General features: G+C 42.8%; 1 protein-coding gene, 2 long non-coding RNA genes and 2 pseudogenes across 13 annotated transcripts; 4 read left to right on the forward strand and 1 right to left on the reverse strand.

Annotated features, from left to right (window-relative positions):
• Positions 1-27,981: 27,981 nt before the first annotated feature.
• Positions 27,982-920,309, forward strand: SDK1 (sidekick cell adhesion molecule 1; the record flags this gene model as incomplete). The annotated part of the gene is made up of 45 exons (XM_055340442.1): positions 27,982-28,207; positions 380,774-380,933; positions 391,930-392,036; positions 394,302-394,449; positions 555,780-555,913; positions 674,900-675,011; positions 675,727-675,917; positions 685,638-685,721; positions 689,070-689,264; positions 691,664-691,780; positions 693,252-693,419; positions 695,329-695,431; positions 697,589-697,765; positions 707,251-707,387; positions 729,149-729,296; positions 730,200-730,340; positions 734,980-735,161; positions 760,952-761,067; positions 762,855-763,047; positions 769,995-770,093; positions 775,932-776,123; positions 779,161-779,282; positions 802,861-802,970; positions 804,546-804,696; positions 805,298-805,535; positions 812,584-812,699; positions 813,697-813,886; positions 815,668-815,766; positions 830,714-830,908; positions 833,871-834,072; positions 841,754-841,857; positions 844,312-844,382; positions 852,402-852,537; positions 854,079-854,138; positions 856,168-856,269; positions 875,017-875,132; positions 877,128-877,314; positions 879,241-879,378; positions 885,809-885,970; positions 886,764-886,889; positions 897,262-897,426; positions 900,358-900,495; positions 903,666-903,786; positions 904,225-904,354; positions 916,582-920,309. Coding segments are annotated over 45 exons (6,561 nt in total), but the record flags the coding sequence as incomplete, so codon positions are not given.
• Positions 239,831-239,904, forward strand: LOC129520384 (U4 spliceosomal RNA; annotated as a pseudogene).
• On the forward strand, positions 450,550-451,755 carry LOC129519673 (dnaJ homolog subfamily A member 1-like; annotated as a pseudogene).
• Positions 920,310-1,082,399: 162,090 nt separating the features above from the next.
• LOC129519953 (uncharacterized) lies at positions 1,082,400-1,086,929 on the reverse strand. Its single transcript, XR_008666452.1, has 3 exons — positions 1,086,773-1,086,929; positions 1,083,645-1,083,736; positions 1,082,400-1,083,319 (listed from the first exon to the last, which is right to left on the reverse strand). It is a non-coding gene; the product is annotated as an uncharacterized LOC129519953 (long non-coding RNA).
• A 16,039-nt stretch (positions 1,086,930-1,102,968) lies between these two features.
• Positions 1,102,969-1,117,814, forward strand: LOC129520106 (uncharacterized). Of its 11 annotated transcripts, none has more exons than XR_008666484.1 (7): positions 1,102,969-1,103,242; positions 1,104,928-1,106,013; positions 1,108,276-1,108,461; positions 1,110,032-1,113,991; positions 1,115,740-1,116,478; positions 1,116,965-1,117,049; positions 1,117,298-1,117,814. It is a non-coding gene; the product is annotated as an uncharacterized LOC129520106 (long non-coding RNA). The 11 variants fall into 11 exon arrangements; XR_008666478.1 differs by lacking the exon at positions 1,102,969-1,103,242 and having other exon boundaries at positions 1,104,113-1,106,013; positions 1,115,740-1,115,787; positions 1,116,317-1,116,478; XR_008666483.1 differs by lacking the exon at positions 1,102,969-1,103,242 and having other exon boundaries at positions 1,104,113-1,105,334; positions 1,105,433-1,106,013.
• The last annotated feature ends 7,767 nt before the right edge of the window (positions 1,117,815-1,125,581 follow it).

Genomic DNA, 1,125,581 nt, shown 5'->3' on the forward strand with positions numbered 1-1,125,581 from the left:
TCGATGTGAGAAAGAACATCATTCACTTCCTGAGCCCTGCAAAGCTGTGGGGAGGGAGATCTAAATGTTGGATGGTTTTCAGAATCCTATACCCATGGTTTTTGAGGGAGCTGGTGTCCCACCGGCTTCGCTGGATTTGACGATGCTCCCAAACTCCCTCCTGACCCTCAGTTTCCCATTTCCCTTGCCTGATGTCTCGTTTTAAATAAAGTAACAAGCAAGTATCAGGGATTGTGGAGAGGCTTGGGACAGCCTTCCCATCTCAGCTCTCAGACAGCTCACCAGGGGTGTAAAAATAATTATAGTTACAAAGGGAGATGTAGGCATTATTTTTAGCCATATGTCCAAGGTTTGCATCTCTTCGGTGCCCTGTTCCAGTCCCTCACTTGCTGCCAGTATTTTTTACAAGTTAATTCCTTCACATTGTTTTTGTCAGAAATGTTAACTTACACAGTAAAATGCCGAGATATGATATGCTATAGGTACACGCTGGTGGGTCCGGCAGCTGGAATGGGAGAATGCAGCACTCCGGAGTTTTTGGTTTGTTTTTTTAAAAAATATTTTATTTATTTATTCATGAGAGACACAGAAAGACTGGCAGAGATATAGGCAGAAAGAGAAGCAGGCTCCCCAAGGGGAGCCCAATGCAGTACTTGATCCCATGACCCCAGGATCATGCCCTGAGCCAAAGGCAGATGCTCAATCACTGAGCCACCCACCCATCCTCACTCTGGAGTTTCTTGATGCATGTTATCCTTTCCTGTGTGATGAGAGTGTTGGCGAGCTCTGCTCCCTCACCTATACCCTGGTATGTAGAGGCTACAAGATGGCCCTTGTTCCGGGGCAGCTGGCATACCAGCCAGATGCTCCCACTGGCTGCTCACAGTTCCCTGGAATCCATCATTGAAAGTCATGGACTGATGGAAGTCTCTGGTCCAAACTACAAAAACAAAAAACAAAAAAAGGAGGGTGGTGTGAAACACACACACATTACACAGACCACAGCCAAACTCGACGTCTATTTTAAATGAATCATTCTCACTTCCGATTATCATTTTGTTTTTTAATGCAGCGGTGAGGCTCATCAGAGTTATGTGTACTCTCAGTGGTCTCCCTGGAAAGGTGGATTGCCAAAGATGACAGTCTGAACTTGACCGCTGGACCCATTGCCCACATGTAAAGACCCCACTCTCCATCTACCTCAAGAACCTATATCATAATGGTTCTGTTTCTGCACAAACAAGAAGACAACCCGAATTCTCCAGGTAAAACAGGACACGTGAAACTCAGGAAATGCTCCCAGGGATAATGCCGTGAACAGTCACGCCTGTGAGTGAGAAACACAGAATCGTGACATTGACAGACATGAAAGGGGCAGTTTTGTTGTCTTAATGAAGTTGATTCACTATCCGTGAAAAGGAGATACTGAGCTTATTTTAACAAAGAAGCAAAAATGTGGTGAGAGTTCAATCCCCATTCAGTTTAACCCAAACTGGATAGTGTCTCTCTACTTGTGGTTCCCCTTTCAACTTGAGAAGAAAGAAGGAATCACGACTCTGGAGAAAGGAAGGATGGAAGAACAGCAAGGTGCTGATGAGATGCCAACTGAATTATAGAGTCTGTCCAGAAAGTGGGGGAGGCGGTGTACTTGAGAATTCAGCCAAGGAGAACAGTGGAAACCAATAAATTATTTTGGCTGTTGAGAATAAAAACCTGTTGGTGGAAAAGACATGGAACAAGTCACTGGGAAGGAAAGGAAGGGAGGAGAGTTCAGTGAGATTTCAATTTGGTGCCAGTGCCTCTAGAGTTGGAGGAGACAGCTGGTGCAGTGGCTGCTGCCCTAACCCCCCCCCCCCGTCTGCAGCTCCCTGGGGCCACACAGTACAACTTAGCTTTTCCCTTTGCCACCTGGAGTGAGAGGAGAAATGTTCCTTGTTAAAACCTGAACCACTTGGGTATTTATCAAATCTTGGATCTTCCAGTGTGTGCCCACACCAGGGATTAGCAAACAACAAAATGCCTTTAATACTTTGCAAAAAAAAAAAAAAAAAAAAAAAAAAGATAAATAAAAGAAACCCCAAACTAAAAAGAACCTCTGAAGGATGCAAGCACTTTTTCAGAGTTTCCTCTGAGCCAAAGCCCATGGACTTTCAATCTTGCCAGAAATCACTACTAATTAATACCTTTTCACTTCCTGATGAAAGAAAAAACAGTTTACAATTAAGCAGGCAGCCTACGCAAAATCACCCTAACACCTTCAATGTATGTTTTGAAACGTGCTCTCACATTTCATGATCCGTTTATTTTACAAGATGGGTAAACGGCACACAATTATGGCAATAATATGGCTGAGGTGTTTGGTTTTTATCTCTTTGCAGTAAATTGTGGTTGTTCAAGCCTTCACAGTAATGTTTGCATTCCTCTCTCAATTTCTTCCTATCACTTGACAATAAATATGAGGGTTTTTTTTTTTTAAAGTTGGTTTATTGTAATCATATCACCTATTCAAATAACACTATAATTTAAAATTTTCTTGGTAGGCACGTCTCAACTAAATTAATTACACTAACAAAGATATTCTAGGGTGTATGCCTCTGAAAATATAATATTAAGTTTATTAGCTCTGTTGTGTGTCATTTTTTCTACATAGGCAAAAAGTACTGTGGATAACTGAGCAGGCAATTTTGCTTTTGAATGATACTATCAAAGGACAGAAGGATTTAATTTCAGTTTTTTTTTTTTTTTTTTTTTTTTTGAAGACTACATTCCACATGTGATTTTCAGCACTGGATCAGGGCTGACTTGCTTCGGAGATTCATGAGCAGCTGGAAGTAACATCAAAAATCAAAGCCAGGGCTGTGGGGAGAGCTGGACCACAGAGGACTTCTTGGCTTCTTAGACCTGGTCTCTTTATTGTTCATTCCCTCTGACATGTCCTTAGTCTACCTTTGCCAGAGGCATTCTCAGATGTGAGTAAAGGGAGCCAATAGGCTGTTTATAGAGGTCCAAAAGGATTAAGATTGAAGGTGACAGCCCTGTTAGGATAATCTCCTTCAAAACTCTCTAAACAGTTGAGGGTAATATCTTTATACCTTTTGCCTGTTGGCTCTCTCCTGGGGGCAGTCTCAAAGTATTCTTGAAAAGGTGTCTTGAGAAAGTAGGCAATCTCACCTTTGTCGAGTACAGCTGGAAACCATGGTAATGTCACAGTGAGCCTTCCACCACAGTGACATGGGTGGCCTCCCATTAATTAGGTTAGGAAAATGCAGAACTAAATTGCCATCTGGGGAGAGTAAAATGAAATACTCTTTTTTTTTCATGCCCCCTGAATTTTGAAGGCACTGAACATGGTCACAGCCAAAGCCATCCTTTAAGACCCTCTGACATTTTAAGAAATATGGGGTTTGACTATTCTAAAGCCCTTCTCCCCGGTCCCCACACTATCACACCAAGTCTATGGAGAGAGACACAAACCTATGTGGTCATTTATATGACAGTAATGACAACTGGGCTCTGCCAACACCACTCTGCATTTTACAAAGTGGCTTTGCAAATATTAGCCCATTTGTTTGTAAACTCAAGATTCCTTGCCCTTGGCAGTGGTGGTGATGGGTGGGGTAGAAGGCATGTGGGGTTTGATTTGTTTGTTTGTTTGTTTGTTTGTTTTTAATCATAATAGGAATCAGGGCAAAGGGAGATGTAATCATTCTGCTTTGTAGAGCTCCCTCTGCCCATCTCTCTCCCTCTCCATGAACTCCAAATTTGTATTGAGCTCTATGGGCCCTTGGTACATTTTATTTGGGTGCTCTTCCATAATACTTTCTTTCCATGGCAGTTTATGAGACCCCCTTAGAATGGCTTTCCTGATTCTCTGGGGATTGCCCATTCTGAAATGTGACCCTTCCATTCTTCTCTGATCATTAGGACTGATGGGGGAGCAGGTTGATGCTGCAAAGCCAGCACAGCTGTTTTGTGACTCATGGGAATATCATATTTAGCATGTTTTCCCGAGTGAAATGTATTTATTTAGATGACACATAATACTGTTTAAAAGCCAACCCTCCTTTGCTCTTACACTCAGCCTTATGGAAGAAAACAGAGGAGTGAAAAAGGCAGAATGAGCTCATTTGAGAGAGCCAGCTGGTCAGAGAGTTCTCTCAGGCCATTCATGCAATGAGCTCACACTGGAAATCTAAACAACAGGGAAATTGACACTGCGTACTGAACTACAGGGCACAAGACATAGGAAGTAGCTTTGAAGCTGGCTCATCCTAAGTATTTGTGGCTCACAAATCTTGCCACTGGGGCTGGGAGATCACTGATTGCACACAAGCATTCTAGAGAGAAAAACACAGCCATCTACCACTTGAGTTGATAGGGTATCGCGGGACGTGATAGCAGCATTATGGCTTTTATCCTCTCTGTAGGTCAGCCTCTGGAAGGTAACAAGAACATTAGCACTTGAACAAGCCAGATGGCCCTCTCAGCAGATAGCAGGCTCCCCTCCCTTGACCCAGTCCCCTAGTTCAGCTGTTCTCAGACTTGGCAATCCTATGCCTTACTGAGCTAGAACTCAGAACATCCCCCAAATATAAGGAATCAGGAGGGAAATGTAGAAGTGACATTAATGTGTAAGTGATGGACAGCCTTCCTTCCCCCTTTTATATTTTCCCTGGTGATGTCTGGAGCACCGTGACTTTGCTGAAGCAGCATGCTGAGGGCACTCTCCGAGTGCTCCCATTTTATTAAGTATATCACCTTGAACTTGCTCACATTTGATCTTATTTCCCTCCTTCCTGCCCACCTGCACAGAGTCTTAAGGTCTTCCTGTTTCCCTGTCATAAATTTCCCATCCCTTGTCCCTTTATCTGTTAACCCTGAGCTTTCTCTGTATCCACCCCCTACCTCCTTCAGCTCTTGTAAAAGAATATTAAATAAAAGTGGGGCTGGCACTGATCTTTCAAGACTATTGCTCTTTGCATCTCCCTTTGGAGAAAAGTCTCTGTCCCCTTGTCACTACCACTTGTTCCTTGCTCCCTGTCCTTCCCCAACTGTGTCAAAACAGCCCTCATCTCAATTGGTCAGGGGCCCAATTACTTCAAAAGACGTTTATAAATAAAATTCCTTGAAGTCTTGAAAATGTAAGCATATGTTTTTCAAACCTTTTGTAGCAGCGAACCCCTGAGTTACCCCACTGTTGTGCCACGGTCAGACACAAAGAATGGTGTGAATGTGTAGATCAAGACCAGAGAAATAGCTGGTTATGTGTAGTAACGAGGAGCTCAGGGAATGGCACAACACAGAAAACAGCCCTTTCCTTCCTGGGTTGTCTGTCAGTCCTCCTGGAATTGGCCTCAGAAACAGGCTAAAGGGGAGTCTACCTTTCACAAGCTACTCTCCAGCCTCCCCCTTCCAACTCAGTCCCCACCACAAAGTCCCTGTCTCCAGCATCTGGCTCCTTGCACAGTCAAAGCCAGGGAAGCTACTGTTCTTTGTTCTATCTTGGAGGGCAAGGGAGAGTATCACAGTTTTCTGCGGGTACAGTGATAAAGATGGGGATAAAGATGAATGATGGTGATGATTGTGGTGTTGGTGGTGATGGTGGTGGTAATAGTGGTGGTGCTAGTGGCAGTGGTAATGGTGATGATTGTGGTGTTGGTGGTGATGGTGGTGGTGATAGTGGTGACGGTGGTGGCAGTGGTGATGATGGTGATGGTGGTGATAGTGATGACAGTGGCAGTTAACAGCACCAATGTGCCATTCTCAGGACATTGTTATGAGCCAAGTGTAATTATCAAAATCAAACTCATTTTACAAATAAGGAAACTGGGGCCCAGAGCCATTAAATAATTTGCTTAAAGTGACACAGCCAGTAAAGACAGAGCTAGGATTTAGACCTACACAGTGCCTCCAAAGTTCATGCTTTCAACTACTGCACTGAAGGTACAGATGCTTCAGAGTTTTTGAGGTAATAAATCTAGCAGCAAATGAATTTGCATTAGTATCATGTAGAACTATCACTAATTATGTTTGATGACCCTATCACCAATGAGGATGGGAGCAGATGTGAGGAGACAGAGAACTCCACCATGCCACACTTTTTTCTCAACAGGCATCTTGTGTAGAAAATAAATACAAGCATAGCTATTTGGGGAAAACAGGGAGTCTGGAGTCTTATTTCCTAACTTCCTCAAAGACCCTCCAAAATGGCCCTAGGGTTTTGTGGAACTTAGCTAGAAAGTCGTTTGGTTCCAGGTTTTGTGCATAATGCTGGTCACCATTTATTACCTACCTGCTTGCTACCTGCCAGGTGTTTTCTTTACCAGTTTTAATCCTCAACATTGCCTTTGAAGTGAAGTGTGATTATCCTCACTTTACAGGCTTAGCCAAGTTTTACAACTAGTCCAAGTTTCCCTAATCTAAGTTGGTGGCAGAGCTGGAGTTGGAGCCAGGACAGCATGGCTGAGAAAACCTACTCTCTCTCAGATATGTGGCCTGCCTGCTGTGCATTGCCCATGGGAATGAGAACCATCCATTTCCCTTTGTGCACATGCTGACTCACCCTCTCAGGCCCCTCAGTATAGCCACAGGTGATTGCTCTGGGCAGCACCTGTGTGGCTGCTCTTACTCCCATATCCCATTCATTCCTTGCCCCCCGGGTTAATTTTAAGTCCATGGGCCTGTCTTCTTTACTCCAGTTGCCACCAGCTTGGTCCAAATGGAGGTTGAGAGCTGACTCATCTGTGCTGTAATCCCCCAGGCCCTACTGGGGTGCTCTTATGGCCAGGGTCACATCTGTGAGCTGACATTCTCTCCAGCACTGCAGCCATTTGCACTGACAGGTCCCACACTCCTGCCAACCAACCATCCCAATTTCATCCTTGAGCTCCTGCAGCTCTCTCAGGTGGATGCCATCTGCTTGCAGTGATTTATCTGCCTTTACTTCTTCCCAGTCTGGCTTAGAACATCCTCCTATTGACCATGGTTTGATCTAGTACCTGTCTGCTGTAGAAGCCATTCTAACAGCCTCTGTAGACCGAGGCTAGAAGTCCATTCAATCCGTTAACTGATTTCTTTTCATCCTTTCCCCTGTAGAGAACATCTATTAGTCATACCATCCTTTTCAAAAGTGGAGTGAGCCACTGGGTTGGTGGTTTGTGCTCTCCTGGCAGGATGCTGACCTTGTCTGTGATCAGGGAGTTGTGTTGCTTAGTGACTGAAGTATCAGCTTCAGAGCCAGACTGACCTGTGCCCATGCCCTGTTTCCACCACTGCCCATCTTGGGATCTTGCTGGGCCAGTGCCACTTTCTCTCCCCTTAGGGAACTGTTCCCCCCATGCTCCATCCTGGTGCTTGGGCTGGGGTCACCAATCACAATACACAATCCCCTTGGCCATAATGATTTGGTCCAGTGATGGGTCAACCGGAATCCTTTCCCGACATTTTTCTAAGAGAGCCTGTGGAGGAGGCACTTCTACTCATACAATCAATCCATATCTGCAAAAGGCCCTTCCTCACTTCTCCAGTGGAAAAAAAATCTACTCAAAGCAGGTGAGAGAGATGTCAATAAGCCCAGAGAATAAGAGTCAAGGGACAGGGAGGAATTGGGAAGTAGGGCATGAATAGGAGGTTGGCACCCCTAGAGACCAGTTTCTGTGGTCTCCAGAGCCAATGGCACCACCTGCCTTTTCAGGTATGGGACAATGAGTCCCTTTTCCCTTGAGCTAATGTGTTGGGGTCCCGTTAATTACAACCAATGTGTCTAGATTAATCTAGCTCCCCAAATGAGTTTCCTACTGAGTCTCTAGAAGTCTTTCCTCTTTACTATCACTAAAAGGCCTCTTTTCATGGGATTGGTTTGAAAGTCTCTTGCAAACTACACAACAAAATCTGGGAAATTTTGTATCTGGCTCTATTCAGAGAATTCTCTGCTGCTGTTTGGACAAGTTCTTCTTCTTTTTTTTCTTTCAGTGATCCAAACTATTTACAGAGCACTTTTGTACCTCATCAAGTGCTGACAGTCACCTTTTGAGTTAGGAATCTATTCATTCCATCAACAAACCTACTATGTGTCCATCTCTGTTCTTGGTGCTGAGGATACACTGGTGAATAAGACAAAGCTTCCACCCTCATAACTTACATTCCAGGAGGAGAGAAAAACAAGTGAGTACATACACAATATAATTTCAGGTGGCAGTAAGTCCTATGAGAAACAAGCAGATCAACTCAAAGAGTGGCTGGGAGAGTGGGTGCCTTTTCAGATAAGGTGTCCCTAAGTGATCATAGAAGGCCTTTCTGCAGAGCTGACATTAAGCTGGTAACCTAAATCAATTCAGGGAATAAGCCAATGGGAATGTCATTCCGTTCTGGACAAGTCCAAAGACCCTGAGGCAGGAATGTGATTGATGTAATCTAAGAAAGCAAAGCCAACTGGATGGCATGAAAGTGAGGGGCAAGTCTGGGCATCTATCAGCCCAGACAGTACCTTTGTGTTAATTAGAAAAAGGCATGACTTCTAGGTAGTCTAGAATTACCGCCAGCCATTATTGTACAGGCTACAACCTGGACAACTGTACCTGGTAGTCATGAAGAAAATCTTAGGAGATAAGGTCAGAGAAAAACTGGAATCAGGTCATATAGGAAGGACATTGATTCATTTTTACTCCAAGTCATCACTAAGAAATAGTACATGAGTCACATACGTAGTTTCAATTTTTCCAATAGCTGCATTTTAAAAAGTAAAAAGAAGCAGGTAGAATTATTTTTAAGAATATATGTTATTTAATCAATATACACAGAATATTAACATACTAATATGCAATCAATATAAAAATTAATTAGATGTTTGTCATTGTTTTTTTTATACTATTTCTTTTTGAAGTCTGGTATGTATTTTACATTTACAGCACAACTAACTCAGGTGCTGAATTTTTATCAGAAATATTAGATCAGTATTTAGATTTCATAAGTTTACAGTGGAAAAACTAGATTTACATACCCAGGTTGTCCAAACAGAAGTTTTCTAACAATTGATTTGGGCATCAATTTTCAAATTTAAACTAAATTAAATTAAAATGGATTTCCTTAGCTGCATGAGTCACATTGCAAGTGATCAATAGCCGCATGTGCTAGTGGCTCCTGAGTTGGACAGGGCAGGGCTAAGTGTTCTGGGAGCAACTGTAGGGTTGAGAGCAGGGAGTGGTGTGACGTCACAGACCTTTAAGAAGGAATGTTCCAGAAGCTGGGTGGAAAACAGACTGGTAAAGGGGTCAGAAGGGAAGCTGGGAGACCATTCTAACAGTTGAGGCAGGAAATGACAGTGACTGGTACAGGGATGCTCAGCTGGTGAGAGAGGGCAGACCAGGAACTATTCCAAGGGGTAGGCCCCCAGACTTTGCAGGGGAAGTTGGGAATAACTCCAAAGTACAGCAGAATTTCTAGGATATGAATGCAGTTTAAGTTTCAATATTTTTTTTAAGGTTTTATTTATTTATTCATGAGAGACTCAGAGAGAGGCAGAGACACAGGAAGAGGGAGAAGCAGGCTCCCTGCAGGGAGCCTGATGTGGGACTCAATCCCGGGACCCCAGGATCACGCCCTGGGCTGAAGGCAGACTAAACCGTTGAGCCACCCAGGGATCCCTAAGCTTCAAGAGTCTTATGCAGGCTTCTTGCCAAGGCTTAGATTTTGTGATGTGTGTGGTATTTGTCATTTTTTTCAAATGTGCTAATTTGTGGTGAGGTTTATTCATTCTAAATAAATATTCACCTTCCTTATTATCTTTATTAATAATCTTTTTTTCTTAATGAAGACTCTCCAGATTGAACAAGCTTTAAATTCCAGAAAAACTTGGATCCACCTCTGCTGAAGGATGTTACTCATCCACTTACGAAAACCAGACCTGCAGGGGTAAAATGACAACTCTGTCTGCGTGTCTTTCTATAACGTGGCACTTTTCATTAGTAAGTAATATTAAGACAGTGCTCTGGTTTTTACAGCCTTATTGATCCTTTTTAATGCTCCCTTCATGTTTTCCTAGAGCCTGCTTTTGACCATATTGTCCTTCTAAAAGGAACGGGTAAACAGGCAAGCTAATTCTTAGGGATATGCTTCCCCAAGAATGACATTAAATTTGTTCTATGACTAGGAAGTGGTCTATCCCAATAGCTAAAATGTGAATTTGCAGTCAGATCCCTGACTTAATCCTCACTCTGCCTAATTTATTGTGTGACGCCGGGCAAATCACTGTCCCTCTCTGAGTTAAACGTGGACCATAGCACCTACTGAAGGGTAGTTACAAGGATTACATGAGACACTCCATGAAACACTCCATGAAAAACATCAGCCATTTGCCTTATAGACAGTAAGTGCTCAGTAATTGCTATTATTATTATTTTGTATATTTTTTTGGTGACTTTTGTCTGACTTCCAGCTCCATTAGTCATTGTCCATTAGTCAAGGCAGGGTCCTAACCCACCAGAAGCTGGAGAGAATCAGTTAGCCCATCACCCGATGGAAGGACTTAGTCATTGCATCACCTTAACCAAGAGGTCAAAGTTCGCATCACTGGTGGTAGAACCACTTGACACTGTGTGCCCTAATGTGAAGCACTGAGAAACCATATAATCCTCATTTTTGCCCAAGTGTTTAGCCTGAATGGAAGCAGGAGGAAACACTCAGCAGATGTACAAAGTGAGGCATTCAAAAGGACAACTGGCCTGGACTCTTCCAAAACATTTAATATTGAGAAAAGCAAGCAAGCAAAAAGAAGTGGGGCATGCTCCAGATTGAGAGTCTGAAGGGACAGAGCAAGCACACATGGCAGGCTGGCCCTGATTGCATCCTGGTGCAGGGAAAAGAAAACAAGACAGGGCAAAAGCCATTCAGGGAACAGGTGGGGAAGTGTACCAGACATTTGAGGTCGTGTTGGTTCTCATGGGTGTGATGTTAGTATCAGAGTCATCCTCAGTGTTGTCATATGGACAGCAATGCCTCCTGCAGGGACCACTCTGTGCTATGAGGATTCAATGAGAGACTCCGCGTCGAGTAAAATAGGAGAATGTGCTTAGTTTTGAGGAGAGGTATGATGAAGTGCTCTGAGGGGAGGTGACAGAAAAGTTCATCAAGGAGAGAGAGAGAGAGAGAGAGAGAGAGAGAGAGAGAGAGGAGGGGCGGGGAGAAGTGGGAGGGAAAGGAAAAGGAAATAGCACACTGTTCATCCTGGTAAATCTAGAGGAAAGGTACATGCGTGTTCATTGTACCATTCTTTCAACTTTTCTGTATGTTTGAAATTAAAAAAAAAAAAGACAGTGACCTTCAAAGCAACTTGAACCTTTACTTTCCATTCAATAATGCACTGGGCCCATCTGTGCACAGTGTTGAAAGGTTTCCATCAATACTGGACTGAATTGGGCCACTTGCGCATACCGGTTAATGTTTCTCTGCAGCCTTTGTCGTCCCCAGCCAGGGTGTGGTAGTGTGGGTGGAGGCAGGTACGTGGGTGGTGAGTGTAGCCAAGTGTTTTTGTTACACGGGGTGGAATTTCCATGTGCTGGGATTCCCTGGCATAGTCTTCATCAGGGAAGTCCAGGAGCTCCGCTGCTTTGTGTGTCCTCCCTCTCCAGGCAGCTTTCCTCTCTCCCTCCACCCTCTGTCTCCTTCTGGCATAGATATTGGCTGAAAAGCCCATCTCATCAATTGTCCCCCTGTCACCAGTTCTCCAAGATGCCAGCTATGTTAAGATCTGCATTCGCTGCCAAGGATCCATAGGAGCCATCATATTATTTAGACCTCTGGCATTGGGATATATAATCTGGCTTTATTTGTCTCTCTCTGCCTACCTAATATCTCATTCGATGGGTCAGTTTCCATCTATTCCATTTAATTTGCTTTATTTTTTAAAATATTTGTTAATTGGGCAGCCCGGGTGGCTCAGCGGTTTAGTGCCACCTTCGGCCCAGGGCATGATACTGGAGACCTGGGATTGAGTCCCACGTCGGGCTCCCTGCATGGAGCCTGCTTCTCCCTCTGCCTGTGTCTCTGCCCCTTCTCTCTCTCTGTCTCTCATAAATAAATTTAAAAAAATAAATAAAAATAAATATTTATTAATTTATTTAAGAGAGAAAGAGTGAGAGCACAGTGCACAGGAGCAAGAAGAGCAGGGGGAGAGAGAGAATCACAAGCAGACTCTGTGCTCAGTGCAGAGGCTGATGTGGGGCTGGATCCCAGGACTCTGAAATCATGACCTGGGCTGAAATCAAGAGTCAGACACTTCATTGATTGAGCCACCCAGGTGCCCCATTACACTTATTTTATTAAGAAGGCTACAAGGCTTTTTTTCTCTTGGCTTCTTATAACAGAGGTCTCATCAATATGGCTTGCTGTCTTCCTCCCACTTTAAGTTTGGAAAACCTAGTGAAACAACTGGTGGATCTTTGTGGACTCCTATAATGGAACCTATCTCAGTTGAGTTGTAAGAGCAGAAGAGTCATCTGTATTAAAATTTATTGTGGACATTTTACCCTAAGCTATATGTTCCTTGAGGACAGGCACCATGTCCTATTCTCAGGCCCGCCAATTGTGTCTGGTGCTTAGGAGGAACTCAACAAACGTCTGTCAGATATAAAAAACATCCCTATGGCTGTAATCATTCAGAAGCAACAAGCCTTTTCCCCTCTGACATCAGAAGGTTAGCAACTTGTGAAGGCCTCCCTGGCTTTTCTGCCAAATGTCTTAGTAGGTCTTACTGACCTACTAGGAGTCAAAGCCTCTTGCATTCATTCAACAACACTTACTGGGAGCCTGCATTCCAGCAGCAGCGCTGAGTACCAAGAAAAAAGATGAGGGGCCATTGGTTGTTCTGTAGGGAACTCCCTGTGTGTTAGAGGAGGATGACCAAGTACATGAGTCCTAATTAGACGAGACATAGAAAAATAACAGCCATAGGTTAAAAGATGAAAACATCCCTCCAGAGTCCCACATTAAGATGATCTTGAAAGCTCTCAGAATAAGAAATTTGCAAGATAATACAAACAACAATATTTGTAGAGCTTGTTATAGCCACAGTACATTTTCATTCTAGATCCTTATCTACATGAAACTTGTCCCTCTTTTCCTAGAGGAGAAAACTAAGGAGGACAAGTGGGCTGGCCCAGATCTCGCAGCCAGGCAGTGGCCAAGCCAGGACCTTCATCCCCTGCTTTCCCTCTGAGGAATTGGTGTGAGGTATTCACTGCACAGAGGACTCATCAATATCCCCCCCCCCCCCCGCCCCCAACACATGTCTGACTCAATCGGCCTGGGGTCATTCTGTTTTTAACACTCTTTTAGTGATACTAATGAGGACTACTGTGTATTCATCATACCTTTTTATTCTGTGTTTCTGATGCTTTGATAGTTTGGGGACTTGCTGGTCCTGTAGGGGCTGCCCTCCCAAAGTTAATCAATCCCTAGAGATAGTAAACAACTCACTTTGAGTGAACCTTTCACAAACAAACCAATCAGCCCGGAGCCCACTCCCCAATCCCCTCCTCCTTGGGTTTTTGCACTCTGGGCCACAACCCTCGCCCCGCCCCAACCACCCAGGGCCAGGCACAGGACAGCCAGAGACAGCCATTATGCCCCAGGGTACATTAAAATTATTCAAATTAACCATACTAAGCCTGATTCCCCTGCCTTGACCGTTGCCTCGTTCCTTCGTTCCTTCGTGAGAAAACAATAGCAAAGGTCTTGGCCCACATTTCTCTTTCCTCCCTCTGCCTCCTGACCAATCCTGGTACTCCCTGGAGTGATCAGTGTGGCAGAAAGTATGCCTCCTCCTGGAACTGTGAGTAACAAACTATCTTTTCAATGGCAATCATCTCTTGATCTGTTGACCTTGCCATATCTAAATTATAATAAAATCTATGTTTCAAAACAGTGACATTGGGGATGAAACCAATGAGGGGTTTGCAGATCCCCAAGAGCTTGGGGTCACCCTATTGAGAAGTCTGTTCTTCTTCCCCTTAAACAGAGTGGCTTCCCTATTATCTGATTATGTAATGGACCTTTTAAATGTAATTCAGATCCTGGCACTCTCTGGCTCAGAACATTGCTGTAACTCCCCAAAGCTAAGGTTCCTATCACGGGCCTGACAGCCCTCCTCCTACACCTGCTGACCTCTCCGCCACCACACTGGCCTCCTGGCTACTCAGGAATCCTGCAGGCAGGCTCCCCTTTTACAGCCTTCCCAGCTGCCTGCAACACTGTTCCCCAGATAATCCTCATGCTCAACCCTTCCCTCCCTTCCTCCCTCAGGTGTTTGCTGAAATGTCACCTTCTCCATGGGGATACACTGCCTTCTCTGTTCTACCTTTTCTTTTTCCCATCACACCTATTATCCTTGAATATGCAATATAATTTATTTATTGTATTTATTGCCTTGTCTCTCTCCTCTTCCCCTCCCTACCCTATTGTGTATCAGTTCCACAGGTAAGAAATTTTGTTTAGTTCCTTGATATATTTCAAGGACCCGGAAAAGTGCATGACACAGAATAGGCATTAAAATTATTATTTATTGAATGGATACATTTCCCCTTAAGATTTTGTTGAACAAAATTTCCTCAGTTAAAAAAAGTTTGTGGGGTATGTGGCTGGCTCAATCGGTAGAGCATGCAACTCTTGATCTCAGGGTTGTGAGTTCAAGCCCCACATTGAGGGTAGAGATTACTTAAAAAAAAAAAAAAGTGTTTGCAAATGGCTTGTCTAAATCTCCTTGGGCAGCCCAGGTGGCTCAGCGGTTTAGCGCCACCTTCAGCCCAGAGTGTGGTCCTGGAGCCCCGGGATCAAGTCCCATGTCAGGCTCCTGGCATGGAGCCTGCTTCTCTCTCTCTCTCTCTCTCTCTCTGTCTCTCGTGAATAAATAAATAAATTTTTTTTAAAATAAATAAATCTCTTTGACCATCTTCATGTTAAGGATGCCCTGGACCTTCAGGATGTTCAATGTCAAGGAGGGGTCTTCTAGCACAACGAATGGTCAAGTGAATATCACTTCTTCTCTGGGCAAAATGATGAATCATGATAGGCAGTGTGATCATTCAACACCAAAGGAAACAAAGGTAGAAAAGCATCATTATTTAGGTACAGGAAATAGAGCTTAATAATATTTCTGTTAGGGAGTAAACACATACAAAAGGAAACACATGGAAATAATAATTGAGGTTTTCAAAGAGCCTTGGACAAGATTCTGCACCAAAATCTATTTTTAAACCTTCAGTTGGCACAGTATGGAGTGGCAGGGTGGGGTTCCTTAATGGATGAGACAATGACTTAGGGGCAAAGGGAGAAAGAGCAGAGATGAACAGGCAACCATGGCCCAAACAGTGTCAACCGTGGGGCCCCCAGAGAGGAGCCCAGGAAATGATCCCTTGTGATGTTTTTGCAAATGATATGTCAGAAAACATGCCCGGTGAAGTCAGCGACTCAGCACGTGACCTTGGACCTTCCTGAGCATCAAGACGCCAGGCGAATGGAGACAAATGGAAGGAGGTCTTCAGGGCTGAGTGAGTGGGCAGGGAAGTGGCAAACCAGCCTCTCTGGGGCCAACTCTGGTAATGCATCCACGGAGAAAGAACTTGGAGCTGTCAGCCGCGACTCCAGGAGAGGACTGAGGAGGCACTGTGCACTATTTCTGGAATACGTCAGCCAAGATGAGAATGGAGTACTGGATCCTTCCAGGTCATTAAGGACAGTTCATCATCCCGCTGCTTTATGGAATGCCTCATCCTCCAACGTTCTCTCCCCATGCCCTCTACCTCAGTGCTGGGACTTCCTCTTATCTCTCTCTGCTCTCTCTTTGTAATCCCATGCCTCTGGAAGGGGTGCTGCCTGCCACCTGCAGAGAGGACCAGGATCTTGTGAGCTCCTAGTACCTTTGCAATCTCAACTCAGACTCCTCCTTCTGTGAGACCTTTCCCAACAGGGCTGGCCATCACCGCTCAGAGTTAAAAGTGCCTTTTCTGAAACGTGTTAAGATGATCTGCTTAAAGGTGGCCTCTTGCACAGTGAGCTCCTCAAAAGTCAGAAGTTCGTCTTATACAGTAGGTGCTCAATAACTATTTATGCGATGCACAGATGGAGAGATATTCTGTGTATCCCAAGATGGACACATGGAGATGAGGAATGTCCTGAGCCAGCTGCAATGGCCTGGGAGAGGGAAGAGCATGGTGGGGAGGCAGGTGTCTTCAGCATGGAAAAGTGACAGCTGAAGAGGACACAAGTACCATGCTGAAATCCTTGAAAGGTGTCAAGGCAGTGTACAGGGTCACAGAATACTGGACCACATATCAGAACACTGGAGAGAGGAGGCAACCGCTCCATGTTTCAGAAATACTCAGTAACGTTTATTTCACGCAAAAAGAAAGCCCCCTAAAATCTTGCTGTGTACAAAGCACCGCATTTTTTTTTTAAATCAACTTTGTTTGAGGGAAATTTACATACAATTAAACACCCTGTGACCGCATAGTTCGATGAGCTTTGACAAATGTATATGCCCACTAACCTCACTGTCATGATGTAGAATATGTCTGTCGCCCCAGAAAAGCTCCCATGTGCCCCTTTGGAGTCAATCACCCCCATCCCCCACCTCAGGCAACCAATCTGCTTCCTATTGCTGTAGATTGGTTTGCCTGTTTTAAGCCTCACAGGGACATTGTGGTGTCTGGCTTCTTTCTCTCATCATTGTGTTTTTGAGATCCATCCCTGCTGTTGTATCTATCGGGAGTTGGGTAATTTTTTTCATCCGTCTATAGTACTTCACTGTGGGGCCATGGTACACTTTATCTATTTACCTATTGAGGATATTCCAGTTGCCTCCAGTTTGGGTTTGTTATGAACAAAATCACCATAAATGTTTACATAGAAGTCTTTGTGTGGATAAGGCACTGTATAGACAGAGTGTTACCAAATAAAATAGAAGACACTGAATCTCAGAGTTGGAAGGGAAGTCGATAGGAATCTTAACTCTGTTACTGAGTTTGACCCTCTGCCTGGTGCTTTCTCTCCTACACCACACTCCTGAAACCTTGCTGTTGGGTCTTTACTTGCCACGCTGACAGGGAACTCACTACCTATCAAAGTAGCTTATTCAGTATGGGAGAAGCTCCAAATGCTAGAAAGTTCTCCCTTCACTGAATTTCAACTGACCACTGAATAGGGCCCATCCCCACCCCCCAGTGCCAAAATTAAGTCTAATAACATGTGCACCGAGTTGGATGTGTAAAAAACAGCCCCCAGACTCACCTCAAGTGTTCTCCATTTTAGTCTACAGATCCTTCATTGTGCCAACCATTTCACTAGATTTAAGGCTCTAGCTTGTGGCTGCCACTGTTAACCTGTGCCACCAATTACTGAACACATTGCTCCAGCTGTGGTCAAGCTGGCCCAGCACTGGCCAGCTCGTCTTGCTCTCTGCACAACCGTGTTGACCCTACCATAGCCCGGGACCCCCAGCACACATGGCTGACTCCCAGAGAGTGACAGGCAGCGACAGAACAGCCTGGAGCCTTTTCTCACATGTGTTGCTGTTAAACCACGTCCCCCCATCCTGTGCCTCCCGCAGTGGGTAGCATATTTATGGAAATAGTACAGAGTTGAAAATACAAATAGTTTCTAAAATGATTCAGACAACTTCATGGTTGAGAGACCCATAATGACTTATTATGGCAAACTGGGATGTTCCATTGCTCATCTCTTGCTTTTCTGGCTGACATCAGGATAACATAACTATGCTGGACTGGATGGTTTCTGAGACCTCTTCTAGCTCTCAAATTTTGTAATTCTTTGTCCCCTCACCAAATGTTCTTTGGTGCCACTCCTGGTCCCAGAATGAAATCAATGGGGCCAAGAGGCTGGTTCAGTTGTATGTTTTTTTGAGAAAAGAAGGTAAACAAAAGAGAAAGGAAGGAGAGAATGTAGAGAGAAGCAGCATTACTAAAAGTTCCCAATGTCAATGAGTAGAAGTTTGTGCAAAGGCTGTTCCCTCCTCATTTGGGAGGGCAAGAGCTGCTAGTCTTACCTCCACATTAAAGCACAACTTATTTTTGTTTACCTACCATTTCTAGTAAAATGATATGTATTCATCTTAAGCTTCTTAGAAGCTAAGGAAAAATTTCATGAAAAAATAAAAACACCCTATGGTCCTATAAGGAATGAACACCCTTAATATTTTGGTGCATTTACTTCCAGTCCTTTTTAAAAAATGTTTATCTATTTTTCCATCCATCTCCCCAGTATATACCCATGTATTCCAAATTTTGTAAAAGAAAAATGGTACAGATAGCTTTCCCCACTTAATACGATCTTGACCATTTTCCCATGTCATTGTTCTTTGAAAAATATAAGTTTAGGGCAGCCCTGGTGGCTCAGTGGTTTAGCGCTGCCTTCAGCCCAGGGCCTGATCCTGGAGACTTGGGATCGAGTCCCACATTGGGATCCTTGTATGGAGCCTGCTTCTCCCTCTGCCTGTGTCTCTGCCTCTCTCTCTCTCTCTCTCTGTCTCTAATAAAAAAAAAAAAGAAAAATATAACTTTAATGATTTTATAGTATTCCACAAAGTAGATAAGCCATAATGTATAATAATTCCTACTCTTAGACATTTGAGTTCTGTTTTTTTCCTACTACAAACAATGCAGAGGTAAACATTCTTGCATACGAATCTCCACATTCTCAGTCATTTTAAAGATATTTCTATAGGAGTGTGATTTTGGGGAAAAGCATATGAACTTTCTAAAGACTTTTCACATACGAGATTCACCAAGTAACTGCCCACAATCCCTATGTGACTCTATTGTCACGTGCGTCTTCCAGCCAAGAACTTTTCAGAATGACAAAGCAGATAAACTCTGTTTCACTTCTGAATTGAATATACCTCAGAAGAACAAAAGGTAAAAGCTATACACAAAACCCCAAATTTCTTACTAAAGATCCTAAGCCCCATAAGAGAGGGAAAAAGCAGTTAGAAGGACAATTGGAGGTAAACTGCCATAATTGGGGGGGAAAATGCCACATAATAAATATCCCAGTTGGGACGCCTGGGTGGCTCAGTGGTTTAGTGTCTGCCTTCAGCCCAGGGCATCATCCTGGAGTCCTGGGATCGAGTCCCGCATCAGGCTCCCTGCATGGAGACTGCTTCTCCCTCTGCCTGTGTCTCTGCCTCTCCCTCTCTGTGGGTCTCTCATGAATAAATAAATAAAATCTTTAAAATAAATAAATATCCCAGTTGAAGCTGAAATGCCACGGTAAGCAGGCACGCAAAGAAGATGTCCTATAAGCAAGAAAAGCAGGTCCAGTGCTATTAATCGGCCTTACTTCTAGGATAGTGTGCCCACACGGCTAAAGCGACCTAGTCACTCGTTGAATTGGTTTGCTCAGGCTGGGGAGCTTAACCAGCAGAAATTTGTTTTCTGACAGTACTAGAGGCTGGAAGTCCAAGATTATGGTGTTGGCAGTTTGCTTCTGAAGCCTCTTTTTGTGGTTGGCAGGTGGCCAACCTCATGCTGCCTCTTTAAATGGTGGTCATTTTTGTGTGTGCATCGCTGATGTCTCTTCGTGTTTCCAAATTTCCATTTCTCCTAATGACACTGGTCAGATTGGATTAAGGCTTACCCTAATGACCTCATTTTAACTTAATTACTTTCTAAAATATAATAACATCCTGAGGTACTGTTAGAACTTCAGCATATGACTTTTGTGGAGGGACACTATTCAGTCCATAATGTCTGCCTAGTAGAAGGAATAGTATATGTGAAGGGCTTTGTATTTGTAATCTGATTCCACAGTCTTCTACGGCAGGTCTAGGAGAAAAGTACCTGCTAAGTACCCTTCCTCCAAGTAACTAATGGAGCCCTGAGGCAGTATCTCTGGCAGATTGTATTTTCCAAAATGTCTATAACAATACGTCTATGTTGCCTACTCTTCTGCAACATGACTTTGCCTCTTCTGCATCAAGAGGTAGAGTCTAATTGCTCGTCTAAAATCTGGGCTCACCTTAGCGACTTGCTTTCCACCAACAGACTGCAGTGGAAGTGATGCAGAATGCCTTCCAAGGCTACAACAGAAAGGGCCGTGTAGCATCAGGCAAACTGCCTTTCAGATGCTCCCTCTGGGAACCCAGCCGCCATGCTGCAAGGAAGCCCAAACCATATATGTGTGGTCTAGTTAATAGTCCCAGTTGAGGCCAGCCTGCAGTCAGTCCCAGCTCAGGTGCTAGACATTGGTTGAAAACTTCTATGGGATTCTAGTTCTTAGCCATTTCCTTCCTGTGCCCTAATTGAACTCCTGACCCCCAGGCCCTGTGAGCAAAGTGATTGTTTCACAGCTCATTTGGGGATGAAACTGAGCCAAAAGAGAGACCGTAGCTTATTCAAACATATTCAGCTGGTGGATGGTGGAACTAGGTTAAAATCCTGCCCTCGTAGTGTTTGGTCCAGAGCTCCTTCCACCATTTATTCTGCCAAGAGGTATTTATTGTCTGTAGTGCCCCACACACTATGTTAGGCAAGGGGACAGTGGTGTTACCTGTATATAGCTCCAGAGTACAGGAATGAGGGTAGGGGAAGGACATTGCAGAAAGGCTGGATACAATTTAGCTGGTAACGGGAGGTTTCCCCATGTGGACTGATCCTGAGGATGGACACCGAGGAGCTGAGTGCCTCAGGCAGTTGTCTGGGCTTAATATCAGCCCCAATCCCCTGTTCAACTTCCTGTCTTTTCCCCAATGAGACGTAGGAGCTTTCTTTTATTTGACTTAGAACTTCCTCTTTTAAACGAGATGCCCTTTTGATCAGTTCTCATCATGCTGACTGTACAGTCTGTGTCCTGCCTACTCCAAGGGCAGGAGATGGTGTCCGGAGACATGGGTTTAAATTCCAGTTCTACCTGTTTGTTGCTGGCTGGGTAACCTCAGGGAAATGATTTAAGCTTACTGAGCCTCTGTGAAGTGCACACACATACTTCCTACCTCAGAGGGGTTGCTGTGAGGATTAAATAAAGTGCTTATGTGAAAACCAGGTGGAGATGTCAATTGAATCTGTTGCTAAAGTCTTTCCCTTTCTCCAAAGTAATATCTCAAACCTTCCACATTCTACTCTCAAAGGCTGTCCATTCTCTTCCTCTTTCTATAAATAGTCAGGTCCTCTTTGAAGAGAGCAATAGAAGAGTGAGAAAGAAGAAAATATGAGCTACCTCTTCCTCAGCTTTGCCTGACCATTCACCAATGAAGCTGTGTCCCCCACCCATCCCCCTGACCTCTCTTTGCAGAGGACTGGAGAGCCATCCCCTGTCCAAGGGCCACGACTTCTCCTGGGGGTCTTTAGGACCCTGAGCTATTGATTCCGGACCCCTCCTCTCAGGTCTCCCTTTCTACAGAAAAGAGAATTGCCTCAAGCCCAAATCTCACCATTGTCTACCCTCACTCAAACTTCTTAAAAATGTCACCTGCCTCTCTTGCTTCTTTCCTACCTGGGGTCGTTTCAGGCTCCAACCAAAACTGCCATCACAGGACTGGGAGGCATGCTAATCACTAAATCCAGGACTCACTTTTCAATCCTTAGCTTCTTAACGTTCTGCCATATTTGCCTTTGTAGATTCCTTGAAGTCACCTTTCTTCCCATCATGGGGGCTCCACCTTCTTCCACCTTGCTGCCTGCCTCTGCTCCCTCCTTGTTGGCTTTACACCCTAATATCCTCTTGTCCAATGATCATATCTGTGTGTGTGGACACCCCACAGACATCTCATATTTAACAGATTCAAAACCAGATCAGGTGTCTCTCCCACCCACCCCAACCCCTCCCATTCTGTCCCTCCATTTGCATTCACTCTCTTAAGAAACCAAATGGTCATTTTTTTCTGGCTGCCTGAGCTGGAAAACATGTGTCATCATCCTCCATACCAACCTATCTTATCTATGGATCCCACCTCCTAAATAACTCCTCAATCTGCCTCTTCTCTCCCTTCCAAAGGTCCCTGTCATTTCCTATTTAAATGGCACAACGGTCTCCTCTCAGGCCTCCTGGTTTCTGATTGCCTAACCCTAACCCAGTCCATGGCCTGAATGATGTGGCTAAATCATAACTGATTATGAAACTCCCCTGTTTAAAAAGTTTCAGGAGGGCTTCATCGTTCTCATGCTCAAATTCACAAACTGAGCTTCTGCACATGGCGTTCCCTCTGCTTGGAACATCCTGCCTTCTTTTTCAGGCTGTTGATTCAACTCCTACTTATCCTTTCAGGCTTCTATTTAGACTTTACTTCCCTGGAAAACTTTCCCTGATTCCCCATGGCTGTGAGATTCTTCTCAGATGTTCCCTTAAGTGCTTTTGCTTATCATAGGATTACTGTAATTGTTTATTTCCCTCTTGCTTAGCTAGCCCTGGGGCTGGCACAAGTCAGGAAACTAATAAATACTTGTTGAAACTTAAGAAGGGAAGGAATTACTTTCCACCAATTGTTCTCAAACATTCTCAGCAAGCATCAGAGTCACCTGGTGGGCTTGTTAAACCAGCTTGCTGGCTCCACCCCCAGAGATTCTGGATTGGAGTTTCTGCTTCTGTAGTTGGGGGTGGTACCCCCAAATTTGCACTTCTAACCAGGTGATGCTGCTGATGCTGGTCTAAGTCCACACTTGAAGAATTTCTGCTTTATACATTTGAAGGCAGTCTGCAGGGTGAGGGATAGTTATTTTTAGAGAAGGCTACTAGAACCTTTTGGAGGCTTGGTATATTTCTGGTATCTCTCTTCATAGTTTCCTTAATAAGAACATATCACAAGAGTTTGGCTTCTCAACAAGTTCTCAGAAAGCTGAATGGGCTCTAGGGTAATCAAAGCCCCCACCCTATTAGGGTTCAAAAGCAGCACCTGGTAGCTCCTTAATGGGTTGCCAGGCTACGGAACAAAGGTGACAGTAGGATGGGATTAGCAGCTGGCAAAGAGTTAGAATGAGCTACTGAGGCATGAAGAGAGGGTAGACCTACCATTAGAAGACTGTGGAAACCAGTTGCCAGGAATTCCCACGACCATTGCCTTGATTTGCACGTGGAAGGGCACACCATCTCCTTGCGGACAAGTTCATGCTGCAACTTGTCCTCTAATAGGACTGGGGAATATTTTTCTCAGAAGAACCACTGAGAACCCATAAGGGATATTTCTTAATGAGTTGTAGGTTAGAAAGGACTTAGGCTTATCACCATTTGCTTAAACTAACTCCATTAGTTTATTTTTTTTTTATCAAAAAATACAATTCACATTTGAAAATTTAGGAAGTACAGAAGAGCATACAATTCCATGTCCCCTGAAGGACATTTTATTAAAGTTTGGCTTGCATCCTTACAGAAAAAAATAAACATAAATGGGTGTATTCTATATATACTTTTCTAACTTTAAAAGAAAAAACTGAATATAGTGAACATTTCTGCATCAAGGCTTCTAACTCTACTTCATTAACAGTCATATGAAGTTTTATTGTGTGGATGTACCATATTGTACTTAAACCTTCCTAGATGCTTCCTGTTTTTTGCTATTATTAGCAATCCTGCAATGGACAACCTTGGACATATATCTCTGTGTTTGTGAGGTGGAATGGCTAGACCAAAGGCAATTTGTATTTAAGATTTAGCTACGAGTTGCAGGTTTCCCTCCAGAAAGGTTGTCAATTTATATTTCCACCAATAGTATCAGTGTCCATTTCCATATACCCTCAGTAACACTTCTCAGTGCTTTAACATTTTTTATAAGCCCTGTTACTTTAAATTTGCATTTCTTGGATCAATGTCTTTGGGTATTCTTCAAACACATTTTTTTCCCCTTTGTATTTCTCCCTGACTTGCCTGTTCAGTTCTTTGCCCCTCTTTCTACAGGGATTATTCTATTGTATCTATTTTTCTTATTGACTTACAGAAGCTATTTATATGTAGAGAGATTAATACTTTTTTTTTGCTGCTTCTCAACATTTTTTCCCCAGTGCCATACAGATGTTCTTAGTTTTTAATTTGTATAGAGTCTGTTGGTGTTCTCTGAAGTTGCATATTTCCTTTTAAAATAAAAAAATCATAATTCTATCAGTTTAAAAAGTTTCTCTCTTTATCTTATGGCTTATTAAGAGCAAAGGATGAGAAAAAAAGGACAGAATGAAGCAAAAGGAAAATGAAGACAGGAAGAGAACAGAAAAGAGAGCTGTATTTATGTTTATTCAATACTCAGGAGATATGGAGTGATTCTCAAGCTTTAATTTATATACAAATCACTTTTTTTAAAATATACAAATCACTTTGAGACCTTACTAAAATGTAGAGTCAGATGAGTCAGATTCAGTAGCTCCTGCAGGGGCCTGAGATGCTATGTTTTGAATCAGTTCTGAGGTGAGGCTGTTGGCCGGTAAACCACACCTGGAGAAGCGTAGCTTTAGGTTATGACAATGGGGAAGTGGCCTCACTGGCAGTTCTAACTCCACTGAAATGATCACTTGAAAACTCTCTCTCTTTTTAATTAAGCAGGGGAAATCCTAACTTTTGCTCTGGAAAGTAGGAGATAGCCACAGCTCATTTTTAAAAGAAAAGTCAAGTCAGTTCTGGGTAAAATCTTAAGTCAGTAAAATCCCTCCATCTTATGGTCTTTTAGAATATATGGCTAAAGATTTTAATTTTCTTTATTTTTTTATATTTGTGGCTATAGATTTTTAAAGGTAAGTATATAAGGATGAAGTGTTCTCTCCTTGAGAACTTTTTGGGCTGGATAAAATTAAATGGATAGATTACTTGGCTGTTTTAGGTAGAAATATTCCAGCTCTTTGCTGGCTAGTCCTCTTCTCAGGATTATAAAGGGGCTTCTCTGCATTATTATTTTTTTTATAATGAATAGCTGCATCCTATTCACACACCCCTAAGACCGTCATTTAATGAGGCATGTAAAAGGCAACATCGTTTGGTGGGGGGAAAAAATCGTAGAATTAAGTACTCAGGAGGGCTTGATTCCTACTCTGGCTTTAACATGGTTACTTGCTGTATGTTAAACTGCCCTAGCTTAGTCCCTGTAACTGTGAGATGAGGCGAAGTTAGAGGCCCACTGACCCAGGATGATACTGAAATAAACAATTGGAGGACCTTTGGGGGTAGCAGTGATACCAATGCTCCTCTTACAACCTATTGTATACTGGCTTAGGTTTTCCAATTTCCAAAAAAATTTCCACAAAACCTTCTCTGAATTGCAAAATAAATTGTAGCAAAAGAAGCTCTGGACATTTTTTTAAGTGTCCTGAAGTCAAGAAGTTGCCTCTTCATGCCTCTGCTGTAAGGGCATATGGGCGTGGCTCACTATTTGCAAGGAAAATAATGGGCATATATTTCTATTTGAAAGGAAAAGGTTAAATATGGATTGGACTTAACTGGTGTGCAGAGCAAGGCTAGTTTGGGACAGCACTGCCAAGTTGGTATGAGGAACAGGAAACTACCATTTAGTGAGTGTGAATTATCTCATTCCCTTGTGGCAACCCTGTGAGATGGGAATTATTTCTAACTTTTTACGGGAATTTAGAGTCAGCAATTTGCCCAGATTTCACAACTAGGGAGACTAGGACCTCAAAGCCCTCAGCTCCACTTTTACCCCTTATCCCAATCTCCCAGCAAAGCAGCTTCACCTCTTTTAGCCATTGTGTCCCCAGCTGTACTAGTGACAGCAACTCTCACACAGGGGCAGGGTAGTGGTGGTGATTAGTGTCATGATGTTCCTGCTCAGGGCTGGCCCACAGTAAGTGCTCAGTGCACAGTAGGTATTATTTCTCCCCTAGGCTCCCATATAGCCCAGGGGGTTAGAAAAGACCCAGGGCTGTTGCAATGGAAAATAAACATAGACACGCCCCCTCCCAGTCTCATGCACCTGCTCAAAGGGCGCCTCTGTGCTCTGTCAGGCAGGTGCTTCCCTATGTTCTCAAGAACAGCCACCTCTCTCTCTCTCTCTTTTAAAGATTTTATTTATTTATTTATGAGAGACACACACAGAGAGGCAGAGACACAGGCAGAGGGAGAAGCAGGCTCCATGCAGGGAGCCCAACATGGGACTCGATTCAGGGACTCCAGGATCACACCCGGGGCCAAAGGCAGGCGCTAAACCGCTGAGCCACCCAGGGATCCCTAAGAACAGCCCCCTTTGGGTTGCTTCTCCCTCTTCTGGCCCTCCGTGCATGGCGTGGGAAGGAGGCAGAACCCTGGGAACGGATCTAGGTCAGAGGCCACCTCTACCATTTGGCTACTGCCCTTGGGCCTCAGTTTCGCCATCTTTCCTTCACATGCTCATTCTTGAGACTTAATGAGGGTGGACAGTGCACACAGTAGGTGCTCCGGCAGCAGGACCTAGCTCCCTAGCAGGAACCTGGAAGACAGACCCCGCTCTGCCCTAACCTCGCATGAGGCAGTGCACGGAGCAAACGCAGCAAACCTGCACCCAGAGCTTCTTGGGGATCCGGCTTGGAGCGAGGCGCGCACGCCCTGTCCCGCTGCCATCACCACTTACCAGATCTCCATCATCACATGCCCCGGGGCTCCTCCAGGCCAACCGCCAACAGCATCAGGCTGTGTGTCACCTTCCAGGCCTCCTCCCACAAAAGCACTGGCCTCCGAGCCTCCAGAGCTCTTAGCTCACCCCATAAACTCTGCTAATGCTTACCACATGCGGCTGAGCTGGGGCGCCCCGCCCTATATGCCCCTTTCGCGGGCTCCCCAGGCCTGGCGCAGGGAGACCCTCGCTCCCAAGGGATCCTTCTCCCTAGGGGGCCCTAGGTTCTTCCCCGTTTGGAGAACTCCGTAGGGGGCCCTTCCAGCTAGAGGACCCTCCCCATAAGGGCCCCCTCCCCTAAGAGCTTCCCTCCCCCAGGAGGCCCTTCCTTCCCAGACACGACCCTGCCTGCCCTGTGCGGGGAGCGGCCGGCGCTGTGGGCCCCGCAGGCCACGCATGACCTTGGACGCCTCGCCTCTCGGAAGCCGGCGTCCACCGCTGGCAACAGGCGGCGGGGCTACACCCAGCCGTGCCTTTTGTGGCTAAGAGCTGAACCCCCGGCCGCGCGTGTTTCCCGTCTGCGGCCACGGCAACTTGGCGCGTAACCACCCGAACCCCCACTGCCCCCGCCCGGGCGGGCGGGCCCCGGGGAAGGGGCGCCGGGAGGGGCGCGCCCACCTGCTCCCGCCCGCCGCACCGCGCCGCCAGCCCACCTGCGCGCCCGCACGCCCCGCGCGGCAGGCCGCCCCGCCCCCGCCGCCGCCCCCGCCGCCGCCGCCGCCGCCCCCGCAGCCCGCGCAGCCCCCGCCCGAGCGGTGCGCCCAGCGCGCGCCGGGACCGCGCTGGCCTGCAGTGCGCGCCGCGCGTCCCTAGGGGGCGCAGCCGGCGCGGGAAGCCGCAGAGGCGAGCCGGCGGCCCGGCGCGAAATTCCAGGCGGGCGGGCGCGGCGAGTTTGAAAACAGGCGAGGGCGTGGGGGCGGGGCGCGAGGCCCGCGAGCCGCCTCCCCGCGGCCAATCAGCGGCGGCGGCGGGCGCGGGCGGGCGGCGCGTGCGGCCGGGCTGTGAATGGGGCGCGGCGGCGGCGGAGGGCGAGCGCCGGCGCGCGGGCGGGCGCACTTTCTCCTCAGCGCCGGGCGGGGGCGGCGGCGGCGGCGGCGGCGTCTCCTCCTCAGCGCCCGCCGGACCCTCCCGGAGACGCGGCGGCAGGGGTGCCCCAGCGGCGGGGGCGCTGGGGGCAGCGTGACGGGAATTTCTCCCGCTGACAACTTCGCCGCGCCCCTCCGCCGCCCGCGGACCCCGCACCTTGCCGCTCGGCCGGCGGCCACCGCCCGCCCGTCCCGCTCGCGGGGCCCGAGGCCGGGCACGGGCGGCGGCGGCGGCGGCGGCGGCGGCGGCGGCGGCGGCGGCGGCGGCGGCGGCGGCGGCTCCTCCTCAGCATGGCCCGGGGCGGCGGCGGCGGCGGCGGCGGCGGGGGCGCGGCGGGCCCGGGGCGGCCGCGGGGGTCCTCGCCCGACCCCGAGCAGCGGCGGCGGCGGCGGCCCCGGGGAGCCCGCGCGGCGCCCGAGAGCCCCGGCCGGGACGCGGGGGAGCGCGGCGGGCGGCCGGCGACAAAGTTGAGCGCGGGCCGGCGGCGCGGATGGTGGGCGCTCCTGGCGCTGCAGCTGCACTTGCTCCGGGCGCTGGCTCAAGGTAGGCGCGGGTCGGGGCGCGGGGCCGGGGCGAGCCCGAGCCGTCGGGGCCGCGGGGCGGGAGGCTGGCTTGACGCAGCGGGGCCGGGCGCCGGCGGGAGCGGAGCAGCGGGGCCCCCGCCGCTCGTCGGAGCCCGGCGTCCCCCGCGGGCGCGCACCCAGCCGGCCGGCGTCTCCTCGGGACCTCTGGGGCGCGGCGCGCGTCGGGTCCTGCCCAGGTCCCGACCCCGCACTGTCGCGGCGGGAGGCGGGGGGGGGGGAGGCTGAGGAGACAGGATGAGGGGGGGAGGCTGAGGAGGACAGGATGGGGGGGGAGGCTGAGGAGGAGAGGCTGGGGACAGGTTGAGGAGGGGTACTGAGGGGGGGAGGCTGAGGAGGACAGGTGGAGGGGGGAGGCTGAGGAGGAGAGGTGGAGGGGGAGGCTGAGGAGGACAGGTGGAGGGGGGAGGCTGAGGAGGACAGGTGAGGGGGGAGGCTGAGGAGGAGAGGCTGAGGACAGGTTGAGGAGGGGTACTGAGGGGGGCAGGCTGAGGAGGACAGGTGGAGGGGGGAGGCTGAGGAGGAGAGGTGGAGGGGGGAGGCTGAGGAGGACAGGTGGAGGGGGGAGAGGCTGAGGAGGACAGGTGGAGGGGGGAGGCTGAGGAGGAGAGGCTGAGGACAGGTTGAGGAAGGGTACTGAGGGGGGGGAGGCTGAGGAGGACAGGTGGAGGGGGGAGACTGAGGGGAGGCTGAGGAGGAGAGGCTGAGGAGGACAGGTGAAGGGGGGGAGGAGGCTGAGGAGGACAGGTGGAGGGGGGGAGGCTGAGGAGGAGAGGCTGAGGACAGGTTGAGGAAGGGTACTGAGGGGGGGGAGGCTGAGGAGGACAGGTGGAGGGGGGAGACTGAGGGGAGGCTGAGGAGGAGAGGCTGAGGAGGACAGGTGAAGGGGGGGAGGCTGAGGGGAGGCTGAGGAGGAGAGGCTGAGGAGGACAGGTGGAGGGGGGAGGCTGAGGAGGGGGACGAGGGGGAGGCTGAGGAGGAGAGGCTGAGGAGGACAGACTGAGGGGGGAGGCTGAGGAGGACGGCCTGAAGAGGACAGGAGGATGAGGAGGGGGCCTGAGGAGGACAGGCTGAGGAGAGGCCCTGAGGGGGAGGCTGAGGAGGGGGCGGGGGTTGTGTTGTAGACAGCCGGGAGCAAAACTTCCAGTGCCCACCACTTTGTCCCCCTCCTGGGCTCCCGGCGAGGGCGCAGGGGGGCCTCCAAGGGGCAGCGCAGCCCGCGGCGCCGAGGACCGGCCGGCCGCCGGGGGAGCTTGCCCCTCAGTCCAGGTCCTGTTAGAGACCCTCTGGCCGTGAACCTCCGTTTCCGCCCAGGTTGGCTCTTCGGTAGAGCGTAACGCTGGGAGCCGAGGGCCGAACCGCGGGTCCCTAGGCGCGTCCTTCCGGGGAGGTGTGTAACGCGGGGGGGCGTACCCCTGCTGCTGGTGGCCTCGGTGTCCCTTAGCGGCGTCCGCGGAACGCCGCCGCCCCGCGTAGGAGCTCGCATTGCCGGCCACCAGCGCCCTGAACTTAAATTAGCTGTGCGCGGTGTCCACCGGGGGACGTGTAACAGTTGGGATGCACTCAGGGCTACGAGGCGTGAACTCACAACCGTCCCCGGCTGGTGGAGCAACTCACGCACGGTTCTCCTGCGGATGCTGACCTCAGGGTATCTAAATCGTGGGCCTCCCCGACCCCTCCCCGGGGCTCTCCTGGCACCGGCTTTCGTGTGTTGCCGCGTGAAAACAAATTGCCATGTTTCTGGTAAACTCCATAGCTAGGAAAATTTTCATTTCACTCGTGTGTGTGTGTGTGTGTGTGTGTGTGCGCGCGCGCGCGCGCGCGCGCTTTTTACCTAATAACTGACTTGGGTAGAAAAGCGTTTATTAAGTCATTTTGTAAAATGGGATCTGTAGATTGCTAGAGAAGCCAGACAGGTTCGGATGAAGAAATCTACATCACTTAGGGCTGACTTTTAAAATAGAAATGGTGTTTATTACTGTTTTCCTTGTTTTTTTTTCCCCTTTTTTTAAACAGTGACTTGCACTTTGCAGTAAGCCCTGTACATTTATTTGAAGATTTGTGCACAAGTTCAAATGGTTGTGGTGGGGAAATTTGGGGGTTTGAAGTATAGTACAAGAATTCCAAGTCATCAGTTGCACTCCTAAGACTGAAAAATGTGTCCCATTTTTACAGCTGTAATGCTAATGAAAATACATAATTAAAATGCACTAAGGCGACAGTTAAACTTTGTTAGAAATATTTTATTCCTTGTTGCAAGGGAAAACATTGGTACCTGTTTTACATTTATATGGTTTATGAAAGTGTACAGGTCTTTTAGTGTAAAATTTCAAATGGGTTGTCACAAATTTTAAATTCATTGACAGGCTTCTGTTCTCTGTGCTCTGTGAAATGTGTAATATATCCATCATTTTTTATATCATATTGAAAATTCATATTACTGGGGAGATGTCACCATTTGACAAAAGCTCATGTATCTTGAAAATGAAAATTCTGGTGCTGCTATAGAGATTTCTGATGGGATGATGAGTTGGTCATATGCAAGGGAATATATTCTCTTGAATCTTATCAGATAAAATGTAACATTCTAAATGGAATACTTAACAGGAAGCTGGAACTGGTTGTAAGGACCATATTACTGTGTAACTAGGTAAAGCATTTACTAATTTCTCTTTGTTTTTCTTCTAATGGTGTTTCATGTGGTTAGGCTTGCTCTTGATAATTTGGGAGAAAAGTGCAACACTGACTAGTAAAACTTACATGTAGTTGCATAATTGGCTGTTATGTGAAATACCAGGTTCAGACCTGCCAAATATAACTATAATGTCTTGAGGTTTCTTTCTGTACGGTTATGAGAATTTTGGAGTTATACTCTGATTGGTGTGTTTATAACACTTCTAGATTCCTAAAGATTTAAGTCTTTAATTCTGAAAGGCAGGTGGCAATGCATGCCTTCTTTATATTGTCCACCAAGGATCCAGACCTGAGTGAGTTTAAGTAGGCTCCACACCCAATATGGGGCTTGAACTCCTGACTCTGAGGTCAAGAGTCGTCTGCTCCACGGACTGAACCAGCCAGGCGTCCCAGACCTGAGTGTTTTAGAAGGATGTCTTCTGAGGTGAAGGATGGCTGGGTCATAAGTATCCTATGTTTAGTCTCTGATGCCCTAGTTTTACTGCTAGACCTTTGATAGGCTTATTGGTTCTGGTAACGTTTAGTATATAGACTCCTGTGTTCATTATAGCTTCGTGTATTAAAAGTTTATATTCATCAGGCTGAATGAGGTAGAAATGCCCTTCTCGGTTATTGCCCTGGGGTTCATAGTTCTCAGTTTCTCCTTTGGAGTTATCTCCAGTTGTTTAGAGTGATGGTTCTCTAACTTTGGTATGTATCAGAATTACCTGGGGAATTTGGTGATCCTGTAGAACCATAGCTTGCTTTCCAAGTGATTTTGATAAACACGGGGTTGGAGAGCACTGAGCTAGATTGCCTTATGTTTTTCCTCATTCTGGTCACCTGGTGTTTTCTTGGAACCTTTCTAGCTCCATGTTTCTCCAATTTGGGGAGTCACGGGAGCTTTAAATCATACTGGAGCCTGGATCTCTTTCCTACAGTTTGAGGTTTGACCTGGGCATCAGATTTAAAAGCTCAGGTGATCCTGGGCAGCCCCAGTGGTCCAGGGGTTTAGTGCCGCCCTCGGCCAGGGGTGTCATGAACAAATAAATAAAATCTAATAAAATAAAATAAAATCTCAGGTTATCCTAATGTGCAGTCAAGATTGAGACCCATTGCTCTCACCCTTAGATGAGATTACATGATGCAAATTCTCTTTTAACCTTGTTGCTGGCCTTGTGGTTCTGTAGTATCCCAGTACCCCGCAAATTCCAGTGACCTTTATACACTTTGAACCTTTCACTGAAACTTGTTCCATGTTCATGATCTCAAACTTTGAAGTTTTTTCCTAACTTAATCAGCTTTTTTTTTTTTTTACTTAATCAGCTTTTAATCACTTATTCTATTTATTCTACTGTTGTGCTCCTACTTTTAGTGTGGGGTATGCATCAGAATCACCAGTGATATTTAAAAATACAATCATCTGGGCTCTGTCTCTGACCTGGAGAATCTCTGGAGCATGAATTTGTGCATTTAAAAAAGCTCCACAGGTGATCCTTGGATCTTGTGCTCCAGTTTTCTCCTTGCGTTGGTCAGTTCCATAATTCCGCTCAGTTCTGTGTCATCATTAGTCTGACTCCATGTGGTCTCTAGATGCTTACCTGGACTACTTTTCTCAGGCCAATTCCCAGGCTTAGGTAAAGTCTACTAATTAGGCTTCCCTGTCCCTGATTTGCTGAAGTCACAAAACTGTGCTAATTGGGTTTGCTGCAAATCTAGCTTCTTTTGGGGGCTTTATGCTTTTATTACCTCAGAAGCTTTTGGTTTCTCCTGTTCTTTTTAGACCCCCTTTCTCTCTCAACTTCATTGTTTGAGTTTGACCTGGAACTTGAGTTCCAGACTACCTGTTTCACTGGAGAATCTTCATACAGAGTGCTACACTAAGTGCATGCTCAGATACTCACTGATTAAATTTTATTAGACCACTGCATGTTTAACAGATGGCAACTGGCCACTTGGTTGGTAACTGTCTTGTAAATCCAGTAATAAGCAATCACCCTCTATGCAGCCTTATGTATAGCCACCTGTAGCTGACCTTTATTGAGCCCTTCTTACATGCCAAGCACTAAGTGCTTTATAAGTAGGCTCATTTACTCTTCACAACAACCCCTGAGAGGTAGGTAGCATTTTGTACTCATTTTACCTTTGGGGAAACTGAGGCACTGAGATGTTAACTAGTTGGCTTGAGGTCCTGAGACTAGTAGTGGTGGAGCCAAAATGGGAAGCAGGCTGCTTGATCCACAGTCTGTTCATAACCTCCAGGCTGTGGTGCCTTCCATGTAATCTGGAGGTTTCAATGGGAAGGGAGAGCAAGCAGATCAATACTAAGGAAACATGGTGGTTGATGTTTTCTAAATATTGTTACTGGACCTCAAATTTCAGGTTACTTTACTTACGCTTGTCATTGTTAAAACCCATTAGATAATTCAGAAGATAGAAAAGAGGAAATACGCATAACCCCTTCCATATACCCACCTCTCTCCCATAGTAAAATGACTGTTGCCATTTTGGAGTTTTTCTTCACAAAGGATTTTTTTTTTTCATACCGTAATTTTCAAATTCCAACTGAGAATAGGTTGTGGCAGTTTGTTGGCAGATTTGAACGCCACAGAATTGACCGCTGGGAGCGTACCAGCCATTTCTTTGAGCAACAGTTGGAAAATACTTTTAGCTGCATTCAAGTCCTTTATATGCAAATAAAGAGGTGGGGTTTGTGAGAATTTTTGAATTTTTGTTAGCATGCCTTTTATCTTACCCTGATTCAGTTTAGCTACATACTGGGATTATACCTTAATAGGAAGTTTCCTGTGCCCATAATATTGAGGTCAAAGTGGAACTCTGACCAGTTAGATGGGTAATTAAGTGGAATCAAGTAAGATGTTAAATTCTACCTACCAGTTGACTTTATATTATTTCCACTCTTCAGAATCCTTGCATATTTTTTGTTCTGAAATACGGACTTGGAGCCGTCTTCTTGGTGTCCCCTAGATCAGAGACGAGTTATGTTGGTTGACTCCACTGAAAGGAACAGACTCAGAGTGAGTAGGAAGACAGAGAAACTGGATTTTGACTAGGTCACAGCTTAAATTTCTCACAGCTATAGTTTTTTTTTTTTTTTTTAAGATTTTTAATCTTAAATAATCTTTATAACCAGCGTGGGGCTTGAACTAACAACCTCAAGATCAAGAGTTGCATGCTCTTCCAACTGAGCCAGCCAGGTGTCTCTAAAAGCTATAGTTTTAAGAGTAGACACTTGAAGTCCAAATCCATGCAAGGGGAGTAAAGCTGAGGGTAGGGAATAAAAATCAGGTTGAAAAGTATATTATAAAGGGGAGTTAAAGTAGAATTATTTCTTAAAAATTGAAGACGTTTAAATTTTATTTGGTTAAATATTCTTACTAAGTGATGATACATTTCTGCCTAATGTAACAGCATTTTCATTTGCATAGTTTTTTTAAATTATAGTTATCTGAGAACCTAGTTATAAAATGTTTTTTTTTTAATTTTACATATTTAAAAATATTTGTAGATCTTTTTATAAAAAGGGCATAAACATTTGTGCCCATGATCCTGATAGACCAATATATTTTGTCAACTGGGACAGAGAATATGGCACTTCCTGCCATCCTTTTGTACTAGCACATAGAAATTAGTCTTAAGGTTTCGGTGAATCTCTGAAATGCAGAAGTCTGTCAGAGTTGGACAGATACTTACTTGCCACTTGATCCTGGATCTGAGACCAGTTTTGGAGAAATATGTTAGTCTTAGAGATTCATTGTATTAACACTATTCTTGCTATATCCAAATTTAAGAATGAATAAATGATGTTATGGGAGCACTTCTTTAGGAAATCTTAGTTACTTAGATTTGCTATTCTAGTATTCAGGTCGTCTGGCCTCTTGACAGGCATCTCTCTCTCTCTCTCTCTTTTTTTTTTTTTTTTTTTTAGATTTTATTTTTTCATGAGAGACAGAGAGAGAGAGAGGTAGAGACATAGGCAGAGGGAGAAGCAGGCTCCATGCAGGGAGCCCAATGTGGGACTCCATCCCGGGACTCCAGGATCACACCCTGGGTCAAAGGCAGGTGCTAAACCGCTGAGCTACCCAGGGATCCCTTGACAGGGATCTCTAAAGCTTTAGCTTTCCCCCTGTCCCTACAATCTTTTGTGGGAATGAGAATATTTTTGTAAAGTTTTGCTGGAAACCTGGATGTGGTGAGTGGAAAAGGCGATGGGCTGAGTGTCAGTAGACCTGGTTTTTATTTCACTCTAACTTGCAATATGAGCAAGTCTGTTGGCCTCTTTGGGTCTGTTTTCTCACCTGTGAAAGGAAGGGGTTAGACTAGATCTTTAAAATGGTTCTGCTCTGCTTTTTATTTTTTATTTTTTTAAGACTTTATTTATTCATGAGAGAGACACAGAGAGGCAGAGACATAGGCAGAGGGAGAAGCAGGCTCCTCACAAGAAGCCCAGTGTGGAACTCGATCCTGGGACCCTGGGATCAGGCCCCAAGCCAAAGGCAGACACTCAACCGCTGAGCCACCCAGGCATCCCTGCTCTGCTTCTTTGATCTTCCGTATGTTGTCATATCCTTTCTGCCCTTTACCAGACTTTGTAAGTGTGTCTGCTATCTGGGGATTCTGGAACTCCGTGTGCCTTAGCTCTTAGAACCTAATTCTCTTCATTTTACTTTTTCCAGGGTGTTTATAGTATCAAAGACAACTAAGATGCAATATAGTATTTCTGCCGTCTAGCACATGATGTATTTACTCTAGCCTGAAAATGGTTCATGTTCAAAACTTTAGGTTCTGTGAAATGAATTAGTGCCATAATTTATCAGTGTAAGCCTGCAGTTTGGAGAAATAAATTTCCTTAAAAATATGAAATGCTTACTTATTTAAATGGCTTTAAGAAGAAAGGGCAATTGAAATCTGGAAGTAATTAATACAGAGAGAAATTTAAAAAGATATGAAATAGTGATGGATATGAGAATGTTTATGTTTCTAGGACACTGACCGTCAGTAATTTACAGAGATTGGTAGATGGTGTTTGTTGATGTTTCTGTGCTCAACCTAATGTTATGTTGGTTAATTGCATTCCTTAAGGACTTTAGTAAATCAAAAGGGTCTCCAAATTAACATAAAAACTATTTTTCACTCTAACAGCCTTAGCTGGCACTCTATTGATATACAGTGTCTACTGAAGATAACAGCTATCAAATAATCCAATTTCTTGACAATATGTGTCAGTCAAGTAAATCTTTTAATTTGCTGATCTTTGGAGATTAGTATGTTGAACATAGGATAAGACTATAGTCCATGCACTGTTTTTGGCTTTGCTAAGTATATATATATATATTTTAACTGATAAGGCCAACCTTTGGAGATATGGGCTGTAGAGAATAGGCTAGACTTGTGGGCACATATTACATGGACAAAATTAACCTTTGGTGCACTGTTCTGTTACTGCTTTTCCCTTTCAGAACTCTCCTCTGTATTCTAGACATGATTTCTTATCATGCAAGTTTGGAAGCTGTCAGATACATAAACTTGATTTTACAAAGATGAACGATCTTTCCAAGAAAAAAAAAATATAGGGAGGTAACCAACGGCTTGGTTATGCCAAGAAGAGTTGCCATTATGTATGTATATATGTATATACATATTTATTTATAGAGCACATGGGTGATGGTGGAGGGTCAGAGGAAGAAGTAGAGGGAGAATCTTAAACAGAGGCTCCTCATCCAGTGAGGAGCCCTACATGGGACTCTAGCTCATGACCCTGAGATCATGACCTGAGCCAAAATCAAGAGATGGGTGCTTAACCACCCAGGTGTCCCAGTAGTTGCCTTTACTAAGAGTAATTGGGGAGGGAATTTTAGCAATCCAAATAGAAGACTAGTTAGGAAAAAGCTAGATTTCAGGTAAGGAAGGGTTTCATAGCTTATAACCTACATAGATAGGGATGATCATCTCCAGAAGTATAGTTTCTGTGGGTTTTTTAGTGTGATCTTTAATTTATTTTGTGTATCTGTGATTTACTCATCAAAGAGGGCCTATTTTCAAAGCAAAGGTCGGTTCTATTTGCCTTCTCCCTAGGTGTTACATGTGGTGGAAAAAGGATAGGAAATTTTTATTTGGTGGACCAAAGCCCTTCTATACAATGAGTGTCAGTGTTGATTTAATACATGAACCACCAGATGGCAATAGAAAAAGTGTTTATAGAGGATATAATCTGTAGTTATCACAGCTAACTTTTTTTCCTTCCATGGTTATACTACTTTTCAGTATACTTACGTAATACATAAAATATTTGGCCATGAGCAGGGTGAGTTTATACCTGACAATGCAAATAACAACCAGCAAATAGAATAGTGGTAAAATGTTACTAGAAAAAGACAATTCCTTTACACAAACACATGTATAAACTGTTCCTGGAGGGAGTAGATTTCCAAATATGCAACTTTATGATTTATATTACTGTATAGTTATGCTTTTACTTCTAATGTTTTTGTTCAGTAGTTAGCTTTATAGTAACTGTGACAATTGCAGAACATAAAAGAAAACATGGTTCTTACCCTACAGTATTTTATTTAACACCTTTTAAAGGAGATACATGAGTTTACAAACATTGAACATATTTATATATTTTCTGGCCAAAGGTATTTTTATTTTATGTAGAATTTGTTTTATTTTGCCTTGTAGGCATGTCCCCTTTTTCTAAGTCTGTCTTCATGGCTCTTTCAAGGATTTTTTCTTTCCTTTTTCTTAACTAAGATTCTTGGCTAGAAGCTAGAAACTCAGTCTGAACTACTTAAGAAAAAAAAGGATTTCATTGGAGACATCCTAGGGTATCACAGTGTAACAAGAATACCCTGAAACTTTGCAAATTTAGGATTCTGCTCCACCTTAGGAATAACTAGAGCCAAGTGTTCAAAACCTCTTAGGTATTGTCCTCTCTGTCATCCTCTCTCAATTTGCTTCTTTCTGTTCCTGTGTTGGTGTCATTCTTGACTGTTAGTGAAAATTGGCTTTTACCGTTGGGACCCAAATTCAGCTATCATCAATCTTTGCATTTCTAATGCTTCAGAATTTTAAATAAAAGATTGATTTATAACTTTGGTCCTGAGTCTAAAATCTGTGAAATGGTTAAATTAATATTTTAAAAGTATAATCTCAAAAAGGAAAAAAAAAAGCATTTTGGTTGCAAAAGTGAGAGTAGATTTGGAAAAACCAGAATGATACATAAGTTTGGCTATCTCAGCAGCTGAGGTTGGAGAACGTGGTTGCTTGGGCTATATTGGGTAGTGTTGGAGAGAGACAGATGTAGATGTTGTAGAGACCAATTTAGGAGGCAAAACAAAACAAAACAAAAAAACCCAAAACGACAGGACTTGGTAAGGTAATAGGTTGGATATGGAAGGTGAATGAGAATATGTCATGGGTGATGAGGTTTCTGAATTGCATGACTAGTTGGTTAGTGCAATCATTTGCTGAGATTGGACTACTTCAGTTTGGGCTGTATGGTCCTGATTGTGGTTCTTGATATGTTAATGCGAGGTACTTATGAGGTATCCAAACAGGTGTTAAGAAGGTATTCCATAGATGCTTTTCTGTCAGAGGTGAGATCTGGGCTTTTGCTGTAAATATTTGTGGAGAAGTTATAGCCTATTGTTTAAGAGAATGATATTGGCTTAAAATAAAACCTACTCAGCCATTTGCTAGTTGTGCTTCCAAGGTTGGCTGCTTAGTCATCTTTTACCACTTTTTCTCATCCTTGAAGTAAGTATAGTAATTGCATCTACTTTATAGAGCTGCTGTAAGGATCATTTGATATGGTTGAAGGTAAGGTGTTTAGTGCCTTAGCAAGTACATAGCATGCATCTGGTCAGTGCTAGGTGGTGGTCTTATTCTTTATACCTTTGTGGACAGGAATCGTGCCTCATTCACCTATTTTCCTATAGTACTAGATATTAATGAGCCACTGTAGGGCGGAGTGGGGAGTGTAAACAGTAGACATGACTGGAGCATAGTGATTTAACCTGGTTATGACTTTATAAATTGATGGAGGAGGAGATTGGAGTGATGGGAGTAAGTTAGAGAACGGTGGTAATATTGGAGTAAGTATTTGGACGGGGGTGATAGTGGGGTGGCAAAATTGGAGTAGTATTGCTGTGGGTAGGTGACTAAGATGAGGAGCAAGAAAAGACCATTGGATTTGATTAGGCAGGAAATGTTGATCTTTTTGAGTATAATTGCACTAGAGTTCTAGGACTGTAAAGCAGATTGAAGTTGATTACAGAATGAATGGGTAGTGAGAAAATGGAATCTACAGGTGTGTTCTTTGTTGAAATTATCTGTTGAAATTCTCAAAAAAAAAAACTATGAAGACATTTGGAGTGTGTAGTGACAAAATGATCTTAAAATGCCTTGGGAATATTTATTCCAATTTGGAAACTGTTCTCAAGGCTGAAAAAAAATTGGCTGTTGTCATCTGGCAAAACGGTAAGTAATCATCACAATTTTCTGAAGTGATCATTTTAGTTTCATACTCTGTGACTATTACAGGCTTCTAGCAACATTGCCACCAGAGGTGATATGGAATATTTCTACTCATACCTTGCTACTAACACATGGAAACTGTGGACAAAATATCCTAAGGGCAAACAAAAGGATTCCTGAGTCTGAAAGACCAGGAAATCCCAGGTGCCAGAAGTGAAAGGAGAACTCAAAGCCCACAGTATAATAGGGAGCTCAAGGCCTGCTCTGGTCTCAGATCTGGATGCAGCCTCCAAGGGCTTGGTCTTGAGGGTGTCATGAAGGAATAGGAGACATGGCCTTAGGTCTCCATGAAGAAAGAAGGTAGGGTTGAGGTCTTCCTACATAAAACTTAGAAGGATGTCCGTCTGTGAAAAGAAGACTAGAAAAACCTGGTCCAAGAAAGTGCAAAGAAACGTGTCTTTCTTGGGATTGTATGTGATTAGAAGTGAAAAGAGAAACATCTGAATCCCAAAGCTGTACATCACATTGAGGGTGGGTTAAAATTTAACATTTCTTACAGTGCACACTAATCCTTAAGCTGAGACATTAGCATGAAACATGGTACGGAACTATGGAAACCAGTGGAGTCCTTAGAAATAAGTGTGAAACTGTCCTGCAGAGCAAATGAAAAACCTGGGACTCTCAGTGAAGAAACAGTTCATGCTAAAGGTGAACTTGCAGTAAAAAATTGCCAGCTACAGAAGGAGATGAATCAGTATAAAGGAGAGTGGACAGGTTTTTTAAGTTGGAGAATTGGTACTCCAAGAGGTACTTGCAGGACATAAGACAGAGATTCCTTGGTTAAGATTATTAGAGATACAAGGGATAAGACTATAATGAAAGAACATCACAGATTAGAAGATTTGGAACAGGACCAAAGAGAACTTAGAGAAATGAAAATTATGGTCTTTAAAAATAAATTCAGTAGACAGGTAAAACAGCTGAGTAGTATAATTGAGCAAATTACTGATTTTTTTTTTTAAGATTTTATTTGAGAGAGAACGAGTGGATAGAAGGAGAGGGAGAAGCGGCAGACACCCTGCTGACTTGGGAGCCCAACGTGGAGCTCCATCCCAGGACCCTGAGATTAGACCTGAAGGCAGACTTAAGCGACTCAGCCACCCAGGTGACCCCAAACTACTGATTTTTAAGGAGGTCTGAAGAAATTGTTTGGAATAGAGTACTGAAGGGTGAGAAGATGGAAAATGAGTTGTTGAGACTCATGAACTTTTTTTTTTTTTTTAAGATTTATTTATTTATGATAGAGGCAGAGACACAGGCAGAGGCATAAGCAGGCTCCATGCTGGGAGCCCGACACGGGACATGATCCCAGGACTCCAGGATCGTGTCCTGGGCCAAAGGCAGGCGCTAAACCACTGAGCCACCCAGGGATCCCCGACACTCATGAACTTTTAATATGAACGTCTGTTACTGCCTTCCACAAGCTTTCAGGAAGAAGAAATGGGGGGGAGGCACTATCTAAAGATATAATGACTAAAAAATTTCCATAATAAATGCAGGGCCTAAGTTCTGAGTTCCAAGAAGTACAGTGAACCCCAAGCAGGCTAAATAAAAATAAATTTATACTTAGACATATTGTAGATGAAACACTAGAAACAAGATAGAACCAACCTCAGGAAAACTGTTGTCCAGACTGGCAGGCCTTTTGAGTCCATACACAGTAATATTAAGGAGTAAGTTAAAGTCTTTCTAGATAAAAACAAAGATCACTCATAGACTAGCTGGAGGAACTAGTAAAAGGTGTACTTTAAGAAGAAAGAAATTGAAACCAGAGGAAGGAGTGAGATGAATATAGCAAAATGTGAAGTGTTAGGAAGCAGTTTCTCAGATTTACTCTTTTATATGCCTGTGGTTTGAGAAAAGTGGGCATTAGCAGTTTCTACTGATGTAGCGTGGACAGGTTAGTTTAAGAGTGAGGGCAGCAGGGATCCCTGGGTGGCGCAGCGGTTTGGCGCCTGCCTTTGGCCCAGGGTGTGATCCTGGAGACCCCAGATCGAATCCCACGTTGGGCTCCCGGTGCATGGAGCCTGCTTCTCCCTCTGCCTGTGTCTCTGCCTCTCTCTCTCTGTCTCTCTGTCTCTCTCTCTCTCTCTCTGTGTGACTATCATAAATAAATAAAAATTAAAAAAAAAGAGTGAGGGCAGCAGAGTTCATTTAGTGCTTACTGAGGGCTTTGAGGGAACAAGACGCTGTAAAGCAATAAAGCTACAATGATAAAACACAGTTCCTTCCTTCATGGAGCTTATTGCTTATTGAGGTGGAGACACACTGACAAAATATAGGATAATTGTGAAGAGCCCTTTAGCTGTAGGAACGGTTTAGAGCCTGGGAGATGAGCTTCAGCAAGATACAGGGATACAAGTAGGCCATGTTAGAGTCTGGGGGTTCCCATTAGGACTTGAGAATTCAGAGATTCAGATAGAAAGAAATCGAGCAACCGGAGTGAGGAATTTTGACAGGATTTTGCCAGGTAGAAGGACCAAACATCAAGATTTTTTAGCCAGCACATTCCAAAATGGCCTTCTTTACATTCTGAATTGTGGTCTTATGTGTGAAAAAAATTGAACTTGGATCTTACTTAGCAGGGAGCTAGGTTAAATGCACAAGGATAATTTGAAAAAGAGCATACATATAGAGGAACATTGTTAAGATATGAAGAAACTCAGTGGATCAGAATTAATAGAGGTGAGAATGTAGACATTTGTGATTTGTGGCAACTTGATATTATTGGCTGGTTGTTTTTAACCAACAAACCACTGGTCTTTAAAAATTACTTAAATCTAGTGTCACAATATGATAGGTAGAAAGAGGTCATTTGTATCTCTCACTGCTGTTCTCTGTGGAATCAAAGGTATGAGAAACATAAGTTGTGATGTTGCTTCTGTGTTGGAGATGTAGCAAGTGAAAATTTATAATTTAGTATTTAGCTTCAGATGCAGCTTAAGTTTTCTTTTTTTTAAATCACAATTTCTTTCCGTCACAAGTTGTTTGTTCTTGGGTAAATCAATGAAATTTCATCATAGATACTATTGACAATAATCACGTTTGGGGAAAAAAAAATACAAAACCAAGCCAAAACAACAACAAAACCCCAGCCAGACCTCATTTTTTCTGTAATTTCTCCCAAATTGGCTTGGGAGGAAACATTGGAAGTCCTGACCTGTTCTGACTCTCATTCCCCCATTTCAGGGAACAGGTTGGCTTGGTTGGTATCCTCTGTCTATATGTGTTAGCAGTGGGTGACCCTGACCAAAATGATGAGGATCTGAATTTTTCTGGCATCTTTTCTAGTGACTGATGCAGCACAGGAGGAAATACCTGTACTGTGTTGGTATTAAGTATGTTTTAGAAGTAGATATAATTGACATGGAAAGATGTTCAGAATACGCTAAGTGATAAATGAGATTATAGCATGATTTGTACAGTGTAATAGCTTGTCTTTATTGAGTGCTTCTCCTGCACTGGGTACTACAATAGCGCCTTTCTATGTAGTATATTTCTGGCCTTGTTAGAGCTCTATTCTGTGGATGGAGAATTTGGGCTGCAGATAGATTAAGGTCACCACTTAATAAGTAGTGAACCTGGGATTGGAACAGATTTGGCTTCTGCTCTTAGTCTTGGCACTGTGCTGCCCTCTGCATGTGATCTGAGCACATGTGGTGGGGAGTTTCTCTGATACGGGGGCATTTGTACGTGCATAAACAGGAAAGGGGCTGGGAGGCAGCACATTGAGATATGAATATTAATACCAGCCTGTCTCTTGGTGAGTAGAAATATGGGAGTTTTGTTTTACTTTTCTCTATTTCCTGTCTATAATGGGGCTTAGATTGCTTTTGAAATACATAAATAAAATCTTAAAGAAAAGTATAATAGGTTTAAAAAGTAATGGGGATGTAATATTAAGTCAGAAACAGAAAATTGTTTTATAATCTATGCAGCAAGTGTGAATGAACAGACCGGCCTGTCTGGAAAGTGTGTCTCTGTGTTATGGGAAAAATTTCTGAATGTTCTAATTTTCAAACTATGCATTTATAACTTTAAAAAAATTATGAAAGTTATTAACCATAATGCAGTATTGGTGGATTTTAGGAGGAGTATGGTATTAAAGTAGTTTAATGGTTCATGCTGAGATTCCATTACTGGGTACCTGAGATTTTGGTGTGTTTTTCTGTTGGAGGGAACTTACTTAAATTATTGTTTTGGGTCTTATTTTGCTCATTTATTTGAAAAGACATGCGGTTTCTTAAATGATAGACTCCCTGGAAGAGCAAAAACTACTTTGAAAGATGGATGGATAAACACATTTGTACTATAGATATCTGTTTAGTGCTGCTTGATCTTTATTTTATGACACTGGTGTCAAATTCTCCCAATAACAACTCTAATATCAAACTTCAATAAATTGAAGTTTTTTTAAATTTTTTTTATTTTTTTTAAATTTTTTTTTTTAAATTCATTTATGATAGTCACACACAGAGAGAGAGAGAGAGAGAGAGAGAGAGAGGCGCAGAGACACAGGCAGAGGGAGAAGCAGGCTCCATGCACCGGAGCCCGACGTGGGATTCGATCCCGGGTCTCCAGGATCTCGCCCCGGGCCAAAGGCAGGCGCCAAACTGCTGCGCCACCCAGGGATCCCAATAAATTGAAGTTTTTATGGTATTATGTACAAAAAACTTGAAGGATATAATTGTAAATAAAGATTAGGAGTAATTTTAATTTGAAATATTTTACATTAACTTAATGCATTTATATTAGATACATTATAAATTAAGAGAGTGTTAGGTATGAATGCGGTAGTGTGGCAGGCAACACTTAGGGTGGCACCTGGCTTATAGAAATGTATCATTTTCTGACAATGTTCCTGGTAAACAGCAGGGACCTCTGTTAGCCATTTCTCTTCTGTGTCATCTCTCCAATTGTTTTCATGATGCTCTGTGAATCTCTGTAGCCCCAGAGCTGCTCTGATTCTTGCCTATCCTTAAGTACAGATGTTCTGCTTTTCCTCGTCTGTTTCTCAGTATATTCTCCTCTTAAGCCACTCAGTTGCTTTTCAGTGAGCAAATGGTACTCATATCTTTTAAAGGATGGGGATGGGGATATTTAATAATAAGCATTGCCAATAATTTTGAACTATGTAAATATAAAATTATAGAAGTTCTAAAAGTAAGTACTCTAAGGCAAGCAAAGGAACATATGTTGATTACGAACAGGCATATTTATCGAATTTCAACAAATGAAATTGTGTTTTGACTTTGTTTTCATCTTTCCACTTTTGAGGCTAATTGGAGAGTGGGAACTCCTTTTCCTAATCTTGCTTTTAGGTGGTTCTGTGACTTCATTTTTCTTCCCCATTTCTATAGCTCAGCTTAATCTGTAGTTGTGTTCCCTGGGCCTGCCAGGGTCCATTTGCCTCTGTTCATTCCTGACAGTATACTGAAGATTTCTGAGTGGCTTTCCTTGTTCCTTTGCTGTCTCACTAAGGTTCCCTACCTGCATTCTCTTCTCCCATGTTCTCCTTTCCATGTTTGGCAGCATGTCTGGTCCATGTTTAGGATGTGAGCAGTAGCAATAGGTACTCTTCATAGGTGAAAACACCTAGAAAGCATGCGTGACTGAAAGAGGTGTGCCTTTGTTGTCCATAAGTCTTTTATTTAGTCTTGGTAAGCAGGGAGAGGTGTAAACCATCCTTCGTTATAGGATTTTAGCTTTTATTGTTATATTGTATTTTATTATGTAGTGCTTATTTCTTGTGAAAAATTACATGAGTTGGTTAAAAACTCATACAATGCCAAAGTATATGTAGTGAAAAGGCTCTTCTTTCCTGATTCCCAGTCCTCTGGTCCTCTCTGCTTGAGGCCATCACTGTTCCCAGTTTGAATACTTTTTCAATAATATTTTTTGTATGTGCAATCATGTATATATTTTCTCCCAGCCCTTTGACTTTATGCAAAAGGTAGCATACTATTACCTTGGAGACTGGCCTCAGCACACTTGTCTTTTTTTCACTTAACACTGTATCTCAGAGATCATTTCACATTAGCACATGTAGATATCTCATTTTTAAATACGTAGAAAATGTGCTTTTAAGCCATTGGCTATGGTGTACTGGCATTGTAATGTGATAGTGTCATGAGTTGAAGGGCTGGGTTAAAATGCTGGCTCTGCCATTTATGAGGTGTGTGACCTTGGGCAAGTTACATAACCTGTCTGTGTTTCAGTTGCTTCTTTATAAAATGAAAAGGTAGCATCTCTTTACAAGGTTTTTCTAAGGATTAAAAGAGGTAATGTATGTAAAGCATTTAGCACAGTGTCTTGCTTAATATATCATAGCTGTTATTGTGCTCATTAATTTATCAGATCTGATGAACCCCTAATATGTTTCTCCTTTCTCAAGTAAAATACACAGAAGGTATTACATATTTCTTGACCTTTTAATTTACCTTGATTGATCTTCCAATCCATTGTTTGTATTCTTTCCCTCTTCTGTCATCAAATAACATTACCTATTTTACTTTTTGAGATTTCTTAGCTTATTGATGACTTTACTGATCTATCATGTCATCTCTGTCATTGCATTAGGTACCATCAGTTGTGGTTTATTATAAAACTTCACAGAGAAGGAATATTTCTGTTGATGATACTCCAGAGTGAATTTAATGTCAGCCATTGAAATTTTTCAGGTCACTAGGCAGAATGATTCTTTTTGTGACTGGGATTTCAGCTGGGATAGAACTGAGATTTGGATACAGATGGCAACTGGCAGAGAGTAGTCAATGTAGGGCTGAGATGCCACAGAAGCACTTCAGGATGTGGGCCTGTCTGGGACTGGCCTTGGGAGGCCAGTCAATAGGGAGGAGAATGCGTGGGGAGGGTGGTGATACAGCAACCCCATTGTTCGCTAAAAACTGTTAGGATAACAAAAAGTCAGAGGCAGTGGGGCCTCATGGGGAATGGTAAGCAGCGTGTGGTATGTATAAAATAGAAAAATAACGGTGTCTATAAACTAGATGAGCTGCCTTACTGGGCTATTTTAATGTTCTGCTTCAGGGTATAAGAAGTCTAACTGGGAATGCCCCCACCCTTTTCATAGGGGATGCATGGATCTCGCTTGACAGGGGTCTGTCAAGCTGTCAGGATTGCTGCACCTAGAAATATTTGTGTAAGACCCTTTTAAGGGAGTTGAGTATCTGTAAGAGCATCTGGAGGTTTAGACCTAGTGAATTTAAGATACTAATTCACAACAGTGTGATTCCATCTATACTTACCAGCTGGTGTGATCTAAGCAAGCCAGCTTACATTTTAGAGGTTTCTTTTGTGCTCTGTACTGGAGTGGTTTTTGGCCTCTTGGCCCTGATACGTTTTCACTATTTGAATGATGCATCTTTGCACTGTTCGATAATCGTAATGTTCTTGTCCCTTTTGAGTGTCTGTCATTGTATGCCACAGTGATGAGCAAGGATTGGTTATCCACAACCAGGGTACCTGGTAATGGCTTGCATGTCCCTGGTCTGCTTATTGCGGACTCAAATTGCCTCTTTGCTATAGAACTGTAATCATTGAAGGAAATATATAGAAATGCAGCACTTAAAATACATTTGTAATGTTCTGTTCAAGAGTTTCACTTTTGCTGTTTTTTCTATATTAAAAATCTGATTTCCTCTTCCATTTGCCTAAATCTAACTTACTCTTAATAATCTTTTTTTCCCCCAATTTACTTTTCTGAAAAATTGAACATTTAAAGAAGCGATGGCTTGACCGTGTACCGGTCTTTCTGAGAAAGGGAGACAATTTCGCTTTGCTTCATAGAATTGCCCAGAAGTGGTGGGAGGATTATGTGGCAGAAACATAATTCTTCTGCCCCTTTTGAAAAAGTTCTTCCAGATTCCTTTCCTCTTTTCCCATTCTGTTCTGATGGTTTAAGAGATTCCAGGTGATTCTGCTTTGCATACATGTTCCCCTCTCTCCCTTCCCAGCCCCCTTACATGCATATACACACCCAAAGAGTGAGACATTCTAGACAGTTGATTCTAGTTTCCAGATGTTTGCCCTCCTTTGCAGTTTTAGCCTTCTTCTGTACCCCTCATCCCTTGTTATTATTTTACACATAATACCTTGAAATCTGTGGAGAAAGCTACGAGTAAACTGAAAATGTTTTTACATTATACAGAATGAGAATTCCTGTTCCTGTAAATCACTGCTGAGAGTTCAGAATTGTGTATTTCAGCATCACTGTTATTTCTTTAAAAAAAGTAGTTTTGGTATTGGTTGATTTTTCTCTTGGTTGGTATATGAAGACCCTAAAGATAGAGGAAACATTTTGACCCATTTTGGTTCTTTAAAATAAGTCATCAGAAATCAAATCTGTGGTGCCAGCTCACAGTCTTTATAGATTCTAGTCAAATATCTTCTATATCCTAAGCAGTTGCACTATTTTAAAGAGTAATTGTTACAACCATCTCAAAATAAGTCCTACTTGAGGTATGGAATTTGTTCAGTACTCATCTGTGTTAAGAAAGGAAATAAGCGGGGATCCCTGGCTGACTCAGTGGTTTAGCGCCTGCCTTAGGCCTAGGGCATGATCCTGGAGTCCCAGGATCGAGTCCCACCTCAGGCTCCCAGCATGGAGCCTGCTTCTCCCTCTGCCTGTGTCTCTGCCTCTCCCTCTGCCTGTGTCTCTGCCTCCCTCTGCTCTGCCTCTCTCTCTTTCTGTGTGTCTCATGAGTAAATAAATAAAAAAAATCTTAAAACAAAAACCACCATTTAAATTAAAAAAAAAGGAAATAAGATGTTTCATACCTTTTTTTGCTGCTTATAGAATAAGACCAAACCATAATGTTTAACTTGACAAAAAAATTGTTTAAAATGTTTTTGATAATCAGGAATTAGAGAAATTGGTGTGTTGATACTGTCAGGGAAAGTATGGCTTAAAAATATAGGCTAAGGCTAAGCAGTCTTACTTTAAACCTGTGCTTGATAAAAATTGAATGTAGCCTGAAGAGTCTGACTGAGGATCATGAAATTCTTGGAAGTTTCTGTATTTTTCTTAAATTTAACTTTTGCTAATGTAACACAGGATTTAGAGATACTGTTTCAAAATTTAAAGATACTTCAGGGCATATTAACTGAAGGTTCTTGAAATGAAAACTATTATAAGTGTATTTATTGTATGTGAAAAGAAAATCTCTTTTTTTGAAACTCAGTCTTTAAGAAAAGATCCAGAAGAATGATTATACTATGTAATTTTTTTTTTAAAAGATTTTATTTATTCATTCATGAGACACACAGAGAGAGAGGCACAGGCAGAGGGAGAAGCAGGCTGCATGCAGGGAGCCTGATGCGAGACTCATTCCGGAACTCCAGGATCATGCCCTGGGCTGAAAGCAGACGCTAAACTGTTGAGTCACACAGGTGTCCCTATATTATGTAATTTTTTGAGTTTTTTTTTTTTTTTTAGAAGCCTCAAAATCAAAGTAAAAATGAATTAGAAAATCATCTTTGATTTTCCTGGATCACTTAATTTGAGTTTATTTCAGAGCACATAAGGTTTCTTGGAGTGCAGTAATGATGAAGGACTCCTGGGTGATCAGCCTGCAGGGCAGTGAGCTATGGCCTGTCCTGCCACCCCTGGCTCTGGGGGTTCACCCCCAGACTATAATCGAGGTGTGGCTATCAGAACCTTCAAGAAGAACTCAAGGCATTTACTTGATTGATAATTGAATCAGTATAATGGTCAATTTACATGAACAGCAAGCATTCCTTTTTTTTAAATTGAGAAATAATTGACATGCATCACTGTATAAATTTAGGATGTATAGCATGATGGTTTGATTTACATATATTTGCAATGACTGTTGCAGTAGGTTCAGCCAACATCCATCATCTTATATAGATACAATACAAAGAAGGAAGAAACAAGTTTTTTCTGTTTATAAAATGTGAACTTTTAGAATTTGCTCTTAATGATTGTTCTGTATATCATAGAGCAGTGTTAACTATAGTCATCATATTGTATGTTACATCTTAAGTACTTAATTGTATTTTTTTAATCAGATGAGTTTCATGTGTATAATAGCTTTATAATTAAAAACTACACATTACAAACAGTCATCACCAGAAGTCTCGTTTCCATCCATCGCCATACCATTGACTTCCTTAATCCATTTAGCTCATCCTCCTTACCTTCTAGTAACCACTAGTCTGTTCTTTGGATCTATGATTTTATTTTGTTCATTTGGTTTTTTGGATTCTGCATATAACTGAAATCATATGGTATTTGTCTTTCTCTGACTTATTTTGTTTAGCACTATTCCTTCAAAGTTTGTTCATATTATTGTAGATGGCAATATTTCATTCTTCTATGGCTGAGTAGTATTCCATTGCATAAATATATCCCCTCTTCATTTATCTGTCAGGGGACACTTAGGTTGTTTCCATATTTTGGTATTATAAATAATGCCACAGTAAACATAAGGGATCCCTGTGTATTTTTGAAGTAGTGTTTTGTATTCTTGAGATAAATACCCAGAGTTGGAATAGCTGGGTCATCTGTATTTCTATTCATGAGGATTCTCCATAATGTTTTCCATAGTGGCTGTGCCAATTCTCCCACCAGCAGTGTATTAGGGTCCCCTTTTCTCCGCATCCTCTCCAACACTTATTTCTTGTCTTTCTGATGATAGTGATTCTCACAGTTTTAAGTTGATATCTCATTGTGATTTTGAATTGCATTTCCCCAATAATTAGTTATGTCAAGCATCTTTTCATGTGCCTGTTGACCATCTTCTTTTTTTGGGAAAAATATCTATCCGGGTCCTCTGCCTATTTTTTTAAATTGTAGTTTTTGTTGTTGAATTGTGTGAGTTCTTTATATTTTTTGGATAGTATCTCCTTATCAGTGATACGGTTTGCAAGTATCTTCTCTCAGTGGGTTAGTTGTTTTGATGGTGGTTTTCTATATTGCACAGAAGCTTTTTTAGGTTGATGTAGCCCTATTTATTTTTTGTGTTTCCCTTTGGAGTTAGATCCATAAAGATGTCTGACTGATGTCAAGAAGTTACTGCCTAGGTTTCCTTCTAGGAGTTTTATGGTTTCAGGTCTTATTTTCATGTATTTAATCCATTTTGAGTTAATGGTCTAGTTTCACTTTTTACCTGTGACTATCCAATTTTCTCAGCGTTATTTATTTTTATTTTTTTTTTAATTTTTTTTAAATTTTTATTTATTTATGATAGTCACACGAGAGAGAGAGAGGCAGAGACACAGGCAGAGGGAGAAGCAGGCTCCATGCACTGGAAGCCCGATGTGGGACTCGATCCCGGGTCTCCAGGATCGCGCCCCGGGCCAAAGGCAGGCGCCAAACCGCTGCACCACCCAGGGATCCCTCTCAGCATTATTTATTGATGAAAACTGTCCACCCTTTCTTGTATGTTATTGGTTCCTTTGTGGTAGATTAATTGTCCATATATGTGTGGGTTTGTTTCTAGATTCTTATGTTGATCTTTGTGTGCTCCCCTCCAACCCCCCAATATCATACTTTCAAAATTACTGTAGCTTTGTAGTATGGTTTGAAATCAGGGAGCATAGTACCTCAGCTTTGTTTTTCTTAAGATTGCTTTGGCTGTTCAGGATCTTTTGTGGTTTTGTACAAATTTTAGAATTACTTGTCCTAGTTCTAAGAAGTATGCCATTGGAATTTTGATGAAGATTGTATTAAATCTGTAGATTGCTTTGGGAGCATGGACATTTCAAGAATATTCTCCCAATCCATGAACATGGAATACTTTTCCATTTATTTGTGTCTTGTTCAATTTCTGTCAGTGCCTTACAGTTTCCAGTATACAAATCTTTTACCTTCTTGGTTATATTTGTACCATGTCATTTGCAAGTAATGACAGTTTTACCTCTTTTCCAATTTGGATGGCTTTTATTTCTTTTTCTAGCCTAATTGTTGTGGCTAGGCCTTCCAATACTGTATTGAGTAAAACTGGCAAAAGTGGCCATCCTTTCCTGTTCTTGTTCTTAAAGGAAAAACTCAGTTTTTTGTTGCTGAGGATGATGTGAGCTGTAGGATTGTCCTATATGGCCTTTCTTATGTTGAGGTACATGCCCTCTGTACCCACGTTGTTGAGAGTTTTTTTTTTAAGGTTTTATTTATTCGAGAGAGAGAGAGAGAGAGAGAGAGAGAGAGGCAGACACACAGGCAGAGAGAGAAGCAGGCTGGGATCCTGATGTGGAACTTGATCCTGGGTCTCCAGGATCACATCCTGGGCCAAAAGCAGGTGCTAAACTGCTGAGCCACCCAGGGATCCCCAGTTGTTGAGAGTTTTTAATCCTAAATGGGTGTTGCATTTTGTGTAATGCTTTTTTTTTTTTTTTGGCAACTATTGAGATGACCATGTGATTTTTATCTTTAATTTTAATGTGATGTATTATGTTGATTAACTTGTTGAACCATTCTTACATCCCTTAAGTAAAGGTCACTTGATTGTGGTGTATGATCTTGTTAATGTATTAATGTTTGGTGTGTACATGTTCATGGGGGCCTCTTTTTATTTTTATTTTTATTGGAGTTCAATTTGCCAACATATATATAGCATAACACCCAGTGCTCATCCCGCCAAGTGCCATGGGGGCCTCTTACGATTGTATTTCTGTGGTATCATTTGTAATGTCTCCTTTTTATTTATAGTTTTGTTAATTTGGGTCCTCTATTTCCTTGTCTAGCTAAGGGTTTGTCACTTTTGTTTTCTTTTTCAAGGAACCAAGGTTTAGTTTGGCTATTTTTTTTCCCTCAATTTTATTTATGCTGTAATCTTTATTTCCTTCTGTCAACTTTGGGCTTGATACATTCTTTTGTTTTTCAGGCATTGACTTAGGTTGTTTGAGATCTTTCTTTTTAATGTAGGCATTTATTTCTCTGAATTTCCCTCTTAGAACTGCTTTTGCTACATTCTGTATGCTCTGGTATGTTTCTTTTTGATTTGTCTCAGACTTTATTTCCCTTTTAATTTTTGCTTTGATCTATTGGTTGTTTGGAGAGTATTGTTTAATTTCCATGTGTTCTTAAATTTTCCAGTTTTCCTCTTGTTAACAATTCTTAGTTTTATTGTGGTCAGAATAGTTAGTGTAATTTCAGTGTTCTTGAATTTGCTGAGAGCTATATTGTGGCCTAACATTTGGTCTGTCCTAGAAAATGTTCTATGTGTGCTTGAGAAGAATGTATTCTGCTGCTCTTGGATAGAATATTCTGTATGTCTGTTAGGTCTGTTTTGTCTGTAGTGTTCAAATCTGTTCCCTTATTGATTCCCTGGATGATAGATCCATTGTTGAGACTGGGGTTAAAGCCCTCAACTATTTTTGTGTTACTGTTTGTTCTTCTAGCTCTGTTAGGTTTTGCTTTATATATTGAGGTGCTCTGATGTTGGGCACATAAATACTTAAAATTAATTTATTTTGATTAACCCCTTTATCATTATGCATTCACTTTGTTTTTACCAGTTTTAAAGCCTATTTTGTCTGATACAAATATATTCACTTTTTTACTTTTATTGGGTTGCCATTTGCTTGAAACGAGTTCTTCCATTCACTCAGTCTATGTGTGTCTTTAAGGCTAAAGTGAGTCTCTTGTAGCTAGCATATCATTGAATCTTTTAATTCATTCAGCCATTCTGTGTCATTTGCTTAGAGAATTTATTGTGTTTACATTTTGAGTAATTACTGGTAGGTAATGACTTACTATTGCTATTTTGTTTATTGTTTTCTGATGGTTTTGTAGATCCATTGTTCCTTGTTTCTTTTTTTTAAGACTATATCTTATTTTTTTTAAAGATTTTATTTATTTATTCATGGAGACAGAGACAGAGAGAGGCAGAGACACAGGCAGAGGGAGAAGCAGGCATTATACAGAGAGCCTGACGTGGGACTCGATCCAGGGTCTCCAGGATCACCCCCTGGGCTTCAGGCGGTGCTAAACCACTGCACCACCAGGGCTGCCCTGTTCCTTGTTTCTTAACCTGTTTTTTTGGTTTTGATTTCTTTTGATAGTAGTATGTTCTGACTTACGTAGTCTGTTGTATAATTGCTATAGATTTTTCTTTTGCAATTACCATGAGGCTTACATAAAATATCTTAATTATAACCTTATTATTTCAAGCTGATAACAACCTCAATAAAAATTTAAAACTATACTTTTACTTTTCCCTCTCACACTTTAGGTTATTGTTACAATTTAAATTTTTTAATATTGTATAACTATTAATATATTGCTGTAATTATAATTTTACTGATCATTTTAACTTTCAAACTAGAGTTATAAGTAAATTATGCAGTCATTGCCAAATTATGGATTCTAACTTTGACTATATATTTATCATTACCAGTGAGTTTTATCCTACGTTATGTTCTTAGGATGTTGATGAGCGTCCTTTTTCTTTGACCCAACTCCCTTTAGCATTTCTTGAAAGAGAGGTCTAGTGATGATGAACTCCCTTAATTTTTATTTGTTTGGGAAAGTCTTCATTGTTTTCTGAAGGACAGTTTTGCCAAGTATAATATTCCTGGTTGTCAGTTATTTTGTTTCATATTTTGAATGTGTTATCCTATTCTCTCTTGGCCTGAATGTTTCTGTTGAGAAATCTGCCAACAGTTTAATGGAGGGGGGAGGGTCTTTTGTATGTAACTTCTCTACTTATGCTACTTTTAAAATTCCTTAAGACTTGACAAAATAATTATGTGTGTCCGTGTAGCCCTATTTGGGTTCAACCTATTTGGGGTCCTTTGGGCCCCATGTATCTGAGTGTCTTTTTCTCACCAGATTCAGGAATTTTTCAGCAACTATTGCTTTACAAATACTGTCCGTGCCTTTCTTTTTCCTTCTGGAATTTCTATAATGTGAATATTGTTTCTTTTCATTATGTCTTGTAAGTCTCAGAGTTTCTTCACTCTTTCATTCTTTTTTGTTCTCTAACCAGGTAATTTCTAATGACCTAGCTTCCAGGTCGCTGATTTTTTTCCTTCAGTATGGTTGAATATGCTTTTGAAACCTTCTGTTGATTTACTCCATTTTTTTCACCTCTAGGATTACTGTTTTGTGGGGTTTTTTTTGTTTTGTTTTGATGTCTGTTGCTTAGTTCATTTCATTTTGTTCATACATTGTTTTCCTAATTTCCTCTAGTTGCTTGTGTATTTAGTTCATTAAACTTTTTATAGTGGATTATTCTAAATTCTTTTTCTGATAGTTCATAGGCTTCCATATTTAAATAGGTTATTAGAGCTTGTTGTATCCTATTTACTTGGTACTTGATAATCCTTGATTCCTTATGTTGGTCTCTGCTCATTTGACCAATCAGGTTTCTTTTCCAGGCTTTCTAGGCATGCTTAGATGGAGACTGATCTTCACCAGTCAGCTCAGTTTGGATTTCTGGGCCTCTTGGTCATGTCTTTTTCCAGGTGGGGTCTGCCATGTTTGAGTGAGGCAAATCTTTGACCTTTGAGATTGGAGAACAGCTAGATATAGGACTGCTGCCTTGGACACAACTAAAGTGATACTTTAGGATAGGCCCTGTGCCTGGGGATGGGTATTATAGTCCTAGATTGGGCTATGGGAAGCAAGACAGGACCCAGGGCCTCAATCAGGCAAGAGTGTGCACTGAATTCCCTGGACATGTGAGGCCATCACAGGGGGAAAGCCATGGATTGTATTCTTTGTTCAAGTGCCACTACAAGCAGGGCTGTTGGGTGGGCTGTCATTTCCCATGTGCTCTGGTTATGTTTTCTGGTTGGGCAGGCTGGAGGCTGTATTCATTAGTGAGTGGGCTGTGAATTAGTTTCCCTGTCTGGGCACAGTGGGAGAAGCAGCTGTAAAGCCAGCAGTGCTCTTTGTTATCTCAACTTGAGTTGGCCCACACACTAAGTTCTTGGCTGAACAGGTCCACTAGTTTTGTTCTGTAGACTATTAGCTCTGCCTACCCTTCTCTTGGCTTGAGTGCCACTGGTCTGCATGGCTTTCAGGTGTTCCCACCACCAGATGTGGCCAGGAGACACTCTACAGTGGGTGGGACTGTGACTCAGCTTCTTACTTGGATGTAGGTAGACAGACTCTAGGGCTAACAAAATCCTTGTTTGAGGATCTGAATCAAGCCAGTCTGTACCCTTTAGAGTTCCCTGGACAGTTCTGCTGACTTTGTTCTATAGATGAACAAAGCCTGCTGGTTCAGATTACTTCTTAGGCACTGTGGGTATGACTCAGTCTGCCAAGATCCTTGTGCTGATTGTTGCTTTCTCCTTCCTGCTCCTCTGTTACAGTCTGATTTACAGTGACTGAGCCCTGTAGAGTCCCTTACAGTCCTCATGTGGTGAGGTCAAACTAGTGGCTTCCACATAGCTACTGTCACTGCTGGGGGGCATGGCTGGTTGTCCCCCCCCCCTGCATTATCTTTTCCCATTGGAGGATCTAGAGGCTCAGGGGAGACTTCCCTGGAGACATGATGCTTTGCTGGCTTGGGGATGGGCAAGGTAGTCAATTTATAGCTGCTTCTCTTACCCTTCTGGTGCAGTCTGTCGTCTACCTTGCAGTGCAGGGGGTGCTTCAGATTAACCTTGGTGTTGTAGAATTCTCTCCTTGCTGTTCTTGTTCTTGAATAGTTGTTCTTGTTGTTAGAGGGAGTGAAGTCAGGAATAACTTATGTTGACATCTTGATCACATCACTCTCCCTCCCCTCCTTATTAAAATTTAAAGATATTTTAAAGATCTTAAGATATTTGTAGTTACTTTCAAAAAAATTACTCCTCTCATTTTTTTTTGTCATGTTGTGACAAAAGTCATTTTTTAAAGCTAAAACTTAGTAAAAATGAATGTGGAGTTATTTTTGGTTACTTCATAAACATATGTACAGGTCATGGGGAGAGGTCTTGCTTACACCCTTATCCCTCCAGCCTTTTTGTCCCCTGCCCTGTCACTGGAAACCATTTTAATTAGCTTTTCTTTTAAATTTTTTTTTAATTGAAGCAAACTTCACATACTGTGAAACTCGCCATTTTAAAATGAACAGTTTAGTGGTATTCAGTACATTTTTTCAGTGGTGCACAATCATCTGCTTCTATGCAGTTCCAAAACATTTGTATCACCCCCAAAGGAAACTCTGTACCCATTAAGTGCTCAGACTCCCCTTTCCAGTTCCTGGCAACTACCAGTCTGCATGGATTTACCTGTTAGAAACATTTCATAGAAGTGTAATCATACAGTAGGAGATGTTTTGTGTCTGGCTTATTCCACTTACTGGTGTTTCCTAGGTTCATCATCAGCACTTAATATATAATTTTTTATGGCTAACTATTCCATTATATGAATATGCCAGTTTTTTAAAATCTATTCTTCCATTGGTGGATATTTGCATTATATTTCTATCCTCTTGGCTGTTGCAAACAATGCAGCTGTAAAAGTGTGTGTATTTGTATGAGAACTTGTGCTCATTTATTTGGAGTAAGTGCCTAGGAGTGGTATTACTGGATCACATGATAATTCTATATTAAATTTTTGAGTAATTGCCAAACTGTTTTATACAGTGGCTGCTCCATTTTACTTTCCCACCAGCAATGTATGGAAATTTTAATTTTTTTCGAGAACTTTAAATTTTGTACATCCTTGTCAACACTTATTTTTTTTAAATTAATTGTAGTCATACTAAGATGTGAAGTAGTATATCATTGTGGTTTTGATTTGCATTTCCCTAATGAACAATGATGTTAAGCACTTTTTCATATGATCATTGGACATTTGTCCGATGTCTTTGGAGAAATGTCTCTTCTTTCTTTGTCCATCCCTAAATTGCACTTTGTTGAGTTGTAAGAATTCTTTATGTGTTTTGGATACTAAGCCCTTTTCAGATACATGATTTGAATGTTTTTTTCCCATTCTGTTGCTGGTTTCTTGCTTCTATTTCCCCTATTCTGTTTGCAAATATAAGTGAATATACAAATACATTCTCATTTCCTCTCAGCATGTATAAAAGGTAACATATTATACAGTTTTCTGTAACTGGATTTTTTTCCCAACCTAATAATATAATTTGGAAATCTCTCCATATTACTGCACAGGGCTTCTCTTCCTCCCACCCTCCTCCTGCTCTCTTTGAACAGTACCTCAATGTATGGCTATACCAAGTTCATTCAGCCAATCTCCAGGCTCCTTGTTTTTTTTTTTTTTTTAAGTTCTTTACTATTGCAGATAGTCTATATTGAATAATCTTACATTGTGGGTATTTTCACACTTGTGCTGGTTATCTGTGATAGATTTTTAGAAATAAGATTATTGCAGCAAAGGCCCATAATGTTAAATATGATCTCTTACTCATTCTTTTTTTATTTTAAAGATTTTATTTATTCATTCATGAGAGAGAAGCAGAGAGAGAGAGAGAGAGAGAGAGAGAAGCAGAGACACAGGCAGAGGGAGAGGCAGGCTCCATGCAGGGAGCCCGACACGGAACTCGATCCGGGGTCTCCAGGATCACTCCCTGGGCTGAAGGCAGCGCTAAACCACTGAGCCACCCGGGCTGCCCAGAAACTCACTTATTCTTACCTGGACGTTTTCCTTTGTACTATCATTACATTTTAACGTTTCTTTATTCCTATAAGAACTGCTGTATGGTGTCATCATTATGGTTCACCAAGAACAGTTGCTGCCCCAGATATGAGTACTCAGTGTTTTACAGGAGGTGATTGTTCTACTTCACATAAATGGATCTATTATTTTCAAGTGAAAATCTAAACATTTCAGTGAATATTCATGTTAGATTTTGATTATTGGTCATAAGAAACTCTGAGAAGCACTTGCATCAGACTGAGGAAAAGTGTCTCTTCCTTGCCACAACCCATTCTCTTGGCTACACAAACTTTTTGACTATCGTTTTCTCTTACAAATAAGAGTAGTTGGAAAGATTGACTCCAAATACATGTTAAAGGCCACCATCATTAATGGTTTTAATTTCCCTTTATTCTGTTATCCTATTGTCGGTGTTTACATTACTTTCCCTCTTTGAAGGGTGAACTCATGCCTCTTCCTTCGTGAAATCTTCCCCAATTCACCTAAACTAGAATAGTGCCCCATGTCCTATGCTATTTGTTGCAGCTTCACTGTTAGTACTCAGAAGCTTCATCTAGTGTTAATTATGGACACACAAACTCTTCTTTTTTGTTGTATAGACTCCTTGAAACCAAGGAGTGTTTTTATCAGAAACTTGAACTTATTTCTTGCCCAGTTAGTTACAGCTAAGTATCTTGTGTAAATTAATGTGTAAGGTTTTATGCTGTTTCTTTCTCTTCCTTGTCACCCCGTAAGTGTGGATATTCCTCGGGGTTTTCTCTCTGGCCTTTTCTTCCTTATGATTTCATCTACTCACTGTCAGCAATCATTCCTAAACAGATGACTTCATCTGTATCTCCTCACTCTGGCCCCTGATCTGAGTTCGGGTGTGATTCATCCTACCAGAACCTCAAATACAGTGTCCCCCAAGTCAGAATTGTTAGTGCATCATCTAGTGCTCTATCTGATCTGTAGTAAGCGTTTGTATTCGTGGAATAAATGTATACACAAAAACATTTTTCTTTTCCTGACTACTGAAAATTGTGACACAGACCCTTGCTTTGCCTACCTGCCTCATCACTTGCTGGGCCTCATTGTTTCTGTACGGAAATATTGCACATACATCTCCAGTTTTTCTGCTGTCTCCACCTGTATGTGCCCCCTCACCCCCATTACCATGTGGGTCACTACAGTGACTAACAACTTTTTCAAAGGTACTTGAGGTCTGCCCTGTTAGTCTTAAAAACCTTGCTTAGCTTTCCAAAGCTGACCAAGTTGAGCCTAGCATTAAAAGCTCTCGAGCCTCTGGACATCTCTGAACACCTTTCCTACCTGTTTGCTATTCTTCTGTAAACTCGTCTAGTTTCAGCCAGTATTTTCCATCACTTGGTGTCCACATCATCTACTGAGTTGCTTGAGCTGGAAACCTGAGACTTATCTTGAGTCTGTCTCTTCCTTCCCTGACTCTTTTCCTCTCCCCTGCCACAGCCAGTGATTCAGATTTGCAGGCCTATGGATTTTACTCCTTTAAAATATTTTTCAAATCTGTCCTCATTCTAACTGAACTTTCTGCCCATATTTCTGGTCAAATTCGTCTCCTATACAACCTCTAATACCTAAATCTCACCATGAATCTCTGCTTATAATGACTCTTACAACAGCATTCAAGGATCTTCATAATCTGAGCCTTGTTTTGCTCTACAGTGTGATGTCTTTTTGTCTTCTCGGGTTTCACTTGGCACCTTGAAATACTGAATTGCTGGTGATTCCATTTTATTGCTCCCTTCTTCAGAACACACTATATTATTGTTTTTGGCTCCTTGCTTTTGTTTTGCAGGTTCCTTTAGCCTTGAAAACTGCTGTCTAGCCTCTTTCTTGCCCCACCTTTAGCCAGGCAACCTTGAAGTCATTTCTTAAGTCTCAGCTCAAGCATCACTGCTGCTTTGTACAAAGCCTTTTCTGATTTCTCTGTCTTCTACATTGTTTCCATAGTACCCTGTGAATCTCCCTATCTTTGTACCTTCCTCATTATAGTTGATTATAATAGTCTCTTGAGCTAGTCTGAGAACTTCAAAGATTATTTTATACATTGATATAATCCTTGCACCTGGCACAGTGCCCAGTACACAACTGGAACCCAATAAATACTTGTGGAATATGAATTAATACATTGAATAATTCTTTTTCCTTCATCACCATTTAGGCCTGTGCTTAATGAATTTCCACAGCTTGCTGTGAAAGGAAGAAAATACATGGTTAATGTAGGACAGCTTTGGGTAGATCATAGTATATCCAGAGACTTCAGAGAAAAATCCACTTCTAAGCTCATTCAGGCTGTTGAATCAAGTTCATTTTTTTGTGGTTGTAGGACTGATGTCCCATTTCCTTGTTGGCTCTCAGCTGGGGCTACTCTCTGCCTCTAGAGGCTACTTGTCTTTCTTTTCATGTAGCCCATCTACAAATCAGCAACAGCGTATCAGGTTCTTTTCATACTTTGAAAATCTCTGGCTACTTCTGCATTCAGTCAGAGAAACTATGTGCTTGTAAGGGCTCATGTGTCCAGGTCAGACCCATCAGGATAATAGCCCTATCTGAAGGTCAAATGTGCTATAAGATATAACTTAAACACAGGAATGATGTCATCATGTCCATGGGTTCTATAGATTGGGGTGGGACACTTAAAATTTTACCTATTCTGTGTTCATAGTTGAGTGATGTTTTGACAGGTTAGGTAGTTTCTGCTTTAGCTTGTAAAGTGTCATTTCTTGCCTTTAAGTTTATGTGACCTATTTCCATTTCCTCAAGTCCCTTGGTCTCCTAACTCCTTCATATGTGACAAGGATTTTAATCATGTTATGTGTCATAATGTAGAAATAGCTTGAGAGAAATGAGTTTAAATGGACTGTTAATCCTCATAATGAAATCTGGTATGTTTTATTATAGGAAAACATGATTCATTTAAAATCACAGTAGATTGTTTTGATTGTAAGCAGAATATTTTTTTAAAGTAAACTTTTTATCGAAAGTACACAAATAATATATTAATAAATTTTAACAGTGGAACATACTGCATATAATTAATATCAAGATCAAACTATTAGAATGATTACCAGTACCCCAGATGCCTACCTATCCTGTGCTCCCCCCCCTTTTTTTAAAGATTTGATTTATTCATGAGAGACACACAGAGAAGCAGAGACATAGGCAGAAGGAGAAGCAGGCTACTCGAGGGGAGCCTGAGGTGGGACTCAATCTCGGGACCCCAGGACCACGCCCTGTACTGAAGGCAGACTGAGCCACCCAGGCAGGTGTCCCTCCTATGGCCCTTTTGAATGAATTTTGTTTGCACATTAATTTGATAAAGCTTTTTAGACTATTTAATCCTTTTTAAAAAGTTGCTTTTAAGATGCAAGTATAAAAAGATAATCCTTAAAATATTTTGAGCATGTCAGCCTTATTAAAAAGAGAGAAAAGACTCAAATTAATAAAATCATGAATGAGAAAGGAGAGATCACTACCAACACCAAGGAAATACAAACGATTTTAAAAACATATTATGAGCAGCCAGTAAATTAGGCAATCTAGAAGAAATGGACGCATTTCTGGAAAACCACAAACTACCAAAACTGGAACAGGAAGAAATAGAAAACCTGAACAGGCCAATAACCAGGGAGGAAATTGAAGCAGTCATCCAAAACCTCCCAAGACACAAAAGTCAAGGGCCAGATGGCTTCTCTGGGGAATTCTATCAAACGTTTAAAGAAGAAACCATACCTATTCTTCTAAAGCTGTTCGGAAAGATAGAAAGAGATGGAGTACTTCCAAACTCGTTCTATGAGGCCAGCATCACCTTAATTCCAAAACCAGAAAAAGACCCCACCAAAAAGAATTATAGACCAATATCCCTGATGAACATGGATGCAAAAATTCTCAACAAGATACTAGCCAATAGGATCCAACAGTACATTAAGAAGATTATTCACCATGACCAAGTGGGATTTATCCCCAGGATGCCTGCTGGTTCAACACTTGTAAAGCAATCAGTGTGATTCATTGTATCAGCAAGAAAAAAACAAGAACCATATGATCCTCTCAATAGATGCAGAGAAAGCATTTGACAAAATACAGCATCCATTCCTGATCAAAACTCTTCAGGGTGTAGGGATAAGAGGGTACATTACTCAACATCTTAAAAGCCATCTACAAAAAGCCCACAGCAAATATCATTCTCAATGGGGAAACATTGGAAGCCTTTCCCCTAAGATCAGGAACAAGACAGGGATGTCCACTCTCACCACTGCTGTTCAACATAGTACTAGAAGTCCTAGCCTCAGCAGTCAGACAACAAAAAGAAATAAAAGGCATTCAGTTGGGCAAAGAAGAAGTCAAACTCTCCCTCTTTGCAGATGACATGATACTGTACATAGAAAATCCAAAAGCCTCCACCCCAAGATTGCTAGAGCTCATACAGCAATTCGGCAGTGTGGCAGGATACAAAATCAATGCCCAGAAGTCAGTGGCATTTCTATACACTAACAATGAGACTGAAGAAAGAGAAATTAAGGAATCAATCCCATTTACAATTGCACCCAAAAGCATCAGATACCTAGGAATAAACCTAACCAAAGAGGTAAAGGATTTATACCCTAAAAACTACAGAACGCTTTTGAAAGGAATTGAGGAAGACACAAAGAGATGGAAAATATTCCATGCTCATGGATTGGCAGAATTAACATTGTGAAAATGTCAATGTTACCCAGGGCATTTTACACGTTTAATGCAATCCCTATCAAAATACCATGGACTTTTTTCAGGGAGTTGGAACAAATTATTTTAAGATTTGTGTGGAATCAGAAGAGACCCCGAATAGCCAGGGGAATATTAAAAAAGAAAACCAGGGCAGCCCGGTGGCACAGCGGTGTAGTGCTGCCTGCAGCCCAGGGCGTGATCTTGGAGACCCTGGATCGAGTCCCACGTCAGGCTCCCTGTTGCCTGCTTCTCCCTCTGCCTGTGTCTCTGCCTCTCTCTCTCTCTGCATCTCTATGAATAAATAAATAAACTCTTAAAAAAAAAAAAGAAAACCATAGCTGGGGGCATCACAATGCCAGATTTCAGGTTGTACTACAAAGCTGTGGTCATCAAGACAGTGTGGTACTGGCACAAAAACAGACATATAGATCAGTGGAACAGAATAGAGAATCCAGAAGTGGATCCTCAACTTTATGGTCAACTAATATTCGACAAAGGAGGAAAGACTATCCACTGGAAAAGAGTCTCTTCAATAAATGGTGCTGGGAAAATTGGACATCCACATGCAGAAGAATGAAACTAGACCACTCTCTTGCACCATACAAAAAGATAAACTCAAAATGGATGAAAGATCTAAATGTGAGACAAGATTCCATCAAAATCCTAGAGGAGAACACAGGCAATACCCTTTTTGAACTCAGCCACAGTAACTTCTTGCAAGATACATCCACGAAGGCAAAAGAAACAAAAGCAAAAATGAACTATTGGGACTTCATCAAGATAAGAAGCTTTTGCACAGCAAAAGAAACAGTCAACAAAACTAAAAGACAACCTACAGAATGGGAGAAGATATTTGGTAATGACGTATCAGATAAAGGGCTAGTATCCAAGATCTATAAAGAACTTATTAAACTCAACAGCAAAGAAACAAACAATCCAATCATGAAATGGGCAAAAGACATGAACAGAAATTTCACCAAAGAAGACATACACATGGCCAACAAGCACGTGAAAAAATGCTCCACATCACTTGCCATCAGGGAAATACAAATCAAAACCACAATGAGATACCACCTCACACCAGTGAGAGTGGTGAAAATTAACAAGGCAGGAAACAACAAATGTTGGAGAGGATGTGGAGAAAGGGGAACCCTCTTGCACTGTTGGTGGGAATGTGAACTGGTGCAGCCACTCTGGAAAACTGTGTGGAGGTTCCTCAAAGAGTTAAAAATAGATCTGCCCTATGACCCAGCAATGGCACTGCTGGGGATTTACCTCAAAGATACAGATGGAGTGAAACGCTGAGACACCTGCACCCCGATGTTTCTAGCAGCTTTGTCCACAATAGCCAAACTGTGGAAGGAGCCTCAGTGTCCATCGACAGATGAGTGGATAAAGAAGATGTGGTATATGTATACAATGGAATATTACTCAGCCATTAGAAACGACAAATACCCACCATTTGCTTTGACGTGGAGGGTATTATGCTGAGTGAAAGAAGTCAGTCGGAGAAGGACAAACATTATATGGTCTCATTCATTTGGGGAATATAAAAAATAATGAAAGGGAATAAAGGGGAAAGGAGAAAAAATGAGTGGGAAATATCTGAAAGGGAGACAGAACATGAGAGACTCCTAACTCTGGGAAATGAACTAGGGGTGGTAGAAAGGGAGGTGGGCGGGGGTGGTGGTGGTGGTGGTGGTGGTGACCGGGTGAAGGGCACTGAGGGGGACACTTGATGGGATGAGCACTGGGTGTTATTCTATATGTTGGCAAATTGAACACTAATAAAAATAAATTTATTAAAACAATAAATATTATGTGAGCTACACATGTAGTTTAAAATTTTCTGTAGCTATATTAAAAAGAAAAAAGTAAAATGAAAGAGATTAATTCTAAAAAAAATTTTTTTTGAGCATGTGATAAGAGTACGTAGCTCTTAGAGTTTGCTGCAGAGGATGAGATGTAATGATCAAAGGTGACGTGGAGCTAGATTATTTATCTTCTCGGTAATAGGAAATAAAGTCCCAATTTTCTAACTTTTAGTTATAAAAATGGTTTTTGCACTCAAAGCAGTAGTAAGCTCTTTTGTTGTTAGAGACTAGAAGACTCTTCTTTAGGAAAGTTATCCTAATGCGGTCAATTTGAGGTGGTTGTTGGTTTTTATATTTTAAGACTAGATTTTCTTAGTGTTCTCTTGTATAATTTTTCCTGTGTCCAGAAAATAGTAAAAGACAAGTTTTAGATACATTTGAAAGTCACACATTAGAAAGGAAGTTCTTCTTCCCAGTTTAATTTTACTGTCTTAACAGAGGACAAGTTTTCCATGTTGAACTCTCCTTTTTTTTTTTTTTAAGATTTTTATTTATCCACTTACTTTAGAGGGAGAACATGCATGCACACACAAGTGCAAGCAGGGGGAGGGGTAGAGGGGGAGGTTAGATAGAATCTTAAGCTAACTTGACATTGAGTCGGATGCAGGGCTGTATCTCATGACTCTGAGATCATGATGTTGAAACCAAGAGTTGTATGCTTAACCGACTGAGCCACCCGGGCACCCTCCAACTTTCTTTTTTAGGAGACAACAAGCTTTAGGAAACTATTCCAGCCTCATAATGTGGTAGACTGCTGGAATACCTGTTTATGTGTCTCTGTAACTGTATTTTACCATAACCATTATCAAAGCCTAGACTGTTTGAGAAGGATGGCTTCTTAAATTTCTCTACCCAATTACTTTTTGGAGATGATGCTTGAATTTCACAGGTACATCCTAAAACACAGATTCTAGGGGCACCTGGGTGGTTCAGTTGGTTAAGCATCTACCTTTGGTTCAGGTCTCGATCTCAAGGTCCTGGGATCGAGCCCTGCACCAGGCTCCTTGCTCAGCTGGGGGTCTGCTTCTCCCCTCCCTCTGCCCCTTCCCCCAGCTTGTTGCTCTCTATGTTGCTCGTTCTTTCTCTCAAAATCTTAAAAAAAAAGAAAAAAACCTCCCACAGATTCTAATATAGTGCTCTTATTGATAAGTTGGAGATCTTCAAGCAGGAGACTGTATTCTAAACATTGATATGCAAGGATTCATGATGATCTGAGCATCAGTAGCCTATTTTTTCTAATTACATGTATTCTAGTAATCTCAATCTTTTGTATATAATGTCCTAATTTTTATATGTAGCATCTTAACCTATTACTCTGTATTTCTCTAACCTCACTCATGAAAAATTAGTTGAGCAAAACTTCATAGAGAAAATAAAGGAGTCTGAGGATTATTTATAAGACATTCATCAATTGTTCTAGTACTTTTGCATATATATATATATATAAAACTACATTACTTAGGAATATTAGTAATTTTACACAAGAAACTGGCTTATTTTGTAGATATGCACTCTAATCCCTTAGGACACTTTCTATGATGGAGTTACTTTTATATTCTATTGTCTATAATTAGTATCACTTTGGTTCCTGGGAGTTAAGATTATATTAAGAAATCTTTTTTCTTTGGGGTAATTTTTCATGAACAGGAAATCACATAGGTTGTTATAATCAAAGCACCAGGCTTTTAGAAGCCATGACTTAGGTGCATGGAGCAAATCTGTATTTGGGAGAACTGGGAAAGACCATGTCATACATACTCTAGAAAAAAAGAATCGTATTTTGTGCGTGCGTGTGTGTGTGTGTGGGGGGGTGGATGTAGAGTATCTCTTAATGTAACTTAAGGTGGTTTGTGTTTTTTCCCATCCTAATGGGAAAATGATACTTTTTCATTAAAAATTATGAAGTATAGAAAAGTATGAAGAAAGTACAGATCCAAAAAAATGTTCCTCCCCTAGTAAAACCATGGTTGATATTTTGGTGAACTAGCTTCCAGCAATCTGTGTCTATGTATGTTTGTGAAAGGGTACATATCCATCGAACTGGGATCAAATCTGTCAGTTTTCAAATCTATAAATACAGACATGTACCATTATTTTGAATAGATATGTAATCTTCCACTGATGTTTTCTTAAGTCTTATAGACATGGAAGTTTTAGTTCTTCATTTTAAATCCTGATATGATGGATATGGTTAGGTATACATGTTTTCCTATTTGTCTGATAGTCACCTCAGTTAGGATGAACACCTTTGAGGAGGATGGCTGGTCAGAAAGTACATCCATTTTGTTTCATATCACTAGGTGTTACTGTACTCTTCACTAGGTTCTCATGTACGCATCTTATCCCCAGCATTGCTGTCAGTTTATTTTTTAAATTACTGCAAATTTGAAATATGCAAACTGATAGCATTTCCCCCCACTCTGTCTTTACTTCATTTATTTTTTATTGCTTTAATTTATCATTTAGCAATGGTAGACTATGCACCCATCACTCAGTTTCAGTAATTTCAACTCATGGTTAATTTTGTTTCATCTACATTGTACCTATTTCCCTTCCTCCCATTTATGTGAAGCAAATTCCGGACATATTCTCATTTAATTTGTGTTGAATTATTTAATATCTCATTTTTATTTATATCTCTACTTATTACTGAGAATGAGTATCCTTTTATATACATACTGGGTATGAAGTGTACCCAATTTAATAATGAATTTGTTGATTTTCTTTCTCTGCTTTGTATTAATTACATTAATGTGATTTAGCACTTAGGTTTAATAATCTTAAGATGTTAGGTATAAGGATAAGTTCAGTTCCAGGAAAAGTAACTAGACTTTGTGCTGGTCATATAACATCTGCAGCATTGAGTTCTGGGTGTGACATTTTGAGGACATTGACAAATGAGGATATCCAGAAGAGTGAGCAGTGTGATGAAATTAGGGATTAGTGTCATATAGGGAATGGTTGAAGTAGCTAGGTGGGGATCTTTAGTTTGGAGAAAAACAAAACAGGGAAGAGTGTGGTGAAGGACGACAACTGTCTGAAGATGTGTCATGTCTGAGAGGCTTCAGGGATAAGGGAGAACCTGCTAATTAAGTAGCAATAAATTAATCTCTGGCTCCTCATACTTTTACTGATTTAGTTTATATACTGCTGATGAAAGCAAGTGATTTGTTATGTGGTGCAAATGATGCTTTTGGGTTTCTGGGAAACCTTGAGATGATCTTTGTCAGGTTTTGCTCCATATGTCCATTTCTCCAAACCAGGACTTAACTTTGATATTTAAATTGATTCTGCTGTATAAGAAAATGCTCTTCAGTAGAAAAAAATGTTTTTCTAGCCAGAAAGCTGCTCAGTTTAGGCCCACAATCTCATACCCATAGATTCAAAATAAAAAAAATTTTTTTTTGAAATATTTTTCATAACTCATTTGGAGGCAAAACTTGACCTGAACAGATGTCTTTATTTATTCCACTTGGTGTGAATATTCATACAGTTCTTTGCAGAAATAGTAATGTGTTTGATTATGGTGTGCTTTCCCATACCCCAGGGGATGTTATGTATTGTATTATTACCCTTCTAAAATCCAAAGAAGTCTGAAATTTGAAACGCTTCTAGCCCAAAGGGTTTTTGCACCTATAAGTTTTGTTTTATTTATATGTGTATATTTTTAAAGATTGTATTTATTAGAGATACCATGTGTGCGGGTGAGAACAAGCAGGGAGAGAGCAGAGAGAGGAGCATACTCACTGCTGAGCAGGGAGCCTGATGCATGATTCCAGGACTCTGGGACCATGATCTGAGCTGAAGGCAGATGCTAACAGACTTAGCCACCCAGGAACCCCTATAATGGTTTTTATAAACTTTATTTTTATTTATGTTGAATGATGTACTGTGTATTTTGATACCTGATCACTATATGTATTTGTAAAAGAGGACAATAGTTAACACTTGTTTATCCCTTTGGAGGCTGTGAAATTAGGTTAATATGTAGAACATATTGAAATTATGACTATCCCAAAATAATGTTGTTTGCATGGTATTATTTTATACGAGTTTAACATTTTTCTTAAAATGGCAATACAGAGTTGAAATATTTTATCAGTTAAATAGAGATGTCTTTTAGAGGCAAATGACAAGATATTTTTAAATGTTTTCACTTCATCTGATTAGTGCATTATAGTGTTATATTGAATAATTAGAAATGAAGTAATGTATCATAAAACAGAATCATGCCTATTTGAAGTCTACATATATGACCTTTTTGAATTTGCTTTTAAGCATAGATATCGAAGATGCTTGTAAATAGTGGTGATGATTTCATTTTAAGTCATGTTGAGCATCCTACTTCAAGTGATCTAAAATTGCTGGTGTTGTAAGCTATGCCCTAAACTTTACATAGAGTGAAGGGCAGTATGGTTAAATAATGTATTTATAAAAAGAAAAACAATTTGGTTAAAAAACAGGAAAAAGTCTTATGTGAAAGTCTGCTTCCCCCAATCATTCTATCCAAAGATAACTATTAATTTTTTTTGCATATTTTTCTAATTTTATTCATATCAGTAATATATGTGTGTGTTTATTAAATTATACGAATAGGAACATACAGTATTGTCTATTGCTTTTTCATGTATGTGTCTTAGAGGTCTTTCTGTAAGTGCACACATAGATCTACTTTCTTTTTGGTCATTGTGTAGTATTCCATGTATACATATGTTAACTTTCATAGCCAGTCCTCGATGGACTTAAAGGCTTTTTCTCATTTTGGTTTTAGAAATGATCATGCAAAAAAAATGATCATGCAGTAAGCATCTTTGTATATGAAGCTTGACCTATTCTTGCAAGAAAACCCTACAGGTAGATTTCTAACATAGTAGTGCTGGATTTATAGAGCTAAACATATCAATAGTCTTGAATTACCCACAAAAAGGTCTTACCACTGTTGTCTTTTTACTGACTGTGCTCATGAATGCTGTTTATTTCCTCTATTGCTCTGCTTGGCATTAAAATAGGTATGATTTTAAATACAGTAATAAACATTCAGTTTTTTCATTTAAAGTCTTACTTTGTTAATGACAAATTTAAATTCGAAAAATTTCTGTGTTTGAGCCATATTTTCCTTTTGCCTACAGCTTTTGGTACTCATGTAGGCTCAGGTTCTCTGCTCCCACACCTTTGGAATCCCCCTCATGAGGCACTTCTTATGACTTTGGGAAGAAACAGATTATTTCTTTTCTCATTTTGATCTCCTTGGGAGGAAACAAGCCCCTTGTTTATATACTTTTTTTAATTGAACAGATTTGAGATATGATTCACTCGTTCAAAATGTAAAAATCAATAATTTTGGAATATTCAGTTGTGAAACCACAAACACAATTTTAGAACATTTTCATGACCTCAAAAAGAAATCTCACATTCCTTAGTTATAATTCCTCCATCAGTTTAACCCTACTTTCTGTCTCTATAGATCTGTTTATTCTGGGTATTTCATATAAATGGAGTTCTATTTGTGGTCCTTTTGCATGTGGTGTCTTTCACGTAGCATCATGTTTTCAAGGTTCATCCATCTTGTAGCATGAATCAACACCATTCTTTTTTGTGGCTGTATAGTATTATATTGTATGGCTATATCACATATGGCTATATCACATGTGTGTTTGTGTATACTTTTTGGTGATTGTGAGTAATGCTAACATATACAACTTTTTGTGTGAATATAGTTTATCATTTCTCTTGGGTACACACCTAGGGGTAGGATTGTTGGGTCATGTCATAACTATATTTAAGCATTTGAGAACTGTCTGATTGTTTTCAAAGTGGCTGCATCATTTTATATTCCCACTAACGGTTTATAGTGAGAGTACAATTTCTCCACATTTTTGCCGACATTTGTTTTCCTTTAAAAAATTAAAAAAAATTTATAGGCATCCAAATAGGTATGAAGTAGTACCTCATTGTGGTTTTGACTTGCATTTCCTTGATTGCTGACAATGTTGAGCATCTTTTTATGTGCTTATTGGCAATTTGCATATCTTTGGGAAAACATGTATTTAGATCTTTTGCCCATTTTTATTTATTAATTATTATTTATTTAGATTTTATTTATTTATTCATGAGAGACGCACAGAGAGAGGCAGAGACACAGGCAAAACGAGAAGCAGGCTCCATGCAGGGAGCCCAAAATTCTTTATATATCCTAGATACAACTGTCTTATCAGGTATATAATTTTTAGACATTTTCTCTTGTTTCTGGGTTGGTTTTTCACTTTCTTGATGCTATTCTTTAAAGTATAAAAGTTTTTAATTTTGATGAAACCTAGTGCATCTTATTCTTGTACTTTTGGTCTCATATCTGAACATACGTACATACATACATACATACATTTATTTATTTATTTATTTATTTATTTATTTATTTATTTATTTATTTATTTATAAAAGATTTGTATTTATTCATGAGAGACACGGAGAAAGAGGCAGAGACACAGGCAGAGGGAGAAGCAGGCTCCATGCAGGGAACCCGACGTGGGACTCAATCCTGAGTCTCCAGGATCATGCCCTGGGCTGAAGGCGGTGCTAAACCACTAAGCCACCGGGGCTGCCCGGCAACATGTTTCTCATCTCAACCACTTACTTCTTGAAGATAATCTCAGATGCATCTTATTTTAAGGCAGTACCAATAAGTTGACTTTTAGATGTTTTACTTGGAAATAGACTCAAAGGTATTTTCATAAAATCTAGCTTTCATAATAAGATATGACTTTGCAACATAGTTTTGCATATTTATGGTAAAAAACTTGTTATTGCTTACATTTAAGGACTAAAAAAATCTACTTTTGCAAATTCAGAATGTAGCTTTTTTGTGCCTTATTTTGAGTAGGATTAAGTTGAATTTTTTTTTTTAAGATTTTATTTATTTATTCATGAGAGACACAGAGAGAGGCAGAGACACAGGCAGAGGGAGAAGCAGGCTCCACACAGGGAGCCCGACATGGGACTCGATCCTGGGTCTCCAGGATCAGGCCCTGGGCTGAAGGCAGGCACCAAACCGCTGAGCCACCCGGGCTGCCCTAAGTTGAATTTTTTACACTAAGAAGATGGTGATTAATTTATTGCAAGTTAAAAAAAAATACCTTATCCAAACTATTATTGTCTTAGAAGGTAGCATCTCTAAAATTTTGGCTTCTAATTGATAACTGAAATTTTGATTTAAACTGATTTTGGTCATACACAGAAAGTTAAATATTTATTTAATATTGTGATTTTAAATCTCTGTATTTTTTTTCCCCAGATAATTAAGTACAGGGCATGGCTTACTGAGAAATATGACTAGAGCTGTACAAATTAATCCTAGCAGGGCTTCATCCTTTAATGTCAGCACTGTAAATTGTTCTCACGTTATTCCTATTATTCTGGTGTTATATCTTATGTAGATAAAAATTCTTATTTTGTGGGTGAAAAGGGATATAAAGTTCAGTAGGATTCAGGAACTTAAAAGTTGCCCTCTCTCACATTTTTAATAAGTGAAGTTAGTAATTATAAAGGAATGATAATGCAATCTGTTATCTGTTTAGAAAAACAAATTTTATTGCCATTTATAATACATATAAATGGGTGCTATTTTAGAAAAAATTAGTATATTTCTAGGCTTTAGAATCTGCATTTCATAATTAAATTTTAGTGGAGGTTGGGACAGTTTCTAGGAATGTCATAATGTGCTGTAGGGGACAGTAATACTTTTAAAGATTCTGACGTGAAGCTAATATGGTGTTTCTATTTCTAAATATCTTTCCTCCCTCCTGAGAGTAGATATAAGAAATATTTTTGGTAAATCTGTCAAGTTTTTTATATTGATTCTCATTATATCTTTGAAAGGTACCTAAATAATATTAACATTTTAAGTTAAACAGTTACTCAGCTTACTACTTTTTGACATTACCACTGATTAGAATTGCGGGCTAAGTTGAGCCTGGGGAATGAGTTTCATTGTCTACAAAAGGCTCTTAGATTTCTCTTTTTCAATACATCATAACCTTTTGTTAGGGCATTGCCAAGAAAGGAAGGGACTGCTTCCTCCAGGTTGTGTATTTGACTTTGGCTTTCTCACAGATACACTGTGTATGAGTTCGTATCTCTTGTTTTTAAATTTTTTAAAAAAGATTTTATTAGAGAAAGATAGCAAGAGATAGTGTGTGTGAATTTGCGTGTATGAACAGGGTAGAGGGAGAAGCAAGCTCCCCATTGAGCAAGGAAGCTTGACATGGGTCCTGAGATCAAGACCTGAGTGTAAGGCAGACGCTTAACCAAATGAGCCACCCAGGCATTAACCAAATGAGCCACCCAGGCACCCTAGCTCTCTTGTTTAATGAATTGAAAGCAGCTAGTATGTTTTCTGTGGTTTTGTTGCTCCGGGGGTACCTGATTTCTAATGAAGAACAAAATGCACAGAACTGATGGGCTTAATTATTGGCAAAATTATGATGTTCAAAATCTACTTGTGGAATATCTGAAATTTCTTACTTCTAGGGAGTCAACTGACTAATGGAGAGCAGAATGAATAGAATGAATGGAGCAATTCAGTTTCTGAGAAGATCTTCATTACATTTTATAATTTTATGTTACCCTTGAGTGAGGTCCAAGAAGTATCTACTGCAACTATGGAATGCTCACTCTGGTTCTGCCTGCCTTTGGGCTTCTACATGTTTTCCTGTTTTGCATTATCTCTGACTTCTGGTTAGGTTGTGATTATTTCCTTCCATATCTAGCTTTTAAATCAGCACCTTGAACTTTGTCATGTTAATGAACATCTTTGTCTCTTTTTTGATCTGCTGTGCCACATAGACTCCTCCTTATCTGCTTTTGTAGCCCCATTGCTCCGTACTTTTGTGTGAATTGGAACAACTCTGAAGACTTGTTTGTATTGGTCAGGGAACAGGATCTAATTCTTCCTACTTTAAACAAGGGATTTAGCACAGGGAGTTAACTGTCTCATTGAACTGTTAAGGGGGGCTTAAAGGCATATTCTAGCCTGACCTGCCAAGGGAGCTCATGTTTTAGCCTGACCAGGAAGCACACTGTTGAAGTGGATGCTGCTGATCAGCTCCTGACCCCACAGTCTTGCTGTTTTGCTTGTCATCCACATGAGCATGATGGATATGTCACATTGTTTCGCTCCCTGCTTAAGTCAGATTCGGTCATAACTCAATTGGATCATACAAATTTATATTTTGTGTGATTCACGTTTATCATGATATGATTGATACAGTTTAAGTCCAGTCCAGAACACCAGTAGCATGAGTGCTGGGAAATGTGGTTTTTAGCTTTCCAGTCTCTGTGGTTTGCTAATAGAAGGCTGGAGTAGTTTGAGTCAGTCTGGTCTTCTCCACAAATGTGTGTTTTCTATTTAAAGCTGCTGATTCTTTGAAATTGCTCATGTCCTTTCACTTGTCCTTGAGAGAGAGATTCTTCTGTTGACCAACACGGCAATTCCTGTTCCACTTCACTCTGGTCCCTTTGAGCAGATGATGAGCCTAAGCTTGAGAGGAAAATGAAGCTGTTATTGGATGTGAACTCCACTTAATCATTCTTCTGGCCTTATCTCCTATTACTTTCAAATTGCAGCAAGTAGCTGCAGCACCACTCTGTGGCATGTAGGAGAGAGGCAGTGAGCATTAGCAAAGTCTCTGGGGACACAGGCTCTTGGAATTGGGGTCTAGGAAGTGCAGAGAATAAATAGAGAAATAAAAATTTTCTGGCAATTCAGAAACAACTTCTTGTGAGCATTTGACACCATGACATTATTCTTTTTTTAATTTTAATTTTTATTTTTTATATTCTTTCCTTCTTAAAAACCTTTTTTCACTGAGTCCAGGACATGTTCTCCTGTCTCAGGGATCGAAACCCTTTCTGTTTCTTTTGTTGATTACTCTCCTTGCCTCAGGTCTCAGTCCCTCTTTTTTTCTCTCAGGGCAGTCTCTTCCTTAGTTTATCTCTAGCCTCAGCCTTTCCCAGAAGTCTGGATTTGTGCTTCTAGTGGCCTACATTGATCTCCTTGTAGGTGTCTAATACATTGAAAACCAAACTCTTGATTGTTTTCTTCCTGCCCTTCTGCCCCTCACTCAGTGCACTTCTTACTAAAATGCATTATGATTTACCCAGTAATTCATGCCCAGAACCTTGGAGCTGTCCTCAGTCTTCTCTTTTATTTCTTACATTCACTCCATTAACATATTCTGTTGGTTCTGCCTTCCCACTAAGTGCTAAAACTGCCGCTTGTAATCATACTTACTGTTGTCATCCTAGGCCACCATCATCACTTTAAATGGTTACCCTCACTTGACTCTTCTTTACCTGACAGCCAGAGTGAGTAAGTTCTTAGATCATGCCTTTCTGCTACTTACTTAGCATGTAAATACCATTTCACCTAGAATATGATTTAAAGTTCTTAGTATAGCCTACAAGGCTTTGTGTGTATAATCCTGGCAGTCTTTCTGACCATACTTCTTGTCTCGGTCTAGCTTACTAAACTTCTTCCACATTGGTTTTCCCAACAACCCCTGCCCCCAAACTTACAGGGATAGGTACATAATATAATAGTATATATCTATTTTTCTGATCCCCCTACAGGAATGATTCATTGTCAGGAACAATTTTGCTTTGTTTTATGTTTCCTTTGGCACATGGGTGCCCACATGTTTGCTCATTGGAAGGTGGGGACAGTGAAATTATTTTAAAGGTCTTAGTGGAAGATTGAAGATTAAATTGTCTTTTGTGGGGGGTGCCTGGGTGGCTCAGCAGTTGAGTACCTGCCTTTGGCCCAGGGTGTGATCCTGGAACCCTGGGATTGAGTCCTACATCAGGTTCCTTGCATGGAGCCCGGTTCTCCCTGTGCATGTGTATCTGCCTCTCTGTCTGTCTCTCATGAGTAAATAAATAAAATCTTAAAAAGATTGTCTTTTGGGGAGGGGCAGGTTGTAAGAAATAGTAAAATATGTGATTGATTATAAGTAAGGGACAGTAAGCATTAAGGAATGATACAAAGATGAAAGAAATAAGAGTGGGCCAGAGACTTCCCTTCCTGTCAAAATGAAGCAGCTCGTTACTCCAGACTCCACCATCTTACAGCCCACAGCTCCTGGAGGTAACACAACAAACAAGCATAGGAAGACTCTGGAAGGTGGAAAGAATGTGGACAGTCTCGGAACTTAGGGATTTTAGAAATGACAAGAGGGTGGGTTCTTTAGTTTTTTCTTATTGTCTCCCATGCATCCTAGACAGCATGCTGCAGAAGCCTCCAACCCTGAACAGTCAGCAGCATAGCAAAAATTCCAAGAAGAGCCTTTCCCTAGACAAAGTGAAAGTAAAGAATGGTCTAAGAAAATTCTGTGTTGGTACTCACCCTACTCCAGCCAGACATCAGAAGAACCCACCTCTGGTACACAGTTTCAGCAGGGCTGGGATGGGAGTTGACTCTACCACCTTTCTTCCTTGGGAGTGCCACTGTCCAGCAGGAGTGGAGTACAGGACATTTGCACTAACAAATGTCCCTAATAATTATATGAAAAGAGGAAAGGTTTAAAATCAGTAACCCATACTCTTAACCTCAATACATTAGGGGAAAAAGTACCCAAAGCAAGGAGAAGGAAGGAAATTGAAACTAAGAAGGGAAAAAAAATCAGTGAAATAAATTGTTCTTTGGAAAATAAGATTGATAACTTGCAGCAAGACCAGTAGAGATAAAAAGGGAGAAAACACATCACAAACTACAAATCCTGCAGCTATTAAAAGAATAATAAAGAAATGATACAGCTTTACATTAATAAATTGGACCACTTAGAGGGAATGAATCCATTTTTAAAAACTAAAACTTACCAAAACTGAATTAAGATGAAATAACCTGAATTAGTGGTGTAGCCATTAAAGAAATTGAATTCGTCATTAAAAAGATCCTGAGGAATCTCAGGGCCAGATGGTTTCACAGGAGGAATCAAAATTCCGTTTTTATGTAGTCTCTTCCAGAAAATAGAAGGGAAGACTCACAAACTCAATTTATGAGGGTAGAATTACCCTAACAGCAAAATCAGGTAAAGACAATATATATGAAAAGAATTCTGCAGGCCATTATCTTTCATGAACTTAGAGGCAATAATTTTTAACAAAATGTTGGCAAATTTAATCTTTATATATGTATAAATTATATATATAAACTTTACCATGGCTAGTAGGATTTATTTCAGGCATCCGTGCCTGGTTCAACATTTAAAAATCAGTATATGATTTACCATATCAGCAGGCTGAAGAAGAAAAATTATATGACTTATCAGTTGGCCCAGAAAAAAGCATTTGACAAAATCCAACATTCATTATGATTTAGAAACTCCAAAAACTAGGACTAGAGAACTTCCTGAACTAGATAGCATCTGCCAAAACTCTCCAGCTAAGACTATACTTAATGGTGAGGGTGGAATGCTTACCCTGGAAGGTTGTGAAGAAGACCAAGATGTGTACTCCCACCATTGCTATTTAAATAGTACTGGAAGTTGTAGCCACTGCAGTAAAGCAAGAAAAATAATTAAACAAGCTGTCCCCTCTTTGCAGATTACTTTATTATTTATATAGAAAATCCTAAGGAATGTTAGGAAGAAACTTGAACAGTGACCTTAACACAGTTGCATACAAGATAAATAGACAAAAATCAATCTGATTTTTATTTACTAACAAAGGACATATGAAAACTGAAATTAACCAATACAATTCATAATTGTTCCAAAAATATGAAATTTTTAGGTGTAAGTTTGCATAGGATTTTTGTACTGAAAAATCACAAAACAGTGAAATTAAAGAGCTAGGTAAGTGTTGACACATACTGTGTTCATATATTAGAATATTTAATATAGTAAATATGTCCCTAGGTTTACTTAGATTTTGCAGAATTTCTGTAAAAATCATAAGGTTTTTTTGTAGACATGGCAAGATTTTCAAAATTCTGTAGGCATACGCCCCAGAATAACAATCTTGAAAAAATAGCAAAGTGGTTAGAATCATTCTGATATTAAAGTTTTCTCTGCACTTAAAGTAATCAAGATGGTTGTGGTATTGACAGGGGGTTAGAAAAATAGATCAATGGAATGAACTAGAGAACCAAGAAATTCATACACAGAAATATGTTCAATTAATTTTTGATAATGATGGAAACACGATTCAATGAAGGAAGGATAGCCTTGTCAGCAGATGATGTTGGAGCAGTTTGACATCCATAGACAAGATGGTGAAACTTGATCTGAATTTGTACCTTAAATTAACTGGAAATCATATTTAAGTGCAAAGTTATGAAACTTACAGGGGAAAAAAATAGTCATCAGGACCCAAGATTAGACAGTGAGTTCTTAGTATTGAGACTAAAAGCACAATCCACAAAAGAAAAATTGATCATTTGGAACCCATTTAAAAACTTTTGCTTGGGACTTCTAGGTGGCTCAGCAGTTGAGCATCTGCCTTCGGCTCAGGGTGTGATCCTGGATCCTGGGATTGAGTCCTTCATCGGGCTCCCTACAGGAAGCCTACTTCTCCCTCTGCCTGTGTCTCTGCCTCTCTCTCTCTCTGTTTCTCTCATGAATAAATAAATCTTAAACCCAAAAAACTTTTGCTCTTGGTTAAGACCATGTTAGATAATGAAAAGAAAAGCTACAGACTGTTAGAAAACATTTATGACCAAATACATCTGCCAAAAGATTACCTAGAATATGTAAAGAACTATCAATATTCAGCAGTAACAAAAACCAATTAGAAAATGGGCAAAAGACATCAACAGACATTTCACTAAAGAGAACATATAAATGGCAGATAAGCACAGAAAAAGACATTCAACATTATTAGCCATTAGGGAAATTAAAACTACCAGGAGAAACCACTGCTGAAGGTAAAATAAAGTGACACCACCAAACACTGGGAAACATGCAGAGAAACAGTATTACATCTACACTGCTAGTAGGAACCACCACTGTAGAAAATGGTTTGGTAGTTTCTTTTAAAAGTAAATGTGTAGCAGGCCATACCATCAGGATGTGGGAGTTGGCACTTGTGGATATTTATCACAGACAAATGAAAACAGTCACATAAATGCTTGTACAGAAATGTTTATAGAAGCTTTATTTGTTGTGGCACCTCATTGGTTGAGCGTCTGTCTGCTTTTGTCTCAGGCCGTGGTCCCAGGGTCCTGGGATCAAGTCCTGCATCAGACTCCCTGCAGCTTCTCTCTCTGCTTGTGTCTCTGCCTCTCTCTCTCTCTGTGTGTCTCATCAATCAATAAATAAAATCTTAAAAAGAAGGCTTTGTTTACCCCCTTACTAGAAACAAACCAGGTGTCCTTCAGTGGGTGAATTAATGATGAAACAAAGCATAGTGCATCTATATCATGATGACCAGTCAAGAACAAAATATTGATACTCATGTTGAAGATAAATCTCTACATTGCATTTAAATTAATATACCGAAAGATTACATACTGTGTGATATTATTTATATACTCATAAATGATGAACTTCTAGAAATGGAGAACTTGTTACTGGTTTCAGGCAGGGATGAGGGTGTATAGGATGTGGATGTGGCTACAGAAGGCAACATGAAGAGATCCTTGTGATGAAAGTATTCTGCATCTTGACTTTGTAATATCCTAACTATGGTATTGTACCTGATTACTCAAGAAGTTGCCATTGTGGAAAAGCTGATCAAGAGTGAATGGGGACCTTTTTGTATTTCTTACAACTGCATATCAGTCTACAATGATAATTTTAAAAATATGAATGGACTGGATTTTATTGGAAGATGGGATTAGAAATTGATTTAATAGAGTAGATTATAAGTAACACATTTTTCTATATTATTTTTTATTGGAGTTCGATTTGCCAATATATAACACCCAGTGATCATCCCATCAAGTGCCCCCATCAGTGCCCTTCACCCAGTCACCTCATCCCCCCACCCACCTCCCCTTCCACTATGCCTTACTCATTTCCTAGTTAGGAGACTCTCATGTCTGTCACCCTCTCTGATACTTCCAACTCATTTTCTCTCCTTTCCCCTATAATCACTTTCACTATTTTTTATATTCCCCAAATGAATGAGACCATATAATGTTTGTCCTTCTCCGATTGACTTCTTTTTTTTTTTTTTTTTTTTTTTTTTTTTTTTTATAAATTAATTTTTATTGGTGTTCAATTTACCAACATACAGAATAACACCCAGTGCTCATCCCGTCAAGTGTACCCCCCAGTGCCCGTCACCCACTCACCCCCACCCCCCACCCTCCTCCCCCTCCACCACCCCTAGTTCATTTCCCAGAGTTAGAAGTCTTTATGTTCTGTCTCCCTTTCTGATATTTCTCACACATTTCTCCTCCCTTCCCTTATATTCCCCTTCGCTATTATTCATATTCCCCAAATGAATGAGAACATACACCGTTTGTCCTTCTCCGGTTACTGTGGTCAAGTTCAAAAAGGGTGTTGCCTGAGTTCTCCTCTGGGATTTTGATGGAATCTTGTCTCACATTTAGATCTTTCATCTATTTTGAGTTTATCTTTGTGTATGGTGCAAGAGAGTGGTCCAGTTTCATTCTTCTGCATGTGGATGTCCAATTTTCCCAGCACCATTTATTGAAGAGACTGTCTTTCTTCTAGTGGATCGTCTTTCCTCCTTTATCGCATATTAGTTGAGCATAAAGTTCAGGGTCCACTTCTGGGTTCTCTGTTCTGTTCCATTGATCTATATGTCTGTTTTTGTGCCAGTACCACACTGCCTTGATGAACACAGCTTTGTAGTACAACCTGAAATCTGGCATTGCGATGCCCCCAGATATGGTTTTCTTTTTTTAAAATTCCCCTGGCTGTTTGGGGTCTTTTCTGATTCCACACAAATCTTAAGATAATTTGTTCTAAGTCTCTGAAGAAAGTCCATGGTATTTTGATAGGGATTGCATTATACGTGTAAATTGCCCTGGGTAACATTGACATTTTCACAATATTAATTCTGCCAATCCATGAGCATGGAATATTTTTCCATCTCTTTGTGTCTTCCTCAATTTCTTTCAGAAGTGTTCTGTAGTTTTTAGGGTATATTTTGAGAACCATTTGAATGGTAAATGGTTCTCCAACCTTTTATTTTCAGGTTGTAGGTGTCCTTCTGTCTAAAATGAGTCTCTTGTAGACAGCAAATAGATGGGTCCTGTTTTTTTATCCAGTCTGAAACTCTGCGCCTTTTGATGGGGTCATTAAGCCCATTCACGTTCAGAGTTACTTGAACTTCTTCTTAAAGGGGAGTTTTAAGAGTCCCCCTTAAAATTTCTTGCAGAGCTGGTTTGGAGGTCACATATTCTTTCAGTTCCTGCCTGTCTTGGAAGCTCTTTATCTCTCCTTCCATTTTGAATGAGAGCCTTGCTGGATAAAGTATTCTTGGTTGCATGTTCTTCTCATTTAGGACCCTGAATATATCCTGCCAGCCCTTTCTGGCCTGCCACGTCTCTGTGGAGAGGTCTGCTGTTACCCTAATATTCCTCCCCATGAAAGTCAGGGACTTCTTGTCTCTTGCTGCTTTAAGGATCTTCTCTTTATCTTTGGAATTTGCAAGCTTCACTATTAGATGTCGAGGTGTTGAACGGTTTTTATTGATTTTAGGGGGGGATCTCTCTATTTCCTGGATCTGAATGCCTGTTTCCCTTCCCAGATTGGGAAAGTTTTCAGCTAGGATTTGTTCAAATACATATTCTGGCCCTCTGTCCCTTTCGGCGCCCTCGGGAACCCCAATTAAACGTAGGTTTTTCTGCCTCAGGCTGTCGTTTATTTGCCTTAATCTGTCTTCATGGTCCTTCAATTGTTTATCTCTTTTTTCCTCAGTTTCCCTCTTTGCCATTAACTTGTCTTCTATGTCACTCACTCGTTCTTCCACCTCGTTAACCCTCGTCGTTAGGACTTCTAGTTTGGATTGCATCTCATTCAATTGATTTTTAATTTCTGCGTGATTGGATCTAAATTCTGCAGTCATGAAGTCTCGTGAGTCCTTAATGCTTTTTTCTAGAGCCACCAGTAGCTGTATAATGGTGCTTCTGAATTGGCTTTCTGACATTGAAGTGTAATCCAGATTTTGTAACTCTGTGGGAGAGAGGGCTGTTTCTGATTCTTTCTTTTGAGTTGAGGTTTTCCTTCTAGTCATTTTGCTCAGTGCAGAGTGGCCAGAAACAAGTTGTATTGGAACACGGGGGAGTATCACTGGTCCGTCTAGCTGGTCTTCTGGGGGAGGGGCCTGTTGCGTTGATTTTCAGGTGTTAGCACTTGGGGGAGCTGCTCTGCCCCTGCCTGCTGCAGGGCTCTGCGGGGGTTGTTTACCCCGCCAGGCCCCAGGAGGAACAGCAGCAGTTGCTATGGCAACTCTGGAAGCCTGGATTCAGCCTCCGCAGGAACTAAGGGGCTCGGGGCTCTCGGCTCTCCGTCCGCAGGGCCTGGAGGCTCCGGGGCGGGGCCGCTGATCTGCTCAGCTCGGGGCAGGAGCGTCCTCGCTGTCTCGGGCCCTCCCGGCCTCTGCCTGTCCCGGGGGAGGCCGGATCCTGGGCTGTGTCCCGGCGCCCTGTGCTCCGGGGCCTGCGCTGTTGGATTCGCGCTCCCGCCCTGCAGCTCCCTCCCTGGAGCCGCTCCCGAGCCCCTCCGAGCTGCTCCGGTCGGTCCCTCCGTGCGCGCTGCAGCCCTTAGGGAGCTCGGAGCACTCTCCTGCGCTCGCAGGTGTCTGTTAGTGTCCCCGGGAGCCTGAGGGCATCCCCGCTCTCCTGGGTCCTGCTCCAACTCCCTGCGAGCCCCTTTCCGCCCGCCCGGGAAGGTTGGTGCAGCTCCTGCTCCTCCGGGACGGGGCTCTCCTGTCCTGGGGACACTCGCCCCGGCCTCAGCCCGGCTCCTCGCGGGGCCCCTCCCCCTCGGAGGCCTTTTGTTCCTTTATTTCTTTTTCCCCGTCTTCCTACCTTGATAGAAGCGTGAACTCTTCTCACTGCAGCATTCCAGCTGGTCTCTCTTTACATCTCAGGCCGAATTCGTAAATTTTCAGGATGGTTTGAAGGTTATCTAGGTAATTTGGTGGGGACAGGTGATTTGGGGACCCTGCTCTTCCGCCATCTTGCCCCTCCGATTGACTTCTTTCACTCAGCATAATACCCTCCAGTTCCACGTTGAAGCAAATGGTGGGTATTTGTTGTTTCTAATGGCTGAGTAATATTCCACCGTATATATACACCACATCTTCTTTATCCATTCATCTCTCAGTGGACACCGAGGCTCCTTCCACAGTTTGGCTATTGTGGACATTGCTGCTATAAACATTGGGGTGCAGGTGTCCTGCCATTTCACTGCATCTGTATCTTTGGGGTAAATCTCCAGTAGTGCCATTGCTGGGTCTTAGGGTAGCTCCATTTTTAATTCTTTGAGGAACCTCCACACAAGTTTTCCAGAGTGGCTGCACCAGTTCACATTCCCACCAACAGTACAAAAGGGTTCCCCTTTCTCCACATCCTCTCCAATATTTGTTGTTTCCTGCCTTGTTAATTTTCACCATTCTCACTGGTGTGAGGTGGTATCTCATTGTGGTTTTGATTTGTACTTCGCTGATGGCAAGTGATGCAGAGCATTTTCTCATGTGCTTGTTGGCCATGTGTATGTCTTTGGTGAAATTTCTGTTCATGTCTTTTGCCCACTTCATGATTGGATTGTTTCCTGTTGAGTTTAATAAGTTCTTCTTTATAGATCTTGGATACTAGCCCTTTATCTGATACGTCATTTGCAAATATCTTCTTCAATTCTGTAGGTTGTCTTTTAGTTTTGTTGACTGTTTCTTTTGCTGTGCAGAAGCCTTTTATCTTAAGTCCCAGTAGTTCATTTTTGCTTTTGTTTCCCTTGTCTTCATAGATGTATCTTGCAAGAAGTTGCTGTGGCCAAGTTCAAAAAGGGTGTTGCTTGTGTTCTCCTTTAGGATTTTGATGGAATCTTGTCTCACATTTAGATCTTTCATCCATTTTGAGTTTACCTTTGTGTATGGTATAAAAGAATGGTCTAGTTTCATTCTTCTGCACGTGGCTGTCCAATTTTCCCAGCACCATTTATTGAAGAGACTGTCCTTTTTCCAGTGGGTAGTCTTTCCTGCTTTGTTGAATATTAGTTGACCATACTGTTGAGGGCCCATTTCTGGGTTCCCTATTTTGTTCTCTTGATCTGTGTGTCTGTTTTTTGCCAGTACCACACTATCTTGATGACCACAGCTTGTAGTACAACTTGAAATCCGGCATTGTGATGTCCCCAGCTCTGGTTTTCTTTTTCAATATTCCTCTGGCTATTCATAGTCTTTTCTGATTCCACACAAATCTTAAGATGATTTGTTCCAACTCTGAGGAAAGTCCATGGTATTTTGATAGGGATTGCATTGAATGTGTAAATTGCCCTGGGTAGCGTTGACATTTTCACAATATTCTGCCAATCCATGAGCATGGAATATTTTTCCATCTCTGTGTCTTCCTCAATTCCTTTCAGAAGCGTTCTGTAGTTTTTAAGGTATAGATCCTTTACCTCTTTGGTTAGGTTTATTCCTAGGTATCTGATGCTTTTGGGTGCAATTGTAAATGGGATTGATTCTTTAATTTCTCTTTCTTCAGTCTCATTGTTAGTGTATAGAAATGCCACTGACTTCTGGGCATTAATTTTGTATCCTGCCACACTGCCGAATTGCTGTATGAGCTCTAGCAATCTTGGGGTGGAGTCTTTTGGATTTTCTATGTACAGTATCATGTCATCTGCAAAGAGGGAGAGTTTGACTTCTTTTTTGCCCATTTGAATGCCTTTTATTTCTTTTTGTTGTCTGATTGCTGAGGCTAGGACTTCTAGTACTATGTTGAACAGCAGTGGTGAGAGTGGACATCCCTGTTGTGTTTCTGATCTTAGGGGAAAGGCTTCCAGTGTTTCCCCATTGAGAATGATTTTTGCTGTGGGCTTTTTGTAGATAGCTTTTCAGATGCTAAGGAATGTTCCCTCTATCCCTACACCCTGAAGAGTTTTGATCAGGAATGGATGCTGTATTTTCATGCTTTCTCTGCATCTATTGAGAGAATCATATGGTTCTTGTTTTTCCTCTTGATATGATCTATCACGTTGATTGCTTTGTGAGTGTTGACCCAGCCTTGCATCCTGGGGATAAATCCCACTTGGTCATGGTGAATAATCTTCTTAATGTACTGTTGGATCCTATTGGCTAGTATATTGTTGAGAATTTTTACATCTGTGTTCATCAAAGATATTGGTCTATAATTCTCCTTTTTGGTGGGGTCTTTGTCTCGTTTTGGAATTAAGCTGATGATGGCCTCATAAGACAAGTTTGGAAGTATTCCATCCCTTTCTATCTTTAGGAACAGCTTTAGTAGAATAGGTATTGTTTCTTCTTTAAACTTTTTTTTTAAGATTTTATTTATTTATTCATGAGAAACAGAGACACAGGCAGAGGGAGAAGCAGGCTCCGTGCAGGGTGCCCAACGGGGCACTCGACCCTGGGTCTCCAAGATCACACCATGGGCGGAAGGTAACGCTAAACCGCTGAGCCACCCAGGCTGCCCTTCTTTAAACGTTTGATAGAATTCCCCTGGGAAGCCATTTGGCCCTGGACTTTTGTGTCTTGGGAGGTTTTGGATGACTGCTTCAATTTCCTACCTTGTTATTGGCCTGTTCAGGTTTTCCATTTTTTTCCTGTTCCAGTTTTGGTAGTTGTGGTTTTCCAGAAATGTATCCATTTCTTCTAGATTGCCTAATTTATTGGTGTACAGCTGCTCATAATATGTTTTTAAAAGTGTATTGCCTTGGTATTGATTGTGATCTCCTTTTTCATTTGTGATTTTATTGATATGAGTCTTTTCTCTTTTGTTTTTTAATAAGGCTGGCTAATGGTTTATTTTATTCTTTCAAAGAATCAGCTCCTGGTTTTGTTTATCGGTTATACAGTTCTTCTGGTCTTTATTTCATTGAGTTCTGCTCGAATCTTTATTAACTCTCTTCTGCTTGGTGTAGGTTTTATTTGCTGTTCTTTCTCCAGTTTCTTTAGGTGAGAGGTTAGCTTGTGTATGAGTGTTTTCCAATTTTTTGAGGGATGCTTGTATTGCAGTGTATTTCCCTCTTAGGACTGCTTTTGCTGTATCCCAACGATTTGGAATGGTTGTATCTTCTTTTTCATTAGTTGCCATGAATCTTTTTAATTCTCTGATTTCCTGGTTGACCCTTTCATCTTTTAGCAGGATTCTCTTTAAGTTCTACGTGTTTGAGTTTCTTCCGAATTTCTTCTTGTGATTGAGTTCAAGTTTCAAGGCATTATGGTCTGAAAACATGCGGGGGACAATCCTAATCTTTTGGTATCGGTTAAGACCTGATTTGTGACCCAGTATGTGATCTATTCTGGAGAAAGTTCCATGTACACTTGAGAAGTATGTGTATTCCATTGTGTTTGGATATAAAGTTCTGTAAATATCTGTGAAATCCATCTGGTCCGGTATATCTTTTAAAGCTCTTGCTTCTTTGGAGATGTTGTGCAAAATATCTGTCATTTGCAGAAAGTGCCGTGTTGAAGTCTCTCAGTGTTAGTGTATTATTATCTAAGTATGTCTTTACTTTGGTTATTAATTGATATAGTTGGCAGCTGCCACATTCTGGGCATAAATATTCATGATTGTTAGGTCCTCTTGTTGGATAGGTCCTTTAAGTATGATATAGTGTGCCTCTTCATCTCTTACTACAGTCTTTGGGATAAACTTCAATTTATCTGTTATGAGGATTGCTACCTCTTCTTTTTGAGGAGTGTTTGAATGGTAAATGGTTCTCCAATCTTTCATTTTCAGGCTGTAGGTGTCCTTAGGTCTCAAATGAGTCTCTTGTAGACAGCAAATAGATGGGTCTTGCTTTATTATCCAGTCTGAAACTCTGCATCTTTTGATGGGATCATTAAGCCCATTCATGTTCAGAGTTACTATTGAAAGATATGAATTTAGTGTCATCATAATACCTATTCAGTCCCTGTTTTTGTGGATTATTTCTTTGGGCTTCCTCTTTCTTTTACAGAATCCCCCTTAATATTTCTTGCAGAGCTGGTTTGGTGGTCATATTCTTTCAGTTTCTGCCTGTCTTGGAAGCTCTTTATCTCTCCTATTCTGAATGAGAGCATTGTTGGATAAAGTATTCTTGGCTGCATGTTCTTCTCATTTAGGACCCTGAATATATCCTGCCAGTCCTTTCTGGCCTGCCAGGTCTCTGTGGAGAGGTCTGCTGTTAATCTAATATTTCTCCCCATATAAGTTAGGGATCTCTTGTCTCTTGCTGCCTTGAGGATTTTCTCTTTATCTTTGGAATTTGCAAGTTTCACTATTAAATGTCAAGGTGTTGAGCAGTTTTATTGATTTTAGGGGGGACCTCTCTAACTCCTGGATCTGAATGCCTGTTTCCCTCCACAAATTAGCAAAGTTACCAGCTATGATTTCTGGCCCTCTGCCCCTCTCGGCACCTTCTGGAACCCCAATTTTACCTAGATTTTTCCTTCTGAGGCTGTCATTTATTAGCCTTACTCATGGTCTTTTCATTGTTTTTCTCTTTTTTCCTCAGCTTCCTTCCTTGCCATCAACTTGTCTTCTATGTCACTCATTCTTTCTTCTACCTCATTAACCCTTGTCGTTCAGACCTCCTGTTTGGATTACATGTCATTTAATTGATTTTTAATTTTGACCTGATTAGATCTAAATTCTGCAGTCATGAAGTCTCTTGAATCCTTTATGCTTTTTTTCCAGAGCCACCAGTATCTTTATAATTGTGCTTCTGAATTAGCTTCCTGACATCAAGTTGTAATCCGAATTCTGTAACTCTGTGGCAGAGAGTACTGTTTCTGATTCTTTGTTTTGTGGTGAGTTCTTCCTTCTAGTCATTTTGCTCAGTGCAGAGGGGCTGTATGAGCGGGCTGCATCAAGAATATCAACCACAACCTAAGTAAATTTCACCCTAGATGATTCTGCCAAGGTCAGAAACCAGAAATTGAAAACAAAGATCAGAATGAAATATAAAAGGACCACTAAAGTGAAAAATGAATTTTAAAAGAAAGTAGTAAAAAAAATAAAAGGCCAGGAATCCTAAAGAAGAGAAAAAAAAAAAGAAAAAAAAAAGAAAGGTGGGGGGAGACTGGGAGATGGTGTTGGTGACGAAGTTGTAGTGGAGGGAGAATGTAGTCTATCTGAGGGGTTCTAGAGGGTGATCCTCTTGTTTCTGAATATATTAAGTTCTGTATATTAGAAGATGCTCTGTCCCAAATTTATATAAATCAGAAATATTTGTAGAGGGCTCCAACACTGACCACCAAAACATAAATGAGGTAAAAGAGGAGGGCAGAATGAGAATGAGGAATCTCAGAGAATGAACCAGCATGGTATGCCACTTGGTTCTGGGTGCATGCTGGTCATGTTTTAGAAGGTATTAACTTCTGCCACTGTAGAACAAAATGAGGCAGAGAAAAGAAAAAACATAAAATATCTTGTATATGTCCCAAAATTAAGTTGAGTATGTTGAAGAGAATCTAGAAGTGGAAAATATATCTAGGTCCTGTAATTGTAGAAATATGATAGTCATAAAGGAAGAATCTTAAAAATGAAGAGGTGGTAAAGTATTGTAGTTAAGGTGGGAAAAGGAAAAAAATTGGAAATTTACAGTCTAATATAAAAACAAGTTATACTGGCAAAAGGAAAGAAAAAAAAAGGGGGCGGTATCCTCTGGTTCCAAGTACTGTACATACCTAGACTTCCGCCGGAGCTTTCCAGTGCTGACTGGTCAAGAACTTGCTCTTCCCCTGTTCTTCCAGCTGGTCTTCTGGGGGAGGGGCCTGCTGTGCTGATTCTCAGGTGTGTGCACCTGGGGGAGCTGCCCCACCCCCTGCCAGGTGCATGGCTCAGTGGGAGCTATTTATCTTGTGAGACCTCTGCTCCCTGGGGGCCCTGTTCTGCCCCAGGAACAGGGTGAAACCAGGAGGAACAACAACACTGACGGTGGCCAGCTCTCCAGCTCTGGAGTCATCTCCCCCAGTAACTACCACAGTCTCTGAGTTCACAGTGGCCTGGGTGCTCCGGGGGTGGGGGGTGCTGATCTGCACAGCTTGGGGGTGCCCAGTGAGAGGAGCATCCTTGCTGCCCTCTGCCTTCCTTGCCTCCACCTGTCCCAGGGGGAGTGCAGTCCTGGGCTGTATCTGCCCAGTGCCCTGGGATCCGGAGCCTGTGCTACTGGAATCGTGTTTCCGGGGCCATGGCTCCCAAAGGCAGTGGGGCATAGCCTCCACTCCTGGAGCTGCTGCCTAACCCACTGGCTTCTCCCTGAGGCCCTGCCAGGTGAGTGCTCCAGCCCTTTACCCCTTTGGGTCCATGGTCTGTGGTGCGCTCTCCCCTGTGGTGTGTACTTCCTCTGTTAGTGACTCCAGGAGACTGGAGACTCCACTGCCCCTCCTGCGATTCTGCTCAATTTCCCTGCTTAGTTAGCCTGTCTGGGAAGAATCCAGTGTGGATTTTTAAAGTTCTCTCCGAGGCTGGGCTTTCCTGTCCCAGAGGCTTTCACTGCCCGGCCTTAGCATAGCTCCTCAGGGGCCCTCTCCCCCACTTGATCCTTTAACATCCCCCCCCCCCCCCGCCTTCCTACCTTCTTAGAAGCAAAAACCTTTCTCTCTGTAGTGTTCCAGCTCTTCTCTCTTTAAATCTCAGGTCGAATTCGTAGGTGTTCAGGATGGTTTGAAAGTTATCTAGGTAAGTTGGTGGGGCTGGGTGAGTTAAGGACCCCTACTCCTCCACCATCTTGCCCCGCCTCCCTATAAATAACACTTAAACCCAATTGTTAAAGATGGAAATAAAGAGATGTGCAAGAAGATACCATACAAAGATCAAAAGAGGAATGGCAATATTGATATCAGGTTAGTTGAAACTTTGGTTGAAAGCGCTCAGCATTATTATAGCAAACATTATGAATTGGTAAAATCTTGCATTTATGAGGAAGATTATATGGTGGTGAAGATGGGTAGTTACCAGATCACTCTCTAAACAAAAGAATTAGAAATGTGTGTGAATTTTAATGAATTTTGGTCAAAGAACACTGCCTACCAAAGCCTATAGAGCACAATGCAAACTATATGTAAGGGAAAAATCTATAGAATTAAATGTATTCAATATTAAAACAAATTTAAAAAATTCTCCATACCTGCAAATCCAATTGAAAAGATTTTTAGCGGAGGAGGGGCAAGATGGCGGAAGAGCAGGGTCCCCAAATCACCTGTCCCCAACAAATTACCTAGATAACCTTCAAATCATCCTGAAAATCTACGAATTCGGCCTGAGATTTAAAGAGAGACCAGCTGGAATGCTACAGTGAGAGGAGTTCACGCTTCTATCAAGGTAGGAAGTCGGGGAAAAAGAAATAAAGAAACAAAAGGCCTCCGAGGGGGAGGGGCCCCGGAGGAGCCGGGCTGAGGCCGGGCGAGTGTCCCCAGGACAGGAAAGCCCTGTCCCGGAGGAGCAGGAGCTGCACCAACCTTCCCGGACGGGCGGAAAGGGGCTCGCAGGGAGTTGGAGCAGGACCCAGGAGGGCGGGGATGCCCTCGGGCTCCCGGGGACACTAACAGACACCTGCGAGCGCAGGAGAGTGCTCCGAGCTCCCTAAGGGCTGCAGCGTGCACCGGAGCAGTTCGGAGGGGCTCGGGAGCGGCTCCAGGGAGGGAGCTGCGGGGCGGGAGCGTGAATCCAACAGCGCAGGCAGGCCCCGGAGCACAGGGCGCCGGGACACAGCCCAGGATCCGGCCTCCCCCCGGACAGGCAGAGGCCGGGAGGGCCCAGGACAGCAAGGACGCTCCTGCCCCGAGCTGAGCAGATCAGCGGCCCCGCCCCGGAGCCTCCAGGCCCTGCAGACGAGAGCGAGAGCCGAGAGCCCCGTAGTGACCCCGTAGTTCCTGCGGAGGCTGAATCCAGGCTTCCAGAGTTGCCATAGCAACTGCGACTGTTCCTCCTGGGGCCCCACAGGGTAAACAACCCCCGCTGAGCCCGGCAGCAGGCAGGGGCAGAGCAGCTCCCCCAAGTGCTAACACCTGAAAATCAGCACAACAGGCCCCTCCCCCAGAAGACCAGCTGGACGGACCAGTTCCAGGGGAAGTCAAGGGACTGAAAATCTACAGAAATACTCCCCCGTGTTTTTTTTTTTTCTTTTTTTTCTTTTTTCTTTTCTTTTTGATTTCTGATTGCTTCCCCCACCCCCCTTTTTTTCACCTTTCTTTCTTTTTCTTTCCCTTTTTCTTCTCTTCTTTCCTTTTTCTTTTCTTTTTCTTTTTTCTTTTTCTCTTTTCTTTCCTTCTCTCTCTTTCTCTCCTTTTCCCAATACAACTTGTTTTTGGCCACTCCGCACTGAGCAAAATGACTAGAAGGAAAACCTCACCTCAAAAGAAAGAATCAGAAACAGCCCTCTCTCCCACAGAGCTACAAAATCTGGATTACACTTCAATGTCAGAAAGCCAATTCAGAAGCACTATTATACAGCTACTGGTGGCTCTAGAAAAGAGCATTAAGGACTCACGAGACTTCATGACTGCAGAATTTAGATCCAATCAGGCAGAAATTAAAAATCAACTGAATGAGATGCAATCCAAACTAGAAGTCCTAACGACGAGGGTTAACGAGGTGGAAGAACGAGTGAGTGACATAGAAGGCAAGTTAATGGCAAAGAGGGAAACTGAGGAAAAAAGAGACAAACAATTAAAGGACCATGAAGACAGATTAAGGGAATTAAATGACACCCTAAGGAAGAAAAACCTACGTTTAATTGGGGTTCCCGAGGGCGCCGAAAGGGACAGAGGGCCAGAATATGTATTTGGACAAATCCTAGCTGAAAACTTTCCCAATATGGGAAGGGAAACAGGCATTCAGATCCAGGAAATAGAGAGATCCCCCCTAAAATCAATAAAAACCGTTCAACACCTCGACATCTAATAGTGAAGCTAGCAAATTCCAAAGATAAAGAGAAGATCCTTAAAGCAGCAAGAGACAAGAAGTCCCTGACTTTCATGGGGAGGAATATTAGGGTAACAGCAGACCTCTCCACAGAGACGTGGCAGGCCAGAAAGGGCTGGCAGGATATATTCAGGGTCCTAAATGAGAAGAACATGCAACCAAGAATACTTTATCCAGCAAGGCTCTCATTCAAAATGGAAGGAGAGATAAAGAGCTTCCAAGACAGGCAGGAACTGAAAGAATATGTGACCTCCAAACCAGCTCTGCAAGAAATTTTAAAGGGGACTCTTAAAATTCCCCTTTAAGAAGAAGTTCAGTGGAACAATCCACAAAAACAAGGACTAAATAGATATCTTGATGACACTAAACTCATATCTGTCAATAGTAACTCTGAACGTGAACGGGCTTAATGACTCCATCAAAAGGCGCAGGGTTTCAGACTGGATAAAAAAGCAGGACCCATCTATTTGCTGTCTACAAGAGACTCATTTTAGACAGAAGGACACCTACAACCTGAAAATAAAAGGTTGGAGAACCATTTACCATTCAAATGGTTCTCAAAAGAAAGCAGGGGTAGCCATCCTTATATCAGATAAACTAAAATTCACTCCGAAGACAGTAGTGAGAGACGAAGAGGGACACTATATCATACTTAAAGGATCTATCCAACAAGAGGACTTAACAATCCTCAATATATATGCCCCGAATGTGGGAGCTGCCAAATACTTAAACGAATTATTAACCAAAGTAAAGAAATACTTAGATAATAATACACTTATACTTGGTGACTTCAATCTAGCTCTCTCTACCCTTGATAGGTCTTCTAAACACAACATCTCCAAAGAAACGAGAGCTTTAAATGATACACTGGACCAGATAGATTTCACAGATATCTACAGAACTTTACATCCAAACTCAACTGAATACACATTCTTCTCAAGTGCACATGGAACGTTTTCCAGAATAGACCACATACTGGGTCACAAATTGGGTCTGAACCGATACCAAAAGATTGGGATCGTCCCCTGCATATTCTCAGACCATAACGCCTTGAAATTAGAACTCAATCACAAGAAGAAGTTTGGAAGGACCTCAAACACGTGGAGGTTAAGGACCATCCTGCTAAAAGATAAAAGGGTCAACCAGGAAATTAAGGAAGAATTAAAAAGATTCATGGAAACTAATGAGAATGAAGATACAACTGTTCAAAATCTTTGGGATGCAGCAAAAGCAGTCCTGAGGGGGAAATACATCGCAATACAAGCATCCATTCAAAAACTGGAAAGAACTCAAATACAAAAGCTAACCTTACACATAAAGGAGCTAGAGAAGAAGCAGCAAATCGACCCGACGCCCAGCAGAAGAAGAGAGTTAATTAAAATTCGAGCAGAAATCAACGAAATTGAGACCAGAAGAACTGTGGAACAGATCAATAGAACCAGGAGTTGGTTCTTTGAAAAAATTAATAAGATAGATAAACCATTAGCCAACCTTATTAAAAAGAAGAGAGAGAAGACTCAAATTAATAAAATCATGAATGAGAAAGGAGAGATCACTACCAACACCAAGGAAATACAAACGATTTTAAAAACATATTATGAACAGCTCTACGCCAATAAATTAGGCAATCTAGAAGAAATGGACGCATTCCTGGAAAGCCACAAACTACCAAAACTGGAGCAGGAAGAAATAGAAAACCTGAACAGGCCAATAACCAGGGAGGAAATTGAAGAAGTCATCAAAAACCTCCCAAGACACAAGAGTCCAGGGCCAGATGGCTTCCCAGGGGAATTCTATCAAACGTTTAAAGAAGAAATCATACCTATTCTACTAAAGCTGTTTGGAAAGATAGAAAGAGATGGAGTACTTCCAAATTCATTCTATGAGGCCAGCATCACCTTAATTCCAAAACCAGACAAAGACCCCACCAAAAAGGAGAATTACAGACCAATATCCCTGATGAACATGGATGCAAAAATTCTCAACAAGATACTAGCCAATAGGATCCAACAACACATTAAGAAAATTATTCACCATGACCAAGTAGGATTTATCCCCGGGACGCAAGGCTGGTTCAACACTCGTAAAACAATCAATGTGATTCATCATATCAGCAAGAGAAAAACCAAGAACCATATGATCCTCTCATTAGATGCAGAGAAAGCATTTGACAAAATACAGCATCCATTCCTGATCAAAACTCTTCAGAGTGTAGGGATAGAGGGAACTTTCCTCGATATCTTAAAAGCCATCTACGAAAAGCCCACAGCAAATATCATTCTCAATGGGGAAGCACTGGGAGCCTTTCCCCTAAGATCAGGAACCAGACAGGGATGTCCACTCTCACCACTGCTATTCAACATAGTATTGGAAGTCCTAGCCTCAGCAATCAGACAACAAAAAGACATTAAAGGCATTCAAATTGGCAAAGAAGAAGTCAAACTCTCCCTCTTCGCCGATGACATGATACTCTACATAGAAAACCCAAAAGCCTCCACCCCAAGATTGCTAGAACTCATACAGCAATTTGGTAGCGTGGCAGGATACAAAATCAATGCCCAGAAATCAATGGCATTCCTATACACTAACAATGAGACTGAAGAAAGAGAAATTAAGGAGTCAATCCCATTTACAATTGCACCCAAAAGCATAAGATACCTAGGAATAAACCTAACCAAAGAGGTAAAGGATCTATACCCTAAAAACTATAGAACACTCCTGAAAGAAATTGAGGAAGACACAAAGAGATGGAAAAATATTCCATGCTCATGGATTGGCAGAATTAATATTGTGAAAATGTCAATGCTACCCAGGGCATTTTACACGTTCAATGCAATCCCTATCAAAATACCATGGACTTTCTTCAGAGACTTAGAACAAATTATTTTAAGATTTGTGTGGAATCAGAAAAGACCCCGAATAGCCAGGGGAATTTTAAAAAAGAAAACCATAGCTGGGGGCATCACAATGCCAGATTTCAGGTTGTACTACAAAGCTGTGGTCATCAAGACAGTGTGGTACTGGCACAAAAACAGACACATAGACCAATGGAACAGAATAGAGAACCCAGAAATGGACCCTGAACTTTATGGTCAACTAATATTCGACAAAGGAGGAAAGACGATCCACTGGAAGAAAGACAGTCTCTTCAATAAATGGTGCTGGGAAAATTGGTCATCCACATGCAGAAGAATGAAACTAGACCACTCTCTTGCACCATACACAAAGATAAACTCAAAATGGATGAAAGATTTAAATGTGAGACAAGACTCCATCAAAATCCTAGAGGAGAACACAGGCAACACCCTTTTTGAACTTGGCCACAGTAACTTCTTGCAAGATACATCCATGAAAACAAAAGAAACAAAAGCAAAAATGAACTATTGGGACTTCATCAAGATAAGAAGCTTTTGCACAGCAAAGGATACAGTCAACAAAACTCAAAGACAACCTACAGAATGGGAGAAGATATTTGCAAATAACATATCAGATAAAGGGCTAGTTTCCAAAATCTATAAAGAACTTCTTAAACTCAACACCAAAGAAACAAACAATCCAATCATGAAATGGGCAAAAGACATGAAGAGAAATCTCACAGAGGAAGACATAGACATGGCCAACATGCACATGAGAAAATGCTCTGCATCACTTGCCATCAGGGAAATACAAATCAAAACCACAATGAGATACCACCTCACACCAGTGAGAATGGGGAAAATTAATAAGGCAGGAAACAACAAATGTTGGAGAGGATGCGGAGAAAAGGGAACCCTCTTACACTGTTGGTGGGAATGTGAACTGGTGCAGCCACTCTGGAAAACTGTGTGGAGGTTCCTCAAAGAATTAAAAATAGACCTGCCCTACGACCCAGCAATTGCACTGTTAGGGATTTACCCCGAAGATTCAGATGCAATGAAACGCCGGGGCACCTGCACCCCGATGTTTCTAGCAGCCATGTCCACAATAGCCAAACTGTGGAAGGAGCCTCGGTGCCCATCGAAAGATGAATGGATAAAGAAGATGTGGTTTATGTATACAATGGAATATTACTCAGCCATTAGAAACGACAAATACCCACCATTTGCTTCAACGTGGATGGAACTGGAGGGTATTATGCTGAGTGAAGTAAGTCAATCGGAGAAGGACAAACAGTGTATGTTCTCACTCATTTGGGGAATATGAATAATAGTGAAGGGGAATATAAGGGAAGGGAGAAGAAATGTGTGGGAGATATCAGAAAGGGACACAGAACATAAAGACTTCTAACTCTGGGAAATGAACTAGGGGTGGTGGAAGGGGAGGAGGGCGGGGGGTGGGGGTGAATGGGTGACGGGCACGGAGGGGGACACTTGACGGGATGAGCACTGGGTGTTATTCTGTATGTTGGTAAATTGAACACCAATAAAAATTAATTTATAAAAAAAAAGATTTTTAGCAATTGAAAAAAATTTTTTAGTAAGGGGCGGGGTAAGATGGCAGAGGAGGAGTAGGGTCCCCAAGTCATCTGTCCCTACCAACTTACCTAGATAACTTTCAAATCATCCTGAAAACTTATGAATTTGACCTGAGATTTATTAACTTATTTTTTGTAAAGATTTTATTTATTCACGAAAGACACAGAGAGAGACACACACACAGAGACACAGGGAGAGGGAGAAGCAGGCTCCATGCAGGGAGCCTGACGTGGGACTCGATCCTAGGTCCAGGATCAGGCCCTGGGTTCAAGGCGGCACTAAACCGCTGAGCCACCTGGGCTGCCCTCGACCTGAGATTTAAAGAGAGAACAGCTGGAATGCTACAGAGAGAAGAGTTTGAGCTTCTAACAAGTACAACTCGTTTTTAGTCACTCTGCACTGAGCAAAATGACTAGAAAGAAGAACTTAACCACGAAAAAATTTTTTAAAAGAAATTGTAAGATACACATGCCATGAATTTTACCATCTTGACCATTTTTTAGTGTACTGTTTAGTAGTGTTAAGTACATTCACATTGTGCAATTTCTAGAACTCCTTTTATATAGAGTCTTGCAGCCACCATTTACTTTTCAGTCTCTGAACTCGACTACTCGAAGTACCTCATTTAGGTGGGATCATCTTACTACATCTAGCTTATTTCATTTAGTATAATGTTCTCAAGGTTCATCAATGTAGTATCATATTTTGGAATGTTTTAAAAAAAGATTCTGAGAGAGAGCACAAATCGGGGAGGGGGGGGCAAGCTGACTTCCCGCTAATCAGGGAGCCCTGTGTGGGGCTCAATCCCAGAATCTTGGGATCTTGACCTGAGGTGAAGGTAGACACTTAACCAACTGAGCCACCTAGGTGCCCCTGGAATTTAATTTTTTTTTTAAGAATTTCTTTTTAAGATGGAATATTCCATTAAATGTTTTAGACATACACCCTCCCCTGACATTTGTTTATCCTTTTATCCCTTGATGAGTACTTGGATTGTGGCTATTGTGAAAACTACTAAGAACATGAGTGTACAAATATCTCTTTAAGATCCTGCCTTTAGTTCTTTTCTGGAATTTTTAAAATTCCAGTGGTGACATTGTTGGGAGTATTAAAATCCTATTTTTAATTTTTTGAGGAATCACCATTTTGTTTTCTTTTTCTTTCTTTTTTTATTTAAGATTTTATTTATTAGAGCCAGAGAGAGAGAGAGAGAGAGAGAGAGAGAGAGAGAGAGAGAGAGAAAGAAACAAGGAGAGAGACAGGCAGAGGGAGAAGCAGGCTCCATGCAGGGAGCCGGATGCGGGGCTTGATCCTGGGTCTCCAGGATCACGCCCTTGGCTGAAAGCTGCGCTAAACCGCTAAGGCACTGGGGCTGCTCACCATTCTGTTTTCTATATGTGCTGTACCATTTTACATTCCCTCCAGTAGTACACAAGCGCTCCAATTTCTCCACATCCTGGCCAATACTTTTTTTTTTTTGATGGTAGCCATCCTAAGAGTTTTGAGATATATTATCTCATTATGGCTGTGATTTCCAGTTTCCTAATGATTTGATGATGTTGAACATATTTTCATGTGCTTAGTGAGTTTATCTGGAGAAATGTATATTCAAGTCCTGTGCTTTATATCCAATTCTAAGCGTTTAGGATACATGAACCTATAAACTGAAATAAACCTACAAGAAGGAATTAATAGTTAAAAGGTGAAATTAATGGAAAACACAAAGTAGAAAAGATACATAAATCTAAATCCCAGTTCTTTGAGAAGACTAACAAAATGAAGATCTCCTTCATGATACTGATGAAAAAAGAATAAAAGTAGTAGTGGAAACAAAAAAGATGCAGTCACAGACACAGAAGAGTGTTAATTGTAAGAAAAGAGTACTACAAGTTTATTGTAACAAAATCACAGATTAAAGATTTCAAAATTAAGAGGAATCATTTTCTGGCTGATTAGAAATGATCAGAATCAACCTTTAGGAAGTGGAAAACTTGCATACACCTTTGAGTATAGATTTGATCAAAATGATTTTAAAGTATATGTGAAAGAATAAATGCCTGAAACATGGTCAAGAACAGAATCAAAAGGATTGAAGAAGAGTTTGCCTTTTTGTATAAAAGCAAGTACTTTATCTGTATAGTTTTAGTGCTGGAATAGTAAAAAAACAGGTCAGAGGAAGACAGATTTAGATAGAAGCATATATGAAAATGTATATATCAGTGATGGTGGTATAACCACACATCTGGAAGAAAATCAAATTAGGTACTTAAAAATATTTTAAAAGTCTTATGAGCAAATTCTAGATTGAAAATTTACATGTTAAAAGACAGCAGTTATATGGGATGATCTCAGCGACCTATGTATGAAGTAGGATAAAATAGGGAGATCTTTTTATTTTTTAAAATTCCAGTTAACAAAGTATTCTGTTAGGGTTAGATGTACAGTACAAGGATGCATATATCACCTAGTGCTCATTGCAGCAGTGCATGTCTTAATCTGCATTGCCTATTTAACGCACCTTCCACTTCCCTTCTGGTAACCATTATTTCTCTAATGTTATGTGTCTGTGTCTTGGATTGCCCTTCTCCCTGTTTTTTTTTTCTTTCCTTTTTGCTCATTTGTTTCTTAAATTCACCATATGAGTGAAATCATATGGTATTTGTCTCTTATTTTGCTTAGCATTATACTTTTTTGTTGTTGCAAATGGCAGGATTTAATTCTTTTTTATGGCTGAATAATATTCCATTGTGTATATAACTGCTTCATTCATGAATTGATGGACACTTGGGCTGTTTCTAGAATTTGGCTATTGTACATATCGTAGTAAACATAGGGGTGCATGTATCCCTTTGAGTTAGTGGGTTTTTTGTATTCTTTGGTACATATCCACGAGTGTGATTATTGTCAGGTAGTTCTATTTTTAACTTACCAAGGACCTTCTATGTGGTTTTCCACAATGGCTGCACCAGTTTGAATTCCCACCAACAGTGCAAGAGGGTTCCTTTTTCTCCACATCCTTGCCAATACCTGTTGTCTCTTGTGTTTTTTGTTTTAGCCCTGTGACAGGTGAGAGGTGGTATCGTACTGTAGTTTTGATTTGTGTTTCTCCAGTGGTGATGATGAGCATCTTTTCACGTGTCATGGCCATCTGGATGTGTTCTTTGAAGAAATGTCTGATTGTGTCTTCTGCCTATTTTTTACTTGGATTGTTTATTTTTTTTTGATGTTGAGTTATATAAGTTCATTATATATTTTGGATACTATTTACTAGATTTGTCATTTGCAAATTTCTTCTCCCATTCAGTAGGTTGCTTTTTTGTTTTATTGTTTCCTTCTCTGTGCAGAAGGGTTTTATTATGATGTAGTCCAAATAGTTTATTTTTGCTTTTATTTCCCTTGATCTAGGAAACAGATCTAGAAAAAAATTGCTATAGCCAATGCCAAACAAGTTACTGCCTGTATTCTCTTTTTAGGATTTTTTAATGGTTTCAAGCCTCACATTTAGGCCTTTCATCCATTTTGAGTTTTTGTATATGATGTAAGAAAGTGGTCCAGTTGCATTCTTTTGCATACTGCTCTCCAGTTTTCCCAGCACCATTTTTTGAAGAGACTGTCTCTTTCCCATCGGAAAATTTATTTGTTTGTTTGTTTGTTTATTTATTTATTTATTTATTTATTTATTTATTTATTTATGAGAGACAGAGAGAGGCAGAGACATAGGCAGAGGGGAAGCAAGCTTCATGCAGAGAGCCTGATGTGGGACTCTGGGATCACACCCTAAACCGAAGGCAGATGCTTAACCGCTGAGCCACCCAGGCGTCCCTAGTGTAGATATTTTAACAATATTTGTTCTTCCAGTCCGTGAGCATGAGATGTCTTTTCATTTCTTTTGTGTTGTTTTTAATTTCTTTTGTCACTGTTACCTAGTTTTTAGAGGTTATAGGTCTTTTGCTACTTTGGTTAGGTTTATCCCTAGGTATTTTATTATTTTTGGTGCAATTGTAAAAGGTACTGCTTTGTTTCTCTTTCTACTGTTTTCTTTTTAAGATTATTTATTTATTTATTTATTTATTTATTTATTTATTTATTTATTTATTTATGAGAGACACAGAGAGAGAGGCAGAGACACAGGCAGAGGGAGAAGCAGGCTCCACGCAGGGAGCCCAACGTGGGACTCGATCCCGAGTTTCCGGGATCAGGCCCCAGCCTGAAGGTGGCACCAAATTGCTGAGCCACCCAGGCCGCCTTCTTTCTACTGTTTTATTATTGGCATATACAAATGGAAAAGATTTCTTTAGATTGATTTTCCTGTGAGTTTACTGGATTCATTATTCAGTTCTAGCAGTTTTTTGGTAGAGGCTTTTGGGTTTTCTCTATAGAGTATCCTATCATTTGCAATAGTGAAAGTTTTACTTCTTCCTGCCTGATTTGGGTATGTTTTATTTCTTTTTGTTGTCTAATTACTGTGGGTAGGTCTCCCAGTACTGTGTTGAAGAGTGGTGAGAATGGACATCCTTGTTTTGTCCTTGACCTTAGGGGAAAAGCTCTCAATTTTTCCCCATTCAGGATGATACTTGCTGTAGGGTTTTCATGTATGGCCTTTATTATGTTGAGGTATGGTTTATCTCAATTTGCTTTGTTGAGAATTTTCATCATGTATGGATGCTGTACTTTGTTAAATGCTTTTGCATCTATTGAAATGATTATTTGGTTCTTACTGATAGAATATATCCAATTGGTTTGTGAAAATTGGACTACCCTTGCAACCTGGGAATAAATCCCACTTGATTGTGTGAATTTTTTAAATGTATTTTTGGATTCGGTTTGTTGGTATTTTGTTGAGGATTTTTGCATCTGTGTTCATCAGATAATGGCTTGTAGTTTGTTTTGTGTGTGTGTGGTGTCTTTATCTGGTTTTGGTATTGGGGTAATGCTGACCTCATAGAATATATTTGGAAGTCCCCCCCCCTTTTTGGGGGTGGGTGGGAATAGTTTGGGAAGAGTAGGTATTAACTCTCCTATACATGTTTGATAGAATTCGCCTCTGAAGCCATCTGGTCCTGGACATTTGTTTGGTGGGAGTTAAATCCATCTGTTCCAGTGTGTCTTTCAAAGCTATTGCTTTCTTGTTGATTTTATGTTCAGATTATCTATCCATTGATCTAAGTGGGGTGTTAAAATCCCCTACTATTATTATGGAATAATTCCGTAATGTATGTTATTAACTGTTTTATGTATTTGGGTGCTCCTGTGTTGGGTGCAAAAAATTTATAATTGTTAGTTCTTGTTGAATTGCTTTCATCTTTATTATTATATAGTGTTTTCCTTTGTCTTTTGTTAAATTGTTGTTTTAAAGTCTGTTTTGTCCAATGTGAGTATTGCTACCCTGGCTTTATTTTGACATCTGTTTGCATGATAAATATTTCTCTATCTCCTCACTTTAAATCTGCAGTTGTCTTTACATCTAAAATGAATCTCTTGTAGAGAGAAGATAGGTCTTTGTCTCTCTCTTTTTAAATCTATTCTGTGATTGTATGTCTTTTGTTTGGAGCATTTAGTCCATGTACATTCAAAGTAGTTGTTGATAGGTATGTATTGTCATTTTGTTTTGGTTGTTTCTGCACGCTTTCTTTGATCCTTGTCTTTCTTTCATGATTTGCTGATTTTCTTTAGAATTATATTTGGGTGTCTTTCTCTTTATTCTGTGCATATTTATTTATTTTTAATATTTTATTTATTCATGATAGAGAGGCAGAGACACAGGCAGAGGGAGAAGCAGGCTCCATGCAGGGAGCCCAATGTGGGACTCAATCCTGGGACTCCAGGATCACGCCCTGGGCCGAAGGCAGGCACTAAACCGCTGAGCCACTCAGGGACCCCAATTCTGTGCATATTTATTAATGATTTTTGAAACGTGATTACCATTAGGTTTGTTATATAGGATCTGATGCACATAGCAGTCTGTATTAAGTTGTTCATTTAAATTTGAACCCATTTTTTACTCCTCTGCTCATTTTAGGTATATGTTTTTATATTTTATGGCTTTTTATTTTGTAAGTTCCTTGACTGATTTTTTTTACACAAATACTCATTTTTACTGCTTTTGTGTTTCCCACCCACATTCTGTTATTTTGATCTCTCCTTTTCAGTCAGAATCTTTCTTGGAGGGCTAGTTTAGTGGTCATGAACTGTTTTTGTTTGGGAAACTCAATGTTTTTCATTCCATTCTTAATGCTAACCTTGCTGGATAGAGTATTTTTGGCTGCAGTTTCCCATTCAGCACTCTGAATATATCATGCCATTCTCTCTGGCTTGGAAAGTTTCTGCTGGAAAATTCTCTGATTGCCTTATGAGGTTTCCCTTGTAGGTTATTGTCTTTTGTCTTTCTGCTTTAAAATTTTTTTCTTCATCATAGTATTGTGCCAGTTTAATTACAATATGTCTTAGTGTGGATCTGCTTTTGTTGATTTTGTTGGGGGTTCTTTATGCCTCCTGTATTTGTATTTCTATTTCCTTTCCCAGATTATGGAGGTTTTCAGCTATTTCTTCAAATTTTTTGCTCCTTTCTTTCTTCTGGGATTCCCTATAATATGAATGTTAGTACATTTGATGGAGTCACCAGGTTTCCTAAGTCCTTATTTTGTGTGTGCGTGCGTGTGTGTTGTTGAACTTGATTACTTTCCAATACTCTGTCTTCTAGGTCATTAATTCATCACTCTGCTTCTTCCAGCCTGCTGTTCACTGCATCAAGTGTTTCCACTCTTCATCTCTGATTTTTTTTTTTAACTCTCTGATTTTTTTTTTTAAACTTCTTTGTTAAGGTTTTCACTGATGTCTTCCACTCTTTCCCGAAGTCCAGTGAATATCCCTATGATCATTGCTTTAAATATTCCATCAGACATGTTACTTATATCTGTTCTGTTTAGGTCTCTGGCCATGGCCTTGTCCTGTTCTTTCATTTGGAATAAATTTCTCTGTCTTCTCATTTTTTTTCTGAGTTCCTGTGCCTGTTTCTGTGTGTTAGGTAAGTCACCTATGCCTTCTGAGGGGAGGAGGGCCTGCTCTGCTTGGATTGAGGTGAGTGTGACTGGGAAGGATGGTTTCACTGTGCATGGAGGGGGGCAGGGCTTGGTGTAAGCAAGTTAGGTACCAAGTATAGGAGCTGCTCTGGTTCCTGTAGGTGACTGCTGCTTATGCTGAGGGTGGGGGAGGGAAATGGGGCCTTCTAGTTCCTTTGTTCCTGGAGATCTCTCTGTGAATGCTGTCTCTCTGATACATGCTCCAAGATGAGCAAATAATCTTCCCACTGTGTGCCCCAGGTACTCCTCAGATTGCTTTTTCAGTCTTTATGTCCATGGACTGTTTGCTTGTCTTCTTTCTGAGAGCAGTTCAGTGTGTCCTGGCTGTATTTGAGCCAAGCCCACTGACCTTTAGAACTCCATGCTTTAAGCCCAACTTGTCAGAAGTAATGAAACTTGGTCCCTCTCGTTCTCCATACCAATTGCTATAGGGATTCAAACCCCCCCATCCCACCACCCCCCACAAACCAGGGAGATCTTTTTAAACAAGATTGGAAACTTAGAAATTATGAAATAAGTGGCAGCACATTTAATGATATGAAATCTTAACATTTTCAGACTGAAATAGAAAAATATATTTAGAAAGCTGTCTGTGATTCAAGTGACATTTACAAATTGACATTAAGAAAACAAATCAAGGTAAGTGGGTAATCTGATTAATCAAATAATAAAGAAGCAAATATAAATGGTCACCAACATGGAAAGTGGCTAAGATTCACTAGTAGTCACTAGTCAGAAGAAAAATTCAAAATAAAGTGATAACTAGGACAGGCAAAATTAAAAAGCTACTCCTTTGGTTGTGGTAGGGTTGTGGAGGAAGGATGGCAGCATAATTTGATATGGCTTTTTGGGAGAGCAATCTAGCATCATCAGTTAAGAGAGTCTTTTACACAGTGTGCATATATACCAGTATGCATCACATGCACACTTACATCCTTAGACTTCAATTCCACTTGTGTGACTGTCTTGGAAAAACCTGCCAACATGCTAGGTGATGCAAGAGAACATTTTATTGTGCCATTGCTTGCAGAGACAATAGAAAGCAAAGGTAATGACTGTTAATCAAGATATGGCTGAATATGATATGTGCAGACCATCTGCAGCCATGAAACAGAAGCACTAGAGCTGTGTCCTATGTCTGGGGGGAAATTTCGAGAGGTGTTGAGTGTGAAGATCAAATTGCAGGAATGTGTATATATTCTAATTCTGTTATTATTAATAAAACTTCTGTATGTATGTTAATATGATATGATGAAGAAAAATATAGAGGGATATGTATTAAGCAAGGGAAAGGGAGAGAAGGAAGGAAAAAGACAACTAAAACCTCACTGAATGATCTGTGTGATAGCATCATACTTATTTGTAGGCAATGTACATAGTTCCTATATATTCTGTATAAATTGGTTTATAAAGTATATATGCATAATAACTTCCAAAAAGTGAACTTGGAAACAAACCTATATAGTGTTTTCCTTGTGCAGATCCTCTTTAAGGTCATAGTTGTTTTTTGGGGAAGGTAAACACTCTTGGCAGGGCTGGGCTCATCCACCCTGTTCACACAGCTGATTTCTCTGACCAAATAAAAGTCTGTTAGGAGCCTGAAACTTTTCTTTGTGACGCTTTCTTCAGCTCACCAAGTGAGGTTATTCAGACCCCTGTGCTTTTCTGGCATTATTTTTGTGACTCAGATACGGTTTTCTATATTGCACCTTACCTGTCTGTCATTAGGCCATTACACCTGAGGGTATCTTAAAAGCTCATATTTATGAGCTTAGAGTCAGGTTCATCAACAAGAGCTGGATGGTTGCAAACAAAAAAAAAAGAACTGAAGATTTGTGAGTAATGTATGCAGACACATTGGCTTTAGGATCCAATTTTTAAAAATGTTTTTACTTGTATGATATCTGAAAAAATTGATTTACTTTAGTAGTGGCAGTAGTTAAATACCTTTTAAAAATAGTTTCTCTTGCAATTTCATGATGTGTTTTATGTTGACATAAAATTTTTAAAAAAATTGTAGGAGATTTATTTCTAGGCTGAATAAAAATGTGACAGTTGCTCACTATTATCATAAATAGAAAAGAAAGCCCCCCAAATTTGCAAGAAACATTAAAACAATATTAGGAGCTCAGAATAGATGGGCATTATGTTTTCCTTTTTTGTTTTGTTGTTTTTTTGCTGTACTAAATATAAAAGCTGAAAGCACGTTCTAGTCAGATGTCCCTGAGCCCTCTCTGTTGTAAGTTGCAGAAGTGTGCTTGGTACTATAGTTCTTGGAGAGTGAACATAAAAATCCAACAGTCTCTAATTCAGAAAACAATGATCTCTGACATGATCACTGCAGGTCATACATATCCTTGTATAATAATATCAAGAGAAACTTTGTTTCAAGGTTTATACAAGGAGAAATTAATCTGACTGTGCCGCAATAGTAGTTTTGCAGGACTTCTATATATAAAACATTGAGGTTAGTTCCCCCCCCCATGTAATTATGACTTGCGTTTTATTATAGATTTTATTTTAGTATTTTATTTTAAGGATTTTATTTGATAGCTTGTGTGTGTGTATGCAAGGAGGGGAAGGGAGATAGTGTATGAGCAAAAGGGGAAAGGGCAGAGGGAGGAGGAGAAGCAGGTTCCCCATTGAGCAGGGAGCCAGACTTGGGGCTTGATCCCAGGACACCAGGATCATGATCTCAGGTAAAAGTAGATGCTTAACTGACTGAGCCACCCAGGTGCCCCTCATTACAGATTTTTAAATAAATATTTTATTTATGTAAGACTTGAAGTTTTGTTGCTGAACTTTGGAGCTCCATCGAACCTGGTTTGATAACTACACTGTGGTATGTGGAAGAAATGTCATTAGAAACTGCATTTTGGGTTTGGAGGATTTTATTTTTTAGATGATTTATTAGTTTAGTAAAAAAGCTCATGTTAATAAAAATGTATTTTCTGGTTTCTTTAGGATCTGGCTTGTTTGAGGTTGACACTATTTCCATAGATATCTTCATTTCAAAAGAACACATTGATTGAAAAAAGATTTTGGGATATAACATTTGTTAAGAAACGAATGAGAATTAAAGACTGAGCTAATATTTTAATTAAACATAAATATATCATGGAAACAAACAAAAGTAGCTGTCACTTTTTTGAAATCAGTTTTCCTGGAAAAAAAAAATTGTAGAATCCTATTTAGCGATGCGAACACATTAAGTATATTTTACTTATTCCTACAACAACATGAGTTTTCATTTTTCCAAAAAATTCTTCTTAATCTGAAGATAGGAGTATGGTAACCTCACTTAACAGGACCTGTGATATGTTTACAGAACCTAAATTCCAGAATGGATTCTTAAAAAGATCTTTCAGCCTGAATTCTTTACTCTGGTCATGCCTTTCCTTTCAGTGTTTCCGTGGAGTGTCTCCTCCTCAGTCATAAATGACCTTGTAGTGTGAAATTTATGGGATTTTTTTTCACGTTAATCAGCTTTTGGCAGTAATATTTGGTATCTTTGTTGAGATGGACATCACCTTGTCCAGATTATGCAGTTTGGGCTGCTGTGGCATCAGTGTCCAGCTGTTATCAGGTTGGTAGAATTATACTGTCATCACATGCTTTGATTTTGAATTCTTTTATTTTTCTTTTAAGCATAATAACTAAAACATTCTTTTCAAACAATCATATTGTTCATGTTTCTGATGTTTGTATTCCTGAACTATTCTGTATTTAGCTTGGGTCTAATTTTTAAGATTTAGAGTCTGGATTTTTCTAAACTGCTACTTTGAGTATCTCCTACTCTTCTTGAAATTTTTCAGGGGATCCCTATTATGTTCAGGATAAAGTTCAAACTTTTAAGCTTGCAGGACTGCTGTTTACAGTAAAGTTGATTTACCCTTTATGGGGGTGCCAGTAAGGAGTCAAATTCCACCAGTTTGTCTACCCAGGCTCTGGGGCTATTGGCAGTGGTGGAGCATATCTCCCATTCACTCAGAGGCATCATATGGCTAGCAGAGCCTTTATGTAAGGCTATTCACCTGGCTTTTACTTTGTCTTTAAATTATACCTTATTCTTTATTTCTGTCAAACCACAGACCTATGTTTATTATGGTCCTGTTATCTGAAACTACTTGAGGTTCTCCAAATGTACTATGTTTTATAGTGCCTTTCTTGTAATAATAATAAGAGCCAATATTTATTAAACACGAATGCTGGACACTTTATTGCATTATCTTACTTAGTCCTTATTAAATGAGACTAGGTCTCCCCTTGCCCTCATTTAAGACACCTGAGGAAATGTTTAGTGATTTTTTTTCCCAGGGTCACTTGGCTATGAAGTGGTGGAGTCATGATTTGAACCAGTCTATGAAGATTGGACTGTTTTTTTTTTTTTTTGAGATATAGTTAATATATAACATCAAATTGGTTGTATGTAGATGTACAAAATGATTTGATATGTATACACTGAAAAATGATCAGCACTGTAAGTCTAGTTAACCACCACACATCATTTTCTTTTTCTTGTGATGAGAACTTTTAAGATCTGTTCCCTGAGTAACTTTCAAATATACAATATGGTATTATAACTATAGTCACTATGCTTTACGTTACACCCTCAGGACTTAAATTTATTTATCACTGGAAGTTTGTGTCTTTTGACCATCTTCACCCATTTCATTCACGTCTGCCCTTGGCAACCACCAGTCTGTTCTCATAGATTAGTTCGGTTGACTTTTTAGATTCCACAAATACGTGAGATTATATAGTGTTTGACTTTCTCTGACTTACTTCACTTAGCATAATGTCCTCAGGCTCTATCTAGGTTATCACAAGTGGCAGAATTTTATTCTTTTTTTTTTATGGCTGAATAATATTGATTGCATATTTGCCACATTTTCTTACCCATCATCCATTGATGGACACTTAGATTGTTTCTGTGTCTTGGCTATTGTAAATAATGTTGCTGTGAGCATAGGGATACAGATAATCTCTTTGAGTTAATGGTTTTATTTCTTTCAGGTAAATACTCGGAAGTGGAACTGTTGGATCATATGATAGTTCTATGTTTACTTTTTTGAGAAATTTCCAAATTGTCTTCCATTGTTGCTGCACCAATTTAAATTCTCATGGACAGTGCAGAAGTATTCTTTTCTCCATATCCTCATCAGCATTAGCTATCTCTTTTGGATAATAGCCATTCTAACAGCTGTGAGTTGATACATCATTGTGGCTTTGATTTGCTTTTCCCTGATGGTTAGTAATATTGAACACCTTTTCATGTACCTGTTGGCCATTATGTCTTTTTTGGAAAAATTTTTGTTCAAGTACTTTACCTGGTTTTTACTCAGATAGTTTATTTTGTTGTTGAGTTGTATGAGTTCTTTATATATTTTGGATATTAACCTCTTAACAGCTGTATGATTTACAAATATGTTCCCGTATTTCATACGTTATTTCATTTTGTTGATGGTTTTCCTTTGCCTTGCAGAAGCTTTTTAGTTTGATGTAGCCTCAATTGTTTATTTTTGCATTTGTTGCCTTTGCTTTGGTAAAAATTCAAAATATTACCAAGACTAATGGTAAGGAGCTTACTACTCTTCTAGGAGATTTATGGTTTTAGGTTTTATGTTCAACTATTTAATCCATTAAGTTTATTTTTGTGAGTGATGTATGAAAGTGCTTACAGTTTCATTGTTCTGCATGTGGCTGGCTGTTCAGGTGTCCCAGCACCATTTATTGAAGAGACTATCCTTTCTCCCCTGTATATTCTTGGCTCCTTTGTTGTAAATTAAATGACCATATATGCATGGGTTTATTTCAGGGCTCTCTATTCCATTGATTTATGCATCTGTTTTTATGTAGATACCATATTGTACTGATTACTATAGCTTTTTGATAGTTTGAAATCAGGAAGTGTGATGCTTCCAGCTTTGTTATTCTTTTTGAGAATTGCTTTGGTTATCCAGGGTATTTTGTGGTTCCATACAAATTTTAGCACTCTTGGTTCTATTTCTGTGAAAAATGTGACTAGAATTTTGATAGGGATTGCATTGACTCTGTGATTGCTTTGGGTAGTATGGATATCTTAGTATTCTTCCAGTTCATGAGCATGGATTATCTTTTCAGTTTTATTTGTGTCTTTGGTTTCTTTCATCAGTGTCTTAGAGTTTTCAGTCTGCCAGTCTTTCGGTTAGATTTGTTAGATTTATCCTAGGTATTTTATACTTTTTGATGCAATTGTAAATGGGATTTTCTTAATTAATAATTCTTAATTAATTTTTGTATTCACTTTATTGAATTCTAAAAGTTTTTGGTGGAGTATTAGGGTTTTCTGTATATTGTATGTCATCTGTAAATAGAGACAGTTTTCTTTCTTTCTGATTTGGATGCTTTGTATTTCTTTTTCTTGCCTAATTGCTCTGGCCAGGACTTCCAATACTATGTTGAATAAAAGTAGCAAGAGTGGGCCCTTTTTTTGTTCCTGACCTTAAAAGAGAAGCTTTCAGTTTTTCACCACTGAGTGTAATGTTAGCTGTGGTCTTGTCCTATGTGGCCCTTATTATGTTCAGGTACATTCCCTCTGTACCCACATTAGTGAGAATTTTTATCCTAAATAAATGTTGAATTTTGTCAAATGCTTTTTCTGCATCTGTTGAGATGCTCATATGGTTTTTATTCTTCATTTTGTTAAAGCGTATGATGTTGATTTGTGGATGTTGAACTGTTCTTGCATCCGTAGAATAAATACCTCTTTGATCATGGTGTATGATCCTTTTAATGTATTGTTGGAATTTGCTTTGCTAATATTTTTATTTAGGATTTTTGCATCTGTGTTCATCAAGGATATTGGCCCTGTAATTTTATTTTCTTGTGTCTTTTTCTGGTTTTGATATCAGAGCAATGCTGGCCTTGTAAAAAGAATTTTCAAGTATTCCCTTCTCTTTTGTCTTTTGGAAGAGTTTGAGAAAGATGAAGATTAGTTCTTTTTAAAATATTTGGTAGAATTCATCAGAGAAGCCATCTGGTCCTGGACTTCTGTTTGTTGGAAAGTTTTTGATTAAATTTGTAGAAGTTTTCATGCATTTCTAGAGGTAGAATCTGAGGTCACCTTTTTGAGGACAAAATGCTGCTTTGGGAAGTTCACTTAGGTAGGCTTTTGGTTATGTAAGACAATACAGGATCTTATTCTGGAATGTGGAGCCAAACTGTTCAGCAGAGTAAAATCTAAGGATTCCTTCTCCACCCCTCAACTGCCACCTCACCACCACCATTGAAGAAGTGTTGTACTTCTCGATTATTTTTTGTAGGTCTTCAGGGATGCCAGAGGCCTGGATTTCTGGAAGGTAACCCTTCTTAATGGTTAGGTAAAACAGTAGGCTTCCCACAACCAGGTGTAATGTGGTCCTTTAGCAAATGAGTATTCATGTCAGTACTCCTGTCTTGAAATAAGGAGATTTAAAAGCATTGATCTTATAGAGATAGCAATATTATAGAAGTAAGCATATTTTGAGAAAAAGAAATCTAAAAAGAATGAATGCTGGAAAAGAAAAAATATACCATACTAAGTATGGCTAGTTGTGTCTTTATTTGAATTAGATAATGGCAAAAAATACCAAAAGAGAATATTGATAAAGACATCAGAATCTTACTGAAGAAGCCAGTGAGACATATAGGAAAAGGTATCTGTGAAGCTGAGAGAAATCTTTGCTCTTAATCTTTAGTAAGGAAATTGGAGAAAGTTTTACTTCAGATGCTAGAGCCTGCAGTTAGATTTTTTACTTGCTGGTCCCTGAAAGATTTAATAACTTCTCACTTCTGTTCATTTGCTCATTTCTTTTGCTTTCTTGTATTTCCTGTGTCTAGGTGTTATTTAAAGTTGTAATCGCCCTTATAGACTCTGTTTAGATGTCACTTGATCCAAGAAATTCTGCCCCATTTGCACAAACCAAAAATGATTTTTTAATGTTCTTTCAGCAATTATGTGCTACAGACAACACTTAATATAAATCTTCTGATATTCTCCAGTATGTGGAGCAATAGCTTTATAGGTTAAGGAGCATATTTCATTTGGCATTAGTAATGTTTATTTTGTTTTTAGTATACAGTACATACAGTGAGGTTTTGATTGCAGGAGACTTGTGTGTACTGATGTACTATGACCATGAGACAGAAGATGTATTCCTGAAAGACAGACTGATAGGTTAGAACTATCAGCGAAAAAAGAATGGGAAGGTAGTGGTACCAGTTGGAAACCTAGAGACTCTTCCTTAAAGCTAATGTTCCTGCTGACTCTGCCAAAAGTACTTGAAGCAAGACCAAATCTTTATGCTTTCTGATGAATCAGTCAAGTCTACACCCTAAACATTGGGTCCAAATACTCTCAACAAGATGGTTTCCTATCCAGAAGACCAAGGTATTTCCGACTTTCCTTTAGTTTTATTTCTTCCAAATTCTTGAGGGCCAGGAGCTAATCCACTAGAACAGCATTTCCCTGTAGCTTGGTTTTTAATTGTGTTCTGAATTTAGTTTATATTCCTAAATAGTTTTACAAGTTTTTTTTTCTCCCCATGCCCTCAGAGGAAGTTATGTGCTTCTGAACCTCTCGGGTACCATTTTAGTAAATTAAGAATTCAGTTCACTGAATGATACCCCTGTGACCTGAAAGAGTTAATACAAGTTTCTTAAGTACCTTATTAATTCCCAGGGAATAATTTATGCATTAGAGTGTAGTTTAGTAACTCGTCATTTACACACTACAGAAATTTCCCCCTCTTTGGAAAGTAGATTTGAGCCTCTGAAAACAAAGGGAGATTGAGTTTAAAGAATCATGTTTCATAAATAATGTAAACATGTAACATTTAGGTGAGAGAAGGTATTGTTTTAATAATGAAGATGAAGCAGTTTCAAATCCTAGCTTACCCTGTACTTTTATGAGACTTTGGTAGATTAACTTCTCTGTTTTTCTTATCTCTAAAGTGAGGATGATCTTTATGTCAGAGACAACATGGAATAGTGGGTTAAACAGTCATTGTGCCTAGGTTATGCACTAAAACTTGGGTTCAGTTTCTGGTTTCACTCCTTGATAGCTGTGTGACTTTATGCTTAAACTCTCTGATTCTGCTTTTTTTCTATTTGTAAGCTGGAATTAATACGAGTACCTAATTCATAAAGTTGAGAAGAGTACCAACTCAATAATGTGAGCTCTTTTTGTTATTCATCAGTGTGACTTTTGGAGCAGATGAAATGAAGTAGGGGATATAAAGTGCCAAGTGCTGTCTAGGACATAGTAGCAAACACTGAATAGAGGATAGCTTTTGCTGTATTATTCATTACAGAAGATTTATCTATAGAGTTCCAGTTTTAAGTTGCAATTGTAATAAGCCATTTAACACATACAATATTTTGACACTCTTCACCTCATTTCTCATGTTGTTAGACTCTGTCCTATCTCTGGAAGGCACTTCTCACAGTTTTTTTTTTTTTTAATAATTTTTTTTTTAAATTTTATTTATTTATGATAGGCACACAGTGAGAGAGAGAGAGAGAGGCAGAGACACAGGTAGAGGGAGAAGCAGGCTCCATGCACTGGGAGCCTGACGTGGGATTCGATCCCGGGTCTCCAGGATTGCGCCCTGGGCCAAAGGCAGGCGCCAAACCGCTGCGCCACCCAGGGATCCCCACTTCTCACAGTTTTATATATGTCAGCATAGGGTTTATGTGGCTGGCTTGCTCTTTATGCTCATTTTTATCACCTAGGCAGCAGTATCTTGGAAGTGAACTTTAGTTTTGGCATTGTGTTCATTTTCCTTCTATATCCTCTTTTCTTCCTACTTTTGCTGCTGCTTTTCTCAGTCTATTGCCTTCAGCTGCCCTATGGTTGCAGTTAAAAAAAAAGCATCATGTATGTAGGTATATGACTTTGGTATTATGAGAACTGTGGTTCTGTGATAAGAGCAGGGTCTTACCCTTGTCAGACTTTGACTCATTATTACTTAATGGGAAAGTCATTCTTGGAGTCTCTCATCTGAAAAGGAGGTCAGCTCCTCAGGCTAGAGAGTGGGATAGACTGGGGAGAGGGTGGTAGGAAGAACTCTGGTTTGTAAGATGAATTCTCCTTGACTCTTGGACCTGAGTGTCAGTAACAAGATGTCCAGAAAAGGAGCTGTCCTACTGTTTCTCTAGTAGGGACCAGCTACTGGAGGCAGATGGAGGACTCAGAGTGAGAAATATGGGCAAATAGTCTATGGAGTTACACTTGCCTTTTGGGGCCAGAGCACATGTACATTGAGATAGCATCCTGGGTTGGTAGATCTGAGGGATTTGCTTTTTGGGCATTATTGGATGGTTGATGAAGCAGCAACATAGAGGATGAAGTTCTACTTGAGGCCTTCATATATGCCATGTTTATGCCATCTTTTTATGAAGTACAATGATGAATGTTCATGCTATTGGTGGTGTATGGGTGAGGTGTCCCAATAACAGTAAGTTTGGTTTGGGAGGGGTAACTTGTTTTGAGTCGGTCAATATATAATGGATCAAAGGGAAAGAGTGAGAGACTCCCCAGATCAGTAAATGATATAATCTAAAAAGCAGTAACAGGATGAATATTGCCACAAAGGAAAAAGTAATTTGGCAATGAGCTAAAAAATATTTTTTTTGTCCGTGTCTGTCTGAGCATTACCTATTGAAAAGAGGTTGATTTATTGGAGATGGTATCCTAGGGCAAGCATATTCTTATAGTGGAATGGATACAACATGATAGCACAAACTTCTGAAGCCAGTAAATAACTCTTTGTCGTGATTCTAGTCTACTGAGTGCAGATTTGCTCTCCAGTGTAGCCCACCCATGAAGACAGATTGCAGTGATCAGAGGTATTCAGTGTTCAGAGATGCCTGGGTGGCTCAGTCAGTTAAATATCTGACTTTGGCTTACGTCATGATCTTGGGGTCTTGGGATCAAGTTCTGTGTCTGGCTCTGCACTTAGCAAGGAGTCTCCCTGTCTCTCTCCCTCTGCCCCTTCGCATATATGCATGCTTGCTCTCTCTTAAGTGAATCTTTAAAGAAAAAGTATACAGTGTTCAGTTGTCTTGGTAGTTTTTCATTTTCTTGTAAACGACTAGTAATATAATAAAATATCATTTTGCTTTATGTGATTTATTGCCTTTAAATCTGTGTGGCCTCTTTGAGGTGTTTTTCCTGAGTCTGATCAACTCTAGAATTGTGAAAAGGTCTCTGGGCCTTAAGACTGAGGATTCTATCCTGGACTGCTGGTGTGTATGGCGTTTGGCTGTGGCCAGCTAGCTTCTTCCCAGTGATGTCTCAGCTTATACTTTTATAGTTGCCAAACATGTCCTATTAATCTTGCTCCATTTTATAATGCTAAACTTTGCACCTGTTTATTCACTTATCACAATCATGTATGTGGAAATTGACTTGAAACTTTACAATATGAGAGAAACAATTATATTTTTCCTCTATTAAAAGTGAAAAGAGTTTTGTTTCTGAGGAATTTGGCTTCAGATGGTTTTTATTTTGGGCTTGATGTTAAAAAGAATTATGAGAGAGTAAACACAATTAGTGACATCTGGTTGCTGCAAGGATCAATAATGTCTGATACATAGATATATATTATGTGGTAATATACCTAAGTTTCATTGGATAAAACTAGAAGAATAAAAACAATTTTCAAAGCTGCTTGGTAACTGTTATTTTGAGTCTACTACTAAACAGTTATTTTGAGTCTACTACTATCATTTTTAATGGGGTAGCCTTGTACTTTTGTGGATTGGTTAATCTTAAAAACCAGATGGTTAGTTGTAGCAAAATTTCATAAAGATTTTATGTCCTGTGTTTTGCTATCAGCAAAAAGCATAAGAATTTATTAACTAGGAAAGCTAAACATTACCCTATCTCAATGAGAAAACAAGCATATACGTAAGAATAAAAATTGATGAATCCTTTTATTTACCTAATAATTTACTGTCATTACTCAAAAGGAACACTAGGGGGGAAAATTAGAAAAAAAAATAGACGTTAGTACCATTGTCTTCTACAAAGAGAAACAATGGAGAAGAGGCAGGAAAAACAGTGCAAAATAACATGATGATAAATTCAAATGTTAGTAATTACAATAAATGTAAGTAGACTAGATGATTCTGTTAAAAGATAGAGTTTCTCAGATTGGGTGGAAAAATCTAAATCAAAGAAGATGCTAGGTTTACAAGAAGCATATCTAAAACATAAGGATGCAGAAAGAAAAATGGAAAATTATATTTGAGAGATTTATTCTAATCAAAAGGAAGCTGTATAACTATGAAGACCAAAGAGACATTAAGGTAAAAGGCATTCCTAGAGATGAAGAAAATCTCTACACAATGGTAAAATGTTCAGTTCATCAGCTATGAAAACTTAGGTACCCAGTGATATAGGTGTGAGTTATATGAGGATAATCTACAGAGAGAGATGAAAATAGACAAATTCACACTCCTTGGGAATAGAACACACCTTTCTGAATAATTGATAGACCTAGCAGACAGGAAATTTTTTTTAAAAAAGATTTTATTTATTTGTTCATGAGAGACATGCAGAGGGAGAAGCAGGCTCCATGCAGGGAGCCCGACGTGGGACTCGATCCTGGGACTCCAAGATCATGCCCTGGGCCAAAGGCAGATGCTCAACTGCTGAGCCATCCAGGTGTCCCCAGACAGGAAATTCAAAAGGATGTAGCTGAGTTTTTTAAAGATTTTATTTATTTGACAGAGCAAGTGAGCACAAGCATGGGGAGTTGCAGAGGGGGAAGGAGAGAGGCAGGCTCCTCATTGAGCAGGGTGCCCGATGTGGGGCTCGATCCCAGGACTCTCTCTCTCTCTGATTATGACCTGAGCTGAAGGCAGATGCTTAACCCACTGAGCCACCCAGACACTCCAGGATGTAGGTGATTTAAAGAGCATAAATAACAAGCTTGACCTAATAGTGATACATGGAACATTACTTATGCTTCTTGTATAACCTATTTTTTTCAAGCACATATGGACCATTTGACATTGGTTAGTAAAGCAAGTCTTAACAAATGTTTGAAATCCTGTAGAGTATGTAGAGTATGGTGGAATTATGCAAAGAATCAATAATCAAAAGATAACAGGAAAATCCCTATGTGTTTAAAATTTAAGGAATATACTTGTAACTGATAAATTAATAAAGTTATATAAAAGTAACACAAGGATAAAAAATTGTCATTTAAAAACCAAAAAAATTACTGTGCTGCTGGACACAGTAACTAAAAACTGTCAGCATGTGTATTTTTCTTAATGCCCAAATATTTAAAAAAAATTTTTTTAAATGAAAAAAATTTTTTAAAGATTTATTCATGAGAGACACACAGAATCAGAGACATAGGTAGAGGGAGAAGCAGGCTCCCTATGGGGAGCCTGATGTGGGACTTGATCCCAGGACTCCAGGATCATGGCCTGAGCCAAAGGCCGACACTCTGAGCCACTTTTTTTTTTTTTGGCTCAGACACACTGAGCCACCCAGGTGCCCCAATGCCCAAGTATTTGATACTTCTATATTCCAGAGAACTCCAGTATTTTTGAAAATTTACCTGTAGGGTTGTGATCATCTAAATTGGATTAGGAAAATCTCGGAGCTACATGGGGAAACCTCATTCCTGCTGGTGGCAAGAGGGTGTGACATGACCAGGAAGTCTGTGGATTTATTAGAAATAGAACATTTATATGCTACTTTTAGTTCACAGTGGCCTCTTTTTGTTTACCTAGAGCTGAAATACCAGCTGAGCTATAGTGTGACTGTGGGCTAGCTGCTTAAGGAAATTTGAGGCTCAGACAAGTTGAAGTAGTTATTTTTACTTCTGTGTTTAAATAATGGCAACAGAGGCACCTGCACCTTTAGAGGCACACATGCACAGGTTTGGGGTTTAACTACCCTTTCTCATTTCTGAGAAAAATGTCTGAGGAAAAGGAAGGGGACTTTGTCCATTGCTACCCATTGTTGGTGATCTAGAGAAATCTATACCCCTGCCCTCTACACTCCCTTTCTCTTTCCTTTTCAAAAGGATTCAGGCATTCCCCACTTCTAATAAGAAAATGAGTACAGGCCTACAGTTTGAAAGAATCTAAAGCAGACCAGACGCCAGGTTGAAGAAATAATTTGTCATGTCATGGATGCAGGGATATGCTATTATGTGGGAATAGTTTGTTGGAGTAGAAAGGCTCTGTCTTGAAAAACAAAGGATTAAAAAAAAAAAAGGATAGAAACGTATGTTAGATGTCAGATATATATGTGTTTCTGGTGATCATGTCCCATTGGCTCATTAGTTTTAATTTTAATTTACCTTTAATTTTTAATTAAGCCAATTTATAGTGTTTTTTTTTTCCCTGAGGCAGTTTCTCTAACTTGTTATCTATTGTCATTGGTACCTTTTTTTGAGTAGAGGGTGGATATGTAAGTAATGTAATTGGTGGCATGGAAAAACCTTAAATCCTGGGTTACTGCTTACAAATTTTAATAAATTTACAAATTTTAATATCATTTTGGCATTATTTTAAAACTTGGTGGCATTTAGAATAATTCATATAAATGTAGTCCATATTTGGATTTATATATGGAACATGACTCCTATTTTTTAAAATAACTATAACTTAAAAATAAAACAAAGATTGATATAAAATAAATATAACTGAGATAAAAGTTATTATTTATAATTCTTGTAATTATTCCATATTCTATGTTTCTGCTATTGGTAAAATTAAAAAAATGTGTGGCTCTTATAAGTTGTGCCTTGTGTGTAGTTTCCTTGATGGTGCATCTCAGAATTGTCTATTTCTGAATACCCAGTGGGGCTGCCTACTACTCCTGGATCTGTTACAAATGATGATACTTCCACTCTGTCATGAACAGAAACCACAATAATTACGTTAACATACACACGCTATGGGAATCACAGCCATAGGGGTCATGTTTATTTCATGTTTGTTGTTGGGTGAAAGACCATTCAGAGTGGATTCTGTACACATGGTGAATAGAAGTGGTCTGACGTACTTGGGCATGTCTTTTGGGTCAGCCTGCATGCAGTGTACTTTCCACAGGGCACTTCATTTGGTCCTTATTGTGATTCCATGATGTTGGGCCATAGTGAGGTTGACCAACTTTCCCAGGTAACACATTTCATTGTAGAACTGGGTTACAGATTAACGTTTTAGACCACTGTCCATTTCACCAAGATTCAGATTATTTTTTGAGACAGAATACCATGGCTGTGGACAAGTCAGGAGAATATGACTTAATTTTTAGGCCTTATTTTTATGTCTGGAAAGTTGAACATAAAGGACAAGGTGGTTTCTGAACACTGTTTTTCATTGGTACTTATGATAATTCTGGAAATTAATTTGCTGGTAAAAATGTTGATAAAAGAAGCATCATAAAAGTTAAATTTAACAGTCTTCATATTTCATTTGCAAGAACATTTTTAGTCATTTAATGCTTTAACAGCTTCTAAAAAAAACTAAATCAGATGATCATCTGTATTTTTTCTCATGTATATCAAAGTCACACATTTATTAAATCACAGTTAATTACATTTCTTTGGGAATTCATATTGACTTTCTAAGTCTGGAGTAGACTGTTTAAATAGCCCAGCTAGCTAAGGCGTTAACTCTTGCCCTTATTAAAATAAATACATATTCTGAAGGATAAGGGCAAAATGTGATTGACTTTGCTGTGCTTAAATATCTCAGAATGAAGTAGAGTGAAGCAAAGTTGAACAGGAAAACTACTGGACTAAACAAGGTTAAAGACTTCTCTCTGTTGTGCTTAAAAATAATTTACGAGACAACATGTACAGGTGTTCATCGAATTATGTTGGGATTACTCACCGATAAGGCTGTGTAAGTTGCAGATATCATTAACTCAAAAATGTGTTTAATACACTTAATCTACCAAACATTATAGCTCACTCAGCCTGGCATACCTCAGTTGTGCTCAGAACACTTGCGTTAGCCTGTAGTTGGGCAAAGTTATCTAATAGAAAGCCAGTTTTATAATAAAGTGCTGAATATATCATGTAATTCATTTACACTGAAAGTGAAAAATGGTTGTTGTGGGCATAGGATGGTTATAAGTGTATTGGTTACACTAATACAGTGCTAATTGTGGCGCTGCTGACTGGGAGCTGTGGCTCACTGCTGCCCAGCATCATGAAAGTATGATTCTGCTATTGCTAGCCCTGGAAAAGAGCAAATTTCAGAATTTGAAGTATGGTTTATACTGAATGCATATGGCTTTTGCACTATTGTAAAGTTGAAAAATCCTAAGTTGAGCCATCATTAAGTCAGGAACCATCTGCATGTGAAAGTGGTCTACTTTCTAATCATATGATTATAAACAAGTTTTCATTTATTTTCTCATTCTTTGATTAAACTGGTATTGGACCTTTCTGGCCACATCTGTGTCTTTTTCAGTCATGTTAGGTGGTAATTTCATTGATCTGTTGATATGCAGCAAGGTTTAAAAAAAATAACTGATGATTTCAGAATATCTTATATTTTAAACTTGATCATGAATATTCTCTAAAATTAGATTTTAAGTCTTTGTTAAAATATAAATGATTGTGATTCACATAGATAATGGAATTAGTTTTACAATACAGACCTCTGTAGGTGAAAATGTACTATCTCAACACATCCACTGTTTGCAGCCAGGCTTCCCCCATGTGCCTTTCACAGGAGAAATGGAAGCTGTGGTGGAAACACCCTCAGTTTCCTACCTACTTGTCCACAAGTTTATTCCTTTACCATCCTTACTATCTGTATTTTAAAAAAATTTCAGAAACTTTATTGAATTAAATTTATGTATCTTGCCCAGATTCATTATCCATTAAATCTACTGTTTTATGCCTTCCATATTCTTAACTTACCATGTTGAGAGGGCAGGGCATAGACCTTTCCAGCACATCCCCAGAGTTGTCCTCTAGAGGGTATCTATCTAGTAATTAATTCTTCTGATGTCTGGTTCTGCAAAGTTAGAAATTGCACAGTTGTCCCAGCATTCATAACATTCTTCTGTCCTGCCTTCCTGTCCCCTTACCATGAGGCCTGCACTGTGAGAGTGGGACACTGCAAAGCTCTTATGGACTATGGCTCCTGTTGAGGAACACTGCTGAAAGAGGGGGTTCATGACATTGTAGAGTGGGGCCCCCCATGTCAGTTTCATTAGGTTTTATGAAGGTTTGTAGTATGTGAAAATCTTCCTTGACAGTAGGTCTGTCTGTAGGTTGGAAATGGAGGCAACATTGCCCTCCTAGTCATCTGTACCTCTTAATTTTTTTGTGTGTGTCTGAAATATAGGAAACATAAAGTGCATAAAGCAGATGTACATTTCAACCTGCTGTAAAATAAACACCTATGCGATCATCGCATAGACGGGGAAGTGGCACACTACTGGCTCCCAGAAGCCCTGGAGTGTGTTACCATTTCTGTAAAGATTAGGGCAGATATTCCATGATATTGTCCTCAAATTCCTATGTTTTGGTTTAAACAAGCTAGGAGGCTGTAGTTTATTGAGAGTGTCTGAGATTCATTCTTTCACTGTTTTCACCAATGTTTGGATTTTTAGTTTCTCATGTTTAGTTTTCTGTATGGATTCTGAAGATTATTTTCTTTGTCAAAACAGGTAGGTGTAGAGTTATGTGTTTTTTAAAATTGTTACAATGTGATGTAACTAAATAAAACTTTTTTCATTTCTTGAAAACCTCATATTATTCTGAGATTTAGTTTCCTGATTTTAGTATCAGTAATTTGCCTTTCTTTTATACACATGATGTCTTTCTTTTCAACATTTCTTTTGAAAATCTGAGATCATCAGAAAAATACTTGCTTGGCTACATTAATCTTTTTAAGGATCTAATTTCTTTCCCCTTGAAATCATGTGTTTATATAAGAATTTAATCTTTTAGAGGCTCTGGACAGTCCTGTTGATGTACATGTTCATACTCATGGTCTTAGAGAATGTGACTTTTTTTTTTTAAAGACTTTATTCATGAGATAGAGGCAGGGACATAGGCAGAGGGAGAAGTAGGCTCCCATTGGGGAGCCCAGTGCAGAACTCGATCCCAAGACCCTGAGATGATGACTTGTGCTAAAGGTAGATGCTCAACCACTGAGCCACCCAGGTGCCCTGAGAATGTGACATTTTGTATTTGTGTCTTTTTCTCTTGCCTCTTTATCAAACTTTTTTTTTCACACTTTTTCTTGTTTTTCTGCTGTCTCCATCTACCTCTTTCTCTCTACCTTTCCCTTCTCTTTTAATCTTTCTTGAATGTGTTACAGAAACAACAAACCCCACAGAAACAAGTTTTTAAACTAATGGCACAAGTGCTCAGATTGTTTAAATACCATATAGCTGTGACCTGAGGGACACAAGAGAAAGGCAAACAGATTTAGTGAGTAAAGAGTTAGGAACATGATTTAGGATGGCCTGGGAAGTGCACATAGTATTATGTGACCACTGAGCATATCTTTTCCAATGACCGTATCTTTTTGAAAACAGAAAGATAAACCATAAACTTTTTCTGCTATTGGATTTATGACTTGGGAGTAAGCATATCTTTTCTTACCCATTCATATTGAATTCTGCCTTAAAAGACTCTATAGTAACACAAACAGCATAGCGTAATAGAACTTTAAGTCATTAATGATATTCATAGACTGATGTGTAAGCTTTTCCCATTTATCTCTGGATAAAGTAGTAGAAGTGATGATCTTTGACAATTTGTTTCAGTAGTCAGTTACTTTAATAAAGGAGGATAGCTGGAACAGTCAGCTAATCTAATCATTAAATGTTCTTTCAAGTTTACAGCATAAGTTAAGGTATGACTCATAAAGAAGTTTTTCTATAAAAGCAGTCTTTTTTTAAAATATTTTTTTTCTTTATTTATTTATGATAGTCACACACACACACACACACACACAGAGAGAGAGAGAGAGGCAGAGACACAGGCAGAGGGAGAAACAGGCTCCATGCACCGGGAGCCCGACGTGGGATTCGATCCCGGGTCTCCAGGGCCAAAGGCAGGTGCCAAACCACTGCGCCACCCAGGGATCCCCTATAAAAGCAGTCTTAAATAGAATTAAGTATTGTCTGGAATTACTATGCACCTAGAATTTTCTGTAGGATTGAAGGTGATAGCAGCTCTGAGCATTGATATCGATTTTGAAAATTAAACCAGTTGGTAGTCATTCCCTGGAGGACTTGGTTTCTGAGACCTTTATGTGTACTTGCACTATACTAAATAAAAATGCTTTCTAAATGGAGCCAGAATGTGATGAATTTTAAGCATTAATAAAAGCATTAAACATTTTAACTATTAAGTTTTTCTTTTCAGTTGCAAACAAGGATTAAATAATGATTGTTATAGAGGAGAATATGGTACACTCATTTCTAAGGCCTGGTTTGGAAAGTTAGTGCAGCTTTCCCCCAGAAACCTCTAAATTAGAGCCTGGTTTTCGACTAATGTTCACAACTTCAGGAGTTACCTGAGGTATCACTTTGGGGGTAAGGAATGCAGGTAGGCGTATGTGTGTCAGAGGAAGACACAGTTCCTCATACTTTTCCAGCTCTGTTCTTTTCTTTTTTATTTGCTTCTGTATAATAAGGTAAGATCTTCAAAAAAGATTTTACTTTTTGTAAAAGTGAAAACTTGACAAATCAGTGTAGTGGGCTTATAGCATCTATAATTTTCTGTCTAGAATGGTTTTTCTTCTGTCTTCTGGTTCTTTTTGCAAAGAACCCACCTTCATTTCACACTTTGTGCACATGCTTGAGTGCTGAGTGCAGCGGTTTGGTGGAAGCTGTCTGTTGTTGTGCCCCTTCTGTTTTCCCCTAGCATGGAACTCATCTTGGAGACATACTTAGTTCAAGTGATGGGCATGTGAACAACCAGGTCATCTGGTGTCCCATTTGGTACTTGTACACAGAAGTCCCAAGGAGGGACTGGCTTTTCTTTTTGGATTGCTACTTGTGTGTGGGCTGCCAACTGGCCTTCTTCCTGGCTTTGTGGGAGAGCTCCTGGGAAGAATGCGGCACACACAGGGAGCACAGCCAGGGGACAGGAGCCCTGACGTCACTGGAATCTGGTTCCCGCCAAGGTAGAGGCCTTCCACTCCCGGGCTACTCACTTGCATGGTGAGGACATGTGGTGGCTTTTCCTTTTTTTTTTTTCCTTTTTAAAGATTTTATTTATTCATGAGAGAGAGACAGAGGCAGAGGCACAGGGAGAGGGAGAAGCAGGCTCCTTGTGGGGAGCCTGATGTGAGATTTGATCACAGGACCCTGGGTTCACGACCTGAGCCAAAGGCAGACACTTAACCACTGAGCCACCCAGGTGCCCCTGTGGTGGTTTTTCCACATAGAATTAAGAAGTATGAATGATACCTTAAGGAAGATGACACATTAGGAACAATGCTGTTAGGCCACTGTTCTTAAAAGAATCACAGAGTCTAGGCTTTTAGTTTTTAATTTCAAAATTTATTAGTTTTTTGCTTGCTTGTGGTTGAGTTCATTTTGCACCTGGTCAAGAAAATATTAAAATAAAACATTTTGAATACCTTCTATAAAAATGTCTGTTCTCAGAATAGAATTACTACATGGTCTCAGTGCTGCTGACATTATACTCCAGGGGATTTGGGGACTCGCTCTTGGGAATACCGTGTAAATGCCAGAGCAGTTGTGCCAACTCCAGAGCAGTGCCTGCCCTCACTATTGAGCTTATTACAACCTTACTTTCAAAAGTTGATGAAATTCAAGACCGTATCTTTAGGCTTTGTGGAACTCTTTGGGGATGCTACTATTCAGAGCATTTTGGAAGTCACTGTAAAAGGGAATAATATTCAGTAATTAAGCCTTGGAGGTAGGAATTCATACTATAGCCATGGCCCTTAGGGTCTCAGGACAAATTGAGGAAAGTCCTCTTTGTTGAGCTCAGTGAATTTTGAGGCTTTCACCTTGCCCCTGGGGTTTTTGTCCTCATGTATAGCAACAGACACTTCCACAAAGAAATTTTAAAAGCAAAATACAGCAACACTTTGTCCATTTTACGTCTGGTTCTGCCATTCTGCCATGTGTTGTCTCTGCAAGCCACATTATGCTAGGGGCAAGAGGACAAGTGTTCTTTCCTTTTTCATGGCCTTCAGCATTCCTATACCGGAAGGAGCACTCTTTCTTTGATATTCAACCACTTTTGTTAGTTTGCTTCTTTAGTGTTAGGATGTAAACTTCAAGAGAGTTGGGGTCAAGTTAGTTTTGTTCACCGTTGTCTCTAGTCCCTGTGGAGTACCTGCCCCGGAGGTGCTCAGGATACAATTTGTGGAATGAATGAAGGAAGCTCTGGGTTATCTAAATTTCAGTGCTGGCTGGGGCTGATTCTTATTAGACCAATGCAGAAGACAACAGATATTTTAAAGCAAGTAGGCTTTACAGGAACACTATTATACAGATGTGTAGCTCAGGGTAGCCTGTTCAAACACTAGACCTGTAATGTTAATGAATTTTGCATATGCACATGTTGGAGCAAATTTGACTGCGTGTCAACCATTGCTGTTGAAACAAACTTTTCTTTCCAGTATGTATTAAAACATGTCAAGACTATATGACAAACTAATGCTGGGTTGATGGTCTCAAATTTTGTAACCCTGGCCCAGTTCTGTGGCTGCATTCCCAACCACCTGGCCTGCCTGACTCTGGAGCAGTGGGAGAGCAGCTCTTATCCTGTCAGAGTCTGCTACGTTAGCTGTCTGCCTGCCCCAGAGGAAGGGACTGTACTATTAGGAAATTGTGAGTCCACTGGGGATGAGGAGTGGTGTTGATTTGGGGAATTCTCATATAGAAAATGGTTCTGCTTATGTCTTACATGATGTGTTTAATATGGAAGAGCAACTTTATACATTTGAATAACGAGGCTTCTGGTTGGCATTTATAACACGTGCTGAAGAAACAAAATGGTGAGTTAACTGTCATATCTGTCATCTTTCCACTTTAGTTGAATTTAACGTGACACGTTAAGAAATTTGGTGATGATCAAAAGATAATCTTTTATTTTTTAAATTTAATATTTAAAAAATTATTCATTCATGAGAGAGAAGGAAAGGCAGAGATACAGGCAGAGGGAGGAGGAGGCTCCTCCTGGGGAGCCTGATGTGGGACTCTATTCTAGGACCCTGGGATCATGACCTGAGCCTAAGGCACACTGTCAGCTACTGAGCCACTCAGGTGCCCCCTCCCCCCTTTTTTAGAGATCTTATTGAGAGGGAAAGAGAATGCACAAGTGAGGGGAGGGGCAGAGGGAGAGAGAATTCAAGCAGACTCCATGCTGAGTGCAGAGCTTGGTGTGGGGCTCCATCTCATGACCCTGAGATCATGACCTGAGCCAAAATGAAGAGGCAGACATTTGACCTACTAAGCCACCCAGGAGCCCCAATCAAAAGATAATCTTAATCATATACCAAAGTTTTAGAAAAGATATATGATTGGTTATCTCTGATATTATAGTTGTTTCTGTATTAAAATTAAATAATTTTAAATTAATAATTTAAAAAACCTCAATTGAATTAATACTAATTTTCTAAACATTTATGGTAAGAGTATTCTGTAGCACCTCTGTTTCTTGTTCTTTGATTCTACTTTATGTTCCACCTACTGGTGGATTTTCTTGTTTGTATTTTAATTTCCTAATCTTGTCTTTTCCTTCCTTGGGTTAGTTTCTTAACGTCATGTCCTGCACATTTTCTGTTCATCCTTTGTCTGCTTTTGATTCACTCCAGTTAAATACAATTTGATTATTTCTTATTTCTTTAATTATTTATGAATGTCTATAAGCAGTTTCAAATAGGTTAAGAGCTAACTATGCTTCTTGATAAACTGCTCTGTGGCTGCCTACTTTTTAGAACTGTTGGCCAGAATTTTCCTTTGATTATGCAAAGTATATATTTATTGCATGTTTATTAGAGAAAAAATATGTAGAGCATTATAATTGTTTCTTGACCAGTATAGCTGGGTAGGTTTCTAATCTCAGTCAATTTCAAAATAACTAGTGAACTTTTCAGGGTGATTGTTTAAAATGCTGTACTGGTAATAGCTAACGAAAGTGAGCTGTATGTACAACCGGCATTTTTAAAAACCTGTCCTAAGTATTCCAGATCTATACCTTGGAACAGATGAATTTTTCAGTGGCAGTCCTCATTTTCTCTACAATGAGTTATGTCTTGGTACCACACTTTATTGCAAACCTCTCAGACCTAAAGGATTTAAGGTTTATTATTGCAATTTTAAAGCAGGAAGGAAAGGAAAGAAAAATAATTTTCCTGAGTGAAGGGACCTAGTTCTTGTAATAGCATTTGATCTGAGGACTATGCTATGATAAATAACTCTTACTGTAGAATCTGGATGAAATTAACCCCGGGAGAACCTTATATATCCCTGAGGAATTGGGTGGCTGATTATGACTTTGTGTAATTTGTTTTCACAGTGTAGTACACAAATGTGTGTGAGCTGAGTGTAATTGCAACCTTTTTTTTTTTTAACCTTTTCTAGGCTTTTTGAAGACTCCTTTTTTTTTTTTAAGATATTAAAAAAAGATTTATTCATGAGAGAGAGAGAGAGAGAGAGAGAGGCAGGCAGGGCTCCATTCAGGGAGCCTGATATGGGACTCGATCCTGAGACTCCAGGATCACGCCCTGGGCCAAAGGCAGGAGCTCAACCGCTGAGCCACCCAGGGGTCCCTGAAGACTCCTTTTGGGGAGGATTTTTCAAACACCCAGTTGAATCTTCTCTTATTTGAATAGAATTTTGGTAATTGTGTTTGAATACAAATATACAGCAGTAGAAAACTTATACAACACCAAATTCTTAATTATTCTTGAGTTAGTTACTGTATCTAAAAAAAAAAAAAGCCATTTTTTCATATTTTTTTCCGATAACGTTATAAGCTGCTTTAGAATATTAGGGTTTAAAAGTGTTTGTTTTTTTTTTTTAAGTATAACTTACCTTTTTTCTTCTTTGACTTCTGAAGGAAAGCTCAGGATTTAAAAATCCACTAAATTTTAGAAAATAAAAAGTTTGCATATATTTTGTAAGCTAACACTGCAGTATGAAATAGTATTGAAACATATAATTAAGGAAAACAATGTTTATTGAGAGTTTTATAAATATACAACCAACTTTCTTCCTGGAAGACATTTTTATGTACCATCTGAAAAGTACTTTTGGAGACTATTTTTTAATATTTTCTTTCGAAGTTTTCTGTGCTTATTTTAGTAGACTCCTAATAAATGCTTGGCTACTTTTAGGAAATAAACATTTGTAACTCACCATTTAAATTTTTTTTATTCAGTTAAATTATTTTAATTTTGAGATAATTATAGATTGATATGCTTTTGTAAGAAATAATACAGAGATCCTGTGCTTTTTTTTTTTTTTTCTTTTAGCCAAGCTTCTCCCAATGGAAACATCTTGACAACTATAGAGCAGTGTCATATCCAGGATACTGACACTGATACAGTCAAGATACAGAACATTTCCCTGAAAGGATTTTTCTTGTTACCCCTCTATACCCACATCTCTTTTCCTCCTGATGCCCACAGCACCACTCCTGGCAACCACTAATATGTTCTTCATTTCTATAATTATATCATTTCAAGAATTCAATAAAGGGAGTATTACACAGTGTAACCTTTGGGATTGTCTTTTTTTTTTCTCCACTCGACATAATTCTCTTTGAGTTTTATCCAGCTTAGTGTGTATACCAATAGCTAGTTTCTTTTTATTATTGAGTGTAATCCATGCTATTGATACACCAGTTTGTTTAATGATTCACCTATCAAGAATATCTTGGTTGTTGCCATGTTTTGGCTATTACTTGTAAAAATGCTATAAACATTTGTGTATAGGTTATTTTGCAAACTCATTTTTCTGTGATAAAAATGGGCTGTTGGGTATAAATGTTATTTGTATGTTAGTTGAATGTGTAATATTTGAGAAACTTTCTCTGAAGTGGCTGTACCATTTTGCATTGTCACATACATTGTATGAATGATCCAGGTTCTCTACATCCTCATCAGCATTTAATGTTGTCATTTTATTTAGCCATTTTGATATACTTCATTTGGGTTTTAATTAACGTTTCTCTAACATTGATCATGTTTTCATTTGCTTATCTGTGGTTTGGAGATCCTTTTTGGGGACATCTCTTTATGTGTCTTGCCATTTTCTAATTAGGTTGTTTTTTACTATTGAGTTTTGAGAGTTCTTAATATATTTTAGATACTAGTGCTTTTTCAGTCATGTAGTTTACAAATACTTTCTCTCACTTATAGATTCTTTTTATCCTTGTAACAGGTTTTTTTGTAGAGCAAATTCTTAATTTTGGTGAAGTTGAATTAATCAGTTTTCTTTTTATGGAAACAAAAGTCTAAGAACATGTTGCCTAGCTGTAGATCTGAAGATTTTCTCCTATAATTCTTTCTCCTAAAAGTTTTATAGTTTTGTTTCATGTTATAGTCTGTGATCAATTTAGAGTAATTTTTGTACATGGTTGAGGTTCATTTTTTTTACCCGTGGATGTCCAATCGCTTCACCATTTGTTGAAAGGCTTTTTTCCCCTTTCTGTTGAATTGCTTTGTACTTTTCAGAAATCATTTGGAGTTTGTGAGTCTGTTTTGGGTTTTCTATTTTGTTTCATTGATCTATGTATCTAACAGCCAATCTTTGCTTATTCTAGTTATATAATGTTTTAAAATCAAATACTGATTATTCCTTTTTCAGAATTGTTTCAGCTATTCTTGTTACTTAGTATTTTCATATAAACTTTAGAATACTCTTCTCTGTATCTGTAAAATACCTTTCGGGGATTTTGATAGGAATTGCATTAAATTCTTAGATCAGTTTTGGGATAAGTGATATCTGGAATGTCTTTCAATCCATGAACATGGTGTATCTCTCCATTACCTTTTCTTGGATTTCTTTTATCAGCATTTTTTTTTTTTTTTTTTTTTTTTTTTTTTTTAGTTTTTGGCATATAAGGCCTGTGAATTAAGTATTTAATTTTGGGACATTTGAAAATAGTATTTTTAATTTTTTGTCCATTACTAGCGTATAAAAGTTTTGTGTATTCTTATTTCCTGTGACCTTGCTGATAGAAGACCACAAAGCTGCATTGTAAATCTAAAGCCAGTGCAACTGAAGAAGGCAGAAAATGAACTGGAGTAACTTATATAGGAGTAGATTGCTAGAGAAAGGTGGTGATGGAAATGCCTCTTGATGTTAGAAACCTTTAAAGCTTTAAGTATGTCATTCATTTTCAATTGGGATATGTCACTTTTTATCTTATACTTTAAGACCTGAAGCCAGCATTCTCTCCAAGAAGCCCTGGTTTCTTTTAGAGGGATGGGATATTCAGAAACCAAGATATGGATGCTATGCAATAGGAGGCCATTGCTTTAGAATTCTTTTCATGGTCAAAGCTAGGAAATTGAGTTTGGTTTGTATTTTGAAGTTAGCAGATTTTTCCTCCCTTCTTTCGCTTTATATTTCTATCCCTTTTATTTTCCTGAAAATTCTGGTTTGCTTAACTTACAGTATACATTCATGTTTTAAAATGATACAATATTAAAACCACTAAAGTTCAAGATATTTTTGCCGTTTTTTTTTTTTAAAGGAGTACTTTCAGTATATACTACAAAGGATGTACACAGTAGTGAGTGTAAATGTTTCTTGAAACAACTCTCTGTAGATATTTTATCCATTTCTTGTAAATATTGTCTCATTTCCATTTATTTACCTCTGCATTTTTTCTTTGTATGTTTATGAATCTACATATACATAGATATTGATATATGTGTATATATAATATACAAATGTATACACACATATATACATTTTTAGGTTCAAAAGTCAAAATTAAGTAAAAAGTTATCTTTAGATAGTTCTCACTTCATCTCCAACCGTTTCACTCCTTCCTAGTATTCCTTTAATTTTTTTGTAAAAATAAGAATACATATTTTCTCATATTTTTTATCTTTCTCATACAAAAGAATATTCTATATTCTCTGTTCACCACTTTTTTTAAATTTCACAATAGATCTTGGATATTGCTCTGTAATAGTACATAGACATTGAGAGATCTTCCTCCTCCTCCTCCTTTTTAAAGATTTTATTTATTTGGCAGAGAACACAAGCAGGGGGAGTGGCAGGCAGAGGGAGAGGGAGAAGCAGGCTCCTCACTGAGCAGGGAGCCAGACATGGGACTCGGTCCCAGGACCCCAGGATCGTGACCTGAGCGAAAGGCAGATGCTTAACTGACTGAGCCATCCAGGCACGCTTTATACCTGCATAAGTACTGTGTAATTTTGCATATGTAATTTTATTAGATGTTTCAAAATTCCCCATTTACAGGAATTTTAGTTCAACAGTGTTGGTGATTTTTCAGTTTCTTTTCAACCTTGCCAAGAGAGTGGATTTTTGCCAGATAGGTGAAAAGTAGTGTCTCAGTGTAGTTTTAATTTACATTTCTCTTATGAGTATAGTGGAGCATCTTAAAATGTCTAAGTGCTTTCTCTTCTGTCAGCGGTTGGTTCCTGTCTTTTGCCTATTTTTCTTACCAGGGTTGTGGTACTTTCTGGATTTTCTTTTTAAAGTTTTTATTTATTTATTCATGAGAGATACACACAGAGAGAGGCAGAGACATAGAGGAGAAGCAGGCTCCATGCAGGGAGTCCCACGTGGGACTCCAGGATCATGCCCTGGGCCGAAGGGAGGCGCCAAACCGCTGAGCCACCTAGGGATCCCCACTTTCTGGATTTTTAAAGAGAAAGGAATATTATCTCCTCAGGAAATGAATTGTTATATCCTGGTTTGCCATTTGTCTTCTGGTTTGTTTTTTGGGTGGACACGTTATTTAAAATGGACCTTTTTTATAGCTGTAATTTCATGTGCTCTTGATCTTTATGTGTATGCTCTACATAGATGGGGTAAAGAAGTCAAGAATTACTTTGCATGTTTGCATTCTCTAGCTGCTCACCTTTGGGGCTGTATTTCAAACCAACTCTTGCTTACAGTGCATTATTCTGGGTCCTGTGTTGATGAATTTTTTCACCTTATACCACAGAATCACAGATGCCATGACTGGGTTTTCATCTATCCTAAACTTGTCATTTGTAGAACTGCATTCATGCCCCTGTTTTCTTTGTAATTACTTTCCGTAGTCTGTGTTCTTGGATCTCTTGTCTAGACTAGAGGTTTTCATTCTTTTCTTGGAAAGGGCCAAAAGTAAATATTTTAGACTCTGCAGGACATATTATCTTTGCCACAATGATTCACATTTGTTGTTGGAACATAAAATCAACATTATGTAAATGAATAGACATGGCTGTGTTCCAATAAAATATTATTTATGAAAACAGGCAAATTGGGGAGAGAGAGAGCGGGCAGATATGGGTCATGGGGCATAGTCTGCCAACCCCTGTTCTAGACCATTATATTTTAACAGCCCTCTGACTTGTTTACCTGCCTACTTCCTTGCTGTTCTTTGAGTGAATTTAATATCACTCCCATTAACTATAAAGTTGGGTAATTGAGTCATGTACCTCCTGGGAAATCATTACATTGTTTGGATGATGATGATTAGATTTTATTTACTTTACTTTTAATGTACACTATTATTACAGCATAAAAAGAGTAGATAGGAAAATGGTTTTTTCTTGGAAAATTAGAATAACTAGAACATGGTTAAATTTCTATTTATTGGATGCTGCTGCTAACAATATTCCCTTTGAGGATGAACATTGCAGAAAGACCATTAAACAGTGATACTATCACATCATCAGATCTGTTGTCACTAGCTAAGTGATAATTCTAAGAGAAAATGATCTGCAGCAGAAAGGAGTCCTGTCACATTTTTGCAAGTATGTTGTTATCCTCAACTAAAAGTAAACTTAATAATAAGGGCATCTGTGAGTAAAAAAAAAATATATATGAAATAGATAAAATATGTAAAATTTAGTTAAATATTTCGGAATCACTTCTATAAGGCTGATCATTTTTAGGTATTACTGAGAGAAGAAAGTGTTCCTAAGCTGCTTTCCTAAAAGAATGTTCTGTGTATCTGCTATTGACATCAAAGTTACTCGTCTTCCTGCTAGGCTACTGTTTAAACATTTAAAAATTTTGTAGGAAGCATTTCAGTTCCAAATTTTATCAGGGGGATTGCAAATCTGATATCTTTACTACCGTATTTCCACCCAGTTTTGATGGTATTGAAGAACAACAGGCAGCATAGGTTAGAGGGCATGGAGTTAAATTGATAATTTGAGATATAAAGTTGTCATGGAAAGGTTTGGATTATGGGATGGTGGAGCTAAAGGGCTAACCAGTGAGAGTAGTAGCAGACAACTACACTGAGAACTCTTGAGGACTTGTAGAGTCTGTTATTTGAATACAAAGCATGTGCCATTTGGGCCTTACCATACGTACCTTCCCTTTTATTCAAGGTTTCTTCTAGTGAAAGTGAAATGCAGCCTGATATGACCTGGCATCTCATTTATGTCTAAACACCTTATTTCAGATTTTTCTGGGTTGTTATGAGAATTGAGTGAGCAATTAACGTAAAGCACTTAGAACAGTGCTTGACACATGCAAGAGCTGAATAAAAGTTGGCTTTTACACTTAAATTTGATTGCTACTAAACAATATAAATGTTGCTCCCTGTTTCACATATAAGAGTCAAGAAGTCTGTTTAATATTGGGAAATTGTGTTGTCCAGATTGTTAAACCTCATTGCTCTCTCTGTGCTGCTTCCTGCTGCCTCTTTAATAAGGTAAATAAAGTTTTATTGAAACGCAGCGATGCTCAGTTGTTTATGTATTGTCTATGGCTGTTTTCATTCTACAATGGCAGAGTTGAATAGATGTGACAGAAATTTTATGATTTGCAAGACCCAAAAATATTTACTATCTGGATGTTACAGGAAGATCTTGCCAAACCTTGGCATATAGGGTCTTCTGGTCCAGTGGAAAAGGAAATCAAAGTTTCTCAATTATGGAACAGCTTTCTGAGACCAACATTTAGTCTTAATCTCTTTTACATCTCCTACTGAAGCCAATAATTTATTTTTTTAAAAGATTTTATTTATTCATGAGACACACACAGGCAGAGGGAGAAGCAGGCTCCATTCAGGAAATCCGATGTGGGACTTGATCCTGGGACTCTGGGATCACGCCCTGAGTCAAAGGCAGACATTCAAACACTGAGCCACCTGGCGTCCTGCAAATGATTTCATATGAGAGAATAGCATCAAGTATTTTTTCAGGTCTTCATTTATGTTGCTACCAAAGCTGATTGTGAAGAATTGTAAATTAATAAAACATTACAGATTATAGTAAACTCTGAATAACTTAGAAATTTGAAGTTGGTCTTCTCATAATAAATGAAAAATTAAACCCATGAAATCTGTGGTACATTTCTTTTCACTTAAAAATGAGTACCTATAGCCTTACTGGCTCAAGTACCAGCTCATCCATGGGACATAGCATGTTACTACTGAGTAAAAGGGACTTTTAAAACCAATCTGTTTTAAAATGTATCATTAATATTATTATTTGAATCACTCAGATTCAGAATCATCATAAACAAAATGAACATAGACTTAAGATAAAGTTTGAATTTAGACCTGATTTTAAATTGAATTATGGTATATGATCTTAGTATGATTCTGGTAGTGTAATAATGTTTCAGAAGTGAATCTGCTTTATACGTGGCTTTTCGGAGCAGTTTCCTTGCTGGCAGGGGGATATCAGACAAGCGATGTTTTCTAGATAGCAAGGCAGATGGCTCTTTTTTTCAGTACAAGGTGTGTGCTAACCAAGAGAGACAGCTACACGAATATTAGCCCCTGAGGGAATGAGAAAACAATTGCTATCAGTTGTTCTTTATAAGTCTGTGGCTTGACATGAGAATGATGTGAAAAAGTAGCCTTGTCTTTTAAGCAAAATACGCATTAAATGCACAAGTGCAGCCTATCATCTCAGTTCTCGCTAAAAAGGATGATGGTGTGGTTACTTAAACTGTTAGGTCTGACATTTCTGGGGTAATGTGGTGCAGACTACTTGGGCCTAATATACCGTTTCCCAGTTTGCATTAAAAATCTGTAAAGGTGACAGCAGTTGCACTGTAAAGCAAGTGCCATGTGCCAAACTTCCTGAATGTGGTTGAGACTAGTTTTGGGCTCTATAGCACGTGTTCTGCTTCTGAACTAGAACAGGGTAAATAGCTCCCTAACAAAGTTTAAAAATTGATTGAAGTTGGGCATTGATAAAAATCATGCCTAACTTCAGGAAATTATAGAGATTGTGCTGAGTGGCAAAAGTTTGTCTTTTGCAGACTTTTGAGCCAGTCAGACCAGTGTCCTTAACCTGCCCTTTTCCTCATCTCCACTAATTCTGTTTATTTTCACCTGAAACCTGTCACTCCCAATGTGTTACCCAGCAACAGGAGCTAGGAGGAGATGGTTGAGGGTATACCACAACCTGAAATGCATGTAATTTAAAGGAAAGCTTTTTAAATGGGAGGGCTGTGGGTGCCTGTGTTTCATGTATTATGTACTGTGCATGTGACTGCTGACAGAAGTACCTGTCAGAGTAGGAAGTTGTACTTTGTTCACATGTTTACATTAGAGGGAATGTGTGTCACACACTACCAGTCAAGCTGAGAATGGGATACATCTCATTTCAAAATTTCAATTGGAGAGGGAGAACTTGCCAGCATTTAGTGGGCATTGAGGAGACTAAGGACATGTTGCCTGTCCGCAGGAACATAAGATCTAAAAAGAATTCGTGCTCAAAGGACACAGCAGAGGCCTAGCATGTGGCTTTTGAAAAGATTCTAAAATATAAGAATTACTTTGAAGACAAAGTACCTCTTTCTGAAAATGATTACATGTAAGCAAATTTACTAGAAGTTTATAACTAGTGTAAATCTTGTGTCTTAAAAAATCATGGCCTCAAGTAAAAAGGAAACTAGAGAACCCTGAGGAACAAGATGAGATGATACCAGAAATGTTAAAACTGTTGGAAATAAAAGAATGCAAGGAAACCAAACTTGTAGTAAAATTTAAAATTTATATTAAAGACAATCAAGAGAAGACTTGACACTTGAGAAAAGTGGAAGAGTGATATGGATGAAAAACTTGAGAATACTTCCAGAATGGAGGGGGCGAAACTGACAAAGATGTTTGTGTGAAAAGTGGATATGGACAGCAGATAACAGTTCAAGAGGTGTTTAAGAGCAGGAAACCAAAGCAGTAATCAGGGAAATTGTGATTGAACTTTCCTGTGCCAGGGAAGAGTGTGAGTAAATATCAAAGGGGTCCCCTGAGAACCAGTCAGAAATAATGAGAAAAGGTTTCTACTTAGATCTATCCTGGAAAAATATTTGAATTGTATGGATAAAACAAGCCCGGGAGATAAAGCAGGTTACCTACAAAGGAACACAAATTAGGTTTGTCTCAGTATCTTGTCTATTAAATGTCAAAAATCTGACCTGGTGACCATATTCAGCTAAATTGTTCATATGGAATAAAATGGCTGTTTTGGGGTATAAAACAACAGTATTCATATTTCGTCCCTTAAAAATCTACTTCTATAAATATTTATCCACGGAGGAGGCCACTTTTGGATTTTAGCTTATTTCTCGACTTAGAAGGGAGAGTGTGAAGCCAGATAGCCTCCTGACCTTTTGGGAGGTGAGGATGCATATATGTTGCATGTCCTGTGATTGGCAGTTAGCAACACAGGCTCCCAGGGTAGGCCAGCTCAGCTGATCAGGAAGTTGGGTCATCCAAAGGATAATGAGCCCCAAATTATAATTAGAGAATTAAAAATCCACCAATCAAACATAAAACTAAAAATAATCCAACTATATCCTTTATAAAAGCTACATTTCAACTGAGATAACTCAGAAGAACTTGAAGGAAACTGGTAAATGCAAACAAAGAGAACATAGAAATTTTATTATTATTGCAAGACAAAGGATTAAAATGGGACAGAAGTAATCATGAAGATGAAAGGTATAAGCCACAGTAAAATTTTTATGGGGTAGTTTATATCATAGTAAACATTACTGGAAAACACAGGGAAAAGCAGAGTAATGAGACACACTACTATGTTTCTTTTGGACAGATTAGAGTATTCGTAACCTCTATCATTCTTATCTAACTTAATCATTAAGGTTGCTTTAAGAGATACACATTGAGAGTTTTACCCTGCAAATAGAAATGATGTCTTCTTTGGGCCCCAGGGAAATTTTTTTTCTAGATCATAAATCTAAACTTCCAGCAAACTGAGAATAGTACAAAATACATCTTTTAACCACAATGAAATTTCAAAAATGTACATGAAATTTAAAAACCCAGATTCTTGTGTGCCCCCATCTCCTAAATAACTTGATTGGATCAAAAAGGAAGGCATAACTAACAAAATGTCCAGAAGAAATCCCTAGAAAAAATTATGGAAAGTGCATATTAACATGGAGATGTGGGATGCCTGGGTGGCTCAGTGGTTGAGCATCTGCCTTTGGCTCAGGGTGTGATCCTGGGTCCAGGGATCCAGTCCCGCATCAGGCTCCCTGCAAGGAGCTTGCTTCTCTCTCTGCCTATGTCTCTGCCTCTCTCTTTTTCTCCTCTCATGAATAAATAAATCTTTAAACAAAACAAAACAAAAACATGGAGATGTGATGAAAGCAGAACACAGAGGGAAAGTAACACGTTTAAGTTTCTTAGCAAAAGTGAAGAAAAATCAAGCATTTCAGCTCCAGATGTTAAAGAAAAAATATGTAAAGTTATTAAACATAAAAATACTAGAAAACAATAATAGTACAATTGATAAATTTAAGTGTTATTTCTGGTTATAACAGATATGACTTTAGCATAATTGAGACAAAAAACAAAACCTGAAAAATTAGGAGTGAAAAGGCTAATTAGGAAAAAAATGTATTTTATGGACTGTACAATTGACCCTTCCTGTAGGGTAAGGGGGTGTCAGCCATATATAAGTTTTGACTCTCCAAAAACTTAGTAGCCTGTGGTTTACCAGAAGCCTTATTGATAACACATTTTGTATGTTATATATTCTTACAGTAAGCTAGAGAAAAGGAAATGTTAAAATCATAAAAGACATATACTACATATTAATAGAAAAGATTCCTCATATAAATGGGTCTGCCCATTTAAAACGTGTTCAAGAGTCAACATATATTCATAAATTTGAAACTCAAATGGATACTTTTCTAGGAAAATATAAGTTACTCAGATTAACTTGAGTGGAGAAAACTCATAAAGATTTGCAGTATTAATAATGCAAAGTGAGGATTAAAGAGCTAGCAATTCCTCTCAGCACACATACACTCAGTTTTGTTGCTAAATTCTGCCAAACAGATCATAACTATGGTACTTATTCTTCCTGAGTATAGAGAGATGAGAAACTTTTTCTTAACTTTTTACCACCCTGTTGGTTGTGTTTCAGGCATCCATTTTTCCTTGCCTTCTTCCTAAAAAGATTCCTGATTTTGTCAGGAATGCATTCCCTCCTTAGCTCTGGTGAGTGGTCAGAGCTAATTAGTCTAAGAGCCAATTAATGGGAAGGAAATTGTTCCAGTACCATTTGTTGAAAAAAACTACTCAATGGAAAAGAAATGGGCTTTTTAACAAGTGGGACAATTGTATACCCACATGCAAAAAGATGAGTCTGGGGCCCTGCTTCACACATACACTAAGATCAACTCAAAATGTATCACAGACCTAAATATAAGAGCTCAAAAGATAAAACTCTTAGAAGACATAGGGCCAGGCAAATACTTCCTTAGATGTCACATGAAAACCTCAAGAGATGAAGGAAGAATTTGACGAATTGAACTTTATTGAAGTGGAAACTTCTTTGCTTTGGAACACACCCAGTTGCCTCTACACCACTAGGAAGAGAGCCAACTGATGACAAATGTAGTACCTTGAGATGACAGAGCAGGGGGCAAGAACCCGAGTTTCTGAAATCTTTGGGCCTCCGAGCTAAAGAGCCTTAAAACTAGCTCCACCTCCATAGTGATAATTATGTGAGATGGTCAGTTTCCTTTTTTTGAAAGTTAGAGTTGGTATTTCTGTTTTGTGCAGTTGAATGGATCTTAAGGGATACATAGTGAAATAAAAAGGTAGCCCTAGAAGATAGCACATGATGTATGATAATACACATTGTAGGCTGTATTGGCAGAATTGCAGATTATAAAGATGACAGATTTTATTTCAAAATATAGAATTCTCTAAATTCTGACAGTCTAGAAATTTCCTTTTTTATTTTCCCAACTGCAGGATTTTGATAATGAAACTTAAACTTTAGAAATTAGAATCCAGCAGTTAATTTAAAAATATCAAGTGGAATTTTGTTTAGTAATAAGAACAGTATCATTGAAATATAAACAAATCAATGGCAGAAAACTATGGTTTTCTATGGTCTATAATCTAAATAGGTGTTAGAAAGTTTTTTGATAGGATTTAATAGCTATTTTTAAAAGGAAAACAGGGATAGAAGAATTTAAGGGTATGTTCCATCTTAATGTAGTCGAAGATGTGTCTCAAATTAACAGTCAACACTACTTATTACAGCGTAACTCTAGAAACATTTATTTATCCCAAATAAGGTTGTTGGGGCCACTGAGAAAATTTTTGGAAGTGCAACACAATGTTAATTTGATACTGAAAAATAAACAGCGAAGGGCAGAAAGGAAGCAAAATTATTGCAATTCAAAGATATTATATGGTTAGAAAAACAAAAAAGGTCAACTGTTGAACTATTAGAAGCAATTTGCTAGGGTGCTTGTTTACAAATGAAGTGTATGAAAGTGTTCATTGCTTTGAAAACGTCAGGTTCTTCCCCACCCCAGGCCCATTGCATATGGTATTCCCTTTGCTCATTACTCATTACCACACACACCTGGTCAACTCATTCAGCCTTCAGATCTCAAGTGACACTGCAGAGAGCTTTGACGTTTCAAAATTGGGTCCCTTGTGCTCACCAGTTCAGGTTCTGCTTTTCTTTCATATAGAACTTACCTATAATTTTACATTGTGTGGTTTTTTGTTACAGCTCGTCACTCCCTTCAGAGAATGGAGACTGTGTCTGTTTAGGTCACCATTTTATATCTAGCACCCACTAGATGCTATCTGCCACATAGTAGACATTAAACATATATTTATTGGTGAATGAATAAATGCATATAATTTAAAACAAGTTTTAGGAGTAGCATACATATGACATTTTATGATGCTGTATAGGCAGTTTCCTAACACAGCTCCTATCAGCAACCCTCAGCACTGTTGTAGAGATCAGTCTGGTCTCTCATTCTAATAAAGTAAATATGAAATTCATTTGCAAGTATACAGGCATACCTTGGAGATGTTGCAGGTTCAGTTCTAGACCACCACAGTAAAGCAAATACTGTAATAAAGCAAGTCAAATAGAGTTTTTGGTTTCCTAGTACATATAAATGTTATGTTTACCCTATACTATAGTTTATTAAGTGTACAATAGCATTATGTTTAAAAAATGTACATACTTTAAAAATATTGCTAAAAATGCTAACTATCATCTGAGCTTTCAGGGAGTCATAGTCTGTTTGCTGGTGGAGGGTCTTGCCTCCATGTTTATGGCTGCTGAGTGATCATGGTGGTGGTGCTGAAGGCTGTTGTGGCTGTGGCAAGTTCTTAAAATAAGAGCAGTGGTGTTTGCTGCACTGATAGGCTCTTTCTTTCATGAAGGATTGCTCTGTAGCGTTTGATGCTGTTTGATAACATTTCATCCACAGGAGAACTTCTTTCAGACGGGGCATCCTCTCAAACCTTGCTTCTGCTTTATCAGCTCAGTTTATGTGATTTGTCACAGCATCTTCAAGTGTGGATTCTGTCTCAAGAAGCCACTTTATTTGCTCATCCATAAGATGGAGATCCTTGTCCATTAATGTGTGAGATGGTAGCAGTTCAGTCCCACCTTCATGCTCCACTTCTGATCCTAGTTCTCTTGCCATTTTCATCACATCTGCAGTGACTTCCTCCACAGGGTCTTGAACGTGTTGAAGTCATCCATGAGGGTTGGAATCAACTTCTGTCAAAGTCCAGTCACTACTGATATTTTGACCTCTTCCTATGAATCATGGATGTTCTTAGTGGTATCTAGAATGATGAATGTTTTCTGGAAAGTTTTCAATGGAATTTTCCCAGAACCATCAGAGGACTCACTGTCTGTGGCAGCAATAGCCTCATGAAATGCAGTTATTAAGTAGTAAGACTTGAAGGTTGAAATGACTCCTTGATCCATGGGCTGCAGAATGGGTATTGTGTCAGGCATGAAAACATTTATCTTACTGCCCATCTCCATCAGAGCTCTTGTTTGACCAGGTGCAGTGTCAGTGAGTAGTAATATCTTGAAAGGAAGCTTTTTTTCTGGGCAGTAGGTCTCAATGGTGGGCTTAAAATGTTCAGTAAACCATATTGTGAGTAGATACATTGTCGTCCAGGCTTTGTTGTTGGATTTACAGGGCAGGGAGAGTAGATTTAGCATAATGCTTAAGGGCCCTAAGATTTTCAGAATGCTAAATGAGCATTGGTTTCAACTTCAATACAGTTACCAGCTGTATTAGTCCCTGACAAGAAAGTCAGCTTGTCCTTTGAAGCTTTGAAGCCAGGTGTTGACTTCTCTCTAGGTACGAAAATCCTGAAAGTCCTAGATGGCATCATCTTCTAATATTGGACTGTTTAATCTACACTGAAATCTGTTGTTGAGTGCAGCCACCTTCAGTAATGATTTCACCTAGATCTTCTGGATAATTGCCTACTATTTCTATATCAGCATTTACTACATCATTTTGTATTTTTATATTATGGAGAAGGTTTTTTCCCTTAAACTTCATGAATCAGCCTCTGCTAATGTCAGACTTTTACTCTGCAACTTTCTCACCTTTCTTAGCCTTCATTGAATTGGGGAGAGTTAGGGCTTGGCTCTGGAGTAGGCTTTGGCTTAAGGGAATGTTGTGGCTAGTTTGGTCTGTGTATCACCAATAAGGCTGTTTCACTTTTTTTTTTTTTTTAAGATCTTATTTATTTATGAGAAACAGAAAGAGAAAGAGGGGGGGGGCAGAGACAGGCAGAGGAAGAAGCAGGCTCCATGCAGGGAGACTAATGTGGGACCTGATCCCTGGACTTCGGGATCATGCCTGGGCCGAAGGCTGGTGCTAAACCGCTGAACCACCCAGGGATCCCCTTACTTTCTTATAATTCATGTATTCACTGGACTAGCACTTTTAATTCCTTGAAGAAGTTTTCCTTTGTATATTCTACTTGAATGTGTTGGGCAAGAGGCCTGGCTTTTGGCCTGTCTCACCTGTGACATGCCTTCATCACTGAGCTTAATCATTTGTAGCTTTTTTTTTTTTTTAAGATTTTTTTTTTCTTTCTTAAATTCAAGAGAGACTCAGAGAGAGAGAGAGAGAGAGAGAGAGAGAGAGAGAGAGAGAGAGAGAGGCAGAGACACAGGCAGAAGAAGAAGCAGGCTCCATGCAGGGAGCCTGGTGTGGGACTCGATCCCAGGACCCCAGGATCATGCCCTAAACCAAAGGCAGACACTCAACCGCTGAGCCACCCAGGCGTCCCTCATTTGTAGCTTTCAACTTAAAGTGAGATATGTGACTCTTACTTGAACACTTAAAGGATCTTGTAGAGTTAATTATTAACTGGCCTAATTTCAGTATTGTATCTGAGGGAATAAGGAGGCCCTGAGAGAGAGGAAGATATGGGGGAATGGCTGGTCACTGGAGCAATCAGAACACAACGTTTATTAAGTTCACTGTCTTACATTGATGTGATTTGTGATGCCCTCCCACATTACAATATTAACATCAAAGATCACTGACCACAGATCACCATAACAAATATAATAATAGTGAAAAAAGTTTGAAATATGGTGATAATTACCCAGATGTGGCTCAGAGACACAAAGTGAGCAAATGCTGTTGAAAAAATGGTGCTTAATGCAGGGTTGGCACCAACCTTCAAATTGTTAAAAAGAAAAAAAAAATACAGTACCTTCAAAGTGCAATCAAGCAAGGTATGCCTGTAAATATTTGTGAGTTGTGAAGAAAATTTTAGAAAATGAACAATGAGGACAGGCTTGCCTTTGCACATCATAAACTTATGATAAAATTGTAATTAAATCATTACAATACTGGTGCAGTAATAGGAAAATAAAATACAGTCTAGAAGTAAACCCAAGCATATATGGAAGTTGAGTATATGTCCAATATTTTTTATTTTAAATTGGTGGAAAAAAATAGGTGGTAACCAGCCTTTAAGATAGCCTCTGATGATCCTTGCCTCCTAGTGTTTTCACCCTTTTTAGTCCCTTCTCATAATTGGATAGAGCTGATCTATGTAACCTAAAGGATATTATGAAACTGATAGTCTTCATCTTCCCAAGTTGGGTTATAAAAGAAATTGCAATTTCTGTCTTGTGCTCCCTTGGATCATTTGGTCTAGGGGAAGCCACCTACAATATCATAAGGACACTCAAGTATCCCTGTGGGGGGGCTCTTCTGGGGAGGAACTGATTCCTTCAGCAGCCAACATCAACCTACGGCCATGAGAGTGTGCCATCTTAAAAGTAGCTCTCTCAATCCCAGTCAAACCTTCAGATGATTGCAATTGTGGGTGACATCTTACCTTGAACCTCATGAGGATCACCAAACCAGAACCATAGAACTCAGCTGTTCCCTAATTCCTGATCTACAGAAAGACTGTGAGGTAATGTTTATTGTTTCAAGCTACCAAGTTTTGGGGTAATTTGTTATACAGCACTTCCCAAATAAATGATGTTGGGATAGAAAAGGATTTCCTAATTATGAATATGAAATCTCCAATCCATAAAGTAAAATCCAGAACTACTTTATGACAAGGAAATGATATGAGTAAGGATGAAAGAAAAACCGCAAGTTAGGAAAACATGTGAGCAACCTGTATTATAAAAGCAATATCTCTTAAAGAACTCTTGAGGGGTGCTTGAGTGGCTCAGTCAATTAAGTGTCTGCCTTCAGCTCAGGTCATGATCCCAGGGTCCTGGGATTGAGGCCCACATTAGGCTTCCTGCTGAGCAGAGAGCCTGCTTCTCCCTCCCCTCTGCTTGTGCTCTCTCTCGGTCTCTTTTTCTACCTTAAATAAATAAATCTTAAAGCAAAACTCTTGAAAATCAGTAATACGGCTGTCTTTATAGATGGAATGGGTGAGGATGTGAACAGGCAATTCACAAAGTAGAAATACTGATGAAGGAATGAAAAGTAGTTATCAAAGAAATATAATTAAGAACAAGGTAAAATGTGATCTTTCATATCAGATTGGTAGAGGTTAAAAAGACTGATGAGGTTAAAAAGATTCCTGGATCTGCAGGAAGGTTAGAAAACAGGGGCAGGAATGTAGATTTGTCTGCTCTTTCTGGAGGGCAGTCACACAATACATCTCAAAGTACAGATAAAAAGTGTGACTTCGCTATTCTACTTGTATAAATGTATTCTATGCTACAGAAAGATGTATATATTGTTATGAACTCAACATGACTCTTTGGGCTGGTCAAATTTCTTCTTGTTTTTTTTTTTTTTTTTTCCCTGCCTCTGTTTCCTGCCTCTCTTGTTTCTATTTCCCTTTTCAGAAATTTCTGTTGGACCCTCCTGGATCTGTTCTCTACTTTTTAACGTTATGATTTTATTTTTTAAATCTTTATTTCTGCTCTGTATTTTTTTTAAATTTTTTAAAAAATTTATTTATGATAGTCACAGAGAGAGAGAGAGAGAGAGAGGCAGAGACATAGGCAGAGGGAGAAGCAGGCTCGATGTACCGGGAGAGCCCGACGTGGGATTCAATCCCAGGTCTCCAGGATTGCGCCCTGGGCCAAAGGCAGGCGCCAAACCGCTGCGCCACCCAGGGATCCCTATTTCTTCTCTGTATTAATAATTCCCTTAGCTTTTAATTTTTTGTTTTAATTTTAAAGCGATCTGTATACCCAACGTGGGGCTTGGATTCACAGCTCCAAGATCAACAGTCTCATGCTCTACCAACTGAGCTAGCAAGGTGCCCATAGTAATTTCCTTTACTTTCAATTCAGTGTTGTCTTCTCTCTCTTGTGCCATGTCTGTTCTAACATTTAACTCCACTTCAAAAGTTTTATTTTGTCAATTACTTTTAACTTTGGTTTGACAAAGCTCAGCAGAAACTTAGTGTGAAATCTAAGATTTTCTCCCACATTCATTGATGCCCCCTATAACGTTTGCATACACTAGAAAATGCCTTCAATATGTGTTTTACCAGAATTTTGATACTGGTCAGAAATTTTATACTGCCAACAAAGAAGATTCAACTTCTCAGATATTTAGTGGAACACGTTGTTATGATCCAGGAATTGCTATATAGAAAGTTTTAATTGAATATGTTACCTATAAGCACTAAATTCTTTTCAAATAATTCTTAACCTCAGTGATGAGCCTAAATTTACTCTGCTTGGCTCTCTACACATGGCATTTCAGGGTACAAGATGTAGCATTTCAATGTATAAGATATATGTAGTGAACATATGTGTTAGTATCTTCATTATTAACATCCTGCTTTTCTATTGCTTGGCTGTAATTTTTGTAAAGATAAATTATGTTGTTTGTGTATGTGTGTGCGTATGTGTGTGTATGTTTGCAGTATATGTTCAGAAGCCAAGCGCCTTATTTTGCTAGCTTTGCAGTATTTTAAATGGGTTCTCATTATTACTAATTATGTAAGAAAAAGCCCCAGTACTGTTCAGCATTTGACTTTTTTACACGTTTAAAATGTTGCTGGATTTTTGTGCTGTTTGCCAAACTTATACAATAAATAAATGAAGTATTGTGCTGATTTTCATGTGATTTTGTTATTTTAACAAAATGATCTATATATATTAGTATCTGATGCCCTGTGAGAAAATAATACATGCCATATTTTATTTTGGAAAAAAAATATGTTGTTCCTGATTCTTTTTCCAGGAGTTTGTTCTGTAATGAGTGCAGTAGCTCTTGAATCTTTTTGAGGATACCAAACAGAATTCTTTTTTAACTTCACTTTCCTTGATTGTGACTTTCTTCCAGGAAAAATTGTTGGTGTTTTGGGTTTTTTTGTTTCTGTTTTTTTTTTTTTTTTTTTTTAAATCTTCTTCCCTCTCATGTTAGATGATCTCCAAGGCTTGACTGCTGATTCTTGGCATAGTTATGAATGAGGACTAGGTTAACTAGTAGGTTTCCTCTTCAGGGATATAAGTCTGTTTTCCCAGGTATTTCTTTCCTTGTTTTGGGAGGGTTTACTACACCTTCCATGTAGAATGTGGAGTACATTTTTTTGTGTGTGTGTGCCTTCCCTGTTGGGTGCTGCCTGGATAGAAATGGGCAAGCAAGCTGGGTTAAGAACTTTATTTTGTTCTGGAGTGCTTCAATGCCTTGGAAGCAGCAACTGTGCCTGGGAATACTTTTCCTCCCCTCATCCCCATCCCTGTCTTTTGCAGAGCTTTGGAGTTGTTGTCTTCTTTTCAAACTGTGACATCTGGGAGCTTTCCCTAGATAAATGATCCACTTCGGGTTGTATGTGGGATGCTTGCTTGTCCATCTGTTTGAAACTCTACTTTTTAATCAAAATATCGAGCCAATGTTGCTTGTCTATATTTGTTGACTTTGAACTGAAGCTTCTCTTGGATACCTTGAGTACTGCTCTCCTTCTTCTGTTTGGGGCCAAAATTATCATTGCTTTAACCTTTAGAAATCCTTTCTATTTTTGATCCCGCATTTTTTATGATTTCTAGGCATCCATAAAATATTTGATCTGTTGGTATCATTTTTTTGTGTTCTAAGATTCTTCAATTTTTCTTAAATACAGAAGTCTCTTCTGTCAGTTCACAAGGCCTTTCGTGGGAGGACAAGTAGACATTTGGGCTCAGAATACCTGTTCTTAATTTGTGTGTGTTATCTTCATGAATTTTTCTGAGATTTTAAATTTTCTTCTTACTATATTAACTATTTGCTCCTGGGTAAAGAGTGTGCACATGTCCTTGTTTTACACATGACAAAATGCTGAAATCATGGTTAGGATTCAGATCCAGACTCCAAAAACCCATCCTTGTAACTCCTAACCCCTTCACTATCTTTCCCAGGTATTAGTTTAGTGCCTCTCTTTCCTGCTATTTGTTTACCTCAAAAGTTTTTTGTTACTTGCATTTCTGTTCACATCTCTAGGTAAGGAACTATGACTGAGTGTATTTCCTCAGCTCAAGGGAGAATTTCTCCTTCACTGTTGGCAAATGCAAGTTCAAATTCAGGAGCTTGACTTGAGATCACTTTTCAGAGGAAGGCAGGGGGCATGTGGCAGGGGATTCACTGAGCTGGCCTGCTGGGTGAAGGAAATTGATCCACTTAACTTTGTCCCTTTGTGAGCTTGACTGTCTTCTGTGTTAGGACCCCTTTGTCAGGCATCTATGCCCATGGTCACCCACCCCTTTCCTGGAGTGAATATCTGAGTCAGGCATTTAAAGTAGGGGGACCAACTCAGCTCTTCTACTTTCCAGTCAACTACTTGACTAATTACCTGTGGTCTGCTCCCTTTTCTAGCTCATACTGCACTGATAATAGCATGTTCTGAGGTTCTGCTAGGGAAACTTTTCAACTGTCACAGGTTCCTTGTGTTTCTTTAGATTTGTCATCATTGTATCCCGTCAGTTTTAGATTTTTTTCCAGAAATTCAGTCATCTGTTTCACATATGATAGTGTGATGGGTATTAGGAAATAATGATAAGCAAAAGAGAAACAGAGCCTATCATGTTGGAATGTATAGTCTCAGGGGGTAGAGGGCTTTAAATAATGGACTCACAAGTACACATTCTCTGAGGAGAAACCGGTTTGCACTGTGGGGCCATATGAAAGGGCAGACTTTCTGGGAGAGGGATTGCCCTGAAATTCTACGTGGACTAAGAAACAGCTGACCTGAGATAGGAAGAAAGAGAAGAACAAGTAGATGAGGGCACAGTATGTGAAAAGACCTTATAGAGGACGGGCAACATGGTCCACTGCTGTTATTCCTGAGTATTTTCCACCTGCTGTGGATTTATTTTTATTGTATATTTCTTCTATCATTTCTTAGAGTTCTGAAAAGAGAAAAAGATATAAACTCTTGAACTAGGAAGGCTCAAAGAGTTTGGAAAATTAGCAAAAAAAATTAAAAAGCATCAAACTTACAAATCATAATTTAGAAGGCAATAAATATACTAATACCAAAAACATTATCATTGGGAGGTGGATATGACCTTTTTTATATTTGTATATTACAAGTTTTCTATAAATGTAGATTGCTTTTATATTAAAAAGTTCTTAAACTGTTCATTTTCTGGTTTGGTTTATATGTTAAAAAATGCAGAGTGTTAATTAATAGGTGAAGGGGTGGGTATACATTACAATTTTATAAAGCTATTAATATGTACTTAATGGAAGAGGCATACTATTTGGTAGGAAAACCAACTAATACAATTTAAGAAAATTACTTTATACTTGAGTTCTTATTAGTGTCTCATAATTGTTTTAAAGCTGTTAAATGGTTCATAATCTTCAAATATTTTAAATATTTGTATCCTACAAATAGTATTTGAAGAGTTACAGGAAAACTGCATATTGGATACCTTGACATTGAAGTGTCTGCATAACAGCTTGTAGTTTCAGGCCTAGCATGTGTGTTTGAGGAGTTGGCATTCAATTTAGCCAACTTTGGTTTTGTTTTGGGGATTATATTCAGCTGCAAGTAACCTACACTCAAACAGTTGCTTAAATAACTTAAAGAGAGCAATGTTTACACTTAATTTTAACTTCTTAAAGTTTAGGATATGGATAGTAGTTTGTTTGTTTTTTTTTAACATGCCATAAAGGAGCCAGTCTTTGACTTCCTGATTTACCATCCTTTTATGGCTTCTGACTTTGTGATAACTGAGTGGCTGCTGCATCTCTAGAAATTAGTATTGTGGTCCTTTTTATCAGAAACAGTAGCATTCACAGAAACTGCACCAGTTAGACTTCTGTTTACATACCACTGGCCAGAAATGTGTCCAGAACCATCTATATTTAACTACAGGGATACCCGAGAAATGAAGCCTTTGTTTCTAAAAGAGCACATTGCTCTTAATGCAAAAACAGAGTTTAAATTAATAAGGAACAGGGTGGACATTGGTTGGGCAACTTGCTGTGTCAGCCACCGGAGTTACTTATAGATGGTAATGGAAGTCAAGGGTGTGATTAAGATTTGTTCAGAGGAGTATACAGGATAAGAAAATCAATGAAAGAACCCTGAGGAACTTCAGTGTTGAAGGAACAGAGGGATATATATTCTCAAAGGGCACTAAGGAATGACCATGAGGAACGGTGGGAGGGTGATTCCCTGCAGAGTGTGGTGATACAAAAGCCCAGGGAGATGCAAGAAGGCAGAATTTATATTACCCTATGTGCTGGAGTGTCATGTATGCCAGGCACCAAGGTATGAACTTGAGGTTTAGCAAAAGGAAGCCATTGATTATTTTCAGTGGTGGCCATAGGCTATGGAGTGAAAGAGGAAAGCAGTGACAGTAAATGAATCTTAAAGACAAACTGATTGTAAGCAAAGTAGAGGGGCAGGGAAAGTGAGAGGAATGATTAGAGTGGGGAGATGGATGGGGTGCTAGAAAGGTGATACTAGAGACTGGTTGAACAGTGAAGGTGTTTTTTGACAGAGGAGATTATAGAAAGAATGTATTCTCCAAGAGAGGTGAAAGGTGTTGAGAACTAGAGCCTGGGGGGGAAGGATAAGCTTGAAAGAAGGAAGATGTGTGGAGACAGAGGGACTTTTGTAGCTTGGCAACAGGGAACATGAGCAGTAACCTTTTATCTTTTGTCTTCCCTTGGGAAGTGTGAGAAAAGGCATTATCCTCTCTGTTAGGAGAGAGATTGCCAGGCCTGGAGTCTGGAGAGGATGGACAAAGATCACTGATAGCATTGTAAAGAATTTGGGAGAGTGAAACGTGGGGAATTGGGCTGCATTAAGAGCCTGATCCGAAAATTTAAAAAAAAAAGGGGGGGTTGGATCCCTGGGTGGTGCAGCGGTTTGGCGCCTGCCTTTGGCCCAGGGCATGATCCTGGAGACCTGGGATTGAATCCCACGTCGGGCTCCCGGTGCATGGAGCCTGCTTCTCCCTCTGCCTGTGTCTCTGCCTCTCTCTCTCTCTCTCTCTCTCTCTCTGACTATCATAAAAAAAAAAAAAACTGATTCGTGGTTTGGGAACCTGCATTGAATGATGTTGAGTCCTGCCATTCTGTTCAGTACCATTACCTTACATAGAAAGGATTGAAAGAATTTTAGTTGACGTTTTTGAGTGGTAATACACACCTAAGAGTACTTTAGAAGTATTGAACTATATATTTTTACAAAAATCAGTTAAGACCTGTTTAATAGTTTTGTGTCTAAAACAATATATGATAATGACTAACCTTTGTTGAGGACCTGCTCTGACACAAAAAGCTAAGCATATTCTCTGCATTATTTTTCAGTTTTTATGAGAGTACTAGGAGACAGACATTATTATTATTATGGTCTCTATTTTAAAGATGGCAGAACCTAAGCTTAAGTAATTTAAACATCCTGTTCTAGATCACACAGCTAGTTACTGGTAGCACCAGGATTTGAACTATCTCTTGAATCCAGAGAGTGGTGTTACGTACTTCTCTGTGGATTGAATCATATGAAATTGCCTGTCAGAAGGTATTCGCAATATATGGTTCATCCTAACATACTTAATAAAATATTTGCCAAGGTCAGTGGACTGTGTTGTGCCAGGACTTATCCTAGGTATTTTAATTGCAATAATCTGTTGAAACAGTTTTAAATATTTATAGTATTAATTATTCTGATTTTAAAAATTATCACATTCTTATTTTTGAGTAACACACTTAGTTTACTTTAAATTTGAGTATATTTTGATAATGACATTAACTTTTCCTGACTATACTAACAAATCAAAATGGGGCTGGGGAACTACTGGGAATATTGGCAAAAATAAAGAAGAAAGCAGGCATTACAAATCTACTCTCTCACAATATGAATAAAATATAAAAATGAACTAAACTGTGATAGTTGTTAGCCTGCTTGTTTAATCTTCATTTTAGTACCTATGTCTATCTAATCATTGTAAGCCAAACCGTAAGGTAAACATCAGCTTCTTTTAAGAACATTTTTTCTGATTCTAAAAGCAATTTATAATCATAGAAAAATTGAAAATTAAGTATATATAAAATCAAATATATACACATATTTATATTATTCACGTCTGATTCAGTGAATGGTAGTCACTTAAGAAATGTGGATTCATTTTTAATTCAGTAGTTTCTGGCTTATTATGTAGTCGTTGATTCATGATCAGCCTGATCCTCTTCCATTTCCTAAGCTTGTGTTGGGTGAAGGGCAGGAATTTCTCTCACTTCGTCTCTGACTTGTGAACACCCACAGGTATCATCAGTCAGTGGTATTAATTAAAAGTAAATCGCCCACTCTCTCACTTCACTAATCAAACATTAGTTCTGAATTTACATACTCTCACTTCAGTTAAAAACTCCCGTTAAAATCTGAACTAAGAGATAGGAATTTTTTTCTTATTAAAAAAAATCTTCATTAAAAGGATACGAAGTTATGTCTGTGGTAGTATTTGGTTATTTACAAAGCTTGTGGAAGATGCCTGGCCATCTTTTTTTGGCTTCCATATTGTCAGCTTGCATGCATATTTGAAACACTTGAAAAGTATTTAGTTAATTGTACAGTCTATGATGAGGACCTAATCTTAAACTGTATAGTCTTGGTAATTTGTTTTTTCTTAAGATTTTTTTTAATTATTTATTTGACAGCACAAGCAGAGGGAACAAGAGGGAGAGGTAGCTTCTCTGCTGAGCAGGGAGCCTGATGTGGGACTCTGTCCCAGAATCCTGAGATCATGACCTGAGACAAAGGCAGACGTCCAACCGACTGAGCCACCCAGGCACCCCTTGTCTTGGTATTTTCACATAATTTTTAGTGAGGTACAAGATTTCTTTTAAGAAGGGCACAGACAATTAATTATGTGACTGAGAAAAATAATTTCCCCCAAGTTAATTGCACAAATTACTGTAGCCCTAAAAGGTTAATGATTGTCAAACATCTTTGATGCATAGAACCTATTAAGTGCCAGTATTATTTGAATAAATAACTAGACTAGTCCTTCTTGGACAAATGGCCTTATCCAGAGGACAACAGTACACACTACCCTTTATTATGTTTTAAGGGAACATTTTTTAAATTCTTCAGTGAAAGGGCTTTAAGCTAGTCTTAAGAGCCACAGTAGAGTCTTATATTTCAAAATATGAGATAGTAAAACAGATCATATTCCAAAATGCAACTATGATTTATTATACATGTACTTTATAGAACTATTGAGTTATTACTTGAGGTTTATAAATAGAGTCAGGTTTTATTTTGTACAGACTTAGCTTAGGCCTTATATGATTAGAATTAATGCACAATTATCACTGTGCATATCTGAAATGAAACTTGCTTTATAGTTATTTATCAAAGAGAACTTTGATATTTTAATATCTAATATTAAATAACATTAGTATTAATATTTTTAAATGCTAAATTTTATTATCTTATTAAACTTTGTCTTTTAATCTTTTTATACTTTTTAGTGTTTTGTCGTCAGGACCAGGTTCCAAGAGTTAACTGGAATATACTTTCATTTTCAATAGCAATATATCCTGAAGAATTGTGTAAAGAATACTAATTTCTCTAGGAGATGGTTTCTCAGAAAGGTTTCTCAAAATTTGGGAAAGACTGCATGCTGTATGATTTTAGAAGTATCAATTTACATGAAAATATTGAAAGATCTGGGAAAAATTGAAGCAAACAAATCAATTTAGCTTTGTCTCATCTGGTGTTTCTTAAATATATTTGGTGACGGAAATTCTTGTTTCATATAAATCATATGAAAATCCTAAGCATTTGCTCTGACCTTGTGCTCTGTAACTATTTTGGGACATACTGTACAAACATTCAAATGTAGCAAATATGTTAGTCTGCTCTACTTATACATACACATGTAGATAAGTCCACCTGTATAAACAAATATTCACTTTTATAAAGGTATATACACACATAGATGTATGCACACATAGGCACATGTATTTGATCTATATGATACCTTCAAGGTATAGCAGATAGTAGAATCAGAAAATATTTAAGTGATGAGAAAATCTTACTAGTCCATGGCATATTCCCAACTGCCTTCTTCAAGATGCAGAAAACCATACCACCAGCTTCAACAAGGTGTGCAATTCACAAGTATGTAAATGGATATGATCTTTTTAGGGACCCTAGAAACATTAAAGAGAGACTACCAACAATTTCTGTACTGTTTCAGTATTAAGTGTGTCAAAAGTAAAGGCTCTGGATTTTGGGTCAGGACATTGAGGTTCAGGCCTACATTCTACCATTTACCACTGATGTGATTTTATTTAGGCAAGTTACAGATTTTGTCTGAGCTTGTTTTTTTCATCTATGAAGGAAGGTAATACTTATCTTGTAGGATTATTGGAAAATAATGTAATATGTAGAGGATATTAAAACTTATTTTAATTACTTGGAAATAATGCTATGAATGCTTATTGATCCCAATATGGGTTAAAACTCTATTAAAAAACAAATGTGATTAACCTAAATTTTTCATTGCATATATATGATGGATAAGAAAATCCATTTCATTTTGTTTCTGAAGACCTTTTTTAAAAAACGATTAATATAAAAATGCATTTTTCCTGTTAATGAAGAATAATGAATGGACTTTCCTCATTCTTGTTGAAAAACTTAAAACCTTCCTCCAAAGTGTCTGAAAACTAAAAACTCATGAAGAGTAGTATCTTTATGCTTTTAGCCTGAGATCCTTTGTACTTATTAGTCTCTCTTCCACACATGGTGATTTTCTGCTTCCACTTGCTTCTCTGACCACCTAAAAACTGTCCCTATGGTGTATCTTTATCCTCCTTCCCTGCTTTTTATATATTTATATGTAAGTATAAATATAAATATATAATATAGGTATATATAAAAGTGAAATGAAGATCACATTCTATGGATATCAGTAAGGTATTACAATATTTTGTAATTATGAATTTTAACAATTACATTGGAGCAAATTTGTGTTTGCTTGTATAGTTTTTCATACCCATTAATTTAGCACCTTAGAACTAATAAGCTTCTATAAAATTACTAGAATCCATATCAGAATATATGTATGCTCTCTTCCCTTTCTGCATGGAGATCTTTGTCCCTACATGAAGGAAGGTATGGTAAAAATGTTACATGTTTTCACTAGCCAGTAATATTAAAAAAAAAAAAAAGGAAAATATTTCTCCTGACACATTGAGTAGGTAACAATAAAAAATAATGGAGCTAATTATTTTAAAATTATATTGATAACATCAAAAATATTCTGTGGTAGAAATAAGACTCCTTTTATGCATTAGCATCCAGTCAAATTTTAATAATAACATTGTATAGTGTAAAGTCACTGATATCTGAAGATGTGGATCATTTGATTTTCTGTTGTATCTGTTAGAAATGAATCATGTTTTTCATGGTGATACTTTTAGTATACTATGCAGATTATAAGTTTGGGTATCAGGAATTTCTTAACACTTTAGATAAAAAAATTACTTTTTAAAGAGTTTGGATTAAGGTTTTGTAAGAACATGGTTTAGCTTTATATAGCTTTATGACATAGACTTTGCAATTTATTTATTTATTTACTTATTTAATTTTTAAATTTATATATATATATATATATATATATATATATATATATATAAGAGAGAGAGAGAGAGAGAGAGATCGAGAGAGAGAGAGAGAGTGAGTCAGAGACACAGGCAGAGGGAAAAGCAGGCTCCATGCCAGGAGCCCGATGCGGGACTCAATCCTGGGACTACAGGACCACACCCTGGCCCAAAGGCAGGCGCTAAACTGCTGAGCCACCCAGGGATCCCCGACTTTGCAATACTTTTAAAACATACCTTTTTAAAATACTTTGTTTGAAGCAGGGCACCTAGGTGGTTCAGTTGGTTAAGCGTCTGACTCTTGATTTCGGCTCAGGTCATGATCTTGGGGTTGTGAGATCGAGCCGCATGTTGGGCTCTGTGGTAGGCATGGAGACGGTTTCGGAGTCTCTCTCTCCCTTTGTCCATCCTCCACCCCACCCCTGCTCTCATGTACACTCTCTCAATAAAATGTCTGTCTTGTTCAGGGTCACAAGAGCCATCTAGATGGAGTGTCTAGTTTTTCTTAGGCCCTTCATTAAGTTCAAATTCTTTTGCATATTCTCTGTTGAGATAGTTTTCTCTTCCTCCACAACTGAACTCTTTTGAAAGTCTACAAGTTTCTTCCTTCAGGAACAATGTCCATTCACTCTTTCAAGGAAATGCTGCTTTCATAATGAAAATCAAACTCCGGCCTTCAGTTTGGTTTGTGATGGCAGGGAGTACACGTGGACTGGGTGGCTTAGAGTCAGTCCTACGGACTTCGTTTCTTCTAGGCTTTCTGTTAAACACAACTGCTGCCACTGTGCTTATCTTTGGAGAGAATGTATGCTGGTCACTTTCAACACTTGGGCCCAAAAGTAGACACCATATGTTGTAATTGAGATAAGGTTGTAGTGTTTAAAGACATTTTAAGGACATCTTTACTGAGTACTACAGAGTAATGAAGGGGTGAACACCCAGAGAGAACTCTGAATCATACATTTCGGCATTCTAACTGTAGGGCTTTGGCATATTCATCTTCAGTTAGTTCACACTACTGACTGGATATTTTTGCATTTAAGAAAAAGATTCCCCACTTTGAGCATATGTTTTCTCTGGGCTGACAAGTAACAAAGGATTGTCCCTCGTAGGCACATGGCTCCTTCCCCAGGCTGAACCAGCTATAGCTGGTGTGCACAGTGCCAGGGCATGATTTCAGCTGTCACTTGTGCTTGAAACTGGGCACTTTTGGGCAGGGCACACGCTTATGTTGAGGCCCTGCATTGCGATCACTTAGATTTTTCCAACTGTCTTTTTGCCTTCACAAGCACAGATCATCTTTAACCACATCCTCCACCAACCAAGATTGCTTTTAGAGGACCCTCATCTCCTCAAAGCAGGTGTGGGCTGATTGTCTTCTCCTACCTCCCCTCATGGCTTCACCCTCATGGTGTCTGTTTCACATCTGCAGTTCTCTCCTTTTTGGTGGTTGGCACTAGGAACAAGCTCATCTTTTTGCTCAGACTATATCCTAATGAAATTGGAATCTAACAATTACTACTTCATACAAGAGCTGCACATGCCAGTCATGGTGGAATTACTATCCTACACCAGGTCTCTGTAGTTTGAAGGCAAATGTTGTTTTTCACTTTTGTGTTTGCACACAAAAATATGTTTGCAAAAATATGTTTGTTTGGGCTGCTACAATAAAATACCATAGACTGGGTATCTTAAACAGCAACATTTAGTTCTCAAACTTCTGGAGGCTGGATCGAGGATCTAGGATCAAAGAACTGGAAGATTCAGTGTCTTATTAAGGTCCTCTTCCTGGTTTACAGACTGCCATCTTCTTGATGCATCCCCATATGAGGGGAGAGAGATCATGTCTTCTGTCTCCTCTTGAAGGGGCATTAATCACATTCATTAGAGCCTCACTCTCATGAGCTAATTACCTCCCAAAGGCCTCATCTCCAAATATCACCCTTGGGACTAGGGCTTCAGTATATGAATTTCAGGGAAGCAGAAACGTGTCCATAGCAAAAAGTATATTGGTTAATAAAATAATGCTTGATAAAGTTCATGCACTTTTACTGCATGCTGGAAACTAGTCTGAGAATTTTGCATACTGGAATTAACTGAATCCTTATAACAGTGCTGCATAGTAGCTAGACTCATCCTTATTTTACAGATAAGGAAACCATGTCACATAAGTACATAACTTGCCCAGGGTTGCCTGGCTATTAAGTGGGAGAGCCGTATTCAAACCCAAGCTGTTTGGCCCTGTAGCTCATGCTGTAAACCACTACGTTCTTACAAACATATATTGCCCTAATTTGATTCTGTACTTATATTTTGATAGAAGCAGCTTGGGAACCTGGAGACTTTGGCTTTGTGACTAGACTACATTTTTGACTCTGACAGTGTATGTAGCTTCTTTGATCCTCAGTTATTTCAGCTATAAAACAGGGAGATTGTACAATGTTGATTGTTAAATTCTCTTCTCAGTCTAAGTGCTTTGGTTATGTTCTCATATAGGCTCTAATGTTCGGAGGTTTCTACCAGCTACAGAGCCTCATCTCTCAGATGCTATGTGACTGAAGTAAGAAAGAAGAATGTTATTAAATCTTAATAAGTAAAGTTGAGTTTTTCTATTATTAAATGTGGACTTTATAATACCCACCACACAGTCAGGTAATAATAATTGAATGGTGGGTGTAGTTTGAAACATAATTGTTCCTTCCTAACTTTTTAAAATTTCAAAGAATTTTATGCGTGCTTTATGTTTGTATATGTATATATATCACATAAATATTATATAGTATTTTATGGAACATGAAATCTTACTTTATTTTTTTTTAAATTTATTTATTTATGATAGTCACAGAGAGAGAGAGAGAGAGGCAGAGACACAGGCAGAGGGAGAAGCAGGCTCCATGCACCGGGAGCCCAACGTGGGACTTGATCCCGGGTCTCCAGGATCGCGCCCTGAGCCAAAGGCAGGCGCCAAACCGCTGCGCTACCCAGGGATCCCGAAATCTTACTTTAAATAAGGGATTTCTATCCTACACATTTGACATATATTTATGGAATATCTACTATGTGTCAGGCACCATGCTTGATGCTGGGGTATAGAGAGGATAAAGAGAACATAACTTGCCCAAATAGAGTTTACGTTCCAATGGTAAAGGTAGCTGATCAACAAGTAAACAAATCACTGAATAGCATCAACAAAAGATGTGTGGTTTCCTGGGAAAGAAACAGCAGCATGCAGTGATAGAGAATCACCGCTGTGATAGAGATAGGGTCAACTTTAAATAGGGCAGTTTGGGAAGGCCTCACAGTGGAAGTGGCATTTTAACCAAACGCTGACAGAGGAACAGGAAGGATTCAGCTCTGGGAGGACTGTGGGCAGAGGAAAAGGAAGGGACTGGAGGGGGCAGTAGCATTCTTGTCCAGTTTGGAAGATTGAATAATGGCTCCCAAAGATACGTAGGCCAGATCCCTGAAACTTGTGAATGCTACTTTCCATAGTGAAATGAGCTGTATGTGCGTTTGAGGATGTTGAAATGGTGAGATTATCCCTGGTTACAAGTGTCCGTATAAGAGGGAGGCAGAGAGTTAGTTGATTTGAAAAGACAAGAAGGCCATGTGACAAACAGAAACAGAATTAGAGAAGATGCTACACTCTTCACTTAGAAGATGAGTGAAGGGGTGATGGACCACAGAATGCAAAGGATGCAGATCTGGATGCTGGGAAAGGCAAGGAGTTGAATTCTCCCCTTGAACTTCCAGAGGGAATACAACTCTGCCAACACTTGAACTTTTTACCAAACCCTTTATATTCATGTTTGGACTTCTGGCTTCCAGGACTGTTAAGAAAACAAATTTCTGTTTTAAGCCATAGATTTGTGGGTAATTTGTTATAGCAGCAATGGAAGACTAATGCAGATTTTGGTACTTGGAAGTGGGGTGCTGCTGTAACAAATACCTAAAAATGTAGAAGTGACCTTGGAAATGGTCATTGAGTAGAGGATTGAATTTTGAGATACATGTTTAGAAAAAACTTAGGCTGCCTTGAATGGACTGTTGGTAGAAATATGGAAGTTCAAGGCTTATGCTATAGAAGTTGGGGAAACCAGATTTTTATTATCTTGGCAGAAAGTTTAGTTGATTATGTTCTATGGTTTTATGGAAAAGTGGAATGTACCAGCAATGAACTTGAATAGCTGAGGACTTTTTTTTTCTTTAAGATTTTATATATTTGTTCATGAGAGACACAGAGAGGCAAAGACAGCAGGCTCCCTGCAGGGATCCTTATGTTGGACTTAATTTCAGGACCCCGGGATCATGACCTGAGCCAAAGGCAGATGCTCAACCACTGAGCCACCCAGGTGCCCTGAGCTGAGGACATTATTAAGCAAAGTGTTGAAGGTACTATTTGGTTTCTTCTTTTTATTTTTTATTTGCTCAAATATAATTAACATACACTGTTATATTAGTTTTGGATGTACAATATAGTGATTCAGCAATTCTAGGCATTTCTCAGTGCTCATCAAGATAAATATACTTTTAATCCCCATGATCTATTTCACCCTCCTGCCTACCTCCCCTCTGACAATCACCAGTTTGTTCTCTGTATTTAAAAGTCTGTTTTGTTTCTTAAATTCTACATGAGTAAAATACGGTATTTTGTCTTTCCTGATTTATTTTACTTAGCATTAGACCCTCTAGGTTCATCCATATTGTTGCTAATGGAAGATTTCATTCTCATATATGGTTGAGTAATATTCCATTGTATGCATATACACTAAATCTTCTTTATCCATTTACCTCTCAAACACTTAGGCTATTTCCATATATTCGCTATTGTAAATAATGCTGCAGTAAACGAGTGTATACATCTTTTTGAATTAGTGTTTTTGTTTCTTTGGGTAAATACCAAGTAGTGTGATTTCTGGATCATAAAGTAATTCTGTCTTTAATTTTTAAAAAAGATTTTATTTATTCATGAGAGACACAGAGAGAGGCAGAGATCATAGGCAGAGGGAGAAGCTTGCTCCCCATGGGGAGCCCGATGCGGGACTTGAACCCAGGGCCCCTGGATCACAACCTAAGCCAAAGCAGACTCTCAACCACTGAGCTACCCAGGTGCCCCTGTTTTTAATTTAAAAAAAAATTATGCAAGCAGAGAGGGGGTAAGCGGAGGGAGAGGGAGAAAGAATCCTCAGTCCCTACTGAGCACGGAGCCTGATATGGGACTTGATTCCAGGACTCTGAGATCATGACTGAAGCCAAAATCAAGAGCCAGATGCTTAACTGACTGAGCCACCCAGGCTCCACTATTTTTAATTTTTTGAGGAACCTCCATACTGTTTTCCACAGTGACTGCACAAATTCGCATTCACACCAATGGTGCAGGTGGTTTTCTTTTCTCCACAAACTCACCAATACTTGTTATTTCGTGTTTTTTATTTTAACCAAGCTGATAGTTATAAAGTTGTATTTCATTGTGGTTTTAAATTGAATTTCCCCTGAGGATTGATAATGCTGAGCATCTTTTCATTTGTCTGTTGGCTATCTGTCTGTCTTTGGAAAAATGTTTATTTAGGTCCTCTGCTCATTTTTAATTGTATTATTACTATCTTTTTGTGTTAGGTTGTGTAAATTCTGAATATATTATGGATATTAACCCTTCATTGAGTATGTCATTTGCAAACATCTTCTCCCACTCAGTAGGTTGTCTTTTTGTTTTGTTGATGGTTTCCTTCACTGTAAAAAAGCTTTTTATTTTGGTGTAGTCCCTATTTAATTTTGCTTCTGTTTCCCATACTCTAGGAGACATATCTAGAAAAATGTTTCAATAGCTGATGTCAAAGACATTACTATCTCTGTTTTTTCTAGGAATTTTATGGTTTCAGGTCTCATATTTAGGCTTTTAGTCCATTTTGAGTTTATTTTTATGTATGGTGTAAGAAAGCGGTCCAGTTTCATTCTTTCGCATGTGGCTGTCCAGTTTTCCCAACACCTTTTGTTGAAGAGACTACCTTTTCCCCATTGGATATTCTTGCCACCTTTGTTTTAGATTAATTGAACAAAAAGCACAAGTTTATTTCTGGACTCTGTTATGTTAGGTTGATTTATGTGTTTATTTTTGTTGCCAGTGCCATATTGTTTTGATTACTACAGCTTTATATAGTATATCTTGAAATCTGGGATTGTGATACCTCCAGTTTTGTTGTTCTTTCTCAAGATAACTTTGGCTATTCTGGGTCTTTTGTGATACCATACAAAGTTTAGGGTTATTCTACTGTTAAAAGTGTTCTTGGTATTTTGACAAAGATTGTATTAAATCTGTAGATTGCTTTGGGTAGTATGAACGTTTTAACATTATTTGTTCTCTCAGTCTATGAGCATGGAATATCTTTCTGTCTGTTTAGTTTCTTTCATCAGCTGGTTAAAGTTTTCAGTGTGTAGCTCTTTTGCCTTCTTGGTTAATTCTTAGGTATTTGATTCTTTTTCATGCAATTATAAATAGGACTGTCTTCGTAGTTTCTCTTTTTGCTACATTATTACTGTATAGAAATGCAAAAGATTTCTGCACGTTAATTATGTATCCTGGGACTTTACTAAATTCATTTATCAGTTATAGTAGTTTTTTTGGTGGAGTCTTTGGGTTTTCTACATAGAGTATCATGTTGTCTGCAAACAGCGAAAGCTTTACTTCTTTCTTACCAATTTGGATGCCTTTTGTTTCTTTCTGTTGTCTAATTGCTGTAGCTAGGACTTCAGTACTATGTTGAATAAAACTGGTGAGAGTGGACTTCTTGTCTTGTTCTTGACCTTAGGGGGAAAGCTCTCAGTTTTTCCCCATTGAGTATGATGTTTGTTATGGGTTTTTCATGTATATGGCCTTTATTACATTGAGATTTCCTCTAAGCTTACTTTGTTGAGGGCTTTTATCATGAATGGATGTACTTTGTTTAATGCTTTATCTGCATCTATTGAAATGATCATATGGTTTTTATCCTTTCTCTGATTTGTGAATATTGAACCACTCTTGTGTCTTGGGAATAAATCTCACTTGATCATGTGAATGATTTTTAATGTAGTTTTGGATTTGATTTGCTTATAATTTGTTGAGGAATTTTGTACCCATGTTCATCAGGGATATTGGCCTATAGCTCTCTGTTGCACGCTCTCTTTTTGTAGTGTCTTGCTTTGGTTTTGGTATTAGAGTAATGCTGGCCTTGTAAAATGAATTAGGAACTTTTCCTTTCTTTTCTCTTTTTTGGAACAGTTTGAGAAGACTAGGTATTAACTCTTGTTTGAATTCACCTGTGAAGCCATCTGATATTGCACTTTTATTTCTTCTTGCTATATATGGTACAGTGCAGGAAGAAATTCTACCTGTGGAGTATAGTTTCAGTGTATGCCTAAAAGTCCTGGTGTGCCATTTCTGACAGCCTATGGACCATAGGCTATGGACCTATGGACCATACTTTGAATATGAGGGTTGTAGAGAATCTTGTTTATTTATTTAGTGTTAAACATATGTCATGTGTACAAGAGATTGAATTTGCTCATCAGTTTTCAAAATGTTTACCACGGGGACGCCTGGGTGGCTAAGCAGTTGAGCATCTGCTTTTGGCTCAGGACGTGATCCCACGGTCCCAGGATTGAGTCCCATGTCGGGCTGCCTGTATGGAGCCTGCTTCTCCTTCTGCCTACATCTCTGCCCCCCTCTCTCTGTGTCTCTCATGAATAAATAAAATCTTTAAAAAACAAAACAAAATGTTTACCACTGATACTGACTTAACTGATCTAAGTAAAACTGTCTAAGATATGTGTATTCTCTTAGTATTTTAGAAACTCTATTTGCTGTGTCCCCTCTATTGGGTTAAACAGTGTTCTCCTGAGTTTATGTTTACCTGGAATCTATAAATGTGAGCATATTTGAAAATAGGGTCTTTGCAGATCTAATCAGGTTGAGTTGAGGTCATAGAAGACTATGTGGTCCCTAATCTAATGACTGGTGTCCTTACATGATGAGGGGAATTTGGACACCATGACACACAAGGGAGAATGCCATGTGAAGGCAGAAGCAGCAAAGTTATGATGCCCCCAGCTAAGGATTGTTGGCAGCCACCAGAATGTAGGAGAGATGCATGGAACAGATGATTCTTCTGAGATCCCAAGAAGAAACCAACCCTGCTGATACTTTGATCTTGGAACTCAGTTCTCCAGAACTGAGAGAGAATAAATTTGTTTTGTTTTAAGCCACCTAGTTTGTGGTATTTTGTTACAGCAGCCCTAGGAAATGAATACATCTTCTGACAAGTAAAAATTAGATAATGGACTCTAGCAAACAAACAAACAAAAGAAAATGTCACTTTTTCACAGGGTCAATGTTTCCTATGTACTTAAAAATTTGGAGTTCTGGAGGTTTAACTTAGCTACCATAGCTCCTTGATAATTCCTAACCTTTTGCTCTAGGTAAGATTTAGAGTGGAGTAAAACGATCTTGAACATGGAATCAACATTAATATCAAACTGAGAAGAGACAAGAAAGAACTAGAAGGACGGTTGCATAAAGTGGTGCCAGGTCTTCTGCAATTTGTTTCTTTACTTGTAATTTCTGCCCTTGACTGGCCAGGGAAATAATAGATAGACTCCACAGAAGTCAATTCTTAAAAATAATTTTTCTATCATTCTTTACCTTTGTCCTATCAACCCCACATGACCTTTTGTTCCCCTGTGCAGAACTTAGAAATGTACTTTGAATGTAAGCAGTTGCTTATAGCAATGCCAGATGTGAAAGGATGCCTTATTTTGTGGAATAGAGTTGTCTCTGGAAATTTTGCTTTGAAGTACTTTCAGAAGTTATTTTTTCCTTTTAGTTTTTCTATTGTAGAATAAAAGATTTTTCCCGCAAAAAAATAACTGAACCCAAAATGTGCTTTAAAAATTTATTTATTTTTAAAATATTTTATTTATTTATTTATTCATGAAAGACACAGAGAGAGGCAGAGACATAGGCAGAGGGAGAAGCAGGCTCTCGGTGGGGAGCCTGGTGCGGGACTGGATCGCAGGATCTTGGGATCAGGACCTGAGCCAAAGGCAGATGCTGACCACTGAGCCACCCAGGCATTTTGCCTCTTATTTTATAATGGCCTTCTCATTTTTATTTTATGCAGTTTATTTGTTGGATGTGTGTCCTGGTGATATGAATCTGGTGCCTCTCTTTTTCTACCTGAGGCTTTAGCATCCACTGCTGATTATTGCCCCAAATCATTATTTCCTTGGGGATTGAAAAACAGTCCATTTCTAGTTATATCATTCCTTATGCTTTTATTAAATAGACTTCTTTGTAGATCTTAACCTCACTAGCTATTTAGTTACCCTGAAATAGTTTATATTAGAATGATAGGATAAATGCTTGGTTTTTTTCTTTTATCAATTTTCAGAGTAATGAGCTGATGCCTGCTTGGCTGTCTACTGCTGCATAAAAATTTACCTCAAAACTCAAGGAGCATAAAACAACTATTCTATTATACATCATAATTTGATAGGTCAGATGTTTTTGGGAGGCTTGACTGGCTGTTATGTTCTATGTGGAAGAAAGTGTTTAACTGGTGGATGTGTAGATCTGGAGCGTCCAAGATGGTTGCCTCACATGTCCAGCATCTTGATGGATGAGAAGCATGGACTAACCTGATACTGTGGATCAGAGAGTCTGTACATATTCCCTTAGCCATGGCAGTTCTAGAACAGTTGGACTTTTCTCATGGCAGCTCAGAATTCCTGGAGAAGGAAAGAATTTTCAGCCATCTTTAATCTGCCATAATATCCTAGGAAATTCTACTGATGACCAGGGATTTAAAAAATTTTAAATTATTGATTCATGAATTTTTATATATTTGACATCTTTAATCTGTTTTATTTTATTTTATTTTTTTAATCTGTTTTATTCATTGATTTTATTGATACTCAAATTGTCACATTGTTGGCCAGTTGGGCCCTTTAAGTTGGATCTTGTGACCTTCTGATAGAACTTCATTATTTTTATGTGGTAAAATATATATATATATATAGGACAGCACTCATGGAAACTGATGGGTGTTTTATATATATAATATATAACATAAAATCTGTCATCTTAACTATTTTTAAATGTACGTTGTTGTGCAGCATCACCACTATTTCCAAACTACTTCATCACTCCAAACAAATTAGGCAATAACTTCCCATTACCTCCTCTACCAACCTCTAATTGAATTATTGTCTTTATGAATTTGCCTTTTCTAGATATTTTATATAAGCATAATCATACAGTATTTGTCCTTTTGTGTTTGGCTTATTTCAGTTAGCATAATATTTTCAAGGTTCATCCACTAGGTAGAATATATCAGAATTTCATTCCTTATTTTTGGCTGAAGATTCCATTGTATGTATATACTACGTTTTGTGTGTATCCATTCATCTTTTGAGGGACACTTGGGTTATTTATACCTTTTGACTATTTTGAAAGATGCTGTGATGAACATTAGCATGCCGATATGAGTCCTTGTTTTAAATTTTTTTGGATATGCATCTAGGAGTGAAATCACTCATTCATATGGTAATTTTATGTTGAATTTTATGAAGAACTGCCAAACTGTTTTCCAGAGAGACTTTGCTATTTTACATTTCTACTAACAGTGTATGGGGGTCTCAGTTTCTCTATATCCTTGCTGACCCTTGTTATTTTCCTTTTTTTTTTTAAACCCTAGCCATTAATGTAGATATGAAGTGATGAACAATGTGGTTTTGATCTGTAGTTCCTTAATGACCAATGATACTGAGTGTCTTATGTGCTTCTCAGCAATTTGCATATTTTCTTTGGAGAAATATCCAGGTCCTTTGCCCTTTTCAAAATTGGGTGGTTTTTTTGTTGTTGAGTTTCCGAGTTCTTTAGATATTTCTGTATTAAACCATAATTAGATATATTATTTGCAAATATCTTCTCGCATTTGGTAGTTTATCTTTTCACTTTCTTGATAATATACTTTGATGCACCAAAGTTTTAAATTTTGATCAATTGCAATTTATTTTTCTTTTCTCATGCTTTTATTGTCATATCTAAGAATCCACTGCCAAATCCAAGGTCATAAGGACTTACCCCTATGTTTTTTTCTAACAGTGTAATGATTTTAGCTTTTATATTTAGGTTGTTGGTTCATTTTGAGTTAATTTTTGTATGTTAGATGAGAGAATAGTCTAACCCCATTACTTTGCATACAGAAATCCAGTTGACCTAGCACTATTTGTGAAAGAAACATTTTTCCCCTTGTCAAAATTCATTTGGCCATAGATATATGGGTTTATTTCTAGAGTCCCAGTTCTATTCTGTCGGTCTATCTGTCTATCCTCATGCCAGTACTACACTGTTTTGCTTGCAGTGGGTTTTTAGTAACTTTTAAAATGAGAAGTATGTCCCCTCCAACTTTGCTTTTCTTTTTAAAGATTGTTTTGGCTATTTGGGGCCCTTTGCAATTCCTTATGAAAGTGGCTCTTGGTATTTGATAGAGATTGTATTGAATCTGTAGATCACTTTGGGTAGTACTGACATCTTAATAATATTAAAATTTTTGATCCATAAACATGAGATGTCTTTCCTATTATTTAGATCTTATTTAATTTCTTTCAGTAATGCAATATTTTGTAGTTTTCAGTATATAATTTTTTCACTTACTTGGTTAAAGTAATTCCTAGTATTCTTTTAGATGCTATTTATGAAACGTTTTCTTAATTCCCTTTTCAGATTATTTGTAACAGATGTATAGAAATGTAATTTTTTTCATGTTGACTTTGTACTCTGCAGCTTTGCCAAATTAATTTTTTAACTCTAATATCTTATGGATTTGGGGGATTTTTAATAAATAGAATCATATCTTCAAATAGATATCTACTTATTTTTTTCTAGTTTTGGATATCTTTTATTTTCTTGTCTAAGTGCTTTGGCTAGAAATTTCAGGACAGTGTTGAATAACTGGTGAAAGTGGGCATCCTTGTTTTATTACTGATCTTAAGGGGAAAGCTCTCAGTCTTTCACCCTTGAGAATGTGGTTAGCTGTGGGTGTTCTGTGAATGTGCTTTATCATTTTGTGGAACTTGCCTTCTATTCCTACTTCTTTTTTTTTTTTTTTTTTTTTAGTATTTTATCATGAAAGGATATTGGATTTTGCCTAATGCTTTTTCCTGTCAGTTGTGATCATCCCATGGTTTTATTCCTTTGTTCTATTAATGTGGTTACTACATTGATTGATTTTCTGATGTTGAAACACTCTTGCATTCATGGGTAACTCCAACTTGGTCATGGATTATAATTCTTAATATGCTCTTAGGTTTTGTTAGTATTTTGTTGAGTTTTTTTTTTTTTTTTGATTTGTTGCTTCCTAGAATAACAGGTGTTCTTAGTTTCACTTTGTGTGTTTCATGACCTAGTCCTGGAATCAGTCATTTCTGGGGAAAAAAAAAACAAAAAACAAAAAACCTTGTTCCTTTTACTGGAAATAGTGTTTAGAAGCCACAGTTTGGGTTATTGCTTTTTGGTGTTTGCAGTGTTGGAACTAGGAAATACATACAAAGACTCACATACCTATCTGAAACCATATACAAATGCATACATATATATTCATAGTAATATAATGATAAATACTATACATTTATTTTAAGTGAAAAACTGAGACTTCTAATTCAAATGAAAGATTAGTAAGGTTTCTTTGATTTTTGTGTTGTCGTCATTTGATTCATCCTATGATATAACAATAATAGTTTAAAAATAACAATACCAATATTTCTATTTACAAAAAGGCTTTAGAATTCCATTTAATATTTTTTGCAGTCCTTTCCCTCCCCCCTACCACCTTGGGTCATATCCCTGTGGAGAGAGGTGCAGTCAAAATTCAGTATTTTAAAGTAACTTGAAGTAATGATTTTCTGTGTGGTTCTACTATCAACATGATAAACAATTTAGTTCATTTTCTATTTCAGGAATTGCCTTTTCTTTGTTTTTATTTAATTTTTGAAAATGATGTACTATTACATGGTTTCAGTGTCTCCATTTTGAAACAAGACATATACAAAGAGATCAATCCATGTCCCCTTTCTATTTGTATTAATTTTAGTTTCTTCTTTATGCCATCAAGAAGACTGATTATAAACACTGTACTGCCTTTTACATTTTCACTTGACAATAAGCAAAACAGTATGTACAGTATATGGAGATTTCTCCATAGTGGTTTGTAGAGATTGTCCTTATGCTTTTTCTAGCTATACAGTACTAATAGATATTCTTTACACATGGTTTGACAAACTCTTCCTACAACTCACATAGTAGAGAGCCATGAATAGTCAAAACACAGAGAAAAAAATGATTGTACCTTACTAATTTTCGACTCTGGTTATAAAATTTAGTATTTGTAAGTGTATTTTTGGTAAAGGGATAGAAAATAGATCAGTGGAAGAGGACAGAGAGCCAGAAAAATACCCACATATATGTGGGAACTGCATGCATAATAGAGATGGCATCACAGTTTACTGGGATAAAGAGTGAACTGTTACGAATTATGACAACATACTTGGCCATTGTTATTAATAAAGATAAAAAATTAGATCCCTACCATACATTAGGGTCAAAAATATATATCACCTGGTAAAGCCATCAGTATGAAAAACTTCTAAAATATCTTTTTAAAGATTTTTATTTATTTATTTCAGAGAGAGAGAAACTGTGAGCACAGGGAGGGGCAAAGGCAGAGGGGGAGGCCAAGAATTCCAGGCTGACTCTGTGCCAAGAACAGAGCCTGTCATGGGGTCAAGATCATGATGTGAGCCGAGATCAAGAGTCGGACTCTTAACCAACTGAGCCATCCAAGTTCCTAGACTTCTAATAATTCTTGAAGTAAATACAAAAGGAATGTATTTTTCAGTATCTGGGTTGAGAAACTTTTCTCAAATAATAACTACAACTCATAAAATATACTAAAATAAAAACCTTATATATGACCAAAACACAGCATAAATATTTTTTTAAAGATTTTATTCATTTATTCATGAGAGACAGAGAGAGAGGAGAGAGAGAGGGAGGGAGAGACAAAGGCAGAGGGAGAAGTAGGCTCCGTGCAGGGAGTCTGATGTGGGAGTTGATCCCTCGACTCCAGGATCACGCCTTGGGCCAAAGGCAGACGCTAAACCACTGAGCCACCCAGGGATCCCCAGCATAAATATTTTAAAGGTAGACCACATAGTAGACTTGTAACAAGTGTAACTGCTAGATTTGTATTTAAAATGGATCATGGACCACTAATAAACCTATAAGAAAAAGACATGATTCAGAATCAAAATAGGAAGAGAGTAGGACTAGTCCATTTGCATAAAAAGAAATCTAAATATCAAACATATATATAAAGATAGGTTCAATCTTACTCATGAAGGGTGATATACAATTTGAAACAATGTCCATCAGGTAGTTAACTGTCAGGACCAGATGTTGAGAGAGAAGATAGGGCAAACAGGAACTCTGGTATATTCCTGTGACCGGTGTCTCCCCTAGAGAAACTTTTGCACTTGATTCATAGAAGTTTATTCAGAAATAATGCAGCACAGTTTTAAGAGTGAAAATGGATAAACATTGAAATTATGCATCAGAAAAACATAGATAAACTGTGGCTTACTTATACAATAGAATACTATATAGTAGAATGAATGGAATAGATTTGTAGCTAGTAGCATCATGGTTTAAGTTTCAAACTAGAGTTTAGGTGGAAAATATATGGATCCACAGAATCTTAGGCACATGGCTGGTAGAAAAAAGAAACCTCACAGAGCGTCTGGGTGGCTCAGTTGGTTAAACTTCTGACTTCTGCCCAGGTCATGATCTCAAGGTTCTGGGATTGAGCTCCACATCAGGCTCCCTGCTCAGGGAGGAGTCTGCTTCTTCCTCTCCATGCTTGTGCACTCTCTCTTTCAAATAAAATCTTTTAAAAAATTGATTTGGCTATGGTGAATATTTTGCATTTTTATATACATTTTAGATTTTTCCATTTTCTGTTAAAAAGGCTGCTGGAATTTTGATTAGGATTTCATTGAACCTATAAATATACTTGGGGAGAATTGCCATTTTAACAAAGTGATTCTTCTAATACATGAACGTTGAATGTCTTGCCATTTTGAAAAAGATCTTTAATTGTAATTTTCAGAGTGTTAGTCTTGTACTTTTGAAATTCATTCATACTTTATTCTTTTTAATGCTATAATGAATTAAATTATGCCCTTAAAATTTCATGTTTAGATTGTTTCTTGCTCACATATAGAAATACAATTGGTTTTGTATGTTGATTTGTATTATCTATCCTGCAACATTGATGTACTTATTTATTAGTTTTAGTAGGTGTTTTAGTTTTTTTTGGTGTGTATGTGTGGATTCCTAAGGATTTGTTGTGTATAGGATCATGCCATCTGCAAAAAGAAAGTTTTAATATTTCCCTTTACAAACTGGATTCCATTTATTTGTTTTGGGTGGATAGGGCTTCCAGTACAATGCTAAATAGAATTGATGAGAGCAGATATCCTTGCCTTGTTTGTTAGGACAAAAGAGTTCAGGTTTTCATTATATGTATGGTATTTTTTATAGGTTTTTTTGTACATACTCTTTATCAGGTTGAGGAAATTGCTTTCTACTTCAAGTTTAAGATTTTTTTCCATGAATGGGTGTTGGGTTTTTTTCAAAAGCACAATCTACAGTGTTCATGTGGTGTTTGCCCATTATTCTATTATGGTGTGTTATTTCAGTTGATTTTCAGCTTTTAAACCAAGCTGTATTCCTGGGAGATTTCCTGTTTTATCATGGGTTGTAATGGTTTTTATGTGTTGTTGGATTTGGTTTGCTAATATTCTGTTGATATTTTTTGCAACCATATTTGGGAGGGATATTGGTTTTTAGTGTGTGTTGTGTGTTTTTCTTTTGTCATGTCTTTTTCTTTGATGTCAGGGTGATACTGGCCTCATAGGATGAATTGGAAAGTGTTCCATTCTCTTTTGCTTTCCAGAAGAGTTTTTAAATAGAGTATTAGTATTATTTCTCCTTTAAACATTTCATAAAATTCACCAGTGAAGCTGTCTAGACCTAGACTTTTTTTGTGGGAAGACTTTATTTATTTTTTTAATTTTTTTTTAATTTATTTATGATAGCTACAGAGAGAGAGAGAGAGAGAGAGAGGCAGAGACACAGGCAGAAGGAGAAGCAGGCTCCATGCACCGGGAGCCCGACGTGGGATTCGATCCCGGGTCTCCAGGATCGCGCCCTGGGCCAAAGGCAGGCGCCAAACCGCTGCGCCACCCAGGGATCCCCTGTGGGAAGACTTTAAATTGCTATTCAACGTCTGTACTTGCTAAAGATCTGTGCAAATTTTTTATTTCTTCTTGAGTTTGGCAATTTGTTACTTTTCTAGGAATTTGTCCATTTCATCTCAGTAGTTGAATTCATTGGCACAAAGTTGTATATAGTATTTCCTCATAATACTTTTACTTTCTGAGGGTCAGAGGTAATCTCTCCTGATTTTGGTGGTCTGTGTTTTCTTGCTAAAGGTTTGTCTACTTAAGGATTTGACAGTTTTAGTATTTTTAAAGAAACTGCACTTGGTTCATTAGGTTTATTTTACAGAAAATCCATTAGTTTCCTCTACTATTTTTCTGTTTTATATTTCTTTAGGTTCCACTCTTATCTTTATTATTTCTTTATGATTACCGTCAATATGTTTCCCTTTCTTTTCCTACCTTTTAAGGTGAACATTTAGATGGTTTTAAAATCTTTCTTCTTTACTAACATATGAATTTTATGCTATAAATTTCCCTCTACATATTGCATTAGCTGTGTTCCGTACATTCTGACCCTTTCCCCACAAATACAATTATACTGTTTTTTATATTTACCAATGTAAAGTCCTTTCCTGGTGTTATTTCTTCATGTGGATTTGAGATATGATTTAGTTTCCTTTTATTTCAGATTGAAGGAATCCCTTTAATATTTCTTGTAGAGCAAGTCTGCTAGTACACATTCTCTCAGTTTTTATCTGTGAAATTAACTTTGGTTTTTAAAGGATAGTTTTGCTGAAGATACAATTTTTGGTTGATAGTCTTTTTCTTTCACCAATTTGAATATATCACTTTACCCTCTTCTAGTCTGCATGGTTTCTAATGAGAAGTAGGCTGTTAATTTTATGGAAGATCTCTTGTAGCAGATGAGTCTTTTTTTTTTTTTCTTCTGCTTTTAAGATTCTCTGTTTCAACAGTTTGACAGTAATGTAAGAGTTTATATAGGTGTAGGTCTTTTTGAGGTAACTTCTTTGGAGTTCATTGAGCTTCTGGGTGTGTAATTTAATGTTTTTAATCAAACAAGATTTTTTGGCCATCATTTCTGTTACAGTGTTTTTGAATCCTGATAGTTCCTTTTGATTTTGTTTTATTCGTTTTCATCTCTTTGCTTACATTTCTTCATGTTACACACTTTTTCCACTAGAGCCTTTAGAATATATTAATCATAGTTAATTTTCTCATCTGATAATTCTAAAATTTGCTGTATATGAATCTGGTTCTGATGCTTTGCTTTGTTCCTTCAGACTTTATTTTCTTTTTAGTGTCTTTATAGCTTTTGTTGAAAGTTGGGAGTGTTATCTGTGTAATATGATCTGTGGTAAGTAGGGGTTTAGTGTTGAGGTTTTATGTTTATCTGGCTTGGAGGTAGGTTTAGTGTTTGCTGTAACTACTATAAGTGTTAGAGGCTTTAGTTTCCTCTCATATCCTTATCCCCCTATTTTTTTTTTGTTTTTGTTTTTTTTTGGTGCACCTCTAGAAACTCCTTCCTAAATAGAGTGTGTATCTTGTAGTTTTTAAAGCTGTAATCCAGTTATTTTCCTGGAGCCCTGTAGGTATGGTGGTAAGGTATTGTGGGAAAGAACCATTCTGTAATCTTATGATCAAATCTAAGATTTTTATTTTTTGTTTATTTTTTAGGGAACTTTAAGTCTCTAGGATATGATCTTTGGAGACTTTTTTAGCATTGCTTTCTTCCCTTATGTGAGGCAGGGATTCTGGAAGGGACTGGGTTTTTAATTATTTTTCTTGCAGGTCAGTTTCTTCTGGAAAATTGTTTCCCTTGAGGGCAGGTCTTTGTTACAGGAGACAGAATGCTGTGGGAGTATTTCAAATGGTTACTTTCCTCTTGGGTGTATTTTAGAACTACTGTTTTTCTTCTCTCCTGCCAGATGAATATTGTATTTTTTTTCTTCAGTCTTCATTGGGAGAACCCTGTAGGGCTCAAGGAGGTAAAACTCTGGGATCCCTGGGTGGCGCAGCGGTTTAGCGCCTGCCTTTGGCCCAGGGCGCGATCCTGGGGACCCGGGATCGAATCCCATATCGGGCTCCCGGTACATGGAGCCTGCTTCTCCCTCTGCCTATGTTTCTGCCTCTTTCTCTCTCTCTCTCTGTGTGTGACTATCATAAATAAAAATAAATAAATAAATAAATAAATAAATAGAACATTAAAAAAAAAAAGGAGGTAAAACTCGTGAAAATGTAGGAACATCCTAAGAGTGGACCCCCTCTAATTCTACTCTATGCTTAGCCTTGAGCAATTAGTCAATCACCATTTGAGTTACTGGTTCAACTTAAGTCAGCTACTGGCTTTTAGTGGCTTTCCTCCTAGAAAACTGTGATTCTGTGCCTCTAGTTTTTGGCACAGCTGCTTGCCCTGTGAATTCAGTTATCTGATGTGTCTAATATTTGCTCATTTTTAGTTTTTTTTAGAATTTTCCTTGTTGAGAGAATGTAAGTGATGATGTTCAACTTCTTTATATGTTGGAGTGGAAATCTGCAACCCCAGTATCTCTTTAAATACACTTTTTGAAAAAAAAATAAAAAAAATAAATAAATACACTTTTTGCTCATTTTGCTCTCTTTTTCTGGGACTCCTGGTGTGCATATCTTTGTATAGTTGTTGATATCCTAGAGATCTGTTTTATTTTTCTTCAGTCTTGCTCTGTACTTCACACTGGATAATCTCAATTGAGATATCTTCAAATTTGTTGGTTAATTCAGCCGGTTCATCCATGCTATTGAGCCCCTGTAGTGAATACTTCCTTCAGTTGTTGTAGTTTTCAGCTGCTGAGTTTCTATATGGTTCCTTTTTATAACATCTGTCACTTTATTAATATTATTTTGTGAGACATTGTTTTCATACTTTCCTTTAATTCCTTAGACATAATTTCCTTTAGTTTTTTTGAAAATATTTATGATAGATTATTTATAGCCTTTGTTCAGGAAGTCCAAAGTCTGGGCTTTCTCAGGGACAGTTTATTGATAGCTCTTTTATTTATGTATGGGCCATATGGGGTGTACTTTCCTGCTTCACTGCACATCTTAAAAATTTTTGGTCAAACTGGAAATTTTAAATGATGTAATGTATAAACCTTGGAACTCAAAATTACCTCCCCAGGATATCTTCCTGTGTTACTGCTATTTGTGTAGTGACTTTTTTGAACTAATCCTCTAAAGTCTCTTTTCTTTGTTGTGTTTAGCTACAAAAGTCTCTGCTTAGTTTGATTAGTGTCAACTGAAGATTAGAGAGAGATTTCCTTAAATTCCATTTGCCATTAAATCTTTTAGCCCTTTGTGAGTGGTGCTGTGTGCTGAGTGGCTCTCAAAGTTTCAACACTCAGATACTTTTGTGTCTGCCTGTGTATACTTTCTGGTAGTATAGGACCTCAGGGTCATCCGGAAGGGAGAGACATGGGCCCTCTTCAGTTTTTTTCTGGGCATGAACATAGCCCTACATATGTGTATGGAGACCTGGGAATCCAAATCTTTTTGTGGCATCTTATTCCATAGATTTTCCCTTTAAATTTTTGGCAAGACTTGTGTTTGCCCAACTGGTAGGACAGACCTAGTAGTGGTGGTGGTAGTCAATTGCACCTAATTGTTTTTGACAGACACCCTGGGGATAGGGCTTTTCTTATTTAGTGAGCTCTGAGTGACATCGGATAATAATGGTTTGTGAATGGGCTTTTTCAGGGAGCTTAGATCAAATGGTGACTGTTCTGGAGATGGTGCTTTTGAGGAGATCTAAACCTGGAGGCTGCAGAGCTACAGGTGTTTGTCAGTTTACTGTGTTCAGGAGGCTGCTGGTTTGTGAGGTTGCTTGTTTTTAAGGCTACTGCAGAGCTCAGGAGAGGAGGATACAGCAGACAATACTAAAATGTCATCAACTCCCCTATTATAACCAAGACTCAGCAGTTTTTCTAGGATAATGCTAGATTTTCATTAAGCCTCTGGTTAATTTCCAGAATTTTGAGAAGTTGATTTTCGCAGTTGTGCCAGCATTTTCATTGTTTTTATAGATGAGAGCATTTACGCAGGTCCTCATTTCACTATTCTGGTAGTTCTTTGCCTCTGCTCCCAGTATGGATGAATTTAATAGCAGGTGAATGAAAATTGTAAATCCATGAAGATTATATATACCATTTACAAATTTTATAAACTTAGAAACAACTGTGTAAATACATTACATATACATAAAAACACATTTTCATTATGCAAAAATACTATAAAAAGTATAGGATTACAGATAGTGGTCATCTTAGATACGGGCAGACCTATAGATAGAATGAGGATACGTGAAATTATATTTATTATAATTAAAGTCCAGTTTTATTTTGGAGTAGTGAGTTTATTTTTTGCTACATTATTGAAAATATATACACAAGCAGGGCAGACCCGGTGGCTCAGTGGTTTAGCACCACCTTCAGTCCAGGGCCTGATCCTGGAGACCCCGGATCGAGTCCCACATCAGGCTCCTTGCATGGAGCCTGCTTCTCCCTCTGCCTGTGTCTCTGCCTCTGTCTCTACCTCTCTGTCTCTCATGAATAAATAAATAAAATCTTAAAAAAAAGACAAAGAATTTAAAAATATATATATATATATACACACACAGGCAGAAGATGTTTTATGGTTGTATTTGCTTTCACATTAACATGTGAGATGGAGAATTTGTTATGCAATGGAATTTTATAAAAAAGCTTTGACGTCAGCTTTAAAGCCATTTTAACGGCCAGAGAAATTATGTAGGGGGGCATATCTCTAACTAGTCTTACATGTGGGCCGCCTTAGCTGGCCTAACTCCTGTATCAGGACAAGACAGGTGATTATGAATGAGGTGATTGCCACTAGTGCCATTTTGAGATGATTAGTTCTCGAATACTTCCCCTCCCTATATCCCTGCTGCCATTTGCATTCTGATAGCCCTCAGTTTCTTGTTGTGCTCTGTTGGGTTTAGTAAACATATAGGAGCTGTCGGTGGAGTCTGATAAATATCCAGATAATGCCACCCTTTTGAATTTTGTACTTAAAGCATGGTGTTCACGACATAAAGTATGGTGTTGAAAAGTTTTTTGGAATTACCATGTGAAGATTTTGGGGGAATACCCAAAACTGCATTGAGTGAGTATGAGTTGAGTGTAATATCATGGAGGTAGGACCAGAATGGAAAGGTAACTAAGAAAATGGAAATTTAAACAATTATGGTTTTTTCATTTTAAAGAATGAGTGTTCTTTAAATTTTATTTTATTTTACTTCCAGTATAACTTACAGTGTTATATTGGTTTCAGGTGTACAATATAGTGATTCAGCAATGCCATATATTACTCTGGGCTCATCATGACAAATGTACTTCTTAATCCCTATTACCTCTTTCACCTATTTTCCCACCTCCCTCTCCTCTGATAACTATCAGTTCTCTATAATTAAGACTGTTTCTTGGTTTGTCTCTCTTCTTTTCCCTTTGCTCATTTTTTTTGTTGTTTCTTAAATTGCATGTATGAGTAAAATCATACAGTATTTGTATTTCTTTGGCTTATTTTGCTTGGCATTATACCTCCTACTTCCATGTATGTCATTGCAAATGGCAAGATTTCATTCTTTCTGTGGCTGAATAATACTCCATTTTGTGTGTGTGTGTGTGTGTGTGTGTGTGTGTATACCACAGATTATTTATCTTTTCATCAATTAATAGTCACTCGGACTACTTCCATAATAACTTGGCTATAGAAAATAATGCTACTGTAAACATAGGGATGCATGTATCCTTTTAAATTAGTGTTTCTGTATTTTTTGGGTAAATACCCAGTAATGTGATTATTGGATTGTATGGTAGTTCTGCTTTTAACTTTTTGAGGAACCTCCATGTAGTTTTCCACAGTGGGTTCACTAGTTTGCATTCCCACCAATAGTGCAAAGAAGGTTCCTTTTTCTCCACATCCTTGCCAATGCCTGTTGTCTCTTGTAGTTTTTATTTTAGCCATTCCGAGGTGGGAGGTGATACCTCATGGTAGTTTTGATTTGCATGATGATGATGCTAAACATCCTTTCATGTGTCTGTTGGCTGTCTGTACATCTTCTTTGGAGAAATATCTGTTCATGTCTTTTGTCCATTTTTTATCGGATTATTTGTTTTTTAGGTGCTGAGTTGTGGAAGTTCTTTATATATTTTGAATAGTAACCGTTTATCAGATATGCCATTTGCTAATATCTTCTCCCGTTTAGTAGGTTGCCTTTTAGTTTTGTTAACTGTTTTACTTGGCTGTACAGAAACTTTTTATTTTGATGTAGTCCCAGTAGTTTATTTTTGCTTTTGTTTCTCTTGCCTCAGGAGACAAATCTAGAAAAAAGTTGCTATAGCCAGTGTCAAAGAAATTACTGCCTGTGTTCTCTTTTAGGATTTTTATGGTGTCAGGTCTCACATTTAGGTCTTTAATCCATTATGAGCTTATTTTTGTGTACAATGTAAGAAAGCAATACAGTTTAATTCTTTTGCATGTTGATGTCCTGTTTTCCCAACACCATTTGTTGAAGAAACTATTTTTTCCATTAGATATTCTTTCCTGAATTTGTCGAAGCTTAAATTGACCATATAATTGTGGGTTTATTTCTGGGTTTTCTATTCTGTGTTCATTGATCTATGTGTCTGTTTTTGTGCCAGTACCATACTGTTTTGATTACAAAAAAAAAAAAAAAAAACTTATAGGCCAGGACCTCTGATGAACATAGATGCAAAAATCCTCAACAAATTATTAGCAAACCAAATCCAAAAATACATTAAAAAATTCATTCACTCTAATCAAGTGGGATTTATACCTGGGATGCGAGGATGGTTCAATATTCACAAGTCAATCAATGTGATTCATCACATCGATAAGAAAAAAGATAAAAACCATAAGCTTATTTCAGTAGATGCAGATAAAGCATTTAACAAAGTACAGCATTCATTCACGATAAAAGTCTCAACAAAGTAAGTTTAGAGGGTACATACCTCAATGTAATAAAGGCCATACATGAAAAATCCACAGCAAATATACTCAACGGAAAAACTGAGAGCTTCCCCTTAAGGTCAGGAACAAGGCAAGGATGTTTACTCTCAACTAGTTGTATTAAGCATAGCACTGGAAGTCCTAGCTACAGCAATCAGACAACAAAAAGAAACAAAAGACTTCCAAATTAGTAAGGAAGAAGTAAGCTTTTACTCTTTGCAAATGACATGATACTTTATACAGAAAACCCAAAAGACTACACTGTTGTGCTCAGGATTGCGAATCCGAGAAACCACCAAGGAGCCAACACCGATGCAAGTACATGAGGGTTTGTTAACAAGCTCGAGCTTGGGTCCAAGTATACCCGACACAGCGAAGCAGGGACTTGGACCCCGAAGTTAAGAGGCCTAGCAGTTTTATAGGGGCCAGTGGCCAATGAGATTGTAACACACACAGAAAGTTGCATAGTCATGTCAGTCCACACGCAGGTGGCCAATTGAATTACAATTTACCCTATAGTGACCGTTTGAACTAGCCTATCACTCTGGTCAGAATTGGCGTGCAGGTTTGGCGGGCAAAAGGCGGGGTTTACATTCTTTGGCGGTTAGGGGTTGCGCATTCCTGTATGAGCTGGTTTCCGGTAAGGGTGTGCTCAGTGGCTTGACTAGGTGTGGGACTGCCTTAAGCAATAAACTGGTCATGTGGGGGTTATACATGAGATGACGAGTGTAGCACAAAATGGAATTAGTTCTGCCCTGCTTGTCCAGGGGTAGGGGATTTTTGTTAAATTCCTTGGGTCCCACATCCACCAAAAAACACCATTGGAACTGATAAATGAATTTAGTGAAGTCACAGGATACATAATGTGCAGAAATCTTTTGCATTTCTATATACTTATAATGAAGTAGCAGAAAGAGAAATTAAGAAAACAGTCTTATTTATGGTTGCACCGAAATAAGGTACATAACCAAATAGATGTTGAAAGAGAAATAAACCTAACCAAAGAGGTGTTGAAAGACCTGTACTCTGAAAACTATAAAACATTGACGAAAGTAATTGAAGACAACACAAAGAAATGGAAAGACATTCCATGCTCATGGATTGTAAGAATATTGTTAAAATGTATATACTACCCAAAGTAATCTATGAATTTAATGCAATCCTTATTAAAATACCAACAGCATTTTTCACAAAACTAAAACAAAGATATTCTAAAATTTGTATGGAACCATAAAAGACCCTGGATAACCAAAGCAATTTTGAAAACTAAAAGCAGGGATGCCTGGGTGGCTCAGCGGTTGAGCCTCTGCCTTCAGTTCAGGGAGTGATCTTGGAGTCCTGGGATTGAGTCCCACATTACCCTGCATGGAGCCTGCTTCTCCCTCTGCCTGTGTCTCTACCTCTCTCTCTCTGTGTCTATCCTGAATAAATGAATGAAATCTTAAACAAACAAACCAAAGCTAGAGGTATCATAACTCTAGACTTATTTTATTTTTTTACAAAGGTGTAGTAAAGAATGAATGTATCTTAACAGAAGGGTCAACATGCAGCCTTGAAAATGGCAGTACCATCATTGGAGAATTTTTCATTTATTGAAAAACTTCTGTAGAGGCAGTATTGATAGGGTCAGACAGTATTCCCAAAACTTTTCCTATGTGGAATCCATAGAAAATGGTAATTTTATGATTTGTTGGGAAAGATAGCAAGGCCACTCATGGCCACAATAGCCCAAACCAGCTTCATTGGTTGTGAAGACTTGTTTGGTTTTTAGATTTACTTCTTATTTATTCTTTGGTCTGTTACATTACTTCTCTGAACCTTAGTTTCCCTGTTTACACAACAGGAATAATACTTATTTGTGATGATTTTATATCTACTAATATTTGACCATAAAAATTACCCTTTAGTTTCTTAAATACTTAAAATATAAAAGAACATTTGAATATTGGTCCACATGAAAGCAGATGCCATTTGTCCAAATGTATAGCCTTTCAATTTTTATCATTATTTATTTACATTTAAATGCCAGTGCATGGCATTTGCTAGGAGTTTTATTCATACTCGCATATATTTGTGTGGATATCTTTACTGCTTTTGTCACTTAGGAGATATGAGCAGCTGCTCATGTGTACCTTGTGCTAGCCATTGTAGAAAATCTAAAGCAGAAAACTTATGGAACTCAATCTGGCTTGTGAGGTATGGCTTTTATGCAAATCATGAATGATAAAATGGTGTCATTTACAGAAAATAATGGGCAGAAAATAAATGCAAAAAGACCTTAAAGAAGAGAAAGCTCCATGTGGCTTAGTGTCTGCTACTTAGTAGGATATGCAGGGGATATGTGTAAGATCTAATTGAGATTTTCAAGAAAGGTGTTAATGAGGTCTGAAGAATTGAATGATCAGACACACAGGATGGTGAAGTGTGGCTATTCAGAGAGTAATGGGAGAGGCACTTCAATAGGTTTTATTGGTGTCTTCCTAAGAAATTCACTTGGAAGCACAATATTCATTTATAAAGAGGTAAAGACTAAGTTTTAGAAAAGAAATTCTCCTAGATACTATTATAAAGTTTGAGTATTTCTATTATGATTTTATTACTTCCCATCTGTGGTAGATGTTTTATTGAAATTATTTGGATGTTATCATCAAGCTGTGACAATGATGCTTTAAAGGTCATACACAAAACACAATTAATTTTCCAAGTGAAATAAGAATATGCATTATGAAAAGCAAATAATTCAAAGTGGTTCCTCTTTTTTTCATAAGGGCCATTTTATGATGACATTTTGAGGTGTTTAAATCACAGTGTTGTTTTTCTTTTTGATTGCAATTTTCCCTTCCTATTTGTGTAGGTTAAAAATAGAAACCAGTGTGTTTAAAGTTTGAATCTATTAGTTAATATAAACTTATTCTGAAGCCAATGGTAGATTGTATTATAACTCTGTGTAGAAATTTAATAAAAGTATTTTAGCTTTTATGTAAATGTGATGGCTTCGGATTGATGGAAGATTTAATTATGCATACTTTGGTTTATTATAAATTACGTAAACCAACATTTCCGTACCTCTTTTTTTTTTTTTAAAGGTTTTTTATTTATTTATTTACGATAGTCACAGAGAGAGAGAGAGAGAGAGAGAGGCAGAGACACAGGCAGAGGGAGAAGCAGGCTCCATGCACCGGGAGCCCGATGTGGGATTCGATCCCGGGTCTCCAGGATCGCGCCCTGGGCCAAAGGCAGGCGCCAAACCGCTGCGCCACCCAGGGATCCCATTTCCGTACCTCTTTTTGTCATTAGTTTATTCATTAAGAGAATTCTGTTTCCTTTAGTTTAAAATTTTGTGATTTTATTTTACTCCCCCCCCATAAAAGTAATGAATGATTGTTTCTTTCAAATGTTTGGAAATTAATACTGGAAAATTTTTAGTTACTATTGTCCATCTCATTGTTTTAATACTGTGACTGTTTGACAATGTTTTGTTTTATTTGTGGTACAGAGTCATAAAATCACTGAAAAACAGATGTTTGGGTTCTAATTTAAGGAGTGCTTGGTTAGGTAATGACTTAGACAAAAATTCCTTTTGCACGTAGGAAGAAAATGACAGATGATACATAGCTGTACGAATGAAGAATAAAAAGAGCAAAAGAATAATTAGAAAGGGAGATCCAACAACATACCAGGTTTTTGGTGTAAAATAGCTCAGTGGTTACTATTTATTAAAACAGTCTGGTATTATTGATTGTTTCCATATGAATTGCTCACTTTTGTGCTGAGTGGGAGTTCTGCCCATCTCTCTGGGTAGTGGAGTGGCATATTCCACATTGCATTAAAGCAGTACGATACGTATCTGTGTGTATGTATCTGTGTCTACCTGTCGTTCTCAGGTAATTGAGAATTGATAGTGTTAATATTAATGCAGTTTGTCGACTTTTCTTTGTTTACTTAGATGATGTATTCATCTTCCTTTAGCTTGACATTAGTTTAGAGGAGCAAGAATACTTATTGGAAAAGTAGTTTGAGATGTTTAGAATTATTGTATACTTCTGGACTGGGTTTGAAAGCTTCTCTGGGCCGAGAGCCAGTTGATTCTTTTTAGTGTTTTTGTATGACTGAGGTCATTTACTTCCGAGATTGAACAACTGCAGCCTTGGTAAATGGTTAAGTTCTGTCCAGAGATACAGTATGGGATCCTTTTATAAATGCTGCTGTAATTGGTGTTTTAATAAATTTGTTTTGATTGGATAAGATTGTAAAAGCTATTTTGGAGTATTTCAAAGGAATGAAGTTTAAAATACGTAACTTTGTTAATTTGTAACGTACATAATATTGAGATTCCAATGTTTATATTAAGTAAATGAAAATATTCAAATGGACCATTTATGTAAGAGGAGCAGAAAGATTCTGAACATAACAGTTGGATTTAAAAATTGAACTAGTTGCCAGAGGGCTGGGTTCTGATCATGGCCTGCCTACAAGCAACATTTGTGACTTTGGCAAGTCTCAATTTTCCCATTGTTAAAGGAGCTCTATTCAGGAACTGGCTCTATTCAAGAACTGGCCTATTTCTCACTTGTGAAACCTTCCTTAGTTCTTGAATACTTTCTGAAAGGAGTAAGTGTGCATTTTGATAGCTCTAGAAAGTACCTTGCAAATTGAAATTTGAGGGCTGGGGTAGAATAACCGGGAATGAAACTTGGACATGCCCTGTCCGGAAATCCCCAAAGCCTTATTGCTTAACAAAGCAGCAAGACCACTTTGGAAACAAGTAGCCCCTGGGGTGAGCACTGATTTCAGTGTTTATCCTGAACATACGATGTCAAACCACCTTCACAGGTGTGGCTCTCCCAGTTCTCTACAATCCGTGCACCTCCTTAGTCTTGTACTCGACTACTGTACCTGGCTTTTGCCTTTGAAAGCTTCCGAATTTATCTCATATTGGAGTAATATGTAGCCAGAGAAGGATTTTGAAATGAAAGTGGCATCATTAGTTAAGCTCATAGAAAAGTTTAGCAGTATAGTGCAGGGTTGATAGAGCAGGGTCAGGACCCTTGAGAAAGTTATAGTTAGTACTCTGGATTTTATTTCATTTCTTTCTTCCTCAGTATAGGTTTGTTTAATTTTCTAAAAGAACTCTTAAATAAGTTAGCCAAAGTGGTTGATTCAGGTGATTTTTTTTGCCCCCATTTTAAAGCTGATACATTGAAATATGAACTTAGTTATCATCTCCCAGAGCAAACTTCTCTTGGCATAGAACTTGGATGTGTATGTTACACTGAAATTTTGGTCTTAAAAATGCACATATAGGTGTGTAAATGCATATGCACAACATATGTTAATATATATAAAATCTGTGGGAACAGTCTTCATATATCCCGGACCGTATAAATAACTTCAGGTTTGTACCTAAGTAGCAAATGTGTTTATTTCTTTCTGTGGAATTGCTAGTCCTGTCTGAGGGGAACTTGCTGGATTCTTTTCTTCCTCCCTTTGGTGTATTATTGTCAAGATAAGATACTTTAGGATCAGACAGATCTTATTTACATCTTGCCTCTCTTTCTTCACCTTTGGGCCAATTCAAGAATCCACCTGAGTTTTGGTTTCTCATTCCATGGATCATATTGCAGATTGAATGAAACAGCATATGGAAAGCATTTAGCTTTATCATGCACACAGGGGTGTGAAACTAGAATAGACCAGTCTCCCAGTTATTGGATGTGTTTCAGAAGAAGGAATATTTATGAGGAAATATTAATCTCTGATCATTAAAGACTTTGTGTATAAGACACATACAGTGTCCACAATAAGTGTAGATATACATAAATGAAGAGTTATATTTATGCATATACAAGCATTGATATACACAGAGAATGAATTTAGAAAGTTAGTTGATGAATTGGTGAAGAAGTTTCCAGTTTGTAGAATTAAATGAACAGTGCATTTACAATGTAAGGAGTCCACTTTTATACTAAAACAGAAAAGCAGAAAATAACTCTTCTAATTTTTACTTCTTTGTAGACAAGGTCCAGTACATTGCGAAGTGGTTGAAGCACTGACAATTGGTCATCCATGGAATCAAGAACCTTAGAGGAAAGGGCAGAGATTTTTTTTCCACCCAAAATTTCTCTGTCCCTCCATAATGGGTAGGGAAAAACAAATCTCCCAAAATACACAGTGAACTGAGACAAGGAATCCTGGTCTGCTCTAATGATGCTTGGGGTCAAAGAAGATTCTACAAGGCTTCTGTTCCCCTGAAGTTCACAGCTTACTCAGAATTCACTCGCTTTCTAGAACATTGTATTAAAAATTTGATAGATCCTAGCAGGGATTTTCAAACAAATAGTTATTACCAAACATTGGTTCTTTTAGTGACTGATAGGAAACAAAGCTTCTGTGAGGGCTCTTGCCCAGGGCCAGGCTTCACAGATTTTGCCTAATGTAACATATTTTTTTTTGTTCCCAGAGCATGGTTGCCTGATGTCAGCAATGTGCTTAAATACCTGCGATTAAAAATATGAATGGAAGAATAAATAAATAAAGGAAAAATAGACTGGCAGCATCTTTACATTCAGAAATAAGTTTATTTCATTGTGTGACCTTGGGTTACCAATCCTCTCATCTAATAAATTTATTTTCCAGAAATTAGCTTTATATGAGGGACAGACATTGCTTATCTGCATTATAAAATCCCAAGTTGGATGCTGTAATTTGAAAATAAAGATCTTTAACTTAGCAAACATTCCTTGCCTGCATATTATATGTTGGGCACTGTTCTAGGTGTTTGGTATACAAGGATAAGGAAGAATTGCTCCTTCTCTTCAGGAAGTTCCCACGTTTGTGGCAGAAACATATATGTAAACAAATCCTTTAATGAGTACTTATTGCATGAGTGCTGTGTGCCAGGTTTGGTACTCAGCTCTGGAGAGAGAGGCAGCTGTCCTGTTCGCAACAGGTGCCATGTGTGTTATGTGAGATAGTACGGCAGGAGCTGGAAAGCACTGACAGAAAGAATCTGGTAAAGACTAGTATATTGTTATGACCTGGAGAATGCCATATTTCATTTCTTAAAATTTTGTTTTATTTTTTGAGAGAGAGAGAGAGGGAGTACATGTGCAAGTGCAGTGGGAAGGGGAGAGGGAGAGAGTGAATCCCAAGCAGACTGCACAGTATGGAACCCAACCAATGTGGGAGTCAATCCTATGATCCTGAGATCATGACTGGAGCTGAAATCAAGATCAGATGCTCAACTGACTGCACCATCTAGTTTCCCCCATAGTTCAGTTCACTCTTTTGGTTCAAATAATTTATTTTATGACTAAAATGTTGCTTTTCCTCTATTTTATATTATTAACTTTCCTCTTTATAGTCTTTGATAATAAGCTGTGGCTTTATTTAAAAAATTTACATTCTGGCTATTTCTAGAGGAGTTATGAACAAATTCCATACAGTATCCCATTTGATAAATTCCTGAAAGAATAATATTTAATATATTTTAGTATCTCATTTATCTTGTTATTCAAGGAGGTTTTAGCCAGTTACTCTCTGCTTATTGTATGTTGAATTGATCATCCTTTTTTGAGCATGTTTCTATAAACTTATTGATTTGACCTGTACTTGAATTAACTGTTTACAGTTGATATATTGGACAATACCATAGATTACTCTGTTAATTATAAATTGTTTTATATTAATATAAATTTTTAAATTCTGCTTTTAGAACTTTGCTTTTGCATACTCAACTACATTCACTAATGTTTGATAATAATGCATTATATAATGGCAATGCCGTTTATTTACTGAAGGCTTTGCAATATTTATTTAGCAGTTTCCAGTTTTGCAATAATTAAGTGATGCTGATGTACAGTTCCCATTGCATTTTAAAGACCTAGCTAATTAATTAGCTTAAGTGGTTCTGTCAGCCCTATTGACAGTTGGAGGCACATAGTGCTGGCTTGTCAGGCTGCTAAAATGAAGCCTATAAGAATGGCATTACCTAGGGTTAGCTTCTCTCTCTCCCCACTCTTGAGATAGTTTGCTTCCTTTTTCATGACATAAAAACAAAACTGGGTAATGTAAACTGACCCATTGACTTCTGATTAATGTGGCTTTTTATTCAGTATGGATTAGTGTTTTTCCGCTCCCTTTTCCTTGCTCAGATTTCCCCAATCTTCATGATCTTTCATCCCACCTTTTCCTCACGATGGTCTCTTTTAAGATTTTATTATGTTTCTGTCAAGGTTACTTCAACAGTGCTTTTGTTGACTCTGACAACAGATGATGGTTTGTGCACACAGCTGCTTCTGGTCTATCATCTGGTTGCCTGCTCCATCAGGGAATCTGGTTCTGCCTCTTACCCTCTGTTGCTTCCAGACATCCCAAAAGGATAGGCTTTGAGGTGTGGCCACTTCTTGTTTACATCACACTTTATGTAAGTTATGGATTGGTTCTGGAAGGGTCATTGGTTCAGCTCTGGAATCCAGCCCTCAGGTAGGACAGAGGTCAAGGAAGTGGAAGTTGAGAAAGGAGAAGTCCAAGTAGGAAGAAGGCTGGACTGGACAGCAGCAGGGGAGAAGGGCACTGAGGATGGCTGCAGGTTAAAGCCTTGGTGAGTTCCATCCTCCTGAGAGGCCTAGAAGCATGTGTTGTCTGTAGGAAGGTCGGCTGGAGGGAAATGGAGCATGAGTTTTTTTGTTTTGTTTTTTTTTTAAAGATTTTATTTATTTATTAATGAGAGACATGGAGAGAGAAGAAAGAGGCAGAGATACAGGCAGAGGGAGAAGCAGGCTCCATACAGGGAGCCTGACGGTGGGACTCAATCCCGGGTTTCCAGGGTTATGTCCCGGGCTGAAGGTGGCGCTAAACCACGGAGCTACCAGGGCGGCCCTGGAGCTTGAGTTTTTGACATTGTTATATTTATGTTGGTGAGACATGGTCTGGGAATCCCCCAGCAGAGTTGAAGAAAATGAAGATGGGTATCTCATGGGATACGTGTTTGAGAGCCACAGCATAGAGATTGATGGGAGCAGCCACTATTGATTGAATGCCTCCTAGCTACTGTGAGAGGGTTTCTGTTTTATATACTTTATGTGCCTTAGTTTCCTCATCTCTAAAAGGGGTGCAATAGTAGGGTTCTTGTGAAAAGTAAATGAATTATTAATATGTGTAAAGTGCTTAACAGTATCTGGGACATAATATGTGTTGTCATTATCATCACAGTTTGATCCAACATCTCTTTGGAGAGAGGCATTATACACATTTTGCAGAAGAGGAAGCTCCAGCAATCTAACTACTCTGTCAAAAGTGACACAACTAGTAACTGGCAGGGTCAGAATTTAAACCATCCTTGTCTGTTTCCTTCCTTTGTGACAGTAAGGTCTTCAGCAGAGGCTGTGTGGTGTAGAGGGAAGCTGAAGGATGAAATGCCTGATGCAGATGTTGTTTTGAATGTTAAATGGACAGGGCCCTTACAAAACACTGGAAGAAGAGCTTTTTGATAACAAATATGATAATAGAAAATCTTACAGGAAGATGAGGATGAGGCTTGGGTTTTGAGAGCTGCTAGGGAGGTACAAGGGGAAAAGGGAGAAGACCAGTGTTAAGACACAGCGAAGTTAGAATGAGAGGATAAGACAAAGATCCTGTAGTTCCCACATTGAGGGACAAGAGAGCTTCAGAAATTATCTGTTGGTCAGTGTTGTCCTGTGCTGCATGGCGGTCTGACGAAAGGCAGTCTAAGTCACTCTTTGTTGTTAAAGATTAAATTTATTTCTGTTTGAAGCTAAAACAATGGGCTGTGTAAGTATGATTGTAAGAAGCAGAAACATATGATTCAATGATATAATTGGGAGCTAAAATTTGGATTTCCTCCCCTTTTGCAGTCCATACATTTTATTGATAGAGCATTCTGATTCGTCATTTGTCAGCTTCGAGATCCTCTCAGGTATCTCACACATCTGTGATGCTTCTCAGCAAATCTGAGATAGATACACTACCATTGAAATGATGAACAGTGTGCTAATGTTAACCTGGAAAAGCTCTCCTATAATGCAGTGATTTCTATTATTCATACTAATTCATCTTATTTTTCCTGGTGTGTGTGTATGTATGTGTGTGTCTGCTCTCTCCACAATTAAAGACTAAGCTGACTTGACTAGAACTTGAGAACAACATACAGTGAATTCTGGAGTTTAACTTGTTTAATGTCTGTGAGTGCTTGACAAGGCCTGGAATTTGGTTTGCTAGGTATGAACCTGTTGCTTGGATAATAGGTACTTAATAAATGTACTTTAAATGAGGAATGAAGGAACTCTCATATTGATAAAACCTACAAATAATTTATCTTGTAATGGTATACATAATTAGTGTGTTGTTTCAAAGTTAATCAAAAGCAGAAAACAGACTAGGTAAATTGCCATTAAATAAATTTTCTTTTATACAATCAGGTTTTCTGCAATTTAGATCATCTGTGTGCATGTGTAGGTGGTGGGTGGGAGGATTGTGGAGCTAAACTCAGGACCCTGGACAGATATTGTCCCTGTTTTTGCCCCCTCCCCCCATCCCCATTTGTGACCCAGCCTGGGATTTCTTGTTCCCAGATATTCACTCTTCATCAAGTACTAGAAGATGGTACACTATGAATACCCATAACTTAAGAACTCACTAAATTTATGATAGGATGTTCTCTACCCTCTTTAATAAGAATTACATTTCATCTTACTAAAATCAGAGAGCAGATATAAATTGAGACAGTCTAGGGGTGAAGTTTCCAACTAATTTGGAGTGATGAGATTCTTGGTGTCCATAATATTGATGTAGCAAATACTTAACTTGAGAACCTACTATATACAAGATATTTTGTGGGATGCAAAGATGCATAAGGCACAGTTCCTACCTGGGGCAATTTAAGTTTAAAACATTTTTATTTTTTGAGATATACTTCACATAGCATTAAATTCAACATTTTAAAGTGCACAGTTTAATGATTTTTTTAGCCTCACAAACTTATGCAAACATTCTCACCATCTAATTCAGAACACGTTCATCACTTCAGAAAGAAATCCTGTACTGATTAGAAATGACTCCCCATTCTTTTCCCCTTGCAGCCCCTGCCAACCACTGACCTTCTGTCTTTATGAATTTGTCTCTTATATGTTATTTCAGATAAACGGAATCATAAATATGTGATGTTTTGTGACTGGCTCCCCCCCACCCTTTCCTCTTAGGACAGTATTTCCAAAGTTCATCAGTGTCGTAGTGGGTATCAGTACTTCACCCCTTGTCAGTGCTGAATAATATTCCATTGTATGGATGATGTCACATTTAATTTATTCATCAGTTGATGGACATTTGAATTGTTTCTGCTTTTGGGCTATTATAAATATAATTAGTATTGCTGTGAATATTCATGTACAAATTTTTATGTAAAGATATTTTCATTTATCTTGGTTATATATCTAGCAGAATTGCCAGATCATATAGTAATCTACATTTAACTTTTTAAGGTTATGTAGACCTTGACTATTTAGAAAGTGCTTTATAGCCTTTGTATTTTTTTTCATCATAGTAACTGACTGAGAAAGCAAATTGAAGATCTGGAAGGTTAGATGGCCTAGAGGAAAACTTGCACATGCCACAGAAATATATTTAAAATGAGGTTCCAGAGCTGCAGAGCTGCAGCCTCAGTATATATTGGTCAGGAAAGGAAAATAAAATGTGTGATAATCCAGTAGTGGAAGACTGTATTGCAGGTGTGTCTCTGTGTATAGCATCTTTGTATAGGTAAGCAGGAACAGACTTAAAACCATAAAACAGGTGAGTGGAAAAACTGGAGTTGCAGAATGGATAGATACAGTGTAACATCATCTATATAAGTTAAGAAAATCAGGGCAGCCCTGGTGGCTCAGCGGTTTAGCGCCACCTGCAGCCCGGGGTGTGATCCTGGAGACCTGGGATCGAGTACCGCGTCAGGCTCCCTGCATGGAGCCTGCTTCTCCCTCTGCCTGTGACTCTGCCTCTTTTCTCTCTCTCTGAATAAATAAAAAAGTAAAATCTTAAAAAAAAATCATAAAATAATGCTGTATACTGCTGTGCATTTGAAATAGTACTAAAATGGCTATGAAGGGCATTCACCAAACTGTGTACTGGTTGCTTTGCATCCCTATTCCTGAACTTTAAAATCTTTGCCATTTCTCCTTACTGTATATTTAACGGGTTATTTGTTACAAGACGGTCAATTTCTTTAGAATAAAAAAACCCTTATTTTTCTTACTGCTTTGTCTGGTATAATATGCATAGCATGTAAGTAAGAAAACAGATTTTTGAATTGCTAAGCAAATGAATACTAGGCCACTTAAATTGTTTTGGGACAAGGTAGGGCAAGGATAAATAAATGAGCTGTTCTTTCCCTCTTAGTGTGCTGTCTCTTCCATACCTTCATATTCTGCTAGTGTTATCATAATATGAGGCTTGCAATTATAAGAGCAGTTCTTTGTGACATGACATGCTAATAAAGCAGATGGTGTGTGCAAATAAGCAGGATCAAAGATAACTTTGCTGCAAAAGTCATTGCTGTCTCCTTTAAAGTATGGAGTATTTTATGATAGTAGATTTTATCATTGTTGTCAAGCTACTGATTATGGATCCTATAAATCTTTATGGCTTTGTTGTATCAAGTGTCAAATTACACAGCTTAGGTAGTTGTAGAAAGAAAGATACCTCAGATCAGATTTGGAATACTACTAAAATTTTTACTTTCAGGAAGGTGTTGGTCTCCCTTCTTTATGTTTATATGGAAAAGAACTCTGTTTCCACATTGGGTCTCTCCCTCGTTTCTCTTCATTCTTCTCCTCATGGGAAAAAGAATGGCAAATTGTAAAGTTTGGAGCCTGAAAATAATATGGGTGAAAGTACTGTGTCTCTACATCACCTCTGTTCTGTTTCTCAGTAAGTGCTTCACAGGTAGACAGGCTCTCCTTCACTTCTTGCCTTTTGTCTTCAGGCAGTAACTTCCAGGGGAGACAGGGTCCTGGCAGCGCTAGCCTGATCTGTACTGTTGTGTGTTAGCCTTCCTGTGGGGGTGGTATATAAAAGTTAAGTCTTGCTCCATGAACCTGGCCACCCTCAGGAGGAAGGACATAGGGAGCCCACTTTGGCTTTTGGCCTAAGTTACATTCTCTAACAGAGTTTACTGGAACCTATTGGGGGTATTGCATACCACCAATTCTCTACTACAGCCCAGGATCTAATACCCCATCTGTTATGATCCCTGTCGGTTATTAGTTGGTTAGAACCAAGAGAGCCATGCATTTCCTGTGCACTCCTTGTTCTCGCTTGGTAGTGGGGAGATTCCCAATTTTTACCATTCCTGACAGTTTTTGAGACTTGTTTCTTTATAATTAAGTCTTGCAGAAAATTCAGTCAACATCTTGGCAGTATAGGAATTTACTCTGCTTTTTAGAAGAGATCTGACCTATTTGAACCCATAAAACAGTTACAATCCTAAGGGACTCCATCAGATCATATTTTTGGTAGCTGTTTTTATAGTGAAGTCTTTTATTTTCACTTACAAAAGTACCTCAGTAGTTTACCTTCCTTCAAATATCTACTCAGGGTAGGAGCATTTTACTTTAAAAAACAGATACTAGGGCAGCCCCAGTGGCGCAGCGGTTTAGCGCCGCCTGCAGCCCAGGGCCTGATCCTGGAGACCCTGGATCGAGTCCCATGTCGGGCTCTCTGCATGGAGCCTGCTTCTCCCTCTGCCTGTGTCTCTGCCTCTCTCTCTCTGTGTGTCTCTATGAATAAATAAATACAATCTTAAAAAAATAAAAATAAATAAAAAACAGATACTATATTTAATTGATATTTAATTGAATCCCAGTGTTAAAGAGATACAGTGTTATGTCTCAATAAAAAGGGCTGCTATTTAATTGTAAGATGTCTTTGGTTATAAGATGCATCCCATTTCACGGATATTAAAAGAAAAAAAGAACCGAAAGAACTGAGTTATAGATGAAGGATTCTTCAGTTGTGGAATAACGCAGTAGAGGCATGTTGCTGTGTTAGAAAAAAACAGGACAGTGAACTAGACACCTGGACATTGAGGCTCTCGCTGTGGCTGTAGGGTAGAATGTATACCATTTCCTTGTAAAATTGGGGAACTGATAGAGTTTGGAGCACCTCCTGGTCGTTGCCCATGTCTCCAGCATCTTTTCATGACACTTTCTCTTTTTTCTGCTTCATGTAGTCTGACCAGAGTTTGGAGCACGTCTTGGTCCTTGCCCACGTCTCCAGCATCTTTTCATGACACTTTCTCTTCTTCATGCAGTCTGACCTCCTTTTCCTTTCTCCAGCTGAGCAAGCTTATTTCAGCTCCTGCATCCTTTGCATATACTGTGTCCCAGGATCCACGCTCTTAACTACTGTAATGGTACCACATCTCTGTGGGAACTTGATGATAAAGTCAGCACTTAGGATTGGTGGCCATTCCCTCTTGTGCCTTCATCCTGAGCCCCTTTTTCTCACCCCTGAAGCTAGAGCACCTGTTCCCTTTAGTGTGAATCTCAGGCGAAACACCGATGAAGAGGCTTCTACTATCTCCCACCAGGGTAGCCTACAGGGAAGTTGCTGTGTTGGAATGCATGAAGCTTTCCAGGACACCATCAGCAGCTCTGTAGAATTATTTTGTGATCACAATTCTTTTTGTGATTCTTGTGTTCTTTTAAAACTCTAAACTTCTTTGGAGTTTCATTGTGGATTCATTTGATTTTTGAATGTTGGTCAGGAATCCTCATCACCCTTCATGGTGTTGATCACATGGGAATATATGTTCCTACTTCCAACAACTGATTTACACATACGCTTTAGGAACATAATCTGTCTTTAGGTTGATAACTACCTGTGTATGCATTAAGAATTGACGTTCCCAGTGTTGAAGAAATATGCTACACTATTAAAAGAGAATTAACAGCTTTCTCTAAAGAACAAAACTAAGCTCAGTGTGGCCTGGTATTAATCCCTGCCTAGAAGTTCCACAATCAAAAGGGCGAAATGTGGAAAAGCAAAGATAAATAAGTAAAATTGGAAAATATGCAAAGCTGTTCAAGATGTACCAGTGACTCAGAAGTAGATAATGAGAAATATATCCAGCCCCTCTGGTTGTGAATGTGCCACCAAAGCATTGGGTTTTTGAAGTATTTCACTAGCACTCAAACCTCTTTGTCAGTGGCACTCTGGAGTGCCTTCCATAGTTATTGCAGAGAAAAGAATGCCCTAGAGTAAAAACAAGATGCTACTTAATATTCAATTTGATGTCTTTTTAATTTAAAAATGTTAGTAATGGGATCCCTGGGTGGCGCAGCGGTTTGGCGCCTGCCTTTGGCCCAGGGCACGATCCTGGAGACCCGGGATCGAATCCCACGTCGGGCTCCCAGTGCATGGAGCCTGCTTCTCCTTCTGCCTATGTCTCTGCCTCTCTCTCTTTCTCTCTCTGTGACTATCATAAATAAATTAAAAAATTAAAAAAAAAGAAGCAAAAAAAATGTTAGTAATAATATTATAGCAGGATTAACAGTATTGTCATATTAGCATTAAAATTTTCCTGTTTTTTTTTGGGGGGGTTGGTGAATTTTAAAGTATTGTTTAATGTAAAAGATTTTAAGAGGTTAGGTGGAATAAAATTATTTTGCACAGTTTGATGGATTGGCAGCAGCAGGGAAGACTTTACAGCTCAGATGGTTTTGACACCCTTCTGATCTTCTTTTTGCATTTTTCCTTTCTCATTTTTCTTTCAGAGCAGTAATCAAATAATTTTACGGTATGTAGAAGAGATGCTCAAATAGATGTCAATGAACTCCTGTGCATTTTATATGTCTATGCATCTTTTTTATCATGGCTTTTAATAGCTTAAGAACTCTTTTAGGGAGGGATGCCTGGGTGGCTCAGCGGTTGAGCCTCTGCCTTCAGCTCAGAGCATGATCCTGGAGTCCTGGGATCAAGGCCCACATTGGGCTCCCTACATGGAGTCTGCTTCTCCCTCTGCCTTTGTCTCTGCTTCCCTCTCTCTGTGTCTGTCATGAATAAATAAATAAAATCTTTTAAAAAAGTATTTTAGGGAGCAGTAAGGGGAGGTTTTGCTTAATTTGAGGACATACATTGTCTTTTACAGAGCTTGGTATGTGGCTTAACAGCATAGCATGTAAGATTATAATAAGTTTTTGTTATAGAGAAACTAAATGTTTTCTCAATGTATTTCTTTTCTTTTTTTAAATATTTATTTTTATTTTTATTTTATGATAGACATAGAGAGAGAGAGAGAGAGGGGCAGAGACACAGGCAGAGGGAGAAGCAGGCTCCATGCTGGGAGCCTGACGCGGGACTCGATCCTGGGACTCCAGGATCGCGCCCTGGGCCAAAGGCAGGTGCGAAACTGCTGAGCCACGCAGGGATCCCTATTTGTTTAAGTATAAAGGGAATCTTTCTGGAAGAATTTACCACGTTTCAGAGCAATTATTTTTTAAAGCATAATGCTTAGATTGTTTTACTGCATTGTTGCTTAAGTGATAGTCCAAAGGAGAAACCGCAAAGTAGGGGCAAGATGGTGGAAGAAGTAGGGTCCCCAAGTCACCTGTTCCCACCAACTTACCTAGATAACTTTCATCCTGAACACCTATGAATTCGACCTGAGATTTAAAGAGAGAACAGCTGGAACACTACAGAGAGAAGAGTTTTCGCTTCTAACAAGGTAGGAAGGCGGGGGATGGGGGTGGGTGTGGGGGGGGAAGAATCAAGTTGGGGAGGGGCCCGGCGAGGAGCATGAGAAAATGCTCCATATCACTTGCCATCAGGGAAATACAAATCAAAACCACAATGAGATACCACCTCACACCAGTGAGAATGGTGAACATTAACAAGACAGGAAACAAATGTTGTAGAGGATGTGGAGAAAGGGGAACCCTCTTGCACTGTTGGTGGGAATGTGAACTAGTGCAGCCACTCTGGAAAACTGTGTGGAGGTTCCTCAAAGAGTTAAAAATAGAACTGCTCTAAGACCCAGCAATTGCACTACTGGGGATTTACCCCAAAGATGCAGATGCAGTGAAACGCCGGGACACCTGCACCCCAATGTTTACAGCAGCAATGTCCACAATAGCCACGCTGTGGAAGGAGCCTCGGTATCCATTGAAAGATGAATGGATAAAGAAGATGTGGTCTATGTATACAATGGAATATTAGCCATTAGAAACGACAAATACCCACCATTTGCTTCAACGTGGATGGAACTGGAGGGTATTATGCTGAGTGAAAGAAGTTAATCGGAGAAGGACAAACATTATATGGTCTCATTCATTTGGGGAATATAAAAAATAGTGAAAGGGAATAAAGGGCAAAGGAGAGAAAATGAGTGAGAAATACCAGAGAGGGTGACAGAACATAAGAGTCTCCTAACTCTGGGAAACGAACAAGGCATAGTGGAAGTGGAAGTGGGCGGAGGGTTGGGGTGACTGGGTGATGGGCCCTGAGGGGGGGGCACTTGACGTGATGAGCACTGGGTATTATACTATATGTTGGCAAATCGAACTCCGATAAATCATATACAAAAAAGGGGGGGCAAAGTAAAGCCTTTTAGCAATGATTTTTTTTTAAACAAAGTTTTCTTGTATTTAAACCTACCTCTGGTTATTTCAGTGTTGAATTTTGTTACTAAGTAATTGTCATGTTCACAATTACTCAGTTTTTTTTAAAACTGCATTTCATATTTTTACTAATTTTTGATAGAAAACATTTTGACCTAAATATTTTATGAAAATGTTAAAAATTTCATATTATTGATACTAGTTTAGATACATAAAGTTTAATTTTCAGCACTGACTACCATATATACAGTGGTTATATTATGTAATGAAACACATAGAGAAGAGACATTTTCTACATTGTAAAAGTGTGTGAAATTAAAGAACACCATTAGGCAGTGAGGTATCCTTTTGTTCTAAGGTAATTTTGTGGACTTGGCAATGGTTGTTATGCTACAAGACAGCTTTCCTTCTCTAATTTAGAGATGACATTTAGACTACTGTGAGTTTACAAGAACCTGTTCTTAACCTCAAATAATAGTGCTTCTCCAGGGGCTGTGTCTTTCCTTTTTGATTTCTGGGTACTTGAGATGCTTTTGGAAAGTGAGCAAAGTTCTTCTTTAGATGAGCTATCAATTCAGTCAACTTAAGATCCCTAGAGTGGCTGAGCCTCTCCTGTGGAATCTAAGTGCTACTTCCTTATTTTTCCACAGAGCTGCCCTAGTTTTTTTTTTTATGACTATCCTGAATAAAAGCCAGATAGCCTAGGTTTTAGTTTGGGTCCACACTGGATACTATATGAATGGCATTTAAGTTGAGACCTGGTAAGTTTTTAAGAAATTTTCATTGTGCTGAATGTATAAAAGAAGAGACTGATGTCAAAAAGAAATAACCTGACTTTGGGAAAGAATTCTTGAAGATGGAAAGCACTGTTGCCGAATGGGGGAATTAAGTAGACTGGATGGTGCTTGAGATCAAAGAGTAAATGGGAAAGCATGAGGCTTAACAACAGCAGTAACAAAAGGCATATAATGAAATAATTTTGATATACCTATAATGAGATTTCTGAATTTCAAAATAGGAATTTCCACAAGTACCTGATGAGAATAAAAAACAGCTTTCCTTCTAGGAGAAGCAGCTCAGGCCCTAGCATTTTATACCTAGCTAAACTATTGTTAGGTGGTTAACGGATCAATATTTGTACACACTGTTGTTCTAACTATGAATCCTTTCAGGAAAAAAATTAAGAGAATATTGTAGGCAGCAACAAAATCAAAGGTGAAAAGCCCATGCACTTTAATAGAAAAGAACTAATAACTTATATGCAGCCAATGGAACTTGAATCTAAATAATTGTTACTAGATTGTGAAGCTAAGTGATTTCCTTGAATGAAAAATCTGTAGAACATAGACAGTTTTTCTTAATAATACATTTATAAGTAAAAAAAAAATTCTTTCTGAATTCACTTGCATTTCTAATTAATTGAAAAAAAAAAAAAGAAAAATCTACTCTGGCAAAACCTGGGGACTGAGGATATTTAAGGTGTGGGAAATGGTACCTATGATACACTAGCCATTCCAGGGAAACATACCAGAAACAATCTGCTTTTCAAAAGTAATCATGAAAATAGGTAGCATTTATTAAATATTGCACGGTTCTGTGCTAAGTATTTTATTTTTATCTCAGTTTACCCTTCATATTATCAGAGATACTAATGGACAGGCCAATTTTATACATCCGCTTAAGTTATAACAAGCATTCTTTAATATTACAAATAGATTGATTTCGTTTTTTTTTTTTTTGTTGTTGTTGTTACTTCCCTTTTCTCCTCAATTGAAATGTCTAGGGAGTAATCATAATAAGGAATGAAAGGAAACTATTATGGATCCAGCATGTAAAGAGAAAAGAATAATTTGGTTGATGAAAGCTGTGATCCTTTTCCCAAGAAAATTTAAACACAAATGATTCCAATAATTTACATTTTTTATTATGGCCAATATAGTTGGCTTGGTTTATATCAGATGGTAGAGAAGAGTAAAATTTTTTTTTAATTTTTATTTATTTATGATAGTCACACAGAGAGAGAGAGAGAGAGGCAGAGACACAGGCAGAGGAAGAAGCAGGCTCCATGCACCGGGAGCCCAATGTGGGATTCGATCCTGGGTCTCCAGGATCGCGCCCTGGGCCCAAAGGCAGGCGCTAAACTGCTGCACCACCCAGGGATCCCGAGAAGAGTAAAATTTTTATTGAGGAACCAGGACCTGAGCTTTCTGTCTTTGAAAGAGGAGAATATGTAGTTAATTTTCATGATTCCTATCAAAAGAACAATGAACTTTTGAGCAGATTGGCTGCTTAGCAAAGGGAGTACAGAGCAGAGCTAATTGAATCTTCAACAGGGAGGATTTCTTGAGATAAGCAAATTTCTATGATTTTATAAGATAGATTTTTTGGGTGGTAGTGAGAACATAAAAACAATAATTTCAGGAATGAAAAGCCAATCAATAAAGGCCCTTAATTGTGTTTTAATCATGGAGTCAGTTGCTTTTATTTTTTGTTTTTATTTCCCATACAGAGAATTCTGAATATAAAAGAAGTATATTTATAAGAAGTATTATAGGACTCAGTAAATTAAACTAGGGTTAGTTTTGCTTTTGATGTCTAAATGGATTAGGAAAATTCCTTTTGGACAACCAGGAACCAGAAGATCAGATGCTGTATCAATTTATTTGCTCTGAAAACTATTATTCAACCTTGTAAAAGTAGTCTAATGTTATGTTCTTGGTAAATAATAGAGTAAAAAGTAAAACCATTATACATTTTGAATAATTGGTTCTTGGCAAATACATATTTTAGGAATATTATAGTTCATTTTGAAACAAATTGTAAAAAGATGAATTATTTTATTCTCAAATGTGTGCTAAGACAGCTTACTGTAGATGTTTGATGTCTTTATGGACTATCTTTAGACTTTACCTTTAGATAAATCTTTTCTCTGGAATTGTGTCCTTAAACATTTGAACCTAGCTATGCCACCCTTAAGTATAAGGGATTTATGAACTGAGACTTGTGTGGGATACTTCGGGAAATCTCTTCATGCTGATGCAAACAGGAGACTTTAGTATTATCAAGGAAAGAAAAAAAAATGAGATTTGTGAGGATATGTCTCAATTTTACTGCACCAAAATTTAATCATTGTCTGCTGATAGTCTGGCTAATATGCAGTTGTTTACTTTTCTATGTAACACATTTTATTTTTACAAAAAATAAAACCAAAAATATTTAAGATGGACAACAAAATGTTTTTAATTTTTTGAAAGTAGCCACGTCTGAATAAAGCCATTTCTAGCTAATTCAAGTGTTTATTTATTAATGTAGTTACCACATCTTCTTTATGGAAAAAGTATTCAAACCTTGAGGCCTTTTTTCCCCCCCATTATTGACTGTCATAAAATTGTCAGCTCTTTGCAAGTGATAGAAAAGGTGTAGGAACTAGTGAACTAAAAATTACCCCCCCCCACCCCCGTAAGCTGCTGTTCAACAGCTGAATGATCTCAGGGATGCAGGCCTGTGTTACCCTCCTGTGGCACTGATTTATACTTTACAGAGAGCAGATTTATGGCCCTTATCTGTTGAAGACTTTTATGAATGACTGGTATAAATCAAGAACTGAATGACTATTTTTCCCTTTGAGCATCAATCTATGTTTGGGAGATTGATTTCTGAGAAACTCTTTGGTAACCCATTTAAATTATCATCTGTATTTAAATTTAAATTTTCTGTATTTTGGCATAAACTGAATAACTAAAATATAGCTTAATACCCATGGGATGGATCTACTTTTCTTTTGTTAGATAGTTCTGGAATTCACCTGAATCCCTTCTGTAACTCAATAAATAGCTCAGCTAATGGAGTAGAAAACAAACTTATATAATGGGAATCCCATTGATGGGAATAACTAAAGCAACTGTAATCTACCTTTTAGGCAGGGGAGGGAAAATGAAATATGTGTTTAATTTTAAAGATACTTATGATAAAATATGACATTATAAGTATAAAAAGCCAGTCCTGTCTAGAACATTAGCAGATTACATTGGAAATCCTAGAAATGTATAAAAATACATCAGCCCAGGATCTTTTGCGCACAGTTCAAGACACTTTCTTTTTGGAAGACTTGTATTTCTAAAAACAGCATGGGAGAGGTAGGAGCCCACCTGGAATGGAAAGCTACACTCAAGTGGTTTAAAAAATAGTTTCACAGACAGTGCTTTTCTTCCTCTTACAAACATTTTTGCTCTATAAATGACAAATTACAGGTAGAGGGATTATAAAATGATGAAATTATGTTATTTTCTTCTCACATAAGTGGTCCTTCTTTTCCTCTTATTCTGTGGAGTTGTACATCTTACAGTGTGGAAGAAAAGGTTGGTCAGGAGATAAACAATTAATCCAGGCTAGATTTAAATGGAACCTCTAAAAGGACAGTGCTGGTCACATAGTGGTTGTGAATAAATATTTGCTCAAGGGCAGAAGTAACGAAGAAGGCAGCTTGCTGGGGGGTGGGATGGCAGACAGCACAGGAGGGCTTTACATGCAGCCATAGGTGAAAAGATGAAAAGAGGGTGGTCCCCTAGGTGAGTGGGATGATAGTGGATTCAGATTGTGTCTCTAGACAATCCTGGTCCCAGTCCCAACAGTGTCATTTATTAGCTGTGTGACTCCAGGCAGGTTACTTACCTTCTCTTTGCCTCATTTTCCTTGTCTCTCAGTGGTAGTAAGAGAACCTACCTCCAAAATTTGTTACGAGGATTAGCTGAGTTTAATAGGTAGATGTAAAGTCCTTAGGATAGTAGTTGGCATATGGCTTTCACCAGATGTCAGCAAGTATGACACTGGCTAGACAGCCACAGCCATTCTTAGCTGTCTCTAGTCACTGCCTTTGGTCATTTCTACATTTAAATATTTCTTAAAGATGGTTTCTCCATGTCGAAGGACACAGGTTTAGTTTAGAGATTCCTAATCTTAATTCATCTGCTTCTTTTAGTAAAATTTTCCTAAAGTCCTTCTTGCCGAGTATGCTAAGTTATTTTTCTAAAGCGCATATTTTACCCTACCACTCTCCTTAAATCCCTTCAGCGATTACCTGTCATCCTTAAGGAACTTGTAATTAATCTTCAGCATTAAAAGAATTTAGCCTTCTTCAGAATTTAGCCCATGCTTATCTTCCCAACCTCATCTCCCAATAGATATAGTATAAACATCGTTTCTATTTTGCTATAGCCTTCTGGAGGATGTGCAGGCAGCCCTTGCTTTGCATAACAACAATGGTACAGGCTAGACCATGCAAAGTGACCTTAATAACCAATGGGAATGATTATAGTAGTTCCAGACCTTTAAAATTTTTTGTTAGAATGTTAAAAACTCCTTTGCTGTTGTTATAAATGTGTAGGTAAATGTAAACATAGTAAAACTAATGTTGATTTAGTACACTGTAATGTAAAATAGTAGACAATGTCGGCAGTTGAAAATTTATCAGAAGTGGTGTGAACAACTTCTCCCGTCGTCTTCATCTTGTCATGTAACATAATATGGAGCAACTTTGCTATGCTTTAGTGAATTTTCATACACCTTTCTAGGTTTGGCTTGGTTTCCAGCATTTAATCCTTTTTGCTTTCATTGTTATGAAATACATACCTCCTTGGGTTCCTTTAATGTGAAAATTTTTTGGCTAGCATCACTTCCTCTGGATATCCTCAACCTTTTGCTCATTTATGTTGATAAATGAGTTGACTTGCCTAAGTCTCTGTGGCTGCACATCCAGTCTTTTAAACAGAGATGATGTCAACATTCCCATGGTTAGCTGTTGCTTCTCTAACCCCCATTTCTGCTTGATTCAAATTTCACTTCCAGTTTTACCACTCTGTTTCTTTGCTGCACTTTCATCTGTGTTTGGGTCAATAGTCTCTTTGGATTACCCATTTTTGAAAGATGTTGAATGGATTTATCACTGGGAGACAGGGAGGCAATGTGGCTACATGCTTTGCTTTCTGTGCATGAACTAACAGATTCATAATGACCATCACCCACAGGCTTTGCAAGAAGTGATGTGATTGGTCATGGATCATGATTACATATCTGTTACTTAGGTAGTGATTTATGGACTGAAAAGCTAGCGAAGTTAGTCTTTTTATGTAGTTGTTCATGGGTGGAGCAGAGATGTGATATGGAGGTGGATCAAAAGGGTTACTACTAAATCCTGGAAAGATGAAGGCTGAGAAAAAATATGATTAAAGAAAAAATAAGAGGCATTATTTAGTGTCTCTAAAATGCCAGGCCTTATGCATGACTTTTACTTATTAACTATGTAATTTTCATGAAAACCTTGCTAGTGGTTGTTACACTGTGACTCAGAAAAATTAAATTTTCTGAGTTTATAGAACTAGTAAGTGGTAAAGCTGAGATTTTCTTTTTAAACCCCGACCCCTTTTAAAGATTTTATTTATTTATTTTAGAGGAGAGAGAGAGAGCGCACAAGTATGAGCCAGGGGAGGGGCAGAGGGAGAGGGAGAATCCCAAGTGGACTCTGCGCTGAATGAGGAGCCCCATCCCATGCAGGGCTTGATCTCATGACCCTGAGATCATGACCTGAGCCAAAATCAAGAGTTGGATGCTAACCAATGTCCTCCACCACCACCCCAGAAGGCCCCCAGGTGCTCCCAGACTCATTTTAATATATCACATAGCTCTTAAGTAAAAGATACCAGACTAAAACATTATTAAAAGAGATATTTACAGAGTGTATCTTGTACTTTGATCTTGAACGACACCTGTTGTATGAATCTCAGAATGTACTTTTCTGTGGAAGTATGTTTGAAGATGTGATTTGGTACCTGGTCCATACTACAAAAGCCTATTTTATATGCCTATCTATGTATCTGTATCTCTATATCTCTTTATATATGTATTTCTGTACTATTTAAAATGCATATAATTTTTGTATAAAATACTACATTTTGAGTCTCATCATAGGAATCCTAGTAACTGCTTTTTAACTTGAGGGCAGCCCTTCCAATCAGCCATACTACAGATGAATAAGAGCTCTGATAACTTAGTAAATATTTACATCTGTGCAGGAATGGCAATCTATCTTCATTTCTACTTAATGGTTGATGCTCTACATTCCATTTTTCTGACCATTCATGTGTTCTTAATTATTTTTGTGTATTGAGACTGTCTTAATCAGTAAAGTTCTTTTGATATCAAGTAACAGAAACAAACTCTATTGAAAGAGACACCAATTCTAAGGCTGCGGTGGGTGTATCACAGAATTGCCAGGCTCCAGAAGGACCAGGGACTGTGGTTCTGTTAGATACTCAGGAGTTTCTCTCATTACCTAGCTCTCCTCTACCTCTTCTCTGTCACCTTTGCCTCTCTCGCTTTGAGGTCATTTGAAACAAACTTTTCTTTGCTTGTCTGCCTCATTCTTCTTTCCATTGACTGGCTTGCCCTAGACCTCTGAGCATATAGTCCTACATGACTGCCTCTTGGGTCATGGTTTTATATTTTGTCAGTTTCAGTGATGAGCGGATCCTAATCACTGTCTCTGAGACTTGATTCCAGAATCCAAAAGACAGAATGACTGCCATTAGGTAGGCCTACATCATTGGTTAGGCATCCCATCACAGATAGGCCTCCATCATTAGATAGGTCTCCTTCACCAGTACAGTTAGTTGTCTGTGACTTGGGAGTTGACTCTTGCCCTCCTCACCTGCCGCTGGGGTTCAGTTCTCTATTGGAACCAGAGCAGAGGGAGAATGGAAACCGTCTGCTCATGTCTGTTACCACTAGTTGTATTTAGCTTTTTTGCTTCTGGCTTTCTGTTTTACTACTTTAAGGAAAAATTATCACCACACATTCTGTGTTTTCAATTAAAATTCCACATCCAAAGAATTCCTAATAATAAGTGACTCCCAAAGAACTATGAAACAAAGAAGGACCAGGAGTAGACTCGCTCTGAAAACTCTGGAAGATCGTTCTAAACAAATGTATCCATTTTACTTAGCCAGGATCCTAATAGTGTGCTGATCCTTTAGGTGAGTAATCTGAAGACACAGACGTTGGTGTATCTGTGAGTGAGAAGATACCTTTTAGTCACATTCTGTGCTGCTTCATTGCAGTGAAAAATATCAAAGGTGAATGCCAAATCAATTTTTCAGTATTGTACTTGTAAAGGCAGTCCATGAAGTGGTGAATGGAAGAATCAAACTTTTATGGTAATCTTTTATTATAATCTATTTCCAGTTCAGTCAGAGAAGCAGCATGGCCCAGTGGACTAAGGGGAGGATAGGGAATTTGGAGCTCTGAGATATAATCTATTTTTGCAACTGACTAGTTTTGTGACCTTGGGAAAGCAAATTAACCTCAGTCTACTTCCTCATATGTAGAATAGGATCTACCTGATAGATATATAGGTACCTTCTGGTTTGCACCAGCTGAATAATAAGGAAGATTTTATACAAATCATGAGTGGCTTTTTTTTTTTTTAATACCAGAAGCCTGTGGTTTATTAAAAGATTCTCCCTGGAATTCCTTTAACACTCAACCTCTTCTCAATTGTTTAAACTGTAACTGATAAAAATTAAATTTATACATACCAGTTTAAAAAATACAGCCAATGGATAGAATGAGGGAAAAAAAAGTCTCATAGAATTATGTTAAGAGCTCAGTAAATTTATGTGAAATACTCCAAAAATAGTGTTTTGCAGGCTAAAGTAAATGAAGAATATGCCCAAACCTTAGATTTTAGGGTAAATTTTTTCTTTTTTAGTATGAAAATAACATTAGTGCCAGTTTTGCCATATATTTGCTATCTTTTTGACACTGGTATCATCATATTGGTCCTGGCATTTTGATGCTGGTGCTGAGTTGACATTCACACTGGCACTGTGTCATCTTGACCCAGTCAGAAATGACTGTAGGCCATTGCAGTTTCTACTGCTGCTGGAATTTTGATGTAGCAGTGTTGAAGGTTTGATTTGTACTCTGGAAATCTTATGCCTACTTGAGAATTATTTCTCCTTTGGTGAAATATCCTAAAAGCTAACATGTAAACAAGCTCAAAGGATTAAAATAGTAGGAAGCAATAGTAGTTTGTCATATATTTATGTTGAATTTGCATAACAGTCTTAGTTATTTAAAAGTATATTACTATAGGAAAGAAATATGTTTTGCTGGATTTCACAAAAAGAAACTCTTGAAGCTCAGAGATTAAATAGCTAGAGACACAGACTAAGTACCTGAATCTTCAAAGTAACCGGTTTTGTTGCCTTCCCAGTGTAGACTGCTCCCTGAATTGTCTTGGAGGCATATTGCTTGACTCGGTTGGAAATAGTCTAATAACTACATTTGAGTTGCTTTTGAAGAATTCGGTTTCCCTCCACAAATATGGTAACAAAATTTGCTTGCAATCCACAAATAAAGTTGTTTTTCTCCATCTAAAAGAGTCTCTCCCAAGCTAGTCTGAAGATGAACACTGCTGGACTACCTTTTCCACAAAGAATTTCATGACTGAACCTCATTAATAGATAAATTCATAGTAGGCTATTACTAACTTGCAAATATTCATTTACAGGAAAGAGTGACTAGAATTTTTAAGAGTTCTTTTATATTGGTATTTAAATTTCTACTCAAGCTAGTTTTCCATTCATTTTACAGGAAGTTTTTCTCAGAATTCCATCTTGATTATAAAACATATCCCTAGGGATTCCAGTGAGTGTAACTCATGTTGACCAGGTGATTCCAAATGTGATAGCCCAGTATTCAACAAATCCAAGTGAAACCAGAGGCCACGTGGAGGCCAGAGAATATGCCTGTTTGTGCCGATACTATCTGGTTAACTGCTTCAGTCCTCAGTTTCAGCTGGCCTGAAATGAATCTTAAAGCAGAGGTAAATTCTCTAGCCTTTTGGAGTACAGCAAATGTCAATCACCGGTTTACAATCACAATTCAAAAGGTGTGTGCAAACTGGTGTTTGGGTTAGTCATTTCAGTACTTGGGGAGATGGGTAGGTTGGATTACATTTGTGTTATTTCTCTGAGAAAGGTAAGGCAAGTTCTCAGATTATTGTAATCAGTTGATATATTCTTTTCTCCCTCTCTTTTCTCCACTTCTCCTCCTTCCTTCTCTGTTCCTCCTCCCTCTTCCTTATTCCTCTACCTCTCCTCCCTCCTTCTGTATCTATCTGTATCTCCAATTTCTTTCTCTCTCTCCTTCCCTTATTTCCTCTCCCTCTTTATATAGAAAAAAATTTCTAGCACAATGACTGAATGAATTGCAACACTAAAGACTGGCCAAGAAACTATTCCTCTTTATATGGCAGCCTCTGGTGTTGAAGATTGCATATGTCTTTATTTTAATCCTCACAACCCTGTAAGTATCATCTCCATTTCATATGTTAGGGCGGGTATAGCTCAAAGATGTCAAGAACTCATCCAAGGTCATTTTTCCAGTTAAATGACCAAGCTGGGATTCCAGCCCAGGTCAGCTGGACCAAACACAGATGGTGCTATCTCTGCTTCTCTATATCACTTCCCCGTGATATGTGGGTTGCTGCCATCAGCAACTGAAACCTGTTTGCTTTTGGAGTTCTGAATTGCATAAACAGAGCACATCCTGGTGGAGCCTTTCATTGCTTCCCTGTTGACTCCCAGCAAACTTAGACATAGATTGCAATAGACGCCTTTCAGAGCCATGCTTTTTTTCCTCCCTCCCTCCCTCCCTTTCTGACAAGAGGGAGAGAGAGAGAATCGTAAGCAACTCTATGCCCAGTGCAGAGCCCAACTCAGGGCTAAATCTCACAAACTTGAGATCATGACCTGATCCAAAATCAGGAATTGGATGCCCAACTGACTGAGCCACCCAGGCACCCCAGCAGTGTTTAAGTTTTCTTGTTTCACAGGTGGTTTTTCCAGAGGAAAGCTGATGGGCTAAAATTCTAGATCAATTTTAGAGGGACTTTTCTGATTGTCAGGACCCCATCTGGATCCCACTAATAAGACATGAAGTTACATCCCAAAGAGTCAGGTGCCAAATTTTATAATTCTTATTTTGATCAGCTAATTACCATCTATTCAGCTTCAAATGAATGAAAGATTTCTAACTTAGTTTATTTTTGTGATTCTTAACACTTTTACACAAGCCTCTTTGTATTATCAGTGTAAATCCTTTTCTCACTATTTATGTTATGAAAGATAACAACTGGGAGAAAAGCAAACTATACTTAAGCATAAAAACAGACTACATTAGAAAACCTCTTCAGTGTTATTTTCAAATGCACATATTTTGACATGTGACTTAGTAAGGGGGCTATTGCTCACAGAGGGACTAAAGGATGGACAGCTGCTATCTGCGCTGTTGGGCATGTCCCTCCCCCAGCCCCACCTTAGCCACTTTCTGACTTACTCCCCCACCCCCCATCATCTGTGGCTGCTCTCCAGGGACCTCCTCCTTTCTTAGGGATTTATGGTGACTACTCTCAAACATCTCTTTCTTGCCCTGCCCTCTGCCCTCTAATCACTTGTTAGCCACAAGATTGTGTAATGGAACCAATGATGAGTTTTCTCTCCACTAAAAGTATTTAAAAAGGCAGGACTGTTGCTGTCAACTAAATGTTAGATTTGGAAATTAGGTCTAAATATATTTAAGGTTGTAAATGAGCTTAGCATCATGTGGCTTACATGGTAAGTTATTCTAAAGAGTTTAGTTTCATAATGGTTTCAAATGTGTCATTTTGTTTGCCCTATAATATGGATTTTAATTGTAACACTAATGAGCACTGAGGACATATTTTACATTCAATCATAGAGAGTTATTTGATGAATTGAAATAAGGTATCATTTGATGGATTTAGTAGAAGTTTAGATCCAATTTGCATTTCAATGGTATTTTAGGCTGACTTTAGAAAACTTTTTAGATAGGATTTCTTGGTAAATTAAAAGGATTTAGGGAGATGATTATGAAATAATTGATTAAAAAGTGTGCAGTATTAGTTTTCATTGAACTTAAGCTTGTATGGGTTCAATTTAAAACCTAATTCAATACATTCTAGACTTTATATTTCCCTGAACCTCTTTTGGAGTATTAATTTTGTCATGCTTGTCATTCTAATCTAATGATGATTTAATGTTTGCAAACCTGAATAAATTTGTATGCAAGGAATTCTGTGTTTTTAACCAATGAAGATTGAAATTTGGCAACTGAGATGATAAAAAAGAAAAATTTTAAATAAAAAATGAAAATAATGATTAAACTTGAGAAAGTACTTTTATTAATGTTCTTGGCTGTGAACCATGTAATATTTTTCTCTTCTTTTTATCATGTAGCATTTAGAAGGTGATTGAACCTTAAAAGAAGTAATTAGTATTAAATTGTGAAAAATATTTAAATTAGAACAGAACCTTTGTGTTCACTTTCTCCCTCTTTCCCTAAAACCTATGATCTAGAGTCAGAAATAAAAGCAGAAAGATGCGAGCCTATTTTAAAAAACTCATGTATCTTCTCCAGGAAACTGTGTAGACCATAGAATGTTGTCTAATGAAACTACATCTTCATTTATTGAATAAAAATATAGAAAATTGGAATGTTTAATAGCCTCATCACACTGAAAACAAAACAAAACAAAAAACAAAAAAAACCCCCAAAACACCAAACACCCAAAACATTCTGAGTTTAGATATCCAGGGGTCAGCAGCCCCTCTTCATCAATCCAGGAGGGTGCTGTCTGGTTTAACATTGCTTTTCCAAAGATCTTACGACACTAAAAGACCATTAATACACTCCTTAACAATCAGTACAGGACATCTGATTGTAGTCCTTCACTTTTATTGCTTAGTGCCCTTTGAGGGTGAAGGAGATAATCCAATGCAAACAGTAGGTTTGAAAACCTAACAGTGATAAGTAATAATGATTCTTGAAAAAAAACTTCTAATGTTATTTCCCAGAATTGAGGGGTGGCTTTTGAGGTGGCATAAAAGATGAAAGTGATTATTTTCAAGGTCAAAATTTGACTTTTTAAATAGAATGACTTAACATAATAGCACAAATATTTTATAATATATGAAAAGCAAAATTTTTTCTTTAATGTGGAAATTTATGAAACTTGTAATGCCCAATTAGATATTAGCAGTTAAATTAGATTTGGTTAAGGAGAACAAACAATTATTCAGATGGCTTTGTAGAAGCTTTGGCTGAATAGAAGCTTCAGCTTTTATAGTATTGAAGCTTACTGGTGAAGAAACCATACAGTGACATTCCCGAAAGAAATAATGTTAAAAGAGTGAGAATTACCCTTACATATGTGAGAGACGAGACCGTCTCTTTTACATTATCTCATTTGACCATTTTAACCCCAAGATCTTGTTAGGGCAGACGTGGTTATTCTGCATTTTATAATGATGGAATGGACTTGGAACGATTAACTTAACCAAGGCTGTATGGTTTATATGGGCAACTGATCTTCCCTCCAGAGCTGCTGATATCCTCCTTCCCCCACAGTACTATTAAAACACTGCATTGTATGGTCTTTTGATAATCTTTTATCCATCATATTTAACACTAAGCCAGAACTTGGTACTGAGACCTATCTGGAGTTGTTAGTTCAAATTCCCAATGAATATGACTTCTTCAGAAAAATATGTAACAAGGATTCATTTTATAGTTATGTCATCTGTCTTCCAGCTAAATTCAACACCTTCATTAAAGGACAGAATGTGCCGTATATTCAAAATAATTTGTCTTTAAGGCATAGCATATTCTAGGTCCTACAATCTCTATATGAGAGGCTTCAAAAATGTTTGCATACTGCAGACAGCTGTTGAAACACTGCCAACCTCAGGAAATGTCCCATGTAAAAGCCTCTTGCCCATGTGTCAGTGTCACTGATGGCATGAATGCACAATGGGCAGAGTCTGGCTCTGGAGCAGGCTGTCTGGGTCCACTTCCTGGCTTGTCACTTAGTTGCCATGGGACCTCATCTTTGAGTCTTTATTTCTTTACTTAAATTTGTAATTTCTCCATAGACTGGTCTCCTCTCACTTCGAGGAATCCCTATATATTCCAATCCTGAAAGTTTATTCTTCACAAATTTCCTCATTGTCAGCACTGTTTATTTCTCCTTTCCATTAATTGTTATGCATTTTGAATGTATAGTGCATGGTAGTTTTTAGTTGAACCTCAGCTGGTTAGACACTATATAGTTAACTCATTTTAGAAAATAAGTAACTTTGTTTCCTAAGAGTGAACATTCCATCCAAAATATGTGCCACTTTCTTAAAAACTGATAAAGTGGACCTTTCCCAACCATGATTACACATGAGGAGCATGCAAACACCAGATCTAGCTGTTCCATTGGAGACCACTATTGTATTCCTTACAAACTTGTGGAAAAATAGTCAAGAATAATATGAAATTGTTTGGGGGTGTGGTTAACCTTTCCTAAGACTGACTTAGTGGACAGTGATCAGTTATATGTGAAGATAAATAAGCTAAATACCAAATTCCACGTATGAATAACTCATACCCAATCTGTTTACAAACCCTGTGAGTCATTGTTGCCAAGGAGTATCCTCTGTCAGCTTGGTTAATACTCAATAGTGGGGTTAAAATTTTTTTTTTTAAATTTGTTTCTTAACGTTCCTGGTACACTTTTGGACTAGTTATAGTTTGCTTTATAGAACAGAAAAGAAACATTTTCATACATTATTTAGTTTTATTATAATGACTCAAAGCCATCCTCTTTCTGAGAGGAAGGCTGTCAGATGGCCAACACAATTCTAACTACATACAGGAAGACCTCCTTTCTTACCAGAGGGCCCTTTTGTTGTGCCAGAAGCTTCCAAAGTAGATCAGAATGAGATATTAATGAACTTCCAAACTAATCTTATTGGTCTATTTTTTTTTAGTTACAACTTTCTTGAGGTGTAATTAACATACAATAAACTGAAAATGTTTTAAATATACATGTTGGTAAGTTTTGATGCGGTTATATTAGGAATCCTCACCACAGTGAAGATAGTAAACATATATATACCTCCCCCATATTTCATTGAGCAGAGTTGTAGTTCAGATTCTTTGCATATGGCCCCATTGTTAGACAATCATTGGTCTACTTTTTGTTACTACAGATTAGTTTGCATTTTCTAGAGTTTTATATGAAGATAGGGCACCTGGGCAGCTTGTTCAGTTAGGCTTCTGATTCTTGATTTTTGGCTTAGGTCATGATCTCAGGGTTGTCACATCAAGTCGCATACCCTGCTCCTTGCTGGACGTGGAGCCTGCTTAAGATTCTCTCTCTCACTCCTTCTCTCCCCACCTCAAAAAAAAAAAAAAAAAAGAGGGGCAAACAGCATATCTTTCTATCTAGTGTAGTTATTTTGAGATTCATTCATGTTATTACATGTATTAGTTGTTCATTTTTATTGTTGTGTAATTATACCATTGTGTAAAGATGCCATAGTTTATTCATTTATCTCTTGATATTTGGACAGTTTCCAGGTTTGAGCTATTACAAATAAAGGTGGTGTGAACATTTGAGTGAAAGTGTTTATCTGGACATGTATTTCCTTTTCTCTTGAGCAAAACAGTGTTGCAGTGGTGGGGTCATATGATAGGCATGTGTTTTAAGAAACTGTTTCCAAAGTGGTCACACCATGTTCTCTGGGACAGCTCTAGTTTCTCCACATTCATGCCAACACTTGCCGTAGTCAGGCTTTTTAATTTTAGTAATTATAAAGAAGTGTGTAGAAGTATCTCATTAATGGTTTTAGTTTTCACTTCCCTAATGACTAATGATTTTGAGTATCTTTTGATGTACTTATTTTCCATCCATTTATCTTCTTTGATGAGGCGTCTTTTCAAATATGTTGTCTGTTTTGAAATGAGTTGTTTTCTTTGTTGAATTTTGAGAGTTCTTTATTTCTTTGGAAAGTAAGTTTACTAGGTACATACTTTTCACAGGTGTTCTCCCAGTCTGTAACTCATTTTCTCACACTCTTCACAGTGTCCTTTGAGGAATAGAAGTTTTTAATTTTGATGAAATCCAGTTTTCCAATTTTTCTTTTGTATATTGTGCTCTCAGTGTCATATCAGAGAAATCTTTGTCTAACTTAATCTCATATTTTCTCCTAATTTTTTTCCTGAAAAGTTTTATAGTTTTAGACTTTACATCTAGGCCTATAGTTCATTTTGAATGAAGTTTTGTATATAGTGTGAGGTATGGATCCTTTTTTTCCTACTTTTTTATTGAATTGTTCCAATATCAATTGTCCACATATGTGTAGGTCTAATTTTGGACTCCTGGTTTTGTTCCATTGGTCTGTCTCCTTACACCAGTCCTGCGATAATGGCACAGTACCTTTGTAATAATTCTTGAAAGGCAGGTAGCAGAAGCCCTCCAACTTTTTTTTTTTCTAGAGGTGTTTTGGCTATTTCATATGAATTTGAGAACCAATTTATCATTTTCTACCAGAATGTCTGCTGGGATTTTGATTGAGATTACACTGAATGTATAGGTCAGTTTGGAGGAGAGTTGACATCTTAACAATATTAAGTCGTTCAAACCATGAACAGAGACTCTGGGTGTTTGAAATTTAAAACCATTCTCTAGGTTTAAAATACAAGCCATTTGGGTTTACTGATGAGGAAAGAAAGCACAAGGGATGCTCAGGGTGCCTCTCAGATAAGCACAACACTGGCGATTGGTCTTTTTGCTTAATTCACCTGATCAGTTCTTCACATAATTCTCATTTAATATGAGGTGGCTAAATATTAGATGCCTTATGCAAAATAGGAGCCTTGAGTCCTCCGCAAGCATCTTTGTCCCACAGGTGCTGGTTGACTGTAAATATATATTCTCTAGTCTGCTGACACCACACCAGATGGAGGGCATTTTGTGTGAGATTAGGATCGATTTAAACCACAGATCCAAGAATATACAAATCTTCCCCTAATCACCTACCCTTCCTTGGGAGTTTTCTGCAGGAAAGATACAATAACACATGCAACAAAGATTAAACCATTATTAATAAGCAACATAATTCCAGTTGTGAAGGAAAGAGGTCAGGATACCACAGATATTTAGATAGCCATGTTGTTTTATAGAATATAGCCTTTCCTGTTGGGGCTGTACATTTTTCTGAAGGAGTGTCAATTATAGTAATGAGGTTAAACTTTGACTTATATGAAGACAGCAAATGGAATGGTGACCAAGTCATTGCAAATTAACTACCAATTCCTCAAGGACAAGTGGGAACATATTTGTCATTGACAGCAGGCCTATTCTATTCTCTAGTGTGGAGAATCGGTCTTTTTGAACGAGGGTGATGGTGTGGTTGAGGGCATGAAGTCAGGCTGCCTGGGTTCAGATAGCCACTCTGCCTTTGCAAATGTGCAGACTTAGTTGCTCTGAGCCTCTTGTCTTTAAGGATACAGAAAATTGTCAAGGAGAAATTAAAAGCAAATAGTTGGGCTCAGTGTACTTGGTACGGTTTGTGTTTTTGGCATAGTATATTTTTTCTACTTTTTATCTTTCATATTGTGTGTTCTTGTTAACCACTGCCTACCTGTGAAAATGGGGACTGTATGGTCTGTTAACTGCTCTTGCTTTGCTTTCTGTCAACTAATGGTTCTGCTCGTTGGCCTCCCTGCTCACATCCCTTCTGACTTTCTAATCTTCTCTCTCACCCCAGCTGACTTTCTTCTCCACTCCAGAGGAGTTTGTTCCAAGAAGCCTGCCCTCATGAACTACAACTGACTCACACTAGAGGAGGGATGGGCAACATGTTTACTTACAAAGCAGTACAAACAACCTATCCATATCCAGGCTCTAAGAACCAAAGCCAAATGCTCTGCTCTATCCTGAAGTTAAAAAGAAAAGTTTTAGGGTTCTGTCCTTAACATGTAATTTAGAGAGTTCAAAATATTTTATGTCTTAAATAGTGATGCAGGGAGTATTTAATAAGCATTCACAAAAAAATTTAACCATGTGGTAGATAGTATTCTGCCAATTAATTAATTTTATTTAGCTGCAGAATGAACTATGTCAGTATGAGAGCTAACAGTGCTTATTTCTGACCATTTTAGAATTGGAATAGGAAAAAGACTCAACAGAAGATAATAGTTGCTTGAAAACTGCTTATGTCAAATATATTAAAATTTGAAATAGTTGAAGGCTAAAATCCAAATTCAGGAGTAATTAACCAAAATAGTTGACAGATGTCAGCTATGCTAATAAAATTTGTATACCCTGAATATTTTCCAGCTTGTAATTAACTGTGCAGATGATGTGATCTGATTTTTGTCACTAACTGCTTATTAATGAAGGGGTTGATGACTAGTTACAAAATTCATAGTGCTAGCTGAATACCAAGTTTAAATATTTCTCATACAGCTGGCATACATAGGAGCTACAGAAGCCTTGATACTGGTTTGATTTGTACTTACTTTCTTTATCTGTGATTGCCAAGGGGGAAACTGAATTTGTTAAATTCAGCCCCTATTGACCTTGAAGGTAGTAAATCTATTTTTATTTGATGGTCAGCAAGAATAATGGCTTTTAGTTTTAGATTCTTTGTTATAAATTTATGTCATCAGGCTAGTGATATCACCATTTGAAGTTCCGTAATAAAGTGCAAAAAGCTAATTTTGAGTTCAGTGAAAGCTAAGTGGGATGTGATCTGCCCATAGGACTTGAAGACTTGGATGCAGAATATCATCAGCAGAAATGGTGTGATAATAAAAGAGCATTATTCATTATCATATAATGTGGCATTTAATATAAAAGAGAAATACTATTCAGACGGCTGATGAACTTCTAAGCATAAACAAGAGGTTGTATCAGGTGTTTCTGACTTCAGTGCCTGTGCTCACTAGTGATCACAAGCCCTTGCTCCTGGATGCCATTCATCTCTTCTGTCAAGCAATCCTTATCAAGAGCTCATGGTATGTTAGGCACTAAAGTCAGTGCTGGGCGGTATTGAGCCCAGTTTTTCAGCATCTCTAAGTAGCTTACACTGTAGAGGGAGGTAGACAAATAGTCATACCAACAATTCTAACTGTGGCTGATGTTCTGAAAGGCAGGAACGTTTTATTGGCATTGATGTTGGAGTTCAAGAAAGACTTTCTTGAGGATTTGCTACTTAAATTCCAATGTGAAGTTGACTAGGTGAGAAGGGTGGGAAAGGGTATTCAGGTAGAGAGAGCAGGTAGTGCAGAGTCCCTGTGGTGGGAGAGAACACCTAGCACACTTTGAGGCACTTGGAGAAGGAACAGGGAGGGCAGTGGGTCAGATAACAGATGGTTCTGGAGAGTTAGTTAAGAGTAAGAGCATGCAGGGTCCAGAAAACCAATTTCAGGAGATGTGTCTTTGTGCTACCAAAGCAAAGGAAACTCTTGGAGGGGTATTTCAGTTTTGATAAAACAAATCTTTATGGTTACCACTGGAACATGGATTGAAAAGAGACCAAGTGCATGTGGGATAGGGCAGTTAGGGAGCAGTTATAGTTGTTTGCCACTAAGTGTGGAAGCCTGACAAGAAGCAGAAAGATTCCAGAAATACCACTGTGCTGCCTTCCCACCTGTGCCAACCCTCTCTTTAACAGACTATTGCTCTCTCACTTCTTCAGGAATCTTTACCCCATTGCTGTTCTCCTGTTTGCTTATCCTCCTGTTAAGGACAAGTTTGTTTGTTCCTTTCTCTTTTATGATGAATATTTTCAGAATTCAGTTCTTTGCTTTCTTCCTTGGGTGGTCTTTCCAGTAGAGTGGTCTTCTAGTATTTGTGCTTTTCTGCCAGATTAAACTGTATTTGAACCCAATCTCTTAGAAATAACTGTTTGACATCTCCACTTGGTTGTCTCCCAGACATCTTCAACTTCACATGTCCTTAATGTCACTTTGATTTTACTTTCTCCAAACTGGTTTCTCTACCTCCTTCTCTTCCCCTTTTCTTTCTTGCTCATTTTTGTATCTCTGAGTTTAGGATAATATTTGTTTAATGAGTGGGTGATTCAAGACATAGTACTAGGTAGTTTTTTCTTTTTAAGCTTTTATTTATTTATTCATGAGAGAGGCATAGACACAGGCAGAGGGAGAAGCAGGCTTCCCGCAAGGAACCCGATGTGGGACTCGATCCAGGATCCCGGGATCATGCCCTGAGCACGCTTAACTGCTGAGACACCAAGACATCCCAGTAGTAGGTAGTTCTAAGAAGAGGGAAGATTCTTAACTTACACCATCTGGGAACAAGAAAACTCCATTGCTTTTATAAGAAAACTATAGTTTATCAAAATTCTTTTAAAAATGGGTCACCAGCCCATTTTTAACTGGACATAGTCTTTTATTTTTCTCAGCTGGTTAGTTCTCTTTAGAGCATCCCACATTCATGCTTCCCTCCCTAGCTGTGTGTATATTTATACACACACACACACACACACACACACTCCACAGCCAAATGTTAGATTCCTATCAGTGATTACTATTTCATTTTCCATAGGCCAAAATGCAGCTTGGTTGGAGGGAGTTACCTTTTCTAGAAAGCAGTGGTCCTCATTTGCCCATGTTACTCAGCTGCAGAGGCTGGAACTTGTTATTGCGGGTGATGATGGAAGTCCTTCATCTTCTCTGATATCACCTCCGGAGATTGGGGGAGCACTGCCTCCATTCACTTAGGCTGGGATGGCAGTGTAGACAACCCAGTTGGATTTTGCTTACAGGAAGGAGTTTGTGTTTTTCCAGTAGTGTTTGGAGTAGAGCAGTCATTGTCTAAAATTTTATATCTGTTATGTTGTGCCTGTCCTAGTCCTTTGGTGAGAAAGGGCAGGTTTTGCTTGGAGATTTTTTTTTTTGGTCTGCGTTCATTGGTTTTTCTAAGTTGCCATCTCCTCCAGCATGGGATGAACCTAAAAGAAAAACCAAGGAATGTACTGTCATGTCGTTCTTTGGATCCTGAGGTCCAGTCTGACTTCTTTTCTTTGCCTTTCAGATTACTTTTAATGATTGTCTTAAATATAATATTCAGAGTTTTTAAGCTGTATTTGCAGAAAGAATGGAGAGACATAATTCTTCTTGGTTTGGATCTGGAAGTCAGGAAGCTCTGTTTAATGATTTTGTCTTTTATTTCTGTTATCTTTTAAAGATTTTATTTATTCTCGAGAGAGACACAGAGAGAGCGAGGCAGAGAGACACAGGCAGAGGGAGAAGCAGGCTCCATGCATGGAGGCCGATGTGGGACTCGATCTCGGGACTCTGGGATCACGCCCTGAGAGTCAAAGGCAGATGCTCAACTGCTGAGCCACCCAGGCGTCCCTATTTTATTTTATTTATTTAATTAATGTATTATTTATTTATTTATGAATAGAGAGATATGAGAGAGAGAGAGAGAGAGAGAGAGAGAGAGAGAGAGAAGCAGAGACATAGGCAGAGCTTCTCCCAGGAGCCTGATGTGGGACCCGATCCTGGATCGCAGGATCACGACCTGAGCCGAAGGCAGACGCTCAACCGTTCAGCCATCCAGGAGCCCTGATTTTATGTCTTTTAATAAAGTTTGGACATTAAATCAGAATAAACTCTTCTTCTAGGAGAATGTAACGTTTATCCAGTTTAACTTATACTTCTTTTATGTATCTTTGTGTATATTGCAGAAAATCTTAAGAGTTTGTAAAAATTTCCACCAGCCCTTCACATACAGCAGAATTAATATTACTTGATTAGTGCTTTATGTGACTTATATTTAAAGTAGGATCTTCAAAAGAATTATGACTAAGAGCAACCAGCATACTTTTAGAAACTTTCTCAAGTATATTGGATTTATCAAGTCTCTGCTTTTGATTTTCTTGAGTAGATTCCTTACAATGTATTGTAAAATAGCATTTGTAGAACAAGTTAGTAATTTGAAGCAATACTTGTTTTCAAACAAGATTAAACTGTTTTGGAATTCAATCCCTAAGAAATAACTAATATCAAATCAGTGGCAATACACAGAGTCAAGTTAATATCCCAGGGTATTGTTTTAGCTACAAGTGTTTGCAGATGTTAAACTGTAGTGTTAAGTGGGTTTGCTTTTCAGATTATTGCTTTACCATGAATTTATTCTGTTCAAAATCTTTTTCAGCCTTTGTAGTTACATAGGTAATCTTTTTAGACACCATGTAATCAATAGAACAGATTTCTAGAAAAAAGTTGAAAAAAAGGCAGATGAATTCCGTGAAGGGAAAGTTAGTGAACCAGTTTGATATATGAATGAATCTGGGTTTGCAGTGGGTTTTTTGGTCACACTTCCTGCTTTTTTTTTGTGCAAGTGGCGACTATAGAGCTCTGAACTTTGAAATCTTATTAAAATCTTTGAGAATTCAGATAGGATAAATCTCATTTAAAAAGTGTTCTCTGCTCAGCAGATTTATAATTCAGTATTTATATCTGTTTTAATATACTAAATATTATACATTAAACTACATTAGAGGAGACATTTTTGTGTTTAATATTTTCTTCATTTAATTACCAAAGGAAAAAAAATTATAACAATTGAAGCAATTAACATGTTATAAAGGAAAAGTGAATTATTTTTCCCCAACCTCCTCTCCTCCATTCTTTTTTCCCTTCCCCAGCAAATGTTAAAATTGTAGAGCTTGTCTTTCCATACCTTTCTCTATGCCCAAAGAAGTATAAACACACATTTACACATACTTATATACGATTCACATTTATTGGACTCCACTAACAATAATTATATGCTTCATAATGGGGTCATTCTCCATGTATATGAGTCTTCACATCTCCTTTTATCTTCTCTCATTCTTCCAGGATAATAGACATAATTCAAAGTTATTTAAAATTAACTATAGTACAGATCATCTAAAGTATGCATGTGTCCCATTTATTCAGTCATTCTTGATGGACATTTGGGTAGTTTATTGTGGGATTTTGTATTGTTGCTATATAAACAGTTGTTCGTGATTACAAACAGGAGATGAACATTTTTACTTAAGCATCTTTAGTTTTATACAGCAGTAGTTTTATTCCCAAAGGGTGGATTTCTGATAATGAGACTTACAGGTCAAAGGATATATATACTTTGTATAAATATTGTATTTTTTTCCAATTTTTTTAAAAAAAATATTTATTCATTAGAGACAGAGAATGAGACAGAGACAGGCAGAGAATGTCTCTGAGACACAGGCAGAGAGAGAAGCAGGCTCCTCGCAGGGAGCCCAATGCGGGGCTCAATCCCGGGACCCTGGGATGATGCCCTGAGCCACCCAGGCATCCCCATTTTTTCCAAATGTTTACTGCAATTTGTGGTTCTAATAGTGTCATATGAGATTGTACATTTTCTGACATCCTTAACAGCACTAGATGTTCTCACTTTTTTTTTAAAATTTTTATTTATTTATGATAGTCACACACACACACACACACACACACACACACACAGAGAGAGAGAGAGAGAGAGAGAGAGAGGGGCAGAGACATAGGCAGAGGGAGAAGCAGGCTCCATGCACCGGGAGCCCGACATGGGACTCGATCCTGGGTCTCCAGGATCGTGCCCTGGGCCAAAGGCAGACGCCAAACCGCTGCGCCACCCAGGGATCCCTGTTCTCACTCTTTTAAATCGTTACTAATTTCATGAGAAAAAAACAGTAAATGCTGTAAGTGGCACTTTATGATTTTTGGTAGAGTTTAACATCTTTTGATATTTATTGGCCACTTAAGTTTGATCTTCTGTTAATTTCTTCTTTATGTTATTGGCCTGTTTTTCTTTCCAGTTGTCTTTTATCAGTTTGTGGGAGTGCTTTCTAAATCTGGGGTATTAACTCTTTGATGATCATTGATTTTAGAAGTAGTTTTTTTTTTTAACTGGTCTATACATATTTGGAGTGGTTTGTGGTATTTTTTGTTAATAAATAAAGTAGTAATAAATGCTATCACTATTATGTGTCTTTATATCTTTATGGGTTTCTTATCATCCTAATATTTACAGACATTCTCCTAAATTCTTTTAATGTGAACGCCACTGTCTTATTTTTTATATAGAGATCTTTAATTCACCTGGAATTTACTTTTATAATTGTGGAATATAGAGGCCAAACTTTACCTTTTTCCTAGCCATTTATTATAGTAATACCATTTAGTAAATAAACCATCCCTTCTGAATTTAAATGCCATCAGTATTCTTTTAAAATATTTAAATGATTACATTTCTTCTCCAGCTTAACCCATTTTCAGTAAGGTAATGATTTTTTAAAAGCAGGATTTAGTAAATTGAAAAGGTTATTTCTCTGCTCTCAAATGTCAAATGCTACCTGATACTCTTTATTGTTGCTGACAAAATTGCAAGTACAAGAAGGATTATTGCTATGAACAAATCCACTAATCAGGATGTAACTTAACAATTTTAAGACCCTGGGTAAAAAAAAAAATGGGAAAAATTGTGATATTCATTCAGTGCTTCTACAAAAGCAGTACCATGTAAGCACTATGAAGAAAGTTATTTATTAAATATCAGAAAGAAATTTTTTTTCACCTCAAACATAATAGAGAAATTAAGTTCATAGAGGCCTGTCTTTTCCTTGATGGCATAAGCTACACAGGGATGGCTTTCCAAATAACCAGTTATGGTCCAAGTACCTTGCAACTGTACCTATGCAGAGATCTGTAGGCAACTATTTCACAGTTTTATTTTGGATTCATCCTTCAAGTTTGCTCTGTACATGGGACCAAATCCAGACATCTTATTTTCATACTTTTTGGAAATAAGTCCTTGGGCTTGGCAATAGAATATCATGCTTTACAAAATCTTCTTGCTGGAGAATGCTAATTGGGTTTATTTACTCTCCTACAAGTGATGTAGCTGAGGCCCATGTGTGCAAGAGCAACTGGCTTGGGGAGTCCCAAATAGACCAGGTTTGGCCACTCACTGCTGACAGAATCCAAAGGCAGAGAGATGAGTGATGAGTGATGGATGAAATAAGAATTTATTTAATTGATGCCAACACTAGAAGACCATGGACTACTGTCTTAGAGACTGCAGAGTGCTGAAAATACTTCTAGGTTTACATAAGGAAAATGTGGGATAAAGGTTGATGAGTACAAGCAGGTGAGCAGAAAAGGTCAGGTAGATGATTGTCTCAGCGTCAGTCACACTGGGTCTTGCTGGCGCCAGGGCAGTCCTTGTTGCTTGAGGGGCAGTTTTGGTTTCCTTATGGGATGCTTTGCCTGCCAGATCTTTTGCCTGAGTTAGAGATAAGCTGGAAAGAACTTAATCAGTTAGAAAGTACAGACTGAGGTCAGAATGAAGGTGGTTGAAATCCTCTTTCAGTGAAGAAGAGACAAAGGTGACTCCTGCATCTCTAATACGGAGGTAACTGGGAGAATACTGTCAATTACAGATTTGAGAATATTTGACTGTATAGTGCAACATAGTTATGATCATCTTTATAATTAGAAATAGGATTTTGTAGTACAAAGAGTCCTTACTGCTGAACTATCTGACAGTAAGTGCATAAGCAAATAGAATATGCTGTGTTTTAGGTTGGAATAGTATGTAGCTATTAGATAATGTGTTTCTGATAAATACTTATTATAGGTAAGTATTCTCACATTATTATATTTCGTGACAAAACCAAATCTACAGTGGATATCCAGCATTAAAACTCAAAAGATACCAAGCAGCAAAGGGACTTGTGTGACTCATGTGGTTTTTCATTTGTCTTTTACTGAGCATCAGCTGTGCTGGAAGCATTTTGTGAGGCTGTGGCAAACAGTGATGAAGAGCACAGTCTTTCCAGGATCTTCTAGCTAATGAACGAGTACGTTGTATCATCACAATACTGTGCTTTAACAATTATGTGAGTGCTCTGGTTGCTATGAGAGTGTAGTGGAGGCACACACAAATCAGACTGGGTGTGTGGGGTCTGTAGGACTCCCTGGAGGTGGTGACATTAGAGCTGAATTCAAAAGGAAGGAAAGAATTAGCCAGGCAAAAAGAGGATGATTGGAGAGAGAGAAGCTTTCAGATAGGAGTATTAGTACATGGGGACACTGAAGAACTAGTTGACTGTAATGTTAGGATAAATTCCAAGTTGTTCTGTATAATTCTATCAAGTGCATGTATTTGCATGTACACATGTTTCTCATTATGAGAGATGATGTGTAGAGAGTCCTAGTAGTAAGGTCTTAAAAATCCTCTAACTCCAAACTAAGAACATTAGATTTTATCCTGATGCAGGATATTAAGCAGGAGGGCGATCTTTTCAGATCTGCTGTTTAAAAAGCTTTCTCTGGAGATCTAGTGAAGGATGGATGAGATGTTGTTAAGTCCAGTGTCATGAAAACTGCTAAGGCAGAGGCATAATAATCCCAGTGAGAACTGTAAAGTGTATTTAGAGATTTCAGGAAGTACCATTGCTAGGACTTGGGATAAGGAAGGAAGGAAAGGAAGCTAGGATGATACCTAGATTTCTGGTTTAGAGTAAGTGGATATATGGGGATTTGATCCATGAAAACTAGGGGAGGAATGAATTTGGGAATGGGAAGATATTGAGTTCAGTTTTGGACTAAAACATCCTGAGGCCTTTGGGGAGAAATGATAATGGGCAGCCGAATAGATGTGACCTAGACACATGAGAGAATTGAAGATTTAGATCTTAGCATGTAGGTGGAGAGAGGTTTTAATCCTGCCAGTATATGGGGTTACAGACGTGGAATAACAGCATGAAAAGAGAAGAGGGCCGAAGATGAAGACAGGGACCCCAGCATTTAAGATGTGGGAGAGCACCCTGAGAGGGTGACTGAAGTAGGAAGGAAATAGGAAGAGAACAGCCAGAAGAGAAAGACTCTGAAAGGAAGCAGTTGTCACCGCAGTCAGATGGCACAGAGATTTCATGTCAGCTCAGTTGGTAAGGGCATCTGTTGGATTTGGCAACACAAGAGGTTGTCAGTGGTGTAGGCCAGAGCAGGTTCCTGAAGTGGCACTGAGAAATGGCAGTTTATAGGGATTGCACAGAGAATGATAAGCAAAGTAGTGACAAGCGTAGTATTAATCTGTTTCGGTAGGTTGACAAGAGTAGACAATACAGCAGCTGGAAGGAGATGATGCAAGGCTGAGGGAGGTGTGTATGTCAGATGAACAAAACTTGGGCAGTGCCCTAAATCTAGGGATTAGAGTAAAAATAAAGGTGATGAGGTAGGTAGGTGATTGATGTGAAGTTCCTAAAGAGATGAGGGAGTATGGAGCTCTGTAAAAATGGGGAGCCCTTTCCCACAGAATCTGCAGGTGAGAGGGAAGAAAAGGATGGGATATAAGGTACAGGCAAGTTTGGGTCGGAGGCAGAGCAGGCAATGGTAAGAACAAGGATAGCTGCATTTTCCTTTGTGAATTGAGTGCCTTCTGAGGAAGGTGAGAGAGGAGATGGAGAGCAAGGGGACTCAGGACAGGTGGAGGGGAGCTGCGTTGGCACCCATGCCTCTGTGCAGGGCCGCCGCCACCCTGGGTCCTACCAGTCATGCAGCCACGTGGAATTTGAATAAAGTGTATGTAATCCAACTTCCACAGTCTTTCATTATGTGTAAAATGTTTCGATACTGAGAATTTATATTTAACATAGGACTGAACAATTTACTGAAATTTAGGCTAAAGTAAATATTTGATGAACAGTACATGTATAGTTAAATAGTTCCATCAGCCTCTAGGAGTCCTGCTCTACTTCAAAATGTTAACATTTTTTTTTTCTTTCAACTAACTGACCATTTGAAAGCCACCTGTATTCAGTCAAACCAGTATAGTAAGGGAGAGACTTGCTGAAGCACATAAAGGTGTTGCTCTGGGCAGCTGCCAAGAAAATAGACTTCAAATGGGAGTGTTAGCATAGTATACAGGTTTCTTTGCTTATGAGCTCTGACTGTAATACTGATTTTTTTTTTTTGTATATAGAAAAAATAATTTGCTCAAAACTCATTAGAATGAATAAAATGCGTATCTTAGTACCAGGAAGAGAGGATTAAATTTTTTATTGAGTTAAATTGTGTAAGTTTATCAAAGGTTATGGCTGACTTAGGTGATTAAGAATAATCAAGTTATGGGCATTTTTTTTTGTTATGGGCATTTTTGTGTCTTCTCTGTTCAACATTTTTGAGGCCCTTGCCACGTCACCCTTTTTTTTTTTTTTCAGAATGGTAGCATTTCATCTAAACTTTTCAGAATGAGAGTACTTTTTTTTTTAAGGATTCTGGGATGATACAGATATCTGAGATTCTTAGATGCTGGCCATATGTTGCTTTTACTAAGGGTCTGGTTTCTTTCTTTTGCTTTCTAGAAGCAGGTGATTGATACTGGAAATTGACAGGTTTGAAGTGATGTACCTACACACTAATAGCATGGATTTATTCATTTTGAATCCTCGGGATATTCTTGCCTGTAAGCATCTTTGGAATAAAGTTAATCTTGTGGTTGCTGTATGGAAAATAAAAGGCAAGAAAGTTATTTTGAAAGTACATTAACTAAAAACCTTTACTACTAACATGTTACATTAAGAAAACTCTTAATTTTGTGTTTACTTGCTTCATGACTAATATAATACAGTCTTGCAAACATTTAAAAAAATGAAAAGCTTTTTCCAGTGTGCTATGTTATATTATAAGAAAAATTTCCTACAGTGATGTCCTGTATATGGTGACATTTAGAATTCAAAGAGATATACGTAGTTATGTGACTTTGGGAATTTCTCTTCCTTCCACCTCCACCCTATTAGTAACCTCATTGTTTATTCTTTCTAAAAGTCTTATAAGATTTTTTAATAATCAGATCCTTCTTGCTGCTGAGATAGCCCTCCCCCCCTTTTTGTTTTCTGATTCCCCCCCCCCCCACTTCAGAGCATATTCCATTGGGAAGTCCCTAATGATGTCAGTTAACCTTCCACCTTAATCAACCATCAGAAAATCACATGTGACCACCTTTTTTTTTTTTTTTTGTAATTTTTAATGCTAGCATTGCTGCCTTACCTCCATTCTGACACCATGATAGAACTGACCCTGCAGCCACAGTCCCACTGTCCTCATCCTGCCATGGATGTCTGGAACCATAGCAGAACTTAGACCCCCATGTCCCTAATATGACATCCCTATACCGGTGCCTGAGTAGGGCAAATGCCTTGATACTGCAGCAGACGCCTTTCCCAGTGCTTATGACAAGTGCTCTGAAACTTGACTTTGGCTGTGGTCCCTACAACCAGAGGTCCTGATTGGGTAACTGTGGTAGGCTGAAAAGTGACCCCCTCCCACTCCCGAATATTCAGCATCACATCCCCAGATTTGTGAATATTCCCATATTTGGAAAGGAATCTTTGCAGATGTGATTAAATCCAGGATCTGCAGATGAGGAAATTATCTTGGATTATCTGGGTGGGCTCTGAATGTCACTACAAATGTCATTAGAGACACACAGAGAAGACAGACTGAAGAGGAGGAAGCATTATGACCATGAAGGCAGAGACTGGAGTGATGTGGCCACATGTAAAGGAATGCTGGCAAGCGACAGAAGCTGGAAGAGGCAAGGAACAAACTTTTTCTTAGAGCCCCCATAGTGGGGCAGCCTTGCCATCACCTTGGCTTCAGAATTCTGGCCTCCAGAAACCTAAAAGAGTAAATTTCTGTTGTCTTAAGCACCCAGTTTGTATTTTGTTATGGCAGCCACAGGAAACTGATCTGGTGGCTTCGGATGGAGGAATGTGCATTTTTGACAAGCACCTGGGTTATTCTGATGCAGGTGCTCACCTTACTACACTGGACATATGTTCGGGTAGAAGGAGGGGCTACCTGTTTGCACTCTTTGACATGCAGCCAGTGTGAGATGACACCTAGCATCTCAAGTTGACACTTGGGCAGCATTTTTTATTGGACTGAGAGACAGTAGTGTTCTTTAGTTCTCCTGGAACTGTAATTCAGGTTTGTTTGGATTAACTATTGACCTGGGTTAGTCTAGGTCTATAAAGTAATCTTGTTCATTACTCCATTTTGTTACAAAGCATGGCTGTATGGTGGGAGAGGAGAAAAGTAGGGAAATTTTAGAAAGTATAGGTTATGTGTTGTTTTTTTTTTAATATGGAGAACTTTGTCGTCTTCATTAAAATGCTAAGTTTTTCATTATAATTTATTTACTATTCATGGTAAATAACAACTGTTTTTGTCTTTCTTACATAAACCTGGACACAAGATTGATTGGTTGGCAGTTTATTTATACATGTCTTATTCTACAACATTTTTGAGGCTCTATGCAGTGCCACATAATACATAATACATAAATACAATATAGAGAAAAGGAAATCAAGTTCCAAGACAAAATCGATATAGTCAGATCACAAAAACTAACTCAGTTTCTGGAGTTTCATCTTTATCATTCATTTCAATATTACATGTTTTTCTTTGAAGTTATCCCTTTAAAAATGAACTTTAATTTTTGTTAATAAAAGCATTTAAATTTTTTCAGGTCTCCCCAGATTTACTTGTACTCGTGTGTATGTGTATGCATGTGCATTAAATTCCATGAAGTGTTATTACAGATGTAGGTTCGTATTTCCACAGTCAAGATCCAAAATAGCTCTGTTCCTATAAGGATCCCTCCTGTGGTGTTTTCATAGCCACCCCCTCCCCACCCCAGTCCCTAATCTGTGGCAATGACAAGTTTGTTTTCCATTCCTCTAATTTGTCATTTCAAAAATGTCATAGTATGTAACTTTTTAGGATTTGCTTTTTCACTCAGCATAATTTCTTTGGTCATCATGTAACTTGTTCTATTTATCAGTAGTTCCATTCCTTCTTACTGCTGAAGAGGATTCCACGATCTCCATCTACCACAGTTTGTGCAACCAGTTTGTGCAACTGTTTGCCTATCGAGGGACATCTGGTTTATTTCCAATAGTTTATTTCCAGTCAATAGTTTTTGACAATGGCCAGTAGAGCTGCTGTGAACATTATGTGTAGGTTTCTCTGGGATAAATGTCCAGCTGTGCAGTTGCTGGGTTGTAGAATAATTGCATGTTCAGTTTTTTTTAAAATTTTTATTTATTTATGATAGTCACAGAGAGAGAAAGAGAGAGAGAGGCAGAGACATAGGCAGAGGGAGAAGCAGGCTCCATGCACCGGGAGCCCGATGTGGGAGTCGATCCCGGGTCTCCAGGATCGCGCCCTGGGCCAAAGACAGGCGCCAAACCGCTGCGCCACCCAGGGATCCCCGCATGTTCAGTTTTATAAGAAAATGTCAAACTATTTTTCAGAGTGGCTATATAATTTTAATATTCTACCAACAGTGTATATGAATGATACAGTTTCTCTGCATGCTTGCCAGTATTGGGTATTATCATCATTTTCGAGTTTAGACGTTCTGGTATGTATATAATGATAGCTTGTTGTAGTTTAACATTGCCCTAATGGCTGTTGATTTGAACATCTTTTGATGTCTGTTCGTATTGTTTGCCTATTGTATAGTTGGATTTTTTTGTTGTTGTTTTGAGAGTTCTCTATATATTTAGACACTTGTTCTTTGTTGGATATGTAGTTTGAAAACATATTCTCAAAGTCTGGGGATTTTTTCATCCTCCTAACAAGATCTTCAGAAAGCCAAGGTTTTCAATTCTGATGAAGTCCAGTTTATCAATTTTTCTTTTATGGTTTGTGCTTCTAAGAGTCAAGTCTAAAAACTTGTTGCCTACCATTAATTAGTTCCTGAAGATTTTCTCCAATGAAAAAAACTTTTTTTTTCAGAGTTTTAAGCTTTATGTTTAAATCTGTGATCTACTTTGAGATAATTCTTGCATAAGATTGGAGATTTAGGTTGAGGTCCTCCCCTCTCCCACCCCGTCCGCCCATGTATATCCAAGTGCTCCAGCTCCATGTGTTGAAAAGGCTATCACTTCATTGAATTGTTTTAACATGTTTGAAAAACAAAGTCGAGCATATTTGTATGTGCGTTTTTCATGGTTCTCTGTTCTGTTCCATCCATCTGTATATCTGTCTGCCAGTACCACATAATCCTGATTAATATAGACTGTAGGCCCTAATATTGGGCAGAGTGATTCTTTTCACTTTGTTCTTCTCTGTCAAAATTATTATAACTATTCTAGGTTTTTTACCTTTACATAGGAATTTTTGAGAAATCTTGTCTATGTCTACAGTGTGTATATTTGTACTTTGATTTTGAGAGAAATCATGCTAAACTAATAGATCAGTAAGTGGGGGAAGGATTGACATTCTTTAAGGGAAGTTTGCTAGTCATAAATTCTTTTAGTTTTTCTTTGTCTCAGAATGTTTTTATTCCCTCTTCATTCTTCAAGGAAGATTTTATTGATATAGAAGTTATGGTTGACAGTTCTGTTCTTTCAGCACTTGAAGAATATGTCACTTCCTTCTGGCCTCCACAGTTTTTGCTTGAGAAATCTGTCATTTGAATTGTTATTCCTCTATAAGTAAGATGTTAATCTCGCACTGATTTCAGGGTTTTTTTTTTTCTTTAATTTTCATTAATTTGCTTTGGTGTGGATTTTTTTGGGGTTTATTATGTTTAGGATTTATTAATTTTCTTGAATCTGTAGATTTATGTCTATTGCTGAATTTGGGAAATACTATTTCCTCAAAATATTCTTTCAGCCCACTAGCTTCTTCTCTCTGGGACTCCAATGATACAAATTTTGGAACTTTTGTTACTGTGCTGGAAGTCCAGAGGCTATGTATTTTCTCTGTGTAGTTCTGATCAGTAAGTTCTGTGGTTCAGTCTTCAATCCTCTTATCTATATTTTCCCAGTTGAATGGTTCCAGGAAGTTTCTTCTTTAATTTCTCTTACTGTATTTTTCAATTCTATAACTTTTATTTGGTTTCTTTTTTATGACTTCTATTTTTTTTTTGGAGATTATCTTTTCCTTTTTTTCAAGAGAATTTGTAATTGCTTGGTGATGTGTCTTTATGATGGCTACTCTTGAATTCTTGTCAGGCACTGTGGAAAACAGTATGGAGGTTCCTCAAAAAATGAAAAATTGAAGCACCATATGATCCAATAATCCCACTATAGTATGTTTACCCCACCACCAAATGAAAAGACTAATTCAGAAAGATAAATGCATCCTATGATTATTGCAGCATTACTTAAAAAAGCCAAGATATGGGAGTAACCCAAGTGTCTAGCAATAGACAAAGGCATAAAGGAAGATATGCTGCACATACACACACACACACACGATGGAATATTACTTGGCCACAAAAAGGATGAGTTCTTGTTTGTGACAACATGGATGGACCTACAGGATATTATGCTAAGTGACATAGACTGAGAATGTCATACAATTTTACTTGTATGTGGAATCTAATAAATAAACAAAAAGCAAGAATTAGACCTATAAATATGGAAAACAAAGTGGTGGGTGCCAGGAGGAAGACGGATGGGAGAATGAATAAAATAGGTGAAGAGGAGTGGACGGTATATGCTTCCAGTATGGAATGAGTAAGTCATGGTAATAAAAGGCACAACATAGGGAATATAGTCAGTGTATTTTAATAGTGTTGTATAGCAATGCTTGTAGGGAGCACAGCAGAATGTATGGAAAAGTTGAATCACTATTCAAGTTGTACACCTGAAACTAATGTAATTTCGTATCAACCATATTAAAAAAAATTAAAAATAAATAGAATTTTTATCAGAAAATTCTAACGTGTGTTAGAGTGTTGGCATTGGTTGATAATATTTTCTCATTTAGTTTGTGATTTTCCTGGTTTTGGGTATGATTTATGATTTTTAATTTTATCTTGGATATTTTGGCTGTCAAGTGTTAGTTCCTTCTTATACCTTTTATTTTAACTGATAGTTACCATGTTTAGGTTCAGCACTTGGGTTGTGGTCTACTTTTGTTGGTGGTTCCAATGACACCTTAATTTTTAGAGCCTTTGTTGTGCTGAAATGCCTTTTTTTTTTTTTTTTTTGAATCTGGTGCCTCTGGGCCTTTCACTGATTCCTGTTGCTGCCTCCTAAAAGTGCAGAAGGTGCTTTTCTGTTCTGGGCTGCTTGAAGACTGAGTGGAAGAAGGGGCACTCAGACCTGGCAGGGAAGAGGAATGCTGTTTCCAGCCACTTATTATCAGTGAGGTTCTTAACCCCTTTTCTGACAGTGCTGTGCTTACATGGTGTCATTGCTGGGATTCCTGTTAATCAAGGGGAGAAATGTGCTTACCTAGCTGCCTCCTTTGCTAGTTTAGAAGAGGAGAAACACCAGGCATGGTTTGCTTTCTTCTTTTAAGTCGAGGTTCATAAAACACCTACCATTTTGTTATGCCTCCAGTCTTGGCATCCCTGACCAATTCACTTCTTCTTTCTGCCTTTCAAAAGTATTGCATGATGAGGATATAACTCTCTTAATTGATTCCTGTGCCCTTTCTCAATCTCTTCCCATATGGACCATTTACATTTCCTCTTCCCTCCATTCATCCTCCCAATTTTATAACTTTTGGTTGAATCAGAACATGGTGCTTATGTTTTATGACTGTTCATTGTTTCTAGCTGGTGCATACTGTATCCCATGAGGAAATTTCTTTTCTTCACAAGTTTCTGTTCTGCTTGGTTTACTTTGTACCTGTTATTAGCTTATCACTAAAGTGCATGAAGTTGAGCTTTAATATGGCCAAACATACCAGTTGACTTATCATTTCCCATTTTTTTCTTTTTAAAATCATTTCTTCTTTTCTTTCCCTTGGAGATGTTCCTCTGTGATCTGGGTTTTAATCTGAGCTGGTTGCTCCATGGGCCTTCTCTAGAGCTCCTATCATGGGATGCACATCACCACCATTCTGCCTCCTTCCCTTGCCAGCCTCCTTTGCTGTCTCTCTGTTGCTTATTTCAATCCTTATTTGTTGGTGCATACCCTCTGGGAGTTTCCTGAGAATGCATCTGTGAGAAGGAAGCTGTTATGCACTTCAGATCTTTGAAAATGCCTTTATTTTACTCGCACACTTGTCTAGGTATGAAATTCTTGGCTGAAAATCATTTTCCTTCAGAAATTTCAGTCTTGCCTGTTGCCGTACAGCCCCAGTGATTCTCCTGTGAAATAAAATGTATTCTAATTCTTGTATTTGTTTTTAAATTCTTGTATTTGATGTATAAAAATATGACTATTTTAGATAGTTCTCTTTGATGTTTTAAAACTTTGCATTAGTAGGCCTTGATGTGGCATTGTGGCACTGGACTGGATCTTTGCCCCGGGAAAATCTCATTGTCTTTCCCCTTGTGTTTCCCTTCTTGCTTTATGGGATTTTTGTCTCTTTTGTATATTGTTTCATCCTGAGTGCCTAGGACACTGTCTTTACAAAGTAGGCACTCTGTGCAATGAATATTTGTTAAATGAGTGAATAAGTGAACTACTGTTGGGGAGTATGTTTCCTGGATTTATCTTCTAATTGTCTTTCCTCTTCTATTGTAGAGCTCTCTTACTTTTTGTTTTGTACACAGAGAGATTCCTTCACTGGATCTTACCACTTCCCTGGTGTTTTGTCTGCTAGTATAGTATTATTTCTATGATATTATTTTCTCCCCACTTCTTTCCCTCATAATAAATATATATGTATATATTTACATATACATATATATGTTTTTATAAAGCATCTTTATGGTCAGAGTCCTGGAAAGAAACAGAATAATCTAACAGGTATATAGTCTATCTGGAATTGGCTTTTACATATATAAATGTGAGGTAGAGGTTAAGATTTATTTTTTCCAGGGGCACCTGAATGTCTCAGTTGGTTAAGCTCAGGACTCTTGATCTCAGCCCAGGTCTCGTTCTCAGTGTCAGGAGTTCAAGCCCTACACTGGGTTCCATGCTGGGCATGGAGCCTACTTTAAAAAAAAAAAAGATTTATTTTTTACATATATGTGTCTGGGCACAACATCATGATTAATATGATCATCCTTTCTCTTAGGCATTACATTGTCACATTTGTCATAAATTAAGAGACTTTGTTTATGTAGGACTCTATTTGTTTAATAAAGTAGAGATTATTGTTATCTTTTATCTCTTGTGCCATTACTACACTATGTTTTAAAATTCAATTTAGTTAGCATATAGTCTATTATTAGTTTCAGTGGTAAAATTCAGTGATTCATCAGTTGCATATAACACTCAGTGCTCATTACATCATGTGCCCTTATTAGTGCCCATCTTCCAGGTACCCCATCCACCTATCTCCCCTCCAGTAACCCTCAGTTTGTGACATGTAGTTAAGAGTCACTTATGGTTTGCTTCCATCTCTGTTTTTATCTTATTTTTTTCCCCTTCCCCTATGTTCATCTGTTTTCTTTCTTAAATTCCACATATGAGTAAAATCATATGGTATTTGTCTTTCTCTGACTTACTTAGCATAATACCCTCTAGTTCCATCCATGTCTTTGCAAGTGGCAAGATTTCATTCTTTTTGATGGCTGAGTAATATTCCTCTGTGTGTGTGTGTGTGTGTGTGTGTGTGTGTGTGTGTATGTGTGTATGAGAGAGGGAGGGAGGGAGGGAGGGAGGGACCTTTATCCATTCATCTATGAGGGACATTTATGCTCTTTATATAATTTTGTTATTATGGATGTTGCTGCTATATAAATATTGGGGTGCATCTGCCCCTTCAAATCATTATTTTTGTATCCTTTAGATAAATGCCTAGTAGTGCAATCGCTGGGTTGTAGGGTAGTTCTATTTTTAACTTTTTGAGGAACTGCCATACTGTTCTCCAGAGTGGCTGCACCAATTTGCGTTCCCACCAACAGTGTAAGAGGATTCCCCTTTCTGTGCATCTTTGCCAACATCTGTTGTTTTCTGACTTGTTAATTTAGCCATTATGACCAGTATGAGGTGGTATCTCATTGTGGTTTTGATGTGCATTTTTCCCTGATGCTGAGTCATGTTGAACATTTTTCATGTGTCTATAAGCCATTTGTATGTCTGTTGTGGAAAAATGTGTGTTCGTGTCTTCTCATTTCTTGACTGGATTATTGGTTTTTTTGGGTGTTGAGTTTGATAAGTTTTATAGATTTGGATACTAGCCCTTTATCCAATATGTCATTTGTGAATATTTTCTCCCATTCAGTAGGTTGCCTTTTAGATTACCACACTATTTTAATGACTCTAGTTTTATAAATAGCCTTTTATGTTTGGTAGTGAAAGTCTCTAAATTTGTTCTTCTTCAACACTGTCTTATTATTGACCTTTTTTGTATTTCCTTGTAACTTTGTAAAATCAAAGTCAAATCACAGACACACACCAACACGTAAAAGTACTCTGCTAAGATTTTGAATGGGATTGCATTAAATCTAAAGGTCAGCTTGAGGACAGTTGACATCATTACAGTTCTGTATCTTTTAATGCATGACTTTAGTATATTCTATTTAAAATTTTGCATTTTTAAAGACCAAAGTGCAAAGGCTTTTGTCTATTTATTCCTTGGAGTATCTTGGCTACTTAGTAGGAATTTGGTATTATATTTGTAGTAGATTCTTACACCCCTTTTTGCATAAGGTATACTTTGAGTTTTGAAGTTTTTATATACTTTATCACTTTGAAATGTGGTTCCAAATGGTTTGAAACTCATTAATCCTCCCTGTGTTTTGCTTTGTTTTATTTATTTTTATTTTTATTTTTTTAAAGATTTTATTTATTTATTCATGATAGATAGAGAGGGGCAGAGACACAGGCAGAGAGAGAAGCAGGCTCCATGCTGGAGCCTGATGTGGGACTGGATCCTGAGACTCCAGGATCACGCCCCAGGCCAAAGGCAGGTGCCAAACCACTGAGCCACCCAGGGATCCCCTGCTTTGTTTTAAACTTTATCTAAAGTTGACAGATATTCAGGATAGGGCTGGATGTAGCTGCTCCCCAGTGCCATCAAGAACTCAGGCTCTTAATGTCTTTCTGCTTCTCCTTCCTCACTATGTTGATGTTTGTCCCTATGCTTGCTACCTCATAGTTGAGGCAACACTTGCCTATTCCAGGCAGGAAGTAGGAAGAAGGGCCAAGAGATGAAGGGAGATGACTGCAGAATGTATTTATTTTTTTCTCTGTTCTAAAACTAAGAAAGCAGGTGCTTTCCCAAGCCCCCACCCCACAGATCACTGCTTCCAGAACTGAGAACTGCTATTGGCCAGAACTCAGTCCCACAGACCGTCTGGACCTGTCACTAATCAATGACAGTGAGGTCACCATAGTGACCACCTTGTTTAAACCAGTTGTAACTCCTATCCTTGGCCTGGGTAAGGGCCTCTTCTCCCTCTCTACTGCTATTTGATCCGATTGGGGTTCTTTTAGCAGAAGAGGAGAGAGAAATATTGTGTAGGTAGAAGAAGGTGTCAGTCACATTTATTGAGGTTTCTCAATAAATAATATGTTAGTTTTTGGAAATTTGCCTGTTTCTAGATAGCAAAGAAAGTGATTTTAATTTTGAGTATTTTTGCTTTTTGCCCAGCATTTTAAAATTAAGTAATTTTGGGATAAGTGTTTATTTTGACTTTCTTTCTTTCTTTCTTTCTTTCTTTCTTTCTTTCTTTCTTTCTTTCTTTCTTTCTTTCTATGTTTTAAGATCTGGTGATATTTTAGGATGGTAAATGGCATTCCTTTTTCCACAAACTATTGCTTCCTGGAGTGTTTAGGCATAATGGCATTTATCTGTATAATTGGAAAATGCTTTCTAAATTTCCATCAGCCAAATGGTAAATGGGGATAATAACTGTAGTGCATGTGGGTCACATACTGTAACCTGCTTGCTGTATTATATTTTGGTATGATTAAGTTATGCCTTACATAAGAATAGTCTGGAAAAGATGGAATTGGTGAATTGAATTACTTTATCTGAGAAGGCTTAGTTACTGAATTATTAAATTTCAGAAACTCTGCTTTAGAATCTGAATCAGTAAATATCTTTACCATAGGTGTTTATGTCATTGAAAAATGGAAATTGCTTCTGTAGATTTGTTGTTATTTGATGACAGTTCAGATTTTATAAATGATTTTTTTCAGTCTTTGGAAGGAATTTGAAAATGTGCTTTTAGAGAAGAGCAGGAGGTCTGGTAGTTTATAATATGTTACTAGGTCATATCACTTGATGTATACAAAATCTCATTCACTCGGTTTCCAAATTTAGTGATTTGAATCTTGCCATTCCCCCTCTCTTATGTCTATCTTTATTTTATAGATTATATTATTTAGCCTAATGTGCCAATTTGAAAATAATTAGGAATACAGCTGACTCTTGAACTCTTGGTTAGGGGCACCAACCCTTGAACAATCAAAAATATGCATATAACTATACTTACTATAGCTTACTGTTGACTGGAAGTCTTATCAATAACAGGAACAATTGGTTAACACCTATTTTGTATGTTATATGTATTATATATTGTATTCTTATACTAAAGTAAGCTAAACAAAAGAAAGCACTATTAAAATCATAAAAAGGGCAGCATGGGTGGCTCAGCAGTTTAGTGCCGCCTTCAGGCCAGGGTGTGATCCTGGAGACCTGGGATCCAGTCCCACCTCAGGTTCCTTGCATGGAAGCCTGCTTCTCCCTCTGTCTGTGTCTCTGCCTCTCTCTCTGTGCCTCTCATGAATAAATAAAATCTTTAAAAAAATCATAAAGAAGGGAAAATGCACTTACAGTACTGTATTGTATTTATTGGAAAAAAAAAACCGGATTTAAGTGAACCCTGTAGTTCAAACCGGTGTTGTTCAAGGGTCAACTATGTTTGTGATGTTAAGTAGCTTCATTTAGTCATTGTGAATCAATCAGTTAAAAGAAGTAATTTAAGGGCCCAAATAGTGGAATTATTATAAATTGGAGAAGGAATGAATTTTATTTTTATTTTTATTTATTTATTTTTTAATAAATTTTTATTTGTTTATGATAGTCACGCAGAGAGAGAGGCAGAGACACAGGCAGAGGGAGAAGCAGGCTCCATGCACCGGGAGCCCGACGTGGGATTCGATCCCGGGTCTCCAGGATCACGCCCTGGGCCAAAGGCAGGCGCCAAACCACTGCGCCACCCAGGGATCCCTGAATTTTCTTTTAAAGATTTTATTTATATTGGGATCCCTGAGTGGCTCAACAGTTTAGCGCCTGCCTTCGGCCCGGGGCGTGATCCTGGAGTCCAAGGATCGAGTCCCACGTCAGGCTCCCTGCATGGAGCCTGCTTCTCCCTCTGCCTGTGTCTCTGCCCCTCTCTCTCTCTCTCTCTCTTTCTCTCTCTCTCTCTCTCTCTCTCTCTCTGTGTCTCTCATGAATAAATAAATAAAATCTTTTTTAAAATTATTATTTTATTTATTCATGAGAGACAGAGGGAGAGGCAGAGACATATATAGGAAGAGGGAGAAGCAGGCTCCCTGCAAGTAGCCCGATGCAGGACTCGATCTCAGGACCCTAGGATCACGACCTGAGCCAAAGGCAGACGCTCAACCACTGAGCCATCCAGGTACCTCAAGAATGAATGAATCTTAAAATTATTTACCTTACTTATAGAAACCAGTTCTGGTTATCTGCATTTTCTCATTGCTTTGTTCCCTGTCATGTGGCATTTTTATCATTCATTCAGAGAGAGGTGAGGGAGAGGCAGAGGGGCAGGAATGGTTCTCAAGCAGGCTCCATGCCCAGTGCAGAGCCCAACTTGGAGCTCAGTCTCACGACCCTGAGATCATGGCCTGAGCTGAAATCAGGAGTTGGATGCTTAACTGACTGAGCCACTCAGGTACCTCTGGCATTTTTAAACTAAGAAATCTTATACTGGATTCTCAACTGAAGAGCAGCCTTTTTATTTTTGATAGGGAAATATCTCCTTTTACATTATAAATAATACATAAACATTCAAGAACAAATCACAGCTGATTTGAAACATATCTTAAGTGGAAATTTCATAGGATATTATATACATACATAGGATTTAATTGGATTGTGCAGATGTTAATAATTTTGATGGCTTGTAAAGTGTTCAGTTTAACTGTCATGTATGATGGTTCGTGTGTTGTACAAATGAATTTGGAGAGCAAACTAGTTAAGAAATGTTCAAACTTGGGCAGCCCTGGTGGCTTAGAGGTTTAGCACTGCTGTCAGCCCGGGGTGTGATCCTGGAGGCCCGGGATTGAGTCCCACATTGGGCTCCCTGCATGGAGCTTGCTTCTCCCTCTGCCTGTGTCTCTGCCTTTTTCTGTGTGTCTCTCATGAATAAATAAATAAAATATTAAAAAAAAAAGAAAAGAAATGTTCAAACTCTGTGACCGAGAGGTTGCCTAAAGTAGACTTCCTATTGATGAATCTTGGCTCTTGGCTTCTCTCTAGCTTTTTTTTTTTTATTATTATTATTCTTGTCCAGTTTTAGAGTACTGTTTTCCAGTCATTGTGACAATTCTTTGAGCATCATGGTCTTATTCCAATGAATTCCTTGCCTACTAGGTATATCTAAAGTTGAACTCTGTTATTTAAAACCATCACCCTGAGTAGTATAATAAGCATGTGAAGTTTCAGCCACCATCCACATCTCCCTGAGAAGTCTTGTGTTTTCACTAGCCAGAATGTGTGCAAGAGTCCGAGTTGGGGAAAATAACTTGAAGAAGAAAAAAAAAACCCTAAAGGGCCAGAGAGAACAGAGTACCAGCTGCTATGGAGTAGCATGAGGGTTGAATTCAAGTTTTAAGATGTGGATTAGAATCCTCCTGGCACTTAGCAGTTGTTTGACTTAGGTCATCACTGAATTATTCTGAGGTTTATTTTATTTCAATTTTAATTTACTTTAATTTTATTTTACATTATTTTATTTATTTATTTGATAGAAAAGAAGAGACAGCGTGTGCACAAGCAGGGGAGTGGCAGGCAGAAGGAGAGGGAGAAGCAGGCTGTTTGCTGAGCAGGGCTTGATCCTAGGATCCTGGGACCATGACTTGAGCTGAAGGTAGACATTTAACCCACTGAGCCACCCAGGCACCCTATGAGGTTTCTTTTTTGCCTCAAAGTTTTCTCTATCCTTCTTCTATCCCATCTTCTCAATTGTTGGCTCACTTTATATTTGACAGAGAAACAGAAGCCATCAGATTAAAAACCCCCTCAAAATCTTACTTCCAGAAATGACTAAGCTACATACATCTTCAACATTTCCTCCTTTTGTTAAATATTTAGGGTCCGTTATCTCCGCTGGAATTTGGAATTCCATCCTGTTCTATCCTCCTAAGAAATGTGCAGTATCAATTTATTTTTTATCTTTTTCCTTTCCTAAAATTCAAATTGTTCCTTTTAAAACAGTTTTACAAGCATTCGAACATCCTCAAGACTCTTCTGTATTAAAAAAGAACCATGCCCTCCTCCAACTCTATGTCTGCCTAGCTATTGACTTCTGTCTCTCTCTTCCCACGTACAACAAACATTGGGAAAGAGTTGTATGTATTTGCTGTCTCAGCTCATATTTTTCTAACTTGATTTCTACTTCCATCATTCTACCAAAATTGCTCTGGTTAAGATGATCAGTGGCCTCAGGGAAACCGGGCTGAAAGAATGTTCTTCAGTACACATCTTGCTTGAATTCCCAGTAGCATTTTTCACTAATAGTCTCTGAGTCCTTTTGAAATAGTTATAATAAGCCTTTTATCTTGGTTTTCTTCCTGCTTTCCAACTCTCCATATTTTGGGGGGGCTGAGTATCATTATATACTAGCCATTTGGTCTTGGAGTTCCCCAAAGCTAGTCCTACTACTGTTCCCAGTCAGTATTAAGCTTTTAGATGAGTGTGGTTTGGATTGTCCTCTTCGTGTATATATATTGATGACTCAGAAATTTGTCTGAGCTCTCATATTCTCTATCCAACCATCAACTCAATATTTTCACCTGGGTATTTCTAGGGTACTGCAAACTCAACATGTACTAGGCCAACCTCTTCTACTTGGTCAAGCACTACATAACTTAGTAGTCATCCTTGATGCCTTATCCACATTATCCCTAGATTTTATGGTTTTTCTTCCCAGATGTCTTTCCCACCTATCCTGTCCTCTTTTTCCGCTGCTGCCACTCTAACCCAAACTAACACCATCTCTTTCTTGGAAAACTGCAGTGGTTTTCTAGTGGATTTGGTCTCATCCTTTCTGGTCCTCTTACTGTCTGTTTGCCACTCATTGCCACTGGGATTTCTGAAACATAAAAATAATACCACGCTACCCCACTTCCTTGTTCTTGAGTGCCTTCCCATTGCTGTTAGGATAAAGACCAAAATCCTTAACATGGACTCTGTGGTCTGGATTTTACCTCCCTGCACTATCCCTTCTTTTCCTTTGATGTGTGATTGAGTGCCTTGCTCCCTTCTGCTAGGGGGATTTACACTTCTTCTTTACCCTCACCTAACTTTCCTCCTTCAAATGTTAGCACAGATGTCATTTCCACAGGGAAGTTTTCCCTGACTCCTGCAGAGACTGGATGAGGACTTGTAGGCTTTCCTTGTCCTTCATGGTAACTTTGCACACATATAGCTTTACATTTAATTTCGTGATAATTTGATGAATGTCTCTTTCCCCATGATACCAAGAACTGTGTCCTTTTTTTACCCCCCTTTTAACCTTCATGCTGCAAAATACTTAGTATTGTATGGTTGGGACATAGTTCTGAATGAGTGAATAAACGAGGAATGAATGAATGAATAAACGAAGAATGAATGAATGAATGAATGAATGAATGAATGGCATCAGATAGATTGGGGTTTGAGTTCTGGCTCTTACACTTACTTGTTATGTGACCTTGAGCAAGCTTCTACAGAGGTCAGTTTCTCTGAAAACTTTTCTTCTTCATCTGTTGAATGGGGATATTAGAAGTGCATGGAGGCAGGGCTCAGTGGATTAAGTGTCTGACTCTTGATTTCAGCTCAAGTTATGATCCCAGGATCATAAGATGGAGCCCTGTTTTTAGCTCTGTGCTTAGCTTCGAGTCGGCTTGAGGATTCTCTCTCCTCCTCCCTCTGTTCCTCCCCCTTCCCTCTCTAAAAAGAAAATAAATGAGGATAATATTTGTACATAATATATAAATATAAATGAAAATTGCATAGCTGAGTCCAGCCCGTAGTAAGTGCCAGTAAATCATTAGACAATCATGATTATTACTACAGGAGTCTTTATAACCTCTGGTTTTCTAAAGTGAGTGAGTTTTCTGTGCATATTTAAACTATTTTACCTTCAAGGAAAAAATGATGGGCTTAGGCCTTGTGAGCCCTCATCTCTGCTTGTCTCTCCTGTAATGCCAGTCTTCCCATATGTTTTTCCATGTTAGTGTCTGATTTTAACACATTTCTTCCATAACTGGCTATATGAGGAGGATCTAATACAATGCTGACCTCAGCACCTGGACTGGCTTCTTTGACACATTCCAGGCATGTGGGCCCCATCTTTCTCCTTTAATCTCACTCCAGGCACCTGTAAGCTCAGAGCCATGTCCTCCATCTCAGAGTGCCAAGTGGATATAATATGTTCTTAATTTTAAGCTCTCCTTTTTCCACAGCTGTAACCTAAAAACAATCATCCTCATTTAGGGTGTTTTAACTATGTCTTAACCAGTCACTTAAATATTTTGTGTAGCTTTGCACAGTGGCAGTATCGTAGCCAATGAAGTTTATCTGAGACACAATTATTGCTAATTAAATATTTTGTGTACTTATTTCTGAATACTGTTACACTAACACATCTTTCTCTGACTAAAATATACAAATACACATTTCAAGTCTATAAAATCATTTTTTTAAAGATTTTATTTATTTATTCATGAGAGACACAGAGAGAGGCAGAGACATGGGCAGAGGGATAAGCAAGCTCCATGCAGGAAGCCCTATATAGGACTCGATCCTGGGACTCTGGGATCACTCCCTGAGCCAAAGGCAGATGCTCAACCGCTGAGCCACCCAGGCATCTCTAAAATAATTTTTTGGGACAGAGGAGCTTTTGCTTTCCATTGTTAGTAAGATAGTAAAGTTAAAACTTGACATGACTTTTCATTCTCTTTTATGTATTTTTATTTATTTATTTTAAGAGAGTACAATGAAGGAGTGGAGGTGGCAGAGGGGCAGAGGAGAAAGAATCTTAAGCAGGTTCCATGCCCAAATGCAGAGCCTGGTGTGGGACTTGATCTGAGAACCCCAAGATGATGACCTGAGCCAAAATCAGGAGTCAGACACCTAACCCACTGAGCCACCCAGGCATGCCTAGAAAAGCTATGCTTTTAAAGCCAACATTTATAATATACAATAAATATTTGCTTAATACGATTCATAGTATGTTTTTAACATTCTATAAAGTATCTTGGTCGAAATACATTTCAGTTTTATGTGACTTATTTCCCAGTTCCATGTTTTTATAGCAAATTTTTACAGAATATATCATGACTTTATATTGTATGTTAAATTAGCTCTTATCTGGAGGAAAATGTGATTTTTTTCCTTTAGAATTTTCCATCAAACACTATTGAGTGTTTTAAAAAATAATATATCCTCTGTGACTTAGGCTAACATTTTGCTAGCTGGTAGTATGCTTGAGGAAGACCTATGAAAAGGGAGTGCACACACTCTTAGAAGCATTAAGAGTCAGAAATCTGAGTGTGGTGGAGCTAATTTTATAAAAGAGGCTGCTGCTGTAGAACTTCCCAGGCAAATTGGAGTTTAGTCTCCACTCAGTGATCCCTGGAATTCTGAGAACATCGCTTCTCAGCCTTTTGGCTAAGATCAAGTGTGGAATTCTGAGGACAGATACTCAGAACTTTTTGATTGATGATATGGGCTGGCTTCTGTGGTGAAGCAGAGGCTCTCATGTCTAGTTTGTCACCTTTGATGACCAGTGGCATTCTCTAGAGGTTGTCATAATTCTTTCCAGTATTTTAATAACCCATACAAATCCAACTAGGAATAAAATTATTTAAACCAAAAATGAAAAATTTTGGAGAAATGGGTATAGAAAACAGTGAAAACCTCAGCATAATTTGAGATTTCAGCAGTTGAATACTGAAGTTGAAGAGAGGTATTTCTGGTAGAGATACTCTCTTGTCCCTAACCATTGGTTTTTCTTATTATTTAATACCTATAAAAGCTTTTCTTTCTTCTTTGCATGGCTTTACATCCCTCTAATTGCTGAATTTTGTGTAATGTTGAGTTATTGGTGGGATCAAGCTCTTTATGTACTGTAAACATACTCTTCCTGATTAATTACTTTTTGGAGAGCGGGAAGTTCCATAAAGGAAGGTAGATCTGTATTCTCTTAGTGCTTATCTGACCATTCAGGCAGACTTGGAAGGTCTGGAAAGAGTGTCTATTGAACCAGTTTAGGGCATTATATTGATGTTTAGTAGAGGTTTTACAGCTTATGAATACAGCATTTCAGGGAGTCAACACTGAGTTATTCATTGGTCTAAAATCCTAACCAGCTGTAGGGGTTTAGAAGAGGATTTACTAACCACACCTGAGACGTGCTCATGTGACCAAATCCTTTGTGAATAAAAGGTGCTATACTAATTTTCCATTACTCTGTTTCTCTGGACTGAGAGTAAAGCACAGACATGATCCCTTTGAATGCTACTTCAGGAGGTGGTGGTTTTTCTCTCCTCAAATGGACAACTCTAAGAACATGAGGTTTTGTTACTAGCTCTGCCTTGGCTTCTACTCTTATCATTGGAAGCACTGGGACATTAAACTCATGGGAAACTTTACTTTGTTTAGTTCATGGGATAGGAAGAGCCTTAGTGCCATTAAGCAAATTTTTAGCTTTACATGGTAGTTCTGGGAGCTGTGTTCTACAGGATATGGATGCAAATGTTGACCTTACAATGAGGCCCTGGACGTACTTCCCAAAATACTGATAGAAAGCACAACACCGAATCACTCTTTGTGATACTGGAGAAATGCTGGGTGCTTACCTGGAGAACATTATTCTGTCGCAGGGGTTCTGATCTAGTTTATGTCCTAACAAGTATCTGATTGGGTTGTGTCTTACCATTTGGGTTCTTTAGCTTGGGCTGTGAGCTCCGTCTTACAGTTTTTTTGTCAGGTTTTCTCATCTTCATCCACTCTTATCTCAGAATGAATGAGTATATCTTTTTTGAGCCATGTTCCATATCCACAGTTCATATGAAATTGCTTGTCATTCTCACTTATCACTTAAAATAATAACTGACTCCTTTCTATTGTGGCATTTGCTAATAATGGCAGAGCTATCCAAATGATTATGATAATCTGTCAAGAGAATTGCACAAAGTATCCTCCCACTCCTTTCTCCAAAGCCAAGTTGAACAACATAAAGGAAATTATCATACCTAAGGATTTTGACTAATCTACTATGTGTTAGATTTATATCAAATGACTGGAAGTGTTGAGTTTTTGAAATTGGAAATATTTATACACCATCCATGGTAAACATCTAGTTCTTTTTTATTATCTTTTTTTCTAGTTCTTTTGATAAATAGGCTGTAAAAATCTCTTTTTACACACACACACACACACACACACACATCATGTGTGCATTTGAAAAAATACATATAGTTAGTAAATAAGACTTTAAGGAAAGATACCAGAATGTTAATAAATGTGATTATACCCGGGTGGTAGAATTTGGAGTACTTTCTACTTTGTTCTGTACTTCTTGGGGAACGTGTTGTTTTTATGATCAATAAAAATATTTTTTCTTTAATAAGAACTGTTTATAATAGAAAAAATGCTTTTAAAATTTGCTATTAAAGACAGTAAAATTTGTATATGGATCAACATTTAAATTGGAGTTAAATACCACTTACATTTCTCAAGAAGAGGAAAATATTTTTATTCCTGTAATTAAGAGACCTACTGATGGTGTTTAAAAATTGTTCACTGTACTTTTGATATATGTAAAAACTGTACCTGGTCAAATAGCTATCTAATAGGTTTTTGGGAAAAAGAGCTAGATATTCCTTCACCTGAGTGAATTTGCTTTCAGCTAATTTTCATAGTAAATTCTTTTAAATTTGGTATTTATTACTGAAATAGAATAGAAATCATAGCCTATCTTTGTAAGGTTTTTTAAGCACAAAGTTTGTTGAAACCTTTAAGAATTTGTCTTATAACCAATTTTTTCATTAATGATTTCTTTCTACATTTTTTGAACTTATAATTTGAGCTAGGATTAAAAATGAACATAATTTTATGCTGTGTTTTAAATTGGACAGTATATAATTAAAACTTTTTCTCTAGGGACACCTGAGTGGCTCAGTGTTTGAGCGTCTGCCTTCGGCTCAGAGCATGATCCTGGAGTCCCCAGATCAAGTCCCGCATCGGGCTCCCTGCAAGGATCCTGCTTCTCCCTCTGTCTATTTCTCTGCCTCTCTGTGTGTGTGTGTGTGTCTTTCATGAATAAATAAATAAAATCTTTTTTCAAAAAAATATCCTTTTCTCTAAATGAAAATTTCTTTCTTTCCCAAAGAATAAGACCTTATCTATTAGCTTATGCACTGGAACATTGCTTGGAGAAATCTGAAAATGCATCACAAAGTTATCAGATCTTGCTTTTATATAGTTTTAAGCTTTCTAGAGTTTCTAATTGTCATACATAGGTGATGTAATTATTACTGTTATTGTATTTCTTTAATGAGGATTTAAGCAGTTCCCTGCCTCAGACATTTATAATGTAATCTAAGAAATGAATATGTATCTTAGTATTTTTTTTAAGATTTTATTTATTTATTCATAGAGATGAAGAGAGAGAGAGAGGCAGAGACACAGGCAGAGGGAGAAGCAGGCTCCATGCAGGGAGCCGGACATGGGACTTGATCCTGGGTCTCCAGGATCACGCCCTGGACTGCAGGCGGCGCTAAACCGCTGCGCCACTGGGGCTGCCCATGTATCTTAGTATTTTTGAATGGAAGAAATAAAGTACAGAGAAATCATTAGTTTGTTCAAATTGGGAAAAAGTTCAGGTATATATATATATATATATATATATATATATATATACACACACACACATATATCTACATACATATATATCTACATACATTATATATATATATATATATATATATATATATATATATGTTGAACATTCCTTTATTCCTACTTTCATGTAAGACATTCTTGTCCAAGACAAGCATATTTTCTTTTACTAGTGTAACACAGTAAATACTGTGCCCCATACATGTCTTCTGAAAAGATATAAATAGAAGTTGGTTGATATCATTTTGGGGGATAACTCTACACAATTGGGGCTTTTCTCTGGTAACATGAAGTTACAGAATAACTTATTAACAATACAGTTGTTAGGTTTAAGGAATTTTTTTTTTGTGATAATGTACAGGCTGGTTTTAAATTAGGAATTTTGCATCAGTTAAGTGATTTCATCAGATATTCTTTAGTAGAATAGAACTGAAGATGTGCAGTGAGTAGCATTAGGTTACATATTTCAGTATTTTTGAGTATTTATGGAGAGTTTGTCTATTTCATTGTGATTTAGTTTTCTAGTCAGGGCTTATTTCTAGCCTGGTTTTCCAAAGGAAGTTTTTTTTTTGTGTGTGTGTGTGAGTGAATGCCATGCTTTTCCTTATCCATTGACCTTTCTGAAGATTTTATATTCTCCATTTAATGCTTAATTATTTAAGGATTCTCTGAGCAGTTTGCTTGAAGTCTGTTTTTCCCTCTTAACCATTGACAGCAAAACACATCTGCCTGAGTGAGGCCCCTTTGATCTTCAGAGAGCTTTATCTAAAGGGAGATTAAAAAGAAGTCTGTCAGGCATTTTCCCAAAGAAATTGAAAATGCTTCCTGAGATTTCAGATCAGGTGAAGCTGCTTCTCTGAATTAAGACGTGGGAAAATAACTATGTTGATCAGTGGTTTAATCATAGGTTAAAGATTTCAGAAATTTGGTTTACTTGGTATGAGGGAATATTTTTTGTTTCACAGATTTCAAGCAAAAATATTAATGACCAGAAGCAACTTCTGTCCATTATTTTTACCATTATTTTAATATTACTAGTGTCTCTGGAGAAGAAATGAATGAAGTTCTGTTTGTTCTCTGTCTTGTTGGAGCCTAGCTAGCATCACGGAAGGAATTTTTAACTGTTCTTTTCTGAATCTAGAGTTTAAATGATTTCTGAGATGTATATGCCAACCCCCTCCCTCCTTTTATACACACACACATACACACACACACACACACACTCAAACACACACGTACACACACATGCAGTGCTTATTTTGAGCCAGGCTCTGGATTTGTACTCTTTACTAGGAACAAACCTAACAGCTGTAGGATCTGATATGCTGTGGGCTTCAGAGAAAGTCGATGTACTATCCTTATCTAGGATAGTATATGTATATGTATATATAGCGACATACAACTATTTAAAGATCTCTCGAAGGGCTTCACTTTCATTAAAAAACACAAAATCTCTACTCAAACTAAATTGAATTCCTGATTTACTATTAATTTCAATCTTTTAAAAAATTAGAGCTTAAGAACAGCTAATGAAATTAATTTATAACCTATAATATGTCTGTAAAAAGTCTGCTTTGAACCGCTGAGTCAGTCAGTGAGAAAACCTTGAGGAGAAAGAAAAACCTGAAGGCGGTACAATGGAAACTCTTCATTGAGGTTTGGAGATGTGGAAGGAGAAGAGGCAACAAGAAAGTCTAACGCATGGTTACAGTTTGATCTCTGAAATGAATGGTTGAAAGGGCACAGAAAATAAGGAGCTGGTCGGAGAATCAAGCTTTCCAAATTTCTTTTCAGAAATTCCAAGATTTTTATGAAATTTTGAGAAGGTAGCTTAGCCTTATGTTTTTCCATTTTAAGCTACTTGGAAGAAAATATATAAATGCAAATTTCTGCTATAATCATTTATTTACCTCGTATTATGTGCTTAAAGAGTTGGTGGATCCAGAAGCTGTTTAATATACAGAGCATTGCCTATAAAGTATTCCTTTATCACATAAATAGTTTGTTGTATTCGATAAGAAACTACCTTTCTTTCTTCCTCCTCATTTTTACCCCCTGAGTAATCTCTGAATTGACCAAAAAGACCCTGTCAACATTTGGCAATTATTCTATCTACTTGAGGACTATTGGAATATGGGACTTGAGTTGCTATGAGTTGATAACATTTTGATGTCCTTCATTTCATTAATTAGTTTAGGAAAACCATTTGGATTTCATATACAAGTGCTTGCTAATTACTTGAGTCATGAGAAGACTGAGAGAGGTCCAAGTGTCCTATTAATTCCTTTGAGTCTGAAAATTTTCTCATAATTGGTTTGGCAAGAAGAATAAGTGAGATTAGTTGCTAATGAGGAGATAAATATGTAATTTTAGCATGATGTAAAGCTGTGATTGTCAGTAAGTGGTATTAGGAACTTAGATTATTTTTATTAGACCTTGTTTCTTTCTGCAAAATCATTATCATCTCCTGATATTGTAAATTGGGTTATTTCACAACGTTATTTTCAATATGTGTTAATCCTCAAACTACAGGTACTTAAAACCTTGTTAATTAAGGAGTCATTAATAAAGTTAGCAATATGAGCAGTCAGTTTGTGTTCAACTAATTCATATGAAATTCAATTTGGCATATGTATGTTATGTTTTCAGTTTGACTAAAATATTTAAAGGAAGTGAGGAAAAAATGCTGTTTACACAGACAAGATCAGTGTGTGTTCAAGTAGACTGATAATGTAAAGACAGATAAAATACTTTTAGTAGGCGAGAACAAAATAAGCTTTGTATAGTGTAACTTTTTATAGTCCATTTTGACTTTTTGTTCTTAGTGCACAACTGGCCTGGTTCACCTTCATTCACCAAACCGCACTGGTAACGTGCAGTTTCTCTGCAACAAATATTGAAGTATGTTGCATTTGGTTTGTGGAAAAGGCTTATTTTCCTCTTAAAAAAACCAAACTCTAAATCCTTAATAACCACAGTCACCGTTACTTGAAGCATGTACTGTATTCCTGAGTCAGTTTCTCACTTTTGTAATCTTCATGTCCTGAATTTTTGCTTCTGCAAAAGAAGTGGTATCATTACATTGTACGCAAGTGCTTCCTCATCCTCTGTCTCAGGCTTCTGCCCCACTGTGTTTTGGGTTAGTAAATCTATAGTTCTGTCCAGTACTTTTGGTTGGCAAAAAGAATTATAAATATTATTTTGGGTCTTGTGTTTTGAGATACCCTCAGAACTCCATGGTTAGCCAAATTTTTTTTTTAAATTATTTTGAAGCACCTCTTGCTGCAGGTAGAGGGGTTATAAAGAACAGTTCAGTTTCTACATGTTACACATTTGGCACAAATTTCATTTGGGCATCTGGCATGTGCCTGTTGTGTTGCTAGACAGTGTAAAGGAAATGAAAATGTTTAGTGATTTTTCTTCTGAGGAGATGTGCTATCTAGTTAGAGTGATGAGGCTGATAACTTAGGGAATGATACAAGACAAAGGTAATATGTATGTTTTAAAAGAACAAATATCTATTATTATTTGTTAAATCTTCACAAAATATATTGTAACTGAGTTATTAATTCTGTACTTAAAAATGGTTATTTTCCCATGATGAAGCCTTGAAATAAATGGGATACTACTCTGAAATTTTTCAAAGATTTATTTTTTTATTTTAGAGTGGGAGAGAGAGTCTTAGACTCCATGCTGAGTATGGAGCTGGATGCAGGCTCACTCTTGAAAACCTGAGATTATGATCTGAGCTAAAACCAAGAGTCAGATGTTCAACTGACTGCACCGCTCAGGTGCTCCTACCCTTTGAATTTTAAAGAAAGTGAATCTCTATTTCATTAAAGTTTATGGAGCACCAGAAACCTTTCAGAATTTAAAACTTCAGCCTGAATTACTCAATGTCTATTTGAAGAAACTGAGGCAAGTCACTTGTTCAAGTTACATACTGGATAACAGTAGTGCCAGCATTGGAACTCAGGGCGACAGCTGCACACATTGTGGTTGATGGCAGTGCTACGGAAGATATATCTGTGAGCATGACTGACGGAAGAAAATGAAAGAAAGGCCCTTCCTTTCCTTCCCTCCTTCTCTTCTTCCTCTCTTTTCTCTTGCTACTCTCCTTTCTCCATCATCATCAGTGTCATTACTCCTTATATTTGCATGGCTCCTTTTGGCTTACAAAATATTTTCATATATACCAATATGCTGGAACATCACAGCAACTGTGAACTAGGTCAAGATTGACTCTGATCCAAGATGAAAAGAACACACCTGCAAATCAGGGAAATAATTTGCTAAAGTAAGTGAAGCAAAATCTCAAACTGAGGTTTCATTCTCTGGGTCTTTCACCCCATCTCTCAGAAAGCTGTTGCTACCCCAAATCCTTCCCCAAATCAGGAGAATCAATTAGAAGAACATGCAGAAGATGAGTGAAGTTGTGTGAATGCTTTTTGTAACTGAGTGGCTTGTACCTCTTAAAATGCTTTACAGTTTTACTTCATCACTACCTCTTGTAGACACGTGTTGGGGGCGTTACTAGTAGCTGCACAGTGTAAACAAAACTTTAGGCTGTTTTGAAGAATATTTGTGGAGTTTTAAACCCTGGAGGGCTCACCCATCTCTAGTTGGGACTCCTGCACTAAGTGGGATGTTGGCAATCCTAAAACGACCTCCAGAAAAGCCTTCTGAATTATACTCTACATTTCTATACACTTACTACTACATTTTCCCTGCAGCTTCAGCTACTGATATATCTTGAATTACTACTTAAACACATTTTTTTTTTCTTACCTTTATTCCACTTCCAGCTTCTTCCTCAACGTAGAGCCCTATCTCCCAAAATAAGGTGTTCGTGTATATGACACAGTGTTCAGGGAGTGTGGTAGAAATTAGGCAATCATTTTTAGACTATTGTCTTGCCTCTATTTTGCTTAGGCCATTTTTCCAAATTCTTACATATTCCTAGCTACCTTAGCAAAGAAGGAGTGCGGAAGGGATTTGGGCTTTCAGGATAGAATAGTTTGGGCTATAAGATGCCCTCCACTGTTTGCTAGCTCTGGGGCCTAAGGCAAAGGCCTTGACCTCTTTGGGCCTTAATTTTTCCTCCTATAACATGAGGTCAATGCCTGCTGTGTGGGATTGTGTGAGGGTCGTCTGCCTGTCCACTTGACTTTTCCACAAGATATTTTAGGCACTTCATGCTCATCATACCCAGTACTAACTTCAGTCTCTCCCTGCCTCCCTGACGCCAACCTGATCTGATCTCCTTTCAGAAGGGGTTCTCTAATTTGTTTGATGGCACCATCCGCCATCTAGATACATGTTTCTCTCTTTTTCATAATTTAGATCTAATATGGAACTAGTTTGCCACGTTTACCTCCAGTACTTCTCTCTAACCTACTTTTCTCCACCTGTAATGACATCATATTAGTTCACCCAACTGCTGTCTCTCAGTTGGGTCATTGCAATGACCTGATACTTATGTCCTTGCTTTCACTCTGGTACTCTGCAGTCCATCCTGTATGCAGCAACCAAGACAATATTTTTAAAACAAACTTAATTTTGCCATTCGCTAGCTTAAGACTCTTGAGTTCCTTTCCACTGTCCCTTCTAGCACATGGCCTATAGGGAGGTCCAGCATGACCTGGAACCGACACTGTCCCTCTTGCTCTTGAGCTGTCAGCTGCCTTCTCTTGTGTTTCAGGTGTGGTTTGTTTACTTGCTTTGCCAGGAATTACTGCTCCGTGCTCCCTGCCAGCCTTCCCAAGCCTGTGGCATTACCTGCTCCACTTACTCTCTCTGGAAAACTGCTCATTCTAAAGTCCTCTGGGAAGACTTTCTCACTGCTGTGTCTCCTTGTGGATCTCTCAGGCCATACCTGCTTTTATATTGCAGCCTGTTCAGAGCAGTGTGTCCTCCCCTTTTAGCACTTGTGTCTTACTCACTGTCTGGCCACTTGGTTTAGCAGTAGGCAGCATGGTAGATGCTTGGCATGTTTGTTTTCTTCTCCCTGTACTTATTTTTCAACTGTGAAAGTTATTAATATTTTGTTGGAAAGTAGTTATTTCTCTCTGTTTGATTTTTAAAAGATTTAGGTAGTACTTGTTATGTTATCCAGTCCCCCCCCCCCAGTAAAAGTCTTATGGGGGATTTGAACAAAAAGTTAGAAATTTATTTGTCAAGTCCAGCTTGTATGGTGTATATGCATTTTAAAGAGTGGCTATATTATACCTGCACGTGATAGTCTTTGTGTAAAATGTGTGGTTTCATACTGGATTTGTGGTGCTAAAAAAAATTACCTTAGTTCTTCTGTAGTTTCCTGTGGCACCGTAAGGTACTAATCATTGTTCTATATGATTTCTGCCCAAAGACATTAATTAACTCAACATTTTGAATTTCCCTTTAAAATTCCACCATAATTTAGTATCTTTAATTTAGTTTTAGAGCCTGTTTATATATCTGATCAGTTTCCACCTTTATGGCTTTCTTTAATGTCATTGACCTGTACATTACAGGATTCCATGATCCAAAGCACTATGTCATTTCCATGTAGACAGTCTCCTTTAGTTACTGTTACCTGTGAACATCCAACACTATATGGCTGTATTTTCAAATAGTGGTCATAGTGATTTCAATATTAATATATTTTTAAAGCAGATCTAATTTTTTTCTAAATTATCATCTTGTTACTGTTGTTGAAATCTATATTCCACTTTTCTGCCAAATGATATAGGTTAGTAAAATCCTCCAAGATTTTATTACCAAAAGCTTGGGATCATATAGGAATTTACCATTATTTTATTTCAGTATATATATGATTTTTCTTACTGTGCCATTACCTTTCATTTTGTAAGTGGTGGATTTTTTTTCTGTATTGAAATCTAGCATTTTTGTATAGCTAAATTTGTCAATCCCTTTGTAGTAAGCTTTTCAAACCTCTAGTTCTTTCTTTCCAGCCATTTTTTGCAACTACAGTTTAGTTTGGATGACCTCACCCAAGCTCTGACTATGTTTGGTTGAATTTAAAGGCAGAATCCCAGGCCCCTTCCAGTGAATGGAATTCAGACCTAGTCCAACTGCGGGGCATTCTCTTTGTTCCAGGAACTGTTAATGAGTTGGATGTAGAACTAGGACTTAAGGCAGTGGTTGGAGGAAGAGCAGCTCCACTATAGATGAGGAGGCCTACAGATGAAGGACTGAGATTATTACATAGGCGTGACGGAAGCCTTACTGTGGAGGAACTGGCACATGCTGATGAGGGCAGATGCAGAGCAGAAAAGTGGAACCAGAACTTTGGTCAAGATGAACCTTTGAAACATAACCTACCTTTGTACTTTACAATTAAGCCGTTTGTGATAGATTTCTTGTTTGCAACAGGTGACATCCTAATGATTCATTTTTGCTTCATGGTTTTTATCTAATGTGTACAGTGAGAAGTTGGATAAAAATGTATCTGTATTTTCTTTGCAAAGGAGTGTATCCTTTTCCATCAATTTATAACATACTTCTTATGAAACATTACCCTTGTGGATTATCTGTTTTGTTCCACTGATTTGTCTTTAAATCCCTGTATCAGTAAAAAAAAAAAAAATTAAAGCATTATCTTCTTGTATTACATTTTAATGTTTTTAGGGCAAGTCTCCCTTGTTATTTTCCCAAAATTTCTTGGTCATTACCTTCCATTTACTCTAGAATTAGCTTCAGAATTATTTTGTGTTTTATAAAATAACTTATGCTGTCTAAATGTGGTATCTGTCCTCATGGGGGCGGGAGGGGGATGTGAAGATGTAGCCAATGGCACAGAACTAAAAGAATTCACTTGAGGCAGAACAAAGGCAGAAGTTTATTGAGTATATCCCAATGGAGCAGTGGGCAGGACAGCAAAGCAGAGGCCTTCAGCATGGAGGCAGTGGGTGGGGGCTGCTTTTAAAGGGGAGGGTGAGGAGGTATGGTGTCATATGACATTTGCCCTTTTTGGTAACTGTGCTGGGTTGTAAGTTAGGGCCTATGGATCTTTAGAGGTGGGTCATCTAATGGGTCTGTGTGCAGCCAGGGGTCTCTGTAGACCTTTTCTAGATTGCATTGCACAAGCCTGTTTGCCTAAAAGTGGCCTCACAATAACTCCTTGGAGTTTTGGTTAAAATCCCTTTTATTTTATAAACTTGCCTTATAAATTAATTTGGAAGTTTTGATATCTTTATGTTATTAGGTTTTACTGTGTACCCCAGAACGTGGCAAATATCTGTGTATCAAATATTTTTATTTCCTTGAGTTTTTGAGGTAAATTCTCCACATTTCTTGTTACTGTGCTATTAGGCAATTATTATTATTATTATTATTATTATTATTATTATTGCTGTTGTCCATGACGTCTTCACTCATTTCCTTTTTTTTTTTAATTTGGAGGAAATATTTAAACACACACAAATATAATTATGGGAAAAAGAACCCAGGATTGTTATATTTACATTTTCTCTTTAAATAAAATTCAAATAAAGTTGAATATCCAGTTACTGTGGAATTTTACATCTGTATTTTTGTCTGTTTTTGTGTGGGGATCTCTTCTACTTGATCAGTGTTGCTAGAAATGTATCAATTTTATTTTATTATTTTTTAAAGATTTTATTTATTGATTGATGAGAAATAGAGAGAGAGGCAGAGACACAGGCAGAGGGAGAAGCAGGCTCCATGCAGGGAGCCCGATGTGGGACTCGATCCTGGGTCTCCAGGATCAGGCCCTCGGCCAAAGGCAAACACTCAACCACTGAGCCACCCAGGCATCCCTATCAATTTTATTAAGCTTTTCAAGCAATCAAAAGTTTTGTTGAACTTCTGTTGAATCTTTGTCAGTTAATTTATTTCTGTTCTTTTATTTTCTTTATTCTGCCTGACTTAGGTTTATTTTGTTGTTCCTTTCCTAATTCTTAAATTAGATGCTTTAGTTCAGTGCTTTCAGCTTTTTTTTTTTTTTAATAATTTAAGCATTTAAATTTATAGATTTTCTGTCACTATTCTTGATTCTTGGGAGTTCTAATAGGTGTTATTTTCTTCATGTGTAAGTACTTTACCAATTATTTTTTGTTTAATCAATGAATTATATATATATATATACACACGTAAATATATATATAATGAATATATATATACACCCCCATATATATATATATATATATGTGTGTGTGTGTGTGTGTGTGTGTATTTTTTAAGATTTTATTTATTTATGAAAGAGAGAGAAAGGCAGAGACTTAGGTAGAGGGGGAAGCAGGCTCTCTGCAGGAGTCCTGATGTGGAACTTGATTCCAGGACCCCAGGGAGCATGACCTGGGCCAAAGGCAGATGCTTAACCACTGAGCCACCCAGGTGCCCCTAGGTATATGTTAAGTGAAAACTTCCTTATTGTTTTTTGAAATACTGATTTCTAATTTGCATTATAGTCATAGAATTTGAGGTATATTAAGCTGATTGTTTAAAATTTCTTAAGACTTACTTTATGGCCCAGTATGTGGTCACTTTTTGTAAATGTTTCACATTTGCATAAGAGTATTCTCCAACTGTTGGATACAGGTTCTAAAAATATCTATTAATCAGCTTAATTATATTGTACAAATCTTCAATATCTTTAATGATTGTTTTTAGTCTGATTATCTGGCAATTACTGAGAGAAATATGTTAAAATATTCCTCTAAATGATGTATCTGTAAATTTCTCCAAGTTGTTTCTTTTTTTTTCTTTATAAGTTTTGAGACTGTGTTAATAGGCAGGCAGAATGATGTCTTCCTCCTATCTCCCACCAAAAAAAAAAATGTTCATATCCTCATTTCCAGAACCGGTGAATATGTTAACTTAAATGGCAAAGGGGAATTAAGGTGACAGAAGGAGTGAAGGTAGCTAATCATGTGATTTTAATTTGTGGAGATGATCCCCGTTTTTCTAGGTAGGCCCAGTATAATCACCTTGGTCTTGAATGTGGAATACTGAGGCAGAAGAGGTTAGAGTGGTGTGAGAAATACTCCACCAACTATTGCTGAAGGGACCATGAGTCAAATTATAGAGGCAGCTTCTAGAAACTTGAAAAAGGCAAGGAATTGAATTCTTACCTAAGGCCTGCAGAAGGGGTATAGCTCTGCCCATGTCAGCCCAGTGAGACTTGCATCAGATTTCTGGTTAGTCTTTCCCTGCTCTCTCCTTTTTCCTTTTTTCCACTTCTGTCTTTCAATATGCTTATGTTTTGTGGCTCTTGTAGTCATCATGTCTGTAGATTATGAATTGTTACTTAGTTTGACAATACTTTTTAATTAGAGAACTCAATAATATACTTAGGAGTATTACATATATTTGGGATTATTTTTTACCATTGTTTTTCTCCATTTTATTTTGTCCCCCTTTGGCTTTTAAAATTTTTTCTCCTTTTCCTTTCTCCTCCACTATTTTTTTTTCATTTAATAGATATTTCTGTTATTTTTGTAGTTGCTCTGAATGGTTTAACATGCATACTTGAAGTCTAAAGACTTCTCCTTAACACTCTAAGGCCCACTATATGATTTTAATTCTTGTCACTTTTCTTCCACATTCTTATTTTCTAGTATATTTAGTTCTCTCTCTCTGTTTTATTTTTTTTTGTAAACACAAAAGCAGTATCATTATTATTGTTGTTTTGTATGGTCATATTTGTCTGGAATTAACTGTGTTTGCTATTTTCTTAACCCAGCTTTTTGTCTTGCATTTCAGAGCATCCTTCTGGGTTTTTGTTTTTGTTTTTGACTAACAGGTCCTTTCTTTCTGTGTCATACTCTTTTTTTCTTTGAGTTCCTACTACTGCCGTTTAGAAGTTCTCTGTGATTTGGATCCTTTTCCTAAGACTGTCTTTTGTAGTTTCATGATAATGTGTCTAGGTGTAAATTCTTTATAATTATCTTGATTGTATTGGGATTCGTTGTACTTCCCATGTCTGAGGATTTAGGTCTGTCATCAACTCTGGAAGATTTGCTGTTGCTATTTCTCCCCTCTATAATTTTCTTCTGGAGTGCTCTTACATGTGTTTTAGTTCTGGTTGTCTTATGCTGCATTCTAGGTAACTTACTATTTACCATCTCCTGGCTCAGAAATTCTCGCCTGGAAGCCGTCTCTAATTTGCTGTTTAGGTGATTCTATTTTATTATTTTTAGAAAGTATATTTTTTGTAAAATATGCTTGGTCATATTTTCATTATCTCTTGGTCCTTTCTTGTGGCTTTAATTGTCTGTTATTTTAAAAAACATACTGAATATAGTACCTCATGTTCTGTATCTAAACATTATGTATGTCTTAAGTTTTTTTTTATGAGTCTGATTATTATGTTTCCTTTCTGTTGACCCTCCCTGTGATGCTTTCTTTCCTTGTAATTTTTATTGTGAAGATTTTAATTATAAAAATTCTGTGAGGGCTATGTCAAGGGAGCTTTTCTCTAGAGATGATTATGTTTTCTCTGTTATATGTTTGAAATGGCTACCAGAGTGGGACTACATCAAGTTAATTTTTCTATTTAGAGTGTTTTGGGTCACATAGATAGGATAAAGTTAAATACCAATCATTTGTGAAGGTCAGTTTGTGATTAAAATTCACATATTTTTCCCCCACCTTGTCTAGAACCAAGACCAAAAAGGACAAGTGCCCTTTTTTATCTGCTTTGTGATTTATTTTATTTAATTTTATTATTAGTATTAGTGCTAGTTTATCTTTTCACAGAAAGTTAGGGACCTTTAGTAGCTCTGAATTGATTATAATTTCCCACTTTAGGGATGCCTGGGTGGCTCAGTGGTGGAGCTTCTGCCTTCTGCTCAGGCCAGGATCCCAGGGTCTGGGGATCGAGTCCTACATTGGGCTCCCTGCATGGACCATGCTTCTTTCTCCCTCTGCCTTTGTCTCTGCCTCTCTCTTTATGTGTGTTTCTCATGAATAAATAAATAAAATCTTAAGGAGTTCCCACTTTATATAGACCCATGGTCTTGTCTTCTGTTTTTTGAGTGGTTGTTAAAAACAGGATCTCTACATTCTGGGGTTGTGCCAGCTGAAGCCATGTGGCTTTGTGCTCCATGTGTTGTTTTTCTTTTTTCTTTTTTTTTTTTTTTTAAGATTTATTTATTTCAGAGAGACAGCATGTGCATGTGTGTGGAGGGAGAGGCAGAGGGAGAGAATCTTTAATGAAGCAGACTCCCCACTGAGTAAAGAGCTGGACAGGAGGCTTGGTCCCATGACCCTGAGATAAAGACCTGAGGTGAAATCAGGAGTCAGCTACTTAACTAATGGAGCCACCCGGGCGCCCCTGTGCTCCAACTTTATGTTCTATGGTTGTTTGCCCTATCCTTTGAAAAGGGGTTCCTTTCTTTTTTGCAAGCTTAGCTATGTACCTAAAAGGAGTTTCAAATATTTGACTTTGTGTATTTTATTGCAAAGGAGGCTTTTGGAGGATCTAGATTAGTTTGTTGATTTATTTTGTTTTTTATTATGTACATATTTTTATAAGGTGAACATTTATGAACAGTATCCACTACTTTATGAATGTATAGTTTAAAAAATATATACATAGTATACTATGTTCTTAAATGCTGTTTTATTTGCCATATTTTTTAGATTTACCCATGTAAATACATGTGGATATAACATATAACTTTTAACTGCTATATGAAATTGTCTTATGAATAAATAATAGCATGTCATTCATTCTTTATCCATAAACATTTAGATTTTCTTTATCACTTTTTTTGCTATTAATAACAAAAATGTTCTTATTTGTGCGTGTTTTGGAAAATTTCTCTGAGGTGTACAATTCAGAATGGAATTGAAATCAGTTAAGGCCTGCCATTCTCTCGTTTGACTAGTCTGGTCTCTTCATCTGTTATGGGGAAAAAAATGAAGATTACTACAGATTAAAACTCACTTCAGAGTGAGCTCATAACCAAATGCAATATATCACTCTTGGTTGGATCCTAATTCAAACCAGCTGTAGTTTTTTTTTTCTTTTTTTTTAAGACATTTGTAGAAATTTGAATATGGACTGAGGGTATGATGAAAGTAATGAATTATTGTTAATTTTGTTATCTGTGACAGTAGGGATGATATAGAAAAATATTCTTATTTTTAGAAGATGCATGCTGTGAGTATGCATGAGGCTCTATCGTGATGTCTGGCATTCACTTGGAAGTAATCCAACAAAATATTAATAAGACAAATATAGCAAAATGTTCATTTCAAACTGGTTGTTAGGTATATAGGTAACTCTTAGACTATTTTTTATACTTTCTTTATATTTAAAACTTGCACCATAGATTAAAAAGACTAAAAAACAAATTATTTGCTCTTCATTCTGTAATAGACACTGTAGTTTGAGGGCCAGATGTCCCTGTGCAGGTTCTTGTAAATAAAGTTTTATTGGAACACAGTCGTACTTATTTACATATTTTTGTGTGGCTGCTTTTGTGCTACATTGGCAAAGGTGAATAGCTGTGATTGAGGCCATTTGGCCTGCTCAGCCTCAAATGCTTACTTCCTGGTCATTTAAAGAAAACATTTGCTCTGTATACTTACCCTGATTTATTTTGCTTTGTAGTCTGTAACTCTCCACCCTTCTTCTCTCTCCCCTTAATATGTACTTGTTTATTTGTTGTTTGGCTCTGGTTAAAGAATACAAACTAAACAGACTTTGTGTTTTCAGTGAAATGATACCAAGTATATATTAAGAACACAATAAATATTTGCTGAATAATAAATGAGTTAGCAACATGTGAGAATCCAGTTTATCTATATCCTTGTTAGTACCTAATATGAGATTCATAAATTTTGCTGATAAAGTGGGTAAAATGGTGTTTCATTATTGTTTTCATTTGCATGTCTTTGGTTAGTAAGGTGAGATTATGCATGTTTTTCTGTGTTTTCTGTTTATTGATTACACGTATTTTTATCTTGTGTGAATTGCTTGTTAATCTACTTTACCTGTTTTTCTGTTTGGCTGCCTTCAGTAATGCTTTGAATACTGAGTTGAAACTGCTCTCCTCCAGAGGGGATTTGCATTTGTTTTTGCCAGTTGCTCAGGGCCACAACTACCTGAAGGCTACATTTAAAAGCTGTTTGCTTGAGGCTGTCTTTGGAGTTCCTGATAATGTAGCTGGAACCTGGGCTGCAGACTTGTGTGAGCCCCCTGGTGGTTATAAATTCTCAGGGACACACTTTCCTTTCTATTTCAGTAAATCAGACTTGTTTGCTTTTCTCTTCCACACAGGGGTTTATTTCTCACTCACCTTTACACGCATAGTCAAAGGACTTGGGGATTCCAACTTAATTCAGATGTCTCTTTTGAGCTTCCCTCTCTATAGAGACCATAGACTTGATTTCTGATGCTTCAGGCAATCATCAAACCAGAGCTTCAGGCCCCTGGAATTCAGAGATGGTCCAGCTTCCACTACCCCCCCCCCCGCCATTGATTTATTATACTCTTACCTAATCAGAAATACATTTTAGAATACCTTTCTTTGAAATATTTCATCCAACATTGTTAATTGTTTTCAGTAGGTATGTAGTTTAGGGGGTCTGATCTGTCATCTGTCTGTAAAATTAAACCACTGTAATGTACATTTTATTGCTGGAGATTTGCAGTATGTTTGGTAGAACCTGTCTGTTCATTTTACTGTTCCATATGTGTTTTGAAATTCTTTTACATGCTTTAATTGTTTATCCTTTCTTATACTACAAGTTCTTCCTTCCAAATTTGTGGGGTTTTATTTTTTGTCACACAAAATTAAAAATGTTGGTGTTGGGGCACCTGAGTGGCTCAGTGGTTGAGTCTGCCTTTGGCTCAGGTCATGATCCAGGCATTCTGGGATTGAGTCCTGCATCAGGCTCCCAGTAGGGAGCCTGCTTCTCCCTCTTCCTGTATCTCTGCCTCTATCTGTGTGTCTCTCGTGAATGAATGAATAAAATCTTTAAAAAGTAAAACTAAAAATTTTGATGTCATTAAATTCACTAAAATTTTCTCTCATGTTTTATGTTTTGTGTCTTTTAAAGAAAGAATCCTCACACGAGGTTGTGAAATACTTTCCTATACCTTCTATTAATATTTATAAAGTTTTGCTTTGAATTTATCCACCTTCAATTTGTCTAGAATATTTTTTGTTGAGTGCTATGGGGGAGGGCTTTAACCATTCATTTTCCTAAAAGGATAGCTGATTTGATGAACTGATCCTTTTTCAGTATATCAGTTCGGTCCTGACAGAAAACAGATTGTGCTAGCCAACAGGGATAATTTGAGAAGAGTTTAATAAAGAGACTTTCACAGATGCGTGGCAGTTTAGGGAAATGGAAAAGAACTCTGTCATACTCTGAAGCAGTTAACAACTGCTTTTTACACCAAGAGTCCCTAAGGAATAAGGGCAAGGAAGAGGAAAATAGATGTTGGGAGGGCTGAGTTGGAAAGGCCATCTGATAGAAGCTGTGCTATTTTGTCCAGGGATGTTGTGAGCCTAGTGGCAACTGATAGGGGATAATTTCTGGGGATCAGAGAGGGGCCAGAAGAAGTCCCTTAACCTAGAGGATCCACCTATGTGTATCCAACAGGCCAGCCTCCCGGGGTACAGAGCAGGGAGCAGAAGAGCGTAGAGAGGTATGTGACGATATTCAATCTGTCCATTGATTGGAAATTTTACCTTCTTTACTTCTGGAACTTCATGAGCTATACCAGGATAATATGGCGGTTACTGTGAGCAGGTGTATTGGGCTTGAATGCAGATTTTGCAGAACACTAGTTGTGGGACCCTAGACAAGTTACTTAGCCTCTCTGTGTCTTAGTTTTCTCAATTGTAAGGTGGGGTAATGAAAACACCTAGTTTAATGGATTGTTGTAGGAATTAAATGAGCTTATCTATGTAATAAACTTAGGCTGTTTCTGACACACAAGGGGCAAGTAAAGGTTAGCTATGATGAAGACCATGGCAACAACGATGATGTTGATGGTTTTGAGGCTTGTTAATTCTTTCTGTATTAATATCACACCATTAAGACAGTGCTGTGTTGCCTTTGTATTCTTTTGTGTAGTTCACACTTTTTCATTGTTCTTTTTAACATTTTCTTACATATTGTTTATTTTATGTTAAGTTTTGGGATTAGCTTGTCAAGTTCCTGAAAAAGCATGTTTGAATTTTGATAGGAATAGGGATTACATTTATCAATCTTAAAATGTTAAAAACAGACACCTTTAAAATATTGAGCCTCACCATTTTTGAACACAGTGTATCTTTTCATTTTCTGGGCTGCTTTTATGTTCTTCAGTAAAGTTTTATAGTTGTCTTCATAAAGATCTTGAACATTTCTTTTAGTTTTATACCCACTTTAGCATTTATTTTGCTTTTTTTTCTATTAGATTCTTAAATTGGCCATTTTGGAGGTATAAGAAAGCTATTGATTTTTGTGGTCCACTTGCCAAAATTTCTTATTTTTTTCTGCTTTGGTTACTTCTGATCATGTAGGTGAATATTCATATTGTTTGTGAATTATGGTAATCTTGTCTTTTCCCATGTTTATAGCTCTAAATTTTATTTTATTGCAGTACCCAATGAATACATTGTAGGTTTGTAGTAAGTAGAGCATATCTCCTTGTTTTATTCTTCCTTTTAATGAATGCTTCTAATATTTTACCAATAAATGTAAATTTTTCTCTGGATTTCTGGTATATGCCCTTTTTTTTTTTTTAAATTTTTTATTTATTTATGATAGTCACAGAGAGAGAGAGAAGCAGAGACACAGGCAGAGGGAGAAGCAGGCTCCATGCACCGGGAGCCCGATGTGGGATTCGATCCCGGGTCTCCAGGATCGCGCCCTGGGCCAAAGGCAGGCACCAAACCGCTGCGCCACCCAGGGATCCCTGGTATATGCCCTTTATTTGGTTTTGCTAATGAGCATTGTTAGGAATTAGAGTCGAATGTTATCAGATATCCCAGGCTCTACTTGATAATCTTAGGATTTTTTTCTCCTTTAATACATTAATGCAGTAAAAACCATTGGCACTTTTAAAAATTTTCCCTTTTTAATTGTTGAACTTTAAGTATGTGCCTTGGATAAAACCCCATGTGGTCACAACACATGGCTGGCTTTCATATTTTCACAACACTTGGCTTTTATTCATTCTTTCATTCCCTCCCTCCCTCCCTTCCTTTTATATTTTATTTTATTTATTTTATTATTTATTTATTTGTTTTTTATTTATGAGAGACCCACACATAGAGAGGGGCAGAGACACAGGCTGAAAGAGAAGCAGGCCCCATGCAGGGAGCCTGATGCAGGACTGGATTCTGGGACTCCAGGATTATACCTTGGGCATGAAGGCAGGTGCTCAACTACTGAGTGAGCCAGCCACTCAGGCATCCCTGGCTTTTATGCTTTAAAATCATACATTGTTTAAAAATGTTACATTCGTGTTCATAAATACTATTTCCATCTAAGTTTCTGTTCTCATCCTGCTTGAGTCCAGTTATGTTGACCTCTTAAAAAAGGATAGCTTTAAAAAAAAATCATTTTCTTTGTCCTAAGGTAGTTTTAAATTTATTTATTTATTTATTTATGATAGTCACAGAGAGAGAGAGAGAGAGAGGCAGAGACACAGGCAGAGGGAGAAGCAGGCTCCATGCACCGGGAGCCTGACGTGGGATTCGATCCCGGGTCTCCAGGATCGCGCCCTGGGCCAAAGGCAGGCACCAAACCACTGTGCCACCCAGGGATCCCCTAAGGTAGTTTTATATAACATATGAATTATCTATTCCCTGAAGATTTAGAAAACTACCAAAACCCATCTGAACTTAGTGCTTTTTCTTTTTTAGTGTTCAGTCATTACCTTTCATTTAGTTTAGTTTAGTAGGATTATTTGGTCTGTTCATGTTTTTATTTTATGAAATTTTTAGTATATTTTCCTAAAATTTTATCCATTCTGCCTAGATTTTAAAATTATATATAATAGAAAGATAACCTTTTTCAAATTTGAAGTTATGTTCTCTTTTCCATTTCTTGTAGTTTATTTGAAACTTTCTCATTTTTCTTAGACTTGCAAAACTGCCAGTTTTCTTGATCATTTCAAAGCACCTGGGTTTCAGATGTCCTGATATTTTTGTTTCCTGATTCATTTTTCTTTTGTCTTTAATGATTTATTCTACTTTCCTCTTTGGATTTGTGAGGTTTTTTTTCTCATTTTCTGAGTTAAAACTGTTTACTTCTTTTCATTGTCTTACATTTTCTAGTAAATGCATCCTATGCTTTTTTTTTTTTGACCTTGCTCAAGCTGTTACCCAGTCTTTATTCTGTAAGGGCTCATTACTATTTATGGGCAAAGGAAATGCAAAGTTTTCTTTCTTTCTTCCTTTATCCCCAGACACGTATATGAGTAAGGTTTTACAGGTAAATAGATAGCATTTATCTTTTTGTAACTATGTTTTAACTAACCCATTGCATTCATTTAAAGATGTTTTAATAAGATTTCTATTTTTTTTGAATTTGTGAATATATTATTTTGTCCTAATACTTAATTTTTCTGAACATTCTGTGTTTGTTAAGCAAGTACGCTATTCTCTGCCTTTCTTAACTGTCTTATCCTCTATCAAGTTTTTACCTTACATGCATATTAAAACTATTGTATTAAGTGCAAAAAGGTTGTATTTGCATTGCAAATGTTGTATGAGCTATCTTTTTATGGTCTATAATATTTTCTTGTAAAGGGCTGAATAATAAATATTTTAGGGTTTGTGAGCCAGATGTTTTCTGTCACAACTACTGAACCTCTGCCATTGTGTGTGAAAGCAGACTTAGACAACAGGTAGAATGGGGCTGTATTCCAGTAAAACTGTGTAAGAACATGTGGAGGCCAGGATTGGCCCTTTCTCTCAGTTTATCAATTCCTGGTCTAGCATAAGGATTATGAGAATCTGAAATTTAGATATTATCTATATGTAATATCATTCTTGTCTGTTAATCTTTTTGGTAGTAATTGAAAACTCTCACAACTTTACCTGTTGTTTTTGGTATTTCTTGTATTTTCTTTCGAATCAGTTGGAAAGTCCTTATTTTTCTAAAACATTGTATTTAATGTTAATGCTTGTATTCTCCACAAGGACAATATTATGCAAATTGGTTTGGGTGCCCAGGGAGGCAAAAAAACAAAAACAAAAACAACAAAAACCCACAAAAAACCTTGGAAATTATAATGCCTTGTGACTCTCCAAAGCTAAGTCTTACTCAACAAAAATCTTACTCCTTAGCATTTAATTTCAAGGGCAGGATATTGATTAGGAAGGTCTCCTTCAGGGCACGTAATGAGAAACGGTAAAGTATTCAGAATTTGTAATGTTTCCTGAATGTAATGTCCTTTAAAATTTTTTATCTGTTTCTGAGGTTATACGTTTTGCTTACTCATACTGTTGCATATTGTGCTTTCTCTAATTGTTTTTCATTAGAGGGAGATGAAAGTGTCTTCCCTGCCCTCTTCAAAGATACTCTCTCAGCTCCTTTAGCTCTTTTCCAAATTCATCTATTTTTATATGTCTTTCTCTATTTTATTGCTGTTTGCATTCTGATATCTTTAAATGATTAACTACTTCCCATCTTCTCAATTTTATGCTCTTTTGATTATAAATCTGGCTTTATTTCTTTTTTCTTTTCCTATCTTTTTCTGAAATGTATTATTCTTACTATCATTATTTTCTAAAGATTTTGCAATCGCTTCTGTAACTGCTTTGACAAGTGATTTTCATTTTTGAGAATTAAAATTTCTTTTCCCTTATTTAGCTATTTTGTGAATTTCAGTTTTAAATATCTTCAGAAATCTTGATCTGTATAATTTGTTCTTTTGAATTGAGAATTAGTTTATGACATATATAATCATGTTTTGTAAGCATTATGATTGTGAAATGATTTTTGAAGCCTGTTAGAGTGGTCATCAGTTAGGATGCTTTCAGCTACAGATAGTGGAAAACCAACTGAAAATGGCTTAAGCAGAAAAGAAGTTTATTAACAACAAAACAAGCCTAAGTAGAGTAATTTTAGGGACTGTTAATGGAGCGGCCTCAATAACATCATCAAAAACCTACATTTCCCCCATTTTTTCATCCTCACCTTCTTATTAGCCTGCCAGCTTGGGCTTGTTCTTCTATTCTGGCTTTCTTCAGGATTTCAGGACAGCTTGCACAGAAAATGACCAGAGGCTAAACAGGAGTCCCCATTTAAGGGTTTGTGTGAGTAAGGCCTTTTCAGGAGCTTCCTGTAAATCCACAGCTCTTTCAGTCACCACGACTGTATCACAGACCCATTACTAAACCAGTCACTGTGAAGGAGACCACTGTGAGTAGCAAGTGCAGTAACAATTTGCTGCCATAGAGTAAGTTGTGGCTGGCAGATTTGACAGTAGCGTTTCCTGAAGAACACAGGCCTTGGGCAGAGTGATCAAAATCAAGGTTCTGAGAGTACGTTAAAAGCCCAGGTGTAGCAGAGGACGCAGGGATGGCAGTTGGGCAGGAAGCCAGTTTTATTGTCCACACAGTGGAATACTTTATCAGCTATGTCACTGAATAATCTACGCACTTAATTTGGAATATTTATTCCTTAAGGTGCAGTTTAACAAACATCATTTTGGCTATAAATAGAGTTTGCCATGGAAAGTTTGGTATGATTTTTGTCTTTAATAAATAATTGCTGCCCCACTGAAAATTGATTATAAAATTCTCTATTACTATTAGAATATTAGATACATATTTTTGCTATTTTCCTTATAGTTCAGAATCTTAGGATTTTGGGAAGACGTGTGTGTGTGTGTGTGTGTGTGTGTGTGTGTGTGCGTGTGTGTTTAATGAAAGGTAGGTATCTTAAAGATAGATTGAGGTATAACTCAAGATGGGATTAACTATCTAGTTTGTTTTTATTAAAATCTTTTGCCTGCATATTTGTAATCCAGGGAAAGTTTCTAATGTGAAAAGTAATATAAATTTATTTTAAGGCAACATATAAAAATAATTGGTCTAACAGCATTGTGTGAATACAGATGAGGTGGTCCTATTAAAATTGTTCACAAAGTATATATGGTAATGCAGCAGGATTCATGCCAACTAATTACTAGTTCAAGTTTGTTGTAAAATCCCGAATTAATGGGAATTGTAGTGTCACTAAATGAGTCCTGTCATGAAGAAATGATATTCCCAGTGACATAAAATAGTCAAAGGCTAATACATTTGGATAACTAATTCTCAGGATGAACTTTTTTTTTTTTACCTGCTTTGCGCTTACTGGTCATTTGTTTATTTTCTTTTTTGTTGAGAGAATACACAGAAATATATTATCACTTGCTTTCAGGCTGGAATTATTTCTCTTTAGACGTACATACTAATTAAATGAAAAGTCTGTCTTGGGACGTCTGGGTGGCTCAGCTGTTGAGCATCTGCCTTTGGCTCAGGGTGTGATCCTGGGGTTAAGTCTCTCACCGGGCTCTCTGCATGGAGCCTGCTTCTCCCTTTGCCTGTGTCTCTGCCTCTCTCTCTGTGTCTCTCATGAATGGATAAATAAAATCTTAAAAAAAAAAAGAAAAGTCTGTCTTAAGTAAAATTACTGCTACTCATATAGTGTATCTTGTAACTGTTTAACCTTATAACTGTTAGGTTCCTTACTTTGTGTCCAGGTAATTTAATAAAAATGATGGATTATTCTCTTCATAGAAAATAGGCATATTTTAAGTTAATAGTCCTTATCACTGATACCAATTAGCAGAAGAGAAATGAATTTCCAGGATTTATATTTCTTAACAGCTCTTTCAGGATTGTTTTGTTACTCTTAGGGAGAGGGTATGAAATTTGGCCTAGGGATCACATCTGACATAGAACAAATTTATTCATTAATTCAACAAATATTTATTGAGGACCTATGATTGCCAGCCATTCATGAGTTCTATACATCATTTTAAAGATTGCCATTCCTTTTCTTCTAATACTTTTTTTGAGACTTTATTTTGTGTTAAAGATTTACCATATAGAATGGCATGGCTTCCACCACCTCCATTTAATTTTCTATCAGGAGTGGAATTCAGGGTGAACACAGGAAAACAGAACTAAATGCCTAGATACTCAGCTGCTTGAAATGACTTGTGAATAGAAAACACTGCCTGAGCCCACACACCTGACTTGGGTGGTCTGTCAGCCCCTCATCCTCCTTTCTCAGGAAGTCCCAATCCCAAGTGTGGGCAGGGATTTAGGCCTAATGAAGCATATTCCCTTTCCTGAGGCATTCCTCGAACTCTCAAGACTAGGAGGGTAGTTGATTCTCCCTGCCCAGCATTCCTACAGGCAAATTTGCTTCTCTTTGACATTTATTCTGTGCGGCATTCATCTCAGGGCCCCAAAGTGCAGTGGGAAATAGCCACCAACTGATTGATCCCCTTCCTCACACCTTTGCACCGTGCACATTTGCTTTATCCCTCAATGTTTCCCCATGTTATAGATAATAGAAGAAAAGGACAAGGATCTTGTTTGGATTGCCTAGTGGAAGTCTGAGCTTTTGATGGAAGTATGAAGCCTTTAAGTGAACAGGATTTCTAAGCCTCCCTGTTTGTTAAGGGGCTCTCTTGGCTCCCATTCAGATGTTTCCCATGTTGAAAATGTACAGTAAGACCACAGCTAGAAAGAACAGCCTATCTTCCTAGTATGGTGTCTCCACAGGGAGAACTGCAAATAGATCCCTGTTTGGTTACTGGGAAGACTAGAATTTCTGAGGAGCCATCTTAAACCTAGAGTGCAAGTTCCCTCTGGGCGTTGGAATTACCTGGGGAACTTTTACTCAGACTGCCTCCCATCAAAGCCTGTGGAGGTGGAACCCAGGCATCAGTATTTTGTAAAGTGTCTAGATGATTTTAGTATGCAGCCCAGGGTAAGAACAATCAGTTGAGAGCTTTGAACAATGCAGTTGTTGCTGTTTATTGGTAGATGTCATAGAAGTATGTTGTTGAATTGCCTATAAAATGAATTAAAGATTAAAGCATTTCTCCCCCCATTCATAACCCTTGTGATAGCAATGTTAACTTTAATGGAATTACATAATTTTGCCTGATGAGATTTACTTAGAAAAAGAAATAAACATAGCTCTCTCTTCTGAAGTCTTTTGCAGCTACTAATTAAGGCAGTACACACATTCTTAGCTGAGGTAGAACTTTAGATATTGTATCTTTGCTCCACTGAATGTAACATGAGTGTTATGGTTTTTTAAATGAATCAGAGCAATAAATCCAACATTGTTTGCAAGCCAAATGCTTTTTATTATATGCTAACAATTGTATAATCAAAGTAAAAAGTAGCCACTTAAAGATTCCTTGTTCTTGAACAGAATTTAAGAATTAGAAAAAGTAATTAGTGCAAATAACAGTATCTTATTGACCACTATTTAGTTGATGCAGTGAATACAGGTGCTCTTATGAAACTGGCATTTAGAATCCTCTTTATGGAACACATTACATTTTATTCAGTTTAATGGACTTCCTGTTGCTTTATGGATACACTGCAAGGTGTTCATTTCATTTGCAAAGCCAGATGTGATTTGGGCATTTGTCAGGATAAAACTTAAATTTCCTCAAATGCATGACTTTTAGGGACATGAGAAAAACAATAACCACGTATTTAAATCCTGAGCTTTCCAAAAGTCTTCTTTGCTCATCTCAAACTTTTTCCTCTGCTAAAATTGTTTGTTGTGTGTGTGTGTGGGGGGGGGGGCAGATTTGAGTAATGTCTCTAATTAAAAAGCTGGTGGCTGACAGATGTGTCTGTGAAATTGGGGTGACCTTACCAAAGGCATGTGTGGACAGCCAATGTGGCAATAAGTACTTCTTCATTGGTGCTCCTCCTCCTCCTCAACACAGTGGACTTGCTCCGGGATCACACAGTTCACATTTAACAAGCGCCCTGTTGCTTCCTGGTTGACTGATGTTTTGTTTGTTATATAACATCTTGACATCCTATTAAGACTGTAATTATGAAACAAAGTCCCAACTCATTGACAATAATGGCAAACAAAAAGATGCAGCTGTTTAGCTTGCTCTTCTTGATTGAACACAGGACTTAATTTAGTGTTTAGTTGACTAATGATTAAAATTTTTGTATTTAAAGATGAGCTGAGAAAATACTGGGAATTTGATATTCAAATAATAGTAGTTTATATGTGTACTGTTTTCTAAGATATTATAATGTGTCTACTTTTCATCTATCCATCCTTGCCATTACTTGGGAGCTAAAACTCAGATTTAATCTTTAAGACCAGAGTTAAGTCTGTTGAGTTATTGTATTCAGATTTTAATGATGCTTATGGATTTTGTTCTCAAAAAAGAATGAAAAGTATTACTTTTTGTATAGTATGCTGTTCTCACTACAGAGTATTGTTTTATTTGTAATTTGTACATCTTTACGAGGAAATACACTGATAAAATAGTCATAATTAAGCAAGAAATTTGATTTTCTTGGACTATTCTTTTATTTAGATAACTAAAGAAAAGGAGAATTATAGAAGGAATTTTATGAATCCTATCTTCATGAGTCAGGGCTTTTGCAGTGCTAAGGCTTTTCAGTTTCAATTTCTCTTTTGCAAGGTTAAAAGAATCATTCTTGTGTTAGCTCACCAATACTGCATTTCATCATCCTTTCTCACTTATGACATAGCCTCTGTGACTTACAGAACATTGGATTTGCTATAGTAGATCAGTCTGAATTTGTCTCTACAAGGAATGACCAGACTGAATAGGCACCAAAGTTCCATTACAAATCCTTCATCCAGCCTTCCAGTTTGAATTGGAAATATCAATTCAGGCAGCTCACAAGTCATCAAATGTTTCAACGGGTTGTTATAGCCAGAGCAGGCAAAAGAATAAGTTCTGGTATAGACTGTTCATTGGGAGAGTTTTGTGTTAAACTGGTTTTGTGTTATATTTAGGTGAGTTTTGAAAAGTTAGATTTTTTTTTTTTTTTAGTAAACTTTCATCCAGTTTATTTAGAAGTCAAATATGTTCCAAGAACCTAGGAGAAATCAAATTCCTCTTCCTCCTCCCCCAGACAGTTAACATCATTATTTAAAGTCTCCTTTTGATTGCATAGTGATGACTTATATTTTTTAACCTTGAAATCAGTATTTTTTTACCTTATAAATAATTTTAAAAGTTTTGTTATATGTTATTCTATTACAGTTAGGATTAAAAATAGGAATTTGGAAGGGAGTGATGAATAGTGCTAGGTGGAGCAGTGAGATATGAGAGGGGCATCATACCTGGAAGAGAAGAAGGGATTATACTAGTCTGGGGACATTTATGATGATGGTAAAGAGCTCTGAGTCAGTAATAACTTCTGTAGGTATCAACATTATGTTATAGTAAGAAAATTAGTCTTAGAAATTATGAATTTTTCAAAAGAGGTTATGTTTTATATACTCTGTCAGAGAAATCAGGGATTATACTGGCAAAATCACCGAAGTTACTAGAACTTCAACCTAATCTTTAAAATAAGAGCAAACATTTGTAAAGTGTAACTCTGAATTAGCTCATTCACTGATGATGCTGCATAATTCAGAGATTACTACATATACTTTATTGGTAAACATTTATCGTGTACAAGAAGTGATATGTGGGCCTCTCTACTTCTTGGTCCCTTGGTTTCATATCTGTCTCTCTGCACCCTGACTTTGACTTCAAGGATGTTATCTTTTATAGGCTAATGTTTAGCACTGTCCTCCTCTCCTCTAGGACCTGAAACCCACTGTGACTCAAACACATTTATGGGAAAAGAGAATAATTTTTTTAAAGATTTCATTTATTTGAGAGAGAAATAATGAGAGAGAACAGGAGGGAGGGGCAGAGGGAGAAACAGACTCCTCACTGAGCAGAGCCCCATGTGGGACTTGATCCTAGAACCTTGAGATCATGACCAGAGCCGAAGGCAGATGCTTAAACAACTGAGCCACCCAGGTGCCCCAGGAAAAGAGAGAATAGTACTAGTACATTTGGGGAAACATCCCAAGGGCCAGTGGGACAAGAACACTTATCGTCTTAGGAGGAAAATTTGGGAACTGCTCCAGGGGTACTTTTTGGGAATAATTTATTCCCTGTTGGACTATATATATTTTATTCTTTGTTAACTATAGGAATTAACCTACTCCCTGTGGTGAGAGAGCCTTACCAACTCTGGTGCTGTGAGTGAGAACTCACACTGCCTGTTAGAAGTTGGACTGCTACCTATAGATCTCCTCTTCTCCCTATTCATAAATGGTATCTTTCAATGAAGAACTTATTCTGTCTATATTTGAGAACTCTTCAGATGAGGAAAAGGAGCTTCCCCAGATTTTAAATTTGTAGTAAAGGTATTTAAAAACCTTCTGTTTGTCTGCAGTGCTCCAAGGCATTCCCTGTCTTGGTTAACAAGGGATGTCACTATCCATCTCTCAAGCTTGAAGCTTTAGCACAATCTCTGTGCTTTTGTTAGTATCCACAGTCTGCTGATGAGGCCATATTATGATTCAGAACTGTTCTCTCAGTGAGACCACCCTCTTGTTTATAGTTGCCTTAGTTCAAGCCCACAGCTGGAGCATGTAACAGTTCTTACTGGTTTTTCTGTGTTTGGGCTCTCCACAAGATAGACAAAATTATTCTCTTTAAAAACAGTGGTAGTGATGTCATACTTCCTACAAGATCTCCATTTACTTTGGCTGCATCACTGGTCAGCATGGCTTCTTCCACTGCCCTGCACAGGCCCCACTTTGTGCCCCATCATAGCTGTGTGCCATTGAACTTGCTGTTCTCAGAGTTTGGAGGCTCTTAAAATGAGGAAGCCATGGAAATGATACACCAGCTCTCTCCTGAGTTCATGTCTTGTTCTGTTATAGATCTGTTTACCTATACTTCTCAAAGTTTCAATTCAAAAATTCCAGAGAAAATGTGTATATAATTAGAACATATTTATCAAATGACCTGTCACTATAAAATCAAAGAGAGTCTTACTTATGAAATAACGTTATTCATTAGCTTTTTTTCAAGGAAGAGAAATGATATAGTGCTTAAGAGCTTGGACTCTGGGAGGCACATGGCTTGGTCTTGAACTCCTGCTTTCTATTGAGTCTAAACCTCTCTACCAGCCTTGCCCCTTATCACTAAAGTGGCTGTAACACGGGACCTGTCTCAGAGGGTTGCTGGAGGAGTGAAGAGGTTAGCATATCTGAAGCTCTGAGGATAGAGTCTAGTGGTGTCATGTACTCTGTGTGTTAGTCTTTGTTACCATCCTCACTAACATTAGTTCTGGCCTCTCAATTGTGTGTGTATACAGTTATATATGATACTATATATTATATATTTTTAAAAGTTTCTATAGCTTGTCTGTATTATCAAGGTCTGTCTTAACTTTGTATCATCAGCATCATAGAAGGTGGTTATTTATACCTACTTTATCTTTTTTGTTTTGCTTCCTATTTGTAAAGTATAGGGAAAATCATATTTTGCTTTAGCAAATAAGTTGTTTAGAACAGTTGTGTGGGGGATCCCTGGGTGGCTCAGTGGTTTAGTGCCTGCCTTCGATCCAGGGCATGATCCTTGAGTCCTGGGATCGAGTCCCACATCGGGCTCCCTGCATGGAGCCTGCTTCTGCCTCTGCCTTTGTCTCTGCTTCTCTCTCTCTCTCTCTCTCTCTCTCTCTCTCATGAATAAATAAATAAATAAAATCTTTAAAAAATAGAACAGTTGTTTGGTGAAGGTGAAAATTTAAAACAGGCTTCAGGTCAAGTGTAATGCATTGGCTTATGCTTAATAAATTTTAGAATAATGAATTTTTACATGTTGAATTTCCCTGTTTTATGAAGAATGTCTAGATTCTGAATATTTTGCTTCTCAATTCAGTTTCATTTGTTACATTCAGAAAGCATAAAAAATGGGTCATTGGTTAATTCATTTAGTGTAGTGAAGGTATACAAATTCAAGCTAAATTTGCCTAATTTCTTATACAGGCTAGAAGATAAAAATCCTTTTACCTCCCACAGTTAGCTTAGTCGTGCGTGATCAGACTCCGTTTTAGAGGTCACCTGATTTAATTGTGATTGTGAAGCAGCCAAACAATCTGAGTCTCCACATTCCTCTTTCTGTCCCTGTGCATTATCAGCACAGAATGATTAAATAATTATTGTTATTGATCATGTCATTTTTCCAATGAAAAATGTTCACAACAAATACAAGAGTTAAAACCCTTCTAAATAGGAAAGTTTATTAACGGACAAGACTGAGCTTATTCCTAAGGCTTCATTTGAATCTGTAGCTTAATTAAGAGGAGAGGCCCCCCAAAATTTTCCAGCAAGGATATTACCTCTACATTAGCAAGATGGCTACTCTTGTCTTTTTAAGATTATTTTGCCCCAAATGTAGTATTCCATAGTGCTGAAATTGTGAAATAGAAAAGTACACAAGGGGTCTGGTGCCTTTGTGGGAATAAGTACAGTATTCATGAGGAATGTCTAGCTACCTGCTCTTTTTGATGTTTTATTTATTTATTTTTTTGATAGATGATGTTTATCACTCTTGTAGCTCTCTGCTGCAGACATCAATGCTCCTTTATTATGAACGTGCTGTGGCTTTCCAGTCATTGCTGTTGCAGAGCGAGTCTCTGAAGCCGCAGGAGTGAGATGGTTTGCAAATTACAATATTATACCACATATGATCTTGTCTCAACCTGTAGCACACATATCCTCACAGAAATAACATTTAATTATGGCACTATCCTTCCTGGTATCAGACATAGTATGGCGCCTGTAAAGATTATATTGTTTGTAGTAAGATGGGGTAAAAAGTGGTTTAAAGATGAAGGAATAAAATCACATACCTTGATAAACCCCTTAGATGCCGTTTAGGCTATGGAGAGCTTTGATTTTGTTTCCTCTCTTTACTCCCACAAATAAAAATGCAAACAGTAATTTGACAAACACTGTCAAACACTGTAACCCCATCTAATCCCCTCACTGCACATCTTAATCCCTGATGGACTTCTCTCCGATATGTGGGTTGTGAGGTTAGGTGGTTTCTGGATGTGACACTTTTCCCAGAGTCTCCCAGTGACAGATGCAGTGACCTTATCATGCAGACAGCTCTATCCAGTTTGACAGTCCAGCCATCTGGCTTATATCGATCATAATTGATTTAAAGAAAACAGCCCTCAAAAATTGGTCATTTAAAACCCTAAGGCTAAGTTGGCCTACATTTAATTCGAAGTTTTAAACCTTCATTCTTGAAACTTGCTTTGAATTGATTTGTAAAATTAATCCTAGTTTCTGTCTGTGTGAGTTTTTGGGATTGAAAAAACTTGTGGCTTGCCTTGAAAAATGTCAGCTTCTATGAGGAATATTTTATACTCTAACGACTGTATGTGAATATGTACTCATAGTTTGAATTTATATCTCTTGTTAGAATTTGCAGGAGTTGAAAACTTAGGTGTACTGGCTATTAGTCTTGGCCTCCTTATTTCTCGGCTTGCTAGATTTGAGTGCATCTCTTAGAGTCTCTAGATTCTGTATTGGGGTGATGATGGTAGGTGTTGCATCGCGTGGCTGTGAGAATTAAGTGAAGTAATACACATCAAGTACTTAACGTGAGGCCTGGCACATTGTGTAGGAGAAACAGATTGATTATACTACTGGCTACTGTTTGATTATCAGCTGAATCTTCCTCTCGCCCTCCTAATACCTCCTCTCACCTAGTTTTCCTCCACTTTCACTGACACTGTGGCTCCTTTACCTCCTTCACCTGTTCAGTGTTGTAATGTCTTGGAATTTGATGCATGGGCTTTATCTTATTTGACTTGATGCTCTATGTGGATAATCTCATGCATAGCCAGGATTTCTGCTCTCATTTGTATGCTGATGGCTTCTGCATGGTAATCTCCAACCCAGATCTCCCTTTTGGGCTTCAGAAAGGCACTTTTCCTACTCCATGGCAGATTAGGAGACCAGGTGCCATACAGATGTTAAAGCTCAATTTGGGAGTGAATACTATTGATTTGGAGCCAGCTTTTGTTAATTGATAAGAACATGTGGAAATTCAACATTTAATTAAAATGTAGGTATTTTATGCTGTTTTTATAAATCTGATATTGGCATGTCACACTATAATACAAATAAACATTCAGTCAAGTGTTCCCTTTCTGCAACTCCTGGTTATGATGATGCCTCCAGAATTATTTGTTTTGGAAAATCTAGTTTTCTGAGATTATACTCAGCACTAAATGGTTTCTTTAAGATGGACATCTTTCCAGATTTATTTTATGCTATGATTTAATTTGATGAGTGGCAGTCATATATACAGTACTAACTTATCTAAGTGCCTTATTAGGCTACCTGCTCTTTTTTACATTTTTTTAAATTTCTTATTTATTTATTTATTTATTTATTTATTTATTTATTTATTTATTTATTTATTTATTTATTTATTTATTTATTTATGACAGTCACACAGAGAGTGAGAGAGAGAGAGGCAGAGACACAGGCAGAGGGATAAGCAGGCTCCATGCACCGGAAGCCCCATGTGGGATTCGATCCCGGGTCTCCAGGATCGCGCCCTGGGCCAAAGACAGGCGCTAAACCGCTGCGCCACCCAGGGATCCCTCTTTTTTACATTTAAAAAATTTTTTTGATAGATGGTACTTATTTCAAACATCTCTGCTGCAAACATCACTTATTTAAAACATCTCTGCTGCAAACATCACTGCTTCTTTATTATGAGAGTACTGTGGCTTTCCAGTCATTTTAATAAGGTACCAACTTGCTTTGTTAAAATGGGGTTTATTAACCAATCATTCCTTAATGCATTAACTATTTTTTTGGTTTGCTAGTTTTGTTTTCATTTTTTTTAATTGTGAGGTTTATACTACATGAAGAAGAGTATGTAAAATGTGTGTTATGGTTTAAAGAATAATATTGAATGAACAGCTAAGTATTCAGCTTCCAAATTAATAAAACATTATCATTATCTTTGTGCACCTCTTTTGTTATTTCCCTCTCCCTCACCCTCAGAGGTAAACCCCATAATGTTTCCTTGGTCTTCCTTACAGATTAACCATGAGGTTGCTATTTGAGAAGGACAGTGTTGCCACTGTAGGCTCTCATAATTAGAACTGAACCTTTGGGTCATGGCTGGGCTTCATTACCCCCTGGGGGTTTACAGAGCTCCTTCTGGGATGGTGGGTGAGGTCACAAAAGAGTCCTGGGGAGCACAGGGCTTACGGTAGTCAAAACAGGGCTGTTGTGTGGGTCACATGTTAGATGCCTGGCAGAAATATGGAAAGGAGATGAACACTTCTCCGTTTTCTGTTTCTGCATTCTGTGTACCAACCCCAGCTTTCCACGGTAGACCACAGTAGCCATTGGAGTGTAAAGGCATGCCCTCCATGGATAAGGGCATCAAAATGGAATTGGGAGTTGGTGGTGGGGTAAAGTAGACACTCCCATCAGTTTGTGGTTAGGAAAAGCCAAGTACATATCAGAATCTGGGTCAGCCTCACCTGAGCATTTTGTGTTCAGGTAGAAAAGACAGTTAAAAGAAGGGTTGTTTGGGGGAGTTGGTTTGTGGTAACAGTCCTCACATGTCTATCTCTTGAGTCACATTGCTGAAATTTGGATCACTTCCCTCTTTAATTGTATAGTTTGGATCCTAGGATCATTCTTCACTGTGTTCTGAGGATACCATTTGCTTCTTACCTGTGCTGGATCTCATGTTTCCTGTATCCCACATTTCCCTCTTTCTTAGATTACTTTTTTGTTTTGGTGAAGCACAATCTACAGTATTTTGAGTGAAGGCTGCATGGGAAATGAATTTTTTTGGGATCTTATATATCTGAAAATTTCTTATTCTACCCTCATTTTTAGAATGATAGGTTGGAGAATTCTTGGTTGGAAATCACTTTTGTCAGTAATTTGAAGGTACCATGCCATTGTCTTGCTTCCAGTATTGTTAAGTTCAAAACTATTCTGCATCCTAATTCTTTGATGTGATTTGTAATTTTTCTTTGCTACTTATAAGGATTTCTCTTATCCCCAATGTTTTGAAGTTTCCCATTGATAGCCTTTGTGGGGATCAGTCTTCTTCCATTGTGCTGGGTGCTCAATGGGTCCTTTGTAATCCAGAAGCTGATTTTTTTCAGTTCTGAGTTTTCCAGAATAATTTAAGATATTGTCCCCTCTATTTTTTTTCTATCCTTTTGGGATTCCTATCATTTGGAGGTTGTACCTCCTGGACTGGCCCTCTATTTCTCTTCTTTTCTTTTGCATTTCTTTGATGTTTTGCTCTACTTAATGGGAGATTTCTTTAATTTCATCCTCCAATTCTGTTTTTTCCCCCTATCATTTTGTTCATTTTGTTAATTTTCAGGAGTTATTTTTTTTGTTCTTTTCCTTTTCATAGCAACCTGCTCTTAATAGATGCAATATTTTTACTGTATCTCTGAAAATTGTAATGAGTCTTTTTTTAGGTTTGCTTCTCTCTATTGTCTTTGTTTTCCCTGTGTTGCTTTTATTTGCCTTATGATTGTTTCAATTTCTAACTTCTCTTTTGAAGCCTTTCCATTAATTAATCCTAGATATGTGCTTATGGTACAAGCCAGCAGGCTAAGATACAGTACTGATTGAATGTGCCGAGCCTGTGAGTGGGACATATTAACTGTGAGAGTCATTGTGGGGTAATCTGCTTGAGCTCTTTTTTGGGTCACCTTTCATGGTTAGTATCTTTAGAGAACTCCTCCTGGATTGATGAGATTCCCTAGAGAAGATTTCTTTAATTCATTACTTGGCTTTTAGTTGTTGGTTTTCTTCCTTTTCCTCTTCTCTCATTTGCTGTCCAATTTGCTATAGGCTAGAGAATTGGGGAAAATCTTGATTAGGATTGTTTGAAATTAGAACAATTAGATTCTGAGTGACAGCATAAGGGACTGGTCTGTGCATAAAATGCTTTAAATGTGTGGATTTTTTGGCATCTGTTTCCATGACCCAGAAACATGTTTTTATTTATTTTGTATTCTTGAGTGTATTCTGGAAACCTAATGTATTCATGTAATAGAATTCTAAATAGATGAAGTATTAATGCAGATTGTTCTGGAGCAATTTGTTTTTTTCATAGCATTTCAGTTGATCCAGTACTTATCTAGTTGATTATAAAATGATTTATTCATTAATTTGTTCTCTGATCTTACCAGTTACTGAAGTAAACAGTACTGGTCCATAATTATCATAATCTTCCTTTTAATTTTTTTGAAGTAGAGCAGTAATTTTAACTTTTCATATTATTGTAGAAAGTGCACCAGCTCTCAAAAGCAATGGGATACTGAGAAATATTTCTTACTTTTGATGTTCTCCAAGGTTCATATCATGAGTTCCTGTTGATTTACAAACATTTGGAAATTTAAAGTATTCTGCATCCATTTTAGCTTTTTCCTATTCTTGCTTGTTGTTTTGACTTCCCATATCAGAGGTGTTTGTTCTTTATTACTTTGTTTTTTATTATAGTTGAAATTCTAGTGATAGACAAATCTTTAACAAAAATTCCATTTATACATAAACTCATTGTCACTTGGTTACTATGATTAAACATATGAATGTTATAATTAGGGTTTATTTGGTCATTACCATTAAACCTATGAGATGAAAATTCAGTGTACACAAGGCTCATTAATTGACGATTGCTTCTTCAGAGAGTTTAAACATTCATTGTTTTAATTAAAATTTTTTATAAAATGTTTTCATAAGATGATTTTTTATTAACAGCACCTCTAATATACTTAAAGCATGATCACATAAACAAAATGTGGATTCACATACACTTTTAAAACTACACATTTTAGATAAGCTAGCCACTTCTATTTCCTTGACAAATGAAAGGGACTTTTGTTAGATTCAGCATCAACTTCGGATTTTCTGAATGACCTTGAGGAAATTGTTTACTTGTTCTATATAACACACTTTTCCTGGCTATAAAACTAGGATGGAGGTGTTAATCCTGATCCTACCAAATCTTTGTAGTATTGTAGTGATTAATGAACTCATGTTTGTAAACTATTTTGTTCTTTGTGAAATTGGAATGCCCTAAATAGATGCTATTGTCATTATATTATGTATCATGTTCAGCACAGTGGACTAGATAATCCATTGTATCATCTTATGTTTTAGTTGTCTTTTAATTAAAATTACATGGAGATACTGATATGTTTTCTACAATCTTGTCCTTCCCTACAAATAGCAAGTGAATATTAACATGAAATATTTAAATTAGGGATCCCTGGGTGGCGCAGCGGTTTGGCGCCTGCCTTTGGCCCAGGGCGCGATCCTGGAGACCTGGGATCAAATCCCACGTTGGGCTCCCGGTGCATGGAGCCTGCTTCTCCCTCTGCCTGTGTCTCAGCCTCTCTCTCTCTCTGTGTGTGACTATCATTAAAAAAAAAAAAAAAAGAAAGAAAGAAAGAAATATTTAAATTATACATAATTACAAGGTTCTTAAGAATTTATCAGCTTTAGGGAAAGAGAAGGAGTAAAAAATATTAAGACTCCGGAATTTCAGCAATCATATTTGTAAGGATTGGATTATCTGTTTTATGGTATTCATAATAGTTCATAGTATTAATTTTTAGCTAGTGATGATTGAGTCTTGTCAAAAATAGTATACAATGTTGAACAATCCACAAGTGAAATTGAGAAAAACAAGTACATTTAAAATAGCATTGAAAAAAGTGAAATCTTAATAAAAACGGAGTGCAAGATTGGTACACTGAAAATTACAAAACATTGTTAAAAGAAATTAAGATCTAAATAAGTGAAAGACAAGAAATATTTATAGATTGGAAAACTTAATATTATTAAAATGGCATTATTCCCCAGATTGATGTACAGATTAAACCAATTCATATAAAAATCCCTGAGTCTTTGTGTTGTTACAGAATTCAACCCAGCTGATCCTTTTTTTAAAAAAAATTTTTTTAAATTTTTATTTATTTATGATAGTCACACAGAAAGAGGCAGAGACACAGGCAGAGGGAGAAGCAGGCTCCATGCACCAAGAGCCTGACGTGGGACCCGATCCCGGGTCTCCAGGATCATGCCCTGGGCCAAAGGAAGGCGCCAAACCGCTGTACCACCCAGGGATCCCCAACCCAGCTGATCCTAAAATCACATAGACATACAAGGGACCCAGAATAATGAAACAATATTGAAAAAATCAAAGCTTGAGGATTCATACTTCTCACTTTCAAACATTCCAAAGCTACAGTCATCAAGACAGTATGGTACTGGCATAAGGGGAGGCGTCTAGATCAAGGCAATATAATTGAAAATCCAGAAATAAACCTCTACATTTGTAGTCACTTGATTTTGAACCAAAGTGTCGGGACAATTAAATGGAGAAAAGAGTAGTCTTTGTAGTTGATTGTGCTGGGACAAATGGATATGCATGAAAAGAGAATATTTGGACCCCTACCTCACACCTACACAAAAATTAAAGTTTTTTTTATAGCTGAATCTATAAAATTTTTAGAATGAAACATGGGAGTCAATTTTTAGACCTTGGGTTAGATAATAGTTTCTTAAGTATTAGGCTAAAAGCACAATTCATTCATTCACTGAATATTTATTGAGTACCTCTTATGTACTTTGCTTAATAGTGTAAATAAAAATAAGTAAGTTGCAGGTGGTACACAACTCTAGATTTTTGAGGGCTTTTAAAAAATATGGTAAGTCTCTTTGACTATTAGAGTAATTTTTCTTAAAATATACAGATTGTATGTGCTTGAAAGTAAATAGAAATTTTCCTTTTTTTCTGAACTTCTTATGGATTGGTTTTTTTTTTACTTTTTTAAAATTTTTATTTATTTATTTATTTTATTTATGATAGTCACAGAGAGAGAGAGAGAGAGAGAGAGAGAGAGAGGCAGAGACACAGGCAGAGGGAGAAGCAGGCTCCATGCACCGGGAGCCCGACGTGGGATTCGATCCCGGGTCTCCAGGATCTCGCCCTGGGCCAAAGGCAGGCGCTAAACCGCTGCGCCACCCAGGGATCCCTTATGGATTGTTTTTAAGTATAACCTATTATCTGTCTTACCTTACTTAACTAGACCTTTTTTTTTTTTTTTTACTGATTGCTCTAGGGTTTGCAATACACATACTTATTGTCTGTCTTTATCCCTTCATGTGAAAGATAATCACTAAAGTAGGTTATTTTCATTTCCCCCTTCTTGCCCTTTGTGCTGTTACCGTCTCTTATGTTTTGTATATGTTACAAGCCCTACAACAGCTTGTTTTTGCTTTAACTCTCAATTCTTTTAAAGAAATTAAAAAATATGAAAAAATTTGTTTTATATTCATCTGTATTTACCACTTAAGATGCTTTTTATTCCTTTTGGTAGGTATAGGTTAGCACCTTGTAGCATTGTTCTTTTGCCTGTTTTTCTGGCAGTTCGGGTCTTTTGAAAACAAATTCTCTAAGCATTTCTTTAGTTGAAAACCAATTTTAGTTCTATTTTTTAAAATTTATTCATGAAAGAGAGAGACACACAGAGAGACAGAGAGAGAGAGGCAGAGACACAGGCAGAGGGAGAAACAGGCTCCATGCAGGGAACCCGACGTGGGACTCAATCCCAGGTCTCCAGGATCACACCCTGGGCTGAAGGCGGTGCTAAACAACTGAGCCACCCAGGGGCTGCCCTTTAGTTTTATTTTTAAGTGACATTTTCAGTGGATATAGAATTCCAAGGTGATGGTTTTTTTTTTCTTTTTCCTAAGTTAAGGAAGTTCTTCCATTGTCTTCTGACTTGTATTGTTTCTGATGAAAAGTCAATAATAACTGTTAGTATTCCCTGTGTATAATTTATCTGGTTTTTCCCTTCTCAGCACTGTGTAAACATTTCTGCTTGTCACTCATCTTTAAGGAATTTCATCATGATGTGTCTTGGTCTTTTGGGGTTTATCAATGTTTGCGATATATGGGCTTATATTTTAAACTCATTTGCTAAAATTTAAATGTTATATCTTCATATCATTTTCCCTCTTTCAGAGCTCCCATGACAACTATAGTCTATTTCTCTGTGTATAGTATGTCTGATTTCTGTTTACCCAGATTAGTTCTTTCAGACTTCTTTTCATGCTTCAATCTGTACACTTTTATTGCCTTGTCTTCAAACTTACTGATCTTTTCTTCTCTGTTTATGTACTTTTGAGCACATCCAGTGACTTTTTCATTTCATTTTCAACTCTGTATGTTTTCCCCCTATATTTTCATCTATATTCATTATGTTCTTTGTTCCTTTAAATCCTCAAATATATTTATGCATTTATTTGAAGTCCTTATCTATTAATTCCATCATCTCTGTCATTGCTGTATCTGTTTATATTGTCTGATTTTTCTCCTGATTAAAAGTTGCATTTCCTTTCAAAAAAGTAGGTCTTTTTATTTTGTCAGATTACATTACATGTCTTTAACCTTTATCTTGTCTTTTGTGTCCTGTTGGTGGACAGACTTTACTTATTGTTTACTTGGGTGAGTCTTTATGGTGGGATTTGTTTAGCTTAATTATTTTATTTTTTCAGTAGGCTTCCTTCCCAGCATGGAGCCCAGTGCAGGGCTTGAACTCATGATTCTGAGATCAAGACCTGATGAAGAGTCTGATGTTTAACTGAGCCACACAGGCAACCCTGTTTAGCTTAATTCTAATTCTTAATCCACCCCTTCTAAGGTCCCTGGTAAGTGACACGGGTGTTGAGGGAGGTTCCTGTGGGGCTCTGATGTCTTCACGCTGGGCGCACTCCAGTTGCCCTTCTTGGAATCTCACCCTACACATGTACAGGTTAGTATTCAGACAGAGAGTTAAAGGGACTCATTTATAGATTTCTGGACTTTTTTCTCTATAGAACTCCTCCTCAATAGTTTTCTCCCCCACCAACTCCACTCATCACTGTCCTCAGCTGATGAGACCATGGTGCTCTGCTTGGGTTACCATTCCCGTGCCATGCTTCAGTAAATGGCTCTAGGCAGAAACCCAAGAAGAGTATAGGGCTCACCTCATTTGTTTTCTTTTCTCATGCTTCATAGACTAGAGACAGAAAACAGTTGGTCCTTATATTTTGTTCCATTTTCTACTTCTTTACTCCAGGAAGGCTGGTATAGTGCTAGTTACTCTACACTATCTGAGAATCTCTTATTTATTATTATTATTCTTTAACTTCTTAATTTTTTGTTTCCTTAATTAATGCAGAAACTTTTCCATGTTTTTGCTGTACCACTGCATCTAGAACAAAACCCAACACATGGTAATTGCTTAATAAATATTTGTCGAATGCATTATTAAACTGATGATCTCCTTTTCTCCTTTATTTTGACATTCTTCAGTACTGAGTTCCTCCAATTAGCATTTAAGTATGCTAATCTCTCCTTGTCTTAAATAGCTGGGGCTGGACCTGCTATCACTTAATTCTCAAACTACTCCATTCATGCTTTCACCTAGTAGTTCCCCCTCAATAGTGTTCACCAGGGTTACTCACAGGTCTCAATTGCTTCAATCAGTGGACTTTTCAAGCACTAATCTCACTTGATTTCTGGTGGCATTTGACTCTCAGAGTTTCTTTTCCCTTGACTGTCTTGAGGTAATAAATTTGTACCTTTCTTCTTTCCCTTCTGGCTTTCTCTTGTCCAGTTTTCTTTGCTTTTCCCAGGTAATAAATGCTGGTGACTATTGGAGTATCTTTCATGGCCTTTGACTTATCTAATTCAACACACTCTCGCTTAGCCATATGTCAGTAACTTCAGTTATCACCCACATGCTGCTGTTTTCCAAATATATTTTTTTGCCCAGTCACACTTTCCTCTGAGCTTCAGATTCAGGTAGACAACTGGGTGTGCACTTCCGTGTCCATCAGGCTTTCAAGCTCAGTATCCCATAAACTGAGCTAATCATTATTCTTGCCTTTTTGACAGTATCATTTTTGAGATTGTACCTTCCATAACTAATTCCAAGAATCTTTTCCTAATTCTCCGAAGCGTTCGGTACTTTTCTCTCTTAACATTTAAAGCCCTTGTATGAAAATTGCCATGTAGCCTTGCTCCAAAGTTGGTTGTTTCCCTAATTAGATCATAAGATCCTTGATGGCAGAAACTGCTTCTGTTGGTAGGTGCTCAGTAAGTATTTGTTGGATAAACAAATGAAGGAATGAATAAGATTCATTTGGAAGTTAATTATTTTATTGAATATGGCATGTAGTTTATTCTTCTCTCTCTCTTTTTAAAGATTTTATTTATTCATGAGACAGAGAGAGAGAGAAAGAGGCAGAGACACAGGCAAAGGAAGAAGCAGGCTCCATGCAGGGAGCCTGACATGTGACTTGATCCAGGAACTCTAGGATCATACCTTGAGCTGAACCACCAAGCCACCCAGGCATCCCTATTTTTCTGCTCTTGAACAGTAAACACAACTAAAATGTTTTAGTAGCTAGAATGTTCTAGTAATAGCTGTGGCAGTGATGGTGGTCTTATCAGGCAGGGAGCAGTGATGAATTCAACATTATGTGGCAGCCTGTGGAATGAGGGGTGTGTGTGTGCACAGGCCTGTTAGATATGTACACATACACTCACACACATACAAAATCCACCCCAAAGGAACAGTCAGAATATTGAGTAATATTAGTCTGTGTTAGACAGTGGGATTGGGCCCAGTGACATGCCCTCTCCCCCTCCCAGTACCAGTGTTGTGACAGATATTGGGGGTGAAGTGGGGAGGCGTGGATCCTTGGACTTCCTATTGTGCTGTATTTCCAGTATTAATGATGTGAGCTCTCAGGCAAACCCTGGAGCCAGAATTGCTTGGGTTTTAATTCCAGCTCTACTAAGATGTGACCTTTAGCATATTTTGTTACCTTTTGGACTTAGTTTCTTCACATGTGAAACGGGGATGAAGATCATACTCAGAGAGGAGTTGTTTGTAAAGCACTTAAAGCTGCCTGGCACATAGTAATTGCTGTTGAAGGGTTTGTTAAATAAATTCTTAAGGGGATCCCTGGGTGGCTCAGTGGTTTGGCGCCTGCCTTTGGCCCAGGGCGTGATCCTAGAGTCCCGGGATTGGGTCCCACATTGGGTTCCCTGCATGGAGCCTGCTTCTCCGTCCTCCTGTGTCTCTGCCTCTCTCTCTCTCTCTCTCTCTCTCTGTCTATCATAAATAAATCTTTAAAAAAAATAAATTCTTAAGACCACATTATTGGAGGCCATTCTGTCACCTCCATTTTGCAGATCCAAATCTGAAATCCAAACAGCTGAAGTGTGACTGAGGGTTCCTCATGGAGTAGAGCTGATCTGTCTCCAAGTCACTTCCCTTAACTACAACCTCCTCTTTGCTTACCATGACAGTCTCCACTTGATGTCACAAGGCAGGCTCATGCAAACAGGTGTTCTCTACCGCTGGCCCTGTCGAGGATTTATACAAGAAAAGGAAAACGATAGGCGCAGAGGAGTCCATGAAATACACATAGAAAATGAGTGTTGAGAGTCTAAATTTTAGAGAATAGAGTGAGTTAGATCAGTGGTTCTTAGGCTGCATGAGAGGATCCGGACCTCTGTGGGAGGGAGCCAGTAGTTTTCAGAGCTCCACTTGGGACTCTGAGGTATAGCTGTGGCTGAGAAGAACCACTGATGTAGAGCTCACCAAGGCTTCAGTTACAGTCTTGTTCCTCTAGGTTCTCTAAGAGACAACCTCATCAAAAGTAGACCTCTCAATATTTTCCTAGTGCTGGGATCTGGGGATTCTTCTTTTTTTTTTTTTCCTGCAGCTTAATTCACCCTTGCAAACCACTATGCGCTGCTAGTCACCATGGCAAGGGAAGAGCAGAGCCCAAAGTGGTAACAAAGCCAGTGTCTGGCTCAGTCCGTTAAACATCTGACTTTACTCAGGTTCCAGATCCTGGGGTCCTGGGATCTGTTAGGTTTTTTAGAAACTAAATGGAAATGAGACCGCCAAGGCAAGCGAGGGTCCAAGAACAGATTTTATTGCAGGCACCCTCGGGCGAGGTTCCACGACTCACGGAGGGAAAGAGTGAGTCGGGGAAGTCGTGCCAAGACAAGATGGCAGGGGGTTTACATAACGTTGTAAGGCAGAACGGTTTCCTATTGGTTGGCTCATATGCAAAGGAAGGATTGCAATCCAACCAGTCAGAGTGACCCTCACTATGCAAAGGAAGGATTGCAATTCGGTCAGTCAAAGGTGACTTCCTCCTCTGGGGTTTGAAGGGCTTTGGGTCCGGTTGGGGAAGTCCAAAGGAGAGGTCTAAGGGTTTGCGTCAAGCTGTCAGCAGGTCATTGGTCCATTGACGTCCCAGGTGGAGGTGGTGGCAGGAACCTCAGCCATTTTGGGGTATCCGCCATCTTGAGGAGTTTCTCTTCCTGCCTGGCCCCAACAGGATCGAGCCCCACATCTCAGAGAGTCTGATTCTCCCTCTCCGTGTGCTCTTTCTTTTTGCACGCTCTCTCTCAAATAAGTAAATCTTAAAAAAAAAAAAAAAAGCCCATATTTTAGTTTAAGATTTCATAGGGAAGCAGTGGCTGAATACTCAATTTGTAATTGATATGCACAGAAAATTCTGTTGCCAGAACAGGTGTTATAATGTCTTGGCTGCTCAAAGTTTTCCTTTTGCTGGCCATGGCAGTGATTGATTATGTCATGTGACAGTATTTCAGGTGGCTGCTGATGCTTAGGTTTTTACCTTTTTTTTTTTCAAGAACTATTTATTTATTTTAGAGAGAGTGTGTGTGCAAGAAAGAAGAGGAACAGAGAGATGAGAGAGAATCCAAAGCCGACTCCACACTGAGTGCAGAGCCCAACAGGGGGCCAGATCCCAGGACCCTGACATCACGACCTGAGCTGAAACCAAGAATCAGCCACTTAACCGACTCAGCCACCTAGGTGCCCCTCAGATTTTTGCTTTTAAGAAAAGATGAATTAGCCTGGCAGGTGGAAGATTAAATGAAGAATTGAAGGATAATGAGAGGCTAGCTTTGGGGAAGGAATGTCTTTATCCTTCTTTTCAGGTATTCCAGTGTATGTTTTTCTCCACAATGAGAATAGTTTCCTGATACATGATGATAATCATGATAATCACCTTTAACAGTGCACAGAAAAAAAAAAAAAACAGTGCACAGAGTAAGTGTCACTGGTATTAAAAGGGAGAAGTGTAACATTTTGCATTTACTTCTAGGCATATTTCCTGTGGTAAGCATGTGCACCATGGTAAATGTACCACTTTTTTCATTCATTTAGTACATATTTATTTAGCATGTACTATGTGCCAGTTAAATTTTCAATTCTTGGGAGACTGGTGAACTAAATGGACAAAAACTACCCTTTTTTAAAAAAGATTTCATTTATTTATTCATGAGAAACGGAGAGAGAGAGGCAGAGACAGACAGAGGGAGAAGCAGGCTCCTCACAGGAAACCCAATGCTGGACTCAATCCCCGGACCCTGGGACCATGCCTTGAGCTGAAGGCAGACGCTCAACCACTGAGCAACACAAGTGTCCCAAACTCCTACCCTTTCTGAACGTTTACTTAATAGCAACATTTAGAGGGGATAAAGACTAAATAATAAACATAATGAATAAATTATTTTTAAAAGATTTTATTTATTCATGAGCGACACAGAGACGTAGGCAGAGGGAGAAGCAGGCTCCCTGCAGGGAGCCTTATACAGGACTTGATCCTAGGACCCTGAGATCATGACTTCAGCCAAAGGCAGGTCCTCAACCACTGAGCCCCGATTAATAAATTACGTAGTATGGCATAAGGTGAGGAGTGCTATGGGGAAAGAAAAGAGAAGGGGGTAAGTGGTGGGGTGAGTGGCCTCCAGTTTTCAGTGCTTCACGAGGATGGTGACAATTGAGCAAAGAATTGAGAGGACTGAGGGGGTATGCAGCGCAGTTTTTCAGGAAAGAGTGTTCTGAGTGCAAAGGATGGCAAAGGAACGTTCAGCAGGTTCCCAGGAGTTAGTAGTAGTCCATAGGCTTCAGACAGCTGTGATCCATAGAGGAAAAGCCTGGAGAGAGAACAGGAGCTTTGGCCATGAGTGCCTATGTGAGGATTTTGGTTTTTCCTTTGCATAAGATAGGAAGCCATCAGGAACGCTTGGGTGGCTCAACGATTGAACATCTGCCTTTGGCTCAGGGCATGATCCCCAGTGGGTCAGTAATTGAGTCCAGCATTGGACTCCCTGCGAGGAGCCTGCCTCTCCCTCTATGTCTCTGCTCTCTCTCTGTGTCTCTCATGAATGAATAAATAAAGATATTTTTTAAAAAAGGGAAGCCATCAGAACAAGAAGTAACAGGACCAACAGGAAAGGGCCACTGAGGCCCTAAGCTGGGACCCAGGACCAGTGCAGTTATCCAGGCAGAAGAGGGACGGGTCCAGGGTGACAAGGACATCTCTGAGGGTAGAGCCAACAGGCTTCTGTGATGGACTTGTGATCTGAGAGAAGTGGGAAGTAACCCCAGGCCATGCTCATTTCTACTGAAGTTCACATAGGCTGCATCTGTTAATTTAATACGCTGATTGCAAATTTTATTTCTTTTTCTTGTTGGGCATTTATAATATAATTTAGTATATTCTGAAAACTATACTAAGATGATTCTTCTCATTTGCCGAGTGATATGTTTACCTATTTGTATTTTGAGATTTCACATTTGATTTCAAGGATATAAATTTTAAATAAAAGTGTAGTTCAAAAGTAATTTCAGTTCCTCAAAATTAAATTATTTAAAATTCAATAATTATTTGGGTCATTTTACTTCACTTAGTGCTTTACATTAAAATTTTCCTGTTTAATGAATACTTAACTCAAAAGTAAAATTTGCTAATCAAATTGTCAGACTCTGTTAAATGGCTTGTTGAAATGTTTATTTAGCAGTTATTCCTGATTTTTTAACATTATGGAATGCCCTCTAATCCATTTTTTTTTCTTGGTAATTGTGATATGTGGCAGTAGTTAACAGTTATTAAAAAAAAATTCTTTATTACAAAACTGGGCAAAACCAACCATAATTTCACTATTCTGAGACAACTCTTAATAGTATTATTTCCTTTCAATCTTTATTTCTCTGCTTATTTGTATGAATAAGTGACATTTGGAGTAAATATAATTCTGTGATCTCCTCCCACCCCTGCTTAACATCAAAATAAAATCTATTCTTCCTGCTTTGATAGAAATGGATCTTGTCATTCTAAGAGCTGAGTGATTATAATGAAATTTAATGTTCAACTATTCTTAGAAATTTTGGTTATCTTCATCTCTAAAAAATTATAAATAGGATTGCCATTAAAATAATGGTGCATAAAAATCTTTCTTGTATTTTGGATTAGTTTCTTAGAGTACATTCCTAGAAGTTGAGTAGTTTGGAGAGTAGAAACATTTTTGATGATCTTTATGCATATTACAGTGTTGCTTTCCAAATATTATATGAATAAAAAAATAATAGTTATGATGACTGAGCTCTCAGTTGTGCCAGGCAATACTCAGTACTTCTGATGTTTCCTTTCACTAAATCTCACTAAATCCAAGAATCCCGTGTGTGTGTGTGTGTGTGTGTGTGTGGGTGTGCTTTTTTCCTGCTTTACTGCTAGAGAAACTGAGCCCAGAAGGATGATAAATGCAGAGCCCAGGATTCATGGTTCCTGTGGTCTGTCTCCTCCAGAGCCCCTGCTTCTCCATTTGCTAAGCTGTGTGGCTTTCCCGGGCATGATAGCAGCATATCCATTCAATCCTAGGTAGCTACTCTTGTAAAATTCCCATTTAAAAATCTAATTTTCTACATATATTTTTGTTTGGGTTTACTTGTCTTTGAATATTAATGAAAAGTTACTTACATACATATTAGCCCTTTGTATTTCTTGTTTTGTACATTGTCTTTTCATGATCTCAACTTGTTATTAACTTGCTATGACTCTTTTTACATTGAGGAAATCATATTGTATCATATTTATTACAGATATTTTGTTTCCAGGTTTGTGGTTTGCTTTTCATTTTAAGCTAGTTTGATTGCAAATTTTGAGTTTGGTAGAAAATATGGTCAAAGTAGATTAATTGGTTTCCTTTATTATTTCTTCTGTTGCTTTGAAACGTAGAAACATCATCCAGAAAGTTGATAGTTATATCTGCATTTTCCCTTAATTATGAGATTTTGTTTAGAATTGTGTTAAACTTATAAATCAATTTGGGAATAACTGACATTTAAAAAACAGTCTTCCCATGCATAGCAAATCTCTTTATTCAAATCTCTGTCATTTTTAGTGTCTTTTAATGAAGACTTAAGAGTCATGTAGCTAAAAGGTAAAATTATAGCAAACAATATAAAGAAAATATTAGTATTTTAGAAATGAAAAGGAAAGAGCTGGACAAGAGAGTTTATCTGTTTCAGAGCACGTCTACAGACTCATTTTCTAATGGAGTTTGTATGTTTTTACTCTAATTTCCAAGAATATTTTTTTTCTGCAAGAGATTTACAATAGACATTTTTGCATCTCATAAATTAAATATGGTGCATAATTTTCAATTGTGTCTTGGGTTAGGTTTTATATGTTAATTTGTATATTCTGTTAATGAAATAAGAGAAAATATATAGTTAAAACTTACATTTATAGGAAATTTACATATCCATCAGATTAGCTTTAGCTTCTTTCACTAAGAAGTACATGTGGTTTAAACAAGGTAGAGGTTTATTTCTCTCTTAAATTTTGAGAGATTGGTGGTCCAGGGCTGATACGGTGAGTCCACCATCACTAGGATTCAGGCTCTGAGTGATTCACTGCTTTATCTTCCACAATGTGTCTCTTCTTGGTCCTAGATGGGTGCTGTTGTCCAAGTGTCATATGTCTCCGCGTGCAGGAAGGAGGGGAACAGAACACAGGATGAGTAGCATATGCTCAGCTTTCTTTGAAGGTTTCTGAAAGCTTCTTCACAGTCCTTACACTGCATTTTGTTGGCCAGAACTTTAGGCCCATGGGACAAGATGCAGTGTCTTGTGCCCAGATGAAAATCAGGAGTTATATTACTAAGGAGAAATGGGAGAATGAATATTGGGCTAATTAAGTAGATGTCTCTGCTCCAGGTCATTTTTATTTATCTAGGTCTATATCTGTCTCTCTCTAACATTTATTTTATGTACAATTAAAGGAAAGGCAACATTTCTAATATTAATTTAAAAAATAATTCTTGGGATCCCTGGGTGGCGCAGCGGTTTGGCGCCTGCCTTTGGCCCAGGGCGCGATCCTGGAGACCCGGGATCGAATCCCACATCGGGCTCCTGGTGCATGGAGCCTGCTTCTCCCTCTGCCTATGTCTCTGCCTCTCTCTCTCTCTCTCTCTCTCTGTGACTATCATAAATAAATAAAATAAATAAAAAAATTAAAAAAAAATTTAAAAATAAAAATAAAAATAAAAAATAATTCTTTATGCTGTTTTCACCCCTGGATACAAATTTTTATGATACAAAGTTTTATGATGAAGCATTATTGGACTTGGAAGGTACCTTTGATACTATTTAACCCTGATGTCACCCAGTATATTCTGTGGGCAAGGAAGGTGGGTGAGACAAAGGGAAGGCTGGACTTGTTTGGGAAGAGTTCAGACCTGGAATTGTGAATTCTCATTCTGCTTTGTTGTGAAAGTGAGCATGTCTTGGACTGAGTGCTGACTCTTACCTCTTGGGACCATCCTGAGAAATAGTCCCACAGGAGGAAAGACTTACATATTTTAGGAAAAGAACATTCTTCTCTATTCTGTCTAAATTGACTTTAGAAAGAGATAATTTCTGACTGGCAAGATTCTGGAGGGCAAATAGTGCATCCTTATGAATTGCTTGACACAAATCCATGTACATAAGGCCCTTAATGTTTCTAATGGCAGTGATATGATAATGGCAGGACTGAAACTATGTTTAATTTATAGTTTCGACTCTACTTGTAACTTCATGAATGATTTCATTTAAGAATACATAGTATACAGTTAAATGCTAGATAATTTATGCTCAGAGTTGTGTTTTTGATAAAATTGTGTCCTCTGAGGACGCCTGGGTGGCTCAGCTATTGGGTGTCTGCCTTCGGCTCAGGTCATGATCCTGGGATCCGGGATCAAGTTCCACATCAGGCTCCTTGCAGGGAGCCTGCTTCTCCCTCTGCCTATGTTTCTGCCTCTCTCTGTGTGTCTCTCATGAATAAGATAAAATCTTAAAAAAAAAATTGTGTTCTCTATAACTTAAAACTGAAACAACAGGTAACTTTCTTGTTTTTATATTTGAGTGTCATTTCAGAATTGTGTAAAAGTTTGGCCAAAAAACCACATTGATATAAATTTTGCTTTGCACATTTTGCACTGTTTTTCAACTCGCTTGATTTTACAAATCACTTGATTTTCCGAATTACAGGTTAGAATTGACACTAGAACAATATTGGTTTGAATGGCGTGGGTCCACTTATATTTGAATTTTTTTGATAGAGTACAATACTATAAATATATTTTCTCATCTTTATGATTTCCTTAGAAACATTTTTTCTCTAGCTTTATTGTGAGAATAAAATTTATAAAACATATAACATACAAAATATGCATTAACCAACTGTTTATGTTATCAGTAAGTCTTCTGGTTAATGGTAGGCTATTAGTAGTTAAGTTTTGGGGGAAGAGAAAAGGTATACATGGATTTTTGATTACCTGAGGGTTGGCCACCCAACTCCTGCCTTCAAGGATCAACTGTACTTGATATTACAAATGCATCTGTATTACAGCCTCAAAGATGTAAATCACCTTATTTTGACAAATTTTTGAAAATTGAAACAAAGCTAATGAAAAATAGTGTTCACCATGTTCATGTAGTATAATTAGAAGGGCTTTCTGCACATGTAATTATTTCATTATTAATTGTTATAATTCATTAGATGAGAACTAAAGTATTAAGTCATTAATGCAAAAACTTGAAAAAAGAAAATTTTAGAACTCCTTTGTTCTTTTAACTTGAAGATATTTTCTTGTTTTGGTCTACTTTCAAAATAGGCACAAACATTTATGTATATGCCTATATAATGTATATTATATAATATGCAGATTGTACATATTATATATTTTTACATATGCATTATGTAATATATACATATTATATACTATACATATTATACATTTATACTATGTTTAAACATACATGCATCTACATATAGTATATTACAGATGCATGTAGACACAACCCTTGAATGGAAGCTACCTATGTCAAACCACATCCTGCTTGATGACATGTATTTTATATTCTCTTAACTCAAAACTTCTATATTTTGAATTTAGTTTCCATAGGCTAATCATTGAAAGTACAATAAGCAATTTTTAAAAAGATTTTTAAAAATTAATATATTCGGGATCCCTGAGTGGCGCAGCAGTTTGGCGCCCGCCTTTGGCCCAGGGCACGATCCTGGAGACCCGGGATCGAGTCCCACATCGGGCTCCCGGTGCATGGAGCCTGCTTCTCCCTCTGCCTATGTCTCTGCCTCTCTCTCTCTTTCTCTCTCTGTGACTATCATAAATAAATAAAAATTAAAAACATTAATATATTCATGAGAGACACAGAGAAGCAGAGACACAGACAGAGGGAGAAGCAGGCTCCATGCAAGGAGCCCGATGTGGAACTCAAACCTAGGAATCTGGGATCATGCTCTGAGCCAAAGGCAGGCGCTCAACTGCTGAGCCACTCAGGTGTCCCAACAATAAGCAATTTTTAAGTGTCTAACTTTAAAAGGCTGTTTTATACTTTAAGAAATAAGGAAATAGTTGTCAAACCATCTATGAAAATACTCCTGATTTCTAAATGAAATATTTTTAGAGCTTCCATGACCTCCTAAGGAAGTCATTTTCTAGTTTACTACTAACAATACTTTTGCAAAGTGTTCTAAAAATATATTAATTAGTGTATAATAGCCTTTCGAATGAGTTATTACGGGTTTGTATAAATGATGATTTGAAAAAGTTCATGAAGTCTCGTGTGAAGAACTATGGTTATTGCCTGACAATTAACAATTTGAAATATATCTAGTTTTATACATTTGTACTTTAAAAGAAATTGATACAAAATCAGTCAAAGAAAAATACTTTTTTAAGGATTCATTAACTGTAATGGACTTCATTACCCATAATTTGGGGACACAAGAAAGCATTCACCGTAAGAGCTGTGATATGCCATGTTGGGTCACATCAGCCTGCTGGTAGCTCTCTGATGTTGACTATCAGAGGCTTTTTGGTTGGGGAGGTTGGTGGGGAATGCTTGCCTTTGCCATGTCCTCTCAGAGCATTGGGGTTACAAGGCAGCAGCCCTGATTATCTTTTGTGACCTGTATTGTATACATCATTTCTAAGTGAGTGAAAAGTCTTAGTGAGCCTACTTAAATTTTTAGTCTGAATCATTTCTAGAAGGAGCTTACTCCTAAACCCCTGAATGAACAGCAGCAACTGCTCTGGCAGTCAGGAAACTAGATCTTTGGTTTGTAATAGGAGTGCCCCGTGCCTCAGTCATGTTCATCATTACATAAAATTTTGGTTATGCCCATTTTACTCTTGTACTTGTAGAGCACTAATGTTTTTAATCTATCTCTATATGGGCCTCATATCCTCTTAATTATGTTAGCTTATTTTTGATGTCCTCCATCTCCTCTTGAGTTGAACCTGTGTGGATTCTATACAGCATCAGAGGTAGAAAGGCACCATGGTTCTTTAGAAGAGGAAGTCAAGTAATGTTCTGTGTTTCAAATACTCTTCCTGATGATACTCATCACTTTTGCATGCTTTCAGCAGGAACTTACTGAGTCTGTTTCAGTAGGAAATAGCCCCGACCACTTAGGGGGGGCCTGTCATCTCTGGAGTATGTTGAGTTATTATCTTGAGTGTGTTACCTGCAAGTTGTTGGTGTTGACACCCACCACTCTCCTGACAAGGCTCTCAGCTTTTTTATGTTACATGGTCGATTAGCTTTGAATTTTACCACCACCAAATGCTTTCTTTTTCCTAGCACATCTGGAGAATTCCTTGTGCGTTTCTTCTCCTAGGTCATCATTAAATAAGACCATTTTTCTAGCACCTGACACTACAGCTGAAATTGCTCTTTCCAGGAAACAGACTCCCTGTTATTATGCTACCTTGAGCCAGGGACTAAATGTTTTTTCTTAGTCTAAAGGTAATTCATTTTGTTGGTTCATTTTTGTGCCCTTTCTCGTTTTAGTGGAAAAACCTACCAAAGTGTTTAAAGAACCAAATTAAGTTATAGTTTTAGGCCATTTCTTATCAAAACATCATTTATCTTTCAAAGTATTTTAGTGAGCTATGATACGTGTGTTTATATTTATAGTATTATTTTTGCCTAGAAGATAGGCTCGGTTCTACCCAGTAGTCTTATGAGGCAGGAAAATACATTTCTTTTTTTTTTCTTTTTTCTTTTTCTTTTTTTTTTTTTTTTTTTTTGTATTTTAGGAGACTAAGACTGTCAACTATCCAGAATATATAGGAAGAGGAAAAGATTAGGGTAGGGAGGTAGGAGATATGAAATGTAAGTGCCTTGGAAAGAGTCTAAAAATCTGCCAATATTCTGAAGAGGGGAAAGGCTTCTTCCTGTCTCCCAGGTCTGAATCCAGAGGCCAAGAATAGGACAAAGTAAGTGAAAGAGTACTTAAGGTGCTAACTTAAATGGAAAATACATTTCTTTTGGGTGAGTAATTAATTTTATACTCTCCTTTCTGTAGTGCATATTAGAAATTCTTAAAAATGTGAGCCTTCTATGTAGTAATTACATATCTTGGAATTTATTGTAGGAAATACTAACAATCATAGGCAATATCTCTCTGTTGTGTGCCATGTTTTGGGCACTGTTGTAAACATTTTACATATTTTAACTTCTCTAACTCACCATATTCTTGTGAGGGTAGTACTGTGTTTACTTTTTTTTTTTTTGGCTAAGTGACTTTTGTAGTATCACAGAGCTAGTGTGTGATAAAGCCAGAATTTTATTTTGCCTCTGTTATATCCAGAGATGTGTGTAAAAAATAAATAAAAGATTAAAAATTTTGAATCTTCTTATATTTCCATGCATAGAAATTTCTGTTAAATAAGGGAATCATATAATTCTGTGAGGATATTAAAAAATCAAGTTGTAGAAGATACTTTCCATAATGCTAAATCTGAAATAAGTATAATACTATTTTAATAGAAAGAGTATTAATGCACATATATTGGAATATAAGTATTGTATGAATTAGGAAAACACCTGACAGAATAATGTCCTGATTACCCTGGATGTTGGGATTATTAGTGATTTTATTTGTGTGTGTGTTTTTCTATTTACTAAACTTTTTTCCATTGAGCGTATGATTCTGGGTTTGGGGAAAAAAGTTATTTAAAATTATTTTAATTAGATTAAAAGTTTTACTTATAGTTATGTTCTTGTCATTGTGCTAGTTAAGTAAGTAAAGATACTAGATATCAAGTTATCAGAATCTTTTCTGGAGCCTTTCTTGTGGATGTTAGATTTATTTCCTATTTGTCTTTTAGCATAGTTGTCTTGTAAATGGCATGGCTTCAGGATTTTGACCAAGAAATTCATAGTTTCCTTCTGTGTTCCTCTACAACATCTGGATAAATACTGTCTGATTCCACTGATTTTCTGTATACAGTTTGTCAAGAGTTAAGAACTCTCATGCGCTGTTTAGATAGCCATTGGATGGTATTGCATTAGTATGGTAATCATAATAACAAAGCTCTTTGTAAAACTTTCTGTATGTTATTTGACATGTTTGAATGTACCTCTCACCCTGTCAAAGAAAATGGATTGGATCTTAAGGGGATGGTTTGTTTGATTTTGGGTTTCAGTGTGAGTTTCTCACCTTATTTCAAAAGCAGTTGAAGCAAATAGCCCAGGATGTACTATAGTTCTGATACATTTGATTCCCTTAGTTTACAATTCACTTTGGCTATGAAACTTGCCCCAAGGTTTCCAATAAAAACTGAAACATTAAGCCTACTCTTTGTTGTTACTCCTGTTCAACTGGGCATGTTGAATGTTTATCTGACCAATTTACCAACATTTAAAGAACCATTTAGGTTTGGATATCATGTCAGTAATAGCCTTCTGGCCTGTGTGCTTTCTTATTTGACCTTGTGCTGCCCTAGTTGTTAGCAGATTCGTTTCCTGTTGCTACCATAATAAATTAGCACAGACAGCAGCTCAAACAACACTTATTTATTATTTTACAGTTCTGTAGTTCAGAAGTCTAGGTCAATATGGCCCAAATCAAGGTGTCAACAGAGCTAAGTCCTTTTTTGAAAGCTCTGAAGATGAATCTGCTTCCAAGCTCATTTAATTCACATTGTCTGACTTCAGTTCCTTGAGGTTGTAGGCCTAAAACCATTTCCTTGCTGGCTTTCAGTGGGGGCTGATCTCTGCTCCTAGAGGCTGCCCACATTCGTTCTCATGGAAACAAGAGAAACATGGGAAACCATTTGGCTCTCTCCAGAAACAGCAGCTCACATCCCATTCAAGGGAATCTTCTATTTCCCTTCCGTTGCATCTCTGTTCTTTAAGGTTAGATTAGGCTCACCCATAATCCAGGATAATCTCCCCATTATTCCACAAAATCCTTTTTGGCTTGTAAAGTAATATATTAACAGGTTTCAGGGGTTAGGGCATGACTGCCTTTGGGTGCTGCTCTTTTAACACAGTGAGCCTATTTGTTCTCTTATAAACCTGTTCTCACATAACCATTGTGTTAGTCACAGTAACAGGCCCCAGAAATTAAGAGAATCAGTCCTGATGCAGGAGTTGGTAAAAACTTGTAGAGGATTTATGATAAACACTTATGTTGGTATTTTATGATTCTTTTATTTATTTATTTATTTATTTATTTATTTATTTATTTATTTATTTATTTATTTATTTTTAAAGTCTATTTTTTTTTATTTTTATTTACTTATGATAGTCACACACACAGAGAGAGAGAGAGAGAGAGAGAGAGAGGCAGAGACACAGGCAGAGGGAGAAGCAGGCTCCATGCGCTGAGAGCCCGATGTGGGATTCGATCCGGGGTCTCCAGGATCGCGCCCTGGGCCAAAGGCAGGCGCCAAACCGCTGCGCCACCCAGGGATCCCGGTATTTTATGATTCTTAAAGTAACACTGGTAGAGATGGAAAATAAGGCTTTATACAGAAGGAAGCACTGAAGTGGGTCCTTTCAGGGTATTTTGGGTTTTAATATTTTAAGGATTGAGGAGTTAATAGAAGGCAGGAAGCACTTGATCACCTGAACGAATACAGTGGAGGATTGGGCATGGTGTGTTGGTGTGGCAGTGAAGGGGTTACATTGACTTAATTAAGAGATACCAGGAAGTAATATGTATTCATGGTAGAAGGGTTGGTCAGGAAATGGAATTTAGGTATAATTTCCAAAATGGGAGACCACTTAGTTGTGGAGTAAGAAAGTAGTATGAGGAAATTAGTGAAAAATTAGTGTTGGAGTGATATGCAGGATGGATTGAAGGTGAAGGAAGGTGGAGTTAGGACTGTTGGTCAGGTGCTGCAGTTACCTGAGCACAGAGTCCCCAGTCTGGACCATTATCATCAAGCCCTTCTTACTTTGGTCATTTTAAATATCGGTGTCATGAGACTTATGATTTTAAGGCAGAGGATACTTCATTAATTCCTTCTTTGATGGTACTTTTGGTATTACTGTATATAGTAAATCACTCTCTCTCTTTGTTAAGGCTGTGATGTTGGTAAGAGTGATGAACTTTTCTCCTGTGTCAGACTTATAATGCTTCATACACTGTTCTAATAGTTGTCTTCAGAACACATTCAGGATAGAAGAATTGCTTTTTCTATTTGAATATGAAGAGCTGAAATTGAGAAATCTGAAGTTATTTTATGAAGATCATTCAGCTTGTCAGTGTCATAAGTAGAAGCAAAATTCTGTGCTTATTTATTTATTTGTGATAGTCACACAGAGAGAGAGAGGCAGAGACACAGGCAAAGGGAGAAGCAGGCTCAAGGCACCGGGAGCCTGATGTGGGATTCGATCCTGGGTCTCCAGGATCGCGCCCTGGGCCAAAGGCAAGCGCCAAACCGCTGCGCAACCCAGGGATCCCAATTCTGTGCTTTAATTGTGATCCAATGCCATCTCCCTGCAGCTCTCCTTAGAGATAATTTGAGTGAGTCTTCAGATGCACTGCTTAAACTAAGCTGAATAATCTTCCTGCTAAATAAATAATGTATATATTTACTAGTTTTTAAAGACATAACTTATATGTGAGGCATACAATAAATACTTTGGGGTCCTTGGATGCAGGGACTTGAGTATCTTGCTGTCCCAGTACTTATTATGCAGTTTAAGAAGGAGCCATGAATGCTTATTAAATCATGATTGATGATTGAGATCACCTGGGCTAACCTTTGGAGGTCTTCTGATTCTCTTCTAAACTGCCAGAGGCCTAAGGGCCAGTCGACAACCTGGGGTAACCGCACTCTGGATCACTGATGTTTGTTTGGGGTCCCAGCTCAAAGGCTCACAATGCCCTTTGTAAAACATGGTCTTGTTTTAAAATATTTTTTTAAATCCTTTTTGGGGAGATTGAGATTCACAAGCATTCATAAATGTTCATATCAGAAAGTGTAAATAGGGGACGCCTGGATGGCTTGGCAGTTGAACATCTGCCTTCGGCTCAGGGCGTGATCCTGGGATCTGGGATTGAGTCCCACATTGGGCTCCTTTCAGGGAGCCTGCTTCTCCCTCTGCCTCTCTCTCTGCCTCTCTCTCTCTCTCTGTCTCTCATGAATAAAGAAATAAAATCTTTAAGAAAAAAAATGTAAATAGCCTTTTCTAAGGAGATCTGATTAATTTGTTAAATTCAGACTAGCATTTTAGACATGATTTCACTAAAGGTTACAGGCACTCTTTGGCTCTAAAATTTCATTTCAAAGTAAGAGGTCCCTAAAGGCTAGTTTGACTTATTTAATTATACGATACAGAACTGGGGTATTAGTTTTATAAAAACCCTCTTCAAGGCAAATTTGTAATTTAATACAAAGTGGTAAATTGGTATACCTTTAACATTTGTATCATGAGACAAATGATGTAGATCAGGATTAAGTGAAGGGAAAAATTTTTTATGGTATTACATTTAAGTTAAAAATGACAATATTTGTATAGTTTTGAGAAAATTTGAAAATGTGAAATCTCCTAAGAAACTGTGTAAGCAGTTGACCTGAATGGCATAATTTTAACTAGCCAGAAAATGCTGCAAAAGCATTTGTAAATCATAAATGAAATCTGGTGTTTTCTTCTCAGTTAACAGTTTATGTGTTTCTATATATAGTGAAGTGTCTAGGACTGGATCCTGGAGGATGTAGTCTGTGCTGTGACATGCCTTCTAACTTGGTGGGGGAGGATACACAGAGACCTAGGAAAGAGATTTCTGAGGTGGCTTACTCTGGGCCCAGAGTACTCAGCAGAAAGTACTCGGTGCAAAGAAGTATTGGATTAGTGAATGCAGGTGGCCCTTTTTTATAATCTTGTCTGCCTGATGAATAACTACCCATCTTTTGATATTATTAAAGATGTATAAGAATCCTGGAGAGAGTCATTTTTGATCATTCACCATGTTTATCCCTGATAATATGCAGATATCACAGCATTGACAATAACCCAGTGGATATAGTGCACCAGAATGAAAAATGCAAAATGGGCAGGCCTTGGGTGCCTAGCCTCCCAGAGCAGGAGAAAAATACTTGTTAAGAAAGATACTTGTTAAGTATCAGAAATCAGAATTATCAAATATTAAGTAAGCTGTGTTGGTTGTTAACAACCAGTCAGACTTTTGATTTGCAACAATGTGAAAACTACTTTTTCTTTTCATCAAGCTTGAAGATAAAGGAAAATTAGAAACCTTTAGCCCAGACAGGAGTTAGTTCTGCTCCAGTAATTATAATGTATTTCTCCCCCACCCCCACCCTTCTCTTCTCTCATCATGTTTTTTGCTTTAGCAGGTGCCTAATAAATGTTCAAGAATACTGTGGGGAGAACATTCTAGTTCAAAGGAAACTTTCTTTATTGTATTTGCTGTTATCATAAATTACTGTATTTCTAATACTTTCTTTTACTTTGCATCCCCTTGCAAAACTCTACTTCCATTTCATCAGGTTTGTCCGATGGTAGGCTTGTGAGTTTTTGGAATAAAGCTCATTCACTTGCACAGCTGAGAATTAGACCATTGTTTTGTGTTCCCCTCTATAGGAAACATGTCCTCCTCCCTTTTACCAGTTGATGGCCTCCAAATTTTGTCACCTGTAATTCACTTATCTACACAAGATCAATTTATTCATTTGTTCAATAGGTATTTATTGAACAACTAGTAGGAACCAGGAATGATTTTAGGTATGGGGATAAAGCTGTTTTATCATTCAGACATGGTACCTGCCCTTACAGATAGAACAGTCCAATAGAGAAGGCAGATGATTGGATTAATAATTAGAGTGTAATGTGATAGAAGTGTCATAGGGGACAGATAGAGGACTGAGGAGGTTTAGGAAAAGAGATAATGGAAAACCTTTGATATCAGACAGCTCTTTGAAACATGTAACCTATCAGTCAGTTAAAAAACAACCAAAACCCAAAATACCCTTAAAGTTTCCAAATTGCAATCTGTTATGAGTATATGTTGCCAAAATAATTGAATAGACATTTGACTTAATAAAAAAGGTGAAAAGCAAATACTAATTTTCTTTATATATTTAAAGGAAGAAATACTATCTGGTGGATAATCAGAAAGATGCTTGCATTTGGATACTGAAAAAGCATACTTTATAGCAGTGTTTCTCAAACTGTGATGAAGGACTGTTTTTTCCTGTTTTATCTTTATTTTTTTATTTTTAAAGCAAGCTCTGTGCTCAGTGTGGGGCTTGAACTTACGACCCTGAGATCAAGGGTTGCATGCTCTATCAATGGAGCCAGCCAGGTGCCCCTGACTTTTCTGTCTTAAAAGTTCTGCTCCATTGCGGACTGATTAATGGTGTTTCAGCACATGATTAGTATGTAGCTCACACCATGTGGAACTCAAACTGACATACTCTGATCAGATTCACTGAAATGTCACAGCAAAGTCAAATTGCCACAAAGTTTCTAAGTGTTATTCTTACTTTTGTTCTGACAGTGTGCAGACTGGCACCAGTGCTAGGTCACATTTTTGAGCAGCAGTTCTGCAGTGTAACTGGATGATTAATTTCATCTATATTCTAACAAATAATTTAAGTCTCTTGGCTCTAATGTTGTCATCACTAGCAGTCTTACGGTTATGCATTTGGTTTTCTACTCATTTTCATGACAAACATTTTACCGTGATTGTGGGTCTAGGCCCTGCTTTAAGCTGAGAACTAGGTACATCTGTCTCCTCCAGGTCTGCCTTCTCATCCTGGCCTGTGATTCCATCACAGGGATTGAAATCCTGCAGTGCCGGACCTGAGCCTGTATGGTCAGTGCATCAGCCTTGTTGGTAACATTTATTGACTCATTCATTCAATAAACATTGCCTGAGAAGATGATTTTTGAGCAAAAACCTATAAGAAGGAAGGGCAAAAACTAAGTGGAGATGTGAGGGAAGGACTTTCTAGAAAGAAGGAACAGCAAAAACCATAGCTCTGAGATATGAGGGGTGAGGTCAGGGTACTACAGTGTGTAGGGCCTTCTGGAGCATTTTATTTATTTTTATTTTTTAATTTTTTAAAAGATTTTATTTATTTATTTATGAGAGACACACACACAGAGGCAGAGACACAGGCAGAGAGAGAAGCAGGCTCCATGCGGGGAGCCCAATGTGGGACTCAATCCTGGGTCTCCAGGATCAGGCCCTGGGCTGAAAGTTCCGCTAAACTGATGAGCCACCTGGGCTGCCCATTCTGGAGCATTTTAAAGACACTGGCCTTTATTTGGAAGAAGTGGGCAAACTATTGGTGAACTCTGAGTAGAGGAGAAATTGCAAGATCTTACTTAAATTTTAACAGTTATACTGGTTGCCATGTTGAGAGCAGAGTGAAAGGACAAGGATGGAAAGAGGAAGGTCAATCAGGTGATTTCAATGATGTACAAGAAAGATAGGGAGATTGTTGGACCATGTGCAGTGAGCAGTAGAAATGGTGGGAGAAGATTTTGGATCTATATTAAAGGCTGTGTCAACAAGATCTGACAAATTAGATACAGAGTGTGTGCACGTATACACATGCCCATATACAGATGTGCCTGTAAAAGAAAAAAAAAAAAGGCCAAGGATGACCTCAGCATTTTTGACCTGAGAAATTATGTTTCTGGGATCCCTGGGTGGTGCAGCGGTTTGGCGCCTGCCTTTGGCCCAGGGCGCGATCCTGGAGACCCGGGATCGAATCCCACATCAGGCTCCCGGTGCATGGAGCCTGGTTCTCCCTCTGCCTGTGTCTCTGCCTCTCTCTCTCTCTCTCTCTCTCTCTCTCTCTCTCTGTGACTATCATAAATAAATAAAAAAAAAGAGAGAAATTATGTTTCTGTCCACTGACATGGGGAAACTGAGAGCAATAAGTTAAAGGGTGACATATTTGCTGTGAGACATCCCTTAGTTATCCAGGCATTTGGATGTACAAATCTGAGTTATGTTCTGGAGAGGTCCACGTTAGGGAAGAGAATGGGAGATCATCAAATAACAAAAGGCTTTAAGGCCACCAGGAGTGGACATAGTACAAAGGGAGTGCATGAAGGTAGACCAGAGAGGAGGTCTTTTTTTTTTTAAGATTTTATTTATTTATTCATGAGAGACAGAGAGAGAGGCAGGCAGAGACATAGGCAGAGGGAGAAGCAGGCTCCATGCAGGGAGCTCGAAGTGGGATTCGATCCAGGGACCATGGGATCACGCCCTGAGCCGAAGGCAGATGCTCAACCGCTGAGCCACCCAGGCGTCCCGAGAGGAGGTCTTTTGAATTGAACACTGGATTCTCCAATATTTAGAGATTTGGGTGATAAAAAGGAAACAAGGAGATTGGACAGAGCAACCAGAGTGGCAGGAGGAATACGAAGGATGGTGTCCTGGGAGCCAGGGAAGAAAGGTCAGTTGTGCCAACTGCTTCTGAGTCTAATGAGGGGACAGTGATACTCAAATATTGAGCTTGGCCTTATTGTTGTAGGCCCAGGAGGAAAAGTCCAGCAGAGAGGGAGAAGTCAACAATAGGGAGGAAGGGAGGAAGGGAGGGAGGGAGGGAGGGAGGGAGAGAGAGAGAGAGAGAGAGAGAGAAGAATTGCTGGAATTATGTTTTGTTTTGTTTTTTAAAGATTTTTATTTATTTATTCATGGGAGACACAGAGGCAGAGACACAGGCAGAGGGAGAAGCAGGATCCCTGTGGGGAGCCTGACATGGGACTCGATCCTGGGACCCTAGGATCACGCCCTGGGCTGAAGGCAGACGCTCAACCACAGAGACACCTGGGTGCCCCTGGAATTATGTTTTTGATCTCAGATGCAGGTGTTGGCCTTGGATGGGAGCATGGCCAGTTTGAAGCAACAGGAGGAAGGGCAGATACACAGGTATGGACACAGGCAGATGGGTAGTAGAGGTCATGCATACTTATGCAGGCTTCTCCTGATGGCATATTTTCTCACAGAAACAGGAACAAGCCACCAATAAGGTCTGAGGAGAAGGGTCTATGATTTTCATCTAGGGGAGTGAGAAGGGACATAGAGCAGAGGGTGGGATTCCCAGGCAGCATGGGGGCCCAAGTGAAGTTTGTGGTCATGAATTTAAAGGGAGCCCAGTTAGTATGATTGTGTGTCTTTCTCCAAATACAGTCAGTTTCCTGGGAGCAGAAGTGGCGTTGACACATATAAGGGAGCAGATTATTCTTGTAACCTAGAGTCGACATCTCCCCATGGATTCAAGCCACCAGGAGTGGGTTCTGGGCACATTGGGTCATTTTCTTCTGTCTCTGCCTTCTTTCATCTAGTAAATTTGTATTGGGCAGATTGCTCATCTGTGCTCAGGAAAAAACCTCTTCACTCTAAGTTTGTTTAGCCCCCATGTCCTTTTCTTATCTTCTGAAAGGTTGATGGTGTACTGCATTCACTGCGTTGGTAGTCTGTAAGTGTGGCTGTTTGCTGAGTAGAATTAACTCAGTAGTGTCCTGTGGCATCAGCAAGCTGGAGAATGCTTTTGTAGCTGCTATATGTACAGTATCCTTCTGATTGCAAAGGTCTTTATTCTTGTATCAGGCCAAGATTAATTCCTGTCACCTCTCTTTTCTCTTCAGGTCACACATGTCTGTAAAGGGATGGCTTCTGGAATAGGTAGTATCAACATGGAAGCCACATGGAGAGTTGGTCTTCCAGTGGCTTCCCCTATATGCCCTGTTATTTCCTATTTCAGTTGCTTTGTGGATGACTTCTTCTCCCTGGAATCCCCTAACTCACTATTCTCTGGTCAAAAAAAGCCTATCACATTTAATGCAATAATTTTTTCCTATGTAATTTTGTTCACTTAAGTAAAATTCAAATTTTACCAAGGACTTAAAATGGGGTTGGTATAGAGATTAATGAGACAGTAATATACCCTTGCTAACAAATAATTCACATTACGGCTTTATAGAATTTCTTATTTTTACCATCCAATTTTACATTATAGGACTTCTCACAGGCTTTTGTTATGATTCCTATTTCACTATAAACTGGCAATATTTTTCATCTGTTGGAGAAAATTTGTAAAGTCAGTGTTTGCACCTATGATTTTGCAACTTCCATTTAATAATGGTTGTTTTTAGACTGAAATTTTATCAGCCTTTTTTTTTATACCCTGTATTTTCCCCATATTCAGTAATGTGAGTATACGTATTCTGTATATATTTGGATTTTTTCCCACTGTCTGCAGATAGTTATTTGGTGGAATTTTTATTTTTAGTTGCTATACTTTCCTCCATCACTTTGCTCAAGAATGCTGGATGAAATGGTTGCTTTCATTTCTCTTTTTCACCGTCGTGATTGTTTCTTGCAGTCCCATTTATTGTTGTCAGGTTTTCCTTCATGCCATCAATCTGTCTCATTTGTGTACTGGATCCTTCTTTTTCTTTTTTTCACGGCTGCATAGAACCATAGATGGTCTTTTATTTGCTTGATTTTCATTCTTGATGCACGTACAAACCACTAGACTATGCATTTTTGAATCCTATGTATGTCTTCCAGATTTAGCTTTATATTATTATGAAGATATTTGTCATTTGGGCAGGTCTGAAAGTCTTTATTTTTGAGACTTTGCTTACCTTTTTTTAATGTTCACGTGGCAGGTTGCCAGTTAAATTGCTATAAATCTATCTTCAGTTCTAGGATTCTATAATTACATAAATTCTATTCTTAATGGTACACCTCTGGTCTGGTGGTCTGGTCTTGATGTTGCTAGTAGTCACCAACTCAGTTATTTTGCTCTTTATAGTGACTCTATGTCTTTAGATGCTTATATTTCTCTCTCACAAAAGTTTGTTATGTATACATTTATGTTAATGTGTCACTTTATCAAATATTTATGAAATGCCCACAATGTGTTAGGCACATAAGTAATGGTAGTACCATGATGAATATGATGCCCCTGTAAGAATTACATTCAGTTGTGGGAGACATATAGCACACGGTAAATTCATTATAGAGCTACAGATAGTGTGTGAAGACAGAGCTGAAGACATGGGATGTGGTGAGGGTAGGCCTCTTGAGAGAGGTGCTGTTCAAGTTGAGACCTAATTAATGTCATGCAATAAAGGACATTTTAGGGAAGGCAGCAGCAGGTGCAGAGGCCCTGGAGCAGAACTAGCATGGAGTGAATGAGGGGCTGGACGGTGGTCAAGCTGGGGCAAGTAGAAGAAAGTGAAGGTGCAGATACAGTAGGGGCCAACCAAGGGCCTAATGGAGCATAGTAAAGAGTTTGGATTTTATTTAAAGTGGAGGATTGGTCCTTAAAGTAGAGGATTTTTAGTAGAGAAGGGTTGTGAGCTTATTTGCTAAACAAACAAAAAACCAAAACACACAAAAACAAGATTAGTCCCTTTCATAACCACAGTAGAAACCTCTGAATCAGGAAATGAGTGTTAATATGGCACCATGTGTTCTGTCCATAGACTGTGTTCTCATTTCAGTTTCCATCCCAACTCCTCCACCGACCCCCTCACCCCAATTCCCCGTCTCCTTTCTGCTCCTCTGTCCACATGCTGTGTCTTGTTGGTCTGTCTCTCACTCCTCACCAGTTTCTTTTTTTTTTTTTTTTTCCTCACCAGTTTCTTAGTCTTCTCTGTCTCCACAGTGCTCAAGTTTGGACCTTTTAATCTCCAACACGTTCCTCAACCTGAGTCTGCCTTGTGTTCCCTTAGAGCCAGACTCAGGCTGGAATTTCGACAGAAATAGCACAGATTGATAGTGTTCATAGCACTTCTCACCTGGAGGCACCTGACGTCGACCTGTTCTGCCCATGGCAGCATTAGCCATGAGCACCTGGTCACAAGGTCTCCTTTTATGACTGATGAATATTTGAGAGGAGACACCCCAAGACGGCTCCTATCTTCTCCGCCCATCAAATCTGCCCACCAACAGGAGTGTCCACTGATGACCCTTGCATCGATCAGCCGCTGCTGTGGGGGTTGCCACGTTGGGATTTTTTAACTCCATCATTCCTTCCACATTTATTAGCAGGCATTCTGCTGTAAGGAAGAACTTTCCTTTTCTCCACTATTTACTTATGTATTTATTTGTATCTGTTACCACCATTATTTACTTTGATGCTCAAACTACCCAAGATTCAGTCCATGGGAGCCCATTCAAGTGGGGTCCTGTGACTTTTTGACATGCCCCCATCATTCTGAGGACTTCCTTATTTCCTGGAACAAATCCATTTTCCAGGCTCATTTTGTATTAATGCTGGAATCAACTATTCATTCAAGAAGCCTTGGTTCTGTTTTCATGGAAGATGGAATTTAGAAACCAAGACCTAGGCATTGGTGTCCTCATTGACTATAGGAGTTTAGATTTCTAGGAAGTTATGGCTGCAAATAATTTTAGGATTCATCATTGTCAAGATGGCACTTCAGGTGACAGGTTACTTTTGTGACTTTCACAAACCATGTTCAGCCATTTGTGTGTGAGTGAGGCAGGAGTAGATATTTGGGTTTAATTGGTATTGGGTTTTTCAGGTGTCTGTGATAGAGGGAGAGGGGACAAGGGAGTTAGAGGCGCTTGCAAGGGCATGACTGTCATGTAAGGGCATGACTGCCATAGAATGTAAACTGGGCAGAAGTTGAGAGACAGAACATGGGCAGAGGAATGACCAGTAAAGATGTTTTCTGGTGGTCAGTGGATCAGAGGTCTTAATGGAAGCCAGTTCTTCTTTGTAGATGCATTAGCAGGACTGCCTGTTACATGCAGCTCCGGTTGTATAATGCAGTGATCTTGCTAATTGAACAGATGAGCCAGGAATATAGCAGAGTTTAATTAAACTAGCATTTAATGATGGAAGGAGGTGACCAAATTGGGTGGGAGGAGAAGTTCTTCAGAAATGATAACAGCAGAGAACTAAGAGTCTAGCATGATGATCTTTTTTGTGCATATTGCATGGTGGCAGAAATGGTGAAAGGGGTAAAAAAGTAGTGCCTCAGTGCTAAAATTTTCACCAGTGAAGGGAAAAGGGTGTCCACAGGGTAAGTAGCTGGTTTTAGCAAGAACCAGCTAGAGTGGAGTGGTCTGGTAAGCAGGGTAATACAAATATGTTGCCTTACGTGATGAAGGGACTTTGCAGATGTGATTACAGTAAGGTTCTTGAGATAGGAAGATGATTCTGGGACGTCTGGGTGGGCCAAATACCATCACAAAAGTGCCTCTAAGAAGGCAGCAGAGAGTTAGAGGATACAATGTGATGGTGGCAGTGGAGCCAAAGGGACTGAAGAAGCCCCTGGCTTTGAAGGTGGAGGAAGGGGCCCCGAAGCAGGGAATACAAGAGGCCTCTAGGAAAGGCAGGGAAATGGAAACTGTCCTGCTGGCAGATTTATTTTAGCCTGGTGAAGCCCATTTTGGATTTATGACCTCCACGATTGTGAGGTAATAAATTTGTATTGTTTGAAGCCACTTAGTTTGTGGTGATATGTTATAGCAGCAATAGGAAAAGAATCCAAATGGTTTAAGGCTAATTCTTCAAATTTGCAGAAAGTTTTGGGTGAGGAGAAAGATCTGGAGCCAGCTGTGGCATGCCATCTTCAAGGCAGTGGCATATGGGGTATGGGAGATAGAACAGCTGGCACCTACAAAGGGCTTCAGGGGTCAGTCTGATTTCAGTTACAGAAAAAAGGTCTGGGACTATTCAGAGAAGACCAGAAGTGTGCATGCAGGGACATGGCCAGTGGTTCATGCCCTAAGGTGTGGTGAGTGGCAGAGTATGGAAGTCCTAAGAGGTGGAATTTGAATCTGCTCACCGCATGGAGTAAATTCTGTGGGATTAAGAATCTGCATAATGTTTGGTAACCTTAAGTGTTGTGGCTGAAGATTACAAGAGAACAGACAAACATAGTATTTAAAGTATAATGGGATTGCTCCCAGGTATGGTGGGTTATCAGTTCTCCTTTTGACCCCTCTGTTGGGACTGGTCTGTTCAGCGGCTTGTGGTGGCTGTGTTGTGGGTGGCCACTGTGTCATGGTCTAGGGCCAGCAGAATGCCTTCCTCCTTACAAGGGCTTCCTTCCATCTAACTTGGGGTCTTCCCCTTACAGACCTGGAGGGCACATTAGCAGCTAGAGAGAGCCATGCAGATAGTTTTCCTGAGCCACAGTGAAATAGCCTTCACTCACCTCTCTCCTGCCCAGCCATTCAGGAACTCGTTACACCTAAAATACAGAATAAAATTCACCTCTGCAACAATGATCATCATTTTTCCCCATGAATTTAAGAGAAACATGTGCCTTGTAGAGATAATAATAACATATAAAGACGAAAACAAATTATTCACTGACATAGTTTTACATAGTTGAAATCATGTTATACATACAATTCTGTGTCCTGCTTTTTTAAACATAATATGCCTCATAGCTATCCCCCCTTCTTTTAACATTCCTTATAAGCAACCGTTTAATGTAAAAAACTAGTGTTCCATCATATGAATAAGTCATAATTCAAACACTGTGTAGTTTCAGATTTCTAAGTTTTTACTTAAGTGATGAACACCTGTGAGGATAAAATTCTATACCTAAGTCTGTTCCTTGGATAGAGCTCTAAGAATGTAATAACCATATCCAAAAGTAAGAACTTGTAAGGATTCTTGAAAAGCATTGTTAAATTGTATTTCCCAAACGTAGCACCAATTTATATTTGCACTAATGACATGGATGCAAGTGCCCATTATATCAGCTCAAAATGGCAATGACTTTATTTATATACGTTTTAGAATGATGACACATGAGAGTCTTAGAAAATACCCATTTCAACTTGCCTCAGAGCAGGAGTTCGATATTTCTCATGCAAGAACTGTTTTTGTGGTATCTCTTACAGATGTTCATTACCCTACTGCTTAAACACTAAGAATGAAAGCTCCTGGATTTATATTTTTCTTGGTGGCTAATCCTTATTAAAATTTTAGGCCTTTCCAAGCTACTGAAAGAAAAGTGTTTTTTTTTTTATCATACTATTAATCTGTGTGATAACTTATAGAGGACATCTACTGAAACTGGTTCTTGGAATGATTATTAGCGATGAGAGAAATAAGTATAACAAGTTGGAAAGAAGAAGGAGGGACTAGAATTTGAAAGATTGACTTATGTTTCATAGAGGAGAAGTACATGGACACAATGAACGATAGAGGGAAAAGCATATTCCTCTTTCTTGTGATATTACTGACACAGTCATACTTTCAAGTAGCTACGCTTATAAGGAAAATCCTCTATTTTAAGATTATCTTGAAATATGAAGGTACCAAATGTGCATGACTGAGAAATAAAAATGTAAGCCACAGTAGCTCGATCTACACCTGGAATGCCAGCCTTCATTTAGTTCATGAGGAATAATACTAGTGGGTCTATGAAATTACTTCTATGAACAGATTTATCTGATAAAAACTTTCCTGAAAGAATTGCTTGCCTGTTGTTTCTCTGTATGTAAAAACATAGACAACTATCCAGAAGGTCAGATCTAAATATTATTAGAATTCATTTCTCCATGAAATATCCTTATTGTACCGTTGATCATCCCTGTTGAATTTTCATTGGTTTGGAAATGATATGGCTGGTGTTTAGAATTATGCTGTTAGAATGTTCTTCTAAAATAGCTCTGCTTCATGTACCAGTGAATGAATCATTCATTTAAGAGTCTAACAAGATCTGACTAATGTGAACTCTAGTCTACATATTGGATATGTTCCTGACTGTCAGGCCAAAGGACTGACCCTTGGACTATGTGGGGCTTTTAGTTGGTGTTAAATGTGGATCTTTTTGATAAGTCTACATTTTCACTTGAATAATTCAGGGGCACATTTTGGATTGATCTTAATCTCAGCCCTATTTTAATGCTTAATAAAAGCCCTTTACTTACCCTGAGTTTCGTGTTGAAGTGTTCATGATTATCTGACTTCAGTTATTTATGGGTTGGGAGAAATGTGGCAGAAATTTGGTCTTTATTTGAATAATGGATATTTGGAATGCCAAATTGAGGATAAATTTAACTTTTACTTTCTTAAAATTAAAAAACTGAATTTAAACTATTCTGCAATTTGAGCAGTTGTCTTTCAGATATTTTCATAAAGACCCAATTTTCCTAGCCATACTCTTAGTCTAGCCAGAAGGAATATAGGTTGGTTAGAAAGTAGTTATTTTATAAAGAATGAATTTGTGTCAGTTAACACACCCCGGATGTCAAAATATAAGTGGTCTTTAGGTATTCATTATTTGGTATCATCCATACTATTTTCTTCCCCATTAGTGTAGATAATTCACTTAAACCCATTACTTATTTTTGTTGCTTCCACCTGGGTACTGACATTTATAGAAGTGATACATTGGAGAGTTTATTTTTGAAAAAGAAGTGATTTTGGTTTACTATATATGATGCTTATCTGAGCAGTGTAAAATGTTACACATTAATAGTTTAAATATACAAGGAGTTCATAGGAAACATTTTACAGTTCAGGTAAAATAAGCTGTCCAGAAATTAAGTAGGTTTTTGTTTTAAATGTGATTCATTTATTTGTACTAAAGTAGCACATTCAGTGACACCCCATTTATCTGGTCATTTTCCAGAATAAGATGGAATTTTCCAAGTAACTGATCATAAATTAGTTTTCCAGGTAACTGAATCTTACACCTTCAAGGACTAAAATCTTTTAAATCTAACCATTATTGATGGAAATCTTTATAAAATATATTATACAGTTTATACCTTCTTACTTTTATACGTTTTCTTAATCAGAGGATACTCAGTGTAACTTAATTTTTTTTTTTCTGATGACTCAGGACTATTTTTAACATGAAGTCGTTGAGCGTTATGCCTGCTTTTAAGTTTTTTTCTTCTTGGTTGGATTATTAATCTGCTGTTTCTCTGGCTGTTGTATCTACCTCTGGTAACTCGTATTGCATCCTCTCTGGCTTTGCTTTTTGTTCTCCATGGCTTGTGAAACTGAAGTTGTTAGGAATTACTGTTTATAGTAAATAAGAATCCAGGAGCAGTAGAGTGAGGGCCCAAGGTCGCAAGTGAGGTGCTTGAGTACTGTTCTTCTCCACCAGCTGTGTCTGGTATTCACATTTCCCCAGATCACTTCTGGATAAAGCTTTGTTCTGAAAGGTTGGCTGCTGAGAGGTCACTGACTCATGGTATGTTAGGTCTTACCTGGTACCTTCGCCTTCCCTCACAGGTGAGTAAACTGAGCCTTAAGAGAGCATTCTGGGAATCGCCCCAGTTTATACAAATTAAGTCTTGATGATACCTAGGATTTAGGACTTGGTGTCCTGTCTCCCAGTCCATGCTTTTCTACTGTAAGTACAATGTTAATTCCAGATAATGATTATGAGCATTGTCATCAGTCTTGGTAGGTTAAAAAAAAAAAAAGTCTATGTTCTTTCTCCTTGGGCCTCTCATTACTCGCCCACTTACCTAGCCTGTAAACCAGAGAATCATCCAAAGTTCTCCACACTCTCCATTCTAGGAGTTGCTAATTGCCTGGTTTACAGCCTCAATATCTCTAGAAACTTCCCTCCTCTCCATCTCTGTTACATGGCCCTGGTTTAATCCTGAAGGATGTGGAGTCTACTAAGTAAATGGAGAAGTTGAATAAGAAGACCCATTGATGAGGAATTAAGGAAACAAAATTACTGTGACTTTTGAAAAGGAGACGTTAAAGGATAGCTCTTATGTGACTTCAGTATATAAATTGTATTACTCTGAGGGTGATGTCAAAATAAATTTTGCATATTCTCCAGACAGTAAAGGATTATATTATAAGCAGTGCTTTAAATATTTTTGTTTTTATCAATTTAATAAATGTACTCAATAAATAAAGCCAATTAGCACTGTAAGTTTATAATGAAAAATAGTACCAGGTATTCTGCTTATCCTGAAATGTGGAAATTCATGTCCTGGGAAATTCTTATTTTTGTATTAGTTCATTGATAGTTTCCTTCTCCTTTTCTTGGTCTTTTATCTCTTTTTAGGGCTCTTGCTAGAGTTTCCTGTTGGGCTTGCTGGGTGGATCCCCCTATTTTAATTTATTTTTCTCTCCCATTGTTCATCTTTTTAGCTTCCTCCAGTGTTTCACATTTTTTTCTAAGTTATTTGATGATATTAATTTTTTCGTTCTTCATTGCTGTTGCTTGCATCAATTTTAAAAATTGAGGTAAAATTGATATGTAACGTTATATAAGTTTCAAGTGTACAACCTTAAAAATCAAGATCTGTATGCACTACAAAGTCATCACCATCAAAAGTCTGGTTTCCATTCATCACACACAGTTGGCTCCCTTCACCCATTTCCCTCTCCCCCATCCCCTTTACTCTCTAGTAACAGTCTAATCTATGAGTTTTTGTATTGCCTTGTTTCTTTGTTGTTCAGATGCTATATGAGTGAAATTGTATGGTATTTTCTTTTTCTGACTTATTTCTTTTAGCTTAATACCTTTAAATTTTTTTTTTTTAATTTTTTATTTATTTATGATAGTCACAGAGAGAGAGAGAGGCAGAGACACAGGCAGAGGGAGAAGCAGGCTCCATACACCGGGAGCCCGACGTGGGATTCGATCCCGGGTCTCCAGGATCGCGCCCTGGGCCAAAGGCAGGCGCCAAACCGCTGCGCCACTCAGGGATCCCGAGCTTAATACCTTTAAGGTCTATCCATGTGGCAAGATTTTATTCTTCTTTATGGTTATTGTGCGTGTATGCATCTTCTTTATCCACTCATATATTGATGGGCGCTTAGGTTGTTTCCATGTTTTTGGCTCTTGTAAATAATACAGTGAACATAGGAGTGCACATATCTCTAACTTCATGTTTTCATATTCTTTGCATAAAATATCCAGAGGTGGAAGAATTAGTACATGTAGTAGATCTATTTTTAATATTTTGAGGAATCTCCATACTTTTTTCCATGGTGGCTGCATCAATTTACATTCCCACCAACAGTGTATGATTATTCCCTTTTCTCCACATCCTCTCTAATACTTATTTCTTATCTTTTTAATAGTAGCCATTCTAACAGGTGTGAAGTGATATCTCATTGTGGTTTTGATTTGCATTTCCCTAATAGTGATGTTGAACATCTTTTCATGTGCCTGTTAGCCATCTGTATGTCTTCTTTTGAAAAAATGTTCAGATCCCCTGCCCATTTTTAAATCAGGTTCTTTGTTTTTTTATTGTCAAATTGTATGAGTTCTTTATATATTTTGCATGTTAACCTCTTAATCAAGTAGATGACTTGCAAATATCTTCTCCCATTTAGTAGGTTGACTTTTTGTTTTGATGATGGTTTGCTTCACTGTGAAGAAGCTTTTTGGTTTAATATAGCTCCATTTGTTTATTTTTGTGTAAGGTGTAAGATAGTGGCAAGGTTTTCTTCTGCATGTGATTGGTCAGTTTTTCCAGCACCATTTATTTAAGAGAGTGTCCTTTGTCCATTGTATATTCTTGGCTCCTTTGTCATAAATTAATTATTTGTATATTTGTGGGTTTACTTCTGGACTCTCAAATCTGTTCTACTGATCTGTGTGTCTGTTTTTATGCCAGTATCATACTGTTTTTATTTTTGTAGCTTTGTAGCATAGTTTGAAATCAGGGAGATGATACTCCTGGCTTTGTTCTTCTTTCTCCAGATTGCTTTGGGCATTTGGGATGTTTTATCATTCTATACAAATTTTAGAATTATTGTGGTTCTGTGAAAAAAATGCCATTAGAATTTTGAGAGGGATTACATTGAATGTATAGATTGCTTTGGCCAGTAGGGACATTTTAACAATGTTTTTCATGAGCATTGAATGTCTCCATTTATTTGTGTCGTCTTCAATTTATTTCATCACTGCCTTAGAGTTTTCAGTCTCTTTCATCTCCTTGAATAACTTTATTCCTAGGTATATTACCTTTTTGGATGCAGTTGAAAATAGGATTTTTTTCTTAATTTTTCTTTGTTATTAGTGTATAGAAACACCACAGATTTTTGTATATTGATTCTGTATTCTGCAACTTTACTGAATGTGTTTATTTGTTCTAATAGTTTTTGGCAGATTCCTTAGGATATTATAAATGTAGTATGTCATCTATAAATAGTGGCAATTTTATTTCTTCTTTTCTGATTTTAGATGCCCTTTATTTTTCTTGTCTTACTGCTATGGCTAGGACTGCCAATACTGTGTTGAATAAAAGTGGTGAAAGTGGGCATTCTCCTCTAGTTCCTAATCTTAGAGGAAAAGATTTTTCAGTTTTTCATTACTGAGTACAGTGTTAGCTGTGGGTTTGTCATATATGGCCTTTATTAGGTTGAAATATGTTCCCTCTATACTCACTTTATTGAGAGTTCTTATCATATACAGATGTTGAATTATTTTGCACCCCATTATTTATATTTGTTTCTTTTGGTCTCTGTCCTTTATGTTGGAGACTTCTGTCCAATGTCTGTTGGTCATAAACCACTTGCACATAGATGGATGTGAAGTGCTTTCCCCCCCGCCCCTCAAAGTGATCCATCTTATTTCATTGGAGTTCTCCACCTGTCAGTGTATTTAGTTCTCATGTATTAAATTTTCCTTATTTAATAGCAAAATTAAAAAGGTATTTAAATTAAACATAAGAAAGATTTAAATTCTAGGGATATTAGATATTAAATTAATATAGAAGGCTTAAAAACTTCTGAAAACTTTTTGTTTTGATTTTTAAATCCTAATGTTATCTGCAGTGTATTTGGTTTGGTAGATTTTGTTGGGAGAATCAAGAGAGAGTTCCTGCCTTGTTTTAGATGGGAGCAGTTATTTTTGGGTGCTTTTTACAATTCTCCTTCCCCAAAGCTTACCATAATTCAGAGGTTAATTAGGTTTAGACTGACAAATTACAATATACACTTTTTCTTTTGGTGGAATTGCTAGCCACTTGTGGTTGAGAAGTTCTCTCTCTTTTTTTTTTTTTTTGAGAACTTCTCTTAAGTGATACTTCATTACCATGACTCGTAATTAGGATAAGATAATGGGTCATTTTCTTCATTTTGAATACTTAGTTGTTTGGAAATTATTTCATATAAGAATAATTTAAATTTTTAAACTGGTGTAAAAAACAGATATCAGAAAGAAAGTTCAGTGTTTTTATAGAAGGAGTAGTGATATTTTCTCAAAATGATTTCACCAATAGATGTTAAGTGTCTTGTAATATGAGAAAAATGTATAGTTTAAATTAATAAAATTCACCAATTTATTTCAGGACTATCGAAGCTAATAAAATGAAAAGCTTGGACATTAATTTTCATTAGTATGATTGTTTTATTAAAACAAACTGGTAGGCTATAAAGAATCCTTTGTTTATCTGTTGGTTTAATTTAAAAGCAAAATGTATATAATTCTAATTATATACAGCGTTGAATGTTTCGTTTATAAGTTTATGACTCATTCTTTTTTTTTAAAGATTTTATTTATTTATTCATGAGAGACAGAGAGAGAGAGAAAGAGGCAGAGACACAAGCAGAGGGAGAAGCAGGCCCCATGCAAGGAGCCCGACGTGGGACTCTATCCCGGGTCTGTGCGTCTCCAGGATCACGCCCTGGGCTGAAGGCGGCAGTAAACCACTGAGCCCAGGGCTGCCCTATGACTCTCATTCTTAATTTTAACATTTCATCGCCTTGTATTCTGTGAATACTGTGTGGAAAGAAAGCTGAACTAAGAAACAAGAAGACTTTTCCAGGTTGAGTTATACTACTTATTTAGCTTTGTAATATTCCCTTATTATATGACAAAATATTTCTGTATAGGAATTTCTTTTTGAAGTAATACATGTGGGCAGCCTGGGTGGCTTAGCAGTTTAGCACTGCCTTCAGCCCAGGGCATGATCTTGGAAACTCAGGATTGAGTCCCACGTCAGGCTCCCTGCATGGAGCCTGCTTCTCCCTCTGCCTGTGTCTCTGCCTCTCTGTCTCTCTCTGTGTGACTATCATGAATAAATAAATAAAATCTTAAAAAAAATAAAATAAAAATAAAAAAATAAAAAAAAATAAAGAACCAAAGAGTTTTGGAAAAAGAAAGAAACCTCAAACACATTAATACTGCTGGTACAATTTTATGGTTGTAGGCCCCAAGATGCAGAAGGGGTCTCCTTGAACATGCTTTTGTTGCATCCTTTTCTGTTTTTCAGTCTCCCAAACTGGCATCATCTCCCTTCTGCTTTTTCAACCTAGTCACCAACTGTTCTGGCTCAGTTCGTAAGAAATGGCTTCTGGTTTTGTTATGTGTATGTTGAAAACTCCATGTCACTATTAGGGGTACAAGAAGATCCACAGGAAAGGTTTTCAGTAGTTCCCTCCTCTTTGTTTATGTCACCTAGTTCCCAGGTGGTTAAACTTTTCTTTCCACATGCTCAGGCTTTTTAGGGAGCCAGTAGCTAGGGCATCCTCTTACTTGTACTTACCAAGACATTGGAACATGGCTATAAAGACCATCCAGTTGGTTCTTCATTTTTAGAAATCCCTTCAAAGATGTGGTGTATGCCTCATTTAAAACATTATGTGTATGTTATGTGTATGTTAATATCAAATTTGATGGAAAAGTGAAAGAGAGGCTATGGTCTTTGCCCTTGCCACCTGCAGTGCCCAGGAGGGGACTTCTTGCAGGAGCTTTAAGCCAGACAGGCTGAGTTTCTGCTGGCATTAGAGTATCTGTGGGTAGAGGTCCTTATTGTCTGGAGACTGGACTGAAGCTTAGCAGAGACTGATTATTTGCCTGGCCCCCTACCCTGAATTGCAGACTCATCTAGAGCAGGACCACATCTCATTGGTCTTTGAACCTCTGGTTACTGGCATAATTCATGGAATGTATGGGTGCTCAATAACAAGTATAGACTGATTCAATGAGGCAGTTATCACCATGGTGATCATCCACACTGAGGTGAGTCATGGGCATGAGTGAGGTTACAAAAATTATTGGTTATATTGCTGCGGCTAGTTCATCAGCTCAGTGCATGCAGTATCCAAACTGATGAATGGAGAGTGTCCATTCTAGGATGAAAAACTGCTGCTGGAGCTTGGCTCTGCATCAGGGTAGACAGGGTGGTTTAGAGAGCACAAGCCTTATCTCATGGGGGCAGTTTCTGCTCAGCCACAGCCCGTAGACATGACAGAGCTCCCAGTTTTTCAAACTCCAAATGGTAATATTAAATACCCTGATTTTTAAATTTAAATTTGTAGTGCTTTGAGGAAACAGTGAAATATGGATTTGGGTCAGATTTGGTGAATAGGCCTTTATTACATTGTGGTTTTTAGTTAACCAAACAGGTTGAGGGCTGGGCTGCTGGGAACTTTCATATGAAGGGCAGTGGATGAAAAGGAATCCTTTAACAAGCTTGACAAAGAGCAAGTAAACAGCTCAACAGGAGCAGTGAACTTGAATCTAAGAAAGGGAAGACTTCCAAGGACTCTGGGGGAGGTGGATGGAGATCTGCTGTGATGTGTTTGTATAGTGTGGAGACATCACATACCTAGAGAACACAGTGAGTCAGTTGTGAATTCAGAGAGAATTCATGTTTGCGTTATGCAGCTGGATCTGGTCTGCTCTAAGTGCCCAAGTCCAGACTGTGACTTGGGCATCATTGGAATCAAAGTTGTTTTTTAAGTTATTTCCTTAAAGCTTTACAAAAAGAGTCCCAAGTTCATATAAATTAATTTGACATTTTGAAAACCATCATTCATGTATCTGTGATATAATACTTTAAAGGAGTATTTAAAATATTTCAAAGAATTTACATGAAACTGTCAAACCACTCTTTTTATGTCTTCACCATGAAAGGATGGGCCTTCATCTTGTGTATCTGGAGGGAATTATGACAGTAGATCTATTCCAGGAGGTTTTATTTTATTGGAGGGAAGCCCAGTAAAGTCCCAGTATTAATTTTCTGTCATGTTATCTACCAAAGAACAGATTTCCAAAGTCTCTCAAACATTTGTCGTAATTATTTCTATTTGCTAAACTTGATCAGTGTTTTTCAAGTGACATATGCACTTTAAGTCAAACTGAACAAAGTATCTCCTTGAGTATAACAAAGTATATTCTGTCTAATGTATTGGACTAATAGAATATATTTTCATTTTTATTTGCTGATATAAAAAAGTTTATAATTGTAAATTTAATCAGTGCTTTGTGCAAGTTAGAAATCATCTAGTCGGACAAACAAAACCCATTTACTGAGGTCCTTCCATGTACTTCCATATGCTCAAAGCTATTCAGATTGATGTGCTGTTATCATTGTGCTGCAGTGGGTATTAATGGGTATAATCTGTGCCACACACTGATCATTCTGTGGGCTTCCATGCCTCCCTGTCATGTGTCTGCCTTGGCTTAGGAATGTCCCACCCACTCTGATTCTCTTTCTTCTGACTGCCTCCTTATGTTTCAGGGACAGTTGAAAATGAAAATGTCAGTCATGCTAGAGCTATCCTTAGCATCCCCTCACTGTTATTCCCACAATGATTTGTATGTGCCATAGATACAGCACTTGTCAAATTATATATATCTTAAGGATTGATTTATTTGAGAGAGAGGGAGAGTGAGCACATATAGAGGAGAGGGAGAGAATCTTAAGCAGAGTAGACTCCCTACTGAGCATGGAGCCCAACATGGGGCTCAGTCTCACAATCCTAAAATCATGACCTGAGCTAAAACTGAGTCAGGCACTCCCTGCACTCCCCAGGTGCCCTCAAACAATATTTTTGGTATTTAATTTATTTTTTGGCAAGGCTACATGCTTCTGAGGTGTGTGTGTGTGTGTGTCGTTAATTTCTGCATCCAGGCATATATCTGACATAGAGGAGCTTTTCAACAAATGATTGTTGACATAGATTGAATCTGTTCAGTAGGACAGATATACTCTAGTGCGTGACTCAGGAAAATAAACTATTAACCCAGCGTGTTATTAGGCATTTAGCTTAACAGTCTGATGAACTTAATGTATTTATATTTATATATTTTTATTATTTCATTCAAACAAAGGAACAAAAAATCTTTAAGGGAAGAAGGGCTAATAGATGTATACTTAAGCCTTCATAAACTAAAAATCCAATACTATCTTATACTTCAAGATATTTCATATTGATTTAAAAATCTAACTGTTGGATAAGTAGTGATGCCAAACTCAGTTTCATTCAGAATGAGTTTTTTAAGTAATTTATGATAAATTTCTATTATGTCAAGGCCTGGTATATTACATAGTTGAGATATTCCATGAGTAAAAAGCATTGTCCGGAAATCTACTGATTGTAAAAGTCTCACATAAAGCAGAACATTATTTTACTCCCAAGAAGGTTGGAAGGATGGTCCAGTGTATCAAAAATATCCTATTCAGCCTCTGCCTTGTAGAGACCATGAGCATGCCCCTGCTTTTTGCAGGCCTGTGTATCCAGCATGGTCCTTGCTCCCATGCTTCAGGGCATAGTATTGGGTCTGTACAAGATCAGGACCCAGTGTGTAAGGGCTGTGATGCGGAAGCATGTTGATATGCCCAGTTCATGCCATCATGCCTGTCATATAATAGGTTAACATTTCACAAGTGCCCATGCTATATTGCTTGAATAAAATAGCATTAATATTGTAGTCAATAAACATATTAAAGGAAAAATATTTAAAATATTAAGATAGAAGATATTTTACTCTATAAGAACGCCTTGCAGTAGCTATTGGCGATCTGATACTGTCCCTCTTTAAACCTCTCTTAGAAGTGATGTGGTAGGCTTAGTTTTTTTTATTATTACTTAAGCGTAATGGACATACAGTGTTCCATCAGTTTCAAGTGTACAGCAGTTGATTTGATAGATAGTTCTATACATTGCTCAATGCTTACCACGATAAGTGTACAGTCTGTCACCATACAATATTATTACAATACTGTTGTCTATATTCTGTATGCTGTATTTTTCATCCTTGTAACTTAGTTTATAAGTGGAGGTTTGTGCCTCTGAATACCCTTCACCCATCTTGCTCATCAACTTTTCTCCTGGTAATCACCAGTTTGTTCTCTATAATTTGGAGGTGGTTTTATTATGTGTTTACTAGAAGTACCTTAAGAGAAAGAGCCCCAAAAGGGGCCTTTTCATTTTATTTTTTTAAAGATTTTATTTATTTATTCATGAGAGACACAGAGAGAGAGGCAGAGACACAGGCAGAGGAAGAAGCAGGCTCCATGTAGGGAGCCCAATGTGGGACTCGATCCCAGGATCATGCCGAGCCAAAGGTAGACACTAAACCACTGAGCCACCCAGAGATCCCAAAAGGGGCCTTTTTAAAGAGCAAATGGAGAAATGAGAAAAAAAACATCAAAGAGGAAAACACTGAGAAGGAAAGTAAAAAAGGATTTACCCTTGCATCAGAAGCTTCCCTGAAAAGGGGACCAGAAATAAGGGGATGGGCAGCCTTACTGAGAGCATCCTCTATCCTCTCAGTGCTCCTCCCTCTCCCTGGTGCTAGGAGCCTCCTTTGGGAGATTAGCCTTTATGTGAATTTGCATTTCTTGTTGCTGCTGTCATCCTCACATCTGGGACAAGCCTAGGAGTCATTCCTATTTGTGTTTAAAAGTTTCCTGCCAACACATGTTGAGCTATGTCTCCAAGCTAACTGAGGTTATTCCTCATTTTTATTTTATTTTTAAAAATTGATAAACTAATGTTTCTAGAAAAAAATGAGATATCAGCATAGAGGAGTTATCATCAAGATGGCACTTGTGAGAGGATTTGGCTTTTTGAAGAAATAGGCCCCATTCTCCTTGGTCTTCCTGTTCTACTCAGTGTGTTTAATTTCTTTTTTATGAATACAGTCATTATCTGTTGTGATTGTGAGTAAAGCCACAAGGCCAGACTCCTACCCTGCTGGGTTGCTACTCTTACTAATAAGGTGGAGCTCTCCAGACTGTAAGGAGCCCATGCAGGATGGGCTAGGCAGATCCTGTGGGGGATGACTCCTTTTCTCATGGTCTGCACTTGACTGGCAGTATCCTTTCAGGAGCCACTCCTAATAGTAGGGAATCAAGAGGGGATACAACTGCACAAAGGCAAGTCTGAAGACCTAGAAGATGGCCATTTGTTTATTTTTAGAAAAGCTTTGGAATGGCATTCAGTATGTTTCTGAGACTGTGCTGTGCATGCTTACAGATATGGGCAAGAATTAGAAGAACTTCATTCTTATAATGCATTTTAAATTCTATTGATGTTTATTGGTTTGAATTTCATTTTTGGTGTATTCTGTGCAAAAAGATAATATTTTCAGAGCTTTAATGAATGTTAGCTTCTAAATTACTTCAAAATATTCATTGATTAGTTATCTGATAGTATAAACACCAAGAGCAACCTGAGTTATATAGTTTTTGTTTTTATCATTAAGAAGGACTTTTGTTATTGAGAAATGATCACTTCTTTATGCATAGATGGTTACCACTAGCTGTCTCTGCTTTCAACTTGTTTAATTCCTTCCTCAACTGTAACAATTGTATAGTTTTTGTATTTGAATTATTTTGCTCATAAATTATGTTATCTTGGCTAAAGGTTTTTTTCTCTTTTAGTAAATGCTTTTGACTATCTGGCCTTTATAGCATCAATTTCATTTTTAAATGCCTACAGAGACATGCTTGACTGCTTATAAATTTTCTAGTATAGTTCTGTAAAAATTCTTCACTTTCCAAGGACCATATGTATCTGTCTTGGTTTCCAACAGTTTATAACTGCCAGAATAATTTAAAAGACTTTTCTTTTTTTCTTTTGCAACTTAATTTAGAGCAGACCGCATTTTGTCAGCCAAGACAGTGTAGGAAGTAGCAGGGATCAAGCAGCCTTAGACTTCCAGCACCCTTACAGGCAGAGCAAGGCACCCAGGAAGTGTTGCCCTAGGATTCTGAGTTTATAAAATTTCAGTTTATTTCATGCTTAGGCTACATATCCATTGTGATCGGGCAAGGGGATTTCTGCTCAGTGCAGTTGTAGGCTGTTGGAGGAGCCACTGTATCACATGTTGCTGATACATGTCAGGAGGAAGTGCAGCAAAGCAAGTATGTGGCTCACAGGCTCCTAAGCTTCTGCCTGGAAGTGAGTCCTGTGACTTCTGCTTGCATTTCATTGGCTGAAGGAAGGTGCCTTACCTGACTGAGCAGGCAGGACATGCAGTCCCACCATGGGCCCAGAACATTCTGTGGGCAACAGGATTGAAACCACACATTGACAGACATCTTCCAACCAAGGCTAACTTTAGGGGGGAATTTTAACTGATTGGTAATAACTTTTTGCTAGAGACATTACCACATTGTGCAGAATGAGAACAGTCGCTGGTGTCAAAACTATTAGGGATGGGGAAAAAAATAAATAGGAAAGCAGAGAATTGATGAAGGGGTTTGGAAAATTGTAGCAGTGCACCAAATAAGCAATTTGGCAGAGTGCCAAATGGACTACTATTAACAATCAATTTTAGGCCGACATAACTGAAAATTTGGGAAAAGAAATGTGAAGTTGATTCTAGCAAGGTGCAGTTTGGGCTTCCTTGTAGCTGTTCAACTGCTGGAACTCTTACTCTTCATCCTTCAAGGCTGGCTGGCTGGCTTTATTTATTTATTTGTTTATTTATTTATTTTCAAGATTTTATTTATTCATGAGAGACAGAGAGAGGGGCAGAGGCATAGGCAGAGGGAGAAGGCGGCTCCATGCAGGGGGCTGGATGGGACTCGATCCTGGGTCTCCAGGATCACACCCCGGGCCTAAGGTGGCACTAAACTGCTGAGCCACCCGGGCTGCCCTCAAGGCTTAATTTAATTACTAGTTTTTTGAGTGTATTTTTCCCCACTCACATATGAACTTGTCAAGGAAGGACGAGGGGCCATTTTTGTGTCCTGTGTGCCTAGCATATGCTCACAGGCAATATGTGATTATTCAGTGAATGAATTAGAACCATCTGGCAGCCCTCTCCTGCAGTGCCCAGGGGCCTGCAACACCTTTAGATGCTCAGCATCTCATGAGCTGGCACAGGGGATTGTTGCTGGTGGGAGCAGCTGAAGCAAGATGGCATTTCTGAGAACTCCTGCCTCTGCTCTGCTCATTTTGGTGAGACCTGTGCAAGTGGGTGGGCTAATAAATAGTGTTGGAGAGCTGAGAAGCAGAGGACAAAGTAAATTTGTACCGAATACGTGTGTGTTCTGTTTTTGTCTCATTCTTTTGAACATAGATTGTATTAGAATGAGTACAAATTAGTATGACCTAGTTATTTAAAGAATTTAACAACTCTTCATAAAGTCTTCACATAATTAGATAAGCACTTTGACTTTGAATCTTTGCAATGTAGAGCATTGGTTCACCAGAGTGAGAGTGTGTGTCAGCGTTGTCTGGAAGATTTGCCAAAACCCAGATTGAGGGGTCTTTCTTCTAGAGCTTGTTTCAGTAGGTCTGGTGTGGGACTGAGAATCTGCATATCTAACAGGTTTCCAGGAGATGTGAGACTGCCGCCCTGGGACCACACTTTGACCAGCAGTGATGTCCAAGAAGGGCACTGGAAATGGGGTAGAAATATATGGATTTAAAGCTCTGTGATGCTATGTAATAAACATTTGACTTTATGTAAGTTACTAAACTCCCCCCATCCTCTGTTTCCTTCTTGTGGAAAATGAAGGTCATAACTGATTGAGCTCACATAGCATCAGATAAGATTGTATAATAGAGCCATTAAAAAAAAGAGTTATGCTCTGTAAAAACATTCTCTTAAAATATCTTATATATTATGAACCATGAATGCTTAATGTGTATTCAGATGTATACAGGGCACTGTGCACAGGAATGGAGGGCAGGACATGGAAAGAAAACAAGCAGCCCAAATGTGGCTTATGTCTAGTGCCAAATGTATGAAGGGGACATTTAGAATTCAGGGCAGGACAGGTTGCAGTGGGCTGTCTCTCCTTCTCTGTACCATATAAAGACCATCATTTCACAAGAAGACCCTGCGGAGTATAACTGTTTTATTGCGGAGGTAGTATCCTGAAACATAGAAATCTGTAATGTTAGTGCATTTGAGTAAAGTTATCCTTTCATGGACTCAAGAGGTTACCTGCCTCTTAACATTTGGTAAAATTAAAAGTATAAAATTACTCATTTTACAGCATTTAAAACTCATCATGTCAGTAAGTTAAAATTATAAATACCAGAAAGATACAAAAAATCATTTTCTTAGACTGTTTAGGCTGCTTTAAACTACCATAGATCAGGTAGTTTACAAACACCAGACATGTTTTTCGTCAGGCACTGGCAGATTTGGTGTCTATTAAGGGTCCCCTTTCTGGTTCATGGACAGTCTTTTTTTTTTTTTTTTTTTACTGTGATCTGACATGTGAAAGGGGCAAAGGAGTTCTCTGACATCTTTTTTATAAGGGCACTAAACCTCCACCCTCATGACCTAATCACTCTCTGAAGCCCCTGTCTCCTAATACTATCACATTGGGAGTTAGTTTACAAATGGATTTGGGGGATGAGCACTTTTGATTGAACCAAATGAACTTGGTGAGGAAAATCTCTGAGAATCTCACCTTTAAAATGTATAGTATATATAGTTAATACATAGTTGACCAGCACTGCCATTTTTCTTTTAAGGTGTGTGACCTTGTCCATTCTTAGAGTTTTAGATATTTTTATTATGGTTTAATCATAAGGTTTTAAAGTTATACTTAATAGTAGGTTTAGAATTAATATTGAATGCAATTATTAACATTTTTATTATACTTCTAGTGATTTAGTAATCCAAAATTTAAGATTAAATAAAAATTATAATTTATCAGTTATAATTTTTATTGATTTGAATAGAAAATATAGAATAATTTTGTAGGTCAGAATAATTTATCTGGTAAACAAATTAATTTTTGACAATAAAATTTGATTTTAAACGGGCAAAAAGTGTATCTGGATAATAGATTGAGCTCTAGATGATGAAGTATAATTATATATACTAGCTACCATTATGAGTAATATAACCCATTTATATAAAAACTTTACTGCAATTTCAATAGTTTTTTATGTATTTTTCAGCCAATGAATACTAAAAGGCAAGTTATTACCATATGAGTTCTGTTTAGATTTTTGACATTAAAAAAGAGATCCTCATTCCTGTAAAAGATAGAGAATCCCTGGCCCAGGTCATAATATTATATGCAATATTACCCAGTCCCTTCATATTGACTGGCTCATAGATCATCTCATAACAAGTGTCTTAAATATTTCTTACCTGACTGGCTAGAATCATATAGAGCTTCTAAAAAGTAAGCCAGGATAGAAGAATAAGAACATAAACTAGTTTGAAGATATGAGCATATCAACACTCTCAAGGCACAGATACACCTTAGTCTTAGAAGATGGCTTTTTGCTTCCCTACTTTGTTCTCGAGCTGGCTACCTCCTTCTCAAAACCTTCTCTGATCATGTTGACTCACATGTCCTTGTTGGAAAATTTTAAAAAGCACAACCAAATTTGCCCTCCAAGGTTTTTCCTTTTATTCTTTTATATATATTTTAGAGATTTTACTTATTCATTTGAGACCTAGAGTGCCCATGCACAAGCAGGGAGGAGAGTCCACTGGAAAGGGAGAAGCAGAAATCCCACTGAGCAGGGAGCCTGCCCAGGACCTTTAGATCATGACCTGAGCCAAAGATAGACGCTTAACCAACTAAGCCACCCAGGCACTCCTCTTTTTATTCTTTTAAAGATAACTTATTTCTGAAGTACTACTGAAATAATAAATCAAAAAATTTTCCCCAAATTCTTGAAAATTTTCGTGTGGGACAGTTATCAACCCTGCACTATGTATTATCAATTTTCCACAAATAACTGAATTAACATTGAAACAGATCAATTGAATAAAGATCTGGGTATATATGAAGATCTGATGTATGATCACGCTGGCAAAAATCGTTTCACAGAAGTTAGTTTATTTAATAAATATCATTGATATAACTGACCATACTTTGGAGGAAAATAATTTTAGGCCCGTATCCTGTGTAGAAAAATTAATTTCAGATAAGTTATTCTAAACATTCCAAATATATAAGTCATAGAGGCAGGATTCAAGTTCACTTCTGACTCACTTCAAAGCCATATGCTACAGGGATACATGGATGGCTCAGCAGTTGAGCATCTACCTTTGACTCAGGTCACGATCCCGGGGTCCTGGGATCGAGTCTCACTTTGGGCTCCCTGCAGGGAGCCTGCTTCTCCCTCTGCCTGTCTCTGCCTCTCTCTCTGTGTCTCTCATGAATAAATAAATAAAATCTTAAAAAAAAGCCACATGCTACATATTGTTAGTTGTCATTCTATTTCCTAAAGCAGAAATAAATAACATTTGATTGTTGCTCAACATTTGATTGTTTCCATTTCGTCATTATAAATAATGCTATGATGAACATCCTCATATATAAATTGGTAAACGGAGGCATGATTATTTGGTTAAATTCTTAGAAGTGAAATAGCTGGGTCAAAAGGATACTCACATTTTGAAAGCTTTGGGAAATGAATTTTATTTTTGAAGAATTTTTATTTGAGGGAGAGAACCAGCAGGGAGGAAGGGCAAAGGATGTGGGAGAAGCAGAGCCCCTGCTGAGCAGGGAGCCCTACCCAGGGCTCAATCCCAAGACCCCAAGATCATGACCTGAACTGAAGGCAGACGCTCCACTGACTGAGCCACCCAGGCGCCCCTGGAAATGAATTTTTATTTTATTTTATTTTATTTTATTTTATTTTATTTTATTTTATTTTATTTTATTTTATTTTATTTATTTTATTTATTTTATTTTATTTTATTTTATTTTATTTTATTTTATTTTATTATTTTATTTTATTATTTTATTCATTCATTCATTCATTCATTCATGAGAGACACAGAGAGGCAGAGACACAGGCAGAGGGAGAAGCAGGCTCCATGCAGGCAGCCTGATGTGGGACTCAATCGCGGGTCTCCAGGATCACACCCTGGGCCAAAGGCAGGCGCCAAACCACTGAGCCACCCATGGTTGCCCTGGAAATGAATTTTTTTAAATTGCTTTTCAGAAACGTTTTGTGGATTGAATGATTTTATTTTATTGGTGTACTCATTGTCTTACTATTTTTCTCTTCAAGATAGATTATCATTTGTTAGAAGTATTGTGCCCTTATTTTCGTTTTATTTTGGCCAGTTTCTTCTTTTTTTTTTTTAAAGATTTTATTTATTCATAGAGACACAGAGAGAGGGAGAGAGGGGCAGAGGCACAGGCAGAGGGAGAAGCAGGCTCCACGCAGGGAGCCCGATTTGGGACTCGATCCAGGGTCCCCAGGATCAAACCCTGGGCTGCAGTCGGCGCTAAACCGCTGTGCCACCGGGGCTGCCCTTTTGGCCAGTTTCTAATGAACTTTGGACTTCCTGTGAAATGTGTAGTTGATATTTTGTATCCCTTTTATCATCTGTTACAAATTAACATATTAATAAGCTCATGAAGAAAATAGCACTTCTCTGAGCCCACGTGTCTCCTCTAGCATTATTTAGAGAGCTCTGTTAGGATGCTGTCACAAAAGACAGCAGTGGTAGGATTCTGCTTTCCATAGTGTCTTTGTGGCAAAGGTACCACCACCAAAAGCCCTGCACCTTCACAGTTTCTGAATCCCATCTCTTGGCAAAGCTTGTGGCCCCTTGATTTCTATTGTTCTCCATTATCTACTCGGTGGAAGTACATTATACTTCCAAGTTGTATAAAAACATGTACTGTCTTAAGACTTATTCCTATGTGTTGTTACCTTTCATGCACACAGTTCAGAATCTAGAATTTACCATGTTGATTCAGAAAGCCATGAAATGTGATTTCTACAAATTCTGGTCTTCCGTGAGGGTACATTCTTTTTGTGGAAGCCACCACAGTGTTGATACAGCGTTCTTTATTTTTCTTCCACATACTTTTTTTGTACCTTCATCTGCAACCAACAAGATACAGAGTTGAAATAATGACCTCTCATGAATTATTTGATGTACATAGAATTCCTTGTGAGTTGCCATTTTACTTAAAGTTTTAAAATAATATATTGTGCTAAATATTATCCCTAGTGCCGAAGGAAAATAATAAGGTTCTTTTCAGGGCAGGGAGTTTTATGTCCTACAGTATTCTGTATGAAAAAGGGTGGAGGCGCATCATCAATCACAGTGTACTCCAGACTAAATTTAGAGTGTCTGCATCCTGTGAACAGTTACCTGGTCTGCGCAGTGGGGGTTTTGGTTTTTACTTTTTAGCACAAACTTAGCCTACTGTACTACAAGGTGAAAAGTACAGGCATTGTTCAAGTTGGCTATAAACAATAACCCTTTTTGAAGTCTTTTTGTAAACAGTTTTATTAATGCACATGAAGGCATTGCTTTTTACTATTGTCCTTCTTCTCATTGCAGACCAATTAATATGCAAACAGAGATTATAACCATGACTTACTTTTCTTTGCATAAGCCAGTTAAATTTAGCCAGAATGGAAAAAATTCTATTTTGGTGCATATAACACTAAAAACAATGCAGCTTCATTTGTAGTCTCCTGAAATCCACATCTAAAAATAAATATTTAAGTATATAAAATGTTTGTTAAAAGTCAGCACAGTTACTACATTGATAATATTTGTAATGTCAATGTGAATTTTTAGCTTTACATATAAATATATACACATGCGTATGTATTTCAATATATTTATATACATATGTATCTCAGTATGTATTGAGATAACAGAAGACCAATGATTTTTTAGAAAGGCTGCAAATTTTAGGTATCTAAATGATACCTAAGGTGATGTTTTAGGTGATGATTAAACAACCCCACAATATATCAGTGCCTGGAATTTTTTAAACTTTATATTTTACTTCTTTGCTTTTTCGTTTCTAATATACTCTGCAGATGAATTAGTATACTCAAAATCAATGTACTACAACAAAGGGAAAATTATGGATATTGCACATGTTACCAAGAATTAGGTTAGAGTAGTCCTGAGGACCACTTGGTTAGAGCACATAGGTCATGTCCCCTCCATCCATAGAACCTCTCCTTAGTTATTGCTGGATACTTACTATCATACCTTCCTTGATTTTATTGCAATAGAGTTAATTAGAATATCTCTTTGCCTATCTGTATGCCTATCTATATGACTAATAGTTGAGTTTTCTTACATCCTTACACTTGATAAGTGGCCATGAAATGTGAATTTTTAGAACCCATGGAACAAGTCAGGGATTCTCTTGTACTAATTATATTCAATTGACAGATATGTTCAGGAACTTTCCATAGTCATTAAAATGTAAAGTACAATTTTAAATGCTTTGTGTAGATGTTAATATTATTACTATGGCAAGTGATGGTTTAAGAAAGAAAAGATTTCTTGTAAGAACTCTTGTCATAGGGATGCCTGGGTGGCTCAGTGGTTGGGCGTCTGCCTTCAGCTCAGGGCGTGATCCTGAGTCCAGGGATTGAGTCCCACATCGGGCTCCTCACCGGGAGCCTGCATCTCCCTCTGTGTCTCTGCCTTTCTCTCTGTGTCTCTCATGAGTAAATAAAATTGAAAAAAAAAAAAGAACTCTTGTCATATTTCTTTCTATTTTCATGTTTTGATATTTCTAGGAAATGTTTAAAAGATATGCTTTTTATAATTTTTTTGGCAGTGTTGCTCAAAAGCCTAGTTGAAATGAACATATTGGTTCATTTTAAATCTTCATTTACCATTTATGATTGTTAAAAGAAATAGAGGTTAAATTATACAAGTGTTGGATAAACTCAACCAGCTTTTAATTATTTTAGCATGGTAGGAGAAAGAACAACCCACTTAATGGCCTTACCTACTGTTCAATCATGCAAACTAAATTTTCTTTTCCATTTAAAAAAAACTTTTTTCCTTTTTGTTCTTTTGTGTTTTATATATTGTAGCAGTTTGCCAGGAGTAGATGTTTTTTTAGAGTTACAACCTGGGCAAAAAAAAACAAAAAAAAAAACAAAACAAAAGAAAACACATCTGTGTTGATGATGCAGTATTTATTAATATAGGTCATATTACTTTACTATATCAGCACCTGATGTGTACATGAATTATTTAAAATGAGCATCTGTGTACTATTTTATGATATTTGAAATAAAATGAATTTTTAATATTCATACATAATACAATCTGCCAAGATTATCCTGGTAAAAGTGCTCAAATCCAAATGGGAAGTCAGCTGCATTGTTTCTCCCTCACTTTATAGGTCACCCAAGCCTAAAGTTGGACACAACCTTCAGTGAAGTTTTCTTGCTTCAAAATGGGATAATTATGTATATATTTATACACCATTATGCTAATAATTTTTAAGTCAGTTGAACTTCCAGCTTGCTTGCATGCCTTTGCTGTCCTTTTTTTCTGGAATTAATGCTATCCAAAAATAAACTCAGAAACATCGATTTCGCTGACCTCACTGTTCCCCTAAATTTAGAAGTTTTATATAACAAACATCTTTAAAAGTTTTCATATAGAAAATTTTTCTCAATGGAATTATTTAGACCTAGAAATTGTGAATCTTATTACTAAGCTTTAAAAAACTCTTAAGCTAGAAAAATTGAGCATTGGTTTCATTCAGATTTCAGTTTGATACAACTCCTAAGGGTAAGATCAGGTTTTCTGGTTGAAATAAATCACAACTGCGGCCTCAGGAGCTATCTGTTGGGTGAATGCCCGTGGGGCCACTCCACTTTCCAAAGCCTGCTGGGTTTCTACCTGACTCTTCTGCACTCACCTCTTAGCTAACACAGTCTGAAATGAAGGCAGAATTTGCTGGTATGTTAGTACATGATACATATTTTTCTCTTTATGAGCAATTATGTTCATTTTGCTGGATCACATTTCAGAGAGCTCCTTTCTGTTTGAGTGGATTCTGAGTAATGTTTCTGAGCTGGACTGGCCACAGAGTAGGATCTTAACCTTATTCATGGCTCTGAATTGTGTGAAGCTGTTTATCTTAGCTGTCACGCAGTTCGCTAATTAGGTCAGTCTAGGGGTGAAGGGAAATGAAAGACTGAAATAATGATTGCTTTCTGAGAACAAAGCCCAGTCATTTTGTTCTGTCTCATAAACCCAGAAAAGGAAGGTGTAGACCTTGCTGTAGCATTCATCATCTTCCTTCCTGTATCTGAAGATCGTGCAAGAAGTATTTAAGTACCTTAAGAGTGATAAGGTACATATTTAGATTATCATTATTTTTTAAATGGTTTTTATCCTCAAACTAAAACCTGCTAATTGTAGAACCTTTGGAAGATACAGAGAAATATAAAAGAGGACAATTTAAAAGTACCCATGATCCTACCATCTAGAAGTATAATTATTTAATGGATTTCCTTCTGGCCTTTTCTATTCATATGTTGTATTTCACAAAATTTAATTATTGCTTTCTATTGTGTAACTATAGCTAATATTTTGAGTGCTTATTTCATAGGAAGCAGTGAGTGAGCTAAGACCTTTACATGTGGTATCTATTTCATGTTCACTGCAGTCTATGAGACCATTGTGTTCTAGTGATGAATCTGAGACTTAAGTTAGAAACTTGTGACTTCTGGTCTGGACAAGAGAGTACAGATCTGTTTCACCTTCCTCCTTCCTACTAAGTACAACTATAAACCCTAGAAATAATGGAGGCAAAAAAGGAGGACTGAAAGGTGTTAAGCAGGTGAAGGGTTTTGTGATCTTTGCACTGGAGGAACCACAGAGTAGCAGAGCCAATCACATTCCCTTAGCCAGGAAGAACCAGCCATACCTGGCATTTCTTGATCCCTGAATTACCAACAGAAGGCAGCTCAGGTGGGGGCACCCTCTCCCCCCTTCTTTAGGTCAGACTGGAACATGCCTGACATCAGCAGCAAGAGAGATTAATAGGGGATCCCTGGATGGCTCAGCGTTTAGTGCCTGCCTTCGGCCCAGGGCCTGATCCTGGAGTCCCAGGATCGAGTCCTACGTCGGGCTCCTTGCATGGAGCCTGCTTCTCCCTGTGTCTTTGCCTGCCTCTCTCTCTCTCTCTCTCTCTCCCTCTCCCTCTCTCTCTCTCTCTCTCTCTCTGTGTGTGTGTGTGTCTCTAATGAATAAATAAAATTTAAAAAAAAAAAGAGAGAGAGATTAGTAGGAGCCCCTCCAGTGTTCATCAGCTAGGGCATGTGATCTCCTTCCCTGCTGGGCCTGAGATATCTCTTCTCACTGAGAGAAAACTGGGCATCAGGCAGTTCTGCTGTAGGATAGTACCACAACAAATCGCCCAGTTGAGTAGCCTCTTTGTCCACATGGACTTGGGACTCCTTTCTCCTGCCTCGACACACTAGGTGGCCAGGAGGCACAGATAAGGGGGGATCCTGTCATAGTAAGCAACCCCCATGCCCACCCTCTGCTCGACACAGCCAAGGCCAGCCAGGCAACCAGAAGCGGCGTCTCTGGTAGAGACACTGTTCAAATGTTGGAGGCCCAGCACCGCAAAAGACCCTGAGAGCCCCCCGAGAGTGACCAGACAGTGGAGATCCGAAAGGACGTGAATGAGAAGAGGAGCCCAATTCCTGTACATATATTTAAGTGATAAACATGATCAAAAGCTTGAGAGACACACTTTACGATTGCTTGTATAATAAAGCTCGTCCTTCACGTGTCACCATTTGGGGCTTTTGCAACGGAAGTCTTTTAGTGATTGATGACAAATGGGTCTGGGCAGCATCCCGTTCATCTTTTTTTCTCCCCTAAGTCCAGTATCCGTTGATTTGATTGTGATTAGAGAACCTTGGACATTTTGCTGCTAAAGAATCCTTCCCCACTCCCTTCCTGACCCTACTTGCACTGCTGTGGATTTTTTTAAGGGAAATAAAAACAAAAAATAAACTCCTTCCCCCGGCCCTCCAAACATATACTCTGTGAGATAACTGTGCCTGCAACAAAGTGTTAATCCTGGGATCGTATTTTTATATCATATTCACATATTTGTTTTTTTAATTGGTGTTAGATGACATGATTAATAAAAAAGGCAAGATATTTCCAGGAAAAAAAAAAGTCTATGGGGCTGATCACCAACCTCCTTTTCACTGAGAGATATGGGGCAACCAGGCTTGGGGAAATTCCTTCTACCCTTCTCAGCACCAGGAGGACCAATGGGAGTCTCACTGGCATCACATAAATAAAGCAGACCAAAAGAACAGTGTAAGGGCTATGAAAATTAGGCTGTTTTTGGAACTATAGCCCATAAAAGTAGACCTGAACCTCACCAAGGAGATAGAAGTGCCTAACAACCCAATCACCAACAGGACTTAATTGGCATTTCTAAAACATACCATTCAACAATGACAATATATAGACTTATCAAGAGTTCATAGGACACTTGCTAAGGTGGAGCTTGTCCTGGGCCATAGAGCAGACTTCGGCATGTTCAAAACATGAACATTCCAATTGAATTCCTTCAGAGTGTGTTTCTGACCACAGTGGAGTCAAACGAGGAATCAGCAACAGAAGGACAGCAGGAAAACCTCCAAACAGGTTAAAATTTACACTTGTAAATAATATATGGGTCAAAGAGATCTTAAAGGAAATAAAAAAATACTAGAACCAAATGGAAATGAAAACACAACATATTAAAGTATATGGGATGCAGCTAACATAGTTTCGAGAGGGAAATTTATAGTACTAAATTTTATATAAAAATTGATGAAAGGTCTCCAATCAGTAATCTAAATTCCTACCTCAAGAAATTTGGAAAAGAAGACCAAAAAAAGAACAAAGAAACCAAATCAAAGTGTAAGCAGAAGGAAGGAAATAATAAAAAGCAAAAGCCAGTGAAATTGAAAATAGGAAAAGAAAAATGAAAATCCAAGAAGCAAAAAAAAACAAAAAAACAAAAAAAAAATAACGGTAAGCCTCTAGCATGATGAAAGATAGAGACAGCACACAAATCACTTAATATCAGGAATGAAATGGGATAACACTACAGATCCTGAAGCCATTAAAAGAATAATAAGGGACAGCATTTTCTCATGTAACTGCGGACTAAGGAGAAACAGACAATTTGTCTACAACTATAAACCACCGGAATTCAAACAAGATAGAATAGATCATCTGAAGTGTTTTCTAACCATTGAGGAAACGGATGAGAGGAAGTGGTTGTGATTACAGAAGAACAATGCCAGGGACCCTTGTCATGATAGACACATGAGCTACACATGTGCAGAAATTGTATAGTGTCACACACATACACTCAGAAGTACATGTTAAACTGGGAAATCCGAGTAAAAGCAATGGATTATATCCATGTAAGTCCTGGTCCCAATATCCTACTGTAGTTGTGCAAAAAGTCACTATTGCAGGAAACTGAGTAAAGGTACTCAGGATCTCTTTTATTTCTCACAACTGCATGCAAATCTCCAATTACTGCTACAAAATTTCCAATTAAAAAAAATCTAACTTGTTTCCTTTAGGAGTTGAATCCTGACAGTGATTCCAGAGCCTGCGTTCTCAGTGGCATATCTGTGTATTGCCATGTTACTCTGAGACGTTGCATTGCTAATAGCTTGGTGCAGTCACGTGTGAATCCTTCTATGTGTAGCTTTAAAAGTGTATTTTGTGTATATATATGTGTGTACATATGTATCTTTATCTTTACCAGCAATGATCAATATTAGGTAATACATATATATATATATATATATATATGTTTTCCTATTTCTCTCACATAGTTTGAAAGTTCCACTAAATACTGGCAGTTGTAGTCACTGAAGACTCTTTAGGTTACAAGGGGCAAAAACTGGACATAGCTTAGTAAGAAGAACCATTGAAACTGCCAGAATGGCTGCTAGATTAGACCATTTTGACTTAAAGAAATAGTAATTTCATATGGTTCAAAGAAATTGCCGCATAAAGGATTTCTTGGAAGGATCTTAGTGTAGGTCATAGGATCAAAGGAATTGCAGAGAGGACAAGAGAGCCCTGGGGTGACTGGGACCAGGGACATGTACTCTTTATTTCCATTTCTTCCTAAATTTCGAGTTCTGCTGATGAGCATTCTCTATACTGCCTACCATATGGTGGCCTTCAGCATCTTAGCCTAACAGTCTTTCAGTGAGAAGGAAAGAAACTATTTGAGATTTGTTTGAAAAAAGTTTGGGGTAGGGACACCTGGGTGGCTCAGCAGTTGAGCATCTGCCTTCGGCTCAGGGCATGACCCTGGAGTCATGGGATTGATCAAGACTCACATCGGGCTCCTTGCGAGGAGCCTGCTTCTCCCTCTATCTGTGTCTCTGCCTCTCTTTCTCTCTGTCATGAATAAATAAATAAAATCTTTTTTTTTTTTTTTTAAAAAAAGTTTGGGGTAGATTGAAGTTAGCTTGGTTTGGGTCACATGCCTGACCATTTTCCAATCATCAGGCAAAGGGTGATGGTTGGTGCAGCACGAGCTGTGTGGATAGGGAGCCAGAGATTGCTCCTATATGAAGAGGGAGGGGAGGAGAGCATATGAAGGCTGACCCAGACATGGCCAACAGGGTGACCACTGGGAGCCAGGAGCTACCACTGCAGCCTGTGTTTGTTGTTATCAGGGCAGAACATCTAAATGATAGTTAAATCATGAATGTAAAAATGACTCAAGACTAGACCTAATTGTTACAGCTTTTGAGTTCAGGAGAATTTTTCTCTTCTGTTAATGACAAGCCTATCAAAATTAGGAGACTATCAGAATGTTTTCAAAGGTAGCATTTGAACAAGGCATAATATTTATAAACCTTTAATATACATTTTTACTAGGCAAATAAATTTCTGCTACAAATTAACATAGTCCCCCCCCTTTTTTTTCTTTAAAGATTTATGTATTTCAGAGAGAGAATGTGAGTGTGTGAAGGAGGGACAGAGGGAGAGAATCCTCAAACAGATTCCCCATGAAGCACAAAGCCCCACCTCAGGGCTCTGTCCCATGGCCCCAAGATCATGACCTGAGCCGAAACCAAGGATCAGATGCTTAACCCACTGAGCCACCCAGGTGCCCCTCACATAGTCGCTTTTTTCTACACAGTTGAGGTCTCATAGCAGAGACTATTTGAATTCAGACCTGTGAGTAATGGGTATGAGAAGCTGTGGCTGAATGCTTTAAAGCTTCCTGTTACATATAGGATGTGTGTTTTGAGAACTTAAGAATGCAAATAGAAGACACAAATATCCTCTCCAACTGAAGATATTATCCTTGAAGCTTTTAGTTTATGGCTCAAATGCTGAACCTAGCTATGATATCTAAGTGATTATTACTACGAAATAAGATGGGCACTTGGGAATAAAACCTGAATGGTGTAGGATACTGATTCTTGCAAGAACGTGGTGATTCATTAGTTTGCCCCTGTGTGCTCTGACTTCAGAGCTCATCAGCATAGGAGGCCCCATTTGAGCAGTGCAGTTGTAGCCTTTGTAAAATGGTAGTGACTGTGATTGCCCACCCCGGTGTCCAGCATGGCTTACATGAAGACCCATGGGAACCTTGCTTGGGTCCATCTCCAGAAAATAGTACTTTGTCTACCACTGAAATTTTATGTTACTTTTGTTAGGAAATGAAAAAACACATGCTGTAAGGTTTTCTTTAGTGCCAGCACATCTAGGAGCCCCACTCAGTGCCTAGATGTACTAATCAGCATACTCAGATGTAGCTGTTCATTTGTACTCTTCTCTGATTCATCCAGAGTATCTTGCAGTAACTTCTGCTTTATGTCTGCAGCCCCATTTCAGAGCAATGTCTGTTCACATTGCTTGCATACCTGTTTACAGTTTCTAAACTGTTTTTGTAGTCATAAATATTTGAGCTTCAAGGTAATCCTGTAAAGTATAGACAAAGATGACACCATGCTTTTTCCTTTAAAAACCCGTCTAAACAGAAACAAGCACAGGTGAGCCTAGTATCATCAACATAGACTGTAGACTTCATAAGGGCAGGGATCTGTTCTGTTCACCATGCTAGCCCTGACTCTCAGTATAGTGCTTGACATTCAATCAGTGTTTCAAGATGATTGATGTTGAATAAACCTAAAAAGTACTAAGTTCTTCAGAACTTGGAAGAACACAGAAAAACTTGTGTTGGCAGAAAAGAGAAATACACAGCCCCAGGAGACCAGAATGTAGCTCAAAACAACCTGTCACAAGCACAGTTCTTTGAAGTCTGGTGTTTAATCTTAAAAACTCATACAAATTTTGAATTCTACTTCATATTAGAAATGTTTATTTAATTGTAAAATTATTTTAAATGTTATTTACCCTAAAATAATATGTTTCTGGGAGATGTGCTGTATGTATCCTGAATACCCCCTAACTAACCTATGTTTGGGTATTTGTTTAGCTTCTGAAAAATACAGATGTCCAATTAATTACATCCTTTCTGAGGACTCTCAATATGATGATGAGCCACATTTATGCCTTCCACCTTTTCCTTACCCCTGAATTCATCATCTTCATTCATGGCAACTCTTTCCAGTTTTTTGGGTCAAAAACTGTTGCATCATTCTTGATTTATTTCTTTCTCATATCCAGTTTATTTGGAAATACTGTTGTTTCTGCCTTAAGAATATATCCTGAATGTGATCACTTGTAACCACCCCTTCTGCTACCAGACTGGCATCATTATCTCTGTTAAATTAATTTGGCAAGGAGGTCCTTACACTGACACAGCCTTAATGCAGTAGCAGCCTGTGTAAGTATACTGAAATTGAAGCCTGTAAATGCCTTGAGGTTACAAAATCAAAACACTAAAGAAGTAAACAGCCAACTAGCCTTTTGGCCTTTTCTTTGCTTCTGCACTTTCTGTCTTTCCCCTGGCGCCAGGGGCAGAGGGCTCCTGACCACTCACCATTTGGTGCTGCTCCAGTCAAGGTTTGCTGAAATAAACTCTTAAAATGTTTCATATGCCTCAGTATATCTTTTGCCATCTTTCACCTGGTGTGTATGTCTCCCCTGGCCCAGCCCCCTCTTCACGTGGTAGCATGAACACATGTGTCAGGCCATGGCAGTGCTCTACATGGCATGCCATTTGTGGCCTTCACTGGAACCTCACCTCCTTCATCTTGGCCCAGACACTCTGGCCTCCAGTGTGCCCGGCTTGCTGCTGCTTCAGGGCTTTGCATGTGCTATTCCCTCGGCCAGACCTGCTCTTTGACTAAAGATCCAGATGGCTAGCTCTTGGACCTCATTTGGATCTTTACTCAAAAGTCATGCTTGTATTATTAGGTAGGTCTTCTTCATTCATCCTAAATCTTCACACCTACCACCAAACACACTCCCCTTTCCTGGAACTTTATTATTTTTTCCTTGACAACTTACTGTATCTGATATACCATCTGCTTTGTGTCTTGAAGGCATTTATTATCTCCCCCCCGCCCCCTCTTTCTCTTAAAAAATATAGATCATGAACTTGAGGAGAGTGGCATAGGATGGCATGGAATATATATCAGGCATGCCAGGAAATCTTTGTTTTCCTGATCTGTGTCCAGAGTTTTATTAGAATACTATTTTTTAACTGTCCCTCACTCTCTTCTCTGATTCAGAACTCTAGTGCTTACTCCCAAAGTCTAAGGCTTACTTCTTTTCTTTAGGATGTTTGGGCAACATTGTGCTAACTTACTGGAGTCACCCACCTAATTGTCCGTGACTGTTGCTTTCTTCAGGCATCAGGGACAGAACTTCTCATGGAGGAAAGCAAAGACACCATCTCCTTCCTGGCTGTTTATTCCCACATATCCCAGTGCCTTTCCCCTTACTGGAAGCTGTAAGTATGATTTTAGAACTTGAGAGTCCTTGAGACTATAAACATCCCTGTGACCACTGGGTCTCCCCTGAGCAAGTGACTCCTGAGGAGACTTGCTTCTCAGGGTTGTGGCACATCTGTTTTCCTTCAGTGCTAGTTGCTGGCCAGGCACAGTGCCTGGTACATAGGAAGTGCTCAGTAAACCATTTTTGAATCAAGACTGGACCCCTAAATTTGAATTTGATTACTTAGTGTTTCCCTCTGTGACCGCCTCATGGATTTTCCACCTTTACATATGGAAGCTGCAGGAGACTTTGTCAGAGGCCACGTTACAATGAGCCTGTGTTTCCTTCCAGGATATGCTGTCTCTAACAAGTAAGCTAAGTAAGTTTTTCGAATATGTATTTAAACAAGACTCATTCTAGGGCTGACCTTGCATTTGGAAAATGTTTTTACAAGGAACCTGTAAGTTATGAATATTTCACTTTCTTTTCATGGTTTTCTTTTTAAATTCACATTTGCTTCCATTTTCTTGTTAAAATGTATTGAGAAAGATTAATTTAACAAAAATGCCAGTGGAGAAAATACAGAGAAAATATGCAACCATAATATATATTTTAGGTCTGTGTTATTCAACAACCTACAGCTATTTTTACATAGTTGATCTAGGACAGAATGCAATGCTGTAATGCCACAATATGCTGCCTCAGAGCCAGCATTCACCTGGGTATTATAATGTGGATGTTTGGGAACTCACATGGTGCCCTAGTGAAAAATGATTTCGTGTGCAAGGCAGATCCTATCTCTGAGGACTTCAGACCATATTGTACAGTTTCCAAAAATAACTTGCCATTATCAGCTTTGACCCCTAGCTTTGGAATTGCATTTTCTGTTTATTCATGTAGGATATGATCATCATAGAAAATATGGCCTATTCCAGTGTAGGTTTTAGAGGCAAAAAGTGGTACACAGGCTTTTAGTTCCAACCAAGTAAAGTAGCATGGACCCTGACGCTCTCATCCCAGGTTAACTTTTGAGAAAGTATAAAATCTCTAGTGCTAAGAACAACAAAAACATGAGGACCCCTTGTGGAGATTGAAGTCTGCTTGAATTTTTTTGTCTCTGGGAAATGGGGAGGCAGCCAGGAGTGTCATGAGAGTCTAGAAGAAAGCTTTTTCTTTTTCTCTCTCTCTTTTTTTTTATTGTGGTAAAATATACATAACATAAAATTTACCATTTTAACCATTTTTCAGTGTACAATTCAGTGGCATTATGTTTGTTTATACTAAGCTCTGCTTTTGACTTTCCTAATACATTGGCTTTTATTGGCAGCCAAATTGTCATACACACATGAGGGCATAATTATCTTCAGCTGTACAAGTCCTTAGGCTTTAGGTATGAAGACCTCTGCTGAAGTGTGTTTGGAGGAAGTATTTAAATATGCAAGGTGGTAAACAAGCGAGCATCTCCAACAGACATGGGAAGTAAGGAAGATCAGGTCCCCTAGGAATGTTTATTGATGCTGTCAAATGACAGAATAATCCAATTTAGTTTGAAGTTTGATGTCTTTTATTCAAGGGAAGACAGTCAATGGATTGTTTACTAGGATCTTTACAGGCAGTTGAATGCAGTTCCTTAGGGATTTGGAGCAGTTTGGTAGAGTGTTGGAAGCAGCAGAGCTGAGACAGGGTCTGACAGGTTAGGACTAAGATGAGCTAGCTAAAGTGTTGCTGGATGATTGTGATTGGTATGTGTTAGGTTTCTCTGATAGGTGTTTCCCACAGCACAGGCTGGCTTAGGATTTGATTTGTGCTGTGGATAGGGTCCATGGGAATGGCCTCCATTTTGTGGGTCCTGATATGGGAATTAGCTTTATCAGTACCTTTAAAAATGTCAAGGACCAAAGAGAAGAGACCACAGGCCAAGTAACCTGGAACTGAGATTCCAGACATTATCTGCAGTATTGAGTGGAGGGGAAACCAAAGAGACTTGTCTGTGGGGTCACTATGCTCACAAAACACAGAGGTACGGCTTTTATACTAGCAGGAAGATACTTGCTTTGTCTAATCCAAAATAGGGAAGGGGTGGGTTGGGGAGGAGAAGACAAAGGACTACACTAAATGGGAAATATGAAAAGAGTGGCCAGCATCTAATGTGATAGTAATTACGATGTATGGTACCGGGTTATCTTTTATAAAGAGGAGTTCTCAGACCCAAGGGGGAAAAAAGATGCAGAAATGAGTTATCTCCAAGAAACATACTTCAAAAGAAAGGCAGAGGAAGGCTGAGAATAAAAGGATAGAGAAGAGATCTACATCAACAGGAACCCAGGGAAAGTAGGGGTAACTTAACTTATAAGAGAGAACGAGTGATGTTCTAGACTGATTAAAGGAGCATTAGAACACAGTGTACTCATTGGAAATATGGACTGCTAATGATTCAGCTTGAGAATATACCAAGCAACAACAGAACTGCAGAGAGGGAGAGAGAAAATCAACAGTTGTGTTGGGAGAGTTTCAACACTCCACTCTCAGAAGCCTAAACCCTGCTGTGAAAAAGGAGCAGACACGGAGAAGAGCTGGATGCAACAATTAGTGAGCACTTGCTATTAAAAATATCCCTAAAACTGGACAGTCAACGGAGTGTGCATTTGGGGGCTTGTAGGGAATGGTTACAGAGAGCAAGCCATTGTCATGCCATCCAGGAAGCCCGTGAACAGGAGTGATAAACTTCAGGGTCCATCAGTATGGCACCACATGACAAGGAATTACCAGCATGACAGCCTGCCTCCTGTAAAATCCCTGTGGTTATAAATTAAATATCGTATTTCTAAATAATCCTAGGGTTAGAAAGGAAATAAAAAAAATGGAATTGTGATCTTTTGAGAACTAAAATGTCCCAACTGTGAGATGGAGTCCATGTGGTGCTTAAACAGGTTTTAAAGTCTTACATTTGTTGGCAAACAAGAAAGGTTAGTTAAAAAATAAGTGAGCCAGGCAGTCCTCTTGAGAGTTGGTAAAAAAACAAAAACAAAAAAACAACAAAACAAAATCTAATAACAAGAGAGAAGGAAATAAAGTTAAGTACTAAAAGCAATAAAGTACAGAATAATAACATTAAATGATACAGAAGTTTAAGAAAATCAAGAGCTGGTTCTTTGAAAGCTGAATAAGATCTCTGACAGACTGAATCAGAAGAAAAAAATGGACAAAAAATTATGATATAGCCATAGACCAAAGACATTTTAAAATGATAAAAAATATTGGAACAAATATTACATACTAATAAATTTTGGGAAAAAACGAAATAAAATATATTTTCAGAAAAAAATATAAAATGTCAAAATTGCCATGAGAAAAAATCGGTAACACGATTAGATCAACATATGGTCAGACAAGTACATAGACATGTAGTCAAAGACTTTTTTCCCCAAAATATCCAGAAGGATTTTATAGGTGTTTTCTGGCAAACTTTTAGGAAACAATCACTTACCATCTTTTACAAGTATTTCCAGAAAGTAGAAGGTATAAGAAACAATGTCCAGCTCCTGAAGCCACTATCAGAAAATTGATAAATGCAGTCCTGCCCATTAGGAGAACTAAGGAAAAAGTATGGTTATCTCAAACAGTGTAGCAAAAGCACTTCATAAAGTGATTTTAAAAATACACATAGGTAATATATTAGGAAGGGAAGGGGTCTTTTTTAAAGGTTTCATGCCAAAACCTATATCACAGATTAACTTAATGGAGAATTTTGAACGATCCCCTCTAATCTGGGAATAAATATACTGTTGTCCATCACAGTTTAATGCAGGAAACAACAAACCTTCTTGGTTTCCAGACAGAAAGAGATGTAGTGGGTTAGGTACTTAAGTTGTTGGAAGGGCTTGGAGGAGTGGGTTTGGGGGCCGATCTCAAGGTCACCCCACAGTAGTTGGGGTCCGGAAGACAGGAAGTTGCTGCTGCTGCTGCTGCCATTTTCATTACCATTCACTTTTTACCCCTGCAAGCAGATAACTAGACACCCAAATGCAGACTCTGGCCTGACAAGCACATCTTCCCATCCTTGCTTTCTAGCATCCACTGGAGCGGGGGCATCCTCTGCTTTGCCTCCCTCCTCCAAAATCTTTTGGAGAGTGCCTCTCAAGTGACAAGATTCCAAGTTGCATCCACAACCTTATCTGCAAGGAAACGTGAGAAATAGATCCAGATGTAGCTTCTGGATTTCAGACCCATCTAGATAGAGGTAGAATGGAATGGAGTTTGAAAGATTCAGTCAGAAGTATCTGCCACATTATCTCACCATCTCTGCTGCTGCTTGGCCAAGCATTGATGTCCTGAGGAATGCTATCCAGGAAGAAAAGGAAAGAAAAGCTTAGTATTGGGAGGAATAGAAGGATAATATTTATGGATAATAAGGTCATCGTGATTAATAGAATGTAAGAAACTGATTTTTAGAACTAATAGGTATGGTGACATTGGGTATATATGCTCAATCTATAAGAATCAATGTAGTTTCTCTTCAGTAGTAGTATTCAACTAAAACTGTAATAAAACAACATATTAGCAACAAACTATATAGTATCTACAAATTAATCAAGAATGCATATCTCTTCAGAGAAAATTTTAATTTTAATAACAGACAAGATTATGTAATAGACTTTTTATTCTCTTGCATGTAGTATTAGGAAGAAATCAGTTATTCCTAAATTAATCTTTAAATTCAATTAAATCTCTTCCAAAATTTGTTTTTGAAGAATTTGATAAACTTCAACAAAAGCATAAAGTTATAGGGAAAAAATTGACAAATTTGATTAAGTTTTGATATCTATGTCATGAAGGCATTGGTAGACAGATGGCCAGGTAGCAGAGCAGGAGATGATATATGCAATGTCCTAAACCTGTAAGAGAATAATAGCAAGTTGATGTCTAGAACTGCAAGAAACTCCTTCAAAATGGTATGAAGGAGTTAGCAATCCTAGTAGAAAAAGAAGGAAGGCATGTGAGCTTATATTTCACCAAAGAGTAAACCAGAAGGCTGCCAGCATATGAAGTCATCAAACTCATTAGTAACCAGAGTGATAAGAATGGAGGCAACAGTGTGATAATCACTATTAAACTAGTAATAATTAGAAAGCTGAAAAATGAATATAGGAATTCTCATGCAGTGTTAGTGGGAATGTAGACTTCTGTGGCTATAATGGAGAACAACAGCCTGGAAGTTCTTAATCAAACTAGGAACACAGAGTGGTTCAATTTATTCTCCTGGGTATATGTCCTAAGGATGTTGTCAGTAATTGAATAACATAGGTGGACGAGGTGTTTGTGGCAATGTTTGTTTCTAGAGGCAGGAAGTTTGAGTGCTAATCTAGGAGAGCAGCTGGGTAGATTGTGGTGGTTATGCACAGGGAACAATCAGAAGCAACTGTGGCTACTGTACACTGAGCAAGGTGTGAGGTGTCACAAAACACAGCAATGTTGGAAAAGGAAGCTGCTGAATGGGATGAGTAGCATAGTACCATCATTCATTTGAATTAAAAGTACATGCACACAGAACAATATGCAGTTTTTGTTTTTCTTTTTTTAAAGACTATTTATTTGCCAGAGAGCGAACACAAGCAAGGGTAAAAGCAGAGGGAGAGGGAGAAGCAGGCTCCTTGCTAAGCAGGGAGCCCGATGTAGGACTCGATCCCAGGACCCTGAGATCACGACCTGAGCCGAAGGCAGACACTTTACTGCCTGAGCTACCCAGGTGCCCCGAATATATGGTTTTTAAGAGCACATTCAAATAAAATGATACCCACAAAATACAGGAGATTGTTTTAGGGTTTTTAAAAACCTTTACAATGAACATCCTTACATTTATTTATTGGGTCACATTTTGGGTCATCTGCTTAGAGAGGGAAAGCAGTGTCCTTTGGTTTGCTGGCTCTGGCCTCAGGCAAAATGTTGATCCCTCTGTGCCTGACTTGCCCATGGGTCCTGAGGATTAGATGGCTTGAATTTACAACAGAATCTGAAGAGTGTGTGGTATATCATAAATTGGCAGTGAGTGACAGATGTCACTATAGCGTTGTTCCTGGAAAGAAAACTTGGGATTGACTGATATGAAGGGTTTTTTTTAAATTTTCTAAGATTTATTTACCATTTTGAGGGGGGGAGGGGAGAGAGAGATAATCCTAAACAGACTCCCTATTGAGCATGGAGCCCGACATGGGGCTCAATCCCACGACCCCAAGACCATGACCTGAGCCAAAACCAAGAGTTGGACACCCAACCAAGGTGCCCCTGGTGCATACCTTTTTTTTTTTTTAAAGGTGTATCATTGGTTTGCTCATTCAATAAGTACTGAATGCCCATTATATGTCTTGGCATTTAGACAAAGTAGGCGAAAACCCTTGCCCTGGTGGAGCTAAGCTATCACAGTAAACAACAACAACAAAAGTAATGAAATGTGTAAGGTGATAGTACATGTCATAGATAACAATAAAGCTGTGGTTAGTTTTCATGGTACTTTGATTCAAATTTGCCCAGTATCTGGGTCGTTCACTTACCTTTTCATTCTACATGATCTCAAGTGAGTGATCCTTAAGAGATTGGTTGTTTGAACCAGAGTCACTAATAACATAAGGAGCAGTTCATTTATTGTATCAATCTTTGTTAGGTACATGAGACAACTCTGATATGTCCTCCCTAACTTCCCTCCAGATGAAAATGTCATCCCTCTCTTTGCTTCCATGACTCTAACACCTCTGTCAGAATAGTAATCACCACTATTTTTTCTATTATGTTGTACATAAATTTTTTCTCTCACTAGATTTCAGATTCTTCTGATCAGGGACTGTGGGTGGTTCGTCTGTCAATCCCTAAAATGGTCAACATTCAAGAAGTTTTTGTCTAGTTGAATTTTGACCTTCTGGTATCCTTTGGATTTCTTTCTGATAAGTGTTTCATGACCCCCAAGTGTATTCAGTACCACATTCCTAAAGACCTCAGAAATTATTTGTACCAGCAGTCTATAGCAAGAGCAGACCATTGGCAGACAGAACTTTATAGTTAATGACTCTACCTTTGGTGACTTTACCTTTATCAGATTTCCTAATATAAAGTGATTTTTTTTTTCTATGTTGACCTCATTTGGATTATCTGTGATGGGTATTGTTGGTCACCAGATCCCTTCAGACACCATTCAGATTCCAATGAGTTTGGTTCTGACTTGGGAGCATATATCCATTTTACGTTGTAAATAAATAGAAAATATTTTCTCAAAGGAATTAGACAAATTGTTTATCTTTTTTTCATTATACAAATAAACATTTATTTTTAGTTGAGCTGTTCTAATTTATTACTGAGTATTTAGCATGGCATGTTTTTTCTGCATATTGCTATCAGCGGTTCTTTGGACCTTAATTTTCTCATTTGAAAAATTAATAAGTTTGTATTTTTATATTTATTTACTCATTTAAAACTTATATCTTGCTCAGTTTTAAAATGCACTTAAAACTGGGAAATGATACAAATAGTACAAAGAAAATACATCAGTTAGAAGTGATAAAAACAAGAAAAACAAAAGTAGGCCCACATACTAGAACTGGATGTGAGACCGTAGAAAGATGCAGAGTCTAGGTCCTTTGCCTTGAAGGCGCCTGATTTTAGTGGTGATGCTACACAGCAGCCCATAGGACAAGGGAATCCCAGCTGGTGCTATGCTTCCCAAGACTCATCAGGTAAAGCAGATTCTTTGTTGCAGAGAAGCACAGCTGTTCATGATGCCAGGACCAGAGGATATTGTTCTTGAGAAGTTTGATGTGGTGGCCACGGTGGTTTAATGAGCAGTGTCCTGGTTATAAAGCCTTATGAAGAGTCCCAGAGGGTTACCTGTCCACGTAGGTGGTGGACAGGTAACCCTCTGGTGGCCCTGACACAGAAGCCAGGACCAGAAGTAAAGGTGCTAATCTCAATGATGGCTCGGCAATCCTGGGCTGGGTGGGCTTTATGTCTGTGCACTCAGCAGTCATTGGCTTCTGATTTGCACTTACTGAAGGAAATTTTCACTTTGTCCTTCTGCATTACAAATTTGTTACTTTTGGAGGAAGATTTTGACCTTAAACTTGTTGGGTCTGTTCTCTGTGATATGCAGTTAACACTTACTCTTTTCCTGTGTCCCTTGGTGTGCCTTATGTGTCAGAAACCACCATCTTTCTTTGCTGTGGCTCAGAGTGTCTTTCACAGGCCTTCAGACCAACATTTTCTGCTTCTCGCTCTCTTTTCCTCACAATCCTAAATCCTGTACAACAGCTCCATTGTTTGACAGAGGAGAGACAGAAACCATTGGTGCTTCATTTTCTGTGTAACACCAGCACCCAATTGGATTGGGACACGCCTTAGGGTGCTGCTTCTCTGCCCTTTCACCAAACTGCTGTCTTCCTCTTACGATGATGAGGATTCCCATTTAATCTATTGCTTCTGTGAGAATCTCTCAAATTCTGGATTATCTGGGGTACTTCTTGTTTTCTAATGATCGTTTTGTTTATAAAACATGATCATGAACTTCTGTCGCAGTCAACAGATGGCAGTGGCCTGCTCATTTTCCCTAGCATGGTGTGCTGAGGCAGGCAAGAGTAGCTGTGATTTCCTGCACCGATGGGTCCCCAAAGGCGTTGCAAGCTTTGTGACACAAAGTACTTTATTTTAACACAAATTAATATTCTTTATTTTGTTCAGTGATTTTTGTCAATACATAAATGTCTAGAATTCATTTTGCTTGCTTTTCATGCATGCTTCTTTAATCTATGGTGATTTATGTGTTTACCATCTGTAGTAAAAATTTCCCTGTCAGAACATGTACTGAGATATTTGTACTTACAGGACATAAATTTGTTTTTTGTTTTCCCAGGGAGCTGATATTTTATATTTTTCTCAAATATATTTAATGAAATTAAGATCTTCCTATCGGAATGTTTGTTTTAAATATTTCAGCTAAGTGTCCTGTTATTTGATTTAGAGTTGGATTATTGAAGCTGATTTTTACTTAAATGCAATAGCTGGAATACCTTTCTCTGTATATTTCAACTTATTCTGGATGTTTTATATTATCAACCTGCAAAATCTTGTTTGTGATGTTACTGGCAGTTTTCCAAGCTATCTTTATTGGTAACCAGCTTTTTGTTTAGGAATTTGTTATAAAGGAAATCCCAAATACACATCTTTTCAAAATTAGTAGCTCATCTAAAACCCTTTTTAAAATAATCAGCTCTGAGAAATGTGAGCTCACCAAATATAGCATTCTTGGTGATCAAAGAATAGGATCAAATTTTTAACTTGGACAAGGAGTTCTGGTGTGAGTTATGAAGAGATGTAAAGTAATCTGTTGTCTTAATATTGAGCTAAATCTGCTGTCTATTTTTTAAGCTAATTGGTAAACCTTTAAAAACGCTGCCTAGCCCTTAAAAAGCCCTCAGTCATTCTTTTCTTACTCACTTATTCCTTCCTCTTACCTAAATTACTCACTATCCTGTTAGAAAATCTTCAAAATCTCCTTGTTGAACAAGCCAGGTGCCATGGTGATTTCGGCTTGTCTGTTCTGTTCTTGGGCTCAGGGAGACCCCTGGAAGCCTCTGTTCAGACAGACAGGAGGGGAGAGGGGAAAGAAGGAAGGAAGGAAACCTGAATTTGTAATGAGGCCACACCTAAACACTGTGTTTTTATCTTTTTTTTTTTTCTGATAGCCTCATCAATTCTCAGTGCATTTATTGATTACATATTAAAGAAAGAGCTCTATTTTAGGTGTCATTCTTTGCAGAGTTGGTGTTTTCACTTTGGTTCTGAAGATCGAGCAGGAGTCCTAATAGTTGACTTTGATGACTTGGATAGACTGGCCGCCCAGCTCTCCTTGCAGAGCAGACCAGACTGGTTAGTCCTAGATTCGATCTGGTATGTGAATTGACATTTCTGCTGTTGTTCACTGATGCCAGAGCCTGGGTTCAAGGTAGCCAGTGGGGCTAATGTTCTTGTTGCTGAGGTTGTATAAACTTGAGAAGCATCTGCAGCCTTCTTCCCACACCCCTAACTCTGGTGAGTGCTGTGTGCAGTGTGCCTGTCACTTGCAAAGTGAGACCTCTGCTCCCACTTCATGCCCCACCCCTCCACACATGGGCATTCCATGAAGCTCAAACAGGGTAGAGAGTAATGGGTGCAGCATGGCACTGCCTGGCTTCATGAAACTCAGAAGGAAAACATTTCATTTAAAGGTATGAAGCATACCAACTTATAAACCAAATAAAGGAATAAAAAAGTGATAAGAGGTGGAAGCTGGAAAGAAAATCTACTGGAATGAGGACTGTAGAGTTCTAGGATTAAGAAAAGAAATAACGGACAGGCTCACAAATTAAGAGTGTAAAAGGCACTTCCTGTGAATCACAAATGTCTGAGCATGAGCTGTCCTGTTGGAGCCACTGGTGTCTCCAAGTACAGGGGAGTAATTCTCTCAGTTTCTTCTTCTACCTGCTTCAAGTTGTTGAGTTACTACTGCTTTATCCTCATGAGGAGCCAAAGAAACCTTTTTTTGTGTCTCAGAAGAAAGGTCCCAAGTTTGAACTGACATCTGTGTGTGTTTGGGCCACTGTAGGAGAATAGCACAGACTGGGGCAGGGGGCAGCTCAGGCAACAGAAATGGATTTCTCACGGTTCTGGAGGCTAGAAGTCTAGGATCGTGGTGCTGGTCCACTTGGTTTCTGGTGAGAGCTCTCTTCCTGGCTTGCAGAGGGCCACTTCCCTGCAGTGTGGCACATGGTGGGGAAAGGAAGAGGATACAGGATACTCTGGTGTCTCTTCTTAAAAGGGCATTGATCCCATCATGAGGACTCCACTCTCATGATTCAGCCTAATCCCCATTATCTCCCCAAAACCTCAGCTCCAGATTCCATCTCCTGGGGGTTAGGGCTTCAGCATGTGGATTTTGGGAAGACAGAAAGGTTCAATCCAGAACATCTCATTTTTTTTTAATTTAAGCAAAAAGAATACATTTATACATTTTCTGGAGGAGAAAAACCCCACATGGCTATAAATAGTGGCTTCAGCTGGCTTTTGATTTTTCAAGATCAAGTGAAATAAATCTAGAGGTAAACAATAGAATTCCATTAAGTAGGAGCTTCAAAGGGACCATCTTAGTAAAGGCAGTAAATCTGTTTGGAGAAAGTTTTGGGCATCAACTTATTAATAGCATTCAAGCCCATCAGGTTTTCTTTGTTCTTTTAAAGTTATGGGAATGAATTAAAACCAAGCTTCCCAGTCTATCATGTATCATTGAAACCCAAAACACAATAGCATTTGTCTTGTTACAAACCAAGAGGCTGTAAATCTATTATTTATTTTTTATTAAAGGTGCAAGCTCCCCAGTGAGGCCCATGAATGGCCAAGAGAAATAGGAGATGAAGCCTTTCATCTCTGCCCAGTCTTTCCCCATGTGACCCAGGTCAGCAGTGATTCAGTGTTCCTGCTACTCTTATGACTGTGTTTGTGTACATGGACTATGTTCAGAGGTAAAGAGAAAAGAAAGGGAAAAATGAGGAAAATGACAAGTCTGACTTTATGTTTTAGAGCAGAGTTAAAATTGTAATTAGAGAAAGCTACATGATCATTTCTAGCTCTAAACAAAATTTTCCATCAAACCAGTTGTGCCTTGGATCTCTTATGGATCATTATACATAATGTAGAATGATAATGCTGTGCTATTCCAACATCTCTTTTATGGCCATCCCCCTCAAGCAGGGCCCCAGAAGGCACCATTGTTTACAGGGTGACAGTGCCTGGCCCAGGTGAGGGCTCCTGGAAGGACACCAGACACCTCAGTCTGACTCTGGACCAGGAAGGCCTGTGGAGCAAGATCGGCCGCACCTGCCTCCTTAGGGAAAGCCAGTCTCAGTTTGCAGCCAATGGCAGTGGTGATAACTGCCGATCCCTGACACTATCCCATGGGATCTGCTAGGGAACTGGTCCAGTTCATGGATGCCATTCCCTCTCTGGTCCAGCAAATAACTTCATTATTGAGTATTCTAGTCAGGCTGTAGTAAAGATGCCAGTCAGTATCTTTAACTTGCTAGAAATAAACCAAACCAAAAACAAGTGGTAATTAAGTTTCCATTTTCTCTAGTGTAGGAGACATGACGTATTTATACCTGTGGCACTTAGACATGGTCCTGTGTGTGGCTATGTGTTGCCTGTTAAGCCTATGTGCAGAAACTAAAAGGTGTATTTCTTTATTGTCCTAGAAACTAGAGTTTCCATTTTGTTCTTGATGCTTCCTTGATTCAGGTGGAAGGTAGGTACCTGTGAATCATACAGAGGTCATCAGCCCTTTGCTGGGCTGCCTAGAGCAGCTCATGGAGAGTTGTGGTTTGATTGCCCTGCTGGCTGGCAAGAATCTGGGAAGGCACCCTCTTGGCATGCCTCCAATTGCACTTTTGCCATCATGGGCGGGCTCTCATCATCTTTCCTCTGTGTGTGCCTTTGTGGCTGCCTACTGACGTGACTCCTATGTTAGGTCCACCTTGCAGAGATTGGGCTGCACATGAATCCCCCCAGAGCCTGGCCACACCAAAGAGATTCCCCTGCCCCTGAGCCCATTCTAAATTAAACCTGTGCTCCTCCATCTGGATCCCAGACTCACTGCAATACCACCACTGCTCTCCGTGTGTTTCTACCACCACTGCTCTCCATGTGTTTCCTTTCCTGAGGCTTCTCTACAAGTCGTCTCCTTCCAGTAACAATAGCGATAGCTAGTAACAGTACTCCAAGGTCGGTCCTATTATTGACACCATCATACAGACAAAGAGAAGGAGGTGCCCAACCCAGCATCCCAGGGACAGCAGGTTGTAGCAGCAGACCAGGGGGTCTGGCTCTCTGGTGATGTGGCTGTGGGAGCTCTTAGGGCAGTGCTATCATTCAGCCACCTTGGACTTGTCATGCTTCTGGGGGTCTGTGTGTCCCAGGAATGGGCTCTTTCATGCCTTCCTGGCTCCAGTGCAACCTTCTATGCTATTTTTCGTAGAACTTTCCCTCCTTCCGTAGAAACCCCATGGAACTCTTTCATGTTTCTGCTATTTATGGAGCCCTGTCTGTCAGGAGCTGTGCTTAGTGCTTGTTATGTCTGTTAAGTTCAATTGAAGTGAAATAAACTGAACTTTATTCTTCAGCACTCCCGTGAGGAAAGCATTCTCTTTTACAAAAGAGGGAACTGGCTGGCAATAATGTTTTGTTTGGTTATGTCATTCCTCAACCATGGTAGAAGCTTCTTGAAGGCAGAGTCAGAATTTCCTCATTTCCTATATTCTCAGGCAATCCTGCCTAAGCCCACAGACCACAGAGACAGGCAACCAAGTATGAAGGAAACCTGAGGCTGTCAGGACTGATGAGAGGTGGCCACTACCTTATAATGCTGAGAGGTGCTGAGGATCTCTCCCTGCCCCCCTTCCCTTGTATGAATGCACTTCAGATATTTTCCCTGTAGTTGGAATTACTTTTCTCATCAAAAGGGGGCTTCATTATTAAAAATAGACCTGCCCTACGACCCAGCAATTGCACTGTTAGGGATTTACCCCAAAGATTCAGATGCAATGAAACGCCGGGACACCTGCACCCTGATGTTTCTAGCAGCCATGTCTACAATAGCCAAACTGTGGAAGGAGCCTCGGTGCCCATCGAAAGATGAATGGATAAAGAAGATGTGGTTTATGTGTACAATGGAATATTACTCAGCCATTAGAAATGACAAATACCCACCATTTGCTTCAACATGGATGGAACTGGAGGGTATTATGCTGAGTGAAGTAAGTCAATCGGAGAAGGACAAACTGTGTGTTCTCATTCATTTGGGGAATATGAATAATAGTGAAAGGGAATATAAGGGAAGGGAGAAGAAATGTGTGGGAAATATCAGAAAGGGAGACAGAGCATAAAGACTCCTAACTCTGGGAAATGAACTAGGGGTGGTGGAGGGGGAGGAGGGCGGGGGGTGGGGGTGAATGGGTGATGGGCACTGAGGGGGACACTTGATGGGATGAGCACTGGGTGTTATTCTGTATGTTGGTAAACTGAACACCAATAAAAATTAATTTATTAAAAAAAGGGGGGGCTTCATTGAAAGTAATGGACTTGAGTGCCAGTGTCTTCTCTCGACTCAGCTCTGTGGCCTGTGGCTTTGCTCCATGGGATCTCTGGGTGCCACAGGGGAAAACTCAGCATACAGGGGAGGGCTGTGGAGGGCAGTAAAAGAACAGCACAGGTGATGGGCACATGTCTAGGAACTCACAAGCCCAACAGCAGACTGTGTCCTGAGGTCCTCCCTTCTGTGACTCAGGCTTTGGCTTCAAGGAGGGTGGCGGGGGACAGGGGGAATAAAAGCATTTTGATAAAGAAGCCAAATTGGAGACCCTGGATAGATTGGTGTAAACATATTTCAAGCCTCTGGTTGTTTCTTACATTTAGGCCCTGGCGGTAGCCAAGCGGGCCATATATCAGCAGGACCTTGCTTACAGCTCTCAGACTAATGAGGATTATCATTTATGCTTGAGAGTATGTAAATTTGGCAGTTCTTGCTCTAAAATAACATTTTCCATCTTTCTGGGAGTAAACTGCTTTCTTAGTAAACAAATTTCCAGTTTATTATGTTACCATTTAGAAACTTTCTTATTCTGGTGCCAAATTGCTCTTAAAGGTGACTGATTCATAAAGAATATTTTATTTACCTTGAAATCAGATTCTGTTTAGAACAATATTAAAACACAGGAGAGTCAGCAGTCCATCACTAGAGATCTGTGAGGAGCTAAAACTTTGGAATCCACAACTGTATTTATGTCTTTGAGAGGTTGTTTCTCTCCAGTTCATAGCACTTATATCTGTATCATTCACTGAGCAGCTATTCTGTGCAAGACCCTATACTTGAGGGTCTCCTTAAGATTCAGAAATGAGTAGCAGATTAGTCTCTGGCCTTTGAGCCTCTAAACTTTGAAAAGGAGAATAAAACAAGTACTAAATAAGTGGCAAAGAGTCCCACGTGCCCTCTGAGAGGTTGGCACACAGAGAAAGGCTCAGGAGAAGACTGTGTCCGCCTGCACATTACGAGGAAGGTGGTGCAGAGAAGGCAGGGTATGTGACAGCAGATCAATTCAGGGTGGGTGGGAGATGGTGGGCATTTGCAGCTGAGGGAATATACCAGCAGGGGAAAGCCTGGGGGCCTGTGGAGCAGTAAGAGGTTAAGTCTTGTTGGAATTGAAGATTACATGCCCATGGTCTATGGCTGGAAGCTTCATGTGGGGTCAGATACCCTGCTCCTCACAATCTTGGAGGCATCCATGCTCATCTAAGATGTTTGGTGATGGAGAAGTTTTTAAAGTTTGTGCAACTGGGAACGTAAGTTGACTTGAATAATTTTTTCAAGTATGTTTCTACAAACCTCATTTGGGGTATTTTGAGTCAGAAGGGTTCTGTGCTTAATTTAGTTTGGGAAATAAGTTTTTGTTATAAGATTTCTTGGAGCCTTTAATAGGCCTTGTGACTTTTTGAAGGGGGATATATTATGTGCTATTTCAAACATATTTGACCATGGAACCTGAGTGGGATACCGTAATGGATTCTTTTGACCTCCTCTTTCTTTCTGAGGTACTGTCTGCACAGCACTCCCTGCCTGATTTAAATTATAGCCCCAGCCCTGCCTGGCCCCTTACTCTGGGCTCAGTTCTGATTTAGTTGCCTCTCCATGTCTGGACTTGGATGAAATGTCACACCCCCAATGTTCCCAGAGTGGCTCCCAAGGGGCTGGGTGTCCAGGGAGTGTTACCTCTTCAAGAGATGAATTTCCATCAGTGGGAATTGGGAGTCAGGCTGGTGGATTTCCCATCTTTTCTTCTTCTGTGGACCCCTCCAAAGTGTGCTTGCTTCTATAAACTTTCCAGAGATGCCCCATGTACCTGGATGTGTTTAACAGGTGAACTGGTACACTTTTGAGTCTGTGCCATCGCCACACCTAGGATGACCGATTACCTCACATCTCTCTTTATCTTGAGTCTATGTTCTTAAACATGCTCTACCTCGCTTACACTTCCCAAATTAAGTGTTGGCATGTAGTCCTTGCCTCAGGCTCTCCGTTCTGGAGGACTTGGACAAAGGCAAAATCCCTTTTTCATTGACCATTTGAGGCTGATGTCTCCCAGGGCTCACCTGGGCAGCAGTGGTCTGATGGGCTAGATGTGGCACTGAGCAGTGAGGATGACCAGCTTCCCAGTAGTCCAGATGAACAATAGGGAGAACAGGGAGGACATGAAATGCCAAGTAGGTAGTTGATGAAGTGAATCAGAACTGGGAATAGAGGAACTGGAGGTCAAGATCTGGGGGGAGGTCTCTTACAGATGGCTAAAAGGATGCAGGGGGTGGGGGGAATGTAGACATGTGCAATAGGGACATTTAGGCCTGGGAGGAGAGGAGGAGCAGCTCTGGATAGAACGAGGGCCAACAACAGAAGCAGGAGTGGCACCCTGAGCATTTGGAGGAGCAAGTGTTGTAAGGAAGAGGGTGGCCTTAAGCACAGGTCACTGTCCAGTTCTGGGTGGGACAGTAGGCACTGCTCTGGTGGTGCTAAGATTTGAGGCTTGGTAGTGGGAGGGGAGTAGCTAGAAGGTACATCCAGGGGTAAGGAAAGGGTCAAGTAAATGAGAGGGTTAAAACCTAAAGGCAGAGCAGGTTATAGCCACTTTCACCTCCAAAGCTGTGCTGTAATTTTTGTCAGTGGGGAAATAAATCATTTCTTCTACCTTCCAAGACTAGTGGCAGAGGGATTACAAGGCAGACTCACATTTCAGGGCCTCTGCCATTCTTGTGTTGCCCAAGGAGACAGACTTTATGGTCTTCGTTGAGTAGGCACATGAGGCTCCAGAGTGGATGGAGGTGGGGAGGGAAGAAGCTGAATTGGTGTGTTTTCCAAAGTGAGGGGACTGACTTCGGGAGTGGCCTGGCCTGGGAGAGCAGAGAAGTGTGTGATTGTTAGGGAGAGAGGGCAGAACCACTGCTCAGTTGTTCTAACTTTCTGTGTGTCTACGCACAGATGAGTGTCCTTGGCAGGGGGGAGCAAAGAGGAGGAATTTAAATAATGCCAAAAAAGGGGGCTAAGTTCTACTGGGACATCATGAACCCCCACCCTGGGGCTACCGGCAGTAAGCTGAGCAAGTGTGAACAGCTGATGTGACCCTGAGAATGCATCTCTGGTGATTAGCAGCAAAATTGAGGAGGGCTCTGGACTTCTCACAGTATGCCCGAAAGGACAAGAGAAGCAATTTTATTTCTCTGTCCAAGGAGAGAGTAACCTTAACTGTCATGTGGATGTCATGGGGGATTTCTTAATGTTTGTGCAGACAAGGGGAAAGGACTCCGTGGAGACAGAGATGGTGCCACTTCTGCAGAGGTGACATGCTGGAGGAGCGTGAGAGAGCCAATGTGATAAGGACTCCATGAGAGATTTCTTTTGAAAGCAGTGAGGGTCCAAATAGAGATAGCTAGCACCACGGTGAAGCAGTCAGCATAATTGCTGGCTGGAGGAGGGGAAGAGAGGGCAGTGGGCACAGTCCAGAGGTTTCACTATTGACATTGGTGGGCATGGGCCAAGGGTAGGTTGGGGAAGGATGCTTGGGCTTATGTGAAATTTTGTTGAAAAGGCTGGTTTTGGGTCCAGACACAACATCTGAGTCCTAATAACACAGCAGGAAGAACTGAGGATGAGGCAGTCAGGCTGACACCAAAGATAGGAGTGTGGGAGTGGTGAAAGAAGGTAAGGTGGCAGAGATCAGTGCTCAGAGGGTCACAGGGTTTGAGACTTTCAGCGTTTGCTGCTGACATTACTCAGGGGTCTCCAGAGAGATAGAACTAACAGCATGTATCTATCTGAAATAGAGAGAAAGGGGGAGATTGATTTAAATATTTGCTCACATGATTATGGAGGCTGAGAAGTGCCAGGAAAGCTGGTGTAGTTACTTTGAAAGGGCTGATGAGGTAGATTCTAGCCCGAATCCACAGACCACAGAACCAGAACCACCAAGGACAGGAGAATAGCAGTGTCCCAGTCCATTGGTCAGACAGAGGCAAAGCAATCCAACTTTCCTGTCTTTTTGTTCTATTCAAGCCCTCAGTTTATTGCATGATCTCCACCCATGAAGAGAAGGGCCATCTGCTTTACTCACTCTGTCCATTCAAATGCTAATCTCTTCCCAAAACACCCTCACAGGCACATCCAGAAATAATGTTCAACCAGCTATCTGGACATTCTTTGGCCCAGTCCAGTTGATACATAAAATTAACCATCACAGTGCTCCATGACCTTTCTTGGATTGTTACCTAGCCTTCCAAGTATGTTCATCACATCTCCTTTTCCAAGTTGTAAGCTCCTCCAGGGCAGGGACCCTGTCTTCTCCTTTGTGTTCTCTGTAGCTGACATAATACTTTCCATGTACTAAGTGTTCAATAAAAATGTGTTGGATGGTTCATTGATCCAATAAACTTATGTCTGTGCCAATACAGAATTGCTGTTGAAAAGCTATGGGTAAATCAATTCTTTGTAAATTGAATCTTATTTCAAATGTACCAGGGATGTTCAGCACTTAAAGGGACCCCAGGTGAATCTTTTGGGAATCCAAGAGCTGTTTATTGTTTTTCACATCTTACGGAGAAGGAAGCTGAGTTACAGAGAAATTAAGTAACTTGTCACAATCTTGTCAAATATAAGGCTTCTTGAAGTCTTCCTGTTACTTTACATATAGAGTGACTTGGTGAAGAGCTCAGCTATAGGATGTATAATGTCAGATCAATAACATCATACTTTTAGCAGTATTTATTTCAGTCTGTAGATACTTAGTAGATTTGTGTAAATCAAGCTATATTTCAGTAATATACTAATGACCACAGTCTGTACTGAACAGTTTTGCAGGTTATAGCAGGTTAGGAAATAAAAAACAAAAACAAAACAACGTACAAAGAGAAAAAGCTTCTGGGTAAGAAAATTACTTCTAAAAGAGCCTGGCTCAAAGCATTAGTTTTTCTTCTGTGATTTGTGTGAGGATTATGAATGTGCTGGATGGGTGCCGGGTCTTGGGGTCCTGAGGGTGTGCTCCCAGATTCATTGTGGAGGTGATGGAAATCTCTTCAGTCACTGGCTTCATGTTAAGTTTAAGAAGGGTGTTTAAAAAAATTAATGAAACCTTTTGGATACCTCTCTGATTGAATTATTCATTTTAAATTGATCGGGTTTTATCAACATCTGTATTGAGTTGATTTAGTTTCTTCTTGCTGCATTCTAGAATTAAGTATTACATGTGAGAAACCTGAAGAAAAAATTAGAGCTACTTTGAATTAACTGTTTTTGGATGAACCAAATAAAAGATATAAGAGAGTCAAATTGTACACTTGATTTGTTTTCCTTTCTCTTCATAGTTGTTTTCACATGGCTTCTGCTTGTCAAAAATGATTTTGAAGTTGTCATTTACTACAAGAGACACTTCCTTTTCATTTGGGATTTTAGTTTCTTGACATGAAACATTGAATCAGATGTGAGGGCAGGAGTTAATTTGTATTGATATTAGTTCACAGCTGTTGTGCAGACAATAACCCATTCAGTTCTTGCCACTCTGTGAGGGTAGATGTTATAATACCCTTTTATAGATGTGCAAACTGAAACCCAGAGGGATAACAAAACTTGATCTCATGGGTGTGTGGGTCCTTTGCCAGAAGTCATCCTGTTCATCAGCACTGTCTCCATTGTCTGAATGTCTTCCTTCAGTTTTTACATTTAGTATTAGTGTTGGCTGCTGTGACTACTGTTTTTTGTTTTTTGTTTTTGTTTTTGTTTTTGTGGTACAGGGCACCTGGGTAGCTCAGTCACTTAATTGTCTGGCTCTTGATTTTGACTCAGGTCATTATCATGGGGTTGTGAGGTCGAGCCTCGTGTAGGGCTCCATGCTAAGCCAGGAGTCTGCTTTGGTATTCACTCCCTACCTGTCTCATTTCTTTTCCCCTGTTCTTGCTTAAATCAATCAATCAATCAATCAATCAATCAATCTTTGAAGACATTGTGATATTACTTACATAATAATATCTTATAATTCTAAAATAGTCCCAAAATAACACTATTTGAGGGATTATCCAAACTTTCAGTATTTGTGCTCATTATAGTCTCTACTTAACCAGAATTTTGTGTTTATTGAGCTAGTTGTACAGTGCTAAATGCTAGAATATATGCAGAAGTGGTAATGAGTGGAAAGTTGGCTTTGATGTCAGTATCAATATAAATGTTAGGGATAGAGGGTGAACTGTGGGTGGGTTTATAAAATTAAAAACTGAAATTGAAGTGGATCACCTGTAGCAGGTGGCTTCAGACTGCTCCCAGACCTTTGAGGGTGCCTGTCCAGTTTCTTTACCTGCTCAGGCACTTGTAGGTATAAGTTGGACTTCAGTGGATTTGAAGTAGTAACATACATAGTCTTTCATAAATTCTAGTTGTTAAGTAAAGAAATAGATTTAGAATTTTTACCTCCTTTCCTGTTTCCACATCCTTTGCCATTCTTTCAACTGAAGTATGAATGGATGATGGTGCAGACAGTATACAAGAGGCCAGATTATGAATAAACTGGAAAATCAAACTCTGTGGAACATTGTTTTAAAATTTCACAGCAAACTTAATTAGGTAAATGATATCAAAGAGTGAATTAACAATGTAAAATATGCTGTTTAGCTTCTAAACAATACTTAGTACAATTTACAATACTTAGTAAATTTGAAATCACTAAGTCGGCAATTTCTTGCTTTATACAACAGGGTTCTATTAATTACAATCAAAAGTCAAGGGGATCCCTGGGTGGCTCAGCGGTTTGGCGCCTGCCTTCGGCCCCGGGCATGATCCTGGAGTCCCGGTATCGAGTCCCACATCAGGCTCCCTGCATGGAGCCTGCTTCTCCCTCTGCCTGTATCTCTGCATCTCTCTCTCTCTCTCTCTCTCTGTGTGTGTCTCTCATGAATAAATAGAATCTTAAAAAAAAAAAAAGTCAACATATTTTAGGGAAGATTGCTAGTTTCAACTGTGTGTCATATCCTTTGGCTCCTTTCAGGGGTCCCCAACCTTAGCTGCACGTTGAAATTACAAGGGAGACCATGCCAGTGCCTCACTCCAGACATTTAGATTTAATTGGCCTGGGGCATAGCCAGGGTAGCAGCATTTTTAAAAAACTCCCTTGGAGGTTCTAATGTGCATCAGAGTTAAGAACCACTGTTTATATTATAATCATTCTTTAATTATATTTGGTTATGTCTTTATAGATGGAGCTCTGCATTTTAGCATTTGGACTTTAGAGTTGTAGTCTTCTGAGGCAGGCAGCTCAGATCAACTTACAGGCAATTTAAAGCACTGACCTTTATCTCCCAAGTTTTTATGTTTAGATGGCAGTTACTGTAAGGATTACCCTTTTCCTTTTGCAGCATCATAATACTGAGTGCCAGGACCCAAGTTTTTGAAACCTCCCAGTAGACCCTTTTTAAACTGTTCTGAGCCTGCAGGGTATGGCAGGACCTAGCTGTTAATTCAGTACTTTCATCTGATTGACGTGGGGAGGATCACTGGCCACCTAAGGGAGGCCTTCGAATTATTAATTCCTTTCTGGATGTCCTTTGTGTGTCTGCCCAGAGGCCTTGGCATTGGGTACATTGTGAAAGTCATAAAATTAAAGAAATATCTTGTACTGGCTGCTCACACTGACATTCAGAAAAACAATCACAGTAATGGCTGGGGCTTTCTCTTTTGAAAGAACATGCACCAAAGGCCTTTGGTGGATTTCTTGATAGAATTTGTAGTGGGCCTGCTGTGTACTGATTGGTGGGAAAGGTGGGAAATGGTCATGTTGGGGTCACTGGTACTGGAGCTGTCCAACATTTTTGAACTCATTTGGATGCGTGTGTGCTTGTGTGTGTGAACATGGATGGACTAGGATGCACATATGCTATTGTTGTATTTCAAACACAAGGCTAATTTTTTAAATGCTTGCAAAATTTGTCCAAAGAGAGGAAATTGGTGATTCTCAAATTTTTGTTGGTGTATCAGGATCATATATAGTAAGCCTAGGATGGGGTCTCAAGTTTTAGAGGGAAAGATCTAAATACATTTCCCTCCAAAGCTACTTTTCTTGGATACCCTGATACAGATTACAAACAAGGCTATTGATGGTTCCGTACAAAAACAAATGAATATATTTTTTACCGTTTGTGGAAATCATAGTTTTGAAACCGAGAAGGCCTACGTATCACTATCTGCTCTATTTTTGGAAGTAATGGAGGAAGTATTTCAACCTGATTACTGCCTGTGGAGTGAGGAATTTCTTAGTATTTGACTGACCGCCTGCTGGCACTTTATTTCCTTAGAGCTCCTCAAGTCATTATAAGAATCACCCAACGGTTTGAAATGAAAATGATGTCTTACTATAAAATGTCAGCTATCTATGGTAAAAAGATTACACGCCATTTAAAAATATAATTGCCATTTCCCGCTCCCCCTTACATCCAAACATTTCAGAATAACAGAATCCTTGCAGAATGAGAAGGAGCACTCAAGGTTCAAGCCTTGCAAATTTGAGAAACTGCCTCTATTTTAAGCCTTTTAATAGTCCAGATAATTATAACTCCACCTACTGCCCTTTTCTTTCTGTCTACCGCCTGGTCATTCTTGCGACATTTTAATGATGCAGTTTGTGTATTGCTTATTGCTGCTGATGAGTTCTGCCCGGTGCAGGTTATTTATTTATTTTTCCCTGAGCTGGATTTTTCCTCTGTTTACTTATCTTGGTGTTCTGTTTCCTCTCTGAACTGCCACCAGACTTTCCTTTACATGCCATTGTGTAATGCACAGCAGGCAGAAGGAGCTTGGGGACTCCTGCTGTGGGAGCCCTGTTTGGGTAAATGTCACATCTTTCTTTAGACAAAGAGAAACTTGGCCAAATCACAAATCCAGAAACAGCTTAGACTGCCACATCTTAAACATTTTATCTGACAATTTGAAAGTCCATGTTTGCTGTACCATTTTGAAGCACTAACTAGTTTGGTGTAGAGTTTTTGTTCATGGCTTGTTAATGTCCTTGGGGTGAAGGTGGAAAGGAGCCAGTTGGGGATGAGTAATCTGGAGTCCATGCCCTCCTGCCCCACTTTCCTTCTCAGGCTTACAGGGAGTTGAGACATGGACCTAGGAGAAAAGAGCTCCTCTATAAAAATATTGTTGATGCCCATGCAAAGTAGTGTTGCCACTGGAACTTAATGGGGGTACAGTAGAGAGCTTGCTTCCATTGACCTGGGGGGGGGGAGTATTTGAGTTGAGTTAGTACCTGTGACAACAAGCTAGGGTTTAGGTACTATTTAAAGAGTTTACTCATCTTAGGCTTATTTGTTGACCTTAAGAATATTCTCAGGCAGAAATGCTGCTTCTCTCAGCATGCAGGGCTTCCAGCAGGGGCCCTGGCCAGTGGCTGCCAACCCTTGCCTCCCTTTCTAGTGTGGAGGAATTGGGGTCAGTGTAGACCACATTGCCTGGACCATCCCTTCCCACCTTTCCTCAAATTTTGCTTTAGTTGGAGACCTTGGCGGCTCTGAAAGTATTTAACTCATCTTGGTATAATTCTGCTTGTTTGGAACATGATTACTGTGAAGAAAACTTTCAAGACACCTTTCCATGATGTTTTCCATCCTGTCCCCAGATTGTCCAAGAACCTGATCCATAAGAGGGTAACCCTAGCTATTGGGGAGCCTGTTAGCTTTCAAGATTGTACATGCAAACTTACAGCAACTGTCCTTCCCTGTTTCTCATCATCTCTCCTGTGTCCCTCTAGCCCTTCCTCTTGCTCACTGGCCACAGCTGATACCTACACACAGAAGTTTGGCTCTTTTCAAGAGCATATGTGGCAGGGGGCAGGAGGATGAACTCTGCAGACAGGTCCCCTGGGCACTAGTCCCAGCTCTGACACTTCCCAGCTGTGCAACTTCCTTGACTCTTTTGTGCCTTAGTTTCCTCATCTGTAAGAGAGTAAAAGTAATAGTAATTACATGCTTAACACAAATAACTATTATTATTTCCTAAATAACTATTTTAACAGCTTTATTGAGTTGGAATTTATATGCATAAAGTCCATCCTTTAAAGTGTCAACTCAAGATTCTTAACATTTTAGAACATTCCTGAATTATCCCTTTACCTACTAGCAGTCTCTTGCCATCCCCACCCCCTCCTGGCTCTGCTTTCCTGTCTGCCAGGTAACCACCAATCTACTTTGTATGGATTTGCCTGTTCTGGACATCCATATCAATGCAGTCATAGAACATATGGTCCTTTGTGACTGGCTGCTTATATTCCACATATTTCCAAGACTCATCCATGCTGCAGCATGGGTCATGTATTTAATTCCTTTTTATTGTTGAATAATATTCCCTTGCGTAGATATTTACTGTATATTGTCTATCCAGCCATCACTTGACAGACATTTGAGTTGCTTCTGCTTTTTGGCTCTTAGGAATAATGCTGCTGTGAACATTGACATACAGATTTTTGTGTGGACATAACCCACATATTTCGTTTTTCTTGGATTTATACCCAGGGATGGAATTATTGGGTCATATGGTAACTCTTGTTTTAACATTTTGAGGAACTGGCAGACTATTTCCACCTTATATTATCACCAGCAGTGTATGAGAATTTCAATTCCTAGTGTCTTTTTGATGATAACCCTTTGTGTGAATGATTTGGGATGGGTTATCCCCTTATAATTTTGATTTTTCTGATGACTGATGTTGAACATTCTTCATGTGCTTATTAGCCTAGATACACTATTGACTATATGAAAAACTACTTACTGGTTTAGAGATAATAGAGATATAAGAAATATTAGTCTCTGCTTTTATAAAGTTTGCAACCATGACAAGAGTGAAGATAGTTTCTGAGTAAAGCATAGAGTTCTACCTGCATTTCATTAATAGTAAGAAAATATTAGCTCTAAATAAAGCTAAGTCATCATTAGTATCTAGAGTTTAATCACTTCCTAATAGGTTTATGTGTAGAGAGATCATTTTGTTTGGTTTCATCTCTACTTTTGTGTTTTAATTTTTACAAATTAAATTGGTAACGTAGAAAATGCCTTTGTTGCCACACAGTGAGGTCCAATTTGTTCTCAGCAAATCTTAGAATATTGAAGTCAGATGTGGTCATTTTTTTCCCTTTTTTAAAGGTGGTCCTTCCCCCCACCTCCCCATCTTGACTGTATTATGTAGACTATTCAGCTGGTCACTTAACAGTGGTTTTTCTGTAGTATTAGTGAGTTTATGTAGGAAATTTTATATGTTCATTTTTATATCTCAATTTACCCTGTCCATTGAATGTTACCTGCATGAAATCTATGGCTAGGGCACTGATTACCTTTGATGGTTTTTCTAATAGTGCTTATCTGCCCATAGGTTGATCTTGGTAAGAGGCATATTTGGTGCATTTTCTGTGGTTTTTGAAACAGAAACATGAATCACTCTTTCTGATATAAAACTCACCAACACTAATGTTAGTATTTTGTCATGCAATTCTATTTCTGTTTATTTTTTTCTATTCACTTTTAGTTTACATTCTGAACCAGAAGGCCAATGAGCAGAGTGCATAATCATGGAATTAATTAAGCAAGAAAGGTTTGACCTTGATACTACCAATTACTATCTCTGTGGTCTTGAACAAGTTACCTAATCTCTTTCTCAGTTTTTCATTTGTATAATGGGCATAAAAATATGACCTCTATCTGATGCAGTTGTTGTGGGCAATACCTAAGATTTTGCTTATTAAAATATTTCTTCCTTGGTATACAGTAAGTGCTCAATAATTGTTAGTAACACTAGGTGTACACATAGGAACTAGAATCTTATGGGTGCCTCCATCTTATTGGTAGATCAGATGCACATAAAGAGTTAAATGGTACTAGGAGGGTTCGAAGCTCAGTAACAGATAGGAAGGTCTTTAGCATGATCATGCAGGACCTAGCGTTTTAAAGTGCCGTTGACCACCAGTGTGGTCAGTAGTTACTGCCTTAAAGCAGTGCAAGGCAGGGACTGGGGAAGGTGTGTCTCCATTCTTAAATGGTAGATAGATGTATGCCTTAAGAACTTTTAACTGAGGTAAAGTTTATAAGTAGTGAAATTCACAGATGTGAAGTGTACAATTCAATGAATTTTGACAAGTATCTAGACTCATGCAGCTACCACCTCAGTCTGGATGGAGAACGTTTCTGTCACTCCAGCAGATTTCCTCATGCATGCCTGTTCCAATCAATCTCTGTCCCTGTAGGCAACCATTTTTCTGATTTCCTTTCACATAGATTAATTTTGCCTGTGCTTGAATTTCATATAAAGGGAGTCATGTAATATGGGCAGTTTTATGCTTGGCTTCTTTCACCCAGCATGATATGATGTCTGAAATTCCTCCATGGTGTTTAGTTTATCAGTTTGTTCTTTTTAATTGATGTATGTCTCTGTTGTTTTCAGCTTAGGGTATTATTAATAATGCTACCATGACTATTTACGTAAACTTACTATGTGGATGTGTGCTTTCTTCAAGAATTGTCTCTGGAAGCATTATCTAGGCTTGGCACTTCTGGGTCATTGGGTAGATATTTGTTTAATTTTATAAGGAATTGACTAACCTTTTCCCCAAGTAGAGGAGAGCTGCTATGGCAACATACATTTGCCTACATTTAGTGTTGTCTTTTTCAATTGAGCCATATAGTCTGTGGTGGCAAATGATGTTAAACACTTCCTGTGGGCTAGTTAGCTCTTTGTATATTTTCCTTTGTGAAGTCCACACCCCAGCTCCTTTTACTTATGTGTTTTTTTGCATCTTAATCATTGAGTTGTGGGTATTTTTATATAATTTGGATACAAGTTTTTTCTAGATATATGTAACCAGAATAATATTTTCCACATTGTGGCTTTCATATTCAGTCCTTAACAATACACTTTTACAGTGTATTTGTTTTAATTAAACTTTTTTTTAGATATTTGTACATTAATACAGTTATTAAAACTAATATAGAGAGATCCTGTGTACCCCTGTGCGCTTTACTCAGTTTTTCCCCATAGAAATATCTTGAACAGCTGTTGGCAACCAGGCAACTGACATCAGTGCAGTCAACATAGAGAATCCCTTGTGTTGCCCATCCACCCTCATTTCTGGCCCTTGCAACCACTAGTCTGTTCTCCATTCCTATGATTTTGTTATCTCAGCAATGTTATATGAGAGGAATCCTATTGTATGTGACCTTTGGGATTAGATTTTTTTTTCACTCAGCAGAATTCTGTGGAGATTCATTAGATTGTTGCGTGTATTAATAGTTTATTCTTTTGTGTTACCTAGTGGGATACTGTGGTTTGGATGTGCTGTAGTTTGTGCAACTATTAACCTTTCAAAGGGCATTTGAGTTCTAGTCAGTTTTTGCCTTTTTTGACTAAAGCTGCTATTAACATCTTGTACAGGTTTTTATGTAAATAGAAGTCTTTATTTCTGTGGGATAAATGCCCAAGAGTGCAATTGCTGGGTCTGTATGGTAGATACATGTTTAGTTTTATCAGAAACTGCCAAATTGTTTTCCAGAATGATTATATTGCTTCATGCATCCACAGACAGTGTATGGGTAATCCAGTTTTATTTTTGTTTTTACACTCAGCATTTGGTGTTGCCACTGTTTTTAAATTTAGCCATTCTGATAGGCATATACTGATAACTTATGGTTTTAATTTGATTTTCTCTAATGATTAATGATGTTGAACATCTGTTCACGTGTATATTTGACTTCCATAGGTCCTCTTCAGTGAAATGTCTATCTTTTGGCCATTTTCTATTTCGATTATTTGTTTTGTACTGTTGACTTTTGAAGGTTATTTATATATTTTAGATAATAGTCCTTTTTTAGATATGTAGTTTGGACATATTTTCTCCTAATCTGTGCTTGTCTTTTTATCCTTTACAATGACTTTGGCAAAGCAAAAGTTTTAAATTTTGGTAAGATTCAATTTGTTGTTTTTAATACATTGTACTTTTAGTGTCAGGTCTGAGACTCTTTGCCTAGCTGCAGATTTTAAAGATTTTCTCCAATATTTTTTCTAACAATTTTCTGGTTTTACACCTAAACCCACAACCCATTTGAGTTAATTTTTACATGAAGTAAGAAGTTTAGAGTTTCATTTTTTTTAGTCTTCTGGATATTTGGTTGCTCTGGCACCATTTGTTTTAAAAACTATCTTTCCTCTATTTTTAAAATTTGTTTATTTGAGAGAGAAAGCACAAGCAGGAGGGGCAGAGGGAGAGACAGAGAGGGAGAGAGAGAATTAAGCAGATTCTGCCCTGAGCACAGAGCCAGATGCAGGGCTTTATCTTATGAACCCAAGATCACAACCTGAGCCAAAACCCAGAGTCAGACACTTAACTAACTATGCCACCCACACATCCCTGTCTTTCCTCTAATGAATTTGTTTTTCACCTTCGTCGAAAATCAGTTGGCTGTACTTGTGTTGGGCTTTTGCTAGGTTCTCTATTCATTTCTTTGATTTGAAGTGTCTGTCTCTCTGCCAATATCATACTCTTTCTTTTCTTTCCCTCCCTCCTTCCCTTCCTCTCTTCCTTTATCTCTCTCTCTCTCTTTCTCTCTCTCTCTTTTCATTCTAACTTGATTGCAGCGTGCTTCACTCTTCAGGTGAAAACTTCCAGTATAACCACTAACTTAGGTCAGGCTATTTGTGACAATTGATTTCATATTTAAAGTCACTTGAGGGATCCCTGGGTGGCGCAGCGGTTTAGCGCCTGCCTTTGGCCCAGGGCGCGATCCTGGAGACCCGGGATCGAATCCCACGTCGGGCTCCCGGTGCATGGAGCCTGCTTCTCCCTCTGCCTATGTCTCTGCCTCTCTTTCTCTCTCTCTGTGACTATCATAAATAAATAAAAATTTAAAAAAAATAAAAAATAAATAAAAATAAAAATAAAAATAAAATAAAATAAATAAAGTCACTTGAAATTTTTACCAAAATCAAATAGAATTGGAAGGCTGTTAAAGGGAAAACATCAGAAGTGCCCTGTTCCACTCCTCCCTAAATTATTTTTAGTTGAATGCTAGTTCTTGATTTATCAAATTTTATCATATTCCCCCTATTTTTTGGCTTTTTGTTATGAAGGTGAGGATTTCACATCCTTATATGATACAACTTCTTTGCTTTCCCCTGTTTTCCAAATATAATTGTTTCAAAATTTTTAAAGCAATGTAAAATGTTTGAATAATTTTCTGTCCAATATTTTGTAATTACAGTTATTGTTTAAAATATTTTGCTTTCTGGAGTTAATATTTACTTCATTCCTCCCCCCCTTATCTATTTGTCTATGTTCCTGTTACTGATTATCTTCAAACTTTCCAACTTCAAAGATTATAATTTTTCTATCTATCCCAAAGCATCAGGTTTTCTTTGTTCCTAAAGATGTTGCTCTGGAAGTCATCCATCCACATGTTCCTGCCTTACCTAAGTGTGCTCTAGGTATTCCATACAAATGTGTTCTTGGCCCTTTTCTTTGCTCTTCTCCAACATGTATCTCGTTTCCTAATTCCAACTCTTTCTCATCTTAATATGTACTATAATTTTAGTACAGTACATCTTTAAGTAGTTTCTTGAGAAAGTATGCATGAGAAATATTTTTGAGGCCCTGAAAGTGTTAATATGTACTAATATGAAAATATATATATCTTTTCATGCTTAATTGATAATTTGACTGAATGTAGAATCCTGGGTTGCAAATATTTATTCAAAATTTGAAGCTGTTGCTCCATTGACTTCACATTTTGTGTTGTTGAGAAGTCAGAGGACATTCATATTTCTAATCTTTTGAGATGAACTACTTATTTATGACTTGAAGATTTTAGCTGCTTCTCGTTATCCCCAATGCTCTGAAATCTCATAGCAGTGTAACCTGATATGGGGATTTTTTTTTTTAGCTTATTATGCTGTATATTCAGTATTCTCTTTAATTTGAATGTTTGTCTTTCAGTTAAGGGAATATTTTGTGTATCCAAATTTGATAATTTCCTCTTTATTTTACTCTGTTTTCTTTTTCTGCAACTCTGTTACACAGTGGTTAGAATTTCTGGACTGATTGATATTCAGATTTCTTCTTATCTCCTAGTAATACCATACAGTCTTGACATCTTTGCTATGTTGAGTCTTCTAATCTATGAACATGATATATCTCTAAACATTTGCTTAGCTCTTCTTTGATTTCTGGGATCAGAATTTTATAATGTTCAGCATTATAACATGGTATGTTTTATAAAGTTTATACCTAAGAATTTCATTTTATTTGGAGTAATTGTAAATAGTATTTTGTGTTTAATTTTGGTTTCTACTTATGCATCGGTAGTTTATAGAAGTGTGATTGATTTGTGTGTTGATCTTATATCCTGTACCTTTGTTGAATTTACTTTTTAATTCTAGAAGGGGTGTGTGTGTGTGTGTGTGTGTGTGTGTGTGTGTGCGCGCCTGTGTCTGTGTAGGTTCTTTGGGATTTTCTACAGTCATCTACAAATAGGAACAATTTCATTTTTCCCTTCCAATATGTATACCTTTAATGTATTTATTTTCTTCCTTATTTCAGTGGCTAGACCTTGCATAGGACTGATGAGAGCAGACATTCTTGACTGGGTACCAAGTTTAGGAGAATCTATATTCCTAGTTTGGTGAGAGTGTTTTTTTTTTTTCTTTTTAACTTTATGAATGGGTGTTGGATTTTGTCAAAGGCTTTTTCTGTCACAACCAATAGATTACAGATTTTTTTTAGCTCATTAATATGGTAAATTATGCTGATTGATTTTTCAAATTTTGAACCAGCCTTGCATACCTGGAATACATTCTACTCAATCTTGGTATATAATTCTTTTAATACATTACTGTATTTGACTTGCTAATATTTTGTTGAAGAGTTTTGTGTCTTAAGTTCAGTAGAGATATTGGTGTATAATTGACTTCTTTGTATTATCTTTGCCAAGATTTTATATCAGAGTAACACTAGGCTCAAAATACGAGTTGGGAAACATTTCTTTCTCTTCTGGTTTTTGGACAAGATTATGTAAAGTTAATGTTAATTCTCTAAATGTTTGATAGAATTCTTTAGTGAAACCATCTGGGTCTGGAGATTTTTCTTTCAGAAGCTTTTTAATTACAAATTCAATTTCTTTAATTGGTTACAGGACTGTTCAGGCAGTGGATTTCATTTTGGCTGAATTTTTGTAGTTTATAGTTTCTCAGGAATTAGTTCACATCTTCCAAATTCTCAAATTAATGAGTTTACTCACTGTATTCCTTTTTTAGTGACTGCAAGATCTGTAGTGATATCACCGATTTCATTGCTGGTATTGATGATTTGTGTCTTTTAAAAATTTCTTTCAATATTGATAGAGCTTTACACTTTTTTTTTCCTTGAAAAACCAGGTTTTTGATCTGATTTTCTGTTTTGCTTCTCTTTTTTTTCTTTTTCTTTTATTTTTAAAGAGAGAGCACAAGTGAAGGTGGGGAGAGGGAGAGAGAGAATCTTAAGCTCAATGCTCGGTGTGAAGCCTGATACACGGTTCAGTCCTGTGACCCTGAGATCATGACCTGAGTCAAAAACAAGAGTGGGATGCTTAACCGACTAAACTACCCAAGTACCCCTAAAAATTGAGCTTTTAAGTAAAAATTAGACTTGTAGGAATGTTGTATATGCTACCCTGAGCTGGACAGTTTCCATTATAATTTAGGGATTTTTCTGATGAGTTACAGAGCTGTATTAATGTGTGATATTTTTTATATTACATAACGAAATATGTCAACATTTGGAAGAGCTACATAACTCAGTAAACCAACAAAGTTATACAGACATAAGAGATCTCCTCAAAGTGTGAGATAGGCCTAAAGATTCTAATGTAGGAGAGCACCAGATTTTCACTGATAAGAGTTACAGATCCTACATGGCAACTAACCTTTCTACTCCTTCAGTTTTGGTGCAGTATCAAGAATATTCACAATACTCCTCCCTTTTCCAGCTACATGTCTGTGGGAGGTGGGATTTTTTTCATGTCCTTCAATTAAAACAACGTATTGCAAGAGATTAAAGACAAGAGCACAAATGAGAATCTAATCATCTTTTATTAAGCCAGACATTGAAAAAATTTAAAAAAAATAACCAACAATGCCATTCTTTTCAATAATTGTTTTGGAGGGAAGTTATTTTTTCAAAGCTGTGTTATTACAACATTGTGATAACTTTGTTGCTATTTTTAAATGAATTAATAAATATTTGAAAAGTTCTCAGTTTTACTTTCTTATATATATAGAAAAATATAACTCACATAAAAATTTTGGGGTTAATAATTTTTTTAAGTTGTAAAGGGGTCCTGGGATCAGAAACTCTGAGCTCCGATGCTGCAAAAGAAGTTGGTTCTATTATTTTGTTGATTGGGAAACCCAAGTGTAGGACGCAGGGTTACCAAGTTCAGGAGCTAGAGAAATAGAGCTGAGATGTGTACCTGGGTGGTAGGCTCCAGGATCCTCTCTGTAGCTGCCACCATACACGAGTATTTCTCTTTGAGGAGGCTTTATGTTGTGTAACTTTGCTAAAATCAATAGGCCTTATCTATTGGTACTTTGATATCCTTAAAAAGTTCCTTTCCCATATAATTTTCTTGGTCTAAAGTTAAATCTTCACTGTTTAGATATCTTTTGAGTCCCACTTTTGATGTCAATACACATGTGGCATAAATTCACTGTAAATATCTAAGCAGGGCAATGTATATCACCTCTGAATTTCTTTTCTTGGGCTTTTCAGCCTTTTTATTTAATCTGAGTTGGACTTTTAGGATTATTTGAAAGAAATACTGTACCATGTTCGAGGAAAATGTTGGTTATTTCTGATAGCTCTTCTCTCATTTTGGTTGGTCATACTTTTTCACTACAAACCATAGAAATGACAATTTAGTGCAATTGTACTTTGAAATAAAATATTGGAAAGCTGGAAGCTTATTTCAGTTTGGAGAAATAGGAAAATTGCTTGTATCCCACTGCCTCTTATTATTATTAATTTATATGCTGAAATATATTAGCACAGTGCAGGATCAAACGAGTACATAAACACAACCATTTATGTTCCTACCATAAGCTTCACTGTATATTAATCTCACTGAAAGCTTGAATGGTTTCTTAGGGGAAAATATTGGAAGGGTAGGTTTACCCCATGAGTTCCCTTAAATATGCTGTTAATTCGCATTGATTTTAGAGAGAACAGAGATAACCCGTTTGACGTCCCCCGGACTGAATGCATCATCATGCTGTTTGCAGTACTGTTTAATGGAAACCTGAGGGCTCCTCCTGCTCTCTGGTTCTCACATGCACAGATCCAGATGCCAAGAGAAGACTACAGACACACTACTCAGAGAAAAGCCCACACTTCCTAGTCAAACTTTTGAGTCCTAAATGATGACTTTATAGTGAGACCTGGGAATCTGTACTGTGACCTTTGTCCTGCTTTTTCCTTTCTGACTTTGATGCCCTCCAGAAGACAGTGGGACAGAGCCCCAGCAGAGGAGTGAGGTGTATTTGCTTATGTGGTATGGTATGCTCAGGGATCCTGGCCCCTGTCTCCCCTAGGTCAGTCTTAGACCAAGCTTAGCAGTCACTGCCACCCCACACCAGGCCATCCCTCACCCTCAGAGGCCTCCCCAGGGCTGCAAGAATGTTCCTGCAGCACTGCTCACCTTTCACAACCAGGCACAAACACATACACAGGCTTGGACAAGGTTACTTCCTAATTGAGGTGGAGGAGTGCAATAATCTAAAAATATTCTCATTTGTCATTAAGGATGGGACAGTTCTCTAACAGGCCTTCCAATGCCCATGAAAGCCTCTGTGCAGCTGAAGCAGCACTGACAGATATACCCGAGCCCTTACATTTCTCTGAGGTCTTGGAGTCTCATCCTCTGTGAAGCTTGAGTCAGGCTCCTCCAGGCTCTTTGGGCACTGGCGCCCCTTCAGCTGCTTCCTCTGCTGACTTGTAGACACTTCAGCCATGAGAGGTCCATGGCTGTGAACTCATCAAGGGCCCTCTCAGGCAATGGCTCCATGCTTCTGCCCTCTTGCCTCCTGATACTGCTCTTGGCTTGTTGGCCAGCATCTCACTTCCTGGACTTTCGCTCCTTAGGGTGGGGACCAGCTGTGTCCCAGTACTGAGAAACCAGGAGACACTCAGTGAATGCTTGAGAAGAGAGAAGGGCCTTTGTAACCACAGAGCAGCAGCAACCATGTGCTTCGAAGCCTGTGCCTCTTCTGTGCTGTGCTCTGTGGACATTGGGAGGGTGGTAAGGGTCTCCTGTCTCTGAAGTGCAGAATGGCAACTTGGCTTCCAGTGAAACTTGCAGTCCCACCCCATCAGACGTGCTCTAGAGTATAAATGTGGAAAACACGCTATGTTTGTAGTCATCATGTTAGGTTTTTATTAGTTTTAAAAATACATACATATATATATACACACACACACACACACACACACACACACACACATATATATTCAGTTACAACTACCTTTTGCTCTGAAATTTCTCGTACTCATTTATTTTATAAGGCAATAGTAGAAATATATAAAGTGACATACAGAGAGGTTGGCTGATAGTTTTTAGACCCACAGAATATAATGATACACCCTACTCTATTTGAAAGTCTTTCACTGGTAAGTGTTTATAAATATTTCTGATAAGCTAGGAGAATGAAGCCTGAGAATTAGCTCTGATGATAGAGCTGCCTCCTTCTCCTTCATTTCACCTGTAGCTACCAAGGGCTTCTGTAGGTGGTCCCAGAAGGCACAGCTTGAATAAGCTTGTCCTAAAGCATGTGGAGGACTCGGTCTAAAGGGAATTATATTAAAGGATCATCTCACATCATTGAAGGGCAACCTTTCCATATTTGCATATTTAATTCTAGTAGAGCATACCTGGTCATATTTACATTTTTACCTCAGAAATACACTTGAAATGTACAATTGTTGCCTTTAAAAAGATTAATATTACTATTACGAAAAAGCACAACACACTGTGAGATTGAACTACCAGCTTCAGTAGGTGTACATAATGACCTGCCAGCAACTGGGATTTGAATGACTATATTTACCAGTAAAGGATCTTCTACCTGTATTTTTCAGAATAGGTGTTCACAAATGATACATTATGCCCTGTGCTTTTGTTTCTCACTGGGATTTGAAAAATAAAACTTTCTGTTAGTTGTAAATTCATAAGCTTGGGGCATGAAAATGTTTGAATTTGATATAAAAGAAGTTTTGAAAGGAAGATTAGTGGTTTAAACCAAAAGATTAGCCGCCTTGGGAAATTCAGCTGTCGAAAAAGCCGAGTTCAGTAATAAAAGGTCCTGCTCCAGCTGATTGCTCCACTCACGCTGTGATTTCTAATCTTTCCCGCCGGACCCTTGCCTGATTGACTCTGCTGATTACCAATGCCTAATAGCACTCATCCTCACTTTACCAGAATGTGTGGGGTTCAGCTGCCTTAGAACCCCTTTGCCTGTGGTGCATGTGGCTCCTCTGCTATGTGGAAGTTATTATTTCTCGTATTCATTTTCACTTTAAGTGGAGGAGAAATGTGAGGTCCCAGAACTGATCACTATTATGCTGGCTTACGTCTCTTGTTGGCAGAGTGACAGCAGATCTTGAAGTTGGACTTGGCAAGTAGTAGTTGATTTCTATCTGTTCTCCCATGAGAGAGTTTCTGACGGTAGATCCATGGTTTTCCATTGTGGAGCAGATAATTAAAGCCCATGGCAAGCTCCCCCTTCTTCATGGTAGGAAAACCTGGAACCATAGGACGTGATTCTGTTTCAGAGCTTCTTATCTCCTGCCTTCCCACGGAAGTAAATGATCTTTTCTGTGGCACATGGGTTGTGGTCCCTTTGTAGATGAGCAGAAGATTATCTCCACATTCAACAGGTAAAGTTAAATCCATTTACATTATGTCAGAACCTTAACAGTACATTTAGGGAAGTGACTTCTACATCATAAAATGGTGATGTTATCTTGAGAGAACATTACATCCATTCATCTCCTTTGAATGGCTCTTAAATCTGTGTTATCCAGACTGATGAGACTCTCTTGTTCATAAATGATTTATTTTCTATTTAAAAATATGTGAAAATGGAAATATCAGGGTTTTTCATGGTAGTGCATTCTAGGGTCTTACAGTGTTCATTGTAAGGACACAGAAGCATACTTAATATCTACTCATTTTTCCCAAGGAAAGGTAAAACTATTAGTCACTACTTAGGAAAACAGACAAACACACGCACACACACACACCCCTACTTCAGTGAGCACCAGGTAGACCATTAACTCTTCCCCAGGTCAGAGTTCAATGATCTTATTCCAGAGGTAACTCCATCATTTTTGTTTTTATGGATCTTTGCAGACTGTTCTCTGTTTCATTTAAGGTATATAAAGATCACATACTTTTGTATGGGTCTGTGTAGACCTAAATAACAACCCTTCTATGTCTTTTTATGTCACCAAAGCTTTTGTGCTCTGTAACCTTTATGCTCTCTTAATTTCATCACCTGTATGTATTTCAGTGGTAAATAGTGCTAGGCTCAGAGAGATAACCCTGTTGTTCTGCACACTGGCTAATCTTTATTACAGTACTCGTATAATGATTGTAGCTTACACACTTAAGATCCTAGAACACTGACACATATTTGCCTCCCTTCCCTCTATCATAAATGGTAGTGTCTGTGCTAACCACACTTTTGTGATCATTTGGATCACAAGATATTTCCTTGCCAACTACTCTTTATGAAGATTTCTTTTCCTGCTAGATCAGAGTATGCAGCATAATTTGTAGAGTATAGATAGGCATGTTTAGTAAAGTATGAATTCTAGGAAAAACTGAATTATAGTATCATTTACAGTTAAAACAGTTGTATAATACATTAAATTGATGATGCTCTGTCAAGTATATAACCAGATTCACATTTTTGAATGTCTATTTTGAAGCTTTTTTATTTCAAAAGATGTATTTTTTATGCCTTATTGTAGGATGTTAGAGCCATATGAAGCGACCATTCTCTCTCCATTGTTAAGGATAGTGCAAACGGCTGGGCATGAATACAGCTCAGTCAACCCCAGGGGTCAAAGCTACAGTCCTCACAGTTCAGCCTTATGAGGCCATGAGAGTGGCCAGTTTCAACTGATGCATGTAGCAAAGAGGGACATTGGACACTCTGTCACTGCTGGCAGTCAGCCTACTGATGCTCTCTCGCAGCACCGTCAGAGCAGGTGGTGTGCAGCAGCACCCTGGCTTGCTGGGAGGATCCACTGCCCTCCTGGTCTTTCAGTCACAGTCCCTGACACTTCGCCATCTCTGTACCTGCATCAGAACTAGACAGTAGACCTCTTACAGGACACCAACTGTGACTTATTCCCAGCACTAATAACAGAATCAGTGTGTGTGTATTGAACAGAAGATCCTGCAAGTCAGAAAGCTAAGAATCATTCCTGACATCTCTCTCCCTCAGTCCCATATTCAGTCCATCACTCATTTTTTTTTTTGCCACCTAAATATTATTTGAAAGCCACCCATTTCTCTCCATCTTTAGCCACCCATTTCTCTCCATCTTTATCCACCACCACAACCACTGCTATTGTCTTGGCCCAAACCACAGTCACCTTTGAGAGTATTTGCCTGGATCACCACAGTAGCCCTAACTGGTCTGATTACTGCTCTGGCTCCTCTTAATTCCTTTTCCGTAGTGCAGCCAGATGAGCTTTTGACAGCCTAGTCCCTTCACAGGCTGTCTGCTGTCCTTCTATGATAATAGCTCATCACCATTATCATCATAACACTGGCACTACTCTGACCAAGGCCAATGAGTAGGGTGGCTGTATAATTTATCATTCGTACAGGCCGCTTTTGAATGTGGAGTGGTGTCATTGAAAATCACACAGGAATGACATGGAAACAAGGATGTTTGTTTGCCTTGCCTACAACCCCATGTAAGGCCTAGACCTTGTTCACTCTGCCTCCATTCACTCTGTCTTCTCTGTGCCTTGAATTGCTTTTCAGTCTTTTGTACTTCTCGGGTTACTTACCATGTTCACTACCACCACAGGGCCTTTGCACATGGTATACTTGAGTTTTTGGCCCCTACTGATGTTTTAGCTTCTGCATGACATCTTAGTAGGATAAATATTTTTATATAGGCTCTTATCCCAAATGAAATTTAACATTTAATTATTTGAATGAATACTAGTAAGAGATTGGTAATATTATCAGTATAATAGTAATAAAATGCAGTGATGAGAACAATAGCAAAATAAACTCTATACAGTTGGCCCTTGAACAACATGGGTTTGAACTAGGTAGATCCACTTATATGTGGGTTTTTGTATCACAAATAAGTGTATTTTCTCTTCCATATGATTGTCTTAACATCTCTTTTCTCTAGCTTATTTTGTAAGACTACAGTATATAATTGTAAGACTACAGTATATAATACATATAACATACAAAATGTGTTAATTGACTTTATAATTATTGGTAAGGTTTCCAGTCAGTAGTAAGCTATTAGTAGTTAAGTATCGGGGGAGTCAAAAGTTCTATTTGGATTTTGACTGTGTGAGGGATTTGTGCCATTAACCTCTGTGTTCAAGGGTCAACGATTTAAATTCTATATATTGTGGCATCTGCATTGCTCAGTAGGTTGAGCATCTGACTCTTGATTTCAGTTTGGATCATGATCTCGGGGTCATATGATCGAGCTCAGCATTGGGGTCCATATTCAGCATGGAGTCTCCCTCTGTGCCTTCTCCCAAAGCACATGCACATGTGCTCTCTCTCAAATCTTAAGAAAAAAATAAATTCTATATATTAAGTACAAAGGAAACCAGCTATATGCACTACAGTGTAATGTAAAAATACAGTCTCAATTTTAGCACTGTTAATATGCTCTTTGATGCTTAATTTGTTAAAAATACAGTAATTTAAGAGCCAGTTTAGGAATTCCACAAATTTATCCAAAATTTGAAGTTAAGATATGGGTTCTTGAGAAGATTTCCTTAATGATAAACTCATGACGTTTAGAATCGTAATATATAGAAATGAGGGATTCTGGAGCAGATATCTGAGTTTTATTTTGAAATTCTTAAATGTTTTTTAGATTATCTGAGTTTTAAATGATGATTTCACCACTCACTATCTGGGTGGCCTTGAGCAAGTTACTTAGTTCTGTGGGGTCTCCCTGTACACATCTGTAAAAGGAATATAATAATGGCATCTGTCTCATAGGGTGTTTGTGAAAATTAAATAAGGTAGTGCATACAAAGCACTTAGTTTCTAGCGCATAGTAAATACTCAGTGAATACTAGCAACTGCTGTTATCTATGCTGTTATTCTGTTTATTCAGCAAATATTAATTCAGTGTCTACTTTGCCTATGGCATTGTTCTAGGTGCTAGGATTCAGAAGTGGTCAAGAATAAGGCATAGAGTGCATTGATGTAATCCACAATCACTATAATTTCGAGATCTTATAAGTGCCATGACTGAAACAAATGTCATGGTTTAAAAAAAAAATGTCATGGTTTGTTGGGGCATGTTGGTGGGGAGAGATTTTTGTCAGATGAAAGGATGAGAACGAGTCAGCTCACACAGAACTGAGGGTGCATGGGGGCTGGGAAGGAGCACACAGGAAGGCTCCATGTAGGAAAGGGCTCAGCCCTTTGAAATCATCAAACTTAGAGTGTGACCAGAGTGTTTATGTAGGAGTAGAGAGGGTTCAGGGGCCTGAGAGAGGAGTAGATGAGGCAGTTGTGCCAGGGGATCGTATTTGAAAAGTGGGAAGTCGTAACTCTGTTTATTATAGTGCAGAGTCATGTAGAAAATTAGTAATGGTGCCCAAACTACAAGCTAAGTGCCCCAGGTTCATGTTTATATATTTTTAACTATTGTAAGTTATGTACAGAAATTGTAACATAACATAACAGGAAGTGTATGTACAGAAATTGCACAAATCTTACATAGAATAATTTCTGTGAATTTTTACTAAGTGCCCCATATAATCACATCAAAAAATAGGTCTTAGCCTGCTCACCATAAGCCACCTTGTTACACCCTTACACTGTTCCTATCCCCCAGAGGTAACATTTATCCTGACTTCTAACACCACAGATAGGTTTTGCCTGGATTTTAACTTTGATGAACTTTTGGATGGAAGCATATGCTATAAACGTCTTTCTGTCTGGCTTCTTTCATTCCACATATGTCTGATATTTATCTTTGAGGACGTGTGTGGCAATAGTTGTTACATTCCCATTGCTGTGTAGGATTTTGTTGTTTAAATACACATAGGTTTCCAGTTTTATAGCCCACCAGAAAGCCCTAAAGAGACAGGATATGTGTGTGTGAGAGAGAGTGAGATGGAAGCTAGCTGGTGATTCCTGTCATTTATGTATGCATGTTAGTCTTGCTTATCCTAATTACTTTTTTTTAACCAGATGAAGATTATATGAAGAAATTTCCTTTAGAGCCTACATATAGACTGTTGGCTATTACTTTGAAAATATAATGCCTAGTTAAAACCAGGGCTTGCATAACCAGAAATTGCCCAGTATGCCCCTTTATTAAACAGGTATTAATCATAAATAGAAATAACTTGGATAAACTTGTCAAATGTTTTCAAATGGTGCTGACTATTGAGCTCTTGGCTTTCTGAAATAACATCTAGGGTATTACATGCTCCTAAGGGGTCAAGGATTATGGCTACTTAATTGGGTTAAGTAGCCATCATTTATGCTTTTTAAAATTAGATCTGTTTAAATGAGTGATTGACTAATTGGATGAATGGTGTTTTCATGTGCACTTCATTCACTTTTCTTTCTTTCTTTCTTTTTTTAATATTTCAGATGATGTTGTGCCATATTTTAAAACGGAGCCAGGCTTACCCCAGATTCACCTGGAAGGCAACCGCCTTGTTCTTACTTGCCTTGCAGAAGGGAGTTGGCCTTTGGAGTTTAAGTGGATGCACAATGACAGTGAGCTCACCACCTATACCAGCGAATATAAGTAATTGATTGCTTGAAAATAAGATTCTACTTCAGGTTGATGTGTTTAGAATATTTGCCTTATTGGCCACAATAGCACAAAGGGTGAAAACATTTGATTGAATTTCTAATGCATTTGGATTAAAAGAATAGAATTAATTACAATGTGATTTAATATTCTGATCTACATTGTATTTACACCTAGGAAGTCTATCATTAAATTTGTAAAAGGAAGCCCGTTAGTGAAATTACTAGACTAAAAAAAGCTATAGTTACAGAGGAATGCAAATAATAGCTTTAGCATGATAAATTTGCTGTCTTATGGCAACAGCCCTGCCCACCAGTATTGTTCGTATTTAACAAGCATGAATGTTTAAACAGGGATCTTTAAATCAGTAGCTTTTGGAGCTCTGAGCAGTCAACAGAAAATTTACCTGGCTAACTTTTAGAGTCAGGGATGGGAGAAGATGGAGCTGGGAGGAGGGGAGAAAGAGGAGAGCCTCTCATTACAGCCCCCCAAAAAGCTGTATACCAACTCCTGCATGTGCTAGGTGTGGGGTGCAGGAGTAAGCATGGTGCTGGGGGCAGAGAACAAGCTCTGAGGTGAGGGGAGGCCGAGGTGAGGTCACACCTGAGGTGTGGCTTCTCCCAGGACCAGAAGCACCAGCTTGCAAACCTCCCTGTCTCCCTGCAGTGCTCAGATCTTTCTGGTTTGAATCTATTAGCTTCCATTTCTGTATGAGGATTATTATAACAGATGCTGTAGGTCTAAGTAGGACAGAGAATTAGTGACTGCTTAAAAAGTCCAAGAGGTCCCCAAGTCAGCAATGTCATGCTTTAACTGAATTGAAATAAGAGAATTGGCTGGCAGTCAATTTAAATAGAGTAATGGGCTGGCTTCTCAACATGGGGCATTAGCCCATCACTCACCTTGAAAGTCAGAAGTTAGGAGCGTCTCGCTGGCTTTTAGAAGAGCACATGACTCTTAATCTCAGGGTTGTCAGTTCAAGCCCTATGTCAGATGTAGAGATTACTTAAATAAATAAACCATAATTTTTTTTAAGTCAGAGGTTATATGAATGGTCCATGAACGACATCCAGCCTGTCCAGAATGTGGTATGTGTGCATAGATTTAAAAAATAAGTTGAAAATAGATACAGATACATACACAGAATATATTTAATTGCTTGCTAGCATGTAACAATTGTAAGATTCCATATTAATCTGGTCCCTCTTGACTAGTCAGAAATAAATTCCATATAAATCTGGTCCCTCTTGACTAGCCATGGCAATGCTGCCCCACAGAGAAGCAGGCACTGGCCTGTGCTACTGTTTAGGAAGGGCACAGCCTCTTTGTTTCTTAGCACTCTGGTCCCCATACCACATAAAGACACAGTTGCTATGCTCAGGTCCCTTATCCATCTGCTCTTTGTAGACACTAGAATTTGTGACCTCCTTTTTGATTATTAGGCCTATACTGTAAGAGTGTCTGCTGTTGTGGAAGTAATTTATCATAATAGTTAAGAGCATATTGACATCAATAGACCCAGGTTTGAATCCAGCTGACTACCAATTAGTGTCAGTAATGTGATCTCAGGCAAGCCACCAATATCTGTAAAATGGGCATGATCATACCTCATTTGTGGTGTTGTAAGCATTAAAAGGCTCTACTGATAAAACAGTATATTTCCTGACCCACGCAATCTAATAAATCCTAGTGGACATTATATATTATTATAATGAGGTGTTAGAGGACTTGGTTTTGTAGGAGGGGCCTAAGAAAGAAAAAAACAAAAAGCAAGTTTAGAAATGAGAACACATGTGAGTAATGGGCTCTAACAGCAGGTGCCTTGAATTTAGATATTTCTGTTTAACTTCTGTGTTTGACTTTGGACAAGCGACCTAACCAGTTTGATCTTGCTTTTCTCATTGTAAAATGGTTGTAATAAAACCCACCTCAAAGGATTCTCATAAAAATGAAATGACATAATGTTTTGTATGTCCCAGGATGAAAGGAATGAGGTTTCAGAAGGCTCCAGGTTGTTCTTCCCTATAAAAAGTAGTGAAGTGAGTGATCCACAACAATGGTCTTCAAAGTGGGGAACATGGGCATGGATAATGAAAAAGGATTTGTTTTCTAGATGTTCAGTTTCCAAATATGTGTTTTCTGAGATTGAGCTAAGAACAATGTCTCTGTGTAGGCACCTATGGTTCTCTTTTCCCACCCTCCTTCTATTCTTTTTCCTAGTTCACAGAAGGAAGGCTCACTCTCCCTGTCTTTGTCTTCCTATGGAACTGCATCTCAAGGTTGCAGGACAAGTCCATAGTTCAGGATATTTGGATTGAACAAAATGTTAGGCTCTTTTAAACAACCCCAGAAGAACTGTTTGCCTTTCACATAGTCCATTTAGGGGAAAGGAAGACAATGGAAATGGGATATTTTGACCAATTTTGCATTTTTAAAAATTCGGATATGTTGCATAGGTGGGCAACAAGAGCTATACCAATTTTTTGTTAACAACCCCACCTTTCCCATTATCCAACTGTTATTAAAGAATATGTTGTGCCTTAAGGAACATGTAATAAGAACAAAGCAAAGAGCATGTGCAAGATAGATCCATGGCAGGCAGAGGCACCTTGTTTTATTTAGGTGGCAAACTCACAGTGGCGCCCTGGGGGTTTTCCATTTACACAGAGTAGATGTAGAATATTCAGGATTTGTTAGAAAAAAATGAAGTTGAGAAATATTCTTTTATGAAGCCCGGTCTGTCTGTATTTCACCCTCTGAAATGAGAAGAGCCTGGTAAGGCTCTTAGTTGCAGATCTTAGGGAGGAGGAGGTAAAAAGTGCTGTTTACTTCCAGCAGATTAGTGTTCTATCTTGATGTAGAAGGAACATGCAGGAGAGTAAAGTTAGGGCTTCATATTTTCTCCAACATTTATTCAAAAGTAACTTTCATCAATTTTTGCAGAAAAGATTATTTGATAGTCTAAATCATATCCATTTTATTACTTTCCTGTGTTTTGCTTGCTGCTATGCTTCAGCCTCTTCTCCCCTTGTTTATTTACTTCTTCCATGTACTCATTAGATTTAAATGAATATTTAAATGATCACAAAAATGTGGTCAATACCTTCCTTTGTTGTTAATTTCTATCCATTTCTGTTTATTCTAATGGTAAATAATTCCCATTCAATGAAATGTAATTGAAAAGAAACAGCCACTTTCCTGTCATTAAGAGTCACATTTTCTTTCTAAATTTTTAAATAATTATATTACAAAATTAACACATTTATGTTGCTTTGATTGTGTAATAATTGCAATGAACATATAATACAGAATTTTTTTAAGCACCTAGAATCTTTTGATCAAAGGACATCCTTTTTAAGTTGCCAATTATATGTGTATTTTTACTTCAGAGAAGTATGATGGATAATCAATAAGTATCTTCCAGGCAAAGAAATATGTTACATTAGAATAAAATTCTATGGGGTAAATAGATTTACGGCTCAAGTTCAAAGAGTAAAAAGGAACAATATGAAGAATTAAAGATTTCATTAATAAAAAATGAATAATGTGGATTTCAAACCGTTATTTAGATTCTGTTAGATACATGTAAAACAAGTGTAACAGTTTTATATTAAAATGCTAAATCAGGGACGCCTTGGGTAGCTCAGTGGTTGAGCGTCTGCCTTTGGCTCAGGGTGTGATCCCAGGATCTGGGATCAAGTCCCACATCGGGCTCCCTGCATGGAGCCTGCTTCTCCCTCTGCCTGTGTCTCTACTTCTCTCTGTGTCTCTCATGAATAAATAAAATCTTAAAATAAAAATAAAAATAAAAAATTAAATGCTAAATCAGGGGTGCCCTGGTGGCTCAGTGGCTGACTCTTGGTTTTGGCTCAGGTCATGACCTTGGGGTCCTGGAATCCAGTCCCATTTGGGGCTCCATGTCCAGTGGGAAGTCTGCTTGTAGATTGTTTCCTCTCTCCCCCTTGCCCAGCTCTCTTTCTTAAATAAATAAATAAATGAACAAATCTTAAAAAAAAATGCTATAGCAGACACTGTGCCATTATTACATATGCAACTATTTAGATTTATGATAAAACCATTTTGGTGCCCACTTTAAAATATGGAAGGAGATGGAGCTTTTTATGCATTGCTCTTTGCACTAGCAGATTTACCTGTTAATTTAGCACACTCTGGATAATTCGCAGGAAGACAAAGCATTGTGGGTCATTGAAGTAAGATTGCAGGGGTGTTTCATATAGGGACCATTAAAATGAGATAGATGCTTCATTCTCATTTCACTAGAAACTTAGAAGAAATGGGTTATTCTAAAGCAAGAATGGTTTGGGTAGATGTGATAAATTATATACTTTTCACTGAGGGCTTCAGACACTGAGATGGGTTATCAGGGATCCATTGTATTTTGTCATCATTTTTTTTAGATATAAAACCTGTCCAAAAATCTCATGCTATTTTTTCAAATTACTCTTTCATCTACTTCCTTCCAATAAGCACCTTCAGCTATCATATGTTAACCTTCATGAGACCATTCTCAGTCTCAAATTGAAAAACATGGCTACTTTATGAAAATGGTAGCTGTTTTCTCTCTGAAATTGAGTCTCTCTTCTTCCACCCCCACTTTGGTATCAGTAGAAAATACTAATCCTATAAAGGGCACATAATATAACCTCAGCTTTTCCAGCTTTGATCAAAAATAGCATTTCCTTTGCTGCATATGTTGCAAACTGCACAATGAATACCAGCGATTTTCAGATGTTTTTCATATTGATGCTAGTATTCACATTTAGGCACAGGTGACTGTATTGGCAAAATTGTAGTAGTTCAACAATTAAACCAAGCTTATATAGCTGTTGTGGGGAGATTTGTCTCTTTTTTTTTTTAACCCCCCAGAAAATGTTCCTCAATTATTTTCTACTTTGAAATAAATATATATGTATGTATATGTGTGTGTGTGTGTGTGTATATATATGTATATATATATATATATATATATATGAATAGATATGTATGCTCATAATTTCTTAGTGGTAGGCATGATATTCATTTTTCTAATGGGAAAAATAATTGGATACTGTGAACTGCTAAAAATCTTACCATCTCCTTATATGGCCTATCTCTGTGGTTCAATTTATGTGACAGTATTAACAATAGAAGTTTGAAAGATGATTATTCTTTTTTTTATTTCAATAAGAAAATAGAAATGGTTAATTATGAAGTAATTTTTCTTATGTTTTATAAAAAGATGAGAAAATTCATAATATTAATGAAAATGATCAAATACTTGGGAATAACCTCTATAAGAACCTACATGAAGTAGAAAACCTCACTAAGAGATATAAAAGAGAATCCTAGATAGGAAATCTAAACCACAATACCAGGCAAAGTATATGAAACAGTTGTGTTCAAGATACTGGATATTAGCCAACCAAAGGTGGTGATGCCAGAGAAACAGAAAATCAGTGGGCCCTCTGATTTCCACAGCTTTAATGCTGTGCAAGAATTTCTAGGTGATGGCCCAGACACGGGGGTGCACAAGTGTCTGGAGGACTCCTGAGTTGAAGAGATTGGAGAATCCAGAGAGATCAAGGCAGAATACCAGAGAGAGAGAGAGAACTAGAGATCTGCAGAGGTTCTATGTTGAGTATTAGGCAGGATATTCATCAGCACATTCACATGAGGAGATTCCCCAAGCCCAGGAGAGGACTGCCCAGAAGTGATGGTAGTACTTACCATGCTCACCACATTGGGGAGTGGGAGTGGGCTGTTCTCACAGGCATATCAAAAAACCTCATAATTTATGGGGTTATTGGATAGAGGATACATAATTATCTTGGATTTGTAGTGGGAATTATTAACCCTTGACCAAATACAACTGTGATCATGCCTAAGATTTTATAAATAAGACCAGAAAGGGTCAGACGACTTTCAAGTATTTTTGAAGCCTCAGAGATCAAAACTCAAGAGTATTTATAGAAATACAACAATATCCATCACCAAACAGGATAAAATCTATAATGTCTAGAATGGAATCAAAGATTATCAGGCACATAAAGAGGAAGAAAAGTATGACTCATAAGGACAAGAAAAACAGTCTATTAATCTATCAAGCCAAAGCTGACACAGATGTTAAAAGTAGAGGAAGACAACGAAACATCATAAATATATTCCAAGTGATCAAAGCCAAATACATACATGAAAGATATTAAAAGACAGAAATCAAACTTGTGAGGATGAAACCTATAATGTCTGAGATGAAAAACACATTGGATGGGATATCAGTTAGACATTGCAAAAGAAAATGTTAGTAAACTTAAAGTTATAGCAATAGAACTATCCACAATGAAAGGCAGATAGAGAAAAAAAAAAAAAAGGAATCAAACACAATGAAATGAGCATTAACATGTTAGAGGACAGCTTCAGCCAGCCTAATGTATGTGTGATTGGAATTCCAAAGAAGGCAGGGGCAGAAAAATATTTGAAAGAATAATATTGAAAATGTTCTATATTTGATGAAAACTACAAACCCACCAGTGCAGGAAGCTCTGCAGATCCCAAGAGCAGATTTACTGGCCAGTGCAATGAGGAAAACAAATACAAGAGAAATAAAAGGCATCTTGATTTTAAGAGAAGACATAAAAATATCTTTTTTTGAAGGTGACATGATCATCTACGTAGAAAATGTGACATTATCTATTAAAAAGCTGCTAAAACTAATATATGGACTTAGCAGTGTATCCTTAGAAGGATACAAGATCAGTATTTAAAAATCTTAAGACCCAGAGACAAAGCATGTAATTATGCTTCTTGGCTAAACAATGGGAAAAACTCCTCTACTTGTGTTTTGTTTTTAATCTGGTCTCCCCCTACTCATCAGGAGGAAAGGTCTATTTAATTGAGAACTGTTTTTGTTAGATGACATGTAACCAATTGGTTTCTTATCATCCCATTAAACTAAGTGTGATTCCTGCCTGGGTCTTCCCACAAGGGGCTTAGTTCCCCAAGTTGTTTGGCTTCAGTTTTCCTGACTTGTTTTATAGTCACTCTTCTGCTGGTTAACTCTTCATTGATTCTGTCCTCTTTGAACTGCCCAGCAGTTGTACTTTGGTTCAGATGAACTAGTATTGCACATTTTGGCTAAAATAAGTAGAATCCCTTATAGTCCCACACTGCTTAAGGCTCTGGGTCCTTTAATCTTTTTCTTAACATGTTTCTGTCTGGACTTTTCAGTATTTTACTTTTGAAAAAAGTTATAGATTGATCCCACTTTTGACTATTATTTTTAATTTCATGTACTTATAAAAATAGGAAACTTACTTATAAAAGGAAACATAAAAATAAAATTGAAAGCCTAATTATTTCTCCTCACATCTCCAAAAGAAGAATCAAATTAGTTCCAAGAGTATAAATGGCTTACCAGGTTTTGTTTTGTTTTGTTTTTTTCCTTAACCATTTTTTTTCACTGTGAATATAAGATTGGGCTTTGGGCCAAGATATGAAAATTTATAATAGAACTTAGTTGTTTGTTTTCATGCAAAATAGATATTTTTATACCAGCATAAAAGGTTTGAAGATACGGGGAATAGTCTTACCTGGAATGGCATATAATGGATGTGGACCCCCCATTCAAAGAAAAAGAAAAAGCTTTAGATCTAATTTTAATGAGCATGAAAATTCTCTCTTGTGAATTATATTGCCTGACCTGAGAGGAAGAATTGAAGATGTGCCTTCATTATTCAGAACCAGAGTAGGTCTTTGTAGACCTGTGTCCTCAGTCATACTATATTATTGTTGCTAGAAGAACTGCTCCATAGTAGCTTGTCTGCAAGCAAGCAGTATAGTGTCAGATATTTTCTAAAATTTTAGTGTTTTATGTTCAGTAAAAGTCATAACAGGTTAATTTATCCCAGTTTTGGAGGGACTGTTAATCACCTAATGATTCTTACTGGTTTACCAGGAAGCCATGATTTTTTAAAGAGAGAGGATTCAAAGAGGCATTATTTAAGTTTTTCCTGTGATCATGGTAAGTGCCTAGTAACTTCAGAAGTTTCAACTGAAATTACTTTGGCTTTGTCCTGTAGTGTAGATATTTGGGGACTTCTAGGACAAGCCACAGAAACAAACTCTTATTGAAATGGAACAGGAAGTTATTGCATGGACTTTGGGTTGCTGTTAGAATCAATCACCAGGCAGGCTGGGCACTGGGAAGGGAGTGAGATGAGGCAGCTAGAGCCACATCAGCCCAAGAGCCAGTCCTGCAAGAGTCCTGCACTAGTTCACCTGGAGCCTGGATGCTGCTGTTTGAGCCACTGCCCTGACTGGCAGTAGATACCACAGTGCTCCCCTGGTTACAGGCTCCGCTGTACCGTGGCACCACTTCTGTCTCCTTTAAGTCCTATTCCTGTGCATCACCAGCCTCAGTTTTAAAAATCCAGACTACATGTGGCCAGTGGTCATGTATTGTCTCATCCTGTGTCCAGGAGTCTGCCTCCACTGAGACTCACCAAGTAAAAAAATCTCAGAACACAGAAAAATAGTTGTAGACCTCAGACAGACAAAAAAATGTCAAATGTTCACTTCAGGCAAGGCTAGTCAAGCAGTTGTTTATGGACTGAAATGGAGCTAGAGTTGCTTGCTATGGAAACTCTGGGGTGGTTCTTGTGGCTCATCTGAGAGGCAATTCAGAACTGAGGTATTGTCCTACTTAGCAGAAATGGACATTAAAACTCTTGGTTTTGCTGTGATTTTGTGTTTGATTTTCTTTAATTTGCTGTTCCTGATAATGAACTAGCCCTGGAAAATGTTCTGTTTGTCTAGTAGAATTCTGCTTTTATACAGTGAATAAAAACATTCCCTGCTGTGTTTATTTGAAATAGGAGCAGGCATTTTCTATATTTTAGTGGCATATGGTACTAAGATTTTATCATACTTTCTTATAAAGAGCCAGGAAACTTTTTCTGCTTAAAAATGTGTGTTTATAAACAATAGGCTTGCAGTGAATATTCCCATCTGTTAGGTGAACATAATTTGTGTAGGAATTCCTGTAATAGGTGGAGTACTTTGCAACTTTTCTGTATATTTTTTCCCTGGTGAGACATTAGACTAAAGAGATGGTACAAAACAGCATATGCCTAATATTCAATTTTGTATCTGCTCCTCCCTGTGGTTTGAAAACACTGCTATTTTTGTGCATTAGTACATAAGATTACTATAGAAATTCATAAGAATTTAAAATCTATTTAGGATACTACAAAAAAAGGGAAATGGAATGGATAACAATTATATAAATATGGAAATGTTGCAATGATGAAACTGTTCATGTAGTTTCTCAAATATGTACTCCCATAACTTGTGTAATTTCATCTTCAAAAAGTTTTGTTGACTATAACTTAATCTCAAAACTCCTCCTTATTATGATCATAGTATGTGACAGAGCTGCTCATCCTTCTAGTCTTGATTTGTAATTTAAATAAATGGCATTGACTCTTTGTGTTCAATTTGATACTATTCTTATTATCCACACTAATTAATTTTTTGTTTGAGATGAGCCATTCCTCAGAATAAAATTTTGAAGATTAAAACTCAGCAATATTTTTTCATAAAGGATTTTATTAATCTTGTCATGGGAATATCAAGATGGTTATCAGAGGGAAAACATACTTTGATTAATATTTGCTTAGTGCTAAATTACCTATATTGTCCAAATGTTTTATTCACTAAAAATTATGCCTTTAAGTTCCTTTTTCAGGTTAATTGGACATACTTGAAGATGAGCAATCAGTTGAATATAAGCAATTTCAAGCTATGCTTAGGAACTGAGCCAATAAAGCATACCATACATACCTAATTTTTAGAAGTTTCTCTGATTATCCTTTGTGAGAAGTATATTTAAGTTGAAGATAACTATTAACATCTTTGTAATAAAGGATAGCATCACTGAGTTTTCTCTTTTTCAGGAAATAGGCTACCATTAGATTGGATGTTAGCTTCCCTTTTCTTTCTTGTGGTAGGCAACTTCCTATTTGTGAAAAGTATCCAGGATGCAGCCTTATTCTTGTGTGTTTGTGAACGTGGCCTAGAAACCAATTAATGTATTTTCTTAGGTATTGTAAAAGACTTGGGCTCTGGGGCTATAAAACTCACTTCAAGTGGTCCTTGGTTATAAATTGTACTTGCTTATGGATATCAAAATATCCTAAGTTATAAAACTAACAGTAAACCTGTAAAACAGAGCTTTTATGGAAACTGTATCCTCTACTTTTTTCCTTCTATAAAATGTTACTGAAGTTTTTAGAAAGGCATTGATCTGAAGGATGTGATTACTTAAAGTCACAGCAATAGAAAATACCTATGAAATCACCTTTCAGTTACCCAAAACATTTTTAAAGTTAATGTCAGGGCCATATGTGGAAAAGTGAGGGAAGTGTATGAATTGTGTTGGAGGTCTACAGCAGTAAGTGCAGAGGGGAGCTGTGTCATGATGCTCCTGCTCTCTTTGCTTTGATGACACCTGTATCTCATCCTGTAAACATTGTTTGAATTTTTAGGTAGAGTGACACAACACATTATGATGTAAAGGTTGTTGCCAGTTCTAGAAATAACTTACATTCTGAGAGAAAGAATTATACACACTTGTAGCTGAAAGGTCTAGTTTAAGTTTAGCTATAGATAATGACCTATAGCTATTTAATATTTGTTTTTATTCATCTCGTTGTGAGTGTTATCCACTACATGCATGGCAGTGTACTGGTTGCCAGAGGCATAGTGATGAACAAGGCAGGTCTAGAACCTAGCTTCATGTACTCTTGACAGCCTAGTTGGGGAGACAGACAGCTATTATGTAATCTCCCAGATAAATTGCAGTTGAGGTGTGTTGATTACAGAGAAGGACTGGATAAACATTAGTTTACCAAAAATAAAATATTTGTTGAGCACTTGTGATGCTAGAACTTCTCTGGATATAGAACCATTAATATTTCTTTTTGGTATTTGGCAGGTATATTATCCCGTCTTTACAGAGGCTTGATGCTGGGTTTTACCGCTGTGTGGTGCGGAACAGGATGGGAGCTCTCTTGCAGAGAAGATCAGAAGTTCAAGTCGCATGTATGTGTGCATTGGAAAAGTCTCCATATGATGAATAACAGAAACAAAATGTCTGTGGACAATGTTGATCAAAATCACTTTTAACCATTGTAGGAATTGAGATTCTGTCTTGGATTCTATTGGGAATAGAATAATTGCTAAAGTTGTTGGGAGATAAACAGCCAGTAAGGCTGTTCCGATGGTGACCAGGCTAATGAGGTAAATGCCACTCCTGGCCACTCAGTAAGGAACTTTGTCAGGCCCTGTGCAGGAGAGAAAACAAAAAAATTAACTAGATGCCTTCTGCTTTATGATCAGCTGCTCTTAGCATTTATGATACTCAGGTTCATGTGTTTTTCAAATAAAAAATTAAACCCAGTTAGATTAAGTTTTATCAGTTCATAACCAGTTCTTTCCAGGAAATTGTTTAGAAATCCTTTAGCCACACAATTAAAAAAGTACATAATAACATCCCAGACAGTATTACTGTTACTGACTTGATGAATTCTCTGTGGGGCAGACCCATTTTGGAGTAAAAGTAACTGGAGGAGACACCAGAATGCAAGGACTTTGCATTTGATGTCATGTTCAGGAGGAATTGGAGAGATGAGCTGACTGATGCAAAGTACTTACTTAGTACTTTTGTAGTCCAAAATCTGTGAAGAGTCGGGTCCATCTAAAATGGTCTATCTGCTTTATTACATTTTGAATTTACTACTAAAATGTCTCCTCATTTAAAAGAAAGCAGAAAGTGTAATGAAGCTTTAAGTTACGTCAAGGGCGGCCCGGGTAGCTCAGCAGTTTAGCGCCGCCTTCAGCCCAGGGTGTGATCCTGGAGACCCGGGATCGAGTCCCATGTCAGGCTCCCTGCATGGAGCCTGCTTCTCCCTCTGCCTGCGTCTCTGCCTCTCTCTCTCTGTGTGTGTGTCTCTCATGAATAAATAAATAAAATCTTTAAAAAAAAAAAGTTATGACAGATTTGAGAGAACTCTAGAGAGCTCCTAAATTGGCCTGCCAACCAACGATGACAATATTTTCTTATTTGTTTTTTGACCACAGGTAAGGCCTATAGTTTTCAGCCTTATTATAGCGAATAAAATAATTGCTCGTTACTCTCCTATTCTGTAATTACTAATGACCAAGTGAGGTGCTAATGCTGTACATGTTTAGTTATGTTTTTAATTAGGAAGGCTTAACTTTTCTAAAGTGTGAAGTCACTCAGCTAAATCTTTCTGCAGAATAATTTAGAACTTCTACTCAATTGAATAATTGAAAACATAATAAATGCAAAGTTCAGATCAATACCCCAAACATATTTGAATAGGTTAGCAGTTTGGAATTTATTATAATGTATTAAATTCTATTATGTAATATTAAATTTTGGGCTTCTTTTGGTTAATTATTTATACTCTTGTTTCTATCATTTATCTCTGGCTCTTAGATTTTCTCTTATCTCTCTTTTCTCCTTTTTGATAATAAGTTTTACTTTGAAAATAAACGTGACTGTTTTCCTAATGTTTCATTAGTTTCATCTCTTTCCTAGAATATTAAATCTGCTTATTACATAGGAAATAATTTCCTTTGAATAAAAAATCCATGGATAATAGAGATTTTCTGTGGACTGTCCAAATTTATATGCTTCGAGACAAGGACATAGTATGTATGCTGTATGTGTGTATACACATATATCTGTATCTAAGCATAACAAAGACAGTTTTTGAAAGGCTCGAATGTTACAAATCAATTTACAATTGGCTTCTTATACCTACATTCTAATGACTGGGTTTTTTCCTGGGAACCCTCATTTTTTAAGAATGCTGTTAACCAGTACCACAGGAACTGGAACAAAGACTGCTTGCCCCAAATTTAAAAAAAAATTGAACAGGGGGACCATGGCTGCCTGAGTGGAACTAGCTTGAGACCCTGGGGAGTGGGGTGATAGCCAACAGTGCTTCACAGTCTTTGTGGTGGATCCCTTTCCACTGTTTATTCCAATATTAAGATCAGTTGCAAACGTTTCATTGTATTGTTGCAGCGACACAAAGACCATGAAGTTCTGCTGATTAATGCATTTCGTGGGCACTTTGGAGGCACATGGCTCTGTCTCATGCTTCACTTCACCAGTTGATCTGCATTCATCAGCATTACCACTCAGTCTCTCATCTTATTGCTTAATTATAGCAATATCAGTGACTTTGCTGTAATATATAGTTATTTACATCTTTGACCCTTCCCCCCAAAAAAAAAAGTTTTCTAGAACTTAAAAAGTCTGATTTTTCTCTGCAGATATGGGAAATTTCATGGATACAGACCAGAGGAAAACAGTGTCTCAAGGACATGCAGCGGTGCTCAACTTACTGCCCATCACCAGCTGCCCGAGGCCACAAGTGACTTGGTTCAGAGAAGGGCACAAGATCATTCCCAGCCACAGAATGTAAGTTGCCCCAAACTATAAAATATAACTCATTACACTTGTTGGCATCATTTACATATTATTTAATGAACTTCACTGTATCAGTTAAGCCTTGAAAAGAATAATGTACTCTGGTAGTCCTTCCCCAGTCTTTACTAAGCAGCTGTTTGGAAGACTTGGCTTGGAAATGTTGAAGCAGTTTACAGAAATCATCATGTAAAGTTACTCTTGGGTGGGTTGTGTGCCCTGAATAAAGCACCCTTACTCAGTTATTATGGTCCGTTTTTTTCCCTTTCTTGCATGTACTTTTTGAGATGTCATTATCATCTCTGAGTTGTGTTTAGCTCCAAGTACTAATTTAATGAGTGCTAGTATTTACGTATAGAGCTGTGGGTTTTTTTCCTTCTTTTTACTGAGCCATGTTTGATACGACTTTCTCTGATGATAAAACAGTAATTACTGCTTATTTCTCTTTATCCTTTTATCCTACCGTGACAGTTTTATTTCCCTTCATCTAATTAGTGGTTCGTCCATCTATTGTGGAAGAGTTGCTTTGTGATTAGTTAAGCATTATTTCAAGGTGTTCCTGCCTATCCTGCATTCAAGATATTTATTTTTTTTTTATTATTTATGATAGTCACAGAGAGGGAGAGAGAGAGACAGAGACACAGGCAGAGGGAGAAGCAGGCTCCATGCACCGGGAGCCCGATGTGGGATTCGATCCTGGATCTCCAGGATTGCACCCTGGGCCAAAGGCAGGCGCCAAACCGCTGCAACCACCCAGGGATCCCTCAAGATATTTATCTAATGCCAAACAAATTTTCTTCATTTAGAGCTTGAGGTGATTAAAAAGAACATTTGGTATATATTTCATAACTGGGCATTTTATAACACAATTTAAGGATAATATACTAAATATAAACATTTCAGGGATGAACATTTCTAAAAGAATCATGAAATGCTTATAAGCTTGGGCTAAAAGTCAAATACGCCATCAGATGGTTGCACTCATACAAAAATTCATGAGGAGAAAATGCTTTTGTTTTGTTCTGTTTTTCCAAAAAGGATATATATAAGATGATTATGGGATAGGTTTTCAGTGTAACTCTGAAAGTCACTGTGACCTGTAAACTTCTTTCTCCCATACCTGCCCATCCGTGGGATCCCTTCTCGAAGCCAGGTGTCATGGCTCTTCTGCCTGGGCATCTGAACCTGCCTGACCCCAGACCATTCTTGAGCTTATTTAACAAATGTTTCTATTCTTATTATTGAAAACAGGAAAAATATCGAAGTGTAGACAGGCCATATTTAAACATTTTAGTAAAATACTAATTACCTTAGAAAATGGGATAACTGCTTTCCCTATTATTTTGTTAAGAGTTGCTTGTCCACATTTGTATTGTTTCCAGTGATAACAGATGCTTCTTGAGGTCAGTGAGACAAAGAACAGGGATCATTTTTTAAATCCTTTAGAAGACTGTTAGGCTGAACAAAAGATAGCAGAGGAAGACTCTTGTGAAATATTTTGGAAGGTTCTAGTGTTGAGCATGGTGTGCCTCAGCCAATTTGGGATGAATGCTGGGGAAGAGTGGTTGCTAGGAGGGTGGGTAGATTGAACTAAGCTTCCTCTCCAACATTGGAGCTTCTAATTAATGTCAATGGGAGCACAGTCCACAATGGAAGGATTAGTTTAACTCAGGAGCAAGCCGCTGTATAGCAGTTCACTTGTTGACTTGTGGCCTCATAATCATAAGACAACATTTATTCAAGAAGTATGAAAGGAGATAGAATGAAATAACCACTCTTAATTTTTTAAGCTTTTCTTTTTTTACTTTCAGATTCTTTCTAAAGACTGTTTAATTCCTGATGAGCTACTAATGTAAAGATGCTAAGTAGGCTTTAACTTAGTGTCCTATCAAACAAATGGTATGTGAAGCTATTGATAAAATCTCCAATCTCAGAATAATATGCCTGTAATCCTTTATTTTAGGAGAGATTGGTTATGGATATTTCCACGTTCGTAAGGCCTTTTGTTTCATATTTTCTACCTCATCATCACCTCTATATTTATTAAGTACCTGCTATGCGAGATGTCATAAATCAATTTGTGTATGGTTTTCTCATAAATTTATTCAAAGATACATTGCTTTACACTTCTGACAAAGTTCAGCTTTGGACAGCAGTTGGAAGGGGATTTCTGCATGACCCCTGCCTAGATGGTTGGCAGACAAAAGTCAGATGGCATTAGATTTGTTGTGCACCACCAGTGTTGTCATTTAAACACTGAAACATTTGGCTCAAAGTGTTTCATACTGAAACAGGTCAAGCTTCTGTACCTGCTGTAAGCTTGTCAGTTCCCTAACACAGCTAGGGAGATGGCCCTTTGCCATGGGGAGGAGGAGCCTCATCTTACCAGCCCCACCTCCTTAATATATATTTTTTAAATTTTATTTATTTATTTGAGAGTGAGCACATGGGGTGCGGTGTGGAGCAGAAGAAGAGGGACAGGCAAACTCCACATTGAGCACTGAGACCTACTTGGGCTTGATCCCAGGACCCTGAGATCTGACCTGAGCTGAAACCAAGAGTCAGACACTTAACAACTCAGCCCCCAGGCACTCTCCCAACTCCTCCCCCACCCTCAAACCATGACCTTCGGAATGTGAGCTTTTGGCTTACAATTAAGTGATTTTTTTTTTCATTTTCAAGGGAAACAATGATTTTAATGTTTCCTAACTTGAAAAGTCAGTTGAATAGCCTATTCATAATTTTAGCAGCAGCTGTTATTTATGAGTACCTTCTTTAAACACATCTTCCCTGATTCTCACAATTGCCTTCCGAAGGAGTATAGTTAGTTGTGCTTCTAGAGATCAGACTGAAGATTAGAGATGTTAACAGGCTCACCCAAAGACACACAGCTGACCAATGGCAGAGCTGAGGTTCCACCCCAGGCCTGTCTGGCTCTAAGTCTCAGCTGTCTTCCGCACTAAGCTAATTCTTCTTTTCACTTTATTTTGCTGAGCCTTCTTCTTTTGATTTGTTTTTCCAAATACTGCTTTTATTCCTATTTCTCCCTTTTAAGAACACCAGCCTTCGGGATCCCTGGGTGGCGCAGCGGTTTGGCGCCTGCCTTTGGCCCAGGGCGCGATCCTGGAGACCCGGGATCGAATCCCACGTCGGGCTCCCGGTGCATGGAGCCTGCTTCTCCCTCTGCCTGTGTCTCTGCCTCTCTCTCTCTATGACTATCATAAATAAAATAAAATAAAAAGATACATAAAGTCCTTTAAAAAAAAAAAAAAAAAGAACACCAGCCTTCAATTTGAAATAGTACAGGTTGCCGTGAGCCACAGGCACACACAGAAACGTGCCCACATAGCGTTGAGCATGCCTGCAAGTGTATTATTTATCCATTGCATTGTGTCTATAAGTCTCTAACTTGAGAAATTTTTCACAAAAGAGAAGGCAAACATGGTTTTCCAATTAAGGCATGGGCTTTATGACATTCAGAGACCTAGTGGGGGATGGGGTGGAAATGATGTCTCTACAGCACAGGGTGGGGGCAGCAGGAGAAAGAGGGCAGCTGCCATGTGCAGAACCCAGCACCTCACCACTGCAGCCTCTTGATTCTTGAGCTACATACTTGTTAAATAAGGAGGCTTAAATTGTGTAGCAAAAGGAGCAGCAGAAATCCATCATTATCCCAGAAAAGTAGCTGAAATGAATGTGCCAGTGGTGGACGTGAGCTACCGCACATTCACATCAGGATGAGGCTAAATGTAAAACTCACAAAGTTCTGATTGATGGGATGCCTGGGTGGCTCAGTGGTTGAGCATCTGCCTTCAACTCAGAGCGCGAGTTTGGAGTCCCGGGATCGAGTCCCACATTGGGCTCCCTGCATGGAGCCTGCTTCTCCCTCTGCCTATGTCTCTGCCTCTCTCTGTGTCTCTCATGAATAAATAAATAAAATCTTTTTTAAAAAAAGTTCCAATTGATGTTTGGGCTTTACTTACCTCCCATTCATTCACTGAGGACTTATTGAGGGTATTTACATACCAGGTACTATTCCAGGCACCAGATATGCAGCAGGAAACAAAGTTCTTGTCCTCAGGGAGCCTATCTCCAAGTGGAAGAAAACCGATGACATGTCAGCTGGTAATAGTGAAGAGAGAATAAAGCAGGGACAGAGTGGGGAATGCAGTTGCTATTTTAGATGTGGAATCAGAGAAGTCCTCTTCCATAATCACCTCTTTGGGTAGAGACCTGAACCAATCTGGGGAGGAGGCGTGGGAGTAAATCAGTGAGAAGAGCACCTGGGATAGGAGACTGGCCAGTGTGTTGGAGGAGCAGACAGGGTAGAGTGAGGGAGAGGGCTGGAGATGAGGTCACTGAGGTAGCTGGGCTGGTTCCTAGACTTAGGTTACTTAGCCAGAATGACAACTTTGGCATTTACTCTGAGGATCTGAGCAGAGCAGCAGTACGATCTCCCTTGTGATTTTTCTGTTAGGAATTCTGTGATGAATGGACTACGGGGCAGCAGAATCAGGAACCATTTGCCACAGTAGTTCAGCTGACTCAGACTGAGCAGTTTGGTTGGGGGAGAGGTAGTGAAAAGTTATCAGATACAGATGTATTTTGAATGTAGAATCAATAGGATTTTCTGCTGGATTAGATGTGGGGTAGGGGAGGAGAGAAGCCATGGAAAACTCCAAGAATTTTGGCCTGAGTAACTGATAACATGGGCTTAACCATCTCCTGAATGGGAGAGATGATTTGATACAGGCAAAGCAAGTTTTGTCTGTATTGGGGGAGGAGGGTGTCTAAAATTTGTTTTGTACATGTTTGAGATACATAGTAAATGGTCAAGAAGATCTGGTCATAAGATAGTTGTTTGTATCAGACTGAAGGTCAGGCAAAGAGGTCTAAGCTAAACTTGCGGGTTAGCGTGTTCATGATTTTTAAAACTCTTTAATGCTCTGTGTGAAATACGTAAGTCAGTTAGCAAAGCCCAGATAGCTCCATCTTATCATTTTGAGATGCTCTTGGTTGCAGGTCACAGAGGATGGCACTGGCTGAGCTAAAAGCCCATGCACTAGAGTACTTACAGAATTCTAGAACCAAGCGAGTAGAAGGGAAGGGAGGAGGAGACAATAGGGATGGAGACAGGGTAGGGGCTACTGGGGCTGTGCTCTGAGGCTGAGGAGCAGAGTGGTCAGCACTTGAATGGCTTCCCAGGGATGTCAGGTCCTATGTCCTGGAGCTTGTGACTATGTCAGGTAACCTGGTGGAGCAGGGAGAAGGCTACAGAAGAGGAGGGGACTTGGAAGCTGGGAAGGTGGGACAGAGGAGGAAGGGCGAAGTCTCACATGACTGGCGCTGTTGCGTTAAATGCCAGTGCCTCCTGACTGGCCCATGCCAGCTGCTGGCAGCGCTCATTCATCTTGCCTTCAGACATGACGGGGTGAGAATCAAGACCTTAAGCAGCATGTTAGGTCATGTCCTCTAGTAGTTTTAGCCTCCCCTCGGTGTCCACCATTGAAAACATCCTTGTTCTGAGAACTGTGTCTTACGTAGCAAGTTATGCACTCCTGGAATGGCTGAATGTATGAAGAAATGTGTAGAAAAGTCATGTAATGTTTGTAAACTTACCAAAAAGGGGGGAGAAAAGCATAACAAACCTCAAGAAAAAATGCTATTGATGAAAGAGAAATGTGTCTTGGGAAAGGCAGACAATACTTTGAAAGAAATGAGAATAAGTTATACTCAGAATTTTGAATAGGTGATTATAGGTTTTATTTATCTAAGAAGATGAAAAAATGCATGTTTATTTTTCTGATTTACTGAATCCAAACAGTTAGTTTGCTATCTTTGCATATCAAAGATGAGTATAGCCTTGTCTTATAAATATAGTCTAATTTGATAATAAAATTGTTCTATGTTATTTTGTTTTTGATATATGTTCTTTGTTTCCTTTTATTTCTCAAAATGTGAAATGTGAATGTTGAAGTTGTGCAATATTTCTCTCACCTCCAGGAGGTAATTTATGTCGGCAGTTATCAGATTAGGACGCAAAAACTTGTTTTGTACAGTGCCATTCTTTTCCTTAATTGCAGGTTCTCGTGCTCAGATTGCATGCTGTAGCCTACCTGACAAGAATGTGGAAGCACAGTGTACTTGCATGTGTTTTCTGGGGAATGCAAAGTTTATAGATTAAATATTTCAACCTCCAGTCAGCTTTTGCAGGATGACTTGCCAGGAAAGATGTGAATTGTGAAGTATGGGCAGTAAACAGCATCCCAGGCAATGTGCAAACAGCCTGACTCGTAATTGTCCATGCTTAAATACTTGAATGTCCATTAACTTATTACCATTTCATTTCAATCGCTTCAAGAAAGATTTGTTTAAATTAGCACTTGTAGTGGAAGTCACAACTTAATGCTTGGATGAAGTAGATCTGGTTGTAATAATATTTTTATAGTTAACTGGGCTTTCAAAATAATATGCTTTTAAAAATTTTATATTATATTTTATAGGCATTTTGTGAATGTTTATAGAGTATGTCTATATGTGTGAATTGAGCCATATTTGGTACAACTGAAAAAGACTAGGAGATGTGGGCTCTGGACCTGCTTCCACCATTAATTCTGACCTTGGGCAAATTACTTACTCTGCTTTGCTTCCATTTTCTCATGTCAAAATGGGGAAGGTGTGCTAAATGACCACTGAAGTCCTTTCTGGTGTTCACGTTCAGCAGTGCTCACAGAAGGGCAGGCCAGTTCTGCCTCTCCCTCTCTGTCTTCCTTCATGCATTCAGTAGATATTTACTGAGTGCTACTTTTGTGCCAGGCACTGTTCTAGCTGTCAGGGGCAGAAAGGAAAATGAGCATTGAAGGGCCTGCCATCAATGAACTATGACCTTGCATAGAAATAGGTTAATAAATGGGGTACTTTCAGGGGAGGAGGAGCACCATGAGGGATGGGGACAAGAGAGCTAAGCAGGAGAGGGAGAGAGTTGTCCTAAACTCTACATTGGGTGGCCAAGGACAGCTGCTCTGCACAGGCAACATTTTAATAACCACATTATTGAGGTATAATTTATGTACAATACGATGAACAGATCTTCACACAAACTGATGAATTTTAACAAATATGTGACAAATGTCAACTCCTGCCCAGTCAAGTAGTACTCCTGTGCCCTCTGCCAGCCCTGCCCACTAATCTCATTTTTATTACCATAGTATTGTTTGTCTATTATAGAATTTCTTATGCATAAGATAATAGAATATGAAATCTTTTGTGTCTGGATTCAAGATAATTTCTGTGATATTCTCAAGGTGATATTTAGTAACAATAATTATTAATATTTCTGAATGTTAGCATTGTTTTAAGTATTTTCCCTGGAATGATTCCTGAGATCCTCCCAGCACCCCAATGGGTCCTCCCGTTACTATCCCTGCATTACTGATGGAGCCTAAGGGGGAGAATTGCCAGCAGCCGGTCAGTGTCATGCCCCACACTTGCTCTGCTGTGCTGACTGCTTTCTCAGCTTCTATCTGGAGGATGAGTATTTTTGACAGAGAGGACAAATACTTGTAAACCCACGAAAGGGCTTGTTGTATTTGCTCAGCTGAAGGGGCTCTCCTGTGGTCAGGGTGTGGAAAAGAGGCAGAGAGAGTGGTAAAGGAAGAGGGACATGGGACCTGGAGGCATCAGAGTCTTCAAAGGAATCTGGATTTATTCCATATCCAGTAGGGAGTCCTTGCAGGAGTTTGTGGGTTTTTTGGAAAATGTTTTGAGGTTGTGGTAAAATACATGTCACATAAAATTTACTATTAGCCATGTTTCAGTGTACAGTTCCGTGGTGTTAAATACATTCCCACTGCTGTGCAGCCATCCCCACCATCCATGTCCAGAACTCTTTTTGGTCCCACACTGAGGCTCTGTCCCTGCTAAATAGTAACTCCCCATTGGACCCTCCACACCCCAGCACTCACCCCTCTGCTTTCTCTCCCTCATACAGGTCCTCATGTAAGTGGAATCATGCAGTATTTGTCCTTTTTCTCCATTTTTAAATAAACTTCGTATTTTGAGTTAATCGTGAATTCAAATGGAGTTGTAAGAAATAATACTGGGAAGGCCCATATACCCTTTAACCTGTTCCCACAGTTGGTGAGATCTTGCCACACTGTGGAACCATGTCAGGACCAGGATAGTGATATCAGTAGGTCAAAACACTACACATCCCCATCACCATGGGTCCCTCCTGTGTCCCATGTGTAGCCACGCCCCCTTCCTCTGGCCTTCACACCTGCCCTACTCCCTGAAAATCACAGGTCTGGTCTCCATTTCTATAGCTTCATCACTTAGAGAATGCTATGTAAATGGGATCATGCAGTGTTTTAAGGGTCGACTTGTTTCACTTGTCCTCATTCTCTGGTTGCTTCCCATCATGGTCCGTATCCTTGCCTGACTGCTTCACCTTCTGTAGTGTTCCATGGTATGGACGAACCACAGCCTGTGAAGCTGCTAGTGAAGGACATGTGGGTTGTATCCAGGGTTCCAGTATTAAGAATAAAGCTCTGTAAACATTTGTGTACAGGTTTTTGTGTAAATAGAAGTCTGTTTTTCTGGGATAAATGCCCAGGAATTCAGTGGCTAGTTTTTGTAAGGAAACACTCAGCTGTTTTCCAGAGTGGTTGTACCATGATATTTCCCCCTGGCAGTGTCTGAGCAATTCCATTTCTCAGCATCCTCTCTAGCACTTACTGTTCTCACTGTGTTTTATTTTACTCATCCTGATAGGTGAGTAATGATAACTCATGGTGTTTTTAATTTGCATTTCCCTAATGGCTAATGATGTCGAATACCTTTTAGTGTGTTGATTTTAAAAAGAACCAAATAGGAAAAAACTAAACTTCTTGAAGTGATAAATATAATTATTTATTAACAAAGTCAGTTGAATCCATGAAAGAGCAGACAATATGCAGCTAAAATGAAAAATACTGTCCTGGTGGGTATGAGGAAAAAAAACTCAGAATAAAACACAGAGATAAAAAAGATGGCAAATGCAGAAGACAGGCTAAGAGATAAAGAGGATAGAAAAATTACTTGAGCTCTTAGAAGAGTCTGGAAGGAAAGAATGGAGAGAATGAGTGGAGATAACTTTCAGAGATAATTGTCATAGTATTTCCTAAAATGATGGATCTTCAGAGTCAAAAGGCAGATTAAGCTACAAGTAGAATAAATGAAAATATATCCAAATCTAGACATATTATAGTGTCACTGTCGAACTTCAAAGACAAAGACGAAACTGTAACAGCAACCGTACATGTTATTCAGGTTGCCTCAAAGGCACAGCAATTAGATCTCAGCGGACAGCGATTGTGGAGAAGATAATGGACTAATAGCTTCAAAATCATGGAATCCCATATCCAGCTAAACTCGTGCCCCAAACTGAGGGAGATGTGAGGATATTTTCAGACAAGATTGGGAACCTATGTTTCTGAGAGCTCTACTGAGAGACCTACCAACAGTGGGCTTGCAGAAAAAGGACTCTGAATGTAGAAAGGACTTAAAATCTTAGGAATGTTGATCTTTGTTTTTTTTTTTTCCTAACTAGGAAATGTTTAGTAATTGCAGTTTTACTATGTTTAAATAATTAAGCGGAGATAGTTCTTTGGACATATTTTTTTTTACTGGGAATGGCTGCAGAGATTCAGCGAGTGTCCACAGTGGGTACCTGAGATCAAGGAGGGTGGTTTTTCTCTTAAGGTGGGAAATACCAGAAAATATTCATATGTTAATGAAAGTTCTCCATGAGAAAAGGAGAAATTGAAGAGTCAGGGGAGGATGAGTATAGCTAGAGGAACAAAATCCAGAGAATATGAGAGGTCAGGTAGCCTGGGCACCCACAGAAATAGCGTGAGAGAGAGTGCACTGGCATGGTGGGGTCCACAGGCTTACACCCATATGCAGTTGGCCCTTCAGCAGGGAACCTTCAAGAAAAGCAAGGGGAGCTTCCGTTGTAATAACCGATGCCTAATGGGCATGTGGTTGCATGTTATTTGGCAGATGCTCTTGTGGGAAATTGAGTGCTTATAGATTTTTCTTTCTTCTATGAATAGCGGGAGGAGGTATAAGTTTATTTTATTTTATTTCTTTTTTTTTGAGATATAAGTTTAGAGTGGAGTATGGCACCAGAAGGGACAGGAAGGTATTGGATCATCCAGGGAGTCAAAGCAAATGGAGAAACACACTAGGTTCGTGGGACCATTTGAGTGCATGTGCATAGTTGGAGTTTGTGGTAATGGAATTCTCAGGAAGGCTTACAAGTACTGCTGCAGTTGTAGGAAAGGCAGCTAGTTGGATTCAGAGAAGGTGAAGTTTTCCGGTCACATGGGAGTGGAAAAACAAGAATGTCAATGGTGTTTGCAAGAGGGTGATGGCTCTCAGTTGTCTCCGAATTGTCTGTGGGATGGTCCTATATGGCAGAGTCAGACTATAGGAATCTGTGAAGTAGAGGAATGATTGAGTGGAGAAGTGAGCGAAAGTGACTACACTAGGCCCCCAGGTTCTCTCTTCCTCACCTTGGCCACTCCTTCCATCCCCAGAGGCCAAGTGCCTCCTCCCATTGGAAGGGAGAGAGTAGGTGATACAATGCAGAATGGTGACCTGAGTTAAATTTTTGTAGGGTGAACTTTGACCTTAGGGAATCTGAGAATGGGTATATGGGAGGGAGAGAGATCAGGCCAGCAGTTATGTTTGCCACATCACCGCAGCTGGACTGTCCAGTGACACATAGCTTCAGGCAGCCTCTCTGAAGTCCTCCTGTGAGTTGAGCGCAGCTACAACTGAGGCCAGTGGGGTCCCACCCTCCTTTGACTGTGCTCTCTCTTCTCATGCTTACCAGCAACCTCACCCACCTGGAGCAGCCCCACATAGAAGCTGCTGCAGAGGCTCTGTTCCCCATGAAATGGAACTTTCATGGGGTTTGCCAAGCCTGAGAGGGTGACCCTGAGTGTGGGACTGAGATGTCACATGAGAAAGTTTCAGCAGAGGTGAGAAGGTGAGTCACCAAGGTCAAAGCAGGAGAGTGCTCAACCACCTGAGATGGCAGCAGGAGGAGGAGTCCTAGTGATGTAGTTTTGAGTAGCATTGGTGGTGTTGTTGGGTTCAGATCTGAAAGCCAAGAAAGAATTCTTGAGATGCCTTTGGTGCAAAAAAGTGATTTTATTAAAGCATGGGGACAGCCCCCATGGGCTTTTAACCAAGAACTGCCCTTGGGTTATAATAAGGAATGGCTAATTATATATTCGAGAGTTGGGGGAGGTAAGGAAAAAAAGGAGGTGTCCAAAGGGACTTTGATATGCCAAAGAAGACTCTTGGGCTTACCGGAGGCCTTTATATTGTCAAGCTAAGGTTTTTCCCTCTAGCAAAGCATTAACTTGAAGACAGCTGGGAATTTCCTGGAGGATTATTAGGGTCCCATTGTCTGAGCTGATATTATTGCAGGCAAATCAGTGTCTGTAGACAGAAATGGGAAGCATGACTTTGCTTCAGTGAATGGCCTACAGAATTCTAAGTTTTCACCATCCAGTGCTTCAAACCAGACCCCGCTGTGTACAATGGGAGGAGAGCCAAGATGGCTATGAGAATTTCATGTTTCCTTTCAGATTGCTAGGCAGTTTTGACACTATTGGATGAAAGGTCACTCTTTAAAGACCATTTGATCAGGTGATGGGGTGTAGCTGGTGGTAGTCCACACTGACAATGAGGCTGGCACTACCACATGATGCAGATGGACATGATAAAGGTTGTTAGAGGATCTTCTGTGTAGTAAGTTTTATTTGACTTGTGTGGGCAACTTCTGTACCTACTGCTTTGGGATAAGGCTATATCCCAGCCAGGGAACCATTCCTGAGCAAAGTGAATAGCCAAAGGGCAGGGGTGGGGAACTTAGTATTACTTGGTTCCATTTGAGTTGGCAGTGTAGTGTTTAATGACAAGACTTTAATATTTTATGTACCAATTTTTCATTTGAAAATAAAATACCACTTCATTTTACATGAGCAGATCTAGTGACAATAATGCATTTCTTTACAAATATTAGCCTATTATACATCTCAAGTCAGTTGCACATAATTGCATTTCACCAACTCTACATAATACTTTAATTAAAACTAGGATAATTAAAATACAGTTTTAATGAACAATAAATTCTAAAGTTGCCAAGCCTGGAATGTGTTACCTGAGTCATACTTTGCTCTCTTTTTAGCACTTAAATCGGTATCCACATTACATTTTGCAATGGCCACAATCTGAGCAAGAAGTATTCTTTAAATGCCTATAATATTTCTTTGTAGCTGTAATGTATCTGTCTGTCCCCCTTGGGTATTATTGGTTGTTTGCTACTAGTTATAAAACCTAGAAGCAAGGGAAAGTTTTCCTTTGTGTTTTTCCCTGAGTTTTAGTGAGATATAATTAACATATATAACATTGTATTAGTTTTTGGTGAACGTTATGAATATATGATCAAAATAAATCTAGTTAACATCCATCACCACACAGTTACAACTTTTTTCTTATGTTGCCCCTAAGATCCACTCTCTTAGCAACTTTCAAATAGACAATACAGGATTTTTCTTTTCTGAGAGAGAAAGAGAGCATGAGTGGTGTTGAGGGGAAGAGGGAGAGACAGAATCTCAAGCAGACTCCGTGCTAGGCATGGAAGTAGGGCTCAGTCTCACAACCCTGAGATAATGACCTGAGCCAAAATCAAGAGTCAGATGCTCAACCAACTGAACCATCCAGGCACCCTATAATACAGCATTCTTAACTATAGTTACCATGTACATTACATACTCAGAACTTATTTATCTTCCAACTGAATGTTTATACCTTTTGAACCCCTTCAGTCTTTTTCCCCCTGCCCCCACCTTTGGCAACCACTGATCTGTTTTCTTTCTATGAATTCAGATTTTTTTAGTTTCTATGTATAAGTGAGAGCATACTGTATTTGTCTTTTTCTGTCTCATTTATTTCAAGTAGCATACTGTATTCTGGGTTCATCCATGTTGTCACAAATGGCAGGATTTCTTCCTTCATTAAAGGTGAATGATATTCCACCGTATATGTAGTGTGAGTGTGTGTGTGTGTAAGTATATACTGCATCTTCATTCATTCATCTGTTGATGGACACTTTAGGCTGTTTCCATGTCTTGGCTATTGTGAATGCTGCTACAGTGAACAGAGAGTGCAGACATCTCTTTGAGACAGTGATTTCATTTCTTCAAATATATACCCTGGAGTGGAATTGCTGGATTGTACTCTAGTTCTACTTTTTATTTTTGGAAAACCTCCAAACTGCCTTCTATAGAGGCTACACCACTTTACATTCCCACCAGCAGTGCAGGAGGGTTCCTTTTCTCCACCTCCTCTCCAACACCTGTTACTGCTTGTCTTTTTGATAATACCCACCCTAACAGGTGTGAGGTGAGGTCTCATTGTGATTTTGATTTGCATTTCCCTGATAATCAGTGATATTGAGCACCTTTTCATGTACCTTTTGACTATTTGAATATCTTCTTTGGTAAAATGTGTACTCAGCTCCTTGGCCTATTTTTTAATTGGATTGTTTCTTTGATTTTGAAGGCTTGGCAACTTAGCACAGTGGTTGGTCATCCTAAATAGTGAATGTTTATTAGATGAATGGATAAGTATATTCTGAATGAATAAGTAAATAGTATTTATTACTCATTCTGGGGAGATGGTGCAGGACAGTGAGCATTAAATTAAGACTCAGAAGACTAGGGTCCCAGTCTGAGTTCCATCACTTAGGAGCTGTGTGACCTCGGGCAAGTCCTTTACCTTTGTTGTATTACCAACAAAGGTAATACAGTGGGACATCTCAAGTGGAGACAGTAGTAGCTACCCTATCAAGCTCTTGGAATTCCTACAAGGAACATGTATTTGTTGGGTAAAATTATAGATGTAAATGTAATGTAGTGCTATTTTTTTTTTATCATTTCAACCTCTGCTATTTATACTCTCCATACACATTAACATGCATTAGTATTGAAAGTCAACTATTTATCAGCTCATCTGGAACTGTGGAGTTTTAGGTAGTTTTCATAATGAATCTTTAGTCCTCAGACAAGTGGCACTTGGTATACAGAATACAATAAGTTCGCTTCCTCAGTTCTCCCCAGTTATAATGTACTCGGGAAATTTCAGCCAGTCTTAATATTGGCTGGGTAACTAGGGAAGCAGTGCTGCCTGTGCATCTAATGTATAGTTCATTACATAGTCAAATGTAAGTGACTTTTACCTGCTTCTCTTTTGGATTATTAGTATCACTGCTACTTACTGTCTCCAAATACCGGCCACTTATTCATTCACTTGTCTATTTCTTTAACAAGTAACCAATTGCCCTGGCATCATCCATGAAAGTTACTCCTGAAGCACCAAATTCCCTAGGAAGGAAATATGCTTTGGACTCTGCCCAAGGGGATACTGTTGTAGTTAATAAGTCAAGAAAACTTTGTAATACTGTTTCATTTCTAATCCAGACATAGGACATGGTCCCTAAGGGCAGCTTCTGGTGATACTCCAGGATGCATATCATCTTGTTTATCCATGGAGAGCCAAGAGTCAGAGTGCAGTTCAGTTTATATGGGCACGTTGGGGGTTCTGTGTCATGGCAAGCCAGGTCTCATCTGGTCTTGCCCCAGAGTCCTTAGGCAGAAATCTTGGCTACCAAAGTGAAGTTGTCTCACACAACAGAGGAAGGAAGGGATGTGATTAGAGCTCAGGGAAAGTCACATGCTATGTGTCCTCTTCTAGGGTGTATGCACTTCAGGGCTAGGACTTTGAAGAGGCTGTGACATGCAGAAATTGAGGCAGTTGGGGGCCCAGGGGAAGAGGAAAATGAGACAGATGAGTGATGGGCCAGGTCAGCTTGGCCAGAAGTGTGGTTACAGTTGGCAGCCTGTGTCCATAGTTGAGAAGGGAAGCATTTCCAGGGATAGGGGCAGGTACGGTATACCCTACAGAGTCCTTGAGATCACGTTTCCAAAGGCAATAGAGGAGCATGAACTGTGAGGTGAAGACCCCACATAAATGGAGATTGGCTGAAGAACAGAATAGGCTTTAGAAAGCACATGGGCTGACTGAGAACCAGCTGTATTCTTTAAGCATTTTCTAGTTCTGGGCAGGCCCAGCTTAATTGAGGGATTCAGCTCTGTCACATATGACATGGGGTAAAAGCAGTCCTGTGAATTTGCAGTGTGAAAACACATTGCCCGTTTGTTGGCCAGGCTCCAATGAGCCAGGGAAGGTGCTGGCTGGCTTTAGGATGAAGTTCCTAATGGTAGGCTAAGTGATGTGCAGCCAATGCAGGTGCTATGGAGGGTCATGCGTTTCCTCATCTTTCTGCAAGACTGCTCTAAACCTTCATGGCATTCAAGTAAAGGAAGCAGAGGAAGTCTTATCACACCAATTTTGTGGATGACTGCACAGGGGAAGAAAGTGGCTATGTGATTTAAGGTCAAATATGATGTTAGTGATAGAGCCAGGGATGGTTCAGCACCTGAATGATGCCTTTCTGGTTATTTTTGAATGTTTATGATAGCTGATCTCAGCTTGCCTGTACTGGATTTGATATGGCAAAAGGGGTCCTGTGCTGGGCATTTGGCACCCCTGCTTCGGCTCCATGATGGCATGTGACATCTGGTGCCCCATGACAAGCCTGCAGCTTCTGTAGGCTACTTTTTTTTTTCTCTGTAAAATACAGGTGATAATAAACTGGCCTGCTTACCTCATAGCACTTTTATTTTTGTTTGTGGTAATCAAATATGGTAACAGAAGAGCCTATGATGAGTTACAAAGTATCCTGTCTATGTGATGTGGACTCATCTTCTCATGAGGGCTCATTCCTTGCTGTAATCAGATCTGACCAAAGCCTAGTTAAGATCAAATTGCTCAAGCATTTGCATCCAGAGGACAGTCCCTAATGTCAAAGCTGTCATTCATCCACTCGGTCTGTCCACTAGTCAGCAGGCATGAGGCTCTGGGGATAAAGAGATCAATAACACAATCCTGGTTCTGAAAGGCTCACAATCTAGTGAGGGGATTGTAGCTATTTCTTCGGAGTTCATCCTGCGTAGGCTTTTTGTTGTTTTAAATAATAGCTTTATTGAGCTGTAATTCATCTATCATAAATTCTTTTTAAAGAATACACCTTTTAAAGTGTATAATTCAGTGGTCTTTAGTAAATTCAGAGTTGTGTGATCATCTCCACTCTCTAACAGAGCATTTTCACCACCTCAGAAGAGAACCCCAGGTGCCTTAGCAGCTACTCCTCTTCCCCGTCCCCCAGGCGCTGACAGTGGTCAGTCTACTTTCCATCCCTGTGCATTTGTCTGTTCTGGACATTTCATATAAAAGGAATTATACACTATGTGGTCTTCTGATACTTCGTGGTCTTTATTCAATTAATTTTTTTACCTCTTTTATTGATCATCATTAAACATTTTAGTGGATCTTTTTTTGGTACCTTTCCTGAGCTAAATTCTACCAGAGTAAAGAAAAGATGTCCTTCATTTCTTTAACAAACATTTGTCTGATGTTTCCTTTGTGTTGGGCACTCTGGCAGGTATTCCTATGATATTACACAGGTCCCTGTTCTCACAGGATTTACAGTAGTAAGGGGAAGCAGACCAAAAAAATGGGCTAGTGAACAAACACATAAAGAGAATCGAGTGATGAGAAACGTCTATTCCAGGATATAATATTTAGAACAAAATAAAAAGAAAGAGAAGAAGCCAACAATATGAAGAAATGGGGTTGGACATTTTGGGTACAGCATTGCCAAGAAACTGAAATGGGAGAGAGCCTAGTGATATGTAAGACCTGAAAGGAAGCTGGCATGGTCACAGTGCTATGGGAGGGGGAAGTAGTTCCAGAGGAGGTCAGTGAGTCCTGGTCATGTGTGCATGGCCAGGGGTTGGGGTTTTATTCCAAGTGTAGCAGTAAGATATGGAGGATGTGATTTGATTGGCTTTCAGAAAATTTGGCTGCTTTGTGAAAAATGGATAGTAAGGGGCAAGAGTAGAACCACAATACTTAGGAAGCTCTTGCAAACATCCTGGCAAGAGGAGCTTACATAGCCTGAATTAAGATGGGAAAGAGGAAATAGGGGAAAATGGACAAATTAAAGTAATAAGTTAAAGCAGAATTGGGACACCTGGGTGGCTCAGTGGTTGAACGTCTACATTCGGCTCAGGTCATAATCCTGGGGTCCTGCATCAAGCTTCCTGCGGGGAGCCTGCTTCTCCCTCCATGTCTCTGCCTTTCTCTCTGTGTCTCTCATGAATAGATAAATAAAATCTTTGAAAAATAAAAAAATAAATCAAATGCAATGGTATGAATAAATAATAACAAAATAAGGATAACTAAAAAGTAGAAACAATAGGACTTACAGATGGAGATGGAGTGGGTATATAGTGGAGTCAAGCTTCTTGTTTCTGATTTGATTCCTAGGGTATATGTGTACTGAAACAATGACGACTGGGTAAGGCTGGGTTTGGGACATGTTTAATGTGAGATGTTTATGAAATCTGGATGGAGACATCATCTTGTGTCTAGAGCTCCAGTGCAGATCTGGACTGGGGATGTGAAATTGGGAGCCATCCATATACAGGTAGTGTGTACATGTGGTATGTAAAACCACAGGAGTGGGTGAGCCTTTCAAGGGAGAGAGATATTAGACAGCAAAGAAGAGAAGCAGCTGAGGAACTCCAACTTTAGTGAAGGATCAAGGAATAAGATGCCCATGAGAAGAAAGAGACAGTTGGAAAGGGAGGGGCAGCCAGGATTAGTCAATGTTGTGGAATCTCCAAGAAGAGAACTTTCTACCTGGTTTCAGCCTACACGTGGTCTTGAAGTCTAGTAGAAACAAAGGAAGAGGAAGAAGAGATCAGCAAAGCACAGGAAAGAAAGGTAGAAGGGAACAGCTGGGGGAAAGCCCTTTGTTCTATAGCTTTCACCACTTTCTTGGTAAAACCTGCACATAGTGGATGCAGCTGTGTTGCCTGGCTGGGAATCAGTCCAGTTTCCCTCTCTGTCATAAACACAGATTAGGAGGCCCTCTGGAAAAAATGTGTGTGGACAGATTAGAAAGTTTGGGATCAAACAACCATCACAGCACTAGTACACACTTCACCCAGAATGATTTTTCTTCGTGTTTTTGTGCTTGGTTTTTATCACCACTGACGGAATTGCACTGTTTTACCTTGGAAGGTTATAAATGGGGAGGAATCCTTAGAACTCATTCATCTTTGAGAGCATGAGCCTTTTCCTCTTCAGTCTGGCTGTGTTCATGATTAGACAGGGTAAATTATTATATCCAAGAGAAAAATGTTGTCCTTCAGTCATACTGCAGTGTGCAGACTTTACCTTCATAATCAGAGTCTGTAGTTCCCTGCATGAAGCAGTTCTGGGAGTTTACTATGGTGAGCAGTTTCCAGTGTTGAAAAATTACCCACATGAAGTGTACCGGTGCTCACAGTCATTTTCACACGTACCTTTCGTTCAGTAAAGTCATTGCTAAACCATTATTGCCTACTCTGAAGATCCAGATTACCATTTACTTACCTATACTTTGTTGAGCTTAGTATTCTATCAGAAACCTGTGTCATGCCAAATTCTTTGAAACACTAATTTACTGTCAATAATCTTAGTAGCCTTTTCTTATTCTCAAACTTGATGTGGACAAAGAAGTCATAATACAGCTTGAAGCCACTATCTATGGATTAATATTCTTGAACTACATTTAGTTAAAAATTAAGAATTCTGTCTATGGAAATGAATGTGCAACAGTACCTGTATTAATTAAAGTTGGAGAGAGGGGGGACTTGACAGCCTGCCACTGGCTTATCTCTGGTCCTTGGTTGTGAGTGCGATGTCTGGCTCTTCAATGCCTGGCTTTCATCTTAACAAACTCCATATGAATTTAAATACATTGTAAATGCCCCAGATAAAATTTAGTAATTTATTTGATCTGATGACATAAGGAATTGTGGCAATCAGGGAATTTTTGAAAAGCATCTAATGATTAAAATAGAAAAATACTATTGGTAAATATTTACTGGAAAATGCCCTGGTCTTAGCATTTTCTATGATCTTACTACTCTTCTTAGTACCTTTAAGGAGGATAATACATATAGCTCACAAAGAAGCAACACAGAGTGATGACTGAGAGTTTGAAATCAGCCTGCCTGTGTTCAAGCCCTGATTCTGCCATTTCATATTTGTGTGACCTTGGGTGAGTTACTCAACCTCTCTGTTATCTATGATGCTGGTATCATAATAATATTTGTTTCTTCGGAGGGTGGGCATCACCTGTGAAATTAGAAGGCTTGGACCAGCACCAGGGTCACAGATGGCTATCATAACTGTTTGAGGACCCGTTAACTATCATTATTATTTTTATGAATTTGAATGTTTCAAATAAAGGAAGAGGAATGGTTGTATCATTCTCTCAGTGTTAGTTCTTGTCAAGTAAATCCTCCAAAGCAGAATTTCACTTTGTATTTCTGATTACTTTCATCCTATCTGGAGGCATGAAAGTTATTTCCTTAATCCTTTATGTGAATAGAAATCCAAATTCTCAATAGCCATGGCTAAGATGAAGGTAATGAAGCAGTAGTAAAATAGGTCTTATGGAGTGAGCTGTAATTAAGTTGTGCAGATTTTAAAGATATGATCAGGATATGTCCCAGTGCTCATCGAGGACGGACCCATCCTCTTTGGTAACGGAATAGGAAGCAGAGGAATGTTTTTTGGTAGGAGATCTGGAGTAGAGTCATTTCCTCCTATTCCTTTCTAAGCTTTGTGCTTCAAGCCCAAAAGGAACAAGCTATTTGTCTATTTTGTTAAAGACTTTTTATTTATTGATTCATGAGAGAGACGGAGAGAGAGAGAGAGAGAGAGAGGCAGAGACACAGGCAGAGGGAGAAGCAGGCTCCATGCAGGGAGCCCGACGTGGGATTCGATCCCGGGACTCCAGTATCATGCCCTGGGGGCGCTGAACTGCTGAGCCACACGGGCTGCCCTATTTGTCTATTTCAATACTCTGTTGAACAAGATGGAGAAGGTACTAAGAGTCAGACAGTCTTTCCTGAGTCCCAAAGCCCTACCAAGGGTGTCAGAAACTCACAGGTCTCCAGGTCAGGAGAGTGGCTCATTTATTGAGAGCACAGGTGTTTAGGTTTCTGTGTCCTTGAAATGTGTGTCATGGGTGTTATGTAATATTTGCATACATACACACATGCACATCTGTACATACTTGTATACATGTGTACACACAGGCATACACATGTAAATCTATAGATATATATGTGAGTGCATGTATACACACATGTCTACAAACATTTATACATGCATGTGTATGTAAATAATGTATATGTGAGCATGCACACATCCATGTGTGCATACATGTCTATACACAAGTACATAAACAAATAACACAAACATGTATGTACATATACATATGTATACATGCATAGATATGTATTTGTATATGCACATAATGTCAGCTAATACACATTTGATTTCATTTTGGACTTTGAAAGAATACATAGATTATTTTGTCTTAAATTAGTTAATGTACTCAGACTAAAAATTTTATTTATTATATTAAAGAGAGAGTACAAGCAGAGGGAGCAGCAGAAGGAGAAGCAGGCTCCCCATGAGTAGGGAGCCCAAAGTGAGGCTCAATCTCAGGACTCTGGAATCATGACCTGAGCTGAAGGTAGATGCTTCACCAACAAGCCACCCAAGAACCCCAAATGTTTCCTTTATTTTCTTTTATTTATTTTATTTTAAGATTTTATTTATTTATTCATGAGAGAGAGAGAGAGGGAGGGGGGCAGAGACACGGGCAGAGAGAGAAGCAGGCTCCATGCAGGGAACATGACATGGGACTCTATCCAGTGTCTCCAGGATCATGCCCTGGGCTGAAGGCGGCACTAAACTGCTGAGCCACCCAGGCTGCCCTTTTTCCATATTTTAAAATCTATTACAGTGGTAAAAGGTTTTGACTCTTATCCATATATAAAGTGAGTAAAGTTATGATACTGATTTTTAGAGTCAGATTTATAATACTAATAAAACATTCTGGATCAGAGAAAGGAACCATCCATGTTTCTGTCTTCCAAGTGGGGTAATTTTAGAGGGATATTAGAAAAACCAAAGCTTGTTTCATGCATCCTGTTTCTTCTTTAAATTCTTAAGTAGGTAAACCGTTTAGAGAAGTTGAATTTATGTCTGAGACACATCTTGATTTGGGTCTACCTGTCATGGTTTTGTTTGTTTACTTTCTGTGAAGTTGTTCTCTGAGAGCTTCGTGCTGGAATTGAGAGATTTGTACAAGAAAACATTGCATCAGGTGAGGAAACAGATACTGTTTATACTATGTGGCTAGCAAGGGAACGTGTGTGACATGTAGGTGACCAGCTCATTCCTATTCGCTTTCCCAGGACCACCTCAGCTTAGCTCTCACATTTGCTAACGTCCTTGGCAAACCAGGTGATTGGCCACACTGCTTGTTGTCGATGGCTCCTGTGGGTATAAAAGTTACCGTGTTAAACCCAGTTACACATTTTACCTACTAGTGTCGAAGGCTCTGCATCTGTAAGGAAGCATGAAAAGCAGAGAAATAAATCTAACATTAGCTAACTATCCTGTAAGTGCTAAGCAAGGCAGAAATATTTTGTGGACAGAATTTTATTTATTTTCAAAGTATTTATTTTGCTGACTAATAAATCATTGTCACTCTAGAAAACTTGATATGCTTCCATAGTATGCTAGGTGTTGTAGATTTGAGAAAAATCAGCTATAAGATTTTCACTGACTTTGGTATCTCATCTTGGTCTCCCAGAGTAGCCGGTGACTAGGTCACGCCTCTTACAACCTTTCTAGAGAATTTTCCATCTGAACAACACTCACACTTGTTGAAACACACCTGTTGAAATGAGCTCAGTGAACGTTTGCCTCATGTTCACAGGGAGACATTTTTCTTCCTTCTTGGTGGAATGCCTGACAAAAACACACAAGTCTTGAAGGAGATGTAAAATATGAGGCAAGTCAGAGGGGTTCCACCAAGCTGTGTCACTGGGATACTCTTAGTCACAGCAATTGTTATAATGAGAAATGCCAGGCTATTAATTGCCCCCACAGTTCAGGGCAACTCCAGCTAAAATGCAATTGTGCTGTGAAAAAGTGTAATGAGAAAACCTAATATGTATATTCTGTTGTCATATGTGCGCTTTATTGTGGTCATCTTAAAGCCTTTGCTGTTGTGTTTATAAATTTGGAAAACAAATGGTATGATTCATCTTTTGGTATGCTTATATTTCTTTCTAGGGAAACTTCGTTGTTTTTTTGTTTTTTTTTCTGGTTTAAAATCTGCATGAGCTCTAACAACTTGCATCTTGCTGTGACTCTCAGACAAAGGAATACTGCCTCCGAGAAATCCAAATTGTACTTTCCTATCCTCATGCCTGAAAAATAATGATGACTTTAAAGAACAGTCTACCATTTTCAGGAAGGATATGGATCAGATTAACACCAGAATGATTAAGACATTTATAAGTTCATTGGATTCTTTTGCCTGACTCAGAAATACTTGAGTTCACATGAAAGTAGAGAAATAAATTGATGATATAAGTCTCTATGAAAGAGTGGACTTTCACTCTATTGTTTTCCCCAAACCTATAAAAAATTTGTGGACAGGCCCTTCATCTGTGAAGTAGGTTTCAGACCTGAATTCCCTTGCCTTCTTGGCACATGCCCCCATGCAGGAAGACCCACTATGCATCCCAAAGAGCCTCCAGTCTCCTCTCTACCTTGGAACGATGCCTCAACCCCTTTTCCACCACACTTCACAACTAATAGCCTGACCTATGGAAAGCCTCAAGCAAATTCTGCAAGCTTTCTTTAACATACGGGATAATTTCTATGAATTAATATATCAGTTAATACAAATGAATACCACTGGTTTTATTCCTGTTTCCACTACTACCTTAAGTCAAGCTAGGTTGGAATTCTTTGAGGGCAGGGATGTATTTTGTTCACGTTTGCATCTCCTGCATACACACACGGGTGGGCAAGAAGGAGTGATTGGTTTAATGAATGCTTGAGTGAAGGAATGAGCTTTATCTTGAGCCTGATACCGTGTGAGTTCATCTTTTTCATTTCCCTTCTTCCCTTCTTTGCCTCACTTACCTTTGGGAGAGAGCGCATCCTACAGCCAAAGGCAGCAGCAAGAAGTGGTGCTTTGAGGCTGTTCTGGGATATGGAGCAGGACCTCTGAAAAAAGCAGCCCTTAGTCTGACACTGATGCTGCCTTCCCAGTGCTACTCTGCTCAGAGTTGGAGAGAAAAGGGATGAACAGTTTATTTGTATTTGAAATATTGACTGTTGTTTGCCTTGGTTTTCCTCCCTCTGTTAACAGATTTAGATGGATTTTTAGTGATAGAGGCAGACTAAAGGAGCTGGGAAATCTAGAACACTTTAGGCCATGTTCCTTGGAGTCTTCTGGTGCTTCACCTTCAGAATCCCAGTCAGCCAGAAAGTTCTCTTCCTCCCCTGCCACCACCTTTGGTTAGGCCATCAGCTCTTCTGCTTTGACTCCTGCAAAAACTCTTAAACTGATCTCCAGATCCCCAATTTTGTCCTTTGTTCCCCACCCCCGCCAGTCCAGCCTCTACCCTGGAGGCTGAGCAGACCTTCCTGCAAGTTACACATGACCCCCTGCTTTATAGAGCCTTAGTGGTTTCCTATGGCTTCAGGATGAAGTCTGAGCTGTGGTCTTCTGGCTTCTGCTTCCCTCTGGCCTGCTCACCCTAGTGCCACAGCTATACCCACACTCTATGCTGCCCCACCTGCTCCAGGCTCTCTCCAAATGCTCTTCCCTGCGTATAATGCCATCCCCTGACTGCGGCTTAGTTTGGCATCAGACTGCATCTTCCATATCGCTTCCTCAGCCTTGCTGCTCCCTGAGACCAGGTGCAGAGGATTTTTGTAGTCCCGTGTCACCTGTTCTTCCTTCCCTCCATTGTTGGGCCTATCAATCATGTGATGGAGTGGTCTGCACTCTGACTGACTTTCTTGAAGCTGATGACCATGCTTTAGTTGCCCATGTTTCCTCATACCTTAAAATAGTTCCTGATACATAGGAGTTATTGGTATTTATTTGAAAGAATTGTTTGATACATACCTTTTCTTTTCAGAATATGTGTCTGTTAAGTACATATGTGGAAATTAAGAAATGAAAGAGTGAGAACACATGTTAACAATGTCAGTGGAGACTTTCCTGACTTTCGCCTTCTCTAACTCAGGTCTTGCAGAATGGAAATGAGGGATAAATGCCTCACACTTCCACTTATCTGTATCCACTGAGTTACTAGCGAGGTTTGCTGGTGCAGTCATGTGACACTCTTCATGCTCTTTTTAAGCTTGGAATTGAACTGCATTTTTAATTTACTTTTCTCTTTAAGGACTTGTGCTTTGTTAGTTTGGGTGCTCTTATAGTCTGGGAAATTGTATGGTAGGGATTTGTTTTTCGATTAAGTGCTCCCAGAAGAAAAATAAATGATAAAAGAAATAAAAATCCCAATGAATGATGACATATGCAATTTCTTATGCCTATCTATGTACCCTGCCAGGTTATTCTGACCTAACTGTAGGTAAATTCTCATTTGAGAAATATATATCCATGAAGGTTATATAGTTGTTCAAATGTAATTTTATTATAACTACATTATTATCAAAAATGCATCTTTGGGACTCTAGCTTCTCTTTATTCCATTATTAAAATGATAATGCATTTATTTTTTTATATGAGTAGTTTGTAGAACAACATTTTGGCCTAGAATGATTTTTTTAAAGCTATTTTTGAAAAATTGGGGCTAAATGGAAAACCATAAGTAGCTGACTCATGAGGACTGGTAGTTCTGGTTACCACTGATAGTGTTACAGGAACATGCCCTGCAGTAACTTTGGCAGTTTCACATAAGTGAAAGAACTTGCGGGTTTAATGTTCCAACAAACCATAATTCATTATTACACTCTTCCTCGCTTTTTTTCACTTAAGATGTAAAGGCACATTGCATTCAGATTTTAACAACCAACACAGGTAAAGTGTCACCTCTCTGCTTTATTTTATATAAACTAATTTATTTTAGAAAAGCATTTCTGTGGAATTAATACAATGTGGTAGTATTAAGAAAAAAATTAAACATGTTTACTACTATAACTCTCATATCTGCCTTTGTTTCTTTTTCAACCTTTCTGTATTTCTACAAGTATCAAAACACTGTTACCTTAAACTCATTAATTTGTTATCTTCTTCTGCAACCCAGCTATACTGCTAATGTCCCTGGTTCAACTAATGGCACCAATGGCTTCCCAGTCACATAGGTTCTGTGCTTGACAATTCCTGCTTCAATTTTTCCCCTGCATTACGTTAACTGTCATTCCTTCAGATTCTCCTACTGGGTAGGACAGGGGGAGGAAAGGGTACTTTAGTTATGAAATACACATGGATACAGAAAAATGCAGGAAACATAAGTGTAGAGAACAAGACATGATTATGCAAACGCCTATGTGACCACCTCTCATTTCAACACTAAATGTGACCCATCTTCTCCAGAAGACTTGACTTTTATGGGCCTACTTTCTTGTTACTCTTTAGAAGTTTACTACTTATACCTCTTTTAAAACAATTGGCATCAAATAAAATGTATTCTTTCAAATCTTGCTTCTTAAATTCAACATTCTGTGTCTGAGATTTGTCCATGTTGTCGTTTGTAACGTGTTTTGTTTATGTTCACTGGTGTATCACTTTCCATTGTATAAATGTCATAATTTATCTTTCTATTGTGAATGATTGTTAATCTTGTTTGTATTTATGGTTATAATGAATGGCCCTGCTGTAAATACTCTGGCACATGCTTCCTGATGCATGGGAATGCATGGGAATGACTGGGTTATTGGGTTTTCCTATCTTCACCTGCACTGGGTGTTACAAACAGTTTTCAAAGTGGTTGAACCAATTTACATTCCCACCATCATCACAGGAGTTAAAAGCTCCAACTCTTAGCATGTGGAATTGTCAAATTTTTAAATATTTGCCAATCCAATGGGTGTACAGTCACACTTCACAATGGTTTTCATTTGTCATTTTCCTGATTATTTAATGAGGTTAAGTATGTTTTTATATGTTCATTTGTGAGTTGTATTTCCTCTTTTGTGAAGTGCTTGTTAAATCTTCAGATTTTTTGCTCATTCTCTGCATTAGGTTACCTATCTTTTTCTCATTGATTTGTAAGAGTTCTTTATAGACATTGGGCACAAGTCCATATCTCTCTGGCTTGCCTTTTCACTCCTCTTTGAGTGTCTGTTGATGAGAAGAACTTACTTTCACTATAGTTGTATTCATCAGTCTTGTCCTTTATGGTTAATGCCTTTTTAGTTTTTTTTTTTTTTTAAGATTTTATTTGTTTATTCATGAGAGACACAGAGAGAGAGGCAGAGACACGGGCAGAGGGAGAAGTAGGCTCCATGCAGGGAGCCTGACATGGGACTCTATCCCAGTCTCCAGGATCAGGCCCTGGGCTGAAGGCGGTGCTAAACCGCTGAGCCACCCGGGCTTCCCTTTTTAGTTCTTTTTAAGATATCTTTCCCTGTCCTGTGGCATGATGATTTTCTCTTAAATTGTTTTCTGAAAGCCTTAGGATTTCACTTTTCACAGTTGAGTCCATAATTTATATAATGTTGATTTTTGTCATGAAGGAAAACCCTATCTGTTCTTTTCTTTCTTTTCTGTTCCTTTTTTTCCACACCCACCATCATTTTATGTTCTTATTCTTTTTTGACTGGCTATTACTTTATTACCATCCTCTTCCAGTTCATGGTCCATTTACTTCCGTAGGTAGATTTTCCTAAATATTACTCTGGTAATTGTATAGTGAATTAAAATATTCCCACAGTGTTACTTATTCATTCATGATTAAATTTTTTCTATTTTTCTGGTATTTAGAACTACTCAAAAGTCTGTTCTTATTTGTAGCTTCACCAAGAGATAACATCTCATCAGGGAAGATTAGCTGGCTCTTAGAGCGATTATCACCATGTCCAGAATCAGTCCTCAGCTCTGCACATTCCAAAGTGTTGTTGTTTTTTTTTTTTTTAACTTTTTGTCTGAATTCTTGGAATTGATCCTACTCAGAGGAGGGAGAGTAATGTAAGAGCCAAACACCCATTTACAATGAAGAATAGCACATTCCAACAACCATTATATTCATATCTGTTCTCCAGGCCACTCTCTCAGTATCACAGTATCTAGGAAGCCAAGTTGATATTACAAAATTGCTTTCTGTGCAGACAAAAGGAGCTAGGACATTTTAACAAATATTTATTTTGAACCACAGCGAGGCTAGACACTTTGTTCTATCTTTTCAGCAGTCTACCTGGGCTTTTTGTATGCATCCAAATCAATCTCTTTTTCTCTCTTGGATTTGGCCAGAGAAGCACAGCCAAATCTTTGTTCTTTGAACCTCTCTTTTTTCAGGCTGCATGATGACCCGCCCTACTCCCTGACCCTCACTAATTATACTCTTCCATCAGGAAGAACAGAGTACAACTGAATCAACTTCTACCACCTTAGTTCTGAAAGTAGCATTTTCTTCTGAGATATTATGCCTCATAGTTTTTCAGCTCCTGCCACGGGCCCTCTGGCTCCCTCTCTCCACCCAGGGACACATGGATATCTATCTATTTCATTCGAGCCTGTCCCAGCTTATCTCTTTTAAGTCCTACTACAAAAAATATTGTGCTTTAGGCAGAACAGGCCACTTGATATTTTTGAAACACATCTTTTTTCTCACTTCTTTACCTTTGGTTAATTATGTCATTTCTTTGTCTCAGTTACCTGTCTCTGGGTTCATTAAATCTATAACTTCTAAAGAATCCTATTTGATGACATGTAATGAATCTTGCCAGTTCATTCCTCCTTCTCCAGGAAATGCCTTATAATCCCATTTCCTACTGAAGGGCAGAACCTGGTGGGCCAGGTTTGGTTCAGGTTTGAACCACCTTCCTCTGAAGTAGCAATTAATCATTGTCTGGTCATTGACGAATCATAATATTTAAAGAAAGCTGTGCTAAGAAATCCTGACACCATGAAGCCCATAGAATTGTTTCTTGGAAAAACCAAAGCCACATATCATTTGGAGTTATGGGGTTATAGAGGAGCCACAATACATACAGGAAGCAGTTCTGCAAAGGATGATATTGATATAGGAGAGCTTGGTTCTTGTCTCACGGAGTTGAAGAATGAATCTTGTAGACAACAGAAAGTGAGCAAAGTGATAGAAGTTTATTAAGCAGAGATACAGAGAAAGCTCTCACAAGTCAGAGGGGTCCCTATAGTGTTACCACTGAGGGCTTTTAGTGGCAGTATTGAGAACCTAGCCAGGGAGCCCACAACCTTGAGACTCTTGTGCAGTATTGGTTTGAGCAGGGACTATTGAGATAACACCTTAATGATATCTTTGTGGTCTGGTGAATTTCTGTGATTTCTTTGTGGCCATTAAAGGGAGATACTCCCTAACATTTTGGAACTAGGGAGCCAGGTTTATTATTTTTCTCTGTTTTTACTCTCTTATCTCTGTTTTCTTGGGTTGGGCAGGAGCCTGACTCTGGGCCTTTCCCTTATCTTTCCCTGCCTAGCCCCATCTGCCCCTAACTCATTCCTACATCAATATGGGGCAAGGTACTACCAGGAAAAGGGAAATGAGAGGTGTGAGGCCCAGAGAGAGAGAGAAACAAAATGCTGCCTTCGTCCCATATGGCTCAGCACATTGTGTCCCTATGCCCATCCTCTTGAATGTGGCTGTGCTCCATTTCCAGGAGATCTGTGTCTTCATGTTATGGACAAGGGACAGAAGGCACATCTTTCTCCCAATCTCTTCCTACCTGAGTCTTTTCTACCCAGAAATAACATGTTTTTCCTTAATTTTAAAAATTAAGATATAAAATCCACCCTCTTTAGGGTACAGTTCAGTGAATCTTGACAAACACATAAAGTTCTTAGTCCGCCACCCCAGTAAAGGTATAAAATACTTCCCTCACACCAAAAATTCTCTTGTGCTTTGAACTCTTCTCTCACTAGCTCTTGGTAATCACTAATCTGTTTTTTATCCTCATATACTTTTGAGTTTTTCTGAACATCTTAAAAACAGAGTCTTATAGCATATAGTCTGTTGAATCTGGATTCTCTCACTTATCAATACATTTTCCATTCATCTGTATTGTGTCTATCAGTACAGTCATACCTTGTTTTGGTGTGCTTTGCTTTATTGCACTTTGTAGATATTTGGGGTTTTTACAATTGAAGGTTTATGGCAGTCTTGCATTGAGCAAGTTTGTTGGCGCCATTTTTCTAATAGCGTTTAGTATTTCTCACAACATTTTATACTTTTTCATTATTATTATATTTGTTATGATGACCTATGATCAGTGATCTTTGATGTTACTATTATAATTTTTTTTGGAGTGCCATGAGCTGTGCCCATATAAGATGGCAAACTTAATAAATGTTGAGTGTGCTTTGACTACCAACTGGCTATTCCCTCCATCTCTCTTCTGCCCTTGGGCCTTTCTATTCCCTGAGACTGCAGATGTGGTGAAAATAGCAAGAGAACTAAAATTAGAAGTGGAGCCCTGAAGATGTTACTAAATTGTTGCAATTTCAGGAACTAATGGATGAGAGGTTGCTTCTTATGAATGAGCAAAGAAAGTGATTTCTTGAGATGGCATCTACTCCTAGGGAAAATGCTATGAAGATTGTTGAAATGACAGCAAAGGATTTAGGATATTATATAAGCCTAGTCGATAAAGCAGTGACAAGTTTTAAGAGGATTGACTCCAAGTTTGAAACTTCTTTTGAGGGTGAAATACTGTCAGACAGCATCACATGCTACAGAGAAATCCTTCATGAAAAGAATTAATTAATTCATGTGGTAAACCTCAGTATTGTTTTAAGAACTTGCCACAGTCACCCAAACCTGTAGCCACTGCCAACAACAGAAGACATCAACATTAAGGCAACATCTTCTATCAGCAAAAAGATTACAACTCAGATGGTGGTTAGTGCTTTTTTGCAGTAAAGTATTTTTTAATCAAGGTATGTAAGACAAAATTCTATTGCACATTTAATCAACTACAGTATAGGGTAAACATAACTTTTCGTTTCCCATTTGCACTGGGAAAACCAAAAAATTAATTGGCTTACTCTATTGCAATATTAACTTTATTGAGTGGTCTGGAACTGAACCTACAGTATTTCTAGGGTATGCCTGTAATTTCTGCCTTGTTATTCCTTAGTATTTTACTCTGTGTATGTATCTAAATGTGTTATTTGCCTCACCAGTTGAAATATTTGGGATATTTCCAGTTTGGGCAATTACAATAAAGCTACTATAAACATTCATAAATAGACTTTTGTATAAACAGTTTTTTAAAAATATTTTATTTATTTATTTATTTATTTATTTATTTATTTATTTATTTATTTATTTATTTATGAGAGACAGAGAGAGAGAGAGAGAGAGGAGAGAGAGAGAGAGAGGGCAGAGACACAGGCAGAGGGAGAAGCAGGCTCCATGCGGGGAGCCTGACATGAGACTCGATCCTGGGTCTCCAGGATTGCCCCCTGGGCTGAAGGCAGCAGTAAACCACTGGGCCACCTGGGCTTCCCATGTGCAAACAGTTTTTATTTCACAGAGTTAAGTTCCTGGACCCCCTGGTGGGTCTCAAGGTAATTGTGTAAACTTATAAGAAATTTCAAAGTTTTCAGTGGCAGAAACCTAGCGTTCTATACCTAGCCAAATTATCATTTGCCTGCAAGGGAGAGGGGTGTTAATAGCATTTTAAGACCTGCAATGTGCCCTTATTAGCTATTGTAGCTTAATAAACCACCCTGAAGTTTTAGTAGCTTAAAACAAAACAAAACAAAATTTATTTTTTACACAAATCTGCAATTTGAGTAGGAGTGGAAAGGCTTATCTTTGCTCCACATGCTGAGATAGCTCAGCTAATGGCAGCTGACTTCTCCAAGATAACTCCTCTTGTGCCAGCAAGTTGGTATGGACTCTGCATGGGTAGTTCATGCAGGGTTGAGGACCAAAGGCTTCAATTCGTTTCCACATAGACCTCTTCATCTGGCCTAGGCTCTTTCAGAGCATGATAGCTAGATTCCAAAGGCAAGCACCCAAGAGGAAGAGCTATAAACCGTATTGCCTTTTATGACTGCCTTTGCAAGTCACATAGTGTTATATTCACCAATATGCTATTGGTTGAGATAGTCATACAGGCCTGCCCAGGTTCAAGAGAAAAGACTTCATTGTTTATGAGGGAGTAGCAAGGATCTGGACGAGCATGTCATGTGGGAAATATTGTTGAGACCCATTTGGGAATTAAAATATGCCAGATAATGCCTCAAGAAGTTTACCATCCGGGGACACCTGGGCGGCTCAGTGGTTGAGCAAATGCCTTAGCTCAGGGCTTGATCCTCATCCGGGAATTGAGTCCTGCATCAGGCTCTCTGTGAGGAGCCTGCCTCTTCCTATGTCCGTGTCTCTGCCTTTCTCTCATGCATAAATAAATAAAATCTTAAAAAAAAGTTTACCATCTGCCAAACCTCTTTGAAAGAATTTAAAAAGGATATAAGAAAAAAATAAATCAGGAAAAAAAGTAGAATATAAGGAATGATAATGAAAAACAAAATGGTAAAATGTTTTGGTTAGTCTAATTGAATGTTGATCTTTTTAACTTAAAAATTTGGAACTAAAATCTCATAATAAAATGGAAATGTAGGAGCAGAGGAAGTAAAGGTTTGTCAAAATTCTCTTTCTGTTTAATGAAATGACATAAATACTTATTGACTCTGGACTTACAGAATCCCTTTTTAAAAAAAATTAAGTTTTTTGAGGTATATTTGACATATGACATTATAGGATTCTTTATTAGAATATTTAGAACATGAGCAGGCTCTATAGTATCTCTTCACCTCCTTTTCACTCATCAACTCATGACATTCTACTTCTGCTCCCACTAAAATGGAATCATTTTTCTGTTCTTACCCCACTTAAACTTAGCTGACTTACTTGACCATTTGGTTCATTTCCTCCTTCTTGACACATTCTTTTTCTGACCTCCATAAAACCACAGTCCTATTTGCTTTTCCTGTCTATTGGATTCTTTTGCCAGGTCACTTTCCTCTAAATATTGGATTTTTTTAGTAGTTGGTCCTAGGACTTCTTTACCTCCCACCTTATTTTCTTTTCTTAGGTAATCTCACATAAGTCCATAGTTCACCTACCAACTGTAGTATTTGCAGATGACTTGCAAACTTATTTATCCATCCCAAGCTACTCCTTTGACCTTCAAACCTCTATATTCAATACCTTCTTTGTGGCATTTTCCTAGATCTTTTTCAAAGGCACATTGAAAAAACAAATGAAAAAAAAAAAGGAAAAAGAAAAAGAAAAAAAAGCACATTGACCCTGCTCTCCCTCTGTCCTGCTTTACTTCACAAAGATCCTGCCTCTCCTCTAGTAATCCTTTCTTCAAGTAGATAACCACCCAACAATTGTTCAAGGCAGAACCAGGGAATTATCCTTGATACTTCTTTTTCTCCACTACTATATCTGGCCAATCACCAGGTTCTTTTTATTGTACCACTTAATATCCCACAAACTCACTCACATCTCTGTGTCCACCTCTGTCACCATCTCTGGCCAAACTGTTTTATCTCTCATAAATTTCTGCCTGACTGTTATAATTTGTTTCCCTGTTTTTGCTTTTGTTTTTTAATCCTTTCTTCATGTTTTGAACAGAATAATTTGTTAATGTGAATATGGTACCAGTCCCTTGCTTAAAATCTGTTGGTATCTTGTCTGAGTAACCAAATCCCTAATGTAACCTACAAGGCCTGTCTAATAGGGTTCCTTACTTCTTTACGTGGCCTGATTTCTTTGCTTCATCTCTGTCTCTTCAGAGACAGCCAAGCCACTTTGTATAATGGTCAGATTTATAGTGTTTAGGGTCAGACTGCCTGAATTTGAATCTTAGGTTTTTTGTTGTTGTTGTTGTTTTGTTTTTTTCTTACTCTGGCTATGATCTTGGACAAATTCTTGATCTTCTATGTATCAGGGTTCTCTTCTTTGAAATGGAATTATTAGTGTCTACTTTGTAGGAGTGTGTGTGAATTAAATATGATGAAATGTGTAAAGTAGTAGCATAGTGCCTGACATTTAGTAAGCCTCCAGTAGATGTTAGCTTATTTCCTTGAATGAACCATGTTCTTCATGACTCAGGAATTCATATGTGTTCTTCTCTCTGCCCAGAATACTCCCATTATTTCACCTGGTTAATATGGACTTATCCTTCTGCTCCAGGAGGACCTTTTTGCCCAGGACAGAGCCAATTCATGTCTTTTTAGAGTATTCCCTTTACTGCAGGTTTATGCAGTAAGTTATATGGTCACTCTTCCATACTCAGTTCAAAAGTGACTTTTTCTAGGGAGCTTTCCCAGTTCCAGCAAGTCAGGTGCCCTATTATTTGTTCTCATAACACACATCCCTGCATCTTTCTTTGCAGTAGTTATTAACAGGTCTTGGTGTAACTCATTACTTGAAGTTTGTTTCTCCCATTAGGATGTAAGCTGTCTGAGGATGAGGACTGGACTGTGTGGCATCATCACTGATTCTGCAGCATTGATCTTGTTTGCAGTTAGTGCTCCCTAAGTATTCTCAGAAGAAAGAAGAAACACTAAGCCAGGAATCTGATGTGGCCTTTGTTCTATTTCTCCCATTAAATGGCAAGTCACGTCCCCTCTCTGGGCGTTGGTCTTTACCTGAAAAATGACAGAATTGGACTTAATGTTCTCTAAAGCTCCTTTGACTCTACATTACAAATATAGGCACATCAAAGAAATCTCTAACCTGTTTTCTAATATTTAGAATCATGAATTCTAAGAAATACATGGAATCAATTTAGTTCCCCCATAAAACAGACTAATATCCATGTATTACCTAGTGAATGTAGCCCTGGTTGTTATCCCTTTTCTTATTATGGACTTTTAATATGTACACTATGATATTAATCTCTTTTTTTCTCAATATATAGGAGAAGAATATATAGTCTGTATAATTATATGATCATTGCCATACCTGGTAACAAGTTGAAAACTGAGCTAATATGGTAAAAAAATCCAAGTTAAAATTATTTAAAATAAGTTTGTCTTTCTCTAGGTAGGTAGCCAGTAAAAGATACTTTTTGTTGTTGCTGCTGCTGTTGTCATTCAGAAAAATAATCCTTGAGGAGAGAGTGTCCTGAAAAATCGAAAGCATTTTTATTGAGTTTTGTAATGAAATTAAGTAGAAAGTAAGAGCAGGAAATGAAATCTATAACACTAGTGGGAAATCTTGAAACCATTTTTATAAGGTTTTTTTTTTTCTAATTTAATTGGGTTTCACAACATGTCTGTGAGGTTAGGAAGGTTTTTGTTTGTTTGCTTGCTTGTTGTTTATATTTAATAATTTGAGGAAATCTGTTAAAACTGACTGTTCCCTTTCCAACTGATAAATGCATACTTAACAGTTCCTTATAGCTAAAAGCAGGAAGACTTGGAAACTGAGAAATGGCTACTCTGAAGTCACTTTGGGCTTCTGGGAGGGCTTAACAGTGCTTTGGGTTATAAAATCTCCTGAGGTCTTTAAGAAATTTTCTTGGTAACTCTGAGGAATGGTGGGTCATGGTGCAGTGACTGTGCAAATTGAAGGACTGTAGGATTGAGGGGCAAGAATTATAAACAGGAGGCCTATGACTTCCAGTGAGAATGGAAATATCCCCTCAAATGGCTTCCACACCAATCCTGTTTCCATAGTGCTGGATGATCTTGAATGTGTACCATGCATTATTCTACAATGGCAAGCTATTCATGTACTCCACCCTACCCTAAACACCTTGAAGTACCTTCCTGTTTCTTGGCCTTATTGGATGTAGGCCAATATGAAAAACTAAACTTATCTAAATTTACCCTTCTGCTGAGAATTCTTAAGACAAAAACTGAGGCATCATCAAGAGAGAGAGGACATATGGATAAGAAAAAGATGAACTGGAAAGCAGTGCTTAGAAAGGTCCAGAAGTAATCTCATCCATGGACTCTAGAATTGGCTCCATGAAGGAGATGATATGAAGGAGTGAGAGAACTTGAGAGAGTTCTGAGTGTGCAGGGACACACTCGGGCCCCAACAGACCCTAGCTGAGTACCTACCTTGGACTACCTGCAATAAGTTGGTCATAAAAGCTCTAATTTTCAAAACTATTTAATTTTTTTCTTTTTTTTTAATAAATTAATTTTTATTGGTGTTCAATTTACCAACATACAGAATAACACCCAGTGCTCATCCCGTCAAGTGTCCCCCTCAGTGCCCGTCACGCATTCACCCCCACCCCCCGCCCTCCTCCCCCTCCACCACCCCTAGTTCATTTCCCAGAGTTAGAAGTCTTTATGTTCTGTCTCCCTTTCTGATATTTCTCACACATTTCTTCTCCCTTCCCTTATATTCCCTTTCGCTATTATTCATATTCCCCAAATGAATGAGAACATACACTGTTTGTCCTTCTCCGGTTACTGTGGCCAAGTTCAAAAAGGGTGTTGCCTGAGTTTTCCTCTAGGATTTTGATGGAATCTTGTCTCACATTTAGATCTTTCATCCATTTTGAGTTTATCTTTGTGTATGGTGCAAGAGAGTGGTCTAGTTTCATTCTTCTGCATGTGGATGTCCAGTTTTCCCAGCACCATTTATTGAAGAGACTGTCTTTCTTCCAGTGGATCGTCTTTCCTCCTTTATCGAATATTAGTTGACCATAAAGTTCAGGGTCCACTTCTGGGTTCTCTGTTTTGTTCCATTGATCTATGTGTCTGTTTTTGTGCCAGTACCACACTGTCTTGATGACCACAGCTTTGTAGTACAACCTGAAATCTGGCATTGTGATGCCCCCAGATATGGTTTTCTTTTTTAAAATTCCCCTGGCTGTTCGGGGTCTTTTCTGATTCCACACAAATCTTAAAATAATTTGTTCTAAGTCTCTGAAGAAAGTCCATGGTATTTTGATAGGGATTGCATTATACGTGTAAATTGCCTGGGTAACATTGACATTTTCACAATATTAATTCTGCCAATCCATGAGCATGGAATATTTTTCCATCTCTTTGTGTCTTCCTCAATTTCTTTCAGAAGTGTTCTATAGTTTTTAGGGTACATTTTGAGAACCATTTGAATGGTAAATGGTTCTCCAACCTTTTATTTTCAGGTTGTAGGTGTCCTTCTGTCTAAAATGAGTCTCTTGTAGACAGCAAATAGATGGGTCCTGCTTTTTTATCCAGTCTGAAACCCTGCGCCTTTTGATGGGGTCATTAAGCCTGTTCCCGTTTAGAGTTACTACTGAAAGATATGAATTTAGTGTCATCATGATATCTATTTAGTCCTTGTTTTTGTGGATTGTTCCACTGAACTTCTTCTTAAAGGGGAATTTTAAGAGTCCCCCTGAAAATTTCTTGCAGAGCTGGTTTGGAGGTCACATATTCTTTCAGTTCCTGCCTGTCTTGGAAGCTCTTTATCTCTCCTTCCATTTTGAATGAGAGCCTTGCTGGATAAAGTATTCTTGGTTGCATGTTCTTCTCATTTAGGACCCTGAATACATCCTGCCAGCCCTTTCTGGCCTGCCAAGTCTCTGTGGAGAGGTCTGCTGTTACCCTAATATTCCTCCCCATGAAAGTCAGGGACTTCTTGTCTCTTGCTGCTTTAAGGATCTTCTCTTTATCTTTGGAATTTGCAAGCTTCACTATTAAATGTCAAGGTGTTGAACGGTTTTTATTGATTTTAGGGGGGATCTCTCTATTTCCTGGATCTGAATGCCCGTTTCCCTTCCCAGATTGGGAAAGTTTTCAGCTAGGATTTGTTCAAATACATATTCTGGCCCTCTTTCCCTTTCGGCGCCCTCGGGAACCCCAATTAAACGTAGGTTTTTCTTCCTCAGGCTATCATTTATTTCCCTTAATCTGTCTTCATGGTCCCTTAATTGTTTGTCTCTTTTTTCCTCAGTTTCCCTCTTTGCCATTAACTTGTCTTCTATGTCACTCACTCGTTCTTCCACCTCGTTAACCCTCGTCGTTAGGACTTCTAGTTTGGATTGCATCTCATTCAATTGATTTTTAATTTCTGCCTGATTGGATCTAAATTCTGCAGTCATGAAGTCTCGTGAGGCCTTTATGCTTTTTTCTAGAGCCACCAGTAGCTGTACAATAGTGCTTTTGAATTGGCTTTCTGACATTGAATTGTAATCCAGATTTTGTAACTCTGTGGGAGAGAGGGCTGTTTCTGATTCTTTCTTTTGAGGTGAGGTTTTCCTTCTAGTCATTTTGCTCAGTGCAGAGTGGCCAAAAACAAGTTGTATTGGAACACGGGGGAGTATCACTGGTCCGTCCAGCTGGTCTTCTGGGGGAGGGGCCTGCTGTGCTGATTCTCAGGTGTTAGCACTTGGGGGAGCTGCTCTGCCCCTTCCTGGTGCAGGGCTCAGTGGGGGTTGTTTACCCCGTGAGGCCCCAGGAGGAACAGCCGCAGTGGCTATGGCAACTCTGGAAACCTGGATTCAGCCCCCGCAGGAACTACGGGGCTCTCCGTCCGCAGGGCCTGGAGGCTCCGGGGCGAGGCCGCTGATCTGCTCAGCTCGGGGCGGGAGCGTCCTTGCTGTCCTGGGCCCTCCTGGCCTCTGCCTGTCCCGGGGGAGGCCGGATCCTGGGCTGTGTCCCGGCGCCCTGTGCTCCGGGGCCTGCGCTGTTGGTTTCGCGCTCCCGCCCCGCAGCCCCCTCCGCGGAGCCGCCGCCCGAGCCCCTCCGAGCTGCTCCGGTGCACGCTGCAGCCCTTAGGGAGGTCGGAGCACTCTCCTGCGCGCGCAGGTGTCTTTTAGTGTCTCCGGGAGCCCGAGGGCATCCCCGCCCTCCTGGGTCCTGCTCCAACTCCCTGCGAGCCCCTTTCCGCCCGGGAAGGTTGGTGCAGCTCCTGCTTCTCCGGGACGGGGCCTTCCTGTCCTGGGGACACTCGCCCCGGCCTCAGCCCGGCTCCTCGCGGAGCCCCTCCCCCTCGGAGGCCTTTTGTTCCTTTATTTCTTTTTCCCCGTCTTCCTACCTTGATAGAAGCGCGAACTCTTCTCACTGTAGCGTTCCAGCTGGTCTCTCTTTACATCTCAGGCCGAATTCGTAGATTTTCAGGATGATTTGAAGGTTATCTAGGTAATTTGGTGGGGACAGGTGACTTGGGGACCCTACTCTTCCCTAATTTTTTTCTAGGTACATCTTTCAATATACTTTTTAGGGTTTCTAAGTGATTTCCTTTTCCTTTTTTCCTATAATTTTTAGAGGATAAACTTTTTCTTTTACTTCTTTTGGCTATGGTATAGCTCAAGCTGGTAGTAAATAAATTCCTACAGTAGTAAGATACCTTTTTGTAGCATTTGACCAGTTTGAAAGGCAGTGGTTCCTAAATTTCAGTGATACACCAAGCTTTTCAGAAAATGAGTTCCAAAGGGAATTGGTTTTTATCTGCAATACTTTCATCCTACAGACAGGATATTGACTACATTTGATAGAATGGAAGTGTGAAACTAGAATGAAGCATTGCAATAATAAGTCCTCTGGGACCTCTTCATGATCAATCGTATCATTCATTGGATGGAAATATCTGAGAGCTGGACAGTGTCAATAGAGAAGAAAGATAAAATGAAAGCATTAGCCTTCTGGAAGAGTCTTCTCCCCTGAGTCATATGGTTTTTGTTAACGGATTCTTCTTTTCAGTATCCTGTCCTTTCTCCTTGTTTACTAGTTCCTGTGATAATCTTAAAGCTCCTAATAACTTATAATCAATATTTTAAAATGTCAAAATATTGGCAGACCTCAGTCCTGCTGGCATGTTGCCATGTGAATTGATCCACAACCATTGTGAGATGCCTTGGAATAGTCATCGTCATTTATTTCTGTCTTATGTTATTTTGAATGTTATGCTTTCCTAAAGCATTAGGCAGTTTTGTCTTACTGTGAGAAGATAAAAGGTCCATCATCAACATGAACTTCTCTTCATGACTGTATTCCCTGCTGTGTTGTGTATTTGGTTGCTGGCATGGTCACTTCATTATATGGCTAACAATAGTTTTCACCTATGTGTAGGAAAATGTCTCAAATATTGATTTCATTTGAGAATTATAAAATTCAGTACTAAGTACCTCTTGAATATTGATGTTATTGATAAAATGATTATAAATCATTCTTAGAAATAAGAACAAAGTTCTTACCTCATTAAAGCTCATATATAATTTTGTAGAGAATAAGGGATTATTTCAAGAGTTTTAATAGGTGATAACAGAAAGATTTCTTTGTTCATAGAGTTTTTAAAGACTGTTCAGAGCAAAAAGAGAATGAGGAAATATCTATGGACAGCACAGACTAATCATATGTGGATTGAAGGACTATCAATGTGCCTGTGGAAATTGTGAGTCAAGAGATAGATCATAAAAAATAAGAGAGAGACAGCATCAGACATTGACTAGAAGATGAAGGGATAGTGGGAAATAAAGTCAGATCACATGAGGTTTTGAGATGGAGGCAGGTAAGGAAGAAGAAGGTAGAGTGGACTGGACAGAGTGGAGAAGCTAAGGTATACTCAGTCATAAAAAAAAACAATTAAAAATGGGTAAAATATTTGAATAGACACTTATCCGAAAAAGATGCACAAATGGCCAAAACTGCCTTAGCTCTAAGCCCAGTGTATGAGGCTATGGGAAGTCTAGAGAGGGCTACAGGGTTAGAGGGTCAACAGGGGAGAATCAGATTCCAAGTGGAGCAAGATGAAGAAGCAGATGTTCAGAGGAGAGGTGGACTGACCAGACAGAGGCTTTGGCTTAGCTTCAACTGTGAGTCCTATAGGTGAGTTGAGAGTGGTTAAGGCATATGGGACCAGTGAGGGACATACATAGTAAAGCAGGAGAGGTACAGAGATGTCTAGGAAACGAGAGATTCTGGGATTTTACCCATCAACAGGAATAAAGGCTGTGATGTGCTTGCTGTTAAATGTTGAATAACTGTCTTTTAGCAAGGAAAAGTCCTAATTGGTAGCGTTTTCCAGTTTCCATGGTGTAAACACTCCCACCAATGCAGATTTCAACTACCAACATGGCGTCATTTCATATGGATTTAGATAGAAAAGCATAAAATTGGCACATGTTAGCCAACAGAAGCTGGCTTCAGCCACACTGGATAAAGGGCATACTTGGATTAACACTTTTGTGAAATGCCAGATAATTGGCCAAAAATGTGAATGGTAGAGCATAGGGAGCATTTGGAATCCCTTTTAACTTCTATGGATATAGGTACAGTGACCTCAGGCCCCTGAGCTTGGGACGTACAAAAAACAGTCCTGGGATGGATTGGGTCCCACAGGCCACAGTTTGCGAGTTATTGCTATAAATTTTTTCATGCCTATGAAATATCTCCATTTGGAAATCTAATAGATACATCAAATTCAAATCTGCTAAGGGATTAACATCCAGAATATATGTATTTTTTAAAACTCCTACAACTCAGTCATAAAAAAAACCCAACCCAATTAAAAAATAGGTAAAATATTTGAATAGATACTTACCCAAAGAAGATGCACAAATGACCAAAGGCTTATTAAAAGATGCTCAGCATCATTAGTCATCTGGGAAATGCAAATCAAAACCACAAAGAGATACCCACTTAACACCTATTAGGACAGCTATTACTTTAAAAAAAATCAGGAAATAACAAATTTTGGTGACGATGTGGAGAAATTGGAGCCTTTGTGTATTGCTGATGAGAATGTAAAATAGTGAAGGTAGTGTGGAAAAGTTTGGTGGTTCCTCACAATATTAAATAAAATTACTACATGGTCCAGCAGTTTTACTCCTAGATATGTACCCCAAAGAATTGATAGCAGAGACTTAAACAGATATTTGCAGACTTATTCATAGCTGTGTTATTCCTAATAGCTAAAGTAGAAACAACTCAAGTGTCCATCAGTGGCTGAATAATGAAGAAAATGTGATCTATACATTGGGGAATTATTCAACCATAAAAGGGAATGAACTGTTGAAAAATGCTACAACATGGGTGAACCTTGACAGCATGGTAAGTGAAAAAAGACAAGCACAAAAAGACAAGTATACTTCCAATTATAGCAGTTATCTAGAACAGGCAAATTCATGGAGACAAAGTAGAATGTAAGTTACCAGGGCTGAGAGAGGAGAGGATTGGGAGGCTTGTTCAATGGGCACAGAGTTTCCATTAGGGATGTTGAAAAATATGTAGAAATAGTGATGGTTGTACAACTTTGTGAATATACTCAGTGCTATTAAATAACACTAAAATGGTTAAAATGACAAATTTTATGTTTATTTTACTACAAGCTTAAAGCAATTGAGCAGAGGAAAAATAATCTTTTCAGCATATGGTGCTGGAGAAACTGGGCATCAGCAGGCAAAAATCATGAACCTCAATCTAAAACTCATACCTTATGCAAAATAAAACAAAAAAAATCAACTAAGAGTGCGCTTTAGATGTAAGTATAACATGTAAGCCTGTGAAAAGTCTTTACCAAAAGCATAGGAGAAGATCTTCAGGACCTAGGAGTTAGTGAAGATTTTTTAGACATGGCACCAAAAACATGATTCGTAAATGAGAAAAGTAAATAAATTGGGGTTCATCAAAACTGAAAACTTTTGCTGTGTAACAGATGCTGTGAAGAGGTTGAAGCAAGAAACCGTAGACTGGGAGGAAGTATGGGCAAGCCACACATCTTTTGAAGGATTTATAATCATTTTATCAGTAATATCAATACACTTATTGTATGACCCAGTGATCACACTTCTGGCACTTAGTCCAGAGAAGTGAAGAACTAGGACCATACAAAAACATGCACACCAACGTTAATAGCATCATTATTAGTAATAGCCAGTGACAATCACTGAATGAGCTAAGAAGAACTCTAAAAAGCCTTATATCAGTTAAAGCAATTGTTTGGTTAATAGAATTTTAAAGGATCTACATGTCAGATCACCAGATGAAAATTTTGATGCTAAAAATAGACATCAAAATTTACAAAAAGTGTCTTACCTTTCCTTACAACTCTGGGAGATGATAGGCAGCATAGATATGATTATACTCACTTTACAGATGAGATCATTGAGTCACCAGGAAACAAGGATCTTACCCCAAGTTTTACTAAACAACAGAGCTAAAACACAAACCTTGTCTTATGATTCGAATACTTTTTCAGCAATGCCACAGCTGTTGCTCATTGATGAAAGTGGCAGTTTTTGTGATTCCGTAAATTAACATTTCCAGAGGGGAAAAGCTGCTTCATAATGAAGCTGTCATAAATCATGCACAGTGTCCTGAGATTTAGAACAGAGCTGATGGCAGTCCTCCCACCGAGGCACATGTATGCGCTGGACTGTCTAGGGTCAGCATTCATTTGTCTGCTGCAGTGAAAGCTCTGACCCTCCACACACAGGGATGTCTGCCTTCAGCATCGCTGACCTCCCCTTCCTGTGTTCTCTCTTTTCTTTGTTGAGAATTCTTTTCCCACATCAGCTCCACAATGCCACCCATTACACTCAGCCTCTCTCCTCTCTCAAAACAGAAGGATCTGAAATAAGACATCTGGATTTATAAATTAAATACCAGATATTACTGGGAGTGATTTTCAGGCAAGGTATTACCTGGTAAGACATTGACATTGAGTGAATTGATTGAATGAATGTAGATTTCAGACTTCTTATGAATTATGTTTATTGTATTTGCCTGTTTCTTCCAGTAGAAGTAAGCCACGTCCGTGTAAGGCTTTTTATTTTATTCTCTAATGCTTTCCCAATATCTATAACAGGACCCAACACATTCTCTGTGCTTGTTTAATAAATGAATGATTGTATATGCCTTTTATCTTTAAGAGATATATGCCTTTAAGCTCTGTTAAAAAACTGGAAGAAGTAGAAAGATTTCTATGGAGAGCAGGTAGGTCTTGGCATGCCCTAGGAGAGCACTCATCACAGATTATTACCATTATTTTTTGTGTAATCTTTTAAGATTTAGTTAGCTTCATGAGGACAAGAAACTCATCTGTGCCTGGCATATAACAGGCATTCAGAAATTATTTATTGACTTCAGGTTCTGCCAAGGTGGAGTTGCCCCAGTGCTCCCATATCCACCTCTTATGACTAAAATTCCCTGGATACAGCACAGCAGACAAACATAGGATGTCTTGTAAAAGACAGAAAGAAGAGGCATGCCTGGGTACTTTGGCATTTAAGGCTCAAGGTGTTGGCAAGTTTCCCCAGTTTCTTACTACTACCCATGTATCCTGAACAAAGAGCCGCAGATGCTCTGATCTGAACCAGCAACACACTCATGAAAGTTCCAAGAAAAGCCTATTGCTTCTAGCCTAAGGTCTAGGAAAGGGGTGGCCTACCAAAAGAGTTTTCTCTTGATAAGATCTGTGCTACTCTAGCTAAGGAATGGGAAAAAAGCTCCCCTCCTTCCCCCACTGCCTCATCATGTGAAAGTCAGTGTTCTGCCCCTATTCCACTCTATCAAAACAGGTACTCTGACCTGCCCATTGAGTGGTGTTGGCAGGACTGAGCATGGAACTGATCCTCCATCTTCTGCCCAGTGAAAATAGTTCATGCTCTGATTCCCTCACCAAGATATTGTCATTGGGCTCTACAATAGCTGAGCATCACCCCAACACAACAGCAAAGAGACCAAAGGAGCTGATGAGAGGTGAGCTAATTATCATTAGGCCTTATACCCCACACTTGTTTCAGCTGGGCCCAGTGGAGCAGGAACTTTAGCTCCACTGTACAGCAACAAAGCAGTCAGCCTTTTTCTCCCTCTTCCTGGTGGTTGTGGGGCTCATAGCAGAGCTGATCTTTAATCTCTCTCAGAGGCAATGAGGTAGTTGGAGTCTCTACCCCCCTTTTCCTAGGGTAATATTGGCGGAGCCTGGTACAAAGCTATACATACACACCCATATGGCCCTTATACTACATAATAACCAAGGGTGTGCCTGCAAAAAGGAGATTACACAGATTACAAGTCTTATTATATATTATTCAAAATGTTTAGGCTATAAACGAAGATGATTTATCATACCAAGAACCAGGAAAATCACAATTTTTACAAGAAAAGCCAGTAAACACACTAATACAGAAAGAAATCAGATGTTGGCATTACTTGGAAAAGATTTTATTTCTATTTTATTTTATATTTTAGAAAAGGGGGTGGGGAGGGGGACAGGGAGAGAGAGAATCTTAAGCAGGCTCCATACCCAGCATGAAACCTAACACAGGGCTTGATTTCACAACCATGAGATCATGACTTGAGCTAAAATCAAGATTCAGATGTTTAAACACCTGAGCCACAGAGGCCCCCCTATCTGGAAAAGATTTTAAAGCAGCTAATCATAAAAGTACTCCCAAAAATAATTATTAATTTTCTTCATAGAAAAGAAAAAATAGAAAAGCTCAGCAAAGAAGTATAACAAAAAAGAACCAAATGGAAATTAAAGAACTGAGAAATACAGTAACCAAAAAAACCCTCACTCATTGGACTCAGTAGCAGAGGAGAGGTGATAGAGGGTTGAATCAGTGAACTTGAGGATGGAGCAAGAATCTACTCAATCTGAGCAACAGAGAAAAGATACACTGGGGGTGGGGTGGGGAGGAAGAGATCCATAAGTTCTGTGGGACAATAACAAGAACTAACATTCATATCATCAAGACCCACCATGGGAGAGGAAAAGGAGGGTTGAGCTGAATAATATTTGAAGACCTAACTTCTGAGAACATCCTAAATTGGGCAAAAAACATAAACCTATAAATTTAAGAAGTTGAGCAACCCCAAATCAGATAAATGCAAAGAAATTCACACCAAGAGATATTATAATTAAACTTCTGACTACCAAAGAAAAGGGAGAAGTCTTGGAGTCAGAGTGAAATGGCATATTCCTTTTAGGGGAACACAAGTTCTAATGACAACAGTCATCTGAAAACGTGAGTGTTAGAAGAAAGTGGCAGAACATGTTTCAGATACTGAAAGAGAAGAACTGTCAATAGCAAATTTTATATTTTGTGACAATATCTTTGAGGAATGAAAGGGAAATCAAGACATTACTCAGGTGATGAAAAACTAAGGGAATTTGTTGTTAGCAAACTTATCCTTAAGAAATAGCTAGAGGAAATTTTCTAACCAGAAAAAAATATGATAAAAGGAGAAAACGTGGAACTTCAGAAAGGAAAGAAGAACATTGCATAAAAATAGAGGTAGATGTATCAGACTATTCTATTTTCCTTGAATTTCTTAAATCGTTATTTGATGATTGAAGCAAAACTTATAACAACATCTGATATGGTGCCTAGTAAATGTAGAGGAAATATTAATTATCTTAAAAAAGTAGAGGAAGTAAAGAGATCTTAGTGAAAGTAAGATTTTTAAACTTCACTTGGAGTGATGTTATATATGTATATTGTAATACCTACATCAGCCACTAGGAAAACTATACAAAGCAAGGTACTGAAAAACACTAGAAAGAAATCACTATGTATTCCAAAGAATGTTTACATAACCTACAGGGAGATAAGAAAAGAGAAATAGAGTAGCAATCAGATTAAATAGAAAACAAATAATAAAATAGCAAATTTAAACCCTAACATAGCAATAATTATAGTAAATGTAAATGATATAAACATGCTGATGAAAATCAGCTGTGATGGAGAACAAAATAACCAACCAACAGAACTTAATTAACATATATAAAACACCCAACAAAAAACAAAGTAATTGGAGTTTTTAAGTATACATGGGACATTCACAAGGATAAACATTATCCTGGGCCATAAAACAAACCTCAACAAATGAAAAGGATTGAAATCATACAGAAATATTCTTTGACCATAGTGGAATCAAAAGTCAATAACAGACAACAGGAAAATCCCCCAAACCTGGGGAAATTAACACACTTCTAAAATTGTCTTTGAATCAAAAAGAAAACAAAGGAACTTTTTTTAAAAAATGCAGAATAGTGAATGATAATAAAATACAAAATGTCAGAATTTTTGTGATGCTGCTAAAACAAGGCTGAGAGGAAAATTTATATAGCCTGAAGTGCGTACATTACAAAAAGGAAGAGTCTCGGGATCCCTGGGTGGCGCAGGGGTTTGGCGCCTGTCTTTGGCCCAGGGCGCGATCCTGGAGATCCGGGATCGAATCCTGCGTCGGGCTCCCGGTGCATGGAGCCTGCTTCTCCCTCTGCCTGTGTCTCTGCCTCTCTCTCTCTCTCTGTGTGACTATCATAAATAAATTAATTAATTAAAAAAAAAAGCAAAAAGGAAGAGTCTCAATAAACCAGATAAAGGCAGTTAAATAAACCTCAAGGAAATGGAGGGGAATGATAAAGGTCATGGCAGAAACCAATGAAACTGAAAACAAAAATGGTGGAAAATTGATATTAAAGGAAGCTGGTTCCAGTTGCACTGCTAGGTATTTACCCAAACGATATGAAAATACAGATTCAAAGGGATACCTCCACCCTGATTTTTGATGCAGCATTACCAACAATCACCAAACTATGGAAAGAGTCCAAGCGTCCATCAACTGGTGAATAAAAATGTGTATATATACAATGGAATGTATATTACTCAGCCATCAAAAAGAATGAAATCTGGGGGATCCCTGGGTCGCTTAGCGGTTTGGTGCCTGCCTTTGGCCCAGGGCGTGATCCTGGAGTCCCAGGATCAAGTCCCACATCGGGCTCCAGAGGGAGCCTGCTTCTCCCTCTGCCTATGTCTCTGCCTCTCTCTCTCTCTCTCTCTCTCTCTTTCTCTCTCTCTCTCTCTCTGTCTCTCATGAATAAATAAAATCTTAAAAAAAAAGGAAATCTTGCCTTTTGCAACAATTTGGATGGAGCTAGTGTGTATTTAAGTAAAATACGCCAGAGAAAGACAAATGTTTTCACTTGCATGTGGAATTTAAAAAACAAAACAGATGAACATAAGGGAAGGGGAAAGAAAGAATGGAAAGCAAGGCATAAGAGGTTCTTAACAATAAAGAACAAAATGAGGGTTGATGGAGGGAAGTGGGTGGGTGATGGGCTAGATGGGTAATGAGTATTAGGGCACTTGTGATGAACACTGGGTGTTGTATGTAAATAATGAATCACTGAATTCTATTCCTGAAACAGATATTACATTATATGTTAACTAACTAGAATTTGTATAAAAATCTGAAAAAGACCAAAAAAAAAAAGCTCATTCTTTGAAGAGATCAGTACAGTGGACAAACCCATAGCAAGACTGATAATGAAGAAAGAAAATATACCAAATTACCAATATGAGAAATGAAAAGGGAATCAGAATAGTCCCTGCAAAAAATGAGAGGAATAATATGAAGAACTCTGCACATATACATTTGATCACCTAGGTGACACAGACTACTCCTCAAAAAGGAAAAACCACAGAAACTCAACCAAGATGAAATGGAGAATCTGTATAGTCTCATAACCAATAAAGAAATTGAATTTGCTATGAAAAACTGCCTGAAAGGGGGATTTCCCTGCAGTTTCCAGTGTCATCACGTTTGAAGTGAGTTGCCAGAGAAGATAACCCAATTTTATGAACCTTTTAAAGAATGACAATTTCACATCCAAAGAAATGGAGAAGAGAAAATACTTTCCAATTTATGAGAATAATATGACCTTGATACCCAAACCAGATAAAGGCAGTTTTAAAAAAAAAAGTAAAATCTGTAGACCAATATTTCCCACACCCTTACTCATAAAAATCTTTAAGAAATACTATTAAATCAGTTTCAGAAACGTAGAAGACAAATTACATATCCTAAGTAGGATTTACTTCAGTTATCTGTCAAAGGCTGATTCAACATTGAAAGTCAATTCATGTAACCCATTATGTCAACAGTCTAAAAGAGAAAACACATGATTGAATCAATTTATGCAGGAAAAAGACTTTTGACAAATTTCAGCATTTTTTCCTGGTGATGACTCCCAGCAAACTAGGAATGAAGGGGGAACTTCCTTAAATTGATAAAAAAGCATCAAGAAATAAAAGAAAAAATCTGAAACCTACTATCATCACTCACATACCTTGCTGGCAGAAAGGTAAAATGGTACAGCAACTAATGGGAATAAATTGGCTGTTTTTAAATAAACCTAAAAACGCAATTACAACCCATCAAATGCACTCTTGGATTGTTCTATAAGATTTAAAGATTTGATTCATGGCTAGAAACAATGTGCTGACCCTGGGACAGGTAGAAAGACAGAGTCATTAGTTACAACTCCACAGGAGAAGGCCAGGACCCAGGAAAGCCATGCAGGGAATTGCAAGCTGGAGCTGTGGAGGGCAGATACTATGTCAAGCAAGGTGGGGTTATCCAGGTTTCCTGGGCACCTTGGGATTGGCTAATTTGCATAATTCAGTGGCCTGCCAGATCTGGAGTCTGTCCCTATTTGCTGGTGCCTGGCCCCAGAGCAATGAGGGCTAGTGCAGAGTGGTCCTAACACATGAGAGCCCCATCAGGGACGTGTTTGGGTATGGTCTCACCCACTGCTCTAGAAAAACTGACTGGCCTCTAGTTGGGGCCTCAGAACTGAAGCATGACAGCATTTAAAACAAACACAACTTCGTATGGGCATTTTTTTCCCAGAAAATGGAAAAATCATGTTCACATAAAAATCAGTACATGAATATTCATAGCATTTTCTATTCATAATCACCAAAAATTGAAAAAATCCAATGTCCCTTGACTGGTAATGTTAATTAAGCTGCAGGTTACAATGTAGTGATAGAAAGGAATGAACAACTTGGGTGAATCTTCCAGGAATTAAGGTGATGAAAAAATTCAACCCCAGAGGCCATATCCTGTATAATTCTGTTTATATGACGTTATTGAAATGATGAAGTTAAAGGGATGGAAGACAGATTAGAGGTTGCCAGGGGTCAGTGAGGTGGGGAGAGGTGCCAGTAACTGTGAAGGCCATCAAAGGGCATCCTTGGGGTGCTGGGGATGCTCTGCATCTGCAGTGTGCCAACTCTTCCTTACCACTGAAGTGGAATCTGCTTTTATCTTAAAAAGGTTAAGTTTTTTTTTAAAGTGTTTATTGAATAGATGAAGGAATGCTCCTGGGATGTAGCCTCAAGGTAGGCATTGAACTTAACTTGTATGAAGTCACTTGTGAAGAAGCAGGAAGGGAGGTATAGGAAGGACTTTTGCCTTTCTAGAAGGTACAGGAAGGACTTTGGCCTTTCTAGATAACTGTCTCTCCCTGAAAAAGACAGAAGGGACATGGGGTTCTACTTTCTATGGCTTCTCAGGATGCATGGAAAAAAGGAAAATCGTAATTAAATTTTCTAGTTTCAAATTGCTTTGGAAACACAATGGGAATCACTTCCTTTTTTTCTGTGAACTGGGCTCAGCACATTGATAATCGGAGTATAGAGCCCACAGTAGCCCAGAGTGAGGGAATGAGAGTGGAGCCATGCCACGTTCATCAAAGAGGTTAGATTGTTAGATTTTACTCCAAAGGTTAGAATATTTCCAAAAGGAAACTACTCTGGAAACTATTTTTAACGACATTCAGGGCAGCTGGAGCATTAAGAGCTTTAGGACAATCAGTGCTCAGTGTGGTAATGATGCGGCCACTTCCTAACTCCTTTCTGAGTGCTGTGTACACCACGTTAATTGTATTATTGCTATTTATAGCAACTGAGGCTGTCTGAGTGTTTCTTTGGAGTGTTCCAAGCCTTTATAAAATCTCAGAGAACAGTGCAGTGTGCAGGAGGCGGTCGGTCCAGGCTGGTGGTTTGCAGTTATACCGCTCGGTTCTCAGGTCCAGGTCACACAGCCAAGAAGCGCTAGAGCTAGAAGGAGAACCCAGGTCAGATCCAAGCCTTTCTAAAATCGTGGAGAGCAGTCAGGAAGTGCTGCCCATCCAGCACCTGCAGTTGTCTATACTGAAGGGTGTCATGAGAAATGATGCAGGGACTCGATAGACAGCATTTCCTGACTATTCTTTAAATGCTGGGACTGCCGCTGTTCTCATCTGATGAGAAGCAGGAGAGGGACCAGTGGTGCAAGGGAAATAGGAGACAAGTTGCATCTCCACTTCTGACTCACCCTGTGACTTCTACAAAGTCCCGTCCTCCCCAGGCCATAGTTTCCTCATTTAATATCTTCCTGTTTTGGAGCAGACAGTGTGCAGAGTACCTTCCAGCTTTCATGAGTGTGGCTTCTGAGCTGAAGTTGTAGGAGGTGAGACGATAGAGTAGCGTTGTGGTTGGGAGCACGGGCTCCGAGTCTTCCAGGTCTAGGTGTGAGTCCTGCCTCTGTTGATCGGTGTGTGCCAGGCTTGGCAGCCGGTCAGCTTTCCCAGTGGGCCCGTGGTTCTGTCCTACTGTACCTGCTCTCCCCTGTGCCAAGTCCTGGTTGCCCTGCAACGGGTCAGCACAGCTGGCCGAGGCCAATTGGCACCCCTGCCCTCTGCCAGCCTTGTGTTTCTGTCAACACGCCACCTGTTCTTTCATACATCATCCTTGTTTTTTGTTTTTTATTTTTTTATTTTATAAATTTATTTTTATTGGTGTTCAATTTGCCAACATACAGAATAACACCCAGTGCTCATCCCATCAAGTGCCCCCTCAGTGCCCGTCACCTAGTCACCCCCACCTCCCGCCCACCTCCCCTTCCACCACCCCTAGTTCATTTCCCAGAGTTAGGAGTCTCTCATGTTCTGTCTCCCTTCCTGATATTTCCCACTCATTTTTTCTCCTTTCCCCTTTATTCCCTTTCACTATTTTTTATATTCCCCAAATGAATGAGACCATCTAATGTTTGTCCTTCTCCGATTGACTTATTTCACTGAGCATAATACCCTCCAGTTCCATCCATGTTGAAGCAAATGGTGGGTATTTGCCATTTCTAATGGCTGAGTAATATTCCATTTTATACATAGACCACAGCTTCTTTATCCATTCATCTTTCGATGGACACCGAGGCTCCTTCCACAGTTTGGCTATTGTGGACATCATGCATCATCTTTGGATGATTTCCAGCTACATGGACTGAGGCGGGTAGTTGGGATAGAGACCATTTGCCTGCAAACCTGAAACTTCTACTGTCTGGTTATTTATAGAAAATGTTGGCCAAGCCTTCCTCTAGAAAAATTACACTAATTCTGTGCCTTGGTTTCCTAGCTTCCCTTCATTGATAGAAGGGACAGGATTGTTGACCGACATCAAGGAACCTCTAGTCCTCAGCTCCTTTCCCCTAGGCATTTATCCTATGAGAAAATGAACTGTTTTCAAAAGTCTCTTAAACTTCTTTGTTACTATTACCGCTTGCGAGTCAGTGCAGTCCCACTCTTCAACTGTTCATGAAACTTTGCACAAATTACTTCTCCAGGCCTTAGCTTTCTTATCTGTTTCACACATTTAATAATAACCAGGATTAAATTAGTGATAAATTTGAAGCTTTTGCTCAGTTCTTTTCATAGAGTTAGTAAATAATAGGAAATATTATTTTTATTTTTGATGGGTCCATGAATAATTTTAAAGTACTTTGAGTCTCTCTATACAAGCACATATTTGCCAAATTGAATATCTTTTGCAAAAATCATGTTTTATTTAGAAATGTTTTGACAGCCAGAACCCATGTTTCTATTGCAAACAAAAATATTTTCAGTTTAAAAATACTTGTTTTGATCATCTTTGTGGGGATGAATGTTTTTTATTTGAGCTGTTAAGCTACAAAATATATTTCCTAAATGTTCTTACAAATATATCTGTCCATTTTTTAGAATATTGCCTTGAAGAAGTACCCAGTGACAATTACACTCTTAGGAGAGGTTTACAGTTTATAACCCAGAGCAGATCTAACCTTTGAACAAATAGGAGATGTCAGCTGGGATAGACAGCTTGGTGGCTGTCAATGAAGCGATCCACATTGCTCCTCATGGCTCTCACATTATGTCCAGCACTAGTTGGATGAGCCTCCACGTGGTGATTACCATGAATCTACTGTGAACTGACATGTTATACTCCTGTCTCAAGCACCAGACAATGTTGACTTTTTTTTTTTTGCTATAACAATAATTTTTTTTCCTTTGAGGGCCAGGAGTAAATAGAATTTTCTTTGTGTTTGCCAAAATTGTAATAATTCACTTGAGGCTTGTTGTTAATTTTCAGTGATAGTAGCAAGGGTTTATCCTTTTACAATTCTCATATTGCTTCTCTTTCACATTTTACATGTAGTAAATGAAAAAGTAAGCCTATTGGATAGCCTATTTCTTTTGCTGGCATTTAGGATAAAGAGAAACCCAATAAATCATGCATTGAACATCCCTACCAATATTGAATTATGAGATCATGGTATAACTTTTACAGATAAATCACCAAGCCAGTGTCACACAGTCAATCTTGTTTGGAAAGTAGGAAAGCATTTCTTCTTTATAAGATTCCACATTAGTTTTAACCCCTATAACATTATACCAATATTTTTTCAACTTGATTATACTCTCTGCTGCAAGGTCAAGATAAACTTTACATTAATAAAAGCCATATGACTTTTGAGTTCCAAGAAAATTTAATTTAAAAGTAGTACTTTGCATTTATATAACACCTTTCATAATGTGTGGTCTCAAAACACTTTAGAAATAAAATACACTAATATGTTAGCCTGGATTTACAAGCAATTCACTGGGCTAATGCTTCCTTACAAGACTGTGACCCACCAGAAATACTCAAATATAATGTGTTTGTCCTTGTCAGATAATTTTCTTCTTCAAGGAAAATCATTTGGAAGAAAATTTCTTCAACTTAAGATAAAAAAAAAATGCTCGTCTCTCATTATTTTTATTATTTAGCAGCAGGAAGCTCACCAATTTATTTCAGACAATTACAACAGTGTTTCATATGTAGAATTACCTTTGAACATGAATAAATTCAAATGTATATGAAAACCAATTAAAAATTTCTGAATTTCAGACTTGTGAAGGAAAGAAATGGCTCAAATTTTTAAGTTTTATGGTTATCATAAAGCAGAGTAACAATGCCATAGAATAAGAATGGCTAATGTCTAATGATGTCAGGCTATTCCCTGAAGTGCGAGGTGAATCACAGACTGAAATTTGGACTAAAATGGGCAACTTCCCTGTTTTAGCTATAGAAATCTACAAACAACAGTTCCATGGAACAACCGCATGTTGGAAATGGTTCAGAAAAAGCATACCCTCTTCTCAGGAACCTACATAAGGAGGCAGTGGATTCACAATAAAAAGTAGAAGACAAATGTTCTCTGGTGGTATGATATTTTAGAAAGAAATAAAAAGATTATTATCTGACATGATCCATGGGAACCAATCTTATTGATTTTCCCACTGTGACATCTGCTCTCTGGAAAGATACATAAGATGCTGCTAGCGGGGTTGCCCATGAGGGGAGTGTGGGGCTTGAGGACACCAATGGCAGGAAGGTGCTTTATTGCAACTTTTGCGAATGTTTTTGGCTTCTGTATTGTTAGCACATAGTAACTATTAAAAAAAAATGAGTAAATGATAATAGTGTGTGGGTGGGGTGGAGGTGAGTGCTCCAGACAGAGACAGTTTTTCAAGGACTTTGGCATTGAAGGGAAGCAGAGAATAAGGAGATACTGGAGAGTTCCCCACTCTTCCAGGCTGGAAGGATGCATGAGGGTGACAGAGATGGGAAAACATGACAGATGGGAAGAGGAAACGGGAAAGGAGGAGTATAGCTTTAGCAAGAAGATTAACCTTGAGAAGGAGAGAGGGGCTGGATGAATAAGTGATTGTGTGGGTGCTTTGGGGAGGAGAGGGTGAGGAGTAGGAGGTATGTAAGGAGATGGGTGGCACCCTCTGAGCACATTCTCCTAAAGTAGAACATATTCAACAATTGTAGAGTAATATGTTCATTTGATGATGGTTAAGTTTCATGAAAAGATAAGCAGCAACAACAGGGCCGGAGGCCTATGAAAGAATCCTAGGGCTGCCCCTTTCATAGGTGTGCCTCCCTCTGTCTTCTCCCACTGGACCTTATCCACAGGCTTATTCCCTGGAGATTGGAACCCAGCTTTGCTCTCGTGCCAAGCACTGGGCCAGGTCTGGGGACCCAGCAATACGCAAATGACATATGATCCCTGCTCTTGAGTTGCTTATAGCAGAGTGGAAAAGACAACCATTAGGCAGCTAACCACAAAATAATGATGCCACTGCATTGTGATAAACACTGAGGGAAAAGTACAGGGGACCCTGAGATAATATAACGTTTAATCTATAGCATCTTGTAGGCTATGAAAAATCAGGTGGGAACGTTGTACTTAACGGTGTCCGTAAAGAAACAGGGAGGCCAGGGGCAGAACAGGGTTTGGGAAGGATGGGAGAAGTCAATAGCAATTGTGTGAGAAATACAATATGGAGGTGACAAAAGCAATGGTTGTTTGGGGCTGGAGAACATGAAGATGCCAAGACAGACGAGGCATGATGATAGAGGGTGTTGGATGCTGTTGGAATTGGATGTATTAGTAAGGGTTTTCCAGAGAAACCACCAATAAGATACATAGAGATATTTAAGAGATTTATTAGGAGGGATTGGTTCCCACAGTTTTGGAGGGTGAGTAGTGCCATGATGTCCCATCTGCAAACTGGTGACCCAGGAAAGCAGTAAGTTCCTATTGTGGTTCTGAAAGCCAGAGAGCCAGGAGTATGGATGTCTGAGGGCATGAGAAGACAGGTGTCCTTGTTCAAGATAAAAGAGTGCATTCACCCTGACTCCAGCAGATTGGAAGATGCCCACCCACACTGGAGAAGGCAGATCTTCTTCATCCAGGCTACCGATTCAAGTGCTAATCTCTTCCAGAAACACCCTGACAGATATCCAGAAATGTTTGACAGTTGTCTGGGCATCTCTTAGCCCCATCAGGTTGACAGGTAAAATTAATTCATGCGTGTGAATTAACTAGATGGGAGAGTCCTTTCATGAGGTGCACATATATTAAATCACTGTGACATATACTTTAAATACCTTACAGTTTCCTATGTCAATTATACCTCAGTAAAACTGAAAAACATTTGAAAGAAGTAAATCTCAGTTTATCTACGTATTCATGTCTACAACATGTTCAGGATATGTTATATGCCAGACAGCAGCTAGGCAGCAAGGATGCTTGAAGAAGTTGACGGACAAGCTCCTTGTCTGTCAGATTCACCAGGACCTTGCTCCTTCATTCCCCTCCTCCTACCTTTCCTTCCTGTTTTTCCTCCTTTCTTTCATTTATTCATAATCAATATTTATTCACTTCCTAGAACGTGCCAGGCACTCAGAGTATAGCTATGAGCAAGATGCATATAATTCCTACTCTAATTTTATTTATGGTTGAGTGAGGGAGCCAAATAAGCAATTGTATAAATAAATTTTATTGTAATTTTAATTCCTATTCAGAGACTCCAAATAATTTCTGACTCCTTTTTCTTTTTCTTAAATAATTCTTTCTGGGGGCATCTAGTTTGAGTGACCAACTCTTAGCTTACTTAGGGTTGTGAGCTCAAGGCCTTATAGACAATTTAGAAAATATAGGAATATATCAAGAAAACATAATCTAAGATCACCCCAAATAACTGCTGTTAACATTTTGTTATATTTTCTTCCCCTTTTTTGTTTCTGTTTGTGTGTGCATGTGCATGCATCTGGGGCCATATTGTATATTGTTTTGCTATTTCCTTTAAATGATCACTAAGGGAACTTTCCAGAACGCTTGGTGAGATGTGGAGGAGCGGCGGCTGCCTGAGCTGCGCCCAGCAACGCGCTCCTTTCCGCTCCCCACACCGGCTTCGGCCCTCTCACCGGCTGTAGAAAATGGTGAAAGAAACCACTTACTGTGATGTTTTGGGGGTCAAACCCAAGGCCACCCAGGAGGAATTGAAAAAGGCTTACAGAAAACTGGCCTTGAAGTACCACCCTGATAAGAATCCAAATGAAGGAGAGAAGTTTAAACAGATTTCTCAAGCTTATGAAGTGCTCTCTGATGCAAAGAAAAGGGAATTATATGACAAAGGAGGAGAACAGGCAATTAAAGAAGGTGGAGCTGGTGGGGTTTTGGCTCCCCCATGGACCTCTTTGATATGTTTTTTGGAGGAGGAGGCAGGATGCAGAGAGAAAGGAGAGGTAAAAATGTTGTACATCAGCTCTCAGTAACCTTAGAAGATTTATATAATGGCACAACAAGAAAACTAGCTCTGCAAAAGAATGTGATTTGCGATAAATGTGAAGGCTGAGGTGGTAAGAAAGGAGCAGTCGAATGTTGTCCCAATTGCCGAGGTACTGGAATGCAAATAAGAATTCATCAGATAGGACCTGGAATGGTTCAGCAAATTCAATCTGTGTGCATGGAGTGCCAGGGCCATGGGGAACGGATCAGTCCTAAGATAGATGTAAAAGCTGCAATGGAAGGAAGATAGTTCGAGAGAAGAAGATTCTAGAAGTGCATATTGACAAAGGCATGAAAGATGGCCAGAAGATAACATTCCATGGTGAGGGAGACCAAGAACCAGGACTGGAACCAGGAGATATTATCATTGTTTTAGATCAGAAGGACCATGCTGTTTTTACTCGACGAGGAGAAGATCTTTTCATATGTTTGGATATACAGCTGGTTGAAGCCCTGTGTGGCTTTCAAAAGCCAATATCTACTCTTGACAACTGAACCATCATCATCACCTCTCATCCAGGTCAGATTGTCAAGCGTGGGGATATCAAGTGTGTGCTAAATGAAGGCATGCCAGTTTATTGAGACCATATGAGAAGGGTCGCCTAATCATCGAATTTAAGGTAAACTTCCCCGAGAACGACTTTCTCTCTCCTGATAAACTTTCTTTGCTGGAAAAACTCCTACCTGAGAGGAAAGAAGTAGAAGAGACTGATGAAATGGACCAGGTAGAACTGGTGGACTTTGATCCCAATCAGGAGAGACAGCGCCATTACAATGGGGAAGCATATGAGGATGATGAACATCATCCTAGGGGTGGTGGTCAGTGTCAGACCTCTTAATGGGGCCAGTGAATACACTGCTGCTGGCATTTTATATGCAGTAGTGGATGAGTGAAGGACTATAATCATAGCTCACTACTTGTTATTGTTTTTGTTTTAATATTCAACTATAGTAGTGTTTTAAAAGTTAAGTGAAGAATAAACTGAAATATAAAAGCTCAAAAAAATAAATGATCACTAAATAGTGAGAATTTTTCATACTATTAAATAGTCTTTAAAAACATTTTAGGTTTGCTGAATGATTTTTTAGTTATGTACCATAAATTATTTAACTATTCTCTATTTGGTCACATTCCAGTTATATCCTGTTGATTTTTGTTGTGTATTTTGGTTTTTTGTTTTGTTTTGTTTTACCTGATGTGATGATGGAACTGATGTGATGATGAAAGTGTAAATTTTTGTCACATTTCTGATTATTAAATAATCTAGGATTGGAATTAGTGACTAAAAGGATGTAGATATTGTGGGCACTTTCAATTAGATGGAACCAATGGGTGGCCAGTTGTGGCAATGGGATAGCAGCTGACTTCTAGCAGACTTTGCAAGGATGCATGGAAGGAGGACTGACAGGTAGTGAAATTTGAAATGACAGCTACAGACCTGGAGATCACTGATTATCATCGGCATTTACGCTAGTCTGGAAAGCATGTGCATAATTTGATGGGAATAGTTGCAAAGGGAAAAGTAGGAAATTGGGAAAGTGAATGGTTCAATAGATGCTTTTAAAACACTCTCAGGAAAATACTCAGATCTTGTTGGGATTGATGTCCCAGGAAACTTAAAAAATACAGATATTTTTAGACCCTCTCTCTTGAGATTCTGATTCTAGAGGTTGGGCTCGGGAATCTACATTTTTACAAGTGTCCTTGGTAATTCATACCATCAGGCAAGTTTGTGAAACAGTGCACTAGAACAGCAGGATTCTTCATAATAACATGCATCCTTGCTGCAAATCATTACTTTTACAAAATGAAAAGTTAATAGACATATGTACAAGCACACCCCCTACAATAATAGGCTTTTCAGTGCTCTACTGTCTCTTCATCATCTTATTTTTTTTTTCAACACAGCGAGTCTTCATCATCTTATTAACCAAAATCTGAAACTGTTTTAGTATGCAAATACTTTGTCTAAGAAAGCAAGCACACGGTGACTCTTTGGGCACTGTACATGTTAGAGGCAGAGTCACTATAATATGCGACTTTCCTGTAGAACTCACACTTTCCTGGTTGCTAAAAATATTTATGGCATGTAATCTTAGAGTTGTTGAAAGACAGCTCTCTTCTAAGGCACAGTGATGTATAGCTGCTTCACACCCCAAATTAAATAAGTATTACCCTAGAAGAACTTGGTTACTACACACTTGTGGGAAGACAGGAAATTGATTCTGTCTTTTAATAGGTTTTAATTATTCCTTTTCATGATTAGTAAAATTATACAAAACACATACTTACATAAATGCTGAAGAGTATGAGTCAGCAGAAAAAAACCTCCAATAACACTTTTTTCTATAGGCAGTTACAAATATTTTGTCTTATGTTTACTTTCTTTTATGTATGTTTTTATTATTGAGATCCTATTTGATAAACTATTTTGTAAATATTTTCAAAGTAAGATTATATCCTGAGTATTTTCATTTATCAAGAACTTCATAAAAAATAATTTTAACAGTGAATAATAAGTTTGCTGTACTTAGATGCGAGATGCCATACTTAGATGTGAGTACCTCACAAAATCAGAAATACAAAACATGGAGAAATGTATTGCCAATGCATTAAGTGTTTCAGCTAAATATATTTAGTTGAGCTTTATGTCATGTATACATTTTCCCATTGCCTTTGTAAAATGTGTTTATTAATTCAAATAATATAAATGGCTGGATGTAAACAGAGAAGACAATATGAGCCAGTGGCCAGTGTGTGCAGTGGGTGACACTGAGGATGATTGGCGCTAACACTCAGAAGACACCACTGAAATTGCCTTTGCTTGGTTCTGTACTGACAGCCCAGATACCAAAGCTAATGGACAGTGTCTGCTTTTTACATTATTTTGGCTTTTGCAGCATTTGGAACTGCTATGACTTTCAGCTTTCTGACACATCTCTTTTGCCTTCCTCAATATTATTTTTGTGTGTGTCTTCCTTGAACTTTTTCTCTTAATTACTATTTTTGCCTTGTCATTAAAATGTTGGTGTTCCTGTGCATTCTTTATTTGACCCTCTTTTTTTCCCCCCCATTCTGAGCAATCTCCCTGGGTTCCTTCTTGTTCTCATGTCTTTAGTGGCCTCCTAGAGATGATGTCCTCAACTTACATGTTATACTCTTCTCTCTGCCTTGGTACTCGCAGATAGAACCTGCAATTCATTGTGCTTGTTCAAATCCATGCTCCTCTCTGTGATCTTAACCAGCCTTCTTGCCTCAGACTCCTTGGGTCACACACACTCTTACTTCTGCAGATTGTAGGACACGTGTTGCTGTGCCTGCCTCCTTTGGGGTGTGGAGTGCACTGGTAGTGAATGATTGGTGGTTGATCAAAGGACTGACCAGGGGTGATGAAAATTCCTCCCTCACCAATTGCTAATTCTCATTTTCTGCCCCAGGACTGCTCTAAATATGTAGTCCAACTTTCTTTTTCTCCAGAGTATACCTTTCTTTCTTCCTTTGCAACACCGTCTGTTTTTAAGTTTATTTAGAAATTCTTTCTAGTCCTTCCTAGCTGCTAACATATTAAATAACATTAAGAAAATTAAAGAATTAAATAACATTTGATTATTTTATAACTTATCTAATTATTATACTAGTTTATTAAATTTAAATACTAAAATATAATTATAAAAATTGATCCACTAACGGAGGAGCATCTCATTGTTTCTAACACCCTAGGGTGTCAACACCAGCAGACAGGAGACTTCTAATACTTACAGTTGCAATCCCTAAAAGAAAACATAAGTAATGTGGCAAGTGTATATAGAACTGTGGTGCTGAGGGAAGCTGTAGTTTAGAAGTCCTTTGAAAACCTTCAAAGGGATATACCCATTGCAATGTGAAAGAAATCTTTTATTTTCTTGATTTGCTTCCTCTAGCTGTCTTTGACCAACTCTTATAATAAAGCGAGGTAGAATGAATGAAGGGAATGTCAACCATTCCTTGTTATGTTTTTTTTTTTTCTGTTACTTTTGGAAAATAATAATGATTTTGTACAAGGTGGTTTTCAAATTATGTGACTGCTAATTATAAGAAAAGCCACGTTACTGAAATATGTGTAGCGCTAATTACTCATCCCTTTCTCTCCTGCTGTAATTCACAGTGTATCTCTAGGATGTCAGTTGCTGATTTGGAACTTCTGCCTCTGCTTTTTCTCAGCAATTAGGTTTTGTCTTCAACTAATGGAATTGAGCGATACTTGGCTAATGATGTGGAGAACTTCTGCTCCACTTTGCTGCCTTAAACGTTGACATGAAACCTTTAAAAAGTCTCCTGGAGTGCCTGCGTGGCTCAGTTGGTTAAGCATTCAACTCATGATTTTGGTTAGGTCATGATCTCAGGCTTCTCAGATTGAGCCCCGTATCAGGCTCCAGTTCTTTCACCATCTCCGCCATTCTTTCATATCTTCTGCCCTAAGCTAAACTTTATATGAAGCACTTTTTTTTTTAACTTCTAAACTTGGTGTAGAGTTAATAATTTATTCATATTCATTTCTTCTTCCTGTTTCACTCCTGTGTAGGCTTTTCTGTTGTTATTGTTCCTCTGGCATTTCTATGTGCTAATGATCCTTGAATGTTATTTTGCTGATCATTAATCTGTGGAAGAGAAAGAAAAACTGTTAAGAGAATCTTCCCAATTCATGTCTCTGGAGAGATGGAGTGGACACGCTTGCTTCTATTCCTCCTTCAAAGGACAGCTGAAATCCCTGTCTGTTCTATATGAAAACCACAAGAAGACTCTGAATGGCGTGGAGAAGGAGGTGGACCGCCTGGGAACCTTGAGACTCAATGAGTGACACAGTGGTGGATTCCCTGAGATTAATGTTTTCCTCATATTTATTAGCTTGGGGGCCAGAGAAGCCAAAGTGCACATATATAAATAAAAGCTTCCAAGAAACCCTACCCTTTCTAGCCAAAAGACCATAAAAAGAGAACAGCCTGTCAAGACAAAAAACTTTTAGACAATCGCCACCTCACTGCAGTAAACACCACAGAAAACTCTGTGGGAAAACCCACAGACCCCACAAGCAAAGACCCAGTGGGGAGCCTAGACTTCCAGTCTTGCCAGGCTGTCATGAGGTTCTCCATCCCCCACCCTTGACTGTAGTGGTGAAAAAGAAGTTGAGTGTGTAGCCAAGACTTAGATCCCTCTGGGTAGTAATGAGTTCCCTCCCTGGTTCCAGAGGAGATCCCTCCCTGGTTCCAGAGGGGATCAGTCCAGGGGAACCTGGACTTCTCAGACCTGGTGCTACCAACATACCCTTCTCTTCTCACTGAGTAATGTCTACTAGACTTTCACTTCCACCATTGATAATAAGGAACCCCTTGTCTTTGGAGGCAAGATCTGGAACAATGGCAGACCTCTCTCCACCTCCCCAGAGATGTATCAATGGAAACCTAGTCTGGAGCCTGAGTCCCCACCCCCAACCCAGCACTAATGAGCCTTCTACCCATACCTGGTAGTAATGAGGGGAAGGGATACCCTTCCTCCACCAAAGCAGTTCAAAAGAGACTGGCTAAGAGAAGATTTAGGTAACATCCAGAATTTCATAGCATGCTATTCAAAATGCCCATGTTTTGGGCAGCCCCGGTGGCGCAGCGGTTTAGCGCTGCCTGCAGCCCAGGGCATGATCTTGGAGACCCTGGATGGAGTCCCATGTCAGGCTCTCTGCATGGAGCCTGCTTCTCCCTCTGCCTGTGTCTCTGCCTCTCTCTCTCTCTCTCTCTCTCTGTCTCTATGAATAAATAAATAAAAATCTTTTTTAAAAATGCCCATGTTTTAATTGAAAAATCATTCACCATAACAAAAACCAGGAATGTCTCAACTTGGATGACAAAAGATAATCAACAGACACCAACATGACACAGGTTTTAGAAATATCTGACCAGCATTTTAAAGCAACCATCATAAAAGTGTTTCAATGAGCAATTTCAAGCATGCTGGAAATAAAGAGGGAGAGGGGGTATTGTCACATGAAAGAAATGGAAAGTCTCAGCAAAGAAATAGATAAAGCAGTACAAAACAAACATTTTAGAACTTAAAAATACACAACTTAAAACACCTTTAAGTGGATATACTTAACAGCAGAAAGGAGAGGACAAAGAAAAGAATCCATGAATTTTAAGATAGAAATAGAAATTAGTTAATTTGAACAACATAGAAAATAAGACTGAATCAAAAATACAAAACTAGAGCCTCAGAGACTTCTGGGACTGTGGCAAAAAGAACCTAATGTTTGGGGGATCCCTGGGTGGCTCAGCAGTTGAGCATCTGCCTTTGGCCCAGGGCATAGTCCTGGAGTCCTGGGATCAAGTCCCACATCAGGCTCCCTGCATGGAGCCTGATTCTCTCTCTGCCGGTGTCTCTGCCTTTCTCTCTCTCTCTGTGTGTCTCTCATGAATAAATAAAATCTTTTAAAAAAAGAATCTAATGTTTGTGTCATCCGAATCACAGAAGGAAAGGAGAAGGAGTGGGGATAAAAAAGTATTAGAATAAACAATGGTTGAAAAATGTCAAATTTGACTCAACATGCAAACCTACAATTTAAGAATCTGAGTGAATTGCAAGTACCATAAATCTAAAGAAATGCACACCAAGAAACATAATAGTTAAACTTCTGAAACTAAAGACAACGGTTTGAAAGCAGCCAAACAGAATAACACCTTACCTATAGGGGAAAAAAATTCTAATGTCACCAGATTTCTTATTAGAAACTATGGAGAGCATAAGAAGGTAGCAGAACATTTTTCAAGTACTGGAAGAAAAGACCTGTCAACCACTAATTCTGTATCTGGTAAAGCTATTGGGAATGAAGGAAAAATTAAGCCACTTTTAGATGGATGAAAAATCAGAGTATTGTTATAATAATTACCCTTAAAGAATAGTTAAAGGAAGCACTCTAAAAAACAGAAATGGTAAAGGGAAAAAAAAGGTGGAGGGAATCTTAGAATATCAGGAAGAAAAAAACAGAACAAAATGGATGAATAAGATAGACTTACTTTTTCCATATGAATGTTCTTTTTTCTTTTGAGTATAGTTGACACACAATGTTACATTATTTTCAGATGTACAGTATAGTAATTCAACAAGTTTATACAATTCAACATGTTCACCACAAGTGTAGCTACCATCTGTCCCCATACATAACTATTACAGTATCATTGGCTATATATTCCCCATGTTGTTTCTTATTCATTCCATAACTGGAAGCCTTTCAACCATTTTTCCCACCCTCTACCCCTTCTCCTCTGGCAACCATCACTTTGTTCTCTATATTAACAGGGCTGATTCTGCCTTTTGTTTGTTCATTTTTTAAAGATTCCTCATGGTATTTGTCTTTCTCAGCTTCATTTATCTTCCTTAGCATATACCCTCCAGGTCCATCCATGTTATATCAGTTGGCAAGATTTCATCCTTTTTTATGCCTGTGTAATATTCCACTGTGTGTGTATGTGTGTGCACACACATGCGCACGTGTGTGTAGCACCTTCCTTATCCATTTGTTTATCAATGGACACTTAAGGTTGCCTCCATATCTTGGCTATTGTAAATAATGCTGCAATAAACATATGAGTACATATTTTTTTCCAAATTAGTGTTTTAAATCTTCTTTGGGTGAATACCCATAGTGGAATTATTAGATCATATGGTATTTCTATTTTTAATTTTTTGAAGAATCTCCATACTGATTTTCAGAGTGGCTGTATCAACTTGCATTCCCATCAACACCATATGAGTGTTCCTTTTTCTATACATCTTGGCCAGCACCTGTTGTTTCTTGTCTTTTTTATGTTAGCCATCTAACAGATAAAAGGTGATATCTCACCGTGGTTTTAATTTGCGTTTCCCTGATGATTAGTGATATTGAGCATCTTTTTATGTGTCTGTGGCCATCTGTGTGTTTTCCTCGGATAAGTGTCTTAGGTCCTCTGCCCATTTTTTAAAAGTATTTTTTGCTTTTTGGTGTTGTGTAAGTCCATAATATATATAGTTGGATTTAAACCCCAGAGTGGATTTATCATTTGCAAATATCCCATTTAGTAAATTGCCTTTTGCTTTGTTGCTGATTTCCTTTGCTGTACAAAAGCTATTTATTTTTATTTAGTCCCAATAGTTTATTTTTGCTTTTGTTTTCCTTTCCTTAGAAGACATATTTGGAAAAATGTTGCTATGGCTTATAACAGAGAAATTACTGTCTATGTTCTCTTCTAGGATTTTTTTTTTATGGTTTCAGGTCTCACATATAGTTCTTTAATTGACTTTGAGTTTATTTTTGTGTAAAGTGTTGAAAAGTGGCACAGTTTCATTTTTATATGTAACTGTCCAGTTTTTCCATCCCCATTTATTGAAGAGACTGTCTTTCCCCCATTGTATATTCTTACCTCCTTTTCATAGATTAATTGACCATGTAGTCATGAATTTATTTCTGGGTACTCTGTTCTGTTCCACTGATTTATGTTTCTATTTTTGCGCTAGGACCATACTGTTTTGATTATTATAGCTTTGTAGTATATCTTGAAATCTGGGATTATGATACCTCCAGATTTTTTGTTCTTTCTCAAGATTGCTTTGGCTATTCAAGGTCTTTTGTGGTTCCCTACAAACTTTAGTATTATTTGTTTTGGTTTTGTAAAAAAATGCTTTTGCTTTTGGTATTTTGATTGGGATTACAATTGAATCTGTTGATTGCTTTGGATAATATGAACATTTTAAGAGTATTAATTCTTCCACTCCATGAACATGGAATATCTTTTCATTTGTTTGTGTCATTTTCTGTTTCTTTCATCATTGTTTTATAGTTTTCAAAGTACAGGTCTTTTACCTCATTGCTTAGAAGTTTATTCCTGGGTCTTTTATTCTTTTTGGTGCAATTGTAAATGCTATTTTCTTAATTACTCTTCTTTTTTTTTAGTTTCTTTAAAATTCAAAATAGCCAACCTATAGTACATACTTTGTTTCCAGTAATTCATCAGCTGCATATAATACCCAGTGCTCATCACATCACCTGCCCTCCTTAATTAACGCCCATCACGCAGTTACCTCATCCCCCTTTCTGCCTTCTCTCTACTAACCCTCAGTTTGTTTCCTATAGTTAAGAGTCTCGTATGGTTTTTCTTCTTCTCTGATGACTTCCTATTAAGTTTTTCCTCTCTTTCTTATGACCCTCTGTGCTGCTTTCTATATTTTACATATGAGAGAAACCATATAAGTATCTTTCTCTGATTGACTTATTTCGCTCAGCATAATACATTCCAGTTCTAACCATGTCACTGTAAATGGGAAGTATTTATCCTTTCTGATGACTGAGTAATATTTTATTGTATGTATATACCACATCTTTATTTCTCTTTCTGCTACTTTGTTATTAACATATAGAAATGCTCCTGATTTCTGGATATTAATTTTGTGTCCTGCTACTTTACTGGACTCCTTTTACTTTTAGTTTTTTTGCGGAGTTTTTAGGAGTTTCTATGTATAACATCATGTCATCTGCATCAAGTGACATTTTAACTTCTTCTTTATCAACATAGATGCATGCCCCTTTTTCCTTTTCTTGTGTAATTGCTCTGGCCAGGACTTCCAGTACTGTGATGACTAAGAGTGGACTTCCTTATCTTATTCCTGATCTTAGAGGAAAAGCTGTCAGGTTTGTTTTTTTGTTTTGTTTTGTTTTTACCATGGGGTATCTGTTAGCAGTGGGTTTTCCACATATGGCCTTTATTATGTTGAGATATGTTCTCTCTAACTCTACTTTGTTGAGAGTTTTTTTTTCATGAGTGAATGTTGAATTTTGTCAAATACTTTTCTGCACTTATTGAGATAATTATATGATTTTTATCCTTCAATTTGTTGATGTGGTGTATCACATTATTTACAAATATTGGACCATCCTTGCATCCCTAGAATAAATCCCACATGATCACAGTGAATGATCTTTTTAATGTTTTGTATGTAATTTGCTAATACCTTGTTGAGGTTTTCTTCATCTGTGTTCATCAGAGATATTGGCCAGTAGGTTTCTATTTTGTGGTGTTTCTGTCAAGTTTTGGTATCAAGGTAATTCTGGCCTCATAGAATATTATTTGGAAGCTTTCCTTCCTCTCACATTTTTTTTGAATAGTTTAAGGATAATTGTGAATTTTCTAAATTATGTTTGATGGTTGAAGCAAAAAGTACAACACTGCAAAATGCTTATAGGGAATGTAGAGGAAATATTTATGATGATCTTATACATGGGGTAGGATAAGGAATCTAAAGCGAGGTAAGCTTTCTGTATTTCACTCAAACTGGTAAAATGTTGACACTAGCACACCATGGTAAGTTATGTGAATAAAATGTAATACTTAGAACAATCACTAAAACACTATGCAAAGAAATACACTCAAAAACCCCAGATACATCAAAAATAGAATTCCAAAAATATTCAAGTAACATTCAAAGGGGCCAAAAAAGAAATCAGAGAAATTTTTTAAAGAAAACATAGAGAAAATAAGCAACAGACAAAAAATAAATGATAGACCTAAACCCCAAAATATCCATAATTGCAGTAAGTATAAATGGTAAAGATATACCAGTGAAAAGACAGAGATTTGTGGGTAATTTAAAAAAAAAAAAAAAAAAAAACATGACCCAACTATGTGCTGTCTACAGTAACCTAAATTCAAAATAATTGTTTTAGGTACATTGAAAGTAAAAGTACTTTAAAAAGCCATGAAAATATAAATCAAAAGAAGTCAGGACTGGCTGGATTAATATTAGCTAAAATAGAGTTTAGAGCAAAGAAGGGATATAATGAAAAAGGGCCTGTCTAGCAGGAAGACATGGCAATTCCAAATATGTGTAACAATTTAGTTGCAAAATATGTAAAACAACTCTAATGGAAGTGAAAGGAGAAATCAGAGTCCACACTTATATTTGGAGACTTAAACAGCCCTCTCTCAATATTGGATAGAACAACTAGTAAGGAAATCAGTAAGGATTTGAATAACTCAGCCACACTATCAACCAACAGAATCTAATTGATATTTATAGGACACTTCATTCAGCAACATCTAAGTATACGTTCTTTTCAGTTCTCATTAAAGATATACCAAAACAGTCATTGTCTTGCACCAAAAAGAAACCTTAACGTATTTAAAATAATTGAAATCATAGAGTATGTTCTCTCACCACAACTGAATCAAATTAGACATTAATAACAGAAAGGTAGCAAGAAAATATCCAGACACTTGGAAACAACACATTTCAAAATATCCATGGGTCAAAGACACAAAATAAATACTTTAAAGGAAAATTAAAACTCAACATAACTAATGGGACACACCTAAAGCAGATGAAGAGGGAAACTTATGGTGCTAAACTCTTATATCAGAAAGTAATAAAAGTTTAGAATCCATCAAAGCTCCAACATTAAGATGCTAGAAAAACAAGAGCAAAGTAAACCCAATACAAGCAGAAAGAAGGAAAAGAACAAAGATGAACAAGGAGAAAGAGAAAATCAATGTAAAAAAAAAAAAAAGCTAGGTAAAAAAAAATCAAAATAGACAAACTTCTAATTAAACTGACACAGAAAAGAGAGAGGACACAACATATATCTGGGCTGAAACAAGTGATGGCATGTCAGATACTGCAGGTATCAAATGGAAAATAATGGAACACAATGGATAACCCTACATGCAAAGTCTGACAATTTAGATGAAGTAAGTCAATTCCCCAAAAAACACAAACTGCCACAACTCACTCAACATGAACTAGACAACTCGAGAAGCCCTACAAATAGTAAGGAAATTCATTTCAAAATTTTAAACCTTCCTAAAAAGAAATCTCCAGGCCCAGATAGTTTCACTGAAGAATGATACCAAACTTAAAAATAAAAACAAAAACAAACCAACACCCACCCCCCCGCAATTTTGCCCAATCTCTTCAGAGAATACAAGAGAGTGAAATGCTTCTTAATTAATTTTATGAATCAGCAGTATTATTTTGATACCCAAACCAGAAAAACCACACCCAAATGCACACATAGAACATGACAGGCCAGTATTCCTCATAAGTACAAACATGGAAGGCCTTAACAAATTGTTACCAAATAGAATTCAGCAATATATTTAAAAGAATTATACATAGTGATCACATGGGATTTATGCCAGTTATGCAAGGCTGGTTCAGTATTCAAAAATAAATCATTGCAATCAAGCATATTAACAGCCTAAAGCAGAAAAGTCATTTGATCAGATCAATTGATGTAGAAAAGTTGTTAGGCAAAATCCACACCCATTCCTAAAAAAAACTGTTGATAAATTAGAAATAGAGCTTTCCCAATTTGATGACTAGTGTGTACAAAAACTATGGCTCACATCATATTCAGTGGTGCCACACTGAGTGTACTCCCCCCAGGTGTGGTTATAAGGCAAGGGTGTCCATTCCCCCCACACCCCTTCAACACAGCACTGGGATTTGTAGCCAGCACCAAATGGGGCTGGGGAGGAACTAAAGGTACACAGATAGGAAAAGAAGAAAAATAATTTTGTATTTGCTGTTGACATGATGATCTACCTAGAAGATTTCAAGGAATCTATTTAAAAAAAAAAAAAAAACCTAGAATAATCTCTACAAAAAAAAAAAATTCCAAGGTCATAAGATACAAAATTAGTATACAAAAATCAACATTTTTATATAGTATGATAAACATATGAAAATTGAAATACAAATATATTTAGAGTTGCTTTAAAAAGGTATAATTTGGTATACAGCTAAGAAAATATGTTTAGGGCCTGATGTTGAAAACTCTAAAGTACTAATGAGAAAAATAATCTGAATATATGGGAAAATGTGCCATGTTCATGGATGGACAGAAGTCAGTTTTTCCCCAAACTGATGTATATGTAGGTTTAATACAATTTCTATTAAAATTGTAGATATAGAAAAGATGGTTATAAAATTTATGTGGGAAAGCAAAGGGGCTGAATCAATGTTGAAAAGAAGGACAAAGTGGGAAAAATCGGTCTACTCAATTTGAATTCTTACTGCATAGCTACAGTAAGAGAAACTCTGTGGTACTGGCATAGGGATAGGCACACAGATCAATGGGACAGAACAGAGAGCCCAGAAATAGAGCCACACAAGTATAGCCAACCAATTTTTTACAAAGATATAAAGGAATTTAACAAAGGAAGAATAATGGTCTTTTCAGCAAGCATTGCTAGAATGATTGAACATCCCTAGGCAAAAAAGTAAACCTTGACCTAAACCCTATTCCTCTTATAAAAATTAACTCAAAATATATTGGATTTAAATGGTAAATGTAAAATGATTAAACTTTCAGAAGATAGAAGAGAAAATCTCTGGGGTCAGGATTTGGTGAAGAGTGCTTAGGCATGCCACCAAAGGCACAGTCCATAAGAGAAAAAAACAATAAATTGGAATTCTTCAAATTTTAAAACTTTAGCTCTGCTAAAAAGCCTGTCAGGGAATGAAAAGACAAGCTACAGACTGCAATAAAATATTTGCCAGCCACATATTTGAGAAAGCACTCATGTCCAGGATACAGAGAGAACTCTCAAAACTGTGGTAAAAAACCCAATTCTGAAATGGGCAAAACACTGAGGAGACATTGCATGAAAGAGGACACATAGATGGCAAACAAGCACATGAAAACTAGTCAACACTCCTGGCAATCAGAGAAATACAAATTAAAACCACGATGAGATATCCCTACGTTGCTATTAGAACCGCTGAAATAAAAAGTACTGACAAATAGCAAATGCCTCCAAGGATCTGGAACACCTGGGTCAATCAGACATTGCTGGTGATAAGGTAAAATGGCCTCACTGGAAGATAGTCGGATAGTTTCTACAAACAGCAGAGCATACACTGATTGTAAGATAGCAATTCATCCCAGAGACATGAAAACCTACATCTGCACAAAATAGGCACCCACCTGTTCACAGAAGCCTTGTTCATAGTTGCCAAAAACTGGAAATAATCTGTATGTTCTTGAGTGGACAATGAGTAAACAAAGTGTGGGGTATCCATCCCATAAGAATGCTATTCTACATTATAAAGGAATGAACCATTACCTATCTGGCCCCCCTCTGGTAGACCTCTGTGGACTTATCCTGAATGGAAAGAGGCCTGTCTCAAAAGGTCACATACTGCTGTGTTTATAGAACATTCCTGAAATGACAAAATTATATACTTGAGGAACCGGTTAGTGGATATCAGGTGAGGGGAGAGGGATGTGTCCTCTAAGGGCAAGCACAGGGAGGTGTTTGTGGTGATGAGTAGTTCTGCATCCTGACTGGATAGGTGAGGCTATCTGCACATGTAATAAAGTGCCACCCCTTGTCCCCATGTCAGCCTCCTGGTTTTTCATTACACTGCACTTAAGATGTGTCTGAGGAGTCTCGATGAAAGGCACACAGATTTTCTCTGTACTCATTATCCAACTTCCTATGAATCTATAAGTATTTCAAAATAAAATGTTTTGTGTTTAAAAAGCAGTCTTCTTAGATATTGTTTTGGTCAGAGTTGTCCCCTTTCCCAAGCAGTTTGCTTTGGTCACTCCCTTGTTGTGTGTAATTTTGTGTTTGTTGGGTTGCATCAACAAATGGTTCCTTGTTTTTTAAGTAAAATCTTTATCTTGAAATTTGGCTTTTGCAAAACCTTTCTAGTTACTTTGTGGGAGGAACTAAACTTGTAAAATCAAAGGGGAGATCCTGGCTCACTAGAATGTACAAAGGTTAGAAATTCCAGGTTTTCTCTTCTGATGCTTGTCACCTACGACCTCAGGGATGAGCTTCACTGCAAGCTCAGTGGAACAAAACATGTGCTGGCTGCCCCGAGACTTGAATGCCTCCTCTTTGTATTTTTTTATGTCAGATAAGTTATTTTTTAATTATTTGATATATTATATGACTGTAGATAAAGAGATTTTATTAAAACTCTAAACATTTCTTATTAAACTTTAGATACTGCTTATAACATATTTCCCATTTTCAATCCCTTCAGGACAGATAGAGAATTGACATTTGTCTTTTCTTTCAGTGATGGATTCTGTGATACTTACAGCCAGTGATATGCTGTAATTAGCATACCACTCTGTCCCATGTTTGCATCTTGTTTTCCCACCTGGGTTTCTCCTAAGAGGGGTCATGTGAAATACTTCTGTGTCCCTCAGGATGACCACCCTGATGTGAGATCATCACCCACTGGACACACAGGAATGTGTTTGTTCTCTGGTTATTTGGTTATCCGATGCCATCCCAGGAAGAAAATCCATTGCTCAAATAGAATTGTTTATTATTAAAATTCACATTTTAGGATTATTAAGGACAGAGCTCTGATTGGAGTTGTTTCTAGTTTTGATATGAGAACAGGTTGTTTCAGTGCTTTGCAATAGTGGTCTAGTGTCTAGATTTTGTTATACACTTCCTGTGTCCTGTCACATGTTAGAAGAGTGGCCGGTGAGGCAAAGAGGTGGGAGTGCTTGCACATCCCACGTTAACTGTGGCTGTGCTAGTGCCTGAGCAGAAGGGATCCTGATCCATGGAGAAAGCAACAGGGAAATGGTTGGGTCAAAAGTCTCAGGAGCCAGCCTCCATCTGCATCTTAGAAAATGCCCTGGGCATGTGTGCACTGGCCTTTAATTCTTTGTTTTCAAATTGCATTATGCTGTTATCTAGCTTATTGAATGCTAACCATTAATATATACCTGGCTGATACCTTCATTACTGTGGCTTCATGTAGTAATATAGAGATTTTTCTCTAAAATATCAAGCATATTTGAAAGCTGTTCTTTTACATTCATGTCATTTTCAAACTTTAAAAATTAAATTTTACTTCCAGAGAGCTCTCAGAAGGTGCTTTTGTGAGTTCATTAACTGTAATTTGATAGCAATTTTTATTATTCAGAAGGTAGAATAGCTTTGTGTCCAAAAGTTCGAATTACATAATTTAAGAAAGTTGATATACCATCTCTTTTATCACAGGAAATGAAATGATTTGACTTTTTTAGACATCACAAAGGTACTTCTAAACAGTCTTGCAACTTTTCTTTTCTTTTTTTTCCTGTAAAATGGAAAAACTCTCAGGAGCACCTGGGTAACTCTGTTGGTTAGACATCTGACTCTTGATTTCAGCTCAAATAATGATCTCAGGGTTGTGGGATCGAGCCCCATGTCAGGCTCCACACCCAGTGGGGCATCTGCTGCTCTTCCTAGCCTTCCATTCCTCCCCCCTGTCATTTGCTTGCTCTTTTTAAAATAAATAAATAAATCTTTAAATAAATAAATGAAATAAAAATACTCTCCATTAAATTAGGGATCCTTTACTCTCCATCAACTTTGCTGTTAAGGACCTACTTATTTTGTCATTAAATGTTTATTTAGTTCTGGGCTTATACTTTAGGGATACATCTGAGAGTAGACAGATCAGGTCTCTGACCACATAAGGTCTACATGAGGGAGACAATAAACAAATGAATAAATAACCTGCCCACATAAGACAGCCACCAGAGAGAACTCTCCTGTAGAGTCAACCATGCCAGAACTCCTCCAGAATTACAGATGGCTAGAAACTGTATGAAGGAAATAGATTTGTGTAACATAGGTGGTGGGTAATTTGGTAGATGGTCAAGGAAGGCTGCTCCTCTCATAGGTGACATTTGCACAGATTTCAGAAGTTTAAGAATGAGCCAGCAAATACCTAGGGTCTGAGCATTTTAGGCCATAGAGGTACTTGGCTAGCTCAGAGACCCCAGAGCAAAAGAGCTAAATTTACTAGAGAAGCAGGAGGAAATAAATGGATGAGAGAGTGGTAAGTCAGGGGAAGAGTCCCTCCCAGCAGTAGGGTTGGAGAGGTGCAGAGACTAGACCCCTTGGGACTCTTTGGGTCATTTGTGTCATTTGGAATTTTATTCTGAGTGCAACGTTTATTCTGAGCATCCATTCAGTGGGGTAGGACCTGTTCCTATCAGTGACCTTGGCTGCCATGGGAAGCAGAGGCCTGGGAGGAGTCTGGCATGGTTGACTCTACAGGAGAGTTCTCTCTGGTGGCTGTCTTATGTGGGCAGGTTATCTACTCTCTCTAAAGCTCAGTTTCCTCATTTGTAATGGAGATTAATGACAGTATCTACATGAAAGTTATTGGGAGGGTTCTGTGAGAAAATGTCTGTGAAAGGCTTATGTTGGGAACAAAGCAAGTGCTCAATAATGTCATAACCATATTTGTCATCCATTGTTATAAAGATGAATAAGATTTCACTGGCTTCATGACTTAACACGGCAGTGGGCATGTAAATAGACACATAGCATGCAGTAATTCTATTGTTAGAAATACACACTAGATATACCTGGACACAATGGAAATTTGTTTTGGGGGAAAGGGTCAGAAAAGGTTACATGAAGAGTTGAGTCTACATGTGGCTGGATATCCACCAAGTGGCTCAGTGAGGGCCCAGGTACCTCCCAGCATCTCCCCCACATAACCTTTAGTCATAGCACTCCATCCCCTCCTATAGGTTAGAGCATTTCCTAAAGCCTCTGTGAAGGTGCAGACCCACACACTCAGTACCCAGAATACCAATTGTCTTATTAGTCCCAAACCTATCTTTCAGGGAGAGATAGGACCAAGGAGACATCCATGTGGCCAGGAGAGGACAGACTGTCACCTGGGCCATGGCTGGAGCTGGCTTGCAGGAGCAGGGGTCTTGGGCCATGGGAGGCAGTAGAGGGCTCCAGGAGCGCCTCCACAAGCTGGAAAGTTCCACCATTCCCCTGAGACAAACACTTGCTTCAAAGTGGCCTGTATCTGGCCACAAACTGATGGTGAAGACACTGTCTTCCTCTGTTAGGATAGAAAGATAATGATGTTTAATTCAAAGTCCTTTGGTAACTGAGACTCTCAGTAAAGTACAGTTGTGGCTGTTTTTCTGTCCATGCTTGGAAAAATCCTCAGGGGAGAAAAAAGGTTCCCAAAGAATTTAAAGAAATAAAGGGTTTGGGGAGGGAAGGTGCAGATGATCACACACGTTCTCTGCTTCCCCTCAGGAGTTGGTTGCTTTCGTGATCTTAGACATCCCTTCCTTCTTTCTCCCGAACACAGCCTCTTACCATTGAATGAGGCTTGGTCTAGATGTTAGTATTTATAACAGAAAGTACAAAAACTTACCTTTTTAAACCTATGTCAACTCGATTAGAGTAAGATCCATTCAGTCATCAGGTATCTCTCCACAGCTTTCTGTCATAGTGTTTGATTGTTAAGTCACAGAATGTGAACTAGAGCTTTCATCTGGAGAATACCCTAGACTTGAAAGCAAAACCACTCCTCAATTTAATATTTAACTAATTATTGTGTAATATTGCTTATAAGATGATATAGTCACAACCTGTCACTTGTTAATGAGTCCTATACCTTGTAATCACTGCCTTTAAGAACATAAATGAAAACCAGACATCACCAAAGCAGGTTTTATACAACCAAGAGAGACGTCACAGTAATTCAGGGCTTGATTTAAAAGGGAGAGCTCCTCAGACCCTAATTCAAAGGCTGTTTCATCTCTGTCCACAAACACATTTGAAATATCAGATCAGAAACAGTGAGAGTCTAGGGTACAGACAGCAGCAAGGAGTGAGGCAGCAACCCCGCGGCAGCAGAGGGGATGGAAGAATGTGGAATGCGGAGCCGGGGATCACAGGACGGCTGGCGTTTGAAGCCACATCATGAAGGTGTGAATAACCCTGCAGATATGGTACAGCAGAAGCAGCTCTGGACTTTAGATCCAAAGGGCTTTAAAAACTCCCGAACTACAGAAAGCCCAGGATCAAGAGGTAGAGACCTTGCTTTGCTCCCTTTGTGACCAGACCATTGCTTTAAATCTCCCAGCTTCGGTTTCCTTATAAAATATGAAGGGTAGTAATTAGTGTTGTTTATTTATTTGTTTATTAAGACTTTATTTATTCATGAGAGACACATAGAAAGAGGCAGAGACATAGAGGGAGAAGCAGGCTCCCTGCAGGGAGCCCAATGTGGGACTGGATCCCAGGACCTCAGGATCACAGCCTGAGCCAAAGATAGACGCTCAACCACTGAGCCACCCAAGCATCCCTAATGAGTGTTATTTAAATTATGTGAAAAAATATTTAGGAAAAATGCTCTGTCTAAAAAGCACAATGTGAATGTTAACTTTCTGAACCTCTTTTCCTGCCTTTTGATGGGCTATTTAATTATTGGCTAGTCATTGACTTTCCCTGAGACTTTGTTTCCTCCCAAATTGAGAATGATAACTATTCTATTTGCCTCTTTCATACTAGTAAGATGATGCTCTTAAAGTGCTATGTGTTCTGTACATATCATGTAAGTAGTTGGTGTCATTATCACTACATTACAGAACAACCTACAAATTGCAAAAATGGTCCAGAGACATCAAAAAAAGGTTAAATGTCATCAGTACACTTTATTTAAGAAAGAAGAGAACTGCTGTACAATTAATTTCCAAAACTTTCTCTAAATAGTCATTCTAAAACAAGTTTCTATGCTTGAAGCATTGAGCATTAAATGTCTGAGAAATTTGCTCTTGTAAGTTATCTTATTTCCCAATTGTGCCAGAATGAATTGTTTTGTATATAAGGGTCAAACAGGGGAGGTTCTAATTAAGTGCAAATTACAATGAAATTAATGAATGACACCATTTTTTAGACTTTAAAATGGGCTCTGTGAGAATGCAGTGTGGGCTCAGATTGATTATAATTCTGATCTTTTAGGTTGTGAATCAATATTATATAGCATTAAAACTCAAATAAAAAATAAGTGAAGAATCAAGTAGGAAGAACGCTCATCTCTCAGTTGGTTCAACCTCTCAGATGATGACTTAAAATCTGTTAAATGCTAAGACTGTAGTTGTCTTTATTGTTCACTATATTCCAAAATAATTGCACATGTAATTAGTATTAGTTAATGACAGATATTAAACTACACTACTCACAAGTATACTAGAATGTCATAAATTGTCCAAATATAATTGCAGACTTAAGGTTTTATTTCATTTTTTGCAGACAAACTGCAGACTATAAATGAATGAACGTTATATTACCAGAGTTTTTATTAAATTAAAAACTGTTTGATTCAGCATTTTCTGATCCATCCCCAGTGGAAGAAGGTGGACCAGGTGGGCTTCCCTCCTCAGGTAGTACTAGCCAAGACTGTGACTGAGAAGCTTACTAGCACTTGATGGCCTAAAGAAGCTTTCTCAGTTCAGGACCAGGTATCCCTCACCTTGGAACCAGTGACACAGAGTAGCCTAGGGAAACACCTTCTGTCCCCACAGATAGCCATAGCAAGGATAGAGTAGGAGCCTGTGCAGACCCCATAGAACGGAGGAGACCTGAATAGCTCTGCAAAATAAATTATCATTAGAGCTACAGACACAAAAGTCGGCTAGACCTTATACATAAAGCCTAGCTTTGCCTGCTAGAATAAAGTATCTAAATAGGATCAGGAGTTTCAACATAATATCCAGAATGTCCAGAATACAATTGAAAATCATACCATACCAAGAACCAGGATGAGAAATCAGTCAACTATAGCCAACATTGCAATGAATCAGATGTTGAAATTGCCTGGTACGCATTTTAAAGCAGCCCTCATAAAAGTGCTTCAACAGCAATTTATTAATTCTTTTTAAACAACTGAAGAAATAGAAAAATCTCAGCTAAGAAGGAATAAAAAAAATAATACATAGAAATTAGTGAATTGAGATATCCAATAATCAAAATTAATAGATGGGTGGATGAGCTCAGTAGAAGAATGGAGATGACAAGGATAGAATATAGAATATAGTGAATATGAGGACAGATCAACAAAATTTACTCAGTCTGAACAACAAAGGAAAAATAGACCTACAAAAGAGGTCCTCCACAATCTGTGATCTAACATTCAGGTAGTTGGGATGCCAGCAGGAAAGGACCAAGAGAGTGGGACTGGAAAAGCCTTCTGGGAAATAATGGCTAAAACCTTCCCAGACTGGAAAACCCCCACCAGTCTGTAGATTCAGGAAGTGGAGTGGATGGCAAAGAAGATAAAAATCAAATAAATCAATTCAAAGATGTATCATACTTATAAAAGGTAAAGCAATATTAAAGCTCTTCAGGCTGACAAAAGGAGCTTCCAGTTTTGGTAATTCTGTATCTACATCTGGCAAAGATGTCCTTCAGGAATGAAGAGGGCAACACAGAGAGCCTGTCATTACAACACCTGTCCTTGAAGCATGGTCTACCAAGGCCCTCCAAACACAAAGGAAAGAGCAGAGAAGGAGGTTTGAGGCTGCATGAAGGAAAGAAGAAAGAGATAGGTTGGATGAAAGTAAACAGTACAGATTCCTTCTCCTATGAGTTTCTAACGTTATATTTGGAATCTGAAGAAAAAATTATAATACCATCTGAAGTGCTAAGTGTATGGAGAGGGGTACTTAAGACATTTATATTTAAGCAGCGAGGAAGGGAACAGACTCTCCATACTTCATCTGAATAGTGGGGTGTTGATACAAGTTATTTATGTCTACTGTAATAATTAGAGAAAGCACTAAGAAAACTACACAAAATGGTATACTAAAGACCATTATAAATAAAGATGGAATCCTAGAAATCATTCAATAAACCTATAGTAAGGCAATAGAAGTGAAAGAAAAAACAAGAGAGTGAATAAACAATCTAAATGCACCAATTAAGTGATAGAGATTGGCAGAGAGGATGTCAGAACTGCCTAACTACAAAAGCCACTTCAAACATAATGACATCTATATAGGTTGAGAGTAGCAAGTGGAAAGTTATATCATGCAAGCACCATTTAAAAAAAAAAGCAGGACTAAAAAAAATTAAAAAAAAATAAAATAAAAAAAATTAAAAAATAAAAAAAAGCAGGACTAAGTACATTACTATCTGATGAGGTAGACTTTAGATCAAAGACGATTACAAAGGGAAGAACCATCCATTAATTAAGGATGAAAGTATGACTCCCACCACAGAGACATAGGCATCCTCCCTGTGTGTGCTCCAAACATCAGAACTTCAAAGTGTGGGAAACAGAAGCTGACCTGAGACAAAGGCACAGCCACATTCTATTTGGGGACTCTCACCAATTGACAGAAACAGTTGATGGCAAAGATCTGGAAGGACTGAACCATCAACCAACCAACAGGATCTAACTGACATTTTTAGAACAACTCTACCCAATACACATTCTTTTAAAGAATGGCACATTTTCCAAAATAGACCTATCTTAGCTCATAACCCCAAACCTCAGTTCAAATCTTAAAAAATTGGAATCATATGAAGTATGTTCTATGAACATAATGGAACCAAACTAGAATTAGATAACAGAAAGATAGGGGAATCTCTAAGCATGTGGATATTAAACAACATACTTTTACATAATTCATAGAGACACGATCTTAAAGGAAATAAGAGAAATACATACAACTGAATGAAAATGAAGTCAAGAAGACCAAAATGGTGGGATGCATCTAAAGATGTGCTAAGAGGAAAATTTATAGCATTATGTTTATATTAGATAAGAAGAGGGGTGCCTGTGTGGCTCAGTCGGTTGAGCGTCTGACTCTTGGTTCTGGAGGCTCAGGTCATGATCACAGGGTGACCTTGCATCAGGCTCTGTGCTCAGTGTGGAGTCTACTTGAGATTCTCTCTCTCCCTCTTCCTCTGCCCTTCCCCCTACTTGCATGCTGTCTCTCTCTATGCCCCCGGCCAAGATAAATAAGTAAATATTTAAAAAATAAAAAAAGAAATGAGGAAAGCTCCCAAATCAATAATTTAAGGATTCACTTTAAGGACCAGAAAAAGAAAAAAGAAGACATAAAAAACTAATATTAGGAATGAATAGGAGATATTACTACAGTTCCTACAACTATTAAAAAGATAATACTACAGGGGGATCCCTGGATGGCTCAGCGGTTTAGTGCCACCTTCGGCCCAGGGCGTGATTCTGGAGTCCCAGGATGGAGTCCCACATCGGGCTCCCTGCATGGAGCCTGCTTCTCCCTCTGCCTGTGTCTCTGCCTCTCTCTGTATGTGTGTGTGTGTCTCAGAGCGAGAAGCAGGCTCCATGCAGGGAGTCCGACCTGGGACTCGATCCTGGGTCTCTAGGATCATGCCCTGAGCCAAAGGCGGCACTAAACTGCTGAGCTACCCAGGCTGCCCTAAATAAAATCTTTAAAAATAATAATAATAATACTACAGGCATGATTAGATTAATTGGACCCAATTCTCAAAAACTACAAAGTACCCAAACTTAACCTACATGAGATAGTCTGAATAGCAGCACAGTCATTAAAGAAATTTAATTTGTAATTAAACTCCTTCTCCCTAGAGTCCTAGCCCAGATCTTGTCATTGGAGACCTTTACCAAACATTTAAAGAATGAAAACCAGGGACACCTGCATGACCCAGTGGTGGAGCGTCTGCCTTCTGCTCAGCATGATCCCCGGGTCCGAGGATCGAGTCCCACATTGGATTCCCTTTGAGGAGCCTGCTTCCCTCTCTGCCTGCTCTGCCTGTGTCTCTGTCTCTCTCTGTCTCTCTCTCTCTCTCTTTGTGTCTCTCATGAATAAATGAATAAAATCTTAAAAAAAAAAAAGAATGAAAACCAATTTTACCCAGTCTCATCCAATAAATACAAAAGTAGGTAACACTTCCCAATTCATTTTATGAGGCCAATAAAAAGGCACAAAAACAGAAACTAGCAACAGATGTGTCTAATGAATATAAATGCAAAAATCCGTAACACAACATTGGCAGATTGAATCCAGCAGAATACAAAAAGAACTTTAGATCACAACCAAGTGGATTTTATTCCAGGTATGCAGGGCTGGTTCAATATTGAAAATTGATCTATGTAATCGATCATATCAACAGACTAATGGAGAAATCTTATGAGTGTATCCATTGACACAGAGAAAGCATTTGAAAAAAATCCAGCACTCTCTCATGATAAAAATTCTCAGCAACCTGGTTAGGGGGAGTAACTTCTAGTACATTTCTTTGCAACGTTTTATGAAACTCTGTAATTATTTCACATTTGGAGGGTTTTTTTATTATTACAAATGGTATTTGGATGTGTAAAAATCAAATGACGATATGGTTTCAAAGTATAAACTTCTAAATTTTGGAGATGGTCTTGCAGGGATTTGTTCACACCTCTGTTGGTGTCCCCTTATGATGCAAACTACCTGTGTTGCCAGTTCTGCTGGAACCAGACGTTTGCTATAGTGGAATCTGGAATTTCTAGAGGAAGATGGGGCAGGGCTGGAGAATGCACTGTGTTCTCCCCAGGGAAGGGGAAGAAGAGGGAGGAGGAGGTAAGCCCCATAAGAAAAGAGAATCCAGAGCTGGAAGCTCGTGGAAATGTACTCCGCACCATTTTACTAGGATTAGGAACAACTTCATGGACTGTCTGCCATCCTTTCAACTCTCCCTCGTATGTTAGTCATCTGCTGAGTTTCTCCTAATTATTTGTAGTAAATCTTACTAAGAGGATTTACATGAAAAGAAGGGTCTGGCTTGGTAGCGTTGATGGAAGAAGGGGAGGTCTGGAGGCCACATCCTATGCTGAAGCCACCATTAGAGACAGGAACCCCAGGATGCCTGAGTGGCTCAGCGGTTGGGTACCTGCCTTTGGCTTGGGCCATGATCCCGGGTTCCGGGATCAAGTCCCACATCAGGCTCTCTGCAGGGAGCCTGCTTCTCCCTCTGCCTGTGTCTCTGCCTCTCTTTCTCAGTCTGTGTCTCTCATGAATAAATAAATCTTAAAAAAAAAAAAAAAAAAGACAGGAACCCCAGAACAGAGAGAATGGCTGAGCTGAAGAAATAGTCAAAGCAATTTCTATCTCCTAGCACTGCAGCCATGAAAATGTGGCTCTCCCAGGAAATCTGCACAGGGTATAGCAGTATATGCAAAGCTTTTAATCTGCAAAAGCCACCTGGCTCTCCCACTTGCCAAAGGGAATACTACTGGGGGCAAGCATGCTGGAGCGCCTTGCCCTGTATGTTGCCTCCTTCCTATGTGTGCTCTTTCAGAAATGGGAGCTCTTTACAGAGGCACTGTGTATGCTCCATAGCACACCACCAAATGCCGGCTATGCAGAGGTGCTTAATTAAGAGCCATAATGTATTTAACAGCACCTCTCCACCCCACAGTGCCCAGGCATGTGTGCTGAGAAAGCAAGTGTCCCCTACCCCTGGTTCAGGGTCTTTGGAGACAGGGACTATCACATATCCCCCAGCCCATCCTTTGGGTCATGCCAGCATTGGAGCAGATGGGCTTCTGGCTTCCAGGGTAACACACTCATTCCCCTTCTGGCCTTTTCTCTTCCACTCTCAGGAAATATGTATTTCCCCAAGGCAGAGAGGAGAAGCAGCCTGAGTACTTAGTATTTATAAACCCTTTCACCTTGAAATTGCTTTACAAATTTTTAAACTTCACATTACTCTTTGGGAGAAGAAAGAGGTAACATATAATATTCAATTTCACACTTGGGAAACAGAAACAGTAAGGTTAAGTAACTTTTGCAAGGCCAGGTAGCGTATCCGTTAGAAAGAAATTTGTAACTATATAATTCTGTTCTCAGGCTTTTTTCAAATGTGTTCTAAAATAAAAAACTTCTGAACTCAAAGTTTACCTTTGTCTCTATTGAGTAATAAATTAAGAGTTCAAAATGAGAAAGTAAATAATGTGCTGAGTTATCGACATAAATTTGTATGATTACTGTAGAAATCATAGGGTACTTTTCTGAAATACTAGACAAAATCTTTATGTCTTAAATATGAGCTCTTAAAAAATATGGTATTTGTTGCTTAAAATAAACTTGCGAGGGCTGCTCCAATGTCTTGCTGATTTAACAAGTGCAGAAGTTGAAAAAGAGTACTTCAGTTTTCTTTATTCACACAGTAATAACAAAATGAGAGAAATCAGTGAGAGAATTAGATCTGTTTTGTTGACCTAATGATAATATAACTTTTCATTATAAAACCTGAATTTCTAACTGTACTCTATTATTGAAGGTTGAGTATTGTAAGGAGACAGTTCACACTTTTAGAAAGTAAAGCCCAGCATATTAAGTAGCCATTCTATTGCACTGTCAGCTTATTGTATCTGAGCAGAATTTATTTGTTGTGTGCCCAGAGGTGAGGTCAAGAGAAAACTTTTTATGTGATTGCATTCACATCTTCTGAAGTGAGGTTCCTTACAATGTACTCTGTCACGCTATGGTGACAAGGAGACTCAGACACAGTGAAATAGTTCTATAGAAAAGCTCAGAAGAGCTGCTCCTGGTCCTCAGATTGCTGGCTTCCATGAGGCGATTCAGAGACATAGGCTCACTCCACTCTGCCATTCCGTCCACTGCTTTGGAAGGGAGGATGAGCTTGGAGGAGTGCCTCTCTAGTGAATCCTGGCCTGGAAGTGACACACATCATCCCTGCCAGCATTGCACTAAAGGGAACTTGTCATGTGGCCACACCTACCTGAGAAAGGGCCTGGACATATGGTTTCTGGCCAGGGAGTGGCTTCCCCAGGTGGAAACAAACAAAAAAAGGATTTTGGTGGACAGCCACCCCAGCTGCCGTGGAAGCTTATTTCAGCTGCATTTGCTTATACTTTCCTCCTTAGCTGTATTCTTTCCCCCAAAATATGGGCTTACAAAAGTACTTTAAGGAGAAAAATAGTTATAGAAAGTAGTTCTAGAAATTAGTTCTAGAAGAATAGTTCTAGAATTCACTTTCAGTTGGTAGAGGAATTGGTTTTTCTGATTAGAGTTTAGTCAAGAAAGAAAATTTGCTAGGGCATTTGGAAATTCCACAAAAATGTACCAGAGAGATAGAACAATGCAGGGTTAAGGATAGGAGTCTTTGGGTGCCACTCCTGGGAGTTTCACAAGCTGAGATCATGGCCGCAACAAAAGGTTTTGACAAATTTAACATTTAAAAAAAGTTTTCCAATTAAAATGACACAAGATTCTGTAATTAAGGAATCTATAATTAAGGACCCCCTTAAGTGATCACTAATACCATCAATAACATTACTGTGATTTCAAAACTTCGGTCTATCCCTTGTCTTCCACACTCTAACATAAATAACCAGTAGAGACACAAGCCCCAGGAAGAGAGGGCAGCTGTACTGAGGAGCCCTCTGCTCCCAGCAACTCAACCCAAAGCCATCCAACTTGGCAGTTGCCGAAACCAAGACCATTGGAAGAAAAAAAAAAACTGCCAGTGCCAGCCTGAGAGTATATGGTCGGTAGTCTTCCCCCCTGTAAGTCTGGCCATGAATGACATCTGATTTGAAACCACAATTTACTACTGTAATAAAGTTTCTAAAATTACTGCAGAAGGAATTCAATTGTATTGAACAGTCAATTGATTCTGGGCTGAAACATGCTTACATCACAAAATAATGACTGGTTTGAGAAAAATAAGGTTGTATTCAGGCGCCAATATCTCAGAGCAAGAGGGATACTATTAAAATTCTTTAGGGGGAAATAAATTGCTGATCTTCTAAGTATGCTTGAAGCCATATCACCTTCTACCAGCACAGCATCCTGTGAGACAAGGTAGGAATTCTCACGTCAGAGGGAAAGAGTCTCAGAATCTGAGAAGTAATTGGCCAAGAACATATTAGCCTAATACCAGCACCCAGTTTGTAAGGATCTTCATGCTACTTCAAGCAAAAAGTGACAGCCACTGTATTGACAGAGACTTTGTTTTTTAAGGATTGTATTTAGAGGGAGGCTTACTAAAATCTATTAATTCTGATCAGTTAATGAACAAAGTTAAGAGTTTTGGATATTAAGATAGATGGTAGATACAAACAAAAAAATTGGAAATAGCAACTCAGCTATAGGCATTTTTTTACTTATGGGATAGTAGTGTTTTGGTTTTGATTTTTTTGGAATAACTTTTATGGCAGGTTCTGAGGCCCAATGTTACTTCTTTGCATGTTTTCATTTAAAGGAGTAAGTGAATTCTTCATTTTGTATTTTGTTAGTAAATTTTCTGGAATATTTTTATTTGGTTTAATCTATTGCATTGCACTTGTTTCTGATTTTATTCTTTGTTACTGAACCACTGCTAGGATTACAAATGAAGTTTTAAAAGATTTACACATTTAACACCTCAAAAACTTTAAAATGTAGATAGTGAGGCATATCACACTCTGGGTTCTCTGACAGCATCAGGAGCTAAGGGAAGTCACAGCTCACCACAGAGCCAGAAGACCTCCTGGTTCCACGTTTCTAGTAAACTGTCTACCACCTGGCCCAGATCTTCCCTTCACCTAACACCTCATCACTAACCACCCTTCCCTGGGTAATCCAGAGGGGTGTAAATCACAACAAAAGGTTTTTGTTCACTCATTTTGCTAGATATATTGGAAAGAAATGCCATTCATTACACACTAATCAAACTGTAATTGCCTGTCTCTGTGATAAATAGATCATGAGTAAGATAGGGCTCTGAAGTGACACTCCCGGGAACATGCCTTTCAGTCTTTACAGCCGTGACATGCTTGTGACAAGAAAGCTGGCTTGCTGTTAGAGAGACATCAGTGTTTCCCTCTATTGAAGGGAATTGATTCTTAAAATTTTCACTTGCATGGTAAATAGGCATTGGAAAAAGTATCCCTCACTGGTTGTTTACATGGCAGATAGAGGAGCAAGTTACTCTTAGTTTAAAAGGCAACCTTGTTGCCATATTGATTTAATCAGTGTTTGTGTCTACTGATCTAATGTGTAATCAGAATCCCTAAATAGGAAATGGTTTCATTCCATTGCTCTGTATTCTGGAAGAAAAGTGTGATGTTGGATTTACCATTAAAATTTACCACCATCGTGTCCACCACCAGGCACCAAAGCCAAATGTGTTATTTCTGTCCTCTCCTGAGGCTGGTTCTGCCCTACCCAAAATCCATACTTTATTTAGAATTTCTTAGTTTTTACGTAATGTCCCTTTTCCGTCCCGGGATCACGTCCAGCACCCCATGGTTACACTTGCCTTATCTACTTCAGCTCCTCCAATCTGATAGTTTCTCAGACTTCCTTGTTTTTAATGACCTCGACAGTTTTGGGCTAATGATGGTCATATATTATGTAAAATGCCCTTTAATTTGGGTTTTTCTAATATTTTTTTCTGATGGTTAGAGATTATAAATATGTGGAAAAAGGACCACAGAAGTAATGTGACATTCTCATCATATGCCCTCATCAAGGGCACACCCTGTCAACATGACTCTTCCCTGCTGATGTTGACCTTTACCACCTCACTCAAGTGTGTGTTTGGTTTCTCCACTGCAATGTTGGTGTATTTCCCCCTTTTCTTTACTACTTTTACCTATTTTAGTCCTACCAATACCACAAAGACAACCTCAGGATTCATCTCCTTCTACACATATTCCTTTGAATCTGACCAATTTTGTGAGTTTCTTAGACCATAAACAATATTGGAAACAAGACTTACTTATTGAGAACTGAGTTAGGAAGGAAGGTAGGAAGTGCTCACCTAGCTCTTAGCTGAGTGACCCACACTATGATTCCACAACATATCAGAATTATGGTCTTTCTTTTACACATGGGGGGAAACTTCAGAACTCCTCTAAGAATTGCTTTGCAGTCAACAGTAGAGGAGGGCCTTGTAGCACTGAAGGGAGGTGTGGGGAGAGATTAAATAGTCATGAGCTAGCAAATTCCAAAGGCTATTCTAGGAGTGCAGATATATATTTGAGAGGGAGCCAGTGTTTCCAGAGAAAATATTCTGGATCTGTCACTTTACTGGCCTGCCTTTGCCAACTGCCAGGATACATGATGTGTAGGTGTAGCTCTGTCTGCCACAGAGGTTGACCTCTCTGGAATCCTGCTCCCTAGAACTCTGAGCTTTTAATTGTCCATAGCCTATAATATTGCCTCTTATTTTGTCTGAAAATTTCCCCTATATTAACTTGCAGTCAGAGACCATGTCTTTTATGACTATAACCTCCAAGCTTTCACATAGAACTGAGCACTTGTGGATATGTTCTGAAAGCTCTTTCTTCTGTTTCTACCACATGTCCTATTGTGTTATCACTAGGGAGTACCTCTGCCTGTGCCATAAGGACTGAGAATTATATATCCCAAGCACCAGTCTAGTGCCTAGGACAAACCAGACCTTCTAAACAGAAATAGCAACAAAAGTCCTTCTATAGCTTGTAGAAGAAATGCAGCATACAGCAACCTCAAATTTCCATCCAAAAGACTACATTCAAGAATGAATCTTTCAGGGTGCCTGGGTGGCTCAGTCAGTTAAGTGTCTGACTTTAGCTCAGGTTGTGATCCCAGGATCCCGAGATCCCGGAATTGAGCCCTGCATCTGCTCGGCAGGGATTCTGCTTCTCCCTCTCCCTCTGCTCTTCACCCTGCTCATGTGCATATACATGATCTCTTTCTCTCACTCATTCTCTCAAATAAATAAATCTTAAAAAAGAATGACTCTGCTCATGTCAACAAGATACATAGGAAAATTTGTATTTAAAAATTATGAAGGAAGACAATTTGAGGGAGAATATAGAATCCCCCTGGACCTTGTGACCTTAGTTTTTCAGATTAGCTTCTGACAGTGTAGGATTCCACTTGATAACTTAGTTTAGTCTCAATGGGCAGCACTGTCCTGCCTAAATAATATTGGCACTTATTTTAACACAGCATCAAACTATTTTAGAGTATTAATGGAAGTATGGATTAAGATCCAGTGAAATTGTCATTTATCTTTGTAAATCATGTAATGTTTGTTTTCAACTTAGAAGCAAACATTTATATATTCAAGTGCTTATTAACCCAAAGGAAAAAAGTCTTTCACAAAGGAACATACAGTTTACTGGGTTATGTGGAAGCCTTCACTCTAGTAGTACTATCTTCAGATATTCATGGTAGTCTAGATCAGTGGTTCAGGCCAGGGGAGGATTTTATCCCTCGGGTACTTGATAACATCTGGGGACATTTTTGGTTGTCACAGCTGGGTGACAGGGTGCTATTGACATCTGTGGGTGAAGGCCAGGTGAAGGGTGAAGGATGCTGTTGAGCATCCTATAGTGCACAAACAGCCAACCACAGCAAAGAGCTATCCAGGCCAAAGGGTTAATAGTGCCAGGGTTGAGAAACACATGATTGATTATGTTGTTTCTAGTTTTTGTCTGCACACTTTCCCCTAGACCCTGAGACTTGTTTATATTTGGTTGAATCTGAGAGATGTTAAGTTACCCCAGAGAATGTGACCCTAGGTCAACCTAAGAATGAAACTACTAGAATGTTCTAGAATGAATTCTAGAACAGTGGTTTGAACATGAAGACCTTTTATTCCATGACCAAAAACTTTAAGGAGTCCCACATAATTATGGATTTCATATCATCCAACAATTGAGAAAATGCATAATTGTTCTAGTGCATATGTGTACATGCACACACACACACATATAGTGACTATGGATTTAGTGCAATATTTATAGTAATTTCTATTTTGTTAATCACAACATTCAAAAAACAAAAACATACGTACCTGTGTGAGGCCTGTTATATATTGTCTCTAGTTAGTGCTTGGTTGCATATACATTTGATGGCCGCTGGAAGGAAATCTCTGTCCTCACAAGGGTAAATGGCTTACAGCTTGGGGATGGGGATAATTAATGAGGATTCCTTTGAGACATAGGTGACCTAGAAAATACTCACATCTGTAGCTAAACAAATGGTCAGTCTGGGATATAGAAGGGATATCTTGAATCCACACACAGTGAATGACTGCTTATTAAACGTCTGTAAATGAAGGTGTGGGCTCTCCCCTACTTTTTATGCCTTATTGCCTGTCATTTAAGGAATCTGGCTGCTGAGGCATCAGTCTGCTTTCTTTAGAGTAGGAGCTTGGGAGAGAAGCCAGTGGATAGAGGAGATTATTGCCAAGACTCTGAATCTTCTGGGACCATCTGTGTCCACTTTTTCAAAGAGCAGATTGTGAAATGACAGGAGTGTAGGACATGGAGGCTAATAGAGATGTGAACGAGAAGACTCTAGGAAGTCAGAGAGGGGACTGGTGCCAGTGGGAATTGCCCATCAGAAGATTAAGTGTCCTGGCAGCAGGACTGAGAGGATGAGGTGACAAATGGCCTTTTTCTCTGGGAAGGAAGCCAATGACATGTGAGAGTTGTGGCTTGGCTTCCAGATCTTAGATCATTTTTCCTTACTCACAAAATTAAGGCCCACATTCCTTCCAGGAAACTAGCTAGAGCAAACAGATCAAGAGACAGCCAAGTAGAAGAGCCTCAGATGTGGTAAGGGAGTAAGAAGATGTAAATCAGCTATTTGGCAGTTGTACCCACCACACTCTGGCCTTGAAGATTTTGCTTTGGCTCCCAAACTAGAGGCACTTTTATGGCTCTGCCACCAGACTTTGAAATACAGCATCATATCCTGGATGAACCTCAGGATAACTTTTATTTTGATAATTTTCGTTCTCAATTTGTATTTTCTGCTTTTTCATTGAGTAGTGTATCAGTTAGCTATCACTGTGTAACAAACCACTTCCAAACTTAGTGGTTTCAAAGTTGTGATTTCTCATGGGATGTCTATGGGATGGTTAGGTTGTTCTGCTGACCTGAGCTCACTTACACATCCATGGTCATGGATAGCAGGATGCCTGGGAATGGCTGATCAAGGATGACCTCAGATAGACTCATTTCTCCTCCACATGTCTGCCATATCCTTCCATAGGCTCACATAGGCATGTTTTCACAGTAGGGATCCAAGAGAGAAGGGAGAAACTCACAAGTGCTTTTTCAAGCTGCCACTTGTGTTACATTTGCTACTGAAGCACTGTGAAGTAAGTCACATTGCTGAGTCCAGCATCCATAAAAGAGGACATTACTCCAGAAAGTAGATACAGGGAGGCAGATATGTACCAGAACTGGTGAAATACTATGTAAGCCAGTTGATACCTATTAGTAGTCAGAATGACTTTTCTCCTGCATATTCTTTTTTAAAAAAAATATTTTATTTATTCATGAGACACACACACACACAGAGAGAGAGAGAGAGAGAGAGAGAGAGAGAGAGAGAGAGGCACAGACACAGACAGAGGGAGAATCAGGCTCCACACAGGGAGCCTGACATGGGACTCGATCCCAGGTCTCTAGGATCACACCCTGGGCTGAAGGCAGCACTAAACCGCTGAGCCACCCGGGCTGCCCTCTCCTGCATATTTTTTTTATTTTTGATAGTGTTGCTTTGGAGAAAAGCGCATTATTTAATCTACTTAGTGGTTGAGATCCATCTCACTGGACATCTTCAGTAGGCATTTTTTTTTATAAATTAATTTTTATTGGTGCTCAATTTACCAACATACAGAATAACACCCAGTGCTCATCCCGTCAAGTGTCCCCCTCAGTGCCCGTCACCCATTCACCCCCCCGCCCTCCTTCCCCTCCACCACCCCTAGTTCCTTTCCCAGAGTTAGAAGTCTTTATGTTCTGTCTCCCTTTCTGATATTTCTCACACATTTCTTCTCCCTTCCCTTATATTCCCTTTCACTATTATTCATATTCCCCAAATGAATGAGAACATATACTGTTTGTCCTTCTCCGGTTACTGTGGCCAAGTTCAAAAAGGGTGTTGCCTGAGTTCTCCTCTGGGATTTTGATGGAATCTTGTCTCACATTTAGATCTTTCATCTATTTTGAGTTTATCTTTGTGTATGGTGCAAGAGAGTGGTCCAGTTTCATTATCCTGCATGTGGATGTCCAATTTTCCCAGCACCATTTATTGAAGAGACTGTCTTTCTTCCAGTGGATCGTCTTTCCTCCTTTATCGTATATTAGTTGACCATAAAGTTCAGGGTCCACTTCTGGGTTCTCTATTCTGTTCCATTGATCTATATGTCTGTTTTTGTGCCAGTACCACACTGTCTTGATGACCACAGCTTTGTAGTACAGCCTGAAATCTGGCATTGTGATTCCCCCAGATATGGTTTTCTTTTTTAAAATTCCCCTGGCTGTTCGGGGTCTTTTCTGATTCCACACAAATCTTAAAATAATTTGTTCTAAGTCTCTGAAGAAAGTCCATGGTATTTTGATAGGGATTGCATTATACGTGTAAATTGCCCTGGGTAACATTGACATTTTCACAATATTAATTCTGCCAATCCATGAGCATGGAATATTTTTCCATCTCTTTGTGTCTTCCTCAATTTCTTTCAGAAGTGTTCTGTAGTTTTTAGGGTATATTTTGAGAACCATTTGAATGGTAAATGGTTCTCCAACCTTTTATTTTCAGGTTGTAGGTGTCCTTCTGTCTAAAATGAGTCTCTTGTAGACAGCAAATAGATGGGTCCTGCTTTTTTATCCAGTCTGAAACCCTGCGCCTTTTAATGGGGTCATTAAGCCCATTCACGTTCAGAGTTACTATTGACAGATATGAGTTTAGTGTCATCATGATATCTATTTAGTCCTTGTTTTTGTGGATTGTTCCACTGAACTTCTTCTTAAAGGGGAATTTTAAGAGTCCCCCTTAAAATTTCTTGCAGAGCTGGTTTGGAGGTCACATATTCTTTCAGTTCCTGCCTGTCTTGGAAGCTCTTTATCTCTCCTTCCACTTTGAATGAGAGCCTTGCTGGATAAAGTATTCTTGGTTGCATGTTCTTCTCATTTAGGACCCTGAATACATCCTGCCAGCCCTTTCTGGCCTGCCACGTCTCTGTGGAGAGGTCTGCTGTTACCCTAATATTCCTCCCCATGAAAGTCAGGGACTTCTTGTCTCTTGCTGCTTTAAGGATCTTCTCTTTATCTTTGGAATTTGCAAGCTTCACTATTAAATGTCGAGGTGTTGAACGGTTTTTGTTGATTTTAGGGGGGGATCTCTCTATTTCCTGGATCTGAATGCCCGTTTCCCTTCCCAGATTGGGAAAGTTTTCAGCTAGGATTTGTTCAAATACATATTCTGGCCCTCTGTCCCTTTCGGCGCCCTCGGGAACCCCAATTAAGCGTAGGTTTTTCTTCCTTAGGTTATCATTTATTTCCCTTAATCTGTCTTCATGGTCCCTTAATTGATTGTCTCTTTTTTCCTCAGTTTCCCTCTTTGCCATTAACTTGTCTTCTATGTCACTCACTCGTTCTTCCACCTCGTTAACCCTCGTCGTTAGGACTTCTAGTTTGGATTGCATCTCATTCAATTGATTTTTAATTTCTGCCTGATTGGATCTAAATTCTGCAGTCATGAAGTCTCGTGAGGCCTTTATGCTTTTTTCTAGAGCCACCAGTAGCTGTACAATAGTGCTTCTGAATTGGCTTTCTGACATTGAAGTGTAATCCAGATTTTGTAGCTCTGTGGGAGCGAGGGCTGTTTCTGATTCTTTCTTTTGAGGTGAGGTTTTCCTTCTAGTCATTTTGCTCAGTGCAGAGTGGCCAAAAACAAGTTGTATTGGAACACGGGGGAGTATCACTGGTCCGTCCAGCTGGTCTTCTGGGGGAGGGGCCTGCTGCGCTGATTTTCAGGTGTTAGCACTTGGGGGAGCTGCTCTGCCCCTGCCTGCTGCAGGGCTCAGCGGGGGTTGTTCACCCCGTGGGGCCCCAGGAGGAACAGCCGCAGTTGCTATGGCAACTCTGGAAGCCTGGATTCAGCCTCCGCAGGAACTACGGGGCTCGGGGCTCTCGGTTCTCCGTCCGCAGGGCCTGGAGGCTCCGGGGCGGGGCCGCTGATCTGCTCAGCTCGGGGCAGGAGCGTCCTCGCTGTCCTGGGCCCTCCCGGCCTCTGCCTGTCCCGGGGGAGGCCGGATCCTGGGCTGTGTCCCGGCGCCCTGTGCTCCGGGGCCTGCGCTGTTGGTTTCGCGCTCCCGCCCCGCAGCCCCCTCCGCGGAGCCGCCGCCCGAGCCCCTCCGAGCTGCTCCGGTCGGTCCCCGCTGTGCGCGCTGCAGCCCTTAGGGAGCTCGGCGCACTCTCCGGGGGCGCAGGTGTCTGTTAGTGTCCCCGGGAGCCCGAGGGCATCCCCGCCCTCCTGGGTCCTGCTCCAACTCCCTGCGAGCCCCTTTCCGCCCGGGAAGGTTGGTGCAGCTCCTGCTTCTCCGGGACGGGGCTCTCCTGTCCTGGGGACACTCGCCCCGGCCTCAGCCCGGCTCCTCGCGGGGCCCCTCCCCCTCGGAGGCCTTTTGTTCCTTTATTTCTCTTTCCCCGTCTTCCTACCTGGATAGAAGCGCGAACTCTTCTCACTGTAGCATTCCAGCTGGTCTCTCTTTACATCTCAGGCCGAATTCGTAGATTTTCAGGATGGTTTGAAGGTTATCTAGGTAATTTGGTGGGGACAAGTGACCTGGGGACCCTGCTCTTCCGCCATCTTGCCCCTCCCTCTCTTCAGTAGGCATTTTAAGTAGATAATTTTTCTATCTCTTAACCCATTCTGTCTGTGATCATTCTGTCACCTACATAATGATGACAGAAACTCCAGGAATACAAACACCACTCTTATGCAGCATGTTCAGAGAACTAAATAAAAGAAGCATATAGATTTATGAAGAAAAACAGGATGGAATTCCCATAGAGAAAAGCCTCCTGCTAATTTTATTTTTAAAATGAAATGATGAAGGAAGTGTCCATTCCATTTGACTTTCTGTTTTTTAGGAGTACATGGTACAAAATAGTGAACTAGGGAACCAACCCCAGCTGTTTGTGTGTTTTGTCAGTAGGGCATGGGAAAACTGCCTGTTTCCAAATTGTGATCACATGGACACAGAAGAATTTATAAACATATATGAATGTAAAAATACATTTTTGCACTTTTTCAGGAGAGAGCTGACATATCATTTGGAGCTATTTAGATAGAATAAAGTAGAACTTTCTAAAATCCCATGGTAAGGTAAAGACAAGGAAGATTTTTCTAAAACTTTATACTGCTTTATACCATTCATACTTACTCATTTCCATCAGTCCTCTCTCAGTCTTAAGTATGTCTAGCCACATATACTTTATTCAGTGCTAATAACTCTACTTTTATATTCTTATTAGCAGCCCATTTCTCTGCTTTCTCCACGTGAGACTGAGAGGCAACCACTAATTAATCCTTTAATGTCTTAAAGGATATGTCTTCTTTATTTATTTAATTGAAGCACTGAAACGCCTAGGAATTTAGTAGCAGAGAGGATGTGAATCCTTCAATTCAGGATTCCATACCTGCTACGATAAGCATTACAAGGCAGAGCCTGTGCAGCAGCTCAAGGTTTAACCCTCACTGGACTGTTGGGGTGCCGATTAGATTAACCTTATGTGCTATTCAATGTTTTTTCAAGTGGCCATCCTTGCTGTAGAGAAGGAGTACCTTGCTTAGAAGTCTCCCATGGGTCTAGCGGGACAACCCAGTTTCTAGGACGCGATCTTGTGAACTACAGGCTTGCATTTTGGTCATTTGTCTACATGTTGGCAAGTAATTCCATCCCTGGGGCTCTGTATTTTTTTTTCCCAATTAAATAGAGCATACATTAGGCCATACAATGATAAGCATAAAAGACTTTGGCAAGTTTCTTGAAACGAAGGTGTTTATGACTATGAATGGCTACCCTTGTAATGTGTTTGGTCTTTAAAGGATCTTTCAGTTTATCACATTGTGTATTTAAATAGGCTTCTTGGGTCAAATTTAATTTCCCAGAACTTGAACAGGATGCTATGAAAATAGTTAACTACATTGGGAGGCCTTCTGAATGTTCAGTTAGATTCTGCACACAATAAATTATTTGTAGTATTTCATTCAACAGAGAGTGTCTCATGAGTTATTTTTTCACCATTGATATGTAGAGACCACAGGTAATAGAGCTTGCTTTTTGCTTTAAATCAACTCACTTGGTCCTCTTCAGAGCTGCATGTTCTAGGTTTTCTCACTCTGGGGTCACAGCACTGATGGATAAGTGGCTGCCGAGCTGTGGCTGGTGTCCTGGCTGCCTCCTAGGACCCCAACCCATTTTGATCTGCATCACCCCCCCAGTCCCTGAGTGCCCAAGGCTATGTCTGTCTGCTTTGGCTCTTGCTTCCTTAGCCCTTGGTATAGTGACTAGCAATAGAGAGAGAGGAGTACATGATTATTGAATGAAGGAATGAATGGAATAATGTGGAGGGATGGAAGAGTCTCCCTCTTATGGTGTTTCAGAAAGGTGTTGTCCCACAGTCTTCTCTGCATGGAGTTTATCCTGTCCTCACACCCTACAATGACTGTTCTCAGGACAGATGGCTCTCAAATTTGAATGCAAATCAAGATGACCTAGGACACTTGGTCTGGAGTCATATCCCCCAGCTACTGACTCAGGCTCTCTGAGGAGTAGGCCTCGAGAGTTTAATTTGCAAAAGGCTCCAAGATATTTCAGATCATCTACACTGAGAATACATGTCAGGAACTTTTGATGCAGACCTGCCACATGCCCTGGCTGAGCCTATACTGAAAGCTCTGTTCCTCTTGCCCAAGTTTCCAGTAAGATGAAGGTTCATAGAATCTGTTTCATCCTCATAACAGGTAATTGGAATTAAGAAGCAGTAGCTCTCTTCACTTACCTATGAGATCATGCTGATATTTAACTATATTTGTTTTAAAATTAATTTCTATCATTAGACTCTGCCCCTCTTGAGCAGCAGCCTAATGCACAGTTAGTTCTCTGGAAGAAACTGGGGGAGGGATACCTGAATTCTGTGATCTGCTTGAGGATGAATCAACATTGGCCTAACTAGATGAAAAAGAATGTTGAGTTTGTCTTTATACACATCTATCCAAATTAATAAAAGGTCATGAAATCTGTATTCTGACTTTGATTCACTGTAGATGATGTTAAAAATGATACTTGAATAGAGATTCATTTTAAAATTTGTAATGGAGCTGCTTTGTAAGTATTGTCAGTAATTCAGTAAGAGGTTAAATATATCAGTTAAAGATATTATTTGAAATTAGTTTCCATTTGCAGTTTAAATAATGTTTATTCTAAAACTTGATCAAATGAAATAGCCATTAATTAAACACTAGCTCTTTTCCAATTGGAGGAAGTAAATGTAAATATCAAAGGCTGGAAGCCAAATTATTTCTGATATGTAGGGGACAGTTGTGAGTGTGGCTGATGTGTATCTAAGCCACTTAATCTACTACATAGTTTTTAAGGTGAAAAGCCTTCCTCTTGGAAACAAATTGTAATATCTTTAGTCTCAGCCATCTTTTTCGAGCAGTGTTTCATCCCTGAGTCTGTATTCTCCAGGTTCAGCACAAAGCAGGTTCTTGGCACAATTATGAAGTAAACAACGTCTCTTTAGTTTCAAATGTCCCTCACCTTCCTCTCTGTGTACATGCTGGTTAAAACTCCTATGGTTGCATGAAAACTATTCAAAGTGGTTTAAGCCCAAGGGGAATTTATCATTACACTGTGAGGTATCTTCAGAATCAGGGCAGGAGTCCAGCTGGAAGTCAGGAAGAGCATGGAATCAGGTCCTAGAAGACCCTCTAGATTTTCTCTTTGTGCTTCTACTAATTTTGTTTCATTCATTTACTTCATTGTATATCCATTTTTATTTCTTTTTCATTTATTTTAAAAAAAATTTAGTTGTGGTAAAGTACATATCACTTATAATTTTACCATCTTCACCATTTTAACACTACAGCTCAGTAGTGTTAATTAGATTCACATTGTTGTGGACCTAGTCTCTACAAGTTCCTCATTTTGCAAAACTGAAATTCAGTGCCCATTAAACAACCACCTTTCTGCTCCTTTCTTTCCTTAACCCCTGGCAACCACCATTGTACTTTATGTTCCTTTGAGTTTGACTACTCTGGGAACCTCATGTAAGTGGAACCATACAGTATTTGTTGTTTTGTGACTGATTTATTTCATCTGTATGATAGCATATGTCCGAAATTCCTTACTTTTTTTTTGTTTTGTTTTAGAGAAAGCAAGCAAGCAAGTGGAGGGGAGGGAACAGAGCAAGAGGGAGAGAGAGAATCCTAAGCAGGCTCCGTCCTCCAGCACAGAACCTGACCTGGGGCACCATCTCACAACCCTAAGATCATGACCTGAGAGGAAACCAAGAGTTGGATGCTTAACTGACTGAGCCATCCAGGCACCCCCAAATTTCCTTACTTGTTAAGAATGAATAATATCCCATTATATGTATGGACCACCTTCTGTTTATCCATTCATCAGGTAATGGACACTTGGGTTGCTTCCATCTTTTGGCTAATACTGCTAAGAACATGGGTGTACAAATATTTTCTTGAGACCTTGCTTTCAGCTTGCTTTCAGTTCTTTTGCATATGTATTCAAAAGTGGCATTGATGAATCATGGGATAATTCTATTTTTAATTTTTGAGAAACTGCCACACTGTTTTCCATAGTGGCCATACCATTTTACATTCCCACCAATTTAACAAGGTTCCATTTTCTCCACATCATCACAAACACTTGTTACTTTCCCTCTTTTTGGTACCAGTCATGCTAGTGGATATAAGTGATCTCATGGTTCTGATTTGCATTTTCCTATAGGGGAACCCATCTGTTTTCACTTTTGTTGCTTATGCTTCTTGCATCATATACAAGAAATCATATTAAATCCAATTTCATGAAGTTTTTCTTCTGTTTTCTTTCTGAGAATTTTATAGTTTTTGGTCCTACATTTAGGTCTTTGATCCATTTCAAGTTCATTTTGTATATGGTAATAAGTTCATGGTCCAGCTTCATTCTTCTGCATGTGGATGTCGTTTTCCTACCACCATTTTTTGAAAAGACTGTTCTTTCCCTATTGAATACTCATGGCATCTTCGTTAAAAATCAGTTGACTACATATGTGAAAGGATTTATTTCTGGACTATTATATTTCATGGGTCTGTATGTTTGTGTTTATGCTGGTACCACAGTATTTTAATTATTATGGTTATGAAATATGTTTTAAAATCAAGAAGAGTGAGACTTCCAACTTTGTTTCTCTGCAAAATTGTTTTGAGTTTTGGGGGTCCCTTAAGATTCCATATGACATTTAGGATGGATTTTTCTATAGCTGCAAAAACAGCATGGGGATTTTAATAGTGATTGCATTAAATCTATAGATCACTTTGGGTAATATTGACATCTTAATAATATTAAGTCTTCCAGTCTTTGGACATAGAATGTCTTTTCCATTTATTTGTGTCTTCTTTAATCTCTTTTAGCGATATTTTGCAGTTTTCAATGTGCAAGTATTTCATCTCCTTGGTTAAATTAATTCCTAAGTATTTCATCCTTTTCTGATGCTATTTTAAGTGGAATTACTTTCTTAATTTCCTTTTTGGATTGTTCATTGTCGGTGTATAGAAATGGAACTGATTTTTGTGTGTTGACTTTATTTCTTACCACCTAACTGAATTTATTAGTTCTTATAGGGTGCTTTTTAAATTTTTTGTTTTTAATTTAAATTTTTTTTAAATTTATTTTTATTTATTTTGTGGGATCATTGGATTTTCTCTATAGACGATCATTTCTATAAACAGATAATTTTGCAACTTCTGTTCCTATTTGAATGCTTTCTTATTTTTCTTGCCTGATTGCTCTGCTACAACTTAAAATACTGTGTTGAATAGAAGTGACTTAAAGTGGCTATCCTTGTCTTGTTCCTATTTTAGAGGAAAAGCTCTCAATCTGTAATCATTAAGTATGATGTTAGCTATGGGCTTTTCGTATATGATCTTACTATGTTTATTATGAGATAATTTTCCTTCTATTTCCACTTTACTGAATATTTTTATCATGAAAAGATATTGAATTTTTTCAAGTTCTTTTTCTGCATCAATTGAGATAATCATGTAGTTTTCCCCTTCATTCTGTTAATATATTATATTGATTAATTTTCACATACTGCTAAATTCTTGCAGAGGTGAAATTTTAGGGATTTTTTCAAGTGTTTTCTGCATATGTGCAAAGTCCTGCACATCTGTGTGGCCTTCTAAATTTCCTGGAATATGTCTGAACTTTTCAAAACTCCCTATGGATGTCTCATTCCCTGTTTTTCACCTTTTAAATTCTTTGATCTGTTTCTTGGTAGCTCCCCCACTGGTATTGCTGCCTCAGGCTACTGCATATTGAACAAGTGTCACTGATTGTTTTCAACAAATGCCCTAGGGATAGCACTTATCATACAGAGTGAGGTCTGAGTTAGGTCAAATAAAGGCAAACACTAAGAATGGAGCTTTTCTAGGGAGCTTCTTGACTGACAAAATAGTAACTGTTCTCCTTCTTTTCTGCTTAGTGGCTTCAAGGCAACTTGGTTTTTATGGGTACTGTAGTTTCAAGGCTCTTGGTTTTCAGGATTCTGTGGAAGCAAGGAGAGGGATACAGGAATAGGCCAAGTTGAGACACCCAAAATTTCCTGTTTTTAACAAGGGTCATCTGTTTTTCTTTAATAAACACTCCTTGGATTATAGTAAGCCCCTAATTAATTTCCAGAGTTCTGAAAAAGGTTTTGGCAGTGTTCTCATTAATTTAATGGAGAATTCATTTTCAGAAGTTTTTACTCTATTCTGGAGATGCTTCTCTCAGGTGACTTCCTATGGTTCAATCAGGTATGGACAGGTGTTAAGGGTTTGCTGGGACAGTCTGCCTTCCACCAACCATAGGACCATCTGCAGTGTTTTAAGCTACTCTATTCAGAGTCTTTGGAGCACTCAAACTTTAGGAAGACTCTGTCTACCCACTTACATTGCTGGAGCACTGAGCAGTAATCTACAGTCTTATGCCATCCCAGCTCCCTGAAACACTCTTTATCTTTACTCTGCTCTCCTGCGTTGGTCTGTGTGAGTTGCGTACCCCACTGATAGTACCATATGGGTAGGAAGCTTATTTTAGCTATTTTAATCAGGAAATGATTAAAACAATTGATTGTTAAAACTACTCTGTATTTTATCTGTTATTCTTGAATACTAGTTTCATATATAATATTAGTTTGCCCTAATTAACTTTAGTATTACAGATTTGTGCCTTTTGAACTCAGTATGCAGATTTATGCAAATTATATAAAGCTTTTAAGCTAGGAGCCCTAGCATTTACAATCTCATTTATCCCATGTTACTATGTCACTAATTCACTAAAGAAAGAAATTGAACTATTGGGATGGGCATTCTTGATCATTTTAATTTTACTATTGTGCAAACCAAGGAGCATACAGTAAGTGACTTCCCAAAGATATACCTGGTTACCGACTTAGAGAAACTACCAATATCCAAGTCTGTTGACTAAGAGCTTAATCTTCTGCCTGTTTTCTTGAGTTGCAGTTTCTATGCCACAGCAGTGTATGTAAGTGTGGCACATTTTTAGTGACTTCAGAATTAATGCATGAAATAGAAAGGACAGAACACCAATTTATGGCTAATATAATTTGACAAGGTAAGTAGTAATAACACTATTGGAAAAGAAAACGGGAGAAAAAAATATGTCATTGTTGGCAAATGATATATTTGTCTCTCAAGAAAAATCCAATGTAATTGATTGAAAACTATTAATTTGAGAGTTCCTATATTGTGATGATGAAGAACATATATCCCAACTGCATGGGTTTGTATTCCAGCTCCACCACATACTGGCTGTACATTTTTTGGCAGATTAACCTTTCTGTAAAAGTTCTCTTCATCTGTAAAGTGGGGATAATAATTGTACCTACTTCACTGAGTTGCTTTAAAGATTAATGAAAATGATATGTAAAGCATTTAGAACTATACCAACTACATAATAGTTTAAATAATAGGAAATTGCTGGATATTGGCAATTTAATCTAGTTTCACCTAAAAACAATGCAGAAAGAAAACAAATAAACAAGGGGGATGAGGGAGAGTAGAGAGACAACCCAAGAAGCAGACTTTTTTTTTTTTTTTGGTTGGCAATGCTGACAAATTGTGTTTCTTTTTTTTCTGTATTTACATTCAATTTACTAACATATAGCATAACACTCAGTGCTCATCACATCATGTGCCCTCCTTAATGCCCATCACCTAATAACCCCATTCCTTCACTCACCTCATCTTCATCAACCCTAAGTTTGTTTCCCAGAATTAAGAGTCTCTCATGGTTTGTCTTCTTCTCTAATTTTTCCCCACTCAGTTTCCCCTCCTTCCTTTATGGTCCCTTATACTATTTCTTATATTCCACATGTGAGTGAAACCATAGGATAATTGTCTTCCTCCATTTGACTTATTTCACTCCACATTATACCCTCCAGTTCCATCCATGTCGATGTAAATGATAGGTGTTCATCCTTTCTGATGGCTGAGTCATATTCCATTGTGCATATGTACCATATCTTCTTTATCCATTCATCTGTTGAAGGACATTTCAGCTCCTTCCACAGTTTGGCTATCATGGACATCACTGCTATGAACATTGGGGTGCAAGTGTCCCATCGTTTCACTACAGCTGTTTCTTTGGGGTAAATAGCCAGTAGTGCAGTTGCTGGGTCATAGGATAGCTCTATTTTTAACAACTTCTTTTTTTTTTTAAGATTTTATTTATTTATTCATGAGAAACACACAGAGAGAGGCAGAGACACAGGCAGAGGGAGAAACAGGCTCCATGCAGGAAGCCTGACGTGGGACTTGATCCTAGGTCTCCAGGATCACGCCCTGGGCTGAAGGCGGCACTAAACTGCTGAGCCACCTGGGCTGCCCTATTTTTAACTTCTTGAAGAACTTCCATACTGTTTTCCAGAGTGACTGCACCAGGGTACATTCCCACCAACAGTGTAGGAGTTGTTTTCTGTCTTGTAAATTGTAGCCATTCTCACAAGTAGTGTAAATGGTATCTCATTGTGGTTTTGATTTGTATTTCCCTGATGGCAAGTGATGTGGAGCATTTTTTCATGTGCCTGTTGGCCGTGTGTGCGTCTTTCGAGAAATGTCTGTTCATGTCTTTTGCCCATTTCTTGACTACATTGTTTGTTTATTTGGTGTTGAGTTTGATCTTGGATATCAACCCTTTATCTGCTATGTCATTTGCAAATACCTTCTCCCATTTTGTAGGTTGCCTTTTCATTTTGTTGACTGTTTCCTTTGCTCTGCAGAAGCTTTTTATCTTGATGAAGTCCCAGTAGTTCATTTTTGCTCTTGTTTCCCTTGTCTTTAGCAACATGCCTTACAAGAAATTGCTGCAGCCAAGGTCAGAAAGTTCGCTGCCTATGTTCTCCTCAGGATTTTGATGGATTCCTGTCTCACATTTAGGTCTTTATCCATTTTGAGTTTATCTTTGTGTATAGTATAAGAGAATAGTCTAGTTTCATTCTTTTGCATGTGGCTGTAAAATTTTCCCAACACCATTTATTGAGGAGACTGTCTTTTTTCCATTGGATATTCTTTCGTGCTTTGTTGAAGATTAGTTGACTGTAGAGTAGAGGGTCCATTTCTGGGTTCTCTGTTCTGTTCCATTGATCCGTGTATCTGTTTTTGTGCCAGTACTATGCTGTCTTGATGATCACAGCTTTGTAATATAGCTTGAAGTGAGGCATTATGATGCCCCAGCTTTGGTTTTCTTTTTCAACATTCTTCTGGCTAACTCACCAGAGTCTTATCTAACATTGGAGCAGAGCAATCAGCCAGCTGCAGCCTCTCTCTAGCCTTCTTATGTAAAGGAAGAGAAAAATGGCCTAGATGTACTTCTTAAGGTCTCAACCCTAGGACTTAGGTCCACTAAAAAAACTGAGATGTAATCATAAGATTGTAGAAACTTTCCCTTCCAAACACCTATCAGCAAATCAGCAGGGATAACAGTGTAATTACAGTGTAATTACAGTGGATAACAACTGAGAGTCTGCAAGATACAAGCTCTACTTAAGGAGTTTTTAGGACCTTGAAGACAACAGGGAAAGCTTAGACAACAACAAGAGAACTTGTTTCTGGCACTCCAGTGACAGCAAATGTCAAACACAGTCTAGCTACTAGCCAGCAGATATAAAACTTCATACTAAGCACCTCCTTACATCAGTTTCTGTTACCCATCTGTCTTACCTGGCTTCAAAAAACATTACAAGGCATGATAAATAAAAAGCAAGAAAAATCAGTCTGAAGGGTCAAATCAAGCATCAGAACCAGACTCAGGTATGAGAAAGATTTTTGAATTATCAAAGAATTTAAAATAACTGTGATTGCTATTTTAAGGGCCTAATGAAAAAAAAAAAAAAACATGCAGCAACAGATAGTATAAGCAGAGAGATGGAAACTCCAAGAAAGAAAATCAAAGAGAATGCCAAGAAAAAAAAAAAATACTGTTAACAAAAAATGCCAGAAATATAAAACAGTCTTTCATGGGCTCATTAGTCTTTGGTGGGCTCATTAGTAGTCTGGACATGGATGAGGGAAAAACCCATGAGATTGAATATATGGCAATAGGAACTTCTCAAACTGAAATGTAAGGGGGAAAAAAGAAAAAAATGGAACAAAATATCCAAGAACTTTTGTTCTTTTGTTAATAACAAAAGGTATAGCATATGATAATAAGATAAGGAAAACATCAAAAGAAGAAAGTGAAAAACTATTTGTATTAATAATAGTTGAGAATTCTCTAAAATTAATTTTAAACACCAAATCGCTATTCTAGGAAACTGATAGAACACCAATTAGGATAAATCCCAAAAAAAGTCTACTACTAGGCAAGTCATATCCAAACTGTAGAAAACCGGACAAGGAGAAAATACTGGGGAAAAAAAAAAAAAAAAGAGTGGGGAGAATGCATTGCTTAGCAACAAACAAGAATAAGAAATACATTAGAAGTCTTGCTGGAAATCATTCAAGCAAGGAGAGAGTAGAGTGTAATAACTACAGCATTAAATTAAAAATATATATTATAGGGATCCCTGGGTGGCGCAGAGGTTTAGTGCCTGCCTTTGGCCCAGGGCGCGATCCTGGAGACCCGGGATCGAATCCCACATCGGGCTCCTGGTGCATGGAGCCTGCTTCTCCCTCTGCCTATGTCTCTGCCTCTCTCTCTCTCTCTCTCTCTCTCTCTCTCTCTCTCTGTGACTATCATAAATAAATTAAAAAATTAAAAATATATTATAAAACAGCAACCTAGAATTCTGTATCCAGTAAAAATTATCCTTCAGAAGTGACTTTCTCAAACAAAACATAGATACTCTCAAACAAAAACTGAAGAATTTATTGCCAGTAGACCTGGCCTGCAAGATATGTTAAAGAACCTCTTTAGAGGGAAAGAAAGTAATATAGGTCAGAAACTTTGATCTACATAAAGAATGGAAGAGAATTATAGAAGGAATAAATTTAATCTAAAATAAAATATTTTAGTTTTATATTCTTAATTTAAAAGGTCAGTATCTTAGAATAGCTATTTTATAATTGCATTTTTATAAAGTTCAGAATACAGGCAAAACTAAATTATGTGTAGAGATGAATACTAGATGGTAAATGTACCAAGAAATGCATCAGTGCATTTATGAGTTGTTCATTTTGCTGTGAAAAGGGGTAATTCTTGCAGGGGCACCGGGCAGAAATGTCGCCAAGGTTCTATATTTTGATATGGGCCATAGTTATATGAATACTTACTTTTGTATATTCTTTTAAAAGTGTGTTATTTCACAGTTTACTTTTTTAAAAAATATTTATTTATTTAGTTAGTTATTTGAGAGAGAGAGAGAGAGAGAGAGAGAGAGAGAGAATGCACAAGCACACGAGCAAGGGAAAGGACCAAAAGAGAGGGAAAGAATCTTAAGCAGGCTCTATGCTCAGAGCAGAGTCCAGTGTGCAGCTGGATCTCATGACCCTGAGATCATGACCTGAGTTGAAACCAAGAGTCAGACACTTAACCAGCTGAGCCCCTGTTATTTCCTAATTAACATTTTTTCAGATAGCTATCTTTCCTGTATAATTAGGGATAACCATATAGAAAATGTCACAGAAAGAAATTCTCAAAACAGTGGAATATTTGGAACATGTATATCAAGAAGTGTATAAGACCTCTGTGAAGTCAGTCTAAATTTACAGAGGAATACAAATGAAATTGTGATGGGACGACTGGGTGGCTCAGGGGTTGAGTGCCTGCCTTCTGCCCAGGGCGTAATCCTGGAGTTCCAGGGTTGAGTCCCGCATCTGGCTCCCTGCATGGGGCCCGCTTCCTCTCTGCCTGTGTCTCTGCCTCTCTCTGTGTGTGTCTCTCATGAATAAGCAAACAAACAAACTTTAGAAAAAAATGAAAACTTGACTGTATAATCCCATTTCCTGAATCCTCAACATTGTGAGGATACTGTTTCTCTCCAAATTGATTGATTTAATGCAATTTCAGTCAAACTCCTAGAAGATACATGTGGCACTTTGATACAATAACACTCAAGTTCTGAAGACACTAAATAAGTTAAAATAATAAGACAAAAATTTTAAAATAAAGACTCACTTTAAGAGCAACAAAAGTGGAATATCAAAGAATGATTATAGAAATTACTTTTCAAAAAATATTGAGACAGATGGCTAACCAAGAAAATGATGTGGTTTTTTTTTTGTTTGTTTTTAAGATTTTATTTATTCATAGAGAGGCAGAGACACAGACAGAGGGAGAAGCAGGCTCCATGAAGGGAGCCCAATGCGGGACTCGATCCCGGGTCCCCAGGATCACACCCCAGGCTGCAAGCTGTGCCAAACCACTGCGCCACCAGGGCTGCCCTAAGAAAATGATGTTAAATAAATTTAGGGTATGGAGAGATGCAGATACACTGACAAACAGGGTATCACAGAAGAACCACAACTAGCAGGTAACTATATGGAAAGAAGCATCTTATTGGTAGTATATCATGTTTATTTTTAAATAAGACACCATTTAGAAAATACTGGTCTAATAATTAGTGTTTGTGTGTACTTCTGAGGGTGGAATATCATGCTTACTATGCTATTTTCTGGAGAGATATATGGCAATATTTACTGGAGGCATTTAAAATTAGATAACTTTTGAGAGTTCTGTTTTCAGGAATTTATTCTGAAAACTGCCCAGACACGCTATGGATTTTGTTTGCTAAGACATTATGCTTGGTACTGGGAATGAAGTAGGTAAGGAATGAAGCAAGTGTGTGCTGTTGAAAGCAAGACAAACATAAAAGAGACTCATAAGACAGAAGAGAAGGAAATGATCAGTGCTGTTCAGAGAGGAAGCACTAGAGATAAGAGCACCTTTCACTGGAGGATTTAGCCTGGCCTGAGTGTGAGTAGCCAAGTGTGCCCAGAATGGCAATCTGGGAGCTCTCTTGGAAAAGCAGTAACGACTGTAACATGGGAAAGTAGTAGGAGTCAGGGAGAGGAGGATGGAGGAGTGGTGTGTGTGAAGCCAACAGTCAAACAGGCATGAAGAAACAAGAGGATGAGACAGAGAGGACACAGCAGAGGGGCTCATGATAGCCCTGGGAAGGCAGGAGGGTCATATCGCACGAGGTTTTTCATGCACATTAAAGGTTCAAAACAAGAAACTGATAGGAAAAATAATGTTTCAAAGAAGGCAGTGATTCAATATTAAATTATGTAATTTTAATGATAATGAGTATATGGCCAATATTATATGTCATAGTGACTATGGTTATGTTGTATATCATTTGATAACTTTACAATCATCAATATTACATGGTATTATTTAATAACGCATAGTGATACAATAGTTACTGATATATGAAATAATAAAAGCAGGTGCAGTTCAATCTCAGTTTTGAAAAAGAAAGTTGTGTGTATATTATGTGTGTGTATATATACACACACATATATATACATATATGCACATGCAAAAGCTGAGAGTAACTTCTAGTGACTGTGCCAGAATTTTCTATGTGCTAGATGAAAGGTGCTCTTTATATTCTCCTTTATTTTCTAAATTCCCTAAAATGGATAGGTATTACTGTTCACTTAGAAAAATACGTATTATATTAGAAAGATGCATTCAGTTTTATCTTGGAGCAGTTAAGTGAATAGTCTGTATGTATTATAATGGGCTTATGACATGATACTGACAAATACCCGCTAGATGGCATAGCATCTAGGCTTAAGCTGGCTCTGTCCCTTTGAGATCTCCTTCAGCATCCACTTTTTCCATTAAGGACCCTAAGCTTCAATGTTTTTATTGAAATATATTATTCAATCCTATAGATCTGAGAGAGAAACTGAAACCAGCTAGCCTCAGGCAGCTGATTTAGAAATTTTTTTAATATTTTATTTATTCATGAGAGACACAGAGAGAGAGATTGGCAGAGACATAGGCAGAGGGAGAAGCAAGCTCCATGCAAGGAGCCCAATGCGGGACTTGATCCCGAGACTCTGGGATCACGCCCTGAGCCAAAACGCAGATGCTCAACTGCTGAGCCACCCAGACGTCCTGCTTTAGAGATTCTAATACATGTTCAGATTCTTCATGCTTCATGTGTTGGAACTGTAAAAATTTTGGTTTTGTTACCACAGGAAAATAATAGGGTGAATTAAATCTCATTCCTGTTTTATTTGACTGGGAGCAAAAACAAATCTTAAAATTCAAAAGTACTTGGTGCAACCATATAATTACTATACATCAACTCAGAATCTCAGCTATTGCATGTTTTTGTTTTCAGTATTATTCACAGCATCACTATAGTTCAAGTATATCTAGTTTGTCATATCTAGCCTTTTTTTCTGTTCTGCAAAAATTCAGTAACAATCATATTCTTGTGTAGGATAAATTTGAGGATAGTGAGGAATAAAGATACAAACCATATGTAGATAGAAATATGTCAGTAATGGGAATATTTTGATAGATCTTATTCTCACTATTCTGTGCCTCCAGAATGTAATCAGATGGTCTAATAGATGAATGCAGTAAAGGAGGAGAACACCACCTCTTAATCTGAAATAAGAAAAGAAAGCAATGTTCCGATTAATGATGGAAGAGGCCTTGCTGCTTAGTCTAGCTCCTTCCTTTGCACAGCTTGCTCATGGTTAAACCCTGATGTGGCAGGAAGAAAAAAAGCACCTTGTATCCTTTCTTCCTCTTGTAGGGTGCCAGGAACAGTGGCATGGGCTCCTCTTTGCCTGATGTACAGGGCTGGGGTTTCAGTTCCAGTCTCCCATATACCAGAGGCAGTAACATGCCCTGTAACCCCCAAGGCTGGAGCCATCTTGGTGTAAGAAGCAGCAATAAACATTAATTTGAACCGAGTCAAAACAAAAAAGAAGAAAAAAAAAAAAACCAAAACCTCACTTTCCCAGCTGGGCATACCAACATACCTTGGTTTAACAGGAGTTGCTGCTAACATTCAAGCGTTCTTTATACTCTTTAATACAAAGTTCACATTGACTTTTACAGCCTATGGTAAGATGTGTGTTTAGGGGCCAAGACGTGATTTATTTCCCCAGGACAAAATTGACCTAATTTATTGAACAAAAGTGGCAAGAATGTTTTACTCTCAGAAGATAAGATATTTTGACTTGCTTCAGTTAAAAATCACTTAATAGTATAAGTTTATCACTGCTAAGAAGGACTAGAGATTTAGTAAAATCTCAATCTCACAGGCGTCTCCAAAAGAAGGTGCTTCATTCAAGCAAAAAAAAAAAAAAAAAAAGTGAGTAGATGGACAAAAAAAAATGTGAAAGAGGTGTTAATTGCATTGCAGACAAGTGAGAAGTAAGGCAAACTATTTAATTATGACATCCACTTTCATGTGCCAAATCAAGTATAAAAGTATTTAAATGTGTAGTTTGTAGGTAATGTTGTCTATAGGTAATACTAGTGAAATAAAAGATATTTGGTAAAGTCAAATGGGATAAAAGATTCCTGTTTCTGCCATCTACTCACACCTTTCTGCTTAAATCATGTGAGAATGCCTGATGGTGGTGACTGCAGAGCAGAGGGGAGATATGTGAAGCTTCTTTTCACATAAGAGAAGCAGACTTCTTTTGTGTAAAGATCTCATATTCCTACATGAGCAGAACCTTTCCTTTCTGAGCATTGACTTTTTTCTTTCTGGAATGGCCTGCATCCACAGCAGTACCTTGAAGCTGCACCTGGCAGCTGCTATCCTGGGGGAAGTCTTGGGAACCCCTTCCAGCCTGGGTCCCTAGCACTCCCTGCTGTTCCCTGCCTAGCTGCCAACCTTTTGACATTATAGGATATTTAGGCACTCATTGACACAAAACTTAAATTTCAGCCAATGGTTTTCATGTGCATTTCAGCCTTCTGAAGGTTTTAAATTCCTCAAGGTATCAAATAAGAGGCTATAAAATTAGGTTGATGCCCTCTTTACTTCCTGTCCTATAAACCTTGAAGTCAGTGCCTGCATTCATAATTCATTGCTTCACCACAATTGCTCACCCCAGGATGCTGCGTGTAGCAAACAGAACTCAAGGGCAGGACCAGATATGTCAGCTGCAAGAAAGGAGAGCCTGGGGTGGGACAGGGGAGGGGGGAGGCAGGGAAGTGGGCGGACAGTGAGTGTGGTTAAATTCTCAAAAGCCTAACGGCAACTTAGTCATCATTAACTGTCCAGCAGGAACTATTTTCACAGGATTGAGTCTTATCCAGTGAGGATTCTCTGACAGCCATATAGACTTTCTCTTGAAAGGTCCTTTTTCTCAAAAGAAATTATTTAACACTTCATTGACGACAGTGCAGAACTCTGATCAGACACAGCTGACACAGGTTCTGGGAAGGAGTTTATTGAGGGTCCTGGAGCTGCCTTACTCAGCAGTGGGCACTCATGGGCTGCAATAGCCCTCCTGGTCACTTCCCTCTGGTGATCACTCTTTCCTGAAAGCCCTGGGAAAATTGGTTCCTACCTCTGTTTCTTTCCCTGGTTCAGTTGTAAAATTTGTGTGGGTACATCTAATTTTTAAAAACATCACGAATAACTGGTGAGACTAAGACAGTATTTAATGTGAGGCATATTTCCAGTAAGCAGAGGATAAAGTGAACTCTCTACTAATGCAAAAAAGAATTTCTCTTGCTTTCTATGATTTACATTTCATAACAACCTTTTGGTAAAAGGTTAACTAATAACACTTTTACGTTGCTGCCTATATTGAGGAACATATACTGCAATTTTTGTTTTCATCTTGCCCAGACTGATGGTTGATCCTGAAACTGACTTTGTTCACTTGTGTTCTGTAAGCTTTTATTCACTGTTACTAAGAACTGCAATCTGTGTAATGAATTTATTAGATCAATTATTTTTATCTAAATGCATACTTAAGACTTCAAAGACCCCTTTCTTTTGGTTTTCTTTCATTTAAATGGTTTCCTGAACATCACAGCTTCAGTGCCTTCACTTTGATATGTAACTACTATTCTGCAAGAGCTCTCAATACTTTTAATGTCATCTGACCTTAGGATTTTAATAGAATTAAATGCAAACAAGATGAGAAAACAAGGGTCATGAGGAAACTTTATTTGTTACTGAATATTGGGAGAAGTTTGAAACTCTTGGTCAAAGGGCAGTTCCGTGTTTAAGAAATTAAAAAATATGCCAGGAGATGGCCTTAGAAGCAGCATTTGTAGAAATTGCTTTTTTTGGGAGTTTGATTTTAGATTTCATCTGGGTCTGTATGGGGTTCACTTCTTTCTTTGCATTTTTATTGTTACAAATCAAGAGACTCATCTTCCGAGGCAAAAAAAAAAAAATTATTGGAAACAATGTGTGAAAAACTCTTTGATTTGTTACTTATAAATAAGTAGTGAGTCTTGTCAACATTTGCAACCACTAAAAAAGTGGTTTAGCCAGCAAAATCAGGTTTACTCAGGAGTAAACAGAAGAACCACAGTTCATGGCATGCAGACCATGTTGAAGCACAAGCAAGTCCAGAGAACAAAGTGAGAGAGGGTTCTGGAATAAAGGGAAACGAGCACACGGAGGGAGGGGTCCTTCTGAATGAAAGTTCATTGGAAGAGAGTGAGAGTTCGAGGTTGTAGCGGCATATTTTCTCATTGGCTGGGTTGTTCCTGGCTAAGAGATCTTTTTCTTCCTGCTGTCACATGTGAGGTAGGCTGCCATGGAGTGAGTGGTGTGTGCATGACAGCCTTTCCTTCATGGCTTCTCCATTCCATTTTGCATGTGTTTGTTTTCACAGTTTATTATCTTTTTTTTTTCTTTTTTTTTTTAATTTTTTTATATATATTTTTTATTCATGATAGGCACACAGTGAGAGAGAGAGAGAGAGGCAGAGACACAGGCAGAGGGAGAAGCAGGCTCCATGCACCGGGAGCCTGATGTGGGATTCGATCCCGGGTCTCCAGGATCGCGCCCTGGGCCAAAGGCAGGCACCAAACCGCTGCACCACCCAGGGATCCCACACAGTTTATTATCTTAACTCTCCCTCTGGAATTTTAACAGTATTTGTAATAAATACACTGTAAGTATTTGAATATTTTCTGTTTAGCTGTGTTATCTCAGCTTTAAATTCCAACTTTTCCTTATTACTGTCCCCCATCCCCTCGCCCTAAAAGATAAAGATCAGCACTGATGCTATGAATTCTCTAATTAAATGAAAAGACGGGCACTGAGCTCCCACATGGTCTTTGTCAGATCAATAAGATATCTGAGGTGATGATCAAAACTTGAGAGAAGCAAGGGTTGGGGCACTATTTCCAGATACAGCCATTCATAAGCTAGATTTCTTAACTAGTTTATAACTTAACGTATCTGGAAAAGTATAATTTCAATAGGAATTTCATAGTAATTTTTTTCCTATTTTTATAACCTAAATTTGGAAATAAAAAGTATAAACTGTCATTTTATGAACTTGATTTCTGAATTCTTCTACAAACATTAGGTGTTCAAGCCATATTTCATTGTAGTAAAACATCATTGATAATAAAAAAAAAAAAGCAAAAACATCACCATCGGTACCAGAGAAACAAGAAATAAAAATTTTCTAACCTAGACTTAGTGCCACTTAATCTTAATAGCAAAAGCAGAGAAATGCAGGGCAGAAGCCTTTTGTAGGAGAGAAAACAGGAATAAGGCTGGTGGGGCTGCAACCATCCCAAGACAAGAAAGTTCTTGCAGACTATGCAGTTGGCTCTTAACCCTCCCCCTAGCAACCTGCAGTATTAGAGTGAGTGGCTGTTCTGTAAACAGACATTCATCACAGGAAAGTTCCAAGGAACCTGATGATGGCAGTTTTTCTCACCAATGAGATGCTTGAGGTGACACTCCTAGGTTCGTGAAGTGGCTTTTGTAGGCTGAATATGGCTGTGATTTACAAATAACATATTCTAAAAGGCATGCCTTGAAATAGCTAGAACTTGACCCTTTGGTAATAATAACTGTCCTTTTATTCACCTTTGTACTATATTTTACATAACATGTCAGGAAGAATTCAACATTACCTAAAAAGACAAAATTCTGAAGAAAAAAATAAAATACGAAAAAAAATTTGATGAAAATCTTTCTAAAAGAAAACTTGATATTTCTAGTATTCCTTTTAGCTTTCCATTCAAGACTTCTGCCCAAAGTGTAAGCATAAATGACTAAGCCATATAGAAATTGCTTGTAAAAGATGTTCTGCATTACCCAGTCTCTCCAAGAGTCTTGGAGCATCACATACATTGATGTTATGCTGGCTAATGAAGTTGCCTCTTGGAGAGGTTTTATTCAACCAAACTGAAATTCTTTCTCTGAGAAATTCATATTACTTTTTAATACAATTGTCTTGGTTTATACCCCAGGGATATATATTAAGTTATAATTGAATATTGCATTTTTAAGAAGGTTCCTTAATTCATTGCTTCTTTCAGCGAATTTTGATTGGTGTTGTTCTGTCAGAATAATTTAATTTTACATCAGCTAATTTAGCTTATATTAATATTTCCCGTGAAATTCAGATAGCTTGGCCAGCTGTTTTAGGTGGTGAGAAAGAAAACTCTTTTAGAGGAAGCATTAAAACATTAAATTATTGTGAAGTGAAATCATTTTATCTGTCCTGGGAGGCAGTCCATTACTAATTCCATTGTATCCTTTCAAGAAAAAGCAACTTTTACTAAACAAGCCAGTTGTCGCTTCCCACTTCCTCCTCTTTCCCTGTTTGCCCTGATGCCATCGTTCCTTTTTGTCTCCTACCTCTCCAAGTCCTCACAGGATTGCTGACTCCAACAGCCCCCGACCTGGTTTCTGAGTCACAACAACAGAGTCCCTCATCGGCGTTTACAGCATTCAGTGAATAATTCAGACATGATGAAAGAAAGCCTCATTTGACGAGATTGTACCTGTTTCAGTGAATAGCGAGAGTGCAAACAATGATGGCGTTAGTTGAGGAAATACAGGAGTTCAAAGGGTTTCATGGTTTTGAAAGTGAATCGCAACGCAGAGAGCTTCACCAGTGTCCTTTCTACTGTTAGGCTGCGGCCCAGAACTTCTTGCATTGCTGATTCTTTAGCATCAGGACAATGTTTTATCTAATTTCTGATAAGACTTTGTTTTATAAAGTGGGCTTGCTTCCTGTGGAAATAAAACAAGAGTGAAGGAGAACAAACAGAGGCTATTGATTCATAGTTTGCCCCATCCTCGCTTCAGGGTGGCATACAGAGGCAGGCCGGCATAGGGAGGCAGGACCAGGTGTGGCAAAGCTCTGTGAGGGGAGGAGTAGAGACTCACTGTCTGATCAGAGGCTGTGGGCCTGCGGACACTGGAGGAAGCAGCCCAGGGGACTGCTTCAGGAACATACTTGGCTTCCTCTGGTTGGTCTTGATCTGGAAGGGATTTGGGGCACCAAAGTCAGTGGTCACTGACCAAGTCCCAAGCATTCTGGGCCATTGGTGTACAGGACATGTTTGTCTCCTGACTTGTCATGCAGGTCAGAGTTCTCTTGGCCTCTGAGGACCTGGCCCGGGTCTAATGTACATGTAGTCTCTTTCATTGCACTGAGAAATATATCTACACCACAACCACAATTACGCAAAATATGAACTGAATGGATGTAAGTGGAAAGCTTTAAATTAAGAAGGATAATGGGATAGATTTTTTAATTTGCTTTTTATTTTTTTTATTTTTATTTTTTATTTATGATAGTCACACAGAGAGAGAGAGAGAGGCAGAGACACAGGCAGAGGGAGAAGCAGGCTCTATGCACCGGGAGCCCGACGTGGGATTCGATCTGGGGTCTCCAGGATCGCGCCCTGGGCCAAAGACAGGTGCCAAACCGGTGTGCCACCCAGGGATCCTGTTAATTTGCTTTTTAACTTGTATACAGTAAAATTATTTTTAAAGGATGTGAAGCCTAGTAACCACTGCCACAGTGGAGATAGAGAACATCAGCTCCAGAAGGTCCCTCCACCCTTCCTCAGTCAGCCCCTCCCCTTATCCCTGATCCCGAGCCTCTGACCCTGTAGTTTGATCTTTTCCAGAATGTTATTTAAATGCATACATATAGGACAGAGCTTTCAGATCTGGCTTCTTTCATGAAGCACAAGGCATACGACACATCCACATGGTTGTATGTATGTTAGTAGTTCATACCTTTTTTTAAAAATCAGACTTTAGTCTTTATTTGTATTTTCCATTGTTTCTCCTCATGTCCTCTTCCTGGTCTTGGGTCCACCCGGGGCATCATGTTGCATTTCATCCCTGTGTCTACTTTGTCCCCTCCAACCAGTGGCAATTTCTCAGCCTTCCCCTATGTTTTATGACCTTGGAAAGTCTAGTCAGCTGTTTTGTGGAATGTCCCTCCCCTTGGGTTTATCTGATGTTTCCTTATGATTAGACTGGGATTATGGGTTTTCAGGAAAAATACCATAGACATAAAGTGCCCTTTCCTGCCATCATATCTGGGGGTACATGTCAACATGACTTATTCCTGGCAATGGGCACTTTGATCACTTGGGGAAGATAGGGTTTGACAAGTTTCTCCAGGGTGCACTTGCTATTTTTTCCCGGATTCTCTTCCTGAAAGATTTTTTTCTCATACCAAACAAATATGTGATGTTTTCCCGCACTAGTTCCCCAGTTCTCTGGCACCCACAGGGTGTCAAGCAATTCAACTTAATTCTGACACCAACTCCCAGAGTCAGCACAGACCCCAAAAGACTCCTTCAGATGGCAGCCACAAGGTACCCACGCTACCTGCATTCCTGCCCAGCCTATTATAAATTCAGAGGTTCTCATGAGCTACCCCCTTGAGGTCTGACAATTCCCTAGAATGACCCAAGAAAGTGCTATATTTATCATAATCGGTTTGTTATAAAGGCTGTAACTCAGGAACGGCCAGGGGAAGAGAGCCCTGGAGCAAGATATGGGGAGGGGGTCAGGTACCAAGTTTCCATGCCCTCTTTGGGCATATCCCCCTCCAAGAACCTACATATGTTCTACACGCCCCTCAGTTTGGGGTGTTTATGGAATTTTTATTACATGGGTTTGATTGATGAATTTATTAGCCATTGGTGATCAACTCAGTCCCCAAGAGCTTGAGGTTGTTAAGGGGAAAGTTCTAAGTTTCTGATCAGTTCTCTACCCCCTTAAGCTACATAGAAGCTCTCTAAGAATTGCATCCTTAAACAGCCAAAGACACTCCTATCACCCTTATCACTCTAGAAAATCCCATGGGATTTAAGAAATCTTTGCCAGGACCCCAGAGAAGGACCAGATGTAGATTTCCCACAATGCCGTATTTCCTTAGGAGCAAGTCATTCATCCAGTCCATACTCCAGTGGAAGGGCATTGTGCTCCATGATGGAGGGGAGAGCATCCAGTACTGCGTGAGCATATGTTAGTCAACATATTCTAGGAGAGGTGCTTCGAAGCCGTGCACATATCTCTCTTCCTCTTCAACTCCCATCCACCAGCTTTAACGTTCCTCCGAGGGTCGTGCTTGTAGCGATTATTATGGTTACGTTCTGTTTCCTGTATTTCTTGTGCATCTCCTATTTGGGGTTCTATAGTGCAGATTTGTCCCTTTCCTCAGGCATTTCTTATATCATGTGGACACTTAGGTTATTCCTTGGGTTTTAATCTGTTTTTAATTTGTACATCAAATTCTCCCAACTTTGACCTCGGAGCTTTTTTAGGTTGCCTCCTATATCTGTTTTTTTTTTTTTTTCTTAGCACTTCTTTACTCTCTGGCACCATGAGATGCTCCAGGCTTCTTTTATACATGACCTGTGCCAGCCCCAGACTCAGCCCTTTCTCTAAAGATCCCTGGTTTCTTTTTTTTTAATTTTTTTATTTATTTATGATAAATAAATATGATAAATAAGTCACACAGAGAGAGAGAGGCAGAGACACAGGCAGAGGGAGAAGCAGGCTCCGTGCACCGGGAGCCCGATGTGGGATTCGATCCCGGGTCTCCAGGACCGCGCCCTGGGCCAAAGGCAGGCGCCAAACCGCTGCACCACCCAGGGATCCCAGATCCCTGGTTTCTTATTGGAAAACGGGACTAGACACTAAGATCTGGGTGCTGGAGTGCTTGTTGCTGCCAGACTGCCACATTTCCAGACCTCTCAGCGGACAGAGCTTGGAGATACATGCATGTATTGTAACCCATATAAACCTGTGAGTCTGTTTCCCTCGCTGTTTGTATATATATAAAAATAACCCTGAGTTCATGCAGGCATCTCTGAATGTAATGCAAGACTGTGGGTCCATTCCATTTTCCTGTGTTCTGTATTTGTCACTCCTTTCTCTGCCAGTGAGAAACCGAACTCCCATTCCCTACGATTTACTCACTTGTTTAACCCTATCGTATGTGTATACTGTTTCAGAACTGCTAACTCCTACCCTGTGAGAAGATAATTTACTGCCTGACCAGTGTCTCTTGTGTATCCCCACGGTGACCAAGTGCTGGTTTCCAGAGCTACTCAGGCAGCTCGCCCTGCCCCCACGGGCACGGATCTGTGGCCTGTTTGTACTTGCATCATTAGTCATTCATTCCATGGTTTGCATCCATCCCGCTTTCTCCCAGTATTCCAGCTGGCTTTGGTCTGTCTGTAGGTTGGCAACAATGAAGTTCTCTGTAGTGAACCTTTTTTTTAACGTTTTTATTTTAAAATTCCAGTTAATTAATGTAGTGTTCTATTAGTTTCTGGTATACACTGTAGTGTTTCAGCACTTCCATATGTCACTCAGTGTCCATCATTACAAGAGTGCTGCTTACTCCCAACCAACCCTTATGTATCCCACCTGTCACCGCTGCCCCGCCCCACATGGTGAACCTTTCTTGTATAGGGATGATGGAGAAGAGGACAGAGGAGATAGAGAGGGGAGACAAAGGCAGAAAACATGGGATGTTGGGGGAAGACTGGGGAGGACATAGCCATCACTCAGGAGTTTTGATGATACAAGTTGGTCAGGGCAGAAATATGCACAGTTGCAGTGGCTAAGTCATTCATGGAGATGGGACCATTCAAGTTATGAGATCAGGCGGTACTGGAACACTGAGGTTGAATCACTGAAAACTGATAACAAAATTATAAGAATAATATTTAAGAACAAGTGTGAGGTTTTTGTATTTGCTTTGATTTTTGAATAGCAGAATATGGAGCTGTTCACTTCTTGCTCAGTGGTTTCAGCCCAGCCCTAGGCAGGAATAAGCAACTACTGTTTTCATATGACAAGTTTTTAGCTGCTATTTGAAATGCTTTGTGTGTGTGTGTGTGGCAAGTTGTGTTCACAGACTATCAGTAGATGACTGTGTTCCTGCATATATCTTTGTGGGGTTGTGTTATTTTCATTTTTTTAAATTTTTATTTATTTATGATAGTCACACAGAGAGAGAGAGAGAGGCAGAGACACAGGCAGAGGGAGAAGCAGGCTCCATGTACCGGGAGCCCAACTTGGGATTCGATCCCGGGTCTCCAGGATCGCGCCCTGGGCCAAAGGCAGGCGCTAAACTGCTGCACCACCCAGGGATCCCGGGTTGTGTTATTTTCAACCACAACTACACCACAGATTGTTTAAAGAGACTGAAAATAGTTTTAGATAGGATGAGGTAAAAATGAACACATGCTAGCCTCTTAAATCTATTTTGGGGAATATATCTAGGCTATTAAAATCTAAATGTTTCTAAAACAATCCATTATTCACTTTAGATTAGTGTTTCCTAGAGATAGTACTGCCTCCTATGGGATGTTGGTGGAGTCACTTCTAGTGGCTCCAGTGAGGATAGTCATTGAGAGGATGGGAGCCAGGCTAGACCACCTGCAAAAGCCCAGGATGGTCCTGCATGATGAAGGTGGCTCTGTGCCCTCATATGTCTTTCACATGTCCCCTTGGATGTTTACAGAGTTTTTTTTTTTAACTCTTTATCATAGAGCCTAGTATTCCATTTTTTAAATAAACATATAGCACTTTTGCAGTGTGTTAACATGTACTGAAATTCTCCACAAATGCAATTACTGAGTAAATTGAGGGAAAATTGTACTTTGTTTGCTGGGAACTTTACCAGGAGCCACTCACCATTTCAGCAATGCCCTGTGGAGTGTGAGCTGCCAGTAAAACACACCTGTATCCATCTTCATTTTTGGCTGTGGCATGCAAATATGTAACAGAGGGGACTTGAATTTCACTGTAACAGACTTAGAACCAAATGTTTTTTAATTAGCAGAAGAGCATGAAGTGTGAAGATATCACATTTTAAAGAAAAGCACCTGTATCAATAAATGTTTTTAAGATGTCATTGATTGCCGTCATATGTTCCCATGAAATTGGTTAAAAAATCACATAATTCAGTGGTTGATTTGGGGGGTTGCCCATTGTTTTTCAGTCTTCTCCTGGGACTGCCCCCCATAGTCTACAATGTCATTGTGTTTACAGCCTCTCGATTCTTTCCTGTTAAGTCTCAGAGACCTGATCTGATATGTTGGTTGGCATGTGATAGGGATTCGAGATGTGAGCTGTATATATATTTTTAAAGATTTTATTTATCTGAGGTGGGGGGGAGGGGCAGAGGAAAGGAACATGTAGACCTCCTGCTAAGCATGGAGCCCAATGTGAGGTTTCAATGCAGGACTTAACAGGGGTGCTCAACTCAGGGCTCCATCCCAGGATCCTGAGATCATGACCTGAGCCAAAGTCAGATGCTTAACTTGACTGAGCCACCCTTAGATGTGAGCTGTTTTGTGGGATCCTTTGTCCATAGCCAATCCCTTGTCAACACGGAAAATTTTTGATATATTGCACTTAAAAATAACCCTCATTATTCCTGAGAATGCCATATATTTCTTCACTTAAGTAATGTGTCATTTGTCTAGGAACTTTATTTCAATAAATATCATTTCTTCTTTCTCTTACCATTTGCAAATAAGCCTAGCCTGTTCCTACTTAGGCTAACCTTGGTATTTTTAATATTTTAATAGTTTAAATTTCTTCTTGGGATATAACTTACATATAATAAAGTACACAGGGGCACCTGGATGGCACAATTGGTTAAGTGTCCAACTCTTGATTTGGGTTCAGGTAATGATCTCAAGGTCATGAGATTGGGCCCTGTGTTGGGGTCTGCACTGGGGCATGGAGCTCCTTGGCATTCTTTCTCTCCCTCTCCCTCTGTCTCCCTTCTCATGCTCGCTCTCTCTCTCTCTCTCTCTCTTAAAATAAGAAAAAATTACTGAAGTACACAAAGCTTAAATATACAGCTCAATGACTTTTTTAAACATTTTATGACAAACATTTTCAAATGTAGAAAGATTATAAAGTAAACACCCTTATACCCACTGTAGATTCTACAGTTAACATTTTGCTATGTTGGCTTCATCACGTGTCTATCTGTCCAACATTCCTGTTTTTCTACCAGTCCATCTTATTCTTTGATGCATTTCAAAGTTGCAAACATTAGTACACTTTATCCCTAAACACTTCACCACATGTACTATTAACCAGAGTCAATATTTGTTTACTTTTTTTTAAAGGCAAAATTTACACAATTATGCATAAATAGTAAGTGTATCATTTGAATCACTTTTACAAATGCATACCTGTGTGCATAGCAAGCCCCAACACTATGGACAATCACAATCACCCTGAACAGTTTCCTGATGCCCCTTTCCCGTTAAACCTGTCCTGACTGCCAGAGGAAACAGCTCTTCTGGATTTTGTGGTCATTTGGTCATTGGTCAGCTTAGCTGTGGTCTGGGATTTGTGGTGACTATGAAACCCTTGAAGGGAGATCACAGGGTCAAAACTATTTTTGTAATACTACTTAGATGTTTCTTATCCTTTTCCATCTCACTCCCTACTGAGTGTCCAGTGGGGTTTCCCAGTTCCCATGTTTTGTGTGGTGGTGTCCTTGCTGATAGGGTCCTTATTTCAGTGAGGATAATGAGCTAAAGGAAGAAGTACTTAAAACATGATCCAAGGCACTATTCTCAATCCTCCTGGACAAAATAATCCCCCTTTTTTATAACAAATATTTAATCACACTTCCTTATTCTCCTGCAATGAAATTCATAGATTTAAAAAAAAAGCCTACACATATAATTTCAGAAAATCAATATACTGTCCTTGCCTTGATAGTAAGGAGAAATAAAAGAAAGCAATTTGTAATGAATATGTATTTTAATATGTAAATTGAATGCAGAAGCAGATATGAGAATCCAGCTGTCTTCTGTTAGACCAAACATTAAAGGGATTTTCAAAAATGTAAAACAGTACCATTCTCTTAATGATTTTTTAGAAACTATAATTATATTTCATAAAATATATATTAATATGTAAAGTTTGATATTATCATTTCTGATGAATTAATAAATATGTTTAAGTGTCTCAGTTTAAAATTTAATATGATAAATAGAAATAGATATCAATATAAATTAGAGCTTCAGGGGGTTCTCAGAATCATAATTTTAGGGCTGCATGATAACACTCAGACCAAAAAATCTGAAAACTATCAGTTTACTGTACTAGAACTTCATATAAATGGAATCCTGTGAATGTTCATGCTTTGTATGTGTACAGTAAAATAAGCAGTTGAGTAAAATAAACTCAGCATAATGGTTTTGAGATTCATCTATGCTGTTTGGTATACCAGCAGTTAGTTCCTTTTTATTGGTAAATAATAATCTGTTGTATGAAGAAACCACTGCCAATGAATTTTTAAATATATATATATATATATATACATCCATGAAAACCCTGTCCAGACAGAAATATAAAGATTTCCATGATGACTGACCCCCTGAAGGTAGCTTTTATTCTGACATCTAGGAACTTCCTGTGAATGGAAAATAAGGGATACACTCTTATGTCTGTCTCCTTAGCACGGCATGTGCCTGAGAGATGCTGCTGTGTTGATGTGTACAATGGTCACATGCTCTATTTCTGTACTTCCAACACTGGTTCTTGCTCTATAGTCCACCTTAGATACCTCTACTCTTTTGTCTCCCTGTACTTTCATATAGGATGCTTTTTAAACTTCTATTTCTACATGTAGACATATTCATTATAAAAAGGTACAAGCATGCACCAACCTTATTATGCCTCTAGTGTCATTGAGCTTATGCATTTACAGGTTGAAACGCATGGTCATTGTACATTGTTTCCCTCTCCCCCTCCTTTCCATTGCCATTTAGGTATTATATTGGTTTTTTGAAATTATATATGAAGGCTGGTTATTTTATCCATGAATTTCATCTCAGAAGAGTAAAGTGGGCATTATTAAATATTTGTTGTAAAGACATGGGCATTGGGTCCATTAGGATTGAGAATACTTCTTGGATCATGGTTTAAATTATTTATTTTCTTCTTAGCTCATCATCATCACTGAAATACAGAACCTAGTAGCAATAACATCACAATGCAAAGAATCATTTGCTTCATAAGGACTTGTTTATTTTTATTTATTTATTTTTTAAGGACTTGTTTTAAAAAAAAACATAAGGACTTGTTTTTAATAAGTGCATCATTTATTTTAAAATGGCATTTTCCCAAGAGTTGACATTTCTGGCCAACTGGCCAAGATTTGCCAGTGATGGATAGAAATGTCATGTTTGAGGAGTGGCATCTTGAGTTATGTACAAAATTCTCATATTGATTTATAGAGAGCATTATTCTTGTTTTGTATGGTTATATGTATCTCCTCAGTACCTGATTTGCATTGTTTAATATAAAATAAGAAAAGTATCCATTTTTTCTCAGTCTGAACATTTTCTGAACTCTTGCCTTAGGAAGTTCTTTTATTCCAAGAAAATGATCCAGCCACCGTGAATTACAAAGTATGTTATTGTATTTTTCACCTTGGGAAGTAAGAATGGTAGCTACAAGTGAGATTTCTGAAGTAAAGGCAGGTTGATTTTTTTATGCTGGCTCTACCAGACAGGTCACATCTCTGCCTCAGTTTTCTGATCCATTAAATGGGGGTAATTATTCCTACTGAACATGGTTGTCATAATTACTAAGTGGAATAGTATAATGCAAAACAGTGCCTGAGTTTTAGTAAATAATGGATTAAAAATAGCTTTTGGTTATTATTGATTTTAATCACAAATAGTAATTAATGGTGAAATTAGGGATTGTGTTGCTCTGATGAGTTTTTTGGAATTAGATTTCTCAGTAGACAACAAATATATATTGAGCCTATTATGTGTAGACACTTGGGAATTAAAGATATGAAGGGATAATGATTATTCCTTGGAGCAAGCCTAGGAAATTGCCTTTACAACAACATACCCAAAGGTGGTTGTATTTAAATATCACCAAAAAGAAGTAGTAATATCAGGTGAAGTGTTAGATTCCAGTAGTTGCTGCTTGAATTTGGAAATTAGGAGCCTGTTAGTAATCTTAGGAGGAATTTGGAATAGGAAGGAAGTAGAAACGGTATCTTCATTTTGGGAAGTTTAGAGAAGAATGGAATGGAATGGTCATCAAAGAGGTCCCTTGGTAATAAAGATGGTAGAGCAGAAGGTGGGGGCCATGCAGGCTTGCGGGACTGCCATGGAGGCCCTGGGGAGAAAGGGTTGGATAGGCCCATTGAGGGCCATGAGACCTGCTGGGGCTGGGAATCACACTTAGGCTCTGAGAAAGGCTTCAAGGAGGTGACCTGGGGGCCGATGGAGGAGATTTGAAATCACCACTGTGGAGAATGAGAATAAGAGCAGCCCAGAAAGATGTGTTTTTAAAAGTCCAAGAAGATGCTGAGAGCCCCCGAGGAGGAAACTGGAGAGAGTAAGGGTATGGTAAGGTTTCTTCCTCTTTATTTCCCATTATTTTCATTGTAATTACTCATTTTGACACAAAGTGAAATCCATGATAACTAAGGCCTCCTGGACACAGGTACCATTCTTGTCTAAAGACTTGAGATCCTTTCGCTGCCAGCTACCCCAGGAGGCAGGAACTTCACAGGGATGCCAGGTCTTGGGCCCAGGAACCAGGTTTAGGCAGAGTTGCTGGGGCTGCAACCAGGCAATCAGAGCCCTGACTCTAGGCTCTAAACTGTGATGTGCCACCTCATAAAACAAAGCAAGACAAGAAAACTTTGGAGTTCTCTAGAAGGAAACAAAAAAATGCAGAGAGACAAAGTTACAGTTTTCCTCCTTCAAAGTCATCATTGTCAGGGGGTGGCTTCTAATCAAAGCAAGGAGAGATGATTTCTGAACACTTACTTGGGACAAGTTACTATTCGTGTCATTTAGATAACACTCCCCTTATAGCCCTCAGAACAGAGAAGAGTCGGCACTGCTGCTTCCACCCTTGCTCGCACCTCCGGAGAGCAGAGAGCAGTCATGGAAGCCCAGTGCAGTCCTGGCCCCTACCCACAGACTGGCAGTCACTCACACCCCCTCCATTCTTGGGCTGGTTAGTTTTGTTCTCCTTATTATGGCTATGTCTGCCATTGTAGCAATGATTACCCTCCTCTACCCAAGTTTCACTTGAGACACTGTTGTTTTGAAGGGCATGCGGTAGCATAGATGTACTATATAAAGAGGGTAGGGGCGCCTGGGTTGCTCTGTCAGTTAAGCATCTGGCTCTGGATTTCAGCTCAGGTCCCAGGCTCAGGGTTGTGAGATCAAGCCCTGTGTCAGCCTCTGCACTTATCAGGGAGTCTGCTTGACAGTTCTCTATCCTCCCTCTGCTCCTCCTCTTGCTCACATGCTCTCTCTTTTTAAAATAAATCATAAAAAAAAATAAAACTAGAGTGTAAAGGCCCCCAGATTTAGGAGAACATTGTCATGGGCACATATAGCAGATTTAGTATGCCAATTAAATATTTCATGATCATCCTGATTCTTAAATTTTAAAGAAATGAAATAAAAAAATCAGTAACTTCAAAGACAGTATGGCATTCAATAGGTAAGTCTTGGTTGTGAAACTTCTCAGTACTACTTGGCCCAGCAGCTGTCTCAGAGGCTATCTGATAATTTGATAGGAGCATGCAGGTGTGGGTCCTACATTTGGAATGTCTAGAGCTGCTGCTTGAAAACTCCAGCACCACCAGATGTCTGCAGTGAAGTATATGCATGGTCTCACATACTGCCAGACATTTTCACACCCTGCCTTATGCAGAGCTCAAAGTTCTGGTACACAGCTATAGGAGTCCTGAAAACATGACTAGAAATAGTCAGCAGCACTCACCTTTTCTGAAGCCCCCATGCCCATCCCTCTGAAGCCTGTTCTCCCTCCTTCCCTCTACTCTCTCCCATGACCCAAACTGTCATTTCTCCACTTTTTCCCTCCCCCTCCCTAAGATCCTGTTTGGTGCACCTGCTGTGGGAACACCACAAAATAGAATGAAGCACTTCCTTGGGGAGTTGTCAGTCCCCAGTGGGTCTGTTCACAATTTGTCTGTGTGCTGAGGGACATGCAGTGACATTGCTCGCTGCAAGTGCCCTATCTGTGTCTTCCACAGAGTTCTACACAGTTCTGGACAATAGAGCTTTTTAAACAAATCCTTTTATTTTGAAACAATTGAAGAATCACATGCACTTGTAAGAAATAATACAGAGAGATCCCGTGTCCCCTTTACCCAGCTTCCCACAATGGTGATATGTTGCCTAAGTGTGCAACAGTGTCACAGCTGGGATATCATCAGTGAAAAAACTCACCGGTTGTATTTGAGTTCCCTAGTTTTACTTGTACTCGTCGTGTGTGTGTGTGTGTGTGTGTGTGTGTGCATGCGCGTACATGCGCGTTTAGATTTCATCATGTATAGGCTCGTGTGCCTCTACCACGGTCACAATTAAGATGGTGCCAGACCACAAGGGGCCCTCCTGTTGCTATCCTGTAGCCACCTCACCTGTACTGACTCCACTTCATCCCCTTTATCATCCGGCAACCACAATCTGTTCTCCATTTCTATAGTTATATTTCAGGGTTATATAAATGGCATCATATGGCCTTCATGTAGCCTTTTGATACTGGTTTTGAGATTAGACGTCAGCATTAAGTCCCTGAAGTTCATCCATGCTATTTTGTGTCTCAATAGTTCATTCGTTTTTATTGCTAAGTAATATTCCAGGGTATGAATACACCACAGTGTGTTCAATCATTTAGCCACTGAACAACACCTGGATTATTTATAGTTTGGGGATATTATGAATAAAGCTTCCGTGAACATTTGTGTATAAATTTTGTATTAACATAAGCTTTCTTTTATCAGAGATAAATATCCAAGAGTGCAGTTGCTGCATTTCATCGCAGCTGTATGTCGAGTTTTATAAGAAGTTGCCAAACTGCTTTCCAGAGTACCTGTACCATTTTACATTCCTATAAGCAGTGTCTGAGTGATTCAGTTTCCATGTATCCTTGCCAGCATTTGGTATTGTCATTGCATTTTAGCCATCCTGATGAATGAGCATTTCTGTATCATTGTGGTTTTAATTTGCACATCCCTGATAGCTAATGATGTGAATATTTTTTCACATGCTTATTGACTATCTGCCTTTCCCTTAATATATGTCTTCATATCATTTGCCCATTTTCTTTTTAAAGATTTATTTATTTATTTGAGAGAGAGGAGAGAGAGAGAATGCACGTGTACAAGTAGGAGAGGGAGAGACTCTCAGGCAGACTCCCTGCTGAGCACAGGGCCCAGTGCAAGCCTCCATCCCTTGGCCCTGAGATCATGACATGAGCTGAAACCAAGAGTCAGACATTTAACCAGCTCAGCCACTGAAGCTCCCCTTTTTGCCCATTTTCTAATTGATTTTTTATTATCTCTTGGAGTTTTAAGAGTTCTTTAGATGGTCTATATACTAGTCCTTTTTTGAATATGTGGGTTGCAGATAGTTCCTCCCAGTATGAATCTTGTCTTTTCATCCTCCTGATAGACTCTTTCACAGAGCAAAAGGTTTTAAGTTTTGATGATGTCTCATTTATCTTTTTTTTTTTCTTTTTTGGATCATGCTATTAGAGTCAAGTCTAAGAACTCTTCACCAAGTCCTAGGACCCAAAGTATTTTTCCTATTTTTTTTCCTAAAAGTTGTGTAGTTTTGCGTTTTACATTTAAGTCCATGATCCATTTGAGTTAATTTTGTATAGATGTGAGAGTTAGGTTGAGGTTAATTCTCTTTTTCCTTATGAATATCCAAATGTTAAAGACACTGTCCTTCCTCTATTTAATTACTCTTGTACCTTTGTCAAAAGTTAATTGCTCATATTTTTATATTTCTTGGTTGCAAAACAAAATTTTTGCTGGGATTTTGACCATATTTGCACTAACCCTACAGACCTCTTTAGAACTAACTGACATCTTTCCTGTGTAGCATCTTCTATTCCAAGAACACAGTGTGTCTCTCCATTTATTTAGCTCTTCTCTGATTTTCCATCAACATAGTGTAATTTTTAGTATACAGACTCTATAGATGTTAAGTTTATAGTTCTTCATTTTGTTTGGAATGTAAATCATACTGTGTTTTTAATTGTAATTTCTACATGTTTATTGTTAGTATTTGGAAATAGAAATGTAATCGATTTCTGTGTGTGTTTATCTTGTATCCTGTGGCTTTGCTCAATTTTTTATTGGTTCCAGGAGGTTTTTTCTTTTTTGGTTCCTTGGGATTTTCTACATATCCATGTCATCTTCAAATGGAGATGATTTCACTTTTCCCTTTCCAATCTGTGTGCCTTTTATTTCTTCTTCTTTCCTTACTTTCCTTCTTCCTTTCCTTGCTGTGGTGGTTAGAACTTCCAGTGCTACACTGGATAACAGTGGTGAGAGCGGACATCCTTGCATTACTCTCAACCTCAAGAAAAAACATTATCTTTCATCCTTAAGTATTAAGTTCAATGTAGGTTTGTGATAGATACTAAGTTGAGATAATTCCACTCTATACTAACTCATTGTGAGTTTTATCAGGAATGTTGCATTCTGTCAAATGGTTTTTCTGTATCAACTGATATCATGTGATTTTTCTTTTAGCCTGTCTGTGATGGATTGCATGAATTGATTTTCAGATGTTGAACCAGACTTGCACACTCAGTATAAGTCCTACATCTTATATGTATGTAATTTTTTATACATTCTTGGATTCAATTCACTAATATTTTATTGAGGATTTTTACATCAGAGTTTATGAGAGATACTCATCCATAATTTTCCTCTTTTGTGCCATCTTTGGTTTTGGTATCAGGGTAATACTGGCATCATAAAATTAGTTTGATGTGTTCTTTTCTATCTTCTTAATGAGATTATATCAAATTGGTGTTAATTCATCTCTCAGTGTTTGGTAAAATTCTCTAGTTTTTTGGTTTTTGTGGGGTTTTTTTGTTTGTTTTTGTTGTTTTTTTTATGAAGTTAATTTCTTTAAAGGCATAGGACTACTCAGGTTGTCTATTTAATCTTGGTTGAATTTTGGTTATTTGTGATTAAAAGAATGAGTTCATTTCATTTGCATGGGCAAATTTATGACAATGACAGTTTCATTTTCAGAGCCTTTGTGATGCTATTTCAGTCTGCTGGGTTTGTCTGATGCCTCTGGGTCTCCCACTAGTTTTCTGATACTTTCTAATGGGACAGAAAGAGTTCTCCTAGGTTGGGCTGCCTGGCACCTCTGTGTTGGGAGAGCATTCCCCAGCTTGGGGGAAAAGACAGAACTTCTGATACTGAGCTCTTGTTTTGATTGGATTCCTTTGCCTGTTGGGAGTGAAAAGCACTTCCCAGGTTTGTGCTGCCTGACTACATGGAGGAGGTGTGAGATCTGTGAGAACAATGGGACTCTCCAGCCTGGGTATTTGGGGAAAGATCTCCCTTGTCCTGACTGTCAGCCACCTGCTGCTATCTCTTGGTGAGGAAAGGAATCTTAGGCCTGGTAGGGAAGGAAAGCCTTTATTTTGGCTGCTTTTTTTTAGTGGGCTTCTGACTAACGGACCTCTTGCCTGTTTATAGGAGCCACTGGGCTCACATTTTGTTATTGATGGGACTCTTGTCCAATTCACGAGAGGGAGGAAACTGCTTTGACTGCCTTCTGTTGCCATGTTGGGGACTGGGCAACACTAACTAAGCTGGAGTCACCCTCTTTTGTTGGTTGGGGTGGTGATAAAGGTATCATGCTATCTTCCTCCCTTCTAGAGTCTCAGATGGTTGGCCTTCCTGTTCACAGTAAACATTTATTGTTGCACATGTATCTCTGAGTCACCTGAGTGTGTTTTCTGGTCTGAGCTCAGCTCAACCATGTGGTTGTGGTCAGCTGAAGGTCAAGTGGGTGGTTCTGTTGATCCAAACTGGCTCTCCCAAACATGTGGGGATTGACTGGCTGTGGGCCAATGGAGGGCAGCCTCAGTGGAGGCAGCAGTCCTCTTCCTAGTGTGGTCTCTGACCCTTTACTGGCCAGCTGGCCCTTGTCTACATGGCAGTTGCAGCATTGTAGGACAACGGACCTCAGCTTGGAACTGGCACACCACCCCTTCAGCTGCATTGTGTCAGCCAGAACAGCTCACAGGACCAGCCCAGATCCCAGGGAACGGGTGATAGGTTCCATCTTCTCATGAAGTACAGGCACTTCAAAATCATTGCAAAGAGTATAGATCCAGGGGAGGATGAAGAATGGAGGCCATTCTTGTAATAAATTTACCTCCTCCTCCCTGCCACCCATATGAGTGATTGTGTTAGTCTCTTGGGTCCTGAATCACTTTAACCGGTCTGGGGGCTGCTTACAGAGGCCGACATCTGTGGCATTTCTCTTTGCTTCATAGAATGGGTTTGATTTCTAAACAAACAAAATTGGTCTCTTTGCCAGATTATTTCTTTTTTTTAATTTTTTAAAAAATATTTATTATTTTATTCACGAAAGACACAGAGGAGAGAGACACAGGCAGAGAGAGAAGCAGGCTCCATGTAGGGAGCCCGATGCGGGACCTGATCCCGGGACTCCAGGATCACGCCCTGGGCCAAAGGCAGGAGCTAAACCGCTGAGCCCCCCAGGGATTCCCTGCCAGATTATTTCTTGACAATTTTCTGCATTTTCCAAGTTTTCTAAGGAAAGTATTCATTGATTTCATAATCTAAAAAATAGTTCTAAAACTTGGAGGTGTTTTTCCAGGATTTATGATCTTCTGAATTCTATTCTTTGCCTGAGCTTTTAAAATTATATTGTGATATTCATATCCTGGTAACTCTAATCTGCAGTCTAACAAACCATGATGAGCCACTAAATGAGATTATGAAATTGTCAAACTCATGCTTTCTTCTCTGAGGGGAGCCTGTTGCCTCTGTGGTAATTCCTTTCTGGAGGAAAGGAAGCTAAGGAGTCATGAAGGCTGAACAGTGCCCAGATGCTGGCTGTCAGAGTCAGCTCTGCAGGCAGCACCGGTCCTGGAAGAAATCCGCTTCTCGAATGTTCAGTCCAGTTATTTTGGATACCTGGGTCGCTGCTCTGCATGTGCTGGTTTTCAGTAAATACAGGTCAAATTAGAGGTTTTTAGAAATAGTTCTGGGTGTTTGTTCTTATGAGCTCCTAATAGTCTCTCTTCACTGTTTTTTGCCTTTTTTTAGGCCATCTTAAATTCTATTAAGTTGAACCCTGTGCAGTGGCCAGTTTGTAGATCAAAAGCAATTGAAGTTGGCAATTGCATATGATTCAACCAAATATTCTACATTTTACCTGGAGCAGTTTGTGGCTTTGCTTGGGTGGCTTTCCCAACCTTCCAGGGAAGCCCGTCCTTACTATCTGTGAGCAGGCTCTTCCCAGGCCCATCATCTTTCTATCCTTGACAAACATGCATGTCTGCCCAGGCCATGCAGGCTGATATTTTTAAAGTAGTTTTCAGCCTTCCATGACATTTTTATTCTTTTCATTTTTTTCCTGTTAATTCTTATGCTCAGTCATTATTACCTCTTTAAATGAAATAATTATTTGATTAATGTCTTTGATTCTCCTTCTCCTACAACTTAATTGCTTGTGACCAGTCTTTGCGATGATTCACAAAGCATGTTCCTATTTGCTGTCCTAGTCAGTTGTCTTCTATTCCGCACCCGGTGTTCTCCCTAGTATCCTTCATTTGGCACCTACTGTGCCTCAGTCAAGTCTCAGGCCAGGCCCTTGCATAGTGAATATGATAGGAAATAGACCATGTGTGCTCAATAAACATTTGTTGAGTGAATATATGAGAGCAAGTAAGTGAGTGAAAGCTATTTGCTTTGGAGGAGCTTTCTGTCCTTGGGGGAGATAAACTTATAAGCAGTTTCGGTCCAGGGTGCAGAGGACAGTAATAGCTGTACACACAGGGTGTTTTGGTAGCACAGAGACTTGTTTTTCATACAGACAGTACCCACATGCTGCTTCCCAAATACATCCTGAAAAGATACTCATTTAGACTCATTTTTGGATCATTTAAGGCCTCTGTTTTTATCACATGAACAAATCAGGCCAGTTTCTCTATCTCATTTGACATTTCTCACGCCGCGTGAAGAACCAGGTCTGGTGGATGGTTGTGTAACCCTTCTCCACCATGTGCCTTCCTCCACCTGTTGCAGAGTTGCTATAAAGCTTGGATGGAAATGCTACAGACCTGGGTGTAAACCACCCAGCACCCAGCATGGATTTTCAGTATGCAGTCACTATGTATGATAGCAGTCGATCAAAGTAAATATATTAATGGCCAATAATAAAGAACCTGAACAACCACTAGAGAAAAAAGAAAAGGAAGTACTTTGCTAATGTATATTTTTTCTGGAAGATTGAAAGCAGAGAACTAAACCACATACTTATTAGATGGTTTCCTGGCCAAGGATCAATCTGGGAAGGGTATACAACAGAAACTGACCTTGATTTTGTTTCAGAGACCTAAGAATGCCATGCAATAGTCTTGCATAACCATATAGTAAAACTTCTCAAAATCTCCATGGTAACACGCAGAGAGCTGTATCACTGAGAGCAGTGTATACCTGCGTGAATGCCAATCCAGCAGGAGATCTGTATCTATTCCCCACTCAGCACTTGCTCATTTTCATCTCTGCGCTTTCCCAGCGGCTCAGACACTGGCCTCCTCATCACTAATAATGATGATATTTTTGTCTAGAACCTACTTCCTAGTTCACCCTTTCTGGTGTTACTCTCTACACCCTTGGCACTTCTGTAGGACGAGATAAAAGTGTCACCGTAGGGATACAAACTTTGTATCATGATAAAAACACTTGACACACAAAATAAGTGTTTTAACTGCAGACATAAGTGAAACACAAGTTTGATCTTCAAGTGACTTTTGTCTCATCCTTTATATTCAGATGACTGCGCTAATTTGCCTTTATTAGTATGCTGCTTAATAGATACCCCTAAGTCTTTTTACAAATAGTCTAATGTTTGAATAAGACTTTATGGCTGTCAGAGTGTTTACTCATATAATCCAACTTGATCCTCACCTTGGGTGGTAGTCAGGGCAGGTAGTGTGCTTGTCATTTTATAGGCAGAGGAACATCCTCTGATGTGGATTAGCAGATCCATGGTGGAGCTGGAACCAGAACCAAGGCTTGTGTCCTTGTACTGATGCTGCCACTACAGACTTGTCAAGTCTGACCCCTCTTTCTCCCACCTGTTCCCTCTCATAGGGAACTCATGTGCTACCCTGAGCCCAGAGAAAGCTTGCCAAGGTTTTTGATTAACTGTCACTTTACAGCTTTTCATGCCATCCTATGATGTGTTTACATATTATTTTGCACTGACTTTCTGAAGCTTAGGGACTTTGCAGAAGTCTTTAAAGTATTGCTACTTTAAGGAGATTATGAAAGGAGATGCAGTCCCTCACCCCAGCCCAGTTGGATGTATCAGTGCTGGCTTCCTGCTGAGAAGTGATCAGCAGGGGACAATGGACATTGTTGTTTGGTAGCTAGCCTTTGTTGACATGGTATGATTTAAGTGAGTGGCTGGAAGTCTTTCTGGACATGATTCTCTCCTTTTTCTTTCAGGCAAAGAAAATGTTTTTGCCTGTGTTAGAGAAATCAAATGGTGCCAAGCATTTTCCATGACATTATGACCACCATCTTGGGGACAACTACCCATGCATAAGATGAGAGATTTTTCTACCTCCAAGAAAATTTTGTTTTCCCTATTAATAAAGAAGGTTCATCCAAAGCCATAATTTTCTGTACTCACATTAGTCCATGTCTTAATAGCATTTTCATGAAGAAAATCTTTTAGCACAAAGAAGCAAGGTGATACTCTATGTTAGAACAAGGCTTCATGGCTTAGATGTTAAAAATAATTCTTTTGTTAAGTGCTTTGGACTTTGAACAAAAGTGTCCTTGAGAAACTCCATTTAGCTGGCTGTGTTAAAGTTCATGTTCTTTATCTTGTTATATCTGACAAATATAGTCAGAGAATGTGTCTGTTCCACCTAACAGTTATTTCTACACTTCCGAACAGACGGCCTACATGCATCTGTATTTATGCATCGAAAACATGAGTGTGTATTTCATATTTCATTATTGCCTAGTACACCACATATGTTTCTAGTAAGGCTCCAGTATATTTAGATCAAACGTGAATCTAGCAAGATCCATAAACTGAAATATATTTAAGCTTAACAGAATAGACTTGATGAAAGGGCTGGCTTTAAACATAAGCTGGAACAAAATGATGAGCTCATAATTATTTAATGTAAACTGAGTAAGGTTGAGGGGCCCTGTGGGGTCGATTATTTCAAGGGCTTCGGTGATTACACATTACAGAGCACCTCTCCAGGTGAAACACTACTTGCTACTTGGGTGGGAGGTTAGCCGGCAGTGCCGTAAAGCACCTGAATGATTTCAGACTAAAGAATCTGTTAGTTTTGTACATTTAACATCCTTGACACTTAATAGGACTTGGGATTTCACTGCAGCCACAGCTTCGTTATGTGACACTTTAATTGAATATCTTGGAGTAAAATGAAATTAACAAAGACAGTATTAAATTATGGATGTTCCTTTTTTATCATTTGGCTAATAATTCTACAAAGTTTCTTCTCTAATTATATTATTTTGAATTGATTGATACAAAAAAATTAACACACTGCCTTTAAGACTAAGGGTACCATCTGGTCTGAGAAATTCTGACTAGAAGTAGTGCATAGTTGAAGTTAGCCACAGTGTCTCTCTGGGAGCTTTGGGAAGCTACTCCTTCAGGGCCAACGTCATTTAAAGAGGGTCTGCAGTAAATACCCATCCCTGAGTGGGTGAGGGCCAGGCATACCTGTCTTCTGCGCTGCAGCCAGCAGAGTTACAGATGGCTCTAAAGATAGATAGGAGGCACTGAAGAGCACTTGGTTTTTGCTTATGAAGTCATACTCTTTTAGTGTGGCAAACACAAACAACATGTTATAGTCCAGGGCAAAGTCTGGCAAGTCCACCCTGGTTCTGTGTAAGCATCCGTGAATGAAAACCGGTTTTCCTATTGGGATACTGATGATCTTGATACAGCATCTCTTTTAATGCCACTTAAAAGGAAATCTTCTAAGTGAAGATCTGGGGGAAAAATTATATAGTTAATCAGCTGAGGCCAGTCCACTTAGAAAATGTGAAAACAGGAAAGAAAATGTAGGAAAACATTACAAATTAAATAATTATTTTGTTAACAGAATATTGGTATAAATGCTTCAAAAGTAATTGTCTGCTGGAGGGAAAGGAGGGTAGGAAACAGAATACATTTGGGAAATTACTCAGTAAGAGCAGACATTTAGCTTGAAAAACACAATTGCCCATGATTACAAGCACCCTTCCAAGCTCTGCGTCTGAAGAGCATAAGGAAGAAGTAGGCAGTCTCTCAAAAATGTCCCATAGCACCACAGATTCAGAAGCCACCCCCCATGGTTGGTGCTCCCCCTGGGACTCACATCACTGACCTCATCTTGCTTCCCCATACGGAATCATAGGTAAATATTGAGTAAATACGGTATGAATCTCAGATAAACACAGTTTTAGTGAATTGCCTCCTTTTATTAGGTCATGGATCTTGTCTTCTGGTGTTGTCAGATAATACGGCTGTGATCAGGGATGTAACACACACGTGTTCCGAGCAGGAAAAGCTAGTATCACCATGGAGCACTCAGAGGGCAGATTGTTTCCCTTGTTTTGCTTTTCTCTTTGGGTTCTGTCTGTTGGCCTCACTATCTTTCTCCCTCTCCCTTCACTCCTTCCAGTATGCAACATTTATAAAGTTCACAGAAGCACGTTGAGGCTGACTTGGGGCTCAGTCCTTTCGTAGAACTGCCATCTTCGTGGACAGTCAGGAACCGGTGTTGTCCACTGTTGCATGGTCAAATAGTGTTTTCTAGTGCCTTCTACTCTAGGATAGAGGAATAGTGGTAGCACTTGAAATAGACCACCTGTTTCGTAGCTGCTACTTAGTACTCTCTTTCCCACCTAAACACATACCAGATGGTTTTGGGTTCAGGATCTTAAATTCTGGCCTAGTGGCAGTCATGTATGTGGAACATAAAAGGAGAGAAGATTCTAGTGAATGCCCTTATAAGCCTCTCTGTATTAAAGGATGCAGTTAAAGATGCAAAGGATACCACTGGCTGTCTTGTGATTAGTGAAGCTATTCTCATGTACAGTGGATGGACTGAAGCCATGTGCCATCTGTTTGATAACAAATGAACTTTATACGATAAATGCTTTTTATGGTCTTTATTTCTCTGACATAATGCATGCTTGCATCCAGCCTACAGGGAGAAAAAGGGTAAGCTTACCTGTTCCTGAGTACTTTACAGTTTGGTCTTCTTTTAAAAAAAATTTTTTTTGAACATGCATAAGTAGTGCCACTCTACAATTAGTACCTTACAGATCCTTTTGGCTCTTCTTAATCTTCCTCCGAAAATACACTGGCTCATGTAACCATCATTGGAACTCTGCATCATCTTTTTAAAACAATAACAATGGAAGTAGTAGTAGGTTTTAAACTGTGTTGTCTGCATTTGCTCAAACCAAGTTGATACTTTCCCTGACACTTTCGTGGTGGCTGACGAAAACATTGCTCTTGTTCTCAAGTGGCAAATAAGAAACGTTACTTCTCTTGACAATATGTTCATTGTCATTTTCTCTCATCCCTGAAAAGACTCACTATTGAAATCATTTTTTAAATCCCATAAAGAAAACTTTTCTGCATGTAGTGTGGTCCTTAATCTTCTTTCTTTCTTTCTTTTTTTTTTTTTTTTTTTTTTGCCCACTTAATTTAAATTTTCTGGCATTGTTTGAATGCTAATTATACTTGACAAAACTGTTTTCTAAATATCTGCATCTAGGGGGATCCCTGGGTGGCTCAGCAGTTTAGCCCTTGCCTTCGGCCCAGGGCATGATCCTGGACTCTTGAGATCAAGTCTCAGGATCAAGTCTTGGGATCGAGTCCCAGGATCAAGTCCCACATCAGACTCCCAGCCTGCTTCTCCCTCTGCCTATGTCTCTGCCTCTCTCTCTCTCTCTCTGTCTCTGTCTCTCATGAATAAATAAAATCTTTAAATAAATAAATAAATAAATAAATAAATAAATAAATATCTGCATCTAAATTCTGATTAACTCGGGAAAGTACAAAGAAAATATTTCTTTCATTTACAGAAAGGCAAGGGTGGCAAAACACAGCAACAAAGTAAAAATTATTTCACTGAAGACATATTTGAATTCGTCCTATTTCACTGGTTTGAAGAGCATCTTCTTAGCCTAGACATGAACCTATATAAATAGAAGAAATAAGTACTTACAGAAACTAGTTTTAAAACATTGGTTTTTCTAAGACACTGGTGCAAAATCTCTTCTGATTCCCCCAATTTCTGTATCTCAGGAATTCCCAAAGTACCTTTTTATAACAGTAAGACTTGTTCCTCTAGGTGATGATTCCTTTTTTTTTTTAGGCTGGCCGTATCCACATTTGCCCTTTCTTTATATGTTGTTAGCCAGTTAACTCAGAGATGCACTCCTAAAACCCCAGTGAAGTTAACCCAGTTGGAGGAAATATAACATATCTGCTCTCTCTACTATGCCTCAGACATTTGGGTGCTTGGGAAAGTTCTGCATAAAAGCATTTCTAAACGTAAGAGGTCATTTCATTGGGGTCCTCCTCCCTCAGGATCACCAGTTTTGTTGCTGCCATTGTCAGAGACAGACAGATAGAAACCACCCTCAGTTGTCAGCAGAGACAGGAAGTGAATGAGAGGTAGGTGCTCACAGAGCCATCAGGAGGGCTTCAGGGGCAGGCTCTGGATGGAGCTTGAGAATGATTCCCAGGTTAATGCCAAGGGATTGGCCCTCTACGGAGAGTGGGGTTCCTGGTGGGCAGTCTCAAAGCAGTGCTACAGGTGCTGGCCCCAGGACCACACTCCCTCTGCTGGGATGGGAGCGGAGGCTACCTGTGCAGCCTGCTAGCTCCATGGTAGAGCAAACCTCTGGATTGCTACAGCTCACAATGGGAAACTCCCATGTCTGTGCTTGTCCAGAGAAGCAGCAGACATGTGAGCCCCTCACTTCTCCACCACCTGCAACAATGCATGTAGTTGACATGTGAAACCTAGAGTCTGCACATGCAGTCTTGAGCTTTCTAGCTTCTGTAAAGCAGGAGTGTCTGCCACAGGGCAATGGGATGAAGTGGAGTAACCATCTGTGATATTGGCCACCTTATCTGCATTTGAAATACAATTAGCTCCTGTATGCAAATAAGCCATATTTTATAATGCTTTCCATTAGAATTTTGCATGCTGCACTGTTTTCTGCACATCATCTCTATACCTTTAGGTTATTTGTATGCTGTACTGAGCATTGCTCTCTGAATACCCCTCAGAAAGCATTACTTTATAAGGACATGGCATCTCCCAGTACAAGATGAAGAGGCAGAGATTGGGCCTGAATCTTCAGGCTACATGGGCCTCCTGGCCAGTCCTGGGAACAGGCTGCTCAGGAAGCTGGGGAGTGGAGTGGCAGGGCTCCTAGGGCTCACTGCCACAGCCAACAGCCCCAACAGCTGATTAGGAGGAGTCCCTTCCCTTCTCCTGGCTTTCAGTGCCTCTCTGGCTGATTGTTGACGGAACTGAGCCATTTCCTGGCTGGCAAAGGAGTCTGCAACTAGTCTGCAGAGCCCTAGCCCAGCATCTCAGGGCAGGGGACCATCCCAGGGTGGGTTTGGGTCTGGGAGATCATTGGTAACTGGCCCACACAGAGGCAAATAACAAATGCCAAGGCTAAAAGACATGAAAGTGACTGTCCCTGAGAGTGGGCTTGGGGGCCAGGGAATAGGTGGGACAGGGGACTGCTGTGGTCAGAGAGGGTTATAAGGTGGGGAAATTAGCTAGAGTTTTCACAGTGGTCAGAGGAGCTCTGCTCCAGAGCCTGTGCTTGGGTATGAATCACAGCCCCACCACTCACTAGCAATGTGACCTTGGACAAGTTACCTAGCCTTTTGGAGCCTTGATATCTAATAACAGTGCCTAGCCCCCAGCAAATTATAAGGAATACATTATGTTTGTGGGGTTGAGCAGTGTCTGATACTTGGTAAATATTATGTAAATGCTGGCTAAGCAACCCCTGCAACCATAGCTTATACTGCTGAGGGCTGAGCTGGTAGACAAAACCAAAATTTAGGTAAGCAGGCGCATTACATCACTAGATCAACCCACCTAATAGGACTACAGCTAGTAATTCGAGAGCAGTTAGCCCTTGGGAACTGATTTAAATAAGACATATGTCAGGGCTTCAGATACTATGAGGGAATTGTGGCAGAACCATGTCATATGGACCGAATCATGATACAGACATGAGGAAAGACTTGGTGACCACTGTTGTTCTAAGGTTCCTCTAGGCCCATTGGTCATGAGGCCAAAGCAGTACAGTGTTCCAGATCCGACTACGTAGTAGAATAAGGCAGCTGATGTGATTCTTCATTCCTTCAAGAGCCAGTCTGAGACTAAGTGGGATGATGCCGGCAGGGACTCACACTAAGTGCCCCCTCAGCTGCAAGAAGCCTCCATTTCCCTGTCTCTGAAAGGAGAATCCATTTTGAAATAGACCTTACTCAGGGGTGATCAGTGCAAGATGTGCTCCAGGGATGTAATCAATTCTGGATCCTTTGGCCAAACCCAGAGCAAAGCTCCCAGATACCTGAAGTAGGCCTCTTAGAAATACCTGGCTCCAGACTGTCCTGGAACCCTACTTTATGCCATTAATAGCTAGATCCTGACCTGCTGCTGCCTCTGAGGATGGGAGCCTTGCACTTCTGAACCACAGAGTGCCTGAGCACCTGCCTGTATGTTCCACTCCCACTATCCCTTCTTGCATTCCTCCTCCCTTTCTTCTTATCATTTTTAGTGAACACTGAAGGCTTCATTTTTTCATTTGCCTTACTAAGATATATTTTCTTGAAGGTATGCTGTGTCATATGTTTCCCTGCCAAGTAGGCCCAGCAAAGAGCTGACCCTTGTTTGTTGATGAATAAATGAGTTACAAAAACCAGCCTTTTATGCTGTTACTCTCTTTCCCACTGTCCATTTGAATGCCCCTTTCTTCTCTCTCCCCCATCCATCCATTTATCTATCCACTTATTATCTGTGCATTTACCCATCTATCCATCCAACCCCTCACCCCCCATCCATCCATCTGTCCACCCACCCTTCTGTCCATCCATCCACCCATCCATCCACCCCCTACCCACCCATCTATCCACCCATCTACCCACCCTTCTATCCATCCATCTACCTATCCATCCATCCATCCACCTACCCACCTATCCATCCACCCCCCACCCCCATACACACTCATCCATTTACCAACCCTTCTATCCATCCATCCACTTACCCACCTATCCATCCACCCACCCTTCTATCTATCCATCTGTCCACCCACTCACCCATCTACCCACCCACCCACCTCCCCACCCCACCTTCCATCCATCCATCCATCCATCCATCCAACCATCCATCCATCCATCCACACATCCACCCACCCATCCATCTGTCCATCTATCCATCCATCCGTCCATCCATTAATCCATCCATACATCCTGTTTCTCTGTACATCTCACTTTGAGCTTGTTTACTTAATATCAGAGCCATTTCGGACTCCTGCTTAGATTCCAATACACTGTAACCTCTTCTAGCACATATTCTAGTCTAGCTTTTGACAGAGAAAGCTTAGTGAATGCATTTAGGTATAGCTTTGAAACAATGAAATATTAACATTGTACTACCTTGAGCCTTTCTTAGATGGGAAAGAAAAAATTCACAATAACACACAGAATTATGTGGGAAATAATGAAGGAAAGGTCAAAGTCTAGAATCCTACAAACAGGACGAGGATTCAATTGCTACTATTAAGAAGAGTGGTCTTTTTATGAAAATCTCTGCCCAGTGTCCTTTTAAAAGAAGTAACCGTAACATGTAAAGGGTATAGGTTTAATACTGTGGTCTGTTTCTATAAAAGAAAATTTCTAAATTTGAAGGCAATCCTTCACTATTGTAAGATCCTATAAATGATTCACTTATTTAGCTTTGAATCTTGTCTTCTTATATTCCTCTTTGAAAAGATGTGATCATTATTAATAGATTAATCAGCTACACAGATGTATTTTCTAATGAGTAGAAAAGCTGTGTGTATTTGAAGATCTTCATGCTCTACAAAGAGAAGCCTGCCCAGCCATTGACATGACTAACACCAAATCTTTCCTCATACAATGATGATCACTTTTAGCTTGTGAAAGGCTTCCGTGTGCCTGAGTCTTTACGTTCCTTTCTGAGTGCAAACTTTTAAGTGGACCCTTGAGCCTCTGCCCTTTATGGCTTTCGCTCCCTCCTTGTCTGTCTGCTCTATAGCTATTGTCAGCAACTCAGCAATCTTGTCTTTTCCTCAGATTTGGGAAGCTATAAACTGGATCTTTTGTAACCTTCCACTCCTTTGCCACTTAGTGAGCTGTTGGAAGCGGGATTTGAAGTATAAATGGGTGTCAGCATTCAGAATGCCGGTTCGCTAATGGCTGTGCAGCTCGGTTATCCTGGGATCAGGGAAGGGGAAGGGACTGAGTCTACAGGGGGGCGGGGGCAGGGCTGCATTCTTACTTGGCTGCAGTTGCCTTGGAAACCAAAGTTTGGTCTCCTGAGCCCTTCCCTGTTAAGTTTTAAAAGGGATGTGTGGAACTAAATAAATAAATAAATAAATAAATAAATAAATAAATAAATAAATAAATAAATAAATAAATGAGATGTGTGGGAACAGGACCCTCCCTGCTCTGCTCTTGGGAGAGCAAGAAAATCCTCTCTGGAAGCCTTTGTGTGAGAGTGGGATATCCTAGAATAGCACAAGCCCAATTGTCCTAGTTGGTTTTTTTTTTTTTATAAAAGATTTTATTTATTTATTCGTGAGAGACACAGAGAGAAGCAGAGATATAGGCAGAGAGAGAAGCAGGCTTCCTATGGGAAGCCTGATGCAGGACTCTATTCCAGGACCCCCAGGAATCATGACCTGAGCCAAAGCAGACACTCAACCACGGAACCACCCAGGTGTCCCCCAGTTGTCCTAGTTTTAATAAACATGTTATCTTTTTTATCATTTTATCTTATTTCATCATGGTAAGTGAGCTCTTTCATTCCCACCCACTATGCCCTCAGCCCCCACCCCATCCCCTCTGGAAACTGTCAGTGTTCTCTATATAAACATGTTATCTTTATAAAATCTCTCTAGTATATTCCTTGAGTTCATTTTATGTTTTATTATCTAATTCCTTTTAAAAATATGTTATAAATTATTTCAATTCTACAAAAAGAATTTAAAGGTATGTGTCATGAATGCCCATCTACCAGCTTGCAGTTTGAAGGCATAAGGCATTGGCCCTGTGAGGTAGCCCAGCCTCAGGTCACAGACATTATCCTGAATTTCCTACTTAACATGCCCATTTTGGCAGCTGCTCCTTTCATTTTTCCATAATTTTTTTAAATAAAGGAAAGATCTAAAAAAAATAAATAAATAAAATAAATAAATAAATAAATAAATAAATAAATAAATAAATAAAGGAAAGATCTTAATATACCAATTATACCTTAGTAAGGCTGGAAAACTCTTGAAAGTGAAAAAAGAAAAAAAGGAAAGAATGAAGGCAGGAAAATAACATGTAGCAAGGGGAGGAGCTCTGGGGCGCACCCCAGTCTACTTCAGGGTTTGGGCCTCATCATCATTCCTCCATGCAGCAGGCCCAGAAGGCATCTGCTTTAGACTCTATGTCACCTTACATGAATTCTTAGGTACTCAATTTGTCCTTTAAGGAAAGATGAGTGGGCTGATTATAAAAAATATCTGTAGAATTATATTGCTGTTGTCATTACTATTAGGCTACGAAATAAGAACTCTGTGTTGGACGCTCTGCCCATGCCAGTCATATCCTCTCTCTGGCAGTCCTAGGAAGCATCTATGTTCTGCTTCCCAGGTGGCTGATGGAGCCTTGATGAGATCAGGTAGCTTGTCCAAGGTTAGTGGATCAGCTGCCTGACTCCAGGGCCTCTCAGCCACACCCAAACGTCCTCACGTGGGAGATGGACTTTGTTAGTGGGGACTCAGCCTCCTCCACCTTGTATCACACTTCCATGGAACAATGTGCTATGCTGTGATTTTTTTTTTCTGTATAGGAATATTGGATATGATGTGTTGTAAACTCATGCCACCCAGCATGCTGAGCCATACAAGACTTGGCTGTCAGTGCATCACCCCCACCCCCAGGCCCTTCCTACAGAAGAGCAGTCAAGTCTTACAAATATGTCTGTGAGTTTATGACAGAGAGGGCAGTGTAAGGGCCTAGAAACAGATACAAAGTGCATAGAGCTCCTTCAGAAATGGAGCCCAAGAGGGGCGTTGGTGCCCATAAAGAGCAACAGGAGGAGGATTTTGGCTGCACTCAAGGAAAATCTTCTTTCAACCCTCACTGGGGGGCATCTGGTTGTTAAGTGTCTGCCTTTCAGCTGGCATTCTCCCCTTTCTAGTATTTATCATGAAAAGTTAAATTATAGTGAATTGAAAAGTGACACACACGTGTTATAACCCATCATGGTAGATTGGGAGCTGAGACGTGATGTGAAATGTCCCTTTCTAAAGTGTCAGCTCTAGGAAGTGGCAGGTGTTCTCCCCATACCACATGGTTACAGCATAAAGTCACAAGTGTGGGTTTGTACCCATTTGTATTCTTCCTTGAGTCAAGTAGTAAAATCTGTGAAATTGACTGATTACACTCAGAATAATATCAGTGAGAACAATAAATCTAGCTTCAGCTCTCATAAAATGTGTTTCTGGGAAGGTAATGACTCATGATCAGACACGTGCATAGACATCATGAGAATGCAAGGAAGTAGAATTTATAACCTTTGGCTTTAAAAACCACAGACTGTTCTGTGGGCCCTGGTGGCCTACCGGGGGGCCAGTAACATGGAGCGTGACAGTCCGTGCAGTCTTCTTTTCCTTCTCTGGGTTCACTCTGAGGCCTAAATTCTGCTTCCTGTGACATGTTAGGGAGGAAGGAAAAATGATGAAAGGAAGAGAAAATACTTCTGCAATTAGTATAGATTAGTAAAGGAAAGATGAATGAGAGAATGGGGTGCCCACAGATGACCAGCGAAAATGGAAGAGGCATCAAAGAGAGAGGTTTCTTTGGCAGTGAAAAAGCATTTTTTCCTTAAAAAAGAACTAGAAGGTAGCAGAGGCTTTGAGATACTTTCCTGTTTGCATGTTGGTGTCCTTCACTGGAAGCAGAGCTCCCTGAAGATAGGGGTATGCTTTGTGCCTCATACCCAGCATGGTGCTGGTCCCATTCAGCCTGGACCCCCCAGCCCAGAGCACTCCTGGTGGCCCCACCTCAGCAGACATCGGGACACAGCCACTCTGACTGTTTCTCCATAGCCACTGAGGTCTTAACCCCTGGATGGTTCTGTGCCCCTCTGGTTTGATGACCGTATTTATTCACTGTTCTTGTTTGTTTTCCTTTGGTTATTTGTCATGCTGAGCACTTTTCAAATGTGTGATATTCATTTTTAATCTTTTAATGAATTTTGTGTTTGTTTTAAGCATTCTAGCCAGTTTGCCCTTTGATTTTCTTGGTTTTTTTTTTTCTTAGATAAACTAAAATTACAAATGTTATGTCATCAGATTTATAAATCTTTCTTTGTTATATTACATAGTTTTCATACTATGTAAAAGTACATTTACCTTCAACTGTTAGGTTCTTAACTAAATTTTATTCTTGTTTTATATAATGTTTAATTTTTAAAATTCAATAGCTTTAAACACATACATCATAATTTTAAATGTGCATAAATATGTTCATATCTGTATTCTTCAGCACATCCTTTCCTCTTTTCCTTGTTGCTGCCTTCCCTGCTTCTCCTCCTTCTCTTTTTGTCCATCCCATGTTGGTAGCCTAAACTCTTCTCTCTTTTTTTCTGTATAGTCATGTAGTCCCATGTATATACACACACGCAGGCATACACATGTACACACACACACACAATTTTTATTGCCACCATTTGTAAAAATTGGATGACATATTATATGCTTTCCTATACATTGAACTCAACTTGTATTGCTCCAATTCAGTCTTTTATTTATTTATTTATTTATTTTTGAGAGAGAGAGACAGAGAGAGAGAGGGGTGGGGGAGGGACTGAGGGAGAGAGACATAATCTCAAGCATACTCCTCACTGAGCATGGATCCCAGTGCAGGGCTCCATTTCACAACCCCAAGATCAAGAGTCAGGCACACAACTGACAGAGACCCCCAGGTGCCCCTCAATTCAGTCTTTTAAATGGTTTGTGACGTACTACGTGTATATGTCATAATTTGTAAAATCTTCTTTCATAATTTCTTTTCTTGTTGGAATTTTATATCATTGTACGGCATGAGGTAAGGATCTAATTTTCTTTCCTGAATGGCTGCTAGTATTTCCTTGATGTTTTGTTGAATCATCTCTTCTTATCCTGGTGACCTGCACTCTTCCTCTTCTGTGTGTTAATTGTGTGTGTGTCATGGTCTCTTTGGAGGCTGTCTGCACAGATGTCAACTTTTTGTCATTTTTGTTCACTTTCATTTTAATGCACTTTTCTATTCTGGAATAATTTTACAGTGATAATGAGAGCTGTAGGAGAGTTTGGCATTCCCTTTTCCCAGCTTTCCCTACTGTTAACATCTTACCTGACTCTGGTGCATTTATCAAATCTAAGAAATTCACGTCAGTACCATGCTGCTGACTGCACTAGAGGCTCCGTTCAAATTGTCCTAGTTTTTCTCCTTATGCCCTGTTCCTGGTTCAGGTTCCCAGACCCTGCATGGTATTTTGTCCTCATGTCTCTTTGGTCCCCCCCCCCCCCAAACAGTGACACTTTCCTGTCATTTCTCGTCTTTCATGACCTTTACATTCTTGATGAGGAGCACTGGCCAGTTGTTTTATAAAACGTCCCACAATTTGGGCTTATCTAGTGTTTTCTTATATTTAGGCTGTGTTATAGAAAAGGAGAAATAATCCCAGAGGGTGAACTTCTCACTTCGACAATCAGGGCCCATGACACCAGTGCCTGTGATTGCTGCTGACGTCAACCCTGGTCACTTGGTCCAGGTGATGTCAGCTGGGTGCATTCCCTGTAAAGTTCCTGTTTCTTCTTTCCCTTGTTGTGTCCTTGGTCTGGCGACATGCAAGCCACCCACTGGAGAGAATTTGTGGACATAAGTTAAAGACACCACAAACAATAAATATTTGGGGTAGATACTGCGATTATACAAATATCCTGTTTTTCCTTAAAGTTCTGCTCACTAATTTTACCATTCATCAGTGGCTGTTACCTGCATTAACTATTTCTGTGAATTCCTTGCAGAGGTTTTTCCCATTCTTTCTAACTTTATTAATCCAAATCCTCCTGTAAGGAAAGTTTATCCTTCCTCCTTCAATCTTCTATTATTTAATCATTATTTATAATAGTATGGGTTTATTGTCATTCTAAAACTTAATAGAATCTTTATTCTTCCTTTAAAAACAATTAGGGGGGGATCCCTGGGTGGCGCAGCGGATTGGCGCCTGCCTTTGGCCCAGGGCACAATCCTGGAGACCCGGGATCGAATCCCACATCGGGCTCCCGGGGCATGGAGCCTGCTTCTCCCTCTGCCTATGTCTCTGCCTCTCTCCCTCTCTCTGTGACTATCATAAATAAATAAAAATTTAAAAAAAAATTAAAAAAAAAATAAAAAAGAAAATCTCTCTCTCTAAAAAAATAAATAAATAAATAAATAAATAAATAAATAAATAAATAAATAAATAAATAAAAACAATTATAGGGGTCTTTTATTACTTTTTCATTCTTCTTACAAACTTAAAAAATATCTTCAATTTTCAGAAAGTTTGACTGGGGTGTTCTTTAGAACTTTGTTAAACTTTTCAACTAAATCTGGAAAGAAATTGTATCATTGTAATCCAGTAACTATCTTACCTGAAAATGTGGCACACCTCTCTGTGTCCCTACCTTCTCCTAAGGCGTCTTTTGGCTTTTCCATGAAGGCACAGGACCCTGTTAGATATCATTTATTGTAGGTTGACAGACAAGGCTCCATAATTTCTCTCTACCCTTGCCTGGGTTTACTTGTTCTTCAGGATGATGAATTTGGAGCTTTCTGCTTTCGGTATCTATTTATTTAGACATTTATTTATCTTACTGACTAGATTGGCTATATCATGGGTACTTGAGTTCATGTTTTTTTCTAACTTTATTCTACACTTTTCTTCTTTCCTTTTCTGGATTAAGCTTTGGTTCCTTGTCTCTATGAGATGGAACAATATACCTTTCCCAGACTGATGTAACTAGTTAGGTTTTTGCACGGGCTTCATTAGAACCTTCAAGTATGTACAATAAAAATCAGATGACTTTGCTTAGATTAAAATGGAGGTGTGGATTTAGCACCAGATCCCCAACCGTTTATGAGCAGGCTTTAGTACAATAGGCTTTCTGCTTTATAGTCTGATGAACTAAAGGGAAGGGAGCGATTCTATTTTCTAATTAAAAAATTTAAAAAATCTTGTCCTGTCACCTCTTAGCCAGTTTGGTATTTGAGTAATGATATACATATCTTTATTCCTATTATTCATTGGTGAAAATGTCCAGCCACATTGATGTGCTCTTAGCTGTGAGTTATCTTTTCTTTTTGTAAAGCAAAGTGCTGCTTCCTCTGCTATCACATAGCAAATGATTCATAAAGGACCACAGTATTCAGAGTTTTCAGTATCACTCCTACACAGCTTATTCCTACATCAAAAGAGGAAAGTCCTTTGTGCCCTTTGAGATATCTTATCCACCTGCAGAGGCATGCTGGAAGCCCAGGTATACCAGCCGGCTGGTTTCGCCTTTCCTTGACTTGTCCCTGTCCCAAGTCTGGGTTCTGGTTAAGCTAATTCCCTTTAAATTTCTCTTCTTGTCAACCCCTTTATTCCTCCTGCCCTAACTGAAATGTCCCAAACTCAGATCTTTGTAGTGAAATATACATGAAATATAGTTTTTAGCAAATTCCTTTATTTTACTAATACATCCAAGCACAGTTGAACTAGCTATACTAAGCTGAGCGTTTTGGAGCAAAGGAAGACACAAATGGAGATGACAACATAAGACACATCCCTTTTTCATTTAGGGGGGATTCTTGTGTAATTAGCTATTTCATATAACAGTATTTTTTTTAATAGCCAAACGTAATACTTTAACACCATAACTTTTTTAACACCATAACTTTTTCTTCTTCTTTTTTTTTTTTTTTTGCATACTTTCTCTTTTTCTTTGTGGTAGCTTTAATGAAAACTTTTCTAATATGTCTCTACCTTTCTTTGGAACATAGTGCATATAATTTATTCTTTTTCACTATCACTGCAAGGTTATAATTAAAAGCATAAATTCCTGTTTCATGACCCTGAAAGTCTATAGAATTGTTCAGTTCCTTTTTTTCTTAAATTCATTAACTGGCCTCAGCTGTGCATTTTGCATTCTTGTAACTACGTTTATGTACTTTTTTATATCCACCGTTGATTGTCACTGTGCTGACAGTATCACTGAACCTTTAATCCTTCCTCCTCAGCCCCGAGGGTCTGTCTTCAAACTTGATCAAAGAAGAAATCGGCTTCCCATTGATAAAGTCTGAAAGGATCTGGATGACATGGTGGTCTCACCAATTTGGCTTCCTTGGACATCCTGTAACGCACCAAGCCTATCCTCTCTTGGGGCCTCTCTGGATCTTCCAAACTTGGTTTCATGTGGCACATCCTGTTTTATTATTCAGTTATCAAATTCCACCATTTGTCTCTCCTAGGAAACTGCAGTGAGAACTCTGGACTACTGGTATGCTCTAGAAGGGTAAAGCAGCTTGTTGGTTTTCATTTCCAAACCATTCTATCCCACAGAATGAGTTAGGACTGTTGCTTCTTTTGCTTTTCTCTGGCATGGTTTTTTGGTTTTGTTTTGTTTTTATTCTGAAATAATTATATATTATACATTCACAGAAAGTTGCAAAAAAATCATCTTTCCTCAGAGAGGCCCCATGTATCTTTCATCCAGTGGTTATATTTTACATAAATACAGTAGAATTTCAAAACTGGAAAATTGGCATTGGTACCATGTGTGTCTCTAGTCCTGTGCTCTGTTATCACATGTGCTGCATATTTGTGTACCCACCACTGCAGTACAGACACAGAGATGCCCCACCTCTTCAGAGATCTCCCAAATGCTGCTTCCTCCCCTACAACATCCTTTACCAGTAACCACTAACCTGTTTTCCATCTCTGTAATTTTGTCATTTCAAGAACAATAATATAAGTGAAGTCATACTGTATGTGACCCTTCAAGATTGGCTTTCTTCACTCATCATAGTGCCTTTGAGATCCATCCAAGCTGTGTATATCAACAGGTAGCTCTGTTTCATTGCTTAAGTAGTGTTCTACAGTGTGGTAGCAAAGTTTGTCTAACTCTTCACCTGTTGAGGAACATTGAGTTGTTTCCAGGTTTGGGCTATTCCAGATAAAGCTGCTGTGAACATTTGCATATATATAGGCTTCTGTGTGGATGTAAATTCTCCTTTTATATGGGATAAATATCCAGGAGTACAATTACTGGGTCAAATGGTAAGTATATGTTTAACTTTTTTAAGAAACTGCCAATTTTCTGGTGTGGCTTTACCATCTTATGTTCTCACCAGCAGCAAATGAAAGATGCAGTTTCTCCACATCACCATTTTTAATTTTAGCTGTTTTAATAGGTCTGTGGTAATAGCTCATCATGGTCTTGATTTGCATTTCCTTAATGGCATCTTTTCATGGGCTCATTTGCCATCCGTTATCCTCTTTAGTGAAATGTCTCTTCATGTCCTTTCCCTGTTTTCTAATTGGATTGCTCTTTTTTCACTGTTGACTTTTGAGAGTTCTTTCTATATTCTAGATATATGTTCTTATATCAGATTTGTGGTTTGCAAATATTTTCTCCCAATCTGTAACATGTCTGTTCCTTTAGAAGATTTTTCTTCCTTTATAGAAGTTTTTATTTTGTTCAAGTCTAGTTTATTGATTTTTTTTTCATTTATGGGTTGTACTTTTGTTGTCATATCTGAGGACTCAGCACCAAGCTATAGGTCTCAAAGATTTTCTCTGAATTTCTTCTAGAAATTTTATAGTTTTACATTTTACATAGAAATTTTAGATCTATTATGAGTCAAATTTTATAGAAGGTTTATGAGAGTTAAGTTCAGGTTAATTCTTTCCCCCATGAGTGTCCAGTTGCTCTAACACGATTTGTTGCAAAGACTCTTCTTGCTCCATTGAACTGTGTCTTCACCCTGGTGAAAACCATTTGGACAGACATCTATGAGTGTGTTTCTAGGTTTTGTATTCTGTTCCATTGATCTGTGTATCTGTTTATCTACCAATACTATACTGTTTCACAAATTTTAGAAAAATCTTTCATATAGCTACAAAAAAAAATGGTTCTGGGAGCTTGATAGGTATCACATTAAATATATATATCTGTTTGGGAAAAAAACCCAATATCTTTGTTGTTTCTCAATTTATGAAATCAGTATGTCTTTCCATTTAGAACTTTGTTTTCTTCCTCCATCGTTTTTGTAGTTTTTCACATATAAGTCCTTGTCATGATTATTAGATCTTCATGTAAGTATAATTTTAACATCTGTTGAGTGATTATTAATAATTTTATATTTTTAATTTTTGTTTCCAAATTTTTGTTGCCATTACATGGAAATACAGTTGGTTTTTGTGTACTTACTTATCTTATGTCCTAAAACCTTCGTTTCTGATTTATGATGCTGAAGTCATGCCCTTTTAGGGTCCTGGGAAATTCCTTAGTTGAATCCTGAGTCCTTGCGATGTGACCTAGCCTTTGATGGTTTCCTGCCTGTGTGATACACCATGTTCAAGGCTTATCTTGTACATTTCCTGGCACAGACCCATCACAAACCACTTCTCCACGAAGAACTGGTTTCTTCATGTGGAAATGGCATTTAGAGACCACATCTGGTATCAGGAATTGGAACCATCAGTTTTAACCACTGTGAGAGACTCTATGACTCCACAATTCTCTGCTGGAATGTGGTACCTGATTAAACTCCTTGATATTCTCTTACCTAGAAGGAAATTCCCTAGTAAGGGTTCAATATTCATTTGTTAGATGAGTGAGTGAGTGAATGAATGAATGAATGAATGAATGAAACATCTTGTACTAGTCTCTGATGGTGGCAAAATAAAAAAATGTAATATGGCCCATGCAACAAAGAAATTGTCAAAGCAATTCAAGTCACTGCCAGTCTTTCAAAGAAGTCCAGAACTCCTTCAAACCACAGAACTTCTTTCTACCTTTCTTCCTCCCAGTGACCTCTCCCCACTGGCCTGGCCAGTGAATTCCTTTCTGAATTCATTCTAGACTTTGTGTTTCTCTCCTTGGTGTGAATTCACAACACTCTCCCTTCCCTAGACTCTGCTACCAGCGCAAATTGCTTGGTAAGTCCCCGCAGGAAAGGAGGAGAGAGATTGCAGATACTCTTGATTGAAAGTCTTCTCTCTATATTCACCACAAATAAGTACGTGGATGCCGACCCTTGATCAAAGGAAGCTCTGCATCGTCCTGCAGTGTGATAGGGGGACACACATTGTAAATATATGCTCAGCACATGTATGTACTTCAAACTTATTTTTTAATACACAAGATGGCCCTGTGAGAAAGGTAGAGATCTCTCATTTCAGCGATAAAGAAACAGAGCCCAGAGAACTGAAGTTTTTAAGGTGTTTCTTTGGCTGCTGTAATAAATTTTCACAAACGTAGTGACTTAAAACAACACAGATCTATTTTCCTACCATTCTAGAGGTCAGAAGTCCAAAATGGGCTAGGCTAACATCATGGTGTTTGGAGGGCTGCATTCCTCTGGAGGGTCTTGGAAAGAATCTGTTACCTTTCCAGCTCTAGAGGCACCTGTGTTCCTGGACTTGTAGCCCCTCATCCATTGTCAAGCAACAGAGTTGTACCTTCAGATCTCTGTCTGGCTCTGACTCTCCTGACTGTTTTTACTTTTAGGGACTCTTGTGATTACTTGGACCCACCCAGACAATCCTGTATCATCTTCCTATATCAGGGTTCTCAAGCACATCTGCATAGTTCCTCTGCTGCATGAGGTAACATATTTATAGGCTCTGGGTATTAGCATGTGGCCAGCTCTAGGGCCATTATTCTGTAGACTCAGGGAAAGTGCATACACTCTACACTGGGGCTAAGAGTTGGGTCACACCTATTCCTGCCTCTCACCCTGCAAGGCTGGCCTCTCCTTCAGGGAATCTCACAGGGCTTTAACTTTGGGTAGCTCTGGCAAAGAATCTGCTGTAGTCTTTCACTCTGTTCAAACCTAGTGCCTGGTTCACGGTGATCATTTTGGGCCAGGGTGCTGGCTGAAAACTGCTTCTGGCATACCTGAAATGCTTGTTGAGAAATGTGGCCAGGGATTGAGAACAAATACATCAGCACCTAACGAACAACAGTGCGGTTCTCCAGGAAGACAAATGGAGGCAATTACATTTTATGTTACCGTGTTATGTTTGTCATGGAAATGAACTGCATGATCATTAACAATGACAGGAAGTGGAGACAGTAGGGAAAAGCAGCTGTTACCCTTTTTTCTATTTTTATCCATTTTCCTCATTTCGTTTTCATGTGGGGTGTCTAGGCACTATGAGTGATACTACCTAAATATGCACACTGACTGTACTCACAGGTGTATTGTCATGGTTAATAATGTTTTCAATATTCTTAGACTTTCCCAAAATGGTCCTCTTTAAATTATTTATGGCTTTATTTTGCACATATCTCCATTTACCTTGGCAAATCTGAAGTTGCCTGCCTGTTTTCTCATTTTAGATACATCCTAATTTCCAAATCAAATGATTTTATAAAGCTTTTCCTGGGAAAGTCCGAAGTGGGTAGTTCTTGAGAAAAAAGATTGCCTGTCTCCAAAAGAAATGATCACTAATCTTCATAGTCGACCCCCAGCCTCCAATTTCTGCCTCTTGTTAGCAGAAGCAATGGCTGGACCTAGTGGGGAAGGTAATTCCTAACAGAATGATCAAGGAGGCCTGGCTTTCAGGTTCTGCCAGGATAGGAAGGGGAACCCCTTCACCTCCAGCTTATATACCACAGAGGCCCGGGATTCCTCCATCAAGATATGGCCAGTTGTGGGGCAGTTTTCCTCCTGGTAAGTGTCAATACATGGGACTTTGACAAACCCAGGTGTATCACCAGTTCCATGGCTTCTGCCTCATGCTGGACACTGTCTTAGCTACTGAGGAGACAGACGTGAGTCTGAGAGAAGCAGGGGAGAGAGACAGAGAGGGAGAGGTACACACTCAGGCTGCAACACATTTGAGTGCCGGGACAAAGGTTTGTGTCAAATGCTGTTCTGGCCTCAAGGATAGGGAAGGCGGCTAGACTCAGGTGAGGGAACTCGAGAGAATTTGGTGTGGGTGGGGTAGAAAGGACTGGGTTAGAGTCTTGGTTCTTCCACTTTCTTTGGGAAAGCTTCTTTTCCTCTAATAACTTCTGTTTTCTTTCTGTAAAATGGGGCTGATGTAGTAGCTCAGCATTTTGGGGTTGGGGGCATATGCCAGGCATTGCACTACTCAGCCTTTATGTCATCTTATTGGTTTCTCATGCCAACGCTAAGCAATGGGTGCCTTTGCTATTCCCACCGATAGACAAGCAGCCTGCTCAGTGCCCACAGCCAGGTGGGTGGAGGAGGGCTCCCCTGCAGTGATCCCTCTGTCCACTTCTTGGTGGCAGCCACCAGGTGCTGGGAGAACCAGATGTGGTAATGGGTATGGAGCACTGAGCACCGGGGCCAGGCCCAGAGAACATGCTCAGTAAAGTCTGCATCTTATCATCCTGTGAGGAGGGCAGAGCAGCTTTGTGGAGGAGGCTAGTTGAAAGGGGCTTCTTGCTCCTTCTGTGAAACTATAAGCAGTTCCAGGTAGTAGGACAAATGAGGAGTGGCCAGGGGTCAGTTCTCAAGGAGACACATCTGGAACAAACAGGTTTACCCCTGCTGAAATGGAGCTCAGAAAAGGCTGTTAGAACTCAGGAAAAAACACCAGTGTCCATCTCCCAGCTATGGCTCATGGTTCTGTTGGATTCACTGATTGGCACCTTTGGAATAACTCCCAGGGCAGGGTAAATAATGCAAGGCCTTCTGGGCCCTTGGCCCAGCTTGTAAAGGGGGTGGTGCCTCTCCCAGGGGATACTTTCATTTCGCATTAACAAGGGATGCAGTAATCCTTTCTGAGGGTTTAGTTTAGGAACCCTGGGTTTTAAATACCTCTTGGCCTTATTTATAAATTGCTTGCTGTCTGTTGACTGTTTTACCATTTCTCTGAGCCTGTTTGCCAGGCTGTGTGTATAAGAGCAGAAGGCTCATGGGTCGTATGATGGAGTGTCTGTTTATACACAAATGCCATGGCCTGTACTGGTAGTTTCCAGAAGGAAAAATAGTTAGAAGAAAGTTGGGTATTCTTCTAGATTTATATTCATCTCCATTGCTGACAGAGTTCTGTCCTTGAGCACAAGGCTCTCACCCCATCGTCTGCGGTGTGTGTGTGTGTTCCAGGAGCACGTGGAGGGGCACCACCACTCAGTTTTACACTGAGCACCAGCTGTAAAACTCGAGGCATGTGACTCTGCTGTGGCCATGTGTGCTCTGCGGGCACAGCTTTGTCCCTTAGTCATCAAAGACAGTTTAACAAAGAGTAGAACCTCTTTGTAATAATTATGTTCCTTTAAAGAGGAAACTAATGCTGTGACTGACTTGCAAGGGAGAGAATGTTCCAGAAGCAGTCTGTCCCCCAGTGATCTGACAGCCTTCCTTGCTATTGTTTGCTCTTCAAGAAGCTCTCTCTTTCACGGCCGTTACTCCTTGTGCTTGATCCTATCACGAAGACATGACCCCACACAGGTGCTACCATGTGGAGCCAGGGTCAAGTGCTCTGCCCATTGCCCCTGTTCTGCAGGAGGAAGAAAGCCTCCATGTGCCTTGTTCTGAAGAAAAGGAGATCTGACTTGTCTGGATGCTTGAACTGCCAGCCTCTGCTTTCCTGAGACAACCTACAAGGCAGAGATAGCTGAGTGGGGGTGACTGGCAGTCACAGGGGCTGCAGGGGGACTGCACATGCCCTGCAGGGGCCTCCACTTGCTTGGCAGTTCCCCATTCCGCATGCCATCAGTTCAGGCAAGAGTATCTCACTTGGCCGTGGCTCGTTTAATTCTGGGCTGACATATGTATTGTTTTTATTATGCTATATATAAAGTGAACTTAGTTCAGATTTGTCCGCTATTTGGAGAGGATCTCAGAAGAGCCCCCTCTGGGGAGGGCTTCACTGGTGCCTATCCAGGTGCCATATATCTTTCTGCCGTCTTTTTTAATGGTTTCTGGTTTGAGTGGATTTTACGGTCTGGGTAAGTTCCAATGTTTAAGGACCTGACTACACATTCTACACATTTTGTTGAATCTTGTTTCTTTTTCTAAATGTTTGGTTTAAGCAGGAAATAAAAACAAAACTAAACAAAAAAGTGGCTGGGAATTTTTATGCCTAAACTTCAACTCTGTTTGAAGCTTCCTCATTCAACTTCATTCTCCTGCATGTGACCATGCCAGAATTTGGGCATGACCTCTTATTTGTGCCCAGAGCTGGGACCACTAACTAAAATAACACAAGGCCCTGGATAGAGTATAAATTGATTAAAATGCTTTTTAAAAGTAGCCAGAAAAAAATAAAAAGCAAAATAAGATGAGTGAACTCTGAAAACTAAATAAGTAAAAGTAGCTAGAAATTTTAAGAAGCACTGCTGTATAAATAACTATGTTTCTCCTGGGTGAAAATCCCCGATGGAATACCCCATCAGTTGTATCAGGTTACCCTGAAATTTCTCTATTTCTTTCCCATCTCTCCTGTTGTATGGTATCTTTCCAACAGGAAAAAGATCGATTCTGTTTATGACACATCAATTTCTGTTGAGAAGAGGCCAGGGATTTCCTAGCATTAAAGTCTTGTATCGTAGGTATTGCAGTTGGAGTGGTAGGTGGGTAGAAATACCTGCAAATGTAGCTTTTCTAGGCCTCTTTGCCAGAGCATTACTCTGGCTCCAGTGCACATGACTTTAGGGAGTAGCAGCTTCGGATGATTTTATGACGTTAATCTGGTAATTCAGTGACTTGGCCATATTTGCAGGGTAGTCTGTTCACTAAAACTCTAAAAAGTATTTGATACTAGCCCTAGAAGGAGGATGGTTGACTGCATGTAGTATTTGACGACCTGCCATCCATATGCATCCCACCTGAGGAGCCATATTCAGACCCAGCAAACACTGAGCGGAGGACCTAGTGTCAGTCCCACTCAGGTGACTGCCTGATTTGCACTTCACGAGGATCCTTTTGATATGAGTACTGTCACCCCTGTTTCACAGATGACCAAACCAAGTAGTGAGCCTGAAGGAACAAAGCAGAGCCAGACCTGATTCCAGGCCTGTTGATTCATCCAGGTCACACTTGCACATTTCAAGGACCTTTCTTTATCATTCCAGAATATGGTGATTACTTCTGCCTAGGTTTATTTGTGGACTTACTGCCTATCACCTGTAATCATCTTGTCCTGGTAGAAAGAGAGGATGTCTTCTCTGTAGACCACTTAAGATTTTAATTTGAAGGCAGGCCATGTTTTACCTCAGGCCTCCAGGAGCTGGTCTTGGAGGAGATGAATGAGCTCTGAGCTCTGGTGTCCCTTCTGCTTTTATTCAGAGACAGATACTGTGCACTCAGGAGGGTGTCCCTCTTTCCTTCTCTTTATGGCTCACTGAAGTTCCCTCTCTGCCACAGCTAGGCCAGCTGACCCTGATGCTCACCCAGTGCTGTGCTCCTAGTGAGCAGTCTGGGAGTCCCCAATCCAGGCCCACAGTTTGGGGGAAAGTTGGATGCATTGTCCTTTGGGACAGTACAGATAAGAGCCCTTAACCAGAGCTTCAGGTGGAAGGTGAAACATGTGGGGAGGAGGCTCAACTGAGGTGAGGATGGTACTTCATTCCATGTCACCTCCAGAAACAGCCCTCCTATTCCTGAACTAGAACATGCGTTTTGGGGTAGGGAACCTGCGTATCTTTCTGTATGGCATCTCATCTGCATTTTACTTTTTAAGCAGCTGTCACCAGGAAGATAGATGTGGTCAGACCTCCACATTTTCAGCTGCCTCTTTGGCTTCTCTACTCCTTTAGAATTCTATAAAATATATATCTGAGACTTCGGAGATCTACCATTTTCTTTTTCTGTCTTTTGGATGTGTTCTTCCCATTAAGCCACCTCCCTGTGTTCAGTAGCTGTATTCCCCAGTTACCTTCCCTGGACAGGGCCACGCATCCTACAGGTGCTCCATGCAGACTCACTAAATGGTTGGATTACTCCTTTCCTTGCTTGCATATTGGCACCAAGATGGAATTGCAAGCTCAAAAATGAGCAGTCAGAGAAAAAATGTGAATATGAATAAAAGGTGCATGTTTTCTTCTTTCTATTCATTTAACATGCATATATTGGTTACATATTGTTTATCAGTCTCTGTGCTTAAATGCTGGGGGGCAACTGTGTCTAAGGCAGAACATGTGTGTATTGAATATGCTTCAGATCCAAATGGTTTTAAGGGAATTACCATCTTAGAAGTCGTATCCTATAACGTATCCCCACTTGTATCTCTAATTTAGAGTTGACAGCTAACGTAGAGTAGAATGTTAGTTTGAAGAATTTTATATAAATTTAATTATATTTCCTCATATACTTTCCCTAATGAAATTAACTATACATGCTTTAGAAAAGAGGCCCTGCATGTACTAAATTGAAATGTTTGGCAAGACATGGACCACGATGGTAACTCTGCTGGTGGAAAGCTTGAATGACCCCTCCCTGTCTCTGCATCTTCCCATTCTTAAGGGAAAGTCCATAAAGTGTTCGTATTATTTCTTATAGTTTATAAAAACACTGAATCTAAGCTCCATGGGACATGGGCATTGTGTACATGGTTCAGGCTTATATGCCTTCCACTCTGAGTTAGGCCTGGGGACTCACATCTGATTAAATAATGAGTACAATTATTTGGTTCTCTTCCCGTGGCAATCCGGATGAACATCTGTCCTTACATTCTTTCCTGGTCACAGGCAGCTGTGAGGAGAGGTGTAAACAGGGCTGTTTTCATCAACCACCAAGCTGGTGCTTCCATAATTATTATGTGAGTGCCACAGGTTGGAAAGTCAGTGTTCTTTGTGGCATTGAGAATGTGATATCCCCTGGACATTGGCAGGTGTGGCAGGAAGCTCACTTGTAGACACTCCCACTGCTTACACCCCCACCGGCCCCATACATCAAGTGTGTAAGCCCTTGGATCTAGACACCCAGGGGCATTTCCCCTCATGGGTGATCTTGACCAGAGCTGATGGTCAAAGACCCCAGGGATCTCCTCTGAGGTTTTAACTTTACCAAAATAGAGAATTCTTACTTTGCCAACTGCCTCAAGAAAATCAAGTGCAGAGCTGAAAGCACCTGGAATGTGCCCTTTCAAATGAGTCATCTTCTGAACCATCCATGTGCTTACCATCAGCAGTAAGCAACCCTTCCAAGTGTTCTCATGAATCCAGTGCTCTGCTTTTCCAAGCTCAGGTCCATCTTAGCCATAGTGCACTGAGCTTTTAAATCTCTGTGTTATTTTCTTTATTACTATCCCACAGAACTGGAAGTTAGAAGGTGTCATTTTGAAATGTAGAATTAAGATGGGGAAGACTAAGGAAATAATTTTATGTAAAACCATATATACATTTATTTTAACAAAGTGAAAATAAAAGAAAAATCTCTCTGGCTTAATGCTATAATTTTCCTGTAAAGTCAATGTGAAGTTTTAAATTAGTACTTTGGAATTATGTAATAAAAAAGCCAAGTAGTCTGCATCGTGGGCAAAGTATTTTTTTAAAGATTTTATTTATTTATTCATGAGAGACATACACAGAGAGAGAGGCAGAGACATAGGCAGAGAGAAGCAGGCTCAATACAGGGAGGCTGATGTGGGACTTGATCCACGCTTAACTGCTGAGCCACCCAAGCATCCATTGGGCAAAATATTAAACACATGCCCTTGCATTCATTTTGAAAGTTGTTCTTCTGTAACAAAAGTGATTTATTGCGGAAAAATGTTTTAAAATACAGAGATCAAAAGAAAACAAGTTATAATCTTACCACTCAAAGTTAACTGCTGTTACCATCTTATATGTACACATATAGAGAAATATACACAGAGGATTATTTTCTGTGCACTGAGGACACACTCTTCTTTTTTTGAACCCCAGATGGATGCTATTGCATATGCTGTTTTCCATCTGTATCAGGATTCATATGACTTCCAGAAACAGAAACCCCTATTTAAACAAGTTTAAACGTGAGTGAAGTACATCATCTCATGAAACAGGAAGCCCAGAGATAGGATGGGCTGCAGGATGGTTGGTTAATTAACTCAGGTTCTCAAGATGAAGGACCTAGGGACTTTGTTTTCTCTCTCTCCGGCCACCAGCATCATCAACTTCATGTTAAGGCTGTTTCCTTCCAGGCCATACAATTGCCACTATGAACACCCAGACAGCATGCTTCCTTATTCACCTGTGGTAGAGGGAGAAAAAGCCTGATCCCCCAACCAAGGAATAAAAATCCTACCCTTTCATCTGGTGGGACTCACTTAGGTGTGGCTACCTAAGTGCAATGATAGTCACCAGATACTTGCCATGGACCAGCTGGTTCAAGCCTGGTTTCCTCTTGTCAGTCGTGGCAAGAGGGAAGGGATTACCATGATTGGTTTAGACTGGTTAGGGTTAATTCTTTAAATCACATTACTACTATAAAATGAAGATATGGAATAAATGTCAGAAGTCAGCGCCCACCTCAGTAGCCTGACATTTCCTCTTTTTTAAAAAAAAAAAAATTATTTATTTATTCATGAGAGACACAGAGAGAAAGAGGCAGAGACACAGGCAGAGGGAGAAGCAGGCTCCATGCAGGGAGCCCGATGTGGGACTCGATCCCTGGACTCCAAGATCACACCCTGGGCCGAAGGCAGGTGCTAAACTGCCGAGCCACCCAAGGATCCCAACATTTCCACATATTTTTTGGACCACATGTAAGAGTCACGTTAAAGGATCATTTAGCTTACTTTCATATCATCACCTTCAGGCTATTATCTAATTTGCTCTGACTCTCAAAATTCTCTCTTCCGGCTTTTGCCTACACATTGCCTTCCTCAGCATTGCAACGGTGGCTGCCAGCCGCCAAATGTGGGACAGCACATTTCCGGCCTGGCCTCCAGCAGGGGTGAGGGCTCTCCCCCAGGCATGCTTCTCCCCTTTGTCCAATCGGGCAGCTTGGGTCCCATGCCAATTCCTCATGTCTTAGATGGCACCGGTACCTGTACTGGCCTCTGATGACCAAAATCCAAATCTGGTGTTGGGAGTAGGCCAGCTTCCTCACGTATGTGGTGGTGGGCAAGGTGTGAACACAGCAGATTCAGTTTGTGAGGGAGGACTCAGGGAACCAATGCATGGTACCCACTTCAGTGTCTTTAAAAATTGCTCTTCTCTTAAGCATTATAACAATTATCTGAATTATCTGAAATTAAGATGAATGTCCTTAGATGGTTTAATTTTCATTTTAAACTCAGTTTCTTTTGTGGAAGTGTTCTGTTCAGAAAGAGCTGGATAGGAAGAAAGAAAAAAGTCTTCCTGGGAACTGATCCTCATTAATCTAATGTTCTGGAAAGCTTTGGCATTTTTGTGCTGTCTTTTTTGGCATAGACAAGTTTTTCTTTATAAATTTTGACTTAAGATGGTCTAGAAATTAAAACCGAGAAGGAAAAAAAAAAAAAAAAAGGGATCCCTGGGTGGCGCAGTGGTTTGGCGCCTGCCTTTGGCCCAGGGCACGATCCTGGAGACCCGGGATTGAATCCCACATCGGGCTCCCGGTGCATGGAGCCTGCTTCTCCCTCTGCCTGTGTCTCTGCCTCTCTCTCTCTCTCTCTCTCTCTCTCTGTGACTATCATAAATAAATAAAAATTTAAAAAAAAAAACCCTGGAAGAAAAAAATGAGCTTAAAGATACAAATTATAATGGATGTAAACTTTAATATTTTCATTCCTTATGTACTTTATATTTTCAATACCCTTGAGACAATGTCATAAATAATACAGAGAATTAATAGGCACTTTTGGAGAATAATTCTGAGAAATAATAGGCATATTTGAAATTACAATGGCGAAAATCAGATGTTAGGGAAAAAAGTTATGACATACTCAGTTTTTTAAATTGTACTATTAAATGTATAACTTCGTGTGTAATAAATATTCATATTTAATTTTAGGTGCCAGAGTAACATATACTAAAATAAAATGGAACCATTTCTACAGTTCTATAAAGTAATCTATAAAAGAGTCATAAATAATTATAGTAAAACTTCTTTGAGGTATTTTTATGGGACTAAAAATTGAAAACTTGTTAATAGGGAAATTATCCTAAGTGGGAGGAGATAAGTTAGTAAGAGACCTCAAACTGCAATATATCCTATGGGAACCCTGAATAAGCAGTAACTTTGTAAAATAATCTCGTATAATGCATAAAAGTCGTGAATGTCTGAAGAAGCTTTCCAGAAGGTATCAGGAAGAAAAAGATGATTATCATAGTAAGATTCCCCATGACAGGTCACACAGTTTGCATGTTTTTTATGTTACCAGAACAGAGATCTTATCTGAATTTGGAAGGGCTATGACTATCTAGGATTTAAAATGAACAAAGAAACGTATTCCCTGTAAAGTAACAGCCTGTGGGTAGCAAAGCAATTCAGTCTGGATCCCAGGTACTTCTGGCGTTTGAATAAGAGCAGGGCCTACATGGCACTTGGGTGCTCAGAATGTATTTTACCTGCAATGCCCAGACCGCCCTTTGTATCGTTTTGTTTTCTTTTAACAAATTATGCAAATTTTAGCAAGAGCAAAAGGCAATAGGACACATATTTTCATTAAAAGCTGCTTAGGTTTATGGAAGTTGTATCTTTGTTATTTTTTCCTCCTCTTCTTTTAAATAAGTCATCTGGTGAGTCTCTGTGTGATCTGCCTGGCAGAGCAGCAGTCCACATGTGGGAAGGCAGGTCCTCCCTCCGGTATTGTCACCTTGCTATGTTACCTTGAACAAATGACCTGTCTGAACCTCAGTTTTCTCATTTCTAAAGAGAAGGTAGTGGGTCAAATGTGTCTCCAAGATTCCTTTCTGCAGTAGAATTAGGGTATACGAGAAGGTCTCAGTGATGATGGACTAGACTGTTTGCACCTCCGGAATGTGAGGAGGTGGCCCAGATAGAAAATCAAATAGAAGGGGTCAACACCATGCCCACTGGCAACTTTTCTTCTACCCACTAGTCGAGAAATAGAGGTATAGAGGCTCTAATGAGGCACCTTAGGAGGTGGAAGAAATTGCTTCCATTCCAGGTTTGGGGTAGTGCAGTCCTCCACCTGAGAGGTTTGTGACCCTTGTGTGATCACACAGCCCTGCTTGAAAGCAAAAGACTAGCTCTTCTGGAATGTCTTCTAACTTGTTACAAAGTCCCAGAGGAAGCTTTGTGTTTTAACAAACCTTGGATACATATGTCCCAAAATGTTGTCTTCCTCACAACAACAAAGGGTCAGAGGGCTCAGAGGCTCCCCACAGGAGTGTGAACTGGGCCAGAGAAGGCTTAGCCACTGCCATCTTTCTGAGGTCCGCCCATATGTTCACTTTTGTCCTTCCAGATCTATTTATAAACCCTGGACATTTCTTTCTTGGCTTAATAAATTAATTTGCCTTACAAACCAGAAGTCCTATGGAGTGCCTTTGACACTGTCTCTTGTCTGACACAGAGCCATCACGCTGGAAAATCAACTGGTGATCCTTGCTACGACAGCGGGGGACACCGGGGCTTACTATGCACAGGCCGTCAATGAGCGAAATGGAGAGAACAAGACCAGCCCACTCATTCACTTGAGCATCACGAGTGAGTTTTGAAATTCCAAATGATAATTCTGAAAGCAATAAAATCTTGATTTAATTAATATATGTATCATGGGGCATTTTGCAATAAATCTCTAAGATAGTGGCTATGGTTTAATATTGATCCAGTGTCAATAGTTGCTTTCTTTGAAGTGCTATGCAGAAAATGTGGGCACAACAGATAATTCCTACTGCAAGATCTTGTTAGTTTGGGGGATTTAAAAAATCATTTTTGCTTTTACACACTGCTATTGCATATTGTTTTTAACAACAAAAAACCTTGATTCATAAGGAATTTTATCTGTGAACTTTGAAACTAAACACAGGTTATGTTTAATTTAAAAATAAAATCTTTGAGAAAATATATATATTGTGTTAAAATTAGCAGTATTTTTTTTTAAGAGAGAGAGTGCAGGTGGGGGTAGTGGGAGAGGGAGAAGGAAACAGGGAATCTTAAGCAGGCTCCACACCCAGTGCAGAGCCTGACACAGGGCCTGATCTCATGACCCTGAGATCATGACCTGAGCCTAAATCAAGAGTCAGTTGCTTAAAGGAATGCACCACCCAGGTACCCCAAATTAGCAGTATTTCTTAATTATAATCTACTGACCATTTTTTCTACCTGACTTAACTGAATCATGATGAGAATACACACCAATTACAGTTACACTTTAAGTTTATTTAAGGAAATTTTAGTTTGAGGAAACTTAGTTTAAACATTTGGACTTTGAAAGAAGGCTCTAAAAATTCTACCAGAGTTGATTGCTGGAGAAGGGGGAAGTGGCCAGAAACAAAAACTCTGAGCTAAAAGAGATGAAAGCAAGCACTTCACAGGGCAGGTCACCAGCTGTTGGCAGAGTGATGTTTCATGGGATGAAATGCTGTGACTCTGTGCCTGAGAACACACAGCTGGGAAATGGTTGTAAATTTCAAAATTTGATGATCACATAAAACAAGAGGGAATTAAATGAGTTTATCTGTCTCATAGTAGATGTCATCTTTTTAAGAAGCACCTCAAAGGAATGGCTTTCCCCTCAAGTGGTTTGAAAAGTTTCATGTGGTACTTCAGATAGGATCCTAGTGGCTGCTCCTCATACTCCCTGAGGGATAATTGCGTGAAGCCAAGCAGGACTGACTAGGTGAATGTCCGTAGCAAACATGGGGCAGGAGACCCCGGGATTCATTGAGTGCTTTCACATGCCTGTCACCTCCCTGGTAAGTGCTTCTGGGTGGCCATCAACCTTCCATCAGCATCTCCATTCCTAGGAGTTGAATCTCCAGACCACAGAGAGGGTGCGGATTGGGCTGTCACCATAGAGTTAGGTGCATTGACTGCGTGTGGGGTTCACAAACTACAGGCCGTGATGTGCTGCTATTTAAAGGACCCTCTGAATCAAGAATCATAATAGAAATAAATGTGACTTATCAAGACTTTTTTCAATATTGATTATAAAGGATGGAAATTATATTATCAAATTGATTATTTTAGTGATTTCTGAGTTTTACAATTAGAGCCATTTATTGTTTAGAAAATTAATTTAGCACTCAATTGTGATATACATACCAGGATAATAAGTGATCATATTGGTAGAATTCTAGGTCAGAAGCAAGGAAATTGGTCTGAGCCTGTTGGAAGATGGGGAAAAAAATTCCTCAAGTAGCCTGGTTAACATGATGCTAACATCACAGAGTTGTGAAATCATCTGTACCTGTGCTTTCCTACATGCCTCTTCTAGAAAGGCCAATAGGAAATAAAACTAATACAGTGAGTTTGCAAGTTGCCATCCTAATGCAGTACCCTGGCTTTAGATAATTGGAATATGTAAATTCTTTTTCAATAACTTCAGATTCTACTCCAACCAAGAAGTATGTTGGAAACAGCTTATAAATATTATAATTAACTGTCTTGCATTTTGTTCCCTTGTATATATTTATCTTTTCATTGGCACCAGGTAAAATGTTTAGAAGGTGAGATATAAAAAGATTGATGATGTGGATGGACTTATTTTAAATATCTTGGGAGAAAACCTGCATACTGTTTCCTTATATATTCTTTGCTTTTTATTGGGACCAACTAACATGTGAAGAGTCAGAAGGTTGAGGAAACCGCCTTATTTTGATTTTTCAGGATAACATTCTGTTGACATATTGGATTTAGCTAAAAGTTAAATGGTACTCAATTATGCATTTTCTCATTAAAAATTCTATTTTGAAACCTCTAAAGATCAGAAATATTGATAAATCTGCAGAAGCTGTCAGAATTGTATGTGTAAGGATTGTTCCTTTCTGGACTGCATCAAATGCTATCAGCAACAGCACCTGTACTCAGGACCACCACCAGTACTAGGTGGGGCTGGGGAGGGGCAGAGGTACAACACCTCTAAGTTTACCATGAGATTAGGTATCCTCAGGACCTGTTCATGCTGGTAGTAGGATATAGGGTATGCTGCAGACTTAGACAACTTTTTTTGTTTGTTTGTTTGTTTGTTTGTTTGTTTGTTTGTTTGTTTTTCTGAGGTAGGCTTTGTTAAAAACACCAAACAAGATTGATGAAATTTCTGAAAAACTTGCCAGCCAGCATTTCTGAAGAATCAAAAGATATTATAGCCAATTATCATTTAACAAAGATAAATTTTTCCTCAGCATCAAGGAACTTTAGTGAATATGATTGAGGTGATAAGGTACTGGAAATTAAATTCCTAGTGGATCATACCATAATTAATTTAAGATTAGAGAGCACCAGAGAACCCCACCTCTTGTTTCCTGTCATAATAATAAAGCTGCTCCTCCTGCAGGACAGCAGTCCAAGTGAATAGCTCCCAGGGGCCAGCCTTGTCTCAAAGCATCTATGTGGAAAAAAAAAAAAAAAGCATCTATGTGAGTGATGCCCTAACACCCAGCTAACAGGAGGAAATCGTGTATCTTCCCAAACAACAGTGGACCTGAGAGTTCAGAACCTCACCACTTTCTCAGTTGCTCAAGGTTTTGACTACACTTCAAGCTTATGGAAAGCAAAAGATAGAGAGGATTCAGATAAAAATAAATAAATGTTTAAGAAAGCTTGACAATTACAAGGGAAACGCAGCCCCTTCCCTGTGCCACCTGCTGTTCTCTGCATGTTTAGTTGATGGCATTATTATCTCTTTACATTTCTTCCCCTTTTGTGTGGCTAAGAAGATAAATTGCAGCATGTTCTGCACAGATATTTCCTGTCCAGAAGGAGAGGCCATCTCCAAACTATCCATTCTCCTGCTCCCCAGTGAAAGCTTGCTGCCATCTCAGGGTAGATTCACTTTGAAGTTTTAATGTGACGTGAAGCCAGCAGATGTTAAGGACATAGGTGGGACTGTTGAAACGTCCTGCATGAATTTTTCATAGCTGGCTCCTGCAGCTCAGGTGTGTGCTAGAAAAAGAATGGGCTGAACTCACCGGAGAGTAGACGTTTCTATTCTGAGGTCAGACCCAGGCAAGCTTTATAAACCTGTCAACCTGCTTTTGGTTTTCACTTTGAAGATTTTACATTGAGTTAACTTTTGTGAATCACATCTTCTGAACTGAATTAATATGTGAATAAGTGTTTCTTCTTAAAATCAGAAAAAAAGAGTACAGTCAGGAGATGAGAGGAATTCTGATGATGATTAGTCTGTCATTGTGTAAATGCCACTGTGCACACCTTGACACATCACCAGTTCTGACCCAGTGTGCAAGATGTACAGTGTAATGAGAGCCTCTGGTGGGGAGGAGGATTGAAAAGGAAGCGGTACCTGTCTCCTTCCTGTGTTTCACCTTTCATTTTAATGCCTCCTCTTCAAATAACATCAGCAGATAGGATATCATTTCAGTTGATCCTCCCTCAGGCTGACAAACCCTTGCTTTTCATATTGAAGACCACTTAACATTCTTTTGTCCTCTATAATGCTAATTTAACTGCAGACCTCATATATGTTTAGTAGTTGAAAGTGGATTCCTGAGAATAATGTCCAGGAACCATCCTCTGAGAGAACCACCCTGTAAAACATGGCTTTTGTGTGCCCAGATAAAATTCTCTCTTATTTTCTTTGTGCCTTAAATATTTCAGGGAGAAAGGGGCAAGGCAGATGCCTTTCAAGCGTACTCTGACATGAGTTGGATTCCCAAAGCAATAGGAACAATTTGAAATATTATTGGAAACCTATCTAGAGACAGTGTCCATAGCACAAATAATCAGTGTAGCTTTATACATTACATGGAACTTTACTGTCAGAATTTTCAAAAACATAAACAGGAAGTGTACTTTACGGTAGAGAAATGAGTTAATCATTTGGGATGCATTGAACCTTCTAAGTGGGGTGTGTAATGAAGCATAAGACATGCTCCAGTCCTGGCATCCTGGAGCTGATCATGAGCAGAATTGAGCATAGGCTATGATCTCTAAAGCAATTCTGTAGGCCCTCCGTCAGTAAATAAGTCTTGAGCATTCACCCCTAACATATGCATGCTCAGTTGTTTATAAATTCTAAGCACATAACTATCGTACAAAAGAGGTAAAGGTGAAATAAATGGTATCTTAAGTATCTTGCTAATCATGACCATCTTATTAATCTCAAAAAAAATAAGTTATTTTACCAGCAGAAGTGGGTTTATTCAGGAATAACAGAGAATTGCAATTCAGGACAGGCAAACTATGGCAAAACCTTAGGCAAGTCCAAGAAACAAAAGAGGAACATTATTTTTGGAGAATATGGAGGAAATTGCATCAGAGTGTAAACAAAAGTCTATGGGAGAAAAGCAAGACTTCACAGTGGTGACCATTCCTGATTGGCTGAGTTGCAGGGATGGTTTATTTCTTTTTTGTTTTGTTTCATTGTTTAAAGATTATTTAAGAGAGAGAGTAAATGAGGGAGGGACAGAGGGAGAGGGAGAGACAGTATCCCAAGCAGACTCTCCACAGGCAAAGAGCGTGACTTGGGGCTCTATGTCATGACCCTGAGATCACAACCTGAGCTAAAACCAAGAGTCAGATGCTCAACCAACTGAGCCACCCAGGCACAGGGTGGTTGACTTCTTGCAGGAGATACATTGCACATCTCTCCCTGTTGGGCTCTGTAGTTCTTTCTTGTTGACCATTCTTCTCTTGGCTCTATAATTGACAGTTCCTCCTGTCATTGATGTCAAGTGGTAAGCTCCCCCTTCCCACCCTCCCCTTCTAGCCTCCTGAGTCCACTTTAGTGAGGTTCCCCTTAATTAATTTCCAGATACATTCTATTTTTAGTTGATGTCTCATGGCACAATAGACACTTTGTGAGTAGAAATCCATATTTTCTGTGGTCTTCCTAATGATGTTTAGTTTTTGGATGAATTTTTGTGATACATGCTTGAGGAGAACTATTTATCTGGCATCGTTGCTGAGGAGGAGCCTGCACATGACATAAGCCCTGGTGCTGCCATTTGTTATCTTCATTTGTGCTCAGAATAACTCAGGTCTGTGCTTCTTCCCAGGGGCACTTATATCCAACTATCTGTTCTGTGAGAGTTAGTTTAGTTAAAACCAAATATATTTGTCCCTTGAGGAACACAGGTTTGAACTGCACAAGTCAACTCATACACACATTTTTTTCCAATAAATATGGCATAGTTCTACAACTATGGTATAGTTCTACAAATATATTTTCTCTTCCCAGTGATTTTCTTTTTTTTTTTTAAGATTTTGTTTATTTATTCATGAGAGACACAGAGAGAGCGAGAGGCAGACACAGGCAGAGAGAGAAGCAGGCTGCATGCAGGGAGCCGATGTGGGACTCAATCCCAGGACTCCAGAATCATGTCCTGGGCCAAAGGCAGGTGCTAAACCACTGAGCCACCCAGGGATCCCCCTCCAATGATTTTCTTAATAACATTTTCTTCTTTGGCTTACTTCATTGTAAGACTACAGCAATATATATACACACACACACACACACACACACACACATATATATATATATAAAACATACAAAACATATATTAGCTGATGATTATGTAATTGGCAACAGTAGGCTATTAGTAGTGAAGTTTTGGAGAAGTTATCCACAGATTTTCGACTGTGTGGGGTGTCAGCAACCCAAACCCCCATGTTGTTCAAGGGTCCAGTATACACAAGTACACCTACTCATTGGCGAGTTCTGAGAGAAGACAGATACACAAAGGCATCCTGCCCACCTTCTTGAAAGTGAACATTTTTAGCTCTTCCCTTGAGATAACATACATTACAGTGTATGACATGGGGCCATCCCACTGGGAGACCTGATCTGCATAATAAATGGCATTATTATTAAAGATCGGTTTTCTTCTTAGCTCTCTGATTTAAAAACAGATAAAAATGCCAATTCTAATATTTTGTTTCTGAACCTCAGATATATGTTTATATGGGTTAGCAATAGGCTTAGAATCAAGTACAACTGGTGATTTGCATCCGGATTTCAGCTTTAAAAAAAGAAAAGAACAAAGATGATGAAGACAGTAATAAGGCCATAATTCTCTCCCCAGCCCACAAGACAAAACTATGTTATTTCTGTTCCCTACCCCTGTTCTCGTCCATCTTCTTTTCCTATGCTGCTTTTCCCCTTTGTGGCTGATTTGAGCCTAATCTCTTCCTTGGTAGATCTTAGGGAATAAGGTTAAACTGTGACTTGTAATTTGCCCTCAACTTTTGAGTGAATTTGGGATAGCCCAGTATCCCCAGGCTCCCAAAGCAGCCATCTTCACACTGGATAATGCAGACCTCTTAGGGGGCATGCAGATTTCTGAGGGGGCAAGCAGGCACATCTAATCTTTGGACAATCTATTTCCAGGTGCTGTCATATTGTCTTCCTAAAACCAGGTCTGTGTGTGTGTGCCTGAGTTCCAGGGGCTCTCTTCCCCGATTGCTTCTCTTACAGGGTACAAGTCACACACACATCTTGAATCTTTATTTTTTTTTAATTTTTTTAATTTTTATTTATTTATGATAGTCACACACAGAGGGGGGGGGGCAGAGACACAGGCAGAGGGAGAAGCAGGCTCCATGCACCGGGAGCCCGACGTGGGATTTGATCCCGGGTCTCCAGGATCGCGCCCTGGGCCAAAAGCAGGCGCTAAACCGCTGCGCCACCCAGGGATCCCCCATCTTGAATCTTTAATACAAGCATTTATGTGAGGGAATAAATGTCCAGGCACCAAACAAAGGGAGAATTCTGTCAGTGTCAGAACTGTGCAAGTGAAGTACTCTAATAACTGGGAAATAAATCATTTTACAAATTAGATGTTTTCAGTTTCTTGCTGTCTACAAAATGAGGCAGGACCCAAACACATTGTCAGTTGACATCTTATTACAAATAATTTTTAAAGATTGCTAATACAGTACAGCATCTACTTGTAAGACAGGAAGACATTTTCAGGTCTTTTCCAGGCCAGGGATTTAAGAGACAGCAAGTTACCTTCACACTCTTCCCCCATGGCCAGGCCACTTTTGGAGATGATGGAGCCACAGGCTGGAAGCTGCCCAGATCTCTGAATCAGCACATGGGAAGAACAGCCCTGGAGAGTCATCCTGATGGAATGGGGCTTTATAGAGTAAGGAATAAACCTCTGTGTGCTAAGCACTGAGACTCCAGGCTTTATTTGTTATCGGAACAAGAAGTAATCTATCCTAACTAATAAATTACATGTGGAACTCAGAAGGGGCTAAAAGAATTGAGAGAAATCCTTGAATAAAATTGCTTCCATCGGCACCTGCTTTTCTACATGAACATAATTTCATAGGAGTTGTATTTACAAAAAAGAAGTAGGATTAGAATCAGGGTAAACCTCTATCCATTTCACAGAGATATATTTTCAAGGATTTTTTTCTTTTATATGTAATATTCATCGAAATTGGTTATACATGTGTTTTGATTAATTGAGTACAAATAAAAATTGTAACAGTAACTCAATCCAAGATAACTTTTCTTTTCAACTCCAGAGCCATATGGTTGCTGGGAAATTTTAATTTATATGCACATTTTATCAGAGGCTATGATAGGGTGATCAATAAAATACTTCAAATCATTAACTGTAATAAATTAGAATAAAATTCTGTGGGAAGTGTAGAACAAAAATACAGGTTCAAGAAGAAAAAGGAATGAGGTCAGATTTCTGGGCACTAAACATTAGAGTTAGGTCATGTATTTTTCTCAGTGCTAGGTGATGTGTATCAAATCTTCGATTTGATATCAAAATATCTAGATTCCTTTGGACATGTAAAAGAGTGCCACAGACTTCTATTTTATTAAAATATACCAGCACAGTCAAATATTAAAATACATGAGAAATTCTGTTCTCTGCAGACCTTCAAATTGGTCTTGGAAAACATGAGGTGTTAACATTGTTAACATCAACTGTGGAACAACACGGGGTTTTGCAAAATTCTTCTAGGTGATGTAGGAGCAGAAACTATTCCAAGCTATATGCAGATTTGATGATAATTTATAAATAAATGTGCTGTTCAGTGATTTCCCCAAGGGAAAGACAGAAGTAGGGCCATGATGAGCCTTGAGCTCTAGATCAGTGGTTCACATTTTCCACGTTAAAATTCCATAACCACCTGAGTCAGTGATCAAGAGCATTTCAAAGCTGCAGGTACCAAGGCCCCAAGAAGTTAGGGATCCACCAGAATTACAAAAATAGTGAATGTGGAGTTACGGATTCAAGCAGGGTTTCTTTGAGCCCCAATCCCCCTAGGTTTTCCTGTAAAAAGGGAACAGCATGTATTTTGGATGCAGGGTGTGCTTTGGTGTCAGAGTCCAAGTGAGGGAAGCAGGAGAAGGCCGAGCTCAGGGGAAGTAGCCCTCTCATTGTATGGAATGAGCTTTTCCGCACTCAAACCTCAGAGGAGTTTGGTTTTGTTTTAAAAAGGGAGGCTGTTTAACTGACTGAGCTACTCAGATGCCCCTTAAAAAAATAAAATAAAATAAAAAATTAAAAGGGAGGCTGTTTTGATGCCAGAACCATTTCCAATAAACATTCAGTCTCAGTAAAATCAGCATATTGTATATGCGCAGACAGCTCAGAGGCTGGCACCCTTTTGCAACCAACAGAGGTACATGTGGTGGCTGTGATGAGAATTCGCCTCCCTGAGCACAGGTTTGCAGAAGGGTGTTGGGGGGTTGGAAATAGCACTGACAGAACAGCACCGGTGGTAACTTACGATCCATAACAGCACATATGTTGTCACCTGTCATGCACAATATACAGTAAGACATGGTCTGCCCCAGTGACATGCACAGCCGTCCTCATCTTCCCAGCCATTACTGGGGACCTGCTGCAGCAGATTCTGCGCTGGGAGTAAGCCACAGCGGGGAGCAGTGGGCCAGGTGGATTCAGTAGACAAAGCATCAGTATTCATTTGTTTCTCCCAATATGAGATGATTCCTTAAGGGCACAAATTGTCATCTGTTAGTGACTTACCTAATCAGATCTTAAAACTCCATCAAAAGCCCATCTTTACTGTTTTCCAAAACCACCTCTCCTCCTGACTGTGGGATCTCATTTCTTCATCTTAACCAACAAATAGCCACATGCCCGCATTCAGGCGGGCTGCCATTGCAGGCTCTTAATAATTAAGCATAACATTTCAAAACTTGTCATGTATTGGAAGGGACTCCACACTGTGACTCACTCCTGCAGTAAGTACCTTACCAGCCCGGATCCCTTCAGATGCCACATTCATGGAAGTGCTTTGTCTGCTTTCCCTATTGCTATAATTGATATGAAAAGATAAGCAATTTTTATAGGGCACAAACAAGGGGGATGGAAAATTGAATTTTCCTTGCAATCATTTTATCAGCTCTAACATACATCCATCACCCATCTCGTCTGGGGAAATCCTAGCCATCTCATGGTTATGAGCTGAGAAGAGGCCACATAACCAGTTGTTAGGTGTAAATAGAGTTTTCTGTGAAAAACTATGTTTACTCAGTAGCTGGATACAGATGACAACCGTGGTTAGTTCCCTGGTGTGTGAGCTTTTACTCCATTTTGGATGAGATAATCACACACTGTTCTTCCTGATGTCCTCGTTCCTTTTGTGAATGGGCTCAGTGTTCTGAGGAAACACCTATTCCATGTCTTCCTTCAGAACTTCTGAGGTTTGCAAGCTCCACATTGTCTGACTTCCTGGGCAAGTCTTTGTAGTTCATCCTTCAGAAAAATGAGAATAGACGATTTTCTGATTTGGAGGGAATGTGGAAAGTGCAACCAACCTCTTTAGTAATAGCTGGTGTTCTGGAGGGCAGGCCTGATACTCAGGATCCTAATGTTGATTTTGAGCAGTCAGGTAAGGTTGGGAAGTCATGATCTAGCCTAATGTGTGATGAAAGCATGTGATAGTGGTGATTGTAGTTTGGGCCACTGCAGCAAAATGCCACAGACAACAGACATTTCCTTCTCACAGTTCCGAAGGCTGAGGAGTGCCCATGTGGTCATGTTCCAGTAAGAACCCTCTTCTGGGCTGTAGACTTCTCAACACCTCCTCACACGGCAGGAAGGGCTCTTCTTATAGGGGCCCTGATCTCCTTCGCAGGCTCCTTCCTAATGACCTGATTATACACCAAAGGCCCCACCTCCTAATGCCATTACCTCCTGTCTCCACATCAGGGGTTAGGATTTCAACACCAGAACTTAGAGGGGACATGAAAATGCAGGGCCCTGTGATAGGAGAAGCAGTTGTCATTTACTGAGTGTCTCTCTGTGTAACTATTATACATAATCTCAGCCCTCATTTTTAAAAAGCCCTATGGGGTCAGTATTATACCTATTTTACAAATGAGGAAGCAAACGAAGGGAATAAATAGCTTGTATAAGGCTACACAGTTAATTACATGCTTTACTTTCAACCCCAGTCTGTCTGCTCCCAAAGAGATTTTCATCATTTTATTTGTTGAGATTATTTATATTGCAGATCATTTTTGGCTTTTAAACTCATGTTGAAAGTTCTTAATCTGGTCACTGCTTTTCTGTTTGCAGCCTAACAACTGGTCACCTTCTGATAATGGTTCCGTTCTTCCTTTACAACTTTGTCATAATGTTTTATTGCTGATCACTGTAAATGATGTTCTTTTGGCTCTTATGGAAGGCAATTATAGCAGGTAATTAAAATTGTAGATCTTTACAGTGTGCTTGTGAACATTAAATCAAGCCTTAAGAAAATCAGGTATAAAGCATCTGTTAAAGTAAAAGGTCACTCGGCAACTCAGAAGACCGTTACCAAATCCAGCGATCCAGACTCCCTGCTTTTCCACAACCCTTGTATCTGAGGTGTAAAAACCAATTGAATTTTTAAGACTTTTTTCTTTATTTATGAGACACATACTCACGGAGGCAGAGGGAGAAGCAGGCTCCCTGTGGGAAACCCTGATCCCGACCTGAGCCAAAGGCAGAGGCTCAACCACTGAGCCACCCAGGCACCTGACCTTGTATGTTCTAATCAGCAAGTTCTTAGCAATAGCCCCACCTATGACTCTTTGTTCTTTCAGCTAACTATTCCACCTGTACCCTCTCATCTTTCATGATCTCTGTGAATATCCTTTTGCGCAAAGTCAGTTCCTACCGACGGAATTTAGTGTAGCTGTGTCTTTGGTAAGGCAAGTTACAGGAGCTGTAAGAAACACGATTGCTCGTTGTCACTGTCTGTTGCTGTTTGCCCGGGAATGTTTGGTTAGTGTAGCATTTTCAGGTGGAATCCCAAAGGCTATTATTTTACATGGTTCCATAGAGTAGGAAAACATGAGCTGAGAATTTTCTGGTTCACCCTGCCTATACACCTGAATGACCATCTGGGAAGTCTGAAGGCTGTCATGGTTTTGTGATTTTCCTAGCAAGCAAGATTCAGACTGTAAACCCAGAGGTGCATAAGCTCCTAGTGAAACTCCCAAAAAAATAGCTGGTATTCCATTTGGTCCCCAATGTGGACTTAGGAGTCCGTGTCAGAGCTGGAAAGGCAGGAAGCCAGTACTGGTGACCCACTCATTTGGCCCCATGGGGTTCATTGGTTGTTTGCTCCATTTACTGAGAATGGATTTAGGGTCTGTATCCCACTTGGTATGGCAGGCCCTACACTGTGCTGCTCCCTTCACTTCCCTCAACAGACTGTAGCACATTCTAATTTATTTCCCCATCAGGATGTCACTCTGTGACTATGTTAATGCAGACAGGGTTGATTATACCAAAGTTTGCTCTCCAGTGGGAAGGTTTCCAGCACAATTGTGCTTCAGAATTCAAACTTCTCCCTTTCTACTCCTTAAGACTCTGGGAAGCACCTTCATCAGAATAACTTATGTATGAGACCTTATGCAGGAGTTGACCTTTAGTTACCAGGTCATTTCAGAAAGTTAACGTGGATTCCCTTTTTTAGCCTATGTAGGGAAACTTCTGAAATGAGAAAATAGCCTCAGAAAAAAATCATGCAAAAATGTTACTATCATAAAGAAGTACAAAATGAGTAGGCAATGTTCTGAGCCTTTCATGTCTTTGTTCATTTTAGTTATAGTATTCAAAAAATCATGACAGTAAGCGTGTTCTTGATAAAAATCCAGGATTTCTAGTTAACTGAACCCTGTACTGGCATGAAGATTAGTTGGATCATGTCTACCTCTTAAGTCTATACCTGACAGATGGGTACTGAGCTGTTATTCCCCTACCAGCTTCTGTTTTGACTGCTGGTCAGTATATATTTTGAATATCAGTCCAGCCTGAAAGAATACTCAGGGATTCATTAAAAAAAAATACACTTCTTCTCATCATTGTGGAAACATCCTGCATACTTCGACTGCTGTTTTGGAGTCACCAGGCACCATTCCTCTGTACGCTGCTTTCGTCTCTAGACAGCAAGCAGCTGCTGGAAAGGTTGCAGTGTGATTCCTTTCCAGCTTTAGGATCCTCATATCTCATTTTTGTTCCAAAGTATATAATCCCTCCTTTTAAAAATTCAGATTTAATTTCTGTTGCATTCAGAAAACACCGAGCATCTAGTATGTACCAGCATTGTGCCTGATGCTGAGAAAACTAAATGAGTTAAGACACACATTCTTGCCATTCACAAGCTCAAGCTTTGCTCAGCAGAGGCTGGGCGCGAGTGAGTGGCAGGGATGTGATGTGTGGAATGCCCAGCGGGAGGACGTAGGTAGAAGGTGTTGTGGAAGCACAGGCCAGCGAGCAGTAAATTCTGCTCCCAGGTTGGAAAAGGATCATTAGCAGAACTCTATAATCTTTTAGTTCATTTCTGGAGAGATGCTACCCCCAGTGACATGATGAAGGCAAGAAGGTTCTCTACGACCAAGGATGGTGGCAATTGCTGTCCTGTTGTTCGCTCCTTGTTTTCGATACCAGGGCCCCCAGCCAGACTTGTTTCGTTTCTGACACACTCATTCTAGTAAGTGTCCCGTCTTAATCTCTTACCAGAATGCACATTCCACAAGGGTTGGCCTTTGTTCTCATCCCTCAAGTAGCGAGAAGCATGCCTGAGAACCAGCAGGGCCTCATGAGTGCTAGTTCAGTGAAAGGGCGAGAGCACTTAGAACTCAGTGCACTGCCTTCATATCTCTGCTCCTCCGCCCTGGGTCACATGGCTCTCCATGGACCTGCCCTGTCCTGATCTTCCCTCCGTCTCTGCCTTCTCTTGGACCTGCTCACCAGGTTTGTCTAGGTCCTTCGTCCGGCTCCTTATCTTTGGCATTCATAGCTCCTCCTGCTTCTCCTTACCCCCAATTATGAGGATGCTCCATTGTTCAGACTTTTGGTGCAATATTTTATTTTGTTTTCCTGCCATTTGGTTTTCTCCCTGGAGAACTCATTCGTTCTTATGATGTTATGTATCATTTTGATCAAATGTTATCTCCAGACCAGAATGCAAGTCTGAGCATTCAGTCTTCAAGTGGAAAGTTGCATGAAATGATATAAGTCCTCTATGACTACAAGATTCCGATCGCCTCCTATAATGCTCACCTTATTGGTCTGATTTAGTCAGGTACCCTGAAATGGAAGGCATGTCCCCAAGCGTGTCCTTGGTTACTGACTTCCTCTCTTCCAGTGCGTGACCTCGCTTGGCCCACTGGTCACTCTCTGGCTTCCCTCTGTGTGGCAGTGTTGCTCATCCAGCTGGCCCTGCTGCTGAGGGCACCCAGCCTGACGCAGTGCTCGGGACACTGTGCCCTGAGGATGACATCCACTGTGCCGCTGCACAGTTTCACTGGGAAATTAAATTTGCCTGTCTTCTTAGACTTCCTATCCAAAGCAGGCTCTTCTTCTAAGTTCCCTCAGGAGGCCCCTCTCTGCCTGTGTTTCCATCCCTTTCCTGTCCCTGAACATTTCACCTAAAGCCATGCTTCTTCCAGATTTATCCTCCACCAATCCAACCTGTAATTTGTTTACTCAACATGTATTTATCAAGCACTTAGTAAATGCCAGCACTGTGTGGAACATTGACAGTATAACAATGATGGAGGTAGAGTGGTTTCTGCCATCACAACTTATGTTGGTGGGACAGAAAGGCAAACAAGCATGCTTAATATGGTGTGGGATGTCCTAAGTTAGGGAGCAGTAATTGTCCTATTCATCCTGCATTTCTGCCACTTCCATTTCTAATCCTTTGCCTGCTGCAAAAGACTGGGTTGGTAAATATAAAGATATGCAGGATTGTATATTGTATATGTTGAAGGCATACTTCTAGGAGGAAGACCTATAATACTTCTTATTTAAATGGCCATTGGTATAGACTTATATAGAGAAAATAGGGAAAATTTTCAAAAGATGGATTAGGTGAGAAATAGAACCAGTCAGTAGAATTACAACCTTCAAGCCTTGGGCCTCATTATTCTCACAACCAGGGTCCTTCTGTGGGCAAAACTGCCTGAACCACCAGAAAGAATGCCAGCACCCATGCTCTGCAAGCCCAGTATGTCAGACTGTAATTTAAAAGATGAGTTGCTTTATAAATGGACTATTAATATAGGTTCCTCATCTCTAAGCCATTCAATATGTGATTTGTAAAAATTGATTTCCTTATAACTTAAATGTAAGTTATGTAATGTTATATAAGTTATGTAAGTTCCTTATAACTTATATAACTTATAAATGTAAGTTATATAAGTTCCTTATAACTTACATTTAAGTTATGTATATAACTTATATACTTATACATAAAATAACCCAGATGTATAAGTTAAAACTATGACATTAGGCAGCTAGATCTGCCACAATAGGATACCACTGACTGGGGTTCTAAACCGATGACTTTATATTCTTTTCTCACAATTCTGAAGGCTGGAAGTCAGAGAACAAGGTGCCAGCAGAATTGATCTCTTCTGCAGGCTTGCCAATGGCTTTTCCTCTGCATGTGTGGCTTTTCTTCTGTGCATACAGAGAGCAGGAGAGAGAGATCTAATACCTTTTCCTCTTCTTATAAGGACACCAGTCCTATCATATTAGGGCCCCATACTTATAACCTCATTTTTCCTTAATTACCTCCTTAGAGGCTCTTTCTCCAAATACACACTGGGGATTAGGGCTTACACATATGACTTTAACAACCACCTCATCCCTGTGGTAGTTTCTTTCCTAAGGTACAGTCTTGCTCTAGATCATATGTCCACTTTAGCCTTCTAAATGAAACATGGGCTGTGTTTCATTTAGTCCACATAATACCTTTCTCCAAATACACACTGGGGATTAGGGCTTACACATATGACTTTAACAACCACCTCATCTCTGTGGTAGTTTCTTTCCCAAGGTACAGTCTTGCTCTAGATCATACGTCACTTTAGCCACTAAATGAAACATGGGCTGTGTTTCATTTAGTCCACACAATACCTTAAAAATACATGAGCCAGTATTTAAAAGTTGAGAGAAACTCATCCAATTTAAAAAAATACCTAATGAGCTGACTGTGCCGGGCTCACCTTCCCAGTTTGGACGGTCATAGGTGAGCACATTCTCTGGGGGCGAGGCTTCTGTTTTTCTATGGAGTGCAGGATTTGGGAAAAATATTCATTGTGGATTTTAAATGATTGCAGATTTCTTTCTTTATTTTCTTTCTTTTTTTTTTTTTTTTTTTTTTTAGTGTGTGTGTGTGGGGGTGCATGTCATGGAGAACAGCAGAAGGAGAGAGAGTCTTAAGCAGGCTCCACACTGGGTGGAGCTTGATCTCACAACCCTGAGATCATGACCTGAGCCAAAATCAAGAGTCAGACACTTAACTGAGCCACCCTAAAATTTAGGTGCCCCTAAATTATTGCAGATGTACAAAAAGAATTCCCTTGGAAACTATCCATGTGTCCCATCATAGATGGAATTCTCTAGGAGTGGTAAAGGCTTGCACGAGCAGCAATACTTTGACTCCCAGGGCCCCTGGAGAGCATGTGTACATAAAAGTAGGAGAGATGCCAAAGGCTCATTTACCAAAAGTCTGGGCTATGGAGCAGTTTGTGCTGGGAGCACATATGGTTGGTCCATCACTTATGTGACACAAGTGCCTCTCATATTTTCAAGGTCTGTAGTAGTCTGTATTAATGGCACCCCTAAAAGTGGGTAGTCAGTGCACAGCCTGCTTGGATGTACATGGCAATCTCAATGACTTTGTTCCACAGTTACTTCTAGGCTATCTCTTGTGCACCAAGCCTTGAGCAAGACCTTGAGTACTTGGGGAACCAGGATGAGATGGTAATGTAAAGAGATGATTCAAGCAAAAGTGTATGAGCCAGGATAGAAAGCAGCACAGATAACTGGAAACCCAAGCATGGGGCACCCAGCTGGGTCTGAGGAGACCGGGAAGGTTTCCCTGAGGAGCTGATATTTAATATGATCTTAAGGTTCAATAAGAGCAGTTGAATGAGGAGCTGGGGAAGAAGGCCACCCCAATAAAGGGTAGGGGTTCCTGTGGGCCACAGAGATTTCTCTATCACAGACATTTGACACTCCAGCTTCCAAGGTAAGAATAAAGCTCTGTACTAGCAGAGGGCCCAAACATAACTATTTGGAAATAGGAATAATGCTTTAAAAACCAGGGGATTCCACATAAATGTTGATGATCTGGTGACCTGAATCCACATCCCCTCCAGACACAGTTAGCTTGAGCTGAGTAGATATGGCTCACTTTCCATGGTGCATCCCTTCTTCTGGCCCAGGGCCCAACTCTCCCAGGCTGTGTCCCTAATAAGGAGACCAGCCAGGCACGATTGATTACAATGTTCATCTTCTTGTTTCTCTTATATTAGAGAAATCTACCCAGTCTCTATCAAAATTAGGGAAATAAAAGTTAGACAAGGAAGGTGGAGAGTATATCATGCTGCCTGATAGGGTTGTGCTGCCTGTCTGCTTGGTACCTGCAGGTAGGAGTTTGGGCGATGGTCTATCAATGCTGCTCCCCACTGCCTGGTGGGCTAATCTAGATCAGGGATCTCTAATCAGGGCTGTCACTGCAGGGACTTGCATTGATGGATGCTCTGAGGAACTTGGCTTCCACTACAGACACACATCTCATAGGGCTGTACCCAGGGAAGTGCCTCTTCCCATGACATCCTCTCTCACCTGCCTTCATAGCCCAGAGGGGCGTTCCTTCTAGGACACTCTCATCTTCCCTGGACTGTTGTTCCGGACTGTCAAGCCCTCCGCTTGCCAAAGGACAATTTCAAAGACGAGCCAGTGCTGAGAAAGTGGGTGACTTTAACAACTGGGTAAGAAATACTATTGAAAGTCAGGCAGCTTGCAGTTCCCAGCTTTCAACAAAATTGAAGGAGGACCTCATCAAATTGTCAGCCAATAGATCATTAAAAATAATGTTTGATGATAAATTACTGTGTGATTTGGGGCATCATCATTGGAATGATATCAAGGAATTGACACTGTTCTAACAAACTCCTTCCACTCCATATGCTTCTTTATGAAAATAAGTTTTCTCAATGCATACACTTATAAAAACAAAAAATGGAAATAAAATTGATACTGGACGCCTTCTCATTTTAGCTGGAAGTAATATTCATCCATGAATACATGAACTAATTTTTTAAAAAGCCCCATTCATCCACTAAGAGATGGATTTCCAATAAAACTGTACTTTTTCATGTTCAATATCTGTCAAAATTTATCATGATAAATGTTGGTGTGATTATTATTACTAATAATTATAATGGATGACCAATCAGAATTGTTTAACATTTAGAGTTTTTAGGTCATGGAATTTGGAAAAAAAAATGAAACACCTATCCTTTCTTATACAGAGAAGTGTGATAAAAGACTTTCAAATATAACATGACAGTAAATAAAATTGTGTGAATTGAGAAAAAAGAATGATGTAAAATTTCCAGGTATTAAAAAAGGAAATTTTAGAATGAATGTTAGTTGGTATGAAATCATAATCTTAGTTCTCTTTGGAAACATTTAAAAGAGTAATCTAAAGTTTCATTTAAAATATATTAGAATTAAATATAAATATTTAAAGTAAAAGTTATGTGAGGAGGATATAGTTTTTCAAAATTCCTTTATGGATTAAATGGGCAAAAATACACCATGTGAGTTGTATGCTTGGTTTGTAAATGAAAGGTGAAGCTGGAGGAAGGGAATATGAGAACTTCCAAAGGGTCCTGCCAAGGGTGCCAGGACAGTGCGAAAACCAGAGGTCAGAGAGACAAGACAAATCTAACAAAAGCTGTAAACATGCTGGGCCAATATATTAACAATAGTCATATGAAAGTGACAAAGTTAGAATAAAATATTTTAAATATATGACAGTTTCTTAACACTAGGCGCTCATGAAAATCACTGGAGCTGGTTCAGGGACATTTCTTTTTATTTATTTTTTTTATTTTTTATTGGTGTTCAATTTGCCAACATACAGAATAACACCCAGTGCTCATCCCATCAAGTGCCCCCCTCAGTGCCTGTCACCCAGTCACCCCCACCCCCCACCCACCTCCCCCTTCCACCACCCCTAGTTCATTTCCCAGAGTTAGGAGTCTCTCATGTTCTGTCTCCCTTTCTGATATTTCCCACTCATTTTTTCTCCCTTCCCCTTTATTCCCTTTCACTATTTTTTATATTCCCCAAATGAATGAGACCATCTAATGTTTGTCCTTCTCCGATTGACTTATTTCACTCAGCATAATACCCTCCAGTTCCATCCATGTCAAAGCAAATGGTGGGTATTTGTTGTTTCTAATGGCTGAGTAATATTCCATTGTATACATAAACCACATCTTCTTTATCCATTCATCTTTCGATGGACACCGAGGCTCCTTCCACAGTTTGGCTATTGTGGACATTGCTGCTATAAACATTGGGGTGCAGGTGTCCTGGCGTTTCACTGCATCTATATCTTTGGGGTAAATCCCCAGCAGTGCAATTGCTGGGTCATAGGGCAGATCTATTTTTAACTCTTTGAGGAACCTCCACACAGTTTTCCAGAGTGGCTGCACCAGCTCACATTCCCACCAACAGTGCAAGAGGGTTCCCCTTCTCCACATCCTCTCCAACATTTGTTGTTTCCTGCCTTGTTAATTTTCCCCATTCTCACTGGTGTGAGGTGGTATCTCATTGTGGTTTTGATTTGTATTTCCCTGATGGCTAGTGATGCGGAGCATTTTCTCATGTGCTTGTTGGACATGTCTATGTCTTCCTCTGTGAGAACTCTGTTCATGTCTTTTGCCCATTTCATGATTGGATTGTTTGTTTCTTTGGTGTTGAGTTTAAGAAGTTCTTTATAGATCTTGGAAACTAGCCCTTTATCTGATAGGTCATTTGCAAATGTCTTCTCCCATTCTGCAGGTTGTCTTTTAGTTTTGTTGACTGTTTCTTTTGCTGTGCAAAAGCTTCTTATCTTGATGAAGTCCCAATACTTCATTTTTGCTTTTGTTTCTCTTGCCTTCATGGACGTATCCTGCAAGAAGTTACTGTGGCCAAGTTCAAAAAGGGTGTTGCTTGTGTTCTCCTCTAGGATTTTGATGGAATCTTGTCTCACATTAAGATCTTTCATCCATATTGAGTTTATCTTTGTGTATGGTGCAAGAGAGTGGTCTAGTTTCATTCTTCTGCATGTGGATGTCCAATTTTCCCAGCACCATTTATTGAAGAGACTGTCTTTCTTCCAGTGGATAGTCTTTCCTCCTTTGTGGAATATTAGTTGACCATAAAGTTGAGGGTCCCACTTCTGGATTCTCTATTCTGTTCCATTGATCTATGTGTCTGTTTTTGTGCCAGTACCACACTGTCTTGATGACCACAGCTTTGTGGTTCAACCTGAAATCTGGCATTGTGATGCCCCCAGCTATGGTTTTCTTTTTTAATATTCCCCTGGTTATTCGGGGTCTTTTCTGATTCCACACAAATCTTAAAATAATTTGTTCCAACTCTCTGAAGAAAGTCCATGGTATTTCAGGACATTTCTTTAAAGCACTCAGGTGATTTTATTCTATAGCCAGGCCTGTGAGTTATTTGGTTCAAGACAATGTGTGGTCCTTGGACCAGGGACATAAGCATCATCTTGGGTACTTGTTAGAAATGCATCATTTTGAGCTCCACTTCAGCCCTACTGGGTCAGATTCTGCAGCTGAACTAAATACTTAGGGGATTCATATGCACATTCAGGTTTGACAAAGACTGGAGTTCTAACAAGCTGCTGCTACTGCTGCTGCTGGTTGAATAGCAAAGTTCTAGAGCAGAGCTGCTCCAAGGATGGTCCAGAGACCGGCAGAATCAGCATCACTTGGACATTGGGTAGATGTGCAAATTCTCAGGGTCCCACCCCAGACCTACAGACCAGAATCTCTGAGAGTAGGATCCAGGACTCTGGGTTTTCACAAACTCTCAGGTGATTCTGGTCCTCAGTAAAATTTGAGATGGAGTTCTCTAGAGAGAATCGACATGGACCAGCTCTGAGCCTCAAGTAAACTTAGGGAGATGGCTAGGAGCTGGATGCCCAGATGCTCAGCTTAATGAGAGAGTGACTGCTAAACCTCCATCCCAAGCTCCACCTGTTTCCAACCCCCAGGCATCTGTTCTTCCAAGGGCCCTGGTTGTACGATCGATTTTTTACAGGCATAACCTGATAGCACCTTATATCTTTCCTTGTGCCACGTGCACATACAGTCCTTGGAAACATTGTCCCTAGCTATGTATTAGGTGATTCAGAAGGCTGTCAGTTTTGAGAAGGAGAGGGACCAGATGAGAGAGGGCTGCCCAGTAGACTCAGGTGCAGACTTCCCCCGTGGTTCACATCATTTGAGCCGACAGATCTGATGGTGTCAGAGGCATCCTTATTGGAGAGGGATGTTGTGTGTGTCTGTGACAGGCCCGAGAAGAGTTACAGTTTGGGGACCCAGACTGAAGCAAGCCTTTTCCTTCTGCAGCAAAGAACTGTTCATTATTTGAGGACAGACATCTCACTCTAATGAGTTTCTGGGCCCTCATAGACACTGAGCACGAGGTGACCAGTTCCCAGAACTGCCCATTATAAGCCAAGTATTGTGAGATCCTCTAGGTCATGAGGATGATCAAGTGGAGATGGCATATTCTTGGCCAGGCCCAGCCAGGTAGGGAAGGCAGTAGTTACATGAAAGTTAACCCCCTATTCCCCTGTCACTCACCTCATTAACACTGACACCTCCTCCCCATCTCATGACTGTAGCCTCCATGGGAAAGGGTCCTTACAACCAAATGACAAAGGAGTGAAAGCCCTGGGGCTGATTCCTAGGTGGGTCAGAACCATGTGCTGGCCCCAACTGAAATGTGCTTGCATAATGTGCCTTTCTGGGGGTTCTCTGTGAAGATGTTGATAAAGGGGAATCCTCCCCCCATCCCAGTCCTGAGGTTATGCTTCCCATTCCTGAACCTTGGGCTCTGCTCCCTTGAAGCTTCTGCAGCATGGGAGACAGTGCTTCTAGCAGGGGGTACACCAGGTTTCCTTGGACCAACAGACAAGGCCAGAGATTGATGCATGGGAGCATGTGGGATTGGTGACCACAAAGAGCTCAAGCATTGCCACACAAGAGGGGCAGGGAGGAATATGAAACCCAGTGACTCTTGGTATGTCCCCACTGCCTCACATCCAACAGCAAGAGACAGTGGACAGTCTTAGCAATTGGAATAGGTCAGCTGAACACTCCGAGGAAGCTCTGGGTCACCCAGCCAGATAAACCACCAGGCCAGCTGAAATGCCACTGGCATGTGCCTCCCTCACCATGCTTAACCCCAGTGCAGATGGGACTATCTGAAGCTGTCTAGCAAAGAAAATATGGTACAACATTGTGGTCAACACAAGTACAGCCAAGAAATTTTCTGTGCTATTCTTGGAGGTCCAGCATAAACCAAATGGGTTTCACTGGAAATGATTCTCGGAAGAACATAGGTCAACAATGGAAAGGAAGGGGGCCCAACTCATAGTCCTATTTGGCAAAGATGCAGCTAGCACCCACCTATGCCCCTCAGCCAGGTGGGACTTAGGAAAAAATGAATTTCATGAGCAGCTTTCAGGTACTTGGTGATGGAGGAGCTTCTGTAGCTCAGGGCAGCCATGCCTTCCCCATGTCCTTGACTTAATGCTGAGCTGCAGCTGGGCCAATAGGCTTGCAGGTCGGTTCTCCTGGTAACATGGAGCCCGATGCTAATCCCACAGGGAAAACCAGGACCTCTTTACTCAACTTTCTGTTGACTTATATTTACTTGAGAATTCCGCATAATGTGGGCTCACATTGCTTTGTGTTCTGGACTAAGTTGAATATTCTGCTTTCAAATGGTCTTCTTTATGACTACAGACAGGATATGATTTACTAACTATGTCTCTAGGTGTTTAAAAAAAGAGCTTTTATTGTGAAGAAGAAATTGTTAAAACCCTATCACCTGCAGGTAGGACTTGGCTCTTTCTTCTCCGAATTAACTAAAATCACCCTGTTTTCGATTGATGATATTCCTTCATTAGTTTTAATTCATTTTTAAGCACATCTGATTTTTTTTATTCATAACACTTTTGATGAAAATTAATTAGTTTCTTCAAGAAAGGAAACAGTATTATCATGGGTACTCAGAAAATGTTCGAAAAAAGGGCCCTGTTATAAGGCCAGACTAAGGGTCAAGACTGTGCATCTGCTTCAGAGAGAGCCCACTGTGGGGTGGAGCTCTGCTGGCATTTGGCTGCTGGTGATCTGAGCCTCAGTTTTCTCATCTTTAAAAAGTGGGCTATGAGCCAAAACTTTTGTTTTATGGGCCCGACAAAATTAAATTTTTATAGGATATATGAAGAGATATATATATGAAGATATATATGCAAAGGTTATGTAAATGCTATACTGACTAAACATTGTCTTAGCCCAGTGTAGAATGGCAGTCAAAATTCTAAGTCATAAAGGCCTAGGGAAAAGTACAGATGGGTAGATGATGAGAGGAGAACATTAGACTCAATCTGGTATCAGGTCCACCCCAAACTAATGAATAAGACCTAGGAGAGGCCCGGATGTGCTGTCCTGTTCCCTCAGGGGACACCTTTACTGATCTTCTTCCCCAGATAGCCAGCTTCATGCCACTTAATCTCTTTTGCAACAGACAACTATGAAAGATTTCAGTAAAGCCAAAGAAATATCCACTTCCTTAATTATAATTTCAATAATAAAGAATTTAGAGAGAGAAAAAAAAACACTTTTAAAAGTACCACTTAATGCAGCTCTTCAGCATGCATTTGACATCGATGTTTGCCTAAGGCCTTGGAGACAAAAGTCAAATCTATTTACCTACCACATTTCTGCTTTGGTCTGATTAAACAAGAGCCTTAATTTTAATGAAATGTGTGATCCTGTATTTAAAATCCATTATGAGTAGAACCTCCTGAATTAATCCATTCATTACTTACCCAATAAATGTTGTTGTTGTTTTAAGAAAAGGGCTTTTAGCATAATACTTTATTAGTCAGAATATATGCTTCAGCAGAACATCTATTATCACATAAAATACAGGGCTAATGGCCTGGTCCAGGGAGGTGAGGCAGGACAGCCCTCAGTGCATCTGCAGAGAAGGGGGTCCCAAGCACCAGGGTGGCTCAGAGCAGTGACCCAGAAAGTTCTCATGGACGTGCCCAGTTGATGACAGCAGAGAGGGAGGGAGCAGAGTTGGAGACAAAGCTACTTCAGGAGGGAGGGTGGGAGAATAGTTAGAGCTTCATCTGAGACTCCCAAGTCCCAGCCAAGCCCACCAGCAGAACAGAGGTAGGAGCAGCTATAGAGCTGGTCAGAGGGCCTCACCTTTGTACATGCTGGGCATGCTGCTCACACTTGAAAACAGAGCCGCAAACCTGCCTTTAAAAAAAAAAATCCAGTTCTTGATTCAGTGTCCCTAAGCTGTGGGTCTCCCTCTGGCATTCCAGATAGGATTCTCTTGACACATGTGTTTTTTTTTTTTTCTTCTCAACAAATGCATTCTAGTCAATTATATTCCATTTGCAGTGAATATTTATTTAACACTGAACAGGTTGCTTGCTTCACGAGCCTCAAAATAATACAAATAAAATAACGTATTTGAGTGGATAGAGAAAATTACTGCATACATTTAGAAAGTGACTGGATCCATCAGTATAAACAGAATTGAAATTGTGGTTTCTGAAATAAGTTCAGTAGAAATGATATTTTATTTGAACTGCTCTCCTATATACAACCTTACAGAAATCCAATTTAATAATTTTAGGCCATATTCCCAATTACTTAAAGAAGAAGGGTGGGTTTGTATTTCTTGATAACGCGTATGTGTTTCTGTTTGAAGTAAATGAGAGTAACTTACACAGAGCAGGAGGAAAGAGAGCCATAGAAATTTTGTTAACTATAAGTTTAGGTTGCTGATAAATGATACTCTCATTTTCATGAGCTGAATAATAAAGGAGCTCACAGGGGACACACACCCAACCACATGCATGTACATATACACGGAAAAAAACATGCTGGCTTGTCCCTTTGGGTATGTAGTTAATATACTGCTTAAAGGGATCTCAATAAGGATTTCCTATAAATTATGTTTATTGCATAAAAATAAGAGCATAAGGTTTGAATTCTAAATGTGCTAAGGGAATTCGGCCCTCTAATTTGAAAAAGAGAAGGACATTTCTTTAAGTAGTTTGATTATCTGCAATAGGTCATTTCCAAATATGATGTAGAATGCCCATCTTCCAGCAGAGCTGACATTTGAATGCTCATCCCCCAAACCCCAGCTTCCTGGTCACCTGCCCGATTCTTTGAGAAAAACCTAGTCACCACTCTACAAAGTCCCTCCAAATCATTTGTGTGGACACATCCTGTTTGCCTCCCTCCTGTCCCAGAGAGGTATTTCTTTTTTTTTTTTTAAGATTTTATTTATTTATTCATGACAGACACGGAGAGAGAGAGGGGCAGAGACACAGGCAGAGGGAGACGCAGGCTCCATGCAGGGAGCCTGATGTGGAACTCGATCCGGGGTCTCCAGGATCACGCCCTGGGCTGAAGGCGGCGCTAAACCTCTGAGCCACCGGGGCTGCCCCCTCCAGATCCAGCCTGAGACCTGCACCCCCCACCCCCACTTCCCTGACCCTGTCTTCTCCAGGGGCTTATCTCTGCCTTGTCTTTTGTCCCCTCACCCTTCCCTGCTGCAAATCTGTAGGCACAGTCTGTGCCTTCTCCACATCCTGTCTGAACCCCCCGTTGCCATCAGATACCCTCAGACTCCCTGGTCCTGAGCCTTCGCCTTCCAAGGTCCTCTGGGGTCTGGCCCTCACTGGCACTGCCACTGACAGGTCAGAAGTGGTCTCTAGATCTTGGGCAGTGGGGCTGGCTGCCCTCCTTGGCGCTCCCTCCTCTAGCTTTTCTAACTTGCAGGAAGCTCTTGCTCAGTATTTCTCTTTGACTCTCTTTTTTGCACCCCCTCCCCATGAAATGCCCTGGTGGGGGAGCTGTCCTTGCCTCAAAGCACTTTCCTGTTAGCATGGATCACTGAGGCTTGGAGCCCGAGGTCTGCTTAGGTGATTGACTGTGCACTCTGCTTCCAGGGCCTCATGAGGCCAGATGTCCCACGGACTCCTCAGACCAATGTTTGTGTAAGGTAAGGCCTCATCTCTTGCCCAGACCCCGTGCTCTTTCACTAGAACGGAGTCCTCTTAGAACTGGAAATCAGAGGATCATCGTAAATTCCTCACCTAGTTCCATGAAGCTCCCACACCCAGTTCTATGTTTGAAATAGTAGTAATTTTATTTAGCATTTCCTGGGGCCTGTATCTTGCTATGCTGAAGGAGGTATTTTATAGCAGAACCTGCAGATGTTGTGCTAGTCAAGGCCACAAGACTAGTAAGTGGTGGAGGCAGGATTCCAACTTGTGCAGCAGCAAAGCCCAGTATTTCAGCCTTCCATGTGCTTTCGTGTTTCCTGCTGCATCCTGATGGCCATGCTCAGGCTCTTATCGTCTCCAGGGCTCCAGAGTGGGACTCCGGACACTTTTGCTGGTCTTCCTCCTGAAAGAAGTTGTGAAAGCCATCTACCTCCTTGCACATTTTTTTCCTTGCACATTTTTAATGACTTTCATAAGTGTAAATGGTTATGAGGGATATTATAAGTATTGACAATTAAAACTGTCACTTCATTCTTCTGAATGGATAGCTAATTACCATAGCGATTTGATGTCAACATCTATTTCCAGAGTTATGTGAAAAATGTTTTCTTGGACATTTGGAGGTGGCGCTGGTACATTATTGACTTCTGCTCCCCTGCCCAATGGAATTTTATCCCAATTTAATGTTCTTTTATGCTTCAAAAATTGTCATTGGCCACCCTACCATAGTTTCTTGCAAGGGTCAATCAGAATACCCTTATGTATATTACAAATTTTATAAATGTTAAAATTTTAGTGGAAACACATCTCTTAATGAGATGGGTTCAAGGGCATTTGTGTTTTGGCACCTAAATGAAAGGAACTCAAATTCTTTCTTCAGCTTGGGACCTAGAAGGGTTTTATTCAATGTGGCAAGTCCTTACCATTCAGTATGGAAAGAGATTAGCCTTTCCTTTTCAAGTGGCAGGGCAGTGGTGAAGAGGAAGGCAGGAGAGAGAGCCTGAAGCTCAGACCTCTCAGGCAGATAGTTTTAGGGAAACATACATATGGAAGATGAGTATCTAGAGATTGGTTCTTTTAAAACTGCCTGTGCTTAGAACATTCCTTAGGTCACCTTACCCACAGGGCAGAGGTGCCCTGGTTTGAAGACCATACTCTGGATGTAGCAGTGGCCTCCTCTCTTGTCCCTGGCAGGTACCCAACACCAGGCAGCAGAGTTCTCTTTCTAAAACATGCTATTTCCATTCTTCAGAACTTATAATCTTTGTTCTTTGCCTGTATTTAAGACTATTCACACCTGTCCTAGCCTGTATATAGAATTTCAGTTTTTCCAAATTTTCCCTCCTCTCCCCAAATTAATGCACCCCTCTCTTACTCTGTTATTCTTTGAACAAGTCCCCCAGCCTGCCCTCAGTCCCCTTATTTCTGCCCTCAACATCTTTAAGATGGCTCACACGTCCCCTCTTCTGAAATTGTATCTAGTCCTGAGCACTTTCATACTTCTGTCCTAATGCCTCCCACATGGCGGTCAGTGTACCTGCCTCACCTGTCAAGGCCTTAGCTCCTTTCCAGACATTACCTCTCTTCTGACCTTGGATTCTTAAGTTAAGCACAATGCCCCACATACTACTTAGAATGGAATGGATAGTCTCAGATGCCAAGAAATTAATCTTGAATATTTGTAAGAAAATTCCTTATTCTTTGGGAAGATCATTTTTTGAGGAAAATCTGTTTAAATAGTTTGATATTGTATTCATTGAGAAGGTAACTTTTGACTTGAGAGAATATGGCAAGAAAATATTATGAATATGGAAGAGCTCTTGAGCCTTATATTGACTGGTGAATTTCAGTTTAAAACAGAAAGTAAAACTCATTTTGATGAATGATTCTGACAGGGCACACATTTTGATAATAGATTGGAATGTTGCTTATAGCAGCCATTACCTATAATACAACACACAGTCCTTTGGGTAGTGGGATCATTGGTTTCTTTTCTTTTCTTCTTATTGCACCTATCTATGTAACTTTCAAAAATCATAAATCTTTTTTAAAAAGCTGTTCAGAGCCCATCGGGAGTGTATACTAGAGAAGCCAACAGACCTTTAATTATGAAAGCAGTGTTTGGCACCTCAGTAACGTATTAGCTTTACAGAAAGAGAATTCAGAAGTTAGGAATAATAATATATATTTTCACAAGTTGAAATTACCAATAATTCACAAGTTGGGTAGGAACCTGAGGCATAGCAGGTTGTTCGATGTTGCCTAGCAAGTTAAAATATAGAAGGCAGGGGGCACCTGGGTGGTAGGTTAAGCGTCTGCTTTTAGCTCATGTCCTAGTCCCAGGGTCCTGGGATGGAGGCCCATGTTGGGCTCTCTGCTCAGCCGGGACCTACTTCTCCCTCTTCCTCTGCCTGCCATTCCCCCTGCTTGCTCTCTTTCTATGTCAAATAAATAAAATCTTTTTAAAAATATGGAAGACATATCCTTCTAAAATTGAGTCACTGTCTTCCATACTGCTGTCCTGTACCCAAAGCGAGTTAGCAGAGGTGGTGCCCATTGGGGTGAGGAATACCAGCCATGGGGACAGGCCCCCTGCCTGAGTCTGGCTGCACCGCCAGCATGTACATGGCCTGCCTGGGCTCCCAAGCATCCCCTCTGCTTCAGCTCCTCATCTGTCTCATGGTGGGGGACAGTGACACCTGCCTCACAGGAGTGTGTGGGGTGTTCATTAAGTCCATGTAAAGTGTATAGCAGGGCCTGACATGTAGTAAAGTCATTCTTATTTTAATTATTATTTATTACTCTTATAGAATTAAGTACGGTGACACTTATTTTACTATTGTCTTATTTTAATTATTGTATATTATTTTTATTATTAATACAATTTTCCAAAAATTGTCTGATGGACCGGGCTTAAAAAAAAACCCATATGTGTGTGTTATTAGTAACTCACAATACATGTGGGAAGTTTCACTTGTTGGAGTAAAAATTATCGTTTTATTAAAATGCATTTAAAGCTTGTTAAAAGCAGACAAAGATACTATCTACCATGAATAATAAGTTTTTAGGAAACAATGTCTTTCTTGAAGATATGATATAGTCTTTTTTTAGGAATTGAATTATTTGGATGATAATTAACATTTTAATGAAGGAATTATCCTTTTTTCATATTTTTTAAGAAACTGATATTGAACTTAGGCTTCATGTTACTGATGTTATAAGTATTTAGCATATTCAAAATCTCAGTTAAAACTAATTTATGCTTCATATTTCCATAAAGATAGAAGCATAATATGCTTCTTTGTATCATGTGTATATCACTCTCACTCTGTCATCAATGTTTCCTTTAATGGAGCTATATTTTGAAAATACCAATCCCAAGGAAATAATAATTTAGATAAGTAATATCTTTGATTTGAAAACTTGCCAATCATACAAGTGCTATGAAGATGTGTATTTTTAAGAAGTGCCTCATTCACTAAATGACAGTCACTGGCATTGGGCAGGTGGATGTGATTTACAGGAAGCCTCCTTATGTTTTTACTTAGTCTCCCAGGAGACTGTCCTCATAGGTGGGCATGGTAGACATGGAGGATGTGGCCTTTGGAGAAGGATTGGACATTGAGGCTAAGTGGCTGAATTGCCTCAGACACCCCCTAGAGGAAGAAAAATAAGATTTAAAGCTTTGTTATTAAAGAATAAGATCTATAAGTAAAGCAGTTCATTCTCATACCCCTGGCAGATTTTGACAAATAAGAGAAAAATGTGTTCCTAATAGGAAATACATGTTTGAGGTATATTTTAAACTACTTATAGCTGCTGGTGCATTGAGAGCTTGCTTGTAGAAATGGAATTAATCTAGATGAGCAAAAGGAGAAGGAAGTGTTGTTTTGGACCAGAGCTCTGTAGAGCATTTTTTGGACAACCAAAAATAAGAATTTCTGGTTCCTCTTGCTCACGATGAGTGATGTGCAAGCCCAGGGGTCTACTCTTGCCCTTTCTTGGGATTATCTAAGTTATTTTGAAATTTTGATTACAAAGATGGTTCTGGCCAATATCCTGTGGAAGCATCGAAATGACCAGCCCAGAGGGATGAGGGCAGAATGTCTTTGAAAGCCACCCTGCCTGCTTGGAAGCTGTGGGTGCCTTGCTGTGGGTACAAGGCTCAGAACTGGAAATACATCAGTTGTAGGAGTCTTGTGAAAGGTGAAAGAGGTACAATTTGTTTTGTTTATTGACTTTTCCTTTAAAACATGCTATTTAAGGAAAGAAAAAACGTTTCTTTTGTCTTTAAATACTATGTACCCTTGTCACAGTAGTCACTGACAACCTGAGTCCTTCTGAGGGAATCACCTCATGTGAAGTCAGAACATTAACTTGTGGTTACACTAACTAGTCCTGCACAGCAGCGTGGGTAAGAGGGTGTGCGCCACTTGGAGTACGCCCTGTGTTGGAATGGTGGAAAGCAATCCATTGTTCAGACTGCTCTTGCAGTCCTGAGTGTAGGTTCTGGAGTTTGTTCATTTATTCAACAGTTTTGGAGGGCATTTATTAAGTGTCAGCTGTTGGGGATATAGTAATAAATATGATTGTCTTCAAGGACTTCATAACCTATTCTGTCTTATGTTGCACAATCTTTGTGTGTTTTTTTAATCAAGTTATTTTAATATTGAAAGGTTTGATAGGAAAATTTTCTAATTAGATTTTGTATATGTACATGTGTATGTATGCATTACTTTTATTTCTTAAATAAAGCCTTATACATTTCTTAATTTGAGAATAGGGATTATAACTCCAAGGAATAAAGTTCTTGAGAGTGATACGGTAAATCTTACTTTCTTAGGAAAGTTATAGGAGCCCAATCTGATGCCCCATTTGGTGGAGGAGCAGGGTTTGGGAATCATCTAACCTCTGTTCCGATCTCACCTCTTCTTCCCAGTCCTGTGAGTGTAGGGAGGTTACTGCAACCTTCAAGCCTTAGATACCTCATCTGTAAAACGTGAATAATAAACATAACAGTCCACACCTCACAGAGTATTTGTGCAAATTAAATCAGGTTATGTAATTAGAGCCCCTAGAACATAGACATTCCGTAAATGTTAATTATGTCTCCTCTCTCATCTCCTCACCTCAAGTCTCTGTACTTATTACCAGTACCTATTATTAACTACTGAAGATGATCTGATATCCTAGGGTAGATGGTGACCATATCCCAGAATACAGACAATGAGAATGGAATGTAATTTAAGAAATATTTTGCTCATGAAATTTTAAAGAGTCATGTAACTTGGAGTGCCTGTATTTATTAGAAAACATAAAAATGACAGGTTGACTTTATTTTGCAATATTTTCTTCTGAAAATACAGAAAGAGTATTTGAGAGGTTAGGCCAGATGGCAGACTAAGACTCTACCATAGTCTTTCCCTCTCGCTGCAGATAATAGAAACAAAAAAGAAGACAGGTGGATGATAGATAGATAGAGAGCACAGAAAGGATGTAAAGGGATATATTACAAGGGATTCCTAGAGGGCAAAAGCAAGTGGGAGTGCCTGAGAGGAAGCCACAAAGGGTGGGAGAAGCACTTGGAGTGGGAGATAGGGAGTCGGTGGGACCCAGTGCCCACACAGGGAGACTGATTGAGCTCCGGCAGCTCTGTCCATAGGAGTCTCTATGTACTGTGCTTCCTAATCCACCTACCCTTTGGCCAAATGCATTTGCCTATGGTGAAAGCTGTGTGTCCTGGGGGTGGAGTCCCAAGAGTGGTCGGTTCTGGCCATATGCCAAGAGGGAAGGAGAGTGCTCCTTCCAGAAGATCATCTAGGTAAGCATCCTGGTCAGCAGTGTATCCACCCCTTCTCCCATGGCAGTGGATAGGCACAGCCAGATGCTCTCAGGTGAGATTTCCCAAATAAAGATGGACATAACATCCAGGGGCACGAGGCACCTGGGAAGCTGGAAAGAGAGACACGAACTCAGCAGAGAGTACTCCTTCAAGGAAGCCCTGAAGAGAGCAAATGGAACAGAACTATAGAGAAGACACAGATTCTTGTTTTAGGACAGATACAAGAAAATATTTCATCAGCAAAAACTGTACATCCTGGAAAGTAAAGACTGGCCATTGAGACAAAAATGCAGTAGATGAAGGAAAACGGTGGACATAATTGGAGAACGAGCTTAGGAATCCTCCTAGAATGTGCCACAGACTGTGAGATATTATGTAGATGGGAAAAAGCTAATGGTCATAGAAAATACAGCTGACATTGTGTTAAGAGAAGGCCAGGGCAGGGCGGTGGGATGGGGGAGAGGGCGTGCTACACAAAGAAGTATTAGGGACTTTCCATAATCCAAGCAAAGCAAAGAGATCACGGAGTACAAGTAGAAATAGAAAAAAAAAAAAAAGCAACAAATGTCCCAGCACAATATTCTAAAAGAGCCCTGAAAGGAAAAATAAAATACTTCTAGTCAAGATTCTAAGGGAAAATAACTGAATGTAAAACTCTATGCCATAGTCTTTCGAGTGACAAAGACATCTGTAGACATACATGGTCTCAGAAATTTGCTACCCTACTCACTGGAAAGAATTGATAAAGGATATATCTCAGCAGTAAGAAAATCTACATACAAGTGAAGTAAAAATGAATAAAGAATTTGCTAAACCTTACTATTAAATCTAAAGAACGTTTCATATTGACTGTCAACGCAGAACAAAATTCCAAGGATCATCAACAATGAGAGGTATTGAAGAGAGGAAGGGAGTGGTGGAAAAATGAATAAAAAGTGTACTAATTTTCTTATTTTGCTCAAGAGAAGGACATACCTTGAGTCTAGACATAAGGAAAAAGTACATTTATATATTTAATTTATTTGGAATTTATTTTATTTAAGTAAACGTTAAAATGTTAAGGATAGCCACTAGAAGAATAGAAACTGAATGCATAGCTTCCAAACACTAGAGGAAAAAATGGAATGAATCAGATCAATCCAAGAAAGAATAGGAAAAGAGGATTAGAAAAAAACAATGAAGAATCATGGGAAATAAATATATGAAACAAGATATCAGGACCACTACAAACAGATGAGTAGTTTCAGTAAATGTGACTAATTTACACTCACGTTTATGAAAGACAAAGCATTTCTGATTGGTTTTTTAAGAAGCAGTTAATTATATGCTATTTACAGGAAATATTTTCTCACTTAAAGTAGGAAGGTTGAAGTAAAGAGACACAAAGACATATCAGACAAATATTAACCATAATCAATCTGATTTAATAATATTATATTAGATATTAGATAAATTAGAACTCAGGTCAAATGGTATTTAAAAAAAAAACAAAGAGGGTGCCTGGGTGGCTCAGTCATTTAAGCCTCTTACTCTTGGTTTCAGTTCAGCTGATGATCTCTTGGGATCATGAGATCAAGCCCCAAGTCGGATTCCACACTCAGCATGGAGTCTGCTTGAGATTCTCTCCCTCTCCCTCTGCCCCTTCCCTCTCTCATTCACTCTAAAATAAATCAATAGATCTTTTTTTAAGAAAAAGAACAACGAAGGAGATTTCATGCTCAAAAGGTCTCTACCAAGACAGTCTGACAGTCATAATTAATATGGTAGGCTGGACACATGAAAACAGAAGGATGGTTCAGAATTACACTATGAAAAAATTCAATTCCCATTCATTGTCAAAGTTAGCCACTGGGAATAGAAGAAAAGCATATTAACAAAATAGAGGGTATCTAACAAAAATCTACTAGAAACAACTTGAGTTCAAAGTCTGGATCTGGGCAAGAATGTTGGCTATTATATTAGCCTGAGGACAGTAAATGAAATAACTGGGAGGTGGGGGAGTAGAGGTAGTGGCAGAAAGGTAGGAAAGAAAAGAGTTATAGATACTATAAGAGGCCAGAATATCATTATTTCAGGCAATGTGATTGCTGACACAGAAAATCTAAAATAATCTATTGGGAATTAGGGTTTATGAGAGAGCCCTGAAAGATGCCTGGATACAAGATCAACATGGAAAAAAAATAACAGTTTTTCTGTTCATCAGGAATAGCAATTTAGAAAAGACAGAAAGGTAATAAAAATTAAAACATGCCATCACTATAGCAAGTTAAACTTTTAAATACTTTTTTAAATAAATCCAACAAGACATACATAATCTGTAGAACTTCACTGAAGATTTTGAAAGAAGGGACAAATGAAGTGGTATAAAATGTTCATGAATGGAAAAAAAAAGTCAATTATGTGAAGATAATGACTCTCCGCAGATTAATCTATAAATTCAGTACAATGTTGAGACTTACAAAGTTTATTAAAGAAGGAATGTGGAAGCCTTCAATAAACCCTTGTACCTCCATATGATGGGATACAATAGATCCATTCTGGGTAATGAGGTAGATTTGTACATATGAGTATGGCTCGAACTCCAAAACATATTTTTCTGTGGAAAAAGAAAGTCATAGAACAATGCATATAGTATGATTAGTTTATTTTTTTCCTCTCTCTCTTTTTTTAAGTAGACACCATGCCCAGCATGGAGCCCAGTGCAGGGGTTGATCTCAAAACCTTGAGATCAAGACCTGACCTGAGATCAAGAGTTGGATGCTTAACCTACTGAGCCACCCAGGCACCCCTGATTGGTTTATTTTTAAAAACACAAGACAGTCCTTTATACATTTTACTAGTACATGCATATACAGATAAATGAATTGGAAAAGATCCAGAGAGAAATCACACTCAGCTATTGACCATGGCTTTCTCTGGAGAGGGATGATGAGGACAGAATGTAGAAAAATTTCAAAAGGATGTTTCACCCTCCATTCAGGGTTTTTTTTTTTTTTTTTTTTTTACATAAAGCCTGGGGTTTTCAGGTGTGCTTGTTAGCAGGAGGAATTGGGGAAAATGTGTCTAAGTCGTCTTTCTGGAAGCACAAGTCACCAGCACAAGCTTCACAAGGGCTGTGAAAAAAAGGAAAGAATGTCCCTGTTATCATAGGGTAATAAACTTGTCACATTGGAACAGGCATGTACAAATGTACTGTTTGGTTATCTAGGGTAGCAGCTATCCCCATATTTAGTTATTTATAACAACCTCTCTTTTTTTGCTCACAACCTTATGGTTCATGAATTGGTGAAGGACTTAGCTGAGAGGTTTATCTCTGACCCACCTGTTATCAGCCAAGTGTCTGGGCTAGAGGTCTCCTTGTAAGGTGGCTTTTCTTTGATGTCTCATTCTCTGGGGCCTTTATTTTTGGTGGCTTCAGGGTAGTGGCACTCATATGTGGTAAAATCCACTTCTCAATTAGGTTACTTTAGACTTGAAGCAACAGAAAACCTCCATTCAAACTTGGTTTTAACTATAAGGAGATTTGTTATCACCAAGTCCAAACACAGAGCAGGTGCCTGGCGTGGCTCATGCATATGTCATCAGGACCCCAGATTCTTCTTGCTTTTCAACTGTAGCATCCTCAGCATCAGCTTCATCCCAAATCAAGGTGACTGCTGGTAGCAGTCATGCTACCATGCCTCCTCATCAGGAGACAAAGCCACACCATGAAAATTCCTTCCCTTTTGTTTTACTAGATCAACTGCAACTATGGTCACCAGGAAAGAGCCAAATGGTCATTGGTTTAGACCAGTTTTTTAGGGGTTAAATTAATACTGAGTCAAGTGCAGTGTCCTTGACACCCTCTGTCACTCACACCATACCTAACAGAATAAATTCCAAATAAATTAAACATATAAATGTAAATTTAAAACTGTAAATCCTTAGAAAATATTAGTTTAGTGAAGACCTTTTTAAGAAATAAAAATATAAAGCAGTGAGTCAACTAGGAAAATGTTGCATCAAAAATTAAAAACTCCTTGTAATAAGGAGCCCTATAAGCAAAATTAAGAGACAGACCGGAAGTAAATATTTGCAACACAGTTAATCTACAAAGACTTAATATTCTAGAAGTATCACCATGAAGAAAGGTAACTAAGGGACAAGACAGGCAAAGGATATGACAAGGCAGTTGATAGCAAGTGAATATGGATTGCTAGTAAGCTTATGCAAGGATGGACAATCTCACTCTTCATCTAAGAAATACAAATTAAAATGGAGTACAAATTTTCACTCATTAAATTGTTGAACATTTGAGAAGTTTGATGATATCCAATATCCAGTTTGATAATATCCACTGTTGGGTAGGGGATATGATAATGGAATTTTCAAAATGCTGTAAATTGTTGTATAGATGAGCATTTCAATAAGCAATTAGATCCTATCTGTTATAATGAAGGATGGTTTCCATGCTTTGTCCCTCTTTGGTTCACTGCTCTGAGAAATACTTGTGTGTGATCACAGGGGAGTATATGGAAGGCTGTTCACACTGATGTCAACTGGAAAAAGTCCTCATGTTCCTGAATAGAGGCCAGCCGGGCAACCTACTATGTGTCCAGCACGCAGTGTTTTTGTGTAAAGTTTGGTGCAACACCACACATACAGATGGAGAAAGATTACTGATAGTTGCTCAAGTGAGAGCTGTTTTCGGTGAACAAAATCCACCCATTTCATTTGATGTTGTTGTAAAATCAACATCTCTGTATGTCCTTGTTATAGTGCTTGCATCGCAGTACTTACAGGAGGGTAGTAATCACCACATAGACATTTCTGGGTTTAGGGAGTGCTTGTGTGCTTCAAACTGAAGAGGTTTAGTTGACCCCCCTGCTGCTTGGGTACCACCAAAAAGAAATGGAATGAGTAATTTGAACACAAATGAGAGAAAGCAAGACTCATTTTCATCCCATGGAGCACTTGAATGTCTTCACCAGAAGGGCTGTCTGTTATTTGGTGCTCATTCAGGATCCTGTTTGGGGCTAACACTTCTTTCTAAGATGCCTTGGTGCGCCTGAAGTGATTCACAGAGATTGATTTGTAAAACATTCTGAATCAATTAAGGCTTTAATCAGCAAAGTAGCAAACTTCACATGGCTTGTGGACTAATTTTACCGTCTCCCATCAATGTGAACCTAAGCTGAAAAAAGAAGACAATTAGGAGGATGCAATTATCTGTCCTGATTACTGAATTAGAAGTTTGTGTTTATCTGTCCCGCTGTAAAGGTGGGATCTTCTGTGGAAAACAGTCCCAGCAGCTGGTGAGGTGCAGGAGCTCCTGGCTCCAGGGCCCCTTCCCACAGACCTTCTGAGAGCCAGGGTGAGTCTGCATCCAGGAGACGCCAGCTATCAGCTCTAAGTGACGCAGCATAAAACAAAGGCTCCAGGGAATTATTTTGTATAAACATTTGTGAGAGCAAGTTTCCGAAAAGCCCCTTGCCAATGGTGGTGGGAGTTTCCTTCACAAACATCTCATTTGAATTACTGCATTTACAGATCTATCTACTTGCACAATAATCAGGAAATTGGTTTCCTTTATTTAGAACAGCTCAGCCCCTAGAGCCACACAGGGAGCTTTGGAAAGTCCCAGAACCCTCCAAGAGCCATTTAATCAGAATATCAAGGGAAGATGCTAGGAGTGGGTACTTTGTTAGACTTCCAGGTAATTCCAGTCTGCAGCCAAGATGAAGAATTCCTGGGTGAGAGAGCTTCTCCAGCCTGGTGCAATCTGTCTGCCTTTTTAGGATACGATGACCATGTCTTTTTAGAATGGGATTATTTTTGACAATTTGTTCTTTTGAATAAAGCTGTGTGTTAAGTGTCTAACTAAAGATAACTTTTGCAACCTTATCAGATTTTTTGTTTCATATTTACATGTCTCATATTTACAAATCAGGAAGATCCCTTTCTCAGATAATGGTTCCTAATTCTTAATTTGGAAAAGGTCATCATCTGAATTATTTGTTCGACAATATCAGTGAATAGCATGTGAGTGATATTCCTTATATGTACCAGAAATGTCAGCCTTTTTCTGACAAAACTGGAGTTTGGATTATGGGTTGTGTATCTGAAGCATCTTTCTCTTAGCTCCATATTCCAGAGCCACTGGAATATTCTATTTGGCAATGATGCAAACATGTCAGGAGGAATGCCAGGACCAGGTGTTGCCCCCTGAGTGCCCTGCTTCTCACATAAATGGATTTACTAAACATTTTTTTTCTGGGAGGAGTTCTGCAAGAAACTACTTCCCACTCCTCAGCATTTCTACTGATAGCTTAGTGCCCTTTTCAGCACCTGATTGCCTGGCAAGTCCCTATTTTGAAAAAATTGTGTTAAGATATCCATGACATAAAATTTATCATTTTAACCATTTTTTGCATATACAATTCAGTGGCATTAAGCACATTCAAATTGCTATGCAACCATCACAATTGTCCACCTCCAAAACTTTTTTATCTTCCCAAACAGAAACTCTATCCACATTACAAATAAATACTTGTTACCCCTCCCTGCATTCCCCAGGACTTCTAATCTATTTTCTGTCTGTGAATTTGGTGAACTAAGTACCTCATATAGGTGAGATACAGGATTTGTCCTTTTGTGACTGACATCTTTCACTTGCATACTGTCCTCAAGGCTCATCCATGTTGTAACAGGTGTCAGAACATCCTTCCTTTTCAAGGCTGAACAATATTCCACTTGTATATATATGGACCACATTTTGTTTTTCCATTCATCTGTCCAGGGACACTTGGGTTGCTTCCACTTTGGTTCCTATGAATCATGCTGCTGTGAACATGGCTATATAAGTACCTGTTCAAATCCTTGCTTTCACTTCTTTTGGTCACATGCCAAGAATTGAAACTGCTGGATCATTTCACTATTTTTTATATTTCCCAAATGAATGAGACCATATAATGTTTGTCCTTCTCCAATTGATGTATTTCACTCAGCATAATACCTTCCAGTTCCATCCACGTTGAAGCAAATGGTGGGTATTTGTCGTTTCTAATGGCTGAGTAATATCCCATTGTATACATATACCACATCTTCTTTATCCATTCATCTTTCAATGGACACTGAGGCTCCTTCCACAGTTTAGCTATTGTGGACATTGCTGCTATAAACATCGGGGTGCAGGTGTCCCGGCGTGAAACTGCTGGATCATCTCATGATTCTGTATTTAACTTTTTGAGGAACCTCCATCCTGCCATCCATAACAGCTAAATTCCCACTAGCTAAATTCTTAGGGAACCCGACTTCTCCACGTCCTTGCCAACACTTAATTTCCTTCTTAACCGTAGTGGACATTCTAATGGGTATGAAGTAGTTGGCTGGCTTTTTTTTTTCATTTTTGTTGTTGTTATTAAGTTTCTCATTTAAATTCCAGTATAGTTAACATACAGTCAGTGTTGTTGCGTTAGATTCAGGTGTACAATATAGTGATTCAGCATTTCATGCATTACTCAGTGTTCATCCTAAGTGTCCTTTAATCCCCATTATCTACTTCCCTCCTCCTCCCACCACCTCCCCTCTGGTCACCATCAGTTTGTTCTCTAGAGTTGAGAGTCTGATTCTTAGTATCTCTCTTCTGTTTTCTTTGTCAAATTTTAGAATTTGTTTGTTTCTAAAATTACACATATGAGTGAAATCATATGATATTTGTCTTTCTCTGACATTTCACTTAGCATCATACCCTCTAGATCCATCCATGTTGTTGCAGATCATCTTTTGTTGTTGCAGGATTTTAATCTTTTTATGGCTGAGTAATATTCCATAGTTGTGTGTGTGTGTGTGTGTGTGTGTGTGTACCCCTCGAATGGTCCATTTTTAATACGATTCTGTCTAGAACTGCCGCGCCTCTAATATTTTCACATGCAGCAAAGAGATTCTTTTTACGTAAAATTTGGAAAGAAGGCTCCAATTACTCAGTATAGAGATATGCAACATTTCCAGCCTTGAGCTCAGCCAAACCTTCTGTGACCCCTGCATTCTACAAGGTCTGCCTCTTTTCTGGATTCTACACTGTAAATTGCCTCACCTTTTATTTTTTTATTTATTTTTTAAAATTTTTTTTTATGTATTTATGATACATACGACACACAGAGAGAGAGAGAGAGAGAGAGGCAAAGACACAGGCATAGGGAGAAGCAGGCTCCATGCCGGGAGCCCAACGCAGGACTCGATCCCGGGACTCCAGGATTGCACCCTGGACCAAAGGCAAGCGCTAAACTGCTGAGCCACCCAGGGATCCCCAATTGCCTCACCTTTTAAAGGTATCTTAAACAGGGGTGCCTGGTGTCTGACTCTTAATTTCAACTCAGGTCATGATCTTAGGGTTGTGGGATCTAGTCCTGCAATCGGGTTCCATGCTGGGTGTGGAGCCTGCTTAATATTCCCTCTCTCCAAAATGAGTGGGAAATATCAGAGAGGGTGACAGAACATGAGAGATTTCTAAATCTGGGAAACGAACAAAGGGTAGTGGAAAGGGAGGTGGACGGGGGGATGGGTGACAGGTACTGATGGGGGCACTTGATGGGATGAGCACTGGGTGTTATACTATATGTTGGAAATCGAACTCCAATTAAAAAATGTACAAAAAAAGAGATTCTCTTTTTTCCCTCTGCCCCTCCCCCTCTAAAAAAATTAAAAATGTTTTTTAAAATAAAGGCATTTCAAACAAGCACTTGAGTTGTACCTTCCCATCAATTTTTTTTCCAAAAATTTGTTATATTTCCTCTTCTGCTTTGCACTATACTTATAGGCTATAATTTTAAAAATCTTTTACTATCATTTTAGGAGGGTTTTGGGAAGGAGAGAAAATAAATGTATATTAACAACTGTTACAGTTTGTGGAGCACAGTAAACAGCACTTTCTCCATCCAACCCAAGTTCTTAATCTGTTGGAGAACACGACAAATGCTTGGGTGGATAAGAGGTTAAAATATTATCTTTATAACTAATAAGGCAGAGTTTGAAAATGCGGCTAAAATCTGCAAGAACATGGGTTTTCCTAACACCAAAACAAGTGTTGAATGTAGCCACTCAGTCTTAGATGGCCCTAGACGGCACATGTGCTAGGCCACAAGAGACATGAAGGAGCAAAGCAGGTGTATGTTCTGGGGATAGCCATGTAGGAAAGAGTGAGGAGCTAAGCTAAACATCTTGTTATTTATTTTTCCCAAATTCACTAATTAGTTAAAGTTCTATCTCTTTCTGCAGTGAGGGGGATAATGAGGGAGGAAGAGAAAGAGAGAGAGAGATGAAGAAAGACATCAAGAATGGACTTCTCTCCACAAAAAACAGAAGTAGATTAGAAATATTTTGTCCAGTAGGAATCCTCCATATTTAACAGACTATCTTTTGTCCCTGCTTGAACTTGATCTCAGCTACTGGCATCTGGGAGTTGCTAGCCATGACCACATTCTCCATTCATTTATGGAGCTTCCCACTACTCACACCTCTGCCCTTTGACCCCAGGGCTCATTTCTTCCCACATGTTTTACTGAAAGAAGAATATGTCTCAGCCCCTGGTCTTAGGGGTGCAGAATGTCCAAGGAGACAAGATTTACAGGCAGTCATATTGGACCCTAAAAAGTGGACAAGAGTAGGGGAGATAAGAGGGTGGTAAAAGCAGAGGTTTGGTTAGATGTGTGGATCCTCCTGGAAAAGTGAGGGCAGAATTAGCTTGAGGGGGGTACAGAAGGGCATTTCATTCATCTCCCTTTGGAGGGATGTTGGAATGTGGTAGAAATAGGACCACAGACTCAATGGGCCTTTTGCTTGTTTGTTGGTTGGTTGGTGCTGGTTTTTTTTTTTTTTTTTTTTTTTCCATATATGACTTGGCCATTTACAAAAACTTCTGCCTGCAGGAAGAAAGGCTAGAACAGCAGCCAGCTAGACCCAGGAGGCCACTTCACATCTATTCTTAACACACCAGTTTTGTGGATTTTCTTCTGCATCACTTAAGTACAATCTAAGATCCCCAGAAACCACTCACATCTTTCCAGAGGCTATTTTGGGATTCATAGGAAAGGAAGCCCTTGGGATCATAAGTTAACCACAAACTTTAAACAAACTTTAAATATGCATTGAAAAACAATGAACAAGGTGACATGCATATCTGAAAGGTGATTCAGATGCACATTTGAAAGGAAAGGGATCCACAAGAATAGATCAGAAGACAAAGAATAGAAGATTATGATTGTATTATGCTAGTTGATTTTTTAGATATTTTAGAATATATGACATACAGCCTTTTTGATTATTGGGAGGCTGATTTCCATCATGTAGAACAACCAAATCAGAGGTTTCTTAGATTTCAAGCCACTTTGAAAGGTTAATTCATTCAGGTATTCATTAATTCAGCAAATATTGATGGAGCATCTCTTACTACTTTAGCCTGTTTCAGGCTCTGGGAATTCTGCAGTGAGCAGGACAAAGGTGAACCTGCTCTAGTGAGCACCCATTCCAGAGTGGAAGACAGATGACAAGCAAGTCAACAAGTATCTAACTGCAGTCATGCTAGAGAGTAATGCATGCTTTGAATGATGAGGATGGATACAGAAGAGAAGTACAAAGGCTCCAGGAGGAAAGGAATTTGTTAGGTTTAAGGAGAGAAGGCCAGAGTAGCTGGGTTGTAGCTACCAAGGTGAAGTATAGTCTGAGATGATGAATTCTATAGACTGGCTACCAACACACATACTCGACATTTCACTCAATTCAAGAGAGGTTATGGGCTCTCACAACCAAGAATCCATAAACCACAGATTAATTCAAGGGAGAAATTGAACTTTGGTTTTGGCACCCACATAAACCAAGCTGATTAAACTGAGGGAGCATACCATTGTCCCATGTGCATGGGAACAACATGTCCTGTTTTAAGGACGGTAACAAAGGAGAAGCAGTCGGGGAGAAAGCTGAAGAGTTTGGACTTGATCCAGCTGGTTGTGGGAGCTGAGTCACCAAGACAGTGAGTGTTCCCTGCAGGGATTCAGACTGGAGGGACATGCCCATCACCTTCTTCCTCTGTCCTTAGGGCAAGTTAAGAGTGATGGGCTAGGCACTAGGGGAGTGTAAACAGGCCAGTGTATATGGGTGTGGATTTTCATTCTTAGGGCTGATAGAAAAGTCATGAGCTTCCAAGTGATGACACAGAATGAAGGCAAATTAAGGTTAAACCAAACACAGAAAAAGCATGTTTAATGATTTTATCATGTTAGATTCAAATGAAATAAAAATCAGCTTTGGTCAGTCTGTCTGAGGAGAGGAGTTCAAACCAGCTGACAAATAAAAGACCTTCAACCCAAGAGAGTGAAAATGGACTCTACATTGAAAATGTGTTTTCCTCAAGCACATTAAGAAATTAGAATTTGATCATTTTGGTATTAAGGATTAGAGATACATAAAAATTGAGCTCCTTTTGATTAAAACATTTTTATTTTAAAGATTATGAGAGAGTGTGCACACATGTGCCCACAACCTGCGGTAGGGGCAGAGGGAGAGGAGAGAGAATCTTAAGCAGACTCCACACTGAGTGCAGAGCCTGACACAGGGCTTGAACCTATGATCACGGGATCATGACCTGAGCTGTAATCAAGAGTTAGATGCTTAACCAACTAGCCACCCAGGTGCCCCTGATTAAAACATTCTTTAAAAAATTTTTATTCATTTATTCATGAGAAAGAGAGAGAGAGGCAGAGACACAGGCAGAAGGAGAAGCAGCCTCCATGCAGGGAGCCCGATGTGGGACTTAATCCCAGGACTCCAGGATCACACCCTGGGCCAAAGGCAGGTGCCAAACCGCTGAGCAATCCAGGGATCCCCGATGAAAACATTTTTTAAAACTTAAATACACTTTTTGATTTCTAGGCTATTTTTCATCTTTGAGATAATGTTTTTTATCTTAATCACAATCTTCTTTAGAAATAATAGTGTGTTTTATTTCTTAGCTATCATTCATTGGCTATGCATGGTTTACCACAGTATTAATGTGTTCTTTTTCTTTTATGGAAGAGAGAAATATTTTTTGTCAGACCATTACTTATCCTTTCTATCTTTCTAGAGATGATCAGAGTTCAGAGATTACATAAAGCTCATTAAAAAAAAACCCTATTTCATAACTCAGGAGTAATTTTGATTAGAATGTTTAGCAGAATGTTAATCCTGGCATATTTAGCTGCCATGATGGATTGCACGTGAGTGGCATGTAAAGTTAAGAAGAAATGCCCAAACTGGTGAGTCATAGGTCAGCCTTATAAATTGGAAAGAAATACAATCAAGTAACCTGACATTATCCACTAGGAATGTTATTGTTTATTGTTTATTAATGAACAATAAACAAACCTGTCACCAATCATTGACTCTGAAAAATGTGCTACTTAGTTTACTGCAGTGACTGGTACCATCAGAGCAGGGAAGTGCAGTGATTATTAAATACCATCAAGCAGACCCTTGATATAATGAGATTAAAACTGTCTGTACAGAGGAACTAGCGTTTATTAAAAAAGAAATAGGAAAAGAAAGCTACCTTATCAAAGTTGGCTTTACAGACTGGGTGACATCTGGTTAATAAATTTGCTATTTTTGTTGGAAACATAACTTACATTACTATTATATTAAAAAATATGTGGAAGTCTTCATAGCCAGATAATACAATATGATCTGCTACTATGGTCAAACCCTATTCTTCCCTCTATACTTTCCTTCCACAAGCATCTACTCATATTTTAATTCTTCATTCTACTATGATAAAGAGTCTAGACTTACATCCTAATATCAGACATTAGCATGAATGTAAACCAACACTCCTGTTTATTATATTTCTTCAGAAACTGAAGGTTTCTTGTGCACAAAAGTTATATGTGCAATAGCATATACCTTCCCCCATAACAAAAGTTATACTGCAAATACTCTGTTAACTTGCACACATAGCAATGTGTTCAAGAGCTGCTGTTTATAAAAGGAGTTTCGTTTGGCATCATTTTAGCCTTCAGGACAGAAACTTCTACATCGTTTGCTTTTTGTTGTCTGAGATGAATAACTGACACATACAGTATCATTGCTCTATATAAGAAAGTGTAAATTACTGTGTTACATTGTTGAAGGGCAATAATACAAACGGGAAATATGAAGTCGATTGACATTTCTCATTTGGGAAAAACAAAGCTAATTCCGGTTATTCTGTGTGGGGCATTCTACTTGGCTGTAGAACATTGTCAATTGAAGATTTCTTTTTAAAAAAAATAAGGGGAAATGAGCACTGTGCGCATTTAGGCACTGCTGTATTTTTCATTTCTCTAAGATCTCAATTGAGAGCAAAGCCCAGAGAGAAGTAGGGTGACTAGGAGTCAGGGCAAGCTCCCAGCTTTCTGAAGTCAACACAACTGAACAAAGCCACTGACTCTAGTTCTCAGCAACCCCTTCTTTTCCTCCTCCCCCTGCACACACAGCACTCACCTTCCACAGGCCAGGTGAATTTTCTTTGCAAATAAGAAAACGTAGACACGCTATTTTTAACTCTTTGAAATTTAAGATTTTTAGACCTTGCCTGGAGCAAAACATTGGCTCTCTGGTAGTCACCTAGGCATGGGAATATCCTGCTGCCCAGCAAAAGGGAGGAGGCTTAAAGTGTATAGTTAAATTAAAAGCCAACATGACACAGAGCCTGTAACATTTAACAGATCACAAGTGGCTTCCTTTTGTTCCCATGGGGTAGAAAGTGAAAATTCTGTTTAAATAATTTTATCAAAAGAAATGCCATCTGATATTTACTGTTCCCTGAGTATTACAACTAAAATATCTTGGGGACTTATTTCAGATCATCCATCTAAGTATAATGTAAAAGGTTCTGTATAAATGTCCTTTTGTCACTAAAAGTAAAAAATGATCAAAATAATAAAATGCACTTAAAAACGCATTAAGTGCATTTTTTGTAGTTTTTTTAAAAAATTGTATTTAAATTCAATTTACCAACATATAACACCCAGTGCTCATTCCTTCAAGTACCCTCCTTAGTGCCCATCACTCAGTCACCCCATCCCCCCAGCCTCCTCCATTTCTGTAACCCTTTGTTTCTTTCCCAGAGTTAGGAGTCTCTCATGGTTTGTCTTCCTCTCTAATTTTCTCCCCACTCAGTTTGCAGTATTCTTTAATACAAAATCTTTGTCAGCACTCAGACAAGTTTATGTAAAGCTATACAATGCTTCATTTTAAAAACTTCATAAAGATGGGGATCCCTGGGTGGCTCCATGGTTTAGCGCCTGCCTTCAGCCCAGAGCATGATCCTCGAGACCTGGGATCGAGTCCCACGTCGGGCTCTCTGCATGGAGCCTGCTTCTCCCTTTCCCTGTGTCTCTGCCTCTCTCTCTGTGTCTCTCATGAATAAATAAATAAAAATCTTAAAAAAAACTTCATAAAGATATTACAGTGTAGGGGCCAGAGTTTCTGTGAGTTTTTGATATATTAAACCTAACTCTCTCATTCTAATATATCAAATAATTTCTTAATAATTCCCCATGTTTCACAACTCTCTGGCTCTTTTAAGCTAAGGCAGCTGAACTTATGTGCCAATTTCCAGGGGGAAGATGGTGGTTATTAGGAATAAAATAAGTCCTCAATATGGGACTTTGTGAATTTGGGTGGCTCAGTCGGTGAAGCATCTGCCTTTGGCTAAGGTTATGAACCCAGGGTCCTGGGATAAAGACCATGTTGTGCTCCCTGCTCAGCGGGGAGTCTACTTCTCCCTCTCCTCCCCACTTGTGCTCTCCCTCTCACTATCTCTCTCTCTCTCTCCAATAAATAAAATCTTAAAAAAAAAAAAAAAAAAAAAACAACTTTCCTTAGACTAGTCTCTCCCTGACCCTTTGGGAGAAATCTCCAGCAGATGGCATTTACTTATTTTTAAAAGAAAGTAAACTTTTAATTTTAAGTAATTTTAGTTTTACAGAAGAGTGCACAGTTAGTACAGAGAGTTCTGTATACACTTCATCCAGTTTCCCACATAACATTCACATTTTATATAAACACTTTACATTTATCAAAACTAAGAAACTAACTTTGGTACATGGCCATTAACTAAAATACAGTTTATTCAGATTTCACTTATTTCTCCATGTTCTTTTTCTGTTGCAGTAACCACTCCAGGCTGTCACATTGCACTTAATTGTTATGTCTCCTTAATATCTTCCAATCTGCAATAGTTTCTCATTCCTCTCTTGTACTTCATGTCCTTGATATTTTGGAAATGTACTGGTCAGATATTTGTAGAGATTATTTGATTGATAGTGAATTGTATCTATAGATCAGATTGGAAAGAATTTGACATCTTCACAACGTTGAACTTCCAACCCATGAATATAGTGTACATTTCCATTTATGTAAGTCTTTGATTTCTTTCATCAGCGTCTATAGTTTATAGCATGCAGATCCTGCACGTTTTGTTAGATTTATATTTAAGTATTTCTTATCCTTATTGTTTGCTTGTTTTTTGGTGCTAGTATAAATAATGGATTCTACCCCTTCCCCCAAATTCACCTTGTTCATTGCTGGTATATAGGAATGCAGTTGACTTTCACATATTAGTCTTGTATCCTACCTTCTTGCTAAACTCACTTATTCTCAGAACTTTTTCATAGATTCTTTAAGTTTCCACATAGACATCTGTGAAGAGAGATAGTTCTATCTCGTCCTTTCTGATCTATATTACTGCCTTTTCTTACCTTGTTGTACCAGTTAGGACTGAATAGAAATGGTGAGAGAAGACATTCTTCTGTGATCCTGATCTTAAGGTAAAAGTCCTCAGTCTTTAATTATTAAGTATGATGTCGGCTGTACAGGTTTTTTCTGGATATCCTGTTTGTTTAATAAAGTTCCCTTCTATTTCTCACTTGCTGAGAGTTTTGATCATGAATGAATGTTGCATCTCATCAAATTCTTCTTCTGCTTCTACTTAGATGTTTGTATTGTTTTTCTTAGCTAGTCTGTTAATATGGTAACTAATGTAGATTTTTTTTAAAAAAATATTTAACCCACCTTCCAATACAGGAATAAACTCCACTTGGTAATAATATATTATTCTTTTGTATACTTTTATATATTTTTGTATTCAATTTTCTAATAATTTGTTGAAAATATTTACATCTATATTCATGGAGGATATTTTTCTGTAATTTACTATGCTTGTAATGTGTTTATCTAATTTTGACATTAGAATAATCCTGGCTGGGATCCCTGGGTGGCGCAGCGGTTTGGCGCCTGCCTTTGGCCCAGGGCCTGATCCTGGAGACCCGGGATCGAATCCCACGTCGGGCTCCCGGTGCATATGGAGCCTGCTTCTCCCTCCGCCTGTGTCTCTGCCTCTCTCTCTCTCTGTGACTATCATAAATAAATAAAAAATTAAAAAAAAAAAAAAGAAAACCACCATTTAAAAAAAAAAAAAAGAATAATCCTGGCTTCATAAAATGAGTAGAGAAGTATTTCCTTCTCTTCTATTTTCTATAGGAGTTACATAGGAGAGTGGACATTTTTGGAAGATTTCACCAGTGACACTATCTGAGTCTGGAATTTTATTTTGTTTCATTTTGTTTTTAAACTTTACAGTCACAGATGCAATTTTGTTAATAGGTATAAGACTATTCATGTTTTTTTTTTCCTTGAGGGAGTTTTGATAGTTTGTTTCTTTCAAGGAATTGATCCTTAAAAATTCTAAATTGCCAAATTTATTGACATAGAATTGTTTGTGGTATTTCTTTATTATCCTTTTAAAGTATATGGTATCAACACTGATGTTTTCCTCTCTCATTCAATATTTGTAATTTGTGTCTTCTTTTTTTCTCAATCAGTTTGCTTAGAAATTGTCACTTTTATTGATATTTTTAAAAATATCTTTTGGTTTCATTGACTATACCTCTTTTCTGCAAACCTTTTTTCATGGCTGCAATAGAGTTTACAATATACATTTCAAAATAATCTGAGTCAACCTTCAAATAATAGTGTACTACTTCACATATAACCTTAAAACAGAATATTCCCAATTCCTCCCTCTCATCTCTTTTACTGCTATTGTCATATTTAATTTTAAATGTGCTATCAACACACAATATATTTAAATAAGCTACCAACCAATATATTGTTGCTATGACAGCTTTAGACAGTAGTGTTTTAGATAACTTAAAAATAAGAAAATATACCTTATTTTATTTTAACTTCGTTTATTCCTTTGCTGATGTTCTTTACTTCTTTGTATGTATCAAAATTCCTTATATCTATTATATTCTACCTGAAGAATTTTCTTTAATGCTTCTTGTATCAGAGGTCTCCTGGCAATAATTTTCTGAATTTTGGAGGAGAGGGTTGTTTGTTTTTCCTGAAATGTGTTTATTTCTTCTTCACTTTGAGAGGAGAGTTTTACTGGTATAAAATTCTATACTGACATAGCTTTTCCTTCAACATTTGATTAAATTCCATTGTTGTCTTGCTTTCCTGATTTCTGATGAGAAGTCTTCGATACTTCCTGTTCCTCTGTAGGTAATGTCTTTTTTCCCCTCTTCTTTCCTTCAAGATTTGTTGTCTTTGGTCCTCAGCAGTTTGAATATAATACCTACAGGTTTTGTTTTGTTTTGTTTGTTTAGCTTTTATGCTCTTTGATGTTCTGTGAGCTTCTGGATCTGTAGTTTGGAGTCCGTCACTAATTTTGGAAAATGCTTGGCCATTATTTCTTCAACTGTTTCTTTTCTTTTCCTTTTGTCTTTAGGGTTTCAATTATGTATATGTTAGACTATTCGTATTCTCCCACAATTCTTGCATGCTTTCTTCTGTTTTATTCACCTTTCTTTTCTCTTTAAATTTCAGTTTGGGTGATTGTTATTCTATTTATCGCTCTTAAAGTTCAATAGTCTTTTCTTTCAAAAGTACTTAGGAGCCATTCTTCATCACAATAGTGTTTTATTTTTATTTCTATAATTTCCATTTAATTTTTTCTTATAGTTTTCATTTCTGTATGAAATTACCTATTTGATCTTGTATGTTATCTCCCTTTTCCATTAGAGCCCTTTACATATCAACCAGAGTTAATTTAAATTTCTTGTCTGATAGTTCTAGCATCAACATCGTTCTTAAGTCCAGTTCTGATGATTATTTTATCTCTTTGTGGAGTATTTTTCTCTGCCTCTTTCATATGCCTCATAGTTTTTGTCGAAAGCTACCATGTCATATGGTAGATACTTAGGTACCATTTTTTTTTTTATGCTCAGAGAAAGCATGCCTTTTCTTCTGCTAGTGCTTTAGTATGAGGGTGTGTTAATTCAGTCAGGGATTGGGCTGGGTTTAAACCTTGCCATTGTTAGGGTTGTTGCCCTCATTCCACTAGAGGTTTCAAATTCCTTTAGTGATATCTTGTGTTTACAGCGTGAGTTCATTTTCCAAGGGCTTTTCTGTTCCCCTTTCTGCTCCCACTTGCCTTTGAGTATTCTCTTTGCACTGCTCCCTGGAGGGAACCTGTCTCTTAGCAGAATCTCCAGTTGTATTCCTCACTTATTTGTATTCCCTGGTTTTTAGTGTGGGGTGGGGTACTGGGGCAGAGGGCATTCTGCTGTGTTCTGATTAAGCCTCACTCTTAGGTAGGCCCTGTGAACCTAGGCTCAGGCTTGTGGCCCTTATAAGTTTTTGAGGCTCCTCTGCTAAGTATCCTACTGACCTAGCATATGTTCCAGTCTTCCTCCTGGGGTAGAGTTTCCCCTCACCCCCCACCCCCACTTCCCTGCTCTGGTTACTAGGATTACTTAGTGGGATTCGCATAGTGCCCACAGGCTATGGTTCTGTTGCTCTTCTTCATGTCTATTAAGGCTATTGTTCCATTGGGTATTTAGGAGCTAGAGCATTAGTAGTGATGGCTGCCATTTCCCCTCCCAGGTGCACCACATTTCCTGCAGTGCCTTAAGGCCATGTTTTGTTGTTCTTTCCCCTGTATATTATGACTTTGGTTTTTCAGGGGACAGAAGAAAGAAGTCTGGGCAGTTTCAGCAGTACCTGCTGTTCCCCAGTCCCAGCCAGCACCATGGAGGGAGCTTTTCTTAGGATCCCCATTGACCCTCCCTGTGAGCACCTGGTTGGATTCCTGGAGGAAAACCCTTCACTAGGCCATCAGCCCCTTTCTGTCTATGACCCCTGGGATGGTACACACTCACGTTAGCCCACTCTCAGCCTTAGGCAATTCATTAGAACTTTTAGCCGAATCTTCTGCTGTGCTTGAGTCCTATTCAGTTGTGTCTATCCCAAATGAGCAAATGCTTGGGTCCTGTTTCTCAACAGAGGTGCCTATCTCTTTCTAGATTTGGAGTTTTGGGGCACCTGGGTAACTCAGTGGTTGAGCCTTTTGTTCAGGTCATGATTCCAGGGTCCTGGGATTGAGTCCTGCATTGGGCTCTCTGCAAGGAGCCTGCTTCTCACTCTCTCTGCCTATGCCTCTGTCTCTATGTCTCTCAAGAATAAGTAAATAAAATCTTTTAAAAAGAAAAAAGATTGGGAGTTGTTTGCCTTGCAGCTTCTATTCTCTGGCCAGCTCAAGAAGAATTGTCAGTTTGCCCTTTGTCCAGTGTTTTCCTTGTTGTGAGTGGGAGTGATGGTCTTTCCAGGTCTCTACTTGCAGGACCTGAAGCTAGAGATTCCCTGTACCCAGTTTCTGCCATTTCCCTTTCAAATCTCTCAGAACAATAAATAGTCCTTCACTCACTTGAATACTCTGGACAGTCACCAATTCAGAAATGAGATCATCTGGTAAAACATACAGGAACTGCTATGGAACTAGTTGACCCTCCTCCCCTTTCAGGCTTGAGTTGAACTAGCTACAGTGGGAGAGGGGACTTTGACTGGCTTCTCCTCTGTCCCTCCAGGTTAGCCATGCTTTTACTGAACCCTCACAGTTTAGGGTGAGGGAAGGTTTAGGGATAGGGTCAGAAAGGGCTAGAGGTTGGGTGAGGAGAAGGAGTATAAAGAAAGGATGCAGGAAAGTTCTTACTTAACTAGTACTTTCTTGAACTGGCATAGATATTTAAAGTGACATTCTCCTGTGAAAGCCCCAAGGATACTCCTGAGTCCCATTCATGCCAGGGAATATTCCCCTAGCGTCCCTCACAACAAAAAACTGCATGTCCTCCACCTGTGTGTCTTTGTGTCCCTTTTCTCAGCCCCTAGGTATCAGGTGCTATGCTCCTGGCTTCTTTCTTCTGTTGTTCTCCAGGCATTTCTCTTGTAAAAGCTCTTACATGATCTACAGGAAATGTCCACTGTGGTGGTCCTGCTGCCACAGGAGAGAGGAGAGCTGCATTCACAGTAGCTGGTCCCTGGGCCTTGATAAACCAGTCTACTGTCTCCCCTAAACTGCCAGGGACACATGGACACTCTCCCAGAGGTACTGTCACTTGACTTGAGGTGAACTGGGGTAAGGGTCAGAGTTCCAGCATTATGACAACAACTTTCTCCCCAATTTTTCTTCTAATCTCTAGCTTTTTTGGGTGCCATTTTCACCAATCTCCTTCAGATTGGGAATTTGTGTTCAGCTAAAAATCGTAAGACACATTTTTGACATCCAGTGTTACAAGCCCTATTTTGAGGATCTTGTATGGTGAGATGTGGAAGGAATCATGACTTAAATTTCCTGGGCTCTCAACAAGACAGGAGGAATCCAATGTAAACATCTTCTTACCAGTGCTTGTTCTATTTAAGCGAAGAGATGTTTTTAGTAACTGGTTGCAAAACAGTGCTTTTTATCTGGGTGTTATTTTTATAATTTTAAGATGTGAAAACTGTTAGATGCATAGAGAGCTCATAACATCCTAAGACATCTCAAGTTTAAGATACTGAAAATTACATTTGAGATTTCAGATTTCAAAACTCAAAATGCAATGCTATGGAATATATTAAGTGGCCAAAGGAAAGAGTTTTTGAAGGGACACAGATACTTACTGTCTTTTCTTTTGTTATAGTGACAAAAGTGAGAGGATCCTCAGACAGACCCTCCCCCCAAGTGCAGAGTCCAGCCTGGGGCTCTATCCATGAGATCATGACCTGAGCCGAAACCAAGAGTTGAATGCTTAACCAACTGAGCTACCCAGATACCTCCAAACCTTAGAATTTTAATGCAGCTCTATCATATTTTATTCAGGGTCCCTAAATATATTGTAATATTAATGGGGATTTTCTTTTTAAATGAATTCTACTCTTTTTCATAAAGCAGACGTTTTTAAGTAAATAGCTTCCCTCCCACTACCCCTTCTCTCTCTTATGTAGAACCTTAATTCTTAGATTCAGAGACAATATGTTCATAGTACAAATGGCACAGTTAAAAGATCCAGCTTTAGAATCAGACATTCTGGATTCAAATTATGGCCAGGAACAGACCCTAATCAATCACAATGGCCACCAGATCTATCAGGATGAGTGTCTGACTAATCACAATGACCATCTGACCTGCCAGAGCCCCTGAGCCCTAGACTGCTCTGACCCACAGCAGCTGATATCAGCCTTTCTTCACTCTCTATGCACTGAGCAGCCATCCTTTCTGAGCCTTGGTTTCTTCCCTGGGTGAGGATAATAATCTCTGCTGTGTAGAGTTAAGAGGATTGCCTGAAGTACAGTGGTTCCTGGCAGACAGTAGGTCCTCAGCAGAAGGTAGCTGCTGTTATGACATTGTTAGGTTTCAGACCACAGAGAAAGAGTGTGTGCTCCTTTGCTGCCTCATACTTCCATTTGCCTACTCTCAAATTCATATCCTTCTGGGGCTAGTTAATTGATTAAGAGACGTAAACTATATCTAATGGAGACATTTCTCTATTTTCCAGCTAAAAATCTTTAGGTGATTTCCTCCTTTTAAATTTTTGTTGTGAAACTATAAAACAAGGGGGGATCCCTGGGTGACTCTGCAGTGTAGCGCCTGCCTTTGGCCCAGGATATGATCCTGGAGTCCCGGGATCGAGTCCTGCATCGGGCTTCTTGCATGGAGGCTGCTTCTCCCTCTGCCTGTATCTCTGCCTCTCTCTCTCTCTCTCTCTCTCTCTCTCTCTCTCTCTGTGTGTGTGTGTGTGTCTCAAATAAATAAAGAAGAAAAAGAAAGAAAGAAAGAAAGAAAGAAAGAAAGAAAGAAAGAAAGAAAGACAATGGAAAAGAAATGCAGTCACCCGTAATCCTCTCCTACAAAGTTAACCACTGTCAGCTTTCAAAGTTTATCCTTTCATATAAGGATGTTCTCATGTTTATGAGAATGGGAACATACTAAACATGATGTGTTGAAACCTCCTTTTCACTCCATTGCTGTATCACAAATGTCCTGTCAGTAAATAACATCATCATAGAATGCCATTATATGAACTTTCCAAATTAAATCAACTGGGGTTAATAGCCATCAGTGGACTTCCAGTGAACTGCTTTAGATGTTTATCTTTTCATTCGTACACACTTTCTTAGAATGCATTCCTAGATGTGAATCTGCTGGACAGAGAGAATGTGTATTTAAATAAAAAAACAGGTGACCAAATTCACTTGGGAAAGGTGGTTCCAAATTATACTCCCCTTAACGAATAGGTAATGTCTATATTTCCATATTTAGGGGTTTTATTTTTTTTTATTTTTATTTATTTATGATAGTCACACACACACACACAGAGAGGCAGAGACACAGGCAGAGGGAGAAGCAGGCTCCATGCACCGGGAGCCCGATGTGGGATTCGATCCGGGGTCTCCAGGATCGCGCCCTGGGCCAAAGGCAGGCGCCAAACTGCTGCGCCACCCAGGGATCCCTAGGGGTTTTATAATAAAATAAAATGTTTCTATGTTCTTTGATAACTAAAAGCACTTTCTCCTTAAAATTGATTAACACCTTTAAAAAAATGTCTTCATATTAAAGTTTGAAACAAACGCTTTTAACTACAAAGCAAGTTTTTTCAAAACTGCGTTTTTCAGAATCTTGGGGTTTGGGGTAGCCTGCTTCTTTACAGGTGCACACAGTGAGGCTTGAAGTCACAGGGTTGAGAGGAAGAGTACTCCGAGTCCTGCCAGCCACTTTTCCTTTTCCCCCATCTTCCTATGTTAGGATAGTCCTGGAAGATCCATTATTTTTCTCCTAACTTCAGGACTACCCTGTGACATTTAAGTTTTCTTTTAATGGAAGTATAATATGCATACAAATAAGTAAAAAAATCTCAACTGAATGAATTATTATAAAGTAAATGCACCTGTATAATTGCCACCCAGGTTTAGATCAGAAAAATATTTTTATTAACATTTTTTAATACAAGTGATTATAATGAAAAATGTAAAATTGTCCTGATAGTCCCTTGGACTACAACTTTTATGTCAGATGGTCAGTCGTGTTTCTTTGGGAAAACGTACCCATTGATCTTGCCTCTTCTGTTCTCCGGGGGCAATGAATTCTCAATATTCTCTGTGTAATAAATTGCCTGGTTTTTAGAGTATCCATGACACTGGAAAAGCTCTTAATAGTTCTGGTCTTTGATGGTGAAACCAAACCAAGAAATTTGAAGTGTAAACATGGTGGTTTGCAACAGTATGTGATTGAGAGTACGTTGCTGCACATGGTCGGTCCAAACCCAGGTCTGAATGGTTTGGCGCCCGCCATTACTTGGTGTTGACCTCGAGGATACTAGATGATGGTAGAAGAACGACAACAAACCATGTGTTCTGCATCAGGGAACCTGCAGGGAATGAGAAGTGCCTGTAAGGTGATCAGGGCAGCACTTGCCCTCATACTCACCCCCTGACTCCTGGAGGCCATGCCCTGCCCCAGGTGCCAGGCTGTGCCCGGGAATTCTGGCAGAGAAGATTCAGAGCTCTAGCCCCCCCAGCAGCCAGCAACCTACTCCAGCTGTGTGCTCGGAGGCCAGCCTGAAGTCTCACTTAGCCATTCCGGGAGTGTTGAGGATGGACACCTGGTTTAATCTTGTTGTTCAGTCAATAGCTTCTGCATTATCTTTCTTTTTTGTGGTTAATGTACCATTTTTCTTCTCTTTTTTCCCCCCATACAAACACCGCCATGCCCAAAGTACTTCCCCTGCTTGTAGAAAAGTTATAGCCTAGTCTGTAGTGGAACAGTGCTCTGATTAAAGTGATTAAAACTATATACAGCATGCATAATTAACCTTTGCGCAGCTGTCATGGCGAGCTGATGCATGGAGCTGATACTGTATCTGTCTGTGGCAGCCGGCGTATGCTACATGACCATTTTTTTTTTCTGCAGAATTTTAATCACTTGAGATAAAGAGCCAGGAGAGAGAGATCAAGGCTGTATTAATCCTCTCAATGGCTTTATAATTTCCCTTCTATTCTGCAGCTGGTAATCAAGAAAAATAATGCTGCCTTAATCCTAGATGCCAAGGTCAATCATCTCTGTGCCCTATGATAGTAAGGATGTCATTATGGAACGATTTTTTTTTTTTGGAACGATTTTTAATGAATGTAATTCTCGCTCTGCTCTGTAGGGAGAAGGGTATTGTCCCACGACTTCAAGATGGTCAGGCATGCCTCAATTTTTAGCAGGACTGATTTTTAAAAATTAGCTCTATTAGAAATAAATTCCTAACAGCTGGTTGGGGCTGCAGACCAGCTACATGTAGCCATGAGAGATTGAGGAACTCGGGAGAGAGCCACAGCAGCGGGCAACAGGTGAGGAGGGCCTGACCCTGTGATTAGCACGTGGGCCACACAGCCGACTGCCCACGACCACAGCAGCGGGAATGTGGCCCTGAGTGAACTCAACACCTCCCTGGAGTGCTGCCAAGATCAAAATACAAGTGCAGCGAGGCACAGAGGCGTGGTGACATTTTAAAACAATGCCCTGGGTTTTTTGTTTTGTTTTGTTTTGTTTTGTTTTTTTAAAGAACATGCAGGCAAGTGAAAAACAAAAATCCTTTCAGCTCAGAAGCACCTGAGCCAATTCCCAGGTGGCTGCTTGTGCTTCTTCCACCCACTTCCTCTCTTATTTGGTTTTCCCCAAAACATGTTCTCTTGCTCGAGGTGACGTGACAGGAGCTGACACAGCCTTGACAGAAAGTCACAAAACAGAGGGCTGAGAGCAAGCACCGGTGCTATGGAGGCTCCAGCTCCTGCAGCAAGGCCGGCCATGGCTCTGAACTGCGGCAGGGGAGGGCAGGACTCATTAGGAAATCTTGTGCATATTGGGTCATCGATCCTGGGGAAGGTCGGACTGGAGGCAGGACTGAGCACAGGCTTCAGAGCCACATATAGTTATGGGACGGTCAGGAGGCCATGCATAACCAGGTGGCTAGCTGTTCACCCTTGGAAACAGGAGGATGTTCTTCCCCTCTGAGGGACATGGCTGCAGAACAGTCCAGCAGAGCAGTTCTGCAGCTAGCCTGCACACCAGAGGGATTGTGTATATAAATGGTTTTTTTTTCACAGGTCTTTAAAAATGTGTTAGATTTACCTTCTCCCGAGCTGTCCGTGTACTTTCCCTCCATGTTGAGGGGTGCATCAAGGGATTAGCAGGTAGGAGTGGCAGTAGACCTCCCGAGATGCCCTCCATTCCTGGGATGCTGCATGCAGGCAGGTTGGCTGAGGGATGCTGGGAGTGAAGGTCATGGCCAGTGTTCACTAGGAGACTCTCTTTATCCTAAAGGCATCCTTCTCTCAGGGCTCTGATCTTTCTTCTCTCCTTTGTAATCTGACCCCAAATTCTGGCCTTCTAGAATTTGTGCTTGAATTCAGTAAACACCGACTCTTGGATTCTACTCAGTGAGAATTTATGACCATCTAGCCTGGTCTGGACCGAAATTTACCCTTGTACTGTGAGAAAACTGTACACAGAGCTAATTTAGAATATAAATAGCATCGTAGGGGGCATGTTCTGCCTCCTTACACGAACAAACTATTTTTTAAGGATTCAGATACCACTGATGTCACTATTTACAAATGAACCCTTTTTTTTTTGGTCATTAAAGCAGGCTTAGCAGGGCCTCTCCTTGGAACCACTTTGTTAGCAATTCATTTGAGCAGTTACAATGAATGAAACTGGATTATTAAAAAAATATTCTATAATTTAGACTTGTACACTTCCCCTGAACTATGCTGCATGGATGCAGAAAACAATTTAGTCATGCATACCGTAATTCTGCCTTTTATTCCCTTCAAATATCATTTTGGTCACAGAGCACTTTCTCCATCTCCATAGTTGGTACATGTGTTGGCTGGGAGGGCCACACAGATGGGACCCTCATAAGAAACTGGAGCATAGGAGCTGTCAGTCTGGGTTACAGCATGACTTCTAGGGCCCAGAGCCTTTTCTGCAGGGTTCTCTAGAGCCCGAGGGTCCTGGAGAAGATGAAGCAGATGTGCTGGGTGGCTAGTGGGCAGGGTGCCAGGAATGGCCCCACACATGCTTTATCCGATGAGGCTCCCACTTTTCTGTTTTCCATATTGAAGCTCTCCTAAGATTTATTCGGGGGAAAATGTTACTTAAAAATTTAGCAACTTGTACGGCCGTTTTTGTATCGTCCTTTGCTCTATCTCAAAGGAACTTATATAAAGGAAGTTGGTCTCACAATAAGAGGTTGTGTTTGAAAGAGGAAGTTCTTGGGGCAGTCACAGTTGTGTCTTCCATCTGTGTGTGTGTGTGTGTGTGTGTGTGTGTGTGTGTAAAGCTCTTTATCATGTGAGGTGCCTCATTGCAAAGCTGAGTCTTAGAAAGTCACCCTGAAGAGTAACCAGGGAGCCAGACACATGGGCCAAGGGAGGATTTCGATGGCCCCAGGGTAGGAAGGCCTTTTATTTCCCTTCTAAGAAATGTGGACTTCATCGTGACAGCAGAACCAATAACCTAAGTTATTCTGCAGACCTGGTTCCCATTGTGCATCCAGCTAGAGATCACTGTGCCTGGGATCTGGAGACAGGGGTCTTGAATCTGGCCCTCCCTTCTTCCCACTGCCACCCTGGGCTTCATCGTCCCCACCGACGCAGCATCGTCATGGTTCTGCTACCCCCAGCCCCTTCCCTTTCTTCACGGTCCACATGGCCTCCAGAATCCTACCTTTAAGACACAGGTGCACTCAAGACACCACCCCTACAGATAAATCCTTCATTATTTCCTCTTCCAGAGATAGCATCTGTACCCCTGAACAAGATGTACGGTCTCCTAAGTGATTTCTCTGTTTACTGCTTTTTGATGGCTATGCTGATTTTATTCCCACACTTGGGCTCACCGAGCAGAGGGCCTCTGGCATCTGAATTCCATGTGCCCCACACAGGAGAGTGTTCAGTGTGCTGGAAACTGAATCCAGTGGATATTCTCCTTTGTTGTTGTTGCTGCTGTTTATTGACGTAAGTGTGTGTACCGGGCACCCCTTGCAGACATCTGCCTCTCTCGAACGCCTCACAACAACCTCAAGCAGAATGAGGAGTTAATTCCACTTCCTGGATGAGGAAACTTAGTCTCCAGAGAGCTTCAGTGCCGTGCCTGACTTTATGCTTACTGTTATTTAACATCCACAGACGCTAGAGGCTGAGGACAGTGCCTCCGTGGGGAGGCTCAGGGTGGAGGGAGCAGTGCTGCTTGGAGGGGAGGCCCAACACAGACAGGAGCACAGGGCAGCCCCGCCTCATGTGGGCCAACACACTTGGTCTCTGTAAATAAGGTCACCTATGATGTCCCAGAAGAAAAGATGACCCTGTCTCCTTCCCCTTTAAGTCATTACAGATTAGGCAGAGGGGCTTCTCTACCGATGAATGGGCCTTGGCCTTGAGACCTAGGCTGGGCTGGGTGAGAGCTTCTCTCCCTCTCCTCACCCTTGGCCCTTGTCACTCCGGGTGGACAAACTGGAAGATATTTAGGGTGGGAGGAAGGTGCCCTCCCTTGACCACCTGGGCCCTGGGCTTCTCTGACACTAGCCCCTAGGGGCTGCTCTCGTCCTGGTGGGAGCACAGGTCAGGTGTCCCTGAGCTGAACCTGCCCACATGTGAGGCTGCTGTGGCTTGATTTGAATGCAGTAAGTGTAACACAAGGAATCTGAATGAGGGTGGCCTGACATGCTGGGTTGTGACAGCCAACAATGGCTGGTTTCGAGGGAGAACTGTAAATGAACTGACAGTTACTCAGGGCTGGCTGCTTTGTGAATTAACGAAGGTTAGCTCCTTGATGCCGGTGGGATTGGGTCCCTGAGTGCAGCAACTCTGGGCTGACCGCACAGGGGCATGGGGTTGGAACTGACTCAGGACACACAGCCCTCACATTTTGTAGAGAATGCACTGCAGACCTCTATACACTGGGTGTTTATTTATACATAAGCCTTTTAGGTATGTGTCTCTTACTGAGCCCCCATGATGGTTCCCAGCGTCAGGTCAGCTGGGTGTAGCAACCCGGCTATCCGTCCTGGCTGCCACTCCCGGCCCTTCACCCTTTCCTCTTAATGGCACTGAGAATTTGGTGTGCCTTGTTTCTCACCTAAATTGGCGAATGCTTTGGCATCATTATCACATCTTTGAATGAACATGGTAGATGCTGCTTAATTACTTAGTTGACCCCTGGCCTCCTTCATTTCCCGTTATACCATTATGCCAACCTTCATTAGGCATAGAGTTCCACTGAAGCCTTTCCTATCCCTCATTTCTTCCCAGAGTTCATCATAAATACAATGACAATAACAGATGCTAACATCTATTAAGCTCTTTCTGAAGAGAGGGTACAGGAGTACATTTTGCATGTTGTTTCCTTTTGAATTCTCCCACTTAGACCCTGAGCTGAGTTCTGAGCTTTTACCTTCCCAGAGGCATCCCAGGAGACAAGGATTTCAGTGCAAGGAGTTCATTTAGGAGGCAGTCCTAGGACGGGAGTGACGTGTGACACAGAGAAGGCAAGGCTGCCAGTTGGAGGTTCATTATCTGGCAGTACTTGGAAGACCAGAGCTCAGTGCTAGTACATGTATTGGGTGGTTGTCCCAGCACAGGGCTGAGGGAGGGAACCCGGGTGTTTATACAACTTCTCCTAGCAGCCACTGTTTGAGAGCTGCGCAGGGCAGAGGCTGATTCTCTGGCATATGTGGCCTCGGATGAAGGCAGGGCAGGCTCCAGCCACCAGAGAGGCTGGCAGGCATCACGATCCAGATGTTGGCCACAGGGGGTTGGCGAGATTAGTTAGAGGCCCACATTTACAGCATTGTCTGCATTAGGTTGTCGTATTTTTTCCATTTGACAGATAATAAAACAGTCTTAGTGGACTAAGTAACTTGCTTCAGGTAACACTTGTGAGTCATTGATATTCTTCCTGCAGTAGGAACTTCCCCTCCTTCCTGCCAATCCAGATATTTCACTTGAAATTCAGTTCAATAGCTGCTTTGTGAGCTTCGTACCTGCCTCTGTCTAGGTTGGATGTCTTTAGCACCTGCCTGTACCCCAGAAGTTGGTGCTTGAGGTACAAAGAGGTATTCACTTCCGCAAAAGAGTAGATATTTCAGCCTGGTTGAAGGGAAACCGATGAGCCTAGCAAATATGCTTGCTGGAGTGATGCATTTGTAATCCAAACTTTGAGTAATAAATAGGCTTGGCTCTGCTGCTGTTATAAACAAGCTCACAATCCCATTGGTTTCACACGTGGGTTTGATTCTCACCCACAGAGCCCCCCCCCCCCCTGCAGGACCACGTGGCAACTCAGGGATGAGGCAGCCTTGATCTTGTGTCTCCCTTATCCCAAGCACACCAGCACCTGTGGCAGGTCACAAGAGCAACTCAACTGGACATTCCTGCTTGGGCTTTCACTAATTCAGTCCCGAAATGATAATGCCATTTCTATCTCCACTGTATTGTCCCAGCCCTGTCCCATGGCCCCAAGGAGTCACAATGAGGCTGAAGAGTGCAGCCCTGAGTGCCCAGAAAGGGCTGGGGAGGGACAGCTGGGCACTAGTGAGCACCAGAACTGTCTTCCCCAGTCAGAGCAATAATGGTAATTAAGCAATCATGATCAAGGCCCGCCTAGGGCATTTCCTGGGGGTTTCCAAAAGGCTGGAAGAATTTTGCCGTGGGCTGTAAATGTCAGTCGCTCATTAAGTCGTCAGAAATGCCCAGAGCCACGGTTGCTATTACTAGTAAGATATATTTGTTTGGTTATTTAACAAATCAAAAAAGCATGTTGTCATGTTTCCCTATTCTGAGGATTCTTTATGTGATGAATACCCTGCATCCTGTACATCATATTAGTTAGAACACCTTTTCTCTTCTCTCTCTCCAAGTTACGGCTACAGATAAATCTCCTTGGCATGAAATATATCATCATGGGGTAGCAATCAACAGTTGTTTGCACAGCTGTTTTGAAACCTCAACAACTGAAAAATGCATTCAGATACTCCTTTCTTCCCCACCCCCCCAGCACCTGATATAAGGTCTGCTGGTGTAGGAACTTGCAAACTTTCATTTACACTTGGCAGTCTCTTTCTTTGCTCCATCTGATTGTTTTACAGAAAAACAAAGTGACAATTATGTAGTTTTTATCACCTTAACACAAAAGATGTACAAATACTTTCCAAAGGGTATTTAAAAAAATAGACGATTCAGCCAAAAAGAAGACCAACAGATTTAGGGAGGCCTTGGATATGTTCTACTGAAATGGATGCTTGAAGTTTGACTTTCCTCTCTCATCAGTGAGCAACAGACACCGTGCCTTCTGCCTGACTTGCACAGATTCCAGCTGATGATAAAGGAGAAAATCATAACTTTACAGCTGTTCCCAGGTTGTTGTCCTCCCTTGGCTCTTTGTTGTGAAAACTGTGGAAATAATTCCTCGTTCCAAATGAGAATGACTTGTCCCTTAATCTGATGCTATTCTCATAACACTGCCCTATCCCACAGCCTGGCCATCGGCTTCTGGGATGGAGTTGGTGGCTGCCTCCACTGAGAGCAGAACAGGACCCCCACTGCGCCCAGCCTCTGGAGAGCTTACGCTATTATTTGCCCTGGTGTAGAGTGGGTTCACAAAGGCTTTTGAAAGCCCAAAGAGAAAATGTATCCAATAAATCAATGGTGATGTATTAACAGACTACTACTGTATTCATTGTTCACAGAATGTAATTCCTTGATAATGGCATTTTGTACAGTATATCATCACAAAACAATAGCAGTATCACCACAGTGGAAATGACTTTGATAAATTATACACGAATAGGATCTTAGAATTCTAGTGTAGATCTAATTTGGGGTTATCAGGACTTGTGGAGCAGTAGATTTCAATTTTGCATTGTACCGAAGAACAAAAAAAATCCCAAGAGGAAGAATCCATGTATTATGAGAAACAGTGTTTTCCACTGTAAGTTACTGGTGCACAGTTAGCAAGGTTTTCACCTCTTTTGACTCATTCTCTTTTTATTCTATATAATGTTATGTTCATGTTTGTTTTCTTCATTTTATCTAAAGATGAATCTATGCATACTTCTGAAAATTGCTACAACTTTAAGAAGAAACTATGAAATTTCATCTCTCTTTCTCTTTCTCTTTCTCTCTCTTTTTTTAGAAAGGGAGAGATGGGGAGGGGCAGAGGAAGAGATAGAATCCCAGGCAGGCTCAGCACAGAGCCTGACATGGGGCTCGATCTCATGACCCTGAGATCATGACCTGAACCAAAATCAAGAGTCACACGCTCAACCAACTGAGCCACCCAGGCACCCCTGAAATTTGATTTCTTTTAAGTGGATGTATGGGAATAATATAATTTTGTTGCTATTAATTTTTTTTGAGAGAGAGAGAGGGCATGAGTTGGCAGGGGAGGAGAGGGTTAGGGGCAAAGGGAGAGGAAGAGAAGGAGTATCTTAAGCAGACTCCATGCCCAGCACAGAGCATCCCACAACCCTAAGATCATGACCTGAGCTGAAATCAAGAGTCGGCACTTAACCCACTGAGCCACCCAGGCGCCCTGTGTTGTTATTAATTTTTAAATGAGACCTACTGATACTACTTCAAGGATCCTGACAAAATGACCCATAGTGCTTATTGTCCTCTAGACCTTAAAATTTTAAAAAATCCCACAAGCCACTCTTGGCTCCCTAAAGTCTACTAAGAATGGAGGCTGAAAGTGATGTCTGAGGACTGCCTCCAGAATCCAGCCAGATGATAGAATCCTAAAGGATATAAATAGTATTTCATTGAATTCCTGCATACTTCTTAATACAAGGACAGGTGCCTCATGTCCACAAACCCTCACATTGGTGATGATGACATTGAGCCTTAAAGGGAAGTGATTCTCCCTATCCTGGCCTCAATGCATCTAGGACCAGGCATTTCCCTCACTCTGGAAGTTCCAGTCAGGAAGAAGAGTCTTTCCATAGGCCTGTGCTGTCTGGCATGGGAACCACTAGCCACATGTGGCTGCCAAGCACTCAAAATGTGGCTCATCCACATTGCAATATGTTACAAGTACATAGTGCATTCTAGTTTTGAAGATTTAGTTAAAAAAAGATGAACTAGCTCATGTTTATGTTTTTTAGTCGATCACATGTTTAAACAATATTTTAGATATGCTGGGTGAGATAAAATATATTTGCAAGCTTTTTACCTCTTTTTATTTTTTCATTATGTCTACCAGTAAATTTAAAGTTACATGTGTAACTCAGATTATATTTTTATTGAATAAAGCTGCTGAATGAAAATCATGAGAGAAGATGACACTGAGCCTCTACAGGGAGCATTGGGTCTGTTGTAGTTATTATGCCTGAATATTATATTAGTCATTTTTTGCTGTGATAATAAATATTCTACAAGTGTTCAGGCAGTGAGTATTTATTTCTCACTGTGGGTCTTCCAGTCAGCTGTGGCTCTGTTGGGCTTGGCCAAGCTTGGCTCAACTTGGCTGGTACACATGCTTCTTATTTGGAGACCCAGGCTCTGGTGGAACAGCCACTATCTAAGTCATGTGCTCCTCATTGTAGAAGCTCCAGAGGGTGGGGAAAAAAAAAAGAAAAAAAGAAGCTCCAGAGGGTGGGGAAAAAAAAAAAAAAAAAAAGAAGCTCCAGAGGGTGAGCAGAAACACATAATGCCTCCTAAAGCTCCTGCTCGGAATTACTGGCCAACTGTCACTTCATCTCCTATTCCGTTTGTTCAAGCAGGTCACATGCCCAAGGCCAAAGTAAACATGGCAACGCTGTATACCCTGCCTGCCGGGAAAACAGCATGGGCAGGAACATGAAGAATGATTGTGAGCATGTGATAGAGCCTGCCACACTCTGCCCTCTTAGTCACACATGTTTACTCTCTTCCCACATGGAAATATACTCCTCCTTACCTCAAAACAGCTTAGAAGTATCATAGGTCTGTGTATGGCATCAGTGTCAAAATTCAGGCTGTCAAGATCCACAGTATATCCAGATATAGCTCCTCTTGACCCACTTTCTCATGAACCCAAAAAGCAAGTTAACTGCTTCCTCTCCTTCTTTCCCCCATATTCAGTGTTGGAACAAACACAAGATGAACTCAATAGCATTCCCATTTGGAGGAAGGGACAAACCCCCACAACAGTCCATGTGAGGGGATCCCTGGGTGGCTCAGCAGTTTAGCACCTGCCTTTGGCCCAGGGCGCGATCCTGGAGTCCCGGGATTGAGTCCTGCATCAGGCTCCCAGCATGGAGCCTGCTTCTCCCTCCTCCTTTGTCTCTGCCTCTCTCTCTCTCTCTCTCTCTCTCTCTCTCTCTCTGTCTCTCTCTCTGTGTGTGTGTGTCTATCAAAAACAAATAAATAAATAAATCTTTAAAAAAAAAAAAAAACAGTCCATGTGAGTCCTAATATCCTGCTGGGGAAATACTTGGAGGCCCCTAGGGACACAAAGAGTGAGGACTGGTCCTTGATGAGGCCACTGGGAGAATCCAGTCTGCTGCTTGCCTCTGAGGAGGGCACAAGGAGATAGGCCTTCCCTCACAGCCAAGCAGATTTCTTAGCCTGTTTCCACAGAAAAGATGGAAGCTAAGGGTAATTTTAGAACTCAGGTAGTCACAGCCTATTCTAATTCAGGCTCCGGTATGTTCAGCGCTTCATGAAACCTCTGCATTTGTTTTCATCTGTGGCTGCAGGCAGCTTCACATGCATGCAGAGCTCACAGTTCTCTCCATCCCAAGGCTTTCTCTCTGTAGACTCAAGCACAAGTACTTTGAGTTCCTGCTGCTTCCAAGAGACCGAATTCTGGGTCTCTTTCCCTAGGCCATTTTGTGCAACTGAGAGATTTCATCGAGGCCACACTAACCCAGTTGGACATTCCAACAGAGCAGGTAACAGCCATCCCTTTGATTTGGCCTTTGCTGGGAGGCTGTGCCTTCATAGCCACCCTTGATTTGCCAAGAAATAGTTCCATTTTCAAATACTGCAAGTCCTGGAATTGGGGGATTTTCTACACTCCCTTTCAATGGTATTTGCAAAGCAGTGAAATTATTTTTTTGAAGGGAAAGGGTCATTTCTTTCCTGCATGGGATGTAAAGGCATCCTGTAACAACCAACTCACACTGGTAACATTCTGTTTTGAAACAAGTTCAGTAGGTACATTTTCTGCCTTCTAAGTTATCATGGGTGATATTTTTTTGCCAGCTGTTCCAGTACTGCATACCTTGGGTTGCCATCTTTCCAACTTCCCATAAGAGTTCTCTGGCTTCCCATCACCTAGACCCAAAATTAGTGCCCTGTGTATCAGGCTTTGTGTTCTGGCAGCCCCTACATCTGTGTACCAATCACTGCATCAGTCAGCTCTTGCTGCAGTAACTTCACAACGCCCCAGATCTCTGTGGCATTCAACGACCAATATTTATTTTTCACTTAAGACTCCTGTGAGTCAGCTGCAGCTCCATTGAGCTTGGCTATGCTCCCCATGCCTTCTCATGCCAAGACTGGGCTGAATGAGCAGCCACCATCTGGACTGTGCTCTCCTAGTGGTGGAGGGCAGGAGCTTCAGAGGGCAAGTGGAAAGCCACACTACTTGAGAAGGCCTCTGCTGGGAACTGGCATGCTGTTACCTCCTCCCACAAGGTATATGGCAAGCCCAAAGTTAATGGGGTGGGATGTGCCCTTCACCCTCTAAGGAGCTGCCATAAGGGCAGGGTGGAAGCAAATGATTTTGAACAAGTGGTACAGTCTCTCATAGCTATAGCCTCCATAAAGGAACCTGGTGGTGAATCATCCAGAAACGCTGGATTGCATTTTTATAGAGACAGAATCATAGGCATGATAAAATTCACAGACAGGAAGACCTCCAGCCTAGGCAGTCATCCAGCTGTACATCCCACTCAGTCCAGCAGAAAGAACCTGGTGGTGAGTTCTGGCTTCAGCTTAGCCACCACTTACAGGTACACCTTATGCCTGCAGCTTTCCCTCCATGGATCTCAAGTCCTTCTCAACTATTAGCAGAGTGTTGGATTAAATGGCACCTTGGGTTGCTGTTGACGATGATGCTTTCTCTGCTAAACCGTGGTGGGGAGCCTGCTACACCATTAGGAGCCGGGGCTGCAGTAGAAAGAATATCAGTTTAGGAATCAGGCTGATTTGAGTTTTAATCTCACTCTGCCATTTACCAGATGTGGAACTTGAGCCATCTTAAACTCTCTGGGTTTGTTTCCTTGCCTAAGAAACAAACATAATAGAACCTCACTCATAGGGCTGTTGTTAGAATTATTATTTTGTACATTTTGCATTGTGAGAAAAGTTTTTGTTGTGGATAGTCAAAATCGGACCCTCACCAGTGAACTCTGGCCCCAGTTCCACTTGTATCCAGGGACAGCAAAGCAAAGCTTTTAGAAGCATGGGCACTCGACGGCCTGGTTCTGAACCCTGCTCTGCCGGCTTCCCATTTGGGTGGCTGTGGGAAGCATGCCTTGTGCCTTTTGACCTCAGGACACCTAGCTATACATGAGTTACCATGACCTGCACCCCACAGTCCCCCCCATGAGAACGAATGTGCTGGAACCTGCTAGTGCTAGTGACTGTCAGGAAGATTGCTGTCTCTGCCTCACACAGCAGCTCTTTGAGTGCCTGAAGCCAACTCCTATGCCTTCTACACCCTCCCAACACTCTTAGGCTGGGCAACTTCCATCCCCCAGTGTCCCCCAGATGCCAGGCTTCCTGCACTCGTCGCCCACCCAGCTTTCCTCTTGTAAATGGCTTCAGTGGCTCTGGTTGAGGTGAAGGAACAGAGGGTGAATTCCAAGTTGGAGTTCTTGCCCACAGGGTTAGTCACACTCTGGACGCCTCTGGACATCTCCATAGACACTCAGAGTCTGCCCGCAGCTCTCACCTGTTGCCCCCTGGCTGGCTTCCCTGGCTTTGGGCCTCACCCTGCCCTCTCCTGATGGTGATGACTTCATGACCCCACTCACTTATCCCAGTCCTCACCTTATCTGACCCTGGCTCCTGGACCACCCACTTGTCAGTTGACATTTTTTGCCTAACTTTGATTCCCTGGGCTGCTATTAAGGATTTTACAGGTTTCCCTTCAATGGATTTCTTAATCATAGTATCATAAACCATGTATTCATGCTTTCCATTAGGGTGCATTTCTTACTTGCCAGTGTCTACTTTAATGTTCTAGAATGGTAACTTATTGAGTGGGTCCCTAAAAGACTTAATCTAATCAAACAGGGAGAGAAAATTTCAAGTTCTGTTGGTTTCTTTCTCAAGTGGAGAACAAGGGGAAAATATATCATCTTTCTGATATTTATGCAATGGTCACTTATTTCTTTACTTATTTTTAAAGTGGGGGTTGATAACTCAGCATTTTATCCCCATACAAGTCAACCTAAACTTCTTTAAAAAAAAAATCACTATCTTTAGATATCAAGCAAACCATGTTAGCATTCTAAAGGAACAGCTAACTCCCACAATATTTATATAAAACTCAGCTGCCTTACAGGAAGCATGGTCTACTCCAGGAATGCAGGTTTTACACGGGTAGAAGCATCACGGGCAGATGTGCTCTAAGCACCACCTGTGGCACCTCACCACATGCCCAGCATTTTCCTCTCTGGGCTTCTCTAAGCTTGAGTGACAATGATCCTGGCTGGTTTTGCCATGGCCACCACTGCAGCGATGGGTAAGGTATGAGAATAATTTCACTGAAACACATGGGAAGTTCTTAAGCAATGTCTCCCAAGGTCCCCCATTCTAAATATGGCAAGGAGGGCTTTAAGTACTTCATGCTTGGAGCTGTTCATGCTTTCCATCATTGGAGTTAGACCAGTTTTAAAAAAATATGTATCATAAATAATCTTCAGAACATTTTAATATACTGCTGATAGTATTAAAAGTCAAAGCTTTCATAAAATTTAATTTACTTCTCCATGTAACTTAAATCAGGAGCAGTTTTAAAATGTGCATGGCTCCTGCTAAATTAATAGCTTCCCTTTAGCCTTCTGGGCTTGGGGGCTTCACAGTCTGCACCTGGGAGTTTGATGAGTGCAGGGAAGCTGTGGGTTGTGTCTGTAGGGAAACCTCCTTACAGCCTTTGCAGAACTTTAGCGCCAGGCCCCCATGGGGTAGGGAGGGGCTTCCTTCCCACAAAGCCTTTCCAGAAAGAAAACTCCCCAGGTGGACTCAGTTACTGAAAGGATTTATGTGCCTGCCTTAGCAGACTTGTGATGCTTCAGGGTCTCCTGGAGATCCATGGGAGCATCTCCCTGGATAGCTACAATGTCAGGGCATCAAATCCACGAAAACAGATGTGCTTTACTATATACAGGGTTAATGGAAGAATGATGTTATCCTTATTTCATACCTGCCTGTTGTCAACATATCCCTGACAGTATAGGTTTCCCTCATTCATTCTTCTAAGTCTTTTGTTGTGTTTGCTTTGAAAATGGTGTAAGTTTCTATTATAGGATACGAAGAATAGCACAAAATACCCAACAGGTATGGGGGAAACCATTATAGTTGAAGAAAGAGATAATGATAAAAAGTAGTTCAGGGGCAGCCTGGATGGCTCAGCAGCCTAATCCTGGAGACCTGGGATCGAGTCCCACATCGGGCTCCCTGCATGGAGCCTGCTTCTCCCTCTGCCTGTGTCTCTGCCTCTTTCTGTGTGTCTCATTAAAAAAAAAAAAAAAAAAAAAAGGTAGTTCAGGAGCTTGGTACCCATAGATTCAATTTTATAATCACTACATAACAATTGATTCGTATGTTTGGTTATTGGAGCATAATTAGGCTAATCCTCACTTTTGTATGCTATTTATGGTGAATTTGGTACTTTCACCTATGGAGTCAACACTAGGTTGCCTGGCCCAGGGTGCAGTCCCAAGGCCCTTCCAGCTAGACATGACCATGTGACAGAGTTCTCGCTGATGAGAATTTAGTGGAAGTCTGTTAGGTAGGACTGCCAGGAAAATGTTCTGTTTAGAATAAAGAGAGAAAGACTTGGGTAGCACCACGTTGCCATTCTCCCTTCTTCCTGCCTGTAACAAGTCTGTAAAGCTGGGGACAGTGCAACCATCTTGCCACTAAGAACCAGTGAGCCTGAGGACAAATGCCAACACCCTGAAGGACCTAGGCACCATAACTCACTCTCCCTCTCCTTCTCCAATCGTAGTGATCTTTGTGTTTGAAGTTGCATAAAGTGGATTTTTAGATCACTGATTTGAGGCCTTTCTTCTTTCTTTTTTTTTCCCTTTCTTCTTTTCTAATATAAAGGCTGAACATATTTCTCTAAGCACTGATTTAGGTACATCCCAAATTTTTAATATGTTAGATTTTCATTTTCATTCATGACAAAATATTTTCTAATATCCTTTGTAATCTCTCCTTTGACCCATGGGTTATTTGTGTGATGTTAAACTCCCAACTATTTGGGGATTTTCCAGGTGGCTTTCTGTTATTGACTTCTGATTTAATTCTGTTGTAGTCAGAGAATATACTTTGCATGATTTCAACCCTTTTACACTTATTGAGATTTGTTTTATGACCCAGAATATATTGGCAAATGTTCTGTGTGCACTTAAAAAGAATTTGTATTTTACTGTTCTTGGATGGAATGTTTTGTAAATATCACTTAGGTCACGTAGGTTATAAAGCTGTCCTAATCTTCTGTATCTTTACTAATCCTCTGATTTTTAAAGAACTTCTTTTAATGAGAAACAAAAACTTTTTTTTCTTATTCACATATTTACCATCTATGGTTCTTTTTATCACTTGTGTACATCCAGCTTTCTGTCTAGCATCCTTTTCTTTCTGTCTTAAGGCACTGCTTTAACAGTTTTGGAAGAACCGGTCTGCTGGTGATAAAGTATCCAGTGCCTGGCATCATGGGAGTACCTTCTGGCCTCGTTGGGCTCTGGCCTCCTTCCTCCATTCTCTCAGCACCCTCAGCCTTGGTGGTTTTCTGCTTTATACAAACTCCAGGTGCACAGCTCAGCCCTCAGCAGAGACTGGAGGCAGGTCTCCAGGGCTATGTGTACACTGGCTCCTCCCTGGGTTCTGCCCTCACAGTCTTTAGCCTCCTTGCGGCACGACTCTATGTCAACTCCGGAGGCCCACTGGGATCTGTTTGGGTTCCCTCCCACTGGTCTGGAAACCCATTTAAAGTAGTGAGCTGGGGCACCCATCTGTTTTCTTTTATTCAGGGATCACTGTCCTGTGATGAGGCCAGTGGTCCAGCTTCTAAAAATCATCATTTCATATATTTTGTCTGATTTTCTGGTTAAGGTGGCAGGATAAATCGGATTCCTCTTATTCTTTCATGGCTGAAAGCAAAAGTCCTCTCCACCTGCCTTCTAAATTAAAAAAATTTAATTGTAGTAAAATACTCATAACTAAGTTTACCATCTTAAACATTTTAAGTGCACAGTTCAGTAGTACCAAGTACATTCACACCTGTTCCCCCATCCACCCCTAGAGGTTTTTTATCTCCTCACCTGAGACCCTGTCCCCATGAAACACTCACTCCCCACCTGCCCCCCACTCCCCTCAACACTACCACCTACATCTTGACTCTGTGAACCTAACTGCTCTGGAGACCTCACAGAGATGGATCACAGTTGTCCTGTCTGGCTGATTTTTCCGCAGCATCACGTCATCAAGGTTCATCCTTGCTGTGGCACGTGTCAGAACCCCTTCCTTCTAAAGACTGAACCTGCATTGTACATGTGTGTGGACCACACTCTATGCACTCATCTGTCAGTGAATATTTGGGTTGCTTCTACCTTTCAGCGACTATGAAAAATGCTATCTTCTGTGTTCTCTAAATGTTCCACAAATGTGTTAAAATTCTTCAGACGCACAGGGCCATGAAGCCATGTTGTCCGGTCTCTGTTTGTAGGTGTGTGAGAGTGCATGCATTTTCATGTAGCCCTGTGGAAGAAGAGCACACAGAGGGATGCAGCTTGGCCACGTGTACTCACATCCCCTAGCCTCACCCTTCTCATCTCCTTTTCCCTTCCTTCTCTTTCCTCTTTCTCACCTTCCCCTTCTCTCTCTCCCTCCTCCTCTCTCTGCTCTTCCTTCCCTGATTCCCCCCACTCTTGCTCCAGCGCACCACTGCTGTGTTTACCACATGCAGACACGCGTGCACACAGGTGCCAGTGAGCATAGGAGCGTGCAGGCCATGAGCGTGCGTGGACGGCAGGGTGAGCGTGGGCAGCTGGCTCTCAGCGGTGAGCTTGCGCAGTCCGCACAGGAGCATCCTTGGCTGTGACAGGAGCTGGGATGGCCGGAGGAGCAGGGCTCCAGTACCTCCGTTATTGGGGAAGCCGGGTTGTTTCTGGCTGGGGACGATCCAGGAAAGCCGGGGTGAAGGGCTGGCAATGGACCACAGGCCCAGGAGCCAGGCACCATCGGGCGCATTGCGGTGGGAAAGGTTCCCCAGGTGAAAGGAGTGATGCGAGCAAAAGCAGAGCCAGGAGAAACCTTCCACTTTTTCCTCCTGTGGCCTTGTGACTACGTCATTCCCATTTCTTTGCCAAGAATTCTGTTTAACCAGCTTTTAAAACTTCAGATAAAATATGGAAAATTACATATGAATGTGATAGCTAAAATAAGACAATGAAAATTATTTATTTTTCATGTACTTTGCCCATTTTTGATTGGTTTTAAACAATGTGTATTGCCAATATGTTTTCTGACTTTATCATTTGTCTTTTGCTTTTTACATGCTGTTGTCCTTAGGAAAACAATGGCTCCTGAAACAAAAGAGCAGGCACTCAGTAATTCTAACTAATGATAAGTCATCTGAATTCATAAAAAGTTTGAATGACTAATTTAGAATTTTAGTTTTATTGTGTTCAAGGTATCTTGTCATGCTTGATTGTCAAACTAAGTCTTAGCAATTAGAGCTCTTTGGGAACATGTTTTAATAAATAGATGGTGATTTTATTTCAGTGAACGTTTTTCATTTACAAGTGCAAAGAAATTCTCAACTCTCTTATATCTTGTTTTATATTTTTGATTTGCTGAGAGAAAATTTTATTTTTATACAAATGTAGATTTTCTTTAGCCCAGTCCCTAAATGAATTATCATAAATTCTGCAATAATGGTTTCCCAATTATACAGTAAGGTAAAACAGTTCGTATATGCTTCATTTTATTATTATATCAGCACAATTCTAGGCTTCTTTTTGGTTTCAGTTTCAATTATGAGAAATGTATTAAAATATCATTTTTCCTGTAATCCTCCCAGATGTGCTGGCAGCGTCAGCATCAGTCAGTACATGAGAATGGTTTTGGTAAACAGGTGCTCGCCCTTCACCTTGGTGAAGTAGCCTTCACTTTTTTTTTTTAATTTATGATAGTCACACACACACACACACAGAGAGAGAGAGAGAGAGAGAGAGAGAGAGAGAGGCAGAGACACAGGCAGAGGGAGAAGCAGGCTCCATGCACCGGGAGCCCGACATGGGATTCGATCCCGGGTCTCCAGGATCGCGCCCTGGGCCAAAGGCAGGCGCTAAACCGCTGCGCCACCCAAGGATCCCCAGCCTTCACTTTTGATATCACACTCTCAATCCTCTATAGAAGTATCCTGCCACAGAACATCCACCAGGAGTTTCCAAGGCACATCGTTCATGCCCTCCTCTGTTGAAGGTTCTTGAATACCAGGCTCAGAAGGACCTGTATGCAAGTCCTGTGTCTCTCAGTCCCATGTGACTTGCAGAGAACTAGCCATCCTCTCTGGGCATCTGTCTCCCTCTCTGTACGAAGTTGGGGGGATTGAGTACAAATGCAGGTAAAACCCGCAGCTTGGCTTCTGGTCCCGGGGTAAGCTCTCTGGAAATGGAGTGGCTGCTTCTACACAGTCTAGGCTGATTAGGACACCTCCCCCTCCTACCACAGGCCGTGGTCTGAATGTCCTGCTGTGTTGCATTTGTTTTTGCCCCCCTGCTTCTCTCTGCCCTGATGTCTTTGTCCATTGTCACATGTCCTCAGATGTCACTGTAGGCTAACACTCCTCCAGGGGCCATACCCGATCCCGAGAACCCTGCTCCCCCCAGGTCTCATGCAAATCTCAGCTGCACGAATTGTCAGAGCAAATGGCAATTCTCCCCTCAGCCTTTGGTTCTCTTGCTCACATTCTGCCGAACCACATGAATTGAAAAGTATGTGAGTGGATTCTTTTTTAAAATTTTTAACTGTGGAATATTTCTGACATGGAAGAAACTGTAATTTGGTACTGGTGTACCCTACCAACATGTAACAAATACAAACATTTTAAATAAGGTGCTTTTATGGGAAAACAAACCCCTCCCACCCCTTCTTCTCTCTTTGCTGATTCATTAACCTGAATTTGGTGTGCCTCCTAATCCAGGGTTTCCTATTTTATTACACATTTCCATCCCCATGATTCTATAGAATAGCATTTGTGTATTTTTAAATTTACATAAATATTTCAATTTTATAAAGCAGTTACTCAAATATTTATCATGCACAATTGACTTAATGGAGTCTAAAATTAGGCAGCACTTTCTGAATATAAATGGACTTTCCAACTTCCACACTAATCAAACTCTCTCCTATATTTCCTCTCTCTATGGTCTTCTATGTTTGGGTCTGTCTTGCTTTTAATCCCCAGGTTAATTATAATAATATACAAAATTACTTTTCACAGTTAATGTTTATTTAGATTTGCCAACATGGTTTACTCCTCATGGCTTCTCACGGCCCTTTCTCCCTCGCCTACAAGTACTTCCTACAGAAATCACTTCCTGTGGAAAGCCTGGAAATCTTAGTTCATCTCACTCGCATTCTCCCTCTTCCATTTGGGGAAGTTTCAACCTGCAGAAATGTAAGAAGAATAAACTGTGTATCTTACACCCTCCAGCTAGATTCAGTGATTGTGAGCATCTTGGCACTTCTGCTTCCTCTCTGTCTGTCTCTGTCTCTGTGTTTTGGTCTCTGTATTTCTGTCTGTCTGTCTGTATGTCTGTCTCTCTTCCTCACCCACACACACATTTTTCCCCTGAAGCATCGGAGAATTTGTCATAGACCCCCTCCACCCTAGATACTCCAGCATCTATAGACTCTGATAAAGAGCATTCTCAAAAAAAAAAAAAAAAAAAAAAAAGAGCCTTCTCCTCCATAACCAGAACAGAATTATCACTCTTTAAAGTTTAGGATTTATTTAGCATTATTATCTAATATATAGCCTACATCCAAGTGTCCCTAATTATAGCAATAAAGAGTTTCAGAGCTTGTTTTCACTTCCAGTATCCAGTCAGGGATCATGCTATGCATTAGTTCTCATGTCCTTTTGTCTCCTTACCCTGGTCTTCTGCATTTTTGAAAAGTTCAGACCTGCTGTGTTGTAGGCTATTCTTCAATCTTGAATGTGTCTGTATTAGGTTCAGGTGAAACATCCTGGTGATACTGTGCCCTACACCAGAGCTGCTGGGTATCACTTGTCTCATTATTGATGATTTTGGGTGAAGTGATTACTTGGCCAAATGGAGGCCAGCAGATTTCTCCAAAAATGAAGGTGCCTTTCACCTTTGTAATTAGTTAGAAATCTGTGTGGTGATACTTGAACATTCTGTAACTCCTGGGTTGCCCAGTAGTCTGTACCCGGCTGTTCAACTTTCCTGGAACACTCTTGCCTCAGTCTGATACTACCATGACGACTGGGTACCACCACAACCATACCCTGAACTTCCACCATCTCTCTGTGTTTGTTAGGTTAACACTCTTTTGCAAAGAACTACCCTTCCTTCTCCATATCTCCACCCTTAAAATTCTTTAGAAGGGCCCCGTGTGTTCTTTTTATTAATTCAATATTATATGATGTAATCTTGCAATTACTTTGAGTCTCCAGTGTTCCACATTTGGTTGGTGGGAGTTCATTCAAAGTGTCTGCTCTATCTTTTCAATGTGCTCTGATCTGATTCTGAGCATTTCTCACTTTCTAGCAGAACAAAGTGTTCCAGGCTCACCTTGAATTTTCCCTGCCAGAGCCCTGGTGTCAGCCATAGTTCCAAGAAGCCTTGGTTCCTTTGAGTGGGGTGTGGCCCCTAGAGCCCAAGATCTGGGAACTAGGTGTGCTCATTACTACTGAGGTGTTATTACTTCTAGACTCTTTCAGTGGACAGAACAAGGATAGGTATATAATATATATAATATTATGTATTATATATAATAACTACATGTTATATTTCTATCTTTTTAAGTGTATATTATGTGTATGTGTGTATATATGTATATGTATGCATATATACATATATATATGCAGTTCTGTTTTTTAAGATTTTATTTATTCATGAGAGATACAGAGAGAGAGGCAGAGACATAGGCAGAGGGATAAGCAGGCTCTTCAAGGGGAGCCTGATGTGGGACTCGATCCTGGGACTCCAGGACCACACCCTGAGCCAAAGGCAGACATTCAACCACTGAGCCACCCAGGCATGCATGAAGCTCTTGTTTTAATAATGAGTTGATACTGGAATCTCAAAATTCCAGTTCAGTATCAATATCCTACGATTTTTTCTTCTCTTCCCCATTTTATATTTGTATTCCCTTCTTCCACAATGAAAAAAACAATTTCCAATAGCATTAATTTATTTACTCATTTTCTCAACCTTACAGTTCACACTAAATTGTTTTGGAATTGCCATACCAATACAACCACCTACTTCAGAGTCACTAAGCACAATTCAAGATTTCTTTCTTGTTCTTTTTGTGCTTAGAAGATATCCTCTTGAGGGTTATAATCAGATACTAAATTCTAAGTTTTCTTGGATTAATTCTTTTTTTTTCTTCTGTGTATTATGTTATCTATTTGATGGACTGTTAGGTTCATTCATTTCTACATGAATTAATTGTAGGAAAACTTTACTATCCCCATTGATTCAGTAATATATTTTTGGAAACATAAATCAGAATAGTTCAAAAGTCAAAACTACACAAAAAGATACACTTAGAGAAGTCCTACCCCTTCCCTATCTGTACCTTATACCCCATTCTCAACCATGCCCCCATACACAGCTTCATAAGTTCCTGGTATATCCTTTCTGTGTTTCTTTTTGTGAAAATAAGCATGTAAGAGGATGGGAGAAAACATTTGCAGGTCATATGTCTGGCAAGGTCTTGTCCAGAACATATAAAGAATTCTTACAACTGAACAATGAAAAGACAATCTAGGGTAAAAATAAAGGATTTTAATAGACAGTTCTCAAAGAAGAAAAACAAATGGTCAGTAAGCAAATGAGAAAACGCTTAACCTCATTAGTCATTAGGGACATGCAAATGAAATCACACACACAAAAAAGAAATCACAATGAGATATCACTTCACACCCACTAGGATGACGATTATAATTTTTTAAATGGAAAATGACCAGTTTTGACGAGAATGAGGAGAAATTGGAATGCTTATGTCTGCTTATGGGACCATACAGTGGTGCAGCTGTATAGGTATACATTTACAGCTCCTCAAAAAGTTAAATGCAGAGTTAACTGTATGACCCAGCAATTCTGCTCCTAGGTATATCCCAAGAAAAGAGAAAGCATGTGTTCACCCAAAAGGTGACATGTGAATGTTTTTAGTAGCATTATTCATAATCGCCAAAAGGTGGAAATAACCCAGGTGTCCACAACAGATGGTTGGATAAACAAAATGTGGCCTGTCCACACAATGAAATATTATTGGGCCACAGAAAAGAAGGAAATACTACTACATGGTACAAGATGGATGAGCCTCAAAAACATTAGGCTATGTGAAAGAATCCAGACAAAAGACCCACATGCTGTGTGATCTCCTTGACACGAAATGTGCAGAGTAGGGAATCCCATAGACACAGGAAGTAAATTAGCAGTTTCCAGGGTCTGGGGACAATGGGGTGTGAGTGCTGGAAGGTGCAGGGTTTCTTCTGGGGTGGTGAAATGTTCTGGAATTAGGTAGTATTGATGGTGGCCAAACCTTGTGGATATGATAAAAACCACTCACTTGTAGACTTTGAAATGGTGACTTTTATGGCATATGAATTATATAAATAAAAATATAAGCATTTCATTTCTTAGATACTCATCACCATCTGGTTTCATTCTGTTTTATTTCCAATTACTGTCCTCAACACTGGTTCACGGAGGCCTTCATTGTTCCTTTTTACAGCATTATAATGCTCACTGTACCGCACTTCATTCTGCCTGTCTCCTCTATATGGATACTTAAATGATCTCCAGTATTTTTCGATTATAAGTAATGCCTCAGTGCATACTTGCTACACACATTTACTGCACATAAAGGTTAAGTGATCTTAACCTTGATGCTGAATGATAGTCTAGATGTGTATGAAGTTCTAGGTTGATAGTTTTCTTTCTTTTAACCCCCTGATGCTACTACTCTATTTTCTTCTAGCCACTTTATTTTTCTGATTAGAAATCTGCCAGTTCAAATATTCTTTTGCAAAAAAAAAAAAAAAACAAAAAACAAATATTCTTTTGCAAGTCAGCTTTCTCTATGGTTGCTTTTTAGGATTTTCTCCTCATCTCTGCTGTATGCAGTTTCACTCTGTGCTTTATGTCCTTCTACTTCACAATCACTGTGCTTCTTAAGTCTGAGGAATCATGTCTTATCAGTTCCAAAATTCTTAGCTTTTCCCTTTTTCCAAATATTGCTTTTCTATCTCTGGTTGTCTCTCTTTCTAGAACTTCTAGGTAAATGTATCTCAGACCTCCTCATTTCACCTTTCTTTCTCTTACCCTCACTTTCATAGTTTCTACCTCTTTACCTGTCTTTGCTACATTCTGGGAAACTTCCTTGATCTGTCTTCCATTCAATTATTTTCACGTTAGCTCTGTCTTATCTGGCATTTATCCTTACTTCGAATCTTTTATTCTGATGACTGCATTTTTCACTTGTGGAAGTTCTATTTGCTACTTTCAAAATCTACCTTTTGTTTTTCATATCATTGTATTTTTTGTTAGAATTTCCATTTTTCATTTGTTCTTCATAATTTCGAACTTCCTTATTCTACAGTGTCTCTCAGATTACTCCATTATCTCAAATTCAGGTGTGTGAAGCCTGCTGTTTAATATATTGGCCCTTCCTAATGGTAGCTACGTATCATCCATGGGTGAGCTCATCCTCATTAGTAATCAATTCTTACCTTCATGGATAGTAGATGTGTTGTTATGGAAAGGTTTTGTGTTTCTTTGGGCCACTGTCCCAATGGTTTTATTGATCTGAAACTGGTTTAAATTAATTTTTCAAGTTAAGGAGTCCCACACAACACAGGTGGTACTTCTTTGTCTTTTTGATCTTTGTTATTTTCTGGCACACACTACTTGTCTTTTTCTTTCTATCAAGCTTAACTCTGAATTTTAAATGTCTTTCCTGTATTTCACCTAGATTTTTATGCATTTGTACCAGGAGTAGGGTTCATGATTGCTAAAATCAGAAATCTAAATATATTCTTTTTCTACTGCAGTAGAATGTATATAACACAGACATTTTAACCATTTTAAGTGTATAATTCAGTGGCATTAACTACATTCATATTGTGTGACTGTCACCAGTATCAATTTCCAAAACATTTTCATCACGCCATACAGAAATTCTGCATGTGTTCAGTAATAACTCCCCATTCCCACCTCACCTGCCACCCCTGCTCACCCCTAATCTAACTTCTGCCTCTAGGGATGTACATAGTGTAGATATTTCATATAAGTGAAATCCTACAATATTTGTCCTTTTGTGTCTGGCTTATTTCAGTTAGCATGACATTTTTCCAGTTCATCTACCATGTAGCACATGTCAGAAGTCTGTTCCTTTTATGGCTGAATAATGTTCCATTGTATGAATGGACCAGAACTTGCTTATGCATTCACCTGTCGATAAATATTTGGGTGATTTCCAGGTTTGGGCTCTTGTGAATAGTGCTGCAGTGAACATTCATGGGCAGCTATCTGTCTTAGTCTATTTTCAGGCCCCTGGGGTATATGCCTAGGAGTGGGATGGCTGCATCATATTGTAATTCTATGGTTTTTAAAAATATGTTCTTAAAAAAATAAAATGAGTCATAGAGATATAGCACTCAAACAGCAGAGGTAGTGAGGGTCTTATCTTAACTTGCTTCTATTTTGGATAACATTTAGGACATTCAGGGTTTAGACCAATACTTCTTAGCCCCAGATTGCCCAGTTATTATGTATTGCTCAGCTGTGTGCACCATGTGCATCCAGTGTGATATTAGATGGAACTAAAATAGTTTGAATGTGCGCTTGTGATGTATTACTTATTTTATTATTCCTTCAGGTGGGTGTTTGTTTGTTTAGGGTATGTGGTGATACCTGGATACCATACTCACTCCTTCAATACACTGCTTCCCAGTCTTTCTCACTGCTCTTCTGACTGCTGCTTAGTTTTCCTTAACTTGAAAAGCATTTACTGAGCACCCACAGTATGCTCGGTTCTGTGATAGCAGTACAATAAAACACAGGTCCTAGTCAGTGAGACAGGCAGAGGAAAGATGATGGCACAGGGTGAGGAAGGCTGAGCAGAGCCAAGCACATGCTCGTGGAGCTCTGCTCTTAACCCAGAGGGCACCAGGTGTCTAAAATGCTGGGCTGCAAAAAACAAACATTCATCTAGGCTCCAGCAAGTGACAGGACATTCATTGCATAAGCACACGTGGAGATAAGGAAGGCAGGACTGAAGGGAAGGTTGTTTCATCCAGGTCGAGGAGTACTAGTCTGGTCACCTGACATGAGCCTCGGCAGCATTGGCAGAGCCCTTACAGGCTGCTGGCTAGATGGCAACCCAGGTCCAGTCAGCTGTGACCAGAATGTGTGGGTCATGTGGAAACAGCTTAGTGATTCCCATGCAGCAACCCCATAAAGACTGTGATGGACATCTCAGGATATTCTGATGCTTATTCCAGCCAACACAACCAGCTACTACAGTTCCTTTCTTTAAGTACTCTAGCAGCAGGTCATATCTTATCACATGTAAGCTTCCATTAGATTATTGTCTCTTTCTTCCATATCACTTTTAATACATGTATTGATGTCAAAAGGGAGATCATTCTCTTGTAAGTGAATACATAATAAATGTATTTTACCCATGTCTTCCCAGGTATCTAGAGCAAGTATAAGGGAAAGATAGCATCCTTTGGGGGATCTAGGAGGGAAAGAAACCATTTTTTGGATGCCTTTCAGTGAAGAAGGAATAAGATGCTTTTGAGAGACATGGTTTGAAGTGTCCTCCTTCTGTAAGATGTTCTTTCTACCACTGTAGGTCATTTTGGAGTTCTAGGATGGTCCATCAGGAGCTGAACATGAGACTGTATCTGGATGGTCTTTTTCTGCCCAGCCAGACAGGGGTGGGGAATAGGTTAGGAAGGCAGCCCTTTGGCTGTCCATCTTGGCCCATTTTCCTCTTGGTTGTCCTGAGTTTTCTGGAAGTCACTTTAAAAATAAATATGGAATTTCTTGTCACAGGTAATGGAAGGGCCCAGGGGCAGAAGGTCTTCACACATAGCTAGGCCCACATACTAGATTTCAACAGACCAGGTTTCTTTCCTTGTCAGGCTCATCTGTACTCTAGCTTGGCTCCATTCTCAAGCAGGGTCTTCAGTGGGGACCACATGGCCACCAGTAACTCCAGTCTTACTTCCTGCCTTTGCCACAGGGCACATGCCCCATCTGCTCTGTGAGTGATGCTATCAGCCAGTGTGAGAAACACCCAGTATAGGGTGGGGTGGGCACATCCCAAGGATTATCCCTAATTCTCTTGCTGTGGCCCTTGCTTAGGTTGGCATTGCCACCTTGCAGCGCTAGTCCACCATTCTTACTTTAGTGTGTCCCAGCTCTCCCAAACATGACAGGCTGGTGACACACCTAGAAGGCAGGAGCCATGTGCATGGTCCTCTTGGTGCCCAGTGCATTATCTTCCAGATATCAAGTGTGTATATTTGGATTTGCTCTATATGCACTATGTAATATGAGCTTATATTATGTCTAAGAATAAAGAAATATGCATGTTCTAGATTTAAATATTTTTTTATTTATTTATGATAGTCACACACACACACACACACACAGAGAGAGAGAGAGAGAGAGAGAGAGAGAGAGAGAGAGAGAGGCAGAGACACAAGAAGAGGGAGAAGCAGGCTCCATGCACCGGGAGCCCAACGTGGGATTCGATCCCGGGTCTCCAGGATCGCGCCCTGGGCCAAAAGCAGGTGCCAAACCGCTGTGCCACCCAGGATCCCCTAGATTTAAATATTTTAAAAGTTACCACAGAGAAGTTCAATGATTAAAGAATTTTCTCTTAATTTGAATGATCTATGGCTTTATCTTTTTTGAGTACCTTACTTGCTTAAAGTAATATACTTTAAGACATAAGTCAGCCCCTTTTGAGTAAAAGTTAAATGTAAAACACATCCTTGAAACCATAAATGAGCAGTAGCGATCATTGCACACTTATACCCCCCAGAGAAGTGACTATTTTATATGAGAGGAAGTAGACGCTGAGGGTAAGGTTCATTTAAAATGTATAAAAATAATGAAAGCACTCATGGATTGAAAGACCATCTGAAAGGATTGTTCACTTTTTTGGTGATGCTGACGTGGGAGCATTGTTTTTTGCAGAGAAAACAATGAGACACTGTATGAGTGGCTCCTGCCTCCTGCTGCATCAGCAGACAGTCACATTATTTTTCGGTGGAATGTGCAGTGCTTTGTACCTCTGTTCTCTCTCTAGCGCACAGAACCACAGCAGAGAGAGAATCGGAACATTTCAGAGAGACGAAACAAAACCAGATTATTCTGCTGTGCTGCCGCCTCGCCACAGCACAATCCTCTGTTCAGAATTGCCTCATGTGAGGCACATTTTTAAACTGTAGTATGCCTATAAAGGCTGTCTGTGTGGGAGAACTTGCACGTGTTGCAGAATATCGCCTGAAGAGGCCGGTTTCTTCTGGCCAGGGAATCTGTTTCCTTAGTATTCTGGAAGGTGCCTGAGCTTTCTGAGGTTACTGGAAGTATTAACTGACTAAACCATTCTGTTACATTGGTGCTATGGTCCTGGTCCGAAGCCTTCCCAAGCCTCTAAGGTCTGCGCTTTGCCCCAGCGGGGCTTTTTTGTCCAAGCTTGGAATCTGGGCACATCCCGTTGGAAGGTGTAGAAGTGAGCATTTTATTTCCCTATCGCCCTGCCGTTGTAGCCTGTTGTAAGTAGTCCTCAATGTAACTTTCTGGAGCACAGGTCACCCGAAAGACCAGCCTTTGGCCCTTCTGCCTGAATAGCTGTTGATTCTTCCTCTCAAAGCCATCATGAGCACTTACCCAGAAAAATTGATTATTCAGATCGTTAAATACCCAATTAGTCTGGATAATCGACGTCCTGTTGTATTCCATAAACGTGACACATGCTGTGGGGCACAGTGGGCTTCTTCCTCAGTGGGGACCCCATGGCTCCTCCCTCCTCAGGTTCACATCATGGCTCCCCTGGCTTTCTGCCCTCCTTATGTTGGCTCTGTGGGGCCTTGGCAAGATGTGCCCTTGACCCTGTGCCAGCTCCGTTTTGTGGTGGCTAGAGTGGCCCTGCCAGGGCATTTCTGTGGGGCCTCTCTTTTTTAACTGGGACAGAAATTGAAATGACACGAAAATAAAACGTGGTTCAACCTGAATGTACATGCCCTCACACAGCCACCAAGGCTGCCTGTGGAAGAGCAGGAGTCAAACCCCTGCTTATCTGACACCATGTCTGTACTCCCCATGAGGGAAAACAGCAGCAATAGAACTCAGGTGACCTACTCAAGGTCTTCCAGCTGGTAAGTGGCCCAGGCCAGCCACTTCCTTTACTGGACCATTATTTTGTCCCATTTTCTATAAGGTGTTGGAGGAGAGAGGTCACATGGATATGAGAATGAGTGGGATGCATCTGGAACAGGCTCTGGGCTGGAGGCGCTCATGGGGATCATGTGAACTCCCCCATGATGGTGTCTTACAGGAGTAATCTGGGGCCAAGGTGCACATACAGGGACCCAAGGGATCATCTGGCTATGGAGACATTTGAGATGCATCTTGAAGACTGGGAGGAAGCAGAATTTAGAGGTGGGGGAGAAGATCCCAGGAAAGGAATGGGGGTGGCACGGTGAGCAGGGCAAGTGGCCCGTTTGCTTGGAACAAAGGGCAGGAAGTAAGTGTGCAGGACGAGCAGGTGCCGGAGGAGCTTGGATCCTGTGTCATCCTGGAAGGGTGTGGAGACGGAAGCTCTGTGATGGCAACTGGGTCTGTTCTAGGGAGGTGGGTCTGGTGTGCACAGGGGGCACCAGGGGCTCAGCTTCAGATTGTGTCTCCTCAGACACAGGAAGTGAAGCTGCCCTCCTGTCTTTCAGATTTTGCTTTTGTATGCTAATGCGCACACGGTGAATTCTGAGAAGGAGAGTTCCTATATTTATATGACCACGAAACCTCTTTTTCACAGTAACAGTGCCTAGTATGTCCTCAGTGTGTCTGTGTAGACAAATAAACAAGTGCGACACCAGTATTCCACAAAATATGGTTCAGGGGTGCTGCATTCTGGAGAGGGAAGAACCCTGACGGTGACAGGCTTTGGTCATGACCCAGGAAGAAAGGAGCGCTTGCTGGTGCTGAAAGCCCACTGTGGACACCAGGCCCCCAGCACAGCCCCCAGCAGCCTCTAGGGCGTCCTCGTCTGGCTGTGCCCTCCTCCCGGCAGGCAGGCAGCAGGGGCACAGAGAAGGAGGAGCACCTCTGGGTCTGGGCAATGACAGGGCCGCAGGGAACCCTGGCTGCTTCCCTTACCCACTGGCTTGTTGGAGAGATAGAGGAAGCATGTGCCTCGGCCCTGCACTGGCCGTCCCAGCAGATGAACAATGTAGGCATGCAGGGCCCAAGAAGCCGCAGAGGGAAGAGGCCAAGCCCAAAGCAGGCTGTACCCTCCTAGTTTCTCCAGGTGGCTCTCCCCCATCCCTTCTAAATCCCAAATCTGTGATCCAAAGGGATTGTGTCAGTAAGGATGAGGGCGAGGCCACCCCTCAGGGCATCACCTGGAAGCTCCCTGGTTCAGGGGCAGCTCTGGGCCTCTGGCCTCTTCTGATCTGTCCGTTTCTCTCCCTTCCTCTGACCTTCCTCCTCTGCCTGGGCCCCCACACCCGTCTTTATTTTCCCTGGAATGTATCAATGCTGTGGTAGCGACCCTTCCCTCATCAAAACCCTCAGCTCCCTGAAACCTGCCTGGGTAAGTTCACCTCCAGTTATCTCTTCATCTGTTCTTGCCACCTCTGTGTGTGGTGAAAATAACCTGATTTGGGGCAAGACCAATGCTGGCCTCTACCCATTTCTCTTGGGTTTTCCTTCATGTTTTTCCCTGGCCTTTTTTTCTGTTCACCTCTGATTCTCACAAGATGTGCCATGTGATAATCAGGTGAGCCGGAGAAAACGGGGCCCAGAGGATGACTGGCTTGTCCCAGAGGGCACGTGTGGCAGTGCTAGGGCCGCATCCCAGAGCTTGTCCTGTTGTACCTCACACTCTTCCTTGGCAGTGCCTGCTTTTCCAGAAGCTCCCTGCTTTCATTGCAAAGATAGAAGAGTCCCCTCCAAATGTTGAGGAAAGGTAAGGTACAATTTCAGAAGCCCAGACTGGAGGTAGCTTCACATTTTGCATTTCGCAAAAGCCCATTTGCAGTTTATCCTCATATGTGGCTTAAAGTGTGCGCATTACACAGTTCATTTATGCCTTTATTATAATTAGGTGCAAGTAAGTTGCACTATTACCCTGTTTGCCTTTTCTCTGCTTATCTGCTTATGCTATTTCATCTTATTGGCTTCATGTCAAATCTTTTAAATGGTTATAATATTCCCCTTTCTGAGATCAACAGGCGGGGAGGCACAGACTATGTCAGAAATTCAGGGAAATGAAGAAATGTGCATACATATGTACACACATAGAGAGACTGCACCGAAGTCACAGCGAGGTTGTGCAGAGATGAGATAAAGTGAGGTTAGCCACTTGAGGTGTTTTCCTGCTTCTGGAAGTCAGAAACACTATGTTTGCAGCGGCCACACAGACACAGGCTTCTTGGCTGCAGCGAGGTTCACAGAGGACGGTCAGATGGTGGAGGCAGGTCTTTGAGGCTTGCTCCTGCACATGCGGTGTGCTCTCCCAAGTCTCATTTCACAGTGATGTTTTGCTTGAGGGCAAACTGATGGTGGGAATCTGTGAGAAACACCATGAGGTGGGCTGACAGCTCCAGACCTTTGGGTAATTAAAAGCTAAATCGAATGATGAGAAAACGTCCAGACAATTCAATTGGTTAATTTACTTGCTTTTTGAGAATTTCAATGAGACCCCTGGCGTCATTTGAACTTTTAAAAAGAAGTCATATCAGAAGTCTCCAAAAGTACGTATTTTTGGTGGTCTAAATGCCTGTTAAGACTGACCCATTTTGCATGGGTATTGGTGACAGGCTGCAGGTAGTGAGCCTGAGCCGTGTGCCATGTTGGTCTGGTTTGTGAGGCACGTGTCTCTTGGAAATCTCAGAGTCACTGATTACTCACCGTTACAGACCCTGTGCTTATGAGGCCCCTGGAGCCTCAGGGGTCAAGGATATTTTTCAAATAACAGAATGAACCATCAGTCAGTGGCAGGCATTGGGATGAGTCTCGTTTCTCCCCCACTCTCACCATCAGTTTGGCCATGAGGGAAGGACCCAGATGGAGCAGGGAGTCCTTGTCCTGGGGTGCACGGAAAGCACATATTCTATCCAAGCACTCTCTCCCTGCAGCCAACTCCAAGTTATGGAAATCGATAAACTGCCCTCAGGAGCTTAGTGTTGAGCCACATTGCAACTCCTTAGTCCTCACACTCTGTATGCACCTTCTACCTGGAGCACTCCATTAAAAACCCTGACTTGGCCAGGTGTATTTGAGATAACTATTCATTAGATATTTAGATATTTTACTTTTTTTCTTTATTTTGCAATCTACTGTTTGTTCATATATTTATCCCATACTGTCTCTGCTAAATGAGAGGAGATCTGGACTCTCAGAAGTCTATCCTGTTACTTTTTAATGTTCTGGTAGAAATAGGGATTATTTGTACTCCTGTTGCCCTAGACTTTAAAGACAATTGAAAGTTGACTGCTTATATGTGTTATACACAGATCTGTCATTTTAAGCAATTCCAAGGTAAGGTTCAACATGGCCTCAAATAATCACTTAGAGACTGGCTGGGGTTATTCATATTTTCCTGTATTACACACTTTGCCTCTGTGGGTATGTGTGCATGTGCATGCATACACACATGCATTGTATTTCTAGGGAAAATGCCAAATAGCAATTTTTTACTGATTTATTAGGTATTAGAGAAATTTAACAACATTCCTCCCAAATTCTGTACACTTTGTATTGTCTTTCATGTGATGAAAGAGGAAAAGTTATAGATAATAGATAAGTAGACACAGACAGACAGACAGACATTGGAAATTAGCCTCTCCAGCAATTCCTGACTTAGGCATAGACATACACTTGCCCTACCAAGTTTCTCCCCAGTCTCCTCAGGCTTGATGCCTGATGGCATATCTCCATTTCAGTGACTTTCCTGGGCCCAAAGGCTCACAGGCCTAAGGCAGCTGTCCATCTGAAGACACTACCATCATCCCTTAACAAACCAAATACAACATAATCAATTGGTTTTTATCAAATGACTCCTGAAGAAGAATAGAAAGATTCAGTCTGTGGCATGGACTACACGCATACAACATTATTTTCAGGCTTATCATTTTGAATCTAATTTGGCACTGCATGAAAATCAAACAGTTGATAGCATTGTCTCAAATTCCTATCCATTGTCTCGTGCACAAGTGTCTCTATTTCAAGTCACTGTTTATCATGCATTCAGCTAATGTTTATTGAGCCTCTGCTTTCTGTGAGGACCTGTGCATGCTGCAGGGCAAGTGCAGCGTGGGGTGTCCAGGTGTGAGGGTCTCTGCCCCACAGGAGATGGAAAGTGTCCTTGCAGCCAGCATGTAAGGAGCATGTAACAGGCTTCCCGCAGTGAGGTCTAGGGATGCTCTGGGTGCCCAGAGGAGAAAGCTACCCCATGTTCAGGGGCATGACGGGAGTTAGCATATGAACAGGACCCTGCAGGGTAGGTAGAGGTGGTATGAAGGACATCATGGCTCCTGTTGGAAAGCTGCCAAGCTCCTTACCCAGGCTTAGAGGAACTCCTACTTTAAAATTAAAAATGTGAGTCATGCTTTTTATTTCCGGAGGTCTGAGGAGAGAGAGAGACTAAGACATCTAAGAGACTTTCAAAGTTACCTTCCCACTTGTACACACACACACACACACACACACACACCCCTCTTCCTGCACTCAGGGTTCATGGTCGCCACAGGAAGATGAGTAGAGTTAGGGCCCATGGATTCTGATCAAACCCCCAATAAAGCTGAAATGGCCTCTGTTGCAATTCTAGTTCTCTATTTCAGGGCCTGAGGAAGTTCATTTCACAGGCCTTGCGTGGAAGTTGTGGTTTTGTAGACACTACCTGGTCAGCAGAGGCAGGGCAGCAGCATTTCCTCTGCTGGGTCTTCCATTTGCTGGTGCAGGTGCTGCCTTCCTGCCTCAAACTCAGGGCAGGTTGGGGTCCCGGGAGCAGTGAGGGCCCCTACATCCTCCATCTCCATACAGTGGCATCATGGGATCAACTGTGTGTCACTCCAGTTGGCCTCCGGGAATGACGTCAGATGAGCTGCTCTATGGAAAGCCTTCCTTCTTCATCTGGCCTGATTCATCTGCTCACTTTTCCACATACATGCCTCTCACACTGCCTTTTTCCCAGGGACACAGCCACGTCACTGACAGTGTTATATTTCACTTCTTTTCAGATTGATCTGTGGGCATAGAATTATCCTTCTGTCCATTATTATTACAACTTTCAATGCAATCCTCATTAGCCCACTAACTCATGACTATTACTATCATTGCTAATACAATGACTATTAACTAAATATGAATAATTCATGCTATCACTAATATAATTACTGTTATTAACTATACTTCCTCTCACATAATCTGTCTTTGCTGCCTCATCACCCTCTACTTCTCTTCACCTTCTCCCTGCCTGTGTTCCCTGCAGATCCCAGGAGCCAGGCTTCTCCCCCGCCCAGAGTGAAAGTGTGCTGGTGACCAGCCGGCACTTGGTTTGTCTGCAGAGCAAGGCAAGATGTAGGGTGAATTTCTGGCTTTGTGACTCCTGTGGGCACACCAGCACTACCAGCATTGCTCTTGTCTTAAAGTCAGACTCTGTCTTTGCTGAGGCCGTGGGGCCTCTCTGATGTTGCAGATCAGGAGGCCGAGAGGCCATGTGCCCCGCCTGCCCCTCCTCCAGTGATGGCAGATGGCAGTTGAAGGGTAACAGTGGAGGTGTCAGCGGGACCAGAGTTATTCCCTCACTCCTGGTAAACTGAAAGAGTTGGAGAGAGAATCAATAATATCAGAGCATTGACAAAAATATCACCATGTGTTTTATGCTCCATAGATTCTATTTCTAACAGTATCAGCATCTCAATCATTTAAAAAGTCTGATTTATCAACTGTCTGTACACTGCTGTGGTGGGCCCAGTGGGGCAGTTAATGGTTATTAGCTTGCAGGGACCTAGAGTCTCCTTGGGGACCATCAGGTGTAATTGGTTAGGACCTGCTACATGTCAGGCTGCACAAGACCTCACATGTCAGATAGACTTGCACCCCAGACAGGTTGCAGTCCTCCAAGGGAAGGAGAGCAAAACCACAATTAGAGACGTGGTCAGTGCTATGACACTAGTATAAGCACAGGAGCTCTTGGGTCACAGAGGAGGGGCACCTCATTAGCCCAAAGGAAGTGCCAGATCTGGGCAGGCTTTACAGAGGAGACAACAATTAGCTGGCCTTTCTGGATTCAGGGTCCAGCAGGGAGAGCTTGGTGAAAGGACAGTGAAGCCAGAGAGAACCCTGTGCAGACAGGCAACAACATCCCAGGAATGGTGATGATCCCCTGCAGCAGCTGGGAGAGGGTCTGGGATCAGGAGGGAAAGATAGTGCTGTGTGTGTGTACTGAGACTTCAGGACTTTATTCTGCAGGTCACAGTAGTTCAAGAGGGAAGGATTTTAAAACTAGGAGTGTTTAAGGAAGATCATTCTGGCTATAGCATGTGGGCCAACTTGAAGGCAGGCTTTTGAATATGTGGATGCAAGGTCATAGGACTTGAGCCAAGACAGCAGCAGTGAGGGTGAAGGGAGGAATACACTTGTAAGATTGGGGCAGATTGTAGAATCTGTACATATTAGTATATGGGGCTAGAGAGAGGGCAGTGTCTTCCATGACTTTCATGTTTCCAGCCTGAGTGGCTGCTCAGGTGATGTTCCCAGGGGTCATCACAGGAGCAGGTTCAGGGGGCAGGGAGGAGGCAGGATAGGAAGAACAAGACTGTGGATTCAGCTTTAATACTCTAGGTTTTAGAACCAAGATGGAAATTTCCAGAAAGCCAGTTGGCACCTAAGCTACCAGGCTGGGGCTGGAGACAGAGATTTAGGGGTCATTACTTTAGGGTGGTTTTGATGACCCCAGAGAAGATAGCCCAAGAAGAGGGTGGTGGGAGGATGTGTGAAGGACAAGCCAATACTGAATAGTGAAGAAAGAGGACAGATACTGGTGGGAAGCAGTAGGTGGCAAGTGTCCAACAGCTACAGCACAAAGCAGGGGCTATGGAGCTATGGCATGAAGAGGGAGGAAAGACCCTTGCTGAGGTAAGGAAGGCTTCGAGGTGGCTTCGGCACCCTTGTGGCAGTCCCAGGAACTGCAGGCACAGGTACGCAAGCACCATCCCTGTCTTCAGGTGAAGGCAGCAGAGACTTAGAAATTTTAGCTCAACTCTCTGCTTCCTGTTGCTGAGATATAAGTAAGAGGCTATTGGAACAGAAAGTTTTCTTTGTTTCTTTATTATTAGAAGAGTAATAAATGTTAATTGTGGAAAAATGAGAAAAGCAGAGAAAAGATAACCATAACTTGGAACTCTGTAGCCCAGACTCATGACAGTTAACATTTACCAGTTTCATGCAAATAGAAAACAAACATTTTTAGCAAAACAGAATTATATCATAGATACTATTTTGTAAGACTTATTACTTAATATTTCATTATTTATACAATGTTGACTACAGTATTGTTTTAAATAGCTGCCTGATTTGCTTTCTTAAGCAAACTTATCATAATTTATCAACTAGCTCTCAACCATTGGACATTTAGATTGTCTCCAGATTTTCACCGTTAGAGACAGAATGGTGAATATCTTTTAGCTCCATCTGTGTGAACATCAAAATTATCTCTTTACAATAAATTCCTAGAAGTGGAGCTGTTATGTTGAAGGATGTTGTAGTCAATCTTTTGAGTTACAAGAAATAGACACCCATACAGACTTGCTAGCTCCAGTATAAAAATGAAGGCAGGGGGCTTATGTGAACAAAAGGAAATGAAGCGGGGGTTCTCATGGAACTTGAGAGCAAGATACCCCCAGGTTGAGAAGGCAGAAATACAAACTCCCTGAACCCAGAGCACTTTTCCAGCACTTTCTTGGCTACTCAGGAGTCATGTGACCTCACACCTGTACTCTCTGCTCCCTCCTCTTCTTCACAAGCCTCTTATGCTTACTTCTTTTGCCACCAGACTCAACTTTATATCATAACCACACATCTTTGGTGGTTGATAGTTGTGTCTTTTAGTTAGAGTGATGAACAGATTCTTATAGTCATGAGTTCTGGCCAGGTAACTTTGGGCAGCCCCCAGACCTGGGGGTTGAGAGAAGGGTTTTGGTCAGTTGTGGAATAGTGAGAGATGACTGTGGGTGTCTCCTCCCAGGCTCCTCCAAAATCCACACTTCGTGACATCACATTTGCAGCTTAAGATCTGCCATGGTGGGAGTGCTTGCACCTTGGAAATCAGCAAATACTGTGGATCAGGGCTGGTTTTTCCCTGTTTATCAGGAACCCACTGGGTGTCCCATGGAACAGTCAGACTGCTTTAGAAAAAGGTATGACCAGTGTCTGGCACCTTTAGAATGTTTTTGATGGGGCGCTTGGGTGGAATAGTTGGCTAAGCATCTGATGCTTGGTTTTGGCTCAGGTCCTGATCTCAGGGCCATGAGATCTAGCCCTGAGTCTGGCTCTGTACTCAGCACAGAATCTGCTTAGACTCTATCTCCCTCGCTCCCCCACCTAAAATAAATTAAATGTAAATTTTTAAAAAAGGATAAAAGGTTGTTTTTGACAATTTAATTCCACTAAATGCTGTAGATGTTACTTTATTCTAGCATTTCATACTGTAGAGAAGAAATTGAAGGGTTTTGTTTTCTTCTGGCTGATACCATGTTTTTTCTATCTGGACTCTTTGTAAGTTTTATTTATTTGTACTGAAGCTCAGACACTTTGCTGGCATATGACTATAGTGGCTCTCTCTTTCTTGGTACCCAGTAAGCCCTTTTTATTTGAAGATGCAAATCTTTGTTCACGTCAGGGAATGTTTCTGCATTGTTAATTTGATGGATGTGTTTCTCTCACAGACTCTATTTTCACCTTCTGGAATTCCTATTGTGCTCACACTGGATCTGTTGGATCAGTCTTCCATTTTGCTCATCTTGTCATCATAGCTCATTTAATCTGCTTTCTGTAAATTCTAGGAAAAACTCTCAATTCCAGCCAAATTCACTGATCTGATTTTATGCACTATCCAGTCTGTTCTTTGGGACTTCTGTTGCATTTTTAATTTTGGCAATTTGTATTCTCATCAAAAAAACATCTTTCCTGATCTAAGATCTTTCTGTTTTCATATTTATAGGATGTTACCAACCTCTCTCAATGGAGCTTTTACTCAATTCAGATTTTCTCATTCATCTGAATCAATTTGATTTGGAAATTTCCTGAAGTGTTCTTTTTTTATAAGGAGATACCTCTTCATAGTCTTCAAATTAATCGATCTCTTTCTTATGGACTTTTTCCATTACACGCTTTATTATTAAGATTATTTAGCTTTTATTTTGCCACAATAATGAACATGTAGATAGTTGTGAGGTATCTATAGTTCACCCTAATGGGATGAAGATGGTCTTATTTCAAGGCTAATAGAATTCTTTCCCTCTTTAGTTTTAACAATCCAGAGATTGCTAGGGCCCTACTCTTCTCTCATCTGTGCTCACTGTGCTCAGGAAATTCTCAAAGTGGGGTACCCAGGCCAGGAGGATCATGTTAGAAGTGCGGATTCTCAGACCTCACCCCAAATTTACTGGTACAGAAATTCTGAGGGCAAGGCCTGGAAATCTGTGCCTTCACAAGCCCTCTGGGGATGTGATGGCCTTCAGGGATGGGGAGCTGCTCACCTGCTGTCACCGGATTTCTGTACAGAGGGAGTTCACACCAAGTGTGAGTTTATGTTTAGCTCCTCATACCAACCCCAGTGCACTGTCCTGAGGAGGTCACAGATGGGCCCCCCAGCCCCACAGACTGCTCTGACTTGCTCCCTGGTGCTCTGACCTGAGTGACATTCCTTTGGTTGTCCAGCAGGAGCTGGGGCCATCCTTTTGACTTTCCTTCTACAGGTGGGGAGTTTCAGATCAGAGTGGCTCTGCCTCAGACAGGTCACATTTAGGCCCTCTTGCAAAAATTCTTTTGTGCACAGTGGTTATCTTGATTCTCAGTATTAATACATTTATTTCCTTTTTTTTTTGATCCTCCAGACATTTCTGTAGGGATTTAAGAAGTGCAAAAATAGGTAAGTTCAAATGTCCTAGGGACAGAAGTTTGGGAGTTTTTTTGTAATGACAGTGTTTAGGATGCTCTGAGGACTGTAACCTCAGAGACTTACAGGGCCGTGGGAAGCTGTGATCTTGAGGTGGGAGGTGAGGACGGCCTGGGGCAGTGAGTCTTGTGGGGACGGGGAGAAGCCAGGTCCCCACAAGTGTCTGAGGGCAGGGCTCAGCCTGATTACCAGTGGGATGAGAGGAGTGTGAGAGAGGCCAGAGGCCAGGAGGACTATGTTTTCTGCTTTGGCCCCTGGATGATTTCTGGGAAAAGAGGCAAACAGGACTTGGCTTCAGCAGAATGGTGGCTCTGGATGTGGGAATGGGAGGAGGAGACCACTCCTGACCTGGGGTGACATAGCTGAGTCATCAGGATGAGCAGATGCATGTCGTGCGGCTAAGTACAGCCTCACCTGCTCAGGCGCATCACCAGTGGTCCTGGTTATGAGGTTTGTGTACTGAAGTACACAAACCAGATGAAGAGCCGTTGCACCCACGATTCCTTTTAGGCCTCTTCTGGTGTGTTGCAATGAAAATAGTGTTGAGGATGTTCTCCAGGTTCCTGGGAGACACAAGGAGAAACCGCAATGCCCTCAGGCTCACAGCCCCTCTGCTGTGTTCATGTTTGAAGTTTTCCCTCAAGCCATCCCTCGGAGTTTGGCATGTTAATTTTCAAGTTTATCAAGTGGCTCCGATGTTAATAATGACTTTCTTCACCCGTTCCCCTCCTCCTGTCTGTTGTAATTCTTCCCACTCAAAGTCTTTGTTTTCCTGTTCCTGTGTGTGTGTGATGGGGGTGAAGGAGCAGCCTTCACAGGAGGTATCCCTCTCGCCTGGTCCTTCGGCTCTTGGATCCTCAGTCTTGATTATGGCCATGGTAATTTTCACCTGGCTGTGATGTGGGGATGTCAGCTAGAGTCTCAAGTGCTCCATGACCTGCTACATCCAGCCTCTTAATTTGACTGTTGACAATTTTTTCCACTTACTTTCCCTCTTTCTCTGTGTCCAGTTGTGGCTTAAAGATATGTCTGCTTGCACTGAGCATATAATAAAGGAAATGGGACAGCCCGCTCTCTGAGGAGCCAGTGAGGCTGAGTCCAGGTGCCCTCAGGCTTCACCACTGCCTGGTTTAGAATCAAAGCCTGGCGCCCTCTTGCCAGGGAAGGGTCAGAACGCTGAAGCTGGCAGAAATGTGGACCACATTATCTGCAAAGAGCTCTCGACAGCTTGGGAATGTTGCACCCTCTGTGAACACAACTGGCGTGGAAAACAAGGAAAAGCAATGAGGAGAAACTGAGAGATAGCCCTCGCTCTGAGCTTGCTTACAGGACGAAGTATGCTCATGTTTCCAGATGGAAGCTGTAGTCACTGATGCACACACAACCTGTTCTAATGCTCAGGTTGTAATTGACAAGAGTGATGGTGTGTCCATCATCAGGAGAGATGAGCACTATGATCTCTAGTCACTAAAGTAAACAATTTTAATTCAGAAATAGAACGGAGGTGAAGGAACACAAGGAGATGCTTCCATGGATGCCTCATGTTTCACTGGCCAGTCTGCCATCCTGTAGGACTCTCAGCAGGCCCGCCGGGGCTTCCTGGCAGTGGGCAGGATGCTCTGGGACACATCCTTTACTTTCTCTGCAGCTGAGGAAGTGCTAAAGGAAAGTGTCATAGGATTTGTATCCTATGGGGAATAGGATAAAAAAATCCCTTTTCCTAGGGGGGAAAGCTGATGTGAATAACTGCTGTGGGCAAGCTCTGGAGATATGCTCTATGATCTGCTAGGAAAACACCCAAAGTTTTCCCTAAAAGTGGAAAAGAAATTCCAGTTAATCTCCTACAGGCTGGCCATTGCTCTTCTCTTCTCTCATTGCCCATTGATGAGATGAAAATTGTCTTTTAGGAACTGTGGGGTTATCTTTATTTTTAAAGATTTTATTTATTTATTTATTTGAGAGGGAGAAGAGAACATGAGCAGGGGGGAGAGGAAGAGGGAGGAGAGGGAGAAGCAGACTCCTTGCTGAGCAGGGAGCTGGATGTGAGACTCAATCCCAAAGGAAGACACTTAACCAACTGAGTCATTTAGGCACCCCAGGAGCTGTGGTTTTAACAACGCTGTGTATTTCCACAAGTGAATGTTTACAATAGTAAGTCCTACAAACTCTTTGCCCCTTTCGTGTCCTCAAATCAAGGGGAACTCCTGAGTGTGTGACCATGTGGGCCCAGAGCCTGGGAGGAGTCTTTGCCACCACTCTCGGGGGAGGGGTCAGTGCCACCGGCTCACAGGAATAAGCCCCACCTCAAATACATACACTGGAGGCTCCGGGGCCAGGAGTCTGGGTGGAAAGGATAGTGGCCGTGGTGCTGAGCAGACCTGTCCATGGTCCTCACCAGGAGAGGGCTGCCTCATCCAAATTCCCATTGCTGGGAGATTAAGCCTTCGGTGTGAGCAGCGAAAATGACCTCAAGGTGTAGACAGCCTGGTGCAGAGCAGGTGCCCACAAATATGGGTTCATCATTGTCTTCTGTTCCCACCGTTCTCTGGGGTTGGTTGCAGAGAAATGTCATGAGATGGTCTTGAGTACAGATTCACCGCTCATACCCAGGCTGTCCCTACAGGGCTTTCTAAGAGGCGGTAAAGCTGGTGGTTACACACACAGGCTCTGAGTCGTGTGGATCTCGGTTCATGTTCTAGCTCAACGACTCAGTCACTAGAAGACGTGGGCCAAATTGTTCGACTTTCTATATATCAGTTTCTTTATGTGTAAAACAGGAACAATAATTCCTAGTGTTTGTCAGAGAGAATAGGCAAAAGCCAGATTTCCAGCAGGACTCCTGGGAACCTAAATGCAAAGGAAAGCCGGCCCAGATCTCCTGGTCACCCTTAGGTCCTCTCAGGATACCCAGTACTGGGTTTTGGGCCACAGATGAATTCCTGATCCACCTACAGTGGCTTTCCATTGGCTCATGTTTTTCATGATGGGCTGCTAGGGGCTGACATTCTTTCTCCCTTAGATTTTACAGCGTGATCTGGGGTGTCTTATTGAACCAGGTCTGCCCTTACATTACATATATGTAAAGGTTATTAACATGTTGGTATTTAAGAACCCTTTTAAAAATATATGACATTTCAAAGCAATCACTTGACTTTATTAAGAGAATCTGTTTTCATTCAGTAAATGTTCTTTAGTTAACATCCTGTTTTTACTCAGATATTTCAGGGCATTCAGTTTGTGAGTACCTACTGTGTGCCAGTTGTGTGTTATAATCATCTTGCATATGTTCTTTTCTTTAATCCACAGACGGCATAACCTACTTCTCCCACAGTGAACAGAAGCTTAGGGGCGGGTAAACAGAGAGCTGGTGAGTCAAAATGTGAGAACTCTGACTGCCGGGCCTTGGGACTCCACCCACCCTGCCCTGGCACCATCACCAAACAGGGCCCATGGCATGCCATGGCCGTAAAGCACAGTCAGGCCCTGGCTGCTATTGGAGAGGACTCGTTTGCCACAGCCCCTACTCGTCGTCACTCCAGCTTGTTTGTCTGAACTTTCCCTAGGCCCCTTCAGAGAGTTCAGTAAAAACAATATCCTCTAATTTCATAAACAGATTGGATTTTGAGGCATATTTCTTTGTGAGAATCTTACTCATTGAATGTCTTTAGAGTGGAAATTGTGGTCACACCTGAGGTTCTTATGTAAGTTAACAAATGATTATTCTTCTCGCAAAACTACAGGAGTGACCCATACAAATGAACACATTCTTTGTTTTCTCCTGATTGCTGACAGCAGCCGCTGTGAGTTCCGAGTAGAAGAGTATTTAGTGACAAAAGCCAGGCGGGTGTTGCAGCAGGGGGAAATATTAGGAAATTGATGAATTATCTTTCCATTTGCACCTTCAGAAATAGGTTAATTGTTTCGGTGACTGGCTCCATCTTGATTAGGAAGCATTAGTAGCAATTAATGATATAACTTCAAAAAAGGTATAGGAAAATTAACAGAATTTTCAGTTCACATAAATTGTAGTCATTATCTGCTGTATCCAGAACCATCAGGACTGCCAAGCCAACTGATTAAAGTCCAAGTAGATTTTTTTGGTCTGAATTCTCTGGATAATTGAACAAATCTTTTTGTTATGCTTTCAGTATATAATTCCCTATAGTGAGCTAATAATAATATTTAGTTTAAAATGCCTCAATTCTATGACATAATTAAACACCTTTCACAAGTTACCTTTATTAATATATGCACATTTTACCTACATGGACAAATATTTGATTATGGTGATGAATCTTTTTAAATAAAAAGGCAGCTACCAGAGTGTGGCCTAGCACAGTTCAGGTCAAGAGACACGAAATTCTAAGATTGATTTTATGTAGCCTTCATTTCAAGCAAATGAGAAGCAGCGTCCCTCAAGGACAGGCCAGCAGGAACAGCAATGTGAGTGCTGTTGAGCAGGGGTACTGAAGAATCATGGAGAATATGGCTGGGTTATTGGAGTGGGGATGGATATAGGGGAAGTCCAGTGAGTCCGTCAGAATAAACAGCCCTGAAGATCTCAGTGGCTTAGACAAGAAAGTTTCTTTTCACTCATATTACTTACATACTGCAGGTCTTATAGGGGACCCAGGTCTGCTCATGGTAAGTAAGGTGCTCAGATCCGGACTGTCACACATGCCACTGTTCCATGATGCAGCCATGTCTACAGGAGGCTTTAGGCTCTCACACAGTGCACAGAGGTCTCACATTCCATGAATGTGTCTGCATGGAAATGCCACAGGTCTTGTCCACTCGTAAACATGGGCAAAACCTGTCACATCGCCACGTCCCCTATGAGTGCTCGTCACTCATAGGGGATGAGGGAGTATGATCTTCCCCTCAAGCCAGGAGGGAGAAAATAACTCAGAACTGTGGCAAGCATCATCAGAGTGATGTCTCCCACTCCAGCTAAGGGTGAATCTTGAGTTGGCTGGCGTTGGGGCAGTTGTCAGGGTCTGAGTATGAGGAGCTAGTGTTCCAGGAAGATCAGCCTGAGTTCCGCTCAGAAATGACTGCTCCGGCTGCAGAGTTCCTCATTCTCTTTTCTGTGGGTTTTTACCTCTGCTCCTCAGGCATGGCTGCACCTTGGACCTTTTCATTAGAGTCAGGATGGGGTAGCAGTGAAGAGCACAGATTCTAGCCAGAAAGCCCTAGGTTCATATCCCAGCTCTGCCCTGTGATGTTGGGTGGGTAACCTACCTTGGGAGTCTTTGTTTTCTGTCAAAATGGTAACAATAAAAAATATACATAATGGTAAGTGTAATGTGATTGGTACAGTGTCTGGCCCATACCAAGCAGTAAATAAATGTTTGCTATAATTCTTATAATCCCTGAAAATGTTCCACTGATGGGATCTGTAATTGTTCAGTTTCCTTCCTGTCTACCTTCCCTAACCCTTGCCCTCTTTGCCTAGTTGAAACCTAACTTGTGTTTGCTCACGCAATCCAGTAGTCTCTTCTTGCACACCATGGCATCCACGTTTTAATTATTTCCTTGTGCACATAAGTCCTCTCTTGGCCTTCCAGAATGCCCACCTTGTCAAGACTCTGCCTGTCTTCTACCTGCTTCCTTTCCTGCTGGGCTGAAGTTCCACAGACGGGTGTTGTCTAGACTCTCTGGGCACATCAATGCTGCACAGAAATCCTTGGGCTCATCTCAGGTTCCTCCTGCCTCTCCCCAGTGCTTATCTCAGGCCTTGCCTCCTTCCACACCCATCAGGACTGCTTCCTAATAAGTCACATTCATGAGAACATAGTGTTTTCATGTGTTTTCTTTGACCTAATTGGTGAACAGGTGACTATAATCCCACTTGAAGAATAATATCTCTGAGTGCAGAATTTCTCAAATGGAATAAGCATGTACATCATCTAGTAAGCTTGTTAACAATTAGGTCTTGATTCAGTAGGTCTGGAGTAGGGCCCAAAACTCTGCCCCTCTAACCAGTTCCCAGAGGAGGTCTGTACTCTAGTCCCAGCTCCACTTTGAGGAGCAAGGAGTTGGTTGCCTTGTATTGAGTGCATTGAGTACTTGGCCATGTGCCAAATAGCTAAAACTTTCCCTTCGATGACGTGGGTGCTCTGCTACCAGAGCGTGGCCAGCAGCACACACTTCACTTGGGAGCTGATTAGAAGTAGAATCTGATTTAGAAACTCCATGTGCACAGGGTATGTAAGTGGCCCCACACGTTCATTTGAAGGGTTGAGAAGTGCTGACTTAGAAGACATAAATAAAAAGATCTTCAGAGTATTTGTAAAACCGTATGTGGTTTTCTGTGCTCTGAAAACTGAAAATACTGATGTCAGATTAAGCTAATTAGTGAGTGGGTTGAAATTAATTAACCAGAAAAGACCCTCTGAGGAAAACACATTTTGGGCCAGGTTTGGGAAAAAAAATATATATTTATAAATGTATTTAAGACTGGTTACTTTTATCATTATTTAGGAGCATCTTCGTCTATAGACAAAGATTTTTCCATTATTTAGAAAAATCTGGTTGTAAAAGAATAATGATTTCCTCACCTGGATTACTGAATTATTTTTATTTTGTTATTTATTTTTATTTTTTTATTTTTCTTTATGTAAAAACAAATATGCATGTGTAGTCTTAGTTCTGCCCCCTTTCCTACCCCAAAAGCAACACATTGTACATACTTTGCAGTACTTTGCTTTTTTCACTTATCCATGTATCTTAGAGACATCTGTGTCAGCCTGTGAAGAGCTTTCTCAGCATATTTTCAGCTGCCCAGCATCCAGTAGGGTGGATGCACCACATTCACATTTTGCTTTTCAAATGACATTTAAAAGTCTTTTACACAACAATAACCAACACTTACACGTGAGAGGTCATTGCCCCAGAAAATAATTAATAAGCTTGTATTAAATTTCTGTGCCTTTTCTAAAAACTGACTCCTTCAAGGAACCACCACAAGCTCCAACTGAGGTTATTTTAGGCTATCATGCCTTTCCCAGACAGTACTTAAATTTCAAAATAAAGAAATACTTATTTCTTTGAGACACTTTGCAAAGACTCAACCAAAAGCAGGTCTCTCTTTCTGGAGAATAGTTCTGGAGAGAATTCTTGACTTCTATTCCAGGTTCCTCTGTCTCCCTCAGTGAGTTTCCCCAAGCATCCTGAGGCTTAGTGACCCCATGCTGGTTACCCAGAGAGCGCCGTCCTTCCTTCAACCCCTTTCCCTGTTTCCCCAGGTACAGGCTTATCGGGCATTTTACTGCTTATTGATGAGTTGTCTCATGGATTGAACAGAAACTAAGTCAAATTTTTAAATAAATAAATGGCATCCTCTTATTGGAAGCTTTGCGAGAGGTTTGGTGGAAATGCCTGTTGTTTAATGATTTGTCATAATTGCCTTTGGATTTCCTATAAATTCCCTATAAATCTTTTGTTCATGCCGCCTTACAGAAAGCCAAACACCCACGCTACTTTAAAACTGCAGAAGGCTGCTAAGTATGTGAAATGCGCTCTTACTGTTCGTTTGTTTGAGCTGATAGTTTGCCCAGTCCAGAATTGCCGAGTAATCATCGACCTTCCACATTTTAAATAGGCCCACACTGACCAGCTTCTTTCTTAATATATTTGAACAATTGCATAAATGGGATTAGGACTTTATTTTTTATTCACCTGCCTTCCTGTTTATGTGAACAGACTTCTTATGTTTCCACCAACAATACACTCCCCTCTCAATAACACTTGTGATAATGTATTTGTAAGCGTGTATCTTAAGAGGGATCTTAGCTGTGTTTTTGTACACTTAATTCTTTATATACACAGCTTCTGCTTTATATATTCTCTGTCATCAACCTTAGATTTATTGTTGGTGTTGATTTTAGATCAAAATATAAATGAGATTGTGTTGACATTTTAAAAAACTTGCTTCATAGCAGATTTAGTAGAGAACCAGTTGGTTTAAATAGATAACCTTGGGTCATATCAGAAAATGTCTTGTTCTAGCTGAGTATTCTATTCTTGCACTGTGGGACTGACTTTATTCATTTAATGGAAGCTAGGGCAGACAGGAAAAGAAATATTTTCTTCTCTTAAGATTTCCTGATTTGTTTGTACCTGTGTTGTGACACCCAAGGGTAATTCTGATATAGCAACTTCCAACAAAAAGAAAAGAGATGGGAAGCAGAAGGGGAACTACCTCTACAGTTATGATTTCTCATTCTTCACTCTCAAAGCATCTGTGTGCTCTGCTTCATTCCGTGGCTTTGTTTGCTGTCTCCTCATCAAGGACAATGACCCACCTAATTCCCAGAGAGAGAGAGGGAGGAGTGCCCACGATGAATGTGGGAGAGAGAGAGAGAGCCAAGAGCCGTATTTCTGTCCTACCTTGTGCTCAGACTAGATGTAGCACTGTTCTGCAGCCAAATGCTGATCCCAATTATTTATTCAGCTTGGGGTCAGGGCTCTCCACTCAGGATGCTACATGACCAAAGAGGCCATGCCCAGGACTTGCCCTGGTGCATTGGGACTGGTCAGTGCTGCCATGTTGGTGAAGGGTACAACCCTTGCTAGGCCCACCTAGGGATGAGGTAAGGTGGAGTCCCCACTCCTTCATCCTAATGTCAGAAAACAGAAGGTTGTTCCATTCCTGAACTTATTGTGGAATGCATATGACCAAAGGACTTGGTTGTCTCTCAAGTTGTTTACTTACTCTTTATTGTTTGGGAACATTTACATTTCACAGTTGCTTTGAGATAGTTAGGATAGAAAATCCGGCAAGATTTTCTGTTTCAGAGTTTGCCCTCCTCCAGGATGAACTAAATAAGAAATTGATGACCTAGAAACACGGCAGAGGAAATGTTCATCAATATATTTGTGTTTAAGGTGGGGATACATAAGAAAATGCAGAGATTGATAAAATCTTTCTTCAGTTCTGTGTATAACCACCTTTGAGAATTTTAGTTTCGTGAAAACACTAAATGTGTTAATGAGAGGTTTATCTGACTTTGGATTTCTAATTTAAGAGGCTCTGGTTTTATTAAGATATCAGCCTGATATGGAAAAATTAAGAGGGTCATCTGTTGGCCCATGGGCAGTGCTCCTGGTAAGAACCAGAGCCTCGAGAAACCTGTTTCACCCAGTATTGGCCCTCAGCTCTGTGTATTTTCACATGGCTGGGGAAGGATATAAAATACAAAGCTTTCTATTTTATATTGCTCCAATCAGGCAAAGTCTTCAAAACCTAACAGCCCTGGGACTATTCGCCAGCAGCATGGCTTCTCAAGCAGGCTTCTTTACAATAGACTATGAATTTACCTTGAGCTTCGATTGCCATAATTTCTAGTCCATGAGTTGAACAGTAGTATCTGTAGCAAGGGAAAATAACTTCAATTTAGTCTGGTTTTCTAAAGATCCTTATTGTATTTTAAGGAGGGCACAGTTATGATTTTCGAGATCTATTCTGCTGAACAGACTGTGACCCTTTTCTCTCTTATTTATCTCCTTTTTAGTTTTTTCTTGCTCTCATGTGCTCAAAAGCATTTGTTAAGTTAATTTTCTGTTTTCTCCAGGGACTCAGGATTGAATTTCTTTGTTCTTGGTTTTATCTATTAAAGACACTTTTCTAGTTCCAGATTCTGTTTGTGAGTCACATGCTTTGTAAAGAACATCTGATTTTTCTGCAAGATGTGAGCTTGGCACATGGTCACAGACATACCCCAGGAGCCGAGCTGTGCTGCTCTCTAGACACCTATATGTAAAACTCTTGTCTTGGGAAGAGATGTTGATATTTTAGGGATAGATACTGAAATCTATTTCAAAACTGTGAGTTAGGTTCATTCAATTTGTCAAGTATCTATTAGGCACTTATATTTGCCAGGGGCTGTGAGCATAAAGGGGTTTATGAGCATCGCATACCCTTAAGGAGTTTATAGTGGATGGAGCAGATATGCTTATACAGATGCTCTTATTTGGAGGAGAGAGATTCTCATCCTACTTCCCTCTAGAAACTAAATGCGTAAGTCCAATATAGATGTGAGTGCAGTAGTGTACTTAGTCATGGTCCCAGTGTGTACAGGTAAAGGAGTGTGTAAAGGAGATGGGGAAGAGCAAGACACCAATACAGGGAGCACCAGTGAGCCCATCACCTCTGGGAACACCTGTTCTCAGTACCCAGGAGATCTCAGGTAGAGATTAAAAGCCACTTTAATGCCACTTATGCTTTATCAGTTGAGAACAACTTTCAGGGACACTAATATACTGGCATTCTGGCCTGTCTATACACCTCAGCCTTGTATGCCAATGTAGTGGAAAGCCCTGACAGGTGTTTTTGTTTTTCCTTTTTGTAATACAAGTGACTGACTTAAGCTGTGATGCCCGGGCACCCATTTCAAAGATGGCTATCTTGGAATAAACACACTGCCAGCCACAGGGCTAAAGAGCCAAGCCACCTCCCACACTGAGGCTGCTGGGGTTTTTTTGTTTGTTTGTTTGTTTGTTTTGTTTTGTTTTGTTTTGTTTGAGGCTGCTGTGTTGTAGAGCTCTGAGTTGATTTTGATCACTGACCACCTGGGCCACTTATTTTCTCTCCTCCTGTATTTTAAGTTATTGCTTTTATGTTTTAAATGCATCAGTGAAGGGCAGCCTGGGTGGCTCAGCAGTTTAGTGCTGCCTTCAGCTCAGGGTGTGATCCTGGAGACCCGGGATTGAGTCCCACATCGGGTTCCCTGCATGAAGCCTGCTTCTCCCTCTGCCTTTGTCTCTGCCTCTCTGTGTGTGTGTCTCTCATGAATAAATAAATTAAATAATATTTTAAAATAATACATCAATGAAGAGTGAGCCTATGCAACCACAGGCCTCCACCCTCTTCCCCAATAGAAGCAGAACCCCTAGCCTGTGCACTCTCTCTCTTTCTCTCTCAGTCTCCCTCTACCTGTAGCCTGCCAGCATAGCCCCAGGTATGCTGTGTAGTTCCCAAGTCTCGTGAGTAATAAACCTTCATTTCGTTAAAGTAGCCCCAATGGTCGTTGTTGAAGGGTGTTTTCCAATCACAATAAGGCCCATAAGGGCCAATCCAAGCATGATGCTGGTTACTGATAAGCTGAGACTGGTACAAACGACCAACCATACCCCTGACCAAAGAATAACTTCAAGTGGGAACCCACAGGAGCCAGCAGAAAGCCCTGGGTTTGCATGTGAGCAGTGAGTGACACAGACTGTAGGCAGGGCACCACAACACCTGCCACAGAGTGGTTTTAACAAAGGTAAAAAGTGTACCACACGCCTCATACCGTGTTCAGCATATTCACATTCAAAACGATCAAAAGAAAAAAAAAGAAAAAAAAGAAAAAAAAAACGATCAAAAGCCAAAAACTATAAAACCTTGGGAGAAAACACGGGAAAATCCATGACGTTGGATTTGGTGATGATCTCTTGGCTACAACACCAAAAGTACAGGCAACAAAAGAAAAATAGACAAATTGGAATCCATCAAAATTTAAAAGTTTTACACCAAAGGACACTATCAACAGAGGAAAAAGGCAACCCATGAAATAGGAAAAATATCTGCAAACCCTATGTCTGATATGGGATTAATATCCAGAATCCGTAAAGAATTCCTACAACACAACAAGCAACCAACTAGACAAACAGCACCCCAATCTGAGACACCAAGCAAAGGACTTGATGACCCCTTCCTGAAGATGGCATACAAATGGCCAACAAACACATGGAAAGACGTTCAACCTCACTAATCATTTGGATAAACAAATGCAGTCCTTCCATACAGCAGAACATTACCCAGCCTTAAACAGGAAGGAAAAATTGACAAATGTTATAGCATGTGTGAGCCTTGAAGACTAAGTAGCATAAACCAGTCACAAAGGGGATAAATGCCATGTGGCTCCACTTAACGAGGACCTAGGGTCAAACTCACAGAGACAGAGGGTAGAAAGTGGGAGCCAGGGGCTGGAGTTGGCAAGAGGGGATCAGGGTGTGATGGACACAGAGTTTTAGTTTGGGAAGATGAGAAAGTTCTGGAGAAGGATGTCAGTGATGGTTGTAAAACAACATGAACTAATAATGCCAAAGAATAATACACTTAAGAATGGTAACCTTCAGGTATGTATATTTAACCACAATAATAAAAAAGTGCACCACACATAACAAAGAGGGAGGATCATCATTACCGAGGGCTTGGGAAGCTTTCATGGAGGAAGTGACATGTTCTCAGGCCCGGGTACATGGGCGGGACTCAGGAGGAACCAGTGTGAGTTGGGGAAGGTAGGAATGGAGGAAGTTTTATAGGTGAGAGTACTCTTGTCAGAAGGGGGCAGCCAGTATACTTCAGGGTGCTGCTATGTGGTCTGTGATTGAAGCTCAGGAATATGGAGCCATGAGGAAGACACCCCAGAGGAGACCTGGCTGCCTTTATGTCTGTGGTCACTGGGGCCTGGCCTCGGCTGGCATATCTGGGAGTTCTTTGCAGAGTGGCTAGCGGTCTAGAGTAGGATGGTCCTCAATGAGACCTCTCTCGTGATGTGAAGATGTTCCTCTTCAGTTCTGTTATGTCCAGCCTGGTGGAGTTCTCCTGTAGACACAGGAAGGAAGGACTTGTCCCCAGGTCTCCTCTCTGAGATCACTCGAGGTTTTTACTGCACACCTAAGTAAGCATCATGCCTTGTCTGAGGCCGGGGGAGTATGGCCCAAACAGAACTGATAATAACGCCTGAGCTCCTGGTCTTTCAATCTCGTGAGATCACAAGACACAGACAAAACAAGTCCAGCATGCAGTACATCAGAAGGTGAAGGACCAGGAGAAGAGCAGAGCAGGGCAGGGGAACGGGGCCTCGTCATGGAGCTCTCTAAGCCGGCAGAGGCAGAGATCACCAGGCAGCATAGCTTCTATCCTCAAAATGATGGGTTGGTGGCCATTAGGGAAAATCAAATGTTCTGATCCCTCCTTTACAGTTTAGTAAGTGCAGTGCTGTTCTTCCTACAGATCTACCAGCTTCTAAATATTTTGTGTCTCTTATTTGAACTTTGAAGAGAACTTTTTGCCAGAGAGCTCCTCCAGCTTGGGGGGTGGAGGAGGACTGAGCCTTCAGAGGCCTCTTCCAAGGTGTCTGCATTTTCACATTGTCCTTGCTAACAGCCTCAGATGGGCAGCAATTGCCCTGGTGGGCTTGACTCCATGCCCAGATTTGCATGTTTGGCAAATGTACTCAAGGGAATTTCTTCATTAAAGCTAAAAGTAATCTGTTATTGTTCCTAATTACATTCTCAGTAATTTTAGAATGCCATTCAGAAAATTGACCTAATCTTGTGAAAAACATTTTCTCTTACCCCTCTGGCCCACCCAAACTGCTTATAGTCCCAGTTTTTCTATTGGTTATGGTCCTTCTACTATTAAGTGGCAGATTATGCATTTATGTGTTTAAATAAAAGGCAGGTTATCAGCTCCTATCTTTTGAATCAGATATTTGGATCACTCCAGTGTCCAGTCATGCAGTTCCTAAATCCTGTCTTCTGTATACCAATTTGCGCTCATCCCCAAATAAATAGATAAATAAGCCCACTGTAGAGCTATCTCTATTACCTTCATTTTTCTCTGCCCAGTACAAAGCTGATGAAAACACATTCTTTGTTACATTCCATTCATTTCCAAATGTGCAAGTTTTCAAATATATTATAAATGAGAAGAAAAGAAACTCCTGGATTGTTTGTCAAACTGTCATATTATTTTATTTATCGTCTCTTGTCTATAAAAAAGTCCAGAAGTGTATTGAGATAAAAATGGAAGTACATGTAAAGATAAAATTGTAAATGGCCCAGAGTGCTGTATTTCCTCCCATTTTTCTTTCCCTCCTCCTGTTGGACAGTAAAGAAGAAGAATCGGGTCAGCTGGTGCACACTCCTCTTCAGAAAACCACGAGAGCATTTGTGATTGGGTTTGCCCCCATAAGCGTGCCGCCAGTGCCACACCCCGGCCGCCTTCTCCTTGCACTGGTGTGATGCCATTGTGGTTTGTGCCCACGTTCTGCTGACAAATGATGAGGGACATGGCATCTAAAAGAACAGGAAAGTATCCTTAGACACCTCCACACACAACAGATTATTAACCCAGAAATTAATACTCCAGCTTCACCTCTTCAGGTGCTGGCTGACTCCAAATTAAAAAGTGAACTTGGCCAAAGTAAGAAGTAGAGGAACCTTTTACTTAGCGAAGAAGGTTATTTTTCCCCCCTATCAGGAAAGAAATCATGCTGTTTATTCAGTTGTCACAAAACAGTGCCCATTGACATTGCCCACGTTCTGCCACGAGGAAATCAGCTTGTGCGGTCTTAGAGAATGACCTGGTCTGTCTGTTGCTGACATACCTTGCACTGTAACACATTTTAATGAAAAAAGTAATATTGATTTCTATGAATTCTTAGAGATATATATAAATATAAATATATGTATGTGTATGTCAGTCTCTTAAAAATATGTATCCTGGGTTGGTTCAGCATTACAGGATTTGAGCTGTTGAGATGCTGGCTCCCCAGGGTGGCAAGAGATCAGATGTACCTGTTGCCATGCTTCTGCAGGCAGGAAAGCACTTAATCCCTTTGCCAGGCCACTTTAATAATGCAGGGAAGGATGATAGACTCCAAGTAGCTGCAAAAGCAATTGATAAACAGAAAAGCCACCTGATTTTCTTTAAATAGAATATCTTGGAGCTGTTTTTACCCATCCCCTCAGAAGAGCACCGGTGTCCCTTGCTGTGCATGGGAGAAGGTCAAGAATCACAAAAGACTGACCAATTAAATGAGGCTTTTTATTGTCAGAGAGCAGGCTGAGAGGGGTCAGAACCAGCCTGTTTGCAGAAACTGAACAAAGAATGTCTCCAGCTCGACGGTTCTCCATATGTTTTGTGGTGCAGTGAAACCCTTGTTGCTGAAGATCAGGATTTTTTTTTTTTGTTTTGTTTTTTTTTATAAATTAATTTTTATTGGTGTTCAATTTACCAACATACAGAATAACACCCAGTGCTCATCCCGTCAAGTGTCCCCCTCCGTGCCCGTCACCCATTCACCCCTACCCCCCGCCCTCCTCCCCTTCCACCACCCCTAGTTCATTTCCCAGAGTTAGAAGTCTTTATGTTCTGTGTCCCTTTCTGATATCTCCCACACATTTCTTCTCCCTTCCCTTATATTCCCCTTCACTATTATTCATATTCCCCAAATGAGTGAGAACATACACTGTTTGTCCTTCTCCGATTGACTTACTTCACTCAACATAATACCCTCCAGTTCCATCCACGTTGAAGCAAATGGTGGGTATTTGTCGTTTCTAATGGCTGAGTAATATTCCATTGTATACATAAACCACTGAAGATCAGGATTTTTATCTACATATAGCTCTGCATTCCTCAGCAGTTGTCCCACAATATAAATTCGAAGATTCATCTTCAAAAACTGAACAGAGCAAAGGATACAAACATGGTGATCCTAAGGGGCCTTTGGACCCCAATGTTTATAGCAGCAATGTCCATAAGAGCCACACTATGGAAAGAGCCCAGATGTCCATCGACAGATGAATAGATAAAGAGGGTGTGGTGTATATATATATATATATAAAATGGAATACTACTCAGCCATCAAAAAATGAAATCTTACCATGTGCGTCGACGTGGACAGAACTAGAGGATATTGTGCTAAGCAAAATAAGTCAGAGAGAAATTATCATATGATCTCATTCATGTGTAATTTAAGAAACAAAACAGAGGAACATAGAAAAATGGAGGGAAAAATAAAATAAGATGAAATCAGAGAGGGAGACAAACTTTAAGAGACTCTTAACCATAGGAAACAAACTGAGGGTCACTGGAGGGGATGAGGGTAGAGGGATGGGGTAACTGGCTGATGGGCATGAAGGAAGGCATGTGATACAATGAGCACTGGGTGCTAAATGCAACTGATGCATCTGATCTCTACCTCCGAAACTAGTAACACACTATTTGTTAATTCACTGAATTTAAATAAAATTAAATAAATTTTTTAAAAGCTGAGCAGAATTTTTTAGCCTCAATTTTATAAATGTGAATTCCAGTCCACCTGGAAAAAAAGAATGACACAAAGTCTCATTTCAGTAGTGTTATAACCTCCTCTGACCACTCGCAGTGCTTTGTGGCCTTGGCTGCCTGCCCATCAAAGGTTGGCAAAGGTGCTGCTGGGGTTTTGTCCCAGACCTGCCCTCCATCCTCGCTTCCCCTGCTTTCCCAGAGAGGCCTTCCTGTCTCGGGATTTGTCCCCACTCCCACGCTGACCAGCCCATGCTCCCTGCACCTGCCCCCTAGACACCCTACAGGCACCTGAGCATGGCCTTCTCTACAAACTCCTTCCTGTATCTCCATCCTAACCTGCCCATGTCCTCACCCCCAACCCTTCTCTCTTCTAAGTTTTCACCCGAGTTGCTCTGCCACCCAGACCACTCCAGCCAGCAACCTGGAGCCTTCCTGTGCATAAACCAGCTGCCTCTACCTCCTCCCTGTGGCATCCCTCCATCTCTTACTCATTATAGCCCCCTTCTTAGGGTCCTCTGGTGACAATTCCATTCCTTACTGGATTGAGTCCGCGGGTCGTGTGGACCCTGATCACGCCACACTTAGACCCACTTCCCCTTGACCTCCAGAAGGACTTGCATTTTTCCACGTAGGCTGGATGGGTTTCCCCCTTCTTTGTTTGCTGTTCCTGTTCCTTTCCTTCCTCCTCCCCCTGATGAGTGCCTGTCCATTTTCCAAGGACATGGCTTAGGCTTTCCTCATTCCCCTGGAAGAGTTAAGCTCCCAACCCACACACCCACCAGGTCCTGCTATGCCCCTCCCTGCTCCTCTTCTAGCCCAACAACCTATTGATACTCACTCTGTTTACGGGACATCTTCCTCTGCTAAACACACCTCCTTGATGACACTGACCTCGTGCCATTAAAACTTGGAATCCCCAGTGCTAGTGGAGTGCGTGGTTGCAGTGCACATGAAATAGGGCATTGTTACTGTTGCTGTGATGCTCTGTAGTGGTCATATAGCCATAATGCTCTGCTGTGATGCTCTGTAGCATTGTCCTGAACGTGTGATGCTCTGCTGATGGTAACCAACCCTGTTCTATTTGGATAAGACTTAATTCTCCATTTAACAAGTACTTGCCAAACGGCTGTTAAGGCCAAGGCACACTGTTTCATACCAAGATGAATGGCACATTTGTCCCTCATTCCAAAGGGTGGACAGGCCTATAGGCACCTGGGTGGCTCAGGTTGTCAAGTGTCTGCTCAGGTCATGATCTCGGTCCTGGGATCAAGCCCTGGGTCAGGCTTCCTTCTCAGCGGGGAGTCTTTTCCTCTCTCTCCCTGTGCCTCTCTTCCTGTTCGTGGTCTTTCTCTCAAATAAATAAAATCTCTAAAAAATTTTTTTCAAAGGTAGACAGACCTACCAGCACATCGTGATGTTGCAGTGAGCTGAGAACCATGTGCCAGAGGAGCCAGGGCACCTATGGTGCTGGCTCGGGAGGGGCCACTGTTGCTCTGTCCAAATAGCCAGTTGCCTGAATTTTAAAGCATTTCTGTAACTGTTACGTCATCTGCTCAGCACAACCAATATATGTTATTATTAATGGTATTGAACAAAGATTAAAAAAAGAAAAGCTAAAGATTGATTGCTCAATACTGAGAGCCTTCATTGTCTTTTACTCCCTGGTTTGTTTTCAACCCTATTTTCTCTTTTGTTCCTCCAAATTTGGGGCCAGTTGTTTTTGGAGCAGGAAGATTTTGAGGTTTCAAATAGTCCTGTAGATTGCATTACCTGCCAGCTTCTTGATGAGATCCTATTTTCACAGAAATAAAAACCCTGTAGCTGTAGACATACTAAGAATCGAAGAGCCAGAGTTTCCTTCTAATCTTAGAAAGTGTGGCAGCTGTCATACTAACATTTTTTCCACTAACAAAGGCGTCTCTCATAGAAGAAGTCTACTTATATGTCAGAAGGGCGCGTGGTTTGCTCATCTTGCACATGTTTATGTGGCAATTGTGCCTGGGTTTTGTATCTCAGGGCAAATGTGACTCAGCACCTTTAGGTTGAGGGCAGCGTTCGACCTCATTATTTTCTGGTGTGCCCGGAGAAGATTGGGGTGGCATGCAGGGAGCGGAGCCTACAGCCTCAGCCCTGTTGGAGCTGGCTGCTGCAAAGCTTTCCTGAGGCATAGAGGAAACCCAAACGTGAGATCTGCTTTCTCAGATGTCCTAGAAAATCCCACTGCTTTCAGGCACAGGCTCTTTCCTGAAAGAAACAAGTCTGTATTTTTTTTTTAAGATTTTATTTATTTATTCATGATAGTCACAGAGAGAGAGAGAGAGGCAGCGACACAGGCAGAGGGAGAAGCAGGCTCCATGCAGGGAGCCTGACGTGGGATTCGATCCCGGGCCTCCAGGATCGCGCCCTGGGCCAAAGGCAGGCGCCAAACCGCTGCGCCACCCAGGGATCCCAAGTCTGTATTTTTTAAGGAGATGTTGATATGTTTGTAAGAAGAGGGTGGGGAAATGTGCCTGTGCTGAGGATCCAAGTGTAGGCTGTGCCTCTGTGCTGAGAATGGGGCTGCAGGGTGTTCATCTTACGCCTGTGGTGGGAAGAGCAAGGACAGGGCCCTGTGGGGAGGACAGCACTGGCAAAACAGACAGAGGCAGCCGGGGCACAGAGCTGGGGGGTGGGATGAGGGCTTCCTTCTCAATCCCACCATGGTGCTGTTAGCCTCCAGGTTCACACAGTGCCTTCTGGGCTCCTTGTGCATCCCTATGGACATGCAGATGCCTACCCCCCTGGTAATGGCCCTGCAAAATGCCTGTCATTTGACAAATGCTCTGAGAAGTTCAGTGCCTTGTTCCCAATGAGGAGCTGTGGTGGCATTTCCAGGTTGATTGGATTCAAAACTGTTTTCGTCATAATTGTGCCTTTCAGGTGCTGGGCATGTGGGAACCTCGTCGCGGATAGTTGGGGGCAGGGAGAGAAGCTTGCAGTGAGAAGGACCAAGGGATTAGGGGTGCAGGGCAAGGGGAGCCCGATGGAATCTGTTCCCAGGAACTGGGCCAGCACCCCACATCACTATGTCTACGTGTCCAACAGAACAGCTTGAGAAGAAGGGGCTGGCGGTCAACAGCAAGCACATCATCACTGCGTGTTCTCCTCACAGTGGAATGCAAGGAAATAGGAAGCAAGGAAGTCACGGTTATGGGGACAGTTCTGGGGTGGGGGGGATGGGTCAGGGGGAGACCAGCTGCATGTCAGAGCGTGTTAGGCTCTGAGGTAAGTTGCACACCCTTCTTCGGCCCTCGGGCCTTTCCGGGCTCTGCCTAGTAAGGACAGAGCTGGGCCTAGAGAGGCTCAGGAAGCGGCGTGCCCAGACCGATGCTGGATGTCATTCATTAGTCTGGCATGCCCTGCTGGGCCCGAACCCGTGGGGGCAGCGTTCCGGGCAGCTGTCTGGATGGGGTCATCCGGGCTTGCCCGCAGGCTGCAGTGCTTGGGACAAGGAAGAGTGCCCAGGTGGACGTTGAGACCCCAGTTAGGAGAGTCTGTCTAGTTATCACTCCACAGCAGAAGGCTTGCTTTCTTTCCTTTTCTTTTTCTTTTTCTGTTTTTTTTTTCTCTAAAGAAAGAATTTTTATTCCTGTCCATATCACTAACCAGGAGTATGACCTAGAACCAGTGGTTCTCATCCGGGCACAGTTTTGCTACGCAGTAGACATTTGGCGATGCCTACATACTTTTTTTTTTTTTAACATTACATCCTCAGATCTTCTTTATCTTATAAATGAAAGTTTGTCCCTTTTGACTACCTTTACTGGTTTCTCCTCCTCCCTGCTTCTGGCAACCACCTGTCTGTTCTGTTTCTAGGAGTTCCACATTTATAGATTCCTTATGTAGGTGAGATCATACAATATTTATCTTTCTCGGACTCATCTCACTTAGTACAAGGCCCTCAAAGTTCATCTATGTTGTACCAAATGACAAGATTTCCTTCTTTCTCGTGGCTGAATTATATTTCATAAATGCACCACATTTTCTTTAGCTATTTATCTACAGACAGACACACAGTTCGTTTCCATGTCTTGGCTGTTGTGAATGATGCTGCCTTGAACATGGGGGTGCAGACATCTCTTTGAGTTAGTGATTTCTTTTCCTTTGGGTTCATACCCAGAAATGGATTGCTAGATCATATGGTAGTTGTATTTTTAATCTTTTGAGGAATGGGCAGAGGTGGTGTTGAAAACAAGACACAGAATGAACTTTGGGAGCAGAAAGGTAAAACCCAAGTGTGAAGGAGTACACTGGGGTCGCTGCTGACCCTAGAGATCAGTAGGCATCCCATTCCATCCAATACATCCAAAACCCAGTTCCTGAACTGCTTCCCAAAAGTCCACCTGCTTGGTCTTTCCCCCTTAGAAATGGCAGCTTCTCTCTCCACAGCTCCTCTTCCACAGACATCCCCATATCCAATCATCAACAAGCTCTGACTCTGCCCTTGAAAAATGCCCCAAACCTAGTTCCACCTCCAGCACACAGTCTCTGTTACCTGGCTGACCTCTCGTGCCCTCCTTTGGTCCCTGCAATGGATTCCAGAGTTTGATTCTTAAAACTGACATCATATCACCCTCTGCCCCAAACGTTCCAGCGCCTTCCCATCCACCCTTAGGATATTGCCCAGAAGTCTCCCCAGGTACTTGGCTCTCCCTGAGCTGACCCCTCCCATCATCACACCTCGCCCCACATCTTCCCTTGCTCTCTGGGCTCCAGCCTGCAACCCCCAGCAGCCCCTCCAGCACTCCGAGCTGCTGTACAGTGAGGACTCTGCAGCGCTGTGTCCCCTGCCTGGAATGCCCTCTGCTTGGGCATCCCAGAGATAGCTAGGTTTCCTCTTCACTCCCCACCACTCCTGGGTTCCTGATCCCCCCCCCCGTCTCTCTCCTCATAAAGCAGCACAGCAGGGCGTCTGCCATTTATCCTCCTTCATCTGTAGCAGTTATGCAGCTTAGGAGTTCAGGCAAACTTTGAACCTTTTTGTTGTTGTTTGAGAGATTTGATGTTCTTTAAATGTACTTTTAATTAAATGCAACCTAGACAGCTTCTCCCTACTCAGCTCTCCAGCGATTAAGGGGTTTGAGCCGGGGGATTGACTAGGATTAGGTGCTGTTTCCGGGCTCAAATGCTGTGTTCCCGCAACTACAAAGAGGCCTCCACTGAAGCTGCCTGGTGTCCATTTGCTGCTTACCTCTGCAGAAAGCCTCTTCTGATTCCACATCTTCACTTCCAAATACCTAAAACCAGCCTAGGACGTGTTCTGGTGAAAAACTATAGTAAAGTCTCAAGGAAATGGTTGGGGGAAGGAGCATTCTAGCTAATTTAATTTTTGGTTAACTGAGCACCATCCAGGTCTCTATTAGGAGCAGACATCATTATGGGAAAAGAAGTTGACAAATTTCGGATGGAGACTTTCCTTTATTTAAGCCCTTTCTCTGCCATTTGAATTCATGTGACACTCAATTTTCTCGTCTGTAAAAGGGGAGCAGTAATAGCTCTCTTGTCTTGTTGTTAGATTCAGCGTTCGCAGTCATTTAGTAGGAGGTGTGGTGGCTACGCGGGAGCTTTGGAAAAGCTCATTCTCCTCCCGCTTCCTTCTGTTTTCATTCTTCTCGGAAATAATTCTTAATACACTGGCATATAGCGTTTAAACCATGTTGTGTTAATGTAGACCATTGAGGGAAGGGGTTATATCCCTGGTGGAGGGAGCAGTGACTCATTATTGTGGAATATTTATGAAATATTTATGAAAAAATAACCAATCATTAAGGATTTTGAGTGCTTTTGTATCTCGGTGCTGTGGAAGAGCAGAAATAAAGAGGTTGTTTTATTCTTTTTGAAATGCCTAGATATTCTTCTTTACATCTCTCTTCTAAAAATTGAATGTGGGGGGGAAAATGGGTAGATAAGTCAGCATGGCAGGTTCAAAATGGCAGATAAAGCACCTCTATTACCGCCTCTCACTGAAAAAAAGAGAAAACCTCTGAAAAGCGGTAAAGGAAAAAGAGACTGAGGAGCATAATGACAAGGAGACAGGACGGATTCGCAGATGGCAGGTGAAACCAGTTTCTGGAGAACTGCTCAAGGAGGAAGCAGTGGGGGCCGTGGGGGCAGAGGTACATGCCTGGGGACAGCTGGAGTGGGCTGGGCCATGGAGGGGCCAGTTATGACCTGGAGCTGGAGATGGAGGGAAGAGTTAATAGTTTGTCTCTAGACCGATCTACTTCCTACCCTGCTACTGTATGCAGCCACTCAATAGGACAGGCAGAGGGACCCATAGGTCAGGGTCTCCTCCACTGAAGATGAATAGCCCAGAGGACAGACCCCTGCATCTGAGACCCAGGGTCTCTTCAGAATAACAGTGAATCTCCCACATGACCGAAGCTGCCAGGTGACAAGTGAAGTGGTCATGCAGGGGCAGGTGCATTTTGAAGCCTCTCTGTGCTGGTCTGTTTCACCCATGTGCTCACGCAAATTCAACTGAAATTTAAATGCTTCAGAAGAGTCCCCCAACATTGTGTCCTGTCATGAGCAATGTCTCTGCTGTTGGGAGATCTGCTTTCTGGGCACTTAGGTAAAATTTTACTTAAAAGTCGTGACAGCAGTGTCAATAGCAAATGCATGGCTTTGCTCCCAGGAGTCAAGATCACCTCGCCACCAGTATCATACATACTCCACCTAGGAGCAACCATGTGTTAATCTGCACATCCTACCCCTACTTTTCCAACAAGTGTCCTGTGCCCTGATTCAAGTCGTCAAGGGGACTTGTCCTGCCAACCCCGCTGGGAGGCGCCTGGGGAATATTGTGTGACATAAATACCACTTGCTGTGTCTGAAGCCTAACGAAGGACTGCTCCATCTGCTGGTGTAGCTGGCACCCACGACAGGATGGCACTGCCCTGTCCCCTGCACCCCTGAGGGCCCGCAAGCTCAGTCCTGGCATTGCTCTGCATGGCATGCCATCTCCCAGGGTCCACGTGCGCCAGGGCCTGTCCTCCCTCTCCAGGCGGTGACAAGTGCTGAGCACAGGCTTCCTTTTCTGCCACTGTGGCTGAGTGGTGATTAATGCCAAATTAGCACCTTGCTCAGTGACCTTTGAGCATTCGCTGCTGCTCTCCTTCACTTCACATAACTATTTGCAAATATTAGCTTCTCAGGTCATTTCTCCTCATCAGCAACTTTCACAGATGACAGGCAGATTGTTAATCTGATTGGCAGTCAGCCTCTGTCCTTTGCCCCATCCTGAAAGTATCTGCACTCGGGCATCTCCTCAGGAATCCGACAAGCAACTCAGCAGCCTCTAGGACATTGGTAGCAGAGAGCATCAGAAGGAGGTTTTCAGGTCCTGCTGGGCTCGCCTTGGAGGCAGAGAGGCTGGGGAGGCCCAGACTCGTGGAAACTGGTCTCTATCCACGTAATCAGTGTATAGGTTAAAAAATTAATGTGTTAGCTCTGCCCACATCAAGCTTTTTTTTTTTAATTCACATGAACTTTTATATTTTTTAAAAAGATTTTATTTATTTGTTCATAAGAGACACAGAGGCAGAGACATAGGCAGAGAGAGAAGCAGGCTCCCCATAGGGAGCCTAATATGGGACTCAGTTCCAGGACCCAGAGATCATGACCTGAGCCAAAGGCAGACGCTCAACCACTGAGCCACCCAGAAGCCCCCATGTGAACCTTTAAATAAAAAAATCACATACTACTTAAGCAGTGAAGCCAGAACACAGACAGGGCCAGTTCTTGTTTTCCCTGCTGTGCTCACTTAGCAGCACTAACCCCACTGCAGCTCCTGGCAAGAGCCTCACTGCCAGAGCTGTCCCCAGCACTAGGCACAGGGGCACAGCTCTCCAGTGTCAGGTACTAGATGAAGCATTTCATGTTTGTGGGACCTAAATTTATTTTTATTTCCAGTCTCTGCCTTCTCTACTGTTTATTGAAATCCCTGTTCCAAAAATGTTTGATCAGTCTTCATAAACAGCAATCAAGTGGGCTGTGGGTAGTTTAATTTTGATATTACATGTATTTTATAGAAAAATAGTAAAAACATGTCATATTTTTTTCTCCCTTGTCACCAGAAGTACGAGCTAAATTATTTATAATTTGATACACACAAAACAGAGTGGATTCAGGATATTTACTTTTCAGAGAAGAAAAAGGGATTGAAAGTACACAGCCAGGACAGAAAACTTTGTTGATTGAATTCGTTTGCTCCAGGGAGTCAAATTTGGGCCCAAGTGAGAAAGCTGGCCACTTTCTAACAGCACACGTGCCCAGCAGAGGGCCTGATACATGGAATATTTGTGGAATTGAACAGATTTGAAAATAGTGGGTGGACTAGGTAACTCAATAAGCAAGGTCTTAAGTCAATAAAAAAAATAAAGTCAGCAAGCATTTTGGAAAATGCTCACTACTTTAAAGCCCTTATGCACACAAGGTACAGGTGTCAATGTAAGGCTCTCGTTCCCTTCATTTCCAGTCATAATATTTGCTTACAGGCTGTGGATTCCACTGCAGGCTCCTACGGTCTGATGAAGACCAGTGACAGTGACCACACCTAAGGGCTCCCACAAGTGGTTGGGGTGGGGTTGGGACATTCGGGTGTCTTATCAGAGTGGCTTGACATGATCCCTCATTTGTTATGTGCCAGTCTTCACATCTTCCATACTTAGGAGAGTCCTGTGGACTTTTGCTTTCTCTGCCATAGGAGATGTTGACACACCCGAAACCATGGCTCCCGTCATTGTGGTCCCCCCTGGCAACAGAAGCGTGGTGGCTGGGTCCAGCGAAATCACCTTGGAATGCATAGCCAATGCCAGGTATGTGGTTAGTCATCCCCTGAGGATACGAATCCATTATTACTGTAATGAGATGACTCTGGTGGAAAGACACATCACCATGTGCTTCCCCTCTAGCAGTGGTGGTCTGGTTGGTCCACCAAGTCTACATGAACAACATGCATGGGAAGATGGGGAACTGAATCTCCAAGCCTGGTATCCCAGTATTTACGTTGAATGTACCATTTATACTGGAAAGCCCTGCTTTCAGTTTAGCTGTGGGTGCTGGCAGAGGGCCTCTGGGAGTCCAGCTGAATTCAAGCCAGGAGTTCAATCCCATGGATACAAAGGAAAGAGTTAACCCCTCTTCTCTTCTGCAGTCCTGGGTGTTCTTGGCCCAGTGAGTGGTCCCTCCAGAATACGGTTCCCGTCATTGTGCCTCCCATGTAGCCAGGTCCCCTAATAGTATTTATTTTAAACATTCTTTTCCTGAGCAAATGGAATCATTAGCACTTATGGTCCATTGCTGCTGCAATTAGCTATCCTTGCTCAATAGCCCTTGAGCAGAATGTATTGTTGATGCATGCCGTAAGGGAGTCAGGCCGTATCGGGATTGATTTTTAAATGTCCATTGTTCAACCCGCCATGGTTCCTGGTAGAATTAGCTTTGTCAAGCTTGTGCTGAGGGCCTGAAATTATTATTATTGCCATCTGCATGATTCACCATCTTTGTCACTAATGCCCTGCGTCCTCCCAGGCCCATCCAAGAGCTGCATGTAAACTGGAAGAGGAACGGGGTGAGGATCAGTGGTGGGCTCCACAGCTTTGGGAGGCGCCTCACCATCGGCAACCCGACGTCTGCAGACACTGGGCTGTACGTCTGTGAGGCAACGCTGAGTGGGAGCACCTTCGACGCAGCCACAGCGAAAGCCTTTCTGTCTATCATAGGTAATGCTGGGCGGCAGACGGCACACAGTCCCTGGGGAGCAGCCCACAGGGTGCTGCCTCAGAAGCAGCCTGGGAACATCCGTGCCTCACCTGCTCCCTTTGTAACTCAGAAAATGAGGGTGAAGTGGAGACTACCTTCCAGATTCACCCCATTTTTCTTTTTCCAAGAATATAAGCCTGCTAGACCCAAAGCACTGATGTTCTAAATGCTTCCAAGAAATGTTATTCTGGATACTAATGATCACCAAGCTTGGGGAGTGGTGTAGTAATGTCCTTGTCACATATATCCCCTTCTTGTACTGGCCTATTTGCCACTAAGCTTCTCTGTAGCCCTCACGGGGCTGTTAGAGTCAGTTTTCAGAGATTATCCTATTACTGGTAGTTTTTGACCCAGAAAAAAAACAAAACAAAACAAAACCTTTGGAATACTAGCTTCTATTAAATTAAAAGGTGAGAATAGAGCTGCTTCCCAGGACATGTGTGAAGGGTCCAGGGAGAGCAAGAAGATGAGATTGGGCACACAGGACTCGCTCTAGACACTGGAACATGTCCGTGTTCAGGGTAAGTGTGTTGTACAGTGACTAAGGGGATCCTCAGTGTGCTTTCAGATTATGGTAAGATTACATTACATTGTGAAGCAAGTGCCTTTATTTCTCATGCTTCTTCAGCCTCTGTAATACCTTTAGTCTTATTAAGTAGCTGTGGTCACTTTCGCTGTGACCCATCCAGCAGGGTGGTGGCCGCTGCAGATACGAGGTGCCATGGCAGCTGACCCCAGGGAGCAGAATCTTTGCCTCTTCTCTCCTTTTCAGGAAGAAGGGAAAAGGATGAGAAAGGTCAAATCAGCAAGGAGCCCTGGGGAGACCAGTGGCTCCTCACATGACATATTTTGCAGTTTGCCACTTTACCAACTAAAAAAGAATAAAAGCTTGTATTTTCCAATGAAATGAGCAAGAGTATCCAAAAATACTGCATAAAAGGCAGTTTGCCTTGCATGCATCACTCCTTTCTATCATGAAAGGAGTGGCCTGAAAACAACTCTACCAAATACACACAAGCCTGTCAGTCCCTCTGAATGAAGCACAAAAAATCTTTAAAGTATCAGGAGAACAGGCCTTGAGTCACACGTCGTGGCTAACTCCGCATGAGGGGACTGAGCCAGTTTTCTTGCTGCCTCTCTCATTGTACTTCCACATGGAGGGCAACACCAAGGTCCAATTCCCTGTGAAGACTTTCCCATGACGGCCCTTCCATAGCGATGTGAGCACAGCACATTATAGACTGAACCAAAATTAAAATGTGTGACATGTCAATCTCCAGGGGACAGGACTAGATTGTCTTAAAACATCGTAAGGTAATTTAAACGAGAAGAAATCTATCTTCCCGTAAACTAGAACATTTGTATCCATCATACTTCCGTTTGTAAATATTTGAATCTATGTTATGAGCTTTGGTTTTGCACTTACAACTGAATTCTGAAGCAGACTGTTCATTGCTCTGTGTCCCAGCTTTGAAAGGTACACAACTCTGTGTCTTTATGATGTTGATTTACATTCCCTCTTATTTACAAGGATGTGCTCTGACAGGTGGGATTTTGTGGTGGAATCATCTGGGGAGAGCCCTGAGAGCACCTCTGTGAATCCTGAGTGGCGGTCTGGGAGAGAGGGTCCCCCGCGTGCTATGAGGCCGGGCAGGGAGCTGTCCCCGCAAGCAGGCGGATGTCAGAAGGCGGAAACACGCTGCCTTTCAGTTACTTTCATCTCAGCTGACGAGACAAGACAGGGCAGTGGCGGCTGTTTCTTCCGTCTGTCAACTCTCCTGGCATCTTGCTTAATTTCCAAGGCCTGAACAGGAGCGCAGGCAGCGTCATCCCGCGGGCAGTCCTGGTGGCTGTCCATGCAGCAGGGGGCACAGGCCTCCTGGGTCCACGTTCCCCTCTGTCTCTGCTCCACTCCGGCCTGCTGCTATTCCTGGGCTCTTTGCCCTGCTGTCCACCTGTTCCCTGAAAGCCCCTGACTCCCTGCGCCACTCAACACCCCACGTGCTGAGGCAGACACCTGACGGGCCCCCTTCCCCTCCTGGCTTCAACTCCTGGCACCACCATTCCTTCCTCATGCCCCCATCTGGCCACTGGAGCCAGATGGGTTGGAAGAACTGGCTCTAATGGACGGGTGGATAAATAGCGGCGCTCTCTCCCTGCTGTGATGAGATGCAATCTGGAGGTTGTGCGCCCCCTGGCTTCTAGTGTCCCCAGTAGATGAGCTGACTTGGTGGCATGCTCATGTCAGCTCACCTCCCTCTCCTGGTGGTGTTTCTATCACCTATCAGATAAACCAGGGGCAGTGAACCTTGTCTTCCTGTCTGCTTCTTGGAGAGGCCAACCCAAGGCTCTGAGTGTCATCCATCAGACTCTGAGCATCCGTGCCTGCCTGTGCTTGAGATGAATGCCTTTCCGCCCCAGGACTCACCTTACCTGGTTGGTGAATCTGTCTGTCCTTCAGCACTCCTCCCAGCTGTTGCCCTGCTCTCAGCTGTGCTCCAGAGAGTGTGGGCACCCTGGGGGTCAGCCACATACCACATGTGATGGGCTGGGCTGTGGGGACACACTTGGGCTCAGACTCTCTCGGCACCACTCACGGACTCAAACGAGTCCCTCTGCCTCTGTTGGCCTCAGTTTCTACAACTATAAACTGTAGACAAGGTAGGAAATGAGACTGGTTCATACTGTGGACAGTAAAAGTAGTTTGGGCCACAGAAGCACAGAAATAGCAGCTTTATTAGTTCTTGGTAGTTATATCACCTGTGGCATTGAATTAGTTGTTTACCAACAATTAGTTGACACACATTTTCCACCTTTACTGTACCTGAAATCAGGATGTGTCTCACAATCCCTGGAAGCCTTTTTTCTCGGGGATAAGTAAAAGGACAACGGCTTTTACCCACAACTGCAACATCTCAGATTCGGTGAGAAGCAGCGTGTATGTCTTCCCATCCAGACTCACAAATGACATTGTCTCCTGTCACTGCCGTTCACACACTTACCTGCTTCTGTGAGTGGCCGCATCCCCACGCACTGGCTCCCCACCCCCCACCCCCAACAGCGCACTCAGACACGCATCAGGGTGAGTCTCTGTGTGTCTCGGTCAGTTCTGGTTTGCATACACAGATCATTCAGGAGTTCCAGTACCATAACTATCAACAAATCACAGATTATGTGTATCATCTCCTGGCTGACAGGAATACCACAGTCAAGAAGTATATCTATTCCAGAAGGTCTTCTAGAGCTGAGACTGAGCCACCCTTTAGTGTTTGGATCCCAACATAAAATGCTTCCCTTCCTTCCTTCTTCTTCCTTCCTTCCTTCCTTCTTTCTTCCTTCCTTCCTTCCTTCCTTCCTTCCTTCCTTCCTTCCTTCCTTCCTTCTTTTCTTCCTTCCTTCCTTCCTTCCTTCCTTCCTTCCTTCCTTCCTTCCTTCCTTCCTTCCTCCCCTCCTTCTCTTCCTTCCTTTCCCACTACTACTCCTTGGGTCTACATCTTCTACACTGTGCGTAGCTGTGGCCCCCACATCAAGGACTCTGGTGTGGAAAGCAGGCTGTCACAAGGTGCTTATGGCAGCACAGAGGGCGCGCCAATGGTGGGAAGGGGCACCTGACCTCGTGCACCAAGTACCAGGGGTGGAGGCCCTCTGGGAATCTGAGCGTGTGGCCAGAACAGAGCCCTGTGGTGGCCAAACCCTCTACTCCTGTCTTATAACCCATTTGTGTTGGTTTGGATGAACTCAAAATGTCTTCTTCCCTCTTTTACATATGGGTAGTGCCCATGTTAATCATAAGTGCCCTGTCACAGCTGGAACTTACCTGTACAGCAGGTTAGGACCACATGAAGCCCAGAGGCAAACACCAGTGGTGCTTGGGTTGTCTGCTCTGAATGGAGGATCGGCAGGCCAGCTGTGACCCTGTGGGACGGAGCAGGGTGCACTCGGTAGGGAGCCACAGGGGTGTGCCTTCATGTACCATCTGTCCTTCCGGGCTCCCTGGCTGTCTCTGCCCCTTGCTTATCTGCCAGCCATCTGTGGACCCCACGGTGTGTGCAGGACACTGCTAAAGTGCCAGCCTGGCAAGAGAGGATGAAGGGAGGATTTGCAAAGATGAATGGAACACACCTGCTCCCCCGGAGGGCTTCAAGGATTTAAGATCCTTGGTAATCTGTAGCTCTCCTTCTAGCAGATAGTTTTTAAGTGTCTCCTTGGAGGGTCACTTGGGTGGCTCAGTGGTTGAGTGTCTGCCTTCAGCTCAGGTCATGATCCTGGAGACCCGGGATCGAGTCCCATGTCGGGCTCCTTGTAGGAAGCCAGCTTCTCCCTCTGCCTGTGTCCCTGCCCCCCCCCCCTCTCTTAGGAATAAATAAATAAAATCTTTAAAAAAAAGTGTCTCCTCGAAAACTGGGCCAGGCACTCTCCGAGGAAGGCCCAGTGTGGAGGGGGCATCCTGTGCAAGGAAGCCGGGAGGACCCTGCCAAATAAAGAATTCTAGGGCTGATCTTGAAGGCCGACTCGGGATTTGCCAACAAGGCGAGTGTCTGCTGTGCAGGAGGCAGTGTGGCTGTGGGGCTGCTTGGGCCCCACAGTCCTAGGGGTGGGCTCCGTCAGTTTCTCTGCCATAGCCTGATGAATCCAGCGTCAAGCCTTTGGGATGACCACCTTCCTGGGGGCTTTCAGGGAGAATCCGCTTCCTGGTTCACTCAGGATGGGCAGGATCCAGGGCATAGGATTGAGAGACTGGGTCCTCGCATCCTTCCTGGCTATTGGTTGGGGCCACTATCAGGTCTCAGAGGCGCCCTGCTCCCTGTGGCTTAGGCCACCTTCTCCACAGCCAGCAGCACCAGCCAGTTCTCATGCTGTGGATCTCTGAATTCCCTCCTTCATCTCCTCCTCCAGCGGCAGCAAGGCCACTGCTTTTAGAGGCTCTGGTGATGGGACTGGGCTTGCCCAGCCAACCATGACCACCTTTCCATTTTAAGATTGACTCCCTTAGCCATACCTGCAGAGGCCATCTTGCCAGGTAGCAGGACGTGTTCACAGGTCCTGGTGACCAGGGAGGTGAACACCTGGGGGGCCATTCTTCCCCTCCCAGTGGACCAAGATACCATGTGTGGATGACGGTGACAAGTCAAGGACACACCCTGGGATGAGATGGTCATTCTGGAAAAGAATAGGGAGCATCCTTGGGTCTTGTGGTAAGTCCTACATGTGAGGCCTTTGGCAGGAGAGCATGAGGAATCCTTGGGACACATGGACCATTTGCCGTAGCTGCCTCCATGAGGCCATCATGAGTGCTGTAAGGCCCTGGCATTTGGGAGAATGGGGGAATTGACAGAGGCCCCAGGTTCAGGCGTCCTGGAAAGCATCCCACCTCCTGTTCTGAGACTAGGACAGTGGAGCATGATCAGCATGGCTGGCTGCTTCTCAACACGGGATGGGAACATTTTCCTGATGTCTTCATCTTGTTTCAAGAGGGGTAAAAGTGTGAGTTTCAATCCTCAGTTTTATTGGCTACAGTTGTGATAAATTTTTAAGTCTAGTGTGCACCGATATTGGCAGTGTGCCCTTTCTAGAAAGGGTTGCTGCCAATTAGCTAAGACACACACTTCCCCCTCAGAGGTTAATTGGTTGCAAGAGTTTGTGCACAAGACAACTAATTCATGACACATTATTCAACCCACAACCCTTTCATTGTGGATATGCCTGGTGTGCCCCCTACTTTTGTCCTTGCAGCTGACTACGTGTAAAAGTAGCTGTGGGTCAAGAGAAAAAAATCTGAGTACCTGTTGAGTTACGTTGATATGAAGGGTCAGGAGTGAGAGAACTCATAACACATGGATGGTAGGAAAAGAAATAAAATTACCATCAGAAGCCACATGGGCCTTTCAGGACCTTGGCAGCTGTGCACCTACTCTGCTTCACTCACCCACCTGGAAAAGTTTCAGGAATGAGGCGGGAGCATTAGTGAATGAACAAACATGCTCTGCCCACGCCACTCCTGGCCTTCCTAGTTGTCAGCTACTAAAACCTCCCTGATCATTGGCTCCAGAGGAGAGAGATGGCACTTTGCAAGCTTTGGCAGGATGCCCTTCCAGACTGTGCCCAAGGAGCCTGGCGGCCCTGCAGTTGGTACTGCAGAGCATGTGGGGCAGGTGAGTTTGTGCCAGGCTCCCATGGTAACTGTCTAGGATGGGGAATAGCAGTGTTCACACGAATGACCTTGGCCAGGCGTCTCATGTGTCCCTGCCCCAGAGCCTTGCCTCTGCTCAGCTCCAGCATGCTTCGGGCAACTGTGTGATGAGCACTCTTGTCTTTGACCCCACGCTAGGTTCCTCCCCAGGCACTTGGCGGAGCCTGGGTGGCACTGCAGAATAAGGAAGAGTGGCATCAGGACACTGGCCATGGTGCCAGATAGTATCTGTGCCCAGTGCCTGGGGGAAGGCCTTTTGGTCCTGGTGATATTACCATTTATATGTGCTGGGTTTTGTTATCAAAGTGTACTTCCTCTGGGATGAATCCCAAGGGATTTGGGCCAAATGAAAATCAAAATGTTACATACTGTGCATGATTCCATGCTTATATTATTCCTGAAATGATAGGATTACTGATGGAGAACAAATGAGTGGTTGCCAGAGGTGAAGGATGGGATGTTGGGGTGGCCATGGTCATTAAAGGGAAGCGTGTGAGACCCTTGGGTGATGGGCCCATTCTGCCTCTTGATTTTTTTTTTTTGAGGGTCCAAGAACAGATTTTATTTTATTTATTTATTTTTTAATTTTTATTTATTTATGATAGTCACAGAGAGAGAGATAGGCAGAGACACAGGCAGAGGGAGAAGCAGGCTCCATGCACCGGGAGCCCGATGTGGGATTCGGTCCCGGATCTCCAGGATCACGCCCTGGGCCAAAGGCAGGCACCAAACCGCTGCGCCACCCAGGGATCCCCCAAGAACAGATTTTATTGCAGGCACCCTCGGGCGAGGTTCCACGACTCACGGAGGGAAAGAGTGAGTCAGGGAAGTCGCGCCAAGACAAGATGGCAGGGGGTTTAGGTAACGTTGTAAGGCAGAACGGTTTCCTATTGGTTGGCTCATATGCAAAGGAAGGATTGCAATCCAACCAGTCAGAGTGACCCTCCCTATGCAAAGGAAGGATTGCAGTTCGGTCAGTCAAAGGTGACTTCCTCCTCTGGGGTTTGAAGGGCATTGGGTCCGGTTGGGGAAGTCCAAAGGAGAGGTCTAAGGGTCTGCGTCAAGCTGTCAGCAGCATTGGCGTCCCAAGTGGAGGTAGTGACAGGAACTTCAGCCATTTTGGGGTATCCGCCATCTTGAGGAGTTTCCCTTCCCGCCTGGCCCCAACATTCCGACCTTTTGTTTTATATAATGGTGTCGGGGGCGTCGACTCTGCTCTGGCTACTTCCTGCTGACGGTGGGGCGTCGTTGTAGGGGTAGTCGGATGTGGGCAGGCGAGAGTATGGGTGAAGTAAAAGTTGGTTGACAGATACCCGGGTGAGTTCTTGCAGGCGTTCCCCAAGGAGTCCAGTGGCCCCAGCAGAGAAAGAGAGCGGAGTCCCAGTCCGACGGAGGAGGAGAGAGCCTCCGTGCTGTTGCAGGGGCTCGATCTCCTCCTGGGTTTCGGCACCAAATGTTAGGTTTTTTGGTAACTAAATGGAAATGAGACCGCCAAGGCAAGCGAGGGTCCAAGAACAGATTTTATTGCAGGCATCCTCGGGCGAGGTTCCACGACTCACGGAGGGGAAGAGTGAGTCGGGGAAGTCGCCCCCATTCTGCCTCTTGATTGTGGGTACATGGGCCCATGCACTGGTGACATTGCCTAGGGCCAAACCTGCACACACCCATGCGTGCCCACATATGCATACAAGCAGAACGAGGGAGGTGAGAGTAGGGTAGGTCCCCTGTTTTGCTGTCAGTGTCTTGGGTGTGATGTTGGGCTGTAGTTTTGCAGGATATCACCATTGAGGGAAATCAGAGGATGCCTAAGATCTCTATTATTTCTTACAACCATGTGGGACTCTGCAATTATCTCAAAATAAAATGTTTAATTTAAAAAAGGACAACCGTAATTAGCCACGGGCAAATGTTGACTCTGTCACTTAGTCTTTTTTTTTTTTTCTTTTCCCTCACATCCCTTTCATCACACCATGGAGGTAGATATCGACTTTAGTATTCACTGATGAATATAGGGCATGACCCACACACAAGGGCTGCGACAAGATGCAGCTCCTGTATAGTTGGAATATAAATTTTGCTGCTGTCATGATTATTAATGAAGGAAACATGGCTGAATGTGAACATGTGAGTGTGCAGTGGAGACCAGCTTGAAAAGAGACCATGAATCTTTTCAGTGTGTCTTTCAACCCAGTCTGCGCACACCCAAAACCCATTAGAGGGCTCTGCAGCCTCCTGGTGAGTATACAGCCCCAGCCTCAGGCAGATGACCTGAGTCCAAGTGACCCAGGTCATCGCAGACAGGGTGCCAAACTCCATCTCCATGGAGAAACCTCCAGCCTTCTCTCCTTCATTGCGTCTTTGAAACACTAAGTGTTCATCGCTCTTTGCTCTCCTGTGTGTTCCACCCTGTTTTAAAGACCTGGTCAGGGCAGCCCCGGTGGCTCAGCGGTTTAGCCCCACTTTCAGCCCAGAGCATGATCCTGAAGACCTGGGATCGAGTCCCACGTCTCCCTCATGGAGCCTGCTTGGAGCCTGCTTCTCCCTCTGCCTGTGTCTCTGCCTCTCTCTCTCCCCTCTCTGTGTTTCTCATAAATAAATAAATAAAATCTTTAAAAAAAAAAAAAAAAGACCCGGTCAATGCAGGAGGCATGCCAGGCTGCACTACCCACATCACACACAGCCACAGTGGAAATCAGCCACACAGGAAGACAGTGCCCCGAAATTAATTATCACACAGACAGTGAATACAACAGCCTTTTGTTACCAAAATAATGAAATCACTAGCACCTTCATACTGAATGAATCTGCCCATGCCACTGTGGAAGTTCTGCTGAATAAACTGAGGAAAAATATTGCAATTTACTCTCCAAGGAGATTCACTGTTTAATACACCCACTATTTTTTTGTTGAAAAGGCGAGGGGAGTATCTAGAGATATACAAGCAGTGGAGTTTTCTCTGCTCCTAAAGATGGATGAGAGGCCCTTTTTCTTTCTTCTCTTAGCTATTATTTAGCTTTCCATTGAAGTATTAAATCTATATTTTGGAGAAGAAGAACCGCTAAGACTTTAAAAAAATATGTTAATGGGCCACCCCATTCCCTGACACAGGCCCCATCCCCAGCTGTGGCGCTTTATTTGACATGCTCCACGCATCAGAGTTTGGTTTAGATACTGAAACAAACTAGCCTATAAAACACTGTGCTGTAAATATAAACTTTTATGAACCTCCCGGGATAGTCCTTCTAAAATGTGAATTAAGATATTCCATGATTCAAGCCCGTAAACGGAAAAGTAGCCATCACCCTGAGTAGTAATTTGCTTTCTGAAACCCTAGAACATAAACCACCTTTGGACTGAATTCTGAGTTTGTGTGTACAATGGCGATTAATGAACTTTCCAGAAATAGTTTTTAAAAGGAGTTCCAACTCTTGCAGATCTCCCGAAATACACCTTTTGCTTAGGGGCTATTTTGTTTTTTTCTTTTTTAAAGAGCCACCGTATTTCACTGCTGAGCCCGAGAGTCGGATTTTAGTGGAAGTGGAAGAAACTGTGGACATCGTGTGTCGAGCCATGGGTGAGTGTGGGGAGGCTGTTCCATAGGCTGTCGTGAGACAGAGGAATGGAAGTGGCACTTTCATCATCGTAGGGACACACATTGACTGTGATGTTAGTGACAGGGCTTTTGGATCCTAGTAGAACTCAGTTACCAGCCATGTGACCTTGAGGAAGGTGACCTTGATTTTGCTGAGCTTATCCTCACCTGCAAAGCAGAGATAGTAATCCCCACCCAAGAGGACAACAAGGAGGCCTTCACCCCATCCGTCTCGACAGAGAGGGACAGCCTTGTCCTCTCCACCCCTTCAAGTGCTCTGGTTACAGGACTTAGGGCAGGAAACGCTTTCTCGTCTGCAGGGTAATTGGGACTGGTGACCAGGTGTGCTCTGTAGTAAGATAGATTGTTTTAAATTCTTTGAACAGGAAATCTTCTTCTCTTCTTCTCTTCTTCTCTTTTCTTTTTTCCTTTTACAGCTTTGGGTTGCTTTTTCTTTGTTATTCCTGTAATTTCGCCCCTCATCCCCAAGCCATGACTGGGAGCTATCCACCGTCACTAGTACCCTGTCAGGCAGCACAAATAACTATACTAACCCCCCTAACAGAGACAGGCTTTTTGAAGGCAATTTCATTAACAAAAGATATGCTAGTGCCCTGGAGACTGTCAGTGAAAAGGACCTATTTTTTTGTTGTTTTGTTTAAGCTGTCCATCTTAAGGATGAATATTTTATTATAAGAGCTCAGAGGGTAAGGATTACTAACAATTTTGTAAATTTTCAAAACAGCTCCATAAAACAGATACTATTATCTCAGAGTACACATACAAAAATAAGACCTTAGAAAGCGAGGTTACGTAACATGCTCGAGGCACAGAGCCAGGGAGATGAGATGAGATACTTTTTAAAATCATGGCTGGGCATCTGGCATTTAGGAGCTGCTCATTAAATACTGGACAACCTGCCAGGGGTCACATGGCAACGGAGATAGGATCCAAACCGAGACCCATCAACTACCAAAGCAAGGGCTTTGGCCATGGCACCTGGCTTTTCCAGGAGAGCTAAGGTCCTGGGTCCTTGAACCCATGCCACCGATCCACAGCCATGGGCATGCCATTTTCCATCTCTGAGAAGTTGCTGGGGTGTCCTCTGAACAGTGCTGATGGCTCCTGCAGAGATTGGGGTCTGCTGTAGGCACCCTTCTCTACCCACTGTGCTTCGGCCCAGAGCATGTCTCCTGGGGGGCTTGGTTCCCAGCCCCAGGGCAGCTTACAAGCTCGAGTTCGCTGCTGACAGATCAGCTCTGCTGCCATCCTTCTCTGTTCAGGATCCTGGGGAGGGGTGGGGAGAGAGGAATGTGAGCTTTACGTGGAAATAGCTCCCTCTCTGTGGGTAGCACTGCTCTCTTCCTGGTATAAACACAGGTTTCTAAGGTCAGCGGTGGTCTGGAAGTGAAGCTCCACAGTATTTAGAGTGCTCAGATTTTAGAAACCAGGATCTACGCTACTGCAGTGGATAAGACTCCTGTTAATAACACTACATCACCCCAAAATAGAAAGACTTCCAGTTCCCTGTATACTAACAATTATTTTTCGATAAATGACAATCTTAAGCTCTTCCCTTGACAAGAGAATGTTCTCTTTTGCGTGATTCCTACAGGGTAAACTGCTTGTTAAATACAGACTTGTAAATATATACTGAACAGGCCTTTCAACGTTGCCATCAGATAATTTACTGCTTTCTTTTAATTTTGACAATGAAACTATAGCAGCATGCGAAGTGGTTACTCTTCATGAAAGCTACATCATGTAATTGCTCTTAGGAGATTTTACATGAATTGGTTATGCTTTTACCTTGAAATGGATTTTTTTTAATTTCCTGATTTAATGAAAAGTGACAGGAAACATAATTAAGGCAAAGAACAGAATCTGAGAATACATTATCTTGAAATATTCCACATTAACTTTATTTATTAAAGAAGACATCTTACACCTACATAGCATCTGAAATCAAGGCACTTGGGTGTGCTTTTTACCATGAATCATGTCGAGAGGTGTTTTGTTTAAATTAATTTCCTAGGTAGGGAAACCAAGGTACAGAGCCAGCCTAGACATTCCTGTGCGTTTCCCGTGGGCCCAGAGCAAGTGTACACACCCCCTACATAGTTCAGGACTTTGTTGTCTTGTGTGCTTTGGTGGAGTTTCTGTGTACAATCTGTCATGTCTATCCCACTTAGCCCTCTTCAGTGGCTTAGGGCGGTCAGAGAAGTGCCACGGAAGCAGTGTCCCCTACTGCTCATCACACAGGCCTCCCAAGGGCACTGCCCAGGGAAGGAGCCTGGCATCTCCTCTGTTGGGGCTTGTCCCGTGCATCATCCTCGCCCAGGTTCTGTGTGCTGGGCACAGCCATGTGGCAACCAAGCAACAGAGGTCCTCACACTCTGAGGCTGAGGACAGTCCTATCCTTTACAACTCTGGTTCTGCCCCCATGAGCTTGTCCTTTGTCTCCTGCTGCTTTCCTCCCAAACCCAGCCTCACCCTCCATCAGGTGGGCCCACAAGGTGGCACAGAGCTCCGGTCCCAATGACCAAGGCCTGGGCTTTCACCATGACATTGTTAGGATGAAGAAGGCAAGCCCAGCCTCAGTCTGACTCTCCCATCCTCCTGGTCAAAGCATTAGCCTAGCTCTGGATGCCACCAGCTACTAAGGACAAAGATGGCACCTCACCACCTGATGGTCTCACATTTGTCTCCGGGGCTGAGGCAGCTTTTCCTGCGTGCATAGTTGAATGTCCCTCATGTCTTCTCAGCCTCTACCCCCATTTATCTTCTTAACTGCAGCCATCCTCCACTGCTTAGATCCTCAGCAGGGGGCAGCTGAAAAGACAGGATGTTCATGTGGTTAATCTTCCCAACAGCCTTTTAAGGTTGCAATGACTACTTCCTTTCCAAATGTGTCTTCTGCCCTGGTGGCCCTTCCCCAAACCTCGAGTGGCAGAGTCAAGCACTGCGGAGCATCAGGGACCTTCCTCCCAATCCCTGTCTGCCCCCCAGGTCTGTCACAGTCATGGCCAGAATCCCTTTCTCTCCAGACTGGTGCAGAGACCAGCACAGGCTCGGGAGGGGGGTGGGTCCAGAACAGTCTGTAGCCCGGCATCAAGAGTTCATCCCTGCCCTTCCTCTTGCTGCTTTACTGTGTCTACTTCTTCCTAAAAATGAGAAAAATAACACTGAACAGGGTGCACGAAGGGAATCAGACTAAAGATATCACTGAAGTATTGCAACATAGCCTTGGAAACATTTCACCTCAACCCTCATGTAAAGTGTTTGAGATTTAATTTTTTCAAATGCCCAATTATTTCCACTTCCACACAGGAGTCCCTCTTCCCACCCTCCAGTGGTACAAGGATGCCATCTCCATCAGCAAGCTCCAGAATCCCCGATACAAGATGCTTTCAAGCGGAGGCCTGCGCATCCAGAAGCTGCGCCCAGAGGACTCCGGGATCTTCCAGTGCTTTGCCAGTAATGAAGGAGGGGAGATCCAGACCTACACCTACCTGGATGTCACCAGTGAGTACTGCCCCTCAGCAAAGCCAGACCATCCAGGCAGGGCCCTCAGGCCAGAGCTTCCCGGCCTTTGTGTATATGATATGCTCAGAAAATGGCAGCATCTGCTCAGCCAATGGACAGGGTGCGGAGGCCAGAGGCGACCATCTGTGAAGAGCCACAGCTCAGGCCAATAGGAGCCCACTTGCTAAGCCCCACAGAAGCCCCTGGGCAGCAGATACAGCCTGTTGTCCCCAAGCCCTGGAGTCCAACCTGCTCTCATGCGAGCCGAGCCCTCCTCTCTACTGAGAAGCAGGGGAAAAAAATATCTCCATTTTTCTGGACAGAACTAGAAGGACTGTTCAGTGAATAGTTCATCCCTAATCTTTTTCTTTTGATCTTTTCCCCATTTTTTATATTCATTTTCTATTTTAGTTTTATTGAACAATTATAGTTCTTCTCTAAGTTTCTTTTATTATCCCATTAGCAGAAATACTTTGGCACTCTGTCTTTGAAAAATAAAATGAAGGCAAAGGTTTTCACTGTATCTGTGGGTTTCCTTTTTCATCTCCATGGTTGTAATATTATTCTTCTAAAATAAAGTAGAATCATGTTTGCCCTTTTGGAGGCAAAATGCGGATATCCTCAGGTATGAGAGCCATTTGAAAAAGTAAATCATATAAGTATGCAGATGGCTCTTATCTACCAGAACTTATGAATTTAAGGATTCCATGCATCTATTTTGGTCAAGTAGGAGTCACTTCCTTGAACCTTACCCAGGGGTCAAATTTGGCCTCTGGTTTGGAGCATAGGAAACCAGTATCACTACAAACAGCAGGAAAAATATTGGGTACTTAAGCTGGAAGCTGAGTTTCGATCAATTAGAATTATTTAAAGCATATGTTATGAGTGTTAGCCGGGAGGGGCACAAATGAGCAAACTTTTTCTTCCTCTCTTTTTTTAACTTTATTTTAATTGCAGTGTAGTCAACATACAGTGTTAGATTAATTCATTCATTTAACAAACATTTACTTAACATCTGTGTCAGACACTTGGGTCTGTCACGCTTGGGAGCAGAGCTCTGAGGAAGACATGCGAGGTTCTTGTGCTTCCACGATAGAGGTCATGAAGTAGGGAGACAGATAGCAGAGGAGGAGATAATTTAGTCAGGGATAAGGGCAATGAAACAAGCAAATAAGCGAGGCCCAGGGTGATCAGGGAAGCCTTTCTGAGGGTGGTCAGGGAAAATTCCCTGAGATGGTAACAGAACTGAAGCTCAAAGGTACAAAGTCTTGGGGGATGTGCATGTCATGGGATGAGGTGGGGGGGTGCTACAAGTGCCTTCCAGGGACAGGCTTGGGGTGATGTGTGCACAGGGAGCAAGGAGACAAGTAGGGACTCAGTCTGAGGAGGAGCCAGGGGTCATGGTAGGAGGTAGGTTGGAGGGATAAGCAGGGCAAAGGCCCAAGAGCCAGTGGGAGGATTTCAAGGGATTTTATCAGGAAGTGGCAAGGTGTCCTTTATAGCTTCCAAAGGGCACCCAAGGCTGAGTGTAGAACGACCAATGCAGGGAAGAATGGAAGGCTTGGGACCAGGTAGGAAGCCACTGTCCTGTCCACGAGGTAGCCCCAGAGATGGAGGGAAACTGTGGGCTCTGGGATTTGCTGTAGGGACGGCACCCGTGGGACTTACATGCTGTAGGGATTCCTGCTGGTGAAAGGAGAGGTAACACCAGTGCTTTGGTCTCGAATCCCATTCACTCGAATCCCCCAGTGCAGGCTCCACACGGGCCCTCACAGGATTTGGGACATGCAGATCCCCATTCTTCAGAGGTTTCCAGTGTAATCATTATTAAAGTAGTACAATGTCATGAGCCCTTGCTGAAGCCAGCCTGAGCTACCCCGACTGTCTCGGTCTGATTCAGGGCTCTTGGGAGCTGGAGGCCCAGGCCGGTCCCCCAAGGACAAGAAGAGCCCCCAACACTTGGGCCTAGGACACTTCCTGGAAATCCCTCACTGAAGTGCCTGAAATCTGGTTATTTTATGAAAGTGTCATCTCTTGGGTCATATTTAATATTCAAAAATCAGCTTTTTCTACTTTTTAAAAGTAATAAAAGCAAACTTGTTAGATTTATCTAAATAAATGTCTCCTATCTCATTAATGTTCATCTAAAACAGCACTCTCGGGGCTCCCCCACTCTTGCCCTTGTGTGTCCATCACATCATGAAACTGGATTTCTCTTTAAGCTGTAAACACAGGCAGCTCCTGGGGGACACGTGATAGAAGGTTATAGTCACTCTTTCATCGCTGCACTTACTTCTGTGATTAGTCCTAGGAAAGTCCATATGGGCCGCCTCAGCAGGCAAGTCTGAGCATGAGTGAAGGACAGTCCACTGAGCATCTCACTCTTCACTCCCACTTAGATGTTGCTCCAGCATTTACTCAGCTTCCTGTGGACACCACGGTTACCGATGGGATGACAGCCACTCTGAGGTGTGAGGTATCCGGGGCCCCCAAACCTGCCATCACGTGGAAGAGAGGTAGGTAGCCTTTGTGGCCTCTACAGCCTGACCAACATGGGACATGAGTCCATCAGGCTGAGGCTCATGTCGTTTCCTTCCCACAGTCCTTCATTCATTCAGTAAAGACTAGAAGCTGTCCATGGGGCACCTGCCAGGTGCCAGATGCCAAAGCTTCCAGCATGAGTAAGACAGACAAGGCCCCTGTAAGCCTCATGGAGCTTACCTCCACACGATGAAACAGACATGTCTGAAAACCTGTGACTATCCTTATTTCCTACTTAAGCCTTCATAGGGCACCTTAGGCTTGTGAAGGGGCTCCCCCAAATACCAGGTAATGGATTTGGAGCAGTGCCATCAGGACCCAGCATCCCCACTTATGAAATGAAGGTCCTATTAAAAATTAAGAAAAATATCCTTATTCTTTTAAGAAAGAAAGATGCCTAAGATACACACCTGAAACCAATAGGATACATATGCCAATTATACTTCAATTTAGGGGTGCCTGGAAGGCTTAGTGGTTGAGAGTCTGCCTTTGGCTCAGGTCATGATCCCAGAGTCCTGGGATCCAGTCCTGCATCAGGCTCCCTGCAGGGAGCCTGCTTCTCCCTTTGTTTGTGTCTCTGCCTCTCTCTGTTTATCTCTCATGAATAAATAAATAAAATCTTTAAAATAAATAAACGAATAAAGGCAGAGACACCAAAGCCCGACTTCTGCCAAGGTGCCTTCTCTGTGTGTCACTTAAGCAGAGTGGTGGCAAAGGAATGAGCTTTAATAAAATAGGACACAGGGAGAGAAAGATGCTTCTGGCTCACTTGACACACATGATGCTCTCAGTTCCACCTGTTTTCAGACCCAGTGAGGAGAAGCATCACGTCTAGGACTTTCTCTGCAGTCCCAGCCCCTTCCACATGTGAGCACCCATGTCACTAAACAAACAGCACACACAGTCCCTCCTTAATAAATATGTGCTGGGTTGTGTCACTTCACGTAAATGGACCTGTCACAGTCACTGGGCCCTGTCGGGGTGAAAGTTCAAGATCTACATCTTTGTCGTCTCTCCAGAGAACCCTACATAGGCTTCTCACCTCCCTTGGGTGTAACTCATGCCCTCAGATGGTAGCTCTTACACATGAAGATCAGAGCAGCTGCAGGCCACTAAGCGAGAGGGCATTCTTCTGTGTTCTACATAGTTTTTTCTCCTGGTTCAGAACATAACAATAACTTTATATGGATATAAATACATACAGATATAAAGGAAACTGAGATCTAGTCACCCAAAGATAACAGTTGCATACATGAGTCACAATTTGTTTAACCAAATTTCTCAATTTTGGACAATTAAGATTTTCTTGATCTCGTTATCCTAAATAACACTAAAAGGAACTGCTTCGGTTATTTTTGTACATACAGTTTCCACTTTATTATGATTATTCCTAGTTATTTTCTTGGTTTTGGTGCTAACACTCCTGTCTTCTCTAATTTTCTTCAGGAAAGCATATTTTGGCCAGTGGCTCTGTGCGGATTCCTAGGTTCATGCTTCTGGAGTCTGGGGGTCTGCAGATTGCCCCCGTCTCCATCCAGGATGCTGGCAACTATACCTGCTATGCAGCCAACATGGAAGGGTCCCTGAATGCGTCTGCAGCACTGACCGTATGGAGTAAGGACCACAGGCCATGTGGAACTTCCTGTTAATCACCATGTCAGCTGTGCTTAGGGATGTCAATATGCCCTTGGACTCTCTAATTGAATCATAAGAGAATGATTATTTTTACAACTAATTTATAGAAATCTGTTGAGTAATTAATTTTTCAGTTTCTGAAAACATAATTAGAAACTGTATTCAAATATTTAATGGGGACGTTTCAGGAGAGTGAGAAGAGTGACTCTTAACAGACAGTGCCATAGAGTATATTATCCCAAACTAGTCCAAAAACTAAAGTGATAAGCGGTTTAATTTTGTGAGCTTCATAAAGGAAATAGCATCAAGAGTTAACATTTTCGAGAAAGTAAGCTTTTTCAATAATATCATTAAAACCCACTAAAACACTCCTAGTATATTAAATATGAGTGTTTTTTATATGATAGAAGTGAACTGACGAAAAATCTTTGTTATTTCTCCAACTTTTGTTTCTTTATCAAGCACACAGTTTTCTGAAATGGAGAATATATTATTCCCCAGACATAAGGATTCATAACGAAGTATTTCTGCTCCCAGCCCCCCACCTTTTGGTCAATTTTCACTCTTAGCTTTACTCGCCAGCATATCTTTTCTTCTTTGCTTCATCCATAGCTTTATTAAAAAAATAATAATAGTAAATAAATAAAAATTGTTCAAAAAAGCAAAAGACAGTGCTTACAGATTTTTATAAAGCTTATCTATCTAAAGAGAGGAAATTTTTAATTTTCTCTTTGATTTGCGTCAGTACTGGATCTGTGAAAATATGATCCTGGAAGAGAAACTGAATTATCATGCTTTATTTTGTACCATTTAGCTCTCTATCACATAGTTTGTGTCCACTTTCATATGTCCCTTACTAATTTATTAGGTATTCTAAAAACACCAGGAGTTTTAAAAAGGAATAAATTCAACCCCCCCCCACCACCACCACCATATTATCAGGTACCAAAAGAGAAGTTTTGTCCCATTTCATGGCCCACTCTGCCCACCACTTCCCATTTGGCATGTGTCCCTAACACGTTAACCTTATATTTAACAACTTGAGAAGAATTGATTTCTATATCTTTGTAGGTCACTCACCAGAAAGCTCTGTAGATCCGCTAAGATTCACATTCTCATGTCACTAGACTGATAGATATGCTCTTGTGGCCTACATTCCCCGTAGACAACAAGCTAAAGTTCACTTGTTTTTCTGGACACCCCACTACAAACAGGCTGGGCCCCAACTAGTCTTAATGACTCCCACATTTCGGGCTCCCACATTTTGGTTTGTAGGACCAAAACAGCATCCATCTCAGAGGTGTGAGGCAGGGGACCTCTACCACAGGGCCTTTGCTGGAGCCTTTGCTGTGGGGGTGGTGGCTGCAGGGCACACTGGGCCCTACCCTGACCAGAGCCTGGTGTTGGGTGAGCCACTGTGGGTCTGAGCACCACTTTCTATTCCTGAAAATTGGGAACAGTGCTCTCACAGCCCTCCCAAGGTTGTTGTGAGCATTAAATAAAACAATATAAATGGAAGCACTTTGCAAAGTCATGAAGTGCTGTGCAGACAGCAGAAATGACCAGAATGTTAATGATCTTGGGAAATAACAAAGATTTTAACCTAAGACTACAGAACCTAATAAACCTTTGCACATGATCTTCATTCTTGATGTCTTTCAGAGGGCTTAGAGGTTTGGGGAGGGCAGGCCTGACTCCTGTGGCTGCTGCCTGGGAAGGGCTGGCTTCCGATTCCCTGAGTGTTTCCCAGTACTTCCATTTACACTTGTTTTGCCAAGATGAGAGAAAACTTGGAGGTTTTTATGTCAGATGACCAGTTCCATACCCTCTGAGGGAGGAAACTCTAAAGCATGTAGTTTTGTCTGAACTGTGACTTGTGTCTTCACAGATCGCACGTCCATCATTAACCCTCCTGAGGACCGCGTGGTGATTAAGGGGACCACAGCCACACTGCGCTGCGGAGCCACTCACGACCCCCGGATCGCTCTCCGGTCAGCTCAGTTACTCACGTGTCTGGGGCTCATTTATGTTCGGGGAGCTTAGGAACCAAAGTGGAGATAAGAAGGCAGAATTTGGGGAACTTTGATTTCAGTCACAGATCCCTGATTACGACATCTCACGGTCCTGGGCTCCATCATTAATCACATAAATCCCATTTTCCACTCCAGCCTTATGTATTATTTACAGTGAGCTATGTTCCACTTCATGACTTCAGTGCAGCTTTTCATGATTTTTCTGCCAAGGTTAATACACTATCTGTAAAACATACTTGTCAGAGGCTGATACTTAATGAGAGAAAAATCCAGGGGGATCGAATAGGATTTCAGCAGTGTTTACCCTGGGCTGTGTGATACTTGGGAGGAGTTTTCTCTGCTCTAGGATGGTTTCACTGTGAAATGGGGAGCAAGGGAGACCCACACCCAGAAGAAAGGCAACCACAATCACCTGGTGCACGTCAAGGAAAATACTCGTAAAGACGAGAACTAGATGTCTTGAAGCTCCACTAAAGAATTACAATATCCCATCCTTTCCTGCTTTCACACAGGAAAGTCATGGTGGAAAACATGACCCCCCGGGTAAATCACAGCAGCAGACATGGGTGACTATGGGTGGTGAGGTTCTTCCCCAAGAGCTGCCACTTTCAGAATAGTTTTTAATTTTCAGAACCAGCCTTGAAAATCAATCTAGAAAGAAAGATACAGTCATCCCAGAATTTTCACTCTGGCCTTAGCCCAGAAGGCACACGGTTAGCCAAATGGATGGAATTGTGATGCCTTCCTTTTTTCTGGAACATCTCACTCTGAGCAGAGGGAGGTGGCTGCCACTGCATACATTATTAACTGGATTCGGAGATTAATCTGTTTTCTCACTCTTCTTGGGCAGGTGTTTGGCAAATCGTGAATTTCTGTGCCTCCACCTGGCTCTCTGGAGTTCTCCAGAGCTCAAACAACCAAGTTTGGTTTAGTCATAAGAATGTTGAATGCGAAACCAACAAATAAAAACTAACAGGTTCAAGATTACCTAGAGAATCCATGGAGGCCATCTCAGAGAGAGTTGTCATTCCCAGAAAAGAACTCATTCATTTCTAAATGGGTTGGAAGTATGATTCCAGAGAGAAAGAAGGACAAATAAGCTGGTTTACTGCTACTCTGAGAGCTTACATGGAATCCCTCTGGATCTGTGTGTTTTTCTCAGACCTTTTTATATGTGACTAGACAGACAGAATTGGAGCACCCTTCTTGAGAAGGGCTTAGATTGCTCACTCTGAGGGCACTTTTTGTCCCAGGGCTTCTCTGTCCCAAGAGCTCCAGGCCTAAGGGACAATCCGCAGCTAACATTGTACCCTCAAGTAAGCAGTTTATTCCTTTCCTTCTTGGGGTACCAGGTCTGTTGTCTCAGAGTAGTTCCAGATAAACAGTTTATTGATCTCTATGCTCTGTGCCCATTAAACCTTTAAAGAAATGGGTACATTTTGCAAATCTAAGCAAATTATTTTGGGAAGGAAAGCTAGCACCTTCATCCCATTCACTGACACCCAAAGTCTGGACAGGTTCCGAATGGCTTCTATGTTTGAAAAGAAAAATGTGCTAAAATTTTCATAAATAAAGAACCAAATGAGAAATAAATGCAATTTTTAAGGACAATCTGCCAGAATGGTTGGGTTTCAAGAACACATGTTCATGGGATATAATCTATTTTTTCTAGAAGTTGGGTGGATCCACTCAGGAGTTTGTGGACAGTCATTGCCTCCTATCCAGTCAAATCTCCTCTCCTCCAGGCACCTTCCTGGGTGGGAATGTGAAGTCAGTTATAGTAAATGACAAATAAAGTATGATCATGACATGACAGACTTCCTGTCTCTAAACCTAAAGACCAGATCAATGTTCTTAGTGATCTTCACTGACCCCTTTATAATTTTAACATCTGTTTTTGTAGTGTGACCAAGATACCTGGTTGCTTTTCCTTTTTCTTTCTTTTAGATCTATTCACATGTCATAAAATTCACCCATTGAAAAAGCACTGTTCAGTGGCTTCTGGTACATTCACAAGATGGTCAGTTGCTTGCAGCCCGGATCCTAACTCTAGACTCTTGGCTGGATCCTAACTGGGTATCTTGCCTCACTCATGACTCCCTGCTTGGCCCACAGCTATGTCTGGAAGAAGGACAACACAGTCATCACTCCATCTAGCAGTTCCAGGATTGTGGTGGAGAAGGACGGCTCCCTCCTCATTAGTCAGACGTGGTCGGGTGACATCGGAGACTACACCTGTGAAATCATCTCTGAGGGAGGGAATGACTCCAGAACCGCCCGGCTGGAGGTGATGTGAGTGTTGCTTCTGTGTAGTGTTAACTGGCTGCCCATTATCTGCAGCACTATGGTCAGCTCTCCCGACTCCAAGTGACTGGCACTTAACATGCTTGGCACCAGAGTGGGTCCCAAGCCAGAGGTCAGAGGCCATGGCCTTATGCCTCATAGGCGTACACTTACAGGGTTTGTTGGAACCTCAAAATTAACCTCAAAATTTCGCTCTTCGTTTAGATGATTTGATGCTTGGTTTTCCTCCTCCTCCTGTCTGTTTTTCTTATTTCCTACTTGGCACCATGTCATGGTGGGCCCTATTTACCACACCGCATCCACTTTGCCATGTGGTGCCCATCAGCACTTCCCTGTCGGAATGTCAGGGCCGGCTCACTGAGGTGAGACCTTTCCATGAGAGCCCACAAAACATTGTGCTGAGGGCAGAGCCAGCTGCATCTCTGCGGGTAAACAGACACTTTCCACTAAATCTCTGGAAATCCTGAAAATAACAAGCAGCTGATCTGGACTCCCTGGGGGTCTCCTGGGCCCAGGTGGGAAACCACCACCCTCCTGTATCTCTGGGAGCTCTTTAGTACATCTGCTTTCTGTTCACGGGCAGGGGCTGAGGAGCCTGCTGATAATTTCTCTTTTTCTGACATATATTTATTTGTTCTTTAAAAACGGCGTCCTCCTGGACAGTGCCTGAGCACATCCAAACAACGGTAAAATCTGGAGATAAGGCAGCAGAGCAGGGCTGGTGTCCTGGTGGCAGCCAGCTCCAGGGGCACAGGCCAGCAGCTAACATGGGCTGTGCTGGGCCATTAGAAAAGGCAATTTTGAGAAGTTTTTCTTACTAGTCTCTGTCCACCTTGATCCAGGATAGGTTCTATAGACAAAAGCCACTCCCTGAATATACAATGTGAACAGTTTGCATACAGGGCCAAGTCTCATTTGTCTTTGGATCTCTAGACTCCAGCCAAGGGGATTAAAATGAGAAAAATGCTGGCTCCGTGCTGAGCACATAGGCTCCTGTGTTTGTTGCACGCACACATGAGCAAATGAGCAGACAGGCAGCTTTGCATTAGCCTCTGTTGGTGGGATTTGATGGGTTAACGTGTAGCATCTAGTCCAGAAAAGCCTCATGTGATGCCTCTAGGACCTGGAAAAGCCCTATGCTACCTCCTCATTGGCCTCTGTAGGATGACCCCTTGTTCTCGTGTGACTAGACTTTAGTCCCTTGTCAGTCTCGAAACATCGGATGCCGCGTGGTCCCAGGGGACCTGTACAGACGGCCCTCCAGCTCCCTGAGTGTGTGTGGAAGTACCAGGTCTCCCCGCCCACCTCTGGGCCCTGGACCTGCTGACCCGGGGCCCTTTCTGCCCTCCACTTTTGCCCAGCCCTCCATCCAGGGCTTCAGACTGCTGCTGCCTCTACAGCCTGGCTTCTGTCTTCGGCCATTCCTACCTGAAGGGCTCACACCTCCTCTAGGGCTCAGCCACAGGGTCACCCTTGTGTGGGACACCAGGCTGCGGGTGTCTCCCAGCCTCCCAGCCTCCCACCCCTTGCCCCTCTGTCAAAACACTGATCGTCCTGGGTGGAAAACACCCATTTTCACCATTTCTTCCCTATGAAGCAGAAGCACCAAAATGGCATGCACAGTTTGGCATTTTGAGTGCCTGGAAGTGCTTTGGGACACCATAGGGGCTCAATAAATACATGTTGGTCAGTTGAGGCACACATGAATGAATAAAATGTGTGTAGGTGACCGGCCATTGGCTGGTCCTCCTTCTGATTGGTTCTTCCCTCTGAGACTCACACGCCCCTGGCTTTTCTTCCTGAGGGCACAGGGTCAGATCCCACTGTGGAGAGCCCTGGTGGAACCACTGTGGAGGCCCCTGGTGCCCAAACAAACCCCTGTTTGGCTCTGACCCTGTGTCTTTCTTCCTCCCATCTTTCCTCCTTTTGTCATGTTAAAAAAAAATCTTTTTTTTTAAATTTTGATAATACTGGAGTACATGACCAGCAAATTCACATAATCCACTGTGCTGTTCACATTTTTAAAACTACCTTTGAGAACTCTTAGATCATCCATCATTGGTATCAAATAAATAAGTGTTAGCATTTCATAAAGACTCTGTCAGCAGAAGCCAAATTGCATGCTTCCAATACAGTGCATGCTTTTTTATTCTGCACAGTTTTTATGTTCTACTGATTTACATATCTTCCCTTCTATTTGCTTATTTGATTTCCTCTGAGTAAAATACATTTTTCAGCAAATGTTGCTGTATCTATAAAATAATAGGCTTTCTGTAATGGTAAAACACCTCATCTCTAAATATAGAAATATTTGCAGATTTGTGATTCAAACCAATTTAGGTACAACCGAGTTGCAGAACTGATTTGGAAGACAGTGGTTCCTTGTGAATTGTGAGTGTAATAAACACTCCACTCTTGCAAATCTGAATGAATTGAGGGAGCCGTAGGTTATAGTGTGGCCTATCTTTAGATCCAAATAGGTCTTAACTCTACGACATCAGTAATGACAACAGTAATGATAATAGTCATAAGTCACCATTGCAGGGCATTTTGTGCTTCCCAGAGAACTTTCAAATCAAGCTCAGTAACATTTCTGTGATTTACTCAGATGACAAAAAAAAAAAAAAGGTGGAGGGAGTCTCATATTGCAGAAGTGACTGAGAGGTACTTACAGCTAACTAGTGTCCTTTGAAAGAGGCTGAAAGCCTGCTTCCTCTGCCTCCCTACTTGAGTTAAAAGCTACTTCGTTACATATAGAAATGAGGAGCATCAGAAGTGGGCTTTCCTAAAGCAGAGGGTGTGTGTAGCATATTCCAGCGCCATTCTCTGCGCCAGCCTGGGCGGACACAGCAGGAGGCACGGTCCCAGGTGGGCCACAGGGGCCAGTGGTGCCTTGGGAGGTGCTGCCCACCAGCCAGGTCGGGACTGGACACCCCTCTCCAGCTCTGAGTGACTATGGGCAGGTTAGCCACAACGTCTCAGCCTCAGTTTCCTCAACTGCAAGCTGCACCTGTTTTCATTGCCCTATAGGCCTGTCATGTTTGACCAAGCCAGCATTTGTAAAACCCTGGCCTGGAACCCAGCTTCAGGTGGGTACTCAATAAATCATAGCTCCTATTACTCCCTCACCGTCTTAGCAGGACGTCTTACTCCTTCATCAGGAGCAATCCGCCCACACCCGGGACCAGGAAGTTTCTCTTTTATCCTGCCTTATTTTTTACCACATTCTGTGGTATGTGTCGGACACACTATGTCTGTCTGTTTGGTGCTAAGCCCTCAATGCCTGGAATTGTGCCAGGTGCATAAATGTCCAACAAATGTCAGAGTGAGCCTCACCCCCCCCCCCTTATGAGGTTGAACTAGGCTTGTGTAATTGGTATCACGGAGAAGGACTGATTTATAAGAGGTCTGCCTTCATCACCTCCACAAAAGGCTCCCACAAATCCACACGGTCCCAGGATGTTCCCTATAAATGAACCACATGCAAGTCATCATGAAATGCCCATCACTGATTGGTTGGCTGTGTCTTTCCCACTAGTTTGCTAGTGCTAAAGCAGAGGGTGTGTGTTTTTAGTGTCCCCCAAAGTGTCTTGCTGTATTGAACACACCAGGGGGCTTCTAGGGCTTTATGTATAGAGTAATCATTAATCATTTAAAGACCCAATTAGCTTTGAATCTTTCCTTCTGAGATCAGAGACTAATTCTTAGGAGCCTTAAGTACAGAGAAAACCTAATTTATGGAGCAGACTTGCAGACCCAGACTCTGAGGCAGTGGGAGAGGTTTCTCTCAATAAAGCTACACCTGACAAAGCCATAATAAGGAGAGAACAATTTAATACCACTTCTATAGAGTTGTCAGGCCCCCACCATCTTCATCCACAGAGCGAAGTCAGAGAAGATGGCTTTGACCGGGTTATCATTTGTGTGTTAAAGGGGCAGTGTTTCCATGTAGAAAAATACTCACCTGACCCTCTATCACATCGCAAGTCCCCCTACAGCCACAATTTTGCCAATTGCTTCAAATCTTTTTCAAAGCTGTTTTCCCCAAACACACTTGGCTTAATCTCCTTCCCATACAGTCTTGGTTCCTTGTTGTTGTTAATCTCCGATGGTCTTGCAGTGTAATTCATTTGATGGGGACTTCCCTCCTAGCTTTCTTGAAATTACAGAGTGACTCAGCACCTGCTTCACTCCCATTGCTCTCAGATCCCTTTCATTTGTCACCCTGTCTGCATATTCCTGTCTGTGAGTCACTCCGGTGATCATTTATTTCCTTTCAAAGTTGGCAGAGAAACGCCAAGACACAATCTATTCCTATTAGATAAGATTCTCTCAAATGAATTCAGAATATATTAAAGCCTCATTTATTGGTTATTGATGGGTCAGTCAAGTATTGCACAAAGCTTAATTTTCCTGATAACCAAAACTTATCATTTAAAGAAACAGTTTACATTTCCATATTAAAAAGCTATTTGCATTGAGAAACGGGTAATACTGAACACAGGAGATATTACAGAGGGGTTTTTTTCTACAGGACAGAGGCTGGAACTAGGAAAAATCTCAGTTTCCTTCTGACTCTGAGTCCTGTGATGTGTGTAAAACATCACATTGTGTGTTGGGCCACCATCTTGGGCATGACTGTGAGCCTGTGAAGACTCTGTGGGGCAGTGGAGGAGGGGGGCTCATTATTTCTTGATTCATCATGTCATGTCCTTGGGCACCACTCGGCTTTTGGCTCCCTGTTCCTATGTTAAATGTCTCAAGGCTACTTTGTCTTCACGGTTCCAAAGTCTTTTCAATCTTCCCTCCATCTCAGGCCTCTGGCTGCCATTTTTTGCAGGCTCTAGGGCCTTTTTGTTGGTGGCTTTTGAGCAGCTAAGAGGAGGGACGCCAGAAACCCCTCTTACTAGAATCACATGCGGAGTGAGAATCAGCAAGCTCTGAGGGGCAGAGAGACTGCACAAGCATCCTCCAGGGGCAAGTGTTTGAGGAGTACCCTCTCACTCCAGAAGTGGCTGTAACTTGTCCACAATCCACAAAATGCTCCATCCCTTAGAAAAAAAGCTGTCTGCTCACCTGTCACAGGGATCATTTCTTAGCCCTCATTTTATTTTATATTATTTTATTTTTTAAAAAGATTTCTTTATCCATTCATAAGAGACACACAGAGAGAAAGAGAGGCAGAGACACAGGCAGAGAGAGAAACAAGCTCTATGCAGGGAGCCTGATGCGGGACTCAATCCCGAGACTCCAGGATCAGGCCCTGGGCCAAAGGCAGGTGCCCAACCACTGAGTCCCTTTAGCCCTCATTCTTGGCTGAGAGAAGCATGATCTGAAATGGAGTGCAAGAGCCCCATACTTTCCTAGCCATGGGAAAGATGTACTTTTAAGATTTAGAACTAGATCCAGTGTGGCCCTTGCAAGACCACAAGACAAGGTGTGCAGAGACACAGTAGTGTTTAAGGGACCAGGTTAAACACTCCTATTGTCCAGGAGGGGCCTGTCCCTCTACAGCCTTGGGTCCAGTTCATCCCAACTCAAGGTCCAGCATGGCCACCCTGCAAAGCTTGTCCCCAGCAAACAGTGTGCCCCCACCATCCTCTCTCAGAGCCTGGATGTATATGTTGGCCATGGATGCCTGGCTCCTTAACCTCTAGCTCAGCTTTTGTCTTGGGGTCTGTCCTTTCTCCTGACCATTACGCAGATGTCATATGATATTTTGTCCAGTCCCTGGGACATTTTCCAATGAGCTGCCTTTGGGGTTCCAGCCCTAGAGAGCCAGTGTCACATAGATAACCCAGAAATTTTTAACTTGTGTCTCTTACTTCCCCTCCTCTGTGACCCAGTGCAAACCCTGCATTCCCACCAGTGCCCCCAGCATCCCCCCCACAGTCTTACCCATGCCCTCAGCAGGCCATTCCCCTTCCTTATCCTTCCAGTCCAAGGGAGCTTCTCCTCCCTCTCCACCCGTCCTGACTCCTCCAGCCATGTGGCCCCCACAAGGTGACCCTCGATGCAGCCCCATCCTGCATTCCCACCCAACATTTTCAGAACCATCTTGTGGCTCCTGATCCGAAGTGCCTTACCCTGTCCCAGTCTGTATGTGGACCTCGTGCCCCTTCTTAAGAAATTCAGTTTGGGGAGAGCAGGGCAGTGGCAGCCTCTCCGTGTGCCCATACTCCACGTATGACACCAGGCTTGCAAGGTGTTCATTTGTTAACCCATCCACTCCTGTGTTGGCTGATTATCCATCCATCCCGCATTTACTGCATGCCCACTCTGTGCTGGCATTGATAATGCCAAGGTTAAGGAAAAGAGGCAAAGAAGAGGGAAGAGAAATTTCCTACCCTAGAGAAGGGAGGCAGATCCATAATCAGACAGGATGCAGTGGAGTTCCTGTTTCTGTAGGACTTTGAGATGTTTGGTGAACTGAAAAACCTATAAATTGCAATCGTAAATGAGGTAGAAGTGATTGGTGCTGCTCAAGAATTAGTCAAAGTGAGAGGGAGGCTGAGACTTGGAGGCTGATTTTCTGAATGGCATGAGCCTTCAGTCAATGGGACATCATGTGTGCCCACACACAGGTCACAGAATGGCTCAACTCAGGAAGCTGCTGTAGGGGACATCCAGTGTGGGATGGGAAGGAGTCATAGTGATGCAGGGGGTGGCTCATGGCATGACCTGTACAATGGCAACAATCAGGACCATCCAGAGGGTTGCGTGTTATGGGTCTTGGAAGAAGTGATGTCGGTTGGGCTGAGGCTGATCTGTGGAAATGAGGGGATGGTGTTATGACATTCTTAAGATACAGTAGGTGAGACGTGGCTACTACTTAGGCACTTATGAGGGTGGACAGGGGAGTGGAGATGGGAGTGTAACCACTGAAAGAAGGATGAGCAAACCAACATGGTGGTTCTGGTGAGAAGACTGATTCATGGCTCACTGTCAGCCCCAGAGATCACTCCCCTGAATGTGTCATTGAACTTGCCTCCTGCCCACTGTAAGATCCTCTCAGAGCCTCTCAGTGCCTCATCTCTGTGAGCCTGGGGCCTTCCAGCCTCTCACAGCTGCTGTGGCCGCTTCCAACCCAGGGGGCTACACATACACGGAGGGTGGTTCCCCTCAGGCCCATGTGGGGCAGTGTCACATGTGAAAAGCGGCCCAGAACACCAAGCTGCCCTGTCAGTCTTCCTAGTGTTTGTCGTGTCAGAGAACCTCACATTCTAGGGGAATCTTTACAAGGGAATTCTAAGCCCCTGGAGTCAGCATGCACCCCTGGGGGAATGGCATTATTCCTCACCTCAGACCCTAGCCACCGCCCCATGGCTCCCAGGTGACCCTTGGCTCTGACTGACTCACCAACTTTCGGAGCTTCCCACCCCCCAGGAGGAAGGAGGACTCACAGAACTTAGGCAAGGGCCCTACTTAGGATTTCAGTCTTATCATAAAGGATAAAGTCAGGTCCAGACACCAGAAGGGAGGCCAGGGCAAGGTCTGGGAGGGTCCCACAAACAGAGCTTCCACGTTTTCAGGAGACGTCATCCTCCCGGCATGCAGATGTCCGATGACTGACTAGGAAGCTCAACTGAGCCTGGCATCCAGAGTTTTTATGGGGTGTCATTATCACCGGCCACATGACAGAGCTCACTCTCCAGCTCCCACCCCTCTGCTTCCAGGAGATCAGAAGGTTTGGTTGATGTTGCTCACTCCAAGCTCTAACCACATGGTTGGTCCAGCCTGACGAGTCCCCTCCTGGGACACTCGTGGCCGTGAGTGCCACCGTCAGCATAAACTTAGCTGTGGCCCTATGGGCCCCCTATGAACAGCTAAGACACCCCTTCAGGAGATTCCAACCTGGGTAAAGACCAGACCAACTCTGTATGATACCACAGTCTTATTTGGACATAATTATCCAAGTGTATCTCGGTTTGTTTTCAGGGGGGACTGTTTGAACAACTTTGGTCTGTTTCAGAACAAACTCATTTCAATAGGAAATGGGGCGTGGGAGAAGAATAGGTATTTTATCCTGGCATTTCCTTCATATTGATCTTCACTGGGAATTTAAGGGAGAATCAGTTACTGGAGAATTCACTCCCTCTCTGATTTAAAACCTCATTCACAGATATCAGAAAGGGACACAGAACATAAAGACTTCTAACTCTGGGAAATGAACTAGGGGTGGTGGAAGGGGAGGAGGGCGGGGGGTGGGGGTGAATGGGTGACGGGCACGGAGGGGGACACTTGACGGGATGAGCACTGGGTGTTATTCTGTATGTTGGTAAATTGAACACCAATAAAAATTAATTTATAAAAAAAATAAATAAAACCTCATTCACAATTAAAGAGAAAACAAGCCAACATATCAAGCTCAAGTTGATACTTTAGTGTACTAATTTCAAGTTTCAGTCTACACTGGAAATATTAGTTTGTTTATTAATGGTGTGCCTGGGTTACAGAGACCTGTGTTTCTTAGGTGGCTGTGAGTATGTAACAACTTAATAAATTTCACAGTGTAATGAGTACATTTTTTAAATTAAAAATATCAAGTATAATTATGGCTCTCAGTGCTGACCTACATGGGCCAGCAGTAACTGATGCCTAAGAGAGACCAAAAACTAGCCAGTGGGTGAATCAGGTCCACCCAGCACCCTCCTCCCAGCACCGCATGGGATGTTTCTAGAAGCCACATAACAGGGTGCTGCTCCCAGATCTGTGAAATGGAAAGGTCCTTAGGATTGTACAGCTGCAGACACTTGCTGGTAGAAATCATGCCATTGGAATTTAAAGTTTTGTCACCAGTAAGTCCCAATATACAGTCTTCAGTATGCATTTGCTTTAATTGTGCTTCCGTTCCATAGCCTTGCTGATGTGTTATTTGCTTTTTCCAGGAGTTATTAGAGTTTTCTCCACATTCTCCTGAGTCCTTCCCCCAAACTCTGCTACCCAGCAGAAGACAGAACAACAGCACAGCTCCATGCTGTCAATAAAGAGCCAGCCCCTCTCTAGAAATACATGTGGGCATTTTGGCTGGTGTGACCTCACATGCTAGTGTCCAAAACTTTAATGTTAAATCTTATTTCCTAGGCCTTTGACTGTTTACACGGCTTCCTGCATTTCCATTAATAGCTTTGGGCTATAAGAACTAATTGCTGACCCAGGTTTTCTCAATTAAATAACGTACTGTGTAGAAATTGGCCCTCCCCACCCGCTTTAAGTTATGGAATCATCTGCTGTGTAATCTCCACCAGAAGGATTTGATCAGATTTCTTCGGTAGGAAAACAACACTGCGAATGAGGAAGGGTTTGGGGTTGGGGTGGTGGGGAGCTCTGGGGTTTCAGTATTTGTGTTTGGGGCATACTTTATGTTCTCCCATTTTCTGAACATTGCCCACCAGGACTGTGCGGCATAGGAACCAGGCTAACCATCGACTCTGATATGTGCTATCTTCTCTTTTTGTTCCTTTGTACCCAAGTGAACTGCCTCACTCACCTCAGAACCTGCTGGCCACCCTGAACTCTTCCCACAGCCACACCGTGATGCTGTCCTGGGTTCGACCCTTTGATGGAAACAGCCCGGTGCTCTATTACATTGTGGAGCTATCTGAGAACAGTAAGTAGTGAAGCAGAGTTGTCGCCTTGGATGATAATCACATTGCTCTCTGCACAATTATTGTCCTCAGCCTTTATTTCGGGCTCAGACCCTGAACAACTAGTCAAATGCTATGATGCTTTACAGAGTTCAGTGAAAATCCCTGCTCTGGCTTCAGGAGAGATAGAAGGGGACGTGGAAACCTGAGAATTAATAGAAGGGAGCCTGGGGAGCTTCCTGTGAGAGCCCAGATCTGGGGGCTCCCCAGGGAGGCCATGCACACCCCTGTCCCCAGGCCTAATTCGGTCATGAAAAGTGAAGCCTCCACCTGGGCCTGGCTGGGAGCCAAGGACAGTAAGAGTGAGGCATCTTTGCATGCTTCCTCTGATGCCAAGCATGCTGAGTATTCCCAGGACCCTCCCTTCTCCCCTCTTGGCCCCAGCCAACACATCCTATCTTTGCTCCAGCCCCAGCAGCTGCTATGTCCTCTCCACAGGCCATGGAATGTGCTCTCCAGGGCCTCTCCTCTTCTGCCTCTGGCAGCCTCCTCTTAGGAGGTCACGTGCACCCCTGTGATTTCAAGGGGTATCTTTTCCCCCCAAAAAAGATCTTGGTCTCCAGCATCCTTATCCAGACCTCGGGAGGCCTGCACAGAGCATCATCCCTCCTCATCTCTATCTAGTGGTCTCACACATGCTTCCAGTGTGAGTTCTTCACACTGTGATTTTGACTCCTTTTAACCCTGAGGGTCCTCACCACATTGATGTGGGCCTTCACATCTTGATTCCAACCCCTAGGCACCCTTAGTGAGGCCTGTTCGAGCTGCAAGACCAAGAACAGTCCTCGGCTCTTTCTCCCTCACTGGGCCCAGGCTTCCAGTGCGGTTCAGCCACCCTGTGGATTTGTGTTCTAGGACGAGCTGGACCCTGCTTCCCTTTCTAGCTCTGTAGGCCCCGTCTCTCTCACCAGGACAGCCTCTAACTGGTCCCCCTGCTTCTACTACTCTTCTATTCCAAAGTGTTCTTACACAAGCAGAAACACTGGTCTTAAAATATGAAGGATGTGTCCTCCCTGGATATACCCCACAGGGCTTAGGATGAAATCCACCACCCTCAGAGCCCAAGTGGGGTCATCTACCCCACCCCCCCCCACCCCTGCCACTCTGCTCTTTGCCAGGCATGTGCCAACTGCACTGGTTTCACATTGGCTGTGTGCACAGGCCTGGCTTCCTTGGTTGGAATGCCCACAGGGCTGGACTGTTACCCTTCATGCTTACCCAGAACCTCCAGAAGAAGCCTTTCTGCACACTAGTTCAGTTTACGCTTTTACTACCCAACAAGTCATCCTCCCTTTATTATATTATCTCATGCATTATTCCAAACTCCTTCCCGGGCCTCCCCTGAGGGACAGTGAGCCAGACCACAGGGAGCTGGACTCTTATTATGGTCAATGTAATGGGGCCCATGGCTTGTCATGCTATTGTTATCATAAATGGGTCCCTGTTCAGGACAGCTAGGCATGGTGCTCTCTTGGGGTACCTCCACTGAAACCCAAGTCAACCTGGCAGAAATCCAAGTGGCTCATTGGCACTGCTTACCCATGCAGGTGGAGGTGTCCCACAGCTCTGCTACAGCTCTTCCCAAGCCAACCCATCTGCTTTTCCTATAATTAGTGACTTCACTCACCAAGTCTCTTCTAATTATCTTTTATACTTCCCCTTCGTCTCGTGTGTGAGATCCTCCTTCTGATCATCACATGCTCACACCACAGCAGGCCCTGTGTGACGCTCATTTCCCAACAGAGGAAGCTGACAAGCAGAGTAAGTCACTGGCCGAGGTCACATAGCTGATAGGAGGTGACAGTGGGTTCCACCCAGGGCTATCTGCCTCTTAATGAGTATCAGACATCTACAAAGAAGTTCCATGGGGCAAATTCTCCTCTATGGCACTTCTGCAGCAGCTCTAAGGTAAATGCCGACCCACAATGGTGCACTTTGGTCTCCGTCTGTGTGGAGATTAAAGGGACCCACTTTGCGAAGCTGCCTTTATTTGAGTGGGACAGCTCCCGAACCAGTCCACTGAGGGAGAGCCCAGAAGCAATATTATAGTTCCATCTCCTGGGTTTCTAAATTTACACCCATGGCTCTCTCTGTGGGCTTCAGTCTTGAGCACCATCTGAGAACCAGGTGCCTGAGATCCAGCTCCTGGTTCCCCTTTCTGGTGGACTTCTCTGATGGCCCATCTGGTCCCTTTCCCCAAATTGTGGGGCAGGGGTATGAATGGAAACTGGTCTGTGTGCCACCGTCCATCATCTCTTCAGCCCAATGGCTCTGGTCAAAGTGGGAAGGCATTGGTGTTATTTATTAAAATAACCTTTCTGAGAAAATAAGGATTTCCTGAGGATCTCATGGTCATGTGGCCTGTAAGAAACGTAGGGCTTGATGGTCTGTGTGAAGACAGTGACACATGAACAGAACTCTAGCCATTCAAATTCAGACAAACACAAGTCCTGCTGGGTGTCCATGTCCTTGAGACCAGGACCAGGTTTCCCTCATCTCTGTGTCCTCGGTCCTTACACCAGGTAGGCACTCAGCAAATGAGCTGAAATGGATCTCTCTGGAAGAGCACCTTTGGGATGGACTTAGGCTATAGTCTTAGACCCTCTCCCAAATGACAAGTGCTCCACCACCCTTGGTTTATGAAAATAAGACATTGTTTGAACACACCATACCCACCATTTTCTCAACAGATTGCATGGGTGATAAGTTCTTCCAGTCAGACATCTTGCCCGAGTAGGACACAGGCTTTCTATGCAAACATTCATCCTACCCATGCATTCATTCACTCAACACTAAATTCCATCTGGGTATCTGCTTCCCCCAGGTGCTCTTCTCAGTGCTGGATGCAGAGCTGAGGTGACTGCTCTCCAGTCATTGACAGCAAGGGGAAGGTCAGGCTCATCTCTACATGGGGCCACATAACAAGCTCCTGCTGAGCTCTGTGTCACTGCTGTGGGAGCATGGTAGGAGAGGGACCGGCTGGGAGGTGAATTACAGAGCCCTCAGAGTGGACAGGCCCCAAGACTTGGGCCAGGCAGAGGGGGCGGCAGCATCAGCAAAGCCCCAAAGCATAAACATGGAGGCGTGGAGAGAGCAGCCAGCTTCTACAGGGACAAGAGGGGAGTGGGGCCAGGACATTGCCCAGTGCTATAGGAGTGTCTGCCTGGGGAGAATCTCTCTTGCTTTTCATGCCACAGCTCAACTATGGCTCTCCTCCGTATCTCTTCTTGACTCAGAACCCCATCATGCCCAGGCAGGCTTTGTCCTTCTCTCCTCGGGGTCCCTACACCCCTAGATATATTTCTCCTGGAGTATTTGGTATTGTATAATAGTTCCTGGTCTGTGTGTGTGTCTCCCGGCAAGACTGTGACCCCCGTAAGGACAGGCCGGGCCCGAGTTCTCTTTGTATCTGTGACAGCCAGCGGAGAGCCTGGTATGCACAGGTTGACTCTGTGGGGTTCAGTGGCTTCACGTCACTTCAAAAGGCTCTGAGAACATCATAAGTCCCTCATTAGCCTTTGGCTCTCTCCACTGGACCTTTCTGGAGCTGGCTCAGACTCCCATCTGTTTTTCCTTCAGAGACTGTGATGTGGAATAGTGTAGACTACTCTAGAGTATTCTACACTATTATTATTATTACTGTTGCTCAAAGTATTATTATTACACGAAGAAGCCAGAGTGGTAAGATGGTTATCTCTGGGATGATTCTGATTTCTACTATGCAAAATAAGTCTGTGGGCTTTCCTGAAATAGTTCACACCACTGCCAGTCACATGGTTGCCTGTCTTCCTGCTGCGGCAAACGGGAAGACCAGCACTGTCCCCCAGGCCAAGGATCTGGTTTTTATTTTTATTAGGAAGCAGTGCCCTTAAGAAACAGCTGAACCCACTAGCTAATTATGGTCAGAAAGAACAGCTTAGCAGCAATACACTAAAATGGAAATATTTGGCCTACACTCTGTACTATGCAAGTGGATAATTCTGAATAACTCCGTTCAGCAGTCCATCAATCCGGCTGCTTGGGACACTTTCTGCAGCCAGCTTCTCCTGGCAGGCTGATGAGGATGCCATTCTCCTGGAAGCCATGGCTCCTGCAGGGGCCAAACTGGTATGGTTCTGTGGCAGGGGCAGGCCCTTTGCAACACCTGCCCTTGCCACATGCCAGACATCACTAGAGGGCCTCTCCAGAGCTTTTATGAAGCAGAGCTCTGGAGTTTCATTTGAGCCTTTATGCTCTTGCCTGGAGTCAGAACTCTCTGCAGAAAGCACATTGGGCCTCTCAGGCATCCTGAGGATCGCCTTTCTGGAGTTTGATAGTTCTCCTTGCTGAGCTGGGGCCCAAAGAGGGCAGCCATGTCCACAGCCTGCTTCCAGGTACACGTCTTGGGGGCTAAGAGCACACAGGGTCCACGGGCAAGGGGACTCTGGGGTTCCTGGGTTAAGAGAGCTCAGGGATTCTCATGGCCTTGATAGCAAGGACCCTGTAAACTGGTCGAGAATTCTGGTGAACAGCTAGAGCATTTGGCCCAGTCTCTTAAGTGCTCCTTGAGTTGGATCAAAAATAATCTTTCTTTGAGATTATTAGGATAACAACGCAGGAGACTGCCAGAAGAAACTGTGAGAGGCTTTGAAGTGGACTCAGAGACAGATCAAACACACATTACCAGGCGTCTCATCCAGCAGCCTTTGGGGCTGGCTGCCTCTATAGAGACCCACACTTTTCACAGCTTTCAAGCTGTTTCACAACTCTGTAGATAGTACAAAACTTAAGAGTAATGCAAATAATTCTCATCCATAGAAATGCAAATTGCACAGAAGAAGGGGGAAATTAATTTTAAAAACAACAACAACTGATTAGAGGCTATAAATAGAAATAGGGAGGTGCAGTATTGTTTCTAAAGAATCCAAGTTTCATTTACTGTGGATTGGTGACAATATTTTTTAAAGCCAAATGCCCTAAGACCTCAGTTTTTATCTCAGAGCCTCATGGATTGCCAGCCTAAGAATGCAGGAAATCAAACTGTTGTCCTGACCTTCTTAAAACTTGGAACAGGGAGAGTTTGACTCCTGGCCCTAGTTCCTTGCACCATGAGATCAAAAGATTGTCGCCACATTGGAAAGAAATTGGGGGGGGGGGTGTTCATGGAGGCGGTGGCTCAGCTAATCAAGTTTCCTGGAGTTGTGGGGAAAGTGGGGCTGGTTTCCCTCCTTAATGATGCACCACTATGTACCGGTCCATCTGTTCTCATGGTTCAGTTCTCAGTAGCCACTCAGCATCCCTGCGCTCTTGCCATCTTCCATCCACGATGTGGGAAGGAACCCTTGTTAATAGGAAGAGCAAGTGTCCTAAGCAACATCATCCAAAGGTTGTCCTTTCCATCCTCAAATCCTGTGAGTGGGATCACTTGTCAGCACTGTGATGTATTATTTTCAATGAGGTGCCTTTCTTAACCGACCAAATACTGCCTTGTTAGGCCCCTAAATCAATAAAGTATGTTAAAAATTTGTAAAAAAAAAAATGTCTGGGTTATAAGTGGTTCTTGTACTAACTGGTTATCACTCTGTAGATATTACCCAGTTTTGCGTCTAGCTGTAAATTCAGAGTGTGCTCTTTGAATTCCATCTTGAGATAGTCCTAGCACCTTACTGGTTCCTTCATGAATTAGTGATCTACCTAAAATCTTTAGCACATGTTCATTTTGTATTTGGATGAGAGCCATGATTTTACTTTTAAAAAATGGATCCTTTCAGATGAGTGAATTGGCCTCATATGGTATTAGAAACACATCTACTCATGGAATGAGCTTGTGCAATAACCCTGATATTTGGGAGAGGCAATCCTTGTCTTAATCTAATCTTCAAACTGAAACCTTTGCATGTGAGACCAAGGCATTTACTCCACTGATAACACGAACCCTTGAGGTCTTTCACTAACTAGAAAGATTGCGTTTTTCCTATGAATCTTTTTTAAACCTTAGCAGGTCTCTCAGTAAGCAGGTAACAACCGCACTTATGCAAAAACCCAGGCTTAGTTCTTCTATCAGCCTTTCTTAATAAATATGGGTGTTCACAGTTATGCTTTTGCCATCTCATGTTAAAAATATTTGAATTTAATTCAAAGATAAATTGTCATTTTTATTATTAAAGTTAGGCATGCTCACTAATAAAAATTTAGAAATTACTTGAAGCACAGAGAGAGATAGTAATCAGGATGGTCCCTTGTGAGTTGAAAGCCAGCCCCTCTGTCCCATGTCCTCTGGGACTTCATGCCTGCCCACCTTCTGTCTGCCAGCTCTCCTTCCCTGCTGGCTCTTTTCGCCTCACCAAAGGATCACTGCTGCCTCCTCATCTCTCCACCATAACGCCTGCACTTCTCGGCGGAGGCCAGAACATCACCTGAAGGACAGGAGGACAGGTGCCTGAACAGTCATGGTCCTCCGAGCAGCTGTTGGCTTGACTCCCACCACCCTCTTGCTTCTTACCCATTATTCTTACGTCTCTTGGGCCATTGTGTCTGCCATTCCATCGGACTCATCTGGAGACTTGGTTTCCCATCCTCCCCTAAATTGCTGGCATTCCATACTTTACTTGCTCAGTCCCCAGAGCTTCCCATCTGGGATCCCACTAATGACCCTGTGCCACTGTGGCTCACCTGTCACCCATGTGCTGTCATGCCCTGATTTCATGTTTGCCACCTAGACCTCAGCCCTTAGCCCCAGATGCATATAACCTCATGTCCCCCAGCCATTCTTGCCCTGCTGTCCCATGGGCTCCGCAAACTCAAACAGTCAAGATAGATTCATCCCGTTTCCCCTGAAGTTATTCCTTCTCCAAGTTAGAAACACAGACATCATTTTGACTCCCTCACCATTCCTGCCCCCACAAATAGTAAGCTCTGCCACCTAAATGTGTATCCAAGCCATTACACTTCTCCATCCCCACGGCGCCTGTCCTTCCAGTTAGCCTTCTCAGGTCTGCCCTCCTCTGAGCCATCCACTGGAGCCCCCCAAATGCACATGTGCCTGAGTGAAGCCCCTGTCCCACCACTGGAAACCCTTCAGAGGCCTCTCAGAGGAGGTGTCGCAGTGGGGCAGGGTGTGAGCCCGGACTTCCTTCATGGTCTCTGTCGTTCCCCAAGCATAGGGCTCAACACAGCCTGGAGACTAGTCCCCAGCCCATCTTCCAGCCACACTGCCAGCCCTAATTCCACCATAGAGATTTCATTGCTTAAAGAATAGATTCAAGGCTGATTAGCATGGTATATAGCGCTATTCATCATCCACCTGCCACCCGCTTCTCCAGATTTATCTCCAGCCACTCACTGCTTTGCCTGTTAAGCTTTAGCAACAAAGCATTGCTCATGGATCTCTGCGAACACCAAGCAGCCAGGGCCAAGGCAACCAGGCTCCACCTATCTAAGGATTCTCTCCCCGTCCCAGCCCCTCTGTGTCCCATCTCCTCCAAGCATCCCCTGTCTCCCCTTCCAGGGTGCACTGTCCCAGGTCTCCTTCTCTGGGGGGATCACTGTCCCAGGTCACCTTCTCTGGGGAGGGGTGTGCTGTCCCAGCTGTCCCACTCTGTGTTGGGGGGGCATTGTCCCCTGTCTTCCCTTCCAAGGGTCACTGTTCCCAGGTTTCCTGCTCTGGGTGAGGGCGCTGTCCCAGGTCTCCTCCTAGTGTGTGTGGGGGGCTGTCCCAGGTCTCCTACTCCAGTGCGGGGATGCACTATCCCAGGCCACCTTCTCTGGGGAGATCACTGTCTTCAGGTCTCCCCCTCTGGCTGGGGCACTGTCTCCCAGTCCCCTTCTCTGGGGAAGTGCGCTGTCCCAGGTCACCTTCTCTGTGGGCGATCATTCTCCAGGTCTCCCTGGGTTGGGGGCGGGGGAGGGGGCACTGTCCTAGGTCTCTTGCCCTAGCAGTGCTGAATTACCCAGTAGGCAAATCAGGCCCTTAGGGCACAGTGAAGGCAAGACACCAACACATGAAAATATCCAGATGGAAACTTTTAAGAATATTTTTCCTATTCCCAAGCTTGCAAAAAATACTGAAAGTTTCCATTGAGAAGATGTTTTACTTCACATTTCTTTGATTACTGGTTCTGCTGAACACATTTTTCCAAGTTCCTTGGCTTTCTGTGCTTCCTGTCTATGATCTATCTGTTTCCTTTCCTCTGGTTTTGTATCAGAGCCTTAGGGTTTCTTCTGTCATTTCTGACACATATTCTTTCACTTTGCCTTTTACTTTTAATTTTTGTGCATTCCTTTTTACATACAGAAGTATTTGATTTTTATGTACTTAAATCTATTGATATCTTCCTCTTTGATTTCTTTCATTACTTTTATGTTGGTTGCATATTTCAACACAAGCATAGATTTCACATTATTATAAATTTCCCTCTTGTTTTTAAAGCTTTACATTTTCATACATTTAACTGAAATTCATCCAGAATTTATGTGAAAATTCTGACATATGATTTTTATTCTTTCCAAATGACCCTCATTTTCCCAACACAATTCATTGAACAACCCATTTATTTATGGATTTTTTTTTCCTTTTCTATACATTTGAAAGACCTATTTCTATCAAGGTCTGTCTGGGGTCTATTTGGACCCATTGATTCATCATCTGTTTTCCTGCCTGGTCTCTATTTTAACTATTTCAGTTCTGAAACATTTTTGAATAGCTGATAAAGCAAGTTCCTTCATCTTTTCAGAATTTTGCTAGTTCTTGTCACCTGTTTATTGTTCTGAAAAAAAAAGTAGGAATTATTTTGTTAGGTTTCAATAATAGTCCCATTGACTTTTTAGTGATGTTAAATCTATGATGAGTTTTATGAGAACAAACTTCTTGGAGAATCTGTCTTTCTACCCAGAAGATAACAGCTTCTCCATTTCATTAGCTCTTTGTTTACATCCCATAGGGAAGTTTGCAGGTTTGTGTGAAAGTTGTGCTAAGATTCCGTCCTGTTCCTACTGCAGGTAGGGTTTTCTCTCTATTCCATCCATTCCATGTTATAGCCAGCTCATCAATGTTGGGGTACTGCAACAGCCCTGATGTTCACGTGTTTGTCTTCTTTCCAGCCACTTTCTAGATCCTCTTACTATTCTAATGACTTTCCAGTCAATCCTCTTGAGTTTTTGAGGTAGACAATCCTATCTTCTCCAAATAATAAACACTTACTGTTTCCTTTTTTTTTTTAATCTTACCGTGTTGGTCAGAATAATTTAAAAGAATAATCAGTGTAGTTGTGAGTCTCTTGTTCATCCTCTGATCTCAGTGGAATGTCTAGGGGTTTACTGTTACATATGATACCGGGGTTTTGTTGCTTAGTGATATATAATTTGCATATCATGAAATTCAGAGATCTTAAGTGAGTTTTTACAAATACACTTATACCATGTATCTCATACCTCAGGTAAGGTACAAAACGTTTCCACCCACGGGGAAGTTCCTCTGTGGCTCAGGTCAGCCTGTCCTCCTCCTGCAAGGGCAAGCCCTCAACAGCCCTCTTTCCCCATGCAGCCTGTTCTGAACTTCATATAAATGAACAGGATATTGATTAGAAACAAGTTCTTTATGATCTAGTATATTCTTCCCATTCATGATTCTTACGATTTTAAAAATATTTTTAAGGAAATTTCTTCTAAGCAAATTATTCCTAAAATAACAACATTCTGTTTGACAATACCTCACAACTTCTATACATGAATATCCTCAGCTCCACAGCCCTGAGGCAAATTCCTTTTTTTTAAAAAAGATTTTATTTATTTATTTGTGAGAGATACAGAGAGAGAGAGGCAGAGACACAGGCAGAGGGAGAAGCAGGCTCCCTGTGGGGAGCCCGATGCAGGACTCCATCCCAGGACCCTAGGACCATGACCTGAGCCGAACATAGACGCTCAATCACTGAGCCACCTAGGTGCTCCAGGTACCCCCCTCCACACAGCTTTTGGAGGTGACACGCTAAGGGACTTGGTCACCACCATGACACCAGATTCCTGAGCCTCAAACTCCAAATGAATGTATTTTTACTTCACTTGGAAAGGAACACTCTCTTCCATAAGTTAATCCCACATTTCCTCTTTTCTGAAGACATGCTAGAAAAAACGTGAGTTTGGGAGGACATGCCTGGGTCTTCTGCATCTCTTAAGGTGTCTCAGCTGGAGGATCCATGTGGTGGGTGTCTCTGCCACCAAGAAAACATCTGTTTCTCCCGAGTGATTTAGCAGCTTCCTTTTCAAACTCTGCCATACAGTCCCTTTTCCCTTTGGTCTCCAGAAAACCCAGAGCTAAACTGAGTGCTTAGCTGGATGACCTGAGTCATCCCAGATGCTAAGACATGGCTCTGTCTTCTCCTCAATGATTTCAGATTTGTTTATTTGTATTTTCATTTAATATCCAATTCTATGTGTATTTTCACTTTAGGTGTGTCTTCTTTAAAAGCACTAGACTTCTCTCTCTGTGCATGCACACACACACACACACACACACATGCATGTGCACACACGGAGTGCCCAGCGATGCTAGACCAAAGTCCTCCTCTCCAAATCTCCAAAGAGCCATACCAGGTCACTGAGCAATGCCGCGTGAGAACAACCTGAACTGGCAGGCTGACCTGACGCTGGTGTGAAGGCAGCTTTGTCCTTTGTTGGTGTGAGGTTCATAGGTGATGGAAGAGAGCAGGAAGGCTGCTTATTCTGAATTGGTGATTGAATTTCCCTGGAAGGAAGAAGGCCTGGGAACTAGGGGCTGGGCCTGGAGACTGCAAACCCACTGACAAGCATTGATCTGGATGGATCATCAGCTCACTGGGCTGGAGCATACTGAGTCTGAGATGATATTTTGGGGTTCAGGTGGCAATTTCCTACAGGCAATGTGTCTTTCCTGGAGCATAGAAAATTCTAGTGGCCACAGCTTTCTTGAGCTGGGTATCTTCTATCAGCTGCTGGGCTAAGACCAGCTTTGGGAGAGCATCCTCTGGGGCCCAGGGCCTCCCCCAAACCCCCTCCCAGCATCTTTGGCGGGGTCAGGAAGGGTGCCTCATCCTTCACAGTGATTATTTCTAAGCCATGTGGCTCAGCTCTTTCTTCTGTGGCCACAGAGTCTTTTCAGAAAGGGCCAGGCAGCTATCTTGCACACTGCTCTCCATGAGCTCATTTGCTCCTGTGTGAAGGCCGCTCCTGACTGGCACTACACAATATGTTCAACATCTTCATCCCCACTTGCTATTATGTGCTTAAAGGCTGATGGGCTTTGTGCTGTTTTGCTTGCCAAAATTGCAAAGACTTTGTTCTTTATACTTCAAATCGTTTTAATGCTGTCTTTGAAACATAGCTCACACAGGTATCTACTAATAGCCTCAGATTTGTTAGGAAGTATTTTATGTCTCAGCTCATTTTTCTCTGGGCTTTTGCATACTGAACCTTCACATTAATGGCATTTGCTCCCATTTTAAAGTCCATGCAGGAAGACGGAGTGTGTCACAGACACTTACTCATCTTTGCTATCTTGCTGTGCCGTAGGCCCAGAAAGGGGCAGAGGTGGAGGGCTTGGGGGTTCTCTCCCTTTCAGCTCACTGCTCTCAGGTGAGATGAAGGGAACCCGAGGTCTCTCCCACAGCCCTTGCTGGTGCTCACCTTGTGGCAGACTCTCTCAGAGCCTGTCCCACACGCCGATGTAAATCCCTGCACCAGTTTGCCTGCTGTGACCACTCAGTGCGAAATGCAGAGTGGCCCCAGTGATGTGTCTTCCGTAAGGCTGGGGCAGCTTCAATGCAGAGAGGGCGACCTGTGTCTACTTGGTCACCTGCCAGCCACAATTCGAGCTCTCTGAGGTTTGACCAGTTGTATGGGGTATACCACCACCATCCTGACACCATCCTGTATGGGGTGTACCACCACCATCCTGCCCACAGCCCAGTTCACCTACACTTCTGGATCCGTCCAATCCCTGTTCCCAACCTCTATGGCTTCTGCTTCCCCAACTCAGTGCCCAGCCCATTACCAGGAGTGTGTGTCCCCTTGTGGACCTAAGCCTCAGGCACATTTGGAGTCTTACCCACAGTTCAGAGGCCCCAGACCCTTGGATGTGAGCTGTGTAAGGTCCCAAAGCCTGTTCCCAACATTGCTTTGGCTGTGTTCCCCAGTGAGGGGAGGGGGGCTCATTTATTTCCCAAATGCTCAGCGCTTTCATTCTTAACTTTGAAGGTCAAACTTGGTGCCTTTTCCCTCTGGCCTTGCACATTTTCTCATTGCTCCAAAGAAGTCTACAACAGAGAAAGCCCTTCCCAAATGGAGGATATCAAACTGTACTTAAACTGTCTGCTCCTGGGTGTTTTGTCTCAGGTAGGACAGAGCCACCTGTTGCCTACCCCCTCCCAGGCCAAGGAAGTTCCCTGACGGGTGGATCTCTGTGGGCCTCCCCCATGCCAAGCAGGTTATGACCATCCCTCCTGTGACCGCAGGCTTCTCTCCCAGGGTTGCCACGAGCAGGTCTGAGTCACATCATTCTTTCAAACTTGTGCTTCAATTCACTCATTTTGGATATGTATGATGCTTTCGTAGCATCCTGTCCATCCTGAGGACTTTGTCTCCTTTCGCGAGCACAGCCCCTTCTACAAATGTGCCGTCTACCAGCCACGCCTGACTCTGCAGCACTGCTACAAATTCAAGTCCTCTCGTCTCATAGCAATTCCTAACCAGAGCCCTACAAAAGAGTCTTCTTTCTTTAACCTTTGCAGAACTAGTTATTATCTGTGCTTCTCTTAATATCCAGATGAGCTTTGAATAAGCTGAGAGAAACTGTTCTTTAGCATGGGCTGTGCCTGCCTGTGAGTCCCTGCCCCTACCTGAATGGAGGGGTTTGGAGGGGATTAACTCTCAGGCAGAGCAGCTGAGCTGTTCGGGCGTGCACATTATTTGTTGTCCAGCCCTTAAAACCACGTTTCTCGGTTCACATGATGACAGGAACTTTAGGGTACTTGAATGTAGAGAAGCAAACGGTGATCATCCCACCAAATTAATTTCAGTAACTCGGTGAGCTGGATGCTGAAATGGAGGCCGGAGTGGTCTCTGAAAAGCTTGAAAGTAATAGCACAAACCCCTTGAAAAAGCATGAAAATGTTTTTTTTTTTTTTTATGAAAATGATTTGAAAAAAAAAAAAACGGGGAATGCATCTATGCCTGTTTTGTTTCACTTTTTCCCATGTTCTATTTTCCAAGTTTTTGTTAATGAATATGTATCTTGTGATGTGTTTTATCGATATATAAATAATATGTGTCTATAAAATTTATATGTAATTATATATAATATTATATATATATTTTTTTACCTTCTCACATTACTTTGTGGGCATATGGTTCTGTGGGTGGACTCAGATTTTGGATGGCTTATGTAGTTTTGGAAGTCTTGTTAAGGAAAACTATTCAGAAGCGGAAGGGCCTCTGCTAGGCCTTAGGGCAAGGGCAGATGCAGGCTGAGAGCTCAAGGTCCCTCTGTCCCTCCTTCCAGAGCTGCTGCTAGACTCCTACCATACGGGCACCTGGTGACTACTGTTTACAGCTGTGGAGGACACAGCACCTGGCTGTCACTCCATCCCAAGAGAGGCCCCCAAACACCAAGAGCTACAAGTGAGCTGCATCTGGGACATCCCATTGTCCAGGCTCCAGCATCAGGAAGGGTCACAGTGCTGGTGACATCCTATTTGAGCACTGTGACCATAGTATCTGCCCCACGGCAGTTATGAGTCTGCTGTCCATGCCTACCTGTGTGAGTCACATACCCAGCCTCATTCTCTCCCTTTGCAGAGCACAGGGGCCTTCCAGGGTGGGTCGCACTCTGCTTGTCACAGCTTGTCCCTCCCTTCCTGATCCACTCCCTTCCTGATCCCCTTCCTGATGGACCTTTTCTTCTCTTATGATTGATTTTAGAACAGTTTTAGGTTTACAGGGTTATTGTGAAGATAGGGAATTTCCAAAAGCCTTTCACCTAGTTTCCCCAATTATGAACATTTTGCACTCATGGGTACATTTGTCACAATTAATGAACCAATGTTGACATTTTATTATTAACTACAGTCCATGCTTTCTTTGAATTCCCTCAGTTTTTCATAAATGTCTTTGTTCTGCCCCAGGATCCCATCCAGGACACCACACCTCATTAGCCATCGTGTTTCCTTAGGGCTCCTCTTGACAGGGTAGTTTCTCAACCTTTCCCTGTTTTTGATGACTTTAACAGTTTTGAGGTGTGCTGCTCAGGTGCTCTGTAGGACGTCACTAGGTTGGGATTTGAGGATATTTTTATGATGATTAAACCAGCTTTCTGGAGTTCTGAAAGAGTGCGAAGGTGGTGCCACCCCCTGTCCCTTCATATGGGTGGGAGGGTGCCATCAGCATCCTTACCACTGTTGATACTGGAGAGGCCTTTTAACTGTTGGGAAGAGCAATTTAATTTGTGCCCAGGGCTAGATTCTCACCCATCTCAAGTGTGTGGTATCTTTCTAAGAAGCCCAGAGTACTCACATTCAGTGTCTAAACAGCCCAGTGTGGGGAAGAAGAGCCTCTCACAAATGTGGCATGGCTGAAACCCTTGAAAGATGGGCCAAGAGCATTGCTCTGCTTCTGGGTCATCTTGTGACTATGCCCTTGCCTTGCAAGCTTGAATACTAACTATGACCAGTAATGAGTCCAAAGAACAAAGTTGCCTTTATCTGGGGGTGTCTACCAAGGTGGAAAGATCAGACCAGAATCTCTGATTCATCCCTCTGAACCTCCTTTGCTCATATGAACATGAGGATAATCATACCTGCCACAAAGTTATTGTGAAGGTTAATTGTGTACTTATAAAGTCACCCCAAGTGCCCAGGACACGGCAGGTACTTTCACTGAACTACTATTTTTTGAGCTCCTGCTGTATGTCAAACATTCTAATAGGTGCAAAGCATCTAACAATGAGTAAAATTGATTTAATGGAGTTTATCTTGTGGGTGGCTATTTAAATGGGTGGTATTCATTATGTATATTATTATTATAACTTACAGCTTATATTTTAGGAGATGCAGTATGCAAACACTTGTAGCCAAAACAGCAGTAGAATCAGAATTAGGGAAAAAAATAAATGTGCATCTTAATTCTTTCACTTAACTTGCTCTGTAACCTAGGGAAGTTGTTTTAATGCAAGAATGTTCATTCTCATTAATATAAAAAAAAATACAAGGCAAAGCATCAGTGAAATCGCATATTTCATCTGCCAAACAGGATTTAAGATGGTCACGACGCTCAATGCTGGCAATGTTGTGATAAAACAGTCCCTTTCTAGAAACTTTTTGTTATGAAAAGTGCTATACATCACAAAGGTACAGGGTATTCTTGTGCTCACTTTCAGTACCATTAACATATTACCATATTTGTTTCATCAAGTCCCGACCTGTGTTTTGCTTTGTTTTGCTAGGGTATTTTTAAGGAAATCCCAGACATTATATCATTTCAACCATAAATGATTCAGTAAATAGCTCAAGTAATGACATCACACGCAGCAAAATTAAATGTCCCTGCTTTTTTAAAATGTGTTTATTTAAAATTCTGGTTAGTTTACATACAGTGTAATGTTAATTGTGGGTGTGGAATTTAGTGATTTATCACTTACATGTGGCACCTGGTGCTCATCAGGACAAGTGCCCTCCTTACTGCCCATCACCCAGTTCACCCTTCCTCCCCACCCAACTCCCCTCCAGCAGTCCTCAGTGTGTTCTCTATAGTTAAGAGTGTTTCTTAGTTTTTCTCTCCCCCAACCCATGATCATTTGTTTTGTTTCTTAAATTCCACATATAAATGAAATCATACAGTATTTGTCTTTTTCTGCCTTATTTCACTCAGCATTATCCTCTCTAGTTCCATCTGTCTTGTTGCAAATGGCAAGATTTCATTCATTTTTATCGCTGAACAAAATTCCATTGTATATATAGACCACTTCTTGTTTATCCATTCATCAGTCGATACACACTTGGGCTGCTTCCATAATTTGGCTATTGTAGATAATGCTGCTGTAAACATCAGAGTGCATGTCCCCTTTGAAACTGTATTTCTGTATCATTTGAGTAAATCCCTAGCAGTACAATTACTAGATCATAGGGTATTTCTATTTTTAACTTTTTGAGGAATGTTCATACTGTTTTCCACAGTGGCTGCACCAGCTTGCATTCCCACCAGCAGTGCAAGAGGGTTCCCCTTTCTCTGCATCCTCACCAACACCTGTTATTTCTTGTGTTGTTAATTTTAGCCATTCTGACAGGTGTGAGATTCCAATTTTGATTTGCATTTCCCTGATGATGAGTGATGTTGAGCACCTTTTCATATGTCTATTGGCCCTCTGGATGTCTTCTTTGGAAAAATATCTATTCATGTCTTCTGCCCATTTTTTAACTTTTATGGGGTGATGAGTTTTGTAAGTTCTTTACATATTTTGGATACTAGCCCTTTATCAGATATGTCATTTGCAAATATCTTCTCCCATTCCATAGGTTGTCTTTTAGTTTAGTTGATTATTTCCTTCACTGTACAGAAGCTCTTTATTTTGATGAAGTCCCAATAGTTTATTTTTGCTTTTGTTTCCCTCACCTCAGGAGACATATCTAGAAAGGAGTCGCGACAGTGGATATTGAAGAGGTTACTGCCGATGTTCTCCCCTAGGATTTTATCTCACATTTAGGCCCTTATTCCATTTTTAAGGACCTTAATCTTTTTCCCATTGGATACTCTTTCCTGCTTTGTTGAAGATTAGTTGGCCATATAGTTGTGGGTCCATTTCTAGGTTCTCTATTCTGCTCCATTGATCTATGTGTCTGTTTTTGTGCCAGTACCACACTGTCTTGATCACTATGGCTTTGTCATATAGTTTAAAGGCTGGAATTGTGATGCCTCCAGCTTTGCTTTGCTTTTTCAGGATTACTTTGATTATTCGAGGTCTTTTGTGGTTCCATACAAATTTTAGGAATGTTTTTTCCAGTTCTGTGGAAAATGCTGTTGGTATTTTGATAGGAATTGCATTACATGTGTAGATTGCTTTGGGTCATAGAGACATTTTAATAATATTTTTTCTCTCAATCCATGAGCATAGAATGTCTTTCTATTTCTTTGTGTCATCTTCAAATGCCTTTTTAAAAATTGACCTTTCATGGATGATACTTTTGAATCCAGATCCAAACAAGGTCCATCCATTGCTTTGGTGGTTCTGTCTCTTCATCGACAAGAGCCCTACCTCTCTGTCCCCTGCTCTTGTCTGGTGCAGAGGCCAGGACATCTGTCCTGCAGGATGTCCCAAGCCAACTCTTTCCTCCTGGTGTCATTTAATCTGTTCCATCTCTCTTTTTAATTGCCAAGAGATCAGAATGAATTTGCATTCAGCTTTGGTTTTTGTGTGATTCCTTGGATCGCATGTGTGCGCGCGCGCGTGTGTGTGTGTGTGTGTGTGAGAGAGAGAGAGAGAGAGAGAGAGAGAGAGAGAAAATGTGTGCTAATGTCAGTGGTGGCTGGATGTTGCTGGGTACTTCCCACTGCATCTCACAAGGAGACACTGGAGGCCCAGCTGCTCTGCTTTTTAGTGATGTTGGATCTGTCCCAGAGTCTGGGAAGTGGCAGCCTGGAAGGTTTGGAGGATGTTATTTACACATCCCTGAGTCTTGGTTTCCTCATCATAAGAAAGGAGATAATACCTCTTCCCCAAGAAGATTCCTGTGGTTACAGATGGGGATGCACTCCCAAACTGCGTGCTGCCACGCAGATGTCAGGTGTCAATAATTATGGTCCTTTTGGCAATTAAAATTTTCTTTGAGAAAGCATTTTCTTTCCTCAGATACCTTTAATTGAGAATATGGTAAGGCTCTTTTTTATTGAAAAAAAATCTTCCAGTACATTTGTGAAGACTGAAAACCACCAGCTTTTCACCAACAGACAGAGCGAAGAAGTGATTAACTCCTCGCAGATTCTGGGCACTTGAAACTGAGCAAAAGATTAGCGATGCCCATGTAGAGCAGAGGTTTGTTTAATAGCCTGACTGGGGAAGACTAAAATTCCTTAGGCTTCTAGATCAGAGGAGCAAGAGGCATCTCTGAAGGCGAGGAAAAAAGCTATTGAAACTTTTATGGGATGGTTTCCTTTATCAGAAGAATCTTCCACATTCCAGCCCCTCTGACAACAAGCATCTTGTAGAACTCCTTTCTGAGGACCAGGAGGAAAATCTTTTAAAGGGAACAGGAACAGACTTGCTATTTAAATTTTAACAGTTCTCAGCAAGCTTGCAGTTCAGAGGCTTGTGAATGAGCCAATCCTTCCCAAACCACTTTAAAAAAAAAATACAAATCAGAGTGCCCGTGAGATGGATCGAGTTCATTTGTATTAGTTTTCGGTTTAATCTCTCTTCCGGCCAGACCTTTTATCTTCTAGTAGAGAGTGGGAAAAGAATGAATAAAGAGCTCTGTGGATGCATCCGGAGGACTGAATGGAGTCCCAGGTCCAGGGCAGAGGAACAGACCCTGTTGCCAAGTCAGACTGGGCAGCTGATCCCACTGCTCGGGTTACACACTCTGAGTCCCACCAGGCAGCACCTGGGAGGGAGGGCGCTGGAAGCAGGAAAGGCGGCGGCAGGTGCTGACCCTCACTGTCTCCATCTGTGGGCTCTGCCACTGTCCTGACCTTGCAGTCATATACTCTGTACCTGGCTGAGCAGGTGAGCCATTCGCTTACAAACCCTGAGACCTGCAGAAAGAGAGGGACGGAAGGTAAGTTTTATTAAGCACTGCCATTAGTCGGGGTCCCCCCAGGAAGCAAGTGGCACTCTTAAATTAGAACAGTCGAGGCGCTATAGCTAGCTGGCTCAGGACACGCAGGCAAGGGGAATTGCAAAGCCCAGAGGGAGAGAGGGAGAGGTGGTGTGGCGCTGCCCCCATGAGAAGAGCGAGAACCGCTTGGTGAAGAATGAGATAGTCCGGGGCCCCTGAGTAGTGAGGAAGACAGAGCCCCTGCCCTGCCAGGCAGGCCGTCCAGGGCATAGAACAGGGTGGGGAGGCAGCAAGGGATGAGGGGCCGTGGAAGACAGACAGGCCTCTCCAGCACAGATACCCACCATGAGCCAGGCTTTGCGCTGATGTGTCAGCACACAGCTCTTACTTCAGACAATGACGGTCTCAGAAGCTATACGTTATTTCCCTGGTTTGTCACCATTGAAGAAAATGTGTCATTGTGATAATATACACATAACATAAAATGGACCATCTTAACCATTTTTAAATGTACAGTTAAGTGGTGTATATTCACATTATGCCACCAGTCCAGAATTCTTATCTGGCAAACTGAAACCCTGAGTCTACTACATGTGACTCCCCACCTCCCGTTCCCCCCACTCCTGGCTCTGTGTCTGTGGGTCTGACTCCTCCAGGGACCTCCTGTAAGTGGAATTCTATACTACTTGTCCTTTTGTGATGGCCTTATTTTCAAGGTTTAACCCTGTTGTGGGTGTGGGTGTCAATTTTTTCTTTTTCAAAGCTGAATACTATTCCACTGTATGGGTGGACCACAGTTTGTTCATCCATCTGTCCGTTGATGGACACCTGGGGGTGCTTCCACCTTTTGGTTGTTACAAATAATGCTGTTATGAACATGAGTTCATACCAAGTATCTCTTTGAGACCCTCCTTTCAGTTCTTCAGGGTATATATTTTGAAGTAGAATTGTCGAATCATATGGTAGTTCTATTTTTAGCTTCTTGAGGAGCCTCCATACTGGTTTCTGCAGCGGCCGCACCATTTCACATCCCCACCAACAGTGCACAAAGGGCTCCAGCTTCTCTACATCCTTGCCCACACATGCCATTTTCTTCTTTTATAGTAGTCATCCCAATGCTCGTGATGTGGATCTCATTGTGGTTTTGACTTGCTTCCCCTTTATAGACGTGCTCAAACAAAAGTTAACAACTGTAAGTGGAAGAGCTGTAGCCAACTGTGACTACTCTGTATCTGTTGTATTCAGAATGAAAACCATCTCTATGAAGTGTGACTTGGCGGGGAGAAGCACTGCTCCCCACCAACCAGTTACATTGATATGAAGGAAGGCTCTTGCATTATCTATGTGGACAAATGGCTCTTTCCTGTAGGGGAGCATGCTTAGCAAACCAAATCGCCATGAGCTATTTGATGCTTCTAGAAGGGTCTCAGACTCCCAGAGCAAAAAGAGAAATTGGTGTGAGTTTTTCCATAGTTAATTGGGGATGCACGCATTGCACTTTTAAGGAAACATGAAGAGCGGGGGGATCCTCATCAACCGTAGATTACTTATACCACTGAAAATCAAAAGCCAAGAACACTGAAATGCCCAGCTGGTGGTGAGGACTGCATTCCCAGAAAGCCATTTTTGGAAGCAGCTTTATTTGAAATAATTAAAAAGATTCAGCCTTTGTAGCCCAACTGGCATCATGCTCCAGAACAGCATAACTTTTTGTCGAGGAATCCAGCTAACAAACTCCAATTTGGTGATAGACGGCTCTGTATGATAGCCAATACGAGTTGCTCTTGAGAGTCTCATTTCATTTCGTAGCACTTTGTGGATACGTCTTTGTGACTCATAAGGAAGCAGAGTGCATTTCTGATGAGCTCCTGGCACAGTCTTGTGAATCCTCAGTTGGGTCTTTAGGTTTTTGCCAAAGTGGCAGTGATTTTGTGTGTGGAGGGTGCCCATTGCATTGTCTGCAATCTGAGCATTGCCCAACACCATAGTGGAAATCATGCATCTCCTCATTACTGACCATCTCCGATGTGGGTGAAAGGGATTTTAGCACCACGTCCAAAGAATGAGACAGACAGTCTGATTTCCACAAGAACCCCCCAATTTCACTTCACTGATAACTTGAAAATGCAGTTCAGGCATCATGACAATTCCAAATGAGAAGTGACTGTGGGTGTTCAAAGTCATTGCCAGGTCTTGTTCATTCCAGGGCATCATTCTATGAAATGATCAGGCCAAAAAGCATGTTTAAACTCTGGGAAAAAAAAAAAATCCCACCAAGGTGTAGGAGCCCAGCAGAATCCTCTGAAGCTTTGCATGCGAGAGCCCATTTGGCTGGCAGAGCCGCTCTTCCACACCTGCCGGAAAGCTGGGTGCAAAGATATTCTAAACTAGCTGTGAATTTCATTACGTCTCTCTCCAGCCAAAGCCACTCAGGGTGCGGTGCTGTAATGGGCCGCCACGCAGATGGGTTGCAAAATGCACAGCCCATCTGTCTTTATCATGCTCATTTCCTCTTTTATTAAAATGTTAATGAATATAGTTTTTATTTATCATTTGGTGACATGTGCGGCATCCTTTTCTGGGAGACAAATCTGCAATCTGCCTAACCGTGTGAGTTGACAGAGAACACGGGAATGAGGAATATTTTGGTTCCATTCAAAGTGTTGTAGGCAGGTTGAAGGAACAGTTCCTTTACTTGCTGACAGCAGCATGAGGATGACAGGAGGTACACTGAACTTGAGGTGGACGCCCAAGTTTAAAGGCAGGCCCAGGGGCTACCGGGCACTAGCCACGTGGCCACGAGTTTTGGTTTCCACGTCTGTTAAATGGGGACCACCGCTCCATTTGCCCAGGAAAACCAAAGAGAGAACTTATGGGAATGTATTTTGCATTCCCTTATTGTCATTCAGACATGTGCTGATATGATTCTGAATTCGTTTTACTCATTCTTTCAGACTCTCCATGGAAAGTACATCTGTCAAATGTCGGCCCTGAGATGACAGGCGTCACCGTGCGTGGACTGACTCCAGCTCGCACCTATCAATTCAGGGTGTGTGCTGTGAATCAAGTGGGCAGGGGCCAGTACAGCGCAGAGACAAGCAGGTGTGTGATGGTGTAGCCCTCGGCACCGATGAGGGGGAGCATGGGCCTGAAAGCGAAACCGTGCATCCAGTCAGGAGGAGGAGCTTGATCGAAGTAATCAACCTCCATCCCTTGGATATGGGCAGAATTGTGTGCAGGAAAGGCTGTAATGAAGAGAGAAACACAGTCGCTCATGTGTTGGGCTACCTGGGTTTTCCTTAATTGCTCTGAGGGAAGTCTGTGCTGACACCAAGTGTTCCTGAGAGCAGAGCCCCCTGTACACATGAAATGAGGAGCTGACAGTGTTTTCATGCCCTCTCTCCACCCTGACTGCCAGCAGGATGGGAGCGGGTGCCACCATCCTGACAGGCAAACACCGAGCAGGGTTCAGTGCCTTCTGTGCGGTCCCCATACTCCCCCAGCCCTGGGGTGGCTGCTGGAAAGCCCATTTAGATGTGACCTGGTGCTCCAGTTTGCCCTCCCAACCGACCTGAGCATTCACTGGACCTGAGTTGTGGCATAGTTGGGATCCAGAGGACTTTTTTTCAAAATGTGGGAGTTTGAGATGAGAAATAGTGAAAGAGCCAAATAAAAAATAATTTGAAAGGAGTCTCAGGCTATGGACCTGCAGCCTGGCTCACTCAGGCTTGTAATCCCTTTAGGACTGGGGGTGCTATGGGTTATCTAGACAGAACAAGGTCACCTCCTGTATCTTCCTGTTGCTGGCTTAACTGATTCTCTATTATGTTGATTTGCTGTACCTATTTCATGCATGTCCTTTGAGTTTGATCAGCTGTGTGCTTTTCTTTATTTATCGCTTGATTTTGATAAATCATTAGGCCCCAGATTCAGCCAGAGATGGCAACTGGGGACCATTTGTATCGGGTGCTGATCTCTCTTTCTCTCCTCCTGTTTTATTTCTAGGTTGATGTTACCTGAAGAGCCACCCAGTGCTCCCCCAAAGAATATCGTGGCCAGTGGGCGTACCAATCAGTCCATCATGGTCCAGTGGCAGCCGCCCCCAGAAACAGAGCACAATGGGGTGCTGCGTGGGTACATCCTCAGGCAAGTAACCTGTGTTTGGCCATTTTTAGACTGTCATTATAAAAAGTCAGGGGTCTGTTTCGCTGGGGTCACAAACTCAAAGGTCTCTAGGAGCCCAACAGTCATCAAGAGAATCTGGCCAGTGTCAGATTCTAGGGAGTGGTAGAGACTATGACAAACAAGTGACCATGGGCAGCCTTGCAGGGGTGGCCTCTTCATATCCAACCATAGCATGTCCATGTAAGTATCAAAGGTTACATTGTGGTAGAAGAATGAAGAGAGATATTATGAGGTGGTGTCAAGGTGTGCTATTCATTCTCTTTTCTTTGTTTCCTTTTTTTTAAACCAGGGGCATGCATTATTAATAGAGTAATTTTTAATTAATAATAATGCAGTTGATTTCATTATTAACCAGTTGTTACCATGCTAGCTACTATGTTGTTCAGTGTTGCCAGGTTTTCTAATGTTTCAAAGAAATTTTCAAAAATCTAGCTTTCTACATGTGACCTCACAGTCTTTAAATGTTGGAAATGAAGTCAGTACGTTTGGAAACATTGGGCAGGCCAAAATCACACATCAAAGGCCAAATAAGGCCCAAAGGATGGCCAGTTTGCTTTCTCTGCCTTATAAGAGGTAGTCAGGCTTCTAAGAATGTTGTGGGGACTCTACAAGAACTTGACTGGGTTGGAAAGAAGAATCTGTTTCGCCAAAACTACTGCTACTCTTGAAATTTCACCACATGTGATAATTACAGTGGTTTTTGACACAAGTAGTGAACAGGAAAAAGCAAAGCGATATTAAAGGGTACTTAGGAAATCTCTTCTAACAGATGGGATAGCCATGGACATATTCATTCATCGACATGCACTTTGTCTCCCTCCCCAGCCTTATGGGGTGAGAACTGTGGGTGTCCCATCACTATCTTCCTCCCAGTGCCTGGCCCATGCCCATTCTGAGCATGTGATCAGAAAATACTGGGTTAACAAAGGTTTAAAGTAGCTAAATGTAATGTCTTAGACAAATGTGAAAAGTTATAGAAGTGTAGCTTCTTTAGCTCTGTTCTCTTTGCATATGGAGGACTGCTCCTTCCAGTATCTACTGCTATAATCATCTACTCGTCATTTAACACACCTTTTTCCACATATACGTCATATTAGCCCATCACAACCACTTAACTGCTATTCTTGGGTCTTCCACAAGCATGTGGATTCTCCTCTAATTATGCACCTGAAGTGGTTTAAATGTGACCATCCCTAGGGGTACACAGTGGCTGGAGCACTCAGGGCCCCTTTGGTCACTCTGCCCCCCAAGTGTCCTCTCTGCTTTCAACAAGAGACTATGATCTGACCTTTATGGGCTCAGGGCAGTTCTCAGCCTCCAGAAGACGGGCTGGGGCTTCCCACTGCCATAGGCCCTGATTTCCTGTCCCTGTGTGCTGCTTGCCCCTCACTCCAGTTGTCACTCTTGTCCCAAGCTTGTTAGCTAATGAAAATAATTTCCTTGCCCTCCCTTCCCAGCCCTACACACACTTGTCATCCCGGCTGACTTTGTCTTTTCTTGAGCACACAGAGAAGGTTCCTCATGCTCCAGACTCCAAGTAAGGACTTTAAAAGTCAGCCTGCAGAACCAAGCTCGGGGTGAGGAGTTTAATAATAAAATCTCTCTGATGTTACAAGGCCCCATCAGGAACTGCACGTTTCTCTATTTTGTGGGATTATCACTGTTAAAAGGATTTTCTGTGATGGTGTCAGTAGAGTCGAGTGCTAGGAAAGAGGGTGTCTGTATATGTAGGGTTTTAAATCAAGAAAGTCCTAAAATGAGTGTGCACTAACCCAAGGCCTGTGAATATCAAAGTTTTCAGAAATTAAAGACCCATGCCAAAATGAATTTGCTTGGAAACATTTCCAAATAATCCTCCGGCCTGCAAATCAGCACTGTTTGTAAGTGTGTATCCTCCAGGGCACAAGCCTCTGTGTCAGATGTACAGCAGAATCCACGGAAGAACAAAATGGAAATAAATCATCATCGTGGCTCCAGCCATAAGAAGTAGTTAGGATGTGTGCACAGTCATAAAATATTTATAATAATGGGCAGGGTGCTTCTTTGAGAGGAGCATAGGGGTTATGTCCTTTAAAAACATTCTCCTGTTTATTTCCATATAAAAAAAATCATCTTGTTCTGTCTAAGACAGTCTCCCGGGCAACATATCCTACCAGTCAGAGGATGATGCCCTGCACTTTCATTATTAACTGTGACCTTCCCAGACATCCTGTGACTATTACAAAAGCACCCTGAGCCATGGGTCAGAGTGGACCAGCCTGCCTGCTGTATACAGAAAGGAAGGCAGCCTGTTTCCAAGACATGAATCCCAGGGTTTGTTTTGCATGATCGTATGAACGGAGGTCTAGGAAAGGATACGGCTCATGCAGGCTTGGTTTCTTCACTTAGCATACTTCCTAGATGAGATGTGTTTTCAAACCATAAATATTTACAGGGTGCATTACACGGTCACATCTCTTTGGCACCCAATGTTTGATTTTATTCTTGTGACAATCCTGTGAAAGGCCATTATGATTCTGTCGTTTTGGAGAGTTAAAAACCAAGGCTCAGAGAAATTAAAGCTTTACTGGAGGCCACCTAGTTCATCAGTCTTCTTCCCAACCTAAGCTTTTTGAAGCCAACTTCTCTGCTTTTCCTTGGAATGTGTACTGGGTAGTGATGAGTCCACACTAATGAGCTCTTCGTAAGCGATCTTGCCCAGTATGTACCATATTGGTCCTAAGTGGTCTTGGGTGCCATTCATATGCAGATAACCTTGGTGCCCCTGTGGGAGTGGGGCCGATCCTTGCCTTCTTCCAAATGGCTGTCTCATTGTCGCAGTGCCATTTATTTTGCAGACGGGGAATTTAAGTGGGAATATCTGCCATATGAGTTATTCGATGAGAGGCCTCTCTCCCTGTGGGCTGCTGCCTTGAAAACCATGATGTCGTATAAACAAGCTGAACCGCTGCTAGGAAGTGCACCCACACTTGCTTGGTGCAGGCCGTTCAGTAAAGGAATGTCAGTTCAGTAGGTGTCAGCAGTGGATGGAATATGAAGCAACAAAGCGGTGTGAGGCATTAGCTTGCGTTGTTGCCAAAGAGGAGCATGTCCTTCCCCCACACCTCCCACCAGGCAAGCTGCTACCACCTTGAGGCAGGAGATATGAGGAGGCCTGGGACCTGCCTGCTCTTCCATGCTGCCCGCTCCTGATCATGTGTTTCTCCCACCACACAGACCTCACCTGTACAAATGGTCTGTAGCAAGAGGAGGTGAAAGACTGCCTTCAGAAAATCTGGATTTCCGTGAAGAACCTTTTATTGCCTTCTCCATGCTTCCATACCATATTTTCAGCTGTCATTCTCTTCAGAGAGCTGTTTTCCATTGGAAGGCCTGAGTTTAGGGGTTCCTTCTTTCTCCTAATGGCAGCAGCCATGCTCGCCTTCACCTTTGTGCTGGAGACCCCACCTGGGATGGGCCAGACTCTGCAGCCCGCGGTGCTGCTCAGTGTCAGTGGGGATCCCTACCCCCACCCGCTGTCAAGAGTCCCCTCACTCAGGGTTCCCCCCATTTCCACTCCTCCCCACTCATCAGACAAAGCCACGTCTTCCCAAAGCCACTTCCCAGGGCAAGAGTCACTTCATGGCCAGGATTTGGGTGCTTTTGAAGCTCCATGATAACCAAGGCAGTTACTCCCAGCACATACCCCTTGCCCTGTCCTGGGAAACCAATTCACTTCTAACAACAAAATCAGAAAAACCGTTTGCTATCCCAAATAGTGCTGCAAAAGTTCTTTTGTAGTGTACATGGCAATTTCTTAAATTATACATTTTCTCAGTCTAGAGTCCTGTACATCACTTTTAAAATAAATACAACTTTAAACTTATGTCTTTTGTGGGGAGGGGGGGTTGTTTATTCTACATGTTTCCTTTTTTACATCGAAGTAAAATTGGCATATAACACTGTGTGTCAGGTGTACACCATAATAATTCCACTTTGTTACACTGCAAAGTGATTGCCATGCCAAGTCTGGCCACTGCCTGTCACCATACAGTTGTCCTCTTCACCCATTTTGTCTGCAAAGATCCCCTAAAGAGCAGCTTGGCCTACTTAGCACTGGACCAGTATTTCAGAGGTGGGGACACCACGTAGAGCCACTCATTTTGGTTCTGGGACTTGTGTGAACAAATCTAGAACCCCCAGATGGAAGAGGAGGCCAAGAGGCAGGAGACCACAGCTTTTCTGCTTCTCCTCACATTTCAGAGCCACAGGAGAAAAGTGTGCTCCCAAGTTGTCATTTATGGCAGCACCCAGGCAGAAATCATGTCTGGGATTTTTGGTACTAAGTCACCGTGCTCCCCGGATGAGCTACACTTAAAAAGCTATCCTTTCTCCTTAACCATTACACTGTTGAGATGTCAGTTCCATTTTGCCCAGAGCTTATAATCTCTGTGAGATTCAACGACACCTCTTTGGAATGGTTGGCTTAGGAAGCCATGTGGTCTGGGGCTGAGCTCTGGCTTCACTCCTGTGTGTTCACTTCCTTTCCCTCTGACCATGCAGCAGAACTGTGGGTACGCCCAATCCCTGATTCCAACTATTTCTCCATGCTCTGTTGCAGGTACCGCCTGGCTGGCCTGCCAGGAGAGCACCAGCAGCGCAACATCACCAGCCCAGAAGTCAACTACTGCCTGGTGACAGAGCTGATCATCTGGACGCAGTATGAAATCCAGGTGGCAGCCTACAACGGGGCAGGCCTGGGCGTCTTCAGCAGGGCCGTGACCGAGTACACCCTACAAGGAGGTGAGTTTGCCTTCCTGCCATGTTGGCCGATCTTTGCTGGGGAGTAGGACACACTACGTTTGACTAGAGCATATAAGAAATAAAAATCAAAGAGCTCGAGCCTCTAGGGAACAATTAGAAGGAAACTCATCAACTATGTAACTCAATATCTCTGTCCCTAAACTATGGCAATACTGTGGAAGGGACACAGAGAACATTCTATCTGCTTTCTTCTGGGTACTAAGGCCAGGAACTGTCTACTTGAAAAGATCTGTGCAACTACCTGTTTCTGAATGGAATGATGGTATATTCCATCAGGAGTCCCGAGGATACTATGAATGTTTTTCAAAGAGAATGGTTATTTGGAATTTTGTCTTTAGTAATGCACTATGATTATTGGTAAAGGATTTTGCAACTTGGTACTTTTTTTTTGTTTGTTTTCTTTTTCAGTTACACAAGCCAAACAATTTACTAAATCAGTAAAAAAAAAACCTGTCCCCACACTCACCGCCCCCTCCAAAAATGACCAGGCAGTCCTAAAGCCAGTGGGGCCTACCTTCTGTGTTACGACCCAACCTCATCATTTGAAGACCGATCCCCCTCTGTGTTCTGGAGGACCTGGGTCTCAGCCACAGGGAGAGCTGGTGTCCCCAAACACATTTCGCTGTTGGTACCATCAACAGGAATAGACGGACCCTGTCATGGCATAGCTATGTGTGCCCACAGCACCGAGGTCCTCGTCCAGGGAAGCCGTCTCCCCACAAAATCGACAACTTCTTTCATTCAGCAGTTTTAGCCTCTTCTGACTCACAGGTGTGAGTTTATTTGCGTAGGCATTTTTATTGCCGCCAGGCCTTGACCTTCTTCAAATGATAAGGTTTCTAATTGCCCACTTCTCTCCCCAAATCATGCCAGAGACCTAATGTTCCTTGATATTACATACTGTTATCATCACCCCTTATCGATTGGCTGTCTGTCATCATCCCTAAGTCCATAAAGTCTCCTTTATAAATGAAGCACAGTCAGTTCTGCTTCCATAGTGAAATATTTCACTGGCAGAAATATTTAAAATGCAAGACAGCCAGGGATGACCCACTCATCTGCACATGAGGCTTGATTACTCACAGAAAAATGGAGGCAGCTGAGCACCTGGACAATTAATGTTTGCTTTAATTCATCTACTTAATAAAATAACAATAAATTTGGAAATAATTAAAATAATGAATATTGCTATTTACACTCCCCTATTGCTGTTAACTCAAACCGCTTCATTTTAGTACTGGTGAGTTTGAGTCCCATGCAGAGTGCAGGGAAGTACATCTCCACCTTGCAGAGAAGGGCTTGCAGCCTTAGAATTTGGTTTTGACTCGATTGGCACTGGGGAGCCGTTAAAGGTTGAGAGCAGTGAGTGACGGGAGCAAAATGCTGTACAAGGAGGCCAAACCTGTCAGTGGGCTTGCAGGTGAGCTGAGGGGGAGCCCCAGCAACCACAGTGACCCAGGCCAAAGGGCAATGATTGGGCCATGAATTGATGAGTTCCCTGCAGCTCTGATGCTGGCCATGAGAAGGGTGGGTTGGTATATTGGGTGGTGCGTCATCGTTTTGAAACTAGCTTTCCCTCTGTTCCCTCTGAGCACCTCTCAACAGCCTGTCCTAGGAGGGCAGACAAGCCCCGCACTCCCACTGTGCCCTGTCCTGGGCCTGGGCATGAGAACTGCTGGGGCCCAGCCCTGGCCTCGAATTGCTGGCAGGTACAGGCTAGAACAGGGCAGGCTTGCTTGCAGCCACTTACACATCAGGGAACCAAACCCTGGCTAGCTCAAACTTAGCTGGTGTGAAATGACGGGGTGCACGGGGCTAGGCAGAGGTGACAGGTGTGCGGGCTCCCCACTCTGGGTCAGGGCATCCGCCTGATGGGGAGGCTAACTACAGATGCTTCCGCTCAGTGGAAGGATCTGCTTTCCTCCTCTAGGTGAGCCCCTGACTTCTGTTAGCTCTCTGCACAAGTATGGTTCATAATATTGCTCTTTTAAAAAAAAAAAAAAAACTATTGATGAACTGACATCCCTGAATGATGCCCAGTGTGTGGATTTTCCTGTCCATAGCTCAGTTTATGCAGCTCAGCTATCTTTCCTTTGTCTGGGCATTGCATGGCTGACATTGGAGCACTGAGCCTGGAGCCCCAGCAGGTTGCAGGTGCACCCAGGGGACATGGTCATAATTCACATTCTCCTTCAATGCAGGCATTTCTGCTTTGACATTCCCTCCTAACCTTGGGGTGGCCTCAGGAAACATGGGTGTCTTTGTCCTCCATCTGGGGGGACACATCCCTTTCCTCTGCCCGTGTTTTAGACTCTTCCTGTGCACTCACATGACTGTAAGGTCTGTGGGAAAAATACCCTGGGCTTCTGGAATGCAGTGGGTCATTTCATGGCTGTTTCCAGACTGCCCTACACCTAATCCTACACCCGTCCCTTGGTCACTCAACAGAGCTTCTCAGGCTTGTGACAGCCTCTGAGTCTTGACCAGGATGCATGGCCCACCCTGACCCTCCTTTGTTTGAGGGGCAAACCTGAGCCCCAGGACAAATTGGGAGTGAGACCTTTGTTGACCACAGCATTGGGATACTGTCCCTTGGGCATGGCTGTGGCACGTGACAGGTGTTGGGAGGGGTACGTCTATGGGGGAGGCAGCCGGCCTCCCAGCATGACATGCACTCACACGGCGCTGGCCCAGCCCTGCTCCTCTGGAGCATCCTGGTCAACCACCCACAGCTGAACAGAGGGGACCCGGCTTGTAAATTCTGTCTCTGAACCAATGTTCCTACCCCAGACAGGACACAAATAAGAGGATTTAGACATGTGGTTGGGAAGAACTGGAGAGCAGGGGTAGGGGCCTAGTCTGGAGCAGGGGTGGAATAAACCAGATAAAAAATGATCTGATTAGAAGGTGAGGCATTAGGAAGAAAAATGGCAACAGCAGGAGCCCTGAATAATTTAGGGATATGGTGATAGAGAGCATAGGTTTGTGAGATGTCTTCCTGCACCCACTCTCACCCACATCTATCCAGACACAGCCCTGTCCTGCTAGTCTGTCAGGGTCAGGCTTAACATTTGCTACTTATCTGCTTTCAAAAAACACATCAACCTTTGTGAGCCTCGCATTCCCCACTATAAAATGATCGTCTGTAGCGGTGTCTGCCCTGACTCCTCTATGGGTGGTTGTGAGAGAAGACAAGGTGGATCACACACAGCAAGACCTGAGAAGCCCTGAACTCTTACGTGGATACTAATTTGCTGCTCCTGGCCCCATTCCTCCTTCTGTGCAACACCCAGCATCTACTTCATATTTGAATGTTTCTGCAGTGGCAGTTGTACAGGAAGAAATGGGGTCGGTCTCTCTGCTTATGGGAAAATCTCAAGAACTGATGTGAGCACCTACTGTATGCTCAGGGTTGCATGATGGATCACAGAAGCAAGAGTAGGGAAGACACCTGACATGCCATCAGTCTTGGGGACCTGCAACCTTGCCCGGGAAGAAAGACCAACGTTTGTGAAACAGGAACTCAGAAGAAGCCAGCCTTGCAGTCACTCCCCACCTATCCACAAGATCAGTGTCATGAGCATGCTGCAAAGACTTGCCAGTCAAGAGACTCAGAGGAACGCACCATCGATGTGACAAGGGGCTTTATTGGGGTCTACGTGATGGGAATGCAGCAGAGGAGTTAGGGTTCAGTTGTCTGTAGTGGTTAGAAATGGAGTCAAGATGCTAGAAACAAACCCAAAATACACACAGTGGAGGTGTGTTTTTATCTTTCTCCCATCAAGAGTGGGCCTTGGGCTGTACGGGGTGTTTGTGGCAGCTCCATGGCCACCAGAGAGTCAAGTTCCTTTTTGCTTTGCCACCTTTAGCATTTGCCTCCTGGCTGCAAGCTGGCTACTGGAATGCCAGATGTCACGTGCACATTCTGGAAGGGGGAAGGCACAGGGTTATGCCTAGAGGCCAAGTTTGGAAGTTTGCTTTTATTTGGAGGACTTTCTTAGAAGCTTCATTTGATGCTGACTTATGCTGACAATTCATGGAGTATCTCTGTGCTGGAAAGCCTAGGAAGGTGCTCTTGTGGCTGGATGCGTTTCTGCCTGTTGCTAAGAGAGGAAGGGAGAACAAATCATGGAGGGCAGCTGGCAGTTTCTGCCTTGCTTGCTCTCTACAGCGGCCCCTGCTGAGGTGTCAAACCCAGAGGACATGTATTTTCTAGATACGAAATCCTATGACCTTCTGGCTTATGGCTGCATTGGAATTGCCCAGGGAAGAATGAGCGGAAACCAGGCCCAAGGGTCCTCCACTTGCCATTTGTTTGGGCACCAGCTGGGTGTGCTTGTTGCCACTGGGGGCCCCTCTCAGCGAGCCTGGGGTGCCCCATGGCTGCGAGGGCCATAGGTTGACAAAGCCTGTAGGACTAAACTGGCCCTTGAAGCTTAAAAGAGAACCCTGTAAATGCCTGTCTATTAGAGGGGAAGAGAAAACCCATAAAATTAATAATTTGTCAGCCTAATTTGGAAAATTATTGGGACGTTTATGCACATAATTCTGGAGTCTGTCAGGACAGCACAGGAGCAGCAGGAAACACCCAGCTTTGGGAAGAATAAAGCTTCCGGCCAGCCCGCCTGATTCTTCCTCCTCCCTCCAGCCAAGCGGCAAGCCTGATCCATCAGGGGAAATGAGATGTAATTTGTCCTGACTTTAATAAGCTCTTCGGATTTAGCTCCTCTTGAGAAAGCATCAGAATGCCAGAGAGAGCTGGTGCCGCTCCCACCGCCATGACATGGTGGAGGGTCACTCTCAAAGAGAGCTCACGGATGTCACAGCCTTAGCCATGGGGACAGAGCCAGGCGCCCACAGGCAGCAGACCTGGGGACATGGGTAGGCATTAGCCCCCGGGGGGCACAGGTGGCCTGCCTGCTGCTGAGCACACAGGCTTGCTCTGGAGCATACTTACTTCCCAGAAGCTCCCAAAGGAATATGAGCAAGTCATCTGTACCTTGAGTTCGACAGGATGTGCTATCGATCCCCAAAGTAATTTGAACCTACTATTCACCTGTCACATAGCCCATTTTTCTCTTCAACCCAATTTATTATTGAGAGCTATTAAAAATGCCTGGTTTGTCTTCTTTGGTTCTTCACCTCCTCGATGGGCTAATGCCTTGGACATGTGGGGATTATGCAATATAAACTTTCTCACTCCCCCTGCTCTTCACACACACACACACACACACACACACACACACACACACACACACCATCCACCATTCTTGTCCACCAGTCCCACTGAAGAGGTTTTCCTAGCAGGGCGTCCATGACCTCTTCTGCTCTAGGTGTTTTCAGATGCAACATAATTAACCTACTAATGGAGCAGCAAAACCCTAATGCAGTCCCAGCCCCATGAACTTTACAGTGGATAAAAGGACAAGTCTCTCCTATAACAGGAACTGCAGCCTAAAATCCAGCACACGTGGAGCCCGCTTGTCACATTTCCATCATGATTACCCAAGATGAAATGGAAAATAACTTAAATTGACTCTTGAATTTCTTTCAGAATGCTCTGGAAATCAATATGCTTTCCGTAGCAAGTGGAAAAAGCCATAGCGTGTAAGTTCTGCATAACTAAACGTCTTGTATAATTACAGGCATTTTTCTTACTGCCAATGTCGACTTCAGCAACTTTCCTATCATTTAGTAGGAGAAGCAGAGCCCTGTAGTCAATTGAAGCAATGAGTGGTCCAAATCCAACACCAATGCAGTGTTTGGCTCCCAAATTCAGGTTTTGTTAAAAACAGTTCAGCTCCCCTCAAAAGCCCTGTGCAGGCACAGGTGATCGTGAGGTTCTCAGTGAGCCTGAGCATGGACTTCTGCTGGAGTGTGCAGGGTGACACCCAGATCCTAAAATACACAAGCTTCTTTCTGTTTCTTAACTGTGTTCACAAAGATGCAGATGTTAGTTTTTTCTATAAAGGGTCCAAAGACAAATTATACTATAAATCATTATTTTGAACACACCAAGGTTTTAATTTTTTCTGGTTTATTTCTTTATCATTTTTCTTCCTGTAACAGGTATTTTTGTGCTATAATGATTTATCCCAGTTTCAGAACATTACCTTCTAATAAAAGAGAAATATTTCATATTTAAAGAGAAATGGAAAAAACATTTGGTTATCCACATTTCTAAAACATTAGTAAAAGCTCCTAAATGTTCACTTGGGCTTTGAAAGGTTTCCTAAAGTAAGGGTTATAAATGAACACTCTGTTTGCAAGCTCCATTCGTGTCTCCTCTTGGGAAATTCTCAATGTGGCATAAATGGCATTGCACAAAAGATTTGTTTCTCAATCCTTAAGACTTTCTAGACCTCAGGCTGTGCCTACAGAATAGGATAATGTTGCAGATTCTCCCAGAATCACCTACATTAAGTATGAACTGAACAAAATGATGTGGGGTGTTCCATCAGGAATGGGTTTCATTCAGTCTTTTAGAATTTTCAGGAAAGGAAAGGAAAGAATAGGAAACTGGCATTTTGGAGGAAGCCACTCTATGCCAGTTTTTGTTGTCCTCTGCTGCGCATGTATACAACATGCCTCACCTTGGTCACTGCCTCCCCCCGCGACAGCCCTGAGAGAGAGAAGCAAGCATTGCTGTTCCTATTTCACAGAGAAAAATGGCAGCTCCGAGAGGTAACTAACTTGCCCGAGTCGCATAGCTGGAAAATGCTACAAATGGTGCTTTTTTCATTCTGCGTGTATCAAACATGGACCGAAATTACTTCCAGGTTTCCAGTGCAGGTTGAATATAGAATAGAAAGGAAGTGAGATCTTATCTTGTGTTCACGTGGCAGGTGGATTTGCAGTAGTTTGTGGACATTTTGGATTGCAGTCTACAATAGGAAATCTATTTGATATGGAAACCCAGTACACAAACATGCACACATAAACACAGAAGCACACACATACACACAAACACACGTACACACACAAATTGACATGTACACACAAACACATGTACACACACATACACACAGCTGAAACAAAAGATTCATGGAAGAGTAGTCACCTTTACACACTGTGAGATGTTCCAAAGAACATCTCTTTTTCATCTATTTTCTCTTCTATTTCATTCTGTTTCATTCTCCCATTCTTTAACAAACGCTGACTGTGACCACTAAATTGATTTCCTGGTCTGCTAATGCATTGGTGACCTGGAGTTTGAAGAACACTGAATTCAGGCAACACAGGGCATTTGGTTCTGCTGATCTTGCTTCCCTGTCAGAAGAGGCTCTCACTGGCCTGTAGGACGCATCAGGGCCCTTGAGGGTGACGACAGAAATCAATGATAAAAGACCAAACACATGTCCGGGTGGGGTGACCCGCCTGGGCTCAAGCTAAGATCTGGGGACTGGAAGAGGGTTCTAGTACCTGAATCTGTGCAGATGACCTCACAAGGGAGGAGGGCTTCCCAGGGTAAGACTTGCCCTCCAGCTACGGCTGGGAGACACAGGGAGAAATCAGACCAGTCTTAAACTGCGGTGGCCAGCATATTATTTGTCAGGTACAGACTGGTCTTCCCTACTAGCCTGGGAAATCTCCAAGGGTGGGGGCTGTGTCCGATTTGTCTGATTTGTATCTGTATCCCCAAATCCAAGCACAATGCCTGATATGTAAATAAACAAGGCATAAATAGATGTCTGATTAAAGACAGATGCTTCTTGTTTCTTATTCAGTTTCCAATGCTGTGCCAAGTTAATCTACATATTCAACCTGGTGCCCTCCCTCCCCACTGCTGTTTCTTATCTCAGAAGTGCTAAGGAAAGCCCAGTGGCTGCTTGCTCTGCCCCACACATCGTACCTCCCTAGCCTGAAAACTGGTCACACGTGTTTTCGCCTCAATGCCTGGCAAAAAAAAAATGGGGAAAATAAGTTCAGAAAGGGCCATGCAAAGTTTTTAAAGTATTAAGGTATTTTTTTATTCAGGCCATTAAAAAAAAAGGCACTCAAGCTTACTTGTCCAAGATTTGTTATCCTAATAATGTGTTAGGAATGTTTAATGCGATGGGAACATTCAGGTGTATCAAAACTGCAAGAACCATAACAACACAAGAACTCATCCACAGCCTATAACGATCTGGAATTAACGATAACACCAGACACACAAATTGTAATATATACATCCATGCAGCAATGCGTAGCCAGTAATTCTTCCAAATAATGAGCTTGCTTCTCCCCTATTTGAAAGGCATATACATTTAATTCTGTAGGATTGCCTGGAGAACTAGATGCCCATAGATGCCCATGAATCCCCACTAAGTTCCGGATAGACACTACAAGTCCTTAATATTTGAAATCATCTACTTTAAGGCTAATGAAAAACAATGTGCAGTTGTCGTGAAGACATAAAGACCCATGCGCCCTTGTGTAGCACATAGGCACCACTGGTCACTGCTGCCAGCCCGGCAGCAAGTGGGTCCAAGGGGAGGAGACCATTTCCCAGGCAAGGTGGGTCCCTAATGGCCCCATGCCATGCTGCTCATCAGCTGGGAAAACTGAAGGCGCCCTTGAGGGCCACGCAGGATGAACTGTTTCTGCGGCAGCACACTGACTTTCCCGGTTTATCTGTAGCAGATAAGGCAGTGCTACTTTAATAGATAAAAATTGTGTCAGGTGAAGCACCATAATTTCATTCCATGCTAGGTTTAGCTAATTTTGCAGCATGGTCAGGGGCTGCCTGGCACTTTTAGCTTGGGTTTGCACCAGTCTGACAGAGGGTAAGAAGCAGGGTACAGAAGACAATCATTGTCCTACCAGAGAGACCGGACACCCATGGCCCCTGTCCCAGGAGATCCCACGAATTTCTATGCTGGCACTTCCTAGTTTCATGTCCTTCGTTGTATCTGACATGTTGTGAATCTCCACAATGTCAGATAGCTCTGTGGTCAGCACAGCTCTCTTTAGATTAACAATTCCTCTAAACCGATTCTGCCATATATATAGATTGGGTCACAGATGAATTGTGATGATAGACTAGAATTTACTCAAGGGTGTTGCACATAAGCTTTACATAATTTGCATAATATTGTTTGAGCGCTTGCCTGAGACCTACTCTGTCAGCCGCAGAGAATGGTCCAGGAAAAGTGCCCACCCGGCGTAGTCTCAGATTCTATGGGTTGTTAATAGCAACACACATTCCTGGTAGAAAAGGTGTAAAAGAGGCTTGTGATCTCAAGTGGCAGGTTTTCCTGCCAACCCATTAACCAGGTTCTAGATGGAATGAAAGTGATAACCGTGGGAAGGATGGGGGCAGGAAGGGAAAGAGAAAATAAGCAGAAATGATGCCATAGAGCAGTCATCCTCAAAGTCTGGTCCCTGGACCAGCAGCACCTGCTTGACTTGTTAGAAATGCCAATTCTCAGGTCACCTCAAATCCAGTGGGTCAGAAAGTCTGGGGGATAGGGTCTATGATTTGTGGTTCTACGAGCCCCCCCAGATGATTCTTTTTTATTTTTTTATTTTTTTAAAGATTTTATTTATTTATTCGTGAGAGACACACACAGAGAGATATAGAGAGAGAGGCAGAGACACAGACAGAGGGAGACGCAGGCTCCATGCAGGGAGCCTGTTGTGGGACTTGATCCTGGGACTCCAGTATCATGACCTGAGCCAAAGTCAGACACTCAACCACTGAGCCACTCAGGCATCCCCGATTCTTTTTTTTTTAAAGATTTATTTATTTATTCATGAGAGAGGCAGAGAGAGCGAGGCAGAGACCTAGGCAGAGGGAGAAGCAGGCTCCTTGCAGGAAGCCAATGAGGGACTTGATCCCGGATCCTGGGATCATGCCCTGAGCTGAAGGCAGATGCTCAACTGCTGAGCCACCTAGGCATCTCCGCCCCCCACCCCCCAGATGATTCTGATGACTCTGAGACCACTCCCCAAGGGGTTGGTGGGTGGTACCAAGGAGTCAAAACCACCAACCCTAACAGCTCCTTCTCCATATTTATGTCTCTGGCATTTTCAAAGGGGGATCATGCCCAAGGAGGGTCAGGACCATGTGCTAAAGAAAAGCAGTAATCTCTGTGAGCCAAGGCATGTGTGCTGGGGAATGTAGAAATATAGTGTCTCTAAGGAGCAGCTACAGCTGTGTCTCTAGAAACTCTGATGACTGGATAGGAGGCTAGAGTCTTCCCTAAGATAAAGGTCATGACTTGGAAAAGAAAGGAAGATCCACACAGTGGTCAATGGCTCCTCAGAAGGAGTGAGTTGTATGGACCAAGGTTGTCACTGAGGATAACATGGATGTTTGGAGAAGACCAGGATCTCAGAATAGCTTCTTTTCCACATTATGTCTCCAGCATTTTCGAAGAAAGTAAGACATGGCCTCACTTATTTCAAGCCCAGTAGCCTGGTCATATTTCAGGAACCTTTCGCTTGTCGTTTTGATCTGTCAAGGTTAATGGGATTTGTGTTAGAACAATAGGCTTCTGACAAGGGATAGGTGTCATCCCAAAGGATAGGAAGAACATCTTCAATAGAAACTGGTGAGAAATTATGGCCAGAGAAGAAATGCATACCCAAAACTGTAAAAACACTTGCTAGAGGGCCAGACTGTGGCTTCCACCTCAAGGGCAGAGGAGTAGAGAAACATGGCTCTGTAATTCTCAGGAAGCAGTCACTAGAACTCACCTTTCGTCTTTCAGAATTAGCCATATCCTACCAACCTCTTTTCCTTTTGGAGGAGGGCTACTGACTTAGTAGATCCAAATACCATAGTCATTTCCACTCATTCATTCATTTTTTAAAGATTTTATTTATTTATTCATGAGAGACACGGAGAGAAGCAGAGACATAGGCAGAGGGAGAAGCAGTCTTCTCACAGGGAGCCCCAAGCAGGACTTGATCCCCAGACCTGGGATCATGCCCTGAGCCAAAGGCAAACACCCAACCGCTGAGCCATCCAGGCGTCCCTCATTCATTCATTTATTAATTCACGAGATAAGTACCCTTGTGGCTAAGGTGGAGAAATACGGATTGGATGATGAAAATAATTAGATGTGTTCCTAGGGCTCAGCTTTGCCCATAGAGTGCAATTTACCTGACTCACAGGTGTAAAACCCATCGTTTTTCTGGCTCTTCTAGGCCAGCACTTCTGTCAGAGACTTGGAGGGAACAGAGATATGGCATGCCCATCATATATTCAGGCGTCACAGCTGAGGTAATTCATGTATTCTCTCTCAGCTCAGAAATAAAAAATAAATCGCTTTCTTAGATTGATGGTTGAAATCAAGTTGGGACATAGAAGCCAAATACTACATTTACGCACAAACACACCAATCATGTGACCATGGGATGGAGAGATAGGACTTGCCAACTGTCACCATAGAAAGACTGGGGGAAAGGTGAGTCACCCAAGGAGAACTACGACTATAATCTTAATCTCCCTGTGTAGATCACACATTTCCAAATCAAGGCAGATCACAATACCATGGAATCGTATCTTGGCTGGATGTCTCTTGGAGCACTGAGCTCAGTTCCAGGTGCCTTGCCCTGAGGGATGATAAGAAAACCAAGGCTTTTCAGAGGAAGACAGCCAGTACACAGTAGGCAGTGCTCCCTAAATCCTGCCGTATGGGAAACAAAGAGAAACAGGATGTTTGTTTAGCCAGTAGTAGTAAAGTCTAACTGGATATTGTTGTGATTTTCAAATAGTCCAGCAGCTTTATGTGCAAGGGACAGTTTACCCTGGAGACAGAAAGGGACCACTGGGCCCAAGTTGTGGAAGGCAAGATTTTAGTTGAGCATAAGGAAAAGCCCCTTTATCAGGCATAGCAGAGGTGCAAGATCACCTAAAGAGCAGGGACGTTTGTCTGAGAAGCTGTGCCAACTATAGCTAAGGGGCCACACATCTGAGTGCTGCAGGTGATCTCATGGCCTCGAGGGCCCTTGCATCTCCTCCAGTCTATACAACTCGATCTGTACCCATCTGGGAGTCTTGTATGGCCCTGGCCTCTATGAAGCTTCACAGAGGAAGCATTCTGTATCGAAGATCTGGTGAGCATAATCATAGGACAGAACCATGATGTTGAGTCAAATGCATGTATTGGAATCTGTGTCCATGCCTAGGTACAGACTCAGGCACATACTCAGCCAATAACTTTCCAACCACATTTTCATTTGGCAATTCCTACTTATACTTAAAGATTTGGCTCAGGAACTGTCTCTTCCATAGAGTCTACCTGGAGGAAATCTGTGTTGACCTTCCGAGTAGCACTTATTACATGGAATCACATATGTCTGCATATCCCACTAGACTCACTTGGCAATTCCTACTTATACTTAAAGATTTGGCTCAGGAACTGTCTCTTCCATAGAGTCTACCTGAAGGAAATCTGTGTTGACCTTCCGAGTAGCACTTATTACATGGAATCACATATGTCTGCATATCCCACTAGACTCTAAGTTCCATGAAGACAGGGATTGAAAACCTATACTCACCACATAAACACAAAGAAAGGACCTGGTCTGATAATATTACACATATGCACATATACACATGCATATGCACATAGACGTATACATACGCATGTGTACTTCTGTGTTAGCATGCCCTTACCAGAGATAAAGCTGACATCTCTTTGTGTAAATGTGAATCTGAAGCCAAAATAAGAAGTCTTCCAGCACATTATACTAATCCTTGTATATTGAACTGGTGTGTTTTATTGTATCATCAGTTTGTGTGATCACATCACAGTGTTTCTAGAGAGGAAAGAATACATTGCAATATTGCCTATAGTAGGGAATCAAGAGATTGTATCAAAAAAGAGGACTTAGAGCTATGTAAATACTTTAGTGTGTGTGTGTGTAAACATTAGAACAAAAATACAAACATTCCTAATTACCAAAATATATCAAAAAAGAAAACAGACCACATTGTGAATCATACACATGTGTACATATACACAGAGACATAGCAATAAGCATATGTATAATTATAATATGTATGTAACATATGTGTGTATACAATATACAGAACTGAAGCCAAATTTATTGAGTATATCAATAAATATAATGAAATTAATTAGCCTATAAAAAAAAGACTTCCAGATTGGCTGGCAAAGCAAAATTTAACTGGTACTATAAACACAAGATACCCAAAAGGAAGAGACTTAGAAAGGTAAAAAAGTAAAAAGATGTAGAAAAGATACACAGGCAAATACAAATAAAAGAAAGCAGGAGTCATAATCTTGATTTCTGGCCCCTAGATCCCATATATAAAAAAATCAAAAAAGAGAAAGGAGAGCATGTCATAATGCCAAAAGCTGCAGTTCACTGTGAAGTAGTAACATTCACTCATGAACCTAGGAACGTAGCAATGACCTGCATGAAGCAGAAACAGTAAGAGATGCAAAGAAAACAGAGACACTAATGAAAGGAGACTTTAACATGTCTCTCAGCCCAAGGCAGATGTAGACAAAAAGTAAAATCAGTCATAGTATAGATACCTAAATGACATGATAAATAAGGTAGAATTTATGTATCAACTGTGAACTCTGACAAGAGAAAATACACCTCATTTTACAGGGGGACAGAGAACATTTATGAAAATCAAGTGTGTCATAGGCCACGAAAAATCCCAAATGATTTCAGAGAATGCAAAGATTGTACCAAAGAAGCCAAGTTACAAACTGGTGTTCCACTTTATGAATATTGATGCAAAAATGATCAAGCAAAACTCAAACAGCATATGAAAAAGTAGTAGATTATATGCAAGTGGGGTTTAATCCAAGAATGCAGTTTTGGCATTTGACAATATTCAACACCTCTCCATAGTAAAAATATAAATAAAATAGGAATTCATACATATTTACTCAGTATGATAAATGGCATATGTACCTCAGCCCCAAGTCTGTTTTCTCCATTCGCTTAATGTGGAGGCACTGCAGGTGCTCCTGCTAATGAGGAATGATGGGCTGCTCACAGTCTCCACCACCCTTGAATGTTGCAGGGAGACTGTTCACCAAAGCAGTAGACAAGAGAAAGCAATCAGAGGCACCAGACCTGAAGAGGAAGTGCTAAAACTATCTCTACTTACAGACAATAAGATTTGATATCTGAAAACTAAAAGAGCCCATGGAGAAACTACTGTCAATGATAAGAGAATTTATCAAACTAGCCAGTTACAAAATCCGCATAAGGAAATGGGAGACTCCATGAGCACAAACAAAACACAGCTAGAAGTTATAATCAGAGAGAAGGCCTCACTTCAATATAGCTGAATAACATTAAAAAAGAAAAGAGAGGAAAGAAATCTGGGGGTGAGCTCAACAAGAAATGTCCAACTACACATATTTCTGAAAGTCATACAAATAGACACAAACAAATGGATAGTCTCATCGTGTTCTTGGGTGAGGAGACTTATCATCAAAGTGATTCTGTGCTCCCTACCTTAATTTAGAAATGTCCCATGATCTCAACAAAAACAGTATCAGAATCTTTTTTCTAGCTAGAGAAGTTCATTTTTAAAGTTCATCCAAAAGAAATGAACAAGAATAGCCAGGAAAATCCTGAAAGGGAAAAGCAATGAGAGTGGACTAGTTCTTTAGGAATGAAAATATATTACCAAGCTCTGTAATTAAAAGAGTGCAGTATCAGTGCAGGAACAGAAGATGAATGGAAAGGAGCAGGAAATCCAGAAATGGACTCAATTACATGTGAAAACTTAGTACACAAAAACAGTGGCATCTCAAATGACTAACCAAAAACATAATTGTTGATAAGTAGTATTGAAGTAAGTGGATTACTCTATGGGAAAAGATGAAACTGGAGCCATTCTCCACACCAGATTCAACATTGCATTCCAAATGGGTCAGAGAGATCCATATTAAAAACAGGATCCCACAGAAGTACTAGAAGAAAACAGTGAATTCCGTATAACCTGGAAGCAGGGAAAATTTCTCTATCATTTAAAATCTAGAAGCAATAAATGAAAAAAAAAATTGATAAATTTCACTATATGTTTATGTAGCTAAAATATTCTGTATGTCAAAAAAAGATAAACAGCAGACAAATTATATCCCAGAGGAGTCGTTACTAGCTGTATATTAAGCTGTCTATTAAGAGTTTTAAAATAGAGAAGTAGAAGATCAGTAAGCAAAAGAGACAAAAGAAGTCAAGAAATAAGAGAATTAACAGAAGTGCAAGTGGCCTTTAGCCACATGAGAAGGTGCTCACTTTTACCAAAATAAGAGGAGCACAAAGGAAACTACACAGAGACACCATTTCTCACCTATCATTTTCGCAAAAATGTGAAAATCTGACAGTATTCTGTGATAAGACTTGAAACAGACACACTTGCTCAGTGCTAGTGGGGAAGCAACATGATACGAATACTGATAGGTCAATCAGCACACATCAGTGGATGCCGCAGTTAGTGGGAGGACATTTAATGAGGAACGGGTACCGTAGTCTCCAAGCATCTCCTCCCAAAATGCATAGGAATTACAGAGGGACAGGGATAACTCTGCTGAGGAGAAACCTCAGGCAACAGGGGGTTCAAGTGAACCTCCCATGATGGGACAAAGCAAAATCGTGCAGCACAGAGAGGACTCTATGAAATAACAGAGCACCACCTCTGTGCTCCCCCTTCCTAAGAGGCATAGCTGGAACCTACCTGAGAAAAGACACCAGACACACACAAACCGAGGGACAATACACAGAAAATAATTAGCCTGTAATATCCTGAAATGCCTAGGCTGTGAAAGTCGAGGAAGAATGAGCAACAGCCCCAGGTGGAAGACCAAAGAGACGTGAAAAGTAAAAGCAGCACAGGATCTGGACCGGATTCTTACTACCATGGAGGGGAGGACCTTACAGGAGAAACAGGAGAAATTGTAGATAAGATGCAGTTCTGATGTTCTGGGTTCTGTGGCTGTATTGTGGTCAGGTGGTCAATGTCCTTTCTATGACTTACATGCCACAGATTCTGGGGACTGAGGGACTTACCTTGGTAGTTCACTATCAAACAGGTTGGGGCGGAAAGTCTTTCCATTACTTCAAATGCTTTGTAAGTTTTAAATATGTCAAAATGCAAATTATCTGTCTCATTTAAAAATATTGCTAATTCCTTTTCATGTTCTACCCCAAACTGGTAGAACTCCTGATGCCAATACCTGGCTAAACCGTCAACCCCCTGACTTGTAGGAACTTATTCCAATGAGACACTTGCAAACAAATGGAAAGATGGGAAGGCCTGTACCTGAGGCTGTGCACCTCCATGATAGGACAAGACCTACCGAAAGGCCCTCTCCAAGGTCCTGGTGCAAGACTCTGGCTCATAAACCACTGTGCTGTGCTGCTTTCTAGGTTTTCCTAGAAATTCCACGGTATCCCTGCAGAGAAAGAAGAGAGCATAATAGCAGAAATAGGGCTTCTTAGCAACTTTGAGACCATCTATCTATCTGTTTATAAAACTAAATTAACTTACAAATATTTATAAAATACTAAAAAATTGAAGGTAAAATTCAAAGAAATGAATACAAGCATATATTAAATTGGTGGCATAACAAACAGAAAGTGATTACTTCAAGTCACTTTAAACTATGATTACTTGACTATACATCCCTAACAGGATATACTCCAGGCATAAAAACAAAAACTGGGGGGCACCTGGGTGGCCCCATCGGTTGAGCATCTGCCCTCAGGTCATGATCCTGGGGTCTCTCTCTCTCTCTCTCTCTCTCGCACACACACACACACACACACACAAATAAGTAAAATCTTTTAAAAAATGGGGAGAAAAAGGTCTGAGACTGTTTTCAGCAGTCACATGGTAATGATGGTGTTGGGTTTACATTTTAAGACTATTGCGTGAGAGTTATGAGGTAAAGCAAAGAAGTATTATGTTGATGTTATTGGGAACTGAGATTTTTGTTGAAAGTTGAAACTTTGAATTTGAATTAGTAGTATGATGATTTTGTCTTAAAAAAAAGAATTTTTTTAAAAAAGTCATAGAAATAGGAACCAATGCAGTAGCCCTGGGCTTCCCAGTAACCACACACACACACACACAAAAAAAAAACACAGGCATTCTTGGATAAGTAAACAGAGATTCCAGGTCAGGTATCCAGCAGGTAATATATAAGATGAGCCTGCAAGATCTTGACCTCTCGGAAAGCAAAGAAACTATTAAACATTAGGGACAGCTTGTCAAAAAGACTCATCCTCACCTGGAGAGACTCCCCCTACGTAAAGATGGGAAAATATGAAAATCAATACCACTAATAATTGCAATGAAGTGAAATGCTTCAAATACCTGTCAGTCCGTGGATTCATAACAGTATTTTTTTAAGCCTCATTGGTCACCTTTGGAGAATATAAGATAAACTATTATATAATGAATTTGCATAAACCTTCCCAATCAGAACTCTCAAGATGTATTGTGAGATACTTGACCTTGACTGGTGAACGTCATGGTTTTAATATGTGGTTTTATTCTTGAGATGGCTCCATTCAGACTGCATGCAGACTTTTAACCTCTTCCAATACATGGAAGCTACCATTGATGAGAAAGTATTTGCACAAGTAGGTAGTCACATGTTAGAAGATTATTTATTACCTTTTCCCCAGTTAGGAGAAACTTCTTCCTTGCCATTAACCGGAATGCAGATAATTCAGCCTCTTTAAATAGCACTTTACGGCATAATGTTTCTTTATGTTAACAGCTCTTCCTTTCATTTCTTTGACAGACATAATGTTGAACGTTTTTTTGAGTTGAGGTGAATGGATTGGATTCTGAGCAAATGTTTTTCATATCAAGTATTTCAAAATAATGAGTATTTCTATGGATCTACATAGATGTTGTTGCCAGTCTTAATATTTTCCCTTCAGAGTTCAATAGTTTCCCTTCAGACTCCTTTAGAATTATAAAATTGATCCTGTTATCTCCAGTGCACAGTTAACTCCATAACCAAGGTGAGTTTCTGCTTTGATCCCCATATGTGTCAGGATGTTTCTATAAGGTTTCAACCATGTCCACTCAGGTGCTCAGAAGTGTCAGTTAATGGAGCCACTGTTGGTGCCAATAACTCATGCTTCCACAAATCTTCAACGTGACTCCAAGTCACCAAAACTAATAGCAACAGTGATAATAACAGTGCTTTGTTTAACACACACTTGGGACCCTTCTTTCTGACAGCCCATAGGATTCCATCTGCAATTGAAATAGGAAACGGTAGGGGGGTGCCTGGACGGCTTGATGGATGATACTGATAGTTCTAACCTCACCTGACATGTAGCATTATCATCAAACCCTAAAATACAACCTTTTGTCAAAAGGGATGCCATTTTTTTTTGGTCTTTCACAAAAAAACAAAAACAAAAAAAAGGTGGGACTGTAGTGTCCTGGATTTTAGTAGATTTACCATCCCAATAGCATCATTTAATAAAGAGTTCAAGGCCACAGGCCACCTCTTACAGATAATGTCTCTGTGAATAAAACAATGAATTTCTTGAATCTGAGGCTTTTCAGGTTGACTTTTGCAGTACAATCTTTATGCCTTCCTGTTAGCTTTGGTGTATAAAACTTATAAATGTGTTCTTTGACACCTTACTTATTCCCGATATCCATTTAGCTTTTTGCCCATATCATCCTTCCTAGCATGTCTGGTATGTGGTATACTGCGGTGCCGGTCCCGATCACTGCCTCTGGGTGGCCTGCCCATCCCCAGCACTGGCACAGGGTCTGCTCAGGGTTCCAGAAGGAACCTCCCACCTCCTCCCCCAGGTCAGCCTATGGTTGGCCTGCCCATCCCCAGCACTGGCACAGGGTCTGCTCAGGGTTCCAGAAGGAACCTCCCACCTCCTCCCCCAGGTCAGCCTATGGTTGGTTAGTCGCTGGTTGCTTTGGGCATGGAAAAGCCCAGTCCCTTGGCCTCAGTTGAGGACAACTGGAAGGGATTAGCTGCCCCCTTCTGCACTGTCCTGGCTTCCTCACTTCCTTCTGGGTGTATCTACTAAGCACCCCAGTAAAGTTTATACAGGAAATGCCTCACAAACAGGACGCTCAGTCTAACACAGGTATATGATTTTACAACATACATAACACTCTTTGTTTTGAAGGAGTTATTAATCAGAAAGTTTTGCTTTAATAGTCTTCCACTAAGTCTGTCCCTGGGTCATCTGACATGTCATCCACACACCTTCTACCAGTGTTATTCAGAAGCCATACCTGTCCTATTTCCCGTGCTCCATTGGTCCCAGACATCTCTTACAGCTTCTACGCAGTCTGACAAGAGGAGTGATTCTGCAGCTACAAGGAGGAGTGTTGGCTTTAGTGCTCAACAGCAGGATGTTGTAACCAACTTCTCATACTCAATCTGATACAGTTGTAACCAAATTCATAAATACCCTTCCTTCCAATTTTGTAGCTGCATCCAGTTTCCCACTTCTAATCTTGTCTGGGTAAGATCAGCTATTGGGGGAAAGGTGCTGGCATGATCTGCCTGGCATCATCACTTCATCCAGTTCCTTTCCCATCAGATACTGAATTTAGGCTAAAGGAGAAGATGATCTGAGCATGCAAATCTAAATTTCAGAGCATCGCCATGACATTCCCTGGGCAGAAAATTCTTTTACTATCTGACTTTTACTACCTGATGATTCCCTTTAATTTTTTTAAAGATTTTATTTACTTATTTATTTTTGAGAAAGAAAGCAAGCAAGCACAAAGGAAGAGGGACAGAGGCTGACCAGGGAGCCCAATGTGGGGCTCAATCCCAGGACTCTGAGATCATGACCTGAGCCAAGGGCAGACGCTTCACTGACTGAGCCACCCAGGCGCCCCAATGACTCCCTTTAATTAGAAAATTGTTCATTATGCTGGGGAAATATGTCTCTATAAATATAAAATGGTATTACTAATACAGACATAAATGATTTTAATATATATTTATATGATTAAATATAAAGTACATATGGTGGACTGTGGGCTTAATGACTTCAGAAATCAGCTTTTCAGAAAGTTGTGGCTGCATGCATTCTTAAGGATGTTTTCAAATGAGTTGAGTTGAAAAATCCAAGAAAAAAAAAAGCATGCAGTAGGCAATATTGACACATTCATTTCTATTTGATTAAAGAACTAAAATTCTGAAAGATTCATGACCTATAAATATTAATTATGTACTCTCTGATCCCAAATATTTCAAAAAGTCAATTATTTGAAGCTGTAAAATGCTGCAGTCCTCTTTAATGAGTTGATTTATTTATGTAGCTTATTATTTTAAAACATTTTTAAATTTCTAAAACCAGGGATTCATTTTGAAATCCATCAAGGATCAGATCTTGCTGAATTTACATGACTAGCCAGGAAGAAAGAAAGGGAAGGAGGTAGAAGGGAATTTTTAAAAAGTCATTCATATTTTATTGAGGAACACCTAACACCAGGAAATAAGCATAATCACACACGCCCTCTATATGTGACCAGTCAAAAATAACTAGCAAATTAATTGAAAAAAAAATTCCATGCACACTTAACAATAACTACCAAATTCACTGGTGATAAGCAGCTTGAACTACTGTAAAAGTGAACTTGAGAGGTTGGGTGAATGGGGATGTCGGGGAGAGTGCTGTGGGCTATGCTGCTCTGAGACCTCCCTGCAGATGCTCCTGAGAAATGTGTAACAATGGCTGGGTTCAGCAAATGCATAGTAAAGTCATGTCTAATTTTTTTTTGTTGTTGTTTTAAGATTTCATTTGTTTATTTGAGACAGGCAGAGAGAGCGAGAGCTCAAGCACAAGCAGGGAGCAGGGGCAGAGAGAGGTAGAGGGGGAAGCAGACTCCCTGCTGAGCAGAGAGCCTGATGTGGGACTCGATTCTAGGACCTTGAGATCCTGACCTGAGCCAAAGGCAGTTGCTTAACCAACTAAGCCATCCAGGTGCCCCTAGTTTTATTTTTTTAAATAGACTTTGTTTTTTAGAGCAGTTTTAAGTTCACCACAAAATTGAGCAAAAGGTGCAAAAGTTCCCCATGGACCGTGCACCCCCTACCCATCACAGCCTCCCCCACCATCACTATCCCCCACCAGAGTGGTGCATCTGTTATAGTTGTTGAACTACACCAATACATCAGTGTCACCCACAATCCGTAGTTTATATCAGGGTTCACTCTTGGTGCCATTAACTCTGTGGGTTTTGACAAAAGTGTGATGACATGCATCCACTGTGACATCATACACAATAATTTGCCCTAAAAATCCTGTGCTTTGCCTACTCGTCCCTCCCTCCCCTCCCCTGACAACCACTAATGGACTACCTCTGTAGTTTTGCTGTTTCCAGAATGTCCTCTAGTGAGAATCACACAGGATGTAACCTTTTTAGATTGGCATCTTTCACTTAGTAGTATGCAATGCACAGGTAAAGTTTTCAAATGTAATGCAATAGTTGTAAATTTTTTAGCGGCTGTGAACAGCAGAGAATCGACAAGACAGACATCATTAACTCTGGTGCTCCTCTGCCATGTGGTGCCTCCTCTTGCCCATTCCAAGAAATCCCAGCTTCAGCCATTGCTTTATCCTGGCCACAGACTTTTCTGTATCAGATTAATTCCTGTTTCTAAAACTGCTCATGTGCTTTCTCCATTCACCTGTGGTAGTTGTTAGGGGAGCGTGGGTGCTAGGTGCTCACGACAGGGCTCCTTGTCCTTGGCTGTGAGAATCAAGACAGTTAAAGCTGTGTTGAATTTAAGACTGAGAGTGTACTAGGATCACTGTAGGGGGAATTATCTAGAAAAAATGAATTTTCTTTTTGAGCAATGAAAACTACAAAAGAGCATAACACCTGTCACTTTAGCAGACCTCTTCAAGGTCTGCAGTTAGGGACAAGGGAAGAACTGCACTTTAAATGCTAATTATCTGGGGAGAAAATGTCCCTTGGAGGCCTTATTGGGAGCAGTGGGAGGCCACCGAGGCACTGAGATCTCTTGTGAAGACTGCAGAGAAGCCCTACCTGGGAGCAAGGCCAGAGCCTTTCCTCGCAAGAGGAGGGCTCCATAGCCCTCAATAATTAAGGCCTTTCAGCCTCTGTTGGAAACACCTTGGACAAGGATTTTCTGGTTGTAGCTCTTTCTTTCACTTTAGGGAATTTGTAATTCCATCGTCTTGTATTCATGAGTCATTTCCGATGACAATAATTAGGGTGACAAGAAGCCAAAGGATGGCTAGGACAACTGGTGATTTTTTTGGACAAAGCCCCAGGTGGGCAAGAGGAAGGACTCTGGGGCTCCAGAACCTCCTTCCTGGGACATTGGGATGGACTGTGCCTCTAGCTTCACGGGCTGTGATGCAGGGGTACCGCAGGCAGAGCCACTCTGAACCTGGTGCTTGGATGTGACCCTAGCTGATGAGAAGGCAGGGCAGAATGAGGCTTCTGGGAGAAGCAGCCAACACGTCAGAGTCTCCTCCCAGGTGCCCCTGATACTTTTCTTCCCTCTCCCTGTTCCTCCTTCCTCGTCTCTCCCTCTTCATGTCTTCCCTTCTTTCAGTGGAGATAACCAGAGGTTTAAGACAACCACTGTCCTACAGCACCTCCTGGTGCTGTGGGGCTGGAGGGGAGGCCCCCGGTCTGAGGGTGGCCGGGCTGGGCTAGAGGGCAGGACACAGATCCTCTCACATGTTGGGGCCATGGCAGGGAAGGCTCGAGGCTGGGCTCCCCCAGGATAGCCAAGGTGGTGTCAGGGTCCTGGACAGAGTATTTGCTGAGCCCGCATGCCAGGGTCCCAGGCACAGACATCACCTCATGGTGGGAGAAAAGTATCAAAAAACTTACAGCAGGTTTTTATTTTTAAGATCTTATTTATTTATTCATGAGAGACAGAAAGAGAGGCAGAGATATAAGCAGAAGGAGAAACAGGTTGCCTGCGGGGAGCCCAATGTGGGACTTGATCCCCAGGATCCCGGTATCATGACTTGAGGCAAAGGCAGACGCTCAACCACTGAGCCACCCAGGTGCCCCCTTACAGCGGTTTTTAAAAGTCAGATTCCCTGTGATATAATTTACAGAAAATTATAGATTCCCCCTTTTTAAGGTACAGTTGTGTACGTTTCGATAAACACACATAGTCCACAATCACAACCGTGATCGAGACACAGACTATTTCCATCACCAGCAGAATCCCATGTGCTGCCCCTCTGTACTCCAGAGGGATTATATCTTCAGAGTGTATTTTTTCTGTTCTTTTACTTGTAAGTTCTTTATGTCTTCACCTTTAAAGTGAGATTCTTTTAGACACCACAAAGTCAGGTCTCGCTTTTCATCCGATGGCCTGTCTTTTGTTGGTATGTATGGACTGTTTACATTTATGTGACTTGATAAAGTTAAAATCTGTAATCTAGACAATTGCTTTCTGTTTGATCCCTCTCCTGTTTTCTCCTTTTCTGCTCCTTTTGCTTACCTGCTCTGGGATTAATTAGGTATTTTCATATTTACATCATTTCCCCCATGCTTGCCTTATTTTATATCTCTTTTCCAAACTCATTTAGTGATTGCTCCAGAGTTTATGACAGACATCCTTAATGAATCACAGTTTATCTTGAGGCATACCACATGCATAATGTAAGAATCTGGTCAGTGTGTCCTTCCAGAGCCTCCTTCCCAATTCTCATCTTGTCAGGACCACTCATTTCACTCGTACCTACGCTACAGGTCCTGATGAAACACTACCTTTGTTGCTCTAAACAATCAGCTATATTTGAGAGTGAGTCAAAATAAGAAAAGAAATCCATTCTAACTGCCTTCATCTTAGCTGTTTCTGGAAATCACCATTTCTCTGCATACAGCTAGGCCTGGCGTCTGTCTGGTATCACGTTCCTCCAGCGTTTTTCACAGTGCTGGTGTGCTGGTAATGAATTCTCCCCATCTGCATCTCCCTGAAAACGCCTTTATGGTGCTTTCACAGGACAAGAACCCCGGGACCATAGATTTTCCCATCAGTACCTTAAACATACTACTCCATAGCTTCCTGGCTCACTTGGCTTCCAATGGGAAGGCCTTTGTAATTCCCTCCTTCATTTCTCTGTAGCACCGAACTTGTCTGGGCATCTGCAGCCTCCGAATGCTCTGTCCTGCCCTGCCAGCCCGCATTCAGGTGCTGGCGATTCATTAGAAATTTTAGCTGAGTTTCCCCTACCTGGCTGCACAGTGTCCCCTGATCCTTCTCTGTCGCAGGTGAGCCAGCACTTGCACCCTCACCCCTCCAAGAGACCCATCTTTTCTTAACATTTCAGACTCCCTGGTTGCCTTGTTGACCTTGGCTTTCCTCCAGGCTCAAGGAAATTTAAGATTTAGTAGTTAGTTCAGCTTCAGTACTGGGAAGTGACGTTCTTCCCGGCATTCTACCTCCTCAGCACTGTGATCCCCCCTGGCCATTTTTATTTAGTTATTTTTAATCCACAAATGCTGAGTGGGGAACCAGACCATTGGCCTGGCAGCCAGCATCAAGAGCAGCTTGGAAAAGAGCGTTACTTGAGGAGTACACTGAGGGGCTGGGGTGAATTTTATGCTTTTTTCACTTCTGCCTAATGAGATGAGCTTTTGGAGAAGAGAATAATGAGAGGCTTCGTAATCTTTAACAGTACCATGCTCTGTCCCCGTGTGTTCTGTGCCAGGAAACTGTTGTCTTTATGTCTTTACCTTGAGCCAGAGGATCCTTTTGGCTTCTGTGTCTTATTTTTGAAGCAAGCTCTGAAAGAACAGGACCTTCTTTTGCAGAAAGTTGGATGTCACAGCCAGTGGGCTCATCCCCTCCTTTGAGGCCAGTGAGGTTCTTGTCCTCCAGCAGTCAGTCATGGCTGCCTTTTTCAAAACCCTTTGGATTCCTGATGGTCTGCCGTGTACTTTATCAACCATTGTATTTGGCACATGAAGCAATGCCCAAAGCAACCTATCTACATCCTCAGCACAGCTCCCCCCATGTACCCCATGTCTAGTCATGCTCACTGTTTCCTCACAGTATGCTGGGGTTTTATAGTCCCAGGTCCTGCTCACTCTATTTCCCCAATGGAGAAGGCCTTTCTCAAGGCCTTCCCTCTTCAGACATTTCTTCCAGACCTAGTCTAGGTGCCTCCTGGCCAGAGCCTTCCATGCTTTCATAGGGCAGAGTTGGCTGCTCTGTCCTAGGTGTCTGCTGCTCCACAGAACAATGTACCTGTTTCAGTTGCATGAGTAGCCAACATGACTTCCTGGAAGGCAGGCCATTTGGTGTAGCTGGTCAATAACAGGAAGACAAAATGGTGATCCCTGTAATAGACAAAGAGAAATTTAGTCTCCAAATGAATGAACAATCCATATGGGAGGGGATGCTTTTTTTCCCATATGAAGGATAAATGGGCTTGAAACATGGTGGTACCTAGGGGGGAAGGGGTTTCTCGAAACCTTGCCTGGATCTCAAACACTGAGTCACTGAGAAATGAACCAGAGAAAGCTTTTATTCGCTTTTTATTTCGGGATTCCTGGGAAAGCCTCACCCGTGGAATGAGATGATCCAGTCCACTTTTACACCAACACCTTAAAGAATTCTCCAGCACAAGATGAGAAATAGCCCAGTTCTTTTTCTTCATAATGCCACTATTAGCTTCCAGAAACATTCATCACACTTCCCTGTTCTCAATGCTGTAATGGCCTGTGAATCAGGAGTGGCAGTTAAGAGTTTCTTTTTCATCTCTTCTCCCTACCGTGCCTCCTACCGTTTGTTTTGCTGTCTTCCACGACTGCCTTGGAACAGTGCCTACTGCGCCCCCACAGAACGTGCAGATGGAAGCTGTGAATTCCACAACCATCCAGTTTCTCTGGAATCCCCCACCTCAGCAGTTCATCAACGGCATCAACCAGGGATATAAGGTACATGGACTTAGTTCAGAGCCCTGGGTGGCCGTCCTGGTATGTCATGGTCTTGTGACCAATGAGAAGGCTGACCACTCCTCATTTCATAAAGAACCCATTGCATCAAGTTACAGAGTGTGTTGGCTTTGGTGCTAGTGGTTGGGCGGGGGGATGAGGGAGTCACCATTTATCCAAGTCCTTATCTGCTCTACTGGTTCAAAAACTCAAATTATTAGTTTTCAAGTGGATGGTTCATACGTAACAGAGCAATTTCTTTTGAGAAAAGCCATTTATTTTAAAATTAGCAGTGGAAAACCTATCTCAATTGATTGGAATCAGCATTTGTACAAACCACTTCTTTCTGGAGAGAAGTCCTCTCAGAGGACCACAGACTTAGAACAAAGGGTGCTAGATGCAGTGAATGATATTTCTGTCAGGTAAAGATATTTATTCCCTCCCCATCTCAAGTTCAGAGAGAGTTCTGTTTATAGAACCAAGACAGTGAATTCAGGGCACCTACCTGGCTTGAATTAGATACCCAGATTCCCACTATATAACCTCCAGATAACTTTCCTTAACGACCAGAATATGTTACCTTCATAGATGTATTTGGACGCAATTTCCAAAAGTGTAGTTCATCGTACCTTTTAGATCATCTTCTGGTTAGACTTGGGATCCCGTCTTGGTTTTACCTACATCACAGCCACTATGTTCTGCAATAGTAGGTAAGCTCAGGGAAGACCTTTATGGAGAAAGGACTCTATCTAGTCTGCTTGAATTCTTGGTAATTTCAGATTCAGAGAGTATTATTTCCTTAGACACGTGGTTCACTTCTTTTTCCCGTTTGGATTCAACTTACAAAAACACTTTTTTGTTTTCACTAGAAAGGCAGATGTAGCTAGAAATTTGCCCTGCCTTTTCTTTTCCTTTTAGATTCCCCCAGAGGAATCTACACTCAGAAGCTTTTTTGAAAGAAAATCATATTGATCAACCAAGATGATTTTGCCTCCTTGACTTTCCTGTCAAGTCTTATTGGCAAGACTGGAGCATTCATTCAATGGCTCAGTGTCGGTTTGATCTATATAAATACGCTTTGTGTCCTACAGCATGTCAACCTTCAGACCTAATTAACCCTGGAAATGTTTGGTATCAAAGGAATTAAAAGTCACACTCATACATAATGTTGCCCAAACATTAAAACAACTTCCCTTGGAATATGTATGTATACTATATTTCTTTAAAATTATAATTGACTTCCTAAATTCTTTTCAGAAAACTAGTGTGACATAAATCATAAATAATTAAGATTCATTCTCATTGAATCCCGGGCTTCTTTCTGAGGCAGAGTAGGTGCCTATCTGGAAAAAATATCTGTGTTCATGTTTTGTTGATAATTGTGTTTGTCTTATTGTACCGATTAAGTCAAGTAAAGATGGCATTGTCTTTATTGCATAGTGCTAAAAAAAAAAAAAAACCATGTATGCTCCACAACATCTTTAAGTGAAGAAAAAGTGAAGGTTTGAGGAGTGTCTATTATTCCAACATGTTTAAAGTAGATATTTTATTTATATATACATGTATAAAATATATACAAATGTATATATTTGTGTACAATTATCTGTGAGATAGCCTTTCAACTCCATATTTTTAAGTGAAATTATAAAATGTAGGATTTACGGAGTTTCTTAATCATGACATTGCTTTCTTTGAAGATACAGTAATTACAAGATAAAAATTTGGATACAGACTTGAGAGTGAAGATGTGCAGTTTAAAAGGATCTCTTTGTCCACCTGTCCCCTCACAGCTCCTGGCGTGGCCAGCTGAAGTCCCCGAGGCCACCACAGTGGTCACCATTGCACCAGATTTCCACGGAGTCCATCACGGGTATATAACAAATCTGAAGAAGTTCACTGCTTACTTCGCATCAGTTCTGTGTTTCACCACTCCAGGGGATGGGCCTCCAAGCACACCTCAGCTCATATGGACTCACGAAGATAGTGAGTACTCCTCTGCCATGTGTCTTCTCAAAAGTCAGAAGTCAGGTGTCAAGGAGGTCCAGACTACCTCACTACCAGTGCTGGATGAGGTCCGAGGAGGGTCATGAGGAGCCTTTATGTCCTCAGAGTGCTCACAGACTGTGCACCCTAGTGAGATAGGTCATGGGCAGTATTAGTAATGAGTGGCAGAAGGTGGTTTCTGGGATTCGAAGCCAGGCTAGTGGAAAGATCTCAGAGGGCAAGAGAAACAGTCTGGACTCAGCCATGTGGTCCACCTGTGGTCTTGCTGGACTTCTCTATCCCCAGATTTCAACTCTCAATCCCCGTACCTTCTTCTTGAACACCCCATGAGGCCTCCCAGCTATGCCTTCCCTGACCCTCCCTGGGGCATCTCTCCTGAGTTCCTCTGAGCATCCTGACTTGCCATCACCTCCATCTGGTCAGCTCAGACCAGCTCCTTCTCGGCCTCCAGGCCAGCTGACACCTGTGGAAAGCATCATCTAGTGAAGCTATCTGAGAAAATGACCACAGATGTACACTAAGACTCGCATACAGGGAGGTTCATTGTGGTTATTTGTGATGGGATAAAAAGAAAGAAAGAAAAGTATGCAAATGTCCCAGATGGGTATAATTTTAAAAATTATAGAATGACAATATACTAAACATTTTGTCATTATTAAAAACTTTTGAGAGAAAATTGTCATGATCTAGTGTTAGGTGAAAAAAAATATGTAAAACTACATGCGATCTAAATTTTATAGTAGCACACTTGTATAAAACTACCTGAGATGAGAAGAGACCTTGAAGGAAAGATGTCACAATTCTGACAGTTGTTATCTTTATGTGATGTGATCATGGAGATTCTCCACATCTGTTTGGATTTTGCCCCATGTTCTCATTTCGCTGTGAATACATACTCTCTTTATAAGGAGAATTGAAACTAGTACATGTTTAAGAAAAAGTCACCCAGGGCTGCCACTTGTCTGTCCTCCCATCCAGGCCACGGGACTCTGGGTATGGCTGGCCTCCTGTGCCACAGATGGCACAGTGGCACGATGGTGCGGTGGCTTGGCCCTACTTGCTGAGGCCTCATTGTCGCTATGCTCACAGAGGCAACATGTACAGAGGTCATGGCCATCCAAGATGAGCTCCCTCCCCCTCAGCTCCCCCCTCAGGCCCTTCATTCTCACCTCACTGCCTCTCTCGGAAGATGGAGTCTGACCCTGTTGTCAACCCACAAATGCACTCAGGTGTCTCTCATCTGAAAGTGGCAACTCCCCACCCACCCTGTGTTCCTGGTGAGCTCACTTCCTTCCCAGAGAAACTATTACTGGACCCCTAACCTCTCACACTCATCATAACCTTCAGCAACAGTTCTCACCCCACCCCTGGACGGTGACCTCCTAACAACCATTGCATTTTATCAGCTGCTGCAACTACATCGACTGATACGATTCTGTGGGTTTTTCTTTTTCGGCGAGTTGTTGATAGAGCAGATTGATTTTCAAATGTCGAACCAGCCTTGCACACTTGGAGTAAATCCCACTTGGTCCTAGTTTGTAATTATTGTTTATGTTGCTGGATTTAATTTGCTAATACTTTGTGTGTGATTTTTTTGCATCCAGGTTGATAAGAGAGATTTCTGTACTTACTATGTGTCTGGTTAAGTGTCAGGGTAATGACTGGCTTCATAAAATAAGTTTGGAATTGTTCCCCCTCTGCTGCTTTCTTTTTTTTTTCTTAAAGATTTTATTTATTTATTTATTTATTTATTTATTTATTTATTTATTTATGTGCTTGAGCAGGGGGAGGGGCAGAAGGAGAGAGAGAATCTCAAGCAGACTCCATGCTAAGCACAGAGCACAATGAAGGGGTGATCTCACAACCTTGGGATCATAATCTGAGCCAAAACCATGAGTTGGATGCTCAACCAACTGAGCCACCCAGGCTCCCCAGCTCCTCTTTGGCTCTCTAGAAGAGATTGTGTAAAGTCAGTATGAATTCTTCTATAAATGTCTGGTGGCATTTTCCAGTGAAATCTTCTGGACTTGGATATTTCTTTTAGGGGAGCTTTTAAATTATAAATTTGTTGTCTCCGATGATTACAGTACTATTCAGTTGTCTGTTTAATTTTGGTTGTGTAGTGGCAGTCTGATTTTTCAAGAAACTGACCCTCTAAGTTGTTGAGTCTGTGCATATAACACCGCTGGCAGTATTCCCTTAGTCTCCTCCCATGGCTGCAGGGTATGTTATTGTGTTCCTTGTTTCATCCCTAATATTGCTGACCTCTTTTTCTATTTCTGTCATTTTTCCTAGAGATTTGTCAGTTTTATTGATTTTTTTTTTTTTGAGGAACCAGCTTCTTATTTCATTGCGTTTTCTCCATTGTTTTCCTATTTTCAATTGCATTGATTTCTGCTGCTAATATTTCCTTCCTTCTGCTTGTTTTGAGTATATTTCTTGGTCTTCCTTTAATTTCTTGAGGTAGGTACTTAAACTATTGATTTGAGGCCTGTCCTCATTTCTTTTACAAACACTTAAGGCTATAAATTTTCCTCTCTACACTGCTTTAGCTGCATCCCACATAATTTGACATATTGGGTTTCATTTTCACTTAGTTCTATATACTTTGATTCCTTTGAGACTTCCTATTTGGCCTATGAGTTATTTAGAAGTGTGCTGTTTAGTTTCCATGTGTTTGGAGATTTTCCTGTTGTCTTTCTGCAACTGATTTCTAACATGATTCCACTGCTGTCAGCACACTATACAATTTCAATCCCTTTAAGTTTATCAAAGTTTGCTTTAGGGTCCAGCATGTGATCAGTCTTGGTGAATGTTTCATGAGGGCTTGAAAAGAATACTGTGTATTCTGCTGTAAAACCTACTTTTCAATTATACATTTTATATACCACCCTCCACCAGAGTTTAGGATTAAGGAGCCAGTTGATCAAGTTTAGCTTTTCCATTTTTTTTTTTTAAAAGTATGCCTATCTCATCAAGTCTCATTTCCACATAATTATCTTATAATTAAATGTTGCTTGATTGGTTCACTCATCCATCTGTCCAACACAGAGACAAGCTATGCACATTTACGCTCAGATGTCTGTGGTATGCCTACTTTGTGTGAAGTAGCCAGCTGGGCAGTGCAAGGGTTGCAGAGATAAGGCCTCTGCCTTTCGAGCTTATAGCCTAGTCTGACATGAGGCACATGTCTGAGGCCAGTGCCACAGAGGAGGTCTGGAGAAGTGGCTGACACTGCTCATGAAGAGTAGCAAAAAAGTGTTGTGGAGGAGCATCAGGTGAGTCTTGGAGGAGGCAGCAGCTGAGGCAGCTCTTGACAGATAGCTTTCGTGCAGAGAACAGCTGAGGGCATTCTATGTGGGAGAAGCGGCATTCACCGTGGTGAGAAGAGTACTCAAGTGTGAGAGGGCATGAGCGAGCTATTTGGTGTGGCAGTAGCACAGCACGTGGAGGCGAGGGAGGGACGAGCCAGAAAACAAGTTGGGAACTGATTCAGAAGAATCTTGGCTGCGAAGTTTGGACAAAGACATTCTGGGCATTGGGGACCCACAGAAGGTTCTCCATGATGGGGTTATCTGAATGAATCCATGTTCCAGAAGTTCTGTGTAGGGGTCTTGTGAGGATGCAGTGGAGGTAAAGATGAAGGAAGCTGAGAAGAAGGGAGCCCATGCTGTGGGGACAGTGGTGAGAGGTCATGGAACCTAAAGACATGTCACAGGGCTGTGGGGTAGGAGAAAGGAGTTAGGATGACCCACCATGCTCTGGTTTACGTGACTGCAGAGTTGATGATGTCAGTGATCAAAATGTGGGAAATGGGTCTAGGGTGAGGACACCGGGCTGATGTGGGACACACGAGGTATGCGTGGCTGTGGGGCCTCTGGGCCTACGTGTCTGAAGTGGATCTGGGAGTCCTAGCAAGTCACAGTTATGACCTTACTTTCCAAGGAAGGGCTAGGGAAGGCAACTGAATATGTGGTCTAACCACAGACAGAAGTATTTGAAATCCACTCCATCTCAGGGTGTCTGAGCGACAGGGTCGCTAGCAGGTAAAGCCGCCTAAGCAGATGAAGTCACCTTAGGGATCAGGCAGGCAAACTCTAAGACAAGGGAGCAAAGAGACAGGCGCAGCCACTGGGCTCTGTCCTGGTCATGTGGGACCGAGGGTGCAGAGGGGGCCACGTAGGGTCTCAGGGAAAGAAGAGGGAGCCTCACTTGGGTGAAGTGTACTGTGTGCAGTCATCTGTAGGGAAGCACAATCCAGCCCCCTTACACCTTTGATGGGATGGAGAGGTAGCTGATGGGGATAAAGTTCATGAGTATACTCCTTATAGCGCTTCATTACGTGGACAGTGGTGAGGGATTTTCCTCTATTTCACTTATTTGAGGAAGAGGCAAGGGCAATGTCTCTGCTCAAGGCACAGCCAGGTCCAACTGGATATCAGAATTCACTTTCAGAAGATATTTATTAAAAATACAAAGTCGCAGAAGAAGGTAACTCCTTCCAAAGAAAAGAGTGAACACTCCTGGCTGAATTCTTTGCGTAAAGAAAAACCTCAATTGTTGCCAGTTAAACAAGCAGAAAGAAAAATATCCCATTAAGCTCTGTGGCCAGGAAGCTGAACCTTAAATGCATTTTTTGCCCACCATTAGTAGGGAAAAGGAGAAACTGGAAATTTCTTTCTTGGGAATTGAGAAAACTGGAAGTGATCTTATACTTTTAGAGTTTTCTAATGCAGTCACAATTTTTCAGTAGCTGGGGAACCTGTTGATACTGTTTGGAGTGTGGACTATCTCACAGAAAGGTTGGAGTAGGGCTGATGGCCCGATGGGTGCTGGAAGCACAACCACCCGAGCTTTCAGGGTTATGGCACCTCACTTCGATCCGCATCCAGCCGGACTCCTTTTCCGAAGCTCCAACGCAATAAGAACTCAGGGGTGGGGTGGGGAGGGCAGGCAATGCAGTAAAGAGGAAATAGAATATAAATTCTAAGCCAAGACATTGCCAGCTGGTTCCAGCAGAGCTAGAGGACAGCATATTTGGGCAGGAATCCAAGAAGCAGAAACATTGAGAATATAAAAGGAGCAAAAAGCTTTCTTTGCTGCTCTATCGATCGAAAAAAGAACAAGTCAGTTTGAAAATCCGTCAGAATGTCTTTCTGGAAACTCAAAACTGGAGGAAGATGAGCTGGTTTCGACAGCCGTTCTATTTTACCGTCTTTCCGGCTCAGAGACTGGCATTTGTGGGTGTTTGAGATTATCCATAAAACGTCTTTTGAAAGTTTCACCCAGATGAGCATATTTGCTGAGACTGTTTCTTTTCCTTTTTTTTTCCTTTTTTTTTTTTTTTTTTTTAATTAGAAGTTGTGTTAGGAAGCTTTGTCCAAATACCAGCTGAGTCCCAGGTACTGAATCTGCCATCTATGCAGACAAGGCGACAATGGCCCAAACAGGAACAAGGCTTCTCCATAGGGATCCCCTGAAATCTGCTCTTCGGGAGGATGACCAACACCCTGTTTTCATGCTCTCTTATTTTAAACTTGAAAGATTGAATTGTGTTATGATTAAAAAGACCTCAGTGTGGCATGTTCAGGGCCTGATGGGAGAGTCAGAGGCACAGTCTCTCAGGAGGAGCCTGGTGTTTCCAAGGGGCCTGGGGCTCCTGCCTAATCTGTCTGTGCTGAGGGAATGGGTTCCTTGGCTCCTCTCCATTCTCCTTCAGTTCCTCCTTTGTCTCTGATTCTGCCCCACGAGCCTCCCCTCCTTCTTCCCTGACTCGTCTGGGCATGGGGAAGGATAGTCCCGTGGGGCCTGGCAGAGACATGCAGAGCAAACCCCAGCAAGCAGCCCCACCAGCTGGAGGAAGTAACTGACGGACCCATGCCTGGCTCTGCCAACAGTGGAGCCCATCTCTGTCCCCGTCCCTTGTTTCATCCCCACATCCCATACCCACTCAGTCCCAGACTCCAGTCTCCTATAAAGCACTTCTGTCCCTGCCCCTGGAGCTGTTAAGGAAGCAGCTCTAGGACAGGGCCAGCGGGGGCTCTGCATCCTCCTCCAATGCCTCCTTGCTGGCCTCCTCGCTGACCCGGCCTGGCCTTGATGCCACAACTACAAAGCCAACGAGGGGTCTGGGCCCTGAGAGTCTATGACTTTGGACTATTCACCTCACGTTGGGCCTCTCGCACTTTATCTCTGGGTGCTTTTCAAAGTGGTGGAAAGCTCATCTCAGAAATGACTTTGTGTTGAGACAGTGAGATATCTAAGAGTAGCAGCTGACATCCAGGACAGGCCTCAGACCCAGAAACGCCTCTGCCTCCAACAGTAGGGAGAACAGTCACCCACAAAGAAACTCCTAGTGAAGGAGCATACTGTTGCTGGAACAGCATCCTGCCCCTGCCCCACCGTGGGGTTCCTCAGGGAGGGGTGGGGGCGTGGAGCCTGGAGCCCTAGGTCAGGCCTGCGGGCATCACCCTGGAGCTGGGTGTGGGCCGGCCCTGGCTGCACAGAGCAGTGACCACACGCCAGCCGGACACTCGGCTTCAAGGCATGTCCAAGGACATAGGGCGCCAGCCGTGGCTTTTCAGGATCCAGGCAGCCTGGTTGTTCTCATTAGAGTAGATCAAGGAAAAGGAGAAGGAGGCGTGTATAAATCTCCTGCTGCCTGTCTTAAGGTTCTTGGCGGGGCTGGGATGCAGCAGAGTAAAATTATTTATGTGCCCAGAGCCAGGATGTCTTTCACACCTCGAATTCCCTTGCCCCTTCTGGGTTTTACTGGCATTGCCTAGGACTCTGGCCTATGGGCCCAGCCCCGGCCTCCCTTCCCCACTTAGAACTGCCTCCCTTCCCTGCTTAGAACTTTCCACACAAATCTGACCTGGAGAGAAGGGGCTCTTGTGTTAACAGATGACTTTATTTTTACCTGCTAGAACCAGGTGCTGTGGGACATCTGAGTTTCACGGAGATTCTGGACACATCTCTAAAGGTCAGCTGGCAGGAGCCCCTGGAGAAGAATGGAATCATTACAGGTGAGTATCCCTGTGCTTGGGAGAAGGAAAAACATGCTCGCCCCAATGGGGGAGATGGGCGTCGCTGGAAGCCACACAGCTGGCCGGGTAAAAGGGCATCATGGCCTCTCCAGGAAGCGGCATGTCTGCCGGACCTTGGGCAGAAGGCTCCATCACCACACCCAATACCGTGTCCTCAGGACCCTACCTCCTGGGGGCATTGCCCTGCATGGGCTGTGGCCTCCTTATGTTAACTTAACAAACCTCTAAAGCCTTTGATCAGGGAGACTCAGCATTTTGTGGCACATGCCCTCACACTCTCGGTCCCCCACGATTCTCCTAGCCATGCGGAGAGGTGTGTGCCCGTATCATGACCCATTCAAGAGGAGACAGGCCCCAAGAGGCCCTTCCTTAGCAGACGTGCACCAGAAGTCCACCGTGTGCAGTCTCTTCACTGAAACACTGCAAATCAGCCCACGGCCAGGTCCGTCCCCGGCCGGGATGGGCCCGACCGCAAAGCCTGGGTGCCCTGGCTCAGTGCGCTAGGGGGACCCAAGGTGAGGACAGCCAGCCTGCCATGTCCCCAGACAGACTCCCCTCAGGCTGCAGGGGTCTTTTGTAGGGCTTTGATGATTTTTTTTCAGAGAGCCTTATCCTTGGCTTGAAAAAAATTTCTGGGTGGCTCTGACTTCAGGGAAAGGTAGGAGCCTCAGCTTACCTCTCAGACCCTCCATTTCTTCGTGGGGCTGTTGGGAGGAGGCACCAGGTCAGCAGCCGCCAGAGGCCCCTTCTATTTAGCAAGCATTACTTGAAATGTCAAGCCAGCCACTCATATTCCCACTGCTCAGCCACTGGGTCTGGGACACATACTCTGTGGCAGGTGCTCTCTGGGGCTCTACCGGCAACACCTCCTGTCATATCCAGGGCTCCTGCCTCTGCCCCCTAAGCCTGGACCCTGAGGCTTTAGGAGTACCCAGCTCCTGAGTGAGCCATGTCCATCCTGTTTCTGAGTCCGCCAGGAGCCTAGGCTGTGTCCGCGGTCCCTCAGCCACCCGCCTACACTGCCCATGGAAGCCCTCATGTGCCCAGCCATCCAGAAGCCCACTCATGCTAACAAGTGTACCAGAGAGTCCAGGAATGATGTCTGTCCATGATGCCTGGCCGCGGGGTTCAGCTCCCACGGCTCTACCAACCCCATGTCTGGAGAGCATCAAGGGTCACCCTGGGTACATCCACATGCAAGCACCTTAGTATTACAGGATCTTGTTCAAACAGCCAGACAAAACACCTCCTACAATCTCCGTCCACCACCGTGGGTGGCAATGTCCTATGGTCACATGGCCAGCAGACAACCAGGCCAGCACAGGGATGCAAGTGTCCGTATTCTGGCCTCTACATCCTCAGTGTGCCGGCAATGGGATTCGAACCCTGCTCCTAACCCAACCCAGAGGTTCCCGTCTTCCTGGGGTGACAGTCTCTCACCAAGTCTCTCAAGGTCCCCAGGGTCAAAGAAGCACCTGACAGCTGTTTGTCAAGTTACTTGGTACAAACAGCTGATTAATATGCTAACAACTTAATAGCTGTTTGAAATTAAGTGAAAGAAAAACATTTGTATTTCCTTCTTCACACAAATAGGTTGTGTGTTTCTGATGTTCCCAAGGGAATCTGGCTCTGCCCACCTTCTTAAACATGGAGTCAGAGTGGACCCCACCACCTTCATTTCCTTAATTCCCCACATTGGTCTTCATGCTGTACCTGCCTCTGTATCACAGACACCACCAGAACCTCAGCTTTGCAAAGACAAGGTGTGTGCAAAGACACGTGGCCCGCCCTGATCCTGAAATTGGGAACAGATAAGGCTGGAGGTCTCCATCAACCCGGGGACATGGGCAAGAGGCACCCAGCATCACCAAGTTCCCACGCTGTTTCTGGGGCTCCGCACAGTGTCCCCAGTGGCCTGGGGCATAGCCTGGGGACTGCATTCCTCCCCTAAACTCCCTTTTTCTCTCCTTTAGTGGGGAAACCCCCTGGAGCCAGCCCCTTCCGACCCCCTGCAGAATGGTGTGCTCCGGCCACTATGTCCTCTGGGACGTCTGCACTGATGCCGCCTCTCCCTCTGACTTTTAACCAGAGTATACGTATGGGTCTGGTTCAGTCCTCAGAGCTAATGCTTTGAAATACCCTCTGTCAATAATATTGCAGCTCCAGGAAAGGGGACTGTAGGAGCCAGGATCTGGCCGGTATTCTGCAGCCTCTCAGCACAGGATCCCAAGTGTGAGTGTGTGAAATAACAAAGGCCTCCTGCTGCCTGGAGCAGAGGCTGGGGAGTCACGTGGGGGATGGGCAGAAAGGAAGCCTGGTTGGTTTAACTTTGCTCTAAGCCATGCGAAGGGAGGAAAAAGCAAACCAGGCTGCGCTTAGGGAAAACAAAAAAGCAAAAACACCAGAAGCGTGTAGAGGGAGGCTGCCCTGGAAAGCAAAGATGCTCCAGCTCAGACCTCTCAGGGACTGGTCGGTGCTGTGGCCGGAATGAGAGCTGTGCTTGCTCACTGTTGATTTCTGAGCCAGGGCGTCCGTGGCTGCCTGCTTGGCCTGTGGGTTTCAGGACCCGAGTCCCAGGAATCTGGCTAGGGTTCCTTGGTAGGCGAATGGACACGGAGACTCCCCTTCCTTCAGATATGCACTGGGTCCTCGTTCCTCGTGTAAATCTTCAGGGAAGCCCATGGGCATACGTAATCACTGAGCAGAGCCAGCATCTCCCGGCTGAGTGGTGCTTGCCAATACTTCCAATTTATGATCCTCTGTTCTCGCCAGCTAATAGAGCTTAATGAACTCATTTTCCTATTTTATTTAAACAAATACGTGTAGTTACAAGCAGTAGCCTATAGTTTACGTGGAGCTTGGCCTTCTGACTCCTGTGTGCTGTGGACCTGGGTTGGAGGCTGCGACTTCAGAGCTGCGGGCAGTGCTCTCTGGTCCCTCTCAGCGGCCACATGGTCTCCATCTCACTGTGTCTGACCTGTGCCATTATCTGTCTGGGGTCCCAGGAGCTCTGGTGAAGGCTGCAGAGGAAGAGGGCCTACGGGAGCTGAACCCGACAGCTGTGGTTTCCTAGGCCTAGCTGCACATCTCTCCAGCCCCAGCCCCAGTGACCCCTACCCTGGGCGAGGCCCTCCCTGGACCCAGATGCTCTGCCCCCAACTGAGGGTTCCACACCCTGCCTTGACGGGGCTCTAGGCAGCACCACAGGGTCTATCCCAGGCTCCAGACAGAGTAGCTCACCAAGAGGCAGCAGAAAAGCCTGGTCTATGGGCAAACCCAGCCTCGGGAAACCACAGACTGTCCTGGAGCCTTCCTGTTAACGCAGCTGCTGTTGGAACGGCTTTGGGGCAGATGACAACAGGCAGGCCTGGTCCTCTGCACGGGGCACCTGATGCTCCAGACACCTGCTGCCAGCCGTACCTCATCAGCCCCAATACACGGTGAGCAGCCCCAGGCCACCCTGTCAGTTTGGGGCCGGAAAGAGAGGGCCATCCTGAGGAGGGGCAGAGTGCCCAAGAGCAGATTGCCCACTGTGCTTATTGTAAATTCCAGCATCTTCCACTCTCCCTGCGTAAACTCTGATTTATGAGGGCCCGGATGCAGACAGACAGCTTGTGATTGGATGTACTGCTCTCTTGTAGAGAATTTACTGCAGATCAACGGAAAATTATTTCTGAAGCTCCTGGGGTCGTTAGTCTCAGGCAGCGATGGGAGCAAGGAGGACCCCCGCTGAAGACGCCCAGAGCTGGCAGGGCTGCCCCTCCTCCCGCAGGCTAGAGCAGGCAGTGAGACATCCACGCACAGCCCAAAGAGCCATGCCTCAGGGCACTGCTTCCCTTACGCCCTTCCTGAGGAAGTGAGGGCCATTGGGCTTTGTATCCACGACAGCAGCCCAGCCACATACCCAATGTGACAGCAGATCCCAGCGCTGCTGCCCCCACTGAGGGTGCTGGAAGTTTGGATTCCAGGCCACTGTGACAAACAATGTGCTGTATTTTTGTAAATTCTGATGAAGAACAGCATTTAAGCAAATAAAATCATAACATACAACAAAAACAAAACATAAAGCAAAGTCTTCCCCTCCTGTACATTCAGGGATGACCCTGAGGATCAAACTGTCTCGTGACGTATTCCGTAGAAACCTCTGAGGTCAGGGGAGTGGTCGGGTTTGCTCGCGAACATCAAGGCTTCAGAGAGAAGGCCTCAGGAGGTTCCGTGGGAAGGGTAGGGCCCGGCCAACCCTAGAAGTCCTTGCCAGCTTCCAGCAAGTTCACAAACGGCTCTGCACCTTGGCGTTCTCCATTATAAATAGGGTAGTGACTTTGCAGTTCCGCTATGAGATTAGATGAACTAATGTCAGCGAAGTGCTCAGAACACCACAGGAACTTTGGGAGCACTGTGTGTGCTTGAAGCTGTTCATACTCATTGCCCAGAAGGCTGGATTTTTAATTGTGTGATTAGATCCGAAATTCTGAATTAACAAAATAAAAAGAACTGATTGGCACACTGAGTGAGGCATGGAGGCTGGACGTGGGGTGGGTGGGCAATGAGGAGGGAGAGTCTGGGGTCCAGAGGGAGTAGGGCAGTGGGTGGTTAGCCAGTAGGAACACCGAGGTCTGGGGGCAGGTGGGCAGCCCACAGCCCAGATGGGCTGAGCAGAGCACAGGAGCCTGTGCAGAGACCAGAAGGTAACAGGGGAGGTGCAATGTGCAGGGAGGTGGCCGGCAGCCGGGTGCCCATCTGCTGCTCCCCCCTGGATGTTCTGTCAGCCTGGGGGCCTGGTGTCCTAGTGTCCTGGAGTAGGGAGTAGCTGGGCTGTGGGACCGCAGACAGGCAGCAGCTTCTGACATTAATTTTTTTTCAAAATATTAAAGTCCCGAGATACTCTTTAAATTCTTGTTTACCTGCAAGTGCAAGTTTCTAACTATATTTATTGCTTTCATCAGAATGAGCTTTAAGATGCCTCTTGGTGTTTCGGTATCTGTGAGTTTATTGACTGGAAAGAAGGAAGTGCAAGTGTTTTCAGCAGTTCCCCTTTCCTTTGGGCCCTCAAGCACCTTCCATCAGTGTCTCCTGCTTTAGGAGACCCTCTGCAGGGTCTCTAACCACATAAACTCCCCTCCATGGGGGTCAATTCAGGATCTTGCTGGGGCTTTTCTTCTCTGAGCTTAAAATAGCAGTGGAGTCCAAGGCTGAATAAATTGTGGTCACAAGGCCCCACTGGACTGAACAGAGACCAGGGAAAAATCAGATTTTGGCAGGAAAACAGAGGGTTCAGAAATTGGGGAGGCAGCAGAACTCATGCACTTAGACAGAGGGACTTTTTAGAGAAAGCACTTTGCACGGGAGAGAGCTTCTATCAATCACTTCATGAGGGAAAAAGTGGCAGCGTTTCCACAAATTAGTTGCAACCCAGGAGCAAGCTACTGATTTAGAGCAGTGCATAATGAAAATATCAGCGTATAAAAACGGAAATCTTGATGAAATGCATCCACATTTTGCCATGAGGCGAAATTGGGCACTGCAGGCTGGCGCCGTCACTCATCTTTCCCTAAGGCAGCTCGGGTGCCAGGGTCACCACCTGCAGGTGGGCCCGGGCTCCCACAGCCCACCGGGTGTCAGGGGGATGGGGACACTGTGGACAGAGGAGGGGCCCAGCTCGGAGTCCATGTGGGCAGAGCAGCAGGTTCTCTCCCAGCTTCAGCACATCTGCTGGGCTTTCATGCTGTTTTAGATCCTCTGTGACAGCGACAGCGGCATCCAGCCCCACCCTCAGCTCACAGGCGGCCCTGCTAATCCTGTGTTCTCGCTCCCCAGGCTACCAGGTTTCCTGGGAGGTGTACGGTAGGAACGGCTCTCGGCTCACCCACACCCTCAGTAACACAACTCATGAGTACAAAATCAAAGGGTTGTCGTCACTCACCACCTACACCATTGATGTGGCTGCTGTCACCACTGCGGGAGCCGGCCTGGCAACCTCATCCACCATTTCTTCTGGAGTTCCCCCAGGTCAGTAAAACCCTGCTGCCATGTCTCTAAGGGCAGGGCTCAGATATTGCAGGCGCTCTGGGTGGATGGCAGCCCTGTGCACACCCAGGGTCCTTTAGAAGACGGGTGTCTGCTATCTGCCGAGGCAGTGGGGTGGCAAGTGTACTAGGACTCAACGTCAGCCTTGTCCTCCAGCCTTATCTGCTGTTGAGGTGTGGACTGAGGGAGCGGGCCCCAGAGAGCAAGCTGGCCCCAAAGTCCTGCCCTCCAGGAGACCAGCAGTCAGGGCCCACACACGGAGCCACAGGCTTCCTCCAAGAGCGAGCAGTAGGAGGCGTCGATATTAAAACCAAGAATAGGAAGCATAAACCTTGATTCACTCAGTGAAACAGTGGAGATTTGGTCTGAGATAAGAAAAAGGAGTAGGAGGCGGTAGGAGGGAGAGCAGGGTGTTCGTGGGTGCCAGTGGCTGTGGACCATCACTCTGTGATGTGGGCATGGGCTGCCCCTACCCTCTTGTCCTTTCTGAGATTCAGATTATCTCCCTAAACACACAGCACACTCATTTCAGCTTCAGAGAACTGTACTTCACTCTTTCCTCTCTAATTTTAAAATTTACATTTAAAATAAAAGTGTCTTTCCTGGGAGTTCACAAATACAAGGGAATGTGAAGAGGTATTTGGGGCTCTCGGATCAGTTCTGAAATTAAAGCTGTCGGGCTCTTGCTCTTTAGAAGATGCCTGTTGGCCTTGTGTCAGTTGGTCTTTGGGGCTAAAGCCCTGAAGCTCCCTCCGAAATCAGCATGTCCTCCTTTAGCACCATCCGCCTCCAGACCCATGTTCCTAGCCCAGCTGTCTTCTGGGAAGGGGGCCACTCATGATCTGCACGGGATGCAAAGCAAATAAAATGCATACAGTAAAGAAAGAAACATGCACATGAATGCGTGTGTCCTCCTCACAGAGACTGCATCCAGAGAGAGTTGGGCAGCCCTACAAGCTCTATGTGGTGGCAGAAGGATGAGGGCACAGCATTCACTCTCCCCTGAGCAAGGTGACCTCCTAGGACACTGTCTGGAGGCCAGTAGCCTCCCTCTGAGGCAGCAGTTGACCACCATCACCCATAGCAGTGTCCCAGGGGCTTCTCATAAAGCCCATGGCTAGGCTGCCAAGTGTGGAGCAAGGCTGGAGGATTTGCCTCTGGAGCAGGTACCCCGGGCGTGCATATGCTGCTCATCGGGGACCACACTCAAAGGCAATCTGGTGTTTCTTAAAGGCATTTACAAAATAAGTTTACTTTTTTATAGAAAGAAGTCTTTGGCTGACAGAAAGATTTGTTTATTCTATACAAACAGTGCATTCCCATAGCACACATTCAAAACATTGTTAGCACTCAAGGGCACCTGGGTGGCTCAGTTGATTGAGCATCCGACTCTTGATTTCGGCTCAGGTCATGATCTCAGGATTGTGAGATCATGGGCTCCGGGCTGAGCTTGGAGCCTGTGTGAGATTCTCTCTCTCCTTCTCCTGCCCCTTCCCACTTGTGCACACGCGCTCTCTCTCTCTTTTAAAAACAAAAAACAAAAAACAAAAAACCCTACATTGATAACACTCTAATACCTAGTGATGCTGGCATTGTAAAGTGTCATTGTTAGAGTCATCTCACACACACAGACTGACAGTAACAGTAACTCTGGGGCACTAGCATGTGTGAACCGGTTTCCCTGAGATGCTTGGGCTCAGTCCAGGCGGGTGGACCTGCAGAGTGAGGACACCAGGGGACAGGGCCCCACTGCACCTAGTGAACTTTGATGAACCAAGGTGAAGGAAGCAGTGGAGGTGCTGCTGCTTCATGTCAAGGTCGGGTCCTCCATAGCCAGGGATGGATCCCGGGGTGTCCCTGAGTGCCCTGAGTGTCGGCTGGAAGCAACCTCACAATGACCATCACTCAGGAGGACTGTATTCTGCTTGCTGAGCTTGAAGTGCACATTCATTTAATGTCTGGAGCACCATTTAAAGGATCTAGTGAGCTGACACATCCAAAGACAAGAGTCACTTGTCCTTCAATGTAAACATTTTCTGCTTCAGATTCATTAAACGAGACGTGGAAAGGCCCCTCGAGGTCCTAGAGACCCAGGCTGTGCCAGTGCTGACCTGATCACTGAAGTGGCTTTACTGTTCCTGTGCAAGTCCTGGTTTCCAGCACTCCTAGCTCCGGAGGACCCAAGGGTGTTCCCCAGAGCAGTGAAAGCAGCAAAGTGTTGCCACTCCCTGCCTGGCATCCCTCCCCCCTCCCTTCCATCCCACTGTCTTTCTCTAGAGTAGCCCAGTAAGATAAGAGCCCCCGCCATTTCCAACTCATGATGTTTCACTTTTGAGTGGGACAGGCTCTTTGGGGGAGCAGCCAGCCAGAAGGGCCCTATTGGGTGAGTAGGCTCAAGCCCCAGGTAACCTCACAGGATGAAAGCCCATTCAGAGCCCCCCTTCTCCCATTTAGTTGCCGGAGCAACTGAACTCAGGCGGAGTGGGGAGGGCTCTGCACTTTCACCTGAATGCTGTTGTCTTGGAAACCAGACCCAGGAGCCTAAGGCTCAGGACCCACACACCTGGCAGCAGATATGTGGCACCTGCGTTCTCCCGCCCGCCCCACTCGGCTTGCCCCAGCATCATGGTCACCACCAAAGGGAGGGTGGACATTTGGTTGTGTTCTTTTCGGAGCCTGAAAGAATGATATCCATTCATCCTTTCATCCTTCAACCATAACCTGCCGTGCAGAGATGAGTGAGTCCTGACCTTCAGAGTGGATCATCCAGAGGCCACGTGAAAATGTGTCCCCACATGGAATATGTCCTCATCCCACTTCAGAGGCCATGATGCCTGATGGGTGACCCCAGAAAGTAAGGATCATGCTGTGGTCATGTTCCCACAAGCAGGCTTCTCACTAACATGGTTTTGAAAACAAATTGAGGCATTTTGAAACCACTTACTTACTGACATGTTTGGTGCATTTCGTGAGCTGTTGGAACTTGCATCTCCACATTTTCCCTCTCCTTTGTCTCTAGAGCTCCCTGGCGCCCCATCCAATCTGGTCATTTCCAACATCAGCCCCCGCTCAGCCACACTTCAGTTCCGACCAGGCTACGATGGGAAGACCTCCATCTCCAGGTGGATCGTAGAGGGCCAGGTATGCTCTCCTGGGAGTGGACAGCAGGGTTTCCAGACAGGGGACTGATGCTCTGCAGAATGGCTGGTTAGGGGCACAGAGACTCTCAGGACAGGGGGTTTGGGAGGCGGTCAAGTTTGCAGGATGTGAGCCAGAGACTGGAGATGATGGGCTGCCAGGGGCAGGATGTGGAAAGGTAAGAGACAGGATGTTATGTTGGGGTCTGAATAGACCACAGAAGAAATTATGAGAAGGCTTAACATTCAGTTTTCAGCTCCAAATAGGGACCTAAATTGAATGGCATAGTTGATTTATTTCTTTTTAATTCCATCTAACAATAAGCTACCAGATGTACAAATAAGATTTTTTTGGTACAACTTGTGTATCCTGTGAATGAATGTGCCCCGTGTAGAGAGCATGTGTGTTCCCAAGCACTGTTCCAGGCAGGACACAAAGAGGACAAATTTTCATCTTGGGAGAAAAGAACATGTACGTCACAGTCGAGGACTGGCAGGGAGGCCCGAGGGCTGGAGCAAGTATGGAAAAGAGTGGGAGGCATGGGTTCAGAAGAGCCCGGGGGCAGATCCCATGGGGTCACGGGCATGGGGTTCCATGGGGCTGGGGCACCACACAAGCCACAGTTCATGTTCCAACAACAGCAGGAGATAAAAAGCTGAAGAGACAAAGTGTGGAAGAGTATAGTGTCAGAACAGTTCTTGTCTCTAGTAAAATCCCAGTAACTTTTGGAGCTGTGCTTGTGCTCTGTTGGAAGACTTGCTTGTGCTCTGTTGAAAGACTTACTTTTGGAAATTGGCCATACATTAGGGACCAAGTCCACATACATCCTCAAAACTTTCATTAAGAAACTATTTCTGAGGGCAGCCCCAGTGGCACAGCAGTTTAGCACCGCCTGCAGCCTAGGGTGTGATCCTGGGGACCCAGGATCAAGTCCCACATCAGGCTCCTTGCATGGAGCCTGCTTCTCCCTCTGCTGCCTGTGTCTCAGCCTCTCTGTGTCTCTCATGAATAAATAAATAAAATCTTAAAAAAAAAAAAGAAAAGAAAAGAAACTATTTCTGAAAACTGACGCGCAGGAATCTGAAAGTGCAAACCAGCTGGTTGGGTCCCATTGATAAAAGGGGCTAGAACGACTCTTAGGAAAAAAATCAACAGAATGTCCCTACCTCACATCAAATTGAAAACATAGGTCCCCAGTGAATGAAAACCAAAATGATAAAAGTGAACTTTAAAACACATAGAGGAAAATGAAGGAGAAAAATCACTTTATCTCATGAAAAGCAATTCTGGAGTCTCAAGGTCCATCAGAAATAGCTGGGCAGGGAAGACAGAATCACATGGTACAGTCCTTGGCATCACTTGTCCTGGGACAGCTGAGCCCTGTGCATGCCAAGGACACAGGTCTCAAGCTTCAGACCTGTGCGTGAGACTCACATAGGCTGCAGTGGCATGGAAATTCCAACATCTTCTGGCTCCCCAAATAAGGCCTTTACTCCCTGCCTCCAGGGCCAGCCAGGATCAGACTACTCCTGTCTGTGTTCTGTTTACCAGAACTCAGTCGTGAACCTCCAGTTACACAAGAGGGGGTCTGGGAACTGTCTTAGTTTCCTTGAGAAGAGGAATCAGCATGGTGGACGCAGAGCAGCTTCTCTGCTGCAGCACATTTGCTCTGCACCACCATCCCACAACCACGTCCTTAGATTTTTAACATTAAAAAGTTTTAAACATACCCAAGAGGAAAGACGATGACAAAACAAACTCCTACATGCCCATGATCTAGCTTCACCTGTTCTATTACCTAGATCCATCTAGTTCCCCTTTTATTGTTGCTGAGGTGTTTTTTTTAAATGCTTTTATGCCATAAAATGCAGCTATGAAAAAATGGCAAAGTCTATGTTTATTGACTCACTGACATAGGAAGATGTTCACGTGCATATCATTTGATGCACAAACAAGCAGATCAAATGTATCTCTTCTCTTATATGAAGTCATTTATGCAAAATTACATGGTCATATTTGTGTATGGAATGATAACATCAGTGGCTAATCTGCTTAGTTTAACTTCTTTATACATACATAGCTACACATAGACCTAATTTTATATCTGTATACACCTCTATACATCTATCCCCCCCACTTTCATTGAGAAATAATTGGCACACATACATCATGGTCTAAGTTTAAGGCATACAGCATGATGGTTTGATTTGGCTGTTAGTGTTTTATTTTACTTTTTTTTAAAGATTTTATTTATTTATTCACTAGAGACATGGAGAGAGAGGCAGAGACACAGGCAGAGGGAGAAGCAGGCTCCATGCAGGGAGCCCGATGTCGGACTTGATCCCAGGACCCCAGGATCACGCCCTGAGCTAAAGGCAGATGCTCAACCTCTGAGCCACCCAGGGATCCCCAGCTGTAGTGTTTTAAAGCACATCTCAGACCACATGTCATTTCACCATGAAGTTTTCAGGGTGTGTCTCTGTCTATATGTGCAAACTAAATATGGATGAATTTCACAAACGTAATGTTGAGCAAACAAAGCCAGACTCACATTTTGAGTAGACACTGTTCGATTCCACTTATATAAAGTTCCAAAACAAGAAGTCATCTTTGGTGTTGGGGTTCCGGCTCCCCTTGGGGCCTTGTGGTTCCGCAGTACAGGAGGGGTTGACAGAGCCTCCCAAATGCTGGGAATGTTGCTTTTTAGTCTGGGATGTGCTTATCTTGTCTGTCCACCTGTGGTTGGCATACTCGTCTGTATGTCTATATTTCCTTCAGAAAACCTTTACATTAAAACATCCATACTCTCAAAATTATAATGCCATTATTGTACTTAAAAATTCCTTAATATCATCTAATAATCAGTCCACATTCAAATTTCCTGAAAATTTCCAAGAACATCTTTTTACTGTGGTTTTGATGAAAACCAGATCCACACAAACTTGACACTATGCATTTGGTTGTCCTGACTCATAAACTGTTTAAGGAAATTTCTTAACACCTTTATCGGGTTAATTGGCACATAATAAACTTGATATTTCTAGCATATACAACTTGATAAGCCCTGACCTAGATGTATGCATTCCTGTGAAACCTTCACCAGGATCAAGTTGATGAGCAAATCCATCACCCCTAGAAGTTTCCTCCCCCTACCCCTGGCCCAGCCCCAGCAATGGCTTGTGAATCCCAGTCAGCTGTCCCTTGGCTTGTCCTGCATCAGAGGGGCACCCTTTACCTCCTTGGCTGTCCCTGGCTCCTCAGCCTCCTGTTTCCTGTACATGGAAGTTTCACTCCAAATCCTCAATGAGCATATCCTCGGAGGACACATCCCAACACCCCCAGGGGATGCCTGAAACCAGGGTAGTGCAGTCCCTGTGTGTGCTGTGTTCTTCCCAAGATGTACATAATTATGACAAAGTTTAGTTTATACATTTGCACCATGAGAGATGAACAGCAATAACCAAAAGTAAAATAGAACAATCCTAACAACATACCGTAGGAAAAGTGTGTGAATGTGGTCTCTCTCCCAGAACAGCTCACTGTCCTGTGCCTACCCTTCTTATGATGTGAGATGATAAAATGCCAGGAGATGAGATGAAGTAGGGGAATGATGTAGACCCATGAGACGGCATCAGGAAGAGGGTCCCCTGCCTCTGGCCCAGGGGTGAATGTGGGTGGAACCCCAGGACGTGGGGCCATGGGGAAGGACTGACTGCTGCAGACTGGGGCGACTCTGATGTGGTCCCCAGCTGGTGCCAAGTGCCCCACTGTGCAGCACGCCAGGACACACAGTGGCCGCGCATCCCACTCTCAGGGACACCAAGGATGCTGTGAGTTACTTACTCACACTTACTGGTCTCAGCCATCGATGGTCTTTCCTGAGTGAAGTATTTTCCTAAGATTTTCAAAATGGTGATTTTCTGTCATCTGAAAAGAAGTGTGTCCCCTCATCCCTCAGGCAGGTCAGTTACCCTGAACACAGGAAGGTGGGATAAATGCTGAGTCTTTTTCCTGAATTCTCAGCCTCAGAGTAAGGAACTGGTCCCCGCTTATCCCAGTATTCATTCATTCATTCATTGCTCCCTCTGTCTCTCCCTCCCTCCCTCATCTCTACTATCTCTTCCCCTGAGTTATCAATATGAAAGTATAGTTTTTAAAAATATATTCAGTGCACTTCAATCACCTACAGTCATTATTCTTTTTGAATCTAACCTTGACCCATCTTGGCCAGTGGGGAGCATGTCATGTTCTGGGCTTTCTGACATGGAGTCACCAATCTTTGATGACTTTGTACACAGCAGGATGTCCCGGGATCATCCTGTGCCTTCCTGTCCTGCAGCTCAAGCTCAGATGGATCATTCCCACCTGGTTTCGTTTAGTGTCAGATGGTGTTTAAAGACCAGAGTCTGGGCACTGAGGGCGGAGAAGGGGTGCTCATTGCCTCCAGCTGGACGTTCTAGACCTTTCCCAGGGACAGAAAAAGGAAACATCATGAGTTCATGCTGCTATTTCCAGGCAAATTTAAGATAACTTTAACTTGGAATTTACAGTTGAAATACCTTTTTTTCTAAAATTGTGCTTTTAGAAATATTAACATCATCACTTATTTTCATTATCCTACTATCGTATCAAGAGTTTCACAATGATAATTTTAATGGTACTACTCACAATAAGACTACTGAATGCGGTATTAGTATTTGTCCTTGAGCCATATTATGCTACCTATGTATGGTCAAAATACTGAGTTCTAAATTATTTTCTTTATGTGAAAATAATTACAACTTAATACAAACCAAAGTTCATTCATTTCAGGGTTGTGTTTTGTTTCATTCTTTGCTTCTATTTTTAATGACTCCCTTCTTTAAAAATCATTTAACTTTAAAAAAAATTGTTAAAATAATTGAAATTTATTTTCGAACATGTAACTCATTCACACCGGCTCAAAGTCAAAACCACAGAAAAGGTGTATCCAGAGAAGTTCCTCTTTCCCCCTTCACTCTGTGGCCTCTGTCCCCCCAAAAGCCCCATATTAGGTTTTTGGTTTATCCTTTTTTTTTTTTTTTTGGCAAATACACTCGAGTGTGTTCCTCTTTTCTCACTCAGAATGCTGCACACTGCCCCCAGCTCTCTTCACCTGACAGCACGTCCTGAAGATCCTGCAGGCAGATCTTCCTCATCCCTTCCCACAGACACAGTCCTCCCCATGTCTGTGTGCCAGAGCTCATTGACTCGGCTGGGGCTCTGCTGCAGGGGAGGCACCCGCAGTGCACACCCCTTTTCTTTCTGCCATCATAAATGACCAATACCTTCTTAGCTCAAACAATACTTATGTGCTATCTCACAGTTCTGTAGGTCACAAATCCAATATGGGTTTCCTGGGCTAAAATCAGGGTGTCAGCAGGGCTCCATCCCCATCCCAAGGCTCTAAAGGAGGATCCATGTCCTTACTGGTTCAGGTATTGTCAGAATTCACCCTCTGTGGTCCTAGAACTGAGCCTGGCTGTCACCATCCCCAGTGTCCAAGCAGCCACCATGCTCTTTGTCCCATGGCCCTGCTTCCTGCATCCTCCCAGCTGGCAGTAATGGGTCCATTCCTCCTCGTCCTTCCATCTCCTGTCTGTGACCAGCCTCCTGTCTTCCTCTGCCATTTTTATGGATTTAGGTGAATAGACTGGACCCACCCAGATAATCCAGGATAATATCCCCATTCCAAAACTCTTCACCTTAATCACATTTGCAGAGTCGCTTTGCCATGTCAGGAAACTGTACTCACAGATCCCAGGAATGAGAGTGTGGAGTTCCGAGGTGGGGACATTATTCTTCTCCCAGAAAGTTGTCTTTGGTCTTTTGCATAGTCATCTTGAATCCTTGGAATGGATTCCTGGGACTGGGATTGCTGGATGAGACAATGAATGTCTATGTAAATTCTTTTGCCATGCCAAAAGAAGTAGAAGTCTAATTTATCCATCACTTCTTGCATGCTTTTGGGTTGTCAGCCACAGAAAGGTTTCCCCCACTGTTAGGTTATAAAAGAATTCACCTTTCTCCTAGCACTGGTAAAGCTACTTTTTTGCATTTAGCTTGCCAACCATTTGAAATTTGTCCTTGTATGTGGAGTGAGGTATGAATCCATTTTTATAATTTTGAAAATAGCTATGTGATTATCCCAAAGCCATTTAATAAAAAGTCTCATTTTTTTCTCCCACTGATTTGTGATATTAAATTCCCATGTGCACTTGGGTTTATTTCTGAACTTTTTATTCTGTTCTATTAGTCTGGCTATTCATACATTGATACCACATTGTTTAATAATAGAGGCTTTAAAATGTGTTTGAATATCTGTTGAGCACTTTCTGACCACCTCCCACCTCTGCAGCTACACACATGCACACACACCACTCACCTTGTTTAGGATTTTTCTGGCAACTCTCATTGATGTCTTAGGATGGTGAGTCTATCCAGGAACATGGCCTGTACATCTTTGTCAGCTCTTTTCTTCTTGGCAAAAGTACTGGGCTATTCCTACCCTCCCTCTGCTCTGAAACATGCAGGAAAAGTCCGGGGCAATCAGCGTGCCTCAAAAACTATGATAGATGGAGTATGGGAGGGGCGCCTGGGTAGCTCAGCAGTTGAGCATCTGCCTCTGGCTCAGGGCTTGATCCCAGGGTCCTGGCATTGAGTCCCATATCAGGCTCTCTGCTCAGTAGGGAGCCTGCTTCTCCCTCTGCCTATGTCTCTGCCTCTCTCTCTGTGCCTCTCATGAATAAATAAATAAAATCTTTAAAAAAAAAAGTTTTTTTGAAAAAGGAAGGAGTATGGGCTTTGCCTCAGGTAGACCTGCTCCACTTCTCCTTGCTACCCTCTTTCCCTGCTCTGTGAGCCTTGATGTATTTAAGTTCTTTATGAGCCTTAATCTCTTCACCTGTGAAATGGGGTCAGTAGTACCATTTCCAAGGTCACCATGAGGATTAATTAATGTGTGTGTGATTTTTCATTACATTTTCTGACATTCTGCTGGCATATAGGATAACAATTTATTTTTGAATATTTTTCTTCTTTTAATGACCAGCACAAAGCCACCACTCAGCCTGTGGGAGAGGGTATAGCCAGAAACTCTTGAGAATTCTTTTCTTACTTTATTAATTCTACTCTCTCTTTCTACAAAGGAGTCCTATCATCCGTTAATAGTGACAGCTTTGTTTCTTTTTTTGAAATCTTCATATCCTGTTTCTCTTTTTTTGTTTCTTTTAATTTATTTATTCTGTAAGCTCAATGGGAGGGCGAGGTCTTCCCATAGCACATTGAACTGGAGCCGTGATAGAACTGTAGTTTTATTACTAACTTTCAGTTCTGTTAAGATTTTTTTTAAGATTTTATAATCAATTATAACATGTACAATTTATGGTATTTTTGTTTGTTTTTATAGCTAGCCTGTATCGGGTTAAGACAACTCTTCTAATCCTGGTTTGCTAGGAGTTGATTTTTGTGCTTTTTAAGATTTAAAGAAAATCATTAATGTTTATTTTTATCAAAACATTATTTTGCATCTATTGAGATGTTCATGGTTTTTCTTCCATTCTCTGTTGGAAGGATGATATATGTTGATATTTTTAATGTTTGACCATTCCAGTGTTCCTGGTATAAACACAGCTTGATCACGATGGCGGTTTGGTTTGGTTTGGAGCTAAGATTATTGTATTCATGTTCGCAAGTGAACTTGGCCTTTTCTTGCTGTTGGTTTGGCTTTTAAGATCAATAGTTTATTTTCTTACCAGTTTTCATAAACAAAGATTTGACTGCCCTCCAGGCAGTGTGAGGGGCAGGGCTGCTGATTTAGAACTTGGCCTCAGACCCAGAGCCTCTAGGGCATCATCCCAAGGTGTTCTGGGTTTCCCAGTCCTGGCTGAGCCTTAGCGAGTAGGTGGCTGGGGGCACTGCCTTGTGGGTGATAACTGCTAGGTGGCACAGTGGATTAAAAAGCTACAGTCTCTGCTGTGCTGGTCCCATCACAGGGACTCTGGGCACTGGATCTCCGAGCAAACACGGTGATCTAGCCTCTCCACATCTCCTCACATGGGTTTAAAGGCTCCAGTTTCCCCAGGGAAGTGTGATCTGGGTAGGTTTCATGCCTTTCCCCAGAGGTCATGCTCCCCCAGATCTGTCTGAGAGTGTCCCATGTAGTGAAGGTCCTGGGGTGCAGTGCCCATAGCCAGCGACACAGACTCCCCAGGGGTGTGCCCCAGGCTGCTATGCTCACCACTGGTTCAGTTTCTAGCCATTGGTTAAAGGAGTTTGAGATTTCCCTGAAGTTCACATTTGCCTTTCACCTCAAAAATATTTCAAAACTACAGAAAAATCGAAAGAATACTACAAAGACTCAGAGACTCCATACAAGTTTGGTCAGTTGTCCCAACATGTCCTCGGTGGGAAAAGGATCCAGCCCTGGATGACACACTGTCCCTGGTTGTCACAGCTCTCCCGTCTCCTTCGGCCTGGATTCATTCCCCCACCAATCCTTGATTTCATGCCCTGAATACTTTTGAGGGTTCAGGCCATTCATTTCCTAGAATACCCCTCAATTCGGATTTGTACATTTCTTTATGATTAGAGCAAGGTCATCCTTTTTTGCTCAGAATGTCACAGAAGTGGTTTTCTCCCACTGCACCCTGTTGGGTTCAATATGACATCAGTAGGTACCATGATTGGTGGAGTTAATTAGCTCACGTGATTAAAACGGCATCTGCCTGGTTTCTCCACACAGAGCTCCTTTCCTCCCCTTCACAGTTAGTAAGTATTCTGTGGGAGGCGCTGCAAGATACTGTGAAAATCTCATTCCCCTTCCCGCTCACATCCACTAGTTTTGTCATCAACTAAAGTTTCTTTACTGAAATAACTAGCACAATGAGGGCACCAAATAGTGACCTAATTCAGTTATTTCTTCTGCATTTATTGATTGGACTTTTACTGTAGTGGACAGTTTTTTCATCCCATTCATTTATTCATTTATTTGTTGACTTCAGTGTAGACTTACGGATTCCTTCTTTACTTAGCAGATACTAATGCACTGCTATCATCACTTATGTTGGTGCTCTGGCTCTCCCGCCCTTCTACCTGGTTCTCATGTTCTCCTCGCATGCCCCTGTAACTCTAAGCATACACTTGTGTTCTGGCACAACAAGGTGTTCTAGACTCCTTTTATTCTTTTCTCTCTGTTTTTAGCCATTTTTCCAAGGAACTAGGATCTTTTCAGTGGAGAGTAGTGTTTAGAAACCAAGATCTGGGCACTAGATGTGCTCATTGCCACTGGATGTCACTATGTTCAGGCCTTCTCCAAGTGCCTGCAGCTAGGAAATACATACCCTCAGGTGCACACATATCTACACCTTGGCCTATTTCTGTGTCTATCTACATATGCTGAAAACCACTCATTCACACTAGCACCTCCAAATACAGTTTAGTACCTCCAGCTTGTTTATTCAAGCCACTCCTTTCCACATCTATACTAGCCTTTCTTTGGCTCCCACTAACCTCAGTTGTTTATTTATTTGCCAAATCCCCCTGTATGTGGACAGTCCTCCCACATGAGTGGGTTTCCACCAGCTTGGACACCTTTGCACAGGTCCTGACCCTGCCTCCCACCACCAACTGCCCTAAAAAATCTAACATGCAAATGTAGGTTATCAGAATCTAAAGTTAATCATTATGTCTCTCTTCCTTCCAGTGGCACAGGATCCTAAAATTCCTTAATTCTGAACCAGTCATACTTGTTCTTATGTCCAGTATTTCAAGTCCACTGTGTTTCTCTCTATCCTCAAAGGCTGTGATTATTACAAGTCTCTTCTCCCTCAGGAAGTGCTTGCTTAGATTTTGCTGTGAGTTTGGTCACAGCTTCACTTCCCACATGTATCAGCCTCAGGATAAGTCCCTTGCTCCCCTAATACTTGACCAGGCATCTATTGTACCATAACTAGCACTTCTCTGGCTTTGGGGCAGGAGGCTAACCTTAAAAGTTATCTTGTCTGTCATATTGCCAGAACTGGAAGTCCCCCTACAAATATTCTAAGGCATTTTAAAATTAAAAAAAAAATAAAGTTTGGTAGTGGTGCAGATAGTTGAAACTTCAAAACCAAAAGAGAATTTTTCCCCCTAAAGCTCATTATCCGAACCATTTGTGTTTAAATGTTCCCAGAGAGTAATCATTCTTCTATAAAAAGAAGTTTAGTTCCAAACCCCAGAAGGTAAGGATTATAGACTTTTCCTGGGCTTCTTAGGACAGAATAATGGCCAAGAAAGAAGACAGAAGACAGGCAATGGACATTTCACTGCTTGTGTGCTGGGAGCCCTGAGCTGGTTCTGTCACAGAGCCAGCGTGCCCTGCTCCTGTGACTGCTTGGCCACATGAAAGAGATGCCTTTTTCCTCAAACATCTGGATTGACTCCATCAATAGACTGCTACCCTTCTTTATGTTGTCCTAATCCATTCAGTTTTGGTTGAACATGTTGGACTGGTTTTCAATCATACAGTAAGTCATCCCCAAGACTATTTCATGATGATGCTGCAAAGGCTAGCATGAATATGAATATCCTTTTTAAAAAAAATTTTGCCAAACCAATCCTGCTTTTATCTGTGACTTGTTCCTACTGACCTCAAAGGCATATTGCAGAGGATGTGCCCTTAAAACTTAATGAAGGGGAGTCTCTCTAAATGCCTTGGCAGACACTTCACTACTGGGCGAGAGTCTAGTTTTCAGCACACTCTAGGCAGCATACACTCCAACCCACCCCCATCACCTGCCAACACTCACACCTCAGTCAGGGGAAGAACAGATCCGCAGCTCCTCTTCTCACTCTTAGTGCCAGGACTCTGGCCACCACAAGATCTTCAAGAAACCCCATCCTGCCCCTCTCCCGTGTGACCTCCTGGGCATTTGCCACCTCCCATGGTTCACCGTCCCATTTGTCCCCCAGGAAAGGCCAAAGTTCCCCAAGGATACATGGTGCCCGGATGAAATGGTCAGTGACATGAGGACAAATGGCACAGGCACTGGGGTCAGAGAGACTGGACCTCGAATTCCAGCTCCTCCAGGTCCCAGCTGGGTGGTTGCAGGCAGGCCATCCAGCTCAGGATCTTTGGCCGTGAAGCAGGGATATTCATACCTGTCTTGAGAGGTTGCTAGAAAATTAAAATACTTTGTCATGTTTACTTACCTGAGATGTGCATGCCTCTGCCTTATCTAGGCATGAGGTACTTTGCAAATGCAGTCTCCTCTGAATACCCTCCAGCCCTCCGGGCAGCAGGGGCCATGTCTCCAGCCTTCATGTGTACTGTCCACTCATGTCACATTCCCTCCATGAAGCCTCTCTTCAACTCACCAGTTACTTTTCTGAGAACATCTCATGGGTTCTGTGATCTAGGCAATCTCCAACTTTCCTAAATTCAGAGCAACAGGGCCCTTGAGACTGTAACTGATTTAAGTGAAACCTCCAGAACATTCCTCACCTAATTCTCTTTGGATGGATGCAAGCTGAACCCAGGCTTTCTGTGCCCTGAGACTCCAGCATCCCTGGCCCAGCCTCTTGCCCTGTGCCTGGTGCAGGTCAGAGTTCAGAGAGGAGTAAGGTGCTGGAGCACCAGGTCCAGTGAGAAGTTGGCCATCCAACAACTCATCACTCTGGAAGCAGGGCGTGATTTCAGAGTGAGCCCCGGGTGCCGGCAGAATGTGGGAAGGAGGGACTGCACCAGTTCGGGTGGTGGTGGAGGCCCAGGAAGGAAATGGCATCTGTGCTCCATTGCGAGGAGCCCCCACGTCTGTCAGTCAGGGCAGGCAACAGCCCAGCAGCCTTCCAGATGTGAGGATTTGGCTTCTACCAAGCACTTCATGGCAGGATAATGGTATTTTCTTCCCTTTGATCTGCTTCTCAATCATACCATCTTTGCAGAAAAGTTTCCTTTAAATTCTGACTGCTTTTAAAGCACACCAGGAAGGTTGTATCACTCAGCATTATCTTCAGTGAATTATGGAAGGAAAGACCCTAATCCCTGGAGGAGCGCATTGCAAGGCCCTGTAGTAAGCTGATGCTCAGATGTAGGTTAAAGTTCTAGAAAGCAGCTTTTATAGGTATTTCTGGCTCAGTAATGCTTTGTTTAATTAGTAACCTTTGACTGTAGAGTGAGCAAAACACCTCTTCCCGCATTTTTATGGTGCACATAGAAGGGAAGAATGCAAATGTTATATGTTTTCATTTGCTGTTCCTGTCTGCCTTCTCACTCCCTCCGTAAACCCCTGCCGTCTGCAGCCATTCACTGTGCTCTAATAGCCAAAATAACATCTAGTCTTCTCTAAAGGCTGCTTCGAGCAAGTTTCCTGTAATGAAGATGCTGGTGGCACAGATAAAACTGTTTTCATTCCGAAAATGCGAAGGAGAGAGAGAGCCCATGTAGTGCTTATTTGTACATAATAGTACCCTTTTCTTAAAAGGACCTGTTTTAGAGAGTGTATGGCCTAATAAAATAAAGCACAACCCATCCAACTGTGGTCTCTCAGTAACTAAAGAGCAGTGGAGATGGAGCAGGTGGGGCATCACAGATGGCCCAGGTAGCCCCAGGTTCCATGGTGGTGGCATTCAGAGAGAAGTGTTCCTGGAAGAAGTCGAGGTGCTAGGCAATGTTCTGTGTTGCCCAGCGCCCTTCCCACTGAGGGACTGGGTCACGGGCTGATGAGTGGACAGCTAGGCTTTGCTTTACCTCCCGTGTGCTGGCAGGCTTACCTATGAGCATGGCTTACCAGATGTGCCCTAACCTGCCCAAGCCAGGCCTCTCGCTGTGAATTTCTCCCAGTGGTGACCTGCAGGGAGGACGTCCAGGTGGACTTTCTCTCCTCCCAAGTAGAAGCCCAAACAGCCTGGGTGTTTCTCTTCATGTCCAAGTTCTCCGGGGCTTCAAAGCCAAGTGTGCTGCCTGAGAATTCTGGAACTGTAGCTCTTCTCTGCTCTGCTGGATTTACCTCCATTCTGCACCTTTGTCCACTCCCTGTGGTCCTTGCTGAGCTTGTCCTGTGCCAACCTGGACAAGTAGGAGAGACACTCATGTCCCAGCCTTACAGGGGGAAACAAACGGCTGTGGCTCTGAAGAGGCTGAATTTATGAAGACCTTGCAATTGAAAGTGGAGGTGTGCATAATCAGCTCCCCTAAGGTGTTGCTCTAAACTGTCCCCTTTCTCTATAATAATCACTATTTTCAGTGATTTCTTTCCCTTTAAGAATCCATCAGAGTATTAAAGAGCAAATTTGGAAATGTGGAGGCTAAGAGAGATCTGAGGTTTCTTGCAATAAGATCCTCAAAGCTGCAGCTTTGTCCTTGACCTTTGTAGGATGGGTGGGATGGTGAGGGCCCCTAAGGCCCAAGGCAAGGCTGGAGAGGAACAGGCCAACCAGCAAAGCCCAGCACCAAAACAGGACGATCAGCACATTTGTGACGGGCTGGCCTCCAGGCTGCTGGCTGTCAGAGGGTCCGTGGACACTAGCTGGCCAGAGAAGGTGAGGCCCACGCACACTGGGACACGTGGTGGGAAGAACAATGCATTGAAAGCTCTAGCACGGGACTCACACGTGCTAAGCACTTAATAAATGAAGCATATAGTAAAAATAATAAAGTCAAGGCAAGCGTTTGAGGAAAGGCTGTGTGCCTGGGGAGGCCTTCAGGGAGGATGTAGGGCCATGCCTGGAAACACCTGGATAGTCAAGCAGGCCCAGGCCCAGGTCAGAGTGGGACCAGGGCGCAGGCAAGTTCAAGGCAGGAGGTGCTCTGTGGTCAGAGAACTGAGGAGGACTGAGTCCCCAGTGACAGTGACGGGAGGGTGTGCGGCTTGGGAAGAGGCCTGAGCTCCCGGGACTGGAAGCCAGCCCAGGCTCAAACACCCAGAGTGTCAGCTGAGAGTACCAGAGAATAAGCTGCTGGTACTTAGAACTCACTCACGCAGAACCAGAATCCCACAGCCTGAAAAATGTCCAGTCTGGCTCTCCCTGGCCTTTTCCCCAGTATAAATGAGGCTGTGAATAGCAAGGGGACATCCCCCACAGCGTGCTGTACACTCAGGCTTCACCTGGCCTAGAGGGTGCAGGCCAGCCCGTGTGCGCAGAGGGGTGGCCTGTTCCCACCTCACACCCACCAAGGCCAGCGCAGCCCGGGCTCCTGTCTCCAAGCGAAGGCCCACCCACTTAAGAAGCAGACGAGCCAGGAGGGCCCAGAGCCTCTCACTTTGCTCAGCTTTGTCACAGAAATGCTCTTCTCCGTTGGTTACATGGTTACAGAGTCTCCTGGGGACCTTGCATGTCCTGTTCCCAGTGCTCACCTCTGACCCAAAATAGGGCCTGCAATGTGAAAGGAGGTGCCAGGAGAAGCCCATTACCTGTTGGCAGGGGGGTTTAGTGGGGGGTGGTCATGGCACAAGTGCCAGTTGGGACAAGTTCCCATGCTTTCAAAGCGTTTCCCCTTCTTATGTAACTGGCTATTACCTCTGAGGCTAGAAAGGCTTTCCGGTGTGTCTGTCTCCTACAGGGTCATAGGCCAGACGTTTTTTGTTTCATCACTGTGAGATCTGTAGGTGGGGACTTCTAGTCATTAATTCTGTCTCCTCTCTCCTCCTCATGGTTGGAGGTGAGGGCTGCTGGTGGCCCCCTTCATAAGAATCTGTGAGCATCTCAGCTGTAATATGCTCTGCCTGTAGTTGAATTTCTTTGTCATATTAGGAAGAAAAAGAGTGACATTATTTCTGAATGGTCTGTTGAGTACGCAGAGGAGGGCTGTCACCAGACTCTATGGCTCCTTCACCAATGACTCGGTCACCTGGATTAAAGTGCCAAGATGGGTCTCTCCTTATTCAGGGCCAATGCCTCTGCCTAAGCATAGGGACACCAGCCCCAAGTGACAGGCAGTGGCAAAGTACACACTCGGATAGTTCAGAATGTTAACTGTTGGCTTGATTATCCCTAATAACACCCTGACAATGACTTTTCTCTTTCACTTCTTGACCAGCATGGGAAATCTATAGAAGATGAATGGTTCAAACTGGACATCCTGTTCATTAGTCTATCAGATCCTTTTAGGTCCTGTTATGGGACTTTTAAAAATACCACAGAGCAGAAAATGTCGTATTGTCAGTGGCAGTGCAGGTAGGGCTGAGGGAAACATTCTACTACAAGTGTCGTTTTCAGGAAATAGAGGTCAATGTATAGATAAATCACAACCATCAAACCAAATTAAACTTTATGAGACAAATATTTTCCTATTCTTTTTGAGGACCGCTCAAAATCTTCCATCCTAATTCCCTTGTTGGATTTTTAGGTCCACCCCTTTCATTTTTCTGGTCATCAGGTTTTGTACTTTTTCATTCAGTCACCCATTCACCCAGCAAGCATTTATTAAGCACCTACTGTTTTACAGGATTGGAGTCTCATGCCCAATGCTAGACTTTAAAGACTTCCAGAACCTCACAGCCTAGGGGGATGCAGGAGGGACAGCTGACCTATAATCTGGCTGACACAGATGAGACATGCCGCTGAAAGAGAACCCAAAAGCAGATGGGGTCAGGCTGCAGTGGCCACAGAAGGCTCCTCTGGGGGCGGGGGGGATGCCGGGCATGGCAGGGTGAAGGGAGGACTGCAGCATGAAAGGCAGAGGTAGGAAGTTGCATGGCACTTGTTTTAAAACATAAAGTTTTTTATTCAGGTGTGGTGAGGCCAGCAGATCAGGAGACGACTCACTAAAAATATAGTCATAGTAACAGTTCCAGGAGTGGGGGGCCCAGGATGCCACGTGTGGCCACACGGGGAAGCACCAGGGCTGGTCAGGAGGCACTGTTGGGGGGAGAGCCTGCTTGTGATTTCTGCAGGGAGGAGGGGCGAGGCGAGGTGAGCAGGCTTAGGATGAGCAGGCTGGGGACCAGCTAGTCTGAGTGATTCGGGGGGCTCCAGGGCACAATGGCTATTTGCCTGATCCCTGACCCTGGGTGATTAGGGCAGCGGGACAGTGGGCCAGAGCATGAGAGCCCATGGAAGAGGGTGTACGGTATGGGCTCTGGACTGGTGGTTTACATTTGAAAGGTGCCTCAGGTGACTTGTTGGCTGTCTCTAGGGCTTGGCTGAGTCCCTCCTTGGGGTGGCTCCCCCAGTGTCGGGCAGAGCCCCAGATGTCAGGGATCAGATAGGGAAACCAGCAGTGTGGCTGATACACCTGCAGGGAAGTGGCTGCAGAGCCAGGGTGTGTGATTAAGCAGGATGGGCGACAGGAAGGGCAGCTGGTAGGAGCGGCCTGGTTAGCTTCTGGCTACAAGTGTCTGTGGGAAGCCAGCTGCTGGGGTCGGAGCACAGTGCCATGTGTCGGGGTGCCCCATGCCCTTCACATACCCCATCCCATCAGAGTCTCCCATGACCTTCGGGGGAAGTCGCTGCTGTCCTTGCTTTACAGGCAGGGCTGAGGTCCTGACATCACAAGGCAGGTAGCAGGCTGGTTCTTGCGCCCCCCTGCCTTCCCCTCCACTCCCCTTGAACCCCGCTCTGAGCATGATGGGGCCCAAGTCCTCATGGACATTTCAGCATCTTGGGAAGTGGCACAAAATCCTGCTGAGTGGCACAGGGAGGTGTGAGCATTCCTGTTTGCCCTTGAGAGAGAAGGCACAGACATAGAGGAGACCACGTGCGCTTCAGAGATAAGCCTGGGCAAGTGTGGGGAGGGAGAGGCCCCCAGATTTGAGGCGGCCATGCTCAGAACCCGGGATCCTGGAATGGGGACTGTCAGGAGGGCCCAGATGACCCGCAGGAGCAGCCTCTTCATGGGAGGGGAACACTTCATGGGAAAACTGTCCCTAGAAGGAGATTTTGGGAGGGGATGCATTTGGGGACTGTGTGTAAGATGAGGGAGGCCTAGGGAGCTCAGGGAAGGTGAGACAGGAGGACCAGGTGGGCACAGACTCAGGATGCCTGGGGTGTGGGGCAGCAGGGATGACCTTGCTGGTGCCGAATGTTCCTTTATGGCTGCGGCAGCCAAGGCCCTAGCATTCTGGGGCCTGTACAGGACCAGAGGTCTGTGCAGGGTGACTGATGAGGAATGAGCTCCTTCACAGAGATGCAGGCCCCAGTGCCATCAGACTGGCCCAGAGATGGCCAGAATTTAGAAGCGTCTGCCTGGGGGTCAGTAAGAATGAAAGCCACACTTGGGGGTCTGAGCCATCCATGGAGGGACACCAAATGCTGGGAGGAAGGACACTGATGCTGAGGGAGACAAAGGAGAGGTCACTGGAGGCACAAGAGGAACCTTCTAGAGAAGAGACAACTGCGAGGCCAGAGGAGGCCAGGAGAACCCAATGTTCTTGATGCCCCACATAGTAGAAGACACGACCATCATTTCCCAATCCTCCTGCATCTGAAGATGGAGAGAATGTTAAACAATGAGGAAAGAATAAATAAATAACCCGCCAGCAGGGCTGTGAATGGAGGGAGGGCTGGGGAACACAGCTCAGGCTGTTGCAAAGCATGAACCCTCCTTGGTCAAGTGTAGGGACAATTTCCCAACCACTCAGCAGGATCGTAGATGTTTTGGGAACTGGCCCTGGGCCTTGCTCAGGCCCAAGTACCTTCCTGGTCATGCATGACCTGCCAGCAGCACCATGCAGAGATGCCCTGTGTGCCCCCCATCCTCACTGGGGGGCTGCACTCAGCTGGGGACATGGGGGCCAGCCCTCAGAACAAGAGGCTACTCGGTAACTGTGGAAGTTGCCTGACAGGCAGGGTTTCCTGCTGACACCAGTTTCAGCCAGCAGGGTGCAAGTGGCTTGGTGGGGTTCCATGGAATGGATTCTTGGAGAGTCTTTTTTCCCTCTCTTAGCTGGGGATGAAAGGAGAGCTGTCTCCTCCTGCCCAGCCCCGTCCTCCCTCCTCTCCCTGTTCACAGGAACAGACTCAGGTTCCTGTGCTTGCTCTCGTTCTGCTGTTGCCTTTCACAGAATGATGTTAATGACTGTCCTCAGAGTAGCCGTTCATCTCCTGGCCTCCAGGACACTGACTTCGTTGTGGCCACCAGGGCCTCGGCAGAGTGTTGGCGGTCCTGCCTGGGGAAGACTGTCCTCCATCCGCCTCCTCTGAGGCCACGCCAACTGCAGAGGCTTTCCTAGGACAGACAGGTGCAGCTCTGGTGGAAAAGCCCACTTGGCAAGGGTGGCAGGGTCTGGGACCCCCAGGTATTGAATGAACCCCCAGCCTCCCAGCCAGACAGGGAAGCAGACTAGCCAGTCGGAGCCTTTAGGGAGGAACGTGATCAGGGAAGCAAGTCCTGGTGCTTTAGGAAGGACAGCAGCTCCCTAATGGGTCCTAAGGACCACCCCCCGATGAGTGGTATTTGAAATGTGTGGCATTTCTGCTTTTGTATTAAGTATTGCAAAGTGCTGTTTGTTAGCTTTAAAAGAAGTAGAAGAAAAAAAAAACCTGTCAAAATCCCAGCTTCCCCATGGAGCTCTGATTTGTTTCATCTTTAAAGAGCTCTGCCACACGGTATGTCCAGCGCATCATTAGTGAACAGCCAGCTACTTCTAGAACACTTTGTCGTGATGGTTTTGAAATCTAACTAGAGAGCCAGAGGAGCCCAGCAAGTGTTAAAAGACTTCTGTTTCCCACTAAAAAGAATTCTGGTTTCCTTAGATCAAAATGTAAACCTTTTATTATAGAAATTTAAGCACCCCTCCCCACCTTCAGAGGTCCGTAAGTAAAATCACATTTTCAGTAATCATTTGCTTTTGGAGCTCCGCGCAAGAAAACCCATTTTCAATACCGATCTTGAAATCATGCATGTGGCCACCATATATTCATTTGTGCACCAAGCCAACAGTGGGGCTGGACCTTGGGGGAGATGCTGGGGGTTCGGTGAGGAGTAAGACCCTGAATCTGCCTGGCAGCTCTCACACTGACAAAAGGGAGAATAAACACGGCAAGACACCTCAGAACGGAGGCAGAGGGAGGACTGCATGTCCTTTTGGTGAAAACACTGGAGCAGGGGTTGGCAAACTTTTACTGTAAAGGGCAAGAGAGTTAATAATTCAGGCCTCTGGGCAGATGGTCTCTGCTGCAAGCACGTGGTTCTACCGAGGGGGCATGGAAATAGCCACTGGCAAAACACAAACCAAGGAGTGTGGCCATGTTCCCAGAAAACTTTATTTACAAAACAAGGTGGGCAGGATTTAGCCCTCGGGCCGTAGTGTGCTGACTCCTGTACTAGGGCTTGGTTTCAGAAGCCTGCCTACCGCTCATCTGTCTTGAAAACTATAATTGTGTTTGTCTTACTATTTATGATTTGTCCCACCTTCTGTGAAGTTAGATGTGACCCTTGTAGAAGATTGAAAGTTACACACCCAGAAGTTAGGATCGTCGCGCTCTTATAACTGGTTTTACTTCTAACTTGGCCACCTTGTTGCAGTATCCTTCTTGGTGGACTCCATATACTCAATACTTCAAGTCTGGTATTCTCTGAACCAGTGTTAGCACCTTTCTGTTTTCCACATCAGTGAGCAAAAGGAATCTTTGACACATACTGTGTATTCCTCTGAATGTCATGTTTTTAAGGGGATGCAACAGGTAGGAGGAGCACTCTGTTGTATGTCAGGTATGCAGAAGATGCCTTACCAGCACAGAATTAGCAGCCTGGGAAGACACGGGGGCAGGGGTTGTTGTTCACGGAAGCCTCCCAAAGGCCCAGATGCACTCCAGATTCCAGAGGAGCTCATCAGCAGCAAGGACGGGAGAGGGAGGGGGAGGGCACACTTCAGAGAGAGGGAAGAGCATTTGTAAGGTACAGGTGTGTAAGGTACAAGTGTTTGAGACTAAGTGATGCCTCCAGGTAATGACAGGCTGGCTTTGCAGGGAGGGTGGCAGAAAGAGCCAAATGGAGCCATGCGGCGCCCACCTGGGCTTGCCACTGATTTGGCACACATTCAAATCCAGGTCTTTTAAAAAGGAGACAGAGCACCCCATGGGAAGACAAGGAAGTGTAACCTTGGGTGTCCCCAGCCATTCATCCTCACCCTACAGCTGGCGGCTACCCTCGGCAAAATAGAAGCCCTGTCTGCACTCTGCCGGCAGCGACCTTCTCAGAAAGCACATTGGAGCTCGTGGACATGAGAGTAGCAGCAGGGCCGTGGAGCTCCAGAAGGAGAGCCTTCCCTCCTCAGAGACCCTCGGGGGGGGGGGGCAGGGGTTCTCCCTGGAGAAGCTAAGTAGACGTCATCATCCTGCTGGCCCCACGCACATCCTGGCAGTGGAGCATCTCCCTGACCCTCTGCCAATGGAGCTGCAGACCAGTGTTCTGAGAGAACCGCAGTAGCCTGTGGTGTCCTGCGACTTCAACCTGTCCTGCCTTTACATTGCCCGTGGATGGCTAGTGGGTGTCTGTCCCTCCAAAGGCATCAGCAGGAGGCCGTGCCAGTTCTCCCCCAATCTTCTCAGGCATGTGGGTAAAACAGGCTGTGGAACCCAGGGCGGCTGACTACTGCTGACCCTGCTGAGGCCTCCTGCTGAGCCTCGTCAACCAAGGCCACACCCTGAGCTCTTGGTGCCCAGGCAGGCCAGTGGGTGTCCATGGGGTAAGGGCAGCCCCCCAGGCTGGCAGATGAATGCTTGTAGGCCAGCAAGGCAACCAGATAGATGGAATCCAAACATGTCGGGGTTCAAGGCCCAGAGCCTGCCGGCACCAGGCCCCACTATTTCTTAGCCTGGAGTATTCATCTGCACCAGGAGCTCAAACAGAGCATCTACCGTTGGAGGGGTGGCGCTGGGGGCCCGGGGAGAGGCGAAAAAGGAAGGAGTGGCTTTGCAGAAGCACAGCGGCCTCCACAGTTGGGCCTGAGGATTTGGACGATAAGTGGCACTTAGCGTGCAGGTTTTTCCCACACACGCACAGACATGGAAGGATGCGAATGCACGCCAGCAGCAAGGGCACCACAGGGCTGGACGGTAGTGAGCAGGTGCCTGCGCCTGCCTGGGCACTCAGAGCCGGAGCCGTGAGCACCGGCCGCCCTGCTTGCCAGCACCCTCCACAGCATCTCAACCTGGGATGGAGCTGTGAATAAAAGGTCTTGAACTGATTGCCCTGAAACTGAAGTCATCTCTTTTTCCTTTTCTCTTTTTCCTCCTTTCCTTCTTTTTTCTTAAACGTCTCCCAAGAAATAGTATAGATGTTCTGATTCAGTCTCTCACGGATCCCTCTCCCTGGGCCTCAGAAACCACTACACGCTGTGAGACCCCATTTGGGGGTGCTCACACTCAATACAGTTCAGCTGGGTTGTTGACATTTCGACGTTAAGGCATTCATAAATCTCGTTAACGCCTAGAATAATGCTAACTGAGCAGAGAATCTGGTCCCAGCCCTCCTGCCTCCCCACCTCCCTGCCTCCCCACCCCGCTGCTGTGCCCGGGGCCCTCACCTGGAGGCACGGAGGGTGTCTGGGAGCCGTGCGGAGCTGTCTGGTATGCAGCTGTGGCGTGACAGGACCTAACCTCCTCCAGCCCCATGGTTCCTCTCTCAGCCCTCCGCCCTTCATCCCACAGACACCTACTGTGTCTCCTCTCGGCTGGACGCTGAGCCCCAGGCCGGGCTCCTGAGTGGACATTAGTGCCCCCCCAACGTCACACCAGCAGCACTGCACGTGCACCCAGGCCGCGGTCAGTGCTGGCGATCTTCTCGTCCTGGCCCTCTCCTGCTCCGCAGGGACAGTGGAGGAGGCAGGTGGCAGCCGTGAGCCCTGGGGGCACTTGGCACTGTTTCTATTGTTCGTCTAACTCCCATTCTCCAAGACAGGTGTTCTGTGCCACTCAGATCAATCCTCGATCTACATCCATTTTCTCCTTCTTTCATTTCTGTGTCTCTGAAGTGAGGGTCTGGGGGCTCTGCTGGGGGTTGCAGTGCTGAGGACTGGAGGAACTGGAGCTGATGCAGTGGTCCTGGGGGCTGTGCACCCGGCCCCCGGCTGTGTAAACTGCTCCATCTCCTGATCTCACTGCCCCATTCAGCTGCCTCGCTGACTCCCCAGCTACTCATCGGCTCTGATCTCCGGATCTTTCTCCCCATGCGTTTCTGGCCAGTTGTCCCACATTTTATTTTAACACTATTTTTTTTTAAGTGAAGTGAAATTCATGTAACAGAAAGTTAACTGTTCTCAAGTGCATGGTTCACAAGTGAGTGCACTCACGGTGCAACCACTACCTTTACCCGGTTCCCAAGTATATTCAGCGCCCCGAAACAGTATGCCATTCAGCAGTCACTGCCCATTCTCTCCTCCTTCAGCCCCTGGCACCCACCCACCTGCATCTGATTCTGCGGATTTACCTATTCTGTAAATGGTATGAAGTAGAATCATATAAATTTGTTCTCTCGGGTCTTCTTTTATTTGACTTCATGTTTTCAAGGACACCTACACTGTAGGTTCCTTTTTACAGCTGGCTAGTACTTCCCCGCATGGACGCTACACGGGTGTTTATCTGTGCATCCACCAACTGGGCTCCTTGTGGCCTCCCGTTTGGCTGCTGAGAATAGAGCCGCCGTGAACATATGCGCTCCTATACTTGCTAGGGGACCAGCTTCCAGGTTTTTCAGTGTCTGCCTGGGAGTAGGATTGCTGGCCCATAGGATCATTCTATGTTTAACTTATTGAGAACTGCCAGACTGTTTCCATGTTTTCAACGCTGAGTATTTAGAGCTTTGACTTTGCATGTAGCCTTCTGGAGGAGGTAGGCTGCCCAGCTGTGTGCACTCTGCCTCCTCTATGCCCTCCTGGACCTTCCTCCAGGTTTCCAAGATCTCAAATTCTTATGCCGTCCTCTAGCCACCTGGCCCTTGCCGACTGGTCCTCTGCAAGCTTCACGAGCACATTTCTGTGCTGTCATCTGACACATTTACGATGTGTTAAAAGCAAAGGGCCCTAGGCAGAACCACCTCACCCCAGTTTGTTTGGCCTGAAACCCCTTTGGTGCTTCCAGCCTTCCCTCCATATGCATCTGCTGGGGTCTCCAGAGCTACACAGGCTGCACGAGGCCCAGTGTGCCTGGCGTAGGAATGCAGAAACCTGTGTGGTAGAATTAGGGCTTTCCTGGCTGACATGATGTCACAATATCTCCCCTCATGGCTCTCTTGATTTGGCCTGCTGGTCTAGCTCCCATGGCAGCAGACAGTCCTTCTCTGTGCAAGGCCTGCACTGGATCTTTGGTGTGTGTTTGGGACAGGAATGGGCAGGGTCAGAACAGGGAGAGACTGGAGTCCCCCGGTCAGTCCCCCTGACCAAGTCTTCTCTCTGGCCCTCTCTTTGGGCCTTCACCTGTCAACCAGGAGGAAGGACAGGATGGTATGTGAGGTCCTGACCTTTGAGGGAATAGCAGGAGCCATAGCTCCAGGGCTTAGACTGAGGGTGTGTGTGCAAGATCCACTTATGGAGGACACAGGGTGGGTCTGCATAGCCTGATGCACGCCAGGCAGCTGCACATCTGGTAAATGGCAGCCTCTGCTCTGCAGCTCATCCATCCCATCCAAGGATCTTCTTTCCCATAGGTTGGAGCCATCGGTGATGAGGAGGAGTGGGTCAGCCTCTACGAGGAGGAGAACGAGCCTGATGCCCAGACGCTGGAGATCCCAAACCTCACGCCCTATACTCATTACAGGTGAGAGAAGCCAGTGATAAACTGCCGCAGGAAGAAGGCTAGCAAATCCAACAGATGGCTTCAGCCCGCAAGAACAAAACCCAGTTATGTGCATGAAACTGAGACATTTCCGAGTGGTAATAACAGTACATTGAACCTTAGGAGCAAGATACACAGCTGAGTATCATTCCTGGAGAGAGTATATCCCCGATGCTAGGTTAGCAGTGCTCCTTCCATCAACGCTAGCTGCAATGGCTCAAAACTAAGAGCCCCAGGCAGCCGAGATGTGGGGTTTTCCTTATAAATTCTACAACCCCTTTGGAATATTAACATGCTGTGTGTAAACAGGGCGGCTGTCCTGGGAACGTCTTCCGCTTCCCCCTTCCAGGACCCAGGAGTGGCGGGGCTCACTAATCAAGCACTTAACCTGCCATGCAACCTTTAACTCCTTGATCCTGAAACCTATCCAGGCAGTAAATCCTTGGCCTTAACAAAGGGTCGCACAATCGCAAGCTGTTAGAGACGTTATAACTTCCGTAAGATCGTTGACTGAGATGAAATTTCCAGTTATCACCAGATGTTGAGTTTGATAATGTCATTGTTCTGCCAGAACAGATACGTTCCTTAAGATCAGGGAGTAAAAGACTAAGAATGAGTAATTCAGAGAGTAAAAGGTGACATGACATCTTCGTGAAGAACATTATTTTTGGTATAATACTGACATTAGAGCTTTTTAAAACAATGCTTAATAAGAGATGCTGTTCAGCTCCTGTTCATTGTGACATCCTCCCTGAGACCAGAGCAGATAATCAGGGCACCATATACTCATTTTTAGAGGAAAATATTTCTCAAAAAAACTAGCTACAGGGGCTTCAGGCTTACCACATGAAGCTGGTACCAGCTATATTATTGCTTTGAAGATCAGAAACTGTGACTAGAGACCCCTGTCCCTGTCTTCTTCCAGCCTCTGTGGTAAACAGGCGTGTGTGCTCAGGGCACATTTGTGTAGAAGTTCACTCCAAGAAATTGTACATATAAAGAAGAGAGAGCTGAGAACATTCATCAAGGCTCTAAAGCACATCCACCCCACCTCATTTTATAGGGAAGGAGATGATTGGCCTCAGGTCTCAGCTACCAATGGGGTCCAAGTCCCAGGGTGTGGACTCTGGGGCCAGGGCTCATCCCCTAGGTGCAGGCACCTGTGCTCATTGAAACACCACTAGACTATCAAGGCTGTCATTTGGCCCCTCGACAGCTAATCCCCTGACCCTACCCTAAACATGAATCAGCTGATGGCATCTGATGACACAGATTTCTGGCCATGTAACCCATCCCATTATGCTTCACTTGGGAATTTAAAATCTTTGCACTGGAACAAATTTATTGTTCTTGGGAGGCTTTGAGGCCAAAGGGCCAAATATGCAATTTGCATTTTTAATGAAACCAAGTGGAAAGAAGGTATCCTTGAGCAACAGCCTTCATGACACAGATGGACACACAGCCTCACCTTCTGAGAAGGTTATGGGTTTTTGTTCCATCCATCTCTCCACATTGTCTTTTCCTGCAGAATAACCATGCCCATGGTTCTCCCTCTAGATTTCGAATGAGGCAGGTGAACATTGTCGGTTCCAGCCCCGTCAGCCAATCATCCCGGGTCATCCAGACACTGCAGGCGCCCCCTGACGTGGCTCCCACCAGTGTCACTGTGAGAACAGCCAGCGAGACCAGCCTACGGCTCCGCTGGGTGGTGAGTTGGGGGCTGGGAGTGGGCTGCAGGGATGGTCGCCTTGAGTGTTCATGGTGTGCATGTAAAGCCAGAGTTTAGTGTCTTGTTAGTCATGGCTTTGTCCGAGGCAAAGCTTATCTCTTCGTTAAACCCAAAAGTATTGCATTTTACAGTTGCTGTTGGGTCACAGACCAGCCCAGGAGATCTTGTTAATTAGGAGCATTACTCACAGGCTTCTTGGTACTGAGGAATATTCTTTGGGGGAGGGAAGCCAGCAGTGCCCCAGGTTGGACCTATAAGTCCTTAAGCTAGGTCAACATGGAGGCAATACTCAATGTTTGTAGGAGAGCCAGCCTGATATTTATTCAGAACATTTCCCCCACAAAATTAAGCCAAAATGTATTAAAAGAAATTACGTCCAGCCCAAGTTACTGACAGGATTTCATTTAATTAACAGAAGAAAAGTTCCAGGGAGAAATGTAGTAAAAGTTCTATGAATATCCCCCCTGCCCCCGGAAATATTTTCTGCGGGATTGGCCTCCTAAGACAGGGTCGCACTGGAGGACCTCGACAGGTGGCGGTTCGGAGACGCCCACTCACCACGGCTATTGTTTGCTTCCAGCCCCTGCCCGATTCCCAGTACAACGGGAACCCCGAGTCAGTGGGCTACAGGATTAAGTACTGGCGCCCCGACCTCCAGGCTCCGTCACTCACACAAGTCATCAACGACCGGCTGGAGAGGGAGTTCACCATCGAGGGGCTGGAGGAGTGGACGGAGTACGAGCTCCAGATGCAGGCATTCAACGCCATCGGGGCCGGGCCCTGGAGCGCGGCAGTGCGGGGCCGCACGCGGGAGTCAGGTGAGCTGGAGGTTCTTCCCGCCCCAGAGGCTCAGCCCCAACCTGTGTCTCCCCAGAGACGGAGCTCCGTGTCCCCCGGTCCTCACATTGCATCTCATTGGCTCTGCCCCCACCCCCAGTCTATGCTGACACTTTCCTAACCCAGTAATTAGATCGATCTCGATGGTAGTTTCAATAAAACGTCATTGGAGTCCACACCACTAATTTGAAATTAATCATGGATGTTACGGGGTGTGTGGGGGGAGCTGGACTCTTGGTATTATCTTTTAAATTAGGTGTAATTTTCACTATCAGTGATAATAAGCAAGAGTTTATTTTCTTTTTTTTTTTAAAACTTTATTTGAGAGAGTGTTTGTGAGCAGAGGGGAGAGGCAGAGGAGAGGGAGAAGTAGACTCCTCTGCTGAGCAGGGAGCCCGACGTGGGACTCAATTCCAGGACCCTGAGATCACAACCTGAGCCAAAGGCAGATATTTCACCAACTGAGCCACCCAGACGCCCCAAGTATATAGAGATTCTAAGGATGTCTTAATAACACAAGGCCCTCAGGACCTCCTCTTGACAAAGTAGCGTGTGGGATGTGTTAAGATAGTCTCACCTGCACTAACAAATAGCCCCTCAAAGGTTCAGTTGCTTTAACACAATAGAGGTTCATTTCTCACTCATCACCGAGGAAGACAGGTGTTCCTGTTCAGTGGTGGCTCTCTTCTTTGTGATACAAGGACCCAGGCTGTGCTATGCCACAGGCCTAATCCTCATCTGTGCCCAGCTACCCAAGGAAGAAGAAAGAGCAAAGAGCAGGCACGCCTGACCCCTAAAACCTGTCCAGCAATGGCACCCTCCCCTGTGCACAGAGCCCCAGGCTCAGGGTTGCTGCTGGTTGCCAGGGAGGAAAGGAGACTCAGGAGTCTCTGCTGACCTGCCGGCCTTTGCGTGCTGACCTGTGGTTTGGAGGACCCTCGTTAGCCTGGTTTGAGTTTGTGGAGTGACAGAGAGGGCTGGTGTCACGTTTAAGACACACCGTGACACAGACCAGCTCTTTCCACCTGGTCTGAAATGGCAGGGTTCTCTCCTGAAAAGAAGGAAATGTACCATACACGCCTCTTCCAAGAGGACTGATATTTAAAGAGGGGTTTGCTGGAGCAGCTGGGGCTGCCTCAGATGCCTTCCTGGCTTTCTTTCAGGCTGTAGATTTTATTACATTAGGAACAAAAGATTGAGGCACCACGCTCAGCTTGTGGCTATGTGATCACTTGGATTTCTAAAAAGCTCTATTCAGTCTCTGAGTCTTTGTGACAAAGAAGAGGACTTGAAACATTCTGAGAGGACTGTTCTAACCCCAGTGATAGGCAGACAGACTGAGAAAATACTTTTTAAAAAAATCTTTGCTGTGACTAACTAGAAAATTATAGACAGAATATAATTTTTTGAGATTTAGAATTTATTGATGTCCTCATTAGAAAAACAGAGAAAGTCCGCAGATGTCAGAGGCACAAAGGGACTCAAGCGGTAGGTACTGAGCTGGTGCTGTCGCTGCCTTGGGGGGTGGGCACGGGTGCATCCATCCCAGGAGTTTCAGGACTTGGGACATGGTGCCCACCCAGGAACTGGAGGATCTGCCACAAGTCTACACAAGGAGGGGAGTTAGAATCAGAGCCTTTGCATGTAGACAAAGCTCCTGAATGCTGTGCCCCCTTTGAAAGGGGAGATTGAAAATCTCTGCCAGGATAGTTTATCTGTGTCCACCTAGCCACCTGAACTCTAAATAGGAAAAAAAAAAAAAAGGTAACTCTAAGTCCTGTGCCCAAATCAGGTTTGGGTTCTGAATTTACTCTGTCTGGTTCAGGAACTCCTAGAAAAGAAATTAATGTAAAACATGATTTCAGACACCAAAAAGCACAAACAACAAAAGAAAAATTTAGACTTACTAACATGAAAACCTTTGTGCTTCAATGCATACCATAAAGTAAAAAAACAAAAACAAAAAAAAAAAACAGTCCTCCAGTCATAGAAGATACGTGCAAATCATTCATCTGATAAGGGACTGGTATCAAAGATGTATATAAAAAAAAACTCTTACAACTCTACAGTGAAAATATAACCCAATTAAAAACTGGACAAAGGGGGGCAACTGGGTGGCTCAGTAGTTGAGCACCTGCCTTCAGCTCAGGACAATCCCAGGGTCTTGGGATCAAGACCCACATCAGGCTCCCTACAGGGAGCCTGCTTCTCCCTCTGCCTATGCCTCTGCCTCTCTCTGTGTGTCTCTCATGAATAAATAAATAAAATCTTAATTAAAAAAATGAAAACTGGACAAAGGATCTGAACAGACATGGCTCCAAAGAAGACATACAAATGGTCAGTTAAGCACATGAAAGGATCCTTAATCAACATTATTCACTGCCAGGAAAATGAAAATCAAACCACAATGTGATATTAGTTCAATCCCCAAGGTGGTTAACATAAAATTGAAAAAGCTGGACAATAACAGTGTTAATTGTTATTAAAATAAGTATGGTTCAGAGATTGTGTACTTCATATATCATTGGAGGGCCTTGAGGAGCATCCTCACTGACCAGAAAATATTACCCCAGGGGAAACAGTGACCCACTCCTCCTGAAATATTATATATTATACCCCAATAAATCATTTCACTGTCCTCCAAAAACAAAACAAAAAAAATTTTTAATGACAAAAAAAAGATAAAAGAAATAGAAAGAAACACGGTTTAAGGCCAGATGTTCTGTGTAACCAAAGAAGGAAACATCTCTGGAGAGAGATCACCACAGCCACATTGTTCCAAATAAAGATCAACTTTTGAAAGATGAGGACACAATTTTCAAACACACAAGGAGATACTTTGCCATGACTAAGAATCATGAGAGGGAAGGAAATAGGGCCCTGATTACTTTAAAATACATACTAGTATGAAAGAGAATATGTAATGAGTATATTTAAAATTATTAAAGACTTTAAGTTGTAGCATGAGTAAGTTCTAAGTAATATTATAGTGATCATAATAGCATAGTGATCATAGTTAATACTACTGTATTATGTACTTGAAAGTTGCTAAGAGAGTAGATCTTACATGTTCTCAGAAAGGAACAATAATTTTGTGATTGTTAGAGGCATTAGCTAATGTTACGGTGGTAGTCTCTTTGCAATACATAAGTGTCTCAAATCAACACACTGTAACATTAATCTTACAAAATCCTGTGTATCAATTATATCACAATAGAGCTGGAATAAATGTAAAATAAGACTGTAGTCTTAAATTATGAAAAGAAAACATTAAAACTTTAGGTAAAGATTAAGATGCTAATTTTAAAATGCTTTTTAAGAAAAACATATAGGACACAGCCACTGAAAATAAAACACTATGATTAGGTGAAAAGCAATTTAGAAACTGCTAAAGAGAGAATTACCAAACTGGAAGCTAGATATGAGTAAGTAACTTAAAATACAGCACAAAGACACAGAGACTGAAAACATGGTAGAGAAGCTAAAAGACATAAAGAATAGAATAAGAAGGTCCTCCTTATACCTAATAAGACTCAGAGAAGAAGGAAGGAGGAAAGGAGAATAAGAAAATATGGGAGATAATAGCTGAGAAGTTTCAGAATTGATGACTGAAGAAAAGTGAATCCTGAGCAGAATAAATAAAATAAATCTACACCAAAATGCATTATGTTGCAACTGTAAAGCATGGGAACCAAAGAGAAAATCTTAAAAACACTTGGTGTGAAGACATCTTATATCCAGAAGGCAAGACAATTTGAAGTGGACTTCTCAAGATCAATGGAGGCTAGAAGACAATGGAGCAATGGAATCGTAATGGAATAAGAATAATCTTGAAGAAGCTAAGAGGAAATAACTGCTAACCTCAAGTTTTACACTTGGCTAAATCACTTTTCAAGGATTTTGTTCAGAAAACTGTAAACTTTAAATGACACATAAGGATGAACAAAATAATAAAAATAGAAAATAATACTGTTTTGTTAAGTTTCCAAAGAATACTCCTATAAAACAAAGTAAACCAATGGCAAAATGCTGAGATGAGACTGTATTTTTGAAAAAAATCTTTGCTGCTGCCACAAAGCTCCCTTTACAGTGGTCAGGAGAATGCTAAGGAGATCACTCTATGCATAAACTCACTCCAGATTCTTTCTTCTAGTCCTCTTCTCCTCAGACAATCTTGCATCATCTCCTACCCAATAACTCTAAGGCAAAGGTAAATTCAGACAAATTGTAGGTTTACCTTTCCTTCATGCAGTCGTGACTCCTTTAATTCACAGTTGATTTGAGGTAGCAGTGTATTGCTCATTTTTTTAAGATAAAATAAGCGTATGTGTGAGCGATGTCCTCGTGACTGCCATGGTGGGAGCCCCTAGCCGGGCAGGAAGAGCATGAATGAGCCCTGTGGAAGCCACCACCAGAAGACACTAGGGACACATAGAGGCGTGGGTGGCAAGCACACTTCCCTTAGAGGGCTGAGTAAACTTAAAATTATAAAAATATTCTTTTTTATGACACTTAGCTTCTCAGATAAATTAATAGTGTTTTATTGAATGGCAAACCAAATGAATGATTCTTGACTGACATATTTGGGGAGAAAAAGTGTATCTACCAGGTGGGGGCTGACCAGCATTCTCTCTCTCTCTGAAAGTATGAGGAAGACCCCTGAACCCTAATGCAAACAGACACAAACAGGTGACTTTTCTGTTCTGGGGACATGCTGGTTGCCTCCACTGGAAGCCAGTCTAATGCCCGAGTCCTGAAGATGGTCATGTGGTAAGTAGCAGAGGACAGGACCACTGCTGGGGTGTGGAGGCCGGAGGTCACCCTGTCTTAGGGTTAGCATCCCAGGCCTTTGCCTCTATGACTCCCCTCTCTGGGGACCAGAAAGTGCCCTGCCTCACCTCGGGCTCATGTCCCCTCAGCAGATCCCTATCTGCGGCAACCACTGACTGTGGTGGTGACCTGGCCGTGCTTCCAGAAAAGGTAACAGGTGAGTCCTGACACTTTTTTCCTAAAGACAGTATTGGTCTCCTGCGGCAGCCATAACAAAGCAGGCCAGACCGGGGCAGCTTAAAACAAAGATTTATTCTCTCACCATCTGAAGGCCAAAAGTTGGACACCAAGGTGTTGGCAGGGTCATGCTCCTTTGCCTACTCCAGTATGGCCTCATCTTAACTAATGACATCTGCAGTGACCCTAGTTCCAAATAAGGTCACATTCTGACCTACTAGTAGTTGGGACTTCAGTTTATGAAGGCTAGGAAGCAGCGGACACAATTCAACCCAACCCATAACGAAGACCAAATCATATCAGTGAAGAAAATCCGGAATCAAATGTTGGAGGGCAGCATTATTGTGCAAACCCTGTCATTTTATGTGTTCAGAGTAAATGACTGACCTAGCTACGACCAGTCACTTTGCTCAAGGAGGGAGCACTCGTGTGAATAAATGAATGAATGAAATGAGTGGGTCTGTGGATGGAGGGTGGAGAGAGCCCCCATGAGCGAAGTGTTCCTGCTTCTGAAGTGTGCTCGTGCACTACCTCCCCCTAGTCTGTGGAGCCCTGGTGGGCCTGCGGAGTGGACACTGAGGGTGCAGGGTGCTCGGTAGCCTTTTGCTCCCCCTCCTTCCGTAGAGCAAGGAGATCATAGTGTTGTTGTCTCACTGTCTTCGAACAGAGCCGCTGATCACCTGCTCATTACAGAGCCTAGTGATGGGTACCAGGATGGGGGAGGGAGAAATGGGCTCCAGGACGTGTGGGCTCTGCTTGACTGTTTCTCAGATGGCACAATCAAGGCACAGAGGAATTGAGCAGCTTCCCCAGGTCACACGGCTCAGGAGTCTTGTGGAGTCTGAGTTTGCTGCAAAGCCCATGAGCTTGTCGCTTCCCTGTGAACACCTCATGACCTCCTGGCTTCTGCCACTTATTAGTGATGTGGGCAGGCCACGTGCCTTCTCAGAGCCCCCTTTTCCCCCTTTGCAGAGTGATCCCTCCCACGGGCTTGTCCTGATGGTTGAGTAAAATACCAAATCCTATCCCATATTACTCGCCATGAAACGCAGTGAACCTGAAGTGTTTCTCCTCCTTTTTGACCACGGAGGCCCTGCAGGATGATAGGTGGCACCACAGCCAGCAGCTGCCTTTTGCTCGGGGCATCACCTGTCTTTACCAGGGGACTCTGGATCGATCTTTTCCATCTGCATAAAGTTTAAATGGGCTCACAAGCAAATTATCAAAGCAAATTATCAAAGCAAATTGAGATTATTTCGACTATAAAGCCTTTTAAAGCTTAACTCTTTACACACATTCTATCTGGACCATTGCAAATGCATATGACAAATTAATGTAGGTTCAGTGACATCCATACACAGAAGAGATAAAAACATCATCTTACGTGTACATGGGTCAAGAGGTCCACAGCTCGCCTCCACGGGCCCACCTCGTTGTAAAAAAAAGCACTCACTGGAATGGGATGTATGGAGCGTCCTCCAGCCTTGGTATCTCCATCTGCAGAATGGGGCTAATCACCTTGCCTCGCTGGGCTATTGTGGCTATTAGATGCGAGTGTGGATCTGAAGACCTCTAGCACAGGATGCACGCTTGGGACCAAGGAAACCTTCCCTCTCCTCCCCTTCATGATGACACCTCCTCTCTCCTACACCCCCAGCCCCCTGTCAGAATACTGCATTTACAGATGTCACTCAACTGGTGTCTGGGAGTGAGAATTTCCCATCTGAGATAAAAGTCTGTAGCTCCCAAAAGTTAATATAAAAACAGACCAAGCACATTTCCTTGCTGGGTGGATTCAGGTAAAATTGAGCTCCTAAATACTCAGGATTTGTGGAATTTGTCGCTAATATGAAAAAGATTTACATTTCTGTTATACCTCCACAGGCTTAATCTGATCACTCCAAAACGCTCAGAATTCATTGCTCTTTCAAAGATAACTTGATTGTTTGAGTGAACAGTGGACCTTTATTTCTAGAAACCTTTGGACTTTGGCTACCAATCTTTTTTGTTCATCCTTTGCAGTTCCTTCAGCGGCCCCTGAAAACGTGTCTGCAGAGGCTGTCAGCTCCACCCAGATTTTACTGACGTGGGCTTCAGTGCCCGAACAGGACCAGAACGGGCTCATACTGGGCTACAAGGTATGTGTGCATGGCTGCACAGGTGCTACCACATGTCACTCCCTTGAACCAGCGCACTTGCATGGTCTTACAGACCTCCCGCACCAGCCCAAGTTGTGATTTGCACATCTTGTGACTTCTCTAAACTTCATTACCATCTGGGGCTGAGGCCTGGGTCTAACCTCCCAAGCAAGGCACCGATAGGAGCCAGTGACTTAAATTGGCCTCGGCCTCTTGGCCTGTAAAATGGGAGTGATCATGGTAGCTAGCTCCGAGGTTTGTCTGAGAAGGAAAGGGGATTTTAGTTTGTAAGCTGCGTTCTGAGGCTAGAACGTGCTGGGTCGGTGTTCTCACCTCCCTGCACGTCTCCCTGCCTCTCTGGGAGCCCTTGCACGTCTCCAGTCTATTTTTTTTAAAGGTCTTATTTATTTATCCATGAAAGCCACAGAGAGAGAGACAGAGACAGAGACATAGGCAGAGAGAGAAGCAGGCTTCCTGCAGGGAGCCCAATGTGGGACTCATCACAACCTGAGCCAAAAACAGACACTCAACCACTGAGCCACCCAAGGTCCAGTCTGACCTGCACTCACCCACTTGTGTTTTTGTTCAGGTGGATTAAAGCAGTTCTCCTGAAGCAGAAGCCCAACCTCCCAATAAGCTGCGAACCCTGAGTGGGGCGCTAGCTCCTTCTGTAGGAAGCAAAATGTCTTTGTTCATAACTGAGTCCTGGCTTTGGTGTCTGCAGTTGGTGTGGCTACTGCTATGTGCTCAGATCTTGTAAATTATGGCTCAGGGGCCGCTCCCCTAGCTGGGGGCTGGGTTTCTCTTCTGGGGTCTGTCTTCCCCACAAAATACCAGCGTATGGAAACAAGATCCCTAAGCCTTAAACACAGCTGTTCTGGGGGAGAAACCGCAGTTGGCTGGTGCTAGCCTTGTGGTTGAAAGCCCCCATGACCACCGAGGCCGCTCCTGGCATGCTGCAGAGTCATGACCGTGGCCTTGTGTCCTGATGCTCCAGGTTCTGTTCCGGGCCAAAGATCTGGACCCCGAGCCCCGCAGTCATGTTGTGCGAGGGAACCACTCACAGTCGGCACTGCTGGCAGGTCTTCGGAAGTTTGTGCTGTATGAGCTCCAGGTACTGGCATTCACCCGCATCGGGAACGGAGTCCCCAGCTCTCCCCTCATCCTGGAGCGGACCAAGGATGACGGTACGGTGACGGTGTACTTGGATAACCCAAAAAATCTGGATGGTTGGCATTTTTAATTTAATTTACAAACCACTCCCCCACTTTATTTCAGTGGAGGAAAACAAAACAGAATTGTTTTTCAGCCACTGAGTGTTTATATGGCCAATTTCAGCCTGGAGTGAATTTTTACAGCCTAATTATGAACCTATGAGATTTTCAGCCATAACTCTGCAAGAGGCAGTGCTATAAAGGCCCGGTTGGCTGGGGCCATAAAACCTACGGCCGCTCCTGTTGGTGGTGTCTGCACAAATCTGGCTAAGAACCCCCCTCCCCGCCTGGGTGCCTCGATTCTCATTGTGCCACCCGGTCCCATCGTTTGCAGGCCAAAAGGTCCATAGGAGTTCCCGCATGGAGTACAGTGTGTTCCATGGGCCCCCGGAGTGCCCCGCACCCCTGTTTCCAGGCCAGAATAACAAGTACATCTTGATGGCTCTGTTTTTATGGAAGTCTAAATCATCCGCAAATATGTTTTTCCACTTTGCAGATGTCAAACACTTAAAGGTTATCTCTTTTACATTTTTATTGTTACACTGACTGTAGCAAATATCTTGGAAGGGAGGTGTATTCTGGGGGAAATAACTGCTCTCCCTGCCCCCCCCCCAAACCCACCTTAGGGATCAGAAGCTTCTCGCAGAAGTGGAAAAACTATCGATTTCCTTACACGTGTCCAGTGAAGTCATTAAATCAGCCTCCACGGGGCTCTGGCTGCTGAGCGGGAACTGTTCTCCAGGGAACGTTCTCCAGGAACCGTTCTCCGTGTTCTACTGGGAGACGACCCTAGTGCCGGGCTTCATTCGAGGAGAGGAAAGAGCTCTGCACACTTCCTGTTAGTCCTTTCCTGGATGCAGGGCCTCGGAGTGGGGGTGGGGGGCTGAGGTCTGAAGGGGCAGTGACCTCAAGGTTGTTTGCAAAACTATGCAAAGCCATGGCAGCCCAGGTTACACAAACTGAAAGTATAAGGGGCCTTAAACCTTGGTCATTCACAAGTGTTTCGTCCTAAAGTAGAGGCTGGAAGTCACAGATTTTCCTTCTTCTCCCATGGTGCAATTATAGGCATCTTTTCTTAGGGTAATGCAGATGATCAGCCTCGGGACAGCACAGGGAAAGGATGCCACTTGAGGCTGATGTCAACATTCACATATTTGTGCAAATCTGTCCTGGCATGCAAGCCTCTTACCAAATGCAAGGGTCACAGATTTATTTAAACACAAGGCTTAAATTTTGAAATACTGTTCTCAACTTAATAGCCAGAGGCAGAATTCAACAGCCTCTACATGACTGTGACACACATCATTTCATCTCTGTATTCCATGTTCCCTACTCATTGCCTCTTATCTGGGAACCAGTCAGTTAAGTTCCAACAAGAAGCTCTGATTTATCTAACACCTGTTAGCAGGTGTCAAGCCCCAAAAAGAATTCAGCCCAGATTGGCAAGATCTTGGCCTTGGGCTTCACACACCTTGTACTCACAGGATTCCCAGCAGTTTGTGAGCACTCCTTCTGGAACTTGGACAGCAGATGAGATGGATTCAAAATGAGGTATTTTCTCAAAATCACTAAGGGGGCCACACAGCCAGCTAGATTCCAGAAGTCATTTGCAGCCTTGGAGTACCTCATCCGCGAACAGAGCCACCCATAGTAGTGAATGCTGGGCCAGCCCACAGAGTCCTATGTAACCTTGTCGTGTCCCCAAGTGATACAGTGGTGGCACCTGGATCACGGGTTTGCTCTACTTTCTCTAGCCCCAGGCCCACCAGTGAGGCTTGTGTTCCCAGAAGTGAGACTCACGTCCGTGCGGATCGTGTGGCAGCCGCCGGAGGAGCCCAATGGCATCATTCTGGGTAAGGAAGCGGTCGTGATTAAAGAGATCATAGCTCATAGGGAAATAGCAATTAGATTGATTTCATCTGTTTTTATGACATGTCAAAGAGGTTGGGAAAAAAAAAAAAACCTGCCTGCCACAGCCCAGCATTTTCTATGCTAAGAAGTGAGGACCCTCTACTATTTTGTGAGCTTTGTGCTGAAGTTTCTTTGCAGACTGAAATTGACATTTCGTTACCTCAGAATTTCTTCCATTTGTTCATGGTTCACAACAAAACCATCTGTAATTGGTCCTTCCTTCAGCTCCGAAATAACCAGGCTGTTTCTATGTGTATCCAGGAAACAGCAGGCTCATTTTTCACGGGAGCCAGAGACCTGGACTTAGCTCCCCAGAACCAGGAAGCATCCTCTGCTGCAGAGCCTTCACCTAATCTTTTTAAGAAGTTTCCAGAGTGCATTGTGTGCCCTGGGTCCCCGGGAAATTGTTTACTTTTAACATTTCACTTGGGGGGCCCCTCTGATAGCACTGATGAAAAGCCTTCATGTTTCATAGTTCCCCAAAGGTAGCAAGTTTTATTTTAAAAAACATCATCAGTTCCCTTTTATATTTAGCCTTTCACCATGACAAATTCAGGGCCACCTCACACCGTGTACATGGCGGGCAGTAAGGAGTGAATAAGATGGGCCTGTCCTCAGGATGCAAGTCACTCAGGTGCCATCCGGGAAAGGCACAGGTGCAACATGATAGGTGACATGATGGAGGCTTGTGAGATGCCCCACAAGCAGGTCCCCAGTTTGGACCAAAGGCAGGAGCTGGATTTTGCAGGGAGGTAGCCTCCCAAGTCCTGGAGGAAGGAAAGGGAAGAGGGACATCCACTCAGCCAGATGGAATGCCTTGTGCCTGTCTGAGTATAGGCAGATCCAAGCCTGGAGATGTGGGCCTGGCCAGGCTGGGGACTACTGGGGATGGCCAGCTACACCACACAGGCAGTGCCCAGAGGCCCAGATGTGTGAATCAGGCATCAAAAGGCCAGGGCACCAGGCACGGTATACTCTCCAGACCCAGGCCAGCCCTCCCATAGGATATTTCCCTAATCCAAACCTGCAGCAGACCCCCAAATGTGTTAGCTTGTGTGCTGGGTGGTTTACAGTAAGGTTATAAACCTGAGCTTATAGGTAGGCAGTAAAATTCACCACTTACACCTGTGCTTCTGACGTTAGGCTCCTAAGATTCGGTTTGAAAAAGGGTTTCATTTCATTAAAATATATATATAAAATATATTTTTTTCTTTATTTATTCATGAGAGACACATACACACACACACACACACAGAGAGAGAGAGAGAGAGAGAGAGAGAGAGGCAGAGAACACAGGCAGAGGGAGAAGCGGGCTCCATGCAGGAAGCCCGACATGGGACTCGATCCCAGGACTCCAGGATCCTGCCCTGGGCCGAAGGTGGTCTAAACTGCTAAGCCACCCGGGCTGCCCCCAAAATATATTTTTTTAAAAAGATCTGTCCTGAGGCCAGTAGGGAGTCACCCAAGGACTTTGAGCAGCACTGTGACATACTCAGGTTTGCTTTTTAGATAATAACTAAATAGGCAAACATTTTTTGAGTTCTTGTTTCATGAAGATGGGAAGACAGGGCCAGCGGTGTCCCTAAGTTGTCTACTCGCAAAGACTGTGGCCCTTCTTCATCTGACTTTTCCTGTGTGATTTCTGGGGTTGCTAGGTGGGGTATTTTGCATGAGTATGGTATTTCTGAATTGGGTGAGCTTCAGAACTGCAGGTTCTTGCTACTTTAAAATCACAATGAGCCACCGAAAGAAGCCGCTGCGGAAGTGTGATCCTGTCTGGTTGAGACGGGATCACAGACACCTGTTGGGCCCTGCACCTTGTGCTCCAGGCCTGGGGTGGGAGATGGTCTGCGTAGCACGTGGCTAGGCCAGAGGTTTCCTGGGGTCCCTCAGCACCATACTCCAGCTGCTGCCTCTTCTGGACAGAGCAGGGCTAAATATCTGATGATCCAGGAAGCATCACCAGCTTGCTGTGACACAGGAAACATTTCTGGAGCACAAAATGTGAATTCCAACCTGTCCCAGTACCTGGAGTCTCCAAGAAGTAAGGTCTCCCTGGCCTGCTGAGAAGGGAGCGCCCATCCCCACCCCAGGCCTGGTAGCTCCTGCTCCCACTGCTCCCTTCTCAGCCTCTGTCCTCTGCCTTCTGCCCCAGTACTGTGGCTGGTGCTCATTCTGTGCCCACCTCTGTGCTCACTGTAGCCATCTTGGGCTGATAGGAATCATTCTGACAGGAGGTCCCCACAGGAGATGGATGGGAGGCAAGTGAGCATTTCACATGTGTTTCTCTCTTACCATAGACAGATATGTGCTGATTTTGTAGCCATGGCTTTGAACTACTCATCCCGGGTCCTCCTTGCAAACATGGGGAGGTTCTGGCCTCAGCCAGTGCCAGCCCACTGTGCTTGCCTAGTCCTTTGTCCCTTCTGTGCCTTTAAAGTCACATTCAGTGGCATCTCTACCCACAAGCTCCCTCCACACCCATCCCTGCCTGGTGGTGCCAGCATCATCCCATGGGTCTCACTGTCCAAAGGTAAAATCTCATCACTTACTTTTAAGGGCATCTCTAATGTTTGTGCCTCTAATTGCAAAAAGCACCACAAACAGAGAATTCAGACCACAGTGGAATAGAATTTTGCATCATTTACACCTACAGCCATAGAAAGTCTGGTAATACCCAGGAGAGATGGGCTAGTGGGCAAACACACACACTCATATGCTCCCATTAGGAGTTTGAACCAGCACAACCATCCCGCAGAAGGATCTGGTGATGGCTGGGCGAGGTGAGCAGGCCTGCACTCTGCATGCCAGAGGCCCTTCCCGTCAGGTCTCAAACCTGGAGTTCTCTCACCTGTACCCAAGGAGAAGCGCACCAGGATGGTCCTGGCAGCATCACTTTGGATAACAGGGCAAACAAGGAGCTGGATATCTGCATGTCCAATCAGGCTACAAAAAGGTGTATCGTGGGCTCTTCACACAGCAGAAAACATAATAGCGGATAAAGTCAGGAACAAGATCTACATACATCAACATGAGTAAGCTTCACAAACATCCAATTGGGGGGAAAACAAGTTCCAGAGGAATATACACAGTGTGAGACTGCTCCTGTACACTTAACAACTCTATAAGCATTATTATCTGTCACTTCTGGGTCCGCGCATATAGTGAAAGTGTGAACTTGTGGACAGGAACTCAACCCGAATTGAGAAGGGAGGTTACCTCTGAGGAAGAGGATCCAGTGGGGCCACAGGACGGCTTCAACTTTGTCTCATCTTCTCTCTTATATGAAAAAAAAATCCAAAATCTCAAGATTTCTTCACTTGGTGCAATGAATATTTGGTATTTGATCTATATTATTCCTAGTATTTTCTGTATGTTTGAAAGATTTGTGATAAAAAAGGACTATCATAAAATAAAAATAACACATTCACTGTAAACTTCTAAAAAATAGAAAATTCAAACAAGTAACAGGATGACCCACAATTCCATCACCCCAAAATAACATTAATATGTTTTTTCTTCTAATCATTTTCCTAACGTTTTAATTATAAAATATATCCTACTGGGGATCCCTGGGTGGCGCAGCGGTTTGGCACCTGCCTTTGGCCCAGGGCGCGATCCTGGAGACCCAGGATCGAATCCCACGTTGGGCTCCCGGTGCATGGAGCCTGCTTCTCCCTCTGCCTGTGTCTCTGCCTCTCTCTCTCTCTCTCTCTGTCTCTCTCTCTCTCTGTCTCTCTCTCTCTCTCTGTGACTATCATAAATAAATAAAAATTAAAAAAATAAAATAAAATATATCCTACTTACAAAGGACTCTCTTCATTCTAGCACATGTATGATGTAGAGGCAGTGAACAGCCCTTGTCCCTGCTCCCCAATCTATGACAGAGAGCCCGCCAGTCCCCCGAGAGGGTTTGGATTTATCTCTCCTTTAGTTTTCTGTATGATTTTCCTAGAGTTAAATTTAACCCTTAAAAAATCTAGTATTAGTGCTGCACGTTTTTAGATTTCATATAAACTCCTTTCATGTGTTTTTCTGTGACTTTGCTCTTCTCTTCCCACATCATGAATCTTTCCTAAATAGACACCCTGGCTGTCCGTGTCCGCACACACCCGACCAGGATGTGTGCGGCACCTCTGGCATATCTGCAGCACACGTGTCCTGGTGCTTGCCTCGTGGAGCACATGTGGAAGGGTTCCCTGGGCCACACCCGTGAAGGGCCTCATTGGGCCATAGAGTTGGCATGCTTTCAACTTTGCACAATGACACCAGACCATTTTCCTGAGCAGTGATACCAATTTGTACTCCCACCAGCATGTGTGAGGATCCCCATGGCTCTGCACAGCTTTGCCAACACTCCATAGGCTCAGAATCTAAACTTCTTTGCCATTCTGGTGTCTTGTTGTGGTTTTATGTTGGATTTCCCCAGCGGCTTCCCCAGCCAGTCTGTCAGCTGCTCCCATCCCTGGGCTGCCCTGGGCTTCATCTCAACCTCTCTGTATTGTTATTCCTGTTTCCTTGTCAATCTCTACAATTTCTCTGCCTCACTTCCCAGTTCAATTGTGCATTTAGGTTTTCTTTTCTTGATACTTCTTAGTTTTGAATGACTTAATAGAAAGATGTTTTGGGACATCTGATTTACTGCATTGCCAAAAGCAGACACTCTCTGTGTACTTCAGTTACTATTTGGACTTGCACAGTACAGACACATTCATCCTGATAACATAGCATTTAAATGCAAATACATTAAAATTGAAATTAAAAAAATACAGATCATCTCCCAAATTGTGCAATCAGAAATAATGATGTGACTGATGTGCTTAGAGGTGAATCTTCACAGCATTTCTCATGATCTCCTTAGGATGCAGGCCTAGAAGCAGAATAACTGGGAGAAGGTGCTAGAACATTTCCAAGGTTCTTCATCTACATTTCACACTCTCCCTCCAGATACGCTGTATCAGTCAGCACTCCTGATGGGGGTGTCCACATGGCTTCACCTTCACCAATGTCGACATTAATGCTTTGTTTTCTTTATCTTGGCCAGTTTGAGATTAAAAGCAGAATATTTGGGGGGGACATTTTAAAGTTTACTAACCATAAGGGGCTTTTTTTGTTTTTTACTTTTGGGAATTTCCAGTTGATGTTCTGTACTCACTTGCTGGGCTGACATAGAGAACCACAGAGCATGAGGCTTAAACAACAAGAATCTATTTCTGTCAACCCTGGAGGCTGGAAGTGCAAGATCCAGATGTGGGCAGAGCCGGTGTCTCCTTGTCCTCCCTGTAGCCTCCCTCATGTAGCTGCCCCTCTATGCGTGTCTGTTTCCTGACTTCTTTTACAAGGGCACCAGTCCCACTGGACCAGGACCCTAGTGACCTCATCTCACCTCAATACTCCCTGTAAATCCAGTCACACCCAGAGATGCTCAGAGCTAGAACTGTAACATGGGAACTTGGGGGGATACAGTTTAGCCCGTAACACATCCTTTGGCCATGTTTCTCTCAGAGACTTACCCCTTCCTTCCTGGCTCTCAGATCCATTGTACATTGGTGCCATCCAAGTACCAAGGGGCTAAGAGACCTGACCCCAAAGTCCAAGTCTGAGTTGGAGGTCTGGCTCCACTGTTTTAGTGCCATGACATGGAGTCGGGACAACTTAGCCCAGTAAACACCAACTAACAAGATCATAAACAACATTCACAGTCACAGGTGTTGCAGAAGTTCCCTCTGTTCATTTTGGCCACAGAAACTTTCATGTAGACTGCAAACATGTGTCTTCTGGTCATCTGCCATTTCCATGGTGGGTGAAAGAGGTGCTGTCACCTGCACACAGACCCCATAGGCCAGGCTCAGTGTACACCCGGCCTCTCAGGGCCACTGTAGCTCCCTCAGCTCCTCACTCTGAGTGGCGGCCCCTCTTCCCACCCCAGACTCGCAGCAGGACTGAGGCATGCGGGAGGGTCGACAGGGCTTGGCCTCTTCAGGTTGCAGAGGGTGAGATACAGTGAGAGGAAAGGCCCAGCCTCACCATCTCTTGGGAGTTGATGCAACCAGCTGTTTTCAGGAAGCTTCTCTGACAGCCCCATGTGACATGATTCTCTATCCCCTGCATCCCCAGCCAGCATGCTCTACATGATAAGCTCATGAACCCTGAGGTGCTGGCTCTACTCTCCCCTATGTTGTACCATGCTCCGGACAGGCTGAGGGCAGTGTGAACAAAATTGCAGATGCAGTGTCCCAGCCTGGTGAATTTAGGCACATTACTAAGCCTCCCTGTGCCTCAGTTTCGCTATCTCTGAAATGGGAACAACACTCATACTCCCTTGTAGGGTTGAATGAGTTGTACGTCAGGACTTTATGAAAACACCCTCCATGTGGTAAGTGCTCAACAGATGTTCGCTCAAGTGCATGGCTATTTAGTATTTCATCATGTCTTCTGGGCCAGCGAATTTCTCCTTGTCACCCAAAGCTTCGCCTGGTGCCAGCATCTAGCTGGCCCTCCCCAGCAGAGGTTCGCACAGACAAGACAAGGGGAAGAACCAGGAAAGGCAGGTTGGAGTCATGTTGTGAGATGCTCCTAAGGGACATTCAGAAGTTGGGAGTTTACCTGTAATCTCTGGTGGTGGGGTGGGGGGGGGGATCACTAAGAATCATAACCATTCAGGTAAGGAGAGGGTAGCATTTAAATACCTAGAGCATTCCAACCGTGGCGAAGCAGACAAAAAAGCAAAATAGTGCTATGTCTGCCCGTAATGCAGGAAAACACCACATCTGAGCATCTTCTGTTGTAATGGTAACAAATGTTGTCTGGGTAACCTGTCACCTGGATATTATTACAGCTGGCACACCAAATTGCAGATGCTGTAGGAAGGATGAGAAAACAGTTTCTAAAGATTCAGATCAGCGTTCGTGGGCGAGAAAGGGAAACGAGACTTGCTTCACACCCAGAGACCTTAAATCAACGCTCCCACTCGGGCAGCGCGGCCTTCCAAGTATATAAACACCTCTGCAGCCCATGCTTTTGTAATCTATATCAAAACATGTTCTTGCATTTCCAAAAAAAGATTAACAGCATGAAACACCACCAGGCGCCTACGGGGAAAAACACTTGCTTATTTGCGTAAATATTTTACTGTGGAGAGCTTTTAGCATTTAGAGCCTGCCTTTGGGGGATGCGGCGGGAGCCACCTGAGCACAGCCACCCTTCCTCACTACCTGACTACTCCGCACTCCCTTAAATGCTATGAAGCTAACGTGATGCATGTGCTCTTTAAACGCACATGGGTCTGCCCTGCCACACACACAGCCTCCTCCCACCTCCACCTGCCTACTGATGGCCTAACATTTACCTTTAGCTTATTACAGAAGGGTGTGCAAGGACTCTGCTGAGAATTAGGAGCACAAGTGAATATAATCCATGTTTGCAAATACATAATTTTGATCCACAGTTGCATTTGTCTGCCCCCAGCCCTCAAGCAGATAAGCTGTAAAGCCAACAAGCCACACAGTGCCTGGGCTGGGTGCTCCCAGGCCATTCTGCTGCTGGGCTCTCTGAACAAGTAGTGGGTGCTGGCAGGGCTGTCACCACTCACACCCACCGATGGGCTGCCTAGGGAGTCAGCAGCACCATGTCCCACTGGAGGCCTTGGCTTCGCTCCCCTGAGCATCAGGCCCTAGGGACATGCCACTGAACAGGCGACTCTCAGACTGGTGCCTTTCGCTTGCCCCAGGAAGCATGCAACCTGGGAGAGGCCAGCAACCACCCAACACATTATATGCAGCTCCCCCAAAGGGCTCTGGGTGTCTGTCTACAGTCACCCCATCTGACTGAGGCAGCTGAGACCACCCCCCCCCCCAAGGAGGCTCCCAGAATCAGCAACATCTTAGAACCTCTTTCTGCATCTGCTGCAGCTGAAGGTTCTAGAACTTGTCTTGGGCTTGAAACACATGCCCTTTCCCGATTCTGATTTTCTAGATGCACATTGTCTTTTCCATCTTCTGGGCATGTTCAGAGACAACATAAGCTTCTCTCACACCATAGTTTCAATCTTAGCCTTGGATCACTGTGGCTCGTACTTGGCCTTGACCCTCTGATGTCTGTATTATCATAATTCACCCATAACCTTATAAATCAGACTTCACTCAGGCCATGTTTTCCTCCTGCAATTGATTCAGCTTGTACATTCTTTCCTAACACCCAGCACAGCCTTCTGCCCTTGCATTGCTGACATCTAGCATGCTAATGTTTCTGATCTTGCTCTAACTGTAATTACATAACTAGCCTTTTCCATCGAAACCCTGTTCTTCCTCAACATTCTCTCGTTATTCTCCACAAATGCAAGAATGGGTTCTCAGCTCCCTTTTGCCACTTATGTACAGGAAGAGGCTCTCTTCTACTGTGCATTGAGTCTAGGACGTGGTAAAGATGTGTCAGGTGCCAGTCTTCACGTTCTCCAGGCCACAGAATGGGAACTGGAGACTATCACCCTGATTTTAAGGCAAATAAGAGGAAGGTACAAACATAACGCACAGGCTGGGGGGTTTTCTCCCAGTGGCTTGTATGGGAGCTGGAGCAGAGGCAGAGATGATGAGCCAGGTTTCCTGCAGTTGCACACATGACACTGTGCCTCGCTGTCCTATGCATTGCTTTGGAGTGGCTGTAGGAAGTGGGCCTCGTTGTCTTCATGCTTCGGTGGTGGAGGAGCCCAAGGAAGTCCTGCTGCAAACACGCCCCTTCCCGCCCAGTGCTAAGGGGCAGGTCCATGTGGTGGAATATTACACAGGCATTGGAACCCATGTTTCTGAAGAAAAAGAATAATGCTTTAGAGATGTGGTGAGAAGACCCGAATGAAAGGCCTGCATTTGGAGTAAAATCAGTTCTGTTTCAAGTTCATATGTGTAGAGAAATGATGATCACAAATAGTCGCTAAGATAGTAACAGGGACCTCTGGGCAGTGAGGTCCAGAGTCACCTTGTGGCGGATACTGTGTGCGTGGTCAGCCCGTGGGGCCCCGGCACCCCCTACCCATGGCCAATCCCGTAGTGTCTGAGGGGCCAGCAGTGCGCTGTGCCCAAGGGTGCCCTCTGCCCTGGGGCCAGGCCTCTGGAGGAGTGACTGCCCCCATGACTGCTGGGGGCTCGAGGGATGACAGAGGGGGCCTGGCAGAACAACTGCTTCTTTGCACCTTCTGTGAGCTTCCTCTGTTTCCTGGGTTCACCTCCTGAGAAAACTCTTGGCTCTGGGCTGTCTTGGAGCTGACTGGGTCCCTCAGGCAGCAACATCCACAGAACAGAAAGTATCTAGTGTGGGCAGAGCTCCCAGGGGCATCTGCCCCTGCTCAGTCAGCTCCATATTCATCTCCTGGCTGACTTGGCCAACGATGACCCATGGCAGCCTGTGGAATGGGACATTCAGAGGGTCCTGGGCCTCGTGTCACTGGCCATCCTGGCACACACTCTACCCTCCTTGGTGCTTTGGCTTCAGATGGCAGAGGGCTCTGGCATCGCACCAGGTTGGGGCTGCCCCTCACAGGTGGTCATGCTCGCCCCAGACCTAGCAGCGGCTCTAACTCCAGGCTCTGCTGCAGGGAACTTGCACCCACTGCCCTGACCTTACTCCCAATGCAGGCACTGCAAGGCTCTTGCAGACAGCCCTAGATTTGCTGTCAGCTTTCCAAAACAACTCCTCGACCCCCTGGCTGTGCCTCTTGCTGTTGCTAAATGCCTTGCAGTCTCTCCCAGTCCCTCATGATCACCTCGGAAATATCCTAGAGTGATCAGTGTATTTCCCAACTGTCTCTCTTTTCTTTGAATCATCAGGATTCTACCATTTAAGAGCAGGAGGGAGCTGCAGGAAGCAGCAGGCCTCCTGGGTAGAATGGGGCTCTCACCCTGGAGACCCAGCCCTGTCCTCTGCTCACTGGCTTCCCGCCTGGCCCTCAGGAGTAAAGTGGGCCACTAATACGGGACCTATATCTTGTGCCTGAAATGCAGAGGTGCTAGTGAGTGGGGGCTAGTTGTTTTCTTTATTCATGGTGTAGGGGTGAGAGCTTCTCCCTCTTCCCTTCTGGGTTCTACAGCTGGTCCGAGACTTAAGACAGATGAACAGGAGAAAAACAAATTTAATTTTGTATGTACAGGAGCCGGAAAGATAAGAAGCTTGAAAGTGACCAAAACAGGCTGTTTTTAATGCCTCTGAGTCAAAGAAACAGTAAATTTGAGAAGAATTGATAAGACAAGGGGTTTGGGCTCAGGGTGGTAAATAGGGAGCTACCAAGGTTTATGGAGCCACCCAGCCCTAAACTGCCCGTGGCTGCTGGTGACGCTGCCTCTCTTCCTCCCAAAGCAGCGAAGGCACCTTTTCCCCGGGGTGGGGGTGGAGGCAGAGGAGGCTCTGAGTGTCCTTCTGGCACTGGCCATTTCTTAAGTAAGTTTAATCCAAAATAATCAATATGTAAAAATGGCATATCTGGGGGCAGCCTAAGCTACTCTACTTTGGTGGCTAGAAATGAGAAGCTGAGATCACATTGGGGTTGGAAGTGAAGCCTGGCTTAGGACCTCCCAGTACCCTAGGTGTTGAGTGCGGAGTCAGGGCCTGCCGGCTACAGGTGCAAGCAGTCTTGGGCTCCAAGAGACCTGGGAAGTCTCCCCAAGACGAGCACATGCATGGCCAGGTTCCTGCCTGCTACAGATGCTGATAAAGTGTGTGTGAGCAGGTGGTTTCTGCTTCTCCTTGTTGTCTTAGATGTATAGGCACATGTTCCTAGCCCATGAAGACAAAACCTGTTCAGCTCTCCCAACCCAGAAATCCAGCATGTACACAGACAAAGCCCAAGCCCCTGAGGTCAGGTGTATGAACATTAGCCTGCTTGTAGTACAAAGTTGATTTCTGTTTCTTTGAGGGGGGTTGGTATCTCTTCATCATCAGGAACGATACTCAGGTGGCTGAACTCACTGGCACCAGGTCATACCTCATTCTTGAGGTTTTAAAAATAGTATGTTTGCTCGTGTTCTTATATGTGATATCTGTGTCTGCCAGTGTGGCCTCTGCCCTTGATTGCAAAGTTCAGTTTGTCTTTGCAAAGTAGCTCCTTATTTCCTTTCTCTAGTGTAGGAATGCATGTGTTAATGACATTGGTTAGTTGCTCTTTGTTCTGGGCACAGACTGACTCTCCTCCAAGCACTCAGCTGGAAGAAGGGGTCGCCACCAAGAGCCCTGGCAGACCACAGTCCTATATGAGTGAGGCTTGCTTCAGCCTCTGTGTATGAAGGGCAACCCCGCCGGGGCAGCACTGCCTTGGGACAGCGGCTGGCTTCCACCCAAGCTCTGATCCATCCTGTGCACCGCTTTAAACTTGCTGAAGGGGCATCGCTATTCATCCATGGTCCCACTGCAAATCCTGATAACATAAAAATAATAACACAACTCATAACAGCCTGAGGGGGACATACTGAGGTCAGAGATGCTTTAAGAAGATTGATTTACATAACTTTCATAGCAGCAGGTGAGTGTCAGAGATGAAGTTCAGAGTTAATAGCTCAGATAACAGAGTTAGGAATGTATTCAAGAGTTAAAAGTACAGACCAGAAGAGAAATAAAAGCAACACTATAAACAATCAACAGTGTGTGACTGACGAGCCAGAGGAGAAAACACACTGACCTCACCTCCATGCCCAGGGAGGAGTCCATGGGGCTGTAGGAAGAATGAGGGATTGAGTACCTTGCCAACATCATGACCATCAGAGACCAGTATGTCATGATGCTCAAGCATGAATATTAGAAGAACCACAAGCAGATGATAAGACTTGAGAAGGACCAAACATCTGACAGAGCAAACGCTGACCCAGAGACACTGCTGGAGAGCCCAGCTCAGGGCAGAATGCACGCTATGCCACCATGTGCTCAGACAAGGATGGAGCCTCTTCACGGATGCCTTAGCACCTCTGCACGGTCTGATTCTCACCAGAAAGATGCACATTAAGCCAGCAGAAGGGATCTGGCAATCTGGGGCCTGGGAGGGAAGAGATCTCTTTAAACTACTTCCTTACACTCCTGTGTTATTTGTGAGCCATGCGAGTATAATACAATTCAAAGAGTAATGACAAAACATTGCAATATAACATTTTAATGCCTTCATTAAAAAAAAAGGCAGCTTAAAGCTAGGAGTTCTCCAAGATGAATGTTAATTCCAGGACAAGAGACCCCGTTCCAGCCAGAAGGCAGCCGGCCAGAGACAGGGCCCTAGAAGCACGGTCCCAGCCTCAGGACACTGCAGAGTGCGCAGCACACAGCAAACGAGACAGGCTTGATGGGGCTGGGGTGTCCCTCCCACATCTAGATACCTGTCCCCAGCTCCTAAGGGGCTGTCTGGGTCAAGCTCCATGTCTGTCTGGGTCTTGTCCCTGGGCTGCTGCTGCCTGGTGTTCATTCACCCCTCTGTCCCAGAGCTGTCAGACAGGCTGGGTGAGGATCAGAGGCCCTAAGGATGAAATTCCCTGGAGGCTGCATCACAGAGGACATCCAGAACAGCAGGCAGAGGGACCTGAGGGGAACCCTGAGTCGTGCAGCCGCAGAGACTGGTGGAGAACTACCTCTGGTCCTTTTTGTAGTCACGTTACAGAGTGAGTGTGTGTGAGTGTGCATGAGTGTGCATTAGCACTCAGCCTGCGCCGGGGCCCTGTGAACATCCCCTCCCGTGGCGGGCCGGCGGCACCCCAATCCGCACGAAGCCCCTCCTGCTGCCCCCTCACACAGCCTCATACAGCCTCATGTCCAGTCACACAGCAGAGACTTCCTGGAGCCTGGATCGCAGCCCAGGCAGGTGCGCTTCCAAAGCATGTGCTCATCACATCACAGAATGCTGTTCTCCCTCGGAAATACGCTCGTGTGGTACAGGCACTTGAGATGTGTGGTCTCGAGTATCCAGCATCTGGCAAAGGGACTCTCCCTTTGTTGGAAGATTGGGGTGGATGTTTTCTCCTTGTGGGAAGAGGATGACTCAGTAGAAAGTGAGACAGACATGGGGCTCCTGTCCCGGCTCTGCTGTTTACTTGCCTTGTGACCTCAGGCAGACCACTTACCCTCTCTGAGCTGTAGAGCTTCATGGCCAAGGAAGGATGTATAGGCTACCTGTCCCAGCCATGGTGAGGGCTTAGAGGGGTAAGAACTGCCAGGAGGTCAGCAGGAGAGCCCCATGTGGTGGCTGCAGTGACCATGGTGCCCTCACCCTCAGGAGGCCAGGTGCCCTAGAGTCTCAGAAGATTCGGGACAAGGTTCCTGTAGCACCCAAACCCCAGGCATCCCACCTACAACTGGGTAAGGGAAAGAAAGGTGGGAGGAGAGTACAGAGAAGGATGGCCTGGCTTCTCTATGCTGCTGGTCATCAGTCACTGAATGGAAAAGGACAGGCGTCTAGCAGGACACCCTGGTCAGAGGCTGGAGGCCAGCTGGACCACCCCTGGTAGCCTGGAGACAGCTGGTTGTCACGGCGAGAAGAGGCCATGAGAGGCAGAGTAGCATCTGTAACAGCCACTCAGGGGCCCAAGCTCAGAGTCCTGCAAACACCAGGCCTGTGAATGGCCATCACCGTGGACAGGGCAGGGTGTGTTGTACCCCCAGTCTGTGTACTGATGATGGGGACCAGCAGTGGTCAGGGGTTTAATGCTGGGCGCACTCCACACCTGATCGCATGGCCTCACATATGGCTGGCCAGGCTCCCTATGTGGCTGGACACATGATGAAGTGCAGCAGCTGGGAAGATGCCAGTAGCTCGGCACAACGGGGCCGAAGACGGTTCAAGAAGGAAGACAAAGGAGCAGGACTGTCTCACCCGGAGAAGCAGGCAGGCAGTGTGGAATTACTGAGGCCTTGTCGCTGGGCGGCCGTCCACCCCCAGGAGGCCAGCGAAGGCAGAGCCGGTGGACAGAGTTCCGCTCTGCTGGCCTGCCCCTCCCGCCCCCTGCCCCGGGAGGTCTTTGTTTAACTTGAGCATGGTGGCTGTCATCGATGTTTGTGGATGCCACCACGCCCCGCCAGTTCTGGTTTTAATCAGCGCAGGAGCACAGCTGTCTGCGCCCACGAGGAGGCCGCGCGTGCTGGGTCCCGGGCTGGGGCTGACAGTTGGCACTGCCTCTTCAGATGCGGGCACAGCCTGGTTGGGAGGCTCGGTCATTAATAACGTCTGATCAACCATAATCCCTTGATAATCAAGGAACTTCAGGAGCCGTTCGGAGCCGTTCGGAGCCGTGGGAGCCCCCCTGAACTGATTGCACACACCCCGCTGCCTCCTTCACGGGAGGGGGACTGTTTGCAGGGGAGCCCCCAGCTCGGGGACCACACTGGGGCTTCCTGGGGGGTGGGTGCACAAGAGGGGCCAGCAGCAGGAAACAGAGCCACCCCAGCACCAGCTCCTGCTCCCAAGGCTGGGACCCATGGGCAGACGGGAAGGATGACCCAGAGGAAGGACAAGTAACCATGTGAGAAGGGCACAACTGAGGGAACATTCTAGAAGGAGGCACTGCCCTTGGCCCTGGGAGGGGAAGGGCGGGTGGTGGGAGGGGTGAGAAGGAACAGAAATGGCAGGGAGCGCTGGGCCTGCCCCTCAGGAGCGTGGCTAGTTCCCATCACGTTCTCTGGGCTCCTGCAGCCACGGAGAAGGTGAAACTGTTCCCACCCCTCGTTGGCGGAAAGATGAAGGAGAAGGAGGGTCCTGGGGGCCCAGTGCTCAGAGGCTCCGTCTGTCACCGCGGCTCTGCCGTCCATCCCAGATGCTGGCTGAGAAGGAAGGAAGTAGGAGAAACAAAGCAGAGTGATGGTGGGGGTGGCGGGGATGTGGGATCTGTGCTGGGGGCCGGGGACGTGGCTGATGCGTGGCCCTCCTGCCACCCGCAGGGTACCAGATCGCCTACCGCCTGGCCAGCAGCAGCCCTAACACATTCACCACGGTGGAGGTGGGCGCCACAGTGAGGCAGTTCACGGCCACCGAGCTGGCCCCGGAGTCGGCGTACGTCTTCAGGCTGTCGGCCAAGACGAGGCAGGGCTGGGGGGAGCCACTGGAGGCCACCGTCATCACCACTGAGAAGAGAGGTAAGACACCAGGCCTAAGTCCACTGTCATGGTGCTACAGGGAGGAGAGTGGGCCTGAGTGGGAGCCTGGAGGTTGCTGGGTCAGGCCCTGGGTGGCCACACCTGCAGCCGGGCACATTACCATGTCTACACAACCCAGCATCTACCAGACAGGCATGAACATCCCAGGTTTAAAGATGGAGACGCGGCTCAGAGAGGTTGTGTGACTGGCCCAGGGTTGCTCCGAGTCACCGTGCTTAAGGGCAGCTGCCTAAAGCCAGGCACTTGATTTCTGAGGTTCAAAACCACGTGCCCAGCTGAGCGGATGCTCAATAAACATATTTTGTACTGAGCAGCCCTAGGGAATTCTGTCCTCATGGACACCTCTTCTGTTCTAAGCCCTGGTGAGGTACATTGGCTTGGTACCTCTTCACCAAAGCCTGAGGAAGAAAGCGCTGTGAGCCCAATTCTATGAAAGAGACAGGGGAGCCCGGACAGATTGGTCATTTGCCCAGGACACAGCTGTGAGGCAGTGATGAGGACACCCTCCATAGGCCCCCAGGCCACTTCTTCCCACAGAAATCTGCTGCGGGTTCCCATCTCAGTGAGCCCCTGACATGCTCTGGAGCCTCGCTCTGCAATCTGTCTTGGCAGGCTCCCTCTCCAGGCCCACCGCTATGGGGCCTTGGGGGCTTTGGGGGCCTCGTACGCAAGCAGTTCTGGCTGCCACTGCAGGTTCTGAGGTCAGGGCCAACCCCAGCAGTCTCAGGAAAGAGTACGACAGGAAGGCCCTTGCACACATGAGTATGTTCAGATAGATGACCTACCCTGCCTCCCATCTAGGAGTCCCCAAGCACCAGGCTCTGGAGTTGTGTGACCCTAGGCAAGGCCCTTCCCCTCTCTGTGCCCTGACGACCACCTGGTGACCTCTTAGCAAGCACTTGGGTCAGCGCAGGGCCCCCGAGGGCCAGCATGACCATCAGACCTCCAGCCCAGAGCTGGTGCGATGTCCATGCTCAGAGTAGGAGCCAGTATTACTGCTGCCTACATCATCACTTTATGACAAGATCTAGAGCAGTCTATCTAAGGGACACATGAGCTGACCCCAGGATGCCTGAATAACAATCTGAAAGGCCGATCCAAAATCTACAAAAGGTAGAAGGCAAAGGAGGCTGTCATGCACTGAGCCCTCACCACATTCTGGTACCTTCCAGGCATTGCAGCCCACTCCTCTGTCTAATTCCCACACAAGCAGGTCAAATGGGTGGGGAAACTGATGCCCCACAAGGTGCAAGACCCTGCTGAGGTCCAGCTCGATGGCCACACTGGGTGGAATATCTGGCTGCCCAGGAATGGGCTGCTTGGCCCAGGCACACGGCTGACCCTCCTGATGGCCAGGGGGCGGGGGCGGACGCTGTCATCACCTATCTGTGGCTTCGAATCTTCCAAGGACTCCATGCCTTCCAGGGGAAGACCAAACCCTTCAGCCTGCTGTGAGTCCCCAAACCCCAAACCTCTGAGCCCCAGGTGGCAGAGGAGGACAATGCCCACTCCGGAGCTGCCCAGCGGCACCAAATGCATAGCCCTTCCTCCGTTGTCTACCGTTACCTCTGTTGTTAACTGGAGGATGGAAGGCTTGGAGTCACCAGAGATGCCAAGGCGTGAAGCAGATGGGGAGACAGCCATGCACACTCGGTCCCCTGACCATCAACACACAATGCTGTCTGGCCCATGGTCCCAGCACAGGGGCCCCGAACAGAGGACACTGGTGCCAGGACTACCCCCTCCTGCAGTGGTGGCCAGGGTCCTCAGGTTCCTCCTTGTCCGGGACGTGGTCGGGGTCAGCAGCCAGGGCTGAGGGAGCAGCTAGGGCCCTGAGTGCCTCTACCAAAGACTCTTGCCTTCTTCCTCAATGGTGATGAAGCCCCATAGGGAAATCAAGCACTTTCTGAGGCACTGGGACAAGACACAGGTTTGCTAAAGATTTGATGTGACTTAAATCCAAGTGGAAGCATTAACAACAAGTGCCCTCCAAGAGGCACCCTGGTCCACAGCAGGGCTGCTGCTGATGGGGCTAGGGGACACATGCCCACACCCAGCCCACACCCTGACCACCTGTTCCACCTGCCTTGGGCCCATAGAGTTTAGGGGATTTGGGCCAGGGCTTGCAGACCACCCCCAGCAGAACTTCCCCAATTGTCACAATGCCCAGGAGCGTGGTCCTCGCAGCTGGCAAGGGGCCGCAGGGCTGTCACGCGGGTCAAGGAGGGCCAGGGCAGCCCAAGCATGTGCTCCCAGAGGAGCGCCGACCACAGAAGGTGGAAAAGCTCCTCCCGCCCGTCACCGCAGGCTGGCAACCAGTTGCTGCTTTATTACCCGCCACACATTTTCAACAGGATCGATAATCTTCATGATAAACAATTAAACAATTATTCCTCCCTCTGTGGAGTTTCCCTGTTGAAATCGATGGGGCGAGGAGACGCACCACAGTAACGATCCATGCTCAGGGGCCTGGTCCCAGCCGCCTGCGCTCCCAGTCACCAGTGCTATAGGCACAGAGCAGTGGCGACAGCCCCTGGAGGAGCTGAGCGGGACACTGTGGGTGTTCAGGCTCCAGTTGGCTTCTGGGGAGAGGAAGTCAGTCTGACAGATGCGCTGAGCCTGTGATCAGAGGGAAAGTCCGCAGGAGAGCCCAGGTGTCCTCAGTGATGCCCGCAGGGATGTGTGGCTGTCCAGGAGCATGTGTGGGCTCACCCTCTTGTCTGTTTGTCTGTCTCTGCAAGAGCAGCACTCCGGGAGCAAGCCAGAGCATCCAGTCCAATCCAGGCTGGGTGGGTCCAGGGTGAGCAGTGAGAGAGCTGCAGGTGCCTGGGCATCGGCTCCGTATGGTCTGAGCTCGTGCGCAGCTGGCAGTCCCCATGCTGGATCTCATGTGGAGCAGCAGCCCCTCACCTGTCCCTGGTCTGTTCTCTTCTGGTTGCAGAGCGACCGGCACCCCCCCGGGAGCTCCTGGTGCCCCAGGCAGAAGTGACTGCACGCAGCCTCCGGCTCCAGTGGGTCCCGGGCAGCGACGGGGCCTCCCCAATTCGCTACTTCACGGTGCAGGTGCGAGAGCTGCCCCGCGGAGAGTGGCAGACCTACTCCTCGTCCATCAGCCACGAGGCCACCGCCTGTGCTGTCGAAAGGTACCCAGAGCCAGGCGGACGTGCCCCGGGGAATGGGCCCTGCCGCTCCTGCCCAGGACTGGGGAAGCTGACTGCTCACGTCTCTCTAGTGCCAGGGACCAGGATTGCCACATCCTGGAGCCTGCTCAGGCCCCTCCCCCGGGTCTGTCCTTCCAGGCATGCCCTGGGCAGGCGGCTTGCACACTCTGGGTCCCAGGGATGGATGAGGCACAGATGACGGGAACAGTGAGCCTGGACATGTAGGCTCCATCACCCTATCCCCTAAGAGGTGGATGTGGAGGAGGGGAGGTGTGGGGAAGGGGTATCACGGGCTGAGAGGGTTGCACCTTCTCTTGTGCTCTCTCTTTTAGTCAACAAGGCAGATAATTCCCCCTCCTGCTGTCATCCACTATGATGGCCAATCAGGGACATGGGAGGGGCATCCCCACTGCACCATGAGAACCCAGCATTTATCCAATTACTGAGTGAGCCACCAGGGAAAGGCAGAGGAGAGTGATGCTGACCACCACAGCTGAGCTCTTGGCACCCACGGTCTTATTTAGGCCCCTTCTCATTCCCCACCCCACTCTACAATGAAGGACAAGGGTACCCCCTTGTATGGTAGGAGACTAGGGCACCCCCCTCTGCAGTGAGGGATGAGGGCATCCCCTCTACGGTAGGGAAGAGGGCAACCTCCTTTACAGTGAGGGATGAGGACACCAGCTCTACAGTGGGACACCAGAGCACCCCCTCTATAATTAGAGATCAGGGCACTGCTGTCTATGCTGGGGGACGAGGGCACCCCCTCTACAGTGGGAGACCAGGGCAACCCCTCTATGCTGGGGAACAAGGGAACCCCCTCTACAGTGAGGGACCAGGGCATCCCCTCTCTGGTGGGAGTCTATGGCAACCCCCTCTATAGTTAGAGACTAGGACACCACCCTCAATGCTGGGGGATGAGGGTACCCCCCTCTACAATGGGAGACCAGGCACCTCCTCTATGCTGGGGGACAAGGGCTATATAACCATCTAGGTGAGAGTTCTCAGAAGTGACCTCAGGCCCTGCATCCCTCCCTGGGGGGCCTGGGCTGGGCAGGTTCACAGCACCCTGCAGAAGCCCCCTGGGTCTGAACGGTGGGCAGGCCTGTCCATGAAGCTGGCAGGGCGTCTTTCCTGTCCTCTTTCTCTGGCCCTGACTTGGGTCACTTTCCATGAAGCTCACATCAGGCTGTGAGGGGGCCACTGAGGAGTGAGTCCCACTGGCTCCGAGGGTTCCAGGACCCTAGCCAGTAGCTCCCATGGGGAGGGTGGAGGAGGCCAAGACCCCATTTCCCAGGCCGCCAGCATTCCTCTCACCTTTCAGACAGAACACATACTCATTGCCCCCCAACCTGGGCACCGTGCTGGGAAATCTCACACACATTTCTCATTGACCCTGCATGATGGCCCAGTGGGGGACATCACCATCCCCATTCTGCAGAGGAGAGCTGAGGGTCAGAAGGGTCACACTCGCTGCAGCCCCAGCATCTCCTGACCCTCCTCCTTTGCAAGGCCACCTGGCTCTGCTTCTGCACTCTGCTGAACCTGAGCAGAAGGAGGGTTGTGGAGCAGCTGGGGCGGTGGGAGTTGGGGGGCTCCTGCAGCAGCCTGCATCCTCAGGCATCCCCACTCCCACCCTGGGCACAGTTCAGGCTGTGAGGGAGGGGTGAGGGCTGGCTGATGCGTGGCTCTGTCACTGCGTCTGACACGCAGCAACAGCAAAGTTTATAGAGAAAAGGAGCTCCGCGTAAGCATGTGACAGGTAACGCGTTATGCACAGGTGGGTTGTCACACTGGGGCATCATGGGAAGGGAGACTATCCAGGCTCAGGTTGGCTTCCGGCTACCTGCCATGTGGTGGTCTTAGGCAGCTCCTTGGCACTCACCTTTGGGGTTGTGGCACCATTTGGAGGCCATGCGGTGCCTGGTGGCACCAGGCCCAGGACAGTGGCGCCCCCCCCCCCACACTGCCCACCCGGGAGGCACGGCTACATGTCCAGCGTTCACCTTCATAGCACATCCGCAGGTGGGGCGGCCCCAAGCAGATCGCTTGGATCTCCCAGCATCTCCATCGCGGCTCCCAGACCTAACGCCCAGGTTGTGCCTTCGGAGAGGGTGACAGTCCAAGAAGGAAGGCAGCTCATCAGCTTACAGCTCCAGCTGCTCGGGGCCCAAATCTGCTCGGTGCACAGTGACCCCCTCCATCACGGCTCCTCTGAGTGGAGGGCGAAAGGTCCCAAGCACAGGTACTCTTTCCAGCACGGCTGGAGGCACCGTCTGGCTCCCCACTAGAAGGGGCCACAGTAGCTCAGATGTGTGCAGTGGTGAGTGAGTTGACCTTTAGAAAACTGGTTACGGTTCCATCTTTTATTTCACTCTTCACCGGAGGAGAAGAGGACTGGATGCTCACCTCTGTGACCCGGTCTGGCAACTCAGGGCATTAAAGCTCCCACAGGCTCTTCCCACCGTGGTTACTGTGATTGTCACTATCATTACCGCTGCCACCCCAATGCTAGACAGCCTCTCCTCTTCAGCAGTTTCTGTGTTCTGCCCTATACGTTGTCGGCAGCAGGCCTGCAGACACACAGACCTTGCACACGAGGAGGTAGAGGTGTAGACATCCTAAGTCCTGAGCGTGCTCCCCCGGGTGGCAGCCAGAGGCCCTCAGGGTCCCCAGCTCTGGGGACATTTGCTTGGCCCATAGCCCAAAGTCTCACAGCCACAGACCACCCAGCTAACTTTCACACTGTGGCTGGTGAAGAATCAGTTGCTGTCACCTAGGCAGCAAGCCCTCGCCACCTGTCTGCCCATCAGTGGCCGTGGGGCCAGGGAAAGTCCATGTTAGCTTGTGAAGCCTCATTCCCTCATCTGTGGAAGACAGAGATGGAGGGGTGACCCTGTTGGTCCTCTCAGCTCTGTAAGCCCAAGGTTTGCCTCCATTACTGATGGCAGTGACCCAGCTGCCATCTCAGAAGGCAATCCCAAGTAGTCCCACTCTGCCCACTCAGATCCTACCAGCATCCCACTTCCCCTCTGAACGACAGCCACACAACCTGGGAGACCCAGCTCTCAGCCCCTTGCACCACCCCCTCCAGAGCCCCGAGTTCCCCCAGGAGGCCCTGAGGGTCGGGGGGCATGGCCAAGAGTGACCAGATGGCTTCATAAACCACACTCCGTTGCACTGGGTGCGTAGCTTCATTAGAATGTGCTTATGGATAAAAAAAAAAATAGCATCACTCCTTTGTGTAACCATCTGAAAGAAAGGAGAAAAACAAAATCCAGTGACCTTTTCTATCCTGGGGCCTCCTAAAAGCAAACAGACCAATGGAGTGCAGGGGACTTCACGTTGGAAAGGAGGGGCCCATGCCTCCCGGCAGACCGTTTGATTTGGTGTGGGAGAAGCTGTGGTGGGTCCCCTCCAGGGCCCACTCTGGCCGCCAGCAGGAACACATCACGTTCCAGGAAAGCAGAGCTTTGCACATTGCCACGTCACGACCTCCTTCCTATTCCGATAGCCGCAGAGCTGCTCTCTCCTTCTTTTTCTCTGTTTTTTTTTCACAATTTACTTTTGCCAGTTTCATGAAGTCTGCTAATGACCAGAAAGCATGAAAGTTTAAACAAAAGTTCAAAGCAAAAAGTTTAACAATCTGCATCGAGCGGCTGTCCCCACATCTAGTGGGTGTGGGAACAGGAGGGGAGGTGCCGGGTTGAGGGACATAGCAGGGCAGCATCCGTTCCTAGTGGGAATGCAGTACAGTTGAAGAGGAGGTGGCCCGTGAGCCCAGAGCCACATGGACATTCTGGGTGTCACTAGGATGGCAACAGCGGCAGTGTGTGCTCAGGCGATGGTCCTGTACCCACTGATAGCAGGTCCTGCCATTCCTCTGAGCATCCCCGGGGGACACTATGAACGCAAGCACGGGGGCAGAAAGGGATTACATGTGGAACAAGAGGGATTCCGTTCAAGCCAGGATGCTGGCCCTGTCTCCATTGGGAGACGGCCAGTCCTTTCTTTTCTTCTTCTGTGTCATCTTTAAAAATGAAGTCACGTGAAAAGCAGGTAAATTTGGCCAAGGATATTATGCATGGTTCTATATTCTTTGCTCTTTGTGATGCAAATCTTGAGTTCTTAATAGATGTTTTCAGTACCTTAAAGGTGAATAAATCAATACATAAAGGCAGTGGTAGGTAGCTTCCAAAATGATCTGGACTCCTGTTTTATTATTATAACCAAACCAGTCGAATGAATCTAGGCAGCTCCTTCTGTTTATGAGACTCTGCCTCTGGCTCCATGGGAGGCACAGGGACTGGAAGCCGCATCCGCACCACCCCAGCCAAGTACTTTGGCCATGGAGCTAAACACAGGCAAGAGGGTAGCGATGGCACACAGGTCAAGCACGAGCTTGCTTTCTAATTGTGCTTCCTTCCTGCGAGCTTGGACAGTGAGGTTCCATGCCAACCAAATCTGTTCATTTCCTCAGTTTGGGATGGCTAGAATTTAGATAAAGGTGTTACTTCAAATGTTTACCTAAATCCAGCCGGTGTCCAAGTTCAGACGGCAGAAAATTGGCAGGCAAGGGATGCTAGGTGCAAAGAGGCCAAGGGAGTCTGCACCTGGCAGGTGTGTCTGGGGACAGTGAGGTTGCCATGGGCAGGGGACAGGGGAAAGCCTTTGGGAACGTGAGAAAGAGGTGATTCTTAGGAATTGCTAACTGTGTGCCTAGATCCATCATGCTCCATAAGAAGGTCATGTCATGTGACTGTCATAGCAGCTCTGGGATCCTCAGAGAAGGTCACTGACTGGCCCAGGCTGGGGGGTGGCAGGACCAGACTCTGAATTCTGGTTGGGCCGACCCTGAGATAGGCCTGGGCAAGTGAATAGGGAGCTTACAGGTGTTGAAGGGTGTTGAGGGAGGGTGTCCAGGATGATTTGTGCCTTTCCTCAGGGGTCATCAGCCCTGAAGTGCTGCTCTGCTCCAGGGGGAAGCATGACAGGAGCACGGGGGGTAGACCAGTGGTCCGAAGGCCCAGCTATGCAGGGATGAGGAGGAGGGGCGGGATGAGCTCGCAGGGCATGCAAGCTGTTGTCACTTCTCATCGGGCTCCCTTCACAGCTGCTGAGTCTCTCTGGGCCTGTTTTTAGGGCACCTGGTGGGCTTCCTACCCAGAGGCGAGGGTAATCCCCTGCACCTGAGCCCCTGGTATGCCCTGCAGCTCCCCAGAAGGCCAATGGTTCTGTGAATGGCACAAGCCCAGGAAACAAGACCAATGCTGGGAACCCTGCTTCCTGCTCTCCGGCACCCTCCCCTTGACCTCAGACCAGGCTGACTCTTCCAGCCACCTGACAGGCATGTGCTGCACCCCTGCTCTGTGCCCCAGGTGGGAAAGGAGGGCTTGGCACCAGCCTCAGACTCCGAGAGCTTTCGACAACAGTGAGGTACTAAAGATGAAGGATCAGTGACATGGCTGACACATGTCCTGAATGTCATATGATAAATGAACGTGAGCGCTAAATACAAGGACAAGGGTCACACACAGCAGTAAATGAGGCCACCTCTGTCCCTGTCTCTGGGGAAATGCAGACAATTGTCAAGGTGAGGTTGGTGAAGGATTGGACAGGCCTAGAGGATGGCATGCAGGGACAGGCTCTTCCTGGAGCCACTCGAGCTACTGTCAGAGGGTCCTGATGAGGACAGGCAGGATTCAGTGATTACGCAGTGGGTGCCAGAGCTTCTTCCTAGTGCTTCTCCTAAATGCAACGTCGGTGCTCCAGTCAGCCCAGGTGAGGAGCCTGCAGCACACCGACCCACCGAGGTTATGTGGGAGTTAGTGTGTAGGTACTTTGGCTCCGGAGTGCACGCTCCTGGCAACCACCCTGCACTGCCTTCTAATCCGAGGAGGAGAAACTAATGCAAATGTGGGGCCTCGGGTGGGTGAGGCAGGAACCAAAGAAGAAAACCATGTGGTTGTCACCAGAATTAGATAAAGTAGCTCCTAGGAAGCCAGGAACAGATGGGAAGTTATTTGTCTTAACTTAATAAAGGATATCTCCCCTGGAAACTGGGAATAAAGATCATTCTTAAGGGTGGAACTTTGGAAGCACCCCAGGACAGCCAGGGCCAAAGCAAGGTTGCCCGGCATTGCTTCTCTCCAGCTGGGCGGTGGGGGCACAGAGAGGCCAGGAGACAGGCCTGCGGTCGCAGACCAGCCACAGCCGGGCAAGCTGGCGTGGCAGAGGGCTTGAGGGAAGAGCATCCTTTGAGATGCTGGCCGACAGAGAATCCCGTAATCCTGTCTTAAGCAGGAGGGTGTACAGAAACAGAATTAGAGGAAGATACGTTCAAAGATGGTTATTATCATTGCTTAAAAATGTAGAATCTTTCCTCCTGGCAAAGTATTACCCAGATCCACTTGCAAACCAAATGGAAGTGGGCTGTTCTTGGCTCATGCAGGGGAGTTGGGGACCCCCTGGTCTCCTAGAGGGCTCCTCAGAGCCTCCGGGGTTGAAACCCATGAGATTGCAGATTGGTCTGGAAGGGAGGACAGGGGACCTGCTTAGAGGCGGCAAGGCCTTTATCTACTGTAGCTGAGGAAGCCGGCATTGTGGACCTGAGGGAAAGGGAGGCAGAGTGCAGACCGCTCCTGCTTTCCTGGTCTGGGAGATGGACACAGGGGCTGGGCCTGGCCCGAAACAGAGCTGCTACCAGCGGGGCAAGGGCAGGCGGTCTCCTCATCTGCTCTCTCAGAAGTAATGGCAAGGACAGCCAGGGACCCGAGGAGGACGGGAGCATCATCTGCTTAGAAGTTTGTCCAGAGTCTGTGTGGTACAGAGTTCAGCACAGGACAGTGGCTGGAGGGAGGGAGGGAGGGAGAAAGGGAGGTGGGCCTAAGTGGTGGTGCGCCCAGAGCATTACTGCCCCTTAAGTCCCCATCAGCAGGCAAGTGGGCACATTTCCCCCCATGGACAGTGGACATTACCTAGGTCTTGGGTACAGTGGAGGGATGGCCTCAAGGCAAGATCCTCTTCCCATCCTGGCCAAGCCATGGCGGGTCCTCTGGCAGAGGGCAAGGGACTTCATGCGACCAAGCCTCTGTATTCTCATCCCTGCAATAGGAATCACAATGAGTCTCCCCCAAGAGCTGCTGGGCGCCTAACCGGGCACTGCCTGGCCAGGGCTTGGCGCCGTGTCCCGCCTGGCAAACGGTGGGGACGCGGGGCAGGGGGCAGGCCTTGGAGCCAGGCGGCCAGCCGGTGCGGACCTCCACAAAGGAGTGCTTGTGGGTGAGCGAGGAAGTGGTTAGGCAGCCCTCGTTTCACGCCCTGAATCCATGTGAGGGCTGCGGTAATTAGCTCCTCCTGAGAAATTCTCACATCCCTCAGAGAGTGGTGATTTGCCTTGCAGGAGAGGCTCTAATTACAGGAGGAGCCCCAAGTACAGCCGCCCCCCCCGGGCTGGGAAGTTCTGCGCTGCCCTCCGTCTGGAAACCCCGCTGTCCCCGGGGGCCCACTCAGAAGACAATGCTGGCTGCTGAGGGCCTCCCTGGGCAGCACTGGTTGAGGGGCCCTGAGCACATATCCTCCCGGCTGCCCGCTCACTGTGGCTGGAGCTTGGGGCGGGACAGAGGGAAAGGGCTCAGGCACTCATGGCTCCTCTGTGTTTCAGGCTAAGGCCCTTCACTTCCTACAAGCTGCGCCTGAAAGCCACCAATGATATTGGGGACAGTGACTTCAGTGCCGAGACGGACGCAGTCACCACACTGCAGGACGGTGAGCCAGCTGGGACCCAGGCGGGTGTGCGAATACTGGCCCTTTCCCAGCTGCCGCCTTAGGACCCGGAGACTTGGGCTCCCAGGGAGAGAGGCCCCGCTTTCATCCCAAGCCAGGAAGGGGTCACCCAAGGGGGATCAGGCAATGGCTGGCGAGCATAGAATTCAATTAGCAGCAGAGAGCTCGGGGTGCCCCGTTACAGCCTGTGGCTGTGAAGCCAACTTCAAGGGCTTCCCAAATGGAATGGAGGTTTCTTTGATTGGCTTCCAATCCCCTACGATCCATTAGCATCCTAGAAATTGAATAATTTATAGGGTCATTAAAAATAAATGTGTAAGGGTAGCTGGGTTTTGAGAGGTTTCCCCATTTTTCCTTATTCACAAACCACTCTACAGCTTTACCATTTGACAGAAGCACAGGTAAGTGATGGAGGTGAGGTCCCCTGAAAGCTCCAGGTGGTTTTTACCCACTGTCTCCCACCTCAGAGGAGCAGGCCTGAAGAACCCTGGTGAATTTGGGTGCTGATCCTGCCAGGCCCTAGCACCAGGAGCCAGCGGCATCCAACACGCCCGGTGGTAGGCCCAACTTTTAGGGCAGAAGGATTGCTCTTGCTTAACAGATGCCGGGGCTTGGATTCCAGGCTGCGAGCCTGAGCCCTCACCACCTGACAGCACTGAGTACCAATTCCCCAAGTTTCCATCTTCCTCTTTTATAGCCTGGGAGCATGGCCTCAACAACATGGGGCCTCAGGTGAGCGAGGAACCAGCCGATGAGGATGCGGAAGCCCTTCCAGCAGCTTCTTGGCCTCGAGCAGATATTCCTTTGCTGCACAGCCAGGGCACCTGCCGCTTGGACAGGCCCCTCGAGAAACCATGGTTGTCTTTGTGGCTCATACTTTAATCTTACATTTAACACAGCTGAGGTTCTATTTGGAAGTAAGCGCTAATTCGTAGAAGAAAGAAGCAAACACAACAAGCTAATTTTGTTGGCGAGTCACTGAGGAAATGGCAAGCCAGTGAGCAGGACACCACAGACTCCCTTTGCCCTTACAGAGCCCCGTCAGAACTGGCCTGTTTTGAAAAAAACATCCAAGGACCACTCCAGGCTCCCAAAGCCCTGTCTTAATCCTTTGATATTTAAATCATTTCTTTTGATGAACCTATGCTGTTATCTCCCTCTTCTGAGATTTGCAATTTCTCTTCACAGTTGACTGCATTGTGTCTGCACTGTATTGTCTCCAGAATCACAGATTCAATGAGACTGGCAGACTGCAGGGCTCCGGGAGCTCTGGGCTGGGGGGACAGGATGGAGGGCTTTCAATGGGTGGATGGTCTGCTGATAAACATTTTCCTATCATGGTGGTTGGAATATTGAGACCCCTCCCCATAATTGTCATCCTGCGTGATACTCTGTGGACTTCAGACAGACGAGTGGGAGGCCAGGGTGCGTTAGGTAGAGGCTCCCCAGAAGGCAGGATGGAGGGCTGGAGGTGCAGCTGATGCAGCTGTCTCCCAGAGGCCAGGTGCCCTGGCAGGTGCAGAAGAGACTCACAGTGCAGGTGCCCGAGAGACCAAGTCTCAGGTAGTCAAGTGCGGAGGGCGTGGGAAGAGCAGCTTTGGTCTCGGCACCCACTGACTATTGGAGAACATTTGATATACAGTCTCAGGATCTTACAGCAGGCAGCCACAGAAAGGCCAAGCCAGTATGCCGACCCAGGACCACACAGGTTCAGTGGGAGCAGTGGTAAGGAGGGGGTGTCAGAGAGGTCCACTGGACGAGATGCACGGATGGCTGCAGGATTGCAGTTTCCAGCCTGCAGGATATATATCCATGGGCAGAGCCAAACTGACCTTATCCCTCCAGAGAGCAGAGTAGAGCTGCCGCCACCAATGCCCAAGCTCAACAAGCGTCCCCCAACCCCCAGCAGTCAGCTTCCCTCCATGGCAGTCACGTCCAGAGTATGAAGCCAGAGCACTCTGGCCTGGCTTGATCCTTTGTCCTGTTCAGAGCCTCTCTGAACTACGTGCCTCAGAAACATGATGTCTCTCCTGGAGAGAGGGATGTGGGCCACTGAGAAGCTATGCGACAGCAGGGGGCTCCCTAGGCAGGGTCCCCAGGGAGGAGAGCCAAGCATTTTTGTGTGTCTCTGTGTAGGTCTGCCAGGGGGTGCAGTCGGGGTTGAAGGGGGTGAAGGCAGGGCATTATGTTGTCACCTTCCCCAGGATCAGGTCCCTTCCACCCAGGTGGGCATAGGCTCTGCAGGTGGATAAGGGCATTCATGGAAGGGAGAGGAGGGAGGGAGGCGGGGATGTTGGTGCTGGAGCCCCCCCTCCCCTCCCCTGCCAGGCCTGGGCCCTGCCTCCTTGCCAGAACAGAAAGAGAGCTGGCTCCAGAACAGCGGGCAAGTACAAGCAGACCCAGCTAATCCTCGCTTTCTTCTTTTTCGGGTTCCAGTTCCGGGAGAGCCTCCAAGCTTCATCTCTGTGACCCCGCACACCACCTCCTCTGTTCTGATCCAGTGGCGGGTAAGGACCCGGGAAGGGCAGGGTGTTCCCTAAACCAGCGTTGGAGGCTGGAACCTGACCGCGGGCTGGCCCCCACCGTCGAAGGGTTGGTGGCAGGTCAGAGGAAACAGTGTGGTCCACAGGCCCACAGGGAGGGGGCCCCACACCATGGGAAGGAGCTTGAGCACAGCCCACTGGGGAGGGCCAGCAGGACAGCAGGGCTGGTGCAGAGCATCTGGGGCTGACCATTCCAGGCTTCTGGGAAAGGGTGGCCCAGCAAGGCTTCCACAGCACAGGCAAAACCTGGGTGGTGTCCAGCAGGGCCAGGAAACCACAGCTGGTGGAGTTATCTTCTCTACAGGAATCATTCACAACCAGACAAAATGCCCACGGAGTTACGTGTGTCCTCCCTACATCCCAGGTGTTAATCCTCAGTGAACAGTCAAATCAAGGCATGTTATCCTAGACCATCAAGTAATCTTGGTGGGCCGTGAATAGCACTATGATATGACGTCGAAAGGATACTCTACCCTCTTTGCCTTATTTCTCATTTGGGTACTTTTGCCAACAGCAGTGTGCATTGAAGACAAAAATAACAGGGGAGAACTGCCCTGTCCCAGGGCAAGCCCAGAGGGTGCTCATCATGTCTGTGGGAGGGGGCTCAGCCAGGTGGGGGTGTCGGGTTCAGGAGCCAGGCTGGAGCCAGGTTAGATAGGCATGGCACACCAACAGGCAGGGCCAAGGGCAGTGATGAGAATGTCGTGGGAGCTCTGGCCAAGAAGGGGAGTTCCTGAGGCCAGAATGGGGTGGCCGTCCTGGGGAGGGGGAACACATCACCTAGAGCTGGGGGACCATGGGGTAGGGAGGTGGGAGCAGGTGCCATGGTCTGTGTTCAAGGCCACAGTGAGGTGAGGTCTGCCTAGGAGTGACCATGGCAGGCTGGCAGTCCACAGAGGGGTCTGTGCGGCTGGGCTTCTCCCTCCAGGTTAATGAGATTGTCTAGGAGAGTGCCAGCATCACACAGAGACCAAGCAGGAGAGAGGGGACAGTTTGAGGGTCAGGAGATGTAGGGGCCCAGGTGATGCTGGAACCAAGTGCAAACTGTGGTCTGGACATGGCCTTGGAGAGGCAGAGGCCATGCTTTGCTGGGAACAGAGGCGGGCAAGAGGGGAGGGCTGGCAGGACTTCCCTTGGAAAAGGAGGGGCCAAACAGCATGGGTGGGCCTATGGGCGCCCTCAGGGAGCCTGTCCTCCACAGGCCTTGTTGGCTGAGACAGAGCATGCTAGAGACCCCTCCAAGTGAGAGTTGGTGCCTAGCAAGGAGCAAAGGGGAGAGCAGTGCCAAGTCAGGAGCACCCCCTGGCTTCCTGGGGCTGCTAACGGGTGGGAAGTCAGGGCAGGAAGACCAGGGTTGGGGAGCCTACGCCAGCCACGAAGGGGCTTCCTGAATTCTCAGGTGGTGGCTCCTAACTACTGAAGGTTCCCGCTGCTTCCCCCTCTGTGGCAACTCAGTGGCATCAGTAGATATTAGTTCCATTCATGTACAGTTTGACCAGGAGTGAGGAGCGCAGGTGGAAGTTCCATGCAGTTCAACTGAACAGAACCTAACACAGCTGCTCCACGAGGGACAGAGCTGGGCTCCGTGAAACACACATAATCTTTGGATATTGCTGGAGTGGCTGTGGGCCCCTTCTTCACTCTACTGCCAAGTGACGCATCTCGGAGGGAACCCTTGAAGGTGATCAAGAGGCAGTTTCAAATGTCTTCCAATGAACATGGAAATTTGCTACCTGGTATTCTGTAGTTTCCAGCCTCATCAGAGTGTGGGGACAGGATGGGCACTAGCTGCCATCCCTGCCTTTGAAAAGCTGTGTCCCCTGAGCTTATCTCGGGGCCCCAGTTAAGTGACAAAGGGCCTGGTTCTAGGTCTAAAGGCCCCAGTTTGCCAGTGGGTGACTGTAGCCCCAACAGGCCTCTCTGGCTCCCTCTTCTTCCTCTGTAAAAATAGGTCAAAGGTGACCTCCAAAGTCTGAAGCAAGGCCCATTAGGTCTTCACACCCCGGACTCCCAATAGGGCCTTTGGTAGGAGGTAAGAGACATTCCAAGAAATTCAAGGTCCCAAGAGCTTCTGTTTCCCACCTTCCACTAACTCAATCAACCAAAGATTGGTCTTTTCTACTGGCAAGTAGAAAAGTGCTAAATTCTACCACAAAATTAGCATTTTCTTTATAGACACGGCCTTTGACTTGCCAGTAACTAGGTAAGCTCCTTTTCTATAAAGGCAGCACAGAGGCTTGGGACGGACCATCACCTCCACACAGTGGCTGCAGGCCTCCGCCATCCTATCCACCCCTTCCCCAAGCATGCAGAGCTCCGAGCCCCGTGGTTTCGGTTGGACAGCTCTGTGAGTGGCGGGTAGCTGTACCCAAGAAACTTGGCATGTGTGTCCATCAGCTGTCCCCGTTCGGAGCCCAGTAGAACAAACTAATTGCAAGAAGCCTAGAGCAGGAGGTGGTCAATATGATGTATTGTACAAATAAATGCCTGTCAACTGCCAGGCAATTGAAGTATAATTAAAATTATGAGTAATTTACTAAATCAGAGTGAACAGAACAAAGACACTATGTTTAAATATAGATTTGCATTCCAAATGAAATGTTTCACCTGTAAACCCCCTTTTTTCCCAGTAATTTGTTTAAAAATGCGAACACCGTCTGTAATTTCAAGGCTGCTGACCCACTTAAATGTCTCCTCCATAGAAACTGTCAGGTTTGATTTTTCCTGGTAGGATAATCAATCTCTGCCTTTCACAAGGTCCAGTGCTATTTGAAATCTAAGGATTTGAGCGTGTGTTCTAGACAGTGGCAGTATTGTGTTCACACTGAATGTAGCTCATAATAGACATCAGCATTTCTGAATTGGTCACAACACTTCAGCTGGCTGCTCTGAAACTTCCAGTGGCTCATATAGCCTGTCATGCAAGTGCAGTCCCCCTTGTGTGGCTGTAGACTTCCCTAAGTGGATTTTGAGACCATTTTTTTTTTTAGCAAAAAAAAAAAAAATCTTAGCAATAAATCATATCATGCACATTGTTGGACTTAGCAGAAGGTGGACTCGGTGCTGTAATAGAAGCCTTACTAAGAAGAGCATGACCGCCGCCTGGACAGAAGGGAGTAGGCAGCGTGGCCTCTTCAGGACATATTTAGTGTTTGTACCTTTTCTCACATAGACTCCATCATGCACAGAAGACCAGCTCATGTGTAGGGTGCCGAGCACCCAAAGGTGGACAAGACAGACTCCAGGCCTTACAGAACTTCTGTTTCCGGGGTTGAGCCCTATGATGCATTGATGGGAAGACAGTGGAGGGGGAGCAATTAGCCCTGGCCAGGGGAGCTGGGAGGGACTTTTGACTGGGTTTTGTAGAATGAATGCTCCCACACACATACCCCAGGTAAAAGGCAGAGACAGGAATCTGGGCATCACCCAGAGCTATCACAAAGTCCCAGATGTGTGACAGCCCCTGAGACTCAGCACCAGGCATCAAAGGGAGGCATTTTGGAGCCAGATTTTCTAGGGCCTCCTGCACTCAAGCATCTCTGGGCAGATGGCCAGTCCAGGATGAAACTCACTGTAAATGGGGTGATCTTGGACATCAACAAATCCAGCTCACTCCCACAAGCACTGAGTGAGTATCTGCCATGACCAAAGCCTCTCACAGGTGCTGCAGGGAAATAGAAACAAAAAGACACAGACATGGCCTTGCATGGTCAGTGTGGAATCAGAAACAGCATGGAATCAGGCACGGTATGGCCAGGGCCAAGGGCTTGGAGAACAGGTCTGTAGCTTGAAGAGAACCTTTTGTTTAGTCACAGGAGGCTCTAGAGACAATCTGGCCAGATTTCCACTCGCCATGGTTACAGAGCTGAGCCTGGGAGGGTGAGCCACCAGCTGAATCCCACACTGCAAGAAGCCAGGACTTGAATCCAGAGCCTAAACATGGCCCATGGCTTCTAGAACTCTCTGTGGGGCACATGGAACTGCCCTACAGACACCTCCCAGGACATCCAGAGTCTTTCACAAAGGACAGATGGGCTTACTCCAAAACTCTAGGAATGGAAAGTGTGGTTAAGCCCAATTCTGAGTCCCATGCAGGCAGGTCCCAGAATCTCTGTGGAGCCTCTTCTGCTTGCACCTCGAAATCACTCTCTCCTCCTTGGCTAGAAACTTTCATGAGCCCAGGATCCATGGCCTTGGCCCTTCCCCTGTACCCGCTGGCCCCAGAATGTGTGTCTGCTGCCTATTGCAGAACCCCATTTGGTCCCCAGTGACCAAACTCCTAACTTCCTGCTTGTTAATTGTGGTGAGTTAAACCTCAGCTTCTCTCTGTGTGAAGAGCGAATTTCCCTCAAGCCATCAAATCTTGGGCCTCTGCCTCTACAGAGTCAGGCCCTGGGGCTTCACAGCCTTTCTGCGGGGGGTCCGACTGTACTGTGAGGGAGGCTGCGGAGGTGACCCAGTGGTGACATTGCTATGCTGGTACTTAAATAGACCCAGCCGCTCAAGGGTCATCTGCTCACTGGCCTCTTCATCTCATGGATTCAGGCCAGCTCAGGTCCAGGGAAGGAACTGCAGTGTGTCTCATCATTGCTGCCCAAACCCCTGCCATTGCCTCCTTGCTCCACTCGAGCACAGTGCCTGGGGGTGCTCAGCCAGGATGGCCTGAGACTTCCAGGGTACCCAGGAAGGCTGGATGTGGACAGGAGACATCCCCGTATGGTACACCCTGAGCTCCCGTGGTGCGTGTGGTGTGAGCAGATGCATACCAGCAGGGGCTCTTCTGCCTGGTTACCCATCCTTGCTGCCGGGAAACACCAGGGCTCCAAGCTCTCCCGGCTCCCCACGGCCACATCCGGGCACCGAGCCACCATCCCAAGGGACAGAGGCACTGGGATCTGAGGAGCATGTCACTCTGCCCTCCTGGCGGGAGGTCACTTCTCATACCCTTTCTGTAAAATTTAAATGATAGGATGAAGAGAAATCAATTCTTACACATCAGTTTTTTCCAACTTTTCCATGCACCATATTTCTTGAAGAAGGGGGTTAAATAAGCTATTGCAATGCTGTAATAGCCATGTTTTAAGGATGCCCTGTGGGATTAGGATTTTCATTCTCCACTGTGGCCAGTCAGAAAACCAGGCTTAGAGCTGAGGTGGCCAATTGCCTCGACCACCCTGTCTTCTTATGAAGAGACGAGTGTGTATGCACGTTGTGTATGCACACAGTTCCCTCATGATCCACGTCTGCGGGAGGCACACCCACTGACACCATATCTGGCACCAATCAGCAATAATGCTGAAGGGCCCCTACCTCCTTAGAACCAGTGTTCAAAGCAGGGTTTGAGGGACCTAAAAGCTGTTCTGAGTGCAGCTCTGTGAGTGCTGCAGGGAGTAGTTTGAACACAAACCCTGTCACCAACAGCCCGTGTAAGGGAGGGTCTGGCATACTACAGTCTGTGGGCAGGGGCAAACCCCGGATACGAGGGACGCAAGGGTACACCCTCACAGTCATGCACCAGGCCTCTCAAACACTAAGGTTTCATCAAAGTTGGTAGAAAAGGGGAAATTTAATAAAATAGTAAAATGCATAAGAGAACCCCAGCCTGTCACTTACTCCCCAGACTAGGCTTCACCACCAGTTCTCACCTCCTTTCTCTACCTGGAGAAGGCACCAGATCCCACGGGCTAAAGGCTTGGTCCCCAAGGCTGCCCCCCACTTCAGATGCCAATCACGAGTATTGTTGTCACCTGTGCTTCTGACCAACTGGCTGTAAATCAGAAATTCCTACGGCCCCCTCCCTGGGCTTGACCAATATGTCACAGCAGCTCACAGAATCAGAGAAACATCTTATTGATGAGATCACCAGTTCATTATGAAAGGATATAGCTCATAATGAACAGGAACAGCCAGATGGACGAGATGCACAGGACAAGGTATGGGGGGGTTTCCAGGTGTGCCCCTCTCCCTGCATCTCCATGTTTTCACCGACATGGAAGCTCTCCGGATCCCGTCCTCCAGGGTTTTGCAGGGGCTCATTACACAGGCATGACTGATTAAAGTATTGGTTATTGGCCATCGAATGAACCTCCAGCACCTCTCCCCTCCCCAGAAGTCAGGGTGGGACCCTCTGATCACAAGGTTGGTTCTCCTGGAGGCCAGCCCATATCCTTAGGTGACATCTGAATGTCACTCATTAACATGACAAGAGACACCTTTGCCACTCTGGACCAAAGACGTGTATAGAAAAATATCTTGCTCACCTGAGCGACTACCTAGATATTCTTCTGATAAGTCACAACATCTCAATGCATCGCTGCAGCCTCTGCTTCCATGCTCACGTGAAGCTCTCCCTGTGGGTGTGTCCAAACTTCCCTCCTCTTAGAAGGACCTTTGGGTGTTCTTATTGCCTCAGTATTTGTCAAATGATTGCTGGATACTAAGTTGCTTCTCAAAATATGCTTTGTCTTCATCTATAGCAACTGATAATGTGGAACTTCATCAAAATTGGTAGAAACTTGGACTCCCTGTTTGAATTAGCCATTAAAATACCTTGTTCATGTTCATCTGTCCAAAGTTTGCCAATGCGTTTGCAAACAGCTTTGCCATTAGTGACCTCCAAGTTTGAAGGTAGTCCTGTTGTTTTGGGGTGTCATTGAAAAGACCCAGAGAGACTTTCTTTTGGGGCTTACCGAGGGATTGGCAGCCTGAGCATGTATTTGCTCAGGACTGCATGTATGCAAACATCTATGGCAGGTAGATTTCTAGAAGTGTGTAATTGCAAGTGCATTGAAAACTTTGATAAATAAAACCAAATTTCCCTCCAAAAAAGAAACCAGCCATTTGATTAGGGCCCTCCCTACTGCAGTGACCTCCTAACTGCATCACTTCCAGAGACCCTGTTTCCATATAAGGTGGCATCCAAGGGTACTGGGGGTTAGGACACCAACATTATTTTTATAGGGGACACAGTTCAACCCACAACAAGGGGGTTTTTATGCAACAAAGCTGTGGCCTCTACTGTGGGACCAGGACAGAGTTTACTAAGGCACTGGGGGCACCCTAGAGACAGCAGGATAGGAGTCTCAGGAAATTCAGTGTGCATCCCTGTCCCTGGACAAGCTTCATGACCCTGCTGGCACCAGGGTGCTAGGCATGCACTTTGCTCATCTGTCTGGTCACAGCCTTGATGGTTCTTGTCCTTATTTGCTGAGTATCCCAGGGAAGAAAGGGGTCCCAGAGACCCTGACCCCCGACTGGCACTATGGTGGCTGCAGCCTTCCCCAAACTCATTAATCAAGAAATTGACAGGAGGGAGAATGTGGGCTGGGCATCCCGGTGAGCGGGATGAGCATCCCATCGTGGGTTAAATTCTGAGCCTCAGGGCCTGTCTTACCACTGTTCATGTTCCACAGGGTATCTAAACATCGAATGAGCACTTACCCTACCCTAGGCCCTGTGTATGCCAGCCAACATGGGAGGGGCCACAGGGGTTCCCGCTTAGGTCTGAGTCAGGGCAGAGTGGGGGTGACCTGGTGTGCAGAGTAGTAAGTGGGCTGCTACGAGCCTGGGTAGCCATCAGAGACAGTGTGGGGCCAGCCAGTGGATGATGCAGAACCAGCCCATATGTATAGTTCCCCTTGAGTTCTGGGTTCACCAGGCAAGGGCAGCTTCCTCACCCATCTGCGACCTGGGCCATAATGCCCTGCCTTAGCCAGGGGCTCATACAAATATTTGGGCTGCACATGGGATAAGATGCCCAGTGCCCACACACAGGCGCAAGAAAACCCAGGCTCTCAAAACCTGACCCTCTACCTGGAGCTCCCTGCACTCCTCTTCATGAACATGGCACCTACCTTTTTGTCTGCAACCAAGAACCACCTGTTGGTCTGCAACCAAGAACCACTGACTTCCTCCGCCGTTGGCTGATTCAACTTGAAGCAGAGGTGGCCATGCCCTATGGGCTGACCATTACATTATTTGCAGCCTCCTAGAGACGAGAGCCTGAACGGCCTTCTTCAGGGATACCGGATCTACTACCGGGAGCTGGAGTCAGAGGCATCCGCAGCCACTGTGTCCAAGACACTCAAAACCCCTTCGGCTTTACGGGCCGAGCTCACAGGTGAGACGCTTTCCCCATCCATCCTTGCACAGGCGCCACGCTGCGCACCCAGGAGAGCAACCTCTGTGCATGTTCATTACCTACAAGGCATGGTGGGAAATGCCCTGGAGGGTCAGAGGAGACGTGGCTTGCCTCCAGTGAGTACAGCCACTGGAGTGGACAGGTCTCTGGGGAAGCCCAGGCATGCACAGAGAGGTGGTGGCCCATAGAGGGCTCCTGTGCTTTGGTGGCTTCCACCCAGTGCAGAGATCAGGGGAAGCTTCACATGGGAGGAGGAACCATTTGAAATAGGTTGTCAGGGGGAAGGGATTTCACCGAGGACACATGGAAGGTGTGATTTACAAGGCCTGGGAAAGCTAAATGGTCTAGAGATGGGGAGAGCCAAGGGGTTCCTGGATGGAGCCAGCGAGGAGCACCTGCCTGCATGAGGCTGGTGGGGGCGTGCAGGGAGGCAGGAGACAAGCCAGGCCCTCCAGGGTCATCATGTTGCTGCACCAAGTGGAGCAGTGGACAGAGGACCAAGGGAATGGACAGAGGCTGTCAGTGCCGGCTGCACTGATGAGGTCAAGTCAGGGGGCTCCCCGGCCTCATGGCGCATGCACAGCCCTCATGTGGAGTGGTGGCTCCTCTTACCCAGAACAATCCACCTGCTTAGCCATGCTCCCCAGTCCCCCTGGCTCAGGTATGACTCGGATACCACAGCAGCTGAGGCAGCTTCTGGAAAGGCCACTGGCTCTCCCCCATCCTCCTCTCTCAGGAGGTCAGAGGGCATCCCCCAAACTGTCACAGAAGATCTTTCTTACCCTTCAACATCCTTGTAGCTTCAGAATGTGTGGCTCAGGGACCACATCCCTGTTCTCGGCTACCTCACACCCCAGAGCAGGCTGTGCCTTGGGCCTGCTGGGGCCATGGGGCCACAGACCAGCAGCAGCCAGACCCTGCCTATCCCAGGAGTGGTGCCGATGGAAAGAAGTGGCTCGTTTGTCTCCCATGCTCTTGGCCACACACCCCATCCCTACCCCCAGGAATTCCATGCTGAGAGCCTGACAGTATTTCCCTGGGCTTTGTAGTGAAATCGTAACAACAAAGTGAGAGGACCCAGGATGCGGTTAGGTCCATACACCTGGCCTCAGGCGCACTTTGTGGGCTCGCTCACCCCCATCAGAGTAGGGCTCTTACCTGAGCACAGGTAAGCCAACAGCTGTGCCTGCTGCCTGCCGCAGGGTATCTGGAAAAGTTACTGCTCTGGGGGAAACCCATTTCTTGTCTTCTTTAGTGTTATTTGCGTTATGTGCCAGATAACTAGTCTGATCCACCCCGTCAGAGGGTCAGCATGGGCCCCACCTGTCGCGGGCCGGGCTGCCCGGCTGTCTCGGGAAGCAGCACAGGAAGCCCAGAGAGCTAATGGAAAGTGTAGAGGCTGCGGTGTGGACATGCAGCGGTTTCCAAGCCAGGCGCCAGCCCTCCGTTCCTGCAGACATCATTTGCAGTAACTGTTCCTTGCGTGCTAACTGCCTTTCTGCTTTGTTTACCCCTAATAGCCCAAAGCAGCTTCAAGACCGTGAACAGCAGCTCCACGTTAACGACATATGAATTAACACGTAAGTGCGCGCCGCCTTCAGCGGGAGGCGCCGTGACCACGGGGCAGGCTGGGGCCAGTGCCAATTGGCCTCTCAGTGGACCAAGTGAAAAGTAGCTTGGATTAATTGCTCTAATGTCTGGAACTCCCCCTTTCTAACGATGCTCCTCAATGCACCAAAACCATCAGGGAGACAGGAAAGGAAACTTCTAGAAGCAGAGGCTGGGAAGGGGTTTTCCTGACAGCTGACATTTGAATTTGGGAAAGTCCGAAGGAGCCAGATTGCCTGTCTGGTTCCCTTCTGCTTTTTCCTTTTACTCTTTATTTAATTGTGTTAGAACATGTGTAAAATTTATCATTGTAGCTGTTTCTGAACATGCAATTCAGGAGCATTAAGCCCGATCGTGCTGCTGTGCCACCATCAGCGGCCACGTTTGGGGCCTTCCCCATCTCCCAGGTGAGGCGCGGTCCCCGCTAAGCCCTCACACCCTCTTGCACCCAGCCCCTGGCGCCCACCGTCTCCCTTCTGTCCCTGCGTCTGAGGCCTCCAGGGACTGCACGCAATGCCTGTGCTGCTGCGTCTGGCTGCTTCCCCTTCAAGCTTCATCCCTGGGGGGTGCAGACGGGAAGCCCTTCCTCTTCAAGGCTGAGTAGCACCCCACGGCGTGCACTCACCCCACGTTGGCTGCCCGTTCATCGTCCCTTGCCTCTGGCCATGACATGCTTCTTGTCCTTGCGTTCCTGGTCCTCAAAGGGCTCCGTGGTCCAAATGCAGGGCTAAGGGGGCCCCACAGTGTGACTCCCTTCCATGTGGCGAACTTCCCAGGACTGGAACGTGAACAAAGGAAGGGAGGGAGAGGAGCTGGCCCTTCCCAAGGCCCTACTATGTGCGGGCACTCTTTCAGGGCTTGCCAGCACCATCCCCTTGCACCCCCTTGCATCCCCAGCAGTGCCTGGGTAGCTGGCCCCGCCCTGGTGGCCAGGGTGGGAAGCACACCAGCCATCTTCAGCTCCACACTACTCCCCCAAACATGGCTCTACCGTCCCATGTCCCCATCCAGCCACCACTCCACCCATCACCTTTTCTCCTGCGACGTTCCTGATGCAGAAGCAGCTTAGAGAGTCAGAAGCCTGGGTTCCAGAGATAAGGCTTCCCTGGCTGGACCTCACTCCTGGCTTTACAGTCAGGTCATGAAGAAGGAGAGGGACCTGACCACGACAGTGTCCATGTCCACCCTGGCTTGTCTCAGTTGACACTGAGGAGCCGCACAGTCCCGGATGGGCACTGACAGGCCAAGCCATTGCATGCACCCCGGAAGGCAGCCCAGCTTCAGCAAGGCTGAGAGGAGGAGAGGGAGGGTCCCTACCCCACTCTGCGGGCACATCCCAAAGCCGGCAGGGGCAGGATCCTGGTGTTCCCATTCACTGAACCTCTGCTAACCAGTGGTTCCCTGGGAGGCAATATCTGAAGCCTGGCATGAGTCACCATTCGCTCAGGGGGCCACACCTGGGCAGCCCCCCCCCCCCCCGCAAGCCAAGTAATGATGAAGCAATATTAACCAGCAGGAGAACCTTCCAGAATGTTTAGGTTCCACAATCAGCTACTTTCACCCTGTCGCTCGTGCTTGGCCTGTGTAACCCTATATACGTGGCTTCACACGCCCTTGTGTTCCCAGGACACGTTTGTTAAAAACTCAGAGGCCTTTACGTTGCCAGAATATTTCCCCCTTAAATGCTGGAATCTTTCTCCATCTGTTCTTATGGAAAGAGTCCAGACCAAAGGCAAGCCTGCATCAGGTTGTGGTGCCTCCATTCTTCCCTCCGGGAGAGGGCCTTGCTGCCACCTGAGCAAGTGCAGAGTGGGACAGGTCTGCTGCTTAGCACTGTGGCTGTTAGTCCGGGGCCAGGGAAGGAGGAGGCCACTCTGTAGGCCCCTGGGGATCCCCCACAGCCTGCCCCGGGGTTCCTGGGCAGACATGGACCCCCTCCGTGTGGTTCCAAGGTAGGGAGGTGGTTCTGAGCCAGCTCACCCTGTCTCCTTCCACCTGTAGATCTGAAGAAATACCGGCGCTACGAGGTCATCCTGACAGCCTACAACATCATCGGCGAGAGCCCGGCTAGCGCGCCTGTGGAGGTGTTCGTTGGCGAGGCCGGTAAGCTCTGGGCAGGGGTGCCCTCCGGGAGGCCCGGTCTGGCACTCTCAGGGCTCAAGCAGTGTGCCCGTGTTGAGGTGCTAGCGGGCCAGGAGGTTCCAGGTCACTGCTGGGAAGGACAGGATCTGCCAAAGGCTGGGCCATCCTGGCAGCCAGAGAAAGCCGTCCAGTCTTGCTTTTAGACCAGAAGGTTTATTTAAAACCCGGAGCCCTTGTGAGTACCAGGACGTGCTCCAGGAGAGAAGCTGCTGCTTCCACGGGATTCTGGGCATGTGGGGACCTTGGCATCTGCCGGGGATGTTTGTACTCAGTCTCCCACGGTCCCTGGCAGGGCCACAGCAGTGGTCCAGCACCCACGTCAGCCTGACCTCCTGGTAATGGCCCCTTCTCGGGTCTCTGAAAGCCATATGGATCATTGCTTATACCCCTTTTAGATAAGATGCGACCCCTGAGGGCCTGTCCCTTCTCTGGAGGCTCACAGAGAGACATCATGTTGTGTTGAGAGTAGATCGGGCTCCCTTCTCACCTGAGGGCCCTGCCCACTCCCCTCTGCCTCTGCCGGGGTCCTGCTTGCATCAGCTGGGGCAGTCAGGAGCGTGCTTCAGGCCAGGAGCCAGCGGAATTCCCTCTGAGGACAGAGTCCCAGACTTGCCGGAGATGGAGGTTCGGCCGCTGGGCCAGCCTGCAGAAACGAGTCAGGTGACCTTTTGAAACTTAGAGACGTTACTGTTAGAAACCAAATGACACTCCTGGGGGCGTAACTTAGCAAGACTTTTCTGGAATGGTCAAGCGACATTTGCACCAAGTGAGAATGAGTGAAATGGGATGTGTGGAGCATAGCTTCTGTTGGTGTCTCTGTACGTTTGTCCCCAGGGGTTAGTCAGGGCCTGTGGGGGTGGGGGCTGGGCAGACGCACCTTGCCTCAGAGAGGAGCCCACCGAGGCCGAGCAGGAGCATGGGCTGGGAGGGGACGTGGCATACATTTTCTGGAAGGGCAAGGCTCCAGTCCTATCTGGCATCTAGGCCCATGTTGGCCACCACAGGGGTGGGTTGAGGGGGGCACCCAGCCGGCTGGCTGGAACTCACAGCACTTGCACTGCCCAGCAGTGGCCTACTCTCAAGGCCTCTGGTACTGGAGGCAGAGCCGGAGTCCTGAGTCCCAGGGGCGAGGGCAGATGTTGAGAGGAAAGGACTAGAGCCAGGGAGGCCCCTGGAGCCTGTCAGCCAGCCAGGTCGCCATGGGCCTAAAGCCCAGCTGCGCGCTCCTTGCCACATTAGCAGGTCAGTGGTCTCTGGGTAAAATGCCCGCAGGGTGAAGTCTGCCGTCCCCACCACCCCAAAGCACCACTGTCAGGCCCCACATGGGCAGAGCTCCCCCTTCCCAGAGAGAGGCCCCATGGCCACCAGCTGTCCCCCCTCCCCGTCCCTCTTCCCTGGTGCCACAGCCCTGAAGTGACCCTGTGAATCTCCAGTTCTGAACGTCCCGCCGTATTTGTGCTCTTGTGCTGGCTGCTTTCACGAACACGTTTTTGAGGTTCAGAGTGCGTGTCCACCCCTTGTCCCTTCTCACGGGTGCTGGGGAGCATTCCGCTGTAGGCACGCACCACATTTTGTTTCTCTCCATCCATGGATGGACACTTGGCTTGTCCCCGCCATCTCGGTTCTGTGAGGAGAGGCACTGGGCATTCTCTAGCAGCGCTAAGCTGACATCACATCTGAGCAGACAGGAGGCTCCGTGGAGGCTGCAGCCAGGGTGGGGGGGGGGGGGTGGCGGCGAGCCGGGCAGGCCCTGAGGCCAGGTGCTGGCTCCTCCTGCTCCCCAGGGCCCCTGATCACCCTGCCTTCTCCGGGAGGGGTCCTCTCCCCAGCTCTTCCCGAGAGGCCCTCCTCAGGGCCCACCTCCCCCTGGCACGCACCTGCTCCACATGCTGTCTCCCCACATCTCCCACCATCAGCCTCCTGGGTCCTATAATCCCCAGAAGGGAAAGGGGGCTCTACCCATCCAGCCTGGGCTCCTGGGCTATCTGACCCGATGCACTCGCTCTGAGGAGCCAGCTGTGTCACTCAGGGCACCTGCAGGAGGTGCTAAGAAGTGCTTTTAAAGTCTCCTGAGCAGTCTTGTACTCAAAGTGCGTGGAACACTGCTCACCCTTGTATCCCAGTTCCTCCTGCCCCGGCCCAGGACCCAACTCCGAGGGCTTCTTCTCCAGGAAGCTCTCTCTGAGCCCCTCCCCAGGTACATGTCCAGGTGTCTTCCGCTGTGCCCAGATCCTCGGGCACTGTGAAAACATTTCTGCCTTTCGTTATCGGATGGGACTGTCTGGTCTTCCTCCTCATGGGACCACCACCACTCATCTCAAAATGCTCCTCATCCTGAGCTTAGGACTGGAGGGGACATAAATGCCTTTACTGTCGTGCAAATAGAGGTCCCCAAACTCCCATGAGGACAAGGCAGGAGAGGAGCTGCAGGATCCTGGGAAGCCCCCAGATGAGATGAGACAAAGTGGGTGGAATTCACATCTCAGAGCAGGTGGTAATAAGTTGGGGGGGTGGGGGACAGAGATGCCTCATCCTGAAGCAAGGTGACAAGTGATGGTGGCATCTGCCCCATGAGAGCTGTGACCCCAGGACCCTTGCTGCCACCCACACACTTGTGCAGTGGGTGTGTCTCTCCATTGAGTGTCCTTCCCAAGCCTCCTACAGTGCCTGGGCAAGGGGGGATGCTGGCCAGGATGCAGGAGCACACTCTTGGAAGGCAGGCAGGTGGAATGCTGGCCCTTGAGCCCATAGGCAGCAGCAGGAGCAGGGACCAGAGAAGCCTGCTAAGGGCTAGGATCTGTGCAAAGGGGACTCTCAAAAGAACCACACAGGAAAAATCGGATGCTCATGGCCCTGCAGCTCTGCTCCCCTCACACAACCTCAAATGGGTGCAGGGATGGAGTTAGGGAAGGAACTTGTATGTTGGCTCCTTCCACCAAAATGTGGGTACAGCCTTCCAGTCGAGGACTCAGAGCACCAAGGCAGAGCAGCCGAGGGATCACCAGGAGACAGTGTGTTGTGCACCTTGGGGGAGAAAGGGCGAGACCTGCCTGCCCATGTCAGGTGGACACGGGCACTGATCTGCTCTGGGCCTTGAGATGTAGATCCCAGGAAGGAGCAGGGCCATGGCCCCGGGTGCTGAAATCAGGAAGTCTTTGGTATTTGGGTGGAGAAGACAGGGAAGCAGGCTTCTCAGTGTACATGTTAGCCACTCTGGAGCCGCAGGGGAGTCTGCCATGCGTAGTGGGCTCTCAGTTACTGAGCAAGTCACTTAACCACTCTGGGCCCCAGCCTTGAGGCATCATCATGGTACATGAGTGCTGTGAGCTAAGTCTAAGGACACTGAGGTCTGCATGCTGACTCTACCTGCCCCTAACACACTTGTCCTGCCCAGAATATGACCGCACAGGGTGGATCAGTATTTGTGAATGACAGATTGAGACCCTGGGTGAGTTACTTGACTCCCCCTGGCCTCATTTGTAAAGCAAGGTGTTTACAGTAGGCCTCTGAGTCTAGCCCAAATATGCAATATTTAAGTCTGTTTCACCTTATGGAGACAAAGTAATTTTGAGGAAATTTCTCATTGAAATTGATATCTGAGCCCAAGCATTAAACTGGTGAAAATTACACATCAGTGTGGACTCCAGTTTATAGGAGATAAAAGCCCAGCCCAAACAGGCTTAAGCTGAAACAATCATTTCTTAACTCAAATAACAGAAAACTTGAAGATCCTGGGTACAGCTTCAAGTATGGCTGGATCCAGCACCCTAACTGGCTGGTTTGATGTCCCCTCTTGGCTCCACTCTCCTGTCAGTTTGGGCAGGCTCCTTGTCACGGTGCTCCTGCAACTCCAGGCACCAGGAAGGCAGCTTCCCTTCAACAATGTCTGCAGAGGAAACCCACTGGTTCTCCTGAGTTTGCCTATAGTGACACACCCATCTGCAGACCAGATGCAGTGGCCAATGGCCTGAGGTCCTCAAAGGCAGGTGACAATGTCATCTCTACCTGGGCCATATGAACCAAATGGAAGGGAGGATCCCGGGGGAATTGGTGCTTCCTGCAGCAGTGTGCATGGCAGTGTTTGCCTAGTGGCCAGAGCTGCTTCTGAGAGAGGTGCAGAGACCGTGTATATCTGGGCACAGCTGCTGTCCCCAGTGATGTCTCCAGGCCAACCTGTGTGTTCCCAGGTTCCAGGTGTTGCCCACATTCCAACCTTCAAGCCACGTGCTACTCAAGGATGGGCCCCTACATTCAGGCTAAGGCTACCCTCCTGCCCTGAGACACGGGCGGGCACATCACCACCCCGCGGTGTTTCCAGGCCTCCCAGGCTACTCTGTCCTGGAACAGATCCCGGCTGTGTCGCCTGGAATCCCTGGTCTTACCTCCCATCTCTGGGAAGATCCCCAGGCTTCCTCAGCCCAGCCTCAGGGCCAACACCTCGAGCCAGGGGCCGGGGCTGCGGGTGAGGAGTAGCAGTCTCCTCCTTCTCTCCAGGCACAGCCTGTGTGTTCCCTCCTCTGTCCGGAACACGTTGTACACACAGCTTTCTGCACTTGCCAACTGTGGTCTGTCTGTGCTCTCTGCTCCACGAGTCAGAGAGCCCCTCCAATTCCCGCCCCCCCCCCGCCCCCGACATCCTCGGGACTCTGGATTGCCTGATCACTGTGGCAAGAGGTGGGAAGGGAGGGACATGAGCAAATCAGAAAGGAATCTCCTTTCTGAAGCCTGGCACCCCTGCTCAGAAGCACAGACACCAGAGACAAATGACAGCATGCAGCATCCCAGAGGGTGGGGACCCCCGGGGCCAGGGACCCACGGGAAGTTCCCAGGGGGGAGTCTTCAGCCCCAGCTCCCGTTTGCCCTGTCACCCCTGCCCATTCAAGGAGGATAGACATCTGAGGACCCAGGAGCTCAGAAACCATGAGGGCTTCTAACAAAACACGGCACAATAGACCTGACTGGCCCCAAACCAAGTCCAAGGCTTTTTATTCTGACTGTTGTTCTGCTTTGACCAGAAACTGACCTCACCCTGAACACTCTGTGGGGGCCAGTGGGGGCAGAGCACTGTTCCCTGCTCAGACCGGTGGGGATTGTGGAAGCAGAGACCACCCCACCCACACATGCTGCTGCCAGGGAAGGGGCATGACAGCCCCATTCTCACAGAGCAGGGGCCCCTCGTCCCATCGGTGCCTGCCCTGGCCTGCCACCCCAGCTACCCACTCAGGACCTGGCAGCCACTGGACTCCATTCTGCTCCCATCTGCTGCTGACGGCCGCTGCACGGGCCGAGGGCCAAGGGCCCTGGAGCTGGTGGGCTCTTACCAAGCTGTCTGATGGGTGTTGCTAGAGCCCCTGTGAACTGGGGTGTGATTCCTGAGGCAGCAGGCCAGGTGCCTCTGTCATAGGGTCATGGTGAAGATTCATTGAGACTGAGCATGAAAGGTACTTGGCCTGGCACCTGGCCCAGGGATGCACGGACAGCTGTAGGTCCATCTGCACTTTGGGGGGTTAGGGAGCGGCTCCTGACAGTGTCTAGCACTGCTCCCCTTCTGAGCCTCGGGCCAGCTCTACAGGCAGAATGTGCTCCCTCTCCCAATTCAAACAGGGCCCATCTACAGAGCCAAGCTGGTCGTGGCAGAGGAGAGGAAAGCCAGTGTAAACCCCAGAAAGCTCTGGGCAGATGGGGTGATGGTGGCCAGAAGTAGTGTTGGCCCAGGAAGTGACTGAGGCAGCCGAGTGCTTGGCCCAGGCCTGAGCTGCTGGCCCACACATACCTGATGCTCAGAGCCTGGCCATGGGCCCAGAACTGTGGTCTGGTCCCTGGATGATGGGCCACACTGCACAGTCCACAAAGTCAGTGGTCAGTCCACTATGCCATTGGATGGCTTTGTGGGGCCTCCAGCTATCACTGGGCACACAGGAGGAGGAGAACCGTAGGCCCCTGGGGAAAGGCAGGCTGCCATGGAGGGGAGGGGTGCATGGGCAGGGGCCTCGTGGGGAGGTGGTCCTGCTCCAGGGCAGGAAACACAGGTCAGTCTCACCCTTTGACTTTCTACCATGAAAAGCTGCCATCATAGAGATTGCCACCTAGAGAAGTAGGCAAGGGTGGCAGATCACCACTCCCAAGGGCTTCCGGCACACAGTAAGCCCCAGACAAAGCCAGACTGGGACTGTACCCCCAGATCTTGTCCCCCTAGAGTCATCATGGCCAGGCCTGTGTAGCCCTTCTCTCCTGCCCACTGCCTGAGGCCACCTGTTCCCCTGAGTCTGGCTGCTGTGTCTCCTTCCCTCCGTGAGCGTCTCCAGCACCTTCCTATGAATGTGTGTGAATGTAACCCACGTGTGCCCGCCTGTTCATGGAAGCTCTGAGGGCAGCCACAGCTGCTCCTGCTCAAGGGAGAGGCTAGAGACTCCTCCACACCTGCCAGTTCCCTCTGTCCCGCTGGTCCAGGGCATGGCCTCTGCAGGGAGCGTGGGGCACAGCCCTTCAGCGGACAGGGAAGATGCCTCATCTTAGCCTCCAGAGGCTTCTCCAGATCTTGCCCCTTGCATTGAGGTCTGGCAGTGGTGAACTTAAGTCAGGTCTGAGATGGCAGCTGGGGCCTCCTCCTGGGGCTGGAAGGAGCAGGGACTCCAGAATTTCTCCATAGGAGGGGCTTGGGGGAGCAGGCAAGTGGGGCTCACTGCTGTATAAGGAATGGGGGCCAGGGCCAGGTGATGCCTCCCCTGGATGAGGCAGGTGGTACTGGATGGGGTGGGCCGGCGCTGGGTCCAGGTGGTGGGAACCCTTGCAAACCACCCCTGGGGTTACTCCTGCTGTTTCACGTGGGCGGGGTCACTGGTGCGGGGTGCCAGGTGCAGGGCCTTGCTGTCATAAGTGTAGCCTCTGTGAACACTGTTGTGAATCTTTTACAACCTCGCTGATTGTCTCCTTGGGAGAAAATACCAGAAGCAGAGTCCCTGGCTCAAAGGACAGGAGCGCTTGATGCCTGGAGAAGCTTAAACTCATTGACACCTCGTGCAACAGGGACCAGGACAGGTCTTACGGCCCCTCTGCTTCCACTTTTAGATCTCGGCTCATCTGTCAGGTGAAAATCTATCTCCCTACTGTTCCATCTGCAGACCCTTAAATCACTACTCTGCCATTAAATGACTGTGACTGTACACGGTGATGTTTCTCATGGGGTCTTAGCATCCTGGAGGGGATTGTCAGAGCTCTGTATGCATTAAGGACATCCCGTCCGACCCTACTTGTGGCCCGTTGTTTCCCCTTTCTGTTGTTTTTCACTCATTTTACTGTGTTAAAATTGTATGTTCAAACCCGTCACTCGGCTGCATCATCTCCTGACCAGGAGCCCAGCAAGTACCTGGAGTGTCTCCCAACTTTTCACGGTTCCGTTTTCCCATAAACTCTTTAATGCCTCCGGATTTGTTTCGGTGCCTGGTCAAGGAGAGCTTGTGGGTGGATGGTTTTAAGAGTCGCCGCCCCAGGACTGACCTCTCTTCCCAAGGTTCTCGAGCACATTTCAGGTTCCTGTGACTTGCGCTCCCCCTGGTGCCACCAACCCCGCTGTCATGCCACTTCATTATACGTTCTTCATCTACACTGGTGCTTGCCCTATTTTTTGTTTTCCAAAACTTCTGAGCCATTTTTAGGAACTTTATAATCATTTTGGCAAATTCTGCTGGTGGTTTTACAGAATGTGTATTATGTTCTAAACAGGCGGGAAAGTGTGCCTTGCGGTCATCTTGCTTGCTGTCCCTCTCTGAACTGCCCTTCACACACACCCCCCACTTCACCTCCCTCACTGGAGCTGCACTTGGCTCCTCCCCACCGGTCACCTGCTAGACTCCTCCCCATAGTGTTTTCACTGTGAGCCCTGTCAGCCGGACAGCTTGTCCTTGGCCCACGTGTGGCAGCCAGGCCCCGAGTCCCACCTGGTTGTAGAGGCATGGCAACTGTCACTTCAAAAAAAAAAGATTTGACTGGTTCCTCCTCCAAAAGAGGGAGTCAGGACTTTCTCCTAAGGCCAGTGGGAAGCGCCCATGAGAGGTCAGGTCAGCAGCCCACCCCATGTGGGACCTTTGTTCTTTGTCACAACTTTTGCCAAAAAGGGAACACAGACAGTCACATACTATAGTCATCCGGGTGCTTTAGGGGCCATTTAGGTCGCTCTGGGCCTGAGTGTCACTTCACAAGACTGCAAAGCATCTTGGAACGAGTGGTTGGCTCATTTTTAAAGAATGAGAAACTTACTGTGAACTGCGAGCCCTACCTTTCCTGTAAGTCCCGGGTTTTTAATTGCTGCTGGTTGGAAGAAGAGAGAGAAGGCACCGCTTCTCGCTGTCTTAGCTCCCCCTAGCGACACGTAGAGCTGGGCTCCAGCCTCAGGTGACAAGAGAAGGCTTTGGAGCTCTGCTGGCCTGAGATGGTGTGCCGCCCAGAGTCGACGGCACTTTGGCCCACAGCATCTCCCTGTCATCACCTACCGTGATCTCCAGGTAATAATTAATGGGTGGAACGCAGAGTCGTGACAGCATGAAAGCACGAAGCGTAGGTGACGGGTCTCGTCTCTTGTGCGGTGGACTGCATGGTGTGCAGGTGGAGACATGGACTCACACACAGGTGATCACAACAGAGCGAGTATCTGCTGGGACATGACACCCTGCTGTGTGCCAGGCAGGATTGCTGTCTTTGGCTCCCAGATGAGCCGTGGATGCTCAGAGGCCATCACTCAGTCTGAAGGTGCTGGGAGCTCCTGGGGCTCCTTCTCACCCGCTGGGGCTACAGCATGTGGTTTGCAACCTTGACGCACAAACTCCTGAGGAGCCATGGCCTCTGCAGACTGGAGAGTCCCCGCAGAGGGGCATCCTCTAGCGTCGCTGCGCCTGACCCCAGCAGGAGGGCAGATATTGGTAAGGGAGTGGGAAGCATGCCCATCCTCTCCTCAAGCCAGGGAGAGTTGTGAGGGACTGCTCTGGCCTTTGTTGCCTCCTCCAGGCTGTCTTCAGCATCCCATACTCCAGGACACCCCATCCTGAGGCCACAGGGGAAGGAGACAATGGAACCAAGCAGCTGTGTTGGTTCGAAAGCCCCTGCAAGTGCATGGGGGGGGATGGGGTGCTGACCAGGCGAGGGGGTGTCTGATGCAGGAGGGACCCCAAGACTAAGCTGGCAGTGCAGCCAGACACGGCCCTGGAAGAGGGGGCAGGAAAGGAGGGCACTTCCCACAGCCTGGTCAGTGCTGGGGTGCCATGGGGACCCATGGAAACCTCCAGAATCGCCACAGCCCCCCACTCTCCCCACCATGTGCGGGGGATCCTTCCCCAACCTAGTCTCATCCCATCCCATTTCTGTTTCAACACCCCAGTAGATCCCCATTGTCTGTAGGGGAAATATAAAATCTGGTCCTGAGACCAGCACTGGGACTCTTCCTGTCAAGCAGCATCTCTGGCCACTATGAGCGTCACCTGGTTCTCCAGCTCTGGGTGAACCTCTTCTGTGCCACGTGCTCCCTGTGCAGCCTCCCAGCCTGGATTACTGCCTTCCCTAGTGGACGTGGGGCCTAGGAAATGTTGGTAGATAAATGACATTTCTAATAACCTAATTTCCATCGATGTAGGAAGGTTATAGAGAATATTCGAAGGCCTAATGCTTTCTTTGGAAAGGATCCCAAACATCACGCAATCCAGACACCAAGTTCTCGGCCAGATTCTCAAGACATTCCTCTCAGTACCACATGGGTGATGGGTGGAGACATCTCTGCTGAGAGCCCACTCACTCCACAGCGCAAGAGGCCCCTGAGCGGGGAAGACCCGCTCCTGCCCTTAAGCAACCCACACTCTGGGTGGAGAGAGATGGCCTCTCCTGGGATCTCTAAGTGGATGAGGGTGTCCAGGGTCAAGCCTTATGGGCTGTGGGGCCTTCGCACCTTACAGAGCCCCGTGTGGTCTGGCATGCCTGCTGGATGCATAGACACCGGGTCATCCTGGGAAGGAGGGTGGCATCATCGCCACATGTGTGACTAAGCAGACTGGCCACATGGGGACGGGGTGTTCGTGCCACCCACCCGGCTTCTGGCAGCACCAGATGAAGCAGTGGATTTGAAAGTGCTCTGACCCCGGAGTGTCTTCCGGAACTGGACCCCCAGCTCTCCAAGGGTGGATGCTTGCTGAGGCTTTTCCCTGCTGGGGACCTAATTCCCCAGCCTTACTTGTACACTTACTTCTTAAACCTTGTTCCTTTGACCTAGAGCTTCTCCTGGAGAACTCTGGGGGTCTGACACAGTGGGTCCTGATGTTGGGATGTAGGAGAAGAGTGGGAATTGGGGGGAGACACCCTGTCCCCTTCCTGCAGTGTCCTTTGTCTTGGTTCAGACTTTCTGCATCCCAGCAGGTGCAGGGCTCAGAGTTTACCTTCATTTTATGGGTGAGAAAAACTGAAGCACTGAAGCTTCCAGAGGGTTCTCCAAGAATGCCCAGCTGGTCAGTGGTAGCAGGACACACCAGTGTGGCCACCTCATCCAAGGCAGCTATTTTTCTTATAAAATAAGTCCTACTGGGATCAGAATCAGAAGAGAAGGACGTAGGTTTTCAAAATTGAGAAAACCATGGATTAAGCCAGTCTGGGCCAGCCTCACTCTCCCTGGGGCTCCTTGTGTCATGTCACCTGCCTCCCCAGACTCCCTAGGGGCCCCCCCCCCATTGCCTGCCCAAGCATGTGCAGACTCACCTCTCCCTCAATCTCCACAAGCATCCTGAGCGGCCAGAACCTGGTGGCTCTCATGTATGGCAGTTCCAGGGTTATGTGATGGGGACGGGCTCATAAGGTTAGCGGCCAGGGACATTCCAGCACTCGTTGTACTTGACCAAGTGGCTTAGCAGGACCCTCTTCCCAGCCCTGCCCTGCATCCTCGCTTTACTGATTCAGAGAGCAGGGTCCCCAGACCAGGCCCAGGGGCCAACTCCAGCCAGTGCCTGTTTTTGTGAATAAAGTTTTATTGAGATGCCCATTTGTTTTCATTCTGCCTGTGGCTGCTTTGGCCATACAAAGGCAGAGTTGAGTTGCTGCGACAGAGACGTGTGTCCCTCAAAACTTAAAGTGTTCTCTGGCTCTTCACGGAAAGCTTCCTCCTTTAAAAAAAAAAAAAAGATTAAAGATTTTATTTACTCAGACAGAGAGAGAAAGAGAGAGAGAGGCAGAGGGAGGAGCAGACTCCATGCAGAGAGCTGACGTGGGACTTGATCCCAGGTCTCCAGGATCAGGCCCTGGGCTGAAGGCGGTACTAAACCGCTGAACCACCTGGGCACCCCACAGAAAGCTTCCTAATGCTTGTCCTTGACGATCAGCAGAGCCTTCCAGTTATGCAGACTCCAGTTCACATCCAACCTGTTCTGGGATAAACAGCTTAAGCCCCTTCAGACTGTTTTCTAGGGTGTGAAACGGGAACAAACATCTTTCCCCCAGCTTGAGTTTTGCAGATACAAACTGCGTAGGATACAGTTGATCAATTGGGGACTGTGGTTTGTGGTACACAGACCACCGGTGGTCACAATGCAGTCATGGCCTATTGGGGCCTGGGCCTTGCTCTGATGGGAACTCACCCTACAGGCAAGGAGGAAAACCCAACAACAGGTGCAGGCCACATAGCTGATTTGCTTGAGTGGCTTTCACTGCTGCTTCTCCTGCCAGGGATGGGGCAGTGACTGAGCCGCAGTGCTGCTGCTGGCATCAGGGATGGTGGAAAGCAGAGAGCATCACTGGTGGGGATCAGACGCTGGGTTTGCCCAGCACTCACCTTAATCATTGAAATACCAATGAGAGAAATGTGTTTGCTATTATGAGTCTGAAATTCTGGTTTCAACTTCCCTTCCTATTTTTTAAATTAATTTATTTTGAGAGAGAGAGAGACAGGGAGAGAAAGAGAGAGAGAGCATGGACAAGGGGAGGAGTAGAGGGAGAAGCAGGGTCCCTACTGAGCAGGGAGTGTGATATGGAACTCGATCCCAGGACTTGAGATCATGACCTGAGCTAAAGGCAGATGCTTCACCGACTGAGCCTCCCAGGGACCCCAATCTCCCTTCTTATTTAAACAACTATTCTTAAACCACAGTTTGTAAAGCCAGCATCTTAGGGTTTCAGTGCCATGTGACAGCTGACTGGCCCACATCTCAAGCTGAGGAAGCTTCGCTGCCTTTAGTTCTGGGCCTGGGGCACCCCTCCTCCTCCCCACATGGGCCAGCTCACTCTGTCTGAGCCCCCACCCACCCCACTGATCTCCTCGTTGTCCTTGCTTTGGAGGCACCAGTGATAGACCCTCTCAAATCCCCACACTGCTCCAGATTCCTGTAATTCCTGCAACACATCTACCATTCCAAAGGCAGACAGCCGTCTTCCTCTGAACTCACAGTGCCAGGCCCTGGGTCTGGGCTGGGTTGGCCACAACAGTGGGTTATCGCTCAAACACCATGAAATCCCACATTTAGCACAGGAGCTACCCCAAATTCAGGCCCGTTTGTCAGAGCCCAGAATGTACAGCGACTGGGCCTCAGCTGGGTGCCTTTCCTAGAGGAACTCATGTTTGTTGGATATATCACTGTGTAACAAATTTTCCCTACACAGCTGCTTGAAACAACACACGTGTGCTACATCACAGTGTGTGAGTGCCAGGTGTTCAGGCACAACTTAGCTGTGTCTCTGGTTTGGGTCTCATCCAATTGGCAGCCAGGGCGGCCATCTCATCTGAAGGCTGGACCAGGGAAGGACCCATTTCTAAGCTCTCTTGCATGGTGGTTGGCAGGCCTCCATCTCATGGACCAGTGGACAGAAACCTCCCTGAGCTCCTTGCCACGGCAAACCTCTCCAGGGGGGCATCTCCATGGCTGCTGGCTTCATCAGAGTGAGTGCATGAGAGGACAGGACAGAGAGCCAGCAGGACAGGCTCTAGTTGTAGAGAAGCACGGTGTCCTGTTAGTCGATCATGGTGCCGCCACCTGCCACATCTGCCATGATCTGTTGGTCAGAAACAAGTACTCACAGGAGGGGATTACATGAGGGAGGGTGTGAGTACCAGGAGGTGGGACCGTGGAGCATCTCCACCAGCCAAGATGCTGGTGTCCAAGGCTGTGGAAGGCAGAGTGCCCAGGACAGACCTGTGCTGCTCCTGGCTCGTGGAGGAACTGCGAGGGGAGAGACATTTAACATGTCAGCACATGGTGACAGTCCCTACAGGGACACAACCCATGCAGGACCAGTGCACCATCTGCCCCTGCTGGGCGATTCACTGGACAGTGAGTGCAGGGAGTGAGCTTGGAGCAAGACACTCTGTCAGGCCACCTTCCAGAATGCCTCCTCCTTGCTGGCCACTAAACTTTGTCTTCTCAAAATGTACTTCATTTCGTCTCTGAAACCCATTACATCAGGTGTTTTCTTCTATTTTATTAAAGGAACTGAGGCTCTGAGAGATTGACCTGTGTCCCAAGCCCCACAGTCTGAGTCCATATCTTAAAACTCACCACCCAGGGTTTTTCCTATGACCTCCCACCTGCAACCTCTGTAGCGTGGAGTCCATGGCATTGATTGTTTTTAAGAACGGTTTTTGGAACCTGTTTCCTGATTCCTCTTGTTAAGCTTCCTTAGAGTCATGTTGGTTCTGGCTTGGCAGTGAGGTGGTTGGAGAAAAGACAGGCATTTAAGCTCAAGGGAAAGGTATCAGGCTGTGTGAGATAGAGCTGGGCAGGGCAGCCACTCCAGAAACCCCAGGAATGTGGCCTTGAACCCCCTCCCTCCCCTGGCACTGTACTGGGAGCCAGGCCGAGAGGCTGGGAGTGTGGTGTGAGTCAGTACCTGGGCCAGGCCTCTCTCCACCCTGGTCTTCCCCTACATGAAAGGTGGCTCCACTTCCTGGGGTTAGGAAGGTGAGGTGAGCCCAGACAGAAGGCTTGCACAGGCACCCCCGTGCTGCCCTCAGCACTGTGCTCATGCCCTGCGGATGGGTCACTGCGACCCCAGCAGCCGGCAAACTGGGTGTTCTCATCTAGGGCAAAAGATTCCTGGAGACGGGGTACTTTGGTTTGAGAAAAGGAGATCCATGTCTTTGTGTTCATTACAGATTTATAAAACATTGTATTCTCATTTTGAATTCTGTTATAAGCTTTTAGAAAAATTATTGTGTGATGTCTAACTGAAGGCTTGCTTACAGACCCAGAGTTTCTCAGGGCAGGGCTGGCAGCCGCCCAGCCACCTGCAAAGCCCTGAGCCTTGGACTTCATGTTCGGTGATGGCAGTGATTCTCCTGTCTTCCTTCTGGGGACAGTGCCCCTGCCCAGAAGTGAATGAAGCCTTTGTGTTTCCAGGCTCTGCTCGCCTTTTGAGAGTCCCCTCCTTTTCCACTCTCTTGCACTGACTCATTGTTCTGTCTTGACTTGTCCCCCACTGAGTTGAAGAACTATGATCCACTTAAGCCTCCTTTATGTATTGCGGAGACCCCAGAGGTTAGATAATTATCCAGAGCTGGAGTCTGTCTCCAGGTATCCTGGCTTAGAGGAACAGATTGTGTTGGCAAAGTTTGCTGAGAAGATAAACTACTAGAGAGAATTCTAGTTCCTGTTTACTTCAACAGGAAATCAGAAAAACTGCTTGCCAGTTAAACTACTAATTAGAGATAAACTACTAATTAGAGAATTCTAGTTCCTGTTTACTTCAACAGGAAATCAGAAAAACTGCTTGCCAGAAAAATGTTGACGTCATTAAAGTGAACTGATGAATGTGTATAATTTTTTTTATTATATAAACAAATACCTCTCTTGTTATATGCAAATATTAGCAATGATCCTCAAGGTATCAGTTAAAAATTGCTCTACCCAAATAATAAATCACTGGGTTACACAAAGTAAAAGAAACCTAGCATGGCCTAGCATGATCTATCATGCCGACCACACTCTATGATAGCCTAGCATGATCTAGCATGGCTTGTCATGATCTAGCACAATCTGACATGGCCTAGCATGGCCTAGCACTATCCGACATGGCCTAGCGTGATCTAACATGGCCTAGCATGGCTTGTCATGATCTAGCACAGTCTGACATAGCCTAGCGTGGCCTAGCATGGCCTAGCACTAGCAGATGCCCAGCATGGCCCCAGGTGGCACTGGCACCTGGGTGACCATCTGTCTGATGTGACCCCAACAGACACCCTACCTGTTGCCCTTCCCATTCTCATCTCTTACATTATCCTTTGCTTCCCTGGCCCATTGTCACATGTTGAATTCTCCCCATTATTGAAGGATACTCTGTTTTCCAGGAAAGGCCCCGTGCCCCCCAGCCAGAAATGACTTCTCATGGCCCTTTGAACCTGTCCTCACAATTACACCCTATATCATCATTACTGTGATTTCTCTCTCTTGTTACACATGTCACTGTGCCTTTGGATCCACCCACCCCTCAGCACCAAGCCTAGGGCCTGGTCTACGTTCAGGAAGATGTTGCACATCACGCTGTGGCAACAACCAGCCACTGAGTCCCAGCAGCTTAATCACCAGCAGTAATTTCTCTCTCACATGCCCCGTCCTTCCTGGCCAGCTGTGTCTCTCCTGCTTCTTGCAGTCTTCTCTCCAAGACACAGACTGAAGGATCAGCCCCCGTGTGGGACCCGCTGGTCAGGTGGTAGTGGGGAGAGGAGGTAACAGGCTGGGGAATCCTCTGGAAGCTTCTGCCAGAAGGTGGTCTGTGTCACTCCTGCCCACGTGTTGCTATTGCTCCCCTGTCATCACCACACTAGGATCAGAGGGGGGAGACATGTGGGCCCCCTTAGGAGAGAGATGACCCTCCTATAGGAGGCAGTGGATATTTTGAGTGAGTGAGTGAGTCTGCAGAGTTAATTCCTATGGCACAGAAAATGTTCTGTTGATCTCTCAAGCGTGCACTCATCTACCAAATATCTTTACAGACCTGTCTTCTCCTTCTTTCCATGCTGTGAGCATGCTACACTGTGCCTGTCCAGCTACCTCACCTTATGGCAGGGGTTCTTCAATGCTGCCGTGGGAGGCTCTGTGGCTCAGGACCCAGGAGTGACCAGGTCCACTCAGGGTCTGGTGGGCACGGAGTTAGGCAGCCAGGAGCCAGCACGCTGAGCTAAGCAAGTTGAGCCTGAGCCAGGCACAGCCGTTTTATTCTACTGTCTGTTGCTCCACCTGATGCTGGATGGCCACGGCGGGGGCAGCACATCCACCTGGGGGTCACGTGAGATAGACAAAGTGCTGCCCTTCCTGCTGTGTGGGGCTTGCCTGCCAGTGTCGAGTGCCCAGAAAAATCCGAATCCCAGAAGATTCCAGAAATCTTCAGGTGCAGGGTGACTCTAGAAGTCTCAGAGTTCCTCTGTCACTGCCTTGGCAAACTTTCTCTCTCTCTTTCTGTCTCTCGCTCACTCTCTCTCGCTTGCTCTCTCTTGAGTGGCCAGGCTGGCAGGAGCCACCCACAAAGGACTGGATCCCTGCTGTGTGGCGGCATCGTCAGCCTTGATGTGAGACACGTGGAGAGTGTCCACTCTGCACCTCCACCTTTGCAAGCCCTCTTCTAGTGCTGCCTGTGAGCAATCTGTGTATCAGCACACGCCACAGGCTGCTATGCTAAAATGCCTTTTAAAACTGATTTCATGCATGTTAAGAAAGCATTCTGGTCTGATATCTGTGTTTACCATACACCACGGGTGCAAATGGGGGGGAGAACACGCCGACAAGGGCTCACGAGACATTCCATCAGTTCCCCACGAACACGCTCGATGATGAGCAAGACTGCATGTGGGCTGGTAAACAGCAGTGCCTAAGTCAGGTCGTCCTGCGGGCGTGGAGACCCAGAAGCTTTCAGGAGCCAAAAAAATACATCTTGAAACTGACATGCTCTGTTCTGTGTTTACACACATTTCTCTCTTCCCTGCTTGTGTCAGCATCAAAAAAGTCCTTGTTACCCGCAGCATTTTTATGGCTCAAGAGCTCTGTGCTGCAGAATAGCTGGTGGGCACATCAGAGCATCTCAGCTTGGGGATGGCAGCGCATGTGGCTCAGCTGCCCCATGCACGGGGCCAGCAGGGTTTGTCCAGCGTGTGTCAACCGCAGCCCCGAGGCACATGGCCCCTGAATTCTGGGGGCCACCGTGAGCCCCCAGAAGCCCTAGTTTCTGTGGCCTTCAGTGTCCAGAGAAAAGTCTCGGGCCCCAGGGTCTGGAAGGGAGACTCTGGGGTTGGGGGGGCACCGCGCACAGACAGTTCTAACCGACTACAGGGGTAATGGCCGTGCTCAATTTTGCCTTTCACGTTTTAATTGTACAACAGTAATTTTGCGATAGAGTTGCCGATGGCAAACATGCAAAAGACATTAACTTTATTTATGTTTTGGATTATTAATGTGGCTGTTAAAATTCCTCCAGTTAGTTTTGATTGAATTGTTTTTTTGTGTGATTCTGTTGTTTAATGGAGCGGTAAATAAGAATTTCTGATAATGAGGCCGAGCATCTGTCACAACAACCTGGTGTGGGTTATTAACATTTCCATTAACGGCAGGGTGGGCAGCGATAATATGGGAGCCACACAGTTAGAACAAAATAAATAGTCGGTGTCAGGCTGAGTGGGTGTTAATTACTATTTTATTCTACACTGGGGTGGGGGGGTTGGGAAGGGGTGAGTCTAGAAGGTCATTCTCTCCTGAGAGCCGGGGCACAGGGCTATCGCCCTCAGACAGTGGACAGTGGCTGTTTCGTCGTCTCCATGCATGGCCTGGAAACACACTTGAGTCCAAAGGCAGAGCCCCTGGGCCCACAGGCCGAGGCCCCCAGACGGCTCCCAGGGCTCTGGGCCCAGCCCAGCACAGACCTGTTGGGGTGCACGCATGGGCGGGTGGGAGGCAGGGAGTAGCTCCCGGGAGGCAGGGAGCAGCCTGTCATACACAAGTGTGGGGCAAGGACTTCGGAGACGGCTCGGAGCTGGCAGACGGAGGAGATGTGTTCTGCGTGTGCACACATGCTCTCTGTGCCGTCCCAGCTTCCCACATTCCGTCCGGCTCAGCAGGCAGTCACGGTGTCCTCCCCACCATTCCGGCAGTGTGGCCCTAGGGGAGGAGGGCAGGGTCCTCAGAGTTTGAGCCATAAGGGGCCTCAGGGCAGGGGCAGGGGGAGCCGTGCAATCTATGCTCCTGTCCCTGTTGGAGGGGCAGCCCTGCGCCTGCAGACCCGGGGAACAGGGCACCACAGCAAGAGGTTCCTGGAATGGGCACACAGATGCCTTTTTTCTCCATGTTCCATCCAAAACGCAGTGCCTCCTCCACTGTGAACGTCGCAACACACCCCACAGGGCCAGCAGGTCCTGCTGCTCTCTCAGCGACGAGTCACAGTTGGTGCAAAGACCTCGGATCCTCCAGCACTCATCACACCTTGATGCCCACAGCAGCCCTAAGGTCAGCCCGCCAGCATAGCCTCACGTCGCACTCCTGAGGCAAGCAGATGACCAGATCACACCTCTGTTTTTTAACACTCTGCTAATTGTGTCTCCAGTTGTATTTTATGCATCTCTAGACGTGATTCTGGGAAGGGTTTGCAGCGCTCCCTGGCTTAGAAGCTGAGTGGCCCAGGGCAGGCTCTCAGGCAGCCCACTCTGGAGTGAGGTGTCCTGCACGTGTCAATAGACGCCACAGCTCCTCTTCTGTGTTCCTCTCTCCCCAGCCCCGGCCATGGCCCCGCAGAACATCCAGGTGACCCCGCTCACGGCCAGCCAGCTGGAGGTCACGTGGGACCCGCCGCCCCCGGAGAGCCAGAATGGGAACATCCAGGGCTACAAGGCAATGCCGTTTTGCATGGTTTGCTTCTTCCTTCCAGGTCACTTGTAGGCCAGGATAAGTGGCCCAAATCCCCAGGGTTCCTAAGGGCTTCACTGGAACCCTGGTCACACTCCAGGACTGCTGCCCTCAGCTCTCTAAGTCCTGCTGGCAGACACACAGCTGGCCATCAGGGCAGAGAGCCATGGACAATACCAAGCGGCTGTAGCAGACTTAGCCAGACCTGGCCTCTCGGCCTGGGGGTGATGGTCTGGTTCACGGCACCGCTGGCTTGTGCCCAGCAGCCACGCCACCCCACCCCAGGCCCGGCCAGGAGCATCCAGTATCTTTGCTGACAATAAAACAGGGCAGGTTAAAAAGAGGGGGTTCTCTAGTGGAGCTCTGCCCTTGGGTTTCTACTGGATATTTCGTGAGGTCCAGGCTGGGAGGACCAAGAATTTGCATTTCTAACAAGTTCCTCCAGGAGTTGGGGTTCCTAGGAAGCCCAGTTTGAGATCCATCACACTAAAATCTTATGATGTCATATTAGCTAAATATTGCAGACGTGGGGCAAAAGAAAGGCAGCGGGCTGATGAGTGATTGCCCAGAGCAGGTTGGTGCAGGGCAGGAAGCCCCCACAGCCGTCTACAAGGCCATGTCCGTGCTGAGAACTCAGAAGGACCAGCTAAACCCACCCTGAAGAAAGCAGCCCCGGGCCCGTCCCTTGCAAACTGCCCCTTCCTTCTCCTGAATGACTCCTCGGCGGCCCAGCTGGGTCAGTCATCAGCCTCTGTGGGCCAGCCTGCCCTGATGACTATCGGGCCAATTAAATGTCCATTTTTGTCAGTGTTTTATGAAAATAAACACCTTCCTCCGCGGCAGGGCTGTTCCAATGATTGATGAGGTAATGCAAGTCCTGTGAGCTTGGAGGCAAAATGCTATTTATGGATGTCCAGAATATGTTTTCTAATTTCCTTAATGATAAAGACATTGAACTTGGGTATTGATCTCACGTTAGTAAGGCCTATCCAAGTGCAGGGTTGGATTGGCACAGTTCGGAGAGTACTGCACCACGACTTGCTGGTGCAAGTGAGCAATGCTACCGCTCAGGGTGAGCGCAGCAGGGCCAGGAGCGCAGGCCCACATGGGAGGCAGGAATGCTGTCCCTGGCTCTCTGCGGCCTGCCACCTTGTGAGGGGGCAGCTCCCAGGGCCTGGCCGGGCTTCAGCCCACAGAGCCAAGGCGGATGTACGGGTGAGTCCTGTCTTCGTGCAGTCTGGCTGGCCCTGGCATGAGGCGGTGGTTCTCGGCCAGCGGTCCGGGGAAGCGATCCTGGCAGCCTCCTCCAGCCGTTGTACTTGGGCATCAAGTCCGCCCACGAGTACATACAAGCGTGGTGACAGGAGATGAATCTAGGAGACACACGGGGCTGTCACCACAGGGCTGAGCCCAATGGGGTCCCTTCCTCATATTATTTTTATTGCCACATTGATTGAAGACTCAGATGTCAGCTTGCTGTGGGAGCACAGCGTAGAGGCTCGGGTGCCTGTTCTCTGCAGAGGCTGGTGCAGGGGTGGGTGTGCTCGGCCTCCCTCCTTTCCAGGAGACTGAGGGAAGGGGCAGGCCATAAATACAAGCACTAAACTCTGGAAGGGAAAAGGAACTCTACTTACAGGCACCTAGGAGAAAGTGTCACTCCCATCTTCAGGACCCCATGTTTTATTCAGTTAGGCAAAGCTCAAACTCTGGAAGAACAACTCAGAAATGCAAATTATTGGCTTCCTCAACTCTATTAGCAGCCAAGAGTTCCCCTCCCCCTGGCACTGACCTCAGCCCCCGCCCCCCCCACCCCGACTCTCTGCCCTCCATGCCACAGCATAGCCCGACCCAGGGGCTGGCATGCTCGGCCCACGGTCCCAAATCACCCTGTACTCGGGCCTCCTCTGTCTCCCACAGGCTCAGGAATAGGGGCAGCCACTCCTCCACCACCTGCCTCCAACTTTTGGCTCTTTCCAACAGGTTTACTACTGGGAAGCAGGGAGCCAGAACGAAACAGAGAAGATGAAGGTCCTTTTCCTGCCGGAGACGATGGTGAAGCTAAAGAACCTGACCAGCCACACCCAATACCTGGTCAGCATCTCGGCCTTCAATGCCGCCGGAGACGGGCCCCAGAGTGACCCCAGGCAGGGGCGCACCCATCAGGCTGGTAAGAGAGCAATGTGTTTCCAACCCACAGGCTTCCACAGGGCACCCCTCCCAATGGCCACAGTAGCCCCTGAGCCCAGACAAACGAGGGGCCCCTCCTCTCCATCCCCACAGCTCTCTGCTCACCTGACGCAGAACACATGCCGATGTGTGCCAGGGGATCTCGATCTCCAGAGAGGCAGGCCTGGGTGCCATTCATTTGCTTCCCCCAGGGGCTGGCCTTGGCCTATTGCGTGGTGGGGCCCTGGTACCCGCGAGACAACAGTGAGCACAGTGTGCCTCCCTCCAGACTCTCCAGGATCACAGAGGGCAGGCAGGCTCTGCATCTGCACCCAGGCCTCCTTCCCATTCCCTCAGGGAGCTTCTTACTGGGCTCTTAGCTCCACGTGTCCACAGCCCTAGGGGATGAGTGCCAGTGCACTGAGCCCAGGCCGCAGTACGGGCGCTCCCTGGGTTTCAGGGCCATAAACGACCTGGAATGGCTCACAGCTGTCTCTCAGACACTGGCCTAAAAGCATTTCGCTGTCAGGTGTCACATGGCCTGTGGCCCCACCTCCACACACAAAGGTTTTGTTTTGTTTTGTTTTGTTTTGTTTTGTTTCTTGCAAAAAGCTTTATTGTCTCCATTTGATCCATGTTTTGGGAAAGGGCTCCAGGATGGTTAAAAAGCTGCCTAGTGGCTGTAGGGAAAAAGGTTCAGGCACAAGCCCTGACACTGAGGGGTGGGGAGGTGCCAGAGGAGCCCCTCAAAGGCTGCTGGTCTCCGGAGGCTACTAGTCATGCTTGAGAGTGAGCCTTTTGAAAAGATACTTGCCCAGCCCAGCCGGGGGGTAGCCACCCATCTTCCTGATGAGTTTTACCCCCTCATCTAGGAAGTGGTTCTCCAGGAAGTCACAGAGATGGGGACCAGCATGGGCAGAACCCAGGGCATGCAGATCCAGAAGGGCCTGGTTCAGGCTCTTCTCCAGAAGCAGCTTTGAGCACTTGTTCTCCTGTGGCTCTCAGCTTCCCAGTGACCTGGAGGTCATTAGGAAGTGGTCAGGAATTCCAAGGGAATGCAGCTTAGTGCTGGTCCCAGGGATCTGAGAGGCACTCTGTGGGACCCAGGAAGTGTAAGGCCCAGAAAGCCAAGGAGACCTGTCCCACTCAGGGCTCCTGGGCAGTCAGTGGGTTCAGGCAGTGAACCCCCCCAGGGGTTCCATCTCCTGGGGCCGGGGACTCCCAAGCATCCCACGTCCTTCCCACGAGATGACTGCCCAGCATGCAAGGACTGCTTCCTCGGGGCCTCATCCAGTGGGGAGGAACTGTTTCTGGAATCCAGGCTGGATCCCCTGTTTCCCCCCAGGGCACCAGGGACCTGGCAGGTCACAAGGGTGACTGGAGGAAGAGCAGCTGGGGGACACGTGGTGGTGATTCTAGGGGCAGTCCTAGGCACTGCCCCCGCCCAGAGCCCAGGCAAGGGGTAGCAAGCCGGCTCAGCATCCTGACCACATGCCTGGCCCTCTGCAACCACAGGCAGCTTCTGCCCAGGATGGCTCGCTGGGCCCCCTCCCACACTCCAGGGTGAGGCCAGGAAAGTGGGCAGAGCCTCCAGGGGCCTTGGTGGCCGGGAAATGAAGCCCTCTGCATTTCCCTCTACGCCTCCATCTATTATTCATCTTAATGCCTTTGTCCCTGCGTCTCTCAGGCTCCTTTGTTTTTAAACCCCATCATTTTCTCTGCTCTTCTCAGGAGGGTCCAGGTTTCTGGTTGATCCTGGGAAGTTTGGAGATGGTCCATAAATCTTTTCATCCCACTGCGTGGAGACTTTTACTGAGTTGAAAATAACATCTAGTAACACTTTCATTCTATGTGGAGGCGTAGACATATATGTAAATGATCTATAAAGGAGCTTTACTCAAAGTCCCTTTATGCTGTGTTCCTCTAGCTCCTGGGACCCCCAGCTTTTTGGCGTTCTCAGAAATAACATCTACCACACTTAATGTCTCCTGGGGCGAACCAGCGGCAGCCAACGGCGTCCTGCAGGGCTATCGAGTGGTCTACGAGCCCTTAGCGCCTGTCCAAGGTGAGGCCAGAGGGGAGCACGGGGAGGGCCGGCTTCACAGGTGTGCTCATGGCACTCCACGGTCTGCAGGGTGAGGAGCATGCCCACTGGATGCCTGTGAGCCTCTGCACCCTGGGCTCCAGCACCAGCCCTCTCCCAACTGGCTTGCAATGGGACACCCTTTGACCTTTCACATTTCTCTCCTATTCTGCTGAGATCTTAGTCGTCATGGGCACCACTTGTTAAGACCACACAGAAAGCATAGGCCCATCAGCTTCTGTGGGCGTCCTGGAAGGGGCTCTAACCACCCAGCATCCTCAGAGATTTTTCTGCCGCCACCCTCATTTATTCATTCACTTGAGTCTTTATGAAGCAACTGCTGCATGCCAAGTACTGTTCTAGATGCTGGAATCTATAGATCCAGGGAAGCAGGGATCTTTACCGAATTGTTTGTCGAGATCCTTGTTTCCCTGAATCCATGAGTTTGTATTCCAGTGAGAAAAGAACCAACTCACCCACAAACAATCCACGATACCATGGTGACCACTGTTGTGAGGACCCAGGTGCGCTGAACCCCTGGGGGAAGGCCTTCCTGGGGAAGCTCAGGCCTTCCACAGGCCACTCGGGGTGGGGTCCAGCATTCTGAGGTCAAGCCTGAGGAGTGGGGAGGAGGCCGTGTGAGAGCAACGGGCTGGGTCATGAGGGCTGTGGTGGAAATGCCCTGAGAGGGTCTGACTCACACAGACCAGGGTCCCTCTGGCTACAATCACAGTCTTATCACCGTGGGTTGCAAAGATTTATTGATTGGCTCCAAACTTCCAAGGATCAGTCAAAAGCAGCACAGACCCTCCAAGAAGAGCAGAGGAAGTGTTTACACACAGAGGAGCCTGAGAGACACAGTGACTAAGGCATAAAGATGAATTATAGATGGAAAGAGAAGATACACAAGCTTCTGGAGAGAAGGGGTTGTGGCCCTAGGCTTGGGAAGACCAGCAGCAGCCACAGCACCTGGGAAGGGGCTTGGAGCCAGGGGTCTCGGTGTGAGGAATGGGGACCAGGGATGCACATATTTGCAGTGGGGCGCCGGGGGAGCCTCCGACTGCACAGGAAGAGGGCAGAGACAGGAGCGTACCCTGGTTCTGTCATTGGGGGGCACTGCTCTGCTCCTGCTGTGTTACTGCCTCTGGCGCTGTTTCGATTTCTGGTATACCCATCCCTCCTCCCCGCACACAGCTGAGGTGCTCTTGGAATGGGCCACAGACATCCTTTCTCGCCCACTGTGTGCCCAACACCGGGGCCAGGGAAGGGAGACTAGCCCAGGGCGGGCTTCCCCTGGTAAAACACACAGCCAGGCTGTAAACATTATAGATTATTTAATGTCTAGGAGGAAAAAATAGAACCAACACATCAAATAATATTGGCGCTCCATTTAAAGCCATGATAAGTTTCCTTTTAAAATAAGTACATTCAAGTAAAACAGGGGGTTGATTTGAAGAAAATTTAAGCACTAGATTTTATGTCATTGAATCTAAAATACCATTATTGACTCTAAGATTCATTGTTATTTTATGAAGTGCTAAGAAAGAAAAAATGTTTGCAGTAAACTGCGGCCCAATACGTTTGCATCATCAATCCCAAATCAAAGATCCAAAAACGTGAGGGAAGAGTTTCAGACAATTGAGGCACTTCGGTAAATAACAGTAAAGATAGGGCAGGCCTATAGTTTGTGAAATGGCAGAGGGCTCATGGCCGCACCTGCTGTGTTCTTTTCAGTACCAGGTGCCTGGCTGGGGGCCAGGTGGCCTGGGCATGGCTAGGGTTGGAGTCCCAGCAGCATGGGCCCAGAAGGAGCCAGGTTCTGTGCATGCTCATTCTGCATGGGCAAAGGGCAGGGAGCCACTGGACACCATCCATCCTGCTGCCCAGGACTGTCTGCACCCTCCCATGTACACACACACATGCACACACACACACTGGTTCCTGAGCCAACCCTGCAGATTAACTAGTGACATGGAAAGGAGAAAGGATTGCCAAGAATTGTGGTCCTGAGTGACCTTAGAGTCCTTCCTTATCAATACAGTAGTCTTCCGGGATCCCTGGGTGGCTCAGTGGTTTAGCGCCTGCCTTTGGCCCAGGGCGTGATCCTGGAGTCCTGGGATTGAGTCCCACGTCGGGCCCCCGGCATGGAGCCTGCTTCTCCCTCTGCCTGTGTCTCTGCCTCTCTCTCTCTCTCTATGTCTATCATAAATAAATAAATATTTTTTTTAAAAAAAAGACAGTAGTCTTCCCATACTTCCTCAAATAAGTGATTTATTCAAATAAGTACATTGATGGGTTTGTAGAATTTCTAGAAACTCTGTGGTGGGCACCCCTGGGTCTGGTGCCCAGGCTGGCTCCCCTACTCTTGTAAAAAAGTACTTGCTGTCCAGGCAAGACCATGGCCATCATCACCACTTGGTTGTGAGCCATGGCGGGCCCTGCTTCGTGATCCCACACACATCCAGTTCTGATGTCCCAGAGTCCTGCTGGCTCACAACACATCTGTCCCCATGGCCTTGCCTCCCCCTCCAGAGAGATGATCCTGCACATGTGGTTTCCTGGTGCTGTCAGGGTTGTGGTCACGTGGCCGTTCTACAGCAATGTTGGCATCATTCACAGGACACCAGCTAGACACTCAGGTCCCTCATGCACAGCTGACATGAGCTTTTCCTCTGCTCCCTGTAAACACGGCCCCAACGCACATGCCCACCTCTCAGGTGCATTGAGGCAGGGATTACTACAAACCAGGCCCAAGCAAAGTAGCTGCAGGTATGTCCTCCAAGTCCTCACAAAGCTGCACAGTGTCAGGGCCACTTTTACTGGCATTTCACAAGAAATCAGGCTTTCAGCCCTTAAGATGACATCCCAGAGCCTGCAGGTAAGGAATGCGGACACGCGTGGGGTTTGAACCCCAGTGGATGGGTTCGAAAGCCACCGTAATGGGGATGTGTCTGGAGTGCTTGCACATCTGCAAGTAAACACGTGGTGAACACTGCCGAGAGTGGCATGAGGAGTGGTCATCAAAGCATTTCATGGCCACCAGTGGCGCTTGTCATTCTCCCTCCAGTGACAATAGGCAGAGTCACTTGATTGCAACTATTTTGCCTCTTCCCACAAGGAATAAGTCTGTCTGTCATCAGCGTCGTCTCTTGTCTGTCAAGAGGGCTGGTTCTTCCTGCCTGCTTTCCTTGCTTCGGCAGTGAGTGTGCTATGCTCTGAACTCAGGCCATGAGGAGAAGGCACTTGGCTTAGCAGCTCATGCATTTCTCCAGAATCTCGAGGTGCACAGCCTCATCAAGTCCCCTGGGTGCTAGAGAAGAAACCATCCAGACCCCCAAACTTGGACCATGTTGGTGGCTCCGGCGCATCCCACACTCCCTGATGTCTCGTGGTTGGTCCAGGCCCAGGGCGGGTGATGGGAAGCATCGAAGCCTCCACTGAGCCCAGGCCCTCCGTGAGTCCGAGGGTTCTTTGTGTCAACTGCAGAAGCCATCCTGAAGCAGCACTACCCCTGCTCCAGCTGGGGGTGAAGCCAGTCATGGGCCCCCTGGTCCTCCCATGTCCCTGGCCACCAGCTCACCAGCCCTGTTCCTTAGTGCCGCATGGTCGACCCTGTGACCTTCTCAGGCTGTCACTGCTTGCCACTAATGCCAGGATCACTTTTCAGGATGCCCCGCCATGTGCCTGTCTGGTCTGATGGCATCTGCCAGAGCCCCTGGCTTGGCCAGACAGCAGCCACAGGTCCTGACCCCATCCAGCCCAGAAGAGAACACAGACCAGTAAAGGGCAGAAACTCAGAGCAGGAGAGGCTTGCCCGTGCCCTCTCTCTGCCCGTATGCCCTTTGGGGCATTTTGACTTGGGGCTGGCAAGAGGGAAGGGAAATGTCAGTTGACCACAGGACTATGCTGTTATATCATGAAAAGAACAAGACGCTCAGGGACAAAGCCAGAGAAGGCAGTGACGGGGAACACACTCAGCGGAGGTCAAACTGCCCAGCATCTCTGGCCGCTGGTCCAGCCCTCGCTGTCCCACCTCCATACCTAGATCCTGCTCTCCCGGGGTGGGGATGGGGGCCCCCTTCATTCCTCCACAAAACCTTTGCTGCATCCCTTTCCCTAGGGCAGCAGTTGGCCCATCAGCTCAGTGTACGGGCCTCTTGAGTGGGGGGTCTCTTAGAGAAAACCAACCCCTGTCTCCTTCATGTTTTATCCGGATTCCCAGTAAGAAATCATGAAAGTAGCAAGTGGGTCTCTGAACAATTTCCAGATCTTCACAATGCCTCCAAGAATGTTTCCCAGAGATGTGGCTGCAAATGAGGTGTAAACATCAGGCATGTTTAGCAAGGGCTAGAATCGCACTAATCTGCAGTAATGCCAGTCCTTTGGTGAAGATTGCCAAAGACATGACATGTGTGCTTATACACATAGATACGCCTGTGTGGTGAAGATGGAGGAAAAGCTGTACAACAGTGATGTCAGCCGGAGTGATTTTCCTGGCTGTTTTTCCTGCCTCTTCTCCTGGGCCCTGGCGGTGCCTAGGATACACGTGGACAGACTCCGGGACAGACTCCGGGCTAGCCAGATGCTCATCAGCCCTGGCCAAGGGAGCAGAGAGCAGAGCATCCACTCAGTGCCAATGGGCCCTGTGGTCACTTCATCAGGAAGATGGGCCTGGCTCACCCCTCACCGCCCCTGGCCAGCCCCCTGGTCACGGTGGGGAGCACAGAGCCACATGGAACATGAGCCACTTCTCATGTTTTAGGGAACGGATTTTATGGAAGAGCTACTTTTATGTTTTTTAAATGTTTTAAGTGGTAGTATTTTATATGATTGCACCCCGGGGCTTTGTAGAGCAGGGCACAGTTTAAAAATTGACTAAATAAATAAGATTCTGACATAGTTGAGATGCAGGGGAGGCCAGACTAGCTCTACCTCCTAGTGGGTTGGAATTCACAAAATCTGCACATGGGTTTGTTCTGCTCTGGGGAAAAGAAAGGCATTTTTTAATTAAAAAAAAAAAGGAGGGGTGCTATCCAGAATAACTTTATATCCAAAAAGATCCCATCCATTTGCTGATGGTGGTCATTGTGTGTGCAAACTGTCATCCTGAAGCCCCTTTCTTGAGCCACGCAAGGTGAGGGCAGGTTCTCTGGGCAGAAAGGGCCCTGTTCCTCAACAGAAAAACTCAAATTCAGAGGTCACTCAAACACAGAAACATTCTGATATAGTTTGGAAGAGACTCATTTAGCTGAATCAATGTTCTACAAAAGGCATAATATGAAAACAGTGAATCAGCTGGCAGGTATTTGGACAACTGTAGGTTGAAAGACATTGGCTTTGATGACTTTGAAGGATGAACCCATTTTGTCATTAACACTTTGTTGGGCTCTTCTGAGGTCACAGAGATACAAGGATGAAGGGTCCGAGTGCACCAACCATCCACACTGAGGGCAGGCCAGCCATGACCGCCCAGGCCCGTCCATTCATGCTGAGCGCCTGGCCAATGGCGGGGACAGGGGCAGGTGCTGGGGAAGCACTCCCGACCAGCTCTGCCGACTAGTGTCAGAGGGGCCACCTCTTCATCGCCCCACCCCGAGGGATGCCCAGAGACACGCACATGCTGTGTCAGGAGCTTACAAGACTTTTTTCTAACACACCACCTTCAAACTTTAATCAGAGAGCCCCATTTCTGTCCTGGGAAAATGCTGCATTTGTATACTTTTTACTATGTGTCTTCCTCTCCTGGTGTTAAATCTCAATTTTCTAATTACCAGCTACACTTTTGCTTCAGTTATGTATTTATGGAGTGAAAATGTCTCCCTGTCCTCATGGTTCTCCAAATGCAGGGCATCGATATTTGCCATGACAGCCTTTCTTCATCAATGCTTCAAAATCCAAAGATAAAGTTTTCACCAGTGGCTTGAGGTCTTTAGGCCACAGCTTGGCCAATTCATTTGGGCTGGAGACCCCTCTTGCAGGAAGCCCATCTTTTAGCTGAAATGAAAACTCCTGCATCTTTTTCTCTGTTCTCTTCTCCGAAGTCAGGAAGCTTCGGGTCATCTATGCAAGCGACACAGATCCTGGTGCCGCTCAGAGCCCAGGGGAGGGGAGACTGACCTGGGTGCAGGAGGACAGGGGTCTTCCCAGTGCTGTGCGGGACACTTGGGCCACCTCCCCGCTTGGCACCATGAGGCTGGATCTTCCCTTTGCCAGCACCACTTATGAGACTTAAACACTAATTACACGTATCTGTGCTGAAAATTGGCTATTACCACCACTTAAACTCCTCCTAATTGTAAGCAGTACTTCCTTAGCAAGCCAGGGACGCTGTCCCTGTTGCCATGGAGAAATAGTTGGTGCTCGGTTGCTTCTCTAAATGCGGCCCTCTCTTGGCCTTTGCTCTTGGTTCCAGGGGTGAGCAAGGTGGTAACAGTGGATGTGAACGGGAACTGGCAGCGCTGGCTGAAGGTGCGGGACCTCACCAAAGGAGTCACCTACTTTTTCCGCGTGCAAGCACGGACCATTGCCTACGGGCCCGAGCTGCAAGCCAATGTCACGGCCGGGCCAGCTGAGGGTAAGTGGAGCTCTGCGGTGGGGCCTGCACCCAGTACAGCACCAGAGGGGAGTGGTGTGCCCCCTCCACCCAGGGGTCCATCCTCGCTGTCGGCCAAGCGACCGTGGCCCACTCAGAGTGGGAAGGAACGCAGGACCATTTTGGCAGCATGGGTGACTTCAAAAGCATGTGCTAGCACCATCTTTTATAGATGGACTGGTTAAATATAGATGAGCAAATTCTTAGATGTTAAACATGTAACATTTTGGGTTGTTTTCTGAAAAAGTTGGGAGAAAACAAGTGAATTTTTAAGGGTTTATTTATTTATTCTGGTGGGAGGCAGAGAGAGAGGGAGAAAGAATCCCATGCAGACTTCCTGCTGAGCACGGAGCCCAACTCAGGGCTTGACCTCACAACCCTGAGATCCTGACCTGAGCCAAAAGCCAAAAGTCGGACATCCAACCAATTGTTCCACCCAGGCACCCCAAACACACATGAATTTTGGCAACGAGATACACAAGAGAAGTTTGAAGTGTTCACATCATGATGAGGAGGCACATGGCTTTGTACTTAAACTATTGGGCACCTTAGCAAGATGAGGGTAGCAGAATCTAGGTTCACAAGGCCCCTGTACATCAGGCACAGGACTGGGCCCATGGCATGGCTCATCTCTGTTCCATCTGGTCAATCCCAGAGGCCCATGTAGCCTTCCCACATCTAGGATGAGAAAAGTGTGATGTGGCAAGGCTAAGCCACCTAGGCCTGGCTCCACCTGTCCCAGTCTCTACCGTCCCCTGCCTCTTTGATCCCACAGGCTCTCCGGGCTCCCCCAGAGATGTCTTGGTCACGAAGTCTGCCTCTGAACTGACCCTGCAGTGGACCGAGGGAAACGCAGGCAGGACACCCACCACTGGCTACGTCATCGAGGCCAGGCCCTCAGGTAAGGGGCGGGGTCTGGGTACCTGCCAACCCCAGAGTCTGAATATCAGAGTCCTTGGGCTCCTCTCAGCCTTTCCCTAACGATACACCCTGATAAAATGTCGGGCCCCTCTCTCCCTCTCCTCCACCACCTTGCGGGTCTGAGATTCTCCATGTTGCGCCATCTCTGGGAACGTGGTATTGTCTTCCTCAGAAATAGGTACATGCAAACTTAGGGACACTTAGAGACATTTCCAACTCATCAGTAGGATTCAAGAGTGCTTCCAGGGACTCATCCCAGGCTCTGTGTGTTTGCACCCAGATAGACAGAGTCCTGCTCCTTTCTGGTCATGATGAAGATGCCTGTTCCCAGGAAGCCTACACGTCCTCTGCCCCATTTTCAGGCTCCTGAAATGACTCTAAGGTCATTCCCTACCCTGTGTGCCCTAAGAGGGTTTTTGCTCTCTTCCTCCCATTCAACAGTAATAACCAAGCATGGACATTATTAGAAAATCAATTTCTGCCGCACTGAGCTGGCTGTTACTCCTTGGAGCTACAGGGTGTCACCAAATGCAGAGAACACTGAGCATGTCCGCTGTAACCTTCAGATGGTCATGCAAGTATCTGAGCATGAAAAAACACGGTGCGCCAGGGCTGCATACAGAAAGCCCGCTGCCAGAGCCCGTCCATGGTGCTAGGCATCCTTGCAGTCAGATATTTAAAGAAGCTGTTGGACCAAGAGGGAAGGTCTGCAGGGTCACATACATCACTGTGCCAGACAGACTGCCCGCCAAAAGACTGCTTTTGAGAGATTCCTAGTTGTAAACACCTCCTAGAAATTTCCAGGTAGAAAATCTGGTGCCTGAGACCAAAACAGCATCTGTTAAAGGCAATATGAAGAATTCTTTGGCTCAAGCACTCACACATTCAGTGCGTCAGGCTGAGGGGTCCTGGTAGCTTGTGTTGAGCAAGGCATTTGGTCTGTTCTGGAAGTGGAGGGTCTCAAATCAGTGACAGGCCTTCTGTGGCCACTGCCCCCCACCCATCCCTCTGGAAGCAGGTGGCCCCGAGAGCAGACAGCAAGCTCTCTGCTGAGAGCATCCAATTCCTGAGCCCTTGCAGAGACTGGCAGGAGCTTGGAATACAGGTCCAGTCAGGTCTGGGCCCAGTCGAGGGCTGCAGAAGCTACACTGACACCAGAGAAGCAACTCGACGCTTTTCTCCCCAAATCTAGGGAGAGCGTTCATTGCAAAGGTTACATTGTGAGCTTCCAGGCCCACCAAGGGCTCCTGAGAGAATTAAGGAGATCCATGGACATCACTGACCTCTAACTGAAATTCAGCATTTCCTTCCCTTATAAACGCAGGCATGTTCATCTACTCTGGCTGCTGGAACCATGGACCCCACACTGGGTGGCTTAACCCACATGCATGTACTGTCTCCATCTGGAGGCTGGCCATCCAAGGGCCAGGTGTGGCACAGTGGGGTCCCCTGAGGCTGTGAGGGAGGGTCTCCAGCTATGTCAATCTCAGGCATTCTTTGGCTTCTGGAGGCACCACCCCCATATCTGCCTTCTTCCTCTGTACCCTTCTGTCCCTGTGCTCAATTTTCTCCTTTTTATGAGGACAACCAGTCATACAGGATTAGGAAGGGCCCTGACTCAGGACCTCATCTTGACACATGCAAAGACTCTATTTCCAAATAAGATCACATAGTGTGATGTTGGGGATCAGACTTTGAACACATGAATTTTGAGGGGACGCAATTCAACCCACAACAGTAGGTAGGAAACCACATAAGTAGCTGTAGAAACTGTGGAATTGTCAGCAATAGAAATCCCACTGCTTTCCATCTCATCCTGGACTGGCAGGCACTTCCCAGCATGGTTGACCTTATCATTTGAACGCTCCCCAGACCTTGTTACCCGGTGTGACCCTAGCCTAGTGGCACTCACTAAAATCCAAGCCTCTGTACCCCATCTTCCAAAGAACCATGTATGCAGTCCACTAGGTAATGCAACAAAAACCGCACATGACCCACAGGATCTGAATATCTGCGATATGGGGCTGCTGTGAACCTCTAGTCACCTCTAGGTAGTTATAGGCATCAGCAACATAACCGATTCCTTTTACAATTTATTTTATGCATTAAAGGAATTCTGAGAAGGTGTTCCTTCACCTTCTCAGAGGTGAAGAGGTGTGGTGTCAGCAGATTGCCAAAGGGGTCTGTGGCACCAAGGAAAGATAAGAGGCCCTGGAGGATACACACACAGAAGACCCTTGCCAACTCATTTCCTTCTGCCTGAGAGCTTGGTCCCCGACTAGAGTGTTAAGAACCCCACTGAATGCGTGTCTGTGAGAGGACCACAGTGGGGTCCTTGGGGTGACAGGTCACTCTCTGTCTGGCCTGTGTCAATGTCACTTCCCAGTTGTGATGCTGGTGCTGTTGTTTTGCATGATGATCCCATTGGCAGACACCAGATAGAGGGCAAATGGTATCTCTCTGCATTATTCCCCATAACTGCATGGGGTTCTATAATTATCGCAAAATAAAAAGCTCAGCTTAAGATTTTAAATATATATATCCCATGGATGGTGTCCTGTTCAATCAAGTGCAACAGCACATCTTTGAAACGAGCATTTTCGTGTCAGAGATCAGCCGTGGGGAATGTATCACATCAGCAGCCAGACACGGGTGTATGGGCTCAGAATCTGAACAGTGGAGAGCACATTCTGGCACTTTCTGAGTAAAGAGAAGGTATTGATTCTCAGGCTTGCCTGGGGAACTATTCTCTTTGGGTTATCATGTGCTCATTCATCCACCATAACGAAGGAAGCGGGTTGCTTATTGGCCAGAAATGCAGCTTTAGGGAACGTGAATGGTGGTATGAAGACAAGCTAACTGGGATGCGGGCCTGGGTTTCTCATGGAGCCCCGTACCCCGAGGGCTTCGGCCAGATGGGCACCTCCTGAGATCAGCAGGACCCTGAACTGGGCAGGTTGGTACCGCTATGTGGAAACCGGCCCCCAGGGACTATGATGTGACAGAAAACCGACCTCCAAGACGCTGTCTTGTTCAATGAGCGCTAAAAATTTGGCCTCCACTTCTGTTCTGAGACAGATTTCCCCTTTCAGACCATGGACGGAACCAGAACGGCTGCGGGGCTCCCCGTCTCCCCTCGAAAGGGTGCTTCCTGCCTCCAGTGACTGGGGCCAGCAGCAGCTCAGAGGCAAATGAAATGCTTTTATGGATTGTCAATATTTAAACACCTTGCTGGTGCCTTTGGGCTTTGGATCTCAGCTGTCATCTATTACAGGCCTCATTACACAAAACATTAAACGCTCTATCTTATTTTCTCCACCGAAGCTCTCTGGCAAGACTTTCTCCTCGCAGGGGAGTGGTTTTCAATGGGAGCACGGATCTGGTAAGATGGACCCAGGTTTTCATGAGGAGGCCTTATTTTTGATGGGATCCATGCAGCACACGGGGGTTCCTCCCCAATGGGTGTCTGGGGAGCCTGAGCCACTGTGTTAGGTGGCCCCTGCCCCTCGCCCCCCCCCACCCGCCCGTCTGCTGGGCCTGCCATCTTCTCACCCAGCCAAATCTCCATCTTGCCCCCCGGAGGCAGGTGGCTTGTCAGCTAGTGGCTGATGTCCTGAGGTGGCCAGCAGGGCCGGGGCAGCCCAGGCAGGTGGGGGCAGATGGCAGAGCAGCCTCTGGCTCTCCTGCATGGTCACTGTAACCCCTACAAATTCTGTGGGATCTCCCCATGCTGTCCTAACGTGGAGATAGAACCAAACAGCAGCTATGAGATTTGCGTCTTGGGCTGGAACATTCCTGAGAAGGACAGTCAGTGAGTGCAGACCCAAGGACAGCCTTGCCAAAGATGCATGTCTCCACTTGTGTGTACGTTTCCTTAGTCGGTGTTGCAAAATTCCCTGGAAGGCAGAGGAAACTATGCAGTGGGCTTATGCAGATGATTTATTTACACAAATTATCCCAAGGCAGTTTATTGTGTAGATCACGAAACCGAATTTACATATTTACACAATAGACTGGAATGGCACGAAAGGAACTATAAATATATTTTCCCCTCCGAAGCAGCCGTGAAATTCATATTTAGGACGTACTCGGTGCGGGCAGACATTGTTCTGCCTTTTTCACAAATGAGTGTAGTTAGCCCAGAAATGAGAGCTGGTCAGCAGGAGGACAGGCCCTTAGTTCTGGTCCCTGATCGCCACCCTGCCCCCCCCTGCCCCCCCCCCCCCCCCCCCCCCCCCCCCGCCTCCAGCATCTCCCAGCTCCCTCCCCACTCATTTTGTTCATGCGGGTCTTTGGCCCTGGGACTTTTCAATCGAACAAAGAAAAAAAAATCAACCTTTTCCCAAAGGTTTAAAATTCATGGAAATCCCTGAGTCAGCAAATGCGGCGGCTGGCTGCTGACCCTCCCCAGCCGGGCAGTCACTCCTGCCCGCCTCACACCCACCGCTGTATCCGCTGCGGCCTCCTCTTCCTGAGCTCACCCGACACAGGTGTCCTTTGCTTCTAGACATCCACCTCATTCTGTCTCCTCCTTAAACCAGGATCAGATAAAAGGTGATTTTTTTTTTCTTCTCAGAGATATTTAGCCCCGTGCATGAGCACCCCCTGCTTCTGTTAAATTTCGGACTGAGACTGACCACCGATACAAAGAGAAAAGGCAATGTTTAAGGAATAAACAGCTGACAGGCCTCCATTTGCTCAGAGCTGTAGGATGACAGTCACGTTGTTGGTTGCGTGAGTTAGTGGAACCAGAAATCTGGGGCCCGTGAGTGACAGTTTCATTCAGCATGGAGACCCTGTTTAATTGTCCATGAAATCAAACTTTTGTTGGCCTGGCGTCTGTCTGAATACCTGCGGCACGCAGCTCGGTTCTGGGCGTTGGAGGGATAAATTGAGCGACCCTCGGATGTGCCTGAGCTGGGCTCTGTCTCAATTCAGGAGAGAAGTGTTCATGTTTCCAGGTTTATTAGGACATTGTCTGGGAGCAGATGTGCCTCCTGCCGCTGGGCGGGGGAGAGGCGGGGGCTGCGAGATGGAAACAGACTCGCTCTGTCGGCTGCAGGCAGGTCTGCTCTAAGGCAACGAAACCTATTTAGGTGCGAAAGGGTTCTTTCTTCAAGGATCTTTACTCTCAGTCACTTCCTGTGTTTAGGGCACAGATAACGCAGTCGAGGCAGCAAAGACAAAGCAAAGAGTCCATATTCTTTTTTTTTTTTAACATTGTGTTTATTTATTCATGAGAGACACACAGAGAGAGGCAGACATAGGCAGAGGGAGAAGCAGGCTCCATGCAAGAAGCCCGATGTGGGACTCGATCCCAGGGCCCTGGGATCATGACCTGAGCCAAAGGCAGGCAATCAACTACTGGACCACCCAGGTGCCTCCAAAGAGTTTATATTCTTCAAAGAAACCCCAAACCACTGTGGAGTCAGAATGTGGCTTCTCATCGCCTCCCCTGAGGTCGGCCCGACTTGGGGCATGTGATCACTGGGATCCGTTTAGGAACATTTGGGAAGTTTCTCAGCGGTGTCTTACCTGCTTACCTTGTGGGGTGTCCTTTCCCTGGCAGGTGTTTCAGAGGCAGAAGTCCAAGCAGGTGTTAACCTTGGGCATCCAGGAACCCCACACATAAGTGTGATTTGGGCTCCCTCCCCGCCATGGACCCCCCCCCATCCTGAAGGTCAATAGGACCCCCAGGACATTCAAAGCATGGCACCAGGCATCAGACACTCAGGAATGTAGCTTCAGAAGACATTTCGACTCTTTTCCATCCTGAGAAACCCAAGATGGTAATGTAGGAACTCCTTGAGTGGGAATGGGAAACCAGGATGGGATCCCCTGAGCCTCCTGGTAGGCGTGAGCCTCGCCTGTGGTCTAAGGGCTGGCTGAGCTGGATCCCCAGAATGACCCGTAAAATGTACAAAGGCATGTGTGCCTCCCACGTGTTGATTGAGATGGGAATCCGGCGCTGGGGATTATCCTGGTGCGTGGAAAATCAGTTGCACAAACCTCATTATAGCTAATAGTTCTGTAATGTTATTTTCCCCCCTAATTTGTAGAGATACTTTTCTCCATCATTGATTTATTGAAATATTTAATGGCATAATACAAATGAGAAAAACAATCCACGGTGGAGGCACAGAGTGGACGCTTCAACAGCTGGCAGGCTTTCCTTACCCACTCAGGACCACGATGGAAATGATAGTATAGACAGATCGCCCAGTGAATTACAAGCGATGTCTGAAATGTGGAATGCGCTAATTTTGGCAAAGAAAAATTAGCAAAATAAAAACGAGAACATTTTCTTCTGTTAACTCAGAAGGAAATTCTCTTGCTATGACTCTCCCTCCCCCAGTATTTTTCAATGTAAACAGATCGCTAAATTGTTCTGTGTTGAGATTCTATATCAATATTTTAAAACTTTTTTTTTTTTGAAAAATGAACACAATTCCTGGAGCTGTGACAGAGCGCTTAAAATAAAATGTGGCCTTTAGGTGATGGCAGAGGAAGAGGAAATAATTTTTTTTCTTCAGTAGCAGGAAAGCATTACAGAAACATTAATGCAAAAGACACTCAGAGAACCCACTCCAGAAGAGTTCAGACCTACTCAGAACAGTCTGAGAATACCTCTCACACAAGTCCCTTAATTGCAATGGTTTAAGCAACATTAATTTTAAAAGAGCCCTTTTTTTCTTGAGTCTCTTACAGCATAAAATTGTCTATTTTATTTTTTTTAGATTTTATTTATTTGAGAGCGAGAGAGAGAGTTAAGGGGAGGGGCAGAGGAGAGAGAGAGAGTGCTGGTTCTGCACTGAGCTCAGAACCTTGATATGGGGCTTGATCCCACCACCCTGAGATCAGGACTTGAGCTGAATATCAAGAGTCAGATGCTCAACTGACTGAACTACCCAGTTGCTTCTTGTCTGTCCTCTTAGAGGAAAAAAGACTGAATAATTCAGTCAACATTTAAAGCCCTTAGACTACTTCCTCATGACTTGCTCATAGTAAGTGCTAAAGGCATTTACTAGAAGCCTGCTTGTGCCAGGCCCTGCAAAGTGCTATGGAGATACAAAAATGGATGGATGGATGGATGGATGGATGGATGGATGGATGGATCATGGATGGACGGATGGATGGTAGATGGATGGTGGATGGATGGACAGATGGATGATGGATGGATGGATAGTTGGATGTATGGATGCATGGATAGATACATGGATGGACAGATGGATGGATGGATGGATGGAAGGAAGGAAGGAAGGAAGGAAGGAAGGAAGGGTAAGTGGGTGGATGTATGTATGGATGGATAGATGGATGGGCAGATGGAGGGTAGATGGATAGAAGGAAGGAAGGAAGGAAGGAAGGAAGGAAGGAAGGATAAATGGGTGGATGGGATGGATGACTGGATAGATGGAAGGATGAATGGTAGATGGATGGTGGATGGATGGATGCATGCATGGACAGATGGGTGAACAGATGGATGGTAGAAGGAAGGAAGGAAGGGTGAGTGGGTGGATGGATGGATGACTGGATAGATGGAAGGATGAATGGATGGAGAGATGGATGGATGGGGAGATGGGTCACATCAATAGATGTTTACTGAACTCTTGAAAAACTCAAGGGCCCAATGATGAGAATAGGTAAATGTGAAGGAGTGCTCAGAAAGCCCATTGGTAGGAAGCAAGCTGGAGTGTGGAGTGAGGTCAAGAGGAGTCAGAAAGGAGAAATGACCTTGTTGATTTGCCTCCACCCCTGCCCTTAGACTATGAATTGCTTATATGAACAGAAATCTCACCTGATTCCCCGACAGAGCCTGAGCAAAGAGTGAGCACTTCAGTATCTGTGGGATGAACGTGTGGGTGGGTAGGAGGCAGCAGAGAGGAAGATGGGGCCATAGTGCTCCCGAGGCACAGGGAGTAGCATATGTAGAGAAAATGCTCCCTCTGCACCCATTATTCCCAGGTTATTCTTGTGCAAAACTCAGAATGGACATCTTAGCAGTTATTCCATGTGCAAACCTCAATCTATTGGCGGCCAGTGTGGGGCAGGCGGGGGGAGGGGTGGACTTAAAGCTATGGCTTGCCATTTTGACATTATTAATGGTAATGGGTACCTCGGTAAGAAATGAGTATAAATGCGAATGTTTAGAAATAAATAATCATCATGCTATTTTTCTGCCTGTGCTGAAATTTGTACCTTTAAAATCTCATTCACAGCCATTCCTTCATTAACCTGTGGCTGCAAGGACTTAATCGGTGCAAACTCTAAATCCTATGCAAATACGGACTTATACACTAGCAATTTTCTTTCTGTGTACTGTTGGGCTAATCCACTTGAGCATATCTGGTGTTCCGAGGTGCATGATAAGGTTGGAGCCAGATAACCCTCAGCCCCCGGAAGGCTGTCGGCATGTGCGCATGCATATTCAAACGTGCCTTTCCTCTCCAGATCTCCTGGTCTTTTAAAAAGATCACATACCTGTGCCTGTAAAAGAAATTGTAATTCATGGAGGATCAGTACTTCAAATGAACATTTTGGCCTCTGAGCCCACTTTTTACCAAACCACCTCCTTCGAGATTGGATTTATATACACTTTGTAGGACGCTGCTTGCTCTGTGTACCGCACCGTTAGAAGCACTTTATGAGTATTACCTTTGTTTAACCCTCAAAACAAATCTATGATGTAGATTTGCTTGTCACCATTGGTTGTCACCATTCTGCAGTTGAAGCCCAGAGAGGTTAGCAATTCTGCCTCAGGTCACACAGCTGAGGTGTGCTGGGGCCAGGCTTGGCACCAGGACTCTCTAGCTCCAGACTCTGTCCTCCTTCAGCCACGGTGCTCTTCTGTCTCTGCGATTTTGATGACATCGCTGATCACATTTCCTTGCCCCTTTGGTAGAATGCCCCAGAATCAGATCTATTGGCTTCTTCCTGTGTCTCTGCATCCTAACTTTGTGGCTTTAATTTCAATTTATGAACGTTTTCCTACATGTCAAGGTTTAGATAAATTTGAAACATGTATGTTTATTGTGGCAAAAAACACATAGCATAAAATTCACCATTATGAATGTGTAGTTCGGTGGCGTTAAGAACATTCACAATGTTACACAGACGTCACCACCGTCTGTCTCCAGAACATCTTCATCTTTGCAAACTGAGACTCTGTCCCCATTAAACACTGACCACCCCTACCCCCAGCCCCAGTCACCACCGTCTACTCTTGTGTGTCCATGAATTTGACGAGTCCGGGGACCTCCTAGAAGTGGGATCACACAGCGTCTGTCCTCTTCTGTCTGGCTTCTTTCATAGAGCACCACGTCCTCAGGGTTCATCCGTGTTGGAGCAGGTGCCAAGATTCCTCCCTTTTTAAGGCTGGATAATATTCTGCAGTATGGATGGACCACATTTTGTTTATCCGTTCATCTGTTGATGGACACTTGAGTTGTTCTACCTTTTGACTATCCACCTATTGTGGATAATGCCATGAACACGAGTGTGCAAGTATCTCTTCAAAATTCGTGTATAATTGTCTAATTTATACTTGGATTTGGTAGCACTGGGGCATAGAATAAAAAGAGACTAGGGCAGGTTGGAGGCAGCAGCCACCCCAAAAGATGAGCAGAGTGGAGGGCAGCAAGGATGCCCTCACACTCTGGGAGTGTGGTGTGCAAGGTTAGGGCAGAGTCCCCGGGGTGAGCCCACGTCCCCGTGCCAACTATCACGAGCGCCCTTCCTGCTGGAGAGCTAGTGACATGTCTGCTCCAAGGCTGCGTGGCATGTGTGATGGCCTCACTGCACTGGCAAGCTGGCTGGTAAAAGACACTGTGGTGTGAAGTCATCTCTGGGCCCCTGGTGGTGTTGTCATTTCCAGTTAGGATGCAAGGGGAGCCCCCCAGGTGTTCCAAAGAATCCAGAAGCCTGGCAGGGGTGCACGGGAGGGCAGGTGATCAGTGCGTGGGCCAGGGAGGCAAGATCCTGGAGTTGAGGAGGGGTGCACACTGCGGCTGGGACCACAGCCAGCCAGAAGGGAGTCAGAAATCCACAACAGAAGATGACAGCAAGTCAGAAACCAGAGGGAGGCCTGGAGTCTGGTGGGATCCAGTGGGATCTGGTGAGATCCGATGGTGAGGAGAACATTCAGGAGCACTGCCCAGCCTGCAGCTTCAGCAGAGTCTGTCCACGGGAGAGGCTGGCCTCCTCCCCAGCCCCCCGCCCCATGCTACTTACCTGGCCTCTGGCTCTCAAATCAGGGGCCCTCAGCCAGGGTGGCTAGGAGTCCACAGCAGGGTAGGCGCCATGTCAAAGGCAGGAAAAAAGCAAACCTAACCTCTGCTCTCTTGTTGTCTCTTCAGATGAAGGCCTATGGGATATGTTTGTGAAGGACATCCCCCGGAGTGCCACATCCTACAGCGTCAGCCTGGACAAGCTCAGGCAGGGAGTGACTTATGAGTTCCGGGTGGTGGCCGTTAACCAGGCGGGCTACGGGGAGCCCAGCAGCCCCTCCATGGCCGTGTCAGGTAGGGAGTCCTGCCCGAGGAAGGAACTCTCAGGGCGAAGCTCTTCCCTCTCAGGGGGCAGGGGGTGACTTGGAGCCACGGTGGAAAGAATCAGGGATGTACTAGGCTTCGTGCAGACTCAATAGGAGTCGGGGGCACAGCCTGGAGGACACGGTGCTAGTGGGGAGAGGTGTACACCCGAGCCCATGTGACCACCACCACCACCAGACCCCTCACTGTCCTCACCACACTGTGCTTGAGCAAGTCTTGATTTCTGTCTCATTTTTTTTGTAATCAGAGACCCAGGCCAGAATCAGAGCAGTCAGCTTGAGCTAAGCAGTGTGCTGTCTGGGGTGAAGGCATCCCCAGGCCCAGTGCAGTCCCTAGCCCCTCCCACTGGCTGAAGTTTCCTTACTTGGGAGCCTTGTACGAAGCATGAAATGCAGAGACCACCCCAGCAGCCGCCGGACCCAAGTTGTGCTTGATCAGGGCCTCCCCCGAGATGGCTGAGGGGCCACCTGGGATGATGAACCCCCTTCTTTCCCAGAGATGACAGACTAGCTGCCCTCACCAGCCATGTGGCAAGAGGTGTGGCAATGGGGGGGAAGTGCCCTCCGGGAGCCAGGAAGCACTTCTTGGAAGAGGGGGGCATGCAGCTGGGTGGTGAGGGGTGCATAGGGGCGAGGACACAGGAGAAAGGAGCAACAGAGATAAAGTCCCAGTGGCGGGACCCCAGGCAGGGAGGACCAAGGAGGCCGGCCTCAGCCCCAGCTACACTTGGCATTATGGGGGAGGCTTGGAGGACCCCCCCTGCGAGGACCCCACAAAACATGGTGTCATGCCACCCAGGGCCCTACAGTGGATCAGCCCAGCAGCTGGAGGGATCGCAGGGAGCAACATGAAGGTGGTTCAGGAAGGTACCTGGCAGCACGGCGCAGGCAGGGGCACAGGCAAGGCCAGAAACCAGACTGACGCCCCTCTGATCAAGAGCAACATGTCGTACTTCCCCTGCACGTAGATTCGTTTAAGCTGCCCACTACCCTGGTTTAAATTGAAAACGTCTTTTGTCTGCTCTTTGCCATGAATTTGGAGGAAGCACAGTGTCCGTGGGCAGGCTGGGGCCCCACGGGGCTGGCAGCCAGAAGGAGACCCAACACACTGCCAGCTTGCTTAACAGTATGACTTAGAAAAAATCAAAATTTTCTCATTTCCTCCATTTTTCTTATGAAAAGTTTAACATAAGAGAGACAAGAGAATAAGGAATCCCTGGGCACCCATCACCCCAATTGAGAGATTCAAGGTTTGCGCTCCTCGGTTCCTCTGTAAAAAATCCACGTAAAGCAATTTCAAATGCACAGAGCCTTTCCCTGTCCCACATGAAGGCAGCCGAGCGCATAGGCTGGTTCCTGCGGGAGAACACGGCCCCCTGGCCCTTCTGTTCCTGGGCCCGTGGGCAGGCCGTTCCCCCAAAGCCCGTTGCACACTCTTGGCAGCCGGGCTGCTGGGGGACTGCGGTCAGCTTCCTGCGTCCTTCAGAGCAGCCAACAGGTCAGCACCTGTCTGCTCCGCCTCGGGCCCGACAGAAGATCTGCGGTGCTCCCTGGGCTGGAGGCCTCCTGCAGCCACCGAGGCCTTTCTTTTCCAGGCCTGCCTGGGTGGTCAGTTGGGATTTGTTGGCTCATTATATGGAGCACGTTGTGTGCAGCCTGAAAACCACTCGCATATTTGGATTTGAATCCTGCCATCTCCCAAGAAGCCCTGTGCAGTTGCATGATCCAAAGTCAACAACCCCCCCTTTTATCCCCAGTGTGCACACATTTTTCTCCATCGAGGGAGAGATTTAGCATGATTTAGATTTAGATGTGTTTTCTGAGATTTAGCATGATTTAGATTTAGATGTGTTTTCTGTGGGCTTCAGCAGCTGGGAGGTGGACCGTGGGCCTTGCCCACAAGAGGCTTTCCATTCTGTCCTGTGTCCGCTGCCTCCCAGCCAGCTCCCCTGCAGGGGGGCATGTGGAAGGCACCAGTGGGACCCGACGGCCAGCCAACACCTACCAAGAAACAATTCCATTTTTCTGTTCTTTGTAAACAGAATAAAACATGAGCAAGAAGGATATCCTTCTTCAAAGCAACTTTTAAATGAACCTTTTCTGTTTGTCTCTCAAAAAACATATCCAAGGATGGGGATGGGGCCAATTGTTCTGCTCAGTTTTGCTGGAGGCACATAATAAATAAAACACAGCCCCGGCCCTCGGGGAGGCCTGCTGTGGCAGAGGTAGCCAGTGGGGAACGCTTTCGACGAGAGGTTCCTACACAGGTGTGGTGGGGATCCAGCACCAGGAGTGAGCAGGAGTCAGACCACGGGGCCTCACGGGCTTGGACTGTGCCCTGTGGCTAATGTGGGGCCACTGAAGGCTTTTAGGGAGGGACTGTTTGTTTCCATCAGAGGAAGATCTCTCTGGCGACAATGTGCAAAAGGGATTGGGGGAAGTCAGAAGTCAGAAAGAGGCGAAGCTGCTGGAAAGAGGTTGTAGGGTGGTGGCCGTGGTGGAGAGTGTGAGGGGCCCCAGGGGCCAACTGGGAGGCACCTTCCTCCCTTTACCCCGACACCAGCTGTAAGCAGATGAAATCAGGGGAAGTCACGGGAAGGGTGGTGGATGGACGAGGACAGGGCGAGCTCTGGGCCAGGAGCTGGGCTCCAGAAGGGCCAGAGCCGGTTCCCACCGAGGAGGAGCAGCCCACTGAGGGGCCCATCGTGGCCGAGCTTATGTCTGGGAAGCCAGCCAATCAGCCACCTAACCCATCTCAGGTGGGGGGTTCATCTTTCCTGTGACTCCAGTGCTGCCCGTCACACCCTCCCCCCACCCCCCTGCACTAGAAGCCCCACCACCTGGTCCGGAGACAGGTGGCAGGAGTCTGTCACGGGTGACCGTGTGTTCATGTGCCCTGCAGCTCAAGTGGAAACCCCGTTCTACGAGGAGTGGTGGTTTCTCCTGGTGATGGCGCTCTCCAGCCTGATAGTCATCCTGCTGGTGGTGTTTGCCCTGGTCTTGCACGGACAGAATAGAAGATACAGGAGCTGCAGCACAGGTGGGACGCCTGCCTTGACTCCCCTACCCCCTACCCCCCGCCTCCAAAAGTGCCTGGGCACTGGGAAGCCAAAATGTTGACTTTCTCTCTCTCTCTCTCCACCCGGGATCCATGGTGTGGGCATCCACTCTGTCTTTGTTGGCCTGCGGGTGATAAAGTAGGTGCAGCAGATTTCCTTTGGGAGGCAGCTCGGCGTAGTACACCCAGGTTCTGGACCTGGCTCTGCCCGCCAATGAGCCTCATGTCTTGGATCCGTCACGTGGGTGGTTTGGGCCTCCCTCAGTCTGTTGCCTCATCTACACCACTGCCCAAATGCAACAGTATTTTTTCACAGGACTCGTAAAGTGTCAAACAAATGAATCACACTACTCAGTATCACGAGAACAGTGAGCTGGGTGCATCTCAGAAATGCAGGTGTGGCTCCTGGAGCCACATGTGGAAACACTCTATGGGTACAGCCACAGACCAGCTTATCCCTCGCCTCATGCCCCTCATTCCAGCTTCCAGCCCTCTGACGCCTGGCTCACCTTTGCATTCCTCAGTATAAGGGCCAGGCCTGGCACACAGTAGGTGCTTGATAAGTGCTTGTTGCTGCATGGATCACCCCCATTAGAGAAACGGACAAATGGACATGGCGCAAAGCTGGACTCCATATATAGGAAGGTCAGGAACAACCCAAATGGGTGGGGGTTTCTAGAAGACAAAACGTGATTGTCTCTTGGCATAGAAGCACAGAGAAGCTTCATGAGGGAACCTCTCGGGGTTCTGGGAGTGCTCTGTTCTGTATCTCTATGCCAACGGTGGGTTATACACGTAACACAAAACACTCCAAAGGCTTCAGATTAGTACACTTGATGGATTTTATTTTTTAAAATTTTTTGAGAATTTTTTAAAAAATGTATTTATTTAATCATGAGAGACGTAGAGAAAGGGGCAGAGACACAGGCAGAGGGAGAAGCAGGCTCCATGAAGAAAGCCTGATGTGGGACTCGATCCCAGGACTCCAGGATCACACCCTGAGCCAAAGGCAGGCACCCAACCACTGAGCCACCCAGGTGTCCCTATTCTCCTCAATTTTAAAAAAATTGTCATAATTACCCCTGAGACCCGTTCTTTGCACCACTAGAATGTAATTCTGGACTGTTCCCACTCCACACAGCTATAGCTGGGCCACATGCGTGACCAGCTCTCTGGTGTCACTGCAGAGGCAGGACAGGTCACACAGCTGGAGCTTTCTCCACCAGCCCACCTGCCTTTGTTTCTTAGGAAGGCAGATCCCTGATGGGGTTCTCCCTCAGACGAGTGGGCACGTGGGCTGCTGGGGATAAGGCACTGGGCTGAGCGGCAACCCTGGCCTCCACACTGACCCCCCCCCCCCACCGCAGCATCTCTCACTGTGCCTAGAGGGTTAACAGAGCCAGGCACCTCTCCATTTGCTTTCCTAACATTAAGCAATTCATCCCTCCAAGAAAGGATTTATTTTTTTCTGTATAAATTCACTTCTAACAAGTGTTCGTAAATCAGATTTTATTCCTGTGGGATTTACTATGTATGAATGGCATGTCATTTTACTGAGTTAATGCTATTACAGAATCCTGTGTCTGGCGCATAGAAAATCTCCCCGCTTTTCACTCTCCTTCTGCATCTGGAAAACAGGCCTGAAAAGACAGATCTGACCTGCAGCTTCTGATACTGTGCGTCACCCTGGAGTATTAATTTAACATCATAATTGAAGCCTAGGAAAAAAAAGCTACTTGTCTCCTAGCATGTCTGCCTTGCTGTTGGAGCCGTGCAGAACCTAAACCTTCGCTATTATGGCCCCAACACCCTCTTGCGCTTCCTCACACCACCGTCCTCATGGGATTTCCTTTCCAAGAGCCGTTTTTACCTGCTCACCCTCTCGTCCGCCCTGATCCGTGCCAGCCAACAGTTCTGTCCCCCACCTGCTGATCTCGGTTCTGTCCTCTTTCTCTGCTGCACACCCCTTGCACACCTCCAGCTTTTGGGCCGGTCCAGCAGTACTGGGCTCATAGCAGAGAGGGCGCCATGGGGTTCTTAACAAACCTGGAGCAGATCCCTGTCCTGGAGGCTGGGACAGCAGGAGAAAAACAGGTCCTCACCTGCCTCCAGGAGCTGTGTCCAGCCAGGGTGTGTGTGTGTGTGTGTGTGTGTGTGTGTGTAAGGCAGATCATAAGGAAGCAAATATGTAAAAAATGCACAGCGGAAAGCTCTGAGGGCCTCTGGGAGTAAAGGAGGAGGCCTGGGAGATTCCCTCTGGTCCTTGACATTCTGTGAGCTGCGGGAAGAACAGGATAACCCAGAGAATTCTGGGGGAAGAGGGCAGACAGCCCCAGCACAGGGACAGCCTGGATGGGACAGAAGCCATCAGAAACTCTACTGCTCCTTTGGTTTCTCACAACTTCACTGTTACTTGTTTGATCTGCTGATATATCTTAGAATATGTTTTCTTTTTTTTTAAGATTTTATTTATTTATCCACAAGAGACAGAGAGAGAGAGACAGAGAGAGAGAGAGAGAGAGAGAGAGGCAGAGACACAGGCAGAGGGAGAAGCAGGCTCCATGCAGGGATCCCGGGTATCCAGGATCACACCCTGGGCCAAAGGCAGCGCTAAACCACTAAGCCACCCGGGCTTCCCAGAATATGTTTTCATATGTATTTATATACTTGTTTTTTTAAGTGGCTTTTTGTATATTGACAGATATGTGCAGTCATCACTACAGCCAATTCTAGAACATTTTCTCCACGCCAAAATACCCTGTTCCCTCAGCTATCACTCCCTGTAAATCTACTTTCTACTTACTATTTTGTTACCTGGCCGTGAGTTTTTTATTTTGACATGTATTAAATATTTAATTTCCCGATTTTAAAAAAGTTTATGCATTCTGAAGACTCTTTCATAAAACACTGGTAAGAATACCAGTACTTTGGCATCAGGCAACATAAACACGGAAATGTCCGCCATTGTCCTGGACTCGCAGCCTCGGCCCCAGCGCACCTCTGCCTGCCTCGTGAGCTCCAGCAGGGAGCTCTGGGCTCTGCTTCTGGCAGGAAGCCCGTGAACACCTGTAGGCCGGCCAGCGGGGGCTCAGCATAGCTGCAGCCAGCCCTTTACTGGAACATCTGGACCCATTCTCCTGTCCCGGCTGTAGGTAAGAGCATCTCCAACATGGAGGAGTCTGTGACCCTGGACAACGGGGGGTTTGCTGCCTTGGAACTCAACAGCCGTCACCTCAATGTCAAAAACACCTTCTCGAAGAAGAATGGGACCAGGTAGGGACACAGCAGCCGTAACTCAAGTGTGCCACATCTGCCCACAGATCTGAACCAGACAGGACTGGGGGTGCCAGCCACGATGTCACCGTGTCCATGGGCACCCCCAAACTCCAGCAGGGTGGCTTTGAGCCTAGGGGGTTGAGCATGGCAGGGGCAAAGGGCATCCTGCATCCTTTTCTGGAGATACAAAAGGAAGGTGTGTCCCAGGCAGGAGGGGAGTGGTCTCGGGAGGCCTGGCCACCCCAGGCTGGCCCTCTGTGGGCTGGCCCTCTGTGGGCTGGCCCTCTGGTGAGGCTGTGCAATGTCCTCCCACTGACATGACAGTGGCCAGAGAGCGGGGCAGGAGGCCAGAGGGTGGGGCGGGGGAGGTATCTGTGTCCCAGAGCTGCCCTGAGCCCGTGCCCGCCATCCCTGGTGGCCCCATCCTTGCCCTAGGTCCCCGCCCCGGCCCAGCCCCGGCGGGCTGCACTACTCAGATGAAGACATCTGCAACAAGTACAACGGAACTGTGCTGACCGAAAATGCCAACCTCAAGGAGAAGTCGGTGGATGCTTCAGAATCAGAGGTCAGTGGCTGTGGCCGCCATCCCCTGCCTCCGGGAGGAGCCCTCTGCCATCCCGAGGTGCCCTCTGGTCCCAGCTGAGTCTCGCCGCAGCCGCACAGGGAAGCAGGGCCAGTGGCAAGTGACTCCTTTTTGCAGATAAGTAAAGTATGGTGCTTCAGTTCCTCAGGCCTTGAGGTCCTGGTACCAGCCAGCTCTCAGGTCACTACCTCGCCCAGAGGCTTCTGATCCTGAAGCTGGCTCACTTTCCTTTTGGCTTCGAGGAATAACTGTGTTTTATCTCTGGTGGTGATTGTAGAACCTGGTGTCTAGACCCCAGCTGGAGTGGCAGATGGCCTGAGCCTGCCAAATCCAACTTATCTGGGACTGCCCCCCCCCACAACCCCTGCCCCTCCCACCTGCCTGGCTTCCTTCTGTGAAGGGGGATGAGCCAGTGCCATTCTGGGACAGGTACAGGGCCTGGTGAGCTCTGACTTGTCCCTGTCCTCACTGAGCAGATGCACCAGGGAAATCTTGCCCCAGGAGGTTCTCCCCACCCAGGACCCAGGGGCCTGCAGGTATGAAGCCTGCTGAGCATCTGAGTGTTAAAGTGTGAAGCTGAGCACACCCGGGGGCAAGGCCTCTGTCAGGGGAGCAGGCCGGGGAGGATGCCACCCAGGGGCTCAGCACTCCCCCCTACCTCCGCCCCCGGGTGTGCCTTTCCCCACAGCGGTGCTGTGTCAGCGTTACATGAGCAAACCCAGCTGAAGTGACAATTAGAGAGGTGGTCTTCTATCAGTCCTAAACTTTTTTTATTTCACATATGCCAAGTCTTGAGAGAGAGGAAAATCACCAAGCTGTTTGCTGCCCCACCTCTTGGCATTCATACGCTAAATCAATATTTAATCTAAAATAAGTCTCACCTTCATTTGGACCCGAATTCAGGCCTGATTAAGCCCCGAGGCTCAATAAAATGGCTTCTTTTAAAATGTGCTTTGTACATGAACTCCAAGTGAGAGGGGACAGCAGGTGGGTTTCAGTGTGACACGGAGTCCGCTCTGCTTCGAGCTTTCTGTTTACAGAGGACACGGGGCGCCCTGTCTGTACTGCAGCCTTGGGCGTGGGAAAAACAGCAAGCAGTGCTGCAGATGTCCGGAAAGGTACATTTGTCTGAAATCAAGGCGCTGTCAAGTGAAATGCTGCAAAACTGACTTGCCTTTTTGTGATAAGGAAATAGCAGCTCTTTTCATGCTGTGTCTAGCTGCTTGCACCAAAAGCCACGTGTTGGGAATGAGTAGGGATGGCCTTGCAGCAGACAATTCTGGTTCAGCAATTAGAAACGCATTCGCATGGCACCTGCCAGGGGTGTCTTCTGTAATTCTGGGGCCTGAGGCTGTTTAGGGCATTCAGAGCCCACATTCAGTGCTCACAGCCCTCACATATTAGCCGTGCAGGTCGACCTAGTGACAGTCCAACAGATGCTAGGCACCAGTTGAGCACCTACTATGGGCCAGCACACTGATTTCATGCTCATACCAGCCGCATGAAGTAGAGCAATTTTCCTCCTTGGCCAACCAGCAAGATTAAGTCTGAGGTCATCCCGAGCTTGGCTGAGCCCTGGCCTCCACCGTCTTCTCCAGCTCAGCACCCATTCCTACAGTAGCCAGACTTGGACGCATGATTTTTGAACTCTGTTCATGAAAGCATTCTCAGAATGGGTTGATGGGGAGCATTTAGCCTATTTCTCCTCTCACACATGTGGGTTGTTTTGAGATGCAAATTTAGGTGTTTTTTATGGAGGATTTAAAGCTTTTTTGGAGGCACTGAGCTACGCATATACATACATGCCTATATGTGCAAAGCATGTACACCTACATACACACACAGACACAGAGAGTGGAGAAGGGATGAAGGTCTTGGGGGAGGAAGGGAAGAAAGGAGGATGGCAGGTGTCAGAGAGAGGGGTGTGGAATTCATTCTAAATCCTGCAAGGACGTTGTGATGATCCTCATATAATAGAGGGCAGAGTCAAAGCTTATGGAAGTTTTTATGTCTTCCCTGGATGTGCTGATGGTGTGTGGGAGTGGGGGAGCCTTGAGAGGCAGACTTGAGTGCCAGGCTCCCAGTTCTGTCCTGCCCAGAAGACCTGTTGCACAGAATTGAGTTGTCCTAGCTTTACGACTGTGGCTAAGCACCCACCAGAGGGGCGGGCCCTCCTCTCTCAGCAAGCCCTGTGCTAGGAGGAAGGGGCTCCTTTTACAATTCCCACAGGTGCCTCTCAAGGTTCCCAATGCTTTCTGGGTCAAGAGCTCTATCAGGAACCTGATGAGAGGTGTAGATGCTCTCTCTATGTACATGCAGAATTTCATCTAGGATCTGGAGGTCCAGATCCTTCCCCTCCGAGGAAGCTCTGACAGTCGCCTCCAGCTGAAGCCCCATGGAGTCCAGCTGAGAATTCCTATGCCTGGCTTCTGTCTTCTCTCTGGGTCCTTGGGTAGATACAGTGAGGCCCATCTTTTTTTCCAGAGTTCATCACTTTATAATCTTGCTAGATCCTGTCTTTGAACCTTGTACACTTGGGAGATTTGTAGGCACTAAATATTCATGGGGATCCCAACAGAGGGACCTGGGGACGTTCATCATCTCAGAAGTGCCAGCTCAGATGGGAGAGTTTGCTGTGAACCACATTTATTAAACAGCTTGATTGAGATGTAATTCACACACCACACAATTCACCCATTTGGAACATTGGGTATTTAGGAGTATGTTTTTAATTTCCTCATATTTGTGAATTTCCCAAATGTCCTTCTGTTACTGATTTTTTAATTTTCTTCCACTGTGGCCTAGGAACATGCTTTGTATATTTTAAATTCTTTTAAATTTATTGGGTCTTGTTTTATGGTCTGTCCCTGAAGAATGTTCCATACGCACTTGAAAAGAGCATGTTACTCTGCAGCTGTGTGGAGTACTCTGTCTGTGGGGACTGGCTGATTTACGGCACTGTGGAAGTCACCTAGATTTTTGACCTTCTGCCATCCACTAATGTATTGATGTCTCCAGCTATTGTTGAACTGTCTATTTCTCACTCCAATTCTGTCAGTTTAATTTTGTGTATTTTGTGGCTCTGTCATAGGTAGATATATGTTTATAATAGTTACATCTTCTAGATGGATTGACCCTTTCAGTAGTATAGTATGTCCCCTTTGTCTCTGGTAACAATTTTGTCTTCAAGATTACTTTGTCTGATATTACTCAGCCACTCTGGTTCTCTTTTGGTTACTGTTGACATGGTATATCATTTCCATTCTTTCACTTTCAATTTGTTTGTATCTTTGAATCTAAAATGTGTCTCTTATAGATAGTATGTAGCTGGTGCATATCAGGGTTTTGTTTTTTTTTTTTTTTTTTTTTTTTTTGCTCTGCCAGTCTCTGCCTTTTGACTAGATTGTTTAACCCATTCACATTTAATGTAATTACTGCTAAGGTAGAATTTACATCTGCATTTTGACAACTGTCTTTTATATGTCTCATATCTTTATTCCTCTTTTTCCCCCACTTACTTTTTTCTTCTTTAAAAAAGATTTTATTTATTTATTTATTCATGAGAGACACAGAGAGAGAGAGAGAGAGGGGCAGAGACACAGGCAGAGGGAGAAGCAGGCTCCATGCAGAGAGATTGATGTGAGACTCAATCCCGGGTCTCCAGGATCAGGCCCTGCCTGGGCGGAAGGCGGTGCTAAACTGCTGAGCCACCCAGGCATCCCACTCTGTTCTTTTTTTAAGGAAAACTTTCTAATGTACCATTTTAATTTGCTTAATTTTTGCTTTTACTCTGCTTTTCCAGTTATTTTTGTTAGTGGTTGCTCTAGTATCAACATTTACTTAAGATTTATACTAGGGTACCTGGTTAAGCATTCAACTCTTGATTTAGGCTTAGGTCTGTCTCAGGATCCTGGGATTAGGCCCTACATGAATCTCCATGCTCAGTGGGGAGTCTGCTTGAGATTCTTTCCTTTGCCCTGCCCCCCCCCACCCTGGCTCATGCATAAGTGCATTCTCTCTGTCTCTCTGTCGCTCACTCTCTCTCTCTCTCTCTCTCTCTCTCTCTCTCTCTCTCACATACACACACACACAAAATATTTTTTAAGAAAGACTTATACTGAATCTCAGTGATATATAGAAACTTTACTCCTATACAGCTCTACAGCCTCCTCCCCTTTCTATGCTATTATTATACATGTTATGTCCGTATATCCATATGGTTACAAACTCAAGAATACGTTTTGATAGTTACTACTTTACAGAACTATATGTCTTTTAAGGAAGTCAAGAGAGGAAAGGAGAGCAAGTATGTTTCTGGAGTTTACCACTTTAGCCTGTTTATGTACTTTTTCTGGTCCTCTTCATTTCTTCCTGTGGATTCAAGTCACCATTGGGTGCCATTTCTTCACCCAGCTTCCTCCTTTATGCTATTATTGTTAAGTATGTTACATTTCTGTACATTATAGGCCCAACAATACAATCATATACATAATTTATGAAATTGCTTTTTAACTCAGATAAAAGAAGAAAGAAAAAGAAATATGCAGTCATACTATATTTTATAATTACCCGTGTGTGATCACCTTTGTTGATACCTTTTGTCTTTTCATGTGAATTTGAACTTCTGTCTGTGTCACTTGCTTTCAACCTGACAGTCTTCGTTTAGTGTCTCTTGTAAGGCAGGTTGGCTAACAGTGAATTTTCCCATTTCTGTTTATCTCAGAATGTCTATTTCACCTTCATTTTCTGAAAGTAGTTCTGCTGAACAGATTCTTGGTTAGCAGTTTTTATTCAACACTTTGACTACATCGACCCCATTGCCTTCTGTCCCCCAGCTTTTTTCTGATTAGAAGCCAACTCCTACTATTATTCAAGTTCCCTTGTCCATGATCTCAAGAGTTTCTATCTTTGTCTTTTTGACTGTGAGGCGTCTGGGTATGGACTTTGCTCCATTTTTCTTACTGGGTGTTTGTGGAGCTTTCTGGGCATGTGGATTAATGCTTTTGATAAATCTGGTAAGTTTGAAGTCATTTTTTCCCCTGTTTTTCTGCCTCTTGCCTTCTCCTCTCATCTCGCTGCTGTCATGACTGGCTCATGTGGTGGTGCTCCCAGCACCTGCTCACATTTATCAGGTGCTCTTTCCTTTTGTGGTTGCTCTTTATTGTGTATGTGTGTGTTCTCTGTGTTTCGGATTGCATAATCTCTGTCAATATCTCCTGGTGCCCTGATTCTTTCCTCTGCCAGACCCAGCAGACTGCAGTGTCCCTCTTGTGAATTGTTCATTTTAGCTATTGTATTTTTCAATGCCAAAACTTCTCATTTGGTTCTTTTGCAATAATTTCTGTGTCTGTTGATAGTCTCTACTTGGTGCAATATTGTCATCTTCTGTTCTTTAAACACAGCTTCCTTTAGTTCTGTGGATAGATTATAATAGCTGCTTTCAAAATCTTTGCCAACCAACATTCGGGCCTCCTCCAAAGGCTACCTGCTTTTTGCCCCCTGTATGGCACACACTCTCCTGGACTCTTTTGAAAACAGGTCATTTTAGTTAATATATTGTACCTATTTGGAATACTGGTCTCTTCCACCCCAAGGATTGTTCTTGTTGTTTGCTTATTTCTTATTTAGTGATTTGGCTGGACTAGTTCAATGGAAATCTGGTGCCTTCACAGTGTGGACTCTCTGATGCCGCTCCTGAGAAATGCAGCCTTGGGGATGCATTCAGGCCCCCTGAATACCAGGGATAACAATGGTCCCAGCCAGGCTCTCTTTGTACCCTTTTCTCCCCCCATTAAGATTCTGGATGGTCTGTCATGGTTGGTATCACACCCAGCTTTTAACCTCCACCACTTGTTGACTCTATTATTTTTCACAATGCCCTGGGCTATACATTACTTCATGGCTTGATCCAGTTAAAATGCAGCCCTTTTGTAGAGGCAAGATGTTGTCAATCTGAATTTTGCTCTGATCCCAAGAGGGCTCTCCTGAGCTATCTCTCTTTCCCTGGTTCCCTCTGTTAAACTTCTGGCAGGTTTATTACTTCACTTGCTATAATCATGGAATTAACAACTTCCTCTTAATTTCTCATCCCGAAGGACTCTGCTATTTTCAGTAATGCCCTTAGGCATGCTCTGTTACAAACAAAGCCATCCCCTCCGGAGCTCTCTGTTCTAATGGACTGTCTCTCCCCACTGTGCAGGATTCTGTGTCATGGCACCAAAGCTGAGGGTGGGGACAGTGGCCCTCTTATCCCATAGTGACACACCTGCTGTAAAAGTAGGGCACTGGGTGGAGATGGTAGTCCCTGGTCTTCTGAGCTTGCCTTTCCCAGGGTAAAATGTCTTCCCTACAAGCCAGTTTAGGCAAGGAAACTGGGGTTCAGTGTTCTCAGCCTGCCACAAGTGGTGCAGACCATCTAGCCTGTGGGTGAGGACAGGGTGAGGAAGGGAACCTGGTTCTCTTAGCCATACCTGCCTGAGAGAGAGCTTTCATCACACTGAGCTGGGGATGTGAGTGGGGAAGCAGGTGATGCAGGTCACAGTTCAAGTGCCTCCAACTCTTGTTGTTCTTACTGAAATTTAGATTTTTCTGGAATAAATCTTTCTCCATTTGCTATATGTCCTTGCCACTATTTTCAGAGACTATAAATGCCTGTTTATAAAATCACTCTCCCCAGTTAAATCATTGCCCCACCAGGAAGAGAATCTGCTAGCTCCTCACCAGCCATTCTGGAAATGCCTTTTGAATTTGTAATTGATGGTAAATGTAGTGATGATTTCCACCCAGTCCCTTAACCTCAAATTCACAGAAATAGAGTCAATTTATAGAACTGTAGACAGAGCCCTTAGAGAGATAAGCAGGAAGAACAAACCAGTGGTGGATAGCAACAGAATACACCAGAAGCACTTATCTCAAATAGGACTAACTAATGAGTGCCTTGTATTTGGATTTAGATTTGATATTAACCCTCCCGACCGGTGGCAGCTTCTGGGTTTAAAGACACTGCACACTGAGATGCCAGTGGTGGAGAGTATGACACAGTCTGGGCCCTGGGCTTTGCCAAGGGTTTGACACAGAGTGAAGCAGGAGTGAGGAGGGTAATGCCTTCCCCTCCTGCCCACCCTCCTCTGCAGAGCTCATGGGAGCGAGGAAGCAGAAACCTTGCAAGGTCTTGGCTGGAAGAGCTCTTCTGTGAAGTTAATCTTTCACTAAGAAACTAGCGATGCTGTCCTTTTCTCCCCAGGGTATATTTTTAACCATTTTCAGAAATATTGCTTAAAGTGGAAATTCTGCAGATAGGTTCACAGGAGCACGGGAACCTGCCTGATTGGAACCACTCTGAGTTAGGCTCTCGCTGTCGCATGACACACGCTGTGGCTCTTTATCTTTCTCCAGTTAGGAATAAGAGGCTCTCTCACCGGCTTTTCACACGACTGCTTATGAACTATATCAGGACTACTGTTCAGATCACACTATAAAAATTGTTCTCGAAACCCAAATAAATGGTTTTCAAAATCTCTCCTGCTCCAACCAACTTAGACCAACCCCCTCATACCTAATTAATTCCCTAATAATATTTGACTCTTTCATCTTGCAAATATAATACCAAAAGTATTGAGATTATCTCTGTTAGCTGCTTGCCAGGCATCTGTGCACCTTTAGAAACTGCCACCACATCCAATCACCTGCTGTCCTTCTGTGGTTTCCTGGGAAACCAACACACTTCACTACTTCGTATCACACAGGAAACTTAAAAAAAAAAAAAAAAAAAAAAGGACCCTGCAGCATTGCCTTTTTGTCAATAATCCTAACTCACTAAAATATATCCCCATTAAAAAATAATAATGTCAAAAAAATTAAAAATAAATAAAAATAAAATAAAATAATAATAATAATAATAATAATGTCATATAAACAATAAACAGAACAGGCAGCAGCAGGAGGAAGGATGGCATTTTAATCCAGTGCTCTCTCATAGAGGAGACGCCAAGGGCTGAGTAGAAACCAGGAGGCCCAGCTTATGTGTCATGTGACCCTCCACTCCTAGGCTCCTTTTTCTCCTGTGTTTCTGCAGGGTGGTCTCACAGAAGCTCTTGGCTGGGTCTCTAGGTGCCCAGCTTTGCCACATAAAGAACTCTGCTCTTCCAGATGAAGTGCAAAGAGTCCCAGGGAGGTTTCCAGTTGGCTCTGATCAAATCACATGTGTGCCCATTAGCCAATCACTAATGAGGGACAAGGCAGAGAAGGATCACTTCCTGAAGTTCATTTGGGAAGGTCAAAGCCCACACACGAACACTGGGACATCACTGTGAGCCAGACAACCACCCAACTTCTCCTGTCGAGGCCTCATCACCCGCATCTGTCTCAGACCCCTCTCTCCATAACTGTAGGACTTTGAGGTCCATGATTAAGAGAACATACAATGATGTAGCTTCTGAGCTGTCTCCAGTGAGACTGTTCGTTAAGTAAATGGGCCTATAGATGTGGGACACGGGACGCATCCATCCTCTAAGCCAGGCTGGACATGCCTGGGGAGAGGCTACCTCCTGCAAGAACATGAGAGTCCCTTCTAGACCAGACACCCCTTCTCCCCCCATTGCCACCTGGCCATTGTGAGCTAACTTTTCCATGGGCCAACAGCTGCAGGAGGAAGGGTGGGCAGGGGTAGCAAGAGGGGGAGATGTAGGTGCCAGACAGGTGTGCTGAAGCGACATCTGCCTATGGCCATTTCCCCCAACACAGAGACCCCACAGAAGGCCTACCTCGTAAAGTGTTCCTCTAACCTTTTATACAGCTGTGCTGGAAAATGTACCAAAGTGTTTCTAAAAAGGCTTTATTTCTGCCACCTTAGCTGTGATAGCAGTGCTGGGTCTGGCCCCACTCTGTCGCCCGCCACTATGACCCTGAGAAGGTCACATGCTTATGGGGGTCTTGGCTCTTTCAGACACAAAACAAGGAGATTGAATCCAATTGCTCCTTCTCACATTTGTGCTCATGCACATCCTTCATGGTTGGGACGGTGCGGCCTCCAAGCACCAGAGGGTACAGTGTGAAGAGGGTGAAAATCTTGAACCATATGTTCAGTCTCCAGAAAACCATGACCCCTGACCCGAGTGTGCGATCCCCACTGTCATCATCCTGAGTGTTCTGTGCATTTCTCTAAGAGAGGAATGCATCTCCTCCTCTCCCTGACATACCTCCACGTGAGCTCTTTTCTCCCAAGCTTCTTAGAACCAGGATGGGTGTCTGCAGAAGGAACAAACCCAACTCTGGGGGCAATAACATAGATTCCACCTGTTTCCTTCAGGTGACCTTTGTTCTTGTCCTTGCCGGTCTTGGTATACATATAGCTCATAAGCCCCTCAAAGCCTCTGGAAAACAGAGGAAGAACAAACCTTAACTACTAGAATTTCAGGTGCCCCATCTCTTATCGGCAACCCCCAAGGCCACAAGAACCATTGAAGAACTCAGCATTTTTCAGGTGCAGGAATCCATCAGATACTATGTCAAGTCCCCAGTAGGGGCAGGGCAGCAATCTCTGATCAAACACCTTAGCATTTCTGCAGCAAAACCAAAGGATATTCACACTAAATAGTCTCACATCAGCTCAGCTCAGGGTTAGCTGCCAAATGAGCCTAACACAAGTCAGGCTTCGCCACCAGATGAGGTCACAAAAACAGCTTTTGGCTTTCAGACCACGGTGGGTATGAGATTGACGGGTGGGCCGGTGTGAGTGGGATCAGCTGATGCAAAGGAGAGCCGGAGCGGAGAGCCAGTTCCATATTTGCTGAGGCAGCAGGAGCCTCCAGGCTGCAGGGCTCCAGGGCTCCCACCCCGCCTGGGACACCGGGTAGCTTGCCTGCTCTCTGAGCCTCTCTCTTCACCCCTAAAATAGGAATAAAATCCCCACCTCACAGGCCACTCTGCGGTGTCAGAGATCATGCAGGGGGTCACTCTGTCTGCAGTAGCATCTGCTAAAAAGAAGCTCCTCTTGGATGGCTCTGTTGTCACCATCACTGTCTCATTATGGAAGAGCTGGATACTCTCTGCATCTTGGGATGTGTCAGGAGGGGACATTCATCTGACCTGCATTTACATGAGCTCTGACTCAGTAAAAAAAAGCAGAGGAACCACAGATGCATTCAGCTGCCAGCAGTTGATTGTGCCATAACATAAACAGTTTACATTTAATGTCCTGAGAAGTCCTGAATCTGTGACTTACTATTACTTTCCTGTAAATATCCAGTGAGAGCCAGATTTTCAGCCTGTGTCTGGAGAATCCCAGGAGTCTCTGGCTCCCCTGCCCACGTCCACGAGGGACTTCTGCATAGCTGAGAGGCCACCGGCTTTCACAGGCCTGCGGGACACAGGGCTGGCTTCCTGAGTGGAGGCCACTGTTTGTTAGTCCCCGGATAGAGCTTCTTGCATGGGGGCCATGTCCTCCCCATCAGATGAGGAGAGTGGCTCAGGCGTATGGCTCAGAGCACCGAGGGACTCTCTCTGGCTTTCATGAGTCTCTATACAGACCACATGTAAGATGGGGGCAAGCAGTCAGCTCTCCCTGCCTTCCCTGCCCTCACTCAAGCCTGACCACCGAGCAGAAGCTTCTAAGGAAGACACATTCCCTGGCCCTACCCCAGAGCCTTTTGATCAAGACAGCAGGAACCACGCTCAGGAATCTGTGCTCTCCCCAAAGCTCCCTAGTGATTCTGAGACAGCATTTGGGGGCCTCCTGACACCGTCTAGGGAGACAAAGAAGGACAGAGCTCAGGCATCAGAGCCTCAAGAGGAGATGCACCAGAGTTTCAGGGACAGAGCCCCGGGGTGGGGAGGTATCTTGGAGTGGGAGAGGCTTTACCCAGCCACAGGCTCCTGTTTCCCGCCTTGAACTTGAAAGCTGGACGAGGTCATGTCTCTGGACCCATTTCTGGTATATTCAGGGTGTCCAAGGCCTCTGCTAGGTCCCTGGGGGTGCATGGAGGAACCTGCTGTATTTTCAGGGTATAGGGACTGGGCATCTCCAAGTGGGGCCTGGTAGCAGAGCCTGACCAGCCTGCGGCTCCACCGCAGCAGGTGGCAGGGCTTCCAGGGGTGCAGGAAGCTCCCAGAACCACACAGCACCTCTGAGGCAGGGAAAGCAGGAGCATCCACTCGCTTGGGAGAACAGCCTCCACCCACTGTCTGTTAGCAGTGCTCTCAGTAATTTAAAGTCAACCCCCAAAACCATGAAATCGAGTTTGGCTTTAAGAATATGAACATAGAAGCTATGTGGACTAAATGTTCTTACTGGAAACTCCTGATTTATTTTATTAAAAGAAAGGGAGAGAAAGCCTCTCAGACTGACCTTCAGACGTCAACAGGGCAGGCTCTTCTGTAGTGTGTGGCCAGGGTCAGGTCTCTCTGGCCTGGGGAGGGAGGGGTGGATGGCGACATTAGACATCATGTCTCACCAGGGCCTCCCTCCTTAGTAGCCAACCCACAGAGGTCTGCATGCATGAGACATCACATAGAAATGTGTATCCCACAGAGAACACCCCATCCGCACCCCCACATGTGGTCAGGGCCGGCTCCCTTTGGGGCAGCCTGAGGACGCTGGGCCTTCCTGGCTCCCACCACGCAGTTATGCCCCATGTGGACACAGAGCACCCCCTTGAGGCTGTGTAGACCTGCCCTGGGCAGAGATTGAAGTGTAGACCCCTCCTGAGGACAGGCTCGGACACACAGGGATTAGGTGCAGCAGCTCAGGAATAGCTGGGACAGTACATCGTCCCCTTGTAAATGCAGTGGAGACACTGAGCTCAGCTGGGTGTCTGGGGGTGGCGGCAGGCTGGGGAAGTGGAGTCGGACCTCCTGTGGAGGGCGGGCCTAGGGGAGGAAGGGGAGGAGGGTGGGAACTGACTCGAACCTTCCAACTTTGGGTAACTAATGCGGTTCCTGCCTCCTGGCCACTCCTGGCTCAGCCCTGCTGCCTGTGGCCACCCTCCCCCTGTGGCCACCGGTGTCTCCCATGGCTGCCCCCCACATGCCCCCATGGCCACACTTCCCCTCTCCCATGCACCACCCCCTGCCTCCCTACCCCCCCCATGCCCACCCACCCTGTGGCTGTCTTCCCTCTCCCTCCAGGCCACCCCATCCCCCCATGCCCACCCTGCCCCCAGTGGCTGTCCTCTCCCTCCCGGGTGCCTGCTCACACCCTGTTGTCCCCCCAGGGCACCGACTCCGAGTCCGAGGATGTGCCCCCCCAGCACTCCTTCGTCAACCACTACATGAGTGACCCCACCTACTACAACTCGTGGAAGCGGCGGGCCCCGGGCGGGCGTGCCCCGCACAGGTACGAGGCAGTGGCGGGCGGCGAGGCGGGGCCGCACCTGCACACGGTGGTCACCACGCAGAGCGCCGTGTTCGCGCCCGCGGGCCCCGGCGCCAGGACTCCACTCACCGGCTTCTCCTCCTTCGTGTGACGGCCCCAGCGGGGGCCCTCCGCGGACCTCCCAGCCTACTTTTGTTAAGACAATCAACTCCAATAACTGAGCTCAAGCTTTTGTTTAAAAAGAATTCTGATAAGTGATGATTTTACCTACTTGTGGACACTAGATTTCAATTAGAAAGGTTTTTTTAACGGCTTTTTGTAACATCGCTGCAGGAAGCGGGTTTCTTTGTTTTCTTTTCTTTTTACGAGAAGGTGTATTTCAGTGGTGCAATGGCGGGAAGACCTCAGACACCCCCCCCCCCCAGCCCTGGGTTTGTCCACCCCGATGCCCAACTAGGGAGGCTACGGGGGAGGAAGAGCAGGGGTCCAGGGAGCTGTCTGCCCGCGTCCAGGCCACTCCTTCCTCTTCTCCACCTCCTGTGCCTCCGGAGAACCAGCTGCGCCGGGGTCCCCATTGGTGACACCCCTGGCTGGGCTCTCGCTGCCTCCTGGGGTCCGCAGAGCGAAGTCTGCGCTGGGCTCAGCGCTTTTCCACCCGACAGCATCCACCTCCAAAATATTCTCCCCCACAGTTTCTAGGCAAGAAATCAGCTGTCAAGTTCCCGGCGAGGGGGCCAGAGCTCGTGAGGTGGGGTCCTCTGACTCGGTGACAACTCAGTGGTTGGCACCCTGTGTCATTCCCGTGGTGAACTATCCGGCCTTCTTTTCTTCCTTTCTTCCCTTAAACCCGACGGTGCAGAGCAGAAAACCACCCCCAGGGCTGGCAGGCGCCCCGCCGGCCCTCACCTAGCAAGCTAGCTCCTTCCGGAGAACACAGCACACAGCCAACCCCGCTAACCCAGAGAGAACAAGACGGCGCTTGCAGAATTGCTTGTTGTGTAAGAGGTGTGCATTGTTAACCAGAGTATTTTTTAAATCTTTTTATCTTTTTTTAAAATATGTCACATGAAATGAATGAGTCTCTGCTGTCTCCAGGTGCCTTTTTATTAATTGTTTAGCTTTGTACATGAGAAAGACGAAAAGCGTCAGTGTCTCCAAATAAAGCAAAACAGCTCTGAGCAAACGAGGCCCCGAACTGCCCCCCTGGCCAGGCCTGCAGCGCACGTGGGCGCCGGCCTTCCTCTGGCACAGCCGCGGGCTCCCCACCCTGCCCGCTGCCCGCTGCCCAACCCCAGGCTGCTGCTCTCTCCTCCCTGACCCCAGCCCAGCTTTTAGCCTTAACTGGTTTTCTGGAAATGTTTTTCCCCCCTTTGCTATTGTTTTGTTTCAGTTTTTCAGCTACATGAAAATAGCATGAACTACGTTGCAAATTTGAAAGTCCAAACTGTAGCTGCGGCTCCAGCCAACACATTATTCTTGTGAGAGGTGTCTGACGGGGCTGAGGAGCAGGTGGCGGACCCGACAGGCCTGAGCCTAGGTTCGGGTGTACGCGGTGTGGTGCTGGTGCCAGCAGGAGTGCGCCCAGAGCTCGGGGGGCCGGGCTCTCGCCAGCGGGAGTGGGGCCATGACAGTGCCCAACCACTCTGTGGACACCCCCAAGGCCGAGGGCAACAAGGCAGGTGCAGTCTTCCTGAGTGGCCTGCCAACGCCCTGAGGGTGGGGGAGCCTGTGTCGTGGCCACGTGGACAGCCTGTGGCGTCTACTCGACTGTATTCCTTCTATAGCTCCACAGGGCCCCCTGCTTTCAGAGCGGCCTCCTGTGGCTCCAGGAGACCAAGGAGAGTTTTGTGGTGGGTGAAAAGCCCCTTTTCAGTTTTTCCAAAACAAGAGGGTGTGGAAGGGTTCCTTTCCTTCTCTCTCCCCCCACTCCTTTTCCTTCCTTCTCTCTGTCCTGCCTTCTTTCTCTGAGTGGAGGCGGAAATATTCTAAACCAAAAATCCTCGATGCTCTGCCCAAAGCCACTTGTGTGTGAGAATCACTGCCCACAGTTCACCGGCCAGGACGCGCCCTGGGTTCAAGGCGCTCCTTCCTCTCGGCCCCCAAGTCAGCGGCCAAGGGGGCAGGAAACGGCAAGGCTTACAAACTGAGCTTCTTGGAAGACAGGCGCCCAGTGGAGAACGCGGACAAACACCGCCTTCCGTGCACTTCGCTCTCTAAGCCATATGAACTTTGCTTTAAACCATGGGGGAAGAGTGTTATGACGTGTTGGAATGAGGACGATTTGGTTTGAGGTGTGTTCTTTGCTTTGGGGATTTTGCGACGACACGACACCTTTTTTTTCAGGTTCATTCTATTTTCCGTGCTTTCTCTACCTTCCCTGAACTCACTTTGTGTGGAACCGTCTGTCTGAGTCTGCACTGGCTGCTTATGGACTGTTGGCATCTGCGCTCCAGCCCAGCCCTTGGCCCTCGGCAGACTGCTCCAAAGGAAGAGCAGGTGCTCGCAGTGAGGCTTGTGCCTCCCCGAGCAGTATGCACATGGACCAGTGTCACTTCCCAGCCTCTCACCTTTACTTCAGGGAGGAAAAAAATACATCACACGAACGAACCACATTTCTTTAACTAAGACAACATGAAATGTCCTCTTCTTGCCGCCTTCTGTAGTGACATCACTCAGGGGCCCCACAGGGAGCAGTGGCTTAGCCCCCATCCCATGCCCACCCTCGTATGGGCCATTGGACATTGTGCTGACGGCTGAGCTGCCCTTCCCGTGTGAGGGTGGGCCAGCAAAGTGGCCCGGGGAGGCCGTGCTCTCTGTGGGGGCTGCAGGGCTGGGCATGCACGGGGCCGGCCCTCTCTGCCAGGCACCAGGGCACCACTCCCCAGACAGGTGAGTGGCAGGGGCAGCTATGGGCATTAAGCACATCGGCATGGCCTCGTGCACCTCCCCCTGGATAAATCAGCCCAAACCGAACCCCCATCTCCTCCAGCCTTCCCTTCCGCTTCTCTCACTGCCATGCTTTAAGGAGTGCTGAATGAAATGTCTTAGCAGAGGACGGTGTGGCCTAGGGCACTGTGGGGGCCCACACCCCCCAAAAGCGATGGAAGTGGCCCTCTGCCAGGTACAACTTCCACGCCGCCGGGAGGAAGGGTCACGTGCACGCTCTGTAAACTTCTTTTGATGCTGTGCTTGTACTTGATCACGACTGGATTGAAGCATGGTGTTTGCGCAATGGAACGTAGCATGGTTTCTAGTTTTTACAAATCCTTGGCACACAGTGTAGTTACTCTCCCAATGAGCAATCCATCCGCGTATCCCAATCGGGCTCTCCTTAGGGCAGCATCCCTATAGCATTGATCGGGTCAGGAAGGCAGAAACACTGTAGCCACCCGTGAACTGAGCTAGTCTGCCAAGGCATGCCTCATCTCCTCTCAACGTCGTCGCCTTCTGGGTTCTCTAGAGCTTAGGTCAGTCCTGAAGTTTTCCGACAATGTTTTCTGGAATTCTGCAGAAAACCAGATGTCCTTTAAAAAAAAAAAAAAAAAAAAAAAGGAAAAAGAAAAAAAAATCTTGTAGGAAGACAGAGAGGTGCTATGGGTATGATTTTTAATAAAAACATCATTTTGTTCCTTACGTGCTTGTGGTTTTCTTTAACAAGTATCGATGAAATGACTCATGAATTCTAGGGCTGTAAAGATTAGCCCCAGTGAAGTCCTAAACCACACACGCAGTGGTCCCTGACCCCAGTCCTGGTGAGATGCAGGTATGCACAGACAGCGGGGCCGAGCTCAGAGGGATTTACACTCTCCCGGGGAGACCCGCACCAGGGGCACCTGGCCATGTAGCCCCACCACCTGGCCGTGCCCCCAAAAGGCCCCCAGAGCCCAGAGGGGAGACTGCTCCCTACCAAACTTAGCCTTGGTTGGTGGGAATGTGGGACCCAGGCAAGGTCTCCCCTCTGGGCAGGGCCCCCAAGAGAGGCGTGGCCTCCCACACTCTCATGTCCCGCCAGCCTCGGAGGGGGGCTCTCAACCCTGTGCACTCTGTGAATCACTGAGTGTGCACAAATCCCAGGGCTGCGGCCACACCCAGACCAACTAAGGATCTCTAGGGGCTGGGCCCAGACACCCGCTTCTTTTTTGAAAGCTCCGCAGGTGATTCCCATGTGCAGGCAAGGCAGGCAAGCCTGGGAAAAGGCCAGGGAGCACGGGGGTTGGGGGTACAGGGGCACCGGGCCGGAGTTCCAATTTTGCCCTCTTGCTCCAGAAGCCGGCACTGCCATCACCGAGCCAGAGGTAAGAACGTTTTCGTTTTGCTCTTTTCCCCACCACTGACTGCCTACGTTCCATCCTCCCTAAGTATGAAATTGAAATCTGCGAATTTCCCTCTGTGCCCAGGATGTCACACTTGTGGCTGCGTGTCCGAGTCAGCGGATGGTTACTGAACACCACTGTTTGCCAGATTCGTCTGTTCATCGCAGGCCCTGGTGCCACAGGCGCAGTCAGGGCTCTAGTCTGTGATGAGGAAATGCCCAGAGAGGGGCAGCCACCTGGCCGGGGGAAGCCAGCCGGGGAGGGGCAGGTCGGGCTCCGAACCCAGGTGGCTGGGGCTGCAGAGCGGGGGTCTGCTTTCCCCTCAGCTTCTCCCAGGAGGTTGGGACGCAGAGCCTTGGGGAAGCTGGTGTCCCTCCCCGCAGCTTGGAGCCTGGTGGCGGAGAGGCACCTGCGCAAAAGTGTGCAGGCACGGGAGGCTCCGTGTCCCCGTGTGCTCTGCTCCTGCACACAGATAAAAGGTGCGTGTTTGCTTGGCCTGTGCCTGGAAAGCTTCGTCGTGGTGACTGTCGTCATGGGAAAGTTCATGGGAGGCCTTTGTAAATGCAACATTTATCACCGGGAACAGATACCCCCACTGCCGTGTGGGTGACGGGTAGATGGACTGCCCTAGGCAGGAAAAGCAACATGGGTGAGTCCCGGACGCAAAGGCCTGACTGTGCTTCCTTGCCTCCTGGGGGCAGGATGGGGTGGGGGGTGGGGACCGGGAAGGGGTAGCAGCAAAGGGTGGCCTGCTGGGGGCCCATGCCCGCCTGTGAGGAGCCCAGGGATTCCTACACCCTGAGCCCTGCAGAGCCTGGCCCCAGACAGACCAGAGCTCACATCCATGGCCCTGGGAGCCGGGGTGGGGTGGCGGGCGGTGGTGGTGGGCTACAGGGGTGCAGGGACCTGCATCTCCAGGAGTCAGCCTTCCATGGAAGGGAACTGGGTCTCTGCGTCCTCCTCGACTTCACCGAGAGCCCCATCCACAGGATAATGCGGACCTAGACACCGCTAGGGTGCTGGGGCCCCTGGCAAGGCCCTCAGCAAAGCACCTCTGAGCAGACCTGGGCTCCTGGGGTGGTTCACACTTTGGCTGCTTTTCTCAGCATTCCTGCACCCCCGCTGACTCTAGGGCATCCCTGTCCCCCAGGCCACCTCCCAGATGGCCGACAAGTGCCCAGGCTAGGCCGAGGGTGGTGTGACTGACTTCTCCATGCACAGTGAATCTGTGCACAATAGCAGAAAAGCAAGCTGGAGGGGCCTCTGAATCTCTCCTGGGAGATCGTCTTGCTTTCTGCCAGTTTCCAAACTGTTCCTGTCGACCTGGCAAGCTCCCAATGTTCTTTCGATGAGTTCCGTTTGCTTAGGTTAGCCTGAGACTGGTCACCTGTTTGCAGTGGAAGAACCTTGCTTCTTGCACTTGGGGCAGGGCCTCCTCCTCCTCAGGCCTGAGCTCTGAGCACCGGGGCTGCACCTGCAGGGAGGAAGGGGCCGGCCTGTGGGGCTGCAGAGGCTGCAGAAGGGCCCCCTACCCCGAGGCGTAACAGCCACACTGCTGCCTGGGCTCAGGGAAAGGTCAGTGTGGCTGGGCTTCAGGATAAGGCAAACAGTGGGTCGTTACTGAAACGATTTGCCAACCAAGGAGGGCCCTTGTTCGCAGTGAGCTATGGCTGGAAGCCTGAAGTGTGTTTTCTGCTAAATGAGGTATTTGGGGGACAAAAAAAAAAAACACTCAGTGAAAATTGTGAACTGTCTCTAAATGGCCCCAGCCTGGTGGGGCTCTATCCCTGTAGGTCTGCAGTGTTATGCCCACCCAACCAGAGTATTTGGGGTTGACTCATGCAGATGAGGACACAGAACCAGTGCCCTCCTGCCGGCACACCTGTGGGCTTGTGGCTCCTCCTCCACGCAGCCACAGCCTCTGACCCTGACCAGGAGGGGGGGACCCTGTCAGCCCCGAAGCCCCACCTTGGACCTCACCGGGCTTCCACCTGCAGGAAAGATAAGCCAGGGGGTTGAGCTGACTGCATCAGGGGTGGCCTTGACCCTGCAGCCTCCGCCTCGAGATGATCAGAGGTGACCCCACCAAGGCTCTACTCACCCTGGTTCTGACCTCGGGCACCGAGCCCCACAGTGCCAAGGAAAAGGCGAAGCAGAAAAGAGGTTTGGAGGTTGGTGACAAGGCCTCACCACATTTCCTAAGAAAACTGAATTTTGATGAACTGGTTGCCTGTTAATGTGACATTCACAGTGGGTTTTAGAGGTTCGGTTCTGTCTCCAAGTGGAACCGTTCTCAGACACCATTTTTGGGAAACACAGAAGCTCTTGCAAACCTTCTGATTAAATAGTCCACTTTCCTAGAATTATTGGTTCACCAGATGCCTCTTGTTAAATGGTCTGATCGTGTCCATGGCTTCGCTTGTACAAGTGCTTCAGGATTTGCCAAAATTTCTTTCCCTTTAATGGTTTAAGTCAATTAACAGCCAGCATGGGCGAAAATTCCAAGCTGTTAATTTTGGGCTCCACGGTCTTAAAATGTCCTGCTTCTCTTCAGATAAGACCATATTCTACAGTCATTGAGCAAACCACTACATTATGGGGTTGAATGTGATCCAGGTTCAAATATTTTAATAAAAAAATCATATTTCTGAGCCATTCTGAGATGTTTCTATGGGATTCTCCAGCCAGCAGATGGTATAATCAGCTTGATGACTTAGGGGGCCCAGTTGGGGTCCCCAAAGGGAGCCCAAAGGAAAGTCCCATTCAGCTGGTGGAGGCCCAAAGCCTGCAGCTGAGAGTCCCGTGCTCTCTGTCTTAGGGAACATTTTTTCAAGAATGTTCAGGCCCAGAAGATTGGCGACTGGCTGCTCCAGAGATACAGTGTGATGGAAGCAAGACAGAAACCCAAACAAGCCCCTCAGAAGGTCTCCAGGGGCATCTCAGATGGAGAGGCCACACTGTGTCCTGGGGATGCCAATGAGGGGAAGGCCCCTTCATCATCCACCCCACAGTGCCCACTCGCCTCCTGTGTAGACCTGGAGACACAGCCCTCCTGGCCCGGTGCTGACACAGATGTCCCCAGGCCACCTGAGGTAGGAAATGAAATTTGCCATGTCCACACACTGGAGCCTATGCAGCTGTTTGATGACGTCTATGGGCACAGAGCAATCTTCAAGTTACACCCTTACGAGCAAAAATAAGTGTGCTCTCACGTGTGAGCATGCACGTGTGTGTATGTGCACACCCATGCACACACATCAGGGTGTGTAGAGGCCGTCTCTGGAAAGATGGACATGAACTTGGTAACAGTGGTTGCCTCTAACCTTGGCGCTATCTGAATTTGTCACCACACACACACATAGTATCTTTTCAAACAGAAGAGGAAGAGTGCCAGGGCATCTAGGCTGACGCCCCCCACCCCAGTGCCTGTCCTTTGTGGGCTTCTGGGCGCTGGTCACAGACATGAATTGAAGAGGGTGGGCCATGACCTAGTCACGTGGTCTTGGGAAGATCGCTAATGTGCCTCGATATATTTATTTTCTGTAACGTAACACTAAGCTGTTTGAAGACATAAGTGAGAAGTGAGTGGGAAAGCAATCTGAAGTCTCCAAAGATAAGTGACTGTCACTTTATTCCTGTTGTCCCCATGACCACCAGCTCAGAGGGGCCCCCTCCGGTGGGGGCCCTGGCCACGCAGGGGTGCAAGGGAGGATCAAATGTGGTCTGGACTGCTCCATGCCAACCATGCCAAGCCTTCACCATATCAACCCCTTCCTGCTTGTAGGGGTTTAGGCAAAAGTAACCCCATTCAAAACAAAATCCACCACTCTCGCTTTGGAACAATTTATGCTCTTTTAGCTAAGAAATCATACCTTGGGTCAATCCCATCTTTCATTTAGAATTTTAGATACTGGGAAGTATCATACATTTCTTAATATTATTAATGAAGCTTTGGAGATATTTGTGTATTGAACTCATGACTTGAAAACACAGGTAGCCGAGCCCCGCTCTCCCCCTGCCCTGTCTGTCCTTTCTTGCCCCGCCCCCCCCTCCAACCCCCCATCATGTCCTCCTCCTCCTGGCCTCCTTAGTAGCCTCTACTCACAATCGGCTCTCATCATGCCAAGAACAATCACCACTAAATGTGGTTTCTGAATTTTCTATTGCCTTTGAGTGACTCAGAATCCAGCTCGGGCTCAAACTGGAAACACACTAGAATCTCAATGAGGCTGCAGAGAATCCTGGTGGCTACAAGCAGAGATGACTGGAAAGCCAGAAGATTAATGCTGGACAGGACAAAGCACTCGGTTAGATGAAGATATCGTAATCGCAACCCCCAATGCCCTATCTGCGCTCGGAGAGGTGGTGGTGATTTGGTAAAACCACCACCTGCCAATCTGTCTGCACTCTGTTGACACCCTGCTCCCATCTGGCTGACAGGAGGAGGGACTCCTCACTGTGCCGGGCTCAGGAAAGAGCCAGGTCAGCAGGAAGCAGCCAAACAGAGGATGAGGACATTGCAAGATGTCTGGGATCAAGAGACCTCTGTGCTTGCCTCCGTCCCCTAGAGGCACAGCCTTTGCCGAGGTGTCTTCCCAGTATAAACCCCATAAGGGTCTCCAGGAGCTGGAACCCCACGGCAGATGCTGTCGCAGTCCTGGGGCGATCCTCCTCCCAGGCTTGCACCCACTGATTGTAACTGTAGTGTGCGAGCAAATAGACTGTTGACATGCGTCTAAATCGAAATGCACCTGCATATTAGTACCCGTTCCCTGGAGCCGTAGACTCTCACTGTCTATGACTTGTTTCTAAACTGCCCGTTCCTATTAGGCATTGCCAGAGGTCCCGACAGAAAGTTACCTCCTCTTCCTTACCTAGGCCGTGCTGGGGTCAGCCCCACCCTGGCAGGCACTGAGGGATGGGCTCCAGAGACCCGCCGTCTGGGTTCACACCCGGCTCCCATCTTTCCCGGCTGTGTTACCTGGGCTGGGTTCTTACGGACGCCAAGCTCAGTTATCCAATCTATAAAACGTGGACACTTGGAATACTCAGGAGATGGCAGCTATTCTTGTAGTAGCTTATTCGGAAAACAAAAAGGAAAGCCAGTGCTCGGTAACAGTCACTTGCTTCTGAACAGATGTGAAGTCTCAGTACTTGCTGAACAAGATGGAACACACCCCCTCTTGTGGAACCGACTTCCTAGTGAGGGGATCCAGAAATAAGCAATAAGCGATCCAGATATTGCATAGGCTCCTCAGGGTGATAGGTGTGATAGAAGTAGAAGTGGAACAGAGTGAGGGGTATTGGGGCGAGGGCAGTTTTCATTTTGACTAAGGCCTCAGGAGAAAGACAGCCTTCCACCACAAACTCGAAGGAGCTAACCACACTGTTCTTTGAGGAAAAGGGAATGACATTTCTAAGTGGATAATATCTTACAAAATATGAGGTTTATGGGGAGAGAAGAAGATAAACATAGCTCTTTGGAGAAAACATGAGCAAATCCAGAGCACAGCCCATTGTGCTATTTGGCTTGTACCACGAATGCTCCCCGAGAATTTGTTAAGGGGCAGAGGTTTCTGCGAGCCTCATGGGCAGGTCACTGGGTTTTACGCAAGCAAGCAAGTCTGGAAGAACAGCCAGGTGGGACCGGTGAGGGTGAGGTCACACTGGTCTAGATCAGGGCTTGGCAAACCACAGCCAGAGGCCGCATGAGGCCCACTGCCGGGTTTTGCTCTCTAATAGCTTTATTGAGAAATACTTGGCATGCCACACCATAGAATTCACCTGTTGATAGTGTACAGAGTTGTGCAACCATCACCTTATTCAAGCAGTAGAGCGTTCTCAAAAGATCTCCCAAAAGGAGATCTTGTAGCCGGCCACTCACTAGCTCTCCCTAAGCCTACCCACCACCCCCCCACCTCCAGCCTCAGCAACCAGTAATTTACCTCCTGTCTCTACAAATGAGCCTCTTCCAAACACTTCATAGAAATGAAATCATACTGCAAATGGCCTGCTGTCCTGATTTCTCTCACTGAGTGTCATGTTTTCAAAATCATTCCATGCTGTAGCATGTAGTTCATCCCTTTTTGTTTTCCCAAATAATATTCCATTGTATGGTTAGACCAGATTTTGTTTATCTATTCAGCAGTTGATGGACATTGATCATTTCTACTTTTTTGTCTATGACAAATAATGCTACTATGAATGTTTGTGTAAAAATGTTTGTGTGGACATAGGTTTTCATTTCATTTGAGTGTATACATACAAGTGGAATTGCTGGATTGTAGGGCAACTCTAACATCTGGAGGAGCTGCCAGACTGTTTGCCAACTTAGCTGCACCATTTTGCATTCCCATGATCAAAGTATGAGGGTTCTCATTTTTCCACATCCTCGTCAACACTTGTAATCATATGTCTTTCCTATACAAGCCACCTCAGTAGGCATAAAAAGTATATTGTAGTTTTAACTTGCATTTCCCCAGAGGCCAGTGTTGTGGTACAACTTTCCACATACATCATATACATTCATTTATCTGCTTTTGAGAAATGATTATTGAAATCCTTTGACTATTTTTAAATTGAGCTCTGTTGTCTTCATGTTGTTGAGTATTAAAAGTTGTTTATGTGTTCTGGATACAAGTTCCTCGTCAGACATATGACTTGTCAGTATTTTTGCCCAGTCTGGGATTGTGCTGAAACAGCCAGGAATAAGGATAGTAATAGCACCATCATTTATAATAGCAAAAAATTATAAGTAACGTGAAGTTATTCAGTAGTAGTTACATAAAATACATTTATTTATAATATGGAAAACATTTCCCTTTTTAACAGCAGTTAAAATAAATGGGGATAGTCCCTGTGTAGTGACATGGAGTGATTCCTGAGACATATTGAATGGACAAAGCAAGGAGAGCCTGGGTGGCTCAGTTGGTTCAGCATCTGATTGTTGATCTCAGCTCAGTTCTTGACATCAGGGTCATGAGTTCAAGTCCCATGCCATGTAGGGAGTGGAGCCTACTTTAAATAAATAAATAAATAAATAAATAAATAAATAAATAAATAAATAAATAAATAATAAACAAACAGACAAAGCAAATTACAGAACAATATAGTCAGCCTTGACTACTTATAGAAGCAAAACCGTACTACTTTTCTGTAGGTGCAAACGTGTAGGTAAATACATTTTAGACAATGACTGTTCTACTCCAGCTGAATACCACAGAAAAAACTGTGGCTCTCCTACTCCTCCCAGCAAAGACAGAGTGAGGGTTCAGACTCCCACCTTACCAGGCTGGGGCAAGATGGCCCACCACCTCCTCTCCCTCCCTCTGGCACCTGCTGGTTTCAGATCAGGCCAAGGAGAGAGCTGAGACTGTGCCAAGATCACACGGGCAGCCTGGACTTCCACCACCACCTAGAGGTAACACAGAGGCCCTCCACCTCCCCAACAAGGGTGTGGGTGGTGCTAAGTGAGTATAATGTGGAGTCAGGACTTCTGCCACCATCCAGTGTCAGGAGAAGCCACTTGGAGAACAGTAATGAAGTGTCTATCCATCCCCTGTCCAGAGTGGTATCAACAGGGAGCCTGAAAGTCCACTCTCTCAACTATAATAAGAAACACCTCTACATCCAGCAGACAATGGAAGCCAAGTGGAGAACCTGGATTCTCACTCCCACCTGGCAGTAAGAAGACACTGTCTCTCTCCCGTCTGGACTGGTGTCAGAGGCGGCCAGGTGAAACACAAGGTTTAAAGGAGATCCAGATCCAAGAACCAGGAAAATCGTGAACAATGAGAACAGACAATTAACAGATGCCAACACCAAGATGACCCAGCTATTAGAATTTTTTTTAATTTTTATTTATTTATGATAGTCACACACAGAGAGAGAGAGAGAGGCAGAGACACAGGCAGAGGGAGAAGCAGGCTCCATGCACCGGGAGCCCGATGTGGGATTCGATCCCGGGTCTCCAGGATCGCGCCCTGGGCCAAAGGCAGGCGCCAAACCGCTGTGCCACCCAGGGATCCCTAGAATTTTCTGACACAGATTTTAAAGCAGCCTTCTTAAGAAAAAAAAAAAATACTTCAATGAGCAATTACAAATATGATGAAAAAATTGAAAAATTCAGCAAAGAATTAAAAGTTATAAGGAACAACCAAATGAACAACACAATGATTGAATTAAAGTCTCAGTGCAGGGAGAGGAATGGGGAGAATACATGGAAAAAAATCAGTGAACTTGAGGTAGAATAATAGAAATTACCCAACCCAAACATCAGAAAGAAAACAGACTGAAAGACAAAATGAACAGAATCTCAGAGACATTTGAAGCTACAAGAAAAGAACTATAATAAAAGATTTGAATCATTGGAGTCCCAGAAGGAGGAAAGAAAAAGGGTATGGGGTGAAAAAGTATTTAAAGAAATGATGGTTGAAATTTCCCCAAATTGGTAAAAGATATAAATGTAAAAGATCAAAGAACTGAGTGACCCCAAAAAGATACATGCAAAGAAATCCATGTCAAGACATGTCATAGTCCAACTTGTGAAAACTAAAAACAAAGAAAAATCTCGAGAGCAAAATGGGACATGAACTCTAGGGGAAAAGCATTCAAATGACAGTGTTTTCTTGTCAGAAACCACGGGGGCCAGGAACAAATGGCAGAATGTTTTCCAAGTGCTGAAAGAAAAGCATTGTCACCTAAAACCCTATATCCAGTGAAAAGTAACCTTTGGGAACAAAGGGGGAATTAAGGACAGTGTCAGATGAAGGAAAACTAGGAGCATTTGTAGCCAGAAGATTTGTAGAAGAATATTGTTTTGTTTTGTTGTTGTTGTTTTGTTTTGGTTTGGTTTTTTTGTAGAAGAATATTGTTAAAGGAAACTCTAGACAAGAGGGAAATGAAACCAGGGGAGGAAAGAAAGCCCTGGGACCCTTAGGAAGGAAGAAAGAAGCAGAAAGAAGCATGGATAAATATGACGGACTTTCTTCCCTTCTGGGTTTTCCAACTTATTAACTGAAAGTGGTAACACTTTTTAATGTGTTCTCATTATAAGCAGAAGAAATATTAAAGATAATTATTTTATAAATTGGGAGGGGAAGGGATGAAAAGAGATGTAAGTTTCTACACGTCATCTGAACTCATAAAATGTCAACACACAAATAGACTGTGGTAAGTTATGTACATGGGATGTATGTAACATGCATGTGACTCTTAATATATATATACATATATTTATATTATATATATATAACTCTACATCGATGACTAAAAAACTTTGAAAGAGATTCAAATTACTGTAGACAAATAAAAGAGTTCTTTTTTTAAAGATTTTATTTATTCATGAGAGACACAGAGAGACAGAGAGGCAGAGACACAGGCAGAGGGAGAAGCAGGCTCCATGCAGGGAGCCCGACGTGGGACTCGACCCCAGGACTCCAGAATCACGCCCCAGGCCGAAGGCAGGCACCAAACTGCTGAGCCACCCAGAGATCTCCTATAAACAGAGTTCTATAAAAAATGCTCACGTAACCCCCAGGAAGGCAGGGAAAGCAAACAGAAAAGCATAATACAGGCAGAACAAACTGCAAACAAAAAATAAAATAGCAGTGCTAAGATCTCAGTAATTACATTAAATTAAGTAATCTAAATAAACCAAGTATAAGCCAGAGATTGACGGGAGAGGATGACCAAACTATTTGCTCTCTGTAGTAGTTACTTAATTTTTTAATTTAAATCCAATTAGCCAACATATAGTATATACTTAGTTTCTGATGTAGTGTTCTATAATTTATAGTAAAGTTACTTTGAATATAATAAGCTAGTCACAAGTAAAAGAAGAGGAAAATGTTAATTAAAAAAACAATGGCTATATAAAACCAGATAAAGTAAACTTCAGAGCAAAGAAAATTATCAGAGACAGAGAGACGTCAGACTAAAGAGTCAGTTCAGTGAGAAGATACAGCAATCCTAAATATGTGTGCACTGAACAACAGAACTAAAATATAACAAGCAGCAACTGATAGAACTGAAAGGAGAAAAGAACCAGTCTACAATCTTAGTCGTAGGCTTCAACACCCTTCTCTCAACAGTTAAAAGAACAACTGGACAGGGCACCTGGATGACTCAGTGGTTGAGCATCTGCCTTGGGCTAGGTCATGACCTCAGAGTACTAGGATGGAGTCCCACTTTGGGCTCCCTGCATGGAGCCTGCTTCTCCCTTTGCCTGTGTCTCTGCCTCTGTGTGTGTGTGTGGTGTATCTCTCATGGAATAAATAAATAAAATCTTTAAAAAAAAAAAAAGAACTGCACAAAAAAAAAATAAGGTTACACAAAAGCTCAACAACACCATCAACTATCAGGATGAATTGACATTTATAGAAAACCCCATTCAAAGCTAGCACATTTCTTTCAACTATTCATGGAGCACTATCCATGATTGATCATATCCTGAGCCATAAAACAAATTTCATTGTATTTAAGAGAACTGAAACTGTACAGAGTACATAGTCTGAGAACATTGGACTCAAACTGCAAATCCATACTAAAAGGTAATAGGAAATTCTCCAAATATTTGATATCTAAAAAAATACAGTTCTAAATAATCCATGCGTCAAAGGAGTCTCAGGGAAGTTTTAAAGGTACATATCACTAAATATGAATGAAAATACAAATCAGCTAAAAGAGCTCTAAGAGGGAAATCTATAACACTGAATATTTACATTAAAAGTGAGGGAATTCTGAAACCAGTAACTGAAGTTTCCACTTCAAGAAACTAGAAAAAGAACAGAAAAAAATAAAACCAAAGCAAGAAGGAAGTCAATAATGAGGGTAAGAGCAGAAATCAAAGAAATTTTAAAAATACAATCGACAAAAATCAGTAGAACAAAAAGCTGGTTATTTGAAAAAGATAAGAAAATGGACAAACCTCCAGCAAGACTAATAAAAAAGACACAATTATTATGAACAAGACGGAATGCGTTACAGATTCTGCAAACGTCAAAAGGATAATAAGGGAATACTGCAAACACCTCTACCAACATAAATTTGACAGCTCAGATGAAGTAGATGAATTCCCTGAAAAGGACCAACTACCACAAGGCACTCAGTAGGAAATAGATCATGTGAATAGCCTCGTAGCATCAAGGAAATTGATTCCTAATTTCAAGAATCCTATAAAAAAATTTCCCGCACTGAGATGGATTCACTAAAGAGCGCAACCAAATATCTAAAGAAAATTAGCATCGATTCTGTGGAATCCATTCCAGAAAACAGAAGAGGTAAGGACACTTCCCAACAAATTTTATGAGGACAGTACGAGAAAATAAACTATCTCGTCAATGTACTGCATGAGTATGAAGATGAGAGTATGGTCCTATTCATGTAACAATCTTGAAACAACAAAGTTCTAGAGATGGAAACCAGATCTGTGGTTGCCAGGGTGTAGGAATGGGTGGTGGGAGATGGCGGTCACTGTGAAAAGGTATGGGAGGGAGAGCTTGTGGCGATGGAACAGTCCTGTGCTTCCATTGCCGTGGTGGTTCCACAAATCCAGAATATGCTATGGCACACAGGGCTACACACCCACGTCGTACCAGTGTCAGCTTCCTGGGCTTGCAATTTTGCCGTTTAGGAGGAAACCATTGGGCACAACTGGGTGAAGGTGTATTGGAACTCTTTGTGATCACCTTGTAATTCCCTGTGTATCTGTGACCGTTTTAAAAATCACAGCAATAGGGCAGCCCAGGTGGCTCAGCGGTTTAGAGTTGCCTTCAGCCCAGGGCCTGATCCCACTCTACAAAGGACAGAGCCAATTAAAACACTTGCCTTGTGGGGCACCAGGGTGGCTCAGTCAGTTGGGTGTCCTGCTCTTGATCCCGGCTCAGATCATCTCAGGGTCACGAGATCAAGCCTTGCATTAGGTTACACACTAGTCGGCATGCCTGAGTGGCTCAGCGGTTGAGTGTCTGCCTTCAGCTCAGGGCGTGATCCCAGGGTCCCAGAATCGAGTCCTGCATCGGCTCCCTGCATGGAGCCTGAATCTCCCTCTGCCTGGGTCTCTCTCTCTCTCTCTCTCTCTCTCATACAATAAATAAATAAAATATTTTTAAAAATAAAAATAAAAATCACAGTAATAAAGAAAATAATAAATATAAATAAATAAATGGGATGTCTGGGTGGCTCAGCGGTTGAGCATCTTCAGGGCATGATCCCAGAGTCCAGGGATTGAGTCTCACATCAGGCTCCCTGCGAGGAGCCTGCTCCTCCCTCTGCCTGTGTCTCTGTCTCTCTGTGTCTCTCATGAATAAATCAATAAAATCTTAAAAAAAAAAATCACAGTGAGATACCCCTACACGCCTCTCCAAAGGGCTAAATTTAAAGCGGCTGACTTGTAAACCAGTGTTATGTACGCTGCTGGTAGCAATGTCAAGTGGTACAACCACTTTAGAAAACAATTTCACAGTTTCCTAAAAACATTAAATACACACATACAATATAATTAGGCCTTCCAGCTATTTGCCCCAGAAAATGAAAGGGTACTTAGTGGAACCAACCTGTATGTCCCATCAGCTGGGAAACCAGCTGTGACACATTCGTATGGAGATGTTGCTCAGGCACAGAAAGGATGTAGATGGCAGATAGCACCTCACGGACACATAGCCTCACAGACACATCTCAACCAACAAACACACTGAGTGAAGAACCAGGCAAAGCAGAGAACGTGCTGTAGGATCTTATCCTATATTAAATTCTAGGAAATGCAGGCAAATCCATAGCAGCCAAAGGCAGGTCCTTTTGTTGGGGATGGGCAGGTGAGAGACAGTTCGTGGTGGGCAGGAGGGAGTGATTTAAAGAAACGTTTTGCGGGGAGCAGATATAGTGGCCGCTTTGATTGTGGGGATGACTTTGTACGCGTGTGTAGTATCTCATGTTGTCCTATAAATGTATGGAGTTTGTTGTATGTCAGCTATATCTCAATAAAGCTGCTAACGTTGAAAAAAGAAAAGAAAATGTATTTGTGGGTTATATGTGTAATGATAAAAAGCACAAAAAAATACACACCCTTCAGGGAGAATTGATGCTGGATCAGAGCTCATGTCAGGGTGGCATCCACTTCCCCCACCCTTGTCCCACCCCCTCGGCCCACCGCAGTGGGGCAGCCCTGAGGCCCCCGTCCATTTGCACACTGGCTAGAGGTGTGAGTCTCACAGTCCTGCTTGTAAAGGAGGGGCAACGATGAAACTGTAGCCCTTGATGCCACTCCTCCTCCTGATAGTGGGCCCTGTGGCCTTCCCTCCGTGTGGACTCCAGCCACTACGTGCCATCTTCGTTGGTCTCACTCACATATGACACACTGGGTCAGGGCATGGAAGACACAGAGTCAGCCAGGAACCCCACTGGCCCAGGTGACCATGGCTGGTGATCGCCATGAGGATGAAGCAGAAGCCACCTCTGCCCCACAGTACGACGAGCAACTTCTCCAGTGTGCACAGAGGCTGACTTCTTCATTAAAACAGGTCCATTGGGGATCCCTGGGTGGCACAGCGGTTTAGCGCCTGCCTTTGGCCCAGAGCGCGAGCCTGGAGACCCGGGATCGAATCCCACATCGGGCTCCCAGTGCATGGAGCCTGCTTCTCCCTCTGCCTGTGTCTCTGCCTCTCTCTCTCTCTGTGTGTGTGTGTATCATAAATAAATAAAAGTTTAAAAAAATTTAAAAAAAATAAAAATTAAATTAAAAAAACAGGTCCATTGGGGGCACCTGGGTGGCTCATTGGTTGGACATCTGTCTGCCTTCAGCTAAGGTTGTGATCCCAGGTCCTGGGATCGAGTCCCACATCGGGCTCCCTGCATGGAGCCTGCTTCTCCCTCTGCCTGTGTCTCTGCCTTTCTGTGTGTCTCTCATGAAGAAATAAATGAAATCTTTTTTTTTAAAGGTCCATATGGAAGGCACAATCAAGGCAGCACTCTGTGCTGTAGACAGTGCTGCCCAGGCTTTGTTTTCTCCCTCTACCCTCTTAGGATTCAAACAAAACAAATTTTAGTGCTGCTGCCCAATGTGATCTACTAAGGAATTTGAGGACAGGAAGATGGTATTGGACACCATCAATCAATATATTGATAACACTTTATACAGTTTAACCCCAGTGTCTTTTGAAATTCCCATTTTAAAAGAATCAGAAATGCCAAGATTTCTTTTTAAAAAAATATTTTATTTTGACACAGAGAGAGAGAGCATAAGCAGGGGGAATAGCAGGCAGAGTGAGAGGGAGAAGAAGACTCCCCACCAAGCAGATAGCCCAACATTGGGCTCGATCCCAGGATCCCAGGATCATGATCTGAGCCAAAGGCAGACAGTTAACCAACTGGGCCACCCAGGTGCCCCCAGAAATGCCAAGATTCCAAAATCAGAAGCCAGCTTCAAACTCTGTCTCTACTCCTCATTCATTCATCAGACTCATTTGGGCATTTGCTATGAACCAGGCACGTTGCTAGGCACTGGAGGGGCAGAGACACAAAATTCTGTCTCAGGGAGCTCACAGCTGTGAAGGAAGGAGACGGTTCTCAGATGGTTCAAATTCAGAACCAAGGCCACACCAGTTCTGGAGGGAACAGAGCAAAGCCAGAAAGCCCCACAGAAAGGGAGGTATCTGAGCCATCTTGAAGGATGAAGAGCAGTTGGCCAAACAGAAAGGAGAGAACCACTTCTCACCCACTACAGTGGCTAACCATATAAAAAATTGGCATTGCCAACTGTTGGTGAGGATTCAGAGCTCCTGGAACCCCCACGTCATTGGTGGGCATGTAAGATGGCTCAGCCACATAGAAGGACCAATCAGATTAAACACATTTACCTATAACCCAGCAAGTCTTTATCTGGGTGTTCAATGGAGAGAAATTAAAATACATTAAGAACAAACCATGGGTACAAGAATGATCATGGCAGCCTTGTCCGTAAATCTCAATGTTCATCAACACAAAATGGATAAATTGTGGATTAGTTCGGAAAGTGATAAACAAATTGCAGGCAATGGAATCCTACTCAGCAATAAGAAACAAACTATTGACATATTGTGTATTGATACACAGTGTGGGTGAATCCCACAAACATCATGTCATATAAAGGAGGCCAGAAGCAAAAGAATACATATAATATGATGTCATCCTATGAAGTCCAAGAACAGATAAACACACACACACACACACACACACAAATCCATGGTGATAGAAACCAGGAGGTGGTTTTGGGGGTGGGAAGCTGGGTGGCAAATGGAACATGCCTTTCTAGGTCTACATCTTATTTTGGTGGTGGTGATCACGATTGTCAAAACTGTTAAAACTGACCTCTTAGGATTACATGTCCCAAAGCTAAGTGAGGATAAAAGGTCCTGAAATATTCTGCATATAGTAAAGACTAAGGATTTCATCCAACTGGGGCAGAAGATGCCTGATAAAATGGCAAGTGGTTGGAAGTAAGATGGTGAGAGAAATCCTAATAGGCTATATCCTTAAAATTGAATAGTCAGATTTTTTTATGGTATAAAGGGGGAAATGATAGGAGCTTGCATAATACTAAAGTTCTCAGAGAAGAAATGATCAAAATGCCAGGCTAGCCATCCAGGACATTTTGGCTAGAGGCATGTTTTATAAACATGGCATTGCCCGTTTTGTTTTGGTCTTGGTGTCTGCAGCAGCATCTACAGAGGCAGACAGCCCGTCCTGGTCATCCTGGGTTCTCTCCTCTTCATGAGTGTTCTGGTGAAGGAGTTTTACATCCTTTTTACCAACCGAAGCGTGGTTGCTTCTCTCATGCGTGTTCTTGACCAGAAGCTAGTTAAATGAGCTTTCTATGCTGGTAATATCCTATCCCTCCCTCTCAACCCGAGATAGGAATTAATCATCAGCTAATAGGCTTGAAGCCCCTTTTCATATTCATAGGTTCATTTCATACTCTGATGGCTTTGAAAAATATGGTGTGGCTTTTTGCAACGGTGCCAGCATCTAAGATCTGGAGCAGTTGCCTGTAAATTGGCAGTCATTTCTGGAAAATAAAGGCAGGTTAATGTGGAAATGACTCGATATACCCAATGATGACATCCAGAGTAACACCGTCTATCCTTTTGCTGGAGTTAAAATAGCCATATGTCAAGGTAGCCAGGATCTGAGTGGTTTCAGTGGATTACGAGCCGCCACCCGCGGCAGTCTCCGGGATGGGGGCTTTGGGGAGTCCTGAGCAGGCCTCTACCCAAAAATCTCCTTCACCCCCACTGGTCGTGACAACTAAATCTCTACCACTGGACAGTAATTTGATGGGGAGTTTCAGGTCAAGACCATATTTTAATCCCTTCCCTAACATCCTTCCTCCTGCCTTCAGCACAGTTATAGAACATCAGACAACCCTGAGTCATGCTGGATGTCAATTTTCCAGATTTCTTTCCCATATTTTCAATGTCTTATTAGTGGTCAAGTTCCCAAATCTGGTTCCCATCCTCACATTTGGTTCAAGTCAGCTGCAGTCCCCTTAGATAGTTGGGTTTCCTCATATTTCCAAAATGATTATACAGTCCAAGGGATTATCTCCTCTTCATGCAAGATTTCAACAGTCTTCCCTCAGGCCTATTACGTAGAGAGAAGTACTCTTGCCTCATGATGTCTCCCCAGTTTGACCCCCCACCACCACCCAGCAAAGAAACAGACCAGCTAGCTCAGCAGACGGAACTCGTCTGAGACCAGGACATGAGTAACAGGGGTTCGTCGGCCTGCCACATGGTGTTCAGTGTTGGCTGTCAGCACTCAGTACTCAAACCTGCCATCTTGCCACCACGCTCCTTCAGAATGCTCTGGAAAGAGGGAGCATCACATATGATCTGATACTATTTTTTTCTTCTTCTTCTTCTCTTGGTAATGCATCTAATCCTTCCTTGGAGAAACTCCAAGCCATTTCTCTGCCCCAAACTGCACCTGTTTTCAATCACTTAATCCGAGTTAGAATGCTGGGGTTGAAACGGAAGTTTGGAATCAAGCCTCATCTTCGCCAAGGGTGACAAATGGAATTGGCTCAGAACTGTCATCTCCTGGACCTTCGCCAGTGGGAAAGCTCCAGGAGGTGAGTGTTTGGCAAGCTAGCTCCAAAGAGCAGACAGAGGGATGCTGGGGGCAGGGGGCAGGGGGCAGGGAGATGCTTGGGCAGGTGGGGAGGGGTGTCAGGGTCTTAAAACTCCTCTCATTTTCCATCATTGGGTTCCCTTCCTTGTTTCCTTCTTCCTTGCCATCCTCCTCCACATGGCTTCTCTTTCTCCAACACAGCTTTACTCCGCGCCGTAAGGGCACACCTAAACATACTATTTACCATGCAGCAGCAGACGCAGACACTAATAAATGCCGTCTGTCTGTGTCTAGGGGTGCTGCAGGGAAAGAACCCTGGATGTTCTGCGAGCATAGGTAACCTGGATCCAGGGGGTCTCCCTGAGAATGGAACATTCTCCTCTTTCTGGCTTCTCTCAGTTGAACAAACTACATATCTGATTTCAAATTCCCCAACTGACAAAAATTCTTAGATTGTAGGTAAATGTGGACAACATCATTACATCACTAATGTGTCTACCAAAATGGGTTAGCCATACCTGAATCCGCATTTTTAAGAAGGGAAGGGTGGGGGAAGGAAGAAGTACAGAGGACTCAAGTTTGCAAATGTAAGGATAGTGGTGGCCTTAAGGTTTTGTTGTATCTTCATCCGCATCCTGCTGCTCCCCCCTCCCTCTCCCCATGCTGCTCCCCCCCTCCCTCGCCCCGGGGGACTCAGGGAAGCGGTGTTTTAGGAATTCTGCAGGCGGATCCCAATGACACAGGAACAGCCAGCAGCGGAGAACTCCTGTGCCTTTCCCTTGTCCTGGCCTGGAGCTGGGGATGGGGAGCTTCCTTGGGCCCTGCCCCTCTGGGAAGAGGTTCCTCTTGTGGGCTCATGCAACTTTATGCAAAGTACCTCAAAGAGCAGCTCCTCTCCAGAGGAATGAATTTAAGGTGGGTGAACCTGGGAACCTGTACTGGGTGAGCAGCTGAGCCCTTCCTCAAGGACAAGGAAGGTGGGGGATGAGTGAGCAACACCGTCCAATCCAGGCCAGTCTCTTAGCAGAGAGCAATGAATGTGAAACTCCAAGCTCCACAATTAGCTTTGTTGGTCTAGTTCTTAGTCAACTAAAAACATCTTAAAGGAAAAGACAGTCTCTACTGCCTCAACATTCTTTTTAAGCCAGAAACCAACCCAAACCCTCAGTGTGGCCAGATTGGGATGCAGTGGGATGACCACCATGGGACCATTTCATCTCTCAATTTTTTATCTTCACTTACTTTTTAGGCAAACAGGGCCAGATGATAGCAGAATAAATTCATAGCTGAAATTTAAAAAAAAAAAAGTCTTCTGTGAGTGGCACACCTGCTGGCTCCTACCAGCTGTAAGAGCCAATTACACACGTGTCATCCCCACTCATGTTCAGGGACATCACACTGGCCACTTGAAGTCCGCCATGCATGAGTATTTACACCATGAAATTGGTAAACGCCACAAATCGGAGCCTCTACCCTTGGAGAGCCAGCTGATGAACGTCTGCCAGCACACCAGAGATACCCCTCCATCCAGAATTCGGGCCGGTTTCCTCTCTGGCCTGGTGATTCCTTAAACTAAGATGATCCTTACGTCCTAGAAAGATTTATGTTTGTAGATCGGATTTGCAGAAGCAGGGAAGTCACTTCAAGCTCCAGAAACATTTTAATGACCACAATGAAATAAAAGTCTTTTTCTTGCTCTAATTGAATTAATCAGAATATGTCATGCCTCTTTTAATTCACCTGAATCCCCTGTTACTTCCACAGTTCTGGCTGACGGAAGGTTTGTGTTAGATGCAGGTTTCCCCTAGTAACAGGAAGGAAGGCGTTTCTATAAAACCTTTCGTAAGCCACAATGGCCTACATTCAGTACAGGAACCAGCTTTTCTTGTAAAAGCAGAAATCCTCTTTGGTGAAAACAGGCACTGATGTAGATCTGTAAATTCAAGGTGTGTATCATGAACTTTCGAAAGCAGGCATCCTCGAGCACCCAAATGTCTTTTTTGGCACTGGTTACCCATGCAAGCAACAGTGACCAAATGCCGGATGCCTCGGATCGTGCCCCCAGATGCTTCCCCACACCAAATGCCGTGGAGAGTTTCTGATGTCAAACACCGGGAAGCAAGTGGCCGGGAATGCATCCGTGGACACGAGCGGTGGGGCCATCAGGGAAAGAGGGGCGGTAGCTGGCTCTTTACGGCGTCCGGGAATTGGAGCAAGATGGATGGAGGGGGTTTGGGTCCAAGAGCCCAGGCATAAATATTCAGGGTTTTCTTTTCCCCTTTTTATAGACGACAGTATGAGGCCAGCCGAGCCCCATTTGCCTTTTCCCGGCCCCGCACATTATTAGCGTGGCCTCAGAGGCCCAGAGCCCAAATGAATTTAGAACAGGTATAAAAAATAAATGTGAGGATTTTACTGGAGCCAGAAATTATGACCCAAGGCCTCAGTCATCTGCTAGCTCCTGCACCTGCAGGCAGGCCGCCACGCACAGAGGCGGATCTAGCTGTGCAAACGTGCATCCTGGGTGGATGCCTGCGATTCTGCAAGGGGACAAACATATGGGGCCGCGCCCAGCCCTGACCCCTCTGAGAATGCAAATCCCTGCTGCACCCCATGGCCTCACCTCTCCCCACCACGCTCAGCACATACACATGAAGACCTGTCAGCACGGGTCCTAGAGGAGGACAGGCTGGGGAGACTGGAGGGGGGAATGCGGTGTGCCTTGGATGTGAGGGGTTCCCTGGAGGGAGGCTGCGGGGCCAGAACCCCAGAGCCAGAGGGGGATGTCAAGTCCTCCAGCTTGGATGGTTTATCCAGAGCTGACTCCGTGCTGTTTGCAGAAAAAAGACTTTGGACGTTCTACTTAATCTCCTTTTACTGCTGCAACATGTGAGTACCACTGAGGGCCTCCCACGGGCCCCGAGTCCAGTGCCCCTCCCTGCGCCCCCCCAGCGATCGCTCCTAACTTGCTATTTCCTCCTCTTCCGTGGAAAGTTCGCAGCAGGAAAGATGCCTGCCCTCTTCTGTCGCCGCCTGACCAGCAGGAGTGACAGGTGCACCCCACAGCCACGGCCCACAGTTTTCTGCATGTTAAAACAGTTTCGAATCCTTCCCTCTGCAGACTCGCTCGGTGGCCCTCATGTACAGGGTGTTGTTTTAGAAACTAAATAAATCTACATATTTCCAATCTCCGAAACACATCTTGCTCAATGAAGCTTCAAGGAAAGGGCGATTTTGCTCTGGAATACTGATGCATTTCAAAGCATTTCCCCCGCAGCCCAGGACGGATGACATGTTACAGCCTTTAGCGACGAGGATGGGAACCAGGCAACGACGTGGACACACGTGGTTTGCAGAGGTGTGTACTTCTGCTTCGGGGAGGATGTAAGGAGGAGAATAACTCAAACGATCAGACTCTGGTTTCCTCAAAACAAAGGAAGAAGTTCCTCCCAGTGAATTACTGCGCATGTGGTTCTTTCTTGTTGCCTGAATCGTCTTTGGTTTATTATTTTTGGTTATTTTTCTTTTTTTAATTTTTTTTAAGATTTTTATTTTAAAAAAGATTTTATTTATTTGTTAATGAAAGACACAGAAAGAGAGGCAGAGACACAGGCAGAGGGAGAAGCAGGCTCCCTGTGGGGAGCCTGATGTGGGTCTTGATCCCAGGACCCCGGGATCATGTCCAGAGCTGAAGGCAGATGCTCAACCACTAAGCGACCCAGGTGTACCAGTTTTTGGTTATTTTTAAAACTCCAGTATTATTGAGCTAATAACTACAGTACAGTAAACCACACAAATCTCCAGGAAACAGTGGGCACATTTTTACCTGTGTTCCCACCTGTGTAACCATCACCCACGTCAAGACATAGACTATCTCCAGCTTCCAGAAGGTTCTCTCGTGGCCACTTGTCCTCCACCCCCTGCACCCCAACCCCCTGCCAGGTCACTGCTTCTCTACCACTTCACCATGGACGAGCACTTTCTGTGTTTGAACTCCGTGCAAACATGACCACGCACTAGTGCTGTCATGCTGCTGTTACTCATCCACTCTCCTCTACTCTGTGTCATGTCTGAGAGAGATCCGCATGTGGCTGCATCCACCCTGGGAATAGACCCCAGGTACCACCACCCCCACCCCGCCTGCCCCATCCCACTGTTCGTGAATGGTTAGCAGCGTCCCGTCTGGACTCTCATAGTTAACGCTGCTCCACAAGATCTTGGACATGTCTTCTCAAGGACGTAAGCACCCATTTCTCTTGGGTACCTACTTGGGTGAGGGTTTCTCAGGTCATGAGCAGGTATATGTGTTTAGCTTCAGGAGAAACCACATAACTGTTCCCCAAAGTCCTGAGGACCAGTCTGCATTCCAATCAGTGTTGTCTTTGCATCCCAGCAGCTGCTCATTCCTGCCAGCACGTCCTAGAGCCGGTTGTTGGTCATCTGGTGGGCTGCACCAGGGTAGCCGATTATGCCTTAACTTGCATTTCCCTAATAGATGATGATGCTCACCGCACCCCTGTTCTCTCCCACTTACAGAAATTCTCTCCCACTATTCAGGCCCAACTTATAGCTCACCTTTTCCATGAAGCTCTTTCTGACACTGACCTTCACGATGCATTCCTTTTTCTACCCTCTGCAGAGAAGCAGACAGCCGCCCACCACCCCCAGACAAGAATTTGGGTGTCCCCTGGCTCTCCCACACTCTCATCACAACATCACTCACTGCACCAAGCAGCCTTTACATCGTGGGCTCTCATGTGGGAAGGAAGGTCTCCTTTATTCTCTTGATCTGCCCTGTGAGTCCAACACCACTGAGCTCCAAGCAAGGGCTCAGGGGCCAGCAAGTTGGCTGAGGGGTGCGGTGACGAGATGGCCAGATACTCTTTTTTGTTTTGTTTTTTAAAGATTTCATGTATTTATTTGAGAGTGAGAGAGAGAAGGAGCTGGGGGCAGAGGGAAAGGGAGGAGCAGGCTCCCTGCTGAGCAAGGAACCCAGTGCAGGGCTCGATCCCAGGACCCTGAGATCATGACCTGAGCCGAAAGCAGACACTTCACGTATGGAGCCACCCAGGTGCCCCCAGATGCTCTTGGCCACTTTGCTGCCTCTGCTTTATTTCCTTAAAGTTTGATTCATGTTTTCCAGTTCAGGATTGAGAGGGGCCTTCAGTCGGGATGTCATCATCAGCACCTCCTTTGGTGTGGACGCAGTTCCCATCAGTAACTCACGTGACGTTTGCCACCACCGCCACCGTGGAGATCACATGCCATTTCTTGAGCCCTCTGCTCCTCCTAAAGGTACAAAGAACTCCTCCCATCCAAATGCAGTTCGGGTACCTCTGGTTGTGAGCCCTCCTCTGGAGGATACCCGAGACCCGCCCGCCCCTCCAGGCTTCTGGGAGCATTTAATAAGATCAAGTGTGGGAAAACAATTTGCAAGCCTGAGGCTTACAAATAAAGAACTAAAAGAAGATGCTCCACATCACTAGGAAAAAATTCTGCATATTGCAGTGTGGTTTTGCAGGAGCAGATTAAAGTAGAGCAAAGCCCTAATATACACACCCAGAGTATTCCAGGGGCTCCAAGCTCAGCTGCCTGCACGCCTGTGTGAGCAACAGTATTTTGAGCATGCACTGCAAGTGTATGTGTATTTACTTATTTATGAAGTATGCCATATACTACTGTGAGAATACATTATGTACATCCCAAAGCATACCCCAAAATAGGTATTCGTTTGGAGGATAAAAGAAAAATAATGCAAAGAGAAGTTTTAAAGGTATTTTGGGTACTGCCAATCCAGGCAGGATTGTCCCGCCTACCCCCCGACGCAGTACACCAGTGTCCCTTTAATGACAAGGCTCATGAGTCAGAAAAAGCTTTCTGTTGGCAGCAGGTCCCTCTGAGCAGACCCAGTTACTTTACCCAAGAGGCTTTCTCCTCTTGCTGTGCGTTCTCACCTCGCCACCATCCTCTCTGAGTGCAGCTATGCTGTCCTCCCGGCCAGCTACCAAAATGGAAATGATGCTCGAAGGTGACACAGGTAGAGGAGGCTGCAGTGCTCAGAGCGGGGACCCGGCCTGCACAGGCCCCGGCCTCCCGTGTGACCTCAGGGCCTTTGTCATCTCCGCTTCCCTCGTCCATGAGATGAGAGAGAATGATGCAGGAGCTCTGTGGTGTCCTCAGGGTGCTGAGGCGGCACAGGGGACCATGTGGGACCCTGAGTCTCAGCCATAGCCCTCACTCTGTGCTCCTATAGTCTCAGACCCACATGTCCCTGACGCTGTTCCATCCAGGCTTGCTCAGTCACACATGCTCAGGCCCTGCTCTGGACTCCATCCCCACATGGAGACCCTGATGCACCTCCCCCGTTCACTCTCGCCTGCACCACTGCCAGGGCGAGCAGGGCTTGGACTTCCTGGGTGGCAATCAGCACCTTAAGGAGGATTGACACCACTGGGTGCCTCCAGATGCTGAGCTGAGGCCATTGGAGTCATCCTGGCCCCGGTGGGTCTTGCACACTCAATGGGCACAGAGCCTTTGTGAGGAGAGCCAGCTCCCAGCATCCCCCAGAGCTGCCGCGGTCTCCAGAACTGAACCCGAATGTTGGTGACTCAGGGAGGTTTGGGGTGGCCCGAGCAGCCTGGTCCCGGGGTGGCAGGATGAGGAGCGGAGAAGTGAGCAGGACACAGAGGCAGTCTGCTGAAGGGAAGGTGGGTGTGATCGCTGCCGCTTGCATGGGATAGACTCTGCCGTAACCACAGATGCAGGCCTGGCGGGGGGCAGCATCGATCCAGCGCCTCTGCTGAGACCAGGCAGGGGGCAAGGTGCGGCCATCAAGGCATTGACAGGCAGCTCCATGACCTGTGTGACAGCACCCAGGCAGGCCAGGCCCCTCCTCTGTCACCTCAGTCCCTGTGGCCACCATAACAGCACACTGTATCAACCAAAGCCCTACAACACCAGGGATCTTGCCTCTGGCTGTTCTGGAAGCTAGAAGGCCAGCTTTGGGTGGCCCTAGCAATCCGGGGTGCTCCCACCACTGCCTCCACCACCACGTGGCCTTACTTCCCGGTGTGACTTCACGCGGCCTCCTTGTAAAGACCCAGAGACAGGATTCCGGCCCAGCTGAATCCCACATGACCTCATCTCAACCAGATTCCATGTGCAAGACCTTAGTTCCAAACAGGAACCAGGGTGGGGACCTCAGCACATGTCTCTGGAGGACACAGTCCAACACACAGCGCTGCCCACTGTTAAATGCGATCATACATTAGCCCCTTTCTAGTCATTTGGGGCTGGTTATAAAAGAAGAGCTGTAGCTTCTAGTGATCTCTTACGAGGGCTGGGTGTTTTCACATTTCTCGTTCCGCCTTCCAACGGACCTCGTTCTGCACGTCTCCCTGATGCGGAGATGAATCACGCAGCCTGCCCAGACCCACGCTTGAGCCGCTACCTGCATTCGGGTCTGGAGAGCCCAGACTCCCCGTGGTCCCACGTCCCACCCCGGCCGCCTCCACGTGGTGTGCTCACGGCACCTGTTCACAGTGACCGTCTCAGGAAGCGGGAGCGGAGCACAGGGAGGCCAGAAGGAGGAGGAGAGAGACAACCCAAGAACACCATTGGTCCACTTCATTAAACAAGTGATGTGGGACAGAATGTCTGCAAAAATATGACAAATGAGGCATTTCTAGGCTTCATTTACGAAAAGCTTGTGTGAATCAGTAAGAACACCAAGCCCCACAGGCAGACGTTCAAAAAACAAGAAACACTAATGTAAATAAACGTATGGGAGGACATTCAACCTCACTAGTACACTAGTAACCAGAAACGTAATCTTTTAAATGCTCTTTTACTATCAAATTGGAATTTTTAAATTATTATTAACTATTATGTATTATAATAGGCATATATTATAAAATAACATATATTATAACACCTATATAATAACAATTATATGACTATTATATAATATGTATTATAGACATTAAATACATATATGAAACATGGGGAGAGTTGGAGGCATGAAAACTCTGTGAAACTGCAAATTGGTACAGGCTCCCTCAAAGACAGTGAAAAATAAATAAGAAAGTAAGAAGTGTTCAGTTCACACTCACTAAAAAGAATTGTCTGAGCCCTGCTACTACCAAGAAAATAAATCATGCTTGTATACAAGTTTACAATGGAATAAATACATGGCAAGCAAGCCTACTCAAATAGCAGAACAGCGTGGCACTGTGTGGGAGGCGTTGTAAAAGGACCCCCACCTTTGACCTGGTGAGTCTCCTTCCAAAGCACAATCCAGAAGTCTCTTCCAATATGGTCACTGGAAATGTGTACCAAAAAAAAAAAAAAAAAGATTCTCAAGAACATTTGCTTATTGGAAAATTATTTGCAAAATAGCAGATATTAGAAACAAAGCAGGAGTGATATAAATGGGTGCTGCCAATGACACGCTGAGGAATTGGTACAGTGTGGGAAAATGCCAAAATGAAAATGCTGGGTGGAGAACGTCAAAAGACAAAATTGTGCACACAGTCTTAGCTTATCTCTCTAAACAATGCTCAAGAAAAGACTAGGAAGAAAGAAAAACACAATAATATGTATTTTAAGTATTGGCTTATGTTCTTTATAACATTTTTGAATGTTCAAAAATATATATAAATCTAAAAAGTAATTCACATAAAAATAAATTCATACTTAGTATTTTTGCTGAAGTTGGGCTCTGGAAAGGGAATGGGGGTGTAGGGCTGCAGACAGGTAGCAGACCAGAGCAGGGGTGGCCAGCTTCTGGCTCTGCGGGGACGGTCCCAGATATAAGACGGGCGGGCAGGTGGCTAGGAAGCACAGGGGCAGCCCCCTTCCCCATGGGAGCAGCCAGCAGCGGCCAGGACTTGGTTGCTATCAGCTTTGCCATCCTCACCTCTCCCCCTCAAGCTCTGGGCAGGACCCGATGGGTTTCCTAGAGCCAATTCCCCATGCCCAGCTGGGCCAGGAATTCCGCACAGCCAACCATGCCCCCAGAGTGGGTGTCACAGAGGTGCCCAGGGGCCTGTCTCCCAGATCGAGAGTTGGCTTGTTCTTTAAAATGGGGTGAAATATACCTAATATAAAATTTTAACAATTTTTCAGTGACCAGTTCAGGGGCACTGAGCACATTCACCTTTTGTGCAGCCACCTCTACCAGCCATCTCTACAGCTTTTCATTTCATAAAACTGAAACTCTGACCCATTAAACACTCATTCTCATTCCCTGTCCCAGCCTGGGGTCCCCCGACCCCATCCTGTTCCCTTTTCCTGTGATCTGATCCCTCTGGTACCTCACAGACGTGGATTCAGCCAGTATTATCTTGTGTCTGCCTCATTTCATGACTATCATGTCCTCAAGGTTCATCCACGTGGGAGCAAGTATCAGAATTGCTTCCTTTTAAAGGCTGAACAATATTCCATTTGTGTGCGTGCGTGTATGTGTGTGTGTGTGTGTGTGTGTGTGTGACATATTTATCTGCTCATCCATCAGTGGACACTTGGGGATCTTCCACCTTTTTCACTATCGTGAATATTACTGCCATGAACATGGGTGAGCAAATAAGAACCTGCTCTCAGTTCTCTGGAGTGTATAACCAGAAGTGGAACTTCTGGGCTCTGTGGTCCTGTTTTAAATGTTTTGAGGAACTGCCATACTGTTTTTCACAGTGGCCATACCATTTTATATTCCCACCAATGGTGCAATAAATGGTATTCAAATCTCTCCACATCTTTGCCAACACTTGTTATTGGCTGGGTTGTCTGTGTGTTTGGGATTTTTTTTTAAGAGTTTGAGAGAGCAAGAGCATGAATAGGGGTGGAGGGGCAGAGGGAGAAGGAGAAGCAAACTTCCCGCTGAGCAGAGAGCCCAGCCTGGGACTCCATCCCAGGACCCTGAGATGATGATCTGAGCCAAAGGTGGATGCTTAACCAACTGAGCCACCCAGATGCCCCTGGTTGTTTTCTGTTTTTTGTTTTTATAATAGCCATCCTAATGGATATGAAGTGGTATGTCATTATGGTTTTGATTTGTAATTCCAGGGGCTTGGCTTTTATGAGCTCTTGTCTCCAGCTTATAAAACCCCATGAGCCTTTGCCAGGTGATGTGATGAGATGGGTGAAGGGGGCAAAAAATGGATGCAGGGAAGCCAGTGAGGAGGACAAGGTCCAGGTGGGAAAGAAGGCAGCAGTGGACCTCAAGAAACCTATTGGATTCAAGAGATATTTGGGAGGTGGGGCTGATGAGACTGCCAATGTGTTAGATTGGGATATGTTTTAAAAGAAAGAATCAAGGAAAACTTCTAGGTTTTGTGCCTGAGGCCATGAGTTGACGGTTGGACCACTGACAAAAGTGGGGTGAAGGGGAATCTGAAAAAACAGTTTGATGGAGATGGAGAATTTCTTTTGGCCATGTTGACTTGGCCATCCCAGGGAGATGCGGAGCATATAAGCACAGACCATCTGAGAAAGGAAAGGTTATAGCAACCCTAAAAGCAATCAGTATGCTTCCATCTCATGCCCAAACCACCCCTAACCCAGTGGAAGAGACTCTCACAAACACCTGATGTCCAATGAGCTGCGGGGTCGGTTCTACCCAGTGTGACCAGCAGCTCACAGCACCTGCTCCACAGATAGTCACTTAACCGGTCCTGGGCAGACAGATGGGCCCATGTAGAATTCTGAAAGATAGAATTCCTTATTTTCTTAGCATCAGACACCAGGCTCATTCAGGAGCCACTTCATAAATGCCTTTCCCTCCAGCAGGCGGCCCCCACCTGCGAGGTTCTCCTCCAGGTGGAGTATCTGGTCACGGTGTGAATGACTCCCTCAGGCTCTACCTCCAGGGGGACATCTGGAAGGGTCTGGAAGAAAACCCCGAGGGAATGCTGGTGGTGATCCCCATCTACCGTCTACTCCGCCATCCCATGCACACTGGCTGGAGCCGGAGGAGTCCTGTCCTGAGAGGTAAGTTAGCTGAGCACTCTAATCTCTGGTAACTCTCAGGGTTGTATCATTATGGAACTTTTTATTATTATGAGGTAATATTTACATATAGTGAAACGCCCAGGTCATAAGTGCAGACTTGATCAAACTTGAGCTTTGATAAACATATATACCAATGCGATCACCACAATGGTCAAGACATGGACTATTTTCATCACCCCAGGAAGGAGTGCACCTGTTCCAAGGCAGGTCTGCACGCACCAAAAGGAGCCAGGGTTCTGGTTTCTGTGACTACAGATTAGTCTTGCTGGCCTATAGATTTCATACAGTGGAATCATCCAGTATGTACATTTTCTGTTGTTTGTCCCTTTTTATGACTGAGCAATAGTCCATGGCGTGGATGTACCACAGTTTGCTTATTATCCACTCTCCTGCTGACAGACACTTAAATTGTCTCCAGTTTGGGGCTAAAACCACTAACATCCTATTGTCATTCTTGGGACAGCCTTTCACAGGCTGTGTCTTCATTTCTCTTAGGTAAATATCTAAAGGTGGGAGCATCGTGGAATTTCTGAAAGGACCTTAGAAGCGTTACTTCCTGTCCAATCCCAGATGGCCTCCACCCATTCTGTGCTGACACCATTGTAAAAAGATAATCTGAATGTTCGCCTGGATGTATCCAACCAACTCTCTCCAGCCAAGGAGTTTTACAATCTCCGTTTGCACACTGTGCTCGGAATTTAATTAACTGCATTGAGGAAAGTGACACCAGGACCAGCTTATAGTGGCTGTAACACTAAGGGGTTTATGGCCACATATTAAAACCAAAGCCATAGGGAGACTGGCTTAGAGCCAGACAAATCAGCAGCAAGAAGGGTAAAGATGTGTTGAAAATAAAATTTAATTTTCCAGCTGTGGTTATGAGCAAGTCCTCTTCTGGCTTCACTGTGGGGTCACAGCCTAACAAATGAGGCAGGCACGGAGGCATCCCGAGCCCAGGCGAGCAGCGAACCAAGGAAGATTTAGCAGCCCCATGTGTGAGCTGTATCCGTAACAAGCACAGCCTCAAAGAAGGATGTTAAGTCTGCGTCCTTTTTTGCATAAATCCTCTTGGTCACAACCAGAGGAATCACCTGGAACCTATTTTACTAAATCGCTTCACACAACAGGTCAGGCACAGCAGGAATTAATTCTGTACTCACCAGGAACAAGCATGTCACAATCCAGGCAGACCCAGCCTTTGCGCCAAAGCCTGTCGTGGTCGGAGCAGCCGTGCGGTTGAGTATGTGGCCACAGCAAGCCCGGCTCCTGGACTCATCATCACCCACCCTTTCATTGGCTCCGTGGCCAGGACATGTCTGTCTTCTGCAGATGTGCCTGCACCCACGACCTTGACTCCTTTGCCCCACTGGCCATTCACTCCTCCCTGCCTGCCATGCATCGCCATCCTTCAAGGTCTGCCTGAGACGCCAGCTCTTTGGTGCAAACCTTGCCGGCTCGCCCAGTGCCCCAACGGCTCCCTCTCCCCATTGCCATGTACCCTGGATTAATGCACACCTTGCCTGCCATGCCCCTCATCCATCTCCATTCTGCATCATATAACCTTGGTAGGGCTGTCATACCAAGGTGCCACCAAATGAGTGACCTAACCATCAGAAATATTGTCTCACAGTCTAGAGGCCAAAAGTCTGAGACCAAGGTGTTGGCAGAGTCACGCTTCACCCTGAAGGTACTGGGGGGGGGGGTCCATCCCAGCTTCTGGGAGCTCCTTGGCTTGTGGTGGCATCACTCCAGCCTTCCCATAGCATTCTCCATGCATGTCTCTTCTTGTGGCATCCTTTGTGTCATGACACCAATCAGGCTGGATGAAGGATCTGATTCCAGCATGGCCTCATCTCAGTTAATGACATCTGAACAACCCAATTTTCTAACTCAAGCACAATCTGAGGCCCTGGGGGTTAACACTTCAAGAGGCGAATCTTGGGTGGGGTGGGACACAGCTTAGCCCATGAAACCTGAAACAGTTCCTCACACACTGCAGGTGCCCTGTGAAGATGTGTGTTATCTGTAGGCTGACAGGGCACCTAGGACATACCAGGCACAGGGAGAGCAGTGAGTGATATACCCAATGACCTCCTTCAATCACTGGAATTTATATGAATGTCCAGGAGCAGAGACATTCCATTCTCTCATGCTCCCTCTCTTCCTGTCTGGGCCTCACTTTAGCACAGATGTCTGGGAACTGCTGGAGCCCAAGGCAGCCCTCCCTGTGGTACTGTATTGAGTGAGGTGTGCACTCCTGGGTGTGAGGTAATCCCAGGTCATGCCCATTCCGGGTCATTCTCCTGGAGTCTTGCAGAGAGACCGCGGAGACACAGCACGCTCTATTTTTAGTCATATTCCATTCGGAAGTCCCAGTGGGCTTTGGGTTGTGTCAGGGAGAAGCAGGGCTGGTTAGAGAATGTACTCTCAGGGAACCGTCCATAAGGCTGCCCTCACTTTTGATACCCATTGCAATTTCAGGGGACCCCCAAAACACCTGTAGGTTCAATGATCTGTCGAAGGACTCACAGAACTCGTAGAAAGCTGTTCTGCTGATGGGAATTGTTCCGTGCAATGAAAGGACACAGGTGGAAATCAACCCAGGGCAGAAGCCAGGAAAGTTCCAAGCACGGAGCTTCTGGTTGTCACGAGCAGCATTACTTTCCTGATAATGGTGTGAGACAATATGCAGAGCATTACCAGCCAGGGAAGCTCCTCTGAGCCAGAGACTTCACTGGGGCACCATCACGTAAGCTTGACCTACTCCCTGCTGGCTGACCTCAGTCTCTGCCCCCCTTGAAGTTCAAACTGATGATGCAAGACCCACAGCCCCCCACCCGAATTCATATCTTTGTGACTATTTGGCATGACTCAAAGTCCCTGGGGAAACAAACACACTTCTATCAGGCATGACATGCCAAGGGCTTTGAGATCACCTCCCGGAGCTGAGGGGTAAGGGCCAGACCTCTTATTGGTCAGATCCACATATCCATTAGCTGGGGATGCTAGTGAATTCAATCATTCCTATTGGGCAGGATGGGATAGAGGAGCCCTCTTGATTTGTTGGTGGCAGTAGGGAGTGAAGCAGCCAATGTGAAGAGCACTGACCATTCTCACTACCATGACACAGCAGTCTCGCCCCAGAAAACATGTCCCAGAGCGCTTCTCTTATAGTCCACAAGGCATGTACAAGAGGATGTTGCAGGATTATTGGTGATGCCCGGGAGGTAGAAGCCACGCTGGGAGGGTGGATCACACAGTATGGCATAACACAGCCATTGGGAGTTGGCAGGTCAGAGGTATAAACAGAAACATGAGTGGATCTTAATTATGTGCATGGTGCCCAGTGAAAAACATAAAGAAAAAGTGGTAATAGGGCACAAAACAACTATATAAATTAAAAACCCAGCCACACAAAGCAATGTGCATTTTGCAAAAACACAAACAAAAAGATACACTTTGAAAGAATATTCACCCATGATAGGATTGGAGGAAGGTGATGGGAGTAGGACATGGCATTAACATGAAACAAACAGATGAGCATGACACAGCAGTGGCAGTCCACAGGCCGGGAACAACCCTGTGCCATGACCACATCACTCCACCTGGACTTAGAAATTTTTCCTTAGTCTCAACTACACTCAAATTTTTTTAAGTGTTTTTTAATTCTCCCTTACTGATTACTGCTGGTTTGAAAAAATAAAAATTGAACCACTATTTTTAGTAAAAATAAAATGTCTGTTGGCTCCTGTACATAAGGTGAAGAAACAGGCATGGTCTTTCTCCCCATTCTGTCATCCAGTTCCCAATATTTGTTAGAATACCCATGGATTTACAAGTAATCATTATTAGTTATCCAACCAATACATTTGAATATTTAGATGAAACTAATGACTCCTTAGGTAACTATGAATGACCAAAGTTTAAGTCAAGAATATTTAGAATAACTGAAAAAGTGTAGAAGAAATTGAAAAAGTAGCCCAAGTTCTACCATGCCAAAAAGTCATGGGAACCATTCTGTTGTGTCCCTTGAGCATTTCACTATATTATTTTTATTTCATTATTTTAAGCATTTACATTACACTATGGGCCAGACACTTGCTGGTTAAAATATTAACTAATTGATCAACAGGTTTCCAAGATACAAGACCAATCAATTAAAAAAAATCAGTTAAAATTTTATACAGGAGCAAAGAAAAATCCAAAAATTAAGAAAACAATCCCATTTGCAATAGCATCAAAAAGAATTTTTAAAAGTCACAATAAACTTAATAAAAGAAGTGTAAAACATTCACACTTTATGCTATAAATCATTGTTGAAAGAAATTAAAGATCTAAATAAATGGAAAGCTATCCCATATTAATGGAACAAAAGACTTAATATTTTTATGGGAGCAGTGCTCTTCAGAGTGATTTACAGATTCAACACAATCCCTATCGAAATTCCTCCCGAATCCCTTTCTTTGAAGAAATTGACAAGATGATCTTAAAACACACGTAGGAATTCAAAGCACACAGAATTGTAGAAACAGTCCTGAAAAAAAGCAAAATTGGAGAACTCACTTGTCCTGATTTCAAAACTTACAACAAAGCTGTGACAATCAAGAAAGTGTGGTGCTGGCATAGCATAGACATAAAGATCAGTGCAGTAGAACTGAGAGCCCAGAAATAAACTCCTAGGTCTATGGGCAGTTGATTTTTGAGAAGGGTGCCAAGACTATTCAATGGGGAAAAAGTATAGTCTCTTCAACAAATGGTGCTGAGAATGTTGAACCCTTACATCTCATAAAAATTAATCCCAAATGGATCAGAGACCTAAATGTAAGAGCTAAAAGTATAACACTCTTAGAATAAAACATAGGTGTACATTTTAGTGACTTTGTATTAGGATAGATTCTTAGGTACAACACCAAAACAGTAAACAACAAAAGACCACATAGATATACTAAGGCATCATCAAAATTTAAAACTTTTATGATTCAAAGGACACCATGAAGAAATTGAAAAGAAAATCCACAGGATGGGAGGAAAAAAAATTGCTAATCCTACATCAGACTGGGTCTGCACTTGGATATAAATCTAGATCTGATAAGGGACAATATCTAGAGTATATAAAGAACTATTACAACTAAATAAGACAAATGACCCAATTTAAAGCAAGCAAAGGATATGGTTGTCTATATATTCTATATTTTTTCTCAAAGGAGATATACAAATGGCCAGTGCTTCATTAGTCATCAGGAAAATGCAAATCAAAACCGCAAGGAGGTAACACTTCACATCAGATAGAATGGCTGTCATCAAATGGCAATGAGTTGGAGGAATCAGAACCCTCACCCACTGCTGATGGGAACATAAAGTGGTGCGGCCACTTTGGGAAGCAGCCTGGCTGTTCATCAAACAATCAGACGTAGAGTGACATTAGGACCCAGCGATTCCACTCCTAGGTATATGCCCACGAGACGTGAAAGTATACAGCGACACAAAAATTTGTCAGGAATATTCATAGCAGCATGATTCATAACAGACAAAAGGTAGGAACAGCTCAAATGTCCATTAGCTGGGTGAATGAATAAAAGAAATATTGCATACCTATGAAGTTAAGCAAAATTCAGGATTAACAGGAATGAGGTATTGGCACATGCAGGAGCCCTGAAAACATGCCAAGTGGCAGAAACTTATCATAAAGGACCACCTATCGTGTGATTCTATCCAAATGAAACACATCCAGAATAGGCTTTTTTGGGTAATAAAAATGTTCTAAAATCGATCGTGGTAATTATGGTATTGGATGCAGAAAGATGTGCATGAGTGTATTTAAAAGCCATTGAATTATACAGGGTCACCTGGGTGGCTCAGTTGAGTGTCTGACTCTTGATTTTGGCTCAGGTCATGAATTCGGGGTCACGATATCAAGCCCCAAATCTGGCTCTGCACTCAGCAGGGAGTCTCCTTGAGAGTCTCCCTCTCCCTCTGCCTCCCTCACTCACGCTCGCTGTCTCTCAAATAAATAATCTTCAAAAAATTATATAAAAACCACTGAATTATACAATTTGAATCAGTGAATTCATAGGTATGTGAATTACATCTCAAAAGTAGAACTATTGAAAAATAGTAATTGAATGCTTCTAACAACTCTACCACTCTCTGCATGTTAGGAGTATCACAGAGAGGTTGAGGGGCATGAAGCCCAGCAGCATGGCCCCAGATCCTTCATCATTATTTCTGTATCTGCCAGAGCATCTCACGCCCCCCCCCACCATTTAGTGCTGAAATGCAGCAAGATAGGGTATGAATGGATGAAAGTGATCAGTTTCCTTTCATGTATTATATACCAAATAAATGTTGGTTAGGCTACAGAGTTAACTATAAAAACCAAGCCAACATCTAGAAAAAAATACAGGGAGCCTTGAGGTAGAGGACTTTCCAGGCATAACAACATGAAACAAATGGCACCAGAGATGAATGGAATTATACTAACATTCTGAAATTAGGGGGGAAAAACCCCGTGAACAAAATTAAAAGTGGAAAGACAAAGTGGGAAGAAACATTTGCAGTGTGCATGAAAAACAAAGGCTTTAAACCCAGTTCTAACTAGAAAAAATAGCTAGCAAACATGTACAAAATTTGATGTATTCATCAAAAATATAAAACCAATGCAAAATGAAGTATTAAAAATCAGAATTTCAGAGCACCTGGGTAGCTCAGCTGGTTGGTCATTCAACTCTTTTTTTTTCTTTTTTTTTAAAGATTTTATTTATTTATTCATGAGAGACACCGAGAGAGAGACAGAGACACTGGCAGAGGGAGAAGCAAGCTCCTGATGAGCAGGGAGCCCAATGCAGGACTCGATCCCAGGACCCCAGGATTACACCTTGAGCTGAAGGCAGATGCTCAACCATCTTGATTTTGGTCAGGACATGATCTCAGGGTCATGAGATCAACCGCCACATCAGGCTCTGCTCTCAGCAAAGAGTCTGCCTGGAATTCTCTCCCTGTACGCCCCCCTCCTGCCCCGCCCCGCTCATGCATGCACGTGCTTGCTTTCTCTATCAAATAAATAATTTTTTAATTGAAATTTTGAAGCTTTAAAGAAAATGGCATCCCATGTGAGTATAATTGCGATGACAAGGACCTTTTCATTCGACTATTCACAGAAGAGAAAGTCCCACGGTATTTCTGCAGCAGCACTGGGGCATATACATACACAATGTCGATTATACCCTGGACTAGGAATCTCACTTAGCAATTTACGCCCAAGTAACAATACAACAAACACACGAAGGTTTAGATACAGATATGAGTTACGACCAGAAATGAGAAAGCTCCTAAATATGTAAAATTAAGTATACAGTTAAATAAACCATGATAAGCTTGTATGACAATCCTACAGACTAGTGAAAACACTACCGAATTTCCAATGGGAAAATGCAAGCAATAAAACAGTACAGGGAAGAAAGCAAAATCTGAATCTGAAATAAGTAAATACAGAGACAAATGCACAGAAAAAATAATGAACAGAGTAGTGCTTGATGTACAGCAGACACTTGATAATCATGTGCAATGGTGGGAAATAAGAGCCCAGTAAACCCTCCGATGGGAACGCTGGCTTTGGGGAAGTGTGATTTGGGGCAATTTTTGTTTTGCCCACAATTTTGTGCATCTCCTCAATTTTCTACCATCAATACAAATTGACCCTATAATCAGAAAATCATGATTCGATTTTAAAGGTCTGCAGATATTCCAAGTGAAATAAAGACTGCCCATATTTTCATGAGCAGGTGAAAACAATCAAGTAAAAATCCAAACTAAGCAAAAGCAGAACAGATGGACATCGGAGATGGACGAGGACACAGGACCTTCGTCTCTAACGATGGAGACCAGGGTTCACGTTAAGTCCCGTGTGGCTACGTGGAACTAAACTGAACTGTTACCAACAACAAAACATTTCCATGGGTTTTCTTTCTTTTTTGATTCCCAGTCGATAATTTACTGTCTCTTCTGTCAGAAGAGGTTGTCACTCCTGGTTCATGGTAGGTGTTTTGTCAGAAACCAGAGGAACACTCCAGAGGCCGGGGCATCCCCGTGGACAACAGAGGCAGGGAGCTGGCCCTCCAAGGCCACTGGCTTGCAATGGAAAAACGCTCTTCCTCGGCGTTTGAATTTGGCTGCACGTAATCCTGGATTACTTTCCACCCTTTGGCCACAGCAAATGAACATGCACAGCGGAAAGTCCTAAATAACGCACAGAATGACCCAAATTCTTAGAGAGTGAAAATTTACAAAATGTAACTCTAAAATCCGAAAACCTGTTTAGCTTGGGGAGCCAGGCTGTGTCATCACGTGACGAGAGGAACTAAAATGTTCTGGAGGGTGGCTGAGGCACGGATAATCAAGAAGATTTAGGATTGTTTTTGAGCCAAACAAAATAATGTGATTCATGTTACCCAGCTGCATTATGAACCCAGTCATTCTGTCCAGTTTATCCCACCACCTACTCCAGACTTTTTTTTTCTTTCACTTGGATGTACATTCATGGTCCTAAAACCATGGCTTCCAAGTCTAGATATTTGGGGAAGTGTGAAACAGTGTAGCAGCTGTAGCACTCCCTCTAACTGCGACAAATCAGGGTCGTTTGCAATGGGAGGGAGGTGCATAAAAGTGAAACTAGGAAGAGATGGCTGATGAAATACATCTCCCTCCCCCAGGGTGCCCTCAGGAACCCCCCTGTGACATTTTCCTAGGACTTCAGATGTTGGTTCATGCCCCCAGAAGATCAGGACCTCAAACCACAGCTGACACAAATATTGATGATGAAGCAGGGGCTCCCTGTTTCTCTTGAACGTGTTCCTCCGAGAGACGCCCCATATCTCATGGGACATGTGGCACAGTGCAAGCTGGCCACCCAAGGGGTAGAAGACCCTGAAGATTGGCCTCAACCTTGCCTCCTCCCCATGCCTTGTGTTCTATCTAATGTTTCCATCGTCTGTCCAGCCCCGAAGTCATCAGCAGGAGACACCTCATAGGGACCACAGCTCTGACAATGGGCGATGTCTTCAAGTCTCTGCTCTTCTTCCCAAAGGGGCCACAAGCAGTACAGGGTGGCAGCAACCAGAAGCTGCAAAAGTCATAAACCTAGGGAGGTTTCATGAGCTTCAGTATAGTATACCGTCTTCCTTCCCTCGGTTTCAAATGACCACAGGAATATCGGGGAATAAATAAATAGCTCCCTGGTGGCAATTGTTTGCTTAGAGAATTCTCAGAGAGTACGTAAAAACACAGCTTGTGAGCTCCTATGCTGTGCAGTACTCCAGCTGTTCACACAAGAGGCCACCACCTACATAGATGACATGAACAGTGCCCTCTGGAGTTGTGCACCAGGGCACCCCTAAGATGTGACTTCTACTTTTCAGCAGGCTTATCCCACGGTCATCTCAAGAGGTGGCACTTCCAACTAGGGTAGGATTTGGGGTTGCTTGGGGCTTGACAGGACTCCTCATAGACCTGCTGGGTCTTGCCCAAATTAATGGAGGCTTCCATCACGATGAGCAGGGCCAAAGCCCAGTGCCATTACACCTGCCAAAATATGAGGTCTAACCAATAAGACCTCAGCCCAGAATATTGTGATATTTTAACACTCACAGACTCTGATGTCAACTGTAAAGAGGTCGTAAGAAATCAGCCGGAATCAGCTGATTCTTTAAATATATATGTATGCATAAGTAGAGAGAGAGAGAATTCATATGCCATACAATTCACCAAAGAGTACAATTCAATTGTTTTTAGTGTATTCAGTTTTGCAACCATCACAAAATCAAGTTTTAGAATAGTTTCATCACGGAGACCAGGTATACCTTGGGATTCACCCCCCACGTCACCTCCACCCCAACCCCAACCCCACCCAAACACTAATTTACTTTCTCCCTATAGATCTGCCTTCTGGGCACTTGAGATAGAGGGCATCATATGAAAGATGGTATTTTGTGACTGCTTCTTTCATTTAACATATTTTTGAAGTTCATCCATGTAGTAGCATGTTTCAGTAATTCATTTTGTGCTATCATCACTGAAAAAAATTCCATGGCCTGGATATAGCACGTATTACAATGTCATCAGTAGATGGACACTTGGGTTGCTTCCACTTTGGAGCAATTACCAGTAATGCTGCCGTGCGCATTTATGTACAAAGTTTCTGTGTTTTCATTTCTGTTGGGTATAAACCCAGAAGCAGAACTTCCAGGCTAGATGATAACTCTGTGTTTAGCAGGTTGAGGAACTGCCAAAGTACTCTCAAAAGTGGCTGATCCATTCCACATTTCTACTAGCCCTGCACGATGGTTCTGATTTCTCCCCATCTTTGCCAGTACTTTGTGTCATCTATCCTGGTGACAGCAGCTGTCTGGAGAGTGGGACGTGGTTGCTCATCGAGGTTTTTATTTCCATTTCCCCAATGGTAATGATGTTCGGCATCATTTCATGCTTTTTGGCCATTGATATGTCTTCTTCAGAGAAATATCTGTTCAGGTTCTTTGCTTGTGTTTTTAAAATTGGGTTATTTTTTAAAAATCAATTATTACTGAGTTGTAAGAGGTTTTATGTTCCTTATCAGATATAAATCTGCAGATATAAATCTGCAAACATTTTATCCTGGTCTGTGGGTTGTCTTGTCCCTTTTTTGAAGTCTTCATTTAAAGCTTCGAAGTTTTTAATTTTGATAAAGTCAGATTTATCTCTTTCTTTTATTGCTTGTGCTTTTTGGTATCATATCTAAGGAACCCCTGGCTGGCCCAAGGTCATGAAGATTTGCTCCTGCGTTTTCTCCTACTTGCTGTTTTAACTCTTCCACTTAGATTTATAATCCCTTTGAATTAATACCCGTGGATCATGTGAGGAAGGGGTCCACTTTGTTCCTTTGCATGTGGCTATTTACCTGTTCCAGCATCATTTGCTGAAAAGACTATTGTTTCCCACTGAATTGTCTTGGCGGCCTTTTCTAAATCAATCGACCATGAACATAAGGGTTTATTTCTGAACTCTCAATTTCATTCCCTTGATCCAAATGTCATTCTTTATGCCAGTACAACATTATCTTGATTACTGATACTTTGTCATAAGCTTTCAAATGAGAAAGTGTTAGCACTCATTTTTATTATTTTTTTCAAGAGTGGTTTGGCTATTCTGGATGCCTTGCATATCCGTGTGAATTTTAAGATAAGTATGTTGATTTCTGCCAAAAAAAAAAAAGGTAGCTGAGACTTTGATAGGGACTACATTGAATATGTAGACAATTTGGGAAGCATTGCCATCATAATAATATGAGACTTTTAATCCATGAATATGGGATGTCTTTCCATTTCTTTAGATCTTTTGAACTTTTATTTCAACCATGTTTCATAGTTTAGTGTGTATGAGTTTTCTACTTCCTTTATTAAGTGTACTCCTAATTATTTTATACTTCTGGCACTATTATTAAAGGAATTGTTTTCTATAATTTTATTTTAGGATTGTTCATCACTAGTGTAGAGAAATACAAGTGACTTCTGTGTGTGTATCTTTTATCCTAAAACCTTGCTAACCTCATCATTTGTCCTAATAGAGTTTTTTAAGTGTATTTGATTGAAATTTTCCAAATACAAGAGCATATCTCTGCAAATAAAGATAGTTTTACTTCTCCCTTTCACACCTGGATGTTTTTATATCTTTTTGTTCCTTAAATACCCTGGCTGAAGTTTCTAGTAAATGTGGAACAAAAATGGTAAAAGCAGGCATAATGACCTTTTTACTGATCCTAGTGGGAAATCCTTCATTTTTTATTAATAACTGCCATAAGTACAGGTTTTTCATAGATGCTCTATATCAGTTTGAGGAAGTTCCCTTCCATTCCTAGTTCATTGAGTGTTTGAATTCTGAAAGAGTATTGGATTTTGTCAAATGCTTTTCCTATGTCCATTGAGATGATCATACGGTTTATGTCCCTTATTCTCTTAATATTTTTATTATATTGATTTGTTTTCATGTATTAGACCAAACTCACTTTCCTGGTATACAAGTCATAGGATATCTTTTTCATATGTTTCTGGACTTCATTTACTAAGATTTTTGTTACAGATTTTTCATCTCTATCCATAAGGGATATAGATGTGTAGTGTTGGGGTATTTTTTTGTGTGTGTGTGTGTGATGTCTTTGTCTGGTTTCTGTATCCGGGTAATGATACTGAATTACCAGGGTAATTCTGGCCTCATAGAATTAGTAAATGTTCTTCTTATTATTTTTTGGAGGAGTTTGTTAGGCATTAGTGTTAATTCTTCTTTAAATGTTTTACAGAATTGACCAGTGAAGCCATTTGATTGTGGGCTTTTCTTCCTGGGAACTTTTATTGCTAATTCAATCTCTACTTGCTATAGGTCATTCAGATTTTCTATTTTTTTCCTGAGATGGTTTTGGTGGTTTACTCATTTCCAGGAATTTGTCTTTCTCATCCGTTATGTTGGTTATCTCTATAGTTGTTCACAGAATTCCCTTATAATCTTTTTTTTTATTTTTGTGAAGTCCCTAAGCATGCCCACTCTTTCAGTCTTGATTTTAATAATTTGACTCTTTTTTTTTCTCTTGGCCAGTCTACGTATGGTTTGTCAATTTTGTTGATCTTTTCAAGAACTTATTTTTTTTCTGTTGATATTTTATATTGATTTTCTATTCTCTCTTTTATCATATTTTGCTCTATTCATTATGATTTCCTTCTTTCTACTTGCTTTGGGTTTTGCTTGCTTTTCTTTTTCTTGTATGTTAAGATGGAAAGGTTAGAGTGGTTTGAATCATCCCTCCTCTTTGTTTTTTACTGCTAGAACTTTCCCTTAAGTACTCTTCAGCTGCATTCTTTAAGTTCTGGCATGTTGCACCTTTTTCTCATTCATGTTAAAATAGTTCTTGATTCTGTTTGTGATTTCTTCCTTTGGCCTTCTTTGCTCTAGAAGTGTGTTTTTGATTCAGTGCCTTTATGAATGTCCCAAGTTGTCTCCTGTCAGTAATCCTTCATTTAATTCTACTGTTGTTAGAAAGTGTACTTGGTATGGTTTCAACCTTAAATGTACTGAGGCATTCTGCTTCTCTGAGGCTCCCCTTTCTAGTCCTCTGGCTAAAGCTGAAGGCCCCAGTGCTTACAGTCAGCTGGCCACTTCTGCAATCAAGACTGCATGTAGATCCATGTAGAGGGAGGACAGGGGAAAAAAAGTCCCTGGGGTCAGTGCCCTTTTGAGGGTCACAGCTCCACTGAATGTAGAAGGAAGCTCCCCTCCCTGAGTCTAGACTCCTGCTGGCCCCTTCACCAGCCATCACCTCTGGGATTGTCTGAGGGCCAGGATATGAGAGGATGGGGAAAAAAAGAAGGAAGAAAGAAAAGGAAGCCCAGGACACTACTGTGCTTTCTGAGGATTAGGAGTCCCTTCTTTCAACTTAGAGCCAGTGCTAGCAGCTTCCCCTGAGCACCCTCTGCCTGTGCCCCAGCTCACATGTGGGTCTCCAGCTACGACACTGGAGGGGAAAATGGCAAACTCACTACTACTGGAGGTCCTTTAAATCCTGATCTTCTTCCCCAGTCTGCTCAGCACTATTTTCTCCTCAGGGTCCTCCGGTAGCTGTTCCATGATTCTGATTTTATTACTAGACTCAGTGGAAAATACAGGTGAAGAGTTATTCCATCATATCCAGAACTGGAAACTGAAGTGGATTTTAGAAACTAGAAGTAAAAGAGAAACACAGATTAGTGCAAATCCATTACTTTTACTGGCAAGATAATTAAACCCTGTCTGCTGTCTGCTATGTAGGGCAGCCACATTATCTTCATCTACAAAGGATGGCTTCATTACTGCCATCTAAATTGTATGCCCAAGCATATCTTTATCTAATCCTGCTTGATTTGAAAGAATTATTCATATTCATGAAATTTCCAGCTGCTTCTAGACTGGGTTGAATAAATAAACAAATGACGCTCAGAGACATGCTTGTTTTTTAAAGATGTCTCATAATCCGAATACTCCAGGATCCTTCTGATTCTATAGCCGAGGTCCTTCAGGGATTATCTCAAACCCATAGTCTTATATATAAACTTCCATTTTTGATAAGAAGGTTGATGCCAATGCCAACTCCAAAAACATTAATTAAAAGACATTAGATCACATCATTAGATGCACATGTATTGATTCTTCCTATTGATTCTTTAAGAGCTGGCCTAGCAAGACACAAGGAGAGGTCAGAAAACAGAGATGCGACAGTCCTCACTTTGAAATGCAGAGTTTACGCAGTGGAAGCCATGGACCCTGATGGTTCCATCAGTATCCGGAGATTTGGTGCAGGAAGGGAGTCAAGAAATGCTTGCCAAATACTTTTTTCCCAACCTAGTTTAGTTTCAAGAGCCTAAGTTCATTGGGAATATAGAGTTCGGAGAGAGAAGCAAACAAATTTCCCTCAAGAGGCAAATGTGGAGACAGAGAGTTTCTCTCAGATAAAAAAGGAACATCTCCTGGGCATGTAGGGTAGAGGCTACAGGGCAGGCAGGGGCACTCCAAATTGTGCCCTGACCTCAGAGACAGCGGCCACAGATGTCCCAGGGATGTGGATCTCACCCCAAACCTAGTTCAGAGGCAGCAAGAGAGCTTCTGAAGGATCCACAGGAGCTGGCAGAGGGTGTCTCTGTTCTCAGCTGTCTTTGCCCCCACCTGGAACTCCAAAGGCAAGACTCAATTTCTAGAAGACGCTACAGTGGGAGAATGTCATAAAAAATGCCTCTTGTATTCCCACCAGCCAAGTGGAGATAAAATTAAGTTGATTTAAAGACACTGAAGACATAAAACATTTCTGGCACACCCAAGTTGTGGACTGAGTTTCCCGTCCATCACCCCCCACCACCGCCACCAGCCAACCACACACACACAATAATAAATAGTAAACAGAGACATAACCTTTGTGGAAAGGAGGATTTTCAGCAAATAGAGGAGGCTGCCCAAGCCAGGGAGTCTTATTCAGCCAAATGATTACAGCTTGGATTTTATTTCTAAGCATCTTTTTAGCATTATGTTGTCACCTATAATGAGTCGCCTTCTTGCACAAGGGGTAGAAGATTCTAATTGGCCCTGGCAAAGGAATTTCTCATACGTTTCAGGAGGGAAAGGATGAGCAGCATATGTAGTTATACTAATGGTTTCATTTTTTAAGACACTGAATATTGTTTATGTGCTGTTCTTATTTTATTGCGCACAGATTAACAATTGTTCATCCCAAGTAGAGGGCTGTGTTGAGGGGGGGATGGGGAGGGTGCATTTCATTTACTGGCAGCTACGAGCCTCCATGATTGGTTTTTCTCTCCCCTGCTGAGGTCAATAACCAGCTCCGATATGATTTCTGCTGAATCAGTTTGCTGTGATTTGTCTTGTCCTCCTGCCCAACGTTAATTATATCTCCAAATGAGTGCTGGGCTAAAATACAAAGCTTATTTCAATAGAGGAAAAATGTATTTCTCCTTATTTGATGGCCCTTCATTTTGACTTTCGGCTCCCTCTCCACCTTTCCAAGGTCTGTAATCAATAGTCACGTGGCTCCAGGTCCTTTATCTGGGAGAAATGGGGAGACCTTGGCAGTACTTTCTTTTCAGACTTCAGAATCCAGAGTTAATGTAGGGATAAAAGGATTTTTATTCTCCTTCCCTTTCCAGTGAAATGCACTCTCAACCCCTTATTTTAAAATAGTCCTCCCTTCTAGAAATCTGCTGGATTTCTCTCACCTATCTCCTGGGGGATTTATATGGTTCATCTTATGAAAAGATAGCTCTGCCCCCAGGTGACCAAAAGTAAAAGCAAAGTTCAAACAAATAGCTAAAAAAAAAAAAAAAAAAAAAAAAAAAAACAACCAGCAACAAAAAACTTTTCTCCAAGAGCAACAGATTTGTTGTCCAACTCAGAATGCGAATAGTGGCCCGATGCCTCCACCTTACCAGAACTGCAGGTCCCCATCCCCCAAACCCACTGTGTGGCACTGGGGCTTGCGGCCATTTACACACAAAGATATCCTAGCCTCTAGCTTGGCACAACCCATACTCTCCAGTAATGGTCATTGATAGAAAATTAAGGCCAGTAGGTGACCCTACTGCCAAAAATGCTGATATTGGGACTGAATTATGTAGAAAGAAAATGAAGTTTTCGTCCCTGTTGACCAAAACAATGGAAAAGAATGGGTAGATGAGGTCTGCATGCAAACCCAAACCACTGTCTTCACAGCACAAGCAGCCAAGATACATTGCTTCTATAAAGTGTTCTATAAAGCCACTGCCCAAGGGTGGACCCTACAGTCTAAGCCTTTTTATACCTTCCCTATCAAAATCTCTCCATCTTGTGTCCCTGTATCAGTGTCCTGGGGCTGCCATTACAAAGCACCACATGTGGGGGCCTTAACCAACAGAAATGTATTTTCTCACAGTTCTTGAGATTGGAAGTCCAAGATCAAGGTACTAGCAGGGCTGGTTCCTTCTGAGGCCTCTCTCCCTTGGCCTGGAGATGATCATCTTCTCTCCTTCACATCGCCTTCCCTCTGTGAATGACTGGGTCTCCTCTTCTTACAAGAACACCAGTCAGACTGGATTAGGACCTGCCCTTGTGACCTCGGATTACCTTAATGACCTGTTTCACAGCCCTCTCCTGCAGATATAGTCCCCTTATGAGATACTGGCCATCATTAGGACTGTAAAGTGTGACTTCAGGGAGGTCACAGTTCAGCCCCTAAGAGTCCCATTCCTCAAGCCCCTGCTGAACCACATGGATTTACTATCTCAATGCAGGATGTCAGGATCTTAAATATTTCCTCTCTCAAGAGTTATGATGTTGAATTTTAAGTGTGACCAAAAAAGGCTTTCTTCTAATCGGAGCTGGGAAGAGACTACCAGGTTTGGGCTGTTGATGAAGATGAAGATGCAGAGCAAAGCAGACAGAGCAAACCTGCCAGCAAGGTGTAGGTCACCCTGTCCCATGAACATCGGTTATTCAGGGTCCATGGCGGAACCAGAACAAGGCTCACACCCAGTGGGAACCCTGGACCTTGAGTCCTCGGGCAGGGGAGCGGGGCTGCAGGTAATTGCTGCTCAGCCTGTCCCTGGTGACCTTTATTAGCCCAATTTCCTCCCAGGAGCCTCATAACTGCAGGCTGGGGGCAGGGCAGCTGTGGGGATGCTGTCAGCCCTACAGGGACTCTGCCTGCCTCTGGCCTCCAACCATGGAGGAAAAGAGGAGAAGAATGTTCAGGGAATGAAGTCAGACCTCTGCTTTGCACTCCTGCTCCCAAACTCATCTACCTATACAACACAAATTTCATAGGTTGAATTGTACCCTTTACCCCCAAAAAATGTTGAAGCCCTAACCCCCAGTACCAGTGATGTGACCTTATTTGGAAATAAGGTTTCTGCAGATGATCAAGTGAAGATGGGGTCATCAGGGCAGGTCCTAATCCAGTAAGACCAGTGTCCTCATCAAGAAACTGAACTTTGGACTCAGACATCATACAAGAAAAGGTCACAAAGATGAAGGCAGAGATCGAGGTGATGCCCATATAAACCAAGGAATGCCACCGATTGATGGCGCCCCATCAGAAGCAGAGAGGGTGAGGCCTGGAGCAGACGCTCCCTTTCAGCCTCAGAAGGGGCCTGTCTCCCAGATACCTTGACCTCAGACTTGGGGCCTCCAGAACTGTGGACACTACACTTCTATTACTCAAGCCACATCATTTGTGGTGTTCTGTTAGGGTGGCCTCGGCAAATGAATACACACAGAGAAATTGTTTTTATTTTTTAAAAATTTTTATTTATAATAGTCACAGACAGAGAGAGAGAGAGGCAGAGACATAGGCAGAGGGAGAAGCAGGCTCCATGCACCGGGAGCCCGACGTGGGATTCGATCCCGGGTCTCCAGGATCGCGCCCTGGGCCAAAGGCAGGTGCCAAACCGCTGCGCCACCCTGGGATCCCGAGAAATTGTTTTTAAATTGGATCCTTTCTCCACTCTGCTTAAAATCCACCCTCCTTACCAAGGCAGACAAGCCCCATGTAGCCTAGCCTTTGATGACATCTACCCCACTTTATGCCTCTTCCTAAAATGCAATGCACTCCAGGCTCACTGGACCCCCTTCTCATCCAAACATACCAGATCCTCCACTACCTCAGGGCCTTGGCACCTGCTGTTCTTTTCCCCAAGTCTTTCTATCATGTTGGCTTCAGTGACACCACCAGCCCCTATCTGGTTTGATTTCTGGCACAGAACTAAGTGTGGTATGAAATTATCTTGGGGATAAAAGAACTGAAAGAAAACTCCAGAATGTTACCCATTGTTCTATCTCAGGTGACATTACGTACGGCATGATTTTAACTTGCTGCTTTCCTAAGCTCCCCCAATTAACAGTATTATTTTCTAACTAAAAAAAAGACAATGGCTGTTCGGAAACATAGTCTACAATTTCTGGGCATCTCTGCATTTAGTACAGTGCTGTTGGCTAACAGAACATTTCCCTTCTAGATGGTTCTCCAGCAGAATCTTCTTCCAAATGATTGTGTTTGGTTGTAAAAAACACTTGCTTAGAATTCTTTGATTCTATGTCTCTCCAGCCAAAGCAAGGCTGACCTTAGTTGTCTGTGACCAATGGGATGAATTGGAAGTGATGCTGTGTGACTTCCAAGGCCAGGTCAGAAAAAGTCCTTTCTCTTTGGATGCTTGTTCCAGAGGCATCTGGAAGAATCCAGATGCCATGTTAAAAAATACAGCAGCTCTGAGACCACCATGCCCCTGGGGCTGAGTGAGAATTTAGGTGATTCTCACCCAGCAAGGTGATACTTGGCATCATGTGTGTGACTCCTTCAGCCTGAATGACATTTTTGCCATATTCCACTGGATTCTAAGTACCTGCTGAGGAGTCTTTCCCAAGCAGCTACCATGGTAGAGTGGAAACCATAAGGACTCTGTGGTCAGACAGCTCTGAAGACAGTCCAACTCTGCTCTGCTACTTTACTGGATGTGCACTGGGCTACAATTCAGAGAAAATGTGGACAACATGAGTTTTTAAAAGACAGGATCATCTTACAGAAATCTGGAGAAGGCAGTTGCTGGCATTGCTTTTACTGCTTTAATAATGTCACCAGGGCCCCAGGTTGGTTAAGTCTGAGACTCATCATTTCCCTTCTTTCTCTCCCTTCCTTCCTATCTCTCCCTCACTTCCTCCCTTCTTTCCTTACATTCTCTCCTTTCTATCCTATCTCCCTTCCTTCCTTTTTAAAAATCTCCTCATGGTCACAAGACAGCTGCAGTAGCACCAAATACTACATCTGCTAACAAGGCAACGAGAAGAAGTGTGAAAAGTCATGCGAGCCACATTTGCCGGCCACCACCTTTTTTTTTTTTTCCAAAAAGCAAAAGGCTTTTTCAGAGCCACATGGAATAGTAGTGTTTTTGTTAGGTTTCATGGATCATAACTGGATCACATGGCTCGCCCTAACTGCAGGAGGGCCTGAGGAACTGGAAAACAGCTTTATCATGATTGTCTTAATCATAAATCATCACTTCGGGCTGGGTGTGTTGCAGCCTTAAACTGTAGTTCCTGCTAGCAAGGAAGAAGATAAGGAGTATCCTCCCAAGCCACTTGACCACTTTCATGTCTTAGTGACTCTGAACAAGACACTTGAGGCCTGTGAGTCTGCTATATACCTGTAAAATGGAACACCCCATCCTCAGCATCCGGCAGGGTACCTGGCTTACTGAGGATGTCCCGAATGTTGGCTTTCCTGGAAGAAAGCCATGCTACCTTATCTAAATGCATCACAAAATGTCTACACTTAGCCTGATGGTGGTTTACATTGTGGGAACACCGGTGTGCACCGTTCTGGCCCTGAGACCAGCAATCTGCTTCAGAAGGAAAATACCACACATCTGCATGCTGGAGAGAAAGTCTCGACTTGCAAGCCACAGCCTCGAGGAACTGGAGTGGGCTGGAGATCCCAGAGGGGGGTCACGGCACCCCTGACAGCGCACCTTCCAGGCCTCTGCAGTCTTCCTCCCTGTGAGTCATGGTTGCCGGCACAGCATGGGCTGTGCATGGAGAGCTCTCTGCATTTATGCAGTGCCACTTACACCTTCCCTCCCTGGAATGTTTACCTTAAAAAAAAAAAAAAGATGTTATTTATTTATTCATGAGAGGCAGAGACACAGGCAGAGGGAGAAGCAGGCTCCCTGCAAGGAGCCCAATGCGGGACTCGATCCCAGGACCCTGGGATCACGATTTGAGCCAAAGACAGACGCTTAAGCACTAAGTCACCCAAGCATCCCTTAAAAGGTTCACCTTTTTTAATCGTATCATTATTTATGATCCTGGGAAAGGTGCGTCTGGACCAATTTCTGTGCAGGAAAACCAGCTCACATTTTGCCCAGAGCAACGTGATGCCCAGACGCATTCTCCCCTCCTTGTCGGATCGTGTTCATCAAGCCAATTCTCCGCCACCAGCCTAAATCGCTGCTTTCTGCAGTCTCTTCATGCCCCAGAGAAATCCCTTTTCCCACCATCTCCCGAGAGGCGAAGTCCTTGACTCCTAACCAGAATAAAGTGACTCGTTAAATTAGTCCATCGCCTTCCGGAATGAATGTGGCCGCCTGAGACCGATTCTGTATGCCTCCTCCTGGTCCTCCCAAATCTTCCTGTCCTTTCCCCAAGTTAATGGAGTCTCAGCCAGGCCGGCATAGGACCACCCACGTGGAAACTACACCTCCCGGCGTCCATTTTGGCATCATGTGGTCATGTGACTATTAGAGGCCAATTAGAGGGTTGTGAGCAGAAGGGGCTGTTCCACCCACCCAACCCCATTCACCTTGTTGTCATGTGACCATGAGGGGCCAATGGGGAGTGAGCAGAAGGGACTCTCCCAGCCTCGCTGAGTTCCCTGTGGTCAGGTGACTAAGAAGGGCCAATGGGGAGTGAGCAGAAGGGAATTTCCCAGCCTCCCTCGCAGTGCCTTTCGGTCATGTGACTAAGAGGGACCAATGGGGAGTGAGCAGAAGGGACTCTCCCAGCCTCGCTCTGAGTTCCCTGTGGTCAGGTGACTAAGAAGGGCCAATGGGAAGCGAGCGGAAGGGACGTGCACCTTGTCTGGCATGAGGCTGTTCTTTTTGGAATGCAGGTGCAGCAGTAGTGGCGCTTCCAGTGTGTCCGGGGCAGCGAGGAGCCCAGGGGATGAGGGAGCCTCAGGAGCGAAGGAGCCCGGGTCTGGGGCCCTCTCGTGCAGTGCGGAGACCCCTGCCTCCGCCAGGATGGAGGACCTGGGACTGGTGTGGGAGGGGCGGGCCTGGGCCCCGCGCAAGCTGTCGGTCTGCAGGTCAGGAACCCTAGGCTGTGTTTGTACCCCTATGGAAACATGCACCCACCAGTGAGGAGGGGCCCGCACGGAAGCTCAGGTGGCGCCCGGAGAGGCTCGGTGGGAACGCTCGCCCAGCCCACTGGGGGGCCCGGGCCACTCCTCCCCCCGCCCCACAATTAGGTGAATGTCTCTGGAATCCTCCTACTTCGCAGTTAACTTTCAAAGTTGCTCCTCATCCAGGATGGCCAGTTTCTGGAGCATGCGCCCAGAAAGCCCCGACTGTGCAGAAACACAGGATGGCTCGGCGGCAACCCCACGGTGAGCTTACCTCGCGTGTCACCCGCCTCAAATCTTCCCCTTGTGTTTCACAGGGCTCAGCGAGAGCAGCTGGGGCTTCCTGGGAGACCCGCCCTCCATGAACGCGACCAAGTCTAGCTCACGGTGGGAACGCAGCAAGGGCTCCTGACCAGTGTTGTTTCTCGTATCCCCAGGGAGGCGCTGGGCCCCTGCAGATGGGGTCTTGAGGTTTGAGGCATCTTCCAGAGTCGTGCACACTTGACGTTTGGCAGCCACTTGTTTGTTCGCTGACTTGCTAAAAATCTCAAACTCCCAGGACTATGAAAATGATCTGTCTCTGGAGGGTGCACTTAGTTCAGAGAACAGTGAACTTACTCCTGTGCTTACCTAAGGGGAGCAGCCTGTGTTCCCCCACGTGATGTTTAGAGAATAAATTCTTTTCTCCCTCAAACAGAACTTTACCCAGAGCATCTCAGTTGTAACGACAAAAATCAGGCGTGACTGTCATGGTTCCAAGGTGGTTCTGAACCCTTGTGACCAGCTGCCCTCCTTCCTCAGCCAGTCTCAGGGATCACAACCATCCCTGTTCAGGTGAAAGTGCTGGGGGTGCCAGCTGTTCTGTGATCTGCCGGGGACCACTTCATGCTGTCCTGCTAAGCAGAAACCCTAGGCTAACTGCGAACATACACAAAGGTGTGGGTAAATCTCACGAACATTTTGCCAGTGGAAGAAGCTGGATGTGAAAAAAGGACTTCCGTGGCTGTAAAATTGTAGAACAGACAGATCTGCAGTGTCAGAAAGCAAATCAGTAGTTGTTTCTAGGGATTGGCTGGGGAGTAGACATGAGAGAATGATTTGGGTAATAGAAAGGTCTGGGTATTGATAGAGGTTTGGCTGACACAGGTATTTGCATTTGTCAATACTCATCAGATAATAATACTTAAGACTTGTGCATTTTGCTGTATGCAAACTTTACTAAAGCAACAACAACAACGAACAGGGAAAGTGGGGCTAGTAAATGGCCTATTATAGCCAAGCAGAAGGAGGACAGGGGCCTCTGCCTAGAGCTAGCCTGGACAGGCAGGCTGGAGCTGACCATGGAGCCATGACCAGGTGACAGGACTGTTTTGCCACTAAATGAGATGCACTGGAAGTTTTAGTCTAAGAGTGTGATGTGACTCAAATTGTGTTTTAGGAGGGTGATTATTTTGTCACTATCCCAAGTGGACACATCCCAGCTTTTTGCTGGGAACTTTGCTGCTAATTCTGGCCATCATGCATCTGAGCATCTTTTCTGTGTTTGAAGAATCAGGCAGAGCTGCCTCTAGACCTGCCATCAGACAGGCTGAACGTGCCAGCTCTTTGCTTTCACATCTCCCAGGCAGCCAGGGAGGGGTTGGAATCAGCTTGGAATCAGAGCCAGTGGGAAAAGGAGCAGGGACCTCATGGGAACAGTCTTCCAAGAATGGTCATAGCACAGCATCTATGTCTAGTGTCCAAAGCCACAGTGTTAGGGACCGAAGAGACCAGTGGGGAAAGCAGACCTGTCCGTGCCACAGGGTAGGAGCCACAGCATCTTCCAGCCAGTATGAACTGGGGCACTATTCACAGCAAAGCAGCCTCTATACCTGACTCTTAGACCTCATGAAGATCTGTGAGCTCCCTAAAATCCTCTATATTTCCTTTTCTGCTTTAATTAACTAGATTTAATTTCTGTTGCTTATAACTAAAATCCTTAACCATAAACAGTACTCTGCTCTAAGTGTTAGTTCCGTGGATCTGCAGGCAGCCATGCAGAGATGTAACGGTGAGGACCAAGATTGGGATCTGAGACCCAGCCCTCATTAATTCCCTGGATAAGCGCAGTGAGATTCTTGCTCTTATGTCCCTGGGGCTCCTCCCTGAGAATGCAAGAGTTGTAGCAAATGACCTGACGACCTCATCCAGCTCTAAAGACATTATGGTATTGTAGCTAACAGGTAATATCTGATATGACTTGGTGTCTCCACTTAAAGGACTGTCCTTCATGGATAGGAGGTATCATTGTCCCCTGCTATAGTAACCCTACCCTGGGGGTATGTGGGGCCCCTGGTAGAAGCAATATCCACCAAGAATTAGAGCAGGAGACACAGCAGAGGCTCTCTACTGTCCGCTTTCTCCTTTGTGTGTAACATGCCTCTGCTCTAAGACTTTGGCCCGGAGGCAGGAGGTCAGGATATTCATCTTGCCCCATTGAAAGCTGAGTCCAGCTTTACTAAGCACTCAGCTTAATTACCCTAACTGGAAACTGGAAATTCTTGGTCAGTCACATATGGCTGAAGGACTCGTTACTTGCTTGAGGAACTTCTTCAAAATCAGTTACCTAAACCATAGATTTCCCAAAAAGATCCTTCTAACTGGGCAACACAGTTGCTTCTCAAGTAGCTGTATATTTATCAAAACTCATTCTAGACCCTTGTCTTTTTTATTTAAATTTGATTAATTAACATATGGTATATTCATTTTAGAGATAGCGTTCAATGATGAATCATTTGCATGTAACACCCATGATCATATCCCATGATCTCCTTAATGCCCATCACCCAGTTACCCCATCTCCCCCACCATCACCTTCCCCTTCCAGCAACCCTCAGTGTATTTCCTAGAGTTAAGAGTCTATTATGATTTGTCTACCTATCTGATTTCACTTTATTTTATTTTTCCCTCACTTCCCCTGTGCTCCTCTGTTTTGTTTCTTAAATTCCAAATAGGAGTGAAATCATATAAGTATCTTTCTCTGATTGACTTATTTCGCTTAGCATAATACCCTCTAGTTCCATCCACCTTGTTGCAAATGATAAGATTTCATTTTTGATGGCTGAGTAATATTTCTCTCTCTCTCTCTCTCTCTGTGTGTGTGTGTGTGTGTGTGTACCACATCTTCTTTATTCATTCATCTGTCAATGGACATCTGGCTCTTTCCATAGTTTGTGGACACTGCTGCTAAAACATTGGGGAGCAGGTGCCTTTTTGGATCACTGTTTGTAAAAGGACAGTCTCTTCAACGAAATGGTGCTGGGAAAACTGGACAGCCACATATAAAAGAATGAAACTGGACTGTTTTCTTACACCTTACACAAAAATAAACTCAAAATGGATGAAAGACCTATCTATATGTGAGACAGAAATCCATCAAAATCCTAAAAAACACAAGCAACAACCTCTTCGACTTTGGCTACAGCAACTTCTTGCTAGACATGTCTCCAAAGGCAAGAGAGAAAAAAAATAAAAATGAACTATTGGAACTTCATCAAAATAAAAAGCTTTTGCACAGCAAAGGAAACAGTGACAAAACCAAAAGACAACCTACAGAATGAGAGAAGATATTTGCAAATGTCTTATTAGATAAAAGACTAGTATCCAAGATCAATAAAGAACTTATCAAACTCAACACCCAAAACCAAATGATTCAGTCAAGAAACGGGCAGAAGACATGAACAATCATTTCTCCAAAAAAGACCTACAAATGACCAAAAGACACATGAAAAAATGCTCAACCTCACTCGGCCTCAGGGAAATACAAATCAAAACCAGAATGAGATACCACCTCACACCAGTGAGAATGGCTAAAATTAACAAGTCAGGAAATGACAGATGTTGGCAAGGATACAGAGAAAGGGGAACCCTCTTTCACTGTTGGTGGGAATGCAGGCTGGTGCAGCCACTCTGGAAAACAGTATGGAGGTTCCTGAAAAAGTTATAAATAGAGCTATCCTATGACCCAGCAATTGCACTGCTAGGGATTTACCCAAAGGATATGTCCTTGTCGTACTGTGCCTACCAAACCTGAACTATTACATGGACAACTTTGTGCCATCCCAGATTGGTCTCCCCATCGAAAGACTCACCCTAAACCACTGAAGACATGTGGGCTAAATGGTGGCCGCCAAAAGATATGTCCGTGTGCTAATCCCTCAAATCTGTGAATGTAACCTTAATTAGAAAAAAGGGGGGTCTTTGTTGATATACTTGAGGGACTTTGAGATGAGATCATCCTGAATTATCTCTGTGGGTCCTAAATCCAATCACAAGTGCCCTTATAAAAGATACACAGACAGGAGAGAGCACTGTGGCCACAGGGGTGGGGACTGGCATGATAACCATCACAAACCGAGAAATACTGATCACCCCAAAGCTGGAAGAGGCCAGGAACATATTCTTTCTGGACCTCCTGCTGGATTTTGGACTTCTAGTTCTCAGAACTGTGTTAGAAGAAATTTCTGTTGTTTAAACCACCTTGTTCACAGGGATTTGTTAGGGCAGCCACAAAGAACTAGAGCATTGGCTAATAGGCATCTCACAGTTGACATATCTGAAACTGAGCTCCTGATTGTTTCCAAGGCCACTGCACTGAGGATCTTACCTGAGTTGGTTGTCTCCTTCCTTCTAGCTGCTCACACTAAAACCTTGGAGACATTCTTAATTTATCTCTCTCTCTCTCTCTCTCTCTCTCTCTCTCTCTCTCTCTCTCTCTCTCCCCCCCCCTCCCTCTCTCTTCCTCTCTCTGCCATTTCATAGTCAAACCATCAAGAAATCTTGTAGCCTCCCCCTTGAAAGTAGGAACCTAGAATCTGAGCTCCCGCATCCCTTCCCTTGCTTCTGTATGCTGGCTTATTGCAGGGTCCTCCAGCTGGTCTCTCTTTCTCTCCTTTTCTGTTTCTCACTCACATTTCATTCATTCCATTCCAGCCTCCCATTGTCCCAGGGCCTTTGCATAGACTGCCCCATCTCTCTAGAACACACTTCCTCGGGCAGCCATTTGGCTCAGCATCTCTCTACTTTCAAATTTTGCTCTAAGGTCAGTTTTTCAATAAGTTCTCTCTTGACTACTCATTTAAAGTACCAACACCTCCCCCAGCATTCTTGATTTTTCTTTTTCTGCTCTGTTTTTTCCCTTTAGCCCTTAACACCTTCTGTCACTCTGTGCTCCCTATTTATGTACCATGTGTGTTTACTGTCCATATCTCCCCACTAGAATGTAAACTCTAGGCCAGAAGGCATTTTTACTTCCTTTATTCCCTGATATATCACCCACAAAGTGCCAGGCTCAGAGTAAGCACTCAATAAATATTTGTTGAATAAATAAGTGAAATAAAGAAAGTGTCGGCTATTTCTTTCATAATAGAGTGCATTTGTTGAGATCACAAAATAAATGAAATCGTGTGGTCATCAAAACTTATTGTCTGTGTTGTAGCATTTTGAAATATGAAGATATGCCACTTTACGAAAATGGTTGTCATTTTTTTCATCTTATCAGCTGCATTTAGAAACCTCTCCACTTTGTAGATGCAGTTGATGACTTACTGCTGGCAACAGCAGCATTTTTCTCCCTAGTCTGGACCAAGATAATAATTGTCACAGGGTACACTGAGGACATCTGTAACACTCAGGCTAGGTGATGCGGTGCAACACACCACCCCCAGATTTCAGTGGCTTAGAACAGAAAGAGTTTGTGTCTTGCTCTCATGAAGTCCCTGGTGGAACTCAGTGATGTCCCTGCAGCTGTTCTCCATGTAATCGTTCATTTCTGCTCCTCTACAGTAAACGTGCTCCCAGGACCATATTGGCAGCAGGGGAGAGGACCGAAGCCTCTTCTACGGGCATTTAATGCTTCCACCTGCAAGTGACAGGTTTCACTTCTGCTGAATGCCATTGGCCAGGGCCAGTCACATCACCTCAAAGACACAGGGGCCAGAAAATAGGGGATGCAGAAATACTGACGAGCACTGTCAGTGGATACCCCCACAAGTGGAGCGGAGTATCTTTTATATATTTTTAAGCTTTTTTGTTCATATCTTTTGTCAGTTTGTAACAAACTTTTGGCAGTTTTTCTTATTAATTTGAAGGAACTCCTCAGTGCTTTGCTTCTAATGTAAGGTGCCAACACAGTGTTGCAGTTTGTCTTTTGACTTTTGATAGTTTTATGGGGCTTATAACATGCAGAGTTAGGCATGTTTTAAACCTTTTTATTGTAAAATAAAATTCTATGCATAGGTACAGAAAAGGGCACAAAAGAGATATATAGCCTAATGAGTGATTTTAAGGCACACACCCTTGTAAACAGCACCCAGGACAACAAAAGCCTCCTCAGAAACCATCTTCAGCTATCCTGCTGCCACATCCAACCTCCACAAAGTGACCACTCTCCTGAGCTGGGTGGCCATCACCTCCTTGTGTTTTGAATAGATTGGTCACCCAGTGCATATCCCTAGCATGCTATAATTCAGTCTTCCCACTTTTAAAAAATCATGCTATGACTTTTAAGTCTCATTTAATTTCATGATTTCCCTTCCATCCTTTTTATTTCTTATAACTTACCTGTGGAAAGTTCTGGGGTATTTTTGGCTGATTACAACCCACAGTGCAATTCAGTGTGACCCTCTGGTCTCTGTATTTCCTGCAAATTCGCAGCTGGATCCAGAGGATTGATTAGGTACACGTTTCATCCTTTTGACAAGACTGTAGGTGGTATCTCTTGTCTACTTGCATAGGCTAGAATCTCCAGTGCAATATTAATAATAGTAAAAGCAAGCATCATTATCCTGTTACTGATTTTAGTGAAAACACTGCTAGGGGGTTATCCTTAGAAATGATGCTGGATTTTGAGCTAGGATAAATATATTTTATTACATATCCATGGTGGATGAGGTAGGATGTATCTAACCCTGTTTTTTTTGTTTTAATTGGAATAGATATGGAAATTTTTCAAATGCCTTCTTAGCCTAAAATAAAGATGATCTCTTCATTTCCTTCGAGTTATACTATTTTATTAGATTTCCTGAAATTGAATTCATATATTCCTCTCATAATAATACACTTGGTCATGATGGATTTGAAAATATTACTAGGTTAGTTCATTAATATATTTTTATTGAAGTATAATTAACATTACTCAGCCATAAAAAAGAATGAAATCTTGCCATTAATGTGTTTTATTTAGAATTTTTGCATCTGCATTTGTGAGTGAGAGTTTATTGTTTCCATTACCATGTCTGCTCCCACTGCAATCCAGAAAGTATTGATGTCAAGGTTATGCTCTTTTCATAAAAAGAATTTGAAACATTTCCTTCTTTTTCTGGGTGCAGGCTGCATGGCTGGAGTAGATCCTCTAGTAATTGCCCCCAAGAAAGACTCATAAAATGATGTTTTCTTAGTTCTTTCATGTCAGAGGTATTTCTGTGGGTAGCCTTTATACTTTAAGAACCGTTGTAATATCATGGCTTACATCCTCTTCCCATGAGAATGTAAGAATTTCTCTGTTCTTTCTCTCTCCCCATTCACCTCTTTTGCTTTAAGTGTTACTATAAAAAACATCTGAGATCTGCGGTGGGTATCTTTCCTCCATGCCTTCCTTTTCTTGCATGGCTGCCCAAACTCCTTTGGGAGCTTCTCTTTATGTTGGAAGTTTAGTAACCAGCTAGGAATGTTCCAGCATTAACCACTCCAGGTACCATGGTATGCTCTTTCTTTACACAGGCTCAAGCCTTGTTTTATTTCAAAGGCATTTTCTTGAGTTGTATCTTCAAATATTTCTTCCTTTCTGGTTTCCTTCTTCAGGGACTCCAGTTACAACATATGGATGTAATTTCTTCTGGTTTATGTAGTTTCTTCTGTTGTAACTTCTGTGTTATCTACTCTGTACTCCCATTTTAAAACTGTGTCTCTTTTAGTTTTATTTTCTGTCCTCTACTTGAGAGGGAGGATACAACTTTGCTATTTTGTATTAGTTTTAGCTTTGACAGTATCCCTTTTGCCCAACCCTCCAGCTCCATCCACATCCCTGAGGTGGTTTTATTTCCTTCTTCCACTTTTTTCCTTCCACTTTACCCTCCTTCTCTCTCACCTGATGTTTTGGACATTGTACTTGCCATCTCCTTTACTTGAGATTGCTTGCTTAAATTTTTTAAAAACTCACGGTGCAATGTTTGTTTGCAGGTAGTTTTCCTCAGTTTGCTGTGGTGCTGTAGGCAGGATAATGCCCCCCCCCCATATTCATGTCCTAACTCATGGACCTTGTAAATATACTGTGTTTTGTAGCAAAGGGGAATAAATGTTGCAAATGGAATTAAGGTTACTATTCAGATCACCTTAACATAGGAATATTTCCCTGGATTATCTGAGTGGGCGTAATGCAATCACAAGCACCTTTAAATGTGGAAGAGAGAGATCAAAATGATTAAAAAAAAAAAACAGCAAAAACTCAACTGGCCATTTCTGGCTTTACAGCTAGAGGAAGAGGCCATAGGCCAAGAAATGTGGGTTCCTCCAGAAGCTGGAAAAGACAATCCTTTTCTGGGCCTCCAGAAGGAACGCAGCCCAGTGACTCCCTTCTCAGATGTCTGATCTCCAGAACTAGATCAGACATCTAGTTTGTGTTTGTGTTGTTTAAAGCCACTAATTTTGTGGCAATTTTTTATGACAACAATGGGAAACTAATGTATATTGCAAAATATCTTGAGCATTCTTTGTGTTTGCTGCTGTTTTTCTTTTAGTACATATATGTAGGTGTGTGTATATATGTATAGATATATATACACAAACGTATAGTTTGTATGTATATATTTATATGTGTGTATATTCATTACTGAATGAGTTAAGGCAGGGAGGTCCCATAGCATTGTAGCCTTGTAGGCTTTTGTGATGCCAGGTCTTACTCCTGAACTGCTACAAGAACAGATTGCTTCGGGGGAGGAGGGGCAAGATGGCAGAAGAGTAGGGTCCCCAAATCACCTGTCCCCACCAAATTACCTAGATAACCTTCAAATCATCCTGAAAATCTATGAATTTGGCCTGAGATTTAAAGAGAGAACAGCTGGAATGCTACAGTGAGAAGAGTTCGTGCTTCTATCAGGTAGGAAAACGGAGAAAAAGAAATAAAGAAACAAAAAGCCTCCAAGAGGGAGGGGCCCCGCGAGGAGCTGGGCTAAGGCCGGGGCGAGTGTCCCCAGGACAGGAAAGCTCCATCCCGGAGAAGCAGGAGCTTCACCAATCTTCCCGGGCTGAAAGGCGCTCGCAGGGAGTTGGAGCAGGACCCCAGGAGGGCGGGGATACCCTCGGGCTCCCTGGGACACTAACAGAGCAACTGCGCCCTGGGGAGAGTGCGCCACACCCGCGGCCGAGCACCCTAAAGACTGTAGCGCGCACGGCTGGACCCTGGAGCAGCTCGGAGGGGCTCGGGCGGCGGCTCCGCCGAGGGGGTTGCGGGGCGGGAGCGCGAGTCCAACAGCGCAGACCCGGGGCACAGGGCGCCGGGACACAGCCCAGGATCCGGCCTCCCCCCGGACAGGCAGAGGCCGGGAGGGCCCAGGACAGCGAGGACGCTCCTGCCCCGAGCTGAGCAGATCAGCGGCCCCACCCCGGAGCCTCCAGGCCCTGCGGACCGAGAGCCCCGTAGTTCCTGCGGAGGCTGAATCCAGGTTTCCAGAGCTGCCATAGCCACTGAGGCTGTTCCTCCTGGGGCCTCACGGGGTGAACAACCCCCACTGAACCCTGCACCAGGCAGGGGGCAGAGCAGCTCCCCCAAGTGCTAACACCTGAGAATCAGCGCAACAGGCCCCTCCCCCAGAAGACCAACTAGACGGACCAGTTCCAGGGGAAGTCAAGGGACTTAAAGTCTACAGAATCAGAAGATACTCCCCCGTGTTTTTGTTTGTTTGTTTGTTGTTTGTTTTTTGTTTTTGTTTTTTTGCTTTTTGATTTGCTTCCCCCACCCCCTTTTTTTCCTTTCTTTCTTTTTCTTCTTTTTTTCCTTTTTTTCTTCCTTTTTTCTTTTTTCTTTTTCTCTTTTCTTTCCTTTTTTCTCTCTCTCTTTTTCTCCTTTTCCCAATACAACTTGTTTTTGGCCACTCTGCACTGAGCAAAATGACTAGAAGGAAAACCTCACCTCAGAAGAAAGAATCAGAAACAGTCCTCTCTCCCACAGAGTCACGAAATCTGGATTACAATTCAATGTCAGAAAGCCAATTCAGAAGCACTATTATACAGCTACTGGTGGCTCTAGAAAAAAGCATAAAGGACTCAAGAGACTTCGTGACTGCAGAATTTAGATCCAATCAGGCAAAAATTAAAAATCAATTGAATAAGATGCAATCCAAACTAGAAGCCCTAACGACGAGGGTTAATGAGGTGGAAGAACGAATGAGTGACATAGAAGACAAGTTGATGGCAAAGAGGGAAACTGAGGAAAAAAGAGACAAACAATTAAAATACCATGAAGATAGATTAAGGGAAATAAATGACAGCCTGAGGTAGAAACACCTACGTTTAATTGGGGTTCCCGAGGGCGCCAAAAGGGACAGAGGGCCAGAATATGTATTTGAACAAATCATAGCTGAAAACTTTCCTAATCTGGGAAGGGAAACAGGCATTCAGATCCAGGAAATAGATTCCCCCACCCCCAATCAATAAAAACCGTTCAACACCTCGACATTTAATAGTTAAGCTTGCAAATTCCAAAGATAAAGAGAAGATCCTTAAAGCAGCAAGAGACAAGAAATCCCTTTTATGGGGAGGAGTATTAGGGTAACAGCAGACCTCTCCACAGAACCTGGCAGTCCAGAAAGGGCTGGCAGGATGTATTCAGGGTCCTAAATGAGAAGAACATGCAACCAAGAATACTTTATCCAGCAAGGCTCTCATTCAAAATGGAAGGAGAGATAAAGAGCTTCCAAGACAGGCAGGAACTGAAAGAATATGTGACCTCCAAACCAGCTCTGCAAGAAATTTTAAGGGGGACTCTTAAAATTCCCCTTTAAGAAGAAGTTCAGTGGAACAATCCACAAAAACAAGGACTGAATAGATATCATGATGACACTAAACTCATATCTGTCAATAGTAACTCTGAACGTGAACGGGCTTAATGACCCCATCAAAAGGCGCAGGGTTTCAGACTGGATAAAAAAGCAGGACTCATCTATTTGCTGTCTACAAGAGACTCATTTTCGACAGAAGGACACCTACAGCCTGAAAATAAAAGGTTGGAGAACCATTTACCATTCAAATGGTCCTCAGAAGAAAGCAGGGGTAGCCATCCTTATATCAGATAAACTAAAATTTACCCCGAAGTCTGTAGTAAGAGATGAAGAGGGACACTATCTCATACTTAAAGGATCTATCCAACAAGAGGACTTAACAATCCTCAAATGTGGGAGCTGCCAAATATATAAATCAATTAATAACCAAAGTGAAGAAATACTTAGATAATAATACACTTATACTTGGTGACTTCAATCTAGTGCTTTCTACACTTGATAGGTCTTCTAAGCACAACATCTCTGAAGAAACGAGAGCTTTAAATGATACACTGGACCAGATGGATTTCACAGATATCTACAGAACTTTACATCCAAACTCAACTGAATACACATTCTTCTCAAGTGCACATGGAACTTTCTCCAGAATAGACCACATACTGGGTAGCAAATCGGGTCTGAACTGATACCAAAAGATTGGGATCATCCCCTGCATATTCTCAGACCATAATGCCTTGAAATTAGAACTAAATCACAACAAGAAGTTTGGAAGGACCCAAACACGTGGAGGTTAAGGACCATCCTGCTAAAAGATGAAAGGGTCAACCAGGAAATTAAGGAAGAATTAAAAAGATTCATGGAAACCAATGAGAATGAAGATACAACCTTTCGAAATCTTTGGGATGCAGCAAAAGCAGTCCTGAGGGGGAAATACATCGCAATATAAGCATCCATTCAAAAACTGGAAAGAACTCAAATACAGAAGCTAACCTTACACATGAAGGAGCTAGAGAAAAAACAGCCGATGGACCCCACGCCCAGCAGAAGAAGAGAGTTAATAAAGATTCTAGCAGAACTCAACGAAATCGAGACCAGAAGAACTGTGGAACAGATCAACAGAACCAGGAGTTGGTTCTTTGAAAGAATTAATAAGATAGATAAACCATTAGCCAGCCTTATTAAAAAGAAGAGAGAGAAGACTCAAATTAATAAAATCATGAATGAGGGATCCCTGGGTGGTGCAGGGGTTTGGCGCCTGCCTTTGGCCCAGGGCGCGATCCTGGAGACCCGGGATCGAATCTCATGTTGGGCTCCCGGTGCATGGAGCCTGCTTCTCCCTCTGCCTGTGTCTCTGCCTCTCTCTCTGTGTGTGTGTGTGTGACTATCATAAATAAATAAACATTTATTGAAAAATAAATAAAATCATGAATGAGAAAAGAGAGATCACTACCAACACCAAGGAAATACAAACGATTTTAAAAACATATTATGAACAGCTACACGCCAATAAATTAGGCAAGCTGGAAGAAATGGACGCATTCTTGGAAAGCCACAAACTACCAAAACTGGAACAGGAAGAAATAGAAAACCTGAACAGGCCAATAACCAGGGAGGAAGTTGAAGCAGTCATCAAAAACCTCCCAAGACACAAAAGTCCAGGGCCAGATGGCTTCCCAGGGGAATTCTATCAAACGTTTAAAGAAGAAGCCATACCTATTCTACTAAAGCTGTTTGGAAAGATAGAAAGAGATGGAGTACTTCCAAATTCGTTCTATGAGGCCAGCATCACCTTAATTCCAAAACCAGACAAAGACCCCACCAAAAAGGAGAATTACAGACCAATATCCCTGATGAACATGGATGCAAAAATTCTCAACAAGATACTAGCCAATAGGATCCAATAGTACATTAAGAAAATTATTCACCATGACCAAGTAGGATTTATCCCCGGGACACATGGCTGGTTCAACACTCGTAAAACAATCAATGTGATTCATCATATCAGCAAGAGAAAAACCAAGAACTATATGATCCTCTCATTAGATGCAGAGAAAGCATTTGACAAAATACAGCATCCATTCCTGATCAAAACTCTTCAGAGTGTAGGGATGGAGGGTACATTACTCAACATCTTAAAAGCCATCTACGAAAAGCCCACAGCAAATATCATTCTCAGTGGGGAAGCACTGGGAGCCTTTCCCCTAAGATCAGGAACAAGACAGGGATGTCCACTCTCACCACTGCTGTTCAACATAGTACCAGAAGTCCTAGCCTCAGCAATCAGACAACAAAAAGACATTAAAGGCATTCAAATTGGCAAAGAAGAAGTCAAACTCTCCCTCTTCGCCGATGACATGATACTCTACATAGAAAACCCAAAAGCCTCCACCCCAAGATTGCTAGAGCTCATACAGCAATTTGGTAGCATAGCAGGATACAAAATCAATGCCCAGAAATCAATGGCATTTCTATACACTAACAATGAGCCTGAAGAAAGAGAAATTAAGGAGTCAATCCCATTTACAATTGCACCCAAAAGCATAAGATACCTAGGAATAAACCTAACCAAAGAGGTAAAGGATCTATACCCTAAAAACTATAGAACACTTCTGAAAGAAATTGAGGAAGACACAAAGAGATGGAAAAATATTCCATGCTCATGGATTGGCAGAATTAATATCGTGAAAATGTCAATGTTACCCAGGGCAATTTACACGTTTAATGCAATCCCTATCAAAATACCATGGACTTTCTTCAGAGAGTTAGAACAAATTATTTTAAGATTTGTGTGGAACCAGAAAAGACCCCAAATAGCCACGGGAATTTTAAAAAAGAAAACCATATCTGGGGGCACCACGATGCCAGATTTCAGGTTGTACTACAAAGCTGTGGTCATCAAGACAGTGTGGTACTGGCACAAAAACAGACACATAGATCAATGGAACAGAATAAAGAATCCAGAAGTGGACCCTGAACTTTATGGTCAACTAATATTCGATAAAGGAGGAAAGACTATCCATTGGAAGAAAGACAGTCTCTTCAATAGATGGTGCTGGGAAAATTGGACATCCACATCCAGAAGAATGAAACTAGACCACTCTCTTGCACCATACACAAAGATAAACTCAAAATGGGTGAAAGATCTAACTGTGAGACAAGATTCCATCAAAATCCTAGAGGAGAACACAGGCAACACCCTTTTTGAACTTGGCCACAGTAACTTCTTGCAAGATACATCCACGAAGGCAAAAGAAACAAAAGCAAAAATGAACTATTGGGACTTCATCAAGATAAGAAGCTTTTGCACAGCAAAGGATACAGTCAACAAAACTAAAAGACAACCTACAGAATGGGAGAAGATATTTGCAAATGACCTATCAGATAAAGGGCTAGTATCCAAGATCTGTAAAGAACTTCTTAAACTCAACACCAAAGAAACAAACAATCCAATCATGATTGGGCAAAAGACATGAAGAGAAATCTCACAGAGGAAGACATAGACATGGCCAACACGCACATGAGAAAATGCTCTGCATCACTTGCCATCAGGGAAATACAAATCAAAACCACAATGAGATACCACCTCACACCAGTGAGAATGGGGAACATTAACAAGGCAGGAAACCACAAATGTTGGAGAGGATGCGGAGAAAAGGGAACCCTCTTGCACTGTTGGTGGGAATGTGAACTGGTGCAGCCACTCTGGAAAACTGTGTGGAGGTTCCTCAAAGAGTTAAAAATAGACCTGCCCTACGGCCCAGCAATTGCACTGTTGGGGATTTACCCCAAAGATTCAGATGCAATGAAACGCCGGGACACCTGCACCCCGATGTTTCTAGCAGCCATGTCCACAATAGCCAAACTGTGGAAGGAGCCTCGGTGTCCATCGAAAGATGAATGGATAAAGAAGATGTGGTTTATGTATACAATGGAATATTCCTCAGCCATTAGAAACGACAAATACCCACCATTTGCTTCAACGTGGATGGTACTGGAGGGTATTATGCTGAGTGAAGTAAGTCAATTGGAGATGGACAAACATTATATGTTGTCATTCATTTGGGGAATATAAATAGTAGTGAAAGGGAATATAAGGGAAGGGAGAAGAAATGTGTGGGAAATATCAGAAAGGGAGACAGAACATAAAGACTCCTAACTCTGGGAAACGAACTAGGGGTGGTGGAAGGGGAGGAGGGTGGGGGGTGGGGGTGAATGGGTGATGGGCACTGAGGGGGGCACTTGACGGGATGAGCACTGGGTGTTATTCTGTATGTTGGTAAATTGAACACCAATAAAAAATAAATTTATTAAAAAAAAAGAACAGATTGCTTCGTGTAATATGACATATTTTCATGATTCTTTGTGCAGATATCTCTAAACCTGAGTGGTTCTTAGTTGGGGGCATTTGTCAGTCTCTTTTCTTCCTGCCCACATCAGAGCAGTAGATGAAAGGATCTGCCCATCAGGGTGTGTCTCTGGCCCTCCAGAACTGTGTTTTTGGTGGTATTCTCTGAGCTTTGTAGCATCTGGGCTGCCACCACTTAGCTGTGTCCTCAGCATGTCTCCATATGCTTTCAGCAGCTCTTGTCACAATGCAGTTGCTTTCAGGGGAATCTACCCTTGTGTTGGAGTTCACCTTCATTGCTGAAAATGAAGTTTGCATTTTTTACTAGTCTTTATTATTATTATTATTATTATTATTATTATTATTATTGGAGCATGGAGGGAATTGAGCACAGATATGTTCATAAGAGTATTCTAATCTGAATTTTTTTAAAGGGGGCAAGGACAGCCACCCCTACCCCCTTTCTTTTTTTTTTTTTATTTATGATAGTCATACAGAGAGAGAGAGAGAGAGGCAGAGACATAGGCAGAGGGAGAAGCAGGCTCCATGCACCCGGAGCCTGACGTGGGATTCGATCCTGGGTCTCCAGGATCGCACCCTGGGCCAAAGGCAGGCGCCAAACCGCTGCGCCACCCAGGGATCCCCTCTAATCTGAATTTTTAACAAGTGTCACAGTTGACTAAAATCTTTGGGCCACCTTTGAGAAACATCTAGAAATTTTTCACTGTTTAATGGAGAGACTTGACCTAAATCAAGACAAGATGAGGGATCCAGCCAGATGAACACCTTACATCGTGCTTGGCAAATACTAGTGATTCCATAAACATACTGAATGGAACAAGTGGGTTTTTTCCTAGGTCTTCTGCTGAGGAAAATCCTAGAGGCAAAATATTTTTTGTTTTTCAAAAACTAGCAAAGATGTTAAGTAGGATAATTTAGCCCCAGCCCCTAGCCAGGTGAAGCACCGTTGGAGATCCTTTGTGAGAAAAGACCCAAGGAAGTCCACAGGCTCTGTTTGCCTAAAAATATATCTTAACCAATCTGCACAGCTTGAAAACTCTCACCAGCCAGCGGGCTGAAAAATGAGGTGGGAGAAATTGCATCCAAAGGCATGTGAAGATGCCCAATCAAAGAGAATAGAACTGTGTCCCATCCTGCCGTCAGATGAGAAGCAGTCTTTGTTTATAATAGCAGTGAGCCAGTCATTGATGAGAAGGTCTTTGATTAATTCTTTAAACATTTGTACATATCTTTGTTGTACCAGTGACTATGTTGTCACATTTACCAAAATTGTGGAGGCTGCTCTCAAATTTATTTAGACAGTAAGTAAACATGTCATACTGATAAAAGTATGTGTCTTCTGAGTAATGGCATGTTTTCTCTACTTCTGATCCAAAAATCATTCAAAGAATATCTAATTCTGCCATTACTCTAGAAAGAGTTATATGTGTACGCTTAAATGCCCTCTGACCTTGTCTGTTGGTTTTTCACATAGATGGTGTGATGGGCTGAATTGTGTCTTTCCCTCAAATTCAAATGTTAAAGCCCTAACCTCCAGTACTTCAGAATGTGCTTTTACTTGGAAATGGGATCTCTTAAGAGGTAAATAAATTACAATTATGTTATTAGTGTGGACTCTGACCCAGTAGGACTTGGTGTTCTTATAAAAAAGAGGTCAGAACACAGACACGGAGGGGCAACCACATGAGGATACAGGAAAAGATGGCTGTCTACACGCCAAGGAGAGGCCTCAGGAGACATTGACCCTGCCGACCCCTTGATCTTGGACTTTAAGACCCCAGAACTGTGAGAAAACCAGCGTCTGTTGTTCAAGCTACCCAGTGTGTGGTGCTTTGTTATGGCAGCCTGCGCAGGCTGATACGGGCTGGTGGTTGGACAGAGGCTGGGTCAGAGAATATCTTTGTAAGTGTTGTTTGACTTTATCTTTGGAAAATTTATTGCCCTGACATCAATCCCCCCTTCTCATGCTTTTCTGTGACCCTCTTAGATTCTCAGGAAATAATACATGTCTTGAGACCTAAGACTGACATGAGTAAGTCTGACAATTCACGTCAAGATCTCAACAGACAGGCTAATGAAGGGGGTACTTCCACGTTCTAGTTTGAGTGTCTATAAAATTACCAACTTAAGCGCCCGTTCTTCCGCTCCTCTAGTACCAGGAGCCTACAGACGAAAAGGTCAGCTCAGATTATGGGCTGGTTAGCCTGATACAATCAATGACTGTGTCTCCTCCAAACTTATTTCCAACTCAAAAGATGGGTAATTATAAGAAATTTATTCTCAGCTAAGAAGAAGGAAAGCAATTATAATGATTTTTTTGCACACATTTAGAGAATATTGATGCATTCCCCCCAGGTGTGTGGAAGCAAATTAGCATTTCCATTAATATTAGTTAATGTGGTTAGTATTTCTCCAGCACTTTCTCTGCCATGCCAGGCACCGTGCCAGGCACCATACTTGGTGCTGCAGATAGGAGAGCTGGTGCCTGGCTCAGTGGAGCTTAGGGTTTTGGAGAGAATCAGGCTCCAACGAAACAAAACAGGAAAAGACACGGGACCCCGAAAGAGGAGGGTAGCGAGGCCAGGCAGAGCCGGGGCCCAGGATGTGGGCAGCATCAGAGGAGTTGGAGCAGGGTGGAGTCTAGCTGGGCTGCCCTCCACAGGCTGCCACAGAGATGCCCACCCTGGTAATAAAAGCAATGGGGGAACCTTCGAGTGTTTCCTTTTGGACAGCTCCACTGAGCTACCATTCATCCATTTAAAGTGTACCGTTTCGGTGGCTCTTTGTATATTCACAGATCTATGCAGCCGTCATCAGCTTTAGAACATCTTCCTCATCTCAACAAGTCCCATCCACCTCAGTTGTCACCCTGCTACCCCCACCCCCACCCCAGTCCTGTCATGGGTTCGCCGATTCTGGACATTCCCTGTAAACGGGATCCCACAGCGCGGGCTCCTTTGTGGGCAGGTTCTCTTGCGGAGCCTCCTGTTTTCCCAGTTCAGTGCATTTCCCAGATGCAGCACGTGTCGGTGCTCCATCACTTGTGGCTGAGTGACACTCGCTGTGTGAATGGACCCACCACATTTTGTTTGTCCACCATCCATCGATGGACAGCGGGGTTATTTCCAGCATTTGGCCCTTGCGAACAGTGTGCTCTGAACAGGGGTGTGCGTGTTTATGTGTGGGTGCGTTTGCCTGTCTGACTGTTTGATTCTGTCTGCTCCAGGGAGTGTGAGGGGGTGTCCCATTGTCTTCGAGTGGTTTTTAAGCAGGGACATGCTGGGACAACCCAGAGCTATTTGTCTAGGAGCATCGTCGTCAAACCCAGATGCCCATCAGCATCAGCAGGGAGAGCGTCACAACGCAGAAGCCGGGCCCAGCCCCACTGCCCCAATCAGGGGGTCCAAGACACATTCCTGATGGATTCTCAGCTGCTGCTGCTCCTGGGACCATTCTAGGAGAACCTCAGCGCTGAAGCACGAAGAGAGGCAGCAGGACTGGGCCCAGCTGAGAAATGAGTCAGAGATGAGGGAAGAAAGGCAGAAAGACAGAGAGGCCAGTGGAGGACGAGCCGCGGGACCAGGAATGAGGAGTCGATCTTGCCCTGTGGAGGTCCAACAGGGCAAATCCCCACACCTGGGTTTACAGCAGCTTTATTCAGAGTTGCCCCAAAACCAGAAGCAAGCAAGATGCCTTTCAGTAGGTGATGGATAAACAAGCTATGGCCCGCCCAGACAGTGGAATATTATTCAGCAATAAGGAGAAATGAGCCATCAAGCCATGGAGAGGCATGGAAGAGCCTTAAATGCATATCGCTAAGTGAAAGAAGCCAACCTGAAAAGGCTGCACGCTCTATGATTCCAACGATATGACATTTGGAAAGGCAAAACTGTGGAAACAGTAAACAATCAGTGGTTGCCGGGTGGAGGAGGGAATCAAGCAGCTGAGCCCAGAGGATTTTCAGGGCAGAAAACTGACTCTGCATGATATGGTAGCAGTGGATACGTGTCATTACACATTGGCCAGAACCCATGGAATATACAACACGAAGAGGAAACCCTATGTAAACTGTGGACCTGAGTTACTAATAACCTAAGGATATTGGCTTATCAGTTGTAACAAAGATGCCATATGGATGTAAGATGTAAAGCATGGGAGACTGTGGGGGATGGGGACCAGGGGCAGGCCAGGCCCTAACTTGGGATAGCTACCCACCCCAGCCCCCGCACAGCAGGCAGAAAGGAGGGAGACCTGAGGACACAAACTGGGAAGTCAGAGGTGTTTCAAACTGGTGGCTTCTGATTTCTCAGTGGTGAAAGACACAAAGTCATTTTCTTAAAATGAGGGAGTGGGGTGGGCAATGGCTGTGGGATTTGAAGAGAGACCCAAAACAGTCATGTGATAGTGGATGAAGGAGCAGATGACGGGAGCCTAGCAGATGTGCTGGAGCCCAGAGAGCCTTCCCCTTCTGCCTGCCCCCTTGGAGGTCCACCTGCAAGGGAAACTGGAACTGGGTGCTTCTGTCTGCCCTTCAAGGTGCCCTAGCCTCTCCCCTTCCAAACCACCCCACCACACCCCCCAGCAAAATGAAATCCCCACCTCAGGAGTTCCCTTCTCTTTGGAGCTTCCCTGGGGGTTAAGAAATCCCTCTTTTGTGTTTTTCCTAAATGGGAAGCATCCTTGACACTCTGCTTATCACATGATTGTTTTCAAGACTGTTTCTACTCTAGGTAGGGCCGAGTCAGCTCCTTCTCCATGTTTTTCAACCAAGCATTTGGTAAAGCTGAGTTATTACCTTGGTGTTTTATCAGGAATCCAACTATTTGCCTTTCGTTAACTAATAGTGAAAATCTCTCCATGTCTTTGACAACAAACATGAACCCCATAAAGGGTTCACCCTGAGGTCTGGTATTACGGAAGTCACTTGGGCTCTTCTCCTCATTAGTTCTCAGGATAAGTGAGAACTTTTTTATTTTTTTATTAAAAATATACTTTTTAATTAAAAACATATATATTTGGAATGAAATTCACATAACAAAATCACGTTAAAGTCATCAGCTCTGGCTCACATCTGGATGTGATGGCATCCACAGCATTATGCAGCCACAGCTGTCTAATCCTAGAACATTTTCATCACCCTGAAAGGAGATCCCACCCCCATTATCAGTTACTCCCCACCCCACCCACCCCCAGCAACCACCAGTAAGCTTTCTTGACTCTATAGACTTGCCTACTCTGGGCATTTCATATAAATGGAACCATGGGACATGTGGCCTTTGGTGTCTGGCTCCTTACCCTGAGTATCATGTTTCTAACGTTCATCTGCATCATAGTGGGTGTTGTGTTTCTTTCTTTTTATGAATGAAGAGTATCCTTTGGATGGTTTCTGTTTTGTTTATGCATTCATCCATCCATAGACACTTGGGTTGTTTCCACCCTTTTGGCTGTTGTGAATAATGCTGCTATGAACATGTGTGTATGATGCCCTCCTTTTGAACAAATGCTGCCCTGCACTGTCTCCCCAAATACCTCCCCCTGCTCGCTCTCCTCAGAGCCCCTCTTCCTCTGCTTCTTCAGCAGCTGCTAAGGCTCTGAAAGGCAGGCTCTGAAAAGCAGGCTGTCAAAACCCTCACTTCATCCACAACTAACCCTCCACCCCCATCCTTCTTCCAGACTCACCACCAAACTCTCACTAATCCCCAGGGAAAAGGAGGTGTGTGGGGGGCCATAGTGGCCCTGCCACTCCCCAGTGGTTCCACATCTTTTTCTATGTATTCCTATTTACATACACAAACGTGCAGCTGAAGAAAATGGGGTGTTTGTGTGTCAGAGCATAACATAGATGAAATTATTCTGGACTTTTCATTTGGTAGCTTGCTTTTTATTTCTTAATGCTGTGTCTCGCTGTTCCATCATATTAGTACACACAGATGCACCTAATTATTTTTAGCTGCTGCAAAATAGTCAGTAGCACCAGTCACAGTGGCATAATTAGCTACTGATCTGTTGACGGACACGTAGGCTTTCCATTTTTCACTCTAACAAGTAATTTTGAAGTAAACGTTGTTTAAATGCCTCCTCATCTAAAAGTATTGCTTTTTCTTCTGGGCTGATACTGGAAGGAGGTCTCCATCATTAGATACGTACGTTTTTAATTTTACTAGAAACTACCAATTGTGCCCCCCCAAAAAAATACCTGTTCCAACACTCCTGCTAGGAACAACCTGTTTCCCTGCACATTTGCCAACATTCTACATTATCCAACGTAATGTGGTTGCAAACCTAGTAGAGTAAATAATATTTAATTCCTGTTTTAATTTGCATGTTCCTGATTACCAGCCACATAATTGTTTTTAGATTGGGCTAGAGCGGTGGTTCTCAACCAGCGGCGCTCAGCCCCCGCAAGGAACAACTTGGCAATGTCTGGTGACATTTTTGGTTGTCACACTGAGGGATCAGAGCTCCTGGCATCAGGTGGGCAGAGACCAGGGATGCTGCTACACACCCCACTGTTCCCTGGACGGCCACACAACAAGGAAGGTCAGCAGTGCCAAGGCTGAGCGTCTTGTTAAGACTGCCTGCACTCATTATGTGCTTTATAAAATGTAGTGGTGCAGTTACACCCTGGCAATGAGAAAGATTGCCCTAAAATAGTTCATGTGGTTTTTCTAGAAAATGATGATAACGAGACACTTCCCAGCAAAACTTCATCTCCTTCTGCAAGTACTGGAGCATTGCCCTCTAGAACGAAGTATACAAGACACGCTGGAGGGCCGAACCTCCCAGCACTGGTAATTAGTGATATGACTGCGCATTACTTCTCCTCTCCAGCTTCAGTTGATGGGGACCAGATCAGTAGGTTTGGCAGTTTTGTAGTCACTCCCTGATGCGATCCCTTCTGTCTGTGCCTGTCCCCTTCTGACCCTCAGTACCAGGCAGATTTCCCCCATCTGAACAGTCCCCAACATCCTCTTTTTATGCACCTTACCTTTATTTCATAGGCAGGTCTTTGAAAATGCCGATTAAATTATTCAACATTTTCTGCTACATAATGAAAATTTATTCCTCTCAACTTTCCAAAATCATTTTTAGAGTAAGAATTAACTGTTTAGGAAATAAATATTTATGCATATGATTCCTGACCTCTGCCTCTCTACAAATTGTGAAGGAAAAATCTGCACCAACTCGACAAAAATGAACCTGAAAAACAAATTTCACTGCATAAAAATCCCCAGGATTAATGTCAGTGGGCTGGGAGCTGGAAAGGGCCCATCTTCCTTGGTTTTCTTTAATAGAATTTCACAAATAATCAAAAGAATAAATATTAAGAAAAGAACAATAAAGAACCAAAATATTTGCTCTTTTGTAAGCTTTTGTTTAAAATGCCATGCATATGCCAAAACTCATCTTCCGATGAGTTTTGTGATGGTCTAATAAAATAAAATGGTCTCCAAAAATTTAATATGGTTTCAGCCTTTTGCTCCCATTTGATGCATGTGGGAATGTTAATGGAGGAAACAGTAGGGCTGACGTGAGATAACCCAGATGGTGCTGGGTTGTGTAGCTCCATGATGCGGCTAGACAATATCAGATAAGACTGTTGTCAGTTTACAAGGCTGAGCCCCACAATGTGGACCCTCCGGGTTGGGTTGAGACCGTCATTGCTGCTTTAGAAATGGATAGGGGATGCTGGGGACACACTGGAAGCCACTCCCGAAGTTTGGTCTCACATGTATGTAAATTTGCAGTTGCTAAATTCTATACAAATGTGAGGAATCGTCCTGAATGTCTTGAATGTTCCTTATTTGTTGATGCAACAAATACTTTAAGTACCATGGGTTAGACTGAATCACTGGTGTGAATTCTTTACTCCCTGTAGTTGTGTCATATATCCACATCCTTGCCATAGCTTCATGGCAGGCATAGGCATAGGATTTCTCCACAACTGGACGCAGGGCTTAACCATACATCACGTTTGGACCAGTGCAGTGAGATGCAAAGGCTCAAAATACGTTCATCCAGTTGAACTTCCTCTCTTGCACTCCATCTCCATGTGAAGGATGTGCCTCAGGTAACCCTGAAGAATAAAGATCCCAGAAGAGAAAGAGACACATAGAACAGACCTGAACTGAATGCATGCATGGAACCACACAGAGCCAATCTAGCCTGGATCAAATCTCAGCCAACCAGCAGACATGTGAACCAGAAGTAGATGCTTATTACTGAATGCCAGTGAGTTTGGGGGCTATTTGTTATGCAACGTTATTGTGACAGTAGCTGACCAATATGCACCTATATTACTCCCAAATTAGGGGTGCAAAGATTTTAAAAGTTTAATTTTCAAAAGTCCCAATGTTTAAGGAGCTCACAGTCGAGTAGGGGAACTGACTTGCACATAGATGCAAAACCTGGAGAGGTAATGTTTCACATACAGGAATGAGGAGCTAGAGACCCAGAGACAGAGTGGAGGGCTCTGCTCACCCTGGGGGCCAGAGAAGCCTTCCCAGAGGGTGATGACCTAGACTGAGAGTCAGCAGGCAGATCCGGGAGGGGAAAGGGCCTTTTAAGCAGAAAGGAGGGATATGCAGTATCCATGAATCTGCCACCAGTCTGACTAAAGCATGAGATGTTGGGGGAAAGACTACTGAGGAATGGAGTTAAAATTGGGTTCACACCACCCGGCACCCTCTTACAACCAGAGCATCATCTGCCCCCACGATCCCTGCAGAAAAACCTGATGTAAAAACCTGAAAATGATTAAAGAGAGACTTGGAAATAGTGGAAGAAAAATTTTACCTGAAATCCATGTAATAATAAATGAAATTACAACTTTAAAAATGCTAGAACCTCCAGATGAGGCCTGCTCATTAGGTTCTGGCTGGTATAGACAGACCAAGGATCTCAGAAGCAGATAATGTCATCCAGGCTGACAGGATCTGAAAGTCAACAAAGAACTGGAAAGGGGAAAAAGAGAAAATGGGTGGCTCAGTCGGTGAAGCATCTGCCTTTGGCTCAGGTCATGATCTCGGGGTCCTGAAATCAACCCCCCCGATCGGTCTCCCTACTCAGTAGGGAGTCTTCTTCTTCTCTCTCTCTCTCTCTTTCTCTCTCTCCTTCTGCCCCTGTCTCTGCTCTTGCTCTCCCTTTCTCTCTCAAATATATAAAATTAAAAAAAAAAAAAGGTCTTGTAAGTAGGCTGAGATCTTCCAAGCAGGAAAAAAAAGGACAAAATATCAGTTGACCAAAATGTAAGATTCTGCACTCAGGGCAAGATTCCTGCTCACCTTGCCTCATGCACAATAGCAGCAACTGCTGAAAAGTTCCAAAGGTCATGTGACAGGACTGAGAATCAGGAGCTTCCTAGCATATTGTGAATCATAGGAACCACCTTGGAGATTTTAACCATTTCACATTTTTTCTTATTGTATCCATTAGGATTCAGTCAGGGGAGCAGATCCACCACAAGTATGATGGGATAAGGGTTTATTATAGGCATTGGACCCTACACGCATGTGGGTGAGCTGGGAAGGTGAACAGATGGAGGACAAAGGTGGGAGATCAAGGAGATGTCACTCAGCGGTCCCCCCAAAGCACAGAGCAGGCAAATGGCTCCTTTGGGGAAATTCAGAAAGTCAGCTACAAGCCAAGTCAGTGGGCTGCTCTAGGCAGGCTGTGGAGAGGACTGGGACTGTGAACCCTGTGTGGCTACTATTACTCCGGACCCACAGGCAAGAGTCTGCAGGTGGTGAGAGTGGAAGGTCTGTAACATGGAGGCCTAAGAAGTGGCTGCAAGGATGAGTAGAGGGTCATTCTTGAGGCACTGGGGAAGATTTTCATGTAAGAGCCAGATAGGTCAAGTCAAGCTGGCTCCTTACAAAAATCCAAAGGTAAGGACGCCTGGGTGGCTCAGCAGTTGAGCATCTGCCTTCAGCTCAGGGTGTGATCCTAGTCAGGGGATCGAGTCCCACATCAGGCTCCCTGCAAGGAACCTGCTTCTCCCTCTGCTTATGTCTCTGCCTCTCTCTGTGTGTCTCATGAATAAATAAATGAAATCTTTAAAAAAAAAATCCAAAAGTAGAGCTCATCCCGGTTCAGAGGTTCAGTGATGTTCTCAGGCCCTGCCCAACCTCATTGGTAAGCTCTGCTGTCACCATATTGTCTTCTCTTTTGGTTGGGATTGTCTTGGCAGACAAGAAATAGGGCCAACCACAGCCACGCATCACAGGAAGAGCCACAAAGGAGACTTCTGGCAAAAGAGGACCCTGGCTTGTTTGCAACTACAGGAGTCAAGGCCAGCCCTGGAGAGAGAAGTTCTTCTGGAAGTGCAGGATGAATGGTGAGGATCAGCAGAGGAGGTAGGGCGAAATGGGAATTACAAGTAGAAAAGGAGACTTACACTTCTGTAAAACCACAGGCAAAAAAAGAACAGACTATTACTCTATAAAAGATGATTTAAAAGGTATAAAACAATCACTAATTAGAATACATAACAGAAGAATTAATTCTCTAAGAGAACAGTAACAGTGACAACAAAGCAGAGTGTGGCTTTGCTGGATCTCAGCTGAAAATGTGGAAAGACTCAAATTTCTCCCTGCTCTGTCAGTGTCTACAAACCATCATGAGTATGATTTGGGGGTTACAAATAGATTTTAGCAGGTAGGCAAATTCCCAAATACAAAATCTGCAAATAATGAGAGTGGCCAAATGAACAAGATATGCAACAAAAATCTGCTTACACTCCAAGCACATGTGTGTGTCTATGCACATATGTGTGCATGCACTCACAGACACTGCTTGGTCACCTGCATGTAACAGGTTGTGTGGAAATGTGTCTGTATATACGATGACAGGTAAGATCGGTTTCCTCGTTAGGGAAGAACTATGTAGAGGAGACAAGGATGGAAGGAGGGTTTTCCTTATGTACTGCTTTATATCCTCATTTCTGAAACTTGTGCATGTATTATCTATTTAAAAATTGCTGATCAATCAAATTAGAAAAGGAAAAATCTAGTTTTAGAATATATGCTTTTGTACCTCGGTGACTTTAAAATAATGATTGCATTTCATAAAAAAGGGTCCTTGCTAAAGTGATGTGAGTTTGTCCAAAATACAAAAGAGTCGGTTAAGCAGTCAATGCACTTCTATCAGAAAGTGGTGTGAGATGTGCAGTTGAGGGAATGAAGGGAAAGGCTCTCTGCTGTACCCAGACATGGGACGGTCGGTGTCACTAAGGAGGGACTCCAGCTGGTCCACATCCTTGATTTTGCAGCACGTGTGACAGGCGGGTGTCAGGAGGTTGCTGTGTTGGGGAATCATGAGAAGAACTGTTCACCCCTCCCAGTCACCCTCGAAATCCCAGCCAACAATCTGAGGGTTGTCAGTAAGAGCGCAAATGTGTCTGTGTAAATCATTGATCCCTGCTAGGAAACAACCTGGGGATGTGTCTGTGTGGCTGTGGGTCAGGCTGTCACAGTGGTCCATGCTCAGTGCACAGTGCTGTGGCTGCCAGGGGTCTATGACCAGGTGTCCATCCATGTGGCGCTGCTGCATGGGCGGGGGGTGGAGGGATCCTTGACGCCCCTAGGGTTCAGGTTGTCCTACTTCCTCTATTGGGCTCTGACCCCCTAAAATATGTTCAGCACTTAAAATGAAGTAAATGACATTTGTGGAAGGAATTTGAAATGTAACTGAGTCGAGAGACAATAAACTCCACAGAACACTAACCAAGCTGGGCTCTTGGTGAGAAATTCTCTACTTTGGGCCCTGTTTTACCCACTCAACACCTCCACGATCCTGTCCTGTTCTCTGTGGAGCACTGTGTTTCAGTCAAAACCTGGGTTCCTGATTGTGGCAGCATGGAACATTCTGGGCACTGGACTCAGCGGCCATCCAGCTGACCCTTACCATGTGTGAACTCGGTAGTCAGGAATCTGCATCCTCTCTAAGATCATTTGGAAACCCCCCGCCCCCCGCAATCATGGTCACAGCGCCTCTGTGCTCACCCGGGAACACATGCAGGCCAGCAACCAAATGGGCTCCTGTCCATCTGCGGGGGTCACTGTAACAAAACACCACAGAACAGACATTTGTTCCCTTGTGGTCTCGAGGCCACAATCTGAGATCAAGCATTGGCCTCTCTTTGGCTTGCAGATGGCCACCTTCCTGCCAGTGTCCTGCGTGGCCTTTCTTCTGCACGAGTGTCCCTGGTGTGTCTGTGTGCCCCCAGTCTTCCCTCCGGACACCAGTCAGGTTGGATCAGGGCCCATCCCGGTGCCTCATTTTAACTCAGTCTCCTCTTAAAGGCCTGTCTCCCAGTCCAGTCACTTTCTGAGGTGCTCGGCCTTGGGACTTCGCTGTGTGAGCTTGCAGAGGGGACAGAGCCTGGCCCCTCACAGTCACATGTGGTCACGCAGTGCATGCGTTTCCAGCTGTGGTTGAACAAGGCCATGCTCTGCCTGCTTGTGGCAGCTGTCACGCTGTAAACAAGTGTCCTCTTAAAAAAAAAACAAGTATCAATGGAATATTACTCAGCCATTAGAAACGACAAATACCCACCATTTGCTTCAACATGGATGGAACTGGAGGGTATTATGCTGAGTGAAGTAAGTCAATCGGAGAAGGACAAACAGTGTATGTTCTCATTCATTTGGGGAATATGAATAATAGTGAAGGGGAATATAAGGGAAGGGAGAAGAAATGTGTGGGAGATATCAGAAAGGGACACAGAACATAAAGACTTCTAACTCTGGAAAATGAACTAGGGGTGGTGGAAGGGGAGGAGGGCGGGAGGTGGGGGTGAATGGGTGACAGGCACGGAGGGGGACACTTGACGGGATGAGCACTGGGTGTTATTCTGTATGTTGGTAAATTGAATACCAATAAAAATTAATTTATAAAAAAAAAAAAACAAGTATCCTCTTCACAGTCTATTTAGTGTACCCAATTCACATTTTTTGTGCTTTCTGTTGGGAATTTTGCTATTAAAACAGCCCTCAGGCGTGGCGCTGAGGTACTGGCTCATGTTTCCAAGCTCAGGAGGCTGCCCTGTGCCTTACGGACGAGGCACATGTGTTAGGTGAGCATTGTTCAGACCTACATTACATGCCGTCATCCAGAGGTCAAAGTTAACAAATCAGCTAAGTTACAGACCCTGACTAAGGCATCCATAAGCACAAACACACATAATACCAAGCAACGTATTGACCAACTGACAAAAATGGGACCAGAGGCTTGCAGGAACTTGACCCTTTACTTCCCCATGAAAAAGTCCAGAATTTGCTAATTTGGTGCTCATAATAACTTCACGGGACACAGCTACGAGTAACTTAGAACCCACTGAAGCTTGATGCTGTTCAGGCTGAAAGAGATGCACTGAACTGCCTTTTGGCTTCCTTATTTCATTTGTTGCCTGCCTTCCCCAGCCCCAAATAATTCTCACTGCTCATAGCCTGAATGTCCAGGTGTTTTCATAACCTCCTTTTATGTGGGTTGCAAAGCCTTCCCTAAAATCAGTATGGTAGGGATTCCCTCCAGGGTACAGCAATAGCGCCCCTCGTGATGAAGACCCTGCACCGATCGCACGGCTCAGGAGCCAGCAAGAAGTATTCTCACTCCAAGAACTGGCTCCTTGTCCACACTCAACGGCACTGGTGTAGGTTTAAGCACTTTCTGAAGCCATCCGTGCTTCATGTGGATGCCCGTCTGCTGGAGAAGATTTTCGGACCAAGCAGAGCCCTTGTCCCAGGTTCGAACTGGAGTTCAAGGTCCTGCTCCAGATGAGAGAGCCCAACTCCGAGGGCAAGGTTGAGATCCTCATCCTGGGGAGGCGCCGGTACCGGAAGCGTGCCAAAAGGCTTATGCGCATTTTGGCGGCGAAGCCCCGAGGGAAACGCTATGGAGGCACAATTCAGCCTGGAAACCATGAAGTCTTTTGAAAGAGAAAATGTTCATTCTGATGATTTCCTCTCCACCGCAGTGATGAGCAGCCTGGATGAAGCCATGTAGTCCCTGGAAATAGGTCAGGAGACTGTCCAGGAACCTGTTACCAAAACAGTGTAATTTTTGTGATTAGGAACCCAGTGCAGGGGGGTCGGTTTGGGTCAGGAGCCTTACCCTCAGAGGCACAGTCTGAACTCTGCCTTTGTTCCTGTGGCTAAGGAGAAACAAGTATTGTCAGTGGTCTATCCACCTTCCTCCTTCATAGATAGTTGTTTAAAGATTCAAATGTGAGTTACAATAAAAAATAAACTTTAAAAAACATAGATATATACATAGATATAGATTAGTAGTGTCAAGAAAGGCAATCTTGCTTTTGCATGCTCCAAGATGGGAAAATGCTAAGAATTAACAAATGGTTGGTTCTGCTTTTTCATAGTGTTTTGTGTGGTGGGTATGGCTGGGATCTTTAATGTTCCAGGGAGCTTTTGTCCATAAGGAAGAACTTTACTACTGTTTATTCTTTCACTAATACTAATTTTGAAAAAAAATGTTTGATATTAAACAAGCTTTAAAAAATAAAAAATAAACAAGCTTTATAAACACCCCCCCCCCAAAAAAAAATTCAGTATGGTACAGTTTGCTTTCTTAGAAGAGGAACCACCAAGCAACCAAGCAAAGAAATCAAAAGAATCAAAGTCTTCCTTGCTTATGGGTATCTGGGAAGCTATTCCTTGAGCTCATTCTGTTTATGCATCAACTTGTTCAAATTGGAACTTTCCATGTTTATGTATTGTTTCTTCCATGTAAAAGAAATAGCACGAGATGACTTGAAAAGAAGAAAGAAAGGGAGAGAGGAAGGGACGGAGGGGAGAGGAAGGGCCTCCATGTGCAGTAAGTCACCCAAGACCAAGCCCCACTATGGCTGAAGCACCCATCAATAAGGTGTGTCAGGGGCAGAGCACCTTCACCTCCAAGCACTCCTGGCCAGTCTCCCTGAGAGAAAGAGAACTAACCCTTACCCACGATACCTCAGTTGATCAGGACAATGATGCAGAGAGCAGCTTATTGTCCCTATCTTAGGTTGAGTAGTCTGTAAAGCAAAGCCTGAGACAAGAGGTAAAGGATCTATACCCTAAAAACTATAGAACACTTCTGAAAGAAATTGAGGAAGACACAAAGAGATGGAAAAATATTCCATGCTCATGGATTGGCAGAATTAATATCGTGAAAATGTCAATGCTACCCAGGGCAATTTACACGTTTAATGCAATCCCTATCAAAATACCATGGACTTTCTTCAGAGAGTTAGAACAAATTATTTTAAGATTTATGTGGAAGCAGAAAAGACCCCAAATAGCCACGGGAATTTTAAAAAAGAAAACCATAGCTGGGGGCATCACAATGCCAGATTTCAGGTTGTACTACAAAGCTGTGGTCATCAAGACAGTGTGGTACTGGCACAAAAACAGACACATAGATCAATGGAACAGAATAAAGAATCCAGAAGTGGACCCTGAACTTTATGGTCAACTAATATTCGATAAAGGAGGAAAGACTATCCATTGGAAGAAAGACAGTCTCTTCAATAGATGGTGCTGGGAAAATTGGACATCCACATCCAGAAGAATGAAACTAGACCACTCTCTTGCACCATACACAAAGATAAACTCAAAATGGGTGAAAGATCTAACTGTGAGACAAGATTCCATCAAAATCCTAGAGGAGAACACAGGCAACACCCTTTTTGAACTTGGCCACAGTAACTTCTTGCAAGATACATCCACGAAGGCAAAAGAAACAAAAGCAAAAATGAACTATTGGGACTTCATCAAGATAAGAAGCTTTTGCACAGCAAAGGATACAGTCAACAAAACTAAAAGACAACCTACAGAATGGGAGAAGATATTTGCAAATGACCTATCAGATAAAGGGCTAGTATCCAAGATCTGTAAAGAACTTCTTAAACTCAACACCAAAGAAACAAACAATCCAATCACGAAATGGGCAAAAGACATGAAGAGAAATCTCACAGAGGAAGACATAGACATGGCCAACACGCACATGAGAAAATGCTCCGCATCACTTGCCATCAGGGAAATACAAATCAAAACCACAATGAGATACCACCTCACACCAGTGAGAATGGGGAACATTAACAAGGCAGGAAACCACAAATGTTGGAGAGGATGCGGAGAAAAGGGAACCCTCTTACACTGTTGGTGGGAATGTGAACTGGTGCAGCCACTCTGGAAACTGTGTGGAGGTTCCTCAAAGAGTTAAAAATAGACCTGCCCTACGACCCAGCAATTGCACTGTTGGGGATTTACCCCAAAGATACAGATGCAATGAAACGCCGGGACACCTGCACCCCGATGTTTCTAGCAGCCATGTCCACAATAGCCAAACTGTGGAAGAAGCCTCGGTGTCCATCGAAAGATGAATGGATAAAGAAGATGTGGTTTATGTATACAATGGAATATTCCTCAGCCATTAGAAACGACAAATACCCACCATTTGCTTCAACATGGATGGAACTGGAGGGTATTATGCTGAGTGAAGTAAGTCAATCGGAGAAGGACAAACAGTGTATGTTCTCATTCATTTGGAGAATATAAATAATAGTGAAAGGGAATATAAAGGAAGGGAGAAGAAATGTGTGGGAAATATCAGAAAGGGAGACAGAACATAAAGACTCCTAACTCTGGGAAACGAACTAGGGGTGGTGGAAGGGGAGGAGGGCGGGGGGTAGGGGTGAATGGGTGACGGGCACGGAGGGGGGCACTTGACGGGATGAGCACTGGGTGTTATTCTGTATGTTGTAAATTGAGCACCAATAAAAAATAAATTTATTTTAAAAACATATATATATATTAAAAAAAAGCCTGAGACAAAGAATTAGGTACAAGTATTTTGGCCCCATGGAGCACAGCCAGGGAGTGGGGAAGTGAGACAGAGAAGGAAGATGGATAACTGCGTGTATGAGTGTGAAGGCTATCCCCTTAAGAGAATTCTTGTGAGAATTCTCAGAGAGGCTGTTCACAACACCCAGAAGTGCCCTCCCCCCAGCAGCAAGGGAGCTGGGGTGTTCATCCACCACCCCCTTCCTGCACTGGCCAAGGGTCTCTCCTGGGGCATTAACGTACATGGGCCAGGGACCCTCTTGTAGCATGAGAGTGGACTCAGGTAGGGACACAGAACTGCTAGTGAGTGTAGGACCTACCCTTGGGGACCCCTGTAGGGCCAAGGGGATATGGGTGGGCACTGATGTCAAAGTCTCCATTTTACAAATGAAAATGGGAAGTAGCATGCTCAAGATTGCCCAGAAGTAACCAGGAGAGGCTGTAGTAATTATCACTTGCCGTGAAACAAAGAGGACTCCTCCCAAGTTGGAAGGAGTGTATGCACCCCCTCTATGCTCAGATCCCAAAACTTTCCAGAAGATTATCTCATTTTGTCCACCTGGCAGAGGATGTGGGCTGCAGAAATTTCCCAAACATCTAAACTTCTGCCCTCTTTCCAACTGCCACCCTCCACCACCGATTCAGAGATGTATTTCCTCCAGAGCAACATGAAGTTTGGGGATGTTGACTCCACAATATTTACACTATATTTCTCCACCTTATATCTAGTCTTTAGTTCTTTAAAAGTTGGAATTCCATGATTTGATTTGTTATCCAGTTTCCCTTGGGCTAGAGGCTGAAAGGAAGATCCTTGAGTTCTAAGCGACAGTGTTTGAGAATTAACAGAAGAGGAACATGGCGAATTCTCCACACAATCCTCCCTAAACATGAGGGACCTCATTTACCCCTTACCAGCTTCCACTCTTACTCTACAGATGAAGAAACAGATTTGGGAAGTGGTGAATGACTGGTCCCAAGTCACAGGTAATATAGTGTCAAAAGTCCAAAATCCTGGGCAACCCTGGGTGGCTCAGCGGTTTAAGCACCGCCTTTAGCCCAGGGCTTGATCCTGGAGTCCGGGGATCGAGTCCCACGTCGGGCTCCCTGCATGGAGCCTACTTCTCCCTCTGCCTGTGTCTCTGCCTCTCTCTCTCTCTCTCTCTCTCTCTCTCTCTCTCTCTCTCTCATAAATAAATAAATAAAAGCTTTAAAAAAAATGTCTGAAATCCATGACTCTCCACTTGGTGTCATTTAGCTATTTCTTGAACAGACCAAAGGATCATCCTCATGGTTAACTGGGCTTCTTCCTGTAGCTAAATTACAACACAGAAGATGAGCATTTGAATGCCAGACTGCCATGGAGGATCTGGGTATGTGGGTGCCACAGTTATCTTTATTGATCCTGACACAATAGGAGGCCTTGAAGTGACCACATTTCCTTCCCTTTCTTTGTGTTTTTAAGCATGCGGTGATCCTCCTTTTGTTGGTGGTGACTGCTGTTAGCAGGAGGCGACATAATATCGGCTGAAGCATCAACAGTACTAACATAATAGTGGGCCATGAAGCATCTATCATGCACATTCTGGATGTGTATTTTCTCCCCCACTCAATCTGTTTTACTGAAGTATTCTCCACTCTCCGCGCTACTAACTACTTTCCTGTACTAACTCTAGTTTCCCAAGAATCTTAGTAAAATGTTATGTAAACAAACAAAAAGTACATCCCGCAAACGTATAACAGATGAACAGATGAATTAATTCATCAGTGTTCTGGACCAAGATGCCTCAGAGCGAATGCAAGTATATCCCAAAGAGAGACTCCTTATGTGAATGGCTGTTCTCAGGACGGTTTTCTCTCTTTCGTGTACATCTTCACACTCATAAGGGTGGTCTCTGCGTAGGGTCTTGGGAGCCACAGCAACTCGGTGCTTAAGACAAAGCATGCAAGATAAAGGAAGAGAGTGATTGTCCATGGACTTACCAGAAGCCCACACGTAGGTGCTGACCAAGCAGAGCTGAGTTTACAACCCCTGGCAGTTGGTCATCACCCTTCCTCAGCTGGCTCTGCCCCGGATGAGGGGTCAAGGGTTGACATGGATGAGGTTTGGATGTTGAGGCTTGTATTTGTTTCCTGTGGCTGTTGTAACAAACTGTCACACACTGAGTGGCTTTAAAAGAAAACAAATTTTTTCTGCCACAGTTCTGGAGACCAGAAGCCCAAAATTAAATATCGGTAGGACCACACTCCCTTCAGGCACCCTAGAGGAGAATCCATCCTTTGTTCCTTGGCTTCTGGTGGCTGTTGGCACTCCTGGGCCTGTGGCTACCCCACTTCAGTCTGCCTCCACAGCCACAGTGCTTCCTCCTCTCCTGTCTCTGTGTTTCTTGTAAGGACACTTGTCACTGGATTCAGATGCCACTAAGATAACTCAGGATGATCTCCTCATCTCAAGATCCTTAATTACATCTGCCAAGGTCATATTCACAGATTGCAGGAATTACTGACATGGACATATCTTTTGGGGGTCACCATCTAGCCCATTGCCTGTCTTCAGTGGTTTAGGGTGGCTCTTGTCCAATAGGGGGACCACACTGAGATAGTACAAAGTCCTCGAGATAATAGTTTAGGTTTGGCAAGGATCTAGAAGGAGTTTTGATAAATACCATTGTTTGAGAAGCCAATGTTTTGCCTATTGAGCTATTTCATGTCTTAGAATGTGTCTGTTTGGGAAATCTATGGCTCAGATAAGTTGGCTTTGGAGAAATTCTGATGCCAATGATACCAAAGTGAGACATCACTGGTATCCAACACGAGATGGGGATCTCAGTACCAACCCTACCATGAGCCACCTTGCTGGCAATGGCAGTGGCCAGGCTTCCTGGAAGCATGGCTAGAAATCAGAACATAGATTATCCTACCTATGAATAAGCTTCAGGTACTAGCTGAATCCTGGGAGTGGGACTTTGCAGTGGACACCAGCCAGAGGATGCACACAGGGCAAAGCAGCCCTTCTTACTGGAGACCAGCAGGTGTGAGGCCAGGGGCACTCCTGACCCAGTGCCCTGGATGAGGATGCCCCTGTACCCACAGGTGCCTCTTAGGAGATCAGGGATGAGGGAAGATTGAATATTCGCCCAAAAGATGGTATTTAGTGTGGCAGAGGCTGGTTAGAGCAATGTAAAGTCTCCCTCCCACCCTCGATTCCAGCCAGGTAGAGCCTCCCAAGAAAAATTAGACCCAGAGTAGGAAACCACATTTCCTAAGAAGCCACATTTTACATGAGTGTCTGCATGGGTTAACATTTGAGACACTGCAGTAAGAATGTGATTAGGGCTTAGCTGACTGGGGTGGAAAGAAGGGATTTGGGAGTCCCAGGGGAAGGGACAGCTGGCATTGTCAGAATGATGAACAGGATGCTAGCAGGTCATGTAAGCAACCTTGATATGGAGATTCCTCGGATCCTAGGGGGGGGGGGGATTTGATGCTCTCCTACAGGCCAGGATGACCAGGAGAAACCTGATGTGTAACCTGCTTCCTCCCACAGTCACTTTACCTCAGGGTTTTATTTTTTTCTTGTGGAATACCCACTGGAATTCTATACCTAAAGCAAGGAGAAGAGAGACCCAGGCCCAAACCCCAGGGAACAGCAACACCAGAGGATAAACGGAAGAGGAGGAACCAGTGGAGTCATGAGGAGAGGAGATGGAGACACAGTGGAAGATGCACCATGAAAATGATGTTGAGAAGCCCACAGACAAGGAAGCTTCGGGGTTGCCAAAGGTGCTATAAAGCATCACCTACCTGCTCAGCCAACAGTGGCCATGGCTATATGGAGCAGGTCACTCATGCTCCACAGGGGTTCTAGAAAACACCTGGCCGGTCCTAGCCATGCTTCTGGCCCTGTGTATGCCCTCCCTCCACTTTCCCCAACAGTCTGTCCTCTTGGACAATAAAGATCCAACCCAAGATGCCCTTAGTCTTGGGGTCGTTGAGTTTCCCTAGCCTTTACAAGCATTGTCTCCGGCTCATCAGCCAGAGGGATTTCTTTCTGGAAACAGAACAGCATCGCCACTGCCCACTTAAATTTCTTTTGAGAAAGGGGTCACGGTGACTCCCCGAGTGCTGCTGGAGCCCAGGGGTGCAAAAGGGCAGGGTTGGCAATGTCCCTTCATCCCCTGAGGCTGGAGTGGGCCTACATATCTAATGAGACTGTGCAAAGAGATGAGGTCACTGTCCTGCCCCTGAATCACAACAGCATAGTTTATGTCTCCCCAAAAACCGTATCCCAAAGGGAAAGGAGCAGCATCTGCCTGGCCACTTACCTGTGTTGCTGAGAAATGCAAAATAATGATAGTCCACCAAAGCACTATTTACGGGTACAGTACCTCTAAGGTTCCCTGAGTGGAGGGATTGGAAAGGAGTCAGCCTTTTCGCGGCCCTGGAGGTTCCAGATTCCACCACCACTTCATTCATCATCTCTGGTTACTTTGATCTGTGATCGTCCGCGGTGGCCCTAGGCGGTTTGCTGACAGGTGTACTGAATCCTGTCGCCCCTAGTCCCTCCCTGCAGATGGGCTTCCCCTCCTAGCAGGTGGGGAGGGGGATGGGGAGACTCTTCACAGCATCGCTTGGATTCTGGACCCCCAGACACTCCAGCACCTGAAAGAGAAATTGGGAACGAGTACACCTCATTGTATCTGAGGCCACTGTGGGCTTCCACGCAGATTCACACGTCCTGATGTTGCCAATCCCTCAACAGCGCTTGCTTTACCACCACGCGGCTTCGCTCACAGTAATGAATTTTCCGGGCAGTGGGCACCCCCAAGGAGCAACGCTGTGATCTCCAAACATCCAATTTGGTCAAGATTTGGAGAATAATTATCTTGTTAGTCAGGAACTGGCTGGCCACTAACGTAAACCTAGGTTTTGAATGTACCACTTACTCCAAAGCCTAAATGTGCGCAGCAGCACTGTTCACATTAGACAAAAGGTGGAAACAACCCAAGTGTCCCTGGACAGAGGAATGGGCAACCAAAATGTGGTCTATACATTCTCTATATGGTGTTTTATAAATAGCACATTCCGTTTATACCTATATTTACATGTAAATGGGATACTACTCATCCTTAAAAAGCAGGGAAATCCTGGCACCTGCTACAACAGGGATGAACCTGACAACGTCATGCTCTGTGAAATAAGCTAGTCACAAAAGACGAATCCTGTAGGCTCACACTTCTGTAAGGTCCCAGGAGTTGTTGATTCACAGAGACAGAAAGTAGGATGGTAGTTGCCAGGGGGCTGGGGAGGGGAAGGGAGTAGGGGTCAGTGTAATTGGGACAGAGTCTCCATGTGGGGAGACCGAACAGTGTTCTGCAGTCTCCATGTGGGCAGACCGAACAGTGTTCTGCAGACAGGCGGCAAAGGATGGACAACAGTGTGAATGTGGTGAATTTTATGTTATGTGTATCTTGCCATAAAAACATTATGAGTGGTTATCTGTGAGGAATAGGACTTGGGACAAGGGAGGACTAGGTTTCCATATAAGCCTGTGATACTATTTGATTTTTTAATTACATGTAGGTGATACTCGGGTAAATATTTTAATTAAAAAAAAAAAAACACAGGGTTCCTGGTGGCTCAGTCAGTTAAGCATCCAACTCTTGATTTGGGCTCAGGTCATGATTTCAGGGTCATGGGTTCAAGCTCCATGTCAGGCTCCACACAGAGTCTGCTTGTCTCTCTCCCTCTGCTACTCCACTCCCCTTCTCTCCCTCTATCTCTAAAGTAAATAAATTGGAAATCTTTTTTTAAAAAATCAAACACAGGGGCACCCTGCGCAGCTCAGCGGTTTAGCGCCACCTTCAGCCCAGGGCCTGATCCTGGAGACCTGGGATCGAGCCCCACGTTGGGCTCCTTGCGTGGAGCCTGCTTCTCCCTCTGCCTGTGTCTCTGCCTCTCTTTCTGTGTGTCTCTCATGAATAAATAAATAAAATATTTTTAAAAAATCAAACACAATAGATAGTATATTTTAGTTGGAAGAAGATGAAACACATATAAGAATATAGCAAAACAGCCATCTCTACGCTGTATCTCTTGTCTCACCAGAATGAGAAATACTGTATTTTTCCTCCCTGCTACATCAGGTAGAGGAGAGGATGCAGTTTGGAATGACCAAGCTCTTACATCAGACATCCTTCTCTTAGGAAGAGGGAATGCTTTTCTTCACATTTCTCAAAGCATGTTCATAAACATCATCTGATTCGGTATCACACCTTCATATTACAACCAGGAGGTGCATCTTAGCTTCATTTTTAAAATAAGGAAACTAAAACTCAGGGTAATCATAAATTCCTAGCATAGAAGCCTTCTCAATGCACAGTACAACCACACCTCTCACAAAAGAGCAGATTTTCCATGTATCAGTGGTCAGCTGGAGCATAATTGGCTTTAGAAGTAATTGACAGTTGTCAAAACTGTCTGTCATGTGTCTATTACCCATCATCTGTCTCCTACCTGTGCCATCTATCATCTGTATGCAATCTGCGTATTATCTGTCATCTGTGTATTTATGCATCACCTGAAACTACCAGTTTACATCCTTTGTCCCAGGTTAGCTTGTGCCTGGGATTTCTCAGTTCTAACAACACAGTGCTACAGCGGCTGCATTCAAAGAAGCCCACTGGGAAAGCAGACTGGGTGTACTGGAAACTGTCGTGCAGCAGTGTGTGGACACACATGGAGCGCCCGGAGTGATAATCCACCCCTTGCTTCCCAGGCATTGCCAGCACAACCTTTCCCAAGGACAGCATGTGGGGAACTCACTGGTCAAACAAAGCCGGCTTGCCAATAAAACAGTAAATTTGGGGGATCCCTGGGTGGCTCAGCGGTTTAGCGCCTGCCTTCGGCTCAGGGCGTGATCCTGGAGTCCCTGGATCGAGTCCCACATCGGGCTCCCTGCAGGGAATCTGCTTCTCCATCTGCCTATGTCTCTGTCTCTCTCTCTGTGTGTGTCTCTCATGAATAAATACATAAAATAAAATAAAAAGAGGATCCCTGGGTGGCTCAGTGGTTTAGTGCCTGCCTTTGGCCCAGGGCATGATCCTGGAGTCCCAGGATCGAGTCCTGCATCGGGCTCCCTTCATGGAGCCTGTGTCTCTGCCTCTCTCTCTCTCTCTCTATCTGTGTGTGTGTGTGTCTCATGAATAAATAAATATAATCTTTTAAAAATATAAATAAATAAATAAATGTAAATAAGTAAATTAGTAAACTCAGGCAGGAGAGGCTAGACACAGCCAACTGCTTCCAGTTTGGGGGTAGGGGAAAGAATTCAGCATAGCTGTCTGTACTTTGGCTGCAGAAGGTATTAACTACCAGGTCCCCATTTGGTGAGGCCAATGAGAAATGCAGAGATGCAGGAAAAATTCCTGTGGGAAACACAGACTGTGCAGCCCTGCTGGCAGGTGTGTTAGAATAACCCGAACATTCCTGCTGTATTAGCATGGACATTTATTATGCAGAGTAAATCAACAGCTAGTAATGTAGTATTGTTTGGTAATGCTTTTTTTTATTCAGCGAACTCTTAGAGTAGTAATAAACTGAAAATAAAAAGTAAACGTGCATGTTTAATACAAATTAGATTTCCGTTTCTCCTGAAAGGTGATGACAAAGACACCACTGACACACCATACTTGTCAACAATGACCACCCACCACTGGGGGCCCTGTGATGGCACCTCCCACTGGCAAACTGGAAAGACAAATCTGCTGGAGAAGCTCAGCATCTGCTTCAAAAGCTCATTCCCACTGAACTTTGCTGCAAGACACAATGTAGCAACACAACATGTGCATTTACATAGTCATCTTTGTTTTTGTTTTTTTAAAGATTTTATTTATTTATTCATAGAGACAAAGAGAGAGAGAGGCAGAGACACAGGGAGAAGCAGGCACCATACAGAGAGCCCAACATGGGACTCGATCCCGGGTCCCCAGTATCACGCCCTGGGCTGCAGGCGGCGCTAAACCGCTGCGCCACCGGGGCTGCCCTACATAGTCATCTTTGAAGGATGACTTTCCCCCTAGATCAAATGATCATTCTTCTGAATTAGTGTTGCTCATTTTTACTCCTTTGTTTTATCACATGCACAGAAGTGAGCAATAGCTGCTAATGTGTTCACTTCTTCAGCTGAAGATTTTCACGGCAGCTACATGACACCAGTGTTGTGTCAGGGCCATGAGAAGTTGCTAACAGAAAATCGGTTCATTCTGACTAGTTTGATTTTTTTTCCATTCCCTTTGAAAATGCATGCTGTTGAAGGTGAAACATCTAAAACTATAGCGAACAAATGCCATGGAAACTACAGTTAAAAAATTAAACATTGAAAAAAAAAGAAAAAAATTAAACATTGGAAATACGTATTGGGGGGACTGTGATAATCAATACACACTTGATGGAGAACGCTATCAAGGTAAAAACAACATTCATACCATATTGTAAGATCTGTGGGGCAAAACTATGCTTGCATCTTGCTTGTGGTACACTCATAATTATTTCCAAATACACGGCAACATCCTGCCAACACAAACAGAAACTGTGCCTGTCACAATTTACAGTATTTTATTTATGTGCAGAGTAACTGAACTACAAAATGCTAAAATAAAACTGATGAGAAACTTTTTTAAAAAATTCAGCACTCTTGTCTCCTTGTTTCCCATAGATGCACTTTTAGAAATGTTTGAACCTTTAGAGAAAATTAAGTATTCTACATTGGTAAGTGACTTTTTGTAAATATATGAATCCTCCAAGTCTTGGGTGCATTTAAAAAAAATCAGTTGGAAATATTTAATTAAAGTAATCAAGGAGTTCTAAAAGATCTTCAGCACTTGAAGATCTTAGCAAAATGCAATTATTGAAAATAAAATCAGCAATCAGGATGGTATTGAATGTGTTCCCACAAAAGCAAGCGCGGAAGTAAACAACTGAAATAATATGAGTTCAAACCATGACAAGATTTCATTTTAAAATTCTAAACTTGTGTCTGGGAATACCTAGGCTTGCAGGAAGACTCTTTTGAGGAAGCTCCTATTTTTAACTAGATACATCGATACTTAGTACATACAATTTCCCAGCATCTTTGATCAGCAAAACACTCGAAAGAATCATAAAGTTACTTTATGAACTTTGATTCATTAAAAATATTTGTCAACAGAACATATTCTGAATGGAAGCAAAAAACAGGATCTGTAAAAATTTGGACTGAAATGTTCATACATTTTAACACAAAAGTAATAGAATTGATTGTGGCCTCCGTTCACTGGAATTGTCCTGAACTCACCAGAGACCTCAGCACCTGCACAGGGGAGTCTTCTTGCAATCTAAAACATTACAAATAAAGGAGAAGGATTGACTGAAGGGGATGAGGATTTCAAATTCATGGACCATAAAAACCACTTCAAAGAAGTCTGCAGGCAATCTGATGAAAAATAAAATAGAACAACGTTGAAAAACTTTGTTTTTCAGAAAAATAATAGTAATGTCGCATTAGGAGAAGATTTGGCTAAAAACAGAAATGCATGAATAGCTGCCAAGGGACAATTATTCTTCCTACGTGATTACCTAGTGTTCAGATAAACATGACCTTAAATATATTACAGATAAATCTTTAAATATAAATAATTTAAAATTGTTTTTCCTTTAATGCAGATAGATTTGCATGGGTTTTTTTTTAACATTTATGTTTTAGAAATAGTTTTTGTATGTTATAATCCAACCAAGATAATGAATCTAATTTGTCAGCCACAAATAAATATTTTTAAAATTATTTATAAAATAAAATAAAATAATTTATATTTTAGTATCATTTTTTTCATTTCATAATTTTACCAGTTGAGATTTAAAAAAAATGTGTGGTTAGTACATTTTACAATCCTTGCTGTTCCAGAAGAGAGTGAGGCAACAGAAAAAGACATGGACCACCCCAGCTCAACATCACTCAGTCATATGTTGGGGACTCAAAGTCCCTTTTAGGCTTTGTCCTACACTTGTTAAAATGACCAGTTTTGGGGCACCTGGGTGGCTCTGTTGGTTAAGTGTCTTCCTTCAGCTCAGGTCATGATCCCAGGGTCCTGGGATTGAGCCCCACATATGTACGTATGTACATATGTACCTACGCTCTCTGCTCAGCAGGGAGTCTGCTTCTCCCTCTCCCTCTGCCCCTCTGCCCACTGTGTGCTCTCTCTCTCTCTCTCAAATAAATAAAATGCATAAATAAATAAATTTTTTAAATGACCAGTTTCAGCTAGAATGACATCGGCTTGATTAACTGCTACTGTAAATAAAATTAGGATCACTGAATAGTTTTTGTGTTATTTCATCCTTAATAATTTATCTGACTGGTCCTTACTAACCCGGAAGCAAATTACAGATATGGTGTTGTATCTTGCATACACGTTTATTTAAAAAATAAGTCACCCTGGCAGGGACACCTCTTCCCAATCTGTGGGATAGCCAGACTCTAGAATGTGAGGATGAGGGGACACAAGTGAATAAAATCCTTTATCAAAACATTTGGGTAAAACTGCATGCTTTTGTTTGGATAGAAGTCCAGCTTGTACTAAGGTATCTGAACATCCAAGACTGGAAAAGAAATTTTTACAGTAAGAGCTGCAGAGATTGCACAAAGGCATTGTGTGGAGATAAACCTCTCTTCATCAAGTAGTTAACAAGTTAGCAGAGCTGATAGCCACAGGGCCTCCTGTCTGGAGACAGATGAGGGCACATGTGGGAGGTCAGAGCCCTCCTCTCCTGGCTGGGGGCTACAGAGAAGAGGGTACGGGGGCAGCTGAGAGAACCGAGTGAAGTAGGGACAATTAATGGTTCTTGCAGTGGAGCCTGTGGGACATCTGCAAAGGATTGCTGGAATATTCCCAGAGACAGCATGTTGCCAGCTATGTCTAAGCCTATGTTTTCCCAAAGGCCAACCCTGGACAAGGACTGGGGGTTCGGTCATTTATCTAGAAGGAAATAAAAATAATAGTAATAAGTGATAACTATTAAATAATAGGGCAGCCAGGGTGGCTCAGCAGTTTAGCACCACCTTCAGCCCAGGGCATGATCCTGGAGACCCGGGATCGAGTCCCACGTCGGGCTCCCTGCATGGAGCCTGCTTCTCCCTCTGCCTGTGTCTCTGCCTCTCTCTCTCCCTGTGTCTCTCATGAATAAATAAATAAAATCTTTTTAAAAATAAATAAAAAGCAATAAATAAATAAATAATAATAAGTCTCTCCCCCCCACACACACACCTCTTTGGATCACCTCCAAATAAACAAGGGAAAGGAGAGCGGCTCTGGGGCTCCCCCCCACAGGGGCATCTCAGAGATGCGCAGGACAGGCCAGCCAGTTCCGTAGCCACCAGCTTCCACCCCCCCTGTGGGAGACGGCTCTCAGGGGCTGCTAACTTCTCGCCTGGCTGCACGGGGGCTAGTTGGGCCCCCATTACAGGTGCCTGCAACTGGAAAAGGGTCTGTCCACATCCACAGGAACCACCCTGTGGTATCCATTGTGAGGCCTGCAGGGTGCACTGGCCCGGTCTCCTGGTGACCGACACTTAAGTTCTTCCCACCCTTTTGCCTTTGTAGAAACAGCTGCTGTGCATGTTCTCAGAGGAGTCCCTGCGGACCAGGAGCCAGGCTCCCTCCAGGGTCTGCCCCTGCCCTGAGGTGGCTCTTCAGCTCTCCACTGGGTGTGGGCAACCCGCCCCGCCCCCAGCACTGGATTTGCTTGGCTGTTGGCCTGCAAGGTCATTGGCAGTTCATGAATATTCCTACTGATTCAAATCCTCACCAGTGTTTCCTACTCGGTCTCTCCAAGTGTTGCCAACCAGAAAGTGAGGCTCTCATTTGCATTTCCATCATTTTTAATGAGGACTTGGTTGTTGTCTACTGAATGCTTCAAGAAAAAAAGGGAGTCTGGTATTGGGTGTTTAATTCCTTAAACCCATGTGTGTGACATGGGAAGGGTGTGTGTGTGTGTGTGTGTGTGTGTGTGTGTATTCTTTGTTCACCTTGAGGACTTTCTCAAGCAAAATTCTTCAAGCCACCTAGGGAAAATACTTGTGACAGTTATTAAAAGTGCCTTTTATGGAGATCGTAATAATGATTTGAACCACTAGAACACTAAAGGTATAAACAGTAAGATCCTGATAAAAATAGAGCTCTATTCCCCAACACCACATCACAATCCCATCGTTTTAGTGATCTCTCCCTTGTACTACTGCCTACATTTGTATTCATTAAACCATGTGAGTACCCGGGGAGTCTAAACCCTTCCAATTCTGCATGGTTCCATGAGATTCTGAATAGCTCCCTTATATTTTGACCACAATCCAAGCTTTTCTGCTTCTGTTTAGCTTGCATTCCCTTTTTTAGCCAGCTATTCTTTGCCTATCAATGTATCAGAGCATCACCACCCGACTCCCCAAAATATATAATATATATATATATATATATATATATATATATATATATATATATATCCTATCTTAGTTTCTGAATTCAATTCAAGAGCAAGATAAGAGAAGCAGCTGAGCAGGAGGGAATCCCTGTCAGGTCACTCTTATTGTGTCATCTCTGCCCTGGAACAAACTTCAGGTCAAGGGCACAGACAGCAAGACGAAAGCCTAAACCACAGTGCAAATGGATAGGGAACCACTGGTGCATGGGAGGCCCGTGCTGGAGAGGGTTAAGCAGCACGTCTGGGTTGTCCAGACCCTGCATATTCAAGGTTTGCCTTTGAATGGCTCCTGGGAGGTCACTGCTAAAGCTGTTAGAATGTCCTGCCTGATAAGAGTGCCTGTTTAGGTAGAGGCCCTGGGCCCTGCCAGAGTCTACACTAACAGCATGATTTATGGGGGCATCCCTGGGCTACACAGTATCAGCTTGGCCTCTGGAGGGGCCGGAGACTAAGTTCAACCACATGGGTGGTCAGCCATGCCTATGTAACAGACCCCCCAAAGAGAACTCTGGACACCAAGGCATGAGCGAGCGTCCCGGTGGGCAATGCTCCACGCATATTGTCATGCGTCGTTGCTGGGAGAAATCGGTGCTGTCTGTAAGGCTTCACTGCAAGGGGACAATGGGAAGTGCTGCCACATGTGCCTCTTCCCTTTGCTGATTTCAGCCAGCACCCTTTCACTACAGTAAACCCTAACTGTGACTGTAGGATCTTTTCTGGTTCCTGAGCCTTTTACTGAGTCCCTGGGACCCAGCACAGTCTAGGAGGCCCCCGGACGGCAGCACCACACAGTGTACAGTCACAGCGCATGAATGCAAGTGCCTTCTGCCTCACCCCTCTGTTCACCACCATCTGATTCTGTGCAGATGCTGGAACAGTCTGGAACTCTAGACTGGGCACTAAAACAACCAACATTCATTTCTCGCTGTTCTGGAGGCTGGAAGTCTGAGACTGCTGTGCCTGCAGAGATGGGTTCTTGATGAGGGTCCTCTTCCTGGTTTGCAGATAGATGCCTTCCTGCTATGTTCTCTCTGTGGCAGAAAGAAATGTAGGAAACAAGCCACCTCCTATTTTTCTAATCTGCTCAGAAGGGCCCACCTTCCTGACCTAGTTACCTCCCAAAGGCCCCTCCTGAAACCATCACATTCAGGATTTCAACATAGGAATTTGGAGGAGACTCAAATAGTCCATAGCAACCACTAATCATGGGTGTCCCTCACCCTCACTCTGAAATGCTAGGGCCTTAACCCCATAGCACCAGCCAGGATTTCCTAAATTTTAATAAAGAGATCCTGGAGAGAACATTTACTACAGACTGCCCTCTTGCTTCCACTAGCTAAATTCAGTACTCTTGGTTCGCATCTGGAAGAGTTGTTTTAGAACTGACCCAGCCACACAAACAGCACCCTTTAGAGACACATATTGTCAATTCCTTTTCTTGCTGAACCTATTTTAATCCTCCAGTTAATAACATCTTTTCGGATAATAGGTTTGTATTCTGTGACCCTTACCCAAAAGTCCATATCTTTAAAAATTTCAACCAGCAAATAAGCATAAGAAGCATTGATTATTCATTCTGTTCTCCTTGAATTAGGTTAGAAAGTTCTTTTGATTTCAAAGAAAATTGCATGGGACGTAGATATATTTTTAAGAAAGAGAAACAGATCACAGCATTACATAGGCAGTGTAATCCTGATGTTGTAGACACTGCACGCACATTTGCATGGAAATAGGTCGAGAAGAGAAAATCTCCAGACACTAAAGGTGGGCTGCAGGGTTGGGGGAACAGAATTCTCGCAATTTTCCTTCTGTATCTTTCTGTTGAGTTTATTGTCTGACTTTTCTACAACAAACATGGATTCATCAAGAAAGAAAGGAGGAAATAGTGATAACAAGTGCATTATCTCAATGATCCTGGTTTGTTTTCCTAGCTGGCCCTCCCTGCAAAGGAAGTAGATCACAGCAATCATGATAGTGACTTCTGTGCCAGTAAGGGCCTGCTGTGCTATGTCACAGGAGTGTGGGGCCAACCCCAGAGTGGGTGAACAGCTGCTCCCATGAGCAGGTCTTGGCCTCTGCACGCCTAGGACCTGGACTGACACCTGCACGCAGCCCATGCTCGGCACCTGTGTGTGGAACTGAATGGGATTCTCTGCATCCTTTACTAAACCTTTACCAGACTAGAATGGGGGGTGGAGGGAGAAGAGGAAGATGAAGAGGAGAAGAACTACCTTTTGTTTTATCCAGGAACCTCAAAGGATGGGGTGAGACTCCCCCACACTCGGGAGGGCCATCTACTTTTCCTAAGTTCACTAACTCAGATGCTCATCTTATCCAGAAACATCCTCACAGACACACCCAGAAACAATGTTCAATCTGGATATCCCACGGCCAGTCAAGTGAACATAAAATTAACCACCATAGTATTTAGATAGATACAGATAGAGATATTTAAAGCTCCTTCTCTATTTGATGTCTTCTTAACCAAGCCTGTGAACAGAATGTGTGTAAAACACAGAGACTTTTTATTACCCCCGTTTACACACATGCTATGCTTCAGCCCCTCCGCCGAACTGCATCCCATGTTCTAGATGACCATAAAAGAAAGGAGTGGAGACACAGCCATTCTCCCTTGGGCCAGTCACTCAGCCAGCGTCAGTGGTCTTATGACTCATCTTTCTGGATGCAGCAGAGTGTGTGGTCCAAGGGCTGCACACTACCATATTCAGACACCCCCCCCCTTTCTACATCTGCACACTTTACAGGTGGGAAGAAACTCACAGGGAAAAATAGCTACCAAAGACGTAGTTATAATAGATCTAAGCTTTGTCTCCTATACTTTAAATGTTACTCCAAATCAACAGCTTTCTGTATTTTTTTTACTGACTTTTTACTCCAAGTGACAGATTTTCTGATAGCCAGGATGCATCATAGAAGGAAAAAAACAACAACATTCAAACACATTCACATTCATTTTTATTGCCCAAAAAAAACACCTTGGTCATAGCAACTGCCTTCCTATTTATAAAATATATGTGATTTTTTACTACACCCAAGGTGAAATTTATATATATATATATTTTTTGCTATTATCCAAAAGTCACCAAAAAAGAATCACTGGTAACCTCTGTTAGTGGCAGACAGGGGAATAAAATGGAGCCAATACAAACCAATTTGTCCACAGGATGACCCTTCTTAGGTGACCCAGCCGCTGATGACTCACAGAGAGCCTCCAAGGCCATAGCCAAAACAAAGCCAGAATGCAAACATCCCTGATAACTGGCATCCAAGAACAGGACGTTTTACACAGGAGCAGCCATAACCTTGGCCAAGCAATTCGTGTCCCCTCCAACCCCAAACAGATGTACAAGGCTGCAGGGACACGGTGCCTGTCCCGGGGCACTGCCCATGCACATTCAGCTGTGCTAATCCCAGCATGCCCTTCCTTGGAGTTCCAGCAAGCCACCCCAAACACAGAGACAGGAAGTGACCATTTTATTATGCTCCCAGGTTCCATGGGTCTCAGGAATCCAGACACAGGTCATCTGGAACAGCTTGTCTCCCATCTCTGCTCCTCCACCAGGTCTGAGGCCTCAGCTGGGCAAACTGGGAAGCTGTGTGTTTAATGGCCTTTGAGCATTTTTGAAACAGGGCTCGTGCAGCCGAGGAGCTGAATTTTAAACTTTATTAATTTCAGTTGTGAAGTTTAAATGGCCACATATGGCTGATAGCTACATGGAGGGCACAGATACAGAGTCAGCTTCACTCCTGTGGCTGGCAGCTGATGCTGGCCATTCACTGCCACCCCTGCTGGGCCAGTTGCTGGGATGCCTACCTCTGATCTTTCCGTGCCATCTCTCAGCAGGGCCTAGTTGGGCTTCCCTGTCAGTGGCAGCTGGTGCTAGTAGTGAACCTCCCAGAGAACCAGGGGGAGGTAAACTCACTTTGGAAATAGCTGCTCCACATCTGTTATAGACCATACCCACCCAACCCACAAGGCTGGCACTACTCTCATCAGTTACCTCCAATGGGTGCAAGGTCCACAGGAAATTAGAATTGGTTGGAACACAGATTTGAAGCCAAATTCTGGTGGCCCAATCCTTGCTAGGTGAACCTAAACAAGTTAGTAACTCTTTTGTGCCTCAGTGTCTTCGGTGGTGGCTGGCCTTAGCTAAAAGAGTTGTCAAAGATCCAAGATCACTCCATTCTTTTGCTCCTTCATCTCTAGAATGTGGGTTTTCGATCTCATACTTGTTGCTTCATGGTCACAAGGTGGCTGCTGCAACTGTAGACTTCATGACCCCAAAAGTAAGAAACAAATAGGGGCAGCAGCAAGAGGTCATTTATGTATTATCACCAGAGGAAAAACTTGTTGAAGCCCATAAGTGTGTTCCCTTAGGATTATGATATAGAACAATACCTTGTGGGGAAAAAAAAAACTGGAAAGCCAACATCTGGCCATTTTCCATTCTTGAAAGTGGAAAGTAAACAAAAGAGGGAATGGTTGCTGTCTGGCAGAGAATATCTCTTAATTAGGGCCCACCTTAGAGCTTCACCCCCTCCCAAACCTGGAAAAGTAGGTTGGTCTCAGAGCCTCAACCACATAAAATCAAATTTAGTAAACACATTCACATGGAGCATATATTAAATGCCAAGCCATATACATATACAAGACAGAGAAGGTTTTTAAGGTTCCTTGTTGAACGTACATTTCAGGGAGGATACAGGCAAGAAACAACGTAGGCATTAAGGAAATGTGATCGTTTGAAGTTGTGATACACGCCTTCTGGGAAAATAAAAGGGCATAATGGGGTGGTGATGCCAGAAACGTGAATAATTCAGGCCAAAATATAAAAATAATATTTGTGAGAAACGATACCAAACACCAGGCCTATTTTTGAAACTCCAGCTGCTTCTAATTGAAAGTGATGCTGTGACTCTGCCTCCCTCCCGACATGGCTCTCCGCTGCTCCCAGAAATCCTCCTTCCTCTGAAACAAAGATTCCTCGGCCCTTCGTGCTCCACCTGTGAGCACCCCGCACAGCACCATCTGAGAATGAGTTTCATCCTCATTATTCATTTAAGAACATTTGTCTCTTCTCCACCAGGAGGCCCTGCTTACTGTGCAGGTTTCTTTCTGACGCTTTTCTTTCCATTTTGCTTATTGATCCTATGAAGAATTCTTGTCCTTCTTTGGGGAGTTGGATTACATTCAACAGTTTAAGAAGAGGAGCTGGGAATGTAAATACAATTGTAGAAAGAAAAAGAACACACGGCGGAAACAGAGGCTTCCCACAAGAGCATGTCTGTCTTGATGTTATCACTGGCACGAGATGTCCTCGCATCCAGCGATTCTGTGGTCATTGCAGGCGACTTTCACAGAGCCCACGACAAAGTGAATGATAGAGTCTTAGGGCTGTGAGTGACCTCATAAATCATCTCCCCACGCCACCTTCCACGTGCTGCAAAAATCCCACTATGATGTTCATGGTAAATGTGCACATCACTTTCCATTGCACCAGGTCTGGTACGGGGAGGGCCCTGTTGACAAGGGTCCACCGTGGGTAACCCTGGAGGGCAGATGCTCTTTCCTGTAAACATCACCCACTGGGCCTGATGTTGCTTCTGGGGTCACGGCCAGTTCCCCCTCTCCCACCTCTCCAGCCGATTTATCTCAATGGCTCTCTGTGGACTCCACCAAGAATTGCACACTATGAAATCCAGTGCTCAGTTTTCAGCCTGCATCTTACTGGTCCCAGTAACAACATGTGATGCAGCCGGGCATCCCCTTCTTGGCCAGCCACTTTCTCTGCCCAGCTTCCAGGACACAAACGCACCTCTCCAATGGCTCCTTCTTGGACCCTGTGGCTGCCTCATGCTCTCCTCCCCTCCTGTGCCCTCGGGGTGGGCGTAAGCACCAGCTCCTCTCCAGCTCCACACACTGCCTTAGTGGTCGCCTCACCCAGGCTCGGGGCTTGCAGGCCCATCTCCGTGCCAGTGCCGAAGAAGCTGAAAGGTACCCCAGCCCAGCCGTCCCCAACCCTGAGACTCAGAATCCCACCTCCTTCCCTCAAGTTCCAACAGGCTACCGCACCCTCATGTGCTCCCAGCTCTGTGAATACGGCTCCGTCCTGATGCTGCTCAGGCCCAAAGTGTGAGGACTCAGCAGCAGCTGATGCCCCTCTGCCCTCACAGCCCCTTCAGACTGACGCCTTCCTCACCACTTCCACTGCTGGAGCCAGCCCGCGTCCCCTTTCTGCTGGTTTAGTCTCCCCTTCCGGCCTCCACACTGCCCACATCCTCCAAGGTCCTAGCTTCACATGCAGGGCAGTGTTCACAAGGAGCTCCTTGACTCGGGCCCCACCCCTCCTCCTTCTGCTCGCCCACTTGCCCCGCTGCTGGAGGTCAGGCCACTGTGTCTCAGGGCCTTTGCTCTAGCTGCCCCTCTGCTTGGCGTGCTCATCCTCCATCACCAGGTGGTACTCTTGCTCACCTCTTGGAGGCCCATTCCAGTGTCACATCATCAATAGGGTCCTGCCTCACCCTTTCATTTATTTATTTTTTGGGGGGGTGTGGAACATACTTTATTTTTTTTAATAAATTAATTTTTATTGGTGTTCAATTTACCAACATACAGAATAACACCCAGTGCTCATCCCGTCAAGTGTCCCCCTCAGTGCCCGTCACCCATTCACCCCCACCTCCCTCCCTCCTCCCCTTCCACCACCCCTAGTTCATTTCCCAGAGTTAGGAGTCTTTATGTTCTGTCTCCCTTTCTGATATTTCCCACACATTTCTTCTCCCTTCCCTTATATTCCCTTTCACTATTATTTATATTCCCCAAATGAATGAGAACATACACTGTTTGTCCTTCTCTGATTGACTTACTTCACTCAGCATAATACCCTCCAGTTCCATCCACATTGAAGCAAATGGTGGGTATTTGTCGTTTCTAATGGCTGAGGAATATTCCATTGTATACATAAACCACATCTTCTTTATTCATTCATCTTTCAATGGACACCGAGGCTCCTTCCACAGTTTGGCTATTGAGGACATGGCTGCTAGAAACATCGGGGTGCAGGTGTCCCGGCGTTTCATTGCATCTGAATCTTTGTCACCCTTTCATTTAAAATTGCAAGCTCACCCCACCCCCACAGGCCATATCCCACTTCACCACGATCTAGCATACTGCTTAATTATTTGTCTTATGTTGTGCCCCCCCAACCTCCCCCAGAATGCCAGTTACCTGATGGTGGGTATCATATCCATTTGCTTCTTGCTGTATCCTGGCATCTAGAGCAGAGCTGAGCACACTGTAGGTATTTCCTAGACACTTGTTGAATAACAAGTATCCTCTACCCAATAACTTCCTTCAGGCACGTTAGCCCTTACCAAACAAACGTCTGAGTTCCTTTCTTCCTTTCCCATGTGCTTTCCAGACTCGGCCCCTACCTCACTATTCTCTTTAATTTGTCAGTGTCTCCCTTGAAGTATAAAGGAGAAATTGAACTCAACACTCTCAATGCATTCCGGAAAACAGACATTTTACTGGTGGTATCAGTTCCTGTGATTAGGGACCAATTTATCCATCTGTTTACAGGAAGTAGTATTGCTGCTTGGACGTTACAAAACACTTTGGCTCAGATTAAGCTTGTGAAGAAAGCTTAAGAAACTCAGAGACCTTTTTCACAAAGGTGTTGCCAAGTGACATCTGTCTCTCCTACACCTGTGTAGCTGGCTGCCTTTAAAATTCTTGAAAAGGACTGACATCAGACGTGGTCCTCTCTAGCTTCCCACGAGAGCCTACATCTCTGACTGCCAGGTTAGCAGAGGGCTCAAGGACGAGGGCTCTGGGAAGCTGAATGTGAGTGGGGCTGTTTTCCCACATGTCTGCTTGGGCCCCACACTCTCCCCTCTCTAAATCAGAGGTATTAGGAATGCAGTAACAGGTATGGAAATTGTCAGTGTGGTGCCTGACATGTGCCCTGGGACCTGCTGACCTGTAAATATCAGTCTCCCTCCTCCTCTACAACTGCAAGGCAGTAAAAGAGTCCAATTTCTAAGCACAATTTTCTAAGAATGATAACTGATCTACAAATGAGTTTTTCACCCAATGCTTGGATTATTCAAGGGATCAATAGTACCCCCCCTAGTCACACACTGGTCCTTATGTTCTGACAACAGAGAAGCAAAACTGCCAAGTTCACTTCATTCTGAGCCTCAGTATAACTCCACCCCGTGGACCAAGAATCCTGATCTAAATTCATGATTATGAGGGGATGGGGCAAAGTCTTAGATTTTCTGTGTGATACTTCAGATCAGATTTGAGAATCCTGAGTTCCTGTCAACTTTATTGGTCAGAGTTTCTCATTTACATACCAGCGACAGTTCCATGAAATTTATGGGCCTGGAACTTATTTGCTGGAGGAAATAAAAGCAGTTCCATGTATCCTACAGCTGGGCCAGGACTCTCGAAATGCCACCGATGACATATGGCTTACTTGGGTAACACCTGATATATTCTAGTTCTTTTGCATATATGGCTCCTCACCTTCCTTCACTCCCTGCTGGGTGTTCTTGTGCCAGCGCTTCCACAGGGCGCTCTACAGGGTGAGACTTCTGGGCATGTAGCACCTGGCATGGAAGTCCAAGCACTTGTGTGCACTGCATCTTGGCATCAGAGTTGCCAAGGAAAACACAACGCAGTCAGCTGCTGGGCCGAACACTCTGCTCATATAGAGAAGAGGCTTAGCAAGATCAGCTTCAGCCGTGGACATCCGTTCCCCCGTGGCCTCCGGTCCCTCCTGGCAGTCAATGCTGGGCACTGGCCCACATGTGCCTGTCTTGTGCTGAAACGGGAGGGCCCTGTCCCCTCACCCCAAGGGGACAGATGCAGCAGTGAGCTTGGCCAGATGCCGTATGACACACGTGTTCCAGCAGAGCAGAGGAGCACGTGCTGAGTCTGCACAAGGGAAAGGGCTCCCATGCGAGGCCATCAGCGGGCATAGGCAAAGCACCCTGTCTCTAGTGAGGACACGCCCCAGACCCAAGTCTGTGCTCATGAGGTAGTGGGGGTGGGAATGCTACCCGCAGGAGACTGCCTTTCCCAAAGGAAACGTCTGGAAGATGCTATTTTCTTCAAGACTATGGAGAAAGATGATATTTTATTGTCAGTACCACCTGACAATAAAGAAAATACTTCTTGTTACAACAGCATAGTTGAAGTCCATTTCCCATGGAGATTAAATGAAGGCTGGAGGAACCGAAGATGCTTAGATTTCAGGTAGGCTCTGCTCAGAGGCCCACAAATCCTATATATGGCTGGAAGTCAGCTCTGCCTTCCCAGGCGTCTATAACATTTACAGATGTCCTGTAACATTTGTCCCATGACACCTTGGATAATACTTATCGGTAGGCATGCTTTACCTTCCCTAGGAACATACTGAGTCCTTGAAGACAGAGGGCGTCTTCCATGTATATTCAGCCTCCATAGTGTGGCATTCATACTCAGGCCCTATAAGTATTTCCTAAAGAAATGAGTAGGATTCCTACCAATAAGAACACCGTCTTAAATACCAAAGCCAATGGATCACTTGGGAAGGGCACTGTTGGTTCTGTCATGACTCCTAAAGGGAAGAGGCTGGACCCACGATGAGCACCGTGAGGTGAAGACCATCACAGAGGCCATGGAGAGAGACGTATGTAGCCAAATAGCCCCATGTTGATTCAAATGTAAGTGTACTGGGGCACCTGGGTGGCTCAGCTGGTTAGGCATCTGACTCTTGATTTCAGAGCAGGCCTTAATCTCAGGGTCATGAATTCAAGCCCCACACTGGACTCCACACTGAGCATGGAGCCTACTTAAAAAAAAAAAAAATCAAGGTAGAGTTCCCAAATCCCATTTTCTAAATTGTTCCCTATGACCCTTTCTCTGCTAGGACAGAGACGTTTCTTGCTGGATGAACAACGAATAAACATGAGCAGTTCTTGAGCAAAACGTGATCTCCGTTTTTCCAATGGGTTCCAGATTACTCCATTCATATCCAGGAAACAAACCGAAAATTCCCAGACTACAGTTTTGTAGTTCTCCCTTTAAATGAATGTTCACATCGGGCAGCCTGGGTGGCTCAGCGGTTTAGCGCCTGCCTTCAGCCCAGGGTGTGATCCTGGAGACCCAGGATCGAGTCCCGCGTCGGGCTCCCTGCATGGAGCCTGCTTCTCCCTCTGCCTGTGTCTCTGCCTCTCTGTTTCTCATGAATAAATAAACAAATAAATCTTAAAAACAAAAAAAAAAGATCATTAAAAATAAAATAAATTAAAAAATAAGTGAATGTACACATTTTATAAAAATCAAAGGCAAATTTAAATTCTATCTTTTCCTATCTATTGTTTTGTTCTTAAACATTAGAAGCTGCTTGCACCATAAATATGCTTAGGAAACTAGTACAATCATATTCATATTTTTAGAACACACTCAGTTTTTCCAAATTGAATCAAAAGTTGAAAGTAGACAAGAGGGATTATTTCTAATACTTAAATGCAGACACAGAGAGAATTGGTGGGCTTTCTCAAAAGCAGAAAGCTGAACAGGTGGTGACCTAGCTCTCAAGCAAACCATCCAGAAAACATTCTAATTGGGGAAAACAGCCGCAAGGGCCTGACACTCCTGACACGAAGCCCCTGACAGCTGAGCTCCTCTCTCCTCCTTGCTCCCGCCAGCAGGGCAAGGGATGAAGATGCAGCTGGCAGCAGGGAAGGTCAAAAGGCAAACAGCAAGCATTCTTCCGGGTGGCTCGCGCCTCTTCCTGCAAGAGACACCTCTGGTGAAGGTGAAACCGGTCACAAGTGAGGCTGGCTGGGCTGGGGGCCGCTGTGATCAGGGGAAGCCCTGGCTTCCAGACACACCAGGCGGAGCAGGTCAGCGCTTGAAGGAGCCACAGATGCCTCTTCCTGTCACTCTGTCTAGTGTTCTGCTTCTTCTTTGCCACTTCAGAAACTGTGATGGGGAAATTCTGAAAGTTATAATGGTGCGTCTCTCGTGAGAAAGGTAGTGATCCGAACCTCAGATGTGGTGCTCTTTAAAAGTCTGCACACCTTCTGGGGGATCCCTGGGTGGCTCAGCGGTTTAGCGCCTGCTTTGGCCTGCGGCGCAATCCTGGGGTCCCGGGATCGAGTCCCACGTCGGGCTCCCTGCATGGAGCCTGCTTCTCCCTCTGCCTGTGTCTCTGCCTCTCTCTGTGTGTCTCTCATGAACAAATAAATAAAATCTTTAAAAAAAAAAAAAAAGACATGTAAACTTTTTGCCTGCAGTTCCATGGAGTCCGGAGAACCTCTGAAACCTACCTGTGGAACCCTGAGGTGATGACCCCAAGCACTTTGGGGATTCCCCTAGGTATTCCCTGCTGGAAATCTCACTACATTTCCCTGGCCCAGGCAGTCCATCTTCCATCTGACTGCTTCCCATGACCCCAGACTTCTTACAATCTGCCTGTCTGCCGAGCCATGCTGCCCACCAGGCAGCCTTCCTAGGAGGAGAGTCACCTTCCAAGTGGTTCACTGCTTGAGTCCACATTTGGTCACTGTCCACTCGCTGCCACCACCACCTCCAGTACATGCATTTGGGCCCATCAGGTTGTTGGAGGAGTAGCCTGTTCCCAAGGCACCCTCATTCTCTGCCCTGCTGCCAGGGGGCACTCCACACCACTGTCACCTTGCCGTTCTTGGGAGGGACTCTGATACCTACCCACTCCACGTGGCTCACGTCAGGTTCCCCCACGTGTTCCTGCAAAGGCACACCAATCCTCTGCCTCCAAAGAACACTCCCCTGCCCATCTCCTTGACTCCCATGTAAATCCTCTGCCTTCTCTTATACAAGCTGTTGACAGAACCACCAGACAACACCTGCCTGTCCTGGCAAAACTCTTAAGATAGAAGATTTCCATCTCCATGTCCTGTGATAACACGGTGGTTTACTCTTTAGAATCAAGTCCACAATATCCTTTCTTTCCCTCTGAATCGTGAGCCATGCGGGAACTGGGGCAACGATTCCTTTGTATTAGAAATTCTAGCATCTCTAACTACATCGCTGTGAGCATCCATTAAATATTTTTGGCTGATTAGGAACTTTGAAATGCAGAAGGAATTTGCCTATTTGCACCAAGACCCCAGACAGAATATACATTAAAGGAATATCCATTCCAAGGGCAAAACTGTCCCAAGCAGCACGACTGCTATTTCTTTGAAATGAGCCCTACATCCAAAGGCAGCTGCCTGGGACTCTGGAAAGCAGCCACAGTGAAACTATTTTTGGAAAACCTAAAATCACAGAACCTCAAATTTCCAGAAAAAGACCGTGAGTTACCTAAAACAGACGTTTCAGGGAAAGGAGTAGAAACATCCTGCCCTAACTCTCTGATAAGCCATCATGGCTCAGTATGTTGCGGGAATGCACCACTGGATGCCCATCCTTGGGAGTCCGGTGTGCCCTGGCCCCACTCCTGCAAGTCACAGAAAACCCACCAACAGAACATGGTAAAACGCCAAGACTGCCTGAGCCTAAAACCTAGTGAACACGGAAGGTCATGTGAAGGTAAAGTTCCAGCCCCAACAGAGCACACAACTGCAAATTAATGCTGCAAAAATGTCCATGCGCACTTGTTACAAAGAAAGCTGGTTTCAGATGCAATGAAAACTTTCATTTTGAGATATTCAGTTAAGAAGGGGTTTTATTTACCTGATACATGTTCAAAAATTAGCCATTAGAAAATAGAGGTCCTGGGCAGCCCGTGTGGCTCAGCGGTTTAGCGCCACCTTCAGCCCAAGGCATGATCTTGGAGACCTGGGATCTAGTCCCATGTCAGGCTCCTTTTATGGAGCCTGCTTCTCCCCTCTGCCTGTGTCTCTGCCTCTCTTTCTCTCTCTCTCTCTCTCTCTCTCTCTCTGTGCCTCTCATGAATAAATAATAAAATATTTTTTTAAAAAAAGAAAATATAGGTCCTGCTGAACTCAACGAACAAATTAAAATTATTTGTGATTTGTTTTTGTATTGTTATTGAAATCCATACTTAAAAGTGTGTGTGTGTGTGTGTGTGTGTGTTATTTTTCTCAAGTTAACTAATTTTTTTTTCTGGTGTGATTCTTACTGTTCATTTGCTCAATAGTTAAGTGTTCACAACATGATTTGTACACTAACCTTTGTTGCAGCTCTGAGTGGCATGAAGAGCGGTTTCTATCAAACTCCGGCTTGTGTTGCAGACAGCCAGGTGCAGGCTAGCACCTCCAAAACATGGGCAGCTCGGTTTGGTGAGAACACCATAGACTTTGTTGGCATGTGGTCTCTCTCCAACTACCTGCCCTGCTGTGTACCCAAAAGCAGCCACAGATGATATGTAAACCAACAGGCACAGCTGTGTTCCAACAAAACCTTATTTACAAACATTGAAATTTGAATTTCACACAATTTCCACGTGTCACAAAATACTATTCTTCTGGGGCTTTGTTTGTTTTGTTTTTACAACCATTTAAAAATGCAAAAACCATCCTTAGCTCACAGCCCATACAGGTGTCAAATCAGGTTTGGCCAACAGGCTCCATTATGCCGTGAGGGTAGGCAGTACTGAAGTTGTCCCCTCATCAATGAAGAAACTGAGTCATGGAGAGTTTGAGTGACTTCCAAACGTCAGATAGCCATGAATGGCAGAGCAGGGATTGGGTCTGCCTCTGGAGCCCAGCTTCTAACACAGTTTAGACTGGCCTCCAGCTACCGTATATATTGGGTGTTTATCCATCACTTCTCCACCTCCCGTGTGATGTCACTAATTTTTTTTAAGATTTTATTTATTTATTCACGAGAGACACACACACACACAGAGAGAGAGAGAGAGAGAGAGAGAGGAGAGACACAGGCAAAGGGAGAAGCAGGCTCCATGCAGGGAGTCCGACATGGAACTCGATCCCAGATCCCGGGATCACTCCCTGATGTCATTAATTTATATGAAGTTCTCTCCAAGTGCTATGTTTTATTCCTGATGCCTCCAAAGCTTTCCATTACTGAACTTACTTACAACAGAGCAGCAGTTTGTGGTCAGTCGAGCAAATATGCTGAAACAGTTGATGGTTTATTTTCACCGACCCCAGGCTCAGAAGACATGATCATTGTAATTATTTTCGTATTTCTTCCCATCCTACGATGTCTCTACAAGAGTTTTAGGTAACAAATAGCACTGTAACCTCATAAATTAATGAAGATGTTGCAAATGGGTGATGTTAAGTCTTTAAATATAAGCCATAAGGCCCTGGCATGCTCTCATAGATGCTATTCATTTACTTCTTTTTCTTCCCAACATGGGAACAAGAAAAATAATTCACCTGCAGGAAAAGCCAAAGGTGGGCTTGTCAGCTTCCCAAGCCACTTCTGGAAAGGTGCTAACAAATCCCTTCCATGAATATTTCCTCACTGCTGCTGTGTGCTCCCTTTGCTCTAGCAATTGGAGAAATTCCCAGAAATTACTGGATACAATCTGTATGCTGAGGGAATTTAACAACCACTGAAGAAATCTATTCTAGATGAATCCATCACCTAAGAAATGTCATTGCAGCCACATTTGCTTCTGTCTTTAGTTTCCAGAACACATCTGGTGGCACTCTGCCACAGGACCTTTGCTGCTGCTTCTCCCCCTGCTTGGAACAACCTCCCTCCTTTGCAAGAAGAGCTCCTTCTCCCCCAGCCTTGGCTTGAGAAACTCACCCTTAGCTCCTACAAAAGGCATTTTCCATCTGCTGGTCTACTTCACTGCCTTTTCTCCTTTGTAGCTGGTCACAGTCTGTATTTACATGATTTATTCATAATTTACAAGGGCTTTCTCTGTCTCCTCCTCTACGCTGCAAGCCTTGAGGGAATCACGTCTGCTTCTGGTGCAGCACTGTTTCCCTGGCGCCTCATATGGTGGCATCTTGAAAACACTGGAGGGAGACGGGGAGAGGAGGTTAGGGAAGGCAAGTTGGGCTTCTAGGAATGTCCCCGGAGGCCGCCAACAGAGGCAATGTTTGCAGGAGGCGAGGGGCTCTGGAGTAGAGCACAATTGTCACAAGACAGGAACTTGGCTTCCTCTTTCTTCCCTCTGTTGCGATACCTTCTTGGATTCTTTCCTCCCCTGTCCCCATCAGTCAGAACCCTCCTATCCGAGGAACACCTGTTGGGGCACATTTCCTAACTCCTTATGCAGGCACCCGTGTGTCTCCATCCAGTCTGTCTGTTTGTTCCAAATTCCCTGCATTCAATCTGGGCTAAGACACAAAAGTTAGAAGAAAAAAAAAAACAGTTAATGGATTGGGGAATATATTTACTCTTGTGCTCTCCTAGAGATGGGCTGAAAGGTCATTTCAAATAATTATCGCCCTGATAATTGAGCAGATGGCAATCACCAAATCAGGCAGTTCCCCGCCAGTCGGCGTCTCTGTAGCTAATTCACCTTCATGCCTGGGCAATTTGTTCTAACTAGATTATATTTCATGATAGCAACTTGTATTCTTTGCTTTTTGGGGCACCCCAGAAACTGACTTTCCAAAGGGTTTGGTATCATGCAGGAAGCTGCACCTACGGAAGCTAGAAGAATGGCATGAGTCCAGACATGGCATCACCACTTGAGGCATCAAGTGATTGGTAATTAAACCCAATCACGCCTGTCTCAGGGCTGCCTCTGTGTCTGCACTGGAGCCATGCCTCCCCCAGGACTGGCCTCCTCAGGGGTATCACCAAGTCTTCCCTGATGGCTCTGCTACACGCAGGATGAGTGCTCAGTCTCTTCCCCACGTTTTAGTGAATTGAATCCAAAGAAAAGCAACTTGATCACAGCCACCATGCTTCTTAATTTGTCATCCTAGCAACCAACCATTCCTCTTACCTTTTTGTGCCTTTTTTTTTTTGTCCTTTTTATAAGAATTCTGAGGGAGTTTCCTACCTGTGCAAATTCTCCCTTCCCCAGGAAGCCAATCACCCACACTGACAGGTGCTCCTTCTGTGAATGGGTCATTACTTTTAGGCAGGGATGTGAATAGTCCATTTACTTGGAGGAAATTAGAGACAACAACGTATAATCACTTAATTTGGAGCAGATCCAGGACCGAATATAAGCACCTTTGATTTAAAGGAAAAAAAGCAATTAAAGGCAGTTGGCAGAAAGTTCTTTCAAGTCAATGAAGTCATTCAATCAGTCCATAAAAAATGACTAGCTTTTGAAAGCATAATTTGATCCCAAGTGAGAAGAGAAAAAAAAAATTAAAGATTGACACCCACAAGAAGGAAAAACCAACACCAAACAGTAGTGGATGATCTCATTGGTTTTCTGGTTCCATTTTGTTTTCCCGTCATCCTGCTTCTCCAACACACTCCCAAGTCTGCTGTTCATCCTTCTCAGCGAGCATCTGGGCCCCTCTGAGCATTCAGCGAGGCCCCCCTTCACAGTGGGGTGGGAAGGGGTGAAGACTGCAGTGCTGGGCTCTCACTCTCCCTGCCCACCTGCAGCTCAGGCTCAGCCCCCGACATGCTGCCAGCACTGACTCCTCGAATGGTGATATCAGGAGCAAGGGAGGGGGGGCTCCCTGTCATTCCAGGGGCACAGAGTCCTCACAGACCCCATTTTGGAGTGTGGTTAGGGGAATTTCTCCAGCTCAAGACCACTGACTGTCTGGAAGCGGGAGCATGGTCAGAAGAACACCAGTATAGTTATGAACATCACAACTTTGCTTGAAGATGAAAAGTCGGAAATTTCCTTCCAGGGATGGCTGGGTGGCACAGTCGGTTAAGCATCTGCCTTCAGCTCAGGTCATGATCTCAGGGTCTTGGGATCAAGTCCTGCATTGGGCTCCCTGCTCCATGGGGAGTCTGCTTCTCTCCCTCCCTCTCCCTCTGTGCTCGTACTCTCTCTCTCTCAAATAAATAAATGAAATCGTAAAAACAAAACAAAAACAAAAAACAAAAACAGAAAAAACAGACATTTCCTTCCACCACAACTGCCCCATCCTTCCTCTGTCTCTCCCCAAAGTGCTTTGAATCCCTTACATGTGCTCACAGCTCAGACTCAGCTGCCAGGTGCCCGCCAAGTGCTGCTTCCCCGAATCCCCCAAACCCCACTTTCACAGAACTGTCCTTCCACTAGATGTTGAGCACTGATTACAACTGAATTATAACTGTATCATGTCATGTTGCCATTAGAGGCCCACATGCCTTCTCTGAAACCCTTGGGCCAGATGTGTTTTGGAATTCAGAACTTTGCAGCTTTCAAAAGATAATGCACTGCATATGCTCTATATTACATTAAAAACCCCAAAGGCTCCAGGGGCAACACCCTGTAATCAAAGCCATTAATATTTCCACAGGAAAACACATGAATATTCAGACTAAGTGGGGAAAAATAATGATTATAAATAGTCTCTCATCAGTTCAGGTCAGGTTTTGCAACCAAAACAGTTCCAAAAAACTTTCAGTTTGCAGAACTCTTGAATTGCAGAGTTACATATGAGGATAGTGGACCTGTATAAAAACCTATCTTTCTAGCCCACCAGACTGAACACAGGAAAGAGATGCTGGCTCCCTAGCTGTCCATAAAATCTGAAGCCTCAGTACAATGTGTGACTAAATCAATGATACATAAAGTGAAAGGAAGTGTTGAGGAATTGAAATAGGTACCTCATTCCTTCTCCAAAATGCTGCCTAGCTCAGGATTATCTGACAGATAATCCAAGGCTGGCTAAACTTCTGTAAAGGGCCAGATAGTAAAGAGTTTTCAAAAGCTTGTGGAAACAGTCTCATTTACAATATTTAACTCCACCATTATAGTGCAAAATCAGCCTTGGACAACACGTAAATGAGTGTGTCTATATCCCAATAAAACTTTATTTATAATGACATTCTGAGGACCAGAGTTGTCCTACAGGCCACATTTGCTGACTCCTGAACAAATGCACAAATGTCTTATTTAATGATCAAGATTCATTCAGCAGATAGGGCTTCTGTCATGTGATTAGCACCATTCTCTAGGCTCGACATTCAGCAGTAACTAAAACACAAGTTTTCGTCCTCCCTCAGATTATAGTCTGAGTCCAGGAATTAGACTGAATTCTTCAGATCTTCTCAGCTCAGTGCTTTAGTTCATCTTTATAAAAGTGGACCTTGGCCAAAGATCTTAACAGACACCTCAGCAAAATATTTACAGATGGCTAATAAGCATTTAAAAGGTGCTCTACATTATGAGTCATCAGGGAAATGCAAGTTAAAACAACAATGAGATTCCATTGCACATCTATTAGAACAGCCAAAATCCACGACACCAAACGCTGTCAAGGATGTGGAGTAGCAGGAATTCTCATTCACTGCTGGTGGCAATGCAAAATGGCACAGCTGCTGTGGAAGACAGTTCGGTGATTGCTTATGAAACCAAACACACCCAGGGCACGGTGGCTCAGTCGGCTAAGTGTCTGCCTTCGGCTCAGTGTTGATCTCAAGGTCCTAGGATGGAGCCCCAAGTCAGACTCTGCTCTGCAGGGAGTCCACTCCTCCCTCTCCCTCTGTGCTCTTTCTCACTCTTGCTCTCTCCCACTCTCTCTCAAATAAATAAATCTTTAAAAAAGAAAAAAAAAACACCCTTACCATAGGATCCAGCAATGGAGCTCCTTGGAAATTTATGCAAACAAATTGGACCCTTATGCCCCTACAAGAAGCCTGCTCATAGATGTTTATGGCAGCTTTATTCATAATTGTCCAATTGGAAGCAACCAAGATGTCCTTCAGTAGGTGATGGATAAACTGTGGCCCATTCAGACAGGAATATTATTCAGCTCTAAAAATAAACGAGCCATCAAGCCATGAAAAGAGATGAAGGAAACTTAAACACATATTTTTAAGCCGAAGAAGCCAGTCTAAAAAGGCTTCATACCATATGATTCCAATCATGTGACATTCTGGAAAAGGCAAAACTATGGAGACAGCAGAAAGATCAGTGGTTTCTTGGGTCAGGGATGAGGGAGAGGTCAAAAAGCAGAGCACAGAGGATTTTCAGAGCAGTGAAAATACTCTGTGTTATATTACAATGATGGATACCTGTCATTATCCATTTGTCCAAGCCCATAGAATGTACAACACCAAGGACAAACCTTAAGGCAAACCATGGACTTTGGGTGATGATGATGTGTCAGTATAACTCATTCTCAGTAAAAGGTGTGCCATCCTGGTGAGTGATGTTGATGGTGGGAATTGCATTGGGGGGGCAGGGAAGGGGGTGGATGAGAAACCTTTTGCATCTCCCTCTCAGTTTTGCTGTAAACCTAAAACTGCTCTAAAAAAATTGTCTTAAAAAAAATTGTTGGCACGTAGTCAATCCTCCTTGTCCGAATATTCCAAATTTCCAACTTTGCCTATACAATTGAAATCTATTTGTAACCTCAGAATAAACATGTGCAGAGCTTTGGGTGTGTGGGACACAGACACAGTCCCAAAGATGAGATTCAGACAATACATGTGTTCTTGGCTGCAGCTGAGCAAGCCAGCCCTCTCTCTGCCTCTACTTCGGTTCTCGTAGTACAAACAAGTGTCTTTCCTGCATCTACATACGCTCACAGCCCATGTCCTCCAACCATGTGGCTATTAATCCAGAAGCTAATACAAAAAGACAAATTTAAAAATGCACACTGGTTGGGAATTTAATGACACACTGCTAAATAACTTGTGGGTTAGAGGAGAAATCTACTTGGAAATGTAAAAGAGCCAAAAGTTGATTCTTTCTAGGGGAAAAAAAAAAAAACACCCCAAACTAACCAGTATAGATAAATTTCTGGCAAGACTGCTCAAGAAAAAAGAGATAAGGCCCAGATAAATCATGTTATAAATGAAGAATTATTACTATTTAAAAAATAAAAGAATGCTATTAACAAATACAGTTGATGTTGGTTCTTCCGGCGTCTGTGTTTTATAAAGTCATCATGAACTCTGAGTTAGTGAACGCCGAACGCTGCTCCCTGGGGGGAGCCGGCTTGTGTCGCTGCCAGCCTCTGGTCACAACATTTTCATCAACCGATCAATTCATCACCTTGTTTTATGTGTATTTCTGTTTAAAGACACCTTATTTAATATATATCGTTGATTCATTAACAACAAACCCACAGCCAACTGCGCTATAACTCATGCCCGAATGAAGCTTAACTAACTTGCATGTTTTCTCTGCAAATAACCTCGAGGCACTTCAGTAGGAATGCACACACGAGCACTCTGCTTTGGGGACATTTTAAACAGGAAAAAGCACAAAAATGCAAAAACCATTATCAATGAGTCTTTCCCTCCATCCTTTTATTTTCAACCTCTATGGGCCTTATGTTTTAGATGTGCCTCTTAGAGACAGGAGACGGGGTGGGAAAGAGTGGGCATCATGAGAACAGCCCCCCTACCCTCAGAGCGAGTTATTAAGTCACCAGCTGCTGTGGACACCGCCTGGATTGGACGAGGGGGCCGGTGTCCTGCACCAGCCCCCATGTGGCTCCCCAGACAGAATCACAGGCGCCATGGGGGAAGGGCAAGTTTGAGCTACTCCATTGGAAGGGCCAGAAGCCACTTATCACATCCTCCATCTGCCTTTACCTCTTCTTTTCCTATATTCCATCCTGTTTTAGTTGCCTTCACTTTCCACGGGATCAGACGTGGGACTCAGGGACCAGAGGGGACCCATGAAGAAAGGATAACTAAGAGACACAGAGGAAAGCACTCCCCATCAAGGTGGAAAGTGCTTCCTTCCAGACCCTGGGATCCTACAAAGCTCTGTGAAATCCACTGCGTATATAATTCACTTTAATAAGAGTTCCTTATTCGCTTGTAACACCCTCTCTTCGCAAACCCGAATCAAGGAAATCTAGAACCGCATTCATGTACCCAGAGAAACAAGGCAGGAATGAAAGTGGGTGAAGCAAGGAGCCTTCACTATGGGGAGCAGTAGGGACTGAGGGGGTCTACTGGCTGCCTGTTTTCAACCCCGGGAATTTTCCAGCTGTTCAGAGGAAACCAGTGCTGGTTTGCTGAAGACAACCCCTGTTGTGGGCCAGTGGGCTGGGAGGAGATGCCTGAGGTGTACAGAGCAAGTTAGAGCTGAGGTCCGAGGAGAGACATCATGGGGCCTGTGCCGTCCCCCTGCATGTGCAGGACTGTCCCTCGGAGCCAGAGCTTCCTACAGCGAAGGGAGGAACTGACCGACATCAGTGGAAAGAACCAAAACTCAAAGTTTTTGATGGAGTCACGAGGACATCAACCTTTTCACACCAACTTAAAAACTTGAAAAGAGGGGGATCCCTGGGTGGCTCAATGGTTTAGCGCCGCCTTCAGCCCAGGGCGTGATCCTGGAGACAGGATCGAGTCCACGAGTCCCACGTCGGGCTCCCTGCATGGAGCCTGCTTCTCCCTGTTCCTGTGTCTCTGCCCACCCCCTCTCTGTCTATCATAAATAAATAAATCTTTAAAAAAGAAACTTGAAAAGAACTGCCTTGGACAAGACTAGGATTCATCATGCATTTGAATTGTGAAATAATCATCTAATCAAGATAATTAACATTGTTTCGAGAAGACATTTACACTGAGAGTTTGGAAGTCTGTGTACCCAAATATATCCAGTGCTTGATACAAAAAAGCTTGCATTTGACCTAAAAATTCCATGCATGGCCATTTGTGTTCAGGTCATAAGGGGACTGTTGGACATATGCAAATGTGTGAGGACATTAACTGCATTGCTCTTTATAACCAGAAAATCAGATATAATAAATTGATAGAAAATTGATGAAGCAAATCATGGCATATCCTTGCAGAGGAATACTTTGTAGCCTCTAAGATTATGCCAGAGATCATGTTACTGACCAGCAAAGTCGGCTGTGTTATACTAAGTGAAAAAGGCAATATAATACCTTAAAAAAAAAAAAAAGGAAATGTGTGTTCAAAATCACCTTGTATATATGTTGGAAAAAAAATGTCTGAGAAGTTATTCATCAAAATGCTAATAATGGTTATGTGAATGTTAGGATTACTGACAAGCTGTATTTTCTTTGTGCCTTTTTATATTTGGTAAATTATTTAAAATAAACACAAATCATTATAATGGTTTATAAAAAGAAGTTTCCTAAAGAGCTCATTGTGAAAGCTCTTTCAGCATTTTAAATGAATAATTGATCTATTTAGCACAGGTTTACTCTAAGTTATAATCTCCCTGAGAGCGGGGAGCATTTTCGCTCACGTTCCTTCCCCAGCTCCACCCACAGCCCTGTGCATCAGCAGACTCCCTGACATCCGGGCATCAACTGACTGTGTATTTGGGGGTCAAGTACCAAGGAGATATTAGTGAAAATTGCAAAGGACTAAATTGCATAGCTGAGCCTTTGGCACTAGAACTTTTATAATTGAAAACTAAAACCTCCAAGTCATTTCATTTTATTACAAATGAACCCACCTCACAACTCCCCTTCAGTTTTGAAATCTCGCCAAAGTGTTGGTTACGATCCCATCACTTGGCTAATATGAAAGTTTTAAAAGCTGTTTAATGACATCATTATCCTGCAAATCATAACGAGGGAGGCAAAAACGAGTCTGGTGTTTGAAAAATCCATGCATGGACCTATGATTTCTGATACAGGAGCAAGGCCCTTCTGGACAAATTTGAAGTGATAAAATTTTGTTCTTTTGCATCTCAGCTTCATCATCAGTGCCTCTGCCTCTGTGCCAATCAGCAGTTGCTGTGTAATGAAACAGCCACAAAAATCTCAGTGGCAAAGAAAAATGGCAGGCATTTCTTTAGGTCTGCTGGGGGTCGTTGAGGGGTCTCTGGGTCATGCTGGCCTCTCTCCCAGACACCTGTAGGATTCAGCTGTAGTCTGCCCTACGTGCATTCGCCTGGGGTCCAGATTAAAGAGCAGAAGCAATTTAGGGGAAGCTCTTCTGTCAATGTAGAAGGACAAGGTCAAGAGTGTATGCATAATCATACCAGCACACGCGAGGTACTTGCTCATGTCATGTCTGCTAATGCCCCTTTGGCCAGAGCAAATGCCCAACAGCGGGGGGGGGGGGGAAGCCCACAGGAGGGAGCACTCAGGGAAAGTGAGGAATGGTGACCAACGATTGGACCTGCCATACCCTCCGCTAGCACAGGTGTTTGACACGACTTCCTCTCTTCCTGAGTCAACAAGCATTTCTGTGCAGCCCTATATAGCCACTCATTCCTCCTGAAGGAAAAGCCAGCCCTGCCTGCATGGTAAATTGGGTGTCCTTTATGGGTAAACAAAGCACAGATTTGATGTTTTGTTGACCAAGCCCTTATTCTGTTTCGAGGTTCTTTGGAGAGGAAGGGCCCTTCCCCAGTCGGGGCAAGCATGTCATCCCTTAGTCCTAGCCAGCCCGGAGGGGTCAGAGCCACAGAGGGACCGGCTGGCCCCACAGCTGGAGTGCTACAGGCTGAGGGAGAACAGAGCCCATTTTCCCTCCATTTGAGAAGACATGTGGCAATGGCCGGTGGCCAGCAGCAGGCAGGGGGCCGGTCATCGAGCTGTCACACACGCCACCAGTGGAGGAGCGGTGGCCCTGTGGCCCTCAGACTGCCGAAGAGCAACAGCACGTACGCTAATGACTCCTTACTTCAAATCTCGGGGAAGAGCAAGTGCGATTTTACTTTCTAACATTATAAATTAGGCGGGTTCTCGGGAACCGTGGTGGAGCCCGTCAAAATGTGTATGAACGTGAACAATGCTGGGGACGCTGAAAGGAAAGATGTCGTGGGTAAAAGGGTCCATCTGCTGATGCACAAACCGAGAGAGGCTTTCAGCTTTTTCCTTCCAAATCTAGACACCAACTGGCAATTCGCGCGTCTATTGTGTTCTAAACGAGGCTGAGCCGGCCGGGATGGGAAGGGAGTCTGAGCAGTCACACAAGGCGGGGGATAGTAAGACTTCGAGCTAGGCATCCCAGATGAGGGAGACTTGAGGACAGGAGGGCTCAGGCAGGCTTCTCAAAGCGCGGTCCTCACAGTGGCAGGGGCGGCATGGCCTGGGCACTTGTCAGGGGTGCCCATGACATAAGCCAGGCCTCCGGGCAGCACTCAGGCCAGGGCCCAGCTGCCTGGGTTCTTAGCTGCCCCCACCCCCGGCCCCAGAAGTTCCAGCTGGAGGCTCAGGGGTGTGATGAGTGCTCACACCTGCTCCCCTGGGCGCTTGAAGGAGCTGGGGCAGCCTGCAGAGCAGAGAAGGAAGGGCAGCCCCAGGGTGGCCATAGGGTGGACAGTCCAAAGGTTGGTGGGCCCACCCTACCCTGCAGCATTCTTTTCCTACGGCTGCCTGAACAAAGTCTACAAACTGCGTCGCTGAACCCACATGCGTGTACTGTCTCCATCTGGAGGCTGGCCGTCCAAGGGCCGGGTATGGCACGGTGGGGTCCCCTGAGGCTGTGAGAGAGGGTCTCCGGCTTTATCAATCTTAAGTGTTCTTTGGCTTCTAGAGGCACCACCCCCATCTCTGCCTTCTCTCTGTGTGTTCTTCTGTCTCTGTGCCCAAATTTCCTTTTTATGAGGACGCCAACCATATTAGATTAGCGCCCCTCCCAAGACCTCATCTTGACTAATTACACCTGCAAAAGACCCTATTTCCAAATAAGGTCACATTCACAGGACTGGGGATTAGGGCTTCAGCATCTCTTTGGGAGATACAATTCCACCATAATTTTGTTGCTGACAATTGTGATTCATATAAGCATGGTCACCTGTGACCCAACAGGAGCCAATCAGATACAGTAAGATGCTGCTAAGATTCTGGTTTGCAACTTGGAGGACATAAGGTTTGATGTGGCCCGTCCTGTTGGGGCCTGTCAGGGATGGATGGGAGTCCGCACATGTGTGACACAAGGGTGCCAACACTCCCCGCCCCCCACCGGTGATAAGTGAAACCAGGAGAATGTAGTGAAACACTGGGTCCAGGTGACATCACTTAAATGCTTCAAGCCAGACCTATTCCCAGGTGTTCCAAATACATGAACCAATGTCTTCCGCAAAATAATTTTGGATTGTGGTTTTCTGTCCCTTGAAATCTAAAGAATATGATGATGATACATATGGTTCCATGTCTCTCAAGTCAAAGCTCATTCTTAGCCCCCTGTGATGTGCGTAGAAAAACAGAACGGCTAAAGTATAAGCAGGGGCTGCTCTTGGTTCAAGAGGGGCTGTGCAGGGGCTCCAGCTGCCCTGGGGCCTGCTGCAGATAGAGATCTCAACCCCCGGAACCCATGGCCGGCACACCGGTGTCTCCAGGCTGGCCACAGGGAGGCCCTGAGCCCTGCTGCTCAGAATTCAGTGCACGGGCCAGCGGCACCCAGCCACCAGGGAGCTGGTCAGAGACGCAGGTTCTCAGGGCCCATCCCAGACATTCCAAGCCAGACTCTGCATTTTAAACAGGATCACCATTGATTTATGTGCTCATTAAAGCTCAAGACGCAAAGTTCCAACCTAATTAGTGAGCAAAGTTTTGGTGGATTAAATCTCAGCTATTTAACAATCAAATTGGATTTCTGCTCTTTCTATCTGATTTAAAGCTATTCCTCCAAGGATTGAGATGACCTAACAACCAAGTCATCCTATGAATATTATATTATGTTGTGTTCTATTCTATTATATCATAATATTATAAACATAACACCAATATTAATTTATATTAGAGAGCCGCATAATATATAAATTCCACTTTGAAGTACATGAGGCATTGGACAGTCTGTTTCATGTTCAATTTATATCCTTATTGAATGGCATAATATAGTACTACAGGCTATGAAGACAAAGTTTGTGCCCCAAGTGATACTACACTAACCAACATCTTCAGCATCATAAGCAAAAGTCGCTGAGTCATGGCTCAGCTCTTGGCTCCATGCACATCCACTCACTGGGCGTCCAGAGCAGCCAAGTAGACGCTGGATCAGCACCAGAATAACATTCCTCAGAAACCCAGTCAACTGAAAGCCCCATTGCAAACCTCTAGCAGTTCATCTGCTACAGAAAGTAAACTGTCTCTTGCTTCCCCAGTTTCATAGAGATGTTTTTCTGGCCTTCCACTGGGGTAAAGACTTGCTCAGAAAGGCTTTTGGGGGTTAGTTTCCACTGGTGGTCATCGTTCAACCTGGGTCAAGGTATGACCCAGTGAGGATGCAGGGCACCACGTTTCACCAGGGATCAGTGGCAGTAAGGAAAAATATTTAGAGACCACAGACAACAAAGAAACCAAAATTAAACTAATCCTCACACCTGCAAGGCTTTGCAGATAAGTAAAAATCAACTTTGACCTTTTCACATCTTTGACTCTACTTGTATCTTTATTTTATTTAGAACAAAACAAAATGGATACCATCAAAAAATAAAGACTGTGAGGGACACCTGGGGGGCTCAGTGGTTGAGCGTCTGCCTTTGGCTCCAGGCGTGATCCTGGGATCTGGGATCGAGTCCCACATCGGGCTCCCTGCGTGGCGCCTGCTTCTCCCTCTGCCTGTGTCTCTGCCTCTCTCTCTGTGTGTGTCTCTCAGGAATGAATAAATAAAATCTTTAAAAATAAATAAATAAAGACTGTGAGAGCTTAAACAAAATGTACAAAGCAGAGTCCGTTCAAATGCAGAGTAGGAGCATGGCCTGTGAAGAAAAGCACTGAGCATTCGAGTTTTAATTCTGGACAGGGGAGGGCTAATTAATAACTGACAACTTCTGCTGTGGATAGAACAGAATGAGCCCAGAGGTGTATGCACCTTTGGTTAAAACAAGCTCTATCGCTCCCTGGTCTGAAAAACGCTGTTTGGTCCAAGCAGGATATGGGTATGTCCAAACCCACAGTCCTCGATCTGTGGCTGCTGGCTGGAGCCAGTTGTGTGTGGAATCTCCTGGACACATGCTGCTATAAGTGGGGAATTTTTTATATACAACGTACATTCACTTAGTCAATATCTATTGATCCTCCAATATTGACTACTTCTTTTTGATTGCTGCTCAAATGGCACCACATTAGAGACAATGGTGCCCCCTGCCCCCATCCACTCCCCACCCTCTGGATCTGTTCTACTTCTCCTCCTAGCGCCTGCCCCTGCCTGTTCGGCTGGCATGCTCTGTGCTGCTCACTCGACCCACTCCCAGCTGAAGCTCCACGGGAAAGGGGCTTTGTTTTGCTTCCAGCTGCGTTTTCACATCTAGGACGGTGTCCGGCAGAGAGTAGGTGCTCTGAAAATATTTCTGTGTGAAAAGCAACGCATCAGGTGTTAGGCTTCCTAGAGCTTTTCAAATAAAAACAGTATTATAAAACATAAGTCAAATGCTCTATATTTTAGTAAAATATATTTAAACCCTATACTGAAAAGCACAGGGCAGGATGGGGTGGGGAGGAGAACATTTGTCTCCTACTTTGGAAAGCAATTTATCAGCATCTGTAAACATTTTAAATTCTCGTACCCTCCAACCCTACAGCTCTGTCTCTCTGGATCCACACTTCTTCCCATGCACAAGAAGGCACGCCCTTGGATGTTCACATGGCTTTGTTTCTGAAAAATTGAAAATAAGTCTCAGGCCCCATCTACCTCATGCTTCCCATGGGTCTTGTCAGAAAATAAAGCAAGTGCCGGGTGAACGCAGACCTTACCATCCACGACAGGAATCCTGTCCCTCCCCTGACATGGCCTTTGTCACGGCCAACTCCAGGAGGGATCCAACCAGTTCAATCAGCAGTCAAGATATGTTTCCACCATTCATGACCCCAAGCTGGGATGTCCTTGATCTGCCCTGGTCTGAGAGTCTGATCTGCCTTCGCTGGTGCAGCAGGCCCGTCTGTTCTCAGCCAGTACAGCCCATGCCAAGGCTGCTCTGCCCTAGCAGACACTTCCAGGTGTCGGCTTAGCTAGGCCTGGGTGTTCAGAAGAAATTATGTGGACCCCAAAAGAGCCAGCAATTTATGTTTGGCCTTAGGCACCAGAGTGGGAGATAAAGGTTCCCCCAAAGAATGCTGCCACGTTCTCATACAAAGGAGAAATACATCTGGGGCCAGGCTATCTGCAGCTTGAAAGTTCCATGTCCATTGAGTAAGGCGTGAAGGCCCTTCTACTGGCCATAGAGTTCAACTGACCCACTCCCTAAAAATTGGAGTATCAGCCAGCTAATCCCAGACATCTAGAGGTCAGGCATCCAGTTTCCACAAGAGCTCAGTAGCAAGTTAATAGCTATTTTTCAAAAGTCACATATCTAGCAACTGTGTCCCAACAGCAAGTCCAAAACCCCACAGGGTACCTGGCAGTCGAGGGGGTGGAAATCTCTCTTGGGGGAGGCTGCTTCCCTTTGGAGCTCAAAGGCTACAATTAGCAAGATCTTCATACTTGTTCTGTCCCCAACAGCTAAAGATTTCATTGAGGTGCCAGACATTTCCACAAGACTCTGACAGCAAATGGCAGGGGGGTTAACGCACTGTAGTTCCTTATATACAGTTTTCCCACACTATAGAGGGCAGTCTACTTATTCAGAGTTCACCACTTATGATGTTAATCTCATCCAAACACAGCCTCCAAGATGACCCATAAAATAAACCATCACAGTGTCTCTGCCCCTCCCCTACCCCTCATGGGACCAGGTAGGCTAGGGACCCAGGAACCCATATCCAACAAGGAAAGAGAAGTTGAGATCCTCTCCTCACAAGATATTCAGGCAGTCCTATAGGATCTGGGACAGGGAGACCGTACCCCATCCTGAAAGCGGCTGAGGGGCAGAGGGCAAACTGGACAAAGTGTTTTTGGCATCCAGGCTTTAACAACATGACAACTGCTTGTCGCTCAACTGACCAATTTTTCCATGCCAATAATGCACCCAGAGCCAGCTCTGGGATGCACAACCCTTTCCCCTCTACCTGGAGGAGAGGACAGAACCCAAAAGCACTATTTGGGCTACTTGTTTCAACCCTGCAGCCACCTTCAAACCATCCTATTAACAGGCAACAAAGTGGAGAATAAACACAATATTACCCAACTGACCATACAGGTCAGTCAAGGTGTCAAGTACCAATTCTCTTTTTATATATATATATATATATATATATATATATATATATATATATATACCAGTTTTTTTTAAGATTTTATTTATTTATTCACGAGACACACACACACACAGAGAGAGAGAGAGAGAGAGAGAGAGAGAGAGAGAGAGAGAGAGGCAGAGACACAGGCAGAAGGAGAAGCAGGCTCCATGCAGGGAGCCTGACATGGGACTCGATCCCCGGTCTCCAGGATCAGGCCCTGGGCGGCAGGCGGCGCTAAACCGCTGAGCCACCTGGGCTGCCGCAAGTACCAGTTCTCATGAACTTCCCTCAAGTCCCATTAATTGGTCTTTGGGGTCCTCATCTGCCTCATCTAGAAGGCCATATTCCAGCCTTATTGCCGAAAGTGTTAAGTCAGAATCTGGGAAGGGCCTGGGATTTTTACCCTATTTGCATGCTAACTGTTTAGTTTGCCACAATTTTATATACATACCCTGACAGAAGGACACAAGACCCCTGGGGCAGAGACAGGGAGGGTTTATTACTGACAGCAAAAATGATAAACAGAGCAGCATCTTGTACATTTCCCCATACCCTAATTCCCACAGGGCCAGGCACTGAGGGCCAGATGTTATCTGTACGTGCACAGGGGTGCACCACAGGACCCTAAAATTAAAAGACTCTGACCTTTAATGTGGCTGCTGGCATATCTGCTTATCCTCTCCTCTGAAGAGAAAGATTATTCATTACCCTGGAATGTAAGCAAGTATTTCAAAAAGACGAAGGAGATTGTATCTTTCCTACCCAGAGACATCACCAGGGAGGTATTTCTCTAAATTTCTCTGGTGGCGTATTCTCTTTAGCCTCCAGTACAGACTTGCTATTCAAGTATGTTCTTTGTTCAAGGCCTAGGCTATGCAGGAACACAAGAAATCCATGGAGATTTGTCTTCCAACAATGTCACCTTTTGTGAATTATCTTTTCAAATATTTGGCCCATTTTTTATTTGGCAATTCATCTTCTTTTTATTGAGTTGTAATAATTTTATTCAATTCAAGTCCTTTTTGTAAAATATTCATATTACAAATACTGCAAACAAAAAGCCCTCCAATTATGTGACCTGCCCTGTTGTTTACTTAATAATGTTTTTGAATAGAAAGTTTTAAATGTCTTATAAAGTCCAATTTATCCATTTTTAAAATTTTCATAATTTGCTTTTTGTATCCTGTTTTAAAAATTCTTGCATGCTCTATGCATTCTTCTAGAACTTTTATAGGTTTACCTTCGCATTTAGGTCTGTGTTCCATTCTGAGTTCATATTGTCTGTCGTATGATGCTCACTTGTCTCCCACACAGATATCCTATTACTGTTGTGCCATTTGTTGGGAAGACTGTTTCCCCACTGGCTTTCCTTGGCATCTCTGTCAAAAAATTAATCAATCATACATGTATGGATCTATTTTTGGATTCTCTATTTTAGCACAGTCCAATGTAAATATAATGCAAAATGTAAATGTAAGCTACATAGGTTATTTTAAATTTTCTAGTAGCCACATTTTCAAAGAAAGACAGCTATGGGACTGCCATCTTAAAAAGCCACAGTTTAGTCAGCCACGAATATTTACCCACTGGTGCTGACTCTTTTAATGAATAGGTCCAGGCTGGCCAACACAGGGGCTGGGCCATCAAGAAATACATGTTAAGTAAAACAAAACTTGACACAATAAGATTAAATTGGTCTATAAACTGGAGTCTCAGCTGAAAGCGGAGCCCACGAGTTGTGACTTTCAATGTGATGTTACATAATCAATGCTTAACATTTCCTCCTGCCCAAGCTACATGGAGCAAAGAGCAAGATTCTATAATCAATACCATGAGTAATACGAAGTTTATTTAACTCGAAGAGGAAAGAAATTATTAAATACTGAAATAAATCTTACAGTTTAGTTAGAAATAGCATACACTATTCTGTGCCAGCCTCATGGGTTAAGCTAAGTCTCTAGAAACAATCGGTGAGGCTTCATGATGCAACAAAGATTTATGGGAGAATTACCCTTAGAAGAATAAAGACTGTGGATAAGCCTGCCTTTATTATTGTTGATTAATCCACAAAACATAAACAAGAGAGACAAAGCAAAATGCTGTACTAAGCATCACTTTCCTCTGACTCCAAATCCCATGAAATGGCAGAAAATACAATTTTAAGGAAAATAAATACATAATGATACTAGACTAGAACGTTAGGATATTTTTGAAGTATAGAAAGTATATGGGATATGATCTAATGAGGTGGAAAAAACAACAAAAAAATAGCCCAGGGATCCCTGGGTGGCGCAGCGGTTTGGCGCCTGCCTTTGGCCCAGGGCGCGATCCTGGAGACCCGGGATCGAATCCCACGTCGGGCTCCCGGTGCATGGAGCCTGCTTCTCCCTCTGCCTATGTCTCTGCCCCTCTCTCTCTCTGTGACTATCATAAATAAATAAAAATTAAAAAAAAAAAACAAAAAAAATAGCCCAAAGGCAACACAAAAGCTGAAGCAGTTCAGGGGCACTCCAAACACAGAGCGGAACCCAGAACTCCTGGCTGGCCACTGACTTCTCCATCATATTCCCTTTCTCTGCTAAAGATTTTCCTAATAATAAATATTTTTTAAGATTTTATTTATTTATTCGTGAGAGACACAGAGAGAGAGGCAGAGGGAGAAACAGGCTCCCTGCGGGGAGCCTAATGTGGGACTCAATCCTGGGACCCTGGGATCATGCATTAAGCTGAAGGCAACCACTCAACACTGAGCCACCCAGGTGTCCCAATATAATATTTTAAAAGTAATCTCAGATTATAAAATTTTGGCTTTTTAAAAATCAACATATAATGTATGATTAGTTTCAGAGGTATAATGACTCATCAGTTGCATATAACACCCAGTGCCCAATGACATCGAGTGCCCTCCTTAATGACCATTACCCAGTTACCCATCTTCCCCACTCACCTCCCCTTTTCGACCTCAGCGACAGCAACTGCTTTCTAGACACATCTCCAAAAGCAAGAGAGACAAAAGCAAAAATAAACTATTGGGACTTCATCAAGATAAAAAACTTTTGCTCAGCAAAGGAAACAATCAACAAAACTAAAGGACAATCAACAGAATGGGAGAAGATATTTGCAAATGTCTAATCAGATAAAGGGCTAGTATCCAAAATCTATAAAGAACTTATCAAACTCAACACCCAAAAAACAAATAATCCAGTCAAGAAATAAGCAGAAGACATGAACAGACATTTATCCAAAGAAGACCAGAAGTGGCCAACAGATAAATGAAAAAATGGTCAATGTCACTCAATATCAGGAAAATACAAATCAAAACCACAGTGAGATACCACCTAACACCAATCAGAATGACTAAAATTAATAAGCCAGGAAACAAAAGATGTTGGCAAGGATGCAGAGAAGAGGGAACCCTCTTACATTGTTGGCTGGAATGCAAACTGGTACAGCCACTCTGGAAAACAGTATAGAGCTTCCTCAAAAACTTGAAAATAGAGCGATCCCATGATCCAGCAATCGAACTACTAGATATTTATCCAAAGGATATAAACATAGTGATTTGAGGGAGTATGTGCACTCCAGTGTTTAAAACAACACTATTTATAACAGCCAAAATTTGGAAAGATCCCAGATGTCCAACAGATGAATGTATAAAGTTGTAGGGTGTCTGTGTGTGTGTGTGCACGCGTGCACGCGTGCTTGCACTCATGCTTGCACACAGACACAATGGACTATTACTCAGCCATCAAAAAGATGAAATCTTACCATTTGCAAAGATGTGCCTGGGAAGTACATAATACTAGAGGATATTATGCTAAGTGAAATAAGTCAATGAAAGGCAAATATTATATGATTTAACTCATATGTAGAATTTAAGAAACAAAATAAATGAACATAAGAGAAAGGAGCACAAAATTTTGGCTTTAAAAAGCAAACAAGGGCAGCCTGGCTGGCTCAGTCAGTAGAGCATACAACTCCTGATCTCAGGATTGTGAGTTCGAGTTCTATGTTGGGTGTAGAGATTGCTTAAAAATAAAATCTTAAAAAATTAAAAAACGAACAAAAAATTCCCTCATAAAAAATCCCAATTCGTTACATTTTATTTTATATTCCTTTTATATCCTCCCATTTTCAAGTGTATTTTATGCATTTATGCATAGTTATAACAGTAGTACACATCCAATTTTATGTCCCGTTTTTCATTTAACCTTATAGAAATATTTCCCATCTTGCCACTGAATCTTCATAACTCTCATTTTTTATATCTACATAATATACTTTGATTGAGTGTACCATGATCTATTTTCTGCTTTCCTTCTTTTTGACCACTTGGGTTGTTTCCAATGTGTGCTATTATAAATAATGCTGTAATTAACGTCTTTATTTCCTCGGCTAAATTTAAATCTGTTTTATGAATTAAAAGCAGCTGAACTGACTTCTGTGTCATTCCTCTTTGAACAAAAACGGAACGTCCTGGTTTCATAACAAGGAACAATCTAAATTTAGGTGTACAGATAGAGCTGTGTGACAAGTCAGAACAGCAATGGCAGAGTTCCTAAAGCTTTTTAGACAATGTCTATTTAGCTTACTTGTCTCTCTTTGGGAAATAGAATAAGTCCCAGGTTGCTTCAGCTTAAAATGAATCTCAAGATTGATAACAGTCTTGACAGGAGTAATTTTTTTAAAATAGTAGCACTTCTGGCTGCATTGCTTTCTTCAGATCTTTCCCCACTTGACCAAGGTGAAGGTCAACCACGAATACATAATTTTCAAGCTATTTCAAGCTATTTCAAATACTGGATAACACGAAAAGGTTTCCGTTTTCTCATAAAGTATTTTGTTGCTCAAATAAAGCAATGCCTGGTGAGAGTAAAGCAGATATGTGTGTGCAGGCCAGGCTGGGGGTGGGGCAGGAATTTTATAAAAGGACTGATTACAAGTTGAAGAAATTTAAAACAGGATACTAAATATTTTAAACTCAGTAGAGCAGATGACCAGTAGATTGATGCAGCTAAAAATGAATTACTTCCTGGATAATCAAACCATTTTGAGAGCCACCTAATAGGAATTTCATATGTAGGGAATTGTGGGAACTAAGGAGAGAAAAAATTCATAATAAAATTATCCAGAGTTAAATTAAGACACAAGTATTGGGGTTGAGTGAGTTCACTGAAAGTTGGTCAGAATGCATGAAACACATAAGCACCTACAGCGCACCACTGGGAACTTTCAAAACATCAAGGATGAAGGGGAAAGTCCTCAAAGATTACAAAGCAGGCAAAATAAAAAAATAAATAAAAATTTTAAAAAGCAGAAGGAGAAAACAGATTGCCTACAAAGGAACAAATATCAGATTTGGTTCTGCCTTCTCATTGGCAACAATGGTGCTACAAGGCAACAGACCAACAGCCTCAAAAGTCTGAATATCATACTACACAATGATTCCCACAACCAGATTAGTTAACATACCCATCACATCACATAATGACAATTTTATTTTGGAGAGAGAACATGTAAGATCTGCTCTCTTAGCAAATTTCAAGTATATTATACAACATCATTAACTGTAGTCACCATGCTGAATATGAGATCCCCAGAATATTTCCACCACATCATTGGAAGTTCGTGCCCTTTGGCCAACATCTGCCCATTTCAGCTGTAATCATTCTACTCTCCATTTCTATGAGTTTGACTTTTTTTTATCCCACATGTGAGATCGTATCATGTCTTTCTCCGTCTGACATATTTCACTTAGCATAATGCCTCAAGACCATCCACGTCACAAATAGCAGGATTTCCTTCTTTTTAAAGGCTGAAGAATATTTCATTGTATATACCACATTTTCTTTATGCAGTTATCCTCTGATGGACATTTAGGTAGTTTCCATGTCTTGGTTGCTGTGAATGATGCTAAAATGGACATGGAAGTGCAGACAATTATTTGAGATAGTGATATCATTTCCTTCTGACATATACCTAGAAGTGAGATTGATAGATCATGTGGTAGTTCTGTTGTTAATTTTTTGAGCAACCTCCATACTGCCTTCTGTAGTGGGTGCACCAATTTATATTCGCTCCAATAGAGCACTAGGATTCCTTTTTCTCCACATCCTCATGGACACATACTATCTCTTGCCTTTCTGATTACAACCATCCTAACAGATATGAGGTGACCTCACTCTGATTTTGATTTGAATTTCCCTGGTGATGAGTGATGTTGAGCACCTTTTTGTGCACCTGTGAATCATTTGGATGTCTTTTTTTGGGGGGGCGGGGGGAATGTCTGTTCAGGTCCTTTGTGTTTTATTGATTCAATCATTATTATGATTATTTTGCTATTGAGTTGTGTGAGTTCTTTATGTATCTTGGACATTAACCCCTTTGTCAGATAAATGGTTTATAAATATTTTCTCCCATTATGTAGGTTGCCTCTTCTTTTTGTTGATTGTTTCTTTCACTGTGCAGAAGCTTTTGAGTTTAATGTAGTCCTGTGTATTTTTCTTTTTTCTTTTTTTTAATTTTTATTTATTTATGATAGTCACAGAGAGAGAGAGAGAGAGAGAGAGAGAGGCAGAGACACAGGGAGAGGGAGAAGCAGGCTCCATGCACCGGGAGCCCGACGCGGGATTCAATCCCCAGTCTCCAGGATCGTGCCCTGGGCCAAAGGCAGGCGCTAAACTGCTGCACCACCCAGGGATCCCTCTTTTTCCTTTTTATTATTTTTTTTATTTTTTGCTTCTGCTTTTGCTGTTGTATCTAAAATATCATCACCAAGACCAATGTCATAGGGATTTTTCCTGTTTTCTTCCAGGAGTTTTACAGTTTTAGGTTTTAAATTCAAGTCTTCAATCCATTTTGAGTTTGCCCTTGAGAATAGTGTGAGATGGGATCCAGTTTCAGTCTTTCACATGTGAATATCCAGTTTTCCCAACACTATTTATTGAAAATACTCTCTTTCCCCATTAAATATTCTGGGCTTTCCTGTGAAATGTTAGTTAACCATATATGCATGGATTTGTTTCTGGGCTCTCAATTCCATTCCATCAGTTTCTGTGTCTGTTTTTATGCCAGTGCCATGCTGTTTGACCACTGTAGCTTTGCAGTATAGTTTTAAATCAAAAAGTATGATGCCTCCAGCTTTATTCTTCTTCCCCAAGACTGCTTTTGCTACTTGGGCTTTTTTTGTGGTTCCATACAAATTTTAGGATTGTTTTGTCTATTTCTGGAGCCCAGATTTCTGGGCACTTTCAGAATCTACAGTGTGACCGAGTTTGGCGGGCTTCTCTCCAGGGGCACCCTGACCATGGCCAAGAGGGGCTGGGACAACTCACCAACAACATCAAGGTCCATAGCCAGTACTGAGGTCTGCATGCCTACTATCCCATACAAGAGTGGGCATGAACCCTCCCAGGTCCCTTGGCCTTTGGTGCCGATGACAGGAACAAGTGGAATAGGGTGTGGCCAAGATCTCAGGGGCATGGAGCTATTTTTGGCTATGGCCAAGACCACAGTTGGTGAACCAGCTGCCTGGGTTCAGACCCTTCCTTCTCAAAATCCTCTTCTTGATCTTGGACTGTGCTGAGGCTTCAGTCTCCTACCTGGATTCCAGGGTTCCCACAAAGATACCTCTGTCCACGGACTGATGCCACATTGTTGGAGGCACAGGTATATCTTATTTAACCATCTTGCTGTCATCATCCCAGTATTTTAGTTCATATACTGGTTTCTGGACCCCCTCATCATCCTGAATCCTTTTATCTAATTACATTTCAAGGTTGTCTGGGATTTTTTCCTCTTAGAACACTCAGGGTAGGCTTACCCTGAGAATCACCATTTTTCAATATCTTTTTGAGCTTTGATACTGTTATCCACTAGTGGACTTTGTTTCCCAGCATTTTGGAGGGATTTAAATCACCAGGAGGTGAGGACAATGACCACATCCAGGCCCTAGGGGGGACACACACACATACCCCAAAATCAAACATTCTCCAAACCCATTCAGTGTTGCTCACAATTCCCCAGAGATTGTGGATTTCACACTTGCCATCCTTACACGGGTTCTTGGTTCACATCAGTTTCAGTTCCAATAGCCAGAGTGAGCCAGGCAGGTGGGGAAAGGACTTTTGTGACCAGGTAGAAACAGCTGTCCCGAGGTGCCCCTGTTTTCCAATTTTTCCCAAAAAGTCAGAAACCTAAATTTCTGGCTTTTGTCTGGGATTCTCCTGACTTCTGTAGTTTGCTAACAAATAGAATAATTTTTAAAGATTCTATGAGCCAAATAGATACATGCATCTGATTCAGAATAGACTAGAAACTTCCAATTTCAATGAAGTCTAGTGGAAAATAAATCTCAAAGGTGATTAAATTTCTGGGGCCAGAACTTTGGATCCAGCAGAGAAAGGGAGGTGTGGCAGGGGCAAGGAGAGTCACAGCCATCTCTTTGCCATGGAAATCCCATGGGAGGAGGCTTATTTTTTTTCTGTATTAAGAGATCAATGAGAGATTAATAATAATCCCATACATTGATGTAGCACTTCAAACCTGAGTGCTTGCTCATCTGCAATCTCAATTGATCCTTATAACAGTCCCATGAGCTTGTCAAGAACATTCAACACTCTCTTACCCAATTAAAGGGAGCCAAGGATTCACACAATTTCACTCACAGAAAGAAAAACAAAAAGAAAGAAAGAAGAAAGAAAGAAAGAAAGAAAGAAAGAAAGAAAGAAAGAAAGAAAGAAAGAAAGAAAGAAAGAAAGAAAAGAAAGAAAGTAACCTTTTCCAGCTTTCAGTGTTCAGTGGAAATGCTCGGAAATAAGTTCACTTTCCCCTAACTTTCATTTGCTCTCTTATCCTCCCTCTGTTCAGTACTCTCTGCTATTCTCTTGTTGCAAAAGGAAAAAGAGCATGTTCACAGAGCACGGGGCTGGGCAGCAGCAGGAGTCAGAGCCTGGCCAGTGAAATAAAACATATCTGGTGAGGTTTGTAATGAAAATACCACCTGGTGTTTGAGGATCCAGAAATGACCCTCACTGACTTGTTGATATCCAAAGAATCAAGCCTTGCCAGACCTCAGTCAGGTCCTTGGTCATAAAAAAAATAAAATATAAAAAAATCATTATCTGGAACCAATCTTTATAATCCAGTGGCTCAGAGATAATAAATGAGTCTCTTATCAAAAGTGGGGGTGAACATACCCATTAGGATAGCTTCTATTCAATAGGGAGAAAAACACACAGAAAATAACCATCGTTGGCCAGGATGTAGACAAATTGGAACCCTCATGCACTGTAGGTGGGAATGTAAAATTGGTGCAGCAGTTATGGAAAAAGTATGGTGTTTCCTCAAAATATTAAAAATAGAATTACCATATGATCCAGCCATTCCATCTCTGGGCATTCACCCACAAGAGTTGAAATCATGGTCTTGATGTATTTGCACACCCATGCTCACAGCAGCATTGCTTGCCATAGCCAAAGATGGAAGCAACTCAGTGCCTATTGAAGGATGAATGAATAAGCAAAACGTGGCCTATGTGTACAAAAGAATATCACTCGGCCTTAGAAAGGAAGTAAATTCTGACACTTGGTCCACAAGGGATGAACTTTGAGGACATGGTAGTAAAGAAGACAAATGCTGTGAGATTCTATTACAGAGCATTCCTCCATTCAGAGTAGCCAAGTTCACAGAGACAAGGAGTGAAAGGTGGGTCCGAGGGCTGGAGAGGGGTGGGGGGTGTCAGTGTTTAATGGGGACAGAACTCCAGTTTTACAAGAGGAAGGGTTCCAGAATAAGCAAGGATTGTTTTGGGGAGGGTGCATGGTTAATGGTATCCAGGCAGCTTCTCAGCCACCTAGGGCAGAGCAAAGATCCAAATATTGGGAGATGGGGCAGCCGGGGTGGCTCAGCAGTTTCGCGCTGCCTTCGGCCCAGGGCGTGATCCTGGAGACCCAGGATCGAGTCCCGCGTTGGGCTCCCTGCGTGGAGCCTGCTTCTCCCTTTGCCTGTGTCTCTGCATCTCTCTCTCTGTGTGTCTTTCTGTATCTCTCATGAATAAATAAATAAAATCTTTAAAAATAAAATAAAATAAAAGAATAAAAAACAAATATTGGGAGATGGGTTGTAATTCGAATGGGAGTATGTTAGCCGTAAACATGCACACTTCGTGACTTTGTGCTGCACCTATCTCCCTATATTGTAAGTGTAGCAGAGGGTCCTAGGACGGTGTCACCATAATTTTAGGCATCTCTGTGGTCTCAGGAAGGCTCCATGGAAAGACAAAACCCACAGGAGATGGGTGGATTCCTGGCCTGGCTCAGGATTAAGATTCCTGATAAACTGTGTCCAGTGGGGCAGCAGTCCGCTGGGATTGGGAGCAATGGGCTGAATAATGAAAATGCTTTCAAAGGATAATCCTAGACACCTGTGTGCACCTCATCTTACCCAACCCTTAAGGATACCTGGGCCAGATTCCAAGGAAGAGGAGATTCTACAGTTAACAATAAAGGAGATCAATTTTTTTAAAAATGGTACTCCACCCAAGGGATATTTAAAAGCTTATTGAAAGGAGAGAGATACATAGCAGGAAGAAATAAATTATGAAACAGACCACATACAGGTAGTCCATTGATTTATTACAAAAGTGCCAAGGCCACCCACAGAGAAAGAACTCACCTCTTCCATAAATGGTGCTGGCACAGCTGAATACTCATGAGGGGAAAACAAAGTTAACCCTTACCTCACACTGTGTACAAAAATTAACTCAAAATGGATCATAGGCTTTAATGTAAAAATTAAATCCCTAAAACATCTAGAAGAAAAACATTGAAGGAAAGCTTTGTGACTTTGCATTAGGCAGAAATTTCTTACATATGACAACAAAATTACAATCCTTGTAAACAGGGAGAAATTAGACTTTATTGAAATTAGAAACCTTTGCTCTCCAAAAGGCACCACGGAGAAAACAAAAAGACAAGCCACAGACTAAAAGTATTTTCAAATCCTGGATCTGATAAAGAACTGGTATCCAGAATATATAAGGAACCTCCATAATTCAGTAAGAAGACAAATAACCCAGTTAAAAATGAGTGAAAGACTTGAAAAGACACTTCACCAAAAAGTTGGACAAATAGTTAATAATCACAAGTAAAAAATTCTTGATAGTCAACAGGGGATACAAATTAAAACCATTATGCAATCCCATTACACTTACTAGAACAGCTATACTACAAAGGACTGTCAGGTGGCAAGGACTCAGAGGGGCACTGAATATAAAGGAATATAAAATGGGAAAATACTTGGTTTCTTTAAATGTTAAGCGTACACTTATCTTATAAGCCAGCAATTCCACTCCTACCTATCTACCCAAGAAAAATGAAAACATATGTGCACCCAAAAACTCGTACAAGAATGTTTATTACACTATTATTCATAACAGCCCCAACCTGGAGACAACTTGATTGTCCATCAACTAGTGGATGGATAAACAAAATGTGATATATCCACACAATGGAATATGACCCAATAATAGAAAAGGAAGATCCTACTAATAGGTTAAACAGCACAGACTAATACGTCAAAAGCTTTCTGCTACATGAAAGAAGCTCAACCCAAAACTCTACATAATAATTTCGTTTATAGGAAATTTCTTGTAAGGATAGGGCTTCAGAGATGATAAGCAGATCAATAATTGTCTGATTTTGAGGTTAGGAATGGACACAAGAAAATTTGGGGGGTGATGGAATTGTTCTAAGACCAGATAACAGTGATGGATGCAGAATGTATAAATTTACTAAAAATCATTGAACACTGCACTTAACAGTGGTTGAATTTTATGGTATATAAATTATACTTCAATAAATCCATTTCCCAAAAAAAGTATTCTATATGTTACCCAGAAACTCTACACCTATGAACCTATCCTTAATTCACCTCAGCAAAAATGCAAAATGACCTGTGCATCAATCTATTTACTATAGCGTTTTTTATATATGCAAAAGATGGGAAACACCTCAAATGTCCATCAGTAGAGGACTGATTGGCTGTAGTAAATCCATAAAATGGATACTCAGCACCTGCAAGAAGGAATGATGCAGATTATGGCATTTCCTGTAAAACAAATTCCCAAAAATACTGTTAAATGAGAGAAATAAAGCTGCCAAAGAGTTGGTAGTAAAGGAGTTTAAGAACAGGGGGGTAGTGATGTATTTAAATAGGTGTTTGCATTCCTTTCAATAAAGAGACCATGGCCAACATGCACATGAGAAAATGCTCTGCATCACTTGCCATCAGGGAAATACAAATCAAAACCACAATGAGATACCACCTCACACCAGTGAGAATGGGGAAAATTAACAAGGCAGGAAACAACAAATGTTGGAGAGGATGCGGAGAAAAGGGAACCCTCTTACACTGTTGGTGGGAATGTGAACTGGTGCAGCCACTCTGGAAAATTGTGTGGAGGTTCCTCAAAGAATTAAAAATAGACCTGCCCTACGACCCAGCAATTGCACTGTTAGGGATTTACCCCAAAGATTCAGATGCAATGAAACGCCGGGACACCTGCACCCCGATGTTTCTAGCAGCCATGTCCACAATAGCCAAACTGTGGAAGGAGCCTCGGTGCCCATCGAAAGATGAATGGATAAAGAAGATGTGGTTTATGTATACAATGGAATATTCCTCAGCCATTAGAAACGACAAATACCCACCATTTGCTTCGATGTGGATGGAACTGGAGGGTATTATGCTGAGTGAAGTAAGTCAATCGGAGAAGGACAAACAGTGTATGTTCTCATTCATTTGGGGAATATGAATAATAGTGAAGGGGAATATAAGGGAAGGGAGAAGAAATGTGTGGGAGATATCAGAAAGGGAGACAGAACATAAAGACTCCTAACTCTGGGAAATGAACTAGGGGTGGTGGAAGGGGAGGAGGGCGGGGGGTGGGAGTGAATGGTGACGGGCACGGAGGGGGACACTTGACGGGATGAGCACTGGGTGTTATTCTGTATGTTGGTAAATTGAACACCAATAAAAATTAATTTATAAAAAAAAATAAAATAAAGAGACCATTGCATTCTATATAGATTTTAAGATTTGCTTCCAGGAGAACTTCTTGCTGGTGTCCCCTTCAGTCCAGAACAGCCGTGTGGCTGAGCCCATGTTTAATTCTGTGACAGTGACAGCTGCCACATCTACACTGTGTCAGGACTCAGAGCCACCAACAGGAGGAGTCTCCTCAATCTGATAACCTGGGAGTCAAAAACATGGGGTTCAAGGAGGAAAGTGGACCCCAGTGCCATGTTGATCAATGCTTATCACCTGGCTCTCCGAGAGGAAAATTCTGATTTGCAGTGTTTGCCAGTTTCCGTGGTGCAGGTATACCCATCAGGGCCAATTTCAAGCTAATATCTTAACGTCTCTGAACCCAGTGCTGGGAAAAGCTGCACGTGATCAGCTCTCCTGGGGGTCCAGACCAGTTCCAGCTCATGGCTGGCAATGAGCTACCATTTCATACATTTAACTAGCAAATCAAAAAGCCTGACAACACCAAGTGTTTCATAGAAAGATGCATTAAAAGGTACTGGGTCGTAAATTGGCACAACTGCTTTGGAGAGCCATGCGGCATTGCCTGGTAAAACACAAAAACTGCAATCCAAAACTATTTGCAGGCTTCCACCAGGAGCTCTGGAACCAGTGCTTTTTGCAACATTGTTCGTAAGAGCAAAAAGTAGGAACAATTTAAATGTCCATCAGTAGGAAAAATTCATAAACAAATCATAGACCAGTCATTCAATAAAAAATGTCATCCAGCATTTAAAATTAATAAGCTAATATATGTAACAAGATGGCTGTGCCTTGGAAAACACAATGTTGTATTAAAAATCAAGCTTTAGGATGTTATGCATAACGTAGAACTTCTGTAAAGGTTGAAAATGCATGAAATGATACTCTGCAATACTGTAGAGAAATATTCATTGAAACATGATGAAATCATTTTAAATAAAGTAGGCAGATACATACCAAATTCATGATAATACTGCCTCTGGAGAGAGAAAAAGAGATTGAAACTGGAGAGGGTACAGAGGGTACTTTGTCTTTATCGTATTATTTGAGCTCCTTTAAATATTAAAAAATATTTATCTGAAATTAGAATAGCAACACATAAATGGTTTAAATTCTGGATTCTGAGTAATAGGGCATGGTGCTGACTATCTTTGCCTTTATGCTTTTCAATATTTCAAAAGCTCCTTCGAAACACTGAGGCACCACCTTTTATGACAGGTTCTCAATTCTGTCACTGTTGGCTGGTGAGTCCCACAGGCCAGATATCCTGGCAGTGAAATGCCATGAAAATGCGCTCATCTGACCACTTCCCATGCAGGTAGCATGGGACCATTGGGGTTTAATGCCCCCTCTTCCGACTTCTTCCTTTAAAACCTGGTGGTATCTCACGAATGTGCTATGGTGACATTTGTCACACCATATGTACAATAATAACATTGCTGTCTTTCCCATTAAGCCGTGAGACCCTCCTGGGTAGGATCTACAGTTTGCTCATCTCTGCATTCCTGGGCTCTGAGTGCATCACGGTGGCCACGGAGATTTGAATGAATCCGTGAATGAAGGAATCATCTCTGTTTTGCGCGGCCACCTTCTAAATTCCGTGGGAATGCTTGTGTCCCTCCCAAATTCACAGGTTGAAATCCTAACCCCCATGGTGGCAGTACTAGGAGGCCTTGAGGCAGTGATGGGGCCACAAGCCCTAAATACTAGGATTCACATTCTTATAGAGGAGACCCCAGTGACCCTCATCACCCGGTGAATGGGCCAGGACGTGGCCTCACCAGGCACCAGATCTGCTGGAGCTTTGACCCGGGATGTCTGGCACCTAGCACTGAAGAGATAAACGTCTGTTGTGTATGAGCCGCCCCGTCTGTGGTATTGTTACAGCAGCCAGAATGGGCCAAGACAGACGCAGTGCAGAAGTCACACCACTCTGTAAACAGGCCAATTAAATAATCACCAGGAGTAGCTCCTGTGGGGCTCACACACATGGTCGTGGGGCAGAATGATGTGAGCCTCTGGTAAGTCACTGGAATAGGAAGGCTCAAGCTCTGGCCCATGTGTGACTATAGTGACACCTGGAACAGATGGCTCTAGGCCCAGTGCTTCCTTCTGGCTCTTTTTTTTTTTTAATTTTTATTTCTTTATTTATCCATGAAAGACACAGAGAGAGAGAGGCAGAAACACATAGAGAGGGAGAAGCAGGCTCCCCGCAGGGAGACCCATGTGGGACTCCATCCCAGGACTGGGTCCCAGCCCTGAGCCAAAGGCAGAAGCTCAACCGCTGAGCCACCCAGGTGTCCCCCTTCTGGCTCTTAATTCAAGATAAGCCAATTCACCCAAACCATAAGAGAGTAAGACCTAGGATATTCCATCACTCTCATTTCTCTATTAGAGACAGGGACATAACTCCACAGAAATAGAGAAAACGGGGGCACCTGGGTGGCTCAGTTGGTTAAGCGTCTGCCTTCAGCTCAGGTCATGATCCTGCATCAGGCTCCCTGCTCAGCAGGAAGTCTGCGTATCCCTCTGCCTTTCCTCCCTGCTCATTCTCTCTCTCTCTCTCTCTCTCTCTCTCTCTCTCTCTCTCTCTCAAATAAATATATAATCTTTTAAAAAATCAGGAGGATAGTAAAGTGAGCTTATGGGAAAGCCAACCAAAGCACCAGTGTGTACACAGAATGGGGACAGTGGGGTGACCCAAAGAAGGGACAGTGCAGGGTATGGACACATGTTGGGGCAGGACATAAGCCTGATATAGTAAAGTGTGTTTACAGGAAAACTCATTTGTTCCTATCACAGGGGTCAAGGATGGGGAAGACCTGAAACCTCAGAGCATGTCCTCAGGACTCAGTGACTGAGTCGTTCAGCAAGCTGACCTGTGCTAAACTGGGTGACCTCTACTGCTTCTATAGTTCCTGAGAGCCTGCTCAGGAAGTGTGAATCTCAGTGACCTTGGCCAGCAGAGCAGGGTCGGTGGCTCACCTCATGCCTGGAGTCGCATCAGAACATCATCTGCATCAATGCCCTTGATCCTCACAAAACACCCCCAGGTAGGTGCTGTTATAATCTCTGCATCACAGATGGGGAAACTGAGGCCCTCCAGGGTTGAATAGTTAGATCTCCCAGCTTTTAGGTGGCAGACCTGACTAATGAACCTAAAGAGAGTCTGCCCCTCAACCAGCACAGCCTACTGGCAGCAGGAATCTTCTTCCTCCCACCAAAACAACTGCTGGGACCCGAATCCTTTACATGAGGGTACACACACCACACACGTGCACGCGTGCTCACACACACACACACACACACACACACACATACACACATGCCCCCATACACACAGACGCCTAGACACAAATGCGTACCTGGTGACACAGGATCCCAGGAAGTAGAGGCTCCAGAAGCTTTACTATAGCAGGTTTCATCCCAAGGGGCTCTCAACGGACTGTCCATACCATGGGAGCCTCACCATAACAAGCCCACCATAACAATGTAAGTTTCCAGAATACTCACCCCCACGTTCTAGCATACTTCCTAAAACATTTCTCATCAAAATCACAAAAACCCTTCAAGAAACAACAAGTGTTACTAATTTAAGTTACAGAGCCCTACTTCTAACGGGGACAGAAATGACTCAGATCGCATGAAATGTGACTTCCTACCTCTCCTTGGCAGTTAGAGGAAGCTCTTACTCAGAGGTGTCTCACAGGAAGGGAGAGAAAGCAGGAGATACGGAAACAGAATTTCAAGTCCCTCTTGATTCTGAGTCTTGCAGATACTGGACATCCTACTTTGTCTGTAAGGACTGTGTAAACCCTGTCTGTCTGATGTGTTTAGCTTGTGTATGTGTTGTCTCTAAGTCTCAGAACCCCCTGAATTATTACCTCCAGGGCCACGTGGGAAAACGAGCTGAGGAAAAGTTTGAAGTCCCAGTTAGCATCGCCATTATTGAGCTCATGAGCCCTGCTAGAATTCCAGTGGATTTAGGGAATTAAGACACCAGTGACCTTTTTTAGTCTAGCAGATTTACATAAGCCTAAGGCATGTTTGTTGAATGAATGAATGAGTAAATGAATGAATAACGAGGTGGACTCATCTTCCAGTTGTCCATCTCAACACAGAAGTGGGGGATGGTATTGCCACTCCACAAAGGACAGAGCCAATTAAAACACTTGCCTTGTGGGGCACTGGGGTGGCTCAGTCAGTTGGGTGTCCCGCTCTTGATCCCGACTCAGATCATCTCCAGGTCACGAGATCAAGCCTTGCATTAGGTTACACACTAGTCGGCATGCCTGAGTGGCTCAGCGGTTGAGTGTCTGCCTTCAGCTCAGGGCGTGATCCCAGGGTCCCAGGATCGAGTCCTGCAATGACTCCCTGCATGGAGCCTGCATCTCCCTCTGCCTGTGTCTCTGCCTGCCTCTCTCTCTCTCTGTGTGTGTGTGTGTATGTGTGTGTGTGTGTGTCGTGAATAAATAAATAAAATCTTTAAAAAATAAAAATAGTTTACACACTAGTCATGGAGCCTACTTAAAAACAAAACAAAACAAAAAAAAAACACTTGTTCTGAGTTTTCACCTCTGTCTTTAAGAGAAAAAAAAAAACTTCCCATCTCTGAGTTTCAGCTGTGATTTTGATATTTTAATTGTGCAAAACAGGGTCCCAGAAATGTGGGTCTTGGATGCATGTACTAAGGAGTTGATCTGGGAAAAGCGGAAAGGATATTATTGCTTTTCAGGGGGAAAAGTCCAGGAGTTCTTAAACAGTAATTGGGCACCGAGGGTCTCAGCAAGGAGAAATGGGATCTGAGAAACAAGCCTCAGGTCTGCAGGAAAGGAAATCCAAGGCAGAGAGCAGCCCGAGTGTGAGACTCTGCCTATTGGCCTTGTGGACGTGAGCTCCTAACCTTTTGCCCAGGGGCCGGGCCTCAGGCGAGGCATCAGAGCTGGATGAGCCAACAACTCAACCAACAATCGGTCTATATGTCCACTAGTACGTTCCACTCAGTTACATTAATTTCTCAATATTGTCAAAGCATCTCTTTTTTAGTGTATAAGTGATTCTACCTTTGTATAAACACACACACACACACACACACACACACACACGACTCATTCAAAGGTTAAAATCTGAAGTTGATAGACAAGCACCATCTCTCCCCTCAGTAATACTCCCTCCCTGCTCACCTCTCCCAGAAGGTGCCTCCTTTGAAGGTAGAGAAGTAAAGCAGAGACCTCTGGTTCAACCTCTCAAATCCCTAGAGATATCACCATTAGCAAAGGGAGAGTTAGAGCTTGGAAATAACTGCTGAAGGTTGGCAATTCTTGAGAGAAATTCAAGTATGTGCAAATTTCCCAAAGGTGAATCTTGGGCTGCCCAGTAAACTGAAGTTCCAGAGCTTTCCAGGAAATGAGGCTACCCCAAGATGGTGCTATGAACAGAAAAGTCTGACTCCAGGGTACACATCTTATTGGACCATTGGCATGGACTCCCTTGATGCTCTTCTCTTAATACCAAGTACAACGATGCTTTCCTGGGAATCTGCATCTGCCAAAAACAAAAGCCTCTTCACGATGCTCACAAGCTGAATCAATCAGCCAGGGAGCTGAGCTGCCCCAGCTACAGTTGGCCACGGATGCTCCTAGCAGCAGACAGTAAAGCCCTGGGGTAGACCTGGCCATGTGCTGGGTGGGGCCTATGACACCGTTTCTAGAAAGTCTGAAACCTAGGAACTTTCTCCTGAGGAGGACCATTTTCACCATGAAACTAAGCTGGAATCTGCAACCATAAGAAGCAAAATGGGGAGCTCAAGCAACACTTATCTGGTGGTAGCCTAGCACAGTTCCAGAAAAGGCAGAGGTGTTGACTCTTTCCACATTTAGATGAGTTCTCTTCTAGGTTAAAAGGGGGCAGAGAGAGGATCCCTGGGTGGCTCAGCGGTTTAGCGCCTGCCTTTGGCCCAGGGCGCAATCCTGGAGACCCGGGATCGAATCCCACGTCGGGCTCCCGGCATGGAGCCAGCTTCTCCCTCGGCTATGTCTCTGTCTCTCTCTCTCTCTCTCTCTCTCTCTCTCTGTCAATCATAAATAGCTAAATCTTTAAAAATAAATAAATAAATAAATTTTAAAGGGGGGGGCAGAGAATGTCTTTTTGTTCCTGTGATGGTTTATTTTATGGGTCAACTTGGCTAAGCTGCAGTGCCTAGTTTTTGGTCAACTGGCTGGATGAGGCACCCCCAACATTATAGAGAGTGATATGCTTTATCTCAACTACTGATCTACATGTGAATCATGTCTAAAAAAATACCTTCCCAGCGAGAGTCTGTGTTTTCAAATTCAGAATGAAAGTTCTGGCCTGCCCAGAATTCTATGCTTCAACTACCCATCAAGCAGAATTATACTCACCCATGCAAGTTCCAAAAGAAAAAATATTTACTCCTATGCATCACTTCTCAGAAAAATCCAGATGTAAGGCAAAGGATGTGTTAACCAGCCTTCTTGTGGGAAGTATCTCGCAACACATGCACACATCGAATTGTCACGCTTTCAAACATTATTTGTAAATTGTATCTCAATAAAGCTGGGGAGGAAAACAAATAAGAAGGTGCTCTCTACCAACAGGAAGGAAGAAACCAAGAACAATAACAGGATCCAATAACAGGTAAACCAAGGCGAGCTGTGAGGTTTGCTGATGTGTTGTGGGCAGCAGCAGCAGCAGCATTTTTGATGACTTCCTTCGGGCCAGGTAGTGATTTGGGGCCAAGCAGCGAAGCCAGAGTTTTAAGGCTGCATGACATAAAGCAGGATAAGGTGTGTGCAAAAACCCACCTGCTGGTGTCCCAGGTAAAATTAATGAGCTGGTCTTATCAGCAGAAACCCAGAGTTGGCTCCAGGGAGCTGTCGGCTGGGAACCCGTCCCGCAAAGTGCAAACAGTAAGCAGAAGTTCGTGGAGAGCAGTGTCTATGCAGGAGCTCAGCTGGTGCGGTCCCACAAGGAAACAGGCTCTTCCGTCCTCTCTGCTCTGGCGATCAGCCCGATCAGTCCCATGGGGGGCATTCTAGGTGAGCCACACAGCAGCATCCCCCAGGAGGGAATGTCCCAGGTCCTGGGGTGGGGAGCAGGAACCTCTCAGGTCGAGATCATTTCTGTGTTGCACATTATGTTGCTCAGTATCCCTTGTATGACATCCACTGAGAAAGTCCTTAGGTAGTTTAAAACCAGAAAATGACAAATGGGCCAGCTTTATTCCCCATTAAATAATGTGACTCAGACAATGCTGATTCCCTTATCGCCCAGACCAATAGGATTTCCGGTGCCAAATTTAAAATTTAATCACAGTAACTTAGTCCTTGAGGGAGCTTACTTGTTCCTTTTCATGGCTTTGATTTATTTTTCTTTTCCCATAATCTTATTGGATATGTCTTTTATTCTAAGCAGCCTTAATATCTCCCTGGGAATCTCCGGCCCCATGAATGCCTCACAGTTAGTAAAATTTACAAGAAACAGAATCATCAAGGCATGTCTACAAAAACAGTTTTAGGAGAAGGAAGAAAGACGGATGTTCAGAGCATCGTGACCACAAGCGGCAATGATGTGCTTTCTCAATGAGAGAGTCAAGAGGAGAAGCAACATGAATTGAGGTCATAATATGAGAAATAGGAAGGAAGAAGGGGGGAAGTGGGAAACACAATGTGAGGTACGTCTGTGTGACCCTAGGAAATAAGTGAACATCTGCAGACGTCTCAGGGAATTGGGAGTGACTGGGTGCAGACAGGAGGCTAATTATAAATATGGATAATGTTTTAATGCCAAGAATGTAGTATTTTCACACTACGCATATTTTTAGATTTGCAACCTGAAAAATATTCCACAGAGTCAGAGGTTTTGATAAAGCCTTGCAAAAACAGATGACAAGACTGCTCAAGGTCACTGGACTTGAATATGGAGAAGGGATGTCTGAATCTGATTTTTGGTAAAGAATTTTCAGATGTCTGATTCAGGGCCTGAGGGGTGAGCGTGGGGATTTGCTGCCCACATTCTCTGTTGCTGCATCTGACAGTAAATCCAAGCTGAAAAAGGCAGAACCAGGTAGCTTATGACCCATCCAGGCTTTCAAATCCCAAAGGAAATGCAAAGGGGTGGGGATCCCTGGGTGGCGCAGCGGTTTGGCGTCTGCCTTTGGCTCAGGGCGCGATCCTGGAGACCCGGGATCGAATCCCATATCGGGCTCCCGGTGCATGGAGCCTGCTTCTCCCTCTGCCTATGTCTCTGCCTCTCTCTCTCTCTCTCTCTCTCTCTCTCTCTCTCTCTCTCTCTGTGACTATCATAAATAAATAAATTTTAAAAAATTAAAAAAAAAAAGAAATGCAAAGGGGGATAAATTTCAATGGCAGATAGCAGCCATCCCTAGAGAACCACATTGGGCCTTCCTTAATGAATGATGTTATCATGAAGAATCAAAACTTTCACTGACATATAAACAGGAAAATCAGTCTGGGGGTGTCTGGGTGGCTCAGACAGGTGAGCATCTGACTCGACTTTGGCTCAGGTCATGGTCTCAGGGTCAGGGGATAGAGCCCTGTATGGGGTACTGTGCTGGGCGTGGAGTCTGCTTGAGATTCTCTCTCCCTCTCCCTCTGCCCCTCCTTTCACTCTCACTTTTTCTCTCTCATTCTCTCTCTAAAAATGAAAAGTATTAAAAGGAAAATCAGTCTGATTTAGAAACAGGTGAGGGAAGGAACCTCCTGCTTCCCAACAACTTTTTAGCTAAAGGAGAGAATGGGTAAGTATCTCTTCTTGCAACATCTGTCCTCACTCTCATTCCTGAATACATGTCCTCTACCGTCCCTTCAGTCCTACCAGATGGCATTCCACGTGTGGATGATAGAAAGCCTGGATCTCCTGATGCAGCTGTGTTTTTCTTATCACACTCAGAGTCGTCACTAAGAATTTAGTGCCTGCCCACCGCGCATGGGGCCTCAACACCCACTTCTAGGCACTGGATGCAACCCAACCTTCCCCTTACCCCATCCAACAACCCCCTGCAGCGGATGGGATCTCCAGCCACCCGATCTAGCTGGGACCCTAGATCTAACACATTAGGGGTTGCTCTGTAAAGGTGTGTGTAAATTCATAAATAGGTCAACCAAGGTTGGGAGGAATACCACATTAGTGGACAGAAGTCGCTGCCATAATCCTAAGTGGAAATAGTTGACCTGCTTTTCCAGGCTACATGACCCAACTACCTGCCAGACGCTGAATGAGGATCAATTCAAGTGCTTTTCTCACCCTGGGCAACCAGAATGTCGTAGTGGGTTGGATGGCATCCCCCATGAAGATACGCCCTAGTCCTGACTCTGATTACCTGTGAATCTGACCTTACTCAGAACCAGAGTCCATGAGAATGTAATTAACAATCTTGGGATGAGCTCATCCTAGGTTGTGGGTGGGTCCTTTATCTGATGATGGGTGTCCTTGTAAAAGAAGGAGGGAAGATATGAGACATGGGGTGCCACACAGAAGAAGGTCACGTGAAGATGGGGGTGCAGAAAGTGAAGTTATGTGGACATAACTAAGGAATGCCGGAGGCCCAGATGCTGGAAGAAGCAGGAGAGGATCCCCGCCACCCCCCCCCCCGAGCCCTCATAGGGAATGCAGCCGTGCTGACACCTTGATTTCAAAACTGTGTGAGAATACATTTCTGTTTTAAGCCACCCAGCTTCTAGTTTCAGCACTGGGTAATTTATTGTGAAATACGAACGTAAAATGCAATTAAATTGTTCAAACAATTGGGCAAACAAGACCTCTGATCAGAAAATGAAGGTGGGGCTGCCCATACTGACCTGGCAGGGCCCTGGTATGCAGTAGGTTAAAACATCCTTCTCCTGGGTGACAGATGGGTCACCATCGAGAGGAAGCTCTGTTAGGGCCACCACTGAAGCGTGCACAAAAGTAGGGTTCTGCAAAAGTCAGAGGTACTTACATAAATGGCAGGAGGAGCTGGAGATAGAACATCACCACCAAGTAGAAGGTGACAGACAGTGTGTGTCAGCCACCGCTGGCTGCTTCCCCAGCCTGGTCCATTTGGGTCACCAGCCTCATCTTCTTGGGAGGTTCTCAGGCCTCAGGCCTCAGATGCTCACAGCCATGGGTTTGCTGCAGCCTCAGCCATGCACACTTGTCCACACCGGCCCCTCGGAGCTCTGCAGCTGGCCACCGGTCAGCAATCACTGCTCACCCTCCTCCCCCTCCCCCGGCTGGCCATCTCTGCCAGCCCTCCAGTCCTGGCAGGTTTCCGCGTGCCATGAGTGACTCCCGCTGCAAGGGCTATGACGGACCATCCATGGAAAAAGACACAGAAACTAGGTTTTTTGCTCTGCTGATGTGTCCCCGACACAGGAGCCAGTCAGAACTGCATACTTCCCATCCCACCCACCCTGCACTCTCCAGAGTCACCCAGAGCATCAGTGGCTCTATGCCACCAGGCTCAATTCCCAGGAAATACTTATCTCCAAGCACAAAGTAACGCTCATCAAAATCTTCTGTATCCAAAGAGCCAAATGAGTGTCCAGGATGTGGCCATTCATTCAACGAGCACGTTCTCAGAGTCTCCTGGGTGCTCTGCTGGCCATCAAAAAGGGGTCACAGAGAATTCAGGAACTGGATATGAGAGCAACAGAAGGATAGGGCTCAAACTCAGACTCCAGAGATGGAAGCATAGACATTTTTGGATTTTGAATATTAATAATATTCATTCGATTACCCATTGAACTACTTATCAAATGCCAGGCATGCTATTCAAAGTCTATAGTGTGGGAGAAAACAAGTAATTTTCTGCCCTCACTGAACTCACTCAGAGCTGATGGGTGAATTAATAGTGATAATAATTACAAGAAGAGCAGCAAAGCTCACAGCTGCTAGGTCGGGCGTCCAACACCCGTGTCCCATCACACCCGCACCAAGTCAGGTCAGGTTATCACTCCCAATTTGCCAGTAAAGAAACCGAAGCACAGAGAATTTCAGGATCTGTGACTCCCAGAGGCGTTCTTAGTCAGCCAATGGTTCATTTTTTTTAGCATTAGGAATCATTTGGGGGATGTTATGACTTCTGATTACTCTCTTTCCTTTTTGGACGTTTTGTGGCCAGATCTGCCATTTCCCAGGGGGAAGGTTCATGAGACGTTAAAAGTTAAACACAGACTATGGGAGAAGAGTCAGGCATTCCCTCTCGGGGCGCTGATAATAAATGAACAATCTTTTTTTAATCAGAAATCTTGCCAAGGTCACAGAACTCATAAGTGGCAGAGCCGAGCCTCGACCCCATTCAGTATGCTCCACAGCTTGTCCTCTTGACCATGACATTTGCTAAATTAATCACATAAAGTCGGTTTGCCACGGCCAGAAGTCTGAGCTCACCGCAATTAGCAAAGATGGATTTAAAGGTGCTGGGTTCACTCCCTGCACCTGGTTCAGAGATTGTGCCATAATGCAGGGTGATACTGTTTTTGAATTATTAACGAATGTTTTTTTTCCTTATTGGGGTGAAATCCATGCCACATAAAATGAACTTTTCTAGACTGTACAGTTTGGTGGTGTTTGGTACATTGACAATGGGGTGTAGCCATCACCTCCACCTGATTTCAAAACATAATTGGTGCTTTTATCATGCCTGATATTTCCCCGGCGCTGCTGGTAGTGCTTCAATAATGAATGCCAAAGCAGAAATGCAGAAAGAGAGTGAGCCATAACTGTGCTCTGAACGTGGCCCCCAAAATGTGTATGTTGAAATCCTAACCCCCAAAGGGGATGGTATTAGGAGGTGCGGCCTTTGGGAGGTGCTTGGGTGGTGAAGGTGGAGGGTTCTTATAAAATGGGATTCACGAATGGGGTTTGTGTTCTCATAAAGGAGATCCAGGGAGCTCTCCACCCCCTCCACCCTGTGAGGACACAGTGAGACCACTGCCATCTATGAAGCAGGAAGGAACTCACCAGAACACACCATCTGGCAGCTTGACCTTGGACTTCCAAGCCTGCAGGATGGTGAGAAATAAATGTCTATTGTTTATAAGACACCCCCCCCCCAAGTCTGTGCCAGGACAGCATGAATAGATGAGACAGTCCTTTCTTGGCTTTTGAGTTGCAAAATTCTATGCCCAGAGACCCAGAATGTTCTCTCATATGTGAATGAGATTGGAGAAGCAAGCTGACTAGGGAAAAGGCATCCCGCCATTGAGACCAGAAAGGCTTCCCTGTTGGACAGAGTGGGAGAGAGGAAGAGGGTATGAAAGGTGAGGGGACAGGGGCGCCTGGGTGGCTCAGCGGTTGAGTGCCTGCCTTCAGCCCAGGGCGTGATCCTGATGCCCCAGGATCAAGTCCCGCATTGGGCTTCCCTTAGGGAGCCTGCTTCTCCCTCTGTCTGTGTCTCTGCCTCTCTATGTCTCTCGCAAATAAATAAATAGAATCATAAAAAAAAAGAAAGGTGAGAGGACAGAATCTGGAGGAACCACGTGGACCACCACATGCCCACCAGGGTCAGCTGCTAGGAGCTGTGTGGAGGCTGAGTCCATGTCCAAGGCCATCAGTTTGCCCTGTGCCCGGGCTTCTGAGGGACAGGTCACTGTATCCTTTGGAAAGCAGTGAAGCCCTGCCACCTTGTCCCCTCCGTTTTTAAAAAACCTTTTGCTGAGGCATCACCTACATGAAGTGCACAGATGATAATCATAAAGCTCAGTGTATTTTCACAAACCAAATGTGGCCATCAGATTAAGGAGAATGTAAGCAGAGCCCCCAAAAATCCCTAGGCCCCCTTCCAGTTAACTGCCCCCCCAAACCATACCCTCTATCTCAACCCCAACAGCACAGATGAGTTGGGGCTGGTTTTGTCTTTTTTTTAAATATTTTATTTATTTATTCATGAAAGACACAGAGTGAGAGAGGCAGAGACACAGGCAGAGGGAGAATCAGGCTCCATGCAGGGAGCCCGATGTGGGACTCGATCCCGGGACTCCAGGATCACGCCCTGGGCCAAAGGCAGACACTAAACCACTGAGCCACCCAGGGATCCCCTGGTTTTGTCTTTTATATAAAAGCAATCACAACAGGATGGATCCATTACATTTGTGAGATTAGTCTGTGTGTGGCGGTGATCCCTTCGTTTTCATGGCTGTGTAGCATTCTGAAGCGTGACCATGCATGTCACACTCACCGTCTCCCTACTGGCAGACAGGCAGTTTGGGGCTTGGGGCCTCTATGAACAGCGCTGCTGAACAGGAACATTGCATTTCACTTGAGTGCATGCCTCGGGTGGGATTTCTGGACGACAGGGCATCAGTAGGCTCAGCTTGAGTAGCTACTTCCACACCGTTTTCTAAAGGAAGTCTACTAAAATTCACAGGGAAGTGCAGAGGGCCAGGAGGGATGGGGCAGTGCTGGAGAAGGAGAGGGAAAATCAGGGAGAGCAGGTTGGAGGGTCAGACTCTACTATGGGACTTATTATAGAGTCACAGTAACTAAGTGTGGAAATGACTCAGAGGGATAAGCAGAGGCTGAGAAGCCTCTCAGAAGAAAAGCAAAAGCCCTAAGCTGGGAATTTTCATCTCACTAGGAAATGAAAATGTCTGCAACATTAAAAAATATTTGAAATGGTATCTGACGGCTCTCAGGAAGGCAGGTGGGACAGAGAGGTTCCCTGAATTCCCAGGTAATGGTTTGCATCACAGCCCACCACCACCCCCCGCCCCTCCCAAGGAGCAGAGTGGAGCTGGAAACCAACCAGCACCAGGCTTGCTAAACTGGGCCCCCGGGACTGAGTCTGCCCCAGGGTGCCTTTTCTCCCAACACTGTATCATGAAATGGTTCAAACAAGTAGCAAAATTGAAGGAATTTTACAGTGAACACCCATCTACCCAACATCTGGATTCCACCATGAACACTCAACTATGCTTACCTTCTCACACATCTATCCATCACTTCACCCAACCCCCCCTTAATTTTTTTTTGATGCATTTCGAAGAAACTGCATACATCAACACACTTTTTCCTAGATACATTGGCATGCATGTCATTATCTGGAGTCCAAATCTGTTTACTGTCCTTTATGTAAAATTTATATACCACAACATGCACAGATTTTAAATGCAAGTTCACTGATGTGGACAAAGGCATGTCCCCTTGTATAACCCAACCTCCATCAATATGTAGAACATAGTCAACTTAAGATACCAACTTACCTGTGGTTCTCGATAGAAGATTCTAAAAGCTTGAGCAACCTGCATGGAGCTTCATCTCTGGAAACTGTGACTTCAGGATAATTATTGTGTTTGAAATAGATTTGTTTTCTAAAGTTTTATTTATTTAAAGAGAGAGTAAGTGCACAAGCAGGGGAGAGGACCAGAGGGAGAGGGAGAGAGAACCTCAAGCAAACTCTCCACTGAGCACAGAGCCCTAACGCAGGGCTTGAGATCATGACCTGAGCCAAAACCAAGAGTCAGATGCTCAACTGACTGAGCCACCCAGGTGTTATTTTGACTTAAATCTTAATTTGCCAAGCAAAGCCCAAGTCAGATTCTGGGTTTCAGATGGAACCGATTTTGTGGATCCCGCTCAGTGTCCAGTGAACATTTAGACAAGCAGAGGTGGCCATGGCAAAAGGAAATAAAGTGAGGATGGGCCCCTCTCCTCATAGAAGAAAAGTACTTTCTAGAAAACTTCTTTAAAAAAAAAACTCCAAGGGGGACGCCTGGGTGTCTCTGTGGTTGAGCATCTGCCTTTGGCTCAGGTCATGATCCGGGGGTTCTGGAATCGAGTCCCATGTTGAGCTCCCCGCAGGGAGCCTGCTCCTGCCTCTACCTGTGTCTCTGCCTCTCTCTGTGTGTCTCTCATGAATAAATAAATAAAATCTTAAAAAAAAAAAAAACTCCAAGGATGTGCCCCTGTCTGTGTAAAGAAGGATCCCTTCTCCCTGTAAAACATTCCCCAAACTGTTCTGTGGGTAAAGCTCCGGCTCTGAGGGTAAATGTCCTGGATTCAGATCCTGGCTCCCCCAGAACTTGCCAGGAGTCAGACTGGTCACCTCGGAGCCCAAAGTCCTCCTCGTCCAATGACTTATAATAGTGTTCACACCACAGAGACATTAGTGTCTGTTTTTGGTGATGTTGCAATCATTCACAGAGGTGATATTCACATCACCTAAAGTGAACCACCTTCGGCTGAACCATTCAGGGCATCTATTGCCCTCCCAAGGCTGAGCACCCCCCAGCTCTGGCACAGAATGAGCCCACCCGTGTGATGGGTCAGGACCACAGGCACCCTGTAGACATGGGAGCAATACTCCTTATCAGGACCTTTTCTAATTGCATCAAGGCAAGGGTAACTTCTGCGGCCTCTTCTAGGCCAGCTTTCCCTCCATCCAACAGATGGGCTGGTCATCCGGCTCCAAGAAACAGTAGCAAGGACCTCACGTGCATGGTGGAGCATTCCAGAACCTTGACGTTGAGGAAGCAGCAGGGGCCCTTTCTGGAAACAGTCAACAGGAAGGCCTCAGTTGGCAGAGCAGCCTCCGGCCCTCTGTCTCAGGCTTCACTTCCACTTCATTTCTCCTCTCCATGTGCACTGCTCTTCAGATCAATTTCCTTATGTTTTTAATTAATTTGAAGCTTAATTAGTTTGAGTTTTAGAGGGTGTGCTACAGCTCCAAACGCTCTCTCGGGACAAAACTACATAAGGCTCAACCTAACCAAACCAAGGCATTCACAGTGGCTGCCTGCACAGACTCCTCACCCAGAGAAGGCAGCAAAGAGGTGAGGCTTCACGGGGCAGGCCAAGAGGCCAGGGGCATCCCAGAAGGCCCCATCCCCTCAAAACCTGAGAGCTACAATGGCATCATTCTGTGCATAGATTCTGTGAGTCTGGAATTGGGCAGGACAGAGCAGGGACAGAAGGATCTTCTATTCCACAGTGTGGGGGCCTCTGCTAGAGGCCAGAGGCTGAAATCAACCAAGGGGATCTTTGCTCATACATCTGGCGGTTGGTCCATTGGCTCAGACCTCACCAGGCCACCGAAGCAGCTATACTTGGCATCCCTGTGTGGTCTCTGTGTGGCTGCTGGGGCCTGCTCACAGGATGGTGGCAACATCCAAGAGCAAGTGTCCCATAAACAAGGCAGAAGTGCACCATGTTTACGACCTAGCTTCAGAAGCCACATAGCATCCCTTCTGCTCAGTTTCAGAAGGTGAGGTGGACCCTGATGAAGGGAGGCAAGGTCCTAGAAGAACACACAGAACTAGTGATATCACTGTGGCCATCTTTGGAATCTGCTACTCAGCGTCTACTGAAGAGACACTTTGCCCCACCTCAGCATGCCCAAAGCAGGTGCCCCATCTCTCAGCAGAGCTGCTCCCCAACAAGGAACCTGGCAGTGACTCCAGAAAGTCCAGCCTACATAAGCCTGTGACCTAAAGAGGAGTCAACCCTATTGAGGAAGCACTGAGATGTTGAGGTGTACCTGTTGCAGCAGCTGGCAGTGCTTATGCTGATTAACAAAACCATCAACTCAAAGAAAATGAAAACACTAATTTGAAAAGGTACATGCACCCCTATGTTTATCGCAGCACTATTTGCAATAGCCAAGATACAGAAGCAGGCCAAGTATCCACTGACAGATCAATAGATACAGAAGATGTGGTGAATACACAGGATGGAATATTATCCAGCCATAAAGACTGAGGCCATTTGCAACAATGGATCCTAGAGGGATAATGCTAAAGGAAGTAGAGGAAGACAAATACCGTATGATTTCACTTATATATGTGGAATTGAAGAAACAAAACAAACTAACAGACAAAACACGGACTCTTAAATACAGAGAACAACGTGGCTGTTGCCACCAGGTGGGGGGGTGGGTGAAGTAGATGAAGGAGATTAGAAGTACACTTATGCGATGAGCATTGAGCAATGCATAGGACTGTGGAATCACTATATTGTATACCTGAAACTAATGTAACACTGTATGTTAATTATTCTTCAATTAAAAAATTAAATGAAAAATAAAATAAAACCGTCTAAACATGGAAGCCATGCCTGCCTTTCTCACCCAGGCTCTAGAAAAAAAGAATCTTGCACACACCCCTGCAAGATTCATCATCTGAGATAGTCCTTCAATGCTCATAAGAACCAACATGTTCTCAGTTTCTCCATTTACAAAGCACTTTCGCTGTCTTCTTCCTTACTCAGGGTAACCAAACCTAACCCGAGACCTGCCAATTTCACCTCCCAAAGACCTCCAGACTCCACTGACTCCCCTCCACTTCCTCACCATGTCTGAGCCCACACTGTCCTCCTCTCCCTCCTGGCCCTCTGCACTGGTCTCTGCACATTCATCCTGTCACCACTCCCTCCTTCTGGAGGCCCTCTTACAACCATCAGTGGCTTCCACTTTTCTGAAGACCAAGTCCAAAGTCCTAACCATGGCTACCAGGTTAGCCAGGCGCTCTGAGCAGCGCCGCACCCTCCACCTTTACCCCTGCCTCTCGATCCCTACGCTGCAGCCCCCAGAGAGGTGCCTTGGTGACACTCGCCGCTGTTCATATGTTCATGAGCCATGTGTGGCCAGAAGCCACTGAAGTGGATGCTCTTGTCCCCATGTTGCTCTCTATGTTTCTTCCTCACTCCAAGAGCAGCTCTTCATCAGGGTCAAGCTCTATTCTGCTTGTCCTCCAAGGTTGATTTTAATCTATGTATGTGCTCCTATTTATAGTACACATTATTCTTCTAAGCCACCTAAAACCATGCGTGGACCAATTATCTGCTTTGTTCCTTGGAATGAATGACTGTGGCTGTATGGCTGGATTGCAAGATCATGCCTTTTTAATCATCTCATTATAGAATCTGAGGTCTTCAATTTTCTTTCATAAACTCACAGAGAACATCTTATTCTGTTGTATTTTATTTATTAGCAGCAAAGCACTTTTGTCAAAAGGAATGTCCCTATGGATACAATCAGAGACAGCCCCCCTCCATCACGTGAAAAGTCACAGGCAATCAGAGCTGGTATAATTGAAGTGGACAAGGACAGGAAACACTGCCACCTGCCCCCCTCCCTCTCTGCCTTTTGCTGTGATGGCCCCAGGGCACCCCAGCTCCAAGGAACAAAGTTTGAGAACCAGCGATTTAAGTCATGACAACACATAAAGCTTCTTTATGAATTCCAGCATCGTTTGCATATAAAACGTATATTAAAGTCTGGAGAGATTGCTTAGGCTCTTCAAAGTTATTAAAAGATCATTTTAGAAGTGAAAATCGCCTTAGAGATAACTTCTGGAGAATTTTAATTTGTCTGTGAGTTAAAGGCAGCTGAGATATAGTGAAAGAGAATGTTGGTTAAAGTCAGAGGTACCCGGCAAGGAATTCTAACTCCAGGTACAAAAAAACACATAGCTTCATAGAGCTTCTGTTAGCCATGTTTCCTGCAAAACGGCAGGAAGACTTCCTTACCAGTTGCCTTGAGAGCCAAATGAGATAGAAACTGGGAACATGCCTGAGGATAGAAAGAATGCGCAAGAAACTTCCCCTTGAAAAAGTAATTGGACAATTAACGCAATATTGCTATAGAAATTGTAGAAATTGATGTTGAGGAAAATCTATTTGTGATGCATAGAAATTCGTAATCTATTGCAGAAAGAAAAAAGGACACATCCAAATGTGCTGATGAGTAAGCCAGTAGCTCTATAAACATGTGCTCTTTATAATTTTATACAAATATATAATTTTATAATTATACAGAAATCATCCTATAAGTATGTGTAATGTATGTGTGTATCTATGGGTGTATATGTGTGTGTGTGTAGTGATATACATTTTTAATATATATAAATATATATTTATATATAAATAAATATATATATTTAAAAACCAAAGTATTACTTTTAAAATATTAGTAGTGGTTATCTCTGGGTGGCAGGCTACATGAGAGATATTTAATCTTTGTGTTTTCTGTAGGTTGGTTTGGAAGTTTTGTTTGTTTTTCGGGGGGGTTTTCCAAGCTTTTTTTTTTTTTTTTTTTTTTTGCATTGGGTATGATTACTGCTTGTAATCAGGAGGTGAAGTCGCCCATTCCCCTGGGTGAGCAGATCTCTGAGTACCTGGATCTACCTTTATCCTGGACCATTAGTACAGCATTTTGAGTCTGTGGAAACTATGCTGAAGTTCAGTATTTTGAATGACAAATAAACTGAACAATCTGTTTTAAACTGAGTAAAAAATGTTTCTAGATTAGGTCATCTGGCTGTGAAAATGGCTGAATGAAATTGACATATCCTTCCAGACACGCACAGGCAAGGAGAGTTGCCACTTGAGTCTGATTTACAGGAAGCTGCTTTGTTTAGTTTGTCAGTTTGGTCAGGCTGGCCTGAACTGATTTCAATGAGGCCCAAAGAGACAGCTCTGTCTTGACCTTGGTTCTTCGACCCAACCAGCCACTAGACACCTGGTGAACTCTCTCTGCTGAGGTGGCTAGGAGGCCGCCCATAGCTGAGGAAGATGCTAATGTCAGCCAAGATCTGCCTGGAAGGGCACAGCGTGCAGGTGTAACAGTGCCCCTGGAGAGGAGCTGGGGCACGTATGAATAGTGGACAGGTGCGCCAGGGACATGAAAGAAGACCAGGGCCCTGGTGGGGGGCGGACAGGTGTGACAGGGTCATGGAGGGAAGCCAGGGCATGGGGGTTGCAGGGGAGCCATACACCAGGCCGACTCTCAGAGGATGGTCTCGGGAGCTGCACAGGACAGAGCTCCAACTGGACACCTGCTGTGAGTGCCACCAAGGTCACCAAAGAAGCAAGTGTATGTGGAGAAGAAACAAGGGCAGGGCCCTGAGAAGTTCCCTCCTCAATTCATCCGAACAACAGGGGAGGCGTGTGCCTCTCGGCCTTGTCATGTGAGTTGTGCAAGGTCACTCTCAGATGTGGAGACAGAAAACACTGGAAGTCTTCTTGTCAGAGCTGTGTGCACGCATCCACCCATCCAAGGCGATAGAACAGAGGTGCGGAGGGAATCTAATTGGACTGTCTGCTCAAGGTGAATTTGAGCAGGAAACGAAAGAGGGTAGACAGGTGCTTTGGAAAATGGGAGCTCCATTCCTGCTCCTCCCCACTGCACTCAGAAAGCCCCAGGTGGCAGCGCCTGGGTGGCTGAGTCGTTTACTCTGCCTTCTGCTCAGGTCCTGGGATCCAGCCCCGCATAGAGCTCCCTGCTCTGTAGGGAGCCTTCTTCTCCCTCCCCCTCTGCCGGCAGCTCCCCCTGCTTGTGCACATTCCCCCGCCCCCCGTCAAATAAAAAAATTAAATCTTAAAAAAAAAAAGTCCCTGGTGACAGGAGTCTTGTGGGCAAAGCTGACAAAGCACCACATCTGTGCATCTGCACTACTTGTCCCCGGCAGCTGTCCCGACACGCAGTCCTGCCGCGCATTTAACCCTCTGGTCCTTCCCTGCACCGGCCCCTTTCCTTGGCCACATGGAACCCAGAGACCAGTTCCAATCTCCAACAGTGTGACCCCCCCCTCCTAATCCTTCCTAACTCTCCCCACCCTCCCCACACCTTATCCAAGGTCCCAAACTTGTCACTCAGATGGGGCAGCCTGGCCTCTCCCTTCAAGGGGATCAAGACCCTGAGGTCTGAAATCTTCCCTGTCTCCTCTCCTCCCCACCAGTGCCTGCCTGTGCCTCCGTCCTGTGCAACCTGCTTCCTCGCCCCGCTCAGTCAAATAAACATCTAACCCCCTCAAGGACATCTGCTGAATTTGGTCATCAAGGAGCCATTCATTCCTGGCCTTGAGCAGGACATCTCCAGGATGTGATGGCGGCCAAAGGCAGATCATGGTAGATGGAGGAGTCGGTAAAAAGGAGGAAGTGGAGATGGAGCTTTGGGGGATGCTAGAATGTTCTAGATCTTCATTGCGGGGGAGGGGCCATGACAATATCTATTTGTCAAAATTCATAGAACTGCGTGCTAACAAGCGCAGATTTCACTATGAAACTGACTTCATTGTAAACATAGGCAATAAATCATTCTTGCTCAACAAAGATCCCTTCCCTCTGCAAGCGACTGCCTTCCCTTCCACTTGTCACATCTCAGATGGCACTAACAGAAAAGACGATGCACATAAATATTTCTCTCCCGCTCCAGTTTCCACTTTCCCCGTTCACTGATTTTCTTCCCGTTTTCCCCCAGTGCAGACTTTCCTCTGTTCCCTTAATAGTCCCTGTTCTATAATTAGCAGCTCTGATAATTCTTTTATCATGTATGTTTTATTTCTAAAATATTCACTGCTGTCGCTGTCCCATAATGCCTTAATTCTCAATTCCCTGATCACCATTTTTACAATCGTGCAGTATTAATAATATCTTCTATTTCGGTACTGCTTTTTTTTTTCTTTTTGTCTGATGAACGAAAAAGTACTTTGCAGGCATATTATACCCCTGTGAGGTAGTTAGGGAAGGAAAAGAGATCCTTCAGATGGAAATACACAGGCACAAAATGTGCGCAGTGTGCTGCTCTCAGAAGATGGCCCGAGTGTTGGCCACAGGTCAGTCCAGATCTTCATGTCCCAACAATGGGGTGGGCCCCCCACCGCACTGCCCCCTCCTTCACTCCCTCCGTGCCTGGGGCAATCTAGAGTCAGTCCAACCGCACTTTCCAAGGCGGAACACAAAATCTACACCATCCTGGCCCTGACAGAGAGACTCATCCTAGAGGTTGTGGTGGGAGAGTGATCATAAATGGAAACGTGGGGATCCCTGGGTGGCGCAGCGGTTTGGCGCCTGCCTTTGGCCCGGGGCGCGATCCTGGAGACCCGGGATCGAGTCCCGCGTCGGGCTCCCAGTGCATGGAGGCTGCTTCTCCCTCTGCCTATGTCTCTGCCTCTCTCTCTCTCTCTGTGACTATCATAAAATAAAAAAATTTAAAAAAAGAAAAAAAAATAAATGGAAACGTGAACACACAGAGTGCACACCCAGAGAAAATCGTGGAATTTCTCTGAGTCAGAGGCTAAATCCCCTGACTCTAACTTTGTAAGGACACAGCATAGACCCAGGGCAAGTCCCAAACCCAGACCTACCCCTAGTGGGTGCCCTCCCAGTTTTGGTTTCTGGGGTTCCCTGGTTCCAAACTATTCTCTCAACAAACACAGGATCTCTGGGTCATAGGACTCTCCCAAATGGTCCTGCTTGGGCAATACTCTCCCACAGAATGCGTCTTATCCTGACAAAGTTGGTGCCAGAGAGTGTCAGTCTCCCTAACAATGCAGGGCATGTCACAAACAGACCGTACACACAGTGATTAAGACGTGCAAAGGGCCTCGCCACAGCCTTGACCAGCCGGAACTAGTAGCAGTGACCCTTACAGGCATCCTGGTCACCTCTCATCACACATGCCTGCCGTTATGGACACAGGGAGGCACAGGTCAAGTGCCACTCTGGGAGTAAGTGGATGAGCTGAGTTTGGACCACAGACACGCCCCTTCTACTGCATCTTTCTTACATAGATCATAAGCACAGGCCCTGCGTGGGATTGGCAGAGGGTGATTCCAAATCTTTTGACTCCCTAGTGTCACTATCTCCCTCCGGGTTTAAGACAGGTTGTGTTTTCCAAAAGTGACCATAGCCATATCTTCCATCCCACCTGCTCTTTTGAAAAATATTAACTTGACATTCCTGTGGAGTGATGGGACATGTGTCCCCTCCCTTTGAATCCGGGCAGCTTTGGAAGTCTAGACTTCATTCACTCATTCATTTATTTTATACGTATTTATTGAGCACCGCCTATGTGCCCAGCATCTTCACTCAGACTTCAAATACTTAAGCCTCCATATTTTTGCATTTCAGGAGAGTGATTCCTCCTTCATGAGCTGCTCCCTAGTTTGTTTGGAGGAAGACGACCATGAGGATCCAAGGTGATGTCTGCAAGGTGCCAGGTGGGCCCAACACCGAATCTGTGCCCCGTGCCGCCCTGTTCTCTGGGAAGCTGTGCTGTATGTGGAGCAGGGAGGAAACGTCCCATGTTAGACTCCCCATCTGGTGGTAGAAGATCCAGTGTCACTCTTGGAACCTTACATGTAGCCTGGAGCAATCAGAGTGACCACCCATCCCCTCCCTTGTTTGTTCTTTCGTATTTAACACATGCCAGTCCCCCTGCTTTGTAACATCGGCTTCCTCTTAAATCATATCCCAATACAGTAAAGCATCAGGCTGACAGGGAGCTTGGGAAATGCACCGCTTTGATTAATTGTGTTTCTGGTTGACAGAGTTGAGCTGAAGCCATTCTGCTCTGATTCTTGGTGTTGTAAAGCTTTCTACTCTCCAGACTCGGTAAGTGTCGGCTAATAAACATAATTGGATCCCACTTTGATGACAAACCTTTTTGGATTCCAGGGAGCTTCTATTTCCATGTTAGGTAGGACTTCTTTGGCTCTGGGTTACAACCAACCGCAGACAGGATTTGCATACTAAGGATGCAGGAGTGGTGAGGGTAGCCTCCAGAACAGACCACAGCCAGGAACCAGAACACTTGAAGGAATCCAGGCATCAGTCGGCCTTCTTGACATGCCTGGTCACCTGGGAGAAGATGTCCTCTGCCAGAGGCACACAGGGCTTCTCTCCCTGGGGTCCAGAGAGCCATGCTCAACTCCAACCAGCCTGGCATCTCTAGTTGGACCAGCCACGGTCAGAAATCACCTCCAGAGCAAAGCACTGTGTCAGTAGCAGATGCTGAACAAGCATGACAGCTCCCATTGTGACCATTAGTTGGATGTTGAAGGCACAGGCTGGGGACAAGGGGCAGCCTTTTTTTCCATCCAAAAACGGAAGCCTGAGTAGATAAGACCACAAGTGTCCACTGCACTCTCAAGATCTATGGGTGACATACAGTCCCAGACCTGGAAACACAATTCTAAATAAGCCCTCAATGTCATGAGTTTTCTTATCACCGTGTCCTGTGTAATTGGTGAGCACAGTGGGCTGTCTTAGTCTGGGTTTTCCCAGAGGCAGCACTGACATGCTGATTTGAGTACAAGTGGTTTATATGGGACGTGTATGGTACAGTGTCTAAGATCACTTTGACACGTTCAGAGTTTTGTCGGGAGATGGAAGGCAACCGCTGACAAATCATGTATTTATGCAAATAGGAGAGACAACATGGTGTATGTCAACATATGCAAACCCCAAATAATCTGTTTTCAAGCTCTAGGGCAGCACATCACTGAGTGTTAACTTCTTTGAAAAATACAAAATTTGCAGATTCGAGGCAAAACTGGAATTGTTTGCATGATTGTTTGCATGATGGGGTGTGTGTGTGTGTGTGTGTGTGTGTGTGTGTGTGTGTGTGTTTTCTGTTTTTACCTAAAGCTTCCAGTTTGAGACCTTTGATGCATAGCATGCAAGGGCGCCCCCTAGTGGTCAGTATGTTGTTTCCTGTGTGTTTGCATGTTTGGGGCTACACTGCACAGACCCCAAAGAAGGAGTGTCTTTCATGGGTCAGTTCTGCTCCTCTCTTCCTGCCTGCACCTTTTGCTCCCAATACCTAATTCATCAAACCCGGGCTAGCTTCTGTAACAAACCAACCCCGAATGTGCTGGGGCTTAAAGCAGTAAGACTGTCCTTCTCATTCATGAGCCAAACCAAGGCCAGAGTGTTCCTGATGGGCTGGGGGCTCTGCTCCACCCAGGCATTCCAGGCTCCAGTCTCCCCGGGGACTTAGCTGTTGTGACTGGGTCGGGTGCCCCTCCAGTACTGTGTCACTCGCGTGGGTATCCATTTCTAACTATACTTTGGACCCCCAAGGGCTGGGTCCATGCAGAAGACAAGGCATATATTCAAAACATTATTTTTTAATGAGGAAGTAAGTGAGTGAACATGTCCAACCCATTTTGACTTCTGCCTGGAGAAGGACTCCTCACATGTAACCCCCCCCCCCGCCCATCGCCAACATCCTTCCCTATAAAGGTGAAGAACGCTCTGTGAGTTGTAGAGTTGACAGGATTCAGGCAACGTCTCTTGATTTTCTTCTCAGAGGGAAATTTCTCATTCTCCTGGATGGCTACTCTTACATAATGCAAAATAATCACCTCTTCACAGCCTAAAAAAAGCTTTCCTTGAATCTAGTGGCAGATGTCTGACATGGAAGGCTCTAGTGCAGCTGAACACGCAGAGCCACAGTGTCAGGGAGCTCCAGCAGCCCCCTCCACTTGCTCGCACAGAACCTGGCAAGCCCTGCAATGTCAGAGGGAAGCGGGGAGAAGGCTCTGGGCCCAACTCCAGAGGAGAAACCGCAACACCCTCCCATCTGCCTCCTCCTCCTGCCTGCTTTCCCACCCACTGCAATCACAATGCTCTGTGTTTGCCCAGCATGGCACTATTTTTCCAAACACTTCCCTGCCCATATCTCGTGGGATCCTTACCACACCCCTGCAAGGGTAAAATGCAGGCCTGGTTACCACCGTGCTATCCAGCAGAGCCCTCGCAGCAAGGGCAAGACAGAACTTACTGGAACACAAGTGCCTGCCGGCAGGGGCTGTCTCTGTACCATGGCTGGAATCAAAGAAGAGCCGAGGTCCCCGAGCAGGAGGACTGCTTGGAGAAGCCACGCATGGATCAAGGCCGCTGACATCTGTCAATTTGAGAAAGGCCTCTCCAGGAGAGGGGGCAGCCCACATCCTGCTGCCGAGAATGTAAATTGGCTCATCTTTCTAAAGAGCAGCGTGCTCTGCTGCCTGCCGGATTTGGAAACTCTGAGGGTTGATATCGGGTGGAGAAAATCAATGAGTCAGGACCCAGGCTTCTAATTCCGGTTCTGCCACAGACGGGCCGTGTGACCTTGTGCAAAGTGTCAGGTCACTTAGGGAGGCGCTGTAAGAAGAAGATAAGGTAGGACATCGGTGCTTTTTGGCCCGTAGGCTCTCAAAGTTCATGACATCCCAAAATCAAAAAGACCCACATTTCCCAGAGTGCAGCAGTATCGTACCAACACATTTGTAATTATTACAAAGCACCGGCTTCCAACCTAGATTCTATCTGCCACCAGTTACGAGGTCTGCTTCTAGTCAGACAGTATCTGAGCAGAAGAGCAGAGGCATCTGAAGCTGGAGCCCTGCAGTCAGCAAGGTCTGGGTTCAGAGCCAGCCTCCCACCACCACTGAGTGTGATCCTGGGCCTTAGGCTTCAGCCCGCTTACCTGTAATGCAGGTCCACGAAACGAGGCTTTATAAAATGTGCACACTAGGGCAGGTAGCATTGTTGTGAGGGCTGATCCAGATGACACAGCGCCTGCAGGTAGTAAGTGCTTAATAAACACATGTAATGTCATGATCTTCATACTTAACAAAAATGATCAAAACAGTTACTTCAAAGTTCACTGATTTAGCCACCAGATGCCAATAGATAGATGATAGTAGATAGATAGATGATAGATAGATAGATAGATAGATAGATAGATAGATAGATAGAAAAATTCTTGAGTTAATGAAGAGACTAGCTTAAAACAACGTAACAGAAAGATCTAACATTTTGGATTCTGTCTCAGTCCCACAACTGATTAGGCTGCTGCCACCAGCACCACCACCACCACCACACTCCTGATCCCTGGGACACCAGTTCCCTCTGAGCAAGCTCTAGATGCAACCCCCTCACCCTCACCCTCACCCACTCACCCAGCCCTCCTATCATATTTTTCCACCCTCACCAGTGCTTGGCCACCAGTGTGTGAGGCGCCAACCCCTTTGGGCAGGTCCTGCCAGGAAACTCCAGCCTTTTGACCCTATAATTCCATAGAAACTTTGTCCGATGGGATTTTTACACAAAGAAAATAGGAGTTATTTTATCTCACAATCTGATGATCAGCTTGGGATGGATTTTTGGTTTTTTTCCATATCAGTGTCAAGACTAGTGATCACAAATTTATATGTATTTAGCAGCAGTTCCCATAAATAAGTGAAAACTCAGGGAAGGAATCTGGTGCTAGCATTAGCATGATAGTTCCATTTTGCTACAGCCATTGACAGAGGCTTTGGGCTTAGGGGACAGTAGGGCATGGTGGAGAACAGTAGGGCATGGTGGAGATTGAAGTAATTGGAGGGAGACACATACAGAGGAGCCTCTGTGTTATAACTTGGGAGTAAGGGCCCAATTTCTCTACTTTCTTGGATTTTTCCAGGTTTTTTTTTTTACAAAATCTGCCAAATTTTAAAATATTAGCTTGATTTTTTTTCCCCTGTGTAAGTCAAATAAAACTGCAGACAAGAGTCAGCCACGGACCATCATTTTGTGAGCTTTCATTGGGCCGCCTCCACTTCATCATCACCTCCAGCGTGTGTGAACCAATGTGAAGAATGGCATGATCACCATGTGTGGTTGTCCAGGGTGTGCACTGCCCAAGGATACCACACCTAAGAGACTACGGGTTCCATCTCAGGCATCCAAGGTCCATACTGTGAATTTCAACAGTTTTCCAGCAGAGGGCAGTCACATGTCATGCTCTAACAAAATCAGCTTTTATCACATTTTCATAAGAAGCAAGTGTCTTTGTGTTTTAAGATTTATTTATTCATTCATTCATTCATTCATTCATTCATTTATTCATGAGAGAGATAGAGAGGTAGAGACATAGGCAGAGGGAGAAGCAGGCTCTTCGCAGGAAGCCTGATGCAGGACTTGATCCCAGGACCCCGGGATCATGATCTGAGCCAAAGGCAGCTGCTCAACCACTGAGCCACCCGGGTGCCCCTCAGAGAGGGGCAAGTATCTTAAGGCAGGGGTATCCTTTTTCTAATTCCCACAAAGAATTTGTAAGAACCAGTCGCAGTCCTGAGGGTGGAGAATATTGAAGTGTATGATCCCATCCATTCTGACGGGGTTGTAAAATGAAAATTCCAAATACCAAACATTGGTGAGATTCTGGAGGCCCCAGAACTGCTGTACTGTCCTGACGGTATAAATCATTACACCCCCACTTTGCAAACTGGCAGCACCTAATCAAGCTGAACATGCAAATACCTGTGAGCCCGCAGTTCCACCAGGTGTATCCCCAACAGCACGCATACCTACGTGCACCCAAAAACACGTTCTAGAACATGCTCATGCTCACGGTTTCTAATAGCCCAAACCAGAAAGAGCTCTGATGCCCGTCCACCACCAGAAGGATCAGTAAGTTGCAGCAACATAGGCAACAATGCAAAAGAACAAACCACTCTTACAAACCATAATACAGACAAATCTCATAAAGTTCACGCTGAGTAAAGGAATCCAGCCACAACACACATCCTGTGTGATTTCACTTGTATAAAATGTAAACGGCAGACAAAGCTCACTTCTGGCATCAGAAGTCAGGATAGCACTTTCCCTGTGGCAGGGGGAGGGCACACAAGGAATCTCCCAATGTGCTGGGAGGTTCTGATTTTTTGAGTTGGGTGGTGGTCACATGGACGGGCTCATCTGGGGAAATCTGTCCATCCGTACACACTCATACTTTTTGCTCTTTTCTATAAGCAAGCTGTAGTCTAATAAACAACACCACGGCAGACAATCCCATATGCGCAACGGGCAGGGAAGGGCTTCACAAGAGAAAGGGAGAGAAAACCAGCAGACCACCATCAAATGGTCTCCGGAAGGAATGTTCTTTCCCAAACTGCCGGGAATCATAGTACATGCTGTCATTGCAGAGGAAAGCCAGCTTCCCTGGATTGGCTGTGTCAACAGGCTGACTTCCCATATCTGTGTCCAGGAGTCCTTGCTTCTGGCTGCCATGGCTTCTGGCATTTGTCACGGGAAAGCACTGCTGGCCTCTTGTTTCCAGGAGGAAATGCAAATGTTACAAGTTATCGGTACACATTTAACAATTTATCACACCCTTGGAGTTTGATGAAGTTGATTTGTGGTTTGTGATCTGTGAGCAAGATGGGCAGCCACCCATCCCCCCAGTTCCAAAAGGGAGATGCTCCGGCAGGAAACACCATGAGGACAAAGTCTGGGCTCCATGTCCCCCATGTCCCAGTAGGATGATAGCATGCGCTGAGCTCCCCCAAAGTCTCACAATTCTTTTTTGGCCTCTCTTGGCTTCAGGATGCTTTGCTTCTAATGGCCTGTACCTTCACAGCTGCTTTGCCTACACATTCGGAAATTGAAAGGTGCCTGGAGGATTCATCCCCGGTGAGCCCTTGGTCAGTGACACACAGGCCGTTGAATATGAAAGCCCAGTCCCTTTGCCTGACCTGGACAGACCCTCTGGAACACTCTGCCAAAAAACCCTGACCCCACTTGGCTTCTTTGCCTCCTGCCCCCCTTACACCTTCCACCCTGAGACCAGACCTTAACAGACGACTTGCATGACAATCTCCATCCGAGTGTTTGCTCCTGGAGCCTGACCTGGAAGAGCGGGGGATGTGGATTCTAGCATCTTGGAGATTTCGAAATCTGAGATGGCTGTGGCTGGGACTCCTGCCTCCCACACACATGCCTGTATATCAGGTTTCTGCAAAGGCCAGCAAGTGGCTTGCAACAAGCTTGCAAGCAGCTGTCATCATTTCCAGGACTTGCTATTACTCAAGTTGTAATGTTTTCTTTGGGTACACAGACGTGCTCCCACGGGCTGTGCACCAGGGCCCAGTCCCTGGCTTGGAACTTGGAACATGCTTTCCCGTAAAAGTAACAGCAACCACTAACATCGAGTAGCGCACCATAACTGACAAAGCCTATTCCCCAAACAGCCTTCTTAACCCATGTGTTGCCGAGCTTTTGTCATTAAAGTGCTAATCTGAAAAAATAAAGTGCTACACTGGGTTCTAGCAGTCTTCCTCCAGTTTCAGAGGGAAAAGACTTGGATCCTCTCCTAGAACAAGGCTTGTCTGTAGTCCCGCGAGTAAGAGTGCACACTGGGTCATCTGAACAGACTCGGGATCCACCATTTACCAGCTGCTCTTCTTCGGACAAGCCACCAGCTCTCTCTGCCATCCAGATGTCCCCATCTGTCCAATGGACACAAGAATGCCAACCTTTCAGGATTATTTATAGTATTATTCATAGATAATATTAAGTGGGAATCTGGCCTATGAGGTGTTCCACATTATTACACATCAAAGAAATGCAAAGAAAAAGTACAATTCTGTAATAGGTTGAGCAAAAGTAGAGTCTCCCATTCCATGAGAGCACGACATGGTACAACTACTTCAGAAATGCACCTGCTAGAGCTAACTCTCCACATACCCCATGTCCTAGTAAGCTCGCCTACTCCCAAGAGAAATAAGGGCCTGGATGCACCCAAAGGCATGTTTCAAAAATATCCACTGCAGCCTTATTTATGACAGGCAAAAGCTGGACACAACCCAAACGTCCCTCAACAATGAATGGGTTTTAGCATGTGGTGTATTCTGGTGATGGAACCTGATACAGCAGTGAGAAGGAACAACCTACCTCCCCAACAACATGTGTGAGTCTCACAGACACTGCTGAGCAAGGAAGCCCAATTGAGTCCAAGAAGAAGTAAAACTGTCTTAGTTCAGGCTGCTACAACAAAGTCCCACAGACAGGGTGCCTTATAAAACAACGGAAACTTATTTCCCACCCTTCTGAAAACTGCAAGTCCAGGATCAGGCTGCCAGCGTGGTTGGGTTCTGGCGAGGACCCTCTTCCAGGTTACAGACGCCTTTGCATAGACTGACCCAGCAATTCCACTCCCAGGTAAGTAACCAAAAGAGTTGAGAACAGGCATTCAAACCAAGACTTGTGCGTGAATGTTCAATAACAGCATGATTCACAAGATCCAGAAGGTGGAAACAGCCCAGTGTCCATCAACTGATGAACAGATAAACAAAATGTAGTCTATCCATAGAGTAAAATATTATTCCTAAAAGGAACAAAGTGCTTACTGCTTCATGCCAGAATGTGGTTGAGCTGCAAAACGTAAATGAAAGAAGCCAAACACGAAGGACATATACAGTGGAATTCCACTTAAATACTTGGGATCACAAATCCATAGGGACAGAAAGCGGGTTAGTGATTTGCAGGGGTTGGGGGAATGTGAACGAGGAGTGGGTACGGGGTTTCAGCTTGGGGCCAATGTTCTGGAACTACATCATGGTGATGGCTGCACAATTTGCAAATTACTTAGCGCACCGAATTGTGAGCTTTAAAATGGTTCAAACGACAGATTTCATGTTCTGTGTGTTTTGCCACACACACAAAGTTAAACGCAGAGTTGCCATATGACTCAGCAATTCCCCTCCTAAGTACAGAGCCAAGCGAAGCGAAAGCATATGGCCACATGGAGACCTCCCCATGAACGTTCGCAGCAGCATGATTCCTAACAGCCAATGGGTAGAAACAGTCCAAATGCCCCTCAAATAATGAGTATGTGTGTGAGCTTCCCGGGGCTGCCGAAACAAATCCCCGCAAACAGTCGACCTCAACCCATGGAAATGTACTGCTCACACTCCGGAGACCAGATGCTCCTCCGGGCGCTGGAGCAGGGAAGCTTCCTTGCCTCTCCCAGCCCTTGCTGGTGGCCTGCCATGCTCGGCATTTCTTGGCTTGGGGCTGCGTCACTACAGTTTCTGTCTCTGCTATCACATGGCCGGCTTCTCTCTGCGTATCTTATCAGGACACCAGTCATTAAGGGCTCAATCCCCAGTATGACTGTATTCAACTAGTTGCATCTGCAAACCACCCCATTTCCAAATAAGGCCACATTCTGAGGTACGGAGGGTTAGGATTTCAACATCTCCTCCTGGAAGGACACAATTCAACTCATAACAATGTTCTATCCGTACAAGGGAATACTCTTCAGTCCTAAAAGAGCCTAAAACACCAACACCTGCTACGACATGCAAAGTCTGGAAACATGATACTGAGGGAAAGAGGGTGAACATAGAAGGTCCCATGGTGTGTGATTCCATTTATGTGAAATATGCAGAAAAGGCGAATCCGGAAAGGCAGAGTAGATTCAGGGACTGGAGGGATGGAAAGAATGAGGAGGGACAACTAGCAGGTCTGGAGTTTATTTTTGGTGTGATGGAAGTGCTCAGGAATTTAATAGTGGGAACAGTTATACAGCCTTGTGAATACACCAAAAACCAGTGGATCGCGTACTTTAGAAGGGTGAATTTATGTCAATTATATCTCAACAGGAAAAAAAAAGACCTTGTTAAGGAGGTAAAAAACAAGTTACAGACTTAGAATATTTGCAAACCACTTATTTAGCAAAGAACTTGTATTTCGATTATATTTAAAAAGAACGCTCAAAAATCCATTGTAAGAAAAAAAATTGAATTGGAAAATGGGCCAAAGAAACAAAAAGACATTACACTGAAAAAGATAAAACAGATGGCAAACAAACACATGAGAAGGGTTTGTCAATATTAGCCACTGGAGAAATGCAAATTAAAACCACCATGAAATATCACTACACACCTACCAGAGTGGCTAAAATAAAACACAGGGACGCCCCCCAAAGCTGGTGAGGACATGGAGTAACTGGATCCTGCATACATTGCTGACAGAAACGTAAAGCAGGCCAGCCACTCTGGAAAATTATTTGACGATTTCTTACAAAACTAAACATGCACTTACCATACAACCCAGAAATCACACTCTTGGGCATCTACCCAGAAATGAAAACTTACATGTACACAAAAATCCATGCAAATTGTTCATAGCAGCTTTATTCATAATGGCCCCAAACTGGAAGCAACCCAGTACCCTTCAAGGAAACCATTATATCCACCACGAATGCTACTTAGCAATAAAAAGGAACAAACCATTGATACACATAATAACTTTTATGAATCTCAAGGGAATTATGCTGAGTGGGGAAAAAAAAAACCCAATCTCCAAAGGTTACATGCTCTAGGATTCTATTTATATAACATTCTTTAAATGATCAAATAATAGGGAGGGACAACAGATGAGTGGTTTCTAGGAGAAGGAATAGAGGTGGGTGGTGTGACACCATAAAGGAGCAGCATGAGGGGGATCTTTGTGGTGGCGGAGCAGTTCTGTGTCTTGATTGTGGTGATGGTTACCCAGATCTACACATGAGATAAAATTACATAAAACTGCACACACACACCACATGTAAGTGGTGAAACTGAGTGAGTTCTACAGCTTGTACAAGAAATATCAATTTCCTGGGTACACTGTTGTACTATAATTATCCATGCTACCACTGGGGAAAACCAGATGTAGTACATGGGACCTCCCTGCATATATTTTTTTGCAATTTCTTGAGAATCTACAGTTTGTTCGAAATAAAAAGTGTTTTTAAAACAGATCATTTATTGAGGCACTTGGGTGGCTTAGTGGTTGAGCGTCTGCCTTCAGCTCAGGGTGTGATCCTGGAGAGCTGGGATCGAGTGCTGCATCGGGCTCCCCATGAGGAGCCTGCTTCTCCCTCTGCCCGTGTCTCTGCCTCTCTCTGGGTCTCTCATGAATAAACAAATGAAATCTTTAAAAAAAAAAAAAAACAGATCATTTATTTACAAAAAACATTGAGCAGCCACTACTGCCTGAGCACTAACCAGTCGGAACAGAGCCCAGCCATGAACAACCAGTGTGGCCAGCCCCCCCGTAATGGGCCTGTCTGCAGCGCACAGACCCCAGGGTGAAGCCAAATGAGGGATCAAATGTGTCATGGAAGGCTGCATCCTTTTAAGATCCTGTTTATTTTTTAAAAGCTAGAAACCATGAGTCGGTATTTATTGTTATGAATATATTATCAATGATACCTCTGGGTAGTGGTATTACAGGTATTACAGGTATTTGATCTTTTTTGTCTTTCCTGTATTTTCCCTGTATCCCCACAGTAAATCTGAATGCACTGTTTTTATAAAAAGAAAAAAATAAGTTACGATGTCAGTTTTCTTTAGTTGAAGGTCACAGAAAGTAACGCAAATGAATCTGAACAAAAATGAGTCCTAGGAAGGATGTTGAGGGCTGAGGTAAAGAGGGAGACTTGCCCACCCAACATCCTTCCAATCTCTCTCTCTCTCTCCCTCCCTCCCTCTCTCTCTCTTCCTTCCTAACAGAAAACTGGTTTTATTCAGGGTGGGAATGTGTCCAGTTAAATTGTACCTCCCTGCTTCCCTTAAAACTCTGGGTGGCATGTGACATTGTTATGGAGGACCAGGTATAAATGAAAGTCCACTGGGCTCAAATTCTAGGAAAGTTTTTGGTGTTTGTTTTGTTTTGCTTTGTTTTAAGTAGCTGACTGTGCTGGCAATGCCCTTTCGCCCCTCCTCCCTCCTCATCCCTCCTGTATGGAATATCAACATGATGGCTGGTCCTGCAGCAGCAGTCATGACATTGTGACCTTGAGGATGGAAGCCACACACTGAAGCTGGTTGGAGCAGAAAGACAGGAGGAGTCTGGGACAGTAGTGACTCTGTGGAGCCATAGAGCCAACCAGCTGCCTGTCTGATATTTAAACCACCCTTTTTTCCACTGCCTGCAAACTCCTGAGCAATTCTGGGCTCCCAGGACTGACAAGAAGCTGGAGAACCAGGCTTGAAAACAGGCATGAATGTAAGCAACTCAAGAGTTAAGAAGCAAGAACCACACCCACAAGGTTATGGGTGTCTCCTCACCCACCTGTGAAGATCCTCCTCCTCCAGGGAACATTAGTAAACAGTCACCTGTGTCTGAAAGCAAACCACATCCTTTCCTGGAAGCTAAGCTATAGGCTGGGAAAAGGAGAAAATTACATAGGTCTTTCAATTTGCCTTCTAAAAGTCCCCCTTTGGAGATTCTGCTTGCTTATTGTTATAATGCTTCCAGGAGAAACTCACCTTCTCAGTGTCTCAAATAAAACCTAAATTATGAATAGATGCGCTCGCATGTCTCCATATAAAAGGCTTCCCCACCATGCTGCACTGTAAGCTCTGGGCAGCTGCATGTGCTCAAACCCCAGCAGCTAAGCCTTGCCAGCACAGAGGCCCAGGAAAAGTGACGAGGCCTGCCTCCGGCAGAGAGCTAGCTGGAAGTACCGTGGGCTACATCTAAATATGGTGTTCCACGAGGGTTCCACGAGGAAGAAGAGGTTTATTAGCAAAGCCCTTTGGAGCTCTAGAAATCCCATCTCCTTTGGTGGTCATCAAAAATCTAAGAGTCACCTAACCCTACAAAGCGTGGAGCCCTCGTTTTGGCACATCTTAAGATGAAAGAAAGTCCCATAAGAAGGGGCATGGAAGAGAACTCCACTTATTTCATAGCCTTTTTGTTCTTTTGCTGGGGTCTGTTTCCAGAGGAAGAAGCATCCAGCTGGGTCTAGTTTGGGTCTTGTGGCAGAGGGCTAGCACCTGATGATAAACACCACCCACTGCCTCTGAACTATATCCAGTGGGAAAGAGACAGGTGAGCCCTCAAGCAAAATCAGAGGGAACGGGTAACTGGGAAATACACACTCTCTTAACTTTTAAATAGATAAAAATTAAATGCTTAAAAGACAAATTAATTTATTTTTTAATATTTTTTTTTATTCATGAGATCCACAGAGGGAAAGGCAGAGACATAGGCAGAGGGAGAAGCAGGCTCCCCATGGGAAGCCCGATGTGAGACTACATCCCAGAACCCCAGGATCACAGCCTGAGCCAAAGGTAGACTTTCAACCACTGAGTCACCCAGGCATCCCAAAAGACAAATTAATTTAAAACTTCCACTTAAAACGTTTTAAAAGAAAAAAACCAAAGTTCCAGGGAAGGGAAGTGATGCTGAGGTGGCATATCTGTGATTTATGAGTTCAAATTTCTAGGCCCAGATGAATCCTTTGCTGAAATCAACCTGAACAATTCTGTGATTCTCTCAGGTCACGCGAAGATGAGTGAAGTGGTCCCTGGCATTGACAAGTTTGCAGCCCAGAGAGGGAGCAAGAGATATAAATGACAAACCATAAGGTGATTCGTAAGACCTGTTAAAGGTACCTGGCAAAAGCACCATGAGAGAAGAGAGAAACTGAGCTAATTTTGACCCTGAAGATCAGAGAAGGCTTCCTGAAAGAGGAGGTGACACTTAAGTAGAAGATGAGGATGAAGACAGAGACTTGGGCCAGAGGATGGGGAGTTTTGAATGTTGTGCTGGACTTTCTTGTGGAAAATAGAGTGTCTCTGAAAGTTTTTGAGCAGAGGGATATAATATGGTCTTATCTCATCAGGAGGGTAGAGATTAGATTGCCCCAGTGGGAGAAGTTAAAGGTCAGGAGACCAGTAAGAATGTGGTTGCAGTAATTCAAATGAGCAATGATAAGGGGCTATTTCAGAGTCCAGGGAAGCTGTGGTAATGATGAGAAACCACATTCCAGGGAACAAGAGTAGGCAAGTCTTGATGAGTAATTGGACATCATTGGGGGGCGGGGGGAAGCATCCAATGGAAGATAATGGCAAGATTTCTGTCTTGGGTGATCTGATGAATAGTGATGCTATTAGCCAATCTTGAGAGCTCGGGAGCAGTGTGAAGGGGAAGACGACGAGGTTGATTGGGGTCAGGTAGGGTTTGAGATGTGTGAGAGACGCCCCGACAGAACCATTCTACAAGTAGCTGGAAATCTGAGTCCAAAACTCAGGAAGAAAGTGTTGGTGGTCATTGCCTTGGAGCCCTGAAATATGGGCTGCCTTTTCTTTGGTTATTTTTAGGATCCTTAGTAGATATGTGTTACTTTTATAGTTACAAAAAAGAATATGCTGTGTTTTAAGAAGAGCTAATGCAGGAGCCAGGCTGGATTCTGGGACATCGGGAGCATCACAGACACCATTGCAGAACTGGCATCAGTTCAGTACAGGGCCAATCGGCAGTTACTGAGCACCTGCTGTTTGCCAGGCTCTGGGGGCACTGCAGCGAACAGGACAGTGACCGTGACAGATGTAGCCCCCATCCTCAGAGAGCCCCGAGGAGTGGGAAGGTGCCAGGAGAGGAGAGATGAACATCTGTCCCTCTCTGCAAGAAAAGCAAGGAAAGGCAGATTCTAGAAGCCGCAGAACTCAACACCTGGCTAGGCAAAAATTCTGAAGTCTTGTAAAGCCTAGGACAAAAAGGCACAAGTGGATGGTCCTTAGGGGGGCGCCTGGATCCACAGAGACCATTCATACCAGAGGAAGCTTATTTGCCTTCCTGGGAGGAGACTAAAGAGACCATGTGTCTGGGGTTCAGCCAGACCTGGCAGAGGTCCTCAGGAGGCTCCCGTGGGTGGGCTTGACAAATATGAGCTGAGAGGAGTCAAGTGAGACAGATTCAGAACAGGCCGAAGGACCAGACGCAAAGTTTTGATTAATGGGTTGATGTCAAGCAAGAGAAAGAGTCTTGAGACCCACAGTTCTCCTCGTGACCCTGTCCTGTTTATCATTAAAAAAAAAAAAAAAAACAGGGATCCCTGGGTGGCGCAGTGGTTTGGCGTCTGCCTTTGGCCCAGGGCACGATCCTGGAGACCCGGGATCAAGTCCCGCGTCGGGCTCCCGGTGCATGGAGCCTGCTTCTGCTTCTCCCTCTGCCTGTGTCTCTGTCTCTCTCTCTCTCTCTCTCTCTCTCTCTCTCTCTATCATAAATAAATAAAAATAAAAATAAATAAAAATAAAAAAATAAAAAAACAGGAAATAGGTAACAGCTCAGGATAAAGAATTTAAGCAATCTGAAAAAAGAAATAGTAGAAATCCCATCACCGGGTATGTGGGAACAGCCCCCATGACCACCTTCCATGGATGTGAAGTCCTGGATGAAGGGCGTAGTGACATCCTTTCCAAATCAAGCATCCTTCCTGTCTGGAAGCAGCCTCTAGACACGTCACCCAGAACCACCTACCCCACCCACCATCTCGGCAAACTCAACATTTCTGCAAGTGAGCTCACCCTGCGAAGGTGGCAGGGTTTGGTGGGAGGCACAAGATCTTTGCAGCCAGTTGAACCTGGTTGCCATCCAGCTGTCCAAATGTGTTCATGTGAGAAAAAGCACTCACTCCTGCCCTCCCTCAGCCTCAGATTCTGCATCTGTAAAAGGCAGACAATATCTACCTCACTGTTCCGAGGGTTCGGTAAGGACTATTGTGTACTTTAAGCACCCAGACCCACCATCTATCTGTGCCAAGTACTCTGAGAGGCTGAGTATCCAGCAGAGGGACCACATGCATACAGGCCATTAAAATGGGCAAATAAGCTAAAGAACATATGATTCCAAACTGAAGGAGAGACCTGGGGGAAGCGGGAGGCAGTCAGAATACACCTCTCTGAGCTTAAAAAAAAATAATCTGTGCAGAGCTTTTCAAGCACAGCACACAGTAGGTGTCTAATAAATGACATTCTCTTTCTGTGTACCACCTATCCTCTAAATGGTATGTTAATCTGCTCCAGCTGCCCAAACAAAGAGCCACAGACTGGATGGCTTCAACCACGGAAATATATTTTCTTCACAGTTTTGGAGGCTGGAAGTCTGAAATCAAGCCCAGCAGAGCCCATTTCTGGTGAGATCTCCCTCCCTGGCCTGCAGATGGCCATCTCCTTGCCGTGACCTTTCGTGACAGAAAGAAGCCCTCTAAAAGGACACTAAACATATGGGATCAGGGGCCACCCATGAATTAATTAACTTTAAATTCTTCTTCAGAGGCCCCATGTCCAAATACAGCTACACAGAGGGCCAGGCTCGACGGATGAATTTCAGAGAGACACAAGGATCTGTCCATAACCAATGGGCAGCTGCACCTCATGACACCCCAATTTCCAGGGTGTTTTCCAGGGCACACGGGCAAGCTGCCACTCCCTGGAGTCCCTCACCCAGGCCTCTCCCTCGTCTCTCCAGCTGGTGAACTTGGTGGTGAACACTTACCACTTATTGACTAACGTAGTATCATGGTATCTAACACTGATCAACTGTTTGCTACGTGCTGGGCTAAGTACTTTCCATGTGTTCATTCACTCAATACTCACCAGAACCTGTGAGGTGGGTCCTGTGACTCATCCCCTTTCAGGGAGCCCAGACACCACTGGGAGGAGGGCCGTCCCCACCAGGTCCCATGGGAAAGTCGTGCAGGATTTTAACCCAGGCCATCGGCCCCCATGCACCCAGGGAAGTAGCTCTGTCCTGCCCATCTGTCCAGCTGAGGAGTAGGTCAGTGAAATGCCTGCCTTCCTAAAACCTCCATTTGTCTTGAAGTGTTAAGGATGAAAATTCTAATAATTTAGCTGGTAATTCAAAACATTATTTTTATGCTAAACACGCCTCTATCACAAAGTAGAATGCAAAATGTATGAGCATTTTTAAGATAAAGCTAGATGTTTCAGGGGAATTTCAGTAAGGTGGGCCCTGAGGTGTTCTTTCTCTTTTCCCTCAGGGTAGTGGGGTGGATGAGCCAGAGAGACCTGGCTCCCTGCTGCCAGCATCAGCCTTGCTGCCCACCTCACTTTGGGACTCTTGTCCACACTGCCCTCACCTGCCCCCTCCTCTCCCCTCACCTGCCTAGGCCACCTCCATTCCTCCCCAGCACCCCACCCTCTTCCCTCCGAACTCCACAGAAACACACACACACACACACACACACACACACACACACACACACACCCTCCAGCACCTGTTTGCCACTTCCTAAACCACACTGGCCTATACTTTGTCTTTTCCTGCCTAGTTTCCAATCTTTTTGATAAAATCGGTGGTTCTTTGCAGACAAGAGCAGGACTGTTGCTTCTCCACATGACCTCGGGACACATCTCACACATGGTGCACACTCAGGGAACATGTGCTTATTATTTCAGAGGTGGATATTTCCTCAAAATTTGGGGCCATTGCTGCAGAAACGCTTATGTGCTTTCTGAGTGTCTCAATGTCCCATAAGTTCTAGCTTTGATTGGCTCAGACTAGTTTGAACTAGCGATAAGGCGAAAGTATAGGGAAATCTGCCATTTGTACAGACATGCATATGGTTTGTCTCAAAGTCAGTACGTGTGCTTCCTGCCCACCTGTTCTGCTGTGGAGCTACTTATCTATCCCTTAGATCTTGCCTCCTAGATGAGGTCACAGCACTCTTATATCTGCCCTGAGCACCAGGAAGCTCTCCTCTGTAGCACTTACTCATAGTTTACATGGATATGGGTGAGGCTTGCTCTCTGTTTGTTTTCTTTGCATTGGATCTATGTCCCCAGCACTTAGCAGGCTGCTTGTCACACAGTAGGCAATTCAATTAATGCTGACCAAATATCGAATGCTCCCCTGTTCTGGCCGATAAACATGAACCTCCTGCCAGCATCCACCCAAATTGTCCTATCAGATGATGGCTCAGGGAGGGGTGCTTGCTTCACACTCCCCACATGGCCAGGAAACCAGGTCTCAGGGCTGGAACCTCGCGGAGAACTCCAGGCCAGTTCTGGTGATCACAGCGGGACCTAGGGCACCTCAGTCAGCCCAGGAGGAGCCGCTGGGTCTTGCAGCTATGGCCTTGTTCAATTCTCATCCTGCACTGCCATCTCCAGGGCACTGGAGCGCTCTTCAGGATTATCGAAGGTGCCGCAGACTTGACCAGCAAACACAAAATCACCCTCCTAATAGGGGCTTTCAATCTGAGAAAGGTCAGGACACTTACGAAACATTCACTCATCATTACTCTCCATTTGGCGGCGGTGGAGGGATGGGCAGTTGTTCAGAGCTACCAGGGACAGAAGCCAGAAGCCCAGACATCCACTGCCCATCCCCTCCAGTATGAGCTGGTGAGACCACAGGGCCAAGACAGGGGGCTTATCCCAGGGTAACGGGCCTGGCAAACTCCTGGGACCTTGTCACATGCCGCCTCCAAGGCAAAGGGCCAGGGTGGAACCTGACATTTCTAGCAAAACCCCAGATGATGTGGTCTTATGCCACAGTCGACCCTTGATAGTCAAAATGTGATCCAACAAACATCAGCACCCACATCAGCATCACCTGGAATATTTCTGCTACTCAAAATGCAGTCCTGTTTTGGCAGTGTCCACATCACCCGGGAGCTCATTAAAAACAGAACCTTGGCCCCACCCCAGACTTCCTGCATTTGAACCAGTTCCCCAGGTGATTCACAGACACAGTCAAGTGTGAGATACTCTGTTCTAGAATGCTGGTCCTTGGGTCCATCTACACGTTGAAACAAACTGTGGGGCTTTTAAAAAAATGCTGTTGTGGGAATTCCTAGAGACCCTAATTTAATCTCCATTGGGTGCAACCTGCCTATCAGGAATTTTTTTTTAACTTCCCCTGTCATTCCAACATCAAGCAAAGTTTGAGGGCTTTGCTTTATATTAGAATATTTTCTCGATGTTTTATTTTTAAAAAGGGTCACGTTCTGGGTGCTAGATACCCTCACCATTCCAGGACTGTTGTAGATTCTAGGCTCTTCTTCATCTATCCTGTATGTTAACCAATATTTGTATAGGCTCCTGTTATCTTGCAATATTGTTTATAAGGTTTGCTGAAATACGTATTGAACTTTGTTCATTGGGCTGTCATGAAAAGATAAAACACACAAAAAATATATTGTATTAAATTTTACTAATTTTTTTCTTTATATTGGCATTTCTTTTCTCCAGAGAAAATGACCAACTAGCACATGAAAAGATACTCAACATCATTAATCATTAGGGAAATGCAAATCAAAATACAATGAGATACCACGGATGGATATAATTTTTAAAATGGAAACTAGCGATTGCTACCGAGGACGTCCAGAAATTGGAACCTTCCTACATTGCTGCTGGGAATGTGGAAAGGTGTGGCCACTGTACAAAACAGCCTGGCAGTTTCTCAGAAAGTTGAAATGGAATTTCCATGTGACCCAGCAATTGGCAAGTCCCAGCTGTATACTTGAAAGAATTGAAAACAGGGCCTCAGATACTTGTAGGTACATGTTCACAGCAGCATTATTCTTAAGAGCCAAAAGGGAGACACAACCCAAGTGTTTATCCACAGATGCATGGGTAAGCAAAATGCAGTTTATCTGTACAATGAAATATTATTTGGCTACAAAACGGAATGAAGCATTGACACGTGCTGGAACATGGATGAGCCCTGAAAACATGCACTCAGTGGAAGGAGCCAGATAGACACAAAAGAATATTGTATGATTCCCTATTCATGAAGTATCTAGAATAGGCAGTCCCAAGGACACAGTCATGTGTTCATACGTCTCTTCAAGAAGCCATGAGCTCCCAGAACCGTACCGTGACTTGCCTGGATATCCTCTAGGCCTACTGCAGAGTGAGTTAGGGTCCTTCTTAAACTTGATTTGGTCACGGAAGTTTCTCGTGTCTTCGTTTTCAAAGAGACAAAATCATTCCTACAGGTTTTGGACATTTTTTTTAGTTCATTTCTGGGTGTCTTCATTTATTTTGCACGGCAAAAGTGATCTTTTCTTCCATTGTATTTTCTGAAGAGCTGCTCCTTGTATATAGGAATACTACTGATTTTTTAAAAAATACCCACCCATTGTATGGTAGGTTTCTAGGTATGGCTCATGCCATGGCCAGAAATTTGAGGTGAGTTCCTTATTCCAGTCCTTCCCAAGCTATGTGCAGTGAAGGACCTGGCTTTGGGCCTCTTCCTGATGCGTTTTGTAAAACAGATGACAAGTCCACAGGATCCACTCTCAGATGTCATTAAAATGTCAAATTCCTACAGAAGTTTCTAAATGTCTATTTCCAATGTCTGTACTTTCTGGTCACAGACCTGTAAGCAGTTGGCAGACCAGGAGTGGTCTGCAAGCTCACTCTGCGTGTCATTGCTTTACTCTTCTCTACTGTCATTAGATGTTGCAATTACACACCTGCAGCTCCTTCTCCAAGCTCAGGTACCAACATCCAGGAACCCTGGGTCAGTAAGTTACATAGTACCTGGTCTGTGTGTGTGCGTGAGAAAGAGAGAGATAGACTTGTTATGACCAGAACAAAAGGAGGAAGAAAGGACAAAAGTCCAGGAATAGATATTTAGAGATATTGATTTTGAAAGATATATATATAGAGAGAAATACAGATATTGATCCAGGTTTTCTCCAAATTTGGAGGACAGAGAAAGAATGGGAAGAAGCTTCGCCAAAACTAAGGTTTTAAAATTCTGAGCAGGGCAGCCTGGGTGGCTCAGCGGTCTAGCGCCTGCCTTCAGCCCAGGGCGTGATCCTGGAGTCCCCGGATCAAGTCCCACGTCAGGCTCCCTGCATGGAGCCTGCTTCTCCCTCTGCCTGCGTCTCTGCCTCTCTGTGTGTGTGTGTGTGTGTGTGTCTTTCATGAATAAATAAAATCTTTTTTAAAAAAACTTTAAAAAAATAAAAAATAAAATTCTGAGCAAATTATAAGTTGGTGGGCATGGGAAATAAGTTTTTAAAAATAGATCCTTCAGTTAAGATGTCTTGCCTTACGATTACATTAGGGCAACAAGAGGCATTAATGGCCTAATTGCTCCTGCTGGAGCAGAAGTGCCCCCACATCTGGGATCCCATGACTACATGATGGCCACCATGTGTCTTACAAGGTTTCAAGGCCCACTCAGGACCATGACTCTGCTGGCAGGGGAACAGGTCGCATGAAGTATATGGAGGCCTGGGGATTTGTCCCTGTGAGATCCTCAGGATCCACAGCCCCGCTCGCTTTTCCCACCTTGCCAGCCAGCAGTGAGAGACCACTTGTGGGCACCCTGCTGGATGCTCTTCATTCTAAAATCCACCACTGGTGCCAGTAAGGAAGGAGCTGCCACCAAAGGGTGTGATGTAAACACACACACATTTGAGTAAGAATTCCTCACCAGAGGACTTGGATCCTGAAGCCCTGCTCCTTAAGGCTGGAGCAGAGGCTGTGGGATGGATACGGGAGAGAGGACCCTGCACTGCTGTCTGAAGGGGGCAGCTCCAGGCCCTGCTCTGCTCTACAACCTTGGCCTAGTCACTTCACCTTAGGCATTATTTTCTCCATCTGTAAAAGGAGCTAAGATCACCTGTGTAGTGATATTAAACATGGCTCCAAAAATCATGGACACTCCTCCCCTCAAGAGGTGGATCCGTGTCTCCACCCAACAGAGTACGAGAGAAGCAAGACTGAGACTTTTGAGAATACATTCTAAAAGGCCATATAGTTTCTGCCTGGTTCCTTTGGGAGCCTCTCTATACGAGAAGTCCAGCTACCCTAAGGCCACCAAGCTGAAGAAGCCACAGGGAAGCATGCCCAAAGCAACCCTTTCTGAGCTCCCAGCTGCCAGCCACATGAACCAGCCACCTGGGACGTCCAGCCCACACCCCCAACACCTGATGGCAACCGCATGAGACCCCAAGCAAGAACTGCCTACCTGAGCCCCAAATGAGCTCCTGACCTACCAAACTGTGAGCCAACAAAACGATTGCTTTATACTTGCAAGTTTGAGGGCATTTCCCATAGTTATAGTAACAGGAGCATCTACCTCACTGCCTTCGTTTCTTAAACCTTTTCCTCACTCACATGCTCCTACCTCCTAGCGGTCTTTTTCGGCTCCTCAAACACAGCAAAATGGTTCTGGCCTCAGGGCTTTTTGTACTAGCTGTCCTCTCTCTCCAGAAAAATCCTTGTTCCCCCCACCCCATCTTCCACAGACATCTCCTTATCTTGAAGGTCTCAGCCCAAGCCGCCAGCACTCAGAGTCCCTGGGGCTTATACCCGATCTAGCTTAGATATTGGGTCCCCAGCTGCCTTCTGATTTTTACAGCACTTCCACCACCTGACATTTTGTTGGTGTTTATGGACTATGCCTTCTGCCAGAATATAAACCTCAGGAGAGTCCCTTCCTATTTTGATCACCTGTGCATCCCCTGGTCTTGCATAGTGTCTAGCAGAAAATCAGCATGGATCTGTGTCTATTAAATGAATGAATTCACCAGAAGGAAACTGCTGTGTGAAGAAGGAAAAGCATTTCCATCAGCGAGGACAGCAAGGAGCAGTGAGGATGGTGTGTTCTGGGTAAGAAAGGTGGCGAGTTGGGACCCAAGGGGTTCAGGATGATGCGAGCAGGGATGAGGAGACAGGTGGGGCCTTTTAGAACATAAAAAGGGGTATTGTTGGGCAGAACTTGATGTGATGTTGAGCGGGGAGGATGTGGTAAAACACATACCACATACCACTTGCCATTTTAACCATTCTTCAGTGCAGGGTTCGGGGGCATCAGGCGTGTTCAGGCTGCTGAGCAGCTGTCACCCCTGAATGCCTCCAGAACTTGTTCATCATTCCAAACACTGTCCCCATCAAAGAATCCCCATCCCCTGGGCAGGTCTCTTCTAGATCCCTCCTGTTAGTGGGCTCCGACAGTAGTCGTCACTCTGCTTGATGTCCTCTAGGTTCGCCTATCCCTTAGCTTAGGTCAGAATTGTCCTCCTTTTTTGTGATGAAATACACCTGACACAAAATTTCCTTCCTTGCTGTTTAAGGCTGAGCAGTACCCCGCGGCGTGTAAGCATATTTTGTTCATGCGTTCATCAGCACGGGGGGGGGGGGGGGCGTCGGTCTGCTGTGTTTAAAGGCTCCCTTGGGCGGCCACGTGGGCCAGGGAGGGCGGCCAGGGCAGGTCCGGAGCTCACCTGCCGGACCTGCCACCTGTGCTCCCTTCACAGGTGAGGCCAGGGCTCAGGGCACCTGGGTGGCCTGCCACGGGGCGCAGCCCGGGAAAGACAGGGCAGGGTCTGGCAGGGCTGCAGCCGCCGAACCCAGCTCTTCCCGGCCGCCACCCGCCCCTTCCCGGACACACGTCCCCAGCCAGCACAGCGGCGCGCCCCGTCCTCCAGTGCGCTTGCGCAGGAAGAGCTGCGCGGAAGGCGCGGGGCGCATGCGCGGGAGGCTCCGCTCCCCGGTAAGCAATCCAGGATCCGGGGTTTGGGCCCCGCCGGGAGCTCTGTTTATAAACACACCGCGCGGCCACAAGCGAGGGGTAACCCTAAAGGTAGTGAGGTTGGAGGTCAGAGGTCAGCAGGGGTGCCAGCGGGGAGGTCGGTCCCTTCGCCTCTGCCGGCTGCTGGTTGCGCGGTGTGGCCGGCCCAGCCACCCTACCGCGGTCCGGGGCTGCCGGGTGCGCCACGTGGTGCGCACGTGGTCCGGTCCCGGCGCGGCGCCTCCCTTCCCCCAACAGCGCCGGCGGCCCGCAGCGCCCCCTGGCGGCGGCTCTCCGCGCCTCACTGCGAGTCGCGCCTGCGCACAACGCGTCACGACGCGCCTTCCGGTCCGTGCGCGGGCCGGGCGTGGGTCGGTTGCGTCCTCGCGACAACTGCGCGTCCGCCGTCCCGGGGTCCCGGGGTCCCGGGGTCCCGGGGGCGGGGGGGGGGGGCGACCCGCCCAAGGTCACCCGCGCGGCGCCTGGGAGGCCCTGGGACCCCGCGGCCGGGGGCGGGGCCTCCGGGGTCCACGTGGCCTCGGAGGCGGAGCTCTCGGCCCCGCCCTCCCTCCCCGCCTGAGTGGGCGCTTCTGCGCTGCGGCCCCGCGGGCGCTCGCGGGGGGCGGCGCCAGCGGGTGACCGGGAGGGTGAGGGGACGTGGCCGGCTTCCGCTGTCGCCTGCGGGCGCTGTCGCTCCCCCTTCCCCGGCCCGCGCCTTTGACTTCATGCCCTAGCGATTCCAAAAAGATTTGGGGAGCCTTGCTTCCCCCGGCTTCTTTTTCTTTCCGCCCCCCGCCCTTTTTTTTTTTTTTTTTTTTTTTTTTTTTTGCCATTTTCTCGTACAGGCTCAGAGTCGCCTCGCCGCTGCTGGCTCCCGGGTTAGCCATTAGTCTTCTCTGCAGGTGGCCCGCCCAGCAGCACCTGCTGAATGCCTACTGTGTGCCCGCGCAGCTGCACGCTCCACGGTGCCCAGCCCTCGGCACGAAGGGGCCAGCTCTCAGCCCGCTTGAGTTACCTCCCGGGAAAGCCCCCGAGTGCTGGCCCACAGGTCAGGCCCTGGCCTTGACCTAGGGCCCGGGGCGGGGCGCGTGCATTGGCGGGTCTCAGGCCTGCGCCGCGCACCGCGTGCTGAGAATGACCCTAAACCGCAGGCTCTCTTGTAAACCTCGTGTGGTCCACTGGTGCACCGAGAATGCTTCTGCTTGCTTTCGCTGGACTCTTGCACCCGCGGCCAGCCTGTGCTTGAAATCCCCCCGGTGATTGTCCAGAACGGAGTTGCTTCCCAGCCTCCCACATTAAATGTTATAAACTTGCATTGAATGTAATAGGTGATACGAACACGGTTGAGGTTGCATTAAGTAAGAAGTGAAGCCCAAAAGACACTGGAATTTCATCAGTGATCCGAGCATCTTCTTGATGATGGTTTACAAATACTATTCTTCCTCGATGTGTTGTGCTGTTTGCAATAGAAAGGCTACAGACTTGACACAAAGTTTAGTTTAACTACATTGTTGATTTTCTCTATTACTTCCTAAAGTCCAGACAGAGGGGTTAGCAAGTATCTTCCACAAAGGGTCAGAGGACCAAAATATTTTAGGCTTTGCCGGATACACATAATCTGTCACATATTCTGTTTTGTTTTGTTTAACACCCTTTTCAACCTTCAGGCTCTGAACTATAGAATTTTCAGATGGATGAGTTCAAGCTACCAAGGTGGAGTGTCTGAGCACGGGGTTGGGAACACTGTTTCCAGCATGTGGATCCAATAGAGGTAAATAATCTTCAGAGCATAGGTCATGGTAGGATAATTGGGAAGTAATGTGTTTTGAGACTTTGTTGTCCATAGTACTGATTTCACTGTAAACTTATATAATTTAATTTTTGATACTGTTTGTTTAACAGCAAGCCCACAGAATTTATCATTTCGTACTCGTGAGCCAGCTGCAGCTCAGCACTGGTCTTACCTCTAAGGGGAGGTGGCAGTGGGTATGGCAGTTGGTGATCGATGTTCACTTCACCTGGGTTCTACTTGGCCACACCCCAAGGTCACCCCCAATGAGTCAACAGCCTCCTGGTGAGTGGGGGCCAGGCTGGTCTTGTGCTTTTGACCAACAGAAATCAGTGAAAGGGGTAGGATGTCAGTCTGTTGACAATGTCATGTTGTACTTGAAGGATGGTGGACTTCTCACCCATCATGCTCATGTTCCCGTGATGACTGGAGACAGCCTCTCCTGCTGGCCTTGCAGGAACAAACAGCCAAGTGCACTGCCCCTGGATAGTGCCACGTGGTAGGGGACTGTGGGCAGTCAGCCTCCAGGACCCGAGGGTGGCCTCCAGCCAGATACCAGGAAGAAGCTATGGCCCTTGGCCATGTAGTCACAGGGAAACACATCTGCCAGCATCCTGAATGAGCTTGAAAGTGTAGTACCTCCAGATGAGAACAGAGCTCAACCTACACCTGGATTACAGCCACAGGAGACCCTGAGGGGATGATAGAGACCCAGCTAAAGCCAAGGACCAACTCCTGCCCTATGGAAGCTGAGGTGAGTGCATTTCTGTTTGTTTGTTTGTTTGTTTGTTTTTTAAGATTTTATTTATTTATTTATGAGAGACACAGAGAGAGGCAGAGACACAAGCAGAAGGAGAAGCAGGCTCATCGCAGGGAGCCCAACGTGGAACTCGATCCCGGGACTCTGGGATCATGCCCTGAGCTGAAGGCAGACACTCAACCGCTGAGCTACCTAGGCATCCCAGTGAGTACGTTTCTTAAGTCACCAAATTTGTGGTCATTTGTTATACCGCAACAGAAAATGAACACATTATTCGCTATGTTTATGTGCCTTTCTGCGTGTGTGTCACATTTCTCAATTTTAGAAGGTTGGGGGAGGAAATGTAAACATTACACAATAAAAATAGCAGGAACGAACGTACTCAGATGTTGGCCAGAGTGCTCTCAGACATGTGACTGAGGAGCGGTAGGTTTATGTTTGGGGTTGTTTATTCCCCAGGTGACTCACTGTCCTGCCTCCGTGGCCTGTCCACACTGTGAAGTGGGAGTGAGGTCAGGAGCTGGCCCTGTTTTCACCTCTGTGCCAGAGCTCCCTGCCTACCTGTGTGTCTCAACATGCTTCCATTTATTCACCTCTAAAGCGGAGATGACCGTAGTACTGGTGTCAGGGCACAGCTGGACAGGATTCGGTGAGGCAAACATTTTCAACAGACCATGTTATGGCCACTGTCCCTTGCAGCCCTCACCCGTTAAGGAGCCATCAGGGGGCAGAGGGCTGACCCCAGCTCTGGGCCCAGGTGGGTCTATACTACACACGGTGAGTGATTCAGGAATCTAAGTAGCTGTCTACCATTCCCTGAGCCATCTAGGAGAGGTCAGGCCTCCATTTGACAGGGTTTTCCGGAAAAGGTTCTTCCCTTTTAAGATACAGCCATGAGAACAGAAGGCCTTTCCTCTCCAGATGCCATGGGAAGGGGGTGAGCTGTGGCGGCCGTGGGGCTTCCAGGCTGCCACAGGATGAGAGCGGAGCTGGCCTCATTGTTGACTGAGGGAGCTGGAGCCATGGGGTTGAGCTACTCTGAAATTCCATCTACATCCAGATCCCAATCATGTGGACTGAGACATTTCCGTGTTGTTTAAACTATTGTGAGTTGAGTTTTCTGGCCGAACTTGCATCCTGATGAGGTTATCACATAAAGCTATACAATGGGGAGGGCGGGCTGGGGGTGCTATGAGGGACAGTGGATGACGGGTGTTGGATTCGGTGTCTGCAGCTCCTCTTAGAGTTGGGTATGGGGGGGTGTGGCATATTGACAACCATCTTATCACAACTGAAGCCCTGGGGGGCCTTCTCTGTGCTGGCTGCCACCTCCAGCATCTTGATCTCAGACTCCCAGCCCCCAGGACTGTGAGAAGTTGGTGTCAGTTGTTTGTAAGTGGCCCCAGGTGGTGGTGTTTGTTACAGCAGCCGGAGCTGACTAACACACTCCCCACATCAACCAGTATGCTCCATTGCTTCTGAAGTTTTGTCACAAAGCACTTCTGTGCTTGAACGAAATCACTGTTGGCGGTGTGAGCACTGGCCCTCTGCGTCGGGCCTCCCACATGGTCAAAGCTGGCAGAGGCTCTGCAAATGCTGAGCGCCTGACTTTGGAATTTGCACAGGACGCTCCCATCCTGCCTGGCACTCAGCAGCTGTGAGGAGAAGGAGTCTGGGCTCTGAGGAAGGGAAACGTCCCCACTGCCCCTCACTGTAATGTGACTAGGACTACCTGTGGATGCCCCCCATCCAGCCTCAGGGACACATGCACCGGAGGAAAGTTCAAGCTGGTCTGGGACCCGCTTGGACCATGGTTTCCGGGCCTGGGCCTCCTGGCTGTTGCTTGGCTTCCTGCTTTAACTCTGCTATGCCTCGTCCCCTCCTTCCCACATCCCAAGCAATCCCTAGATTCTGTTGTGGTTCTAGGAGCCTTGTCCCTGATCACAGGCCTGTATTCTGTTTGCTGCCACAGAGACCTGGAGGTCCGGCCACCTCAGCACCTCCATGGAGGAGCCCTCTCACCCCTCCCCCAGGACTACACGTCCTCAGTGCTACCCCTGGAGCCTTTGCTCTTCTCTTGCCTGCAGAATCGCACAAAAGAGAACAGGGTCCCTGGGCCCCAGCCTGGCCTCCCACTTTGCCCGCCAGACTTGAGGGCCCGCCCCAGAGGAAAAAGCTCCTGCAAATCACACTGCCCAGTGTGCAGACAGATGAATCTTCCCAGACCAGCACGGGTCTCAAGGTTGGCCTAGCAGTGACGAAACTGAGCAGGCCGATGACTGGACTCCCAGCCCGCAGCCCGCCTCGGCTTTATCGGCCCTGTTTTGCCAAACAAAGGCCCTGCCGGCCCTGGGAGCTCATGCTGCCGCTCCATTGAAATCCCGAGGTGGTTCCCTATTAATCACTCCCTTATGGTGCCTCAGAGGCCAAAAGGAGTCAAACAAAACCTCTCTCTTCTCTAAGCAGGAAGAGCTTTGCAGAGGCCTGAGCAGCAAGATTCCTCAACCGTTCTCCAGTTTAACACTAACAAGATGCTGGGGCCTCCCAGACTCACACAAACAAACCGGAATCGCTGCCTGGCTGCTGGAGGGGGACTTGGAATGTGACTGGCTCCTCCTGTGCTCCAAAGGCTCCATGTAGGAGGCAGGGCGGGTGAGGGAGCTATCAAGCCTGCACGCAGCCCCTTCCTTATTTTAAAACCTAAAAAGACCCAATTAAATGATTTTTTTTTAAGCAGACACATACTAGGAAGACAAAAAAATTTTTTCATTTCTCTCCCTTTTCTGGTGTGACCTTGACTCTCAACTCCTCTGTCTTTTCTTCTAATGTCACCATCCTGCATGAACTGATAATATTGCATTATTCATTATTCTATAAATATGAACTTTGGCTTCTCTTTTTATTAATTTTTTAAAGATTTTATTTATTTGACAGAGTGTGCACAAGCAGGGGGAGGGGCAGAGGGAGAGGGAGAAGCAAGCTCCCCACTGAGCAGGGAGCCCAATTCAGGACTCAATCCCAGGACTCTGGGATCATGACCTGAGCCGAAGGCAGACTCTTTACTGACTGAGCCACCCAGGCACCTCTGGCTTCTCTTTTTAAACAGACACACCAAGGCCAAACACTGAGCCATCATTCACCAAGACAAGTCTTCATTTCCCAAGGAGCAGGCCTGTTATCTGTGGGCCAGCATTTGGATCATCCTGCTGCAGAGAGAAATGGCTTTTCTGTACAGATGCTGTGGCCTCTATCAGAGGATAGTCCTAGATTTTTATGCCTCTGAATGAAAGCACATTCTTTTTCATAAGAATTTAATTTAAAAAAAAGGAAGGGGAAAAAAAATCTGGCTCAAAGAACACTTGTGTGCCATCTGTTCACATGAGGGCAGAAGTCTATCCAAGACAAATGCATCATATTAACTTGGAAAATCAGATGATTAATAAAGATACAACAATTCATTGGAAAGGCATCATCCTTGGCCTAGCAGTACAGGGAGCGTACTTCAAAGTATAGCATTTGGCACGCTGTGGATATAGCAGTCGTCTTGTGAATCTAAAACAAGTTTGGTACAGACAACAGGAAGGTTGGGGGAACACATAGCATCATCGTCGCACTGGGTGATCAATAAGGTGCTGCAATCCAAGAGGGCAGGAGCTCTCCTCACACAAATAATAAGCCTGAGAAACAGATTATATAGCTTGATTTGTGATCGGCAAGGCCTGCTCACTCCTTAAAGGTTAACGGAATGAAATGACTGGCACTCATCCATGTTTGGAGTATGGATAGTCCAGCCTAGCACGTGCTGTGATCAAATAGCAGAGGAAATCCTACCAGGGTAGTTAAAAAGTACTTCTGCAGCATTGCTGTTGTGAGGGTTTTTTTTTTTTAATTAAAAAAATGACACTCTTAATCGGAAAGATGATTATGATAATGGTTCTACAGTGCTTCCTAAGGATCCATCATACCAGTAAAGGGAGGAAATTTAAGGTACAGTGGGGGGCCAACTCACTATTGTTCCAGGAAGGGCTCAGGCACTTGATGGCTCTTCTCTTTGAAAAATGCTGCTAATAATTAGAGAGTTTTATGTTTTGCTTTATGGTCTGTAGCACAAATCAATGCGCAGGTTCCCCACCCCACCCCCTGCCACGAGGCACCCCCCCACACACACAAATCAGACACGTTCCTCCCATTCCATCCTTGACATGGGCTTTCTTTCCCCCAGCAAAGAAGAGACCAGGAGCCAGCTAAGCCTCTGACCTACCTTCACAACGCAGGCTGTGAGCACAGTGAGTAATGTTGGCACTTAGGTTCTCGACTCCCCGCTTCCACCCGTGAGAGGCCTTCTGAGGCAAAGATTTATGGGGTTTTGCAAAGAGTCATTGATCGATGCATGGACCATGCAGTTATTTAAAATGATGTCAACTAAGGATTTTTGATAACGTGGAGAAATACCATGGAAAACATCAGATAGGAGACAGTGCATGCGCACGCATGTGTGTGCGTGTGTGCACTCTCAGAGAAATGCACCCAACTATTGAAAGTAGTCAGTGGTGAGGTTGAGCATGTGGCTAGTTTCTTTTTTATAAGTATTTCCTGATTTTCTCCAATGGACATATATTGTATTTCTAAATCAGGAGATGTGTCTTTTTTTTTTTTTTACAATGAAGTATAGCAGACATTGAAATGGCTCTCCAGTATTTCTCCCCCCACCCCTCCCACCATGCCACCTTTTTTCTGATGATTGATTTCTGTGGCCCGTTTAGGTCCCCTTTACTCCATTCTTGTGCTGGCTTGTTGCTTGGTAACAAGCATTTTCACTGATTGCTTGTTTCTCGTCAGCACTCGTTAGCAATGCTGCATTGCAGCATGATCTGCTGTGAAATTATCTCCGTCCAGGGCAATAACCAAGACCATCTAACCTCAGTGATCACACCTTCCACCTAATGAGATGTGAGTGCCACTGCCAGCTTCCCAAAACATTGCATTTCATTAATGTCCCAGCAAGAATAACACCTTGAAGATTCGAGGGCCCTAGTTTTTGCTTCTATGTGCAGCCATGAAAATCTCTCCTTTTATCCTACCCCTGATGTGCTGCTGGTCCTCAATGTCTGTTCTTTGCCCTGTTGTGGCAAATGCCTTCTGGCTACCTCCCTAGTAGCTCCCTCCCCACCTCTCTCCTTTTCCCGTAAAGAGAACCCAGATTTTGTCCAGATACCTACCTTCTATCCACTGCAGGAGAAGCAGGACCCAGCTCATAAGAGAGGATCATGACTGAACTAAGACAAGTGTGGTGGCGAGTTCCACACCCCTTGCCAGGAAGTGGTTTGGGCACAGGTGGAGAGGGTAATTTTGGCCAACAAGACATGAAGGGAGGTGGGCTGGAGTAGGAGAAAAGTGTCATTGTTCCTAAGAAGCAATACATGAATCAAAGATGGTCCAGTTTGAACCATGGTCCACACATCCCAGTTTGGGAAGATAGGGGCTGTAAGGCCCCTGTAGCCATCTCAAAAGCATGTGATTCAATACATCAAGGACACAAGAGCCACATGGTGGAGAGAAAGGGAATCCTCGGCCGCACCACGGAGTCACTGAATCAACACACCTAGGCTCACCCTTTCTCCTAAGTCCTTACGTGTGAGGTCATAAATCCCCTCTGTGTTGGAGCCACATTGGGCTGGGTTTCTGCTATTTATAGCCAAAGCCTTCTAACTGAGCCAGTGCCAAAGTTAGACATGTTTGAGTGATGTGAATCTCCTGATCACCCGCTGCAGAGGGTGGCTCATCTGTCCTGGATCATCCAGAGCACTCATGGTTAATGTCATGATTCTGGTACAGTTTCAACAGGAGCCCCATTTTACTCTCCAGAGTGTCGTAGTCTCTGAGGATCAATTATATGGTCATCATTCTGAGTCAAGCTGTGTCCCTGCCATAGTCATGTGTTGAAACTCTGCCCCTAGTACCTCAAAATGTGACCTTACTTGGAATAAGGCTGTTACAGATGTACTTCATTAAAATGAGTGGCCCCTAATCCAATCTAACTGGGGTTCTTATAAAAAGGGGGAAATTTGGAGATAGATCCTCCCCTAGAGCCTGCAGAGGCACATGGCCCTGCTGACACCTCCATCTAAGACTCCTGGCCTCCAAACTGTGAGACAGCACATTACTGTGGACTAAGCCACTTGGTTTGTGGTACTTTGTTTCGATAATCCCAGGACATGTGTACAGTCAACCTTCCTAAGGCTGCATCTGAGAAGGAAGGAATCTCTCCGGCTGCCGGTGATCCAAGGTGTCAGCATTTGAGAGGAGCCTTGATTGAGGAAGGGATGATGTTTGGAGAGAGGGCCCGAAACATGAGCCAAGGGCAAAATTACAGAAAACTGTTAACTCATCCTGACCCAATGAGATGGAGGCAAGGGAAGAGTCCAACTCCAGGGTACCTGGTGCTTCCTCTGAGGGGAGTAATCCTGCTGTGAGGGGCAACAGCACAGGAGGTAGGGCATTCCATACTGTGTAGTCTTGGTCCAAATATACACCAATATGCAGAGGAGACAGCAGAATGCTCAGAAACAGATCCATGTACCTGCGAGCATCTAATGTGTGACAGAGTCGGGTGGGCCTGCAGAGCTGTAGGGGAAAGACTTGGTTTCCAGCCAGTGGAGTGAAGAAAATTATGTACATACACATCTGTGAAAGAAACAGAACCCCTACCTCACATCATATGCAAAAGTCAATTCCTGGTGGATCAAAGAATTAAATGTGAAAGGCAGAGCTACAGACTTTCAAAAGACACAACAGGAGAATTATCTTCATGACTTCATGATTTCTTAAGTCATTAAAAGCACTGATCAGGGGCACCTGGTTGGCTCAGTGGGTTAAGCATTTGCCCTCGGCTTATGTCATGATCCCAGGGTCCTGGAATCGAGTCCCACAGCTTTGTCAGGCTCCCTGCTCAGTGGGCAGTCTGCTTCTCCCTCTGCCCCTCCTTCTGCTCATGCACACACACACTCTCTCTTTCTCTCAAATCAATAAATAAAATCTTTTAAAAATATAAAAGCACCAATCATACATAATGACAAATCAAACTAAATTAAAATCAAGAAGTTGCTCATCAATATGTGGCAACAAAAAAACATGAAAATGAGAAGGCCAGACTTAGAATGGAAGGAAATACCTGCAAGGGGTATACAACCGGGGATCCCTGGGTGGTTCAGCGGTTTAGCGCCTGCCTTTGGCTCCGGGCATGGTCCTGGAGTCCCAGGATCGAGTCCCGTGTCAGGCTCCCGACATGGAGCCCACTTCTCTGTGGGCCTGTGTCTGCCTGTGTCTCTGCCTCTCTCTCTCTCTCTATCATGAATAAATAAATAAAATCTTAAAAAGAAAAAGAGGTATACAACCAACCAAGGCCCATCTTCCAAATATTTCAAGAGCTTCAAACAGATGAGGAAAAAACAGACAACCCAAGAGAAAAATGGGTAAAACACTGGACCAGGCACTGCACAGAAGAGGTTGTCTGGATAGCCGGTAAACATTTGAGAGAGGTGTTCCACCTTATCAGAAGTCACACAAGTACTATTAAAACTATGATGGGGTATCTCTGTATCTTCCAGGCTGACAAAAATTTAAAAGTCTGGCTGAGATACAGAGCAAGAGAAGGTGGGAGTGCAGTCTGGTACAAAGGCTTCCGAAAATAGTTGGACATTTTCTAGGAGATTTGAATTTTGGGTATCATGTGACTCCCAAGTGTACTTCCAGATATACAACCAAGGACACTCATTCTCAGGTGTCCCAACCCCCTGGAGGGCTTCTGGGCCCCACTCCCAGAATTTGAGTCCAAAGGTCTGGGTCGGACCCCAGAATCTGCATTTCTAACAAGTCCTTAGGTACTGCTGAAGCCGCTGCTCTGGGGACCACACTTTGGGTAACACCTAGAGAGATGTGTGCTCATGTGTTCCAGGATACAGGGACAGGGGCGTTCTTGGAGTCAATTGCTGCAAACATCCATCAGCAGTTGAATGAATAAAATACAGTGTGTTCATCCAGCAGAATCCTAGAAAGCATTGGGAATGAATGGCCGACACCACTTGCAAAATATGGATGCATCGTCCAAACCATCTGAATGTAAAACGCCAGACACAGAAGACCCTAAACGGTATCATTCCAGTCACAAAAACCTTCAAAGCAGGTAAATGCAGCCCATAATTCAGGGGTCCATGCATACATGATAAAACTCTAAGGGAAAGCAGGAAAACAACACAGAAGTCGGTGTGGTGCTTTCCTCTGGGGTAAGGGGAGAGTGAGTAGTGTCACCAGGGAAAGTGTGCTGGTTACGGAATTATGGCCTGCTGGCACCAAACCCATCCTTCTCCATCAGCTTTGTGATGTCGGGGCTGGAAGCTGCACTCCACACTTGGGCTCAGCCATTCAGATCCCTCTTTAGATCTTCCAGTAGGCGATGCTGGACAATGCCTGCCAGGCTGGAAGAGGGAGGAAGAACATCCTTCTTCTGGTTCCTTCTGTTTGGGTCTCCACCTGTCCTGTTCCTATGGTCTGTTCTAGGGAGGCTTCTTCACCCCTGATTCCTCTGCCCCTTACTGGAGCACCTGTCTGCTATTTTTTCTAAGAGACCCCTCAGAATCACAGCACCAGCCAGCCAGAATCACAGCACCAGCCAGCACCTCACAAACCAGAGTTTCAACTGCTCCAAGTTCTTAAGTTTCAATAACTCTAACCTTGTCACTCTGTCCCTTTGGGTAATCTGCACTTCATTTTGTTGCCACTTCCAAGAGATACCCGGAGTTAGCTTTTTATACTTCAGTTACCTAGTTCATGGCCTCATACCTTAGCACACAGTTCTTTACATCAAGTTTTGTCTGTTAAAATCAGTCGGTGGCTCTTGTCTTCGCACTCAATGCTTCATGGTCACCCCTAGAATGGAGCTCACAGGCTATCACCCTGTGCAGCAAGAGGGGGACAGGCAAAGGGGACATGCACCAGTGAGCAGCCTCTGCTGCTTTCAAAGAGCCTGCTTGGAGGATGGCCAGCTGTTCCAGTTTGCTGGTCATCCTGAGCTCTGGGACCTCTGGTTAAGTACATTAACCACAGTGATGTTGTATGACCACCACCCTTGGCCTCAGGGAAGGTGGAGACATGTCGTGTTCTAGCTGGGCTCCATACCATCCCAGGCAAAATCAGAGTTGTGCTAATTAGGAGGAAGTGCAGAATAGGAACAGACAAGGCTGCCAGTGGTTGTGCCCTTTTAACTCCAGACTGTAATGATTAACCACCCTGCAACACCGCCAGCAAGCACACAACTGCCAGCAGAGCTGTGACCAGACACCAGGTCTTCTGACGGTGGTCCCTTCGTTTGAGCACTGCTTCCCTTCTGGCATCCTGGAGAGGAGAATTATCTCTACCATGGAGCATTTTATTTTTTTGTTGTTGTTGTTTTTAAGATTTTACCTATTTATGAGAGAGAGAAAGAGAGAGGGAGAGAGGCAGAGACACAGGCAGAGGGAGAAGTAGGCTCCATGCAGGGAGCCTCACATGGGACTTGACCCCGGGTCTCCAAGATCACGCCCCAGGCCGAAGGTGGCGCTAAACTGCTGGGCCACCAGGGCTGCCCCCCTGGAGCATTTTAAATCTTGGGTGGCTAATTAAATTCTGTAGGTGAGGGGCTGGGCAGTACACCTGCCCGCCCACAGAGGGTAGCTGCTGAGCGATTGTGGTCCCCAAAAGGAAAGGGTTTATAGAAGTTCCATTTGTCTTTCTGTGCTTAGGGTCAAGCATGGCTTTTTCCAAGTGGGAACCTGGGGTTTACATTCTTAATTTTGAGACAGGTTCAGAAATCTTAGGTCCTGTACTCTTTTTTTTTTTTGATACCTTTTATTTATTTGGTGCTTTCCTCAGACATTGATTTTCATTTTATTCTAGGTTTATTCAAAATATCCTTTAGGACCTGCATTTGCAACTATTGGTGTGGTAAGAAAATGCTTGCCAGGGAGGATTTCAAACCTGAGAAGTGAATATGCCCACTTACTTCAAATTCAGCAGCTCATTCTATCATGGCACTGATAAACATAAAAAGAGGGAAGCAAAATTATGTCTTATAGATTTAATCTTTTCGATTAACGTAAGCTTTGTAAAACTCTCTTAGGCAGCTGGTTTTTCCTTTTGAAGCCTTAATTGGTTAAACCATGGAGGGGAAATCTGATCGGGGGGGTACCGGACAGCCAAGAGGTGCTGGGCTGTGCACATTTCATGTGCGTTTTGCGGCCTCCCAGAGCCGCATCAGCTGCAAAGGTACACACAAAATAGGAGGCCACATCTCATCTGCTTCCAATTACCCCAGCGCCGAGTGTGTCTAGTACAACCACACTTTTTATAAATGGCTGGGAATTGGGCTGGAAGCCAAGGCTTCTTGAATCCCATTTCCTTCTCTAGGATACAAATTTCTTCCCAGATGTGGGAAGCTGCATTCACTTTTTCCTTTTCTCCCACTTCAAAACAGAGACGACAGTAATGCACGTCCAGAGGAGAGTGAGATCCAGGCAGCCCCTCCCTGTGGCAGGGAGTCCATGGAGTCCCAATTTCATTTTGTCTCGCTGCTTTTGCTCCTGTCATCTTCCCTCTTCAGACCTCAGAGGATTTCAGTTTGCACTCTGACACTTGGGTCTGTTTTTGGTTTGTTTTTTGTTAAACTTGAGTTCCAATTATGCTTTTAGGTTGAAATGTAGGAAATTAGTGACCATTGACCACAGTCGACCACTCCTGCATGGCAGTAGGGCAATTCAGCCTGATGATGATGAGTAGCATGATTGAGGTCTGGCTCACCTGCCAGGCGCTGCACTGAGCCTTCTACACCCATGACCCCCATTCCATCTGGAGGTTTACAGGAAGTGGGGAAACTGAGGCATGGGGAGGGACCGAGTAACTTGCCTTGGATCATGCAGGTGTTAAGTGTGGGAGCTGCACCTGAAGCCTGAGGAGGCTGTCCCTGCACCCACTGCACCTGTGTGCCATCAGCTGTCCTAACGTCAGGGCAGATGCATATTGTCACCTGTGTGGGTGACAAAGCATTTTGTAGGAAAGATTTAAAGGATGAAATACTTTGTGCTTACGTATTTTTGAAAATTCACCTCCGACTAATAAATTTCAGCAACTGGCAAGAAGCAGGTTACAAGGAGCCCAAGTGGGATTTGACAACACCGTGGTCTGAGAGCTAAACCAGCAGCAGCCCACAGGTGACACCCCCCCCCCCCCCGTTCACCTCTTTCAACCTCTGTTCCCTTGTCTGTGCTGTCAGACAGGGCTGGTGATGGTGTTCACAAGGTTGTTCAGAGAATGAAATGAGATGTGCAAGGTGCCTTGCACAGGGCCTGGCCCACGGTAGGAGCTCAGTAAATGTTAGCTGAAATAAAGTATGACACGGCATATTGCCAAAGGAAGAGACCTGCTTCTGGGACAAGTCTGATTAATTTTTCTCCAACAGCTACCGTGAGCTGGGATGAGACACTTGGAGCCTGAGTCTCTATCCTCCCAGCTGTCAAATAGGACAACAATGGTCTCTAACCACCTCATGAGGATGGACGAGGAGGTGAAGCTGCAGGGTGTCATGAAGAAGATCCTGCACCATAGGTACACGTGAGAAGCCAAGAGCCACGAGACTAGGGCCCCTAACCCACTCCATCTGAATGGTGGCCTCCCAGTTATAAATAGATGTGATGACATCTCCCTCCCTGTTGGCATCTGCTAGCAAATCAGATTAAAACAAAAGCAAAAAAAAAAAAAAAAACAACTTTGAACATGATAGAAGCAAAGTATTGTTTTAAGACATGAAGACATGGGATGCCTGGGTGGCTCAGTGGTGAGCACCTGCCTTCAGCTCAGGTTGTGATTCCGGGATCCCAGGATTTTATCCTGCATCAGGCTCCCTGCAGGGAGCCTGCTTCTCCTTCTGCCTATGTCTCTGACTCTCTCTGTCTCTCATGAGTGAATAAATAAAATATTTAAAAAAGAAAAAGACATGAATACATGATCCTTAACATGCATGTGAGCAGGATAGATATTTCCTAGTATCTAAATTTGTATCTTGTTCTCTCTACATTTATTTCTGGAAGTAGCCAAGCCTAGGGTGCCCTTGTCTGGGGGCAGCTGGGATTGCAGAACTGAAAGCACCAGCTTCCAGTGTGGAAGGTTATGCTAGAGCTTCCGAGGAGTGAGGCTAGGGAAGAGTTCCCAGAAGGGGCACCCAGACAGCCCCAATATGCTTTCTCCTCTGAAGTGTTCCCTTCTTACCCGTTTCCCATGCACAGAATCATTCATTATGTGCTCCACTGTTTGCTTCTTTCACTAAACACCAGGCTTGGGGTTCATCCACACTGTCGCACGTATCAACAGTCCATCCTTGTTAGTACTGATGGCGCTTGATTGTAGGAATATGCTGGTAAAAAAAAAAAATCAGCCCACTTGTTGATAGACATATGGATTGTTTCCAGTTTGGGTTTTATGAATAATTCTGCTCTAAACATTCATGGGATAGTCTTTGACATGTGCTTTCATTTCTCTCGAGTAGATTCCTAGAGATAGAAGTGCTGGGGTGCACGCTGAGTGTATGTTTAACTTTTCACTAGACTGTTTTCCCAAGTGAGGACTGGCGGCAGAAAGGCATGAGGGAGCATTTTGGGTGGCAGAAACAGTCTAGATAATATTTAAAGAGGGGATGGGACTACACTAACTGTGAGAATTTGCTATGGAGATTACACCTCCATAAAGTTGCTAAAAAAATGAAAATCTAAACACTGGCCAGAAATGTGGTAATAGGACAGCATTGTTGGGATTCTTTTATGGGTGATAATATTGTGGTTATGTTTAAAAAAAAACCCTTGTACAGATACACACAGAGCTGCAGGAAATGATATAATGCCTGAGATTTGCTCTGAAATAATTCAGGAGGATCTGGAAGGCTTACAGATGAAACAAGCCTGACCATATACATTGATCCTCGTGGAAGCTGGATGATGGATCCGTGGAGACTATTTTATTATTCTGTCCTTTTTTTGTACGTGTTTTACACGTTTCCATGTTTCAAAGTTTTCAAAGATGAACTTAAGAGTCTCTTAAAAAAAAAAAAAAAGCTGAATTGGCGGAGTGCTCCAGTGGTCACTGACGAAATCAGGTTGGAATGAGCCAGTGAACACATATTGTTTCTGCTTGCTCAGCACACCCTCCCCTTTCCGCTAACAGTGGCCAGACTTTGCTTTGAGGAAGAGCCAGCCTCTGCTTGTGTCTTCAGGGGCTGCCCACCTTTGGCCCAGACCTGGGCCCAGCAGAGCCCCTGCCAGCCAATCAGCCGCCATCTCCTGGGCATTCCTGCTCCACTCAGTTTGGCTGTGTGGAATGGATGGTGCAAGAAGCCTGAGATGATGGATCCCCACCAGCCCCTGCCGCACACAACCCCCCATGCAGCAGAGAGAGCAGCCTTGGGGTGCTGCTGCTCTAAATCCCCATGGCCGGTGATTCCTATGCTTTTCTGAAACCTGGGTCTTTCTTGGCTTTCTTTGGTTCTGTGAACTGCCCAGTATCATGCTGATAAATTCCTTCTTGTTTAAGTTGGCTAGTGTTGGTTTCCGTGGCTGAAAACCAGAGCACCCCAGGGCAGACACGGCATGCAGCTTGCCAGACAGACACTCTGCATGTTCCTTCGGTGTCTGCGCCTCCCTCAGGCAGATTCAGCCACAGGCGCAGGCCACTTGGACCCTGCATAAGGAGATTTCACAAGCAAAAGAGGAAGAAATACATACCACACTGAGATACCAAATTGATAGCTAGGAGCCCTTGCTCTGCTCAAACACAAATCGAAACCATCATCATGAAGACAGAAACATCTATTGGACCAAAGAAGTTCCACTGGCCGCTAACACATTGTCCTGCAGAAATGCAGTGTGTTAGTGGAGAGGCACAGATGTAATTCTGAATTTTCTAGAGCTGCATTAAAATGGTAAAAAGAAATAGGTGAAATTAATTTTAGTATTATACTTTAACCCAGTATACCCCAAATATTATCATTTCAAACTGTAACTGATATAAAACTATTAATATGTTAATAGTATTTGGCTTTTTTTTTTACACTAAGTAGTTGAAATCCATGTAGACTGTATTTTAGACTTATAGCATATCTCATTTTGGGCTAGCCACATTTCAAATGCTCGATTGCTACATGTGGCTGGTGGCTGCGTGTTGGAAACACAAGGGCGATAAACTATCCCTCAGGCATTCCTGCATGTATTCAGGATCGTGCAGCCTTAGAATGATCACCACGTCCCTAGACTATAATGCTTCACTGACCCAAGGACAGGAAACCTGGCGTGATCCTGTTCACCAGGTACAGAGGTAATTAATGGGGCCCTTCAGACCGCTCTCTAGAAAAGCTGGCACTTGCGCTCTTAGGGAACTGACCTGTTAGTGGTGGGAGTAGAGGCACAGAACCTCGGCTGAGAAGCAGAAACAGAGCTGCTGAATGATCACTTACAATTACTTCCTGTTGCCAGTCCCTCGTGCCAGGAGCTGAGATGTCATCACTTCCATCCATGCTGCATGAGAAAGGCTGAACGTACAGAAAATGAACAGCCTCATCCTAGATCCATCAGAAAAGCGAGGCCTTGGGACCAACCTCTGTCCACAAACTGGGGAGGCAGTGGGTGCAGAGAACCACAACTTCCCAGAGCACAAGCCCGAGAACAGGAAGCACCAGGGGCACAGGGCGGGTGCAGGAAAGGCCACCCCTCCATGATGCAGTGCTGGAGGCTCAGCAAGGACAAGTCTGATAGCTAAAAACTCACTCCTGGGGGGTCCTGACTCTCCTCCTGAGTTTCCCTGCCAGAGACCCATCAGGTCTTCACAGTAAATACCAGAAAAAAATATCCGCTGGCACATCCATCGTGCACATCCCCTTGCAATCTGTGCAGAGCACTCGACTTTGTAAGGCCTGCCAGGCTGAGCAGCTCCTGAGAGCTTCCATGGAGCTGGCCTTGGGGCTCAGAGTCTTGCTTTCCTCATTTCCAAGTCTATTCTTGTAAAACACTCTGCCTTTCTTGAAGTGACAGCAGTGGGTTCCTGAGGGTCTTGCAGCCCCATTGATATTCTCTTTTAAGCTCTCCCACACGCCCCTAAGTCCATGTCACAGCAGAGGACGCTGAAGCCCAGAGACGCCAAATAACTTGTCCACAGTCACACAGCTGGTTAACAGAGGAGCAGGCTCCAGAGTCTTTGGCCCCTCCAGCGTACCTTCATGCTGCTTCATCTTAATGTGGCACCTCAACTCCAACTCAGAGCTGGCCTCCTTCAGACTGCTCCCGTTGTCATCACCCGCATATCATCTGGTGGCTAAATAGATGTATGGAGCGTCTCCTCCTCCTTTCAGCTCCCCTCCTGGTGGTCATGCTCCTGTGGAGTCCTGTCCTGTACTGAATTGGGCTGATCTTGTAACCACAGGGATATTGTAGAAATGGCAGAGCGGGGCTTCTGAGGGTCATAAAAAGACCTCGCAGCCCCCTCTTTGCTCTCTCTGGGAGCTTTCACTCCAAGGGAAGCCAGCCACCGTGTTGGAGGATGCTGGAGCGGCCCCGCAGAGAGGTCACCCAGCTGATAAGGGACTCGGGCCTCCAGGCAGTAACAGCACTGACTTGCCAGGAGCCTGAGCTACCACCTTGGAGGCGGATCCTCCAGGCTCCGGCAAACTTGCAGAAGATGCAGCCCTGACCAAAATCTTGCCAGACACAACCTTGTGAGAGAATCCCACCCCCCCCCAAGCCAGAACTGCTCAGCAGAGTCGCTCCCCAGTTCCCGACACACAGAAACTGTGGGGTGACACGTGTGTTTCTGTTTTAAGCCACTGCATGTTGGAACCATTGATCACACAACAGGAGATGAGCAACCCACAGCCTATCTCTTTTTCTAAGTGCCCACACTAGTGTATTCCATCAAGAGTACTTTCCACCCATGCCTTGGTTTCAACAAGTGTCTTGTGCTATCAAAGTCAGACACCGTTCTCCCTGTGTTGGTGTTTCAGGAATGATAGGGTAGGTGGGGCCAGTAGGATGTAAAAGAAAAACAAGTCAGCCTGCTCCCAGTGAGCTCCAGACACAGGGCTCATGACTTTCGGATTTTTAGGCTGCAGTCTCATATGGGGAAGGAGGTGTTTCTATAGAACACTGTTCTCTCTCTCTCTCTCTGTCCCTCTGCGGCTGTCTTTTGCAGTTGTACAGAAGTGCAGTCCCGCTTAGTAACGGCCAGAGGTCCTGTGGCTGCATGACGTGAGGGCCTCGCAACTCAGCAAACAGGCAGGAAGCAGTACTGGGGCCGGGGAAGGATCCCAGAAGGATATGGCAGTGGCAGGAAGTGACACTCAGCAGACAGGAAAAGGGTGAGAAGACAGGGGTCTGGGTTCCCCAGGCATTCCCGCATGTTAATCCAGTCCCTTGAGGATTCTGGTGTGGACCAGCAGCTTCCAGACTTTGAGGCTTCTCCTCCTCAGCCCCATCCACCTGCCTTCAGACCAGCCAGCTCTAGGGCTGAGGGTCCTGTAAGTCTCTGGTCTTGTGCTGGGGCTCTGGTCTGCTGCTTGGCACACATCCACTCCAGTACAAGTAAGAACCCCTTGGAGCTTTGGGGGGCCCACGGCATTGCTTCTTTGTGGGTCTTATGCAGCTACTATGTGCCTGGCATGCACTGCCTGGCATGTTTCCTGATGTTGGAAGATAAAGAGAGGAGAGGGCAGAGGCATTAGCCCTGCCACACCCCACCCTCAGAGCAGCTTGGCCAGTAGAACTTTCTGCAATGATGGGAATGTCCTTTATCTGCAGGGATCAGCACAGTAACCATACGAATCTCCAGATCCAGCCCTGGAAACATGGCTTGTGCCATTGAGGAATTGAATGTTTAATTTTACTTCATTTGGATTAGAATATGCATGTAAATAGCCACTTGTGGCTCCTGGCTTCTGAACTGTGCAGCATGGCTCCTCATCTTTGGGGAAGGGGATGTCTATAAACACAAGCTCTATAGAGTTGTTGTTGTTGTTGTTTTAATTTGGAAAAAGGTACTATTTACATAGAGTGAAAATTCACCTTTTTTAGTGCACAGTTTTGCTACTTTTGACAGGTACACAGAATCATACAATCGCCATCACAGTCACCCCTCACCCTCAACATCCCCACATGTCATTTTGTGGTCAGCCTCTCCCCAGACACCAGCCCCAGGCAACTGCTCCTCTGTTTCTGTCTCTATAGTTTCGCTTTGCCCGGAATGTCCTATAAATGAAAGTATACCCAGGGCATTCAGGGTTCATCCATGGTGTTTTGTATGTTTGCACTTGGCTCTTCTTCACTGATGCAGTGAATCCCATCACGTGGTTGTATGGCGGTTTGTTTATCCACTCCCCAGTTGAGGTTCAGTTGGACAGTTGTTTCCAGTGTTTGGTGGTGAGTATTTGTGTACAGGTTCTTGTGTCAACACAAGTTTTCATTTCACTTGGGTTAAAGCCTAGTGATGGGACTGCCAGCCATCAGGTCAGGTTGCTGAACTTCATGAGAAACTACCAGACTGTTTCCTCAAGCGCTCGCTATGTAGGAGAGCACCTGCTGCTCCAAGTTGGCAACAATGGTTGACTTCATCATTTCCTTTAAATAATTTTAATAGATGTCTAGTGATATCTCGATGTTGTTTTCACTTTCTCCTAAAAAGTGATGATGTTGAGCTTCTTTTTCTGTGCTTATCTGTCATTCGTATATATTTTTTTAAAAGATTTTATTTATTTATTTATTCATGAGAGACACAGAGAGAGGCAGAGACATAGGCAGAGGGAGACTCAGGCTCCCTGTATACACACACACACACACACACACACAGAGCGTTTTAAGATACACCACATGGATTTTCCCATTCTAACCATTTTAAGTATACAGTTGGGTGGTGTTGAGTACATTCACGTTATTGTGCAACCATCACCACCATCCATCACCAAAACTTCTTTATCTTGTAAAACTGAAACTTTGTCGCCATTTACTCTCCATCCTCTATACCCTCGCCCAGTCCCTGACACCCACCCTTCTACTACGGTGCCTCTAAGAACCTGACTACTCTAGGAAGTTTATAGAAGGGGAATTTTACAGTATTTGCCTTTCTGGAGCGAGGTGATTTCTCTTAGCACAGTGCCAAGGTTCACTCATGCGGTAGCAGGTGACAATTTCCTTCCTTTTTAAGGCTGAGTGATATTCCATTGGCTGCATATCCCACAAGTGTGGATGGAACTATGGCTCCCACCTTTTGGCAGCTGTGAATAATGCTGCTTTGAACATAGGTGCACAAATGCCTTTTCAAATCCCTGCTCTCCGTTCTTTTGTGTTTTTTTTTTTTTTAATTTAGGATAGGCACACAGTGAGAGAGAGAGAGGCAGAGACACAGGCAGAGGGAGAAGCAGGCTCCATGCACCGGGAGCCCGACGTGGGATTCGATCCTGGGTCTCCAGGATCGCGCCCTGGGCCAAAGGCAGGCGCTAAACCGCTGCGCCACCCAGGGATCCCATGTTCTTTTGGTTTTATACATCGAAGTCAAATTGCTGGATAGTATGGTCATCCTATGTTTAATGTTTTGAGGACCTGCCATATTGTTTTCTCAAGTGACTGCACCATTTTACCTCTTACCACCAGAGCAGATGTCAATGCCTTTGTATGAGATAAATATTGCCCAAATCCCCCATCTTCTGTCCACCTTGCTCCTTCAACACCCCCCTTGGCCTGGGCTCTACCAGCTTCCCAAGTGGCCTCCTGCAGTCACTCACCCCATCCAGATTCAGGCTCCACACAACAGCCAGTGATTCCATTTCAAGTATGTGGTTCCACATGCTGCCCTTCTGCCAGAAACCCCTCAGTGATTTCCATGGCTGGTGGGATAATACCTAAATCCCTACATGACCCAAAGGGCCCTTTAGCCTCTTTTTGCCTAATCGGGTTCAGCTGACGTGATCACTCTCTCTTCCACCCCCAGTGACCTATCAATCCTCTGAGGGTTCCATGCTCCCTTCCTTAAGGCATGCTGTTCCTTTGCTGGCATGCCATCCCCCTGCCCCCTGGCAATCATCCTTGTAGTAAGTGTCATTCCTTAGGGAAGGGATCCCTGACCTCATTTTTATTGTCCTTCTCCGTCAAGTAGGTTCTCTTCTTACAGCTTTTCATAAAAATGTTACTTACCCCACACACACACCCAGCTCTGTGTACCTATGTAATTCACTCAGATGGTGATTGGCCCAATATATATAGTGCAGGTCCATTGGAAAACGGAGGAAGCAGCCAAGCTTCCCATGGGGAGGGGGGACATCTCCGGGCACACTCGCAGGTCCCCACCCAGGTCTGCCTCACGGGACTCCCAGCATTTACTAGTATGCACACTTGACTCAGGTCTGCAGCTCCCACCCAACCGTTAGCTCCACCAGGGAGGGTCCGGGTTCTCATGCTCCATAATTATTAAAGGATGGAAATGTGGGGACGTTGCCACCTCTCCTAGGGGACCTGGCTGAAGGAGGAAGGCATGAGCAGGACACTGAAGCAGTAAAGGGGCCACAGCCCTGATGCCCCACTGGCCTCCCCGATGAGCCAGCCGGTAGGCGATTTAAAGCGCAGGCGGTGTCCGCAGCCCTCAAGCTGGTGCCAAGCGTGGGTCCCAGGATAGTTGATCTGGATGTTTGTTGAATGAATAAGTGACTCCAAAAACGCACACGG

Source organism: Nyctereutes procyonoides, unplaced genomic scaffold, assembly GCF_905146905.1.
Source record: "Nyctereutes procyonoides isolate TBG_1078 unplaced genomic scaffold, NYPRO_anot_genome, whole genome shotgun sequence".
Classification (NCBI taxonomy): domain Eukaryota; kingdom Metazoa; phylum Chordata; class Mammalia; order Carnivora; family Canidae; genus Nyctereutes; species Nyctereutes procyonoides.